Source organism: Opisthocomus hoazin, chromosome 3 (assembly GCF_030867145.1).
Source record: "Opisthocomus hoazin isolate bOpiHoa1 chromosome 3, bOpiHoa1.hap1, whole genome shotgun sequence".
Classification (NCBI taxonomy): domain Eukaryota; kingdom Metazoa; phylum Chordata; class Aves; order Opisthocomiformes; family Opisthocomidae; genus Opisthocomus; species Opisthocomus hoazin.
The window spans coordinates 25,401,693-26,555,125 of NC_134416.1; the positions used below are offsets into that span (position 1 = coordinate 25,401,693).

Consider the following 1,153,433-nt stretch of genomic DNA (forward strand, 5'->3'; position numbering starts at 1 on the left):
AGCCTTTCCTTGTAGGACAGATGCTCCAGTCCCCTCATCATCCTCGTAGCCCTCCGCTGGACTCTCTCCAGTAGCTCCTCATCTTTCTTGAAGTGGCGAGCCCAGAACTGGACAGAGTACTCCAGATGAGGCCTCCCTAGGGCAGAATTAGAGGGGGAGGAGAACCTCCCTCGACCTACTGGCCACACTCCTCCTAATGCACCCCAGAATGCCATTGGCCTTCTTGGCAACCAGGGCACACTGCTGGCTCATGGTCAACTTGTCAACTTGTCATCCACCAGCACACCCAGCTCCCTCTCTGCAGAGTGAAGAAAGGCAATTTGCAGATATCTGTGTTGTGAGGAGTGCAGGGGGGGGAAAGTGGGGCTGCTGAGAGCCCCACCACTGGGACCAGCACTGGCAGCGAGCTGAGTGAAGGCCTTCACCCACTCCAGCAGCTGGGCTCACGTCTCCCCGTGGCCCTTTGGCTGGCATCAAGTACTTCCTGCAGGTGGCCCAGAACTGCTCGGACATGGCTCCAGCCTTTGCCCTGCCTGCTCCACGTGCCGGCAGCCTGTTGCCTTAGCCAGGACTCCGTATCTCCGGGAAACCTCCTTCCACCACGTTTTCTCCCCCCGTGGCGTAGCCCAGGGACAGCAGTGTGGAAGGAGCGCAGGGCGCCTGGTTGCTCTGACTTGCTCTGTTTAGGGTAACGGCAAACTCTTCCCTTCAGGGAAGGGAGTTGCACGACCAGCTGTGTATTCCTGCCTTCTGCGGTTTCTCACCAGACATCCCTGCTTTCTGATAAACCAAGTGATACGTGTCAGGGCCCCGGTTTGCTCCACAGCAGCGGGAATTGGTGGGTAAATCTTGACTATTAAAATGCTGGCTTTCAAGGGGGCCCTGCGATAAGAACAAAGGTGGAAAGGGGATGGGCAGGAAAATCAAAGTGCTGAGATGGGTGACAGGTACGGGTAATTGGATGTTGGGTGCAGCATGGAGGTAAATCCCTTTCCAAGATAAAAAAAATGCAGAAGAGAAAGCCTTTCATCGGGGTGCTCCAGCCCCAAATTGCCACCGTTTGGCTACAGTGGCAGAAGGCTTCACCTATCATGAAGTGAAGGTGGGGTAAACACGTAGAGTTACACAGAAAATAAAGAAAGCCAAAGCTGATCAGCAGCACAGCTTCCTGTGGTGTAGTCCGTGTCGGGACACTCGAGGCTTACTGGGGATGGTCCTTCTGGAGCAGAATACAGGATTGTTTGCACTCTCAAAATTTGACAGGAGTACTCAGAAAGTGAGAATGAAGAGGGAGCTCTGGGATGCCAGCCCTGTTTTTCAGCTCCGCGTTCATGGAGCCCAAGGGTAGCTGCAAATAGTTCTCCTTAGGAGCTCTTCTCCTTAGTTCCTGTGGCGATTTTTGCGTCGACTTCCACCTGGAATTGAGGAGTTTTTGGATTATAATCTGACAACATCCTGGCTGTGCCCCAGTGGTGAAATTGAGCTGTGTTAAGTGTGAACCGCCCAGCCAGGTCTTCTGAAGATGGGGAGGGGGACTGCTTTCATGCGAAACAGCTAAGCCAGCAATAACCTGGCTGCAGTGGTACCGTTGCAGGGGACAGAGGTTGTTGTTATCCTCCTTTTCATTCCAGGGAGGTTCTGCTGCTGCCACGCAAAGTCGGCTGCAGCATGAGGGAGTGCAGGGACCGCTGAACAAAACCCAGCGTGAGCCCCACGGGGCCGTGCTGCCAGAAAAGACGTGGAGGAGTTAGAGCTCGCCCAGTCCTCCCTGCTCAGCTATGCTCAGCATCAGCGCCCTCGGGCTCTGTACTTTGCTAACATGATACGGAAGGTGATCTGGATCACTGTGCTCACTGTTGACTGCAGATCCTCTGGGAGCCTGCCAGTGAGCTGTACTGATACCTGCTTATTCATGCCCGTGGAGCATGCACCACAGGCAAAGAGCATGAAAGCAGCAGCAGCAGAGCTGGAAGGTGCAGCTGGGTGAAACAGGCTTGTTCTTAAGCAGAAAAATACCTGGTATAAGACAGACCCTCATGGCTACCAAAGCCCTGTTTTTTGCCTTTGCATTTCTGCCTGTCCAAATCAAAGTCTCAAAGACAAGTCTCAAGTCCTCTGAAGCACCAGAGCATCCCCGCTCTCAGCACTGCGGCTTCTGACCTGCAGGAGACCCTCACACCTTGCCAGAGGCACAGCCCAGGCCAAGAGCAGGGGCAGAAGGCAGCAGCAGTCTCCCACCTGGTGAAGTTCTGCGCCGAGGCAGCTGTCCCTGTGCCAGCTGGACCTCCCCTCCGGTGCTGCTTGCCCAGCTCTCCATCACATTTGGCGAAGGTGCCGGGTGCCCCTGTGCCACAGAGGGCATCTACGTGGCTCGGCCTCTGGCACCCTGCAACAGCCAGAGCCATTCGCCACTTTTCTGAGCTCTGGATTCATTTTTAGTCTGCATTCCATAAAGGCAAGAGACTTGCATAATGCTGAGGCCTGTCTGCCCGTCTTTTCCCAGTATCCCCAGGTAACCCCGATCAAATTTGGCTGAGATGCTTCACATATACTGGAGTTCCTATAAACTTACTGACAATGTAAATTCACTACATTACGGCGGCTGGGCAGAGAAGAGAGAGACCCATGTCAGTGACCCTGTCTGTGGAAAGGGAGGCCGAGCTCACCTGGCAGGAGCTTGGTCTGACAGCAGATGACATGCCAGCCGGCACACACGCAGTCACTGCTCAGCCGCTGGCCCGGCAGCCGCTTCGCTGGCAGCAGGGTTTAGTGGGACAGCAGCTCAGGGGAGGTTGGGAGCCTCGTTTTATCCATTCCACCGCTCAACAACTTGTTTCCTGATGCTTTCAAAAAGTGGCAGCTTGCAGTGCACGAAAAGACAGTTCCTTTTCCTATGTTCACACGATGTTTCTTTGGATTGTTTTTGCAATGACATTTTTAGTAGCTGCTTCTGTTTCATTTTCTTCTCTCTTTGGGTTTCACTGCACCCACGCTACTGCAGTGAAGAATCACCGGCCATTTAACGGTTCACCTTTCATTTCAAGCAGCCATGTATAGAGCATCACTTGTCCAGAGGACTTTCCTATACCCTTGACGGCTCACGCCTAATGTCACGTGCTGGTTCAGGGGCTCTGTCACTTGTACAGATGGAGCAAGAATAGATCTAGCGGGGGGGAAGGCTGCATGTGAGTGCAGCGGGGACCAGGACAGAAGAGTTTGCCTCAGGGTAGCTGAGGATGCTCCCCAGACTACGCAGGCCTAGCAGAGGGAGTGTGATAGCTGTTTTTGAAGTCCTTGCTTTGAGCTAAGCCTGCAGTGCTGGGTTAGATGAAACCACCCTCCTTGCTCCCTCTCTTCCAGTCCCATTTTGGATGTGTTACACACAACCCTGACGTCGTCCTTTGCCTTCCCCTTCTCCTCCTAGGCCTTGGTACAGTGTGGAGCAGAGCTCATGCTGCACCACATCCCACCCACAGGCACCCAGTCGTGGCCAAGGCTGAGCGAGGCTGACCTTGTGACAGACTGCTGATAGCTCGCTTCTCTGGGTCAAGTCACCAGCGTCTGGTTCTCTTGACATTCACCAAGCACCTAAGCCTGAGGGAGGAAGCCCTCACCAAGTGTTCATCGGGAGGCTCTCGAGTGAGCCAGAGTGGGAACAAAATGCCATCACAACCAAGGGTTTGGTATTTCTCACTAAACTGGCCATAAGCCAGGTAGGCATGTGGAAGGTACGGATGAACACTGAGGTACGGATGCTTGGAGCAGGGTGAAGATTTCCAGAAAGCAGAAAAGCAGAGAAACATTCAGATGACTCTAAGCCACTCACAAGGAGCATCTGCCCACAGGTTCCAGCAGCCAGCACTTTTGCTCTGCTCCTCTGCAGGGATGACTGGGACCCAAGTGGTCCCAGTTTAACACATGCTTGCAAATAACAGTCTCGTTGGTTCAGCTCCCCAGTGTCAATGTAAGGCAGCGAGCTGTCGTCTTTCCTAGGAAGAGTGAGGAACTTGTAGGGTCTTACGTCATTTGCTAATTTGTGTATTACCTGGCATTTTGTTACCTGCCCTCTGGGGCTGCAGGTGACTGGACTGGTTTGACTCCCATACCACGGGGAGCAGAGTCCCTCTCAACTGGGAGGTGAAGCTGTCGAGGGGCCAAGGACCGCTCCTGTGGTCACCTCAGTGACTAGGAGAGCTCTTGCTCCATTTCCAGCCCAGCTCTCCTCTTCCTCTGCTCACTTGGTTTCTCTGCAGACTCTTACAAAGCCCAAGGGGAAAGCAGCTAACCCGGCAAGAGGGACGGAGGCAGCCCTAGGTATCTAAACCAATGCCCTTTCAAGACACCAAAACAAAGTGTGTTTTATCTAACACTGATAACGTGGATTTGGGCCTTCACAGAGACCGAGGTGCTTAGCCAGAGATCCACCATCCGTTTTCCACACTAGTTGGGCCCTGGCCCTTTTCTGGGAGAAATGGGACAGAAGCCAAACACTATAGATGTTAAATCCTGCCCCAGGCATCTCTTAGGGCTCACAGTCAAATACCCCTTGCTCTGGAGGAGGGTCTGCTCCCCCTCCTCCTGGCAGTCATCGAAATCCTCTTCCCATCACATCACTTCCCAGCCCTGCGGCCTGAAGTCCCTCTTGACACATCATCTCTCTCTTCAGTCCTTTCACCAACAATCAGCCCTTTCGTCTCTCTCCTTCCTTTCCACTTTCCCCCTTTTTTGGGCAAAACAGTGTGACCAAACAATTAGTGCTAATTATTCTTCCAGAACTGTGCACTGTGTTGCAAAGGACATAGTTTCACAGGAGGCCACAAGCCCACTTATCAGCACTAGAACAGTGTCCCTTTGTCCCTGGGCACAAACCCTGCTGCTTATGTTGTGTCAGCCCTGACTCTGTGAGCAGATTTAAGTCACTAAAACATCTGAAACTAACTCCTTGAAAAAAAAATAAACCCAAAACCCCAACCCTACAACCAACTAACCCACCCTTCAGAGGGAAATGGTCAGGACTGCATGGGCTGGAGAAGGGGAGAAAGCTATGAGGACATGGGAAGAAGGGAGCAGGGAAGGGGGATGGTCCTTCTCAGTGGCAGCAAGTCACTGGGTATGTTCAGCTGCCGGTGGAACGACGAATGGTCAGTCAGTGCCCTCTAAAGGACAGCTGGGCAGGGCCATGATCCCAGGCTTCACCCAAAAAACACAGTTTGGCCATGATAGGTTCCAACTGTAACCCAAAATGTATTGGAAGCAACAGATACCACAAAATGGACCTGAACTGAATGGTCATTACAATATACAGACTCATAGAATCATTTAGGTTAGAAAAGACCTTTAAGATCGAGTCCAGCTAAACAATGGCAGTACCCAACTTCCCAGATCTTACAGGTAAAAGCATTATTATAAGGCAGTTATTAATTGTCAGTACGATCCCTTTGAATTGACAGAAAAACTCCGCTGTGGCACCAGCGGTGGAGAGGGGAACAGGGTCAGCTTTGGCCAGAAAGCCCATGTCATGCAATGGGCAAGGTGGCTGGCTCCTTTCACAAGTGAGGGCCACAGCTTGATGATACAATAAATTTGGGTTCTAATGTCCTAAAATTGGGTTAAAACCAGTGTGTGACATGAAGCACTCACGCACATAAACTACTCATGGTGGATCAAATTTGTCCAGACAATCATGATGGTTTTACTTCAAGCTTTACGCAGGTTGTCATCATGTGTTCAGGCCAGGGTTTCATGGCACCTTGTACAGCTACCTCGGAGGTTTTGTCATCTGTGCCTTCTTGCTCTCCACCTGCCCCTTTATCCTCCATGTCACCAGCTTCCTCCAAATGCAGAGCCTTTCAGTCCTGCTTGCTCCTTCTCTCTGGGCACCTGCTATAAGAAGGTCTTTTCCTGCCTCAGATCTCAGGTCCTGTGTCCAACTCCTCCAGAAGATGTTTGCCCAGTCCCTCCTGCAACAGTGCAAGAGTTTCAAGTCACCCTGAAAATGTGAGCGCTGCACAGAAATTGTGCTGGCAGTGGAAGCAGGGAGCCTGGCAAGTGGAGCTGCAAGGTCCTGAGGTGGGTGCAGCACTGTGGAGCTGACAGGCATGGACCAAGGTCAGGAGTGAGAGTTCAGTCAAGGCAGCATAGACTCAACGGGAGGTCATTCAATTATGACCCTCATTTCAAGGGTCCCGTAAGGGCGTATTGTCACCAGCCAGCTCCTCAGGCTGTGCATGATCTGTACCTCCAAGGCCTGCACATGGCATCCATCCCACGACACGCCACGGCCGCAGACCCCCACCCCGGTGCAGCAGGTCCAGGCTGCAGGAGGCACGTGTGGCCATGCACAGAGCCTAGTCCAGACCCACACCACCCTGTCACCCACCCTGGCAGCCACCCTGCCCCTCTCCGTCCTCTCGCTGGCTCAGTTGCATGCAGGTCTCTGAATCATACTCCAGTTTTGTTTTGCCTTTTGTTCTTCCTCTTTGTACTTCGCTTTGAAACAGTCCTTGCACTTTGGCTCACGGTGTGATCTGAGATAATTAGTTACGGGCTGCCAGGGCCTGCAGGGCTGCGCTAGAGGAGCTGCAGGCTGACATTTCAGAGGCAGCAGGGTTTCAGCGCTGGGTTAGAAGATGCCAGGCTAGCGATTCGAAGGCGGCAGGACTACGATAAAACTGTTAAAGGGCCTGAACTGAGACCTGCGAGAAAAGTTATGGGGAAAGCATCATCCATGGAGGCAGAAACACAGAAATACGCCCTGCAAACGGGCAATCTCAAGTCAGTGAACAGCGAAAGGACTTCATGTAGAGAAACTGGCCAAAGCATGCTTTGTGATTTGGCCCTTCCGGTTCTCACGGCAAATGAACGAACTGCAGCTGGTCCAGCGAAGGTCCGTGTTTTCTCCCAGGCAACACACTCTTACGCTACTACCGTCAGCCTTTTACAAAGGGAATATACACACAAAATCCCCACAACACAATAGGGCTGGCACCCCATCACGCACGCAGCATGCACGAGGCAGAGCAATAGCAGCTTGCTCTGGAATAGCAAGTGGCAAAGTGACATATGCTGGCACAAAAATCACTGTCATGTATAGGTGCTAATTCAGCAATGCCCAGCCGTAACAGAATACCTGCTTGTGCCAGAGCTGACTCCAGTCTGACCCACTCATGGAGCCAGCACCACAAGGCCAGCATGAACGCTTTCCAATGCAGACCCTGCAAGAAACACATGGTTTTGTTAGGAGAAAAGGAGAAGAAAAGAAGAGACAGGAGAGGGGAGGATCATAGAATCATAGGTTGAAAAAGACCTCTAAGATCATCAGGTCCAACCATCCACACACCACCACCATGCCTACTAAACCATATCCTGAAGTGCCATATCTACATGTTTTTTTAACACCTCCTGGGATGGTGACTCCACCACTTCCCTGGCCAGCCTGTTCCAATGCCTGACCACTCTTTCAGGAAAGAAATTTTTCCTAATATCTAATCCAAACCTCCGCTGACGTGACTTGAGGCCATTGCCTCTCGTCCTGTTGCTAGTTACCTGGGAGAAGAGACCAACCCCTGCCTCACTACAACCTCCCTTCAGGTAGTTGTAGAGAGCAATAAGGTCTCAGCCTCCTCTTCTCCAGACTAAACAGCCCCAGTTCCTTCAGTCGCTCCTTGTAAGACTTGTTCTCTAGACCCCTCACCAGCCTCGTTGCCCTTCCCTGGACACGCTCCAGTACCTCAATGTATTTCTTGTAGTGAGGGGCCCAAAACTGAACACAGTACTCCAGGTGCGGCCTCACCAGGGCTGAGTACAGGGGCACGATCACCTCCCTACTCCTGCTGGCCACACCATTCCTGACACAAGCCAGGATGCCGTTGGCCTTCTTGGCCACCTGGGCACACTGCTGGCTCATGTTCAGCCAGCTGTCAACCAATACTCCAAGGTCCTTTTCTGCTGGGCAGCTTTCCAGCCACTCTTCCCCCAGCCTGTAGCTTTGCATGGGGTTGTTGTGACCCAAGTGAAGGACCCTGCATTTGGCCTTGTTGAACCTCATACAGTTGGCCTTGGCCCATTGATCCAGTCTGTCCAGATCCCTCTGCAGACCCTTCCTACCCTCAAGCAAATCAACACTCCCACCCAACTTGGTGTCATCGGCAAACTTACTGAGGGAGCGCTCAATGCCCTCATCCAGACCATTGATAAAGATGTTACACAAGACCAGACCCAAAACTGAGCCCCGGGGAGCACCACTTGTGACCGGCCGCCAGCTGGATTTAACTCCATTCACCACCACTCTTCAGGCTTGGCCATTCAGCCAGTTCTTCATCCAGGGAAGAGTACACCCTTCCAAACCACAGGCAGCTCGTTTCTCCAGGGGGATGCTGTGGGGAACAGTGTCAAAGGCCTTACTAAACTCCAGGTAGATGATGTCCACAACCTTTCCCTCATCCACTAAGCAGGTCACCTGGTCATAGAAGGAGATCAGACTGGTCAAGCAGGACCTGCCTTTCATGAAGCCATGGTGGCTGGGCCTGATCCCCTGGTTGTCCTTCACATGCCTGGTGAGTGCACTCAGGATGAATCGCTCCATAACCTTGCCTGGCACCGAGGTCAGGCTAACAGCCCTGTAGTTCCCAGGATCCTCCTTCCTTCCTTCCTTCTTGTACACGAATGTTACACTGGTGATCCTCCAGTCATCTGGGACCTCCCCTGTTAGCCAGTACTGCTGATAGATGATGGAGAGTGGCTTGGCCAGCTCCTCTGCCAGTTCCCTCAGCACTCTTGGGTGGATCCCATCCAGCCCCATAGACTTGTAAGGGTCCAGGTGGCACAGCAGGTCGTTAACTGCTTCCTCCTGGATTGTGGGAGGTTTGTTCCACTCTCCATCCCTGTCTTCCAGCACTGGGGGCTGACTACCCTGGGAATAACCAGTCTGACTATTAGAGATTGAGGCGAAGAAGGCAGTAAGTACCTCAGCCTTTTCCTCATCCTTGGTGGCAATATTCCTGCTTGCATCCAATAAGGGATGGAGACTCTCCTTGGCCCTCTTTGTTGTTGATGTATTTGTAAAAACACTTTTTGTTGTCCCTTACAACAGTGGCCAGCCTGAGTTTTAGCTGGGCTTTTGCCTTTCGAATTTCCTCTCGAGAGAAGAGTAGAGGATAAATGTTCTGCATTTCTACTGGGAACAGAACAAGAAGGAACTGCAAAAATGGGAACTTGGGTTAGACATTAGCAAAATAATTTCCAAGTTAAGGAGAGTAAGGCCCCAGAACAGACTGCCTTAGAGATTACTGCATGGCCACCCTTGGAGGATTTCTATGAAAAAGCTTCAAAAATCTCAGTCGGGATGATACGGTGTTCTCACTTGGGAAGAGAATGGACTAGGACACTTGGCACGCTTCCTTCCTGTCTCTTCCCTACCCCCAGTTCTGCATCTTTAACAGGCTACAGTCAGTCACAATCTCATAATCTAGGTGTTTGCATAGAAATGCAGCAATAACTCTGTTTCCCCAAGTACGTAACACTTACCAGTCACTGTGTGGCACTTCAAGGACACTCAGGAACAGCAGCATGATACTCAGATGTTTTTGTTTCAAGTACTTCGGCTCTTAGGGAAGCAATACTGTAGCTACTGATGAAGGGAGCAAGCCTCAGAGTTAAGCAATTCGGATTCTAGCTAGTGAAGGGCAGAGGGAGAAAGAAACTTTCCTCGGTTTTTCACAATACCTTAATCCTGGGGTTTCTAAGTGAGGGGGGTCGACTGTATCTGCCTGGCAGAGGGGGACAGGGAAACAGAGCCGAGGATGTGGCTGAGACGAGCATGGCCAGGGATGGAGCAGCACACAGCTCGCTCCCGGGGAAGGACGAAAAAAAGATAACCAGCAGCAGGCCCCGAGCAGCCGAGCGTGTCCCGCAGGGCAGCCGGAGGCAGCCAGGCACACTGCCCGCTGCTCCGGCATCGCACCACCCCTCTCCTCCGGACAGAGCCTTCCTGCACAGCCCCAGGCCCCACTCTAGGGCCTCTTCTTCTGCCCTATCGTCTTTCCAGCCCTGACAGCACCTCTCGAGGACCTCTTCTTCTGCCCACCCGGCTTTCCAGCCCTGATAGTACCTCCCAAGGCTTCATACTTCACCAGTCCTTAGAGGGGGGAGTAGACAGAGTATACTCTTGCACAGACACGAGGGGAAAAATGCCGCAATATTCCTGACCAAACCCAGCTCGGTACCTTCCCATTCCCCAGCTGCACTGGACATCAGAGAAAACAATCTTGCTGCACAAACCTGTTGCTTTGCTTGCTTCAGGCACATTATAAATTAACTATTACCTATCCCACGTCACAACTGCCCGACACTTCTTTCTCTGTTCACTGCCAAAATGACTTCTCCCTCACAAGTCCAGTAAAGAGACGTACAGTCCTTCGTACGAGTGAGGAATACTCATCAAATAGCCCCAAAAATAAAAAGGCAAAACTGCTTTTGCCCAAGTTCAAGACGATTCAAAATATAAAGTTCTGAGGTCTTGATGGAGGGGTTTTCCTCCTTTTTTATTTTTTATCAAACAAATTACTCAGAATTTGGGATTGGCTCTGCTCACAAGAGTGTCTTGCGCTGCAAAGCCTATCTGGTCTAAGTAGGCCACCAAAAGCAATGAGCGTTATCAGCCAGGCACTCGGTTCAAAGAAAGCGGCACTCCCCGGTGCTAAAGGTGCACATTCTTCCTTATCTCTTCGCACAGACCATCAAGGTTTTAGCCTTCAAAATGCACTTTCAGCACATAGCACAGAAAAGGAAAATGCCGAGATGTGAAAAAGATCATGCAGTTTCTGAACTCAGAAACACAGCGTGGGTATTCCGAACAATAAAACTTTCTCTTTTTAAAATGAACTATCACCTGTGTCATTTTTTTTTTTTAAATAGGATCTTCAATATTAGCACTTTTCAATTTAAAAACGCTTCCTGTGGCGAACTAAAAAGCTGGGTTTGCATCATTTCCAATATTTTAGTGCAATCCATCGTGTATCAAAAAGTCGTAATTCCTGGGCAAAAGAGAGGAAATTTATTGACGTCTGAACACATTTCAATAACTTCCCTATTTTCATGATAGGCTAGAATAAAAAATAATTGCATTCACAAATCATAATACCATTGGCACAAAAGAAAAACATATTTGCTTAGAGCTTTAAGTTACAAAAGATCTTTATTTAACTTTGTTAGAACTTACGTTTTAAAAACATCTCTCTCCACAACCACCTGAAAGGCGGCTGTAGCAAGGTGGGTGTCGGTCTCTTCTCCCAAGTAACAAGTGACAGGACAAGAGGAAACTGCCTCAAGTTGCACCAGGGGAGGTTTACATTGGATATTAGGAAAAATTTCTTCACTTGAGCCACTACCCCGGAGATACTTCCAAGTGGTGTAGATGCAGCGCTTCGGGACATGGTTTAGTGGTGGACTTGGCAATGTTAGGTTTATGGTTGGACTCTATGATCACAGATATCTGCATAATCTAAAATATTAATCAATTGCTGTGAGTGCAAAATGCTACATAAACTTCACTCTTTTTCCTGTTTGGCAGTTTTGTTAACATTTAGCTGAAAGTAGGCAACGCATCCATCAGGTAAGTCGTCTTATCTGGATTGTGAAATACTTCAAAGATTTATAATTAAAGAATTATTACCCCTCGTTCAGTTCCTGTTTGGCTGAGATTCCCTGAAGCTGACAGGAAACACTAAGTCTTCCCGCTAAATTTCAAGCCTGGGGTTTCAAAAAAATCAGTTTCTGCTAAGAGGGCCAACTCCTAGGCCCAGCCATGCATGTGTGACACCTGCGATGACACAGCACACGCTGGGTCTGGGCAGTAAGCCCAGCCAATGAGACAAACGTGCTATGGCAACTTCTGCCAGCCACCATGTAGAACCTGAGAGCAGCAGAGCTAAAAAGGATCTTGGCAAGACCCAGATGGGAGTATCAGGTAAAAAGAGATCACAGGCTCCCCTGCCAGGATCCCTTTCTGACCCTGAACCTCATTCGGGGCTCCAGACTGCAGTTCTGGGTGGACAATCAGCAGAACCAATCATGCAAGCATCTAAGTTCTTGGTAAGATTTAATCCTAAATGATGAGCGGAATTTGCCAGCACCAGAATCTAAAGCTTCACGCAAATCTTGTGCCTCAACCGCAAAACCATCCTTTCTTGTTGCCTTAAAACACTTGGGTCACACCTTGAAAAATAAGTTTAATGTCTTTGTTATAAGAGGAGGACAAGATAATTCTTTTGGGGACCACCAGCTAACTACGGCTACCTCCTACTGTGAAGTTTTTTTCTCTCATAGAGGATGTCCAAATTTCCAGCTTAACACTTTGTGATGGTACAGGGCGGGGAGGAGACAGCAAAACTTTTACTAACCTTTACATCCTTCCTTCAGGTCAAAGCAAAAGGAGTGCAATCTATGAAGACAAGACCGGAGAAGCATATTATTTTGCCAAACGAAGAAACACTAGAAAAGTTTAAATAGAAAGCTCCAGTCTTTTTGAACAATAATTTGAACATAGCTGAATACCCATCCAAGGTTAAGAGTGCATTTTTACTGCCCTAATAATATTTAGTGTTACAAAATTCTAAAGTCATACGTTGTTAAGAGGCTAAGAGCAAGATCACCAAAAAGCTCCTTTCTGCTGAACAAAGCTTTCAAATTGCTTTGAAAATTGAGCCAGAGAGAAGCAATGCCCTACCATGTTCTGGGCTCTTTCTTGCTGTCATCCAGGAGCGCTGACAGAAACGGAGTGACCTAACTCACCTGCAAGAGCCAGAACATGCCTAGGCAAAAATAAACACGTACAGAATAAGCCCAGGTGCCAGTGACAGAGAAGTGCAAAAGAAACAGCAGTATGAAAAAGGACAGCCTGGGGAAAGGAGATGTGCTGAAGAACAGAACCGTGTAAAGAAGACAGACAGCAGAAACAGGAACAGTACACAGTACATCCTAGGGAGGGCATTATAAACCAGTATTTAAACTAGGGATTTTTCATTTTTTTCCAATAAAAATCACAGTTTAATAAACACATCAAACCTCACTGCAAGAGACTGTTGACTCCGGTCGTTTGCTTTACGCGTCCAACAGAAGCACCCGTTACTATAGCAGGGTCAGCAGAAGAGGACACGTTCATCTGTCAGTTGCTTCAAATGCAAAATCAGTTTAAAACAACGGGGGCGGGGGGGGGGGGGGCTGAACGATGATGTCGCATTCTGCCACGAAACAGACGGGGCGATGCCAGCTCTGCTGTGGGTTTGATGACCTCCAACAAGCAGCAGTAAAGCTGCAGCAGCTGCTGAATGCAAGTGGAATCCTTCACACGTGACAGCAAAATTCCACAAGTATTCCCTCCCACGACTCTATTTAAACCCGAGATGGCAAATGCCAGTGAAAGAAAAGTAGAACAAGATACTAAAACACAGACAATTCTTCCTCTTTCTGTTGAAACTACGTTAAAAACCAAAAAAACCCCAAAAATGACAACAACACATACAGCGAAGAAAAACTACATTGAAGAGATGCAAATCTAAGATCTTAGAGGCTCCTTGCCTTACATTTGTATTAATTTGTTTAGCAAGAATGAAGCACTTATTATTTGATTCTATTCTTTTGTGAGAATCTGAAACACATTTAATTAGCTGGTAAAAGTATAAAATTGTAAAAGATAGGAAAATATTTTCCTTTTTTTGTGAAAGGCTTTGGGTTTTTTTAGGACTGGAGAAGCTAGCTAAAAATAAACCCGCACTACGCCTGTCACAGGTTTCCTAAAATCCCTAGGGTTGCTTCTTCTCTCTGAAGAAGTCTTTATACTGCACAAGTCACGCTACTCAACTAACAAGCTTTTAATGGGACATTATTGCCTTGTATCTCCCACCGAACTGCCTAGAGCAACGTCAGGTGCCTTACACACACGTTAAAACTACAAAAAGACGGTCAGCTAATGCCCGATACTATTCAACCAACCACCAAAACTTTAGTATTTTAACACAAAATACGGCAACAAAATACATTAAGCTTAAGGAACAACCAGCGCGGAACCTAGAGCCGTTTTGGCTAAAGCCAGCTTCGCCAGTCTACAGACAACCCTCCTCCCGGAGATGCAGCTTCAAATTCTCCTCCAGCCCTTCAACACTTTACGAGCAAAACCCGCAGCACCCAAAAGGCGTGGCTCTGCCTTGCACAGCTCGGGGCGCGGGTGCGCAGGCACCGCATGAGCCCGCGGAGCCACGCTCGCAAAGCTTCCGAGCGCTGGGGCGGGCACAGCGAGCCCGTGAGGTGACGCGACCCAAGGCCCACGCCGGCCGGGAAGAAAACAAAGCGCGGCGGGGCACCGAGTAGCCACAACAGGGAGGGAGGGAGGGAGGACGGACGCCCGGTTCCCCTGCAGCAGCCTCCCTCCGCACAGATGCCCGGTGAGGCCCAGGCGGGCCTACGCCCTGGCCGCCTCACAAGGCTCCCCCTACGACCCCCACGGGCGGAAACAACCCTCCCGCGCATGCGCCGCGAGCCCGGCCGGGCCCATCCCTTTCCGGCCGGCACGCGACCTTCCTTGCCCGCTCGCTCCCCGCACGGGGCGGGGCAGCGCGCACGCGCACGACCGCTAACCCCCCCTCCCGCGCCGCCCCGCCCCGCGCCGCCCCGCCCCGCGCCGCGCGCGTCGATCCGCCCACTGCGCACGCGCTCCTCGTCCCTGCCGGCTCCACCCCCCCCGGCGCCGCCGCGCACATGTGCTCTCACGCAGGCGCATGCGCCCTGGCGCTGAGCGCCCCCTTCCCCCCCGCCACCGCTCCCGGTGACGTCGCGAGGCGCAGGCGCGCAGCCTACCGGCCGCCCCCCCCGACCCCTCGGCGACCGTGGCGCATGCGCCAGAGCCGCCGTCCCCGCGCACGGGCGCCGGCGCGCGCGTCTCTCCGCCCCCCCCACCCCCCCACCCCGCGGCGGCGCCTGCGCGGTGCGCGCGGTCGGTGCGTGGCGTGCGGCGCGGCGGGGGCGGGTGGGGGCGGGGCGGGTATATATAGCGCGCGGCCGGGGCGGCGGCCTCCCCCTTGTCCCCCGGCCGCCGTCGGAGCTGTGTGCGCAGTGCGTGTGCTCCGGACACCCGGACACGCCGGCCCGGCCCCGCCGCACCATTTATTACTAAAAACATTTAAAAAAGCCAAAAAAAATCCTAAAAAAAAAAAACCTTAAAAAAAAATAATTTTTTTTTCCGAACCCTCCCTTCTTCCGCCTCCCGTCAACCTTCTGCAACCGGCCGGTTTGATATAAAAATAACCCGGTGAAGCGAAGCCCCCGGACCCGGCGCAGCCGAGAGGAGACAGAGCCCGATCCCCGCCGAGGCCAAGCCGCCGCCGCCACCGCCGCCAGGCCCGGCACGGAGTGAGCCCGCACCCCCCGCCCCTTCCACCCGCCGCCGCGCATCCGCCCCCCGCCGCCGTTAAGTTTCGGATCCGCCCCCGGAGCGCGCCGCGCCGCCACCGCCGGGCCCTGCCCTCACGGACCGCCGGGCCGCCGCGGCCTCCTCGCCTCGTCAGCGCGCCCCCCGCCCCCGGGAGACGGCGGCAGGATGAACCCCAGCGCCCCCAGCTACCCCATGGCCTCCCTCTACGTGGGGGACCTGCACCCCGACGTGACCGAGGCCATGCTCTACGAGAAGTTCAGCCCCGCCGGGCCCATCCTCTCCATCCGCGTCTGCAGGGACATGATCACCCGCCGGTCGCTCGGCTACGCCTACGTCAACTTCCAGCAGCCCGCCGACGGTGAGCGGGCGCCCGGGGGACGGCGGGGCGAGGCCGCCGGCGGGGGGGGGGGGGAGCCATGTTGTTCTCCCCCGGCCCGGCTGCCGGGGACCTCGTGGCGGGGCGGGCGGGGGAGGGGAGGGAGATCCGAGCGGGAAGGGCCCGGCCGCCCCCGCCGAAGGCCTGGGCCTGGCGGAGCTGCCCCGGGGCGGGGGGTGATGAGGAGGCCGAAAGGAGGAAGCGGGACACGGCGGGGCGGCTCGGCGGGCGAAGCGCAGGAGCGTGAGGCGGCACCGCAGCGCGGCGGGTCCGTCACGTGGCGGGAGGGGCCGCGGCCGCCCCGGGGCAGCGCCCCTCGCCCCCGGCCGCGCCGGTCCCGGGCCGCGCCGCCGCCGAGCTGTGTCGGCCGAGAAACTTTCCGGGTAGTCCTGGTGGTGTTTGGGACGAGGTCGGGAAGCCGCCTGGTCCCTTTGGAGGGTGTTTCGGTGCAGGGACCGGGGGTGGCTGGCTCGAAGTTTTCTGGAGTCTAATTAGAAGAGAAAATAATTCTGCCAGTTAGGCCACGTTCGAGTACAGTGAAGTAGCCAGCTTGCTACTGTAATGGTTTTGTTTTCAGGTATGTGAGAGCGAGAGATTTGAACTACAAACTTTTCAAGCAGTTGAATTAACTGGTTTTCAAAGTTGGGCTTTCATATGTGGCCGTTATCGGATCAGACCTTGCTGTGCCGATGGTATCTGTGTGTAAGCAGTAAAAGCTACTGTCTCTCATCTTTTCAATAAGCAGATATTTCACCTGTTATCAGCTCTCTTGCTTCAGAGAGCTTTTAGTTTATTCAGTCGTTGTTTAGGATGAGGCGATTTCAATGCTGCTTTTAACATACTTTGCTTTTGTTCGATTAAAAACCTGAGGTACAGTTTACTTCCCGAAAGAAAAATGAGAGGTTAGCACAGCACGCACAGCACAGTCCTGTGATACGATAATGTCAGGGCAGAAGTTGAAGGTGACTCAAATGCTTCCCCTCCTCAGTAATGAGGGAATTCTGTAAGGGCCGACTTCATCATTGTCATTAGTTGAGCAACCCGTTCAACCCTACGTTTTGTGACTTAGTTTGTAATTTGTCAGATGTGGGAACAAATACAGCTTTTTCACCTGAGCAGTGCTTGCATTCAGAGTTTGAGAATGTGCCTCTCATAAAAATGCTGTAGCTCCAAATGTTCAAAGTAATTTTGAGACCTTGGGAAGCACGCATATTTTATTCTACACAAGGTCCAGTTCAGCTAAAAGCATTTCTCATCGGTGTCAAGCTTGCATCTGGCATGTATCTGGAAGCACTTGTTTAGAATACACTTAATTGATGTTGTGTGATGATACTTTTGCAACACTTTTAGAATTTGATGTTCTTGGCGAGTACCTGGAAAGCATTTGCTGTCTATTTATATAGGTCATTCTGTCCTTTTATTGAAACCTTGAAATAAGAGCTCTGAGGATGAATGGTTATTCTTACAGTAATACTGTTTTTATTTTGATTCCAAACTAGCTGCCTTTTCTTGGTTTAGCCTAATCCTTAGTTACATTTCGGGCTATGCTCATTAAACAGCTAGTAACAACTAGCTCGCATTTTGAAAATGTCTTTGAAGGTGTGTTTGACATTACCAGCTGCCTGTAAAGTAGGGATCTCAAAGCTCTTCCAGAAGCTAATTAGGCCTGATGACACACTTGTGAGGTATGCGCGCATTTCATAGTTGTGACTTTTCTGAATTTGAGTCATAGTCCGAAGTAAAACCCAGGCAGTCTTGCTTAATCGCTAAACTAGAAATATTCTTGAGTAATCTGAAAGTGGACTTCTCCCTTCAGATTTTTTGAATGGTTATGTTTCCAGAGGTTTATTATCTTACAGCTGTTGCTGTGTATGTTTAGCACGCTTTAGTGTGAAGGGTACGTTTGGTGTGATTTTGGAATTGTTACTGAGGTGGACTGTCCAGTTGCTCGTGACTAAAATGGGAACTGGTGACTCATTCAATAAAAGCTCCAGCAGAATCAGCAAAAGTACAGCATGGGTAGGTGTGTCCACTTGGTAACAAGTTAACTACTGAATGGAATTGCCTCCTGCAAACCCCTGTGCAGCCTTTTAGGACTAAAATGTAATAAGAGCAAGCCAGTTTTCTCTAGTTGTGAATTTTAACCAGTGTAGCTTGTACCTGGTTGTGGATGTATTCTAGTAATGTTTTAAAATCTACAATGGGATGACAGTATGGTGTTGGTTAAGCAGAAATATTTAAATTCCTTGTACTTCTGCTCATAGAAGAGGTGAGGAGAGTTGTTGAAAGTTTCCATGCTGTCCTTGTCTTAATGGGGAGATTGCAGTGGTCTGAGATATGTGCTCGCTGTTAGTTGAGAGTGGTAATGTTTGCGAAGGCTGCTGTGGACCCACTTTGAGTCAGATGTTTGGGAAATGTGTCCAGGAACACACTTTTTTTTGAGGGATATCAGGATTATTCTAGAAGCAATTAGCATGAATTAGAAAAAGCCTCTTTTCTAGGAGAGGAAGCCCTGTTACTACTTCTGGAAATAATGAACTGTTTGTTGCTGGCGCTGGCAGTAACAGTTCTAATGACTTCCAGGGCAGTACCAAAGTGTTAGATGTTTCTACTGTGGCCAGTCTGATCTCCACAGTTTGTATTTTTTTTGGCTGTCTTTTTTTTTTCTTCTTTTGTAATGTAAAGCCTTCCAGTGCTTTTTGTTTCGAATTATCAGTATCTAGGTTGTCTTTTCTCTCCTGCTTAATTTATGTTAAAGTTTGTGACAGCCTTGGTAACCTATTTAAAAGGCTGGCAATGCTTATATTTTTTTGTGGCTTCCACTTAAATCAGTTGGTGACTTGCTGCTGTCATGTGAATGTGGTAGTAGTATGAATAGATGTTTTTTTACGAGAAAATGTTACGTGTCTGTCTTGTTAACTTCTACAGGTGCCTTACAGAGAATATGAACTTCAAATTCGGTGTAATCTGAAAACGTGGCAAGAAAGGATGTAAAACATGGTGTATCAGCTGAACCAGAGGCTGATTGCGAATATTCTTTGGCCATGATATCCAGCACCATAGCTAAAGGCAGCACTGAAAAAACAAAAACATAAGATAAGGGTTTGCACAATGTGATTGGCCCTTGGTCCTTCTCCAAAGAAAAGCAATTAACTGACATAGTTACTGGTTTTAAACTAATACTAAACCAGTTTCAGTCTCGTTAACGTTGCATTGCTCTGCTATACGCAAATTGCAGTGAAGTTAGTACCAATGGGTGTAACTTCAGGTATTTATTGGGACTTTTTTCAGTGTTCTTGCAGACATACAGGAACAACAATGAAAAGGAGCTAATGTAGGAGATCATAACATAAGTCTGCCATGCTTGAGAACTGTTGCTCTTTCTTGCTTAAATACCTTGCTGACTGAAAAAAATCATAGACATGGCCTGTTTCAAGGGACACATGAAAACTGGGGAAGTCTTGATACTTCCCTATCTAAATACACCTTAAACTCAGGCTTTAAAAAGTTAGTTGTGGAGTTCTACTGGAAAAACGGCTTCACTAGAGTAGCAAAAGCTGGTTTACGGTACTTCATTTTGCTGTTTTAATGCTTGCTCCTTTGTTGAGCTTGTGTCTGTTTCATCATGAACTTTTAATATATGATACTTAATTTCAGATTTTCAAAATTAAGTGCTAGTTTTAAATCTCGAACTGTTCCTTGCCTGGAAGTCCATCACAAATCTTTTTTTGTCACTAGGAAGTTGTGTGGAACAGCTGCCTGAACCATGCTTGAACCACACCTGACGAAGAAATTTTGTCAGTTAGGAGTATTGGTGGTTTAGGAGTTCGGATGCTAATGTTTGCAACAGGCCTCATACAGGCACAAGCTGTACTGCTGAAGGTGTTTTTCTTGATACAGTATACATCTGCGGGATGTGGGCGTGGCCAACTGATTTTCACAAATGTTAGAACTTTCCCTCCTGTGGAATAGGTCATAATTGCCATGGCTTGATACATTTGCTCCTGTCACCATACCAGCTTTTCATAGTGGAGTCCTATCCTTTAGGCTGCCGGGATTTCCACAGCTTGTTCAACTGACTTGTGCTCCTTCCTGTCTCCAAAGTGCAGCCTTTGAGGAGGAGTTTTTGCCAGTTTTTACTTGCATAAAACAGAGTGGGGTTCATTTACAGAGGAGATTTGGGTTTGTGTCTTGTTGGTGGTGCTGGACTTAAAATAGTAAAAAACTTATGAAGAGTTGTACTTCAAATGCTATTGGTGTGCCTGTTAAGGTAACTTTAGTGTTTCCTACTAATTCTATGGTGTTTTTCCAGCTGAACGAGCTTTGGATACCATGAACTTCGATGTCATTAAAGGCAAACCAGTGCGCATCATGTGGTCTCAGCGCGATCCATCTCTACGCAAAAGCGGTGTAGGAAACATCTTCATCAAAAACTTGGACAAATCAATTGATAACAAAGCTTTGTATGACACATTTTCTGCTTTTGGAAACATCCTGTCTTGTAAGGTTGGTGGAAAATTATTGTTGTGTTTAATGGTTTGACACAAAAATCTTCAATTTACGCTGGAAACATTCCACAAGTATTACAACAAGGTGTTTCTTTAATAGGTGGTATGTGATGAAAATGGATCCAAGGGTTATGGATTTGTACATTTCGAGACACAAGAAGCTGCAGAAAGAGCTATTGAAAAAATGAATGGAATGCTGCTTAATGACCGCAAAGTGTGAGTACATAAATAGGTAGTTGGGGATAAACAGACTGAAATTCGTTTTACAGCAGACAAATAACTTACAGCTTACCTGGAAAAGGCAGGTTGTTCTAAACATTTCGAATATTAAAGAGTATTTAGAATTTTAGTGCTAGGAACACTATGAATTGTATCATTTGCCTGTTCTAGAGGCAGAATAAGTTCAGATAATGCTAATAATGGACTCCAGGGGAAAAAAATTGTTTGTATTAGTTGCCTTGCAAGCCAATGCTGCAATGAGGATTTGGGAACCTCTCTCGTTTTCTGATCTTACTGTTCTGAGATAAAATACAATCCACTGGGTATTCTGAATAATACTTCATTTATAAGAGTTGTGAGATAGGTACATTATCCATTTTTGGGTGAAACTTAAAGCTCTAGAGCTCTACTTAGTCCTGAATAGCAGTTGAGTTACGCTGATGTTTTTGTATGAATGTCTGTTAATAGCCGTATCTAGGAAATAGGAGCAGAAAATAAAACTTAGAGAAACATAATGTTTTAAACACGATCAATGTTGTATACTGTAAGAAAAATGTTATTTGGCTACTTAGGGATATCTAGGTTTGGGGTGGGGGGCAGGAGGGGGCGAGTGCACCTCACAGCTATGCCTGAGGGGGATCGTTAGGGTATTTGGTATAGTTGCAAAAGAATAGCTCTGTAGATGCTTGAGAGGGTTTGGAAAAAGGATGGCAAAAATCAGCATCAGTTTACCATCATGGATTATTTTTATGTGTAGAGATGGATGGATCAGGCCACATACAGGGAAAACGTGTTTTTTAAACTTTTGTTTTCCTGCTTCTTCTGTGCTTGACTGGCATACTGTGGATGCTTTTACTCGGCTTCTGTCTTTATATAACCTTTTTAAACTGGTTAAAAAAGTCAGCATGTAGTCGCAGAAGCACATGATTTACGTGAACTTTGTTTGGTGAAATACATCATGAGAGTTAATTTTACTTTGAATTTCTGTTCAGGCTAGGCTTTTAAAAGTGAAGTGCTTCACTCACTATCAAAATCTGCTGAACACATTGCACTGTCATTTTTACCATCCTTGGTTACTAGAAATCCAGTGAAATAAAAATTTAGGAAAATGTTGAGTTACTGTATGCTACTTTATTGGATTTGTCAGATTTGGAACTATAGAGTTGGACAGTACAACAAAATTTGAGAGCACAAGTCTACCACCATCAGAAGCCAGTGTTAGCCATGTAACATCTGTGCTAGAGCAGTTCCTTGGGTCGCAGAGTGTTGTGTTCAGCTTCTGTTCTTTCTGTGGTGGTATAAACTGACCTTTGGTGTCCCCAGCCAATTTGCAGTGGTATTCCAGTAAAGAGCAGGTTGAACTATTTATTTCTCCATGCCTATTTTAAAAAAAAGAAAAGAAAAAAAACCCACCCAAACAAAAAGTGTTTCTTTGTTATTGGCTGGAAAGGTGTGTAAGGGAGTGGGGGAGATTAAATATCCCTTGCTTAAAAGCTGGGTCAGAATGGTAACTCCTTTAAGGCTGCCAAGTTTTTGGTAGCAGAGGGCTTATGCTGGTATCTAGAAGTTCTGCCCACTGTCCAGCTCCTGTTGTCAAAGGCTGTTTTATAAGTAAAACAATCTCACTGATGACTTGAAAGCCTTTTTATGCTAGTAACTGATAAGCTCACTGATGTAGCAAAGGATAGTGAAATTGTTTTTCTGAAGGAGTTTTGTCATAAATATTTTACCTAAAGAATTTCATGCCTATAATGAAGTGAGAGTGTTTAAGAATAAAATATGGTGCTAGAGGATTGAAGTAAATTTCTCAGTCTTGACAGACCTGCTTTAATCTACACTATTCTGTTCTCCTGCAACTAGATTTGTTGGAAGGTTTAAATCCCGCAAGGAACGTGAGGCAGAGCTTGGAGCCAGAGCAAAGGAATTCACCAATGTTTACATCAAGAATTTTGGAGAAGACATGGATGATGAGAGACTTAAGGAACTCTTTGGCAAGTTTGGTAATGTCTTAAAGTTTAAGTTTATATAAACACAAATGAACTTCAGCTTACTTCTTATGTTGTATCTGTACAGTGCCTTATAATACAAGGAATCGGCTGGCTACTTGATATTGATTTTTAAAAAAAAAGTAAAAAAAGTTACTGAAAAGTTTGTACTTAACACCAGTTTCCGATTCAAAGTGCAGTAATATCCACTGCAGATTTCTAAATAGCCAGAATAGCGTATATAATCCTGCCATCAGAATTGTTTCTGGTAATCTGAATATAATGTGTCTAAATAGCTTTTTGAATGGGCTTTGCAATTTTTTTTTTAAGTTGCAAATAGTGTGTTCTGGTGTAGTACAGGTTGATGTTACGAAGTCACTACAGGCTATATGACAAATGAGATTGCTATTGCTTTCATTGACCTGGAGACGTAGCTTTACTCAGGGTATCTCTGCTGTCATTATTTGGTTGCATTGTGGTGGTTGGCCTAATATGATTACAAGGAACTTTTCCATCAGCAAGCTATTTGGTTCCGTCTTGATCCTCAGTTATGCACAGGGCAAAATTATGGCAGGTGTATGATTATGATCTAGTAATGTATATGATGTGTCACCATCAAAATAGGAAATGGCAAACTGCTTAATTCAGTTACAGATTCTTATACTGGTTTATAGGGCACATCTATTTTATTTTCAGCCTTAGCTTTTTTTAATTTTCTTTCCTTCGTGCTTTTGCTGTTCTCCAGTGGATATCATGTAAAGCAAGACAAAGCCTTGTATATGAGATATTCTACAGCAGCCTCTAAGCAGCATTTACAGGAAATTCCTTTCCACTATTGAGGTATCTCTGGTCGAAATGGTAGCGAATGTAGCTGCCAATATCTGTCTCAGTTGAGTCTCTGAAGTACAATTTTTTGAAGGTTTGGATTTGCTGAACTGGGACGGTCTTTCAACTGGATAAATGGATAAGCACATGCCTAACAGAAAGGCCTCCTCTCCAGCTTGCAATACCTGTTTCTAAGGATGGAAGTGCTAACACTTTTTAAATGTTGTAATTTTTCATGAGAAAAACGATTTAATTCACTTTGAAGTGAAATTCCTACCCCATTTTGGTTGAAAATACAGTCGGAAAGAAATTCAGCATGGCAGACACCAGCCCTGATGGCTGAAGTTCAACTCCAGGGTAAATCAGCACTTCTATGTTAATGGGTGATGCTTACTAGATACCATTATTGGTGCAGAATTCCTTTGTAGTACAAGTGAAGCAAACTAAATATTAAAACTTCCTAAGGGGGTGTTAAAAATGTGAAGAGAACACACTCTGTATGTGAAGCATAAGTATTTAATTCTCCTTTTAGGTCCTGCCCTAAGTGTGAAAGTTATGACTGATGAGAGTGGAAAATCCAAAGGCTTTGGCTTCGTTAGTTTTGAAAGACATGAAGATGCCCAAAAAGTAAGCTTTTGGACTTCATTTTGGGAATTCTGTAACTGAGACCCAAATAATAAGATTTCAAATCACTCAGTGAAACATGTGAATTCATTAAGAGTTTTTAATTGGTGAAGGACACTGCAAAAACAGGTGACTGCTTCCTAAGTGGCTTAGCGTAGTTTGTGTTGTTCAGAATGCTTTCTCATGAGCAAATGTCAGTTGAGTTGAGGAGCCTGTTCAATTAAGACACTGAGACAGCTGGAACTAGTGCAGAAATGAGAAAGAGTAATTTAATAACCTGCTGTGGCTGGGCTTAAAGGTCTCGATGAGATTTGGACTCCCTCATGCTGGGCAACATACAGGCATAGTAAATTATTATATCTCTGCAAAACACAGATGAATCATTGGATCCAATTTGGTTGCACAAGACGTTTGTGCAAGGCAGAAAGAATTGTGTTTTCAAACTCCAGCACCGCAAAGTGAAGTGGAAAACTGTTTGATTTATGGAGCATGTTTGGCACAGCTGTGAGAAAATTGTCATAGAGCCCTGTGATGTTGCTGCTACTCTGAAGAGTAACTTTGGAAGAAGGGTCCTTTTAATTTGTGTCTGTCTGTAACATGTTAGTATGTCATACAACCTGTGTCAGCTGGTTGCTTTGATGTGTCAGTTGACTGTGGTAGTAGGGACATAGCATCAGGAGAAAAACTCATCACAGAACAGATCGGGGCAACAAATGAGGTTTGCTTTTCAAAACACATTTCTGTGGTTTGTCAGTAGTGCAAGTGTACAAGCAAGAGATGAGAACAGATCCTGGCTGTTTGACATCTACGTTGTTTTACATCTTGCGTACATTCATTGATGAATTGTTTCTCTTACCGTAGTCAGAATCACATGTACAGTGTTTTAAATAACATTAAATTCTGCTATCTTGGTTGATAAGTTTTTAATAGCTTTGGTTATGAAGGTATACAATAAACTGGTGTCTTCTGGTTTTAAATTAATTAAATATGTGCCAGAGTTTTCACATCTTAGTAGTTGTAACTCAAAGGAGCATAAAGTAGGAAAAGTTCATATTTTCATATGCTGTAAGTATTTCATTATTTAAAGATTAAAACTTAAAAGAAAAAAATAGTGCCATATATACCTGCTGTAGCTTAACATACAGTAAGGAAAATCTGGACTACAGTTCAAAATGTTACTTTTAAAAACACAAGTCAGGTGTGTGAATTAGAGCTTTTCAACTTAATTTGCTTTCTTTTCTCTGCCTTTAGCAAGATAAGGCTGGATAAAGTTCTTCATTGTATGACTTGATTTTTTTTTTTTCAACTTCATATGAGAACATTTTTCTGTATCCCTTGTGACTTTAGTTGGACAGAAGCATGCTTGGAAAGCAATGTCCATTTTACTTTAAGCAGGGAAGTCTTGGGGTATTTGGTTTCAGGTAATGGTATTTTATATGGATTGGCTCTTTTTCTAGAATCCTTGTGTAACTTTTTTTATATCTTAGTTTCATTTTTTTATGCCTGAAAAACACTGGAATGCAAGGCACTGCTAACCTCTTGTTTATTAATGAAGGCTGTAGATGAGATGAATGGGAAAGAGCTCAATGGGAAACAAATCTATGTTGGCCGGGCTCAGAAAAAGGTGGAAAGACAGACGGAGCTGAAGCGCAAGTTTGAACAAATGAAGCAGGACAGGATCACCAGATACCAGGTTCAGTTTTAATTCAAGAGTATTAAATTTATTCTGTGATACTTCTAGATTTACATGGACCATTTGCTTTCAAAAATCTTTTGCCTTTTTTTAGGGTGTAAACCTTTATGTGAAAAATCTTGATGATGGGATTGATGATGAGCGTCTTCGAAAAGAATTCTCCCCATTTGGTACAATCACTAGTGCAAAGGTAAAGTTCATAGATTGTGCTGCTCCTTTCTCTGAAAATGAACAGTCCTCCTTCACCAAAGAAGAGTGGTTTATTTCATTGACTAACAGATGTGACCCAGTGACCACTGCTGCTATATACGTGGACATCTGCTTTCTTGTTTTTTGTACATTTTCTTGTTTTAAAATGAACTTTTATGCGGACAGGTCATGATGGAAGGTGGCCGCAGCAAAGGATTTGGATTTGTATGCTTTTCATCACCAGAAGAAGCCACCAAAGCTGTCACAGAAATGAATGGTAGAATTGTGGCTACTAAACCATTATATGTAGCTCTAGCCCAGCGTAAAGAAGAGCGCCAAGCTCACCTCACCAACCAGTACATGCAGAGGATGGCAAGTGTCAGAGCAGTACCGAATCCTGTAATCAACCCCTACCAGCCAGCACCTCCTTCAGGTTACTTCATGGCAGCTATCCCACAGGTATGCACGGAGATGAGTCGCTGAATGTTTTGTACTGTGTATAGAATCTGATTGGATTTAGTGGTAAATATAACTATAGCACATGTCCGTAATTTCAGCATTCTGTTTTCAGAGCAGAAAGGTGATGAACTGTGCAACGTGCCCTGCAAAGATAACAAAGTTACGCAATGTTTTTGTATTTGACAGACTCAGAACCGTGCTGCATACTACCCTACTAATCAACTCGCTCAACTTGCTAGACCTAGTCCTCGCTGGACTGCTCAGGGTGCCAGACCTCATCGTAAGTCACTTCTTCACCTCTTCCCAGTGAGTGCAGTAAACTCCATAGCATTTACCTTTGCGCTTATAATACATTTTCACGGCATTGCAGTATCAGTCTTCACTTTGTCATGTTAGTGGTATTACTTCTGAACTCTTCTCGCCATTCAATGTTTCAGCATGTAACTTAATATGTTTTTTTCTGAAACATAGCATTCCAAAACATGCCTGGTGCTATCCGCCCAGCAGCACCCAGACCACCATTTAGTACCATGAGACCAGCTTCTTCACAAGTTCCACGAGTCATGTCAACACAACGTGTTGGTGAGTTTGATTTATGCGAACTCTAAGTGTTAGACTTCTGCTTTAATTTTGCTGATTCAGAGTGGTCTCACAAAAGCATTTGTAAGTTCGATATCACATGTGGTAACATGTGCCAGCTTTTCTGGCTCTCATAAATGAGTAAGCTAGTATCACTGCCTAGTAGTTGCTTTAAATATTGTCCCAGCAAAGACTCTTGCTGTGGTCCCATCTCTTTAGTATGAGGCATTTCTTCTTTTAGTGTGTGCTTTATCAACACTGTGTGACAGCTGCTGCCATTTCTAAACATCGTTGTGGCAATTGCAATAACAGGTTGCATATAGAAATACTGAGACGATACAATTTTAGCTCTTACTTTGTCACAGAATACTCTGAACCAGTATCATGTATGCAGAATCTGCACATCACTGAACCAGAACTGATTGTAATGGAGCCTTAAGTCTCTCAGAATGTATTAGGCATTAGTATTTTTTAGCTATCTACTTCATGAAAGTATCTTTTTTAGGATGACTGTTGACATAATGTGCTCAGGAAACCAAGTGTCCTTTGAGGTTAGAATGAAATTAAATTAATCCTCAACCAGTAAGTGAGTGTTTTCTCACAGATCCTTTTTTCAGTCACGTGCAAGAAAAGCAGTTCATTAGTGAAGTGACTGGAAAGCAACATCCAGTAACCTTCAAGCTTTGAACCTTCAGTTCTGACCAGTGGTGTGACACTTGACAATACTACTGAGATGAATCTATAATACAATATCTGAATTAGGTGTTCGGTTTAGGCTGGTTTATTGGGGTTTTTAACTTGTACAGTGTAGGCTAAATAAAGAAATTAATTACTCACTACGGAATTATGTTATTTTTTCAGCTAATACATCAACACAAACGATGGGTCCACGTCCTGCAGCAGCAGCTACTGCAGCCACTCCTGCGGTACGCACAGTACCACAATACAAATACGCTGCAGGTGTTCGTAATCCTCAGCAGCATCTCAATACACAGCCGCAGGTTGCTATGCAGCAGGTATGTCAGTTTGGGAACGGGCCCATGCTTTTGCTGGTGTGTTTTGCAGAGGAGGGTGGGGAGTGCTTGTGATTAAGAGTTGTCTTTGTTATTCTAGAATTCAGGCTCTGTGTTATGGCAGCAGAGTTACAGCCTTGGGGTCTTAAGTATATTTTAAGTTCACCTGGGACAGGATGTGACCCTGTGTTACTTCATATTTTCCAGTTGCTTGATACCTTAGCCTGAATTCTCCTGTGTTTACCCCACAAAGGAGTGGTTGATACTAATCTGCAGCATCACTTAGCTCTAACCAGCACTATTTGATTAAATAAACTTACTTGTAATTCCTTCCATGTTTCTGACAGTGTAGGCATTTTTTATGCTGAGTTGTGGAACACTGGATATTTGAAGCTGCACCTAATTATGAACTAGGATTTAATTTTTAAATGATGTTAAATTTGCAGCCCGCTGTCCATGTGCAAGGTCAGGAACCCTTGACTGCTTCCATGCTGGCTTCTGCCCCTCCACAAGAACAAAAGCAGATGTTAGGTATGTACACAATGCTTTTCTCTATGCCCTGTAGCAAAAGGACAAAGTACTCTTTCTATCAATCTCGCAATGCAGAATGAATAGTTTTAGCAGTAGAACAAGGTGTTTGTTTCCCTTAAATCTGGGCTGTGTTTGTCAGATGGGATTTCTCACTCTGGTTAACTTCTCTCTCCAGGCGAACGCCTGTTTCCTCTCATTCAAAGCATGCACCCTACTCTGGCGGGTAAGATTACTGGTATGTTGCTGGAGATTGACAACTCTGAACTCCTCCACATGCTCGAGTCTCCTGAGTCTCTTCGTTCGAAGGTAGGTGGAGCTTTGCCTTATGCTCATTTTAGCAGCAGTTGAGTCTACACAGATTTAACAGGTGTTTATGCTGGCACAGCGGAGTAGCAGCAATGGAAGGGTGGCCCAGGATGAGAAGTTAGAATACCCTCTTTCAGAGGGCGGCAGCGGCTTACATTAGCATGAACTGGACCTGTAATGTTATCCTTTTCTAACAGTGCAGCCATTGTTTGTATGTGTAACTTAAACTGTTTCATTAACTTAAATATACAGAAATTACCAAGCTTCCCGTTATTAATCTTTCTTTTTTACATAACAGGTTGATGAAGCTGTAGCCGTACTACAAGCCCACCAAGCTAAAGAGGCTGCCCAAAAGGCAGTTAATAATCCCACTGGGGTTCCAAGTGTTTAATAAGTAAGTTTCCTGAGCGCTGTAGTTCTGTAGGTTGACTGGGGCAATAGTCCTTCATCCATGGGCCTTAGAAGCAGCATGCTTCCAGGCTGTGTCATTTGCAGCCACAGAAGGTAGCAGCTGTGGTCGTGGTTATAACAAATTTTGTGCTCAGTCCTGTTGTCCAGTTCTGTAGCTCTTCGTTAGCAAATGCTGCTGACATGTCTTGCATATTTAGTGGGAATTAAAGCAATGGTTTTAACAGCATATTTAGCTGGAATTAGTTGTAGGCATGCATGTGAAAATGGGCAGTTCTGTCAAATGCTAACTGTTCCTACTGTTGTTCAAGAGGAACTTGTGGAATTGAAGTAAGCTTAAAATGATTCTCCAACCCTGTTTTTCCTTAGAAACGAAATAGCATATTTACACTATAATTTGTATATACTCACCGAAATCTAAAATTACACAGTAATTAAAGACTAAACTACATGTTGTTGTGACTTCACATTTTGGTGAATTAAACTTTAATGTTAATTAAATTACTCATTTTCTTTACTGCCTTCTGTGGCATTAGCATCTTAATTTTGCATGACAGGGAGAGGCAGAAGGTGGTATCTTTACAGTTTTGAAAGGGTAAAATGTTGTGGAGTTGAGGATTATGCAGGGGTCTGTTCTTTGTTCAGTCCAGTTAGGTCTTGCCTGTGTACGAGTTTACTTTCCACATTTATAGCTATCGGTTGAAGATGCCTGCTTTAACATTTGATGACTTAAAATTCTCTTTTTTCTTGGTCTTTTAATTTCTGCAACTTTCATTTTGGAGGCAGAATTTGAGTCATCTTTTTTCACCGTTCTTTCTTTTCCCTTTTTTTTTTGTTTCTAGTGACACTTTCACACTGGAGATAAGTGCTGAATAAGCTGTCTGTCCTAAACTAAGATGCCCAGACTTTGAGACCATTACTTCATATGCTCCATGATGTTTAATAATTGGAAATGCAAAATACCGCTAGTGTAGTTATTTGATGGGCCTGGGTATGCTGGCCGTAAGAGCAGAGGTGACCTGCAGTCAAGTTAGTGATAGTAACAAGTTGTTGTGCGTAGCCATTGTCTGAGGCTGCGCTGTGCAGGGTGGTGTTCAGTTCTAGATTCAGTTTTGTCTTACCAAGTATCACAGACTTGGGATACTTTACTTCCATGTCTCTAAAAAGTGGGGGATATCTCTGATACGCTGCTTGTAAAGAACTTTGGTGTGATTGATACCCTGAAAACCTAAAGTGCTGTTGGGCTTACAGCTGCAGAAAGCATGTCAGAAAACATAAGGTGCTGCTTTAATTTTGAAACCTAACAACATTATTTTTGTTTGCAGAAAGATCCGGGACTACAATCTAGAACTTCGCTTCACCGAAGAAAAAAAAAAATCTAAACATGGAAAAACTATTAAATATTGAGAAAAACATTGCAAAATATAAAATAAATAAAAAAAGGAAAGGAAACTTTGAAGCTTATGTACAGAGCAACGCCAGGGCTAGCAAAACAAGTGCTAGACCTAGATTACTTATTGATTTAAAATTTAAAAAAAATAGTAAAATAAAAAATACAAATTAATGTTTTATAAACCCGGGGGAAAAGAATTTTCAGCACAGTAAAAAAATTTAAAGCATTCCTTTCTTTAATTTTGTAATTCTTTACTGTGGCAAAGCTCAGAATATCACCACTGTTTTAGTTGACAGTGAGAATTGATAGCTGAGCAAAGAAACGTAATTTGGATTATAAAATTCTTGGTTTAATAAAAATTCCTTAAACACTGACTTACTTGTGATGGTTTCTTTTGAGCAGCGTACTTCTTGTAAGGTCGTCATTCACAATGCCAAGTTAGAATCTCATTCTGTAGTAAGTTGTAGCAGTTCCAGGAGAAGATTAGCCTAGCCACCTGTTACTAATAATATAAACTTAAGCATTAAACACAAATGAAAAGAGCATCTAGATCCATATCTGGGTTTTAAATCCTTGATAGCAAGATGTGTGAGCCCTTGTCATTGCCTAGTTAGAAACAGACCTCCTTTGAGATGGTCAGTAAGAAACGTTATTACAAAAGACATGTGTTGGAGTTGTGTAATGCACCAACATGTGATCCTGTTTGACCGCTGGTATATGGTGCTCATTCTCACAGGTTTTGGTGGAAGGAACAGTCTCTGCATAGGTCTCTGGCTGTGTCTTGAGATGGCTGATGAGCCCTGGGATAGAGGCAGGATTGTAGGGATACAGGGGAATGAGCAGGGATTGTCTGCAGTAGACAGTGTTGTGAACTTCTGTTATTGTGAATGTGTGAACGCAAGGCATTCCTAGAATAAAACCAGTGACACTTCACGTGGTAGTTATTAAAAATTGAATGCCTAGTAACCAAAAGATCGTGCTTTTTGTACAGTAAAAATCCTTCTCTGGACAAGACTGCTTAATCCTCTGAGTCAGCCATTTCTAATGCTGTGTTCCCTAACAGATTCCCTAAGAGGTAGCCTTTTCCTCTCTTAATAAGAGACCAACTGTTTTTTTAGCTTTGCTACATTTGGGGTTTTTTAATGTGCTGAACAAATCCTTCTTGTCAGAGGCAACTTTGAAAGTCTCAGTAGCTCTTTGGTGACTAAATTATTGAATTCTTACTGAAAAAGAGTACAGTTAGGGTGCTCTAAATCAGCAGATTTGAAAATGAGAAAGTGATCTGAAATTGGATGCTGTTCCTTTGTTCCTTAATATTCACTACAAAGATCTTTTCTGTAGCTTCCAGTTTGTAGTGTGTCACGGAGCTCTGAGCACGGTGAGCTTATGCAAAACTTGGTGGGGTTTTTTTATCGAATTTGTGAATGGTGAAACAATTCCAGAAGTTTCACTGGCTCCAGGAATCTGCTTTTTCCTGCAAGAGGTGACCTTGCTGGTTCATCCTTATGTTTGACTGTCATTTAAAACATAGAATGGGGGAGGGAAGGGGGGGGTGCTCTTAAAAATAAATTATTGCTTGATCTGAATCTGACCTAGTGTACAATACCATAGAAATAACCCTGTCTTCACTTGGGGCTGGTAGGACCTTCAGCTCAGCTGGAGTGCAGTCACTAAAAAGAGCATCCAAGCAAATGACCAATGGCAGCAAAAGTGGGAAGAGCGAAGAGGATGTGAGCTGTTTAATTTGCTGCAGGACCTTACTGGAGTGGAGAGTTTTGCAGGACTAAAACTATTAAATGAACAGGCTTTTGATGCAATACAAACTGTGTAAGTTAGCGGGTTAGCTGTCCCGCTGTCCATCTACAGAAGGGTTGTCCTACTGCTGCTGCCTTGCGTTTTTCCTCCTTCAAGGGAGTACTTTCTGCAGACTTGCAGAATGAGAGGCATTTTGCTACCCAGCTTATCCCATAACTGGCTCTGCAAGCTGCTTAATCAAAATTGGTAAAGCAGAGGGAGAAAGGAAGCAATGATGGTGGCAAGTCCTCCTTTCACAGGGGAGAGAGAAGAACCTGGCAGGGTGCGGTGGGGGAAGGGAAGGCAGATGTGTTGGTGATGGAGGCAGGCATGGCCCTTAGCTGCTGTATTTAAAGGGTGCGGTTTCTGTGGAATCACAGAAAGGGGTTGGTGAGTTCCTTCTGGAAGGCTCTGTGTTCCGTGGAGGGAATGCCAGTGTCTGCTGGACCTGCTGTTGCAGCCTTAGAGCCCTGCAGTGCTCTTTCTGAAGTCCCCCAGAAGACAGTTCAAGAGTGCCCTTATTTTTTCCGCTTGTGCAAAGATCTTCATATTTTTTTCTGTTAAGTGAATTTGAGAAAGAGGTGAAATTGGTCTGGCATAAATGAATCCTATTCAAAATTCCTCACTTCCCTGTAAAAGAATTAAGCTAAGCTTGTACAGTTCTTATGTTCAGTCCTGTCCTGATGGAGACAGACGGGGTTAGCCTTTAATTTACAATCTTGCTGAAGTGTACAGCTACAATTAAGAATTTTTTGAAATTGGATGGTAAATCCTACAAAGGACGTGGTTCAGACGAGATCCTGTGAACACGATAAAAGGTTCGGTGTACAACCTTAATTTTATGTAATGTCAACTGTAAAAACATTAAAGCTTTGGAGACAGTTTTAAAGACCTAAAAATATTTAGCACTCTAATAAAAATGTTGAAGAATTGGGTGATACTAAAGGTTTAATGGAAGGTGTGAAGGATGATATGAAGACCTAAATGTTCGCAGGTATTTCAGGGCCCCAGCAGGAAAGTAAGAGCCCCCCTCACTCCTGCCTGTTTCCCCAGATAAGAGGTAATGTGTCTGCTGGAGCGAAACCAAACCAATTTTTATGTTTTGTAAGAATATGCAAGTCATTTAACCTCTTGCACATGGGGAAACTGAAAAAGGAGGAAAAGAGGGGTTCTTCAGCTTCGTCCAAGGCTTTTGTGGGTGTGTCGAGCGCTAGCATCTGCACCAGCCTGAAGTAAAAGGTCACTTTGGTGGTGGAAGGAAGCAGTGAGGCAATTCTGCTGAGGTGAACACGGCAGCTTCAGAAAACAAAACCTTGGGTTAGTTTGGTTTATTTCTTCCCACTCTTGACTACATGGTAATTCCCCACTGTACACCACAGAGACCTATTTAATCAATGTCTCCTGGTTTGGGGTTTGGTTTTTTTAATCTTAGTGAACAATGTGTTTGTTACTGCCTCTATCAATGTATCTTTAGAGTACTACTGTAAAACAATGCAGCACACAGAGAAATCAATTTATTCAATAGCGACAGAGTGTTGTTCCCTTGGGTTAACAGGCAGTCTAAACGGCAGTCACTCCCTTCTGTCACACGTTCCCTCTAGCACGTGTCAGAGGCTTACGGTGATCCCCTGCTGCCCCGCAGCCGCCCAGTGCTAAGCTGATTTTGCTGGATCCTTTGGTATTCTGCTCCTTCAGACCTCCCTATCTTCCATTCCAACTGCAGCAAACGCTCCGGAGTTTCTCAGCAGCCCAACGCCTGCTCCTGAAACGAATGGTGACTTGAGTGATTGGTACTATATCCACCAGCCGCTTTCCTGGGCGGAATGTGCCTTTATCGGCAACTAAATCAAGGGTTTGGTGCAGAGGTAATCTGGATTGCATGCGTTGTCTTCGCTGCTCTGCAGAAGTCCAGGAAATGTGGATTTCACTGGGTGCTGGGGGAGGAGGTGGCAAGGTGGTGGAAATCAAGATGTTCCCGAGTCAGGCAATGTCATTACAGTTGCCAGTTTACACTAATTAGGTGTCTACCCTTGAATAAATAAATAAATGATCAGTCCTTCCACCTAAATGCATTTCCTTCTTGGAAGCATTGTTAATGATTGCTGTGGGCTGAAAGACGGCCACTTACCATTTTGGATTCAGATTCTCAGCAAAAAGCTTTTCTGAATTCTGCATCCAATAGACATATTTCTGCTTGGAATAACTGCAAAAAACAAACCAATGAATATTTGTATTTATTCTCAATAGGTCCAGGAGTTGTGGTCCAAACTGACATGTTAGAGAGAGCCCCAGCCTTGTCCTTGGGACCACATTTCACTAGGCTTTCATAGTTACGGGTTTCAGGGATGTGGCAAAGCAGTTCTGGCCATCCTACTTGGGATGAAGTAGGAAGTTCCATTTCTAGGACTGATCCTTCTGCTGGAGTTGCTCCCCGAACACAAGCAACATTTTCACCCCATGCTGGAGTAGTTTACCAGTGAACTCAGCTTCCCAGGTACCTGAGCTGTCCCTGAGAGGCGGTTAGAAATGCCTCAAATCCAACACAGGCCTGGATTTACTGGAATCTGAGGCTACTCTCAAAAAAGTCTTATATCAATTTTTATGATGTGTGTAAATGGGCACTTTGAATTAAACTGTCCTGTTTCCCTTGCTTCCTTCCCATTTTCGCTTTGATCAGCTTGTCCTTTCCTTACAAAGAGAAGCACCACATCCTATCTCCCGTTACATCAGTTAGCTGCCTCATCGACATCATGGCAGGCGACACCAAGAGCCCCACACCACCTTTGCGATGAAGAGCCCTCAGAAGGCTGCAAGGTCTGGCTGGGAAACGCTGCAGGTTGTCTCTGACAGAGTTTCAAGGCAGCGTGCTAACTTCACGAGGTTCTGTAGCTCAGCTGCTAGCAAAGGAGGCGAGTCTAGGACCTCCCTACTCTCACACGAAGACCTGAAACCTGGAGAATCCGTGTATGCCCTACTCCCGCCAGCTGACGATTTGCATTTGGGATCCTGTCTCTTCCGAGCTGCAGGTCAGCATCTCACTCGCTGCCTCCCCTCTTCACGGGTTTTTCCTCAACTGACAAGCCAGGAGGAGCACACAAAAACCCCGAGGTACGATTCCTCAGCAAGGCAGGCAGAGATTTCAGCACACCGGCAGCCCAGCCGCTGCTCTGTAGGCAACTGGGAGTCCGTGTGGTACGACTGCCTCTGCAGAAGAAAGCTTTTAGTCCCTCTCCCCTTCTGTAGGATGCGGTCGATAATGATGGATAGTAGCTCTATCCAAAAGAAAATGCAGCTAGCAGGGTTACACATCTTAGGATGTGGCATCTGAAGTGAATACAAATTTGAAATAAATGTTTTCAGCTACACTAAGATGACAAGGCGCACGTGTAGTTGGAGCTCCTTTTGAAGAACTTGGGCAACAAGAACAAAAGAAAGAATATTTTCAAAAAATAATTTGACTTTTCTTAGACTTCTCATTTGTATTGGAATTGAATGTAATCATTAAGAAAAAAAGGAAATTACAACCTGGGCCAACATAATGGGCCTGTCCCACATTAAGAGCAGTGTATCTATGCCAAATAGTCTCATACTTCCCACATAACCTGCTAAAGAGACATCCCTAATCAAGTCATGTTCCAGCTGGCTATAGCTGTCCGGAGGTACGTACGTTTTTATAGCTTGGAGCACACTTTAAAATGTTCCATGTGATATCCAAGCATTCAGAAAACAAAAACGATGCCCTGGGCAGGCTAACTGGTTGTGTCGCATTGCAGTGACTGGGACCTTGGGTTCCACATGGTCTAGGTTAAACCTGAAGTCAGCAGATGACATAAAACAGAGATTACTGTTCAAAAAGTGAGCCCCAAACATATTGCATTGTCACATCTGTAAGTGGAAGCTTGCTTAATCCCGTCTCTTGCCACTGTGAGAGATTTGCCACCAGAGGTAGCTTGGTTTCCCCTCCTGTAGTTTTCCAGAGGCGAACCAGGTTCAGGCAGATGAGAAGAGACCACCAACCTAGAACGACAGCAGAAGCGGAAAATTCCTGTCTGTGGCCTAGAGCGTAGGTCTTTCCTCTGTCTGCCTATACCTCACATTTTTCCATCAAACTCGTCACACCTTGCCTGCCAGGTTACAAGCGGAGATGTGGACTTGCAAAGTGGCTTGGGGCGTGAGCAGGGATGCACACAGGGGCCTTGCTCGGGAGGGGAAGGAAACCTGTTCCACAGCTCCCTAGGGTGCGGGTGCCTCACCTCCCAGGTACAGCAGGGCAGCCGCAACACCCGGAGCTACGAAGTTAGCTCTGAAAGAGGGCAGTTGTATGGGTGCTGGAGAAGTTGTCAGACTGGTTATATTTGGCTGCACAGATGACGAAGAAACCAAGTTATCAAACACGTTACACAATGTTAGTTTACTTACTCTTTTCCATTTTCTCCAGAATGTCCACAGTTAATCCTGCTTCTTGTAAAATATGTACAAACCTTGTTCCACTGGGCAGGGGTTTTCCCCAGGTCAGTTAGTGAATCACAGCCTTCCCTAAATAATTTTCTTCCTCTGACAAAAGGCCTTTTGGTGAGGCCGGAGTACTGCACTTATGTCAGGCCCCGGTTTGCAGGGGAGGCATTTCAGCTGTGTTATTTCCGTGCTGATGAACTCATTCATGTCTCCAGCAGGACTGCTTGGGCAGAACTGCGAGGACTTCCACGGGGATTCACATGAGAAGGCCCAGCTCCCGCAGTGCCTTCCCCTCAGCAGCACCAGCAATACGCTAAAGGAAGCTATGGAATACAGCAAGTGTGACTCATCTTTACCGTCTGGTAATTAGCAATAAACAAAAGTCCCAGGCCAGAGATGGACCTGCAATTTTAACTATATTTGACCTCTTATGGGGCACTGTGTGAAAAAAAGGACTTTTCTTATAAACCTGTTGTGTGCCCCTTTTACCGGATGGTCTCGAGTTCTCGTGCCTTGAAAAATAGTGAATTATCATCACTTCGCAGCGAGTTATCACTTCATAGTCCCCTTCCCCGTGCTATCCGCACCTCCTGCCCTGCTCGGCACCGGCTCCTCAGCGCCCCGGGTCACCCCCGCCGCCCTTCCCAGCCAGGGCGCTTCCCCTGCGGGCCCCGCTTAGGCGCTTATTGACCATTAATTCCGTCCCCCCGTTGCCCCTCACCCTGACAAGGCCCCCGAAGCGGAACCACCCCCCCCGCCGACCGCCTTTCCGCAGGGATTTCAAAGAAAAGCCACGGCTGCGCCCCACAGACCCTCCCGCCTCAGGGCCCGCTGCGGCTGCGCCTCAGCGGCCGCCCCGCCTCGCTGCCCGCCACCGCAGCGCCCCCTGGCGTCGCGCCTTCTCCCACCTGTGCTGCCCGCCGCCGCCCTCCCTCGGCCCCGCCGCCGCCGCCGCTGTGAGGGGACGGGACGGCCCGGCGCGGTCTCGCCATGAAGCTGCACTTCAGCATCACCGCCGCCGAGGAGCTGCGGGAGAGGCGCGGGGGACGCTACGTGGTGGGCGCGGGGCGGGGAGCGGGCGGCGGGGGTTCGGCGGTGCCGGTCGCGGCGCTCTGACGGCGGTGTGCTTGCAGCTGTACTCGGTGTGCCTGGAGGGCTTCCTGCTCGGCAAGGCGCGGTACAGCCAGCTCCGCCGCTGGGACGCCCAGGTGAGGGCCGGCGGGGCGGGGGGCACCCCAAAAAGCCTCGGGGGGGCGCCCTGTGAGGGCTGGGGAGCAGGAGGGGCTCTCCCGGCCCTCACAGGCCCGGTGTGGCGTGAGGGCAGCGATTTGCTCCTGCCCGGACCCACGTCGGTGAAGGCTTCCTTCACGCTGGCAGCTGAGGGAGGATGCGGCTGGTCCCGGCCCTCTCACCGTGCCTGGGCCCCCGGTGCGGGGCTGTCAGGGGGCCGAGCTGCTGCTCGCGGGGCACCCTTGTCTGCAGGGCGAAATCCGGCGGCGGCTGAGGGGCAAACCCAAAACAACCCCAAGGGATGTGGCAGAAGGGAATGGTAAACTGGCTTAATGGGAAGCACTGGCCAAGCAGCAGCAGCTGTGGGCTCCCAGTGCCTCTTTTCCTTGGCCTCCAGGAGAGAGGTGCAGCTGCTTTACTGGTGGGCCTTTAATCCCATGAAGGGCTCTATAAAGTGTATAGAGGTCAGTCCAGGCAAATGGCACAGTCCATTGCAGCAGTTTTTTGGACAAGCCAGGGGTTAACCGAGCGTTGGATCGTTTTGCCCAAATTGCCTAAGCACATACCTCAGGAGTGACCCTTTCCACACAGGCAATTACAGAACACCTGGAACACAGGCCTAGAGTATTCCAAGGAACAGTGGGTGTCAGGGAATAATACATGGTCCCAGCTAGCTGAGGTAGATTATTTCAGGGTGAATCTGCCTGTTTATCTCTGCTTTTGTTTTGTTTCTTGACTGAGTTCCCTCTGTCCCATTCCCCTCTACCCTTCCTCTGGTTTTCTTAGGAACATGGAAAGGAGCATGTGATGTTGAGCTCTTCTGTGGAAGCAGAATGGCTGCCAGCCTTCTCTTTGCTAGCCTGATCTCTCTGGCCTTTGCCGGTCCTTGGCTCCAAGTGAAATCTCTCCCAGCTCTTCTGTCAATCTGGGTGCACATCATGATCCCTGAAGCATGGGATGTTCTGTCTGAACATGAGGAAGAACTTCTTCCCTCTGAGGGTGACGGAGCACTGGAACAGGCTGCCCAGGGAGGTTGTGGAGTCTCCTTCTCTGGAGATATTCAAGACCCGCCTGGACAAGGTCCTGTGCAGCCTGCTGTAGGTGACCCTGCTTCAGCAGGAGGGTTGGACTAGATGACCCACAGAGGTCCCTTCCAAACCCTACCATTCTGTGATTCTATGATTCTGTGATCCCTGCTGAGCAGCCTTATTTTACCTTGGCAGCCCTATTTTAGGACCTTGTTTGGTGAAAGCTTCTTGTGGTAGCTGGTTAGGTATGTGCTTCTTCATTTGGCAGCCTCCTTGCTGTGCTCGCTGTTGCAGTGATGCAACCACTCTGTAGCAGTTGTTGAGCCAGGTAACCCATGATGGGGATCAGTCCATCTCCCCAACTCTGTGTGACTGCACAAGCAGTTGGAGTAGCGCAGCTAAAAGGCAGCCGAGTTAGCAGTAGGGCTGCCTCGGGAAACAGTGTTTGCTGAGGTGTGCTCTTGTGCCCCAGCTCTGCGATTCTTTTCCCTGCGGGAGCTCTCACAGCGATGTTTTGTTCTGGTTAATAGAGCATTTTGGATAACATATCTGAACTGATAAATCAATTTATGTATTTGCTTGATTTTTCATTAAGGCTTACTGTTTCTTGCTCAAGAGGTTTTAACTTCATTAATGCTTTCAGCTAAATCTTTCCCTTCTCTACATAGTCTGTAACTGACAGTTTGTCTCTTGTTGGGCTTTACAACTTGTTAGTTGATTTTAATTTTAATTCCTTCATTCATTCTGTTGGTAGCAGCCATACTTGGGTCTTGAATCTTACAACTACACTGGTGTCCCTTAATTGTCTTCCCCATACTTACGTGAGGTTGCTCATCTGTAATTGTTATAGCCTGTTTCTGCCCATTTTGCTTGGAGTACTTCGTTAAGGTAGAAAAATATACACATACAAGAAGTCTTAAACTCCAGAATACAGTAATTTCACCCTTGTGAATTTCACCATGGCATCCACAGAGCCTCCCAGATGCAACAATTCTATGATGGATGCAGGACGTGAATTAGAAATAATCTTCCCCCGTGGACAGATTTCTGCATGAATTTACTTCACAGTATTTCTTGGAACACTACTCTGGAGGATCTGTCTCTGGCCTCTGTTGGATGTGATGCTGGACTACTTTTGCCTCTGATCTCCTTCAGCGTGGCGATTTCTAAAGCACTGCTCTTCCATCTCTACAAGCTCCTGTCCTAATTTGTGCCACAAACTCAGGACACATAGTTTTTGTTTGTGATGCTGTGCCTTACCTGCCCCTTTTCTCTTGCTGTGCATTTTCCTGCTCACCCTCGCTTTATATTCTGAGAGTGCTTCTGTTTGACATTCCCAAACTCCATTCCTCGCTGTCTCCCAGAGCCGTTGTTCTCTACAAAAGGACTATCTGAAGGGAGCAACTGTTCACAAGCTGGTAGTAGGCCGTGTAGTGTAATAGGGCGTAGGAAGTTTCAGATACACTGTTGAACGGGGAGGTGCAGGTATACTAACTCTGAGCAACATCTCCTTACCTCTAGGTGCCTTATCTCCAAATGGGATTCACAGCCTTAAGCTGAGTACCTGAGGCAAAAGGTATAAAGCGAGGTGTGAACAACCAAGAATTATATCCTAAAAGAGATCTTGCTTAGGAGGAGTTGCTTAGGCGGGACTGGCAGAAATGCTGAGGAGAGCAGTGCAGCTTTAGCCCTTCTTTTATGGAGACAGGCACTTGGCGGTGGATTGCCAGAAGGTGCCTGTCTTGGTCTGAGGTTTTACTCCCCTGACCTCCCTCTGGCAGATGGGGCTTTGTGTTGGCTGTAAGAGGGTCCAGAGGTGGCTCTGCCTTCTCCCCTTTTGCCCCTTCTTTTAGGAGCTAGAGTATTCGATTGTGGGAAATACAGTTTTTGTTCCCTCCTCTGTCTTGGGTATTTTAGGTATTAAGTATTAGCAGCAGGAAGGACAGCTGAAGGACCAACTAGTCTCCCTTTTCTTGGGACGAACGCCATACGTTGGGCAGTGTTCCTTATTGTTTGCACTTGCTGAACTAAGGCTTGTGTAGCCATGCTCTGCAAATGACTGCAAATAGCTTCAGCAGGAGTGCCAATGATAGATGGATGTTCATTTTAACATCCATCTGAGCTTTGGCCCTAGATTTATACAAGGACAGCTAGGCAGTGCTCTGTACTGTAGTTATGTTCTCTTCTGGCTTTAGTTCTGTGGGGACTGCACACTGACCAGAGCACCCATAATAGAGCTGTGGATCTTTATGGAGAGGCAAGGCTCTGCTGCAAGAATATGCAAGTGACAGAAACTTCCAGGGTTGGGCTAGAGATTACCTGGACAGTAGTTTGTGCACTAAAAATTTTACTGGATTTCCTCAAAATTGAAAAATTGCTGAAGACACAGGCTCTCCCTGCTTTCCACCTTTGTGATGTTTGGTGTTTGCATTTGGCTTTTCAGTTTGGCAGCTTCTTAGTGTGCCCCTCTCTAAACAAATATCATAATAATGAACCCATATTCTGTTGTAGGACTGAAAGGAACAGACTATTTCTTGCAAATGTTGGAGTCTTCCCTGGTTTACTTCAAGGGAGTAAATAGGAAGTGTCCTCTGTAGGATTAAGACTGAAATGCAACACTGATGGATTCTGGTCATGATGCCAGCCTCTGCTGAGGCAGTTAGAAGCATCTGTGATTGGTATGAATGGCTCTTGGGAAAATAGTTCTAAAAAATCCATTAAACACATTAAAACAGTTGGCAAAAAGGAATTAAATACAGAAAATGTGTTTTTTTAAACTTCATTTAGCCTGTCATGTACCAGAATAGTCTCGTACCTGTGATAGCTTGGACAGTTTCTGCATACATGTATTTTAATTTTCACATGAAACATGTTTAAGCATTTTTAATCTTAGAATGGTGTCTCCTCCTTTTTTTTTTTTTTTTAATATTTAATCAGGTAACTGAGAAGGAAAGGCCCAGAAGCCTGTTCATTCTGTATATAAGCCATACGTTATAGCTTTATAGTTATAATGCTGCTCTATTTTTTTTCAGGTTAGCAGTTTTGTTTCTGGTGCTCTGTCTGATCTACACACCAATGATGGAGCATGGCCCTGGGTGAAATAGCTTGTCTAGACAGCATAGGCAGGACCTGACACCAAAAAGGAGACCTATGGGATTAGACTAAATAGGAGATGATTAATTCTGGTCAACTACACTTTAAAACTGATGTCTCCTGCTGAGGAGTGGAATGTTTATTGCAGAAAGATGAAAAAGAAACAGCATCAGCTGTGGTGTATGTCTTTACTCCCCTTTTTGGAGAGATTAGCTCTTAGAGCTTGAAACTGTCGTATTTAGGGAAGCTACTCTCTCTCTTCTAGGTGGAAATCTTGGAGGCAGAATAAATACCTCTTCTGCCAGGTTGGAAGATCCTGTCTGGGCTTCTAGCCCAGTCAGATTTAAGCTTGTTTTTGTTATCCAGTCTACTGTGGGCTTCCCTGCCACTGGCTTTTGCGGCTGCCTCTGGAGTGGGGAGCTGGAAGTGGAGGTCTGCCCAGCCTCAGTGCTGGGTTGTGGGCTGTGAGGCAGGACAAGCCCAGGTGTCTACTGTGTGTTGTTGACGAGAGCTGCATCTAGTGTCTGCAAATAAGCTGCTTGGTCAGGCAGGTGGAGAGGCCGAAGGATCGGAGTCCTCCCTTGGACAGCTTATAGAGCAGGATGGCTTGGAAGTACCTGTCTGGTCAAGTAGGTCCAGTCAAGAGAAAACGGCAGTGCACAGAGCACCCTGGCTTGGGGCTGAGACATGTATCTTCTGTGGAGTGGTTTTAGGTTGCAGAAGAAAACCCAGAGCCTCAAAAAAACAGTCAGAAGTAGATTTTGGGTAGCAGGACAGGGCAGCAGGCAGTTGGCACCTGGGACTACCAGGTACGGTGTTGTTGCTGACTTGCGTTTAAAATGTAGCCTAGGCTCTTGGTTTTGGGAGGACAAATATTAGCTAGTTTTGTTCTTATGGAATGAAATTTCATGCTGGTGGCTGATAGTCTGGTGGACTTCCACTACTATATGCAAATACATACTTAAAGTTTATGGGCATTTTTCTTTAATTCTTTGAGATGTGAAAAAGTCTAATCAGTTGGGAGAAGTGTCTCTTCTCTGTAGCCTAAATCCTGACACACAATTGCATTTCAAGAAACTTAGAAAGCAGCCAGCACTGAGATGAATTAATTTTTTTTTTTTTTTTTAAAGTAGGCCAGAGTCTTGGCTTGTGCAAACTGGTGATAACAGACGGCACCATTTTGTGTAGGTGAGGCATGGCCTGAACACAGAGGGAAGAGAGGACCTCCTTGTTGTCAGCATGGCTCTGGCTTTCTGACCTCTGGCAAATTTTTTTGCTGTATGTCCTCAGTTTGCCTGCCTGTAGAGCAGAGATAATATTTTTCAGTCCCTGGGGGAAGATCACACATGTGAAGGACTTTGAAGATAAAAAGCACTCTATACTAGCTATTACTGTTAGCTTTACATAAAACTAAAGCAGGTAGTATTATCTAACTCTTTTATGCTGTGTATCTCGGAGCGATTCACACATATCTAATAATCAAGAACTCAGAAATAGCAGTGTGTTGCCAATGTAGGGAAAATGGAGCTGTGAGAATATGCCTCACTCCTGGTTTTAGCCATCAGGTGGGAGAAGGTATTGCTAATTCCTGAGTAGTAAAAATGTGTTTTTTCTTCAAGCTTCAGTTACTGGAGTCGTGTGAAAGACTTCGGCAGCTGGGGCTAGAGGGGAAAATCTCAGCTCTCACAGGATTTAGTGACGCTAATTGCTGAGTTGAATACTGGTGCTTAAAATTTGATTAGTAGTAATGTCTCAGCATACTACAGGAGTTTCATTTGACTGATCAGATGCCATATTGTTTTGATTTAGGTGAAATAATATTTCCAGGCAAACTTTCTGTATTTTGCTGTGTTTAGTAATATGCATATTGGGAAGGTTAACACAGTTTATCCTTCGCTTGAGATAATTTGCCTATAGCAGAGAATTTTTACACTTCCAAGTGACCAACTACTGCCCGAACCTATATTGGAACTATCTTATGTTATTGTAAGATAATGTAATTTTGGTTCTCTAGTCCTTTCAGGTCCGTTTATAAATGAGGTAGTGTTTGTATAGAGACATTGTGCTCTTATTAGCCACCTGACATAGCTGGAGGAAGAGTCAAATTTTCAGATAGTTTGTGTTCCTGAAAGATTCTCTGGTTTTTGTTGTTTGTTTTTTTTTTAAATTTTCCCCTTTGACAATATTAGATGTCTGCTAAAAGTTATTACCTCTCACTGACAAAATAATAAAAGCCTCTGAGGTAGCAGAAGTCAAGGGCAGAAGTCACCAGCTCTTAAAAAGTAGTTCTGTGGGTATAGATCAAAGAAATCTTGTTTGGATGTATTGGGAAGAGAAGACATCTGTAACCATATCGTGTTTGTCCATGAGCCATGTAAGACCTAGTTGATAAGGTTAATACAATGCTATTTTCTGACTCAGAGCAGGGGCTCAGAAGGGGTAAGACTGTGAAAATGAGAAACCCATCAGAAGAGGTTGTTCACTTGTGCTGTCTTCTGGTGGCTGCTGGAGCGAAGGCTTTGCCTTTGCTGTGGGCCCTGAGGGTCATCAGGGAGGAGCTGGGTGGGTACCCTTGCCCTTTGTAAATCATCATGTCTTGCTGTTGAAATAAGAGAGCATTGAACGCTCCTTGGAAGCTACAAATATTTCTTCACTGAAAGCTCCTTGAAAGCTACGAATACTTCTTCACTGATGCGGAGCTCTCCTTTGGCTGTTTTGCAGCTGAGGCAACTTTTTGGGAGTGCTGTGCCTGCTTTCCCTCCAAAGTTTTACCTAGCAATGACCAAGTCAATGGCAGATGAGAGACAGTCACAGCTGGAGCAGTACCTTCAGAATGGTAAGCTTGGCTATAACAACCTGATCAGCTTTGATATGTAGGGCTTAAACCTTTGTGGATGTGTCAGCAATTGTGACTGCAGAGTGCTTTGCCTTCTATCCTGAGCAGAGTAAGGGTGTATCTAAAGGGCTGGGGCTAAGTGTTGCAGCCCTGTCCTGCCTGTTGATTCAGTGGCTCTAGAACAACAGCATATCATATTTGTCTTATTTCTAGAGCAGCTGCCTTTCAGCAGCTGCCCCAAAATGTAAGGGTGCAGTTTCCTGCTAAATTTAAGCCAGCTTGGCCTTCTGGTGGCAGCCTGTAGTCTGGCCATTCTCTGGTCTTCCAGATCAGTGAGCTGAGCCACCCATCCCTGCTGCTTCACAAGTGCCAGAGCTGACACAGGGCCGGGTGTGAGAACTGATGGCTGGTGGGTAAGAGGGAGGCAAAAAAGACAGGCACTTGGACTGGTGTAAGTGTAGTATGGAACTGGGCTCTGTATAAACCTTTTCCTTTCAAAGGTTTCCAGGCAGACTTGTGAGAATTATAACAAGAATTTGTAGAAAAATTAAATTTCAGACGCAATATGGTGTGTTATAAACCACATCTGCAGCATCCCTAGAATGCCTCTCATCAGTTTCACGTAAGCCAAGACAAAAAATTACAACTATTTCAACTACCCAAAAAGAAGGCTGTGTGAGGAGATGAGCTTAAAGAGGTTTTGTAGTCTCTGGCCTCAGATACTTTGTGCCAAGACTTACAAAACAAACTCATGATTAGTCTTTAAAATTTTACTTGATCATTATTTTATCTTTTTTACTTGAGTATTCAACAGTTCCTTTTAGAGTTACTGGCCATGAGTGACCATGGAGTTACATGGCCAAGAACCTTACTGTAGTTATGCTTTGGGAGAATAGCAACACTACATGTGTCTTGCACTGTTCATGGCTTCAGTGGTTTAACAACAGGCTGCTACAAGTAGCTGTGCAGAAACCAAAGGATGAGTAAAGTAGCACTGACTATTTAACCAACAGTCATGTTGTATACATCTCGTTTTTAGACACTAGCCAGGTTTTTAATCTTTTGGCTAAGTTTCATTCCTCCCTCCCCATTTTCTTTTTGCTTTTCAGTTACTTTGGATTCAAATATTACCAATAGTGATGTCTTCAGAGGTTTTTTCCGAAAGCTACAGCAGGTAAGTTTTGAATTTTTCAGCCAAATAGTTTGTTATATGAAAGAGTGGAAATATTATCCTACCTCCTGAGTTCAAGGCTGCCTTTGCTGTCTTCCTTTCTTTGTGTTCTTGGCGTATTGGTCTGTCTTGTAAAGCAGTGAGTTCTGATGACAGAATGCTCTCTGTGAAGCCTGGGTGGCAATAATAATAGTATTGCTATTGTTTTGTCCATGTACAAACTTGTTTCTCACATGGCAAGAACTATTTGCTTTGTTTTTATATCCTGTGGCATATCTGATGAATCTTTTGCCTCTAAACAGTTCCCAGAAGAGTCTTTGTGAGAGCTCAATAGAAGGATTACACGCATTCTTGGATTTTGCAACTGTAAATGCTTTTTGGTAGTGTCAGTGCTTTGGACTGATAAGTGTATTGATGACTGCTGTGAAAATGTCATGTTCTTTTACCTTGCAACTGTAGTGATGTGCAGAATCTGGCATGTGTTTGGGTTGTTGCAACCTAGATGTCTTTTGAAATCCATGACATATATGAGCTTTCTTTGGCAGGGATAGGCAGCTGAAGGAAGAGAGTAGGAGGAGGGGAGAGAAACAATAGTCATCAAATTCAGTGAGCATGTATATTATCTGCTGTAATGTTAATGTTGTCATAAATGTAAATTCAGAAGACAGTCATGACTCCTGGAGGACTTTTGGGTGTGTTCAAGAGATATTCAAGACCTGCCTGGATGCGGTCCTGTGCAGCCTGCTCTAGGTGACCTTGCTTCAGCAGGGTGGTTGGACTAGATGACCCACAGAGGTCCCTTCCAACCCCTAACTTTCTGTGATTCTGTGTTTACCCAGTTTTGCAAAAGGTTGGAAGCTCTGCTTGTGCTGCCTGGATGCAGACTGGCTTCAGCCAGACAGCTGATGAGTCCAGTTAGCATGGTGTGGAGCTGAAAGTAGTGAGCCTTACTAAGAAATAGGGTATTTGTCTTCTGTTTAGTCCCAGCCTAGTGGAGCTGCTGGACTTCCCATTTGCTTGGAGCTTGGATAGTTCTTGTTTGTGGCTGACTGCCACAAGGTGCAGTGTGTCCCTTTCCTTCCCTTACCTCCTTTCCAGCTGCTGTGGCTCTTATGAGAGTAGTAGTGTGTTGGCGTGGATGGGTGCAGTATGATTCCAACAGCATTTTCAGAGAGATGGTGCTGCTTTCTATTTCTGGGAAGTGCTTGACGTGCTGCTGTAATTTCGCTTGCAGAGAGAGGGGAAGTTTTGAAGGACCAAGTAAGACTTTTTGTGACTCAAGAGCTCTTCACTTGCTCTGTGTGATTAAGATGTGTAAGGGGAGTTCAGAAGGGCTGTAGAAAAGAGTGTGAACAAGTATTTGTAACGAATTCTAGAAAGGTTTTTTCTATATACTTCATAAATAAACTATCCTTTTATTTACAGTCTCTTACATTCAGACCTACTGAAGCGCTCAAGACAGTGAATGAAAAGCCCCTTTCTGATTTGTGATTTCTTTTGTGAGAAGCAATCTCTCTTTAGTTCTGATCCAGTGTCTGTTATAGCCCTAATGATAACTCCCAGCAATTACTGCTGAGTCTTAATTAGCCTTGATTAGACTGATAACAGGTCTGCTAAGGAAAGTTAAATCCGTCAGGAACGCCTGCAGTTTGCCCTCAGACACTACCAACTGACGTTCTAACAAAGTTCCATCAGGAAATAGCTCTTTAAAATGTATGTTTGCAATGTTTAAAGATGTCTTTCGGCATGCCAATATTGTGGATTTCTTTTAACATACCAGCAGAAATGATGTTGTATATTTTTGGTTTTTCTTTACTGCAGGCCTTTTTGGTGAAGAGGGGTGACTTGATAAGTACATGTGTAATACTTGATTTACGGTTATGTACGCGTGTGTGTGCGCGTATGAAGGCATGTGATGACTTTGCTGCCAAAAGCAGTTATTTTGTAGGGTACAAGGTAGGCAGTGAATTATACCTTAAATGTTCTGCAAGGTCAGTACGTTCTCAAGACGCAAAATTAACACAAATTTCTGTTCCACAATAAAATGGATTTCCATACGTGATGTTTAGGCTTCTTGCTTGGCAAAGACAGTAGTTCTCCAGCTTTCTTTGTTTACAGTTTAAACTTGTAATGGTTGTGCTTACATAAATTACGGCTTCATGATACATATAGCAGTAGTGCTTTGTGTTCTTTCGTTACGGTAAAGAACGAACTCCTCAGAGAGCTCAAATAACTGTGTGAAAGACAGGAGTGCATCCACTGTCATTAGCTGTGCACAGTGCCTGCAACTGGTGTAACTGACGGCTGAGTAAGTATTCATTTTGGCTACTAGAGAATCTCGCTCAACAAACTGGCTTTGTTGTGCATGTTCCAATGTTTGTTAATATACTGTGACTTGTGAGATGTTTTATGGCAGAGTGATAAAACTTCTGTAATGGCATTGAAAGACCTGGAGTGAAGTTCATCTTTAAAGCGCCTCGGTACTGTTCTTTCCTTGTCCATTGTTGAAGATGTGTAGGCAGCACTTAGCGTCCTACCCGTTGCTGAGGAGTGAAAACAGGGTTTCAGCATTACTGCTACTTAGTGTTAAAACCAGGCATTCCCTACAACTTGCTCTTGTTTATGTTACATTGCAAGAAGGGTGATTAATGAATGATTCAAGAATAAAACATCATTAAAAGGATGAAATAGCATGCTCTTCTTCTGTCAATGACACAAACCGGCTTTGACTAGTCAGCCTTGGCTGCCTGAAAGAAGCTAGTGCACACCTGTACAAGCAACCCGCCAACTTATGTGAGAGAAGTGGCAGAGGGACCCCACTGCAGGTGATGATGAACGGGAAGCAGTCAGCCACTGTTCTGCCACTACAGCTATTTATTGAGCACAGATCTGTCTGCAGGTAAAACCAGTGCAGCTTTTATAATAGAAATCTTCAGTTTTAATAGGGTAAGAAGATGGGGAACCAGAGGTGAATGAGATTGCTCGGCTATTTTTTTTTCCTAGAAATTCTGTGTCTGACTTTTTTCAGCTTCATGTCTATCTTTCATTATGAGAAAGAACAGAGCTGTCCCATCAGGTAGTCTGTTAGTGCTTGCTTCATTTTCTTGGCTTGTCTTAGGACCAGCAGTGTTTAAGCTTCTAGCTGAAGATATTTGTATGTGTTAATGACTAAAATAGAAGATGCAAAGGAAAAATGAAACTGAATTTAAGACCTCTTTGGTCCTTATCCTGTGTTTTGCTTCTGAACGGGGTTGTGAAGGATGTTCTGAGACCAGCCCTCCCTGGAGTGGGAGTGCTGTGAAAGCACCATGGCTGCCTGGCACTGTTCAGCATGACTCATCTGTACCTGCACTCGGCATTGCACCAGCCAGCTGTATCCCTCGATTGTATCTCACAGGGCAAACTTCAAGTGAGGTCAAACCCGTGCAGGTTAACCCTGCTTCCCAGGCCCCTGTTTTTGCCCAGCACCACCTTTACCTGTTGCATGGGTTGTTAGGGTTTGCTCCTTGTAGCAGGCGTGCTCTGGCTGCTTCCCCAGCAACCTAATCTCATGGGAGAAGTTGTCGGGACAGCAGGGCTCCTGACACATCGGGAAGCAGCTTGGCACAATGGAAGCTTTGCTCAAAACGAACATTGCTGAAATACCTACCAATGTTACCATGTAGCAGAGCTGAGCAACCTAACCCGTAACCTCCCTGCGCCTCCACTCTTCCAAACTCTGCAAACTTGGCCAGTGACCAAGCTGGAGAGACAGATTCAGGACGTGCCCCACTACCTGCAGCCCCTAAAGACAAATGACACTGTTCTTGCAAGATGAGACCATTGTGGCTGCGTTGTCTTCTGCTTTTTCATCAGCAGAAGGATGGTATGGGCAGGTATGTACATCCCTGTTGGTTTAATTTTAATGCAATTTGTCTATATCCTTGAATGTAATCTGAGATCATGGTCTGTCTCTGTATTGGGCGTCCTTGGAGCAATGTGCTCTATTCAGGATGCAGCTGTGAGGGCAGCCAGTCATTATGCATTTCTGGCATAGTTCATTGCAGCAGCAGAGGTTTGGAGTTAGTGATCTAGGAGGCTGATCTTTTCCAGGCTGTTGCTGGTAAACAGTAGCCTTTAGCATGAGCAAAAGGATTCAGGTGTTGGTGAAAGGGCAGATGAAAAGCTTCTGAGCTCTTGAGCAAATCGAGCCAACCAGTGCCTGATAACGGGCAAAAATCAGTGTTTTTATGTGGCCCTTCATCAAAGGATTCCAATGTATGGTGGTTTTCCTTCTGAAGAGCAAGCATGAGGCCAAGGATTGCATAACATGAGAGCTGTGGTGTGCATGCTATTGAGAGCATAGGTGAAATGTAACCCAGAAATCTGCAGGTGTTGCCAGGAATCAAAGCTGGTCTGATCATGGGCTGCACTTTCTTGGCTAGAGCCCCTGTCTCTTACCACGCAGCCTCTGCTTCTCTGCACTCACAACACACCTATCATTTGGGCACCGCAGTGGAGGAATGCATGTTTGTAATATTCACTCACAGTAACTCATAAATGGTTTTGGATGTGTATGTACACAAACAGAAGTCAGGTTGAGTATCTATGACTTCAGCACTGCTCTAAAAATGTTATTTCTTTCATATCAAACTAGACTTGGTTTCTTATTTATGAACTTCTATTTCAAAAGTGCAGCTGGCCAGAAATCTGAATTTCGTGTGGGAAGTTCCCATACTTTCAGAGTTCTATTGTGTGCTGGCCAGGGGGGAAGGTTTCTGGCATAGAAAGTTCTGAAGAATTTTAATTCAGGGATGTCTGTTTTATTTTTGTTTCAATGTCAAGATGCAGTTCAGTCCCCTGACCTGCTGTTCTTTTCAAATATGTTGTAAGAAGGGCCTCCATTCTTGCCCTTTTTCCTTTTATGGGCCATGCTTCTTAGCTGAGCAACAAATCCATTGAGAGCTTGCGGAGGGTTCAGATTGGTGTTGGCTTCTGTTAAAACAAAATCACTTAAAGTTTTCTAATGGAAAACCAGGAGGGGGAAAAAAAAGATACCGAGTTATCTTTCTTCCTGTGGGAGAACTATGTAATAGATATTTGCGGGGGGGGGGAGGGGGGTGTTTGTTTTGGGTTTTTTGTTGGCTTTGTGGTTTTGTTTTGGGTTTGGTGGTGTGTGTGTTTTTTTTTTTTCCTTCAAAACTGTTGTTTTCATCAAAGCCAAAAAACAAAGGAAATCGCTCACCAGCTCTGTATTATTCTGTATTCTTACATTAATGACTGAGCTGTGCTTCAAGCTACTGGGGCAGGCAAGTGGGGAGTAGGCAGAAGTTCTACATGTTTCAGGAGATTTTACCACAGCTAATAGTGATAGCGTTAAGGGAAGATTCAAATCAGCAGTATTAAGGGATAGTGTCTAATTCTGTCCAAAGTGTCTTAGTTAGTTGCTCCTGAATTTCAGGAGCAAAAGTGTAGGAAATGTGAAAAATGCTATGGAACATGTACTGTTGCCAAAATACAGGGTTTTTTGATGTTGGTGCCTGTTCTGAGTAGACGAGACAATGATTCTATTGCTTTTTCCAAAACTAAAATAGCAGCTTGGGAGAAGATCTGAACTTTTCTGACTCACTGCTGCAAATTTCTTTAAAAGTATCTTTCTGTCTGTTTTGGAAGTGGTTGGGATTGCCATGTGCACTTACTAAATGGTTTATTGCTACAACTGAAAAATGCTCTTCCCCTTGTATTTGTATTAAACTTATGCTGGATTCTCTTGTGTTGTTTTAGGGACAAGTCTGTATTCGTATTTCTTCACTTAACACTGTCTTCTCCTGCCTTACAGATTGCACTGTTTCCTCCTTTTGTTTTTATGTAAGTAATTTTTTTTTTTTGGTCTGAACAATACTTCGTTGATAAGAGGATAAACACAAATACTTATAACACTGAAGAATGTGTGGAGTTTCTGGCATGGACAGCTCTGCCTTCTGGGGTAAAAGCATGTGATAAAGGGGGAAAAAAATCCCCAAACCCAACAGTTTAAAATAATTCTTATTTTTGGTTTGCTGTGTCATAGCCATATTAAGAGAACAGTCATCAAAGGTTGGAGATAAAAGTAGGGAATTTGTCTGCAAGATTGAAATGAAGCTGTGCCTGTAGTTCAGTAGAATCAAATACGATAAATTAAAGCCGTTTTAAAAAGAAGACTGTGGAAACCACTGGTTTAAGTATTAAACAGTGATGCTTAAAGTGACCATTCTGGATGGGACTGAGATTTTCTTTTCTCTAATACCTCCTTTCTTGTAGATCCTCAAATTAATCTGCCTACTAATATGTTGCATGATATTCTTGGAGAACTCAAACTGCTTGGAAGTAGCTTGAAAGTTTGGACCATGCCTTGCTTCTTCCCCTCATGACTGCTGAATAGTGAGGTGGCAAGTAGGGTAGGACGCTGCGAGGGGTGACTCCGTTTGAGTGGCAGAAGGTTAAAGCGACCTTTGTGTGTCTCTGACCCTGGGCTGCCACAGTGGACAAGGTGGCCTGTACAGGAACAGCAGTTGGGGTCTGGCAGAAGTAGATGCATCAAGTCCTCCATGCCCTTTCCCTAGGGGGTCTTCAGCATTAGCAGCCCACAGCCAGGAGCGCTTAGTGCGGTGTGTGAGCCTTTCCATTCATCTTCACTCCCCAGCACTGCCGAGTCCTGGGTAGCAAACTGGCTGTGTAGTGCCCTGCTTGCTCTTTGTCGAGAGTCGGTAATGAGTTACATGTCTTTATCTCAGTCTGATGTTTGTATCCCAGGTGTGTTCCACATTTCACATGCGTTTTTATCACATGTGAAATGTTTCGTACCAAAATATGTGCACCATGCACCAAAGGCATTTGTGGTCTGCTCCTTCCCATTTGAGGAAAGTATTAAAGTATTCAGGTGAGTGCAGGAGATGATCCTTGATGTAAGAGAGAGAGGGGCTTTTTGATCTCCACAGAAGCGAAGTAATGCTTGTTTTAATTAAGAGGAATGACTAGACCTGTCTCGTGGATAAGGAGGAAATTAGTTTGGGAATAAAGATTAAATCTGTGTGGAGCCCCAGAAGGACTTCAGACAGGGCATTGCCTAATGCCTTGAGAAGAGGTTCTCTTGTTCTTTAATACGTGCCATCAGAAGTGTAGGCATGCAGCTAGGTGAAATACTGGGTGTCAGGAAAATCTGTGGGAAGTCTGTTTAAATAATAGAGATTGTTTTGGTTTGGTTTTCCTAAAGACCTTTTTTCCCCACATATTCTGCAAACTTTTGACAACATGCTCTTAATTTTCAGATGTTGTGGAAGAAAACACTTTTTGTTTGCATTTGATCTTACCTTGAAATAACTCTTAATTAAGCCAGATTTACTGGAAAATGTGGTATTTCTGACCTAAAAAAGTTACCAATCTGAGCTGAGTTGGTTAATTGGAGTCATGCATCCTAGCGTGTTCTCCAGGGTACCCAATGAGGGGTAATGGACCACATAGCATAAATGCCAGCCCTGCCGCCCTGCTCTTGCTGACATTGCAGGAATCAGAAGGTGCTCCTATATACAGGCACCATGAAGACTCTGCAGCAAGATACCGAGAGTACTGGAAACCTAAGGGCTCCCAGGGATTCTCAGGTATCTTTGACCAGGCTAGCAAAGGTGGATACAAAACATTAAAATTAATGTTGCGTGCAGTATAAACCATTATAGCATTTTCCTACACTGTGAATATCAAGGGAAGTACCTCTCCTTAATTAATAAAAATGCCAGAAGGACTGTTGCTGTCCTCTGATAGAGCAGTCAACAGGAAGAGGAGCTGCAGCAAGGAGTTTCTGCCACCTCATCCAGATGCATCCCCAAGGAAGTTCTCAAAGTAGTTTCCATCCTCTTGAAACAAATACCTGACTTCTTGTGCATAGCGAGGCATGGGGCTTTCTGAGTTTGAACTCAGGAAAGTTTTTTTAGGGAAATATGAAGTCTTGATATAAAACCAGTGGCGAATACCCCATTCCTGTGCACTACCTTACTGTTAGAAATGTGTGCTTTACTTCTAGTCGGACTGCATTTGTTGTCAGCTGGCAGCCAGTGGATCTGGATTCTGTGCTTTAGTTTTCCAGATTGCAAATCACCCCTTTATTATGTCTAGACACAAGACAGTTTTCTGAGGTCACTTATTTGAGACCTGTTTTCTCATGACCTAAATGTTTTCAGGTTTCTTCTTTGTATCTCCTCTCCATTTGCTGTGCTTTTGGACCTTGGGCACTGTCACTGCACAGTATTCCAGTAGCAGTGGCTCTGGTATATTAAGACACCACAGCCTCATTATTCTCGCTGGAGATTTTCTTATAGGTAGGGGGGTGCCTTTTTTCCTTTTGGCAAGATTGTGGCTTTGAATATTCACATGCAGCTGTTTATCCACCTCCTCTTTTCCAAGTCTCTACTTCCTAGAACAGTGACTGCATCGTGCCTACAGACACTGAGACACTAGGTAACCTGTGCTCAGCTAAACATCGAAGTGACCCTCTAATTTGGCAGTATCTTCCCACTTGTATCTTCCCACTTGCTGTTCTGCGTGTTGGTTTTTTTTTGTCGTCTGCAAGATTTAACAGTAACTTGCTCTTTAAAAACCAGTAATCTCAATTGTTTATTTTACTTGAGTAAATAGGGAAATGGAGGACCAGCATCTTCAGAAGGGCTCTAGCGATATGGAAAGCAATAAATCGATGTTCTGTTTCTACTAACAGGATACATTTAAGATCCAAACCCAGAGAGCCTTTTTGGATGTTTACCTCGCTGATGGCAGCAATATTAGACTTGATATCCAGACATCGGACACTGCAGAAAGAATATTAGAGGTAATGGGTTTTGAGAAATGTGTTTAAATTGTGAGAAGTGGGCAAAAAATGAAGATAATTTCAGTCAGGAAAGGATAAAACTCCCTATTTGAAGACATACAAGAATATCTTCTGGGTTTTTCGAGGAGTTTATTGTACTAGGGGTGAGGCAGGTCGGGGGGTGTTGCTGATTTTGCAGGTGAGCTTTTTCTGTTCTTATATTTGTCCGTAATTTATGTCTGAAGTTACATGCCCTCTGCTTCTATGGCATTTGGCTGTCAAGTTCAGGTTTCCTTCATATATGACAGAATCTGAAAATATATACTGTTCCTTATGGGGGGACATTCTTAATTAACCCGCTCCCCGGCCTTTGGTTTAGCATAGTGTGGGTGAAGGTGCTTGAACACTGTCATCAGAAATGATGGTCTAGTCTTGGCTTACGTCTTAGCTGGTGCACTGCTCTTAAAAATTAAGAGTGCAACTGATACGTCTTGTTTTTCTGCATGCTTCTCCTTTACTTGTTTTGTGTCCCTTGATGTTTGCTGGGAAACTGTGGGACTTCCTTTGCAGTACTGGTGCAGTTCTAGCACTGTGGCTCTGGGATGTCTGTAACAGCTGTCCTAATACATACAGTAAACAATTGCTAGTTACATTTTGAAACCAATAGCAACCAAATGTTTACACAACTGGCTGGCTTGTGTTAGAAACTTTCAGCTGGGGTTCCCTTCTTATGCCAGGAGAGGAGGAGCAGCAGTGGCTCTACATGTTTTGTGTATTTGCACATGCGTGTGCACGAGCAAGGCTGAAGCCTCTTCCTCGGTTGCTCCGATTTAAACAGCTCCTGACTTTAACAGCAAGAACAAAGCACACACCTGCCAGATGGGTGCTGCTCTTTGTCATGGGAATCTGAAATTTCCTCTAATCATACAGAAAATTGTGTACTGTAGTTCTGTTGTGCCTTTGCAATCTGAGTTTGTGGAGGTAGTTTGCAGCTGGCCATAGGTACAGCGAGTGTATTGGCTCTCTGTCAAGCTGATGTGTGTTGATGATGTTCTGGCCACAGAACACACAGTAATCTGAGCAGTTACTGTGAGTTGGAAAACGGGGTAACCCCTTGCTGGCTTTGTTCTGCCATCTGGTTTGCACCACCTGAGGCAGTGCTGGGACAGGTTCTTCCAGGGGAAGGTAAGTGCTGGCATTGGCCTTAGACCCCACAACAGGAGACTTGTGGGGTGGGAGATGCCAGAGGCAAAAAGTGTTGGAGGTGGCAGGGAGATAGGAATTTTGGTCTGGGGAGAGGGAATTAGGTGCTAATAGTGTGGAAGAAGTAAGGAGACATTTTTAGATAGGAGACTGGCATAGGAACCTTGAGTAAGGAAAGGATTTGCTAATATACTTTAAAAATAATAAATAGTAATAATTTGGACTTTAAAAACTTGTTAGTTTTGCAGTGGGTCAAGGTAATTTCCAAGCCAGACTGGTGTTGTATGTTGCTTTGTATATTACATTTATAGATGTTTAATGTTTATGTGGCACTGTAAAGAAACCATGACATTTGAAATACTGCAGACACCATTTCTTCTCTTGTGGCCTTAAAAATGACATAGGACTTTTGGGAATTATTTAGCTCTTGTCATTGTAAATGTGCTACCACATTCACTATCCTTTTGCAGTGGAGGCAGATTTTGCAGCCATCACTCACTAACATCCTAGTGTTCAGGCAGCACATACCAGCTCGTGCTTTGATCCAAGAAATAAAAAAAGTCAAAATCCTGCTGAATCCGTGATCTGTATTTGACATTCCTGGGAAATGCCATCTGGTACGCTTAGTATTATGCTGCTAAGGGATAACACATGGAAGCTCTGTGGCTAATTTCTTAAAGGAATTGGTGGGGACTTCTTAGCACAGAAGCAGACAGAATGAGAGATAGTGCTGCTAATACTCACTTTTTTGTCTTTTGTGTTTGGAATTCTGAAACGTTCTTCCCATTACACCTGGTGTCTGAACTGAGTGTGAGGCAAGTGATTTTTAAGCTCTGCTGCCCTCTCCGGTAACAGCCCTGATATTATCAAGTATAAGAAAAACCTCTTGAATCTGTCTTGTAATTTTAATTGGGAACAATTCTTCCCAACCTATATTTAGCTTGATGTCTACTTTTTTTCCATGCATGAAAACATCTGCTTCTTAAACGAGCTGATACAACTGGAGAAAACCCTTCTGACCTGTGGAGATGAGTGAATTTACAATGCTGTCACTGTGACACAGAGCTAGAAGTGTTTTGGGATTAGCACCCTTTGGAAGAAGACTGAAAACCGGTACTTCCACCTTTATGCTCAGACAAAGAAAGTTCAGCTTCTCTGACCAAAGCATGACTCCTCTGTCAGGTTGCACAATCTGCCAGATGAGCTATGACAGGAATATTCTCAGGGGTGGATAGTTTTCTTACAGTTGCCACACTACTTTCCTGATTGAACTCAGGAGATTATGGTCACTGAAGAGTTTAGGAATCCTCTGATGGCACTGTGCTTTTCTAGGTTATGGCTGCTTTATCTTATGCTTTGATTTTTCAGGACCTAAACCAGATCAAGCCCCAATCTGATTCAGTGGTTTCTGTGCTCACCTCTGCCTGAATTTTCTGTCCTCACTATCCCATCGTCCAGCTGGTCCTGCAATAATTTCTGCATTTTCTGATGGTGCTACTTCTGCCCTGTTTCAGAGAAAATGTAGAGGGGCCACAGCAAGCTAAAAACAATCCAAATGTCAAGCTGGATAGGATTTTTCCTCCTTATGCACTGTCAATAACAAAAGCTTAACAGAGCTCAAGTCTGCTCCTGTCAGAAGACTTCACTAAGAATTGTAGAACCCTGCAAGTAAGACTGGTGTTTTCAGTAAAGGGGCAGGACTTCTAGATATTTCCTAGAAAAACAAGAGAACTCTATCAGTTTGGAAAATGCACAAATCCTCTAAAAATATGTTTGTGATGCTCATGAGTGTTGTGAACTGAGAGCACACAGTGCTCCCTGTACAACAGGATTTGAGGGTTTAGCAGTAAAGATCTGGAATATCATGGCAGGTGCCTTGCGTTAGAGGATACTTAAATGCGTGGCAGAGTAGTAAACACTTTCTGTTTTATTACATTTTCATGTTCCTTTGAAACTTAGGAAACTCCTCTCAAACTCAAATGCTGCAGTATGGGAATAGTTATATTTGCTTTTAAATGAGTGGTTAAATGGAATATAAGGGAAAACTTAAACACGTTATGTTAATAGGTATTGAACATTTCTTCCTTATTCATGCTAATGGATAGCTAAGCTTCTGTCCTTTGTTTTTAAAGGTTACGTTGTGCAAGATGGGGCTATCAAGAGAATTAATAAAATATTTTAGCTTATTTTTCTTTCAAGATCATGACAATGGAGTTTTATCTGGTAAGTTTTACAAGGTACTTAACTTAGCCCTCCCTTGGATTTCCTTTTTTTTTTTTTTTGGTGATGCAGTGATTGAACCTGGAGTCTGAACAAAGCTTGCATGAGCCTGATTAGGCTGAAGGACCCACCATGTCTGATAAACTCCCTCAAGCCCTCTCCCCACATGGCTTGGGAAGAGTGGTAGTGGGGAACAAACTATAGCAACAGTGTGGTGCAGGGGTGAGACTTCCAGGTGTGAATATCATGTCCCTTTCAGTTTACAAGACATGTAGCAACTTGACCACATGTGAACTATTGGGTGTATCTTCTGAGTAGGCATTTAATCAGATGGCCATACCTACATAAAACAGTTCTTCATTTACAGATCACATGCTGAGTTTAACAATGGGACAGGAAACTCTTTTGTAATATTTATAAACAATGTCTGTCTTACTTTCCTTTGTATTATGACATGTTTCCTTTCTTAACTGACAGAAACTTAATTTTAACCACGATGGTACTGAGCAAGCTGTAAATCAGGGTTGTGAGTCTCTTTATGGTCATAAAATGTGAAAGGGCTTTTATGTCCTCATTGCTCTGCTGATGTCCTGTTTCCCATGTGGGCGGGTGCATGAGGCTGGATCCAGGCCTGGGACTGGGACAGGCTCGGGCCACATCAGGGAAGTGAACACAGTTTTTGCTGTAGACTGGAGTAAAGTTAGGCATTGCAATCTCTCTGTGGTCTTGACAAGTCATCTAGCTTTTTTCAGTCTTCTCAGTGGAATAAAGATACCAGTCCTCTTCTGAACCTTTTCAAGGTGAAGGTCCAGTAGTAAACTCAGGCTTACTCAGTGGAGCAGGAACTTTATTGTCTGTGTCTATGTTATTTATTGTTCCCCTTCCCTATTCTCTCTGGCTGTGAAAGGTATCTCTTGAGTACACAGAATCCCTGGCTGTTACTATGTCTCAAATGTATCTGGACATAACACATTTTATATACTCTTCTAATAAAGTTGCATATGGATTTATTTTTGCCTTGTATTGTGACATACTCAGATACACAGGAGAACAGAAAAGTTTTTCAATTGATTACACTTCTGTGCATCTTTGATATTCCTCACAAACACATCAAGTCCAAATGTAACCCACAGTGCACTGCCAAAAAATATTTAGATGCTCACATGCTCAAAACCATATTTAAGTGTTCTGCTGAATTGTGGTATTGGCTTAGAAATAAACGTTTAGAGGTTTGGGCCTTTAGACTTTTTTTTTTTTTTTTTTTTTAAAGCAAGCAGGAACGTAGTGACTTGTGAAGAGTGAGATGCTTTTCTTGCTGTATGCTAATTACACTGCTCTTGTCTGGTGTTCTGTTCAAGAAAAGCACCAGTCCTGGAAGTGTGCATCCACACGTCCTTTAAATGCGGAAACATCTATCCTGCTTAGCTGTGTTTTGAGAGAAGGATATTCTATTAGAGCGTAGTCTAAGGGAGTAGAGATATTCTGTAAGTAGCAGAGCTATGTAAGTTTAGACTCAGAGAAGTGAGGAAGATAACTAACCTGTCAGCATACTTTACCCCAGAGTTTATATTTGTTAAGTTTTTTTTCTTCTCCGAAAGCACATTGCTAACCAGCACTAACTGATACATGAAAGTCGCTGGGCTATTTCACTAGATTTCACCAAATGTCTCTGTGGTTTTTCTTCTTTTCCCAGTGGTGAAAAAAGTGGCAGAATTTGAACTTCCTTATGTGAGTCTTCAGACCATGAAAGAACTGCACTGTAAGCTTGGGATCAGAAAGTGGTGAGCAAGAAGCTTAAGAGAAACTACTAAGATGCATGACAACTGCTATGAACAGAGAAAGAAATCCCTTGAATAACTTGGTTACAAAGTCTTCAAGCCTCGGCAGCTTGACTCTTTTTCTCTGAGGCTAATTTGTTACTGAAATTGGCTGGTTTCTGTGGGCCTGCATGTTTTAAATTTTACAACTGTAGTATTCCTGAAGCATCCTTTGCTGCAGTTAGCTATTTATTCCCTCTCTCAGAATCTATAGAGAGGTGCCTTGTGGCTGCCTGCCTCCTAATTTTTATGCCTGCATAATGCAATGACCACAAATGGGAATATACCTGTAAACAGTGTAGAAGAGAACTGCGAGTTCCGAGTTGCAAGCTGCAACTCTGTTTGGGCAGAGATGGATTGCTTTTTATCTGAAGTGCTCATTTCTATATAATAATACAGAGGCCATAGCTTGAGCACTTCTTTCAGTAAGTGGCCTGGCTTAAGCAGCAGAGCGCTCTTCCCCTTTCATTTGCTCGCCCCTTGGGCTCCTCCTCCGTTACGCTGGCAGAACTGTGTGGGCAGACATGGTGAACTGGACTGGCCGGCTAACCTGGCCTAAAAATAAGTTGCTGGCTGTTTATTTTTTATTTGGTTTTGCTGTCCTAATTTTGGCCTGGGTCGGTCCCCCTGTCTTATTTGCTGTACAGCAAACAGTTGTGCTGACTTGTGGGTGAGGATAAACCCGGGGGACAGGGAGTCTGGCACCAAAGTCCCATTTGTCAAAGGGTGCCCTGAGGGTGCAGCTGGGCAATATAGCTGAGCCAGTCTAATGGCTCGCTGCTGTGGTTGTGGCCTGGTCTACTTCTCCCTACAATGAAGAGGAAAAAAGGGAATAGATTTTTGCATGCTTAGTGAGTTGCATTGGCTGCATCAGATGAATGCTAGAGCCAGGGCCGTGGCTGGGAGCAGAAGAGGAAGAACAGACTATGCCTTTTGGTGGCAGTAAGCAAGGTTGTTTGGCTTGAAGGTACACAGAAACCTGTTGTTTGATAATTGTCTGGTTTAAATCTCCTGGGCTAGAGCTTAGCCTCCACAAAGCTTTCTCTGTTTCCCTATGTGTCCTTGCAAACTGCAGAACCTGTCAGCCTAATGAAAGAACTGCGTGGTTCTAAGCCATGACAAAGTGACAGTCTGTGTAGATAGTGCTCCATCTAGCACTGCTTCAAAGCACAGGGGTAGGAACCAGCAGTCCTAGGCTGGCTGTGTGCCGCAGGAAGGGTATCACCTGTGCAGTGTAACACAGCTGTACTAGCCATGGAGCCCACGCTGCGCTCCTCGTGCTGCCATGTAGACTTACCCAGCCTGCTTTTAAATAAAATGGCTCAAGCTAGCTGTTGCAGCATGGCACTTGGGTAACTGAGTATTTACCTTGCTTTGTTGCTGTACTGCTCTGATCCTGCAGCAGTTCTAGAATAGCTGGTAGTGCAGCTGGCTAGCTTAAGGCTAGGTCTTATACGTCAGCACTGCAGCATGGCACTGGACACTCCAAGAGTCTCACCAACTATGTAGGCAAACCTCAAGTTGTTTGAGAAAAGGGGAGAGTTTTAGCTTTAGTTATAAAGTGCAACTGTTATGTTTGGTACCACCAAAATCAAAGTCGAGAGATTGTATAACCTGACTTCAGTTTATTTCTGTTCTGCTACAATGCATAAAGAATGAGCATAGTCCACACTTTAAGGGCAGGACTGGTTTTTTTGTTTGGTTGGGGTTTTTTTTTATTTGGTAATTAATGGGATCTTTCCGGGTTGAACTCCCACAGTATTTAGCTGAAAAGTCAAAATGTCATATTTAGAAGCATATGTTCATGTTCTCTTAATTTCTTCCCTTGGCTTGGAAAAGGTATATGGATCCTTCTCTTGATACGCTGCTGATGGATTGTAGAGCTTCACTGAATTTGCTATATATGCAGGTAAAACTGAAAGGTCTTTATAATTTTAAAAGTTAACTTTCTCACATTAATACTTTATATAAATTTTTGAAATGTTTGTAAATGCTTCCTGTTTAGCACTGCTTTATGCTTTTCTAAGTGCTGGGTATAGCTGTTGTTGATCATGTTCATTTTTTTTTTTTCTTCAAAATCATGTACTAGAAACTCTAATTCATCTATGGTTTGTGCATGGGAGAAGTACTGCACAAAAAGGACATATTTAGGTATCCATCCACACTACTTTAAAGTGTATGTATGTATCTGTATGTCTCTAATATGTAGGCACTCTGCTATGGTATCAGAGCATTTGATTTCTGAACTGTAGGTGTGTTGAGTTGTACTAGCTTTGGAAATTACTAATTCAGGAGGAAAGAGCAGTGTAAAGTGAACTTGTCCCAAAATCAAAGGCCTTTTTTTTAAAAAAAAAAAAAAAAAAAAAAAAGCTTTCTGTGTGTGTGTGTTTCTGAATGTTTGTGTGTGAAAGGAAATACATTTTTTGCTGACTTTTTGGCTATTTTTAAAAATTCTGTTAAGGCAATCCAGGAAGTTAAGAAGAATTGGGTTAAACCAACAGAAATGCAGATGCAGGAACTTGAGTTTCTACAAAACAATGCAAATAAAGCAAAGGTAAAATGGTGTTTTTATAAACAGTATAAACAGATCAAAGGAGTAGTTTTTGAAGCAATGATACCAGAGGCTGTGACTTTAAAAATAGAGCATGGTTTTGTGGAGTGGTTTGAGCTCCCAGGTCTCCCATCTCCTGCTCAGATACTGAGCCACCAAATAGAAAAGGAGGTTCCCATCTCTGCTAGCATTTTAAAATATCCCAACAGAATGACTTGGATCCCAAAGACTAGCAAGAAGTTTTTGACTGTGAATTCTAAATTCTGTGAATTTGCTAAACTTGGGTGCAAAGGTTTGTCATCCAGTTTAGGAAATCAGATGGAAATTCAGACTGCTGAGACCACTGTTCTCAGTATTTCTTACTGGTTAGTTTTATCTATTCCCATCATCATATCTGATAAGAAGACCCAGCTCATCATATCCAGTGGAAAAAAAAAAAAAGAAAATTGAGTTTCTAAGTATGGACTATGAGCACTGTTTTGTGAATCAGCACTGACATTGTGGTGAATCTGTCCTGCCAGAAGAAAGAGTATTAGGAATCTAAAAGATCTGCCTTATACCGCTCCCCCCCCCCATCACTAGATTTCACTTGCTTTAGTTCTGTCTTTTTGGTGCAGTTCCTGGAGCTGATTCGAGCAGTGCGGTTCTATGGGTATGTACGGCTTGATCCTTGCATTTGTGACTATCCAGAAGAAGGCTGCTCAGCTGACATCTACGTTGGCAATAATGAGATTAACTGCTGCATAACTTTGCCTACTAACCAAACCAAAGAGGTCAGCTTTAAAATCAGCAGGTTAAGAAGCTGGCAGGTTACTTTTCTTGTAAGTACTTCTCTGACTTTGTGTCTGAATTCACTTTCTCTTCATGAAAATGAAGGTTGTTAGGGAAGATCAGGTCGGGGGTGGGGGGGGAAGGGGTGGTCTGTTTTAAATCCCTCCCATTTGCCCACATTCCCTTCCAAACCTATTCTGAAACATGTTCCCTCAGCAGCCTTTACAGCTGTAAACCATCTAGCCTTACTCTCCTGTGTTTCCTCCCTTCCCTAGTATTCCATGTTGTGCTTTACCTGCCCCTTTCCTTTCCTGTTGGAGGTAGAGTTGTCAGAGCTTTGTGTGGGAGAAAAAGAACTGCTTGAGCCAGCTTTATGCCTATAAAGACTCCCCCTTCCTGCCTCCCACTTGCTTCTCCCCCAGAAGTGTTCTGGTACAGATCTTCAGCTGTTTTATTTATATACCGTAAAAAATGAACCTAATTGACTATTCTGATTTAAGGCTAAACACCTTAGTGCTGTTTTTAGCTGTTCCTTCTGCTCATTGGTTGGTTGGTGGTTTTTGGTTGTTTTTTTCCTTTTTCTTTCCCCAGGGTGCTATAAAAGATGGTGAAGACGACACTCTGGAGCTCAGATTTGAGTACAATGATTCAGGCACATGGCAGTGGATAATTCTGTACACAAAACAGGTTAGCTCTCAGTCCTTTTAAGAAAGGAGCAGAGTAAAATGTAACCTTACAGCCACAGGGGATCTCCAAAAGTGGTTAGTCCATCTCTGCCAGAGTGCAGTGGCTACACTTTCAAGCAGGTTAGCCTAGGGACAGAGTTATCTGCAGAAAAGCATTTGAGTTTCTAGTATAAGAGGAAAGAGGATTTTTTTTTTTTTCCATTGAAGAGAAATGTCTAGCACTCAGCAGCAAGCCTGGGATGGAGCATGGAGAGGTGCTGTTTATTTACTGGACTAAGTATCCAAACTCATTAATTGGTCAGACCCACCTAAGGTCAAGGGCTCCCATTTTCCACAATAAATCCTGTAGTTAAAATATAAATATATGCTATACTAACAGAGGTTAATGGAGGGTGTGAATATGTGACATCATAAGTATTTTTTTTTTACATATAAGTAATTCTTAAATAAGATTTTATAGGGTGCTATTCCTCCCACTATTTTCAAGCAGCTCTTTAAAGAGAGAAGTATCCAGGAATTAAAGTCATCCATGTGTGTTTATGCTGCCTAGCAAATAATCTAGGCTCTGCAATATCAAAGACAGCAACCAGTCTCAGTTTAGGTACGGAGCTTCTATAAAAAGTATAGAGCCTGTTATTCAAGTAAATTGCTTCTCTTGCCTCTGAGACCCCCCCCAGCAGCAGACAGGATTTGTCAAGTAAAATCAAAATGCTTAATTTCTTACACGTGACTTCTGAATTCTGGGGTGATGATGCAGTTCACGCAGTACACACAGCTATTTAGTAAGTGTTAATTTCCTGCCACACTTAAGTTTTATGAGAACATGAGCCATAAGCAATAAGCTTTCTAGTTTCTTTGCTGTTGGAGAACAAAAAAAAAAAATAGAATTACCTCAGTATTAGTTCTCCTGTGAAATCTGAGGGTTGTGCTTGATGTAGTGACTTGTTGATTAGAAAACCTGTGTCCCACTTTCCTCAGAAGTGTGAGGAGGAGCTAAAGGCCAGAAAGGTGCTGCTGTGTGGAAGAAACAAGGGTTTGGTCCAAGAGCCCACTGCAGAAAATGGAAAGACCGAATGATTTGGAGCTTAGTCAGAGATGGTGCCCCCCTTCATCACTGACCTTCTAGGATAGTGTCTTTGATTCATCTCTCTGTGCTTGACACCCTACCTGAGATGCTTCCTTTTGGAGAGTAAGCAGTGAGTTGCGTCTCCAGGGTGCATCAGACCTTAACTTGGGCTGCATCATCCCACAGAGTTGTACGTGCTCCTCAGACAGCACAAGGAACTAAGAACAACTTCACTCCTCTCTGAGGCACCTCTGCCAGCTACCTAATATGTGGGATGAATGTGTACTACTCCGTTCATACTAGCTGTGCAAGACGCGACTCTGTGAGCTGGTCTACAAACAGTTGCAGCCAACTTGTGTAATCACCAGGGCTTTGATTTTCAGCAGTGCTGAACGCCTGTGAACTCCAGCTTGCTGCATTTGTTGAAGTGGTTTTGATGCTGATAGTCCCACATTTGATTAACCTTACTTAGCCTTTGGTGTAATTTGGCAGCCTTTAAGGTAGGAGCTACAGACAACTAGAAGGAATAACTGGCCTCATAAAACTAGTCATCAAAATTGTTATTCTCCACTCTGAGCAGTGCCATGAGGGTTAGTCATGCTGAGGCTGGGCTTTAAGCAACTGCAGCTAATTTGCTGCACTGTAAGGATGCTAAGCACAGAGTAAAATTGACTGAATTAGGGAAGTAATAGTTCAGTAGTTAAGGACTGTAATTTTCTGGTGGAGGAGGAATGGAAGAGTCAAGTACATCTTTTAATAGCAGAAATCAGAACGTTCTCTGGTTTATCCTCTTTAGGCGTTTTTGCTGAGTAGCTGCTTGAAGAAAATGATATCAGAACAGATGATGAAGGAAGCCAAAGAAGGCCAAGAAACGGTGAGCATGTGTGTATGTTGGTATCTGAATTTGTATTTAAAAGAAATAAGCCTGCTACTCTATTATTCTTTCAAATGTGCTGAGAGAAGTCCCACTGAGGAAGAGGATCTTGCACATTCCAACATTTCAGTACAGATTTAATTGGCTAAGTAGTACATCTTTGCTCACTTTTACTGAAACAATATTCTGAATGTTAAAGATGGTTTATCATCCAGTTTTAATAATCTGATTTGCATTCTCTCTTCTTGACTTTAATTTTTGCTGCATATGATAAAGGGTTTATCTGTGGCAGTTCTTTTATATTCTGCACTACCCTGTTGTATCCATTTCTGGCTTTCACTTTTTCACCACTTCACTGGCTTGCTCCATCTGCTGCAACTTTAGACCAATTTGAGATCTGTGACATTCACACTGAGAAACTTTTTGGTTTTAAATAGAAGTGTTAATAAAAATCTGATTTGCAGCTAACATACTTCTGCTGTTTTTTGCGTAGGCCTTTAAAGGATGAAAGTATGTTTAGATACTTGTTACTTTAAAAAATTATTTCCAGCATTAATAATGCTTTTGTTTAACCTTGTGACATCCAAAGACTTTGAATGTCTGTTAACTGAAAACTTCTGAAGAGAAAAAAGGAAAGGAACATGTGTGATCTTCTAGAGCCATGCTGATTATAGTGAGCAATGAGGCAAGGAACAGCATGTTATTTCATGGCTTTAAACTATAAGCGATTCGGAAGAAAAGACCGATTTTAATTTTGGAAAAGATTTGTTCTCTTTCATTCTAAGTTTATTTGTAATGGAAGTACAGTAAACCTTTAATTATGAAGATGAGCATTCATTACTTAAATATTCAGCTGTTGATAGTACTGAGGTAGCTTGGACTAAACCAGACTTATGAGAGAAGGGTAAGTATGTCGGTTCATTTCCTCCACCGTTTCTGCTGGGTTTAACTGAATGCTGATTTGCTCAGCATATTTTGTTAGAGGACTTGGGGGAGCATTTAAGCTTATTCTAAGTTCAAATTTTTCAGTCTGCTTAGAAGATCAAGATGCCTGAATCCACGAAAAATAGTGAGAAATCCAGCACCCAACAAAAGCAGGTTAGCGAGTGAGAAATTGTCTCCAAAACGTAAATACAGTGTGTCTTGCTTGCTGGTGGCATTTAGCCCAACCTCTGTTTTTCTGGTTAGGGGTACTCCTAATAAATTTATTGGGAACTTCTTTGGGTAGGAAAAGGAGCTGAACTTGAATTTTGGAAGGAAGAAGAGGGTAAGAAACATGTCTTGAAAAAAAGATTATTTTGGTTTCATGTGTTTAATGGCAAATTGCTTCATTTTATTTGCTTTTTTGCAAGTGTTTCTGAATAAGACATTTGAAGTGTGCAGAAAGCCAGAATATGTATAGAGATCATGTGTGTATATCCACATGCAGCTGCTGATGTAGCTTACAGACTTGTACTTGTATTCCACACTGGAATTGTTTATGCATTCATTTTTCCTTGCAGTTGGAAATTGTACCCATTTGCAAAATTTGTCATGTTACATATCTATACATACACATTCCTATCATGTAAAAGATGTAATTCCAAGTTTCTATACATACACATTCCTATCATGTAAAAGATGTAATTCCAAGTTCCTTTGCTGGAATCAGTATTCATAGCTAATAGTTCCTGAATAGCTAAATGGCTAAGAGATGTTGCTTTTCCAAGTCATGTGTTGAATAAATAAATGGAAAGGGAATTAAAATAAATACCTCTGTTACAGTGTGTGATTGGCCAAAGGGGCAATACTTCTAAAAGAGAAAACCAAAATCTAGTCTGAATTCAGAAAAAAATTAATGTTTCTATATCTTCAGAAACAGCATAAAACCAAGCACTAACTGCTCTTCAGTAAGCAAATTGAGTAGCCTGTGTAGTGGGTTTTCTTGCCCCTCTATTTATCATAGAATCATAGGTTGGAAAAGACCTCTAAGATCATCAAGTCCAACCGTCAAAGTTTGAAGTGCTCTGTGCTTGTCACTGCTGAAGACAAGATTCTAGGTTAGGTGTAGCCTGTAGTATTCACAAATAACTTGCAGATGATAGTGAAGGAGACAATACTTTCTGAATAGGCTTGCATCTGTGATGAAGATGGATGTGGTTCAGCGGCCTTGCTGTGGTACAACTTTAGCAAGGACTAAGTTGCGTGGCACTCTGGGCTGGAGGCAATTGTTCTGACTTCAACACACTTTACAATAACTGTTTGATTGTGAGCAAGATGGGCTATGAGTGCTCCCTCTGAATTTTTATGAGGAGAGCAGCCTGGGACAGGGCAACATAAAACCACCGAGCTTACCAGCTGTGTCTTGCTGGTGCAGTGCCTGGCTGCTGATACGAAACTTGGTGAACTAAGAAAATTACAGCTGATAATTAGTATGGAGTTGCTTGTTAAAGCATGTCAAGGTATGGTGTTGTGTTAAACAGTGGCAGTATGGCTGTGCCTCATTTTATACAGCAAGTTCAAAGTGGTTTAGGTCTTCATGCACCACGCTAAGTTATTAGACAGAATTAATATAAAGTCTTAAACCATACTGAGCAACTTCTAAATGCTGTGATGGCAATATTAGGGTTCTTAAGACTTCAATTTCCTATTCCCCTGTTTCTTTTTGCAAGATGCTTGAAAAATGTACTAGAAGTGTATCTTTGCACGTTGTCATTTGAAAAAGTGTTGTTTGGGTTGGGTCTTTATGAGTTTGCCATTAGTATCCCCAAGAGTCTTACAAGTCTTTGTTCTGAGCTGGCGGAAAGTTTAACTGGCTGCTGTCCAAAGACTCTGAAAACTTATGCCAAATATTTTCTGCTGACTCATGAGAAGAAAAACTTAACTTTTTTTGTTTTGTGATCCTGTAGCAGTATACTGATACTACTAGATCAGCATAACAGCCTGTAAATTCCCGTTTGAATAGATAATCTAGTGCAGCAGTAAGATTCAGTAGGAAAACCAAGAACAATCTTGAATTGAGATGAAAATGATTTCACTAGGATGCAACAGGTGGACTTTGCAGATAGTGAGGCTGTGCTGCACAATGTGCCAGCAGCTAGGCAATTTTGCTCTTATGTCTTTTAGAAATCTTGGAAAAAAGAGGTATGAAATAACTTCTACAGAGAATCTGTGCAAAATGTGGATCCAGTTTCCTCACACCTTGATGTTAGTCATTGCAGCATGGTTGCTATAGCTTTGTGATGGACACTTTTAGTAGGGTTTCTCAGGACATTTATATATTAAAATACCATGTTGCAAGAGGCAGAAGCAAAATCTCTGCCGTAAATTTTCCTAGTACAGCAGAAAACTGCAGGTACCTGCCATGTAAGGGTGTAGTTTGCCTGCTTGTACCTTGGGTGCCTGTAGTTTGGCTGCCTACACCTGCCGGGTGATGCGGTGTTAGGGAGTTTGACAGTACCTGGCACCTTTCAGGAAAAGTAGAGTTGAAAGGTATCGTTTATGCAGGTGTTACGGTTAAAGTTAAGAGTGTGCGATTAACAGGAGCCAGTCTAATTCGGAAGGCCTAGCAGGCAGTTCAGGTACCTGTACATACGTCCTTATGGCCACTGTGACGGCAAACAGCACCGATGTTAGCGCGTTGGGAACTGCCATTCCGTCTGCACCACGCTGAGTGCATTGCAGCGACCCTGAAGAGCAGAAACAACTGTTCCTGTGTCCTATTCCAGCAGGGGGGAAAAAGTCTGTTCTCTCTGAAATGCCAATACACAGAGATCAGCCAGTGCCCCTGGACAGGATCCTGTCCGATTTTCTAGCTTATGTTTGTATCTATAATTATTGAAATACGTATAGTCTCTTAACTGCTTTTTTGTTTCACTGCAGGTAGTTCATTCGGGTTTTATATCAAGGAAAAGATTTTTGGTTAGGCCAAATGAAGACAACCGTGTATTTGAGAAAATAAGAGAAGAGGACCTGTGATCATGTATTTCAGATACCATCTTTCAAAATGAATTGTCTGGGAATAATAAACCTATTGTTGAAACCTTGACTTATAAAGGCAAAAAAAAAAAAATATTCAGAGTAATTCCTTGCCTTCGCTGTGTTCTTTGTAGTATTTACAACTCTAGTGAAGCAGTTCAAAGGGGAGCTGAGAACCTGGGGAGGCCTTGCACATGTAGGTTCTTGGCTTTTTTTCCCCCCTCAGCCTGAAATTGTTTGGGTGGAAAGGGGAGGGTTAGTCAGAAGCGGTGGTGCGGTGTGAGAGGAGGAAGAAGTATTTACATCTCAGTTCATAATGTTTCTGTGAGTGTTGGTGTCATGAGGGCGATGGCTGAGCAGGCTCGGGGAAGTCAAACAAACTTTCTTTTTTTTTCCGGGCATTTACTTACAGCGGCAGAACCTTAGTGCTGAGGAGACTTCAGGTGCAGAGGAACCGCCCTCCAGCCTGTGTTTTCAGCTGGCTGATCGTGTGGTGCTAACGCGGGCAGCGTGCGCAGCAGCGTCGGAAACAGACCTCCCCTCAGAGGCAGAGTTCTGACGGCCTGGGGGCCTTTCCTTCCACAAAAGCAGTTAAAAGCTTTAGACTTACTCTCTTTCCCGCCAGCTGCTGAACCCCTGTGAGGAGCGGCGTCCACCCCCGGCCAGGGCCGCCCCCCTCGCCGTTGCCCGCCGGCCCGCGGCCTCGCCCCGGGGCAGCGCTGGGCGGGCGGGCGGTGCCCTCGGCCCGGCGGCGGCCTCCGCCCAGCAGGGGGCGCGCGGGGCCTCTCGGCCGCGCCTCTGCCCCCCGTGCCCCCACCCTTCGCTCGCCCCCGCTGTCTCCGCCAGCCGCGCCGCGCCGCCGGGTGGCAGGTACCGCGGGGGGGGGGAGAGCGGGGGAGCGGGGTCTGTCCGTCGGTCTGTCCGCGGCGGTAGTCTGTCGGGGAGGGGAGGGGAGGGGAGGGCGCTGCCCGCCCGCCGGTGTGGGCGCCGGGCCCGGGCCCGGGCCCTGCGCGGCCGCTGCGGCGCGGGGCGTGAGGAGCAGCGTCAGGCGGGGAGGGAGGGAGCGAGGGCGGCGGCGGCGGCCCGGCCCGGCCCGGCCCAGGCCGCGACACCCGGCGGTGAGCGGCAGCGCGACGTGGGGCCTGGGCGGCGGCCGGGCCGAGGGCTGGCGAGGGGGAGCGCGGCGGAGGCCGCGGCGGTGGGAGAACGGGGGGAGCGGCGGCCGCCTTTACCGGGGGGTTGGGGAACGGAGGCGGGATAGCGGCTGCCCTCCGGTGGGACCGCGGTGAGTCTGCAGCCCCCGCGGCGCGCTGCTTTACGACGTGCTTTTTTTGGGAGAAAACAGTGAAAATAGGTGAAACTAAAAGGCCATACGTATTTTTGCCAGAAGAGCTTTTTTTAACCTGTCCTCGAAACTGTCTTGGATAAAGTAATTACAGTCTGTAAGGGAAATGGAATAGTTATCTTTTTTTTTTCCCCTAGACAGCACACATGTTTTTGACCAGCTGCTGCAAAGGAAATTGTTATTGTGCTGAAAAGATAGGAATAACACCAGCGTTGTAAAGAAGGTGGGGAATTAACTACAGGAAAACCATGTTGAGTAATATTGAAAAGAGTATCCACTGAATCTGAGTATAAAAGATTATATAAATAGTGCTTTTGAAGATCTGTCCTGAGAGCAGTCTTACTAAATGTTTAATAAAGGTCTTGATGTAACAATTAAAACTTTGCTATTTTAATTTGGTAGTGATGAAGAGCTGGGAGGCATTGGCACTGTAGAAGAGAGTTACAGTACTGCGCAGAAAGAATTGGATGATTCTGAGAACTGGAGAATGAAATAGGTACAATAACAATTTAAACAACGAGGGTGTGCAGTTGCAAACTTCTGAGCACGCAATCTGCAGAAGAAATTCTTACCCGTTGAAACCAACACAAGACCAAAACGTGTGTTAGGTAGTTACAGGATGTGCAGTTGTGGAAGCAGTGAATGCCAACCTATTGTGATCCAGAAAAAGAAGTTACTGTAATCCATAAGCAAAAATCTAGTATACTTTGTATAATGTTGATGATTGTTAGGTAAAAAGCTAAAGTGGAGCAGATGCAAGAAGGTGTGCCTGGGATGGGTGGGGAAATTAAGAGTCTGTTGAAAGAGGCATTTGGCTTTTTTATTTTTGCAGAATAAAAGCTGTTTTTTGCTTTCAAGAGAAAGCTAAACACTGTGAAGGGAAAAACTAAAGAATGATGTTGATACATGAATAATTTAACATAGATTTTAAGATTAATAACACATGGAAATTTCTAACTGTCAGAGAGCACTCATGTTCAGGAGCAGCCTTCCAAAAGGTCAAAGAAGAGCTGAAGCTCAACACTTTTTGGGTGGAATGTGGCTGGTTTGTAAAAGTAATGCTTTTGCTTGCTGCAGCAGGGGACTAAGCTTAGTGTTATATGTGGACTTTAGATCTGTTTTTCTTTTTTGATTGTTTGTGAAATAGATTATTAACAAGGACTTGTTAAATGCATTTTTTAGAAGAAAAATATTTATAGTAAAGTTTGCAGTCTGAATAGTAGAATTGGTGACAGACGATGATGCTGGCTAATTACTTTCTTTATTTAGTTGAAGAGAAGCTATTGGAGAGTGAGAGGAGTCAAAGGCTGAAGTGTAGTGTGTGCATCTGCCGTCTTTTTACCAGAGGAGTGTTAGCTTGCCTCTGCAAGAGAGGACTGTAAAAATCAGTTCTGATCTGCACTTAAGGATAGGTTTCCTCTCAGCAGGTTTTGTCATCCTTCGTTTAGCGTTGCCCCATCAGCCAGAGCAAGGGATTCGAAGTGGTGCCTGAAGTTGACTGTATTATCTCACCTCCTATTCATGTGCGGTTAATTTCTGAAGACATGTGGCCTTGAAGTCCTCATCTGCAGCCCAGGACCTGAGATACCTGGTCATGCAAGTAGAGAACTACTAGTGGCTCTTCTAGGGATTCGGGTATGCTCAAATTTTGGGAGCTGTTTCTTTTTTCTTCTGATCATTTGGTTGCCTCCCACATGATCTCAGTTGTGGGTGCTCCACTTCCGGATGGGTCAGTTAATAAGCACACGAAATACTGCGGAGGGCGTTGGTTTATACACGTTGTGTGAAATACATGATCCCTGATGCATTCAGCTTTCTGTAGAGACTGTTCATAGCAGGCCTGTCAGCCACCATCTACACTAACAGCATGTCTTGAGCAAGTGGGCCTGTTCAACCAAATTTCAGTCGCCGGCATTTACTGAAATTCTGCTATCACCTAAGTCGAGGGCACAAATACTGAAATCTCAGATTTGTTGTGGTTTGCTGTACTATTTAAAGACAATACTTACTAAATACGTGGGAAAAAAAGTTTTATCTCTCACAGTACCTCACTGAAGCTGTATCTATACTTACAGAACTTAGGTTCTGGCTTTAGTTCGTGTATCAGCACCACTTTTCCAAGTGACATTTCTCTCTTTGACTCTATCGGTCGAATTTCGATTGACTAAGTGAAACAGAGCGTTAAACTGTTTTTACCTCAACCCACAAGTTTTACTTTTTGTCTACTCTTCTCCCCATCCCACTGCGGGGAGGAGGAGTGAGTGAGCGGCTGCCTGGTCCCAGTCGCCGGCTGCCGGGTTAAACCACGACAATGCTGCATAGCGAGTCTTTTACAGATAAGTTACTAAGTTGTCTAAAGGCAGAAGTTTTTCCCTGCACAAGTGATGTTGTTTGTTTCTAGGCTCAGCAGGATCCATTGATGCAATTGGTAGACATCAGTTGAGCTACTTCACTCTCGGGTTCCATAATTACAGTTTCAAATCCATTTCACATCTTCCCAATCATCTTCCATTGTACTTTTGGCAAGTTCCACCCGTAAGGGTGGCCTCCCTTCCTCCTAGGCTTGCCAGTTGTCCTTGGAACCTGGAGACTGCTGATTTACCCTCTTCAGTCACAGTCTTGGGCAGACACTAATACTGCAGGTTTGCCTGTGTGGAGAAATTTTTTGAGCCTAAGCATGGTGAAGTAACTATTTGTGAAAAAAAGCATCAATATTTATATATTAATTAGACATACAACGTTAATAGTTTTACCATTTCGTCTTACCATGTCATATAACGTGATCCAACATGACACGATTAGGTGTTTAAAGTCGTACTATGTTAAGAGAGATTTAGAATATTTGAAAGAAGTAAATGTATCAATTAACTATTTGACTTTGATAAACTGGCTTAATGATTTACTGTGTGAACATGAAAATTCTGAGCAGAAATATGTGTATCCAGCAGTCGTAGTAAGAGTTGTGTTAGTTGTCTTGTCATTGGTGTTACTTGTTGATATGAAATATCATACTAATGAGCAAGCAGAGCAATATATTATTTTAAAGGCAAAGTCATAGATGCAATTATAGATAAATGACTGACAAATTTAGGTGGCGTCTGCCTTTTGAAGTGCCCGGCTGCTGTTCGCTGGCGGTTAAACTGGGTTTGGTGTTGCATACGTTACTGAGGCCAGGTCATCGAGGCTAGGTAGGACGAAGAGCATACAAGCTGTTATATACATTGTAGGAGATACAGTGAGAAAATACGGACTGTATAATGGTAAGCAGTTTAGTGACAGGTTCTTGGTTCTTAGTTTGATTGGCGGAATAAAGCTGGCCAGGCTCTGACCTCTGGGGATGGCTGCTGGGCGCAGAAGTTTTTCCCGTGTTGGTAAACTTGTCGCCTCGGACTTTTGGTTTGTGTAGGTAAGGTCTGGGCTTTTTGAGGGGGGGGACGTGGGGGGTGGTTTGGGTTTGGTTTTCAGGTTTTTTTTAAGAAACGGGCATAAATGCCTATTTTTTTAAAGGGAATGCCTTTGTCGTCGGAACTCAGGCCGCGTACCAGAGTCCTCATTTCCCCGGTGCGGGGCCGGAGCTGGAGCCGCGGCAGGCGGCGGCTGTTCGCCCTCGTGTCGGTGTTGATGAGGCCCGGTGTTCAGGCCTCCGCCCGTTCCCTCTGAGGGGACTGGGAAACGCCGCCAGGCCCGAGAGCCGCGGGGTGGCGCTGTCGGCCCGGGCGCGAGGCGGGCCTCGCCGGCGGCGCCGCCTGGCGGAGCGGCCGCCCCCGGCCCCGGGCGGCGCGTGGCGGCGGGCTCCGTTCCCGGGCGGGCGCTGCCGGGCCCGCTGCAGGCCGGGGCGGCGGGGCGGGCTCTCCCGTCGGTCCGAATCCCGCCGCCGCCGGGAGAGCAGCGCTCCGTCGCCGCAGCGGGCACCGGGGGCGACAGACGCCGTCACACCGAGCGTCCCCGCTCCTTCCTTCTTCCCCCGGCTGTCTGTGCTGAGCGCTCACCGGACACCGGGAGAAGTTTCTCTACTGGGAGAGCGGTCGGGCGTTGGAACGGGCTGCCCGGGGCGGTGGTGGAGTCGCTGTCCCTGGAGGTGTGCGAAAAACGCTTGGATGTGGCACTTCGGGACATGGTTTAGCAGACGTGGTGGTGCTGGGGTGACGGTTGGACTTGGTGATCTTAGAGGTCTTTTCCAGCCTTAATGATTCTGTGATATCCCAGGGGTCGGCTGTCCCCGCTGTGCCCCCTCCCAGCTTCTGGTGCACCCCCAGCCTGCTGGCTGGTGGGGGGCCCAAGGGGCAGCGAAGGCCTGGGCTCTGCGTAAGCACCGCTCAGCGGTAACTGGAGCGTCCCTGTGTTATCGACACTGCTTTCGGCACAAATCCAAAACACAGCCCCATACCAGCTACTGCAAAGAAAATTAACTCTACCCCAGCCAAAACCAGCACAGCATCCTGTGTGTTCCCAGCAGAAGCAAAGCAATTTGAACAAAAGTTTGTGAAGAGGTTGATAATTGTGGCCGATATAGAATCGTAGAATGCTTTGGGTTGGAAGGGACCTTTAGAGGTCATCTAGCCCGACCCCCGTGTGGTGAGCAGGGACATCTTCAGCTAGACCAGGTTGCTCAGAGCCCTGTCCAACCTGGCCTTGGATGTTTCCAGGGAGGGGGCCTCTACTACCTCTCTGGGCAACTCGTTCCAGTGTTTCACCACCCTTATTGTAAAAAATTTCTTCCTTATATCTAGTCTAAATCTGCCCTCCCTTAGTTTAAGGCCATTGCTCCTTGTCCTGTCATGACAAGCCCTGCTGAAAATATTGTCCACATCTTTCCTATGGGCCCCCTTCAGGTACTGGAACGCTGCTCTAAGGTCTCCCTGCAGCTTTCTCTTCTCCAGGCTGAACAGCCCCAACTCTCTCAGCCTTACGTAAGTGATTCAAGAACTTTCTGTAAAAGCAGTTGTATTCAAACTGACCACAATGATCAGGGAAGCACTGCAGTTGTTTACTGATTTACCTGAGCCAGCTGCGGGGAATTAAAGTTCCAGATGATTTGAAGAAATCTGTAAATAGGCTTTCTTCCTAAATAATTCCTTTGCAGAAGATGAAACATGAGCAAGGTTCAGAAATACTTAAATGTGTATTTGATAGAAGTTAAGTGCACAGAAACATGTAATGCAACTTAATTACGAGTTAATTGTAGTAAGGATAAAATGTTTGTGAATCTGCTTGTCAGTAAAGGTGTTTTAAAAGAATGATCTCTTTCCTGCTGTTCCCTTATTTTGTGTACCAATACACAATGCGTGTACTGTATTACCTGGGGAAGCATTACACAGAATCACAGAATCACAGAATGGTAGGGGTTGGAAGGGACCTCTGTGGGTCAGCTAGTCCAACCCCCCTGCTGAAGCAGGGTCACCTACAGCAGGCTGCACAGGACCTTGTCCAGGCGGGTCTTGAATATTTCCAGAGAAGGAGACTCCACAGCCTCCCTGGGCAGCCTGTTCCAGTGCTGCATCACTCTCAGAGGGAAAAAGTTCTTCCTCATGTTCAGACGGAACTTCCTGTGCTTCAGTTTGTGCCCATTGCCCCTTGTCCTGTTGCTGGGCACCACTGAAAAGAGTCTGGCCCCATCCTCCCGACACCCACCCTTCAGATATTTATAAGCATTTATTAGGTCCCCTCGCAGCCTTCTCTTCTTCAGGCTGAACAAGCCCAGCTCCCTCAGCCTCTCCTCGTAGGGGAGATGTTCCAGTCCCCTCACCATCCTCATAGCCCTCCGCTGGACACTCTCCAGTAGCTCTTCATCTTTCTTGAACTGGGGAGCCCAGAACTGGACAGAGTACTCCAGATGAGGCCTCACTAGGGCAGTGTAGAGGGGAAGGAGAACCTCTCTCGACCTGCTGGCCACTCTCCTAATGCACCCCAGGATCCCATTAGCTTTCTTGGCAACCAAGGCACACTGCTGGCTCATGGTCAACTTGTTATCGACTAGGACGCCCAGGCCCCTCTCCACAGAGCTGCTCTCCAGCAGGTCCGCCCCAAGCCTGTACTGATGCATGGGGTTGTTCCTCCCCAGGTGCAGGACCCTGCACTTGCCCTTGTTGAATTTCATCAGGTTCCTCTCTGCCCAACTTTCCAGCCTGTCCAGGTCACACTGAATGGCAGCACAGCCTGCTGGTGTATCTATCATTCCGCAACCCTGGATTGGCATTTGAGATCTTGTTTGTTTTTTATCTTGTGATGTTGACATACTGTACAGTGATGAGCAAAGCTCCCTGTTTCCCAGTGCCTTTGTCTGCTGATCCATAGAAGAACAGCAATAGTTATTCTAGAGTTTTCATAAAGCGCTTTGTAGCCTGTACGTGCAGAGCACTATGTATATGCAGTGCACCAAATTTTCTGCTTAAAGGATGGTCCTGACAGCAAGAGAATATATTTGTATGTCTCATGTCTTCAGAAAGGAATGGGAATGACTGAAAACAAATGACGTAAATAATGTTCTTACACTACCACTTACCCATGTGTTTGGCTAGGGACGTGAAAGGAGAGGTAAGTCTTATGAACCTGCTGTGATACCTTGAATCCAGGAACTGTTGAAAAAATAACTGAAGTTAGGAAGGGAAAATTCTGCAAAATACAGCTGTGCGTGAAACAGACCATGCTGTACTGAATCTGAGCTGCTGCTTTTAGCAGCAGATCCATCTTAGTGGAGCAATAAAACTGTTCCAGGTGGACTGAATAGATAAAGGTTTCTAATAGAAGTTACAGAGCTCTCAGTGAAACATGATGTAGATAACGGGGTTCTTTCCTAAACAGAAATGACAGTTGATCATACTATTTTTTACTAAATATAATATTTATTCAGTTAAATGAGTTCTCAGTAACTTACACATAAATACAAGCATGCATGAAAACTTAACAAGGAATTGCTCCCTCAGTCTATCTGGAAAGAGAAAGAGAATTATATTGTTGGGTTTGCATTTCAACATCTGTTCAGTGTTGAGAGGATACACAGGCAAGATAATCAAGGTAATGTGTTTTGGGGGAGGGGAGGGGGTTTAATTGTTAAATTACACCTTTTTGAAAATTTAATCTTGTCTATCCAAAAAGAGCTTGTGTTCACTTCGTGTTTTTAAGGGAACAATCCCATTTGACCAGGAAACTTTGCCTTCAGAGGTCGTGAGCCTACGGTTTAAGCAAAGTACTGGAACGTTTTTCATTCATTTAAAGACTGAAGAGGAAGAGCTCTGCAAGCCACTGCCACCGACTTACTCTCAAAGTGCGTTACGGGAAGAGGAAGCTGTTTGCCACGAGGCAGTTGGCAAATGTAGATTTTACAAGTAACGCGTGTCGTGTGTTTTGCTGGCATGGGGTGGGGGCTGTTACTTGGTTTTGTTTTAGTTTCCATTTCTTGGTGGTGGCAGTTTCTCTAGTGGTCGTCTGACTGATGCTTCGGTTCTAGCTGTCAAAGTGTGTGTTAATATTGAGAAGTCTCAAGTACCGAGCAGTCTGATACTACTCTGTTGTCCTGACATGTTGTTTTAAAATAGGGACAATTACTTAAGGTTTTCTGAATGTTCTTGGAAATACTGTAGTTTTGCAGAACTGGTATATCCCATGTAGCAGTGGCTGGGTGATTAATTACAGCTTGTCACGTTCATTAATATTTTTATAGTGGAGAGACAGGTCCCATGAGTGATTCTGTCTCACAGTCTAGCCTTTCTCTCCTTTTTCTGGAGCTATTTGGTAGCTGTTGAACTTACTGAAAAGGCAGAGGCATCAGCGTATATTTACTGTGAAATAAAACTGTACATGGTTAGTGCTGGTTTAGGACTAGTTTAAGAAGCGACAGAACTTGCATCTAGCTCTATGTTTTGAATTATTCACGCTCACTCCTGGCTTCTGCAGGTGTGAACGTGTTGTACAGCACATCAGTGTGTGACACTGACTTACCATTGTACGCAGTGCAGTGAGAGACAACTGACTTCTAATAAATAAAAGTAAATTATTCTTACAGAACCGCTTAATATAAGCATTCCTTTTGAAAACAGAACAGTTTGGTTAGTTTTTCTTATCCTGTACTAGCCCACATGGGTCATTGAAGAAGTGGCTTACAGCATAATTTCTGGAATTATTAATAAAAGTACACTGTACTCAGGCTATATCCGTGTTGTATAAATTAAGGGAAATTCTATGCTTGTATTACGCCTTTCTAATGGGAATCCTTCTTGCTTGGGAGGATGCCTTTGAATTTACTTTTTTTCATGAAACTAATTTTCTATCAAAGTACCAAGTTACTAACAGCAAAACTTTTTTTTTTTTAAACAAAAGTATAATGTAAAAGATACTTTTTCAGTAGATAGTAGTGCATTTTTGGAGGCAGTCATTTACTGAACCAAATTAGATTTATTTAACTCCAGTAGTAGTAATTTATAGGGCTATTCAGAATGCTCATTTTGCAATAGTTTTGTGTCTTGTTCCTAATGCAAGTCCATTTGTCCTAATTTGTGCCTGTGACATTAATGCTTAATGGTAGGTGTACCAGGCAGATTCAGAGCTGTTATCTGATTCACCTTCTTAAAGAGAATGGCTGATGCTTTGGAATTTGGTTTCTAAATCCGCTGCATTAGATATTCATTACAGCAATAAGCTTTTTGATACATACTGTGGACAGGAATGTAACCACAATTTGTTTATTCAAAAATACCTAATTAAGTCAACTATTGTAAATTTTTGCTGAGTTTTGTTAGACGGGAATTTTTGCTAAATTGGGTTAAATTTGAGGCAAGAATGTATCATTTGGGGACTGTCATTTTAGAGATGGTGTATACTTCAGCTTTGTATGCAGCCTGTATCTGGCATAGGTTAGGTAGCCATGTGTCAGATAGAATTGTGTTTGTAGAAAAAATCTTTTTAATCACAAAGATAAATCAAAGCAGATGGTCCAGATTTTTTCCTTTGTGAATGCATTTGCTTAGTCCACAATCTTCAAGCACTGGGAACAAGGATTTGTTGGGGTTTTTTCTTTCTTACTGTGAAATACTAAGGTTTCACTTTAGTCTTCTGCAATTCAGCAATCAATTCTAAAAGATTCTAGTGATGATAAATTCAGAATCAGAATTACTTGCAGTTACGCTTTCTGATAACTGCTAATCTTTATGCTTCCCTTCCTGAGATGATAAGGTGGTGACGGGGGGGGGGGGGGGGGTTCTAATAATACCAGAATGTTTCGTCAGAGTTGTGTGAAATGATGGGGAATTCTGTAAGGCTTCACCAGGCATACATGTCTGGTATGAAAATACAAACATTGGCTTCCACGTAACAGAGCATGCCATGCTGTTTCTCAAATAGCATGCATCTCTTTCAGTATAATATTCTGTTGTTGATGTATGTTAGGCCTTGTTTTATTAAAGAGGCTTAAACGCTCAAATACTATTTTACAAGCAAACCACGATCTTTTTATCAAGTACAAGTAGGGTTTTGTGCTGTTGATATGCTGTTACTATGGCTGATAATTGGAGGTTTTTGAATGATTTATGATCTTGCTTTAGGGAAGATTTAGTGCAGAATGTAAAGGTCACAGTCACATTGTGCAGAAACTGGACCAAATATTTTTTTCAGCAAAGACTGGATTAGCAGAGTTGAAGAAGCAGTCTCATATCATTTGTGATTTGGGTGGGAAAGGGGCAAGAAAATTGAAATTGCTGTCAGGTTTTGTAACATACTAATTGGAAATACGAGTAAGTACATTGTCCTTTCTTTTTGTGTAGGGTTATAAGAAAGCTGTTAGTGGCCTAAATGACACCAGTCTCGCATGAAATGTTTTACAGTCCATCAGTGAACCGGCCTTTTGCTATTGGAGATGACTGTGGAAAAGACCGCTTGAGGCAGGCAGTGAGATACCGTCACGGGCTTGAAAACGTACTCGCAGCCTAGGGGAATGTACTCTGCTTAAAATCATTTCTTAGACAGATACCAGGACATAGAAGTCCTATCTCTTTTTCTTCTGTGTCGAAGAAAGAATAAAAAGTTGTGCATTCCTGCACGGGGAAACTAGACAGTGTTGATACATGCAGCAGAATTTGTCCAGATGGGAAATACAGCCTAGTGAAGTTCAAATATGGTTTATTAACCTCAACAGCCCCAAATGCCACAGCTGTTAATCAGACCAGTGTGTAAACATTTTGAAATTACTTCTCTAGGTACTTGGATCTTGAATTTGATCTAAAACATGGAGGGAAGAGCTATGAAATATAGACATTGCAAACTCTCAAAAAAAGGAGAGGTTTTAAATCGAATTCTTTGGCTGCTGGCCATGTTTCCATTCTCACAGCTGAATGAGTGCGCTGGTGTGGAAGGATACCTTATATAGATGAGAAAATGTAAATCTGCATATAGCAGTCTTAATAAGAGGTTCAGATAGTTAATCAGAACACTGCTACATAGTAAGCCCAAAATGCAAACCCTGGGCAAGTGAAAGATACTGTTTCAAGGGAAGCTTCCGTTCAGTTTCCATTCAAAGCTCGTCTAGTAAAATTGCTTTTCCTTCCTGTCACTTGAACTGTGTCATGTCTGTTTTGAGGTTTCTTCTAAGGATTTTGACTAGTTTATATGATTTTTTTTTTCATTTTTGCCTCCTCTGAGGCAGTGCAAAGCTTTGCTGTCCAGTCTCCTAGGTGTTTTCGTTTCTTCTTACCATTGCCTTTTGCACATGTTACCATTCTCTTGCATAGTCATTCTCTGTTTTCCATATTGTTTTGAAGTCATCTTTTCTCTTTCTGTTTCATGTAAGTACACAGTGTCATCATACCCTCATTATTTGACTTATCCTTGAAATATTCTTCTGCAAAACTTAAATCGTAGTTCATGAAATATTCTGTATCAAGAAATCCACGCTGAAACAACATTTGTCTTCCTCTTTTAGGTCCCAATACAGAGAAAGACTGGATACTTTATTTAATATTAAGCCAGAGAAACTACATTTTTGCTTCTCTGTGCCGGGGTTCTAGTTGAACCCACAATAGCTCCATATTTGATTTTACCATTGTCTTCCTTGTATCCACTTCCAGTTTTCACTTTCAGGTGGGTAATTTCAAATAATACAATCAGTTTTCCATAGTTCCTATTGCCCTTCTTGTTTGTTGAGTAGTTTGTGTGTCTGTGGCATGATAATGTTCTGCAAAGAGTATTGAAAAATACATTTCTTGCAGAACGAAGGAATTGGTATTTATAGTAATCAAGCATTTTCAGCAGCTGACTATTTTGCGCATCAAAGTTCACATTCAGATGGTAGAAATCCTACTGGAGTAGCTTTGCTTATAGCTAGTGAGAAATGCAGTCAGTGTCACTGTATCTGTTAACGGAATTGTTTAGTTTCCTGATTTATGAAAGGTACCTCTTCTCCCTTCTTTCAGTTCTGATCTACAGTGTTTTGCCCTTTAATATCAATACTACTGCATGTGATCTTTTCCTAGGTGAAAGCTAATCTCCTGTCTTGCATTTGTGGCATTGGATCTTCATCAGTTTTCTGTAATAACAAAGCTTGGCTGCTGTTTCCAGAGGTGTGAGTAAGACGAAAAGGAGCTCTGTCCGTATTACCAGAAGGGAATGCAGCACACAAAGTTAGTACGTAGGACAGGAAGATTTCAGAGTTGGTTTATAAGCTAGTTTGCATTCTCGTTTGGGAACCAGAGCAGTCTAACGAATATCTGCATTGTATTTATTTGCCTGGTTTCGCCATCATTTCTTCCCACTTTTGCTTGCAGGTTTGTCACCTACTCCAGAGAGAATCAGAACAATGTCCTACGTTTTTGTAAACGACTCTTCCCAGACAAATGTGCCGCTGCTGCAGGCTTGCATTGATGGAGATTTTAACTATTCCAAACGACTGTTAGAGAGCGGTTTTGACCCAAATATTCGTGACAGCCGAGGCCGAACTGGCCTTCACCTTGCTGCAGCCAGAGGAAATGTAGACATCTGTCAACTCTTGCATAAATTTGGTGCTGACCTACTAGCCACTGATTACCAGGGTAACACAGCCCTTCACCTGTGTGGGCATGTGGATACCATCCAGTTCCTGGTTTCTAATGGACTTAAAATTGATATTTGGTAAGTCACTTTTTTTTTTTTAACAGCACATGTTTTCTAATGTATTTGTCTTCTGTCACCAGAGCCTTACATATAAATCTGCTGTTGCTGAAATGCTATATTTGGTGCAACTCAACTTTTTTAAGATGTCACTCAATAAAAACACAAAATAAGAAGGCAGGAAAACCATAAGAGGCCACTTCTAGTCTGTGCAACAAGCAAAGCAAATAAAAATAGCGGCCGCTGGTGTGGGCTGCTGTATTTAGTCCTGCCTCGCTGATGACATTGCTATCCTGGTTTGGCCAGACAGCCAGGTGTGGGTGGTTGGCACGAAAGAAAAAATCACATTGACTGTTTTACAAGAATTTTCTCCACCACAGTTCTATTGTTTTAATTGTTGTCCTGTATAAGACAAAGAAAATACAGTATATGTATATGTCAGTTCATTCCCATACTCCTTTAGTAACAATGCTTCCTTTCAGTGCTTTCCCCCTCTCTCAAAGTCTATGACTCAGTCCTTCTTTTAAATATTGTATATTCTTTCCTTCTGGCTTCCAGCAGCTGTCAGATGCCAGTGCTCAGATGCAAGCTCTCAAGCTGCAAAATAGCTAGCTGTTTCGTTGCAGTCACTGAATTACTTTGTTTGTGGAACTTTCTGCATATTCACAACGTGCAAAAAACAGTAGTAACTTCAAAACTTTGGAGGTTTTTTAGTCTGTCCCTTGATCACCTGTCCCTCGTTAATGTTTTCAACTCAGCAAAACTAGTTACGGGCAGACCAGATTCTTTATGGGTTGTGGATTGGGTTTTTTCCCTCATTTCAAACAACTCTGATGGAAATCCCTAGTCTGAAGGCAGCTCCGGTCCTGTTCAGTATTATTTTAATAGTAGCAGAAGGACCATCTGTACTTTATTTCATTTTTGCCTGATGTCCTAATACCCACATGGAAGAAGGAACGATGAGGAACCAGATTGCACAATTCCTTCTTGACATTAAGCTTAATCTTGAACATTGCCATAAATCTACTGTTTATTTTTTGTTATAATACCCAGAGATTCCAATTAGATTAGAGTACTAGGAATTTTTATTTTATTTAGAGGAAAAAGAGTAGTGCAATTTCAAACCTAAATATACTGATTTTCTTCTGTAGTGAATTACGCTAACACTTACTTAGATAGGAATTTCTTACTGTATGCTATGACAGAAAATAGTTCTGAGGACTTACTAAATTGTCATGTGTTACGCTGAGTTATCTTGTTACAGAATTTCCATATTAAAAGTTTCCTTTTTGTGTCCTTTTGTGGGGTTATTTTAGCAATCACCAAGGTGCAACGCCGCTTGTTCTTGCAAAACGCAGGGGTGTGAATAAAGATGTGATTAGACTGCTGGAATCTTTAGAGGAGCAAGAGGTGAAAGGATTTAACAGAGGAGCTCACTCGAAGCTGGAAACGATGCAAACTGCTGAAAACGAAAGGTATTTACAAGAGAAAAAGTAATTACTCAGAGAAATAATGTTTATTGCTTTTAGATTTTTGTGATTGACTTTATTGTTTGGTCCTTAAAACAGATAATCAAATTTGGCCTGGTATTATCAGACCAAATCTAAATAAAATTTTACATTTTGGAAAAATCTCTTTAAACAGATAAAATATAAGAAAGCAAGAACTTTTTTTCTATCGAGATTTTCATCTTGGGGGGGAAATTTTTTAAAATAAATACTCATTTTCTGGTACAGACTCCCCAAAATAAATATTCTACCACTTACAACAAAGCCAAAGGGAAAATGGGGTGAAATGCAAAGTGCCGGTATCACAGGCTTAACCAGACATCCTTTGGATAAGATGGATTGTCTGTGCAAAGAAGGGGTAGCAGACTTTTCGTCTATCTGAACTTGAATAAAGGATTTGATACGGCGCCATGTGTCAAATTTCGATTGATGGTAGTCCTGGAAAAGATGGACAATAAAATAAGAATTTCATGATTGCTAAAGAGATAGTTAAAGGAGAACTGAATATTTCAGGAAAATTGCTGACAATTTCAGGGAAAGTATTGGGTTAGAGGGAAGTTACTAATGAATTCCTAGAGGTCTGCTTCTGGGACTGTGCTTAATTACAATTTTCATAAAGGATACTGGCATAGAAAGTAGTGGCATGATAGTGATACTAAGAAGTGAGATATAAGCAACCTGGAGAAAAATTGGGATGGCATAGACAAAAACCTGGGATGACGAGGGAGAGGAAATTAGTGGGAATAAATTGTGGTTCGGTAGCACAGAATGCAACTTCATTTACCTAAACCTATATGCCATAAAATGGAAGTTCCTCAGCAGAAAAAGAGGATATAGGAGAAAAGGCTTAATGTGTTACTTCCAGGAGTCGGTGCTACCCTGAAAAAGGCAATGAAGTCCTACAAAGTGCAAAATGAAATATTTCCACTGCATAAAGAAAACCGTCAGTGCAACCACAGATACTTTTCTGATTGAAAATTGGGAGTGTTTTTTTTTAAATGAGCTTCCAAGTCAGCCTTCATGTAGGATTTAGATGAGGCAAGAAGCCTTCCAAGTTTCAAAGGAGTCTAATTCTCTTGCAGAAATTATTGAATTGCCAGTAAACATGACACAACGTGGAACCGAGGTTAATAATGCAAGAGATCTTTCCAGTACTGTTTTGGTTTTTTAATTTGTATTGGAAACAGGATATGTTGTTTGGAACACTTGCTCTTATACTGAGTTTATTCAAGTGTATAATTTTTTATATTGTCTATGATGATCATGAACTGTGACTGCTGGAACATTATGTCACAAAAGACAGGGAGTTTTGTCACATAATTGTTCCTCAGTTTGTGTCAAAATGTACACAGCCTTTACAGTAAATGAAAATTAAACTGTGTAGATGGAGTTGGTATCTAAGTTGAATAAAAAGAAAAGGTGAAACCAACAAAATTATAGAAATCATCCAAAATACTGCCAGTGAGCAGACTGGAAGTTCTTTCTTACACTTCAGGTGATCCCACTCATCAGAGACAGTGTTTTAAGCCCTGAAATAGAAAATCTAATATTATTCTTAAAATTACATAGGTATAAATTATAATAATTTGTGCATATTGCCTTTCTAACTTAATTAAATTTTATCGAAGTTGCTTGTTACACAGAAATGCACTTACGCTGTTTTGTTTAAACATTTGGACCACCAGCTCAGCCCCATTTAAATTCCGATTTTTTATTTGACAGTGTCCCTTTAATGAACATAGCTTGCTTTCTGCTATTTGACCTTCATAAATGCTATATTGTTTGCTTTGGCAAGGAAGTCAGCAACTCTCTGTGGGGAGAGGCACAGAGACATAAACAGTGCACTACCCAGCTTGTTTGTGAATGTGTTTAAAATGTCTGAAATACATTATTTTTAAAATAACAAATAACAGATGCCTACAGCAGCAAAAGCAAGTGAGCTTGTGTGCTGTTTACTTTGTAAATAAATAATGTCTTTGTAACAGTTGGCTTTTCAGACCTCCACAGTTTCATTCCCCCCTCTTAGCATTATTTTCACATTTTGGAGACACTTAGATGAACGCCTTCTGTCCTCTCCCCCCTCTGACTCTCTTACATTATGTATGAGCCCATGGAGATATAATGGTTGCTCTTGCTAAAAACAGTCTCTAACTTAAGTTTTCTGCTCCTTGTTATGTACAGTTGCTGCTGCTCTGGCAGCAGAGGCCAAAGCTAAGGTTCCCGAGTCACATTTATTTTCTCTTTCCCTGCCCTGCTCCCGGTGAGCAGTGGCACTGTGCTGTCAGGAGGCAGAGCTCGCTACGGCCGTCCTTCGGCACAGACAGTCTGTCCGTCCGCACAGCCCGACATGACCTGTGACCGTGCCCACAAGTCCACCCAGATGTCAACTCCCACGTTGCACTGGGAATGGAAGAGAGCCTCTGTCTGGGCAGTGGGGCATGGACTCTTCCGCAGGGTGCACTGCTGTGTTACTGTTTCTTGAGCAGCTGTAATTCTTAATAAGAAAAAATAGCTTGAATAATATTGATTTTAATTGAGTTGTAACTTAAAATAGCAAAAGTGTTTCCTATGTACCCTTTTCTATTTCATGAGCAAGCATGTGATCTTTTCACTTAGATTGCATTGCCCCTTGATTTGACCTCTCTGTGGTTATATATTAACTAGTTAGTACTTAATGAGTGAGTAGTCTGTTCTACACCAGTGGCTGCCCTTTATTAAACCCTTTGTTTTGCTCGGGAAATCATAATAAGCAAGGAAGATTACTAAATCCTGCAGCTGTGGGCGGGCAAAAATAGCTTTACAGCAAGGTAAATATTTAAAAAAACAAAAAAAGACAAGCTGTTTAATAGGCAGTTTCTGAGATCTTCTGCACGTGATGCTGCAATACTTCAGCACGCTATGGGAGTTTAGGCTAATTATTCTTCAGTGGCTGTACTTCCTGAGAGAAAATACCGTACGAGTAGTGTGGAATTTTTCCGTGGTGTAATCTTAGAAGAGAGATTCATAAATGAGACCTTTTTCTTATAACAATCATTTGTCAATTTGTTATTGTCACCAAGAACAATAGCATTTCTACAGTTAATTTTGACTTGGAAATTACTTTTCCGTGAAATGTTTTCTTTTATTATTGCTGTGAGAGATATCTGGGAATATGGTAACTGAAAGCAATTAGAAGGGAGGAGAGAAATTGTTTTTCCTCTGCTTACCTTCTGCTATTGGCATCATTGTGTACGTAGTTGGTTTCACCAGTTCCTTTCTGTGCTTGTCCAAGCCTGATCCTGTAAACACCCATGTATGTAATGTAACTCAAATGAGAAGTAGTAGGACTGTGCAGGTGGCTAAAATTTTACATAAGTGAAATCAAGTGCTGAGAAAGTTTTCCTTTTCTTCGTGAGGTTTTTCGTACAGCAATAGAGAAAGTTTCCTGTATAAACCAACTGTGAAACCAGCAAAACTGGGAGCATGCTACAAGGATGCATGCAGTGTTCGAAACACCTTACGTTTTTTCTGAAGGCGGTTTGTTATCAAGATGACTGCCTCATTCAAATTTTGTATTTGTTTCTCACTTAAAAGTGACAGTTCAGTCCCTAATTTATAGTCTGACAATTTAAGGGGACCTGGTGACTTGGTAGTGGAATGTTAAAACATCAAAGCAGTTGCTGAACGCCATATGGCAGAAAACAAAGCAATGGCAACTTGTCGTGAAGATCAGATAGTTTCTGAACTTCTTGTTATCCAAATTTGTTGTTTTCTGTGATATTTTTACACTAGAGAAGAGGCCTCTGTAACAAAGACATGCAGGAGAGTAGTAAAGACCACTACAGAGTTCAACATCTAAATTGTGGTGGTTGAAGTTTACATTTTATTCATCAGAGTTTATTTTTAAATCACGATTTGTTGTTTTATTAACAAGAGCTGTGCCCCTTGAGGTTTTAGCTTTTGCATCTTTAGATTTTATTAAGCCATATTTAGTAGGAATTATGAGGACTGACTTTTGAAAGCCTAAGTGGCACGCCTGCAAACTCAGTGCAGTTGTACAGATACAATTATCAGTCTCTTTACCCACGTTAATAAAACATCCTTTTAACTAAATTAAGTTTAGAGTTGGGAGTCTTTTCCTGAGCTGCTTTGTCTTGATTTAGCAGAGGCAATGCTATAAATCTGCGGGTGGGTTGATTTTTAGTTTAGAAAGTTTCAGTTGCTCTTAGCAGGATTACTGTCATACTTAAAGGTGCATTCTTTTGCTCTGATGTGTTTTTAACTTTAATCCTTCGTAGTGCGATGGAAAGCCATTCCCTCCTTAATCCAAACCTACAGCAAGGTGAAGGAGTTCTTTCCAGTTTCCGCACGACATGGCAAGAGTTTGTGGAAGACCTGGGCTTCTGGAGGGTGCTGCTCCTCATCATTGTCATTGCTCTGCTGTCGCTTGGAATAGCGTACTATGTTAGCGGGGTGCTTCCTTTCGTAGAAAACCAGCCTGAGCTGGTGCACTGAAGCAAATGCAAAGAAGTGCACAGTGCTTTTCCCTGCTTTAATCGTATTTTGAGCTTCTTGGAATTACTCTCTTGGTGCAGGCAGTGGCAGCTGTATATACTGTTTGCCTTTTGTACTTAATATTTACCCCTTTGAAAGAGGCATTAATTCATTTCAAGTAAAACACTAAATTCTAAAGCATTCCTAAGCTACCTCTGACTTATCTTGACTTGCAAGCAAGATGTGAAGATAATCCTTTCTGCTGATAAAATACTATGATTAGAAAAGGCCTTTCATAATGCATGTTAAATTCCTGGGCATAAAAAATATATCCTAGTACAGAACCAAATTTGATTTATTTTCCCTACGAAGAGAGGTAAATCTATTGTTGCGGTTTTTTGTGTGTGCTTCAGTCGAAAGAAAAATATTCTTTTTAAAAGTCCTCAAGAAATCTGAATGACATAATAATACATTCTGATATATAGACAGTAATGAGCTGCAACTTCATAGTTCTTTTAATGCCTCCCCATAGTTTCATATCTGCTAGTTTTTAAAAACAGTGAGAAACAGTTCAAGTTTTACTATGTCTTTAATGTATACATCACTCCTTTATTTATGAGGTTAATGTAGTGTTTCTTCCCCAGATGGATTTGATGTAGTTAATACCTGCCTGAAGTGAATTTTGTAGAACAAAGCTGTTTGTGGTGCTTTGGAAGTAAAGTCGTTTCCGCCTTAGGCTGAAAATTTTGCCTTTTTGTTGAAATGTTTCTTTGTAAGGGTGGTTAAAAAGTGATTTAGGTGTTCTGCTCTGTATATAATAATTCTGTAAGTCCATTGTCTTTGTGAAATATGTCATGAAGGATAACTTTTGCTTCCTCCCACAAGGACCAGACTGAACCATATAATTGTATTGTTTTCATGTTTGTGGAGAGGGCTTGATTGAGTAGAGTTCGTTTTGAGAAATGTTTTCCATTTCAGTTGTTTTCAGACAGCACTTACAGGCTTATGAATTATTTTCTGAGTATGCAGAATAAAAGTATTTAAAATACTAATATTTAGGAACATTGTATGAAATGAAAGCTTGACCCATTCTGTACTTAGCTGTGAAATCCTTTGTTTGTAAATAACCTAGGGATATGGATCAGTTAAAATACTGTTTTTTGAAGGCTAGAGAAGTACTATGTAGTAACTTACAGGTTTTCAAAGAAAGCAGATTCTCTCCTTCCACGCTGATTAGGCATCTAACTCCCTTTGTTGCCGTTGCCTTGAAAAATCCCAAAAATGAATTCTGCAAACCTAATGAATAATTTTTTTTAATTAGCCACTCCTAAAATGTTGCTAAATAACATAAAATATTTATAAAATTATACATTACACTAAGTATTGATAGAAGTAACTACATCTCTCTGTTCTGCTACCATGTGTATGTTTATTTCTTGTTTATGGGTTTGAGTGAAGAGGGTTGTTGTCTTTGTTTTGACGTGTGACCTGGGCTTCACTGATCTGGGCCCCATTCTAAATTGCGCCTGAATAATTCGTGATCTCATTTCTTAAGTTAGGGGTTAACGGAACAATACTTTTCTAGCAGCTGCAATGCCACAAAAAGGAAAGCCTCTTAAAAAAAACCCAAAATAAACCCAGAGCATACTCCTCTTCTGAGTATTTCAATATAGTATTCAATATGTTCGTGAGCAGAGAAATATAAACTCATAATATACCTAAATTACATTTACTTCTCTAAAGAAGTACATTTCTGTTAATAATACTCTGTATCTTGAATAATCGTGTTGTCTTTCAGTATGCATTATCCGCATAATTTGTAATTGTATTCTCAGTACGGGTGAACGCCACAAATAAATATATGTAGTAAATATGTTTTGTTTTCTTATTACGTTAGTGCAGCGGTAATGATGCTACCCCATTTTACCGAGTTTGTTTGTTGAGCATTGATAATGGTTGTTTCAGAAGTGGGGAGTTTCCTTCCCTGAGAAAAGGAAACCAGTCTGTTCGTATAAATGAGATTTTAGAATACAGTTTCTATAGACTTGCCTGTTTTATTTTCAGCATTTTTACTGAATCACAGTTGCTGTCTGTCTGTGTCTCTTATCTAAGATTTCAGATATCGAACATGTGATCTAGAGGCCCCTCAAGATTTAAGATTACCTTTGAGAGAGTACAAAATACAACCAAAAAAACTGAACTTGAGCCATAAGTAGTCTTTTCTGCTTTGCTGTACCGAGGTATGCATAAGCAGTTTAGGAACTGCACATTGAAAAGGTTTGAAAAAGTGTATGTGTGTTCCAAATTAACTTGTATCACTTTGTAAACCCAAAGAAATCCAAAACACCATTTGAAATTCACTGTGTAGTGCCTGCTGCTCTTGGAAATAAGGCTGTGATACATGTCTAGCTAGAAGAAGAGTTTGTTCTGCATGTACCGCTGTTACCGAAAAAGGACAGCTGTGCCTTTCAATATATGTATAAACATCAACAACTTCCTTTTCAAAGGTTAATACCAAAGAACGAATTCACCTCCTGTACACTAGATTTCAAGGAATGCAATCTGTCTTTCTTACAGGAACAGAAAGAGGACTTTAGCCTACTTTCTCTTGAAGCTGTTGTCATAGGGAATGTCACAGTTCTAGCATAATGACATAGATCAGTTCGGGTTGTCTGTAGGTCAATAAGATTTCTTCTATTTATTATTGCAGTGGTGTCTAGATACCTTGATCCCGGGACTCCATTTTCCTACGCACTCTTCAAATCCAAGAGAGATTGTTGTCTCAAGCTGTTCTCAGACTAATAAGCTAAACCCGAATAAGAAAGTGAGAGAGAAAATAATCATGAATGATGAGTGGTGAAGTGATTTTTTTTTCCAGTGTCGCAAAACTCGGTGGACAAGATAGTGCAAGGTAAACTGGAGCATAAAACAGAATCACAGAATCACAGAATCACAGAATGGTAGGGGTTGGAAGGGACCTCTGTGGGTCATCTAGTCCAACCCCCCTGCTGAAGCAGGGTCACCTACAGCAGGCTGCACAGGACCTTGTCCAGGCGGGTCTTGAATATCTCCAGAGAAGGAGACTCCACAACCTCCCTGGGCAGCCTGTTCCAGTGCTCCATCACCCTCAGAGGGAAGAAGTTCTTCCTCATGTTCAGCTGGAACTTCCTATGCTCCAGTTTGTGCCCGTTGCCCCTTGACCTGTCGCTGGGCACCACTGAAAAGAGTCTGGACCCATCTTCCTGACACCCCCCCTTGAGATATTTATAAGCATTTATAAGGTCCCCTCTCAGCCTTCTCTTCTCCAGGCTGAACAAGCCCAGCTCCCTCAGCCTTTCCTTGTAGGACAGATGCTCCAGTCCCATCATCATCCTCATAGCCCTCTGCTGGACTCTCTCCAGTAGCTCTTCATCTTTCTTGAACTGGGGAGCCCAGAACAGGACACAGTAATCCAGATGGGGCCTCCCTAGGGCAGTGTAGAGGGGAAGGAGAACCTCCCTCGACCTGCTGGCCACACTCTTCTTGATGCACCCCAGGATCCCACTGGCCTTCTTGGCAACCAGGGCACACTGCTGGCTCATGGTTAACCTGTCGTCCACCATCACTCCCAGGTCACTCTCCACAGAGTTGCTCTCCAGGAGGTCCGCCCCAAGCCTGTACTGGTGCATGGCGTTGTTCCTCCCCAGGTGCAGGACCCTGCACTTGCCCTTGTTGAATTTCATCAGGTTCCTCTCTGCCCAACTTTCCAGCCTGTCCAGGTCACGCTGAATGGCAGCACAGCCTTCTGGTGTATCTGCCACTCCTCCCAGTTTGGTGTCATCAGCAAACTTGCTGAGGGTACACTCTTAACTCTTCATCCAGGTCATTGGTGAAGAAGTTGAACAAGACTTCAAGTTGAACAAGACAAACAAATGCACATAGGCTACTCCAGAGTGGGCTGTTCCTGTGTGCTCACATTTATTCCATGGCAAGATTACACTTATCTTACCTCATAGTAACTTGTTCATGTGCCGTATCTTTTTATCTTCAGGGGCTCCTGTTTTCACTCATATTGGTAGTTTCCTCTGTAGAAGGGAATGATCTATTGTGCGACTGTCCTGGGTAGATACTGTTTCTGGTTGCCACAATACAACAGATATTTCATTACTGGTCATGATCTGGCACCGTGAGGTGTATCACCGTGAGAAGCTCCTACGAGAGAAAGAACATGGTTTCACTTTAAAATATTGAAACAGAAGATCTAGGCAGTTTCTGGATCTGCAGCTGATCTGGAGTTGGATTTTATCACGAGTCAACCAATCTCTCTGGCTGTGTTTCATATGTGAAGTAAGTAAAAATAATCAACTCACCAGTGTATTGTAGATGGGCTAGTTAGCTAGGCAGCTCTTTTTCTAATCAAAATGTGTTTGCTCATAATACATTAGAGAAATGCAAATTCAGTAATTTATTCAGAACTCAAATAGCATCATTTTGAAGTAGTACTAGAAAGTACAAATTGCAAGTGGAAACCCTCCTGCAAACTCAAAAAAAATGGATATTATCTGTTGTCATATTCAGAATTTTCAAAAGTCTAGCATATATTTAAACGTTACCTGAAGTTGACTTTTAACAGAACTGATTTCTTCCTTAGCTGACACACAAGTTAACTTGTTTCTGAAGCCAGTTGTTCCTGAAGTTGTTATGTTTCTGAAGCCAGTTTTTTATTAAATTGTCACTCGATTCATATTTGCATTGGTGATTAAAATAAGTCTTAAATGATGTAAGAATTAGGTCAGAATGCTTTTTCTTCATTCTGTTCTTACATTTCAGCATTAATCCTTGTACATGGATGGGTTGAGATACACTTTGTAAAATTTCCTAAGTGATCCAAAATGTTACAGAGATTGTTGTTGCCAGTTATTACTACATTTCTCATCCCTGGTGTTGGGGCTTTCTGGGAGAATTCAAGCATCATTGCACAGTTTCATACCCTGCAGTTCTCTGTAATCTTGGTAAGGGCTGAAGTACTGTTGAATTGTGACTCTTGAATCTCTAATAATATTATGAAATTAATTTCTGGTGATAGTAGAGATAATTCTGTAGATGCATCTACTATCTTAAACTTATTTAAGTACTTCGGGTGAACTTTGTGTTGCCTGGCACCTTTGGTACTGCTTTTCTAAACGCTTCAAAGAAAGAATACTTAAAATACACAGTATTGGGAAACAAATACAAGTAATTGGTAGTTCCTTACCATTTATTGCCAGGAAGCAAAGTGTTCCCAGGGTCACACTGCCAGAGAAATCTGAGATGAAAAGTAGAGGTCTCTGGCTGGCAGTGATCTGGTGTAGTCTCTGCTCTCTTGCAAAGCAGAACTAACGCTCTGATGGTGCAGCTGAAGCCGTCTGCATGCAGACTGAAAAATGTGTCTCTGCTGTAGGTGTTTATAGTTTGTAAATCGTTGCTGTAACTCAGCATTAAGCAACCAATATTTTCTAATGATTATGATGAGACAACACTATTGTTCTTCATTACTGCCAAGGGAATTGGAAATCTACTGGAAATTGCCGTAACTAAAAAGCAACAAATCAGAATTTCTTCTGAAGTCAAAGTGTGAACAAGTCCCAGCCGTGGCTTCAAGTGACACGTTCTTTCCGCTTGTGATTTTAAACTACCTTCTGGATAAGGAAAAATGAGGAGACATTTGGAACAGAATGTGTTGTGTGGTGTGTATGGTTTGCAGAAAATAGGAGGGAAGTTAATGCAGTGAGCCAAGACAGCAGCAAGGGAGGCAGAGCGGTGTGATGCCTTCATCAGTCACTGCTTAAAGGCCAGTCCCAACGCTCCTACAAAGTGCGAGGAGTGACCAGTAACAGCCTCCTAGCAGGAGAAGGATTTCGCTGGCTTGTGATTACACCGTCTCACAGGGGTGGCCGTGCTGCCCTGCAACCTGAGCTGGCCCTTCTTGACTTTCAACGTCTAGAGCGCTGCTATTTCAGACAACTGCATGTTTGAATGAGTGCCTACATTAACAGCTGCTCATGTGGAAGCTGAACTGATTCCTCTTATACAAGAATCCTTCTCCACATAGGTTAGCAAAAGAAGTTTTACTAAATGTAAACAGGAGCTCTTTATAAAGCATTAAGTGTTTCTGGTGTATTAAATAATGTTTATTTAAATATCACAAGGCAGGAAGCCAGAGGAAGAATCAATTATATGCAATAATATCTCATTTTCTGTTGCCAAAGAAGAAAGAACAGATAAAATTCTATTAATGAAAAGCAAGAAGAAAATCGTAGTAAATTTTTTTTGAACTGTGGAATATGAATTCCTTATTGAGCCAACTTACTTAGTGTGAGGAATTTTTCAAATAACATAGTCTCTGGTAGGTAAGTTTTCTAGTAAAAAGGCTGACATAGCCTTGCAGTGGTGTGAAGGTAGTAATGTTTAAAGGTTGTGCTGGCTTAATGAAGTGTGCATATTGAAACAAAACTAGTTAATAAAGATAGTGGATTTCTGCTAGGATGCAAGAACTGAAACGCCATATGCTCATCCTCATATTGTGTTGTCTCATTGCAGGCTAAACATCTGGCTTGGTTTGTTTTGGCACAGATATTTTCAGACAAAAAATGAAGTATGTAGACATCCATAGGTTTAAGCTGGTAAGCACAGTTTCTGTAGTGGTCGTAAAGAATAATGGAGTACCCCACTGAAAGCCATGGCAGCTTGTATGTGGGCTGCGCAGTCCTGCCAGACATGTTCCTTACAGAACTGGTGGTTTTCCCATTTATGGTATTGGTTTGAATCCTTGTGTGAGTCGATGAACACCAGTGGTTAACATGGGGCTTGAACTGAAGGCTGTTTTCAAAAATGTTGATTATAATAGATGTCAAAGCTTTCTTTATTTCAAAGTTCAGGGAACTTTTTATCTAATGTTTACAAGAATTACAGCCCGCGAATGTGCACAGATAATGAGCATGTGTGTGTTCTTACTCTGTACACTCCTGTGCCAAAAGGAGGTTTAGGAATAGCAAGCAAGGCCTCCAGTGAGATCAGTTTGAAGTAAGTCTGATTTAAGGAATTCTGGGTTTTGTCATTTGTCATCAGATCGATATTTAATATACCACCAGCTCTGTTTTTGTTCATCGCACTGACTTACTGACGCATTTTCTTGGTCTCAGTGTACAGTCTGGGAAGTGTAGATCATGTTACCTACCTCCCAAAGGTGTGCTACACCCACTGAGTGCCATTATTTTTATAAGCAACGAATTCTTCAGTTTCAAAACGTTAGTCAGTTCTTTGGTTTTGAGAGTTATGCTGTCTGCTTTCTAAAGTGAACAACTCATTTGCTAGTATGGTACACTTTGTTTAGTGAAGGACGTGGTCATTCTGTCCATTTTTCATGTGAAATGCAACAATGGTTAGGGGAAATGTTGGCCTTGGCTTTGCCTGGTCCTCCAGAAAGCCTCTGCAGAGGGAGCAAACACTTTGAGGATTAAAAGGCGGTCTGGCAATAAAGCTGGAGACGTGTCTATTCCCTGCATTTTCAGGCTTTCCAGGACATTGGGAATTTCATACAGGGCATTTGGAGTCACTCTGCCAAAAGGATGATAGCTTTGTAGAAACTTTCGGCATTTATGTATGTTCTGAAATTCAAAGGTGTATGGTTTTGGAAGCTCTTGTCTTCCTCCAGTCAACAAGCTGTGCTCCAACAGAGCGATTAGGAATACTTTATATGGATTTTTAAGCCAAGAGAGCAATCTTAACTGCAAAACAGTTTTTAAATCTTAACTAAAGTAAGGGTACAAGGCCACAGACTTCACCTCCTGCCCATACCCAGGCACCTGCTACTTTATTCCCAGTGTTCTTCCCTGCCTCTGCCCTGGCACAGGTGCTGGCACACATCCCACCCCAGGGCCCTGGCTCGGGGAGCTGTGCCAGTCAGCCCTGCCAGAAATTTGCTTTCACTCCCCCTGCATTCTTCCTAACTCTGCCCCTCCCCGTCATTTCATCTCCTACCCTCCACTCCATGCCTCTGTCGTGCTTCACCAAGGCTTGAAATTTACACCATTTCTTAAGCACCAGGGATTCTGTTCATAAAATGTATTTCTTCCGTGCATCTTCTTTCCATTTTGCCGCCTTCATTGCTTACAGCACTCTCTTCCCCCATCTTCTTTAAGCCGGTGTTCTTTACCAGGTATCTCTATTTGCCTAGCCTAGTCTATGCTGAAAGCTCTTTACGGGATGGAAGATACCGTGTTTTGAAGAGAGGGTTATCAGTTGGCTCCACTTCACTGGTTCGGTGCTAGCAGTAGTAGTCATCTTTTTAATTTACACTTTCCTGTAATAAAGATACCAGAAGCTAACCTTGTTGTATGAGCCTTGTTTCAGTTTTACTTCTGTTCTCTAATGCTATAGTTGATTCTTTTGGTACCTTCGTTAAAGCAAATTAAGTCATGTGTGGATTGCTTCAGCTTTCAACAGAAAATATCTGAAATCTGACCCGTAAACAAGCTGAGCATGGATTATGTTTGGGTTTGAGGAATCTGTGCACCTCTTGTGAGACTCTCTGGATAGTGGGGCTGGATGGAGACCAGTCTCTGCTCTATGGAATGGGGTATTGTAGCCTCTGTACTCCTGTAGTCTGTAGCAGCAGCACAGACCACAAGAATAGCATACAGGGGTGCCCCAGGTTTACCACCCTTCTTTTGGCTCTGGCTGCATTACTCTGGGCATAGAGAGGATTCTGAAACAGCCTCTAGAGTGGACGTATACCACTGGAGATGCTCCCCTTCTGCTGCAAGACTTTTGACATAGGGTGGAGTTAGTCTACTGAGGCCAAAGCAGGTGTTAAGAGATGAGACCAGTGTGGTTCCTAGTTACAAACCAACAAGCGTCAGTGAGCTGACAGAACCAGCTGCACATCTACACCGTGGTTTGTGAACATCACTCGGCTTCTTCAGCTGCGCTCTGTCACTCCGCAGATGAGACAAGGACCTGGTGCAGCAGCAGGGAGCAGAGGAAGCCGAGTGGGGTCTGTTATCTCCACATGGCTGGGTAGCAAGCAGCTTGCAGACCACAAACCATATGTGAGAGCCACTCGTGCACAAGAGAGAGCGTATTTTCTTCACAAAAAATACCTTATGCAAGTGACTTCCCGGGTTTGGGGGTTTTTTTGTAGGCAAGCAAGCATTAGGATCTGAGGTTCAATGTGACTTTTTGGCACATGAAGGAAGAATGCTGAAAGTAGTGGATCAAAAAGAGTAAGGAGAAAGATTGAGAGAGAGAGATTAGCAGCTTCCCTAGAAATTGCAGATGTTTCTGAGGAAAACTGGGCAGACACAGGCATGCTCCTGGCAGAAAGAACAGTTTGGGGAAAGTCTTTTCACTTTCATTCTTCCAGTTACAGATATCTAAGTATCATTTTACCGGAGCTTTCAAAATGAGCAAAACATTCCCTGGTTTGAGACAAGAAACATAAGCAGAATTGGGGTTTTTCTTCTTGACTAAAACTGATAAGATTTTTATTGTGAATTTTACTTGTAACATCATTTAAGATGTTTCTGTATACTGGGACTTGGAAGGCTGCGTTTCTGAAAAGAAATAGCAGGAGTAGTGTCTGGTTCTGACTTAACTACCCACAGAGTAAGTTTAGAATGTCAGGTTCTAAATTAAGTATTGGAATATGTGATTTCCCTGTCTTATTTTTTACATGCGGGTATTGGATCAGGAGCTCTTTCAGCTGCTTGACTTTAACCAAAGCCAAGTTCAAATAGGGCCATTCAGTTCTTTATTCTCTGCTTTCTGGGAGGTTTTTTTGTTGGTGCCTTGAATCTCAGTCTCTAGCTCTCTTTCAGTGCACACAAAAGATTGCTGTAGGTACTTAAATTTGAATCTGCCAGCAGCAGGTCGGGATTCATCCCACAACAGAAGTTGCGTAAGCGTAGATGAGATGCAGTCGGAAGAGGGTACGTGGAGCAGGCAGCTTGCGGCTTGAACTGCTCTGGGCATTCAGGCCTTTATGAGTCCCGCCTGACTATTCAGGGAGCTGTGTCAGGTTGGGCATCTCCCTTCTGTTTACCTATAAAAGGAAATGAACTTTTTATGAATGGAGACTCTTAATGGAATGGAAATGAATTTTTTATCCCACTCCAGAGGCAGATTCCGGACGGTCTGGTTACAGTGTTGTCACGTAATCGGCACTTCCTTTCACACTTGTCTCGGTTAATGTCTGAGAAAAGGTCTTTGAAATTGCAGGGTCAGTTCCATTTAATTTTCTTAGTTTTCCTAAAATATTTCATCTTTCAGAAGAGTAAATTTAATATTTAAATTCATAATTTGCTTAAAATAGGTTTGTTTGTTTCAAACGTTCCAGCACATACAGATAGGTCCAACACTGAGGAGCAGACATGTAACACAGAACAGCAGCATAGAAATAGTCTTCCAGAAGCTGGAATCAGCATCACTGCTGGTTTCTTACAGTCTTGTGGGTGCCAGGATCTGCGTGGAAAGGAACAGTTCTGGCTTCTCTGAACTTTAAAGCAACCTTGGGATAAATCTCCATAAATGTCATTTGAAATCTCAGACACATATTTTCTTTGTACTGGAAATCTCATGACATAAAAGGCTGTTGTGTCTGACTTTCAGTTTTGTTAAAAACACTCACAACAATCTCCCTGGTGTTACTCTGGTGCTCCTGTTTCTGGCCAACACCCTGGTGAGGTGTGACAACTTAAACAGAAGGTGACTCATGCTTTTTGAATGGCAGAAAACATTTATTTTTTAGAATTAATGCTTGCTTTATCTGTACCTTTTGTTCCTTTTGATTCCTCTTGTCCCTTAAGTGTTTGCTGGAAATACGCATTCCACAATGAGTCAGCATGGCCTGCTGGACTGAGCAGAAGGCAGATTTGGGAGTTATAAATCCAAGCCCTTACTTGCTGTGTGGCCTTAAAAAACTTACTTAACCTCTGCTTCCCCACCAGTAAAATCAGTATAACTTATCGATCTTTGAGCAATGTTGTCATTAATATGCATAAAAAGACTTCAAAAATAAATACTGATGCTGATAACTTGTAGGCTTTTTTACTATCATTTACTCAAAGTAATTGTATTAGTTTTACCTGATATATTCTAGGCGTTATTTAATGACAAAGGAGTATATGTTTCTTTGTATATTAATTTTTAATCCCATTGTTGTTTCCTATTATTTCTTTAGCACTCTCAGGCATGCATGAATTGCAGACAAAAGCTCTGATCCTTCATCATCACTCTCCAGCTGAGACTCCTGCATCAGTGTGGGAAGTCCCATTGATTCCAGTGGCTGTGGGCAAAACAGTTGGTGTCCAGAGATGGTTTAGATCCAGAATCACAGCCAAGTATGGAAGACCTGCATGTTTTCAGCTAGGCGTGATGGAAATGGAAGAAGACTAAAATACAGAAGTTGAGCCAAGTGTCTGCTGTTTCCTGAAGTTTTTAAGAAAACCGTTCCCAGGGTCAGTGCCTCTGACTGAGGTTCAGTGTAGGCAGAGTAGGAAGGATTGCAACCAAGGCACTTCCCTTTCTCCTTGCTGGTGGATGTAGGGGCTCTCGCATTTCCCCGTTGCACAGGGGATCAGTTTTCATTCTGGAAACAGGTTTGGCAGCAAGAGGATGTATGAGCTGTGGAATCAGAGCTTTGGAAGGTCTTCAGTGACATTTCTCTGTTCTTAGCACGTCATTTAATGACAGCACTTGATGGCCAGGTCCTAAATCCAGCACCCAGTCTCAGAAGTCAGGCCAGACATTGCCTGCTAGTGTGCAGGAAGCTCGAGGAGTGCTCTCCAGCCGTGGCTGGGACTTAGCTGTGGAGCTACTTTGCTCAGACTGCTCCAACCCCACAGCTGGTCTTAACTTTCACAGGGTGAAGACGAGTTTTTAAAAAGGGGCTGCTTTCTTTCCCGTAGCATTTCCAAGTCTTACCCAATTCTGCTCCCTGGGTTGCCAGCCCAGGATCATATCTTAAAGGTCTTACTCAGCTCTCGTACGGCCCTTGCCAGCAGCTGGTCCTGCACAGCAGAGGTTAGTGCAAAACCCCTCACAGCCACAGAGGAGGCAAGTGGCTTGTTCTCAGAGCAGACAGGGGCTGGTGGCCCAACATGTCTCCTGGTATCCAGAAGGAAGAGGTTGAGGAAACTCCCGGGGGGGGGGGGGGGGAAGTAAAAGCAATCAAGAATCCACTGAGAGACAGGAGGGAGGAAGAGTAAAGGGAACTCAAGGACCTGATGGCAGATAGTACTTTGTGAGGCTTTATTTTGGCTGCAAAACTCATTGCTTTCACCACCACTGTGCACAAGGTTGGACTGTGGGAACAAAATGCCAGTGTTCAGACTCCTGCATTGCAAAACGCTGCCTAGAAATGTCGCCTTGATTTTGGTGGGGCTCATGGTGCAGCATAGAGACATCAGAGACACTGATCTAGTATGGAGACAGCGACAAGAGGTATAAGTCAGGCAGTCTTAAAACTCCGGTGTAAGCTTTGTTGTTTCTATTTTCTATCATGTGGCGCTTTATAAAATGTCCTTTACCACAGATTTTATTGTAGTGGGCTGGGGCGAGATCATGTGTAAACCTCTCTCGCTGGGTGTTCATGTCTTAGCCTGCATTGACCACTGAGAGATCTGCCACTTACACTGACTGCTAAATTTAAAAATAATAGTAATTCTGATTCTAGAAAAATCATTCTCTCCCTGCAATCAAAGGTCCGTCTTCCTTTAGAGCAGTTGTGTCCTTTGCATTCCCTTACTTGTCTGCTTGCTCATCTTTCACGAGAATAAACATAGAGTTTGAGGGAATTTCCCAGGTGGAAACTCCCTGTTCTTTATGAGAACACTGTGTGCAGAGTTCACTGTGTGCAGCAGCCACTTCACTTTACTTTTGGTCCGTTATCGTTTTTATCAGCTTCATTGTCTTTCTTGGGGGTAAAAAGGAGAGAAAATGACTTACTGGTCCCTTACTAGTTGTCCAGATTACAATCTCACTTTCCCCACTGTAAATCCAGAGTACCTCCACTGAAGCAATGCTATTACTCCAGGTTTCGACTATGGAATTGCCCATCTTCATTGTCTCGAGGCTCATTGTACATAGAGATATCTGGCAGAGATTGACAGAGCTGTCCAATGAACAAAACTCTCTCTTTGCACCTGGGTGAATTGCAGGCAACTCTCCAACCATTCACAGTCCAGAAAAGTATTTTTGGATATGGGCAGCTCATCAGTTCATCAGAGACCCTGCTGTGCCTTAGCAGGGCAGCTAACTTAGGACAAGTAACTCATCCAGTGGATTTTGTCTTAGCGGTTCTGTGAATGTAGACAACTGGTTATAATTTATGACAGAAACACGCAAGGGTGGGAATCCTGACTGACCAATACTCTGGGAATGGGGGAAGAGATGGGTGAGCTGGGTTACGTTGCTTAAATGCTGTCACTGGCAGACTATAAGCATCTTTAAAACCCCATGAAAAGTGCAGACTCCTCTTCTAAGGATGAGATCAACTGTTCTCTATTGCCAAACAGTCTTGAAGAGGAGTTATTAGGATTTGTGAACAATTTTTTTTGCCATCACAAATCACTGGCTCAGGCAGGTTTTGGTAATTGCGTCCCCTCGTCACCCTGCTCCACTGTCTGTGTTGAAGTCATGCCGCTTTTATTCTGCCAAAGCTGGGTTGTTGTTTTGTTGGATTTTTTTAATGAACCAGCTGTAAGATGAGATGCTTACCTCTTTTGCGAGTCTAGATGGTAGAGTTGATCCTTTGGTTGGTCTGTACTGATGAGCAGGCTGAGGCTTTCCAAAAGCTCTTTCAGTTTAGGTCCATTCAGCTCTCTGCAACACCAAAATAAGCTTCAGTTTTGGAAGAGATGCTTTTGCAGCCAAATGATCTTAATCCATTCCTAAGCAATTTTAAGAAAAATAGCTATAATAAGTGCAAGGTGCAAGTCTCCAGGCCGTTCTCTCAGTCCTTGGAGATGCAGGTACTGGTGTGCTGGAATTTAGGAACAGTGCTTGTATTGGTAAAAAATGCTTGCAAAAATAAGAAGTGTAAGATAATTCTTAATGCATGGAACTTGGCAACTCAATGTTAAGTGGTGAATCTAGCTAAATTAAATATTGATTAAAATGCTTAGGCTCTGCTTGCAACATCTTTAGCTTTAAACTCTGGATGCATTTTCTTTATATTGGGGAAAGAGAAAAAAAAAAAAGGTAACTTAATGAAGTGGTTTGAAGACCGAAGTCCTGAAACAAGTCCCGAAAGCAGGAACGTCATTCTGAATAGCATGTTGGAAAGAGAATGAAGGTAAAGCCAGCTCTCTGTAGAGAAGGGAGAGTTGGCCATCTCCGCCAAGTGGAAAACAGAAAGTCTAAATGAACTAGACTAAATGTGTTTTTCTATGTAAAGACTAACTTATACCAACTAAAAAGCCATGTGATTCAGGCAAAGAAACATAATGTCTCACTGGGAATAATGAAGTCCGTTTCTTTTCAAAATAAAATTAGAATTCAGTTCTGTAGTTTCCTGTAGTTTTAATGGTACCCTGCCTCATGAGTTTTCAGTGGCTTTGTCTTTACTTTCCATGTTTATTCATCATTTATATTATACTGACGGCCTTTTTGTGAGAAAGCAATACTATCCTGTCATGATTATTTTCATGGATATTAAAAAGGGAAATCATAAATTCTGTGCTGTTTTCTTAGTTTATGTACCCAATATCTGTATTCCCCTATGCTAACAATGAAGGACAGAGTCCAGCACAGGCTTGTAAGTCACAGGCAATGTAGTTCCACAGAGGCTGATAGGCATGAGATTGTCATCACAGAAGTCTTCCAGAGACCTTGCAGGTATCAGATTCTTGAGAGGAACTAATGGCAATGCAGTCTTTATGGACATACCCCAGATTCCTCTGTTAGTGGATGCGCGTGATGTGCTTCTAGAGCTGGGCAGCGTAAATGTTACGGGTTGAAGTAATTCCCTTAGATCTTTGGATTGTAAAATAAAGAATAGTAAAAATTCTCATAGCCCCTTTGAATTCCGCCTCCCGAACAGCGGCACTGGGTTCTGCTGGTCACTGTCAGCACCAGCTGCGAGATGTGCCACTCAGTTCCTAAGCTGCTCGCGTAGCTGCGCTCACCTGGACGCTTTTTGGGTTGTTCTGAGCTGTGAGTGCAAGGGTGCCAGTCAGTGAGTATCGCCATACAATTGACCTGATATTGGTCGGTTATCAGAAAGACTATTGACAACTTGAGGGGCAGCAGATCCAGCCCACTCACTATGAGTGGTGTCAGACACCTAACAGTTCACCAAGGCCCCCCAATTCTTTGTGCTACTTCTTTGAAGTGGCCCCCCCCCCCCTTTTTTTTCTCCATTACAGTTACTTTGGGAACAAAGGTGTAACAGGTATGCATGGAGCTTTATAACACTGTGAGACAGACTGGGATGTGCAAAACCAAGGGTTTTTTTGAGTAGACAGGATTTGTGTACATAATTGTATTACGTTTGAGAAAAATGCAGGGCAAGTACAGAAAGAATGTAAAGACGGGTGTGAATGGAATGGACTAAACTGGTGCAAGCCTGGCTGGTGAGTGCTGAGAAAGGATGCAAAAAAAAAAAGAAAAGCAAGGAAAAAGAAAAGGAAAGTATAGCATGGAAAATCGGGGGCCAATTCTATCAAACTAAAATTAGGCAAATATGAAGTAAATAGATGGACTTTTGATGGAGTTATTCTGTATTTAAATACCTGCTTAACTGAAAGCTGTACCAGGTCTTAAGCACTGACTTCATGCTTCTCCGTATTCTTCTATTTTTGTTCCCTGAACCAACCTCTTTCTATCAGTATAACACGATTCACCATTGTATGAACAGTATCCGTGTTCTTTATCACTCGTAGCCTCTTGTTCACCAGCTGAGAGCAGGGTCAGTTTGTGTTAGGCACGGCATAAGCATCCTCTTCCTCCACAGCATGCAAACCCTGTTCAGATATTACCCAAGCATTAATCGCCACTAGAGCAAGAGATTGCTGATGGTGAGGCTTGGTAATAATAATGGGTGTTTCATATCTTCAAGAAGTGTATCAGGAAGTAAACTGTTTCTGGCGAGACACCAAGTGACATTACAGCAGTTTGAGCCATAGTATGCAGGAGCCGGCAAGACATTTTCTGTAGACAGCAGTGTTCCTGACCAGAGTTGTCACTTTTCATACTAAACAGAATGAAAAACACACACTGAGATGACCTTAGTATTCCTCATTCTCTGACAAGCGTGCACATACACCGTTATCCTGTATGGACAATTGTCACTTTCCACTCCAAGAGTTGCTTCAATCTGTTTCCTGTCGATGGCATTAATTTGCAATCAACTTTGAGATTTCGTCTAAATCATGCCATTCATTTTTAATTTATATTTTTTAAATATCACAAAAATATTTGTAGTAGCATTAAATAATTATGATCACTAATACTATCCAGCCACCAGGTACGTGGCTTGCTATGAGGATAGTCCTCACAGAGGAAGAACACAGTAAGCCATGGCTTTCTTGGGTCCCTCTGTCCCCATGTATATTGTAAACTCAATGACAAAAACAAGAAACTATTTTCCACCTGAGGTACACTCATCTGAACTTACAGCAAAGGCAAATTTTACAAAGCTTGCATTCTACATGGGCTTTTATGACTGGCCACATCTTTGAGCGCATTCCAGTAATGCCTGCAGCACTGCGCCTAACACAGAATCACAGAATAGTAGGGGTTGGAAGGGACCTCTGTGGGTCATCTAGTCCAACCCTCCTGCTGAAGCAGGGTCACCTACAGCAGGCTGCACAGGACCTTGTCCAGGCGGGTCTTGAATATATCCAGAGAGGGAGACTCCACAACCTCCCTGGGCAGCCTGTTCCAGTGCTCCGTCACCCTCAGAGGGAAGAAGTTCTTCCTCATGTTCAGACGGAACTTCCTGTGCTTCAGTTTGTGCCCATTGCCCCTTGTCCTGTCACTGGGCACCACTGAAAAGAGTCTGGCCCCATCCTCCTGACACCCACCCTTCAGATATTTGTAAGCATTTATAAGGTCCCCTCGCAGCCTTCTCTTCTTCAGGCTGAACAAGCCCAGTTCCCTCAACCTCTCCTCGTAGGGGAGATGTTCCAGTCCCCTCATCATCCTCGTAGCCCTCCGCTGGACTCTCTCCAGTAGCTCTTCATCTTTCTTGAACTGGGGAGCCCAGAACTAGACACAGTACTCCAGATGAGGCCTCACTAGGGCAGTGTAGAGGGGAAGGACAACCTCCCTCGTCCTGCTGGCCACACTCTTCTTGATGCACCCCAGGATCCCATTGGCTTTCTTGGCAGCCAGGGCACACTGCTGGCTTATGGTTAACCTGTCGTCCACCAGGACGCCCAGGTCCCTCTCCACAGAGCTGCTCTCCAGGAGGTCCACCCCAAGCCTGTACTGGTGCATGAGGTTGTTCCTCCCCACGTGCAGGACCCTGCATTTGGCCCTGTTGAACCTCATCAGGTTCCTCTCTGCCCAGCTTTCCTGCCTATCCAGGTCACGCTGAATGGCAGCACAGCCTTCTGGTGTATCTACCACACCTCCCAGTTTGGTGTCATCAGCAAACTTGCTGAGGGTACATTCTAGCTCTTCATCCAGGTCGTTGATGAAGAAGTTAAACAAGACTGGGCCCAGTACTGACCCCTGGGGGACACCACTTGTTACCAGCCTCCAACTAGACTCAGCGCCGCTGATGACAACCCTCTGAGTTCTGCCATTCAGCCAGTTCTCAATCCACTTCACCGACCACTCATCCAGCCCACACGTCCTCAGCTTCCCTAGGAGGATATCGTGCGAGACAGTGTCAAAAGCCTTGCTGAAGTCGAGGTAGACAACATCCACGGCTCTCCCTTCGTCTACCCAGCCAGTCATGTCATTGTAGAAAGCTATCAGATTGGTCAGGCATGATTTCCCCTTGGTGAATCCATGCTGACTACTCCTGATAACCTTCTTTTCTTCCACTTGCTTGATGATGGCCTCCAGGATAAGCTGCTCCATCACCTTTCCCGGGATGGAGGTGAGGCTGACCGGCCTGTAGTTCCCTGGGTCCTCCTTCTTGCCTTTTTTGAAGATTGGAGTGACACTGGCCTTTCTCCAGTCCTGGGGCACCTCTCCTGTCCTCCAGGACCTCTCAAAGATGATGGAGAGTGGCTCAGCAATGACATCCGCCAGCTCCCTCAGCACTCGTAGGTGCATTCCATTGGGGCCCATGGATTTGTGGACATCCAGATCACTTAAGCGATCCCTCACACAGTCCTCCTCGACCAAGGGAAAGTCGTCCTCTTTGTAGGCTTCTTCTCTTACCTCCGGGGCCTGGGATTCCTGAGGGCCAGTCTTAGCACTGAAGACTGAAGCAAAGAAGGCATTCAGTAGCTCTGCCTTCTCCGCATCCTCCATCACCAGGACACCCGCCTCATTCAGCAGCGGCCCCACGTTGTCCCTAGCCTTCCTTTTGCTGCTGATGTAGTTGAAGAAGCCCTTCTTGTTGTTTTTGACATCCCTTGCCAGCTTCAATTCCAGGTGAGCCTTGGCCTTCCTCGTTGCATCCCTGCATGCTCTCACCACGTTTCTGTACTCTTCCCAAGTGGCCTGTCCCTCTTTCCACATGCCATGGACCTTTCTCTTCTGCCTGATCTCTGCTAGAAGCTCCTTGTTTAACCATGCAGGTCTCCTGCCTCCTTTGCTAGATTTCTTTCTCAGGGGGATGCATTGCTCCTGTGCATGGAAGAAGTGTTGTTTAAAGAGCGACCAGCACTCATGGACCCCCCTGCCTTCGAGAGCCCTGGCCCACGGGATTCCTCCCAGTAGCTCCTTGAAGAGGGCGAAGTCAGCCCTCCTGAGGTCCAGGGTTTTGATCCTGCTTATCGCCCTGCTTCCTCCACGCAGGATCCTGAACTCGACCATTTCATGGTCACTGCAGCCGAGTCTACCTCCAACCTTCACATCCTCCACCAGTCCCGTCCAGTGGGGTTTATTCTCTCACTGTTGCCATGCGTCCGTGCTTTCCAATGAGCTTTGCAACGCAAAAGCACCAGTCTCTCTGGGGCCTGCTTCCTGCTGTTTTTGCTCAAACTTCCCTTCCTCAGATAACGCCCGTCTTCATCCAGATGTCCAAAGCAACTTTGCAGGTTGCTGAGTAGCTTCAGCAGTTGCAGTTGCCGTGTGGGAAGATACAGACTTTTTTCCTCAAAATAGCTCTTCTGTGAACTTCTGTGCTGTTTCCTTTTCCTGCCTCCTAAGACCTTGAATAGTTCCCTACTTCTGGTTGGTGGAAAGCTGTTGCTAAGCTCTTCTCATTGCCTAAGCAGAAACAAAACAGAAATTTCAATTATGCATGACCGTCTCAAAACCAGTGCCTGCTCTGAGCCTGCCGTTCTGGGATAGCTCTTCTGACGGAGAGGCTCAATCCTGATGGGCAACGAGAGCGGCCAAGGTGCAGCAACTCCGCTGTGTCTGGCCCATTCGGGCAGTGAGCTTCTCTGTGTGTGTCTGTTGTGACATGCAGGGCTTTCCCCCATCCAAATTTGCCCCAAATGCATACAGCAAGTCCTTTAGAACAAAAGCCCCTTTTTCAGAAGTGGATGTTTTATCCTTGGAAGACAACAAATGACAGCGTCTGCCTTTTTGGCACAGTGAAGATGCCCTGAGCTTTCCCAGGAAGTTTTCTTCAGTTTCTTTGCAAAAAGCCATCCCTCTTCAAGTGCAAGTTTTCCATCCCCCCTGCTGTCCCATTCTGTGTTAGGAATGAATCATGGCTGTGAAGTAAATTCATCATCTGTTCAAACTGAGTTCAAAGTTTCTCAGCACCGTAAATTAAACTGATTTTTGCCGTCACAAAGATGATCTGGCCTAATGTGAGAAGGGAAGGAACAGAGGGAAAGACTGGGATGGTCCTGAAGTCAAACTGGCTGCTTCTGCCATTGCCGGTGCAGTGGGAGGATGGTAGGGCAGTGCCTGCTGCAGCTGGCTGGGGTGTCTTCATGGACCACAGGCAGCACAGAGAGGGAAAGCAGGCATGGAACCGCACACGCAAATGGAGAGAAACCTGAACAGCCACATAACCCACTACAGCAGGCAGGAGTCTTATGGAAAATTAGTACGTTTAGAGTATTGGTCGCTATAGTTGCAGTTAGTGAGATTCATTAGGAACAATCACTCATAGTTATTCTGCAGCATCTTTTAACCATGAGATTTCAAAGCACCTACCAGAAAAAAAACAACCACTACACTAAAAAAACCCCAACATTTAAAAGGTTTTGATCCCCAAATCAAGACTTCCCACTTGGTATAAATACAAATAAAACTGTATAAAAAAAAACTCGGTTACTTTGCAAAGTCAAGCACTTGGAAAATTTCTGTCCAAATTGATTGTGGTTTTTTTTAACACAAGGGCTGCAGCTCTCAAAGGATCTTACAAACACCCAAAAATCTTCCCTGTGCCTCTGTAAGAAGGTGAGACATGGACTGGATAAGTGGCAATAAAGTGAATGGAATATTGGCTGGACTGCCTGTCTCAAAAGATTGGGATCAGTAGTACAAAATCCATGTGGTGGCAGGTTACTACTAGTGGTGTCATTCTGCGACCAATACTGGGGCCAACACTGTTTAATACATTTATTAACAACTGGAACCTGTGGATGATACCAGATTGTGGGGATGCGCTTGATATGCTGGAGGGCAGGGCTGCTATTTAGAGGACCCTGACAGCGGAAGGAATGGACTGACAGGAGCCTCATGACAATCAGCAAAGGCAAATGCCAAGTCCTTGATGTGGGATGGAATAGGCTTGGGCAACCGTTCAGTGTGGCCAACTGTCTAGAAAGCAGCTTTTTAGAAAGGGACCTGGGCATCCTGGTGGACCTCAGGCTGAACATGTGGCAGCAATATGCCGCTATGGCGAAGACCAACCGTGTGCTGGGCTCTATTCACAAGAGTATAGCCAGCAGGTCAGAGGAGGTCATTCTTCTCTTTTATTCCACACTTAGGAAACCCCAGCTGGAGTGCTGTGTCCAGTCTGGGGTTGCCCAGTTCAAGAAATTCATTGACAATCTGGAGCAACACCAGCAGAGGGTCACCAGGATGGCGAGGGGGCAGGAGCACATGATGCTTGAAGACAGGCAGTCAGAGATGGGTTCGGCCAGCCCCATGATATGGTTGGACTTCATGATCTGAATGGTCTTTTCCGACCAAAATGATTCTATGATGAGAAGGCCAGGGCGAGATGTATTTGCTCTCCACAGCTCAGTAGCGGGAGTCATACTCTTCTGTGTCGTGCATGCTGATCACATGAAAGGCAATGGGCACAAACTGCAGCAAGGGAAATTCATTTAGATGTTAGGAAGATAATTTTCACCACGAGGGTAGTTCAGTACTAGAATAGGCTGCCCAGAGAAGCTGTGTCATTTCCATCCCAGCAGACATCCGAAACCGAACTGGACAAGGTCCTGAGGCACCTGATCTCGGCTGGACTCACTTTGTATGGGAGGAGGCACAAGATGACTTCCCAAGGTCTCTTCCAACCTAAATGACTCCAATTCTAAATGGAAGGGCTGCTGAGAGTAAGTTCAGCCCCACTAGAAGCTATTACTTCCAGTATGAAACCTAATGGGATGTGAAATGCTTTTCATGCCATCCCATGAAAACAGTGGAGAACTTAGAATTTTCACATTGTTTTTGTAGGTCAACACCAAGGCCTTTCCAGGTTTTGTCTGGTTTGGTTTTTGTTTCTCTACAAGGACATGAGGAAAGATTAGCTATTTGTCTGGTAATCAAACAGTGATTGAACATGAAACTGGAGCTCTTTCATTCAAGCAGAGTGCCCTGATCTTCAGGCCAGAAAGTGCTAGCCTCCCTCCACTTTCCCTGGCACAGCATATACTCTATCTGGAAAGGTAGCTCCAAAAAGTGAGGCATTTTTTCAGGGAAAATAATTTAGTTAGAAATTTCTGACCAGGTCTACATGGCCCCAGCAGTGCAGGACCACACAGCAACTTTAGAACAAAAAGTGAAGAAAAAACTCACTCACATTGCAACCACTGTATTTCTGAAATAGAAGGAAATGGTGAAGACCAAGAAGTTGGCCAGTATTTTGAGATTAACACCTCTGAAATGTGAAATATGTCCCAAGACAGATTATGATCATTAATGACAGAGCTTTGCTTTTGTTTCTCATGCAGTAGTGATGTCTTTGATTTGAGCAGGGAATTCCCACAGAAAAAAAGCAAGACTTCAGGCTTTCAGCTCACATGGTCATCAGGCATCTTGTGACTGCGCTGCTTTTGTGTCTGGCAAGAGGGGCAGTGGTAACCACAGTTTTGGAGCAGACTTTGTGAGTATCTACAAGACTAAAATGCTTTCAGTGATAAAGATTGTGGCATTTATCTTCTTTGCATCATTCAAACAGTGCAAAGAGATGTAAATCTGTCCTAAATGTCACATCAGATCTTTGTTGGCTGCTTCTTCACCACCCTTTTTTGCCAGAGATGGTTAGCTACAGCTGGAAAATGCTCTCATCTGCACGATAGTGTCCTGGACATCATCCTGTCAACCAAGTCTGAAGAGGTGAACCTGGAGGAAAAACTGGCCCTTATGAATCTTACTGCCTCTTATTCAGTTGAATCCAGACTGCATTCAGCTGAAAATCTGACATTTTATCTTTTCGTTTTAATCTTCCATTGCAGTCTTGAGCTCTTCAGAGCAGGCTTCCTTTACCTGGGTGACCAGTGCCTGCCACAGCAGGTTCCTGGCCCCTGAGCACTACTGCAATAGACCAACACCTATCCCCAGCCCCCCAGATGTGGGCACAGTCCTACTGGGGATGATGGTGATAGCAAAAGGAGAACCAGGAGGAACAGGTATTTTTATGCAGCTGGTAATTACAGGGCATCTGGGGAGAGCATGTGGAATAGCAAAAGTGATGCTACCTTGCTGTGTGTTAGCTATCCCCGTTAGACTATGTTGTCTGGAACGTTACAAAGACTTTTCATCCAGTTCCCAGATTGCTTGGTGAATACAGGGAAGGATATGCTGAATGGGTTTGATGGTCAAAAATTGACCATCCTGACTTGTAGCTGGCTGGGGCTTGGGTGAGATCTAAGGAGGCTTAAAGCTGCCCTGTGCTGTCACAGGCACACGTGGGAGTTCCTGAGGAACCTAAGAGCACTTGGCTTCCCACAGCCGCCCTGGGAAGCTGGGGAGGCTTTTGTTACAACATACTTGCTGTCTTGATTGTGGTTCTGCTCAAACACGGATCCTGGACCCTTGCTTGGGCCCCCGGATCCCACTCCCCTGTCTGGTTCTTCGCTTCCTGCCCCAGCTGCTTGCACCAGCCCCGCACCCCACTCCGCACCCGCTCATGGTGCCGAGGCGGAGGAGGTCCCTGCTAGGCTGCTAACAAAGTTTTTCTCAGAAAAAGCTTCACCGTGTCCAAAGCCAGGATGCAACTCCAGAGAAAAACGTTGCTCTCGTGAACGGGGCCACTGTGTTCAGACCAGGCAAGAAAAGTTTTTAAATAGCTTCAGCAAAGCCTGTTTACCAAGCCTGTGAACTCTCAGGCCATGAGAGGGAGCTTTTAAAATGCTCTTCATGTACAGGAAAGCCTTTTGTCTTTATGAGTTCCACACGGCCCCGGCCTGGCTGCACTGCCCCGCTTACCAGTGGGCTCTGTCCTTTGCCCCACTGCTCCCCACCGCTTGCCGAAAGCGAGAGGAGCCGGTGGCACGCGGTGACACAGCCGCCCAGTTTTGGAGTGGTTCTTATCTCAGATCTTATCCGCTCAGTGTACAGCGTGCAGTCACAAAAGAAGCCTGCTCCAGATCCACCTGCCTCGGCTGGCGACAGAAAACGCACTGCCTGACACATTCAGGGGTATGACAAAGTCAGAGGAGTTTAATTTGCTTTCCATCACTGCGATGTTTTCATTTCTTCTTTCACTTCTAATAAATCTTTCGGTTTAGAAAGACATTGTGGGTGAGAGGTTCTGCACAATTTGGCAGGGGGGATGTTAGCTCTTAAACTATTAGCCGTAATAAGTAGTTTTATCTCATGGTGATAAGACCGGTATTTCCAAGAAGCCTGTGGCAACAGACGTAAGAAGTCCCATAACCACAGTGAAGTAACAGGAGTTTCCTACAGCTGGGAGCCAGGGGACAGGGCCTGGCACCCAGCTGCCACAGCACCTTACACGTAAGCAGCCAGCTGTGCCGCTGTGGTAGCTGCCGTCAGGGGCTGTTGTTACACACAGCTATTCTCTCCTGTCGCCTCCTTTCACCTCTCTGTAACCCTGGGGTCTTCACCAGGGAAAAAATCAACGTGATGCAGTGAGGAGCAAGGCAGAGTTTAGAATAGTTGAGTTTCTTAATTGTATTTCTAGATTATCCTGTGTTCCACATTGGAGGAGATGGTCTTATTAAAGGTGTTTAGCCTTTGAGATTTGAGAATTTCTCATTTGTGAAACAACCCTATCATGTTCTTTCACATTTGGTACCTCTAAGTAGATACACCTGTATAACAGTTTGAGGCCCAGCTGGATGGATTGTTCTTCTTCAGCTTTTGGATGGGAATCTTCCTGAGCTTTTTAAAATAGTCATGACTTGATTATAATGTTTTGATATGTGGTCTTGTTTTTGGAAGATGGGTCGGAATGTTCTAATCTTAAAGTTTGTAATTTTTCTTACTATGCAAATCTCCCTAGAGAAGGAGGCAGATTTAATCTTTTTAAGAGGCCCTCTCAGGCTTATGACCACCACAGGCTGTGTCCTATATGGGGACTCTTTGACAGTGTCTTGGAGCATTTATCTGCAAACTTACCAAAGCTCAAACTATCTGATCGCTTCCAATACAGACAGCCTCTGCTCAGGTGCTCCAGCATCCATCCAGTACAACTTGTTTCTCCTTTGCTTGGACTGATAATGGCTTAGTAAGGATGAAGGTAATGCATCAGAGCCCTTCAGCGTACTAGGGCTTCTGACAAGTTGTTGGCTGAAAGGAGGGACCCTGCAGGCAGTTTCTGTTAAGAAGAAAAAATAACAATAAACAGATTTTTTAATGCAGTCCCTTGCATTTACAAAGAATGTGCAAAAGTCTGTTTCTTTTAGAGCAGAAGAAATCAAACAGGAGTGACAGCATCTTGGAGCTTGGAACAAAGACATTATCTCTCAGCCAAAACTCTGTGTTAGGGTGGGGGAATTTTTCCTACTATGAAGGCTTCTATGTTTGTCTGCACTTAGTTGCTGTCTTTTTTTCTCTGCTGTGTCTGTGTGTCTTTTACATTCACACAAACCACCAGAGATAGCAAGGGAGCCACTCTGCCTCTGTTACGAGGTGAAACCTTCATTGTTTGAGTGATCTGGTTCCAGAAGGGAGCCTAAGCCTTTCTGCAATGATGGGAAGTGGCTATGTCCAGCCCCTAGCATTACTTATCGTTGTAATAGCTCTCAAGGTCTAAGGACACAGACAAGGAAAGGATTGTAGGTCTAATTTTTCAGGAGACCAACCTATGTACTCAAAAACTATACATAAATCTTTGGGCAGCCAAGGTTTTTTTGTAGGTCTGAGGCAGAAGCTGCAATTTTCATGGTACTGGTTGGGAATGATCGCTTTGTGATCAGTTTACTTCTAATACAATTGTTTTAATAGACTAAGGTAATGACACCTATGGACCACAGAGGGTGTTAGCAAGGGGAGAGGTGATGTGCTTGGGGGGCACAGCGACAGGTACGGAGCACCTGAGGACTGAGAGGGATTAGCGGCTGTGGGGTGTGTGAGACATTGCAGGATGACGTGAAGCAAATGTCTCTGCTGATCTGCTGATTTTTAGTAGCTAGCAGAGGTGAATATTATTTCTTAGCCTTATTTTTGGTAGGTCTTGCTTGAAAACTGATGAGTAGACATGGGGTAGTTGTTTTGTGAAAAAATGTTCTTTCCCGGGCAGCTGGCTGAAAGGTTGTCTTGGAGAGGAGGCCTGCTGGGCAGTGGTCCTGGACTCACTTCTTCAGAGACCACGGCACAGCACAGCTAGAGACTTCACCAGTGCAGATTCTGCACCGGGGAAAGCAGAAACGAGAAATCCCAAATACAGTCATGTGAATTTTTTAGTGTTTTTTTTTTTTCTTGTCTCATCTTGTCTGATAAACTTATCCAGCCATCCCCAAGTCGTTTTGAGTATCTGACACATGCAAAAGCACACTACCGGTTCCCTTCAGGTTAGTTCAGCTGTGAGAGGGCGTGAGTGTGGTTATGTGTGGGTGTGATGCATGCGTATGCTTATCAAAACCAGATAACACCAGAAAACTAATTACAACTTCTAACTGTGGTTGCAGTCTCCTCTGTGGAAGGGAAGTTTTCACAGGAATATTTCTTGCATTAGAGGAGAAATCAGATCCCCATCTTGCACTTGCTGTGTTCGGAGCGTTGCCAAAAAAACCCTTTTAAAAAGGCATTCCTGCTGGAATATGTCACGGACTATTCTCGCTCCCAGCTCTGACAGGCTTCAGATGGGGAACTGGAATGCAGACCTCCCAGTCCCACACAGGAGTGGTGGCATTCGGGAGGCTCACGTTGCAACCTAGAGAAAATAAGCACCAAGGCAGGGGCAATATCGCGTGAAGGTGACAGGGAGAAGTGAGCCAATACCATGTGCTGTGCGTACAGAGATCAGCAAATCCACAGCTCTACAGATCTGCATTTAACACTAGCCAGAGCTGAAGTCAGTGTAATGGTTAGCTGGGATTTACACATACCTACTTCTGCTAAAAAGTTTTTTTATTGCTTTAAAAGGCAATATCCTCACTTTAGAATGGGCTGCCTAAAGAGCACAGTGAAAAGCAAGGAGAGAAGGAAGCATCTGAGCTGAGCAAGGTGAGAATTAGATCATGGAAACATGGAGACTCTTCAAGGCAGAGCATTAGATGCAGGGTCCTCTTCATTCATCTTCTGGTCAGCCCATCTGCTTTAGAAGGGACTACCCTGCAGTAAGGAGAAAGAAGTGTAAATATATATATTCTTAGCTAGGGATAATTTCATTTCAGATTCTTTGTTTCCCAGGTTTGATTTAAACAAGCAGACCCACCCTCTCCCAGTAAATATTTCCTACTTCCTTTGGTGTCATGTCAGATTAAACCTGGAATATCGTTTAGAGATCATGTGAAAATGGTTCTATTTTCACCGTGTAACTGTCATGAATATCAACATACCAACTAGAACAGACTGTGATAATAAAAATATTGATCTCTCTGGCTGCTGAAAGAGTGACATGAACTGAATCTCACTGATATTTAATTTGCAAACGGAATTGCACCTATTTAGGGAAGGGAAAAACAGCAATGTTCATATTGATGAGAAACTCTGCATTTAAAAAGACTCCTTATTAATGATTCAAAACATACGGTTCCTGGGAGCTGTAAACAAGTTCAGTATTCTGTACACTAATCCATAACCATTATCATATGTAGAGAACAAGAAGTTACTCACAAACAGATGTTCCCTTTGCCAAACCCATTCATTTAATGCACATTTTACTCTCCAAGTCCTAGTTAGCAACTTTCTGTGGTGGGCGGATTACATGAAAGGATGGAAAAGCAGGGATTAGTTTGCCTGCAAAGGAGCAATGTCTTCGTGTTTGCTCTGTAGCCTTCTCCATCTTGCGTTGCAATGGAAGGGTTACTCCGCTTGGACTTGCTCTCACTGCCCTGGAGGGCACTCAGCTTTATGTTTCCAGGCTCTGTGAGGCACTACGAGATGCCAAACTTGTTCTGTTACCAGAGAGCTGCGTCGTTAAATGTGCTCTCTGTGCTGACCGGTAATGAAGCCTGGCATTCGCAAATGCTTATGCCCAGAGAAGGCAATTACCTTGCCATGAGCTGTAGGTGAGCTTTCAGGGAAAGAAATGCCAAAAGCTAAGGGTGGGGGAGGAATTACTGCTCTAATTTCAAAGTTACTTCATGTTTTCTCAGGGCCTAGTTCAGTCAGGTTTTTAGTATCTCCGTGTATGGAGATCTCACCACCTTTCCAGGTAACCTGTTCCACTGGTTAAGCACTCCAGTGAAAATTTTTTCCATATGTCCAGCTGGAATTTCTCTTGCAACCTGTAACCACATCTACTCTCCTTTTGCTGTGCACTTCCAAGAAGAGTGTAACTCAGCCTTTGCTGTAACTCCCTTTTAGGCAGGAGTAACACCCTCCCTCAGCATTCTCTTCTCCAGGGTTAAAGACACCCAGTTCCCTCAGCCCCTCCTCCTGCAGCATGTGCTGCAGCACCATGACCATCTTGATGACCTTCTACTGGACTCTCTTCAGTTTGTCAACATCCTTCTTTTACTGGGAGCCCCAGACTGGGCAGAGTACTCCCTGTGCAGTCTCATGAGTACTAAACAGAGAGGATCCTTACATGAATCATAGAATGCTTTGGGTTGGAAGGGACCTTTAGAGGTGATCTAGCCCAACCTCCCCTGCAGCAAGCAGGGACATCTTCAACTAGAACAGGGTGCTCAGAGCCCTGTCCAACCTGGCCTTGAATGTTTCCAGGGATGAGGCCTCTCTGGGCAACCTATGCCAGTGTTTCACCACCCTCGTGGTAAAAAATTTCTTACTTATATCCAGTCTAAATCTACTCTCCTTAGTTTAAAGCAATTTCTCTTTGTCCTGTCGCAGCAAGCCCTGCTGAAAATATTGTCCCCATCTTTCCTATAGGCCCCCTTCAGGTACTGGAAGGCTGCTCTGAGGTCTCTCCACAGCTTTCTCTTCTCCAGGCTGAACAGCCCCAGCTCTCTCAGCCTTTCCTCCTAGGAGAGGTTCTCCAGCTCCCTGATCATTTTAGAGGCCTTCTCTGGACCCGCTCCAACAGCTCCATGTCCTTGCCCAGGGAGGTTGTGGAGTCTCCTTCTTTGGAGATATTCAAGACCCGCCTGGACAAGGTCCTCTACAGCCTACTGTAGGTGACTCTGCTTCGGCAGGAGGGTTGGACTAGATGACCCACAGAGGTCCCTTCCAACCCTGAGCATTCTGTGATTCTGTGATTCTGTGATTCTTGTGCTGGGGGCTCCAGAGCTGGATGCAGGACTCGAGGTGGGCTCTCACCAGGGCAGAGCAGAGGGACGGAATCCCCTCCCTCGACCTGCTGGCCATGCTGCTTTGGATGGAGCTCAGGATACGGTTGGCCTTCTGGGCTGCGAGCACACATTGCCGGGTCATGTCCAGCTTTTCATCCACCAGTACCCCCAAGTCCTTCTCGGCAGGGCTGCTCTCAATCCCCTCATCCCCCAGCCTGTATTGATAGTGGGGGTTTCCCCGACCCACATGCAGGACCTTGCACTTCACCTTGTTGAACCTCATGAGGTTCACACAGGCCCACTTCTCGATCCTTACAAGGAAAAGTACGGTCATGTTTAAAAACTTGACCAGGCTGTGCTGAGCTCTCTCAGAACTCCGTCACTGCAATTAGCGTGTTGCTAAGCCTGTCTCTCACCTGAATGCTTTCTGAGCAAGCCAAGGAAAAGTTGACATCAGACTCTTCTCAGTGATATTTAGTGGAAGGACAAGAGACAATGAGCACAAACTGAAATACAGGAAATTCCATTTAAATGTAAGAAAAAAATGTCTTACTGTGCAGATGGTCCAACACTGGAACAGGTTGCCAGAGAGGTTGTGAAGCCTCCATCCTTGGAGGTACTTGAAACCCAACTGAACATGGCCCTGAGCAACCTGCTGACCCTCCTTTGATCAACATGAGATGCAGAGACACAATAAATGATTGTTTCCTAAAAAAACTAGCCATAGAACCCACAAAAAGATGCTATTCTGGATTTGGTGTGATGTGGCGCACAGAACCTACTTCAGGAGGTGTTAACGGGAGAGCAGTTCTGTGATACTAACCACAGTACAGTTAGGTCAGTGTTGCAATGGGAGAGACCAACCCAAGCATAAACAGCAGATGGATATTCGGTTTCAAGAGAGGTGTATCAAAATGGGATTTTAAAAAGAAAAGAAAGAAAGAAAACCTTAAAAGGAGTAATCCAAAAAGCAAGAAGGGAACAGGCAGCCTAGATGCTGTCAAAAAATACTACATTAAAATCCAAGGTAAAAGTTGTGCTGCAATTTGGAAAGAAAACAATGCGGTGCAAGAAGGCCATTTCACAGCTCAATAGGAACATTAAGGATGCTATCAAGGGAATAAGTTAATGTTTAAAAAATGGGAACCTTACCCAAATTAGGAGAACATGAAAGCCCATAAAATATGGCAAGTCAACCATACACCAGAAATTAAAAGGACTAAAAAAGAATGTGAGTTGAGTCTTGCAAAGATTGATAGTAAATAGTTCTTTATATAGCAAAGGCAGGAAGCCAACTAGTTTGATGACAAATATGTAAAAAGGCACTCAGGGAAGACAAGGAAACAGCAGAAATGCTCAGTGAGTTTTACGTACCAGCCTTTCCTTCTGAAGACATAAGGGAAAGCCCCAAACCCAACATATTCTTCATAGCAATTCATCAGAAGAGCTAGACAATTGTGAAGGCTGGTGAAGGGTCTAGAGAATAAGTCTCATGAGGAGCAGCTGAAGGAACTGGAGCTGTTTAGTCTGGAGGAGAGGAGGCTGAGGGGGGACCTTATTGCTCTCTACAACAGCCTGAAAGGAGGCTGTAGTGAGGTGGGCGTTGGTCTCTTCTTCCAGGTAACTAGCAATGGGATGAGAGGAAATGGCCTCAAGTTGTGTCAGGGGAGGTTTAGATTGGATATTAGGAAAAATTTGTTTACTGAAAAAGTGGTCAGACATTGGAACAGGCTGCCCAGGAAAGTGGTGGAGTCACCACCCCTGTAGGCATTCAAAAAAACATGTAGATGTGGCACTTCAGGATATGGTTTAGCAGGCATGGTGGTGTTGGGTTGACGGTTGGACTTGCTGATCGTAGAGGTCTTTTCCAGCCTTAATGATTCTATGATTCTATGATTCTGATTGAATTCAGAGACATATCAGACCAAACAGATAAGCTCGAGGTCAGTAAAGCAGCAGGACCAGGCACCATTTACTGGGTAGTTCACATGTGAAGCTGCAGAACTGCTGGCCAAGGCGTGTAAACTGTTGTTACAAATGGCCCCTGTCCCGGAGGAGGGCAGAGTTGCCAGTGTAGCTCCTAGTTAGAGGGGTCCTGGGGAAGAGCAGATGGGTGAGTCTGACTTCCAGCCCACCTGTGACAGCAGAGCCAGCAGATCACTGTGCCACTGTGCGCATGGGGAAACGTGATGCCGAGGGAAGCAGTCATCACAATTTCTCTACGGGACAATCCTGCCTCAGTGGTCTGCTGGAAGTCCATGGGAGTGGTAACAGGCAGGTAAACTGGACATAATGTATTTGGATTTTCAGAAAGCTTTTGACAGTTTCTCAACAAAGGCTATGAAGATACTAAGTCACCATGGACTGGAGAAAACGTCCTTTTGTGATTTGAAAGTGGAAAGCAAAGGTTAGAACTCAACAGTGACTTTTCAGGATGAAGAAAAAGCAGCAACAGAACCCCTAGGAATAACTTCTGGGTCTGATATTATTTAACATTACCAGCAGCCTGGAGTAAGGGTGTGTGTTGTGGGAAGCCCAGGTTTGCAGTCAATAGCAAGCTCATTTGTCTGGTGAAATGCTGAGCTGTTGGTGAAGAACTCCAGGAGAACATAACAAAACCGAGGGAGGGGGCAGAAAGGTGGCACATGAGCTTCAGCGTACACAAAAGAAAGATGATGTCTTGGGTAGAATAACCTAAACCATGTTCCCGTGGTGCTGAACTCACAACTGGCAGCCACCACTCAAGAAGCAGCTCTTGGAGTCACCATTGACGGTTCCCCAAAGCCTGGCCTCAGTGTGCCGTGGCAGCCAGAAAGCCAGGAAGGTGGTGTCTGTCCTCAGGGAGGCTACTGAGAAGGCGGCAGAGAGCACCACTGTGCTGCTGCAGCTTGGTGCAGCCATGTCTGGAGTAGCGTGTGTGGTTCTGGTCTCTGCGTCTGAAGAAGGCTGCAGTGGGTTAGAAAAGGGCAACCGAAAGGGCCACAGGGATCAGCTTCCTTGTGCGGAAAGACTGGAAAACCAGGAGTGTTCACATTGGAGGGGAGATGGCTGGGGTGTGACAACAACTTTTCTGTGAACTTATTTTTCAAAGGCTAGAGGTGGGTGTGAAATCTGGTCTACTGGCAGTGAGGGGGTGACTCGCTAAAAACAAAAGCAATTGTTTCCAGGAAGCCAGTGGCTTTGTTGGTGGTGTAGGTAGTCCCCCAGAGGAACTTGTTGTCACAGGGACCAGGATTGTTGCTGTGATCTCATCACACCCTGTGCCCGGGAGGCTCTGCAGATGGCTGAGTAACATCCTCTGGTCTGCAGGAAGGCAGGTTTTCGCTCTGCTGCTCCTGAGCCAAGGACAGATCCAGTCCGTGGGTGTGCAGTATTGCTGGAGCTTTTACTGGAGAAGAAGCGGAGGTCCTGGGATCAGCAACAGGGCTGAGGCATTTCCATTACAGCCAGGCATTTGCTCCAGTCTTCTGGCCAACTTGCTTTGAGTGTCTTTTGCCATTATGTGCTTGCAGTTATGTCCCAAAGGAAAAGAAATTAGATGTGTGCCCTTTATGCTCTTTATAGTATATAAAAAAAAAGGGGGGGAAAAAACCCCTTTGTTTTGAGTTTCCTTCCAAACAGGATTTTTTTGGTTGTCTTTGGATTTTTTTGCCTTGTTTTGTTGTACTGGGTAATGTCATCATTCATCTTTCCTGTTTTTGCTGCAGGACTTCTTAGATGGTTCACAGATGTGCACTGGAAATTCTCTCACTGGAAATTAAAAGGTAGCATGCTGACTCTTGAACACAAATAATCTTTATTTGTAACTTGAGTTGTTATTCCTCACAAAAGCAGACAGAAAAGACATTTCACTAGATCTTGCTGCTTTGGTTTCCCTTTTCCCTGGAATTTTTAAAAACTGACTCCTAATACTTGCGCAAGCCCCAAAATAGGCTTTTTACAATAACATCACAGCTCAGTTGGCAGCCTTCCCCAAAACAAGTCTTTCCTCATCCCATGCTTTCTTCAGCCCTTTACTAAACGCAGTGGAACCTTCTAATCAACAAAACCTGTTTTCTTCTTTTCCTTCATTTCTTCCCATTTAAAGCAGCTTGTTGCCCTGCTGAAGTATCTCTTTATGCTATTTACAGCAAAAAGCCAGGCTGGTTGGCAGACACAATTCCCTGGTTCTCCTTGTCTTCTCTGGATCTCCTTCATATCTATTTCTCCTCTCAAGCTTGGACTTGATCTCCCAGATGTCACCCTCTCTCAACTTTCCAGGTCTAAGCAGCGGAGTTTCTGCCACATCTGCTCCACATACTGAGCATCTTTGGAAACGCTGAACCTTTTACCTAATTTTGCATCTTCCTGTTTCAGACAGGACATCCTCTTTTTAGCAGAAAGCCATGACTCTGTAGGCCAACAGTGACAGCCCTATACCATCTGGCCCAGTAAAATAATATTCCCAACTATTTCTTTGTGTGTGTAGCATGTCATATTTTCCTCATAGCACGTGGTACAAAGCACTTGTTTGGAATATGAACAGTTCACTGGAGATGGTGGCAAACATCCCCGTGCCTGCTGTCCCGATGAGTGTTAATCATGTTCCTGCAGAGAAGCTGCACGACGGTTCAGCAGAGAAAGGTGGCTGAGCATCAAGTGTATCAAGCATCTCTGGAAATCGAATTATGTTCTTTTCATTAGTTTCTGACCTTGGTGAGCTGGGATTGACTGAATGCTCTGTGGGAGTTCAGAATGAGAACGGCTGAATCACAGCAGACTCACTGGAGTGACTGAAGGCCACTGCAAGCAGAAGTCTGCATGAGTCATCCTAAAGAAAGAGGCCAGAGAAAAGGGTGGGTGTGCTTTGTACTGAAGTACATAGCTCTTCTGGGAACGTGAACTTCTCAGGAGCTTCTGCTTGCCTATGATGGTGTAAATCCAAAGGGAATCTACTGATTTCTATTAATTGCTGTAGATAAGGATGGGCTCTGCTGGGAATACAAGGTACAGCCCAAACTCTTACACCTAGTCTGTCCTTACACCTGCCTGTTCTTCACCTCTGCTGCAGATCCACATATGTGGGAAGGCATCACCCCAGAACAAAAGCCCAGGGCTGAACAGGCACAAATCTGTACCCAGAGACATTATGGGACCATGGCCTCAGCTTCTTCCACTGTGATATTCTAGACGTGTGGAGAAAAGGAGCTGCTCTTCCCGGGCAGAGGCTGGAGCACTGTGCCTCTGGCAGTAGGGCCATGCCTCGCCCTCATGTTGCCACTTTGCACCGCTTTGCTTTCACAACCCGCCCGGCCAGTCATGCCATTCACCCTTCTGCCCCTCCAACGCTTGCCAGCATGGGCAGGGAAGAGGACTGTCAAGAGCTGGTTGACTTGACACGGGCATGCATGGATTTTCCAGTATTTTTTGTGCAGATTGAGGGACTGTCAATGCCACGACGGGTGTTGCCTGAATCCCACACATCAGCAGTGTCTCAGCACCCTTGCGCTTTGACAGTAGCTGTACGGTCTTTGCAAAACCAGTGTCGTCTAGTTCATCTGGTAAATACAGCCACCACCAAGCCGTTGCTTGAAACCCGAGAAGGCAGCTGCCCTGTCCTCGCGCCTGCGGATACCTGTCGCTCCTCTGAAGGAGGAACTAGCAGGGGCTCAAGAGACAGAAGCAGAGTCTGTCCTCTGTCCCACACCCCCATCTGCTCTCACAGCTCACCTCTGCTCAGCCCGGCTTTATTTTCTAGAGTTTGTTGCTTTTGCTGCTCTTTCTGTCTGTCACAGGAAGGCCGCCAGCGCGACCATAAACCCTACGCTCCCCTGTGGTGAGGCTCCTCCACGTTCAAAGGAACAAAGTTAGTCCAATGTTTACAAGAAATATCCTAATTCCAGCGTGTGAAACCATCGTCTTGACAACTACTTTCTGTGGCTAAGCATGAAAATGTTTTTTCAGACTGGAGCGAGATCTATTTCGAGTCAAAACCCCACAGTCAGACATTCCTGCAGCCTACAGCAGCGTTCCCTCAAGCCAGCTGTGACAGGGCAAAGCTGGCTGTGGCTGTCCTGGGGACAGAAAGGTCCTCTCCTGCTCATGCATCATCTCCTTGTTTCTGAGAGGTGATGCACAGTGACAATCAGGGCTTTGGTAGCTCGGTACCTCAGAAGCATTGCTGCTTTGCACGTGAATGAGAACCCAGCACTTCCAGGTAGCTAGGGAGAGGGGCAGTTGCCCTTTTCAATGCTCTCTGATGTCCAGTGAAAATATATGTGGTAAAATACATGCACCAACTGCCTCTATCTAAGCATTGGATTTATCTGCATATTCCCATCAATCTTCAGCTGCAGAAAAATATCTCCTGGAAGCTTTCTTCATTTCTATTTTCTCTGTATCTTGATGTGAAAATCCAGTGTCTGATATGAGGACTGCTTTTTTCAGGTTCTTTTTGGCTTTTTTAACCATGTTATTAGGTGTTTCCCAGAAGATTTCTTCTCATGCTCTTATGGTATGAATACCCTTTGGGGTATTATGGCATACATCTTCCCAGACTAGTCCAGGAAGTGTAACCAGGTGAACAAACAGAAGTGTAATTACATATTCCTGCACCTTCTATACATGCAAAGGTCCAGTAGGTATGTAAAAGTATAAGGCTTGCATGTATAAATACAACAAATGCAAAACAAAAGGATATTCTCTGCAGAGAGACTCTGAAGCAACAAATGAAGTGACATGTATCTATGTGTACATGCACATATTGTGCCTTCCTGTTCCGGAGTGTGGCATTACTAACTTGCAAAACTAAAAAATAATGAGAAATTATTACACTTTCTTAAAAATGATGAGATTTTTTTAAAGTCAATATATAGTGAATTCTCTCTCTTCCACTTTTTCAACCTTCAGGTTTTGCTCTGGGATGTACTTTCAAGCTTAAAGAAAGAGCATTGTTGAAACTCCTATATAATCAAAACACAGGGCTTGAAAAGACACCATTTGTCATGAGCCACACACCGAAGCTGTGAGAGCTGGCAGCAGTGACAGCATTACAATTAAGAATAACATTTTTTCCAGATAGGATAAACACCATTTGTCACTTCATAAGCTTTAGGATTTGAAAATGGAACTACAACTATTTCCTTTTCTCCTCCAGATGTAGAGGAGGTTGCTTCATCTTCTGACACTGCAAGTATTAGTAGACATCATTAAATGAAATTAAAAGCCTCCTCTCTTTTTGTTCCACTTCCTTATTCTCCAATTTTGACACTGTTTTCCTGAGCATTGACGTAGAAGCCATCCAAGTGCATTACTACTGATTGGCTGTATCGCTTTAGATTCAAAGTGCTCTATAAGCGAAAAGAAAGATCCAAAAAGGATGACAGAGAAGTGTGTGGGAATACTTGAAGTTCTCAGTATCCATACTGGAAAAATCTGGGATTTGTTATGGCAGTATGTTTCAGAATTGCAGATCTAGGGTCTGTACGACAGAGGTAAATTTGCAGCTAAATTGGGTGTCTGGGTATCTGTTTGTTATGACAGTTGCACCCTGTATAGAAATGTCAATAAAGCTGTTAGCTATTCATTCCATATGTCAGCGAGCGGGAGAGGGATGTGACCGCGTCCACGGGTGCGGCTGGGAATGCTTACTGCGGCACTGCAGAGCAGAGGAAACCTAGAAAGGATCCCAGCTGGGATTTCCAAGTATCCACAATGAAATAATCTGCTGTGCATCACCCAGGAAAGCTGTGGCAGTGCTGTATGTTTAGTGATTTTAAACGCCTTTGACAACCCATCGGCCAAGAGAAGTATGCCACTAAATGAAACATAACTGCAGGGCACCGGATAGGCCATTGTTGTTCTCAGCAAAGTTGAAAAGGCATTTTAATGACCACAGATAAATAGGACCCAGGTAATGCCTCTTGCTGCTGAGATGGCGTAACAGGGTGCCCCCCAAGGGACACAGAGGAAGATCTGCCGAACGAGCGGGCAGCAGCACTCCTGGTAGTTCTCGTGTCTTTCTGAAATCTCTCTCCTGCTGCCAGGCACCCGGCTCTGAGCCACAGGGGCATATCCAGGCTCCCCATGCTGCAGGGCTTCTTGCTTTACCTCCCTGAGTGACCATCAGAGCTCTGCTTGCTGGTGTGCTCTGCTCCTGCCAGGGCTTCGGGCACTGACAAGTCATAATCTTTCCAGTTGGTTTTCTTTTATTGGTCTTGATTTTGATTTTTTTCCCCCCAGGCAGTGCCCTCCAAAGCGATGAGAGGCAGCCTGGGTGCAGATGGCCAGGCCAGAAGCCTCTGCCCCGGGGCAAATCTAAAGAAAAAGCACATTCCGTGGCGGAGCCATCACTAGAGACACACAGGTTCCTTCTGCCCACCCTTCTGCCCTGTCCTCACACTGGCAAAAGCCGGTGTCCATGTTTTGGGAGGGAATCGCTGCTGGGCTGCTGACCCTCAGCCCTCCCTCCATCGGGCAGGCTGTCCTTTCTGGGCCCGGAGCTGGTGCCTGTGTCAGCCTGCACTCGATCCTCCAGCGAAACACAGCACCACGCGAGTACCAACGACTCGGCCCGCCTAAAGGAAGGTTAACTCAAAAGAAAACGCTGCATTTAGTTATGGCTACTGAGAGAACAACATCCTGGAGCTACCACTAGGAACAAAGCAACGACTTAGCAGGGGACAGAAATCGTATTTCATGTACAAGAAGAGGAGATGAAAAATTGTTAGAGACTGCAAAGTGATATAACCCCAAAAGCTAAAGTAGATGCTGAACTGCCTTAGCTTAATTTTGTGCACTGCAATAGTCTTTCCCCACACCACCGCGCACGATGCCCTCGCCAAGACCCCAGCACACTGTGATGGGCCATGAGTGAGACACATGCTGCGCCCAAGCTTCGCCCCACGGTTCAAGGCCTGGTTCCCTGCCCCATGGGCAGCCCCAGCCCACGAGAAGCAGTGTCCTGAGGCAAGGACCCCTGCTTTGTCCTCCATACACCATCCCAGTTCTGGGGACAACAGAGACCGGACAGAAGGACAGATCTTTTTCAGCCTCCTCTGTTCCCAAAGTACCTTACTTACAACCTTAAAACATTCTTTATAATCTTAAAACAGCCTGGGAACTTGACATCTCCACTGTCTCTAATCCTCTGCCGCTCACTCTGGCTGCCTGCAGTTTCTAGCCTGGGAAGGTTGGAGATTTCATGACAGTGGCCCTGCATTTAAGCCCATGCCTGCCTTGGGGTCGAGTCATAGAATCATAGAATGGTTTGGGTTAGAAGGGCCCTTAAAGATCATCTAGTGCCAACCCCCGACACGAGCAGGGACACCTTCCACTAGACCAGGTTGCTCAGAGCTCCATCCAACCTGGCCTTGAACACTGCCAGGGAGGGGGCATCCACAGCTTCTCTGGGCAACCTGTGCCAGTGTTTCACCAATCTGAAGTCTTCCTTCCTGACTCACCAAACTGAGTCTTCCCTGGTGAGATGATTTGCGAAGCAAAGCCTTCCTGCCCTGCGCGCATTGGGCTTTGGCCCTGCTGCCCTGCCACACTGCCTGGCCCCCCAGGCTGCGACAAGAGCATGCACATGCAGCAGTCAGTTCGTGGTGATGCACAAGCTCGGGAGCAGCAGAAAAAGCATTTGACCAGCATGTGTCAAGTGTGCAAGAAGCAGGTCAGCAGGCGGCAGCGAGAGGCACAAGTGCCTTTTGTGCAGGAGAAAAAAAGGAGCATCGCAAGCCTTTTGATGTGCCTCAGCGAGCAAGCGGCGACATCAACAAAGACAGCCAAAGATTTAGAAAAGCGTACTTGTAATAGCTGAACACAAAAGTGTCCAAAAGTGACAATTTTGATAGCTCCAGAGACAATTTGCTTTGTGCTGTGCCTGATTTGCCTGTCATTTCACATAATATGAAAACATGAATATAAGGCGCAGTCAAAATGTTCTGGAGAGATAAATGGCTGCTTCTCTTCCCCAGCGCTAACATCCTACCTCGGGGGAACTTTGTCCATTCTGCAGTCAGAGGAGGGAGGTATCCATAGGCCTCAAGATGGGGATGGTTGAGGCTGTATTATTCAGGGCACTCCTCGGCCAAAGGAGAGTCAAAGAGATGGGAACAATCCTCCCCTTTTACCTGCAACCTTTCTGCTTGCCCTCCTGCAGTGAAAATTCTCCACAGCCATCATCACTGGCTTTGCTATAACACTGGTCCAGGGAGTCCTCAGCTATTTAACCAACAAAGTGGAGCAAAGCAGAAACTGAAATTAAGGTCTGTGACTAATTAAGATGTTATCTTGTGAGTACATTCAGGTGAAAGTTCCTGGGAAGAGAACACAAAAATCAGAAGCAGCTATAAAGTGGCTCTTTTCACCAAGCTTAAGGCACAGTACCACATAATAACTCACAGCTTTGATCATCATCTAGCATCAGCTCATGCATTATTTACAGCCTTATTACTGGCAGTAGAGTTGGGCAGAAATGACGTTAATATCTGTTACACCTGATGGGAGACAAGCATTTTGCAGAGCTCACATTTGTTGCTGAGCATGGCCCAGAAAGGCAGGGGAGAAGGAGGTGGGAAAGCACCTGAGCTTGGAGAAACTGGAACCCTTTAGAAATCAGAAAAAAAGGGGAAAGGAGGCATGTTTTGGAGTGTGAGCAGGTATTCAGTAGATGGGAGAAAGAAAACAAACTTGCTCACTTTGCCTCTACGCAGTGCTGTAGCAAAGAGCAGGTGAAGAGTGGAGAGGCACAGGTGGAAAGTCCTGCAGGATTAGCAAGACATGAAGCAACTGCATGCTCTCAGAGAGCTACCTGAAGTCCTTGTCAGTCCTTTGACGGACACTTGACAAAGGTAAGCGGCCAGGCAGGTTTCTTGGCCACCGGCCCAGGCAGGGAGCTACTCCATGGCTGGAGACCTCTAATAGGCACAGAGGGCCCTGGCGTACCCCGAAAAGAGGTGGTGAGGCACACCACACCCTGGGGTGCTCAGGCAGCTCCTGCCATCGGCAGTCCTGGGGCTGCCGTCACATCGCCTGGTTGTGGAGGTGGCTGGTGGCAGCTTTTGTATGGGTGACTGCCCATGGGGAAATGGATGGACACCATCAATTACACTCCCGCAGAGTACTCGACAGCTGGTGGCAGCTGAAATCTTTCCCTCCTTTCCAGTGAGGTCAAGAACAAAACCATGAAAAGCTGCGTTCTCTGTGCCTGAAACCCATTTTGGCTCCTACAAGGCTGCTCCGCGGCAGCCTGGAACAGATTATTTTTGCTGTCTTTAAACAGCTGCTCCAAAGTCCTTGCTGGACAGCAAGGACAGCTTTCCCAGACAGGCTGCCAGGCAGGATGGTTTGGCTCTGCTGGTGCCTCACGGCTATCACCAAAAGGATATTCCAGGACCACATCCAGCTGCAGGCAGAAACCGGCAGGAAGCTAACACAAAACTTCCCATACGCCATCTGCTCCAAAAACTGGAATCAAAACCCAAAGCAGCAGCCCTTCAGTCAGCAAAGTGACTAAACCCAGGTCGGCTGAAGCCAAATTCCCCGTTTCAATAAGCACACCTGCAAGGATTACTTCTCCGACACACACGGTAGCACCACGCTGGATCATCACATGGGAGATGAAGCTAGCCTTTCTCCTGCCCTGAACCCTAACTCAGAGGCCCCTTTTCAATGAATCATGGGTCAGTCTGTCCAACTGTGTCTGATCCATCTGGGTCATGAAACAGGAGTGCCACACTGCAAAAGCTGTGTGCCGGCCTGGCTGCGGAGGAGGAACGTGAGGAAGGAGTCAGCAGTGCAAGGCTCGCGTCAGGTCAAGTTCCTGTATACAGGGAAGGTTTAGATTCAAGTACGCTACCAGCTGCAGCTGCCCGAGGCAGCCAAGACTCAAGGACAAGCAAAACCTCTGTGGATGAAGGTCACGGGAAGAAAAAAGGTCCAGAGCTGTACGAAAGCACCCGGCCCATATGGAGGACCTCTGAGCAGTGGCCCCCGGGGAAGGCATAGCTGCCAGTGTGCATAATTGCCAAGAGTTTTAGAGGGAAAACCCACAGCACAGCATGACTCTTGATGTTGTCCAGATCAAAGCAGCTTTGTGGTTTAGAAAATGTGTCATCAGAGGGAGGAAAAAAAAATTAATGGGAATGTGTTCTAGGACAGTCTAGCAGTAGGTAAGGGATGACTTGCTTGGTACAGACACCCCATGTGAGATTTGTGTAATCCTCACTGACAGCCTGGCAAATTGTGAATGGGCTTGAGAACAGAAGGTGCAGTGTGCCGCATACCAAAAACAAGCTCACGTGCATGGGCTAGGTTTGTAGGCTACCCCACGTGGCAGCTCGTTCAGCTGGCTTCCCCTTTCCAGGGCATCTGGACAATTTTGCCTGGTCTTGTATCTTCTCCAGTGTCTTATGATGATTTAGGAAATGCAAGGAGACATAGCGTCAGCTTTCCAGGAGCTTTCCTTGCAAGGTAGCCTTGCACAGGACCGCTATAGGAAAACTCCTTATATTCCAGCTCTCCCTCCCCAAGTTCTTCTGTGCAGGGGTGAGGTACAGATGCACCTCAACGTTTGCTGCTTGGAGACAGTCCCACACTTGAGACCTTTATCAGACTCGCCTGACTTGCCCTGGCTCCAGCACGTGACTGATGTAAGCGGTAGGACAAGCCTGGTACAGGCAAATATGTTTGTTAGCACATTCCATCCATCCAGTTGTCCACAGATGCTAAACAAGACCCAGGAAGGCAGCCATGTGGCTGGGCAGCTCAGGCCTCATCCACAATTGCTTCCTGTGCAGCAAGTTGCAATCGTATGAGAGTGACAGACACTAAGACTATTGCCCCACCAGGAGCACAAGCAGGAACAGAGACCTCCCTGACATGACTTTAGTTCAAATCATCTCAGGATCCATGTATGCTATGAGAATCACAATTCATGGGCTAAATCCTGAAGGCCTTGCTCAGTATTTTGTCTGGAATTGAAAAGCATATGTGGAAGCCGTGTAGAAGCCTTACTTGGCTAAATGCTTTGAGACCAGGCGTCCTGCTTTCCCTCAGCAGGTACACAGCACGACAAAAGCCTGCCTTGATTCACAAAGCGTAGAAGAGAGAAGGGTTCTCTGCCCTGAGGAATTCACAGTCTAGGAGGCGTCAATATCAGGATGGGCAGTCTCTTAGTCTCCTAGTGGATTAGTCTCCATTAATCTTTAGGTCTTTCACATTTTGCTATTTTTTGAAACAAAAAAAATTCCAGCGTTGTTGTGAATCCCTTTAGAAACCTAAGGTAGCAGACCACTCTTGAGTGTTTACTGATGCGGCTTGACAGGAGCAATGGCAGGGCAGCTTCAGAGGAGTTCAGGCTCTGGAGTTCATAAAGTAGTGGCAGGCACTGACTGGGGGTACATTCCTTGACCCTTCCAGCAGGATGGAGAGAGAGCTGGGAAGGAACAGGCTTGTTATTCCTTGCATTAAAACACGTGATTGAGTACTATGCAGTGTAGTACTGTGTGTGTCCTGGCAGTGCCTGCTGAACCCCGTGAGGGCAGGCGGTCCTGTGGCACTCGGTGCAAGCACTCAGCCTCATAATAGGCTCCCCCATCATTTCTTACAGAACATGGCAAAAGGTCGTTAAGAAAGATGTCTCTTCTGTTCAGTATTTATCATTAGGGCTGAGTCTTGTTCAAGGACTCCCTGTCCTCCCCTCACCAAGAGGCTGAGGTCAAATGCAAACACAAATCTTGCTGATAAGGTTGTCAAAACATGCCAATTGAATGTCAGATGTGATTAATAAGGAAGATAATAGTGATGTGATAGGTCATGGGTAGGAGACTGCTAAACCAGTTGTAAAAGTGGAGAATACAATAAAGGAGGCAGCAGAGTCAAGCCAGAGTGAAGAGGTTTACACTGCAGAGCAAAAGCTGAATCATGGAAGCATAGAATAGTTTGGGTTGGAAGGGACCTTTAAAGGTCATCTAATACAACCCCCCCGCAATGAGCAGGGACATCTTCAACTAGATCAGATTGCTCAGAGCCCCATCCAACCTGGCCTTGAATGTTTCCAGGGTGCTGGTGCAGGTAACTTTACTATGAGCACACCAGTCACTATGGGAGGGCTTGGAACATCTGCAGGAACATCACCCTCTTATGACACCCAAATTGTTTTGGGATAACTTCCAGAAACACCTGCGATTTCATTGCATTAATGTGTTGCACTGCATTCCCTGGTATACTAGTTTTCAGCCTGGGCATCTATCTAGCTGAACTACCTGTGAGTGGTGGTGGGATCTGTCCTCAAAGATTTTAGTTCTTTAACACTGTGATTGTGCAGCAGACCAGGGATGCAGCAGACCAGGGACACAGCAGGGATAGGAAATCCCCACACATATACCATTTGCAGGATTACAAGGACAACTACAAGGGCCACAGCTTTCCTGTTCCTTATTAACATCAGCTGCTGTGGCATACATGCTCCAGGTCACCCCCTAGGAATGGCTCTGCGGCTCCTTTCACTCAGATTATGGTTGTTTCCAACCCTACACATTGGCACAAGAAAAGGCTGGAGGCTGAGGCGGAGGAGGAAGGGAAAGGCTGGGCACAGAGTGCTGCACTGCTGTATCAAAGAGAGCAGGTGGAGGGCAGGACAGGTTTTGTATTGCCCTTTCAGCCATCCCAAAGTACCTCTCAGCAGAACTGAGAGGTGATGTAGTAGAGGTGAAGAGCACATCGCCCGCACCTCAGAAGGAAGTGAGGCACAAGGGAAGAGCTCTCACTTTCCTGGCTCATGGTTTCTTGCTGAGGCTGATTCTGAGACAGTGGCCCCACACAATGCTTCAGGCACAGAACAGGCTGCCCAGGGAAGTGGTGGAGTCATCATCCCTGGAGGTGTTCAAAAAACATGTAGATGTGGCACTTCGGGACACGGTTTAGCAGGCATGGTGGTGTTGGGTGGACAGTTGGACTTGATGATCTTAGAGGTCTTTTCCAACCTTAATGATTTTATGATTCTGTTCTACGATTTCACCCCAGTCTCAGCCTCACTTATTGCCTTAGGTTCCAGTTCGTTTTTGTGAAAGCCTTGGAGAGGGCAGGCCCTGGCAGCTCAGCCTGGCACACCCTTGGGCCCTGTGCATGTTGCGGCCATCCACAGCTACGCCCTGCCCTGGGCGCTCACTTGGCGTGCTCTGCCTTCGCCTTCGCAGCCGCATCAACGCCCTCCTCTTCCCCAGCAGGCCTGAGCCCCAAGACCTGCGGGTCTCCACTGAGCCAGCGCCTCCACCTTGGCTGAGCTGAGGAATAAGCAGCAGAGAAAGCAAGAGCTTTGCACCCGTGGGAGAGTGTTTCTCTGTGCACTGTGGGTATACTGAGTCATACTGACAAATAACCCTGGCACAAACGCACGCAGCTGTAACCTACACACAACCTAACTCCAAACAAGCATAAGCTGATGCTGGGAGCTGGGGTTGCAGCAAGGGAGCAGGTTTCTGGCCACCAACAGCAGAAATTTAGGTTAACTTTTACGCTAACAAAGCTACTATTTTACTTTAAAGCGCTATCTCATCTTTCTGCTTTCTACTCTAAACCAAACATGCTTTTACCTACTGGAGACTTACTGCCAGTGAATTGGATGAAAAAGCCATTTTTCTTGCACTGTCACAAAGCTCCATTCTGGGGCAACTGCATGTGTGGAATTTTCCAGGTGGTTGTGATAAGCAGCCGTGTGTACAGAAAAATAAACATTATGGCTTTTAGATGGTACTAGAATTGCCCTGGATTATTTCCGCAACACCTGCACAGGTCCTTAACCAAAGCTTCTGGCTGCCTCCAAGTGGAACAGTGAACATTTGATGCTATCAAGACAACCAGATGCCATGCAGAGCATTTAGAAAGTGTCAGCAAACAATACTGGAGTTGTTAGGATATTTAAAAGTGTCTCGAGGATCTGTAGCCAGCTAAAGTACATAAAAGGCAATAGTAATTAATCCACAGTGGTCCACACCACTGATTTAATGCACACAAACTGGAGAAGCAGGGGCTTAAATGTCATGCTCCTGCCTTGTTTCCGAAGCCCAGGTAACAGATTTTCAGTTCCTCACCAGACATAGTAGAAAAAAAATGTGCACTGGTTTACTGCAGTGGCTGTGAAGTCAGAGACTCTGGTATGAGGGGTTATTTTCTCTGATCCATAGAAAAATGAAATAAAGTGCCCTGCCTCTAGGCAAGTATAGAAAAAAGTCAGCTGCTTCCCTCCTATTGTTTTCTTGAATAGATTTTAATTTTCAGGTTTAGCTGAATTATTTCTAATTGGTGGTAAATTACGTAAGTCCCTCTTACCCAAAATTTAAATTTCACAGATTCTTTGGTTCAGTCCCAACTCTTCTTACAACCAACAGCAGATTCGTTGATAGTTAGTAGGAGAACAAGCCCCAGTGCAGACCCTGATCATGAGATCCAGTGTATAGGAGTCAGAAAGATGAAGACCCACTGTATTCAGCGTTGGCGTGGCCTCACCTTGAGCACTGTGTGCAGCTCTGGGCCCCACAATTTAAGGATGTGAAGGTCCTTGAATGCATCCAGAAGAGAGCAACGAAGCTGGTGACAGGGCTGGAAGGCGTGTCCTCTGAGGAGCGGCTGAGGACTCTGGGCTTGTCTAGTTTGGAGAAAAGGAGGCTGAGGGGTGACCTCATTGCTCCCTACAGCTTCCTGAGGAGGGAACGTGGAGAGGGAGGTGCTGATCTCTTCTCCCTGGGTATCCAGTGACAGGACGTGTGGGAATGGTTCGAAGCTGCACCAGGGGAGGTTCAGACTGGATGTTAGGAAGCATTTCTTTACTGAGAGGGTGGTCAAATCCTGGAACATACTTCCTAGAGAGGTGGTCAATGCCCCAAACCTGTCAGTGTTGAAGAGGCATTTGGACAATGCCCTCAATAACATGCTTTAACTTTTGGTCAGCCCTGAAGCGGTCAGGCAGTTGGACTAGATGATCATTGTAGGTCCCCTCCAACTGAAATTATTCTATTATTCTATTCTATTCTATTCTATTCTATTCTATTCTATTCTATTCTATTCTATTCACACGGGAAAACTGTGTACCTCCCTCCAACACACCTCTGCTTCAGCAAAAGACACAGAAAGGGCATATGTAGAGGGCAGTCCCACTTCTGGGCTCAGTGGGACTGCTGTGTTTGCTCTATGAACCTAATGCATCCAGATGAGGTGTCAGGCAGTGACACATATGCCCGAGCTAAAGAGAAAGGGCCAGAAGGTGCTCCTGGGCACATCAGGCTGAGCTTCTGATGCCACAAGCACTGCATCTTAGTTCCCAGTATGTATTTTTGTACAGGACAAGAGGGGATATACTCACCTTGCCCTTGCACCCCAGCCCCACGACACCACCCACCACATGGTGGCCCAGCTGCTCAGCCCCTCCGTGTGCACAGGAGCTGGACTCTTATCACGCATCCACTTGTCAGAGCCCCTCTGAAACGTGCCTAGGTTCTTCATGTGTCCCTGAAAAGCATTTGAGTGTCCTGGAAGTCTTTCTCCCCAGCCTTAAGCATTAAGCTACCTAAGGGAAGAAGGCTGTATACGCTGTTGGTCCTGCAGTCAGGCCTGTCATACTGGCTTCCCCTCTGAGCCCTCCCGAAATCCTCAGTTGCAACTTTCCTACAGTGATCCAAAAGAGGCAAGGAGAGGGCAAGCCCTGTGACACCAAAGCCTACGTGTCCCTCACTTTGCTTGTACAGCCACATGGGACTGAAGGGTACCAGAAAGGTGCAGGCATGGGGCACCATCCAGACACAGCTCACGTCCATTCTGTGAAGTACAAGGAGGAGAAACTCATGGGGTGGTGGTGGGTAGTCTCTAAAAACAGCCTTGGTGATCTTCTTCTTCAGCTAGCACTGCACCTCAGGTAGCCCTTAAAGGGGGCTGGTGAGGCAGCACACAGCAGCTCAGGGACCACTCTGTGCGTGGGCCCGAATTCAAAGGTCGCAAGAAATGCAGAGGCTCTCGCAGTCACGCACAAAGGCTGGCTGTGCCAGCTGAGCTGGGAACAGCTCGCAGAGAGCAGACAGCAGAGCCAAAGAGCCCGTGAAAAAAACAATCAGCCCAAAGGCATGAAAGGAGACGAATTTCTTACAAACCACACTTTTTCTGCAATGCTAACAAATGGTGCTCAAGAAATCCACCTCTTCTTTTAGAAAAATTCACCCGATTTGCTCCTTCTCTTGAGAAATGTTTCCGAGCCCAAAGTGAGTGCAAACAGATGCGAGCATGTCAGAGGCTGTGAGAAGCCGGAGAATCTCTACGGGAAATGGCAGCTCCACAGATGTACACCCAAGATTAACTTTGAAACTTAATGACGGTAAGTCCGGCCTGAAAACCAGGAATGGTGTCCAGAGGAGTGACTTTCATGAAATATCCAGACAGCTCACCGGCTCCACAGCTCACAGTGCCCCTGCTACCTTCCCAAGGGCCGTCAGGTCTGATTCTCCCTGCCTGGCTGCCAAAACCCCTGCCGCTGCTCCCAGATGTAGCCCAGCGTTCTTGCCTTATCATTCTAAAGTGCAATGGCAATGTAATATTTAAGAGGAGGATGAAATTAAATGTGGTCTCAAACTAGGTCTCCCCAGGAGCACTGCACAAGGTGCATTATTCATTTCCATATTTAATTTATACCAAAACTCCATTTGTGGATCCTGTGATGTGTGCTGACCCAGAGCAGCACAGAATCAAGGTTTCTCACCACGGGACGTATGGGGACCCACACCACAGGATGGAGAGACCTTCAAGAGTCCTCTTCCACTTCTTGGGTGTCTTGAACACAACTACACAGGCATATGCCTGGGTTCCCATGGCTCAATGGCTTGGGCCTGTGATCTGGGGTTTAAGGCCTGTCTTGGTGCTCTCCGAGCTCATTTATCAGAAGGGCTGAGCACTAAACTGAAGTCTTCAGGACCTGAGCTTTGAAATCACAAGTATTATTTGGTGATGGATACTGTGAAAAAAATAGGTATATCTCAAAATGTCTCCCCAAGGTTTTTAATTTTTGACCTTAATCTATCTTAATTTTATCAAATCAAATCTACTTTACCTTAATCTAGCTCAGTTTGCCATCAGCAATGGACATAGCTCCCACCGAAAAGAGGATGTTGTGAACAGAAACTCACAAGGCACTCCAAGGCGATAGAGATGAGCACCAATGATAAGAAATGAGGTAACAACAGTTTCTTCTTGGTAGCAAGGTTTGAACAGCATGCATTAACTAGGACGTACATTCACATGTGGAACAGTCAGGGGAAAACCAATCTCGCCTCGTTGCTCAAAAAGTTCGTACTGCGTGTTTCATCCACTGAATGAGGTGATGAAAAAGGAAAAAGCAGAATATATGATCAGGTTATTACCAGTATGCAAAGGAGACTGAATTAAAGCGGCACAGGACTCCCTAATCCTGGTCTTTCCTATCTCTGGCTACTTGACTTTGCAGCCTTAGTGTTCTTTCAGCACAGATATTGGGTTATAAATTAGTATTTATATTACAGGAATACCCTCATTTCCCCCTCAAGACAAGAGACACCAGCACAGGCACAGCATCTGATTCAGCAAGCTTACAATCCAAGGAGCCCAGTATAGCAGCAAAAAGGATGAAGGAAAAATAAAATAAGCTTAAATGCATATGGTTATGTGTGTATATACATATGCACACACAGATACATAAAAATGCATTTATATATATATATATGTTACATATGTACTGATTAAAATAGCATTTAAAATACATACGTATATGCATAGAGTATCTGCAGAGTTTTTTATATATATATATGTCTGTGTATATATACATATATATATATATATATGTCTTGAGTATTCAGTGAAGCACTGCCTTTTCCCAGCTGCCTTGTAGCCTAGCTAACATACAGTGGCTGGTTTTCCTGCTGGCATTGTAGCATCAGTGAGCTGAGAGAGGCATATCAAAGATAAGACCTTCCAGATTTCTTCAGGGAGATGCTCCACGTGTAAGCTGAAGTGCAGTGATATTGCAAAAGTGTATGTGGAAGGAACGGGCAAATTTTCTGAAAGCTTCTAGGAAATCACCCTTCTAATCAGGTTTGGCTGAAAATGCTTTGAAGAAGCACTTCAATGGGAAATGATTTTTAAATTTCTTCTATTTATTTGTCTTTTGTAGAAATTGTCCATTCTGCTTGCTCAGTTTTTAAGGAGGGAGAGTAAAATCTGATTTCTTAGTTTCCAAAATTATTTGTGCGTGCAGTGCATGAAAATTGAGACTCAACGTATGAGTTTTAACATCAGGAAACGCTTTTTCATTGTGAGAGCGACCAAGCAGTGGCACAGGTTACCCAGAGAGGTTGTGGAGTCTCCCTCCTAGGAGGTATTCAAAAGCTGCTGGACATATTCCTGGGCAACTGGCTCTGGGTGGTCCTGCTCGAGCAGGAGGCTTGGACCAGATGACCTCCAGAGGTCCCTTCCCACCTCAACCACTCTGTAATTCTGTTCACTTGGGCTAAATAACTAACTATGATGATTTAGCTTTCCCATTTCTGTAATATCATTTACTCCAATCTGCGAATGGCAAAAGCGGTAGCCAGTAGCTTTCAGTTCTTTTTGAGTCATTAAATCCTAAATGTTTTCCGGCAGAAATACAGATTCATCTACGGTGAAATGAAACCTGATCGCAGGAAGTTTAATTTTCTTGCTCGTGGTTTACTGAATCTCTTGGTCCTGGGCCAGAGGACCCCAGTAGGGCTCCAAAGACCCCAGTAATGTAATTGTTATCATTAATAACTATTTATTTTCTTAGAGGGACTTCAAGATCTATCAGGTGCATTCAGATGGTTACCAGTGAGTGATATTTATCATATGTGCATATAGAGACACACGGCACTACTCCCATCCTCCAGGTCCTAATAGAGATGCCCTGTAAACAGCTATGGGCTATTTTTGGGACACATGTATTTAACTGTCAGTCTTGTATACAGCAACCCTTGCTTCTAAACTCCAGTGTGGTTTGTTTCTGGGGTTTCATTGATTCACGATTGAAGCAGACAATTACCTATTTTAACCAACCTTGCCAAAACCAACACAAGGTTTACAAGAGCGCTGAACATCCCAGAAAACCCACACAAACACTCATTTACTTTCTCGAAAGCTTACTTGTGCTGTGTGCAGGTTAACAAACCAAAGTGCCTGCAGTGGTGACTAATGCCTCCCCTGAAGAAAAAGACTGGTTTTGTGTGATCTGCTGTACTTAGCAAACCTGCCTTTCTTCATAGTCACCATTGTAACTAAAGACTAATTTAACTTAAATCAGTGGTTATACTAGTGACAGAGTGGGGTGTAGTAAGATTTGATTCAAGCCCACAGGGGTGAACATACAGTTGTTGACAAGTGTACAGATCACAAGCCAATGCCTTGGCTTTCAAAAAGACTGGGAAGCCTTGAAATTGCGTATTGCATCTGTACAGGCTGAAGTCTGCTCTTTGAAACACTGCTTCTGATCCTGACCCGAAAGAGAAAGGAAAAGAAAAATTCCCTTGTTCTGTTATTAGTTAGCATTTCTCTACATATTAATAGCACTGAAAATGCCCACCCTTCCTTCAGAACATGCTGTGAAGGGGTGAGTGAAAGAGGAATGACTTTTTGGTGAAGAAAACCAATGGACTGGTGAATCCAGGAAACGGCTCTTTCTGAAACGTGAAGGGAAGACAGGGAGGGCACGGCTGAGGGAAGGCAATCACTCAAACGCCATGTGCTTCTGAGAGACTTTGCGAGTCCTTTTTTTTCATTCAACCTTATTTCACAGCTGCATTCAGCTGCTCCAGCCTTCACACAGACTTGCACGAGCACAGCTGTCAATCAGTGTTACAAATGGTCTAGCTCTCAGTCTGCAGTTGTCTGCTGCCACACAGATTTTGCTGTTAATCCTGGCTGCTTGGAACATATGGCTCAGAGCCCCATCTTGAGCACCTTGCCTTAAGTCTGAAATTAAATGCAGGGGCTTTTTTCCTATTTCTAATATAATCTCCTTGAAACACATGTACTCAGTGCAGGAAATTTCTACTACTTTATATTCCTTAATAAAGGCACTTCCAAAAAAAAGCACCTGCATGCGTTGCAGTGTTTGCTAGAGGCACACTGGTGAATGGGTACTTTGTGTCCTTTCAGTCGGCATTAAGATTGTAATGAATCATTGATAAAGCTAATAATGTACTCAGTTTAATCTAATATTACAGCACAGTAGCTGCACCCAGTGCTTGCAGCACAGGAATATACAAAAGTAATTAATTTTACCCTACTGAAGCTAACTGCAGTTGAACCTCTTCAGGTTATGAAAGTCTGCCAAAGCAAGTGGTGAAAATGACCACTGTAGACTATGCAGGGGCTGTGTTTTAAACAGCTGGGCCAGACTCAGTGGCACTTTAACAAAAGAGGATATAATATACGTCTGATGTATCCCAAGCAGCCCATAAAAGAGCTATTGACACCTACATATGAAACTCAGCTACATGGGAACACATTTCAGACAGGTGTTGTTGCTTCCCAGGTCTTTCACGGACCATGCTGGATGTTTACTTTACGAGCAGACTCACTTCATTTGCAAAGTAAAGGTAGATGGTATGAGCCAAAGGTAATCATAGCCCTGAAGTCAGCTCGTTTGTTGGTATGCACCATAACAGCTCTTTGATGGACTCGCACAGTCGTGGGCCAGCTGAAGCTCGGATCCATTCACTTCCTGAAATGGCAAACTACGCATTGCCTTTTAAATTAACTTTTTTTACTTAAATCAGAATGTTACACTCCATCTTACTATACATTTAAGTTGTATCAATAGAGAGACAACTCTCATCAGGTATCATATCCTACCCAAGTAGAAAAATTTAGCTGAACTCATTCCTCTGACAGCAGAAGCCAGAACAAAATTTAGCCCATATTTATGCCGGTCTATGGATCATTACAGCCCAAGATGATCACAAGGGCATTACTGTTTCCCCACTAGCAACAATGATGCATTTTCTGCCTCTTCAGAAACTGTAATGTCAACTGCAACATGAGAAGTTGGGTGGGACAGGAGAGCATAGGAGAGGACAGGACAGGACAGGACAGGACAGAACAGGTCAGGACAGGGGTGCACGACTGGCTTGAGATTGTGAGGTCGCCAAGCCCAGTCTCCCACCACAAATAATTCCTTTCACAAACGTTTCCATCTCGGAGACCAGCATTACCACATTACCCATCTGGCAGGCTCACTCTCAGAGGTGATCAAGGAAACATCAGCTCAAGCTTCCAGCCAGCCTCTGAGGAAAAACATCCTTTTTCCTACCTAAAGGCCCAGCATGTCACAGCTCCAAAGGAAAATCAAGCAGATGGACTTGACACAGGAACTTGTTGGGCGAGAGAGCTGAAGAGCAGAAAAAGCTCCCCAAAGACAAGCAGGTATCCCGCAGCCCCAGATGAATAAGGGCTTGCCTCTTGGAGGAGGCCATTAATCCCCAATGCACAGGGCAGGCTGGGCAAAGATGTCCTTCTCCTCTGCCCCTTGCAAACTGCTTCTCTTTGACTATAGCTGTTCTGCAACAATTTGGTGGTGTGCAGGGAGAGCAGCGAGTCCCCTGCCCGGGAGAAAGGCTTCCTAAATAGTTTCTCACTTTCGCTCCTTGTCCATAATTTCTTTACCTCATGATGAGAAGCTACAACAACAGGTAGTGTTACTACTTACCCTACTCATGTGGGGTTGGTTTGCCCTCTGCTATCATAACAAAAGGATGTATTACACATTAGGTTATGACATGGCTACTCTTCTTCCTCAGGCTATCAGAACTAGGTCAAGCCAGACATGGTGGGACAGAGTTTGGCATCATGTCCTAGCAAAGTCAACAGCTCTCAGAAACATCTACCAGGCTCCTGCGTCATGTTTAGTAGCAACGCTAAGGAAGCAGGAGAGCTCAGTGGAAAAAATAGTCAAAAGACAGATATAAAACATTAACAGAGATGGAACAACACCAGGAAACAAGAGCACTGTAGCCAACTGAAATAACACTGAACATTGGAAAATTGATATTAATCTAGGAGATAGCCTGTCAGAGCTGAACAACAGGGCTTCAGCACAGTCTACTCTGGTTTTGCCACCTCTTGGTTAGAGCTTTAAAGCTAATCTACTTTGTTTTATTTATTTTACAAACTTTGTCCAGCTGGGCCGTGGATGAGGAAGTTCACTGCTTTGATCAACAGCTGGGTGAGTTTTGCCAAAAAGACAATTCTACTGGCAGTATGTTGAGTTTTATAGTGATGGTCACTTTGGACTGTTATTTTGAGCATTCTGCTTGGAAACCTTTTTCACCAGGACCACTTGTTTAAACAGAGGGGATTCTTACAACCACCCATCACGGCTTTTTCACAGAGAAAGTTTCTACAGAGTCACCGTTTTGACTCTAAAGTTGCCATAAATTCCCATCAGCTACTTTCCTCTCTCTTTAGAGATCCATAATGATAACAACAATAATAATAGATCATAAACAATTATGAGAGGTCCTAGCCAACTCATTTCTATCCAGAAAGATAGGACCTGCTTTGACTATTCTCCCTGCTGTCCACAATTCCCTTCATCCGTTGACTGTTGTTGAAGTCTCTTCTGTTCCTGTGCTCATTTTCTTGCCATTTGGCCTGGCTTTCTTCAGCTTTTCTTCAGCTTTGCATAGAGAAGATTAAAAGAGAATAAAGAAGAATAAAGAAGAAAGACCCAATTGCTTGAGATGATTTTTCTTCTTGGTGAAAATGTCTTTCTCTTCAGAGAGACCAATTAACATTCTCATCATCTCTCTGGACCTAATCTAAATATGAATAAAATATCAAACCCTTCCTAAAATTGTTCTTTGTTCTTCTTACCACACTGAAATTAACTTTTTGACATGATGCCAGGCAGAACTTCAATACAAAGTACACGATTCCTCCCCCTTCACATTTGCATACCAAAATGTCGCTCCATGTGTCACTGGGCACTGCTGCTGTAACAACGGACACCCAGTCTTCCCCCAGAAATCTCGACGGTCATCTATAACAATTCAGAACTGTCCCCAAAGTTTGGGAGTTTTTAGGTATCTGGATTATGACACACCATTTATGAACATAGAACAGACTCATTCTTTGATCTAACCACATCTTTTTACTGGCTTAAAGAAAGGAGCTTGTAGCAAGCACTGAACGTCTCTCAGACAGATGAAGAAAATCTTGTATATGGGAACATTTGCAAGGTTCTTGCTCTATTCTGTCTAATTATGGTCATTTCCACATGCAATTACCCAAATTGCTCTTGCAATCAATGTAATTGTGCTAAGTTGTTTAAAAATCAGCCTCATTAGATTTTGCCTGGTAAAAATGTACTGTTTTTCAAAACCTAAATTTTGATCTTATGTTAGCAGCCAACAGGCCTCTAAAAGTAAATAGGTTTTCTTTCGTCTTCCTCCTCCCTTTTTTGTGTGCCGGTGTGTCTTCTTTTACACTCATTAGAGCTTAACTGTAGTCAGAAAATTGTCTATAACCTCCTGTAAAAAGCTATTATGTGTGTCTGCAAGTTACTGTATGGTGCTCTTTCGTTTTCAAAATTGTAAAATCTCCAGTCTTTACGGTTGTGGAATTAAAAGAATATTTCAAAACATGAATATTGAGCTTTTAGGTAATTCTGCCCCAAGTCTGCAGTGGGCTGAAATAACAAATAGTCACACAATAAGCAGAGCTGCTCACTGACTCCTGCTACGACCACACAGCCACGTTTTGGATGAATGGAACAATATGCCAGAAGCATTGCTCCCTCCCAGCAATTTCAACTGCGTTCTTCCTAGGGTATAATACACCGCCTCTCCTTGTTGGACCCCAGCATCTCTGCCTGGCCATCCACCTTGCCGCTTTCATTTCCTTTCCAAAAAGTTGCCCTCTCTATGCAGTTGTTCACAAGGAGAAGCTATAACTGAAGTAGGCTGCCTTACATGTCCTTGACTGTGGCTAGCGCTGTTTCACTGGACCTGCTCACGCTGTGAGCAAGCATTTGGGCTGGCATCATAAGAATCTGCTGCTCAGAACTAGCGAGAAGTGGGGCTTGTGCTCTGGGGAAAGAATGGCGCCGGGGCGAGAGGGCAGAGCAGTTCTGTGGAGCTGCCCGAGAGGAGGCTGAGGCTGGCCACGGCTCTGCTCCAGCGGTGCATCAGAAAGACCTTGTCCCTTCAGCGGTGCGTTTAACCTCACCAGCACCCTCCACCACAGGAGAGCCAGCTCTGTGTGAGCTCAGCAGCCCTGGGTTACGCCGGGAGGCGATAATTGTCAAAAGGGTAGCAGTAAGTGCCATGCTGAGTGTGAACATCCACTGATACGTCTCCACAATCCTCTGTTTGAAGGACACTTCTTTGCATCATGTTTCCTTTTGGAATAAAAGCTATTTGCTCATCACTAGTAGGTACTTGAGTCTCTCTTCTCTGTTTTACTGTAGCTAAAATAAATGTCTTGTAGTCCTGAGGATGTGCTAGGCTCAGGATTTGTTCCAGAGATGAAGCCACAAAACAGGAGAGGAAGACAGATACAGAGAACATGTCATTAAATAGGACCTTGAATTTGGTGTGAGACACGACCGAGTAGCGTGAAAGAGGCTGTAGCACGAACGGGACTCTCCCCAGCTTCAGTGCTTGGAAGTGAGTGGGGTGTCAGGAGGCTGAGCCCCAGGCAGCCCCTCGGTGGGCTGTGTGCCAAGCCAGGCTGAGCCCCTCCACTCTGCAGCCCACAGCACAGTCCCACAGGTGCAAGGGCAGGATCTGACCCACGTCTTTTTCTGAGAAAAAGCAAGTGACAAGCCTAAGCACAGCTACAACTGGTTTGTGTCTTATCTGAAGATCTGTTACTTTCCATGCCTCCCTTTGATTGTGAAGCAGGTTATGTCAGAGTCATCTGTAACAGCTGCATTGTAAAATACCTCAGTCATGTGGTTTTAAGAAACTTCATAAGAAAACTCAGTTCTCTAAATAAAGATACATGTATTCTTGTGACATTTCCATACAACTGCAATTTTCAAGGGAGCCAAACACTCATTACTACACAGGCTATTCTTCAAAGGCCAAACCTGACCTTTAGTCAGAGAAAATTCCCATTTGGCTAGGCTTATTCATACACCCTACAGTTTTGTTTGAATTCTGCATTGAGAGAAAATTTTAAAGTAGACTGGAGAAGTAATTAGATTAAGAGTAGGACTATTAAAAAGTCCTGCATTGGCAGAGAAATGGCCCTTCCCCAGGAGCTAAGGATCTTATCCTACATGTAGTTTCCAGAGATCTAGATTTAGAGGAAAAGTTCTTTATAAAGGTGTATTGGAACTGTAGGGAGCAAGATGAGGGTAAAGAATGGCCCCGAAGAGGTTAATCGAACTAGGACTTAAAAGGCCACTCAGATGTCCAACTTCTTCACATGGTAGATCACAGGTCAATAAAGAGACTGTCTTGTAGACCCTTGTCTCCCTGCTTTCAGGGTTGTGGAGTTCATCTTTTCTCAAGTACACATTCACATAATACCCCTGGGGCAGCCGTATTCATTATTTCTGTGGAATACCATTTCCCCCCTGCTTTTATTAGAAGCTAGCAGCTGGAAAAGATGAGGAGCCAGCAACATGTGAGCAGATGAGTCTGTGGGGACCACCAGGCAGCTCTCCATAGATCACAGTTGGAAATTTCTACACAGATTGAAAAGAATTGGTCTCACTCTCACTCTGTACACTGACACTAAGACACTATCTGTAGCTGTGCCAGGAAGGATATTTAGTAGAGTATTATGCATGTTAAGTTATGTATTTTCTGAATTTTTCTATTAATAACCTGAAGGCAGTCACAAACAGCAAGCAAATGAAGGCTCACAGCATGCAGTATTTCCAAAGCTGTACTGAAGTCTTGGCCTTTTGTTGGTAAGCATGATTATTGATTTGAAAAAAAAGAAGGGACAGGAAAAGCCTGCAAAACACCAAGGGAAAATGATCTCATTAATTTGGAAAGGACATAAGAACTAGGGAACCAAGTGACCAAGCTGCAGAGAACTGGGGGTACATGGCAGGGCTGTGCTCTGGTAAACTCTGGCCAAGCCAGCTGGAATAGCTCCCCATATTTCCCAAAGGAAAGTAAATGCCATCAACACTCTCCTCCAAGCCTATCTGTGCATATGAAAGAAGGGAAGGAAAGAGTCTTCTTTCTGTACAGCTATTCTCAAACTGTCTTTCATTTACCTGACTCTAGAGAATGGCATTTTATATACACCAAATGATCAGTTTTATTTATTGATCAAAAAACTGCCCATTGATACATTCTAATGTGAAGAGATCCTTGGGCAGTAGGGATGGAGGAACTTTGAAATGGAAAATGCCCAGAAGGTACATCTAGGTGCTTTTCTTTAGCAACAGGAGCACTAGTCAATTTGGATGCCCGAAGATTTGCCTAACTCCTGTTAAGACATTACATACGGTTTTCTTCTTGCCCTGCTGCTTCATTCCATACATAAATTATTGTGAATATTTCTTTGACAGTTGGTATAGAAGTACTTTATATTCTGCTAGTATCCATTTCAGTTTCAGGAGACATAGTATTTAGATACTATGGATTATTCTTCTTGCAATTAAAGTAGCTCAACAAGTTTAATTGCTCAACCTGTCCGAGCTCAACTCCATTTGTGGCTTAGAACTTCTCTGTTTTCTCCAAAACAGGGCATACTTTAGTGAAGTTCCCTTTGCCCTTAATTTCCTCTTTTCTATAGATAATAATCTATTTTCTCTAAGCATTTTAAAATTGATTTCTCAACTGAACGCAGCATTTTGTCAGCTTCTTCAGAATTCTGCAATACTACTGAGATAGCCAGAACTGACAGCCTCCTTGCTCTTGTTATGTATGTGTGTCTATGTGTAAAACAGAACACTAGATCTTGCAACAAAAATATATATTCAAATTACAGGTTTACTGGCATCATGTCTTCATACTGTGCTAAAATAATCTCCTGCAGTCTATATTCAGTGTTTCTATTTATGCATCCTGTATTTTGCTTAGCAGGAGGACAAAAAGAAAACAGGCCATCATGGGCATAGCGTTATGAGGATGTTAACACTCTCCTTTCTGGGCGCTTCCTAACCTATCAGTCTTGAGGGTGATTCTTGGTTTTAGTGATAAGTTTAGAAATATTCTTTCCTGGCTTCTGTGCAGGGAACATGGGCTCAAACTCAGAAATGCCATGAGGCTCAAGAGCAGATGCTCCAGAGCAGCATTCTGTCTCCTGTTTTTCTATCATTCACTCCCTCAAAACCTCAGCTATAACCAAGGGGAATCATAGAAAACCTCTTATTGTTGGTTTATGTGCTGCTAAACAGTCATAGCACTTCTCTCCGAGGCTGACTTCGAGCCCCTCAACAGCTACACAGGCAGAGCCAACGCCTGCGAGGTGTTGGGTCTGGGTGCCTGTGCCAGCTGCCTCCCACACATGCCAGCCACTTCCCTCTCTCCAGGCAATGGTCTTTTGGGGAGCCCTACCTCCCTTGGTAAGCTTTACAGCTCAGCCTGGCTCCTTCAGGAAAAAGAGACTCTGAAAAGGGTAAAAATGACAGTTCAGTACGGTACGAAGACCTGTGTCTTCTCCCTCTGCTCATTCTAACTCTCCATTAATCCTGACATGCTTTAATCCCACACGGGGCACTCCTGATGCCTTTTACTTGGCTGTAGTGTGCCTTACACTTCTCTGGCACCACACAGACACTAAATCGAGGTTTCACGTGCAATAAAGAGGAATAAATGCTACCAATCAGCTAGCTCACATCTTCGCACAGCAAAAAAAATCTTTTCCAAGAGCCCTCAATGCTTCCCTCCGGTTGCCTGTTATGATCTGGCTGACAGAATCCTCCAGCTGTGGAAAAATTGGTTTAAGGGTCTTAGAAATGGGATAAGAGTTTATTTACAAATTAAACTATATAAGCTATAAACACTGACTAATTATAGCACTTTGCTTTTAAGTATAAGCATTTATTATACCAAATAATTCTGCAAGAATCACTATCTAGATTTTTAGTAATGCTGTGGAGGAAGGAAGAAAGGAACATTTGATATCTTTTCTGATATTTGATTAATCTGAGGGCAGAATTCATCTTACCTAACCTTAAGTGTCCAAATGGTAAGCACGAATCTAAGATCATAATCTGTGCTTTCTCTACACTGAAAGAAGACAGACAGACACAGCCAGAAGGTAATTCATACAGCTTCTTCATAGACAACTGGAGATTTTTTCCTTTTTAGTCAACAAAACTAAAATAAGCATCCATACCTCCATACCTTTGACAACTACCTTAAATTCACTTTTGGCGTGGGGAGGTGTTTCAACGGTGTAAATTTCAACCTAGTAAAATGCTAATGGTGACCCTGGATCCTAACTTCTAGCAGCACACAGAAAGAAATTGCAAACTGGAAAGCGATTACGTCAGAGTAATGGGAAGTTGCAAGCAATGAAAAGATTCAGTCCCAAAAAATGTAAAATCCTGCAAAAAGGAAAATCAAAAAATACAGAAAGTAAATAGGAGATGGCAAAGAATTGAAAGAATTCATAAAAATTAGTTTATTGTTATTTGTTGTCTTCCTTTTAGGCAATGACGTTGTTTTTTTCATGTAACCAAGCAATACATTCGTCACGAGGCAGGTGGGGAATCAGAAGCAGGAGTGTGTCATGAGATCACTGCTGTCAAGCTGTAATTCAGCACCATGAAAAGGATTTAAATTGATGGCATTGGAGTATCTGTCATTATGACTAAGGTAATTACTCCATTGAGCCCTGTCTCTAGCAATGGGCAGTATCAGCGGCTTCAGAGGAACTGCTCTGCTGTGAAGACTGAACGCACATGTGGAGGTGCAAATTCTTCCCTAGTCTGTGTTTAGTAGATTGCATCATTTGCTGATCGTCGTCTTCAGCTCTGTAGTTACATGAATTTCTTATTGATCACAAACTCATCCAGCCCTGTGTAAACGTCAGCTAAGGATCTGGGTGTAATAATGAATTCCAGGCATCAGTAACATCAGATCCTACACTGCAGTGCCCAGATCTGAGAGGTAGTTACTGTTCCAGGGAATAATTTTGTACCAAACCTCACAATCTTTGCTTTGTTCTAACTCAGCATTCCCTGCTGAAGTGAAGGACAGAATGCGGCAACGGCAAGACTAGGATCTCAAGATCACAACTGACTTACTGTGAGCACTAAGGCTGCAAGAGCACAGAACATTTCTCAGCTTGGCAGGCTGTTGTTCTTCACCATGCTCTGTGCTTTGTGGTTGCACAGCCAGCTGAACCCATTTAGTGCTAGCCCAGATGCATCTACAGATAAACCCCACAACAACATCAGGGAGCCTGCTTACTGGGCAGTACGGCTCCCCTTCTGTTGCTTCAAATAGAAACCTGAACTATCTCAGTGGTTCAACTTCATCGAAACTTGAAACAAACAAAAAACCGCATTGAACAAGTTTCAGTGTCAAGTGTCAGTTCTAACCTTTTGGGGATAAATGTGGTGCAAAAACACCTTACAGAAAGTGATGAGTAGCACTGCAGTCTCCAGAGAGGACTCACCTCTGCAGGTCTTGTGGTAGACTGCATCTGCAGCGAGTATAGGATTAGGAATGGTAGCTGAAGGAGAAAATGATCTCCCAACAGGCAGGTGAAACCCTAGCCCTTCCTTCTAATCATCCAGACTCTGTGACTCATTACCCCTGGGTGGGAGGAAATCTCTGTCCGTATATCTTGGCCAGAGTTGAGTGCAGCGAGTAGAGAGGGGGCAGACTGCGTGAAGTCTTAGGTGTCATGTGTTTAGCTGATCTAATGCAAAAATAGAAAGGAATCAAGGGGAAAGAAAGCCTGTGAAGACAAGCCAAGAAAAAAAGAAGGAAGCAACACCAACACACACAGTACCTTCTGCAGAACTTGAGGCAGACAAAGTCCTCAGAGGACCCATATCCACTGATTCCTGCCTTGATTACTTTGGGACAGTAGGCAAATTCTAGCATGAAAGGAAGTAAGAGGCTAACTCAAGACATCTGGTTCTACAAATTAACAACTGTGGCCTAAAACATATGTTAAATATATTTTAAATCAATTCAGTTTTCTTTTTGAGAAGGACAGGCAAAGTGGGCCCACCACCCAAGAGCTGTGTCACCCCATTTGTAGCATGGCAGAGGTGAAGCCAGAAGGAAGGCCAGCTCCTGGGCACCTTGTGGGACAGCAGGGAGAAGAAAACACATCACAGAATTTTCCTCACTGTGCCATCAATGCAAGTGCACATAAAGTCCCCCATGTATAAACTGCATAATATGTTTTCTAGTCCTATGGTTTTGAGCATGCTAAAGAGACTGACCCGGACAAGACTCTGCAAGATGTGGTTCAGAGGATAGCTGATCCAGAAGGTTGTTAGCATGGAAGCTGTTACAGATAAAGACCTATTGCCTATTCTCAACCACGCACAGCTGATCCTCTCCCAGATACCATAGTCCATAGCCAACCTGAGATATTCCCAGGAATGTTCTGCCAACCATGCAGTTAAATGTCTAATGGACAGTAAAAAAAAACAGACCTTCCCACTGAACCTGGTGGGATTCACTTCTTCCCTGTCATGGGTCCAGAACCTGTGTGTTCTTTCACTGAGTAAGGGTGGCTCATTCATCCCTGTGCAGACAAGAAACTGAGCTGTCAACGGCTGCAAGAATGCAAGAATGCAGAGAGGAGGTAGAAAGTAGACAGTAGAAGTACGTCAAATTCCAAAACAAATACTGACAGGTTGAAAAAAAGCTATTTGAAATGCCCTTTTACCCATGAAGTAAGTTGGTCGTCAAGCAAATTAACCAAAGAAAGGACTCCCACAATACTCTTGTGGCATTCTCACCCCTCACAAGCTCCTCAGTGTGCAGGCTGACTGCTGTGGACCTAGAAGGAAGAAGCTTGTGGAATGTGCTCCCTTCCTCTCTCCCCAGGCCTGGAGCTCACAGAGGCTGCCTTTGAAGTCTCAGCCCAAACACTTCATGGATCACCTGCCAGTTCAGCTTCCTTCCTTGCACGTGTAGGAGAAAAGACTCCCATCAGTGCTGGATCTGCAGCTGATGGTAATACTGCTGGAGATAGCTCCGTTGCCACTCCTCGGCTGTGATTTCCTTCAGGTCTCCACTGGTATCTTCTCCTGAATATACCCGTACCCTCAAGGCCAGCACTGACACTTTGTGTATGGATGCAGGGACTTGGCTCAACCCTTTGCAGATTGCATCCTGGGAGCATTACTTGGAGCAGTTCTCCAAAGCTAACTGCCCAAGTGTCTGGGAGAGGTGTCAGGAACTGGGGCTCAGTCCTAGACCACATACATTTCTGTGAGCACCAGCTTAGACTGCAGGGTGGAGAAGCTTGGTAGACAAAAGCTAATCTCTATCAAAAGTTTAGGGCATTACATCAATGGTCTTCACTGATATTCCTCCTTCTCTGTAGCCTGGTCTGAGTGGTGACCAGACTGGAAACCTTTGGCTGCTTCAGATACTTTCCTTGCATATGGAAGGGACATTTGAGACCAGCAGTTATCTTCCAGTCATGTCGAATCATGGCCAGTCTAGGTATGCTGCCTACCATGAATCAAAACTATTTAGAGCTCTCTGTCAGAGATTTAACTATGCACCGTTCCTGGGTAATCTCATGGCACTGCAGTCACTGCCCTCTCTCTATACAATGACTGCCTCAGAAGGAGCTTGAAGTCTTGCGAACTGTTGGAGAGATTGTTGGAGTCGGATGCTCCTGACCACAGGAAATTGCTGTTACTGATGTGTCTGGAGTCAGCTTTATGCAAGGAAGCAAGAAGTTCCCACCTCACTCTGGAGGTGGTCTGGGAGGCCTGCTCCTGGCTAGCCTGAGGAAGGAAAGACAACCTATTAGAGCATGTCCAGAGGAGGGTCACAAAAATGACCAGGAGGATGGAACACCTCTCCTATGAGGAAAGGCTGTTGGGGTTGTTTAGCCCGGAGAAGAGAAGGCTGCAGGGAGACCTTACAGCAGCCTTCCAATACCCGAAGGGGGCCTGCAGGAAAGCTGGAGAGGGATTTTTTACAAGCGCGTGTAGAGATAGGACAAGGGGTAATGGCTTCAAGCTGAAAGAGGGTAGATTTAGATTATATAGAAGAAATTCTTCGCTATGAGGCTGGTGAGGCACAGGAACAGGTTGCCCAGAGAAGTTGTGGCTGTGCCCTCCCTGGAAGTGTTTAAGGCCAGGTTGGATGGGGCTTTGAGCAGCCTGGTCTATTGGAAGGTGTCCCTGCCCATGGCAGAAGGGTTGGAACTAGGGGATCTATAAGGTTCCTTCCAACCCAAATCATTCTCTGATTCTAACAGAGGAGACTTCTGGGTAAGAGGTAAAGGCCACAATTGCTGCTTCATGAGGGTCGTGCTGAGAGTAATCACAGTAAACAGCAAACTTGCCAGAGCCGTTGGTAGCAAAGCAGGTCACAAGTGCAATGCTCATGGCGAAACCACCACCCTGGCAGTGGCCTCAGCACATAGGGGACAGCAGCTGTACATGGCATGCGGAATTCACCCACCTGTGCTGGGGAGGAGCAGGCTGCCTCAGACCGCCCTCAGAGTGTCCCCCACCATGATCTGGGCAGCAGCTGGGGCTGCAGTATGCTTTACCACAAGTGGGAAACACCAGACAACTTGGCAGAGCTGTGTTTGCAGCTCCCCATGCACAGCAAGCAACTCTCCCGCACAAACAGCCTGTCTGCCCTGGCAAGGCCAGGAAGGATGACGGAGTTCTGGAAGGCTCTCCCTGTACAGAGGTCCTGCATCCTACCACTGCTTGTCTGTTGGCTCTCACAGACCTAGCCGCTGTATCAGAAACCATGTGCCCTTTAAGCAGGGGCTAAAGGCAACCTCACCTCACTGACCCCCACTCCTGTCCTTTTCCACCAACAACGTGACTGCACACACCAATGCTCCCACCAGCGCTCTGCTTGTGTGAGCTCTTCTTGCAGCCAGGGATGGTCAAAGCCATATGGAGTCTCTGCACAAGGAGGTGTTGGGGCCCTGATGGCACCCACAGCCCTGACGGTCCCTGGCCAGGGACCTTATTTCAGCTGCTGGGGCTGCCAGCCTCTGCTCCAGCAACACCACAGCAGGGCCAGTCTCCAGCTGCCACAGCCCTGCTCGGCCAGGTCCACCTGCAGGCTCACCTCCCAGCCTGGCCTCAGGCAGTCCCCAGGGAGGTGTCCGATGCCCAGGGCTGGGGCTGCCCGCTGCCCTCCAGCTCCCAGGCGCAGGGCTGGGCTGATGGAGCCCCTATGCCTGTGCTGCTCGCTGACGGATGACTTTGTAGCCACAGGAGAGTCAGAGGTTGTACGCTACAGGTCCAGCCAAGGAGGACACCTCCCTCACTGTCTGTGTTCAGCATGTGCTCATGCCAGACACGAAACACCTGGCTCGACAGTAGGTGACAGCGTGTGACAATGGGTTGTATGGTGTCATGCCTGCCTAGAATCTTCTCCTCATGCTGGCCAGCCCGGCAGTTGTCACACTGGGTGCATACACATGCTGCCTTCAGGTCCGCTGACCTCCTTGCAGTTAGCTCGAGGCATCTGACCAGACATTGTCAGGTGCTCCTGCGGAGAAATGCTCTGCTTCTGCATACTCCACGGACACAGTGACAGAGGCTCCCTTTGGCCCTCCGTTGTCACACAGATGGTGTGTATTTTTAAATGCCTGTGAGTGACTGTGATGATACTTAACTGTGGCATGAGGACATGCAGAGAGACGTGGCCAAAAAGCCTGCTGTGACACTTTTGGAGGTCCCATACCATCAGTAGCAGACTGTGGCCGTGGTGCACACTGAAGTGGGACCCCCCTGGGCACCAAGCACCTCCCTCCCCAGCCTCCCCTGTCCAGGTTTAACCGTGAGGGAAACTGTAGATAGACACACTACAAATGAGCCACCTCAGGAAGGATTACGCAGTAACAGGCCAACTGGTGGACTAGGACTTTGGGGTGCAGTTGGTGTTCACCATGAATACATGGAGGCACTGTTTGTGACTCAAAGGACAGCTAAACCTGAGCAGATATTAGCTCGTCAGGGAAGGACAAGTCTAAGTGTTCTCTGGGTCCGCCAAAGATGGACCATACATGCTGCTTGAAGGACCCTCTGACTGATCTGAGACCAACTTTAGAAAAAGTATAGGCCTTTCTTGAGCAGGATTATTTCCACCATGACTTTAATCTTTCCACATGTAGCGATGTTGATGAAAAAGTTATTTAGAAAACCCTCAAGCACTTTTACCTTTATGCAATTTTCCCCCATACCCCACTGTTCTCATACTTAAAACAGCAAGAACATTCTTGCTCAAGCTTTCCAGACACAATTTCATCTTTGGGCAGATACTAAGCGTGTAACTTCTCAACCCAGAAAAACAGAAGTTTCAGGCTGCTCTGAGTAACAGAGGAGGAAAGCCCATGGGACTATAATGGAAACAGTGTTGTGCAACAGAAATTATAGTCTGCTGCTTTTCACAGTATAACTAACCCGTACTTGATTTTCAGTTCTTTTTCTAACAAATAAGCCACCTAAGGATACAGAGAGTGATAGCAACTGACCTTTAAAAAGGGACAGCTCCAAGAAAATGCACAAGTATCGCATGTGCATCTTGCAACTCCTCACTTTTAGGCACCTGACTTCCAGAAGTCTCCAGAACATTACATCCAGGAGTGGAGTTCTAGGTGCTAAAGAAATTTTAAGCTCATAAACAAGTCTTTCACAGACTTTTGGAGCCTTACAAGTTGAGTGACATCTGATGTATTTAGGAGCAATTTAGGCACACAGATTGCTGTTTCTGTCCTCTCTCTTTGGGGCTGGAAATAAACCTATTTAATTGATTTAAATATATATTCTTTCCTCCAGTAGGTATGTTCTGGGGCCTGTAGTTCTAGATGCCTTAAATTTTCTACCCTTGCTTTTTCTTTGTTGAGTATTACAGAAACTGATTAGATCAGATGATGTAACTCTAAGATAGCTGAGATGTTTGAAACGCCTATGGAAGCCTTCATCTTTAATGTTTTATGACATGCCAATAATTTGGAAAATTCTCAGCCCGTGCATTGTTTACTGGTATCTTGCCACGTTGTAACTTGGATCAGTGAGGTTGCATCGACATCAGATAGCTCTATTTGACACTAATCCATTATCCTAGGTTTGTCATCATGGTACCTCTGTATTTAAATATCCTTTCATTTTATCGACAGGTTAATGATGCCTTTTGAGAAAATCCTGTTCTGGATTTCTTGCAGAGTATGTATTTTTTAATCTACTGCGCTCAATACAACTAATGACAATCAGTGCATGGCAAATAATCTTTCACAAAGGGTAAACAGAAACCTGACAGAATTCCACACCTATTCCTGCCCCGTGCAATTTGTATCTTAGTTATACTAATATATAATAAGATATTTATCTTTTATATACCAACATTTATCAGCATTGCCTATTTTTGCATGCCCGGTCTAAAGACTTGTTTTGTTATCAATAGATACCGCTTAGATTAGTTCATCAAAGGCTTTTATCCTTTCTTCTTTAGTTGCAAGTCAGAATGCATTTCCATATTACATTTTCTCCAGTGGCAAAATTGATCTAGACAGTTCTCTTCCTTCCCTGTGCCACTTGTTCCTGCTGCCACATCAATCTTCTGCTATGCTTTTTGTGCAAACGCAGCCATCTGTGGGGCAACACTGTAAGACGGATGAGTAAAATCAGGGATACTAAAAAAAAACTCTCAAAAAAAAAAAATTGGCAAGACAGTTGAGCTGGAAAATGTAGGAGAGTGGTGAATCCCCAAACAAAGGGTGTTCTTCAGAAGAAGATGAAAGAAAGATCAGGGACACAAATGTGTGTATCAAGAGGGGAAAGGTTGAGGATGTCTCTTTTCCCCCTAAAAATGATGGACCGGAGACCAGATGATGGCAGAGGCTGCAGGAAACATAAAATTATCTGCAGAAAAAAAGAGTTTGGCTTTGACAATTTTATGTTGAAGATGATGGTTGAGTATTCAGATAAAGGATTTCTGAGAGATTCAGATGTGGGATCAGAGAGATGGAAACATTTACCCATCATATTTGATACTCTTCCAACGTAAGTTTAAAGAAAAGACACATGAAATTCTGGCCCAAGGCACTGGATTTTACAGTACCCTTTCATATGAGTTAGCAGTGTTTCACATGTATATACTGACACTGTACTGAGGCTAGCAGTCCACACAAGCATGGATTATGAGAAGTACAGACTAAATTAAGACAAGGTTGTCCATGTCATATGCTTTCTCCATTCCCCACCAACAAGAGAAAAAGCACTTTTCTTTCTCAGTCCTGTCTGCTCACCTCTCTTTATGCTGACATGATTTTTGCCCTTCCATGTTTGACAGCGTGTTGTGTGTCTTTGTGTCTCCTTAGAACATACCAGATGCTTTGCTTGCAGGGCAGTATTTTTGTATTCTGATATAATACTTTGTACTATTCTGCCAGCAGCTGAATTAAATACCCAGAGCATTTCAATCCTAGATGTTGTCCAGAAAGTGTTTTGGAAAGACAGGCTTGTTTGTTTTCATAAATCTTGTATGCTTCACAAAATGCAGTGTGCATGAGGTGTTTCGTCTTCGTTAAAGGGTTTGGGCAGCCCCTACTTGTCCTTAATACCTCTTTGTCATTCTGTTCTATAATAATTATCAAGCAAGCAAGCAAGTAAACATATCTTCCTACATATCAAAACAAACCACTGCCAGTTTTTGTGTACAGCTTGTGCAGAAAAGATTCTCTTTCCTCCCTGTGATTTCTGTACTTTGTTAATCGACTATTTCGAATGCGTCTGATGAAAAGCACCTCCTTGGCTGCAGGCTCTCTGCTGCAGAGCTCTTGGGAGGGTGGCTGGCTGCAGATTTGCTTTGTCCCTCATCAACGTTAAGGAGAAACTATCTGACCACTGCAGCAACCACTCAATCTCCCAGCGCAGAATTTTAAAACACCTGAGCTCTGCTCCCCTCCTGTTCTCCAGCATCAGCCAAGAGACTTCAGCGTATTTGTACTGATTTGCTGAACGCCTCTGGATGTTTACAAAGCAACAGATTGCTGCATTGCTTTGCATTTCTTGTTGCTGTTTTTTGGTTCATTGGTGGTTGCACATTTGAGTGGTAAAATGGTTTGCTGTTCCTGTTGCAGTCAAAATTCCTTCACCTATGCTGCCATGCTGTTCTATACACTAATCTGTCTGTTCTCCTCTTCGTTTTCTGTCTCGCATTCACCTCCACTCTTGCCATTCATTTTTCTCCCCTCATTTTATGAACTTCAGTTCTCCAGTTCCATTTCTCTGTACCAAATCTCATACGTAAAGAAGTGGCCAAGACCTTACCATGCTAACAGTTATATGTAACATTTTTCTGCATATCTTATCCGACTGAACACAATGGCACTGCTTGCACACCTTAAGTGCCATGTACATGTTTGTAATGCCGGAGTCTAAGTAACTCACCTAGCTACAGGCGTTCACGAGCGAAGGAGGAACTGTCGTGGTTTGTACACAACATACCAAAATTCCAGTATAATCTCATTGCTGTGACCCTCATTTTCCACTTCCCCTCCCCGTTTGCTGTGTTCGTCTATTCTGTCATTTCAGATGAAGTGTCTCACCATGGAAAGGCTTGTATTCACCCTTCATTCGACGTACTGCAAGTAGTCCCATTGATTTGAATGGAACTACACACATAAATAAAGGTAAGTGCACGCGCAAGCCTGTAACAGACTGCATGCTGCAGGTCCCGCGGGAAAAGCCTGGTACATTTCATTCCTTTTACAGTATTCGCACGTCTTCAACGCAGGTTGGGCAATTAGTAACTTTTTTCCAGAATAAGCTTTCAGGTTTCACACCAGCTTCACAGAAGCACGACTAGACATCTACGAGCACAGGATGGACTCTAGTTCCAGAGAATTCAGAGACGACGGGAGACAGTAGGAATCATTAACTAGAGAAAGAAAAAAAATAAGGGCACACGATTTAAACCCGGTGTAATATTAATGTACGCAAATAACGGTTGAGGCATGCCCGAGGCCAGAGGGGGGGGTTCGGGCCCGGCCCGGCAGCGAGATCCGCAGCAGCGGGCGGGCTGTGGGGGAAGGCGGCAGCGGCGGGCCTCGTCCCTCGCCTCGCGCTTTCACGTTTTAACGGGTCCGAAGTCCACGGAACAGTAAATAATGACTCCGGTACCGCTGCTGTCGGCCCAGCGAGTGGACGGCCACGGGACAGCGGACGCGGCCCCCGCGCCCCGGAGCCGCCGAGAGCGGGCGAAGGCGCAGCCACTCCCGCCCCCTCAGCCCCCTCAGCCAGGCGGGCGCCACCGCCCTCAGGAGAGCGCGGCGCCAAACTCCGCCGCCCGCTGGGCCCGCCCCGCCCCAACGGCCGCCAGGGGGCGGACGCGGACGCGGCACCGCCCTGCGCGTGAGCTCAGCGCGTCGCGCGAACCCGCGGCCCGGGCACCGCCTTCCCGCCGCGGGCAGCGGCGGCCCCGCCCCGCCCGGCCCCGCCCCGCCCGCGGCCCCGCCGCCCCCCCACCGTCCCTCACACACACACGGAGGCGCTTCCTGCGCGGGGCCGGGCTGGGCCCGGGCGGAACGGCGCTGTTTCCTCCCGCCGACCCGCAGGTACTGGGGGTGGGCCCGCGGCGGGGCCGGGGGCGCGGAGGGGCTCGGCGGTGGCGCGGGGGAGTCCCCTGCTTCGGGCCTCCGCCGGCAGCCGCCGCCCTGAGCGTGGCGGAGGGTGAGGGGTGGAGCGGAGCCTTCGAGTCGGAGCCGCCTCTGGGCGGGGGCCCGAGCCCGGGTGGGAGAGGGCCTGGGGGGGGGGGGGTCCCCACTGCGGCCGGGGGAGCCGCGGCCCGGGGGCGTCCCGGGGGCCGGAGGGACGTCAGCGGCGTCCGCCGCCGCTCCTCACATTGCTGAAGGGTGAAGTCATCGTGCCCATTGTCTCCCCTCGGCCCCCCCCCGGGCGGAGCGAGGGGCCCGTCCCGCCCCGAGCCGTGGCGGAGGGGAGTGGGTTACGGGCACGGCCCGCCCGGGCCGTCCGCCCACCCCAGGCGCTGGGGTAGCGGGAGAGCCGCCGTCCGCGTTTCGCTTGGCCTCGGCGTGGCGGGCGGGGGTGTGCGGGGCGGTGCTGCCGCCCTCCCGGGTCGTCTGCGGCGGGCCCCTTGGCGGCCGCCTCCCCCCCCGCCCCAAGGCCCGGCAGCGGCACCGGGCCGCCGGCGGGTCCGAGAAACTCCGGCCCTTGAACTTGCCGTGCGCGCGGCTCCCGGGCCGCCGCGCAGTCCGGGGGGCACGGTTCGCGGGGCTGCCCGCCGGGAGCTCCCCGTTTGCCTCTGCGTGCTCTCGCCCACCCCGGGTCCGGTGACTGGGAGGAGGAGTCGGGGGGTTTGGAGTGACCGGGGGTGTTGCATCCCGGCTGGAAAGGCGGGGGGAGGACAAGCGGTGATGGTAGCCAGCGTCTTGCGGAGGGTTCTGCTTGCACAGGTCCTTCTGCAGAGCTGGGAGTTTTCCACCTGGCAGCGAGCTGTACAGACAGCAACTATTGCAGGCGCGTCTTGGATGGTTGGGGAGAAACGGGTGGCAAACAGTCTGAAAGGCAGCGTGCGTGTGAGCGAGCTGAAGAGGCGATGGCTGGCAGAGAGAAGGTGTCCTTCTGCCTTTCCCTTCCTGCTCCGGTACTGACGAGAAGAAATGGGGCTTTGCCGAAGGGATAGTTGTGGGGTAGAGTTATGGGTATATGCCAAAGGGGCAGTAGTAGATTGCAGTTACTGCTGAGCAGAGAAATCAAAATTTGAAGCCTTCATGCCCTTGTGGTCGCTTATTGGAAACGTGCCTGTGTTTCCCTGTGAAGAGCACAACAAATCTTGTTTCTGTTAAAATACTGTAGTTGGTGTTGGTACTGGTTAGTGCTTTATCTCAGTTGTCATCAAGGACAGCATTATTTTGAAAAAGCAAAGGGCAGTTTGGAAAATGGGTCTTGCAGGATTTAATTCTGTAGACAGAACTAATCATAAAGTAATTTTTAAAAATTCGATTTTTCCCTTCGGAGTTTTTTTTTTTAATAATTCATTTTTTGTCAGCCAAAGAACCATATTTTGGTATCTGATGAAATGATTTTTACTAAGTGCACTGGGAAAGGTCAAACTGAAGTATAAATTCTGAATTGCCCAGCTAACAGAATTCAGTTGTGTGCATAGAATTGATGTCTGTGTAATGTTACGTAGCAATTTCCAAAATCTTATCATTAGTTAAGTGTAAACATTTAAATGCTTGTACTTCAAGCTTTCAGAAAGCTGAGAAAGCACTTTTTTTTAATTGCATGTGAACTAGGCCTATTTGGTCCAGAAAATGAAAGTTTCACTTTGGCATAGTGGCAATAGTTCAGTGAAAGGCTTACATATGCGTAACTCTTCTATGTATGTATTTCTTAACGTAGGCCAGGATTTCAACTGTGCTTTACACAATTCAGCATTTACAAAATTTATAAAATGCTGAATTCTAGCTGTTACGTTTATGTTGTCAGCAGTTTTTGAGTTTGAGGATGTCAGATCATCATTTCTGAGAGAGTTGAAATGTGTATGTGTGGTTTTCTTCTCCCCTTCCCCTTAAATCTGCCAGACAAATGACATGTTTCTTATATAGAACAATCATCAGATTTTGATTGATTATGCTCGCTGAGGCTCAGGAGGAAGGAAGATACTTGACAGATGTATTTGTTTACCTTCACAGTGTGTACAAATCCTGGTCTGTCTCCATTAGTAAATGAATCATTGAAACTCCCTTAGCTATGGGACTCTGCGTTAATATATGCGTTAGGAAAACTTATTTTACGTGAATATTATCAACCTGTGAAAGAACACAACCCCTTGAATTCTCTTGGCAGTTTGGTAGAGCCTTTTGTGCTGGAAAATGTGTATACTCCATTTTTCTATCATTCATTAACAGCATTTAGCTACTACTCCCCACGACAAAAACTTCACACTGAATTTGTTCAGTGGGAAGGTGTTTCTTCCTAACCTGTCCAGTTTGGGTTTCTTCTGTTTGCTTGGGCCCTTTTGATCCTTAGTTTTATTAAAGTATTCCTCACTAAGATCTCCTCCCACCACTTTCCGGGGAAACAAAGTAGGACACCTAAATTTTTTCACAGAACTTCTGAATCCTGGTTTGGAAGCGGTAAGAAAGGTCTTTGAACTCTGAAGCACAGCTAGGCTGTTCTGCGCAACTGTCCTCTGATGGCCTTTAGCCAAGCCTGCTTTCTCCATTATGGGGTCAGTTTACTCTGGCCCATGGTCAGACATCCATAATTAGCTTTGTGATTTGTTTTCCGCATTGTGCGTAAACGCCACATACCAGCCTAGTAGAATAAATTTTAATACCTGACTTGAGCACGTTGATGGATACGTGTTTTAGGCTCTCCTCTGCTTAGTGTGGTTTCTAGTTTGTAGCTGAGTTGCGAATCAGTCTGAGTCTTTCTTAGGGTCAGCGAATGCTCTTTGAAGGACTAATAAAAATATTCATTCTAACACTGGCTTATACATAAAGAAGTTGATTTCAGTTTTTTCTCTTTTTGCATTTGTCCTAGCTCGAATTGTCCCTTCTATGTTAACTGATGGAAGATGTGTAGCTGAATGAGCTGGTGTACGTAACACAGCTTCAGGATACTGAGAATGGTGTTGGATCTTACATTGCTAAAAACAGCTGAATTGTACCTGGAGGTAGACTCCCACCAAGAAGGTAAAACATTACATGGAGTCTTAGAGAACGGGTTGTTTTTAGTAGTGTTGCAGTGTACAATTTTTTTTTCACCCCCTAGGAGGAGCAGCGAAGAGGCTGTATCAGTACCTAGAAAACAGTTGGGTTTGATTTTTTTTTTTTTTTTTTTCCCAGCGTTCCTGATTTTTCACAAGAGGGGACTTCCTTTTATTTCTGGTTTTCTGAAGCGGAAGCTTTAGCTGAGATTTAGTCTCATGTTAGTTCATTTCTAGAAGTTTGCCTTTTAAATCTTCAGTGAAATAATCTCTAAGGAAAAATTAAAATCTTTTTGTGTTGTATATAGATTAGATTTCAGATATGGTGTGTCCTGCTTTAACTCAGAAAGAAAGAGAAGTCCAAATAAACAACTGAGTTTGAGCTAAAGAGTAGAATTCAGATCAGAATTTTAGTCTTCCCTTTTAGGTGTTCACTTGAAGGGTGCTTCAGAAGATTTCTTCAGGCACTCTTATTTACTTATTTCTTAGTGCTTTGTGGTAAGTTACTGTATAAGTAGGTATTTGGTCTAATGCTGATATTTATGGATTGACAGATTTCTTCCAAACTTCTGCAAACTAATTTTCACCTCACCATCCCAGATTTTCTTGTAAGGTTGTATTTCAGTTGTTGAGAAGAGACTTTGTGGAAGAGACTTGCTCATCTGAGTCATAAGGCAGCTTAGTCTTCTTTCTTCAGTGATCTCTGGTTGTTTCATGTACTTTTCTGGCACTTCTCATGCACTGCAGAACTGTGTTTTACCTTCGTTTTGATTGCTGGTCCTTCTCTGGCATGGGTTGCTTGTTTTTTCTTTTTTTTCTCTTAGTGCAGGTACTGACTCAGGGATCCGAAACAAAGCAATGAATATCTAAAATGAACTGTAAAAGTTATGTAGGACTATAATATTACAGCTCTCTATTAGAAATTTTCTTCCTGTTGCGAGGGTGGCTTATACCAGCTTCAGAATAGTCTTTGCATTCTTCAAAGTAGAATTCAGAGAAGGGAGAAAAGCCCCGTGGCTGAGTTGTGAGTTGTCATTTGTGATATCTCCCTTAGGTCTTTCCTCATTAAGGCAAGTGAGGAGGGCCTCTCGACTGTCTCATTTGCTTCACTTTCGTGGAAGTTGTGGCATACTTCTGAGAATGATTAACCCTACCTTGAGGTTTATCCATGGAAAAAGAAGAAGTAAGAGTGCTACCATTAGTTTTTTGGCAGTGGAAAGATTACTGTAGCCTTTTCCACTCTTAAACTGTGGATTGAAGTCAGTCACCTGCTGGGTGACTGTTAGCATCTTGTTGGACAGGTAGCCAGAACACTGCAACTGTAATTGCCATTTACAAGACCAGAATAGCTGCAGGTTTTTTTTTTTCTGAAGGGCAAGTTTCGAACAGGTTCATTTCACGTCTATATGTATTGCACCAGTCTGAAAGCTGATAGAAGAGTTGCTTTAGGTTAAAGCAACTCAGCAAAGAGACCTAATGAAATAAGCTTAAATAAAAGTTACATGTACACAGGTGTTTCCTTGGGCATTAAAACTTCCTCTTGTTAGAGGCTGGCATATCCCCTAATGATGTCTTCAGCAAGATGTTTGAAGGACATCTTGCAGAAATAAATGTTCGCACCAATTCAGTTTGGTATAGTCACTTGTTTTTTGCTTCCTAAGTAGAGCACAACTCTGTTAATGCAAGTATCCTGTTATTGTTCAGGACAAACTGCCGTTGCGGGACTATGTCAGTTCTCTTCTGCTTCCATTTATAGTTAAGATAAATTACTGTTAAACAAACATTTTTCTATAGGTCCTTTAGCTGCTTCCTTAAGGCAGATTAGAGCTTTTATTCTAAATTGGAGCCTCTGGCTGACCCCTTCAGTTGTCCTGTTCAGTGAGTGAAGAACTGCTTCTGCAGGAGGACTGACTCTGGAGAAACTGTTTACAGTAAAAATCACGTTGCTTTGCTCTTGTGTTCTTTGTTCAACTAGTGTTGCTGCACCTTGCTTTTATTTCTAAGTATTTATGTAAAGTACCCTTGTTAACTGTCTGCTCTTAGACGAATAAGAGTCTTAGCACCACAATGGTTGCATTCCAGAGGCAAAGAATATTGGTGGTGCCATGCCTAAATGCACCATTCATCCATTTCCTTTGCTAGAAGTACATGGTGCACAGAACTTAGAGTATACTTCAGTGAAATAGGACAAGGGGAGGGATGTTTTGGCATATCTTCCGCAGTGTCATCATTCAGAACTCAGTCTTGGGGAAAAAACATTTATACCTCTTCTAGGAAATAAAAGGCTTTTATTCTTTCTCAGTTAGATGGTTGATGAATGCTTTGGGCTTTTTATGACCTGAAAATTTGGGGCCATATGCTCAGCCCATATTTGATGCCGTAGCTCTTCCTTGTATCAAGATCAAATTGTACCTTGACGGTAGATGTTTTGGTAAGTATTAACTGAACATCTGTGTGGGGAGTGTGTATAATAAGTGAAGATGCTGACAGAGGGTGGTTGTTGCAACATAATGTTTAGCTTTTCTCCTTAATATCAAAATACTTTATGTAGAGAGTATCCAGTTGTCCATCAGACATCTGATAGTGGAAGAACATTTGGATGAGAATAAACAGTGGCTGCAGTGAGAGCACCCAATTGGCAAAGGTGGAGCCTGCTGAGAAACAATCTCTTCTGGTCAGCCATTGGGAAGTATCTTACTTTGGGTCTGTCTTTCATGTTTCTATAATAAGCATTCTAATACGGAGATCAACGTAAAGAAATGTGGCTGTAAGATGAAGTCTGTTCAAGGTTAAAGACTTTATTTTTAGAATGTGTCCTGGAAAAGCAATCTTTATCAAAGTCGTCTTCACTGTGTGTTCTGATGGAGATGCTCTGACTTTGCATTCCTCTATCTTAAGTCAAATATAAGCAGAATAAAGCCTTTAAAATTACTTACGTTTTGCTGAGTTGAAGGCCTTGCTTCAGTTTTCTGAGAAGAGCAGTTACCTTCTCAGTTTCATTTTATCTGTGAAATTCTATCTGATACTTTTTGTTTGACGTTGTATTTTCAAAAAAAAGGAGTCAAGCTTTCCTTTATATGACACTGCTAAAAATACATCTTGGGAAACCAGGAGCCCTTTTACTCAGGGTCAGAGATGAAGGTATCAAACTTCTAGATCCTTTTTAAGCAAAGGGATCTTCAGTGCTTATGGCCTGTGAAGCCAAGCTGTTGCTCTCCTGAAACAGATTTTTCTGCAGTCCATGCAAGTTTATCTGTGGGACAACATAGAGAAGAAACCTGCAAAGCTATTGTGCTTGCTGTTTCTTTTAATTTCGCAATGCCATGGTTTTAAGCCATCTGCATTTGGACTGGGGGATTTTTTGTATCTTGTGACCAATAGTATTTTCCTCCTTAAGTTCCTACCTGACTAGTTACTTTCTCCCCCTTTTCTTTCTTCCCCTTCCTGTTCCTATTTGCTGTTGCCTTTTCTTTTTTTTCCCTTTATGTGGCAGTACGCTTTTGTTCAGACTTTGTCTGTGGTGGTGGTGTGTAGCTGCGGAAAAGTAGACTTTGCTTTCTGTGACCTGACACCAGGCAGAAATTCAGCCAGGGTAAGAATAGAAGAGAGCCCTGTAAGCTCAGCACAGGAGTCCGGAGTCTTTCCATTATTAATAATTAAAGATGATTCCAAGATGAATTAGGTAATGGATTAACTAACTAATGAAAAGAGAATAAGGATAAACAAAGAGAAAGGTCTTGCCTTGTAAGAATTCAGATTATTAGGATTACATGCTGCCTGCCTGTCTGGGAAAGGAAGAACAAGCTCCTCTGTTTTCAGCATTAATTTAGTTAGTAGATAAGCTATATGATGTGCCAGATAAACTTATCTTTTGCTATAGAATTGAAGCTTTGCAAGGAGGTGGTGTTTACTGGGAATGGGTTAAGAAGTAGAAGCATCCTGTGTAGTCCTGCCCGGCAGTGTTTCAGCTTTTTCTGTAAAACATTAAGCAGTGAAAACGGTTTCTTCCCACCTCCTACACCCTGCCCTTACCAGCATAATATCGTGGCTGGATCTAGACCAAGAAGTGTTGTTTGAGTAAAATATGAAGACAGTGACATGGTTTTGTTTTCATTATTGCTTTTTTCTGTTTTGTTTCTGAGATGTGAGGTACTGCTGTATTTTTCAGGGCAATATAATAATATCATTTTTCTTATCTCAAAGGTTATATGATGGTACCTTTCTGTTTTAAGGGTAACAATTTTTAAGTCACAGTTTCAACCTATGTTATTTCCGACAAACTGTGGGGATCTTTGCACTGCGTGCCTTTTAAAACCGTTATACAGAAAATGGCATATGCACAATTAATGTTAAGCCACAGTATGCTGCATTGGTGGGATGGATTCTCTTAAACCTTCTGTGAATTTGCTTTTGTTCATCTCTGGTGGTTAGAAGTAAAAATAATAAAGAAGATGTATTTTGATATGGTTGGTGTTCTTCCTGAAACGTGTGAAAACACACCTCTAAGAGTAGGCAGAAGAATAGTTTTATTGTGCTAAAAATCATTCAGTGAGGGAACAAATTAGAACTCTGAAAGGAGGGAGCTTCCAGTTGGCAGTACAGCGAACAAAACTACACTTTATGGAAAGCCTCAGTAGATTGATGCTTTTATCTGTAAAAAAACAATGAAGCTCTCTCTAAAAAGCAATCTTTCCGAAGTTATAACTACTCACCTTTAAAGTTCAGCTCTCTGAAATGTATGCTTTGTTTGTACAGTATTACTGTAGACTAGTAACTGAATATGGGTGGTTTAGAAATATTTGGTGATGAAGATAAAACCTTGTTGTGGTGATTTGATTTCTTTCAAAAAAGGATGGTTATTAGATTGATCTTCATTATCACATGACTGTCAAGTCATCAAAGTAGTTGACTGGAGTATGAGTAAGAATGGTCTAACTCCATATGTACTTGCATTAACAATACTGCAAAACAGTGCATTTTTGTAAGTGAGGAATGGCTGAGGTTTTAATAGTGTGTAGAATGCAAAAACTCTGTCTTTCTGTTGTAAAGTCAAGGAAGATGCCTTCAGGATGCTGGTAGCTTTTGTTTCTCAGAAATCATGATGAGTGCACTAGAAATACTAGAAACAGGCAGGTGTGGCTTCTGCAGATTACTGTTTTGGCCTGGTCTTGTAATGTGAAGGATTGCACATGTCGATAAAATGAGATCGATTCTGCCATTGCATGCAGTATATTGTCATTTTAAGGTTTCAGGTCAATTTCTCAAGTATTAAGAAATGCCAGAATTAATGTTGAAGAAGCAACCATAGTTTGATCCCCTTTTGTGCCTACCTTTATTTAAAGTTATATTCCTTGATTATACAGCTCTGGTTTTTTAGTTTCTTTCTCTTCCCCGTGGAAGTGTTCTTCAGAATACATTTGCCCTGCCAGCTGGAAGTCCGTTTATGCTGGGTGGCAATAAACCTTGTCTCTAGGGCAATTGTTTCCTTTGGGTAAGTTTGGAGATATAGTGCAAATAAAGCAGAAAACAGAAAAGATTTTTCTTCTTGCCTGATGAAGGCATATGAATCCTGGCTATGTAGTATCAGTGGTATTTCTTGGTTTAGGGTGGGGCAGTGTTGGGGGTGTGTGTACACAATTCATACCGCAGGTATCTTTGAACCTATAATTTGCTGTGTAACGTAGCCTGAAAGAAATTAAGTTCTTTGGTAGCTCAGGTCAGGCACCTGAAACAGGTAAAGAAATCCATCCTTAATCATATGCTTTAATATTATATCTGTTAATAGGGATAATAACCATGCTACTTTCTAACATATCAGTGCTCTGCAGTGACCTATGAGGAAATAAATTTCTGCTTTCAATGTAGCGTTATATATTAGGGGGGGAGATGTTTGGGATGGGTTTGTTTGTTTGCTTTAGATAAGGGGCACAGTGAGTAAGAACAAACAAAACACTGAGTAGTGACTTGGTAAGTGTGAACCTGGCAAAGATTCTACAAGGGGGGGAAAGAGATAAAAGCTGTGCAATTAAACCACCATAATGTACTTCAGCACTCATTTCCAAACTCCAGGGCTTAATTCTGTTTACTCAGTGAAGTTATTTCTAATGTAGTTTGTGTGCTGTTTCCTAGCTGTTAAAAATAATAATTGCAATCGTATCAGCAGGTTTGGAAGCTACTCACTAGACAGACTGTTGCTATTTGAGCTAGTGGTATCTAATAATACTCGGTCATGCTTTATAGGGATCAGCCCTAGACAGTATGATCCATGTGCTTATGCAGAGGGTTTTATGGGTGTCTTTGGGCTGTGGAGGATGAGCGCTAGAGGAGGGCATACTTTGACACAAGCTGTTTTTGTTGCTTTTTAATTTTTCACCAGCAGTGTACCTTTTATTTTCTGCATACTTAACAGTGTTTTATCCAAATCCTATTCATGTTTAGTCAGTTAAGATTTTTTTGTTAGGAAGATCTCTTAGCCAATTCATACCCTTTCCAATATCTAAGCTGATGTCTTTGTTTTTCTCTCCTGTCTTTTGGAGATGCTCCCTCTCTCTGTTCCCAGTTCAACTAATCTTCATAGGGTCTCTTTCTTCGCTCTGTGCTTGTTAGCTTGTTTTTCTCTAGTGTTTGTGATCAGCCAGTCAGTTCTCCTGCCTCATTGGGTTATTCATGAGATATATTGTCTCTATTACTTGTGCTAGAGTTCCTAGATTACTACCCTGAAGAGCTCCTTTTGGTCTCATCACTGTGATCTCCATTTTTTCTTACATTTTTCTTTCTGGCACTCTCTGATGGAGTCTGTGTTCAGCCATCCGATTCCTGTTTTGGTGCAGACTTCAGTTGCCCTTCTGGCAGCCACCACTTACACTGTTGTTAGGATTGCAGCGTGGTTTGGGTTGAAAGAGGCTTTTGGAGGGCATGGAGTCCAGGCCCTGCTCAAAGCAGGGCTACTTCTAGGTCAGGTTGCTCAGGTTCATGTCTAAGCAAGTTTGGACTATATCCATTCTTGTTTTCATTTACTTTTTCCCCCTGACACTCCTCTCCATGAGTTTAATCTTGCCCCCTCTGCATTAAGTTTGAGTATCTTCTGTGTTGCTGTTACTTAGTAGTGGCATCTTGGAAAGGATAAGTTAGCTTCCTAGCTTTATTTTCTGGTACTTTGACCTAGCATATTGTGCACCTGGAAGTGAAAGGAAGATTCTGTTCAGTTCTAGACTGGATCAAGTTCAGAAGAGATTTTAGCAGATAAAATGTATGCTCTTTGCTGAAAATCATGGATCCTTCTCCTATTCCCAAAACCTTGCAAGCATGGCTATATTCACGTTGCTGGAAGGCTGATACATCCTAGACACACAGGTTGGAATTCAAATTCCAGCCTCAAGTGTGCTAGTGCTGAACGCTTCCAGAGAAAATACTGTAAGTTTTGGATTTATTTTCTTTTCTAAGATATTTTTCTTCATTAAAGTGTTGCAGTTTTTTGATGTGTAGGGGTTTTTTTCATTTGTTACTGGCTTAAGTAATTTGGTTGAAATAAGAGGGCTGAAGATGATCTTAGTATATAACTTTCAGCCCAGTTTGCTTGAGAAGATTCTAAGCAGCTTTAGAAATAGGGTGTTAATAGAGGGAAATGTCAGGCAGTCTTAATAATAGAGTTACCAGCCTTTCTTTTAACAAGAAATTGTTGTCTTTTGAAGTAAATGACTTACTAAACTGTAAAAATGAGGTGAGTCACAATGCATTTAACTTCTTACTACTTTAGTTTCTGTTTTCAATAGCATGGTTGTATTTTTCCAATTTGACTTAATCTGACTGCTTACATTCTCCTCCCCCGTAACATCTGCTGTTTTACTATGAGGTGCTATATCTATCCTTGCTTTAAGCCTGCTGCTATCTTTTGTGACACTGCTGTACTCTTATGTGCTGCTCCTACCTGGCCTGTCGAGTGAGTTCTGGTAAATGATTGCCTTTTGGGAGTTGGTCCCAGAGAGTGGTGTAGTGAGCTACCTTGGAAGCTTAGCTGCTATCGTAAGGACATTGTTAATGTAGCAAATAGCTGCAGTGGTTTAAAATGTTAAACCTGTTACCACCTCCTATTTATTAATGTCGTCCTCTTGGAATTTACTAACCTACAGCCATCAATATAATGAAGTGAATGCCTTGCTTCCATTCAGATCTGGAGATTTAGCTTAAACCTATCTTACCAGCAGTTTAAACTGAACATCTGACCTCACTCTGAAGAGTGCAGGGTGGCCCTGTTCTGAATTTCTCCTGCAGGGTAGGTTACCCCACAACAGAGACAGCATGTATAGCTACTTGTACTAATTTAAACCTTTTCAGCTAGTTCAGTAGGGATGTCATCTGTAGGACTCTCAAACTACATAGTGAAGCTTACTGAGCATAAAGCCCCTCTATACTAGTGCTTCTTGCTCTGAGCATTGGAAAAGATGCAGTCCCTTTAGTATTCAACTTTTTAACATGCAGTGAAATAACTTCATATCTATCTACATTCCTGTAGAACTTGTCTGCCATCTTTCTGTACACATCAAGTTCCTTTGTTCATTGTTGGAGGAAATTATATTAAGCTATAAAAAACCTGCAAGCTGCTGAACTGCATATTAATAGAATTTTGTAAATGTATTTTTTCCTGTTGAAATACATTTCTTAGTTATATGTAGCTTAATTAGTCTTAGACAACTCCAGGTGTTACTGTAGCTGCAGTGATAACTGATTTATGAAATAAGAAGTAAGTTTGACCTGAAACAGAGGGCACATTGAAAACAAGTGGCCTAGTATCTTATGGAATTCTGCAGTCTAGCTGAAAGTTTCTTTTTTTTTTTTTTTTTTTTTTTCCTCTAAACTGTCACATCCCTAGGTATTTTGCCATTTAATTGTAGTCATGTTGAGAGTTTTCTTTCTATATTTACAACTTGAAGTGACATTGATGTTTTCCTGGCACTGTGATTATTTAATTTTGTGCTTAGGGCCACAGACCAGTGCTTGCTGGTACTGTGGAATAATACACTGTAGTAGCCTTCCTTTCTTAAAGTAGTAAGGTAGATATTAAAGTGTATGTTCTACCAAGTAACTGAAGGAAATGTTTGAAAGATCTCCTGTGCTGAGATAAAGTTCCTTTTTAAGAAACTTAAATAGCTTTTCAATTAAATTATACACCTGCTTCCTCTAATGTATTTGCATAACTATTTTCTTTGGAACTGTAGGTTAACAGTGAAGCTCCTGACTTCAGAGAACTTTCTTCAAAAGTGAAATAACATCACTTTGCTTTCTCAAATGAATAAAAACCAAACATACCTTACCTTGTTACACTTTATTATGCATGTGTATAAATGTACAGGGATTTTAATCGTGGGTCTGAATTATTCATTATTCTTAATTATTAGTATAGGACACCTTGAATTAGGTTACATTAGGGACATGGTTTAGTGGTGGACTTCGTAGTGTTAACAGCTGGACTCGATCTTAAGGGTCTTTTCCAACCTAAATGGTTCTATGATTCTGTGAATTAGTGTTGGAAAACATTTACTGAATTTGTTCTCATCTGTTGCATATCTTTGTTATGGTGATGTAAAGAGAAAAGTTCTCCTTGGAGATGAGCTCCCTGGATGAGAAGAGGCAATACAGCTAAATTTTTCTGCAGTGATGCTGCGGGGCAGTACCTTTTCTTCTTCAGTGACTCCTTACCTAGTGTATCCCAAAAATATACTAGATAGCATCTGTTCTCATGCTCTGCTTAACCAGGACATTACTTAAGGAATATAATTAAAACATAATAGTTTTTACTGGCAAAGGCTGCTTAATTAGGATGCCTGCAGATATTTGATCTTCAGGTAAGCTTAGATATGGACGCAGATCAAACATTCATGTGTGTTGGACACCCCTTTGTTTTCATTGTTCTTATTATAATTACAGTATTGAATCCTCCTGAAATTCTGTCTTGTTTAGATTTCATTGGCAGTTTATTTCTTCTGCGAACCTGACCTGTAAGGACTGCTTTCCCCCATCCTTTTAGGATGCTAAGTGTGTGTATTCTTGCTGTCTTTGTAAGTGTGTGTTTAGCATTTTCAAAAACTTAATGCTTGGTTTTTTTGCTTTAGTCTGTTATCAAAACTTTTTATTGAAGTGTGCCCCTTTTAATACTACGCTCTGTAATACAGTGCTGTCAGCAATCTCCCGGAAGGAACATAATTTGTAAGTTTTCTATGGGTTCAGCTCTACTTCGCAGCAGTTTTTTGGTAGGTTCAGAGAAACATTTTCCAAGTCCATGATTAGTGAAGTATTTTATTCTTGCTGACAAGCTAGACCAGGTGTGAATTACATATGAATACAAGGACTGTTTTATACACCAAATGTTCTTCATAACTCAGTAATTGGTCTGACTTCCTCTTGCTTTTAATCAGGGCATATTATTAAATGTTATAGCATCAAAAGTGTTAAATTGGGGAAAAATCCCTGTCACAGCTAGATAATAAAGTTACTTTAATTTTTTTTTAAGGAAGCTTTTCTTCACAAACTTGTTTATAGCCTAGAATAGATTAGAATGCTTACATCATAATAAAGTACGTTGCTTTCCATCCTGTATTTGGAGTTTTGGGAAGGATTTCTTTTTCTGGAAGAAAATATTTGTTAGAAAACTGAAATACTAAGGTATATTTATATGGCCATAAAATTTTAATTTCGAGGTTAAATGTTTGGTTTAACACTTCTAACGAGCTTGTTCTAGATTTCAGGGAGCTTGTACTTCTCACCAAAAATTGTATACTAATACTCTTTAAAAAAGTCAGAACTCTTTCAGTTACCGCAGCATCTGACATCCAAGGCATCCGTTTAAAAATTTTCCCTCTTGCCAGTTGTGGTTGCAAACTAGTTTATAGATAATTAATATATTTCTGAGGCATTTAAAATAATGGGGAAAAATAACGTTTAGAGTAAGAATAATTCTTTTGAATAATTGGGTTGCTATTACAGTATTAGATATTTCTCCTTAATGCAGTGATTTTGATAAGAAATGTGGGCTATTTTAGATGTTATATGTAATCAGAGGGGCATATGGAAATAGCAGGAAATTACTAAAAGCCTGTACTGTAAAGGAAAATGAAGAAGGGAATTCATCTCTAAGCCAAAGTGTGGTACCTGGTTTAACTGTGCATACTTAGTCAGATATCTAAGAACTCTTAGTAATGTGAAGAGTATCAGAATACTCCTGTTGTAGCCCCCGTGTTTTTTTTTTGTAGCTGAAAGCGTGATTGACAGGAGGTCAGATCTTCCCTCCACCTTTAAAACCAAACCAAACCCAAGTTGCTTCCCCAGCCCAGGCTGGGAAAGGGCAGAAATTACGTGCTGGGCTGGGAAGGCACATTCATTTCTGACCCGTGCAGGTGCCTGGTGCGAACTCTCCAGCCTGGGATTAAACCACTGAAACAGATACTAGCGTCAGCAGAAAGACATCCGGCATGCTCTGAAGGGATTTTATCATAAGTTTAATAATGCTTCACAAATGAGAAAAAAATCTGCTGTCAGTTTGGTGTAAAATTTATTGTTAAGACAAAACCCATGTATGCTCAGGATGCAGTTTTGTTTGTTTTTTCTCCTGTAGACTAGTTTTGATTATGGGGAGGGGGGAAATACTTCAGTCCAAAGTTGAAATTCTATATATAAATAAAGTGATTAGTATGGTATGTAGTTGAGGTTATAGCTTGATTTTGTTGTTCTTCTGTATACACAATTAGACAGCTGTCTTAAAGTGTCTTGTGACACCCTGAGTCAAAATAATCTGGTTTTTGACTGCCATTTTAGTTTTTTTGTGAAAAGACGTTTTCTAGAATAATTGGCTTATCTTTTTTTTTACATGGTTACTTTTTCCTCCTCTTAAATAAGAGATGGAACAGTCCAGAAGAAATGATGCTCAAGGATGACAGGATTTCGCACTTGCACGGAAAAGACCTTGAGGGTGGTTGTTGTTGTTGTCGTCATATCTTATTTCTTAAAGTTCATTGAAGGAAGTGAAGGTAGTGGAATGTAAATACGGTAGAAAGAGTGTATCTGTAAAACGGAGGCCCAGAGTTGTTTGAAATAAAGTCTGTTGTGTGGCAAAGCTGGCAAGAAAATGAAGGGTTCACTGTAATTTGGCACTGACGTTTTATTTGGCAGCCTTCCCGTCTTATCTTGACTGGTGTTCCATCAGTCAGTGCGCTTATATACGGATCGCTTAAATTCCATTTTTTGAATAGCCAGCTGAAAGTCTGATGTATCAGAAAGACTGTGGAAGAGACCTGTGATATACTGTAATAAACCAAAAGATGCAGATTTGTTTCTGTTTTCTGAGCAATCCATAGTTACTCTGTTAAAATCTTGATTTTTAGATCAATTTGTCTGTTGACGTTTCTGTCACTTTAAAAAAAAATGAATCTTATGTAAGACCAAAAAATTTCATGGTGTTTCTTCTCAAGGTTTATTATTTCAGTCTGATTCATTTCCTGTTTTTCTGCTAATGCACTGACAAAAGCAGAAACATGTATCCTTCAACTGTTTGTAAATCTAGAAAATATGTAATTTACTGTATTACAAGTGGCTGTGTGTAGCTGTAGATGATGCAGAGATATATACAGTACTTCCCTCTGTCAGTCTCTGGTCATGCACTTGCTTCCCCAGCCAACCCCGCTGCTCCAAGGCTTCGCATCTCTCTAGGTGGCAATTCTGTTCAGATATGAGAAAGATGAGCCTAAGTAGGAACTTCTGTTCGTAATGTGAGAACAGGAAGATACTCAGTAAGGTTAGCAGCAAATTAAACACAGATTTTAAAGGAGTGATTTTTTTTTTTTTTTTTTTGAGCTGTGTTTCATTAGGCTGTTGAGCTCATTACCATAGATGTTCTTGCAGATTCACAGCATCGAGAGAAAGATTTGATATTTATATGGATGGCAGTACAGAAAGTACTAGAACATACTGTCAGGGAGATAAGCTTTTTGGATTTGAAAGCAGTCTGACAAGTTAAGAGTTCATGTTTAGGGTATGGGCCCAATTGGAGATTTCTTTCTCCCTTCCCCGGCACCGTGGAGCCTGACATGCTCTGGAGACAGGATCCTGTACTTGTGAAATCCAGTGCAGCTGCTGTTATGTTATGGTGAACTTTGAGGGTAGTTGAGAATGTCAGTTATTCAAATGACAGTATGGTTTTTCTCATGGCTACAGATATCTTGAAATGTATTAAAATAGTAACATACTTGTAAAATTTATGATGGTTGAGTAAAATACAAATTGGTCTTTATACGATATATATTAAAGGTGTATCAAAAGTGTGTGTCTTACTTTATGTAAGCTAAATCCTGTCCCTTTCAAGCAGAAGCCTGGAAAAAGATGAGCACTTTCCAACAGGGTATTTTTTCATTGTGTTCTAGTTCATGCTGTAATTCACACATTTATGAAATAGGAGACAGTTTGAAGTTTGCAGTTTCTTTTACAAGACATGATCAAATGAAGTAATTGCTTAAAAGACTTTTTAAATTAAGTTTGGGATTACAGTAGTCTAGTATTTAAATACTTTTCAAATTTGTATTTCAGAATTAGTTTCAGTGATAGTATAGTAGGCTTGGTCTTGAACATGTTTATTTCTCGGTTAAGGAAGACTGCTTCACTTTGGAGACGCAAAAGGCAAGGCCTTCAGTCTTTTGAATTCTTTTTATAGTGAGCTTTTTCTATGTGTAGATTGTTTTATTAGGTGCTTAACTGTGGAAAATTTCATCTAAAAGTATCCACATTTTTGTGTTTATGAAGTGAAGTGCTGGAAATGTTAAGTTCTTTGGGATTGTTTTTCGTCCTTTTTTTATCAAGTGTTTGCTTCTAGATATGTGGATCCTTCAAGGATGAGAAAGGCGTACTCTTGAATGACATTAAACACCTCCAGGCTACCATTACAGACTATTTATTTGCTGAGCAAAGAAAAACAAATTTGAGGACTCTTCTTTGATGATGTCAGTTTTATGGAAGATATTGTACTGCAAGATGGACAGTGGATAAAAGGGAGAAACCTAATCTTTTTGTACTGGTGTGGTCTATGGATATTTGAGGGACCGACACTATGGGCATATGTATGAGGGAGGAAAAAAGATGCTTTATTTCTGCTCCAAATGGTGGTGGGATTTATAAATGTTTTTAAGGATAGCCATGGTGATGAGAGACTGGACTGGTGTGCTTACATATATTGGAGTACAGGCAAATGAGTGTAAGTTGTGAAGTTACTGTAGCTTAATGCTTAGTAGCTCAGAAGTAGGAGGCTGACCGTTCATTTGATCCCAGGCTAACTGAGGTAACTCGTTCTCCTCTGTCCATCGTCGGGCTGTTCTGTGCCTTGTCTTTGAGTGTTTGGCAAGACACATTATCTGTCTGCTTCAGCCTCCTGTCTGTAAAATAAGAGCGATGCTTCCTTTCTCTTCATGCTTTGTTTTTCGACTTTATGCTATGTACAGAAAGAAACACACGTATGCTAAGTGTATGATGTAGTGGAAATGGTCTTGGTAGCTATTCATTTTGTCTGGGGCCACTATCATCAAGTAAGCAACAAATAATTAATCGTTTTAGGAGTCTATGGCTGTTTGTGTATACAATACTTGGAACTGACAGTATCTTCTGTAAATGAGATTGTTTAATAGAATCACAGAATGGTAGGGGTTGGAAGGGACCTCTGTGGGTCATCTAGTCCAACCCCCCTGCCGAAGCAGGGTCACCTACAGTAGGCTGTAGAGGACCTTGTCCAGGCGGGTCTTGAATATCTCCAGAGAAGGAGACTCCACAACCTTCCTGGGCAGCCTGTTCCAGTGCTCCGTCACCCTCAGAGTGAAGAAATCCTTCCTCATATTCAGACGGAATACTTCAGATTATGAAAGACTGGTTAGCGTGGCACTGAAATTCCTGAATATTTCACATACAACCAGACTCTTTTTCAGCCACTGTAGTGATTGGTGAGATACTGAAATTTTGTGTCCCAGCTGCCAGACATCAAGTCAGTAATGAGAGACCCAAGTGAGGAGGGGGAATGCTTCCACTGCTCTTGGTTCTCTGCCAGGTTAAGAGGCTTGAGACAAAGTAGGAGATGCCTACCTCCAGTTTAGAGGAAGTATAGGAGAAGGTGGTGGGTAGAGGCAACAAGAGGAGGCAGAAGGAAAAGGGATATGTGTATGCCTTGAGGAAGAGTAGGAGGAAAAGGATGCGTGCTGGGATGGAGGAATTGAGGGTGATGAAGGCTGAAATTACTGAAACAGATGCTTTTAATCTTTTTTTTAGATCAAATCTCCCTTCTTTTTATGATAGCTTTCCCCTGTTTCCCACTATTGTTCCCCTTCTGCCATACGTGTGTGTTTGTAGCTCTCAGAGTTGAGCATCTGCAAAAGAAAATGACAGAAGGAAAGACAAGACTGTTCACAGGTATTATGCTTAACCCCTGCTAAGTACTGGCCAATGTCTGGGCTGACACAGTGTCATGTGGGTTCAGTTCCTGGAGAGAGAGGAATGGGAAGGCTAAATGAAGCTTAGCCCTGGATAGCCCTCTAAGCTTACCACCCTGTGTCTGCGGTTACAGGAGCATGGATTTATTGCAGTTTCTTGTGTTCTTCCACTGAGATGTATTCCACAACCCCTGGTTTGAAAAGCACCACAGCAGACTGTAGCCTCCTTGAGGGAAGGCATTCTTCTAGGGTTGTTTTCATCTTCAGTGCTAGCCAGTGTGTTTCTAATCAAATCTGTTGTGGGGATAAAAGTTTCAAAGATAGAGTAATTCTAGATAATGCTAGCTAAGTCTTTTCATCTGGTGTCTGCACATTACTAAATTGTATAAAATTTGTGTAGGAGAACATTCTCATGCCCTAACATCAGAAAAAATATTGTTGATATTTAAATTGTTACAGACAACAGCCACATTTTTTTGGAGCGTACTGGGGTATAAACTTAGGATAGGAAATGCTAGAATGGGTTGTCTGTGATAGCCTCATTGATAGAGTGTTTATGTGGTGTTGGGCAAGGCCCTTATAAAGTAATTTGTTTTCCTGTATGCCCTTCTTTAGACATTGAGATGTTGATCTGCAGGTAGCTATTGTTGACAGTGCTAAGTTTTGAACCTATACAATCCTATACTGACACAAAACAGCCTTACAACTTCGGCAGCCTGCAATATCTTATTTCAGGTGGTGGTTTTAGCCTTGGTGTCTGTTTCTCATTTTGCAAACTTGGAAAAACAATCTTCCATTGCAGAATTACTGTGAAGATTTCACAGGAGTACTCTGAAGGTTGACCTGTTTTTCAAGCCTCTAGTTAGGTAAAAATGTCTTATGGACTTGTGTCGCATTTGAGAATTCAGTGTAGTATAATGTTGTTGTAAAGCAAAAAATGTACAATACATAAGGTATGGGGCCTTTTTTAATAAGGAAATATGAAATAGCCATCCATGAAATGAGGCCAGCTCCAGAAAAATCGGTATGCCTGTGTGATCTTACAGGAAGTTCAGAAGCCAGACCCAGCCTTTAGGATACTTCCACCTGGCTTGGTGCCCTTCTCCTCGAGACCTGGAAATGGCTTCTAGAGCAGCAATCCAAACAGCAAGTGTCTTCCATCTTATCTCAATAGAGTTCAGCTACCTGGTGCTATACTTGCAGCTTTTTCCTGTAGTAAGCAGCCAGCTGCTTGGGTGGGAAGCAACTGGCCCCACGTAATCTACACATCTGCCTGCAGCACCCTGGCAGTTGGATCTCCCTTATGGACAGGGCAAGAGATGTCCTGATGTCCCTGAAATTGGTGACGAGGATCAGATACTCACATCCAGCCCTCATATGTGCTGAGACTGGACCAACGTTTGCATTGCCTTCCAGTGCATCAACCACACAATCCAGTGGATGGATGGAGGATGCTGAAGTTAATTTTTATGGACACCTTGCATTCTGGTATCCTTAATTTTTGAGCCCTCGGGTGTGCAATGTTAAATGTCAAAACAGTTCTTAGTGTAGCTTTGTGTGCCTCTCTTATCCATTGAGTATTTGATAATGTTGTGTGTCAGAAGCAGATAACTTATTTATTGGGGCAAAGGCTTTCTAGCGGGCAGAAAAAGGATAAGATACTGTCTCCTGTAACCACATTAGCACTTGCAATGTGATTGTGGTAGCCTTGCTGTGCTATTCCTGCCAGGTGTGGCATGGCTGTATTGGGCTTTTATGTAGTATAGTTAAGTACACTATGGAAAATACTTGATTCTACATGAAAAACATCTTAATACAAAATTTTTATTGTCCTAGTTGCTAGAAAAAAGCTCGATAGCTCTGCTTTCTTGGTGTATCTTGATACTCTAGACAAATGTAAAAGGATTAGAAAAGGTGTCCTTACTAAGACAGAAAGTTAAAGTAGGAATGCTAGTTGTCACAAATGCTGAAACAGGCATGATCCAAACTTGCCTATTAATTTCCTTCTTTGTTATCAAGGCCAGTCTTAAGAAGGAAGTAGATGATGTCACTTACACAATTATTTTACGCTAGGCTAAGAGAATGCCTAATGAAATAAAGGACATCTACTAAAAAACATTACTTTTTTTTCCCTTACTGTACTGACAACAATTTGTCACATTCTCCTCTTGTTAATTTGTATAGCACAGTGTTATAGAATCATAGAATGGTTTGGGTTGGAAGGGACCTTAAAGATCATCTGGTTCCAACCCCCCTGCCATGAGCAGGGACACTTTCCACTAGACCAGGTTGCTCGAAGCCCCATCCAGCCTGGCCTTGAACACTTCAAGGGAGGGGCATCCACAGCTTCTCTGGGCAACCTGTTCCCGTACCTCACCACTCTCATAATAAGGAATTTCTTCCTGATATCTAATCTAAATCTGCCCTCTTTCAGCCTGAAGCTGTTGCTGCTTGTCCCTTGTAAAAAGTCCCTCTCCAGCTTTCTTGTAGGCCTCTTCAGGTACTGAAAGGCTGCAGTAAGGTCTCCCTGCAGCCTTCTCATTTCCAGGCTGAACAGCCCCAACTCTCTCAGCCTTTCCTCATAGGAGAGGTGTTCCATCTTCCTGGCCATTTTTATGGCCCTCCTCTGGACCCACTCCAACAGCTTCATGTCCTTCTTATGCTGGAGGCTTCAGAGCTGGACACAGGACTCCAGATGGGGTCTCACCAGATCAGAGCGGAGGGGCAGAATCCCCTCCCTCGACCTGCTGGCCACACTTCTCTTGATGCAGCCCAGGATACGGTTGGCCTTCTGGGCTGCGAGTGCACACTGGTGGTTCATGTCCAGCTTTTCATCTGTCAGTAGCCCCAAGTCCTCTTCTACAGTACTACTCTCAATCCCTTCATCCCTCAGCCTGTATTGATAGCGGGGGTTGCCTTGACCCATGTGCAGGACCTTGCACTTGGCCTTGTTGAACTTCGTAAGGTTCACATGGGCCCACCTCTCCACCCTGTCCAGATCCCTCAGGATGGCATCGCTTCCCTCCAGTGTGTCGACCGCACCAGGCAGCTTGGTGTCATCAGCAAGCTTGCTGAGGGTGCACTCAGTTGCACTGTCCACATTGCCAACAAAGATGTTTAACAGCACTGGGACCAGTGCTGTTTTCGGTGAAGTGAAATTAGTGAATAAACAATATTGCATCAGCGTGTGAGTTGTAGAGACTTGTGGCTTCTCTGGTAGCTTATCTTTTACTCCACCCATTTCATATTTCATCTGTCTTTCTCCTTTTCCTCTCCCCACTTCTGTCTCAGCAGCACGACCCTCTCTAGTATTGTGTTTCTGAGCTGACTCTGTGACTGGACATTTGGAGGATGTTAAATAGAAACGAGAGGTATTATACCTGGCCAGGGAAAGCTGTTAAGTTTTAATAACTTGTTCGTTGTTTCTGACACAAACTATCTCCTTTTCCATTGAAAAGCTGCAAATGTAGCTGAAGCTGCTGTAGCCTCTCTAATGGGGAAGTGAGGGCAGATATAAACTACTCCAGTTACATCAAAATTTAAATTTAAACAAAGTGGTATCTTTTTGAATGTAGCTGTTATCTTCCCAGTATGGGACAACGTCAGCCTGACCAGCAGTTATTTAAAAAGGCTGCACTCAGCGTACGTTTTAGTTTGAGTTAAGGCTTGCTAGCATAAGTAAACAATGACAGTCTTGCAATGGAACAGTTCCTTTTTGGACAGTTGTATGTGCAAGTTGACTTGGCAGATAGTTGTTCTATTTTATTTGCATTTATTATTCGTATTCTCTACCTATTTTGATGTTGGAATACTTCTGAATGTACCTTGGCATTTCTGTTTCCTTAAATTCTGTTGCACAGCTCTCGTAGTTAGACAACTGGTAGCTACAAGGTGATGGTTTTCTTTTGGTGGGTAACAACAGTTTTGCTCTTCTAAGGAGGATTCTTTAATAATAGTGGCTAAAAGTTGGCAGCAGAGTACTTCTGTAGTTGCATGTGACTTTAAAAGAGTGAGGAATCATTTGCGTTCCTTCAGTCCAGTATTTGATAGCTTTCAGTCAGTAGAATGATATGAGGATGTGTGCTGAACAGTGGCATTGCAAATCAAAAAGGTCAAAAATAAGCACAGAAAGCGAATTGTTGTGAATACCTATATTGGTAATGGTAATCTTAAAAGGTGGGAGCGGGAAAAGGAGAACAGGATGGAAAGAGCAGCTAAGAGAACTTCAGAATTTGTTTCTGAATAACTTTTCAGTTACCATTTGTGGTCTTTTTTATGCAGAGTTGAGTAATTAGCAAATAGTGTATAAACCCTCCTTACTGAAAACAGACTTAATATACACCAGAGATGTAAAAAACTTGCATTTTTTTGCAAAGTAAATAAAATTTGTGGAAGTATCTACTGTTTTGAATCACAGACTTGAAGCTTCTAAATAACTATTATATCATAAAAATTCCTATTTTAACAACTTAACCAATGGTAAAATGATCTGATTAAAATGTCTCATTTCTAGACTACTAGAACTTTTTTGACATTTTATGTGCCTTATTTTTCAGTTTAAGTTTTTACATTTCAAAATCACTGAAAAAGTTAATCCTTTCTCTGTACTATGGAAACAGATGTGCAGCTGAGGTTTTTACAGGGCACTTGCACTCTTCAATAACAGTGATTGGGCCTCCTTTATTCTCTTATTTTGGCACTGTTACAGCGCATGATTCATTTTTTGTCTCATGCTAGCTGTAGCAAGGAAACCACATGCATATTGCAGTGTAACAAGGTTAGAGAAGTACAATTCAAATACAAAACAGTGATTAAGGAAATTTATTAATTCTGTGGAAGTTTTGTCCTGTGTTATAAGGCAGATCTTGGGAGAAAATTAATCTCTTGCACACATGTTTCACCTTCACTGTATGCAGTTCTGTGCTGCCTGAAGAATGGAGCTGGTGCTAACGCTCCATTCTTGAAACTTTAAGTAGTTTTGAAGTTTGTTTACCCTGGCTGTTTCCTCCTCCCCACTTCTCCAAGAAAACATACAGCATTTTTTGAATTTGTTTCAATAGCTGGAGGAAAGGTCTGGATTGAGACCAGAGCCTAGGATTTATACCTGTGTGGTAATCCTTGCAGCTGAGGGAAAGCAAGCTGTGATAGCTGGACTCTCCAAAGAACAGCCAGCACTGTGTCAAGGTAGATTGTATTGATCCGGTCTTGCTGGGAGATGGCAAACGCAAATACAGGTTTGTCCAGATCACAGTCCACTGAGTTGGAACGGGATCTCTTAGTAAACTATAGTTAACTCCAGGTAATGTTTGATAGTGTTACCAGGTTATCTAGAGGCAGACGTGGCCCTTTGTGAATATGAAACTTGAAGCTCTTTGCGGTTGGTTTTCATTCGAATGTCAATATCTTCTCTGGTTTTTCTGGTTTCTCTGTCGGATGCTCATTTTTTCTCCCAGGAGCTGATTTTCGTTCAAGAACCAAGTCATATTGTCAGTGGCTGTGGAAGCTAAATGTAGTTGTCCTTATGTTCATGTGCAGGTTTGTAAATTCCATGTTGTAAGTTTGTTTTAGCTACTCCTGTCCTCTGCGAGGGTTCTTCTGTTTCCTGTAGCACTCGGTGTATGTCTGGTGGAAGCTCTGATAGAAGTGAGGAGCCTTTTATTATAAATGTGTGTAGGTAGCTGAGAGTAAGGTGTGAAGGTGGCTTGCAAGGTCCTTCTGCAGTGAGGTGGCTGTGGATGTCCTGTGTGCAAGCTCAAGTTTGAGGATCTGTGCCATGAGCTGTCACACTTGCGAATGTGCTTTGTGTCTGTATGTGGCTTGCTGAGAGTGAATGCTACCTTCCTGAGTGCAAATTCAGAATGTTATTGGTGTGTTGTGTTGGAGCAGAGTTGGCCCCTGCCAGCTGTAAAAAGCTGAGTGAATAGAGGATGCTTCTCAGTTAATTTCTGAGATCTTTGTAGTGTTACTGTTTGTTCCCTAGACAGCCAGTGTGATTGGACCCGTTGTCTGCAGGCAGTTTCGGGAATCCCTTAGTCTGAAGTGATCTGCAGAGTATACAAACTGTTAGCTTTGGCTCCAATTTCTGCTTTTAGTGTAATTCAAATGACTGTTTCTTACTTGAGACATCTGTTCTGTTTTTGAAGATGGAAAAGAAGACAAATGTACTGCTGTCTGCCCTTATTTTGCCTGGGTCAGGCTGTGTGGCCCGAAGGGACAAGGTGTGCTAGCTGAGGGCTTGTGCTGCGTTCCTGCCGAGCCGCTGTGACCGGCTGGGAGGACATGAACAGGGCAGCACTCTCTGGTCGCTGCTGGTTGCTCCAGCTGACCTCTTCGGCTCTTACCTCCAGTGCTTTGTTCTCTTCCTGGCTCTGCCTGATCCAGAGAATTTACCTGAAGCCTGGAAAATGAGCCAGTCACATGGAGAGACTGTGCCCAATACAGCTGTAGTCTCAGCCTGATAAATTGAATTTGTCCTCTCCCTCTTGCTACTCTTCTGCATTTGTTTTCCAGTTCAGGAATCCAACCTGTGAGTTACATTAAACCTCCGTTGTGCTATGTAACTAGTTCCAAAGCATCTGTTGGCAAGAAAACTGTGGCGTCAGCAGAGTTAGGGTGAGGTTTTGCATTGTGCATGTTCAGTCGGTCCGGTTGTTGTGGGTAATGGTATGCTGGAGTTGAAGCAGAGTTTGGGGGGGGTGGGTAATCATTGTGAATGGTGTTTGTAGCCTGCTACTCAGTGGATATCTTTTGTGGGTAGAAAAGGTACTTGAAGAACTACGTATTGTCCCATTTGTTTATTACAGACATTTCATGTTATTTTGTAAATGTTTGTGCTGGACACTCTTGACTTGTGGGATATTGCTTTTAGCTGTTTAAACTGAGATTACAGTAACCGTTCTTTGCTGGTGTTCCAAGTGAAGATATATTTCAGAAGCAAACTACATGTGTCGCTAAGTAACTTTTTTCCAGTGTTGACACTAGGTTTAGATAAGCAGCAAGAAAAGAAATCAGTGTAATCATCTACTGCACTTTGAAATTCATAATGATCAACTTGCAAGTAGAAAGAAAGCAAGGACTGAAAGGCACTGTGGCAGATCATAAATTCACAGAGAAAGTGGTATTTTATGTTGAAGGCGAACAGAGGATTGACTTTTGTTATTGCTGATTAAACAAATACCTTTGACTTGGAAATAAACTTGAAAGCCTATGTGTTACATTCAATTTAAGATACTTGTTTCATCTAAGATTTATCTGGATGCAGACGGCTCAGGAGAGCTATATTTAAGGCCATCAGAGCAGCACTGCGGGTGTCACTGTGACGGGATTCAAAGTCAAGTTGGAGGATTGCAGCTGATTTAAAAAATAAACAAGAAGCTTTTGTAATGTTTACAAATTATTTACTCTGCTTTTTGGAGGAAAAAAATCATCCCGATGTTTGAGGACTGTATCTCAAATTTAAGCTAACAAGTACTCTTGGCCTGAGGCGGTATCTTCTGTACTAATTCAGTTTACCAGATGTGATGTTTCTGTGGTCTAGGAAGCTTTTAAATCTGATTTAAGGTGTTGGGGTTTTTAAAGTTTTACTAAAAAAGGTGTAATTGAAGGCATATTACCAGTGTTACTATTTAAAAACCACAAAGTGTGGTTTTACCTCAGAACCTGAAATAACACAGGTTTGTTTGGAGACTATAGTTAGAAAATGTTTAGCTGTTCTAAATAATGGAGAAAATACGCACAGTAGCTTTTCTAGGAATTGCATTATGCTTGCTTCATTTTTTTCTTTTGTGCCTGTAATAGTTTGAAATGGATGATGTGTCACAGTCTGTCGCACAAAGGGGCCTAAATCATGATGTTTCTGTAATTGTGTAGAAAGAGCTGTTTAAGATGAGTTGTGTGAAGGGAAAAAAGTAAAATCCAGCAAAGTGTATTTGAAGACGTGTGAGAGAACGTGTGAGTTTGCATGTGTAAAAGGGGGTGTGGGGTGTGGAGGGGGAAAGTGCTGGGGGAAACAGGCTTTGTAATCCCTCCTGAAAAGCATGAAGGGAGGGGAGCTGTGTTTCAGAAATACTCCCTGTGTTGAGGGGCCTGGCAACGGAGGTGTAACTTGCTAATTTAAAAGTCATGGAGTAAATGGAATAGTTCAGACGCATCTTGACCCACACTTCTTTTTCTCCTTTCTGGCAGTTGCTCGCTGAGTGTGCCATCAAGCACTGCTGCAGCACTCCTCAGCTGGCAGAGGAAAAGCACTGTAGGTCCCGTGCATTTTATTCTCACTTTGTATTCTGTTGCTAAATTTATTAAGCACAGCAAGGAACCTTTGAGTTTTGGTTTGTGGGGTTGTTTTTTTCGTGAAGTTTGGGTGTGAAGCATTCTGGCAATCCAGAATGTCGCAGCACTGCGAAGGTTTCATCAGCACCGTGTGACCCAGAGCATCGCCTGAAGTATAGGACTGAGAGGCCTCTGGCTAATGTGCAGTGGCTTACAGGGGATTCACAAACTCCCCCATGTTCCTTTGTGCTTGAATACCATTAAGGAGGCTATGAGGACTGAGAAAGTTTCACAAGATTAAGTCTTCAAAGCCACGAGTAGGTGTTTTTGCACTAACTTCTCTAGCCATTTGATACAGCAATTTTTTGCATACGGAAACTCTGCTTAGTCCCCAGTCTATGTTACAGTTACTGTGTTGCTGTCAGTGAAAAATGTTTGGAAAAAGTCGCATCAACCTGGCTAAATCCTGCTGTGTGCTGACATGGCATATTTTCTGGCATAGTATATGATGTTATTGTTGGTGGAATAACTGTGCTGCCAGAATAACTCCTCCTGTTGGCATATATTGTATATCCAGCATAGGTGCAACATCAGATATACATTAAATGACAAACATTCAGCTTTTTCTTGCTTTGTGCTTTTTAACTAGTGTTTGCACTCTTTATAATGCCAGTGGAGTCTGTCTGTAAAGGCTGCTAGATCATTCCCCTTCTCTTGCCCAGTCTATGCTGAATGGGCTCTATCTTTTCAGCCTAGCCTTTTTTGTTTATTTTCAGCAGGACTGGAAGAATCCTTTTTACTAATTCTTTCCCCAAAAGAAGCATCAGTAAAGTAGAAATTTTCACCTTACTTATTTGTAAGCAAAGATCTGTTTGATAGCCAGACAGTTAGTCTTTACCTTGCTTTTCTAGTGTTCTCCTCTCATTCCACGTTAGTTTCGGCTGTGAGATAAGTTTCGTGGTACTTCTGCTGTTTCCTGACGCCAGTGGTTTTTCTGGAGGCAGTAAGCGTTTCCTGTCTGGAAGCTAGAGGCACTGTTCCTGGCAGGATGGAGTATTTTTGTTTCCCTGGCTAGACCTTTCCCTGTCTTTGTTTTTCATAGAATCATTAAGGTTGGAAAAGACCTATATGATCATCAAGTCCAATGGTCAACCCAACACCACCATGCCTGCTAAACCATGTCCTGAAGTGCCATATCTACATGTTTTTTGAACACCTGTCTCGCAGTTGTTCATTCCTTTTTTTTTGATCTTGGTCTGTATTTGGTATTGCACCAGTTTAACTAGAGCTATCATTAAATGAAAAACAGACTTGGTGATTTGAAGTACATTCATGCAGGATTTTTCAGCACACATACTGATCGAATAAGTTCATAGGCCAGGCAGCAGTAGAATTGGCCATGTTACATTAGGTTTTGCATTAATCTTGCTTCTTGAGTGAACAGGAGCAGTTAGTTACGCTGGTGTAACTTTGTACCTGACCTGATCACAGAAAACTGGGAAGAGTGGCTGGTACACTGGAAGGCTGTGCTGCCATCCAGTGAGACCTGGACAGGCTGGAGAGTTGGGTGCAGAAGAACCTGAAGTTGTTCAACAAGGGCAAGTGCAGAATCCTGCACCTGGGGAGGAACAACCCCATGCACCAGTACAGGCGCGGGGTGGACCTGCTGGAGAGCAGCTCTGTGGAGAGGGACCTGGGTGTGCTGGTGGGCGACAAGTTGACCATGAGCTAGCAGTGTGCATTAAGAGGAGTGTGGCCAGCAGGTCGAGGGAGGTTCTCCTTCCCCTCTACACTGCCCTAGGGAGGCCCCATCTGGAGTACTGTGTCCAGTTCTGGGCTCCCCAGTTCAAGAAAGATGAGGAGGTACTGGAGAGAGTCCAGCGGAGGGCTACGAGGATGGTGAGGGGACTGGAGCATCTCTCCTACAAGGAAAGGCTGAGGGAGCTGGGCTTGTTCAGCCTGAAGAAGAGAAGGCTGAGAGGGGACTTTATAAATGCCTATAAATGTCTTAAGGGTGGGTGTCAGGAGGATGGGTCCAGACTCTTTTCAGTGATGCCCAGCGACAGGACAAGGGGCAACGGGCACAAACTGAAGCATAGAAGTTCCAGTACTTTCAGGGTGACGGAGCCCTGGCACAGGTTACCCGCCTGGACAAGGTCCTCTGCAGCCTGCTGTGGGTGACCCTTCTTCGGCAGGGGAGTTGGACTAGATGATCCACAGAGGTCCCTTCCAACCCCTGCTGTTCTGTGATTCTGACCCAAGGGCAGGTTCATCAGTTTTGGGATTAGCCATAGTGGAGTTCAGAAAACTGTCATAGTTCCTGTCTCTATCCTGGACCTGCTGCTGCTAGAATAGTCTAGCATGGGTTATTCTCTCCATCACCCAAGCTTTTCTGAAAGTTTTATATTGAATTATATTTAACAAAATTATTAGTTTCTCAGTAAAGACACATCAGATGAGACCAATGCACAATAGCTATTCAGTTCTCAAGGGCTGAGATGCTGTTGGCTTACAGTGGCTTATAAGTGCTGTGAGTTGTCACAGTGGCTTTTAGCAACTGTGACCAAGTTCTTATCCAATCCCCATGGTAAGCTAACACAGCTTGACTTGATCTCGCTGAAAGAATTCAAAACTCTTACTAACTTGCTCACTTTTAGTTACTTTAGTTATTTTACTTTATAGATTTTATCCAACGTATAACTGTATATCTGTTTTGTTAGTAAAACTGGTAAAATAGCACCAGAGGATTAAAAAGTAATCCATTAATAGTTTCCAGCACTACTTATTTTGAGGCGAAGCTATTTCAAGATCTGTGCACATTTGATGGGTTTTTGGGGTGGTTGGTTTTTTTTTTCTTTCTCCCACACCCTGAAACTAGAGGTTAGTTGCACCAGAGAAAAAAGAAAGCTGGAAGATGCTGCCGGTCAGCTGGTCGATAATATCTTTCCTCAGTGCAAGACAAGCCTCTGGCTCTTGCTGAATTTTAAAAATCAGTAGGAACCAGGAACTGAGATCTGTTGCTTCTTATATCCCCCTAAGCTGCTATCTCTCTGCCATATATGCTGTTCAAGCTCTGTCTGTGTGCTCTCTTGCACTCCTGTTCTTAGTTTCAAATCCCTCTATTACAGTATTCGTCTCACCTTATATCTTGATACATTTTATTTGGTTTGTTTTTATAGTAGGGCAGACTTTAAAGCCTGCTTGAAAACAAAAGCTTGTCAGAATTCAGTATTGTAGCTATTACTCTTTGGTTGGGGAAAATTACAGACCTGAAGTTACATCTGCGTATTCTGGAAATTTGTAAGTCTTATTTTCATTTTGGAGCAGTTTTTCTGTAGGAATGATCTCAGCGTTCAAGAGTGTTGCAATGTTTTCCACTTGCAGGATTGGTGACACTGCAGGAAACTAAACTTCCTGATATTATTTCACTAGTGTGTATGTTTACTCTGGTTATTTTGCAATGTATAGTTTAAAATAAAAAGCAGCTGCAGTGAGTTCTGAGGTGTCATTCAGCAGTAAAGAGTAAGAGCAGAAGTGGGGAATACTTGCTTTCAACTGCAATAATACAGAGCTAAAAAACTCTGAAAATTCACTTTGGGATTGTCTTCCTATTGCTGTTGCCAGATAATTTACTTTGTTTCTTTTATGCTTTTGTTAGAGACTGCATTGATGAAGTATCTGGATCTGTTTGTACTGCATAAGCATTCACAGAAGGCAGAATTCAGAATTAAGTTCCTTAGTTCTTTGATTTTGATTGCTCTTACAGATGATTAGGATTTTAAAAGCAGAATTTATGGTATATTTTTACTTTAGGGATGGGAAGGATTTTGGGTTTATGGGAATTTTGTCTCGGGCAGGTCAAGCAGTCATTTGTTAGTCTCTTGAATGATTCATTCATACAGGCTAATTTTCTTTTCAGCTGATGATCAGAAAGAGTGCTTAGTTTAAATGAAGGTATTAACACAATTAGATTAAAACTTTTTTGATGCATGGACAGCCTGTGCAGTTTTTAATCCTGTAGTGTTGCTTCCTGTAGTGTTCTTTCCAGACAACTAGCTAGTCAGATGTTTTAGAACATTACTTCAATGTGTATATATATAATATAATCTCTCCACAGTATTCAGAAGTGAAAATATATGCCCATCATTGCACAAAGAGAATACATTCTCATCACTTACGCATGAAAAAAGTTATACTAGTGTGAGGATTTTAATGATTAAAGGATTTAAATAGTTAAAAGTTCTGATGATGTTTTGTTTTCCTTCCTTTTATTTTTCCCCTCAGTGTTTCAAAGACTTTGGTTTCTATTGGCAGAGTTTGGTGTACATTTGCTTATACTAATGCACCACAGTACATAGGCTAAGCTTTTGACACAGCGAGCGAGTGCATGGTTGAACTAAGACTGCCCTGCTGAGTTAGATAAGGAAAAATTGATCCCGTTAGTCTTATTTGCAACAGATGTAGGCCTGGAGATTGACAAGTAGAAAGCATCTCTCCACGGAGTTCTTAGCTTTGGTCAACCACTGCACTCAATATACTCAGATTTAATGCTGCTGGTTTGGAAAATTAACATTTTTAGAACTTAAGGAATTCTTGCCTGTTTGCTGTTTGTTAGCAAAAGGACAATGTGGGCCGTTAAGAGGGGCTCCATCTTACCATGGCTGACCTTGCTTATGAAAGTACTGATGAAATCTTTTGCTGAACATTTGAATCATAGAGGAGAAGAGGTTTCTCTCCTAAGCAGTTTTGTTTGATTCTGCTGTGTTCCTTTGGGGTTTGAAAGGATAGTGACCAAAAAAAAAAAAACCAACAAAAACCAACCAGACTGAGGAGAAGCGCTTTAAGTGTACTGTCTTAACAAGCGTTATCTGCAAGAGGAGCAGTTTTGCTGGAGTCGGCTGTCAGTTTTCAGAGAAGTTCAGAATGTGCTGAGCAGCTTGCAAGGCTTCCTTTCCTAATAGCGGCTGTCATGGACACATGGTACAGGATGTATTGCGCATGAATTTCTAAGGAAGAAGCATAACTCTTTTTTTAATAAGCTGTTGAAGATTTTTCTAGCTGTCAGGATTGGTTTGTCGTGTGCTACATACCATTATGAATTTTAAAATAGAACATTGTATATCAGTTAACTTTTGGCAATTCTGCAGTGTGTACTCTGCAGGCTTCTGTGTTTTTTAAATAATGTCAGTCTTTTAATGCTCGGTCAGTCTGACTGTTTCAGGCTTTGAGCCCAAGCGGGTTCATAGTCTGTCTATTTGCTTCATTGTTCTACAAACAATATTTCTTTGTTCTGTACGTGAAAATAGAACTTCCAGATAACTGACACAGGACTTTAAGGAAAACTGAAGTGCAATCAGAATAAACTGGGACGTGGTAACAGTGCAGTATGTAGATTTTTAAGAGATTAAAATACATCTGCCTCACCAGTGTTTTTCTCTTAAAGTCTTGTATAATAGTATCTGTGAATATCAGGAGTTTCATAACATAGGTTAGAATACGGAGTAATAATCTCAACATAAACTTGATTAGAGAAACTATAATGTTTTACTTTAATGTATGTTTGAGAGATGTTTTAGTGAACATGCTAGTTGCAGTGCAGTTTAACAGCTGAAAGGAAAGGCTTGCATGTGATGAGGGAATTGCTCTAATCTCCTGTCTGCTTTTGGTATCTAGTAGTGGTCCTTTGTTTAGTTTTAACAAAGCATTACATAGTGTCTCTAAACTGATCCTAATTGTTAGAAGACTTTCCTGAAGAAAACTGACTCTGCATTATAGAAACTCCCACATGTTGAAGCAAGTCCTTTTGCTTCTGGAAGATCCCTTGTTTCTCACTTGGCACTATTCTAATGGCCTACGTGTGTCAAGCTGCCTTGTCCCAGAGGGTTTGACTTCCTTTCAGTTTAGGGATAAGTGCCTTACTCTGCTTATCAGTTCTGTGCTGATACGGGCATGTCACAAATATTGTCAGCACCTTCACTGAGCCTGCAGCAAGCTCCAGTGTGAAGTGAGTGAGTGAATGCTTGGTATGGTACTTGCAGGCAACTCAACTCCCAGTCTTTTGAATTTGCATAAATTTAAAAAGTTAAATTATTTCACTGAAGCTGTTCTTCTGTTCTTTAAAGATGATATTTAAAGTTTGAGACTAGATATGACAGATTTCTAAAGATTTCGAAAAACTTGTCTTCGGTCAGTTGTGGATTTGGGACTCCTATTTTTGAATGGCCTCTGTGCAGCCATCAGTAGTCCATCATATGCATAAAGAAGTGAAAGCCTAATTAACTAAATGATCAAGTAATTTTCGCTCTGAAAAAAATCTAGTAGTAGTAGAAGCAACTCTGGCTAATGAATGGTCTTTGTGCTTTCAGAGAAGCATTCACATAACGTGGCTCTTAGAGCAAAGCAATACAGCAAAGTAAAAGATATCTTCCTGCAAAAGCATCTGAAAGATAAGAATTACTTTTTGTGTAGATCAATTTTTAAAGACTTAAACTACCATACTGGTGCCCTCCTTTTCGAAAGAGAAAAGCCATAATGAAGTAAAACTTACATGAGTATATTTTTAAAGTAGTTGTATATAGCTCAGTTTGAGTTAAATGAATTATGTAAGTCACTTTGACTTTACATCTTTGCATCCTGACATCCTGTAACAAATCACTGTAAATGTTTGATGAGTATCTGTAAGTCTGGATTCATTTTAAAAGCTTCAGAATTCTTCTGATATGTATTTGTTGACTTTCTTATATAGAATAAACTTTGTGTTTAATCCAAATAGTATCAACCCTTTAATTTCACCTTTTATTAGAAATCAAAGTTAGAAAACGTCAAAAAACCCCACACAAATTAAATTTAAGTATCCTTACAGTCTTCTAAACATTAAATGGAAAATTTAACCATTCTTAATTTTATTTTTTGAGGGGAAATACATTGAAGGAGTTATGTGCATTCTAATTGTTGCAATTAAGCGTTTCACCTATGCTGCATTATGTTACCATTAAAGGATTTTGTTTTTCAGCTCAGTGCTTATAAAGGCTCTGCCAGAACCTTTGTTGTTTTGACGTAATTTCAATTTGTTTACTTCCAAGTTGTAAAGTGTTGGTTCTGCTTGTACTAAATCTGTGATTAAACTAAGTAACAGTCGTAGCATGCTCTGACACCATGTGCATTGACGTGAATAAGGTGGGGGTTTTTAATAGGACATGGTGCTACGGAAACGCATAGCTGTCAAACTTGTTAAGCTCTTTCAGGCTGTTCCTCACTCTGTTTTAACTCTTAGTGATACCGGACTTTTAGTCGAACCTGGGGCATGTGTAAAGTGAGTAGGGGTATATCCTTTTAGAAATCCTCAGGCAAAAGTATTTGGGTGCTTTCACCCAATTTAAAAACTATTGTGGAATGAATTTAAAGAACGCCCATTGAAACAAAAAATCCTGTGCGTTGGTATTTGAGTAGTGTAAGCTTTTGCATGCGTGTGTTTTATATATTCCACTATTTGTACAGTTCTTGCACCATGGGGTAAATGAAAAGGAAAACATGTTTTTGATGCCTCAGAGGCATCTCCGAACATCACAGCTTAGAAATTCCAGGATACTATGTGATTGACAGGAGATGCTCACTGGAGGGAGGCAGAAATGTATTTCAGATCTGTGATGCATTGTCGGTGGATGAACTTCAAGCTCTGGGGTTTTTTTGTTACAGCTCTCTGTAAGCTGGAGCAGTGCATCTCGGAAAGCACCTACAGAGTATAGAAGTTGGGAATTACAGATGTCGGAGAAGGAAGCTGTTAGTAGTCGATTTTAATCAAGAAATAGCTTTCAGTATGCTAACACAAAGTCAGTGCTTGATTAAATTGCCAGAAGCAGCAAATGCCTAAAATGAAGAGTGTTCTCTTGCAACAGGGAAAGCTTAAATTTGTCATTTAAGCACGAATGAGATGAGGGAATGTTTAAGGGTTTTAGTGAGGATGTAGCTGCAGCCGTTTATGGTGGTTTTTCTGCTTTCCTTCACAGTGTTGAAGCCTGCCATCCTTTTGCAAGTATGTGTGAAGCTGCTTGTCCTGAGATTCCTGTATTTGTTGCTCCTGTACACCAGGTTGAACGTGTAATGGGAGAGTAGGCAGCAGGTTGAGCTTGTGCAATAGCTTTTACTGAACGCAGCATGGTCAAAAACAATTACAGAAGGAAATGAACTGGATGTTAGTTAGGTTTCTCCAGCAAACAGTTCAGGAAGGATTACCGAAGAAACAGATAGCAGTTAAGTGCTGAGCTTTACATGAGTTACGTCTGTAAATGTCATTTGTGTTTTTGGAAATCTTCAAATAACAAGGTGTATTTGTGCTGTGGCAACTGGTATTTTGTGGCAGTCTGTGGCGCGAGCGGAATGCGAAGCACGGCTGGAATTTGTGTTTGTGGTAGGGCTTAAGGCATGGTGGGAAGCCAGAAACATGGTTTTTCTGTAGTCGGTAAGTGCTTTTGAGGAAATGTTGAGGACAGTGGTGAACTGAACATTTTTAGGAGTTACGCTCTCTGTATGGTTTTTCTGTCCTGTTGCTGTTGCCCATATTAGTTTCTTCTGTACGTTGGCAGAGTTTATACTGGTCAGTGAGGGTGATGCAGAACTTGCTATGGATGTTGCCTCTTGAAATCAGATTGTTCATTATTATTACTACAGTTGTGTGTCTTGACTTGTTGCAAGTCTTTTGATTTCAGAGTTTCATTTTTCACACAGATGATCTCCTTCATGTGGACTCATTGTTACTGGAATAATACAGGCATTGTGTTCTCTGGCTGTAGAGAATCAAATATTTTTTCCTTCTGTTTGTCAGCAGAAGCATGCAGATGCTGTGTTGTGTTGGGCAACTTGAGAACTGGCCAGTGTTCCAGATTGCGCTAGTAAGGCTTTTATGATTTTGTACAGTTCTGATCATTATTAGCATTGTAACATGTGTTTTTATTTTTTCCTGTAATAAATCGTCTGCTGAATCTTTTCACTTCAGCGAAGTCATCTTTGCCGTTACTAAAACTGCAGTCCAATACTACTATATAAGGAAGAGTATGGCTTTTAAAGCTAGCTTTGTGCATTTAAATCTGGAAAGCATAATTGATGATTGTCTGAAATAACCGGGAACTTCTCTGTTCAGAAAGCCTGACAAAGTTTAACCGCTTTCTTTAGAAGAGCAATCTGTTATTTCTGAGAGACTGCTTATCAGATCTCATTATGCAAAGAGAGCTAGAGGATATACTGGTCTCTTTTCTTTAGAGCATGGGAGAATCTTTGTTTATTAAAAAAAAAAAAAAAAAAAAAAAGAAAAGAGTGCAACTGGTTCATCACCAGAGCTGCTATTTCTTGATTTTGTACATCTGTTGGAACTGGCAAAAATGCTGTAATACACGTTCTTTCCTCTCCAGAGAAAGGGAGGAGGGGGAAGGCTTGTAGTCATAGGCTTGGCTATGTTACTGTGTTTACTTCCTACTTTTTTAATTTTATTTTTTTCTCTGTTTTAAAAAACCCATGTTCTTGCCTGAAATGGGTGCTTTGTTTACTGTTCATGTTGGTCATGGACTCTCCCGGCTCAGGGAGGATGGCAATTTCCACTGTCCTGGTAATATCTGTGTGAACGTACAAATGTTAGTAAGCATATATTTTTACAGTATATGCTTTCGAGGTTATTCTTGCTCTTCTAGACATATAAACTTAATTTATCGTCAGCCATAGGCTGTAGGATTATATATCTGTGGTATATTTTGGATGCTGTCGACCAACTGTGTGTGTCTGTGACAGTACGTTATGCCAGGATCCTAGAGGGAAGGATGTTCCATTTTGTGATCATTGTTAAGCATTTTTTTTCAGTTTCACCTTTTTTCTTTAGATGAATGTTTTAGTTCATTTAATGAGAAACAGTGGCTGTAAAACTATTGAGTTTGTTTTGGGAACAGAAGCAGGTAAAGCATCCAGGATTACTTTTGACTACATTTTAGGCTGAAAATGTTCGTTTAGGAGGGAAGGAAGAGTATGTTATGTTCTTGAAACATGCTTTATTTTAGACCCTGGGAATAAAATAAGATTTTTTTTTTTTTGGATAGTATTCCACAGAGGTAAGATTTTTCCTTTATTGGGGGGGGGGGGGAAAGAAAAAATTGCAAATCAGCATTTGAAAAAATAGGATATAGTAATGTTTAGATTTTTTTCTTTTTAAATAAAAAGTTTAGTGGCCCAAAATGTAAGACCTCTTCTTAGCAAAACCAGGAGATGTAAGGAGGATTTTTTTTGTTGATTTTATTGTTTGTAGGTTTGTGGGTTTGGGGATGGTTTGTGGGGTTTTTTTTCTTTTAAATTCTTACACTTGAGGAAGGTAGTATTCTTGTGGGGTACTACTGTACTGGCTGGTAGTGTAAATTGAGTAGTGTTGACTTGGCTACTTGCTAGTACGTGTACAACATTAAGCTGCAGTCACCTGAAGAGGGCCCAGCAGTGGTTTTGCTGGACGTATTGCTCTGATGAGCTGACAGCCTGTAGGCTCTTTCTGTGTTCCCGCTTTAGAAAGGAATTCCTGTTTCTGCTGCTGGTCAGTCTTCCTCTGAAACTTCCTAGTCTTGACCCACCGTGAGAGATTGCTTAAGCAATCTGGATGTCCACAAATCCATGGGCCCCGATGGAATGCACCTACGAGTGCTGAGGGAGCTGGCGGATGTCATTGCTGAGCCACTCTCCATCATCTTTGAAAGGTCCTGGAGGACAGGAGAAGTGCCCGAGGACTGGAGAAAAGCCAATGTCACTCCAATCTTCAAAAAGGGCAAGAAGGAGGACCCAGGAAACTACAGGCCGGTCAGCCTCACCTCCGTCCCAGGAAAGGTGATGGAGCAGCTTATCCTGGAGGTCATCAACAAGCAAGTGGAGAAAAAGAAGGTTATCGGGAGTAGTCAGCATGGATTCACCAAGGGGAAATCATGCTTGATCAATATGATAGCTTTCTATGATGGCATGACTGGCTGGGTAGATGAGGGGAGAACAGTGGATGTTGTCTACCTTGACTTCAGCAAGGCTTTTGACACAGTATCCCATAACATCCTCCTAGGGAAGCTGAGGAAGTGTGGGCTGGATGAGTGGTCGGCGAAGTGGATTGAGAACTGGCTGAATGGCAGAACTCAGAGGGTTGTCATCAGCGGCGCTGAGTCTAGTTGGAGGCCGGTAACAAGTGGTGTCCCTCAGGGGTCAGTACTGGGCCCAGTCTTGTTTAACTTCATCAACGACCTGGATGAGGGGACAGAGTGTACCCTCAGCAAGTTTGCTGCTGACGCAAAACTAGGAGGAGTGCTAGATACACCAGAAGGCTCTGCTGCCATTCAGTGAGACCTGGACAGGCTCGAGAGCTGGGCAGAGAGGAACCTGAAGTTGTTCAGCAAGGGCAAATGCAGGGTCCTGCACGTGGGGAGGAACAACCCCATGCATCAGTACAGGCTTGGGGTGGACCTGCTGGAGAGCAGCTCTGCGGAGAGGGACCTGGGTGTCCTGGTGGACGACAGGTTAACCATGATCCAGCAGTGTGCCCTGGCTGCCAAGAAGGCCAGTGGTGTCCTGGGGTGCATTAAGAGGAGTGTGGCCAGCAGGTCAAGGGAGGTTCTCCTTCCCCTCTGCACTGCCCTGGTGAGGCCCCATCTGGAGTACTGTGTCCAGATCTGGGCTCCCCAGTTCAAGAAAGATGAGGAGCTACTGGAGAGAGTCCAGTGGAGGGCTACGAGGATGATGAGGGGACTGGAGCATCTCTCCTACAAGGAAAGGCTGAGGGAGCTGGGCTTGTTCAGCCTGAAGAAGAGAAGGCTGAGAGGGGACCTTATAAATGCTTATGAATATGTTAAGGGTGGGTGTCAGGAGGAGGGGGTCAGACTCTTTTCAGTGATGCCCAGCGACAGGACAAGGGGCAACGGGCACAAACGGAAGCACAGGAAGTTCCGTCTGAACATGAGGAAGAACTTCTTCCCTCTGAGGGTGACGGAGCACTGGAACAGGCTGCCCAGGGAGGTTGTGGATTCCCCTTCTCTGGATATATTCAAGACCTGCCTGGACAAGGTCCTGTGCAGCCTGCTGTAGGTGACCCTTCTTCGGCAGGGGAGCTGGACTGCATGACCCACAGAGGTCCCTGTGATTCTGTGATTCTGTGAGCTTGGTGGTCCTGTCCCGAAACATATGGCTGTTTCTCAGCCAGTCTCTAGCTGGTGTGCAGGATGCCTGGGCTCTGGTAAAGAGAGACATTCACCTCAGACAGTGTTGGTTTTTCATCTCACTTCATCTTCTCCATACCAATATGTACAAGTTAGAAATTCCATTTTTTTATCATAATTATATGTTTTTTGTCGTCACCTTCACATTCCTTTGTTTCTACCTTTTGACTTATTTTTAGTAGCCAGTTTCTGATTTTATCGTCCTATGGTAAAATCATAGAAACCCAGTGCACCCCTTTCTGGTAGGTAGGCTGGGAAACACTGAGGAAAGAAATGATGCCAGCAGTAGTTGTATCCAGATACGCAAAACTGATGTCACATAAGAAATGCCTTCTTACTCATCTATTACAGAAGCAGTTCACTGAGAGTTGATTGTACAAGAGGAATTTTTCTAAGCTTCCAAGAAGTGGAAATATTTGCATGGCTGGGGGAAGTTAGTGTTTCTGGTGGGAGGTGATCTGCCAGTCCCTGTAGCAGTCTCCTTTGTCAGAGAAAAAACAGGAAAACATCTTTCTTTCTCTTTCCTCTTGGAGCCAGTTGGTGAAGCGACAGGGAACAGAAGGAAATCTTTTCTATCATCTTGTACACAGGGACTAATTGAAGCTTGATATGTGATGCGATTCTGTTTTGGGGCTTTTTTTAAAATAGAAATCAGTATGATGAAAAATTCAAACCTTAACTCTAGTCTTTGCTTGAATTGCAATGTGGAAGTTGATGGACAAGACAGCGTTGGCTGTCACTCACTCTGCATCTCTGCTTCCTGAAATATTCAGGTGCGTACATTATAAATACCACTCTACATGCTTCTCTGAGAACCCTTAGGTTTTGAGAATATCTGGAGTTGTTTAGCCACAATGACTTATGTTCTGCTGGAATTCAATGGATTCAAAACACATGCAAAAATCTTTCATTTTTTTTAACTATGTTGGGTCTGTACATGACATTATTGCATGTGTGGAAAATGTAAGATAGAGAAAACAGAAGAGTTTCCAATGCTTTAAGCCTCTTGCAATGTTTCATGGAAGAACTTGTTATATGTTTACTTAGTTGTCAGCTTGGATTATGATGATTTCTACATATGTGTGCATGTGCACACACACACCACTGCCCTTAGGGAGCGAGGGAGTGAGATGCCATTCTCTGCACTGCTTAAATGTAACAAAGATGCTCCCTGGCCACAGGGAAATTTCAGGCTTGTTAAGATGAGAAGGATGTAAAGGATAGAAAAAACTGACAAAAAGTAGTATTGGGTCAGATGGTGAGGAGAAGATGGTAGTAATATGAATAACAGGTCATTAGAGTGCTGTAGTCTTTTAGAACCAAAAGTGATGGATATGATTCTAATTATCTTTTTTTTTATCTTTCCTCCTAATAGAGGGAATTCCTCTGAAGAATTGCTGGAAGCAGATATGTGTGAATTCTCTGCATGAAGACTCTCAAACTGGATTGCATAATAATATGCCTGTATCCTCTGACTCTGTTATTTTGATCCTTAAAAATGATTAGGGTTATATATGAAATTTAACCCATTTCTGATGAGTGACCTAGACATGAGTTTACATCGGCAAATGGGCTCTGATCGGGACCTCCAGTCTTCTGCTTCCTCTGTGAGCTTGCCGTCAGTTAAAAAGGCACCAAAGAAAAGAAGAATTTCGTTGGGCTCTCTCTTTCGGAGAAGAAAAGACACAAAACGCAAGTCTAGGGATTTAAATGGAGGTGTTGATGGAATTGCAAGTATTGAAAGTATTCATTCAGAAATGTGTACAGACAAGAACTCTATTTTCTCCACTTGTACCTCTTCTGATAACGGAACAACCTCTAGCAGCAAACCAAGTGGAGACTTCATGGAATGCCCGTTGTGCCTTTTGCGGCACTCCAAGGACAGGTTCCCAGAGATAATGACTTGTCACCATAGATCTTGTGTGGATTGCTTGCGTCAGTATCTCCGGATCGAAATCTCCGAGAGCAGAGTTAATATTAGCTGTCCAGAATGCTCAGAACGGTTTAACCCTCATGATATTCGTTTGATATTGAATGACGATATCTTGATGGAAAAATACGAAGAGTTTATGCTTAGGCGATGGCTGGTTGCAGATCCTGATTGTAGGTGGTGCCCAGCTCCAGATTGTGGGTATGTATGTTTTTCCCAATATCTGCAAAAAAGTGGCAGCATAAATAGATAATGTTATAGCATTATGCTTTTTGAAAAGTTAATTGCTTTGGTTGAGCATTTTGTTGTGTTGCACGAGTAGGTAGCAGGCAGAATTCTCTGCTAAAAAAAAAAAAAGACAACAAACAAAACCCAAAACAACAAGAAGAAACAAACCCACAACCCACCTTCCAAAAGAAAACCCTTCCTCCAGTAGGAGGTTGTTTTTTTTCCTGCACAGAGGGAATTTCAGCAATGAAACTTATTGGTAGGTCGTTGCTATGTATCTACAGCAGGCAAAAAAAAAAGATGTTGCACTGTCAAGGCAACAGTGCAAAGCTCAGACTAAAGAGACTTGAAAATTTGGTGACTGTGCTTTTACTTAATCCATTTGTTCAGGCACAGTGGGTATTTTGTTGTTTTTCTAACTGTGAAAAATAATTGAAGGTTTACTTTCAATAAAAAGGCCTCTCCAGCTTCATGTATCTTCCATCGTGTGGCTGGTTGAGACACCACTTGTTGCCTGTCAGCAGGATTCTGAAGTAAGATAATAATCAGCTTGTTCCTGCTTATCATCTGAGGAATGTAATGTTTTAACATCGCTTTAATACTTTAACAGTTCTGAAACCATTCTGAATTTTGACATGAGTAGGCTGAATACTACTGAGCAGCTCAACACGCTTTTCTGCTGTTGGTGTCTCATAATGCCATTCTTCAGCAAGTTGCTTCTTCAGAGATTGTTTGTTATCTGAATGTCTACAGGTTATAGCCATGACTGCAATCTGGATGTGCAGTGCACACTAAAAACATGTAGAAGATGACATCTCTGTTTCAAAGCCTCACAGATGAGTAGTAAGTAGAAAGAAGAAAAGGAAGAATGTTGGAAGAGAGCAAGCAAAATAGGACTGACAATTAGGTAGATTACATATTCCGATATTAATGTTCAGGTGCTTCATGTTTAGGAGGCTTTCAAGTCCAAATGATATGTTAAGAAACATATTTGAAATATGATTTTGCTTTCATACTTTAAATGAAATTGAATTTGCTGATGCAGGTCTTCAAAAAGCAGGGACTGGGAAGGTGATAGTTTCTTAGGTCCTCTTGTCTAAAGTGGACGGCATTGCTGTGGTATAGTTTGAGCAGAGAAGGAAAAATAACTTGAGACATTGATTGGTTGCATGAGCTTGTAACTGTCATGTGGACAAAACCAGTACAGCTTGCACTTATTATTTTGATACTGCAAAAGAAAAGAACCACTAGAAGGCATGATTTGATAGGCAGGACTATGCTTTGCTCTAGTTTCCCCGGAGTTGTTGTACCCTGGACAAACTGTTGTTACTGAAGGTAAGGGGAAGTGTATAAGAACTGTTAAACTATATTTCAGTGGTTCAGATACCTTTTTAGTACTTCAGTAAGTAGACTTAAGGCAAATTTGTTTAACTGAGACTTTTCACCTTCCTTGATTTTTGGGCATCAATTTTGTTACCTGTTTCCAAAAAAAAATCCTAAGTATATTTCAATGGTCAGAAACTGTAATGATAATTGCTATAGATAATATAATTACAAAAATAAAAAGTGGGTCTTCAGAGCGAAGTTAAAGTTCCATGCAGAGCGAAAATAAAAAGTGGGTCTTCAGAGCGAAGTTAAAGTTCCATGGAAAAAATGAGGAAGGGGATTAAAAAAAAAGGCGGGAAGCTAAGTTAGTCTGTTACAATGTTTTGAGGTTTTTTTTCCTATACTGTGGGCCCCTGTGTTGTCAGGAAACAACAAAGAATAGTTAAGTAGTAAGTATCTCTTTTAGGTGTCTTTCACTCTGTTTGGGGTAAAAACAGGTCCTATAGGTGGTGAAAGGGAAAGCAAGCAGTTCTTGAAACAAAGTTAACTGCAGTATTAGGCGTGTGTTACTGCTTCTCTTGTCCCAGTGGAGATACGATCTTCCCAACAAGAAGAGAACTACAGATTAGTTTGGAGGAGAAGCTCTGTTGCAGTTTCGCCCTGGACCAGCTGCCTGGACGCGGTAGGGTCTCTAGCACTGAAGCATTCCAGTGCCAGGAATGGTCCATACTGCTGGCACTATGTCCTTTCTGACCCTGGGCTACTTCATCCTCTGCTTTTGTTGCAAGCAAAAATGCGTCCTGACTGTTGTTGTTACGTGAAACGCTGTAAAAGTCTGGACGAGCTGCAACCTACGCACAGTGGCTTGGTAGAGTACACTGGCAAATAGGTGACCTTTCCCTGGTGACGGAGCGTGGATAAGGAAACCTCTTGGGCTGTGTTCCAGACGAAGTTTTTGAGATTGTGCTTCTTCATATCGATTTTCCGATGTCATTTTAACAAGCCTCAATCAGTATTCCGCGTATGTTCTGTCTTTTATTCTGGCTGAATTATTTAATGGTTTTGCTCTGAGATTGTATTGCTGACATTACTAGAGCAGCGATTCCTAAATTTTATCTTTGTCAAGCAAAAAGCACATTGAGCAAAAGTGTGCAAATTCTTCATTCGTCTTCTCACTGCCCATTCTTTCTTCAACTAATTGTTCTTTGACTCTGGTTTTTGTTTTACTTGTTATTACTTTGAATTTGGTTGTCTGGCCCTTCTCTCAGCCTAACAAGAATGGTAATCTTTTACTGAACTGAGATTTACGCTGGTCTAAAAAGTTATTTTCTAAAGGTATTCCAATACAGCAGTCCCAAATGAGGAGTGCTTACAGGGGTGTACCCATTCTTTATTAGCAGTGGGAGGCAGGATATAAATTGATACTTCATTCTGTGGCCTACATTTGAGATTCTTTGATATAACGTTAGTGAGTCTTGGATGTATCCCTGTATGTTGAAGAAGCTCTTGGATCGGAGTGTCTTTGTGTACATAAAAAGCAATTATCTCTCCAGTTGCTGTAAATGGAAAAACAGAGCTAATTAATTTGGCAACAATATAGAAGAGTCTAGCAATTATTGAAACAAATTTTTACTTGGAAAGTAAGACATATTTGAAAATAGACAAGCATATATCTCATTTTTACTTGTCACTGCATCATCTGTGAATTAAACGTTGAAAACTCCTCTGTTTGCAGAACTTCTTGGGGGGGGGCACCCTCAGACATGCTGTTTTAAAGTACTCAATGAAAGGAATAGGACTTGCATTAAGTTTACAGAGCTTCAAATGCAGCTACTCTAAAATGAAAATTGTTAAATTTTTAGATAGATATGTGAGTGGGAGTAATTGTTTTAGTGTCAGTAGTAACAAAGAATTTTTTGAATTAATTTTATGCAGCTGCTATAAATTGAGCAGAGGATAAAAATAAACAATTTAGTCTTTTAAAATAAAATTACCTTCATTTGAACAGCTGTTAATTTAAGCCCTGTTGCATTTATATACCTGTTGAAGTCTATCTGGGGGGCTGTTCATGTGAATAAAACTGTAGACCAGTTTTAAGTGTTCATATCAGTGGACCTTGTGTTGTTCTCTATTTAAAAGAAAGCTATTGCATAATATCATTGAAAAAATTACAATGGGTAGGAATTAAAGCATGTGTGCATATATGTGTGTATATGTATTTATGTTTAGTATTAATGTGAACTGTAATACACACTTTCTGTGTTTCTATCATCTGAACTTTAAAATGCAAACCTGATGGGGGAATTGATTTGTGGCAACAACTTTGTCGTTGTATGGAATTGTTCATTTGGTGTCTGATTACAAAATAGTGTAACACAGTTTTGTAAATCTCTGTTTTGGGGGCTTTTTGCTCTGCAGTATTGTCAGAGTAAAGGTGGCAACAAGACCCCGAACTCTTATCAATTTCTACATTTACAGTTTGAAATGTATTAAAAAAAAATTGTCAAAAAGTGAAATTGTCTACATAATTGAGAAACAGAAATCCTTGTTTATCAAAAGCTTGCTTTGTTGTTTTGACATTTTAATATATAAAGAGTAAACAAACATCTGTTTAAAGTAGTGGTATTCATGATAGAAGGCAATGAGTAAAATACTAAAATGTCATGCAGTCCCAAGTCAGGTGCCTTTACAGTAATAACTTACAGTACAGATCACTTAGCAGGGATCCTCCTAGATGATAGAAAGGGTCAAGCTTAGACATGCTTACAGTGACTAGAACACTTTTGAAACTGTAACTTTTTCTAGTTGCTTAAATACCTTTTTCGGTTTTATTGTCCTGCTCTTCTAAACTGAGGTTGCTTTGTGACCATAAACCGTACAGTACTGCATTCAGCCTTAAATACAGTATATTTCAGTACTGCGTGAAGTTATTAAGGTGGGGCAGAGCAAAGTGTTACACTGTAGTACTTCTGTACAGTCTTGGTCTAATGCAGTAGCAATAGAGTTGTGGAAGGAGGTGGTAAGGAACCTGTGCTCGCCACTGAATGTCAGCTCCTGATGTCGACTGCCTTTGTACCTGCTTCAGCTGCTCTGGCAGCTGTCGTGTCTGCTTCGGTCTATAGATAGGACTCTTTTTATTAACAGAACTCTCTGTTGTCCCTCTTGATTGTTCAAGATATGCTGTGATCGCTTTTGGATGTGCCAGCTGTCCCAAACTTACATGTGGACGAGAAGGCTGTGGAACTGAGTTTTGCTACCACTGTAAGCAGATTTGGCATCCAAACCAGACCTGCGATGCTGCTCGCCAGGAAAGAGCTCAAAGTCTGCGCCTGAGAACAATTCGTTCTTCATCTATTAGTTACAGCCAGGAATCTGGAGCAGCAGGTATTTATGATTAGGATACTGTGTCTGTGAAATATCTTTTTAGTGCATTTGCACAGGTAACTCTAAAAAGGAAAGAGCTGAATAGTAGCATGGTAGATACTAGCTGCTTTCTCTTTCAGAAACCTAAAATATACAATTTTAAGTTTGAGTTCAAATTGTAAATGTTATAATTTGAAGTACTCTGTGACCACAGCACCTGACTTCAATCTTACAGGCTTGTCAGCATTTTGAATTCTTCCTTTGTAGCTTAAAAATGTGAAGTCAAGGGAACTTGCTGCAAAACGTTCTCTGTGTTTGACAGGCTAACTTCGTTGCTTGTATCACACACTGGGAACACTTTCTCCACTGTAGGTGAAATTTCACAGGGCTGCTAATAAAAGCTGTTAAAAATGAAACTCAGAACCACTGATTTTCTGCTTTCAAGAGACTGATTCCAGCTCTGATTTTTGATGTGTTTCTTAGCACTAATTCCTGTTTTTCAATAAAATACTCATCTGTCTTGGCTACCAGAACACAAACAATTCCTTCTTCTTCAAATTGAACTTGTTTGTAACCCCCCAAAGAAGAGGATAAACTCTTCACAGTAGTATTTTGCAGAGCAGGAGCCCAGTTTGCTGTTGATAAGAATTGTCTCCAAGTTTCACCAAACTCTGATCTGTGTGGCAGCTTTTGTGTCTGCCTGACCAGACAAGGTAGATACTTAGAGAGAAGAGTCTCTCTTGCACCTTGAGCGTGGTTAGAGCTGTCCATCTCCAATCCAGCGCTAGACTGGGGAGTATCAAATTGTTTGTGCTGGCTCAATTTAAAAAGGCACTCCATCTTGTCTTAAAAAATGGCTTCTTGCTTTAGTTTTCAAACAAACTTTAAATAAATTAGCATGCCAACTCCTTTCCTTGCCTTTTCAGTCACTCCCAGCATGAACAGCAGGAGCTCTGCCATACCCATGCTGCAAGAACTTGCTTGGTTTAGTTACTGCCTTGTAGGTTGTGCATCTCTTCCCATCTTGGAATAGCTAGCGCATCCTTTCAGCTGCTCACTGTCTGTTTGCACTGGAGTTGGTAGAGGTACTGTTTCTGCTGGTTCTGCACCTCTTTGGGTATTCTGTATACTGAGTATAACCCTTCTTTTCCCATTGTCCCACCTAGTAGCACAGAGGCAGTAAACTTGGACTTCTGCACTAGGAGCTGCAAGTTATTTCTGCTGCTGTGAGTAAATAGCTTGTCTCAAAGTGCAGATGCTAACCAGTAATGTGAAGGAACAAAGGTCACAGCTGTAGTTGTGTCAGTATACGGGTATTTCACTGTTGCTGAGTGACCCCTTGTTTGTTGATGGTAGGGCTAGTCACTTAACCACATTTTTCAATATTTGGCTTGAGAGCAAGGAGAGCCTCCAGATTTTTACTTTTGCTACAGTATTTTTTCTGGCGAGTAAGCAAGCATAGAGTAGGGCTGTGAAAAGGACTCAAGAGGACGTTGGTGATACCAAAGAAATGCACTTAATGTGGAAGGGGAGAGGGGTTTAAGATGATAAGAAATAGCAAGGTGGAGACTGAATAGTCAAGTAAAAGATTTGTAACAGCATGAAATGTAAAAGAGGATTATATTTAAAGAGACCATATTATCAGTCCTGTATTAACATACATATTTAATGTCTGACTCTAATATGTATTGCATTAAGCTTAGAAAATCCTTGAACAGAGTGTATGCATTAACTATTCAGTTACTTGAAGGTGATCAAATATTCCTTGTTCTCGTTAGTTTTACTTGATCTGAGGTTTACAAATACAAATGGCTATCAAGTCATTGCCAAATCAAGATTTGTAAAGCAAACTTATAATAAACTTCTTCCATTTTTCAGGTAATGGTTCAATCAGTTTTCCCAAACATATGTCTGTATTTTGATTAAAACTTCTTGTCTTAAGAACTGATATGATCTTAATATTCATTTTTAAACAGCTGATGACATAAAGCCATGCCCACGCTGTGCTGCTTATATAATAAAAATGAATGATGGAAGCTGCAATCATATGACTTGTGCTGTCTGTGGATGTGAATTCTGTTGGCTGTGTATGAAAGAGATCTCAGATTTACATTATTTAAGGTACATTTAAGAAAAAAAGATCTATGTGGTTGGTTATTTGTTTTCTAGAGAATGTAGAAGTAGACTCCTGGGTGGTGTAAGTCTGGCTTTTTTCTGTTCTAAGTAGAGGATCACAGTTGAAGCATCAATATCTGAGAATTAAGTTTTCAATGTGTATGTTTGAATTAGTGCTTTGTTATCTTTGATTTTAAAATATTTTTCTAAGTTTCATGTATGCAGTGTGTACTTAACACAACAAATGACGTGTTGTAGATTAACACACACACTATTTTTTACTGATATTTTAATACTGCTGTATTGTCTTTGTAGCAAGTGACATAAAAGCTCTTATGTAAGTTACCTGCGAATCACAGATTGGCACATGATAATGTGCATTATGCTTCTCTTTACATTGCAAAATGCACTGTAAAGGCAAAAAAAGAAAAATCTGAAGAAATTATAACTGATGATTTGGTATCCATAACGTCTGTAACTGGAACCTAAGGATAATAATTTTGTAGCTAGAGAGCAGTTCAGTAGTGTATAGTTATGTTGATTTATTTACGATTCCTTTACAGTTTTCTCACTTTCTATTAGCCCATCAGGTTGCACATTTTGGGGAAAGAAACCGTGGAGCCGTAAGAAGAAAATACTGTGGCAACTAGGGACGCTTGTTGGAGCTCCTGTAGGAATTGCCTTAATAGCTGGCATTGCTATTCCTGCTATGATTATTGGAATTCCTGTGTATGTGGGACGTAAGGTAAAATGTGCTACAACTAACGTGCTTCAGGTTTTACCTTGTGCATTGTATGACTTGGGTAATACTGTGTTCAGTTGACTGTCTTCACCAGCCTTTAAAAAAAAAAAAAAAAAAAAAAAAGGCAAAACCAAACCAACAAACAAACAAAAAAACACACTACAAAAAAAAGCCAACCCCCCAAAACCCAAACAAACCAACCCCTGAGGCATTCAAGGATATTTGTGTCAATTGTATAGGAAGGAGAAGCAGTGCTACTAAGAGTGTAGTGAAGACAGGCAGAGCAAAACACTGAACGCTTCTGCATCTTGCCGTGGAAGCTCTTGCATGCTTTTCAAAATTTCTGTGGTTTCCCTTATGTACTTTAGAATTAAACAATATTTAGAGGAGAAGGAAGGCAAAAAGAAAATCCTTCTTATTGTTCTTAAAAGCAGATAGCTACCAGTATTGTAGTATAAAATTCTGCTAGTATAGGTTTATGCGTGCATACATTTAAGCATTTATACTCAGCAGCTTGTTATCTGCCTTGGGCCTGTGTCCTGGGTTCGGCCGGGACAGGGTTAATTTTCACCAGAATCCAGGAAGAGGAACAGCCGGGCAGGCTGACCCCACCTGGCCAAACAGAGCCGGGTATTCCATACCATGTGACGTCATGCTGGGTTCCAGGGGGGGGGCGGCGGGGGCGGCACGGCGGGAACTCACTCCCAGCTCGGGAGCGTGTGGCGCCGGTCCTGTCCGGGAGAACGGCTCTGTGGGGTCGTGCGGTTTGTTCTGTGTATTCCCCATTCCCCTTATCTGTATCGTTGTTGCTGTTCCCTTTGTTTGCTGTTCTGTTAAACTGCCCTTACCCTGACCCACCAGTTTTCTGCCTGTTTGTTTCCATTCTCCTCCGCACTGCGGCAGGGGGAGGGGTGGCTGCGTGGCCCTTTTGTTGCCGGCGGCAGCCGAAACCAAAACATTTAATTTGGCGCCCAAACGTGGAGCGGGGATAACGGCAGGGCTGAGCAGCGGGTGTTAAAACAGCTTTCTTAGATTTTGTTATAATTTGTTGTACGTATTTACTGTGTTAGTTAAATAGTCGCCGGTAAAAAATGTTGCTGACTTTGTTCAGATGGCTGTGGTTTTTGAATCCTTATTTGCAGTATGTGTTTACTGCCATGCTGTTCATCATCACTGGAAAAAGAATTAGGATGATGATTTTACTGTACTGTACAATATCGACTTATGATAACATCACTGTGCATGAAATTAGGCTTGTATTTGCATGCGGCACTGTGGTCATTTCCGTACCTCGGATCCTATGTCTTAGATTTTGTTAATAATCAAACCAAATCTGTGGGGAAAACCGAAGGGGATACCTTCCCCCACTGTTTCACCCTCCCTCTCTCCTTCAGGCTGTTCCTAACAGCTTTTGAGAATTTCGAATACCCGTGGGATGCTCAGGCCATCACTCTCCTATTGTTTTGCCTCCTGAATGGGTTTTGGGTTTTGTTTAGGGCTAAACAAGTAGTTAAGAACATCATGCAGAGACCTGCCCTGGGGCCGGATAGCTGTGAGTGGCTGGGTGTGTGGGACAGCATGGGCAGGTGTTTAGAGCAATGGGCATCCCTGGTGTGTTTTAAACTCACCCCTGAACAAATACAGAATCCGGACAATCTGGTAAAATATCTGCAAAAAGTGTCCTGCCACCCTGGGAACTCGAGAGACACAAATCACCACAATATGCTGGGGTCTGGCCCACGCCTACCAAGCCCTGTTCAACCTGATTCAGTGCCCTAAAGGGGAAGGGGGGGGGAAACAGGTACTGCGACTGGCGCTGCCCCCCCAGCCGGCCCTGCAGCCCCTCCAGCCCAGCAGGCAGTCACAGCCCCCCCCCCGACCAGCACCATGGCTGCTGCAGCCACTGGCGTGGTCCCGGTTCCCCCGGCGGGCATGGCAGCTGCTCCAGCCCCAGTTCCAGCTGCAGGCATCGCGGCTGAGCCCAATGACCAACCTGTGCCGGTAGCAGTCGCCCCTGTAAAACTAAAGAAAGACGCAAAGAGAGCAGATCGCTCTGGGAGGGATGACAGTGAGCCAGGGTCATCACGGGAGATAGAGACAGAGATCATCACCCGGTCCCTGTCCCTGGGCGAGCTGCGAGACATGTGGAAAGATTTCAGCCGCCACCCTGGCGAGCACATTGCCACCTGGCTGCTGCGGTGCTGGGATAACGGGGCCAGCAGCTTGGAGTTAGAGGGCAAGGAAGCCAAGCAGCTGGGATCCCTGGCCAGGGATGGGGGCATTGACAAGGCCATTGGGAAGAAGGAACAAGTCCTCAGCCTCTGGAGGAGACGTCTGTCAGGCGTGAGGGAGAGGTACCCCTTCAGTGACAATTTTGTGTGCTGTCCTGGCAAGTGGACCAATATGGAAAGGGGTATTCAGTACTTGAGGGAATTAGCTTTGTGGGAGCTGGTTTACTGTGACACAGACGATGAGCAGGTACCCACAGACCCAGATGAACTCCAGTGCTCACAATCCATGTGGAGGAAGTTTGTGCGGAGCACACCATCCTCATATGCCAACTCACTGGCAATAGTAGACTGGAAAGGTAAAGAGGCACCAACAGTGGATGAGGTGGCTGTCAGACTCCGGCAATATGAGGAAAGTCTCTCTTCCTCCCTTGTCTCAGCCATGGAGAAACTGGTCAAGCGACTAGAAAGGAATATGTCCTACTCCCCACCTGTACGGGCCAGTGTCTCAGCTATTAGGGGCAAGCGTTTCCCTGCTCAGGAGAGGGAATACAGAGGCTATACACCCTGGGGCACCCTGTGGTTTTACCTGCGTGACCACGGAGAGGACATGAGGAAGTGGGATGGAAAACCCACCTCAAGTCTAGAGGCACGAGTGCGTGAGTTGCGAGGTAAAACAATCACAAAAGGGGATTCTGTTAGGAAAAATGCTGCTCCAGTTTCCAGCAGCCAGCTCTCCAGACCAGGCAGACAGTTTGATCTTGATTCCGATCCTCTGGAGGGGACCTCCCAAGTCATTTTTACAGCAGGTGAGCAGCAATTTCTCTGACCAGGATTAGAGGGGCCCTGCCTCCAGCCAGGTGGAGGAAAGGGACAACCGTGTTTATTGGATGGTGTGGATTCGGTGGCCTGGCACGTCAGATCCACAAGAGTATAAAGCTCTAGTGGACACTGGTGCACAGTGTACTTTAATCAGATTTCAAAGGGTCAGAGTCCATTTGCATTTCGGGAGTGACAGCAGGGTCCCAAGAGCTGAGTGTACTGGAGGCTGAAGTGAGCCTCACTGGGCAGGACTGGCAGAAGCACCCCATTGTAACTGGCCCCGAGGCTCCGTGCATCCCTGGGATAGACTATCTTAGGAGAGGGTATTTCAAGGACCCAAAGGGGTATCGGTGGGCTTTTGGCATAGCTGCTGTGGAGACGGAAGAAATTAAACAGCTGTCCATTTTGCCTGGTCTCTCGGAGGATCCTTCCGTTGTGGGGATGCTGAGGGTGGAAGAACAACAGGTGCCCATCGCAACCACAGCGGTGCACCGGTGACAGTATTGTACCAACCGAGGCTCCCTTCTCCCCATTCACAGCTGATCCGCCAGCTGGAGAGTCAAGGAGTGATCAGCAAAACTCGCTCACCCTTTAATAGTCCCATATGGCCAGTGAGAAAATCTACTGGAGAGTGGAGACTGACAATAGACTACCGTGGCCTGAATGAAGTCACACCACCACTGAGTGCTGCCGTGCCAGACATGCTAGAACTTCAGTATCAGCTGGAGTCAAAGGCAGCCAAGTGGTATGCCACCATGGACATCGCTAATGCATTCTTCTCCATCCCTTTGGCAGCAGAGTGCAGGCCACAGTTTGCTTTCACCTGGAGGGGCATCCAGTACACCTGGAATCGACTGCCCCAGGGGTGGAAACACAGTCCCACCATTTGCCATGGACTAATCCAGACTGCAGTGGAAAAAGGTGAAGCTCCAGAACATCTGCAGTACATCGACGACATCATTATATGGGGTGACACAGCGGAGGAGGTTTTTGAGAAAGGGGAGAAAATAGTTCAGATCCTTCTGAAAGCCGTTTTTGCCATTAAGCGAAGTAAAGTCAAGGGACCTGCGCAAGAGATCCAGTTTTTGGGGATAAAATGGCAGGATGGGCGCCGTCAAATCCCAATGGATGTCATCAGCAAAATAGCAGCTATGTCCCCACCAACCAGCAAAAAGGAAGCACAGGCCTTCCTGGGTGTTGTGGGTTTTTGGAGGATGCACATCCCAAATTACAGCCAAATTGTAAGTCCTCTGTACCACGTGACCCGGAAGAAGAATGATTTTGAATGGGGCCCTGAGCAACAACAGGCATTTGAACAGATTAAACGGGAGATAGTTCATGCCGTAGCCCTTGGTCCAGTCCGGTCAGGGCAAGATGTTAAAAACGTGCTCTACGCTGCAGCCGGGGATAATGGCCCAACCTGGAGTCTCTGGCAGAAAGCACCAGGGGAGACTCGAGGTCGACCCATGGGGTTCTGGAGCCGGGGATACAAAGGATCCGAGGCCCGCTATACTCCCACTGAAAAAGAGATTCTGGCAGCATATGAAGGCGTTCGAGCTGCTTCAGAAGTGGTGGGCACTGAAGCACAGCTCCTCCTAGCACCGCGATTGCCGGTCGTGGGCTGGATGTTCAAAGAGAAAGTCCCCTCTACGCATCATGCCACCGATGCTACGTGGAGTAAGTGGGTCACTCTGATCAGCCAGCACGCCCGAATGGGAAACCCCAGTCGCCCAGGAATTCTGGAGGTAATCATGGACTGGCCAGAAGGCAAAGATTTCGGAGCATCGCCAGAGGAGGAGGTGACACATGCTGAAGAGGCCCCACTGTATAACCAGCTGCCAGAAGATAAGAAACAGTATGCCCTGTTCACGGATGGGTCCTGTCGCATTGTGGGGAAGCAGCGGAGGTGGAAGGCTGCTGTATGGAGCCCTACACGACAAGTCGCGGAAACTGCCAAGGGAGAAGGTGAGTCCAGCCAGTTTGCAGAGGTGAAAGCCATCCAGCTGGCTTTAGACATTGCCAGTCGAGAGAAGTGGCCAGTGCTCTATCTTTACACTGACTCTTGGATGGTGGCCAATGCCTTGTGGGGGTGGCTGCAGCAATGGAAGAAGAACAACTGGCAGCGCAGAGGCAAACCTATCTGGGCTGCCCCATTGTGGCAAGATATTGCTGCCCGTCTGGAGCAGTTGGCTGTAAAAGTCCGTCACGTGGACGCCCACGTCCCTAGGAGTCAGGCCACTGAGGAACATCAAAACAACCACCAGGTAGATCAGGCTGCTAAGATTGAAGTGGCTCAGGTGGATCTGGACTGGCAACATAAGGGTGAACTGTTTATAGCTTGGTGGGCCCATGACACCTCAGGCTACCAAGGAAGAGATGCGACATACCGATGGGCTCGTGACCAAGGGGTGGACTTGACCATGGGCACCATCGCACAGGTTATCCATGAATGTGAGACATGCGCTGCAATCAAGCAAGCCAAGCGGGTAAAGCCTCAGTGGTCTGGAGGACGATGGCTAAAAAATAAATATGGGGAGGCTTGGCAGATTGACTACATCACACTGCCACAAACCTGCCAAGGCAAGCGCTATGTGCTCACAATGGTGGAGGCCACCACCAGATGGCTGGAAACCTGCCCTGTGCCCCATGCCACCACCCAGAATACCATCCTGGGCCTGGAAAAACAAGTCCTGTGGCGACATCGCACTTCCGAAAGAATCGAGTCGGACAATGGGACTCACTTTTGTAACAGCCTCATAGACACCTGGGCCAAAGAACACGGTATTGAGTGGGTGTATCACATCCCCTGCCATGCACCAGCCTCTGGAAAGATCAAGCGGTACAATGGGCTGCTAAAAACCACATTGAGGGCAATGGGGAGTGGGACTTTCAAAAACTGGGATACCCATTTAGCAAAGGCCACCTAGTTGGTTAACACCAGAGGGTCCACCAACCAGGCTGGTCCTGCCCAGTCAAAACCTCAGCGCCCCATAGAAGGAGATAAAGTCCCTGTAGTGCACATGCGGAACATGTTAGGGAAGACGGTTTGGGTCAGTCCTGCCTCGGGCAAAGGCAAGCCCGTCCGTGGGATTGCTTTTGCTCAAGGACCTGGGTGTACCTGGTGGATAATGCGGAAGGATGGGGAAGTCCGATGTGTACCTCATGGGGATTTGATTTTGGGTGAGAATAGTCCATAAATAAATAAATTGTATAAAGTTAATTGTTAAATAACCCTGTCACTGTCTGTTATCACTGTTATAATTGTTATGTGTTGTACCAGTAGTATTGTAGTAAGAATCGTCCAGATTAAAGAAGACTTTTTGATGAACCCTAGCAGAGCACAGCGATGATGGAACTGGACCTGGTTTTCAACAACTGGCATCCAGCAACTTCATCGAGATCAACGTCTCCAACCTGCAGACTGTGGGCACGGGCCGCACCAGATATATCAGCCGTGAGCTCCGGATGCAGCAAGTGACCGCCTATCACCACACATCACCTCTCCTGCCATGGAAGACCATTATACGACAGATGGAGCCTGAAGTCATGGATTAAATGAACTCAATGGACACTTTAGAGAGATGATCCATAGACTGAGGGAATGATATCTGGAGACAGGAGAAGTGGTGGTGATCAACTGGACAATGGGGGACCTGGGCACGACGTAGATGGTATGGAATAAGGGGTGGATAATGTCCTGGGTTCGGCCAGGCCAGGGTTAATTTTCACCAGAATCCAGGAAGAGGCACAGCTGGGCGGGCTGACCCAACCCCACCTGGCCAAACAGAGCCGGGTGTTCCATACCATGTGCCGTCACGCTGGGTTCCAGTGGCGGGGGGCGGCTCGGCGGGAACTCACTCGCGGCTCGGGAGCGTGTGGCGCCGGTCCTGTCCGGGAGAACGGCTCTGTGGGGTCGTGCGGTTTGTTCTGTGTATTCCCCTTATCTGTACCGTTGTTGTTGCTGTTCCCTTTGTTTGCTGTTCTGTTAAACTGCCCTTACCCTGACCCACCAGTTTTCTGCCTGTTTCTTTCCATTCTCCTCCGCACCCCAGCGGGGGGAGGGGCGGCCGCGTGGCCCTTTTGTTGCCGGGGGGAGCCGAAACTAAAACAGCCTGCTTGCCACGTGGAGCAGCGTTCAGTGCAGGTAGCTAGACAGCATCTGTCTTCATTTTACAGCTTATGGGAACTGGCTAGAAATTAACATGTTAATCAGAAACCAGTTGATGTATTTCCTCTCAGCAATATAATAGCTTAAAGTAAATGACAAATTGCAAGGAAAACAAAAGATAATTACGGCTTCTATTTGTAATTTAGGATAAAGTAGTAAGTTATCCAGATCTTTTGGAAATGGACTTTTTGAAATTATGAGTTGGTTCAGCAGGTGCTAAGTGTTCAGTTACCTGTCTTCGATGGCATAATCAGAAGGCTTGTTTTTCTGCCTCTGTCAGCATGGATTCTCACAGTGACTAGCACAGACACATAATTCTACACATTTGGGGGGGAGGGTTTCTCTCTCATGAGCTGTTGCTGCTAGATAAAAGTCCGGGAATGCAGGTTTTCCACTGTATTCTTTTTCGTCTTTTTCTTTCAAGCAAGTACTCCCACCTTCTGCTACAGTTATTTTTTGACCCTTCTATTCTGTTTTGTCTTAGTCCCATACATTGGAACCTTATAAATGATACGAGGAAGAAGGCAGCAATTACCTGTTTCAAATTACTATTGCATGTTCTGCTTTTCTCATTAGATTTTGGGAGAGGTCCCCATCACTGAGCACCTTTCATATATTAATGGTAAAGTTAGTCTGTGAGGGCATCCTCTTGAGAATTTCCACTGTACCCCACTGCTTAATGGTCATTTTTCTGTGACTCCTGTCACATGTTTGCGCTTTTCTTCTGAGCATCTGATGACGGACATTCAACAGGCTCTGCAAGCGTAATTTTCTTAGTAAAATTGATTTTTCTGATATAAACATAAACTCTCTTCCTACGCTAAATTCTTATTGCGCTATCTTCAGCTGACATAAAGAATCCGTTTACTTTGCAATATCCCATTACGTACTTGATGGTTTTTAAGTCCACTTTCATTCTTATCTTTAAAAAAACCTAACACTTTCAGTTTTTCTTGAAAAACTGCCAAGAAAACACACTGGTTTAGACCTCCGATACTCCTCTTCTGGATGTATTTCTAGTTGTTCATACCACCTTTGTTTTTGTCCAGTGTGAACACAGCAGTGAAGCTGAAGCATTACTACTGCCGAGTTAAATGAAAGGGTGATCCTGTGCATATAACTGCCACTTATCTCTTTCTGAACAACATGCTGTTTTCATTGTGTGTACTCTGAAACACGTACCCTTCCCCACTGTACTGGTAATTTAGGCAATTGGTCTCTTCTTAAGGGTAGTCTTCAACGCATTACCATTGTGCTGCATCTTAGTCATTTCAGGCCAGTTTTTTCAACTTCTCAAGACTAGTATGAGTTCTGACATTTTTGCAACCTTTACAGATCGTGTTGGTCTGAAATTCAACACACACATTCTTCTACTTCCATCTTCCAGGTTAATGGATTGAGGGCATATCTCTTGGAAGAAGTATAGGGTGAAGAGTTTCAATTTGGGGAGTAAAAAAAAAAAACCAACCACTAATGACAACTCAGATGTTTTCTGTCAGTTTTACATGAAACTAATAGTAGATTTCTCTAGTCCGTTCTTCAGTCTGGACCATTATAACCATACAAGAAAATGTAAAAATTTTGTTCTACAGTGTGCGTGACATCTGCTTCTCCTCATCCTCAAGGCTAGTTATCTTGTCACAGGAGAAAATTAAATTGATGTAATTTCTACTTGAAAAAAAATCAGTGTGGCCTCTCTGTTTCCTGCATTTGCTTTGGTGTCTACAAGTTCCCAGTTTTCAGGAAATTAAAGTTCAGTTCACTGGTCTTCAATTCCCCAGCTTCTTGTTTTACTTCTTTTTAAAGATTGTCATTGCAATTTAACTTTTTCCAGTTTTCCTGATTTTTTTTTTCAGACATCTTCTATGAGTAATAATTTTCAAAAATTACTGTTAGTGGCCTGAAATTGGGCCTGCTGAGATATTTTTCAGATCGCCTCATGTAAGTACGCTCTAACCTGTTGTTTTCCTACAGATCTTACTTCTTTGTCACCAGTCACCTGGATCACAGTTGATCTTTAGTGACAACTGAAGGGAAGAAAAATTGAACAGCCCTCCAATTTCATTTGCTGGCTGCCTTTTCTTTTTGTTAAATAGCAATCTGATCCATTTTGGTCTTCCTCTTATTGGCAGCGTACTTGTAGAATAATTTCTTGTTGACTTTGATGTCTTTTGCTTTTTGTCTCCCCTATTTTAACCTTTCTGATTTTGTCATGACACTGTCATGCTGTTTCTTTATACCCATTTATAGTAATCTGACCTACTTTCTGTTTTCTTAATGCTGCTGCTGCTTCAGCAAAGGAAGCTTTGTTGTTCTTTCACAACATTCTGTCTGTCCGCTGTATTGGAAAAGTTTGTGTTTGTGCTTTGATAGTTTCCTTAAGGAAGTGCTAGTCCTCTTATTTTTATAGATATAAATCTTAGAACCTACCAGTTTTCTGCATTTATTGAAATCCCTCTTCTTCTGGCACAGGATTTTTATTTGCATATTCTTTAGTCTTTGCTCAGTATTCTGGAGTCTCTTACTTCATAGTCATTCCTACCAATGTAACCTTCTGTCTTCACGTTTTCAATCTGTTTCTACTCTATAACCACTCCCTTCTGTTCCTTTTTGTTCCTTTTATGTTTAAGGAATCTAGTAGCCTTTCTGGATATCTTTGTATGTCTTTTGTTTCAGTAGTTATAATTTCCCATAACGGTAAAATTCAGTGCCTGAGGTGATCCTGCTAATTGCTGAGAACCCCATGAAACCTGATCTTCCTGGATTCGTAGTTCTTACATGCTCATACTGTGAGAGTGTTCATGTTCAATTTTTCCTTTTTAATCCATAGGTATGTTCCACATTCAGGTGCTCCCTGACTCTGTGTTACTCTTTGTGTAATGTACCTCAGAGCAAGTAGATGCATTCTCACTATACAAAGTACAGTGTCTTCTCTGCCCTTTCCTTGACTGTTTTGCTTGAACAAATACAAATACTTCTAAATTTATTCCAAAATGAGAACTACCCTACCGAATTTCTGGTTGAAATTATAATTTAGAAAGCACAACTTTTTTAAAACTTCCAGCTTTTTTTTTTTCAGTCTTTTTGCAGTAGTGTAGTAATATAAAAATACTGTGATTATCCTCTTAGCACTGTTTCGTGTTCCTCGTTACATGTAGTGAGGACTGATTGAGCCTCATGACAACGTTAAGATAGCCACCTTTGTAGTTACGTCTTAACCGAGAATGGTGACAGATGAAGTGTGTATCCCTGAAGAGCCATGTTCCTAGAGAGAGTAAATGAAATGCACAAAAAGGAGGAACTCTCTGTAAAACAGTGATCTTTGAAGGCCTTCCAGGTTCGTATGGGATTGGTGGCAGATGAGTTTGAGGCAGTCACATTTTAGAGTTATTGCAGACTTGAACCATCAGTAAGGGTTTTGGTTAGCAGATTCCTCAGTAAATAGTAGCACAGCTAAGACTCAGGTTTGCTGAAATATTTCCTGTCTCAACAGCTTGTCATGAGAGGGTGCCAGAGCAACAGAGTTCTTGCTCTCCCCCCTCCCAGGCTATGTTTGGTGAAGGCTGCCTTGCTACAACATTTTCATGGCTGTTATGTCAGCCTCTGTTTCCATGGATCTAATAATCTCTGCAAGTTTCACTCTGTATTGTTCAGGGGAAAGATGGCTGGGAATAAAAAGTGTCAGTTTGATCAGAAGTGGTAATTCTTTGATCCTGAAAATTGTCTGCTTTTCCCAACCAAGTAAGCTGGAGTAACAATTAGACAAACAAAAACGGCTGTGCAATGATTTAGCTCTTCTAACTTGAGGGTGAAAGTAAATGCTTAGTTCATGGATGCGAGGACTTCTAGCTTCTCAGAAGTTGCCTAAAATCAAGAAATGTATAAATTTTCTTTTCTTTGAGTTAAGAAATAAGTTGTGACATAGAATGTGGTCTTTCTGGAAGAGAGCGGGGTGCAGATTCCAAACTATTATATGTCAGTTCTTCCATCCTTGCAGCAATGTATTATTGGTGACGATAATACTCTAAAAACCCTTTCTTCTTTTCTTCTCTCAAGATTCACAATCGATACGAAGGCAAAGACATTTCAAAGCACAAGCGAAACTTGGCTATAGCCGGTGGTGTAACCTTATCTGTAATTGTTTCTCCAGTTGTAGCTGCAGTAACTGTAGGTAAGCAAATATTACTGTTTTGTGTCTTGGTAGCACCTTGCAACCAGAACTCTACAAGCACTCATGAATAAAACAGCTGAGATAAAGCCTATAGTTTCCTTTTGTAGGTGAAGGAACTGAGACAGTGAGGAGTCTGAAGTTATACATTTATCGAGGCAGAATGGAGAATACAGTATTTCACGAAATGCTGTGTTAAAATGAAGAATTAAAAATAAATTTTATCTTGCAGATTGAAGTTTCCACATTGTCATATCTGGCTTTTAAAACTGAAATATGTAGAGATTTTTTAAATGACTGACCAAGAAAAAACTGTTGCCACGGAGTCTATTTGTATTTGAATAACTTCATATTGAACTTTTCTCAATACGAAAGAAGAGTGCAGTCTCTTACACTTGACAGTAGTTGACGAACTATTTGTTATGCTCTGGGAGTCAGTTTGAATTCTGTCACGTTCTTTCTCATAGGGATTGTTGAGGATAGCATTTGAGGAAAATCTGGCTGTACGCTACAAAATGGTTGTGGTTTTACCATGTAATTTCAAGATCACTGTAAACAAACCTGATTTTTTTTGAAAGGAGTGGATTTGCCCAGTGCTGCCTTGCTTCTCCTTTGTTGTAGCACAGGCATCTTTACAATTGCCCAGTAAGCTGCCGTGGATAACTGATTCACATTAAGACCCACCATTTGGTTTTAAGCTGGATCAGTCCCCTGATCCAATTCATCACGCAGTCGTGTATGCAGAGTTCCCCCTTGTGCCAGAAGTGATGCTCAGAGAGGAACGAGTGGCCTCGGGAGGACAGGGCTGCTTTTAGCAAGTGATAGTTTAAATTAACCGTGAAGCTGTGGCTCTGAACTGCTTGTTAACAGTGGGTGACCACTGTGCAAATGCAGATATGCTAGTCATAAAACTGTCTCTGGTGTCTGTCTGCATTGCATTGTTCCTATGTAGCTGTGGTGTTAGATCCCCGCTAAACTGGTGGTGGGACACAAAGTCTCACACATGTATTTGTAAATCTGCTTTACCACTTTATTTTGAGCTGTTTCTTACTCCTGACTGGAGATAAAACTTGGCTTTTTAGGGAAAGCAGTTGGGTTTTATTTTGTGGAATTTTTACTCTTGTCCCATTGCCATTAGCAAGTGGCCTGTAGTCTCAGGGCATTATATGGCTTCCAAAATAACGACCTTGAGAATGTGGATTTCCTCCTTGAATGCTGAGGAATTTCTAGTGAAAAGGACTTCTTGTAACTGGAACTCTTCTTTTAGGTTAGACAGAGGAGCCTTTGCATTGGGTCTGGCTCTGTCCTGGCTCTTTCAGAATGTACCAGCTTGTCATTTTTCAGTCTACTATTTTTCTGTACCTTCTGTGTACTTCCATCAGCAAAGCTGCAGAATGGTTTCATTCATATGTCAGAGGAGTAACTTTCACCAACCAGTAGTAGTGGTGGGATGGGGTTGTGTGCGTATATCTGTGTGCACTTAGCCCACAGTTCCTTTCACTAGTTTCCCTGAACTCCTGCCACTCTGCTGCACAGAATTGTTTACTTTTAAAGAAAACTTGTATAATTAAATTTTTTTTCTATTGAATCAGTGTGATACAATAAATATGAAAGGTCCCACAGTAATAATAAAGTCCTATTACATTGATATCAAAGCCCTGTCTGACTTTAGTGGATGCACAGTCAAGCCCCTTATTAAATTAGTAGAGGTAGTAACATTTTTAGTTGAATAACACTGGAAATCTCTGCTATTTCTGCTTCTCAGGTGGAACATTATTACAGTCCCCAATGGACCTTACATGAATCTTTAAAGTATTTTCATTTGGTTTTAAAAGATGTTGTGGACATACTGGACGTATTAATTCATCAAGCATTAAGCTTCTCTGCATACCAGTGCTGATACAGGATATTCTGCCTGCTGAAAGTACTTTCCAGTCATTTCACCTTAGTGATTTAGCAATATTTTTTAATTTTCCTCCCTCCTCATTTCTTTCAAGTGTGAAATATTAAATGATCATGGAAAATGAAATTGAAAGGCTCTAAAATATAAGTCACATTTAATGAAAGACCGTACTTTCCTCTGTAGGTATTGGTGTTCCTATTATGCTGGCTTACGTGTATGGAGTTGTTCCAATTTCCCTCTGCCGAAGTGGAGGCTGTGGTGTGTCAGCAGGCAATGGAAAAGGTGTCAGGATAGAATTTGATGATGAAAATGATATAAATGTTGGTGGAACAAATGCAGCTGTAGGTAAGAAAATTCTGTGTTTCGTTTTCTATAAATTTGGGCTTTATTTGATGGCCTTGGATACCAGAGTGTTTATTTGCGGAAGAGGTACTACATCGTTGCTGAAAGACCAGCTCTCAGATGAGGATAGCTTCTCTGTGTTTGTGCCGTGCTGTAATGCAGGCATTAAAGCTTTTCTTGCCCCTTTGAATCAAAGCCAGACTCGAGTAAAGTCTTTTCCATAGATAAAAGTTTTAAGATAAAATTAATGGTGCTTTTTCAGAATACTGGTTTGTGGAAGCTTGCTGACTTTCATCATTTTATCTGTAATAGAGGGGACTAAATGCTGATCTGATGCTATTTTTGTTTTAATTACATGGCAGTATCCTTTGTGATAGAATCTGCCTGTTTTCCTTGACTCTGTGTTATCTGTCCTATCAATGGTTAACTTTTTGGTATCTTATACACATGATGTCAGGCATAACCATTATGGCAACTTCAAGAAAGGTCTCTTTTTTTCTTGTTTTTTGGACAAAGTTATCTTTTTGTCACAGTATGTTTTACAAATCCTTTTTCTCAGCATAGTTTCAGGAACGGTTTCCATGGTCACATTCTAGAAACTACTAAGTTCTACTTCGTAACTGACAAGCCTTCTTTATTTCTGTCTAGATACCACTTCGGTAGCAGAGGCACGTCATAACCCTAGCATAGGCGAAGGAAGCGTTGGAGGACTGACCGGCAGCTTGAGTGCAAGTGGCAGCCACATGGATAGAATAGGAGCCATTCGAGACAACCTCAGTGAAACCGCTAGTACCATGGCCCTGGCTGGGGCTAGTATAACAGGGAGCCTCTCGGGAAGTGCAATGGTGAACTGCTTTAACAGGTAAGAGGCGAGCTTTCTACTGTACACTGGCCTGCTCTACATGTAGGCAGAGGAAGTGGTATTACTAGGTTTTTTATTTTTATTTCTCTTAAATTGGTTCCTGTTAAAAAGAACTGTCTCTGGGAGATAAGAGGCAGCTCATCTCTGACAAACTTGCTGATTGCCAAGAGATCCTGCCAGACCAGAATCCTCAAAGAAGAGTTTGAATTTTTTTCAGGGTGAGTGGAGCCTGAGCTCTTGTTCTCCTTCTTCCCAGGGCAGCAGCCTCTGCCCGGGAGTCGGAGGGAGTCACCTCACACCTGACACAGTCATGTTTGCCAGTGCATCTTGCCCCAAAGTCAGAACTGCTGACTTGTTCAGTAGTCTGCGAATACTAAGCCGTGTCTTCACGGGCTGGAGCGTGGATTCGAACAGGACTCGGGCAGGAGGAGAGGCAGCCAGGCACCTGGCCTTCCTGAGGTGGCAGCCTCTTGCTACTGACGTGCTCAGTGCCTCCTGCGAGTTGGGGCCTTGCTGTTTGTTGGCTGTCCTGCACCCTGAAGAGAAAGGGAGTGTCTGGAAAAGATTGCTAACATTGAGGGTTCAGGATGGAATTTGCTCTTGAAATCAGGTGCTACCACTGCTCATTTTCTTGAATACTTTGGAAGTCCAGGCTGTATAAAATAAGGAGGGCGGGGTAGCATCCGGAACTTCCTCGTCTGTTTCAAGCTGTGATGGCGGAGTGAGGTATAGCTATCCTCCTCTTCAAAGAGCTGAGAGTGGAAAACTAAACAAGAGACCACTTCCAGTTCACTGTCAGAACACAGATAAACAAGACATTTGGGAAAAAGCTTATAATTTATTTCTGATTTATCTGCTCCCCCTAACTTAAGATTGCTCAGGTTTCTATTATTCCTGTTGCAGTTGATAACAATGCAATATAAAGCAGAGTACAGAACACAGTTCTCTGCCTGTTATTTGATTAGTAATAATTTTGCAGCTGGAGGGACAGGGGAACTATAATGTCTTGAACTTACGTACCCTTCTGATTGTTTCTTCCAGTTTTAGAGTACAGTACACTATCTGCAGAAGAGCTGTAGCTAAGCCTGGAAGTTGTTCTTGTACATCTCAGGGAGGAAAGAATCCAGAACCTTTGGTTAACATGCAACATTTTGCTTTGTTGGAAAATTAATCTGGTTTGCTTTTAGGTGATTTTGCTTTGGTTTTTAATCAGGAAATAGTATTTTTTGGCAGTAGGAAGAGAGAACCTGTTTCAGTAGGGTAAACGTGCATCTATACTGGAGTAACTAATAACTACTGAATGGTGGAGGAACGCTACAAGGTGATGCTGATTTTCAACTGGTGCACTTTAACTGCAGAAGCAGTATATGCAACTCTCTCTCTTTCTCTCCAAGACTGGAAGTACAAGCAGATGTGCAGAAAGAACGATACAGCCTGAGTGGAGAATCTGGCACGGTTAGCTTGGGAACGGTTAGTGATAATGCCAGTACCAAAGCAATGGCAGGATCCATTCTGAACTCCTACACCCCTTTGGACAGGTAAAAGAAATGTGGAGAAAACAAAAGATTAATAAGCCTGGCTTATTAAAGGGTATTGTAAGCATGCCTCAGCTGTTCTGCTTTAACGATTACCCTTTGAAACCATAAATTTTGTTACAAGTTGAGGTACATGTGACTGCTTATATTTGCCAAGGTTACTTCCAAAGAGGAACGCCCTCGCTGTAGCTCAGTGAAGTGTCTGGTCTTCCAGACTTTGTGTTTTTCTTTGGGCTGTTATTTGGTTAAACACTTAACTTTTCTGAAACAAGTTGCATCGCTCTTTCTTTTGCTACTGATCTTGGAAAGCAGTAGCAGTTTGTTTTGCTGTGTTAGCTGGCTTGTCTTAGATGACCCCTTACACTCACAGATTCTGTCTTGTTCTAGGGAAGGCAACAGTATGGAAGTGCAAGTGGATATTGAATCAAAGCCAGCCAAATTCCGACACAACAGCGGAAGCAGTAGTGTTGATGATGGCAGTGCTGCAGGTCGTAGTAATGCCACTTGTTCATCGGCCTGCTTGCCGGAAAGTAAATCTAGTGCCGCCAAGTGGTCCAAAGAAACGACAGCAGGAAAAAAATGCAAAAGTAAGCTGAGAAAGAAGAGTAGCATGAAGATAAACGAGACAAGAGAGGACATGGATGCCCAGCTGTTGGAGCAACAAAGCACAAACTCCAGTGAATTTGACTCTCCCTCTCTTAGCGATAGTATCCCATCTGTAGCAGATTCTCACTCAAGTCATTTTTCTGAGTTTAGTTGCTCAGATATGGAAAGTATGAAAACTTCCTGTAGCCATGGTTCCAGCGACTATCATACTCGCTTTACCACAGTCAGTGTTCTTCCAGAGGTGGAAAATGATCGCTTGGAAAACTCTCCACAGCCAAGTGGAATCCCCGCGCCTGTTCCAGCAGCCCCAAGCACTGATGTTCCACAGCTGAGTTACATTGCCGAGGAAAGCATTAATAATGGATCTTCAAAAGATGTAGATCTAGGTGTTGGTGAAGCGCTGAAAGAAACAAACAACAACCATTCACAACATGCTGTGGAATTAAGCACTGCTATTCAGACTGAAATTTAAGCCTGTAAGTGCTGCAAAAATTACTTACCACTAAAGAACCCTGTCTGAAAGCTGGTTGAGTTACGTGCGACTTCCGTAAGCTTCGGGTGACCAGCAGAAGCAAGGTTTTGATACAACTACATTTTATATATACTTGCCTGATAAGGCAAAATACTTCATATGGAGCTTAGACCTGTGTGAAGAGACATGAAGGCTTTAACCAAGTGCATTTACAGCAGTACAAATATGCCCATGTTTTGTATTTTTGCCACAACTTTGCTTGAAAACATATACTTGGTGTATTTAGATAAAAATGGGTAAATTCTTACTATGTTAAATGCTGAAATGGATAATATGTCCTGCACTGTTCACTTGAAAAATAGGGGTTTGGGATAAATGGGTGTTGGCTGAGCAAAAGTGACTTAAAACCATTCTTGTGTGAACTCTGTTTAAGGGAAGCAAAAGTTTTGCAGAGACCTATACAAACGTATTTCAGCAGTGAATATTCGTAATGAGAATTTTGTTTCATAACTGGACACACTGTATTTAGAATGCATGTAGAATGAACCGCATATCTTCAGGTGGATGTAGCCTGTGTCAGAAGTGTTTGTGTGTGTGTACACTTTGAGCAAGGTTATGGCATTTTACATCATTTTGAAACGGAAGAAATTGGTACTGAATATATGGTGGGATGGAGACGTCACCTGTGAAGAACAGTGGGGTTACTTATTTATTCATGCAACCAACCATGCAGCAAAGGCTACTATATAGTGTATAAAAACTGTAAAATAACAATCCAGTGATTTATAAGCATTGTATAAAAGCAGATGCCGTCACCTTTCATTAGGGGGGGAAACAGTGCCCCGTCAATTCTTGGTGCCTTTGGAAAAGACTGGGTTTGAAGTGCCTGGTCGTTTGAAGATTTTACTGTAATGTTTTCCAGAATGTCCTCTTTGGCCACCTTGGATCACAAAGGAAAGTTCTAGTGGATAAAATGACTGTGGTAGATAAGTGTATAATAATAATAATGAAGTATTAGCCTACCAAAGACTCACTCAGGCTTTAGTGGACGTGACATCTCTTTGCAAGACATGTGTATCTTCAGTCCCAGAACTAAAGTGCAGTGCAATGACTGCCCAAGCGCAAAGATGGGTTCCAAATATGCTGGCTTTTTTTTTTTCGTTTGCATATGGAAAATGCACAGCTGAACACAAGCTGAAGTTGGCCAAAGCGCCTGCACTGTTAACATTTTTTTTTGCTATGTAATTCACTAAAATGAAAAAAAAAATTGTGACTATCGGAATAACAGTTAACAATGTTCTGTCTTGTGTTTCATGTATTGCCATTATGGTGCTACTGGAAGTTTGGTTGGATAAAAGGAAAATGCCATCAGCTGCAGTCCTCTTCCATGACTTAGCCTCACTGGTTTCAGTAATATGCTTATAACACTAGTGCCAGTTATGTTATTTGATAATGCTTGTTACAGTATTTGTATATTTGCAATTCAGTTTTGCTCAATAATATGCGTGTAAACTGCATATCTGAAATAAATGTCTAAATACTGACTTCTAGTGGTCCTTTGCGTAGTGTGCTGATTAGCCTTGTAAAAAAGCTTGTGTTCCCAGAAGGTGCTTGTTTTCCTGTAAGGTGCTGACTGCTGTCATCTCGTGCTGCTTTTAAACACTTTCGTTTCATTAGGTGCACTTTGGAAGTTGGGTGCTCTGATACTTTGAATTACAAGTTCTGAAGTTAGTTGCATTTTGTACAAGTCTTCAGCCTGATTGCTGCTGTTTAAGATGAAGTCTGAGCTGCCTCTACATCAGGCAGGACTGTGGATGGTGTTCTGAGAGGGTGCAGCTCTGGCGTAAGCATGTTGCTCCTTAAACAAAATTGCACCATCTTGGTGCAAGTGGACAGGCTACGGTCAGATGGCTGAGCTGAACTCCAGCTCTTTCTCCCTCTGAAGTGATGCTTTTCTCGGTTTGCACAGTCTGCAGGAAGTTGGCTCTGAAACGCTGCAGACTGGTCAGTGTTTCTGGGTCGCGACTGGTGTTTTTTGCTTGGCTGAACTGCCTGTTCATTAGGCTCATTTTCTTGCCGATGTCACGACAGGCTCGGGAAGTAAGCAACTAAAACTGGTCGGGATGCGTTACAGAAGACATAGCTGGATCTGCCTCATCCAAACCCGTGTGTAAGCTGTATTTATATCAGAGTTGAATAACAAGAGGAGGACTGTTATGCTGGGTCAACTCAGAAGCCACCATCAGAGCATTATTTATACCATTTCCAATGGTAGATGCTCAAAGAGAGAATAAGAAACGGGACGAGTGAAGCACAGTGTGCCCTAGAAGTGGTGGCAAGGCATATGGGTGATTTTAGCCATGTCGTCAGGCAGTCTGAGTGGGGAACAAATGTGAATTTTGTATTTTGTCGGGAGGTTAGTGTTTACAGTTTGTGTTTGTGCTTTCTTCTTGATTGATCTCCCCTCCCCCTCCAGTCTGAACACTTTAAAAAAATTCATTGTTACTGAAAAGTTAAACGTGTGGAATTAGGATCAGCATTAACTGGATGAAGCATTTGCTGTTCATCAGCTTTACAACAGCAGTTTGTGAATTCTGCTGGAATTGTTGAGGCCTGTATAGAAACGTGTCTGTTAGTCACGAACTGAAATGCTCGCTTGTTCTTGAGGCAGAGGCTGGAGAGTGACATGGAGTGAAACGGGGCTCGGTGAGCCAGTCGTGCTTCTGTCAGCGCACGGGCAGTCCGACTGGTGGATGCCCTGCAAGGCCGCCTGTTTCTAAACCTCCGAGTAAGTTAAATTTCTGTGCAGCCCCGTACGACCACCTTCAGTCAGTTGTCTGAAGCCAGGCGTTGCTTGCTCTGTGCCGTGCAGCAGCAGGTGAACCTCCCCTTTGCTTCTGCTGTGTTTAGGTTTGAATTGTCTCATGCAATAGCAATGAAGTTATTGCTGATGTCTCAAGGTTTGGACACGTGTGATTTGGCTTTATCCTGTACACCCATGTAATGACTAACATCTCAATTTGTAGCAATGCAATCTAACCCTAACAGCTGGGAGCTGGGAGAGACCTGTGTCTGTGATTTAAACATAACTCTTCATTTCTCAGGGCCTCAATTTTACTGTGCAGGAAATTGGATATATCCTTTACTCACTTATAAGTAAACTTTATCAAATGATAGTGTTGTTTTCAGTCACCCTGAAATCATCTTTGATAATTTTATGTGCAACATTAAGAGATAACATTGATACAAAAGGGTTTGTTCACTTTTGTATAAGTTTTTAGCAGAAAACTTTAGCTGATTGATTTTGTAACTTTTTTTTATTCAGAGGTAATACTTTATATGTGAGGCAGTCTAAACAGCACTAATAAATTCAGTGCGGCACTGAATTTTCTTATGAGTCTATGAAAAAGATACAACACTTCCATTAATACACTAATACAGAAGATACTCCTCTCATTTATAGATCTACCAGTATAAGAATTCAATAAACCAAATATGTGTTTTCCACTGAACTAAACCACAGGAAGGATCAAGTTTACATCTGGTCTCCCAACGTGGTGGTTCATTTTCAGAAATTTTCTTCATGGTTCCTGGCCACTATGACTGATTTATGTCAGATTGCGAATCTCAAGAGGAAATGAATCTTAACATCTGCTGTACTGGAGAATACTTGAGATAGTTACAACTTTAAATAGATAAAAACAGTCATAAAAGCTTTTGTCCCAATGTTAACACATGCTTGTTTGTAGTGAAGCATCTGGATTTGGACAGCCCACCCTTTCATTGAATCAATGTCGCAAACTTTTGCATGTGTAAGCTGATTACCTTTTACTGGGATGTAAACATTTTTTTACTACCTTATGTCTCAGTCATTTTGATATGTAAATCCAAATTAATTTTTAAATAGTTGCCTGCTTAGTAAAATGCCATCACTCTCATGAGTAATAATACTTTAAAAGGCTAACCAAGCAGGTGGTCGAAAAATACTAACTGGAGTTAATGGCTAATCCCCAGACTGATGAAATTGCCCTTGGGTCAGAATCACAGAACGGCAGGGGTTGGAAGGCACCTCTGTGGATCATCTAGTCCAACTCCCCTGCCGAAGCAGGGTCACCTACCCTCTTCTCACCCTCTGCTCTGTGCTTTAGAAGACGGGTGACTACAAGGCGAAGCGCTGATTTTTCCAGTCGGGAGCTGTTTGCTATTTCACCTCTTGCTGACCACGTAGGACAGATGTGGGCACAAAGCTCCAACTGCAGCGGGTGGCTGCCAGGCAATGGGCTCAAGGGCAAACATTGCCGCAGGTCTCCACCTCCCCTCAGAACTTCTGAACAAGGGGGAGCTTCAGCCTCCTGACCTGCTGATCCCGGTCATTTTTACCCCAAGCTGAGTGAACCTCTGTCTCAGCGGATATGCAGGCCAGAAGGTAGTATCAGAAAAGGTATCCTCCTGGACTACTTTTCAGTTTCCAGTTTAATCGCTAGGGACTGATTAAAACTGTCCCAAAATTAACTGTGACACTGTATACCTCTCTGTGAAAACCCATTTGTCTGTTTCCTCACAGATAAATGATTTGTCAAGAACACTTTATTTAAAAATCTGTTGTCTTCTGAGGCCTTTTCATCTTTTTAGTAATGCAGGATTGTCTCCTATATTTACTAAATTATATTATGATTTACTGCTGCAAAGATTCTAATGTTTGTCTTCAGTGTCAAAACAAACTATACAAAGGAGATACAAACTCTAGCAGTCAAGACTGCTTCTTAGAGGGTATTTAAAGAGCTTATAATACTTGGGGGGTTTGGTGGCACAAAGATTTAATTTCATCAAGAGGGTTCAAGATGTGCTGGCTTGTGACACTGGCTCTTACTCAACTACAGTTTCCAAACAACTGAGACTATTTTAAAATTACATACGTGGTTTTTATGTTTTTACCAAAATAACTTTTTCCTAATCTATGTATTATTAATACAATCCTCCAATTTATTATTATTTAAACTTAATTCTTGTTGATTAACTTGTTACTTCTTAAAAACACTCTGAACTCCATTGAAAGAAAATCGACTAAGTTTCCTAAAGCCTGTCAGTAAGTTGCACGCAGTGAATCTTCTCTGAACATACTGAACTACAGTGGAAAAAACCAGGGAGATCGAAATCCCCAGCACACAAACTGGCACATGTGACTACCTTGCCACCATGACTGAAGAATGAGATGGGCACTTCGCTGGTTAAGTACATTTGGTTACGGCTAGATTAGACGACCCCTCCTGAACACAGCACAGTCTCGTAAAAGGAGGACCTTTAACAAGGAAAAACATCAGTTGTACAGCAGCGCTTTAGGGATTACAAGCCTCACTCTTGGCGCTCCAAGACAGAACTCGCAATCCACATGTCAGGATTATAAACCTAAGGAGTGTAGAACCAGAAAAGAGAATCCATAATTGAACTTTTCAAGAAAAAAACTTTATTTTTTTAATTAATATATACCTGAGAAAAATTTTCATTAGAACAACATTCTTAATGATATTTCTGCAGTGCTACTGAGTTTGATATGCATTTATATCACATGTGCAAAGAAGGCATTGGGGTATTTGAAAATTTAAAAGCTTCATCTGCAAAAAAGGAGCTTTGTCAGACTCAAACATAAAACATAAGTACTGCTGGAAATTTAAAAAAAAAAAAATCATACTGGTCCACAAAATGGTTTTACTTTTAGCTTTACAAATATGTCTGTAAACAGAAACAATCGGTCTTTTAAATAATCTGATTGCAAAACTAGAGTTAAATATTTTTACTGCTAAGTGCAGCCACTGCTTCTCCTGTTTACCACTGTCAAAGGCCATGCAAACCAGCAGCCCTTCCCCCCCCACAGAGGAAAAAAATAATTCTCTGTGCACTAAAAATTACTCGTTAAATGGGTATGTTTTTAAAATTATTATTTCATAATTGATTATTTTGATTCAAAATGTTCCATGACAAGCTAATATATTATTCATTCACCTTTGCTGCTAAGCTGTACTGCACCAAAAAAACTTAAATCCTTTTTGTATAGATCAGGGACAGTGAAGAAACAGGTGGCCTGTCGTAGTTTTTCTGAAAAATGTTAATACTTTTTGTAAACTCATTTTAGCAAAGCTATTGCTGACCCGTTTACCTTGAAGACACTTCTTTATCACAAGAGCATACAACTCACAAAATGGTATAACAAGTGATGACTAAAAGTGTATTATCTATTGTACCATCAAGATATTTCACATTATATAACGTAAAATATATTTTTATATTTATAATTAACATGGTCTAAATAAAATCAGTATGCCAAATAACATGAATTGTGTTACTGAACACAAAGACATGCATTAAATTCTAGAGATTAAAAATTTATACAGCAACAAGAAAAAAAGAGCAGCAAGTTTTAAATGCATATATGCTGTCAAAACAAAACAGAATTCGAACAGTCCAGGTGAAGACCCACTTCAAACCAGGCAAGTCTGCAGAGTTCATACATATCCATCTTATAAACATGAACTATATGCATGCAACCAATAAATTTTAACTTCTTAAAGTTCATAAACCTTTTTAAGGCTCTCAAGATCTTCTGAAGAATACTGATGATTCTGGTGTTCTGAAAGCAAGTCAAACAGTTGCTGAACCTGTTCTTTTTCATTTTTGCCAAGAAGGGCCAGCACCACCTGAAAAACACAGGTTTAGCAAAAATTAGCACAGTTAACTGAAAATCATCTTGTACATACACAAAATAAGCCTATCGTTTCAAGATACCAAAATCTCCTTCAGGCTCCTGTTCAACTTAAGTACACACTCAGTCAAGGTTCTTACCTTAAATCTTTCTGCTTTGCTCAGGTGGAAGAGGTGCTGATAGACAAGGCCAGGATCCTTTCCAACTATGTAATATTCCAATGACTGGATAAAAATCAAAAAGATTTCTCCTTCAAGCTTGTTACTTAGCAGCATTGGCAATTTTTTTGGATCAGTAATTGTTAAAAGATCTGCACAAGCAGCTTTATCCTTATTGGTATTCACTGTGTTTACAAGCTGACCAAAGTCGTAGGCATTAGATGGTTCTGAAACACACAGTTGCCCAGCGGTCTTCAGTGGCACGCTCTTCTGAGCTGCACCCTTAGAAGTTACATCACCAGTCACAACATCTTCTGATGTAGCAAACTGTCTCTCTTCCTGTTCATCAGTCACCTTCACAAAGAAAATGGCAGCAAATCATTTTAATATGGATAACCTAAAGCTTCATAAATTACATGCATACATGCATCAATAATGTCACTAAAGGTAGCAAGTTACTTTTCACAAAAGAAAGGCATCTATGTTCCTTTATGTCTTACTTTCCTTCCCCCAGAATAGCACCTCTCTAATTCACCTTTAAAGGTTTGTAGTCCAAAGTGTGCATTTTACATTTCCTTTCACTGCTTGGCACTCCACTGTAGAAAGACAACGGAAGACCACTGGGAGAAAGCTAAGGAGGACTGCATGCACACACAAAATGTGAAGTTGCAGCAGACAAGCAGAACTGAAGCTCAGTCACCAGACACCCATGTTTCATGTCACTGCTGTGCCTTCAGAACAGTACAGGTACGTGGCAGCTCTACCGGGTTGCTGTTTGCAGTCTCGCTGCAGAAGGAGAAAGCCCAGCCAGACCAGTGGGGTCTAACTGCCTGCAGACCCATGTAACTTGTTTGCAGCCTGTACCAAGTTTCATCAGTCGCTAGAAAACTAACCTTGGGTTCAACTACATTTGCTAAAATCCATTTCAAGCTATCAAGAGTTGTGGAATTAGTTTAAACTGACTAAATTCTCACAGAATGCAGTCTCTGCAACGGATGCCAAGGTCTTCGGGCAGTCTGAAGGTGCTGTACTGCACAGTACAGTGCTGTGCGGCAAGCTAGGTGAGTCATGTTTGGAAAACGCTGCCTTGGGCTTACAGATATTTAGTTCTGTATTTTCAACAGTCCTTAGTATCAAGAGAGAAATCTTGACTGTCATATATAATTATAGCAATGGTACAATAATGATAAATCCCAGGTTCTGATCAAATGTTCCTTACTTTCCTTTGCAGTCTGTTTTCATAGAACTACCCGGTACTACAGCAGCTGAGCCAGGGAAGGCTCTCTAAGGGGGCGGCTGCAATCGTGAGGGCAAACGTAAACGCTTCCTGCCCAACCCCTGGAAAAACTACCGCTGCCAGTGATGTAGTTAGCTTGTCCCTGAACAATGCGGTCACTTCCCAGATCTCCTCTGAACACTCTCCAGGTCCCTCTGTTTGTCACAACTCAGAGCTTAGCCAACACTATACCCGGCTTACGCCAGTTACATAAAATCCCAGAACTCATGACAATGTGAAGTATTTCAATAAAACAGGTTGTTTCTATATTAGTAACTGCAGTTTCCATTATACCACCATTGTGAAATTACATTATCAAATTACAGTATCACTGTACAGACTAGTAACTATGTATTTTCACTACATATTCACTACATATTTTAAAAGGAAAAGGGGAATAAACCCCAATCTTAAAGGACCAGCAAAGCTACAATCCAAAAATACCAGATGACTAAGAAAATCCTTTCATTGCCTAATTCCCAGAATTCTGCAAGGCTAACATTTTGATCCAGTATATAACATCACATCACATCACGGGTTTCTTTTGTAAGATCCTACCGGTATTTTACCCATACCCTTCCTCTTCAAAGCAGGACTTCATTCGTCAGACCAGTAACTTTACTACTAGCCCAAGAACAGCCAGCATGCCTGCTGAGAGGGAACCTCTGCCAGCACAGCGCCAGAGGCTTCCCGAGGAGCACAGACATGAAAAGCAGAACTGCAATTTGACAGCTGTATTCCATAAAAGAGGCATTTCAAAGTCTAAGTAGTTCTTGCTTACAAGGAGCATATCCTCAAGTTTAGTGCCATCTAAATGTACTTTTTTCCACTTCTGCTGCACTTCTGAATACACTTCAAAGCAGTCCAAGCTTTACTGTAGAATGTGATGGACACTGAATACGTTATATTCAAGAATCCTCCAATTTGCCCTCAAAATAACATGAAAAATACAACCCCATCCCCCAAAAACGTAGAGCTCAGAAGTGTAAACAAAAGCTTTAATATTATCTCTTCAAATTTGTGGCTTCTGTACTGCCTGCTTTTAAAAATGAACAGGCATACCTCTTGTATGGTTATTTTCTTCCTTTGCTTTTGTTGACTGCCAGCTACCGCGCTGCTGTCAAGGTTAAGCAGCTGGGTTACCTCCTCCAGCTCCTTTTTTGCTTCAAGAACATTTGGATCTATTAGAAGTACTCTGCTGAAATCATCCACACTGGCTCGATAATTCTGTAAGTAGAAGGGAAAATAGTTTTTTCATAAGTGTATCACTAGAAAAATAAATTTGAACTACCACACTCTCCTTACAGTTAAGAAAAATAAAATGCTAGGATCTTGCCATTAAGTAGAAAAAAAATAATCTAAATACAGACAGTGTAATTTCATTACAGGGGAAAAAAGGACACTGGGGATGACTCTGAGTTAGTATTTTGCGACTAAATACTTCCGTATTAAATATGTAATATGAAATTATTTATTCCAAGAAACATATTCCCTGTATCAGAGCACAGATTATTGAAGACTGCTGCTTTTAAACAGAATTTCTTACAGTGTAACACTGCTTCAGGGTTAATATAATGTGAGTCCATCAACAGTTTGCGTAGTTGCTTTGCCAACAGAGTTAAATTAAGCTTAGATTAAAAATATACCTAATCTTCCTGGGCTTCAATCCAACAGACCACCTCTTCCAGCTTGAGAAGGGAAATTTTTGGTAATACTTTCAAAGACTGAGATAATGTTATGAATAAACAGGGATAAACAGGGATTAGAAGGACAAACACAGCAACAGAGTGGCATTAGAACACAGTTCTTCAATAGTCAGTCTTGTCATTTGTTCAATGTTTCTCTTTCAAATTCTGACATTAGGAATTACGATTTTTTAGACTATATTTTCCGGAGAGACAAAGTTAATAGCATCAATTCTCAGGAAGACTGAAGTATCACACAGAAAAATCAAGACACCCTGAGGGCTGGAGTATCAAAAATAAGGATGAAATGTAGCAGTGCACAGTAGAAGACCATGCAGACAGTAAAAGATCAGCGTAATTTCTTTGTGAGAGGGACCTCATATGTCTTCTGTTCCCAAGCAGTATCGTAAGGTTACTATAAGGCATTCACATTATCATGAAAAAAAATCCTCACATACCAGCTGAGGTATTTCCTCAGCATCTCAACTGTAATAAAAGCACCAGTGTACAAGTCACTCCTATCCTCTTTCCTACACGGAATATTTTGGTCAATACTGATGACCAGTATTCAAGGTGCAGAGACACCGCAGGAAGTCTGTAAGTGAACTGAAGTCTGCTGTATCTTGAAAGAAGAGTTAAGTGAACTAGAATTTTTTAGCCTTAGCAAATGAATGCGGAAAGGGGGCAGATTAACTAGAAAACACTACTAATTAAGCTAAACTATTTGAATTACAGATGCAAAAATTCACAACTACAGAGAAATGAGATTCTGGAACACGCCTCTGAAAATGATCACAAGGGTCATAAAACAACCAGCCCTCCTGGATTTAAAATTTCAGCCTGCCAGACTGCTCAACAAAACTTGTATGAGACGGTTGTTCCCAAAGCAAGAGACTGGACATCAGTTGTAGGAGATGTGGTCCGGAGTCCTGTGTCCTATGTTATAGGCCAAATTCACCACGCAGGCATGATTTTTACCTAGTTTTCCCTTAACTACATCTCAGTATATCTATCAAAAAACCCCTCATTTACTACATTAAATTCCACTGCAGCTTTCGTGGTTAAATATCTGCTTATCTATATACAAATAACACTTCCCCGCTTAGTTAGGTCTTTGCCAAACTACATGCTTTTAGCTCTTAAGATTTTTCATTACGGAGTCATTTGTCAACCTCAAATCACTTTCGTTGCTTTCTCTGGTTTTACGAATTACTCACATCCCTGGAATAAGCAACAATGCAGGCATTAAATCCAACCACAACAAAGTATTTTGGGAGTCCCCAGCTCAGACTGTTCCGAAGGAATCCATGAACAGTGTGTTTCAGGTTATGTCTTCAATAATACAAAACCAGCATTTCTTTTCTAGGATATTCAAAAAAGCAAAAGTGATTTCTCCAATTCTTCACGTTCTTCGTTAGCATGTACTTCTCTGTTTTTGACTGGTAGAAACACTATATCCTTTTGTTCACATTTATACAAATTTTTTAATCAACTTCAACAACATACAGTTAGAGATGATTAATACCAGGTAGCTTGGTACAGTTACGGAAAAGATTTTATACAAAATGAAGACTTTTCACCTTCTTTGAAAATTAATCAAAGCAAACTTTCAAAATTTCATAGCTACAGTAACAGAGGAACAAATTTATCACAAAAGATTCCACAGTTCCTACGACTTGCATTTGCAATTATAACATGGGATGAGAACAGGCTAGTATACTGCTGCGCACAAACAGGTTGTCCTCAGGTGATCTGTTAGCTGAGACAAACGGGTAATTTTTTGGTAAGGCCTAAAACTTAATGGAGGTCTGAGGTCAGTATTCATCTGATGGACATTGCTGAAACTTCGTGGACGCTTGGAGTGATCACCCTCAGTTATAAAGAGCAACATGGGAGAAAGCACTTAAGATGCATGTTTAAGGACACCTGTAGAATTTAATACAAATTAGATGATGATAGCTGCCATCATGAGCCAACAGAAGGGAGAAGCTCATAGTTCAATACCAGGTAAGAGCTGACAGGTAGGGTAAAGATTGCTATGAAAGAATTATGAAGTGTAGAGGCCAATTAACATGACCAAAGCAGGGGAACCAACAGAGGGATGGACAAAAGAAATGACATGGTTCAAGTGATGGAACACGAGATTTGCAGTCACATTCTGTATCAATATGAGCAATATAATTCTTCATTTATGACCATCAGGTAAAAGGATACTCAAAAAAAAAATGCATGTAAGATGAGCACAGTACAGACAACCACCACACTGCATAGATGGGAAGGAAAAGGTTGAGTACTGACACTGTCCACAGAGTGAGAGTGTAGAGAACTGACCAAGATTCATTCTGTGTTTCGGGAAGGAAAAGAGGGAGAATGCAGACAATTAAAACCCTGGTTTAATATGACAAACACTCAAATATGAGCAGATGCCAAAAAACAGCTTGAGATTTTAGTCTGGACAGATGAAGACAGACTTGGAGAAAATCCATTTGTGATCAGCAACAATACAGTAAAAACCTTAACAGAAAAAACAGACCGGGATACCCAGAAGAATATTAGAACATTATAAGTTGAAAAACTCCTTAAACACAAACCTCACTTATTCCAATATTCTTGTATTTTCTCAAATTATTACAAGTCAACATGCAGGTTTTTATGTTGGAAAAATATTTGTATAATATTTTATGTACACTTAATGCTCTACAAAGTAATGAATCATCAGCACCGCATACTTTGTTTGTATTCACCCATCAGCTGCAACTACCTGATTGCCTTTGCAGAGGATAAGCAAATTTAGAAGTGCTTAAGAATACCTGCCATGTTCTTTTTCCTCACCTGTAATCCTTTGTACGCTAGTGCTCTTCTATAAAAAGCCTTAATATTAGAATCTTCTATCTGAAGAACATGATCACAATCCTGCTTAGCCTCTTCATATTTATACAGTTTCAAGTAACAGAGAGCTCTAACAGAAAAACAGAATATACTGCAATATAAGTAAATTCTACAGTGCTGTAGTGCCAACAGTATCTGACTCATAAATGTTAATTACAATACTTCACACAATTCAGTCTTAATGTGGTATTTTTTAAAGTACATCAAAATCAGTAAGTATTAGTGACATCACTTGGATGGATTTAGAGAGGGCCAATTACTGCCATAAATGTCAAAATTCAAGTATGACTACTGCTTGAAGTTAGGCAGGTATGCAAGTATCTTAGTATAATATGATAGTATATTAGTGGATATAGTATGGATTTTATACAGCCATTTCAGGTAAAAATGTGCTCTAAACTAAATAAGCAATACTGTTTTCCACACCTAATTATTACTTGGAAGTCCCTATTCAAGTACTGACCTAATCAAATCCTTCTTAGTTTGTGAAAGCTGGTAAGATTATGGCATAAAGTATTATGTTGCAGAATTAGGTCAACCTTTAAAATAATGCTGTTGTATGACATGTTCCTACTTCTGTTTTCTCAAAATGTACATTTTTGCTGAATTATTACTCTTTATATTTGAAATACAGCTACTATACATTAGTTTTTAACTAAAATCATACCAGTATTCTCAAAAAATGCTGCAAAATGCTATGCTGATTGTAACTTCACTATTGCTTACTTGTAATTTTCACTATTGCTTACTCTACAAGGATTTTAAGATACATATCAGTGACATCAATACCTGCTCCCCTTGGAAAATAATGGGGTTTAACAAAAAATCAATTTTCTTGTTAGAAACACTCATCAAACGGGGAAAAAAAACCCAACATTTTTTTACAACAGTAACTAAAGGGATGCAAAATCTCCATTTGCAGTGAGAAAATATAGCTATTGTTATCCCACAAAGGTTTTGGATCTTTACCTGTTAGTGTAGATCGTACATTCCTCTGTATTTAACTTCATGCATTCACTGTATTTATTCACAGCTTCTTCATATTTACCCTTTTTGACAAAATCATTCCCTTCATTCTTTAATGTCTTGAACAACTTCTCACCTTTCTCACCTACATTACAGAAGGATCACAGCGTTACATAAGAAGGTCAGTTCATTAAGGGTAGCCGAATTATCTACCCAGACTAAGAATCAATGCCTGGCAACTGGAGTATTTTTACCGGTCTGCACATTGCCATCTCTGCCCCAGATCTCCCTGGCGCTCTAAGAAAGGCATAAACTACGTTTGGCACAACACATCCTTCCCCATGCACGAGGGTAACTATTTTGCTGAAAATAATGGGAACGCAACAGAGAGCTCTACACTTTTTCACCTCCTTCTGTCTACCCCTTCCATGTGGTAGACAGGGACTATGTATCTCCACTGAGATACCAGTTTTATTTACAATGGTGGAGATGTATCAGCAGGATTAACAGCCTTCTAGATCTCCACCATCACACCAAGGCAGCCATAATTTGATCTAATATTCTTTCTGCAAGCAACTATCTATCACTATTATTATGCTAAACTGACAATGACAAATCATCACACCAGTAAAGGTTAGTGATACATCAGTAATATTCTGTTAATAATTATTTATAAAAGATACTTTGAGGAACCTGAAAACACCTAACTACTTTCTTAAATTAATATTATGTTCTTCCATAATTGTCTTTCCCTCTAAACTCCACATCATTCGCTGCATATACTTCTGGGCTAGACTACAATTTTTAGGTATGTTTGCAGTGGAAAATCAATCCTGACTGCAGTTTCATGTCTCTGTTGTGAGCAAACAATAATTAGTAACATAGCTCTAACTAAATCATAATGGAAAAATCTACCTTTTGTACCTTGCTAAAGAATATGAGTCCCTTGCCAAGCCTCAGGTTATAAACACTGTATATAACCAGATAATTTTAATCAATAACTAAACTCTGTGAGTTCTTTTATAAAAACAAGGCAGTCTCCTATGTCAGAAAACTTCACGTGAACTTGGGAAAACAATTAAGTAACAACAGGAAACCAGAACAGACTGATGCAAGACACACAACTCTGGTTGTAAGACATAAAAAACAACAGTCGATAGTTGTAAAAAAGTGTCCGCCAAGAGTGAGGTTTAACCACTGACTGAACACTACTGCTGGCACGCGTCCGGCATCAGCTATCACCATCAGGTCCCACCGATTTTGTACAGGCCTGAGAAGTCAACCACAATCTTAAGAGTCAGCCTTCAGTGAAGAAAATGGTTACACAGTCTTCATTTGATGTTTCTAAAACCAAAACCTAACCAAAGCCCACTCTACCCAAAATAGGCTGAGACATGCTTTGCATCAAAGTGCCACAGAGCACACTTCGTGAACACAGCGATGGAAAGTTTCGTAAGAGGCTAAACGTGATCACTAGTGTTCTCAGGAGCCACTTCTCTGTGTACTTTTCACTACAATGGTCTTCAGATTCTCTCTCCTAATAAACAAAATTATATAGATCCAAATCTACTACTTAAAAGGTTTGGATTAAATAGGTTCGTTATACAATCAAATAAAAACCCAACAAGTTCGTATGCCGTAATAACAGAAAAAGCCTGGAGTACAATTAGTACAACAAAGAGCACTTTTTAAGCTAAGCATTTATGTTTAGTACCAACAACTGTGCAAAATCTCAGTTTTCTACCTCATTTTAAAAAACCAAAAGTTAAACCCAGTTGCTGCCTGATCCTTAAGACTAACGAATCAGTGATAACATGCACTGACAACCACTGTAATGAAAATTTTTACGTCACTGGACATTTTAAAAAGTAGAGTAAAATTTTCATCAATTTAATTGAGCTTAAATTATATGTCAATGTCTCGTATTTCTTAAATAAAAAACAATTTTCTGCATCATTACTGCAGTTTAGTATGCATTATTATTCAAATCCTATATAAACCACGCTATTACAAGTTTCTAGAACCATGTCTTACTCTCGAGAGGAACGTCCAATTGTCATAAACGCATGTATTTGTAAGTTGTCTGTTGTTTTACATCAGGCACAAATAAATTCAATCTTATCTGAAATATCGTCTTTAAAATCATTACATGTGTAGTGCCCAAGAGTGCTGATTATTTGAGGACATGCATTATTGCAGTAATGCATTATAGAGAGATAATCCTATCACTGCTATGTATTTGGCCAGCAACCCAGCTATGCATTGCAGCCTCCCCTGTGTAAACCAAGCACTACTTTTGTTCATATTGAAATAAACTCAAAGGGTAACCAATTAATAGTCAAGTAAGAGTAAAAAATTATATAGTTAAGGCCTTTGCAAAAAGAATGTTTAATGTCAATAAGAACCGGATCAGAAAGGTTCCTTCACCTTATTTACTGGAGCAGAAAACTGGACACTGAAAGGGGGGGGGGGATCAGGAAGAATAAAGTGTCCTAAAGGAGTTAAGCACTCAGTGCTTATGTGTAAACAAGTCCAGAACTAACATCTTTGAAAGGTGACTACTATACGGCTACTGTTAAAGTTAGAATACACTGTAAAAAAAAAAAAATTAAAAAATTTGAAATTTAAAAAATCAGAGCGTTCTTCTACATATAGCCGATTTCACTAACTATTGGCCACCTAGAAGTCTACCATTTCTATTCGGAAGAGCTGAGTAATGCTTTCACAAACAATTAAATAACAGCTGCAGATTATGCAGCTGATTACATTACTGAGGTTGGGTGTTTGTTTGAGTGGTGGTTCTTTCACGGAAAACTGTGTTAACTGTAGTACGGTGTCAGGGAAACCACTGATATTTGTGATAGGACTCAATATACTGCTGATGAGCATTTCTGCTATATTTTCTTTTATTTTATATAACTGCAGAAATTTCATTCTGCAAACTACATCACTTAGCTTAAAAAAAATTTATCGTAACTGTGGCTCCATAAAGCACATTAAGCTCAATCATTTAAATGGCCATCATCTAACCTGGCTTTTCACATAGGTCTCTAATAAATATTTTCTAAAGCAGTTTCTCTGACATCATTAAATCATATTCCATTCTTCAATTTAAATTATTTTCTTTTTTGTATATATATTTGCATTAGCTATACATACGATTCATCTGCAGCTGTTCTTCTCTGTTGTTATCTGTAGCACTTCTTGGCTTATTCTCTGAAGCAAAGTTTCCCCCACCCCACCTACGTAGCTGAGCAGCAACTGGGACAACTGGAATTGGTGGCAGTTTCTCCCTCCAACTCGGACCATCCTGATCTATTAAAGTCTTTGTTATTCTGAAAGAGAAAAAAGACCCACCAACATGACTTTTCATATACTTAACTCACACTTTAATAACTTAAACCCAAATTAATCATAAGGCAATGTTCCAACTTTTCGAAAAACAACTGAACAATTATCCTTAAGACTAATTTAAAAAAAGATTGTCACAGTTGTCAACAGTATTGGAATCATTTAAGACTTAGACTTTTTCCACTGTTTAGCGTATTTATGCTAGCATTTAGAAGACAAGAAGCTGAGTTCAGCATGATCAGTAAATATTTAAGCAAATGACTAATTTTACAGCTGAGCTCTAAATGCTACCTCTACCACATGCAACAAAGAAATACGAAAAAACCCTGATGTATTAATTTTGTTTAATTTTCTCACCTGTTCATAGGCATTATTTGTAACAAGTGTAGATTACAATCTCCTCAGACAAAGTGTGGTGCCTAAATTTGCTAATGTCAAATGAAACCTCTTACACAATTCTCTAAATAACCAAAGCAGGTTACAAAGTAGGTATTAAGTTGCATTTTATAGAACAGTCAGAAATTCATCAATTGATCATTCTTTATCTGTTCAGTGTTTCTTAAACCAACACATAGATATACAGGTCAACCATTTCCATACACGAGAGATTCAATCCAAAATCCATTCAAGTGGGAGTTTGCCATTGCTGTAATACATTTTAGAGAAAGACCTAAGTAAACATAATGAGTAAAGCCATACAAGATTTCATGCTTCCATTACAATTTTTGTTGTGTTTTTTAAACACCAAACAAATATTAATCAATTATGAGAATAATCGTGAGCTAAGTGTCTTCTAATCTCAAAATAAGCTTAAGAGTCAAGTTCAACTGGTGATAAGTCTAATACCTACTTTAACCACGGAAAATTCTGAATTGACTAGCAAAGCAAGTCACATTGATACTATCATCAATAAACCTGAACTTTGTATATTAGGTCCATTTCCACCTAATACAGGTATAAAAAGAAACCAAACCCACTACATGAATATACATCCAAAAATAAATAACTTTGAATGCAACATGCAGAACGAGACAGAATGAGCATAAATTATCCAGTCATGGTTTTTTGCTTAGTTTTGTTCTTTTAAAATATTTGAGTTAACAGCTAGCTATAAAACAAAACAAAAAAAAAGCCTCAGTATAATACTACGGCAACAGAGTCATATCACTCAGGACCAATTTCTTTTCCCATGAGGGTCTGAGAAAAACCAATACAAGAAGCAGCACCTGTTCTAAACTTCTTTGTTGCAAAACAGAAATTACCAAAATATTTTAAAGAATATATGGACTAAAAAAGCTGTAGAGCTATATAATATGTGACTTTATTTACTATATAAGGCTGCATGAAACATACGATTTCTTGCATCTTTTAATTGAAAGTAAATTTCTTCATACACAGAATATTGCATTTCATAGTACTATCTAGTCACCTTATTTGTTTTCTAAGTGAACAAGAATAATATTTTTCTGTGTCAGCTGCATATGCTCTGCCAGGGGCTCTCCTCCTCCACCTGTATCATTCCTAAGCAGTATTTTATAGGACACACCAACAAAGCAGTTTGTCCCAAGTTCTGTTTTGCTCTAATTTTACTAAAACTTTAGGTTTTTAATCATAGTCTGAATTCATTAGTTAAGAAAAATGTGGCACAACTTCATAAATCAAACGGCCCTAACATTTACTCAGGTTATTTTATTAGAGAACAAAACTGTACACTTCATATTAAAAAGTTCGTTCATTACATTTCGGTATTTCCCATAGAAAGTAACAGAGTAATTCTACAGTAAACCATGGTCCCCTTGACTTCCTGTTTAATTTATCTTAATTTATCATAATCGGCTTAAAAAGTTGGAGAAAACCCCTGATCTAATTCATCAAAATCAACAGAATCCTGCAATATTTGATGCTCAACAGACTTCTTATAATCTAAGCACAGTCTTTTGCAAAAATGTATATGGTTAGTTAAAAAAGCAGAGGTATCTTATTAAAAAGCTGGGACAAACACACTTCTTCCCCACCACCAACACCCTAACTTGACCCAACAATCCTACAGTTTTGGAGTCTATCACAAAGATGTTTGTACAGTACAACACTCTCATGGGACTTTGTAATAAAAGCTCCCAAGCTATCTACTGCAATTTGCTAACTGATGTTAAGGAGTTGAGACAACTGGAATGAAACTTCAGTTTAGTGAATAGAAACGCATAGACATATTGCCCCACAACAGAGCTTCTGTATGTCTAACAGTGAAAAGCAAATAATAAAACACTCACTCAAGAGGAAATTAAAATACACAAAGTAGGAAACTCATTGATGTTCACAAAGCTAAGAAAATGCCGCTAATTAAAAGCAAGCTTGAAATGCATTTTCCTGTGACTTGGCACACACCATTAAAAGAAACAGTCCTTCCAGTATTTCTAAAAATCTCCTCAGGGTAACCAACACAGGACATAGTTCAACATCATCTAACCAACATGATAAACACTCAAATAACTGTTAATACTTGTTTTCAGTTGACTTTTCATAAAAATATGTACCTACACTCTTATTCCTTTTGATTGCAAAATGATCAGGTAAAGGCTGTATATTAAAAATTCTACTTGTCTTTTACGTGAGAATTATTAGAAATATCAGACTGAACACCCACTCAATTCCAAGATTTTTGGAAAGCCTGCTTAGCTAGGTAAGTACAGAAAGACAAGCCTTAAAGTCATTTATCAAACCCACCCTCAGACACAAGTAGGATGATGAGTTTTTCCTGTCAGCTTCATACAGCATCACCATCCACTTTCCCACAGGAACTTAAAATCAAAGAAATCCTCCAATAAAAGCAGGTTGTTGAGACTGAATATAAAAAATATTTAAATTTCATTTTAGGGTTGGCCCTTGACATTAACAGGCAGTAGGAACTATAATTTTGTGTTAAGTCATTTTTATAAAGGTCTGTTACTTTGGGAATGAAAATGAATACTTTGGTAGACAATCTCAGTTTAATTCATAAATGACTAGATACTAAAAAATAAATTATAGTAAAAGTTCATTTATTGAAGAGGTCTACGCTTTAGAAACTAACAAATTTGCAAGCAAAAAGGAATTACCAGCGGAAGAGGAGAAGGAAGAAGCAGCTGAAATAAGGTGATGGGTTGCCAGGGAGGAAAGAGTAATGAGCAGTGAAGCTAAAAACATAAGGAAGGCCTAGAGAGGAGAAAAGGAAGAGTGTTAAGGGGAAAAAAGGAAATAAGCTTATTACTAAGCAAGTTACAAGTCAAGGAGAAATGTGAAAAAAGTATCTGCAGATAAAATAAGCCAAGAAGATTAAAAAAAAAGTATAATAATCACACAGATACCAGGACAAGCAGTTACCTCACCAATCCAAGTGCTCTACTATCAGCATAGACACAGGACATCAGTAACAATCTGTTATCAAAAATACTATCTCCTCTTAGAAGTCTTAAAGTATCATGATCTCCACTGGCCACCACCACTCAAATAAGCAGAATTTAAAGATATTATGGACTTTTTAATGAGATAAAAAAGAAAAAAAAACAGGTACTAGATTCCATTGTTATAAGTCCCATGCGTGCGGGTCCCTGCCCAATGATTAATGGCTCTTCTGCCTCCATAAATACTTTTTTTGCCCATTAAAAGATAAAAGACAAGAAAAGGGAATGGAAAAAGCCCTATCATTCACACGCTTAAGTAGTTAACATATATTAATGAGAACACAATTACAATAGTGTGTATACACTAATTTTACATTTTTAAAATATAATTGTAGAAATTGACATGTCTCTCTTGGCAGCATGAATTAACGTTGGAAGTATTAACACTTAGGTTAAAAATAATATACAACTATATTTTTTACAGCTTTCAGTTTTGTAGCCAACCGTTGTATCAAGCTACTTCAGTGTTTACATAACTGCAGCATACTGAGCAATTCACACTTAACATAAATGTCCAGCGGCCACAGGAAGACTGTTAATATGAAAAGGAAATAGAAATGTCAGAGAAAAGCTATGGACCTTGAAGTATTACTTTACATGGTATCAAATACAAGTTAGGAAAGAAAACAAGTTGAAGCATCAGTAAAAAAAGCCTTTAAAATATTACATTTTTAAAACTGAAAGCGACCTACTGCTGGCATACGCAAACTGTGAAGCTATGGGAAAACAAACAACTAAATGGAACGCCAGTCCTCTAGTTGTAATGCACTAGTTATGACTGCCCTGCCGCTGAGGGACACAGAACAGAGGGAGCACGTAAAACAAAAAAAAATGAATTTCACTTTTTTATTTGGACTGATCTCAGAAAATTTTTAAGGGCAGTTACCTATTAGCACTATCATTTGCTGCTTGGATGCTGCTGTCTATTTGTAGGACTGTTTTATAATCAACATACGCCTGGCGATACCGCTCCATAGATTCATTTGCCATTGCTCGTCGTAGAAGAGGCTTAAGGGAAAATGGCTGAAGCTCCAGAGCTCTAGAGAAAACAAAAAAATATGCAGGATTGAAACAGAGTAACCAAAATAACATTAATAAAACTATTTTATGATATACAGGACTATAAAGTATCAGCTTTGTGATTTCAGATGGGCCTTACAGTAACACAGCAAAAGAAAATGGCACTAAGTGGTTTATATTAATACCCTAAATGACATGCAGTTATGAAATTGTTAGTGCTTTTACTACAACTTACTCTACCCACATAGAATCATAGAAAGTTTTGGGTTGGAAGGGACCCCTAGAGGTCATCTAGTCCAACCCCCCCGCAGCGAGCAGGGACACCACAAACTAGATCAGGTTGCTCAGAGCCCTGTCCAACCTGGTCTTGAATGTTTCCAGGGATGGGGCCTCCACTACCTCTCTGGGCAACCCATTCCAGTGTTTCACCACCCTCATTGTAAAGAATTCCTTATATCTAGCCTAAACCTACCCTGTTTTAGTTTAAAACCATTACCCCTCGTCCTGTCACTGTTGTCTCTACTAAAAAGATTGTCCCCATCTTTCCTATAGGCTCCCTTTAAGTACTGAAAGGCTGCAGTCAGGTCTCCCTGCAGCCTTCTCTTCTCCAGGCTGAACAAGCCCAACTCTCTCAGCCTGTCCTCATAGGAGAGGTGCTCCAGCCCTCGCATCATTTTTGTAGCCCTCCTTTGGACCCGCTCCAACAGTTCCATGTCCTTCTTGTGCTGAGGGCTCCAGAGCTGAACGCAGTACTCCAGGTGAGGTCTCACCAGAGCAGAGTAGAGGGGCAGAATCACCTCTCTCGACCTGCTGGCCATGCTTCTCCTGATGCAGCCCAGGACACGGTTGGCCCTCTGGGCTGCCAGCACACATTGCCGGCTCATGTCCAGCCTTTCGTCTATCAGTACCCCCAAGTCCCTCTCAGCAGAGCTGCTCTCGATCCTTTCATCCCCCAGCCTGTATTGATACCGGGGATTACCCCGACCCAGGTGTAGGACCTTGCACTTGGCCGTGTTGAACCTCATGAGGTTCACACAGGCCCACCTCTCCAGCTTGTCCAGGTCCCTCTTGATGGCATCCCGTCCTGCTGGTGTCTCAACCATACCACTCAGCTTGGTGTCATCTGCAAACTTGCTGAGGGTACACTCAATGTCGCTGTCCATGTCATTGATAAATATATTGAACAGCACCGGTCCCAGTACGGACCCCTGAGGGACTCATATAGACATACCTATCTTCCATCTGGAAAACTGCTTTCAGCACCAAGAAAAGATAAATGTAATGGCAGCTGTTGAAGAGCAAAAGCTATTTTTCTTAAGTCATGCCTAGATCTATGGGGACTTCAAGTATATGGTGCTTTTGCCTATGTGATTTTTAGTTCTTCTTCTTTACATGGAAGTTTGCACATAAAAAACACATTTAGTAAGATCTGAATATACACCTGTCTTTTTTTGGCTTTTAGGTTTTTGCCTATCTTTTGTCCATTTACTCTTGTGACTGTGTGCCTGGGCAATACTGAGCTCAACCCCAGACACTGTGCAATCAGAATGCCTTCCAAACACCACGTGCTTTTCCATCAGTACGAAGAAGCAGGCCACAAAGGCTTTATTTATTAAAGACTACCTTTTATAAATCAACGATTCTTGCAAAAGAGAAAAAGACATAAACTTCAAAATACTGAAATTATGTTGCATCTAGCCACTTAGATTTCATGGAATCATAAAGTAATTCAGGCTGAGAGGTCCCTAGTCTAACCTTCTGCTACATGAAGGGTCAGCTTTGAGATCAGAGAAGGTTGCTCAGGGCTTTATCCAGTCAGGCCTTGAAAACATCTAAGGGAATCTCTGCATAACATCTCTGGGCAACCTGTTGCGATGTCCCCCACTGTTCATCGCAAAAAAGTTTCTCCTAATACACCGTCCGAACCTCATGTGGTTCAATTTTTGTCTGTTGTCTCTTGTCCTCCCACAACTTACTGTCGGAAAGAGCCAGGATCCGTCCTGAGGATAGTCTCCCCTCGGGTTAGGTACTGGCAGGCTGCTCTTAGGACCCCTGGAAGCCATTCTCCTCTAAGCTGAACAAATCCAGCTCCCTCAGCCTCTCCTCTCCAAGCAAGAGCTCCAGAGTTCACAACCACCTCAGTGACACTCCACTGAACTCACTCCAGTTGATCACCGTCTTTCTAGTACCAGGGAAGCCAAAACCTGACAGAGTTACCATAGATGTGGTCTAACAAGTGCTGAGTACTCAATCCACTGGCTGTGCTCCTGTTTATAAGCCCAGGAGGCTGTTGGCCACCTTTGCTGTAAATCGGCTTTGCACCATTACTCCTCTTAAAGCTAGAGAAACAATGATTTCTAGAACAAACATTTCCAATTTCCATTTTGTAAATATTTCCAATGTTTCATCTCTCTCTCTGTTGCTGAATGCATTTGAAAAACACAACAGCGCACAACATCATAACCCCTACAAAACCCCTCAAAAACGCTTGACATTCTGTAACTCAGAAGAATATTAACGCAATTTCAGATTTCCAACATCAAGAATGAAGAAAAAAAAAACCAACCATAAATAAATTCAAGGGAAGACGACACTGCTTGAAGAGTAGCATCAGAGGGAATGGAAAACTACCACCAGGGACCAAACCACACTAAGGCACTAAATAAACTTAACATTAGTGCATAGGAGACCCTATTTCACTCCCTTTAATAAGAATCAAAGGCACTCCAAATCAGATACCAGGGTCTTGAGACAAAGAAAGACCCAACAAAGGGGGTTTTACATACTTCTAAGCCCTAAATAGAATCACAGAATCACAGAATGGTAGGGGTTGGAAGGGACCTCTGTGGGTCATCTAGTCCAACCCTCCTGCCGAAGCAGGGTCACCTACAGCAGGCTACACAGGACCTTGTCCAGGCGGGTCTTGAATATCTCCAGAGAAGGAGAATCCACAACCTCCCTGGGCAGCCTGTGCCAGTGCTCCGTCACCCTCAGAGGGAAGAAGTTCTTCCTCATGTTCAGACGGAACTTCCTGTGCTTTAGTTTGTGCCCATTGCCCCTTGTCCTGTCGCTGGGCACCACTGAAAAGAGCTTGGCCCCATCCTCCTGACACCCATCCTTCAGATATTTCTAAGTATATATTAGGTCCCCTCTCAGCCTTCTCTTCTTCAGGCTGAACAAGCCCAGTTCCCTCAACCTCTCCTCGTAGGGGAGATGCTCCAGTCCCCTCACCATCCTTGTAGCCCTCCGCTGGACTCTCTCCAGTAGCTCTTCATCTTTCTTGAACTGGGGAGCCCAGAACTGGACACAGTACTCCAGATGAGGCCTCACTAGGGCAGTGTAGAGGGGAAGGAGAACCTCCCTCGTCCTGCTGGCCACTCTTCTTGATGCACCCCAGGATCCCATTGGCCTTCTTGGCAGCCAGGGCACACTGCTGGCTCATGGTTAACCTGTCGTCCACCAGGACACCCAGGTCCCTCTCTGCAGAGCTGCTCTCCAGCAGGTCCACCCCAAGCCTGTACTGATGCATGGGGTTGTTCCTCCCCAGGTGCAGGACCCTGCATTTGCCTTTGTTGAACCTCATCAGGTTCCTCTCTGCCCAACTTTCCAGCCTGTCCAGGTCACGCTGGCTAGAACTTAGCTAAAACTTAATAAAAATAAATGTTCAATACTGTTTTTGTATCACAAATATAAGCACTACACCATTTTAAACTTCGAAATCAAGTAACCTATTCATAGATTATGTTGGGTCACCTAGAGAAGATTTAACTGACTTTGCCTAATTCATGTGTGTTTGTAGTTCTGCAGTTCTGCTTTCCAGTCTCTAAACTATTTCTACCTCTGTTGTGTTCAGTAAGCATCATGGGTCCTTGTTTATCCAGAAAATATGCACAACGTTAAAGACACTATCATTAAGCAGCAAGAAAATCAGCTTCCGATTAGTAAGGATACAAACCCCAAAATCTTTGTATTACTGATTTCAGTTGAAGTCTTACATAGTTCAAACCTCCTGAATAGAAAAATGTGACGGCTGTTAAGTGTGCCGTCTTGTTTTATCAACAATCTATGGTCCTGCATTTGCTTTAACAAAACATTAACCAGTCAATTTTTTCGGATTACATTTTCAGAAAACTTTTCTGTCATGTAGAACATATACAGTAAGTCAAATATTTAGTCAATACAAAAGTACATGCAAATTTTATTTTTAAGGTTTTTTTTAAGAGCTGGGTTGTGCTGTAAAAAATCCCAACTGATTAATTAATATGATTTCTAACTGTCTTGGGATCCTTTTTTGCACCTAAAGCCTCAGTCTTACTAATGCTATCTACAAAAATATAAAAAAAGAAATCTAGAATACAGTAATAATTTAGTGGAAGGCAGTGTTTGGAAGTTGTTGAAGGTGTCTGATTTCTCTAAGTCCTATATCCTTAAAAGCCACAACAGGCAGAAAGCATTCTAGCTCAAGTCCAGAACAGCTGTAATTACCAATTATAACTATTCCAGGCATATAATAAAAAAACCCAAAACGAAACAAACACAGAGAGCACACACATCTAGACTACACACATACTTGAAAGCAATTTCCAACACTGTGATAAGCATCTAGCTTAACAAACCTTTTACATAGAACTTACTACATAGCATCACTGAAGTAAGCCTGCTTTTATATTAAAAATTTTAATCCTGCTATGCATATCTGTGTACACAAGAAGCCTAACAACTGCCCTAACACAGGAAGGCCATAAGTTAAGTTACTCCTTCCTGAGGTTCCACGTGATTGTTTACATAACTGACAAAGATACCTATCATTTAGACAGGGAATCAGACTTTATTGAAGATTGTTCCAAGTCAAACAGCAATAACAATGTATCAGTTAAAACGTTTAATCATCATCAGGAATGTTGTTGCTCTACATGGAAGGTTGCAATTTACCTGTTACAATCCTGAATGCAGTCACTGCAGTTCCCTTCTTTGAGGTAACACGCTGCTCTGTTTGAGTACAAGATACTTAAATCATCCGGACTTTGTTCTCCTAAAAGAAGTTACAATTAAAATCAAAGACCATTACTAAAATGAAGAATTAAAGACTTGCGTTGCACTGCAGTGATGCAGTCTGCTGACAATGCAAAGCTGTAAGGAGCTTTTCTTTATCACGTCACCTAGAATATGGAATTATTCAAACACATACAGAAATACAAACAGCTCTGTCCCAGGGAAGTTAAAATACTATTTCACTCATCTTCCTATATTTTGCATCACATGAACTGTCCTCTACTGCAATGACGAAGAATTTACTGCACAGTGACTCTTGCCAAAAACCCAGGGACAGGCTAGGTTAGGTCATCCGTAGTTCCTTTACACAATCTAAACATCAATCCTAGATTTAAGCATACGCTACTACACTCACCTAAACCAGTGACACACTCAATCGCTTCCGAGTATCTGAGCACAGCTTCTCCAAACTGTCCGCTCTTAAACAGCTCGTTTCCTTCGTTTTTCAGGCTGGCTGCGGCAGGAGGAAGCGAAGCGGCCCCGTCACCGCCAGCCGAGCGAGACCCGGCTCCCCGGGCCCCGCAGCTCTGCTCTGCTTCGGGGCTCTCACTCTTTCCACCGCCGTGTAGGTAGCCATTCGCTTCACGGTCTGACAAAGGCTTCTGCTGTTTGTTCTCCGCCGTGCCCTTCTTCGCCCTGCTCTCGGTGGGTCCCTTCTGCGCCTCTCTGTCGCCGCCTCCCTTGCAATGCAACTTTCTCTGGGCGCTACCCATGGCCGCCGGCCCCGCCGCCGCCGCTCCGCGGACCGGCCCGCCGCCTCCTGCGGGGAGTTCAAGCGCCCAGTTACCGCCTGCATCAGCAGAAGAAACCACCGTCCCGGCATGGGAGGGGGTGCGCCCGCAGGAGACGGCACCAAGCCCGCCACCGCCTTAACGCCACCAAGATTTATCTGCTCGGAAACACGTCCAAGAACGCAGAAAAACTCCTCCTTAGCGTGACTCGCAGGTATGACTGAGCGCATGTTACCGGGACACCTCCTCCTCCTTCCTGGGCACGCTGCGAGCCCCTGTTCCGTCGGGTCGGGATGGTACAGAATTCACCTCCAAATTAACCCTGTAAACACTGGCCACTACAATACCCGTACTTGGATTTTTCACGGCCAAATCAAAATGCTCCTATGTTAAATTTAGCTAAAAAACCGGTAATGTTGCACACTGCAAAACTCTCCTCAAATGCAACGTAGAATAGGAGGGATAAAAGCTTATACATCATTCTCAAAAAGCTTTTATTTAAACATCATGTCAAAAAGCCTATATAGAGAGTTCAGGAGATTAAATTTTCACTATTATTGATTTATTGAGGAAAAAAATCGTACAATAAGGGCATCAGATATTAACATATATAATTTCCTTATTCACCTGAATTCCTAACAGATTAGCACCGCAGTATTCCAACACAGATTTCAGCAGACAGCCTGACTCCTGATCCTACCAGCATCTCAAATAATTCTGATCTCTGACTACTTAGGAGCAGTTTTTGTTCATAAAAAATGAAAAAAGATTTACTGTTCAACATTTATACTGACACTGTAATGGAGGGTTTTTCTTAACTTCAGGATATGCACTACAAATGCAATTCTAGAGTTAATTTTCAATACTGTTTCTTTTAACGTGATCTAAATTCTCATATTGCAAGCTTGCAATAGAGCCTAAAAGCCACAGTAGGTTCGGCCCCATTATTCTAGAGACTGTACAAATTAATTGTAAATGACAGCTCCTTCTTCAGAAAGCTTACAATTCTAAAAATCCAAAATAGCGAATTAACAAACACACTGGAAAGAGGATCAAGGAATAAAGGAAAACTATTATATTGGATAACAAGGTGGCCAAATGTCCTCATACAAGACCTCATCCATAAGGCTTCGAACCACAAGGAGAACACAGTCAATTATTCAAGGCTACAACGCCAAAGAAACTTCCTATTACAGTAAAATTCTAGCCACAGACACTACTACAAACTAAGATCTGGATAGGTGCAAATTCAGATATGGCATAAAGCTAGCAAGCTTGTGTAGCTAAGTAAGAAAGGCGTATGCCTCTAAGATAAGCGTGTAATGCAATGAACTGTTCAGAATGTAATGAGTAATTTCTTTGGTTTTTGTTAGAGTATATAGTCCTTGTGACTCTGCTAAGCGGTGTGCTAGCTTTGTGGAATTATCACCTAGCACCTATAACTGCGCAAATATGCAATAAAGACCATACCTCTGCTCTGTGTGTATACTGGCATACTGCACACAGGGTAAATGATCCCACTTTGTGACAACAGTGGGGACAGACTTTGCAGTAGGGCCTGCTGCGACAGGACAAGGGGCAATGGTTTTAAACTAAGAGAAGGCAGATTCAGACTACAAAGAAATTTTTTTACGATGAGGGTGGTGAGGCACAGGAACAGGTTGCCCAGAGAGGTGGCAGATGCCCCATCCCTGGAAACATTCAAGGTCAGGATGGAGGGGGATCTGAAAAACCTGACCTAATGGAATATGACCTTGCTTATTGCAGGGGGGCTAGACTAGATGATCTTTATGGTCCATTCCAACCCAAACTACTGTATGATTCTGTATATATGTATAAAGGCCAAGTGAGTGAGGATATAGAGCAGCCAGTAAGCGTTAACCAACAGATAACATCTCAATTATCTCAGTCCCTCAGTGGTAAAGCAGAGCAGAAAGCAATGCCAGGAATGCTGAAAATACAACCAAGCACAACGGATTGCTTAAGTAGGAAAGAGCTCTAATTGTCTCCTACCCAATAAACTTTGCTTCTCCACAAATCAGAAACTTCAAAATGCAAATCTAAGACCTTACGCGCTGTTCTCTGTGAAAAGCCATGAAAAATTAACACATACATTGAAGAATTATCTGTAATATCAAATAAATGTTTTATTATTCTACATGGAATAATTCAAGAAAAAGTAAAAATGTAAAGACAAAGAATCCAGTTTTATTTAAAGATGTCCACGTCATAAAACATGTTTAGAAAAGCAACAAGAGAAATTCAAAGAGCCTTATCAACCCCTATTTGTTTTGGAAAGCTGTAAATCAGTCATGATGACAGCTCCGTTTAAGGGCAGAAAGCCCATTACTTCAGAGAAACCACAATACATGGTCAAGACCACTTGAGAACACAGTACGTAATTCATCAAGGGTTCGGAGAGAGTTTTTATACCTATTCAGCTCCTAAAAACATTCCCAGAAAAGGACAATCTAGTGAAAGAAAACAAAGTCACAAGACAGTGGACTGATATAAGGAGATACTCTGCAATCTAAGAATGGTTCCAAATCATGGTACTGTCATGTTCAATGACAAAGACCTTAATTTGGTGCTACCAAGTAGAAAATAGACTGAAAAAAAAAATTGCAAAATAATTCTCTGTAGCCACCTGCTGCGGCATCAAGTACATTTAATACCACACAGGCAGCAAAACTAGAAGTCAGATGAAGGATTTAACACAAAGGAAAAAGAGGTGCTCTGATGCTTCAATATCAAGGATCAGTGTACCAAACCAGCAATCTGAAGGTGCACAAAACAGGAGGACACATATAAAAATTAAAAAAATACATATCGTGAATTGCGAAAAAGGTCTCATGCAGAAGAAGATTATTCTCTTCACCTCCAAAGTGTAATAAATAAAGCATGCGCAAAGAAAACACTCTCTAGGCAACATCTTTTCTCATGGTCAACTCAGAACAGTTCTGTTAAGAGGTTTCTTTTATGTGCTCAAAGCACATCTTTTAAAGAGACAAGGTTCTGATTTTTTAAAGAGAGATCTGTTGTCAACTTTAGCAATAACAGGTTGAGAAATAATTTTAAGCTAACTTAGACTTTGTTTAAATGCAATCTCCTTTTTATGAATATTTACTAAATTTCAGAACTGTTTACTACAATATTTTAAAAAATTATTCTAATAGAACAAGTAAATATGACACAATTCAGCAAATTTTTATTAATTAAAAGGGTCTATTTAAAATATATTTATCTTTAAATTTTATTTATCACTTGAGATTGTAACTTCTATAAACATGTCAAAATAACAGGCACTGTCAATTTCAGTTTTCACAGTGCCTGAATACTAGTTTTTACAGTCTCTAGGACGTAATTTTCCATTTCTATTGTACAAAAAGGATTTTATTTACTTTCGCTTTCAGATACGTAGCAGATGAAGAGACACTACACTCTTTACTTAGACTGTTCCATTCAAAGCTGAGAAATCAACTCTTCAGAGCTGAAGAAAACAAAAAATATTTTGTTTTTCTTCTGATCTCTAAAGTATAAGTTTAGTAGGAATGCATGAGGCTTACCAACTAGTATGTGAAATAAATGTGACTACATGACTGGACTACTGACTGTGTACGTGACTGGATACATAGAGAAGACATGTAAGATGCTCAGTCTACTTTTTGCTATTAGGTTCACAGAACATACCAGATTTATTCAATAACTGAACTGACTTCGTACTTGTTTCCAGTTGTACTTGAAAACAGAGAGTAATCTATGAAGATGCTTGCCTCCTAAATCTCAAAAATACTTATGTATATCACATGACATCAGCAGACAATCTTCCCTATGTTTACAAGCCTAACCTTTCATCAACGGAATGGGAGTCTTCCTGTAAGCTAGAAGGCACTTAGTCACCTGAATGCTCCCAATTGAAAGCAAACCCAATTTAACTAATATTTGAGGCTGGGGACACGATCAATCCTTTCTTCCAGGGTTTTAGCTGAGGAGACGTTGTGGATACCTACTGATTTTGAAAAATGTATTTTCCTTAAATTTGTGTGCAAAAAATGCATTACTAAATCACACATGTATGGTCGAATATTCACAATTAAGTTGGAAAACCCAGAGACTGATTTAATTTCAAGATAAAGAACTACATAGGCAACAAAAACACACAACAGCCACAGCTGTCTTGCCACATTAGCTTAAAAGAACCAACAGAAAGGAGAAGGGGGGGCAAATCAACCCAGGCATGTTATTCTGTTGCAGGTTGGAGCCCAGATACGCAGCTGAATCTAAAAGCAACCTCAGTAGGCCCTGCTGCCTCACTTGCCCCTGCAAGTCATGTATTCTGATTATGCTAGCAGTTTCATCTCAGCAGTCTCGCAGTTAGTCACACACTAATCCAGGAATAGGAGCTACACTTCAACTGCTTGTAAACTGCATGCTCTACAAGAATTATACGTTGTTTACCTCTAACACATACTTTTGGAGCACACAGATGATCTCTAACATTAAAAACAAAAAAAAGGATTGACAGTTTTCAAAATAACAACAAAAAAACCCAATTACTTGCCACTTGATCATTTTTACACTCTTTGATCCAATCAAGGGAGGAAAAATGTGATGGTGGGAAGGCAGGAAAGCTGTGCAAGAGAAAGAGCTAAGGAACACAAAATGTTCTCTAACACCAGAAGAAATTTCCAACTGGGTCCACGTCAAAGGATAGCTATAAAATTACAGAGGCACAGGGAAGTAGGTGATTTATACCAACGTTTTCCATCTGTCTCTGTTTTACCCTTTCTAGAAATAATTCCAAAGATGTGTAATAAAACTGCATTCTAGATTTCACCCTCAGATGAACTTTAAGTAGTGACAGTAATTTTACTCTTCAAACAGGCAAAATTCGTTGCAAGCAAATATGGATTAATTGTGTGAATAAACACTGAAAAATTAAAGGCAATGATTTTTTCCTCAGATTAAAATTAAACAGGAAATGACATGACATTACTTTTATCTCCACTGTGTCTTTCATGTTCTTCTATATTTTTCCCTCTTTCTTCATCACCTTCTGAATCCTCTATATCTTGAATAAGTATTCTTTTTCCTTTGCCTTGAGTCTCAGATACAGGCTTTAAACCTTTCAGTTTCTTTTCAATCTCTAGCAGATTTTTCTGCAATTGAGAAAAAACAGCAATAGCAAAGTCTTTTTTTAATAGGTATATAAATTGTAATTTATATACACAAAATACGTTCCATTAAATAATCCACATAAGGTCCCGAAGAACTATCAAGATGTTACCAGTATAAAAACAGAGAAAATAAACATGACTTTTCCAGGAGTCACTATCAAAACCAAGATTAACACTCAATTTGTCTCTTAGAAACTCAGAAGATACAACACAAATAAGTAAGTACTTTTCTTGAATTAACTGCTTAAGCAAAAAAAATTTAAATCAAAAGGAAAAAAAGTAGATTGTACTACGCTGGTATCTGGCATGGTCTACTCAGAAGAGACTCGTGGAAAACAGGCTCTTTTCAGAATCTTCAAAAGAGCCTAAAATCAGTTTATCCAAATTTATGCTACAGAGAATTTGGTGTCTGATGGGTATCTGATGGAGGAGTGTAACTGACGGAACTGGAATCAAAAGAGACAACAATGTGTAGCAGAAGGACACTGTTGAATAAAAAAAGGCTTGCTCATCTTGTAGGAACTGCAAATTGAGATGATCAAACGGCCTCTCATTCCATAAACATTTTTGATTACTCAAAAAAAAAATACTCCAACTGCACTTTAAATTTTCAAAGGAGAGTAAGACACATCCGACATTATGCACTATTCTGAATTTAATTCAATGCTGTACAAGGAAGTGCCATTTCAGTACTCACTTCCTCAAGAAAAAGATAAAACAAGGACAGGAACAAGCAAAGATTAATGTGGACAAAGCACCTTGAAGAATTCCAGTTACTGACAAGAAATTTACCTTTATTTTAGTGACTCTGCACATAAACATTCACTCTGCAAGTGTTCCATATATTCATATTTAGGTCAAGAGGGTTTTGAGGATCCTCCAAGCAAAGAGCAAACCAAAAAATGGCCCGCCAAACACTCCTGTCACCTCTAGATGTCTCAGCCAAGGCATAATAGCTGGTATAAATAAGGACAAAGTACAGAAGTACAGCTATCTGCTTTCAGCTACAGAAGCATCGGTCAGTGAAGCTACTAACATATTTGGATCTCGGGAAGAGTGTACTCAAAATGAGCAAGTATCTTATATCTGGTATTATAACAAGTCTCAGGAAAGCCTATTTGATAATCTTTTCACAAAGACTGTTGCGGAGTTTGTCAACATGGACTCACAAGCTATTTAGTGTTTCAGTCCTGTAAAGAGAAAAAAAACCCAAGAGCTCTTTTAAAACTCAAATCTAGAAACAGGTGCTTAAAAAGAAAGAAAGGGGGACGGGGAGGGGGAAGCAAGCAGATTGCTTCCTTGGTGATGTGAAACTCAGAAACTACTCTGGCCAGGAATTTAGCTCCACGAACACCCTAAAAAGGATGAGTGCTTTATGTGATGAATTTGACGTAACAGGTTCGGACTTCTCTCACTGGTCCAAGCAATAGCAGTGGTCAAATAGCTCAACGGAAAGAAGTAGCAATCAGTAAGCTGCTACCAGCTCAAAATGTGCCAACAGCAAGAGCTGAACAGAATTCAGGTGATAAGGCAACTGCACAGCATCCAGAAGTCATGCATAAAAAAAAAAAGGGGGGAGGGTAGCAGTATGATGGACTCCTAATTGTGAGAAAAAGACCAGTTTAGTATCAGAACTGCCCAGCACTGAAGATTATCAGGACACGTAGAGTCCAAATGCAAGAACTGGGTTCTAACACACAAAATACTCCTAAGAAGGTATGAATGAAGTAACACGGACCAATCCTCTCCTAAATAGCTGAAGTAATAGTAGTAAAATAACCACATCCTGACCTTGAGTTTCCAAAGAAAGCATCTGGCTTTCTTAGATCCAAAATTGGCTAAGAAGTGTCCAGATTCATCAGAAGGCATGAAAAGTTTTTTATTCTCGCCTGGAGGTGAGACATGAGGATTTATAACAACACACTGAAGTGAGGACAGAACTCAGGTCCTCTCCTTTTGGGTTAATTTTACCACTACAACAGTAAAAGTTTGGCATCTCTTTTAAATGTTTCTTGTGAATTATGTGTCAAACTTAAACACACCTATTCTAATGGATCTTTTTGAGAGAAATTTCTACATAACTTTCATCAGTGAAGACACTAATACTGTAAGCATGTTCAGCAGCAAACTTTTAGGCACTAAAATTATGTTACTAGAGAAAACTAGAGTGCCTACAGGTTCTTGCAGTGAAGTAGGGAACAAGATCTGGTCACATTCAAGTACCTGAGTTCCACCACAGGCACCTGCGTGGTCTTGCAAAACTAATCGGCATAGTAGATCGAGTATGTCCTCAAAACTCATATTCAAATCAAACAATATAAACTGTACTCACTTTATGCTACAACTGCATACAACCTTTTTCTAGTCATATTAAACTCCTTTATGTTTACCTTAGCTACAGCGTTGTCTGGTTCAACACATAATACTTTGTTTAGATCCTCTATAGCTGTCTGGTAATTCTGCAGCTGACTGTGTACAGTGGCACGGCGCATCAGAGCTAGAAAGAAACAAAGTGTATTATTTATATATTTAAAGCATAAAGTGGATAACAATACACTTATTTTTTCTAGATGTATTAAAACAGTTTTTAAAATTCTGCATTTACTTCATAATGCCTCATAATTCTTAGTAATAACTGTTCTCTTGATCATTTTTAACTATGCAATTTCACATTACACATTTTGAGATAGCGATCATTAATTGTGAAGCATCTTCTCGTATTTTTCCAATTCTTCCCCTCCTCCCGTGCAAATATAGTTAGCTACATTCAAGCCCTTGCCTTCAGAAAGGATTAAATAATCAACTTTCATTGTTTTCATGTCATTTTTAAGGTAATTAATATTACAGTGTGGGTATTACAGAAAGAATGCTCTGCACGAATACAAGAAGGCTCATAGTCATCATATAAAAAACAAGAGTTAGCCCCATGTTACTGCATAAGAATACCTATTACAGACCAACAGGATGGACTGCATAGAACTTCCCTGACCCCGAAAACACTGCTGAAAGTACTTTGGGGAGCTACTCTGTTTCCTTCTATGTACGTGGACTTGATCTAAAGCTCAGGGAAGTCAACTCGCAACACGAATGGATAGGTACCATTTTATTTTCTAGAAATAAAATACTACATAGAAGGGCAAGTTTATGTTTTACTTTACCTTTTATGTTGCCAGGTTCCATATCTAGTACCTTCTCACAATCCTGCAAAGCACTGTCCCAGTCCTGAAGTTTGATTTCTGCTTGAGCTTTGTTATTATATGCAGCTGCAGTGGGTATTACTGATATACTCCTGAAAAAAGGGAGTATTGCCCATGGTAGGGTCACAGTTAGAAAACCTGAATGTGGAAACACTGCACTATTGGAAGCTGAAAACAGTATTATAACAATATGACAAGGTACAAGAAATCTATGAGATTTCTGGAGCGTATTGAAGACAACTTCTAGACACAATCAACAAGATGATGAGGGGGAATGCTCTGCTGGAATTGTTACTCACAATCAAAAACTGGTTGGGAATGCAAAAGTTGGTGACACCCTTGGCTGCAGCAACCATGAGATGGTAGAGTTTAAGATTCTGGGAGAAATGAGCAAGATGATCACCAAAATTATACCCCTGGACTTCAGCAGGCAAGATTTTTGCCTGTTCAGGTATCAGCTTGGCAGGATTACATGGAGAATAAGGCAGGAGTGGGGCAAAGGGTGCCAGGAGAGCTGGTTGATCACCAAGGACAGCTGCCTCAAAGCACACGAATGATCCTTTCTAATGTGCAGGCAGTCAAGCAAACATGACAGAAGAAGGGATGAACAGAGAACTCTTGACTGAGCTGAAACACAAAAATTAAATATACAGCAGATGGCAGCGGTGATGGGCTACCTGGGAGGAATACAGAGACACTGGCTAAGAGCAAGTGATGGAATTAAGAAAGCAAAAGCTCAGCTGAGATTGAAATTAGAAAAGGCATGTGAGGAGCAACAAGAGTCTGAGATAACTAACTTTGTCCAGACAGAAGCGAAAGCTCAGGGGAGGTTTTCCAGCTATTTTCAACAACTGGAAGGTATGGAGAAGACAGAGACACGTTGTTCTCAGAAATGCACACTGATAGGACAAAAGGCAACAGACACAAGTCACAAAAAGGGAATTTCTGATGACTTTTAAGAAAAAAATTACTGTAAAGGTAATTAAACACTGCAACAGGCTGCCCAGAGAGGTTGTGAAATCTCTGACCTTGGAGATACTCAAAACTTAATTGAACAAACTTGTCCCTGCTTTGAAAGGTGGTTTGCAAAAAGTATCATTCAGAGGTCACTTCCAACCTGAATTATTCTATGATTCTGCAGTATAACTGAAAGGACTAAACAGCGCGATTTCACTAGAGGTATGCAGAAAAACAGGCAAGATCTGTTTATTTTAGAATCACACCAGCATAACAGAATTATGTCAGAGCACGTTCTGCAAAAGTTTTGAATCTCTTTAGAAATGAGAGAGAGGTTTAAAGTTTTTTATGAAGTAGAAAGTACTCTCTACATTCAGCTTAGAATAGTAGGCCTCATTACAAGACAAACAGAATGAAGAACGGTACCCTGATTATTTTTATGTAGAACCCTACTCTTTTTCCCTTTTTAGCCATATACAAGTAACGCCTTCAAACTATTATCAATTCACTCCAAAAAATGTTTTATTTAAATATTTCTAAATGTAAGAAAATAGGAATTTCCAGACAGTATTAGAAAAGTGCCCAGTTAGAACAAAACGCAGTATCAGTATCATGTATTTCAGAAGGTGTACAATGCCCCATGGGGGTCAAATATGGAAAGACTCTCCATTAGGAAGGATTCTGCCCATCTCTATTAACTAATACCTTATTTACACCCCAAAAGCAGAGATTTTTACTTATTTTTATAGTATGCATTTGTATTTTATTTACTGTATACGAAATACAGCTATGGTTGTTTTTTATATTCATGTTCATGTACTAAAAAAAAAAACAACAAAAAAAACAAACAAGAAAGATGTTAAGACTGCAAGTCAAGAACAAAAAGATACACACCAAATGTCCCAGTTTAAACAATACTGTTGTGCACATATATACTTCAACAATCTCCAGGTAAATTTTCATAAGCTGTTCTACAAAACTCTGCCTCCTTCAGTGACAGCATGAATGGTGCTTCCGAAACATAAATATGTTCAATATTTATTTTATTGCTGCTGTATGCAATTTATTCCTATTTATTATTTCCTCTATACTTGTCTGCACTGACAACAGACACACTAATTTTCCTTATAATTTTTTTTAGGGTATCCCACTATAATATCATAGCCCATGAATTATCTTAACACTTCATCTCACAGCAAGGCCATATCATTATCCTCAGTTTACACTGGTAATTAATACACCAAGATTCCTATATGCTCTCAATTTCTAAGTGACAACTTTGACACTTTAAGGATTTGTGGGGTTTTTTAAGTCCTTATGATTTCAAAGCACAGAATTTCAAACACAAAATTCTTTCCTCTAATGTTAGTTTCATGTGTGAACACCAGCATTTTTGCAAGTCAGACCTCTAGTGTCTCAAGGTGAATAATCTGCAAATGAGAAACAAATGTTGGTCTCGTGAAAATCCTGGTTTGTGTAAATGGCATCATGTCTGAACACTGTGAAAAGAGTAGAGAAAAAATATAGTTCTCCCAAGGCACCATTAAAATATCTTGACTGAAATACTATGCTTCTCTTCCTGTCATGCTCAAGTCCGTTCACCTTCAACTTTTCTACTTTTGAAACAAATACAACAGAGGTACTGTAGCAACAACCTCTACATAAATAATGCCAAAGTCTGAATGTAGTCCACTGGGCACTAAACAAGGCAAGCAAGAGTCTCTTTTTTTTTAATCCTATCTTTATATACCTTTTTTCTCGACTGCTACCAATTACAGACAGGGTTATGATGAAGCTGCACACAATGATTTTTCCTTCTGCTAAGAAGAGGTTATTAAATCAATTTTACTTATTAACAATGGAGACAATCCTACCGATCCTGCTTATCCTTTTATTTTTGTAAGCCTGCCCTTGAATCTCAATGGTTTTGAAAAATCGGAAGAAGTCTGTGACACCTGCAGACTGCATCCCATCATTATCGACTTCTCTTCCTGATGAATGAAATTAATTCTAGGATGCAACAGTGCTTTAAGTATTCTTCTGCCAAATCTTTTTGCCCTTTTGAAAATAATCTAATTGTCACTGGTAGCTTCAGTAAGAACTTGCTTCATTTAAGATAAATATTAAATAATATTCACAAGTAACAGTCATTAAAATAAAAGAACATAATAGTGTTTACTCACCGAGTGTAGTAAGTCACTGCTTCTACATAATCGCCAATGCCAAAGGCTTCATTGCCCTTTTCTTTTTCACGATTAGCAATAAAAATCTTCTCTTTCTTTGTCATGCCTAGAAAAAATATTGATACATAACAACTAACAATTTGCACAGATGCAATCAAAATACTGTCAGCTAAAATACTCTGAATGTCATAATCTGTATATTATTTTTTAAAAATAACATGGTTTACTAAAAGTCAAATTTGTATGTTATTTTCTATAATAAAAACCTAAATTCTTCTGATAAGCATACAATTCAGAATGTAAAATGAAAGCAGTTGGCTAACCTCTACCATTGTTTTATAATAGCAGAAGTATGCTTTACTTTTTTACCAGGCGGTCTTAACCTACACACAATATTTTAACTGATTATTAACACCAAGACTAGATCTTTTTTCAAATATGGCTTTAGGCTCAGTTGACCTCCTAACAACTTCTAGCATCTCTAGGGGCTGAAAAACAGATAAAGACACTTTTAACTCTGTAACATGCTTCTTCAATTTGCATTCACACTCCACAACACAGTATTACAATTACAGAAAAATTAGATGTTTCTAAGACGTTACCAGTTGTGTCTATTTTCTTTTCAATTACAGGTGGACTTGGCCTACTAAAGAATCTTGCTTTTGAGTTATTTTCTTCATAGCCTTCATCAATTTTAGAACACTCCTTTTCCACATTGAACCTTAAATTAATAAAAACAACAAATTCAATAACCGCTGCATAGGAAGACTCTTCCACTAATAAAAAGGCATACTATATTTCCGTTATAATCTAAAGGAAAAGAGAGATAAAGGCTGTGTTCAATTATCCATTACAAGTTAGGAAAAACATGTTTAGTCTTATCTCCATTCCTTGTGTTCAGGGGGTTTTTTGTGCTTCTCCTGCTTATACATTACCTCCCCTCTTCCTCCTCCCTTCTGGTTAAAACCAACCAAACCAAACCAAGACAATGTCTGTCTTGCCTCCTCGCCATCTCCCCCAAAAGACAGGTAAAATTTAAGAAACAGTATCAATCTTAATCAATTTTAAGAAACAGGCTCAATCGCAGCCCTATCAAACATCTCTACTATCCTTTGCCAAAATACCTATGAAGCAGCTTCAAAGCAATTAATACAGTAAACATGAAAGAGATTTCAAAGTAGTCTCAGACACTTCCAAGGCTACTTTGAAGCAGTTTTTGAAAACAGTTTTTAGGAATTTATATCAAATAAATATTGCTGCCATAGTCCTATAAAACAAACACAGTAATAACCAATTCCTACACTATCTAGAAACACTACACTCACTGCTTTTCTGTTTAGGACTTAATGAAAAATAGCCTTTGCTTTCCACAATAATCTTGACAATATGAGTAATTTATATCTGAAAAAGCGACACAAATTTGAAAATTTATCCAATTCAAAACCTTTTCAGGTAAGACTAATTGTTCTCCATTTTGATTCTGATCTTCTGCTAGCTTACTTTTACCTTCTTATTATAAATTAACCACACTTCAAAGTAAGTGTTTTAAAATATATAGTGAAACATTTTGTTCAGAAATTACCTAAACAATTATTTGATGGTTTTAAAATTATCCTCAAAATGTCTGAAAATACAATACGCTTCAAACTGGAAAATTTCTTTCGAACAATTTCTGTTTCAGTGTACTCGTATAATCCATAATAAATACATTATATGGGAAAATTCACAAACTGCATCAGTATGCTAAAGCACTTAAAGATTGAGTATGTAAAAATGTAGACAAAATACCCAAATGATTACTTTAAATGATACAGAGGAATGAGGGATGAAAGAATGAATTGTTGCAGAAGTTATTTTGATAACCTATTTTGTTTGTCCACATTTAAGCAGGAATGCCCCAATTTCATCCATGAAAACAACTGTTATGTACAACTGTTTGTAAGAACAGCATCTTAATGCAGACAGGGTTTTTGTAGGGGTTTTAGGGTAGAGTGAGGCATTAAGAGTTTCATTACCCAAACCTCACAGTCTCTAGATTTAGCTCCTCATCTACTGCACTGGAAACCTGTGCCTCCTCACTCTGACTCTACAGCATCATACTCCAGATTTCAGGAGCTACAGAGAAGCTGCTACCATGCAAAACAGAGAAGTATGTGCATTTTGCCCTCCGTGTTCAATAATTTGGGGGCATCAGTCTGTCACGTACCTTGGGAGGGTAATATGCCACCATTACACGATACAGGGAGTGTCTTTGTGTCAAGGCTCCATCTACTTTAGAAATAATTGGTTAATGCCTAAACCTCTGATTATGTGTAACTGAATCTGAGCAAACTGATGCACCTGCCTCAACCTCATTCTCTGAGGTCAGTGGGGCTCGGTGCAGTAATAAGGATGCATCAATTTTGGTTTTAACTTAGAATTGTGACTTTAGATACGCAGAAGTACAAACTTATAAACCCATGTTAAATAACTTTAGAAGTGCTTTCAAAAAACTCATAAATTAAGCTAATTGTAATTCCTTGCTTTTACATACCTCCATAGATTTTATATCTTAGATGTTGCAAGGAAAAATGAAACTGGAAAAAAAACCACTTTATATTTTCTGCAGACTTGCTATATTTCACACAGCTTTTACAGAAGTATAGACTAACTTGTAGCTGTTAACACCACAATGCATCATTTGCATTTTAACACAACATTTATTATGAAAAACCTAAGTTTCACCAAAGTATTATAATTCCGTAAATGTTGACCTTAATACTATGTTTCTGGAAAGTACTTGAAAAAAACAACCACCACATTCCATTATTAAACAAATAAATAAGATTTAATAAAAACTTCAATATAAAGGATTCGACATACTTGTCCCATTCACTGTAATCCCGTGGTAAATTTTTCTTGTTTCTTTGTTTGTTTTGTATTTTTTTGTTCTGAAAGAGAAACAGCCAGCCTGTAAGATAGTTTTTTAAACTGGAAATTCACAGCCTTTTATTTCTGCAATACATATTCCTACTAACACTACTCATGACTAATCTCAGCATAGTCTTGAAAACTTAATCCGTCTTGCTTTAAAAAAAATCTTCACGTATTTCATGTATCGTTGTAATCTGAGACACTCTTCAGTCTCATTCTTTCTCTCCACTGCCTTGTTTCACGTTACAGAGGCACTGAACAAAACTTTCAGATAGGAGACTGCTCTTCCTAATTAGTACCTTGTGCTGCCATCTTCCAAACCATCATTTCAACACAGCAAGGGAAAACTCAGTCTTGGGAAAACCCACCTTTGTGATGAGGTGTTTGACACTAAGACTGAATCAGTAACCTTGTTTTAGATTTGCCATTCCCAAGAGAAAGCAATGCACAGATTTTGATAGTCCCTGGAACCCTCACAACAAACTTAGAAATGTTTGACCTCAAAAAAGTGCCTGCACTTCTTTTGACTATTTCACTCTCCACTCAAGCTAATTCCCAAGATGATTTACACTCATTCTAGCTTTTAGATAAACTCCATAATTGAGGTTTGCCTTACCTAAAATTTATCCTTAGGACCTTCCTGCAACAATCAGTCCCAATAACAGATTTGACTGACTTGTATCATAACCCATCTCCTATGCTAATGGAACCTATTCCCATAGCTGGTACCTTTGTCATCTCTTCTACCTCTGTCATGAGACTGTATTTCTGGTATGTCCCTCCCTGCTTGTTGACTTCAACAATACTTAATAGCAAGGTGTGGTTCCAAACATGTATTCCACAGTGGAACAGCGAGTTCAAAATATTCCCTCTACTCTGTCCTGGCCATTCAGCCATCCTCTTACCTTGCAATCCATCGTTCACTGCATTAGACCAACATAATTGTTGTTTGCAGAGTTGCAGATTTACAGTTAGCTAGGCTCAAACAAACAATTTGATACAAATTACAGTACAATTCCTAAATATCTGTACTATTTCAACTGAGCATGTGATAAACTGGACCAAAGAACCAAGCAGCAACTTCTTAAACTAGATTTACCAGTGGTGACACTGTAACAAGGAAATGCTTCCACAGTGGAATGTAAACACCTCAATTTACATAATGCAAATGTGAACCCTCCTGTAAACACTTCTGACTATCTATAATGTTAGGTTACACAAACTTCTATAGTATATAACTTAAGAATTACTCTTAATGTTCTCAGTCTTTGAAGAAGCAAGACAAAATGAAAAATACATTGAGTGATTAGCGCATGTTTGGAGGAGGTAACTCCTAAATATGGCTTCCATGAATTATCATTACATATGCATCGTGGTGCATATTACAAACTTACTAATGTAATAAATATCAAACCTTTTTTTCAAACAAGAAATGGTTAACTTAAATGAGCACAAAAATAGTGAAAGTCTCAGAAGAAAACTCATAAGGTATTAACACTAATAAAACTTTAATTTAGGGAGAGAACTACAGCATGTCCTTTTAAGGAATAAGGGAAAAGTGTTGACTCAAAAATTCACAATTTTTAAAATTCCAGGTCTCATATGCTTGGGACCATTGTAACCAAGCTGCAGCTCCAGCAGAGTTAGGAATTTCTCGATCAGTAATATTTCAGAGCATCTCATCCAAGAGGCTTTGATGAAAAATGTATGCTTGCATACTGTGGAACTATAAAAACACACTAAAAAAAAACCCATAAAACTTTGCCCTTGTCATTTTTCTTGCCAGAACTCACAATGCATGGATCCCACAGGGTTTGAAGGCCAGTGAACAATTTCTGGACCAAAGATCAAAGCACGGACTGGCTTCAGTTCAGGTGACACAGAATTTGGTCTTGGTTGTCCTCTGGGCCCTATGTGATGGCCTAAGATATTACTATTCTGTGTCAGACAACTAGTGTTCTTTGTTAGTTCAGAGTATCCAAAATAATATGAAGGCTATACAGATACTATCACAGTGGATGTTTATAACATAAAACTTGGAATGTGTGTTGCATGCCCTGGACTGTAGCATGAGGAATTTGAGGACAGAAATCCTTCTGGAATAGTACTAGGAAACTGTATTTGGCAAAGGAACCTAAGTCTGCTGAAATCCCATCAATATAGTCTTTTGGAAGTGAGCATCTTTACAGCCATGCTTTAGTTGTGTCCTGGAAAAGTGAGGCAGCAAAAATAATAATTAAGCAGAACAAAACAAAAAAACTCAAGATGTCTCTCCAGTCTTCTTTCATTTTTCAGTATAGATGTAACCTCGAAGTCCTGGGCAGCGTTAAACAAAAAACAGGGGTGTAAGACAGAAACTTCCATATTATGTTAAAAAGGGAAATATTGCATGAAGTTCACTCTTTTTCTATTCCTTTTTGGAAAATCTTCCCCATGACTTCACACCAATATAAAGAAAGCATCGTATAGAGTTATAAGCTATTAGTAGTGAATTGAAACTGTACCTGCATTTAGGATCAGCAAGAAAATCTGGTTACAGACACAACAAGATGCTTCCATTTACCAAACCTGTGGCCGTTGGTGCAATCCACTGTTTTAGGGTCAATAAAGATTTCCAGAATTGGCTTTACTGAAGATACTGAACTTTTTATGCATCAGATCATATAAACAGTCTCCAACCAAGTAACAACATAAAATTATGGAAGGGTTTGTGGATTTCTTTCTAGCAGAGAGGAGAAATTTATCATGTCAACTTTACTGATACCACATTACAAAATTATGTGATGCCAGTGTAAAAATAATTAGTCCAGTGTAAAAAATAATTAGTCCTAACTGATTAGCAAAACATGTTTAAAAATTATACGATTACACATAGCTTTATCAGCAAGAAAGAAAAACTTCATTAATTTTTTTTGAGATTTCATATTACAGGTTTTAATTTAGCGTATACTATAGAAACAGCTTCCTTCTATTCAGTAGTGATCTAGTAGTGGTATAACTGCACTGCTACACAAGAAGACTAAATTCCAAAACTAAATTTCAGGCCTTGCTTCTCCCTTCCAGGACAGGTCTCGATTACTTCAGAGGCTGTCTGCTTGGACGAAAAGAATGGAAATCATAAACCACAGATAAAGCATAAAGCTGTATCGAGGTTTCCTGGGTAATAATGCTAACACCTAAAACTTGCATGGGGAACAGAAGTGATAAAAACTTGACCTGAAGACTGTTGCACAGTTTAAAGTAGGAGAAAAAACCTGAATAAATATTTTGTGTTTGAATGGCGAATACATCCTCTTCAGTGAAACCGTATATCCTAGATTTCAAGCCACTTTCCATCATTTTATGGTTATATTCTAATCTGGATTCACCGAGTTCACATGATACCTTATTTACCATTTTCTGTTCTAGGAAACAGTTATACAGGACATAAATAAAAAGCAAAGCTACAGTGGCACTCTTCATCTCAGCAAAATAGGATAGTCAAGAGGAACATACATTACAAAATGTGAAAGAGGACAGATTAACAAAAAAAAAACAAACAAAAAAAAAAACAGAACAAAACCACACCTTAGTTTCAATACTAACCACTTATAAAGCATTACACTGGAATTCCCAGCCTCTTTGTATACCACATATTGGAGAGTGCCTAGTTACCCAAAACATCTTGGTCTGATGTTTAACCTGACAATAAGAAGTCATTTCTGGCAACACAGAAACACAAATCAGGCATTTACTAACAGATAATTATTCCAATAAATTTGTCAAATTAACAATTAATAAGAAATATCGCATAACCTGTAAGGATCCTTTCATAACATTTCTCACTTCCAAATGTCCAAAAAGAAAAATACTTCACTGAATTTGTTACAAGTGTCCCAGAATTCCAAAGAAAATAGTGGGAATCAGACTGAAGGCATCCACAATAACATCTAAGAATTCAAAAAAATTCCATCCCACACCTACTTTTCTGCCAATCCAACAGCACTGCATTTAGTAAGAAAAGCTGGTCAGAGACAAAACAGATTTCAAGCAGATGAATAAATGGAAAAAAAACATGAGGAAACTAATACCTAGTAAAAAATGTAAATGTTAGTTCTGAAGATTTGTTAATAGCTTTATGACTAAAGCTGGAATATCAACTCAAAGTATAAAAGAAAGGGAATCAAAGGCTACATTATACACCAGTGCAACCTAATATAAAAATGGCTACAGAATAAAACAGTTGGTGCAGGGGGTCCAACATCCACACTGTATGTGTTTCAGGGTATTTATTTTGGACTAGGTTCTGTCTGATACCATGGAACAAAAGCCTGCTGGCAGCTGGAGAAAATCTCCTGGCATCATTTCACGCAGAAGGAACCTAGTTCATACGGTTAAACACCACTTTGAAATGGGAATCAAAGAACGTAAAAGAGTATTTAAGGAGATTTGCTCCAGAAATGAATTCCCGATCAGAATTAAAACATTATTGCAAGACACATGCTAGTACTAAGGAGGCCTTCTGTTTAAGCATTGGTCTCTTGCAAGGGAACTTAAAGGTTTTTATTTTCTGATTAACGAAATAAATCTAGTAAGAAAGGCTCAATGTCTAGAAGTTTGTACATATAAAATTTCCCGATTTTAGAAAGACATGTAATTAACATACATCAGAAAACTGGAGATACCTGATTAGCAGGAAGACAGCTGCTGGAACAACGAATAGGAGGCAAGTTATCTTGTCTTTCATGCAGTGTGTCTGTTCTCAGGAACTGTGGTTTCTTATCATCTTCATTCATTTCTGTCACCCAGCTCTGAAAACAAATAAAGAATATATCTGTACCTTAAAGCAGTAGAGCAGGTATACTTCATAGTCTACAATGTCCCTAACAACTACCCTTATAATGCACTGCTCTTAATGGGGAAAAGCAATTAAGACAACAAGCAATTGTGCTTTTTGATTAAAAAGTAACCTACCAAAAAAAAAAATCTGTAGCATTAAAATGGGCATTAAACATTCAGTGACATTAATTCAAGAAAACAATAAAAAAACTCCAATAAAATCCTTTTATCATTTCATCATTTAATCAAATAATTACATTCTACTTAGGCACAAGAAGAAGACTGATACATCAAAGTGCTTATATTATTGACTATTATAAATTAAGAGTTACACTGTACCATCAGTTCATCATTAATTGTTTCCCATTCTGCAGCTGTGAAATCAGAAGCCGTGGCTGCAGGCTTATCTTTTCTCAGAGCTCTGTTCCTTGGATCTAAATGCTCAATGCGCTTTTCACAAAACAATGTAAGGTCAGGATAACACCCCTCTTCACCAGACCTTTAAAATGCAAAGATGCAAATGTTACAAAAAAGAACTGAACTGCACTGCGTCCTCTGTATTTCTCTCCATGTGTTGTCTCTGGGTAGTCACCACAATGACTGCAAAGAACTATTTTCCCATTACAATTGAATTCTACTATCGCCTAATAACCTTTTTGTGAGAAAATTCCAGCAAGTTAATCTTCAATCACTTCCCAATGGACACACACACAGAGTTCAAAATTATCATCACACTGCTCATAAACAAATGCTCACATCATTTTCAGCAAAAGTTCAAGAAATTATCACAAACAGTCAGCCAAGATGGCTTCATGACAGACCCAAAATCCAGTGGCAGCATTTGAGAAAAACCTGGCACTGAGTTACTCAAACCTTTTGGACAGTTAAAACAGGACTTGGATTTCTAGCATTATCATTTGGACACTTAACACGATTACTTTAACTTTGCATTTTAATTTTTAAATTAGAAAGTCACAAAGAAGTTCAGGACAAATAGAGTACTTAGGTATGGGTTGCTTCAAATTTTACAGAACAGGAATATAATTACTAATCAAGTTAGGAAAATGTAATGTTTACCTTAATACCCTGAGAATCTTTTCCAGGTATTTAATATCTGTGCATTTTTCAATGAACTTGTAGTCCAGATGTCCAATAGGTATTTGATATGTTTTAGTGGTTCCTTGGTCCAGCAAAAATGGCACTGACTCATCACCCATAACTAAATATCAAAAGGAAAAAATGTAGTGATTCTGTACACAGTTATATTAGAAGCAACTCTAATTTAAGGAATAACTCCACAAGTACTCCTGTGTACTATGCTGCAAAGTACTACTATGTTATGCAAGCAGACCTATTCCCACAAATTTCAAATTTGAAGACCTTATCATGCAAACTGTTCTTGACAGAGGTTTACTGATAGAAATACGGTTATATATGAGATATGTTTTGGAGAACAAGTATGTACAATTCTACTGCTTCTGCAAGGCAGAACAAGTCACAAAGACTGCTTAAAGAAAAATTTCCAATTTTTGCTTACCACATTTTCTGTTTTTCTTCAAACACAATATGGTATTACCTATTTTAAGCAAGTCTGGTGGGGATGAAGTAGAAGAAGGTGGAGGACCCCGTACTTTTTTTCAGAGGGAAGATGTTAACCAGCTCATTGTATCTAACAGAACGATAGCCTTTGCCTTCTCTGCAGCCAAAACAAATCCAATTGTTTGCCTTTCCTCAATAACTGCATTTTCTGGGCCTCTGATTATATTACTGTGCTAATCTGAATTTTTTCCAGTAAGTCTGTAAGTGATAAAGTGAGGTGTTAGGGGACTGCAGCATCTCTCCTACGAGGAAAGGCTGAGGGAGCTGGGTTTGCTTAGCCTGAAGAAGGCTGAGAGGAGACCTTATAAATGTTTATAAATATCTCAAGGGTGGGTGTCAAGAGGATGGGGCCAGACTCTTTTCAGTGGTGCCCAGTGACAGGACAAGGGGCAACGGGCACGAACTGAAGCATAGAAAGTTCCAGCTGAAGATGAGGATCTGAGGGTGACCAGAGTACTGGAACAGGCTGTCCAGAGAAGCTGCGGATTCCCCTTCTCTAGAGATATTCAAGACCCACCTGGACGCGGTCCTGTGCAGCCTGCTGTAGGTGACCCTGCTTCGGCAGGGGGGTTGGACTAGATGATCCCCAGAGGTCCCTTCCAACCCCTATCATTCTGTGATTCTGTGATCCTGTGTTCAAACTGGATGCCTCCTGTCTCCCTGTACGTTTGATGTGCTTATCTGCATCTTCTTCTATTTTGATTCCAAGCTCTAAGGAGCAGAAATTCTTCTTTCCCCCCCCCCCCCAAGTTATATTTAGCTTAAAGGGATCAGTTATTTTTTAACAAGTACGACAAGGGCAGCTAACTAGTATGTGGTAACAACTATGCATGGATATAAACCCAATTAAAATAATTGCGTTCTAATGCCTAGCATAATCACACATACTAATCTGTAGTTGCACAAAAATGTTCACAATACAGTATCACTTAAATAATAACTGGCCATAATTAGGTACTGCATAAAGACAGGATCCTGCCCCAACAATTTACAGTTTCAGTACAGGAAAAGAATCAACATGCACGGAGAGACGAATACAGGAGATAATTGGACGGCAGTCAAAAGCGAGAGAGGTACTCATCCCACACCCGCAGCGTTTTCTCCCGTCCCCGCGTTTCCCTAGGTGCCCGGAACAGGGCGTTCCCTCGCGGGCCGGGAGCCGCCACAGCCCAAGGCGCCCTCTCCTCCCTCAGCGGGGCAGCTCCCGAACCCGCAGCGCCGTGCCCCGCTTCGCCGCCGCTGACAATACGGCCTTCACCCCCCGGAGTCCGCAGTTTACCTCCAAATCCCACACCGAAGGCTCCCCTCACACCGCAGCCGGAGCCGGGCCAGCGCGTGCCTAGCAACTGTTACCATGCACAAAATGGCGGCGGCGCGCCCAGGCGAGCGGCAGGGAAGAGAGCGCCACGGCGCGGAGACGGGGCCGCCCGCCCCAGTGCCCGCCTTGCGAGGCTCCCGCCGAGCCCGGCACCGACCATGGCGTCCTGCGACAGACTTCAACGCTCACCTGCCCGGTGCCGCGCTGCGTCCCGGAGACGGGCGCAACTCGGCTCTCGCCTCAGCCGGGGGGCGCCCGGCACCCGCCGCGCATGCGCAGCTGGGCTGTGGGGCTGCGCGCCCCTTCCTCCGCCGGGCGGGGCAGAGGCCGCGCCATGGCGGCTGAGGGGAGCGGCGGGACGGGGGAAGAAGCACGGCGGCTGGGGGGGGTTGGTTTGATAACACCTCACCCGTTTGTTTCCAGCGCCCTTCGCCCCAGGCCTACGCCATGAGCCCTGGGCTCGCCCTTCCAGCAGCCCTGTCGGGAGCTGGTCCCTTCTTTCTGCTGTGCAGGGAGAAGGTGCGCGCTACGCCTGCCCATCTGGTGATGAAACCGATGGCAACTGCCTAGTAATACCCTCGGGTATAAGAGATGAGGTTATCTGGCTTCCAAGGAAAAACCTAGATAAAATGTCTTCACAGCTAAGAGCTCAACAGCTGCAAAGCAAAATCGCAGGAATGCTTTTTTATCCCCTAAAACGACCCACCGTAAGTTCATTTATGACCCAGGTCATGCAGTAACAAAGATACCTTACTATATTGTACTTAATATATTGTTAAGAGTTCTCTCGTTATCTCAACATTAACAGCATCATTAGCACCCTCAAAACTGATATTTGGAAGCACTTAAGGACACTAAATTAGCATCAGGCACAATCCAGCAGAATTTGGTAGCAGACTTCAGTGATTTGGATATTTTAGTATTACTTAACACACATTGCAAATAGACTGATGCAAAAAGTTTTGGCTCATCACTACAAAACAACCACTTTGATCTCTTTCATACAGACCCCTGATAAGTTATCTGAAAAGCAAAACAAGATGCTACTTTAGTTCTGTGACGCTACCCAAGTTATCTTTCTAGCACAGACCTAATGCTTTCCTTGAGTACAACGAAGTCGAGAAGCATTTGGGAACATCTGTTTACACACTGCTTCACGTCTCCTTTGCCTCCCTCCCCTCTTCTTTTCTGAGAGATTTTTTTGGACACTTCTTCCACAGCTGGGTGCCTGAACTGGGTGCTCCCAAGTCCTTTGAGATTTGCTCTTTTGAAATCCAGGTCCATGTTTCAGACCTAGCCTTGTGCAGCCTTCTATTTATTTTCAGTAGAATTTATTCAAACCACAGTTATGCAGTTCATAGGAGTCCAAAGAACATTTAACAAAGCTAAAATGCAAATAAAGTTTAGATGAAAGTAATGAAAACCAGGTTAACTCAAAAATAACATACCACTGAACTTAACTACTACATACTCTGACCACAATTTAAATGACAGCTTCAGAAATCTGTTGCTTTAGTACAGACTAAATTTAGTATCACAGTAAACTTTAATATTTCAATATCTTAAAACACAAATAAAAGCATGCATTTGTACAGAAATGGATTTACAGAGCAAAGTTATCAGAAAGATTAAACTGCAGCATAAAGTCACTGTATCTTCAGCAGAAGTCATCGGGCATCAAAAACCACCACTGGTATAGGCCAGTTAAAGAAAAAAAGATCAGGGGGAGGGGGCACGAAAGGGAGATGGCCTAAATCTAAAGTCACAACTAACTACATAAAAGCATTTCAAAACTCCTCTTTAATTAACCCCACCAGACTTTCCTTTTGTTAAAAGGCTCACTAATATCAACTGTTCACAGTATGTCACCCAGCAGACTATCACAGCTTATTATATTTTGCACAGAAAATGGAAAAAAGAGAGAAAGTGCCAGGAAAAAACACAAGATTCCCAGTCACACTGCAGAGATTTCCCTGTAGTGCTTTGTGTTGCTGTATTGATTTTTGGCCTTGAAGGATTCTCACACAATTACTCAAATCTTCCATTCGGTTTCCCTTATATACCTTGTCTCCATCCGCAGCTTCCCAAATGCATTCAAATGCCTGTGGAAAAGGATACATCTTTTTGTCCTTTTCTTGTACATTATTCTGTAGCCACATTCTCTGCATCTGATAGGATCTCTCGCCTTTATTTCGTTTTCTGTATGACATTCTGATGTGATGGAGGAAGAGAAAGGGAGCGGATAAACAAAAACAGCACTGTTAATGCATAGGTAACTTTTAAAAGTCGTAATAGTCAAGTTCTTATTTAAGGCAAACAAAGGATAATAAAAAATAATTGTAGCGAACTTTTATCAAGAGCTGAATGATATCAAGATACTATGCAAAAAAAAAGAAAGCAAACTTCACTTATATTAAGAAGAGGATCTTGCTAAAAATCACCAAATTATTACTGCACAGACTACATTCCACTCTTGATACAATTAAGACTGTCTACTAATGAAAACATAAGCTCAGCCCTCCAAAGCTCCAAGTTTATTTTCTTAACACAAAATATTTGAGATTCCTGAAATGATGACTCAAACTCACTGATTTTTACGTTGTTGACTTATCTACAGGTAGGAGAGAATTTGACTACTGCACTTCAGTAAAGGCTGAGTGACTATACAGCATTTTCCAAAAAACCTCCCTGAGATGCACTAAGTAGGAGGTCCATTATCTGCACCACAAGCAGACACTTAGAGAAAGCGTCCTCTGGAGATGGAGGACCTCCACACAGCAACACAAGCCCCAGTGAACTACGTCCACATTGCTATCCGTATATACAACGTATATGTGGTACCATCAGTGTGTAAAGCTTTAAAGAACGTCAGGATCCACACTGCAACTATTTGCATTTACGTACTCTTCAGTATAATGATTATGCATTCTTCATTATTAAAACACCAAATCTCCAGTGACAAGTAAAAAAATCCACTGATATATTTTCTTTACCTCCACAAATGTAAATCATTGGCTGCTGCTTTGGAGGCTGAACATCCTTCTGTGAATCCATGTTCTAAACAAAAAACACACAACACGCACACCAGTTTGTGTTATTTTTTCCAAGGCACACATAACCATTTCAATATCTCAGTCTAAAGCTAACAGAAGATTAAAAACTTGAAAATGTGAATACAAACAAATTATATCTATATTTGATACACAGAACATTGGGTAGTTCCAGTTGGAAGAAACTTCAGAAAGTCATCCAGTACAACTTCTCAAATGCAGAGTAACATCAGGTTTCTCAGGGCTTTACCAATCTAGTATACAAAACTTCCAAAGATAGAGATGACACAACATTTTCTGTTACATGGGACTTTAAATATTAAAGCTCAATGAGTAATTCTTTCCTCCCTCCTGTCAATGGTAAGACATTCCTTGCTGGAAACGCAAAAATAAACAATTTCTTACGTATCACTCGTGCAACAACAGTGCTATCATAAACAAGTTAAGCCTTGTTACATTTTCCCCTCCTCTGGTACAACACTAGCTAACCTAATCTACCTCTTCATTGATCTAAGGGATTAGAAATCCTAGGCACAGAATGCAGGTAGAAGAGTAACAGGAATTAGAAACAAAGACAAACAAAACAAGAAGGGGTAAAACAGAAGACATTCCAACCTCAAAATCCTAACTGATCAAGAGTTTGATAACTCAGTAGTAATCTTCAGACACCTCGTAATGCCCTGTAATGGTTTTGATTGTCCCGACTTATTTGGAGACAAGTGTTCCTTCAAGGTATCAGATTAAATAGTTACATACACTCCACGAACATTCCACCAAGTAATGTTATCCCAAAATGTACATATGGTTGCAACCATAAATTTTAAGGTTGTTGCTGTAGCACTAGAGATAGTAAACATCCTTCTTCCATCCAGTGCAAGTCTAGACTAGAATGTATCTCCTTGTAGTGTTTTTTGAAGTTGCTGTTTTCCATGTCACTGTTCTGCCTAACATAGAAGACAAGAATTACTAACCCTTATGCCAGTGAATAGCCTTCATGATGCTCCTTTATAAGCATGACTCTTGGATGCTTTTGCTTACATATTACAGTAAGGATTATTTCCCTGATCATCACAGTTTGTTTCAGTATAAATTCAACCGGGAAGACTCTAGGGTCTTGAAAAGGATAGGCTTGACAGAGACAGTTCATCCTTTTTTTAAAAAGAGTCTGATCAGCCCTTGACAAACCACCTTGTCAAAACCCCTGTTATGCCACTCCATTTGAGAGAACTGGAGATAATTCATTAAACCCTACTGCTTTAAAGTAAGGTTTTGCTCTACCATAGCCACAGCGGCACCTTAATCCACATGCTATAGTCTGCGCCAGTACATCACAGTAAGACATAAGCAGTCATCCATTAGCACTTGAAAACAGCAGCATCTTCTAAAACAGAGACCTGAAGCGAGGAGGACCGCAGTTACAGCTAAATAACATGAGCTGGTGCTGCAAGAGAGGCAAACCCGCTCCCTCACGCCCCGCTCGGAGCCCACGAAGGAGGACGGGCCGCCTTCCCGACGGGCCGCCTTCCCCACAGGCCGCCGGCCCCTCGGCCCCGGACACCCCAATTCCGCACCGAGGCCTCCTCCACCGCCGCCCCGCGGGCCTTTTACGCGGGAGAGAACCCCAGGACACCGGGCCTCTCACCACTCGCCGCTGCCCCTCGCCACCGAACGGACCCACCAGCTCCGACACCAGCCCCGGCCCACACTCGCGTGCACTAACAACTCCGCCGGCCTCGCCGTCTCCTCGGCGCCGACTGATGACGACACAGCGGGCGACGGCGGAGGCGGGGCCTGTGCCGCCACCGATGCCCGCGGCCGCGCGTGTCAGGGCGAGCCGTTACGCTGCGGCCGCCGCACCTCGCGGTGCGCTGCCCCGGGAGCGAGGCGGCTGAGGGAGCCAGGCGCCTGAGGGAGCCCCGGCCTCCTCCGCGCTGAGTAATTAGCCTGAGAAATTAATAAATGCTTAGCTGTCAGCGTTAACCACCTCGAGAAAAAGCTCGTAATATGTGGGGGCAAAAGGACGGCCGTGGCGGGTCCGATCGCGTGGCCGCGGAGCGTTAACCCGCCGAGGCGCTGGCGCTCCGGCTCCGCTCCCCCTCCAGAAGCCTCTCCCCAGAGAGCCGCGGGTGAAAGCCGCACCCCGGCGTTTGAACCCGGTGGGCGGCATCGCTGAACCTCGCCGGTTCTGAGGCTTCGACGGGCATTTCGTAGGGTTCGCTGTCTTTGCTTCATTCCTGGAAAAATGTTTTAATGAATGTTGCGTTTTGTGAACGATGCCGGTTTAAATGACAGCATCCCTCCTTTAAGGAAAGGGCTTTCTTAAACTGTTCCTGAATAGTCAGGAAAAACTGTTTCCTGACCACCCAAACGCCTTAATATGTTTTATCAGTTGTACTTTATTGTTATACTTTATTGACGTAGCAAATCAATACGTGACCTTCAGTACATGACTTATAGCTTATCTAAAATAAGCTTGAGGAGTAATAAAGAGTTGCGGTTTCCCTAATTTTGTATTTAAGTTAAGCGTAACGAGAATACAGCAATGATTTCCGACCCCTCACCCGCTTCTCCAGGCTGGTGTGTGCGAAGAAAGCCAAACGTAACTTTTTGAGTGCCAGAACAAGCAAGTGCAAGGAAAATGGTGTGGGGACGGCAGAGCCGTTATCGGTCTCGGTTCCCACTTCCCGGTGCCGCCACGACCTCCGTCCCCTCCGCCGCCGCGGTCGCCGCTGATGGGGGGGGAGCAGAGCGGGGGAAAAAGCCTCAACCCTGGTAACCGCACACTAGGGAGTTGCCATCTCATAAACAAACAAATAAAAAATATCTGGTATTGTTTCTCCAGGCTCCTTAAATGCATTTTAACACGCGTTTGCCAAACCGATAATTTAGAAAGGACTTGCTAACAATACCGCCATGAAAAAGCCAGTTGAAGTTAATTCTGTGAAACGAAGGTCTCCACTATTAAGACAGAAATCGTGCAGTTGCTTGATTATTGACATCCTCTAACTGTTCCCTCGGAAAAAGAGGGTGTTTTACCCGGTCTGAAAGCTTCGGTTGCTTTCGCCTTTTCCGACTGATGCCGTGAAAAGCCAGAGTTAAAGACTCAATCCTCAGAACACGAACTGTAATGATAAAAGCTACTAACAGCTAGAAAATATTAAAGCTGCTTTGTTATAGCTTCACGTTTCTTCCGATCTCTTCTATCACGACTACGTCCTTCGCGAGGAGAACCCCGTTCCGTTGCGGGCTGGTCTTACTTCGGTTTGTTCACTTAGAGGCAATGCTCTCAGGTTTTGGTTTGTTTGGGTTTGGCTTCGTTTGTTTGGATTTGTTTGTTTGGTTTTGTTGTGTGTGGTGTTTTGGTTTGTCTTTTTTTTTTTTTTTTGTGACGCTTTTTGTTAAATCACGCTTTTTGGTGTGACGCTTCTGTTTATTGCATCGAATGCCGCAATCGCAACTGGTGACATTTCTCGGATAAACATTACCCAAGCCACGAAGTCCATCCGGGCTGGAGTGGCCGAGACGGAACTCGCAGCTGCTGTGTCCCGCTTTCAGGAGCTAACAAGCTGCCTATTTCACAGAAAAAGTAATTTATTTTATAAATGAATACAACAATTTGAAAAATAATTTCTTCTGATCCGTGGCAAATGGGGAGGGGGGGCCCTGCAAATTTTCCAGACAGCACGGACAGGGATTACGCTGCCGACTTTCGTCGTTCCCTCGGGAAGCTCCCGCCTCAGGCGCTGCTTCCAGAGCCGCGCACGGCGACTGCACGGCTCGCCTCCAGGTCTGACGCTGTCCTGGCGGAGGGAGAAAGCCGCGAGTGCGAACAGGCGAAGAACCAGGAAAATCAGCGATAACCGGGGGCAAATGTTCTATTAGCGAGGTGAAGCAGAGTAACACCCAGCGCCTGTCCCCCCACCCTGGGGCGGCAAGGCCTTGCCGGCTGCCCGCCGCCGGCGTGTGGGTAGGTGCGCTCGGGGGAGCCCCACCTCAGCCCCGCCGAGCTCAGGAGGAACAGGCACCTCAGCGTTCGGCTGGGCTTGTTTTACGAGAAGATTAACTAAAACGACGGCAAAGCCTAGGCGACGCCGCCGGGCATCTCCCACCCGACTGACAGCGGGGTTAGAGGAGGTGGCACTTGACAAACGCTCCGCGATTGTTTTGCTAATTTTGTTAATTAACTCGAATTAATTAGCACCCTCATAATCCAAACTTAAAGGTTGCGGTGCAGCTAAGGTTTGTCGCCTGGGGAAGCCTTTTGGCGCCTGAAGCCGCCCCTCGGCGCCGGCGCCCCTCGTCAGGGAGCCGAGAGGGTCCCTCGGAGAGGCGGGAAAGCCTCGCCCTCGCCAGGCACCTGAGGAGAAGCAGAGCGGGGAGGAACGGCGCGAGGGGCCCTTTTAACGGCGGGCTGGGCGCGGCGGGGCGGGGGCCGCAGGGCTGGGGTATAAAGCGCGAGGAGAGAGGCAGGCCGGGTCGGTACCCTCCTCTGTCCCAGCGGAGCGGGCTCTCCCGCTCGCCTCAGGCTCCCGTCCCGCCGACGCCCTGCCCGCGCCCTGGAGCGGCGCCGCTCTCCCGAGGGCCGCAGCGCGGAGGGGGCGGGGGAGGCGGCGGCAGCGGTTGGTGAAGGCGGGTAGTTCAAATCCAAGGGAGGGAAAGCGGCGGCGGCGGCCGGTGGGGCCGGTGGGGGTGGAGAGAAGCGAAGCGGCTCCTCGCTAAGGGCAACGGGCCCCAGAGCCGGGCGGCGAGCTGCTGAGGCGGTAGGGTTCCCGTGCTCTCCAGCCAAGCCGGGGAAGGGGGTTCCTGGCCTTCAGCCCCCGCTCAGGCAGCCCCACCGACCACCTCGGCCGCACCTGGTGGTAGGGGACCTCCGGGGTCTGTTTCCTTTGCCAGATGTGGAGGTGAAACTGTCGCTTTGCTCCTGTCCGGCATCCCAGGTGTCGGAGAGACCCTTGGGTGCTGGTCCCTGGGTAGCCATCAGTTATCTTCGTCGCGGGGTAATTGGACATTGCAGTGAATGCGTGTGTAGACCAACTGATAACTGTGCCTCAGCTGGGTAACATTTCTCTTGCATCTGTCTCTTTTTCTCTCCCCAACCTTTCTCGTTTTAGGTCAGCAGTAGGGGCAAACAATACTTTGAATACAGCACCTTTGCTTCGGAAGGTCTCGTGTTGCTTCACAATTTAGGGTAAGTGACCCACATCTTACTGATAGGATTTAGCTATGCTATCTTCAGTATTAATACCTTTGAAGATATTAATGACTTACCTAGTTTTAGATCTGGGTGCTCAGAGCAGAGTGTGCAGATATCTATTCTAATAGCAGAGAAAATGTTCTTGTGTCACCAAAACTTTATCTGTTAATAGTTGTTAACAGTGGTGAACGTGACAAACAAGGTGAGAAAACATCTTGTTCAATGTCCTGATCAAGCATAAATGTTCAGTGTGTGTTATCGAGGAATGTAAACAAGTATCAGGAACAGACGTGACTCCATTCTAGAACTCATGTCTAAATTATAGGCACCACTTACATTGCCTTGTAGTAACCAACAATTTTACCTCTTTAGGACACTGTAAAACTAAATTTGTCAGAAATTATTCCTTGTCTAAATGTCTGAATCCTGTGCTTAATTTTTTAGTTTGGATGTCTGAATAAGAAATATTTAGTCCTGTAAACTCTCAGAAAATTTGCAGTTGACTTGTAGATCAATTTGCAAATGAAAAAAATTAATAACAGATATGAGAAATGTATAGAGTATGAGTCTACACTTAGCAGATATGGATTTCTTCCTCTGTAACTGATGTGCTGTGTGACCAGTCTTTTCTTTCCTGCACATCTGTTTTATGATGTCTAAAAAAAGGTTGCCAATACTTTCAGAAATTACTTCAAGATCCCCACATGAAAAGGGCTCAATGTTATGTATCAAATCTAGTAGATGAAATTTTCTCCTGATAAAAAAAGTGCTTATAAAACACTAGACAAGACATAGGCATCTCTTATGAATAATAATGGCACCTCATTCTATTATGAGAGACGTTCAGCACCTCTGAAAGGCTTTCCCTTCTGTACTGTACTTGTAAAATGAGACCTTGTGTTAAATTGAATCTTAACTTGTACAAGTAATACGTTTTGAACAAAAAATGTATATACAAAACTGCAAGTGTATACTGAGATTTACTATGAAGTATAATGGACATTGTTCACTCAGTGTCTGTATTGGCAGTGGCTTCCCTGTAATTTTTTCAAACTTGTGCTCTTAAAATCAACATAGTAAGCTCACAGGCTCCTCCTGCTGGACTTCGGCGTATTTACAGCATATTTTTGGCTTTTACTTGAGTTACCAACATTCCTTTAACTGTGCTATTCTGATCTCCCCTACAGCTGCAAAAACTTGTTTTTCTGTGATTTTATGTTACTTGAAACATAAGTTTGCTTAAATTCTTTTATACTGTAATATTTTAAATTTCCTCTACTCTCAGTTGTTTATAAGATTAGATAATTTCTCCCATGGAATGTCTGAGAATGAATCTGCAAATGTGAGTTTTCCTTTTGTTGTTTCTTCAGCATGCTGCCTGAACATTAAGTTTCTATACCTGCAGTGCTGTATAATTCTGTTAAATGGTGGTTAGTTTGACTGTGTTTAAGGAAAATATTAGTATTTTTAAAGGTAAGTGTGGGCATGTGATTTTTTTTGTTTTGTTTTTGGTAGGATTGAGATTTTGAATAGCTGTCTCTAACATTCAAAATTTAAATCTGTCCATCAGCATTTTTGATAGTAATCTCTCCTGGCAACATTTACTAACTATCTGCAGTTGACTAAAATTCAGCATAGAAAATGAAGCCTGTATTCTTTTTTGTATACAAAGATAATGCCCTACTGTTACTACAGGTTTCTTACAGGTCTTCCTCCTTTTACAAAAAGAAGAGCTATGCTGGCATGGCCCTCTGCTCATAGCGTGAATAATCAACTGAAGAGGAGCAATGCATTACACAGAGATTCTTCATACCTTTTCCCTATCTTTAAAAAGTTATTTTCTAGTTCATAACACAGCATTTTACAGCCCATTGTCTAAAATGTTGAAGAGCAATGCAGATGAGACACTAGACACTTCTTGGATTTGGTCATGTACTGCCAAGGAAGTTAACCCTAATTCATGTAATAACTAGCTTAAAGCTATGCCCTCATGTTTCCTATTTGTGCTGTCATTTATTTCACCATGTAAACACAGGGAATGAGGAAAAAGCAGTGAGGGAAAACAAATGTGAAAGTAAGGTACTTGTAGAGGTAAATGGGAGAGGGAATGGAACCAGGCCACATTTCAGAGTTTTTAATTGTCTTGTAATTATTTTCACATATCTTTCTTTCCTGGAATAATTTTTCTCAATTATATGGATGGATTTTTTGGTTTTGTTTTAAATTTGTTTGATTTAATACTGATGATACATGATTCTGTAGGCCCTTATGCCAAGTTCTCACAGTCTGCTGTTTAATATCCTATTCACTTCCAACTTCTGTATATTGCTGACTCCTCATAGTAGAAAACAAAAAAAAGTACTTTCTATGTTGCAATGATCTTATAAACTGCATTCGGTATGGGTCAAAAAAATGCTGATTAAATTACCCAAGATCATCAAAGAATATCTGTCCCCTCCAGGGAATTTGGGTTCCCACTGCTTGTGGCTTAGGGCTTGACTAAGTCAGGACTGTTGGGATATTAGCAATGTCTTAATATCTGGTGTTTAAGCTACCTTTAAAGATTCCTATTTTTGTCTGTTCTGAAAATTCAATTACTATTTTCAGGCATATATTCCAAAATACCAGTTCTAGAGGCCAGTAACATACCCCAGTAAAAGGTGCTGATTCGAAGTCCGAAAGTCTTGCAACACTGATATGAACTACTATGGTTTCTGTGAGAACAGCCCTCATATGGGCATTATTCATAGCATCCTTTATACAGTTACTGTGTCTTGTGTGTAGAAAGCAGTAACCTATTGCCACTCTGCTTAGGGTGGAGAAAGTCTGCTGTGTATGAATGTCAATAAAGTAAGTCTGTATTCTTACATCTGTTATTTAAATGGGTGCATCAGCCACTCTAACTTTTCTAGGAAAATACATAGTAGTTCTTAAAAGCTTTTATACTTGGTAAGTTTTAAAGAAGCTTTCTTTCTGTGTACATGGTGAAAGGATATATAGTCAGTCCATCAGTTTCTTTACAGTGTAAGGCATCAGAACACTCAGTTTATCCATGGAGCTGAGCAGAAGTAGAGAACTTCTTTACAAAATAACATTTAAATGTTAAGGCAGATAAGAATGCACTGTTCACTTTGTAACTAGAGGTCAGAATTTATTCCCCCCATGGACTGTAGGGATCCAAATAATAGGGAGACCTGTAGACTTGTGACTTTATGATTAATCCTGTCACTTTTCTTAAGGAGAAAACGCCTTTTGTATAAACTCATCTACTACCAGAGCTTCTGCTGTTTCTTGAGGACTGAACTGTTAGTGGCTGGATGAACCAATAACCCAGTGCTAACAAAAGCCTTCATCCTATTGAAATGAGAGGGAGTTTTGTCACATATTTCAGCACAAATGAGACTCTAGTTGCTGTGTTGCTTAGTTGAAGTGTTTTTTAACTTGGGTGAGGATTGGCAGATCAATTGGCTAACTGGATGTATGTTTTAGTTTGGCTCATGGTATACTATGCATTTTAATTGATCGTTCTAACCATCGACTTGATTGTAATTTACCTTTGTGTTCATGTACAAGCACTGTTTCTAAGACTAATGAAAAGGTTTGTCATGGCTGCTAGCTTGATAGATTTACACAAGGCTTTCTCATTAATCTGAAGGTATTTTGGTGACTACTTCTGTCATTTGTTTCAGAAAACACCGGTATCTTCATTTACAAAATCAGTGCCAAGCAGAAGATGTCTGACAGTCATTCAGTAATGTGCAATATTCTTAAAAGAAATAGATTAACATCTCCCAGCAGCAATTTTAAATACTCCAATTTTAAAGACACATGTTGTGCTTCGGTATTTCTGGACAGTAGATGCAATGAGTCAGTAAGAAACCCTGATGTAGAACATAAAGAAACATTGAGTGTAACAAGTTTTTCATTGCTACAAGAGCATTCTGAGCACATTCATCCAAATGCTATCTTTACTATGTCATCATCTATCGAAAATGAAATGAATTCTATTTCCTTATCAGAAAGAAGAGAAAGAAATAGAAGTGCAGATTTTCTTGAAACTCCTAAAGTGAGTAGAAAAGGCTCCTCTCTACGCAGGAGGCTGCTTTTATCAAAGACTGGTCCAGCTGGCACAACTGTAGGATGCTGTGAAAGACAAGCTGTCTCTTCAGGAGGCAGCGGGACAAAAACATTCTCTTATGTTTTGAGCTCTGAAGAAAAACTTTCACAAGCTGCTTCAGATTCCCCAAAAGATAGAAGTTACAAATCTCTGACAACTAGCACTTCAAAAACTGAGGATTCTAATCCTGATTGCCCAAAACGGAGACTTTCCTTTTCACAACAAAGGACTTCTACGCTAGATGAGTCCAAATGTAAGGATGCCTTATTGCTAGAACCAGAATGTTTATCTCCAATTCAGTGTAAGGATGTTCTTGTTAGTAATACTAATGAATTCAATGAAAGTGTCCTTGTGAGCATTAGTGATGGGTTGCTTAGGACTCCTACTTACAGTGTGTTAGCTGAGGCCAATGAGGGTAAGTTCCTGACTTCTGTCAACCGTCTTGTAGAGAACTTTAACTTTGAATTATGTGATAAAAACTCTCCTTATGTTAAGCTGGCAAGTTACCCAGATCTTTCCACACCTGAGGATAGTGGATATAATTCACTTCATTTGGACAAATCGGTAGACTTATCTGATCATGAGGGATCTTTCCAAGAGTACTTACAAAAACATAAAGAAAGCACCAAAATTCTGGATAGTAAAAGAAAGACAAGAAAACTTGAACGAGTGAGAAGGCTATCCACTCTTCGGGAACAAGGCTCACAGTCAGAGACAGAAGATCATCATAGCAGTCCTTCTATTTCAGCATGTATGCTAACAGAAGAAAGAAACTTTGTCAGTGAAGACCATGTGTTAGTTTTAGAACAGCCTTGTGGAGACTTAGTTGTAAGTCACGGAGATCTCTCAAGAACTCCAGCTCTGAAAATAGTTCGTGAAATTTGCTTGCAAAGACAAAGGTCAAACCAAAATCAAATATCAGAGAATACTCATGGAACAGAAATATTTGCATTAGATCACATTCTTGCTGGACTTATTGGCAAGAAAATGGGCCTTGAAAAATTAGATATTTTAACAGAATTGAAATACAGAAATTTGAAACATATTCTTGCTATAGTTTTAGATGCTTTGACAGTGGAAAGTCTATGCAGGTAAGTGTTACTGCTCCACCTACACCCCCTCACCCCACCCCTGAAAAGGGGAGAACATGTGTTTCTGCAAATAAATTAGAGGACACCTGCTATTCCAGAAGTTAATCAACAGAATTTGTTTGTTTCTGAGGAAATGAAAAAGTTTTGTCACCATTAACCAAGCTCTTTCTGTGTAGTTTTAAAAAATATATTCTATGGGGGAATTAAAAAATAAAGCAAACAAAAAGGCAAACATGGGAATTAGTAAACAGAAAACTAAATCACAGTACTTGTAAATTTTAAAATATATTAAAAATTTCTTTAAGCCTAGAAAGTCACCTTACTGCAAATTCACCAGTAATGCACAGTAGTCAAAACACATTTTCTAGGTGGTTTTTTGGTGTATTTAATTTCCTTAGTTATTTCTAAGCACAAAGATTGTCAAAGACTTTTGCTTCATGAGTAATGTTCTACATTAGTTTTTAATGAAGAGAAACTATGACTTATTTCAAAGAAATCAAGAGTGCCCTGTGTGTTATTAGTTACAAAAGAAATGGGAGAATAGGTGGAATTAGAAGGGCACAGATTGTTTCCAGAACACTTAACACACAAAAATGTGACTTTAGAAACAAACTTGATAAGCTTGTAAGTGGCTTATGTGGAAGGAAGAAACTTAATTTTTTAAGTCAAAGATATGTTCCTTTATTTATATTGTAATTGTTCTCTCTTTTCTGTTACTCTATTCAATGATGTAGAAGAGTATGCGAGATCTGTGTTTCATAACAATATGGTGAACTAATGTATAGCAGTAGTCTGTAAAATGGCCAATAGTATATGAAATCATGCAAAAATCTTTAAAAGGTAGTTTTGCTATCATGACTTCTGTACTACTTGGCAAAAATGTGAAAGTGGATAATGTTTTTCATTGATTCATTCCAGCATTTGGAAAGTAAGCAAAAACTGGCGTGAAATCATTGTACAAGATAAAAGTGCAGATGAGAGGAGAAAGGTGTACATAAAACACCTGAAAGAACAAGCCGAGGTAAGGCTTCTCAAAGGTAACATTTTTTTGAAGTGTGAAAGAAGACAAGCCAGAGGAAAGAAGAAACATCTTGTAAAGCTACAGAAAGGTAGCTCATAGAGGCAGTTCCAACATGAGTATGTGAACGATTCTAGCAGGAGAACGTAACAGCTTTTATTGCTTTTGAACTGTCCATAGTTTGAGTACTAGTCTTTCAACCATGTGTGACACCTTTTTCTTTTTTCCCTGTGTCATGTCCCCCCCCTAAATATCTTATGGGAAATATATGCGCTGTACATAATTTACTTTCCTAATGTCGTGTTGCAGAGGGAAAACAAAAAAGCTGCAAATTCCAAATGAAATACAACCCTAATTTTCTTCCTTTTGCGTTATTTCTTTTCTTTATAATTGTAAACATTAACAGGAATATTTCTTGAAAGCTGAAGATGCTGCCACGAGACTTAATGTTCTCAATAGATCTGCTCTAAGGCCTGTTCAAGCTCAAGCCAGGACTCCTGTAGTACAATCGCTTTTGTACACTGAACTTACACCCAGGAGATGCAGTTCTGTTCCCCATTCAACTAGTAGGCAGGAAGAATACATACAAGTAGGTAGCTAAGAAACTCTTCACCTACAGTATTTAGAGAATTTTGATTTACAAGAACTAAGTAGTTCTCTCCCTTCTCATGCTACAGGTTGCTAGAACTCTCCTCACTGATGAAGCTCTAAAACCCTGTCCAAGATGTCAATATCCTGCTAAATATGAATTGGTAAAGAAAAGGGGACTATGTAGCAGAGAGGCATGTGCATTTGAGTTCTGTATTTTATGTCTGCATGCTTTCCATGGGTCAAAAGAATGTGATAGTTTATCTGCAAAATGGAAGAATAAAAAAGATGCTCCTCCAGGAAGTGCCCAAAGCAAAAGAAATTTAAAAAGACTGTAAATTTGTAAGGCACGCAAGTCCTTACATTTAATTCCTTTTCCCCTTCTCGTAAATTCCTAATCTTGTTCATAGTCTTCATAAATATATGCATTTTGAAAGTCTCATCCAATGTGGTTTTGCTGACTTATCTTGTTAACTTCTCATGTATATATCTTAATTTAGCGTATTTTTGTTTTTGAAAAAAGTGAACATTTTAAAAGACTTTTTCTTGTTTTACCTATTGTGTAGCTAGGCACTTACTAACATCTTATTTTTTTAATAAAGAATCTTAAATGTAGTCTTCAATATCTAGCTTACAGCGCCTCATAGATGTTTAAAAATGTGATTCTTGTCTTAATGACAAATTAAAGCAAAATATTTTTAGAAATCTTTTTAATGGGATTTATTTATTCATTTTAAATTACAGTGAATGTTTTAAAAGTATCTTAAAGTGGGGCGCTAGGTGAATGTGCAAAAAATACTTCTACCTAAACAGATGATGAAACCTGAAAACTAATATATTAGTTGTCTGAATTTTATATCAGAATAATTTTGTTGTTTTCTTAGCCTTTTTAATACAAGACAACAGAATATTAATTTCTAAATCAAGCTGATGCTGTATGGATATTCTGTTGTACTGTTTTCTACAGACTTTTTGTCTTTACTTGAAAAATTCAGGTGATATAGTATATACTCACATATTTAGATATGCTGTTGCATTACCCTTGTTGTGAACTCTACCTTAGTCTGACTTCACTTCATCTCCCAGATACTGGATCATCTTCATAATTCTGCTTGAATTAAAGGACTATCTACTGCTAGAATCATTCTTTCTCTATCTGTAGGTTTGTTTAACGGAATTCACTGATTTTGCTCTTGAACTAAATATGCTGATCCTTTGCAGTAGAAGAACACAATCTGCCTCTCAGACCTCAAATGATTTTTTTCTTACAAACTCCTAGCAATTGTAAACAGCTTGAAATACAGGCAACAGAAGTGGACACAGTACTTACTCTGTGAAGATATAATATCTATTTTCTTCTCCAATTGATATTGTCGTATTTGTCCTTAGAGTTCTCATCACAAGCATTTTGCAGAACTCCTGTAGTCAGCTGGTGTTCTTCCCCACTTACCCTCTGATTTTGTCCTATGTGTTATATTGGTAGTGATGTAGTTTTACTGTGTATATTTGCAGGTAAGCCATATCATTAACATATTTAAAAAGTAGTCTGACAAAAAGAGCACTTTCAACTAAACAATAAGCTGTATATTTGCCTCTAATATTTATTCACATATCCCTTTTTTAATTGTCTGAAAATCACAAATAACTTCTGAGATTTTTTTGTTCTCTTCCAACACAATCTATGGATGTTGAAGACAAATGGACCAGGATAATTCACTTCAAGGTGCTCTAGAATCACAGAATATTCTGGATTGGAAGGGACCTCTGTAGGTCATCTAGACCATCCCTCCTGCCGAAGCAGGGTCACCTACAGCAGGCTGTAGAGGACCTTGTCCAGGCGGATCTTGAATATCTCCAGAGAAGGAGACTCCACAATCTCCCTGGGCAGCCTGTTCCAGGGCTCCGTCACCCTCAGAGGGAAGAAGTTCTTCCTCATGTTCAGACAGAACCTCCTGTGCTTCAGTTTGTGCCCATTGCCCCTTGTCCTGTTGCTGGGCACTACTGAAAAGAACTTGGCCCCATCCTCCTGACACCCACCCTTCAGATATTTCTAAGCATTTATTAGGTCCCCTCTCAGCCTTCTCTTCTCCAGGCTGAACAAGCCCTGCTCCCTCAGCCTCTCCTCGTAGGAGAGATGTTCCAGTCCCCTCACCATCCTCATAGGCTGGACTCTCTCCAGTAGCTCTTCATCTTTCTTGAACTGGGAAGCCCAGAACTGGACAGAGTACTCCAGATGAGACCTCACCAGGGCAGTGTCACTTCCTGATTCTCATCTCTAACTGTTATGATTTGTAATTTGGTTAGTACTTTTAGCATACTTTAACTCTATTAATCAAAAGTGGTACCACTAAAGAAGGGATCAACCCGATATATCTGCCAGAAAATCATGTTTATTGCATGAATAAAATTAACAGCACTTTCATTCCATGCTTATTTTTATCTGCTAAGCCTTTGCATTATACTTGCCTAGGGTTAGAATAGTAGCACTTAAACTGGAAGAGTGAAAGAAGAATTTATATAGAATCTGTTCTGAGGGAACAATTGAGGGGAAGGATTTTGGGGCAAGCTGAGGAATAGAAAGGTATGTGTATATATAGTTTTGGTTTAGGAAGAATAGCAATTCATTACAGAGGAGCAGACTGCAAGCAGGAAAATTCCAGAATTACTTGATTTGTTTAATATTTGCATTTACCTAATTGTTTTGAACTTTAAGTGCTGAAGGTCTACTTTAAAGTTAATCTAGTTCAGAGAACTATTGGGTTGGTTCTTTTAATTTTAGGTATAAAGTAACTATACATTTTTAGAAATGCTTAACAGTTTCTATTAAAGGTTAAACTGACATGATGATGAACTTTCTAGGCAGGAGGTTATATTATGCAAGAATCAATGCATATAACTTAACTTTATAACAAATTAGTTTTGTTTCTTGTCATTGGACTATCAGATAAAATAGAGCATAATAGTAACTGCTGTGCAGAGTAACTACAGCGTGTCAGACTGCTATTGGCATCACTGCATTTTACCTTTGCTAAATACCAATGTACTTTGTGTCAGTAATATTAAAAAAAAAAATGAAGCTTTAAATACATCCTTGAAATTGATGGTAGAGTTATGACAGACAATGAGATGATTTAGCTTGTCTTCTGATGTGCAGTATTGCAGTCCAGTCCAAAAATAGATGAGGTGCAAGCCTTGTTCTGAAAACTTCAGCAATAGTTCTGAAAATATTTGTGAAACAGGTGCACCTCTGGATGGAAAGCCATAGGGGAACTCATTTTAAGAATCAGTTGTTAAGTAGCCTTTCCCTTTGAGCAATAAATTTTGGTAAGAGGTGTGTGACCTTCTCCAAAAAGTGCTTTTGCTAAAATCTGAATAACTCAGGGAGAATAGGGGTGGTAAATTGATTCTGGTAAAGCCTTTATCTGTTTTTAAAGGTGGTATCTTTGGCATCCAATGAGTTGCTTGAGAGGAAAAAATATATTTGAATCCTATTTTAGAGTTTTAAACATTTTTTTTTCCCCTGTTTTGGCATGTTTAAAACTTTTTTCATAATATTTGATTGTTTCATTGACAGAAATGAAGTGTTCAGGGTAAAAGAGTGGAAGTAACTTTTTTGAGTCCGTGTTAGTATGCTTTTTTCTGTGTGCTGTATCCATCAATTAGTCTCTATCAGATACTATGAAGCTACATGAGTCTGGCCTTGAATGAAAGAGCAAAGGAGAACATAGGTTCCTACTTTGCTAAAAAAAAAAAAGCAAACAACTTCCCCTCCCCCCAGCCCACCCAACCCCAAGAAACCCAAGTCCATGAGTGTCAGGGAGTTTAGGGATTTGTGCCCAGCATCTTTTTCTCCTGGACTGAATTAATTCTCAGAGACCTGAGGTCAGGCATTAACACTTCTAGCTAGCACAAAGGAGGAGGATGAAAAAGCAGCCCTTGGATAGAAATGACAATGGTCAAGAGCTTTCTAAAATATCCTGCACACTACTATTTTTCAGCTCAAGAATTTTTCTTACAATTGACAACAGATTGTTGGAAAGGGAGGAGTGAATTGTCTTTCACTCTGGAAGATGGGGATAAGGAGATTAAAATTAATGTTCAAGATAATATTGGGTTTATTTGCCACTGAAAACCTTATTTTTGCAATCCTTATTTCCCTTCAGACAGGCATGATCTATAGCTGGAGGGGTGATATTGCCTACAAAGGATGCTCAGGGAATGCTTTTAGATTTCTGAAAGTGATGGTTTGAGCCAGAGCTGTGGGTTTAAATTCTGAAAAAGAATTCTTAGAAGTAACCTTTTGCTGCTGACAGATGTTGCTGAAAGAATTGTAATTCATAAATCTTTTCTGGAGCAGCAACCGTAAACCTTAAGTGGTCTGTGAGAAGGAAACTGAAATTACTTAAGTCTCTGATCTTTATTTCCTTGGTGACAAGTATGGAAGAGCTTAAGCAAAAAAATGTTATAAATCTTTTGAGTTGTTTATAGGATAGAGAGTGTTAGTATGTTCCATCATTGACTAGCTAAAAATAATTTTAAAAGTTTAGTTTAAGTTTAGGAGCTCATCAACATCTGTCAGCTTATTTTCCTATTCCATATACTGGTTATTTATTAGTACTCCTTAGGTAATTTAGGCCATTTACGTTAATTTTAATTCAAGAAGTAATTCATTTTCTTTCTGTTTTCATAGGCACATGTAGAAATACAGGAGTTTCAGATTAGAAAGGGACTCCTGGAGTCTAGTGTCAAGCTCTTATGTCAACTCATGAAGGTTTGTCTTAAAACTGGCTAGAATACTGTCTCATGGCCTTTTGTGTTGGAGACCTGTTCCAGATTTCTCTACTGTTCACCTAGCCAGTTGCGGGGGGTTTTTAGCATTAAAATAGCTGTTCCATACATCTGTTCCTCCCCTCATACTTTTTTCCCCAGTATTATGATTGTGTAGTATAAATACCCCCTCACTCTGTATTTCATTGATAAAAAACTTTGAACTTAGTCTCATCTCTTAGATACAACCTCTGTTTCTTGGATTGTTTTAATGAGCCTTCACTGTTTCCATTGGAATCTATTCTTTGAAACAATGCAAACAGTATTGCAGGTAAAACCTCAAGACCTTGAGTAACATTAGGGATTTCTTTTCTTTACCAGAAATACTTTGACCGATGCATACGAAGACTAGCATTTCTTTTATGTCCTTCAGCACACTCGCGGTCTAGTCACTATGTGTAGTACTCCCACATTCTTCTCACAAATTTTGAAAAGATCCAAAGTTCTTACTAAACCCTAAGTGCATAATCTCATAATTTTTACTACTAAGTTTCAGGCTTTTTTCCTTTCTCTACTTCAGTCTCATGACGATTTAGTATTTGGTGTGATTATATTATATTTTTATAAGTGCAAATTCTTTGCCTATAGTGAATCTTGAAGGATTTTTTAATGCAAAACATCTAGCAGATTCTGTTATCACTTGTCAGATGCCCCAGCAAAATCTGACTGCTTCTTGGGAATGATGTGTTTATTTTTAGTTAAACAAAAACAAAGCTTGCTTTTGCTTTCTTACTTCCTAAGCTCTGATTAGTTGAAATTCTCATTACAAAAATACTTAAATCATATTTTAGAGGTCGTGGCGGTCTGGGGAGGTCACCACCAACTGCAGAAGGGGCAACATCACCCCCATTTTTAAAAAGGGAGAAAAGGAAGACCCAGGGAGCTATAGGCCAGTCAGTCTCACCTCTGTGCCTGGCAAGATGATGAAGCAGATCCTCCTCGAAACCATGCTAAGCACATGGATGACAAGGAGGTGACTGGGGACAGCCAACATGGCTTCACCAAGGGCAAATAGTGCCTGACCAACTTGGTATCCTATGATGGGGTTACAGCGTTAGTGGACAAAGGGTGGGCAACTGACATCGTCTACCTGGACTTGTGCAAGGCATTTGTCACTGTCCTGCATGATGTCCTTGTCTCTAAATTGGAAGGACACGGATTTGACAGATGGACCACTCGTTGGATAAGGAACTGGCTTGATGGATGCACTCAGAGTTGCAGTCAATGACTCGATGTCCAAGTGGAGACCAGTGATGAGTGGTGTGCCTCAGGGGTCAGTATTAGGGCTGGTGCTGTTTAACATCTTTGTTGGTGACATGGACAGTGGGACTGAGTGCACCCTCAGCAAGTTTGCCGACAACACCAAGCTGTGTGATGTGGTTAACATGCTGGAGGGAAGGGATGCCATTCAGAGGGATCTTGATGGGCTGGAGAGGTGGGCCTGTGTGAACCACATGAAGTTCAACAAGGCCAAGTGCAAGGTCCTGCATGTGGATTGGGGCAATCCCAAACACAAGTACAGGCTGGGCAGAAAGTGGCGTGAGAGCAGCCCTGAGGAGAGGGACTTGGGGGTACTGGTGGATGAGAAGCTCAACATGAGCTGGCAATGTGTGTTTGCAGCCCAGAAGGCCAACCATACCCTGGGTGGCATCAAGAGAAGCACGGCCAGCAGGTCGAGGGAGGGGATTCTGCCCCTTTATTCTGCTCTTGTGAGACCTCACCTGTAGTACTGTGTCCAGCTCTGGAGCCCCCAACATAAAGAGGACATGGATGTGTTGGAGCGGGTCCAGAGGAGGGCCACGAAGATGATCAGAGGGCTGGAGCACCTCTCCTACAAGGACAGGCTGAGAGAGCTGGGGCTGTTCAGCCTGGAGAAGAGAAGGCTCCGGGGTGACCTTAGAGCAGCCTTCCAGTACCTGAAGGGACCTATAGGAAGGATGGAGAGGGACTTTTTACAAGGGTGTGTAGTGATAGGACAAGGGGGAACAGCTTTAAATTAAAAGAGGGCAGATTTGGATTAGATATTAGGAAGAAATTCTTCACTGTGAGGGTGGTGAGGCACTGGCACAGGTTGCCCAGAGAAGCTGTGGCTGCCCCCTCCCTGGAAGTGTTCAAGGCCAGATTAGATGGAGCTCTGGCAACCTGGTCTAGTGGAAGATGTCCCTGCCCATGGCAGGAGGGTTGGAACTAGAATATCTTTAAGGTCCCTTCCAACCCTTACCGTTCTATGATTCTATTCTATGATTTCTTTTTTCGTCTTAACTTTGACAAGCTTCTCTGCAGTGCTAAAACCTGGCCAAACTGGTCAGAAGCCTAAATGCTAGTAAGGCCTTAATGAGCTGGGTGCCAATGGATGAGTAGTAAAGAAACCAACTCTTCATCTGAAAATATGGATAGCATGGTGTTCTGAATGAACTCAGACATTGGTGTTGAATACTACAAGCTGCATATAAAAATAGATCTCTGACTTGGAGACTGGAGTTCATGTGTTAAAAGCCCCCCTAATTTTTCCCCTCTTCATTCTAAAACTCATTCTGAAAACAGTTTTTCAAGGGTTGTTGTGTCTTAATGCTGTAGGCACCTTCAGTCTCCGGCAAATGTGGTGTAGAAACTGTGCCTGTACTTCGGCTACTTCTTTTCAGTCCTGAATCATACTGAAAAATCTATTTCCGTAAGCTGTTTAAACCTAGACATTGTGTCATGACTAGAACCAGCTGAAGTGGTAGGAGCATAGTAGCTTCTGGCAAAAGAGGGACAGCTAGCTGGGAAGTAATAGTACCCTGGATAAACACGGTAACACTTAACTGAAAGTCGTCATTTGGAGCTGCAAGGTTATTGCAGAATTAGTCAGCAGTTGTGCAGTGGTCTTCCACTTTAGCAAAAATGTTAATTATCTGAAAGTGCTGTTGTTGCTTAAATGGAGGACTCCTATCTCATGTTCACTGAGCAGACACTAAAGTCCTGTAAGTACTGAATTGGGTGTAACGCACTATTTGGGGAGCCTGAAGAATGCATCTCCCAGAAATGCCTTGTTCTGCCAGGACTCCATAGCTCAGTGCCTAGCCTACATGCAGGCCATTGGGATACAAAATGAAGTTTTCTTTGGTATGAATTCGGCACATTTTCCTGGTGCATGTTTTGATAGATTAGATGCTACATAGATTGTGGCAATAGCAGTGTCTATGGCTTTTAAACATGAATTTTGGTTGTGTTGAGAACATTCTCCCTTTTTTGGAAAAAAATTTGTGCAAAAGAAGTGCTCTCACAAAATATGGGAATTTAACATTCAATTTTCCTTTATTCTTTTCCCATTGTGTACTCTGTGGTGTACAAAAACTAATACTGGGATGCGGATATTGTCCATCCTTGCTGTTGGAAGTGTTTCTGTCAAGAAATTGTTCCAAGACTGTATCTCAAATAGACATAGTAAGAGGGAGCATGATTTTTGGTGAAGGGCAAGAGATGGGTCCTGTTTGCTGTTCCAAACCAATATGCTTGCTGGTGCACCATTTAAGTTCCTGTTCTGGACTTTTTCCTTGGTTTAAATAATTGTCATAGAGTAGTCCAGGGAGAATGTCATACAACACAGAATGGATAACAAGAAAACAAACTAATTCTTGAAATGCTTTGCTCAATTAACTAACTTAAATGTGAAATTTTCTTAAGGATTTCCTCACTGAAAATAGTTCTTGATTTCAAGAGCATTCGTTCTGTTGATAGTGTTTTATCACAAGGGGGCACCAAAGATTTTTCTTACAGAACAGAATTTTTGTTGTTTTTCTTCTCGCTTTAGCCTTTACACACTAAATGAAGGTTAAAAATGCAAAATGTTTGGAATAGCTTGAATCAAGGGTGGCCGTAATTCCTGCCCCTAGGAGCTGCCTACCAAAATCTTTGAGAGAAGAGTGGCATCCAGGGAAGCAGTTCAGCTGGTATCACTTCTCCAGTGCCTTCTTTCCAGGGTGAAGCTGTGATGGGTACACAGCCAGGTCCTACAGCAGCCAGGCAAGGCTGGCTAAAGAGTGCCTGCTGGCTCAGTTCCTCTCTCAGCCATGGACTTGGATTGTCTGGTGGTCTCCACGCCAGCCTGCTGTTGGCTACAAAATGTGACTCTCATGGAAGTGTTGCAGTTGAAGTATTTGAGAACTGGTAGCACCAGGAGCTGTGTGCTCTGGACTTCATTTCCCAACTGCAGAAAACGTATTTAATAATAAAATCCAACATAGTTTTACAATGTCTGGGGAATTTACAAGTACCTCATCAAACTATCATGAATGATAAAATGATCACAGCAAAAATATTTAATTGTCTGCATTTTATTCATACTTAATTGGTGTTCTGTTGGTTTTAGTGAACAAGAAAGGGAAAACATTAAGGGAAGGGGCCAAGTGTTCTCACCTAAGATATTTTAAACAATATCAGAATGGCAGCGATTTTTTTTTTTAGTTTGTCTATTAAATGAAGACTAGATGAGAATTTGGGAACTTAATGTGTTCTTTATTCTTTACCTAGGTACTTATAAAGACCAGGAGAGCAATAGGTAGGAATGTAGAATACCTCAGAATAGGAGAAAGTAGAATAAGAATTCTCCAATTCTGTATGCTTTTCTGAAGCATTACTGAAATCTTAAGGAGCACCTATTAGTTATGTATTCTTAAATACTCTGAACACTTGTTGTGTTGACACTGCTGTGTTCTGGAAGCTGATGTACATGAAGTCTTTTTCTTTTTTCCTTCTGATTTTTTTTCAAATTGGATCAGTCTCCCAGTCTGCTTCGTTACACAGCTACACAAGCAGCTATGGAAGAATAATACAAAAAGGCACGAACTGGTGGTCAGTGGGGTGTGCTGTCTCAAACAGGACTGGTGCTCTCCGCAGGGTCGATGCATCTACGATATCCCACATGGATAACTTAGCTCTTAGCTGGGGAATCCTGGGTTTGGAGACTGTTATTGACGCCTGTTTGATTGTAACAGCAAGACTGGAAAGGCACACGTGCATTTAGTGTTTCTTGGTGTGCATATACCACCTACTGCCAGGAGATGATCTTGTTAAAGGACATGTTTGGCATTACTGGCATATGTTATTCCTAGCTGCTGAAGTTTCTTCATTTGTTGGCCCCTTCATTGGCTAGAACACCTGTTGAGCCAAGGTGAAGGAACTGACCTGATTTAAACTAAGCTACAAGTAATGACAGAAAAATAATTGTCATCAAATTTGCTTGCACAACTAAAAGTAAGAAGTGGTGGTAAACTTGCAAAGCGTAAATTAGCATAGCTAAAATGTATTGCAAAACATGACTCCAGTTTATCTACAGGAAAAACAGAGAATAGACAGTGACAATACAATCTTTCATACATAGTGCCAGAATTTCTGATACATCCCCTGATAGTGAAATCTCTGTAAGAAAAAACTGTCATAGTTTCTTCTGATCTGTATCGTATGTTTCAGGTGAAAGCTATGCTACGTTAACTGTAGTAGGGCTGCTAATAATAAACTCTCTCTGCCTTGCTATAAACTTATGCACCATGCCAATTTTTTTTTATGTGGTTTGATAGCTGTGGGTCTAGCAGATCTTTCCTGATTTTCATATTGCCTTCACAGAATGAGTTTATTTCTAATACACTTCTTCAAACTGCCACAATCTTGCTGAATAGCTTTTTCAATTGTCTTAATGCTCGTTTCCAAAATTAGAAAAGGTAGTGTGATATTCTCCTAAAATTCTGACTGTTATCTCTTAAGATACTAACACAAATTTCTGAAGGGATCATATGACTGCAGGTATGAAGTAGCTAGCTTGCATGAGGTAGCGAGAGTACAAATGTATATCACAAACTGCAACGTGGTCCTTCCAAATTACAATTCACTTTCCAGGCATGCCTCTGTGTTCCCTTTATCTTTTCTAAGACCCAATCTAAGCAAAGAGAAATCAAACTTTATTTAAAGCCTTTAAGCTTGATAAAACACCTCTACCTTGTCCTGGTAGAATAAGATTGTTACAGGAATCCTTGGGGCATTGGTGACATGGACAAGTCAAGGAATATTCTCCAGTGCCTATCCCAATGGAGACTTTTGTAGACATCAGGCTCTTTGGACTTGCCTTCCCTCTGACCACCTCCTCCACTAGTAAAAGTTTTCCAACCTTGACAGACCAAAGCTGTGTCGCATCTCTTTTACTATTTAGCCTTTCCTATTTTATTTTTAAGCACTTTCTTTTTTTCTCGTCACCTAGACTATCTTTAGGAATGTTTTTTTTCCTCATTTCAGAATTCTTTTGAGTGCTCATATTCCCAATAACTGCTTCCTTGGGTATCTGCATTAACTTTTTCTGACAGCCACAGAATTGCATTAAATTGTGCTGTAAACTAGAGCTATCTCATTCAACACACAGATGCTGTACTACCATGACAGGCAGCTTCTGCCATTTTGGCAACAGAATAATTTAAGGCACTTAAGAGCTAGCTATCTGATGATCAATTTGTGCTTTCCTCTCAGGATCTGAATCCCACTTCGGCAGTTCTGCAGTCAATATTTAAATAGGTTTCCTAGCACCTGTTTCCAGTTTGAGATCGCTGCTTTCAGATGCAAAAGCTAAAATGTATGTGGCAACTGTCCGAAGAAGAAAGAGTAGTTACATTTAACTAAAGTTGGATTGCTGTAAAGGTATTTAGGTATTAAAGACATTGTATGATGAAAGACCCACCTATACCTGAGAGGGGGAGTTTCTATTGAAAATTGATGGGAATTAGTTCATAGCTGCCCTTGGACATCCCTCCAGATGCCTATCTGCATTTTTTTAATAGTATTTGCTACTTTTTGAATGAGTAATTAATTATGGGGATGTTCGTGACTTCAGTGTGATCACTGCCAGGAATCGAACTCAGGTTAGCACCTAAAAACAAAAGTGTGCATTTGAACTTAATAAAGCAATCCAATTGATGTCTTGTCTTTACTTGAGCAAATTGCAAGGAGGAGACGTGTTCATCCAGAAAGTTGGCATAGTTTATGTGCGTATTTCAGTGCAAAGTTGTCTCAGCAGTTTTGATCTGATCTGCCTGGCTGATACTTTGAAACACTTTCCTTGGTAAATATTTGAAAGCATAAATCTCTGAGAACTGTGGAGGAAAGGGACGATGACAGATTAAAGTCTTGACTTGAAAGTTCACTTCTCCAAGTGACTCTTCAGTAATGAGCAGAAGAGGGAGATGCCAATTTATGTTTTTCTTCCCATTTGTCTTCCTGTGCAGATCTCTTCCTGTGCTGGCCTTCTGCTAGACTACCATTTTCTCAAAATGCGAATAATTTGAAACCTAGTCTTTTTGCTTTTTCTTGTCTAGAATTTTACTGGTATCACCTTGTTTAGAACTTATTCTCCATCCTGTCTATTCATCTTTTGCATAAGATCAGAGGCTTTTGGGAATAGATTTTGACTTTGACTATATTTATGAAACATTCTGTTGGTCTGCAGTTCTGCTAAGATAAATAATCATCAAAATGAAAATGAAAGAAGAGCACAGAAAGAGAAAAATGTAGAAAAGGAGGAAAATTATCTTAATGTTTATATCTCTGCTTCATCAGCTGGTGAATATTTAACTGGCAATATAAAATCAGGACTGAAACGCACACACACAAAAAATATTTAACCTAAACGTGTGTTACTAGGATGAGAAAGAAATAACAACTGCTAATATATTCTCCATGACAGAATACAGTGTGTATTTCCTGATGAGCTTAATCCAAAATGTAATCTTTGAAGCACACTACAAAGAGAACACAGACCTAAGAGTTTTACATCAAAATATACCAGATGACAGAAGGAGCAAAAAAGGACTTTAGTTTCTTTGATTTCCAAACTTCAATTCTATCTAAGCTGACTTGTGACTCCCATTTATAATTTTAAAAAATATGCATTTGTCATGTTTCTGTTGCTGTTTTTTCTTCAAAAATTACAAGCAACTAGGGAAGTTTAGGAGAATGTTGTACACCAAAGACTGTGCCTAAACCTTCAGCAGAAAGAAAAAGGGGCAGGAGGAAATGGAGTGGAATGAACACTAGCTTATGCATTTGAAATCATATTAAGTAGTTTGTAAGTAGGCAATGCAGTCTCACATACAAAGCAGTGTAATGCTACCTGTTGGAAAGGTTTCACTTTACATTTTATGGGCTATCTTGTTGCGTATGTTTCTCTTACGTACACATTAGGTATACTTATTTGAAATATTTCATCATCACAATGAACATGTCATGATACACGGCACTAAGAAATCATGTGTTTAAATGTATGCCATTCAGTTTTAACCTACTGTTTGTCATGTCTTATTGAACAGAATTTGCATACAGAGAACTTAAGGGTAGTTAATACGTCATCAGAATACTGATCATGCTATTTCAATTGTCCATAGCTCACTTACGTTTGAATCTTTATATTTTATTCTTTGCTTCTGTTGAATATACTTTCCACATGTACCAAACTTTTGGCTGAAATGAGTATCTTGGTTATGATATTATTCAGCTTTTCTCTTATGTCTTTGGAAATACTGTTCTTCTCTTAAGGGAAAAAAACCTCACAGAACAATCCACCCTAAAAAGCTAATTAGACAGCTAACAACATTCCACTGAGATAATCAGAAGAGGTATTATTCTGGCATTTATTAATTAGAGTAGTGATTGTGGTATTTGGACAGGACCCCCCAGGAGTGGGAACGCACATCTAGAGTAGAGGGTGCAAAATACTGTGTGTTTCTAGGAGGTGAAGCCAATTCCCTGCCTCTATGATATTTGATTTGCTGCTTGTTCATCTTTGACAGTCATCAATTCCTGGACTTTAAGCTGTAGTCAGTGCATTTTTTCTGTTTTTACTTGATCATGAATTCCACCAAAGTCATGTATGAATTAAAACAAAATTTTTTTCACAGCTGAAGAGCATGACTGGAGATACTACACTGTTCTGTGACAGGGGGGCACAAATGATAGAGTTTACTGGGAACGAGAAGCTCTTGGTGCATTTTGGGCACTTCCTGAGCACAGCTGATGGATTAGGCTCCACAAAGGAGCCCTTCATGTAGATTGCATACATGACATCTTGTACAACCGATGCCAGTGGGGTTTATGCCAAGCTACTGAAATCAGTGCTGTTCTGGAAATCAGCAGTGGTACAACCTTTGAGGGAATTTTCATGCCAAGAAAACGGAAGGTTCCGGAAGAATTTTAGCAGTTCTAGGATCAGATACATACTAGGTAGAATGTTTTCAGATGCCAGTTGTAGAACACCTGAAGTCCACTGAATACCTTGTATAGGAGCCCGAATTCCTTGTTGGTACACAGCTTTAGCTAACCATACCAGAAATGTGACTTTCTCTTATATCCTGGGGTACCCACTTGAGCCAAGGAAGAAACTAACATGCTGGGAGTAGACTCTCTTCTATGTCTCTTAATGTCTTTTCTCCTTCCACCTATGCTATTTATAAACTCCCTAACTGAGGCAAAACGCAGCCTTTGGGTTTCTGCTAAGTCCAGGCCCTGGCAGCAGGAGGAAGGGAGGAAGGCTGTTGCCAAGGCTGCAGGTTATGTTTCTGATACATCACAAGGGAGCTATTTGTACCTGTTACGAAACAGCTCAGTTTTCATCTCAGCCTTAGCAATACAAAGCTTCTCACCTTTTCTTACTTGTCTGCAGTGGAAGTTCTCTGCCATAGATAGGAATGAATTTGTTACTTGGGATCAAGCCTTACAGCCTGCTTATGGATGCAGAATTCTTTGACACATGATGTAAATGTGTTGGTGATTAGTCATATGGTGTGAGATTTTTCTAAGGCAAAATTCCATATGGCTGAAATGGTTTTGCTAACATAGGAGAAGGTAGAATATCATTTTGGGCTAAGAACTGCCTGGGTTGGTTGAGAAAAAAGCGTTTAATTTCATTTCTTGCTGCAAGTATCCTCAAATTCCTAGTTGACAGGCATATCTTTTGGGACTACATCATCAGTGTGTCTGATATGTGAGTCTACTTCAGGGACCTTTGCATCATCAGCAGAAGCATTTACTTCCCGCTCCGCTCACCCCATGCATTGTTTGCAGTGCCATAGCAACCACGCTTGCTGCGAGCCAGGCCAGCCTGCCCTGGTGCAGACCAGCAGCCCCAGCCAGGCCCAGCGACTCTGCAGTTTCTATTTCTGGTCTGAAGTCAAGGATTTCACCTTTGCAAAAGAGGTTGTAAGCTTGCAGGTGTGGGTGCTGGCCCTTATGGATGTAGACCCAGGATGCAGGCGAAGAGGCTCACCACTGGTATGTAGCGCTTTCCCACACAGGGTGATGGATCGACTCTGTGTCAGACAAGGGGTCTGACCTCAGCGTGATTGCCTCCGGGGCAGAGACAGTGATACAAAAGAGGGAGACTTTGAACTTCTAGGTTTAAGCTTGCCTAGAAAAATTCATCTATCTGAAGAAAGAACTTTACTCCCTTTAAATGGCATCACAGAAGATGGAATATTCTCCTAGAACGAGTGAGATTTGGTAATCTGGGAACATCCACAACTAAGTTTTTTTGAATTTCATCACATGATTCGTAATATTTGCTGCTCAGGGCTCCCAGAGTTTCACACAAGTCTGTATCTTCATTAAAACCAGCAAGCTTCTAGTAGTCAATTTTGCAGAGGAAAGCTGAAAAGAAGTTAACTGATATGTATGAGAATAACCTAGTTAAATAATACTTTAATTATATATAAACCATTCTTGTGATATTCAACCTTTTTATGCATCGATCAACATTACTGCATATTCTTAGAGTTTATTTTGTTTCCTCAGGCCAAGTTATTTTATTTCAGAATACCCAGGAAAATTGTCATGCTTCACTACTTTTTGTTTCTGTTCAGCAATTATAGTTGAACAAGCTTGATTTTATTGCTTTGATAACATATGATATTTAATTTTTGTGTTTCAGAGCCTCCATGTATAACAGAAGAAGTGTTTGTAAGTATGTTTTATAAGGTTTTATCATTCATTTTGTCATGCAACTGTAGAGAAAAAAGACAAAAAAACTTTTTGGAAACTATTGTCTGTTTTCTCATTTCTTTCCTCTGTTGAAGTATGGAGCACTGAGTAATTTCGTACAACTTTCTCAGACAAAAACGATACTTAGTTTGAAAATAATTGGAAAAAAAAAAAAGGAAACAGAGAACTCAGGAGAATTAGGATAGAAATGGAAAGGAAAGTGAAATAGGATGAAGGAAGGAAACAATCAACTGAAAGGTTCAACATGACAGGTTTAACAATCTTTTCCTTACTTTACCTTTTCTACCCTTTGCTCATAGCTAATTGTAGGTTGCCCTGATGGTTGTCTTCTTATTTGAAAGGTATGTATTTACCTGTTACCTCATATGAAACGACACCTTAAATCTTGCAGCTTAGGTAATGTTTGTCTCTTCCTTGTTTTGGATGCCTTTGTAACTGTTTATTTTAAAGTATAATTGTATTGCTATTCTTTTTGGGAGCCTCTAGATACTAATATATTATCATAAACAGAGTCAAGACTGAATTCAGGTAGCAATAAATGATATATATTTGGAAGATATTTAGCATATATAAATACGTACATGAGAGTATGTGAAAACATCTCTCAACTGCACATTCACATTGCATTAAACCATGATTCTGCAGTCTACTTAATGTGACTAGACATGTCTGACTCCAGAGGAACTTCACACAAGGACGTGAAACTGTCAGAGTTCTATGCAGGGTCAGGGTTTTGTACTAACTAACTTTTAAACTAACTTTTGACATATAAAGATGCCATTTATTATACATTTTTCATGAGTGGAGAGGTATTTATCATTTTAGTGGGTCCTGCAATGTTAAATGCAACCCTTTTAAGATGGTGCCACTTTTACCCCTGTTCAGCTTCTCCTTTGGTGTCTAATAATATTTCTGTGTTTCTGTACTTTTTCATTATGGAAGTAATAGAGAAAGCTATCAAATACTATCAATAGAAAGTCATTGTTTGTTTCCACAAAACATCTAAGAAATGGTTGTATTGTATCGCCAAAATAATTTTAAAATTCCTTTCAATGTTAAAAGGGTGATAGAAATCAGGCCCAGGATATTCCCATTTGTACACCAATTGCACGCAGGCAAAACTGCAGTTTTGGACTAATTTTTAGCACACCCTGGCCTCCAGTTGCAGTTGTAAGGCAGCTTTTTCTAGTCATAATTTGAACTGTGCAGCAGGAAAGATGGCGTGGGAAGAAATGAAACAAAATGCTTCCTGACGCAAAAATCTAAGCTATAGTATTGCATATGCAACTCCATAACCTATAATGTGCAAATATGAAAGTGCAACTATGCTTTCAAATGAAAATAAGACTGACCACAAAAAACCCTCCAAAAACCAGAGGAAAGTATATTGTGTATAGATGCCGTAAGATCAGTAAGTAGTAAAGCTTGCATTAATAAGATCATAAACATTTTATTGATTAATCCACCACAGTGTTTACATTTCTTGCTGTTATATGGGACTACAGAGAATTATATCCCTGGCAAATTAAAAACATATGTTACCTGCATATTCTTAAAGAGCTTATACTTCAGTGAGTAATAAATTAATTGTTTTGAATAAGTCCTTTGAAACAATAAAATATTTATGTGGGGTATTATCATATCTAGCTGTCTTCAGATTCTTCCTTATCAGTGACAAATCTAATTGTGCACTGACCAACCCAAACATGAGGCAGACTGCAGCTTGTTTCTAATGATTTTTTTTGTTTATTGTGTTAATGCTGAATTGAGATTTCTGGATCTGATTGACTGCCTAGAAACATTAGTGAGAGGATTTTTTGTTGACTTCAGAATGCCTTGGGTTAGACACTTTGGTAAATTCTCCTATTTAATCAGTGTCCTAACGTGGGATACCGTATTGTGGCCTTTCAGTACTTAAAGGGGCTTATAGGAAAGATGGGGACAGGGCCTGTTGCGATAGGGCAAGGGGTAATGATTTTGAACTAAAAGAAGGTGAATTTAGACTCTATATAAGGAAGAAATTTTTTATGATGAGGGTGGTGAAAGACTGGCACAGGTTGCCCAGAGAGGTGGTAGATGCCCCATCCCTGCAAACATTCAAGGTGAGGTTGGACAGGGCTCTGAGAAACCTGGTGTAGTTGCAGATGTCCCTGCTCACTGCAGGGGGGTTGTACTAGATAAACTTTAAAGGTCCCTTCCAACCCAAACCATTCTGTGATTCTGTGATCTCTGGGTCCATGGTACTGCATCTACATGGGACCATGGGCCCATGATCCAAATAAAGCACGATCTCTTTAATGCAGAAAGCCTTGCTTCCAGACGTTTTCCAGGAATGAGCATGAGCTGACTTGCCTGTCCCGTGTCAGTCACAGCAGCAACCACAAGTGCTAAGGAATAAAAGTTGGCAAACTAAGGCTGGACAAACACCGTCAGGTCTGGTTCTGACTTGTCCTGCAGCAGGGCCTTCCTGAGTTCATAATAAAGTATATTAGCTCAAGATTTCTTCCTTACCTGAGTACAAGCTGTCTATTTAGGTTAGGCACTGTGGAGTTTGTATCTAGACACTACCTGCCTAGAAGTGATACCACGTACACTGTGCATAACCTCTCCTTAATGCTATTCCCCACTAGCATATTTCAATGCTATGAACTTACAAATGAGAAAAAAGATTTGTGTCACAAGACTTTTGCTGATATCAGCAAATACATTTGATTTAGGTGCACTCCCCTTGTGTTGCAAGGCACAAATAATAGAATATCCAAGAAACTCAAACTATTAAAAACTGTTCAGAAGTCTTCATTATACTGAAAGCAGATATCTGAAGATGAATGGTCTACTTTTACCTTTTGTTGAATTGAAATGGGGGCAATGGTGGTACCGAGTGCAGGAGTAAGATTCGGATCCGTATTTATTGATTTGCCAACAGCAGAATTTTAAATTCTGTTCTACAGTTTCTGAGTTTTGTTAGGAGTATGTTAAATGCAGAGCTCAGAAAGGCTACAAACACACCTGCAGATCCACTCTTCACTTCTGATGAGGTCAACAGGAAGCCTCCCAGTCCTGTGAGTTCCAAGTATGGCATATATTGCTTGCTTGGTGAGCCAAATTATAGATTGGTGAATTCCCTTTTATTGCCCAAACATCCCTCAAAACATCCCCAGGCAGCAGTGTGGGAGCAGAAGCAGACTCTGGTGAATTTTTGTACACCCCTCCTTCCAAGATGGGAGACAAAGTATAATGTAGGGAATTTCTAGACTGTTAGATTATGCACATTTTTTCAAAAGTAAACATGCAGATTTCCAGTATTTAGAAGCTGTTGGGTATTTGAAGGCTTTATCTGTAAATTTCTTGGCAAAGGATTTACTTTCATGTGTGTTTTTTAAATTGCTAAGCAGCATGCAATGGCTAGAATATAACAATGATGCAATGATTATATTCTCGAAAGTGGGAAATAACATTTTGCAAAAGTTTGCATGTCATATCTTCTGGAAAAATCATTGTTTGAGCTAATAATCCATTCAAACCATATTAGTGCAGATTAGTACAAGCCTTGTTTTGTGGTTTTGTCTCTCTGTAGGAAGAATGCTTAGTCACAGATGATATGCTTGTGGACTACTTCAATGAATTTTTGAGTCTTCCGGTAAGTATCTTACAGAAATCCCTTGCAAAACACAAGAAGCACCTTACTAAGATTGATAGTAAGGTAATCCAGTTTAGAACATTTTGCATCTTGCCACGGGGTAGTTAAATGTTTTTTGCAGTATGTCTGTATTTTAATGGTAGCAACTCTTGCTCAATGGTATTATAAGTGTCAGGAAAAACAACACAGTATCTGGACTTCTGGGGACAGATTTTTTCTTGCAAATTTACATATTCAAACTGCAGTGCACCAAAATCATATGAATAGAAAATGGAAAAGAGTCCTGCTCCCTCAACATGGCAACCTCCTCCAACTTCATTTTAGTAGTCTCGGCCCTGACTATCCCCATTCCCTCTGTCCCCACACCTCACACCCATACTCCCCTGCAAGGTGGCACAGACCTTTCCACAGTGTCACTGATGGCTCCCATGGGACCTCTGAGCTGATTTACCCCAGAGCTGCCCCATAGCCTGTCCCCCTCCTTGAAGCCCAACATGCTGCACCATGAGAACATGTACCCTTATCTGCAGCTTGCTTGGTAGGAATCACCACCAGCATTAGGAAGGGGTAGAATGTTTCTTGGTGCTCCTTGGACCTAAGACTATGGTGTAGCCGTTATTGAAATAAATTCACTTATGATTCAGGCTTACCAAACTGAACTAGACATAGATGTGCTCTCTAAGCCACATCACAGATTTGTGTAAAAGTACGCATAATGGGAGCAGCAGAACTAAGTATAGTAGCTTAGGCTCCCCATGCCATTTTTTTTTTTAATTTAAAATAGAATCTGGAGGTATTAACTCTCTATCAGAGTCTGGGCTTAGTGCGCAGCAGCGATACTGACTTCTCTCAGGAACTCAGCTTCTGCATGCTTTCACCACACTGCAAAATTCCAAAGAATAATTTTTACAAAGTTAGGGAGATACAGATGGAAGAAAATGTTTGGTGAGAGCACTGCGTTTTTTTCTCTTTCTTTTCTTCCACCCCCCCCCCCAGCTGCTTTAGGATATCTGCCTAAATCCAAGCCTAACTAAATAGCTTTTAAACCCAGGCCTCCTTTCATGCGCCAGATTGTTCTTAGCACAGGAATACCATCCTCCATGCTTTTGCTGCTTATTTGGAAACTATGCTTCGAGCTTTCCCCAGATCACAGGAGACAGAGCGGGTAAGAAGCTCAGGCTGCTTAGCCTCTAGGTCTCCTTGGACATGCACAGATTTCAAGACATCCATTAGAGGCCAAAATTCTCCCTGGCCTCAGAGGGCTCCTCAGCCTCCAGTCCTGGCGCAGCTCAGCAGCTCTGAACCGCAGTGATTGCCCAGGCACTCCTGACAGTTCTGGAAGCCCACAGAACAGAGTTCACAGACACTCCTGAGTAAACATTGTTTTATGCTGGTAATCTTGGTAGGTTTCTAAGATGACACATGGTCTCTCTTCTGTATATTTACATATCTTCATGAAAACAGATGCTCTATTAGCTATTTTTATCTGTAATGTTCTCATAATTGGTTTTATTTTCTCTTTGACCTTTTCCTGAGGATTTATCCTCCTCATGATTAAGTTCTATTAATGTCTTGAGTTCTGTGGTTTGAATACCTTATATTCCCAATTTCCCTCTCCTTCTCAGAAGGCTTCTACTAAAACACCGTGTTGAAATTTCCATTGCTTTATTCTTGTTGTGCTTATACACTGTTGCCTGGAAACAGTATTACCCAGGTGTGCTAGTAGTTAGGCAACAAGTTAAACTGAAAATATGGTGTGACTTGATACAAGAAATCAGGGGTAGCATTTGCTTTCTTTAAGAGACTGCCTCTGCATTGATTTATAATGCATCACTAGTGTATGGAAAATTGTATCATTGGGGACTTGCTATAGCAGCAGCAGATTTTTTTTTCTTCGATTTACAGTATATGCTTTAAGTGATCCTGTTATCATAATATTCAGTACAATCAGACATGAATATCTAGGTACTCTAAAGATCTGCATACTGTAATGAAGGATAGTTTGTACAGGAAATATTTCTGAAATATAAAATAATAAAAATATCCCTGTGAGTGCACTTGTTGCCAGTAGTGCAGTGATTTCACAGTAGCAGAAACCAATTACATGACATACCAATGAGTTACACCTTCCTTAGTAACTAATCTAAAATGAAAGATTTAAGAGAAAATAATAAGAGCCTGGATACAGTTACATTTCTAGCTGGTCAGGCATTCCTAAAATTCAAATCTTTGATCCATGTATTTAAAATATCCAAGAATATGTTTATCCAGGAATGAAAATTCTGAAGTCAGAAATCGCCACCCAGCTCAGTGTTGGAGGCCTCAGGAAGAAAGCGCAGCAATGTCAACTTGTTTCTCATGCACTGCCTGCTACTTGTTCTACCCCAAGTCCATGCTTGGGCCTTATCCCTCATTTTCCATTTACCAGTGATCCTGATGAAGACACACTCCTCCTCTTTGCGACCTCAAAGAGTTGCACTAGAGACAAAAGTGCTAACTGCACCTCAGTTGAAGCATATTCAGGAGATGGCGCTCCTGATGGCAAGTCCCTGGGTCATAAAATAAAAATAAAAACAAAAAAAAAGAGAATAAAGCAATTACTTCATCCCTTTTAGCACATTAAACACATTCTCCTTTCCTTGCTTAGGAGCACAGAGATGTATTAATAGTGCCACGCAGGAACAAGAGGTAGCATACTGTAGGTGGATTGCTTGATATAATTTTCATGCTAGTAGGAAAACTATTGTGGTAGAATTAAAAAAAAAACATGCTAAATGGTCTAGGAGGACAGATACGGGCCAGTATGCAGCTGGTGGTTTTAACTTAACTGTGACTCTACTGGATAGTCTGGGATCCAGGATTTGATGCAGGTGAGGATTCTGAAAACAATTAAAGCACAAGTAATAAAGTTTGGGCCAATTGGTCTTTCTGAAAACAGAATGGTCCTGAAAACCTGGTGCTGTCAAGAGTAAACGCAGGCCTGATCTACAAGTGGCAGATGACAGAAAGGGCAGAAAGCAAAAAGCAATCCATTCTGCTGCACAGTGAAGGCCCTTCTCAATTTTGAAGATGGTTGTGAACAATTCAGTGCATCAAGGTGTTAGTTCAAGGCATTAATCTATGCTCATTAGTTTCCTCTTGTCTTTTCCAGGTGCGTGGAGGGAGGTTGCAGGTGCCAGTGCAACCTCCCTTAAAAAGGCTTTCACATCAGTAAGCCCCTTCAAGCACGTTATGTTGAGTCTTACCCAGGACTAAAACTTGTTTGCCACCTTTGACATTCAAGGAAGCAAACCAAACTCTCCTGAGTTTTTTCTCATTGATAGCAGGTTTACTCAAATGCTGCTCTCTTCACTCTTAATTACACTGTGGCATGTTATTGTGACTAGTGTCTTACTCATCAATGGAAAAGGATACTCCTTAAAGTCAATGGCAAATTTGCCACTGACCATGTGCAGTGCAAATTTTCCAGACATTTCCTAGAGCTGCTCGATTTCTCTTCCGGTCTGTACTCTCATTGACATTTATTTATTATACACACATACCCGTCTTAAGGAAGTTTTGGCAAAGCTCCTGGATGAGATCTCTATTCACTCGCACCTTTTCAGGGCCTTAACCTAAGGGGTGGCCAAGCTGTGGTCATTCTGTTTCCCTTGGGATCGAACCACATTACTTGGAGTGGGATGCGATGAGCATATTTACACATTTGCTAAGTGTATCTGAAGTTAAGTATATCTGAAAACTGCTAAGGCAGAGAACAGTGAGATTTATGTGTCTGATATCCTGGCAACATGGTGATGGATGCTGTTTTGGTTTCTGTTTTGGGAGGAGTGAGAGAAATTTGCCTTCCCTTCAGTTAAGTGTATAACTTTAGGTTTCAGAATTATGTATTCTGTTTATTCTTCAGCCGAAACCATATTCACTGTGCATTTGACAGCTAAGAAATTGCTGTCAAAAATGTACATGCAATTGTTTATTTATTTAATAGTATTGCTGTACCACAGTCTGAAAACAGCTTTTAGTTCTTTGCTTTGAGATTTTTTCTGAATCTGAGATGACTACACTCAGTTACGTTGGTCACAATGGATTCAAGGGGAGAATTGTCTGTGAGTGAAACAGTTTACAAAGTCTATAGACTTCTGATGTGTTGGTATTCTCAACTCCTTGTTGATCCTATTTATTGTGCTAAATTGATAATGTATGAATCCCAAGCTTCAAGACTTCTGCCAAACTTGATTTATTTTTTCTTAACATCTTGAGGTATAATTTGGCTCTGGAGTTTTCCCTCTCTATCTTCAAAGGATCAAAAATTGGCCCAAACTAGAGAGAGAATGTAGGGAAGAATGCATTGATACTCTTAGTCTTTCGCTAGTGTATTTTACTTGTCTGTAAAGAGCCAAAGCACTTGCCAAATGCGGGGTAAGAAAGACATTTCTTAGTATATTAGAATTGGCACAGATAATTTTTTCCCCCTCCTTTATGTGTAGGCTATCGTCCACTCCTTAACACAGGCATCTTCACTGAAGAGATTCCTTGTTATTGCAATGACCTAGAATATTGGTGGTGCCATAAACCTCTCTCATTATTGTCCTGTGAAACATTGTAGGATTTTACGGCACTTGGCTTCTGTGAGAAAGGTTTTAAGTTCTCTGCAGGGTATTGAGCAGGATTTTTTTTGTGGCTTGTAATGCGTGGGAATGGTTAGATTGTGTGTTTTACTCCAAAGTTTTTCACATACTGACAGGGAAATGGATTAACTGGTCTTTTCTGTCCTGTCCTGTAACTAGGAAAATGTTTCGTATGAGAAATCAGGTTAATTTTTTTTGTGTTCCCATTCAATTTTTGTCATAACGTTATCACTTTTATTTCTGTGGCAGGGATGAGTTAAGAAGGTGAGGACTTACCTCTTCTTTTATTACGCTTATAAAAACATTCTGATTTATCATTCTAGTTTTCGTAAGTAAGCAAGTGACACATGCTTCCCCAGAAAGACTTGAACTCTTCTGAAATGCTTTTATACAATGCTTGATGAGATGCTTTCTCTGGTAGAATTTGGGATTTGTACAGAATCACGGATCACTCATTCTGGAAGGGGTGTTAGGCAGGTCTGTAGTCCAGCCTCCTGCTCAAAGCAGGGTCAGTGCTTTAGCATTGACACCAAGTTGCTTGGCACTTCTTCCAGTTGGCCTTGAAAATCTCCAACAACTGATTCCATTGTCACTGTGGACAGTCTGTTCCAGTGCTAATCACCCCACAATTACCTTTCTTCTTATATACAGTTGAAAACTCTACTGTTCCAGTGTATGACCATGGTCTCTTGTCCTCCCACCAGGCACCTCCATGAAAAGCCTGGCTCTATCTTATCAGTAATCTCCTTGTGTATTGCAAGACTACTGCTAGATCCTCCTAGAGCTGTCTCTTCTTCACATTAAACAAGCCCTGTTCCCTCAGCCTCTCCTTGCAGGGCAAGTGCTCCAGCCTCCATTTCAGTGATTGTCTGCTTGACTTACTCAAACATATGAATATTCTTCTTATACTGGGGACTCAAAACTGGATGCAGTATTCCAGATGTAGTGTTACTAGTGTCAAGTAAAGGGAACCTACTGGCTGCTCTCTGATACAAGAAGTATGCATGCCTTCTGATGTTCCTGGGGACAGGTAGCTACACTTTGGTCCAAAACCCAAAAGTCTGGACTAGAAATACAATTTTCAGTCAAGTATGTAGTGTGTGAAGTATTAATCTTCTCAATCCAGGAGTGTATGTTCTTTTGTTCCGTTAGTATATTTTTCTACTAAATGATTTGTAGTCAGACTCCCAAAATAGCAATACACTTTAAGTTTTAAAAATTGTCACTAGCATCTGTTTCACCACCTTAAAGTTGCCATGTGTTTTCTGTTCAGTTAATTAGAATATGTATTGAAAAACCTAGATCTAGAGTAAGTTACAAAGAACTAAGTAAAAGTGGATGTGTGTGATAAATTAATGTTGTCTGTGCTTAGTTTTCAAGCTGAATAACATGGAACTAAAATAATCTGGTCATGTCTAGTCACATAGCCCTATATTATGGAATTTGCACTTCGTTTGCTTTTTTCCGCAAGCAAGAGCATTTCAAATCTGAGACTGAAGCACCTTGTTTCTTACTGCATTTTCTTCTGTTTCATTTTTAAATACATGAAAAAATAAATAAGGAAGGATACATTTGGAGGTTATTTGCACAGTTAGTCACTTAAAAGCTGGTAGCAGCACAAATTAGATTTTGTAAGTAAATGTAATGTACACATAGCAAATTGGGAGGAAGTCTGAATGAAGTACAGAGAAATCTACTACACATAAAAGCCTTCAGTACATCTAGAGAAAAACCACTAAAACCTGCAGAGTACCCTGGAGAAAATTAATGCCAAAAGAGGCTCGAGGTGTCAGAGAACAAAAGCCAAGCCATGATTTCAGCTGAAGTTAGGTAACTAAACAGACAATTCAATGCATGGCTCTGAGCAGTGACAGTCTGATGTCATAGGCACTAATCACACACTTAAAGCTCTCACGTGCTACGTGCTTTGCCAGGCTGAGCCTCCACAGTGAGACATTATGGGATAAGTAGGGAATGTTTTAGCCACATGTTGCAGCCACATGGTTGAATCCTGGGCATTGCTCACAAGACATTGATCAACAAGGGGCTTCAAACAGAATCAACAAAATAGCTGACACTGACATGGTTACTTTGGACTTATGTAGGTGTGAAGAAGAATAAAATTGGTCTGTAATATATTTCTGTATCATATGTAGCATGTATTCACCATATGTAGTATGTATATGAATTATGACTATGTGTGTATATATGTTATATATGAAAAAGTTTAAGGAAATGAAAAATACAGTGCTTGAAAAAATAAAATAATCTTATTAAGTGCAGGGGAACGACAACTGTACAAACATCAGGTGGGATCCTGTCTGGAATGAAGCCAAAAAGAATTTTGGCACTGGGTGTGGACATGGCCAGGACTTTCTGCAGTTCTTAAATACAACATGCTTTCTTGCCTTCCAGCTCAGCACGGAGATGCTTATATGCTCTTGTTGTATATAATATCGCATTCATAACTGTCTTGGGTATCCTCCATTATTTTTGTAAAATCCATCCATATTTTCCCTCTTCATTTCCAGTAATACAATTTGAAAGATAGTCTTTTAGGGAAATACCTAATACCAGAACTCAAAAGATCAAAGATGGGTCTGTTTTAGTGTGTACACATGCAGTGAGTTTTTTGGTGTTGATAAAAGTTACAATTACATAGCTGAAGTTGAAGTTTTGTCTACCTCATATATTACACAGTATCTGACTGAACTAGTGGTGCATAATAAAACTTACTGCAGGCCATAGGTTTTGGTAGGTGTTTGACCAACAAGTAACAACATGGTGAAAAGCCTTTCCTACATATGGAAATCTTCAGATTCATCCTCCTCAAATGCATCTCGCATATAAAAAGTCAGCTTCATTGCTAATCTTTTCAAGCCTTCATTGTCTGTGGTAATGAATGGGCGAATAACACTGGAGATCTGATCCTGTATGTAAGTAATCCCCTGCAGAACAGTGACTAAAGTCACTGTGAACTATATATTCGAGACATCTGTGTACTGGATCTATTATTTGCATGTGAAAAAGAATGGTCTGTCATCTAGAGTGAGTTAAATTCTTGACAAATAAGCATAGCTGAGACAAAAAGTAGGAATGCATTGGAAAGCTATACAGTGAAGAGACTAAAGAACAAGAATGCAGAAAAAATAGTTTCAGGCCCTGAACATAAACAACAGCAGACAAGAGAAAGAAGGCTCATAAAAGCAGCTTGCATTCTGTAGGATGCATCTTTACAACAGGTTGAGGGAGGTGGTTCTGTCCCTCTGCTCTACTCTGGTGAGAGCCCACCTGGAGTTCAGCTCTGGAGCCCTCAGCACAGGAAAGACATGGACCTGTTAGAGCGGGTCCAGAGGAGGCCACAAAAATGTTCAGAGGGATGAAACACCTCTCCTAGGATGAAAGGCTGAGAGAGATGGGGTTGTTCAGCCTGCAGAAGAGAAAGCTCCAGGGAGACCTTATAGCAGCTTTTCAGTACTTAAAGGGGGCTTGTAAGAACGATGGGGACAAACGTTTAGCAGGGCCTGTTGCAACAGGACAAGGAGTAATGGTTTTAAACTAAGGGAGGGTAGATTCAGACTGGATATAAGGAAGACATTTTTTATGATGAAGGTGGTGAAGCACTGGCACAGGTTGCCCAGAGAGGTGGTAGATGCCCCATCCCTGCAAACATTCGAGGTCAGGTTGGATGGGGCTCTGAGCAACCTGGTCTAGTTGAAGATGTCCCTGCAGGGAGAGCTGGACTTGATGACCTTTAAAGGTTCCTTCCAACCCAAGCTATTATATGGTTCTCTTCTATGATACTACAAAAAGTAACTTTCTTGAATGAAAGAATTCCCTTATGACAATGTTATAAACTTTCAAAACTTCTTTTGTAGACTTTTGCCCAGCCAGTTAAGTTTAACTCTGACTTTGGGGTTTTTGAAGTAGTTAATGATGCCCCACAACGCCTGGAAAGTGAGCTGAAAAAAATTCTACATGATCAGAAATCTCCAAACCCCATTTGTGATGTTGTAAGGAAAGCAAAGAATGATGGGCAGCTCTCCAAAATGTGCAGCACTTCTCCAACCTTCAATATTGATCCAAATTACAACACTATGGTAAGCATCTTATAGCCCCTGAGTTTATATTTAGATCTTACTATAGAGATACTGGCAGTAGATATTGTTGTCTTTGGCTTGGTAGCTTGGGAAAAATGTTAATTTATGTTAGGAAAACATAATGATGGGCCAAATTATGCCCTGCAACTCACATGTGTCTACCAGACACGTGAATGGAATCACAGATGTACATCCTGTAGCACAGAATTTTGAAGATTCTGTAGGGCAGGATTCAGTTGTGTGGTCTGAATACTTTTTAATATTAAAAGAAAAAATATTATGACAACAGTTACTTTACTAGTGATCCCGGGAATGTGCAAATTGACTGAAACTAATGCGTCTCAGTCTTTCCTTATTAATTAATTTCCTTGTGTGGCTATGAGCTCATCTGTGGTCTGGCAACACATAAGTCTCTCTTCCATTAATTCCCAAAAGATTTACATGGTTAGCATCAATTGAAATGGCCAGAGAAAATAATCTTTGGCAACTAGAAAGCTAAATTAATGAAAAGATAGGTTGGAATTTAGAAGAAAATTCTTGTTTCAGACTTGCTTGGACACTATCAATTTTGCTGTTCTTACCTGTTTATTTTCAGGGCTTTCTTCAGCATCAAATTAGGCAGGTTAAAATTGGGAATTGAAGCACCATACGCACCTGAGAGACTACAAGACAGTGTAATTAGTTGTGGGAGATTACCTTTAAACAACAGCTTTGGAGGAGAAAAAAATATTTCACTGGGATACTTGGTTTATTCCTTTCTTGCTTACTTTGCACTGGTGTGACTGATGTGACTTCAGTTCATTTCATTCAAGGCCGGTCTAAGGTCTTGCTACATTTTTAGAGGCGGCTGCTCTAAATTATGTCATAGCTGGAAAGCTGAGAGAAAAGCAGGGAGTTGTAACAGACTGCTGCTTTGCCCTGTATGAGCTTAATGATTTTCAGAAAAGAAAACAGTGTTAGGAGAGGTCAAAAGGCAATGATGTTTAACATAATGGTAGTAATGTGAGATTGCAATTATCTGCATCTAAATGGACAAATGCTACAATAGGACAAGGCTCACAGATATCCCTACCATGTTAAATCATTATTTTCACAAATACTTTGCTTGAGAGTATAAAAGCAGAAGAGCTATTCTCAATTTCTTATTTGCTCTCAGGATTCAACAGAGGAAACCTTGTGTGCTTCTGCAAGTGCAGCAAATATTGCTCTCTGGGATAACCCCACATCACTGGATTGTGGATGGCCTTGACAAATTCAAAGCCATCACCTCATCTTCAATATTACTTGCATTTTTTATGTAGTTTGGAGCAACAGGGCTCCTGTATTATTTAAGAACACATGACTTTCTCTGGGACATTTTCCATAGATAAGAAGCATTATTGTCTTTTGAGGAACAATATGCCTCAGTACACTTTCTTCTCCTTTTTGGGAGAAGGTGTGATGTTTCTTCATATTTTTGACTCCTACTTTGCTGAATAGGTAACATAGATGCCTCATCCAGTTCAACTTGGCATCTCAAAGCAGCCTGCAAAACAGCATGCCAAAAATTGTTACTGCAACTACACAAGGTGAAAGAAGTCAGCTTCATTCATTGTACTACACTATGACTGAACCAGAAGCAGTCATCCCAGACCAACTGCATCACATAGTTCAGTTCAAATCAAATAGGATTTGATCTTTCAGGCACTGGATGATGCTGCCTCCTTTGCTTTGACTTTCTTGATGCAGACTGAAGAGATTGACAGTTGCTTTGAATGTTACATTGCTACAGAAAGTCACCTTGGTTGGCCATCACTGGCACATTACTAATGAAAATGAGCTATGATCAGAGAATCCTAGTAGGCCTTTCAGGCTACTGCCTGAATTTAAACTCATCTTGCATAAGAAATACATCCAGTGGTATTTTTCTCTGTGTTTTATTTCCCTCTCAGACTGTTACAGACTTACAGATAACCAAAAGTTCTCTGCATGTGTGCATGCACACTCACAAATTATTGATATGGAGGTATCATCAATAGTCAAAATCAACTTGGCGTAAAATATATTAAGAAAAAAACCCATGGAGCTGGGTAGAATTGATCACAACTATGGAAAGAAACTGGCTGGCATCCCACATACCTTACTTCAGAGAAACCCCAGTTCAGCAAAGCACTCAAGTGTGTGTTTAACTTTAATCAAGGGAAGTTAAACACATGCTTAAACTTAAACACGTGCTAAAAGCTTTGCTGGATTAGGTCCCAGCAAGGCCTAAGTCTGACTGGGTAAGAAAGATAACCAAGGTAACAAAACCCATCAGATTAAATGTAGCATCTTTCTCAGGGGAAGGCGAAAGAGTAGAGATTCTTTCCTTCTGATAGTATATATAATTTTGTGTACCAGCCATGTACAGACATGAACATGTTATGAATCACTCAGATAAAAAACTGGGCTGTGAGTCAGTAAATACATAAATATTAAATGCCGTAATAAAGACATGATCTTCTGTATTTCAAAAAAGCTTGTCAGTACCAAAAAGAGGCATACACTCTGTGGTTGGGAGTAATTAGCCTCCATCTCCACAAATTACATTGTATGAGCCACTGCCAACATAAGCTTTCCATATTTTGAAATATTTTCTTCTCTCTAAATGAAACCACCCACTTTCTGAGTAATTCAGATTTTTTTTAATCCCCTACAGATATATATGAGGCAGAAATAACCCTTGGCCCTAATGGAATATTAGCTCATGGAAAGAAAATTTCAAATGCAGTCTACATAAACTGATTATTTGATATAGCAAGTAGCATCCATCCTTGCCCAAACTTCACCTGTTTTTATGGACAAGGGGAGTTACTAAAATATTCCAAATCATCAGTTTCACCTTCACTAGAAGGAAAAATGCACCTCAGATAAATAAAACAGGTCATCCTCTAAGAGAGGAAAAAGTACGCTCTTAAAAAAATATATTAAGTTATTATATTGAGTGTCGTTTCTAAGGGAAACAGCTGCAGATCACTGTGGCCCATAGTCAGAGATCTTGCTCTCTGTACAAGGCCCTAGGCATCGTTTTTTGGTTAGCTGGCTCTGTGTAGCTCGCTGCTCAACACTGCCCTTCCACTCCACAAACAACTCTTTGGAGGCACCTTCCTTTCTCCTTTGACGAGGCGCTGATGCTTAGACCGTCTGAGCAGAAATGTGTTATGGGCCTGATTCATAACGCACTTTGGTTGCCACTACAGGAGTTACTGTGTGCAACGCAGTTATGCAGCGCTCCAACATAAAAGCAGGAAAGGTGATAACTGATTGGCTTTTTGTTTGATTTTTTTTTTTTTAATACACACAGCTCTCCCATTCTGGGACTACAATTTAATTTAAGGGTTCTTTGTTCTTCAGATTCTTGAGGAAAATTGTAATAGTGGTTATTTATAAAAGTGATAGTAAAATTAGCAGTTTCCTATTACAGAAAAATTGTAAGCATCTAATTTGCATTTGGAATTGTACAGTAAAATCATGACTCATACACACATTATTTCTGAAGAAAAGCCACCCACTCTTTGTTAAAGAAGTTGTATTTTTATAGGTAAAATCAGATTTAGACCTTATTCGCTGTTAATAGGAAAGTAAATTAACTCCATTGTCACAGCAAAAGGCTCAGTTGGATAACAAAGGTGGTGACCACTGCATATTTGTCCTCCTGAGATGATGCTTCTGTAGAAGGGGGTGGAGAGAATCAGTTACATGGCAATAACAAAAAAATGAAGAATATTGCAAATCTTTGGCATTTCTTTTTTGACAGTGTCTTGATCGAGAACAAGCAATTGAGTGGATTAAGAAAGAAAGGCTTCCAGCATTTCTAGAAAGCGACTGTTACTTTGAATACAGGTATTGCAATCTTTTATGCTGTCTCTCAGTTTTAAATTTGTACATTTTTCTCTTCTGACTAATTCAGCTTGACACTACCCTTCATATGTTTTCTACCACCCCTTGTTCTGTTTAACTTTAGCATTTGAGTGACTTGGAGAAAGTAAAATCAGTGACTTTTTTTCACTTGTTATTCTCTAAGTTTCCTTGGCCATGAATTGCATATTATATTACACCTTTACAGACAGAAATAGTAGTGTTTACCGTCTTCTGAATCTCTGTTCCAATAAGATATGACGGTAGCAATGCAGACGCCCCTCCTGGCAACTCAAGTGGTGGGCATCGCCTATCCAGGAGATATTCTAGCCATGGTTACCACCCGTGGTAAAGCTCTTGCTAGAAGGAGTGTGGGGACCCAGACGGAGGCCCCACGCAAGAACGCAGGTGTCCAGGTCTCTGGCTGCAGGGAGTGCCTGAGCTTGGCGCTCGTACCGGAGGACAGCAGAGACAACGGCTGTGTTCGGTGCGAGCAGGTGAATGACCTGCTCAGCCTGGTGGCAGAGCTGAAGGAGGAAGTGGAGAGGCTGAGGAGAATCCGGGAGTGTGAGAGGGAGATCAACTGGTGGAGCCGCACCCTGCCCTCCCTGAGGCAGAGGCAGCAGGAAGCGGCTCCACAAAACGCAGAGACCCCCCTACCCTCTTGCCACCAAGCAGAAAGAGGGGGCCTAAGAGATGGGGGGGAATGGAAACGGGTCCCTGCTCGGGAGGGCAAGAGAATCCCCTCCCGGCCTCCCTCACCTGCCCAGTTGCCCTTAAGCAACAGATACGGGGCTCTGGAATGTGAGGGACTGGCCACAGAGGATGTGGGTGAAGGTGAGGCTCCATCCAGGGGGTTGCCCAGGACGAGTCAGACAGCCCCACATATTGCGACTGCCTTGGCTAAGAAAAAAAGGAGGGTAATTGTCATAGGTGATTCCCTTCTGAGGGGAACAGAGGGCCCAATCTGCCGACCGGACCCATCCCACAGGGAAGTCTGCTGCCTCCCTGGGGCCCGGGTTAGGGATGTTGCGAAGAAACTCCCTGGTCTGGTGCGGCCTTCTAATTACTACCCCCTCTTGGTAATGCAGGTTGGCGGGGACGAGATAGCAGAGAGAAGTCCCAAGGCCATCAAAAGGGACTTCAGGGCACTGGGACGACTGGTTGAGGGATCAGGTTTAACTTCTTTATCAACGACCTGGATGAAGAGTTGGAATATACCCTCAGCAAGTTTGCTGATGACACCAAACTGGGAGGTGTGGTAGACACACCGAAAGGCTGTGCTGCCATTCAGCGTGACCTGGATAGGCTGGAAAGCTGGGCATAGAGGAACCTGATGAGGTTCAACAAAGGCAAATGCAGGGTCCTGCACCTGGGGAGGAACAACCCCATGCACCAGTACAGGCTTGGGGTGGACCTGCTGGAGAGCAGCTCTGTGGAGAGGGACCTGGGTGTCCTGGTGGACAACAGGTTATCCATGAGTCAGCAGTGTGCCCTGGCTGCCAAGAAAGCCAATGGGATCCTGGGGTGCATCAAGAAGAGTGTGGCCAGCAGGTCGAGGGAGGTTCTCCTTTCCCTCTACATTGCCCTAGTGAGGCCTCATCTGGAGTACTGTGTCCAGCTCTGGGCTCCCCAGTTCAAGAAAGATGAAGAGCTACTGGAGAGAGTCCAGCAGAGGGCTACAAGGATGGTGAGGGGACTGGAACATCTCTGCTACGAGGAGAGGCTGAGGGAGCTGGGCTTGTTCAGCCTGAAGAAGAGAAGGCTGAGAGGGGACCTAATATATACTTACAAATATCTGAAGAGTGGGTGTCAGGAGGATGGGGCCAAACTCTTTTCTGTGGTGCTCAGTGACAGGACAAGGGGCAATGGGCACAAACTGAAGCACAGGAAGTTCCGTCTGAACATGAGGAAGAACTTCTTCCCTCTGAGGGTGATGGAGCCCTGGAACAGGCTGCCCAGGGAGGTTGAGGAGTCTCCTTCTCTGGAAATATTCAAGACCCGCCTGGACAAGGTCCTGTGCAGCCTGCTGTAGGTGACCCTGCTTCGGCAGGAGGGTTGGACTAGATGACCCACAGAGGTCCCTTCCAAGCCCTACCATTCTGTGATTCTGTGATTCTGTGATCTCTCTCTAACCAATATGGAGGCCATGTAAGTGGAAGATATGAATCCGTGAAATCTATTTGGAACAAAAACAGCCAGTCCTTTTTATTTCAATTATTAGTTTTGTACCACTGTCAGATTTCCTTTTGCACGGTTCTCTGTGGGATGCCATGGCTTAGTTGGATGATTTGCAGTTATACACTTGCTGTATTTTTCCAGATGTCCTTTCAGCAGATGTTCAGGAGGTTTAGTGTGCTTTTTGGAAGGATCTGCCTCTTCATCCCTTAAGGTTGTGTGTAGATGCTGATAGTTGTAGCACGTTTTTGCAGTCCTAAAAGGAGAGGCAGGCTGGCAACATTGTTCACAAAACTTGTGTTTGCTGACTGTAATGACAGACTAGTTACTGAGGTATAGATGTCTATGTGAAAATTCTCAAAATATTTTTAACTTTCAGTATCCTGAAGATTGTTCTTAAATTCAAGGGGAAAACTGTTCAAAGAATAAGAAAATCATGAAAGTGTGCCCCATTTTACCTTTAGTAGCAGCCTGCTTTACAGGTGTCTCGGCCTTATGAAACGCTAAAAATGTGATCTTCTGCTATAGCAAAGTATTTCCTTGATCAAGCAGAATTACCTAAGAGAAGGTGTAAAACTAACTTTAAGCATGTGCTTAATTTCCATTTATATCAGTGGTTTAAGCTGCTTTCCTGAATCAGGATCAAGAGAAGCTGAGATGCTAGAAGGGAAATCTGTGTTTAAAGATGAAGACAGCCCAACCCCAGAATGAAATTCTATTTGCCCTCAAATAGTGAGGACAAACGAAACTGGGCATTCAGCTCATGGTCATAGGCTCAGGCATAGACTTCTTCTTCCCTTCATATGCACCTTGGTTGGTTTTGTACTGCTTTCTAACTTAACTGAGTAAGTTCTGCCACAGTTCTTGAACCCAGAGCATCCTCATTATTGCCGTATAGTTCTAAGATTACCTTTTTCTGAACATTGCAAGGTTCACACTAACACAAGGCAGCACTGGAGTGCTGTTCAGTACAGTGAAGTCCTCATACAGCAATCAGCCAAACATGGCAGTGCCAGCTGCGTTGTTATCATCTGAAAGTTTGATTAGCATGATCACTGCTGTGGCACTGCTGCTGGAAGGTTGCTTATACCGCAACCAGGAAACATAGGGTCTGGTGGTGACACAGGGCTTCTGGAATCTGGGAAAGTAGTTCCATTTTAGCAGTCAAAATGTTCAATGGCTTCTTGGCAGGGCTTGGGACTGCATAGATGCATGCAAGATCATCCTGTCAGAAATCAGTTTTACTGATGAAGCTTGATAATGCAAAGCAGGCCACCAACTGTAAAACTGGTGGACTATGGAATGGCAGTACCAGCGTTCATATATGTGACAGCAGATGAGGGGTGAAATAATGAAACAGATCATGACAATCCTTGTAGTGATTCATGGTCATGGTTTATATCATCTATTTAATGGAAAAATCAACTGTTTCTCTAACTAAAAGCTAAAATTAACTATTTTCTTGTTTCAACATTTAATTTCAGACTAGCTAAATTGATATCGCAGGTAGAATGGAGCAAGACTGGTATTAATTTCATTATAGATAGTGACTATTATCCTTGGATAAAGAAGAGAGACTCAGCTTCTCCCTCTCCTGAGGAAGATGACACTTCATTGACTATGAAAAAGTTCTACATATCGCTTGGCCAGGTAAAATAAGCATGTTTAGTGGGTGTAACATCAAGCTAGATTGAATGCATTGGGTTAAATTATTGCAACTGAGGTCACAACCTAATTGCACAACTGATTCTCTGAATATCTCTTCTTTTCAAATTTCTTTGTACTATAGAAGAAGGTTCATGGGTCATAACACAGCTGAAATAGAACTGAACTATCGTTACAGAAATCTGTACAACTGGACTGTGCAAAATGACTACAGATAGTAAGCTCTCTGTTCTCAGAAACACTGCAATGAATAGAGAAATTTGAATTATTCTATGACATTTCTTTTCTTAGGCTACGGTTTCTCAGACAAAGGGTTGGTTTACACTAGCAAAACCAAGTGAATCCATGAAAACAACAGATTCATTTATGCGTCCTGTAGCTTCTAGTCAAATTCAAGATATTCAGCATCTGCCTGGGCAGCATAAAAGAGACAATTCATTAAGCGGAGAAGATAGCCTCCTGGGTAAGTAACGGGGGCTCAGCCATAGTATTTAAAACACAAGTCTGACTAGGTGGAAAGACAAGGCGTTTCAAGGAATTGCTGCTACCTCCACTTTCTGCGTTCTGAGTATTGAATGGTGTCCTAGACTTCAGATGGGGATTTGTTTCTTTCTATAGTCACAACATTAAATTAAAATTTGAGCTAGTAGCCAGGTAATTGTGTGATAGTAGAAGCCTCTTTTCTTAGATATTTCTGTCTCACAGATGTCTGTAAGTTTCAGCTGAGGGGCTTTTTTTCATTTAATGTGTTTTGAAAGACTTTCTTGTCTGGATTCTTTAGGTATTTGATAATGTATTATTTGTGTTGCAGCCATCTTCTTAGGGTATTTATGTTTGGCACTTAAAGGCCTTTTGGGTGCCAATTTTTATGAGTCTTATAGAATACAACCATTTGCGACACTCCTGTCTGAATGTCAAATTTAACTGAAATTCTTCAGCAGGCTTCAAAGGTACTAGGAGAGAACATACCGATGCACTCACAGAATCATAGAATCACAGAATCACAGAATCATAGCATAGTTTGCATTGGAAAGGGCCTTTAAAGGTCATCTAGCCCAATCCCTGTACAATGTGCAGGGACATTTACCACTAGATCAGGTTGCTCAGAGCCCCATCCAACCTGACCGTGAACGTTTCCAGGGATGGGGCATCTACCACCTCCCTGGGCAACCTGTGCCAGTGTTTCACCACCCTCGTCATAACAAATGTCTTCCTTATATCCAGTCTAAATCTACCCTCACTTAGTTTAAAAGCATTACTCCTTGTCCTGTTGCAACAGGCCCTGCTAAATAGTTGTCCCCACCATTCTTATAAGCCCCCTTTAAGTACTGAAAGCCTACATCTTAGCTTTCGGGAAATACAGAAGATTCAGTTTATTCTGTAGTTTAAACACTGGAGTGATACAAAGATACAGCAGAGTCACAACTGAATTATGACTTTTTTTTTTTTTTTTTACATTCAGTTAGATTCTGTTGCTGTTCACAATATCTGTAGTTGTTCCGGTCAGTTTTACAGGACTGAGTTGTACAGCATTAACCTGGCTAAGCAGTATGTATAGTCAAGGTCATCTTTGCTAACATGCTCCAGAAGTACTCAATTTGCAAAAAGTCTGGTGGAAGTAGAAAAGATATTTGAGCAAGTTAAGGCAGTAACGTTCTTTCTCAGCAGACGAGGATGGCATTGCACTCTTAATAGCATGGGGACAATGAGGAGTCGGGTAAAACAATTAAATAGAGCAGTGTAGGCCAAAAAAACAGGTCTGGTCACTGTTTTGAACTTGTTGGTTAGGAAACATGTCTAAATAGAAAGGAGCCATTTCTGGGTGGCAGACTGGTCTGAAGGATTGTTAAATGTTTCCAGAGCCCTTGACATCACCATGTGTTTTGTCGCACTTCTATATATGTCAAGATTTCACGCAACTGACAGAGGCCTGTTTGATGTTTTAGTCTTTAGCAATGATCAACGTAAGTAGACAAAGAATTATCACTTACTAGCTTCCTCATGCCTAAACAAAACCCAGTCCTGCTACATACTGTGACTTTGATCAAACTATGACCCAATGCTCAGGAACAAACCAGGCCTTGCAGCACAGGAAGGTGGCTTAACATGTGCTGAGGACCTGGGATGCTCAGCTGAGTAAACAAGACAATTGCCTCCAGAGGGAGTTGCTCCTGAACTTTGCTGCTCTGCTGGAATTCAACAGGGAATGAGTTTCTGAGTCATGGGACTGAGCTTCTAGCCAGATAGCAATAGCAGAAGGACCTCTGCTATTCCCTGCTCTGCAGTGTGACATGGTCTGATTGTTCTGCAGCAGCACAATATTAAAAAGTTTCATTTTTTAACTTGGAAATGTTGATATGCAAGAGAACAGTCCTGAATCAAAAGGGTGTTCAGTGATCTTTTCTGATCTAATGCAGAAACAGACTCACGGTCTAAGGAATGCTGTCAACGGAATATCCTTTCCCCTTCAAGGACAGCATCAGCAAAAGCTGACATTACTAGGCAGAGATCCAGAGAGACTGAGGATCATTCTTCTGTGGCCATTGCTGAACCTTCTTCCCACACTCTGTTAAGAGTTTATCTAGACCCAAAATGGGAGAGTGCAGCAAAAGAAGAAAATGGACAGGAAAGCGCAACTTTTCAGATACCAGAAGAATTTATACCAACTTACACTCAGTTTGTAATGAAGGAACCTATTTCACAACTGACCCACCAGCCAGCTGCTGACACTGAGAGTGATGTGGACTTCCACAAACAGCCTGAAGTGTTTATACACGAGTTAGCAAACAATGAATTTGCTCATGGTACTGCAGAGTCGCTCTCTTCCCAAAGTGCTCCATTTACTGTCTCGGACTCCAAGAGACATGTAAGAGAACGAGATGCTGAAGAAGTAAGCTTAAGATCAGGTTCTGAAAGTGATGGAGCAGACCGTAGGGCTGCCTGGTGTATTACTCACAGGACTTATGAGGCAGGCAGCAGACAGGAGTTTGAAAGGTTCAAGAAGTTTATTAAAGGAACACTTGGGGAGAGGTACTGGTGGCTCTGGATGGACATTGAAAGACTAAAGACTCTTAAGGACACGACAAGACAGCAAAGGTATTTCCCATTATTTAACAGTTATTCCCGTTGTTTTAATACTTGTAACCCAGCGAAATCAATGAGATTTCAGAATTAATTGTAATGTTTGAATAGAACAGACACAATAAAAGTAATCATGAGTGTCCTGACAAGGTAAGTCGGGGATGACTCTGCTGAAGCTGATAAAACTCTTTTCACAGAATCATGTTTGCAAAGCCTACATGAAGTCAGAATCGCCGTAGTACTAAGGCTTTGTTAGAAAGAGATTTAGAAAACAGATGGCAACAGAAATTAAAAAAAAAGAATAAAAGAACTTAAATACACAAGTAGGGCATTCAGTATGATAAACTGCTTCAGTGAATGGCTCTGCTGGATTCAGATTGTCTATTCTAAGGCACTGTACATTTTATCTTATACACAACCTGTCTCTCATTTGCAGAAAAATTGTCTTGGCTTCTGCCACTTGCAATTAAAAGCACGTTGCATGACAGCAGTTTAACCAGTAGGATGAACTGTACTTGGTTCTGTATAGCGCCTGATACATGCTTATATGGCTATTTTTGTTGACTCAAGGCAACTCACTAAGATGAAAAAACTCTACCTGCTGAGCAGTGGAGACTATTTCCTCAGTTCAGAAGTGTTACTCAGACTTGATCTACTACATGGAGATCGATGGAATATAAAGCATTTAAGATGGATTCAGCCCGAAGTAGTGAAACCTCTACTTCTTTACTGGTAGGAAAAAATGAACATGAACTAAGATTCTATTGTTTAACAAATTTTGCTTTTCTTTGATAAGCCTGTTATGTTTATTTCATCTCACTTATCCCATTGCAATTATGGGAAGCAATGTCATTGTAAATAGTAGCAGATATTGCCTCTGAATTTTCAGCTGAGCCTAAGCTACACTACAACCTGCTGAGAAGCCAGGTAGGTCTGCCTCACCGAGCCCTTGTTATTTCACTGCCAGAGCACTTGAGCTATTTTGTGTATTGCTGCCTTGGATACCATTCAATTAAATTTTAGGCTGCAGGGTAGAGAAACTCCTCCAGGCGTAGGAGGTTAATTCTGTCCAAACCTATTTCCCATATTGCTGTTCTCAAGTTTCTGAGGATTCTCTGTGTATACATCTATGTGGAATTTGAACCTGAGACTTTACTGCTCAATGTCTGTCATACAAAATGTCTTTTACATATTGACAACTTAAGTGAGGATACAAATTCTAACCTGTTTCCAAAAGATACTAAATTTTTTAAGGTCATCTCTCCTCCCCAAATGGGATTAAGAAATTGCAGGCGTAAACGAATACCTGGAACTGTGAACTTTGTTGTGGAACCTCAAGAGAGTTATGGGCTTTGTCCTGTGACCTACAATCCTTTCCTATTCTTTGCTGTAGGATGGATGGAGCATATCCTACTGCAGACTCATACAAAGGCAACTGCATAATGGTGCAGAATTTGCAACCTAAGTTTATTTATGTGTTGCTTGATTTTAGATTTGGAAGGGTGCAATGTCTAAACATACCTTTAATACTAACATTTTTAATTTTAAGTGCATATAGCACCATATCTTGATACAGTAAACATCATCACGGGGGAGGGGGGGGGGGGGAAGCCAAATAGCCCAGTATTTCATGTTTTGGGAAAGTTATACTTACTAGCTTTTTTTTTTTTCTCTAGGGGTCCCAGATTTTGTGTCGCTCATTCCACAGCAATAGAAACTGCCAGTGCAAAACTGAAGCTCTGGCACACATGCCAAGAGAGACCAAGCGTCGACGTTGATCCTTTTCCACAAATGGTATCATTGCTACTGCTGACACCTAAGTCTTGCATATCTAGGACACCACCTTCCCTTCCTCAGGTAGGTAGGATCACAACATTGAAAAACAAAGCCTTGTCCCATCTCAAATAATTATAAAACTCCTTGAATTCTATGGAACACGGATATGGTACTTGGTTGTTAGAAATTCAAGATTCTATCACCACAGTCCTTTAATCAGCTACACTTCATTTTTGCTTTCTACAGAAGCCCATGAGCCACGCAGCACAGACCTTTTAACAGCATGTAGCTTGCAGGTGCCCAGTTCAATTTTGGCTCTGTTCTTCCTTGAGAGCCTGAATTTGAAAGGTGACTGCAAAGAAAGCTGCAGGTTTTTAACAACATGGTTTTAAGCCTCAGGACAGAAGGTACTTGGAGAACGTGAATCAAGACTGTGGTTCCAGTGTCAAGAACTGAATGGGCTGTCACAGATCTCTTCACACACAGCTCAGTTACTTTGAGTTGGATAGTTTCAGTCTACAATTATATTTTTAATAAAGATAATTCATGGAGATAACAGAGGAGAAACAGTGGGAAAGATTTCCTGTTCAGAAGAAGCCGAGTTCAGAAGCCAGATTCCTGCTGATCACAGCAGGAATGGGAGCCAGAAGCAGCTGCCTCTTACAGAGACCAGTTCTGGCTTCACAAGGTGTGCTCATGACCCAAGACTAGCTCTAGATCAGGCAGACAGCATTCTAACTCTGCAGGTTTTCCAGCCCCTGTTGAGTTCATTACTTGAAGAAAACTATGACCTGGCACCCATGAACCTCACAGAATCAACTGATGGACTGTTTCTTGCTGTTTTTTGTTTTGTTTTGGTTTGGTTTGGTTTTTTTTTCTGCAAGAAATATGGACTTCTGAATCTTCTAGTTCCAGTGTGCTTGCAAGAGCTTAGAAAGAGCAACCTGGGTGAATTTCTGAGGACACTGAATGCAGCTGGCATCTCCAAAAAAGTCATAGCATGATTTTGTTCAAAATAAGTCAGTCATGGTGTGGCAGAATGCCCCTTTTCTCTCTTAATCTGAGTGGTTGTATCTGCCTTAGATTCCTGGTTTATAGTAAGCTAGTTAAGGTAATCCTAGTAAAGATTCACAAAACGTGTTCACATGCTCTTCACTTGACATCCTCTGTAATTCTACAAAAAGTGCATGTAACATTTCTGCCTGTTAAAAGTGTAATTTTTAAGCTATAATGGTCATTAAGGTGTGCTGAAAAATCTTGCAAGATATTCAGAGAAGCTTTCTGCAATTTGCAGTTTTACATATTGTGATTGACAAGGCAAAGTGGTCCTGCAAACCCTCAAATATATTTGAGCAGTTAATGAGAACATGTTAAGAAAACACAAAGGTAGAAAAATAATTGGAATTGCCTTGGTTTTGTTATGTCTTGTAGAAAAGTAGAACAAGCTCACCGACAACAGTGTTAAAACTAGCTACACCAAATGACGCTTCGAAGAGATCATTAAGGTTGTCACCCACCCTGCCATCAAGTCAAAGTCCACAAAGGGATGACATTTCAAGCAGTAGAAAGTGGTAAGTACAAAAGTCCTTTGTACACCTTTCTGCACATTAATATACCTCAAATATTTATGAAAGGCTTTTAGATCCTACTGTTTCTATGAATACTTTTCTTAAATATAATGATCTGCCTAGTGAAGCACAGTTATGGTACAGATTGCATGCATGGAGAATTCCTCCCTGGCTGATTAGTTTCTCATTTGTTTGTGCCACAGCACAAAAGGGTTTATTTCTCCAAATACAGGTGTTTTACCCTCTCTGTATAATCGTTGATATTCTATTCTTTTAACCTGCCTCAAGCACTTGCCCTCAAAGATATGCTGTGTCAGTGATTTCCATAGGGCCACATGAAAAAGTATTCCTCTTATGTTTTTTTCATTTATTATAAATTTGAACTCCATGTACTTTTTTCTCTACTATTCACTGTCATTCTACCTCTCTCATGCCACTTCTTAGCTGTGTGTTTGATAAGCAGTCCTAGTTTTTTCTTAAATAGGTATTGAAAATGTTGTTTGTTTGTGGATCCAGGCCGAAGTCAGTGAGCAGAGCCATGATTCATTGCTTAGATTTGGATGACACCGAAGACTCAAAATACCAGGGTCATAGAAAGTACACCTATGCTGAGCTGCTCCCAGTAAGTAGTGCTTGAAAATTTTAGTTGTCTTGAATCATGAGTTAAAACACTTTATTCTGTAGTGTTAAAGGGGAAGTAGTCAATGATGGGGAGAAATTGGTTTGATTATGTGACTGTCAATGCCATATGCAGAGGTATAATTAGAATGTCAGTATTTTCTGTGTGGTATCTGTCACCTATTTGATAGGAAATCATGGCACATACAGAGGTTTATTTTCACTAGAAAGTTGATCTTCTCCATGGTGACCATGTGTTCAGTAGGCTATTATGGAAAACTCACTGGGTAAATGCTTCAGTGGAATCATTGCCTAGGAAAGTATACCAGACTTACAGTGAAAACTGAATCTGTCCTAGAAAGTCATTAAAATAGTAAAATTTGTAAGAGGAAAATGCTTGACTTGTACAGTTCCTCTTTATTGCTTGTGTACTTCATTTTTTTCTTTGTTGCATTATTGACTGCTAAGCAGGCCCTCAATCCACAAACCTCAGGAGGGACAGCTTGCACAGAAGAACGTTTTATCAATAACTGCTAAAATGATGACAAATTGAACACATGAGATAGATGTCAAGATTTGGCAATTTAAAATATATCCAAAGCTTTTCATGTTTGTGGAATGGTCTCAAAACAGTATGCTGTTTCAAAGAGGTATTTGTACCCATGGCCTCAGAACTAAAAAAAACCCCATGTTATGAAATCTGGGCCTGTTTACATATGCATGGAGTTTGCTGATCACTTGAGCATGATGATTGTTTGTTTTTCACATCAAACTTATACTTTATCACTTCACTACAATAATTTTACTTCTTTGTTAATTTTGACAGAAGAAAAGGCTAGTCTTTGCAATTAGAGGACATTTGCATTTAGAAAATTACATTAAGCAAATGTTCACACCATGAAATATTAGTTTTTATACACCTTCATCATGCAGAGTTTCCTTCTGGCTGAGGGAGGAAAATACTGTCCCTTTACACTTACAGGGCTAGAGTGGAACCCACAGTCAGCACCCCACAATTTGCCATCACAAATATGATGCAAAGGAGAATGCAGGGATCCATAGTTTAACTTCGTACTGGGGAGTGCGATCTTCCTGATCTGCTTCAGAAGTCTGGGTTTGTCCTGCCCTTCTCCATCCCTGTTACTGTTTGGAAAGAAGCCAATTGTCAGCCACCACACTTATCTGCTCCCATGTTTGCTATCAGAAATGGCAAGTCAGCTGAAGATTCTCTCTTGCGATATTCAGAAGCTAATTTAGTAGTTTGTAGGTTTCTCTGTGAGCATTGTCAAAATGGATGTACTCTTCCGCAAATGCTCCAGGAGCTAGCCACAGTAAGGGGCATGGTTTTCCTCTCCCCTAAAATGCTCATGATTTTGATGCTGATGTGAATGGTGTAACCCTAGGAGATATATCTTCTGCTCCATGATATTTAATCGTTTTGAGGCTTGACCAAATAACCACCTGTTAACTTCTGTTGGTTCAAAACACAGTAGCCTGAGCTGAGAGAACTTTTGACAGCTAAGTGACATGGTCAAGTATCATTGGAATTCACCAGATTCAGAGGTAAAGAGTTAATGACAGAATTAAGGCCAAGTTTGTTTTCCTGTTTCAAGTATTGAGGAACTACCTAAGGGATGCTATGGTCATTTTGCACTCTGCACACCTTCAGCAGTCAGACTTATTTCATTGGATGTGAATATTTGGTGGGAAAATGGTATGGAGAGCTATGATCAATTGCATATATAGCAGCAAATGGAGTCTAGTTTCTTGGGATGAAGATACTAATTGAACATACTGCATGGCCCTCCATTGCAATGTACTGACATTTGAAAATAATGAAAGCCTGTTATTCCTTGCTGTATAACTATATTTTATTTGTCCAGGGGAAAAGCGCTGCTGGCAGTGTTGTCTTAAGGGGATCAAATATGGAAAGCATGCTGCAGTCTCTTTATTTGGAGAACAGAGCAGGCTACTACTTCACACACTTCTGTGAGATGTCAGGGAATAAGGTATGAGCATTTTCCTACCCTGTGATAATTAAGTCCACAATTGAATGAATGCCAAGTTATAGAGGGCAGCCAGACTGAAAAAAAAAAAACCACCAGCAGAAAGACAGATTGATGACTGGATGAATTATTACTTGTGAGACTCCAATCCCTCAACAACAATAAACTGTTCTTGTGTATATTCAAACTAATGACAAGTCTTAACCAAGCTGTCAGATCCTAACTGTCTCAAACCTATTGGAAATCTGATTGTATCATCAGGGATAAAAAAAGACTAATCATTTTTAAAAACTAGCCTTTAACTTGGCAGAAAAAATGAGGTCTTAACCCACAAAAACATTTTTAAAAAAGATGGAAAATCCGCTATGCTATTACTCACGATAATCTGCCTCCTTCTCACTTGTTGGGTTTATGATGTCCAAAATCTCCAACGTTTTAAAAACGTTCTTCTGCTTCCACGAAGCTTCTTGGATTTCTGAGAAACATAACACTATTTCTTCTCTGCAGTCAGCAGATCCATCATTCATTGCTGGGTGTAAATTGAGGATTGGTTGGAACAAGTTATGAATCTGAGTCAGTGTTTAGTGGCTTTGCAGAAAATTTGCGTCTTTCGGGGAGATTTGAATGCAATCAAGATGGACATCTGTTTCACCGCTGGCATAACCCAGAATCCAGCAGCAGTAGCTAGAAATGATTTTGGCTACCAGAAGGCAAGAGCAAGTGTTTCCAAAGCTGAATACCTTCAGCTAAAAATGTTAAATGTGTATAGATAGAAATCTAAATAAAAGTAACCTCTTTTTTCGCCAGAGATAGGCACCCGTCCAGATGTCCTCTAGCCTTTTCAGGTGGCAGACAACTTTGAAAATTATTTCCTTAAGGTTTTGTCTACAGCTGTGGAGCCTATTTCACTCACATGCCAGGTCTGGCAGGCTACAGTTTGTGGAGCAAAGTTCCCTGGCCCTATCTTTATTGTCCAGTGATAGGGGTTTCAGGGTATTTTTAAGTTTCAAACCCCATAAGTACATGATTAAAACAGAGGACTTGGGAAAGACCTAGACTCCTTCTTCTAAAAGGCCTTTTGATGTTTGTCTGAATTTATGAAATGAGGCCAAGGCTGTGCTTCAGAAATGCATGTAATAAAAATGTAATGATAGTCTCAGTAACATATGTCAAGTACACAATATTGAATTGTTTTGGTTATTGATGCAAAATGCTATTTCACCATGGCACAAATTCTGCATGTCCATTATCAGCATTTCTTCTTTAGTGCTGGCTTTAAGCCACTGAAATGTGGTTGCTCTTCAAATGTTAACTACAATGTTAACAATTTTAATGGCAAATTAAGGATAAATGATGTAATAAAAGATACAGTATCACAGTGACGATGCCATTAAATATGTTGTCCTTCTGCCAGTATGCAACAGAAGATTAAATACATCTTAAACTGAGCTTGATTTATGCTGACGCCATGGAGCCAAATAATTACTTGCATTGGAAAGTCAATCTTTTATAAAGCTGTGATATTTGGGTAACAATAACTTACAGTATTTTTCATCTCTAGTTGTGGAAGAACAGTGTGTACTTTTGGTTTGACCTACAGGCTTATCACCAGCTTTTCTACCAAGAAACTCTTCATACTTTTAAAATACACAAGCAAGCTCAAGTAAGTTGTAAATAATGTGTTTTCTCTTCACAAATACGTTTGTTCATTCCCTTCACAAATATATTTGTTCAGTGTAAGGACTGAAAAGAAGATAGAAAGTAGAAAAGTTTCCAAATCTTGACAACCCACACCAGAGTAAATCTGGGTTGTGGACAATAATAGAAGCTCTTTGGATTGTTTCCATGGAATTTCTTGATTTAAATGTTAAACATGCACAGTCTGATTTCTAGGCTCTGCTGCCTGTTCCCAGTTTTATCTATTGAACTCAGTTTACCTAATCTCCCCTTTGCTACTCTGTGTCGTATTTGGCAACTGTCTGCTTAGTGTTAACATCAGAGATAATATTTTTTCTAAATCATCTAATTGTGCTGTACCTTTCCTTCCATCTCCCACATGAGTTAGAATTGCAGGTCTCACAGTGCAGACCTCAGATAATGACCTTAGTCATGAAAATGAATCTTTCGGTTGTCAGTCCTGTTTTTCTTTTTCTGATTGTCAAGGCATCATTATGCTCTTTTTGCAGTCATCCTCACCCCCATTTGATCTTCAAACCTACATTTACTGTCAAGAGGAACTGATGCGTGGCCAGCAGGTCGAGGGAGGTTCTCCTTCCCCTCTACACTGCCATAGTAAGGCCTCATCTCGAGTACTCTGTCCAGTTCTGGGCTCCCCACTTCAAGAAAGATGAGGAGCTACTGGAGAGAGTCCAGCAGAGGGCTACAAGGATGGTGAGGGGACTGGAGCATCTCTGCTATGAGGAGAGGCTGAGGGAGCTGGGCTTGTTCAGCCTGAAGAAGAGAAGGCTGAGAGGGGACCTTATAAATGCCTACAAATATCTGAAGGGTGGGTGTCAGGAGGATGGGGCCAAACTCTTTTCAGTGGTGCCCAGCGACAGGACAAGGGGCAATGGGCACAAACTGAAGAACAGGAAGTTCCGTCTGAACATGAGGAAGAATTTCTTCCCTCTGAGGGTGATGGAGCCCTGGAACAGGCTGCCCAGGGAGGTTGTGGAGTCTCCTACTCTGGAGATATTCAAGACCTGCCTGGACAAGGTCCTGTGCAGCCTGCTGTAGGTGACCCTGCTTCGGCAGGGGGGTTGGACTAGATGACCCACAGAGGTCCCTTCCAAGCCCTACCATTCTGTGATTCTGTGAAATTTCTGATAAGTGAGCATTCTTAATTGAGCATGCACTTCAAGTCAGGGAATAAAACAAAAGCGAACTGCTTCACCACATGGGTGCTGATAGCTGTCACCGACTTCAGAAGAGTCTGATATTGCCAAGGAAGCAGGCTGCAGCACTGTGATCTCATTAAAAGGACTCCAGACAACTTTTAAAATCACTTTGTGAAACTTTGGTCTGTTTTTCTTCTGTAAACCTTGTGTAGGAGTATATCCGATCTGCATATTTCAACATATGCTGTAATAGAGCAAAGCTACTTCACGTGTCGTTGGAACAAATATCTTTAGAGAGCAGTGGAGAATAATCTCTTTGTATCGCTTATGTTATGAGCATCTGGACTTCCTTGAATTTGTCTTCTTTTCCTGATGGGAGGTTTGGCTGAGGCAAATGACAGAATTTTGCATATTTGTCCAGAATTCTCACCTGAATCAGTGTTATTTGTACAGAAACTCCAAGCAGAGGCTGAGGCACGGATTCCTCCCTCTCTCCTGTTACACACTGGCTAACTGGAGCTGCTACCTGATTTAGTTGTTCAACTCTACTCACGGCCTGAGCCTGAGGGCAGCTGACTCTACCCCTCAGATGACCGTCTCCTGTATCTGCCCAGGCCTTGTGTGGCTGGGGACCTTGCTCACAAGAGGCGTGCAAGTCAGCCATACCCAGACTGTGTCTTCATTTTCCTGTATGTTTTGTTGCAGGTCAAATCTTAGGTTGTGGTCCATGATGGTTTTCAGTTTTGTTTCATTTCACACCAGCTTACACTCTTTCTGCAGTGGCTGCATGGCTGAAAAACAAGGCCCAGGTCTTTTTTACTTTTCTTATCTTATTTCCAGTGCTGGCCTGGTGGTGACAGCAGAACATCATACAATAAGTGTTACCAGGCAATTGCAGAGAGCTACACACACATAGCCATTAAAGTAAATACATCAAAACGAAATATGTGAAACTGTTCCATTAGCATAACTAACAGCTGAAATGTAACATAACAAATCAACACATGTGCTGCAACATTTGGTATCATTCTCAAGCTTGCCTTTTAAGGCTGCACAAAAATTATTCTTGTTTTCATTGGAACACGGTAAAGAGTCAAGCTGCATCCAATCTACAGGGTGTGCTTATGGAAGAGATGCCTTCCCAAATTCTGCGCTCACCTTTGGCACAATAAGATAGTTATTCCAAATACTCCTAAGAGAATGTGGCTCAGATTCGCACAACACATCGTCATATATATTTTACTATTTATTACAGAAAAAGACATCCAAAGTATTTGGTATGTGTTTCGCCTGCTTCCTGTTGGAAACAAGAGCTAACCTGGATCGCTGCGTACTCATTGTTTCATTTGTTAGGCATTTTTATTTCAGCTTTACGATAAAGTAAGGAAATGCATTCCAAGGTGTATATTCATTCATCCAGGGTAAGAAACTACAGTAAGAATGAAATCTGATGGGTAAGAAGAACGATGAGTATGGGTAATCATCCAGGAACATATATGGTTATTCACTATAAACATATGCACAGGAGTGTAAAATAAATCAGGAAAGAAAAGCAATAAAGAAACACATATTGTAGTTTTCGATTAAAAAAAAAAAGTTATTTAGAGATAGCAAATTTAATACTGTTATGGGAAGTACAATATTTTAACACTAGAATAAATTTAGATAAAGTGAGTTATCATTACTGTGAACTTTTAGGGTCAGACACAAGATTTATGTTAGTGGAAAGTGATGATGGGGCTGAAGACAGTTTAGCCTTTCCATTTAAGACCAGCCAGTGCATTTTATTCTTCTATCATATGACTCTGTCACGCAGCTGCACAAGCCCCTTGTTTAGATCAGAGCAGTATCCATGCCTTTGGGCAACAATACAAAGCACTTGGACTTCAATCTTTTTCATGTTTCTTGCTTCACTCTGGTCATTCTGAGGTTGCTTACCAAAGCCTTCTCGTCTGGGGATGAGTTCACACCAAAACCCATGGCCTGAACAATCCCTGATTTGGAAAGCCTTAAATGAAGCCAAAGTCTTAATCTGAATTTCCTAAGCATTTTGTATCTTCAGATTTGTGCCATTATAAGTAATTTCAAGATGCTAATTCTGATCAAATTTCCAGATAGGGTTTGGGGTTCAATCCGCCACTTATTCTCATACATTTATAGGAAAATGTATAGCTGGCAAGTAGGAAAATTTTTTGTGTTTTACAAAAGGAACAAAACTGAACAAGTGAAGTATGATGTGCACTTGATGTCACACACTTAACATTTTTGTATGAATTTGATAATCTTTAAGTTCATTTAATGTAATTTTTTCTTGTCAGTCCTTGTAGGAGACTGGCCAATACAACAGTGTCACTATTCCACTGAGCTTCAGAAAACTACAAGACTTCCATGACATGGGAGTCAAAAAAGGCTAAGACTATTACTTTTCAAAGGATACTATTTATTTCCCCCTGTATCTTGCTAATTTCATTGCACAGTGTTGAAGGCTATGAACACAGACACTTTTCCTCTTTTTTTTTTGGCATGTCTAGAACTCTTTGCAGTTGGTTTTCCTGCAGTCCTTGCATTCAAATCTGTGCAGATCTACAGATGCTTCTGAACCCTCAGCAAGGGTCACAGGGATGAAATCTCCTCCTCATTTCTCCCCTATCTGCAAGTGCATGCATTCACTTTGTCACTTTGTGATGCTATCTTTTTACTTGGTGGGTCAAATTCCATAGCAATGGATTCTTATGAGAATTCAAGCAAAAGGATGCCATCAGACCAAATCCTCAGACACTGTAAATCTGTATCCTTCAAAAGTGAAGAGACCATCCTGACGACAGCACCGAGGGTCTGGTCCTTTGAGTTTGGAGAAGTGCACTCCTATAGCTAGCTTAACTACCCTTAAATTCCTGCTTCACGTGTGTTACCAGACCAAAATATTATTTCTGGAATAAAAAAACAATCTGTTTTTACTATGCTGTAGTTTTGCATGTGTAATTATACAGGACTGGGGGCAGTTCTACAGGCAGAACAGCCTGCAACTGCAGTCCCTAACACGGCAACATATTGTGACAGTGTTTATCTGAGCAGTTTGTCAATAGTTTTTGGCCAAAGCTTCCTTAGTCTGGGCGATTTCTGACTCTGTAGGCTGATTTTTTTTGTCAGATCTAAAGAAGAGTAGCAAATATACTGAAGTTAACCCTTTTCATACAAAATTTTTTGGGGAAAAGTAGTTCTACCCAAGAAAGTTGTGGAGTGTTTGTTTTGATTTTATTCTTAGAACTACGGTAAAAATGACCATCCTTTTAAGGAACTGGGTTAAACATGTAGTAAATTATTTAGGACCTATTTTGGACCTGTTTGTGCCAATTTACAGATCCCTTGTGTGTGATTTTATGAGTCATAACAGGTGAGGCAATGTAGCCCTAATGACGAATAAAATTGTTAACCCCTCTTTAAAAAGTCTATTTTTAAAGATACCTCATGTTTATATCATTGGACTGATCTCTTCTAATTTGGCTATTTTATAAATTAAATGTTTTGGATCAGACTAGAACATGATGTAATAAACTTTACTAGTGTTAGGGTTCTTCAGCATAAGTTCCAACTTTTGAAATCACTATGAATCTAATTAATGCTGTCTCTGTTAAATTTACATTTATTTGGGGATTTACTGAAAAGGGAATAATTTAGGATAAATGTGGTCTTGTTCTTCAGCTAGAAATCTTCCTGTGGATGTCCTCATTCTTTGACCTCACTCTTACACCTGGGGGATGTTATTACACTGATTACATGGGCCACAATAGCCACAAACCATCTCTGTTTTCAATGATTAGATCTATGTGGAAAGGGGGTGTAATTCTGCATAGACAGTAAATATACTAATCATAACAAGTTCTACCTAGGGGATGGTTGTCAGCCATTGTGGCCCTGTATTCCTCAGTGACCTGGTATCAGGAGAGTCTAAAGGGACTCTTTCAAATTGTTACAGTCCAAAATAACGGGAATGTAGACTGGTACTGTTGCTATTTGAAAGAAAAAGTCTAATAAATCAGAATTTCATTTAAAACAAACAGAAACATACTTATTTAATGTACTCAAACATTCTCCCACTGTGCTTGAAATCTAAACACAACACTGTTTTATTACTGCCTGAACACAGAGTAAATGTATTATTTTCTTCTTTTCTACTGCTTTGTACATCTGCTAGTTACAGCTGGATTTTAGCAACATAAGGAAAATGAGAATTATCAGAAACCTGCATTCTTCATTGTCAAAATTGTGTGTTAATAAATAGTGAAGATGGGCTCCTCAGTGCTATCCTAGGGAGAAATTCTGATTTATGCTATTAATCTGCTCCCTTGACTGTATGCTTGAAAATTAGTTAGACTTTGAGAAGATGAAGCAGAGAAAACATTTATAAGTATATGAAATGTATTATGGCAGCATCTTTTTTTCACTTGAGTTCCTAGCTGCAGTCAGAATCATGACGTATTAGATATTCTGGAATATCTTCTTCCAAGATATTCTTGGGAGAAAGTATTTTTCTCTGAGTTTTCAATGTTCTTTTTCATAGCATTTTTTAAAACATTTGAAAAATAAGAATTTGACTTACCCTGTGCTTCAAGAATGAGCTGCTGGTGAGAAGGAAACATTCTCCAGGTTCAGCTTTCTTCAGTTTGTACATGTTGAATGCCAAACCGTGCTTCATAAAAAAGCATCTTGTAATCCATGCTTTGGTAAGGATTTAGACCTCAGTTGTGCAGTGGTATCTCCTGTTATGGATTCTGTACCATGATGGAGTCTCACCAATGTCAAAGAGCTATGCAAGAGAACCTCCGCACAGAATGAAATCTAATTTTCCATTAATTTTAACCTTAAATTTACAAATTTCCACCTATTCAGAAGAAGTAAGACTGCTTCAGAAGCTGGCCCAGTACATATTCTGCAAGACAACCATGCGACTTCATGAAGAGTCCAGTTACTGTAATTATTGTAGTTATCTGAATCTAACTAAAAATCAGCTAAACATCTCCAAGCAAAAATTACTTTAAGCATTATTATGTGATTTTAACAAGTAGCAGTAAAAATGGCAGGGAGGTCAGTTACGGCAATAACTGAATTTTGGACATAATAGTAATATTGGTAAAAACAAGGCAGGTGTAATTAGATATACGTTAAGAATATACAGCAGGGCAGTGGGGGACAAATATGCATTAATTCTTTCCTTCAAGGGACTGTGACCATTGGAATGGATGATGGCTAAGAAACAGTTTTCTTCTGTTTTATTGTAGTTCCTTTATGCAACTTACATTGCCCCATCTGCCAGTATGGACATTGGACTTCATCAGAATAAGAAAAACTTAATTTATCAGAAAATAGACCCAGCTTTTGAGGACCTTTTTGACCCAGCAGAAGAATATATCCTTACTGTTCTGCTAGAACCATGGATGAAGATGATGGAAACAGACAAATGCACTTATGGAAAAGTAAGTGATCTGGATGACATCATGAAAAATTCTTATGTCAGGGAAGAAAATCATAAGACCCTTCATATGCAACCCTGTTACATTTACAGTCAGGAAGGGAGAAGTATTATGAGATGTTTTGCTCACCCACTCCTTTCTACGCTGATGCATGGAGTAGCCTGAGCTTCCTATGGAGCGCAGACTTCCCACCCGAAAGAAAGGTGCAGGCTTCATAGACCCCTCAGTCTGTGAATTAGGGAGGAATACATCTTGCTACGGCAAAATTTCTCTTTGCACTCAGGAAATGTCATGTTTCTGCAATCTTACCATTGATCAAAAGTTATTTTCTTAGGATGGATTACCCACAAGCCTTCTGTGCTTTTAATGATGAGCATAAAATAAGCCGAGTTTCTAGAGCGTCAGTAAGGTGATGCTATGTCCATATTAATTGTACCAAGTGTTTCTTGGTGTTTAGAATTAAAGTGCAGCTACTGCTTAGCATAAGAGGAAATGTGATATAGTGATCCACCGTATTTGCCCCAAACACTTCTTGGACAGCTGCCCTGCTGTGTAAGGGCTAAACGTGCCCTGCAGGCTTCCTGAAGTAGGTGGCTCAGTGCCGTACTCTGTTTTAATCCCAGAAAGCCTCAGAAGGCTTGAATTGATCAGGCTCATGCAGGTCAGAGGAGACAGCTGCGAGCCTGACTCTGCTTCTGACAAATAAGAACAAGAAATGGTGGAGGCAGTGGTGGATGCTCTGGCTTTCTGCTCTTTGTAAACTTACCTACAAGTTACCAGCTGTAGGTCAAACTTCTAATTCCAAGTCTTAACATCTCTCTCTTGGATATGGAAGGAGAAACTTAAAATAGGGAATCAGGCGTTGGAGGGCAGGAAGTTAACTCTTGCTCCTGTTTTTCTCCACTGTGACCTTAGATGAAGCATCTCCATTATTACAGGAAATATCATCACTTACTGCTGATATTTCTGTCAGCATGTAATGAGGACATGCATGCATTGCCCCTGCAAAATATTTTGAAATCATTTTGTGGAAGTTTTGTAGTACAGTAAACTTTTATTACTATATTGTGCATGTGTGTATGAACAACTAGGAGAACAGATACCTAAAATCAAAGTTGAGAATGGTCTTCTAAGTCTATTAGGTTGTTGCCAGTATTAAACATTTAAGAATTGAGTATAAGAACAGAAAAATACATACAGCGATATTGCCAGCTTCATCACTTTGCAGCTGAGGAGGTTCATGAAGCAGAGGTCTTATCTACATTTTTGTGTTTAATAGTCTTTGATGAGGTGTTTTCCCCCATGACTTTATGTAAATGTGTCTTGAGTAATTTTATATTGTCAGCCACCCTGTAGTAGTGGGTTCTATGGTTTAATCATGCAACAGGAGAAAAAAATGCTTATCTTGGTTTGTTTGCAAACCCCTCCCTGATAATTTCACCTGGTGCCCTAGTTTTGTATCTCATGAGGAACAGTGAACAATTATTATCTTGTCTTATTCTCAATGTTGTTATGATTTTACGTGTTTCTGTTGTAGCCCACTTCAATTACATCTCTTTGAAACTCAAGAATCCTAGACTATTTGACCTTTCCTCTTACCGAAGGCATTCCATACCTTTGTTACACTTAACACCCCCATCTGTATCTGTTATTTATTTTTTTATGAGATGCAAGCAGTACTCAAGATCTGGATGCACAAAAGATGATCCAGTGGCAGAATCACGTTTTCTGTTTTGCTCTTTGTTCCTTCCCTAGTTGTTCCTATGCTTCTAATTGCCTTTTGACTCCTGGTGAACTTTGAGTGGATGTGCAAAATGTAAGCTAATAGCCATCTGCAATGATTCCAAGATCTCTTTACTAAGTAATAACAACTAATGGAAAGCCCTAATTTGGAGCTCACTGGAATGACTTAATGTTTATTGTCGTTGAATTCAGCTGCCCTTTTATCATGCAGATTCTAAAGTGTCCTGAAATCCTGCAGCTCTTCACAGTCAATTTAACTTTTTGCTCTGTGGAATCATTTTACAAACTTCATTGTCTCCTCACTCACCTCCTTTTCCAGATGATTTCTGAATGTTTAAAAAACAACCTCAGCACAGATCCCTGTGAGACTCCAATAGGAACCCCACCCCATTATGAAAGTTATTTATTTCTTTATTTTTGATTTTCTACCTTCTAATTAACTCACAATGGGACCTACCCTCTCATCTTCTGATAAATTAATTTTCTTAAGAAACTATGAAAGTTTCAGCATTGAAAAAAACTCACTAAAATGAAATATACTAATCCAAACACATCTGCAAAATATTCTCTTTACTTTTTTAGCATCTTTTCTAAGCCTTTGGGTAAATTATTTTTTCTAAGTTTTTTTAGCTATAACTGTTTATGACCAGCACAACACCATGCAATTGATTGGTGCTTTCATTAATATGAAATTTTATTTACTTTCAGTCAGACTAGTTTTAGAGTCTTTTGTGAATGTATATTTTCCACGTGTATTATCAATACTAGTTGTCTAGTATCTACTGCCAGTCCTCACTGAGTCAAGTCATTGATTCAGCCGAGTATTATTATACACCATTTTTGTATAAAAGGGACTCTGCTTTTGAGCACTCTCTGAATCTAGTGTGTTCACTGCTTCTAGCAATGTAAGACTTCCCCCAAAGTAAGAACTGAAAATACAAACTTCTGCTTTAAGTTCAGTTAACGCGTGTGTCATTTTACAGCTCCTTGACTTAACCGAGGGATAATCTATTGCCCTTTCAGTTTAGATGATGCTTTGCTTTGCAAGTGTAGTTACGCGCAGAGTTCTCAGTGCCCTCATAACACAAACATCTTAATCAGAGCACGAAGAAAACAGAACTAAATCCTTCTGAGTGCACAATACATGCGTTTGTGAAGAGTTACAACACACAGCCATAAACCGACCTGTTCTGGGAGGCACTAGAGTCTCTTTGTACTAGGCGCAGGCTGATGCTTATGCACACTCGTTCCCAGCACAAAGACAAGGTCTGCTTTGTATTTTGCTCAGTCCCTGGCTCTACTCTTCCCCTTTGTTCTACCATACAGCAGGATATATTTGGCCCATAATGAAACAAGATATTTTATCAAGAATTAGGTGAGTCCAAAATTGTTTATTTGGGACACGGTCAGTATGTATCTCCATTTTTATCTTTAAACGAAACGTGAAAACAGGAGGGTTCCTTTTTATTGTTGAGTCTCATCCTGCCTCTATCTGCTTTCCGTTTAAACTTTACGAAAAATGTTCTGAATTATTTTCCTGTTTATTTTTAAGCTACATTTTCTTTTAAAGGAAAGAATACCCCAAAGCACTTTGTAACAGTGGAATAGAGTTACACTGAGCCTGAAGGCATTCAGATAACACGGTGATTAGTGTGGTATTCACCTTTAGACAAAAGCGTAATGAATATTAATCTAAAAACTCTATTCTCTCTCTTGCACATAAACTCTTGTATGATAAGACCCCAGCTTTCTAATCTTTGTAATGGGTGTGCTAATCAGTATAACGCATTGGCTCAATTTTGTTAAATATCCTGAAACCTGCAGCCTAGAGGGTCACCAAACTATTCCTTATGCAGTTACCGATTGTTTGCACATAACATGGAGAGCTGCTCTACTTATATACATATGGCTTCTAATTAAGTTAAAAACCACCAATACTTCATGAGTTCTAATCATGTACAATTTATTATTTTAAAGCATTACCTGGTATAAAACTAAGGAGGGGGGCAGGACTGAAAGTCTGAAAGCTTTCACCTTCATTGTTTCCATATTACAGCATCTTTCTTGTCTTAAATTTCAATTTCTGGAAATCCGTGGCACTCTATCTTTTTGACATTTTCCACAAAGAGTCATAGTTTTTAGATGCATTTTTCCACTTTTCAGTGGCACTTTGACATACAATTTGCTGGTATAGGCAATCAGGTAAGTCTGACACAATATACACAATATAATGTATACACAATACACACATTATATACACAATATAATTTAGCAATGTTTAACACACAAAGTTCTTTTTTTAAAGATACAGTTAGGTTATTCAGTGGTGTTCTGTAGAAACCCACACAGATATACTCTGCCAGAGCTTTTAACGGAATTGTTTGTCACAAGGATGTGACTTCTAGTGTCTTCTAAACTCCAGTCTCATTGCTGGCAAATGTATCCTTTTCTATCCACTGTCACTGGCAAGGTGCCTGTCCAGTTCTCCATCTTTCTATAATGTGTACCGTAGGGATGACATAAGATATTATTTTTATTAGGTGGAGTTGGTGGAAGAAACTCGACAGCTGGACTCCGTGTACTTTACAAAGCTCCAGGCTTTGCATCAAGAGAGTGGTTCCAAGAAGGATGAGGTAAGACAAGTACCTACTAACAAAAACAAACTCTTTTTCTATCATCAGAGAGGGTTAACACTTTGATTATCAGCAATAAAAGACTCAGTACGTGCCCATTTGGAGAAACAAGTAGTCTGAGTTCTACCATTCATTTTGGGGAATGGTTGACAGCCATTGTGTTAATTACAAATACAGGTCTTCTGTCAGTTGCATCAGCATCAGATCACTGTATGATTGAAGTCAATGAGACAGTTTCAACTAAAGTCTGAGGAATGTATTTTGGGCCCTTAATCTTGAGTAAACACCTCAATTTCAAGTAAATTACAGGTATATATTGGTTTATTTCATCATGGAACCTGCACATACTGGTATGTTTAAAGCAAACATAAAATTGAAGCTGATTAAGAGCTGGAGCCTTAACTCAATTTATTTGCTCAGCAATCAAAAAGCTGTTCTGCAGAGACAGAAGTTATCTAGTGCAAGGATTATTAGACTGTGCAAAATAGAGAGACGAAAAAATAATTTCTTCCCTCAGAGTACTGTTGCTGGCACTGGTCTGCCATCCTGCCCTGATGCTCTCAAAGAAGATCAGCACTTGCGTCAAGCTCCGAAAGAACTGGCACGTCCAAGTCTATCTGACCTGATCCACGACAAAGAGAAGTTAGAACAGTTCTGGGCTTTTCTTAATCAGCATTCGGCTGGGTATGTTTCTTCGCTATTATTATTTTACTTGTTTCTAAGGGCAGAAGAAATCTTTGCTGCGGATCTTGGCTATCTAAATGTTCACAGATTCTAGTCTTTTTTGAAATGTGTCTGTATATTTATGAAATACACATGCACATTTTTCAGACAACCGAATTGAATTGGTAAAAATCCTCCTGTCATAACATGTTTGTATTACAGTTCTGCTTTCAGTTTCTGCTTTGATTAGTGGCAAACCCCTGAGCAGAGCAATTAGCCTATAATGAATAAAAATTTCTCTTTTTTAGTACAGATTCAATTTAGTACATTTTAAAAATTAAAGCTGGATGTTATAAAAAAGTACAAATAGAAGACAGCCACATTATTCTCACAGTGTGAGAGCAACCGCAGTTTTGTGTTTGCACTGATCTGAACAGAATTAAGTACCAATTTGTAGCAGATACGGTTTATGCAGGGTTTTTGAAAAAGTGAGCCCACTTATTTAAAAATGAAGATCTAAACATAAGTTCCAGCAGAAGTAAATGTGAGTTTGCCAGCTTTTTTTTTTCCCCCCAAGCCCTACACTAATCTCTATCCTGTTTAGGAAAAGGCAAATATATTTTTTAAGTAGCGTGTGTTCCATTGAGCTGATGCTTTGCATATTGCTTATTGCTTCTAGCTGAGCACTGCTATCATTTTAGATTGGATATTGGTCAGCTTTTTCAAAAGTGTCCAGAGATGGACATCTAGCACAGGATTCCTCTGGCCAAGACTCAATGTCATCACTTCTGCTTATCATCATAGGTTCTCTTTGTAGTCAGAGAGAGAAATACACACTTCTGGACACAGTTCTTCTATTTCTGAAGATTACATCTAAAACCAGTTTGCATGGATTATTCCTAAAGATGGCTGTTTCTGTCCACTGACTACAAAAAGACTGTACATAATTAGTTCAGATTCTTATGCTGTGGGTGCCTATGGTCAAGTAAGTGACTTCTGAGTTAGTTGTCTAGACCAGTGGTCTCCAAACTTTTCTGATTACGCACCTCATCAGTAAAAAATTTTTGAGCATGCACCCTCAATATACTTATATTTATTTTTTTATAAATTGTATACATGTACTAATTAAGTTCTAATATTTTCTTCCTGACCCCCAAGAATTGTCTTGCACACCCTCTGGGGTGCACACACCCCACTTGGGAGACCACTGGTCTAGAGTTCCTCTCCAACTGGGGAAATGGTAGGAATCACCAGAGAACAGGTCACTGGCTAGGGTGGGGTCCTGGACAGGTACACTGAATCGCCTCTGGGACTTCCTGCCTCTCTGTTAACCACACACAAGTCCCATCTTAAGTGACAGAGCCAGGCAGAGAAAGGTTTAATTTATGGAGAAATTTTCTTTTTTTAAAAATTCATAATGAAGAAAAACATTTGAAAAATTCTCAGAAAACAGTGTTTTAGAGCTGGGTCCAGACTTAGTAACTCTGAAGTCGAGCTGGCAGGCTGCATTAAAGATGCTTAATGGCACTATAAGCTGAAGGGATCCTAGAACTAATGCAGTCTGGAAAATTTTAGCAAAAAATGATAAATGTCTCATTTGCCTCTTCGTCAAAATTTATGATTCTGTTATTGCCCAATTGTAAGTGATCCAAGTTTCAGGACAGACAGGCTGCTGAGTACCTAGGCACAAATTCTGGTAAGAAACTAAACAAAGTTCCATTAATTAATAATTTGTTAAAAATATAGGATATATTCACACAATTGCAGGACAATTTGTGATACTTTGGGTTAGTTGATTACCACTTGTTAGTCTTGCCAGACTGACTATGCACATGCTCCTGATCCTCTGAATGGAAAAAGTAGAGTATGCTAGGATAAGACACCACTGTAAGCAGTTTAACCTTTAATATTATGTATTTTGCTTTTTAAATAAGATGGACATGTCTGATCGGTTGTCATAGATAGATGCCAAGGGGTAACTCCGTAAACCACAATAACTTGGATGGCTTGCATTTGGATGAACTTGTTCACGTTGTGATGAACCAGAAAATGAAAGAATTTCAGTCTGAATAGAATTTAGGTCTGTAAGGGTCTCAAAAGACTTTTTAAAGGGGGACAACTGTTCTTAAATCAGTCAGATGGTTTTGAAAGTTTTACTCATAGATTAATGCTTTGAAAAGCCAGTTATTAACCGAAAAGTGAAACAGATTTGTCTGCATTTAGTGTTTCATATTTCCTGCAAATACAGTGAATGTCCTCACTAAAATTCTCAAAAAAACTTCAGCTAATATGATACTATCAGAAAACAGTCACATAAACTAAACTGAAATTGTAGGTATGTCACTTATTCTGTCCTCTGGTTTAAAGAACAGGACCCATATATGTTCCATGAAAAAAATCTTAAATTGATAGTATACACTCAAATGATCATGAACAATATATAGATCAAGAATTGCACATGGAGATTATTTGTCACTTACTATGAATAATGGAATAAGTCGTAGAATCAGTAATTTATGAAAAGGCAGGCCACAAAAAGCCCTAGAAACAAAATCTACCACAAATTGTTTTTGTCTGTTTGACTGTGGACTGAGTTAAGCTCTGCACTTTATGTGGGGTCGGAAAGGAGTGATTTCTGGGGCTGCTGTTCCCAGCTGTCAACCCCACTCCTTTCTCAGGTGATACGACGAGGAGGCAGAACAGGGGGTGTCGCCTAATCTTGCAGTGGCCTGCGGTACTGCTTCAAATTCTCACTGTTTGATTTTTCATCCTCTCTGCAAGCTCTGCACTATGGCTGTGGTTCACAGTCCCTGCTGGATTTAGCAGCCGCACATTGAGGAGGTTACTCCTTTCAGGGTACCCCAGACGAGACCCTAAATGAGATCCCTAAGCTGTACGTTTGATCTGTATAATTTGTGAAGAAGAATTTGTGAATAATGTTTGATCCGTAAAATTTCAGTCCAATCTGACCTGGTATTTAGGACTTGAACATTTTGGTGGCTTGTGTTTAAGCTAATAACTCCCTAGAATGTTGATGAAATTAACTCAATATTGAAATAACATTCTGTTTAAATTTGTTTGTAGCATGGATCTCATGTGCTGGCTAGATATTGAACAGTTCAGAAAGATGCTCCACAAGGATAAAGAGAAAAGGGAGGAAAAATCCAAGGCCATTAAAAACAAGTACTTAAACAAAAAATACTTCTTTGGACCCAACAGCCCAGCTACCAGAGCACAACAAGAACAGGTACCAGTTACAAAACTGTTCATAAAGAACAATCACACTGAATGTGACTGAGATAAAAATCTACAACGAACTTTACTCCAGCTTTTCCCCAAGCTGTCTCCTCAAATCTTACCTATATTTTTGGCAAGAAATCTGGTTCTGTTCTGGTTGTGGTGATCCCCTCCCTCCTGTTCAGGCTTTTCCTCCCCTGTCCTTACAGACATCTCTTTTAAACCCTGATCTGAGGCCACAGCCAGAGCACGCACAACACAGCTCAGAAAAAAGTGTAAAAATGGCTTTCAGGCACAGTGACTTGTTCCAGCTCTCTATTTTAGCATGTCAGTAAAGCCACAGACTGCGAGTCTGAGCTGTGGTAGTCTGATATAGCTTGATACTTAGGAAATTTGCTCGGTCAAGCTGGGGTATTATTTGCTGGAGCCTGTATCCTATTATAGGTAGGGACAAATGTAATCTGTTCCCTTTTATGAAAAGTACATGTGAGCCTTGGGTAAGCATGCATTAAATGCTTTGCTTACAGTTAAGCTCATGCTTTGCTCAATCAAGGATGTAGAGAGATGAAGGACTTTCGGAATACACAAAAGTTTATGTCATGTGTTATTGTATTTGTATTGCTTAGCTAATGCATTCAGGTGGAGGACGGGGACAAATCCTTCATCATCAACTTTCGGCAGCGGTTCTGCTAGAAATTCAGCAATGTGTCCAGAAGAGATTAGAAAAACAATGGCTGCCATTGTTCCTGGCAGATGAGCGCCATGGGACAGAGGGACAAGCAAAGGTAATTTTTTAACAACAGCAACACATTCAGGCATTGTTTTTTGTTTGACTCATAATTTACCATGGGGATAAAATGGTTCAGAGGAAGAGCAGCCCGCAACTCACATTCAGTTTACATTGAAACAGGTGTTCTAGCATGTACAGGTTGAAGCATTTAGCTCAATAACTGTGAAGGCAGTTCCTCTCAAGGCTTAGCGTAGCTGGCACTGTTATTGTTAGATCCTAAACCTGAAGGAGCTGGTGTTAGCTCTGCTGCCAGCCAGGCTGCCCAGGGAGTAAACTAATCTCTGCTGTAGTGCTGCACTCTTCATATGCCATTCTGCCCTAGCCATAAGCTTGCACACAGAAGAAATGCTGCTTTGTGTAAAGGACTTGCCTCAGGGGACAAGAGCACAAGCAAGCGAGTGGGCTTCTCACACTGTTTTCTCTCTCTCTTATGCTGTCCATATTCTCCCATCTGGAGCTGCAGTGCCTGTAGAAATGACTTCAGGGCTTGCGAAATTCCGCTGAGTGGGGAGGTTAACTGCTACAAGCCTTGTTTCCAGTTGGTTACTTCAGAAAGTTGCCAGAAAACTGGGAATGAGAAGCCTTTCACTCCTGCTGGCTCATTAGAAAGGCTGGGGAACGGGCAGAGCTAACATCTGCCTTTTATGCGAGTGCCTCTGTGACTGGGATCTGTGTAGGGAGATCATCCTGCTGGTGGCAGACGCAAAAGACTTGGTTTTTTGCACTTCTACAAAAGCTCTGAAATGTGAATGTCACAGCAGAAGGAAACTTGATGGTTCCACCAAGAAGATGCATAGGCACACTGCATTGATTCATAAAACTTGTTTTCAATGACATTTTTAACATCAAGAAGGTCGTCCGAACTGTTATCAGGAATGCATTTGAACTGGATCCTTTTCATTGATTCAGAGCACTAAGCAATCTGAAAACTGTAGGTTCTGATAAGGCAAATTGTAATTTTACTAATGATCACATTAAAGCAAAAATTGCTATCCCTCTGCCCTTTTTTGGCTGAACTCTGCCTCCTCTACCAGCTGTGGCACAAAACCACGCGGCAAGGCTAAGCTGCTTCCAGGTCTGGAAGCCAGTTCACGCCTCTTCTCGCACCTGCTGCACGGTGCTGGCCAGGAGAGTAGCCCATGCAGTCTGGAAAATGCTGCATTCAACTCTAATAAAAGAGTTTACAGGAAATACATACTTCCAACGAGCTTTGAGTCTTTTCCTAACTCCATTTATGTCTGACTGCTCTTTTCTCTTTCTTACTACAAATTCAGAGGATGAAAAGGTCCTTTGAAGAATGTATTTTAGAAGAAATGAAACCAGATGACATTCTCCAATTGGCTTCATATTTCACAGTGACCAAACACTGTGGGCATGCTACGTACTCCTTATTCAGAAAATCTGCCCTTGATTTGAGGTGTATTTTTGCTACAAAGAAGCTGCAGGATCAAGCCTATATTTCTGATATAGCTGTCCAAAGGAACTAAAAAGATTTCATACAAAGAAAAAAAAAAAGTTATAGCCCAAGATCTGTTCCCAGCATAAGTGGTCACTCAGAACATTATGGGCAGGGTAAACCAGTAGAAGAACGCAGTCTGACTGCTGTCGCCTCTTGTCTACTCTAACTCCCCAGTCTCAATGAGCACGTGCTCATTTATAGCTGAACAAGGGATGGTGTTCAGTGTGGGTCCACAACAAGTTTTGAATATAAAGATCCAAGTGAAGATATATCAACTATTCTACCACTGTGGTCTCAATCCTTAGAGGGTTGAATGCTATACAAGAAGAGTTCAAAAATATAATATTTTGTTCAACCATAGATAAGGGACATAAGTGAAGATCCTCCACGCCAAAAACAGAAGAAGACAACCAGGATGTGGAAGGCAAGTGAAGTTTACTGTGTCTCTTGTGTCTGCAGCTTCACTATCTTTTCTGTTCGGACCTTGCACATCCTTCACAATTTCCCAGCTGACAGTGTGAGGTCCAAACGTAATGCTGTCAAAAACAGGCATGATTGTATTGGCTACAGTGGAACTGATTGGCTACTGATTACTCACGTTACCGGTGAATTTAGCTCCCTGCTGTTTGTTCACAGTAAATTTCTCTCTCTTCCTGGCTGGAGAGGTCATGCTGGAAGAAAACATGTCTCATCCTGGGCTTTGTAGCACTCTTAACCTGCCTCAAACTGATATTGTACCTTTAATTCACATTTATCTGTATTTTGCATGCAGTGGACTTATTGGGACAAGCTGTTCATTCCAGCATCTGGTAGTTTATTTATTATTGTGAGTGGATTACGTGCAGACACAAAAGGGAATGTGAAGTATGCAGTGGAGTGGGCAGGTTTAATCATATCTCACAGTATCTGTTTCATTTAGAATTGTATTTTAATCTTACAGCACTGAGATAATATCAATTTTAAACATCTTAAACCTTTGTAATAACACATTTCATCAGATGTTTGCCAGTTTTTCCCTCTTGAAGAGCAGTGAACTTTTTGTGATTGCCAGCATACAAGTTGTGTACATTTATTCAGTTGAACTTTTATTGTCTGTTGAAATCAAACTGGAGACCCGGTCACCAATTATCCATGCAAACCATCAGCTCGAAAGGGATCCAAAGTGCATGTGGGTTCTGTTAACTGAGTTTTCCCTTTGTCTGTTTGTCAGGAAGATGGTTATTTTCCATGTTCTGCTTCAAGGCTGTTGACCCATAAAATCAGCAGTGTTCGTATATTAGTATAGGGGTGGGAGCAACATTTTGTTCTTCCCTTCATGATTTTTCCCCAGAAATAAATTTTTCCCAAAAGTTGCCTAATTCTTGGTCACAGGGGATAGAACTCGTTTGCAGAATTGGAGGAGGGCTGAGAAGATCCCACCTTACCGTCTAAGTTGGGCTGACTTTATTTTAACCAAAGGACCCTTTGGGCAGCTGCCACCCACCCTCTCGCAAGGGTAGACTCTCCCCCCCAGCAGGCTCCATGACAGGACACTAAGAGGAACCATTGTTTTTAAGAGAAGCTGCAGAAAGACTTTCAGCTTAGAATCCGGCCTGATTTCCAGGACTGATTGCAGCAACTGAAAATGGTTCCGTTCCATGCTGACCATTGAACAGCACTGCATCCCTCCAGGACTTCAAGAGTTTTGCACCACTGTTAGAAGACACTTTTCATTCATCCATCTGATAACAAAGGGGGGGTTGTTTGGCTTGCTCCTCAGTGACAGCATAAGAACTGTTTGTTCAGGAAGGCAGGCCAGTCTGAACTTCATTTCAAACAAACTGTCCCTGCATCTTTCTCTCTCCACCCTTTCCTGGCTGCCTACTGCTCTGTGCTTTGCAGCACGAAGATTTCCAAAACGTCTCGATGACTTTAAATTCTATTTTACTGTTGGTAGCTTTATTCCACAGAGAGCAAACTCTCCAGCTTCTGTTGGTGATCATGGCAACACATTTCAAAGCTCATTTTGTTGGTGAGATCCCTGTCAGAAGCATTTTACAACTTTAAGCTATGTGGTTTGTCTGTTCCTTTTTTCTTTGTTGTTTGTTTGCACAAAACTCAAACTGTTCTCTAGAAAAGTAGCCTGTTGCCATAATCAATAACAATAGCTGTTTCCATACTTTATAGTATGTAGTCATATGGTCTAAATCATTGTCAGTCATTTCCTCTCCCATCACGTCTTCCAAAAAATGTTGCCCAAACCAAACTGGGAAAAAAAAAAAAAAAAGAAAAAAGAAGGAAGGAAAGGAAGAAATGAAACCTTGCCACATTCTATTGTATCCATGTCATAGACTCGTAAACTACTGAAAGTTAGGGTCAATGCAAAGATAAGAATCAGACAGTTTACACTAACTAATGCCTTTGTTATTGCGTTTTGAAACAGAGTTTATTTGGTGCCTTTATTTCTTCTTTTGACAGCATGTGGACAATAAGTGGGTTTCTTCATCTAGTGAAATAAGTGCTTTCCGCAAAGCGCTGTTGAATCCAGTGACAGCAAATCAGTTTCAACACTTTGTGTCACTGAAAGGAGACCTACTGGAGAACGGAGTGCTCTTTTGGCAAGAGGTACAGAAGTATAAGGTACAGTGGTAAAAATGGAGCAAGGGGACTATCGTTCAATTTGTAAGCAAATGCATCCATTACTGCATATTAGGAGAATTTTAACGAGAATGTCTCTAGGCATTTTTTTGTTCATAGTAAAACTTCTTTCACTGTTTAAATTGTTTTTTTCTTTGATGAAAATCCTCACTTCTTAAGGATAGCTCTTTTTAATGACTTGAATGTATTATCCCTGTATTTCTTCATGCTTCTTCAAACTGTAACATTCTTCTGAGTCTCTAAAGGGACACTACTAACTAGCTAATGCCCAGATTTTGGTATACATCTGTTGAGCGGTAGAAAATTTGCAAGCATTAAAATGTTCATTTTGTCTTTATAGTTACATACTGTTAAACAATGGGATTATTGCTGAATTTGGTAATCCCTCAAAAATCGGAGAAAACTTTTAAGTTCAATAAAATGTACAGATGCAAAGATAATATCTACCCAAAAAGCCCAATGCAGACCCCAGCTCCCTTGTACAGTCACATCTGACTGCAGCTGAGGATGTGGCCAAGGTGAGACATGTTGGGGAAGGTCAGCAGCGATTGCCTCCCTCCCAGATACGAGCCCCATTGTGAAATTGCTGCTGTGTGGGGTGAAACACAATACGAAAACTCTAGAATGAGCCTTTAAACCACACTGCAGCCTCCTAGCAGCACCCTAGACTGAATGCAGGGGTACCGCAGATCTTTCACTTGTTCCTCATTCCTTTCGCCTCTGGGATATTGCTGATGCAAAAATGCTCTAGCGGGTGCAGAGCCTCTCCTGGGCTCCTGAACACAGCCTGCGTGCAGATGGTAGGCAGGGAGCAGGAGGTTAGCTAACACGCTCAGAAATTAAAAGGTAAACAGAGTTGATGCTGCAGTAGCACTTGGAGATCCTGCTGCAGGCATGCAGGTATATTTTCACTGTATAATTTTACACGTTTGAATTTGGGGTTTGCTTTCAAAGCCTAAGGTCCTTTGTTTCCAGGGGACAATCTCCTCTCCTCGCAGAGTCTCTTATCCCCAGGCAAGGGATCATCAGCTGAAATGCTCTCTGGGGCTGCTGCCGTCTCTCTCTTGGTTACAGACTGACTAGCTTAGACTAGAAACTTGACATGAAGGTACCTGGAGTTCCATGACATAAATCCCTCTCGAAATATTTGCTCTTTTGTCAGATTGGTGACTCTTCATTGCTACATTGTGGAAGATGTGGAAACTTTCTGCAAATTAATGTGGAGTGTAATTTAGACTGTTTTCTTTGTGGATCTGTTCTCTGAAAAAAGCCTTCATTGTTTTATGTCCCACCCCCTCTCCTTCATTTATGTTAATTTTATTTGTCTTCTTATCAAGGAAAAGTACAATCTGACCATATTTCTACATGCATGCGATTTGTCATGGTTGGCAGCTGACGCTCTTTATAGAAGCAAAGGAGTGTTGTGGGTCAGGCTGAACCGGAGGAATATTGCCAAAGACGTGGGCAGTGCATACTTGTATTGTCTGAGCCCTATCATGCCATCAGTTTAGACAGAACTTCCTTTAGGAGTCAATGACTGCATTGCTCCTCGTAACCCATCGGGCTAGCAGCACATCTTGGGACAATCAAAAAACAAAAATATTTTTTTTTAAAATATGAAGAAATATAACTCCGTGGATCATTTCCATCTGTTCCTCTATGCTCATGTCTCATCTCTCTTCATATCATATGGCTTGTTTGTCTTCCCTCTTACTATATCTCTCTGCCTTTTCTTCTAAGCTAGATGAGTAAAGGAAGCCATAATATATTCTTAGAATATACTGACTGCATTTTTGTATTGCCTTACTTTCTTCATTGTAGCTGTTATCATTCTTTTTTTCCTTCACAAAACTAAAAAGTATTCATACTAAAACAAGCCAGCTCTTTTACATACCACATTTCTGCTTAAAAGCCCTGTTTTTAATTTCTTTGCAAAGTAAATATCCAGCCTCCTATACCAAAACTAAATGCATATTCTTCATTTAGAGAGCTCTCTTCCTGAAAATTCTCTGGAGTGCTCACTGTGTCTGTGGTAAATACATGTGATAATCTCCTAGTGTTACAGAAATTTCTTGGTGTTTATGGATAGATGGAAAGTTCATGTTTCAAAGCGTTTGAAGGAAGTTCTTTGAATTATTTCTCCTTCCCACCAAAGTCCAATGGTAGCATTTTCAGAGCATGAAAACACAGTAATAACAGGTTTTACAAGAACAATAGGATCACATTAAAAATAGTAGAAAACCTCCAGTGTTCCTTTGAGATCTCACCCTTGTAAGTTCAGGTTTGTTTTGTATTCTGTTCTGCACAGAGTTATTTGAAACACTGAGGTTTTGGGAAACTAGAAAATCTTAATGAATGGTGAAACTAGAAGATTTCAGTGCATGGAAGTTCGTACTGGTAGCTGAAATTGTCCCCTCTTGTGCCAACATTCCTGGTTATAATACCTTGTACCTTGTAAATAATTCCCCTCTTTTCTTGGATTATTTTGAGCATTTCTTTGTTTTTTTAGTTACCATGTCCATGCTCATAGCAGGCGCATTGTGACCTTCAGTGCATTTCACACCTGTAGGTGTGTTTCTTTCTTCAGAAATGGCTTCTATTTGTCAGTAATGTACTTAGACTGAATGCAGGATGAAAACTATCCTATTCCACCAGAATGTGCAGGCAGAGATTATCTCCTAAAAGCAATGACTGCTGTATATCTGCATTTGCAAACCAGAAGTTCCAGTCATATCTTAACTATGTCTTTGACCACGCACATTTGCTATAAGAATTTTGTCCTACATACTGAAGGAATCTATTGTATAATTATTTTTGTATGACTATTACTCTTTGATCACTGGGCCCCTGTAAAGGGTCTTGCGCCTCTCTCTCCATTGACTGAAAATGCTATTTTCGTCTTTCAGGACTTGTGCCATTCTCACTGTGATGACACCACAGTCCAGAAAAAGATCACAGCTATTATCGACTGCTTTATTAATTCCGCTGTACCCCCAGCTTTGCAGATTGACATCCCAACTGAACAAGCAAAGAAGATTTTGGAGCACAGGAAAGAACTAGGACCTTACATATTTAGAGAGGCGGAGGTAAGGAGCTGGGAGAATCTCTGTAACCGATCTGGCTAGAGCTTGGGTGCCTGATTTTAAGGACAGTCTTTGTTGCTTATGTGACAATTTGGACTCCCTACATAAGCCTGGGCATGAAGGAGACCACTATTAGTCACGCATTTCAATGAAGATTGTGTGGTGAGGATGACAGAGAAGCTTCACACATTTACTGATCAATAAACTGGACAATCTCTGACAGCTAGCTGATCCTAGAAAGGTGCTACCCAGGTCTGTGTTAAGAATCCTGGCAGTAGAAATGAATTCTGTCTATATTTTTAATTGCTTGTTCTTTACCACTTGGTTAATGTCAGAGAAGTAATTTGTAGTTAGAAAGTTTGTAGTTTTTGTAGTTTATGAAAAAATGCAGATGTGAGTAAAGCACAGACAGCTTAACTTATTGCATGCCTTTCCCTTCTTTAGTACAGAAAGCCTGTATTAAATGGCCGTAGACAATTTTCTCTCTGATCTTTGTATAATCAGACTGAACAGCAATTTGTGAACCTTTTCTACAGACTTACTGTTTTCTTATTCTTTGTTCCTGTCTTCTCTGTCTTGTCTTCTAAACCCAAGAAAGCCAGTTCCTCTTTCTTTTTCTCTAAAATTGACACCAACACCTTTAAACATCAACTGTGAGTCCATAAAGCGTTTGGATCACAAAGAATGAATGGTTTGTCAGAGAAAAGGGTTCATATAGGTCCTAAGAGAAATAAGTCTAATTTCAGCCTGTGTAAAACCCAGTGAACTCCAGAAATGTGGCACAAAACCAAGGGAAGAACTTTGCCAAAAAGCTGTGACTGGAATATGACAGTGACTCCTATGTCGCTTTCAAGCCCTTTGAGCCAGAAGCAGTGAGGTGCTGAGCATGCTCAGCTCCTTTGAAGCCAGTTTCCTCAATGAGAATGAAATATCTAAATAAATTGAAAAATGTGAGCCTAGTACGTGCAGCAACAGAATTCACTGAGCCCCTCTGTTTGCTTTTCTAAAATTGTTTTTCTTATTCTAGTTCAAAAAAGACCCTGTGAGAGATTATATCATTTAAAAATTATCCAAGATTTGCTCATAGATCTGTAATGTGGTTTAAGAGCCTTTCCAGAGGCAAAAAAAGTATTTCCTTTCTCTTAAGGAGGGAAAAAACCCCCCTCTCCCTAATGAACTGAATATTTGAAATACTTGAGCAGAACAGTGGTGCAAAAGCAGTTCTACTGCTGTATATTTTATCAAGAGAACTTGTAAAAAATGATGGATGTTTTCATTAATGCAAACAATTGTTTAGGGAAATATAAAAAAAGAAAGTGCCTTTTAACTGTGTTTTAGGAAGATTTCTCACCAGTAATAAACACACTGATGAAAAGCATGTGCCGAGCAAAGCTGGGCTGAAATGTCAGGACACAGTACGTGGGAGGAACAAGGCTGTGTATTCAAAAAGAAATAGTTATTTCATTTTCATGGTAAACTACATTTTGTTTTACAGTAAACTCTGTTTTCTTAATACGATCAAGACTGACTGTCTTTTCTTTCTGTAGATGACTGTTTTTGCTCTTCTGCTTAAATTTTGGCCAAAATTTTGTAAGTTTCGAAGCAATTTAGCTAGTGACAAAATTCTACTAGCCTTGGAGAGAAAAAAGGGAAAAAAGATGCAAAAGAAGAAAGGCAAAATAGCAGAGGTAAGGCTCATAAAGTTTCAGGTGAGAGCTGACGAACTGCATAAAAACTCCTTTATGGGCAAACATACACGAATTCAAATATCCCTTTCTCCCTCTGATCCAAAGCTACCAAAACCTTTTTATTAGAATTCCAGCTTTACATGCAACCCAGTCCGGGGGTGATTAGTTCTCAATCCTGCCGATGCATATACATATGTTTAACTTGAAGCAGATGAGTCAATGGAATACTCCTTTCATTAAGCAGAGGGCAAAATGTATTTTAGTCATGTTTTGTGCGAGGAGAAGAGCGAAAAAAACGCCTGAACTAAAAAAGAAAAAAAGAAACCTATGTACAGTCCATGTGTACAATGGATAATTGCAGACCTGTTTGCACTTTCACTATATACCACCCTATTTCAGAATTTACAGTCCTGGGTCACTATTGAAAACAAACAAAACCAAACCAGATGTCATACCTATTTTTCAGAAGCAGCATTTGAAAAGTCTGCACATTATTTTAAAAAATATTTGTGTACTAATTGCTCTGTATAGTCTTTGTCTTTTCTTGAGTATTTCTCAGCTTTGACACTGAAATTGTTAGACTGTTCACAATGAGCTTCCAGACAGTTTCAGTGCATTAACAGAACTGTGACCTCTACAGAGAAATGCTTGCCTGTAAAAGTGTTTTTCTTGGAATTTTATTCTTAAAATGTAATGGATATTTTTTTTTCTATTGATTATAGGCTTTGCAAAAGTTTATTTTTTACAAAATGTAATTGTTTGGCCAGCTTTGAGGATAGAACATTCCTTTAAGGGCAGAGAAATTATTGGACTTGCAAGCTATCATAAGCAGCATTAAAAGACCTTTACATATTTTAAACACCATGTATGCATGTGTTGAGATATTACTTGTGATGAGAACCACATGAGTACCTGGACAGATAAAGACATATATACCCGTAAGAACATGTACACATTATACGTTATACATGTCTCTTTTTAGACGCATGAAAACTGAGAACCAGTGAAGCAGTACTCAGGGCCACACACCAATGTCAAGTGAAGTCTAAAATCCAAGAACTCATGTTCCTTTCTCCAAAGCACGTTGCCTCCACACAGATATGTTTGGCAAGGCCATTGGCAATACTTACAGTGCAAGAATGCAATATTTCAAAAAGTAATGCACTTCTGTGTTTTCACAGACTTATTTTTTCCATCTGTTTGTTGCCTGTCTATAAGGTTTCTGATTATGATCAAGGAAGTAAAGAGCAAATCTTGGTCAGGAGGGCAAAAGCCTGGCTTTTATGGGGAACAAATGGGAAAGGTGAATTACCCTTCTAAGCTGGGAAATAGGATCAGAAATTTTAGAAAGTGACTGGCAGAGAATGCAGTTCAGTAAACAGTTGGCAGACTATTCCTCTCACAAAAAATGATCAGTAAACCAGTTACCTTTTAAAATCTCTAGGAAGAGTAGGTGGAACAGATACGTTTTTGAAACCCTTTCCCCCTTCTATTATTTTTGAAAGAATTTGCCGTTCCCTCTTCTCTTGCCTGAGATTTCTGTTCCCTCAGTGACAACATAACTATTCAAATGATTCAGTGTCCCTGAAGGATACTGATAAGATTCAAGTAATGTAAGCAATAGCAGGTTCACTTGGCAGCTTGTAGAAGGTGATGATTTCTTGGCATTTAAAATAATGTCTGTGCTCCTCTGCCCCAACCAGGCTCATGCTGAAGCAGGGGAAAGCTCTGACAAGGGTTAGAAACTATATTTTTAATTACATACTCCCCCCTCCCCCCCCTCCCCAATCAGTTGTCATTTTGGGTTTATGTCAAATGGAACAATCTTGGTCCTGGAGGAGGAATTTTACTTTCTCCTTCCTCACAAATTTGTCCCTGGTCAGGGACAATCTAGCCAGGCTCATCTCACTTTCTGAACTGACTGGATAAGAGTTGGACTTTTATGTAGTGTAACGGAGAAAATAGGCAGACAAAGAGATTTTCACTGGACAATGATGCATGACTTGGCATTATTTGACCATCTCAATAGTTTTTGTATGTGCCTATTTATTATTTACGGGGCAAGTCCTTTTGAAGGCTTCCTGGCAATGGACTCAGTGCAGGGGAGGAGTGGCTGACAGCGAGGGATGCCATGCAAGCCCTGTACAATGCAGAGACCGCTTTTAAGCTTTGTGTCTGGAAGGCAGGGATGTCTAGGTACGGTGTGAAGTAAGCTTGAACATTCAATATAATGCGATTGCTTCAGTAATAAGCTGAAATAGTTGTTTTAAAAGATATTGCTCTGGGAGAGTATAGTTTGCTTCTCTGTTTTCACATATTTGCCCATAGTGTGGCAGAGCTATGTGGGCTCATCTTTGGCCTCTCTGCGGATCTGTGCCTTTGTTAACTGCCAGATGCACATGCCACATACTTCAAAAAATATCATTAGTCACTTTGTGCAGACTGCCTTGATGCCAACATTTGCAATTTTTTGTATACACAATTGCATTTTATTTTCAAAATAGATTTTGGATTTTTTGCTTTGAAGTGTACAAAATAGTTTCAACTTACACTGTAAATCTGTACTTACTTTTTCTATGCCCTTAGCAGTGAAAGGTAAAACCACATGCATTAATTTTCCTTTTCCATGTTTCCCTCATCTCTCTTTAAGCTTCTTAGCAGTAAGCTTATTTGTCAGTAAGTGGTATAATGTCATGGGATATGACATTGCCATAACATTGCCTAGTTTCTTATGAGAAGACATTATTAAAGACCTCATTTAATTCACTATTCTCTTTGAGAAAGCTAGCAAACATAAACTCTAGTATATTAGTACACACGCTACTTCTGCATTTCCTTTGGCATCCGGGCTCCACTGAGTGTGACACAGAAGTTAGTAAGCCTGCTTCTGGAGAGAAGATAAACACCACACTGTCCGAGAAGTCCTATACTCAAAAGTCACCCTTATAGATGGTGGGTCCATAGGACTTTGGGGATGACAGGGAAGGAAAAGACACCTTGTGAGCAAGGACATAGGATATTCTGATCCTTTTCCAGATCTTCCAGGGACTTTCTGAGTGACTTTGGGAACCATTTGATCTCTCTTTTGTTCTCACTTTCTCATTTGAAGATGGGAGGGTTATATTACTCGCCTAATGGGGCTGTTGTTGGGTTAATTATGTGAGGTTAAATATGAACATTGATTAATGTTCATGAAGAGTTTTGGGATCATCAGAGAGAATGTGCAAATGTTCAGCCTTAATAAAACATTAAACCAACATGAAAATGACAAATAGTTAATCACTAAAATGGTTTACCAAGGGTTACAATGCCTTGTCCTTCACTGTAAATGTTTTAAATGAGATTGCCTGTTTTCCTAACGTGTACTGTAGCTCATTCGCAGCTACCGGACCAAGCTGGAATTAATAACGAGAAATCGTATGTTCTACATTTATACCTGAGGCCAAATTAGAGAATCACAATGGCCTCTCTGTCCTTAAAATATGTTCTGTTGCAGGTCTGCCCTCTGACTTGGCTGTATTTTGGAGCAGGTATTGAATCTGAGAGGAAGATAGTCTGCAGGAGCGTAGAGATCATGAAACTTTGATTAGGACAAAGACGTGCTTTTAAAAAGCAATATCTTTTGATACTTTTTCTTATGCCCAGTGTGATGAATTATGAAATTTGGCATTATAAAACGTTACTGCTTATGACAATTTCTTGTTTCCAATGACAATTTTTTGCTTCCTTGGACTTTACTTCTTACTTTAGCTTGGTTACTATTGCTTACATCTGATTATGAGTTCTTCTTATTGACAGGGCAAAGAAATGGGGACAAAGCTCATCAGTCTGTCAAGCAGTGCTTTGGTAGATGAGATTGGTGTGGAGAGAGGACCAGCATCATTTTCAGATCGATATGGGTGGCAGGTGAATAATAAACATGTTGTTACTGATTTCATCAGTCAAGAGAGACAAAATGATCCTGAGAGAATGGGAAGGTGGGGTTTGGTATTGAATACTACTATCATGTGGTTCTTTGATAACTGTTCATTCTTCTATAGTTAAGTTTGCTGTTATAAGTTTACATACCTTACAGGTGATTTTTTTTCTTTATTAATTTTTTTAGGTTATGAGTAGTATTAATATCTAACAACATATTAAGCCCTTTAGATGGGTAGATTTAAAAAGAATTTTTATTTAAAGATAAATTGAAGAAAAATAAATTCAATTCTGGAACAAGAAGCTTTTCATTATTTGTGCAATTCATACCCTGAAAGAATTTGGTTTAGGCTTGAGTCCTGTTCTGCTCATATTTCAAAAACTGAAGTTGAGCTCATTTAGGAAATCTAGGTATTTGAACAGAAAATCTGACAGAAAATAGCTCTTTAGTACTTCTTCCAGAACAACTCTCAAGATGCATCAAAACTGTAGTGAAAATGTAACAGTCATTTTATTGGAGAAACGGGAAGAATAGACATGCCACCTTGGCCATACCAAGAGGTCATTCGTAGCTGTGTTGACACTGCCATGACGTAAGGGGGAATCTGTGCAACCACATAATCACAGCTATGTCATGCGATGTAGGAGTGAAGCGCACTTCGGCCACTGCTTGTATTCCACAGAGCTCTTCCTGCAGCATTATGCTAGCGATGAGCAGAATATAGAAACAGGCAGTCTGAAATACCCCCAAAATCTGAAACTACCGTCCAAACTGCATAGTTAAACTCTCACTCTTATTCCTTAAATGGACCTTTATACTTTTGCTCGTATCTATTTAAAAAAAAAAGTGAGTCAAATGAGCCAGTATAACAATATCATACACCTAGGCCCTCAAGAAGCAGGTAATTGCAGAAAGAGCAGCAATCTTTTATACAGCGGTTTCCTCTCCAAGCCCCTTTCTGCTACAGGAAGATGCTAGAAGCTCTTACTGAGTCATGACATGATAAATTGGCCCCAAACTTCTCATGCTGTAAGGAAAAGAAAGGCCAAACAAAAGTACAGTTCCCATACTGATTTGGGAGAGTGACCTAAAACTTACATGCAACCTCGACTGTGGTTGTTGCAATGTGAAGAGCAGCGACTGTTCCTTAGAAAAGGAAAGGATGGCGTCTCCAGTCAATCTGCCTCTAGTGGTAGCAGCATTCTGCTAGACAGGGCTGGCAGAGAGAACTGTGAGGCTATTGAGACCTTCGATGATTTGAGAAAGGGCACACTGGAAAGATGTGGCAGGGAGATAAAATCAAGTCCTCAATAGCACAAAAGACTGATATTTTGGGAGGTGAAAAGTCTGCTGCATTTAGGTTTTGAAGACGATAGGAGAGAGAATAGGACTCAGACCAAGGATGGAGGATAAATGAATGTAAACATCTAATCTGTCAAACTTGCTTAAATTGCGTTTCATGGTGTTTTGTGATTTGCTTATTTGCAGCAATACCATTTTTCACATAATTCCAGTACTGTCATGACAAAACTTCTAATTGTGATTATTCAGTAACAGGCAAATAACATAAAGAAGTGTTTTGTGCCACTGTTGAAATGGACTACCAGTCACATGGTCTGGAGGCTGATGTTTTTTACCGGTTCTTGCAGGCTTCCTGGTCCTATTCCAAGTACATAGAAGCCTTGGAGCAGGAGAGAATACTCCTCAAAATGCAAGAATATCTGGAGAAAACCTCATCATCATTCCTTACAGGTTGTTAACCAAACTCTGTAGATTAGGAAGACAAGCTTACAGCTTAGGTGAAATTCTCTCAGTATGAGGGCTTTGCTTGCTCTCGTTTGGAGCTGCGTACATAAATCTCTTCCTCTCTTCCGCTGTCTGCAGAGGAGTTGCTCTCTGCACCATACTCATGAGTAGTAAGTTTTCTGGGAAAGGGCAAGTGAAAGTTGCAGGGTATCAGCATCGCCTTTAGTGCACAGGTCCTACTGCAGAGAGGAGTGTGGCCATTTCTTCGTCCTGCAGCAACATGGCAATCCTATTTGGTTCACATACATATTTCACTTCCCTGGCTTCCTGTGCTTCATCAACTTACATACAACCAGAGAGATGAAATTTTTTTCTCACCAGGTTGTCAGCATGCTTTCAGGGGATGTGAGAGGCATTGCTTCTTCCTTGTTTCAGCCGTGAATATCCGCTTAGGTCTTCCCCAAGGATATTATGACCTGTTTGTTCATTTAATAGCTCCGTTCAGCAGTAGTAATATGTAATATTAAACCCTTTCAATTTCCTATCATTTTAATTTTCTTTCTATATGCAGGTACCTCAACTATGTCCTTCCCAAAGACTGGAAACTCTGAAAAATCCACCATTTCTCCAAAGAGTAGTGTGATTTTGGAGAAACGCTCAAATCTTCCCAAGAAACAGAAAGTGAGTACCAGGCTGCCAACAAGTGTGCTCTGAAATTTGGATTCTTCAAAGCTAGTTTTCCTGCTGTCAGTTCTGATGCTCATTAGCAGCAATTTATCCCACTCCAAATCACATTTAACTGAAGCTGTACAGCCTTAACACGAAGGCAAGACTATTTTTCACTCCAACCATGGTTAGTGGACCTAATGTTGACCAGATGGAATTTGTTGCAAAATGGTAGTCTCTGAACTGTGGTTATCCAAGCTTTCCAGTTAAAATATTTTAAATAGGAGCATGAGACGACTGGAGGAAACTCAGAACCTGTGGAGTTACTGGCAGGGGCCTGACACAGAACGAGCAATAGATCATCTCTGCTGAAGCCAATAAAATATTAGAATGGGAGAAAGAAGTGAGACAGCAAAGAGATCTGATAAAGACAAAAATAGATTTTGCTTTACAGCCTGAATTCCTAGATCGAAGAATCCCCTGGACATTTTGTTTCAGTTTTTTAAGCGTATGCTGAAATTAGATGCGCTTAAAAAAATTAATACAACTTGGATTACTGCTCCTCTTCCTTCTCTGCTCCTCCTTCATCTTATCATTCTGTACTTCAACACTGCTATTTTAGGCAAGTTGGTGTCCTGCCCTCACTCATCCTCCAAAACTTCCCACATTCTTCCTGTGGCAGCATTTTCTGTACGTGGCTTCAGAGACAACTGCAGCATTCCTTGAGCTTCCCTCATGTTCTCTTTTTGCCCTCTTATCACCTCCTCTAGTTGCAGTTAAAGTCATACAGTCACCTTGGACCTTACGCACCTCTGCAGGTGTTACTGTATTTCATATATTTATGCCTTTCTGTACTGCAGTTCTGCTTCACATGCAGCTACATCAGTGTGGGGAATCCTTGCGCAGGGCCTACAAGGTAGCTGCAGTCCTTGCTGTAGCCCAGCCCAGCAGTCCCTGGCCCACCCTGTTATCCAAAACCTGGCAGCTCTGTTCTTGAGGGGCACCAGGCTGTGGTATGGGCTAACACAGTGAGAAAGGAGAGGTCTTGAGCAGTTTGAGAGTCCTCTCCTACTGGCCTCAATTGCAGCCTGCTCTCCAAGACCACTGGAAATTTGCCTGCCCTGCCCAGTCCCTGCCAATAGCTCAAGCTTTCCCACTGCCTTTGAGTGATTTCCTCTTATTCCATCATGAACCTCTGGTGGTTCTCCTCCACCATGCTCTCTGCAGTGATCTGAGCACTCTGCTGGTGGGGTGAGATATCTACAGAAGACCACCACTGCTCTTGATGGGACAGCTTCTCTCCACTTTGTTACAGAGAAGGTCACACCTTGTGTATTGGGTATAAATGGCAAGGTGCTGGCAGCTGGGGGCTGTAGGGGCGGCCACTGTGAGGAGAGGCCAGGGCTGCCCTGTGGCCGACGCAGCCAGCTCCAACAGACCCATCACAGGACACAGCTGAGCCCATCAGCCAAGACGGCAGCACCTTGGGGAAATATATGTAAGAAAGAGTAAAGAAAGCCAGAGAGAGCAGGAGGGAATAAAAAGAGTGAAAACCAACAGAGGGAGCACCAAGGCCAGAGGAGGAGGTGGAGGAGGTTGAGGAGGAGGACATGCCCTATGGTGGAGCAGATATTCCCTGCAGCCTGTGGAGGACCCATGCTGCAAGAGAGGGAAAGAGTAAGAAGGGGCTGCCCAGTGCCTCACTCACCGAAGGTTACACTGAGTGTCACCTGTGGCAACAACAAGGAGGGGAGGAGGGGTGCTTGGCGTGAACTTGAACCCAGGAAAGGTGGAGGAAAAGTGCTTTCTCTAAGTGTGTAAATGTTCGTTCTTCTTTTTCTTGTTTTTCTTTCTCACTACCCAAATCAGTAATGACTGTTGGCAATAAATTAATTTCCCCAATTCAAGTCTGTTTTGCCTGCAACAGTAATTGGTAAGCAATCTCCCTGTCTTTATCTTGACCCACAAGCTTTCTCTTTCCCATTTTTCTTCTTTTCTCCCCTTGTCCTGTTTTGGGGGGGAGGTGAGGAATGGAATGAGCAGCTGGGTGGGAGACTGGCTGCTAGTGAGGGCCAGCCCAACCACACCTTGTTTCTCTCTTTTTGATGCTTTTACTGAAGAACTGTTCTGACTATTTCAACTGGCTGCAACACAGCAATAACATTCTGTTACCTCTCGCAGGCAGATTAAATCTCTCTGAGGAAGGGACTGCAGAGACATTCAGTGAAGGTGGACGGGAGACCCAAAAAATAATGTCCATGCAAGGTTTGTACATATGTCTCCAGAGCAAAGCTGACAACTTGGAATATTATTAAGAACCATGGGACATTAGTCAAGGATAGAAAAGAAACATCTTTCAATGTGTTCCATATCAACATGATTGTGATACTGACTCCTGTGTTACTCATTTGTTCAATGAGCCTTGAGGCTCAAATCTGAGTAAGATTCCACTGAAATATGTATGGTACAAATAACTAGGTCATCTTGGTCCTAAAGATCTTATAATCAAACCCAGTTCTTCAGTGTCTAATCTAATGAGTAACTAAAACACTGCATTGAAGTAACACCTCTGAAGCAGTGTGTCTTGGCACACTAAGCTCTCAGTACCACAATTCACACAACTTCTATCCGTCAATCATAACTTGTGAGATGTTTGAGCTGTCATAAAATCAAACCCTGTTGTGGTTTGCTATTAGACCAGTCTGATTCCTGGTACAAAGCACACCTTCTGCCTCCTTTCTGAGTTTTGATCCACAAGAAATGCTTAGAATATAGCAGGGCACAGATGTGATTGAGAACTTTTGTAAAACATCATTCCTCCCATGGCATTACTCACCAGAAGGTTGCAGGAGCTCATAGTTCTTGTGTAGCTCTCCTTACTTTCTTGCTCCTTTTTACAGTTTCAAGAGTTTTAAAAAGAACTGAGGCAGAGTTGATGTTGGGACTATGGCCAAAGGATTAACTGGGGAGTTAAGAGGGGGCAGGGGCAGAATTAACTGCTAGGCAGGGGACAGGATGATGATAGACTCCTCCACAATTTTCAGACCACTTTAAACGCCAGTCCCCAGCCACAAAGTTGTTGGCTCCATTCTTCTCTACATGTGTGTACTGCATGTAAGAGAAAGGCAGAGCAGTGAGCTCCAGCTTGCTGAGTTCCCAAGGACTACCCCTGACTTAGGGATGGGATTGTCTTCTACTACCCCTCCCAGGCTCTTGGACAAGAAGAATGAGCCATGCAGTGCTCTCTCAGTTGTCAGAAGTAAATGTCCTTCACTCGGAGCTCTTAGATCATACCGTGAAGGACCACTCACGAGCGCTTTCCTCCTCAGCATGGAGTGGCAGCTAAGGACAGCTACTTTTTCACTCTTGAAACAATGACCAAGAATTGTATGGGATTTCCATCAGGAGTAGCTTCAGACAGGCTGGCAGGGAACAAAGACGCTGTATTTTATGGATATAGCTGCCCTGCTCATGCACCCTCACAAGAAGGAGCAAGGGAGATCATTGGTTCAGTTCCTACTTTCACCACACTTCAGAGTTTGCTTCGTGCTTATCTCCATCACTTCTGTGTTTGGGTTGTTTGCTTGTGTGACATTACCTAAGAAAGACGTCTTGGGTGAAAGCGACAAGGGAGTAAAACATAAAATTCTTGTCCCTGTTTTTCACATTTTCCCAAATTTCACAGATGCACTAAACTTTGGTGCTCAGTACAGCTGAGGAGGGTGGAATGCAGCATCTTGAAGTGAGCAGAGCACATGTGGTACTATGTGGCCTACCACTCACTAATGTGAAAGGCAAAGAAGAATCATGAAATGCCATAAATGCAGTGATGTATGTCAGTCTGAAAAACATCTTTAAAGCCACCTTCTACTGCTGTGGTCAGTACAGTGCACGCAATCAAATGCTGAGGCGTGGCAGTCAGATTCTGTTTTGTTGTATTTTTGCCTTCATGGCATTTTGAGACAGTTAAATAACATGTAGACAATGCTTATCTTATGCTGGTAGCTTTGACATGAATCATACTTGGATTACTTCTAAAATTAAAAATATTATCCAGATATTTGTCACAGATGATAAAACCCCTTGTGAATATGTTCCAGCCTTGCCAAATTGTTAACGAAAATTTACCAGCCCCCACGCAAAAACTACCGTCCCAGACAGTTGCTATGATTAATACCATACACTTCTATCAAACTTAAAAACAAACAAAAAAAAGTACTTTGTGTACTTCAATCAGCGAGTACAATTTTGCGAACTGGCTCTATCCACTCAAAGTTCTGCAAACCAATGATAACCCTCAACCCAGTCCGCAGTCCTGTCTCCATGTTAACTGAAATATATACGCACATACGTACGCGTGTGTATACACACACATGCAGAGTCATCTATAGGCCATGTCTTTAGTATGCAGCTGAGGACGAGCACGTGTATTAGTAATGCTAGAAATACATCTCATATCATTCTGCCATTTTATGTGTTAATTTTAAAGAAATACTGAGCAATTGGACGGGTAATATATTAAGAGACAGGAACCCTTTCATTTCTGGGTTACTGAATCTAATCTGATGCAATGGCAGATACCCCATAGCTGCTATTTGGTGATACATCTGAAATGGAATAGTGGGTTTAGTCTCGTCCCAAGGGACCACGTAACGACCATTGCCATTTCCAGCAGAGAGCGTGAAAACTGAACAGATGGAGAGACTGACTGAATGTTACTGTTCTAAATGACAACTCTCTATCACTTCAGAAAGCTTGCACTGCTATTGACTTTTTATCTTGTTCTTGAGATCTATTCTCTCTCAGGTTGCTGATCTACCACCTACATGAGCTCAGTAATTTTAAAGGGCTAGAGAAGTTTTACTCAACAACCCTAGCACCTCTCCCTTTAGATAACCAAAACTTTATTCCTTGTTTATTTTAACTACGTACACCTTGGGACTTTCAGAAGCCTACAGCAGAACAACCATTGTATGTTTGCTGCTACAGACAACAAAAACAATTCTCTTTTCAGAAACCTGCAAACCTAGAAAGTCTTCTGGATGGATTTATGCTTTAGTGGCATTCAAAATACACAATCTAATCATATACATTCAGACTTACTTTTCTTCTTTACTCCCAAGTAATGCAACATATTGGAACTATTTTGGAATTTTTTTAAGCCATCATTTGGATTCATAAATATTTACACTTAAATGCTATTACTGTGTATTTCACTTCTCTCTCATCAGACCTGGCATGTTTATTAAAACATTGTACAATCTTTGAGGGTGCAGTCCTGAAGTTGCGCATTCAAATGCTTTTGATATCAGCACAAGCTGTGATTATGCACTTCAGGAAGGGGCTTTATACATTTGCCTTGACTTCTCTCCTGCTACTGTATGATACAAAGCATCAGATTATGAGATTAATTCCTGAAAATACGTAGTGCTGGATTGTGTTATTAAACTGCACACTTAAAATAGTTTACAGCAGTGATAGTGGTGGTCACCAGGCCATGTTAAAAGGGGCAAAAATACTTTCTCATTTGTGTCTGTACAATGCTGCTCTGCCATTGCCCCCATAGTCCTGATGATCTCTGTTTAGTGGCTGTTTCTTAAAGTACTCTTACTGGGGAATGGTCTTAGACCCTGAACTGTGGATCCGTTTGCCCCTTTCATGGTGTGGAAATCTAGTATTTAATTATCAGTATCTAATTATTGAGATCAGCAATGAAGAGAGGTGCTTTGCAGACACAACAGGAGACCAGATTCAGCAGACCCAGTTTCTGTTATTGGTTCTCTTATTATACAGTACTGGGTGGCCAAGGCCAGACTGGTTTGTGCCACACCGTCTACATCTTTCACACAAGAAGAATCATTGTGACTCACTTCGCAAATATGTTTGACTTAAAAAAAAGAGAAAATGACATTAACGACATCTACAGATATAAGTATCAATGAACTGGGCATTTTCATAACTGTGGGACCCTCAGTTCCCTGCTGCTCAGCGCAGCAGGTGTCCCCTCCTTGCTCCTTCTGTGCTTGCAGCCCTACGCAGTACTACAGACCTGGGGACATTTTCTATCCTCTCGTGAAACGACCAGCCTCAGTCCCACCCAACGCTATGGACTTCAGCTTCCGTGTGTGTAGAAATGACTGAAAAGAGACCAAATGTTTCATAGTTCTGTCCCAAACTTGGAAAGGAAAATCCTTAAATTATTTATGTTTCTAATGCTAAATACTGGGCCAAACTGATCCCTGTGTAGCTGTAGGTGGCCAGTGGAGCTGCAGTAATCCAGCCTGAATTTGACCTGTTTAAACTGTCCCATTACATCCAACTGATGATTTTTGCCACTGCCTTTTTACAGAAATGCTTTTAGTCAGTCACAGTGAATCATGTCTGGATACAGCTAAGATGGCGTTAACTGGTATTTTTTTTTAAGCTTATGGAACATTGCTGGTTTAAATACATTCAGTAATTGCTGCAAAAATGTTAGGGAAAGACAGGTTTGAACAAAAATTTTAGATCTGGATCTGTGCTCACAGTTCAAACCTACGTCTAATGGCCTGATTTGGAGCATTCACAGGATTTCAGAGGGTTGTAATTCACATCTGTGAACTCCTTCATGCATGATTGTTTGAATCTGCACTTTTGGAACAGGTCCATGTCTAATAGGTTAAATCTTACTTCCCAAATCGGAAGCCACATTGTATTGCTATACAGTGTTTTAATTTTTCCTCTTATTAGGTAGCCTTCAAATAAGGCTCTGTCAGTCCAGCACACTGAATTAATACAAAACACCAAAGTCTACACTTTCTATCAACCTGGTAATGAACTCACACATTTTGATTTCTACCAGTGATTCAGTGAAGCATTTGCACAATGACCACGATGCACACTTTTCTGCCAAGTAATAATGTATCAGAGTGCTGGAGCAGACGGGAATTATGCAGGACCCACTAAGCTGTCCTAATATAGTAAGGTTAGTCAAGGTATAGATGAGATTCCCTTCTTTTTAATATTCGTTGAGCCAAGCTAATTTATATGTGAAGCGCACGCTGCATTTAGTTGGATTTTCCTCTATTTCTCTAGTAATTCAAATATTTTCATTTCATGGTAACATCTGTGAAAGCGTTGACAACAGCATTGCTTATTCCACATGTTAATTATGTATTTTTTCAGAGTATGCAGATGAACTGTGTGCATTTCTCATGTTAAGTTTTCGTTTCATGTCAGAGGAAAAGTGGAAATGTAGTAAGTGGATTTGTGCTTTTAATTTTGGATATTTCTTTTTCCTCTAAAACAATCTTGTACATGATTCCTCTGTACCATATACATTTGAAAATCTTTTTTTGGCAAGAAGTTTAAAAAGAAAATTAATACTCCTCAGAAAAGGATTTTTGAACAAAGCAAAGCAATTGTGCCATTAATGAAAAAGTTAAATGAAACAAATGACAAGGCAAGCAAGAAAAAAACACAGCATCACACTCAAGGAATGCACAGGCACACAATAGCTTATGCAATATTCTCCATCTGTCAAAGTCAGTAAATACAGAGATTTTATTGGAAATATTCATTATAATAGGCCGTGGTGCCTACGGCTCTGTAAATGCAATCAAAAAGCTTTTAGCATTCTTGCCAGTTTTCACCTGTAGGCAACTAAATGAATTTCATCCCAGCTGTGCGACCCAACTGATCAGTACCGGTTTTGCAAACCCCAGACCATGATCGGTTTACCGCTCCTTCCCAAAAAAGGTATTTTGGGAATTGAATCTGTCATATCTCTAGAGTAATTTACACCTTTACAGATTTGTATGTGTATATGCGTGTGTAGGCATGTACACATGTCTATAAAAATCTACGCGTCATGGATTTATGCATGCTTGTGTGCATATATATACACACTATATACGTCTATGCATAAAATTACCTTGTATGGTAAACTATTCTACTGTCATAATCACACACGGCTTAAGTTTAGTGTATATCATCTCTTTCCTAATACAATTTCCCAACCATTTTCTTCTGTTTATTTTTTTTTAAAAGGAGGCCTTTACGTTTCATTAAAATGTTTGCACTTGTACTCATTTGTGTTTCAGAGGAGAGAGCCATTACGCTTGCTTTGTTGAGGAATATGGCTCTTTCCAGAGGTCTGCATGGCTGCTGGAAAGAGAAAATAAATGCGCTTTTCGGGAATTCTTTTTCCTGTAGAAAGCATATGCAAGGAAAAAAAATAACTTTCCCTCTGTTTTTTCTCCCAAATGAGAAAGTAATTAACAACACGTGTTGGGCCATTCACTAAAGACTACGATAAATGATTTACTATTTTCATACTAATGAACGGAATGCTTGAAATAAAAAAGGAGAGCGTGGATGACTGTGTTCATCTTCCAGTTATGATCTTCCAATTCAAAGATCGTCTTATCTCCTGGCTGCTTGATCCTGAGATTTGCTCAATATCTTGAAACTCAGTCCCTTAATTCACATCTCCAGAGGTGCTCAGCACCGGCAGTAGTAGGCCTTCAGAAAGCTGTCCAAAGGACGAAAACAGTGATATTTTCTTTTCTGCTTGAAACACCAGGAAAGCACTGCAGCTCCACGTGACAGCATATTAAAAGAAACCAACAAAGCAAAACAAAATCAACACAGAGGTATACAGAGGCTTAGCTGGGCTTGCCAAGGTGATGTAGTACTAATCACAGACTGTATTCTGAGACAATAGTTAGGCACTGGAGGAAACAAACTGCGCAGAGAGCTTTTGGTATCCTTACTGTCATCAGAGGAGTTCTAAAAACAGATAAGATACGCACATCTGCCAGGAAGAACTACGTATTTTCAGACCCATATTGGGCCAGGGGAGTGAGCAGACGAACTCTTGAGGGACCTATTTTCTCTGAATCCGTACTCAGGTTGTTCTGAATGCAAAGGCTCAGCCTCTGCTAAGGAATCTTACGACAGTCAAGGGCCATGACACTTCATTTGCTCTGCACCCGAAACTCCCACTGAAGCCAATTATTCAATCTAATTTAACAAAGACCACAGCTTCTCTGGCTGTGCAATTGTTGGTAACCATCAACAAACTGATTCATCTACAATTGGGCCAAATGTTACAAAATCTGTTTCTGAGTTCTTGTTTGTACCCCCACCATAAGATTACACCAAAATTAAAGCATGCAGTACTTGAACTGACTTCAAAGGCTGAGCTTGCACTTCTAGCTAGTTCAGCCTTTTTATTGGTTCATGTTTTCCATTTGGCTTCAACATCCTGTTCCTTACTGATGCCCTTCTAGAGTTTCATTTACAAATATTACGTCCCTGGTTAGTGAGCCATGCTAATTAATACTGTGGTGGAGGCTATGGATTATAGTAATCTCATGCCTCCTGCTTGGAAAAACGCTGCAATTCTTCCAGACGTTTACATGTAATGCCGTATTGAACATGGCCAAATTTGTCTCAGGAAAATGTATTCTGAACTCATTTAATCAAAGTATATTTAACTAAGATTGCTTATGCTGTTATCGATTGCCAGTTTTGTTAATCATAAAGCTCAAAAATTTCAGTGCAGTAGAAACCTGAGATCCACAATTTCCTAATTAGATTATTTCAAACAAAACGGTAAAGTTAAAACAGGCTAGTATAAATATACATATTTTTAAAAGTTTATGCCAATAACAAGTTTGTTAAAAAAACACTATCAGATGGTTTGACTACTTGCTGGAAGCCTCACACTTCCAACTGTGCCTCACCTTTCAAAGCTGGGACCACAACCCGACATCGATTTTAGTTCCACTGCGGATCTTGCAGTCACAGACTCCCTGACTGCTGGGACTTCCAAGTGTTGCCAAAGTTATGATTGTAAAGAAAACCTATTCTATTTGCAGTACCACAAATATCAAATAAAAGCTATGGAGCTTTTACACAACACAGCAATCCTAAGTCGATAGGTTCTTCCGACACCAAGATAAACAAAAGCAATGGCATTTTTCAGGAAGAGTGGATATCTTTTATTAGGCCAGGTGATATAATTGGAAACAATGGACAAGCTTTCAGGCTCCAAATTTGTTCACCAGGTCAGAGAGAGGTCAAGAAATATATCATCTCTGGGGGACTTTTTATTTTATTTTTGATTTTAACTGTGTTCATGGACTCTGTTTTCATAAATGGACAGAATTTGGTTGAGGTGACTGCAGCATGATGATACCAGTTGCAACATATCTGAAAGAGACCCCCCCCTTCCTTCTAGACTGTCATTTCAGACCCAGAAAGGAAAATTTGCCACCATCTCATAACGCTTACCATGTCATCACATCAACATGAATTAAAACAGACTAAAACGAGAAGTTTAGAAACCTACAGGAAAAGGTATAAAAACTCGCCAGAGGAAACAATTGCAAAAGCGGCACTTTACACATGACCTGGACCAGTCTGTTTTGTCAGAATGAGCTCCGCATTGTCCCGCGTAAATTGAATAACGAGCACAGATGTCTCCAGTTCAAATCCTACAGCTGCACATTTTAGGTGTCGCTCCCTTGGGGTGCAGTCCCTGACCTGAGTAAGGCCCCTTCTCCTCTCTACACAGCTCGGTCCTCTGAGAGGAGCACATTGAGCCAAAAGCTGCCCACAGCAAGCATGTTGAACCGAATGGAAGAAGGGGCCAAATGTTGTGCCTTGCGGAGTGTGAGTCCAATCTTCTATTCAAAGGAGGCCTTCCCACTTCACAACCACTGTTTTACACCCACAGCTAAATTGGTCTGTCGTTTTCCGGCAGAATTAATTCCTTGAACAAAACGCTAGCTGCATGAACAGCAGCCGCTGGCCACTTCCCACTTTCCTGGAGGTCAGATGATCACTGGTCACATCTAGGAAAAACAGAAGCTAACAAAAAGTCTGGTCTAAACCCTACCAAGGTATGAAGAACACTCCTTATTTCAGTGGCTTTGGACTCACAAAGGGCACCCATGAATCTCCGGCTCAGACTTACTGTAATGCAACCATGACCAAGGAGAGCAGTGGTAATGTACCAGGTGCTTGTGTATGCAGACTCACCAGGACTGCTGGGCAGGCCACGCGGACATCGTCTGCCACACGACAGTTTCCATACGGTGGCCAATGTTTGGAGCTAGAGAGTATTGCCTCGTGTGAAAATAAAGCATGCCACAGCACATTGACAGCGCTGTGCTTTGGAAAGGAGTGTGAAAAGCTTGGCCTTGTGTCTTCGTGTTGTCGCCCTTACTGTCACTGCCAAAAGGAGAAACTCTGCTCCCACGCGGTTCCTACCCTGGACACTCTCTGGCGCTGAACCCGGGCTGGGAATGCTTGCGGCCGATGTCCGACGGGCTGCTGCCTGCTGAGGCGGGACTGTAGAGACTGAATTACGTGTAACAACTTTGTGTGCTGACTGGTTAAACTGTAAACCAGAGTATTTGTCTGTAAAGGTGGTTTAACTCCACAGGTTCCTGCCTGGAAAAACGAGGATGTGGAATGAAAAAACCTCCCCAGAGTAAGGCACCTCTCGGCCTTACTCTATACTTTGTACTTATACTTTATACTTACTCAATACAGAGGAGTGAAGGAACAGTATAAAAACACTGTCCTTGATGGCTTTATTTCTGTTGCAGACAAGCTACATAACATTTAAAACTACAAAAGATAGAAGAATCCTGGCATCATTTTAACAGATTTGAGCAAGGAGCAGGGACTGGAAGGAGGTGTTTTGGTGGGAGTGTTTCTGTTTTTTTCTAAGAAATCAGATGATAATGTAGAACGTTTCTGGCAATGAACGGTGACTTAGACTCGTCTAAGCCAAACCTTTCGGTAAGAATGACACGTGTACAGAGTATTACTTCTTTAAAAATCCAGTTTATCTAAACAAGGTTTTTCTGTTGCTGAAATAAGCGGTGTATCAATTTCATATAGGCCCTCTGACCCTGGAGGACTTCAGAGTGAGAACAATTAACACAGAACCACACTCCAGTTCAGAAAAAAAGCATTAAAAAAAAATTACCATGTGAATGTTAAATGTCCGAGCTGTGGAACCTGACGTGTTCTCTAGTTCTTGGGCCCGAATGTAGACATCAGCCATGTCTTGACCGCTAGTTGGGAACTTGGGAAATAGCTGAGTCTCTTTTTTTAACAACATAGCTCACGGTGGTACCAAACAGAGGGTCATTCACATAATTATATCACTATTTGATGTACATAACAATACCAAAATCTGTCTCTTTACAAGTTGAACAAAACTTAAGAAATTGCTTTTTTTGAGATTTTTCTATCTCAGAAGCATGCATAAAATCAACAAAGGCTTGTGAAATCTCTCTCCGCTCCATTTATTCTGATTTGAACTTTTGCTTTTTTTCCCTCCTTTGTTTGTAATGCCCTTTTGGAAGTACAAAAATATTTTTCTTCCTCCTACTAATTTTGACTTTTTCCATTTAGGAATCATTGATTCACCCTCATTTTTTGTACAGCTGCCATTCCAATTCTATTAAATAATGTCTTGAGCCACAATATCTTTGTTTGTTCCACAGCACCATTGATTGCTGTTGACACAGCCGTGGTAAAAGAGTATTTGATTAGTTAATTTCTGCCACAGAAATGGCAGGAGGAGCACAAATGTATGCATTTTGATACGTGGCACACGGCAGTGTTTAATATTCTTTCTTTCGTAATAGAGGTAGATTTTATCACAAACAATTTAGCAATGCAGCTGGCTCGGGGGATTGCTGATGTCCCATGTGGTCTTTTTCCAGTAGACTTTCGTTCCTAATTTGATCCAGATTATGATTATCTAAAGACTTTTTGTGGCGTATGCACAATCACTTGATTGTCACAGTCCTGTTCCTAGTCGGCTCCAGTCCACACCACAGAAAGTGCAGTCCTAAGTATCACAGCTGGCACTCTTTGTGGAAAAGACAAGGATTCACTGCCTAAGTTTTCTCTCTCTAAAGTCAGAGGTAAATTTTATTTTAAATTTCAATGGAGCATAAGCAAGAAATGATTTAGCATTAATGCCTTCCTTCACTCCTCAAAAGACGATTCCTTTCAAGGACACCATGAAGAAGTGTCAATTGTTGCTGGTGCTACTCTATTTTGGAGAGGAAAAGAGGACTGCAGACTCTAGTTTGTTAACTGTGGCACCTTTTGAGCAAACGGTACTAATATTCATGTCCAAAAGACATTGGAAGCAGGCACCAGAAACACCAGGGACTGGGTGGAAAGGAAGTGACTGCTGTTGTCTGTGTGCCGTATGCCTCAGCCTTCTCAGGTGGCTTATTTGTTTTAATGTACTTGGGTGCACAGGGTCGGCTTGGGTCCAGAACTGCATTCAGTCTTACAATCCATCGAGAAACTGGAGTGATAGGAAGCAACTCAGTGCACTGACTTGACGGAGCTGGTAATCTCCACCCTCCTTCCACGGCTCTTCCGCCATTGTAGCCTCCATCCTTTTTTTATCCCTGATTTGCACAGTCCTGAACTGCCCTTTATACAAAACAATAAGGAGTTGGCTGTATATTCCACAGTAATGATGTCAAAGAATAATAACAATTAGCACTTCATTTAGCATCTTAACTGTAACACAAAGATGCCTAGCCAGCAGTATCTCAGACACATGGGGAAACTGGTCACATAGAAAAGAATTTAATGTCCCGGCCAGCCATGAAGTAAGCTATTGAAAACAGCAATCGTGATTCTTTTATTTGCAGACCTAGGCCCATCCACTAAAATATTGTCTCACCAAGACTGGCGTTTACAGGAAAATTCCTCATATATAATTTATAATGACACTAGCCATGAAACTTGCTATGCTTTTATTCAGATTAATTTCATATCCTCTTATTCTGACATTGCATAATACGAGGGCAAGTTGTGCTGAGCTTTTAAGATCCCCTAGACAACTCTCCCTGCCCTTTCTTTCCTCGTCTCACGGAACAACAGTGTGAGCTCGCCTCAGGAACAGCCTCAGGTCCAACCCTGTGGGAGCAGGTATCTCCTCAGACCCCCACAGTCAGGTTACAAATCTATCTTGTCGTTCTTTCTGCATGACATCATTAACATTTGGCCTTCTGCGTTAACTCTTGGACAGATATTCTTCACTTCAGCCTCAACTACTGTAACCAACGTGTCCTCAGCCTGAGGAACGTTGCCCAGATTACATCGACTCAGACTTCTGTTGCAAAGACCGTTCTCCCAGCTTGCAGTCGTGGCTGCATGATTTCTCTCTGCCATTTTCTGCTGACACTTTCCTCTTCTTCGGCCCCACCAAAGGAAAAGCCACTTCCCTTCAGCGCCAGGGGCCCGTCTCCGCTGCCGTTCCACCTCAGGATCTGCCGGCTCTGGCAAAGAAGCGCAAGGCTTGAACGAACGCCTCGCTGCGCGGGAGAGGCTCCAGCTTTCTCGGGGCCGGAGTCCGGAGCGTTTAGTGTAAATCCCGCAGAGAGTGCCCAGGTATCGAAAACGACGACAGCACCGCGTGCGAGCGGCGACCAGGCGGGAACACGGGCAGCGCACGCCCGCGCTCATCTCCACGGAAGGCACAAACACCGGCTCAGGGATGCCCGGGAAGGACCACGGGCTGCTCGATTTGTTTCTGGGCCTGGCCACTCGTTGTTAGCACACTCTGTAAAGACTGTCATTCCGCGCCGGCCGCCTGCACGCTCCCCCCGCCCGCCGCGGGCGTGCGCGCGTTGCCGCGTTTGAGCCCAGCCGCTCGCCGTACCGGCGCCGCCGCTCCCGCGCATGCGGGGTAGTGGGGCCGCAGAGGGCGCGCGGCCGGCGAGGCGGAAGGACGTTGGTGGGCCCGCGCTGAGGTGAGGGCCGCGCTCGCGCTCCCGGCGCCTGCCGCCGCTGCCCCGGTCCCCCCCGCCTCCCCCACCCTCCATCCCCTCGGCCGCGACCCCGCCACGGCCGCGGCCCCTCGCCGCTGCCCGTGACCTCTGCGTGTCCCTGAGGGTGGCGGCGAGGGGCCGGGCCGCCTTCCGTGAGGAGGGGAGGGGAGGGGAGGGGGGCCACCCTCCTGCGGCGGCGGGGCCGGAGAGGGCCTGCCCGCCATGGTGCCTCTTGAGCGGGAGCGGGGAGCGGGCCTGCGCGGCCGCGGGCAGCACCGAGGCGTGTGGGGCCGCTGGGCCGCCGCCCGCTGCGCGGCCCTGGGGCACGGGCTGCAGGCCCTGCCGGGTTTCGGTAGCATCTTACCGAATAGTAAATAACTCTTCAACGCAAGAGGTTTTGCAGTCGCGTTAAAGAAACAAGCCGCAAACTGGTTCAGGAGGCATGTGCTTTTTCTGAGAAATCAATAAATGTGGTCAGTGTTCTGAACGTCTTCTGATGTAAGCACCAGGGCTGCGGGCCCGAGGGAGGTGGTAGTCCCTGCGGGGAGGGAGGGGTTCAGTGTGAGCAGCGAAGGCCAACCTCGGTCCCATGAGTGCTGGGTGTAAGGAGTATAAAAGCTTGCTGAGATTCACGGCCTCAGTAGGTTGTCCTTGAATGATGTCCCTTAAATGTTCTCACTGAGAAGTCAAATAGAGAAGGAGCGCTGTTGTGATAATGGTTATTACACGGTACAAAAAGCACCATCTTTCTGGAGTAGAATTACAGAAAATTATTGAAGTAGAGCTTCTTGTCCCACAAGTCTTTTCTCTCTTTTTTATTTTTTTTTGTTTTAGGAAATACAATCACCATGTCATCTGCACTATTGCCTAAGCCACAAATGCGGCGCCTGTTGGCCAGGCGGATGAAGTTACACCTATTTGGGGCATTTTTTGTATCTGTGGGATGTGCAGCTTTATACAAGGTGAGATCTGTAGTCATTCAATTATGAACTGGACTCATTAGAGCGTTTTAAGAATTCATAATATTTTTTTGTTGAGATTTGCTTGAGCTGTTCATCAGACAGCTTTAGTAATGTATTTTTGTAAGCATGTTTCCAGAACACAAATTTTCCTAATCTTCATTTGAAGAAATGGTATGAGTAACCTCATGCCTTAAGCTGTGTGAACAAGATCACGCAAATCGTGACAACTTAACCTCGAGTCTCCTGGTCCTAGACTACTGTTGATCATTTGCGCAATTGATGCACATTAACTCTAGATAGTTTGTGTCTCTTCCTGTCACAGTATCTGAGACTCAAGAGAATTGTCAAAGTCTTATTTTGTCTCTAGACTGATTTCAGAAAACTTGCTCATAAGCAGTTTGAAGACTCGTCCTTCACACTGAAGATATCAATTTCAAAAAAAAACCCCACTTACAAATTGTGGTTTGTTTTTGTGGTCCTTAAGAGACTTCTGATAAAGAGAAGAGTGGTAGTTGTTCTTGAATGCCTTTACTAATGATTCTTGGATCTCATACAGTTTGAATTACTGTGGAAGAACTGGAGCTTGGTTTGTCCACTGAACTCGCTCATATACTATTTGCAGCATTTGAGTACTCAGGAAGCTATTGATAAAAGTAACTAGCAATTAAGTTAATTTCAGGTTGTTCGTCACAAAAATATCACTGTCGACTTAAACTTCTCAGAGATCAACGCATGTCTGTCACAAACAGTACGCTCTCACAGTTAACGCCCAACATCTACTTAACACATCCTTTAAGAGCTAGGCAAGCTTGTGGTCCAACTTAGAACATAATTTTTTTAATAGTCTGTGGTTTTATACCTTATTTGACACCCCCACATTAATACACTTGTAAGGCAGCAGACCTTATTTAGAACAAGTAACATGGATCTCGGTAGTGATTTACTTTGTTACATGTTTGGCACTGTCAGACAAACCCACCTTGGACTTTTCCTTCACATTTTGGGGGGCTTTTTGAGCATATGCCTGTGCTTCAAGTGAATGAGTATCCAAGGAGTCAGGACTCTGCCTTTTGTGTCAGGACGCTGTGAGACTGGCTTGTCAGTCTTGTAAAATTTTATCAGACTGCTGTAGTTGACCTTCTGTGTAGCTCAGATGTAGCACGTTATTTTAGGATGCCATTTTATCCAGAGTTACAGTTTTGCAGCTGTCCACAGGCACAGAACTTGCCGGAATGGTGTGTTTAACACATAAAACTATTAGCAGGCTGGGCACTGGACGCTTGAGTGTCAATACAGGTGGAGTTTTTCTGGGTCTTAAAAGTGTAATTTGCTGTTTTCTAATGGACTTTGTTTTTAAGGTTTCACTTTGGACATTTCCTACATTTGTTTGCCTGACCAGTGGTCAGGTAGCCTGAACTATAGGTTTGAACAAGAACAAAGTAATATTTTACTAATTTGAGCTAAAGTCTTTTTAGAGCGATACGCACTGATACAAATCATAGCACTAATATAAAAAAATTCTGTTTGTAAAGCTTCGCAAGCTTTAATTTTTCTGTGTGTTACTTTCCAGTTTGGAGTTGCTGAGCCCAGAAAACGAGCTTATGCAGAGTTCTATAAAAACTATGATCCCATGAAGGACTTCGAAGCCATGAGAGCAGCTGGTGTGTTTGAGTCTGCGCCGCCCAAATGATGCCAGCCTGGATTTACAGGTAATAAGCTACTCTGCATTAGAACACAAGTAAGTTAGGTTGTTTCAGTGAAACATTGTGCTTCTCTTTGGAGGTGCTTCCATTTTGATCAAATAGCAAGGTGCTCCCAAAGAAAAAGAATGCACATAGCGCTTGAGAGACCTCCGGGTAACAAAAACATAAAGGAGTAGGGGAACTGGAGATCAGGGAGTAAAAGTGGACTCGAAAGCTCCTGAATACCTTCCGGGGCATGTGTGTAACTTCGGTGATGTAGGAGACTTGCACAGGGTGATGCCAGGCCTTTCCCTCCTCACGCAGACATGTTCAGAACCATTCTGTCTTCACGTGGAGAGGAGACAAAGCTCTTGTTTAAGACTGTAAGATTGCCTGCTATCACTGTTCATGCTGATGCTGTCACATCTTGAACTGCTTAGCTTCGGGCTGTCTATGTCTACTCCTTACGTACTTGTGGTGGAACAGTGAATGAGAAAATGGAGAGGCTGTCTCTGTCTCATAGCATGCATCTTAATGTAAGAAACAGAGACAGCTCCCACACATCCTTTTGTCTTTTGAAGTTGGTGAGAGGGGGAAGATAACTAGTCATGAGGGGAAATGTTTTTACATACATACGTGTGTGTATATGTATATAAATCGCAATGGCATACAGCTCTGTGTACTAATATTCAGATTTTTGCCATACTGAATTAAGCTTGAATGGAACTTTGTTCACAATGCTATTTTCATAGCACTTTACGCAGCCTTTTGTTAGAAGACTACCAAACTTTATTCTCCCTTACTTGTTGTCATAACACCAGGGCAAAAAAAGTTGATTTCAGCCTTGTCGTAGTTGTTAATAAACACACTCACTAAACTGCACAAGTTCATGGTGTGACAACTCAGTAAAGAATTCCTCCCCCCTCCTGATCCAGATTTCTTACATTGAGTTCTCTGCTTCTCTTAAAATGACTTCAAACTAATCTAGAATGATAGCTTTTTCATTCTTTTGGAATGTTTTCATATTGTGATCATTACGTGATAATCTGTGGCTCTAATTATCGTGGCCAGCTGGATTTTCTCAGCCTGTTTGCTTAAAGCAGCAAGATTGAATAAAACATTTGTACTTAACACTTAATACTAAATTCTGTTGTGTGACAATCTACTACAACTCTCTGTTTTCTGCGTAATGCAATTACGTGAAAAAAGCAGAGCTCCAGCTCTTCTAACAAAGCTTTAAAAAAAAAAAAGGTGGCAATCCCTTCGTTGTTTTTTTGTGAGGGGGGAAACTCCTGTTCTTTAGCTATGACTGCAACAAAGGTAAATAATGAAATGATAAATTTACCTGGTTTTAATCCTGGTAATTCCGCCGCTGGTTCAGTCCTATTGCTAATAGATAAGCACTTTTAAACTGTCTTAGACACTAGAACTGCATTCTTTAGTCAGGTGGCCTTCATCAGAGTATTCCGACAGGCCATCTGGTGGTAAAATCATTTGAAACAAACACTGTCAACAAGGATGCGTGTTGAATATTTAATTGGATTCATGGGCAGGGTTTTTTTCAGTGCAAATGGAGCTCCGCTCTCCTTTAGCTTATGTTCCTGTTTGCAGCTTAAAAAAAAACAATGTTGCACATTGTGTGCACCTGTTAAAATTAAATGTTTCCTAAACATTTCTTCCGTTTCTTCATTACACCAGCTCAAAAGAAAATGTGAAAGACAAATCTTCATATGTGGTTTTGTCTGAATTGCTGATGCTTTTTATTCCTCAGCCTATTTATATAAGAACTGGTATTTTTCACTCCTTCATAGTAGTAAGAGGGGTTTTTTTTGTGCCTGCATGTGAATACGTAAGTAGAAGAAAGAGAAAGCAATGCCAGTGGTTCAGATGTTCTGAAAAGACTGTGAAAAGGACAAGTGCACAGAACAGATGGACGACATTTTCAGTTGCCTCGGTAGCTTAAATCTTTGCTGTGGAAGTTGGATGGAGGTTGAATTTGATGCTTTTTTGGTGTAGTTATGTGAAGGGCACAGTGGTCATGCATGGTCGACATCTCCTGTTTTACTGGAATATATTCTGTACGTGGCAGTAAATACAGTGGTTTAACCTCATCGAATACTCACCGGAATCGGTACTTAGCCCCAAAATTGAGGAAAGGGTAGGGTAGTCACGGAGGAGAATTCGTGAGTCAAGGTGTTCTCCTGGAACTCTGCCCCGAGTATGTTCCTGCGCTGGGCATGTAGGCAACTTGGTACCAAAGTGTGAATTTACTCTGTTTCGTCTACTTGTCGTGGGCCTTGTGGCGACAGCGATAATGGAAGCCAAGTGCAGGTATGAATTTGAGGGATATCCTACCTCTACAGCGTGCTCAGTGGTAGAATAAAGGGGCAAGCTGAGAGTTTGGTGCGAACCGTTTGCATGACTCTTGTCATGGAGCACAGCTGGTCTTGGACTGTGTTCAGTGCAATGGGGAGAAGCAATCTGAATTTGGTTTTCTCCCTTCCTTGGTAGGTTGCCTACACCACTTGTTTCCTCTCTGGCTGCTCTCTGAAAGCCGCATTCCTTTCTCCTTCAGGCCCTTTGCAAGATTGATTCAGTTATCAGTGCAGCATGTATAGTGGATCTGACGTGCTGTGCAGCATTGTTCCAGCTCTTGATTTGTTCCATGTTTCACTTCTGTTTGCCACATGAAGGGTGTGTGAATCTTAAACCATCAGGAAATAACAGGGGGAATTCCTCTAGACTAAACCACCGCATAAACATTTCTGTTGCTTTGCATTCATACATACTGATACATATACTTACAGCATGAAGGTTGTCCAACATAACTTAGTATTTTTTTTTGTCTTGCAGATCCCCTTCAGTCTAAAGGAGACTTGATGACCGAACCTTATTTGTTCGCTGAATTGTGAAGTGTAATGCACTTCCATGCATGGCACGCTCTAACGTGACTCAATAAATAAACTACACATCAGTGGCGCTTAGTTGTCTTCGTTAATGTTGAAATGCTTAAATGCTCAGATGCTGGGAAGAGCGGTGGAAGGTCTGCATAAATTGCTGAAGATGAGTAAGTGTAGTTTTCTTTCCCCCAGGAATTATTTGCGTCTCTGTTTTGGCCAAATTCCACGTTTGGTAACGAAGTATATCCCTAGGCGGGTACAGCGCGGTTGTCTTTGCTGCTGATGGGAATGTGCGAGAGGGCAGTTAGGGGAAGGGGGAGGCTGGATTTCCGGAAGGGTCTGCATTACTCTGTGTTACCTCTGGCTTCAGAAGGTGAACTGACCTGGAGATGAAAGGATTTGGAGAGGAATTCTGGCAGTATACTAGCCAACCTCCCTATCTTCTGCTGCTGCCATCACTGTGTTGCCTTCCTTACGGCAGCAAACTCTTACATCAAGACTGATAACTATGCGAATGCCCACTCTCGTGCATGGTATGCAACTCTTAATTGGGAAATGCCTCTCGGCTGCAGGTGTGTTCCCATGCGTCTGATGTACGAGGGGAAAGAGGGTGATAGACATAATACTTATTTTAGGGTATTACAGTAATGAAAATCTTTGCGTGCTGCTTCTCAGCACTTACGATCTCCTTTCCAACACCTGGAAGCAGTCAGTGAAGCAGCGTTTCGAGCTGTGCTGCATTCTGCGTAGCCCCAGACCTGCTGCTCCACCTTCTGCCACGGAGCCGTTGCTGGGAACACTGGGAAGAGGCTTTGTGCCTTGCCTGTCGCAGGGCGGGGCTGGGGCTGTGGCTCCTGCTGAAGGTGGGTGCTGGGGCAGGAGGCGATGGTGTTGGGTGGAGGGAGGGAGGGCTTTCTATGAAGCGGTGTGACAAATTAAGCCATCTGTGTTGTGTGTGAAGGTCTTCAAATCCTGTTTGGAGTGACTCTTAAATGGATCGTTAACTACTTAACACTTAATAGGTATCGTGAGCAACATTTGGACTAATGAAAGCACGTCAATAACGTATTTGGTCCAGCACAGTGTTGCAGAGCAACAGGGCATTTTCTTTAACCTCTCCATATGGTCGATGCTTCCTTGAAGCAAAGAAAGAATTTGACATTAGCAGTGCAGGGGAAACCATCCAGTAATCAAAATACCCCTGCTCCTATAAATGTAAACGAAAGCGTAACAATAGCAAATGACAGCCATTTATCTTCCCAAGGTACCTTATAAACAGCGGTGCCATTAAGTGCTGACTAACATTCTCTCAGGCATGTCTGCAGGTTTAAATAGCTGGGGGTCTTTAGTCATGCTGACAAGCTTAAGCGGCAAAGCAACTTGCTACTGCCAGGCGTGCAGGCTAACAGGCCTGGCTTCCTGCACAGCTCTGGCCCCTCCAGTTGCCACGAATTAACATACTTTTAAATTCTGAGTGTCTTCTAAACCGTTGGAGCCAACAGCAGTTACTGTTGCGGTCTGTGTTCCTTCCGTTACCAGCGTGCCTTGACTTAAAGACGCGAGAGGCTGGTGACTGAGGACAGCTTTTTGCTGGTAGAGCAGAGCGAGTGATGTAGCTGGCTAAACGAACGCCTGTGTTGTCTGTGCTTCGAGAGCCTGCAGGGTGCCGTTGGGTCTCTCTTGTGTTACGGCCTCACCGGGGATGCAGGGCAAGGGCTTCCCTTCAGCAGGCGACACCAGCCAGCCCGCAGCTCGCTTTCTGCAGGGGAACGGAGGGCAAAGCAGGTACCTAACGCAGGGGTAGGCAGAAGGGCCAGCCGTCTCTGAAACCAGCACCAACCCATCAAGTCTCCTATTTTATTTTTTCTTTCTTCTTTTTGCCTTTGCCAGCAAGAGTTCAGCTTACCCTGTGTCACGGGATTTGGGAGCGGGACTTGGCATGGCCCAAGACAGACCTGTGTGAGCTAGACCTGATCAGCTGCTTGGTGCAGGGGCTGGCATGCTGTTTGTGGGAGAGGCACAGCTGAAAAACACGCTTGTCCACTGTGAGACTATCCCATCTGTAATGGATTTTGCTATATTTATATATATTCATATATATTATGAAATATATATTTCATATCTATGAAATATGAATACATGGAATGGAATCGTGTGACCTAAACTACTATGGGAAAGGTCTTGCTGTGTATAAGCCCGACCATGCCTTCAAATCTTTGGCTGGCTGGCTTTATTCTCAAGTGTTTGAGGAATGATTGATTGCTCTGGAAGCAAACTAAAAAGCTAGACGCGAGGTTGTGAGCTCTCCAGGTCTGACGAGCATTAAGAGCGTAGGCATGTTTTAAGAGTACACATTGGAGTGCTTTAGCAGCTAAGTACAGGCAGCTGCTCCTTGGACAACTTTGTTTTTGTAGTTCACCCACTCATAGGTAGGAGAGGCTGATTTATACGCTGTCTTCACACACGTTTCCATACGTGCGGTCAGAAGGGGGAGAAAGAACCTGCCTAATACAGTAAAACACTGGCTTAAGTCGCTGAAGAGTGTGATTTAAGCAGGTGTTTATTCCAGGAGAATATAATTCAGGAAAACCACAAATGTATCTTAAACAATGGCTGCAATCTACAAACATCTAGCAAGGAAACTGCTGCCTGCCTTCATTTCTTATGGGTGCGTTTGCATCCTCGTGGCTGGTTTGCGTACCAGAGAGTGACCGGCCAGCTCGGTGCCCTTCCAAGGGTGACCGCAGTGCTCTTCTGACGCAGTTAGTCGCAAAAGCGTAAAACTTGTCAGCACCTGCTTTTTGGCAAGCTAATTGTCAGGTTGGACTTCCAAAGTATTGTCATGATCCATTGCATTTTGTGGCACATGACCAAGCCCAGTGACCAACTGGAATCCAGTGGGGTCTACGTGAGGCTTGCATGTCGGTCTTGTCCTTGTTCCATGCAGTGACCCACCCGTTCACTCCCTTGGAACTGAAGGACCAAACAGCTCACAAAACCAAGTATCATAGGAATAGCTTTATTACCTTTAAACAATCTCATTATATTACAATTTATCCACCAATATGCAAAATTAGAAGTATTAAACTATTTCCATAAAATATTCAGGAATGAAGCATGTGTGTCTATGTACATACACAGTTTTTAAATAGTGTTATTTAAACAATGGCTAAGTTATTAAATCGCTGTATGAAATGTGGATAATGGATAGGCTTATTTCACATTCCAGAAAGGACGATGCAGATCCCAGGCTTCTGTTTTTTAGTACACGAGAGACACGGCGCTGAGAAATACCTCTTACCAAAACAGAACTCACGGGGACAACGTTGCAGTTACTACATTCTTATTTGCTGTGCATTTGGTCATATCAAGTATGCATAGACGTTATTAGCTATGAAGCATATGTCTCTGCTCCAAATGACGATCGGATTTTTATTCCAGTTCTTGTCTCCAATTCCAGCCACGTGCAGGGATCCCCAGGCAAAATTCATGTCCGTAAGTACGCAGAAAAGGGGAGAAAAGTAACACGCATAGCTGAAAACCGAGTAAGCTTTTGTTTTTCAAAATAAAGCTGCCATAGCCAGATTTGGTTTATAAAGTAATCTAACGGTGCCCAGAGATGGTGATTTCTTGTCTCCTAGAAACTGTAAAACATCTGACAACTAAGACACTTAGAAAGCTCATTTGTCTTGATCTGTTTAACATCGTATTTGTAAGTGTATCGTGATGGCGTCATTAACTATGAACGTAATTGGAGCCCACGGGTCCATGCTTTTTGATCAACTTGAAAAAAAACCCCAAACCTCACTTTGCTTTAGCACAAACATATCTGAAAGGTCACGTTTCTAAATATCCCTGGTTTTAGCTGTTCAAAGATGGTGAGCATAAAGTGAATTCAGGCTTCAGCGAGCACGTGGTGTGTAGCAGCGGCAGCTCAGAAGTAAGCGAGAGCCAGCAGGGCCGTGCCCAGCACCTGCACAGCCGCGCTACACCGAGCTCGCAGCTTCTCGGGCGATTCCAAGGTGATGGAGCTCTGTGGCTCAGATTTTTGAACTGCACGTTACTGACTTCCAGCTAACAACCAGACAACGCACAATGTCGGATAGACAGTGCGAGTCCTTCTGAAAATCTGATGGTGGATAAAATAAAGTTTCTGTATACAGACAGTTTTAAAAATAAATTCATGTTGTAGTTCATGTTTTGTTCTCCAAACTGCACGAAGGCACTAGTTTACATTAAGGACTAATGTCCTGCAAAACTTCAGTCAAATAAAGGAAGCTATTTTAAGGTTAAAGTGGTGCTAAAACCCAGCTGTCACTAGTAACTTAAACCAGCCACAGCGCGTTTTTCAGATTTAGTGGGGGAAAATGTTTTGCCTCAGGACGTACGTGTTGGGGGGAGTGCATGTGCGGGGGGAAAGGCTCAGCCTTGAGCCAGTTTTTACAGCTGAGTTATAAACCTGGTTTATAACAGAAACTGGCAGACCCTAAAATATGATATAGTAGGTATTGATACACATTTTGTGTGTGTGGCAAAAATGTCTGCGTGCACGCAAATTTTCCTTATTCTCTGATATTCAGTTATTGAAAAGAAAAAGGGCTTTGATCGAGGTGCAGCCCGAGGCCATTTCTTTTCACTTTATTCGTCTGCTAGAACACGTTCCTTCCAGCATTAGTATTTTGGCTGGGGAGCAGGAATGTTGTCAAGATTAGCGAAGCTATTGGGCTTAGCTTTGTTAGCATCTCCTACCTCCTCAAAAACCATATGCATCTCTACTTGATGTAGGTTGCTGCAGAGAAAGCATTGCTTTCAAAATGGTAAGGCCTTGCTATACTCACCACAAACAGTAATTAATTAAACCCTTTCCTCAAGGCTTTATTTTTCACCATGGTGAATCTGCTGATGAATACTTGGGCAAAATTTGGATCCACTACATACTGATACGTTTTTGTTATTGTCAGAAGGTGTTCGGTAGCCGCAGTTTGCAGTGCTGGCACCGTCGCGGTGCTGGGCGCGAGGTGATAAGATGTCTTTGTGATGTAGTCCACAAGGCGGTTGTATTGTTGCTCCGATAATCTCTCTCTAGCTCCATCTGCCTGAAATCAGAGAAGACAAAATCGTTACTGAACTACTGACAGTAACTGAACTTAGTAGCAAGGACAATAAACTTCCACATTGCTTTCTGTAGTTAAAAATCTTCCTCCCTGGGATCTTTCTTACAGCAGTTTAGTGGATGTTTTAATCAACAGTGCTCTCCCATAGTTTAGTGCTTGGTGGATTGGTCATCTCCTTTGCTCTTTTGGACACCTCTGAGAAGCTTTAACTCTGCCATAGCAAATTTAAGCAGTATCTTTTGAGAATTTCAGGGGTGGACACCTTGGCCAAGAGTAGATCTTTACCACAGATCACAGAATCACAGAATCACAGAATAGTAGGGGTTGGAAGGGACCTCTGTGGGTCATCTAGTCCAACCCCCCTGCCGAAGCAGGGTCACCTACAGCAGGCTGCAGAGGAACTTGTCCAGGCGGGTCTTGAATATCTCCAGAGAAGGAGACTCCACAACCTCCCTGGGCAGCCTGTTCCAGTGCTCCGTCACCCTCAGAGGGAAGAAGTTCTTCCTCATGTTCAGACAGAACTTCCTCTGCTTCAGTTTGTGCCCATTGCCCCTTGTCCTGTCGCTGGGCACCACTGAAAAGAGCTTGTCCCATCCTCCTGACACCCACCCTTCAGATATTTATAAGCATTTATTAGGTCCCCTCGCAGCCTTCTCTTCCTCAGGCTGAACAAGCCCAGTTCCCTCAACCTCTCCTCGTAGGGGAGATGCTCCAGTCCCCTCACCATCCTTGTAGCCCTCCGCTGGACTCTCTCCAGTAACTCTTCATCTTTCTTGAACTGGGGAGCCCAGAACTGGACACAGTACTCCAGATGAGGCCTCACCAGGGCAGTGTAGAGGGGAAGGAGAACCTCCCTTGTCCTGCTGGCCACACTCTTCTTGATGCACCCCAGGATCCCATTGGCTTTCTTGGCAGCCAGGGCACACTGCTGGCTCATGGTTAACCTGTCGTCCACCAGGACACCCAGGTCCCTCTCCGCAGAGCTGCTCTCCAGCAGGTCCACCCCAAGCCTGTACTGATGCATGAGGTTGTTCCTCCCCAGGTGCAGGACCCTGCACTTGCCCTTGTTGAACCTCATCAGGTTCCTCTATGCCCAGCTTTCCAGCCTATCCAGGTCACGCTGAATGGCAGCACAGCCTTCTGGTGTATCTACCACACCTCCCAGTTTGGTGTCGTCAGCAAACTTGCTGAGGGTACATTCTAACTCTTCATCCAGGTCGTTGATGAAGAAGTTAAACAAGACTGGGCCCAGTACTGACCCCTGGGGGACACCACTTGTCACCAGCCTCCAACTAGACTCAGCGCCGCTGATGACAACCCTCTGAGTTCTGCCATTCAGCCAGTTCTCAATGCACTTCACTGACCACTCATCCAGCCCACACTTCCTCAGCTTCCCCAGGAGGATATCATGGGAGACTGTGTCGAAAGCCTTGCTGAAGTCAAGGTAGATAACATCCACGGCTCTCCCTTCGTCTACCCAGCCAGTCATGTCATCGTAGAAAGCTATCAGATTGGTCAGGCATGATTTCCCCTTGGTGAATGCTGACTACTCCTGATAACCTTCTTTTCTTCCACTTGCTTCATGATGGCCTCCAGGATGAGCTGCTCCATCACCTTACCCGGGATGGAGGTGAGGCTGACCGGTCTGTAGTTCCCTGGGTCCTCCTTCTTGCCCTTTTTGAAGATTGGAGTGACATTGGCCTTTCTCCAGTCCTCGGGCACCTCTCCTGTCCTCCAGGACCTCTCAAAGATGATGGAGAGTGGCTCAGCAATGACATCCGCCAGCTCCCTCAGCACTCGTAGGTGCATTCCATCGGGGCCCATGGATTTGTGGACATCCAGATCACTTAAGCGATCCCTCACTCTTTGTCGATGGGAAAAGCATCTGAACCCCTTTTAGAAAAATGCCAGTAGCTCTTAGCAGTGCTCATCAGATAGCAACTTCAATCAGCAAAAACATTTTCTCACAAAGTACAATTAAAGACAGCCCATAGCTATATCTGGGCAGTTAAGCCTGTAACTTATCTGATTTAAAATGAAGTGACCTCCCAGGTGGTGGGTCGATGACAGGATATATCCATCTGCATCTGGTAACCAACAAGCCATTCCGGGCCAGAGGACCCAGAAAATCACATTTTTTTAAACAAAAGGGTTTTATGAAAGATGGTTTGGCCGTGTTGTTTCTGGAGCAGAAATGAAGGTGTCTATGCAAACTGCCCTCTCCACCGCGAGTCGGAAGGACTCTGCTGAAGAGATCCCTTTTCGCAGGCTGAAATACATAGAGGTTCAAGGCTCTAGGAAGAGGGATGCAAGTAACCCACCTCTAGTGGATCAAAACACAGTAAAATAAATACTGTCAACAGAAAGGTGGCATCTACCGTACGGTTCCAACTAGATAAGGTATTGGATGAAAAGCCATGGGCAAACCTGGCTTTGGAAGACCAATCTGCTATGCACTTTTTTTGAAGAAGAAATTAAGATGACTGTGACTAGCTAGAGATGGGAAAGCACGCAAGCAGGCATCAAGGTAGTTGTATGGTTTAAAAAAAATAGTATATCAGCAATAGCACGGTGGATGCGACAGTGGTACCACGAGCAAAGATATTCAGAATAGCAGTTATTTCCAAAGCATGAGAACGGACAAAATGGCAGCAGCTGTCCTAGGGCTAGGCTTTGATGCTTTCTTATTGACACTTGGAGAACTGCTGACCAGTTCCATTTTAGCAGGGTTTAAAATGTCTGTGTTTGTTGGATGTCACGCTGAGAATTCAACGGCTGCTGTCTTCTAACTGTCCTTCGGGGAGTTTTCCGCATGCCTCACGAGATGTCCTGATCTTTCCAAACAGTGCCATTGGATTCAATTTAACATCCGCAATCAATATCTTGTCACGTCTCTGGACTGCAAGGCTCATTTTAAACAAACCATTGCTTATTTGAAGAAAGAATTAATATGATTGATAGATAGTGACAGATGTCACATTCAAATCAAAACAGTCCCCTCTGTTTTTTTTACCATGCCTTTGGAGATGGAGTTGCTGCTCAGCAAGCAGAAACACTCCTGTTTTCAATCATCACCACAAAAATGCTAAAGGAAGCAGGCTCATGAGCAAGCTCAAGGTTGGAGCCTGTGCCTGGAAACAGCGGAAATGATGAAATGGGCAGAGGAGAGTATGCTGTCACGAGACGAATGACCTTAAAAGAAGGGAAAAATCAGAAGGCAGACTGCTGCAGCAGACTCCTGGCTAACGGTGGAGAACGGTGTCCGAACCACGTCTTCAGTCTGGCGGCACAGAAAAAGCAGCTCAGCAGTCGGTCTGTTTTACCAGTTGAAAGGAGAGAAATACACGAAAGCACCACCTACATAAACTAGGTTTTAAGTTATGGGGTAGATCTTGCATGTAGGTGGCTCCACATATTTTCCTGATTTCTACTTGTAGAGAGGTAAGCGCTGGGGAAGCCGGGTTAGAGTCCTGCCTCCACAGACCAAAAGGCCCAAGTTATCGAAGGAGATGGAAAGGGCGCGGGCATCCCACTCCCTGACTCCTGTGAGCCCATTCTTCATTGAGGCCCAGGCTATAGCCCACAGATACAGCACAATTATTCCTGAGGAAATATGAACTGCACTTGGATGGTCTTCCGAAGTAACTGGGACCCTACTTGCTTCCAGATGACTTCATCTGCAACTGTCTGCTTCTCCAGCCAGTCTCAGTTTAGCTGATATTGTCAAGACAACAACAGAAACTTGGAATTGCTGTTATTCCACATTTTTTTCCTAAACGGAACCTAATGTTGTCACTAGGTGCCTTAGCCCACTACTTTGAACGACTAGAATGTTAATAAGCCAGACCATTCGATGAGTCAAAACTTGGTTAAAGGTTGCTTAATTCACCTGCTAGAGGAATCTTAAAGCTATCGTGTCCTTTCATGCTAGAAGGCCATACTTTTGGGCTAAGAACTCCAGAATTTTTCTAAAATTCCTCCCATTATGCCTTATAAAGAATAAGCCTTCAGCAATTCTAACTCCACAGTAGCTACAGGACCTTTGTTGTGCAGTCCAGATGTGTCCATGGCACCGATGGGCTGCTTTGCGCACACTGACTAAGGAGATCTGGCTCTTTAGGGTTTTTTTTCCACTGCTTTGAAAAATCCAGAGGCTGGTTTTCAGCTCCAGAGATGATAACATGTAACACTACCATGAAAAACCTGTTGCAGCTCCTCACAAAGAAATTCTGGAATATCTGAAATTGCAGGGCCCTTCAATGTTACGAGTTACACCACGAGCAGCTGGAAGAGCAGGCCTTTTGAGTCTGATGGCTGTCTGGAACCAAGCAGTGTCTCAATTACTTTGGAAGATAACCCAAGTACAATTAATGCTTTCCTTTCAATAACAATGTTGTCAATGCCAGAGGTTTCAAGAATCCATCCAGGTTACCCCTAGCCAGATGGATTAAGTTATATACTGTGGAGGCGAAGAAGCCATCAGGCAAACCTGTTGCTGAAGGAGTCAAAATACGCTCTATAACATCTCTGGTGATTACAGCTGTAGAATAACTCATATTTTGTTTCCTAATAGTTCCAAGAAGCTGAGGAGAGGGAAGGGGAGAAACTGTTTTGGGCAGAGCTGAAACGAAACTTTTGGCAATTATTTTTGGGAGCAATAAGACAAAAATGTGGATCTTTATAATGTTGAAATGAAAAACTTTGATTTGTTGTATTATTTTACGATGTTTAACTAAATTAATCAGAAAAATAGACACAATTTACACTGGGTAACATTACCTCTATTTTGCTAAACTCACCATAATATTTTGGTTGACCTGACTGGGCGTTTTCCAGCTAAAAATTCTGTTCTTCTTTACTAATGTCATCATGTATAGACAGGTCTGCACTTCAGCTGAGGACACCTTCAGTGCCACAAGACGGCCCACCATTAACGTACAGGAGTTGTGGCTATTTCGGTGCAGGTCTGCAGCTCTGAGGCTGCTCACCTGCAAGTCACAGCTTGTTGCTCCTGAGGTTCCTTCTCCTAACCACACTCCAAGAGCTTTTTGAAGCTCTTGTTGGGGAGCTGAAGGGGAGGCCCTGGCTCCCACCAGCACCAGTGCTGCACCCAGCGCCCCAAGCACCACAGAGCTGACATGCTCAGCTGCAGAAAAGAAACTACTAAGGTAAAAACCTGTAATAAGCATTAATTACAGATGTATATTACTTAACTCTATGTAACTACTAAAACTTAATGAAGTTTTTGGACTTTTATTGTGTAGCTGCATTAGCATAAAAAATTTAAGCTTTCTCATTCTTGTCTGCCTTACTTTCAACCGCTCCTCCTTATAGCACATTTCTTTAAATTTTCACACAAATTTCAGCATCAGCATTTGCATTCTGAAGGAGTATTTTGCCAGGTCTGTTTCGTACAGCACCACTCAGCTTTTGCTGTCTGGCCATCACTGACTTTCTTCCACCTGGGGCACAGGCACTCTTCACCGCTTCTGTCGCGCCTTAGATTTTCACTGCGTTCTCAAGAGCCGGTGTCAGCGAAAGGGCTTGTGTGCCGAGGCTGGGGGGCTCAAAGGCTTGCAGCTGCTGGCACTGCTGCGCTACTGGAGTGGGACTCCCGTATTTCTATCCAGAACTTCAGCAAAAACCCTGTGTTGGGTCCAGTACCTCCAAAGCAGGTTACATTCACTGCGTATACTGGGGGGTGTGTGTGGGAAGGCCGGACCCTGCACATGCCATGTAGGGTTGCACCACGCAGGCAGAGGAGCCACTTGCCCACAAGTCCTCTACGCTCCCAGCTGCAGCAGCTGTGGGGACGAGAATTAGGCTCCTGGTCCCTCGTTTTCCCTTCCCCCAGACAGGCAGCCCCTCTGCCTCCTCACCCTCTTGCAGCAACCCTTGGGCAAGCAGCCCTTCTCCCAGAGCAGCGGCCTACCCCTCACCCCTGGAATAAGCAAATACATAAACAAGAGCCATCACACTACAGTCTAATAAAAAAAGATCTGGGCTAGTGCTAAAGCTAGGGTTAGGATGGGTTGAGTGCATGAAATGCCTTAGGGAGAGCGAATTATCCTCCTCTTCCCTCCAGGACGGTAGCTCTGGACTGAGCAGGACAGTCTGGATTCAGTCTGATGTGTGACTCCAGCAACCACACAGCACTCGGGAATAAAAAAGCTGAGCTTTGCCCACTTGCACTAAAATTTAAGTAATGCCTCATGTAGCTCTGTGGTGAGAGAAGGCAACTTCAGTCAACAGCACTCCGTGAGACTGAGGTTAGTGGAAACACAATAAATGTAAACAGAGAATTCAGCACTAAAAAAAGCTTTCACAAAAAAATCCAAGTGCTGTCATGGCACAGATGAGGTCCTTGCTGCGCTGGAATCGATGGCAAAATGCTTCAGTGACTTCAGCAAAGTTAGGATTTTACTGAAGGTGCTGAAGCCTCCCCTGTTTTGGCACACCTCATACTCCACAGGGTTTTACATCTGTTCTTTTCACATGTTTGAAATCGAGAAATTTCTGGTACGGCAGTGTATGAACTACCTGACACAGTTTTATAAAAACAACAACTGGGACATCCATGTTTGTTTTTGAAATGATCTCTCATATGATTCCACTTGAGAATTTAATACAATAAACATTGTTTCCCAAAAGTGTAAAAATATAACATTCTTCTACCATTAAAAGCAGATAATTCATCCAAAACCTCAGTATTCGAATAGCTTAGAGATCTTTCAATATGAAGATGAAGGATTTATGCTCTTACTGGCAAACACTTGGTACATCCAATCTCAGCAAAGGAACTGATCCTTTTTAAAGTCAGCGTTTGCAGAAGGAAGAGCTAAGGAACTAAATACAGCTGGCAGCCAAGTGAGACTGCTGCACTGGAAGCGGCAAGATAAGGAACATGCTGAAAGGAGCGTGCATCGGCACCACTGAACCATTAAAGCAGAACTCACAGAAGAATCAAAGGAACCGTTCTCGCTGTGACTTTGTAGGCGCGGGCAGCAACGCTGACTTGCCAAACCACCAGCCCCTCATGCACAGGTAGTCACGAGAACCTCTGCAGAAAAGAGGAGGTGCTTCCCAAGAACCCGGGCCTCCTCTACTTTTTCCCTCAGAAAATTGCTGTCATAGATCTGAAATGTCACGATCAGCAAGAGGACAGAAGGGAGGAGACAGGTCCCTTCCATCCAAAGGGCCACGCAGTCACCTCCGAGGTGTGTGAGAACAGCAGGTCCCCTGGTTCAGCCCTCAGACCTCTGGCCTCCTGACCCAAAGGTGAGTATGCCTGTTGCCAGAAGCATCACTGTCAGCGTACCTTTGTCTTTGAATGAAAATTGTACTCAAGTCTTTACCTCCAAATCAGAAGGCACTCTCTGTTGTTTCAGCTGCACCTTCAGCAGGTCTTTTTGCTGATCATCTTCCAGACAATCGATTTCGGTCACGGGGAATGCCTGCTGCTGCGTATCTTCACTGATGCTGACCACAAAGAGCACCTCTGAGGTGAGCAGCAAGCAGCCTTCATGCTGCTGGCCTGATCCACTCACAATCATGACGTCTAAGGCCATATGGACCTCCGGCCTTCCTAGAGACTGAAGCATTTTCCTGCATTATCAAGGGGGAAAAAAAAAGAAAAAAGAAAAGAAGAAAAAAATGAAGTAGTCAGTGTTATGCATTGGATCCTACCTAACCTCTTTTGACCACTAATGTTTTTGCTTAAGTCTGTAGCTATCACCTAACCTACAAACATAAAATAAGCCAGGGAGTACATTCCAAATCTCCATGACCAAAAGATGTAAGACTTCAGATTTAGAGAATAAATGTGAAGCTGTTATTTATCAAAACTGCTTAATCCTTCACTGCAAAATTGGCCTAACAACCATGCTAGGTCAGCCTATTTCCTATCCTAATAGAAAAATTACCCTGAGAAGTGGCTTACAAATTCAAGGCAGAAAATAAAGCTATCTTCACTAACAGCTGTTTCTGGAGATGTGCAGTATTTTTCTTGGGCTCGGTGCGCTGAGAAATAAGTAAGAACTCACTGAATGCCATTAAATAAAGATCAGCTCTGTAGTTCCAAAGCTGGAAGCAGATCAGCAGCCCATCACTTGCAGATTGGGTTTCCATGCACTACCTTTGTGTTTAATGTTCCTAAACAAACTGCCATAACTCAGCCTTTCCTAGGGAAGCGGCCTGTTAACTTGACTGCAGGCCAGAACCTATTAATAAACAATGTGGATGTAAAAATGAGCAAGTGTCTAAATAATTTTACCAGACATATTTGACGTGGCTATTTGGAGCCTGCTCAACATGTTGATCATTTGGATGAGAGCGCTGCTTGGGAAGCTGAGAAAGTCCAGCTCCGTGCAAAATACCTGTGGTAAGAGAATTTAAGTTTTTTAGTAGTTGTTTTCTAGAAAACAGGTACACATTGCAGTGATGTCATCTGTTTAGAGCAGTTCATAAAATAGTGCAGGTTCAAAATGATGTCACATCTTTGGAAGCTGTAGTCAAGATAATTCATTAAATATTACAATGCAAGAGCTGTGCACTTAACCCCGGTGATCTTGCATCAGCAAGAAACCAAAAAACCACCACCGTGTGTTCTACAATTCAGCCATTCACTTGCAATCAAGAGAAACATAATGCTCCTGAGAGCCATCACTTCGGAGCAGGATCGGACACATCGCTTAGGATTTATGCAGAAAAAATCAAAACCGTTGTTAACTTTCTTGCTTAATATTAAAATACTTCCACATACGTGTCACGATTGGTACAAATTAGAAGGCAAGTTTGCCTAGATACTGTATTTAAATGTTCAGTTACTTAATCCAGCTGTTAAACACAGATCCATACACATTTATGAGATCTCCAGGGGCATCTGGTTTATTGTGAATTCTTCTTCGTTCCAGCACAGAATGGAGACTACAAGAAGCAGTTAAACAGGTTTCTAAGTAGACTATCCGAAGCTGAAGATGATACAGTATGTGTGCTTTCAGATGGCTTGTAAACTTTTAAAGATGAGGTATGGTCACCAGAAAGAATGAGTTGGTTGCAAAAAAATTCACAAATTAAGTAGTTTTGAAAATTTTTACAAGCCAGGCAGGAAGTAGGCTAAACAGCAAGCACCAGTGTTCTACGGTTTAGTGCAAAGTTACTCGTTAAATAAACAAAGACATTTTCTTTTGTCTAATTAAGCATTCCATTGAAGCAAAAGGCATTTTTGCATAAGGGTGTCAATAACTTAGATTCCTTTCTACACAATGGATAATAATTTAAACAAAACATCAGCTCTGAAAAAAACCCTGTAATTTTTAGCACACATGTTGATGGTAATACTTAAAAGCAGCATCCCAGTTGTAACACTTGGCTTACCGAGGTTCTCAGCATTATGTGAGTGAAAATGTTATTTACAGATGGAGAAAGAGAGAACATGTGTTTATTTCTGTGTGGTCCCCCACCCCTCGGTCCCCCCCAAGAGGCACGGTCCCACTTCCAATCCAGTTGTGGGTAAGAGTTACTTGAACTCTTGTGTGTTTTCCTCTCACGCACTGTCAGCTACTATTGATACAGTTTTATGTTTTTTCCTGGCTAACTCTTTTTGTCACATGCTCACGGAAAACATGATGTCTTGTATACCATATCTGCAATGAAAACCGTGCCCCTACTGTTGCAAGTTTCTTGATAAAGACTGCAGCGGAATTAAATCTAGACAGAACAATGCCATGGGCAGCACAGCCGGCAGCAGACAAGAGTTTCTGATTTTACCAAGACGGGTTTTACACCTATGGGATGCATAATTCAGGAGAACAGTTATTATTTACACTCACACAAACAAGATATAGTTAACTTGAAAGAACGGTAATAATTAAATGTTTCATTAATTCTTTAAATAGATTGCTTCAAGGAATGAGTTCTGAATGTAATGGGAAGCATGGAAACAATATCCTAAGCTTAAGCCCTAGGAGAACTACTCCTATTCTAATCAACACATCACAAACATAACTATTGCTAGCGATTAAAGGCTTAAATCTTCAAGGTTTCTCTGGTGTAATTAGTGAAGCAAAATTATTGACACATTGTCCTTGTATCAACAGGTCTCCCTGCCTTTCTCCCCGGACTGCCCCTCGCCCCCCCCTTTAAATATCCAGACCACCAGCTTTGATTTATTAATACTGGAAACAAAGAAATTAATATATTTTGATATTTTGTTTTTATCTTTTGCAGTTTTTCCTTGTCCAGAAGTATTTCTATCGATCTGGAAGGATTCACCACCACTGCCACTAAGTCTAGCTAAAAAACCCACCTCTGGTCCTTAAAAGGTTACCCGTGCATCCAAAAATGGGACTGTCCTCTCACAACTCCCCATTTTAAAGCGGATGCTCCCACTACACCACTCACCGTTTTCTCGCAGGAATATAACTCTCTTTTTTTCTACAGGCAGCACAACTCTTTCCTTGCCGTAACAAAGCAATCGCAACACTCTAACTGGACATAGTATTCCTCTAATACTTTCATGTCAAAAACTCTTTTGCAAGCACATATGTTTCTGTAACTAATTCTACTGTATTCCAAGAATTACTTCATGCTTTCTGCACTCTGTGTTTCTGTGGCTGTACAACGCTGATTTGCAATATAAGAGAGAAGCACAACATGATGGCTTTCAGGAAAACGAGCACAACATTTACAACTATTCAGTGCTGGCATTTCTAAATCTTTCTCTAAGTCACGCAGTTACTGAGCTGGACAAGTATGACATAGCAGGTTGTATCTGAAGAGCCTTTTCAAATTCAAATGGATGTTGGAAATAGAGAAACTCACCGTAACCTGTTTGGGAGACGAGCTCAGCAGCCCCTCCGATGGGCTTTGTGAAGACACCCATGATTCCTTTCCCCACACCCGAGATGACCCCTCGGGCTTTATGCCCGGCCGAAGCTTGGGCCTCAGACACTCGCTGAAAATTCTGCATTGGCTGATCCACAATCCCAGCAATTGCACCTGAAAATACAAGTCTCCAGTAATTAGTGAAGATTAATATCCCAGAATAAGAGGAAATCTTACTACTGCACCTGAATGTTGCTTGGATTATAGACTGTACCCCACCCTTCTTATACAGCTATTTAACATGCGACCAATTAGCTAAACCATACCTTAGCTTCAGTTTAAGTCAAATCTCCACTTCCTTGTTTTTTTTTTCACGTATTTTACTTTTTTAAACATTCAGATCACTTGACAGTATGTTTTCATCTTTCAAATACTTTCCCTAAATGCTTTTGCTGAGTTAGTCTAATTTAGCTCATTCTGTGTAGCAACGCTGAAAATGTTGGGCTCGGAAGAAAATCCACCCATTTTAGAAGACTTGAGCTGTTACGGAAATGAGATTTTCATGTAAGCCTGAGATTGACTTCATGAGAATAAAAACTGCCTGTATTCAATAGATCATTTTTATATCCTCTTCCACTGCCAGCAATGTTCATAAGCTAATGTAACTTTTGATATATTACTAAGATTAGCAGAATTAGACATTGAGACTTTTTGTTACTTTTTGTGAAAACGATCATATTTTACTTTAATGCGCATGGGTCAAACTTTTACAAGTGACACGGTGACCTTCCCAGGTTTTAGTATCAACAGAGAACTCCAACTTAAATCTTCCTAAATGTAAACAGGTATGTGAGGTGGTACATTTCTTTGATCCTGAGTTTACTTGAGCCACTTAACCACAGAGATGTCTCTAGTTATTGTAATTTTGATAGATAAGCTATTTGGAAATCGCTAAGAGCACAAGGACTGGACAAAGAGCCATCAGTTAGAAAACGGCCTGCTTGATCCAAGGTTCTTTGCTCAGTGAAACGCAAGTTTGCAGACTCCTTGGCTAGCTCTCAGTTTGCACTTTGGGCTGCAAATACCAAGATAAAACACCTATTTAAGGAGTAGGACCAGGTGTCACCTTGATAACCAGGCATGTTTACTGCAACCCAGACATCTTTGAAGATACTGCTTTGTATGTGCAAGCAAATCTATGCATAATTCCACAGATTCGGACAATCGCAGCCTAAGTACTTGGCCCCATGTGTTTACCAGCGTGACATGCACTAGTCAGATAGCTGCTAACCGGTTTTCAGATGGTTTTAGTTACTGTTACTGGATAAACGGAGAAGTTGCTGACGTTGAACAACAAGAACTAATATTGTACTTGTACACTGGTATTCTGTCCAAAGAAAAGCCGAGGATGAGACGCAGCACACATTTCCCCAGAACCTTATCCCTGGGACACTATCTGTCAGCAATTTAAGAAACTTGCATCCCCCGTAAATGCCTCCCTCTCCTCTCAGAGAGAATGCTTCCAACTTCTATATGTGTATCCTTTAGTGATGAATGTGTAGTATTTCCCCAGAAAATGCTGGTCTGCTTTTAATGTGATAGCAGCTTTTGCTGAGCTCGCCCACTGGAGCCGAGTGTGCAGCTGAAAGTTCACCCTTTGTACCACAAAGGCCATGAAGCTTCCTTAATGCCACGCCATGGAAATGATACAATTTTCAATTCAATTCTGTTTCGTTAGTACTTACCAGCTGCTCCTGCTCCTTTCCTAAAATAACACCCCAACACTGCATTACACAATTGGGATTGTTCGCCCAGTCTTTTCTTTTGTATGATTATGATGCATTTGAAGGCATAAAACAATACTTAGTGTTCTGCTAAGTTACAGTATTACGTTACCCTGTGACCTTCTTCACCCTATCTATCGAGGTCATCCACAGCAACTGCACTTTCAGAACAGAAGTTATTGCCTTATTAAATGTAATCCACCTAAGTCCTAGCACTAGTAAATTATTTACTGCAATACACTTGAGCAATGTTATACGGTAATAATAAATAAGAGCCTACTCCAAAGGACCTATGGTATGCTCCAGGCACTTCTCAGCTGGAATTAGGCCCAGAGGACAGGGAAACAGAATGGAAACTGCTGTGATTGTGTTATATAAGATTATTTATATAGTACCCCAAATAATATATAGCTTAATTAACCAGTTGTTTAGTACTTCCACACTTTCGGTTATTCTGCCATTTTATGCATGCTTTGAACTTGTCTATGACGCCATGGCCCTTTTGTACCTCAAATTCTTTTGCAAGTTCTATCTTTCTACCTGCAAACAATATAATCAATGATCTCTTCCCTCTCTGCTCACCCTTTGTAATCTCTTATCTTGAACTGCAACTCACTGACATAACTCATTCACGTGCTGTCGTCATGCCCACAAATCACACAATAAACTACAATCTTACTCCTTTCATTAAGGAGTGGCTGGTCCTACCACCCTTGCATGGGGAAGCCAGACCTGTGCAGCTCCTTTCCTGCGCGCGTCATGTGCGGGCAAAGGAAAAAAAAAACCAACAGGTCAAAGGCTGAGCAACCTCAAAACCCAGCAGCAATGAGATAAAGGTGACACACACCTGAAGTTCACTGCATCTCCTAGCACCAGGAACTGCGCAAGGCAGATGTCCACTGTGTCCATGTGGCTGCCTTCTTTCTAACATAAAGTTACTGGCAGGAGCACCGTGCTGGATGGACTTGCCACAGAAGGTCTCTCCCCCGGGATTTCAGTAGGGTACCAGAGAAGCAGAGCACGGAACCACATGTAGTGGATCCTCCCTTCCCACTCGCAGTCTCACAGTCCAGAAACAGCTACAGTGTCCTACTGCTGTCCCTGTCCCTTCTCTGGAATGTCCCTGGCCCGTGTTTTTTTTTTTTTTAATGAAACCATTCTCCTTTTTCCTTTCCTTCCTTACCCTAAGCATTCAATTTTATATGCATGTCCACATATGTACACACAGATTATGTATGTATAAAGAAAACTTCAATAAAATTAAACACCAAAGCAACAAAACAAAAACATATTCTTCCATTACTGGACCAAAGAGGTTCCAGCAACACCATAACATCTGCTAAACATCAGCTAGGGTGCACTCTGGTTAATATATGTTGCTCAGTAACCATAAAAAAGATACTTTGATAACTACAAAATTCAGACAGTTCAGAGTATATCACTGTATTACTTCAAGAAGAATTTGATTACGGGCAGCAACTGTTCGTGCGCAGACTGACAATGTTTGGTGAATGTAGCACGGCTTAGGAACTTTGCAAAGCTCGGGCCACTTATGACAAACTCTTCCAGACCAAGAAATAATTTGAAAAAAATCCCCATCAGGAGAAACTGGCCATGCTTTGCCATGAGGCTGGAAGCTAGCCAAACTGAAACCATTTTGCTTCCTTTTCTTTTCCCTGTTGTCTTTCAGGATTGCTGCAAGTGTTTCACACCAAAAATACGGCTGAAGCATGGTCTCATCACAGCAAACATCACATAAAAATATGGCTAAAAGAAAAGAGCACCTGTTGGCGTGCATTCATATATTTGCAGAATTACTGTGCAGAATAACACGCAGCTTCAGGGTTGGCAATGGTTCTTAGTATCTCGCTTGCAGATAGGCAAATGTAGAGTGGCCCCGATTCAGGGATAGTTGCACAGCAAGAACTACCACCACCACCCTTAATAACAAAAATTTGAGCTTCTGAAATCCCGACTCTACCTTCTCTAGCAGCAGAGTTATGCTGTCAGTCAGCATTACTATCAATTCAAAAGCAGAAAGGAGTAACTGAAATGTTGAGCACTTTTGCCATGGTGAAAAATGGCTTTTCGAATAGCTGTCAGCTTTCTGGTTATTCAGAAATGCTCAGCTTCTTAAAGGGAGCTACTTCAATATGTTATTTTTCACTAGGACCAGTAGCTGAAAATAAAGCCTATAGTTTCGATATTCTCTTTTACATTGGTTATAAATTATTATTTTAAGCTTGACCCCATCGTGCAAAATGCACAAGAGAGTTCCTTGGTAGGGAGTGCCGATCATCTAAATATTTTAAATACAATTTCACTGCATTTTTGTCTAATCATATAAAAGAAAAAACACACCTGTCATACACTTTTGCTTCTTTTCACACACAAATGTTCGTAAAATGACCCAGAAGTCTCCCCCAAACTAGGAAAGAAGACAACAGCCGGCCAAAGATAACAATCACATCAAACAACACCCTGACAGTGCCTGAGTCATTTAAAACAAGACAGGACAAAGCACTTAAGAATGTACCACAAGGAACAACTTGCACTGAGGAGGAGACAAGAGTACGATTTTGGCCCTGGTTCAGCAAAGCTCTTAAGCACATGCTTAAGTGCTTTGCTGAATCAGGGCCACCATGAACCAGATATTCAGAAAAATCCGAAATCTTCTTTCTGCATAGATACCACTACGCATTGGTGAACTAAGGGCGTGTACATGCCTGTGCCTAGGCACGAAATCTGCTTTTGCAATTCTTTAAACTGCCTGCATGAGTCAGATGGTTGTTACAAATGTGACAGCACTTCGACTATGCCAGAAATCTTTTTCACAGTTTTCAATTTTACAATTAGAAAGTCATAGAAACCATAGCTTCAGAGGGTTTCCCTCTCTGCATTCCTGTGCTCATCCGAACCCTTCATCCTTGTGAGGGAAAATAACAGCAGCTCCGCTTCGTTTCGTTCTGTATGGAGAACTTGGGAGCTATTTTTAGGGTAAACATTTTAATGTTTACTCTGAACGTGCAGTGAAAGCAAGCAGCACGGTAGTACCTCCCTTCAACTATGACTGGTTTTCTGGGGGAAGCCACAACACTCCTTTACTAAAGGACAGAAACAGCTTTCTGATGTGTTTGTAAAAATTGAAATCTAGGTCTATTCATAATTTAGGTCTTGGCATAATTTACATGAATGCTGCTGTGCATACTGAAAAAGCACGCTTTTTAAAAATCAGGTTTAAATAAAAAAATTATGTCCGATACAAATTCACTGGAATATTTCTGACTCCTCTGTTAGCGAGAGGTCCCATCCTTGTCAAGTCCAGTAACTGTAGCTATTTATCCGAGTGCTTCATTGCCTCCACTGCTAAAACCAGAGGTATTTAGCAGGGAAGAATCTCTAACTAATAACAGTGGGAGTCAGAACAAGACCCTAGCTTGCAGAGGAGCACTGTTTAAATGCTAATATGAAGCTCTAAGTTTCTGACATGAAGTCCGATTTCTTAGGAAATCAGGGACGCTGAAATTCCAGCTCCTTTTTTCGGTTTTGTTTTTAAGTCAGGCGTACTCCCGCAAACAACGGAAGCCTTGTGCGCAGGGAGGTACAGGCACGGCGCATTTGTGCACGCACAGAACGAGTTCCCGGCTTTCCCGAACAGCAGGAACTTTGCCTTGTTACAGCCAAAGCTACAAAGTTTTGCTCTTCTGTTCAGGCTGCGCAGCCGATGCTTTTCGCTGGGAAGGGCTCTGGTGTGTTGGTGGAGGGGATAGCCACCACGTTACCTCGCTGTCTTATTAATAACTAAGCCAAGATCACCAAACCATTTCACCAGCGCACATACACCAGGCTGACACAGTGCTTCTAAAAGTATAATCTTTCATCCAGCTACTCAGCCTGACTGCCCTTAGCCCAATAAAACAAGAAGGAAAAATAAAACCTTCTCTGAACCACCTTTGATTCGCAACACCAGTAACAGTTTAGAACTGCGAGAGCAGCTACTCATACATGAGATTTCTCCTTTATGCACATTTCTCCCAGGACACTCGCTTGCCAGTTTACAGGCATTATCAAATGACAGTGTTTCACATCATCTAAAGTTATTGCTTAAAATAATTTCCAGTAACTTAACCCAAACTTGTAACATTTTTACCACTTCCTCTTCGGGGCTTTCAGGGTTGCGGTTGCAAATTTAGGAGTTGTGTACACTACTGAAGATTAGGAAAGAGGACAAATCCTTTCAAGCTTCAGCTCTTCTAACCTTCTGCACCGGACTGCTTTTGGTCACTTTGATCTCTAAGGGATTCATACTCTTTAATACGTACTGAGGAACTCTGCCAAACAATACAGTTCTGCATTCCTTTGCTGTGTGACAAGTAGAAGTAGCCTAGAAAACCCAGCCCCTCACTGCAAAACTTCTCGCAGAGACTTTTTCCAGTGGGGGTTAGTTTTCCAGTTTTTAGGTACTATTTTGAAATGGCCAGAGCAATCTTCACTTGTAATCAAACCACTTGGCTGCTTGATGAATACAATTACATTGAATCAGGATGATCTGGGTCTCTTTGTAAAAGCAGATTTCCTCATCAAAGCTTACTTAACATCTGCACTAAGTTCAAGTGGTTTTCAAACAAAACCAAGAATCCCCGATATCTACAGTGCAGCAACAAAAAGCAGGTTCAGAAGGCATTCCTAGAACTCACTGCAAAGTAAACATCAGCGCGATGACGTCTTTGTGCTGACTTAGTTACAACTCACCCTGCTCAATGCAGAATTATTCTTTTCTTCTCAGATATACATCATGTACCAATGAAAACATTATTTCACCAAGAGAATGCAAACTTGTTCTAGATCTGCAATCATTTTATCAGCAAAAACCACACACAAAAGTCACTAAACTCTGATAAAAAGAAACAGTGTCACATACACATACTGTCAAGCTATTTCACAAGAAAACACCCAATCAAACCGAATTTGCAATTATAACTCACACGTAGAAAAGGCTGGTGAGCAGCCCAGACAACGGTATTATCACTCCACGTGATATTTAATAGTACATTACCTAGCAGGCTAATGCCTAAACGAGAGAGCCCCTGTCTCAGTCCTTCTCCCAGGCTCTCTGGAAGCTGCCTTCTCCATTCTTCTTGTCTGTTGTAATGCTCCTCATCCAGCGACAGCCTATCCATATTCCGAGCAAGGCTCGTTGCCAGATTGGTAATTGACGTCAGTGTACCTAAATACATGGAGATAGACATTTGGGTCCGGATCAGAATGCTTTAATTTAAAACACGGAGACATTCTACTCCTCGCTGCAACACCAAGCTTGTGAGCAGAGCGGCCGGTCAGCTTTAAAGTCGCCCACGTCACACGCTTTGCCACTCGTGAAGCCGCTTCTAGGGCCCGTGTCGCGACTTTCACACCAGCCTGCACCAGCCCGGCCCGGCCGGCGGGAACAGCGGCTCACCCCACCGCCCCCGCCCAGCCCCCGACCCTCGCAGGGCCGCCCGGGCCGGAGAGGCGGCGGTGGGAGGGCAGGCCGGGCGCTGGGCCGGCAGCGGGCCCGGGCCGCGGGATGCCGGCGGGCGCCGCGCGATGGCGCTCTCCGTACGGGCTGGCCGAACGCGGGCGGGCCCGGCCCCGCTCCCCGCTCCCCGCTCCCAACTCACCCACGCAGTCACGCAGCTATGACAACTGCATCTACTTTTCTTTTTTTTTTTTTTTTTTTTTGTTTTGAAAAAAAGAACCGATAAAGATGATGAGGCGACGGAGCGCCGCGCTTCTGAGGGTCAGCAGGAGCCCCGAACCCCCTTCCCGTTTCTGCCGTCACCACACGCAGTACCGGCCGAGCCAAGCTCCGCTTCCCGCGGGGAGGTTCCAAGCGCTGAAGTTTCCGAAACGCTCCCGCGCGCTGTAGTCAAGCAGTGATCTGCTCAGTGCACCCGGAGTTCTGTGGGGGCTTTGCTCCCCTCCCAGCACCGCGCTGCGGCCCAGCACGCCAAGCCAAGCTGCAAGCAACGCTGTTTGAAGCTTTAACACGTCCTCTCACAGCGCCCGACAACAAAGCGGTAGCTGGAACAACAAAGCGAGAGCTCTACCTTTGGAAATGTGTTTTACAAACGATGTCGTTCCTCTGGAAACTCCACTGACAAACGCTCCTGGGCCTCTGGTCAGCCCTTCGTAGGGGAGCCTAAAGAAATCGGCTATGCCGTTCCCTATGCTTCTCACCAGGCTAGCCGGGCTTCCGAGAATTTCCAACGATCCGACAACCCAGCCTGTGTGGAGAAACAAGACACATGTCATGGCTGCAAAAACTGCAGCAGCAGCCGTTGTGAAAAGGTTATTCCTTAATTCTCCTCTTCACACTAGAATTCGTTGCATTACGGACTTCCTTTGAGCAAAACACGGGAAATAACTCATCCGCTATGAATTCAGAAATGGCAATCTTTCATACTTCGTAAATCAAAGAAATCCTTTTGGCAAACTCACAAATAGCTTTAGAATGACTTCCTTCCAGGAGCTTCCCGTATTTCTGCTAAAAGTGTGCTAGGGAGGCGGATGCCAGAGTCTCACAGCTACGGAGCAACGGGACTGCAAGTTCAGATCACCGGGTTGGTTTTAGATGCTGTAAGGCAGCGTTGCGATTTCACATCCTTACGTGATAGAACTGTGACAGGGAGTTTACACTGATACAATGTGCTGCTTTACCGGAGTGTGGAGGTCAACTGCTTGATGGAGTGTTAGGAAAGGGGATGCAGATTTTTGACAAGTGCTTAAAAAGTTATTTTAAATCCACCCCAACCCTTCTAAGCTGATCATTTTCTTTCAGAGCGCAGTGAAAGCCAGACAAATGTCTTTTGCTCAGTACAGTTGTATAAACAGCAATGACATCTACATGCTGATTAGGTTACTCATAGGGGAGTATTCCTTACGCGTATCCCAGGAGAGGTATCTGCGGATCTGGTTTCCTATATAAACGCAGGGCTGCCAGCAGCTTGCTGGATGGCCGAGCGCGCAGCAATCTGCTGCTGGAAAGCTGTTTGCAGGTCTTGTCTTTCTCAGGCTGGTTGGCAGCAGATTTATTAGGGAAATGGTGCTGCATAACTTTTTTTTTCGGCAGCCCAGAGAGAATGATTCAGAAATAGCAATAAATGTTAAAAGGGAACTGCCTGGTCTTTGAGCCCCGGTACCGAGAATTCCGACTGGCACTGTCAGAGCGACACAAGGCGTGACAGGGCCAGCAGACTGAAAGACGGACAGATTGGCCTCCTGCTCTCCCGCCAAGGGCCCTTGATCTGAGCTGCCCTCCTCATTCCCATCTCATCACCGCAAACTCCTGCTATCCAGATGCTTTTCTTGTTTTCTAGTAACCCCTCCCAGTCATTCCCGTGGAAGGCTGAATCATGAAACTGAACAGAAGAGAAAATGTTACTCATATGAAATGAATTAATCTCACACTACCATTGTAAGCTCCCGGAAAATCTATTATTCTTGTTGAATCTGTCCCACATTTCAGCCCTGGCAGGTTGAGAACTCCAGTTCATGTAACATAAAAAGCGGGAACCACAGTGGACATAAGGGAGAGGGTGGGATGGACTATGAAAGCAAAAAACAAGTACGACCGGCAACGTGACGAGCCAAGCGGCAACGAGCGCTGTGGCCCGGCGGAGCCTGCCCCGGAGAGGAGCGTTCCCCTGGCAGTCCTTCCCTGCCGGGGACTAGGGGAAGCCAGCACCCCGGGCTGGGCCTGCGACTCCCTCACTGGAGTATTTTTAACAAATTATCCTTGCCACTGTGTGAAGTGATGAAAAGCTGGGGGGGCGGGGAGGCATGTACAGATGGAAGAGATGCTCCTTCTGCTTTTTCTGATCAATAATGTTGCCATAATCCCTTACAAACAGCCGGGTTTTTTTTCTTTTTTTTCAAAACGTCCTTGGCATTCCCCGTCCCGAGGCAGCGATGGGACAGCATGAGGTTCCGGAAAGGGGCTGCACGACACTGCAGATTAATGCCTTGCTGCCCTGCTGGCACCATCAGGCTGGGACATGAGAGACTCCAGCTCCACTCAGCTGTTTGGCCAGTCAGCATGTTCAGGAATGAAAACTGGATTAAAACCAGGAATGAAACCAGTTAAACACAAAGCTGAGGGGTTGCCTGGTATCCTGCGGAGGGGCTGTTGCAGCCTGGCAGCTGAAGCTCTGGCAGGAGCATGCTCACCCTTGGAGAGTACACAGGAGGAACATGCAACCTGCAGCAAGGGTGACCCTCCTTGGCCAATGCTCAGAGCAAAACTAACGGCTCCTCACAGCCGGCATGGACCACCCAACCCAAGGAGGAAGGCGTGGGAGTAAATTGGGAATAGGAAAATTATGAATCGGGAATAATCCTTCAATTCACAAGCTCTGTGCTGCATTTTACTCCGCAGAAACATAGTATCAACTCAGGTTACCATTTCCCAAAGTATGCTTAGTAATTATATCCACTAATATGAAATAATTATGACTACATTAGCAGACAGCCACTGCATTTTCTTTATAGGCAACTATAGGATTAGATCTGGCTGATACTAGTAATAATTTTAAACAGAATTTTATTAACTTCTAAATAGAAGCCAACTTAATTAGAAAAGGATGGGAGATTTCCACTGCAAGTTTTGCTAATTTGAGGCAAGCAGTGCTAATCATCATATTTGAGTTGAGCTCTCTAGCCCCATTCATTACTTCCGAGACATGAATTCTGGCTGCTCCTTCACAACATATGGGGCAGCTTGATACACCCCCTTTAGCAGGCTTTGGGGCAAATCCTGCCCCCTCCCACAGTGCAGCAATGGTCTTGCACACAGCCAAGGGCAACATGAGACTACATCCCACCTGGAGCATAAGCATGGCTGTATGGGAACACCGTTTGTGCAGAGGCTCCAACGATTTAAGCATGGGACAGTGGTGAGCAGAGGTGGGTCAAACAACCCATCGTTTTGCAGACTAGTGTAGTTAAAATGCAGGAGAGCGAGGTCCTCTTCCACAAGAGACCAATCCAAGAAATGCAGCTCTCCTGATGGTGAGAAAAGGACTCAGGGTTTGCAGATCACAGAATCACAGAATCACAGAATGTTCGGGGTTGGAAGGGACCTCTGTGGGTCATCTAGTCCAACCCTCCTGCTGAAGCAGGGTCACCTACAGTAGGCCGCAGGAGGACCTTGTCCAGGCGGGTCTTGAGTATCTCCAGAGAAGGAGACTCCACAACCTCCCTGGGCAGCCTGTTCCAGGGCTCTGTCACCCTCAGAGGGAAGAAGTTCTTCCTCATATTCAGACGGAACTTCCTGTGCTTTAGTTTGTGCCCATTGCCCCTTGTCCTGTCATTGGACACCACTGAAAAGAGCTTGGCCCCATCCTCCTGACACCCACCCTTCATATAAAGCTTTTTGCTTGATTTTTTCTTCCTTTTAAACTTTGTTGACACAGTCAGCCTTTTGACAAGTGTCACAAACTCTCCAAAGTAAAGCATCTTCTTTGCTCAAGCAAACATTAATCAATACCATTCACCATTTCAATCATGATAACCCCTTTCAAAAAAATACATTTTAGTTTTTATGCCTTGGGTGGGATTTAAGTAGCAACTAAATATATGCTTCTGTATTTTCCTGAAGAGATAGTTCAACTGAAGCAAACCTTATTTCTTAATATTTAAACTTGCTTGATTTCAGCTAAATCACAAGCCCAGAGCAAGCGGTGGCCTGTGCAATGCAGCCCACTGCAAGGGTAGCACAGGAGAGAAGACCAAGCCCAGGCTCAGGAATCCCTAGCTAGCATATATGCCTCACCTGGGATGTTGTGGATGAAAAGCCAGTATAACCCCAATTTCCTGATGCAGTCTATCATCACTTGTATCACCACTCCTAGCCAGTCGTGGGGAGAAACATTCACACTGTGGACCATATTTGGCCACAGTTTCACTCTTAAGTAGCAAGAAACTAGATCTCCCCTTTCATACTATGAGAATTGACTGTAAAACAAATCCAAACAAGCAGTAATAAGAAAAACCTGCAAATTTTGCAAGCAAAATAATGGAAGAAAATAATGAATCAGTGCACAAAGTTCTGGTGCACAACTGTGTACACAGTTGCCATAATCAGCCATGCAAGTCAGCTTTGTACACAGGGAAAGACCAGATCAGCATCTCACTGCTTCCATTTATAAATACCTGTAATGAATGTGTACAATTTTGGAAACTGTGCACAGAAATCAGGTTGTACCTATGCTTGCAGCACAAATGGAAGCATCAGGATTTCAGAAAATCTGACCATTAGTATTGCAGGAAAATCAATGCCACGTTTCAGTGCAGAGTATGCTAGTGTGCGATCATGGAGGAGCTTCCTCCTGTCTCAGGTACAAATTCCGTTCCACACTAAGACACAGCAGAGACCAAATTTCATTATTTCTAAATTAATATTTATGGGAAACAGAAGGTACCTGCTAACCTAATAAACTAATTGCTCACTATTGATCCTATATGGGAAAAAGTTAGTAAAAACAAACTTCGTAGTTCTTGGATCAAAGAACAACAAACATCTGTGTGCCAGTTTAGCATGAAGGCTGTATGAAGAAAGACAGATTCCTAATCATAAACTGCAGCCAAAAGGAGTTTTAACAACAAAACAACGTTCAGGGTTATAATTTACTTCTGAATGCAGCGCAACATGCTGAATAATTTGATTAAACATAGTTTTGAGGAGTTTATGTAAGGAATGTGGGTTGACTCTGACTAGTGCTATAATACAGAATGACAAAACCTAAGCCAGCTAGAATACATTTTTATGCTGTGTTCAGGGTTTCATAAAGCCTTCAGGCGGCTGGCTAATGTTTAGCACAACTTCACGAATCTTCACTGGTGTCTGCTCAGTCATTTTATTTCCCTTCTGTTGTATGGCAGGACATGAAAGGTGTCTGAAAATATCATTATCAAACAGTGTCTGAGGAAAACAATAATTGTATGGCTAACATCTAGGTTATTCAGCTTGAGAGAAAATCCCAGAATACTGGTACCTAATAAAAATGTTACCTGTTAAGGAAAAGTACTGACCTGCTCTGAAGAGTGCTCCAGAAGCGTAATGCATAGCCAAGGCATGGACAAGTTGCCTGGCAGTGGTGAAGATGGGTCCCCGCTCAAACACAGAGAAGGAGAGAGGGGTGTGATCTGAGGCTATATACAGTTTCAATGAAGCATGAATACTGACAAGGAGATTAACAGGTTGTATTGTTAATTTTCTTAACTTCACTGGCTTGACTAAAGCTCTTGCATGCTCCCTCACTTGTTCAGGCACTATCAGGGTAGTATCTGAAGTATTCACGGACTGACAAGCAGTTTTGTTTTCTGGAAGATATGTATCAAACAAAGTCTTAATATAGTAAACAAAGGTGTCTTCCACATACAGCCTAGCTGGTTTGAGCTCAAAGCTGAGGTCATTCACATGAAACATGAAATTCTCTTCCTCGGAAAAAGCAATGCAGAGTTTTATAAAGCAGTTCTCCTTATAGCTTTCCAAATCTTTGTTACAAACAATGAAGTTGTTCACTCTGGACCACTGCATGGACTCATTTTTCTCTCCTTGGCACAGCAGGACGGCAAAATGGAAATTGGATTTGCTGTACAACTGATTGTCCAGTTGCAAGTCTTCACAATACACTTGGAGACTATGGAATTGTGGCAGGCCTTCCATGGCGTCCCGCTGGAGTTCCTGCGACAGTGGTCTCGGGTAGCTGGTGGCTGGGGCCATGTGGAGGAAAACGTTGTCTGCTGTGAGACGCAGAAGTTCAGACGACACTTTGTGGTTTGTAATATCATCAAATGCAGCAAGACTTAACTGACTGATGAACATTCTCAGTGACAGGGTCTGCTCTTGACTTCTAGGCAGGAGGGAAAAGAAGTCTTGTTACTTCATGTATTTTGAGTTCACCTGGCAGCTTGCTTTCTCAGAAAGCTATCAAGAGAGACATTCTCTGTAATACATTGGAAACTCATCGTGCAAGTCCCATTAATGTTAACAGGATCTGGCAGCCTTAATCACCACAGTGGGTACCCACCAAGGAGGTCCTTTAAGAAATGAGATATTACACATCTATGCCAAGTTTCTCTTTCTTTCTTATCAATCAACAGGATAGTTTGGAGAGGAACATCTCTATACACATAGTAATCCCCTATTAGATTTGCAACAGAGCCAGATGTTAAAGCAGACAACAAAAGCCATTTTCTGATAATTCACGTACAGCCTCAGCTGTCACAGTATTTCTAGAAGCCACTACTGAAAGTTACTATTATGGATAATTAATTTCACATCACACGCAGTGAGTGCCCTCCAATGCAGCCACCACAACTGCCCATTTCCCAATTTAACTAGCAAGTGGGCTATTATGTACCGCTGATGACCAATTTCTCAGGGATTAATACTTAATTACAGCACAAACAAAACCAGTACAACAAATTCCGCTGTAATTGTAACAGCATTGTTGGAGGCCAGGCATCCTGCATATTGGAAATAGGTAGTGTTCTAATTGCAGTTGAACGGAGCTGAGGACCAGCTTGTGGTGTGTTATGGAAGTGGGGAAGTCTTCTGAAGAAGAGTGTTATAATCAAGTACAGCTAATTACTAAGACTGTTTCTACAGCCCTTGTGCATCAAGTTCCCTACCAATTTTAGTGGGAGCTTATAGGATTACAGATGGCAGGACCTGGCTAAATACATTTTAAACTGATGAACACACTCAAAATTAATTATGATATGTGTTTTATTAATGAACAACTTAGGACTTCTTTTTGTATCAGACATATAGTGTTTACCCTCAAGTGACATGACTTTTGATGTTAGATTGTCCTTTTTTAACTGTGATATACAAAGCATAACCTATGGTCTAAACACACGCCACAGAGCATGAAGCAGTATTAAACAAAACAAACAGTTAACCCAAAGTTCGTAAGTCAGTTAAAAGCTGACTGACCTCTCATCATTGTTTGGCAATGCTTTTTGTCATCTTTTATGTGCTTTATGTACCTGTTAAAGTTGATCTCGACGGGTCCCGCTCTTCCTTCTGGGGCCAAGGTTATCACTATTGTTCCACATTGATGGGCAATGTCCACATAAACATAGCCAAAGCCAGTTAAGAACACAATCTAGTGGAGAGAGTTAGAAACGTATGGAACGCTATTGAAATGACTATTTTTAATGTCACAATTTGAATTAATCCTATTAATGCCTGCTGGTTGACATCTTTTACATGAATCATGCTACTGTTCAGGAAAAAAAGAAACAGATTTCAATACTTCAGAAAATAACTCTGATACTTAAAAGTATTTCAGTTATACAGCAAGATGAAATTTGCACCTCATCGTTTAACTGTATAATTCAATACATTTTAATATGAAACTTCTGCAGAAATAAGCAGGATGTGCTTGGGACAGAGGAGGTTATATGAGAGAAGAATAAATAGGAAATTTTAATTTGTGAATTTGGACTAAGGAGAAAGGCCTATTCCTAGAGCTCTGCAAAATCCCACCTTCTCCTCTGGAAAACAAACTCTCAATTAACATTATGTTGCTATGTCCTAGCTCAGAGCTGGTTAGATGAATGGTTGATAACAGGATGCAAAACACATGAAGACTGAAAACCAAGTAACATTTTTGATTCATGAAGACATGCATAACAACTCAACACTGAACACATTTTAAAGCCATTTAAACTGGTTTTATAAGAACACCTTCACAAGCAAGGTACTGTCACAAAGAAATGGCACAAGTCTATTGGGAAGCATAAAACGTTCAAAAAGGAAGGAAAATGTGAACTTAACAGGTTTGTGTCTTGCTTACAGACGTGCAAACTTTCATGCTGAACAACTTTTCCTTAGGAATAAATATTCTACTTAAAGAAATGATGTTTTGCTTTTGGAGCTTAATTCTGCAACATTTATGTACAAGTTTTGTGTTTTTTGAGAATATAAAACATTAAGGTCTTTTCGGGTTTGGAAAACTTACAGCAGTCCTTGTTACAGCAAGCTGGCTTCTGTTTTCTTGTTGGGCTACTATTGTTTACTAGATTGTAATGACAGAAGCTATAATTTAAAGGAAAGCAAATTCAAGGAACAACACAAAGATAATGGGCTAGCACAGGTAAAATAAACAGTTGTTTGTCCTGAAGAATCTTTACTGCTGTTAGCAAGTCACCAGAATGCAAAGCACTTGGAAATTTAGTAGGATCAGCACTTCAGCTGATTCTGGTTACACTATTTATAACAGCCTTGTACAGATAATTAAATTTTGTTCATCAAATTATGTCTTATAGTTCTGAGAATTATATATAAGAGAATTTCTAATTTCAATATGTCAGTTTTAACCCTATGCTTATCTGAAAGAGATTCACAATCCTGCATGACAGAATTGGAGAAAAAAGGACATTTACTGAATTTTCAATACCCCCTCATTATTCTAAAAAACCCTTACTGATCTTAAAGATTGGTCATTTTAATTCCAATTTCAGATGATTCTGATGATAAGGACAAATACCTTAATTTTATTAAATGAATAAGTTTTTCTTTCTAATAGAACAAGCAGTACCTCTCTGTGACTAGGTAGAAAGAGTACAAATTACTTAACATCCTCTAAATCTCAGTTTTTTCACAATCTGAACCGAGCTGTATGTGAAGCTATTCGCATATTCCTTATTTACTTTTATTTACAGTTTTCTAAGCAAAAGACTGACTGAGAAATCCTGGGGAAATTCTCTACATGTAAACCCTAAAACTTCAATAACAGAAGGCTACACTTTTTATTTGGAGAGTTCTTCAAGTAGACAATGATCCCCAAATGTTGTCTTAGCATCTAATTCCTTCTAGAAGCCAGATACTTACAAAGAACCCTGGTCTGGCATAACATTAATGACCGAAATCTAAAACCTCTCATTGCTTGACTGACTTGCTGAATGAAACTGAACTACTTGCTATATAACATAACACTCAATAATCAAGAGCATTTTGTGATTGGTCCCCAGGGAAAACATCTGAAACCAGTATTTCTTTCAAAGAGCCAAGTAGTTTATGTTGATTCCATGTAAACTAATGACTTCAAAGATGGAAAAAATTCCCATCAAAAAGAATTACTCCAGTCAAGGAAGTTTTCATTTACCTCAAAACATAAGAAAAATAACAGAAGGAAAGAAAATAAGGTTTTTGTTTTGTTTTAGAAAGACGTGCATAGCTTCTGTGAAGATACAGAGGGAGAACGACAGTGATGATTCCTACAAGATGTAAAGATAAAAATCCTGTGACAATTAAGTTACCAAACAGAAGGATTTTCCTGGATCCTGCAGGATTCTTTACTTATAGGGGCCAGAAATTTTCAGGACTGATTTTTCCAGGGAACACCAGGTTGATTAAAAAGAAGTGAAAAAAATCAGTGGTAGAAAGCCTGTATTTTTGATCTATCTATTTTTAAAAACAGCCAGTGAAGCAGGTAATCTATATTCTAAAACTTCCACAGGAAGGGGCTTGGGAAAGAGAACTCTCAAGACTTAAATGAAAAACCCCCAAACCAACAGAAAGGATATGCTCATTGCAGAGGAGCAATATACTGTGCATGTCAGGAAGACAATCATTTATGCTGTGAACTAGGAAATAGTTTAAAATTATTTACTTGTGTTCCTTGATTGTTGATGTCCACAAAATCAGTCCACTCATTTACTAAATCATTGGACGACATGACTTTCAGAAGAATGCTGGGTAACAAATCTCTTGTTTTGCAATCTGGATAGCTGGAGACTTGATGGTAAAGTTCATGATGAACCGAACATTCAGCTGGAATCTTTCTACAAAAAACTTCAGTCCTTGGTGTATCTGAAATTTTATAAAATATACAAGGTCAGGGCTTTCTAAAAGTTGAATTAAATAAAAACTCACCTATTCTTACACAAATGAGGGAGTTTCTGTCTGAAATATCACTAATAAATAAAAACATTACTTTTCTGTTGGTTGGAATTCTATGCATTTGGGGTTTTTTCCTTTTCTTTTTTATATGATTAAGATTTACATAAATAATGTTCCACGGATCATTACATTAACATACTGCAACTGGAATTTTTACAATATGTTTTGTGTTACATGTGCAAATCTGAGGCATTTTAAATGTTCCATGGGACTGAACTGATGTCAACAAAACTCCACTGCCTATTAGTTTCCTACAGCCAAGTCACCTTGACAGCTGGAACCATGGAGACCCAAAAGCCTGGAGCCACATAAGTTCATACTCCTGAGCTCATGATTAGCTCCACTAGCTTCAAGGCTTCAGTATCTTCCAGAGTCTCTCACTTTGAGATAGACCTTTATGAGGGCATCAAGTTCTTGTTGTAACCAAAACATATACTGAACTCAACTTTCTAGTGGAGATACAGTAAAATATTCTACATTACAACAGTGCACTGTTTCTAATCACTGCATACTACCTACCTTTTAAGTTCTCTTTTACAAGCAATGGAACAGAGCACCTATTGTGGATAATTATACGAGGACTAGGATCTTCTGTAAGTGTTAGGTATGTCACGCCAAGGTGCTCTTGATAAGTCAGTGCTATAGCTCTAGAACAGAAGCAGATATATTTGATTATGCATGTTTTCGATGAAATGTTTATGTATTATTACTCTGGACAACTAAAAACATTCAAAACTTGCATCTGTAAGATTCTTTATGATCAAGTTTCAATTCCACAGATATTTATATACATTTACGCAAGTACATACCTCAACTGAGAACTATATTTAAACAGACGCATAGGTGGGAATAGCACGAAAGTCAACATCACAGAAGAAATCACTTCATAGAGACTACTTGTGAGTTAAATTGAGCATGTGTGTTTGCAAGATGAGAGCTCTAGCCAGCAGAGATTTATATTAAATTAAAAACATGAGATTGTAGGCCCAAATTTTCAATATAAATCTTTAAAATTTTCCAGAAGAATTTGCATGCATCCTTCTCTGATACACATGAAAAGTATTTTTAACAAATATGTAAATTTGTAACTGACTGCTCCCCTGGAATGATCTGCAATGCTATCGCCCTTTCAAATGTTAATGTTATGGATCATCACTATATAAATTTTCAAAACGAAAATAAATTAATTTAGTTCTACTCACTAGCTACATAAAATGTCTTCACACATAAACACAAATTCTTTTTTTTCCTTGTGCAAATTTATTGGCTATTTCTAAGAAACTTCACCTCATGGTGATTTTAAAAATCCAAACAGCCTGAAAATTTGATTAGGAACATGAGATCCTCTACGCCTGTCTCAGAATTATAAGGAATCCTTTCCTTGTTCTTCACATTTAAACATTTTTTTAATCTGAAGTCTGCGTGAGAATCTTCAGTATCCACAATGACACCTCTTAGACTCTGCAGAGAAGCTGTGTGAGGGTTTGAATGATACCAAACACTTCAGGTAGGAGAAAGATCACTTGGCTGGTAATATATACTGATGTAGCTTCTCTAATTTCAGCGGATTGTTTCTTGTTTATACCAGCATAAGCATGAATAGATTGAGATATCAGGTCTGAGAATTAAAGTCGGGCATCTGACAAGTCATTGGACTGTTACTTTTAACTAGCTGGATGCATCTGTTTGTAAGTGGAAAGCACGTTTAGATATTTCAAGCTTTAACACTTGGAAATCTTGCTTTGTTGTAGTCTCAAAATAGTTTCAGTCCTTTTTTGCTTTTCCTGTTTATCCTCTTATTATTATTACTAAAACATATTTTTACCATTTATAAACAAAACCTGAATTTTTGTACTATATTATTTCACGCTGTCCTTGAACTCTTAAACTGTTACCCACAAATTAAAAAAGACTATAATCTGAAATATAAACTTTTCAGGCTCTTATTTAGTATGCATGTGAAAAAACAGCAGCCTATACATTACAAAAACTGTACAACTTGTACATGGTCATAACACTAACCCATTTACAATAAAAGCATCAAAACCAGCAGAAGATAATAATTTTTAAATTAAAGTAAGACTTGCCTTTACATACGGGGGGCATGTGTTACTCTGACTTTTGCATTAATCTCTTATGGTTCGTTAGTAGCTGAGGCTTTATAACAACAAGCAAAGTTCATTACTTGCGACTGCTCAGCATACAGTACCTGGTACAAAATCCACTTTCACTACATGCTCCTGTGGGCACCGCCACGCTCTGTCTAGGGAAGTCCTGTTTAATGACAGCTGGTAGGCTCCACAGCTCGCAGCTGCCAGCGCAGCTGCCAGCGCAGCTGCCTGGGCTAAAACTCAGCAGTAGGCGCTTTTCGGTAAGAGGCATCCCCAGGGTTAAGGGACTGGTGTCCGACATCAGGTCCCAGCAGGGCACAGCGCTCAGCGCCGCGCTGGCTGGTGCCCCGGCTGGAGTGACGCTGAACACCGTACTGTCTGGTGAGTGGAAGTCCTGGAAAGAAAAAAGACAGAGGTAGCATGACATGCTGGCTCCTAACAGGAAATTTATTCCTGTTGATCTTGCACAGAACAGCCTCAAGTAGCCAACTGACCACAACTAACTAACGGTTGCACTAAGTCCATTGCACGGCAAGCTATTCAGCCACATTCTGTCTTTAGGTACACTTGTGTAGTTAACTGAGCACAGTTCTCTACAGTCCACTCTCAGCGACACAACAGAACTCTACCAAAAGCAACAGTTACATCACTGTAAGGAAACCATGAGAAGGAAATCCATTTATAGATATAAACCTAAGAACGGGTTTTAGCCTCAACATTCTTCCAATTCCCCATCCCATCAGACTGCCACAAAACGCACGATGCACAAATGTAGATATCAATGTGAAGAAAACTAATGCAGAAGGAAAACAATACAGACACAGGGAACTTGAAAAATCTGTTTATCTGCCAACTCCTCCAGCAAGTTTGACTCTGAGAATTCCTTCCACATATTTTACCATAAACGTAATCTTCAATAAATATGTATAAATGGTTGATTAAAATACATTGACCATGTATACATTTTGGTTCCTGTAAGCTGGTCCGTATATATACTGTGCGATTATTAGAAAACTGATATTCATGATTCGAAGCAGTTTGCTGAAATACATAAACTTTGGACACGTCTCTAGTTCTGCAGCTCTATTCAGATAACTGGAATCTTCCCAAAAGGATAACAAAAAGTTTTCAGCCTGCCAGGCCAATATACCTCTTTTAAATGCAAAGTCAGTAAAAATTCTGAGAACAATTTCAACAGCTACTATGGATTACGCTGCCTATTTTACAGAAATGGCCATTAATGCCTGAACAGATGGAGAACAGGCAGAACTAATTCTGCAATGTGCAAGAATCTCCTGCTTTGCACAGATTTCTGATCACAGTTAATTACTGGAGTTGAATTTACCCAGGATTCTGTATTTTAAATTAAAATGATATAAAATACGTTATCATTATTATGTGTAAAGATTTCTGTTCAAGCACTGCTATGTGCAGTTGAGACCATACAAATCTAAACACCCATGTACTGCAGACGACAAACAAAAACAATATCTGCAGTGCTTTACCTCTTCTCCTGAGTGAGGTTTGGAAATAGAAAGCTGTGGCCTATAATAGATTTGATATGATGTATCATTGATTATTGTTGTCTTATCTTCTACCTGCAGAATTTGTATACCCTGTCGAACCATCGAAGAAATGCAGAACTGACACAACTGTAAGATAATAAAAATGATGATGAGATCACACACAAAACCGCAAAACATACTGAAATATCATGACAGAACTGCTATTTTCTTTTTAACTGTGGAAGTCCTGTCTGTACTCGTGCACTTCATAACTGCAGCCACATTACATACCTTTGAAGCTGCATCTGTCAATGTTTTCCAAACAAGATTAAGAATTCATTAATTCTTTTTCTAGGAGATACTGTACTATCTTGATGAGTTGGGCAGAATTTTTTTGGTGATCTAATTCTTTAAATTATACTTCATATATTATTTACTCTCATTATGTTTTTCATGTATTAACATAATTAGGGAGGAGCTTTCACACTGTATACATTTGATTGTGTATACATTTGATTGTTTTAATCTGCTATATGACTTTGGTTTTAAATTATAAAGCTATAAATAATGATAATTTTCTTCTAACCTTTTGATGACCTGGAAAAGCACCAAGTTTTATTTCAGCTTCAACAAAACCTTCTTCGTCCAACATTACTACTTCCCCATTATCAGCATCCTTCCACTTCGGGGAGGTCACATTATGAACCAGTTTAATTGCCACTGATTTGTGCACCGTGTTAGTGTTTGCCCAGTATATTCCAACCTGAAAAGCTTCCTGCAAGTGAAAAATGACTGATTATCACTTGTTGACAATTTGATACACTTCTACTAGAGTTAAATGTAGTTTCCAGTAAGTCCATCTCATTTCCTCCCCTTCTTCCTCTGGTTCTTTCTATGTGGTACAATGATAGATGAAACTACAATGCAGATATGAGACTGATTCTCATGGTGGAACCAAGACCACAGTCTACACTGAGATGTGTTAATAAGCAGACTTTCTGTTTATTAACAGACATACATGGAGGGGGGAAAAAAAATGGCGAAATAAACAGGAAGTATCAGTTTGTTCAATTAGAATTGACAAGCTGCTGTGTCAAATTGTTTTAATTGTTTCAAAAATAAAGAACATTGGGGTGTTAATAAAAAAGCATGTGCATGGCTAAGCTAAGGTATGTGAGAAGACCCATTACACAAAACTCTGAATTCAGGAAGGCAGGCATCCTAAAGAATTTTCCTCGCTTGCAACTCACCCTACCTCATTATCAAACCTTTCTTGGTAGCGTACAAGCTATGAAATGATTCAACCTAAAACACCATCAGACCAAACATTCCTTCCAGGCTGTCAGCTTCACTACTGTGGTCAACACACTTCCCAAGTGACAGGTTGGCACAGCAGGGGCCAAAGTCTGTATTTGGCCTTTACAGCAATTTACTTGGGCTGCTACATTATGCTCACGTTCATTGGCTGAACTGGAAGGAGAGAAGGCTGCTCAATCAGATGGCATGCAGGTCTTCTTCCTACAGTGTCTTACAGACAATTTTAAACTATGCATCTTTAAGACATGTTGTTCTTCAAACATTGCTGTCAAGTACGTCATGCTACCCACTTGGTGGCTCAGTCAGCATTGCAAATTTCTGCTGTTCCTTCTACTCCTCATTGTCTGACTAACAGACACAGTGACTGGAAAGCGGGAATCATCTGGATTAATAATCATTCTTCAGAATCAGAATGGTTAGCAGAACTGTGCGTGTTAATACGAATGGCAGAATTACCTTGAAGTTGGGAGGTATAATTACTTTCCCAGTAGGTACTTGAAGAACAATCTTCTCTCCTTCAAACAGCCAGAGGTCCCACTTGGACTGATTGATAAGCAAAGCCCAGGGCAGGAGTTCTATCAGCAGAGTTTTAACACACGGTTTCCACACCGACAGCTTTACTCGCATTGGGCTATCCCATTGGGACAATTGTTCACTGCTGTTCAAAAACAAACAAACAAACAGACTAAGTCAAAGGAATAACAAATTCAAGATTACAAATGATAAGCCACCATTTTCAGAAATTTGCAAGGCTTTTCTGGTTTTGAAATACAAAACCAATCTCCTCTTACCTTATCATTCTGGAACATACTGAGATGCTGTCAGACAGATCTAGCTACATGTAGGCTGTAATGACATATTTTTAACTGCATAAGCTCAACCTAAATTTGGTCAATTAAAGAAACATCTTAACAGAATTACCACTATCCTTTGGAATTAAACCTGTGACTTTTGTAGTCATGAAATCACATTTCCACTTTCTTTTCCAGCAACTCGTCCTGCAGCAACTCCCCATTTCTGTACTGGAACAAACAGCTACTGAATAAAAAATAGTCTTTAGAGCTGCAGTAAAGAAACTGCGTTCACAAAAAAAAAAGTTCCTTTTTCTAATCCTTGCTGCCACAGTCTTCTCAGTGTAATCAAAGGCAGCCCCTAGGCTGACCTCAATTTTATTACTACCTGCAACAGATTCTGCAGCTTACATACAGGAATCATATAATTACTGAAAACATATTCAATGTTGATCACATAGTCTTCCTGAACACGATTTCTGTTTATTTGAAAAGGCAATGCAACAACCTGTGAAGAAGGTTTAGCAAAGAATTACCTGTCTGAATCCTTCCTATTATACGGCCATGCAGGCTGGTGAGTACTAGCGGTGCCATAGAACTCGGACAGTATTTCGTTGACATTGCCACCTGGGTGGGATTTCGTCACTATCTGGTTAATTAGTGTGGTTGAGATAGGGACTGCGCACTCTGATGGATCATCTTCCTCCCTGTCATTGAAAACAGATTCAGCCACTTACACAACAAGATCAACCATTAGTAGCACTAACATTTTCTTTAATGAAGCTTTCCAACCATACTCTGCAGTAGGAACACTCTCAGGGTAATCATAGATGAATCAAGTTACGATATCTAACAAGCTCCTGAGCATTAACTGACATGCATGAATTTGTTATGATGCCTTAAGGACCTTTGTGTCTGAGACTCCAGAAATTCTTCAGCATTCTCAAAAAACATTTCAAAATCATTTCAGAATTTATTTTTCAAAACACAAACCCATGGACTGCTTAGGCAAACTAATGCCAATGTGCTTAGGACAGTTATACCAAATTTAATATTTCCTATCATATCATTTCAGGTCACATATGCTTGTTCTGTTGTATTTCCCCTGCATATGCCACAGTCTTGGAAAAAATGCACCAGAAGTTAAAGTGTAAATTATTACTTCTTGTCCACATAAATGAACCATTTTCAAGGACAGTGAGTACTTTACCTGGCTTGAAATGTCAGGTGGTGTGTAAGATCAGGTTCTATATTTTGAAGTGCTTTCTCCTGTCCTTTCCCTGGAATCACTTGCGTTTCATTCAGTCCCAGACTTCTTTTCTCTAAATGTATGATAATTGGGTCTGGAAGATGGCTCCTTACAATGAAGAGAGGGCTGAAAACGATCTATAAAAAGAAAAGAATATACCAATTTAAGGCTAATTTTATTCCATTATTACAACTGTTGAAACAAGCCATTAATAAATCTTCAAATTGGGTCACTCTGCCCTTAATTTATTATATGACATAAACATTAATTTATTATATGGCATAAACATTTAGATTTCAGAGACATTAAATGTACTTACTAATCGTTGCTGCACATGAGAGTTGGGTTCTAATGTCAAAATTGTGCACCACACGTATGTAATTGAACTCTTTGAAGATGGCACCTGTATGCAGAGAGATCAGCAGTATTACACTAAAATTACTTCAGGATGATAATGTTCAACATCTCATCATATCAAATAGAAGTCTAAATGAAAAGTCCCTAGATCTCTCAGACATTTTTTATGCTCTATTCCACATACCTATTTCTAGTCGTACCTGAATGACAGTGCTGTGTTCTGTGTGTTTAGAACTTAGACATACATCTCGGGACCAGTCTTCATCTCCTGTAGCTTTCACACTCAGCTCGGTGAGCTCATTGTTTTCTAGGACATACGAAGGCAACTTCTGCTTGGCTGCAAGGCAGTTGATGTGTTCTTTAACAACGGCCTGTCCATCCTGACTAATGTAATGCTGAACCACTTTCAGTTCAATACTTTCGGAAAGGTAACTACAGACTGTCTGTCTTCCACAGATTAGGATCTAAAACACACAAAAATATGCAGCTCTTTATATAAACAATTATGGAAAAGAAAGGTCAAAATTTAATTACAAAGTGAAAACCTGTACAAGAATAATCTCCCTATTTTAGCTTTTCCTAAGCACTGCTGAAGTCAGTAGTTTAAAAACATCATTTTTATTGGCCAAATGTATGTGCAATTTCATAGAAACCTAGGCATTAATCACTTGAAAAATTGCTAAGGCAGTATCCAGGCTTGAAAGAAACACGTAACATATCCACTTTCGTTCCCACTGAACTCACCAGTACTGCCCACAGCTGACATAGCTCTGGTTTGGATTTTAAGAGTATGGTGATGGTCTCTGACTGCTAAGCCCTTACTGAGCAGGCACAGTGACGTACTTCAGAAGGAAGGTTTCTGCTGACACCTCACATTCCCATCACAATCCAGCAATCCAGACCTTTCAGTATATTTACTGATTTAAAGCTTATAATTCCCTTTAATGGCTGTACCATATTTCTGTATTTGAGTGCACCCACCTAGAAAATGACCAAATTAGACTCAAGAGTTGTTGCTGTCCATCATACATGAATTGTTTATCATAGAACATATATCTGACTTGTTCTAAGCTATACTGTGGAACAGCATTCCAGGTGTATCCCTGCTACAACAATCTTCATTTGCTTTTCATTAATGCGGGCACACACCATAGCTACAACCTACTAAGCAAAATCTCAGCAGGGCTTTCAGTGACGCCAGGCAATGTTCTTGTCTCATCAGCTGCATTTCTGTTGCGCAACGTAAAGCACTCTGCCATATCCGTAAGCTGAACATGTTATGTCCACCACATGCTCCGGCTTCTGCCAACGCAGGCAGAATGATTGCAGTGTTATTACAGATCTCTTTACAAAGACAGTATGCGAAAAGTTACTGCACAGCAGCCCATTTTCGAATGTTAATTTGGTCATTACATCTTTCTCTTTTAACAATTCAAAGGCCTGAATTACAACCCAGAATAAGACATGAACAGTTTCTTAAAAAAAAATATAAATTCGGCTTCTCAAGAGCTTAAAACATGCAATAGATTGTGTAACATAGCACTGTCAGAACTTACAAATCACACAAAGGGATGTTTACTGGAACATGTAATATATGAGGTGGTTATTGAGCTTTTAAATGTGAAGATCCACACCGAGGTGAAGAAAAGAGTTGTAAAAATCCCGAAAATGCCCCCAGAAGACTGTTATACTTGTTTTTTTGCAGATCCCAGCAGGAGAGAATAAATCATATGGTGACTAATTCATGACTAGATAACAGTTCAAATTGCTCATGTTATTTCTTTCCAAACTGGATCAAATACATACTTGCTTTTGCACTCCACTGAGCTGCTGAACCTTGATAATAAGTGATGCTGTCCGGCCCTTGTACTGAATGGTACGAATAAAAGTCCCCGAATTGTCCACAATGAACGGTTCAGACCATCGCCAGTTTCCCCAGCCTTCAATACAGATGTGTAACAGCTGGAAAGAAAGCAATTACTACTTCAATACATAACTGGAAAAAAAAGCGCCTTGCAGTAGGATAGGAATTCCCATGACAGAGAAATATTCTTGGTTTTAAAACTCCGCAATGTTAAGCACATCAGTTCTATGAATGATCCACTCCTCCTGTGATTTCAGATACAAACAGAAGAATCAACAGTACCTTAAGATGGCTCTGCATCATGCATTTCTATAAATTACCTACTTTAACAGTGTATTTAGGATGGTAAAAATCCAGCACACAACTATTCACAAAAAAACCAAAGGTATGCAGACTACAGAGCATAAAACAGGAAATAAAGAGATTTTCTTTACTGCCATTGAAATTGTTCTAGAAATCCACCCTCTTTATTACCAGCAAGGTGATATGGAACACAGGTCCAGACCAGATTTTTGGCGTTCAGAATAAGGCAGAAAATTACAAATACGCTTCCCTTCAAAATAAAGAAGGATGCAAATCTATTTGTATGTATACTTGTACAGCTCACATATATATGTGTGTTAAATGTAGAACTTTGCATATTGCTGAGAGATGGGAAACATTTCATTTCTTACACAAATGTGGTGGCAAGTTCAAGCTTGACTGCATGAGAAGAAATTTAACAGCATAATTATACTCCCTGTGTGATTTATCCCGGAAAAGGAGTGGCTTTTTTCCAGTTTAACTTAAATCACTTCCAGAGCAATACAGTCTTTCATCATTTGAAGAGCCTTTCATCCATTTACCCACCATATGCACTTACCTCTATCCCATGGAGATTCTTTAAGCCAAAGTAGTGAAAACTGGTACTGTTCCATGTAGGTCAATGAAGTTACATAAATTTACGCCAGCTGAAGATCTGGCTATTTAGCTTTGCATAGATCTTTTGCGGCTGTGCAAACTTAAGAATGCGAGTTATATACAAGGGATCAAAGCAATAAGCATTCTGGGTAAAATTTATTCTTTGCAGAGGGCCAGCACAGAGCCTAAGCATCACTTAAGTCCTTTAAAACAGTTATATAAAGGCCTTGTGGGAATTCTCCCTTGAGGGTTGAATTTCATTCTGATTTTGGACATCTGTCATTAATTAATTAAAGTAATTGAGAACAGGATCAGGCCCAAAGTTTGATATTTACACGAGCAAAAATTGAAACTTGTAAATATTATGTTCTGTTGTGATTTGTTTCTAAAAAGAGATAGCACTGGCCATAGATCTGGCCAGCTGGACTTAGTGAATGTCTGGATATTGGGGTTTTTTCATTGTTTTAAGAAACAACCGCAGCAACAACTTTCAAAGATATTACAACTCAGTAGCCTGTTTGCAATTTGTGGTATCTTCAGCACAAGTTACACACAGAACAATAACATCCATTCAGTGGGTGGCTTTTGAATTTGCAAGAGTGATGACTGTTGCATTCAGATTCAAATTAGTTTTACGCTGGAAGCACAAAGGATAATGTGTGCCAGTGTGCATACGGGCATGCATGTGGATGTGCACATGCATGGGCACAGCTTTATATTCAAGAATATGTTGAGGGAAGCTGTGCACTAGGACATGCACACTCAAACAAACACGTCGCTTTGATTCTTAAGTATTAGTTACAGAAAAGGAAAAACAGAACAAAAAAATCCAACTGCAGTGGCTGGAATCAGTTCAGTTTCTTACAGAGGCAGCTGGGAATAAATCTCCTCACACATGAAAACTAAGAGAAACAAGAAAACTGTTTACTTTGGAGAGACTGGTAGCTGGAAATGACAGCCAAATAATGAGAAAAAGTATTAAGTGGTCAGTCTCAGCTAGAAGGCACACAAAATACGGTGAGCTCCAAAGATAGATGTCATATAAATGCCATAATTGATGATTAGCAATTGTATGTAGCTCCAACATTAGGATGTCTCCCACCCTGTATAAACAGCTTTGCTCACGACTTGAATGCTCCCAAGGAATACGCTGTCAGCTTTCCCTGAGCAGTCATCAGCTCACAAATGCTGCCTTACTAATTTTCTTTGCAGCACAATGATTAGTTGGCATTTAAGTTCACAGTTCAAAAAGAAACATAAAAAAGAGCTATTATCATATATTGTCAATTTCTTATTTTATAAACATACTAGTTGTATACTGGTAAACACTACATACAAAGGGAACAGCCTTCATCTAATACATCTGTATTAATGACACAACCCATATAAGAATTGGGTACCACGTAAGTTTACTTTTGAGCCAAGAAACTGCATTCCATGAAAACGCAAAGGGATCTTGGGATGAATCAGTTATTTAAATGCGAGATTTCTGGAAAATGTGGCTAGAAGTAATGAGCAAATGACACTAAGTGATACAAAGATATATGGCAGGAAATAAAAATTTAAGTAATTTTTGAAAATTAAGTAATCAGGTGTTAACATTATTTTAGCAGAAGACGTCATAATAGATGGTGTTAGATACTCAACAAGGCAGAGCTCTAATGTTATAAAACTGGCCTAATACTACAGATTCATGGTAATTGCTACGTAACTGCCTTTCATTTATCAAGCTTTAAGTAAAATCTATGCATTTATTAGACACTCTGCTTAAAAAAATTCATCAAGTACAGCTAAGTATGGTACATGTATTAGGAGAAACGAGCAGTCATTGCAAAAAGGTACAAAAAATATTCAGTAGACTTCAAAAGCATTCTAACGAATATAATCCAATGAGAAGTGGCAATTTATAGTTTAGAGAAAATTTAAAACAGACTATCTATTGTATATGTGAATCATAGAATCATAGAATCATAGAAAGTTTTGGCTTGGAAGGGACCCCAGAGGTCATCTAGTCCAACCCCCCCGCAGCGAGCAGGGGCACCACTAACTAGATCAGGTTGCTCAGAGCCCTGTCCAACCTGGTCTTGAATGTTTCCAGGGATGGGGCCTCCACTACTTCCCTGGGCAATCCGTTCCAGTGTTTCACAACCCTCATTGTAAAGAATTTCTTCCTTATATCCAGCCTAAACCTACCCTGTTTTAGTTTAAAACCACTACCCCTCGTCCTGTCACTGCTGTCTCTACTAAAAAGATTGTCCCCATCTTTCCTATAGGCTCCCTTTAAGTACTGAAAGGCTGCAGTCAGGTCTCCCTGCAGCCTTCTCTTCTCCAGGCTGAACAAGCCCAACTGTCTCAGCCTGTCCTCATGGGAGAGATGCTCCAGCGCTCGGATCATTTTTGTAGCCCTCCTTTGGACCCGCTCCAACAGTTCCATGTCCTTCTTGTGCTGAGGGCTCCAGAGCTGAACGCAGTACTCCAGGTGAGGTCTCACCAGAGCAGAGTAGAGGGGCAGAATCACCTCTCTCGACCTGCTGGCCACGCTTCTCCTGATGCAGCCCAGGACACGGTTGGCCCTCTGGGCTGCCAGCACACATTGCCGGCTCATGTCCAGCCTTTCGTCTATCAGTACCCCCAAGTCCCTCTCAGCAGAGCTGCTCTCGATCCTTTCATCCCCCAGCCTGTATTGATACCGGGGATTACCCCAACCCAGGTGTAGGACCTTGCACTTGGCCGTGTTGAACCTCATGAGGTTCACACAGGCCCACCTCTCCAGCTTGTCCAGGTCCCTCTGGATGGCATCCCATCCTTCTGGTGTCTCGACCGTACCACTCAGATTGGTGTCATCTGCAGACTTGCTGAGGGTACACTCAATGTCGCTGTCCATGTCATTGATAAATATATTGAACAGCACCGGTCCCAGTACGGACCCCTGAGGGACTCCACTCATCACTGGTCTCCATCTGGACATTGAGCCGCTGACCACCACCCTTTGGCTGCGACCATCCAACCAATTCCTTATCCACCGAACGGTCCACCCATCAAATCCATGGCTCTCCAATTTAGAGAGAAGGATGTTGTGGGGGACAGTGTCAAAGGCTTTACAAAAATCCTGATAGATGACATCCATAGGTTTTCCCTTGTCCACCCTTGTTGTTACAAGATGTTGTTGTGAAGATAGGCACTCATTTGTGTAACCATTTGATTTCTGCATTTTCCGTAGGGAAACACATCAACTGATAACACAGAGTTTTTTGTTTTGACTAGACTTTGCTGGGGTTGGGCTCTGTAATTCTGAGCTACTATGGATTTCTGCTTTGGGAGGAAAGAAATTGCCTTCAGGGAGGCAGACTAAGATGAAGCTACTCCTACTGGAGTGAATGGCTAGAAAAGCTGTATTTTTTATCACGCCTTTTCACAGAATGTTTCTACACACTCCTCAGAATTTACTTAGGTTTTCAGCTAGATGTGCAAGTGAAGGATATGATCTGAGTAAATAAAGCTAAGTGTCATATGACAAGGCATGAAGACTAAAATGGGGGATTAAAAATGAGACTGAGAATGGAGTCTGTCCAGAAAAGGCAGCATTTTCCAGCTGTATAAGTAATTTAAAGCTTGTGCCCTCAAAATGTAGTGATACAAATTTGATTTCTACTTTGCTTGTAGATCCACCAAAGTTAACTTGGTTTCACTGTATTTAGATTATATCTGTCTTCTAAGGGAAACTAGAAAATGCTTTTTGGGAAGAATAAAGGCTATTGCTCTCAAGTTTGAGAGACTGGGAGGAATCAAGTGAGGACCTGGTTAATGATGTGAAAGCAGTTGGTTATTTTAAAAGATATGAGATAGTAAAAAAAGAGCTGTGATGATGCCACAGTACGGAGGAAATGCAGATCTGCAGATGGGAGCTGAAAAGGGAAAATGGGCTGTTACTGTAACCCTGGGAGAAGACTCTGGAGAAAGGTTTGGGAGCTGCTACTTTAAATGCAGACTTCACCTGCGCAGCATTATGTTTTGCATAGAAAGCAAAATAATGAATTTAGATCCATTATTCTTCACTTCTTGCTGAAGTTCAAGTGTGGCAAAAATAACTAGTAACAACTAGCATGTTATAAAAGATTTTTCCTGTTTATTCGCAAGCAAACAATCTCTGCAGAATACATTCGGGGACTCTCACATGAATATCTGGTTTTTACCTTTGCTGTGATCCCTGCTGGGACCCTGCAACTGCCTACCATCTTGCAAGATAGAATTCCTTAACTCTGAGTAAATTGCTAGGAAGATCTGGTCTCTTCTAACTTCAGAGTTTCACCCTATGTATCATATGCTCCAGTTCTTCTTCTAAAGAAAACAGCTGTCTTGCAGACAAACATGACTTTTGACATAACTGGGGCCCATCCCACAAAGCAACTTGAAGATCAAGATAAGGAGCGCAAACTGGATCCAATAATAATGTAAGAGCTAGTGTTGTCTGTAGAGCAAGGGAGTGATGTAGCTTCTCTTCCCTTTTAATGACATCTAACAGACCTCTAACTTTCATTAAAATCTGCAAAAGGAACTCGGGAGGTCTGGCAACTTTTGCTAGAATTGCTTAAAGCCTCAAATATCATCAGTTATGGACTTACCCCAACTCTGAAAGGGACTATATAGTTGGGGGTGTCTTATCCCTAGGGAAGGTCAAAACCTCATGAAATCTGAGGAAAACATGGGGGATGGGGTGGAGTAGAAGTCCGAGCATCGGACCTCAGACTTTTACTGAAATATTAACCAAACTAGCGAGACTTGCAAGAATCAGAGTGAAAGTTAAAAGGGAAAGGTTAAGTTCCCTGAAATGTAGAAGATCCGGGCAGGAAAAAAATGAAGGAAGGAAGGAGCTTTAAGTTAAGCCAAACAGTTGGAGGGACACCATCAATAGCTGATAAATCCAAATCCTTGGTGTGCTGTAGCTGTTTGTGTAACATGAAAAAGTTGAACAATTTTTAATTATAACCTATAGTAGCTTCATTAATATTAAACTTAATTCTAAATGTAAATAAAGTATTATATAACTATCTGCTACTACAAAGATAACTTATTTTAGGTATATATATCTAATTGTGTTAAATAATTCAAATGGGCAATTACTGCATCGCTCACTATGCTTAATTAGCAAAAGAAAAATGGAGAATTTTATTGATGTGAATGTGAAAGAAATACAATACTTTTAAAACTATTTATTTTCATTTAACTGAACTGCCTAGCCATACTAAAAAAACATTTTGCAGAGGTTAAATAAAGTATTTCATGGCAACCGCTGCTTCTTAGTGCCTGTGTAACACGAAACATGAGCCAGCCGAAGTTGTGCAAGTTGGTTTTCTTTCCCAGTAAGAGAATGTGGTATCTAAGACCTTGTCCTAACTCATTTTATCCCCAAGAGTAAGTCAAGTAAGTCAAGTATGAACTAATGCCTGGAGGGAAGTCCCTGACTCCAGAAATATGGATTGTTTCACATTTATCTTACAATCTGCTCCCAGAGTTCTTAAAATTCACTAACTTGGCAAGTTGGGAATTATCATGAGAAATTAAATAATTTCATAACTATGAAGTCATCTAGCATTCCATGAATATGACACTTGGAGGGTTTGTCCATGCTTGGGCATTATTCTGACCTTTGGATAATAAGCCGTTAGATAGTTTTGCATGGAAACAATTAGAACAGTGCCATAGCATAACAGAGACAACCTGATGTCTTAATTGAGTTGTCGTTTTCATTTCAAGGATTTGTATTAATCATCGAAAAAATTTACACAACAACATTTGTAATAATATTTAAACAAACTTATTTTGTATGATCTAAAATGACAAAGGATTGCGCTGCTTAGACTGTTTAGATGAACTGCTTTTCTGAAGCATGCTAAACTTACAGTGATTTGTATTTAACATTAACCAAATGAACAAGGCTTACAGATGGATGCCAAGATTCTCCGACCTTTGAAAGCAAATTTGCTTCTATCTCAACAGTGTGTGGAATGCCTGTGCTTCCATATGTTTTCAGTGAAATTACCTCACTGCTATTTTAGTCTCTAAATTTCCCAGCAAGAGATGGCTGTTGAAAAACGTTAAAAGAGCAGAAATTTTCTTGAAATTATTCCAAGGGCTGGGACAAGGGAGGTATAGCCCCCCTACTAGAAAAGCCCGCTGGCCAGCAATGTGGCTGAGTCAGGAGGAGCGAGCTGTTAGCTTCGCCATCTCCTGGGACATGGGAATCCAACATGACGCTCCTGACTGTTTATCAGCCCAATTCTTCTGTGAATCTGAATCTGATCAGAATGAAACAGAATGGGGAAACCCTTTGACATCACTAACTTTCAGCTGAAGAATAAATATCTGAAAAATGAATCTGAAGTTCCTGCTGTCACCTCACCCACTCCCTAATGTGTGATTTGGTTTTCTGCTGGACTTTTCTACCTTTCACTCTGCACTTTCTATTTTTCATTTAATTAGAAACTTACATAGCGGCCATGAAAATGGAATGTTTTGCACAGCTCAAATCTGTGACTGAAAGGACAAGCTAAAGACCAATGTTTTAATATTTAAGTTCTCCAGGTGCTGCACAGCTAATGCCGTATGTTGTGCTGGTGGTCTTTAGCAGCTTGGCTGCAACTGACACAAGCTGCAATTTTAACTCTGCTTTTCACTTTGCCTCAGATAATCCTCATTTTCAAAACTCTTTGCAGTTTGCACCATTATTGGAAGCCCACCATTAGCAGAACCACACCATAATCAGAACTACACCATTAGCAGAACTATCTAGAATGATGGTCAAAAAGCGGATTCTCTCAACTGAGTAATTTTATATAAGTAACCAGAAAATCAATAAGAAAAATTTTTAAGAGGAAAACCTTACTTAGTACTGGTTTTATTTACAATTGTTTTAAGCATTCCCTTCTTTTTCCAAGTGTTTATGAAAAGGTTTAAATGATTTTTAGGTGGTTGCTACAAAAGCAAGAGATATTTGGTTATGAAATATGGGTTACTTTTAGCTAGCTTTCTACAAGCCTGTTGTTCTTTCTCCCTCACACAACTAGAGGGAGTTATGTCAACTGTAAACCCAGGTGTGAGTACTGTCACCTGATGAGTGGGGATCCTGGCTCGCAGCCTGACACTTGCCCAACTGCAGACAACACAGTCACTTGCCCGTGGGTGGGGGCATCACAGCCATTTTGCTTGTATGAGAAAACATACGTCCTTTTTGAAAACGCAACAAGGGACGTATAGTACTCCAGTGTCTCTCGGTCTCCACTGGTCCCCCTCTGTGCACTGTTACACTGGCGCACAGTTCATAACTCCTGTGTCGCTGGGGTGAGACGCTCCTTTATTAGCCTGCCTTCCTTTTACCTTATGCCTTGACTTCAGTGTCAACTGCCACTGTTTATTCTGGCTGAACGTGCTGCGCACAGATTACTGCTTTCATGTAAAATTCAGTAGTTTTGCATATTCACCAACTGATGTATGAACGAAAAACACAGTAAATTTGCCATCTCTGCATCCCAATGAAACTTCAAACTTGTCAGCAGTCAAAGTGGGCACAGCTCCTGTTCAGAATTACCATCCAAACTTCACCTTTCTGACATGCTAAGGCTGGTATTTTCCAAGGCTCTAGAGGAGTTAGGAGCTCCCATCCACTACACTTCTCCTAGGATCGGTAAAAATTTTAGTAATTTTTCAGCACAGGACTGCTGCTTAGCAAGGGGGGTGGCACAGGTCTCTAGTCTCCCACTCAGCAGAAGCTGGGTATATATTAAAAAGAAAGAAAAAATGGCTTTGCTGTCTCATAAACACTTCTTTTTAGATTTAAATTCTTGCCTGATCTTGAATCAAGATGAAAAGTCCACTTTTCACCACCACTCAAGAAAACCAACAACATGGTTTCATTGAAATATTTCCTGTTGATAATTTTAAAATGTTTTATTTCAGTTTCAGTGTTTATCCTTAAAAAAACACCCAAGAAGCAGAAACTGCAGCATTTAAACTCTGTAAGTGGGGTGTTTCTGACAATTTCAAATCTATTCTAATGCAAGCACATGCTGAGTTGAGAGATTTGTCCAGTTTGACCCTGTTCTGCAAACAATTTCAGTGAACAGATGCTTCTGGTAAAAACAATTCATTAAAAAAATTCCCCAAACCTCTAATGTACATCGCAGAAAACAGACACTGATCACTTAGTTATAAAAACCTGGCAAGCGATCTTCTTTTGCTTTTTTCAGAAACTTCAGTTTCCGCAACTGCTCAGTTTTACAGAAAGCGGTTGTGCACATTCCGTTCTACCCTCGAGTAACTTCTACACACTTCTGGCTTTCCTCACTCTTTGTTTACCTTTTCTCTCTGATGCAGCCGCAGCGTGTGGCTTCTGAAGGAACTGGAGCATTAGAGATAGTCGAGATCATAGTGGAAACCGAAGAATCAACGCATAAAGTCACCAGTCAGCTTTAGCAATTGCTGCATTTGAAGGCCTGTTTCTGACATACCTGTGGGGACTTGTGAGAGCGCCAGCTGTACTGGTGACTGTGGAGACTAGCCAGCAAAATATTTTCATCAGTATCCACCTGGCCAAACCGCAGTGTCTCTTGTGTGTCATTACAGATCACAAAATGGCTGAAGACCAACTCCTCTGCCTCAGGGCATTGGTTCTGAAAGGAAAGGGATATAAAAGCCAGTAAGCATCAGATTAATTGCAAGACATTTGGCAGCTGTCTGCCCAGTGGTGACTGTTACAACACAGAAATGCTTCAAGATCTCTTGCCATTAGCTTTGGTCTCATAGTACTCTACTCTGTGCAAAAACTAGCATTTGGGTTGACAAAATATATCCTAAGACTTCACACATTTTAGTTTATGTTTCTGTAATACAAATCTTAAAGATTTAAAATGACAGTAAAAACTAGATTTCCTAACTTATGTAAAAGACTTCAATGAAATTAAATTCAGTTGGAACTGACATGTCACATAGGGCAGGCGGGGCACTACAGGCTGAGCAGAGAGGTGTGCAGAGGTTTCTCTATGCTTGACAACCGGCCAGCAGGCTGCGCTTCCTCTCCCCAGCTGCTGCTTCTACTTTGAATTGTTGCTGTGGGTCAGGAGCAGAAGAGTCTCTCTCCTAATACCACAACACTTAAAAAAATAACTAAAGAAAAAGCAGGAGACATGGGGAGAGTATTTTCACAGCTCCATGAAGCTAGTTTGAAAATGCACCATGCAATTTGACAGTCTAATAGGAAAAATCAGAAACTATCAGGGGTTTTAAAAGTAGTTTAGACTTTACAATACTTATTCTCCTGCCTGCAGCATCCTTCCATCCCTCTCTTTCTGTGTTTCATCTAGGTGCTTGTCACTCTGTTGACACAATGAGACTATATGATAGTCATAAAAATTACCAGAGCTACAGGTCTTCTGCCCCTGAAGGCACAAATTACAATCCCCTATATGGGAGAGGTCAAAGTGTGACTGATAATTTGATTTGGAGATCATCTCATGTATGTCTGTCCTAGTCACTACTGGGCTGGCACCTCCCACTTACAAGCAACTATCTAGCAACCATAATAATTACTCCAAGAAAGCAACATATGGATAATCTTCCTGCAATTTAATGGCTAAAACACAAAGAATTTATCTTCTTTTGCTTTCTGTTACCTCTTTTTGACCCATCTTTCCCAGTACACACTTTCGATAATGCTTTATTGTTGGTTGGTTCCCTTCTCTCCACAATACAGCCCAGCTGCTCTTTTCTCATCCTTTCTTCCCATGACGTTTTCTCTAACTTATGGGACCTCCGTGGTCTTTGAGAGCTGATTCTGTTTCCCCTCCTTGCTCTCTCAGTGGACCTTTTAAACGGACATAATGAAGCTAGCACCTCCTCTGTCTATGATCATATGGGTCTCTAGTTCTTTGATAACAATGTGCCTGGAAGCCTGCAGAAATTCAGAGATCAAACAAGAGAGACAGAAAAATATTTTCTCATAGATCCCTATGGATCCTTAGCTATCCATGAAAAACAGTTTGGTACATTGCTTGTAGCACATTTCTGGGTGATACATGTGGAACAGATTTTCTGAAAAGTGAAGTGTGCAAGGTATGTCCAACTTAGCATCCTTGAATGCATGTTCACTACTGTTACCAACTTCAGGAGAACCTCAGGTGCAGGCTGTGATTCCTTTTGTGACTGAATGTCAGAATGGTTGACTGGGAGTGTTTGTGCAAAAAATTATTCACCCTAGAAGTATTTAAGCATGAGAATATTTAGGTTAAAGCTTCTCTCTAAATCTCATGAAATCTTCTGCATAAGATCAGGTATCTTCTGTGAAACAAGACTTAGGAGAGCATAACCAAAATCTCGCTTTTTCAAAGCAGTAAAGCTCATTACAGAGCAATATATCTGTATCGCATTCAGTAGCAGATCCGGGTATGCTAAAGGCTGCCATTTACAGTGCCACTTCAGAGTGCAGAGTTTATTTTGGCATTTTCCAGTGGTGGATCTATGACTTCCTACTGTCAAGCTGCCATACCCACATACCCATAAGCCTACCACAAATATATATATTTTCCTGTTACAGCTTTGAAAAATGTTCTTTTTAAAAGGGAGGATTTACTACCCATAGAGCTCAGCATGTTGTTATAGTCAAACCTAGATATAACCCCAGGGCACTTTAAGAAAATTTTTTACTCCAATACATTTTCTTGCTGATTATGCACAGACGGGAAAAACACCACCAGAGGATGATGAACTTCCTTCTTTTTACCTGACAATTACTGTCAAACTGAATTCAGACAGACTGTAAGTTCTTGCATTTTCTGAAGGGAAAAGGGAATCTAGCACACTTCAATTTTTTTGTCTTGAGTTTTTGGCATGCATAGAAGTCCTGAATTGTACTGATGGGATATTACCCCATCAGGGATTGTTAACAGACTTGCACACATTCTGGTGCTGATGAATGACTGCCATCAATCATTAGTCTAAAATGCTAGTTTTGCTACTAGAATACCCTCCTTTTAACAGCAATGCTTCTCAGAGTTAAGCAAAAGAGGTATTTTAAGCTCAATTTTATAACCGTTCCAAAACTGTAACCAAGGAAACACCAAGATTTGCACAATAAGGAGTTGCTCCATGCTGCTAGGCTTAAGAGAGAGCTACTGATGCCTCAAGTCTTGATAATAACAGCTAAAAGATCATAAGGGAAGCTCGGGGATGCTTTAACTCAGTATGGCAACTATGCACTGTACAGGCAAGATTCTAGACAACTCGTATTCTCCTTGCAGTAAATGCAGGAGATTTTTCCCAGAGTACCACCAGTCCCTGGGGAGCTGCAGCAGCTCCCTGCACCCACCACAGAGAACTGGATCCCAAATTTGCTGCTGAAGTCTGAAAGTAGAAGCTTCTAGCGTAAGCAGAAGGGCACCACTCCCCCCCCCCCCAAAAAAAAAAAAAAAAAATCAGCAGAAGGACAGAGTGAGGAAATCTTGATTGATAAAAGAGAGGGTAGAGAAACCAGACATAATAAAAACAAACAGAACTGGGCCATTTGTGTGGCAGCAATGCTGAAGGGCTGAATGATGACTCCAGGAGCTGAAAACACCTAAGTGTGGATTAGGAAAAAAATTCCCTCTCTGAATTAAAACAGCAAATCAAAAGAATCAGCAAAAGATCAACAGCCTGAACCAGATACAGATTAGGGTCAGTTCCTGGGGGACAATTTCCTGCCCCTCTTTAGCTCATTTTTCAGCTGTTCTTTTCTCTCAGAGAGGCCTGGAAAGTGTTTCTCCTTTATTGGGCTTTCAAATATTTTGTGAATTATATTCAGAGAGGGGGAAAAACATCCCACATAATGCTAGTCACCAGTCTTTCCCTGTCTCAAGACTTTCTGCTCACGTCTCAGCTCACAGCTATTTCAAAGCATTTCTGGATCTGGAAGAAAACCCCATAAAAGCCTGGGCCTCTTTATACGCACAGTTATTTTCTGTGTGCTTCATAAGCTACTGAAGACCTGTGCAAGCTTTCTGTCTCTCACACGCACACACAAATACATGTACACAGCCTCTCTCTCTCTAGTACCTAGTAATATTTTTTGGACAGAAAGTCTTTGGCAATTTCTTATCTCCCTCAAAGTTCCTCTAAGAGAAAAGAACATTCTCCTGATTTTTTTAAACTTCATTCTCACGGCAGCATCCTGACATTATGAGTTAGAAAGTAAAATTGAAGCTACAAGCAAATTTTCTGTACCCTTTTCCTTTGTTCTTTGTGCTTGTGGTAGAAAGATGGGGAAACTGCTGTGATCACAGAGGTCATTTTGACTGATCCCAGTTTATTAAGAAAACTTATGCAACTGTGAACAAGAAAGGTTAAGTACCATGCAGACCTCGAGGAAAATAAGTTCTAATGGTTTAAAATGGGAGCTTTTACAACTTCTGAGGTGTTTAGGAAAACATTTGCAGTGCGAGACCACAAAGGAATAGTTTTTTCCCCAGGAAATCTCTTTTCAGTGGTGCCCAGCGACAGGACAAGGGGCAATGGGCACAAACTGAAGCATAGGAAGTTCCGTCTGAACATGAGGAAGAACTTCTTCCCTCTGAGGGTGACGGAGCACTGGAACAGGCTGCCCAGGGAGGTTGTGGAGTCTCCTTCTCTGGAGATATTCAAGACCCGCCTGGACAAGGTCCTGTGCAGCCTGCTGTAGGTGACCCTGCTTCGGCAGCAGGGTTGAACTAGATGACCCACAGAGGTCCCTTCCAACCCCTACCATTCTGTGATTCTGTGAACACTCGCTTAGTACCATACCTGGGGAGCTGTCTTCTCAGCTGACCCTGTGTCTCTAGGTATCACAAAGCAGTAATGCTACAAGACAATTTGAGAAGGCTTAAATGCCCAAATAAAGGGGACACCCTCCCCAATGTATATGCACAGGAGACATGCATTTTGTATCTCACTTAATACTCTGTATGTTATTATTAAATAATAAAACTAAATTAATAACAATCTTGAAGTTCCCTGCCCAGTTATTTGTTAAAACCATTACTTCAGCTTTGCATTTAGATGTGCAATGGCCTGCTACTGCTTGTATTTAAACAAGGATTTCAGATTAGACAGTGAAATACGTCAAAATGGGAAACTGTTTTTAAAAAGTGCTAATCCTCTCAGATTTTCAGCATGTGACTTAGAAGTATAAAGCAAGTTGTATGCCTCGTGTTTTTTAGGCTTAATCTACTTTCAAAATGTTCACCATTACTTCAACAAACCAAAAAAAAATCAGTCCATATCTTGGAAAAAAAGACACTGACAGAGGCTTCTGTTAATCCTGAACTCTTGACCTAAAGGTGCAGGGCCAAATTCTTTCATGCTCCATCTCTCTGTCCACTGACTACAACATCCCTTGTTTCAGATATTAAACCAGTAAAAATTATGTGGAGAATTCAAACCACCTTTCCTGCTTATGAAATTCATGCTTCTAGCTGGCAGCATTTATATTGTATTTTGTGTGAACAGCAAACATCAAACAATGCTTATCAATGGGAAGTCCATTCCCTCCCTGTGCAGTGCGTGCCACCCCCCGAATCTGGAGGTAAAGCCACATACAAAACATCTTGGTAACAATTAATTTAATAAGCCATTTTGAACCCACTTGTGTGTTAACTGTTCCCTAATTTCAAAGCAGTGCAAGTTTTTAATCTCGAATACTCAGGGCTAGATACCCACCACATCAGAACATGGTGGCAAGTACCCTTGACATGAGAGGAAACGAGAAAATTACAGCAACAATTACAGAAGTATATCCTCCTGTGGCTCATGTTAACATTGCCAAATCCATGTATAAATCAGTACCAACTATTCATAGAATGTACCTGTCAGCAATATACTATGCGACATATGGCTCTACTTAATCAAATATACAATTCCATTTTTTCAACTCAGAATATTCCTTCAAGGCACAGAGTAGTCAGTCAGTCATTCACACTGTGATGTGGTTTAAAACATTTAAATATTTATGCACCATATTTTATTTATATGTATAGCTATGTCTAAGAGATCTTTTTTTTTTTTCATCCTAAGAGGAAACTGACCTTTCTGAAGGCCATTTTGCAGTAGTTGCCACACATGTCTTAGATGAGAGACTAGTACTGAGTCAGAAATATTTTGGGTTTAAACAGCCTACCAGTGACTCTCTTATACTTTCTATGTTTGTTTTTTATTAAAAGCATTGTTCAAAATATGACAAAAACCAGAAATTGGAGCTACAAAGATTTTTGTTCACATTGATATTTGAGCCAGCTGTAAAGATTTAAATCACACTAGATCTTGTTTTATGAATGTCCTTTTGCAACAAGAAAACCATGGAATGCCCTTAAAAAAGAATTTTTTGATATAAAACAGATGTTTTATCCTTTTTTGGGGGCTTTGTTATTGTAGTGCCATGATAGGTAATTAATTCCCAGGCTCCACATAGGTCTTCAGGCAGATGAAGAGAATGGTTTCATTTCAAGGCTATAGTGGAATCAGGGAATTACAGGCCTTCGCGGGGTCATTGCAGAAGCAAGGTTCCTTACTCTGGGACTGGCTTCAGCCATTAATGCTGCTTGCAGAGAATGTAATGTGAAACTAGTGTTGAACTTCACTAAGCATAGAAGTAGTAGCTGGAAACAATACGCTCTACTGCTCAGACTGAGCTGTGCTTACATATCATGCATCACTCACCTTTTCATATATTAATGGAATATTATGCCTTTCAAGACCAAGATTCTGATTATTCTGATACAAATCCATGTAGTTTCACTAAAACTCAAGCAGTTCTGGCTACATTTACCTTTACATATAGCACTCCTTGTTTCCTAATTTTCATTGCTATTCTGTAATTAATGTTTATTAGCAAAAACCACTTTTAGTGTAAATTAAAGCTTTTACATATTGGAATATTTTTCATGAATATAGTTGGCATTCTAATTCTCTATTAAATTAATCACAACAGCTACATTTTTTTTCTCACTATTGTATTTGCATACCTGCTGCCAAGCTTGAATTGCTGTATTTAGAGAATGAAGTGCATATTGGCCAAAGTTGATGAAAATGGGGTCCACCGTTATCGTGCAGTCCAATAGCCTTCCTACGGTGCTGCTGGAAACAGTAATCTGCCCCCAGATTTTGAAAGGTTTCACAACACTGTGCATAGTCACGTTTCGACACTCCAAAAGTTTACAGTCAGCTTGAGTTGAAAACTGTATCTCCTGGAACATTGACTCATCTCTCCACTGACGAAGATATACATGAGGTTCATCAAAGGAAATTATCATGTATTCTAGTTCAGATGGCATGTTCTTATCAGATAAAAACGGCTGAAGAAACTTTGGTGGTGCTGAAAAGTAAAAGAACAAACAAGACCCGAACATCACCATTGACACGTTCTGTATGTTTTTGTAAACTGTGTTTTTAACTGCCTGTACATACGATGAAAACAAGTAAAATTCATAAAAGAGCCAACACTTCTAAAATCTGAAATTAATCTTGTTCACACTGTTTATTAGATGTAAAATAGAACTGTAATTAATAGCAGCTGCAAAAAAAAATTATCTGCAAACCAAAATCTTTTCATGGTAAACAGACCAGCCTGCCAAACTGCTTTATCTACACACTGCACTATACTTCATATTGCCATCTATTTGGAGCATAGACCATAATTCTGTGAGAATTGTTGCTATAGTAGATATATATGATATTGCACACATAGCACATTATAAATACAATGAAAATTAGCAATGTAATATTTGCTGACACTTGACTGTGCAGGCTAACAGGCTCCACAATGAAAATTGTCTTTGCTGCAGTTACAGAGAGTTCAAGACCACAAACCCACTGAGATGCAACATATTACCCCATAATACTAGAAATTAAATAAAACAGTATCCTGAGACTAAAGCATGAGAAATACATCATAAACAAGATTTTATCGTGCTCACTGAATTCTCTGCCCTGTGAAGTGCTGAGCACTGTGGCAGCAGACTCTGTAAGGCACGTACACCACTTGTATGCTAACTTTAATCATGAGAGTATTTCCATTGATGTTATTATTTATGTTGCTGGAACTACTCACATGCTTAAAATTAGCGTACGCTCAAGTGCTTTACAGATTTGGAACCAAAACACTCATCACTTTCCAGGATCAAGCCCTATTATTCTACAAAAGTGTGACGGATACAATAAGTTTTGTCCTCCCTTTGCGTATAACATAGCACAATGGAGCCCCCAAAACTTAAGGCCTATAAGTGCTGTAACAAGAACAGCAGCAGCATAAACTCAGTCGCTGCTGAAAAATGAAACAGCTGAGTTTGATTTAATCTGACTTTTTTTTTCCAGTATGTGTAATTTTAAAGATCAAGCATTTGGAATTGAGTGTAATAGTGAGGAAGATTATGTACTGATAGAGGTAGCCGATAGACAAGAAATTATTTGCTAGAAGTGGAGTGTCAGTCTTGGTATGATTTGATAATGAACATAATATAATATTTGCAGAAACACAAAAACTACACATGAAGAAAGCTGTCCTTGTCAAAATTATGTAAGATATTTGCTCATCTTCCACAGAAAGCATTCATGGCATTTGAAAATCAGACAATAATCTAAAGATCTCTTGGAATGTATTTGCCATTAATGCAATGACAAAGAGCACTGAACAAAACCAGATGTAGCTCCAAAAGTGATCATAATTGAAGTAACAGCTAAATCTGCAGTTCTCAGAGCTCTTCCAAGGAATTCTTACTAAGGGGATTCCAAAATCTTCAAATATTTTAATAACACTGTTAATATGCTGGAAAATTTAAAAGATCAAATTCATTCACTAAAATGGCTCAAAACTGAAGTGGCACCTGCTGTCACTAATCAGACTACAAAAACCGGATGGCTTCTACAGTTACCCATTCCGGAGGCAGGAAAGGGGCTGATCCGCCAGCCCCACTGCCTACCGTATGTACTTTCTCAATGCACAGAAGTCAGCAGTTGTACCCTGAGGTCTCTACTACTGGTGGCTGTTGTGATAATTTATTTCAAGAATGTCTGTTTGAATGAGGAAATGGGGACTACAGACAGCAAAACAGCAACTAAGCAGTAGGTATTAACTATATGCTTTTATTATTCTACATAAAGGAGTACATACCTGTGCCTAGCTGATCAAGGTGATGGCAGAGGTGGACTTCCAAATAAGAAAACTGGATCAACACACTTAGTGATGGCACAAACCAAGGAGTAAAACAGGAGTCAACCCTGGTACAGGCTGCTAATGCCGTGGGGGTTACAAGCTGATCGCACGCGCTTTGTGAGCCAGATTCGCTTTCTGAGCTGTGGAAGGCAGATAACAAAGCAGTATTCCAGCACTTTCAGGATTTTATCACTTTACAGTAAGACTTGACCATGTGCCACGTTAGTTTTCTGACACAGTCAATGTCATTGTTTTCTTTTAACTGCTAAAGTTAGTGTATGTACTCTTTCCCCAAGCAGAACATAGCAGACAAGTTTACAATCCAACGCTTTTATCACAATGTACTTTCAATTTACAAACTGAATCACTTGAACTACAGAAGCAAAGCATATTTACAGAAAATAAAAACAAAATATACCAGGTATCTTTAATTGTTGAAATAGCTAAACAGAGTGCATTACAGTTATTAAAGATATTAGAATGAGCTGAAATTAATCTGGTCAAGAGAATGATTTTTTTGATTTTATTTTAAGGAAACAGACTCACAACCATCAAACAACTACTACGCATAAACCCTGTCCCTGTAACCTTTTCTTCCTTTGCCCTTCTCATTCTATGGTCATAATTTAAAAACAATCTTGAGTGTTGTAAGCTCAGCCTGGAGCCTTTTACTAGCACCTATTACAACACATTAACTACACATCTAAAATGCCACCCCATTGATTTTTTTTTTCCTAGACGTGCTCCTGACGCCATGAAGCATTATCTTTCAGTCTCTTGAGAGAAACTAACACTACATCACAATTCTATAAGTTGCTAAGACACCACTGAAGTACAAATAAACTTCCTAATTTAAGCCAAATCTATCCTTAATGTTTCTTATTCTCAATCCCTTTGCAGTTTAGCACCAAAGAGTTTTAGTTTAAAAGCATAGACTTGATTCAACAAAACTAAGCCCATGTCCTCAGTCCACCACTGCTTTTATTTTTAAAGTACAATTTAATGAAGGATTGACTAAGGCTAACTTACTATTTTTGTCAGAAAGTAATTAGCTTTTATAAAGCACCATAAATAGATTTCCATTGACATTTTCAAGATTTTTGAAGTTTCAATTAGAACATTGGATTCCAAAGCAACAGGTCTTATGCTTTTAGGACCAAGTTTTTCAACACTCTGTGTGTGTTCCTGCAAAATTACGCACAAACCTAGTAGGTACTCCAAATGTTCAGCTGCCAATGCTCAGAATTCCATGGACAGGTAAATTTATCAGTATTATTTTGTGTTACAGTAACTAGCTAGCATGGTATTTATTTCTGGAGCTTCAATCCAACTTTAGATTTGTGAATATAAATCACAATAATTGTGTAGTAGTAAAACCCACTAAAACCAGCTAATTATGAAAGAATGAAGACAGGATAATCAAGAATGGATTAGGTTGGTGAAGGATGAAAGATTGATCAAGTCAGATTTTTAGCTGCTTTCCTGTGCTTCTTTACCTCTTCAAATTGCCTGTTTACATTTCAAAAACTGGTGTTGTGGGCCTTTTGAGAACTGGCCTCTTTGGAAATAAAATTATTCCTGTGTTCACATGATAAAATATCTATGGAAGTGGACTAGTGTCAGAGAAATGGGATGCTTTTCCTTGCTCTGCCACAGACACTCCTCAGATTGTTGGAACAAAGCATGCAAGCAAATCCACAAGCCACCAAAATTCATCTGCTGATTTACACCATTAAATAATTTTGAATCTGTGAAACTGGTTAATTCTCTCAGAAAAACTGTCAACCTTCTATGAATTCTTGCTCATTGCATTTTGATTAGAAACAGAAGTTCAGGGACACGTGGAATGAAAACAGAAAAAGGGTAGAGGGGTGCAAACAAATGTTAATCGAACTATGAGGAACTTTAACAAAAATAAGTGCACTTTGATATTCTGAATTACGATTTAATTTGCACAAACAGCTGTAACACTAACTGCAGTAAAAAGGAAGGACATTTATTTCTGAAATTTGAGGTTTATTCTGAAAGCATACTTTTCCTCGGAAACATATTCCTTAAGTCACCTATCAGCGACTCAGCATTTTTACTTGCTTAGGTATATTGTTTTGGAGATGGATATTTTCATAAAACAAAAAGAACCACAAACCCCTCCAAAACTCTTTAGTCAAATTTCATACACTTGCTTTTTATTTATTGAGCATTTTAGTGTGATGAGACCTTTGTCATTTCTCATTCATGACCACAATGATTACACGGCAACATGACATGCTTGATGCAGGAGGAAATGTGGCAGGAGCTTCACACCAGGGGAATAACTTAAGGCACTTAGGCCTACTCTGCTCTGATTTTTCTGCCCTGCAAGCAGCACAGCAAGCAGAGGTAATAATATTCTGGAACTCAAAATGTTGGGAACAAAATAATTCAAAATAGCTTTATGTTTCCTCATGGAGAGTCACCTTAGAAACTAAAAAGGCCCACCACTGAAACAACTCCCTCACAAACTTCAGAGTCCAACCACTTGCTTAAAAATCTAACCAGAGAGAAACAGCAAATAAGGGTGGGACAGTGTTGCTCCCTGGGGCAGAACTGGCCTTGCACCCTCTCCCGTGGTAGGGAGGGACAAGTGTTGGCAGTGGCGGACTGAGAGGAGCCGGACAGTGCGGACTAAACCATATTTTAGAACGAAAGTCACTCTAGAGGGAGAAGACCACCTTCCAGAAATCATCTGAAAAGAAATGCAATGAGGATTCTTTCATCAGTGTCTTCCTGCTTGACCAGACTTTGTTCAAGTGTTATTGCTTTATCTGTGAAGGGGTCCATTTGATTTTTACTCAGTCAGAAATCATATCCAGAATTATCGCCCCTACGTTGTTATGAAAATAAAAATGCAGTAAGAATACAAACCAGTTACAGTACAAAATACACTCAAAGCAGCATCCAAATTACTATAGTATTGCCTTAAAAAAGAACTGTATTAAGAGATCATAATAAGTGAACAGTTTTTAAAGGGGGACTGTAGTCCGTAGAATGATTACCATGACCTTCTGATTTTAACTTAAATCCCATTTGAACTTATTGCCTAGGCAGACTTCCATTAGACCTTTAGCACTGCTATTTTCTCTTTTCACCTTGCATAGAGCACAGAAATCAAAGACAAAGACAGAGTCCTTCATCACAAACAGAAAATAAAGCAGTGTTAGCTGAAAATCCAGGAAACTTTCTACCAAGTCCTGGTGAACAACACTAGGAGCACTAATATCATCAAGGTAGATCTGGTTGTGGAACCAAAATTTGTGCATCAAATGAATACAATATCAAAAAATCCCACATTCTTTTGGCTGCTTTGGAGCTACAAAATGCAGTGTGGACTGTCCACAGCTTTTGAGCTGGGGAGAAAAGGAATAACTAGCTTCTACTGCTTTGTGTTTGGCACAACATGCTGAGGGATGGGTGTAGCAAAACCAGAGGAAATTCTAAATGAAACTGACGGAACTTTAATAACAGAAATTTATTATTATTATTTCTTTATCCTGTGAAATACCAGAATTTTAAAAATGGAAAATACCTACATTCAAAGTCATTATATATTATAAAGTATGATAGTTTCACATCATGCCAGTTGAAGTTAAATATATGGCAACTGGGAACAATGACTAAACAGTGACCTGCATTATTCTTGTTATTGTAAGAGCTGAATATTTAAACCAAAACTGCCATTTGTGATGAAACCGCAACTTGGGAAAATATCCACTGGGAAGAAGAAAGAGACCACTTAACTCATTTAATTTATGACTCAAATGCTGGTCTGAACTCAAATTGTTAGAGGACAAAATCCGGTACATCATCTACTTTGAATAAAAGCTAAAACAATTAGCCAGAAACATGATCACGATTCCTCACTTCAATTTTTAAAAAGTAGCAATTTAAGGCTTATTTAAAAGTTTTTGTACTTGTTTCGCGGTTTGTATCTTAAGGCATTTTCAATTACTATTTCACTTTAGTATGTCAGTAACTATAAAACTACTGTTTACATTACACAGGAGGTGCACAAATATATAAAACATCTTGTAACGTAACCCATCTAAATAGAGAATGATAAACCCCTCCCAACCAAACCAGGGAGGGGCTTTAGTGCCTCACCACCCAGACAGAGCTTTAAAATGCAATCTATAAAAATAAAAATGCATGAAAATGCAACCTATAAAAGTAATTTATTCTAAGATAATTTCCTTTTAATCCTCTATTTTAAAGTCTTCCATAAAAAGTCATTTACGCCATATATGATTCCTTCCGTAGACACTATACTAAATGCCCAAGGAGATGCTACATTATTTCACTTAGGACTTCAGATTTGTTCATTCATTAAACATTCATAAATGTTCATTCAAACCTTATTCATTCACTGAATAATGAATGGTCTACAAAATTCTTAAATACAAATAACATACACATATATACTATGTCCTTAACCAGATAGCTCCTTGATTTTTATAGTTCTAATTACTTCCTGATGAATCTCAGAAAGAGTTTGCATACCACAGATTTTGGATCGTGACATCTTTGCATACTGCCATATTCATTATTGGATGATATACTTCAGCCTGCCAGCTACTGCTCAGCTGAATCCACATCTTCTCAGAAACCTTGTTGTTTTCCTGTCACATGAGCCACGTAAGTTTCACACTTGATAACTGATGTTAGGAATCAGTAATAAAGTACTTAAAACACAATGGATCAGCTCTCTGGTATTAATAATTAGCCTATCATGGAGGTTACCACAACCCCTCACCCCCCCCTGCAGAATTTGAAGGAAAAAATATTATCATTGAGCAACAGCTGCATGCATATGGCAGCTGTTAGAGTCTGACCAAAAATACAAGATCAAACTAAGAAAATAAAGACTAAGCATTTTTATACTTTACAATTAATAGTGAATTAAATTTGTTATTCAATCATACAGTTACAGCATGTAATTGTTACAGTATGTTAATTCCTCCCTGGAAGTGTTCAAGGCCAGGCTGGATGGGGCTTTGAGCAGCCTGGTCTAGCGGAAGGTGTCCCTGCCATGGAACTAGATGATCTATAAGGTCTCATCCAACACGAACCATTCTATGATTCTGTGATTCTATGATTCTAATGTCAAATCATCATGAGCCTTCAGGAAAACCGAGATTCAACTTTTACACAGTCTTTGCTTCTCACTCTCACTCGCAGAACCCTCAACCTTGAAGTTCCCTGGTCTAACACAGCACTGGCTTTAAGCACAGCTCCTTCTGGCTCTCTTCACAAGTCTACAAGATCTCATGTTAAATGCTTGCTTTAGAAACAAGCCTACCATTGAAGTTTACCAAGACACGGGGCAGTTTCTCTCAAAACCAAAAAAGTTTGGCATTTTTTAGTGAAGTAGAATCCAGATTACATTTTAGGGTGCTTGGTCACAAGAAAATATCCATACTGGTAGCAATATGTTTGTTTGATGAAGACAGAGCCACAGTTTCAGCAAAGTTACTGCCAACATGGACTTCCTAGACGCTACTATGGGTCTAGAAAGATTGCTTTTCTCTGCAGGTCCACAGTATCTGTCACCACCTCATAAACAAGGCTTGCCTTTAACAGAATGTGATCCTTTGGGGCTTAACCATGACCTTAAACTTGTTCTGTAGCTGTATGTATTTCAGTGCTTGTGGAATGTCTCAAAACCTCAGTGCCAATGACATGTGACCGGTGTGATTTGCTCTGTCTCCAAGAAAGAGGTAGTGTGCCTCAACCACCACAGGTCAAAGCTGTATCTCTGACAAACAGCTGCTATTTTTCTGACCCATCAAGATTCTCTGGGAAGGATCACTCCAGGTTGGTCAGGACTACTTCTTCCACACCAGTTCTTTCTGCAGTCATCCTCAAGAAAGTTTTCAGTGCAGCCTTGTTTAAAGTTAGTCAAAAGAAAGATCAGTTTGAATTTCTATCTGAAACTGCTGCTGAGGCAGGGAATCTAACGTTTTCTCTTCTCTGACTGAAATTAGAGGTTTTTCTCACGTACCCCTCAGGCTTCTGGCTTCTGGATGAAGCTCACCCTGACCTACACGAATCTTTAAATTTCCAATCTGCTGTTAGTTCATGTAGGTGTAAACTACACCTCTTAAAACTACTGCAAATTCCTCAGGCCACCAAAAGTATCAGGACTAGTGACTCCGCAGTGTCCATGCATGTGCCTAAGGAGCTGGTAGTTCACAACACCTTCCCTTGGTTTCCCTCTTTCTCTTCTGTTTATCAACCTTCAAATGTTTCAGCAGTGGTGCATGTTTTTTGCCGCCTTCTTTCCCTTCCCGCTATCTCTATTCAGTGAACTGCTAATGCTTCAGTTTAATTCCTGTTCTTTCAGTTGTAGTTTCTGCTTTAGCTTTTTGTGTACAGACACAACCTGGAGGACACAGTGCTTCTAATATCACCGCTGTGGACACAGCAATTGTCTTCCTTGGAGTCTTCTGGCACCTGAAGGCCTTGAGGATATTTCTACCCCATTATAACCTGACACACTGATATTGCTGAGGATGGTCACTAGTGTGGAGCAGGCCTGTAGCCTCCCAGCCGAAAACTCAACTTAAACCTTCTAAGCAGGTGAATTCACATTGTGCTGTAAAATGTTTCCGATGCTAATCACAGTCCAAATTGGTTTTATATTTTCTTTTAGTTATTTGTATTTCATTTTAACCCTAGCCTCTTCCTCAATGATTACTACTCATTAGCATATCAGAACTCCCTGAATGAAAATTGCATATAGTGATGAACCTTATTTGAGCAGAAAACAATAAACATGATTACAGTGCCAAATGCCTTGATGAAAAAAATCTACTAAATTTCACTACTTCATTTTCAGTTCCCACCGAGTTCACATTTCTGTGGTGTTAAGCTGACCAGGAAGGCAATTTTGCCAAGGTCCCACATGCAGAGGAATTAACCTTGTCTAAAACACTTAACTTCTCAATGATGAAAATGCATTCTTTCACAATTAACATCAAGAAATCATTTCCAACCTGATACTATTAATGGAAACCAGATGTTTAATTTTCTTCATTGATTTTGTTAGCCATGTTTGCATTTCCTGATTTCTCTGAATTCTGTAGCTTCACGTAACGTATATGTGGATGCCACACACTTCTTCAAGTACGTGTTCACACACAGGCAGCAACAATCAGCAAATACCAGGAATACACCAGGGTTGTTCTGGGTATCCTGCTCTAACTATAAAACGTTAAGCAGGTCTTTGGAAGCAATTCCACTGCTGTTTGTGGAGAGAACTTGTACTCATTTCTTCTTACTCATTAACCAAAACTGAATGAATGCAAACAGAGTAAGTATCTGTCATTGTACATTGTTTCCAGCTGTAAGCAACAATGAAAAATGGATCCCCAGTGTCTGAAAACACCAATTAATTTTTTTTACTCTTACCATAGTAAACAAGCTGTGTGAATAATAATGTAATGCTCTTCAAGTACTAAAGTTCTGTTTAATATGTTTAAAATAGACACGTGGCTTACTTTAGTTGTCGACTTGCACTGAGGACAGAATAAAGGTGATGTATGGGGGGTGCATGGAAGAAGAATGTTTACTACTACATTATACAATGGATTGCGCCACAGCCTTCTTTTGTTAATTAGCTGCCTTATGCAGCTAAGAAGTTTCAGGATATGACCTGTTTGTCTTCACTTTTCAGTAATCCTTGTGTTCAGAAAATTGATTAATATAATGCTGCCAGGCTGCCTATAAATCTAAAAGCGAGCTCTTTTTGTGCACATTCCATGCCCTTGTGTGAAGGTGAACTACAGTCTGAAGTTCACTTAAGACCAGCTACTTTTACCACATATGAAAAAAGTACCTTATTTCCTAAGTCTCTTGAAAAAGATCTCTCAAGAGTGTAGCATTAGCTTTCTTTTTTTTCCTCCTCCTTTAAACTTACCTTTGGTCATCAGCCACATTCTGACTGCTGTTCAGGACAATCCTCCAAAGATCGGAGGCTATGAGCTCTTTCTGATCATTCACAAGGTTGATACTGGGAAGCTGTAGTTCACAGACTTTGCTTTCTGACAGACTGAATTCCCGGAATGCAACAAATGATTTCTGAAGCTCATCCCAGTACTCCAAGCTGCAAGGAATCTGTGATAAAAGGGAGAAGGCATAATTACTTTATGCTTGAATGCAAATATAATGGGAATTACTGTACATGCTAAAAGTGCAAAACTAACTAAACTGAATACAAGTAAGCTGTCATATAGAAAATCAGAATTCTAACCGTTTCTTAGATTCTGTGATGTTTTGACTTAGTTTTTAGAACTTCACTGCAGTACAACACTTCAAATTTTCTCTTACTAGGTACAGAAATAGCTACTTGTTCCACAGTACCCAAGAATAACAAAGACAATTCAACTAATCATTATTTGTACTACGCAGCCAAAAAATCAATCAGATGTCATCACATCATGATATCAAGGAAATTCTAGTAATTATTAATTTTTTTTTTGCTTTAACTAGCTCTTTTAATTTTTTTTACACAAAAAATCAATTTATTAATTACCCGCTTATTGTCATCTTAAAATGATCAAAATGCAGAGTAAGTACTTGCAATCACATGATCTTTTCTTTTATGGAATATGCTATTTAGGCAACTGTGTGATTTTGAAAACATAAACCCAATAAATACACATTAGCTTCAGTTTAATCACATCCCTAATTTATCACTGAACTGGAGAGAACGTTATTAGACACACTTCTAAAGAAAATGAAAAACAAATATTAATAAAAGCATAGATCTTAAAGGTGTGTGTCCTAGGTCTCCTTGTTTCTGGGAAAAAAAGGAAGAATGTGGTATAGATGTAAGTAAATCTAGACACAGCTAGAAAAAGCTCTCTCAGTATTCTTCCTTGTTACTCAGTAAGAACTATAATGTACATGGAGGTGACAGCAGGCTGATTAACTGTCAGGAATGAAGGTTAAGAAGGAAATTTCAGGGAGCTCAGTGGTTCAAGCTGGGGAGGGAAAAGGAACATAAATAATCTCCACCACGGAATTCTGGAAGAATTAACATGTGGAACAACAGAGTCTGAAACATGGATTTTTACTATATCTGTCAAGTCAGTGATACCTGAAGATTGAAAAGAGCAACCACAATCACTTATGTTTTTAAGTCAGGATGGAAGAAAAAAAGCAAGAAAAAAGAAAAACAAGAAAAAAGAAAAGAAGAAAAAAGGAAGAAAAAGGAAGAAAGAAAAAAATAAGAAAAAGGGAGAAAAAAGAAAAAGGGAGAAAAGAAAGGAGAAAAGAAAGGCAAAATGGAAAGGAAAAAAAAGGTATCTGATCCCAGTAATAAATGTAACACAGAGCACCAGACGAATACTGATTTCAAAGACTAGAGCCTGAGAAAAAGGGATTGATTTAACACTGAAAAAGCGCATGTCATACACATAAAGATAGCAACATATCTTTTTATAAGCCGCATATTGAATCGAAAATGGTGAGGACATATAAGGGTCAGTTGGAAAATTATGAGGCAGAATGATGATGCCTGGAAAAAGCAAATGTCATCCTGAGAGACATCAGGTGAGATATTTCCAAAAGTGACGGACAAATATCACTTGACTTATGTAAGACACCAGTGGGGCCTCATCTGGAATATGGCACACATACGTGTTAAAAATGTATTAACTCATCCACACTGGAATCTGTGCAGAGCTGAGGACCAAATGAAGCAAAATGAAAGGAACATGGCTGCCCTCCCAAGACACCTCAGGAGACAAACAGTTAATAGAGAAAAAGGTCTATAGAAACTATGGGTCAAAACTGAGTTGTGCTACGAATACAGCGTAAGGCTAGAAACCTGAACAGAAAATGAGAGGGACGTTCGAGGACAGCCTTGGTGCTCATGGCAGCTGCTTTTAAAAGCTTGATTTGTTAATGAGATGGAGTATTGCCCCAATGGGAGGAGGCTGGGCTTGATGGCCCAGAAAACATATTTCTTGGTTCTGTGTTGCTAATTCTGAAATGGTGCTGAGCACAATAAGAGCAAGTTGAAATATTACATTATCGTGTTGGTAGTCGTGTTTTGAAGTCACACTATATTTATTCTTTTTGCTCTTAGTGTCACTATAGAGCTTCAGATTTCTTCAAAACTTCTCAGTGTTCAATTTTTTTAGGTTTTAATGCCCGTGGACAAACACTCAAAACAGCAGTACCACAGTAATGCTACTACCCTTCAATTATGGATATACCCAAGGAATTCCCCTGTGTTAACTATGAACATAGAAACAGCAACTTCCATCATCTGCTTTCATACTGCATTGTAGAGCCATTCACATTGACATACTTCCTTTCCAAACCTCCACAGTCTCCACTGGTAATAAATCCCCTGGTTTTATTTAAAATATTGCAATATTTGTTACATTTCCTACAGCATAAGGTCTTGGAATTCCAACACTATAAAAAGATCTGCACAATTTCTCAAAAAAGTTGCAGCCTTTCATGGTTGCACAGGTACTTCTGAAAATAAGACACACACTCAAAACAGCTGTATTTATTTCTGTATATTTTAAAATATCAATCTTTAGAATTACCTTGAGATTTTTTATGAGTCTGATTCAATATATTTGAATACTTGGTTTGGCTTCGTGCTTCCTACTGCCTATCAACACCTAAGTTTTCTTTCCTCGTCAGTGCTGTTGAGTAACATGTGCAACAGAACTCTTGTCAAGCTACACACCTGTTTTTTAGGATATTAATTTCTTTTTTTAATCTAAAAAACATAACAAAACTCTTTTTTCAATATGCAAGTCTCCTTAATGAGAATCTCACAAATTTGGATCAGAATGGCAAGTAGTGGGTATTTTAAAAGAGGCTAAGCAAGGTGATCAATTCTATTCCCACTAACATTAATGAGCTGGACGAACAAATTAAAGAGCACTATAAAGGAATTTCATAATTACCACTACAGTAAGTAAACTATCAGTAAGGCTAGAGGAAAGTAATACAGAGAGACTGAAAATAAAGATTGAAAACGAAGGCAGAGCAAAACTCGAAAAAAAACCCAAACAGATTTCACACATATTGTTTTAAACAAAAAGGCAGGTACTTGAATATTTCCACCACTCGGCAGGTGATGGAAATACCAAAGCTTATCTTGAGCAGAAGATGGCAAAGTAAAATGAACATAATAATTATTATGCCATCAATAAGTAATAACTCCTCTTCAGGCTCTGGTATTAACCTTACATTGTGTATTTGTCTTTTGGGAACTTCATGGTAATCTCCTAAGTGAATTCTGAAGAATTTTGGAAAGGCAGAGGAATGACCACTGGACTCAGCAGTATGAGTAGTCAGAAACAACGTATCACCTAACAATTAAAGCAGGCTGGTTGAAAAGATTATTCCTCTTTACTTTTGCTCCCAAATTTTTTCCTAACTGTGCTGTTAAAATGTCAAGAAATCCACCAGAGCAAGAAACAGTACGTTTCAAGACATTACCTACGCACCAGAAGTAAAAAGTCAAAGACCTGCTTTACGTGATTGCCTATACAAAATATAGCTCATGCTTTGGGACCATCCAAACTGTAAGCTTTCTAGTTGGAAGCTTGCAAAAGACTTAGTTGACTTAGAATCTTTGATTCCTACACATCTAGTGTTATTTGTTCCAGGAGGCTTATTACTAATGCCTGATCTGGATAAGTTTAAAGAAAGATGGTAGCTCTGGGCAATATTAGCTGCCAAAAATAATAGTTGTGAAAGCCTGGAAATGGACTATAATGCCAGAACTGAGTCATAGGCAGTGGAAATAAGTGAATTAGCTGCAACAAAAATTTCCCCATATGTAGAATTAAATACGCTACTTTCACCTTAAAATATTTGAATAAAACCCAAGCTGTAATTCAGATGATTGTTACCTCTTCAAAAATGTGACCGCTAGAGCTGCCTCTATAAAACCAAACACTAACAAAGCACATCTAACCACAAACTTCTTTGCTAAACAACAAGCATGCTTCTTCAACAGGTACTTCTCCATTGCTTTTTGTATTCTTTCTTACCTTTCAAAAAAAGTTTCAATTGCAATGATTTTTTCAACTGTAAAATACAAACAGAACCTTTACTGTAGAGCCTGTCACTTATGTGTGCGTAAACCCATTATTTAACTGTGGGCTCAGATTTAACCAAGAATCCCCAAGTTCCACTTTGCAAGAAAACCACATACTATGGCACAAACACTTATTTAGAAGGATGATTACAGCAACAGAGAGCAAAACAGCAGTCAAACGCTTTTCTTCAGCAGCGTTAACAACAGAGATGAGAAGCAGTAGTGAAAACAGCCTAAACGAAGTACTTAAAACAAAAACTGTTAATAACATACATACAGCTAAAACAAAGCAGAGAATTTGAAAGTCCCTCCTTTTTCTCTTTACTACTGTGGACTATAGACATGGGAGATCTGAAAATTGCGTGGCACTGTTCTGCTGAAGAATGAAAGCGGTATATTAAGAAATTCTGATTCGAAGGAAAGCAGCTGCGTCCAAGCGACACTTCCCGTCCTGCCCCCGGGAGTACAGGACACAAAGAAACAACTCAGCTGAAACAGTTGCCTGGGAGCAGAAATCTTTTGAATTGGGAGAGTGTGGATTCCTGTTCCCTGTGAATCTCCCGTTTCATTCTATTTTAAGGAAGAAAAATTCATATATACTACACTAACATATACATTATGAAAATCACCTTTGTTTACATACATCAACTCTTTACAAATAGAGACCATCTCAATTTTAGCAGAGCTGAAACCACTGTAGTATAAATTCCCCCAAAAAAGAAAAACTCAAACCAAAAAGAAATTCAACAACTCCCTTAAAAACCTGTATCCTTCAAGCCATTTCCCACATGCTTGTTAACCTATCAGCAAGACAGCAGTAATAACCAACATGAAATATTCCTACTGATACACTATAATGTGATAGATCACGTTTTTTCTTACTCATCATGTATCGTGTCACACATTATCTGTACCAGAATCATTTAACTCCTATTTGGAGACTAGAGGTCAAGAAATGCTACAGAATCTGTTAATGCTATGTTACACATTAATATTTTCACTCATGTGTTCTACACCCTATTGACCACATGGATACTCCTTATTCCCACTTAGTTATGTGTAATAATATGACACAATGGGAGAGAAATGACTGTTGATCCACATATGCTTTTTAAAGGCTTTCATGATCACAACATGCTTCTAGCTTTTCTTGTGACCTGATGTTACCCTCCCAGCTTCAGACTACTTTGTTGATTTGGACTTGAAAAGCCTTGTGTGCACACCAAAAGCCTCGTGTACACACCATGTATCACCAGGGGTGCTTCTATAGCTGAGCTCTCTAGCTGAGGGCCAAGACCAGTGCACTTCCACAAGCTGTCACGTTACCTCAAGTGATCACACCTATTACTCACTATACATATTTTCATAATGCCAATGGGTCACAGATACAGACATCATTGCCATTCAGGACAGAAATACTTAAAATATCTCAATTTCTTATCTAATCTCATCTTTTTCACAGACATCTTTTTTGTCTCTATGGAAAAGCTACAGCCACCTGCCTACTGCTTTGAGGTTGCTGAATGAAGGGTATATAAAAGTATTATTGCATTATTACTTAAATGATGGAGCATATAATTTTTGAACTCAATATAAAAAATGGATCTGTAACTATACACATGCAGATCTCTTAGGCTGCAAAATACACCTTGTCCAGCTGAGGAAGAAAGAAAGATATTAACAGCTGGGTTACAGAAGAATGGGCTTAATGTTGCTTTCAGCGATGCTTCCTTTTGATTCATGTTTTCGCTAGAAAACAAGCTTCTGCAGAATAAATGTTCGTTTCTTCAATCTCAGTCCCTCAGATGGTGGGCGCTTCCTCTTGGAAATGAAGTTATTTTTGTTCCAGAAACAACTACTGTACAAAAAAACGCACACAGAAGACAGGAAGAATGTGTGTGTTTCATCTTCCACGAGCAGGGCCACCTAAGTGAAGGAGAGGGAGAATACAATACAAACCAGCACTTTGTGTCAGACGCCAACCCATGCTGAGATTTTAACTCCAACTTCCTGAGCATGAATAAACTGATTGCTCTGTAATAAAGCTATTCTGCTATTAGGATATTTTATTGTTTTAGGGCCAACTGCCTTAAAAATGCAATTCTCCCATTAGATGAACAGAAGCTACAGTAATAGGAAATAAAAAGCTTTACTCATTTTTTTATTAGGGAAAAAACTACCAAGAACATTACTTTTAAATTTGATTTTGAAGTATTATTTATATAAAAACAGCAAAAACCCAAAACCCTGCAGAAAAATATATTATGCAGAAAATATGCTCAAAAGAAAATTAACATTAAACAGAATAAAACCTCTGTAAAATGCCTGTTCACACAACGCACACAATCCACTCTGACCAGTGGAACAACATCTTGGACAACTGCAGGATACTTCAACACTCACATTCCTGTTTATCTTACATGACTGACATTGTGAAATCGTGCTACAAACTGAACTGCCCGTTGGATAACATTTTTTTAGCCTTCCTCAGGGCTAAGATTTTATCATATCTGTGTGGAAAACAGCCTCCGCTGGCACATGTACAGACCACCAATTTTCCCTTTTCATGAAGATCCAAATAACAAAAAAAATGTGGTGGTTTACAGTGAAGTAAAAATTTAGCCTACTAGTAGAAGTAAGGATTAGCAGCAGTACTAGGATTATAAACATTCTAGCTGTACGAAGTGTTTTGCTGCCCCCCCAGCTCAATCTCCTTCGTATTCTTATTATGGTTTTCTGTACTTCGACACCATTTTGATATGTTACTTACCCGTATATTCTGGGCAGTAAAAGTTATTCCACTATGGTGCACTCTCAATTTTCAACACTCAGGAATAATCACATACCACAACCGGAGAAGTTTTTCAAAATTATCCCACAATTTCTTCACAGAATTGGTTTTATTTCTCTTTGAATTTGGCTTAACAAATTTTGTCATAGAGCCAGAGCATTTAAATCATAAGTACTCACTTCAAAACTGAATATGCAATATCTGCTTAATTTATTTTTTCCCCCTATCCATACTGAGGTCTTTGGCTGAATAATGAAAATAACTAATATTTTGGTTTCTAAGTAATAACTTACACCTCAGCTCTTTCAACTCCATTTAACAAATTTATTTATGGTCCTATTAGCATATTTACTTAATTTTATTTAAATTTACAACTGTACTGGAGTTTATAAAATAAATATTAAATAAAGTTATAATAAAGAGATGTGAAAGAAAACGTCTGTCTTCTGAGATAAATTGTCCTTTAAGAATACGTAACTGCCTTTTAGCTGACTTTGGAAAAAAACTTCTATACATCTTCAACTAATAGAAGCTATAAAAAATCCTTTGTAATATTGGAACCAGTTGAGAAACCACAAGTATTCAAATGCAGGAAATCATGATTTTATAACATTTTAATGTGATCTACTCTTGGGAAACAAAGTTAACCAAGCCCTATTTCTGTACAGGAAATATTCCACTGTACAGTTGTAATACATTGTGGTGAGGGGTACAGCTGCAAATTTTTCACCTGTAATGCCCCACTGGTATTGTGGCTTACTGAATTGCATCAAGATTGCCTTCCTGTCCGGAAAGCCCTCTAAGTACAAACAAGACTCTAAGCCCAGGTTTTATTTTCCCTTGGTATCAGAATGTGGTAATTTAAGAGCCCTGAGAAATGCTTTTTAACCTTTCAGAAGAAATATGTAGCATTCTTTTATTAGGAACTATGTTCTTTGCCTTTTAAAACAACATGTGACCGACTTACCTTATCAATTTATCAGGCTAGCAGGTTCAGAGCGAATGCAGGTGTGTATAGTAATGTAATCTGTCACAGATACTGGCTTTTTTCACTATGAAAAAATTACTCTAAACACACTAATAACTTTTGTTAAGAAAGCACAGAATAGCACTACGCTATAACTGAGAAGATTTCTGCAGGACTTTTTAAACAGGAAAATGTATGTACTATTAAGTGTCAAACCCATTTTTTCCACTAATTGTCATCCGAGACTGTGTTTATGCAAAGATCACTTGCTTTTCTAACGGCAAAAGCAGCAGTATTTAATTTAATTTATTAGGGTCTTAATTTATTGTTGCAAGTATTGAGAAGCAAGAGCAGATAGGTAGGAGATCTTAAATTAGGGACGTACCTATTTCTTGCAATACTCCTTATTCTCTTTTTCTGATGCATCAACAATCTTCCACATTTTATTTAAGGCTTTTCATTTTCTAAGCTTCAGTATTTATTAATAATATAAGCACTATGCTGTTGAAATATAGTTACCTCTGGGATTGCGGGTAGCAGTCTATTAATACATGAAGTACTGTGTAATTCTCGGTATATGGGCTATTTTGACCACATATTCTCACCACAATAAAGCCTGACTCCTACAAGAAGTGCCACAAGATCAGCCTACAGCAGGAAGGACTTCAGTTTGCAAAGTTTCATAAATCAGAGTTACAAAATCTGAAAAGTACAGAACACGAGGAGAGTGTAAATCTGTCATTAAGATAATCTGATGGTTTCGTCAGTCCTCTGGCACCCGGTAGAATTTTCACTGGCTCAGTAACCCCAAAGGGTAAACTTCAGTGTGATGCACAGGCAAATTATGCACAACTTCCATTAACATTCCCAACAAGTTACGCTTAACTCCCTGCAGACTGTACAGAAACTGTAGGCCAAACGATACAGTCTCATCTCAATGCAGTGAACACTAAGATCACACAGCAAAATAAATAAGATTATACACACAAAATACAGTAACAAGATAGTAAAGTCTGAGATAATCCTACTCCCAGGCAAGGAAGTTCACAAATAGTGTTTAAAGCTGGAACTCCTAAAGAGAACGGGCTCTGTTTCAACATCTGCTTAAGACTCACTGTGTAACACCGCAATTGCTTTAGCCCCTACTTCCTTCCTTGCAAGAAAATGAAGACAATACTTATCAGTAATAGTCAGCGTCTTAACTTTCAAAAACACATGCAGAACTCTGCCCAGCATCACAAAACTTGCTCGCATCCTGATTATCTGAAGTGTAAGTGGCTCAGGCTAAAGTAAGCCTTCAGCCCTCTTAAACAGACCAGTTGTTTACATGATGACCTGCATCATTTTTTGTACACATGCACGGATGCAAAACATGGAAAGCAATTTCCTACATTAGAATAAAAAGAATTTGTTCCAGTTCTCACTGATGATCAGATATGCTCAATAATTACACTGTACTGCTTTGTTTCAAGCTTGCTGCAACTCTTAACACAGTAGAGAGACCATAAAAACATCACACACAGTCTAGCAGTATAGTAGTAGTATGATTATTACAGTCATTTTGAATAACATCAAAAGGTAGAATTAACAAGAAACGCACTTTTCAAAAACCAGAATCCCAGACAAAGCACCAAATTTGTCTTCTGAGCAATTCACAACAGCTACACAAATTATTTCACCATCCACCTAAAAAGTCAGATTATTTCAAGACAGTACTGAACTGCATGGCAGTAGACTAAAAAATTTGTAAAATGACAGGTTTATCGATAAGCATGGTTGAACTTTACAGCTTATTGTCTAACAACGCTATGAACTTAAATCACTAACCTGTCACATAAATCATCTGGATTTCCAAAGTAGTTGTTGCTTTGGGAATGTAAGAAATAAATCAAACACGAACAAAATTTGTGGTTTCCCAAAAAGCTCTTTTCCCAGACTCTCAAATGCCCAGCTGAACACTATAGCCCCAACAGGGAATGAAAAGTAAAAAGGAAGCAGAGCCAGCCAAAAATGAGGTATTCTCCATTAAAAGGAAAAATTAATGTCTTTGACATTGATCATAATTCTTTTCCTGTTGACTGTCATGTCAAATCTTTCCTGGGATAATGACTTACAGTAGGTCTAACGTCAGTCATTCTTAAGGCTCATGCTTCCTTAAGCCACTGTTTAAACAACCACTAGGTGTTAGAAAATGACTGTTTAATGGCTGACAGTGTTGAAAAAATAAGATTCCAGACTGCAGAGTTTGCAAATGCTTTATTTCAATAGTGTAAGCATGTTAAGGCAATGCAACAGATAATTTTCTGAATCCTCACCTTCTGAAGTTGGAAATATTTTACGTTCTCTTAAAAGAGATACCAACATCTCAGCAAATGCTCTGACCGAATTTTACCAGGCTGGTTTTATTTACCTAGTCTTTCTTTACTAAATCTCAGTTAAGCAACCTTGCAACCCCAGAACTATACTCACTGCCCTAATTTTCTCCAGTAGACCTTGAGATCTGGTCAATTGAATCACCACTTTTCTAAACCAGGAATAAGTGCTCTGTTTATTAGGAAACTAGATAAAGAAGAAAGGCCAAAAAAGGAGACTTCAGTACACATTCATCTTCTCATCAACTGTCATAATGCTGACTACACTTGCATGCAACAGGAATCCTGGCAGGTACACAAGGGAAACATCCTCAAATACAAAAAACTGTCAGGGTTATAGCTCAGGAGATACATTATTTTAACTTCATATGGAGAAACGAACAAATGCCATAGATTATCTTCCTTTTGTCCTGTAAGCTTTAACAGCTTGTATCTCTCACTGGATGACAATGCAGGAGAAAGAGTTTTACATCTGTGTTGGTGATGCAGCTTAAATAAATCAGAGAGCACAGAATATGGAGCATTATATATTATATGATCACTTTGATTAGACAATTCTGGTTTTCTCCACCTTTTAAATCCGTGGCCACTTGTGTAAATGCTCTTGTGACAATACATAGCTTTTTGTTTGAGATATGAGGTAGTGCCAGCAACATCTCTTATTGGAAAGATAACTATACAACGGAATGGCAAACACCGAGCATCTCTGTAAAAAGTTCACCACCTACAACAGGCCTCCAGCTGTACAGGAAATCATTTGTATGTCCTGTTCACCTGCTTGCACAGAAAAGTAGAATGCTTTGGGTTGGAAGGGATCTTTAGAGGTGATCTAGCCCAACCCCCCTGCAGTGAGCAGGGACATCTTCAACTACACCAGGTTACTTAGAGCCCCGTCCAACCTCACCTTGAATGTTTCCAGGGATGGGGCCTCCACTACCTCTCTGGGCAACTTGTTCCAGTGTTTCACGACCCTCATTATAAAAAATATCTTCCTTATATCCAGTCTGAATCTACCCTTCCTTAGTTTCAAAGCATTACTCCTTGTCCTGTCACAACAGGCCTTGCTAAAAAGATTGTCCCCCTCTTTCCTACAGGCCCCCTTCAGGTACTGAAAGGCCGCAATAAGGTCTCCCTGAAGCCTTCTCTTCTCCAGGCTGAACAACCCCAACTCTCTCGGCCTTTCATCCTAGGAGAGGTGCTTCATCCCTCTGATCATTTTGTGTCCCTCCTCTGGCTCCGCTCCAACAGCTCCATGTCTTTCCTGTGCTGAGGGCTCCAGAGCTGGACGTAGGACTTCCAGGTGGGCTCTCACCAGAGCGGAGAAGAGGGGCACAATACCCTCCTGCTGGCCACGCTGCTTTGGATGCAGCCCAGGATATGGGTGGCCTTCTGGGCTGTGAGCGCACATTGGTGGCTCATGTCCAGCTTTTCATCCACCAGTACCTCCAAGTCCTTGGCAGGGGTGCTCTGAATCCCTTAGTCCCCCAGCCTGTATTGGTAGCAGGGGTTGTGCTGACCCAGGTGTAGGACTCTGCACTTGGCCTTGTTGAACTTCATGAGGTTCACACAGGCCCACCTCTCCAGCTTGTCCAGGTCCCTCTGGATGGCATCCTGTCCCTCAGGTGTGTCAACTGCACCACTCAGCTTGGTGTCACCTGCAGACTTGCTGAGGGTGCACTCAACGTTGCTAAGTCATTGATGAAAATATTAAACAGTGCCGGTCCCAGTACGGACCCCTGAGGGACACCACTTGTCACTGGTGTCCATCTGGACATCGAACTCTTGACTACTGCACCCTGGCTGTGACCATCCAAACTAATTCTTTATCCACTGAACAGTCCACCCATGAAATCTGTATCTCTCCAATTTAGAGAGAAGGATGTTTTGAGGGACTGTGTCGAAGGCTTTACAGAAGCCCAGATATATCACATCCGTTGCTTTTCCCTTGTTCACTGATGCAGTCATTCCATCACAGAAAGCCACTGGGTTGGTCAGGCAGGACTTGCCCTTGGTGAAGCCTTGCTGGCTGTCTTGAATTACCTCCCTGTCCTCCATCTGCCTTAGCATAGCTTCTGGGAGGATCTGTTCCGTGATATTCCCAGGCACAGAGACGAGGCTGAAACGCCGGTAGTTCCCAAGATCCTCCTTCATACCCTTTTTAAAAATGGCCACAATGTTTCCCTTCATCCGGTCACCAGGGTCTTCACCTGACTGCCATGACCTTTCACGTATCATGGAGAGTGGCTTGGCAGCCACACTGGCCAATTCCCTCAGGACTCTGGGAGGCATCTCATCAGGTCCCATTTAATTCTTCCTTGATGGCACACAAACTCCTGTTGCATCTGTACAATTTGAAAGTCACTACTGAATCACTAACAGATTTATTTTTCCTGCAACTCCCTCCTTCAAATTGTAAAAACACCACAGAAATGAAGAACGCTTATGCTTTCTCAACTGCTGCAACCTGGCAGATCTAAGGAACTGTACAAGCATGGCTGAATTTAGCATTACATGACAGCTCTGAATCACAGTCCCTTGTTATGGTGTAGAATACATTCTTCTTCAATTATTCATTATGTTTTGGGACTACGGCATTATCTCCATAACCATAAACTATTGTCTGGAATTAGAAATTGCTCTTACTCCTTTCTTCCTAATTTGCAACGCAAATGGAACAATCAGGATGAACAACCACAAATTCTCTTTCAGCTGTCCTTGTAACCGGCTCAAGCCAATGTTCTCATCATTTGGGAGACGAGGAGAGAGACTATGAAGCCCTTCCTCTGTAGTTTAGACTGTCTAGCATACTTTTGTTCCTAAGTTGCTCATGTATCCTCTACAATTCTGAGATCCCTGCAGGAGACATTTCTATATACCTTATAAAACATACTCTGCTTGAAGGCTATTACCATGCTTCAAAGTCCTCAGTGGAAGACATCTTATGGACAGATTCACAAGAATGAGAATCATCACAATCAGCAGATTCCAACTTTAACTGCCATGAAACAAGAACATCAGAGAGCAAATATAAGACCTGTTGCCTTATAACGACGAGCTGGCTGCCTTGTAGAACATAGCCTACTGTTAAACTGGGAACCTGAGGCATACCTTAAGCCTTCACACATGAATAGTTGCTGAGACAAATCTATAAACATCTGCATGATTTTTACTCTAGAAATTATCTGCATAAGAGAGTGTCCTAAATGTAACATTAACTGTTTTGGAGCAAAAGCAGTAGGATTTCTGTCTCTGGTTTTGTGGACATATTTTCTTTATGTACATAATAAAATAAGCTTTTAAAGTTGCTCGTCCACCTATCTTCAACCACAAGACTTTCTCTTATCAGCAATCTACTTGAATGATTTTAAAATTTCATTTGTTGTAACTGAGAAAGTCTCAGAGAGCATCCTTTTTGATGTACCAATGTCAATCTTCACTATTGTGAAGTAATGGCATTGCTACTTCATCTTGCTTATTATCTTTTGAATTCATTTTGAGAAATTTTTCCAAGTTTGAACTTTCCTCTGCTCCTGAGGTGTGAATATGATTCTCACATCAACACCGTCCTACCCTTTGCCCTTGCTGATTTGGGCAGTAATGGATTACCCTGGCTTACATGACATTAGATGGAGTCAGCGCTGGGATTAACTTCAGTCTTATGAAATGTGTGCTGTCTTAAGGGAAGTTATCAGTGGAATATGCTTTTTCTTCTCCCATGTATTTTAAAAATAATCTTAGCAGTAGTCAAGATCAAAAGGGTATGCCTTTGCCAACATTTGAACTGCTGCCAAGGCCTTTTCTGTAGATCCCCTTTATACAAGGTGTACACTAGTAGTGGCTTAGAGCAATATTTATCACGTTACTTGGACAAGACACAGCCTATTTGGTTTTTCTTCTTATGAGAACATGAAACTACTGCTCTTGTGTGTATATACTTTCATCCCACATTGACCTTTATTAAGATAGTTAGCTGTATCTAGAGCTTTCTAAACACTGATCAAAAAATCTCACGACTTGGAAAACAGACAACCATTGGTAGAAATGAAACAGAAGTTGACAGAACAGTCAAGGTTAATAGTTTTGATCAAGGAACTAGGAAGATTTTCAGTATAAAAGACTGAGGAATATTCTACATCCACAGCACATCTCTCTTGATACAGAACCCAGTATTCACTTTTTTTTCAGTTAGCTATACAAGGTTACATCAAAAACACTTGTAAGTACAGTGGAAAATTGATTTTTGCTTCACTTCATTGGTTTTGTGTTTCTAAAATAATACACATGTATGTATTTCTTCACTAGAAAGAACCTGCAAATACTACTATATAAACTTACAAACAGTCGTGGGAAGGTATATTCAGAAAAGATCTTGGCAGTGACATAGACACAAGGAGAGTAAAATAAGAAAGGGCCTCCAGGCCAAAAAGGGCTAGAACTGATGCCACACAGTGGCTTTAGTACCTGAGGATAAGAAAGGCCTTGTGTCACTGAGCAGGAAACTCCTTAAAAAAATTAATAAGAGGTACCAAGTAAGTCTAAAGGTGTTTCATCAAATACCAGTTATCTGAAAGAACAGTAAAGGACATACAGCCAAAGAACATTCGTAGCATGTGAAAATGGGACAATAATGGATTAAAAATTAAACAGAAAGGGGCTGCAATGTCATGTAAACAGGAAGAACAACGAGTTCAGATACTCTCAATCTTCTGAAAGAAATACAATCTTGATGCAGTTTCTTGAAAATGCATCTAGGATTCTCTCTCACTTCCTTCAAACAAGTAGATCATACTTCTATTTCAAATTGCTAAAGAAAATGCAACATGCTATGCCATGGCAGAAACATCAGTTCTTCCTTTTCCCTCCACAAATAAAAGCAATAATGTTGGGACTGTAAAAAAGCAAACTATTAGAAACATGACCAGAGAAACTGCTTACCTTTGCAACATCACAAAGTAAAAGCACAAGAAAATAGGCTCTTGGGACAATCTAGAAATAGCAGCAAGGTGAGATCTGACAGAAACAATATAGTTTGTATCAACTCTTATTATCTGAAACTGTTCACTTATCCTTTGGCTGCAGCAGATGACACGCAGCTTCAATATCTAGAAAAATTCTCTTTATGGTGAAGCTTTTGCAAGTTCTGGGAATTTGAAGAATAGCTATAAACACAAAGAGACTTCTAAAACCCACCCATGACTAAAATGTTATGCCAAAAGAAGTATACAAAGGTAGAAAGCTAGATGAAATGTCACAGCAACTTACTTGGAAAGAAAGAACATGCAACTGGCAAACTTTTAATTCAAGAGAAACTACAGAAGTGCACCTTTGCCTGGATTTATGTGAAGTAAAGGACTGAGCGAGAATGGTAACACAGCTGGTGACATTATGGGTCCTCCTAGCATTTGAACATATACACAATCCCAGGAAAATTTTTAAAATATATATTTAATATACTTTGATATCATTATTGTCTTTAAATTTAGATACTTTTCCCCAAAAAGCTGATCTTTGGCTTGCAGATGTTCCTTTAATGTTTCTTGTCAAGCAGTAAACAAAATAAAAGTGCTGTTTTGTCTTTTTGCCCTTTATATTTTGTGAATTTTCCATATGCACTAAATACGCAGTATATTAAGAAACAGACATGTATCCATACAGGGGAAAAAAGTGGAGCTGACAAAAGGCCTCCTGATTAATTTAAAGCATAACATAAAGTTTGAGATGAGTATTTGGCAAATGTAGTTTATGTATAGAATTTGAAAATAGAATCTGTATTACTTGTTCCACCCACATATCGATGTTAGACTAATAAAAAAATGCATATCATTCATGTTTATAACGGCTGTTTATCTACATTGTGCAGAGTTGCTCTGTGTGGGTGCATGGCCATTTCTGGAAAATGTGATAAATCACCATCTAGAGACAGACAACAGTTACTGCCATAATTAATGGTCCATTACCAATATGTGGATCCTCCTGTAGGCAGCCCAAGAGCACAGTTTTTGAATAGAAGTCCTCTAATTTGGCTGTTATCTTTCATCTCTTCCCTTGTAATTGAAAGCCCAAGGTAGTAATATAAGACTTACTAAGAATTAATTGATCATAACATTGACAGACCTTAAGAAGAGAGTGTGCCACAGTAAAAAGCATCACGGAGGGAATCTAGACAGGGATGCCCAACCACAAACTTAAAACGAGACTGACTGAAACAGTTCTCTGTGGTCAATGTATAAGATTAAATCCAAGAAGATTTACATGAAGAATTACATGAAGACCAGTAGAAACTGACAGAACCTGAACACTGGCAGCTGAGTCCTTCCCGGTTTCTATCTCACTCTCCAAGGCAATTGCAAGGGAAATGAAAGAGGACTGCAACTATCTTCCTTTCTCTAGACCATAGCATGGCAGCACAAAGCAGCAGAACATGCATGCTACTAGAAGTCCAGCTGTGTATGCCCACTTGAAGAAGGACCGATATTCCCCCTTTACAGGGTCATATTCTTACACAGGCACAAGCATTATGTTCATGATGTCTGTAATCTATAATGGGAGCTTATTGTAATTCTACCAAAAACTTAGTGTGCTGTGCTCTGAAAATACCACCCTGAAAGAAGGCAAATTGCTGGCTTTCAGAGCAACCTAATAGGGTCATCAAGAGAGCATACAATAACACAATTCTGATCTTTGATTCAAACCTCATGCCAAGTGGAGCTGATTTTTTTCCATTTAAATTTAATTCTCATATAACTAAAAGGAGCTGACACTTGGCTGTCTAGAGGGCAAAGAAACTGGCAGGACACTTACATGATCTCATTAATAGTATGTGCACGGTAATAACATTATACCGTTTATCTGAGGAAGAGTATCCTACTTACCCACAACTGAAAGCACATTGGTGCATAATTCAATTGTAAAAGCAATTTCTAAAGTTATAGCAGTAATGAAATATAAGTCAATATTTCTGAACAAACAGGAAGAACTGGGAGATAGGTATTTCCCTTGACTCACAATACTATTCTTATTAACAAGCACATGCAAATTAAAAAAAAATAATGACAGATCAAATTTGTAATATAAAAACCCCCTGATATTAACAAAATTAAAATTGAGCAAAAATCAAAATAGGTATGCAAGGAGTAAGTGAATTTACAAAGATGAATTACACTAGACAGGAGAGAATGTAACTACCTGATTGTGTATTTTAGAAAGCAAAAATTCTTAGTGTAATTGTGAAGTACGGTCTATTCTGGGGGCACCGAGTCACACAGCTGCAGCACTCAGCCCTCCTTGGAAGGGCAGTTCCATGATCTCACACAATCAAACTGCACTGCCCACTTCAACCCTCCCAAAGCAAAATGAGAGAAAACAGATGCTTTCTCTCTACCCTGTGGATCTTACTAGAAGATGCACAGCCATCTGCGATCACAGACACAGAAGAGGATGGCCAAATTGGAGATTTTAGTTCAAAGTTCAGTTCACTGAGTCTAGGCAATTTCAGACCAGGTCTTTCCTCACGTTTCAGTTTCAAATCACATGAAGTCTTTAAGTAAAGACTGATGGATGAAATCATAGGAAGACAGAATAAAAACTGCATGCTTGTAAACCAGAACTGATAAATCTGGCTACAGCTTATTATGACATGGAAAAACTTTACAGGTAAGTGGTTAAAATGCTTGCACAAATAGTTTTAAAACTAAAGATGAGCTCAAGCTGTGGAATTTACCTTGTAATGATTTTATAGAGCTCCTGATGTCTGTTTTGTGCTCATTTTTAATAAACCTAGATTTGAGAACACTCACTTTACAGCAGTAATGCTTTCTTTTGTTAATGAAAGTAGAAAACTCTCATTACCCACCTGAAGAACATCTCCAAGGTCAGCAGTGCTAATATCTGGGTCTTCAGTGGTATTAAAAGGAACAGGGTTAATTCTTACAAGAGTGAGCACTCTGGGTTCTGGGTATCTCCACATCATCATTCCTGGACTATCCTCAGTTTCATTGTAAAACACAACTTCATAGGCACTGGGCAGTTTTTGTGCTTCTGTCAAATGAAAGAAAGCTATAATCTGTTACATAATTTCTAGAAAGAAACATGCTGGTTTATGAGACCAAAGCAGTTAAAAATAAATCCCTCAGGATCAAAAGGAGAGAAAATAAAAAAGCAATTTCCCTGACTTTTAAAAGATTACAACTTAATGGAAAGAAATCAAAAAAGTTTTTTTCTTTTTCATTCTAGCAGATGTCTTTTCAATTGCTTTTCCAAAAAAAGCAAAGCATTCATTGTAAGAGGCAAGTAAGCTTTAATAGGTTACTACTGTATTTACTTTATAATTAAAAAAAGAGACCAGTAATATTCTTCTTACCTGCATCTTGTATATACTGGAACAGGCCTGTTCTCAGATCATCTGAGGTATGCTCAGTTTTTGAGGCCCGATTCCTTTCCATCGAAAAACAAGTAAGGTGTGTATGTTCAGGTATCGGTGTCTCTACACTGCCCTTTTTAGTGAGGTACTGCCACAGAAGCTCCTGGAGGAGAACTAAACAGTTCAAATTCTCTTGACCCCAGAAAACCTTTAAAAAAGTAAAAAAGAAAGAGAAAGAGAAAAGATGAAACAATTACATACCAATGTCTAGTCAGTTTTGAAGGAAAAAACTCCCCAAAACAAGAGGAACTTCATACAGCTTTCAGCCTGCTCTGCTTATACCTTAACTGCTTGCAAGTTTCCTTCACATGAAAATAAAGAACACGAACAACAATAAATCCCTACAAAACCATTTGGCAAATTTGTTCTCTTCATCGTTCAAAGGAAAGCATTAATTCTTACCACTTACAATTGATACTGATGCTGCCTAGAAGACCATAGAACTTAAAAGTGATACGCAAGATCTTAACAGCTACGTGCAGTACGTAATGCTAGGACTAGTCACGGGTTTTGCAGTTTAAGATATGACAAAACAAACCTTAAAGATGCAAAGTTTAAACAGTTCAAAGAGCATGTTGCTTCAGAAGTGTAACTTTGGAATGCATAAAAACTGAGTGACACAGCAAAGATGATGAGTAGAAAGACTTACAAAAGATCACTTCAAGCACAAATATTGAGTATATACAGCATATGAATTGGATGTGCTGCAAGTTCTCAGAGTGAGGTTTAAAAGTTTAAAATTTTTTGACGTTTGAAACAGAAATTTAGAAAAATATCTAAGAAAAACTGGCATTCAAAGCCCAGAAGATTCATACACTTCATAGCAAAATAAAAGGCAGACGTTCCTCTCTCCCAGCTTTGACAAGCAGCGCTGCTTTTCTCAAATCAAACTCCTGCTTGAGAGAATCACGTTAACAGGGACAAGTCCTTTAGTCTTCATGTGCAGAAGCAGGGCCAGAAATAACAGGGAAGAAAAGGAAGCCACTAGCCATTAATAAAGAAATAAGACTTCGAACCAGTGTGGGATGAAATCAAAGTCACCAGACAGTAACTTCAAAGTCCATGGTAATGGTAGGAGTAAAGTAAAAAGTCAGCTGTGCACATAAAGAGCCGTGCAAACTTTTTCACTGGGAAATGCCAATTTTCAAATATGAAAAAAAATATCTGAAGATGCCTAAAGGAAGTGTAGTGCAGCTTCCAAGAAGGAAGCTTTTCCTTCCCTTGCATCTACATGCAAGCTCATGGGAAAAAACATGACCCTTTTGAAACACAGCTACAGCCAGTCCTGAGCTAAATAGTCTGGGGCTACCCAGGTCATCTCCCGTGCAGTTTCTAGAGTACCTCTGGGCTCGGTCCCACACTTAGTGTAGCACCACCTCAAAGGAGCTTCTGTGTTGCTTCAGCTGATCCCAGAGACCTCAGTTTTCAACTTTATTTTTAGGCAGCTAGAACTCCACAGCATGGAACTCCTACCATAATATTCACAGATGAGGCACTAATTTCACATAAGCTCTCTAGGCTCTGCTGCAATGCAAATTAACAGTGGTAGAAGGTAAGGTCATGTTTAGAGCTGGTAAAATCATTAGACATAAAAAAAATTATTTTGAAACAGAATTGCTAATACTTTTGTCAGCATTCTCAAATCTATTCTGCCAGACCAAATACTTAATTGTTTTCTGCAATAGCTAATCATCCCAGTGTATACTCTAATAATAAAAGACTTTCTCAGGCTTATAGATATTTTTCTGGTCCTCATCAAAACCCCAAAATTTTAGAAAAAAACACCCCAACTTTTTATTGTTAATAATACGTAGAGGTAGCCAAACCTCTACAAACAAGTACCTGTGAATAACAAATAAAAAAGAAGCAGAGAAACAAACTGACTTAATTTATCCATTAAGATATATTTTTTAAAAATTCGTATTATTCAATTAGCATGGTCCACAGTGCTGTGGTTTTAAGAACTTCTAATGCCGATGCTGGGAAAAGACCTAGTAACACAACTAAACATCAAGATTTCCATTTTTGTGTTTTACATGCTTGATTTATACATTTATTTTAAAACATTTGGTGTGTATAGATACTACAATAAAAATAATTAAAACAAGACATATCTTCAAACCCACTTGCTTAAGCCCCACAGAATCCATTCTTCATTTCAAGAACTCCCATGCTTCTTGGACTGGTTTCAAGTTGTGGGCACTTACAAAAAGGAGCGGATAGCATGGAAAACTGAGTATTAATCGTTACAAACAACAGTTTATAATTACTCCCCTGAGAAATTGGTATAAGTCTAAAAAGAAAGGGTATGTATTTCTTAAAGCCACCCCTAGGCATTACAGACACATAGCTCCCAGACAAACACATACACATCAGAATAGGGTCCTAGATACTAAGTGTTAGTAATTTGATCCAGTAGTTTTAAAGGAACACACACATACAGCTACAATACAAGGATTAAGCAGTATTTAAAAACAAAACAAAACACTGTACATAAATTTTCCATCAGCAGTTTTATATGAAAGAAAAGATACTTATTTTAAAAGGTAAAATAAAAACCACCCAAAACAAACAAGCAAAAAACCCCAATCCAATGAACTGTTGTAGGCTGCAAAGGTTTACAAGCTTTCATGCATTTTTTTTGTGAAATCTCCATCATCCAAAGCCGGTCCAGCTCAATAGCAGAACTATAAGCATCTTATACAGACCTGCAGCAATCCTCCTCTCAAATCGATGTATATTTTTGGGATAGACTGCTCTGGGCCAGGATCACCACTGTGCTTACACCACTTGGCTTCCACATTAACAGAACAGCAAAAAGGGCCCATGAGAGATCTGGCTCTTTCTTTGAGACTTGTTTTAAGCAGGAAGTCTTTTACATCAAGGACAAAAGATGACCCATGGATTCCTAAAAAGAGAGAGAGAGACAATTAAACCCGGTCCCAACATTTATGTGCTTATTTCCTGGATTCACTTTACCACGAGCCTGTGAATCTCTGACTTTCATGCAGTTGTGCGGACAATCACTCTCCTCTCCAAGAAAGAGCATCACAGTTGGGCCCCAAGACTTGCAATTTTTTGTTTTTTAAGCTTGCTCTTCCGACACTGTTGAGCACGCTTTATATAGTGTTGCAGTTATGGAGCAGGTATGTCTCACGCACATTCCTTACAAAGAGCTATTTGCCAAAACATGGTGACTTCTTACATGTGTGAGTATTCTAAGGTTTATGAGAAGAGACATTTTTCATTACACTATGAATTTTTTTTCAAAAGAGTATATTAAGAACAAGAACAGCTGCTTCACTTGATTATATTTTAAACTGATAGGAAATAGCTATTTTGAACGATTCTCCCTGCTTTTGTCAGGCTAGTTATTACAAGATACTACCTTGCTATTGCTAGACTAAGGACAATATCTGAATTCAAATAATTCAAAACAATTACCATAAATCAAAATACATAATGTGTTTACCTAAAAAACAGTTTAATCCAAACTTTTCACATCATAACCATTTGCACTTTACATAGCTTTATAAAACATAAAAATGATAATGGCAGTTTAGGTTTATGTACTCTCATTAAAGACAAACATTTTTAGAAAGAAACGCTATCTAGAAATGTCACATCTCTTGTGAGTTTAACTTACTGCAAATCACTGTTTACTAAAACAAACAAGATTAAAAAACACCTAAGGCTTACATTCAGATGTTTCAAGGTACAGCTCCATTTTCTATTTTCATACCTTTGCTGGTAGAAAAATGCCACAAAAATACAACTCACTGTTCTGAATAGGTGCAGTAAAACTTCTCCTATGAATCTCTTTTAGAATCCAGAAAGAAGTCTGTCTGCATCCTGGGAGTTATGATTTTATAATACCAAAAAATATTTTATACAATGGAAGGCAATATATTGGATTTTTTTTTTCTTTTTTTTAATCCAGCATCCACTAGGTAGGTGGTCCAACAGTCCCCATAGCAGCAATGGCACTGAAGTGTGTTCAACCTGAGCAGGAACCACAAACAAGAAGCATCCCTCCCTTGAGCAGTCTCGAGTTTAGTAAGTATGATCAAGGGCCGGAGCAAACCTTTGTCCCCTGCCAATCAACAGGACCATTGTCACCGATTGGGAAAGGGGTTTTAGCTCGAGGTTATTTAGGCTGGCTTCTGAACCCCTGAGTCTGGTCTTGTGTGTAACAGGTTTATACGACAGAAACTGTTCAGTGTTTTTTTGACACTGAACTTCGGTGATGATCAAGAAAACTAACATCATCACACCCTGACGCCTCCTTTTGGTACTGGTTCAGACTTGATTTTGTAAACCGTGAAATGAAGTAGCTTCACATACAGTCTTAAATCAAGAAAAAGGGGTATTTTTATGGGAAGGGCTCACTGTCACCCTGCTACGCTCAGTCTAGTTATTTTAAGAGGCACTACAATATTTGGAAATTCAATTTTTTTTTCTACTCTACATGGAACTTTGATTTTAAAGAGAAGAAATTCCCGGTAATTATTGCACAATTCTGCAATGTACAGAAATGTTCTATAGTTTTATTGGAATATGTGCCGAGTTGCAGAAATAACAAAAGGGAAAAAGGAATGCCAGAATACAAGTGGTTTTATTTATGTTTTCTTTCACTGAGATTACACTTGGAAGGATTAGTCTTTTTCTGTTGTCATCTCAGCTCCACAAAGTACAAAGAAAACACAATATCCAACAGCTTAGAAACAGAACTGAGCATTCAGCACATAATACTGCTGGTTCAAAATCAGCAGTGCCTTTCTCAAATGCTATGCAAACAATGAGAAATGAAGACACAATTAAGAATAAGGAAGTGTTGGTAAATTTTGAATAAATGAAATATTACAAGACACATCCATGGATTGTCTCCTACAGACACCAGGAAAGCTCAGGGACTCAATGACAGATTTTTCTTTTTCTTGCTGCAACCCAGATTGCTCGCGTATAGGGAAGAATCACATCCTCATCCTTCCTTGCAGTAACATCTACACGCCTTTTTGCAGATGAAGTGACTCAGTATAAAAACCACTGTGCTCTTAATAAAAAAAATGCAGAGAGCATTCAGGCAAATTTGAACAAAGTGATGTCTTGAGAAAGCTTAAAGAAAACAAATGAAGAACAACAAGTATGCACAAACCCTAAAAAGCAATAGTAAATAAAGTGATCTCTGGGACTCAGGGAAGTTTCAATGAGGTACCATTACTATGGAAATCCTACAAGGATGACATTAGAGAAGAAATAATCTCACATCTAAGTGGAAGGAGTGAAGAAATACCACTATGCACTAGAAGGGAGCTTATTTTAAGATTGCTCAGTGCCATACTAACATTCAAAGTATATGCTCAGTTAGTGAAGTTGCTTTCCTATGACTGAAGCAATTATCTCACAAAGGTAAAGATGCAAAATAATTCTCTGTTTTTTTCCCTCCCACACACTATTTTCAGTCAGTCCTTTCATGTGTCTCTCACAAACTCCTATTGTAGAATTCTAACTTCAGTTTAAACAGATTAAATCAAAGTCTCCATCTGAAGTGAACTTCAGAGGGCGCCACACAGAAGTAATATATCTTCATAAACGATTGTTGTGATATGTAGAAGTTAACTTGTTCTGTTTGGATTGTTGCTCATGAACACCAACACACTTTTCAGTACGTACAATAATTTACTTCTAGGAACAAATAGTTTTGTGACTTTTAAATTACTCCTCCAAGAGACTAATAAATACGAAGCACTTGCTTTGGACAGTGTTTAAAAACTGGTGCCAGCCCCCCAGTGTCAGACTCCACCCAGACCCACAATAGCACCCCAGTATGCTGCCACACTAAGTGAGGAAAATACAACTTACACCAGGCTTCTGATGCCATTGGAAGGATTATCTTTGTGACGACATATGCTCAAAAGGAATATCCAGCTTGAAATAACGTAGGAGGGTTTGGAAGAAAGCTAGCACTTGCTTGGTAATGTCAAGAAATTAACTTGCTCAGAAGTTAAAGTTGGAGCTCATTACAATAGAATAGTGAAGAAAATTTACTAAAAGATATTCGCTTTGATATTTTAACATCTCTCTTTTTTTAGTCAGTAGAGACCTATCTATGCTAACATATATGAAGACATCTCACAGAATCTGAGTACCCTAACACAGTTACAAATATAGTTATACCAAGGTTTCTATATAACTACAATACAGTTATATTAGTGTTTACTAATAATAGCAGGCTCCATGTTTGTTAAACTCCCTGTGTGCACAAATCCATTTGTGTGCACAGAAAAAAAGAGCCGGCCCATTTTAGTAGATGCAGCAAATACATTAAAACAATGCTTGCCTTACAGTAACAATCACTTAGTGTTCAGGCAAAACAGGTGTTAAGAAAGAGTTCTGTTGTTTTTCCTGGTTCACAGACAAAGGGAGAGACAATGTTTTGACATTAACTATGGACTTTCTGTTTTCAAAAACATTTTAAAACACTGATATTTGAATCAACTCCAAATGAAACAAGTAGAAATGTTGCAGGAGCTTTTTTCCTTCTGTTATGCTCTGTGCATTTGCTCTTCGTTAGATAGCTGCAAATCCTGTTTGGTTCACTGCACTGTCACCTAATACAACACAGAGCATGATTTTAATTGGCAAACTTCTCCATGGGAAAAGAGCTTTAAGAAAATGGAAACATGTGTATTATGACAAATATAGCAAATGGCACTGGACTGTAGTTGAGCTACCTTTTGAAAAGCCTCTTGGAAGCTAGTAGCTTTGCTACAAACTGTAGTGCTAGGAAGAAAATTGCTTTTCTGAGTTTGGGGAAGCTCAGAAGCAAGCCTGTGTCCCAGAGCACAGAGCCTGCCACGCTGGCTTGGACCAGCCAAGCTGCACGTGAGCGGCGTGGTCTGCGCCGGCCGCAGCAGCTGGCAGACTGCATTCCCACCCAAAGGATCGCCGTGCACTCCGCAGGCAGCAGTCCACAGCCCAGCCTCTCCCATGGCCCTCCATGCCTGGGCAGCAGAGATACAATCTGGCTGCTGAAGGCTAATTAGTGAGCGGTTTTCCTTACTACCGTCTGCTTTAATGCTACATGCTCCTAAGGTGATAATCTGTGCTATTTGCTTCAGCTAGTTTCAAGTTGCCAAAGATACTATAAATATGTTATTTATATATATACATAGAGATGGACATGGAGCTTAGGGACATGGTTTAGTGCTATAATTGTAAGTGCTAGGTTAATGGTTGGACTTGATGATCTTAAAGGTCTTTTCCAACTTAAACGATTCTATGATTCTGTATCTAATATACTGATACAATTGACTACATGATTTTTTTCCTCTTAAGAAAACTTCAGATACTTCACGTAATGAATAGCTACACTACAGTTACTCTGTTCTGTTGACAAGTGTCCTCTACAAAGCAGCTTCTGAGAAGAAAGGGTAACAAAGCTATGAAAATAATTACAGGGGAAATACTGCAGTTAATTTAAGAGTCAGCCAATTTATTGAAGTCTGGAAACAGCAGCAGCAAACAAATGGTGAGATCTAGTAAAGGACAATTTTCCAGGAGAGATTTAGTTAACAATCCACTGACCGCACGGGATTTCTCATTAATATTGAGCTGAATCTTATGATAGTTCATTCTCCCCACGAGAACAATATTTACACATTACCAATTAACTATTCTTTAGTGAAACAGAGTTTTTCAGCATTACATGGGGACACATATGGGGTCTGTAAAAACATGAGATGTGTAACACACGGTAAACAGAAAGTAATGATCTTAAACAGGCCAAACCCTTGAATTCGTCACTAATAAATGTCCCCATGCATTCAGCAGTCCTGGCTGCTGGGAGCCTGTTTTCTTCAAATACTTCAAACACTAAAATCCAGGAACATTTATTACTTTAATCCATTACAGGCAGTGCTTGATTTAACTTTATTGGTTGTGGTGGTGGTAGTAGTTATAGTGGGGGTAAAGCTATGTTCTTTTACACATCATTTCAAAAGGGCTTAATTATATTTTATAGCTCAGGCCAGGAATCCTGCTTGTTTTGTGTCTAACAAGGTTCAAATGGAGTTCAGGTCAGTGATGAATCAGAAGAGAAGTCAAAGATGGTTATCTATTTGAAATGAGCTCATCTCCCTTAAAGAATAATTGGGCAGGTACATGATGTCCATTACACTACAGCATACTAAATAGCTGAAAAATCTCAATTCACTTGTTGATTTGGTGGTGTCTGATCAGAGAAGGCATATTAAAGTTAAGATCTACAGGGATTTTAATTTTTGGTCAAGGCTGTCTGGTATACAATAGTATATATTTGTAAAGCTTATTCTAATGAAGTGGAGAAAAATGCATAATGGGAAACAACAAAAATGGTGTTCATTTTGCATGCATCAGTCTAGCTTTCAAAACTGGCTGAGTGCTATACTGACATAATATATGGTTCTTGTATCATAAGCATTTTATTTTTAGATATAAACAGTTTTCAGAAAAGCTACTAAACACTCCTGCTCCATCTTTACAGATGGGAATGGAGAGGTCCTTCAATGCAAAAAAAAAATCTATGTATTTGCATATCTTAATTTTAGGTGATTGGTTGAAAACTTTGGTTTATTTTCAGGAGACAGCTGGTACCTGCAACTGTCACTGATTGATAAAGTTGTAGGTACTTTGGACTACTAAAATACCAGACATTGAATGGTTGCACAGTAAATGAAGCACTACAAAATACTGGATGCCACTCAAAATGTAGCCCTATATAATTGCCACAAGGTTGAATCAGAATTACAGCTTTGGTGTCTTGCTCCTCTGCTCTACACTTGATTCACTGAATTTCAACTGCTTTAATAAATAGTCCATGAACTAGAGGGTAACTTTTCTTTACAAATAAACCACCCCGCAGACAGCGCCTGGCGGCACCTGAGCTGTTTGAGCCTCTATGACCCTGTGAGTTATGCTTGTGGAAGTCCAAGGCTTGACAGATACACCAGGCCACGCAGACTGAACAGGTTTCCCTGAACTCTTGGGATGCGGTTCCCCAGGATTAAGGCCAGCCCAGGTCCAGGATCCTACGTTCCAATCTTCTCCTCCCCTGCCCTCCTTCTTTATATACTTCTCTGAATTCTCTTTTGTGTCAGCATGGTCATTAAAGTGTACCTGTTCAGTGAGCCAGCTGAAGGAGACAGTCTTGCTGGGAGCTTTTCATTCTTGTTGGGTTAGTTTTCAGACAGACCAGCACCCTGACTCAACTCAAGTCACAGCTGCCTGAGTAACAGGACAGAGGGTGGAAATGTGCAGCCACAGTAACCTAAACTTCATATGGAATTGCATCTTTTATTTGGGCAGCAATCTGGTGAGCTCACCCCACAAATAATATTCTTGTCATGGAAAAAGAAGAAATGTGCTGCCAGTATGTCAACAATTTAAACAACTTAAGGAACTAGTCCTTAAGACTGGGCAATAATGCCTACTCTCTGTGTTCTGCACCTCACACTGCAAAATGTGGACTGAACTGGAGGAATTGCACATAAAGTATAAAATGTACAAAGAAAACATTCAGCTTTCACTGTTATTTGTATTTCCTCATGAATGGAAATATTCTACAGAATTGACCACCATGAAAATGCTGTATCACCTACTACTGCCACATATAGCACTGGGATCCACATAACAAAAGAAATTCCGGTCTCAAAAAAAATACTCAATTACTTTCACAATAAAAGCTGAAAGGACTATAAAAACAACCGTGTTTGTTCTGAATTGAATTTCATTTGGAGTCTACTTTTTGAAGTTGAGTTATTTAAACTGTAAATGAAGTTCTACAAAATCACACTCTCTCGAATCAGCAACCTACAACCAACTTTTTTTTTTCTTCTCCTCCCCGTCTCTGAGTTAACGTGCTAGTTCATCAGTAGCAATTCTGAACCCTGTTACAAAGTACCAGTAGGGAATCTGACCACGATTAATAGCGGTACTCAGTCCTGGGATTAGGTGGTGTCTTGTTTCATGGATTTTAGGCCATCTGTTCCTCCCTCCCACATTATACTCCTGCAGAACTATAAACGCACCTCCACCTCAGGGACTATAGAAAGGAATTAGAATTCTTCTGCTTTTCATTATCACAAGATTCAGTAACTCATTTCATTGTCAGGATAATCCCCTTTTACTCTTTCTTTTGCGCTTGCAGGGTATGCCAAAATGACACATAAAATCCCATATGTTAGAGACCTGATGAGGTCTCCACCTTTTCTTGAGTGTTGGGTTTAAGCTACTTGGGACATGGTGTCAAATCTGACAGGACCCTGATGCCCACACCCAATATTCATTAAGGTTTGTTAGGGATTTGTATAGCTGTCTACAAGCTGCACTTCCACCTCAATCCTCAGTGGCCATTTAAACATTTAGTTTGTCCTCTGGCTTTTACTGACAAAGAATTAATTTCCTATTGTTCAAGTGTTGGAAAGAGTTTATATTTCTTTCTAAAAGTAACAAAGGTCTTCTGGGTGTTGTAAATGGCATGTTACTGCTGCATATTATTTTAGGTAGTCATATCTAATTTAATGTTTTATTTCCCCCTGGGTTAACTTGCGTATCTGCAGCATCCAAAGGCTATGACAACGCCTTAGCAGAGTTTTCTCGAGAGAGTCAGTTCACTCCAAAAGTTTGGTCTTTGCTCTACACCAATTAATAACTGCATTTAATGTTTAGTACCTTAGGCATGTAATTTCTTTCAGGTTTAGTAAAAATACGTGCAGCTATCATATGCCCAACTAGTGTTTATTTTTCTCCCTTATTTATATGCTAATCATCTCTGCATACGGGATGAAGGGCTGGGGAATTCTATGATCTTTGGGATATTTTATGTTTGTAACATTCTCAGTTCAGACACTGAACAGCAAGACTTCCCTCCTGCGTCCAGCCAGAGCAAAATAAGGCTCCACCAAGAGGCTACAGGCTTCTCGCTGTCTTTCACTCTCGGGAGAGTACAGTCCTCAACTTCTCTCACTTATCTGCTCTTTTGACAGGTAGGTAGTGCTAATTTCAACACCAAACCTAAATTAACTGAAAGCCATATGTTTAGAATTGCATTCTATTTCATAGCATTTATTGGTAAAAACTATTTCAACTGTAATGGCACGTGACTTCTCTGGAGTGAGCTATGGACCTCAGGTGTGATACCGAGAAATCTCATAACTGACGGGGTATGCGGCACTCGAGAGTTCTAGATACTTTGTAGAAGATGCTACATACTCCAGTGGACACAAATCACAGAACTAGGTCTAACGACAGTTCTTGAAGTTGAGGGTTTTGTCAAAAGTGCAAATAAGCTGCCAAAAATGAGCTAAATGTTTGTTGTTTGCTTGTATGAAACTGGTACAAGTTTTAACTTGTAACTCTAAGCCACAATATATAAAATGACTACAGATAATTCTTTTATTTAACTTCAGTATGACTTAAACTCCCGCCCTTAAGAGTATCAGAAAAACTATACTGATAGCCTCTTCTAAAGTAAAAGAAATAATACTTTTTTTTGGAGAATGGATTTTGGTTCGATTTGTTTTTTGCCAACACACTGCATCATATTCTACAATAGTATTACTTTACTAAAACCAAAATACTGGGGATTTCACCATAAGTAAAGAGGAGAACATAAGTATTCTAGCAGAAATAGTAAGCACGTTGCTATAAGTAACTGCTGTATTAAAACATGAAAAACGTCCAAAAAATGAAGTCCCTCGACACACTGAAGGTTTGGGGTCGTACAGCAGTGCAGCAGGGTATGTAGAACTAGAGGTGTTTTAATTTGATCCAACTGCAATGTGAGTGTGAAACACTTAGAATTTATTTTGTTAGAAGTGAAATAATACAACCAATTACCCCGTCTATTTTTTCAGAAGCTAAATCTTTTTACTTTCATAAGAAATTAATAAGAAAAATTAAAACAGAAGGCCTTGAGCTTCCATGATTAAACCAGGAACGTATAGAGGGAAAACTGATGATTAAAAAAAAAAAGTTACACGGCAAGCTTCTTTCTTAATTTCAGCTAAAAAAATCAAAGCATTACACAGGTCACGCACTTCTGTTTTCCCCCTGTAAAGGAGGAAAAATGCCGACAATACATTCTTGCGAGTTTTTTTTTGCTAAATAATTCCTAGCAAATAGAATTCCTTACAAACTAGTTTCATCTCCTACATTAAAACTCATCTGGAAAAGGGGTCGTTTACATTGTTTATAAAACACTGCCACATAAAATGTGTAAAAAACCATATTTCACTAAAAATAGCTTGCGTAAGTAAGGGATTAGAGTAGTTTCTACTGCTATAATTGTTCCTTTGTAGTTTTTTCCATGATGTTTTAGAACAGTGTTTTTGACTATGTTTATTGAAGTCAGCACATCAAAAAAGATCAAAGAGAAAGTTAGTGAGAACCAAAGAAACCCCAAGCGTATTGTGTTGTCTCACTGGGGAGTTATGCAGATTCAAGTAAACAAGTGCAAATTGTTGAGGTTTTAATGAAAATTTTCTACAATTACTGTATCTGAAGTCATTCTATATAATAACATCTGTACAGCAGATGGCCATACTGTACAAAAGGCAAGCAATGCTCCTTTTTCTTCCTCTGTTTTAACAGTACATCTGAGATGACTACTTTTGTCATTGTGCTTAGTTTGGTTCAGCAAATAATTCGTAAAATGCAGCTGCTGCAGATGGTCACAATAGTTATTTCACTGTAAAATCAAAGACACAGTGAAGTATTTGCCTATTAGTTTCATTCTTTTAAAAACCCCTGGCATTAACCCTGTTCAGCTCAAAAGGTGTATCTATAAAACCTTTTGTAAAAACAAAAGTAGCGAAAACCTGACATATTTAAATACTCCTTTCTCCCAAGACACAACTACTACACTTTTTAAAATTGAGTTAGCTTGCATAATTTCTTTGCAATAATAAAACAAATCTAGTTAGTAACTACGGTATTCTTTTAGTATTTTTAACACAAGATTATAATGCCATTTCCCCCACACTGAGTAATTTTTCTTCTTTCCTGAAGTTGTAATTTCCACTTTAGTTTCTATCAGCACTTTAATTTCAAAGTAATAATTTTAATTAAAAATAAAAAATTTATTAAACGAATTTTTGACAGTTTCAATCAGTTTTGTGGAAGCGTGTCTTTTGTACTTCTTGAAACTTCAAACAATTTATTGCACCATCACAATAGCATGCAAAACCTCACGCACATCTACTTTTCTTTTTATAAAGCAAACATAAGGCAACTTTAACTGGAAAAAAATGTGCAAAGAATCTGTTGATGTGTCTTTATTGCCTGGTTATGAAAGTTCTTCATAAAGAATAACTAATGCCCATTTTCATTAGATTCAGCAACAGTATTGCTTTACTTAATAAGGACTGCTGGACTACAAACGTACTGAATATTCAGGTATAGCTTGTGACATGAAAAATGAAGATTGGCTTCCTCAGACTGCCAGAGGAATTCAGAAACAGAACTTTGCAGCAGAATGTTTCTGAGGCTTAACATGCAAGGCAAGGTACATCCTCCTTCTGGGAGGATGAAAAACTCCAGGGTAAGTGCTATACACTGCTGAGTTTGCCAAATTGCCTTACAGTACAGCGACAGAACGGGCTTGGCTTTGACATATCGAAGTTTGCTGTGGACACCATCATGTACCATGGGACGGACAATGTAAAAATGAAAGAGGCGAAGTGATGGAAGGAAAGAGGATTATTACACAGAAAGAAAACTAGAACTGTTTAAAGGACATCAGAAAGGCCTTTTGCTCAGTTGCAGTGCTTTCTATGCTAGGGTTGCGATCTGACTGGAAAAGCGTGGGAACGCAGGCACTGTTCCTGCCTGTACTGCTGTTTATTTACGGATAAATCAAGAGTTTCAGGCCCCAGCACTTTCACAGGCTTTCATGTCCTATGAACCTTGAATTTTTCATTTTTAACTTTTAAAATAATAAAGAAGCACTGAAAGTTGCTGGCCTGAGGAGAAATGTTTCTGATGAAAAAGAAATAAATCACCACCTCGCTTGGCCTACAACTTGCTCCTCTCAGCTACAGACCATTTTACCTCTTACGAGCTACTCTGCCAACTACCCACAGCTGGCTCATCTCCACATCATGTAAATGTACCATCTTATTAAGTTTATTAAAAGATTAATAAAATAATTTACAAAGACGCTCAAAATGTCTTAATTTTAAACGAGTCTCTGGTATCCCGTTAATTGTACCCAAGGTGTAAAGTTTCCTTGCAGGTCTGCAGTAATGCGGCTGCAGAGCCTGTTTTCCCTGGGTGACTCTCAGCTGTGCAGAGGAAGCATGTAAAAATTTAAAACTTCATAAGCCTGGAGGAGAATAGTGGTATGACCCAATATTTACATAGTAGCATATGTCAGGGCTCTGAACAACTATTTTTGTATTTTTTTTAAACAGAAATATAGGGTCCTAACAAGAAAATGTAGTTATAGAGTGAAAACTGTCAAAATTTTGCCCTTTGAAGTACGTGCTGAATTATCAGAATACCAGAATAGTGGTTCCTGTAACCACTATTCCAGCCAGAATTCCATCAATAAATTAGTAATTACAAGCTAGGGGATATTAACTACAAAATTAAGTGTTCTTGGGTGCTGCCTCACTGCAAGGAAAACTCAAGTAATGGAGTCCACCAGGGATCTGCTACTTTTTGTTGTGGATTTATGACATTAGCTAGAGGAGCTCTGCTCAATGCCCCACGCTTTAAAAAGGTTACTAGACCACCACTTCAACAAATCAGTAGCACTTCCAACTTTCAAAAACTCTTACCTGCAGTTTTATGTCCACTTTTAATATTCAGGCTCCCACTGAGGTTTGATAAAGAGACTAACAAACAAGGTTTACTGGGATGTGGGATGGTTTCCATCGAAATAACCATTTGAACGGTGTGAATGGAAATTTTCTGGAAGCAGGAAAGAGCTCGCCACAAGTTTTCTTGCACCGAAGCCTTTTGCGCAGCGGTGGTGTGCGCTGCAGGCAGCAAATCCTTCGCACTGCAGTGTTTGGTTATCGAAGTGACATCCTCATCTGGAATAATGCCAGCTGATGGAACAGCCTCCTTCCTGGGCTCATCATCATTTGTTGTTATGATTTTCTTCAAAAACTGGTTTATTTGATCAAGTCTGACAAAACTGAGATGTGCTTTCAAAGGTTTTGATATGTCCACATTTATGTCAGCTGTAGGAGAGAATTGGAGGAAGAAATATGAGAAGCTATAGTCCAGTTATTCAAGCAATGTAAAAATATTTGGCATTTAGTGGAGACAATGTTATTTCTACCATGTTTCATAAAAAGGACTGAATCAATGGTGAGACATAATGAAACAATATTTTAAGGAATAAATCTGAATTAAAACATGATGAAAAGTACTATAAGCAATGTTCACTATATACAGTTTTACAGGAAGACACATGTCACAGTATCCATCTTACATCCTTGTTTCTTCCCAGGGATCACCACAGCTGTCTGAACGACACACACTTCATTCGAGTGTGTAGGAGGGTAAATACATTACTCCTTTTGTGTCAGAATGAAAATATACTTCACATTCTCTTGAGTTTTACATCCAGGAGAACTATTTGACTAAACTCCAAAGCCAACAGCGAACATCTTCAACACATTTCAATGAGTGAATAAACACGTATCTTCTGTTGTTTCCTACACAGCTAATATGCAGTATTCTTCAGTGCATTTTCAAGATGAAATGTGAAATAAAAAGCAAACACAAAAAATTAGGTATGTTTAGATATCTTTGTTTTCCAGGGAGATTGGAATAACCTAATATTTTTAAAAAGTTCTTCGTCTCCTCAGTAAAGGATTTTGACACTTCCCAGACTGCTAAAAGTCTCACAGAATTTTACAAATCACAACTAATATGAACAACATTAACAACAGTGATATTTTAGTAGCGGAGATGCTGCAATTACCAAGACTATTTCACAGATGGGAAGCAGGATTTTACGATGGTTGAAACTTATTTCTGTGCTGCTATCTGCCTTGTCAGTACATGACACTTCCTTACAAAAATCCAGCTTTAACTTAGCTTTTAACATTTTTCATTTCAAATTCAGCTTTCACCCAGTAATGAGACTGCTACCCTGGGCAGGGGGAAAAGTTTGCTTTTCACTTTGCTGTTTGATTCCCGCTGCCCCGCTCCCAAGAACCAAAAATTATTAAAATTCTGTGCATATATCTAAACTAGACTAAATGTTCAGAGAAAACAGCACTATTTAGTTTCAAGTTTCACTCTAAATATATATAGGAAACGCTGTTTATTGAAGGTTTGACAAAGATTAATGAATATTTCACCAAAATTAGGACCTAGTTTCAAGTCGTACAGGATGACATTCTACTCAGTGCTGATGCAAACTGATGAGCTCGATTGTCCCACTCTGAGTAAATTACAAGTTTTTACAAGCATGGTAAAGGGCTGCAGGAGCAGAGCATTGGAGCTTTATACTGACTTCAGAGAGTCCCAGGCACACAACAAAGGACTTTTCTGACCCCCCAAAATACCTGGGGGTTCTAAATTTTAGTGAGATGCTTTGGTAACTGGATAGATAAGTCTCTGAATTATATACTAGTGCTTTTTCTACAAAGATAAAAGAAACTTATTAATGGCCATGTTAAGATTTGTTATAGCTAAATCAAAAAACCCAAAACAATTTTAGAAAAGTCTGTAGTACTCCACAAGCCACAGCTAACTGAAATTTAAGACTGAAAAAGTATTTTAATTGTAACTTGCAATTTTAATTAATGGTTTTCTGAAAATGCTTTCTCTTGTGTTAAAGCGTTCCATGCTGAACTAGAAACTGTGGCAAAACACTAGCTAAGACTTGGGCCTAGTAGAATGGCAAGTATTAAAGCTAGGAAGCTGGGCATTAGAAGCAAGCAATATTTTTAGGCATCCAAAACCACACATCATCAACTTGGAAGATTTTTCAAAATACTTATGTACTGATATTTTTAATTAAAACCAAGGGAAGAAAAATGTCATAACACTTTTGAATATCTCTCCACCATTCTTGGCACTAAAGAATACCGCAAGACTCGCCTGCCTTTTTGTACACATCATTGGTCCTCCCTTTGAACGGAGAAAGGAGACTTAGAAAGAAAGCAGAGACCCATGTGACATTACGCTATTAGTTTACTTCTGATACTCAAATGGAAAGGAGTGTTATGCTAATGAAATGTCTAAAAAAAACCCCCAAACACCACACAAACAAATGAGCAGCAATTTTAAAATGACCTAAGTTTGAAATCCAACTCGCATTAGCTTTTGTGTTTCTGAATGATGTAGGCACTTTGAGAACAAGTTATTGACAAGTATTGACTGAATTTTCCCCATTAGTGATGCAGTAATATAGGAATAAAATGAATAGATGTTCTTGGCTTTCCTATGTAATTAAGTTTGTAAGTTACTAAATGAGGAAAGGACCTTTATTGCTTGGTGTGCCAGCTTTCACATCTAACTGCTTTGTCAAAGGCACATTTTGTTGCCAACACTTTCCTGTGGTCATATAGCCCAGAAGAGGAAAAAACCAACAGAAAACCCCACAATCCAAGAACTGCTTAGACATAAGTTGATAGAACAGGTGTCAAGCTAAAGCCAGGGAGTAAACTGTTTGAGAAATGTTCAAAAGAAGACGAGTATGAGAGCAATAGTTCTCTCTTGGGCTTCCTCAGGCCAGGGCAGAGAAGACACAGGGTGCTGGTGAAGGTCAGTGGTGGAATGTGCACGGCACCTGTGGCCCTGGGCCTGTGTTTTATTGCTGCTGTTAGTCACTTTTTTCACAAACACTGTGCTCATCAAAGAACACATGAAAAAATGGACACCAGGACACCAGACAAATGCAAATGACTTTCCCGTTTGCTGTTTGGAAACTGCACGTCCCACAGAAAAATGTTGTCATGACTGATAACTTGGCAAAAGTTTGTATTCAGTTATTATTATCCAGTGAATTAGCCCCGACAGAAGGTGGTGGCAGCCAGAAGCATAGCTGCAGAAAATGTAACTCTGGAACCTTCACTGCAAATATTTCAACTCTCTTACAATGACATACGTTATTTTTACAACTGGTGAAATACTATGTAAGGAGATTCTTTGGCATTTAAGTAAAATGTTAAAAAAAATAAAAATCCAGTTGAGCAATCACCAGTCTTTGTCCCGTTTTACACTTTATACTTTGCACTGTAAAAGAAACTTTAACATCCCTTCTAAGAAAAACACATTTAAGTGATGTTTAATCACCTAAATCAGCTTAAACTGATGAAATACGAAGAGCCATTTAGAGCAGCTGATGAAGATGGATGTTCAGCGGCTTCTCCAGGCACTCAAAATGGGCTAAAAAGAGATGTTACAATGTAAAAGGTCACCTAGATGCAGCTGGAATAGACTTTCCAGGGTGCAAAATCGAAGCCTAACAGTCTTTTTAGATGATTTTAAACACCTTGGGAAGCACACCACATGACACTGTGCGGATTCTGTACTGGCAGGTAAACACAGGGTCTTGTAATTCAAACAATTCTTAGAATGGCCCAGCATTACATCAGAATCAGGACAGGGCAAAAGGTAGCTCAAAGCCACTTTTAACTCCTCATTTACACCAGTCTCTCTTCTGTCTACTAGTAACTTGCTACCACAATTACACCCCCTTGCTTTCTTTAGATTTAAGATGTAATAGCAATAACTTATTTTGCCAGGTGTTATCTATTTCCAGCAAATAAATAGTAAGGAAAACTGTGCTTGTAAATAGATTGCGTTCAAGTGAGTTATTTCTGGTTATGTTTAAATCAGACTAAACTAGATAATATCAAAGTAATGATTTTCTATTACAGTGTAGTATTTGAGTGTAGAATTTGAATTGTTCTTTCTCCCTCTCCATTTCTTTACTACATCTCTATAGATTACCCAGGAAACCCATGTCTGTCAATTATTAGTTTCTAATTACCCTTCACAACTTTCTGAACAGCTACTAGGAAACAGAATGATGAAATAAGTATGAAGTTAAAAGGAGATTAGATAAACATAAATAAATTACACTTATTATACGCTCCTGCCACACCAGGAGATGACTTAACAGTGAAAGGAAAAGAATCACATTGCAATAATGAAATCAGAGAGGGAATTCAGGTCCCAGAGGCGATTCTATGGAGTTTATGTTAATGTACACCTTGTGGGGGACCAAAAATCAACTGGAATAGTTTCCTGAAAACTGTTTCCAGCTATTTTCTCATTTAAAAAGTTCCAACTTCACTTGACCCATTAGTCATCATATTACTTACATTTATTATGTATTTTGAAATCTATTACAAAAAACCCAATGGATTCAATATGGCCTGCTTGAACAAAATCATAACATCCATAAAAGAAAATCTGTAAGCAGCACTCTGAAATTTCTGTCTGAAACAATTTCTTTGTCATTTTATTACTTAGAGCTTCAGATAAAAAATTTCAGGGTTATGAGTATTTTACCCTTGTTCTCCATAACATTCAGATTTGTACTGTGAAGACACAATTTTATTCTGTGAACTTGGGATAATGGTATTACTCAAAAGGACATTTTATTTGTTGGGCTAAGGCAACACAAAAATAACAGAGCTCTTACTGAAGTCTGTGGGCTTATTCTAATCTATACCATAACTTAATGTACACCAGGTTACTATTTCTATGAGTAATAAACTACCACAGTATACTCTTAATCTGAAAAACCAAAGAGTAAACTCTATGAAAATTATTTAAAAGCTTTATTTATAAGACTGTGATCTTTTCACAGACTATGAGAAATGTTGAACTGTGAAAGAGAAAAAAATACGGCATTTTTCAAAAATCTGTTCACTTCTCATACCCCTCATTCTGCAGTGCATCTTTTATTTCTCATAGTTAATGGAGAAAAGGCCAGGTCTTTCTCCCTTGGGTTGAACATGGTTCTCGCTCTCCCCTACCCCAAGAAGGCTGTAAAATATTGAACTTCTTAATAAATAGTACTGCTACAGAAGAAACTACTATTTGCCCAAAACATTTAGGAGGATTGAATTTCATAGTCCTAAGCAGGAGAGGAGCAGACAACAGACATGAAACATTTTACCACCAGTCATATTCTTTCTCTGGGAGCCACCCATCCTGATGTAGGGAGTTTAAACAGAGGAAATCTGAGGAAGGTAAAGGTAATCTTGAGCCCTGATTCTGATTTGGAGTCACAGGGTGGCCCTTCAGTTACAGGGAAACGGCTGAACTGCAAAAATTAAATTTATAAAAATAGGAAAGAGAGAGACATGTAAAGAAAAGACTAGCTGTACTGTTCTTAATTGTCCCTGGTCAGGCATCAAAAGAGAGACAAATTAAAAGAAATTGAAAGGCAAGCAGAATCTAAATGAATTGGTTTTATCCTCTAATTCATCATTCTCAATTTGGATCAAGGGAGAAGAAGGAAGAAACTTGAGACAAGGCTTCAGAGGCCATCTGCAGTCTATCTTGTATTCTGCTTCTGTGAGACAGATGCCAATTAGTCTGGAAGAGCCTGGTAGTCCCTGCTCAGTATTTCTACCTACTACCGTCTGTGTGCTGCAGCCCCACAGAAGCAGCTCTCTAAGGCCAATATGGCAAGCTACAGCCCTCAGGGAGGTTACTCGGCTCGAGCCACGCGGGGTGTTCCCCAGCAGTAACAAATCCTACTTCCACGACCTAGCATGTCCTTGACATTACGCGAAGGTGACACTAAGACATAACAGCTCTAGCTAGCCATCGCCTGGGTTTGAGATCTCAGACGACTCAATGTCTAATTTTTTAAAATTGTCACAGCTGAACCAAAATAAATTGTTGTTGGTCAAGAAGACCAAAGATACCATTAATAAACGATGGAGGGCTACTGCTACTCATAGGTTGTTGACTGAAATTAAGCAACTGTGCAACTACCAAACACATTATAGAAGTGTGTCAAGAGTTGGGTGACGAGGCCAAAATCTATAATGGGATCGTTGGGAGGCACCACCATGAAAGGAAAACGCTAGCTAAAGGAAATATTAACTCTCTCAACAGAGAGTCAGGGAAGTTGAAGCACAGTACGGTGAGATGAAATAAATTGTTCCAGGTCATGGAGCATGTTTGTGGAAAAAGAAAAGAACCCATAAATACCAACTCCCTATTATCTGTTTAGCTGCTGAATAATACATCCATATTAAGGCATACATGAAAAAAAAAAGATTTCAGAAAATCAAGTAAATGTTTGAAGTAAGTTTTAAAAGAATGCCAATACACTGAAAAAGATACCAAGAAAATATTTTCTAACTTAACCATGTGGCTTTTGTGTGCAGTTTTCATTTTCCGTACTTAGGCATTTAAGAAACTAAATTTAAAATAAGTGTTGCAGACACTGCTTTTAGAAAGGTACTTTGATAATTTTACGCATTATTACCCTGATATTGCAGACAATAGATGTGTCAAAACCAAAGCAATACCTACAGGCTGGTACACCTGTTTGGAATATTTCTCTTTGCCCCCTTAATCAAATAAATATCATTTCATGGCTACAGTGTCAGTGCTTTAAAAACTTGTTTGTAAAAGAGCAAAGGGAAAAAAAACGTACTAGAAAGCTCAAAGTTTTGCAAATGACCCAGAGTTAATTAGAAAAGTCTGCACCTTGGCTAGTTCCCCTTCTCACGTGTCAGCTCTCATTAAATCAAAAAATTCCCATTTCAAAGTTAACAAACTCCATGGTTAACAAAACTGTTAAACTGGGATCAAGTGGGCACATTCCTAGGTTTATATATGATGTCATGCTAAGCAGCCCACAGCTGAACTTGCAAGTAGTATGAACGATTTTTCAATATATTAAGTATCTGATCTAATGCTAATTTTCTTTCTATAGGCTAACTGTGCTGGGAACAGGTGGCCCTGCTTTCAATTATGGAGGGCCAACATGCCAGTGTGAGGCCTGGATTAGTTCACCTTCTCACAGGGAATTTGCCTCGGTTGGGAATGGATTTATTATGGCTTCACACATGGAACGGAGCTCATGTCAGCTGAGGGCAGTGATACATCATATGATTCAAATTAACCTGCTGTGGACTGTTCCGCAGGGCTGATATTGTGTATTAAAATGACGACATTTTTAAAACAGCTTGAAAGAAACCAGGATTGCTGAAGTGCAATGGTTCCAATTTGTTCCAACTAATCTATCACCTGCTGGAGATATTATTCTAGTGGGTTTCTGGTAGCTGCTATTTTCCAGGTTTCTCCAAACCACTGACCTTGCTAATGGATACAGTTATTGCCTTTGCAAACAGGAGGAAAAAAGCTGGAGACAGGGCCATGGTGCAGTTTTGTTTGTCGCTTTTCATGCATAGCCCTCAATCCAGTGCTGTGCCCCTCGTGCTGTCCAAACCGTGCCAGGGAGGGACAGCAGGAAAGAGCAGCCCCAAGCAGGTCCTCCAGTTCTCACTTTTATCTTCCAGTGGAACATGGTATTTCTTAGTTTGTCTGGGCAGTTTCTTCTGTAGAAATTATTTTGAAAGGTGAAGTATCAAGGACCACATTTAACTCACACCTAGCTTAAGGTCTTCCCAGAAACTGGTGGGAGAAAAGGACTTTGGCATGAACCACCTATATTTTGCGTGTATAAGTATTTTAGGGCAATTTGTATGAAGCTGTACCTCACAAACATGTTTTGTATCATCTGCAGAAAGACATCAAAAAGACAACTTTTATAGCTAAGAAAGCATAGCTGATTTAAAAAAAAATATTCAAAGGACTAGAGGGTAAAGACAATAAATTTTCAAAAACTATCAAAACAAGATGGTCTTATTTGTTCCTCACCTAATGAATAACATCTAATGCTGAAGCAATAAATAGTTCACTTATATGTATTAGACAAGAATTAGAAGTACAATCCAGTAACAGACTGAATATAAAAGATAGAGGGTCATGTAAACTGATGTAGATGGAATTTAAAAAAAATTAAATAATTAGTTACTGTAGAAAGAGAAAGAATAGTCCCTTAATACATTGTGGGGTTAAAATTGATGTCTGTTCCCACAGGCCTGATGATGAATGCTTATTTCTCCTAGGATCCTATTACCTTAAATCTGGAAGAAATATCATTTTTCTTTAGTTGCCAAAAATGTACAAAATAATCATCTCGTGTGGCAAGAAGTGCATTAATGTATCCTGTTATTCTCATTTAATTAGTGGTTTCCAAGTTTAGCTACTTGCTGTAGTTTTTTGATCTCCAAGCTAATATGGACTGACAACCTGGTTTCCTGTGTGGCGAAACTGTACAATTGTTCCGTGGAACACTATCCACTTATCTGCTTCAGCTGACAAACTATTTACAAGGAGTACCGGTTTTATCTAACACAGCAAACACTGGGAACCACTTGCAGATTTTTTCTTTTAACTGCTTGTGTAGTAGTTTGCATCATAAAACAGAGGCATGTTTGATTGCTGTATTTGAAATTCAACCTCAGCACAAAACCAATGTATTTTGTAAGAAAAATGACATCACATTTAAACCACTGAACTCTGAACACTTAAAATCGATGCAGAAAACTGTACAGTTGTAGCAGCTGCTATACCCAGACTTTTGTCTGCATAGGTACAGCTTTTAAAAACGTGCTGACTTTTCAGAACAGCAGATCAGCTGTACCCAACAGGCAGCACCCACCAGTGCATCCAGGGCATTTTAATAATTTACTTACTGCATTATAAAACATATAGACATAAATGAATATGCAAACACACAGCATGTCCTTAGAAAATATGCCAGTTAGTAGCAGCATAACTTGCCAAATGCTCACCCAAAAAGAGTAGGCCTTTGAGGCCTACAACATAAGCGTACTCCAGCAGTGCACTTATTTATTCAATTTATTAAGTGTGATGGCTCCCATCGCTGATATCGTTTGCCTGGCGACCTTATGTGAGCTCTCGGGAGTTTTGCCGAGGTTCTTGTCCTCAGTAAACAACCGCCGGCTCTGGTGATGGAGAGGCTTTCTCCAGGCCCGCTGAGGTCAAGCTGCCTGGCCCTGGAAGGAGCTGCAGTCAGAGGCCTTTCCCCCAGGAGAGCTGGCCACTGATTTTCCAGTAGCCTGCTGAGGAGCTGTCAATCTGTCATAGCTCTTTGCGGGCGTTGTTCTGATGCAATCACATGCGGGAAGCGCCTTCCATTACTCATTCAACGAAACCTCCAGCCCCCCCCGGAAGGTTTCTTGGTAAAAGTTAGTTTATTTGAAGAGGATCTCATAGTGGCAACGGCTGAGGTTAGAAAAATCTGCACAGGAATGCAGAGCTGTTTCATTATATTACACCAGCAAAACACTTCATTAAAATTTAGAGTAATTACTGTTCAGTCATGTGTAACGATAGTTCCAATTAGCAGCAAAAAGATGATAAAAAAAAGCGCCCCTTTTGGCTAAGAAGAGATCCTGGAAGAAATCTCTGAAGTTTTATATATTTTGCGAGAAGAAACAGACTGAAGTTTATGATGGATTAATTTATGGTTTTCCAGTTCCCCATGTAGCCAAATGCCACGGAGGAGAGAGATGTAACACCCACTGGGGAGCTGGCTGAATTGCTGAGAATGGGGTAGACACCAAGACTGCTTGCGAATACATACTCTGCAAGCTGGTACCAGCCCCCATGTTTGCTAGTTTAGTTAGAAGTCTGTCCTACTGAGAGGAGAGTGTCAGGGAAACACCTTCAGGTGTGTAATATATTAAATATAAAGGCTGTGCCAGAAAACTACAGTGAGAACCTTGAGAAAAGGGGAATGCACAGACGAAGGGTCTGGGAATATGGGGATCTGCCAGATGTGGGGAGAGAGGACATTAAAAAATTGGAGCGGAAAAAAAAAAAAGAAAAAAGAAATCTGACAGCAGTGACCAAAAGATCATAGTCTCAAGAGAGAATACATTTTCTTTTTGGCTTTCCAATGGAACTTAAAAATTCTGACTCTTGACATTCCTCTGCTTTCACCAGCTATCTATAAAGGTGACACTGACAGTAGGTCTCTATCCCTCTTGTGCTGGCCGTGATTAGAATGAAAATCTACTATCATTATCAACCAATCTTTTAGTTCAAATGGCAGTAGAACATGCAGCAGGTCCACGGGTTCAAAGTCCTATTAATGAAGTCAAATAGGGATCAACAGAACAAAAGCTCTGCACTGTCAGATGGTTTTAAAATCTTGTCTTAAAATAATGCTTTTAAGGCAGCAGAGAAAACCAAAAAGGGGCAATGATGAGGTTGTTCTCATACTTCATTCTTTCCTCAAGACTCCCGCCTTGCCTGCATGCAAAAAGGGGATTTTCAAGTTACTTCACTGCAGTATTTTCAGTCAGTGGGTAAGTATGTCTCATTCTCTGGTTGTTCCATTTGATATCCTTGAGGTCTGACAGGCAGAAGTGATTACTGCTTTACCCAAAACACAGTATGAACTGTGTTTCCAATATCCAAATTTCTATATTTTTACAGTACCTCGGAAAACTAAATTGTGTGTTTTAAATTGGTAGCCTTAACATAATGAGAAAACCTTTAATTTCCCTATGCCTCAGTTGCCTTCCATGAAATGGCGAGGGCACGCTGTTCCATCACTCACGGGAGGGTTGCACACGTATTTCTGTAGTGCTCTGATCCTAAAGCAGTATGCAATGCAAAGGAAAGAAGTAAGTCTGCAGTAGAGCCAGATAGTGTGCTGTAAGACTGTATGAACAAGTAACTGAATGAATAGGAAAAGATAGTACTGAAGAGTTGCTCACTAAATGACTGATAACAGCTCATTCTGTGTGCTGAGTGCAGTAAGGATATTCAGGGAGAAAAAAAAGATGTTACACAATTCAAATCATACACAATCATAACAAATATGCATAATAAAAATGAATTATGATGGCTCAGGTAAATCTAAATGTATTTTCTAACTCTTAATATAACCTGAATTTTATTATACATAGTAATGTAATTATAAATACATAATTCACAACATAGAGAATGGATGACACTTTAATTTGCAGGAGTTTCTGACACTCTAGGAGTGAAACTTCAAGACACATTATTTTAGGTAAATGCTAATAAACCTTCATACTAGACTATTTACATTCTGTGTTAATTAAAGAAACAGAATATCCCTATTTTTAAAATTTTACAGTATCAACATTTTAGATGATAGGAATTTGCAATGCCAGGTATCCAGATTCCAAATAACCCATGAGAAGGCAGCTTATAAAAATCTTCAGAAACATTTTCAAAGTCAGCTTTTATAAACATAACTGTAATAAAATTTCAGTTGTTCTAGGGCCAGAAGTAGGTAGGTTTAATTCTGCTGGAAATTTGCCAACCTCAGCCTTCTTGAGGAGTAAAATTTCTAAATTTACCTTGGGAAGAAAATAAATTGGACCTTAAACCTATGACTGGTCCAGGACTGACCATTCCTCAGCTTTGTTTTCAATTCAGAGTAATTGCTGGAGGAAAATTTCACATTCATTGGCAAGGAATATAACATCTTTCTGATGTTCTAATGTGTGTGTCTATGTGTGCATATTTACAAATAGATTACATCAGAAAATAGAGATTAAAGTGCAATGCTTACCTGGTCCATTAAGGAAGTCTTTAATTTGCACAGTGATAAGAGGAGGTGGAATACCACTTTTAGCATCTAACTCTCCTGCTGCTGTCTGCAACCAAATCTTGCAATAATCTAGAGCTTCTGGTAGAGACTTCCCAGGATCTATAGGTGATAATGATCATGGTCATTGATGATATTCCAGGAATATGATACTTAACAAAATGCTACGTACAAAACTGATTAAATAAAACTAAAAAGTTTAAAATGTAACACAGTAAATAATATTCCTAATACTACTGTTATACGCAGCATTTGTGCCTACAGACAGATGCAGGCATATAACAATGTATGCATGCCTACATAGGCAAGAGGGCAAAGCTGTAATTACGCCAAATGTAGAAAATCTGCAAAAATACCAAGCAAAATATAAGACATCAGTTACCACAAGATGACTTTAAATGGCACACAATTTTAGCTTTAATCATGATGGCACTTAGGGAGTCCTTACAAGAAAATCTGTGCTCAAAACCTGCCACTTCTAGATTGTATTTTCATTACCAGGTAGAGAATATAATAACAGAAAGATAAATGATAAAGGCTAAAAGACCAGAATGCTACCAGATCTCAGGAACAGAGCATAATGTCAATGTGGTTATATCACTCTCTTCTGAGTTTCACTCAATAGTGAATCAGTAGCTATTCTTGCATATCATCTTGAACTGTATTTCTTTGATCAGTTTGTGACATTACAATAGTAGATAAAAATTAATTCCTCCAAGTGCTATTCTTGTCTTCATTTTCCGCATATCACAAATGGCAAAAACAGTACTGTAAAAAGGCTTTCTAATCTTTAGCAACTCATGACCTACATTATAATAGTCCTCAATTCTGGCGCTACAGGTCTTCAATTCTAAATAACAAATTATTCTTTATTATAAAGGCTGCTATGTTAATTATTGAACGTCTGCCTTACCCTTAATGATTTAAGGAGATTTTCTTGATGTTATCCTGTCCCATTTTCAGTCACTTGAAAACTGCTATAATTGCTTTATTTGAGTTTTACTGAATGGATTCCTTTCAAGAACAGTATTTACATACCCACTATTATAGTCAACATATGGTATTGTGGTATCACAGTCATATGTGGACTGGGTATATAAAGTCAGCTATGGAATTTGTATTTCTTGACCTTATCATGTGATTCATATAAAACTTGGCACATACAAACCCTTATGTGATTTCAAAGAACCTACTGAAACCAATTGATCATGACTTTAGATCTATATGGAAAAGATCAAAAGTTAGCACATTCTTCTGTTTTTATTTGATCAATTTTCAGGCAATGACTTTACAGCAGTATTTGTACTGCATGGCATATACATTACAGCCTTTCCTTCCCTTTATTCCTGCTATGCATTTATAAAGTCAGCTCTCAACAGTTATTTAAGAGCTGTCACTGCATACAACAGATTTGTATATTTTCCATGTGAATTGCTACATTTTTACGGTTCTTAGCCCTTTCCTTTAATTTCACTAACCAGAATGGTGTGGCACACTCCCTTTTCTGTAGTAACTGCTTTAGAGAATATCCCGTTTCCTGTGTCTGGAGTTTACCTAGTACATTAAAATAATGATAATAAAAAAACTTTACCACCAAAGTACATATTTTTTTTCCAAAATACAGTTTTGTAGTTGTTCTGAAACAAGGACCTTATCTCTGATTTGGATCTATAGCATAATATCTTGTTTTGTGCTAGTAGCTCATCATAAATAACAGGCTAATGTTTTTTTGAAAATATAGCATAAAGCACTGTAAATACTACTGAATACTGTGCAATGAACATCACTGAATCAATTAAATTGATTCCTAAGTTATTGTTCCTTCAGAAGTATTAGCATAAACATTTAGGTGTACCAATAGGGGGCAAAATGTTGCAATGTGCAACATTATTTTGTCTCATTTCTGAATTATATCATCACATACTGTATATAGCAACCTAGATCTTCCATCAGCTTTTCAGAAAATCCAGTAAATTTAGCCAAACATTTCTTCTGCAGAATACATTTACAGGTATTCCTATTATTATCCTAAGATGTGTTTATGTTATACAGTACTTCGTAATTATTTCAAAGTTGTAGCTGTTTAAAGATGAAAGTATCTCTGATGAAAAGACCTTACACAGCAGAAAATCCTTGCATGACTTAATACATTAGCTACACAAACACTTCCCTCAGGGTGCTGGGAATGGCAGCACGTAAGCACAGAATAATACTAAAAAAAAGGAACAATGGGGTTCTCGGGAGACTATTTTGCTCCGTCATGTCCCCAAGGACCGCAGCACTGTCACCTCTTCATTACCTGGGGCACTGCAGGACTGGGATACACGAGTAATAAGAAAGACTCCAGAACTTACAGATTAGGAACACAACACAAAGAAAACTCAAAGCACAAAATTAGTCTGAGTCCAACAAAAAATATAACTCTTAACCCAGCACTGGCCTTACTGATTTCAAGCTTTTTTTTTTTTTTTTTTTTTTTTTAAGTTCAAGTGAAACTGTGTTATTCTGAAACAGCTAATTCTGGAAGCCGGATGGTTGCATTGACACAATTTGGCATCAGGGGTAATAATCCCAAAAGGCCACGCTAAGAACTAGTTTCAGTGGTTCCAAATCCATAGCATGAGGTTAATTTGGAACCTGGGTTACAGACTTGACCGCACACCCAGATATGCCAGACATACATCAATAAATAAGTTTTTACACGATCAGAACAAAGCTAAACCCCAGAGGTTTCAAAACTGACTCTTCTGGTGTATTACCTCAAAAACTTGAATGGAGTTCCAAGCAGGAGCTAGAAAATGTATCTGGGTAGGACACATTCACTTACATCAAAGGTCAAAAGACTGAAATATGTGTATCTTGATTAAAATACCTTCTAAGGTAGAAAACAGCATATGCGTTTTCATAGGATTAAGGATCAGGAAAGAGATAAAACAAAATAAATTGATCAATCCCTATGCCTATGGCATAGGAATCGCTTAGAGAAGCAATCAAATGAAAATGAGATAATTTAGGCTGAAAAGGGAGGAATTCCTGATGAGGAGAGCTGTTAGAAAAAGGACTCTTCTCCCTCAAGGAAATGATGGAAACATTCAGAATGTTTAAAAATACACTTGACAGAACACTATAAAATATACAATAGGGAACAATTATGCATCAGCAGGGAACTGGTCTGAATAATGTATTATAATAGGTCATTTCCATTTCCATTTTCTATGATTCTCCCAAAAATCAACACTTAAATTTGCAGTTATTTGTATAAAGAAAATTCTGGAGAAAACCCAAGGGATGCATATATAAGTAAAAGGAGAGGCTAGAATTACTCCACAGCAAGCCAAGAGAGAGAAAAGAAAGGCTTGAGAAGGGAAGAGCGGTGAAGACGGCCAGAAATTCTATCCTCCACACCATGTGAAAAATTTGTCTGTGGCAGCACAAGAAAAATGGTGAGAGAACTATCACAGATTGACAACCAAGACCGTAACTTAAAATGTGTAAGACTGAGAAGATGAGGCCTTTGATACGTCCGTATTTTTCTCCCCTTTTTTAAAGAAAAAAATAATCTCTGGCTATTTTTTAATCCACCCAAACATCCAAAACCACTTTTAGCCTTGCTAAGGTCCAGATCTCAGCTTCAAACTCCACAGTTTATGAAGTATATTCCTGAACTCAACCTGAATTTGCAAGTTTTTGATTTCACCTGCTATCCCTTCATTCTTACGTTAACAGCACACAGCAAAAAACCCCAAACTTCTGCAAAGAAAGGGGAGTAAAGGGAAAGGAAAGGAAAGGTGGAAAGCAGGAGAAATTTCACTTTTTGAAGACTTTCCTTCTCCAAAACCTGGTTTTGTTCTAGTCTGCAGCTGAGTGCCAGGGCAGTGCAGGGGGCACAGCCCGTGGGAGGCTTGAATGGGGGGGCTCAGTGACCCCCAGACCCCGGCAGCCGCCAGGCAGGGGACAGGGCTACCGAGCAGGCACATGGGACAGCAGCTTGGCCAGTTCAGCTGGAACTTTACCCAGACCAAATGAGCTTTGCAACACGCTTTTATTTCAATGGATGAATCACCTTTTGGTCTGCAGTCAATTTTAAAAGCCAGTACAATTCTGCAATCATCTCTGTGTTTCAGACTCTGAAGTGGAACGTTTGGTCTTGTTTTAAAAATGGTTTCCATTGGAATATAAAGAACACAAGTGGGAAAACATTTCTACTAGTGTACTCACAAATGCTGCGTCAGGAAGTTCAAAAATGAGCACTTACAGTAAGCTGAGGAATGCACATTCCCAGGCCAGCTTGTCTTTACGGGTGGGGGCTGCATGCCCCCTGCCACGACCATGGATGCAGATGTCCCGGACAATAACTATACTCGGAGGGGAACAGGTGACACTCCAGCAGAACTCCCTCAACGCTGCACAAGCAAAGAGCCTTCCACCCGCTCCCCGCCTTGGAGGAAGCCCGGGCTGACAGAGGCAGTGACTCAGACTTCCTCACCCTGCAGCCTGGGCTTTCCATTAGATCAGGGGTGACATGTGGGCTTAGCTACTGCATCTGCTCTTCATGGACCCCCTGCCATCAAAGGCGTGGGTGTAAAAAAAGTGAAAAAAAAAAAAATCAAGAATAATTCTGGATGGCCTCACAATGCTTGTTTTTTTGCAAATGCTTCATTGGCGGAAGTTGAAGAAATTCCGTGCATAACAAGATATTTATTGAGAAACTTCTCTCCCTCAAAACGACCAAGCACCACAACCTCCTCTTTGAAAGTAAACAAACAAACAAACAGAAAAAAGATTTTTTAAGCATGCCCAGAGCACAATGCTCAGGAAATGAGGCAATTTTGTATCTGGATCACATTACCTGAAACAAAGCAAATAAAGATTTAAAAAAATATTTATAAAAGCTGCTTATGAGATTACATTAAAAACAATTGCACCCACTTTTGTTTAAGTGGAAATGGCCGATGCTCTGTTCGCAAAAACTAATGGTTCGCAGATGTAGTTTTGTTAAATGCAGGATGAGCACTGAATAAAAAAATGTTTTATAGGATCTTTCAGGCTATTTATACAGAACCTTACAAGTAAACTAAGGGAGCAACTATTTCTTTTTAACGGTGGTTACTAAGCAGTTGATATTTATTCCATTAATGTATTTACTTTGATCTGAAGTTCCTATACCTGGCAGTAGCATAATTGTAATCAAGCTGTGCAATTACAAAAATGATTCAAAACACGAATGAAGCAGTTTAGCACAACCATAATAAAACTAAGCTAACATTTTAATAGCCTAATAAGTCGCCTCCTCCTACAAACTGACTTGCCGGCGGACTTGGTTGGAGAGAAGGACTGAGGAAATTGAAAGCACAACCATCAGGTCTTTAGCTCCAAGGCAGGCAAATGCTCCCACATACAGACACTGGCCTGATGGAAATGTGCTGCTACTAACTGCTAATTAACACACTAACAATACTTAACTTTCTAGTAGCCTATTTCCTCCTATTTTATTCTCAAGTTTTTATTTCTTTCATGTTTCAGAAAGCAAGCAAAAAATAACACAACTGGTGACACAGGAGCAAAGTTCTTTGGACGAAGTTTGGTGTTTCGGCCACTGTGCAATACTCCCTCTCACTTCTTTCTACGCATGCTCAAAGCAGCAGACCATCATCAGGCAGTAAGCTTAATTTTGTCACCAGCCCAGGATTAACTATTATTCTCTTTAAAATTCACACTGGTGCATTGATGGGAGGGGAGGGATGGAAAACATAACTGGGTGCAAACTACTACCAGCTTTTCTTTACCCTGAAATTTTTCTTGGAGTTACTGTCCATCAAAAAAATAAGACTTTCCTAATTTCACAATAGAATTTTGTATTTGCTTCTGCCTCGCAAGATAGGAGAGTTGTTTCAGAACTGCATATTTTTTCGTTTTAGAAAAGCTGTAAGAAATAGCACGGTATTTCATAAGACTTGAACCTACTGCTGTTGAACTAACAGTAGTCAAGTCTTCAGTTCAAGTCTTCCCCTCAAATACGTGTGCTGGAAATGAAAAACAGAAATTTCCAAAACTAACATGGTACTACAGTGGTATGACAACATTAATCCTAAACGATGCAATTGCCTGCACAGCAGGTCTTCCTAAACAAGAGGCAATAAAAACTTTATACTACCTATTTTGCTGTGTGAGTTAGCGTGTGACTTGAAGTGTTGATTAGTTTTATTAACTTATTAACACATTTAGGATAGTGTTTTTAGGCACTAGAATTTGGCACCCATCTTGCAAACTTTTTTGAAAAGAGCACTAATGCTTCATTAGCAAGCATAGGATTCTGTTTGATACATGAGTAAGGTACTTACTACTGCCCACAAAGGCAGCAGGATGAGACCAGATCTTCTGCCTTCACATAATGTCTGACTCCTGCCTCCACACTCTATTACCTTTGCCTGGCACGGAGACAAAATGCCAAAGAAAAGGGTAAGACCCATGTAGGGCCAGTCTTTGGTTGTCCAAGAAGACCTCTTTGGGTCTCACTGAACATCTGCTGGTGACTGAGGAGCTCTTGGACTGTATGTTCCTACTATATTATTTAAACTTCTTGCCGTGCTTCTGTGCTCTCTGATCCACTTTCAATTTGTAGGAAGACTTTATTACAGCTTGTGCTTTCTAGAATTGCTCCCGTAGACATGAAGACGGTGAAAGACTTCAGCAGTTAACTGTAGAAGAATGGAGAGAACTTTGCCCAGTTTATTGGTAATGTGGTGGCAGCTTGTACAAGGACATGCTTGAATGCCTCAGACATGAGAAATGAAGAAGTCCTATCCCATCTTTCCAAAATGCTAAGTCAATGAAGCTGTGCTTTTTAACTTACAACTAAAACTTTCCTTCAAGCTTTGCTTTGTTAATTGATATGTTAATTATTTGTATATTACTTGCGATAATGACCATCTTTTACACAGCATTTAACAAATATACATGGGAATCTGGAGTAAATCAAATTCATGACACAGCTGTGTTTCAAGACAGGACAGCAACAGCAAAGACGAAAATGGAAGAATGACAAAAGAAAACATGGCAGAGAATGAATTTCCATATTTTAAGTATCTTCTTCCCAGTTGTCTAAATCTTCCTCACTGTTTAATCCCACTTTAAAGTTCCACTATAATTCAGATCTCTGAAAAAAGTTAAGATCCATTAAACATAGAAATTTTAGTCCTTTCCATAAACGTATTATTTTAATGCCAATTTTCAAAAGGTACCATCTCATTCAGCAAAGATTCGGTATAGCTGTACAAAAATCCCATGCTATTTTTCACAACTGGTGTGCTGTATGAACTCTGGTAACAAAAAAAACGCAATCTGTTTTACCTACAGCTCTCATTCAGCGAACAATTTAAAACCCCACACTTATCTGGCTGTGTGTTCAGCAGATCTCTGTATCCCCATTTACACTTTTTTGGGGTAATACTCTGTAATAATTTATCTCATTCAATTCTTACATCCAGTACTGGCTGTCAGACAAATGAACTGCAATAATTTAATTTCTCTCTTCAGCAGTACAGATAAGACAGAAAAGGAAATTTTTAGAATATTGTCTTCTGAACTGTTATTCTGATATTTCTTATTATAATCTTTGCATATAAAAAACATTAAAAAAGAAAAGCCATTTATTAAGAGAAGGAAATTCTTGCAGAACCCTATTACTCAGTTGAACGAAAACTTAAAATACATGACATCATTGGATGTGATTTGGAAGATCACTATAATTTTCTTACAGTTTATGATCAAAACACCAGGTGTTTCTACAATGTTTACCTTTAAATTTTATCAGTAGACTAATATCAGAAAATATTGTGATATTCAGTCATAAAAAAATGCTTTTCATGAAATCAGCTTGGCTTACAACTCTTACTTCCTTAGAAAATATTGAGAAGTTAGAGTAATGCAACAATAACTATCGCAATCTGGTAATGAGAAAGTAATATCGAGGAACAGGAAGAACTGGTTGCTAAAAGGTTAGATCTTAATTAATGTCAAACTTTTAACACACTTGCCTTGATTCAGCTGTGGGCTATAATCCTAAAAATATGTATATTTACCATTTGATTTTTAAAGAGGTCCTAGAAGTCTCTCTGCTGTTTTCCACTGCTTCAGTAACTTTAAGAAGTGTAATTATTCTGGCAGTTACAACCAGGAGTGAATGTTCAATGCTCTTACCTGTACACTTGTAGTCTGAGGCCACTCCTTTAAGACCAGCGTCGAACACTGATATTTCTACCTTTTGCTTTCTGTGGTGGCAGCTCAGGAGCACAGAGGGCTGCGATACGACAAGGTAGAGAAACGGCTGGAGCTCTATGTCCCCCGTTCCCCTGCGACCAGGCTGCCGAACAATAGTTATACCCAGGGCTTGTCGAGCAGACGATCTTGTGGAAGCATGCAGACTTTCCAGTGACAAAAGCCCTGTTTTTCTCCCAGCAGACAGAGGAACATTACTGTTCAACAGATCGTCCGCTGTGACGGAGGAAATGCATGGCTCACTGGGCTTCTTGGTATCATGGCTGCCATCTGAGCCCGCTTCCGGAAGGTTCAAGGAGCTTTTGCTTATTTTCTCACCATCTTTCTGATCTTGTACTGATTTTGATTTAGGTAAGGCAGTGCATGAGTAAGTCATCACGGAGATTCGACTTGCTGTAACAAAAATGTCAAAAGGAATGAAATTGAGGTTCTTCACGATGGAAGACTGGCGGGAAGGACGGGCGATACGGTGCTGGCTGGTACCGCTATGCTGCTCAATCTGAACGATTCTGATCTTAACACTGTCGCTGCCAATTCCACTGTCTTGTGCCCCACTATAACGGGAAGAAGTCTCGACTGTTCCTCCATCAGACACATCCATTTTTTTCTGCTCTTGTTTGGAAACCTGCAAAGGAAAATATTATATTAACTTACGATATCCATATCCCAACTATTTCCATTTCAGTGGCAGTAAACAATCACTACATAAACACGATGTCAAAAAAGAGAATTATAAAAAAAAATATCTGCCAGGTTAACACAGTAATCACTCATGAAAACACAGCAGGTGTCTGTTCCAATGAAATGATGACTCACAACAGATGAAGTGCCAAAAGAACATGTGAAGGAAAAAAAAAAGAGTAATGATTTCTAGGCTTAAATGACCTTTTTTAAAATTTAAATTATTTTTTAAACTCTAAAGACTCTACAAGAAACCTATTGCTTAATATAAATCCATATTTCTGTAAAATAATGCATTGTAAATAAAAAGCCTAGTCAGAATTGTTCTCCATTTTTAAGCACCAATGGTCAGAAAGTCCTCTTTGGCACTAAAATATTTTACCGTGATTAGATGAAATAGAATGTAGCATTAATCTACTGCAAAATCACAAAAAAGACTAAAAGGAAATTGTAAGCTGAAATGTATAAATATTATCTTGTAGAAAAAACATTTTTCTTAAGAGTCATGGAAATGACAGCTGCCTTATATAAAACACCAAAGTTGAAGGAAACGTCAGCACTATCTAAAGACTGGCTCTGTGACAGGGTACTAGTTCTTGGCTTACCAAGGCTCACCAAGGATACATATGGGCTTGGCTGTGACATTCACAGGGCTTCACATGAGAAACCATTGCATACAGAAATATTTTAAAAGAAAACACACACCACCGATAAACGGAAAAAAGAATGTTCCTTGTATCACAGGAAATGTAAGAGTGAAACCAAAAGTTGCAAGGCTGCGTCCAGGGACCACACTGTACCAGGTCAAGAAACAGAGACATCCTAGACAAGGAAATGCTTCAGGAAAAAACCACTTTCAATACTGCTTGTGAAAAAAGTAGAAATCCTACAAACAGCTTCAGGACAAGGCAGTGAGCATATGCTAAAATATGTGGAAAAAGAAACCCTGCAGAAATTAAGTAATAACAACAACAATATATGGCCAACTCCTCAGATTCATATGGAGCTGAGAGTCATGCATTTACCCTGTGCAGCTTCCACAGCTTAACTAACACTTCCACCTCTGCTGTCCAGAAGTGTTTCTGCTCTACTCCGTACAAGAGCCAACATAAGGAATGCCCAACTCAGTCAGATTCACAACCCGTCCAGCCGCATACGCTGTTTCTGACAGCACCAGGAGCAGACTCTGTCGAGAGTGACCGCAGACCCTGGCCGCTTCCTGCAATCTGCTCCTCTCCCACTCCCCAAGCACCCACAACTGCTGCATTCGGGATGCCAGTGGACACGCCTGTGTAGTTGTATTAGCAACCATTTCCGGACTTCTTGTCCATGAATTCATCCACTTCCTTTTTGAATATGTGGACGGTGTTTGGCATCCACAACATTCCAGGGCAGCAAGTTCTATTTTTTTTTTTTCCTTTGGTTTAAACCAATCTCCTACCAGTGTCATTGCATTTCGCCCATCTTTTGTAGTGCGTGATTTGGATGTTCAGGTCTGCTTTTCAGCTTTATCACTGTTGCTCTGTCTTTGTAAACCTCGACCATAGCCCCCCCTCAGCCTTCTCCTCTCCAGACACGGAAATCCCAGCCTTTTTAGTGTCTCGTCACAAAGAAGCTGCTTCAGCACCTTTAATCATTTTAGCTTCCCTTCCCTACTTCTGTAACTTCACTGTGCACTTCTGGAGTACTCTACACAGTATTAAAGAAGTGGGATCGCTGTGGTTTTATACAGCATTAAAATGATGCCTTCTGTCTTCTTCTCAGTCTCCATCCTGATGATGTCCAATATTTTGCGGGGTTTTTTTGGCTGCCACTGCATATTAACTCCATGATTTCACTTCTTCGTTCAAGGACCTACTTCAGTAGTGGGTCCTACTTACTTCATTGGGCCTACTTTTGTCCTTCAAGTAGGACCTAGTTCAACAGCACCCAGCGACAGGACAAGGGGCAATGGCCACAAACTGAAGCATAAGAAGTTCCATCTGAACCATTCTGTGATTCTGTAATAGTTTCTTTTTATATTCTCCACCCTAGTGAATCCTTGAAAAGGCAGATACTAACTAGGACAAACCATATCTTAACTTCCTCTTGAAAAATACAATTATGACTTGCAAGTACTTACAAATTATCAGCCACTTAACTACAGGAATGAATAGTACTGAATTACTGATATTCTTCAAACTTTGGTCTTTATGCAGCAATATTTATAGCTTCTACACATACTGCAGCAATTGGATTGTGGGGTACTTAAAAGCAGTTTTTTTAAAGGTTCCTTTAGATTGTACTTTATGAAACAAAGGGAGCAACCGTCTCCTGTTTTCTTTAAAGCAATGAACATACTAAAAAAAAGCATTACAGAGGAAATCCTAAAACAGAACCATTAACTAGCTGGGATTTTCTTTGAAAAGGTTTTTGCCAGCTCTGGTTACAATCTTTTCAGATTCACTTGTACATATTTTTCAAATAACCAATAAAATTCCTCACGACTGATTTCTACGGCAGACTCATATCACTGACTTGTAAATGTGATACCACTTTTAATGCAGCCTCTGTAAAAATCACAAGTGAACATTTTAATGAATTACTACAGTGTGAGTCAAGAAATCCTGACTCCTCCTGATATCCTAGCACAGTCAGGCTACTTACACCTCAGCCCCTCTGGCTGGTAAACAATGAAGTATCCATACTTCATTGGATATATGCCCATATCCTGCCCTGATGGCATCGTCAGAAATGGTACAGATGGTTTTACTGCTCCTGTACTGAGGGCAAGCAGAAGGCAGAAACGACAGAGCTGTGAAACAATCTTGCCTTATCATTTCATGGAAATGCTGCCTAAAACGAAGAAGAGGGCATATGCTGCTAAACCTAGCAATTTTTATCTACTCTGTAGCCACCAGTTCAGTCTGATGAAAAATCTTTTTAGAAAGTATGGTTCTGTAGTGAATGATGCTCTTGTGGGTACTACATGGTATTCTCTTGTTCTCTATGCAGCAGAAATTTCTACAGCTATGTGACATTTAGGTTGTGCTTGACTTGGCTAGAGGGATTGAAAATACAGCATCATCCACTAAATGATAATCTTCCAGGGAGAAAAGCATTGCACGTGTATGACTGAGTGGAGGGAGAAAGCATAGTACATCTGGTTTCTGAACAGATCATCTCTTCTCACACCTGAACAGGTTTGACTTGAAGCCTAGTTCTTTTCTTCTGCCTCTTTTTATAATTAAGTATTGATTAAATGTGCTAGTCTATGTGAAGCACCTCGAGGAAGGTAAGAAAGTAGCTGTGCCTCCATCCCCATTCAGACTACAGTTACTCTGTGAAAACTACTGCACGGGTGCTAATTGGCCCCAACTGCAGAGTTTCCTGTTATGCAGACATTCGACTACAGAAACTTTACTGAGACCCCAAATCAATTCATGCAGGTCACCGAACAGCAGTCAGATGGTGACTTCTGCTCAGTACTAAGCAGCATGGAATATGAACCAGTGCCCGAAAGGTGAAAGACACCGTATACTGTTACAGGTTTCCATGCCACCCGGTTCCACAATGAAACTTTGACGCACGTATGCTCTTACCACATATATTATAAAGGTTGGAACAAGTGAGTAATGATTTGCAAGACAGTTTTATACAACACAACTGGGTAAAAAATAAAGGTGCAGAAGCACCACCGGAACTTCTTGCACCAATTTCAGCTCAGTAAGCATCAAGCCTTCCAACCAAATTTCACAGTTAACCTGAAAATGCACCTAGTAATATACTTGGGAATCATTTAGGTATTCCTCTAACAGGATAAGGAGATGAGAGGGAATGACTCTCAGTATATTAACTCTAAAAAGATTCTTTGCTTTATTATGGAATAAATGGGCCAATACTTTAAATATGTCAAGCACAGCAATATCAGCTTGCTGTTAGCAAATGTAATGGTAACATTTATCATTGGGCTGTATTATATCAATTCTCTTACTCTTTACATAACCCATTTAAAATGAACAATAAAAGTTTTCTTTAATTAGCTACTGGTGTGCATTAACATGATCATGATTAAACCATAAAAACCAACTGTACATTACTCTGGTCTCCTATCTCATGTGTTTTAAATTATTTTAGTTGAAAATGTACTTCGAGTCCCTTTTAAAAGTTCGACCTTCTGCTTTCAGAGAATTAAATGCATATTACTGTAGTGGAGAAGATAATGTTTCAGACCTCCAGGCATATATTAAACACACTGGCAGCACATTAGACAAAATGCTTTACTTATTAGATACTTCCTATTCTAAACAGTGTCATCAAAGGCTAAAAACAAAATCCATATAAAAGCTGCACAATGCTTCCACACAGAACCTGTGCCAAAATCCCTGTACTTTCCAACTAATGAGGAAAGGATGTGTACTCTTAACATATGAATGTAAGATTTTCCAAGCATTCACTTTAGGAAACAGGACTATTGATTCCACATGGCTTATGTTAAATGAAACTGTATTGGTAAAATAACCTTTAAGATATTTGGCATGATAACTATAATTAAACAGTATTCAAAGGAATAAAACAAAAGGGAATTTGGCTCCACAATGGATAATTAAAATAAAATGAAAAAACACAGCATGTCATCTATCAAGATAAATTGTTATTGTTTAAGAACTATTTAAATACTGTTAAAATATACTTTTAGATAAAATCTGAAAAGACTGGAAAAATATTTGTGGCTTAAAAATGGATAGTTTGGTGAAGAAAAAAGTATAGGACGCTGAAATTTTATGCTGAGATAATAGCTTTAAAGCTTTGAGCATAACCAGATGGTACTTAAATCAGAGGAATTCTACAGTTTCACTGTCAAAATGAGTTGCAATATGGAAAGGTTTTCAATAGCTAGAAAAAACATGTCAAGATGATAGTTTACTTCTTAGATCACTTCAGTGCATTTTCTCGTCCTTTCACAGTTATAGATCCTATCAATACTAGATACCATAGAAAAGGTGTTGAAAGCTACACTAGTAGCTAGGGAACTGTGGTTAATTCTTCCTTTTCATGTGTTGAGATAGGTAACTTTACTAGCTTAACCCCTTGAGTTCAACAGGGCATAAGACACATATATCTATCCAGTGAAAGGGCATGGAAATAGCCTGTCCCGTGGAACACACACAGAGAAGTACATCATAAAATCAAGGGTAGATAAATATATTTGCTTTGCAAAATTGGCAAGCAGTTCCACCTGAGGTCACTGCAATCTTCACCAGGTAACTCTTCTATATTTTCCATTCCTGACAGAAGTATTTAGATGGTAGAGTCATGCCTTCAAAGCTTTCACGCCATAAAGAGAGGCAATAAAGCCATCAAGGTAAACACACTTTAGACCAATAATTAACACATTTTCCAAATCGAAGAGAGGTGTTTTACAACAATTGGCAGCATTTTTTGATTCTGTTTTCACTCTCTTAATCTCTCAAGAGTTTTCAACAATAACGAATGTAAGCATGTGCAAATTTCACTACAAACATTTCTATCAGTTTTATTTTCTTTCACTGGTACTTTACAAGATAATTCTTTAATTAATACAGTAACTGCAAGCCATATAATCTTTGGAAGTGTAACTGCTTGAGATCAAAAACATCTACATCTGCGTAATTTTTCCAGCTTCTCATATTAATTATGGTTATATACTGACACTATTGAAGTAAAATTTCCAACCTTCTGCATAGCTGTTCCTTAACTCTGATCAAAACCCTTCAGCCAATCATGAGATCATTCTTCGCATTACATAAATTACAGAAAGTATCACAAGTGTGAAACCACACAATCAAAGTGCCAATCACATCTGCTCCTTCACTGTGACATGTGACCTAGTTTTGCTTCTTTTGCTAAAAAGCAGTCATATTTTCATGGAAAGAAAAATCTTGCCTATCGCACAGAGCTACAGAAGAGGAATATGTTCCATTTTTTTTTTCCTGTTGTGCTTAAATTGGAATTACGAAGAAAACACTGCATAGTTTCTTTCTGGCTTTGTTCTAAGTTCTTCATCTATGCTATCAAAAAGACTCCAACAGTTCAGAAATCTATTTGACATATCACTGTTATCTAAATGACTTTTTTTTTTAATTAACCAGTTCGCTACATTGTTCTACTGAATACTTCAACTAAAACAGTTTTATTTTGTTCTGCATATGAGTAATATGACTGACTTTGACCATTATAAAAACGATTTTGTAAATTGACATCTTAATTTCACGTGGAAAATACAATGAAAGACACACATACAAGCACATTAGACTGCTAAATTACGTTTTCCAGTCTAATAAAGTTTCTCTTCTAAGTTTTAAATTAAAACTTCAGCAGTACTATAATTTAACTTACACAGACTCACTCCTACTTCTATCAGTCCAACTGCAGAAAGAGTTCTGTACATCATGAACCCAAAGCTGTCCTCCAAAAAGGGAACTATTAAATCAAGCCAAAATGAAGCTACAAAAATATCAGAGAAGTTTGAAATACTTTATTTCATGTAAAAGTCAAATGTATTAGTTTCCACTAAGGAATTTTCTTTTTAACCAGAATTTGCTGCAAAACTAATGACACTAATATGAAGTGTAAGGGCGTATATGAGCTCCCAGACCTACAGAAATACTTCTGACAGGAATTCAACTGTAATTTTCACAATAATGCAGGAATTGTGTGAAAGATGTGACGGCAAGGAGCAATACAAACTCAGCTGCTTTGTGCAATGTTTTTACAGCCCTTCAAAAGTAGAGTAAGAGGCTACAGTCTGTTAGATACTGATTCAAATATTCATAAAGCAAAGCTGTGCTAAATTTCCAATTGTACCATGGGTATATGCAAATGCTAATTCCTTTCTAACGCCAACAGAATTACTGTTTTAATCTTAACACAAACAGTGCGTTTATTTTGGTACTCTATGAAAGGCCAGTAAGAAACTTTTGTGTTCAATATTTCTTTTCCTAAAGAAACACTTTCAACTTAAAAATACCAGGCTGAAATCCAGCAGAGTATTTTGTCCAACAGTAATTCTTAATTAATATTTTTACTAAAAGTATTAGCATTTTGTATTATTTTTCAAATCTAATTACAGAATTTTAAGTTGATATCTTTGCCTTTATACAAAAAAACCTGGATTAAAATAAATACACATATTTACTTTACACAAGGTGAGGGTTTGTTCATTTTTGCACCTTTTTTTTTTTTGTTAAAGCCAAGAAACAGCATTTTTCCATGGGAGTCTGCTTGCTTGAAATCACTTGGACACTTTAAAAACAAGTAGTTGAAATTTCAGCTTGATTTTGCATGGCATTCTCTAACATTTCAGTGTTACAATTTCAGCAGAAGACTGCAAGTTTACCCGTCTCGGTTTTGGGTCACATTTCCATGCAGAAAGGTACACTGAACTAAACTGTGGCTTACTGTTGATCTGATCTTATAGAAAGCAACTTTGTCTCATCAAGCTAGCTGAACCATTCAGGAGGCTGAATTCCCTCTCATTCACTGGTGGGCCTAAGTACATTGAGGGGGGAAAAAAAAAAAAACACAACAAAAAAAATTCAAGGACTTAAAAATTGTAAGTCATTAAAGCTGTGCTTTCACAACAGAAGCTTGCTCTCCAACACTAGAGACAGACCAATTACCTAATTTGGCGCCTGGTACGGCTGTACAAACAAGTTTGCCATTGGAACTGGCACATCACAGGCTGCGGTGGAATTATTTTAAGTGGTGTTGCCGCTGACCAGTCGTGGGAAATCACAGAGCTACTGGGTGGCACTTATCACAATACTGGACTTGGGTGCAAAAAAATCCCTGGGTCCTACACATTGATGTTTTCTTGACCAGGCATTCAATCACAGACCAAAAACTTTCTCATGTGATCAGCATGTTAAGCAAGAATTCACTGGACAATTCTTAGATGCAAGAGTTTAAATAATTTAATAATATTAAATATGGAAATATCAGATGATTCACTGTTATGACATCTGGAGATGAGAAATTGAACAAAGTTATTTACTCCCATTGGAGTAACTGGACTATTATCCCATTGACTAATATTCAGTGTTCTGTAAAACAAATTAAAAGATGCAGAAGCAAATGCCAAATATCCTGGCAGATTCAAAGCAGGATTCAACAGAGCCTCAGAATGCAAATTTAGGCATCATTTTTTAGGATAGGATGAATGAATGTATGAACAATGAAGAATCATCATTGTAACACAGTAACTTGGTATCTGACTTTCAGAATACTGAATCTACCTGCAGCCTCTTAACTGAGTAAGCGTACAGTTTGTACAGTTAAATGAACTATCTCCAAAATCAAATGCTACAATCTTTTCCTTAATATATATTAGAGTTGTTTTGAGCATCTTAAAGGCAATTAAAATAACTAAATCCACAGCAGAATAGAGGATACATATCACACACAAAAGTTGCCCAACTAAACAAACTTCCCTCTACATTATTTCCAGTAACGTAAGTCAGACTGAGTCAGCCTATACGCCACAAGCAGAAAAATCCACAGTACAGGAGTCTCCAGTGAGAAATGTCCAACTGCTGGCACACGATTGCTCACTGAAACATGTGCTGGGATGTCGAGCGCCTCAGGTTTTACAGCTTCCAGATGTCTGGAAAATTATCTTTCCTGACTTACTGCTTGCTTGCCTTTTTTTTTTTTTTTTTTCAGGTTGTTACATCTCACCTGTATCAAGCCAAACAAACTTGTATCCAACCTAATGTTTGACTCAATCGTGTTTCCATTTGTCCAGAGTATCTTACCAAAAGACCACATGAGGAAGTAAAGCACATGCAGTGGCATGTGAACTGAAGACTTGGAAATTAAGCATTCCAGAATACGTTTTTTTGGTAACAAGGCCATCACAAAATATCCCCAGTTTTAGCAAGCTGTTTGTCACAGCATCAGTGTGCAATTCCACGCTAGACTGAATTTGCGTATCCTCATTTGTGCCTTGTATGAGTGTGTAAAACAGCCAGTTCAGGGTCTTGAAACATCAAAAAAATAATCCCAGGAAAAAAAAGCCACCAGAAAACCCCCAAAAACTGAGAAAAAACGTACTTGTTTTTTTGGCCTGCTCTGTTTCCTGCAGTGGCTCATTGTACTACTACAAAGCAGAGAAGGAAAACGACAGACTGGGGCAGCCCAACTCAGATTAGTTTAATAAGCCTCAAAATTGCATCCTAAATTGTGTCCTCTGAACTTGCTTAAAAATAATTAAAGGAAAGAAAAGAATTGTGGTATTGGAGCAGGAACAAAAGGTCAGAAACGGGACCTAAGCCTGCTTCAGGAGCAGATGACACATGGAGCTGCATCTTCAGGCTTTTCCGACCGATCAAGCCTGGCAGCCTTCCAGCTGCCTTAGCCTCTCAGCGCTAGGAGGCTGCTTCAAAGCACCCGGCACTCCAATCACGCTGAGATTTGACTTTATACCTTACTGGGAAACCAGTGGAGAATTATTATGAAACACATCCTGCAAAAGTCCTCCATTTTCAAAGCTTCTAACTGCAGTGCTAAGATTTCACTGGAGCCATCTAACTGTGGGCTGATAACGACATTAAAGGCAATTACAGGGCCTAGATACAAAGACAAATTTTCTTCTTAATGAAAAACACTTTTGCACTTTACATGCTTCTATATGGCACTGTTACTGCTTATTATAGTAAAGATGCAAAAAGATTGCAGATATTACTGAATATTATTTACATATGCTTTTTTTTTTTTTCATAAAAATAGTGTTTTTCCAATTTTGGGCCATGAAGTTTCTGTTAGTTTACTGACAGTCTCTGCTTTTTTCTGCTTTTTTCCTACTTGTTGAATATTACTAAAATATTTTCTCAAATATTACTCTGAGTATAATTTTTGAAATTATGCAACTGCTACAGTGGCCATGCAGAAAACATGCACTGTTGTAAATGGAAATGCACACAGCACAAGAAGAATAAGTCCATGGTCTGTGTTTTCAAAATTTGTGAGGTGCTGCTGTAAGGCTAGTGTTCCAAATAGCTTCTAATTCAGCTATGTAGGCTGTGCAACGTATTCCTTTCTGTACACCATTAAAAAAAATGTTAGTTCTTATTCCTAGTACTGAAAATATAACCTTTGAAAAGCATCTCCTGGAATCTCCAAACAGCCCAGACAAAAGGTGGACAGAACTGCCTTATCTATTTCACGTGTGGTAAAACATGACATTTACAAATGTTATTTGAATTGTTCATCCTTTAGTGAAGGATGCTACAGACATTTTATCAAAAACAACCTTTGAGGAGGTATCTTAGCATTTTCTGTTTGTCTCTAAAGCCTTTTTAAGATACCAAACCTGCAGTACATGCAGTGGTATGTCACAGCTATGAACTACTTTTAATCACATCTTTAATCTACAGCAAAGTAAAAGTTAGAGAGAAGCATAAAAATAACGAATGGAGCAAAAACCCGCCCTCTACATACAGGATCGATCAATGTTCTGCTTGAATTATTACATAAATACTAACAAGCTTTAAAAGTTTAGAGTGATGATCATTATTATGTACACATATATATAATTATACATACAAATATTAGTACAAAAATACACATTTTTTTAAAATTAGGTTTCAATATTATAGCACCTACTGTAAAATTCCCAGTGTCAGAATCCAGCACATAAGAATCTGGGAAATTTGCTATTGAATTCAGGTTCAGCTTGCAGAGAAATACATGAAGCCTTCCTGAAACAGTCATGATGCACAACTTCGCCAAACTAACTTTCTGATTTTTATTATTTTGGTAGCTGGGCCATACTGATCCTGGGCATAAATCCATTTGCTATGGTAGGCTTCATCATGGACAAATCTGGACAAAGACCTAACGAGGCACCAAACCCAGATCAGCCTAGTGAGAAACCACTTTGTACAAACACCAAGGACCCAATAGACACAGTGGGTAAAAACTTGAGATGTTCATTGTGTAATCAACATTTATCTGGGGAAAACGCCTTACTGCCAGATAGAATGAATTTCTTAAAAAACAGGGAGATTTCCAAGAGCTTGTAGATCAGTTAGGTGTTCACCTGCCACTGAAAAAAAAAGAGTTTGGCAGATAATATATTTGTGATTTTGAATCTCTCCTACTCTCTTCTGTCCCTGTTTTGGAAGGCAAAGAATCGGCAAAAGTGGCTGATCTGCGAAGACCAGATTGTACATTCTAGTGGGAAAGCAAAAAAGACATACAAATTACTGCAAGAACACAGGTGAACTAATGCAAACACACAGACTTAGTCACCCCTGTAGCTATGTGAAAAAAAAAAAAAGCCTGTCTTCCTAAAATACTGTCTTAACTCACTGTTCTTCAGACAAATAGGAGTTTCATGAAACCTGTAGGCAGTATCCCTACGCAGCAAAGCTAACAGCTCTTCAGTTTTATGGATTCTCTATTTTAACCAACTTTCCAACAATCTGAATTACAGTGCTTTGATGGAGAAAGTTAAAATTAGTGGAAATCTTTGCTTAGGACGAGTCAAGAATGAAGCTTTCAGTCTTGATTCATGCAATGAGTCACAGGTAATTTTGGGGGAAGGTACAGTCTCAGTGAAGTGAAGAGAGCTGGAAATACTGCCTAGAAACGGGCTCTGAGGAAAACAATTGCTAATATGCAGGGTTATTACACAAAGCCCTTAACTAGCATAGCAGAAACACCAAATTTGCATTCTATATATAAACAACTGTGAGCTTTGCAGTGTCTTCTCTCTAGGTAGGTACTGGTGGCCAACTATCTGCAGAAATAAGTTCAGAGTAATTGGAAACCCGAATTTGATTCAGTAAATGTTATTAGTATCACATGCATGACTCATCAGTGTCTTATCACAATAATAATCTATGATTTCACCATTTGATAAAGCAACCAGTAACTTAATCGGAATGAATGTAGCCGTAAAAATGGAAGTACTGTCCTGTTTTTTAATCTCCTCCACACTCATCAGAAACACTCTGCAACGTATGTCAATGCGACAACTACCTCTACTATCTAAATGGGAGTACAAACAGTACTGGATTTTATCATACTTCGTGAAGCCACAGGACCTATGCATGTACTTTGGGGGCCTTTTCATCCAAGAGTGACATTATACTAAAAAGTAGTTCACTGTAATTTTACTATGTTGGCTTTTGTGGTAGATGGCAGAACACATCAAACATATTAGAAATAAATGAAATACAGCTAGGCTTTTAATGATCCTTCCAGTCTGAACACTGTGTGTCCAGGAAGAAACACTATCACATTATTTGCCTGCCCCATTCAACAAAAGTCTAGTGCAACATTCAAGACAAGTGGAAAATTCTTACTACTGAGAAAAGTGACCCACCCTGCAAGCAGGACACAGAATAATAATGAAATGTTGGTATCCAGAGAGGCTCGGAAGCCCACATCATCCCAGACATTAATGTTGATGATTACCGAGAGGATATTAATATAAGAGAATTATTGTCTACTTTTGGAAACCTCAACTGAAGTGTAAAGTTCAAACTGTATTCTTCCATTCAAAATACCTAGTTTAAATTCAGACACCTCAGAATTTTCATGGCGGGATTGTGCATGCAACCTGTGCAGCACTGCAGGGGCGCGAACGGAACTCTCCAAAGCAATTTAAAGTATGTTAAAAAAAAATTAGATTTGAATTGTAAAACAAAATTGTGCATTTCTACAAATTCCAGGTTAACACACAACTCAAAGCATTTGTCGTGAGAGGTCTTCCCTGGGTGAAACCTCTGCGCATGTGTGCACATCCACATACACGCATATGTCCTTTTGCATAATCCTTGTGCTTTTCCTTCATATCTGTAAAACGGACCTTTAAGGCTTCCTATTTTAGTGTGAATTTACTTCAGTCCCTCACTTTTTTTGCTTTGTTGAAAAGTAAGATTTCTGCTTTGAAGAGTCTTAGTAAAATCACATCCATTTTCCCAATACAAGCTGCATCTAGGTTTCTGTTGGAATGAAAAATGTTCGCTCATAGGAAGTATCAAAAAGTACTGCACAGCCCTTCAAAAAGATATCTCCCTCGTTTTGGCAACAAAAGCAAATGATGACACAAAGCTTCCTAACAATGGAAATGTGGTATGGGCGATGACTCAAGATACCGGCAAGGACTTTATTTTGATAGTGTCCTTGAACTAACCAAAGATCACTTTATTTTCAGGAAAACATCCGACAAGTGGCTATGTGGGAATCCAAGTACTGGTAAAAGTACCAGGAAAATGATGTAAGTATTATTCAGCTATCCCAGCTAAGGGTTTTTACTGGCATTCTCAAGATGTTACACTTTTGGCACTCTGACACTACCAAGCTACAAGTTCACCCTGTGTTTAAAATTGTATGAACAGAATAGCCCAATGGTAAAAATTATCAGAAGATGACTATGCCATTTATATTTCAAAAGATTTAGCCGTTCCACAAACTTTAAGTACTGCATTAAAAGCAACACTGCAAAGAAATCAAAATAATGTCCAGACCACCAGAGAAACCAAAAAAATACAGTCTACTTCTCCAAAATAATACAAAGCGTCTATTTGTCTTCATCTGAACTACTAACATGTCAACATGTCAAAGAAATGAGACAACTTGGCTCAACTTGGCTCTTGTAAAGCAAGAATCCAATGCAAAACACTTACATCTAGTTTTAACAAGGACGGAGAAGCATTGTTTTGCCTTCCCAAGAAACGGACGAGTCCTCACTAAGTTTTACTCAATTGAAATGAAAACTTATTTCAGATTCACCAGTCAGAAACTCTCTTTGTGCAGCAAAACCATTATTTACAGATTTTCAAGATTAGTGTCAGTTTGGCCCGTGTCTTTCTTTCAGGTGTGAATACTCTGTGTGAGGTACAGTATCAGCATTGCTAGAATAACGTCCCACCTATAATATGAAATAAGATTGTACTGTATTGCACACTATTAGATTTTAGCAAACGAATATTAATTTTAACTTACTGCACAACATACCAAACTACAGGCAACCTCAAGGAAAAAACTAAGAGGCTAATAATTTTTCTACCTCAAGGAAAAGAAAGCGTTTGTTAGACATGAAGATATTTGGATTTTATTAGAATTTTTCTTGTCGTAAAAGAACGCTCATGCAACTTAAAGGATTAAATCTCGTAAGTCTACTTACTACCTAAGTGGATAAGAACAACTTATGCTAACAAAATGAAGTTATACCTGGTGCATATTCTGTCCATCAATTCTATGCACACGTATGTCTCAAATGTGCTAACTGTTCATACACATATTCATGTTGTTATGTATTTGGAAAAAAAAAACAACACAGATATCAAATTAATTCAAATTGGCTTCCTTTCACATTTCAAGGTTTCAGGTCTTTGAACATGAACAGAAATAGGAAAGGTATGTCACCTTCCAATTAAACATTCACCATCTTACAAAGGTGTTGCAGAACACAGATTTTCAGGTTTAGACAAGACTGATCCACATACCATTCTCTTACTAAGGTCTAATGAATAAAGAAATGTGATCAAAGATTGAATTTTTTTTTGTTTAAAACATTATAAAAGTTATGAAACTACAATATGGCTATAGCTAATCCTGCTCATCATACTGCTGGTTGTAGATGGCCCAAGAATACTACTGCAGCTCAGACTCATGCAAATTCATTTGAGAGGGAACAGTAAACACCACTTAACTCTGTCCAAAAAAATCACCTGGACCTCTTGAATCCCTCTTTGCATCCATTTGATTTTGTATACATAGAAGGCTATTCTCTTTCACGTTCAAACTCACCACTGATAAAAAGAAAACTTATTCATATGAGTATTCTTGTCACATTTCAAACAGCATGGAATTTCTGCTAGAATAGGCAAATGAGTTTTTGAGACAATACCCATATTTGTTTCCTGCCAAAATCTCTGGCACGAGCTACAGGATGTATCGTTCTATTAGGCAGTCTCAGATGATGCAGCATTACCTGAATCTGAAAACACATTACATCTGGCCAGAAAAAGCGAAAAAGTAGGAAGGCAGCTAATATGACTAACAGCAGTACACTTTGCAAAAATATGTCTCATTGCTTAAGAGACAGGGTGGCACTACAGTGCAATTCTGGCTTTAAGAAAATCAAGACAAAATTAAGCCGCCTATTTATCTCTACCTGACCACCCAGTCCATACAAGCTATGCAAGCAGCCAAACAGAGTCTACTGCCAGCCACTGAAAAACGGCTTACGCTCAGTGGCAACACCTGTTTTGGTTTCTCACCATCCATTTCCTGATTTTCACATAACAGATGAAAAATTAACTGAGACTTCTATTCTGTTTTTTAATTTGACTGAGAACACAAAATACTACTATAATACTAAAATATAGTATTAGAACACAAAATACTACTAATACTAAAATATTTGAGGAAGACTGACATACAGAGCAATCATTTTAGCTTTATTTACTTCCAAAAATAGGTTAAAATGCATGAAAAATACTGTTTTTTTGTGAGAGAATGACAGAAAAAAGTGAGGATCCTTCCCACAAAGGAAACAGGGAAGTTCAAAATCAAAATTGCTCACTGCCCACTGACTGTAACTTCAGTTAGCGCTTTACTGGCTTCAGCTACCCTTTCTCCTTTTATTCCTCAGCTTTCCTTTTAAGAAAAAACATATTATTTTGCTTTGAAATGAAAAGAATTACAGAATTCATGTGTTTACTATTACTGTCAAGAATCCAGTTTTCCGCACTACCAAGCAGGTGATGTTCCATCCAGGGAACAAACTGTAACTGGTGCTGTCTAAAGGTAACATTGCCACTGCGTCAAACTCTACTGTATACAAGTGTTAGATGACTTAAAGGAGATTAGTCCAGATCAAAGAATGCAGAACCCTCAGTCATACATCGTGTGACCTAACACTCCACCTTTCGTCTCCTCATCAGACAATTAAGCAAATCATCACTATGACACATTCAATGTCCACAGTGTGAGAAAGTCCAAGCACGTGTTCTCTCACACTGCTTCTGTTTAGGGTGAGTTTGAGCCATTGCGTTGTCTTTATTGATTCTGTCCTGCCTACATTTCAACAACCACCTACATTCGTTATTTATGGCATAACTATAAGATTTCTTACACAGTTTCTGTTTTTCTAATCCGTTCTTGCAAAATGAACCAATATGATTTCTTGCATGCTTTCTATAATTTAAAGAACAGTCTGAATTTTGGATGTATTTCATAACAGTATTTTTATCATCTCTGTAATGAATACTTCAGATTTTTTGGTTATTACATGAAATGATCTGAAATGGCAAAGTTTTAAATTAACTTTACATACCAGTTAGTTATTAAAAGCATTTTATTTTGGTAAGAAAGTACAATAATATTTAAGTTACTGATGATAAAAATAATATCCACAAATTATGTTCAAAATATTGCTCGGCAGAGTATGTAATAAAGAGACTGGAAGGAACATGTATGTCTTTTAGACTATTCCACTAAGGGTAGCATGAGACAAAAGAAATGTAATTCTTAGAGCAGACACAAGAAGGTCTGGTTCAGATAATCAAGTACTGTAATCTAAGGAAAAAAAAAAAAAGTGGACTGAACCCTAACTTGCGCTTAAAACTCAGGTAGAAATTTTTCTATCCCATGAGGCTTCATCTCAGAACATGTAGAAAACTGCCAAATGAGAAAAGCAAAAACCCCAAACCCTGAGACATTAATTACTATTAATGTAAACGTTGAGGAAAATCAACACTTTGGGGGTTTTTGTTTGATTGTTTGTTTCTTATTGTAAGTTCTTTGTTTTGCTGTCATAATTTATTTTTTCCAGAAAATAACATCAGTCCCTTAAGGTATTTTACCATTAGCTGTGTTCCAGTATGGCAGTTTCACTACACTTTAAGAAAGTAGGAAGTCTTTAAATGCTATTGATATGAAGCTTCACAGTATTCTGATGAAATACTTGTATTTTTCCTTCCACTAAAAATATAAAATATCTTCTGATGTTGAACCAATATTCTTTGGAGTGTCCATGAAAGGAAGATTTGGAAGCATGCCTATAATTCACAAACTTTTTTGCAGATTATTGTTTTGGGTGAATTCCTCCCCAGCTATATTTTATGTGAAATCTCGATACGAATGAACATCTTACCACCTTAATTTAAGTGGTCACAGAAAAAGTTAAGAAAAACATCAGAGAAATTGGTCCTGAATGAAGCATAGCGTTTAAACAGCTACAGGACACCACTTCCCACTTTTTCTCCACAGAATTTGTGTGCTTGCGGACATTAAAAACTAGCAGGAAAAAAATAGTTTCTTCCTAGCAAAAAGGAAATACACTCTGAATCTCTAATTGCAAGTTTGCTTTTACTATACCAAGAATTCTTTACCTTGTAAGTTTAATATCTGTCTTATTTCATATGTTTATTCATCTTTATGAACTACATAAGTCAGAATGCTTATTGAACAGACACTTCATTGTAAAAAAAAAGTTTTCTTACCTTTGTATCTCAAAGAGAGAGCATAAACCCTATTTTTTCACTTCAATTTTATATTCGCAGAATCTGAGCATGAAGATGTCTTCAATACAGCCATTTTGGTTCCAAGAATCGGTTTGGAACACCCATTTTTTTCTAGTAATTCTAGGACAGAAGCTAAAGATCACATATATTTTCACCAAAACATATTTTCCTTTGTTTCCTAGTTGTTCATTTTCCTTTTTCACATTCTAAGGACATTACTCAGATTGATACGAAATACCATTCCTCTGTGTCAAAACTTCGTGAGCTTTCAGGTTATGGAGGTGATTCGCTTTTACAAAGTCATGCGGGGTGTACCAGGCGTAGTCTGGATGTAAAGCACAAAGAAGTGGCCTCACCATACAGGAAACGAGGCATAAGACGCCTCTTAATGCCGATGACACAAATCAGAGTGACTCTGGAGATCTAGTTGTGGTGTGTGCTTAGGAGCTACAACTTTCTGCAATCCTCCTCATCTGAGAAAATGTTTCTTTGGAAATATTCCATTATTTCCAAAGCCATAAAATAAACACAGTGAGAATAACAAAGCCTAATTTTAAGCTAATCCTTGCCAAGCTGCTCGAGAACCTCTGTCAAACAGCTTCAAATCTAAATAATGCAATTTCGTTCCTTTCTCTTTACCTTGTTTCTCAGCGCTGTTATCTTAAACTTTACACTTTGTAACCCAATTAGAAGTTTTCTAATACCTCATGCTTTTAAGCATACAATCATGAAAAGAGAAAAACATAGGAAGGTACTTTTACTGATTGTTCACGCAAAAATGCAGTCCACACATCCCAGGTAATAAGATAGTTGCTAACAATTTTGGTAATAAATTAAACATATTAACCAGCTGCAATAAATTGGTGATTCTCCAGTTACTGTAGTGCTAACCCGCCAGAAAGCATCGCACAGCCTAGGATATCACAGATGCGGTACTACATGTTGGGTGATCTGCTATGCCCTGAAATAAAAATCCAAAGCTCTAAAACATGGGGAAAAACTGAGCAGACATGCACGATCTGATCAGTAATTGTGCAAACTACAAGAAAGACAAAATCCTCTGAGAAGTATTTTGTTGGTTCACTTCTCAATACCTACTGTTTCTGGGACATTACTGTTACTGTACGCTAAGTTTGCTCTGCTTTTAGTCATTGCAACAATTTCGATGCATCATGAACAAAGTCTTTAAACCCTCAGGAAGCTATCTTCACACAACATTACCTTTTTATGTGCCAACACACTTTCGCATATCAAGACATAGCTAAATTCGTCTGATCTATATAAAATACAGAAACCAAGACTGTTTTGGCTCTCCAACACTGATTACCTTAGACTTCAGGAATCAAAAGAGAAAAGATAAACAGCTTCTTCAAAAGAAACTTGTAAATGAGGATGCCAACTTCTCAAAGTTCCAACATACTAAAAATACTTCCAATTACACAAGCTTTCCATAAGGATACTAACCAGTCAACACAACATCTGTGCAACACGTGCGTCTGCCACTTCACACTTTGGCTGTCTGGCTTCTTAAGTAGTATTATCTGGAACTTGTTTTACCAGTTTTCTGACTGTTATTATTTTTAAACAAAATACAAATGGAAAACAAAGTTATGTTTTTTTTCAAGAAAATATACGGTACTGTGTGATTTTTTTTTCATTCTCCACAGAAGTAATACATTGATAACCTTGACTAAAATTTAATTAAATTGCTCTTCACTTGAGAACTTGCTCTGTTCAAGTACCATAGGCGAGAAAGACTGCTATAAACTCCATTACCTATCATTCCTTCAAACGTTAGGTGTGATACAACTGTAATAGCACTTCTGTACATATCTCCTGCTGATCATGTCCTTTATCTTACAGTGAAGTTAACAGCAACAACAGAAGGTTGATGAGATTGCCATAAATCGACATAAACTACAAGAGAACATAAGCATCATCCCAATGGGTCAGACCGAAAGTCCTTCAAGACTTCTGTTCTCTGATGGCAGCCATAAGCAGATGCTTAGGGAAAAAAGTATAAATAAAGTAAGCACAGAGAAATACTTCTTCAGAACACTCTTCCAGATGTCCTGAGACAGCATATTACAGGGTATTACAACTTATCAGAAATGCTTTCTTAAGCCTAATCATCAATGATAAAGAATGATTTATATCTTCTGCAGATATTACTGTAATGTCTCTAATGTGATATACCAGCACAGTTTGATTCAACCAGGCTAGAAAGGAATCGGCTGCTACAGATGAGTTTTCTGTGCCTACTCCCTTTCGGAGACCCCCCTGTTAACAATTAGTTTGCTGTAATTAGTGTGTTGTCTATTACCCAAACAAAATCAGCAAACGCTTCAGTGAGTAACTGAGCAGATAGGGGCCGTACTTCCCCCAGCCTTTTCCATTATTGAGATGATTACAAGTAATATTCTGCTCGCTATGAAATACACCATCTTTACATTAGACTCCAAAAAGTAATTTTTGTGGTAAAAGAAGAAAATGCCAAAGTTGAAACAACTTTTGCTTCTCCCCCCGCCCCCAGTACTAATAGCATTTCTTCAGGAAGCTGCTGGGTTGTCTTTGCAGTTTCTCAGGAGGTGGGGGTTAGCCTTATGGAACACGTCACATCTGCTGGTGGGGCTTACTCAAACCAACTGGCCAAGAGCCAGGTCTTGAAGTAAAACATCATCTGGCAGGCTGCCGAACGCTGCCGAGGCCAGTGCCTGGGTAGCCTAGATGGAGTACTCAGAAGTCAAGTACCTAGAAGCAGGTATTATAAAAGCAGAAGAAATTAGCCAGCAGGCTGTACCGTGAATTTCTGAAAGGAAAGAAATCTCTGCCCACACCAGGTTTCCCCTCTTTTTGCTCAACACTGACCCCAGGTGAACAACAGCTTGTGTCCATTGGCTACGGGCTCTGACTGCACATTATGCCTGAAATATATATCAATTATGAATAAAAATTCCAACCGGACACTTCAGTCCCAGGCCATTCTTTGTGTGACCATTTTACCAGTACATCTGAGCTCATGCTTCACCAGCTCAAATGTTAAATACAGTTTCTCCTCGACCTTAACAACTAGATGTTTTTCATGTGTGAAAATGAGGAAGAACAAATTTTTCAAGCATCAAGTTTGTGCAGGTTCTACTATATTCTAACGGCTAGCAACATGTAGACACCATAACAGCAAGTACATTCAAGAACTTTGGAAGCTTTGTTCATTGCTCAGGAAGAAATCACAGAATGTCAGAAAGTGACAGGGGAGGTCTGAGATGGATCCAAAATAGAGGCAATTTTTTGGTTTCTACTACTGTGAGGAAATACTTCCATGTTTGTAATAACTGAATGTTGAGTACCGTATTCATCGCTGCAATTAAAACCTTGTAAATAATAAAAGAATGATGGATGGAAAAGATGAATTTGGCTACGATTCTTTCAAGAAATCGCTTATGCTGGTTTTTATTAGCATATTAGCTACCTATTTGAATTTCAGATTGTATGGGATGGGTATGGACTTGTAGCCTATTGAAGCATGCATTTGGGCTAATACAAAATAAACAAACAAGACTATGTAACCTGACAAATAGAGATGGAGGCGACAGGGAGAAATACACCAGCAGGAGACATAAAACGGATGAAGGCTTTAGATGACTTCCTCTGGAAAATACTTCAGATGTTTAACTTGCCTTGAAGCAAGAACCTTGGGTCCACAAGCGTAACCGATTTCTCTCCTAAAGCCATAATCCTCACAGAGATTTTGTGAAGAGAAAGTAAGCATTTGAATGTACCTTTTAAGTTCTTCAGGGAAGATACAAAATAACTGCACTTTATAGTCTTCATTACCTCCAATGTAGACAGTTATTAGACAGGAACATTCTTTAGGGTAAAATAAAACAAAATTATTATTTGTGTAGAAATTAGTATTTTTCCAAAAGTCTAACCTTACTCTGATGCTTTTGGAGGAGTACTTTGTACAAAAAATAGTTGGTAACAACCTCAATGGCTATATTTGATTGAGGAGTATAAGATTTACCGACTTTCAGTAAGAAATGTTATCCATACATGCCTACATGGACAGCAGCAGACTAAGATGAGTGTTGGTTTGTATTTAATTTCTTTTTCAAAGAGGAGTTCTTGTATTTTCCACTACTATGACAAATAGATGCTCTGTTGCCAAAAATCTCCAGGTGGTAAGTGATGGACACCAGGAAATGGATTTGCCAGACTAAGAAATAAACTCCTTGAGAACTCACCTGTTCTGTCACTGACCAGCAGTAAAACTAGTTGTTATTTATACTGGAAAGACTTTTAACAGAGTATTAAAAATTCTTTCAAGAATGAGGAAATATGGTCCTTTTATTGACATTGCACCTACTATCTTAGGTGCATCACTGAACAAAATCAGGACATTAACTGCACTTCACTCTTCTATTTGTAATTTCTTTTCCTATCACTGCTGTTTCTGTTCTCCATGTGTAGGGATTTTCTCTTCTTGTAAGAATTTGGCATATATTAGTTCTAAAAAAGTGAATAATTATGAAGAAGCAGGAACATTCTTTGCCCCTCAGGTTATTTATCAAACACCACATATATGTCCATACGTTAAACCTGTCAAGCAGATCAAAGCAATATTCTTTGCAATAATATACTATACTTTATGAAGAAGTCAGTACAATAGGTCTACTGTACATCAAAGATGAATTTATAAAAGAGTATAAAGCTAGGGCTTATAATAAGTAAAAACACAGCACTAGAGACCTAGCATGAAACTCTTCACAGAATATTAAAACACTTCAGAAAAAAAAAAAAGATTTACCCATAAATCATCACTTCTTTATTGTTTTTGTCTACACTAATCTTTACAACACTGCCCTATAAACTACCAAATACAGTCCATTTGGAAATCACACCTTTAAGGTTTAAACAACGGGTTGCTACTTTGATGACTGACTGTATTTATGTAACCAAAGCATAAAACAGAGAACCACAATGTATTTCTGAGGCAGGAGACAATTATTTAATCCCTCTATTTACCAAGAACTTCCAGTGGAATCAAGCTTCCTAACTAAGATTAATGATGTTTATAGTTGCTCAACAATCCTCAGGATTTGATCTAGTCAAATATTTGGAAGAGAGGGAAGTTTTTTCAATTCTTAAATGCTGCTTTTTTTCCCATTTTTTCCCATTCTTCTCCTTCAATACACATGAAAAGCTTTCTTCCAATGAGATTCAAAGCCAGTATATAGCCAGTGTTATTTTCTCTTTATTCTTCCAGCAGTGAGCCAGCAGTGTGCCCTGGCTGCCAAGAAAGCCAATGGGATCCTGGGGTGCATCAAGAAGAGTGTGGCCAGCAGGACGAGAGAGGTTCTCCTTCCCCTCTACACTGCCCTGGTGAGGCCTCATCTGGAGTACTGTGTCCAGTTCTGGGCTCCCCAGTTCAAGAAAGATGAAGAGCTACTGGAGAGAGTCCAGCGGAGGGCTACAAGGATGGTGAGGGGACTGGAGCATCTCCCCTACGAGGAGAGGTTGAGGGAACTGGGCTTGTTCAGCCTGAAGAAGAGAAGGCTGCGAGGGGACCTTATAAATGCCTACAAATATCTGAAGGGTGGGTGTCAGGAGGATGGGGCCAAGCTCTTTTCAGTGGTGCCCAGTGACAGGACAAGGGGCAATGGGCACAAACTGAGGCACAGGAAGTTCTGTCTGAACATGAGGAAGAACTTCTTCCCTCTGAGGGTGACAGAGCACTGGAACAGGCTGCCCAGGGAGGTTGTGGAGTCTCCTTCTCTGGAGATATTCAAGACCCGCCTGGACAAGATCCTGTGCAGCCTACTGTAGGTGACCCTGCTTCGGCAGGGGGGTTGGACTAGATGACCCACAGAGGTCCCTTCCAACCCCTACTATTCTGTGATTCTAGCTTTAAAATAGTATAGCTATTTGAAATACGGTTTCTTAATAAAAGAGAAAAGAAGTACCACAGACTGCCACCTTTCCCCTGACACTTTGGCATTAACAGCAATTACTTAATTTTTGAAGTTCTAGATTTTAATTTTTAAACAAGAAATAAGGTGCACTTTTTTAACTGCAGCAGAATTACTTACTGGAAAAGTTTATGAATTACTATAGAAGATTCTCTATCACTGAATTATTTTATTCTTTTTGAAAAAATATTTATGAAACAGACAACCACTTAAAAATATCTCTAAAAATCTCTCATCTGAAGATGAATTAATTGAGGGAAATCTTACAGTCTCTGGTAATTCCAATCACAGTGGTCTCCACTATCACCTTAATCAAAGATTTTATAAAACTCTGACTTATCAAAACCCCCTAATGATAGAAAAGCTAGCATGCCTGTCAGCTTTGCTTCCAACATTAGACAACGTTCTAAAGGACAGCCTCTTTATCTGCCCATATCAGTTTGTGTTGATTTTGGGTGGGGTAGAGTTAATTTTCTTCATAGCAGCTAGTGTGGGGCTATGTTTTGGATTTGTGCTGAAAACGGTGTCGATAACACAGAGGCGTTCCAGTTACCGCTGAGCGGTGCGGTGCTTACACAGAGTCTAGGCCTTTTCTGCCCCTCGCCCCACCACACCAGCCAGCAGGCTGGGGGTGCACCAGAAGCTGGGAGGGGACACAGCCGGGACAGCTGACCCCAGCTGACCAAAGGGATGTCCCGTTACCACATGGCGTCATGCTCAGCACGTAGAGCTGGGGGAAGGAGGAAGAGCAAGGACATTCGGAGTGACATCATCTGTCTTCCCAAGTACCTGCTACATGGGATAGAGCCCTGCTTTCCTCAGGATGGCTGAACACCTGCCTGCAGACAAGAAGCAGTGAATGAATTCCTTGGTTTGCTTGGCTTGCATGGTTTTTGCTTTACCGATTAAAGTGTCTTTATCTGAACCCACAAGTTTTCTCACTTTTGTCCTTTTGATTCTCTCCTCCATCCCACCGGAAGGGAGTGAGCAAGCAGCTGTATAATATATAATGAAGGGAAACACTGTGCCCATTTTTAAAAAGGGCAGAAAGGAAGATCCTGAAAACCACTGACGTGCCAGCCTCACATCTGCCCGGGAACATCATGGAACAGATCCTCCTAGAAGATATGCTAAGGCAGATGGAGGACAAGGAGGTGATTCGAGACAGCCAGCATGGCCTCACCAAGGGCAAGTCCTGCCTGACCAACCTAGTGGCTTTCTATGATGGAATGACTGCATCAGTGAACAAGGGAAAAGCAACGGATGTGATCTGTCTGGGCTTCTGTAAAGCCTTCGACACAGTCCCTCACAACATCCTTCTCTCTAAATTGGAGAGATACAGATTTGATGGGTGGACTGTTCGGTGGATAAAAAATTAGTTTGGATGATCATAGCCAAAGGGCAGTGGTCAGCGGCTCAGTGTCCTGATGGACACCAGTGACAAGTGGTGTCCCTCAGGGGTCCGTACTGGGACTGGTGCTGTTTAATATTTTCATCCGTGACTCAGACAGCAACATTGAGTGCACCCTCAGCAAGTCTGCAGGTGACACCAAGCTGAGTGGTGCAATTGACATGCCTGAGGGACGGGATGCCATCCAGAGGGACCGGGACAAGCTGGAGAGGTGGGCCTGTGTGAACCTCATGAAGTTCAGCAAGGCCAAGTGAAAGTTCCTGCACCTGGGTCAGGGCAACCCCTGATACCAATACAGGCTGGGGGATTAGGGGATTGAGAGTGGACCTGCCAAGAAGGACTTGGAGGTACTGGTGGATGAAAAGCTGGACATGAGCCACCAATGTGCGCTCGCAGCCCGGAAGGCCAACTGTACCCTGGGCTGCATCCAAAGCAGCGTGGCCAGCAGGGCGAGGGAGGGGATTCTGCCCCTCTGCTCTGCCCTGGTGAGAGCCCACCTGGAGTCCTGTGTCCAGCTCTGGAGCCCCCAGCACAGGAAAGACGTGGAGCTGTTGGAATGGGGCCAGAGGAGGGCCACAAAAATGATCAGAGGGATGGAGCACCTCTCCTAGGATGAAAGGCTGAGACAGCTGGGGTTGTTCAGCCTGGAGAAGCAAAGGCTTCAGGGAGACCTTATTGCGGCCTTTCAGTACCTGAAGGGGGCCTATAGGAAAGATGGGGACAATCTTTTTAGCAAGGCCTGTTGTGACAGGACAAGGAGTAATGCTTTGAAACTAAGGAAGGGTAGATTCAGACTGGATATAAGGAAGACATTATTTAGAATGAGGGTCGTGAAACACTGGCACAGGTTGCCCAGAGAGGCAGTGGAGGCCCCATCCCTGGAAACATTCAAGGTGAGGTTGGACGGGGCTCTGAGTAACCTGGTGTAGTTGAAGATGTCCCTGCTCACTGCAGGGGGGTTGGGCTAGATCACCTCTAAAGGTCCCTTCCAACCCCAAGCATTCTGTGATTCTATAACATAGCAACAAACATTATTTGAATATAATTGCCCTAATTGGAGTAGTAATTCCCTCTAATTTCTCTTCCCATTTCCTCCAAGTACCAGTGCACTTTGTCAGGAGTAAGATAAACCTCAGATAATCTACACTAGCAGCTTTTAGTCATGTTTTCAAATACTGAGAGATTAGAGAAATATCTATTAAAGACAGGCATATTGTAAATTACAGCTATATACTGACATTCACAAAAGAAAGTGCTTAGAACACGTTCAAGGCATGCTTTATATGTTACCTAGCACATATCACCAACAATTAAAACATAGTTAATTTATATCCTGAGTGAGACCCAGACAGAAACCGTTAAAAGTATTTTGTGCTGAAAACTTGTCCACTGTAATACTGCTGATCCATATTCATTTGTTATGAGACAACAGGAATATGGGGAAAGGCAACCACTGCATTCTTCCCCTTCTCTTTATTTATCCCTATATACAATGAGCTGCACACTTCCTTTTTTTTGGTGTCGGACTGAATGGTAAGTGGGTTACTGCCTTTCCAATACTTGAACCTAAAGTTCTTAATTTTATTTGAAACCCAGATTTAGACCATCATGCTGCCACAGGAGGCTGGGGGAGGAAAAGCACAAATACAAATTTCCTATTTGTCTAAAATCTTAAAAAACCCATCACAATTGCTTTCCTGACTCCAAAGGTCAAATGTTTATTAACACATCAAAACAGGTAGCTGCAAACTCAGGGTATTTCCAGTCTTAACTACTTGATTGTTTAAAACTCTATCCATACGTTTATCATAATCAAGTAGAGATTATTATTTATAATCTGAAATGTCACAGTTCAAATTCATATATGTACGTATAGTCCTGCGCTAAAGGCAGGGATCAAAAAAATCCATTTACTATAACCATGATATTTAAAAAGATAAACTACTGTACCCATTAGATTACTGCTAGATTTTTACTAAGAGTACATTTAGACAAAATTTAATTATGTAGTTTTAAGATTTTTCAGTTTGACCTGGAAACAGAAATTATTTTAATTTTCAATGCAGTGTCCACTACTAAATGAACGCACATACTTGGAGAACCCTACATTTCTCTTTAAAACATTAATTCTGTTGGCTGAACAGCAGGGATGAGTGTGCATTTATGTAAAATTTATATAAGAAAACCAGTTCTGTTTTCAGTGTGCGACATGTGTAATATCCATGGTACCTAATGCAAAACATAAAAGAAAAAATGTTTTCCTTCCAGTGACTGGTGTCAAGCAGGTCATATCCCTTTATGGTACTAAACATCTGTTGGGCATGAATTAATTTCAGTGGCATAGGTTTTCTTAACGAGCGATGTGCCAAAACTGTGATACAATGTGGATAGCCACCTGTTTTCAATCTGCTTAAATCCAGTCCCTTGGAAAACTTTCTATCCCTTTCCTCAGTATATCCTCATTTACACGTTAAAAAAGGCATGATGATAATGAAAAAGTAATTATACAACAGCGAGAAATCAACTTAGAATAATATGAACAGGAATATTCAGGAAATTCACAGTTTTGTAACTCCAATTTTATATATATTTTTTTAAATATTCTAAACTTTCTTGCATAAAGGACACTTCACTTTTTTTCCTTTAAAAATAACACAAACAAGCTCTTCAACGCCTGCTGTTGAAGAGCCACAAATGGCTGCTCAACTCAGCCATTAAAAGATTGCTTTCTTTCCAACAGAACGAGCTAAATACTCAAGAAAAAGTTCTCTAGGGTGTCCTGGGTTCGGCCAGGACAGGGTTAATTTTCACCGGACTCCAGGAAGGGGCACAGCCGGGGGGTGGGGGCTGACCCCACCTGGCCAAACAGAGCCCGGTATTCCGTACCATGTGACGTCACGCTGGGTTCCGGGGGGAGGGGGCGGCGCGACGGGAACTCACTCTCGCGGCTCGGGAGTGTGTGGCGCTGGTGCGGTCCGAGAGAGCGGGTCTGTTTTTGTCGTGTTTTCTCCTTATCTGTATCGTTGTTGCTCCTGTTCCCCTCTGTTTGCTGTTCTGTTAAACTGCCCTTATCCCGACCCACCAGTTTCTGCCTCTTTCTTTTCATTCTCCTCCGCACGCCGGTGGGAAGAGGGGCGGCCGCGTGGCGCTTGTGTTGCTGGCGGCAGCCGAAACCAAAACATAGGGATAAGCCCCAGTCAGGTGCAACAGAGATAGGAGGCACTGAGAAACCTGATGGTTCTCTGAAGTTTGTTCACAGCTGAGGCCTCAGGGACCAATGAATAAATATATCAGCAGTAGGCTGTCTTATCACAAACAATTATATTCCTGACAGGTGATTATATTACTTGTGAGAAGTAATTAGAAGATAACTGTAATTGTTAAAAGTATTATAAGATAATTCATTAACTACTGATAATTTCTCAATGTTTATCCAGGGTAAAACAAATTAGATAAAGCATAGAATGCAAATCCATCTAAGTTACAGTGAAAATGTTTCAAATTTAACTCAAAACTGCAGCTTGTAACTAACAAAAAAATAATGAGCAAATCTAAAAAACACCACCAACCCTGAAAAATCACCATAGAAACAGGAATGGCTGTATCACTGCTAAGAAGATTAATTTCAGAGGGGAGAGCAGACGAGGAAGAATAGCTGTATTGTCAGCTGACTGAGCTGAACTTCAACTGAAATTTTAAAATCTTGGGGTTGTTTATTTTAAGTTCTGACTGGTTTGGACAGTGACTTAAAAGTAAGATGTGAAAAATCAGAAATGTGTCAGGCAACAAGCTCACTACAGATAAGTGTGTCTCTGATTTCAGACCTGCTCCCCGTATTGATGGGTTTGCTCATCAGACTTGGAATACTGTATACAGAAAGTCCATTGTAAGACTGTGGCTTTAGGTAACTGAGAGAAAAGTCTGTTCTGTGGATAAAAGATTCCCACTATTGATAAGCAATGTGCTAGCTGGGAACAACAGCTCAATTTGGCGTCTGTGTCTAATCAACTAAGTTTCTGTGGGATAAGGACACCTAGATAAATAACTGATCAATTAGTCTAGATGAATCAACTTAGAGTCAGAGTACAAGGCCAATTTAATGATTCTTGGTTATCAGTGTACTCTCACAGTGATCTGTGCTGGGGCTGATCACATTCAATATATTCAGAAATGGGAAAAGGAAGGAAAAGCAAGGTGAGAAATTTTTCTTAGTAACTTATTCAGGGACCAACTGTGAAGAACTGAAGTCCCTAGAATGCTGAATGACAGGGCAATAAAACAGCAGACTAAATACAATATAGCTAAGTGTAAAGTGAGGCAAGCAGAGAAAACCCACCACCATAAGAGGAACATAAAAAGATGGCCTCCAGGTCGACTATTGTCAACTAAAAACAAGTTCTTAACCTTGTTACACACAGTTCTACGAGAAGGTCAGGTACAAGAAAAGGAAAGAAGGGGAGAAAAAAAAGGATCAGAAGTAGACACAAAACCCCAATTCTCTCATCAAGAATTAAAGGAAATGGAGATGGAACAAAAGGGAGAACATCACTGTGCCAATGTATAAATCCATGTGTGTCTGTCTGCACCTTGAATACTGGGTGCAATTGTGGTCTGGGGGCCCAATTCTGGTCTGGACCATGCCCCACTTATTCCTCAAAGAAGGATGCCATAAAACTGAAAAAGACCTACAACAGGCTAACAAAAATAACTAGTGGAATGGAACAGTTTATAGGGAACAATCCAGTTGAAAAAAACACTAAGATTCTTCAACCTGGAAGAAAAGAGACACTGAAAACCGGGTATGATCCAAGCATTAAAGATAAAATGGCCCAGAGATGGTGACTAAGAAATTTTTCTTTCCTTTATGCAAGTCAAAAAAAACCCAAACAAAACAAAACCAGCCAAAAAAAAAATAAAAAAGAGGGGCAGGGTGTTGTTCCCACTGCATATAGTTAGCTGTGGAACTACCCACAGGTTATTAGAGATGATGAAAGTTTAGGTGAATTTCAAAGGCAAATAGACAAATCCCTAAGAAAAAAACACTGAAGATTACCAAGTACTTAGACATCATCACTATCTCTCCAAGTGCCTGAGCTGCACAAACTATCCTATAGCTAGGAAAATATTGCAGGGATGCATAATTAATGTATCTGTTCTTGTGTTGTTTCCAAGTCATACGCTAATGTAGGGCTAAATAAATAAACCTCAGTCTAAGCACCAGGGCCATTTCTATATCATGTGCTCCAGATTATCAACTATATATATCTAGTCACGTCAATTATATTTATCCAGTACTGAGTCCAAAATCTTTGTATTAATACCTTTCTACATTCTGAGCAATAACCTCAAAAATATCAATGAATTTGTCACAGGAAGTACTTCTGAAAATTTACGGTATTTACAAAAAGACCAAGCTAGAAATTTATAATGGTGCTTTCTAGACTTAACAAAAAAAATGAACAAAACCTCCCAGGATAGTATGGTAGAAAAGGAATAAGCAAGCCAACCCTTCCAAAAGATAATCTAGGAAAAACCCAGCAGATTTTGAAAAAAAAGCAAATCTGCCAGTACCAAGTACCACAGAAAATCTTTGGATTGGTTTCTTTACTATAGCCTTTTAAGTTTAGGAAAAAAACCCCACACCTGCAGAAAGTATCATGCTATTCTGAAGAATTCTTCTTCCTGTGCGAAAAACAGGACAAGCCTTCCAATAATTTCAGATGACACAAAGCTGCATTTATTCTTGCTTTTATTACTTCATTTCTAAAACAGCAACTCTGCATAATGAAAAAAATGGAGAACTGCATACAAACATCATGAGTGAGTCAGATCAAGACTACTGGCAGTTAAGACACTTATGTGTGGACTTCTGGAACAAAGTGGACTACAGAAAACCAAAAAGAAAGACTGGGGGAAGGAAAGTATGTTGTATTAGCTTTATGATTTAAGAACGTTTTATTTTTTCTGCGGGATACCGGGCAGAATACATACATAGATCAAAAAGCACCCCCATCTGGATTTCTTAATGATGTGCTTCATCTCTGCCCCCTAAAGTCTGTTTATTATTTTGTAAAAACTATAAATATTTAACCTGCTTGAAAACACTGTTTTCAAAAATAGTCATGTGTTGTTCTTTATACATGGTTGTTTTAAAAGTAGACTTAATATGATGATTCCTTGGTATTAATGAATAACAAAACTAATTACTGGTGGTAAATCCACATGGCCCAGGCAATCTTAATACACTGAAGTTCCTCTTTATTAAATAGAGATTTACCTGCTTAATGATTTTTAGGCTTCAGAGAATGCATTTCACTAATTTTTGCTATTTTAACTAAGTGTAGCTTATTTTTTTGAAATCCAGGGCAGACGACTAGAATGTACTGAACTCAGAATCACATAAACTAGAAATTGATAGGGGGCTGTTATGACCCGCTAGAGATTATAACATTAGAACCAGTTCAATCAAAAAAACGCAGCAAGTAGTCTTCTCCTGATTAGAAAAATCAGTGAGATGACCCTAGCTCAATATCTTTTTGTTATGTCCCCTGGCAGTGTTCTACACTAAATAAGACCTACCCTAACATCCAAACTTGAATAATGTTTCCTTTCGTTTTTCATTATGTACCTCCTTGTATATCTCTCTAATTCTTCACACAATTCTAGATTATTCTACTTCAGCCTTGATGTTTGCACTTCTCAAATATTTGTGGCTTCACAGCTCCAAAACATTCATCTTCCAGCCAAGGTGTATGCATTTGACTCTTATGATCTGCCCTCTGCCCCATAAATAATACCCAGAATCCCCAAATATTTTGTTGTCTTTCTTTGGAATACTGGTCAGCTTCAAAGGGCTGCTTGCTGGAAGAGCTGTCATCAGCCCACAGAGCTGGCACCCTTGAGTGCGCACCTTGCTCGAGAAAGAATCAGCAGGGAGGCCTACAGAAAGAGTGCTAGAGAGAAGCAGCAAAAGAGACAAACTTTCTATATTCAGTTTTCACTTGGACATTTACCACAAGCAGTAGAAACTATTGGCTCTGAAAAAATGCACAGTATTGCTAAATATTAAAAAAAATCAACACAGCTTAAGTGACAAAGCTAAGATGAACAAAGCAAAGCTTCTGACTGACATACTTTGCCCTTCCTCAGAATCCATAAAGCAAGTGTCTATCAGATTACGTTCTATGATAAAATGGCTGGATCTGTGGGCAATGGCAGAGCAGTGGATGTCATTTACATCAACTTTGGCAAGGCTTTTAATACTGCCACAATATCCTTGTATCCAAGTTTGGACATTACAGTCTGGATGGGTGAACTACCAGATGGATAAAAAACTAGTTGAATGCTTAAGCTCAGAGGGTAACTGGTTAATGGGAAGCAGGGAATATGTGTGAGGGCAGGGCTGCTACCCACAGGGACCTAGACGGGGTAGATAAACGAGACAAATATGAACCTTAGGATGTGAAATGTTAAGAAATGTGGAGTCCTGTACCTATGTGGAAGAACCTCCGCAACAGGCTGGTTGCAGAGTAGTCCTGCTGGACAAGAGCCAGTGATGTGTCTGGGCAGCAAAGGTGGCCAGCAGCATCATGGACTGTATTGGCAGAAGCACAGCAAGTAGATTAAGGGAAGTGATTATTGCCCTTTACTCAGCGCTTGTGAGACCATATCTGGAATACTATGTCAAGTTTTGGACTTCACAGTACAGGAAAAATATCAACTGAGTTCAACAGAGGACAACCAAGATGGTTGCAAAATCAAGATGGCAGCATCAGAAAATGACAAAAAGTTTAATCTGATGGCATCCATGGGCATGTCTACAACTACCTGATCACAGTCCACAGAGAAGATGGTACCAGACTCTTCTCATAGATGAGAAACAATCGACACAAGTGGGAACACAAGAAACTCAAATCAGATAGTAGGATTTTTATTGGTGTTTTGTTTTGTTTGTTTTGGTTTTTTTAACCATTTGGGTAGTCAACTAGGCTGCCCAGAGAGGTGGTGTAATTTCTGTCTTTGGAGGTATTCAAGACTTGACTGACACCCTAGAGCAACCCGATCTAATTAGGCCCATTGTGAGCAGGGGCCTGGACCATATGGACTCTGTAGGTCCCTTCCAACCTAAATTATTCCATGATTCTATCCTACCTTGAGCTTTGTATGCTAAAAAGCAAATCAATCATAACTATACATATATGTGTAACTGTGTTCGAACAGACACTAGCAGGAAACAAATACGAGATGAATACACAGTTCATCACTACTGACTTTCCTTTAAATACGACCTCATACTGTAAAAATGGCTTCCTGAAAACAGGTTAAGCATCACAACTTTAAACATGGTTGAACAGCTTGCCTGCAGGAGATGCATAATCGAGATTACTGTCTTAATTAGTAACAAAGGGAGTGCTTAAGGAAAGCCAGGCAAATACACACATTGCCTTACATCACTGCCATACAAAAATCCATTCATAATCTGAGTTCCAATCTAACTTTCCTTTTGTCTCCCAACCTTGGTGCTCAAAAGCCCCTTAAGACCTTAAATTTCGCTAAACCTTTTCACTAAATCTGAACGGCATCATTCTGTGTATTCTGTATGCTGGATTGTTTTTTCTTTAAAAAGACTAAATCCCTACTAGCAATCCAGAATTTTCAATCAGTTGGACACCTTCAGAAACAAGAATTTTTTGCAACTTTCAGTAATCCATCGTCAGATCTGTAAAAATTCAAATGTATTTCTAGGAGTTCTTTCAATATTTCATCTGCAGTGTCTTTAAAGTGGCACCAACACATAAAAAAAAAGTGAAGAATTTACCATTCTTCCTACTTTTAGGCAACTCATGAATCCTACAGCTTCAGTTACAGTTCATTTTTCAGTACTGAAGTACACTTTTTGAGAGATATTCAATAAAATCTTTCACAAGAATATACCTGCATCTTTTCATTTTTCTAGCAGAAAAAAACCCAATCAATAAACAAACTTGATTTATGGTCAGTTATCTCAAGAAATTCAAGACATTCCTTTATCCCCTTTCCCATTCAGAGAATGCTCGTGTGCCCTGTTTTTACATACTTTTGTTTATTGTGTGGTTGCTCATTCATTCATGAAGCCCTGAAAAGAAGCTTTGTATCTACATAGGTTCTGAATATCCTTGAAAATAACTGAACATGTACTTAATGCAAACAGTTCAGTGGTGTAAATTAAAGTACAAATACCAAAATAATATTTATTAAAAAATGTGTAAAAATGTCTCTTCTACAAAAAAAATTCTATTCCTTTCAACTTAAAAAAAAAAAATCACTGCCATGCTATCTTGGGGCACGTTTGGAAGACAGGTTTCATACATTCTGATTTGGAAACGCAAACTTTCTTGGCTTCTCCATTTCATGTTGTACTTCCCATGGTCAATATAGTTTCTTCTATTTCCTTCTACTCTTCTGTTAATCATATTTCAACATCTAACAGGAATATTGATGAAATCCCCAAATGCTACAAACCAGAAGCTCCAAATCTGCAAAGCAAATAGGCACCGTGGGGAAAAAAACATCTTAAAGCTATTTTCTAGGAATTGTCTTGCTGAATAAGACTGCGCTGAATGCAAACCCAAGAGGAACACTTCAGCAGGAGAAACAGAGCTCAGGTTCTGTGTATCACTATGACTTGCATAACAGCCTAGGTCATTTTTAATGCTTTAGGAAAGCCTGTGGAAGATGGATAACTTCAGCTCAATTTTTCTCTTAAAATATCAGACAGAACACATCTAAAGGTGTTTGAGAAACTGACCAGTGCCACTGCTGGGATTCTCCTTATCGTACGTGAAAGGACATGTTGTCTGGGAGAGTCTTTGATGTTTGAAAAATAGTAAATGTCATGCCCATCTTCAAAAAGAGTAAGGAGGAAGATCCATTGAACCTACATGACAGTCAGCCTCATTGTAGACTCTGGGAAGGTCACAGAACACGTTTTCAGAGAAGCCAATTCCAGGTACTTAAAGGACAAAAAAGGTTTTGGGAACAACCAACACGTATTTACCAAAAGGTAAATCATGCCTTACCACAATCTGATTGCCTCCTATGATGAGATGATTGATTCTGTGGATGAAGTACTGGATGCTGTTTGCTTTGACCTTAGCAAAGTTGGGACAGTCTTCCACGGCAGAAACTGTTGGATCCAAGTGTGAACTGAATGCGTGGACAACAAGGTAGGTAAAAACCACACTGGACCACTAAAATCAGAGTGTAATGGCCAGTGTTCCACAGTGCAGCTGAACTCTAGGTACAGACTGACATGCCTCAAGGTTTGATGATGCTTAATGTCTTTTTTAAAGAAACTTGGCAATGATACAAAACATACCAAAGAAAGTTCACAGATGACACCAAACTGGGGAGAGTTGTTGATACACTGAGGGGTAGGGCTGCCATTCAGAGGGACATTGACAAAATGAGGGAATGGTTTAACAGCAACCTCATGAAGATCAAAGTAAACGCAAAGCCCTGCACCTGAGATGGGAAATCCCAAACCAAATACAGGCTGCGGGCAGCTTTAGAGAAAAGCTTGACAAAGCAGCTTTGCAGAAAAGAACTCACGGGTCCCGGTGGACAACAAACTGAACAGCATGCCCCTGTATTGCTGAAGGCTAAGCACTTACTGGGCAGCATTAATAACAGCATAGGCAGCAGATCAGAGGTGAGATTATTTCTTTTTATTAGATACTTGTAAGCGCACATCTAGAGTAGTGTCTCTAGCTTTGAGCTCAATAACAGAAGAAAAAGATTGACAAACTTGAGCGGGCAGAGGTTAACAGGTTAAAGCGCAGGATTTACGAGGAGAGGGCGAGAGAGCTAGGTTTGTTCAGATGGGAAAAGAGAAGGCTAAGGATGGTGGTTGGGTATCAAATTGCTGTTTCCAGTTACCTAAAGCAGGGTTATGAAGAAGATTGTCAGACTGTTCTTGGAGATGTATAGTGAAATGTTGAGAGGCAATGGTTAAAAGTTGTATCAAGCAAAATACTGAATGGATCTAAAGACAAAACCTTGCCAGAGTGAGCATAGTTAAGCACAGGACAATTACCCTGAGGGGCAGTGCAACCTCATTCCTTAGAGACAAAGATCTGACTGAAAAAAAGCCTGATCTAGCTTCGACATTAGTGTTCATTTTGCTCAAAAGAATGGTGTCCAGAGGTGTCTTCCAATCTAAATTATGTTTTGATTTTTGCCATGAAATAATTAGCAGGCATGAAGTATGAATAACCAAGTGCAGGCTCCAGACTTCATTCACTGAGATGAAAACAGCAGCCTACAATGTGTATTATGTTTCTCTCTGCTGACTAAAGGAGAAAAATGAGAATAATAATAAATGTGCACATATTAGAGGGTGGAGTGGCCTCATATAGGCACATGAGACTACAGAATGCTGAAGACAGAACGGGACAAAAAGTAACCAACTAGTGGATTTTACATTTTCAGCATAGTGAATCAAGATATAGTTCTATAACATATTAAAGAGAAGACAAACACCACCCTGAACCAGAAATACTCCCATTACTCATTACAGGAGACCTCAATAATGCATGGGAGATATCAGCGAAGAACATATACGTCTCTGGGATGTAGTAAACAAAAAGCTTTCTGAAATTATGTAGTAAATTGCTTTTAAGTTTGTACAGTCCACATCAGTCAGGCAGCACTTCTCCACAATGCCAACGAAAAATTAAAATTCTTGGCACCCATTCAAATCTGCTGATTCTATCCATTCCACTGACAATGGGAAAACAGTGCTCCACAAATTATTTATTGAAGATATTCCCATATATACTTCTTTGTAACGTTCATCTCCAAAAGAGACCCTGTGTCTGCAAAGTACCCAAGGGAAAGAAAGATACACTGCATTTCTTTTCTACATCTTTCTTGTTTCAACGTGGTAATGAAATAACACCCTTTATTTCCCTCTGTCCTTGGGGAGGGATAAAGGAAGGGGGGATGATGTGATGTCTAGATTAGCAGGATACAAACAACTTGTGGAGTTTTGACAGGGTGAGGAGAGAGGCACCTAAGCAGTTTGGCTGCTGTAGAGCATTCCCCACTTCCACCCAGACTCACATGGATGCTGAATCTGTGAGATTCAGGAAAGGAAGCTGAAAAGTTTCAGCTCTCCCATTAGCTAGATTCTTGCAAAGGATGATTTGATTGTGTCTCGCTCTTTAACTCTCTCGCTATCTCTTGTTCTTATCTGTAAAGATTGCTCGATGAATCCAGCAACCATTCCAGTGGTATTAGTGCCTTGTGATGTATTAATTTCTACATTAGATACCGTCCGCCTGACTAGATTCCTGGTTTTGAAGATAAGAAATACGTATTTTTTTCTTACGGCAAAGTTTTCACTTTCGTTTGTTCCATCTTTTTTTTGCATCAGCCCAGAAGTTTAATAATTTAAAATTACAAGTCTGTCACAGTTAGTGACTGGCCTTTAATGCAAACTGAGGTATCAACTTCCAGATATAAAGAAGAATGACAAATTCAAGAGATAGTTGCTGAACACTGTAAAACTCCAGAAAAAAGGAAAGATCAGCTGTTCAGAAGACGCAGGACCCTTCGTCACGTACCCATCACCATTCTTACTGAAGAAACATGAGACTATTCAGAGGTGTACTGAATCTTAGTGCCTCAAGTGAAGACAGTTAATGTAAGCAGTGGTTACCACGCACCGCAAAAATTTTATAGTTTACTGGCTTTGTAGTGAAGCGCACAGTGTAGTATGTGAACTCATAAGAAGATACCAAAGCTTCAATAAAAGTTAAAACTAAATGCCAAACAACCTCAAAAACCTACTTAAAAATTTATTTCCTTCATCGTTTACACAAGGTAATTCTTGTACCTAAGATGCTGCAGAATGACCTTAGTCTAATTTACTGAATAACATCATTGTTAAAACAACACATCCTACTGTTCCAATATCAACATTAGAATGCATTTTAAAGCTGACTGAACAAACAACAAGAATATATGCATTTCATTTACCTACATAATTCTGTCTAGATGATACAAACACCAGATCAGAGCTTTGGTACTTTCAAAAAAAAAAACAAAAAAAAAACAAAAAACAACCCAAAACCAAAACAAAACACCCACATAGAAAAAAAAAACACAAACAAGCAAACCCAACAATTGCAAACGAGGGAAAAACCTACCTCAGTGGTGCTACTGGAAGTTTCCAGTCCAACCATGTTGGCTTGCAGCAGCTGCTGAAGAAGTTGTACTTGAGCCACATTGAGGAAGAAATCCAGGTTTGTTGTTACATTCACCTCCAAAGAATGACCACACACCAGAATTTCCTGTGGAGAAATTAAGGGAAAATACTAGATAACAGCTACTGGGGAAATAATTTTCAGCTTCTATATAACTGTATTGTGATTCTCTGCTGTAGTCAATGCATCAACACTGTATACAATATTAATTAGGTCTTTTTAAAACAATGTGGTGTCTCAGGCTTCTAAACAAGGATGCGGCTTATTCTTTGCTTTGCTTTCAACAGCATAACTATTAATACAAACTTTTCAAGAAAAGCATCTCGTGTGTGAGGTCTTGTTTCCATGTCTTGGTAGTATCAAACAGTGAACTGTCAGATTTTGTTTTATATTTCCTGGCAATAACTACAATTCTCCTTTCCTTCCAAGAAAAGGATGTAATTTTTTTTTTTTTTTAAACATAAACTCTCCTTGATTTATAATGAAATCAGATGTTGGAACTCACTGATAACCAACTCTAATTGATTTCTTTTGCCTGTAAACCATTGTTAATACCCTGGCAAAGCTAGCTGAATGGTCACTGTTTTATTGGTGTTATCTAGCACAAAAAAAGCTCTTCACCACTGTTGGCAAGCAATAAAGAGATGAAAAACAGAACCAAAGTATAAGGGTTGCTTAATAAGTAGAAGTACTGTCCCTTCTCATGAGAAGGTTGCACAATGTTCAAGCTCTTCGCAATCTAAACTAGACCTCTCCCTTCATCAGTGAATGTCACCCAGGGAACAGATAACAAGAAGAACGTACGCACAGAAAACACTGAAATTATTGAACAGAAGCATCAGTAAAGCTCAGAGAAATTTGTGTAACAGAATAACTTCTGGGCATCCTAGCCACCTCCTAAGCTTTCTGCTTCTTTTTCACAGCACATAATTTTCCATCTGCCCTTGTGATGACGCTTCACACAAAATATGAGGCTGTCGATTTTTCTTTCTATACCCAATAGCTATTATTTTCCCACAATGTACATTTATTGCATGTTGCACCTAATACCCTTTACGCTCCTGTACCAGATTTGCCCTTCCCAGGAGGCAACTGTTATGAGAAATATTCCTTGTGAGCTGACAAAAACTTTCTGATATTTCCCCCACATAAAACGTTTAAGATTTTTGAGCTACAAACTAATGCCAAAAAGGGAGCCAATACCTTTTGTAACATTCTTCACAGACTAATCATCAACAAGGCGACCCACAGACCGTTAAAAGCGATTGTTAAATCTGGAATACCTTGAAGCACCCACAGCAACAGTTGGGGAGTGGACACTTTGTGGAAATTTGTGGGCTTGAAAATCTGGGTAAAATAACTCAGGTCAACCTTCCTCTTTGAGATAGTGTATAGATTGCATTTTCAGGCTTCTTTATGAGAAGTCTGTGAATACAATGGTTTGTAATGCTGTACTATAGCACCTCTTCTCAACACCTTTCCATCACAAATCTTTCAAAAATATTACTGGAAATCCTTAAAGGATTCCCATTTTCTGAACTGCCAACAGGGTTATCTACCTCTGGACAGACTGCCTTTAATATTGCCTGCTATACACAAATTCTTTCTCCAGCAGAGGAAGAACATTTCAGCTAGTGATTAAGACTTTATTTTTATTTTTCTTCTTCCATTTGGCGATCTCTGTATTTGTAAACACCCGGATGCTTAAAATGGTGGAACAGTAAAATATTAAGATCATCCACATATTAAAAGTTATGCTATTTCTGTTTATGTTTTGTACTAACCTCTGGGTGTAAATTCTCTGCAGCATCAATTTTTGTAAAAATAATTGCAGGAGCTGCAGTTATCCGAACTGTGAAATCTGTTAAAATTGGAGTTAAAATGGCTCTCCTCTCCTGATGACGCCTGATGCTAAAAAAAAAGAAAAAAAAAGAAGAGGTTAAATCACATTATAAATTGTCATGGGGCAAAACCTCACTCTTCTTTACATCCAGCATGTAGCACAAAACTGCTTCAGCACCAGTTTGGCATTTGATTGCTACCTCAATAAGCATTAATATCATCCTCAGAAATCATGTTAAACCCAATCCTAACGGCAGACTTCTACCTTCATTTCACAGAAAAATTACATCTAAATATTTGACTCTTCAACCCCAGGTAGACAAGTTTGCCATCTGACATTCTTTCTTCAACTGTTTAACGACCATACAAAATAGTGTGAACAAAGATACAAACTTTATTATCAGTATTTTTTCCAACTTGCCTGTGGATGCCCTTCACTTTATGAATAGCTGTCCTGAAGCCTTTGAATTCATGCATTAAAACTCTGTGGTGAAAAAATTCTGCACACAGCAACATAACTGACACAAAAATCAAAGACATGAAAAATTAAACTACCAAACCCCATGAAACTCTAGGGCTCAGCACATTAAATATTTAATAACTATTGCCCAAGATGTTTAAAATGCCTTGAAAATGGAGGGATGCCAGTCTACCTCCACTGTTTCTGTCACTGGTTGCTCTTAGTTGGTACCTTTTCATCTAACTATCAGTGTTTGCTTGACAAGAATATTTATGCCATTAAACCTGATAATTACCTTTGTTTTCCAGCTGGATGTTTATATATTTTTTCCTTTAACCAAATACTAAGCCTAGAGGCACAACCCTGTTATAGATGGATCACTAATAGCTTATGACAACACATTCCAAATGGACAGAATCTTCTGGGTCAGGTCAAATAAACTATTGCCACAAAATGCCATCTGAGAGCCTCTGATCAGGGGGAACAAAAAATGTAATGAAATCAAGATGGTGCTCAGCCCCTAAAAGAGGATACAGTTCAAATTCCTGGGAGAACCCTTCCATCAAGATAAGTTTTTTGATAATTCTTTTTACCTACCATCATTTACGGAAATGCTAAATATGCCTGTCTATGGAGAAATCTGCAGACTGCATGTGGAACAGGTAATTAAATCTCTTGATTAAGAACAGGTATCAATATACATAGTCTAGTAAAGGTAACGGTTCTGAAATGGATTCTGTTGAAAAGTACGCAATCTCAGATGCTGATGGTTTGCATGCCAAGAGTGAGGCCAAAAAGAAATTAAATAGGTATCATAACTCAACTGTAATTCAGCCAAATTCAAAAGACTCAAAATACAGAGATGACAATTTACTGCTTAGACTATTTTGATTTTGATACTTCAAATTCTACTAACAGTTTGCTTAAGTGTCCTCAAAACATGTAGAAAGCATGGCAACCTATAAGGGAAGAGAAACTGTCAGATGTGGGTAGGCCTTAAAGCTTTAAAATTTATTCCAGACAACAGTACACAGAAGTCAACAGCAGATGCCACAGAGCACAGAGCTAGTATTTACTCAGCACAAGTCTAACAAACTTTGGCTTCAAACGACGTGCACAAACTGCTGAGCAGGCTGCACGCTACCGTAAGCGGTATGCTTAAGAGCAAGCCAATTAGTGAGTGTGAGAAAACTACCATCTTACACCAAAAGCTTTAATATTTTGGCCAGCTGTAGCTCTGCTGGTCTGTAACAATGGCTTTTCAAGCAAGATTAGTCTAATTCTTGCCCCAAAGAAGACCCGTTAGTGGTTAGCATACATCTTCAACCAAGAAAACAGTCTTAGAATTTGCCAGTTCTACAAATGCTTCTTTCCTTGCCATCACCTTCATTTTAAATTTAAACCAGATGGCTTTCTACCCAATCCCTATTTCCCCTTCACAATAGGATGAGAAAGAAACGCCTTTGTTTCTGAGGAAGATGAAAGAGCTAAGTAATAGAACAATTCTATGAAAGAACACACAGCTATACATTAGAAAGCTTCCACTCGAAGGGGCATAAAACTGCTAATAAATACGATTCCAATATATGAAATGGAGGTATAAAAGCAAGTTATTTGTTGAACCCCAAACCTACAACGGGTTCTCTTCGATCACTGTTGAAATTATTTATCAGCTTATATGTATTCCCATTTCTTACTTTTCAGATGTTTTTCTAGTAGATACCCAGTACACTGCACCTTAAAGGACATTTTTTGTCATACAGACTGATTGCTGATTTTTAAAATTTATTTTAAAATCACCCTTACGTGGTACCCCGTCCTGCTCTACTTACCACTTTCTGCATTTCTAGTTGGTGAATTTGAAGCTCAGCCAAATCAAGTATTAGTAAAATAATTGTAAGTACAAACAGAAGGCAAACAGAGCACAGTAAATAATGAAGGGAGAGGATATGAGAAAAGAGCACCAAAGGAACAAAGAAACAAATTCCACTTTGAATTATTAAGTCTTCCACACTGCACCTAAGTGCACCGTTAACTTAACACAGGTGTACGCCACATGAGCTTATGAAAAAACTTGATTGTGAAGAGCGTAATGATGGCTCTATGTCTGCAGCCCATTCATTCCGTGGTTCATTTATGCATCTGTTACGTATTTGTCTTGGGAAAAAAAAAAGAAAAGCTAGTGCTTTTAGAGATGTTATAGCAGTTGATCATCTACACTTAAATGTACAGCACATTTGAAAGACCATACGCTAACGCAAAGCAACAAGGCAGCAAAGCAGTTGTGATAAGGAGGTGCCTTTACTCCGTGCTGAATTTGCAGTATACCTGCACAGTAACAACCTCTGGTTATGGAACACAGATCCACATTGTAGAAGTACAGGACAAAAATGGTCTCTGTCCTCAAAGGCTACAATTTATGTACAAGAAGAAACACTCGCAGACAGGGAGTAAAAGGGAACAACTAACAGCACTGTAGGTAATGATATCTGTACAGTGGCAACCTGAAAGCTGTCTTATGAGTTTTTATATTACAGCACAATAGAAACCAATTTTTTTGGAAGGATTTGGAAGAAGACATTGCATTAACTTTGTGAATGTTCACAGGAAATGCCTTTATAATGTACAGGTTAGCCTAGGACCGAGCAATGAAGTGCTTCTTCAAAAGTTAAATGTGGCAGCTCTGGTAATTGGTATGATGAGGTCTGATGAGCAATGAGTGTAGATGTGTCAAAGCAAATGAAAGAAGACATAAGAGAAAAACAGATAGACATAGAAGTCTAGAAGTACCTTGGGATAGACATAGAAGTCTAGAAGTACCTTGAAAGCAAAGACGTATCTAATGATTAATACGACAACAAATGTTGTGGGAAGAAAACAGAAAAAAATGTGAAGAACAGAATTTTGTAATCAAAGCAACAACATTTCATTACAGCAAATCAAATCATCAGTATTTGATTACATCCACTCAGAAGCACGTTGAATTTATATGAGAAGGAAGAACTGCCAAAGAGATGATGTTGCACTAATCAAGGAGCTGCGATGATGAGAGATTGTATAAGCTGTGAAAATGAACAAGAAGGACTAAAACTTGGCTGCCTAAAGTGGAAAAAATTAATCGAAACAAACAGAAAATACTATCCAGTACAAGCTAAACATAACCTAGATGTGAAACTTGGAAATGTTTGCCTTATTCTTAATTAATATTTTTTTTTCTTAAAAATACCTTACCAAATCTAGAGTTTGAGCCCTTATATACTTAAAAATACATAGGTCAGGGTGAAACTTATATACATTTAACACACAAATGACAATCAAGAGCTCGGTTATGCCATGTGAGTTTACTATCTACAGAGAGATGAACCCTTACAAAGAATTCTGAGACTTGAAAAAACAAAACACCCAGGTATTAGCATGGAATAGGCCACATAATCAAATAGTGTTTGCTTGTAGTGTGAGGCACGCAAAACTAAAAATGTTACATCGGTTGGCATGCTAATTTAGGACTTAGTACCAAAGATTTTTCTCTTGCAGGTTTCCCATGTAGTTGTGTAAAACAGTCAATCCCTGACCCACAGATGTGTTAAGATATCTAACTACTGCCGACATCATCATGCCTCAGACCTCCATCTCCAAGTGGACACAACACTTCACATTCCTTCAGCCCTCTGAGGTGTTGCAAAGACACATCACAAGACAGTGAATTAGCATAGCAACATTTTGAGGACTATCTTATGACCAAAACCGCACAATGAACAAACACACACCATCTAGCTGTACAAAATGACTACTGTTCTACAATTATGCCTCAGTAAAACTAATTTTAATTTTATTAGGATTGCCGTGCAACATTTCTTTGCTGTAGATTAATGAAGAAAATAACATAATCCATCGTACTGAGTAAAGCTTTGTACAGTATGAATACAAGCATGACTCCAGGTACAATAAACACAGCAACCGAAATACAGGACCGAATACAAATGTACTGCAGTTTATTCCAAAAGATTGACAGGGAATGCCTCTACTTCCCTACACATGGATCTACTGATCACTTTTTTCTGGTCTTCCTTGTTAGAACTTGGCAAGCTGCACTTCAGCTTTGCAAAAAAGCATGAAAATGAAAACTATTCAAAGAAAAATCTGCAGGAAACCTTTCTGAGGATCCTTCAAAGCAAGAGTGGTATTTTGTTCAGTGTTGTTGAACAGATCATTGGCTCCCTGATGTACTCAGTGAGAGTCACAGAGAGCTGTTCCAGATGGTGGTATGCCAAGGATAAAACTGTAATGCAGTATATTGCCACACTCAATTCATTACCACACAGAGAAGTAATGCTTTTAAGCTCAATTAATTTTTTTTTTTTTTTAAAACAGAGTTTATTCAGGCTGCAGGAAGCAGAAGTTGCTGCTGGGAGCTGTAGAAGGAGTGCACAGGGATGGGGGTGAGGCCTCCAGAGAGGATATATTTCTTTATTTCCTTCAGGGCTGTTGTTTTTTCCATTGAGAGGAGGGAGAGGGAGGAGGAGATCTGCAAGCTGAAAAAGCAGTTTTCAATCAAGAAAACTTCTTTTGGTTAAGTACTCCCAGTTCTCCACAAGCTGTTTGGTAAAGGGAATACATGTGGACAGGTTTCATTTGTACATAACCTTATTAGAACTGCCTGACTGTTTCCAGTATTCTTTTTATATATTACACCATTAGGGAGCTTTTTATAACATTTACAGTGAAGTAAAAACATTTCAGAATGGGAAGAGTTATGATCCCCGATCCTCAGTATAGCACAGCATTTGGATGGTTTTCTCTGAGAGACAGATCCACCCTACCAGAGTGCTCCAGTTCCCCTGTTCTTCTTGGGGTGACCAGCAGAGGCACAGGAGGCATCACACAAGCACTGCACAATAGCCTCTCTCTTGAAGAATTTTACACTGAATACCTTGAAATATTCAACACTTCGTCTCAAAGCAAGACCGCTTTCTTTACAAATTACAATGTAAAAGCTTAAAAAAAAATTCATACCCATAAGATATTCAGTACTAGAAACATTAAACTCCAGAAAAAGTGGTGAGAAAATTTGAAGGATTTACTTTCTGTGTAAAGATTCTTAAAGCATTTAAATGATAAATTATGTCAAAAGATTTCAAATATTTTTACATTATATCCACAGAGCTTATATTTAGAGTGATTTGGTTTTCATGCAAATTTTTTAAACAAGACCAAATTTCAACACAATAGACTAAATTACTATATAATCTATTTCAGAGTTTTAGTTTTTAAAAAAAGAGAGTAATGCTTTTAGAAATAGGAATGGAAAATGAATGGCTAGAATCTATGCTGAGATTTTCTGTAAAGTACGGTATGAAATACTTGGATATAGGTTGGATTCTACAGTGTACCACATAGCACCTAAGAATTGAAAAATAAGGGAAACAGATCTCAGAAAAGAATCTTAAAACCCAGTGAGCCTAATAAACCAGAACACCGGGACTAAACTATTAAGTAAAAACAACTAGAAGTATAATAAAACCAAACAAAGAAATTAATCCTAAAATAACTCAGCAAAAATAATTCATTATGCTCCAGGTTAAACATGACTATGAAACTTAAAGAATTGAAAAAGAAAACAGTATCACAAATAGGTCAAAGAATAAATCTTTTGCGGTAGTTGCAGGAAACATTAAGATAAACTTCACCCTGAAAACACTAAGCACCATGTAAACCACCATGCAGCCACCCTCTTGGTGCACGCTGGAAACACCTCAGCGGACGGCAGAGTTCAATGCAGGTTTTTTCAGTTCTCAGCCTACCGCTTACACAGATCATAAAATAAACCCAGATGCAGCAAAACTGACTGTCAATTAAAAAGCAAAAATGCAAACATCCTGAGAAAGAAGTGTAGTAAATGTGTAAAATTTTAAGCCAAAAGGACTAGAAAACACTCATACCAACCTTCTCTTTAAACAAGTTCAAGCTGGAATTAAAATACTGTATTACATACGAGGAAGGCAAAGCTAATCTATTTAATTACAACTGATCTAAATTAAAGCCCAAACAGAAGATTCATTCAAAAGCAATTTCAAAAAAACCATACTTATTTGTCAATTATATTCCAATAAAAATTCTATTTTGGAAGTCTGCTGGGGAAAAGAAGAATGTCCAAGCAGTTATAAAAAAAAGAGAACTTAGATTATCTGCAATAGCTGCTTTCCTTATTCTTATCTTAATAGCTTTTCAGGAATCCCACCAAATTTCCTATCCAAATCTATGACCAAAAACCTCAGACCCACGTGTGCTGGCAATATGATTTCAGTCACCAGTGGGAAGGAAACGGAAAGCCAATTCCTCTGTGGCTGGTTTTGCTATGTAAGCTTCACTTGCAAATTGGCCAGAAGTCCTTTGGACATTAGAGTCGCCTTATCTTTCAAGAAATACCAGTGGCCCTAAGCTGTTTTGTGAGAAAGAACTTCACTGGCAACTTGCCCAACATCAAGGGCCAGCTGGAAGGCCATACATATTTTTTCAAGGCTAAGAATTGAAAAGAAAAATTGTCTATGGAATTACATTAGTTTTTAAAAAAAAATCATTAAAAGACAAGAAAGGACCAGGTGATCTTATAAATGAAGAACAGATACTATTATTGTGTTTAAATTTTTATCTGTACTCCTGTCACTTTTTGTGGTTTTATCATTACTTTGGTTACATCTGCTTTTCCTGCCCTCTATTTTTCAATGATAAACTCGAATTTACTCTTGATCACATCTTTTCCCTGCACGCACTCCTCCAGAACGAACTTACTTGCTTTCTTGCACTTCCATTCATTCACCGTCTAGAAAGCTTAGTCTGCGTGCCGTCCTCACGCAGCTTCTTTTGCTACACGTTGCCTCACTTTAAGAAAAATCACCGAGAGTCCTCTCATCTCCCCTTTTTTTGAAAATTAAACCAGCAATAGTTCAATTTATGTCTTTCCTTATGATTCTGCCTGCTTTTCTATATCACTTTTAGGAAGTCATCCCTCAGTTCAGACAGAAATCTTATCTTAGGAATCATAAAATTATGAATGCATTTCACAAAATCGGACTGTTTTTGCATGAATTAGACATAAAGGACTTTTAAATGAAAACAAATACATAAACGTTGGGCAAACAGGCATCTTCTAGCAGAAATGCATCTAAATCCACAAAATTAGTTTTGAAAGCTTGCTCTTGGCCCTCAGACCTTTATCCCACTTTGAAAAGGGAGCTCTGACTGGTACCCAGTCTATAAAAATTTAGTTTTAAACCACATATATGAATTTTTAAGTACAAAAAGTGTATTAAACAAAAATTAAAAAATTCAGATTTTCACAAATTACAAATGAAAAACTCAGTTTTATATTTGAAAATTTTAAAATACCATGGAAGCGTATGCATACTTTACCTTTTAACCCTGTATAACTAGAGGGCACAGCTTTGCATGTGCATATCATACAATATATTATAAGGGAGACTCAGTTGAAATATCTTGTTTTCAAAATTCACCTTGTTTTAGTTACAGAAGTGCAAAACCCAGTTCAGAACCAATAGGAAATGTACTACTTTATCCTCCTCTAACTTAGAAATGTCTGAGTTGGTCTTAGTCAAGCCTTGTAAATAGATAAACAAAAGAAGTTAAAAAAAAAAGAAAAAGAAAACCCAAAACCCCCCATTGCTTGTAGACTGAGAAGCTGAAGTCTCAGCCCTGGAGTTACAGAGTTATTTTTATGGACGTACAGTAAGCCACTTAGAAAAGAGCTTATAATGGAACCAAAGGCACACAATAACTAGACTGTAACTACAGTGTAACAATCATAGTATCATGCATTTCAAATGTATAATCCAAAACTCCATGGAAATTTGCTTGTAATGTAAAGCAAAACCAATACAGAATTACTTGATTTAGATACACTGTGAATGATATCTGCAGTGTTTGTGCTGTGTAATTCTAGAAAAGAGCAAGTTCAAAAAAACTTCCTACCTACTAGCCATGTTCCATTCAAGTGCTGGATTTTGAGAATTTCTTTCACTCTCTGTCAAAACCCCTCCTTTTCCATTCTCCTTCTCTGGTTTCAACTGATTCCAATGAGCAGTACCAATGTTTATAGACTGAAGATCTATTTGATATTGTCTGTCTTCAACCTCTGATCCAGGGTCTCGAAGTATTCCTAGATTCAGTGCTCTCCTGCAATGTCAAAGAAAAAAAAAAAAGGAAAAAAACCAACAACAACAAAATATCAGCAACAAAGGTCAAAATCAGACCATCAGGCAACTGAACTTACCACTGTTTTTCAAAATAAGCCAGTAAAGGGAGCAAGGGGATCCTAAACATTTTTGCTTTGAATCTATGATCACATCAAATTGTAGTCTATTTTTATTGATTTCATACATCTGAGTTGAAGCTTACGCTTCTTATTTGCACGTGCCACCCAATCTACTGTTCCATTCTAGGTTGTTGGCTTATGCCAGGGTCATTACTTAGTATATAACTGCTGTCTCCACAGAGAACTTAATAATTCTGCAATTTGGTTAATCATCGATGCTAACAATCTAAAAATAAACAAGGATTAAAGCAGCACATCTCAACCTGTGATGCACGCACTGCATGCAATCTGTAAGCATAGGTATGCAACCTGTAGGTATGCAACCTATCTCAAAGTGCAATCCCAGCGCTGCCCAAATCCAAACACAGTTGAAACTGCTAATACCACTGCCATTGTCACCAATGGAGTATGATAGCAATCGAGAAAATTAGGTAATTAATTGTATCTACCCACAAAGGCATGTGAACGGCATGAAAGCCATTTTGATCAAGTCATTTCTGGTGAGGCACTGTGATGGCATTGTTCAGTAGCCCTGTAACTTTCTTAAACGCTTACCAGAAATACACTGAAAATCTGATATGTCAGTAGTGGTATTTCAAAATTAAACGCGGTTTCTTAAAACTCAAGAATGTGTTTGTGAACTTTCCACATGGAGAGATCTAACCACAACTGTATCTTTTATTTTTCTTTCTATGCTTTATTTCATTAATATGAAAGCAGTTCTGCTGGTTTTCAAAAAAACAAAACCAAAACACAAACACGGTAGATTATTGTATGACCCAGTGTCTATTTACATACTTTGTCTAATGCAAGTAAATATCGGAAAATATGTTTTGTGAAATATTACTGGAAATAAAGCAGCAAATTACATAATTTATAAAATCTGCTTAAGTATATAAAATACAGAATATACTAATTTCACCTGCATCATGAATTCTTCTCTCCTGTACCTCACAGTAAAGAAGATTTTTCATTCATTCTTTAATGAGCAGCTTAATAACTTGCATTAAGCTGCACCTAGCTCTATATTCCTTAGGCTCATTCAGCACAATCATGACCTTACAAACCAAATTCCTAGAGCAAAATCTGGCTGTATGTGCCAGTCTGAAACTCCCCATTGTGAAAATGGCTTTCTTCCCCTCATATATGTACTTATTTAAATACAAAACCCAACGAAATCACTCTTTGGCACATATTTTTAGGTGCGGCAAAATACAGAGAGGTACTATTCAGACATAAGGTACTAGTGCATTTCATTGTTGGTATAAGATTTGTTCACTGGATCTTTATTTGATCCAATTAATTTTGTAAAATCTCAAGGACTGGATAATGTTTGGACTGCTTTGGGATACCGCAGCCTAATATTTTCACGCTGATATAAGAACTGCACTTTCATTCTGTTCCTACTATTAACAATCACCTATATAGAATACAAAACTCTTCCTCTGATTCTTTAGATAAACCTTTGAAATCCAAGCAAACAAACTGCGTTTCTACAGATTACCTGCATTTCAAGAAACACATATTTTACATCTTTGTGTAAAATACGAGGGTTAGTTACTAATGCCTTGATGTTTTGACTAAGTTGGTTATTGCTTTCAGAAAGCATATCCTGCCAGTTTTATACAAGGATCAAAATACAGCCTTTTCCCAAATAAATTACATATATACGTGCATTTACATAAGAATTCATTTCTGGTTTTCAATATCAACTGTTCTCCCAAGCACGTCCACAATTTACTAGTTGTATACTTCCTAGAAGGATGAGAGTAAGTTAAACCACAGCAGAACTGGCCTAATCTTAAGGACACGTGCTATGTACGAACTCTCTGCAGCCTTTTTGATTCCGCAGGTTTTGAAATTTGAAATCCTCTTAAAAAAAAATCAGGGAAATGGAGTAAGCCAAATTCAAGACTCCTCTATTCATAGCATAAAGGCTCTTTTACCAGCTGAAACATACTGCAGGGGTTATGATTTACTTGCTTCCCCCTTCTGAAAATAACTTCCCTATCCCATCTGAACCTTTCCGCAGGTGGTGTAGAATACAACAGTTGGTCAATAATACAGTAAGATCCTAATCAAAAACGACCATAAACATCTAACAGGAAACACAGTTTTAATGTTTTTCTTCTTTAAATTGATTTAGTCTAGTTCAGGCTTTTTGTATGTTTTTATAAGAAACAGCTCATGTTGAACTACATGCTGCTGAATAGGCATAATTCTGAGACCCGCTGTAAAGAAGTTAAATCTATTCACTTACAGCTCATCTGAGACCTACAAAAAGCTAACTATACATTATGTAACGATTAAGAAATACTCACAGACTTTAGACACAACAGCTAATTTTTGTTAGCACTTACTAGATCTCTGTGTGAACTGATTTCCACTTCCAGGTACAGAGATCCCAAACCTATCCATCCAAATTTCAATTATTAAAGGTTTTGTCTGGTGATAAAAGATTCTTTCTATTCTAATTTAAAAAGGAAACAGACAGTAAGCTTGGATCAATATATACCCTCTGCTTTACAGGTGTAAAAGCAGTGGCACCTTGTTGGACGTGGATAGAGATGCTATGCAAGAGGACCACTTCCTTTTCTGCTTACGTTTGTGGAGCCCCAGCCCAAATGCAGTCTGAAAGCCCATCACCTATGAACAAGACGGGACTGAACTCGTGTAGAAATCAGAGCAATATTTATCACTGACCCAATGCTCCTTAACTGCTTTTTTCCCAATTCAATTCAATACAGTTTCCTAACTTATTCTCCTCAACAAGGCCATCGAATGTGTTAAACCAAACAGGGGAAATTAAAAAAACTGTTTCTTAGGGAAGCAAGGGAAGCAATGGACCACTGCTCCATTTAGAGTGAGATGCTACAGGTGTCAAGCAGAGCATAGAACAGAAACATGGTAAATCTAGAGCATCTATGATAACAATACTGGCCTTTGAAAATGCTGAACTACTACCAGTAAAACCCCAGACAGGAATCAGCTGTCCAAAGAAAGGCAACTATTTTTCTTTTTTTTTTTTTCTTCCTTTTTTATTTTTTAAATTATAGCAAGTAGATGCCTCTGTCAGAGGCAAAAAAGCAAACACGTGAGCCACTGGGGGAGAAACAGAACTTCCCCAACATCACAGAATATATGGAGGCATGATCTTAGAACAGGAATAAAAGAAATCCTGTAGAATAACAGTTCATGATGGAAGACTTGGATTTGCCTAAGTTTGGAGAGATTTAAAACATGTATTTGTGAGGTAGACCATAAGAAGAATGGGAAATCAAGGAGAAAAAGAGGAGGGCACAGGAGTGGGCAGGAGGGATAAGAAAGATGGGACCAGGGCACTAATACTGAAATTAAAGAAGCGGCAGTTAAGAAAATACCATTATTGCAAGAAGAGAGGAGGAGACATCCTTAGGCAAGAAGGGAAGGTCCTGACAAATTTCTAAAATATTGTACACGATCCTGGGTATGCATTCTGCCGTACAAAGTGAGATCTGTACCTTCCCCGAAGGGTAACCTCAGCTTTGCTTCTCCACCTTGCCATCCTATGCCAGTGCCACGGGGACACTTAATTGCAGTTTAACAAACATAGTGTTTTATGACTGCCGGGATGTTGGAAACAGTTTATTTTAGTCTGGGTCAGTAGAGTAGGCTCTCAAATGCTGTCAGCAGTAAACTCCAGTCCTCACCATTTCTGTGTCTTTCCCCCAGGAACTATGCCACATTTGAGTGGATTTGTTGGCACCTGCTCCTTCTCCCCTTTCTAGCTCGGCCTCCAAAGAACTCAACTACTGCCCCATCTCCACACTTGCTGGCAGTGTACTCTGGATTGGATACCAGCAAATTTTTATTAAAGATAAACTGAGTACAGTAAGGCTTCTTTGTTCAGCGCTTTACTACTAAGCGACACTATTTTGTTCATACGTCTATACTCACATTGCCTGTCACTTTAACATTACACTTAATATTTACAGGAATCTGTTTAACAATGAAAAGTACATTCCCTCTGATTAGCTCTTGTGTTGTGTTCTCTACAGCCAGATACATCAGCATTATCTACAGAAGACACTACACGGTCGGTGTCCTGTAAGTCACAGTGGTTAAGGCACCTGGGTTCACCTTCAGATGTGGAAGACCCTTACAAAAAGAAAACATCAGTGCTAGCTCCATGAACAAAATAAAAACGACTGACCACTTTTAAATATTTACATAGTGGACAAATATATCACATTACTAACACCAAGGAAGAATTAATTTAATTCTAACTGAATATGTTTTGTAGTAATCAATGGTCATACTTCTAACTCTATAAGGATTTGCAGTGTTTATAGCTTTTGTGAACAGACATAAAGCTACTTTGAGGCAGATTACTTGTGCAACTAGTATGTTAAAAAAGACAAGCAGTGACTGAAACACACAAAAATTTATTTTGATTGTGCTAGAATGCTTCAAACAACTGATATAGTGAAGCAAAAGCACAAGTAAGATTGGTTTAAAATAGAGGAAAATTACCTATGTTGGATAAATGTCTGACTTCTGTCTCTTGGGCACTGGTTCCTTTTTTATTCTGTATATGTACAAATGAGTATCACGGCAAAGAGGTAAACTAGTGTAAGTGTAAAAAAGCTAAAGAAGAGGATGAGACACAAAGTAGCTATAAAGATCTTTAGGTAATAAAAGGATAAGCATATTGGAGGAATTATGGAACTTGGTACTTTCAAGTCATAAAAAAAGGTGTTTCAACTATGGATTAGTGTGTGCTACGACATCATTCAAAACATGAATGTCCGAGTGCCTCTGAGAAAAAAACAAAAGACAATTGGATGTGCAGCACAAATCATCTACACTCAGGATCATCCAGAACAGATCATCAAATAAAAGAGTACTAAGATTCAGTTGAGCATCATTACACTTCTTTTGGTTTCCTCAGTGTCAGAATCTGGAATAAATCAGGACATGTTAGATCCATGTTTAGAATATTCAGCCTTGAAAAGGAGTTTTATCTACTGTTGCATCAAGACACTCTGAGCTTTTAGACACTTCAAGCACAGCACAAAATCTACTACTATGAAGATCTCGGTTCCTGACAAACAGAGAATGAAATTCAGAGAAGATATTCAAGATCTCTTCCAACCCAAACCATTCTATGATTCTATGACCTTCAGCAAAGCCACCACACTACCTACAACTGTTTCTCTCAAGTATCTCCAAGCTAGGTATTAAACAGTCACATTTGAAGCAAATGCAGATGGGATAGAAACAGAACCTTAGCCTCTCCCTCTGCTTCCACTTTCCCAGTCGTGCAGCAATAACTCTTCTACAGAAAATAATATTAGTAATAATCAGACCACTTTTTCAAAAAAATCTTAACAAAATATAGGTTTTCTTTTTACTAATACTTTTCAGCACAGCTTTTTCTTGCTTTTTTCAGAGGTCTTCCCTTACAATTACTTTGTAAGCTTTTTCTTAAAAACAAGCAACACAGACAAAAATCTCAGTTCTTAAACAAACTGCTGAGAGATGAAAGACTGTAAAATTACAATCACTTTTCTTTTGGCTAACTGCTTTGAGTCCTTTACTCAACCAGTTTCATCAGCTGCAACTACTGAGTCATAGATATTTACTTTCTTCCAAAGCCGTTGTAAAAAGGACTGATTTTCACTGAGTTACCATAATGCAAGAGAAAAGAGATTTGGTTTTGAATACATAGAAGAAGAAATCTGGAGAACGGCATTCAATGGTTTGTACCTATTTTGTACGTGTGGCTGACACCCTGTCAAAAGGAATAGAAGATGCTGTCTCGGTTGGAGCTTGAGGTGACAAACCTAACTGGATGCATGGACACATAGAGGAGCTAAGTCTGCCAGGTCTTCATATGTTGGGCACAAGAAGGTCTGAGACTAGAGAGACCACCTGGGCAGGCCTCCTGTGGGCCTGCAGGACATGTTTCCCTCTCTGCAAGGCTAGAAAATGCCAAAGGAAAATAGGAGGGGCAGATTTCATTCCTAGTCTTTCTAAACTCATTTATTATGTGACTCTAAGCAACAACATTAACCTCTTCAACAGTTCTCTCAAATGTATTGTGGGCATAATGCCAAAATGATGCTGTGAATATAATGGATCAATTACATAGAAAATACTATGAGATCATCTGATATACAGTGCTATTAGAATGCAAATATATAAAAATATGTATAAAAATTAACTACTGCACTTTTTAATCAAGATACTATTTATGTATGCTATTTATGTAACTACTTCAATATTTTTATTATGAAACCCAGTAGGTACATATTCAGAGGAAAAAATAACAACACCCCCTCACGCCCGTTAATTACAGTGGTGGTGCCAGGTGGGTGCTACTATAATTCCAATTGCTATCCATTTAGGAAGGTCAGATTTTAACGAACTGGATCACACCAAGGTCATGACTGGTAGCAGCGCATTGATCATATAAAAGCTTACTAAACACATGAAAGGCATTACAGTAGATCACACATCAAACATTTTGGCCCTGTGCTTCCTTCCTATAGTCCTACGGGCAGGAAATGCTCTACATATCCTGCGAGATGACCAGACACTTAAAAGTAGCCCCTTGTTCCAAAGACTCTGGCACAGTAATTGCCTGCAAAGAGGCTGAAGAACTTCTGCAGTGCAGTTGTCTTCCAGAGTTGTATCTGGAACACAGTATGAATGATCCTATGATGATAAGGTATGGTAAACTATAAAGTAACTTCAGTCTCTCGCTCAAAAAAAAAAGCATAAAATGAAACAAAGCTGAAGTTTTCAGCTGTGCATTTAGATGTCATCTGTTAATTACTTTTGTAATTTTACTGTTTAAATTCCTCCGCTAAAATAACAGCATGAGCAAGTCTGAACTTCTAAAGACCAGTTTTTCATTTTTATACTGTTTAATGTTTAGATGGTTCGAGGAATCTCGTTATAGTTTTGAAGCATTCACCAAAATTCCGGGAGCATAATATAAATATACAGTTGACAGACTGTATAAATGATAAGTATGCACTGGTCCAAAGGAAGGTCTGTATGATATTTTTGGATGCCAAATGTTTCTAGAAAAAACAAGTGGAATAGAGTTTCTCTAAATAGAGTCCTTGAGGAGAAAGCTTGAAGAGTTTAAGTAGAAGTGGAAGTCTGGGGTGGGGGTTAGAAAAAAGACAAAATACAATATAATGCCAAGACTTCTATGCTTTTGTTTCATCGTAGAAACAATTTCAACTTAAAACTTAATGCTGTTTGGCAGTAAAAGGATCTTTAATATTGATTTTTCAAATATTTCATCACCACATAGCTAAGGTAAATGATCCAGGGATTTTCCCATTGCTTTCATCCTGTATTTCAGTTTGCTTTAGCTGATTCACCTAGTTTAGTGGTACAATACCTCAGACTTTTCAGATGTTCTATAAATTCACCTGGAAATACTGAGGTTGCGTTTCACTGAACACAGTCTTCATATTTGATGCATGGAATTTCTTTAAATGGTGCGGTACGAACCGGTACAATGGTACAAGCTCAAAGACATACTGTCCACAGTGTGTTTGATAAGCTGACATGGGACAGGATTTCTTTTCGCTGTTGTGTCAGTATATCGAACTCATACCCGGACATCAATCAAATTCTATACAAAGTAGTACAGAAAGTTAGAGATAAATACCAGTTGTTCCTTCATATTAAACAATGTGTACTAATGCATATTTTCAGCATATGTATATCATAATAGGTGATGTTTATAGCATAGATAATACAACAAGAAACCACTCTGAAACATGAATACTTAACTTGCCAAGCCAATTCACATTTATCTTTGACACTGATTAAATTAGTTTCTCAAGATACCACTTGTATTTTCTTTTTCTTTTTGCAAAATCATTGTATTCATAATGGCAAGCTTGAACTATTTTTAAAATACTCTACTATGATACTGTAAAAATACGTCAATAACAAAGTCTTAAAAATTACCTCCTTTAATTCTTCTTGTCTGAAGTCCTTGCACTGCTTTTTCTATCTAAATATCACTGGGAAACTGTCCTGGTAGAAAACTCATTCCATATTCATTATAAAATATATTACCTTTCATGTTAAAAGCAGTATTTTGTCTTCCTTCAAACCCCATTAAACACTTCTCAATGGCACTTCCAAATTCCATATGAATCTATGCCTAGCAAGGTATATTGAAGGGGATTTTACTTCTAAACAGACTTTTGAAGAGGGAGGAAAAAAAAGAAAGAAAAAAGATGCACGTAAATTTCTTAATGTATTCTCAGTGATTCTTACAACTGCAAAAGGCAGAAGTTATTCATAATCATATAGAAAAAAGAGATATATTGAATAACGTGTATTGCACATTTCCCCAGAGAAAATTTATCTTGTGTGTACTGAAAGAAAATAAAAGATTTTGATCTGACTAGAGAGACAGCATAGTTCCAAGCTTCTTCTAATCATGTTGTAGAAGAGACCAGAGCCATCTATACAAATCTGATCATCCAACACGAATCATTCCCTGCAAAACACACAGAATGGCACCTTCCACACACATTATGAGCTGTATGGGAGTACTGGAATATTTACTTTTTTTCACGTTTTAAGGCTGTAATGATATGATGAAGGCATAATACTTTCTTATTGAATATTCTCTTATATGACTTGAAGTTATCTACAGTATGCCTCTGAATCTCATTAGAAAATTTGGGATTCAGCAGAAATACAGGGATTCACTTTATTTAAAATAGTTTTAGACACAAAAAGTATTGGTGGATAGTAAAATACTTTGGTTCAACCAGACCTGCCCCAGCTCACAGGTTATGAAACTGTAACCAGTTAGCCACTGCTAGTCTGTTGAAACCTGGCTGGTTCTTGCTTCTCCATTCTGAAATATAATAAATACATATTGTATGATCCTAATAATTAGATTTATCTAGATTTACTAGCATCAAAAGTAAGATTCAGGTTGCCCCAGGAAGGTACCAGGAGAGGCTGGATGGAAAGACGGCCCTTTAATCCTGAACAAAAGGGTAAGTTCAGACTACTGAAGTAATCCTTTTGCAGCAGCACTTGCAAAGTTAAGAGATGTCGAGACAACTTTAGAAAAGGAAGTAAAAGTCACCTAAACATAGCAAAAAGCAAGTGACTGTGATTACCCAATTGAGAAACTTATACATTTCCTGTTGAAAACACAATTAGTGTACTTGAGAAATACAGATTTGCCTGAATTTTGATTTTTTGTTGTCATGAAAAAACAGTATTTTTATAGACATTCATTCTTTTCTGTTTTACTTCTAATTTAGGCTGCAAATAAATTGTTTTCTCAAGATATTTATGCATATGTGAAAATCAGTTGTCTTTGATAATTGCCACAGTCTCCTCTTCAGATACAATGCATGTCTGCTTCATAATTGCACCTACTGTATCATATTTTCAGGCAAGGAATTTGGTGTATTCCCATTCTTCCTAGTCCTTCCTCTATTTTAAAGATATTATACCTCCCTAAAATTAATTTTCCTGAGCGCATCTTGAATGTTTGTACCTGTAAGTCTGAAGGATTCCCTTCATGATTTAAATTGTTTTACTTCTTCAGCTATGTCCTATATAATGAGTAAGTCCTGAGTTCAGAGAGGTCAATGTAAAATCACCAGCGCCCTCAAAATATCAAGGTTCTACCACTTTCAGTTTCCCGAGAGAATTACAGCTTTGAGTTCACGTACTTGTGGGCAGAAACTCTTGCTACACAGACAGACGCTACCCAACAGGTGAGACCTCAGTTATATAGAAAGTGATTCTTCCACTTCCATGTTTAGTTCTTTCTTAGTATCAACTACAGGCTAATGAGTGATTCCAGTTCGCTTACTGAAGTCAGGCACGCTCATTTTAATTCTTAAAGGAACAAAGAGCTGAAAATTGTTCAAACTGGCATTTCTCCTGTCTTCTTTTCATAAAACTTTAGCCCTTGAATAATCAAGGTGGTGTTATCAAAATACCAGACAAAATGCGATTTATCTGGTAAGCTTTCTCCTTTCTTTGCTTAGAGAACGCTTCTTGAACATGACAAAGTACAGACTGCCCTCAAAGTCCCTTGTCTTGCACTATTCCTTAACGGATTTTTATAGTTTTCTCGTCAACCGCTTGAGAACCAGATAAAGCACTGCCCCCAAACCTTCCAGCTTTTCTAAGATCTGTTATATGGGGTTTTTTTTTCCTCAGAAAAAGCTTTTGAACATCCATCTCTTTCATTACAAAGGTAAAACATCCTCCTGAACAAACCACTTCCCCACCAGCATCTTCCAGTTTGCTCTGGCTTTGCAGGAAGCCTAAAGCAGAGGAAAGAAGTGCTCCACTACAGCGCACTTTGATTGTGGAGATCATGATACATCTTCTGCTTGTATTTCATCAGGTCTTTTAGGGGCTTGTGACAAAGCTTTTAGGTATGTTATTACTAGAGACCTCATCTCTCCCCTTTACTGTATCGTTTCTATTCTTTCTCAAAGTCTGACTAACGGAATCACACCTAAAAGTCAAGCACACTCTCCTTGACTCACAACCAGTAGAGAAAGTTTTCAAGAACTAACAACTTTGACAAAGGATGTAAACTTCCACAGAGAAATCTAGAAAGGTTTTCTGAAAGAAACAAGCGACTAAAGCTACTGAAAAGTATTTTGCTCATCACTGAAAAGACTGATATTTTTCCAAACATCTTTAATTAATTTAGTGAAACATGCAGAAGATGCAGAAGGATGCAGCGAAACTTCTGCTTGAAAGATCAGTTTACAAATGAAATTCTGATAGCTAGATTCTCATCTTAAAATCTGTAACAAAGCTACAACTATAAACCACACAGTTTGAGTCCCATTCTTACAGTCAATTTTAAACCCGCTAATTCCTCTATGTTATTAAATACAATAACTTCAAGTTCAATCTACAAATAGTTATTTCAAATTAAAGTGACTGCAGCATTTTGTCTCTTCGATGATGAAAAATAAATCAGTAGCTTTTGTTTTAAAAGCCTACTACTGCTAAATCTTAAACTGCGATACCAATATATTGAACTTCTTGGAAGAAAACTATTACATGCATAAAGATGCACCACTTTAAAAGAGTTATTCATGTAAAGGCTTTTCAACATATTTAGAATATGCTTTAAAAGATGAAAAACAGAACAAATGAAAACTATCAGGAAATTGACCTCAAAACTCATCTATTGGACAAAAGTATAAAATACATAAAAAACTTAGAGAACCAGGGAGAACAGGTGAAGGACATGACAAAAACAAGCAGAGCCCAAACTCAAGAGGATTCGCATCCATTATAAACTGTTGCTGAGGTAGCTTTTGGCAGCAGGAGAAAACATATACTTAGAAACCTACATCCTGCCATGGGAAGCCACAGAATACACCATTGCTTTTGTAAACATGAAATATAAAGCCTTCACACTAAATTGGTTAAAGCCTACTATTCAGCATGTACACAAATCTTGCCAGACGTGTTTTAAGAGGTTTTAAGTAAGCTCCACTTACAGGGCACTATCAGGCAAGAGTCATCCTCAACTACTCAAAATATCCCTGTGTGTTCACAACAGCAACCATGAAGACCACAGATTCCAATGTCAGGTAGTTAAACTGACTCCACAAGGCACCCAAAACGTACAAATGGTGATGGTTATGAAGAAAACTCAGAGTTTTACTTGAAATGCAAGGACACTACACAGATACAAACACACACACAAATATCCAGCTCACTACACTTGCCCATTTGGGAAACAGCAAATTCTATCATCTGTAGTTAGTTTGAGTCCAGTTTAGTAAATATAGCTGCGTAAATTCTATATAAGCTGCAGCGTATGAAGAATACAATACATAGAGTTTTGAAATTACTTTTGGAAAGCAACTTCTACAACACTTCCAGTTAGAGAATATATAAAGCATTTTTTTATTATGCCAAGAACATAGAAAAGTAACCATTCTTCTGTCTGAAGAATAAAATGTATTGAAAGAGTCTAAACCAACACACACCAGAGATGTGCATTCCTCTGAATTTTTCTTGAATATATATACACACACATACATACACACCCAGCCTTAAAGTGGGAAACTGAAAAATTTCAGATTTGCTTTGCAGCTGACTTGCTAATCTGTGAGTTTCTTCCTGTTCCTTGAAAAACTGTCACATACAAAGATTAATACTATTCGATAGTTAAATAACTTCGGTTATCAGGAAGAGTTCAAATCTGTTCTGTTCCTACCCTGCAAGTACAGGATATATCTATGTATAGATACTCCTACATTCTATTTGTATCACCACCACACCTGTTCATTTTTTTATCACTGAAGAACACACACTATCGCACCAGAAGAATGGAGTATCTGTGATTTATGTCAATCACTGACATTGAACTCAATGGAGATGCCTGATACTATCTCTGTATTTTATTACTATCAATATGCACTTGTGGTAGCCATTAACATACCAGTGCTAGCCATTGCCTTCTCGTAGAAAAAAAAACCCTCTAACAACCACAAGCATCAGAGGGCATGAAAAATGTTTTGAGAGGCTGAAGAATGCTACATTTATCTTTGCGTTCTACAACTAATAAACCCCACAAGAATATGTACCACTCCTTAAGAAAAAAAAGTGATGGAATTATACCTTTAAGGACAAAACAAAAAAAAAAAGAAAGAAAGAATACCTTCTGAAATGCAACAAAACTACTGTATACAACTTTTTAATCTGTTTTTTTTACTGCATCATAATCACCTTTCATAGCAATAATGGGAGATAAAGTAGTGTGCACAGTAAGAGCTTAAACACAGGAAATATGACTTTTGACTGTACTTAAGGTGATTGAGCACTAAGCTATCTCGGAAAATCAGTAAGGGCAAGGAACCATACTCACTTAAGCAACACCATTTGAGTTGTTCAGGATAACAGTAACAAGGATTTAATTTTGCCATGGGAGCTTTGAATAGTATCCCACAGAGAAATATGCTCCAATAACATGTAATCATTCTGTATATTTCTGATAATCCTTTTTGTTGAATAATTGAAAACCAAAGTAGGAATACTTTAAAACATTAAATGGAAAAGAAAGACATTGGCAAACAGTTTTGCAAAAGAAAGAAATCTTCTATCCAAAAAGTAGTTTAAGAACTGTGGTATGAATTTGTCATAGATAAACTCTGTGAGGGACATCAGAGAACCCACAAATATTTATGGAATGAACCACAATCTGTATACAGAAGTTAACAAATGTCTCATTACAAATGGGATATGTTTTTCCCAGTAACAGAAGCACACAACTTGCATTACATTTAACTTCAGATCCTGTTAGAATTAAAAATACTACAAAGAAAAAAAGTCTGCTTTATATATTACTGGAAAATACTTTTCAACAAAGAAAACATTTGTTGAAACCAAATCTGATGTAAATTATATTCACTCACAAACAGTCAAGAAGAAAACTGTATAGAATAATATGTTTTGAAAAGCTTTCCTGACTTATTTTAGAATAAATTATTCATCACAGTCAAGACTTTTGAATGCTAATTTTCATTATATGAGACAGAAAATTTACCTGGATATGCAGATTCAATTCTATATTTTAAGAATCAGCAAAGGAAACCCAGGAAAAAAAAACCTGTAAGGGGTCTGCGTAAAGTAACTAAACTTTACTTAAGTAACTGCTATAAGTGGACCACTTCAGCTCTTAAAACGGCATTAATTCCCAAGGACCAACTAATTATTTTCTCCAACAGTAACAAAAACCCAAACACCTCTTCTCCTGTGTCATTCCCCCCTCCCCAATTTTACAGTAACAGGTAAAACACAGAATTACTTGGTTAGAGCAAAAGAAAGATTAAAGGGAGGTAACTTGAAAGAAGAAATGTAAAAACTTCAATAATGTTGCTTTATAACATAAAGCATACAACAGCACAACTTACATAAAAAATAACTCCAGCTTTTAGATTTCCTTTTATTAAGTTTTACAGCTTATCTGCAAAATTTTTCATTGCATTCAAGTTGCTGAGTATGTAAACTGTGAAAGGTATCCTGGGACGTTTAAATGGTATTTCATGTCTTTTTTCTTTGTCTCTGTGCCTTTTTTTTTGCTTACCTTTTTAAACTGTTATAGTATTTTTAATAATGTTAATGCTGAATCTGAGAATGTTATTAAAATTCTTAGTTTATAGCGTCAGATTCTGTGCTGTGTTTCAAAATCTCAAAGCATGATGGAAGCTTCAGCTGATCCAAACCCAGGCTGCTGCAATACTACCTTTTTGCGAGGGCCAGTCCTTGTGTGCCTATACAATAAATAGGCTCAGGGCAATGACCTGACTGAAGAAAACTGCCTGGTGTGCCCAAAATGGTTTGAACTCCTTCAGCTCCCTCAGTCAGCTGACTACACCCAAGTACAACCAGCAACACCACAGAACAGCAAAGAGAAGCAGGTCTTCGAATAGCTTGAGTTTAGATTTGCAGCCTCGGTGGGCACAAAACTCATTGCCCAAAGAGGACCGTGGCTAAAGCAATGTTGAAAACCAAGATTACATCCACCCCACTCTGGGCTGCCCCAAGGAAGCTCAGGGTCATGCTTCACTCCTTTAGCCCCTTCACTGGGCATGGCTAGTCTACACATCACATGCTTTTGTGGGAAGGAGAGACTTCTTTACTCAAACTGCTCTTCAAACATCTGACATGTTTTCTCTACACCATAGTAAATCAAGAATTAATTTACCAACGAATGAACAATGAGAGGAAGGGCCTTTATTAGTGTTACAGGAAGCAAATAGTTACATAACCGGATTTCAGTGAAGGAGGCGTGTTTCAGTGCTGGAAGAGAAAGAGGCATGAGATTTCCGAGGGGTTCATTCAAAATGTACAAAAGACTATGAAACAAAAAGGAGAAGAAATGACTTTCCCTATGGAGAAGACAACCAGGACTGCAATAACCTTAAGATCTCAATTAAAAAAAAAACAAACAACAAACTATGCACAACACGTATTTATCATTTAAAGATTAGGAAATATCAAGGCAAGTAGTTCAAAATATTGAGCATTTCAGTACATAAGATGATAATAGAATACAATGAAAAGTTTAAAAGGATTAGAACTAACCAAAATTAAAACAATTTTTTTTTTTATTTGTTTGATTTTATTTCTATTAGCTTCACTATAATAGGCTTCATCACAGCAGAACTGCAGGTTTTTGGAAAAAGGGAAATGGAAAACTATGTTAAACAGCACCTCAAACCAGTACAAGCAAAGGAAATCCTAATCTCTCCTCCACTCAGTCACCATAAACATATTACAGATTTCAAAACTGATGTTGTATGAACTTCACATGTCAAGCTTGATATATACACCATATAGCACACAGTAATTAACTCTGTTAAAACAGTGTTTGAGGCAGCAAGAAACATCAGAAGACCAAGGTAACTCGGAGTTCAGGCTGCCGTGTTATCTTCAACTTAGCCTTGCCTTTGCAGAACATACGGTAGTTAAGATCACCCACAGCTGAGAAACCTTTTTATAGAACAAAGTGTAGCGCACTGAAACAACAGAGAAAGCAATGCCCTTGTGAAAGTTTTACTTTACAGCTGGTATTTACTCTTAAGCTGTATTAAGCTATTCAATGATGGCATCTTGATTAAATAGTCAAAGAAATGGAGTACATGCCACAATAAATTATACAAAATATGGTATTCAACACTTTGTAGACTCCTTTTTTGAAGAGATGCTTCCCTCATGTCTGTCTCTGAAGTTCACAGCTACACTGTCTGACCTGGGAATTTCACGACCTGGACCCACAGGCCAGTTTAAAGGGAGTCTGAAAACCTATTCCCAGTTTGGTTCTAAATCACACACAGGTGTTGGTGAGAATGAGCTATACCTGAATAATGAAACAATCATAACCACACTGTAAACTCAAAAGCTTTACCAGGAAAAGCAAATGGAGTTGCCCTAAGCACTGAGATCTTCACTCTACCACAACTCCTTCACCGCTTAGCAAATGGACTAGAGCGAGGCCAACAGCCAAAACAACAAGGCTTGAACACGAAGCATGAGGTTGTTATCATCTCTGCCTGCTGAAGTGTGTGGGCAAGCCAGTCATCGCTAGCCAGGCGCTGATCTGGAACTGGTACATGAGGCCAGGGGAGACCACTGCATTGCCCTGCACTGCTACAGAATGGGTGCCTCCACACGGTGCCCAAGCTCAGAGCGCTTCTCCTTGCTGTGCCCCACCATGAGTCCCTCCTAAACACGTGAGCAAGTTCCCATGATCTCCCAGGTCAAACTCGAAGGAATTTGAGGGATCTATGAAGATGCTCTTTGAAATCTCTGCCTGCCTCTAGAGCAGGACTATTGGGCACATATCAACTCATCTCTGTGAATTCTCATAAAATTAATTTCATTCCTCCTCTCCTCTCCTCCTCACGAAGGGCTGGGATGCTGCTAGGGTGAAGAACACATTTGTGCAAGTCTCTCAGCCAAGTCAGAAGCAGTGCACCCAACTGAAAGGAAGGAAGAACTTTGCAGATAGAATGCATACTAAGTTCTCGAAACAAAATTATTGAGGAAAGATGCTATTTTTAGTATTTTTTTTTAAATACACATTGTTTGAGAGTTACTAGGAGACTGTAACAGTTCTACAGATTTCACCTTTGCTCTGCTTGAATGAATTGGTTATTTTTTTGAATTCATTCCTTATTGACATTTACTTGATGGGTTTTTTTCCTGACATATTTAATATGGTTTCCAAAAGAGCTGCCCTGATTAACAACAAATGGATGCTTAAATGACACAATAATGGCAGTGCACTTTGATAGGAATGTTTCTATAAAGCATACTTCAATTTGCTTTCTATGAGGAACTGCACACAGAAGCTAAAAAAATATTCTAAGAATCGGGCAAAAAAATTCAGCGCTACTAAGTTAAAGACAAAATATAAATTGGGTATGTGTTTTGAGCACACAGTGATTAAACTGGTGAATTAAAGAGTAAAATAAAGTTGCAGAAATGCTTTTCTTTTTATGATATTTATTTTGACTATTACATTATAAGTAAATGTATTTTAAATACATGTATTTTGGCAAATTAGTTATGTATTATTGCAGATTGCAGTAAAACTCACAATTAAAGAAATTTCAAGTAAAAATAACATTGCTAGTTAAAGCTGAACATTTTTAAAGTTGAATTCCAAATACAAATTTAGCTTTGAATAGCTTTTGGTATTAGATAATTAACAAGCTACATTTCTGAAACTAAATGGGCAGTTCCAGCTGTTATTTTACAATTAGTTTCCACTGAGTCTTTTAAATTAATAACTGCTGCGATAGCCTCAAACACGCCAATGTTAATTAGAAGTGGTGTTTCCATGTAATGCTATCCATATATACAAATATTTTACTGGGCGAAAGGTCTAAGTAGACTTTTTTCTTTTTTGCCTCTCTACTAAAGATAGAAGAGAGAAATGTAAAGCAGGAAAAGACTTTACTTCCAAACCCTATTCCAGAGAGAGGTATAGGTTTCTTACAGAAATTAAAGATGACTTTCCTAGGATTCTTCTACTAAAAAAAGCATAAATTCAAGTACAAGAGTAAAGGACAATATTTAGAACTTACTATTTAACTTGAATATTTTGATTTAAACCCCAATTCAAAAACAATAAAGCTAAAGATTATTAAATTAAAAAAAAAAAAAACCACAAACAAAACAAACCACACCAAAAAACCTGCATTTCCAAATTAAATGTAGAGAGAGTCTTGTTAAAAGAATTAAAAAAACGTATGTTGCGGAATAAAAACATCCTGGTCTGAAATCTGAAAAATTAGAAAATAAATTAAAGGAATAAGTTTAAAATATTCACTATTACAATGTTTTTTTGCCTAAACACAGGAAGAGAAGAACTGAAAATGACGGTAGTGTAATCCGTTTCGCAACTTCTATGCAAAAAAATAAATATTTCTTGAAATACTATGATGTTTTTTTTTTCCTAAAAGTTATTTTCCTACATAACATTACCTCTGCAGTTTTAAATATTTTGAAATTAAAGAAAAACTGCAATAGAGTTTTTATGATGCACTGTACCTTTTACTTTTTCTAATTCCCTATGGTAACATATGCACATTTTAATAAGCTGCTCACATTTCCATCAAAAACTGTGTATACATACATTTTTTTCACTGATAATCTTTGTTGCCTTTATTCAAAGAAAAATAAAGAAACTCAGGTCAGCATTAGCTAACTCCTTGTTTGCCTACCAAATAAGCTTCAATAAAGTATGCAAAAAAAGAAAGTTCCATTAGAAACATTATAAAATAATCAACTCTTATAAGGAAATATTCATATTAGGTGTCTAATATGGGAAACAGTTATCTGAATGCTAAACTTCTACGCAAAAAAGATTTTTTTTTAACTGTTAATCAGTTTGAAAAGGAAAACAAAGAACTAACCTTTTTGCTCATACTACAGTTGTACAAAATCCAGACTTTTTTGTAACAATCATTTAAAGGTATAGTTTTCTGAATATAAATATGTCCCACAGTAATTTAACACTGAACAAAACAATATTTCTCAAGAGAAGATGCTTATAGATGTGGGTGCTGTTGAAAAGTTTTGCAAAGCATTTGATTTTCCAAACCACATTTGAAAGAAAAAACAGATTTCCACACAGACTGCTAGCTATGTATGTGCTTCTTGCATAAACTCCTTCCATCATTCTTTCCTTCCCCTCACTCCAGCACTATCAGCACAGACACACAAAATTGTTTATTACTCCCTATTTTTAAACTGAAGGATTTTTGTTAACCAATTATGGGCATTACATGATTATTACAAGCATGTTCTAGATAAAGCTCCTTGAAGGAAAGATAAATAGCAGATATTTTACAAGAAAAACAACATAATGTTTTGTTATTTTAAATGTTTGAGAGTTAAAAAACAGCGCAAAACAGTAAGCTACAGCAATGAAAAACAGAGAAGATTAGACACATTTATAACAAAAAAACCTTGTATTGATGAAAATTTAAAAGAAAAAATACGAACTAATTTACAGCTACCTTTTTATGATTAAAGTCTTTACATGTTTGGGGGATTTTTTGGGGGGAGTGCTGGTGTTTAAAGAATTTCCATTTACATCCACAAATTGAAAACAGTCTATGGACAGCTTTATGCTTTGATCTGTGAAAGATCTACACATGAAAATGACCATGGAACATTCAGACCTGGACTATTAAGCTTTGATGTATGACATGAATGAAATCCTAGGATCTCAAAAATGATGAATCCAGAGCATGGACAACAATTAGATTCTTTATTGGCTAAGCTGAGAAAAGCTTGTGATTCTGTTCACCTAAACTTCCAGAACTTCATTGTTCAATAATATTTATTCTGGACTTTATAAGGAAGGCCTTTCCACAACAGCCTCCAAACAGTCTGTATTCTCTGTGCTCTTTGTCAGCCATTTCATTTTTGTTTTAACAATATTTTACCTCAACATGATTTTACTCTATCTGCTCACGGATACTCCCTAAAATCCTCTTTACTGATGTTTCACATCAGAGTTTGCTAAAAACAACTATGTTCGGGATGACTGGCAATTATCTATACAATTGAGCAGGCAATTTGCACTGTATCTGGTATAGCAGGGCCCTTATCCCAGTACAGAAGTAGAACTAAATATCGTCTCAATTTCAACTCTGTGCTGCTTCGTATTTAAGCAGAGCCACGCATCTATTTCCTCTTATTTTTCAATCAGAGAAACAGAATTGCTGGGTCTTGTGATGAAGTTCTCTAAGCCATTTTCCTATTGACACTGTCCAGTTCTGCTGGCAGCGTAGCACTAGTGCTATTCAGTGTTCTAATGCCCCAACATGCATGCTTCTTTTTTTAATTCGGTCCTTTTTATGTCATGTTTCCACCGACTACAAGTGCTCAAGGATTCCAACTATGCTCAGCTTAATCGCACTAAGCACTGTTTGTATACACAGGAAAATACTGTTGTCATCTCAAAAGGTGACAAAATTGTCTCACAGAACATGATCTAACTGGGCAGAAAACTGCTTAAGATGACTACACACACATCTGATTAGTTCCACTTCTTTAAAGCATTATAATTTATTCATGCCGATACTCCACATTAACCACTTTTAATAACTTTTAATAAAAGGGAAAGCACTAAGGAAATGACAAAGGGAAAACATATGAAGGCGCACAAAGAATGAAATGTGGCTTTTCGAGCTACACCAGGAGATGCTACTCTGTTTGCTGCAGCCATCTCCATGCATGGAAAAGGATCTTCTGGCCTGGTGCCCTCAGAATTGCTTTATATCCATCAAAAGTCTGTTTTTTTGACAAGTGATTATCAAACAGATCTAAATAATCTGCTAGGTTAGTTATCTGGAGAAAGACTTGAACAACTTGATCTGAATTGCTTTGAGTAAGAGGCTGGAGTAGATGAAATAGAGAAGTCCTTTCCAACTGAAATTATTCCATGATTCTATGCTTCCCTTGGATTTTTGTAACAGAATCAGCCACATAATTGCTTTTAGCACTCTCCATATAAAAATGTATATTTAAGTTTTTAGAGAAGTGCTTACTGGTAATAAGAAAATTTAACTGATGTCCTCCAAAGCCGATAAAGCATTGCTACAAACACCCCAACTGCTAAAAGTCTCTCTGTAGGGGGCATACAGTTAAGTTCTTGATTTCATTACACTAACACTGTAGCAGAAGCATAACATCGATGTTAGGTACCAAAGAATCCATAGACGAGAGTTTTATGAAGAACTTCAGGAAAAAAAACTTACAGTTGGAATTTTTATCTTACAAGACACCAGACAGCCAAACAAGAGCAAGCCCAGGATGGAGAAATGCAATTTTTTGCCTCCAGAGATGCTTGTGGTTTTTTTTTTTCCCTGTAGTTACAGCATTTATAAAATTTCCCTCCAATGTAATTTCTCTGATATCAAATAACTGGCTGACTTTGAGTCCATCAGGGCGTTAACATGATTTCCCTACCTTAGCACTCTTCCTCCCCAAAACTGCTACACTTTTCTCTGTTTTGTCAAATGTAGTTGACCATTTGTTTGGCGACTTCAAAAGTTCTAACACACACACATCATGATCAGACAAGCCAAGAAATGACCACGTCATCTTGTTTTTCTGCAGCCTGCTGAGTCATCTGCAAGCAGCAGCCCCCCCAATCCCAAATTAAATATGATCAGGTAATTAAAACCCACAAAAACGTGGTTCTCTCCTTCGCGGCTTAGCAGAAACTTGATTTATTCAGACTATCTCACTCCTTCACAGTTTCAATTAACTGCTCTTCCCTCTCTTTAGCCAGGCTAGGCAGCTGCCTCACTTGCATACTCACCCAAAATCTCCTTTCTTCTTCTCCCTAGCCACATCCCAAGGCCTTGTGGTATCTACAAGAGTTCTGCTCCACAGAACTGGCAGTTTCTTGATGGGAATGTACAATTCTGGTCTTCATTATTGAAGACAAACACACCTTAGCTGGCGTTTAAGAATCAGAAATTCATGAGAAATCATTGAAACAAAGAAACCAACTCCTAGGATTTAGTAGGGAAAAAAAAAATGAGAAGGAGAAATTGTCTCTTAGTGTGACCAGCTAGAAATGTGTCACTGCACTTCTTTCAGGAGCCCTATATTAACTATATTGGTATATGCATCTAATACTACATGTATTAATAGTCTAAACTAAACTAGTCCATTTTCTACTGGAGGAAACAGTTATTTTTAGATTGATTTTTGTATGACATAATAAAACTGAAGGTACTATGTCAATACATTTCATTCCAACTTCCAATAATCACCTGAAAAAATATTTATGCCTAAACTTTTGGGGCACATTATTTTTCCAATATTCCATTTTCAATTTCATTCTCTCTCCAAGTTAAGCAAGTAGGCTATTTTTCCTAAGACATAGATGGAGTCACTTCAGCTTACAGGCCAGAAGTGGCCTGGTTTATTTAGTACAACCTGCAGCCATACCACATTTGCCTCTCACACACTGGCATTCTGTTAATGACATATGAGCACATTCAGTTTTTCATGTATGAATTTATGGGACAAATTCAAAAGATATTTGGAAATTCTTTTCAGCCGTCAGCCATGACAAAGTTTCTCAGCCTTTTGTAAAAGAACAGTTTCTAAATGAGAAGCAAAACCTCTTTTTTTCTCATGAAACACTACAAAAGTGACATTAACTGCATGTGGTTGTAGTTCAGACCCAAACAGAAGACTGTTTAAACCAAAGTGACACCGTAAATTAAGTTTGTATCCCCACTCCAGAAACACTGTAAAGACGGTGGTTCAGACAATGATTTATTTTCTCTTATTCTATTAAACGCAGCAGCAGCAAATTAGAGGAGAGGAGAGGTTGGAAAAAGACAGAAGATTACACACTGGGATTACTAGAATGCTGTAGCAGCTAATTCTTCAGTAATCAACAGGCTGCTGTGATTTTTTTTTTTAGAGTCTCTTAAGCTGGATATTGTACTACTTGTACCTCTGTTGATATTTACTAAGAAATCTTTCACCAAAATACATACATTACACACTGTGTGGGTTTGCTTATTTTACTACTTGATTTTTAAGCATTCTGTATTCGCTCCAGTTACATGTTTTTGCTATCTAGTACCATCCACCATGGGCAGGTTAAGAAGGGCAAATAATGTGTAAGTTAAGAAATCTCATATTTGGAGAAACAAATACTAACATCAGGCCCATGTGTTAAAAATATCCCACTGGGTCTTTTTTTTTCCTTGAATAGGCTGTGTCCTGCCCTAATAATACAAAAACCCTTGTATTCTAGGATTTTCTAAAGAAAAACTGGCAAATGGTGAAATGAACTCTGCTCACAGTCCACTGGTCTATCAGCAGTGACTGCCATGTAAGAAAATGAACGGCTGTCTTCAACCATGCTTCTGTAACTACAGTATGTTCTGAATCAAAGAATATGCAATTAGAAAACGCATCTACTCTGACTCCAAACTTGAATCTTAATATTTTTAATGAAAAAATACTAATTCGTAAATCTTGAAAGTGTTGAAGCTTGCTTAAACAGATCAAAATAGTAACCCTCTTCCCAAACCAAAAGACCACCCACTACCAATTTCAATATTGTCTCATAAAACTCTGCAAAGTAACTTGACACTCTGCCTCGATGTATTTTAAAAACACTAATTGGATGATTAAAGGAACAAAGACTGAGTCATTTGACAGCTGCTGAGAAATTAGAAGAATGGCCACTGAAGCAGTTAGCACTGAAAATGGCAGACACTTCTCAGGAAGCACGGTGTTGTGAGACGGGTCACTATGAAGCCAGTAACAGTCACAGGAGAGATGTCTGTGGCCCAGTGCTTACTTCTACCTTACCCATTTGGGGTCTCGATTTCTAAAACGAGGACTGGAGTATATTGTCACTGTATAAAACTATGAAAACCAAATATATACTGCACAAACCTAGTCCAGAACATGTATGTATGTAAGACCCAGAGACCTATAATGCAAAAGGGCATCAGAACATTTAAGCAATTGAGTGACTTCTGGTTTGAAAAACACAGAATTTTTGCATTTCAGGTAAAGGCACAGATGCAAAGATATGAGACTCATCCCTCCTGTTGCTTACTCACTGATTTGTAATGTGCACACACGGAACATGGCACAGTTCCCCTAGGAGACAGAAACGACCTTACAGAAGCTGGAACCTGCAGATTCCACTTTAGGACAGGGGATTTTTCTGATAAAATTCTGGTTGCTGTGAGAAGAACAGTGAAACCTACGTTTGGTTCTGTAACTCCCAAAGCAGGTATCAGATGGGAATTTCCTTTGAATCTTCTTTGGTAGAAGAAGAAAGAGCCTGTACAAATGTCGGGAAGATTTCTTTTTATCTGTGAGCATACTGAGAGTTGGATCAGGCCCTGCCATCCAAAGCCGTTGCTGGTGCCAGGCTGTAAGACGTCTTCCACGAAAGCTCCATAATACAATAAACACAATGCACATTTAAAAAAAAAAAAAAAATCCAACAACTATAACTCTACTACAACTAAACATACAAGCAAAAACACTAATTTAAATATTTCCACATGGAAACATGAAGAAAAAGACTCTCTTACAACTTCTAAGTGATGAGAAGAGAAACTGGAGATATTTCATGGTCTCCTAAAAATCCTAGGCTTAACAAAATGTAAAACTTGCTGTCATTTTCTAGGCAGTAAATGTTTTACTGCTGGGAAAAGATTTTGATGTTTGTAATTTCTATTGAAGAGCACTACAAGGTAGTTAAAAATATTGCCACATCTGAAAAACAGACCAACGGGAAGTCTAAGACACTTGTTCATCTGTATTTCTGTGACTTTTCTCACTTGGTATTATTTGCAACCATACTTTCATGTCTGGCAACAGTGCCAACTCTACTAAGGATCATATATTACTTTTATCATGTTGATTACATATGTTCACCAGTTTTGCTGCCTATATATGATTAGTGTGGTTTGCACATACTTAAGAGACACAATCCAGAGCATGACATTTTCACAGAAAATCTGTTTACTGAGAAAGAGCTCCTTAGAAGTATGTGTTCCTTTCAGCTTTGATCTACATGACATCAAGAAACCTACAGTTTGAATATATGTTTACCATTTACATTATTAAGATCTATATCCTTCACACTCTACGGCTACTGAGCAATTTGGTAGCCACAAAAAATTCCCTTTTCTCTTAGGTAAACTTAGTAGTAGCTGAATAAAATAAAGCCTCTTAAAATGTTCTCATCTGTGAGCGTAAGCTTCACAATGACTTGACATTTAAATTCTGTTATTCATCAGCACTTCACAGAAGAATTTGGTTTGTCTAAATGGATTTGAAAGCCCATAAGTGAAGAAAATCAGAAAAACCTGGTTTTGAATATCAAAAGATTGCATGTGAAAAGTATTTTTACAGGCTGCACGTACCCATTTTATTGATCAATTAACTTTACCCAAAATTAATTTTTCTGAGACCATATACGAAAACCCAACCCCCTCCCCCAACACTTACTGATAAATGTCTTTTCTGAGCACAGCTCTACTAAGAGGGTTGTCAGCCTGAGGAGCCATGGAAACAGATCCAATCTTGAGAACCAAAGTGTCTTCTTTAATTGCTGGATTAGCTGTAGTTAGGAGAAGAGAAAAGTATGTGTTTGATTAAAAGTCAAACGCACATGGCAGAAACACTGAAAAACTACTTCTTACAAAAATCTAAAAAGAATGTATGCTAAGGATTCAGTTCTGCTGAGGAGCAACAACTAATGCAAAAAAAAGCCATAAAATCAACAGCATTGTTGTGATACATAAAAGACAAAACTGTGTCATTTAATTTCCCCACAGACTTTTATCACACAACTAAATCCTGGCCTGTGACTTCTCATTTTCTCTGATACTTTTTTATTTCAATGTTGTTTTTTTTTGTCCAAAATGATATTGATCCCACAGACTTCTTTGTGATCTGTCTGTTTCTCCAACAATTATCTGCTGAAACATCAGCACGTAAAGCACTCTGAATCATGCACCCTTTTTAACATGGGCCTAGGTCCTTTAGATGTAAAATACTGCAGGATATTAGAATGTAATCATCCTAGTAGCATTTGACATGGGTTGTAACACACAGGAAAAGTTCAAACACAAGGACTGAAACAAGAGAATCTGCAACCTGACACATACACAAAGAACACCATGTAGTACTGGACAGTGAATTCCACATCAGTAACAAAATTACTCCATGAAGAAAAATCGCTGCTTTTCACTTCATCTCCATCATATTCAAATTTCAGCCACATGTATAAATTCCTAGTTTTAAAAGTAGTGGTCATACTAGATAGAAACCCAAAGTTCTGTTCTGCCCCCCCCCCAAGTAGTACCACCTTTCCTGTAGTAAACAATCCCTCTGAAGTTTCCCTACAGGAAAAGACTGAGTCTACTGCATCTCCTTCTCAGCAGACACGGACACACACAAAGCATTTGGAAAAGCTTCTGCTGAGGAGACGTCACAGTAACTAGGAAGCTCCTGAGAACATGTGATGCAAGCTCAAAGAGTTCACCATCTGAAATGAAAGGGTTCACTTCAACACCAGCATGATACATAACAAGGATGGAATGATATCACACTTGCTCCCACGTCCAAGGAAATTTTGCAAGACTTTCATATATGAGTTCTGAAAACAAAATGATAGTAGCAGAACAGACTTTAAATATGTTACTGAAGAGTAAAATGCTTGGTGTGGAAAGAATGAGCAAAATCTATGAGCTTAAAAAATGGCTTCTCCAGACTAATTAACATCTTGGTGAATAAGACACCATGCTTTGCAGCTATATATATACATAAATATATTTTTAAACAGATGTAAGAAATCACAGAATCCACAGAACTTTTACTCTGATATTTTGAAACAATTGTAGGGAATACCACAGTAAATATGCAGCAGAGAGGTTACGCAAGTTTTGACACACAACTAAATCACAAGGGTTTTACTTAGAACCACCTCATTACCAAAAAAGCAAAGTCAAATACATCAGTCCCCAAAGCAGAGCAAAACCATATACAGATGGTTTGGTTGCCAGAACTAAGGTAGGAAAGTTAAGTTGAAAACAAAATCCTATTTGCGACTAAAACAGAAACCATAATTTCAACTTAGATGAAAAAATGAGTAAAGCATTGTACTAAGTATTAGAATTCCTGCCATTATACACTTAATGTGTTGGGGTATTTTTTCTCATACTCACATAAGAAAAAGGTATTAAACATACTTCAGAATGTAACTGCAACTTAATTAGTTGGCAAACGCCTTATTCCGAGAAGCGGTTCTTGATAAAATATATCTTAAGTTAAGAATTTTAATTTGTCTCTGACACTTAGCAAAGCAAAATAAACACAGGCTACTCATCACAGTCTCTATTATGTAAGCATTTTAGGATTTTTTTTTTTTTCAAGACTCGGCATGGTTCTTTTGTGTGCAGCTTCCTGTAGGTCAACGAACTCAGTCAATCTTAGAAAGAAGAACAGTCATTAACATTTTCAGCTGGCTTCTAATGAGTGGGAATCTGAGTCATGACTTTGGTTGATGAATTCGTATCTCTATTTACTAACCCATGAATTCCCCCATTAGCTTTTCAAAATATGGGAATAATGTAGTAAATGTAACCACAGTCATTACAAATATTTTAAAATTGGAGGGGGGGGGGAAAGTCTACACTATACTATGCAAGTACAATATAGGAAAAACTTAGAGACCCAAGTGTAATAACGTTCACAATCTCACTTGGTTTTACCCGCTCATCTCTGTCTTCTTTTTGCTGAGCTAAACACATTAGACTCTTTCAATCCTTCCTTGTAAGACTTCTTCTCCAGCACTTGATTAACATTTGTGGTGCTTTTCAGCACCCTCTCCAGTTTTATCAATTGCCATTTTTATAACAGAAAGCAAATTGGACATGATGTTCCATCATCTGCCACATGCAGAAGCACAGCTACTGCCTTTATTTCTTTTCACTAAGTCCACTGTGACCCTTAAGCTGTTTTCAGCCAGTTTTCCAGGATAGTCTCTCCAGTCCTGAGGATGTAGTCTACATAATTTTTTTCATTGAGACACAACTTTAGCTTCAGAAGATTTAGTACAGTTTCTGCAAGCCATGATGTAAGCACAGTGATCCAGATGCATGGCCTATAGAGTCCTTAACATTATTTTCCTCAGGAAATTCTTTGCAACATATATTAATGCTATCAGCAATGGTTTCATATTTACTCTCAGATTATTAAATACCAATTTCACTTATTATTCCCAACTGAAAAATTATTTTTTTTTCCTTAGAGTTCTAGTTAGCCATTTTTAAATTCATTTAACATTTCCACAGGTATCGTATGGGGATGTATTTAAATTAGATTGTCATGAGACACAATGTCAAACTCCTTACAAAAGTCCAAGCATATCAAATCTTCGCAAACAATTTATCAACTTAGAATTGTAACCATAATGAAGAATAGAAATCAGATGTGTTTAACAAGACTAACTTTCCATCAAACCATATTTATTATTGTGTAACAGATATGTAATTCCTTATTAACTGACTTCTGTAATAGATTTTTTCCCTTATGTTCTCTGAAGGAGAGCAATAAAACTACCTGTCTTAATTTTATCTGAACATGAAACTTTTCATTTTACTAGATATACCTTCAGCTGTCTAAAACCTGCACTTCCAAGGTGTGTTAAAAATTAGCCTCAGACGACTAAGATCCCTGAGCACAAGTTACTCAGTCTAACTGATTTGAAACTGCTTAATAGTAAGCAAAGAGAATGTTACAGACCATGTGTTACAACAGACATCAAAGTTGGGAGTCATGCTCATGTGACAAGAATATATCACTTCTACAAATGCAGGACATACGTTTATTTAGTATGCCACCTTTTCTTTTTCACTATCAACAAATTTATCGTGTCCTTTCTAGTGCTTCCTGATATTTTGCTCCCAGTAAGTATCAAAAAAAGTTCCTATTGTCCTCAAACCAGCCAGATGTGGATTTATCACTTCTTCTAATCACTTTATCACTTCTTCTAATTCTAATTCTTCTAATGTTTTTTTCAATTTTAATTTTTTATTTATAGTGTTCTGAAAACACAGTATTTCTTGTTTCTGTTTGTTATATATTGCTTTTATATATTTAGTTGTCTTTACTTCATCACTATTTAAATTAGAGCTGCTGGCCAGAGCTTGAAACACCACCCGATGTATTAACAAATCAAACTCTGAGGGAAAGTAGCATTGCTTATTGCCTAGGATAGAATGCTGCCCTCAAGTCCACCACAAAAAGAAATGTTCATCTGGTGCTGCTCTAACAAACCACTAAACTAAGATGTTACAAAATTGTGTGGGTGTATCCATGCATGTGGGTATCTATATTCCTCAGGAAAAAAATGATGATTTTGATGATTTCATAGTGTTTGTGCACCACAATTCATGGTGCAAGTTTGGGTTTGGACTGCACGAATAAACAACTCTGTTTTTACTCTATATGTAGAGTCACAATTACATGTGTTTTTTGGGTGGAGGATAGTTTTGGTAGCTATCATTAGGTATAAGGCATGAACAGCAGACGATTGACTAGAAAAGAAACTCAGGTCATTATGTTACTACTTTTACTGTGGTGCTCACATCCTGAAACATGCAAATCGTATTGGATTAAAAAAATCTCTTAAGCAATAAATGATGAATGAGGTCTTATTGGGGCAATAATATCACAACATATACCTTTCTGACCTAGGACATCAGTAACGTGGGTCATATTCAACCCTTACTCCTTATTCTGGTTCCTAATTTATACTGTCCGTGCAGACAATAAGCAGCGGAAGAGACAAGCAAGTTATTTCACATTTAGAAACAGATGAGAATTTGGGAAAATGTGGGGTGAAAGAAGAAATTTTAGGAGAATGGTACTGATTTTCATTGCAATGATATTTCAGAATTTTCTGGTTGAAGAGGTTAGCTGGCTTTCTTATTTTAGTAAAGCTAATCTTTAAGATTATTCTTTAAAAACACACATAGTTTTTCTTTCTACATCCATGCTTAACCGTGGCAATTCTGCTCTTTGCATGCATTTTTGAGCAAGGAAATAGCAACAAGACGAAGTTTTTTATAATTTCTTTTTAATGAAATATATGGCTAGAGAGTTACAAGACCATACTTTTTAAAAAAAGACTTCCTTGACAGCATGCCCTAAAACTCCCAACAAGAATTATAATTCTTCCTTGCCAACAAAGCCACTCTAATTTTATCTTCCTGTGTTTTCAGCATTCCCAGCTGGAAAATTGTAGAGGATGCTGGCAAAAAAATGATCTATGTAAATTCTCACTGTCTGCACTTCTTCCAATCAGGTTATGAGAAAAATTTAAAGACTATACTCTTAGGATTATATTGCGTGCTATCATATATAATGGTAAAACAACCCCCATACCTATAGGACTGACGTAATGATACCAGTAAAACAAATTTTTCCTTTTTTTTTTTTTTTTTAAATCTCTAGAAGAATTGTTGGTAATGGAAGTGATCGCATTCCTGCTAGCTGTTACAAATTGTAATTTTAACATCAGCATCTCTTTATTTTTATATAAAGATTGTAATAAGGATGCAAATATATTTTATGTATGAAGGGAAAACAATTTCCTACAGGAAAAAAAGTATTATCCATAGATCAAATGGCTACTTACCATTGTTTGAAAGAACAGTTTATGCTATCCACATTTCTGTAAACACCTGAAAGCCTTTTAAATAAGGCAGTCTGAATAGCTTCAACTAAGACTTCTAACTATATCATCTGTTGGGCATCAGTCACAAGGTACATTTTATTAACTTTTTTGAAACCAGCATATCTACCTATTTCACTATTGCATATTTTTCTAGGTGCCAATTTCTGCAAGAGCTAAGGCTCCCTGCTTGCACTCCATTGCTGGAACAGGCATCCACAGAAGACTGAACTGCTATCAGTTTAACGAGAGCTGACACAAGAATCACCACTGCAGAACTGGGTTCTCTTTCCACAATTCTTGACCATTTTTTCTTATTATATTCACATTTTAAATGCAAACTTTGTAGATACTGGGAAAGCAAAGATCAAATAAATACCCAAAACCTTTCTCAGCAAACCTGCAGAGAAGTAGCATGAGTGTTAGATGTTTCCTAGCTCTGACCCTTAAAACTGAAGGCCCTAGCAATGGTCAGCAATGTAACTAAGTTAGAGTATTTGTCTACAATGCTGAACACAAAAAAACAAACTCTAACAAACTACTGTACCTTCTGCAGTATGACGATCTTCCTCATTTTTGGGAAAGAAGACTCTTATTACACCAGTGTTGATATAAATCAGAGGCAAGTTGCGGGAAGTTAGAGCATGAGTCCTCATTGGTTGGCCTGGTGATTTTCTTTTCTCCTTTTGACTCCTGGGCAACCTGGCTTGAAAAATGCTTGCAATCGCATTAAGCAAAGGAAAACAGAGAACCACATCAAAGGCCTGGGCAGAGAGAAGGATCTCATGAAGAAAGTGAGGAGAACCATCCGTGTGACCTTCTGATAGCTTACGGAACGTTCTTCGTTCATTTCTTGATACCAGTTTGTGTCGGACATTTTTTGTCACAGCTTTGGTGTAAGTGAGAGAAAGAAATCCATGTTGTTGGTGTGAGCCATCTAAAAGTTTTGCAGTTGTCTGTTCAAGGAAAAAAAAAATAAACTGCTGCAAAAATATACACATATAACATCCATCAATTGCTATATTCTCTGTTAGTTAGAATGTTTAGGGTTCTATATTTCCTAACAGGTTTCCACTGTCTCTGAATAGTAGAAAAAAGTTCTTTCTTTTTTTTGAATGATCAGTTTGTCCACTGTGTGTCCACACTTCACTGTATTGTGTCAGCTAAAACTATAAAATGCTGAACATTTTTTTCTCTTCTGATTATTTATGATGTATGAAATTAAAATCCAATCAGCAAAAAAAACCCCATATATTCCAGAGTCTAAATTTACCATGATAATTTTTCACACAGTTAAATATTTTGGTTTCTCCTTCACTTTCGACATTTTAGAAGTAGATTTTACTCCCTTGCACTGTTCCTTCAGTATGTGCAAACACCATAGGTGCTAAAAGGATGCCTGGGTGCTGAGACAGCTTCACTCCATCTAAACACGGGTGTACAAACCACCCATAGTCAATTAAATATTCTAAGAATTGAGCTGGTTTTGCCCTCATCACCTCTGAGTGTTTAAAAAGAATAGCTGCACCATGTGCTAAAGCACATCACTTTATTAATAAAGACACACTGCACTGTACTTTCGAAACAGCAGATTCCTTCACTTAGAAGGACGTGTTTCCTAGATAAAGATGACAATTGGATGCTTAGCTCCCAGAAGATTTATAGTACAGTTTTTATGTTGTCTTTGAAAGTCTTTCAGTCATACACTGTGAGTGAAAAATGTAAAAATAATAACTAGAAAAACTATTGTATTAACAGTGTAATACACATTTTGATAGAATTCTATAAGATTGTTTAAATAGTGTCTTTAATCACATCAGCACAAATGAAAGCAACTACATTTTGCAAGTAGTTGCTTCTTTCAGGATATTAAATTTGATTAAAAACAATTTAATGTAATTTAAACCTTGTTAATAGAACATCATCTCTTTCTTAAATAAACAGGATACATAGCTTAAACGCTGAAAAACTGGAAGCTTTTATCATTAAGTGAATTAAAACCAATTCGTAAGTTCATTTTCTACAAGAATTGAAAAAAAACAGAGTAAAAGTATTACCAGTCAATATCCATGATGAAAACAAATCAGACCACACAGAACTTCCACTAACATAAAAAGATTCCATGCAGCCATACGTTTTTGAAGACAAAGAGCCCAATGTCATAACATACAAAGTCTTTCAAGGATAAAGAGGCAAGAAATAAAAGGGGTTAAATATCTCACACTGAGATACACTGAATGAGCAAGTAATGTACTAAGTATTCAAAAGAAAGACTCAAATACGAAATTGTTATTTGTTGCATTATCATAATTATAAGCAGTAATTTTAAAAAGTTGCACAAAGTACATTGCAGTAATACAAAATACTTAAATCCCTAAGTAGATATCAGAACTACATGAACAAAATGCAGCATTCCATACTGGCTTTTATATATTTGGTCTCCAGACATTATTGTATGTGCTCACTTTTAATATAAATGAATCCCATTGACTTCAGCAGACTGCTGTTATATACCACGTTGTGAACCATGAACCCTCATTCTCTTCTACTAAAAAATGACTGACAAGTACTACCAAAGGATGAGGGAAATAACTAATACAATCAATAAATACATCAAGTAAAAAAAAATAATTCAGATGACAAGAAACTAAAGCCTTTTGAGATTGGTTTTTTTTTTTTTTTTTTTTTTTTACTTTAACTGACATATATTAGTGGAAGTTCTGTAGTAAAAATTTTTAAAATGATTCTTACAGAGGGAAAGAAGCCAGAGAAATTACTGAAAGGGTCCTGCTTGCTGATGGGTCGAACCAACAAGGTACGTCTGTTCAGCTTGTCAGTACAGGAAAGGAAGACACCTCCATATTGCCCCAGAGACCAAGAATCTTCCCCAAGGCTTGAGGTAATGAACGAGGCACAGAAGAGGGGAAGACGAAGACAAAAAGAGAAAAACAATTGCCATAAGCAAAAAGAATTACATTACACTTGCACGGTTCTATGTAACTGCAAGATAAAGCCTATGCCATACTTCTTCCTAAAAAGCTGAAATTCAATCAGATCAAGCAAAAAACTGGTAAATAAAAAGTTTGCAAAATTTTATGTGAAAGGACAACCTACAGCAAGAGGTCAAGACACATGAGAATAAAAGTATAGTAAAATCTTGCATACAGAAAAGGGACTTACCCCTGGATTTTCAGCAGATAGCTTTCTTAGAACGAAGAGGAGAATGATTACAAAACCCAAGAAACTGTACGAAAAGCTGTACCCGTATATGTTACAAAATTTTAGTATTATTTAGAAAAAATGAGCTATTAAGTATTAAAATGTGCTTTGTACTACAGTTCTTGTAATCATTCTTTTTCACATATAGAAGAACAAAGAAATATATGTTGCTTAAGAAGAGTTATTCAGGTAAACACCTTAGTTTACTAAAGAAATCTCACCAAAAGCTTTTCTTTGCATTGTAGAAATATTCCTTCAAAATGTCCTGACTGCCAGTCTCCCCCTGGCCTGGAAGACAGAATGTTCACCTTATCTATCCTCTGCTTTTGTTTTCAGTCTACAGAGACTTAAAGATAGAGAAAAGTACTCTGAAGAGATTATGAAACTTAAATGAGAACAGTAACAATTTCATCGAGTGGAATAACTTTTTTTTTTTTTCTTTTTTAAAGTCTCAAAACAGCTTTAGCAAAGAAGAACACCCTGAAGTTGAAAACATTTCTAATGGAGCATTAGGCTCCTGGGAGCGAAGTACCTTCTCTCAAGCTTTCCATAGCACCTGTGGACAAAGCAGTTTGTTAAGAGCACACAGCTACTGGGATTCCAAAGCATTTTAGAGCATCATGACTTGATTTTGAAAGATTTTAGAAGTACAAATTTTGATTATCAAATATTACAATAAGTGCAAACAATAACTGCATTTGTAACTCAGGCAAAAGAACAGGAATTCAAATATTATTTTTTAGACTGCTGATCAGAAAAAAGTCTCAGAAATGTTGGTAGCTTTGCTAAGTTGATACTAAATTTCCTTCCTGTTGTACACAGGGAACAATAATTCTCCAATAACACCTTGCAGACATTGGCTCCTAAGTCAAAATGATTTGTGTTCCTAAATATTTTTGTCATTTTTAATGACAAAAAAATGTTCTGAAGCTTTCAACTATTTTTTTTTCCTCGCAGGGAATAACACAACTATTCTATTTTCTCTTAATCTCTGTCTCCCATAGTGGAATCTGCTGATCTGTAATGGCAAACAGTAGTCCAGCGGATCAAAGACTACCTAGGCCCTCTCTTATTTTGTCAATATTTTGTTCATGGCGAACATGAGCTAGAAGGTGGCACATGCGTCTGAGTGCCAAATGAACGCAGTCACACTGATGCAGCAAGCGAATCAACTAACAAGACTTGCTAAATTTGCAAGACATATACTAGGCCTAATTACCTACTCTACATACACATAATATTGATGATATACTGGTTGACATTCATCACTGAAATTTTACACAGGCGTGTCTGCATAACACTGTGCCGTGTCACATAGACACACATGATTACCTTAGCTCCCTGCATTACAGTGTTGCTCAGCCACAGCTAAAGAAACTGGTCCATTTTTCAGAAACTTCTTTTTAATATCTAAGAGTATGGTACCATAAATCATTAAATATTGGTACTTGCTAACACATCATGAAGCAATATTTAAGGAATTTCCCATTCAAAATTTCAGCTAAAATGAATGATTTTTTGTCTAATGGACCAATAGACCAATAAGTATGAAAAAATGCTCTCCTGATTTGTAATGATTCCTATGTACTTCTTTGGAATCAGATATAATTCTGAGAAAATGTAATTCTGATTTTTATTACTGAAAAGGTTAAAATAATTTAACTGAAACCGAACTACTACCTTAAATTCAAGTTAAGAATTAAGAAAAAACCCCCACCACCTGCCTTCTTCTTTCAGACTGAAATTAAAGGAGAGTAACTCCCAGGAATTACCTGTTTCTGTAATGGTCAATATTGAAGCTTTCTATTTTACATTTGATTTTGGTATAGACATCCTGCATATCCACTGAGGCACTGAGATCTTCTAACTCACTGACAACACAAACTTCTGCAATAGCCAAAGAAAATAAAGATTATTAGTTATTAATCTGAAACTTGTATATTTTCAAGCAAGAAATATATCTGAGACACTACATTTTGTAAACAGGGCAATGCTACTTCTACTCAGGGAATTTTCATAAAGCACTCTTTGATTCAAGTGTCACACAGACAGGAACCAAAAAAAAATCCCAGAATCCAAACCTTTTTATACAAATGTGTAAAGAGACTTATAAATGTTTTTTTTGCTCAGGTGTTCATAGTATTAATTCCTGAAAAAAAAGTAAAAAAATTTTTCCCAAGATATTTACTCTAACAATACTTGAGATTTCTTTCTTTCATGTAATTAGTTTTTTAAAATAAAAAGTATACCTCTTTGAAAAATAGCTTTAACCATTAGTCTCCTTATTTTTTCACATTTCTGTAACAATGTTAATTGCTAAGCAGCAGTTTCCTAACATAAAAAAACTGAAGTCCTGCAGTATATTTATAGAATCCGAGTTCTTTTCAAGCAATTACTGCCCAGATAATAATCCAAATTTAATCTCAAAGAACAAAAAGAGAAGCTGTGTACCACACATATTTCTCTTTTCAACACAGAAGTTGAAAATTCTGTGTTGAACTCCACATTAAACTTCCTAAGACTTTAAGGATTATACTATGATGATTATGTTAAATTTAAATTTGAAATTATCAATACAAAACCACATGCCTATGCATGTGACATATAAAACACATACTACTAAATCATATAAAAATGAAACATGATTGCTTCAAAGGCAATAAATGCAGCAGTCTATTAAGTAAAATGACCAACTGATTTCCAGCTTAATGTAATCTTTCCATATCTTTCTACATGGAGAGGGAAGTTTACGCCAAAGAACAACACTGAATTCTGATTACATGCACTAACCTAACTACAGGTTGTTACTCTAGTTTAAAACACAGATCCAACCCACTATTTCTGCATTACAATGCTTAATGTTGTCAATAAACATTCTGAATAGCTAATACTGTGCTGTAAAATAAAATATATTTTATTTTATAAATAAATATATATGTAAAATAATATATACACTATAAAATAGTATATTGGAGGAAAAAATGATGAATACCTGTGCCATTATTTCTAGGATCAGGAGCAAACAATTTTATAGTAATTTTTGGCAACATCCACTGCATCCAGAGGCTGACACGTCCACTTGAGACTCCAATATTACTTGTTGTTTGTTCCAATGTAATGGAGTCTGAGAAAGGAGAATCATCACCACCCTGAAGAGAATCACCCTATGAAACAGATGTAATAGCTGAGGAAAAAAATATTGCTTTTCACCACTCCTCTTTTTCCTTCTGTCCAGACTGATGCAGATGCCCAAACTATATAAATCCAGACTCACTGATAGTATATTTGAATTAAGTCATTTTTTAACGTCAGGAAAAAAATAAAACAAAATATATTCCCCTTTTTTAGGTAGAGATAATGGACTTTGGTAAAGTTATATGGTAAAAGTGTAAGGTTCCATGACTTAGTTCCACTTGACATAGTGAGCTTTCCTCATTAACTCTACACTAATGAAATACTATCACCAATGGAAAAACACAGGCTGATAGTAATATTCTGAGATGCCATGGGAAAGGGGAAAAGCAGACTTGTGCATATCTTGCAGGCAAAGGAAGAAAGACTCGTTGGAAGTGCCAAATGAAGAGCCACCTAGTATGGCCATAACACTTCTATACTACACATGCACTGGTTTTGATCCATCCTGTCGTCATCCCCCCCTCCCTCCTTCTTCTGTGTACTTCCCTGTAATTACTTGGGAAAACGATTTCACAAAATAATAGCTTTTTGCAAGAATTGGAAACATTTTTGTTGCCACTTTAGAAATATTTCTATTGTTTAAAAAAGGTGATTGTCACTCGCAGTATTCTTAATTATACGGTATGTTGACCAATGAGCTTGCAGAAGCTTCTGTGCCATCAATAATCTCCGCTCATTCCCTAAAACATTAAGGGCTCAACAAAGAAGATACAAAGGTTAACATTTTCAGGAAAAGAACATGACAAATGACAGCTATGCTGAATATCCGCTATGAGGGCTTATCACGGCCCTGCAGGCACATTCTGATAATGCTTGATGGCACAATTGAAATATTTACCAGCCATAGGACTTCATTCTGCTCCTTTGCTGGAACTTACTGCCTCCAAATAGGAAAGGAAAGATGGAAACATACAATTGCTCATTGGCTGCTAGTGTTTACAGCCTACTAAACTGAATGCAATGGACACTTAAGTCACTAATGTCAACCAGAAGCCACTAAAAATCCACCAGCACCTTCACCTGCAACTCCACTAAGTGTTGCAAGTTTTCTTCATTATTGAGGCACAACAGGAAAGGAACAGCGTATGGTCACTGTGACCCACGAAGACCAAGTTGTTTCTAAGATTTAGAGACCAATGAACACCCAAAGTCTTAACTTACAATTAAGGCTTTGGGGATTAGGACTTGTGAATTATGATGAATTACATGCTTGGGAATTTTGAGATTTATCTAATCTATTTATCTAATGACTAACCAAGATAATTTATATGGAAGACAGCCTGGAATCAGACCTACACAGAAAACACTGCAGTTTGACTGAATCCATTTTAACCTGTCAGAGACAAAATGATCACGCACTCACTTCAGCTTCAATGTCCCAGACAAACTTACTTTCAGTAGCAAAATTTAAAATCTGACAGTACTTGTCTGACTCTTCAGTCCAAGACAGAAGAACGTGAGTATGGAAATTCTGTTTAGCAATCTGTTTTCTGGACAGGTAGAACTTATCCCAAGCCAAATGACAACAACAATGATAATAATGAATATGCAAAGCAAACTATATACATTTTTTCTACTACCCAATGACCAATTCACGGCCAGTCCCCAATCAGTGATTACAAAACGCCCAAATCCCGAATTTCCCAAAAAAAGTTTGAACACCCAGACAAGAGCGGATTCGAACTCACAGAACCAAGAACAGCCAAGAGCTTCCTGCACCCCTTCCAACCCTCTTTCCTAAACTGAGCGTGACATGACATCTATGGTATGGAACATTTCCACTGGCCAGCTTGGCTGTCTGTCTGGCTGTGCTCCCTCCCAGCTCCTGCACACCTGCTCATTAGCTGAGTATGAGAAACTGGAAAAAGTCCTTGATTCCATAGCAACCACTGAAAACATCAGTGTTATCAACATTCTTCTGGTACTAAACCCAAAACACAGCAGCTACTGGCAGGAAAATTAACTCTATCCCAGGAAACCAGGACACAGGGCCTGTCTCCTGCCATGTATCTAAATGTATTCAATGTCTACCACAGTAGGACATCTAACTGGAGAAAACTCAGATAGCTGATTTCACTAAGACGCATCCACCTCCAAATCAAGTGTGGCACAGTGGACATACAGCACCCAGCAAGATGAAAAAAGACAAAAAGGGGTGGTAACACATCCTAAATAACATGTTCATGGTAGAGGTTAACTGCTTTCTGCCAAACTGTGACTCACATTTCCTATTTGCTTCCCCAGCAAAACCCTTCCTGCCTCTTGCCAGACCTTTTTGTGCTAAGACTCCTATCTCCGAGTACTGTTTACTAACCATGCCTTTGCAAGACACTTCCTACTGTCTTCACAAAATACTCCACTCTCTCCAGTGCCACTTCATTGTCCTACTAGGCAGCACTGACAGCAACATGGAAGTAGATACCTTCTCAGCACTGTAAGCAAAACTCAGTTTTGTTTCCTCAAGGATGCGGTGCCTGTCCTTGGCACGGAAAAGTATGGAGAAGGAATGAAAATTGGAAAACGACCTTCTAGAGTGTCAGGCCTGGAAGTCCCCCAGCATCCAAAAGGATGTAGGTAGAGCAGCCTCTTCTCCAGTACTAACCAACGTTAGTCCTTCTTGCTTCTTCTGGAATGACAGGCTCCATTGACAGGATAATGGCATAAGCCAGGAGGCAACAACAGCCCGGCCATTTTGCCATCCTCCAACTACCCCTGTCCACCCTCTTCAAACACTAGCCTGCCTTCTCTCCAACTATCTACTCCACCTACTTGTAAAGCTATAAAAACACAGGAGCAAAAATGTATCCTTCCAGAGCTGGGAAGAACACCATACTTTGAGAATTCTGTCTCCCTTCCTAATGAGTCTTTATTTGCAAAGTCCTCATTCTGACATCAGAGAAGTCTCATCCTATTTCATGACTTGCAATTTCATGCCATCAGCATGGTATCAGTTCTGAGCCTTTCAATTTCTGCCAATAAACTCATCTTTCTTCTTCTTGTTTCTTATGTGTAACTTAACCAAACAGTTCTTTGACACTCTGCCTTACAGTAATTTCCCACGGCTTCATAATTTGCCTTTGAGGGATACCCCTAAAACATGATGCTTCTGTGCTGGAGTTCATTGTGTCTGGGATGACTGTTCTCATCAAACCTTGCGTGCTCCAGGGACATTGGAGTCAACAGTACTTTGGAACAGGGGGATTCCTTCAACAGGTCAGCTCTGACAACTTCCCTTAGCTGGGATCCTCAGATACATTTCACAGGGTATCAAGAAATGGAAGCCAATTAAAGGTTAAGGACAGAAACAATACACATTTAAACGTGATAATATGTTCCTTTACAGTTCAAGCCCAAGTTCAAGGCAATGTGGATGTTATGTGGACTGATTTGCTGCTATTCTTTTTCATTCTATAAAAAGGTTTTTTTTTGTTTTGTTTTTTGTTTGTTTGTTTTTTTTTTTTAAGAGCTGGAGCATTTTCTCAGTTCTTTTTGTACTGTAGGCACATTTAATTTGCCAAAGTGTAACCCAAACTCTGATGGAGGGGTAATGAGACAGTGTCTCCTCCCTGCCCTCCATACACACTCTCACTCTCCCACTTGACATGTTCAAAAACGCTTTTTGTACGAAAATCAAGTTTGTTCTAAAATTTTGGCAGGTCTCTCCACTTCTGATGGTTAAAAAATAAGTAAACAACAAGCATTAAATTAAATTAAAGGGCTACTGTTAACAGCAAATACATACTGCCACCATGGCAAGTTTTGAGTTTTAGAATTGGATTCTTTTATTTCCATACTTTAGTGTGTTCAGATGTTTCACGCATTTTAACTCCCCCCCGAGAGCTGTTTTTATTTAGTGGTTTGAGTATATAGATAACTTTGTTCTGTAGAAAACTGAGGCTATCATTGTCCCACACTTTTCTTTAAGCTTATTTTTCTGAAGGTATTATATGATAATTAAATTCTATGCCTCTCAGAATCATCCAGTTGATAATTTTGGCACAAGGTTACTTGTAAGAGTATTTGGGAGATTCTTCAAGAACTGCATTTATCTAGCATAACCCCAGACATATATAAAAAGCAAATTAAAAATTAACCCAGGAACGTGCAATCAAACTTCAAAGCAGGAAACCCTGAATTTTAGGGAATGTGGCCCGTATCAAATTCCAAGCCTATTATATCTACGAAGCTTACAAAAGAAAAAAAAAAAAAGAGTTAACAGGTACAGGCCCAGATGTATAATGAGAAACTGCTTCCTCTTTTTCTAACTACATAATGGAATATTCTACCACAGGGCCTGCAAGTCCTAACCAGGGCCTCAACTCACTTTTGCTTAGCTTTGCACTGTAACGCTATACTCTGGTTACTGTGTTCCCATCCAGTATTCCAGGTCACTTCTGCCTTCTACCGCTTGGAGTAGCTAGCTTGACAGTACAGCTCATACTGCACTAAGTTGAGGCTCTCAGCGATAACCTCTTGTGTTTGCAGCTATGCCAGCTGCAGAGCTTATCAACAGACATACCCAGCTGCTCAACACCATGTCCCTGTCAGGGGTTACTGCCTCCCCCCATCCCCTATTTCAGCAGTTCAATGTGAACATGCTATCTAAATTTTTTCTGCCATTCAAACATACGTAAACAGTTGAATTGGCCCATTCTCTTTCTCAGTAGCAGAAGTGCCGCAGATGCTCCTCGGAAGGCAGACGTTGCTATATGGCTATCCTTTGGGAGGTGAAAAATGAAGATATTGCATTTCTTCTTCACCTTCTGTTAATGGTACTGTAACCAGAACCACTGTGCAGAGTCACAGGGGCTGAAAAATTGCTGGTCTCCAGTAGCTGGCCTTTTTTTTTTTCTAATAAGCTCAAATTCTTCAAAATTTTTTGCAGTGAAAAGCTAAGAAACTGAAGTGAGAAGACAGACTGCTCTCTTGTTTCTCATGCAGTTTCAATTTTCATTTTGGATTTTCAGCACCCAGCGTGGTATTGTTAAATATGTTTACGCATTAATTTTCTGCTCTGTTTCCAGATCTACAGAAAAATCAAGCCAGAGTCAGAAACCCTGAACTATTTTCCCACAACTGCTCATGCCAAGTCCTAAAATATACAATTTAATTCTTTCACCAATTGTTGCAAATTGACCAATATATTGAGTTTATTTTCTTAGCAGAATTTATCTTTGTTCATCAGGAAGATCCAAACACATGAGGCCTTCATCCTTGGCCTGCCTAAAGCTCAGGGATGATCACAGTTTGGCCACACTACTGCTATGCCTTATCAAAATAACTTCTGTGCTCTTGCTCAATCACTGAGTTTCCCCAAGGACTAAACACTTCTACCACTGTTTGTACTTAAGCAAACAGTAACAAGTGGCCTGCTGTAGTCTGTACTACCTTTGCTTTTGCTGTTCCAAAGGAGGGATGGTAAAAATGATTAACTGTTTCCAGCTCTCACTCATGTTTCCCTGTCCTACCACCACCCAGACTAAAATGCAGTAAGCAGTTTTATCCACATAGGACTGTGGTGCTCACTATCAAGTTGTCAGCGTGAAAAGAATTACATGCAGCTTAAAATATAAATCATCCACAGATCGCATAAACAAATTACTACTTTTGCTGTTTAATATAAACAGTTGTGAGAGTTTGCTTTCTTCCGATTCATTTATATCAAGTCCATTGCAACTGAAAGAAGCTTTAAAAAAAATCTTTTGCCTCCCACAGAACAAAGTAACGCCTTAACTGTAAAATCTCTAAACTTAAAAAAAAAAAGTACCTATTGCAGCAAAGTTATTTTGGTTGGACAGACTTCAAGATTTCAAGATTTAAAAATAAAGGAAAATATCAACAAAATACAGACTGTGATAAAACGCAAATTTTGTGAGAATCTCCCTAAGTCAGACCTGTAGAAATACATATTATTTTGTAATTACTCTTCATTTCTGTTCATCAGCAATAGTGACTATAAAGTACATAGCTACAAGGTGACATTTTGGCTGATGCACTCGATTTTTATATATTACCTCCTCTACTTCTTTCATTAAAAACATTACTGCTACAATAGTCTGAAAACAAGTTATAATTTACAAATACAGGGTGGTCTTTTCCAAATCAAAAAACATGGACCTCAATTTGCTCCCACTGACTTTTTTGTGAGTAACAATCGGCCAACATTAAGCACCTTCAAATTTCTCAAGACCAAAACAGGCATAAGTAATCAATACCAGCATTTTAGAGAATTCAAAGACCTTAAAACCACAGTATTTAAAGAGATTAAAATAAAACAATTTTTCTATTTCTCCGAGTATTTGCAAGTTATTTTCAGACCTGCCAGTATCAAGACAGCAATCAAGAAAGGTTTTATTGGTGTTGGATCCCCTGGCCAGTGAGTGCCTGCACTGTAACAGCCTCATCTGCTTTTATTGCTCCCTTGATGGAATTCAGACTCTGTGGGAAGGGAAAGGAGCGGTCCAGTTCCAACCAGCAGCAAAACCACAGACAGGGATAAATCAGACCCAGGAAAATGGTGGAATGCTGCTCCAATCTTCTCAGCTGCCTCCCCTTTCCCTTTCCTCTCTGCTGTTCACTGAAAGCATGCCTTTTGCAGTCATCCTCCTCTTCCACGCAGTATCGCTTACTCTCAGCTGGTTAACTTTCCTGACACCCCAGTTCCTGCGATCACCATTTCCGTGAGGTGTTAAAGATAACTTCTGCCTTCCTGTCTCCAAACACCACCAATCCCTCCCCCACGGCTCAGATTTTCTATACCGGTCTCTGAAGAGTACTTCAAGACTACCATGACATATGAAGCTGACAAGCACTACATTAGTCTGACAACCCCCACCCAGCTTCTACACTCTTTGAAACTAAAATTACTTCTTCAGAAAGTACCTGGAAAAATATTCAGCCCTCACCTATGCTCTGGTGCAAGACAATGCAATTGGGTTTTAAAATATGTGTTTGGATTTCACTAGTTAGGCTCCTGTGAACAAACAGGGTCTGCAGATAAAAAAATCTTGTGTCTAAGACAGATGTTACATGCAACGACCCACATTTGGATAGACAGTGGAGTACTATGTCTTCACCAGAAGATAAATCTGGCGTCATTAAAAATAGTATGGTATAACAGACTGACATCTGCAGCCCGTTAGGCAATTTGACAGGTAGAACTAGCTGCTGTACATCACAGGAGACAAAACAACAAAAAAAATCTGTCTACATTCCTTGTCTACAAGACCTGTCAACTTACTTTGCCTGCTTTTGGGGCAGAGGAATAGCTGTATAGTTCTCCGTACAGGTGCCACTCAGATACACCCTCGCATCTATAATAGGGTTCTGTGCATATTTGAATATACTAAGGAGGTTATTTTTCTTCAAATAAAGTCTGTAGTATATGGACTATAACTAAGGCACTCAGCAGACTTCGATAGTTCAAAGCAGCAGCTGGAGACTGCAGAATTGACCACATTTTCATCTTCATGTCGTACCCTCTTAAAATAAAGGAGAAGCACAAATTCAGCATCACACTACCTACAGCTAGGTATGGCGACAGCAATTAAGTTAGCAAAAGGACACAGGGAAACTAAGTGATTAACTACTCTCCATGGACAAACAGCTTTCACTAGTGGAAAAGAATGAGGGAGAACATTCCTTAGCTAATTTTTCAATATATGTATTTTTAAATTCTCAACAATTCTTTCCTCAAGGAACAGGACAGCAACCATGTCATTATAATGAAAACCTAGCTTGTGTTTTGATACTAGAAAATATGTTGACTAAGTTCAGACACAGTCACCAACCACAGAAGAGAATGTTTTATGGAGACACTTCCAACCACTATGTTAAAAATTAGTTAATTTATATTGTCTAAAATGGTCTACTAGAAATGTGAGAAGAAAATATGGTTCCTCTTATTATTTCTCACCGGTTGGTCAAGTGTGAGTCCCCTGCCTCTTTCCTCTTCCCACCTCCAACAGTACTACACAGCTCACAGACCTCAGGACTGTGCATAGTCTCAGGAACAATGTTCTCACCTATTTTACACACGATGATTTGCAAAACTTCACTGTATAGCTTCAAAACACTTTGACATTTATTTTTACTGATGCACGCCAAAAAAATAAAAAGAAAAAAAATCAGGTAAAGCTATGACTACATTGATTTAAAATGGTGGGAGAGTATTTAAGATAATTTTCCCTATGACTCAATAAAAATCTGTTTGGAAAATGTTACTTTCTTTACATCATCTAGAATGCATTAATATGGTCATCCTGCTAGGTGATTCACCTCACACCAACCGGTAGCTTGCATACAATTAGTCCTAAGTGTGAAGTGATAATTGCTTTTTTGAGTTTCACTTTGTTTTAAACATCAGTCTTTAAATACCAGCAAGCACTAGGTCAAGACAACCTCTAATGTTAACCAAAAACCTTGCATATCCTACATGCTATTTTGATTTTAATCACTTCAATACACCTAATATTCACACCCAGTTAATCAGAAATGGAGTAAGATTTTCCTCAGCTGCCAAGTCAAAAATATTGTATTACATAATGTATATTATATACAATAAATCCATATTATTACATTATTATAAATACATGTCAATTATATACAGTTATATATAATACTATATATATCTTACTTGAACACTTCTGTGAATATTTTCCTGACAATATAAAAATTAGCCTTCTAATTCTCATTTTCCATTTCTGACAAAAAACTTACTATCTCAAATACACGACCTGCAGCCCAGCTCATGGAATCACAGAATTATGGGTTGGAAAAGGCCTCTAAGATCATCAAGTCCAACCATCCACCCAACACCACCATGCCTACTAAACCATATCCTGAAGTGCCACATCTGTACATTTTTTAAACACCCCCAGGGATGGTGACTCCACCACCTCCCTGGGCAGCCTGTTCCAATGTCTGACCACTCTTTCCATGAAGAAATTTTTCCTAACACCTAATCTAAACCTCCCCTGATGCAACTTGAGGCCATTGCCTCTTGTCCGCTAGTTACCTGGGAGAAGAGACCAACACCTGCCTCACTACAACCTCCTCTCCTCCTTGTAGAGAGCAATAAGGTCCCCCCTCAGCCTCCTCTTCTCCAGACTAAACAGCTCCAGTTCCTTCAGCCGCTCCTCGTAAGACTTGTTCTCTAGACCCCTCACCAGCCTCGTTGCCCTTCTTTGGACACGCTCCAGCACCTCAATGTCCTTCTTGCAGTGAGGGGCCCAAAACTAAACACAGCACTCCAGGTGTGGCGTCACCAGGGCTGAGTACAGGGGCACGATCACCTCCCTACTCCTGCTGGCCACACCATTCCTGATACAAGCCAGGATGCCCTTGGTCTTCTTGGCCACCTGGGCACACTGCTGGCCCATGTTCAGCCGGCTGTCAACCAACCAACACCCCCAGGTCCTTTTCCGCCAGGCAGCTTTCCAGCCACTCCTCCCCAAGCCTGTAGCGTTGCATGGGGTTGTTGTGACCCAAGTGCAGGACCCTGCATTTGGCCTTGTTGAACCTCATACAGTTGGCCTTGGCCCATCGATCCAGCCTGTCCAGATCCCTCTGCGGACCCTTCCTGTCCTCAAGCAGATAAGACACACCTGCCCAACTTGGTGTCATCTGCAAACTTACTGAGGGAGCACTCAGTCCCCTCATCCAGATCATTGATAAAGATGTTAAACAAGACCAGACCCAAAACTGAGCCCTGGGAAACACCACTTGTGACCGGCCGCCAGCTGGATTTAACTCCACAGAATCACAGAATCACAGAATAGTAGGGGTTGGAAGGGACCTCTGTGGGTCATCTAGTCCAACCCCCCTGCCGAAGCAGGGTCACCTACAGTAGGCTGCACAGGATCTTGTCCAGGCGGGTCTTGAATATCTCCAGAGAAGGAGACTCCACAACCTGCCTGGGCAGCCTGTTCCAGTGCTCCGTCACCCTCAGAGGAAAGAAGTTCCTCCTCATGTTCAGACGGAACTTCCTGTGCCTCAGTTTGTGCCCAAGTGCGCTCACCAGGCATGTGAACTCCAGTCACTATCACTTTCTGGGCTCAGCCATTCAGCCAGTTCTTCATCCAGGGAAGAGTACACCCATCCAAACCATGGGCAGCCAGTTTCTCCAGAAGGATATTGTGGGGAACAGTGTCAAAGACCTTACTAAAGTCCAGGTAGATGACATCCACAGCCTTACCTTCATCCAGGAGGCGGGTCACCTGGTCGTAGAAGGAGATCAGGTTGGTCAAGCAGGACCTGCCTTGCATGAAGCCATGGTGGCTGGGCCTGATCCCCTGGTTGTCCTTCACATGCCTGGTGAGCGCATTCAGGATGAATCGCTCCATAACCTTGCCTGGCACCGAGGTCAGGCTAACAGCCCTGTAGTTCCCAGGATCCTCCTTCCTTCCTTCCTTCTTGTACACGAATGTTACACTGGTGATCCTCCAGTCATCTGGGACCTCCCCTGTTAGCCAGTACTGCTGATAGATGATGGAGAGTGGCTTGGCCAGCTCCTCTGCCAGTTCCCTCAGCACTCTTGGGTGGATCCCATCCGGCCCCATAGACTTGTAAGTGTCCAGGTGGCACAGCAGGTTGTTAACTGCTTCCTCTTGGACTATGGGAGGTTTGTTCCGCTCTCCTTCCCTGTCTTCCAGCACTGGGGGCTGACTACCCTGGGAATATCCAGTCTGACTAGTAAAGACTGAGGCAAAGAAGGCATTAAGTACCTCAGCCTTTTCCTCATCCTTGTTGGCAATATTCCCCCTCACATTCAATAAAGGATGGAGGCTCTCCTTGGTCTGCTTTTTATTGTTGATATACTTGTAAAAACATTTTTTGTTGTCCCTTACAACAGTGGTCAGTCTGAGTTCTAGCTGGGCTTTTGCCTTTCTAATTTCCTCTCTGCATGACCTAACGAGACCCCTGTACTCCTCTTGAGTCACCTGCTCTTTCTTCCATAGGTGGTAGACCCTCCTTTTTTTCTTGAGTCCCAGCAAGAGCTCCCTGTTCAGCCAGGCCAGTCATCTTCCCCGACGGTTCATCTTGCAGCACGTCAGGAGTTAGAGATGTACACGCAGCTACAGGGCTATGATCTCACTGGCATCACAGAGAAGTGGTAGGATGGCTCCTATGACCAGAGTGTTGGAATGGAAGGATACAGGCTTCCTTAGGAAGGACAGTCAGGGGAAGCGAGGAGGGGGTGTTGCCCTCTGTGTTAATGACCAGCTGGAGTGCATACAGCTCCGCTCGGGGGTAGATGAGGAGCCGACCAAGAGCTTACGGGTCAGGATTAAAGGCAGGGCAGGGATAGGTGACATTATAGTGGGGGGTCTGTTACAGGCCACCTGACCAGGTAGATCGAGCAGATGAGGCCCTCTATACACAGATAGGAGCAGCCGCAGGTTCACATGCCCTGACGATATTTGTTGGTGGGACAACACAGCAGGGCATAAACAATCCAGGAGATTCCTGGACTACAGTGATAACAAATTCCTTCTCCAAGTGACAGATGAGCCCACAAGGAGAGGTGCTACGCTGGACCTTGTTCTCACCAACAAGGAGGGACTAGTGGGGAATGTGAAGCTCAAGAGCAGCCTTGGCTGCAGTAACCATGAAATGCTGGAGTTCAAAATCCTGAGGACAGTGAAAAGGGCGCACAGCAAGCTCACTACTCTGGACTTCAGGAGAGTGGACTTCAGCCTCTTCAGGAACCTACCTGGTACAGTACCATGAGACAAAGCCCTGGAGGGAAGAACGGCTCAAGTTGGTTAATATTCAAGGATCACCTCCTCCAAGCTCAGGAGTGATGCATCCCAACAAAGAGGAAGTCGGGCAAAAATGCCAGGAGGTCTGCAGGGATGAACAAGAAGCTCCTGAACAAACTCAAGCACAAAAACGAAGCCTGCAGAGGGTGGAAGCAAGGATAGGTAGCCTGCAAGGAATACAGAAAAACTGTCTGAGCAGACAGGGATCAGGTTAGAAAAGCTAGAGCCCTGATAGAATTAAATCTGGCCAGAGATGTCAAGGGCAACAACAAAAGCTTCTATATATATGCCAGTGATAAAAGGAACACTAGGGAAAATGTGGGCCCTCTCTGGAAGGAAATGTGAGAACCGGTTACCTGGGATAAGGAGAAGACTGAGGTACTCAACAACATTTTTGCCTCAGTCTTCACCGGCAAGTGCTCCAGCCACACGCCCCCAGGTTGCAGAAAGCAAAGGCAGGGACTGAGAGAATGGAGAATCACCCACTGTAGGAGAAGATCAGGTTCAAGACCATCTAAGGAATCTGAAGATGCACAAGTCCATGGGATGTGATGAGGAGCATGCAAGAGACCTAAGGGAACTGGCAGATGAAACTGCTAAGCCACTATTCACCATATCTGAGAAGTTATGGCAGTCTGGTGAAGTTCCCACTGATTGGAAAAGGAGAAATATAACCCCTATCTTTAAAATGGGAATAAAGGAAAACCTGGGTAACTACAGGCCAACCAGTCTCACCTCTGCACCCAGCAAGACCATGGAGTAGATCCTCCTGGAAACTATGCTAAGGCACATGGAAAATAGGGAGGTGACTGGTGGCAGCCAACATGGCTTCACTAACAGCAAATCATGCCTGATAAACTTGTCGGCCTTCTACAACAGGGTTACTGCATTGGTGGATAAGGGAAGAGCAACTGATGTCTACTTGGACTTGAGAAAAGCATTCGACACTGTCCCGTATGACATCCTTGTCTCCAAATAGGAGAGACATGGATTTGATGGATGGACCACTCAGTGGGTAAGGAATTGGCTGGACTTTTGCACTCAAAGAGTTGTGGTCAATGGCTCGATGTCCAAGTGGAGACCAGTGACAAGTGGCGTTCCCCAGGGCATGGTACTGGGACTAGCACTGTTTAACATCTTTGTTGGCAACACGCACAGTGGGATTGAGTGCACCTGCAAGTCAGCTGATGACACCAAGCTGTGTGCTGCAGTTGACACGCTGGAGGGAAGGGAAGCCATCCAGAGGGATCTGAACAGGCTTGAGATGTGGGCCTCTGTGAACCTCATGGGGTTCAACAAGGCCAAGTGCAAGGTCCTACACATGGGTCGGGGCAACCTCAAGCACAAATACAGGCTGAGCAGGGAATGGATAGAGAGCAGCCCTGAGGCGAAGGACTTGGGGCTTCTGGCTGATAAGAAACTCAGTTTGACCCGGTAGAGTGTTCTTGCAGCCCAGAAGGCCAACTCTGTCCTGGGCTGCATTCAAAGCAGTGTGGCCAGCAGGTCGAGGGAGAGGATTCTGCCCCTCTGCTCCGCTCTGGTGAGAGTCCACCTGGAGTCCTGCGTCCAGCTCTGGAGCCCTCAGCACAGAAGAGACATGGACCTGTTGGAGCGGGTCCAGAGGAGGGGCACAAAAATGATCAGGGGGCTGGAGCACCTCTCCTGTGAGGACAGGCTGAGAGAGTTGGGGCTGCTCAGCCTGGAGAAGAGAAGGCTGCGGGGAGACCTTATTGCAGCCTTTCAGTACCTGAAGGGGCCTGGAAGTAAGCTGCAGAGGGACTTTTTACAAGGGCATGTAGAGATAGGACAAGGGTTAATGGCTTTAAGCTGAAAGAGGGCAGATTTAGATGAGATATAAGAAAGACATTCTTGCCTGTGAGGGTGGTGAGGCACTGGCACAGGTTGCCCAGAGAAGCTGTGGATGCCCACTCCCTGGAAGTGTTCAAGGCCAGGCTGGATGGGGCTTTGAGCAACCTGGTCTAGTGGAAGGTGTCCCTAACTACGGCAGCGGGGCTGGAACTAGATGATCTATAAGGTCCCTTCCAACCTGAACCATTCTATGATTCTATGAAAGCAATTAGCCTTCCTTCCTCAGTATGGCAGAGAAGCAGAAATCCTTCCCATGCCTCAAAATAATATTTCATAGTCTTAGGCACAGACAGAGATTAAGATCAGGCACCAGATTGCTCCAGGCGGTTATGCAGTGCTGTAAAGTTAAGGAAGCAGAACTACATAAAAACCAAGTGGCCAATCTTTCTTATATTTGAAGCTGCATACCCAAATCCTCATGTGACCAAGTTACAAAAAAATTCCTGAGACATGGGACATCTGGAAAAAGGGAAGAAACTGAGCTCAAGAAGTGGTTCATAGATGGAGGGTAGCAATGGCTGGATAGACCTGAGGTGAGCATACAGCTGAGTGACTTGCAATGCCAGCTTGGGAGCCTTCCCTGCCCCTGTATCTCTCCTGGTTGTCAATACAGTCTACACACAGCAGCTCTCCACTGACTCAGGCATTGTAGTGACTGGCTTCAACATCCCAGGCTGACGGCTAAAGCTACTTGGGATGACTCACAAGCAGCACAGGTATCACAGGTACTTCAAAAACATCAGTTACTATTCTAGTAATGCTGGACTTGAAAAATGCCTTATGCTTGTTGACCTGAAAACACTAACCATAATTTTCTGACAAGAGTCAATATTATTCACGTTAAAGAGAAAGAATCCAGACAAATAATAAACATAGGAGCAATACAGCAATTTTTTTTTTTTTTTACTGCCTTCCTCTTGTTCCACCAAACTGAGTAATGAAGTATTCTTCATTAGTTTACTGGGGCAAAGCTACTTTCCATAGGGATATTACTTGTTGTTCTGACCCTTCTGATTCTTACGTGACTATGCACCACACCGTCTAAGTCAGAACTCACATGGGTTTGGTTTTTTTTTTTTTCTTTTTGTTTTTTTTAAGAAAGCCTACCTCTGTAGTGGTCCCAACGTCAGCAGATGGGCTGTAGGTACTGGTGTCTGGTGGAGCGGTACCAACACTGCTTTTAACTGGAGAGCTAGGAGGAGCAGGTCCTGTCATGGTTTCGGTATAGACAGAAGATTGATATAGAATTCCTTTCCTCTGAATTTTATTCCAAACTTTACTTGCGATCTCAGCCAGTTCATACAGAAGCTGCACCTAAAAAAACCCCACACATTTAAGATAAAGCTTTCCTTGATAAGGTGAATGAAAATCATCAAAGTCCTCCACTGAGACTTAGAATGTAGCAGAACTGTTCTGATAAGTAACTACGTTGCGATTAAAGTAATTAACATCAGTTACAGTATCGTGATTTTGATAAAAATAATCTATGTTTTGTCTAAACATATGGTAGGTAGCTCATAAAAACATAACCAATAACATGGTCTCGTAAAACTTTTACTAACATCAATTTCAACAACTAAACAAAGGTAATTTGTGGTATATTTCATATGTACAGATATTGCCTCTAGAAAAAGGCAAACATACAAACCTTATGAAAAATCAACAATGGAAAAATTATTCATTTAAATGGTATTAAAATAACGATCCCCTGCAACATACAGAACTATTGTATGTTTTAGGAAGAATATCCACTATCAAACTCAATAGTCTCCTGGCATATGTCATCCCAATATTCAGAAACGCGCTGTTTAACTTGTACATTGTTTGACTCGGTTCTAAGATATTTACACAAGTTTTTGTAAATAAGCATTAATCACCGAATTGTATGACAACATACTGCAATGTACTGTATAAAACAAGCTCAAAGAAAACTACAAACAATATATAAGCAGATCCACAGCTGGATACCATAGCCAACTTGCCATTATAAAAAATGGCAATTCTCGTATTTATAAGAACCTTAAGCCTCAGGACACATCTACTCTATGAAGCTGACTTCTTATGTGGGCAGAACAGATGCAGAAAAATGCTGTTGTCAATCTACATTTGATATAAAACAGTACTTGATTTTGTGCGTGAGAGTGTGTGATGAAGTCTCAAAGTACATGCTACAGTCCTTTCTTAAGAGGTGAAGTGCTGGAATTTTATAAAAACCTTCTTAATTCATCTTGGATTTTCTTTTGAAGTTTCAAGGCTTACACTGAGCAGGTCGTATACTCTTTTGACATAATTTTTCCTTAAAGGAGATAAACTTCTCAGTACTTTTTTGGTCTTCATATACAGACCAATCTACAGACAAACAGTAACTCTGGCTGTGGCAAACAGTTCTTTTAGTTATGCTTTAAAATGTTTTGTGTCTGTAGCACTCTGATATGCACTGGTAGCCTTTAAATTACTAATTGCAAATTTCTAAGTTTTCCTGAGTCTCTTCCCTGTAACTCAGAAAGATCAACTAATAATGTCTATCTGACTGAGTAATATAACATCAACTAGTGTTGACACTTAACTGGCAAAAAAGTCTCTAGAAAATTAATAGGATACAGGCACTTATCCAAATCATACATGCTTGTAACCTCCACTCCCTCAAAATATTTTTTGGTCAAGAAGCCAAAGGATAATTTAAGCTATACTTGTCTTAATGAAGCAGGGCTTCCAGAAATTTAATTATGCTACTGTTCATAAAGGCACAAAAAAATGCAACAGAAGGGAATGATGCAACTTCTGTGTTTACATACATGCTCATACACAAGGTAAAGAGGTTTGTCATCAGCTAATCCAACACTGAAGAGTTTAAAATCTTACTGGGGTTGCAACAGTCATAATCATTAAAGCTAATAATTACATATGTTACGAGGGAGATTTTTTAAAAATTACTCAGGCTAGAATCTTTGCAGCCACTCTGAAACAGTGGCTATTTCAGACAGCAGTAGCCATCTCTCTGAACACTGCCAGCAATGAGACAGCCAAGTAGTATGACCCTAATACTCTATCCTGCTCTGAAACCAGAGACAAAACAAGTTCACCAAGAAAAAAAGGCACCTTTTGCTTACAGAGAGATGATTTCCATGGAGATATGTTAAAAAATAAAAAACATCAAAAAGCCTCGCAACAAAACTTCATTAAAACAAAAAAGAAGGCTATGTCTATATGTAAATAAAATTTTAAAGCTTCAGATAAAGAGCTGAAGTTAAGTCTTTTGAGTATTTTTAATACACGTAATTTTATTCCATTTGTTGTTACTTAAAGTGGAAGGTCTTGTTGGTTGCTTTTTTTCAAGTGAGTAGTAGTATTTTGAAAATCCAGTTCTGATTATATTAGAAGAGATAATGTAGCTGTAAGGTCTCTCCCCTTTACAAGTATTTTTGAGTATAACAGTTAATACATAATAATTTAGTACACTCTATTCAAGAGCAGAAAAATGGTATGACACAAATAGGAATAACTCTGCCAGTATTTGTTAAGAAAAGTTTCCCTCTCTCACTGCTTCCACTCCCTCCCCAGCAAAACCACACATAACTCAGTAAGATCCCACTGACTACTTGGCAAAATCTGTAAAGTTCAATATGTTACAGCATTTTATGCTTAAAAAATAACACATTACTACAAAATCAAAAACTACAACAAAAGGCAATATCCTGGCAATTTTGCACGCTGGAAGTATCCGTTGACTTTAAACAAATACAACCATCAGAACATGAGTTCTTATTAAATCATAATAGTCATATAGTAAAATACTTCACCTTTGCTAGCATCTAACAAATTCACTGAGTATCACCTACTTAAAGGCTGTCATCTATAGACAAAATACAGCCCGCCATTCTAAAGAATCAAATTTCATAGTTACTCTACTGTGAATTTATAACTATCAAATGTTGTTTATGTAATTGTATTTTCCATCTTCTCTTCTTGAACATCTGGTTAAAGAAGACTGATGTGGTTTTTTTCCCTTTTGCATCAGTAAAGAAGAAAGGACAAGGCAGATGTAAGAGAGAAAGTACAGCTCAAGAACTTTCATTAAACTCAAATAATTTGTCCGCATCCTTTTCATCATTATAATACTTCAGTAAACGAATAACATCACAGTGAACAAGGACATGCTTTAAGAAAACAATATTTTGTCTGATATTCCACTGTACAACTTCATTTTAGCATTTCCCTATACTCATAATATTATTTACAAGGTGCTTACAATTTGAATTTTCTAGTGCAAACATTTTCTTACAGTTTGCAAAAAAGATTATTTGATCACATTTTGTTGAAAAGTCGAAAATGCATTTTATTTACTCCAATTTTGTTTTTAAATTGCCACCCAAATTTACATAAGGCTGCCACTTATAACAATGCCATCCTGCTTATAAATTAATACTGTTAATGTATTACATACATTAACCATGAGATTAATTGGAGATTTTAAAAAAATCAGAATTAATCTGACAATTTGCTGGAATTCCATTGAATGTACTGATCAACTGCAGTCAACTATTTTACTACATGAACATCCCAAAATATTTACCAATTCTGCAATATCAAGATAAATTTTGTACAGTTCTATGAAAACTAATACAAAACCAGGCAGATTTCCATAGGCTGTGAAATCATCACATATGAATTCATTAAACTTTACAGAAATACCACAAAGTTGTTAAGTAAAGCTTTCAGAAGTACTTAAACATAAAACATAAAATTGTCAGCAAAATCATGATTTTGTCCTTTCCTATTTATATGTTTATAACACAGTGACAACCCTTCATGTGTGCAAACACATCCGTCATACAACTTCACATGTCTGAGTAGACCTTGTTGAGGCTGCTCAACTTTCAATTTTAATTTGCAATGTCCAGTGTGCAACCTCACTCTACCAACCCTCTTCCTAGTGAGTGTGAGTCCATCTAGTACAGAAGACAATGGCATACAGCAAATGAGTCAGAAATGACTTGAACAGAAGGCAGTGAATGGGGCAGGAGACCGCACATCAAGGATAAAATAAATACGTAGTTTAAAACACTGGTTTCATTCACCGAACATGGAATGAGGCACGGGAAAAACTGCATGTGACTGAGAAACATATTGTAATGAGTACACAAGGGATAACATTAATATTACACCAGCCACCTTAGCTTTACTATTCCCAGACTTAGATCATAGGTCCAGAAATCTTTGCAAACGTGATGTGCTGTCTATCAGATCAAATTTGTAATACTTTGTGTTATTTCCCTTTCTTTCTATTAAATGAAGCAATAAACAGTCCATTTGGTCCATGACGTCTTTTGAAAAATCCTACATACGGCTAAAACTGGAGCAGACAGCACATGAGCGCAGAGCCCTACTCAGACCTCAACAGATTCACAGTTCTCGGGAACAAGAGTGTTCTCTCCAGCACCACTGGAAATGCTGCAACTGTCAGGACAGTGGTACTCAAGTTACAGTAAAGATTACTCAAAATTTTGCATAGAAAACCTACTCTATTTAGTACTACAGCAAACTTGATCCAGGTCAGTAGAACACAGGGTGCACTTTCTGAAAATCTAGCAACATCTTTGCCTTTCAATAAACATAAATGAGGTGGTAACTTTTGTTTATGCATACTCATTTGAGTTTTCTTCCCTTACTAAAGGATACCACTGTTTGCCTAAAAAACATTTCATGTTTGAAGAAGGGCTCGTTCTATGAAAATATGGTAAAAAACTACATGAAACCACTTCAACATATGAATCCACAGTGACAGCAGAACAGCACTGTAGCATTTAATGGTACATCTGCAATTCATTTTACTCCATCAGCAAAAAGATGCATTTATACTGTAGCTATTACACTTTGAGAAGAGTTTACATTACAAAACTTGAGAGAGCTTCAAAGCAAATCTTAATCTAAGCACCTTGATCTTGATGGCCCAGTAAAAAAAAATTAAGATAGAAGAGACCTTCTTCAACAAAATGCAGAACAATTGTACTTAAATAGAATTATTTTGCATTTCCTTTCATAAATCAATTAAATGTACCAACCTGGGGGTTGGAGCATTTTATTTCAAGGGACTCAAGGTCGACATGTAGGCAGACAACAAATGAGTGTCTGGATTCTGGCCCCGAAGCAAGCAGTTTCTGTGAAGTAACAGCTAAAGTAGAAGTACAGCCCATTGGTTCCACTAAATTAAGTGTCATCTGCTGTCCAAGAAGAGTATATACACTGAAATGATGCAGACTGATAGTCCATGGAAAAGCATCACCTAATGATTAAAAAAAAGGGAAAACAGTTAAATAATTGCATAACAAAAACTAGGCAATTATTTTCTCAAAACTCAGTAAAAGCCTTATCCTAACCCCCCTCAAAAGTCAGTAAGTGCAATTAACAACCATTAAATAGATCCCAAACTATCACAAATATAATTCAACTATCAATTCCATTCTATCCCTCAAAATCTAAACAATAGAAATATATTTTTTACACCTTTTTAAAAATTGAAATCCATTGGGAATTTTGACCCCATAGTCTTTAAAGAACATTATTTTTGCTTTACATGATTTTCCTCAAACCGAGAAGTATCCTGAAACCACTGCCTACTTCTTTCAGCACATGGATGGCAGAGGCAGTTCGTTACATTATATACTTCTATGTGTTTACCAGTGTTAATGCTAAAAAAGAGCATTGTCTTTCTCCCAAAAATTTTTAGCTTGCCTATCAACAAGATAGTGGTGCCATGAAGTAAAGCCTATCCCAACAGCCTATCCCATTCTCACTTGCTCAGGCAAGTGAGATCTTGATCACAGTGCAGCTCTTCCCACGGGCTCCGCCTAACTTCCTAGGAACAGAATGGTGATGGATTTTGTAGAAACAAATTACTATAGACATATGCTAAGCACTTCATTTCTTATATTCAGGAGGGAGCCTACCCAGAGAAGTGCCTGGCAGCCTACTATGAATCATCATGCATGATCAGTGAGGGAACTGGCCGTGTCCAGCTGAACAACAAAATGGCTGCAGCTTCGGTACAGGCTGTTTTCTTTAGATTGTCAACAGATGGGAAAGAAAAGGAACAGTTTCCAAAGCAGGACCACAGAGAGAATTATTTAGGTAGGTCTTTTAGAGGCCAACAGGAACTCTCTTCAGGGAGAGAAAACCTTAAACAGCTCTACCAGCTGGAGCTGAAACGAGCTGGGAACACAGAGTATGGAAACCGAAGCAGAATCCCCGTGGCGGGTTTGACCTTGGCTTGCTGCCAGGTTCCCACCAAGCCGCTCTGTCACTCCCCTCCTCACTGGACAGGGGAGAGATGATATGATGAAAGGCTCAGGGATCAAGATAAGGACAGGGAGATCACTCAGCAATTACCATCACAAGCAAAACAGACTCAACCTGGGGAAATCAGTTTAATTTATTGCCAATTAACACCAGAGTAGGATAATTAGAAATAAGAACAAATCTAAAACCACCTTCCCCCCACCCCTCCCTTCTTCCTGGGCTCAACTTTACTCCTAAATTCTCTACCTCCTCCACCTTGAGCAGCGCAGGGGGACGGGGAATGGAGGTTTACGGTCAGTTCGTCATGGGCTGTCTCTGCTGCTGCTTCCTCCTCACACTCTCCCCCTGCTCCAGCATGGAGTCACTCCGACAGGAGACAGTCCTTCATGAACTTCTCCAATGAACCCCTTCCCAGGAGCTGCAGTTCTTCACAAACTGCTCCAGCATGGGTCCCTTCCACGGGGTGCAGTCCCTCAGGAACAGACTGGTCCAGCGTGGGTCCCCCATGGGGTCGCAAGTCCTGCCAGCAAACCTGATCCAGCGTGGGGGGCCTTTCTCCACAGGGCCACAGGTCCTGCCAGGAACCTGCTCCAGCATGGGCTCTCCACAGGGTTACAGCCTCCTGCAGGACTCATCCACTTGCTCTGCTGTGGTGGGGTCCTCCATGTAGCTGCAGGGTGGATATCTGCTCCACCATGGACTGCAGAGGGACAACCTGGTCTTCACCACAGGCTGCAGGGGCATCCCTCCTCTGGCGCCTGGAGCTCCTCCTCCCCCTCCTTCTGACCTTGGTGTCTGCAGAGTTGTTTCTCTCACATATTCTCACTCCTCTCTCGCAGCTGCTGTTGCACCGCAGTTTTTTTCCCCTTCTTAAATACATTATCACAGAGGTGCTACCAGCATCCCTGATCAGCTCAGCCTTGGCCCACAGCAGGTCTGTCTTGGAGCCATCTGGAACTGGCTCTGTTGGACATAGGGGAAGCTTCTGGCATCTTCTACAGAGGCCACTCCTGCAGTCCTCCCCGCTACCAAAACCTTGCCAGCTAAACCCTACACAATCCCACATTTGATAACTGGATCTCGGAGAAGGAATTTAGGCTCTGTGAGAGACACTCATCCAAAACTCAAAGAATGCTCAACAAAAGTGATGAAAAGGAGACAATGAAAGATATGAGGGTAATTCCCATTTTACCTGAAAGAGATTTTTTTTTTAATCTTTAGAAGTACGAGAGCATAACAATTATTTCAGGGTTGTTTTGGTCATGTCCCCCCCTGAAGAAAGTCTCCATCATTCCATTTAAAATGAGATTTTCTGCTGAGGAAGTTGGGCCTTTTTGTCCCTACTTGAATGACAGAGAGTCTGTGCCCAGCATGTGAATTTTCGATCCACCAAGAGAAACTGCCTGCCCCAACTCAAAGTAACATAGAAGTGGCTGGACACAGTCTCAGATCCAAACACAGCAGGCTGGTGAGCATCCGCAAACCTCAGCCTGGGCTGAAACAGTCTTCATCTTTGTACAGAGCACATCCATTTGGAGAAAGAGAAGGAGAAAAGTTCTTCCTCCCGTACCAAAATTCAGAAGCTTATTTGGTATGAGGTTTTGTTTTTCAAGATTTGGGCCTGGAGTCATGGGTAAGAAGAATCCAAATTAATCTAATACCCCAGAGACATGGAAGCCAGTCTTGAGAATCAGAACAGAAGACAGCAGACAAATACAAATGCACATTGGGATGGACTCTTGGAGTCTCACAAGGCAATAAAGAATTCAAACTAGTGTATTTAAACAATATACGGAGAGCGTGTTTGCTGCCTAGTGTGGCCTGCGGTCAACACTGTCCTGCGAGAAATCACATCACTCAGAAATAACACAAATTAAGTGTTTGTGATAATTTAAAAGAAACTTTAGAAAAGTTCTGAAATTAAAATAAATCTGGATCCAAACATCTTTTTACCATATTGTTTTAGTAAGAGTTCTATTGTTTCTTCCACAGGTGGCACCAGCACTAAATTTATATGGTCAGGAGTATCTATCAGGATAGTCAGTGCGTCTCATCCTAAGAACTGAAAACTTCAGTAGTTTTTTTTCGAAGCTATACTGAAGAATTCAGCTCAGCCAATGTAACTTGAAAATATTTTGGAAAGATTTCAGATTAGAAATTTAAAAGCAGTTAACAATCTGTGGTTTTTCCAACTTTAGCCAGCCAAGAAATACAAAATATTAATTGTAATGGAAAAAATTCAAATACGAAGACAACTCTAATGATGTGTTTCTAATTACTACACATGAACTTTGTTTTTCTCTGTGACCACCACAGTAAATTAACATCATTTATATTTCATGGATTAGAAAGAAACAATCCCCAAAGAAAATACTGAATGTTAACTCTACTATGCTGCACACATTATCTACCTTAAAAGGAAAATACCAATCAACTTTTATCAATGCACAGAAACGACAGTATGCTGAACAAACACTGTAGTAAAGATATGGTAAATTTACAGTTAAAAAATCCTCCCTAATGCCATCAATTATGTCTTCTTCAGCTCCATATACACCACGTGACCATTCTAACATTATACTGGAACTGTCCACTGGATAAATCCTTGTTTTGTTGTTGTACCTATGTTTGCTTTATAATCCTTTTTTAAAAAAAACTTTACCTGCATTCATTCGCAGATTGGTTTTATGAAACTATTTAAACAATAAATTCAAAGTGTTCAAACATCAAAAGCAACATTGTTTATAGGATTTAGATCAAAAATTATTTCTTAGTATGAAGGAAGGAAAAGCCTGTGCCACACTTGATCGATATTTTCTCTCATGTATAATATTGTTTTGTCACCTAATTGCTGAGATTCTTCTACACTGAAATATTACAAGTAAACCTGACAGTGCCTTCAGTGGAACTAGAGGTCACTCCACATCTCTTGTGGGCGAGATTATAAAAGATACACATGAACAACCCGTAGGATGGTTGAAGACTCTGGATAATTCTATATTCTAATAATTCTAAAAATTTTAAATTTTTCAAATATCACTACTGTTTTAAAAAACTTGAAAATGTATTCATTAAGATATTTCAACTGATTTGATAACTTCTTACATTTAGAACTATCACTTTCAGATCTTTGGCAGTTGACTGACCCAATTACCGGCAATTTTCAAAGAACTGGCATTCATCATCTATCTGCTATTTGCAACAGTTCAGCAAGACTCCTCTCATACAGAGTGTTTGGGTTATTTTTCCAATATATATAATTACTAAATTTTGCTCTGTGCAAGCACTTTCTCTGGTAGTTATTAGACTTACTTGGCTTCTTAACTAGAGTCAATGCTCATTGTAAGCCTTTCCATCTGCGTGACATACAACACTGATAAACGTACTTTACTAATAATTGTTCTATGTTTGCTCTCACTTTTATATGACTCTTCATTTTAAAAACCAGATTGCACAAGTGGCAGTTGTACACAACGTTGCGTATACAATGTTGACAGTTGTACAAAAGAGAAATTTGGTTTGTTTAAAATAAGTAATGATAGGAGAGAGATGATGAAAGCTTTATCATGCATATGATCTGGGATCTATTCCCAGGCCTGCTAAAAGTATCCCTTCCAAACTTCAAAAAGCATCTTGACTACTCTGTCTTCATTTCCCTTTCCGTGCCCACATTGCAGGGTCTTTACATGGATTTCCAATGCGCTCACATCCTCATATGACATGCAATGTTTAAAAGAAAAAGATATTGCAGCCATTGCATGTTAGGTCACTACTGTACTTCACCCCACAGAAGCAGCTGTATGGCTGCATATCCTAGGTGCACCCAGCTGAAAGCCCTAAGGGCTCTGCCCAAGTCCAAAGTTCACTTCCAGCAGATGAGATTTAGTTCTACAGACTTCAAAAGTAAGCACAAACACACAGGCTTTTCTAACTTAAACCCAGCTACAAGAGAGCTCTAACAGCTAAACACAACATTAGCAAGTTATTTATGCAGATCTTCATTGCTATTCAGATACTGAAGAACATCACTAAAACGTGAGAGCTAATTTTATAAGGTCATTAACCATAACAAATAAGTTCAATACAATAATTATCATGTTTTATAGATGGTGACATTGAATATCAACTCAGATAGCACACTATTTGAATGTCAGATATACATCTTACAATTTACAGAAATTGTTTTTCAGTTGTTATATTGAAGCGGAAGCATTTTTTTAAATCTAAAGCAAGATGATAACTTCTAAGAATGGCCAACATATTGGTGCTCTCCTTTAAATATAATATAACTTTAATTAAACTACCTTTAATTTACTAATTTAACTACCTTTTTTGAAGGATGAAATATGTATGTTTCTATTATATTGTATACTTTATGACCAATATGTTTCACAATAATTAATTCACATACTAATATCAGAAGCTCTAATTTTCTATTTCCCTTCAAGTCACTTGATAACTTACTGAGTTTAAGCATATGCTTAAAATAAAAAAAATCTGTGAGGTTATGTAATTTGTAATATTTCACAAACAAAAGCCACCTTAGATTTAAATATTTGGAATACAGCAATTTACATGATTGCCAGTACACTGCTATCCATATGAGAACATGAACATGATACCTAGCAGTATCAACAAGAACTTTAAGATATTTTGAACACTGGTTTCTAAAATGTCTTTTACTCTGTCTTGCCTAAATATCTGTATCTTACTGTATTTGACCTAACCAAACACTTTTACAAAGATGGATTCATAAAAATTACTAGTATGATCCCAAAGAGAAACATTTTATATGTGCCAGTAAAGGATTATTTAAAGGAAAAAAAAAAAAAGTCAGGAGGAACAGACTAAAAAAGAATAACTAGTTTAAAAATATGAGTGGAAGCCAAGAAAAGTTTCCAAATTAATTAAAAATGTAAACTTCTAAACACTGGAAGATCTCATAGATGCCAAAAATGTTCTCATTATTACTCTAAAACTCAGTGCTTTATCCAAAGAAAAATTTTAGTTCCCTTCATGTCTTCGATTTATTTTCTTATTATAACATTTTAAATTTTTGGAACAACACTCAGCAGTCCAGAAGTCCTGATCATAACAACATATTTTGTACAACTGCAAATTTACCACATTTTATCCTATCGCTATAAGTTGGACTTGGAGAGTATACAGATGAATTGTCAAGTATTTGAAGTTGGATGTACACAAGAACGCACAGAAAGTCACAACTCTAAGCAGTTCTATAAACATTTCAGTTCTGCTCAAACTGAGTTTCTACTTCCTTGTAACTATTTTACTCAAAGGGCAGCTAAAAATAGGGCACAGGTCACCCTCTTCACAAGAAGCCAAAATGGAAGAGATGAGGAGCAACAGGTACAAGTTCCATCAGGAGAGGTTTCATCTTGATATAAGCAACAATTTAATTGTTTTTTTTACAGTAAGAGTCATTATTCACTGGAACAACCTCCCCAGCAATGCGGACCTTTTCACAATGTGGCTGGACAGCGTGCTGGATAATCTCATCTAGGCTCCCTTTCCCACAAAAGCTTGTACCAGATGCTCATTCAGGGTCCCTTCCAACCTAGGCTGCTCTATGATTCTGTGATTCTGTTTTAATATCCTCAGTGAATACTACCTCATGGATTGATCATCTGATTGATTTGAACTATAAAGACAATACTTAATGTAATTTGATACCTTTTTATGAACTTTAGTTGTATTTGTTATTCAACAGCAGTTTGGCAAACTATGTCGTTCTTTATACAGATAAATCCATTTCTGCTCATAAGTTACTTAGTATGACTGAGCTAAATTATGTTTCTGAACCGAAGTACTGTACTCAAAAATTTCTTATAAGTATTCCCACAAACTACAATTACCTCTGAAATGTATCACAACTCTGAAAACAAATGAAAAAGACCTGACTGTGGGATACTGTATAAGCTATTTTTAGTATGTTGACATCTTGAGGTCAGTAAGTCTCTCTGAGTAGGCTGCAATATCCCCAAATGACAGTGTGGCTATGCTCCCCTTCCCTTCTCTTTTACTTTTTCAAGTAATAAGAAAAATATATGAGTGAGCACACAGCTTTCTCAAAAGTAACACTGCATCTTTGTTAACAAGCTTTTTACTTATATCTTCTTTATAAAAGAAGGTATAATTTAAAAAACAGTTTCCAGGAAAAGGTTGAATAAATATAATTTTAGAGAGATGGTAACATGTCTTCAGAATGATGCCATGTCCCTGACGTCTTGTTCAAAGACAGAATGAAAATTAAGAAACTCTTCCAATAAAAGTTCATAAAAATTACTTACCTCTACATGATAAGAAATGAAAGGTGACTTAAAGCTTTGAAGAAACTTTTTAATAGTCAGTTTAAGGGGGAGTTTTGGCATGGGAGAAGGCAACAGCTCCATTAGAGAACCAAAAATATCAAGATTATGAGAACTTCTGTTTGGCATTATTCCCAGAGCATAAAGCTACACAAATAAATTCCTTACCATAGGCTTTATCTCAACAAGGGGTACTCTTTTCTCTCACTAGGCTCTTTCCTTCAAATTTAGGTTTGACAAAATTCAAGTGACTTCTTACTTTCATAAATGGTTTAAATTACACCACCAGTTTAAAACAAACAAAAGACTTCAGTTAAATTTATTTATCTTCTATCCGTCATTATGATTAGCAAAATTAGATCATTCCTACTGCAAGTTATTAGGAAAAATACATATGACTTTCCCTCTCTTTTTTTCTTTCTTTCTTTCTTTTTTTTTTAGTTGGCAGCATCTCTAATATGACTTTCAGTATTAAAAACTACAATTTTTATTTTTGTTGCTGTGAGTTAAGGTCAAATACAGGAAGGAGGAGAAGAGTTCATTGTAAGTGGCACAACAAAGGGAAACGGAAAATACTTGCAAATCCAAACGAATTTCAGATGGCAGGAGCAGAAGTAGCTCTTGAATACGCTTTTGACAATTTTTCATGGCATATCCTTTATAACTGTTTTATGTTTCAGCAATAAGTATGCAGAAAACAGAATAGTTTTCCCAGAAAATGCTGTCACAAAAGCAATGGAACAATTGCTGCATCTCCCTCTCCATCTTAGAACAAATACAAAATCCAGCAACAATTCTTTCCAAATAATATAGTTCAAGAATACAATAATGAAATAACTGCACATCAATGTACTGGTTTTGGCTGGGACAGACTTCGTAGTAGCCGGTATGGAGGTATGTTTCGAATTTGTGCTGAAAACAGCTTTGATAACATGGGGATGTTTTAGTTATTGCTGAAGAGCACTTACAGAGTGTTAAGGTGTCTTCTGCTTCTGACCCCACCCCAGCAGCGAGCAGGCTGCGGGTGCACCAAAAGTTAGGGGGGACACAGCTGGGACAGCTAACCCCAGGGATATCCCATACCATAGGATGTCACACTCAACAATAAAGGCTGGGGGAAGGGAGGAAAGGGGAGGGACATTTGGAGTTAGGGCATTTGTTTTCCCAAGTATCCGTTACATGCAACGAAGCCCTGCTTTCCTGGAAACGGCTGAACACCTGCCTGCCGAAAGGAAGCTGCAAATTAATTCCTTAGTTTGCTTTGCTTGCGTGCATGGCTTTTGCTTTACTTCTTAAACTGTGTCTTTATCTCAACCCATGAGTCTTCTCACTTTCAGCTTTCCAACTCTCTCCACATCCCGCTAAGGGGGAGTGAGTGGCTGGGCTGGGTTGCCTGCTGGGGTTAAACCACAACTGGTATTTCCATGAAAATTTAAACTTGGTTATGAGGCTAGATCTCATGGATGCCATTAAAATAAACCCAAACCCCAAGACTCAAGACTGTTAGAGATACCTGCCTCACCTATTTCCAATACAAAATTTTTTATATGAGTATCTGCAGAAGAAGATTTTTACATCAGTATTCCTTCAGAATACTGCTGCAAATCCATTTACCATTTACTTTGATCATTTCTAAGGGCTCTATTTAAAAAAAAAAAAAAACCATATTGGACATAAGCAGCTTGTTTTCACTTGCTAGGTCCTTTACAGCTTATCCCCTCCATTCCTTTCTCCATCAGTTGTGGAATGTTAAAAGCCGATTCCTCCCTCAAATTGGTCTACAACTCAAACCTCTGTCAAATATTAGTTTTTCAAATAAGAACTACCATACCTTTTCTCACTCTTAGCCTATGCACAAGAGCGTCCCCCACAAACACTCAAACAAATCTTTTCAGTTTTTTTTCTTCAAATCTCTACAAAAACCTTGCTACAATCTCTACAGACACAAGTTAGAACACAATTCTTGCCTATCACAATGACTGATGAAGTCTCATTTTTTTCTTTTAGGCTTATAGGTTGATATATTTATGAGGTTTTTTTTCTCATCTTACATAGAATCACAGAATATCTCAAGTTGGAAGGGAACCTTACGGATCAGAGTCCAACTCATTGCTCCTTGTAGGACTACCTAAAACTAAACCATATGACTATGAGCGATGTCCAGATGCTCCTTGAACTCTGACAGGCTTGGTGCCTGTGGAGTCTGTTCCAGTGACCGACCACCCTCTCACTGAATAACCTTTTCCTAATGTCCAGTCTGTCAGATCCAGTACATCCCCCCTCCAGCAAAGGTGGCATGAGAAGTTTTTCCTAACCTGCCTCCATTCTGTCTTGGAATTCACAACTCACTGCCCCCTCCTGTTGTGTCCAACCATTTGTGTCAACACAGTAACACAAATGACAAAACCAATGAAAGTAAAAATTGCACTTCTGAATTCTTTTGCCTTTAACAAACATACAAAACATATCACAGAACTAGCTCTCTGATGATGAGTTTCACTTTGATCTCCGTGGGGTAAACCCTGCCGTTAGTATTTTTAGCTGTCAATAATCTATAACATACTGCTAAAAAAGCAGCACAACATCAGAAGTTAATTTTCATAACAGTTAAAAATGGAAATTAAAGAGTAAGCTTTTTGGAGTTTACCACTCTACCTTCTTCCAGGATGGGTCTCGGCACAACGAATGGGATTTCCTGCAATGGTTCCATGTGTTTGTGTCCAGCACTCATAATCCTTATCTGGGGCAAGCAGACGACAAGTGTGCCAGGCATACTTGCCTGCCCATGGTACCAGCTGCGCACAGTCCCAGGAATGTCGCCTGACACAATAGTACTTGGGGAAGGCAGGCTATCATTCGGAAGGAATACACAACAGGACTGCACTTCAAGCTGCAAAAACAAAGCCAAGAAAGATTTCTCAGAAACAGATCAAACATTTTTTCCCTCAATGTGGAATATTCGTCTTGGTACAAAAATCTTGGTACTCATCCATCATAGCTGACTGAAAATAGTCTTAGCTTCTAAATGAATTAAGAGGAAAGATGATACAAAATGTTGGAAAATAATATGTTCTTGTAAATTATGACTATGGGAGGAGACAGAAGAGTAAGTGTGATTTTGATCTGCAAATTTGACCAGAAAGGTGTTGCCATATAAAGGGAACGGACATCTAACTACATTTCAACAGCTTTTTACAAGAAGCATAACTGAGTCAGAAAATCTTCTCACAGTAAAGCTGAGAAAACCCTCTTTTTGCAGTTCATTAGCTTTTGTTTGCAACAGCTAAGCCTCTAGAACTAACCAACATTTTATATGATGTTACCTTCTATAAAGAATTCTGTAAAGACCTATTACAGGGAAAATTCTGTCTTTATTTTGTAATCAACAGTAATGAACATGTACAAAAATGCTGATCATCAGTGAAAAGCTGACTTTAAAACAAGTGGATAGGTGCATACGTGCACAAAGAGAAACGAATAAAGTTCATAAAGTTTATACAACTTTTGTCCTGTTATCATTGCACACCAGAAGTAGTGCATATGGTTTCAGATGAAACAGCATTTTTTTTGTTCTTAATTTTCAAGCAATGCTGCTACCCTGAAATATTTGTGAGCTTTCTGCCATCCTCTCATGAGCTTCTAGCAAGGCTGAGTGAGCCCAAATCAAGAACTGAACTCTTGCAAACACGGAGGTGGTGTAAGCTGCAAACTGTTAGTCTTCCTTGGCTCTCACAAGTAATACTCTGCACCTGGATATCAAAGAGCCCTAAGAGCCTGCACACTTGAACGCTTTGTTAAGTGAGTAGAAACTAGGATTCAGGTAATTTCTTCACAACAGTTTGGAAAAGTCCAGCGTACAAAATGTTGGCCACAAGGTGTTATTTGTAGCTGTGCTAAAAGAACGTTTGTTTGCTGTAAACTTACGTAACAGAGTCTTTCAACTTGATATCCTTAGAGACATTACAGCTTAAAACTGATAACCCAGGTTTGCAATCCATACCCTCCCCTGAAGTCCCTCAAGACTGCAACAGTGATTTGCAGTAAAGCTGGAATTCCTCAGCACCATAAGTACTTTGCCAGCCTAGTAAGGAGAACACAGATATTCATCTTTATTTCAGCATTTTTGTGCCCTTTTGCTTAGACAAACTGACAAGAATTCACTGCAGGAAAACATAAGTAGAATTTTGCAAAAATAAATACATTGTTACATGAAGTCTGTGTTTGTTTCTAGTTTTAGAACTGTTTGAGTTGTAAAATGAAGTTAATTACATCTTTGATAAGTAGTTTATTGATTCAAGGTTGCAGAGTGTACTTTATTTATACTGGATGAAAAGCAACAGTGTATTGTTACAGATGTAATAGATTTGGACTTTTTTTTTTTTAAACTGGTAAATTAGTCATTGTGTCAATTTGCAAAGATTTTTACAGTGACACATTAGATCGTTTTCTGGTCTATTAGTAGTAGGTTGCAGGTCAAGCCATTGTGGGATAATGATAAATAGATGACAAAAGAACTTATGATCAGTATAACTTTTGTTTTATTAGTGCATTTGCTGAGTAAACAGTTCATAACAAATCATCCATTCTTCATATATATATATATCCACGATGATTAACGTCAAATGCTGCCTGAATATACAAACCATGTGGTAATAATCCAAAAATTCCACCAACTTGGAGAGATACTATATTTCATCACATTACCAGCAGCAGGATCTACAGGAGATGTTTCACAAAGTGCGCTTGAGGAAAGATCTCAATACTCAGTAGAGTTTTTACACGTAATTTACAGTTCAGTACAGCTCTGTACTGAAGACAAGTTCTTCAGATCATTTTTGTTTTATTTTATTTTGCCGTATCAAGAATGTTGAAGTGGAATCACAACAGTTTCACTCCTTCAAATGCCGGAGGGAAATTCCTGTTTACATAGGCATTACTTCGCCATTCATTTTCAAACACCTGAATGGGAGTTGGACCATGAATTTTGGGGGTGTTTACATGATAGCATCAGACCTTCCATATTTAATAATACTGCAGATTTGCTTACAGATATGGTTTGCTTACTTGTGTTTCATTTAAAGTTTTACATGAATAAATGAATTTTGCAAAACATTACTGCAGGATTTCAAAGGCCAACATGATGAACACTTGGCAAAATTCCACATTTTAGGGCAAATCATGCAATCATTATAATTACATAAAAAATTGCCAACTTGGATGCACATGGGCCCAATAAAGGCAAAACTGAATGGCACCTGTCGAACTTCTCAGAGGCAGATTCTGCTTACATACAGCTATCAACTTCAACAGAATCTGTGTACGTTTATCTGACAGAATCTGGTGATTTGCCCAATAGCAAGTTCCAGTGAAGGAATGGAAGGGTGTGCCTAAAATTATGGCATTATATGTTGGACAAAAGTGAGAATGTGTGCTGCAGATTGCTTCACCAATCGGAAAGTGCTTTAAAATATATGTAATCCAAATATCTTAAAATTAAACTACATCAATAGCATATATTAAAGCTATCATATAAATCTTTTTACACTTTTTAAGTAACTGTTAAACTGTGTGTCTAAAATTGTGAATTTAATGTAAAATGTGACTGATTTATGTAACTGAATATAAATCTGCAGCAGTAAATCTTGCATTAATGTAAGGATCTGACAATCCAAGGGAAAGAAAATGAAGTAATCTGCCAGTAAGAAGTCCTTAAGCTGGGGGTCAGATCCTGTTCATGGAAACCATCTGGTTGGGACCCTCCAAGCCACACCAAACACAAATGATCTTTTAAAAAAATATCCTATTCATTAATGCTTCGCAGCTGCACTGAGTGTTACTTCATTTTTCCATGGCAACATCCTTTCTGTTTCAAGGATCTTATTTCAGTTTTGGTAGCAACGTGTTCTTTTGCCAATACTGAACACATTCATGTGTTAAAGAGAAGGAATTATTACAAATTCTTGAAACAGAATCACCCCTTATTTTCATTTCTATTATGTCAAGGCCTACACATGCTAAGTGAAGTACACTAACGATAAACCAATGAAGTAATCAGTATTTTCCCTTCCACTCTTAAAGTTACACAGAGCATATTGCTCTAAGCTTTTCCTAATGTATAAGCCTAAAACAGTGCAATGATTTTAAGAACTCTGTTGTCTAAAAAGGAAAGTATTAAGTTACTGGAATAAATGAACTATTTTTCATCAATATTTTATAAAAAGAGAGTATTGCTCGATAGAGAGAACAGTGAAATACATCCTGCGGAAGAATCAGGTCTTCCTAACTAAGAAGGGTGGGTGGAAGGGATTGAACGAAACAAGTGACATGCCATAGTTACCCCATACGAGCTCAATGAAAAAGGACAGATTGTAAAAGAGTGTTTACAGCCTTTCATGACAGTGATACCATAAGGAGATTCCCTTCTCTAACTCACGTTTCATAGCTACCTCAGTCTCTGACATCCACATTAGCTCTACTCAGTCAGATCTGCAGTTGAGCCAGACATGCACTGTTTGTTAGAATTTAAAAAGGCAGGCCAGAAATTCGTGTTTTGAAATTAGACAAAAAAATAAAAATTATATGTATGGAAAGTAGAGCACAGGAGTAAGAGAACTAAGGGAGCAGGCTACCTGTACGTACAAATGAGTAGAACAGGAACAGCTGCATTTTCTTTGACCACTTAAAAATGTCTTACCATTACACAGTATTCCTATTCTTGTCTAAGAAAGCCTGATTTTAAAAAAGTTTTGTTTAGTTATGGAAAATTTCATTTTTTGTCATTTGTGGTAAGTAACCAATTTCAGAAATCATCCTATCTCATAACTGCTGATAGCTTTAACTGCTAAGCTAGAAGTCACAGAATCTCCTCCTGACCCATGAATAAAGACCACTGTTCAAAGAACAGGAACTCTAGTCAATTCTCATCCTTACATTTCTGTTCTTTCAATGAATGTTTCACTTCGACTAAAATTCTGCATGAGTTACATGCTTTAAAGAAAATGTTATTTTCAATAATTTCAGGCAACAGACTAATTTTTTCAAATAATTTCAGAGATATTTAAAAGCATGTGGAATATCTGGCTAAGTTTTATATGTAATAAATACACTCCTATTTAGTTGGCATTCATCGCAACATTACTTATTAATTAATTTGCTTTTAATACAGATCCTTCATTATTCTCACTGGAATCCAGCATTAATGACCAATTAAAAATAATTGTGTTTATACTGCTCCACAATTTTAGGAACTATTAGCATGAAGAACACGTGAAGAGTGAGCATTACCCTCCTACAGTTACGGTGTAACTGCCAAAAAGACTTCAAGGCTGCACATAAAGAAATCCTACAACAACTAAATAATAAAAACAACTTTTTATAGTTAAGTATGAAAGTCTTTTCACTTAAATACTAATAGCTTACTGCAACTCCAATGCACAAAATCCTCATGCAATATTCTATCATGAGCAAACCAGGGCTACGGCTAAGCAACTACCAGCTTCGGATCCAAAATAAACTTTCCAGTTACTTGGTTCCAAACACATTTACTTACTCAAACTTCCACTAAAAGAACAGTCCTTTGATGATTTTAAGTTATGAAGTTCTGTTTTATCTGATGACAACTACAGACTTTTCTGTTCTACAATCATGTTAATAGAAGATCCAGGAACATGAAAATAGTTTAAAAAAAAAAACAACAAACTTAGAATCTAAGTGCTCTAGCATTTAACCAGGCAAAATATTCTAGAAATTTGCCTTTTTCATGCCAAATGATAATAAAATACAGAAAATCTGTATGAATTTAACATATAAATATATTTATGTATTTAATAAAATAAATACATCATACTGTACTTGAATTGAAAAACAGAGTCATAACCCCTATCTTATTAACCTCTATACACTGCCTTGCACAAATTTCAGTGTTCCCGTTTAGGCTGGTATTGAAGGAAAAAAGCTATATATATATGCATTTGTGTCTTGAAAAAACATATTTAAATAAAACAGACATAGGGACTACTAGCAACAATAGAAAGAACTGCTAGCATATCTGTAAGTCCTTCATATTTCACCAAGAAGGACTAATGCATATTTGTTTGGAAGCACATTCTTGGACTTTTCCTGTGGTGTTTCCCTGGAGTTTGGTGAAATTGTTCACTGGTAACATGTAGTGTCCTTTTGGCAAGATATTGGCATATACTTCACCAAGTACGATCAAAGCATATTAGAAGTGTGTAAACTGTTGCATGAATTCATAGGACTGTTTAATTTCAATGTAGATAAAAACTAAAAATATAATTTCATATCCACAGTGATGAAAATGGAAAGCATGAGTATCTTACCAAAAAGCCCTGTAAAAAGTAAGTCTAGAACCAGAAACACCAGAAAGAGTATCTAATACAAAAACATCCTCTGCCAGCATTAGCTCTAATCCATGAGTGTATCAGGTTAGAGCAGTGATATATCTACAAATTACTCTCTGAGAAAACATATGCCCGATACTATCATCAGCTTTCACCTCCACAAAAAACCCACTAGTTTGAACACTACCCCCTTTTTTTTCTTCCTAGTTGGTAACAGGCAAACTTTATTTTTACCTGGTCAGTATCTCAACCATTCTTTGCAATAAATTCACTTTGCTGGTTGCTCATGTAACAAAGTTTACCGTGAAAAATGTATGAGCAGAATATCTCAGTCTTGATTCATTTTTCATATTTATAAAGGATCCAGCTCTTCACCATCCTTGTTATTATATTATCATTTTTATTATGACTCAAACTGTAAGCTTCATTTATATAGGGAGTCTCATTGTGCTATGTACCGTGCAGACACATAACAAAAAAACCTCACTGCTTCCTTGAAACAGTTTACAGATTATCTCTCTTGACTCCCTCTTATCTAGCCTTTTCAATCTCCAGTGGTGACAACATTAAAAAAGGATTACAAGCAAAATACTCATGAAACAATGATGAAAGACCTGGCTGAAAACTAAATAGAGTTAACAGAAAGCACCTCCTCAACTTGAGCGTGTTCTGCAATCAAGTCACAAGTCTGAAGTTCTTGCTCAGGCAAAACTTAAACTTTCAAACTTTCTAATATTTTGAACCCAAAGTACCTTCTGCATGAATGAGAAGTAAAACAGACACAGGTTCTGTGATAAGCCTGTATATGAATAAATATATTTCCTGGTAGGAAGAAGGAACAGGCATTCAAAGATTACTTTGTCAGAAATAGGGTTTTTTTGTATTTTTTTAATTTTAACACAAAACCAGTTTTGCTACTAGATGCTGCTGTACCATAAAACACCAAACTCATGGAATGTCCTGTTCAAAAGGCACAGATTATAATAATTCTAAGTGTAAGGGTAATTTCTAAGCAGGCACTTGATATATACTTGGAAGAGCAGAGTCCTAATTCTAGCATTTCTAAGCCATCTAGTATTTGATCATGCAGTCTTAACGCTGGACTTCTACCATGGCCTTTTTTGTGTACAGCATGCATATACCCTGCTACACGAAAATGCTGCTTTTACCTATCAGTGATCACAATCTAGAGCAGTCTAGGATGAAATGGTTTAATGCAAGTGGTCATCTACTTGTCCTTTATGAAAAGGTGGACAAGCAAGCAGCTGAGCCACTGCTGTATGACATCAATTTGTACCATACACCCCAAGAAAGTATTTACTATACACAGTTTCCTTAAATATTTTTAGCAAGGAAGGTATTCTGCAAATCTAACTACAGATAAAAAGGTGTATAGCTATGTTTATAATACAGGAAACTGCGACAAACATTTTTTCTTCAGGTAATTTTTTTAAGGATCTTCTCCACAGATATAAAAAAGTATTTTGAAAACTAATATCCTAAAACCAAAGCATTCTTTGCTTAATTTCCAAAAAATCTATATTTTATTTTTCGTTTTCTAAGACTTTGAAACTACTGAAATAAGACAATAAAACTTCGGAGCTCCTTTAAAAACCCTCTAATAAAAAGCACTAGGATTCATAAAAAGTATCATAAAGTTTGGAAAGACATAGGGTTTTTTCACTTCCTTTTCATCTTACCTGAAGTGTCAGGCGCTTAACTGCATTCCACACTATTCCAATAAATTCCTTCATTCTTTCTTCAGGACTTCTGCAGCTTTCAGATGTGTTCAGCACGGTTTTCACAGGAAGTGACAAAGGACGAGATTCTAATGCAAACAACAAAACTCAGTTACACAAAGAATATACAACTCATATACTTTGTGGTAGCAAAGAAAAAGATTACTTATTATAAACTCCAAAAGAGATTTTCTGCTGCTATGGCTGTAATAACAGTGAGTCTATTGTTAGTTTTAAACTTAGCAATACAACTGTATCAGTTAAGCCCGGTGAGAAATGCAATGAAATGAAATGCTTAAAACTTCTTTAATGTAAACTGCTAAGAAAATATTATGAAGAATGCTTGACCTACGCAAATTAAGACAATTTTCAAAGTGTTATAAGCTATGTGGTGACGGAATAGCAATCCAAGAGGTTTTCACACACACTGCTGCCAGTGTAATCTAAAAATGTTTTAGTTTTCTAAACTCGTCGTAAGAAATGAAAGACAGCCTATATTAAATCACAGCTTTTGATTTGTTTTCTTTATAAAATTCACTTAAACTTGAGCATGCTTCCAAAAAAGGCATAAAAATGAGACCATTTTCTTACTTTGTCAAGCTTAAAGGTATTAAAGCACGAAATATTTCAGCAAAATTCAATGTTTTCTAGTAAAAAATTTCTTTAAACTGTTAGCTATAACATAAATATGAAAAGATTTTAGATACAGAAGTATTTAATTGAATATGAGCACAGAACTTCAAAAGAGTACTAGTGAGCAGAGCAAGTAGCAACTACAAATTCTTTAAAGACTGTATGAGTGGTATATAGCTCCTCCTGTCATCTCTTACAGACTATCCTCCTTCTTATGTTTTGGGATACCCACCAAATTATTGTCAGCTTCTTTAACATTTCCAGTTTTGGTCTACATGTTGTTGAGCTGACAAAACTGCAGGAATAAATTACGAGGTCTTCATGACTTCATTTTAAACTAAATTGAAATCAGCATAAGTGTGACAATTTGTCTTTCAATTATAAAGCTAGGAAAAATCTGTGGCATACAAACTACAGAAAAATTCTTAAACCAGTATTATGCTATTAGCTGAACTCAGGTGAGCAAACGTATATGCCCCTTGACAAGCATCGCTGGGTCTTCAGTCAGTTTTGATCATCCACGGAAACATGCAAGGAATTAAAAATGAAACATCTGAGAAGTGAATTTCTGCCAAGAGCGTGCAATGTTAATACCCCTTGAGGAATTAATTTGTGACATTCTTCCCATCAAGGCTAGAAAAAAACCCAGAGTTGATTACTATTCTAGACAAAATCCTTTAACAAACAGTATTTTTAATGATCTAAAAAGAAGGAGAAGCATTAATTTTATTAAACTGATAGGGAATCAAAAGATTCCAAAAGAGAGGTAGTCAAAATAGTGAAAGCAAATTTTTATGGCTGTAGTATAATTAGCCCTCTCAGATATTCCTGGCTCCAATTGCGAATCTATTAGAATGATAAAGAATGAAAACTGGATCACGAGAATGTAAAAAGCGTGATATCTCAGGATTGTTTGTTGTCAGCTGTGCTGGAGAGACAAACAAATTGTTCATATGGAGAAGCAGCGTGGAGTAGCTATTCCGTAATATTTTCTCATGCAGACACTGTCATGACATGCAGTGAGTATTCCATCCAAATTATGAATGGATTCAGTTAAAACAAGGACATTAAGTGAGGAATAGCTGTTCTGCTTTAACTTCTTGCGCTACCTCAGTTCACACCATCTTCCCTGTGTAGTCAGGCCCTACACTATACATACTACAAGGTAAGAATCAGGAACAGCTTAAGCATCAAGAAATATTAAAATAAGAGAGTTACTGGAGCGCAGAACTCCAGAATACAAGTGTGGGTTAAGGGTTATAATACAAAGGGTTAGTATACAAAGTTACTGCGAGACTCTGGAAATCTCCCAGGCAAGAATGCTTCAGGTCAGGATGAGCAGATAAATACAATGTAAAACTGTATATTCTACAGCATAATCAGCAGGGAATATCAACATCCTCCCTCACTGAACAAGTGCATTGCTCATGAGTAGGATCTAAAGCTGGGCTTTGTTCCATTCACCCATGTTATGGTCACTGGGAAACACACCCTCTGCTAGTTCTCTCTCAATCAGGGCAATCATCTTTCTAATGCCAGAAATAACTACCTGTGAACTAAAAATAAAATTAGCTGGCCAAAACACCATTTGTTTCTCTCCATATATGTGCAATTCAAACTTGCAAAGCCGATTCAAATTCCAGGAATATCCATAACAGACAACATCTTCCCTGTAATACCCCATACTCAACCAAAATCCAAAAAAAAGAAAGCCTTGAAACCCAACAAACACATAAGAAACCGTTCAACCAGAAATCATGGGAAATAGAGAAGTAATAAGAAATGTTTCGGAGTGGAAGGAAGAAACAAGCACAGAAGTAAAGAAAAGAAAAGAAGAAAGATGTCCTCTGTTCATTTTTTTTCCTGTACTGCTAAGTCCCAGGGTCTTCTCTGAAGGGATGCTGGGACAGAACATGTCTTAATTCCCCGTGAGGCAAGGCCATCAGTAGATGACAGTTGCTAAGAGACTGTAGTAGTCTGGTGTGGCTATCGTGTGTGTTGCCTAGTCCTCTACAGTAGACATGTAGACTGGATCAGCTCCATCTGTCTCGGTATGAAGGTTAATCTCCTAAAATAATTATGCTACTCAGCTACTACTGAACTGAAAACCTAGGAACATTTCCTGGCACTGTCATCAGCCTTCTGTTCAAGCCAAGAGCCAGTCAGCAATAGCTAGACAGAAAATAGGATTTGTATGAAACACTAGCAAACTGATGAAGGAAAAAGAAAAAAAAAAAAACAAAAACAAAAACCAGAGGGTGGGCTGCTTCAGGTTGTACAAGTTGAATTTTTAAGAAAACCAGTGTAGAGGAACATAAAGTGTTCCTACTCTCATCTTGTAGTCCCACATTGTGCAATTGGCATTTTTGTACAAATACACATCACAACTATTTCAGTCAACTATCAACCACTCAGAGGCTGCCACACTCACCATCAACTTCAGAACACACACTGGTAATGAACAGACTTTTTAAAAAGGACTGAGCTACCAGAAGCAGCAATTCTTTTCACAATTTATGGTTAAAGTATAGAGGGAGCTCCAAATGGCAATCCTGCAAAATTAATCATAAACATACTCTCTTTGTAGGAGATGCCACTAAGCAAGACTTACAGGTATAAACTCTAGACAGAGGTGTCTTTCTTACATAGACATATGCCTCCTCCTTTGTGTTCTTTAGCCTACTGGGAACTGGCTGCTTTAGAAGTCTGATCCATAAAATAGTTTAAAAGTCTTAAAAATAAAAAGACCTTTAGGGAAAATAGTGCTATTCTGTGCTATCAATATTCAGTGACCTAAGAAACAGGAAAGGGAAAATAAAACTTATGAAGTGCAAAGATTCGGGGCAAATGGACATTTCTTCAAATAAGTCAAAGCAGAAAAGACCACAGATCAGAGATGTGCCACTACTGGGTTGAGGACTACTGATAATCTGTACTCACCACTGGCCTCAGGCTTTCAGTTCCCCCCCTCTCCTTACAGCTAGCAATTGAACTAAAGAGAGGTAAATCACAATGCTAACGCCTTATTCCTAATTTGTATGTGGTAGAGATCGGTCACGTCTCATCCCTCTGGCACAGGACGACTAATTTGTCCTGGCCCACTCTGTGCCTCGGACACCTCATGCGTTAAGAGGGCAACACCTTCTTCCTGGTTGGAAAAGGTTATCCTGCTGCAGGCAAACCCGTACTTTCAGTGCTCCCCAAAAGCTCAGAGAACGCCTACTGAAAGACAAGGTTCATAGACAAACATCCATGCAGCAGCCTGCAGTAGGACAGCATCTCCACCATCCCATCATATGACCGTACTCAGAATGCATCTGTCATACGACCTCAACAAGCTGGGCAAGCTTCCCTTCCCACATCACATCATCTGTCATATAGCTTCTCACACATCAGAGTTGAGTTAAGCTGAGAAAAATCCTACTGCAAACTAATCATGGTTACTAAGAGGCCATGACAGCAAAACACATGAACATTAATAGTATTTAAAAGCAGAAGGAAATCACAGGAAAGCATACTGTTATTGCACGGCTCTTTCTGGAAAGATCTTTCCTCTGCTAAAATTAGAGGTAGTCTTCATAGCATCAAAGAATTAATTGGGATTTCTTAATATCTTTTCACATTTTCATCAATTAGATAGAGCTTTTTATCAGAAATAAAACAAAAAACACTAAGGTGGTTGCAACAAATGCAAGCCATTAAGCAACTGATCAAGGGGTCTCAGGGATTAGAAATAAGATTAAAATGCAGTGGAGGAGAAAATTCAAACTTCAAACAACTCCGAAAAAAAAATCTAAATGGCCTACAAGGTTTTTTTTGCAGATTAATTGGTTTCTTCATATGTAAGACAAAACAAAAACCACCCCCACCCTCAAAAAAAACCCCACCACCTACTTAAAACTTACTTGCTCTTTTCTGTAAAGTAGCAGGTTTTGGTTTCTATGTATAAGATTGTGCAAAAGTAAAAATTCAGTGAAACTTGGTATATCAAAGCTTGTTTGTCCTTAGGTTTAGGCATTCCAATTTTCCTCATAAGGCTACATATTTTTACATTTGCAACACAACAGAACTAGACTTATCTGTTTATATAGAGGGATATATGAAGGCACTACAAATGATTCATACTTTTGTGTATATATACACATATATGATGGCCAAAGAAACAAATTCTGTTCTCAGTAGAATGCCTTTCCATATAATAATTTAGTTCCAGGATTTAATACTGAAACATTATATATATACAAGAAATTGCAAAAGCACAGAGGAATATCTTGTTAAAAATACTTCCTATGTTAATGTACTATTTTTTTATTTTTAAATTGGATTGTGGGAAAAGTTAATCGAAGTAGCAGGCTCACTGAAACCACTAGGTGAAGCTCAAAGCTGTATTTACCAATATTTTCTGAACCATCAGTATCCATCAGAATTGTCTGAGAAATATTCACATTTTATTTTCGCAGTATCGTAAGAGAAGTTATGCCCTATACACCCACTCCTGGATGACTGATATTTGAATTATTCACGTAAGTGAGATTTTTTTTCCCTAAGGGTAGACTACGATGATCTGTATATAAAAAAGTTTGCACTCTTCAACAAGATGCTTGAGCACAAAGGCACTACTTAACTACCTTCAGTAACAGCAGGAAGTCCTTTTAAGCTTATAACAATAAGCAATATATTTGCCAATATACTGAATAGCCTTTGCATAAATAATTTCTTTACTAGGCTTTGAGTATTTTTACATTCCACATTACTAACAGTGCAGATAATACATTACTTTTATCAATCAAGATGATAATTGAGTCACACAGACCCTGACAACTAGACAGAGCAAGTCCTTTATACCCAGGCAAACAGCAGCAGAGAGGCATAGTGACTAAGAGTGGTCATTCTATGAGTTAGCAGCAGCAGAAGTGCGAAAATACAGAGGCTTTCAACTTTTTATCCAACATGTCTCTTTCAAGAGTAAACATATGTCAGTAAACAAAGACAAATGTGATATTAACAGTGTTGTGCAAGCAAAACGGATCTTTCTGTGTAGAAGTGGGGGTTGGCTAGGGAACGGCTATGGTCAGCATTTTCTCCCACCAAATTCTTAACATTTGCTGCACTATTTCTGGCAAAAAATACCTATTTAGTTCTGGGAACAAAAAGGAAGAAGGACTGACACTTTCATACAAATCAATAACAGCCTTTCACAGGCATAACTGAGCTACCATATTAGTAATTACAAAAACGTGTTATATGTGTGCTCATATCTGAAGTCCATGCCTGAATTTCTCTTCATATTGCTTACCACTCCACATAAATTTTACACTATGAAGTAAGAATTTCAGTGTTTGGATTTCCAAGAACTTTTCTGGTGAATGCAGAAGGAATTCTGCCTAGCTTTCTGCCTTTTTAAAAAAACACTGAAAGTTCCTTAGTCTTCTAAATACAAACTAAAAGTAAACACCCATTCCTTCTCTCTCAACTCTAAATTTCTCCACATAGAAAGCGCGTTTGATATACTACATCGGCTTTGTGTTACTGATGTTTTTGAAATTCACACACTGAAGGAATCATGCCATCATAACACAAAAGTCAAAAATTTTGCTAGCTACGAAAACTCACAATAATTAATTTTCAATAATAAATGTGACTGTCCAGCCATTTAGAAGTTACTATAAATCATCTGTGCCTGAAGACCTTCCTTTTAAATAATCCTTCCAAGAACTAAACTCCATTTATAAAAATAGAAAAATCCCAGTATTTCCAGGCACCCTAGGTACATGTGCATCAGGATTTAAATTCCTATATTTTACTTTGACTATTTAGCATCTATTTAATTTCATTCATCTTCCCAAATAAATCACAGCAGGCATGAATAAACGATAATCATTCAGTTCACTGAGCAGAAATAGTGACCTACTAATTCAAATACTTCAGATAATCCACTGATTTTTCACCATCCAGACTTCCCTCACATTTGCTACTTTTTTGCATTCCAACTGCTCATTTTAGCAGGGATCTAGTTCAGCATTCTAGTTGTACTTTAGGAAAAAAAAAAGTATCAGTAACTGCATCCAGTTTTGCTAAGTATAGGTCATATTCTGCCACACTGTACTCCATTGAAAGTTTATTAACTCATGATGAAACTTCAAATAAAACAACTAACACAGTATCAGTTGGTCTAAATAAAATAGAGACTTGTCTACATTTAAAGCTTCCTCTCTCCTCCACTTTTACGGAGTAGTATTTAATGGTGGTTCAGAAATATCTCATGTATGTCCTCTGAGCGATTTCTAAGAATTGAGTAAAGCTTTCAAAATCGAATTACTAACACTTCCCACAACAACCAAGAAGTTCCAGTAAGTATCTAATGACCAACTTCTAAGCATGTTATTACATCTACACTATCAAACGTTAGGAAGTGATTGAAAGGGAAGGTGGGGATCTTTCCGTGCCTGATTTCCTAAGAAAAGGCAGCTTATGCAATCCTACACTCTATGCATATGCATGGAACTCCTTTGCTTGTCCTCTAATCCTTTTGCATTTGCTGGTCAACGTAAATCAAATCTGACAGGACAATATCTCAAAAATACTATGTTTCTACAAGCTCTGTGAAAATCAGTAAGCAGGGTAAAGAAAGCAGAAACTGGCAACAGGAGCTCTGTCCTCATCAGAAATCAGATAATTTATACAGGACAGAGAATATAAAGGCCATCTAAAAGAGTTTTGAACTTTCTTGTTATGACACCATCCTCCACCTGCTTGAAATACAAATGAATAGTAGACTAGTTTTAACTTAGCACTTATGAAACTCTAAAACCCTTTAATTATTTCTCTGCGAGAACAACAGTTCCACAGAACAAAATATCAATGTTTCAGAAACAAAAGTAAGAGATTTTTCCAAACTGGAATGATTTCATGCCCTGTCTTTCTCTCCACATGCACATCTTACGCACCACATACACACTTCCCGCAGAATGAAACAATGGTGGATTCTCTTCTCAGCTTTGAACTTGGGGCTGATACTCCATGGTAGTACTGAAATTGTAGTAGAATTTAATGATCAGCGTGCTCTCTGACCTACGGCCCTTAGCAGCCTGGCCTGTGGAAAAAAGCTGTCCAAACCCCACCACTGTTTAATTCTCTTTTGCAAATGCCCTTGCAATCTGTTCACCAGACAACAAAATGGAGCACTCTCTGGCCACGGGCACCAGACCTAGAGATGAAAAACACTTGCCTGCTGTCATACGCCCTGATGTACACTCACGACACGACTGAAATGCAGTCACCCCCTTTGTCATGACCAAATACCTGGCTGCTGAATAACCGGGATCAGCAAAATTTTATGTGACAAGTGTACTTTCAGTTACGGAACAGGGCATTCAGTTTCCAGGTGCCTTTGTAAGAGGTTATAGGGCCTACTCCAGCTGAAATGTTTGTGACTTCTTAGATGATACATTAAATTCCACTTACCTACCTATCCTGTGGCTATACGAAAAGTCAGCTTTCAGGATTCTGAGAAAAAAATTAATAACCTTTTCAGCCTCTCTAAAGTAGCTTCTTTCATTAAAAGCATTCCTCATACTAAAGGGCATGTGTGACGCCACTTTTCTACCGTTACTGAAAAATTTGATGCCATAGTCAATGGGTTACACCACACAAGACAGTATTAAATTTGTGTCTGGGACACCGTGGTTACTTCCAAGCACTGCTAAATGTTGTATGTCACGGTAGATGTTGGTGAAAGCTATTTTCAGCATAATGGCTAGCAAAAGACATCACTAGGAGGCAGTAAAAAAACTCCAAAGAACACAATTTCATCTTAAAGCATGAAAAATGTGGTTATATTTTTCAAACTGAAAAAAAATATAGTAATTTAATAAATTAATATGAATGAAATCTACAAGTTCTTTTAGTAATGAATGAGCACCCATCTTGAATGTGTGAAAACAGACACTTTGGTTTTAATCATTATTCGATAGTGTACACAGGACAGCTTTCAAAGACTATCCTATTCACCTACTGCAGCCCATAATATCTTCCTGTACAGGTAGACTACATATAAATATGTAATATACATATATCATACACACCTATAGCAATCATTTTGCTACGATCCAGACATAAGAGCTATACTTCTATGTATAGCTACGTGTCTGCAAATCAATTTTCATTGAACTAACAGGGAACTGCTGAATTGCTGAGAATAGGAGGAGAAGTGGGTGGATGGGGGAACCAAGGTAAATGCTTACTACTATTTTTTTTTTTAATATTCTTTCTTCAACACCTTGCATGTTCACAGCCACATCAAACAAAATTTAAACCATGTATTCTATGATCTTACTCTGTTTTTGAAGCCTCTATGGTTAAGGAGATTTATAAATAACTACAATTTGAGACTTAAGTACAGAAACCTTGGATTTTCACAGACAGATACCATATAAATAGTAGTTTTGCTCTTTTCCCATGCTTCATTTTTGGCAAGGTCTCAGCAGCCATTAACTAATAAACTGAACTCAAGATCAATGTTTTAAATCACTTTACAGCTGTGATTACAAACTGCTTTCATTTAATATATAGAGTTGGTTTCTAGCAGTTCTCAAGGGAGCGACTGCTGAGATCATTGCAGACTTGAAAAGCACAAAATCAAAATCGCCACCTGAGTAGCGTGATTTTAAGATACAATCTCTTTCAAGCTGCAAAGACTATGTATATGTGCCTGATATCAACATAGGAATCTCAGTTTTCTGACAACTTAAGGCACCTGTACCTAGAGCCTTGATGATTAAGAAATACGAGGCTTAAAAGGCTCACTGCCCCTTTCACCTAGAATGCTTTTGTAGCATAGGTAGCATTATAGGTCCTAGACCTATAATCAGCATGGTATTCCTATTTAAAAAGGTTAGACAAATAATGAAAGAAAACTCCAGACAGAAAGTATGTGAAATTAAAAGAAAAATTGTGGGAGCGAGGGACCCAGGAAAATTAGAAAGGAGAAGAATCTCAGGCAATCTGTTTTTAGTTTAATAAACTAGTCACTCATCCGCCACATTCCAGCACTTTATATATATGCACGTAAAGAAAAGAACTGTGAAAGGATCCACCGAAGCTTCTCTGAGAATGAGATCTCACCTTTCACACTTGTATCCATCCAACCTTTTCCAAGCACTGTAACTGGTGGCTTTGCAAATCAGAGATATTTTTTTGTACTACGACATATGTGTTAGTTTTTACTGTCCCCTGAATCTTCCAGAGCAAAGCCAATTTTGACAAACAGGGAATAAGATGAACTCTTCAGGAAAAGCTTCTAACACCGCATGAAGTTTTAGAAGGCTACACAGAGAACAAGTCTGCGTGGCACTGCAGCATGACATGGCTCTCCTTTCTTTAATTAAGGGAAATCTGTGTGGTCTACTGAAACAGACAGCATCCCTTTAAATAATTCCATTGGTATACACGACTTTTGCTCTTTGGCATTCATTTTATACTTTTATTTCCCATTTTTGCAAGTAAATCTCAAACACTTCAGGTATATTGTTATATTACCTGGCATTTTATCTCCAGAGTATAACAAATAAACAAGACATATTAAAACACAGGCTAGCCTTCAAACCAGCAGTGTCAGGCACACTACATCTTAAAAACAAACAAAATAGACCCTCTGCTATACATATGGAGCTTCACTTAAAAAACTGTAACTTTGTTCAACAATTTTTGACCAGTTGAGAATTAATGAAACCAAATTGAGTAATCTCTAATTTAAAAGACTGCTTCTAATTAAAAAAAGAAAATGGTTTGTCAATGTTATCTCTTGAGAGAATTAGCATCTTTCATTTATTATTGTCAAACTCTATGCTATGAAATCATTTTCCAGAGAAGCCAAGTATTTCCTTTATCACAAAAACCTCCAGCATTTAGGCTAAAGCTATTTGAAAAACTGAATGAGTAAAGTAAGTGGTAGTTAACATAAATGAAAGCTAAAAATGAACTTTTCATTTTTGCAGCAATATGTGTTGTACTAAGTAATTGAAAACACATCTTGATATCGACTTCATATTAAAAAGTGGAAGAAGTTGAGATGCACAGAAATCCTTCTTTTGCTTTTAGGAAGTCATCTATAATTTATCACCTTGTTTTATCATTTCTGCATTCACACACACAAAACCCACAACAAAAGCAAAACTGACATTCATGGCATTGTGAGATTTTGAAAATAACATTTGCTTTTATCAGACTATGCTGGTGTGATCGTTACTGCAGAAAAGATAACACTCAAGGCAAAGAATAACAAAGGCTGGAGATTAAAACTGGCTGCCAAGCTAAACAGGTAGCACACTGGGACACTGATTTTCAGAACTCAAGTACTAAACTACTTTTGCAAACCACATGCATACTTTTATAAACTGGTAATTAACACAAACTAATCTAGCATCTGCTCACGCAAATAGCTTGTTTTGAATGTCAAATATTCATAATTAGAGAAGTTTCTCCAGTGAATTAAACCTTTGTGCTTTGCTGGCAGGCACAGGTAGAATTAACCTCAAGAGGAAACAAATCACATCATTTATGATGTTGATAAAGCAGGACAGATGATAAACATAGCTAAAAGAAGAACATACTTAGTACAGTCATTTCATTACTGTCAAAAATAAAGGAAATTAATAAATGAATGGTAAAAATAAAAGGGTAAATAGTAAAATAAAGTATATTCATAAATGAAATAGAAGTCTTTGAAATTAACCTGTTCTTTTACTACTCTTGATAACATGGCAACCCACATAATATTCAGCAAACAGATATTCTGGTTTTAGTCCTTTTTAATCTCAAAATAACCCTACCACCAATGGACAACATTGTAATCTCAGTTTCAGCAGACAACACCTTGAAGTACTTCATGATTATCTGGAAATAAACATCATTGCAAAGGAAAAAGAGAATTTCAAAAGGATTACTAAAAGCTTCAGCTGGATAGTCACTTCTTTGGGATGATCTCTTACTTTACTACTTGCAGACAGTTCTATAGGAATAAATAGCCTAGAAAACCCCAGAAAGCTGTTTCATCTTGATTAGTGATAAAAAAGTGTAACTTTAGCATTCTTACATGTTCAGAAAATATTTCTAAATGTAGTAATTTCTTGAACTCCAGAAACAGAAGTGCGAACAAATGCATTTTCTGCGGGATGGTGATTTTGAATAGAGTGAATTTTAAATGTTTATGCACAAATCTTGACTTCTATACACGCCAGACTTTAAGCAATGTGAACAGACTGACTGAAATCAAAGAGAATAATCACAGTGTATAAAGCCTGTTAAAATTATGGACTAAAATATTAAATATCGAGGCAAATAGTAGATATTCTATTGAAAGCACATCTCCTTTATCTCATTTTAGAAAATGTTACATGACACTATTGGGGCCCCAAAGATAGTACCTAAAGGAAAATGAGAAGAAAATACAACATATGTGTCAAAATTACAAGCTTAATAATTTTTAATTTAAAAAGTTGTAATTTTCTGGAAGAATATTTCTTTAAAACTGAAAGTTGTGCCACATTATTTGCACAGCTGATGCTGTTCGATTGTGGATGCCTGTTAGTGAAGGAGGCTACAAAGGCAGCAAAGCTAGTTTCAATTAAGTGATCATACCTGTTACTGTTTTTGTTTTGACAGGACTGCTGGCATACTCAGAGGCTTGATTTGATTGCTGCCTTGCCAAAGGTGCACTTCCAACCGATGCTTCATCCTCTTTTTTTCGAGTTACTGACACACCAAGTGGAACAGTTCCTACAGACTGCTAGAAAAAGAAGTGCCTTGTGAGCCACTCAAAAGCAAAACACATTAATACTGAATTATGACATTGTCATGAGAAGCACGTCTTAAACTATTTATTTTCAAATCTACAGAAGACAACTTGAAACAATGATTGGATCACATGTATTTTGACAAGTTATGAAGCGCCACATTCAGACTTGCACTTGTAATTATTTTAGTCCCATCAGTCTGAAAAAAAGCTCTTACAATTCTGAAAAAAGCTCTACGATAACAAAAGTGAAATATAATCTATTAACTTAAAACATCATGTTTATTAGCCAATCAAAATGCACATGAAAAGACCTGGACAATCACCAAAGCAAAACAATTATCTAAATGTTTAACGGAAACTGGAAAATTTTAGCCAGATACAAAGGTCCCAAAAAGTTTTGCAAAGAAATTTATCAACCTGCATTAAACTTCAAAAGAAAAGATGCATTGTTATTTATGCATTATTATATTTGTTTCTCACAAATTTAATTCTGACCACTACTGATTTTGAATTTTTTTGTCTTTCAAGCACATCAACAAATGATAAACTGCTCAAAATATGACACTGTTAAACAAAACTGAAGGCATTAAAATCTAGTTCGAAGGACTGCATCGTTCTTTCAAGATTAGAAAAGTGTGATGTGCATTAAGTCACAGGGGCTCCGGAATTGGAGGTCCACAAATGAATACAGTCTCTTTGCTTTAATGTTATTTTTTTTAACAACACAAGCTAGAAAAGACAAAATCATTAGACAAAAATTGGATCCTCAATTTTGCTGCAGAGTTGGCTGTTAACATTTTGCTGTAGCATTAGCTGCTATGTAAATTGTAGATCTATCCCAGTTGACAAAAGCAGAATATTTCTACCGTTGATTTTGCAGTGGGTTATCATTTAAAGATGATGAAAGTTTTTTCTAAAGATCAGACATCAGGATTACAGGCATCTTAATTTTTGTGTAATTTAATTTTGTTGGTATTGGAGTGAAAATGTAATCCATATAGCTGGGTAATGAGAAACCTCACACGTTGCATTAGCAATCTCTGTGGGAAACAAATGCGTGTGAGGCGGGCAATGTGCTTGTAAATTTTCTCCAATAGAAAACAGATCACTGAATCAAGTACTCTGCAACACGTGCACACATACAAAACCCCAAAACAAACAGAAAGATCATTTAATTGAAGCAGAATGACTTCCAAACGCCTTCACCATTTTCCACTATAAAAGTAAATTAAAATAAGACAGACAATCAACCATTTAATCCTACTCCAGTGAAAACAGTCAACTCATATATACAGTGGTATGCAAAGTTAATAGGAAAATACTAATGTCAATGACAAACAGAACTCTTCTCCTCCCTCTGAACATACAGCTTTGTCTCCAAAAGCACTAAAAGTCACTCTGGAATACAGTAATATGCCACTTCAGTGTCCTCTAGCCATAACAAGAACAAAACTACCCATCAGCCTTGAAAATACAAGATTTACACCACAGAAATACTTCCCATATGCATACAGAGAGAGAGCGTGAAGTTTTATAAACTTCTGTCTGAAACTTTACATCACTCAGTTACAAAATTTAGCAGTTTGTCTGACAGAACCTTTCACAAGGCAATGGCTATCTGCAGCCTTTCCCAAGACGGCAACTGTTGAGCCACAATGTAGCAATTCTGGATGTAACACCGCAAAAACATTGACTTGCCAAAGCGAAGCAAAAGCTTCTGAAGAACGGACACAGACAATACAAGACAGTACAAATGACAATAGGATGGAAATACTATCTGAAGAAGCAGTATCTATTTCTGAACCACTGAAGAAATGGATCAGCAAAATACAATAATAAGTTACACCACTAGTCACCACTAGTGAAAAACATGAAGGCTATCACAGCCAGACAAAGCTGGAAAAAATTATGACCAAATATTGAGTGCTTGAGTACTGATCTGGACAATGAAACAGCTGTTTCATCTTTGCTCACTGAAATCAAGCCTCATGTTGCTGCTGATGACGCCCAGTACAATCTTGTCAGGTTTTTGGCAAAAGATTTCTGGTTAAAAGAATGCCGAAGATGAAAGATCAACATTGAACTAGATGGAAAAGGATCATCAAGATTTGGGTTTTAGCCACAAAACGATGAGGAAATTGTGGCTTGGGAAACAGCAGATGACAAGAGCCCCACAGCTGTACGAGAAGATGAATCTGATGGGAAAGGAGACACTGCAGGCAAGTATTAACATAAGCATCTCATCACAAGAATCCAAAAAGCTATCTGTAAAGTAATATGCAGTAAGATTTAACACACCTACTTGGGATGTAAGCTTTATGGTTACTAATTGGTAGTGTTACAAAGAAGATAAATAAAGAATATTTAATAAAGTTATGGAACTATGCGAAAATCTATATGAGGTTGTTGTGTTGACACAAAGTCAAAATCAGATTCTGTTCTAAAATGCTGACCACTGTTTTATCAATGCAATAATGTTTTGAGGCTATTATACACTGAATACTAGATTAATAATAATTCATAGTACTCAAAATAAGAAAATTTACTACTTTTCCAGTATATATATGACAATTAACTCCTTAAGCGGTGGCTAAGAGACTACAGGAAAGCTATCCTTTTCCAAATTCAAATTCTACTGACACAAATCATCTAACACATTACATACCATGTTAAGTACATATACACAAACCACACACATACATACACACTAATTATGCATATAATGGATCAACAGATACAGATTTTATTTTACTTCATATGGTGTGGTCAACATGACTTCGGAAAATGATAAAGATCTAAAAATCAGAGAAAGTCACAGAACAATAATAGCTAAAAACCAACACGCCAAAAATACAAAGCCCCAGGTATTTCCTGATTTATGTGGAGACATGCCAACTAACTATAGCTAAAATATCCCGTAAAGAGGGTTAGTGGAAATTTGCCCCAGGTAGAATAAATTAATATTTTGTTTTACTTGGGATTTTCGGTAATTAAATATTTTATTTCTGCATTACAACTTCCTACAAGCGCAAGGCTTAAGCGGATTCAGGCAGATCTGGGAACACGAGAAATGCGTTCTAAAGAAAACTTGACCAACTGAGCAGAGAAGTAACTTTCATTCAAGGGATGCCTATACAGTCATCTCCCTCATAACAAACCAAAGGCAAAAGAATATTCCAAGACAGGAACTTAATATTATTACTAAAGGAAGCAGTGGCTTGTAAGATGTTGAATTCGGAAGCCTCAGCCCAGACATGGGTTGCCATCTTTGAAATGATACCAAACGCAGCTATCCCATACGGTGGATGCTGGTGCACACACACCGGTGTGTACGTGTGCAGTAGCTTGCAACCCGGAAAAAAAATTTATGAAGTCTTTGGAATGGGGACAGATGGCAGTTCTACTCAACGTATCATGTTTTGTGAACATTGAAGATCACTGTCACGCAATCACTGCCTCAGAGAAAAGTATTCACCTATGCTGCAAGACCGTCCAAGCTGTGCCAGAATGAGCTCTGATGGCAACGAGGATCTACCTTGCCCACCCTGCAACACAGTCTAACATAATGATATTGTAGTCAAGCAGCGATTGTGATTATGTTTCATTGTTTTGCTTTCTGAGATTAATAATATAAGCACACACCTAAATTGCTTCAGAGAGCTCAAACAAAACTAGACATTAGGCCTAGTTCCCAATTAAAAATTAATAAAATTACATTAGTTAAAATGAAATTAATTCCTAATTAAAAAGATTCGGCATGCCTAATCCCTGAGGGTCACAAAAGCACTTTCTTTCCTGGCAGATGTACTTGCTAATTCAAATGAAATTCTGTGACTGTTTCAGGTAGGAATTTCAGGTATGCTCAGAAAAGTGCTCTGCTGGGATGAAAGACCAATCGCTGATTAGCCGTAATCTTTAAAAACTTTTGTGCTGAACTGATGTCAGCCAACAACCCTCACATTTTTGACAACTGATGAAAGCATTCTCTCAGCAGTTTCCAGGGGCCTCAGAAAGTAGAAGATACAAGGTTCAAGTCCTATGTAGCTTCAGTTCCTTAAGTAAGCAGTAACTTCATTCCTACACCCTTCAGAAACTTAATTGCATTCCCTAGGGTAAGAGGTGACATCCTGACAGGGATAAACAGTGCTTCTGGCCTGCAAGTAATATCAGAAATCAAAACCTATCATAATTTGAGAAATCTCTGCACACCAAGAAGATAATTATGTCTACCGCAGAAACATGCCTGTTTTATCAAAGCCTTTCCTGCTACTTATCAAGGTAGAAGAGAAAAACTAGAACTAAAGAAGGGCAACACAGCTCCACCCTCAACAGCCAACTTTGCTAAAACATGGAAAAATTCTTAATTCGGGTACTGAAACTTACCCTTACATTGTGTCATTCATTCATTGCCATTCATTATCAGAAGTGTTTGGCTTTTAAAGACACAAAGATCTACAACATTCCAAAAGTCATCCTAAGACAGATCAAATTAGAGGAATTACTTGTTCTACATGAGTCTACTGACCAAGTCATGATGATAAAATTATTTCATCTCAGGCAAACATTCCGAAGATCCCTGGTGCAAACCTCTGAATGAAGAATTGCTCAAAGCATATCATCAGGAGTTGATAATATCTTCAGCTCAGAATAAACTTTCCACATAGCAGTGAAAGGATTTCATAACACAGTGAAATTACAAAGAGAATGGCAGAGAAAAGAGAAAATGAGCAGAGAAAAACGTTGAAGGAAAAAACTTGATTAAATGGAACTGTTAACAACCAATTCTGTAATCTACCTACCTAGCTGATGAAAAATTATTGGTTTTGAATTGGGACACACAATCTTCCATGGTGTAGCTGTTCATGAAATAAAGGAGAAATTTGGATTTTGGAATCATGTAGACATGTATTACATTACAGTACTATAAAGGATGATGAATTTGGAAGAGGTGCAATGCCTTGTCCTTAGTTGTTCCTGTATACAACTAAGGATGTTCTCCCTGCACTGCTTGTTTTAGATCTCCTGCATTACTGAAATACTCATTAAGTTAGGTAGTAACACACATGCATATAGAACAGCCAAAGAAAATGACAGAAATATGCAGCCATTTATATTATACATCAACATATATGTGTAGCTACACATTTTCGATAATTTAGTCTTCACTAAAATTAGTAATTTTATTTCATAGAAATTAGTAATGTAAGGAAAGTATTGACAAGCCATGAAGCCTTTACAGTAATGTGCATTTGAAGAAAAAAAAAAACAAAACATAACATGCACTCATTCATATATTCACTGCAACAGTATCACATACTTGACTGTCTCACATCAAAGTACAGCTAAGGATTTTTTATCAAAGAAAAAAAACTCATCAAATATTTATCTGTGCAAAGCTAAGTATGGGCTTTTATAGGAGAGGAAACATATCTATATATATATATATATATGAAAAACTCCACTGGCTTACAAAAATAAAACAAGCCACTTCTAAAAAATCTTCAAAAAATAGTCAAAATAAAATATTAAATTACTAGAAATAAGGGCTCTAAATGTAGCTTTGTTTTGCTTTTTAATAGGGAGGCAATGTTAACAAGCAGTAAACAGCATACGTACAAGAAGTCACTCTCTATAGTGGTATCCTTCCCAAACTCTGTTTGAATTAACCTTTCATAAAGCGTTTAAGAGTGTTTCTTTTCAACAGGGCTTTCAAGACCAAAGAAACACAAGGGGTTTAAGCATATGTTATAGACATGAAGAGTTAAAGAACTGTTAAAAAGCAGAAAGCAAGCAACTGGTGCACATACTATACTAACACATCTACTGCTGCTACACATATAACACCTTTTACAAGAATAATTCATATTAAGTATTTTAAAATTATGAACACCAATTATGGCTGACACATACTAGAATATTTTTTTAAAAAATTAACTCAAAATTCTGTGCCAGTTTAAACCCTACTTAACATCTAGTATAGGTTCATCAATCACCAAGTATTGTAAGATGTCTTTTGAATTCACTGCTCCAACTTCATGGATTATTACCAGTTACTGAAAAAAATGGTAGTAACAAAACCACATTTCACAAAAGTCTAACAAATTCAGGGAACCAAAAATGTGATTATTCTTAACACCCAGATAATGTAAAATACGTGATTTTGATGTGTAACCTATGGATGCAGTGCAATGTAACTAGCTCATATTACTTTTCCTTTCAGCAGCCACACAGACTGTACATAAAGCAGAATAATTACATTTTTATCAGATTAGTTCTTATTGCATTGATTATTAAAACACGGATCTGAAGAGCAAAACATTTACATTCAAAAAATTTACCCATGTGTCAAACACACTATTTTTTATGAATATTAATATCATTAAACCTTAGTATTTCCATTTCATAGTTATAACACACCAAATGGCAGTACAAAAAAAAATTACCACTGAATAACTTTCTCCAGAATGCTTTTCACCTGTTTTCACCTTTTCACCTTCAGGTTTTGAACTAAAAGGAGAGTAAAACAAAAACGTGTATTTTTGAATTTATTCTTGCCATGTTAAGTACTAAGAATCAAGTACTGGGAATCAATCCATTAACCATTACAATTATCACATAATAGGTTAATAACAAGATGGTATGACAAAATCACTCTTTTTTAACTTACATATTAAGTAGCAAGTTCTGGGTTTTGTGGTTTTTCTTTTAAACTAACAATTTGGTGTAAATATCTTAATAGACATGATGTTCAGAAGGTGTTGAATTAAAACATCTAAGATGTCTCTAGCTTACAAATCAAAAACCGAGGATTTTAAAAATAATTTTTGAACTTAGTTACAGCATTTTGATTTATAAAGTTTATTCCTTGCTCTGCACCAAGACTCAAGTTATTTCAGCTCAGAATTATTAAAGAATAAACCAATATAACTTGACAAAATCAATTCCAACAATTGCTGCCACTTTAATATATACTGTGTCTTGGGTGTTCTGGGTTTATGGTTTTTAACCCATCAGCTGGCAAAGGTTTCTGGTGTTGATTACTGCACACTGTACACACAGTGCAGTGCTCCAAACAGGAAAGGTGATCTACCAATGGTGCAGCACGTAATACTTGCTACACTGATTTTCTGGAAAGATCATCAGCTGATGATGAGGTGAAAACACTCTCATGATAACAAATAGCTTTTCCTTACCCCTTTTTGTCCCTGTTACCAATCTGTGGTTTTTTTCCTTTTCTGACACTAAACAACTGTATTTTCTTTGTACATTATTCAGAGCTGTTAGACATGACATTAACATTTTTAAAATGTGTATAAATTGTGTAAGTATTATGCAATCTTAACTAACTTCTTGTGTTCACTTGAGTTTAAAAAAGGAAAGGAGTAGGAGGACAAAAGAGCAAAAAAAGAGCCAGCTAAAATATTTCATTGTGTATGGGAATACACATTGATACCAAGTCAGGAAACTCATGAGCTTCTTTTTCTACTGGAAAAGGCTGAGGAACTGAATGCCTTCTTCACCTCAGTCTTTACTACCAAGACAAGCCTTGAATCTCAGCTCCCAGAGACCATGGAAATGATGGAGCAAGGCACACGTACCCTCAGTGGAAGAGGATCAGGTCAGGAAAGACTTTAGCAAACTAGACATATCTAAGTCCATGGGCCCTCATGGGATCCAGCCACAAGTGCTGAGAGAGCTGGCAGATGTCCCCACAAGGTCACTTTCGACTTTCTTTGAACAATCATGGCAACTGGGAGACGTGTCTGAGGACTGAAAGCAAACAAATGTCACTTCTGTCTTCAAGAAGGACAGGAAGTAAGACCCAGGGAACTACATGCCAGTCAGCATCACCTCAATCCTTGCAAAGTCGATGGAACAACTAATCCTGGAAACCACTTCCAGGCATACGAATGACAAGAAGGTGACAGGGAGTAATCAGCATAGTTTCAGCAAGTGGAAGTAATTCTTGACCTATTTGATGACTTTTTATGATGAATTGACTGGCTTGGTAGATGCAGGGGGAAGCAGTGCGTATCGTCTACCTTGACTTCAGTAAGGCCTTTGACACTCTCTCCCATAGTATCTTCACACAGAAGCTCATGAAGTATGGACTGGATGAGCAGACAGTGGACTAGAAACTGGCTGAATGGCTGGGCCCAGAGGGTGGTGATCAGTGGCACAAAGTCTAGTTGAACTCCAGTAAGTAGCAATGTACCTCAGGGGTCCATAAGGGGCCCAATCCTGTTCAATATCTTCATTAATGGGAGGAGTGGCTGATATGCCAAAGGGTTGTGCTGCCATCCAGGGGGACCGTGACAGGCTGGAGAAATGGGCTGACAGGAACCTCATGAATTTCAACAACGAGACGTGAAAAGTCCCGCACCTGGGGAGTAACAACCTCATGCACCAGCATATGCTGCGGCTGCCCAGGTGGAAAACAGTTTGGCAGAAAAGGTCCTGGTGGACACCAGCTTGAACAAGAGCCAGCAAAGTGCCCTTGTTGCAAAGAGGTCAATGGTATCCTGGGCTGCACTAGACAAAGTATTGCCAGCGAGTCAAGGGAGGTAATCCTTCCCCTCTACTCAGTGCTGCATGTAGTTCAGGATTCCCCACTATGAGAGAGACATGGACATATTGCACAGAGTCCAAAGAGCCACAAAGATGATTAAGGGACTAGAGCATCTTCCACATGAGGAAAGGCCAAGAGAGTGGGATTGTTCAGCTTGGAGAAGAGAAGGCTCACAGGGGACCTCATCAATGTATAAAGATACCTGAAGAGAGGGTGAAAAGAAGATGGAGCCAGGCTCTTCTCAGTGGTGCCCAATGGCAATGGGCACAGACTGAAACACAGGAGGTTCTCTCTGAACGTAAAGAAACATATTTTTACTGTGGGGGTGACTGAGCACTGGAACAGGCTCTTTATTGAGCAAGACCTTGTACAACTTAATGTAATAAGCAACAGGATTTTGCAGACTTAACACATAAGAAAACTAAAGAGTCTGCCTTGAGTTCAGTTCAGAAAGAGATGTTAATTCTACTCCCGACTGATATGAACATAGGCAGTATTGGCTTTGCCGTATCACCTTTTTAAAAAAACATGCTGCACATTATACCATACTGTGTACATACAGCAGAACTTCCTACTACAAACCATTTCAGTAGTTTCCTCTTTTATTACTGAAAAAATTTATAAATTGTAAACTTGCAACAAACATATTAAAATAAGGGCTTCAAAAGCATGCTATGCTTGTTTGTGTTTTGCATATATAGACTTGTTATTTAATTTCTGCCAAACAAAATTTTATAAGAAGCATTACTACTCATGATTAAAAATCAGTTATGTCCCTCAGAATGCCATTATACTGACCTATGTGCAATATCGCCAGTTGGATAAGAAGCAATAATGGACAAGACGATAGATACAGAAGAGCCTTATTTTACACAAGGCTTTCACTTCAGCAAAGAAACTTAAGAAATGCACTTCATATTTCTAGCAGCCATGAGAGAAATTCAAAAGCAATATGGAGATTGTTCAAGCACTGAGAGTGCCTCATGGATTTTTAGACTGCAATGTTCACGTCGTTTCTGTGCTTAAAAGGGGACAATGGAACACTTAGAGATGTATGTTGAAATTCTGAATGGGTAGAGAAAAATAAGTTATATTTACATCCATTTACCCTAGAGCACTGACCATACAGCCACAACAGCAACCACACAGATCATTATTCAAATACAGAACAGCAGCCACATTTTGGCACACGCTGTCACTTTGTAACAAAAAGGTAATATACTACTATGCTGTTCACTGAAAGCATCTGGCACCAAATATTCCACCATATTTAAAAAATTATGCAGAAGTATTAAAGACTAGTTCCACCACCAAATTTCCTTTTCTTTTTCAAGTTAGATTAAAGTAAATGTGAAGAAGAATGATGTGTGTAATATACAGAAACATAACTTAGGCAGAAGGGTTGTACATTCAGTGAATTTCCAAATTATAACATTTTCTTCAGATAAACACTAAGTCCAATCCCCTTCTCCTGCAAATAGTTGTCAGACATGACATAAAATTCCATACAGGAACAAGTTAGAAAATTACCTTCTAATGACAACACAAGCAGTAAAAAAACTTTACTGTAGTCTTCATACTCAAGATTTTAAAATCTTTTACTTCTAGCCTAAAATATACGAAGAACCTGTTTAGATTAATTGATTATTGTGCCAAACTTAACTTTTCATTTAAATGGCCTCCCTCTGCTTTTGGTGTTTATCTTTAGTCAGACTTTTAAAATCCTCATTTATCATTCATCACATTTGACGTGATCTAAGAACATATCAGGACATGTGACGTAGTGTAATTTATACTGTGTAAACACGGTTCAAGAGTTTACACCCTAACAGTACAAAACAGACACACTGGGTAAAGGAGGGGAGAAAGTGTAGGAGTAACACCCATACAAACCAAGTAACACAATGGCCTCAGCCATCACACTACTTCTACAATTACTAGCTGGTGGTAAGCAAGGTGCAGACAGAGGTAGGTTTAGCAATAGTCTAACAGTAATAAACAAAAATGGGTAGTCCCCAACTGGGCTGCGTGTACCCCCACAGCCCAACACAGCAGGCGTTCATTGTTCTGCTCCAGTGGAATAAAATCTCAGCAAGGCCAAAGAGAATTAAATCTCTTGGTGGCTTCATCACAATTATCTTAAAGAAGACACAGCATGGCTTTATGGAAAAATAATTGAAAATTTATGTGTTTTGTAGAAATGCATTTACTTTTATGCTTATTTCTGTCCTATCCCATTTCAGCTTACAAAGTTCAGTATGTTCTGACATTTCTAACTTTTCATGCATTCAGACAAAACCACGCCAGCACAGATACATTACTGAAATACTCACTGTGCGTAAACATATAAAAAAAAATGTATTACCAAATTGGCATTATAAACCTAAGAATCCCAGAGTAATAGTTAAAAGGCAAACAAATCTGAAGAAGCTCCAGTATTCAAAGGCATACCTGTCTCTGTGGGGACTCAGACAGTCCCAGCTCTATCCTGTATGCAATCAGAAGTTTACATGGCTATAGTCATGGTCCCAAATAAATTACTAATTTGATTTAACTTCATTGAACTATTACTTCATAGAACATGTACACAGATCAAACGTACTGGAAGATTTTCTGACTGTGTCTTCAGATAAAACTCACGACTCTGACTTATTCAAAATGACGGAGCAAAAAGCCTTTACAAGTAAACATTAAAATTTAAAACATCTTAACATCCAAGATCTCTGAATCTCTCAAGGAACTTCTAAAGTGACATATTATCTTCTGTTGCAATTGTGTAAGACTGATGGTCAGAATAGAGGAAGACAAGAGCTTTATCAATCAATAACATTTTGACCATAACACTTGCCTGAAAGCATCATGCCTTACAATTCTTGCAGTAAATGTTCAAAAATTATGAAGGTTGTACAGAGCATTTTTGGTTTTGTTACACAAATTAGGCTACAGTAACAAACGAAACCTCTTCCAATAAGTAATACACAAGGCCATAACTTTCAACAGAATCCTTATCCTAGGATAATTACAGTATTGTATAAAGAAAAAAGTCTATAGTTAAGGATAGTTTAATACAGGTATAATTTTCTTTTCATATAAAGTTTCTTCACAACTACTACAGATATTGTAATATTTATTATTATGTGCAGTCTGTTATCACGGTTACATTAACAGCAAAACTGGTCTGATGTTGACAGTTAGGTTTATAAATTCACATTTAAAATAATTTCAAATGGCTAAGCAACTCCAAATGCCAATAACATTAGATGTGTGATACAGTAAATTTAATTAGAAATAGACGACAAAAAAATATAGAATGCTGCATAAGGTAATGACGCAAATAACAAAATAACTACTTAATCACAATTTAGTTAACTATTTTGCCCACTGGTGATCCAAAACCATGGACAAATAAGTTTCCTAATGTAGTCACTAAATCTTTCTAATCACTCAGCTGATTATATACATTAATGTTAAGGATAGACTTTTATACGAACATTTGAAATGACCAGACTCAATTAATTTTGGAAGGATACATAAGAGTATTGCAAAAGTAAATAAATGGTCTGTTTTAAAAAAAGAGGTACACCAGAAAATGTTGTGCTGCTTCAGTAATGATGCAGGAATGAAGAATAACTTAACACATTTAAAAACACTGTAAAGTCATTAAAATGACAAAGCAGCAATTCACACAATGAAGTTTTTCAGATAGAGCTGGTGTAGAATGAGCTTAATAGGACTCAAATTAATGTTTGACAGTTACTACCTAACAAGGTCATTTACACAAAAGAAACAGAAATGTTTACAGACCATGTTAATCCTCCCACTTCAAGGGCCCAGTATGAAACTTCCCTGATGTGCACAGTATTCTATAATTACGAGACAAATATCAAAAGATTCTTGTATTAGCTACTCAATAACTGACCACTTACAACTGAGACAGAACATCAGGCTACACAGACCACTAATTTGATCAATTATGACAAATTTAAGCTTTAGAATATTCTACCAGTCTGCCAAACAACAGTTAAAAATAAGTTTAAAACCAGGCAAAACCTGTGTTCTTTCCAGGTCAGGAATATGGGACATGAAAATTAAGGTCAATAATACGTAAAAAAACTCACTGTGCCACACAGAACCACAGCCTTAACTTCTTGTATCTCTTCTGAGCACTTTCTGTGCAAATCTGTGTCTTGACATTGTACACAGAATCTGTTACAGCATTCACTTATGTCAAGTTATGTATTGTATGGCTCATCTCCTACTAAAATGAATTTTAATAAAAATAGTGATTTTATAACAAATTATGCAATTATTTGATAGACTACCCCAAATGGTTAAAACATGATTTACTGTTCAGACTCAGGAGGCTTACAAAGTCTCAACAGTTAAAACTAGTTGCAAAATACTGAACCTAAACAGTGACCATGAAAAAAGATTCCCTCTATTCTTTTCATTAAACATTATAAGTGAAAACATTGTGAAATTAAACTTTTTATATTAAAAACTTAACATTTTACATAATTCAAAGTAAGATCAACAGTACGTGCAGCAAACTACAAAGAACAGGGTGACACAAACCCAATACATGGAACAAGAATGCATTACTGGCACATATGGAAGAGAAAGTTTCCCCTCACTCCACTCCTTTCCCTCCAAAACTACATACCTGCTGAATGTGTCTACTAGCTCGTTTCTGAGGTTGGTAGGTAAGCCAAGTATACAGGACTGGATCAACATTAATTGCTAATCCTTGTACACTGGACAAGAGTACTGCACCTATACATTGTAGAAAAGAAAAGAAAAGAAAAGAAAATATAAACTATCTGCTAGAGAATCTCCATGTATGTATTTCATTTTTCTTGCACACAAATAATCTTTGATGCAGACTTTTGTTTGGATTGGACTTACATACATATTTATTTTAAATTCCAATCAAGAGTAATAATTAAACATAAACTTCTGTAATTTCTTGAAAGTGAGAAACTTGCCAGCACTGCCGATGTTACGGACGCACACACAAAAAAATGCAGAGAATTGCATTTTGATTTTGCTTATTACAATTTTTTGCCAAGAAAAATGCTTGTTTTCAAAGTTGTGTGTTTAACTGATTATACACAACAACCTTCCTCAGATTCTCAGCCAACAATAGCATTATGCAAGAAACGAGTCCATAAGACCCTGGACAGAAAGAGAAGAATGTAATGCATGACCCTCCCCAAACCTCAATGAAGAACTTGGTCTAGGACAGTGGGTTCTTAATAAAGTCAGGTCTACTTTGGGTTAGCGTTCTGCCCAAAGCTGCTCAGGGCAAACATTCTTCATGTAAATGTGGTCATGAGTATTATTTAGTGGACTAGTTAAACAAAATAAGGCAAATATTTGAATTCTGCCAATGTTGGCAGTCTTGGTACTGTGAGCTCTTAGGATTTTATCCTAAGTTATACAATTATCTTATTTTCCTGAATCTCACTTATAAAATCGGAGGATTACAAGATAGGGCTACTGTATCTTCATTTCTTAGAAGTAAACTTCTAGTTTTCTTATGCTTGTAAAGAAAAACTTACATGGGAAACATTAAGACTCAAAACAGGAGAAAAACTGTTCTCAGGATCCAAAAATCTTAGCATATACTTCAAGCCATGCACTCTAAAACCAAATTTATGAAGCACTCTTTCCATTAAACCTGCATTTAAAATGTGATGTATTAATTCAGTGGGGTTTTTGTTTTAATAGTACAGATAAAGTATCTGTTGCAGCAGAACTTAATTACAGAGCTGTAAAACTCAGAATCAAATGGATTAATATAATACAAAGGCATCAATTATATTGAAAAAGTGTGGCAAGTAATAATAGGTAGTCATCTTTTCACATAGGTTTTGCAATTTTACAACAAATGAATGAAATAATGAAATAAATAATGAAATAAATTCAAAACAGAAATCCTGGTTACTGGAAGGTCCCAGCAACAAATTCTAGACAATTACAGTAGTTCTATAATTCAAAGAATCACAGTTCCTAAAGCAATATATACCATGATATTTACTCTGCAGAATACAATATAATTAGGCAGCAATCTGAATTTAATAATAAATTCAAATAGCTTGTCTCACAATTCAATGTGCTTTCCAAAAACAAGCAAAAACATATGCCTCAAAACACATAGTGCATCACCAAAATTGTAAACTGAAAAGAAGAGGTAAGTTATGAGTTTTTTGTACATAACAAAATTCTAAGACCAGCTGAAATGCAAATGGCAGAAGACCCACCAACCTGGGGCGATGCAAGCAAAGCCTGATGAGTACAATGGGAAAATGACAATCAAGAAATACACAAAGATAAATCATCCACCTAGCACAGGCTTGGGAAGTGAAACACACACTGTGAGGAACTCCTATACACAGACTAGTCTATGTGATCTGATGGTTTTAAATGTCAGTAATAAACCTTAGAAATAAATCTGCAATTTAAGGCAAAGCCAACATCGAGCATAAAGGGGTAACATGCAAGTAAGAAGAGCAGTGAATAAGCCTTGCAGCAGGATCTGGAGCAGACTACAAAAAGGAAGCAGAAGGTAACCAAGGATTGATAAAGTCTACACTACAGTCATTAGCTTTTATAAGATACTTAGATGCCAAAATAAAAGAACCCTGCATCTTTAAGAGATACCGCCTGTTGCCAGCAATACTTCATGAAAGATTTAATGTATATGCGATATGACAAGTGGGAGTCGGAGACCTCCCAAAGAGTGAGGAATAAAGTCAGCCTACAAAGTCAACAAAAAATCCCACATTTATAACAGACTCCTGAAAAGAAAAAAAATAAAGTGTTACTGTAGCACATGATGCCAGTTATTGAATTTAGTTTCTTGATTACTGCAAAAAATTAGCTAAAACTAAGAAGTTCAACACAATTCAGTCATGCTTTGAACTGAAACTATCTTTTCACTTCAGTAAAGTCACAATAGCACAATCCCACAAAATTCCAAGGTAGAACAAAGAGCAAAATAGTTTATTTTTCCAGTTGTCTTTTGTCAAACAAACAAAAAAAAACGCCAGCACAAGTAGTCAGATGAGCAATTATATTATTTGCCTTTCAATTTGACTGTCAGGTAACTTTGGCCTCCTACCAAGCCACTTCTGCCACACTGAATTACTGAAATTTACTGCCGTATTTACTACTCAGCCACTACACTCAAAGAGCAGTTTAATCACCTTTGTAAAGTTGTTTCCTGTGTAACAGCTGTCTTCAGAATAACTGTAGACAAAGAAAAGTTTCTCAGATTTGCCTCCCCCTCCCAAAAAACAAACCCTCTTAAATGTGTGTTACATGTGTGTTTTCATGTCAAGAAATAAGAACCACCCCCAGTCTTCAAGTAAGATATCACTGATGTTAAGACCAAGCTGTAAGTTGGCAATGGACTCCATACACATCGAAGCAAAAAATTAATTGCTATTTTGTCTCTGTCAAAACGCAATGCTGGAGTTTCCTGGATTTCATTAAGATTGTGGTGAACTTTCTTTTCTCCCCTCCCCTTTTCCCCTTTTAATTAAATTTACATTTCAGAAAAAACAGACCTTAGTCCCACACCATACTAGGTTTCCTTTCCAGATCCCAGTTCTTGCCAGAGTTATCTATTACATCTATCTAGTAAATGATTTGAAAAATAAAAATCAAACCCAAAACCACATAATTTTTGAACACTTGACAACTTCCTCAAAGTCATGGTGTCATTTGCCAGGTGCACTTTGGGCAAGTACCTTCTTTTCTCCGCAGCTTTCGGCTCTGTCTTGAACGAACGCACCCAAGGGAGGCTGCAGGCGGGCGGTGGAGGACGACGAGCAGGAGACAGCAGAGCACAGCTGCGCTTGGCACTCTCACCCTGCGGACGAGCTTCTTGACAAGCTTCCTCGGACCATGACAGCTGCAGCACCAGCACTCGTCTTCCCAAGGGGCTGGGGGACCCACAGAGGATAACCTGGGGTCTCCTGCGCTTGGGCTGGCTCTGCCGCCACCTCCTCCCGCCTTAAGGGCTGAGCAAAGGCTGCTGGAGGAGCAGGGAGCAGAGGAGTGGCGAGCCTGGGGCTCCAGCCCTGCCCTCTCCTTCAAAAGGGAAATTCAAGCACGTAATAAGTGGGACAAAAAGGGAATACGGTGCACCTTGGTGAGGTGAAGAGGACACCTGCAGGATGCAGCTGCAGAGAAAAGAGGCCAGAGGTAAAGGCAGTATAGGTGAAACGGGGCAGAGTCGAGCAGCAGTGGTGGTGCTGAGGGATGCTCAGCAGTGATGAAAGAACGGGAGATGGCTTCAAATATCACAGAGATGGAAGAAAAGGATGAAGGCAGCGGGACGGTGAAAGAGGAATGAAGAGGTGAATGAGCACTTTGGGAAGGAAAAGGGAGGTGGCAACACTTGGCAAAACCAGCTGTCTTTGGAGATATAAGAACCTCATAAATGAGTAAACTTTGTGTTACCGAGTCACTCCCAACATTTTGGTGAAAACAGATTTACTAGGAAGAGTAGACAGTAATAGCTCAATCACAAATTTACTTATTGAAACTCAACATTTAACACAATAACAGTAACACACTATGACGCACTAGACATTGAGAAGCAGCCTTGCTATTTATGTGCAGAAAAACGTATTTTGTCTCTGCAACAATAAAGGATCACCCTGGCAGAAATCTTTCTAAATTCTGCGCTCTGTGTGTACGCAGTGTCCAAACACATCTATATTGCTATTTCCAGTAAAAACTTTCGCTAAAACATTTTAGATACTCCCCTGTAAAATGAACTGAAAAACCTTTACAGGAAACTGAAGTTCATGTTGCAGTTAATGTACACTTTCTGTCAGGGAGGGACCACAAATACGAACAAAAAGAACGATCTACAATAAAAACTAATTCTGACAAGTTTTGTTTATTTTTAGTAACTAGGTAACTAAAGAAAACATTACACCATCTTGCTATATAAACTGCATGATGAATTATTTTAGCACTGAGCTCATGACTCCTAGATGTCTCAGGACATATGAATGATAAGCAGGTGCTGACACAGGCTGAGTTAGCATCATTAATTCAGTACCAAATTATTTTACAGAATAACAGAAAGAAGAAATAATCTTTTTACTTATTATCTTACTGTTTTGAAGAGCATTTCCACTAAGGCGTAATATAAAAATGGAGATCTGCATATTACATCCAAATGAAGAGCTCTTTTTTCATAAAAGCATATAGGTAATTAGTTCTTTCTGCTAGTTGACTCAGAACAGATGCATTGTAAATCACTTAATGTAGAAATATCTAACTCTGTTTAATTTTAGCCTGGGAGTCAGCTAAGGGAAAAAGAGTGCTCTTTACTACTCTGCTTACTGCCAAAATGGCTCGCTTACCCACATTCCAAACAGGCTTTACCAATTAGCTATCCCATGGCACCACAGCCATTTTCAGTCACATCCCAAGCTGAAGAATGAGAGCTGAAGTAGGAGTTGGAGATTGCAGTCACACAGTATAAAAACTAAATGTGCAACCTTGTAGTCCACTTTGAAATATCAATGACAAGCCAATATGATTGCCTTGCAAAATAATCAGTTTATCTAAGAGACAAGAGTTCTGCATTTCACCCTGAATTGCTGAGTCACACAAGGGAACCAGATATTTCAACCTACATCAAAATTCATGTGATTGTGAAAAATTATTTTTACATTATAGCAGCTACAATAAGTTAATAAATTTTGTCTAACTACTGAAAGATATATCTGCATGCCTCCCTATTCAAGGTTGACTTGAATGATTACAGATTACCTTTTAGGTAAATATTATCCCAATTTTATCTCAGAGAAAAATCTCCAGGTCTACTGTACTTTCATAGAGTTTTACATTCGCCAAGTGCTTAAAACAACTCTGAGATCAATTAGTTTAGCTGGTTGAACCAATATTGGAATATTTAATTAAAACAGAAGTAGTGGGGTAACATTTTCCCATGAACTAAGGCGCATTGGTCTGTAATATCAAACACAGTTGTTTCATACCACAGCTAGCCTTTGCTCAAGCACACACACACCACAGTATTTTAACACTATTATTAAAATAAAAAAAAAAAAAGCTTTTGATCTTTGGAAACATTCAGTAAGAATGTACTTCTACTGCTGTCATGACCTTGTAACTCTCCTAGTGAGGTTTATAGCAGAAAAGCATGAAGCGCTGAAACAAAAGAGGTCAGCATCATTATTTTTATTTTAAAAACAGAGAAAGTGAGGCAGAATAGTGAAGTTATTAAATCACACAGCAGGACAGCAGGACCCAGGGACAGAATTCAGATGTTAAAGTTATGTGCCACAGCTAAGTACATACCATAATTAGCAGGTAAAATAAATATAGAGGCATGACTTGTGTTAATCACAACCTTAAATCACACAGGCCTAATTTGAGTTGAGCATTCTGATAAGCCATTGCTAGGGTTAAAGAAAAGAAACATTGTATCTCCATCAACAGACACACCCAAATACTCACAAATGCTGAATTACGAAATTATAACATAGAACTATATTCAAAGATGTAACATAATGCGGAAAAACACAAAATTGCTGAATGAAATGGTTAACACAAAGGGCTGTATGCCAGGTGTTTTTCTAAAGTACAAGGAGCCACATTTCTGCAAATCAATCTGAAGGAAGGTCTATCAAATCAAGGTGTGGAGAACTACTCATTTCGTATCATCTCTGCCCTTTGATGTTAAGAATGGAATTGAGTCCATTTAGAATTTTGTCTTACTGAGGAAAAATGTTATGACATGCTGAGATTCAAGTTTTCACAAAAATGCTAGAAAATTAATATTTGACTTGTTTGCTACATGTTTTTTTTTTTTTATTTTAAAAAGAAAGTATCTTGAAAGGCTGCTTTGTTTTCCAGAACTCATTTGAGCAAAACTTAAATTTCCTTTAGACAATATGGTGATGTGGGTTCAGGGGAACAGTTTAACAAGCAACAGCAATCATGAAAAGTAGGAAATGTGTAGGCAGCTGTAGTAGACAGAAATGTCAGCTTTATTTGGATGATTACTGAATCGCCTCTATGAAAACACAACAATAATATTCCTATGCTGAGCTGCACAGCATCTCTTCTTTAATTTCTAGGTTTTTAATTCAAGAATGTCTCATTCAAGTATCACTTCCTTGTGTTCACCTATAGGTCCTGTTTACCTATTTAACCATCACATGTACTGTTCTGTAACTATAAGAAGAATGAGGACCTCTAAATTCAACTGACAGAAAGGACTATACAGATAGAAAGCAAGGGTTATTATAATGACTTTGAAACCATATTGTCAGTGAGTGAATGATATGAACATTTTAGAAAACATTAAGTGTTTAGAACACCTGGTGTTTTATTCATCAAAAAAAGAAATTGGGGGGAAATACAATGCTCGAGTTGCCCAGAGAGTTACACTTCCACCCAGAAAACAGGGTGGTCCAAACTGACTCCAGAGAGACTGTTACTGGAGACAGCACTGTGCAAGCAGGTATGCAGAAAATCAGTAGTGCTTACAGCTAATCACTTCAGTTTACAAAGGTATCTACCAAAGTCTGGTCCCTTTGTCTTTTTCCCTCCCCAAAGTCCCACTAGAAAGCTATCTAACATTTGATGTTATAAATCTGATTATCAATCTAACTCTTAAGTCTTTAGAGTGTTTTTATTATGATACTTCATGGGTAAGATCTGCTCTGCTAGCATCACGATACTTTCACACGTAAGAGAGTTAGCTCTCAGGCTACCAACAGTTCTGCTCTGTATCTGATACCACCACAGCTATATGTCTAAGACTGCTTAGACCTCTATCTAATGCCATAAACCACACTAACTTGATCATACCTGACCAGGTTTGCAAAATGCTAACAAAGGTTTGAGAATTTAGCTTGTTTAGCTCTGCAACAAAAGAACTTAAATACGTGTTGTAATTTCAAGGCTGTTTCTTTTCATTTTCCGTAGGGAACCAGAACAACTCACAGTTACTCACTCCTATGGATCAAGAGGAGACTGTACATTCCATTAAAGTAAAAATTTATCCAGTGCTCTGAAGAAACTGTGATGTTATTTTCCTAATTTTTTGTTTGCTCTACTTGGCTAAGACCTCCTCAATCCTACTTTAAAGGCTGTGGTCGCTATTTCTAAGATTACAAGGACTTTTAGTCTCACTTGTAAAATGCAGTAATTCCATGGAACGGATTTCTGATGAACTACTGAAAACAGACATCTTCTCAAGCAGACTAGAAATTAAATGTTTATATGTATATTTTTTGTTACACAAAAACTTTGTTAATTCCTATATTTAATGGACTGAGATTAGAAATGAGAGGAATAGGGCAGCAAATCCCTTCTTTCATTTGATCTCAGGAGTCTAGTACTACTTTTGTATCATATTCTATTCTATAACAAAAATGTGAACAAATTTAATTACAAAATAAGAAATACTATGGCTCAAACCTAGGGTTCTCCTAAGGAATCAACAAGCATAAGGACAAAGCAGATTTAGTCTACTGGAATTTCTTACACAAATTCCACAAGGTGTTTCATCAAAGGCTTTTAAAGAAACAATGCTACCTGTAAGGGATAAGAGAGAAATAGATAAATAATTTGAGATTGGATAAATTATTTAGAAGAAAAGAAACAGTGACAGGAAAACATGGTAATTTTCACTATGGAAGAAGGTAGAGTCTGGCAGGGACCTGCACTGTCCAAGACATTCCAGGAGATTAATGCAGTGCAACTGTGCTGAGCTATCCAGGGCAACCAAGATCAGGGCTGACCGAAGAACTCCCAAAGTATCCCACCTGACTCAATACAGATGTATACACTTTTCCTACTGGTATCACTGCCTCATATCTTAACTTTACATAGAAATTGATAACTGAGCTGACTGCTTTGACTCAGAAAACAAGATTTCTGTTTACTCAAAGCAAGTGTTAGCTCAGTGTTCTGTAGGAAGGAAGGAACAGGCAATAAAACAGAAAATATCATCTATACCACTCCATAAAGCCATTGCATACACAGATACTGAGAATACAGCATGCAGCTCTGGTCAGTCAAAACGGTCAGTTATAAGCATTCAAACCTGGAAATTTCTGTTTCACAATACCATTCACTCAGTATTTATGCTCCCTGATTCACTCTATGCTCCATGCCAAAAGCATTATACATTCTCCAAATCCCAGAGCAGAGAGCACAGAAATAAAAATGTATACACATGCGTATCTTGAATTTCACTTACTGGTTAAGTAATTTTCTTGTCTTCATTTTTAAATAATTGCCTATTTACTATAGTCAACCCCAAAGCAAATGGGTTTTGAATGACTCCAGGTCCAAACCACCTGGATGTGGACCTCAGAGCCTTAGGCAAACTGCAGCAGTAGAACCTCTTTTCCAAATGCAGTACTCATTGTAGATTTCTATGATTGCATTGCTGTTGGTAAGTATGTATACAAATGTGTAAGTACCAGCAGTAGATGCACTTTACACAGTGTTTACAGACATTAATTGATGAAGATACCGGAGTCTCCAGATACGCAACAAATGAGTTCTAATCACTGTAGACAATCCTGCAGCACGGTTTGATTAAAAAAACCTCCAAATTCCACACAGAAACTGCTGCACAGAGAGCTCCAGCTGAAGGCCAAAGGGCCACGGAGAGGCAAGCCACTGAGAAAACACATGTCAGTGCACAAAGATCTCTTGCAAGTGAGCAAGGGAAATAATGTTTTGACAGAGTGACTGCTGAATAAAATCTTGCAATTGCTTATGGAGGAGCTTTGTCCAAAAACTTCTACCTGCAGATGGGCATTCTCAGCCCTCTTTGAGGGAATGCTGGCTATCAGGACGACTGTTTTCTTGGAAAGTGAAAGCCTGAAACTGTCTGTTCTACTAAATCAATTTTTTATTCCTTGCAGAACAACACAAGTGCAAGAACAGTGAGAATCAAACAACTGTACCAGTCAGATGGTGGACTAAAACTGAAACTAAAGCATTCTGATGGACAAATGATCAAGATCTATCTGACCTACTGCAAGATGGTTTAGAGCATGGCTGATCAGGGTGCAGACTTCCAGAGTTCTAGGTGAATAGCTCATATGGGCCAAGAAAACACTGGAGAAACAGAGTAGAAGTCTCAAAGCTATCTTAAACACTGGGTTTGAAAGGATTAGTCATATAGTCCTAGACTTGTGGAGCACCTGTAAAGTCAGAGATACTGGCAGAAGGACATCAGAAAAACAGTGCAGATTTACCTTTGTCTTTAAAGGTCAGATTTCCCCTTCACTTCATAACAAAGACATTATACTGGCTAATTCTCAGCCCAGAAAAACAGCCAGGAAGATGACATCAGAATTATCAATAATTCAGCTCAAAAAAGTAGAAAATAGCTGAGGTCTGCTCCAAGGGTCTGAACTCACGGGAAACACATCTTTGCTGGAATATTTGATTTCACCTGTGTCCCAGCAGGGAAGAGAGGACACATACCATCATTTCTCTCAACGTAGAGAATAATATCAGTCACAATCCAAACGTATCACCATTAACCAAGCTACAATAACGCCTAATGAGCTCTCTCATCTTTTCTACCATGAAAAACAGCAGAGTGCAGTTTTACTATATCCAGTTTAAAAACCATGATTTCTATGATCTGTAGGTAGTTAACTGTGCATCACAACATATATAAGCACACTGATACCAGGACTGCATCCTCCCTTTCTCTATGATTGGATTGGTAGAGTGCTGCCACACCTTTTCTGCTATTGTGACACAACTCTACGGGAAGTTTGTGAACTAACGATATAGTTAAAACAAGCAATGCCTCAAATATATCTCCTAAGTGATTTTCAATACAATCTTCAGTTTGTTACTTTTATAACACGGGTTTTAAACTAAAACCAGCATATGCTCTGAAAACTGCCAAAAAGTTTCTTAATACAGTTCACCTTCTGTGTTTATAAACACCTCACTATCGTCTGCCAAAATTCTGTTTTGCAATTTCTCAAGCAGTATTCCTCTGGGAACTGCCACAGGATTCTTCCCCTATGGCAACAGGGCACCATGGGAGCTATTTTCATTCCTTCTTCAGCAGCTGAACTTTTGTAATGTTGTGACTATGGATACCAACTGGTCTTCCACTGTAAGTCATAAAACTGAAATCTTTTCAGCAGTAGATGCCTCATGCGCCTTCTCTTAGAAGTTAATTCGAATAATATACAGCTACGGTTTCTGTTTCTTTTTCCTTCAACATTATAGCTTCTCAGAGGCAACAGGGAACACACAGATGATTTCAAGCAATTTCTTAGGTGCTCAAAAGAATACACCCACAGACAGAGAGGTTGAAGAATAAGAAAATAATTTAGTAAGGCAAGCAATCTTTAGGGTAGAAATTCCATGTAAAGTTACGCTTTTCTATAGCAGAAGTGTAAGCAGAGGAAGAATAGAAAACTATGTATCTTCTAAACAGAAAATCCTAATTAATTCATATATTCCTTTATACTGCTTAATAAGACTTCATGCTCTACACAAGTGATTAAAGATTGCAATAAATAGCATATGAGTTGCCAAACAATGAGCCAGAATAAAAATAGCCACAGTTTGTTACACTGTCAAAGTTGCGACACTACAAGATAAGCTACACAAGCAGTTCTACGATAAACTTTTCTTTTTTAAAAAATATGTGAACTCCAGCAGAAACTTGATACACAAGGCTCAAGTTGAAAACACACATATTCTTCAAAAAAAAAAAACCAAAAAACAATTAACAAATTTGAAAGAAATGAAATTTGTAGTGCTTGGTTACTTATTGGGAAAGCAATACAGGTTTTAGATATGGGGAACATAAAATGGGCAGGTTTTCTAGTGGACAGTCGATCCTGGTCCTTTTGGCAGCTGACACCTGCGCAGGCAATAATTTCAAAAGTGTCCTGTATTTGTGAATGACAGTATACACACATAAAAAACCTGTTTCATTAAATCTATGCTCAATTTACACAAACAAGGAAAATTACATTTTAGAGTTAAACTTAATAACATCATATTAACTTCACTCCAAATTTGAATGATCTTCCACAAGTCCATTAAAGATAATTTGGTTTTGAGCTTTGCAGTATCATTTTGAGAGACTTACACCTATCATATAAAACCAAAAACCTTTCCTCACTTTATGAAGCCTACATGTAAGAAAGGAGAGAGAACAGATAAGCATCTCCACATATACTGAAATGGTTGTACCAAGACACAAACAGGCATAGACTAGCTGACATCTCAGATGTGGAAATAACTCTGTTCACACCTACAGGACGAGAGCCAGCTTCAGAAAGTCTTGGGAATGCACTGCAGCTGGAAGAGATTCTAGAAAAGAGATTTCAAATTAACTACATCACATGCTGGAGGACTTTTTCCAAGATATGCAGTGTGCTACTAATTGAAAAATTCCCACACAGTGTAAATACCAAGGAAAAATGCCCTGTTGCTGCATATTGTGAAATTGCCTAAAAGTCTCACTGAATTTACATATCCGCATACTGAATGCATATACTGCAATCTGGTTTCCTTGCCTCTAATTCTGTCTGTTACTTCTCTAACTTTCGTCTGGGATACTAGTAAACTCAACAAAATAAATAGCTTTCCTTTGTATAATCTTCTTGTAAATAAACACAAAACCTAGAAATAAACAATTACTCTGTTAATAGCAGATTCAGTCATCTCTTTACAAAATGTAAAATTGCACCTTTACTGGTATCAATTTTATCCCCTTCTAGAACAGCTTAATATATACTGGTTACAAAGAGGAATTGATATGACCTGTCCTCTTAATTTGGTGACTTCCTAATCTAGCATTTATGCTACTAGAAATGTACAGTAATTCAGACTCTACAGACAATGGTGACGGTTCACTATGAATGTTGCAGATACAGATTAAAGAAGAATCTTAGCCGGGCAAGAGAAAGCCAATCACAGTTCTTTTACAGAGATAAAGCAACTAATGTCAAAAATGCCATAAAAAGGATCCAACAGAAAGCACTAACACAGGTAATACTGGAGCAGACTGCTGACCATCTCTTCCTATTACTGAGAGTAGTTTAGAATATTTTTTACGTATTTTTAAAAAATTGAAATAATCTTCCAATTCACAGAGATAAAGGTTCCCAGGTAAATCTAACAAAAATTCTGAATTATTGAAATAACTTTTGTAATAATATAATGAATGTTACCATGATCACCTATAGACAAATAATAAAAATATGTCTTTACAGGTCATATATATGGTATAAAAGCAAAGGATCAAGCTAAAGGTAGTGTTTAAATCTTCATGGCACAGTACAGTATAAAATTCATAAAGTATTTTTTTAAAAAAAATCAATTAAAGATAGCATTCATAATACCCTTTAAGATACCGATTGCTAAACTAGTTTATTATAAAAGTTGCTTTATTCTTCTGCCTGAAATAAAGTTGTGAGCCTTCAATGCAGCAAGCAGAAAAAGTAACTGTTAGCCTTTTCACGTCAGAAATTAATGCACAAAACTACAAACAAAACCAAGGTTTGTGCAGTTTATTTCTACTGCAGTGAACAAGAAGATGGTTATTTAATGTTTACTAGTTGTTTCAAAATTCTTACATCATTTAGTTGATACAGAACTAAGCATGTATTCTTCTCAACACTAGCATGTTTGTGAACTTCGAACATACAATTAAAGTCAGCTGTTAAGATTAATGATTCTAAAGATTCAGAAGACCGAGACACAATGCATCCAAAAACCTGAAACACTTAATATGGTAAACTTTTTTTCTTTTAGACCAAAACACGCATTCTTGAATAGGGTCAAGACATACGATCAGTATCTTCTCACTCATGGGGATCTAACAGAGAACTTATCAGGGACAGGCCTGCTAAATCTCATAATTTATATTTTTGAATTACAGGAAATCTGTATTAGATTAACTATGCCCAATATATATTAAAGTATTAGTTATACTATTATGTAAACATATCTATTTTCACATCCATTTTTTAACCTCTTCCATCACTGCTAGACTTTTTAAAAAACTTGAAAAAAGGTAACATTTAATTGGTTACATACATTTTTATTAATAAATCCAAAATGTTGTTTAGTTTAGTCAATGTTTAATCCATTTCCTAATAACTAAACTGAGAGAAGATATTTTACTTTCACTTTTGGGTTTAAGTGAATGGTTCTCTTCATTAAAAATATCAACAACGCTGTCTAGTTAGCTATTATTTACAAAAATTTATTGATCAATTTTTTTTTTTTTTTTAAAGCACATAAACTTCTCCAGCATGGGCACTGGAAAATCACAGATAAGGTAAATTACAAAACAGCATCTCTCAACTAGCAGAAGTGCAGAAAGCTGGTGTCACACATTTAGGCCACAGCGGGAGTTTTTAAACACACTGTCTTGAAAAACTGATTTTTAAGTGAAACCAGCCTGCACATTTTTACAGTGTCTTCTGAGAGAAATGTTACAAATAAACAGAAATGTGTAACCTTTAGTATTATTTTGGCAGTAAGCTGAACACTGCAGCTTTATGATTTTACAAAACTCGTTTAAGATTTTTAGCAAAAAAAGTGTTAAGTAAACTGTATAAAATTTTTGCACGAGCATTATAAGAACATTGAACTTATTTACACAGCAAATATTCCTGCAGATGGCTAAGAATATATCATCATGTCTTCAGACTACTAATTTTCTGAGCAGATCTTTTTGGGATGTACTCCAAAAGAGCGGTATGTGCTCTTGCATCGTAGTTTACAGATCAGCAAAAACCGTACCTGCTACAAACCACTTAGATCAAGTTTTCCTGTATTTGTCAGTGCACACATCAGACTATTAAAACTATAATAAAAAGAAATCCATGAAGTAAAAACAATAAGAAAATAATCAGAGAGAGTTCTAAGCAATCAAACATTAAAAGGAATGTTTACTTCTAACCATGCTTTAGATACTCCATACAATTTTAAATTTTTTGCCTGACACCACATGTTGCGGGCCCTGTATGGTCCCTACCATGTAACCACAGCACTAGCTAAACAAATGGTTTGCTAATTCAGACATCTCAGAGCCGTATTTCTGCGCTGGGGCTGGAGAGGTGCCCACTGTAAAAACCAGAGATGAACAGAACAGTAAGCACACTATTTAATTTCTGCACCTGTAAGAGGAAAAAAGCTAGAGGATTTTACCTCCTGTTCTTTTTTTTGACATTAAGAGAAGTAATTCTGACCAGCTGCTTCTTCCCCAGCTCATTAACCTCATAGACCTTTATTACGATTATAACACTGTGTGTAGAAACCAGATTTCTGGAATAAAATACAGATGTTTATAAAGTCTTGTGCCTGTTTACAGCTTTATGTTTTGTGATATTAAGTGGATATTTGGCTTTTGGGTTGGGCTTGGGGGGGAGCGGCAGTGGTGGTTTTTTCACTGGTAAGAACATTTAAAAACTGTTTAAAAAGTGATCGATGTATAAGCATTTCAAGCACGCAATTGTCATTCCAACAAAACTCCATCTCAGATCATGGGCTAAGTAATTTTAAAGTTTCATTAAGTCATAGTTTTAAGAGAAAACCAGTTGATATATCCTGTTAACAAAAGGAGCAGTATCATACCTGCTGTGTTTTAGTTTAATTTTACGTGGAATAAACTTTATCTGCTTTGTTACTACTGCTGCATAGCTGGTTTCTTTTTTTATGTGAGTTTATACCAAGTCCAAAGGTTATTAAAATCACATAAATTTTCCATAAATATTAATTTATGCTCAGTTATCTCTAGAGTGACAAATAGACGCTAAACAGTGTCAAGCTGAAGTACATGACAAGGTAGTTCAAAATAAGTCTGTTTACTTAGATGTTTTCAGTCCAAGGCAAAAGCAGATGAATAGTTAGTAGTGACTGCCTTGGAGGTTTTCAATTTCATGTTCTTATTTACAGATATATGTGAAGAAAAGCATCTTTGCCTTTACTCAAAATTCAGAGAATTTGCTAGAAAACAACTTCATGTCGCCAACAGCTCGGAATATCCAAGCTGTTTTTGCACAGTAACTAAGTTGAATACTTCCTAATTAAAGGAAAATAACTTCTCTTCATATAATCCAGTTGTGTTTGTGGTATGCCTCGGAGAAAGAAACAGGGAGGCTCACAACAGCATTCTGCTACAGTTATGGACATACTGGAAGAACATTATTTAATAGAATCCGCTCTAAATTCTTGTACCCTCAGCCAGAAAGCTCCCTGCATGCATTGCTATGAAAATAGCAAGGTACACGGAGCAAGCAAGCACCTTTTTGTGCTGCTTGTACTGCTTGCTGGTTACGAGAGCATGTCTACATTGGTATCTGCATCTGCCACATCTCAGAAGACCTAACAGCATTCTAAGTTATTTCATTAAATGCAACTGTCCCTAGTACCCTTACATATTCTTTGTAACTTGGATGATTATATGCTGAAATCTACATTGAGCCTTTTCACATGACCACACAACTCAGAACATCATCTTGCACAGCAGCAAATCTTTATCACGAGCCGCATTATGATTTTCTGTTTTAACAATTTGCAGTGTGCTTACAAATTTACAAGCAATAACATTTAACAGCCTAAATGATTTGTTTTTGAATATATGACTGTGTAGTTCTCCTCATTTGTCAATACATTCAGCTACACAAGAGGTGGATAAGAGATTTCAATGGATGTTAAATGGATGGTTTTGATCATAACAGGCTAAAACTGAATTTTATTAAAACTCCCAGCCACTAAGAAAAAGATGTTCCATATTTGAAATAATTCTAATAATGATTAAAAATAAATACTACAGTACCTGTAATCCAATCACACTAGCACAGTAAGAGCAAATGAAAACACAAAAGTAGTATTTAAATGTAAATGAAACTCTGTTGTGAAAAATACAATAAACAAACATATCCAACGTCAAAAGATGCTGGAGTTCAAAATTTAATGTAAACATGAATGGCTAGGTTAACCTTACGAAAACTGTGACTTTTACATATCTGTCCTAGGTTGCGTATTCAGAGGCTAGAATCAGATCAGGTACTATTTAAACATAGTACATCACAATGTGTGAAAGTTGTAAGTCTCCTGCCCCAGAAGTATGGTATAAAGGTAACACACCATCTTAAACTTCTATTTTGTGTCAAATCACAACTGAATGAATACTAATTATGCTTAAAAACCAAGGTAAAAAAAGAGTTCTCGGACATGAAAGATGAGTATTTTTAACATCAAAGAACCTACTGTACACTTCTTTATTAGATATGACTTTTTCACTTAGGTGGAATAAAGCAAATTAATGAATAGATCATCTGTGGATCTAATCTGAATTTTTGTAGTTGTGCCCATATCTTTTACTCCCTAGCTGTAGTGGCTAATGAAGCAGTTACAGACACTGAAAAAAGTCTTTAGATGAGGTTTTGAACATCACATATTTGATGTGCAACACATTTTAAACTGTGAAACACTATTATTATAAGGGAAACTCTATGGGGGTAATCCATACACTATTTACAATCAAATAACCATTTACTGATAAAAAAATCACAAATTAATTCAGTCTTGTATTAGTCTACAAAAGAACAACCATTAACAGGTTCTTCCCGATATCAGAAAACCAGTTAGCATTAGTTCCTGTAATATATTCCAGAGAGTTTTAACATAAGAGAAACCACTGTTACCGTAATACCTAGAAATGCTGAGAAGTAGAATTTTTAATTTTTTTTTTAACACAACTGAAGAAACAACATTCTATTTAAAACACTCCATAAAAATTATACACCGTATTTATTCCCACTCTCACAGGATACACAGACTGACTCCTCCGGCCCTAGCAAAGACTCCTGTCATCAGAGGCCACCACATTCAGGAAAGGGATGAGAATCCTCCATGGGTGCCACCTGAAGAACAAATACACCAGCTCCCAGCACCCTCCAGCAGAACTAGCCCATCCTCCCGCGCGGACTAGCTACGTCCCCAACTCACAAGCTCCGAATCCTGCTGGGGCATGCTGGCTGGCACACACTAATCCCGCACATTCTTTCACTCTCCAGTACACCGGCAATCTCACGCTAACAAACACATAACAGATACATTGCTTCTGAAGTGCCTATGGCAGACCACACCAAAACCATCCTCCCCTCCAGGTAGCTGGTTGAAGTAAAGCTACATAAGTAACTTTCACAGCATATGTGAGGATTCTACCATGTTAGATACCTCACTGGGAAAAAGTCATTTATTCTAGCCACAAACTTCATGGTACTCAAGCTTCAGGATAGCATAAGTCAAATAATAAAGCTCAAATGTAATCTAAATCACTATTACATGAACGTTTACTTTCCTGTCACTACTGCCACATTTGGAAGCAAACTAAAGTTCTGAGTATCTTTTAAGTATTTTCCCCTAGTGCAAAATGTTTGTAAATGTTCTCCAAACTGAAGACTCAGATAGCCTTTTGTGAACGAACTTTTCCTCACCATTCTTTCATTACAAAGTGAGCATATAGTGTAAAATAATAAGTTAAGATTAAAAATATTGAGAGAAGCTATAACCTCCCTTTACTGAGATATTATTTATCCACAGGCAAAGCAGTTTTCGTATTGTCCAATGGAAGCATCAAGTTGCCACACAGAAGTAGATGTTTGTATTGATCACCAGGAAACCGTGAATCCTGAATGTCAGCCCATGAATCACATCTTGGGTGCCTAAGTAGGAATACATGAGTCAGGCTTCCATAGTAAGAGGGAACGGGGCAGAGGAACACCACACTAAAACCCAGGAAAAGTATCTTCTATCATTATCTTTCTCAATCGCTTGTTGGATCAAGAAGGAAAAAAGGTATTATCAGAGAAGTTGTTATGAAAAAAGCCCAGCTTCCTGTATAGCCATCAACTATCTCCAAGGCATAGAGTAAGAGTATGGCCCCCTAAAGAGACCCGGCAGTGCCCTCTGGTGATTCAGGTCACATTTAGCTCTGTTACATGGGCAGAAAAATGGACTAATGCCCCCTACAGAAGCTCCAGATAAAGGAGGAAGATTCTGTCACCTCTGTAGGGGAATTACAGAGCAGCACATCTAATTTGCATGTATTTGCACTGCTCTGTGACATTTCTGCTAAGAAATTTACTTTATTGGAAAAAACCAAAAATTTTATGTGCATTTGGGGACAAACAGGCACCAGCGTGCATTGTGTCCAATGTACTTGCTGCAAGTTGTCAGTCCTTTGCTGGCACTGAAGATGACAGTGGCAGGTAGAGCAGTTTTAGAGGATGGGACAAGGAAAGAGGAATTTGATTGATTGCTTGGGTTTTTTTGTTTTGTTTTGTTTTTTGTTTGTTTTTTTTTTTTTTTTTTAAGTTATATAAGATTCCCACAAGAACATGGCAAGTTCCCACAAGAACGTGGTAGGTTAATATGATTTAAATGCAGTAAGTGCAGCAGACTGGCATTATCTTTTGGTCCTTTGACATGTTTGGGAGAAACAATAGAAAACGGTGGCATGAGAAATTCTGGTAATGTTGCTGGTCTCACTGGAAATCCAGTATTCAAATCCACCCAAAGTACTTAACTATACGGCAAGATCTACCAAGATGGGTTCCCACAAGAAAAGCTTAAAAATACATTTTTAAGGCATAATTAATTTAGGTTCTCAATATACTGATATCAATACTTATATCTTATTATCTCCAACTACAGTTACTCTGTGTTCTAATCTTTCTTCCATCCACTCTGCTATTCAACAGCTTCCTTCTAACTGCGTCATCTTCTATGCAATTCTCATGTTATATTATTCCCAACACACAAAATATCTTTATTCTCATCAGCATCTTTATTTCTTCAAATGTAGCCCCTCAAGTACATTTAATGTTTTCACTTTCGACCCATCAGCATACCCCATACTCTTACACACGTCCTACACCTACCCTTTTGGTTTTGTTTCTTAACTATGTTGAGTTTTCTGAACCTGTCATCTAGTTTCTTTTTTGAATGTACCATTTACTTCTACAGCACCACAAATAATTTATTGTAATCTGATTTGAAACTCAGAATTTTGGTTAACTAAAGTTTTATGACAATGATTATACATGGGTCTCACAGCAAATAATTATCATCTATAAAGTTTCTACTAGGTCTGTATTATTTCTATTTGAGATTTAAGCAAAAATAACCAAGAGGAGATTTGCTGCCTTGCATACATTTTGATGCTGTAAGCCAAATCTGAAAATAGCCTTTCAAATACTTTCTTCAGTTGAATAGATGTAAGTGGAACATAAATTAAAAGGAACACAAATTCAGAAACAGGGAAAGTGATCAAAACTTTCAGACATTATTTTGTTCTTTTTTCAACAAAAGTTACGGTGGTAGGACAAGAAACTTTTACACATTTTAGATGCTTACTTCACAGAGATCACTGGAATGGTGCTGCAGAAGAATCAGTTAACTCAGACCATGTGGATCATTTTTTTCTCTTAAAGAAAGTAAGGCACAAGACATGGAGTGTGCTATTCAGCTCCACTTCAACAGCTGTTCTTCCACTCCATTCTGTGTCAGCTAATTTTTCGCTGCAGTCATTTTACCACTATCTCCTGTGCAACTGGCGTGCACGCCTGCCCTAAAACGGCACAGAAGAGCAGCAGTCATTACTGCTGAGCATGACATTAATTCTTATCTGGCTACAAAGTTTCTTCCCTAAAATACTATATACCCTTGCTAATCCCTATTCCATCTTAATTATCAATAGCTAATTAGGGACAGAAATAATTGGTTGCTGAGCTGCTGTTTCATTTTCCATAGTTCAAAAACTGTTTCCATTCCCCTTCTGTTCATCACGATAAAAAGCACATACACTGTCAGGCACATGATTTGTTGATCTGTGCCACTTTGCAGCACTGCCTGTTTGGAAGGCAAATTGCTAAAAATTACAGTAGAGAACACTGTTGTTGCTAACACATCATCATGCAGAGCTTGTCATCTTTACAATAAGGGGACATACGTGATTTCTTTTTCATTTTTGTTATTTTGTGTTAGTTTTATTCCAATATTGCAAATAAAAGCCTCAATCTTAAGATAAATCTGAAAAGTAAATGAATTACTGATAACTTAATACTATTTACAAAGGTTTACTGCAGATACAAAAGTTGTTTTAAATGCCTACACATCCCCCATGCCTTCTGCAGACAAACAAACGCATGCTATCGCCTATTCTTCCAAAATAAATTTGCCCTTCAGAGGCAAGATAGTGCCTTTTCATTCGAAAAATGAGTCTTATCAAATTACACACAGGAGGAACATAAAATAAAGATATTCCATACAGCTGAAGAGAATGAAACATTTTCTAGATATCAAACGGGAAAAATATTGCTGTATGCAGCAAAAATTGTTGTTTGGCACCATTTTAATGGTCTCAAAACGCAGAAGAAACCAAAAAGTGTACTTTCCACAAAAAAAGTCATTATTGACTACATTTAATAGGTTACAAATTGTTGTCATTCTGTGCAGAATAAATTTAATGTTGCAAATGGTAATGCATATCAGCATTTTTAAAACAAACTGGAGTTAAGCAACCATATAGTGCAAGTATAACACTGACTTTGTACTTGTAAACATCCTTTCCACACAGAGCCCTTTGGGACATTCAAAGAATTTACTGAATGAGCTACTTGGAATAAATAAAGAACACTCAACTTGGCCTGTAAGAACGCTCAGCTTGGCCAGTAACACTTTAACTGATTTTTTGAAAAAAAAGTTTTAACTGTTCCCCTAGTTGTCTGGAAATGGCCATTTAAAAAAAAAATATGCTGCTGTGGCAATAGTAAACCTTTATTAATTCCTCAGTTTTTGATTTTCCTGCATGGGGCTTGTTAAAAACAATCTTTCAATCCAAACAGTTCAGGACATAAAATTCAGCACTATATAGTAAATCACATAAAAGTACTGAAAAAAAGATGTTACTTTTTTTTTTTTTTTACTTATTCCCAGAAACCAGTTAATTTTGACAGTAAAATTAGCTTAAGTGATACTTACATAATCTAAACGATAAGATGCATTTCTTCCACCTCATTACCATGGTTAGCTTTAACAAAAATCACTTCTAACGCAGTTACATAAACCAGCTACGTGACTTTGTTCAGAAGTCATTAGAGATGACCTGTCAAATTTTATTTTCAATGTCTTGAAATGGATTTTAAAAGTTTGCAGCTACACTTGCATAAAATTCATTTACAAAGAAAGTTTAAGTGCATTAATCTCTATTTAACAGTAAGATGATTTACTAGAAAACTTGCGGGCTACAGGTGCATTTGCAAAATTACCAGTTATAATTACTTTAAACGTGCATTTCTTTTCCAGTTGTCTGTTTGAGAGCATCAGCACCTACCTTGCCATACCTTGTTTTGTCTGAATACCAAGCAAGCTGAAATCTAAGAGTTGGAAGTTGACAAAAAAATATTTTTAAAACTACTTTCTAGACAAAATGCCTTCCCTACATCCACTGTGCCTTTGCACTACATCCATATGGGGGCAGTAATGTTCAAGCAAATAAAACACCCTCAAGCCATCACCTTAATTTGTTCACAGACAATTTCTTAAACACAAGGTTCTCAATACAATACTCAAAAAAAAAAAAAAATTGAAGGCTATTGTTCCTCAGAACTGTATCTAAAGGGCTGCCACAGAGTAATCGCTCTTTTCATCATCTAGAGCCTAGGTCTATTTCTTGGTGTACTTAATTGTCCCTACGAATAATCTGCCATTATTTTTGCATTGTACTTTCTAAATCTAAAGCAATACTTCCTATGCAGCCCTGTCCTAAGGCAGGCAGCAGATGGGGAGGAACTCATTTGTCCACAGTGTCTGAAGAAACAAGGTGCTGAAACAGCTATTACGGATTGTCACCAGAGTAACACTTCCTGGCTTAGGAGGAACTTTTATCGCAATGTAAATTATTCTGTCGGGTCAGCTGCCTTCCCCCTCCATGGAGTAGCTGGAATCTCAGCAGGATAACCTCTCCCTGGACATTCAGAGCAGCAGCTTCTCCCCTGAACTGAAGCTGGCCTGAATCAAAATCCCAGTCAGACTCACAGATGAACGTCCATTCCACCTTCATCCTGCACCACCCCGACACACTTTCCAAGACTAGCTGCAAAAACCACCATCACATCTATCTCTGAAAAAAGCAGTGTCTTCCACAACCTCTCCACAAAATTAGCTGATTAAATCATCACCAATTATTCAATGGCTTCCTGAATGAACTAATAATTTACAGGGAAATCGTCATCTCTTGTTAGGTGAAAGGCTGTAGAAGAGACAGACCATGAATATGAGCTATAGAAGCACAAATGTTTGCAATATTTCCACAGAAAATCCCCCAACAAAAATCAAAACCAAGAAAGCACGTCAAGCATGCAGTGATCGTTACCATGATCTCTTCACCAAAACTTACCACTACAGTCCACCAAACAGCCTTCTGACTTTCCTAGCACAACAGTCTTCAACCTTTTGTGGTAAAAGGCTCTGGGGGTGCACCTCTGTGAAAGCAGGCCCTCTCAGATGCAATCTGCGTACCACCCAGAAGTCTGCAAACCCACTAGTTTAACACAAGTCGCAACGTACTACAAGGTCATAAACCAACCAACAAATAAATAGAAAGCTTCTTTTGTGTTCAAGATTCAGTAACAGCTACTTAATAACATATGCAGGAAAAAAAACAACACCAAAACATTTCAGGGTGGAGTTAATCATATCAACAGAACTCCAAACCACTATTACAGCTGTGCTACTTGGAGATGGAAATTATATAACAAGGTTATCTTCTAAAATGATAGTGCTTAATTGGCTCTAAATACCACCAACCCAGGTGGTGTAAGATCTTGAGTCTATTCCGTAAGAATCATATGATTGCCATAAAAATTAAAATATCCTAAAACCAGCATCATTTAAGGTGCAAAGGGTACGGCACTTGCATCTAATTTTGAACAACTAAGTGGAAGCCTCCGTGCCTCCACCTGTGCATATACATTTCAGGATGAAAACAGCCATTCTCATTACCCTTCAATGAAGGGAAACCTATTTTTCCCTCACCCTGCATTTCCCAAGGCCAAATCTCTTGTCTCTTCACCTTGCAATTTTCTCCATCCTGTCCTGCAGCTCATCCAGCCGCTATTCATAAACATCTCCCAACCATTCATTCAATTATTCACAGATTTTTCTTCTCTTTATTCTCACAAAATCATAAAGCAGAGGGAAATATGGAAGTAACTGGAAATAAGACAACTTTGAACTGCAGTGAAAAAATCGAGGGCTGGAATGATACTTCAAGCAAAATCACAGTTATTTGTAAATACTAATTTAATCTCAGGACTCAAAATCCCAAATACCACTTAAGTCCTGCTACACTCGGAATATGCAGACACATTCTACAAAGCAATATAGTAGTTGATAGAAATCTGGAACAATTTCACAAAATGTTTTGATAACAACAAGATGTGCATGCTGAGCTCCCAGCTACTTAAAAAAAAAAAAAAGAAAAAAAAACTTAGTTCTCTATACAAGTATACAGAAGTCAAAGTTTAAAACCCAGATTTGGAAAATACTAATGGGGTCTGCAAAATGACATTAAGTACCAGAACTTATTAGAGGTATTTGATCTACACAGAAAATGAATTTGTATTTGATTATGATAGCTTGTATTTGTTTACTGTTGGGGTTTTTTTGCTAAGGAGTTATCAGAACATCTGTGACCGGTAAAAAATTAAAAGGAAAATGAGCAGAAAACTTCCTAATTTCTTACCGTACTACACAAATAACTATGGCCTGCAATGTTATCCAACGGTTGTGATGCATCACCGTTTTGAGAGTAGAAGGAATGAAATCACATAACAGGATGGGAGAAGACTTTGAACATAATGATAAATACACGGGAGCTATCTGATCATTCTGAAGATGCAATAGCCTGATGTCACTTCTGAAGTAACTGGTCAAACCCAAAGCTTGACTTGCAGTTTTCAAAGCAGCAGTGACGAGCTCAGTTATTTTTGAGGCAAGCAAGGACTTTAAACAGCACCCTTACTTAGAAGGGAATGACAAGCTTGAAGTAGATTTCCGGGGCAAGGAAAGGAAAGCCTTATTATCTGTGTCCGATCGTTAGCTCACCGAACAGACACTTTCCTATATAAAGGGCAGCAAAGGGTCAGAGCCACAGAGCATGTCTAGTGATTATGTTGATAGCTATCATGCCAGCCGACAGCTGGGGAAATTGTGGGGTGCATTACACATGAAGTTGACTTTATGGCTGCAAAGATATCAGCTTTCTTCATAATTTGGAACTAACAGGGAGTTTCCTCTTAAGGCAGATGGATTTTTTCTGGCCATTTGAGAAGGATCTTAGTTGTTAATGCTAAGAACCTGTACAAAGAGAGAGAATGCTAACAACTGTCTTAATTGCACTCCTGACCAGAATACCCACAGAGATCTAGACCAGCAGAGCTACTGTATCAGATAAAATTCTTTCCCCAGATATTTGTTTGTCCTATTCAATCAGGATTTCTCAGATAAACATTTTGGATTTGGCACTAGCAGATTCTAATTTTGCTCAAGAAAAGACGTGCTGAAAGGTTTTGGTTTTGAAAAGCAAACATGAAACATCCCTGGTGCAAAAGTTCACACTGAAAAAAAAAAAATCTCACTACACATTAACCCTTGTGTGCGTGTGTGTCCACCTAAATCAAGAAGATATTGTGTTCTCCTTAAGTAGCAGAGCAATGTTGCAACAGGTTCCAGGTACTATTCTTTGAGTTTCTGTTAGTAACTGTGGCTTGACTAAAACAAAAAAAAAAAAAAGGGAGGTGGGAGGGAGAGGAAGATCTGGGGAAAGAAAAGACCTCCTCCTTTGGCATACAATCATTCAGGTTGGAAAAGACCTTTAAGATCAAGTCCAGCTATTAATCTAGCAGTGTCAAGCCCACCATTAAACCATGTTCCTACACGCCACATTTACACGTCTTTTCAGTACCTCCAGGGATGGTGACTCAGCCACTTCCCTGGGCAGCCTGTTCCAATGCCTGACAACCCTTCTGATGAAGAAATTTGTCGTAATATCCAAGTTATTGAGACTAGTTCCCTTACCACGAGGAACCAAACCACATTACCCAGTTATACCTACTGGGCTGAAAAGCTTGCTATTACCTAAAAGATAGCATATTCAGAGTTTAAAAAACGCTAAGCACACTGTAATAAATAAATCAATCCTGAACTCCAGAGACTGTAAGTCACGCTATTCTAAAATTTGCTACCCAAGCTGGACAGCAAATATGGAGGGATTTTTTGCCTCTGATCCTCATCAGGCAGTCCTATTTGTTTCAAAAGACGCAGAAGGTTCCTACTCTCTCAAAGGGACAGAGTCAGGTATCTTTAATTCCATTAATTATCCCATCAGGTCACATATGCATTCAAGACAACTTAGGATTGCTCTGACACTGACAGCAGGACGTACCCAACCTGTGTGCTCCTAACCACAGCACCTGCAATACTCAAAGAGTAACCAGTGCATCACCCTTTCACTGACAACTAATTGTATCAGCTAAGCCCAACAACAAAATTAGGGATTAGACAGCGACTTGCCTATTCTCTTAAACTGAAATGTCCAATATAAATTTAAGGATAGAGAGAAAAGAGCATTTATATCTATATATACATCTATATATACACACACTTACATACATGCACACATATATCTATATATGTACTTGGTCAAACTTTTTGTCTCTCGTAGTAAAGATACAATTATTATAAACTACTTCATCACCATTTCCCTTCAAATCAGTCTCATCACCTCCCTTCAAATCAGTCTAGTATCCACCTAGTTTTTATTACACAGTTAAACAATACAGACACCCCAAAACCCACGAAAACATTTCACTTCCATCAAACTGCCAGTTCAGATTGCATTACCTTTTATCTGTAGCACAGAGCCTTTACAGGATGATGGAACGATGAAATCCATTATTCTTGCGAGATAATTACGTATGATATCCTTTATTTACTTAAGCTTGATTTTCTTCCTGGGCACTTCAGCTTGCCTTCCCCCCAGCCCCCCCAGTCAGGATGGCTATCATCTTCAGTCTCAAGCAGCTGAAAGACACTGTTTCAGCCTCTTCAGATACCACGTATGGGTAAGAAGCTTTCCCGCCTTAGAAACAGGAACATGTTGTGTACACACTATATTTACATTACCTACATTCTCCACACACAGACACTTTCTTCTTATTATCAGCATTTAGCTTCTTTCACAGATCTCAGATTCAGTATTAAAAACTAAAGCTTTATTCATAATTATGATGTTTGAAACATATACTATGGTTACATGGACCAGGTCCATTAGTACTCAGCAGAAAACACAGGTAACTGCTGGGCTTTACTTTGGATGTGCCAGTAGCTACTTGAAAACGTATCAGAGCAAACTCAAACACATTCCTCCCCTCCTTGCTGATCTCTCCTCACTTCACCGGCAGCAAGGCTGACTGGGTGACCTAACAAGCCTTTTTCATCTCTGGCTTCTGTGCTGACAAAAACCCAAAAAAGAAGAGTTTTTGAGGAGGAATTTCAATGGAGACAGGGAAATGCCATGCACAATGACAACATAAGAATAATAAAGAAATTAATGAAAAAAAAAGACACTTGGGAGATCAGCCAGTCTTTGCCACTTCAAAGAAAACTGACTTTTTTGCCATTTGAGAATCTTGTCAGCAACAGATCAAACAGAAATGTTTCACCCTTACGTATTTTTCCATACTACAAAATACAACTTTTTTATAATATTACCTTTAAAAAAAAAATTTACTAGTTGCAATCTCATGAAACTTTTGTTGACTGAAAACCATGTATGGGTTTACACACATATAGAGAGTTAATTGTCGAGTTTTCTATCATCACAATGAATTACCTTTCAGAGCAATATAGCCAAGGATCTATTACTAATTCAGCAGAATAATAGATGGCAAGAGTGAAATCTCTTTGCAGGTTGTAACAGTGCTTTCCAGTAATACTATTATAGTTAAGAATCTGTCATCATTGCTACTTAAGACAAAGCAGTGCAAGGGTTTGTACTTTCAGTTATAAAAGGAAAGTTATTTTCCAGAAAGTAAGTTGTGTTCAGCATCCCCATTCTTTTCCAATAAAAGTTGTGGTCAGGAACAGTAGTAGCCTGTTGCATTCACCTAATCAGCATTTGTGCCTTTTCTTACAGATCTAATAAACAGAAGCATATGAATAATTGTGCTAGTATCGTCACTTCCCCAAGTATTGCAAAAACATTGGAAGGAGCTGGCCCTGGAGGCTGCAGTTCCAGTACACACAGTCATTTCACTAGTGGATTCACAACCAGATAAATATACTTCCCCCCCATGCCCTCCCCCAAATGAGTATTTCAATTATGTAAAACATTTCTGCTTATCAGAGTAAGGCTATTACTAGAGAACGTCCCTTATTTTCAGATCATTCTCCTTTTCCCTCTCTGTCTTCTTCACCATCTGTTCTCAGGACTCCCTCCATCACAGTCCTGTAAGAGCACAAGCAGTCTAAACAAACAACTGTACAAATTAACAAACTAAAAAGCTCTTGAGGAGAGCTGTCAAGACACTAATGTCTAGTGTTGTGCTTACAAAAGGTGCGACCGCTTTCTATTTTTGGTGAAGTACGCCAAACTTCTCCCTCTATCCGTATAAAAACAAACTCCCTCTCGTGCCACCAATTTCAAGCACTGCCCTAACCCTGCTAATGCTCTCACTGCAGCTACTCGTCACGCTCCTCACCACAGCAGCAGAAAGTCCACTACTTACTCCTTAGCAGACCTCACAGAAGAGGAAACAAATAAATAAGCAGCAGAGAAAGAAAAGCTTGATAAGAAAGGTGTTAACTAAGGGCACTGCTGTCAGAGAGCTGGGCCACAGACAAATCCATAAATTAGCTGCAAAATCCAGTGAGACTATAGTGACAGCTCTAAAGCCCTAATGCCTGTTCTTTATCAGGTGAAGACAGATCTAGGTCTTTGACATTTTAATGAAGTAGAATTATTACTGATTTGGGTTATCAAACCAAGAAGCCAGAAGGAACAAACCAACCAGCAGCTAGCTGACCTTTTCAGCATCAGCCACTTAAGGGAGATAAAGGCTTCACAGAAACCAACCAGTTCTACTTACTTTATTCTTGAATTATGGGGTTGTGGTGGAAAAGTACTCTCTACCTTAAAGAGACATTTAGGCTCTTTCCAATAATTACGAGAAAGGAATGAACCTACAAATTGGTACACTAGGTCTAAGCTTTAGCTTGGATTCTCTGTCAAACGTGAAGTATATGGGAAGTGTCCCTGCATTCTGACAATCCAAAAAACAGAACTGTTGTAGTTCAGTTTACTACATCTTTTCCTTTTGCAGCATATTAAAAAAAATAGCAAGGAAACAAACAAACTAAATTTTATGGAATCTCTGCTTCACTAAAAGGATAAAGAAAAGCAGCTCAGCAATTTTAATCCCCATTTTAAGATTAAATACTTATGGTAGAACGATAATTTTGCTCCTATGATATCACAGTTGTAGTTCATGTGATTAAGTATCAAATGCTTTCCAGCAATTCATGCTTTCTTAAACATAACATTGGAGAAGATCTGTGTAAATAACCTAATGACATTAATTAAACACTCTTTAAATGTCAACTACAACATAAAATATTTGTCACAACTTTATTCTAACTGCCCCAGCCTGAGGATTCAGATGATTAATTTTAAGTGTTGGCTTCCTACATCTGAGAAGCAATATAATTTCACAGTTTCTGCAAGTTTCTTACTAGCCCCAACGTCTCTTTTAAAGACCTTCTAATATGCTTATTTTCTTTTAAAAAGGTATATCTTATACTCCTGAGGTAAAAATACAGTGATCACTGGGCTTAAAGGAGCAGGAGGGGACAGCACAGTAGAAAGAAGTAAAGGGAAAATACTGGAAACATTCCTTTTATGAGGTTCCTCGCATTACACGCAAACTAATCTGGCTTGTGTTGGGCTAGCTCTCCAACTCCTACTATCATTAGGAGGCTTCCTACGTTCTCTTCTGGCCCCAGATCTTACTAGGTTCATGACCTTTTCAGCAAACAAATACAAGTTTTACTAGTATTGGCATAAAACAACCCTGCTGAAAAGTTAAAGAGGATTAAAGAAAGGCTCTTGCTACAAACAGCTGAAGAACCATCTTTAGTTTCTCAGGAAACAACTCCTTCCTGAGCCTTGGGAGTGCATATGTAGGGACCCTCTGGGTCTTCCCCAAGCGCCAGTGCTCAGGAGAGAGTGAGCGCTAAGGCTTCTAAAAGCTCCCTGCGAATTTGGCGAGGGCCAAACACACACTGATGCCATACGAGGGAAACTTCTTCCTCAAATCATTGAAGATTTGCCAGCAAAGTGGGTTTATTAGTAAATACCATACCTTCAAGTGTATTAAATGTGGCTAGAGATTTAGCATTAATCCACTTTGGGCTGACTTCTGTTTTCAGGCTTCTACTCTCACAACAAGCTTCATCACTCAGTTTTAAACCAGACTACACAACTGTCAACCCTGGACAGACATTAAAAAGTCACATTTGCTGAAGGTTTACCTGTTTTACCAGTCAAAACCAACACTGCTTCTTTCATTCTAGTGAAACAGGAGTAAATACATAAATAAATATTGTCTGCTGGTGTTTTACTCATGTGGTGTCTTACATTGTGACTAAGATTCTGTTTTGAACTAACCAAACTGAAATATCACTAATCCTTTGGAAAAAGATTTAAGGTATGCAGTCTACCTTGTTCTTACATTTTGTCATTATCCAAGCAATACATACACCTTTTTAAAAGAATGTGGAGCACAACTTAATAAAATTTCAAAATTTTGATCTGTAATCATCATTCTTTGCTTTTCCTGAAGCAGCATATGGAGTAGTTCTTCAAAAAGAGATGATAAAATATGTTCCCAAAATCTTCTTACTCCATTCTTAATTGTGATTTAAAAGTAACTAGCTAATATTTTACTTAAAAAAATAGATTAAAAGAACATTATACAGATAAATTGTGCTTAACAGTAAAACAATTCTAATTAAGCAGCAAATCTTTGAAATTAAGAGCCTCAATAGAAACTTTATGCATCACTATACTGAAAATTAAAAAAAAAAGTTCATAGTGCCCCACATTTTATAATCCTGAAGTAAAAGTGAACACTTTATTAAAGACCCATTCCCACATTTCACGGATTGAGAAGCTGTTATATTTAAGACAGACTTAAATACACAAGTATTAAAAAAAAAGGAAATAAGCTGAGAGATCTGAAAAACCAAAAGAACACTCTCTCTGCTTTTTATCTTATGATTCTAAGACCTGATTGTACAATACTTGGAGTTGCCATTACACGCTCTTTAGTTTCTGAGACTATAGTGCTCTGTCCTATCACTGGCAGAAAAAGTTGCTCTGTTAAGCCCACTTACCTTTTTCTGGTGGAGGAAAAAAACAAAAAGTAACCCAGTTTGACTTCATGAGCACCCAGTCAGTAAACTTTTTGAGCTCTGAGAATTAATACTGGTTACAATCGTTCAAAGAATAACATGACCTCCAAGGCTTCCTCCAGCTGCTTCTCTCAAACCACTGCCATCACCTCATCTTATTTGGATTTCAGGCAGCTTGCTCTCATCCAGATCTTGTATCTTCACTAGGCACTGCCAAAGGCACTATCGAAAGGGGACACATGGGTGCGATCAGTGCAATCCAATCACTGTTCCACGGAACAGTAAAGAACATACTCAACAGGTTGTTAAAATTCAAATATTTCAAGCCTCCATTTTAAACCAAACTTCTCAGAGGAAAAAAACCAAAACAAACCCACCCAAACTTTTGAAGTAATTTGAATGACCAGAAACAAGCATGAATGAACTGAGACTCCTGACTGCATCTTATTGAGAGCACATCTGAATGCCTACAAGACTGGAGCCAGCTGAAATCCTAGTCTTCACTACATATCTTCCTTGTATTTAATATGCCAAACATCATGTCCAAGACAATTATTGGCAGTGAGTTGCATATTAAGCTTATAAAGTTTTTTCTTCATATATTTTTGTTTTATAAAATTCAAGAGGAAGAACAAGCACTGTAGAATCCTACAGCTTACGAATTTAGGAAAAACACACCAAAGAAGACTAGTAATGGCTCCATGATTGCGAACTTAGCAGACAGTCTTTGATTATTACAGAAATCCTATCAGTACCAAGTGAGAGACTGTAGTAAGTCAAGATCCATTCACCTAATTAATTAATTCCACTGAAAAGCAGGTGGCAGAACTTCCCTGAATTAACCTTCAAACATAAAGCTGTACTTGAATGTATCTTCTGAAAAAGCCCACACTTGATTTTAAAATTTCGAATAACTGAGAACACATTGATCAACCTTCATAAATTGTTCTAATCATTACCTTCATTAAAACATTCACCTCCGAGTTTAAATTGTTCTAGAATCACTGTTCAATCTTGTTAGCTTATGAAAAGCTTAAAAAAAAAAATCTTTCCTTACCAGTATTCACAGATCACAAAGCTCTCTTAACTGTCTTTTAAATAACAAAGTCTCTTAGTTTAACAAGATTATTAAAAACAGGGAGATTACAGGAGCCCACGTATATTACATCAACATTACAATATTTATTGTGCTACTGTTCACTTCAGCAATATTTGGTTGATAGAGGTAAGCATCTCACATGCCACTTTCTCTCATGACCATTTTTACTGGCCTTAATTGTACTCCATATGCATACGAAATTCCACATACATATTCCATAATTTATCTAAAACTGGTAGCAGCCAGCAATGCTAGTACTACAAAGTTTATCCTGTCTTTTTAAATCCCTCCTCTTCTTCACCCACTATACCCAAAAAACCCAATACCTGTATTCTTCCAGTGGTACAAGTTTGTTCTACCCTCTGTCCCTGTCCAGTATCATACAGCTAAGGCCATCTACTTTAAAATTACCTAGCAGGCAATTTTCCTGATGTTCAGTTCATTACACTCCCACTGTTTAATGGTCATTTCTTTTTCCTTCTGATTCCTTCTCTGAATCAGTATTTTTTTCCGAAAGCAAGCTGTATCCTTTCTCTGTAGTATCAGTACTTGTCACTCTCTATCATGAAACCTTATTCTAATGCAATGCCTGTTTGTATTTCAGCAAGACATATAAAATCTTCTCTCTTGTGGAAAAACAGACACTCAGCAGACACAAAACAAGGATTACCTGTTTCAAATCACAATTACCCATCCCTTCTCACCATCGTGTATCTAATAATGTCACAGGGAGAGCTTAAAGCCCTTCAGGTTGGCCATTCTGATGCAGCAGTTGAACACCAAGCAGTGAGAGGATAAAGTGACCAGGTCATTAAAGAGGGGGGCTCTGATCCAAATCCTCAGACTGACAGTTATGGGTGGGCTTTAGTGTAACAAATAAACACACCTGCTGCACCAGACCTGATCTGGGCCCTCAGCTGACACACATCACTCCTGAACAGAACAACAAACAGCTCATCCACACATGTTTTCATTCCCTTTACACCAAATTCAGGATCAGGTCATGCCTGAACAATGAAACTCATTAGCACTGGACTTGTATAAAAGCTTCACTGCTTGGTTCCTTGGGAACTATGAAGGAAAGTATTGCATATATTTTCCCCAGAAAAGCAATTACAAATTCCAGGTATTTAAATTACTTCAGTCAAATGTCTCCCAAAGTACTACTCTTGAAAAGAAAGTAAAGGCATGGCATTAAGCAACCTTTTTCCTCTTAAAGAAAATCTCATTATAGTATATTATTACAAAACTAAAAATAACATTATTAACAAGAATATTTTGAATAAGAAACAATTTTTAAACTTGTGTTAAAACCAAGGTGAAGACCTTCAACTTTGCTCCATTCACCAAGAGCAAATTAAAAGAAATCTATGTAGCTTAATTTTTAATTACTTTCTTACATTCATATCACCACTAAATTTCAAAGCCTGTTTTCCAGCAAAGAGATCCAATTGTTAACTTAGAAAAAAAAACAAACTCCCAATGCTTTTATCTCTTAGCTACTGTCTGCAAGGATCTCCTCCAAAACCCCTCAGTAAGGACTTTGTGCATGCTCAAATCTTACATCCCATCCCACATCCATTACTTCACCCCATTAACATTCCATGCAGAGAGCCCTTTGCTAGTTTTATGAGGCGAAACCACAGAATGTCAGGTTAACAAAGCCCTGTCAAGATCATTGCCCCTCAATAAAACTGTTCATCAGGAGTCTGTTTACATAGATTTGCAACAAATTATTTGCGTTATGGAACTGGAAGAAAATTAGAAAGGTTGGTAATAAAAATACACAACTTATCTCTATACCTACAAATAATGCTGTCCATGTTCTTCATCATCGATATTATTTCATTATATTATTGTTTATTAAAAGAAATTAAAAACATAGTATACTCTCTACTACTTTATGTCAGGAATTTAAACATTTTTTTCTTTGTCTTTTTTACTCAGTTTGTTACAGGGTGGTAAAAGGGAAAGGCTTCATAGCTTGTGGGACACGTGGACTGGATGTTTTGTGAACTGTTCTGACAAAAATATTATTACATTCATACCTGTAATTCATTTGATGATGTGTATATTCTTACACTCCATATAAATAAAATAATTATTTAAAAAAAACAGGCTGGGTCTGTTATTCAGGGCTCTGCCTCACCAGTATATCACACAATTAAATGAAGAAAATAGTAGTTGTGGAACCTATATATGAATAATTAAACTATTATTAATACACAGATCAAAATTCGTGTATACACCTATAAACATATCCACACTAATACAAAGGTGCAACTTTCAGGCGTTTACACTGTGTCCCACCAGTACTCCCTCCACACCGCCCACAGCATCTGACCTGCCAGGCCTGTACCTTGCTGCTCTAGAAGCACCTCAGGTGCTTACAGGGCTTTAATTCAAGTCCTCTTTATTCAACATCTTCTTCCTGTTTTGCAAAGTATGAGGAATTCCTCATATCTTTCAACAGGGACATAAGAACACTTGTATTTTTTTTAGATTGAATAAAACTGACTGAATAAAAATCTACAAAAGTACACAGATTTCTATCTATAAAATAAATCTCACTCCTCTAGTAAGAGTCAAATTAATTAATTAGCCAATGCTTTACCCAGACTGCAAAAGGATTAGATGCCACCTTTATTTTAGTTTTAAGAAAGGATGAAAAGAAAAATCATAAAACTAGATGTTAAATAAAACCTATAATGCAACTGAATGCTAAAGAAATAAAGCAATATGCTTTAGTGAAGTTCTGCATAACATTCCACTGTTTACTTTTAAATATTTTCTCTAGCTACTGAAATAAGAAGGTTATAGAAATATAAGATTTTACTGAGACATAATGGACAGATTCTGAACCCAAATAACAGTCAATGTAATAGAAAGTATAACCTCTCAGCAAACCTTCTTTATATCTTTAAGTTATCACCACAACAGTAACACTACCGCTGCAAAAGCACATACATAGAAATGTTGGTCTTAGTTGGTTATGAGACTTACACTTTATTTACCAAATTTTAAAAAGAACAGAATGGGAAACAATCTTGAAATCATGATTGCCACAGGAAACACTTTAATTCAAGGGTGTTTCCTAGCACTGTCATTTTTAATCACAGAAAATATTTACGCAGTTCATACACATCACTTTACTGTGGTTTTAAGGGTAAAACCTGCTACTTTCAATAATTCCCAAAGAAGAGATTTTCTGCATTTTCCAAAGGCCATTTAAGCTTGGGAACAAAGCAATTCTAACGTTGCATTAGCTGGTTTCGTATCGTACCATTTGTCACAAACAGAAGTACAGTTAAGGCAGTTCAAGTAAGAATTATTTACTTAGGAGTGCTTCTGATTTGAGTCTCACTGCAAATCCTAAAAGTGGCATCAATCAAACATCCCCCACTCAAAACATCTCATTTACACGTGATACTCCACAAAATTTGTAATAACTTGAAATCTTTACTCAGTAGCAACACATTGCTAAACTACTAACTTTACTTTTGCCCTAAAAAAGAGAAAAAACTTCTAAGGCTAAGGTCATAAGCAAATAAGAAGGGCCATTTTCACAGGGACACTGCCTATACAGTGGAAACTTAAAATAAGGACCATCTCCTGCAGACAGTCAACTGCATTAGGAAATCACTACCAAGTATTTCCAAGATCTGCAATACAACTTGTTCGACCTCTAGTAAAAGGCAACCTCTTTCAGGCAACTGCCTGTTGTTGGTCCCTTGGGTGGTCCAAGACCTGGGTGGTCTAGTGATCTCAGCTTGGACAGCTTATTTCAGTTTTTACTGTATTTAACTGTCTCACATCACATTGTATTCTTCTAGAGAAAGAATTCGAACTTCACTAAAACAAGAAATGGTCTCTTATTTAAATCTTGCTTCCTAAACATTAACACAAGTCTTATGAGAAAACTGTAACACAAAACCAAACAAAAAGCTTTTACACTACATCATTGCAAAATGAGATGAAGGACCCTAAAGACCCAAAACAATTCTGAACACGTAATCATCCACACAGTAGTTTGAAATCTTTAATGTGAGGCTACTGTTAATGTCCTCATACCACATTTTCTAGCACATTCACCCGACAGAACTGTTGTGAGCATTATTTTTCTCTCACTAGTGTGGGATGTAAGAAGGAAGAGAGCAATTCAGCTCAGGTGAGGTTTCTACTTCCACAGTTGGCTACATTGCTCCTGGCACCTGGCTGAGCTCCGATTTGATTTCCACTGTACATACTTTAGAGGCAACCTGTTGTGGTGTGAAATCGTTTGAACAACAATGGCACGATGAGGCATTTCTTTTAAAATTGATTCTTAAGACATGTTACTATCCAGAAGAACAACAGCAACAACAGAACTGCACTAATTACTGAACCCTAGCGTTTAACCACATAAGAAGAATGAGAACATTGTGCCTGGATGCAGTTCACCATACTGTAGTTTTTCAGTCCTTCTTGAGAAGTCTTGTCCAACAGCTTTTACTGGGCCCTACTGCAAGTCCAGGCTGATCCTTTATTTTTTCTATCATACTGGAGTTATATTTTTTCCCCTCTCCATGTTCTTCTTCATTACAGATATGGGACATGAAAAATGAAAGATAATTAAATTGTCTTGGTTATCAAAATGCACAAAACTTTGGAGCAGACAGCTCAGCTGTTCCACACAGTGATATAAACATTCATTAAAAAGTCCAGGCAGATTAAAATTCAAATAATATTCCAGTAAAATTAATTTGCAGACTTAAGGTAGACATTGAAAAGCACTAGATGGTATCAGTAAGTGGAAATAAAGAACAGTAAGTGACCAAAACAAAAAAAAAAAATCACCAAAGAACAGATGCTCATTAAAAAAAAAAAAAATGAAGTCACAAAGAACCTTGATCAAATCAGAAAATCTAATTTGAATACTGGGGGGTGAGGAAGTGGCATTTCTATATTCTTCTACAAACAAAAATGTGTTCTGATTTTTCAGATGTACTTGCCCCTTTTTTTATAAAGAGAGATGATTATATCAAAAAGATTTTTCTCACAATGCACACAATTTGTTAACTAAGGTCAAAAAAGTTCTGAAAGATTCAACAAACACGCTGGCAAATGTGTGAAGTACTACTATTATCTCCCAAGCTGTCTCCAGGAGGATTTAGTAATAAAGTTGCAGAACACATTTGAAGTTTTTCCTCAGTTTCAAATTAAGAGTCAACTTAAAAACATGTATTATAAAAATCTATTTAATGATTTTTGTTTCTTCTTAGCTTATTATTAACACATTAGATGTTACATCTTGCCTCAAACGTACGTTGTCATTATATCCCTTGGGAAAAGGAACTATTATTGGTGAATAGACATTTCTTAAGGGCAATATTGAATTGAGGGGTTAAAAATAACCACTATCCAATTTCCCAGTGAACGCAGCCCTCCTCCTTTTGGAGGAAAAAAAACCTTAAGTTAGTATATATGAATTTTTTTACCACATAACTTCTTCATCAGAACGGTTTAATATTTAAAATATTACTTTAATATTTTAAAACATTTAAAACTAATAAATATACTTATTTAATGAACTAATTCCTCCCTGTCAGCATTAATGCTGGTAAATTATGCTGTGCCCAGAAGTTACAACGACATCAGCTGGGCAAGAACAGTGGGCATGTCCCAGGACAGACACTGACTTGGCAGATCCTGTCTTTTCTTCACCCAAGATCAGAGCGTCTGGCATTTGAGGGGGGAAAAATAACCCTAGAAAAAAGTCTGCATTTGTTTCATTGAAACACACTTTAATAGCATGAGCAGGCAAAAGCAATCTTTATTCTCAAAAGTGAAGAACCACCAAACAGACAAAATCCTTCTCTGACCCAAGGACGAGCCCCAAATACCTCGTGTGAAATATCACTGTGGGACAGAAGTAGTATTTGAAACAGTGTGAAAAAAATATACCTATGTCTTAAGCAATAAACACATTTAAAAATCTTCAGTTTTAGAATTCTGCTATGTTATTGATTTTCATATGGAAAAAATGTATGAGCAGCATATGTAAAACTACTCAGATCATTTTGCTGTTAAACAAACAAGCACATGCCTACAGGGGACAGAATAAAGTAACTGGCCTCCTTATGATGAATAGCATTAACTTGCTCTGGCTTGCCAAGTCAGTAAGCGGTGTGAATTTAATGCCAATTAGCTGAGATCAAAGTTGAAGTACCATGAACAAAGTAGGTAAAACTGACAATATCAAAGAAGGGACGTATATCACGGGTGACTGCAAAAAAATTACTTAGATTTATTTAGAATGTCTGGAGCTGTTAATAGAAAAGGACGGATCCTTACACAATGTTTATTTTCAAAACAGTATTACTCATTAAGCAGATTTCTAGGAGACTGCTTTCATGGGTAAATTGGCCAAAAAAACCCTGATAATGAAGTAAACTATTCTGTAATAGCCTGCATTGTGGACACGCTGCTCAGAATGGTATTTTCTCAAGAAATTCAACTCTTCATCAAAGTCAGGCATTCTCCCTCCTACCTGGCAAAAAATTTATCAGCCATTCAAAGCAACAGAAAAAGTTCACAGGCATCAGAAAAAGGCAGAAAAGGAGAGAGTTCACGCGGTTTACATGCAGTAGGCTTTAGGGACTATTAATAATTGGAAAAATATTCCTGTCATTAAATCTACGTGTCTTAATCAAGACTGACATAAAAAAACTATAAATTTAAATTATACATGATTAATCTGGGAAAAATAGCTTGGAGGAGGGGTCTTAGGGCTCAAGAAGAACTCCACTTCCACATAATAATAGCAGGAATTAAATTTGTATTTCAAATATCAGATGCTTAAAAAAATGTACAGCATGCTCACTAATACTTAATATATAACTACTATCACTATAAAACTCCAGGCTTCATGTAATGCCTTCTAAGCGAGAGTCTGAAAACATTCTTACAGTAATTCCCACAGCATTTTGCACGGATAGTAACATATTTTTACAGATGAACTGATATACAGAGAAGTTAAATAATTAGCCAGGTCCCATAGTTAATAGAAGAATAAGGAATTAAAACAAGATAGCTTATTTCTACTATAATCATTAGCCCATTCTTTTAATATAGGTAAAATAATAAACAGCAAAAGCAAGTTGCAATGCTGTTTGAATTAAACGCGTTAAACCTAGGCACAAAGAAACACTCCAGTATAATAAACAGTAATATATTTTTCACTTTAACCTGAAGGGTAAAGACCTAGTAGTTCTTCAGCAATTAGTCAGTGAGGTCTATAAGAGATTCGCTTGAGCAAGGACTAAGTTTCTCAGAAGATCAAAGATAACCAGTGTTACACTCTGCCCTAACCAGACCCAGATTCACACTTTCCATTACTTATTTACATTGATCTCATGACTATTTTTATAGATCCATCAGAATAAGTGTGCTTTTACTCTTTTACTAATATTTGTTTAATTAAGTTAATTAATTACAGCTTAACTGAAATAGCATACAAAAGACCTCACGCAGCTTTCAAAGTGTAGGCTGAATCCTAATCCTTTTTTTTTTTTTTTTTCTGTTAACTAGCAGTAAGGATGAAGTCAATAAATTGTCAATTAATAACATACTTGCTTTGATGGCTCTTCAGTAATTTACTTTCATACCACTTCATAAATTTCTTAGGAAGACTTCTGGGATCACTGATACAGTACCTCTGCCATGGGAAAATTTGGTTTAAATCTGCTCTGCTGCCAATAAACCAATAAGACTAACTGGCTGATAATCCTCCCACACTACACTGTTTAGATACACGCACTCAACCAGTGAAAGTTTAATTTGTTCCGCTAATGGCACAGAAAACTACTCAAACTTATTTACCATATAAATTTGAACTTCAGTCTGCTACTTTTTGTTATTCCTTAGGCAGAAAATACAAGCTATTGAATGCTTTGTAATTCAGACTATTTTATCTTTTCTTTGATCCAAAGCATAACAATAATAATGGACACTATCAGTAACTAAATATTAAACTGCACTTCACAGAAGAAACATATTAAAAAGCCTTAGAAAAGTCTGAAAGTCTTATTTGCATTGGCACACCGACATGCAAGGCACATTCTATCATTCTATGCAAGTGTAACATTATGCTTGAACTACTGTACTAAAACCAGTGATGGTAGCCACCTTTTATGTATTTCAAGATGCCATACTCAATAGCTTTTGTCTAGGATCTCTAGGGGGATGACACATATCTTTACTAGGTACAGCCTAATTCTTTGGATGAATTTAATTTATAAGAGCACACTAAAAAATTTAGTAAAGAAGCCATACGAAGCTCAAAATACTGATTTTCTCCAAAGTTATGTTGATAACATTAATGCACATATATAAACACATATATTTTTATATGTACATATATAAACTAAAACATCTATTATGTATAAGACAATGTGGCATGCAAACTTCATTTATAAGTGTTGCAGGTGTCATATATTCATGACAGGCCAAGGCCAGGTGGCGTCACGTAAAAACTAATCAAACCTAAAATAACTATGAAAAAACTGTTATGTCATAAGGTATTTTATTATTATCCTATCTTACGAAGGAAAAATTCCTGGAGAATACCAGAAAAACTCAATCAACTGTTACTCTATTTTCTGTCCCACTGTATATAAGGAGAGTTTGTCTGCATTTCCCTAAAAGATGTCAACCACCCTGCACTGGTACCGACAGAAACTAGGTAGGATTTGTGAAAATCCACCAAGTGTTCAGCTGGCATTCTTCCTGCAGTATGAAGGCCCAAATGGAAATTTTCCAAAGAGACTGAGTTATGGATAAAGGAATTAAAGAAACTGTCCTCCTATTCCACTTGTAATCCTCTGGGAAACGAGAGCATCTAGACGTAAAAAGATTTATGTTTTCTCTGAAGTTGTAGCGCTCTGATATATTTATAGGTGTGGGTCAAACAACGTACCATGTATTACAACATCATTTTTGTAAGCTTTCCTCCCAAATCTCAACAATACTCAGAACATCCTTGTCACAGATATAATGACAATAGATACCTTGTTCTCTCCTTACACTTATACACATGCATGTATATATACAGGTACAGCTAAATGTGCAAATATTTAAGAAAATTATGACCGCTGTCTGGTAAAAAGGAATTAGGTATTCCTACTTTTTTCAACTGTAATTAAGATATCAACTCTGGCCATTCCAAATTCTTATTCTGGCATTCCAGTTTAAGAAATGAATGGTAGGAAGAGTGCTTTAAATCTCTTTTAAGAAAACAAATAAAATTATCTGGAAAAAGAAAATAAGTGGACTGCAAGCCGAGTTAGCTTATTTTTACTAGTTACAATATTTTTTTTCATTTGTTGCACTGGTTCTACTTGTCTGAAGCAGCAGCAGTAGGAAGGCTTCTATGTTCCAGTGTTGTTGGGAGTCCTGGCCCTGTGAGGCATGAACCCCAAAACAACTGGCTGCTATGCCATGAGCCAACAACCTCCCCTAGAAAGGGCAGTAAGAAAAAGGAACACACCAAGGTATCTGTATCAGATAGAAGTGGCAGAACTTTGCTTGCCCCATGCTGGAAAGCACGGCAGAAACTCAGATGTTGTTTTACTTCCTCAAAGCAAGGACCGAAATGCTGCTGTAACTGAACCTGAGTTATAGTGGCTCCCAATATACCAGCATTCACTTGCAAGTGTTTCACTATGGGATCTCACAGAAAATCAATGAAAAACATTGTGTTTCCTTACTATTACCTCATGCTGCTTTTGTACAAGTACGCTTCTTAATTACCAATTTCTATGCTTTCAGAAACAAGTGTTCTGGAGTCACTTGCTCGAGTATATTCACACCCCAATATACAGAAACCATTTATTGGAGCTTGCTGAGCTGCTGCTATTTGAGAAGAGGTGATAAACTGTTGCAGCTAAAGCCAAATAGAGTCGAGCCACAGTCAAGGCTACAAGTGTTAGTGCATCCTTCTTGCAAATATCCCTCCATCATCCTCTTGGAGTAGGCCCATTAGACTACCTCAGTGGAGAAGCACAGTGCAAACCATTCCAAAATGCTACACAACAGTGTAAGACAAATACTGTCTTCCCTGGCTGTATCTCCAATACCTCTGGTAGTGCTGCCTTGGACCAATACTAGCGAAGATTTTAACCCTCCTACTTCTACCTTTAAAGTGGATTATTCCTCTCAGTTTTCCCATGAACAGGAAGAAAGGAAGGAAGAATCTCCAAGTTTCTGTCTCAATTTGCTGCCATGGCCTAGAAAATACCTGCTTTTTCCAGCACAATTTTGAGATAGTGATTTTCCAGAGGAAAATACAAGTTTGTATGGTGCATGTTAGAGATGTCCTGAAATGAACTACAAGGAATCTCAAATCTTCTGGTAACAGAAACAAGTAGGAAAAGACTACTTGACCAGCTCCTGAATGGTCCTTAAGTAAGCACCTCTGCAGTCTCACCCACTGCTGCAAAATGCTTATCAGTATCCCCATATAGAAGAACATGGCCATGGTTGTCTGCTTCCGACGTGCCACACAAAGTTCACGCTGCCCTTACAACTGCTCCAACAAGCAAAAGCGGGTGTTCCCACTCTCACTCACCTCGTGTCTTGGCAGGTTGTACAATTCCTGCAGTGAAAAAAGAGTGGTTACTTCTGTATTGTTGACTTGGGAAGTGTAAGGATACTTGAGACACAACATCTGGCACTTTTTATCAAAAAATCTCTGATTCAGGTGTAATTGGATGAACACTCTTTGGTATTGTGCAAGCATTTGAAGAAAAATTGAAGTTGAACAGTTAATTTCCTACATGTCTATCTTTTCAAAGGAAACGTGCTATCAGGTGGTGAAGACAAGGAACTTGGCAATACAGTCATCTGCAAGAGACTGTGCAAGCTGCAACATCCCAATAGTGCAAAGAGACCGACATCCTTTTAACACATGGCTTTTACCAGCTATTACACTCTAGCGTCCTTAGTGAGCACATAAGTAGCATTTTTGAGATTGCTACCCATATATGTGCTTTATTTTGATATTTTACTCAAATCTATAGGATTACTACTCCTTCGTTACAAACACAATAAAAGTTAGAGAAAAATCTATGTATTGTAAGAAAACAAATAAGGTCTTAAACTTGGAATACTCTGTGCATGAAAAGTGTGCAAAAAGCAGACAAATATTCTGAATCTTAGGTCCTAAATGTTCAAATGGCTCTTGAAAATACAGTCTTGAACTGAGGATGCAATGACTAAAATAATACTAACTTTGGTTAGCAATTAAATGAACACATCTCCCTTTGGACTGAAAATGCAGACAACAGCTAGTAGCTGACATCTCACTTCAACATTTTACAGCTGCTCTGAAGGAAAGACTTTAGACATTTGAATGCATGCATGCATCTTATTTTCCCAGGATTTCAAAGTCCACATCCAGGCTGCTGCTCAGCCATTATAAATGAGTAATTCAAGTAGGGCATGACTGCTTCTTGTATTAACTTGATAAAGATGTTTCACTTGAAGTGCATCAACAGTTGTGTTAGTCATTCCTTTCACAGACTTATATTTATTCTGTGTTACATTACCAGTGAAGAAATAAAAAAGTATTACTGGCTTCAAATTATTATAAAAGTGTTTACGCTAAATATAATCAGTGTAATGAAGATTATTATTATATTTTTACTACACCTGTTTTCAAACCTCCAAAGTACAATCAAATATACCTTATTTCCTGTTTTAATTAAAAACAATTTTATCAACTGACTACAATCTGCACTAAAGTTTTATTTCATTAGTTTAGACATGCAACTGCTTACACAACTGATATCTACACTTTAAAATACACACACTTGTTTTTAGAAATCCATTATACTGAAGATTACTTTGTGTCCATCAAGTTTTCCAAAAGTTGGTTTAAAAACACAATTTTAATATAATAGATTAATTTTAAGTTTATCTTTTAACAATGACTCTACTATCAACCATGTAAAAAACAACTATTTTGCAATAATTTTCATGTCTGAAAAATATTAATCTAGAGTTTGGGCTAAAATATCTCTCAAATACTACAAAGACATATTGAACTACAAAGACATATTGAACATCTTTCATTTTTTGTATGACTTTTCAGGTCACAACCCAGAGAGAAGATTTGCTAAATACTGAACTCCTCTTTCTCTTATCACAGCAGCGACATTATAATATAGTTCAAAATTACAGGGAGAAGTCATGTTCTTCTTTCATTAACTTCTTTCCATTGAATAGATTACCAAACATGAACACAGTTACACTAAATATAAAAAATATACTATATATATAATTTATTCAAAGCCCAGTGAGGAAAAGATGTCCAGTTTATTTAAAAGATGAGTAATTATGCCTCGCTGTTTATCCTCTATGCCATGCGCCATGGACAAATACAGAACACAAGAATGCTATTGACAGGTGATGATCCATCACATGCGCTCCATGACCCTGCTCACTAACGTTGAGCCAAACACTGTATTTTATGCTTCATTAGCTGCAATCCTATCTTCTCTTATTTTTCCAATGAGAATTGTTTTTTATTTACAAAATTTCCATTATTTTCTCCATTTCCAGTGGCATGGGGGGTGTGTGTGTGAAATTCCTGTGATAGCCAGTTCTAATATATAGTGTATTTAAGGAATGTTTCTATATGGTTTAGGTAGTTTTATTCCAGAAATAAAACAAGTTTAGGCACTTATGAGTGTAGGGGTAGATGGGAAGAGGCAGTCAGCCTCTGATTTATTCAGATTATTATTCTGATATCTAATATTAATTTTCAGATTATACTTTGTTTTCTTTTATAGTTTGTATCATATTATTAGAACATGGTCCTTTTGTCTTCTGGCATGACCGCTAGTTATAAACACTGAAATTCAAAAAAATGTGGCTCAAACTCCAATCGGTCTGACTCCTTTCATGTCCACCTTCCCACAGGCAGTGGGCTATTCTTCCAAGATTTCTGGACATGAGGCAGCACAGTCAAAGCTGCTTCTCCAGCTTGGCACCAATCCCAGGCAAACGGCCCAAGAAGCTGCACAGTGACAGAAGATGCACATGGGCTAGAAGTGGCAGAGTTGGCAGAGGCAGGCAGACTCTTACCGTGCCAACTGTCAAAGTTGACTTGTTTGTTCGGGACTCTCCAACCCTCCAGTTCTCAGTGTCAGAGTGTTTGAATGGGAGCTCAGGAGTCAGGTCAGCAAATCACTTTGCTCCAGCAAATGTTTCTGTCTTAACTGAACTAGCTGCAAGATTAGGGCAGCACCAAGAATTTTCTCTTTCAGACACGACTTCAGAAAAACAAATTGTTTTTTCCTTTTCAAAATGCCTTTTTCTCTACTGAAGAGTGTAAATCAGATTAAAATTAAGAATTAAAAACATTTAGCTGTTTAATTGAACTATATGTCCACTGTAATCCTATCACTGCATTTCTCAAATAGATTTAGTACTTCACGTGATACTGAGAATGTCAAGATAACTCAAATACACGGTATTTGTGTTTGAAGTTACTGTACTTAGAAATCTGTTATATAGAGATACTCAACATCAAATACTCACATTATATAAGTACATTAATTGTAGCTATTAAAAACAGAACTGAAGAGTTACATAATGCACTGTTTTCCTCATATGAAATTTCAGTATTTCTGCCACCTTAGACAACAAGTACATACACGAATATCTTGCACGTATTTGTTCTATTTCAGTGCACAGGTAAAAGCAAAACAAAATCAGCTGATACAGCACAGAAGTGACTAAAAGGTCCAAAGGCTAGAAGTGACTAATGGTTCCTGCCATACTAATTTCTATATGGTTTGCAGACTTTTGATAAAAAGAGAGATTGATTTTCAGAAGCTTCACAGTACATAAAGAAAATTACACTAATTTAAATGTTTCTGAAGTTGGGCATCTTAAAGTTAATCTGTCCAAAATAATATCCAGTTTGGTCAACTATAGGAATACGTCTTAGCTTGGGGGTCATCATCAGTGTTATATAGTTGAATTAAAAAAAAAAAAAAAAAAGTACACTGCTAAGATTCTAACCCACATGGTCTAATCCTGGCTGTGAACTGTTTCTTTCTACATAAAACAAACTATTCAGTCACTTGGTAATGGCACAACTTTATTTTGTCACCGCAAATAGCTACTTGTAACATCATGGAAAGTAACTTCTGTGGGACCTTCAGAACAGTAATGTTTGGATGGAAGGTGACAATGTCGTGGAATACTGCATTCTATACCATATAAATGAGACTGTTAGTACATTTGCGCGTAGTATAACCAGAACATTGGAATCTTCGGAGTGACCTGTAGCTTCTTTTTAACTTACTATAAAGCTGAACCATGAAAATTACTACGAAAAAAGATTTTAGATTTAGAAACAGATATTTAGATCACAAATTCCACATTAAAAATAATGGAGATACTTCATTTAATGCTGTTTTCATAAAATGTGCTATATTTCTGATCCATAACATGTTGTTTACTTGTTACTAAAATTTGAAAAACAAAAATTCACCCGGTCAAAATGCATTTATATTTTACCACCAAAAGCCTAATGATTTTCAGTGATATCTATTTAGTATTTCATTACAAAAAATCAGCCATGTTATATGAATCATTTACCTCACCAAAGCAGTAGTGAGAGTAGTATAATTCAATTACAAAACCTGGAAACAGTTTAAACACCATTTGAAAGTAAACAGTTACAGTCCCTTATGCCCAGGTCTGAGAAGCGTCCAAATGGAAGTCAAAGATCCCATGGCATTTTTTCAAAATGAGTAGGAGCTACCCCAATATGTTGGCCAACATATATTTTCTCAATTAAAAACAGATTTCAATGTCCAAAGCTATGTGTCAGCAATTGCTGAGAGCATATGTCTGCCACGTTTCCAAAACTCCCTGCACCATCGGTAAGTATCTAGTCACCTTGCTGAATAACGCTTTTCCAGATGCCACAACTGGAAAAGGTAAATGCATTTTCATAAATACATGAAGTACAGATATATTTGCCATACTGTTGGGGAAACAGAAGTTATAATTTGAACCCACATTTAGATTTTTTTTCATACCAGAGGTGTTAAACATGACTTTGGTGGCGATATGAAACACTTTGATACCACCAGACTGTAAGTGAACAGAAATCCTATGGAACACACATGCATACACACAAAATAAAGGCAGCAGAAATAATCTTGTATTTGCCATTCCCTAACTTTTACACATTGAATGAGCTAAAAAGTTTAAAAAAGGGGGGATGGGAAGGCTTTTTTTAATGACTCTTTTTATTTTAAGTTACTTTTACAGAATTTTCTAGGTTATGCTCTGTTTAAAGAGAAGGTGGGGAGATTTTCTTTACGCACTTTAAAGCCTATGTACCCCATACTACCCACCACCCAAGCTCAAATCTTCAGTTGCCAATAATGAAGCACAAACTTGTATGCCAAGAACTGCAAGATCAACTACTTTACCTATAGGCAGAACACTTTATCCTGAGTTAAAAGACAAAGTTAGGCAATGAGTTTCTACAGGAAAAGGTATAAACCCAGAGGAGAGTCAGGCTTTACAACTCCCTCACTCAACAGATTTCCTAGTGCAAAGTCTCAGGCTCCTGCTATTCGGGGTGGAGTTCCCATCTTCATTGTTCAAGTTCTGTTATTATTTTGCCATATTACCAAACTCTTAAGTAATACTATTAAAAAGAGGAAATTGGAACAAGGTAAAAGCACCTCCTTGGACAAAGATATTAGTCTGCTGACTTTCGTCGTAAAACTGAACAGCGCATCTCAAAATCAGTCAGGCTTGAAGGAAAAATAGAAATATTTTCAGGGAACTTCACCACACTTCCTAGAAACTGATAGGACAGAATGTAGCTTTTTTTTTTAAATCAATTTTTCAGTATAATTTTACAAAACTCAGAATCCTATTTAGTCACAATTGCAGAATTCTAGGGCACATGTATTGCTGAAAGATTTATGGCATATTGAGAAAAACTGAATGGAACGTATGCAGAGAGATGAAAACACCTCTTCCCCCAAGAGGATTTGCAGAATTACTTGATGGAAAGTTGAACAAGCTGCCTTATTCCTGCATTGCACAATTACTTTTCTATAACCTGAACTTACTGCCAGTTGCCAGAGTTATGCAACCCACTGGAAATACTGTTCATCTAGTTAGCGTTGTATAGTATGTCCCTCCCTGATGCTACTCCCATGGACACGAAATGCTAACTGGAGCCAACAGAGTCACAGACTGCACTTGAGGGCAAGTTTACTTCCCTCTTAGAAAAAAGTAATAAGCGTATTAACTGTAATCTTGGTAAGACAGTAGATACAGAGGTGATTCAGATCTGGAAGAATATTTGATACTTCACCTGGCCATAGTACACAGCATACTGAGTTGTGAGGGTAATGGGGGAGGATGGAGCACACACAAGCTGGTAAATGTACAAAATTAAAAGCCTCATTTTAAATGCATTTACTTTCTCAGATAGATATTAACTAACTTGCATTTACCATTGTTACTAGCTTGGTCTTCCCCACACCATCCTCCCACCCTGAATCGCTCAGTAGTGCCATCGTCTGCTGCCCCCACTTCAACTTGTAATGAAATTAAAACATGTCAGACACTGTTTACTACAAGCAACTAATTTCAAAATTGTAAGAGAGAAAAAGAGAAGGCGAGGGAGAAATAGCATTACCACAAAATACTTGTGCCCACACGTTTTGTAACTCAGGAAAATTCTAAATTTAGCCTCACAGTTCTGGCAGTTGAACTGCTATTTTTAATCCAATTTTGAAAACTACAGGACATTACTAGAAAAATTTTTCTAAATCTGTATACTTATCTGAATTTCAATTCACCCTACTCCAACGTAAGGTCAACATAAATACTGTGTTTTCAGTAACTTATACTATTAGCATTCAAATTTTTCCAAGGCAAAATACGAGAACAAGCCAGACTCTAAAAGCAATTAAGAGGATATAAATGTTGTGCGCTGCAAGAACACTGTTCTCAAAAGACCAGAGTCCTGGCAACTATCATAATCCTTTTGAAATTGTTCATATTAAGATTAAAGATCACTTTGTTCCTCTATTCCCACAACTAGTTGGTATGGTAAAAAGATCAGTCCTCTAGTTTTATACGTAACATCTTAAACATTTGCTCTCCTTTCTGTGCATGTGATTAAATGTAACATTTTGAAATCCCAAAGTTCTGAGAAAAACATAAATCCTTGTCCACAGCTGCTGTTTGACTCTGGAAACACATGCATTTTCTTTTCAAGCATCTACCATCAAAAAAATCCCAAAGGACCTGAACTGGGGAACACCTGCATCTCTTCATTTAGTTCCAATAACAGAGTCTAAACTTCAAAATTATAAAAATAGATGCTATGTTCAGCTGCAGTTACATTCTGCCCCTAATTCCCGTGAACAAAAATGCTAAGAGCATGAAATCATTCAGGCAAGCTCTGTCATCGAGAGGATAAGATTTTTTGCACCAGAAGCCCAGTGGGAACTTGATAGAAAACTGGCAACAATTACAGATAAAGTACATAGTGAAATCCTCAGGGAGAGAAAAGGAAATGTAATAAGATAGATGGGTATAATTTTTACACATTTATGCCCAAACCACAAATGTGAATTGTCTTTAATTACTCCAATATATTAAGTGTTTTTACCCATTCATTGTGTCAAATCTTTCCAGAATACTTCAAATTGGTTTATGAATTTTCTTTTACGAGGGTTTTTTTATTTACTAGCACAAGCACTCACTTAAATTAGAACCGACAACTTAAAAAATGTCATTTTTCCAGCTTTAAAATCCAGTCTAAGTAATGAAAATTAAATTTAAAAATATGTCAATGACAGACTATTTTAACTGTAAGAAAGGGGGAGTTGGGGGCATATATAAGTGTGCATGCATAAAAAGAAATGTATGTAAAATCTCTCGCCTCCTTTCAAATAAGTTCTAACAGATAAAATCATCTGGTTTACGGCAGGAAAAAAATGCTCCTGCTGGTACAACATTTATGGCACTTTTTTCATGTTTGAAGATATGATTTCTTCAGTCTTAAAAATATTTTCACTGGACAAATTATTTTTCCTTTATTGAGGGGGCAGGGGGTGAACACAGTGATCTTATCTAAACTTAAAAAAAAAAAAAACAGTGGAGAAAAAAATCCAAGTGTCTTTGGAAGTTTAAGAAAAATACCACTTAAATGAGAAACTACCTACTTTTACACAGTTGAATATTTGCTCTGCAGCCTTCATGCAGCTAGAGAAGCCTTCTGATTCTTACTTTGCTCCACTGGGTGTATCAGTTTACCACACACGACCACAATATTAATACAGGCACTTCTGTTTACTCCCTTATTTCACTGCTGCATTACTGAATATTTAAGCTGATCTCAAAGAAGACTTCACTAATTGTATTTTTTATTTCAGTTCCTGTTGATTTATATGTAATAAAGCTCTCCATACACCGGCTGTGCACGCACTCCCAATTATTCAATATGGGGAACCAAATAGAGCTTAATCAGCTCACCTCATCTATTCTACAGCTGCTCATAATTAAATACTAACACCAGCATTCATTTTGAAATTTCCCTATTTCTCTCAAAGGCCAGGTGAAACAAACAAGGTCTGCAGCTTGCTCCGAGGGTTAATAAAGCCAGGGTTAGTTCAGAGCAGCAGCAAGAAGACTTTCCCAAGCCCTGGGGTAACGGAATAATCTCCTTCTCTTGTATTTATTTTATATGCTGCAGTTTGGATACAGACTGGGGAGCATATCCACCAATTTCTACAACTACGCAGAGAGATACCTGGGGCAGTTTTTCATGCAACAAAAGTATCCAAAATTAAGCATCAGCATGCAGACTTGTATTTAAGCACTAAACAAAATTTATATTCTGTGTCCCTATGTAATTCCTCTGCTGTTGATGGATCAGTTTTCCACTGTGCTAATGACACTTTGTGCACCAAACAATAAAATACTCCTGTTAAGTAATTACCAGTATATACACTTGTTACATTTACTACTTAATTTGCCTGTATATGCTATACATCACACACTTCCATGCTGCCCTTTTTGGAATTACATTTTATAGAGTTTCTTCCTTTGCTGGTTATACTCAATGCAGTATGGTACTACTGGAATTGTATTTTTTTTTTTCCCCTCTTCCTCTCAGCAGCAACAAGTGAAACAGTAAGAAATAAAAGAGTAGTGTGAAATGTTTTATTACTCAAATTGTAAATACACACTCAGTCTTTGCAGGGCCATCTACAGACAAGCAGTAAAAGCAAGCTCCACAACCATTCTGGTCACCCTGGATCACATGATTCGAGTGGTACAAGACAGCAGAGAGGCTGCTGACTTGACAAGGAGAGGAGGAAGAAAGGTCTAACACCTGTTCTCCATGTAAATATACCCTGGTTTATCCAAGAACCTCATGCCATTTGCACAACCTCCTCCTTGGCATTTTATACCCAAAACAACTGCTTTGATTTTAGACCAAGTTGTTTTCCATTCAACTTCACAGATGCATAACAAATTACTTACTCTTCCTTCACTAATTTTTACATAGCAAAAAATTTTTAAAAGTCACCTGCACAGGCATTGTGTTGTCTTCCAGAATTCTTCCAGAGTACCCAGAAATTCCCCTGCAATTGCTGGTTTTGGTTTTACACACAAAAAGATACTATATCATTCTGCTCTTCACAGAGGTGGCTAAGTTACAGCTCTTCAGCTTTGTACAGCTCCAGTGAGCCACCTCCCTCCCCCACTGCACGGTGTGACCAGCAGCTTCACTGACACCGAGTTTGCAATGTGTTCTGAATCCTTGTATATGGGGAAGTAAACTGAGTTTACCCAAGTGCTGGATGAGAACTTACCCAATGCCACCAAGCTGGAACTGCTGTCTCCCTCAGTTCTTTCAAGAAATCATGTGTGTATTTTGTGAGCATCAGCTGTACAGGTATTTGTATATGTACTTCACAGAGCTAAAAGACTTGACCAACCCTGGCCTTATCTCCAGCAATTTAATAGCACTGAACAATTCTAGATCGTTTTTCTCATCTCTCCTAGACAGCTTTTTTCGTTCCTTCTACAAGCAGGTTCCACTGCTCTCTTCACTCTTCTCTGTAGTCCAAATTCCTATTCCAGAACATTAGATCTAACCTTACTAGGAAAAAATTGCTCAAACAGCACAGCTTTGTACTGCACAATTATCTGCAGTAGTACAGCTTTAAACAACTCTTCTACTCCCCAGGGGCATAAGTTGAATTTGCTGTCAAATTATGCAGTATAGCTTTCTTAATTCCCAGAAGTGACTGCAACTGACAGCAAAAGCATTTCTATGCTCCCAAATCACTTCAGGTTTTCCCTCCATGCAGTTTTCACAGTCATAATGAAAAAGACAGCCGTGTCTCCGGTATTAAATTGCCTCAGTTCCTTCAGCAAGTATTTGAAAGTGAAGGCTTTGATTAACTCCCTCATCCTTTGTACAGAATCTGAGATAATTTAACCATTAATGTTTCCTAGTTTAATTTGTATTTAAAAAACAAAAAAATAATTTCCAGTACACTACTCTTCATGTTTACTGGGACCGAAGCTGTAACACATCAGTTAGCTTTTCCCTCTCAATTGCCATCAGTCACAGGTGCCACCTTGCAGATGAGAGAAGCACAGCTAGAGGCTGAGCAGGCAGGTTAGTAACTACCACTGAGTACACAGAATCAATACAACTTTCCGGAGGCACTGGGGAGGCAGGTGAAGCATCCAGTAAATTTTAAATTCTAAAATCTTACCATTTTAAATGTATCTCCATCCACCCACAGACACCTGTCTATTACAAATCAATTACAATCTCAACGTCCTGCATATGAGTCTGGCCAGCACTCCCTTTGTCAGTGCCATAATTCCCGTAGGCATCTGCTGTCACAACCTACCAAGTACTCTGTACTGTCTAATGAGACTATCCGTAATACTGATGAGCTAAAATGCACGTGATCACTGTGACCTGTAACACAAGAAATAATTCTATAGAATGTGTAAGTACGCACAGCTCATTTAAAAAGTAATTAATATTCCAAGACAAAAAATGAGAAAATTAAACTGAAAAGATCCCCAAAAAAGGCAGAAAAAGCAATAATAAGTAATAGTAATAAATATTATTATTACTAACATTTAAAAGCTACTTAAGTAGAGACAACAGGTGCAAAATGGATCTGAATAATTCAGAGAGTGTTGAATCATGAATTGCTTTTCAGCAATGCTTTAGGGGCAGGAACTTCAGATAACTGTTGTAAAAACACTGCTGTAAACATTTCCAACATGATGCTCTCCAAGAAAAATACAAATACAGGTACCAAAAAAATAACCTAACAACTGCTTGAGTGCACAGTGCTTAGAAATATTTACTTTGCATAAGAACAAAATGTTGGTTATATATGCACACAAACATTACAAAGATGGTAATAAATTCACTGTTACTTTTCAGACTAATGACATTCAACAACCATCACATGTGGAAAAAAAAAAAAGAGAAAAACTCCACACTTTTCAGTTTACTTTCGTGTTTCATAATATTGGGGCCAGCTAATCCTTTTGCTTTCCTTAAACTAGATGCTTTTCGGGTTTGGTTTTTTTCCTCCTGTTTCACTCCACTCTTAGCATGGCAACAGGATAAACTTCCAAAAACAAAAGCATGATTTTTAAAAAGCACCATACTGACAGCAAAACCTAGATGCATGTGTATTTCAGAAACTATATTAGTTATTTTAAACTCGATACACATTTCAAAATTGTCAGTGTTGCACAAAACAGACCAATGTTTTGTTTAAAGCCCACAGAAACCATAAGAATATCAGGTAAAAGTATTTATGCCCACAAAGTCAACAACACCCTTAAATTTATCCAAGCAACTCTCTGAAAATATTAACTTGTCTCTCATTTAAATCTACCACAACACCAAATTCGATGACATCAAATGCGTGCTCTGTAGCATTTTAAAAATCACCTTTTTATTATTAACAAATTTTATGATAAAAAAATTATTAATTATAAATTATGCTACAAATTTATATGAACTATTTTGAACTCAGTAGGTCAACTTGTGTATAAGAAGCTCAACCCTATAGATAAAGGGAAGAAATAGTAAAACTAATGCTTTCAACAGGTATCCTGCCCCCCCCAAAAAAGTTTACAAAAGGTTCTGTATAAATAACTTAAAAAGCAACCAAAGTCAATGAAATATTCCTTATTGAAGATGACATACATCAAAATGCTGCTTTTAGTTTTCAAGTCTCTCAGCGAGTTGAAGTAAAGTTATAATCTGTGCAGTATGTGAAAAAGATACTTTGGCATTTGACACATTTTATATCCAGCCTCTCTTTTGAAAATTACATTGGATAGGAAAAATGTAATGTGATACCAGCTTTACAAGAGTTTTGCACTTACCAGAATTATGGCAGTAGTCCATATACTGTGGAATTTGGATTGTAAAGGCTACCAAATCTGGAGCTAAGAGAGATTCTGGCTTCCTGCTCTCATTGAGCCATTTACTGCTGTGTAAGTCTCTGGTGTCAGAAGGGCCTTGAATTAAAGGAATCAGCTTCTCTTTTCCACCGTCACCTAAGATAAAGATTAGAATCCTCACAGCTTTTACTGTAAGATAAATTTTCAACACAAACATCCACTAGTGCACAGAGAACAGCTATTAACAGTGTAAGTACAGAACTAGACGAGGAAATAGAAAGATCAATCTTATATAAACTATTATAAACAACTTCCTTAATGTTATCTTGTAAATGTCTTTACATCCAGGAGGATTTCAAATAATCAATTCTATTTAAAATTGTAATTTCCATCCCAACTTTATATAAGAAAAGTCTTTAAAAATCACCATGAACTCAATTGAGAGTTAAACACGCTATATTTTTAATGTTCTTGACATTAGCTGCCTTTAGATATGAAGAGATCATAGACATTCATTGGAAAAATTCCTGCATGCTCTTCAAGAAAAATTCTGTAAAAGAAATTTAAAAGCTATTTATCACAGAGCTCTCAAAAATTTCACAAGCAATATACATATTTGTAGCATTAATGGAAAATGAAACATTAAACAATAAACAGAATGCATAAAAATTATGCTGCAAACAAAGCAAAATGCAAAAATTCTGTGTAATATGAAAATGCAGAGTTATTCCAGTTACTTCAGTGCTTTTAGATTAATACTTGTCTCAGCAGAAAAAAGTCTTTATTTTTTTACTTAGTGTAAAAATTGACTATACTGGGGCCAGACTGGATCATCCTGGCACACTTAACAATATAATAAAAAAACCCAAAACAGAATACAAAAAACCCTCTCTGATTCATAGGAACAATGAGTAAATTCTTGTTTCAGTAACTCTCCTTGTAAAAAGCAAGGCCAATTCTCCTATACAGGCAATAAAGTTTTACATGGTCCAGCTGCACATACCTGGGGCTTTGGCACAAATTTTTATTGATCCCACGGTCCCAGAGGCACATTTGACCAATGATGTGCCGCAGTACTTCAATTCAACATTCTGGATTGAGCCCTCAAGAGTTGGCAGGGGATTCTTAGATTTCACACCTAATAAAAGAAAACTGCAAATGTACTAGCCTGTTGAATTTAAATATTTTTATATTCCTTCACCAAGGCATTTAAACTTAATTATACTTTAATTATCTACCTTAGATGTTCTTACAGCATTTTTGTTGTGATTCACAGTTTTAAAATGGAAGTGACAGAACACTGTATATGGGCATTTTAATACAAACTATTATGCATAAAACATACATAGATACTGTGAGGAAAACACAGAAGGCCACTTAGAAATTGGAATAAATACGTATACATACACATACACACACTTTTGTTCCCAGTTTATAAGTGCCACCTCAACTATACTTTTTCATGGTTTTATTATGGCCCTTTCATTTCAGGATCTTAAAATGACCAAGTGTTTTCAGCTTACATTTACACAAAAACATTTCACTCAGTAGCAATGTAAAGCATTAAATCCATGCAGCTGAACGGCACAGAAGGCCAGCGGCACACTTGCCATTTTTCAAGGGAAACTGGAGTTCAAACCTTGCCTTAAGTCACAAGTGGAAATAAGTTTTGGTGGTCTTTCCTCAGCCCCCCAAAACCAGAAAACTACCACACTGGTTGGAAGAGATCGGTGCTATTGGCAGTCACTTCTGAAGAGCTGCCTAGAACTGTGGCGGCAGCAGCAGGGGACTCAGATATGTTGGCAGAGCTTGAGGGCAGCCCCCAAAACAGCCCCAGAGCCAGCCCTCCTATTCTGTACAGCGCTGACTATCAGAAAAAAAATACATATATTTACTTACAAATCAGAAAGAAATAGTTTCAACACCTGTAAGAAGTATGAAAGGAAAAACTAACAGAAGTTACCATTTTTTACGGGTTTTTTCCCCCCTCATGCAAAAGTGAGTTGGAATTTGTCAGTTAAAATTGGCAAGCAGCTTGTTAATTATGCAAACATTAGTATAATTATGGAACCATTTCCTTGCATGCGTAACACAGAATTTGTTCCAAAATCCTAATTATGCAATGAGCGTATTATGGAAAATCAAGAAAAAAAAAATTGAAAGCATTTTGATACATATTTCAGGATAGTTGCATGCATTAAAGAGACTTCACATATTCTCTACAGAATGAACTCATTAATTTTTTGCACAATCTCTCAAAGACTTAACACACCAAACAACCTTTAACATATATTAACTATGTAAGGAAAAATTCCCAAAAACCGAGGAAGCAGATTTAGGGTTAAACCTGGTAATTACACTTAGTCCACTGTGCCTATTCCAGTTCCCAAACACTGAAATGTATTTGGTCGTGCATATAACACCATTTTATAAGTGGACTTCTTGACATACATGTTCTGGTAAGACATTAAAATAATTTTTGAATAAAAAGTACCTTCCAAGGTAGGAAGAGAGAAGCAGCACACGAAGGGACACCTGGCACTTAGTAAACCAGACTGCCATGTGAAAGTAGTTTCCACATTCTATGCATACCTTTTTATCAAAATTTAACCTGTCTTCTCTGTTGGAGGCATGCCCAGTCTTTTCCTAACTTGTGATTCAGGACGGCTTCAGGCTCAAAGAATGCTCACCGCAACCTGTTTGTGTGCCTGCCACTACAACACCCCACCAGTCCTCAGTCGCAAAGATCAGCTACCAGTGGCTCTCACCCCGAAAGATCAGCTACCAGTTTTAGTCTCACGAATACACCCTCATTCCCAGTCTCGCCTGGGGTAAGCCTCTTTTAAAGCTGAAAATCCCCTTTGATCTCAGGTGTGGTATCAGGCACAAAGCACGAATTTGTCAAAAGCAGATACAGTATCTGTAGGCATTTCCTAGTCTTGGCTCTGCCTCTTCATACTTCCTATAAACTTGTGCAAATAGAGGCCCTTGGGGAGTGGGGGCAGGTGGCGGGGAAGAAGAAAAAAGGGGAGGGGGGGGGGAAAAAAAGTATGTTTTTCCTTCTCTTCTGCCTGCTCCAAAAGAAAGATCATACAATACTGTTAGTAGCAGTGAAGATTACAGTCAAAACAAAACAAATTTGAGTTCATAATTCAACACCTGCCTTTCAAGTCTTCTCAAAACTGGTAGCTTCTTGCTGTTTCCATCTTTCAGCAACTATTTTATGCCTCAAAATACAAGGTGTGATGTCTGATACATTTCTCTCACTTCACTATGGAAGATTAAGTACTTCTAAAACTAAGTATTTTCCATCATGGAGTCCAGTTTTAGATGCATTACACTGGACACCTTCTCTGAATTAAGACTAAAACTTTTCGTGTTAGCTACATGCATAACTTGAATTTTGGTTTAGTATCGTATTTGAAAACAATGAATCAAGTTTCACGTGATCATGCTCCCTACTTCTCTTTTCACTCCTATTCCCTCACCAAATAACTTCTGGACTTGTTGAATTTCAGCAAGATATGGCAGTGTTATCAAAGACACTTATCTCATACAATCTTCATGAAAATGTTGGTATATTTGTCCTGTTACCTGACCAGTCAGCATATGCATGACAGTCAGCAAAGCATAGCTCCAACTGGCCAGTGCACTGTTTTTCACCCAGACAGCAGTTAGGGATTATATGATGGGAAGCTAAGAAAGCTGAATAGCTTGACCTTGAAGTAACCTTCAAACCCTCAATATATGATCATACAATTAGCAATTATATGATTTGAATGCATACAAAGAAGTAACTTACAGCAGTAATAAGCTATTTCTTTCTGGAACACCTGTTAGAGGGATAGGATGAACACTTTCTCAGCTGTTTTTAACTATTTGAAAAGAAAATGGAAAAGTATTAGGAAAACATTGCTTAATCATGTCCCCCCTTTTCTATGTTGCTTTGACATCAAATGGCAACATCAGCCTCCTCTCAGTTTTAACACCTGACAACTCCAGCAATGACAGAGAAGTTGCAAGAAAAATTAATTCTGCTCAGGTGTCACAGTTCTGGGCTGAGGGATACTCAGAAAACCCATTTATTAAATATTAAAATCCTATACAGAGCCTACAATATGGAATAAGGAACTTCGTATATCTAACTAGACTTTCATCATGAAGACAACAATCACCTGAACCAAAAGCGATTCCCCTCACCCAGTTACAAGTCGCTTTTTCAAATAGTAGAGACTTTTTGTGAATGATTTATAATGAATAGGTTTAATATAGGGAAACAGCACATTTTCTTCAATCTCTGAAATTTTTTTGAAATTATGAACCATCCCTCATAAAATTCTCAAATTGGCAAGCTGCTCTACAGAGCAGAAAGAAGCCATGTCTCCTATGTATGCCTCTCACTATCTGTAGTTTCCACCCCTGTAACTTTAGTTCTTCTCAAATATTCTCCCTTATTATCTCTCGCATCGTGATAATATCATTATGAAAATCAAAATCGCAACAGTTGTACATGTAGCTAATATGTTCCTTAAACACTTATTTCAGCAAACAAATGTTTAAGCAAGTGAAGACTGGGGCTCCCTTCCCTCCTCTCAATGTTTATAAACTTTTTAGAAGTAGTGCCTTCTCAAGGGACTGATTAAGCAGGAAGATTTAAAACTCCGTGATAAGAAATGCTCCATGCCTCCAAATCCTAACTCAAATTCAGTATGGAGATAAATACTTTACAAGATTTTAATAAAGACGTTAAGCATGAAGTCAAAGAGGAACCAGAGAAACCAAACCTGTCATTGCCAAGAGCAACATCACTCAAATTCAACATCCTGCAAACGAAGCATGAGAAAGGCTTATTTCCAAGGTACTCGACAACAAAGTAGAATTTGTGCTGTACTCGCTCTTCTGGAACAACACTTTCAAAAGCAGCACTGGGATTTACTTCATTGCTCAGTGCAGTCAAATTTGGAGAACAGAGCAATCATGTTTATTTTTCAGTACACCTCACATTTTCTTTAGTTAATTTATTATTTTCATCAGGAACATGTCAGTCAAAGACATTACGGAGACAGAGAGATACATACACCTATCTCCACCCAATATAACTTATGGTTGCTTCCAGATAAATATGACAATTTTCTAGTTGTATGATTTTCATATTGGAAACATCCTGCCCATTGTAGAACTATTTGCAGTAAAAATCAAGTGTTTCCTTCCCAAAAATGTAACCGTGTTTATACTTGGTGATCAAACATAATCTGGTTTTGTTGAATCAGACTATCACACAGAATACAATATGTCAATCAAAGACCTAAAAAGCTGTTCTTTCCATACTGCAGAACCCAAAAATAGGCAGAAAGGTTTTCTAACTTAAAATCTATTACGCCTTGACAGGTTACACTTTGTACACACTACCTCACTTCAATTTTAATTCCAAGCCTAGAGAGCCATTCTGTTCTAGAAACATGCACAGAGGTATAACAGGAAGGCCAAGGAAGGTTCTCCCAGACTTTATAGCAAGCACTCACAGCTCCCCCCCAACTTTTCTGATCATAGCTTTGGTCTTCTCCATGTACATGATCCACCTACACAGCTTGCCCCAAGTCCCTGCATTCAGTGACATTCTGCGTGCAAGCAGAAGGGAATCAGACACCTAAAGGCAGATCACAATTGTGTCTCTACACATCAGCCCAGGATTTCTGCTAACAAGCCTATCAATGCCAAGCAATCATTTAATTTCAGACGTGTTAAAAAAACCTTACCTAATTAGGGATTTTTACCAGTGGCCTATACATCTTTCACCAATCCATTCATAATAAGGTGAATTTGCAATGATTAATGGAAAACAAAGAGACAAACTCTAAACTGATCAACAGAAGAGACGGGAAACCAGCAAAAGAGGTATGTTACTGATTCTGAGGACAAGAGTCAAGACTGCGAGCTGCCAAACCCCTGAAATACAATAAATAATTCTTTAGAAAGATCATAAAAGAGAGAACTCCAAAATATGAAATATGAAATGAATAAGGCATGACTAAAACTTCTAGAAGCAGCTCCACATGAACTCTCCCCATATTTAGGTTACGGCCTCAGAATGAAAAATTTCAATATTTAAAGCATTAAGTACCAATAAACTATGGTTTGGCAACATGATATAATAAAAGACTGTCACATACATGTCAAAATGATTTCAAACTCAGTAAAAAGATCAATCCATGAATAAAATCAAAGAGCTATTAACCAAATGAAATAACATTTAGGCCTAAGTCTAACTGGAATCAAGAAAAAATGTCCAGTTATTTTCACAGAAACGCCTACTACAGTTTTACACAACAAACACAGAAAAGCTAGTAAACAAATCGAAGCATAAGAGAAACCTCATTTCTTTCATGACAGATACTCATTTGTGCTTAAGCAATGTCCTCAGTAAGAACTTCTGAAAGTCTGTACTGAACTTGGTTAGAGAGATGGCACTTATGAGGACCTTGAAGCTAAAACCAAACTTAATTCCTTCCTCCTTGCAGTATGAACATAATGGAAGCCACAAAGACCAGCACTAGCTGGCATCAGTCCTACTTCTCACATTCAAAGCACTGGGGGAGCATGAGATTTCATGTTCTTCGCTGCAGTAAACCAGCAGCAGCACAGGAACTTCAACATCTCTTTCCATCAGTGTGCTTCCTTGCACACAGCACCTGAAGAGAAAACGCTGAAGTTTTGTGATTTTTGTTTGTTTCTGAAATTGGAAAAAAAAAAAAAGAAAGAAAGTTTCTAAAATGTAGAAGGCAAGTTATAAATACTTCCTCAGCCTTTGCTGTAGTAAAACTAAATCTTTGTGATGAAGTTCCCCAAATGTCTTCACTGTGTTCGTAATTCTACATTTTTAATCTGTCACCATAGTCTGCAGACCACATTTTGCAGCCCTAACATAGACACTCATTGGCTACTATTATCTTTCTTCTTCAAAACAATAATTAAGGCAGCTTATTTTAAGGAGGTATCAAGGGACAGGTCTATATTTTTCTTGACTTAGCTCTATCTAGCATTACTATTGCTATTCTCATTATCGTAATTATTTATTTTCTTGTAACTATGTCAACCAGTTTTCAGTCTACATATCGCTACACTAAGAAATTATTGTTTCACCCCCACCCGCTCTCAAGACTTCACAGGGCAATAACAACATGATTATATTAGACCTGTCTGGCATCTGATGTATGGTAAGCCGGACACATTTTCTACTGTCTTGAGCTTCTTGCATCACAGTTCCACGCCTAAAAGAAAATTGTCCTAAAAAATAGCACTTTCATATTCTCTGCAGCCATAGTACTCAAAGGAAAAGTAAATACGCGGAAAGGTTAAAACCGTTATTGACAGACTGAAATACTCGCTAAAGAAGATCAACTTGCTTTCTTCTTGGGCAACAACAAAATATTTATCCATGCAGGTATCTACCATTCTCTTCATCAGAACATAAGCTACAAAAACCACATGTATGTACACACGCAACACAAAAATGAATCAATGAATCTCCTCACGTACTTTCAGTATTTTCGCAGACAGATTTCAGGGCCAAGCACACAGCCAATCACACACTGGTCTTCACCTTGCAGATCAATATTAAAATCTCTGTAACTAACCACTTAAATCCTTAAACTGCCTGTAAACTAATTAAGGCTTCTCCAATTCCCAAACACTAAACCAGACATAGGACTGTCATTTAGTAATGGAGATTTACATATTGCAAAAAATTTCCAGCTTGCTAAAGAGCATCAGCATTTCATCTACAGGGAGAGTCACTTAAATCCGGCAAATCCCTGTTGCTGCAGCCCCATTTTGAGTGGCCTTCGTAGAGGTCCCCATCTGCCTTAATCCATAAACTTCTTGATTCTTCTAAACCCTGCTTCGAATAAATGATGAGTTAAGTAAGAAACCTGGGATTCAAAGACTGAAAACCAAAACTGAAGAAATCACAGAATATTTGGAATGTTTAAGGCATTCTAGGTCAGAAGCACCTTTGGATAATTCTTTATCGATAATCTGCTTTAAGCGATTACCCAGTCAGGTAAAATGCTGCTTTAATTTTGAATGCTCATAGAACAGGTATCACTGAAAAAAAAAAACACAAACAAAAACAAAAACTCAAACTTATCTGAAAACACAACAGAGCTGGGAAATGTTTCACAGATCCCTTTAGCCACTGTACCAAGGCTGGCCAGCAAACATTCACGGACTCACTACCACAACCTACCAAAAGGACAAGGACCATCCTGAAACACTCTCCGTGTAGGGTACAGAAACACAAGCCATGCATAGTCTGACTGCTGCTCCTCTTGATCTAAACAGCCAATGTTTAGAGAAGGAATACCACCTTCCATCTTTAAACATATACAGTATTGCAAATAGCTCTAAAACCTTGCTGTGAGAAGTGCAGTTTTGGGCAACTTTTTATTATTAACCTTATTATTGCTAACATTCACACTGTTTAGACAATGCCAATTATAAGCATACCTAATTGAGGCTATTATTTTAGCTTTAGCAACAGGACACTGGTCAGGACAGAGGATTAAAGTGGCTTTAGTGGCACTCTTCCCACTGTTGTAAACAGAGGTTCAAAAAGAAGATACGAATTGATTTTACTTTCTGCACAATTCAACAGCTGCATTTCAGATATCGCTGTATCACTTGAGACAAATTGTAAAAGCCCAAGTTAATGCACTAAAATAAACTTGTCTTCCAAGAAAACACAGAAAACCTATCATCTGAATTTCTAACTCTCAAAAAGCATGTCCTATCAGTCCTCGTATCTTTACATTGTCAGCAGACAAATGCTAAATATGACATGGATGAAAATGCTTGCAGTATATATATATAAAAATAAGAACCTGAGAAACTTTCACCATAAAGTATTTGAAGCAAGATCCTGAAAAAGACAGACAGATTGACAGAGGAAAGAGCTTACATTTTCCATCCCTAGTAGCACACCCTTTCGTTGGAAGCATGCACTTGCAATCGGTTGCTTCCATCTTTGTCGTATAAGCCTCCTATCACTTTCAAACACAGTAGTTTTGCTGTATCTGAGGATAAGTTCAATAGCACATGCAAAATGTCAACACTTGAAGTAAATCAAAACACTGTTTTCACTAATATATGATAATATGACCACAAAAAACCTGAACTGCGTTTTCTATCCTGAGTTTTTATTACGCCTACTTCAAGTTTAACCCAGTATCAGTTCAAATGCTTTACCTTCAAATATGCTAAGCATAAGTTGCAATATATTTTAGGCTCTGGAAAAAAATCCTGCATTTTGCAACTCTTCGTAAAAAAAGCATGTAGCAGCTAGAGAAAAAGGACATCTACAGCTTTCTAGGACAGTAAAATGTAAGATGAAATTACAAAGTCTTAGAGGAACCAGAGCTCATCTCGGATCTCATCACCTCCCATTTCAACTGTGGAGCTCATTTCTCTAAGATACATCTATTTAAATAAGTTATTTGGCAACTATGAAACTAATAAATTCTGGTTTCCTATGAGTTTGTATTCCTTTGCCCTTAAAAAGCCTCATTCACCAGAGTAGATACAAACCTTACGGTGCTGTGTAACGTCCCCACTACACAAGTGGCAAGAAATGACGGATCTCACCTGGACCTGCACAGGGTTGTGAGCTTCCCTGCAACACATGACACCTGGTCACCTGCTTGCTGTCAAACATGATACCCAATGCCTGAAATCTCTCACAAGCTCAAATTGAGATAATGGCATATAGGACAGAACAGTTATGGACCAGTAAAATGGTCAACAAATTGAGGATTGTAGAGGATGGAGATCATGATTTTTTTAAGAATTAAAGAAACGGCAAAGGTTTATAAAAATTCAAAAGAAGGGCAGATGTTTTCAGTAGCAGTATTATCAAAAAATTATGAAGAACTAACATCTACAGTGTAATCATTAACAGTTTGATTTCCTGAGTTGCTGTTGATGGTGAGCGAAGCAAAAGAGAACATTCGCATCTTCCAGCTGGGTGGTGAAGAAAGCCAGCAGTCACGCGGTTAAAAGATGGACAACAGAGGCTGCTGCTGGAGACACTGACTGTAAAGGAGTAGGAAATGGCAGGAAGACAGTAATTCAGACAAAGCAGGCAAGTAAAACATGATAGAGATTACATGGAAAAAGATCATTTAAATACAGTATATGAGTATTCTCTTGAACAGTCTCCCCACGATTTTCCTTCTTAGATAGTATATGTTGCTTTAAAGAACAGAAAGATCTGAGGCTACCTCTTCACATGTAGTTTTCCATGCACAGAGATGACAAGATTTCACTTTCTTTAAAGAACAGTTCTGTTTCTAACTGGAGTATCATTCTTACTCAATCACTGTTTTATATATCACACTGCATTTCTTTATGGTATCCCTGTGCTCCTCACAGCAATGTAAATACACATTGTTTAGGGTATAAAGTTAAAAACACAATGCTCTACCTTTAACAAACCTGTTTGTATTTTCTTTTAAATATTCTATGCAACTACTGAGGACTTAAAGAGAAACAGTACATTTAGTGTCTGGAATGGCAATTTCTTACACCAGGAGGATATTAACCTTTAATCCTTGAAATCATTAAAGAAATGTTTGTAGAAATATTTTTAGCCTCTTTATCTGGTCAAAGTACTGGAAGTTAAGTCGTGTCTGTACAAACCAATCATTTCACCAGCAGTTTTATATTTCTTTAAAGCCTCATATAAAAAGCACCTGCTTAAAGTGAGTAATGGAGTTTTATATTCATTGCACTTAGGAACAGCGTATGTAACCTATTCCGTTTTCCTCCCTTGTGGAATATATTTCAGCTTATATTGCACAGCACATTACCGACGTGTATAAAGACTCTCTGATCAGCAATTTGGACTGCAGACAGCAACCTGCATAAGTACACTTTTTTCCCCTCCTTAAATACAGTATCCACTTGATTCACCAACACAAATTAAAACCATCCTTTAAAGATGATGATCTCACCTTCACAGAGAATACGTGAAGCCCATACATGCTAACACCATGACAATGTCAGGCTACAATCTACAGCATATACCCTGCACAACCAACAAGCCATACATATGCTGCCAGCATTATCAAAAAAGAAGCTAAAATATAATCTTCCCTGGCCAAAGAACAGAAAATCTCCGTTAGCGTGATCAATTTCTGATAGGCTAAAAATCTTACTGTCTACTAAGATACAAAAACAGAAGAAAATCCAAATGCAAGGGAAGCCCTGTAACATAGCATATACTAAGGATGTGGTTTAATCTTGGAATTAGCATTTAGTCAAAAAAAAGCATGAAAAAGGGTACTTCCATACTATAGGTTATGAAAGCACATGTTTGTGACACACTTCTTCATAGCTGAGAAGCTTAATGAATTCTTCAACTCAACTTCAGCATAAGGTTTCCCTGCAGAAATATTTAGTAATGTATTTTGATAAAACTATAAACTTGCAATAGCTTAACAACAGTATTTCAATTACAACAACATTCATATTGGACTGAAGTATGTAACATAGGCATGACCTCATAACAAAAAGCATATACTATTTTTAAGTAAGCTCTCATTGTCCATTTTAAAAACAACTTAATTTTGACAGGACAATTTAAATAATTTCTGCAAACACTTTCGCATGATTAACCAGAATCATACAATTGTATTCACAAATTCATTGTCATATGTATCACTATATTATGCACAGAAAGCGCATTGATTTCAATGTATTTCAAACAGCCTGCTTAGCAGACTCTATGCACAGAATCGTATCTTCACAAAACCAGATGCTATCTTAAAGTAGACAGTTACTCTTCTTCCACCCACACATCTCCATGTTGATAAGTTTTAAATAACATGGAAAATAAATTTGCCAGAACGACTTAAATTAAGCATAGAATTACCAGTCAATATCATTGCACGCAAGTACTTACTCACTGAACTAAACAGGAAGAAGGGCTATATTACATTAGCTTTATTAGTACCTCATGGAACGCTGCAAAAGAAAGTTTGAGGTCAGGGCAAGTTTACAGAGCCCATGAGAAGCAGAAGGAACAGATACTCCATAGTCACACATTTGAAGATGTAATAGCTATGACTGGGGAAGTACGTGTTTTCTAACTTACTGCAACTGGGTTAGCACTACAGTAAGCTTGCTTGTTACAAACTAATTCTGATATACTTAGTATAGTAAATCTTGATAAATCTGCCTAATATTAAAATATCTGAGGAAGCAGAGGACTTCAAAGTTAAAATGAAATCCTGATAAATCTTCACTGTATCTTAAATGATATCCAAAGGAGAGTTTGAAAAGAAAAAATAAAGCCAACTTTTTAATCCAGAAAAACGTCACTAAGAACTTACTCTTTCTACAGTGCTGTTTCTTTTGCCATTTAGATATCCTCACCATAATTTCAAACATGTACTGAATGTCCTTAGCAGTATTATAACTCGGCTTAGCTTATAAAAAGGAGGCCTATATGAATGCCAGTTGTATGCTTTTCAACAGAAGGATGTAAACTTATTTAGCGATCTGTTTTTCTCTTTCATCTTATCTCTAGTTTCTGTGTAGATTTATAATGCTCATTGTTTCCAATTTTAACAAATCACCTAATGGCAGAAAGGAAAATATGTCAACCTTGGAATTATTTGCAGTTGTAGAAATCCCTTTTGTCTGGCTCATGCAAGGCCTGCAATCTGTTTTCAACTCAGATTGTCTGTCTTTTGTCTGACAGCCACCAAGCTGCACAAATTACTTTCTGCCTGTTCACCTGTTTGCAGCTGTGTCTGTAAGCTAAGGATTCTGTAGCTTGACTTGAGCAGCCACTCCAGGATTGATGACATGTGCTGCTGATAAACTGAGCAATTTGAAGAAATTACTGGCTAAACTTATTGAAAGACATCTGTGCATGAGCTGAGAACTAGAAGCCTTCAATTGTGTGTTTGCAACTTGCAGGGGCGGCAATCTGTTTGAAGTAATATCCTTCTATAACAGAGCTGGCCCTGACACAATAACTAAACCATCTTTGCAACATATTTCCTCACACACCAATAGAATTCCGCTCTTTTGGTCCTGAATTGAGGATCTAACAACAATTAAGACTTCCTATACTCATCTAGCAGAAGTAACTTCTTTTGAAGTATTTCCATTTTTCACTCAGATTTGGCATTTTATATTGTTTCCCAGCCTTCTCTACTATACAGACTAGTTCTCAGCAGTTAATGGTAGTATGAGCATCTCTCTCACTCTCACATTAGCCAAGACATGCCTTCGCACTATTATGGGGGTACAGCTCAACTCTTCCTTCCACTTCCACTACATCATTACCTCTTCATCTAATTAATATTAACGCCTGAAATTTCTGCTCTAAAATTTAGTAATCAAGGAATTGTATTTCTGGCCCTTGCGAATCCGGATACTGTTTGAGCTTCTGGGAGATATTTTGAAGACACACACTGTAAGCTCACTGTAAGCACTGACTGCTACCTCAGGGTGAGCGTGTGCATGCACATGTGTGTATGCATGAAATTCTTTTGGTTTAAAAAAGCTCCACCAGACTGGTGAGCTGTGCGTGATTGTCAGTCATTTTTAAGTTGTACATTACATTTAGCGAAATAAATTCCTAAGCACTTTGGGACAGATTCTATAGCGATGTACTTCAATGTTGCTCCCATTTTCTTTGTTCTTACACATATAGCATAAGTGTGTTTCAAGTATACATTGTGACAGAGTAAGTCAAAGCAGAACTCTACACATCTTCAAATGTTTTAGTAGCCCAGAACAAACAACAAATTAAAAACAGCACTACAATTGCTTGATACAGTAAAAAAAGGGGGGGGGGGGGGGGGGGGGGGGGGGAGGTAGTTGAAGGGAAAGTGCGTTAAGCCTAAAACTGTAACTAAGTGCTTAAGGAACTTCCAAAGCATGTAGTCAGAAGCACAGAAACTGTCCACGTTCACATCTGCACATTAACCCCCTTCCCTTTATGCATTTAAAAAGGATTAAGTATGCAGTACTTCAGTATACGCAGTGAACCATCAAAACAAACTACTTCTTTCACCTTGCTGTCTTTACAATTAGTTCATAATGAAAGTCAAGATACTAAAATGATCAAACAATTGAGACTGGTATCTGTGATGTTTGTTAGTTTTAGCAAATGAAACTAGTGCTTCTATTTTCATTTCTTTAGTATCTGAACACAAATATTACATTTATAAGTATTTTCACAAACAAGGTCTACTAACAATGATACCAATTTTCAAAATACGTATTATATTTGATGAAAAATTATCACTGTGCTTAAACACATTTGAAAATAGGAAAGCAAAGCTTTCAAGTTAAGTAGCTATATAAATTGGGCTTTCACATTTCAGACCCCATAAACTGGATTCAATACAGAGCTGAAGTGACCTCCTGGAAAAAAGGAAATATAGTATAGTGTATATGCACACAATAAATCAAGGCCTGATTATGTGCAGCTAATAACTATACATCACTAATAATAAAACCCTTAAGATAGCATGCTACAGCAGATATCTAAGTAAATACAGTATGTTTTTATCTTTACCCTCTATGCCTATTGTGAGTTCGAGCATTTTTAATGTCAGCTTTTATTTTAAAAGAACCAAGTCGTGAGAACATTCTTATGTACCACTTCATAACTCTGACACCAAGTATGTATAAAAAGATTAGCCTTTATTTGGTATAAAATCAGTTGGCAGTTTTACATCTGTGCAATGCAACATAAATACCCCAGCTGGCATCTCAAGCTCACACACATATGGACTTCAAAACAGAAACTTCCTTATTTGCAGCACTGCCAGGGTAATTTTGTATACTCTGCATACTACAGCTATTTGTCAGGCCTCTGCAGGTGTGCACTGCACATAAACACACAGCTGTAGTCTAGCAAGCCAAGTGTTCCATCAAACACATAAAGGGAGACCTCAGCAGCTGGATTAGTCATCCCTGCAACAGGTCCAGGGAGAACAATATGGGTTAGTATTTTTGGAAAAGCATGGATGGTAAATTTATGATTATGCTGGCCTTACTGAATAACTCCTGGATTGTGTCATTTTTATGCAATGTCTGCTTATTAAAGTTTTTGTTAGAATGGCTGGAACAGACTGAGTATTTTTTAGTTTTTAATATAAACAATAAGGTAGTTTATGTACAAAATAGTTTATTAAGTGCAAAATGTTAAAAGGTTTTCATGCTAGTGGTTGGTTTTTGACAGATGTTACAATTATTTGCATTGGCTTTAACAGACAAATCACTGGAATCAATTATAGTTAGTATATCATAAAGTTTCTTACCAGTTATATATTTTACTTTGTCACATTTACTGTAACTACATAGCATTTTTCTATCTCTATGTTTTTTGCTCTAACTGCTTAGATCACAGGTGAATTCCTAAAAACAGCTGATAAAAATAAGTGCAAAATAAACACTTTATTGTAACTTGTTTGCTTGTTTAAAGTATGATTTCAATGTTTAAAAAAAACCCAAACAACAACAATTAGTCTCTCTCAGAACTGTTTGGAAGACATCAGCATCCACTCCACAGAATTTCATGGTGGTCATACAGATGTTTAAAATATTTTAATCAACCAGAACCAGCAGTAAGCCTAATTTTATGCAAGTTGCCTTTAAGAAACTTCGTATGTCAAAAGCAAGAATAAAATTAATCAACAAGAAAATTAATAAACCTTTTAAAACAATTTTTCCACCTATTTATCCAGTGTTCAGGGTAGGCTATGTACTTCAGTATTTAACAATTGTCTCAGAAAAGACAAGAAAATGTGAACACTATAAGGACAAATCCTAGATGCATTTCATCCATTAAACTATGAGTTCAAATAATATGCAGGTACTTGTGCTTGCCTCTCTTTGGTGTTTGTTTAGGATCACAAAAATTTACCAGATCTTACCCACAGCTCTCTTTTCTGAAGATGACATATTTACACGCTTACAATAGCTCTTTCAGATTTCATGTGCTGGGAGGAAGATGTCAGTTCAGCACATCAGCAGGGCAGACATTGACTGAGAACGTTACCACATTTTCCTCAAGTACAGCAGTACTTGGCAGCACCTGGGAACGCTGTGAGCAGGAATCCATTCCCAGCTGCCACTTCTTCATTAAGTTAATTGCATGATTTCAAGAAAGAAGAGAAGGGACTTCCTAAAGGTCATTTTCCTAAACATGACCTAAAGACATTTCAAGACCATGTATCTGTCATCCTCCAGAAATATCTGGTGACTCGGTGATGTACATAAAGGTTACGTTACCATTACGGTAACGTAAAATCTAATCATTAGAATTACTGACAGGTAACTAACAATCACATAGTGATTTCCTCATGTGGTATAAAGGTAGCTGTTCTTTTAAGCCCAACAGGTTGTAGTAAATGCTGAAAAGGCACACATGGCACCAGAGACAGAGATGAACAATACTCAGCCATACTCAGTATGAGAGCCAGTAAAACACATTTTAACACCACCATAAAAAAAACACTTCAAAACCATAATGGGTATCTTTTCATGCAAACAACTATCTTTCTGAATTAAAACAGAAAATCTACAATTTCAGGGACACTTATTTTGTACCTATCTTGGATCTACAGCCTACAAAAGAGAACACCTATAGAGCTTTAACCATGGAATTACTCTTCTCTGGCAAACTGAAGACAGAGTCCGTATCAACCACACAAGAGTAAAAGGAATAGGGCAGAACAGACTGATGGTTTGAGGGCAAAGTTATCAAGATCTAATGGCTTGTTATACCACTGACAAACAAACCACACTCAAAAGAAAAACAAGAATTATTTTGTCAAAGTGATTTACCATCATATAAGAGCTCCTGAGAAATCAGTAGGCCCTACTTCAGAAACAAAACATAAAACATCTTTCTTGAAAAACAACTAAAGATGATCGCGATATTATAAAGCAAAATAAGGTGATGTCCATAAAGTAAGACTGTGCCTTTCCAAACTACTAATCCTCTTGGCACAAATCTGAATTTTCAGGAAATCTTTAAGCAAGTGTTTCTGTGAATACTCCAAAATAATTTTGAGAGGAATTAGCAGTCATAAGGGTTAATCAATACTACACAGTGAACTATAAGAGAATAGCAACTAAAGAGGGGGAAAAAGAGAGCAAGGAGAAGGGTGAGAGGCATCCATTTTCCCTGGGCATTACAAATGATACAGTGGATTATACGTGGATCTACCAGTCAGAAACTTGCATTCTAATCTTGGTTTTGAGAGGTATTTCCTGCCTGACCTCAAGAAAAACATTCAACTTTTAGGCATTAATTTCTCTCTCAAGAAATACAATGTCTTACAAGGACATTTCTTCATAAGACAGGGGAGGATTCATGTTTTGTAATTTTTTTTAATATTATACAAATTAATCACTACCTAATTAGCACAGAACTATTATAGTGTCACTGTTCATATATGTAGACGTGAAAGAAGTTTTCTACTTGTACACAGAAGTAATCTTAACACTGCTGTTATGGGACACGATTCTGGATTAACTGAATGCCACAATAATTGTTGTGTTATACATCAGTCCCACTGCTGCAAAGTCACTCAGATTCACAGAATCACAGAATGTCAGGGGTTGGAAGGGACCTCTGTGGGTCATCCAGTCCAAACCCCCTTCCGAAGCAGGGTCACCTAGAGCAGGTCACCTAGAGCATTCACCCTTTCCAGAAGCAAAGCTTCAATATCACATATGGAAATGATGGACACAACACACATTCTACGAAGAGTATCATCATATTTTGGTACTACAAATGCATGGTGCTTAAGTGTCCATTACTGGGGCTGGGAGGTGGAATGCCCTAGTAAGAGACAGAAGACATGGAAGGAGAGCCCCCTCATAGTAGTAGGGTTCCACAAAAGGGAAAGTCCTACAGAGAGTCCTACAGAACATCAGGACCTACTTGCCTGAGCAGACTAAATATGGAACTTGGCTTGGCCTTGATGTTGGTATGGATCTGAATTTGGCCTGAGCTCTCCGAAACAACACTTTCCAACTTAAAAAAAAATGTAAAAATCTAGGCACATCATGATACGCTTTTCCCTTAGCCCATTCCCATATCCTGAGGAACCGGATTCCAGCACAATTAAATCAAGTTATAGACCCTCTTCTCTGTCTACAGTGCTCAGGCAAGTGAAGTACTTTCAACAAAAGGTCCTCTCCGGGAAGAAAGATGAACTCATTTGAGCTGACAGGGAAACACAGTACTTATTCTAATGATGAAGGATATATCTATACAGCTAGATGACAGAGATGTGTGCGTATTTTTGTCTATGTAAGTCAAATAGTATTCAGAATTTCTTCACAGTCAAGTAACCTACACTTTTGTTTCCTTTTAATTCAAAATTCATATTCAACCATTTGTCCTGGGATTTTAGGCAGTTATATTATGTATATCTTAATCAGATCCTGCCTAAGACTGTATCAAACCTGTCTGCAATAAATCAAATCAAGAAATAAAGGAAAATGAAGGCACTGCTGAACTTCTACATTTTCTGCTGCAGATAGCATGCCTTTTATCAAATTAATAAAAGTTAAAGCATATAAAACCCTTCACTTAGGAACTACTCAAGAATATTGATGAACAAGAGTGCTGCTGAATAAGAGCATTTTGTGTCTCCGCAATTTTTATTCATTCATTGAGGCCTAAACACTTAAGACATTCCTGCACAACGTTACCCAGCAGACCTTGATGATTTAGTGATGTATATAAAACTTGCCGACCACAGGAAAACTACAAGCTGAAACAAAAAAAACGGCTTGCAGTTAAGTTAATCCATTGATACAATACATTAAAGAAAATAACCCATAAACAATTACTGGAAGGATGCAGCATCGGTTTCCTAAATTAAAGTTTGAGTCTCAGCAGTGACTTTTAAATTTTAGAAGACACCATCACTAAATGTTCCATAACAAATAAAATACTTGGTTTGTTCAAAGAGCCTATCAGGGTCAAAAGAGACAAAACCAAGGTGGGATATGCAGAGATACATTCCATTTATACAAATGGAAACAAATGCAAAAGTAGTAAAAAGAATTTTGTAGCACTGAGAAACAGAGGAAAGACGTTCTGGAATTTTGGTCTTTATTCTAGTTAAATCTTATCCTGGTAAACATTACAATTAAAAAGCCATCCAGCATTTTAAAAATGCTTGACAAATGCATATGGACTGTATCTCCACAACATTTTAAAAGCCTGATAAAACCTACATTGATAAAGAACTTCCTATATTGAGAACTACACTGTTGCCCAAACAGCTGCAGCAACATTATCAAACTGTAACCAATTCCAGGCCCCTCCGGGCATCACACAGACCGTGCTCTCTTCTCTCTCCATTCCTACCCCTACTTTTTTCCCATTTTTCTTAAATACAAGCTATTTTATAGGGTGACTGTAATATGATACTATGATCATTGCTGATTGCAGTTAGAAACAGACCCTTCTAATCCAGCTGCTCTCCACTTCAACAAATGCCATTTAAAAGGTACTTCATAAAAACATTATTGCTTCATACTTAAAAGACATTAAGTCAAGATTTTGGAAATTCCATTCACTTGATTATATCAGCAAGTGCACTATATGTTACATTTATCATTAAAGCAAAATCCACGAGAACTGTTTTCCAGACTTTAGTCAATGCTCTTCTGACACATTTGGCCAATGAAAAGGATGAAAAACAGTAGTGCTTTGAAGCAATAGCCAGTAAATGCCGCTGTGGTTTACCAAGAGTGGGATGCACAACATATTAGACCACAGTTAATGAAATTAAACCATTTCTTATGGTTTTTAAATGTATCCTGTATTACTTGCTTGGAAACTACACAACTGCTTCACCTTTGAGATTTGACTTTTTTCTGTAGTAAACTGTATCTCTTACATCCATTGGTAATTAAATCAGTAAGCAGCTACCACTGCTTTGTATTTCATAACACTATTTAGGGCAAAATAACTCAATAAATAAACTGCATGTTCTTTTTTGTTTCCACATAAAAATGAAATTCTAACTTTATGTTCTTTATTCAAAGATCCAGGTAAAAGATTACTGCAGCGAAAAAAGGGTAAAGAATTTGCATACTACCTATTTGTATAAGATATGCGCTGATAAGTAGTTTCCTTCCATAATATGCCCATGAAACATGGATTTAATGTAATGCTTTGCTTACACAGTTTTGACAGAAAAAATTCTCCTGGCAGATATTTTGGTGCAGTAGATTTTTAAATCTTTAACTGCAGTCTTCATGCACAACTTCTTCAAAGCAGCAATGAAATGGTTTATTTACCAAAATAAAACACTATTTGTCCTCTACTCTTCTGAACTCCTGAAGAACCAAACAGATAATGAATCTTCAAAACCCATTTACTTCTCTAGCATTTTTAAGTATTTACACAGTATTTATAAATCTATGGTTAAAGTCTAGCTAAATTAAATCCTTAAAGAGGACTACATGTCTCCATTATATGACAATACACTGTACAGTCTCCCATTTACATCAATAAATCTATGAAAACGTAGTATTTTTTCTTGGAATTTAAGACATAGAGCTCACAGGTAAAATGAATATCTTTCTAGCATCCAACCAGTTGTTATCTCAAGCTAAGAACTCAATTCTCCTAAGCCCTTCAAGCTTTCCAAATTAAGTTCTTCACACATGGTACTATAACAAGTTAATTTATGACTAAGCACTGTTAACTAATAAACTGTTCCAATTACCATAATTAGTTAACAGTAAACTGAGGGACAGTCAATAGTTAGGTCATTTTTACATAGCATCACTGTAACCCACTACTATTCTTCCCCTGGATCCATCAAGCCACAATTTTGCTAGTTACAGTCACCAGCAGCATGAGAAGACTTATATATGAGAGATTAGTCATGAAATAGCATCAAAAACAATCTGTAAGAGAAAAAGCAAACAACAACAGCCCTTCTATTACCCCAGATCAGAACTACTGTCTTCTGTTTGCTAATTAGAGGCATTTCATTAAACATTTGGAAAAACACAGATATAAAAATTAAAACTCTTCTTTGGGGGGTGGGAAGTGTGGCGAAGAGAACGAAGATATGAGGCCTTCCAAACAACAGAACATATTTTCAGACAAATCACTTTTTCCAGATAAAAACATTAAAAAAATCAGTGGACCTCTCAATGTAACTTGCAATGTTGAAACTATAGCTTCTGTATATATTAAAACAGAAGTCTCCTAAAAAGAAATGAAATGAGATAATTACTGTGCTTAGCAGAAAACTGTCCCTATTAGCAGAAGTGTTGAATAACATGATCTTTAACACAAGTTACACTGCACAACAAAGTGGCAGAAAAGCTCAGATCACATACCCTCATTTCCATAATCATTTTCACATGTCTAGAACACATTAAATACAGTACCATCTTAAAAATGAAAAGCAGACGTTCCTTTGGAAATTAATTCAATATTTAGCATGTCACACTCAGGAAAGATCTCCTTTTATAACGCAGAAAAATTGGAACATAAATAATAACTATAATTGGAAAAAAAACTAGAACATAAATAAATAACTATAGGATTGTTTATTATTTCTTTTGCCCTAACTTCGTCCTATAGGCACAAGAATACACTACAATTGTGGAAAGATGGCATTCATATCTAGAACACTGGATTCTAACAATGTCAGCCATAAGTCTTCCTCTGAAAATAAACATGTACAGAACCTAAAAAAATCATCAACATGGAACTTTCTTTACCATGCGTCTCCACATACCTCACATTAACGACTCCTGCTGACAGACTTTGATCTCAATAGTCTGCAGTCACTTCCCAGAAAGAAACAAACACACACATCACAGAACGATTCTTCTTACCAGATTCCTTCCCCACAAAAAAAAAAAAAATTAAGCCTACACTTTATGTATATGCATATCCTGAATCCACATATGCTAGCATTACAGAAGTTAGAGCAAAGGAGTCTATGCAAGAATGCTAATTAGGAATTGCTGTGAATATTGCTTCTCTTTATGCTGACTTTTGAGGGCGATCAAATTCTTCCCTACAGTCTGTGTCTGGGTTATCCATACTCCAGTTGATTCTCATGTTAACTTAGCTCTGAGGGCAATTGCTTATGGAACAAAACTAAAATTATTGCATCTGTAACAGCAGTATTGTAGCTCATTTGTAATTATTCTATCCAGAGGCAAGCCCATGGTTCTTCTCACTATGGCAAATTAAGTTCAACCATTAACCTCTTCACTGTGAAGAACTTGATTATCTCTTCTGGGTAAACAGGATAACTTGTGAGAACTCACTGAAGAATTAGCAATAGGCAAGTAGAGCTAAGTGACATTCTCCCTGAAGATCACACTACAAGATATGTTAAATTAAGCTTTAGTTTGCAGCTTCTTCCAGAACTTTTCATTACGCTACTACAACAAATTCAGAAATTATGCATATGGGAATGGAAATTAATTTTGCAGTGCTAAGAAGCAAATGTATAACAAACAATAATAATGGAACTTTTCAAATTGCATCGGTGCTTTGAAGAACATATATGTGTAAGTAGGGTAGCAAGGGAGAATTCCTCTTTGAGTTCAATTATATGATAGAATAAATAAAACATTCTAACATTAAGCTTCTCCATTTACATCGCAATGCATTAGATACTTCTTGAAGTGGTTACACAACATATGAGAGTGTAGTTTCCAAGACTTCAGACAACGTCAATAAACAAAGGAAAGAAATTTTTTCAACACACCAATCAGAATGCATAATTAATAATCAGACAAGTTTCAAATAAATTCCCAGAGGAAATAGTTAACTAATAACCTTTTCACAGAGTACACAGAAGCAATGTGTAGACCAGCTATATGAAATGGCAACTGATGTTAAACACACTAACTTTCAATAGGCTTCATCCTATCATGGGAAACTATACATCTGCCAATGCACTCACAGGTGGAAAGATCTGGGTTGTTATCTTGCCAACCCAGAATATTCCATTGCAACAGGAGACAATAAACAAAAGACAGACCATACAAAAGGCAAAAACTATTTACAACAGGAAATCAAGGAAAGAGAAGATGATGTTAACATGATTTGTGAAAGGCAATTTATCCCATAACAGTGACCCCAACTTAAAAAAAAAAAAAAAAAAAAAAAAAAGTAAAGACTTCTGACACTGGTGACAAAACTAAAATAGACATGCTACCCTAATACTGAAGATTCAAATGCCTTTGAAAGAAGAAAATATGCCCACACTGATTTGGACACACATAAATGCAATGGGCAAAATAAAAGAAAACAAGACAGATCTCATTTCTTGTATAAGAAATGTGTATTTTTTTAATTTCCTCTTCTAAGGATGTCATCACTTTAGGGTGAGGCCAAAAATACCCAGATGTTTTAATACAAAATATTAAGAATAATCTTGCTGATGATCAAATTTTGGTTTTCCAGAAGACAGCTGTTAACATTAAAAATGGAGGCTGCTGGCAGTTTTAGAAACCTATTCATTTAGAATTACTCCAACAACTTCCTTACAGACAATGCATTTGTCACATTTAAAAAAAAAGGGAATACAGTTTTACAATTCATTAAGCTGCCTTTCAGTCACACATAAACTGACAATTCTCAGTTACATTCCCTAAAGATTTGCAGAAGTCTAAAATATTTCTGCTGCAATTGTATATACCAAGTAATTTGAAACCCAAAAAACAGTAGTGATAAGTATTTTAGAAGAATGCCACCTAAAGAAATCTCATCTGTGTTGCTGATCAGTTACTTTGCTAGTATGAAAAATACCCCACCTACACAAATACATGACATACTCAAGGGAGATATAAAGAAACAAAGATGAAAACAAAGGAAAACACTTGCTCTTGTTCCAATTGCACCCAGTGATCACAAAACAGGTAGACCATTTACATATTCAAGTAACTGAAGGAAAGGCTAACCTTCCTTAGGAAATAAAAATCCCAAAGGAAATGAAAGTGGAAATGAAGCCAAGGGAAAAAGGTATTTGGCTCTACACACTCTAAGAATTGCCTACAGCAGTGTATTAGAGAGGTCCCTGGAGTCCGGCTGAGCTTCAACAGCGGCAGCATTACACCGTAAATATTGGGTCATCAGTGGCATAGTTGGCTGATTAAGAGATGAGGTAACATATTTACTTATTTTAGTAAGAAACAGCACAAAATACAGCCATACAGCCTGATATACAGAGAATTTTTGTACAGATATCAAAAAAAGCAAAAGATTTAAATCAATCATTTTATTAGAAGAAAATTAAAGTGACAGAAGGACTGCAAGGAGATTGCATCTTACTTCTTTGCACAGAACGTAGAGCAAACTAATCCCACCACCATCCCCAAAAAACCCAAATCACAAACAGAGTAAATCCATATTTATTCCAGTAACACCACCCAAGAAGGACTTTCATTCGCCGAGAATTATCCAGAGGCCAGGTGAGGTAGCTCTTAAAAAAAAACATTGTAACTGGTTTTATACCATGGATAATATTAGTGCTTAGAATAGTTTTGGATACAAATAGTAGATTTTTTGCACAGTATACCCATGCAGCTGTACAGAGGCTTCCTTCACAACTGTACAATTGCAAGATCCCTTTGCAAACACAATCTTCATATGCACCTTCCTATAAACAAAAATCTTTATTCTCTTGACTCCTGCTTTAAATTTCTCCTCTCACATCTCCAAACTAGGCAAGATGACAACCTTTCAATGTTGACTTTTTTTTTTTCCTTCTTTAATGCCAGAAAGAAACACTTGAAGTTTTTATGGCAGTATCTCTGCAGAAATCCCGCCATGTGAGACTGGCTAAGAAGTGACAACTTCCGAAATGACCACCCAACAGGAGTACTACATAAAAGAAATGAAAACTGCTTTACAGAAAGTTACTCACCACTGCCAAACTGAGGGACTAAATCCTACCTACATGCTGACTACTGATACCTACTTTGTAAATTTCAGTGTAGGGATGTTACTAAAAGAAATGTCAGCTGTTTCACCTCTCAAGAGTAACGTACAAAATACTTTTTGGCACAGTGCTACAAGTATGTTACAGCATAGCAGAATGTAGAATTTCAGCAACTTTGACATCCTTTTGACTGATGCAGTGTGCACTTCAGCATTAACAGACGAGGCACAAATAATCCTACACAATTTATGTAAGTCCAGTATAAAGAATAAGAAGTGGGTATTAATAATTGTTTTGAACACAAAAAGAATGTAAACAATCTTAACCTGCAAGATTCTGCATCTTTCAGAAAGTAAAAGAAAAGAAGCTGATGCATTAAAATAAGAGCTTGAGATTGCTGCAAGAGCGTGATACCAAGACCAGCTTATAAATTTATTCAGCTCGGAGGTGTTCTCTCTTGGGGCAATGCCATCATGCCTTCTGCCTTGAGTTACCTCTCATGCTCGTGTGGGCACATTGTAAGCCAGATAAATGGCTACACTGACCCTCAGAAGGAGCAACTTCCAGCTGGACCTACAAGCTGAACTAACTGCTCACATATCTGCCTGATCATTAGAAGGTGTGGGAAAGCTGCTGTCAGGACTGGAAGGGAGGACCACCCCTTTACACAGTAGTATGACCCTACATCTTCTAAAAATAATAGGAAATCACACCCTTTGTAAGACAGTACAGATGAAGTTTTAAAACCCTCTTATCCTCATGAAAATGCCTGCAATCAAAATCCAGCATGCAAACACTCCAATAGCGTATACAAGAATAAACAGGTGCCAAAAGTTTCAGAAAGACTATCTATGTCTTTGTAAGAACTAGATCCAAGTTTTATGTGTTTATTCCTTGAACCCTTAAAGCCTTCCATTAAGGGTATAATTAGACTGAAAAAATCATTTAAAAAAAAAAATCTGGCTCAAACACACTGTAATCATAGGGCTGAGCAGGGACAAAGCCAAACTCTGAAACCATTATAAACGAGATATGATAAATACAAAGAAAGAACACAAACCACTGCTTTGTTTCTGGGTAATGTACTTCACATCCTTCCCCTGCAAAGGTAAATATTATTTGTTTTCAGCTATTGCCTAGAGACCTCAGGTATCAGGGCCCCGATGTGCTAGATTAGTGATTCTAAACAGCCATGAACGAATGAATGCCACGACTACATTAACTTAATACATTTAAGTGTTAAAACCAACTATGGATTTGCCATCATAGTAACAAAAAAAAAATTGAGATCCATAATATAAGATACTATACACATATTACTGAAGAATGTTTTGAGCACTTAGAGTCTAGCTAAGGATACGCAATCAGGCAAGTGAGGAGACAGATATGTGAACATGACTGACAAACTTGGGATTTGCAGTTTCCACCTCACATCCCCACAAATAAATTAACTACAAAAATATTACCAATTAGTGTTCAGAAATTTTGAATTTTATTTCTTCCCCCATGTCATAAGACGACAAAAAAATTAATAACATGTATTTCTTCCACAGGGTGCCTGTAAGTAATTACAGATCACATACGCTTGGAAGAAGCTCACATGCTTTGGATTCTCAATGGTAGCAACAAAAGAGAAAAGAATTGACTGTCTAACATTAAATGAAGTGAAGATGGAAGTTTAAGGCAACTTGAGACAAGCCCCTACAGAGTGAAGGAAAGCAAAAGACAAGACAGCAAATATAAAGAAACCAAATAGAACATCCCTCTACACAGAGAGACAGAACTAATAGGGTCAGTAACAAAGCTTTGAGTAAAACGGTACAAACAACATTTGAATACGTACTTCATTTTCTCAGACCAAGTCCAAACATCTAAAACAGTGCTGGTAATGTAAATTAATACATACATACAGCATTCGTGCAAGAGAGATAGCGAGAGATCATTTCTTCCTATAACACGACCCAGCAGGACCATCTCCAGTATCAAGTAACCAAGACAGCCACCTGTCCCAATGGTGAGTTACACAAGACAACAAAAAGTAAAATACTTCTCTGCTGAAAATAGTTTCCTACTAAAAGGCACTACATTGTCAAAAGTCATTACTAACTTTCTTAGAATTTCATTGGGCATTAAGATGGAAATAGCCATTACGAAAAAAATGAGGGAGAGAAGTTCCTTGTACTCAATAATTTGAGTTTGCATAAAAAAAATATTACTATACAATATATATTTGCTCTATGTCATTTTAGACTAACATACAAATCTTCAGTTCAATTAAGACAAAAATGTTTCCTTCACATAAACAGTTTGCATTCAAAATATCATTGAAGAATGTAAGCATTAAACCGTAGGCCCACCTAGACCAACATTCCACCTGGAACCAATGCTGGATTACTAAGGAACAGCACCAGAACAGCTGAAGTCTGAATGACATTTCCTAGGCGATACTTGAACTGCTAAGAACACATGACTTCTGAACCAGAAGGGTTGTCAAGTGAAAACCAATGGACGTCATCTATCAGGATTTTCGTAAAGCCTTTGACACGGTCCCCCACAACACCCTTCTCTCTAAATTGGAGAGCCATGGATTTGATGGGTGGACTCTTCGGTGGATAAGGAATTGGTTGGATGGTCGCAGCCAAAGGGTAGTGGTCAACGGCTCAATGTCCAGATGGAGACCAGTGACGAGTGGAGTCCCTCAGGGGTCCGTACTGGGACCGGTGCTGTTCAATATATTTATCAATGACATGGACAGCAACATCGAGTGTACCCTCACCAAGTTTGCAGATGACACCAAGCTGAGTGGTACGGTTGAGACACCAGCAGGACGGGATGCCATCCAGAGGGACCTGGACAAGCTGGAGAGGTGGGCCTGTGTGAACCTCATGAGGTTCAACAAGGTCAAGTGCAAGGTCCTACACCTGGGTTGGGGTAATCCCCGGTATCAATACAGGCTGGGGGATGAAGGGATCGAGAGCAGCTCTGCTGAGAGGGACTTGGGGGTACTGATAGACGAAAGGCTGGACATGAGCCGGCAATGTGCGCTGGCAGCCCAGAGGGCCAACCGTGTCCTGGGCTGCATCAAGAGAAGCATGGCCAGCAGGTCGAGAGAGGTGATTCTGCCCCTCTACTCTGCTCTGGTGAGACCTCACCTGGAGTACTGTGTTCAGCTCTGGAGCCCTCAGCACAAGAAGGACATGGACCTGTTGGAGCGGGTCCAAAGGAGGGCTACAAAAATGATCCGAGGGCTGGAGCATCTCTCCTGTGAGGACAGGCTGAGAGAGTTGGGCTTGTTCAGCCTGGAGAAGAGAAGGCTGCAGGGAGACCTGACTGCAGCCTTTCAGTACTTAAAGGGAGCCTATAGGAAAGATGGGGACAATCTTTTTAGTAGAGACAGCAGTGACAGGACGAGGGGTAATGGTTTTAAACTAAAACAGGGTAGGTTTAGGCTGGATATAAGGAAGAAATTCTTTACAATGAGGGTGGTGAAACACTGGAATGGGTTGCCCAGAGAGGTAGTGGAGGCCCCATCCCTGGAAACATTCAAGACCAGGTTGGACAGGGCTCTGAGTAACCTGATCTAGTTAGTGGTGCCCCTGCTCACTGCGGGGGGGGTTGGACTAGATGACCTCTAGGGGTCCCTTCTGACCCAAAACTTTCTATGATTCTATGATTCTTTGTTTCAATACGCTTTGTCTTTGTTTTCTTCTCTGTATTTATCCAGAGGTTGGCTGGTTGGTTCAATGTAAACCAACAGCAACCACATTCGTCTTGCACAGGGTGTTTTACAGTGCAACTGTTTCCCATGTGGAAATGGCTCCTTTTGCTTGGCATCCTTTGGAACACGGTATCTACTGAATTTGTCTGATGATACCTAACTGATACTAGAGGAAGCAGTTACTCCTTAAGTTATAAAATTTTCTGAAGCTTCTACGCTCCTCTTAGTAGGCTGGTCTAAATCTAAGTAATGGTAATGTGTCCTTTATTTGTAATACACCAAATTCCATGGGTTTCATTGGAGGGTTTTATCAAAGACAAGGCAAAAAAGATGAATGAATCCTTTGGTACCCGATTTACTATTCATCTGAAAGTACACAGGTGGCACAATCAGGTCACTTTTCAAATCTCAGAGGACAAAGATGCATTCTTATTTCAACTGAAGGTCTCTTTCTCCAGTTCTCATATGAGCTTCACAGATGTCCTCTGTGCCCTCTTTGGGGCAGGCATAACCTTCTGCCTTATAAATATCATACATAAAATATACGTTTACATATTCATATTTTTACTTATCATTCTGTTATCACACACAAAATTCTCACTAGCTCCTATTGACATAGCACGACACAAAGTCCCTGTCGAGTTGTGGGCTGCTATGAATCCTGCACATTTTCAGCAGGTATGCTTTTGAAGAGCGAGATCCTCTTTGTACAAATTTCATCTACATTTCTTGCTCAAACATACATAATCCTGGATTTCATTTCAGTGGATCCCAATAACCATGTAATTCAAATCATACTTTGCAACTGCCCTATAACTATCATTTGACATTCTTACTAAACCATGTATTTTGCAATGCATAATGGTAAGGTGTTTTCCAATGGTTCTGTGAAAAGGAATACTTCAACTTTGAAGTTATGAAAAGTTCTGGAATAATAAAATAGAAAAGTATATTCAGTGTGTTTTTAAATAAAATATTTGGACCATTATACAACTGTCACTAAACCACACAGATGCACAGGCAGTCTTGATTCAGGTAAATGACATATTAGCATGAACAATCACAAAAAGTGGGTAAGGAGTAAGAAGCCTATTTAATGAAAAAACACAGAAATGTTTCCATATGTTTTATGAAGTATTCTTTACCCTTTAAATGAGCACATTCAGATTTAGTCGCTGGCTTTGTTTCAGAGAAACCCCATCTGTACACTACATCGCTTACAGGCACATCTCAGTCATGCAATAGCTATGTCACAGCTCATATATCAAATAAAAACCACATTCAAGGCCACACAACCTTATATGCCCAAAGTCTTCCATTCTATTTAAAGTAATCCTAAGAGAGCTCTTATTGCACCTCACTGCTGATGTCACATGACTTTCGTTGGAAAACAGAGTCCTACAACTGAAATATCAAACAGTTCTTAACACAGATGAGAATGATCTGAAGGACAATTCTATTGTATACTTATGTATTCTGGAAGTCTTTTTTTTTTTTTAAGAAACAGGTGTGGAACTAAAAGTATAAAAATAGTAGCAGTGCACAACATTATGTTGTACTTTGAAAAGCAGGATAAAACACAGGCAACTCACAGTAGGCTTAAGGAATTCATCTGACACATTTAGATTCCAAGGCTAATAAAGTTGATTGCCCACATCAAGGACAGAAAGTGAACAAGTTGTTATTTTACTTCCCTGACTTCAAAGGTTTCAGTGCCAGAGCAATCTGATTTCCAACCCAACAGCAGGGATAACTGAGAAGTCAAAAGGCTTCTATCCACTTTACATGGCAGTCCATAAACCCACTGACTTTTGTAGCAAGGGAATAGTATGAGCAGCCATGTTAGAAACCTCCAAAATCATACAAACCCAAGCCACCTCCTCCACGGAACACCTTGAGTAAGCAGAAGGCTACTGAAACATTTCTCTATTTACTTTCCCCCCCCCCCCTTTATTACCAGGAAGTTTCTTTGCTGAGAGAAATTGTGCGAAACAAAAAATATCTGAGGTAGTCAGCTAAATACAACTGCCTCACAATGAAAACCAGCTATCTTCAATTAAAAGAGATTCATTCTTGCCAACATCTAGAATTACAATATATGTCTGAATTACTAGCAATACATATAAAGATGATTATTCAATAGTTGTTGCTTTATAGCTTCCTAAGAAGGTAAAGAATGTTTCCAGTAGCATATGGAATAGCTAAGTCACTATAAAACAGAACATGTTTGTTGCTTTTGATTTTTTTGGATGTTAAAGATTACACTGATGAACGACATGGCAAACAACAGGAAATCATCTTTAACTTCACTCAGTTTCATGGGGCTTATCCTAACAGCACTTAATAATTTCCATTTAAAACAATTAATAAAGCAAAAGAAGGATAAGCCAACTTCTATAATATGTCACAGTCAGCAAGCTTTGTAAACTTTGCTTGTGATTTGGTATTATAGGCCTGGGTTCTCGTAATACTGATGAAACATTCCATTTTTCAATCAACACTCGCTACAGATAAACCTATTAGGTTAATATGTAACAGAATGAACAGAAGCCTCATATAAAGAAAACATACACAACAAGATACAAATTAAATATAAACCAATAGCAAAATACCCAACTTCAGCTAGCACCAAAAGCTAACAAGGGTCAACTGCATTAAGTAGACACAGCCTGATCAAGAGGCTAGTTCAGAAATCAGCTGGCTCCAGTTTGAGATCTAGGGGAAATAACATTTCAAACTGAAAATAATTTGTGAAGCATCGAGTAACACAGAATGAAAAGAAGGAAGCCTTGTGATCATCCATCCTCAATTCTTTTCAAATACAGGCCACAGGATTATCCTCCCATATTTGAAAGGCAGCACGAATCTATCAGAAAAATCCCTTCAGTCTCAGTAAGTTGTTGCAGTTATTAACTATTATCAAAAAAAAAACAACCATCTTTTAACTGGAAGTTGTTTTGGCTACTGGAACTTGTTACACCTTAACTTGCTAGACCTAAAATTTTCATTTTGAATACATGATGCAGTTGCCTGAAATACCAGTAGATGTACCTCTTACAAAGCAGCTCTTCCAGGCTTGTAAGTAATTTCTGTTACGAGTTTCATCTCCCACTCCAAAGTTCACATGAACCTTAAGAACATCACTGGCTTTTTGAATGCCAAGATAGTGACTTGAATGGCATTTGGAAGCCAAGCTGTTCTTCAAGGCTTCTGGGAGGACAAGACAACATACAGCACTAATCTGAGGTACAACAATCATGGAGCTGTTTCTCAGCATTATGCTCTTTTTGTTTATATGCTTAAAATAAGTGAAAGTAAAGACATAAAATGGCTATGAACGAAAATATATTCCCCACTTGAACATAAAGACAGCCAAAAGGGTATATACGTATTTAATACAGGTAAGCGTAAATTACAAACATGATAAAGATTTTAACTCTTTTGTTTAAATAATAATTCAGTGGCCTACAAAAAGAAGAAAGTATCCTGACACTATGGCCAGCAATTTTTTGAGCTCCACCTGGTAAGCCGTGTCCAAATAGGGAAGCACCCATAATGGTACTTTGGCTCTAAACTGTGATTTTCAGTACAACTGCACTAAGAAGTCATTTTCTAATTGACTAGAACCAAAAAAGCTCCATACTACATTAATGAAATAGAACATGACTTCTAAGTACAGAAGAAAATTGAAGTGGGTTTTACAGATGTGAAGGGCACATCTTTTCCCTTTAGATTATGAGATGCTAGAAAGACCTCTACTGACTACAACTTATTAAAGAACATATTAATGAAAAAAGTTTAAAAACAGCAAAACAGAAAAGTCAGAGTTGGTTAAAAAAATTTACACTATACTTCATGGCCCTATTTTCCTGTTTTATCTGCTCATTATTTTTCACTACCATTTTGGGCAGCAATTGCAAGTCATACCACAGGACAGAAAAAGAGGGGAGTGAGCCTTAGAGAAGATTTGCTTAAAAGACTATTCCTCAAATATCAGAAAGGTTAACAAACAAATTGCAACTCTGACCTTTTTGATGCAACATCTTAAACCACCACGTGAAGAAATCTCACACAAGCACCATTTCATCACGGTTTCAAAGAGCACGTACTTCTGCTTGAGAAGAGCTAGTACTCATTTGCACACGTAAGTCAGCAGCCACCTCAAATTCATCTCTTGCCCTTGCTTCTAACACCATAATGAAATTCAAGATTCTTAGCTCCAAGAGGAATAGCAGTCAGTATTCTGTACATGCAAAGAGAATTTTTCAAGCCTTTGTGCAAATCTACAGAAGGTAAATTTTACAAATTAAAGAAGCAGTTGTTCTTATTGCTGAATATGGTAGAGGTACTATCTTGGTGATAAGCACAAATCTGCTGGCAAGCTGTGTTTCATTGATACCATATGGTACTGTAACATACGAACAGACAACAGCATAGAAGTAATCCCACTGGGAAAGTAGCCTGGACACGAAGTACACATCAAAGCAAGTTTTATAAAGAGCTCTCTTGAAAGACAGAAGATCAAGTGCTTAGCACTTCGGTGATCACAACCACCTCATCCAAGCCCAATGGACAGAATACAGAGTTAACTGATGAAACCAGGAGCTACGAGAGCTATAGCAAGATGCAACCACGTGAGCTTTCAACAAAACTACAAATGCTGTTACATCAGTGCCTCAAAGCTTTGCTTTAAAGCTTACAATCAGTCTAAAAAGAGTAGACATATATATCTACAGACTCTTAATGTCTCTGAAGTGATCTGGTTTGTTGGCACAAACGGTATATTTTTAGATGCAATTTCCTAAGACCATGCCCAGAATAGCGTAGTTCACCCTTCTGAACTGTACGTTATCTTCGTTACAACACAATTTCACAGCATTTGAAAAGCTGTTCAATACACGCAGAAACTATGTTCTTTCGAAGTTAAGTGGAACTCTAGAAGAATCTGTGAAAAGATTACATATGATAGACACCTAACAGGTGTTTTACATTGTATACCCTACAAGTCTAAGCAACATCTACTGCCACGAGGGTACTAAGCACACGGTCATAACTACCTACAACAGCAAACACTCACTGTCAAACTCTCGTACAAAAAATGCATTTAAATCCTGGGAAGCATGAAAGACAATATAAATGGTTTGAAAAATAAAACAAAAATTTTAAAACCTATCATCCTCTCTGTTCCCAATTCCTTGGTTTGTAACAGTCCATAACAAAAAAACCTCTTTTGCTCTGGTACATTTTGGAGGCAAGAAAAGACTTGGTTCCCTTCAGGCAGGCAGGACTGCCACTCGTTTCCATTCTCCTGGGTAAAAATGGACTCGCCTCTGATGGCAAATCACAACAGACTCATGTGATCTCCAAAGTGTCTCTGAAAAACATCTATTTTATTCCTAACTCTAGTCATCCTTTGGAAGCGTAGAAGTTTGAAACCTTCTCTTTTACCAAGCAAAAAAATAAACCAGGTTTTTATTTAAATCCTCCTTTTACTGACACTCGCTGCAGACAGCTGGCTCAATCTTCACTATGGTAACAAATATGAAGGCATTCAGAAAAGTGTATAATTCTTCATTCCAAACTTGAATCGAGTCTGGATTTCTGAGATGACATGTTGGTATATATGCTAAAGGGGAGCAACAGAATTTAACGTAGTCCTTTGACAGTCAAAATATCAGAAAATACAAAGTCAGAAAGCTAAATGGACGCAGCTATCAGACAGTGGGATACAACCATTTGGAGAATGTTTTTTTTCCTATCTAAACTGAAACCAAGATACCAGATAGCTTGTGAGTACAAGCCACTGAGTTTACACTACATAAGCTGATTACAGAGATACCAGAGAAGGGATTTTTCAGGAAATATTTTCTTTGAGAAGACAGTAAAAAGAAAAACATTATGGAAGACAGATGAAAATGGAAATCTCAAGGACTCCTTGACTTTCTGAAATAGTCAGGACAGTTCTTTAAGTCAGCACAGAAGTTCCTCTCAGTCAGCTTGTAGTAAAGCATGTGACTAGTTTATTCACAGTTTTACTTATTAGTACTTTTCTTTAGAAATTTTTCTAATTCCAATTACTAAAATACACTCCTGCTAAGGTGACAATTCATATGACAGAGAACTAAATGTAGTTTCTTGAAAAAATCAGATCCCTTAGAGCAATGCAGCTTTTCTTCTTCCAATAGCAGGTTGAGAAAAAAACATGGCAATGTCTTAAATTGGAAAATTTGAAAAATTACTGGAATACTTCAAAAAACCCTTTGCATCAGTCCAGATTGAAAACATTTCTCTAACACTACCCAAAAGCTGCATTTCTTCTTAATTTCTGTATTTTCTACATAGTCAGTCCCCATGCCCTGCAATAACTGAGGGGGGAATAAAAAGGTTACAAAAATTGCTGGTTCAAAAAAAGCATCTTTAACACAAAGAACATTAATCTACCATGCGAGAAACAATTTCACCGCTCCATACCTAATTGATCAGATCTCCTGCTGTTCATAAAAGAAAGGCAGAAAAAGAGGCAAATTAAATGGAGAAAGGAAAAAGACTGGAACAAAGATATTCAATAAAGAATAAGATAAGGGTCAAATATCCCAGGATCCACCACAAGAACAGTAAAAGCGTGAAAAGATCATGAACGAAATGCAGCAACAAAGCCAGGGTGTAAATACAGGATAAATCAGCATAAGAAGGTGTAATATCTGGATTTATTTATGATGTTGCCCTTGAAACAAAGAAAATAAAGCCAAAAAAGAAGGGTAAAAAAAAAGGGGGGGAGGGGTGGAAGACTTAAAAATAAAACACACATTTTGTTTGATCTGTATCCATACCAGCCTTATGACGTAATCGTAACAGAAAGAAACTAAGCTCAGACTGGGGACTATGCTTATTCAGATGATCTCCAACTAAAACAAAGGTGTTTCTGGAAATAGCTCTGATTACTTTCTCTGAATCGACAGCAGCCCTGGTTCCAAAGTATGTTTTGGAGGATGTTAAGCAGATGTAGGAGCTCTTATTTCGCTTAATACAAAGCTCCCAAAATTCAGGAGCTGTGGTTATACGTAGAACTCTGACATCTCCTTAAAACCCTAGCTTTTAATTAACATATCACATAGGGTCATAGGTATCTTTAGTCAAGGAAAAAAACCAAAAAACCCACCATACAACAATAATACTGCAAAGTAAGGAATACTTTCTACAATAGTACAATACTTCAAAGCAAGATCAAAGCAGTTACATCTGCTGTGCCATCTTTAATTTTCCTGCTGCGCTTCACACAACAGACAGGGGACATTCACTGGATACCACTAAATAATACTGTAACAGAACACCTCCCTTTCTGCGTTTGTTCCTCAGTAATTCCCCTCCAAAAGCAAAATCAAAACTGTAAAACACCAATTTAAAAATTGTCTTGCTTACTATAGTTTCCTGAGAATCTAACATTTCACCAACTTTGTCTGCCTTACTGTTACTACCTTTTTATGTTACTGTGCATTTCTGCCATTGGTAGAATTTTTCTCCAAAAGAACTGCCCACCTTTAGAGGCATACTACTAACCTAAACAGTTCATGGTCAAAGCACTGCTCTAATTGCACGTTAGTACTGTCCAGTAAAAACACACTTTCTGTCCTTTCTGTAAACAGATTTGTTTACATATTAAGACAAAAGGTCCCATGAAACCATAAACAGAAAAGATTATACAATTAGTAGACATAAACTATTGATCATTTGTGTTGTATCATCTGTATGCATTTTCATTTCCCTCTCAGAATATCTCACGATATGAACAGATCTAATATCCTGCAAAGTGTGGATTCTTTAATCTGAAGGGGAAAAGCAGAGATATTGACTTCTGAAATTTCCACAGCTGTCAAACTACCACAGAGCGATGGTCTGAGCTGGAAGTATTCGATGTCATACACTACTCTACTTAATCAGACAGTGTGACTGAGTTTGTATGTACTTATAGCATTGAAGCTCAGGTTAAATCTAGCTGGCATGAGAATTAGAACAAGAACCAGATTCCAGAGGCACCATCGCTGAGTTTTAACACTAAGCTAGGACTCCCCAGTTATGATTTCGCTTTAACGTTTAAAAAGGTGAAAAATGGCAGTAATAAATCTGACATATTAGCAGCCTTCCAGTACATATGAGAAGGTTGTGATGAAGACACAGTTAGGCTCTCCACAGCAGGAGGATGAAAGACACCAGTCATATATTGAAACACAAAAGGTTCTGCCCAGATAGGAGGAAAAGCTTTCTCACCATGAGAACAGTCAAGCAGTAGTACAGGCTGCACAGAGAGGTAGGGGCGTTCTTACCCTTGGAGATTTTCAAGGCCTGAGTAGCTAAAGCCCTAAGGAACTTGGTCTGATCACGTAACTGACTGTGATTGAGCAGAAGATTGGACTAGAGACATCCTGCAGGCTGTTCCAACTCGAATTTTCTGACAACCCTATTATTGTTTGTCAGGGACAAAGAAATAGTTTCCTTTCGCTCTTCTGAAAAGCACTGTTCAGCAAATGGCAGCATGACAGGGGTCAATAATTCCGTTGCAGGATCTCTGCGTGCACCTTTTTCCTAAAACACAGACACCAAAAAACCACCATGGCCTTCTCATTCATGCTTTATTCTTACATCAGCAACCACTGATGGCTTCCTGGTTCACTCTAAATTTGACAACAACTTCTCCGGGGCCTCCCCAAAACCAGAATCTGTTCTCTCTGAAGCTTTCTTATGTGTCTGCTCCGAGTTCTGCTCAGAAATTTTCCAGTTCCTATTATACAGCAGATTCATGACTTACGTTCTTCCCAGTCTTCTTGTCATAACACTGAATTCCAGTAGCTTAGTCTCAACATGCTCTATTGCTCTTAGAAAAGAAGCCATCACCTCAACATCCCTGTAGAGTTTTTCAACTGATGTAGTACATGGCAGCTAGAACCAGGCAAAAAGGCAGCCTAACGCCCTGCTGTCCAAACATACCCTTCTTAACAGAACAAGAAATAACATAAAGCTAACAGCTGAACAAATAAAACAGGTGCTTTCAGTCACAGCTTCCATTGCTATTTGTGCAAATAAACTACAGACGCTGGAGGAAGGCCACTATTTATAGCTCTAAGCTTAGGTGTCTCGGTTCTGGTAGCCCACCAACCTACCCAACAAGAGTACGCTGTTAATTTCAACAGACACACCGAACCGAGCTCTCCTGCAATTCTGAAACACAATTCAACTAAAGAAGCTTATATACATAAAAGTATATCTATAGATTTCATGTATATATGTATTCCTTTCACAACCTATTGATTTTTTCAGCTTTTCTTTTTCTCCTTGACTGTGCTGTTGACACTATGTATACATTCACTTTCGCCACAACAGACATTTAAAAAGTCTCAAGTGGATTTTTAAGTATATTAGATTCTTTAGCATGATGTTACAAATCAGAGTGAAGCTTGTATGAATGTTTTAAGTATGCCTACCACCACTTTTTCATCACAGTGCTGTATTATTCAAATTCAAAGTTCATTAGTGTATATTAATTAGACTGGAAAAAAATTATAATTATCGATTTACATGCATATTTCACACTTTAGTTCCTCATTTCAGGCCACTACAGAATCATTGCTTCAGGCTGAGAATTTAAGAAGATATTCAACAGGCTAACCCCCACTGATTACATATTAAAGTGATAAAATGTCCCACCTATCCCATGTTCAGCGTAAGTCAGTTCATGACTTAAGAACATCCCTGAAAATCTCCACAATAAGAGGAAGTGAAAGACAGCTATATTAACGTCAAATAATTAAGATAAAGAACAAATTGTGCTTAGGTTGCTTATCAACATTCTGTTTCCATCGTAATTAGAGCTGATAATCTAGCAGACTTCCATAGAAATGTACAATGTCTAAAAATAACACTATCTACACGTTGCATTCAGAAGCTTACATGCCGGATGAGGACGCATGGGTACAATCACCCGTGCAAGACACTAAACTATTTATACTGTGCAAGTTTCATACAGCTGTGTCCTGCCACTCCCAAGCAAATACTTGTGAGAATACACTCTTGCACTTTGATTTTAAACAGAAAGTTTAAGTCATACTCCATCAAATGAATGCAAAAACTGGCCACATTATATAGAACAAACAGAGATTAGATGCCAATATGTTGCGAGGAAGTGTTTAGAGCTTAACAACCTGCATTATCACTAAACTTCGAAATGTTGGGCTTTTGCCGGGTTTTATGTGTTGAGGTTTGGTGGCAGGGGAGCAGGTAAGAGGAAAAAAGCAGTTTTAAAAACAGGGGAATTAGAAAGGCAAGTCACTTATTTCAGTCTTTTTCCTAAGTGGTTAAAAGAACTATGCAGCAGCTCCACAACCCTTTTTTATATGTACACCTGGGAAGAATACCGAATCCTGTTACTTTCCTCAGTGTTACCCTGATGTGGTTTAGACCAGATGTTTAAATGTTACAGTATGTACATTTTCTTCTCCTCTTCCAAGGCAAAAGCAAAATAAGAGGAATATTTGACTTCACTCCACAAGAGACCTATTTAATAGTTTGGCGGTTATGTAAGTAAAGGTAGCTTGGCTAAGTCAATGTTGACGACATACAGAACGACATGATCCTAATGAGTTGGAAAATATTGGCTCTCATGAGATTCAACCAGATGCTACTGCGCTGAGAAAGCTACTGTATTATTGAATTTCATTTTTATGAGGTAAAATTTATTATTCAACCATTAAGGTATCCCACATGAAATCTTGCATAAAATAGTTTTACAGTTACTTTCTGGAAAGTAGATTTTATTTTAACTTTAAGACATCATTTACATGAGGGATTCAAATGCCTATTTGATCACCTTCAATAGAGAAATGTAAGGTCTGCAAGCAATTTTCCCAAAAATACCAGATTAATGGAACCGAACTGTCAACAAAATAATGAACTACCTGAGTAGGACAAGGAAAAAGTGGTAGCAAGTTCCAGTTTTCCAGAGTAAACTAAAGCCATGTGTGACTGTGTATATGTTTTCTTGGCAGGCTGAAATGGTTAGAAACTGAGTGCTTCAGGTACCTACTAATAAACAATGAAAAAATACACAGTAAAATTACTCCATAGGATTAATTATGCTCAGCCTTTGAAAGCTCTTCACTGGCACTATCTTCCTAAAATGTTTATATTTTGCAGACTTCTTTTCGTAAAAAAAAAATTGTACAATAGTAACTGTAAAAGAATTTTATGAACATCAGTACATCCACTTGCAAAAAAGTGGGAAGCATAATACATTTCAGATTCATGTTTGTTTCCACATTTATATAGTGGATGAAATGCAAAATCGAGATGTTTCACAAGCATGTGCAAGCGTAAGAACTAACATATTATTTAACTGACATGTAATATACTGTCATCTTTGTATACCACAAGGATTATAAAATAAAACCAAAAGACAAACATAAATTTCCAAAGAGCTATGTGTGGGTTGAAGACTGCCTTTGTTCTTTTTCTCTATTTTAGGTGCCACGCATTATCAAAAAGTTAATAATGCCTTTTTCTTGACCCATGAAAAAGAGCAAACACTTGTTTGCAGCTGTTATATTTATCTGTTTCTTATTTTGCATTTTGTCACTTTGTATTCCTATCTACTATTTTAAATTCTCAATTCTTTTTGTTCTTGCATATCTATTTTAGGCACTATGAATCTTTCTTGTATTTTTTTAATGGTAAAGCCTATTCTTTCAAGTAAGGTTCATTGCTTATATTTATCTCAAAATTTTCAATTGCCTTGGCTTCTCTGAACCCCAGAAATACCAGTTGACATTTGAAAAGAAACTTTGCTAAGCAGGCATTTAAAAGTGTGGATTACAAAAGTGCTAAGGTGTCACTGCAACAAAGAGAGGTAGGTGCTTTCCAAAATCCCATTAAGCCATTACCTGTATCTTTAAATTCCAAATCAGTTATAATTAAAAATCTGCTCTTCGCACAACTAAATAGTCTAGAGCTAAGGAAGGCATAATATTTAAACATATTTACCATAAACAATATTGTAAAAACAATATGTCCTTCTTGAAATACTCATTCTACCTGTCTTCCACAAGTTCTGAGCTCAATCAACTAGGCACAGTATCATATACATCTTTTTATTGGTAGTTTTAAGATAACAGACCTTACTAATATGTATGACAAGTACAATTTTTTCACAGTACAGGCACTTCATTCTTAAATTCTGTCAGAAACCAAATACACACAATTTGCTTTTGAGACTTCAAAACTTATTTTGTCCAACAGCCTGCCTTTGGACAAGTTAATCAAAAGAGAAACTCTCCAACTATCTGATGAAGACAGCAAGTCTAGTAATCAACAAACTATGAAATACTCAAGGAAAGTGTTTTTCTCCTAGTAGACAACGGTTTCTGCAGCGCGGGGGAGGTAGGTAGGTAGGGGACGTAAGAGTGTCAAGCTTCAAGCAGTTTTCCCTTCCCGGCATTCCATGAATCTATTCCCAACAAGAATTTGTACAGGAAAGAGCCTGAGAGTTTGTTCTGAATCCCTGTACCACCTTCAGCCTAAATTAGTTTTGAAGGAAGTTTTGGAACAGAAAAACATTTCTGGTCCAGATGAAACTGTAGGACAGAACCTCAGATACTAGCTATAAATTCTGTTCCCATGTTTGTGGAACTACACGGTGCAGAGCTCCCTTTTTCAACTACATCCAGAGAAAGTCTTTCAGCAGTTACCCAGCAGACAGGTTCCCAAAGAGGCCTTCATACTTTGTGAGACTCTCCACAGCATGTCAAAGTGCCAATAGTCATGGGTGGTTCTCTGATGTTCCCTCCTCCTCCTGCAACTCATGTATTTGTACTTGTCTTCCTATTAAATTTTGGCTTTCTTAACTTCTACTGCGTTTCTACTTTAACTCTTTCTACCTGCTTCTCCTTGCCTTGTCTTCCACTGCATGTCTCTCCCGTTTTTATTAGTTGATCCTCTTTCTTCCTTTTTCCTTCCTTTCCATTTTTCCTTTCTTTTCCCTCCCAACTCATCTGTCTGTTCTTCTTTCCCTACAGTATGTCTTAGCTCATATTGTCAGCACTGTTTTAAAACTGGAGGAGATGGCTGTGTTGGAATAAGCATACAACTAGGGACCAGAATTCCTGCTAAAAAAGATCTATGCTGAGAGGATACAAAGGCTTGGGGTATCACTTTTGAGTTCATGTAATACTGAATCAGTATGTTATGGAGGCACATCACTCACTCTACAAAAAGCACCTGGCACAAAGCCTCAACAAAGACACAAGGAGCTCAGCAATAACTGTTTCAGCCCCAAAACTCTTCAATCACCACACGAAAAGTGGCAATACAGACATAGGCAGCTGAGAAAGATGTAGGCTATGTAAACAAATGGCAAACACATTTAAGACCAGCTATGTGCAGGTAGTAAACTACAGAAGAAAAATTTGAAGTCTCAGTATATTTTCAAAATTGGCAGTACAGATCTGGAAGGGTAGTGCACAACTAGAACACTTCTACAGGAGGGCACAGTTTGTTCACAAAGGACAAAAAAAGCATGGTGGTGTACTGTGTATCAAGAATGTGTAAAATCCTGTGATCCAGACGGTAGGCAGGCAGATCTTCTGGAAATCTCTGGATAACAGCAGACCATTAAAGACAGGAAGACAAACTACATAAGCCCTTTCTTTTTTTGAGAATAATGTCATGTCTGCGCAGGGCATTTTTATTTTTAACAAGGGAATAAGAATCTAGATAGAGACATATTTGTTTGTCCTGCTATATTTCTAATTAGTGAGAAAAATGGCTTTTAGAAGTTTGAAAACGTAAAGGTAGAATATAATTTGGCCAACAGTACCATGCTGTGATTCTGTGATTCTGTGAACAGTACTCATGAAACAAACACATTATGATTCTTGGAACAGCAGAATGAAGCAACGAATTTCAAGAAAGATATCCCTTGGGAAACAGGATAAAGCAAACGTAGGGATATCTTTAATCACATTGTTAATTTTTCCTGCGAGAACACTACAATTTTGTAGAAACAAAATCAGAAAAAGCCAAGGAGCAAATGGAAAGAGTGATAAAGGAAAATACAGCAAATGTGTTTATACTTGCATTATTTGTACAAAACTGATCAAAGAAACAACTAATCCACAACACCACAAGGACAGAAAGCTATTTTCTTGAAGTACTTTTGTACTACTACTGTGCATAGCTAAAATGAGCTGTGATTAGATAGAAAACACAATACCATAGACAAAAAGGCTGTTATTTCTGAGAGATGTTAGGCTATATGATAAAATCTCATCTATACACCCACAAAGATGCTCGGAGAGACAATGGCAGGAGGGGAAGCCCAAATAATACCCTGCCAGACTACCCCCAGGCCTACCCACAGGAGCCACCAGCCCACCAAAGGCTAATCTGTACAAGCCCAGAGGAGCACAGTGGCATGCTACAGCAGGCAGGAACCCAAGCCAAGAACTCCCAAAGAACATTCATCAGCTATTATTTTATGTTAGAGAAACTACACTGAATGTCAGTAAAAGATTATCAGTGATTAACAGATGTGCCTTGTTTACTGAAAAGTTCCTTATCGACTACATTATCCTCATAGTAACTTCACAAAAAAAAAAAAAAGCTGAAATTCCAACTTGCCTGTGCAATTAGAGTCAGGTTTTTTTAGAAGCTTACACATGTACATGTTACTGTTAAAGTATGTGAAAATTGACACTAAGTCCAAGGATGATTTTCAACAAGGCATGACGATAAATTTTACACAAAGGTATTCCAACAAAAGGTAGCAGACTTATGGAATCAGCTAAGCCAAGAATTAGGGCAAAAGGGCAGACAGCAATCATTTCATAGCCTTGAACTCAGAGTTGCCTTCATCTAGTTAATGCAAAGTACAACTACAGAAGTATAAAATTTAACAGGTCAAGCATTAAGCCCCAAACAAGAGAAGGTCAAAACAAGTGTACTATACTGTTCATTTACTTTACTGTATGTACTTAAAATACTTGCTCCAGATTTCTATTCTGCAGATATGTTGTTAGCACAGTTGTATCACAGTTCATTGAACTGAAGGACAGAAACACATTAAATGATGGAACATGTTAGTTTGGAACTGTGCCAATCCCAAGACCATCTGAAATGATCAAATAACTGTATTTTCACATTTCTCTGAGGTGTGGATTGTAAACCTGCTACTTTCAGAAATACCAGTACTTGAAAATAAAAACTCACAATCTCATCCTTAGGTGATACACACAGAATAAGGAACGAAGAGAATCAGTGACGTTAGGGAAAGAAGGAAAAACTAAGCACTTAAAACTGTTATTACAAGGGTTACACATCTGAAAATGCAACAGTTCTTTTACTCCATCAGATCAACACAGATTTAACTTCAAAAAAACAACAGGGCTGAAAAATGAAAATATGACTGCTAAAGACCTCCTGTGCTAGTCCAATCTACCATTCTGCCTCAAGTCATGATTTACATCTGAATCATTCTCTTAACACATTCTCCAGGACTGGTAATGATGGACATTGCAAAAAGATTAATTGTTGTTGTGTGTTTATTCACAGCAGATAAACAATAATAGGTCTAAACAATAGTGGGTGTAAATTATTCTAGCCTGCACAGAAATATGAATTAAAAATACATTATCTTCTTCTGGATGACCTTTACGCACTTGAAGACTGTGGTGTTCTCTGTAAGCTAGTCAAAATCCTTAATTTACTCCCAAAAAATCATGGGTGTTTTGCAAAAGGATGACAGGTAACCAGTTTCACTATTTATATCATCAGCCCTGAGACTTGCATATCCTCAGCCGTTTCACAACAGTTAAGTAATATTTATTTATAAAACTGGACGAATTTATGAAACTAGATGAGAAACATCTGCAGACCTTTTAAAAAATTCAATGTATGCCATTGATTAATAAAGCCCTTAGTAATCCAGTATTTTTTATTTCCTCCAACAGTTTCACCTCTGAATGATCTTAAGTTACAACATGGCGCCATATAAGGTAGCAAGGGTGGATATTTCAGATGAGGGAAGCATGGAAAAATTATCCTGTATGGGAAAATTAAATGCATCCAGAAATTGGTGCCAAGGAGTGAAGCTGGGTGGCTTAGCTTACATCCTGGATTTTAAGCATAAGCTATAAATACCCATAGACATACAAAAAACATTCTGTCTGTTAACTACTATAAGTAAAGCCTGGATTTAAAGGATATAGTTATATGCACATTCACTAGCACTGCTCTGTACCATAATAAATACTCAACCAAAAGCATCACATATTTACCTGAAGTTTGGAAAACCTCATTCAGTAAAGCTTCATTTACCACCACCGAACTGACATTTCCAACAGGATGACACCAGCTCTGATAAATAGTTTGAAGCAGAAGGGTTTGAGCTCTAGTTGCTTGAACTGTCAAATTAGGAAGCTCAAATATGCATTCTGTTAGCGGGACATGAGCTCGCTTGGTCCTGTTTAAAATATTGAGAGAAAAAAAAGAAAAATCATTACTTTAGTGCATAAAAATAACAATTTAAGAACTTAATCACACAATACCAAGCTATAAGCAGTTAGTTTGTAAGACTGGAGCTGTGTGCCTGTTAAATTTCTTCCTGTAAGAGCTGATTCGACTTATACTGAAATTCACCCTAAACAGCATTTCTGTTACGTGATTTAACTTTATATCTCCCTCCAAAACATGAGAGGAAAAATCATATATTTTTACGTAATCATTTCCTTGGTTTTAAAATATTTAATAAAAGCAATTCCAAGTGCTCCCACCCATAAAATTGTACAGTTCTTCAAAAAACACAGAAGTCTGTTCAAAAACTGAATTTTCTGAAAAATTTCTATTTAATTAAAGTGAATCACTAAACGACATATATCCAGTGATCAAAAAAACCCCACACAGATAATATCCATACAACAAAATACAAAGAGCGCCACATTTCATATTTGGCTGATAGAGAGCTCATTAAGTGATTCTAATATTTTTCTATGCCTTTTACCTTATAACTGGGAAGGAGGGAAAGACAGGGACAGGCATTGGGAGGGAAGTACAAGGTAAAGGATATTCTGATTGGAAATAAACTCTTCTGTGACAATATAGTCCACTATGAACAAGAAGGCAGTACCACAACTATAGCAAAGTCAGTAAGTTACTTCTTCTTGCTAATACATACACTATTACCTGAAATAAAGCAACAGATTGATTTGCTACATTCAACAAAAACGGAAAAGGTTCTTTAATACTCTCATTTTGGAGCTTTTCCTGCAGCACATTTACAACATAATTATTCTTGCCCTAATCACCTCCTGCTCCATCACCGAAATGTACTTTTTGTGTTATTTAGCATTATCTTCTCCAGTGTCTCCAAAATAGATTAGTTTATTCTTTCCCCCCAGATTAGTTTATTCTTATTCTGGAGAATCTCCTCCATTAGAAGATTTTAGGGACAAGTCTAAAGCCACATGAAAACAACGTTAGGTTAATGTTCTATTGGGAATCAAAACCTCAAATGAGGGAAAGCTGCTAAAGCTGCTCATGCAATCCCCTAGCCCACAAAAATCCCATCCTTTACCAAAACGTTCAGGGGCCTGAAAATGCGAAGACGTTCCCTTACAGACACCGAATGGCTCTTCAGATCAGCAAAATCAAAACCTTCCAAGGAACTATCACAAGTAGCCACAATATACTGCATCTCCTGTCTGGCTCCACAAGAAAATGCTTGCAGCCACATGACCTAACATATGTGAGATCATACTAGCAGTAGAGACTCTGCAGGATGCTCCATCAATTCAGAAACAGGCCATTCCTGATGCTCAAACTCTAAAATCGGTATCAGCTTGAAGTGACACAAAACTCTGGCAGTAAGTAGACTTCCTTTCACACTGGACACCTGATAAGGACAGTGGCCCTTCACCAAGAAAACTGTGAAGAAAAACGCATGTCATCACTTCTCAGACCCATGACCATTTTCATCTAGATGAAGAAGCAGAATAGCAAAATATTCTGTTGCTAACACTTTTGGCCCATAAGCTGCAGATAGGGCCTGTGTGACATATAAAATAAAAAATATAGTTTGGAAAGAAGCATTCTAAACGCCAGAAGACATGTATCAACTACCATGTTGACACGGTGGTACAGCCAAAGATATCACTTTGAATTTGGACTTGCACATGCAAGTGTTCACCTTAAGTCACAAACAGATCTCCTCCCTCAATTCCTTGTCAATACCAGGAAACAGATAACTGAAAACCATTTCCTCTGAAACAAGAGGAATTAATCCCCTCAAGTGTTAGATACCTACAGTATTAAACATCCACCTCTGTTAGGGGTTTGAGTGGCAAGGTTTTGCCAGAGAGGGGGCTATAGGGGTGGCTTCTGTGAGAAGCTGCGAGAAACCTCTCCCATGTCTGATAAAGCCAGTGCCAGCCGGCTCTAAGATGGACCCGCTGCTGGCCAAGGCCAAGGCACTCAGCGACGGTAGCAGCACCTCTGGGATAACATGGTTAAGAAGGGGAAAAAAACTGTGGTGAAATGGCAGTCAAGAAAGAGGAGTGAGACAATGTGAGAGAACCAACTCTGCAGACACCAAGGTCAGTGAAGAAGGAGGGGGAAGGAGGTGCCCGAAATGTCAGAGCAGAGAGTTCTCCCTTGCAGCCCGTGATGAAGACCATGGTGAGGCAGGATGCTCCCCTGCAGTCCATGGAGGTCCATGGTGGAGCAGATCTCCACCTGTAGCCCGTGGAAGGGACCCCATGCTGGAACAGGTGGATGCCTGAAGGAGGCTGTGACCCTGTGGGTAGCCCACGCTGGAGCAGGCTCCTGCCAGGACCTGTGGACCCGTGGAGAGAGGAGCCCACGTCGGAGCAGGTTTTCTGGCAGGGCTTGTGACCCCACGGGGACTCACGCTGGAACAGTCTGTTCCTGAAGGACCCACACTGGGGCAGTTTGTGAAGAGCTGCAGCCTGTGGGAAGGACTCACGTTGGAGGAGAAGTTTGTGGAGAACTGTCTCCCATGAGAGGGACCTTGTGCTGGAGCAGGGGCAGAGTGTGAGGAGTCCTCCCCCTGAGGAGGAAGGAGCGGCAGAGACAACGTGTGATGAACTGACCGTAACCCCCATTCCCCGTCCCCCTGTGCCGCTTGGGGGAGAGGGAGGAGGTAGAGAAATAGGAGTGAAGTTGAGCCCGGGAAGAAGGAATGGGTGGGGGGAAGGTGTTTTAAGATCTGGGTTTATTTATCACTATCCTACTCTGATTTGACTGGTGATAAATTAAACTTTCCTTTTCTCCCCCAGTTCAGTCTGTTTTGTCCGTGACGGTAACGGGTGAGTGATCTCTCCCTGCCCTTGTCTCGACCCTTGAGCCTTTCATCATATTTCCTCTCCCCTGTCCAGCTGAGGAGGGGGAGTGATAGAGCAGTTTTGGTGGGCACCTGACTTTTATCGAGGCCAAACCAAAAACAACCTCTAAGATGGCTTTCAAGGTAAAAGGAAGGAAAACTGCACTTACATAAATATAAAAAACAGAGATCCATTCATTCTAGATCTGAGGATTAAACGAACTGCTTTCTGCAGGGAACTATTTCTGTCCAATGTCTATAAAGGGGGATTGCAATAATTATCTCAGCTGTGGATGTCTACACCACAAATCAAAGTTTCATAGATAAAGCCCATCCACAAAAGCCAATTCCATTGCTCCTCACTAAAAATAAAAACAAGGGAATAAAAGAAAAACTGATTCCTATGAAAGAAGACACTCATGAAAGATTCTCAGAAGATGGTTGTAAATACAGATAGAGGACAAAAAACAAACAAAACCAGGTGTTGTAGCCTTCTATAACAGCAACCACTAACTTTAGGCCAAGGTTTTTCAACCTCAAAGCTTGGAATCAGGTTTACCTGTCTCAAAAATGTTGAGAAGGGGGAGGAAAAAAGCAAGGGGGAGGAAACAAGACCGCCTCTGAGTTGCAACTCATTTGAAGCTGATGACACAACTGTACTGCCCACTTCAAATGTCATTTGCAGAAAAAACATGAAGGAAAAACACTTACTGATTACATGGCAAAACTCAGCCTTGCATCTGGTAGTAGAAATTTCCTTCAGAATGGAAAAAAAAAAAGCAGTCCATTGTTTGAATGAAACTATCAGTCTTTGAAGCTTGGAAATACCATATTTTGTATCGGTACAGCCTCTATTGCTAGGAAAGACCACAACTCATTAGAGGCCTTTTCAGAAGGGAACTTGTATTAGCCTTGTTTGTTTGTGGTCAAGCCATCCATTGCGATCTTTTATTATTTATCTCACTGCAGAAAGTGCATTGTAACATTTTTCCTTTCTGTTCTTTTCTTTTCTGTTCTTTTTCCTTTTGTTATCCTTTCAGATAACTTCTATTTTCTACTTCTCCTTTGTATTTCTGAATATTCTTTTGTAGGATTAAAACTGAATATTTCAGAAAAAAGTGTCTAAATATTTCAAAAAATGGGTTCCCTACTGGAAAACTGGGAAGGAAGCAAGATGACAGAAAACCTTTTTCACCAAAGTTCAGGATGAACACGACTCCACAATAATTCCATCTAAAATGACACATTTGTATTAACAAATTCATGTACTTTTAGGGGGTGTCTAAAGAGCTATGACAATCATAGCATACAGTATGACAGTGGAAAAGATTTTGCTTTAAAAGTTTGACTATCCATTTAACACATATTACAGCTACTGTATTGAACTATGCTAAATTTAAAACTTACAAGTTTCACATAAAATAGTCCCGTAGGAGTAGTAACAGTGTATGAATTTTTTTTTAACAATATGCAAATTCTACACTTACTGTACTTTAACAATCCCAAAAGAATAAAGTCTACTGGCCCTTTTCAGGTAACTTCGGAGGAATGGGAAGTTGAAGAAAATAAATCGTTTTTTATAGGAAAAAGAAAAAATCAAGGCGGAGGGGGAATTATTGTACCATGTGTGCAGCAAATGTTGCTTAAAGGAAATTTTAACTAGAGCTGGCTAGTGATGAAAGTACATTTATAATTCAGGATTTACTATAATAGTTTTGAAACACAAATAACTCATTTAAAAGAACTTAAAATACAAGTTTGCTACCAAACTGCACCTGTTAATACAGAAAATCCATCATTAATAAGGTACTGAGCTATATTTAACAAAGTTTTATGACCCAAGAGATGTATTCAAGCAGTAACTGAAAATACAAGTACAAATAATTTTTTCAGCAAAACAGGTCAGATCTCTATTTCTATATTGTATCATTAAATTTGTATTAAGCAACTGAATGTGATTTCATATCCAAACTCATCACCGTATTAAAATGGTTATGGCACACAGTTCGAGTCTAAAACCACTATTTAAAATGCACTTTAAAACTGTAACAACAATAGAAATAATTATTTCTCAAATCTTTACACTCAGGAGTTAAGATGCAGTTCAGAACATATGTTCATTTAACTGAACAGGTTAAAAAAACTACCAATTCAAACACTCTTCTCCAGGGGAAAATAAATCCTAATGTAACTAGCAGGACAGGCTACTCATTAAAGCTGAACTTGGACAAGTTCCAGAATAAATTTAAGGAAATATGAACAAGCAAGTCTTGCTGTGTAGTGGCATGGAGTGAAAATGAATCTGTTCTAATTAAATGATTTTTAAATACACTTTGGTTGTACCCAGTTTGCTGACAAACTGTAATACAGACTTGCTGAAATATTTGGATAAATCTGGTGTACCATTAAAGAAAATAGTTTTCTTCACTGTTTTTGAATGAAAACATGAATTGGTCCTTATTATACACTGTGCATAGGCACCTATATAACCAATCCATGTAAGTTCAGAGGCCTGCTATGAAATATTTTCAGTTTGTAGACTTTAGGAACAGCAACTCATTCTTTTAAAATCAACACCTCAGAGTGACTGAAATAATATAGCGGTGAACAGCTGGCTCTAAAGGTTTATACAGAGTCCCCAACTGCAAAGCTGGAACCTGCAAAATGTTTCCAAAAATTTAATTTTTGTTATTACTCATATCCTGTACAGTAAAATACGATTAGTTCATTTTTTCCACAATATCAAAACCAGTAACCTGCTACTAGAACCCAGCAACTGTGCCTTAGAAGAACATGAATGTAATTTAAATGCCTAAATAATTTCAGTCATAATTTGGACACCTTTCCTCTTAGGCAAACAGAAAATGTATGCTGGTTTTATATTTGACATGAACAAAGGCTTCATCTACATAACTTTAACAAATCCGTATTTCTAGTTAATCTGATCTTTCATATCAACTTAAACAAAATGACAATTTTGATCATTTTTCTTAACATTTCAGCAACTATTATCAGGTAAGGGAAACAATGTCAAACTACTTCACAACAAATATCAGAACTCTGCAGGGAGCACACAGGGAGAAGAAAAGGAAAGGAAGTTTACTACAATCTTGAATTTTTTTTTTTTTAAATGCAAGACTCAAGTCACTACTACTCACAATAAAAAAACTCACATCACATGTCTGCATACGTTAACAAAACTTACAGTCTTCAGACAGCAACATACAGTTACCTGTTCTAGAGGACCAAGTTAATTATTATCATAAAATAACAATTAAACCCGCTTTGGAACACTTCATTCCAAAAACATCTCCAAGACTGATGTTTTCAAAACCTCTTCTGCTCTCCTATAGGTTTCACTGAAGGCTGTCTGACATCTTGTGTCACCTCTCACACAGGTGAATTTTGTGCACCTGCAGCTGCCTTTGACTCTTATTTGTAGGAAATACTGCTAATCACACAATTCATTACACAGGAGCAAACAATGAACTTCAAAAGCCACTAACTTTTTTCTTTCTTTCGATGAATTAAAAAAAATTAACTTTTTCTTTCCAAAAATTTTAGATATGGTATTAGAAGGGAACAACACAATCACTTCAAAACTGACTTCTTTTTTTTTAACATCAGTTCTGGAATTGAAATTGTCAGTGATGAAAAATGTTTGTAACATGTTAAACCACACACAAACTTCAGAAAAAACACAGATTTCCTTGAAACAACTGTGAAAACAAAACAATGCTGGCAAAGTATAAGTTTCACTATGTCTTAGAAAATGAACAGAGAACATCCATTCTCAACTCTCAGTAAAGTGTGTGTTTCAATGGAACAATAAAGCTTAGCTTTCCACAGCAAAGCAAAAATAAACGCATTATTACAAGAACAAAAATTATTACTAAAATCAAACAAAATATCTAAAAGGAAGAAACCTTGCAAAAATAAAACTCCCTTTGACACAAAGGATGCAAGACCCTGGAGATACATGTTAGGATCATTAAACTTGGACTGTTTTTAAAAATAATTTTGTTTGCTTTGCTACATCTGGACATTAAAAATTATGATCATTAGATTAAAAGTGATGATCGTTACATGCAAATAACAACATTAGTTTGTGAAGCAACAAGGAAGAGAGAAGCAGTGACCCCACTGGGAAGGTTATTGTAACTTTATCTGCTGTGAGACACAAGAGAAAATGTCAAAGACTGCAAGGAAAAACAAAGACCTCAAATGTGAGGGTAGGAAAATCTTTATTTCCCTCATCTTGAACACAGCCACACTGAGCACCAGATGAGTCTTTCCACTCACTGGATTAAAACTTTAAGCATGAAGGCAAGAACACAGTCTACCTCCACTTCCAGTTAAATCATTGCCTATGTGTCTCAAAATGCAACACATCTGAACTAAAAATTTGTTGATACCAAACAAGGGATAAACCCAACAAGGGCTTGGGTTTTAAGTCTTATTTTTAGACACGTGATAAACTCAGGTGGCTGCTGAAACTGCAATGCAGGGATACGTTAAATCTGCAGCAGCATTAGAGAAACATATTTACGATGCTTGGATCAAATTCAGCTTACTGGCTTTAGGAAAGCCCGTCAGTGGGACAGACGCTAGGGATCTGAACTCACATCAGATTGCAAGTGGAGGTCAGTCACTAATTGCTATTACTTCCTTTGACAAAAGCTCCTTTTCTAATCACTAGTTCATACCTGTCTCCAGAAAGACTCATTAAAGTGAGATGAGCAATCTATAAAACAACAAAAGTCCAAGTTCTCTGCTCTGAGGAGATAACAATATGAGCCCTCAGTCTTCTTTACATCCTTAATATACACGGTTAGCTTTACACACATAATCAACCAACTGAATCTTGTGCATAAAGTTGTATCTTCAGGACTCCACAAGGAGTGTGGGGGAAATCAGAAAACAAGGGATAAGAAACTACGCCCATGGAATGCAATTAATGTCAATTCAGAACGTTTCTTCTTACTTACACTTTAAATCTCTATTCTTTCTTTACTTCTGCAAGAAGGTCTGTAACTTTTTTACTTGGATCTAGGACTCTTACTGTCACTGATTGTGGGTATTAGTGGGGACAAGGGAAGGGATATGACATTCAGTTGCATTATGTCCAACAAGATCCAAATATCAGGACCATGAGAAAAATCAGTACTCATTACAGCGACCAAGACACCAATATGTATTTTAAAAAAAACAAAACAGAAGTCTGGAAAGAAACAAGGACTTTCTGTAGGGAACCCCTGGCTTGATGAAAGTAGTACAGAGGGAACGATGCCAGAAGCAGAGCACTTCTACATCTATTATTTGAGTTGTGCCTTGTGTCCTTCCAGAAGAACTAGCTCCTACTCAGAAAAGCAGTAATCCCAAAATTAATACAATCACTACCATTTACCTCCTGGTAAATGACAGTTTCCCTGAGGGGGGCACAAATCAGCTGTAACTTGGAGATGCTGTAACTAAACAGCTGCAGATGACCAGGAACACCAAAACCACCAGAGGTGACCAGGTAAAAGTTGCTAGTGGCCATAAACCTCCAAACAGCAAAGCCCTGTGCTTGTTAAAATCAAACGAGTGTCACAAATTTTTGTAGCTTTTATAACCCAGTATCACCACTTCGGATACCACAGTGTAATAATCCACTCTCAGCAGCCACAGGGGTGGAACACAGTCTGGGGAACCACCTTCCCACAGAGCAGCCTGCTTTACTGTCCAGAGAGGCAGCCTCTCCCCCTCCCTCTCCTCCTCCTCCCCCCCCCCCCCCCCAGAAGCAGCAGCAACAGCCATTAAATCAACCCTCTAAATCTGCCACACAGAGACATTTGGTTGCCATTAGCAGGTAAAACAGGGAGCCAGGAGGGCTCCGAAACATGCTGGTGCTCAGCAAAGAAAACCGCCCTGACAAACGCAGTCATCTGCTGAACAGGATGCCACAAGCCGGGAACAGGACACACAGGCTGCTGCCCCTTGGCAAGGAGATCCTTGCTTAACCCAGTATTTTCAGGGGAGCAAGAGTCATGACCATGGCAGCCCTGAGAACAGCAGCTACCTCCACCAGCCCTTCATGCTGTCAGTAGTAAGAGCAACAGCCCTCACAGAAACCATCCCTCAAATCTGAGGAAAATTCACACAGCCAGTTCAGCAGCTAATAATACTGTAAATTCAAGACATTTTTGTAGGACAGAATATAATTTTGTAGGACAGAATTTTATTGAACTACTAGGAGCACAAATAAGGATTTTATACAGATTTCTATCCAATATGATCTTTTAAAATTACACTCACTATTTTAAGTTACTGACAAATTATCATTGTTAATCCCAGCAGAGCTGCAAAATTTGGCATCTTAAATGCAAATTAATTATCTCCTAACAAATTTTTTCAAAAAGTACAGATACTTCATTTCTTAGTCTATTCTATTCTGTTAATGATTTTAAATTTCAAACTCTCTTTTCTACCCAAAATTAGTACTGTGACTTTCCTCTTTGCTATTTCTTAAAACACTTCAGAAATTATCAGTCACAAATGTTCAAAAATTACAAATACATGACTTACAAGAAAACAGCCCAGCTCATAAAATCATAGATTGGAAAAGACCTCTAAGATCATCAAGTCCAACCATCCATCCAACACCACCATGCCTGCTACACCACGTCCTGAAGTGCCACATCTACACGTTTTTTAAATACCCCCAGGGATGGTGACTCCACCACCTCCCTGGGCAGCCTGTTCCAATGTCTGACCACTCTTTCCATGAAGAAATTTTTCCTAATATCTAATCTAAACCTCCCCTGATGCAACTTGAGGCCATTGCCTCTTGTCCTTTCCCTGGTTACCTGGCAGAAGAGACCAAGCACCCGCCTCACTACAGCCTCCTTTCAGGTAGCTGTAGAGAGCAATAAGGTCCCCCCTCAGCCTCCTCTTCTCCAGACTAAACAGCACCAGTTTCTTCAGCTGCTCCTCGTAAGACTTGTTCTCCAGACCCCTCACCAGCCTCGTTGCCCTTCTCTGGACACGCTCCAGCACCTCAATGTCCTTCTTGCAGTGAGGGGCCCAAAACTAAACACAGCACTCCAGGCGCAGCCTCACTAGTGCCCAGTACAGGGGCACGATCACCTCCCTACTCCTGCTGGCCACACTATTCCTGATACAAGCCAGGGTGCTGTTGGCCTTCTTGGCCACCTGGGCACGCTGCCGGCTCATGTTCAGCCGGCTGTCAGCCAGCACCCCCAGGTCCTTTTCCGCCGGGCAGCTTTCCAGCCACTCCACTCCTCCCCAAGCCTGTAGCGTTGCATGGGGTTGTTGTGACCCAAGTGCAGGACCCGGCATTTGGCCTTGTTGAACTTCACAAAGTTGGCCTTGGCCCATCGATCCAGCCTGTCCAGATCCCTCTGCGGACCCTTCCTGTCCTCAAGCAGATAAGACACACCTGCCCAGCTTGGTGTCATCTGCAAACTTACTGAGGGAGCACTCAGTCCCCTCAACCAGACCATTGATAAAGATGTTAAACAAGACCGGACCCAAAACTGAGCCCTGGGGAGCACCACTTGTGATTGGCCGCCAGCTGGATTTAACTCCATTCACCACCACTCTCTGCACTCAGCCACTCAGTTCTTTACCCAGTGAAGAGTACACCCATCCAAACCATGGGCAGCCAGTTTCTCCAGGAGGATGCTGTGGGGAACAGTGTCAAAGGCCTTTCTAAAGACCACATAGATGACATCCACAGCCTTTCCCTCATCCACTAGGTGGGTCACCTGGTCATAGAAGGAGATCAGACTGGTCAAGCAGGACCTGCCTTTCACGAACCAATGCTGGCTGGGCCTGATCCCCTGGTTGTCCCTCACATGCCCAGTGAACGCACTAAGGATGAATCGCTCCATAACCTTGCCTGGCACCGAGGTCAGGCTGACAGGCCTGTAGTTCCCAAGGTCCTCCTTCCAGCCCCTCTTGTAGATGGGTGTTACACTGGCGATGCTCCAGTCATCTGGGACCTCCCCTGTCAGCCAGGACTGCTGATAGATGATGGAGAGTGGCTTGGCCAACTCCTCTCCCAGTTCACTCAGCACTCTTGGGTGGATCCCATCCGGCCTCATTGACTTGTAAGTGTCCAGGTGGCATAGCAGGTTCTAGCAGGCATAGCACAACTGCTTCCTCCTGGATTATAGGAGATTTATTCTGCTCTCCATCCCTATCTTCCAGCACTGGGGGCTGACTACCCCGGGAATATCCAGTCTGACTATTAAAGACTGAGGCAAAGAAGGCATTAAGTACCTCAGCCTTTTCCTTATCCTTGTTGGCAATACTCCCCCTCGCATCCAATAAGGGATGGAGACTCTCCTTGTCCCTCTTTTTGTTGTTGATGTATTTGTAAAAACATTTTTTGTTGTCCCTTACAACAGTGGCCAGCCTGAGTTCTAGCTGGGCTTCTGCCTTTCTAATTTCCTCTCTGCGTAACCTAATGGCACCCCCGTACTCCTCCTGAGTCGCATGGAGAGGACCTTTCCATTTGCCAGAGCCAGCACAGCTGACCAGACATGACCCTATCCTGCAGAAGGGAAAATTTGAGTGTAGCATTGTATTTTCTGCAGAGGAAAAGTTGCTATCCCAGACGTCTGACCCTTCTCCAAACAGCACAGATATGAGGAACTCTCAAGAAAAAAGGCTGTTTGAAATTCTGGCAATTTTTTTTACAGCTAGACCATAAAGATTAGAGAGGTAAGAAGGTACACGTCTGCATTACCTAAAACAAAGTAAGTATTTAAAATAAAATATCACACTGAACAGAGATGCTGCAAACAGAAAGTATACAAGACTAAAAGAAACCAAGCCACATTTCTGCATTCGCAGGCAACTACCGAACTCCATTAAATCCAGAAAGGTAAATAAAAGCACCTAACTCCACTCTTCCTTGCCTTAAAGTACCCCAAAAGCCAATTCTAGTATCCTTTAAGACAGAAGTTCCAGCATGGAAAAGTTGCTGGAAGGGTGTTTTGTTTCTCCCATTACCATAGAAGCCTTTAATAAAGCAAAGGACGGATCAAGGGTATCAGCAGCAGCAACAGTATGAATGGACAAGGTGTGCTACAGAGTCACAGCTATATGCTGCCTAGCAGCAGAAAGAGTGTAAAGGCTGCTAAAATTATTGTATTGTGGCCTCATTAATTAGTAACCTTAAAAGAATTTTAAATTATATCAGAAGCTGTTTAAAGCAAAACATTAAATGTCAGTAAATGCATATTACTTTTTACCTCAAAGACTACAATTATTCTTAACTCTAAATTTACCATCTTAAGCACTGACTCAAGCATTGACTTTGCACCATTCTTTCCTCAAAAATAATACAAACTTCAAAGTAGATGGTACGGATATAGTATTTCGTGTTCAGTTTTGGTCTATTCACTGTGAGTCTCCTTACGTCTTTTTCATGACTTAAAAACTCCACAAGCCCTAGTGAGGCTTCAAGACCATCAAAATTATCACGTACACATACTGAAGAAACTATACTGCCAGCAAAACACTACATCAAAAAAACATTTTCTTGCTGTAATAGGTGCACACAGCCAAATCCAAGATGTATGCAAAACAAAAGTTAGAGTATAACAAATACATGTACTTTCAAAGCAAGTGACTAAGCCAGTGACAGCATTGTAAAAATTATATTTTCCCTTCTTTTAAACATTAAAAATACAAAAATGGGACTCATATTCTGTCATTATGCATGTATATGCACATTTCCTGACTATGAAAGGAATATTCTAAGCATGTTTAACAAATATTTCCTTCTATGTGATTATTCGTTGTGGAATCAGTCATTAAACTCAAAGGAAATGCTAGTTAAACATCCACAAAGAAAACTAATTAAAAATTTATTTCAAAATCCTGTAGGCTTTTGTTTAAAAAATATGCATGTTATACTGGATAAAAATTCTGATTAATTAAAAAATGAATACACAGTTCTTATATAAGTATCTTAACCAAGATAATCCTTTCCATTTCTTGCATCCATATCAGAAGCACCCGCAGCAGGTATAACCGATTTCTAAATCTGTTCTGATAAACAGATATTGTTCTCACAGTTTACTGTGTAAGGGCCTCATCCCATATAAGCCTGACTTCAGTTGTTCTCTTGTTCTTCCTTTTTTGTTCAAATTGCCCTCTAACATCCTCATCCAAAACACGTCATAATAAAAAAAAAAAAATCTAACTCAGAAACTGGGAGCTAATATCCTTTAGGAGATTAAAACCTACTGAAAATCAGACAACGTCTACGGAACATACAGGCCCAATGGAGGTCCGAACATCAGCATGTGTTCAATACATTACCTGTTCCTCAGTATGTACAGCTGACAGGTTACTTAATTTAAAAGGCATTGCTAAAGAAATAATTATAAAAAAATAATACAAAGCTATAAACAGCTAGGATAAAATTGCTTGAGGAGAAGTGGTGAGAATGCTTACTTGTGCACAAACAACACATAAACACTTAGCCTAGAACCAAAGTCAGACCCTGATCTATGAGAAGGACTATTCCCATTGAAAAGAAAAAGCACCTCTGGGTCCCAGAGTGAACAAGCATGAGGAGAAAACAGCAAACAAATGATACTGGACACAGAACAGTATTCTTCTCCTACCTTAGAGTTGAACACAGATACAGCAAAGCTGCTAAGATGTTACGGCAGCTGAATGGGTGAACATGCACATTAGCACTTACATTTGGTTTGCTTGTTGCTCCAAGTGAAGATAAATACAGCACTTTTTTCAATAAAATGTTTTTAGTCACCATTTGTCATGGTTATCAAATTCAAATGAGTGTTACATTAACATGCTTGTAACAACATGTGCGTAATTTAAGACCATAGAGTCTCTGATACCTCACTCCAGGTGGAAATGGAGCCTACCACTTGAGAGCGAAGCCCTACACAGTCAAAGAAGGGTATGCTACAGCAACATAACAACGCTCCATAAGCATAACGAAGGTAACCGTAAAAAGATAAACAAAATCAGCAATTCTATATAGCTTATTCAATCAGCATATAGCTTACTCAAGAAGCCTTTAAACACACAGCTTTGGTGAAGGAGGATTACTTGGTACACAAGGTGAGTAACAATTTCAGATACGTAATTCTATAGGGAATATACTAGAACTCCTAACGCATGAAAGAATCTAATTTTTCCTTCAAGTTACTGTATTTAACAACTACAAATTTTTAAAGCACTGCTTTCAATCCTATCAACTCCCATAGAATTTTCTTAAAATGAAGATGCAAAGAAAAAAAAAGTAAAAGGAAAGAGAACAACTGTCACACTGAAGTATGCTCCTTCAAAACCCTATGTAATAACAAACGTTTGAATGGGGCTGGCTAGCAGGATGACACCACAGCTGACCTCCCTGCCCTTCAGGTTCAGGATGTAAGTTTCAAGCAGGTTACATCCTTATTTGTTAACTAAAGGCAGCCAAGCACAGGGTCTAGTACCAGTCTGTGGCTGTGCGTACCATTTGCCTGTTAGCTTGTTCCCTGCCAGTTTCAGGCCACAGCAGCTGGCACTTTCTCAGACAACGCTGAAGGGACCAAGCCTGCCAAAAGCTGCCCCCAGTCTGAAGCCTGACTTTGTCTCTCAGCTTTAATTTCTTTTTTTTCCTCCTTTCGGGAGTGGAAAGGAAAGCTACAGGTAGGCATGTGGATATGAACTGAGCCACGAGAGGCCACCTGGCCTCACAGCCACAGACTGGTTTCCGGAATGTTTTATTTAGTAGTGTAGATGCCACCTCAGAGACTGTATTTCTCTTTATGATTCACAGATACACTTAAGGGTGGGGGGAGGTGATCAAATACCAGCCATAATTCTGAAGAAATAAAGGACAAACTGTGTATGAAGAATTGCCACCACCGGATCTTTATGGCCAGAGTTTACATGGGTACAACCTCATAAACTGAGAATCCTAGACAGACATTTTCTACAGATAGTGGTAACACTAAGTAAGAGAAACAGAACTTCCAAATACATCTAATACAAAAGGAATATATGTGAGAGATTCCAATTTTCTTTAGTATTTATGCCGCATAACAGCACTCCAGCTTTCAGACAGTAAGTTTTTAACACCTTTCACCTGTCCCAAGCAAAGCAGAATGTGGCTTTAACCCTGAAAATCACACTCATTTTGAAATTAATACCATTTACTTGTTTTTAGTACAAATGTTAGCAAATATTGATGGGAACAGTTACAACAACCAGGATAAAGTATTCACCATGTGCAATCACTTTCCCTGGACAGATATTAGTTAATATGCTTAATTTGCTTTCACTGAAAAGCCTTGACAATTAATTAGTCTAAATAACTACACTGGAAACACTACAGATGACCACCCTTTACTGTCAACTCCACTGAATTTCCTCCTCATGGACACAACCAAAAAATACAACTGCTTCCAATTTATATTGATTAGAAGTGCACTTTTAACAGATTTGCTAAATGATGCCTGCCACATCTGCTGAGAAGCAGTAACATTAGATCTGGACCAGGTTAAAAAAAAAAAAAAAACAAACCACCTAGAGGTTTCCAACTGAAGTTAATTTGTAGTCACACTAATCAAGCTGCAAGTCATGTACTCAGAATGTAAAACCCCTCCTGGACAGAGGGCTGTTCTTGGTAACCGACAACAGCTCCTTCCAGAAGAGTGCAGTTGAAAAGTGCCCCAAAATGTTCATGTTGAAACTTGATATGTTAATATCAGTGCAGATTAGAAAATATTCCATACAAGTTCCTTAAGCACCTTCACCCCTATGCGCAAGCATGGTCTACTTTAACTTTTATAATGAAAGATACATCAAACAACATTATCAATGAAAAATCACTCTCTTGTTACAACTAAGTGTTATATCACGCTGTATTACTGTTCACAGCTTGCTATAGTGTATTGACATGCCTACTCCTCAAACACAAAGATGCACAGCAAACCAAACTTCTGAAAGTGTCAAATACGTTGCTCACAAAACTATATCAAAAACAGCTACCAATAAAGTAAAAAAAAAAAAAAATCTGATTTAGCATTATGTTCTTTGATGCATTTTCTAGGCATGGCAGAGACCTACACAATGCCGAAAGCAATCCAGCATAGGCCCTAGACTGATTGTTCACATCTGAGGCATCTATACATAACCAGCTCTGCAAAACCTAAGAGAATGACTGTTTCTGTCTGGTTTTGCACTGCCCATATCACTGACATCTCTCAACAGTTGAAATGGGTTTCTACACATACTAGCTCTAACGCACATCATGCTGATGTGGCTGAAACTCTCCTGTCCCACACGCTGATGGCATCTGTTCAGGCATGCAAACGCAGATCTCTTCTGTTTCGAAGGATACCCTGAATTTTCATCTGGCAGTTATATCCAATTACTGACATAACTAATAGTCACAACTGAGTGCTACAAAATTAGTTTCATGTGTTTTCAACCTGTTTATGTTTCTGACCCAGGAACTGAGCATGCCCCTCAACTGCCCATGCGAAACACAATCCACATCCAGTCTAAATTGACATTACTCTTGATTTACTGTGACTAGTCAATAAAGCAGGCTGCCAAAATCAAGACCCAAGTGTCCCTTTATTGGAAAACTTCCTAGATTTACAATCTAATGTACGGTCTGTGGATAACTGGCTCTGTGTTTCTCGCCAGCAGGGTCCGCTTGCCTCTTCCTAGCACAACAGCACTGAACTGCATGAGAGCTACGTCTCATGACTCTCAAGCTCACAAATCTACCGTGATTTCTAGTTCTAAGGAGCATTGGTCCACTGGACATGCCCTGCAAAGATGTTTCAATCAAAAAAAGTAACCAAGACAGCTAGTTCACCTGATCCCCATTATACACTTTTAATCCTCTCCTCGGTGAGCAGTGAATCCCAAAATCTCCTACTGTCATCACAGTAGTACCTTGTCAGTGAAGGCCATGCCATCAGGAGCTAATTTCCTTGCTAAAGAACTTCTTACTGTGCAGGAAGCCAGATCTTCATCTACCATGCTGCCTGTGGATCAACATGAATTGCTCTCACTCTGGTCAACTCATTGTGATACCATTAAAGGCACACAGGATTATCAAGACAACCCAGAAGGCAGACAAGAGCAAGTGCACATCCTGACTCATACTGGAGCTTCGAATGACCTTACCGGATTGTGTAAGGAGTCCAGTGATGAATTCTGTCAACAAGAACACAGCTGAATGGTGTACCACTGCGTGGCTTTAAGAGAGGCCTGTCTGCCTTGTAAGGGATACATGACAGAAGAAAATGAAAGTAAAGCTGTATAAAAATACAAATACCTTTACTGTAACAAAAGTTTGAGCAGAAACCAAAACAGTAATAACACAAGGTCTTTAGAATCCCCAGTTTTTGTAATGTTTAATATTAAAGTAGAAATTTAAAAAGGTAAACTAAATTATGTCTACAAAGCAATCATTTGGCACCTACGTAGTGACAAAGTCAAAACAAAACCTAGGAAGTCAAGTAAGAAAACGCAAAATGCTGATGTTCAGGTTGCTGGCAAAGTATGTTTCTCAGTATCGGTGTACAATAGGCAGCCAAAAGGAGGTTATGACCTAACATGCCAATCTAATGTAAATGCAACAGATTCTAGAGACATAGTAAATATTTACCTTTAGAGTTAAATCTGTGTTGAAATATTAAGAACAGCTATATTATATAAATGTTCTTAAGGGTTCATAAAAACAAGAAAATACACATATATATTCCATGTGAGGATCTCTATCTAGATTTCTGTAGTGATCTTTCAGTACTGTGAGGGCATATACGAATAAAATAACTATGTCAGGACTGGAATCCACAGCTTTCACAAGTGAAATAAGTGACATCATATCTCTGCGCAGCTGAGGTGCCCAGCGTAGGATACACGTGACTTACTTTAACAGCAGACCAAATTTTAAACTTTTGTCAGCTTTTGTCAATAATGATTAGCTCTTCAATAAAAACGCCGAAGGAAAGAGACACAATGCCAACACAAATCAAATCTCACGTTGTCCAGAATTCTTCCTCATCAGAAACTGCTTGACTAAGATTAGCACACTGCCTATGCTTAAACTGAAATTTATTTCCTAAGACAGTATCTGCAGAGAACAGATCAAAAGAAAGAATCTTTGCAAAAATCATATCCATTTTGTCTCTCAAAGAATTGTTTTTTGTTTACCAGTAATAACCTAGATCTACTTGCAAGTTTCTATTCCAGATTTTTGTTCTGATAGAGTAACAATTCAAGAACAGTCAAATAACTGCTCTGTACTCTAACAACTAAAGTGCAGGCCATGAAAACCTAGATACTTCTCTACCCAGCAGGTCCTCAACTTGTTCATAAAAGCTTCATTCACACACTCCAATTTAACATGACCAGCTATTAGTCAAGTCTGTACTGGTGCTTCCTTGCAGACAGCAAACCAGCAGATACTGCTCTGGTCTCAAAATGAGCAAGAGGAGACTCCTTATCAAGGAAACAGACCCCTTGAAAGTAGACTACTGGATTAAGATGATGAACAGAAAGGACACAGGGACAGATCACTTCATCCCCATTTATAATCTAATACCACCAGCATTCAGAGTATCAAAAGCTATTTAGCTGGGCTTGTTTAGCCTGAAGAAGAGAAGGCTGAGAGGGGATCTTATAAATGCTTATAAATATCTGAAGGGTGGGTGTCAGGAGGATGGGGCCAAGCTCTTTTCAGTGGTGCCCAGCGACAGGACAAGGGGCAATGGGCACAAACTGAAGCACAGGAAGTTCCATCTGAACATGAGGAAGAACTTCTTCCCTCTGAGGGTGACGGAGCACTGGAACAGGCTGCCCAGGGAGGTTGTGGAGTCTCCTTCTCTGGAGATATTCAAGACCCACCTGGACAAGGTCCTCTGCGGTCTGCTCTAGGTAACCCTGCTTCGGCAGGAGGGTTGGACTAGATGACCCACAGATGTCCCTTCCAACCCCTACTATTCTGTGATTCTATTACAGGTGGAGACAGTAAGTTAGAACCTTCACATAGACTTGATAAAGAAAACAAGAGTCTGGAAAACTCATCATATGAAGGGAATTTAGAGAATACCAAGTCAAGAAAAGAAGAAAAGCAATAAAACAACACACATAACTAGATCAGTATCTAGCTCAAAATATACAGACAACACACTTCACTACCAATCCAGATATCAGAGAAATAAAGGAAGGCTATTCAAAATCTATATTCTTTAATACCACTTTAAAATTCTTCAGAAGCACAATAAAGTGATATTTTATAAGTGACAGAGGGTTATAACACTAAAGTGTCTTAGACTAGATTACCTCATCTTTTACCACAGACACTGTAGTCAAAAGAAAAAAAAAAAAAAAAAGACAAGGAAATCGGCTAATTCCTCTCAAGATTTCTGTCTGGCAATAAACATTTTTGTCATTCATTCTAGGCTTCTAACCATATTCTGCTAATTCTCAGTTGTTTTTAGACATCCTCCTGAAAGCTTTGAAAGCTGCTTTACAATCTGGCATGCAACACTACATAAAGTAGTTGTGAAATATTGACATTAACATTGTATTTTGCATCTTGTTATGCTCGACAAAAACAAAAGACCAGATGTTTTTACTTTCATATAACAACAGATTAGCTATACAATTTAGAAAATGTCCAAGACTTAGTTCACTAGTGAGCTTGAGCACATTTCTTTGTAAGAAGAAAGGTATTAACTGAAATTAAAACAGACATCAATCTAGTAGGTAAATGAAACAGCACTTTTGTAACATTTATGGCTATTTACTGGAATTTACTGGGCTAACATTGCCAAAATTTTACCTGTTGAAATGTGCTACCAATGTTTATCAACTAGCTTTAAAAGTAAATATTACTACAGTATTTTATACACCATATACATTTTGAGGTTATTATACTGAAACTAGAAAAGATAGCTATTCTACTGATTTATGTCAGAAATAAAGTTGAGATTTTCACTGCTAACTCAAAACATACTACCTGAGGGATTCCATAACAGTTCATAAAATGTATTTGTTTTTAAAAGGTATGGTCTGTGGTATATATTTTCTATGAAGAAATAGAAGAACACATGTAGCATCACATGTGTACACTTTAAGAAACCCTGGAATGTGAAATCTCAAAATCCAAATAAAGCAGGTGGTATAATTTGGGGGGAGGAAGGCGGACAAATTTAAGTTTAATGACATTACCAGGTTATCCTACCAGACTAATTCTCACTCACTGCATGACTTCAATGAAGCTCTCAGTCCTCATGCTGATTTCGATTTAGCTTAAGTGATATTTGATGCATTTCATCTGGAGTTTTATTCACTTCAAACTACACTTCATTTAACCAGGCTGCTGCTGTACTCATTTGTTTTTCTACTCTATTACCCGCAAATTGGTGTTGCTTAGTTTAGATAAATTGTTGGAATAAGTTAAGTTTACATAATTATTCTACACTGTTAATAAAGAAGGTTTAGAAAGCTATCATATCACAGAAAAAAGTGAGAAAGCTATTAAAATTATTTTAAAATACATTAGATCACAATAAGTGTTGGTCTTACAAGATCTACTAACAAATGCTGATAGATGATTTGCTGTTTTAAGGCAGGAATGCTCCCCTGCCTCCACTCCCCAAAACTACTGCTTGCTTTTATTTTCCTATGTTATTAGTCTACCACACTCTATTTTCCATCTGGGCACACATCGTAATACAATGTATTTTTAAAAGGGAGAAAGAAAGTGAGCAAGACAGAAAGCAAGAGAGAGAAGCAGAGAATGCATGAGAAAGAGAGAGAGAGAGAATGTGAGCGCAAGACCGTGCACACATGAGATAAAGCATGATGGCAAGCGTGCAACAGCGCATGCGGAAAAGCAAGAGAAGCTAAGCAGGAGCAAGCAATAGATCGAGCACAAGCGCACACAAAAGAGCACGCATGTACACTCATGAGAAAGCACTAGCACTCGAATACCATGAACTTGTCAGATGACAGATTTTTTCCAACCATTTTTCATCACCATAATTTTTTTGTTTTGCACAACTAACCATGGGTTTTATAACATACTAAATAAATTTAAGTTTACTGTTAAGTACTAATTTATTTCTACAGTTTACTAACAGGGATCACTAACCAGAGCGTAGTCTTGAATGTCCGGTCATGTCAGAAAAGGCTGTCAATTCTACCAGAGCACTAAAGCACTCTGATTACTGCCGGTATTGTGTTATCCTGGTAACATTTATCATGTTTTAGCAAAACACCGCAACAGAACAGCAATTCATTTGAAGGTGTTGGTAGTTTTGTAAACTATTGATGGAAATTATGAGAAAGTCAATTAGGCTGCTACCACCTGGTGGTGTGCTGATTATGCTAAGAACCTCTTACATATAACATGGTATACCAGCTAACAAGAGATAAATTAGTATATTGTCTATGTAGCACTATGAACGTAGACTTTTCTTTTTAATAATCCATTAAACTTTCACAACAAAATGGCTGTTACAAATTAGCTATACAACACAATGTTTGAAGCCAAAATACTTAATGCATTAACCTGTGCTCCTGTTATCTTGTCATTTTATCTAAGATCCTTTGTATGGATTTAGTCATAAAGTAGTATTACAGACAGCTGCTGCTCAAAATGAGGGACAAAGAAAACCAACGTTCTGTCCAAAGTATTGGCAAAATGCATTTTATTGAAAATAGTTTTTATAAGTATAATTCATTAATAAAAATTATTACACATTTATTATCACCAGATTTAACCTGTAGAAATAAATTTAAATACTGAATTTCCACGACAATAAAGTTAAAAAAATAATTTTATGCAGCTCATTTCATAATAAAGCACAGAATTGTTTTCATTACAAAAATGTTTGCATTTAAAATCTGAACTACTACAAACAGCTTAACACCTGATCAAAATGTTAAAACACTTCCAAACATAGTAAGTAACAAAATAAAAGTCTAGCAGAGACTATACTTTTGTGGGGTTGGGGTGTTTTGGATTGGGTTTTTTTTCCCCATTTGTTGGTTTTTATTCAATTGAGTTTAAAACAGAAAAAGCTGACCTTTTCAGTTAAACACATCAAGCTTGCCATCAGTACATAAATTCAGTTTTTGTATCCACTCAAGGAAGAACAGAAACTGGTTCACAGAATTCTAAAAGGTCTAGAAGAAAGCCATTTACTATGGGGCTTGCATAGCCTGTTCTCTCAACCAAACAAACATCTAAAATTCTTTCTAACAGCTATCCTTACAAGCAGATTTATTAATGATAACAGGCTTAATAGTAGAATATGATAGAAGAGACAGAGAAGTTTAGGGATATACATGGAGCTTGGCATTTTTAAACCATTCATCAGAAACACAAAAGTACTTGAGTACATTACTTAAATACACTGTACATGCTTAATGCTCACCAATATTTGGGAAACTTGATCAGCTTGCCATAAACAGCAGTACTGAATGATGGGATAACTGGAACAGGGAAGCAGTACAATCCTTTACTGTCCAAAGAAGTCAGTCCTGCTTGAAAACCAAATATCTGAAACAAATTAAGCTGGTCAATGTGTATACTATCACATGATTCGATCACTTTGAAGTTACTTTTAAGTCACAATACATACATTTTTAAAATAAACTCAATAAATATGAAATTAGTTATGTATCACTTTCAGATAATTCCTTTTTCTCCAAACACAAAAATAATGATAAAAATCTAACTAAAATAAAGTCCCAATAGGAATACATATAAAAATATTTTCTTCACTCAAAAAAATCTAACTACAGTCTGCTGAAATTTAAAAAAATGTTGAATTTATCGACTAAGATACATTATTCTATATCCTTGAAATCTGCAGATTGTTAATTGCCTTTCATATAAAATAAATAAAATCATTTTTTACACTTATAGCAATATTGGCCTAAAAAAACGCTGGGTTTTAAGGAAATGAGAAGTTTCCTTTCAAAGCTTTTTTTCTTAGTAAGAGCATCTAAAGAAAAGTTCATCACAATTATTCTTTATGATTTTTCCCTGTTCAATATGTAAAACAAATGGTTGTAGAATTTACTTTTTAACGTGCTGTGCCACCATTCACATAAGAACAGAACACTTTGGGAGATATATTAAAGCTAGCAAATAAACCCTATAAAAATCAAAATTGAAGTCCACATTTTGCAAACACTGATCAAACAGCTGCTAAAAAGTATTTCAATAGAAAAAAATCCCCTCAAACTGAGAAACTCAGATGACTTCCAATACTGCCATCCCAACCATTTTAAATGTGACAGAAGGTAAACATATCACCCAGAAAACTGAAAGCTCGCCATGCAATTCTGGAAGAGTTTATTTTATGCAGATAGTAAGAATTTCACTTTCTAAATATGTATTGAGATATCAGCACGGAAGTGAATACATAACTGAAAAATTTAGCAAAATTAACAGTACTAGGAGTAAATATTTACATTTTAGTAGCACCCAAGAGGTTTCAAACTGCCTGAGCACGTCCTAAAAGGCTGAAAGGCCCGTTTTAAACTCCGCTTGGGATTTCAGATTTTTATTCTACTAAAATCTCAACAGATGGCAACTGAATAATCTCAAAGCACTTTTTCAGTACTTTCTTAAACTTCTCGCAGTCTCTCAATAAGAACTCCTCTCACACAATGGGTCTTTCACTGAGAACATTCAGAGGATTTTCCTCTTCAAATGAAAAAAAATGGTTTGACAACTTTTTCACTCATCTCCACTATCATCGTTTTGCTCTATCAATACTACTAGAAATTATGTTTTTAGCTCATAACCAAGTTTCTAAGTGCAACTCACTGCGATCTACATATTCTATGAACATTATCCCAGAAGTGCAGAAGGATTTCTTTCCAAATTATTTTAACTCAATCTTGTCACAAAGACCTTGGGCCTTCAGTCTGTGTAATTTCCTCGTGTGAAGTTCTCTGTTCATGTTACAAAACATTTGGCTCAGGTCAGAAGCAGCGATCCCAAACAACGACATTCTGTGAAATGCCTTTATGTCCTTTTAGATAAGCTGAAAACTTTCACCCAAGAAACCTGCTAACACTTTGGATTATGTATACTTCTATTCACTTTTTATGAGCACACTGTAACAAGACAGAGATCTCTAGCCTTCTCTTACCTTCAGATAGCAGTGTGAGTAACAGTAATGGAGCAGGTTGTCAGATGGCTGGCCGAGGCTGCTGACCGTGTGCACCAGTTGCTCGGCATACATTGGCACTGAGTGCTCCAGGTTAATCTTATCCACCAGAATTCGGACGGAAGGCAAGGGCCGCAGGGGCTGGAAGGCTGCAGCATTTAACAGTCCGCTTAAGTTCTAGGGGAGGGGGGGGGAAAAACCCCAAGCAATTATTACACTACAGATGTATTATGCACCGTATCAACATATTCACCTCCACACACACAAGGAAATCTACATGGTCATTATAATATAAATCCTCACATATTTTCAAAATAATTTCTTTGAAGTTTAACATTTATGTTTAAACTTTTTACCTATAACTGCCTTAGGTGCATGTGCCCAGGTGCTGGCAGTGGGGGGGCTGCAGAAGCGGCCTCTGTGAGGGCGGACCAGGGGTGGCCCAGTGCCCAACACAGCCAGTTCCTGCCAGCGCTGCAACGGCCCCACCGCAGGGCACAGCCGAGCCTGTGGGCCAAGCTGGCGGCACCGCTCTGGGAACACACCTAAGAAAGGGCAAAACCGCCACAAAGGTTGAGAGGACCGAGAGACAAAAAGTGAGAAACAGCAACACGAATGGCAAGGTCAGAACAGGAGAGGGAGGAGGCAGTGCTCCTGGCACAGGAGCAGATACACGGACTGCAGCCCACAGAGGAGACCGCGGCGGAGCAGGTGTTCCCCTGCAGCCCGTGAAGAGACCACACCAGAGCAGATATCTGCACTGCAGCCCAAGGAGGACCCCCACACTGGAGCAGGGGGATGTGCCCTACAGGACACTGTAGCCTGGTGGAGATCCCACACTGGAGCAGGTTTTTTATCAAGGACTGTGGGAAGGACTTACACTGGAGTGGGGGAAAAGTGCGAGGGAGGAGTGGCAGCGATGAACCTTTACAGACTGACCACAACCCCCCATCATCCCCCATCCCCCTGTGTTGTGGGGTGGAAGGTAGAAAAGTCAGGGAATGAAGGAGTGAAGCTAAGCCTGGGAAAAAGGGGAGATCGGGGGAAAGGTGTTATTTTGATTCTTGTCTTTGTTTCTTGCTATCCAAATACATTTTAATTGGCAATAAATTAAATCAATTTTCCACAAGCTGAGTGTGTTCTGCTCATAATGGTAACTGGTAAGTGATCTTCCCCTCTTTATCTTGACCCATCCTATTCTCTCCCCCCTGTCCTGCCGAGGAGGGGAAGGAGAGAGCGGCTGCGTGAGCACCTGGCAGCTGGCCAAGGTCAACCCACTACAAGAATATGCAAAGTCAAAATATTTTGTTCTATAAAATATTTGCTTACATTTTTATCACTCCAAAGCACTATCACCATACTAGACTCATGCTGATCTAACCTTTAGGCTGTCTTATGTGTTCACAGTCAGGCCAGGCATCTCAGCAAAAAAAAGATGCCATTACAAAAAAATATCTATCACAATTTTACATGTCCAACTACATTTTGCATAGTATCCATTAGACTAAGTACTGTATGCAGTACAAGACAGACACGGACATACCAGGGTAAGTTTGTTGGAAGGCTACCAAAGTGGTTAGGGGATTGGAGCACATGAGCTCTCCCTCGGGAGAGACTGAGACAACCCGAGGCAGTCAGCCTGGAGAAGGGCAAGGGGAGATCCTGGTGCTGTCTACAGCTTCCTACTGGGAGGGTACAAAGAAGACAGAGCCAGACTCTTGTCAACGCTGTACCATGAGGGGATGAGTGGCAACAGACAAAAGCTGAAGCAGGCAATTTCAAGCAGGTCTGTTGGAAAGCTTTTTATGGAATCTCTATCCTTGGAGCTAACTCAGCACTTGATTGGACAATCCCCGAGCAACCTGCTCTGCATGGACTTGCTTTCAGCAGGATGTTGGACCCATGGGAATCATCTCCAGAGATCTTTTCTAATCAAAATTATCTTATGAATCTAAAAATTTTATTAAATTTGTATCAAAATAGGACAATAAGCTGATGTATGTATGACTTTCAATCTAAAATTCAAAATTATTATTATAACAGGCTGGGCTTCACTCAGGAAACATAAATTGAAACTCCAAGTCAAAAAAAAAAAAAAAACACCCTACAAAAAAAATCAAAACCAAAAAGTTCACTTGAATTCAGCTTGTATGCCTCAAACCTACAATAAAACTGGGGCTGTTCTTCCATTATAAAATACCATCTGCCCATGCCCATAAGGTGAAAAGCACAATGATTCGTTAGGCTATTCCAGACTGAAAGGAAATAATGCTTCCCATTAGGCATCTGGTCAGGTCCAGTTTTCTAATATTAGAAGCTTCTGAATGTATCCTAATACATCAACAGATAACAGATTTTTCACCAGTTCTCTCACTCCACCCACCTTAACTGAAAAGATAAGCAGTCTAATTTTAAGAAAGAGATACACACTCCTTAAGCACACTCACCAAGTAAACAGCACATGCCTGAAATTTTACATATGTTGCAGCCTAAAGACTAGTGATCCGAGTTACTAATCTGTACGTTACTGTATTTCACTTCAACAATGAAAATGGTTATACAAGCCCACTACAAGAAACTCTACAAATCAAGACTTTCCATACTCTGTCCTCTTGTGCATACACATACAACCTTAAATCACATAAACATTCTGTAAACAAGCAAATTCTATGAGAAAATACAGCACAAGTTAGGGAGTGTTCCACTAGTCAGCAGGTATCTATTACATTATCAAGATAATTTAATGTCCTTGTACCTTCCATCATGTAATACTACTCAAATCCATCTCTGGGGAAAAAAAAAAAAAAGGAATAATAAACTTTTCCAAATGGCTTTTGGCTTTCTTACATATAAATGCTTCACAAATACTAATAAGGTTATTTTCATAACACCTTCAGAATGTACAACTTCATCTCCATTTTAGACAAGAAATTATCATTGAAAAGAAAGGCTGATACAAAAATAATTCACCAATTCTGGAAGTCAGTTTGAATGCCAATTTTTCAATGTTTAGCATAGTAAATTACTTACAAATAAAAGCCTAACTCCCATTGCTTTAATTAGAACTGCAGATACTGAGAACTTTTGAAAAACACATCCCACTAAAAAAGCTTGTCCTCAAGTACAAGGACTACATACTTAGTGTCCACTTGTGAAACACATTGGAAGTGTTTAAAAAGTCCTATAAATTGAACTTAATCAAGAACTGATTTTTTTTTTCCTTCTTGCCATCTCTTCCCTTATGCATAAAATACATTCCAACCTCTGCCACATGAGGTAAACCTACTGCAAGTCTTCACTACTAAATACCGATTCATCCCTGCAGTACCTCAAGCTTCGTGCACTGAGGAAGGAGTCCCATAGGAATAAAACCAGTACAGGTTTCTTTAGATGGAGTAATACTACATATTTCCAGAACATAAAACAAATTAAGGCTCTCTGAGCTAGTCACTCAGCAGTTAAATGCTCACTGACAGCCAGTCCTGCTGGCATCCTCACTGGAACTAGTATACACAGAGCTGGCTGTTCACATCTATGAAGTCTGTACTGAGCCTATATATTCAAAGATTTCAGACCTGACCAAGTTTAGGAAGACCTGCATAGAAAAATCGTAACAGAAACTCTTCTGATAAAAAGGTTTCCGTAAAAAACTTCAAGTTGGAGCTACATCTTTTCAATCTGCATGATGACTTAAAATCTTTTTTCTTCCAAATTCTTTTTTCCTACCAGTACATAACACCCTCATTTTACAAGTCTAGCTAGTCACTGCACGCATCACTTGTCTTATCCAAAAGGAAGGCTCATGGGCACCACACTCCTTTGGAACTAATACATCCGGCACATGGAATAACAGCCCAGTGAGAAAATTTATATGAAACAGCACATGCTGATATAAAGAACTGAATAAGTATCTGTGCACACATACCTTCTCACCCATGATTATGGGCATCAGGTGGTCTAGTAAATTGAATTCTGCTACAGGGATTACAATTGTACACTTAAGAACAGTGAATGTTGTAAGTCGAGTGGGAATGTATTCCTCCAACGATGCTACTTCTTCTGAGCTTGGCATAGTTCTATTTCCATCCATAATATCTACAATAAATCAAGATTATGTGTTTGACTAAAATATATAAAAATCTCTCCACAGTTGCTGTTTCAGAAATGGTTAGAGACTAGCAAAAAATGGAAAGCTTTCCCCACCCTTTCATAGTTAATTTATTCCACACTGGTTCTACCCAAGGCTAAATGCAATTGTAACTGAATTTTCCTTACTTTGAAATCTGTATAGCTCTTTCTCAGAAATTCATCTTAACAGTTTACCACAGATTGTTTCCATGCATTTTTATGCTGTATAACTATTACTGTAAACTAATAAATACAAAACAACAGCGACACATTCTTCACTAAGACTTCAAAATTAAGCTAGAGTTGTCAATGAAAAAACCCCTCTTTACTCAGCAAGAGGCTTGTGATTGAAACAAATGGCCTCCAAAGTGTCTGAAATGACCTCAGAGGTATACCCAACACTGATGGGAATACTGAAATTAATTTTATCTTTATTTTCAATTTTGCTTTTTGGCCTCATAAAATCCTCTGACAGATTTGGAGTTTAAGTACTTGGAAGCTGCACCTTCAAGAGCACTGAATTTGGGCAGGTTCAATTCTGTGTATTTGTGTATATGCAATAGGAGCAAACCTGGCTTAGTTCTGCCGTATGGCTCATACTCATGTTCCAGAGCACAAACTATCATTTTCATTATCCGGTGTACTGCACTGCTATCCAACCGAAGATTGAGTGGGCCCACAATGAGGCTTTTTGTAGACATCTCCTGAACATTTCCAATATCTTCACTCTTTACGGAAGAAAAGTCTTGCTGGTTCCCAGAAACTACAAGAAGTTTCACAAATAACAACAAATTAAACCAAACAATTGTACATCATAAAATTTTTTATCAGCTACTTCTGTTTCACATCCTGTGATCACAGACTTATAAACATACAGAAAATATAACAATGCAAATTAAACACATAAATATACCATTGACTAGTTTAACATATTTAAACAAACATTATTCCTGTTTAATGCAGAGCAAACAGGGCAAGATTCTGCCTTGCCTCCAAGCACAGCACAACTTAGGAACCCCTCCATTAATTTTGCATCTCTCAAGTGTGAGACTCTTTGCAGGTGTCCAAACTACCTCCAAACTTCTGTGGCAACTGAATCCCAGGTGCCAATAACAGACATGCTGTTCAAAACTTTCTACAGTTTATCACAAAGATATCCATCCCAAACAATCAAGGAAATGGTGTTCTGCAAAGAAACTACAGACATGGGTCCTTGAAATGCCAGCTAATGGTACACGGGCTAGAACAGCAATGAGAATCACACTCACTTGTATTGTCACAAACCAGTCTGACAACTGAAGATAAACCCTTCCTTCCATTCCCTGATGAGGTAAAGCACGGGTAGCAAGAATGAAAACTTCTTTAACAATTAGTCTCAGACCATTTATAGAAGGACCTCCACAGAGATGAAAGGAAGTTTTGACACAAGCACTAAACATTAAACGTCTTGCTAACCATTACACAAACGAACAGACTTCATAAAATAAGCATCCAAATTAAATGGATTCTGAGACCACAACCAATAAAAATGAAAAACTTCTTGAGCGAAAACTGTGGGATGACAGTTTAAGCCATTCAGTGAATCTGGATAGCACATACTCCTTAGAGAGTACAGTAATCCATAATGCACCTGGTCAAAGCTGTGACAAATAGGAAAGCCGGGAAATGCACAGCCATTGCCATCAGTTTCACCTTGGTTTCCACAACTTCACACACATGCAATGGCAGAGCTATCCATTCGATACATTCTCCTTGTACTAATGATCAAGTCATGCTGCAGAAGCCGAAGTCTGTGTAAGCGGCGGACTGAGTTCTTCCATGATGATCCTTCTCAACAGCAATGTTTTTCAAGTGATTTCCAAGCTCTTACCCAGTGCAGATCTTGTACACATAACTCAATGCAAGATAGACGCCATCCCTCTCTCTTTTCACCCTTCTGTCCAGATGCGAATCAACCTATTTCCTTGCATAAATCTAATAACCTCCTGCCTTTCTGTTACAGTAACAAGCTAAACACACCTGTAGAGAGCTATGACGCAAAACCATAGGAAAATCTGACAATTCCGAACTTATGTTATACCATCTTCCTCACTGACTACCCCTGTCCACACTAACATGGATGGCAAGACAAGCTCAGCTCGCCAGGCTGGACAGCTGCTGCAGACAGCTGACCAACCCGCTGTGCCACCAAGACACAGGATCTGCCAGCTTCCCAGTAGCTGAGGCGTTGCAGTTAAGCAGCCTGGCATGGTGTGCTTCACAGTTCAAGGCAAATCTTGCTCTCAAGCCAGCTGGAAGAAAGCATGGTTTACTTCTGGTTGCCTAAGAGGAACCTAGTCATCTTTCACCTCCCAGGGGAACACCCCCTTTTCCCTCCCTCCTTTACTCATTCAAAACAGTCTTTTCAATAGGGAAAGTGAGCTTCAGGGAAAAGGAAGGAAGGACAGGGTTTTTTCCCATTCTGTTTAAATCGTAATCTGTAAAGTGTTCTTGCTTCTAAGCACTGGTGAGGAAAAAAGACTCCAAATAAACCAAGACTATACCGAAATTGACACAGAGCCGGCCTAATGCTCCACAGGCATTTACAGGCCTAAATACTCAGCAGAAGAATTAACTTTGTCCCCACAAGCCCAACAGAACTTGATGGTGAAAGCATTTATAGCCTCTGCTTCACTTGGTGTTTTGTTTACCACTTCTAAGAAGAAAAACGAAAAAAAAAAAAAAAAAAGAACAAAAAGGAAAAAAAAAGGACAAAAGGATACTACCTTACACAAACCTGTTCAAATCTTCAGATGGAACTGAAGTTACAACCTTTCTAACAAATCCTGAAAAAGACTTTTTTTTAAAAAAAGCCAGTATACAGCCTGCAGTCAGGGTATGCTTTATTTAGTAACACGCATTGTTGTTGTTCCAGTTCGACACAGTACCCAGTTCAGATGAACACTATTAAGAAGTGTAAAAAAACATAACTTCACATGAAAATAAATCAAGGCCAAAAGCCTTCAGAAGCAGTAACAGCCTACTTTTTTGAAAAGAAAGAAAACAAACTGATTTGTACATATTTTATGTATATGAATAATATAGCAAAGTGACAGCATTTATCCAAACCAGTTTCTGGAATAGCTCCATTTAATTCTAACTAAGTGCAAAGAGAATGTGATAGAAAACCCTATTGGTTCTACAGAAGTAGGTGATCACAGAATCACAGAATGGTAGGGGTTGGAAGGGACCTCTGTGGGTCATCGAGTCCAACCCCCCTGCCGAAGCAGGGTCACCTATAGCAGGCTGCAGAGGAACTTGTCCAGGGGGGTCTTGAATATCTCCAGAGAAGGAGACTCCACAACCTCCCTGGGCAGCCTGTTCCAGTGCTCCGTCACCCTCATAGGGAAGAAGTTCTTCCTCATGTTCAGATGGAACTTCCTGTGCTTCAGTTTGTGCCCACTGCCCCTTGTCCTGTCGCTGGGCACCACTGAAAAGAGCTTGGCCCCATCCTCCTGACACCCACCCTTCAGATATTTATAAGCATTTATTAGGTCCCCTCGCAGCCTTCTCTTCTTCAGGCTGAACAAGCCCAGCTCCCACAGCCTCTCCTCGTAGGGGAGATGTTGAGTCCCCTCACCATCCTTGTAGCCCTCCGCTGGACTCTCTCCAGTAGCTCCTCATCTTTCTTGAACTGGGGAGCCCAGAACTGGACACAGTACTCCAGATGAGGCCTCACCAGGGCAGTGTAGAGGGGAAGGAGAACCTCCCTCGTCCTGCTGGTCACACTCTTCTTGATGCACCCCAGGATCCCATTGGCTTTCTTGGCAGACAGGGCACACTGCTGGCTCATGGTTAACCTGTCGTCCACCAGGACACCCAGGCCCCTCTCCACAGAGCTGCTCTCCAGCAGGTCCACCCCAAGCCTGTACTGATGCATGGGGTTGTTCCTCCCCAGGTGCAGGACTCTGCACTTGCCTTTGTTGAACCTCACCAGGTTCCTCTCTGCCCAACTTTCCAGTCTATCCAGGTCACGCTGAATGGCAGCACAGCCTTCCGGTGTATCCACCACACCTCCCAGTTTGGTGTCACCAGCACATTCTAACTCTTCATCCAGGTCGTTGATGAAGAAGTTAAACAAGACTGGGCCCAGTACTGACCCCTGGGGGACACCACTAGTTACCAGCCTCCAACTAGACTCAGCGCCGCTGATGACAACCCTCTGAGTTCTGCCATTCAGCCAGTTCTCAATCCACTTCAACGACCACTCATCCAGCCCACACTTCCTGAGCTTCCCTAGTAGGATATTATGGGAGACTGTGTCAAAAGCCTTGCTGAAGTCAAGGTAGACAACATCCACGGCTCTCCCTTCATCTACCCAGCCAGTCATGTCATCGTAGAAAGCTATCAGATTGGTCAGGCATGATTTCCCCTTGGTGAATCCATGCTGACTACTCCTGATAACCTTCTTTTCTTCCACTTGCTTCATGATGGCCTCCAGGATAAGCTGCTCCATCACCTTTCCTGGGATGGAGGTGAGGCTGACCGGCCTGTAGTTTCCTGGGTCCTCCTTCTTGCCTTTTTTGAAGATTGGAGTGACAGAGGTTACTTTTGAAACTTTGCAGATGCATAAAGGTAAACAATTTCTGATCACCGAGTGTTCAGCTCTCCGTAAACCATGTGTCCAATTCCAACTGACACACGCACACAAAAATCTTAAAATGAGAGTGCTGTGTAATAAACTTGCCACAAAAATAGGTACACATTATAAACAAACCTAACTTCAAAAGCGCACCCCATTAGGTCAGCAGATCATGCAAATCAGTGATCAGGGAACTGATAGGCTACACAGTGTTTCAGGGAAATTACTATTTTGTATTGAAATACAAAACAAACAAACAAAAAAATACAGAAAAATAAAGTTGGAAGGGAAGGACAAGCAGAATTTCAAAATATGACTACTGTGCATGACCATCTATCTTGTTTTCATTCAAAATACTAGAAGTGATTCATGCACTTCCCTAAGTGACAGATGAAACTCCTGAGGTTCATGTTATTCATGAGGCACTTGTGGTTTAATCAGTAATCGTATGCGTCGGCAAAGGTTAAAGGGGCAAAGAAGGTGTCAAACTAAAATTGTCTTGACAGGCAAAAATCTTACAATCACAGTAACTGCCTCCTATAACTTAAATAGGTTAGATTTTTAGGGGAAGGTGGTGTGAAGTGATTGTAATTAAAACCATAGTTAATGTCAAAACAAGAAATAGTAAAATGTCAACTTTTACATAAATACTTTCATATAAAAACCACATACTAAAAATGTAGCAAGCTTTATACTGCTTTCAAAATCTTGAGGTATTTATACCTTCATTTCAAATGAAGTAATTTACACCTATTTCTTCATGTTCTATTTTATAATTACATACTTGACTTTCAATATGAAAAAAATAGTTTGAAAATAACTAGCAGAAAATGTCACATTTGCTTTTCTGAGGAACAAAACTACTTGAAAATTTAAGGTTTTAATTTCTTGATTCTAGAGCTATAACAACCATTTAAAACATTAATTTAAAAATCAATTCCTCCATTCTTTTATGTAGTCAGGTAGCTGAAATTAGAGGAGTAATACTGAAATAAAAGCACACAGCAAGGCTTGATAAGAAGCCAAGCTACCTTTTGTGCGGTGTTTTCCTGGTGATTGAGGCAGGAAATAAAAGCCATGGCCCTGAGAAAGCAAACTGAAAGAAACAGAAGAGAAGCTGAAGAGGGGAAGAGTTAGTCAGAAAGTACCAGCAGCCTGGCCTTGAGGAAAAAAAAGTGTTTCTGAGTTCAGCAATTTCTGAAAAGGGTTAGATACAGTCAGAAAAAGATACATCATTAAATTCCTCACACATGCAGAGAAACAAGACAAAATACTCCACAAAATCAATTTTTCCTCATAATCAAATAATCTCTGCATATTCGGATTTCTACATCAAAATTCATAAAGGAGATAATGCTTATCCTAGGCCTTCAACTTCTCTACATAAAAGTTCTGTGTGCAATTAAAGAGTTATTTCATTACTAAAACCAGAAGTAGACTGTAGCAGAAGCCCGACTTAATGCATATTTTCTCAGCTTCACATCACACTCATGGTACAGAGAGGAAAGACTCAGGGCCAGGAAAGCACTGGTAAAATTCCTAGTGTATCCCTCTACTATCATTTATTTCTTTTTATAAGCTCTGCATGATCCATCTACTAACCAAACTGGAAGCTTTTCTTCCCTACTCCTTTTATCCTTAATGTCCAACAAGTCCAGAAAACAAACACATTAGGAGCTGAGACTTCTCTCACATAGAGACAAAAACACGAAAAAATCACCAGATGAGTTGGACTAGTAGCAAGGACAGATAAACACTCAATCACAAAATAGCAAAAAGTTCCCAACATTTGTCCACAGAAAGAGTGTTCATGAAGGTAGGGAGAAACCATTATTTAGGCAATAAAACTGCAGAACAGCAGCTGTAGATGACAATCTTCACAGGAGTGGAGGGAAATCACACCACAATTCGCGATAAGCACATCTGTATAAAAATACATACATATAACTTGCTGATACATTAACTTCTTTGTCCTGGCTTTTGTGACACTCACAGCAGTAGATATACTTACTGCACTGAATCCACTCTATTGTCTCAGATTCAGAAAAGAATTGATAGGAATCATCATTGATAGGAAAAACTACTTAGGATTAGCCAATATCTATGTGTACATGGTTTAGGCTAATATTTGCTCACAAAATTGTTCTGATATGTATATTTAAAGATTAATTCTCCATACTATTTCTCATTCTTGCATTTTCTTCATAGGAGAAAATGACAGTCCATTTTATCTTCTGCATCAAGTAGATCAACTTCATTCTTCAACCAGGGTTTCTCAAAAGATTACCTCCCTCCCAGTCAATAATCACAACAACTTTAAACATCATACTTTATGAACTTAAACACTGCTACAAAAGAATTCTTTTCAGTTTAGCAACTGACTATGAAAAATACCATTGTGATAACTTACACAGGAAGAAACAAAAAGGAAGAACACCAACAACCAACAGCTAACCAAAACAGTCAATCTCAAACATACCTTTGAAGACGAAACTGTTTTAACAGTGAACCTGATGGCAAATCTAAGGTAAGTTAGAGGACAGTTGGTCAAGGATCAGTTGTCTTTGTTTCTATTATTTAACAGAGTAAACAAAGAAAAAAGGTACCTTTGCCACCAGTGCTTTCCATTGTGTACAAGTAATCCATGTAGAAAGCCCCAAACCTCTGCATTCCAGCTATCTCTGTGTATGTCTCCTACCAACAAAGCAAAGCAAACAAAGAAAATGTTGTATAAGGAAAGAATCCTGAGATTACCAACTGATAGATTGGTATGAGACAGATATATTCATGTTTGGATTTGTGCATCAACACACAGAAAGGCTTATCAAAACAAAGGACAGAGGTTATCCCAAAGAATTCACCTTTCTGATAGGTAATGTAGCTTCTATTTGAGGCCACACCAGGGCACATCCATAATTCCAGTGGACATGCTGACCAATTCATCAATAACATCTAGTTAATTAGTACCTTTAATGGAGTAAATATTCTTCACTTGACCTCTTGCATCCAACAGATCTGCCTAATTAAATACACTGAAAAGAAGCTCATTCATTCTGCCTGTTTTATTTAAGGAGTACTGTGGTTTTAAATAGCAGAAAACTTGTTAAGACTTTATGCCATCACTGGGATTTATAAATAATATAATCCATTATTACACAGCAAGTTTGCTTCCCCTCTTGCCAAAAACAGGCAAATCATATAAGCAATGAAGACAGGCCAAGCAAATAGTTACGCTTTAAACTAAAACACACTATGGGAAATGTTTGAATGTGTGTAAGTAGATGAGATTTCACTAATTAATTTCACTTTTTTAACAGGATTCTTCAGGGTTACACTTCTTCATGAGCCGTACTAAAAAGGCAAAAATAGTAAAATTTAAATTTAAGAGAAATCAGATATACTCAAAATTGTAAATGACTTACCCGCACAATAACACAGAGCATAGAACTCTACCAACGAACGCACCTGGAAGGGACCACTTTGGTCATCGGATCCAGTCTTTAATAATTGCAGACAATCAGGGAATCAAATCTTACTGCACAATTTACAACAACAGTGACTATCAGTGACTGAAAAATTTGTCTCTGCCAAAGGCAGAATTAGCAAAGACTTCCTCTAAGTACAAAAAAACAGTGCCCAGACAATAAAATTAACATTGCCCAAGATCTGGCTTTCAAGAGAGCACTTCTTAGTTTGAAGACCATGAACGCCTTACTGGCTGGGTTTAAAGAAGTATGTGCTGGGAAAGCTGGACGTTTTGCTAGCATTCTTTCCTATCTCTGATTTTCTCTGTCGGTGTTCTGTAGTTAGTGCTTTTGGAAACTACAGCATTAACTCAGCATTTGGGGCAGGAGGGGAGATTGAGGTTTATTTTTTGAACATATTTTTTTACTTTTTTTTTTTAAACAAGAACAGGTTTACTTTTTTTTTTGGCCATCTGCAAAGTAAGATTCAGTTAAACATGACAAAGCAATTAAACTAAGTCCTCTAATAGTACACCAATCTAAATAATCATTAGAAATCCATTAGAGAGCACTAAAAATTTTTTCCCTAAGAAAAATGTAATTCTCTGACCTTATGATGAGCTGCATCCAATATAAATTCTGCACGAATACTATTATTTTCTGGACTTCTGTAATCAAATAGTGAATTCGTAAGGTACGTCATCCCTTTTGCACTCAAATTTTCTCCGCAATTAAAGAAGTAGGCCTCCTTCATGAGGTAGTAGAAAATAATAAGGCAAGGGAGGAAAAAAACATACAGTCAAGTTAACAGAGCAGTTTCAATTCTGTCATAACACACTAATGATATGGTAGCATCCCTCAAGCACATATTTCATTATAAACAAAGACAATTAAAATAACTTTATTCAAATAATGCTGAAGTCCCTGTCCACTCCCTCCCAATTTTCAAATTAATAAAAACGGCCTGAGCTAGTGAATATTACACAACCCATGACACACAACATCCTTGTGTCACTTTAACAGAAAATAAACTCACATCATTGTTACTCTGAATTCTGCCCCATCTTCTTGTCACTACATCATCCATTTCTCCGGCTGACCAATGCCTTCCAGATGCTTTCTCTGTCCTCTTCACGATAATCATTTATTTCAGCATACGACCTGCTTGCTACCTTACCACTCTTCTTTATTTATCTACACTTTTACATGCCTCCTCCATATTCCTAATCGTCTATCCTTCTGAAATCAACACAACTTTTCCATCAAGAGTTTTTCTTCAAAAAATGTTATTTATACGAGATATGATTTTTTCCAACCATCTATTCTCAGTTACATACAAAGCTGGAACATTTATGAAAGGCACAGTTCCAGCTGTAACAGTACAGAAAGAGAACAGGTGAGGCAGCATCAACATCACTACCATTCTCACAAAAGCAGATTTTCTTAAAATCACACTCTAGATGGTCGCAGAAAAATGAAAAAGAGCAAAATCCCAAATTTCCCTTATCTACTAACCTACAGGAAACCCATTCACTCACCCACCCAAACCTCAAAATCACTTCTCATTATTTTATACCTCACAATCTCATAGTGTCTACAGACAAGGCTGCCATCCACCCTCACACATCCCCAGCCACATCTCCTTTGTATCTAGCAAGGCCAGCAGAGGATCTTTTACAGTTGGCTTATGCTTGCCTCCCCAGCCTGTCTTTCTAGAAAAGTCTATGTCTATCCACAGCAGCACACCAGTCATGAAGTGCCTCCCACCACATCTCTATAATCCCAGTAATGTCATACTCTACAACTGTGTAAGGATATCTAGTTCTTCTTGTTTGTCTTCTGTGCTGCATGCATTTGTACACCAATGCTTGAGAGGGATGTCAAGCCATGCTGCTGTTAACAGGGGAAGTACAAGAACCTATCCCATCATACCTATCATAGTACAGTATATGATGATTTTCCAAATAAGGAGATACTTGACATTAATATATTTTCTTCCACGTTTTTAATTTTTCTCCTGAAAATACCTTCTAAGACTTCACAGAGCACTACAATGAAGTTAACAGGTTTGTGATTGGCTCCATCATTTGTTTTTATTTAAACACAGATAATAATTGCTGTTCTCCAGTACTCTAGGGCACTATTCTGTCTATATTTCCTCCAAAAATGCTCATTTAAATTAGAATTTCATGAACCACTCCATTAAATCTTTTAAAAGTAGTTCATACAGATATCTGATTTTGTCTTATTAAGAATGCAAACTTTGCTTCCATTCAAAATATAGAAATTAATACTATTTTACTCCTTTCACTTGATACTGCTCTCAATCTTATCGAAAAATGAGTCAAAACACTCATTTAATATCTGAGACACGCTTCTATTATCTTTAGAGTGTTCCCATTTCTTCCCTTGCAATCTTCTGTTGATTGAAGTACTTTCCAAGGTTTTCAACCGTGTTTTCATTTGTTATGCAAGATCGAAGTATGCAGACATACATCATAATGATAGAGGGTAGTGGGGTTGTCAAAAAAAAAATTGTTTTGCAACTTCTCACTGTTAGATATTTGTCTTTCCAAGCATATGGAATAGACATTGAGTTCTATATTCCACGGACACTTTCAAAAAACTTAAATCACAGATGGTAACAGCAGCCTTTGTAAATTCTTGCAATCACATATTTTAACAAATAAATTGGCCGTCTATGATGGAGTGCCTACATCCAGGGGACCATGGAAGAGCTATGGATGTTGCCAGTCTGGACTTCTGTAAGGGCTTTGACATGGTCGCCCACAACATCCTTCTCTCTAATTTGGAGAGTGGTGGATGAGGAATTGGTTGGACGGCCGCATGCAGAGGGTAGCGGTCAACAGCTCAATGTCCAAATGAAGACTGGTGGCAAGTGGTGTCCCTCAGGGGTCCATATTGGGACCAGTACTGTTTAATATCCTCATCAGTGATACAGACAGCGGGATCGAGTGCACCCTCAGCAAGTTTGCAGATGACACCAAGCTGAGTGGTGCAGTCAACATGCCTGAGGGACAGGATGCCATCCAGAGGGACCTGGACATGTTTGAGAAGTCGACCCATGTGAACTTCACGAGGTTCAACAAGGCCAAGTGTAGGGTCCTGCACCTGGGTCAGGGCAACCCCTGATACCAATACAGGCTGGGAGATGAAGGGATTGAGAGCAGCCCTGCTGAGGAGGACTTGGGGCTGCTGGTTGATGAGAAGCTTGACAAAAACTAACAATGTGCGCTCATTGCCCAGAAAGCCAATTGTACCCTGGGCTGCATCCAAAGCAGCGTGGTCAGCAGGTCGAGGGAGGGGATTCTGCCCCTCTGCTCCACTCTGGTGAGAGCCCACCTGGAGTCCGTCATCCAGCTCTGGAGCCTTCAGAACAGGAAGGACATGGAGCTGTTGGAGCACGTCCAGAGGAGGCCACAAAAATGATCAGAGGGCTAGAGCACCTCTCCTATGTTGAAAGGCTGAGAGAGTTGGGGCTGTTCAGCCTGGAGAGAAGGCTCCGGGGAGACCACATTGCAACCTTCTAGTACTTAAAGAGGGCTTATGAGGAAGATGGTGACAAACTTTTTAGCAGGGCGTGCTGCAATAGGACAAAGGGTAATTGTTTTAAACCAAGGGACGGTAGATTCAGACTAGATATAAGGAAGACATTTTTTACAATGAGGGTGGTGAAACACTGGAACAGGTTGCCCAGAGAGGTGGTCGATGCCCTCTTCCTGGAAATATTCAAGGTCAGGTTGGACGGAGCTGTGAGCAACCTGATCGAATTGAAGATGTCCCTGCTCACTGCAGGGGGTTTGGACTAGATGACCTCTAAAGGTCCCTCCCAAACCAAACTATTCTATGATGATTCTAAAGCATACCAGAATTGCTTATTCAGCAAGTCAACTGATATTTCAATATACTCACTTCATCACTCCTACTCATGTTCTCTTCAAAGTCTTTAATTCCCATAATTCCTTTAAGGCACGTAGCTTGGCAGCCAACAAAACCTATTTGGCAATCAAAGAAAAGTTCACCCTTCATGAGCACCTAGTGAGGAAAAAAAAAGTAATATTTTGAAGAAATCTACTCCATGAGAAATAGAAAAGATGGAAAAAAGTGAACCAAAATATGTTTAGGTTTATACATTTAGGGCTTGAATAAACAGGAAGTTAATCAAACTGTGCACTTAGAAGGAAGGGATTCTTTCTAGTCTGACACTATAGCACCAGAGATTAAGATAATTTCTATCTATGTCATAATTACCACAAACACATCCAATATAGCAGAATATGAATAACCAATAATGAAATAATTTCAAAGTATTTTATTAGTAACTATTTACTACAGTATTTATTACGCATCAAAAAACCTGTCAATGAAAAATTACCTCAACTGTGGTTCCTTCTTGTTCCCAGCATATAACTTCTCTGGATTTTACTTTCTGAGGGCTGTAATAACTACTTTCAGCTTGCATTTCAGTGAGCTATGAAACAATAGGATAAACACCTTATATAAGCCAGTATTAGTATTAAACAGCAGTAATATCATTAATACACAGAACTGATGAAGACAAATTAAATTATGGGCTAAAATTTATTAACAAGCTGGAAACAGCTGCAGTTAAGCCACTGTAATGCATTCTCCATATTAGAACTTCTCATATTCAACTTCTGGTTGAAGTATGTCATAATAGAAAGTTTTAAATCCACTACAGTATTTTTAGATTGATTATCTAAAGAGAAACTATGTGAAAAGATGAAACAGATACACAACTGCATTATTAACATAGTATTAAATCAGCTTATAAATTACTGTAAAAATTCATAAATACATTATTTACTATTCCCAGCAAATAATTAAATAGCACAACAATATTAAGGAAACATTTTGATTACAACCATACTCATTTTTGTTTCTAGCCACGGCAACTGAGAGAAACATGCATTTGTATTTTTTGCATGATTTCAATAAAAAAATTGAAAGTGGTGAAACGCATATACTCAGGTTAAACATATAACCTGCAGCTAAGAAAAAGGAGAAAAGAGGCACAAAATAATGAAGGTATTATGTTTTGCATTAAAAATACTTAAGTTTATGTTGAGCAGCTTAAATAATTCAAATTCTGATTTATATATTAAAAAATCCACAAGCTCTCATTATTTTCAAGAGTGGATACACATGGATGTTGTTTCAAAGTAAAATTTTGTAATCCAAATATGCAAGAAAATTGGATTAAAAAACAAAAATCACTGATCACCCTTCAGCTGTGTGCAATTATTGTAGAGGAAAAGTAATTAATTGATTAGAAGAACTCAGACATTACAAGAATCATTTCACCATTATTAGAAAACGTTACATTTAATTTGGCATGATTTTTAGCTGGAATGATATCAACTGTTCAGAATGCTAATGCAGAAACTTGACCTTATTTTTTAACCAAACTATGAACCACAAATTAATTCCATACATTCTTTGCATGCAAGCAGAACAATGAATTCTGTTTTTCTCCTAACTGTCACCATATTAATATCATACTTCACTTCACATTTAAAAATTGTGGAATGTATGATGTTACATTTTAAGTAGTTTTTATCACTTACTAATGTAAAATGCATAAGCTTCCCAAAGAAAAATTCGGAAAGCCCAATCCAGCAAATCTTATTCAGAGAAGAAGTTCATGTTATTTTTAATGAGTTCTCACATTTGTGTCACACAATTAAAACTGTATGACAAAGCGCAAAAAGAAGATGCTGACCCACCATAAATGAGAAATTTGAGTTTTGGCTGGTTGTTTGGGTTTTTTAAGTGCTATCCCAGGGATATAATTAAACGAGGAAGAAAAAATTTTTCATTATTTATTTTTAGCCTGTTATGTTTTGGTTATTGATTGTTTGGTTGGTTTTTTTTTTAGATTAAGGCTGAAGTGGAGTTACACAAAAGAACATGACTGAATGTCTGCTGATGTCCTCAAATTTTGCAACTAAATCTGCTATGCGCCTGAAGGCTTAAAACATTAACCTCCCCACAGAATGCCTGCAGCTCCCAAAGTCACTTGTCTCATGCTTTCTGACAGTTGCTGAGCAGTTAAATGGTCTGCTATGCCACCAAACAAAAATAGCTGAGTGAGTAGCCATGAAGCTGCTCACAACACTCTTGTGTACAGATGACAAGCCAAACAGACAAGGGACAGGGGGTTGCTGATGGTACCGAGTGTATAATCAGGCACCAAAACATTACATGAGGGTTATGAAAGCACTGCAGTTCACTTGAAAGGCTCGGAGTCATAAAAATCCACCTTAATTATTCTGCTGCTGATAGAAATATTATTTCTTGTTCTGAAGAGTTCTGGCCTTGATTTAATATACGTTTAATTGTAAAACAAAGTGCTACTTTCTATGGTAGCTATGCACACAGAATTGCTCGCATATAGTTTGGCATATGTAAAAAGTATTTTGCCAATTCAGAACCTTAATTTTTAATTTCTGTCAGTACTTCTCAATATCTTCTTCAGACTCTCCATATTCCCTTCTGCAAGCTTACAAATGGAACAAAGAGAAGCCCAGCAACTATTCTGAGATTTTTTTACAGAAATTACTCAAATCTTTCTCTACATCTGTAGCTTATAGCTCAGAGTAGATGCGGAATTTATCCTTTGTTTCTTTAAATCAATTCCAAGCCATGGAAAAGAATATCAACATTATGAATTTAAATTCATATTTGCACATGGTAGTTTTTGAAAAAGGAAAAAACGCTCCTCCAAATCACAAGTTATATGAAGCTAAAGCTTTTTTATATAGAAGTATATTTATATAAACATTAGATAGATAGAATGCTGCAACAAACATTCATAGAAAGCATCTTAAGCTTTTTCTCCCATCAAAAAGTATTAATCTAAGTAAATAAAGTAGTTTCCCTTTAAAATTAAAAAATTCATACTCAAATTCTACCTCAAATAGCAAAACCACCTCACACCGCAATTAACAATACTTTATGATGCAAGAGGAACTTTCCACATTCATATATTTCGTTATTCATTAATGCAATATTCCCTGTCTCGAATCAAACAGTAGACAAGCACTCAGATAATCTTTACACACTTTCTCAATAAGCCAGATAAATCCTATACAACATAGAGAAACGCTCACCTTAAAAGTCACTGTTGCCTTTGTACAGTAAAAGCCAACTGAAATAACAGGATCCTTGAGGGACTGAGATTTCTGCTGATGTAGCGGCGTTCCATCATCAATTCCACTACAATCATTCTCTTCATCATCATAACTCACAATAGCAGGAACAAAAGACCAAGCCCAAGAAACCCATCCCTGCTGCTGGTCATCGTCTTGATGCAAATAAGGATCTTGATTAATATACTGTGTTGGATATTGCATTACTGAGCTTGTTTCATCTTCTGAGCCTTTTAAAACAAAAAAGAAGTCAAATTTCCGTTCTACTATGCTTGATAATTAGTTTATTATACTAAAAATTATTGTCTGTGATATTTATCTAAGACAATATTCCACGTGTCATCCACTGACATCTGGTTTATAATGATAGAAACTAAGTTGAAGTTTTACATTTCTGAATATAAATTTCTAAACACTTGTTTGATTCATTAACGTTTTCCTCAAAAAAAATTTAAACATCTTTACAATAGTTTTATTATCATACATTTGCAGCGAGACCACAATTTGTCATCTATACCACATGCTTTCAAGACTTCTTCCATTAAAGCCCGTCTGAAGTTCCAAATTAAACCCTACTAAATAAGGATATATAATGACAAAAAAGGACCTCATTGCAAAGGCCATAATAAGGAAAATGTAAACACTACATGGATCCAAAATTTATGGTTGAAAACCTCCTTTGTTTAAAAGTCACTTTTTCAAGTATTCAAAGATACTGGTTTATTTACGCTCAAAAAAGCTGGTACGCTGCCTGTGAGTCAAAAAACTAGATGTTGGCCTTCTGTGAAAAAATATTAGAGATAGCACATAGAACAAAACAAGGATTTCCCCAAAAATACAAGTCTAAGATTCATAATCCAAATAGGTAACAACACGCATGTACAAACAGCACAATGAGCTTAGCCTGTCTGGCTTCATCACTGCTCTTACGGGACTCCCGAGGGGTATTAACCACTTCAGAGTTACCATAGGTAGTACAGGATGCAGAACTGTTCCCACATGGGAACAACACTGAATGTATTATTTAACTGAGAATGGAAATATTCCATTTCTATTTACTTATTTTTAAAACTCAGAGGACCCACTCTTAGAAGTTTTAGAGCTTGTAGTCTTTAGTCTAATTAGTCTTTTAGTCTAATTATTTATACACTTGTGCAATGGGAGAAAGCATAAGAAGAAATGCTCATGAGAATTCTCTGCATGTGCTTGGAGGGGAGGACACCTCCTCCCACCAGGGCAATGCAAGCTTCCTTCCCGCTCTCTGTACAAAATGGTGTCAGAGATCAGATTTCAATTCAAATGCGAAGCTGCAAACACAGGAAACACAGAAGAGGTGCACATCAAGTCTTGGAAATGGCTGAGAGGCAGAACTGTCAGATGGAGAAGGAAACAGAATTTATACGGAGCACAACTCCAGTAGTTTAGCCTAGACTGTTTCTAACAAGCACAAAGTAACTGTGGAAGGTCTGCCAAAAGCAAAAAAAAATCTGGAGGTGTAGGGCCTGGGTCGTGCATAACATTTGGTCTACACAGCCATAAAATTCAGCCTTCATTTACCATACCTCTTTGCTGCAGTATGTGTACACACAGAGACAACAGTAAAACATGCTAAATAATAGTTTGGTTTATAATATTTATTAATATTTTAGAAGCCATTAAAATAAGACAGAAGACCAGCTAGACTAGTATGGCGGTATCTACACACTATGAGACAGAAGGCAGAAGAAGATACAGCCATCTTCTATCACTGAATTAAAACTTCTACAACCATTAGGTAATCAACAGTCAAACTGAACAAACGCACATAAGCCTAGTAAGCAACCCACAACATCCTCTAAACATTTCAAAGCATAAATATAATGTAAATTCCTTTATAACAAGTAATGCATGAAGAGGAGTACGTACTTCAGAAACACAAAGCCTCTTTGGTTTTAACTAACTACACTTATCACTACATCAGCTGCAAACATACAGGACAGTGAAACAGAATGATAAAACTTCTATGTCTTACATGCATGAGTTTTTTAAAGGACAAAGTGCTCCTACTCATCTGGTTTCTAAATCCACACTTGCTAACTCCCCATAGCTGCGATCACACTGGAACAATCTTGCTTCATAGTGTAGGGCAGTGATTTCAGTCAAGAAACACATTTTATATAAATTACAAGATTGCAGTGTGACTGCATCTCACTGTTTCCATGCTCAAACCAAGTGTGATCTTCAGAAATTCACTATCGTTTCTTTTAAGTGTTTGAAATACTTACCTCTAAGAGTCCAGAAACTGTTATCTCTCACCGTAAGATTGGAACTAACCTACCAGAAACCTACTCTCTTCACATGTATTTATTTTTCTGCCTCTATTAGTTCTCAGCCAAGTAAGGCTAATCCAGCTTAGCCTGCGGCTACATAAACACAAGTGCTGGCACTAGGGGAAGAGCGAGGAAATGCATCACCATCCCCGCCAGCAACAGCGCGAATTTGCACCTGGTTGAATCAACCACGAAACTACATAAATGAGATTTGGTAAGTACTTTCACCTCAACTGTAATAACACACATGTTTTCAGAGTAACAATGTGAAATGTTCCTTTGCATATATTTATTACATAAGGAATGCACAGAAATTACTAACATACAGAAAAAAACCAACAAGTTCAACATTTGTAAAAGTTCCTCCCAATATGTTTATACTACTCAGTGGCTGTGTTGCCAAACTGAATTTTCTTTGAAAGATTTTGTTCATTTTGGATCTATACCATAGAAAGACAATGAAATGACTACCACAAGATAACTCATAATATTTACTATGCTAGTAGCTTAGATTTTTGATCTTCAAGCAGTTTTACTTCACAGTACATATTAAAAAATCGTGGCTCGTGATCTATTGCACATGCATTACACTAGCACAGCACTATCAATGAAGGACACTGCACGTAACTGGAAATGATACCAACACCAGCAGAAACCACAATCCTATGTATCAAACTCTATTCTGAAAGGTATTCCACATCTCCTTGTAAAAGCCAATGTACCCTCAACACTTTCTAGTTGAAAATATGATGCCATCATAATTGTAGCATGAATACAATATTACAACAGTCGCACACACAAGTGACAGTACTTCTGCATATTTAAGTGGTATCAAAACTGTTTCGTACAACTCACTACAGTGAATCAGGCAGCCAGGAATCAGTACCGCAAAATAGTAAGACTTAAAGGTTTCTTCTTATTTCTGCATTGAGAACATCATCTTCCTTACACTCAAATCTCTGGATCCCACTAGGCCAGAATACACTCCCACCTTACAGACAAACATAAATCAAGGGAAGAAATCATAAGTCCCTTTTACTGCAAAGTTGTACAGTCCACTGGATATGGAATGCGACTGTAACACACAGAAGCTTCAGGGTCAGCTCCAGAGAACCTGTTTTTTCACAGTATGTACCTCCATCTATTAAACAAACTTCCCCAAGCTTCTACTCCTAGTCTACCTGTCTCGTCTTACTGTAAATTGAAATTACCCTAGTGAAGAACTGATGGATAAGGAGGGACAGAAAGAATAAGCTTCCAAATTTGTTAAGAAAATTCCAATCAAAGAATGATGCCACAATAGTTCTGAAGTGCTTAAATAACACCAGTAAATATTCTAAAGTGCTCCCCATAACATTACTTGAGGTTGCTAATCAATTATTTTAAAATTGCAATTACTTCAACAATATTCCAACCTCAATAAAATTAGAAGTAGACATATGACTTAGTTAAGGGTGAGCTACAAAACAAGTGGCAGTGATTTTAAAACACTAGAACCAGGACAAGAGATAGGAGATAATTCTATTTTAATGGCACAGGAGACTAAATAACATGAAATATCACACCAAAAGGGCAAGCACTTCCAGATTGAGGTACAAGTCACAAGACAATTAATTTCAAAGTGATTTGTAAGTGCAGACACCCAATAGGGAGAGGAAGGTGTTAGTTGTCTCTCAGTGCCAATCCAAAAAGTGTTTTTGTTTCATATCCCATATACAAGTTCAAAGAGATCAATTGGAAATACACTATGCTTACTAAAGCATTAAAAAAGTGCTTGCATTCTGCCATCTACATTAAGCCACTTCTAAACTCAGCTGCAGAAAAACTGGTCTGATATTTAAGGTTTTACGTAGTAAGTAAAAACAAAAGGTCAGCCTGTGACTCAGCCTTTCAGAGATTTAATTAGATTTTTTGGGACCTCTACTTAAGAAGCATTAATGTTTTTCGAGAAAAAAAGAAAAAGGCAAGACAACATAAAATAGATGTTTAAAAGGCATTCATAAAAATGAGTTCTCCACAAAAACCTTATAGTTCCTAAAGCAATAAAAATATTTAACATAAACAAATTTAACCTCTCCAACTTAGGAACTTTACAAATTGGGAATTAATCGTTACTCATTTTTTTTATTTGATACCTGCTGCTCATCTAACTGATGTTAATAGATGTAAGCAATTCTATGTGTCTAAACATGTATTCCAAATAAATGAAATCTGGCTTTCTCCACACAATGAGCTGGATACCCATCTTTAGCATATGGGATCTCAGCAGCCAGTTGCAATGCACTGTTATAGACGCCCACAACAAAGTTACTCACTGTTACAATGGCTGTTAGACAGCTGCACAATGCACTGACCCCACAAGCCCCGCTGCGCATGTGTCTACCCATGCTGCATCTTTATAGTCTGTTGAAATATTGCAAGTATAGCTACTGTTCCTTGGGGGGATACGTAAGTATACAGGCAAGGAAGAAGCTCCAATAATGGAGATGGTAGGAGATGACCGGAGGTGAAAAGACGACTGTGGGGGTGTACTGCACAGGTCATTTATCCCACAAAACACATGAAAACATGAAGAGCCGAAACATTATTGTGTACCCTGCTGCAAAGATCATATGTATATCTCCATGTCTTTAACCCTGAAACGAAGACAGGCAAAAAGTGCAGGGACAAGAAAAATAAGCAGGACAGTAATTTGGCACACACAACCTTTTATCCTGGTATCATTTCAGTCAAACATTTTTTCCACTGTTTAGGAGCAACTCTCCTCGACACAAACTCTTTTAACACAGTGCACAGCTGCTTCTCCTCAGTCAAGTATGGATAAATAAATTTCAGTTCTCACATTTTTATCCTAAAAGAATACTGCAGAGTCAACTCCACCTCCAACAACTAATGCTCACCTAGTATTTCCTGCCGCCACAAATTATTTGCACCTGGTTTTCTCAGTCAGCTCAAATCTCCTATTGATCCCAAATCTGTCAATATATTGATATATACTCATACATACTCATTCTCTTGATCTGCTCTTTGTTCCATTGGTATCCCAAAAAATTCCACAAGCTAACCAAGTTTTCAATAAGGAGCACTTCAGCCCACTAAAAATTTGAGTTTCACAGGATCTGTGCAACATTTTATTCTGTTTAGTGTTGTAAAAAAGTGTTAACTACTTGCATTCACAAAGGCCTTCTTTATTTTCGCTTAGTTTTTCGAGAGTAAAGATCACAACAGGGTCAGTGTGCTTTACAAATATTACAAAATTTCATAATATTCCTTTGGGATGGAAAGGTACTGTCATTATTACCATTTAACACCTGGGAAACATGCTTCATATGCTGGAATCACATCTGCCATGCATTTCACTTTATGAAAGAAAAAAAAGAAACCACCACACCAAAACTTTCACAATCCAGAATCTCCAGGCAGTCAGAGGAGGCAGCACCAGAAACTGTTAAAGCCACTCTCAGAAGCTCAGTAAGCTCATACTGCTCACCTCTGTCCCTCACCACCAGTAAGCTCACCACCTTCTCACCTCTGTCCCAAGCTTCTTGCTCAACATCTCCTAACGTCATGGTGCAGACCCATCCCAGCTGTCTCTGCCTGCCTGCCCTGCACCCCTGCCTCAGCCATACAGCTTCTCATTTCTAGTCCACTGTTTGTGCTTCTTTGCCCAGTGTGTGCTAGACTTCATCTGCTAGAGTTTTTCTGGTCTTGACACCTCTCAGATCAGTCTTTACTAAAACCACTTCTAGTATTTCAGCCTTAGATCAACCTCAGCAACTCCATCCAACTAAATTCCAGCTCTCCCTTGCATCCTGGCTTCTTGTCCTCTTTCATGCCTAAATCATTTTAATTCTAGTTACATCAGCCAACTTTTTCTACTACAAACCAGAAGTTTATTCTCAAGCCCCAGCCCACCACAACTACAACTGCTGGTTCTGCCATAGGCTCTTGTCCAAACCCTTCTCACTTCTGTGTCTCTCTGCACTGAAATACATCCATTTCCACCATCACACCAGCAGCAGTCAGGCACCCAAGCCCACAATTCCGGCAGCCCTCAGCCCCTCCGAAGCAAAAGCCCCGTCCAGCCCTAAGGAGGAGCACAGTCCAGCATGCAGGCAGCACTAAGTGAATTTACAGACCAAACTAAAGCGAGTTTTCACCTGTATTTCTGAGCTGTATTTTTACCTTTGTGTTTTGAATGCTTTCAGCTTAATAGAATTTGAGCAGACTTTACTCAAGCAGCAATACACATGTTCATGACATAGGTTACCCTACTGCCAAATCTCAAGGTCTTGGTCTTATGTTTCAGTATACAAGAACAAATAAACTGCATCTGGAATATTCTTGGACATGAATAGGTGACTGATTGTACTATGTCAACAACAACATAATAGAAGTAAGTTCTATCCAAAAGACTAAGAATTAGTGATAACTGAGCCCATTAAATTCTTCAGACTGAAAGGGTAAGGACTGCTTACTAATAAATACTGGGTTGAACTGTTTAATGAATCTTCAGAACCCTTTCAAAGTGTTATAAAAATACAATCTATAAAGGAGGTCTGTACATTACTAAACTGTAAAGAATTCTGGCACAATTCCAGTGGAATTAGTCTTGGATTTCATGAAGCGTTACTCTTGGAAAAAAATGTGGCTAATATAGCTTGGCAGATAGTACATGTCATTTATTATCATACTTGATTACATATTTTTTTCTGAAAATAGTAGCACATTCAAAGTTTCCTCAGAAAAGTTCAAAACTGTGGTTGGAAATTCGGATGACAAATGTACCACAAAGTGTGAAGCAAGTAGTTTTTTTTTTTCCTTCTCAGACACAAGTATAATATGAAGTCAGAGGAAGAAAAACAGTAAACTCACAAACTGATGATATCGGTAACCTGGTTAATGTCAATTTGGCACTCCTGTTTTACTGCACTGGACAAGAGGAAAAAAATCATTCGATATTTAAAAGTTTTATTTATGTGTGTGTACCTGCATGTGCACACGCGTGTGTACGTATGCCTACACATATACTGAACTCTATGCAGGAAACAAGCATAAACAGTATAAAGGAAAACAATAACAGTTTTAGCCTGTATGAGGCAATATATTTTAGGTAGAAATAGACCTCTAGAACTGCTTCTACAGCTCTGGCTCGGCCACCCAACAATTGCCTTCTCTTTTGTGTTCTAAAGGAGATAGTTGTGTTAAATAGATATGATCATATAATTAAGCAGAATGACTTATGTTTGAGCACAACATAGCTGAACAAAAACTGCATAGGAAATAACAGATTTCCTCCTTAGTAGTTCTTGTCATTGCAACCTTAGTCTAATTTCTGACCCTTCTTACAACCCTTGCGTACATCAGCGTGAAGTTATGTGATATTATTTCTTTTTCAGATGTCTATTTCATGAAAAACTAGGAAGTCATATTCACAGTTGCTCAAAAAAAGAATGCAAATGAGATTTACAGGCAGCAATTGCAATTCAGCATTCCTGAGGACACACATTAGAAATAAGGATAACAAGAGATGCATTGCCAAAGATTTTGCTCATATTTGGACCTAAGAATCTCAAATTCCATTCCAGATGCAGAAACGACTGAGTACTTGTAGGCAGATGCCTTTTGTTTTAACCTTAATCTTCACTTACACTATATTTCTGTTCCACCACCCATCTCATACCCTAACCAAAAGAAGCCAAACAAACAAGACCCACATACCTCTCCTACCCAGCTTCCATCCTCTTCCACCATTACAGCTGTTCATCCCAGTCTTGTCAGTACCCAGCTAATCTTTGTCTCCAATTCTTAGATCTTTTTATCTGAAACTCACTGCTTACCAGTCCCAGCTGTTTTCATATGGACTCATATGATCTCTCTGTTCTTTCAATGTCTTTCCTATATTCAAATGGTCCCACTCGCCTTAGTAGCCCCACAAATCCAGCTACAAACTTCAAGCAATTCTAAATATCTCATAATTCTCTATGGCATGAGAACTTGGCCAAATCCAGGTGAACTTTGATGTGAACAACAAAAAGATATTCATGGTACAAAAAAAACCCTCTGCCTGAAAGCAAGGGTAATGCAACTCTTCATAGAAAAGTTCATCACCCTTTTTCCTACAAATAGTACAATTAAAACATTTGTTTGATGCAAGGACTTCTTAAAACGCACACTAATGATTTTTCTAAAAGTTGTACGATTTTTAAGTCTCAGAAGAAAATTAAGTTAATATTTTCAGACTATTAAGCACTTCTATTCATATGTCTTGTGGAACAAACTATTTGAGCTTCAGAGAAAATACAAGAAAACTACCTACAGACATCTTATTTGCTCAGTTCTACATAGCAAGAACATAACAGAAAATTCTACATCTGGCATGAAAGTGAAACATTTATCTGTACCAACCAACACTGAAGGCTACATTTTGGCAAAAACAAAAATTCCACTGCTGTAGTTTTTCAAACAATGTATTTATTTCACTGAAACCAGAGAAGATGGCAACACAGAATCAAAAAAAAAAAACCCCACGTTATTATGTAATTTAAAATTTTGTATTTCTTAAACAGAACAAAATGAATCAATTTAATAGCTTACACAAAGTTTAAATCTGGTGTAATACTATAAACATAAGCATAGCTTAAAAGTGCTGCATCACCTTCACATATAATTCCAAGAATTCTCTAGAAGTTATCATGTTCTTGGCTGCATGGTAAATATCTCTTCCTACTCCACGAGATCCAAATTCAACCTTGGAAAGATATCCAAAACTTATGTCTTAAGATTAAAATTAAAACACAAATCTCTAAATAAGTTCCCTGTTTTGACAAGTAAATTAACTTCAGCTCTACAAAAGCATAAAACCAAGAAAATGCAGAATTTGGAATGACAGTACATCCTCCCTCTGCTTTTTAGCGCCCAATACATTACAAAAACTTCACTTTCAAGTCTAGATGTTTAATATCATGACATTCCTGATTAAATTACTACAAAAAGATAGTATGATTTAAGTCAAAATGACGGCCTGACTCTTGAATGTTCTGTGTTTATACTTTACACAGAAGAGAATAAACAGGAAAGTATTTAAGCTCTAATCTCTGCTTTGAATTTTTATTTCCCTTAGATTTTAATATAAACTAAGCACCTATATGCCGCCTTTCTAACGTTGCTGCAAATTCCTAACAATACACCTAACCTCAACACTCAAATGCATGATGTAATATAACTAGAAAAAAATTAAAATACAGTAGCAAAGTTGGTAGCTCTTAGCAAAGCCACATAAAATTGAGACTGGAGAGAAACGTTCACAGCTTAGAATGCACCACTGTTTCAACCCTAGCAATCTGGGAAGCAGCAGGTGGGAAGCCATCACACAGAGGTACAGAGAATTCACCCCTCATCTGCGCAATGCTCCTCACAAGCTCATGTCACAGGAAATTACAACAAAATACCATGTAGAAGAGAGAATGCATGTTAAACAAAAAAAAAAAAAGCAGAGGAAACTACACAATGTAAAAGGACAGAACACAGACAGATGGAAAAATACATCACGTTGAAACTGGCAGCAGACACATCTGAACTAAATAAAAGAGAAAAGTCAAAGTTGTCTAATGACAGGTGTCTTGTTGCAGGATACAGTGACAGATAAATCCAAAGCACCGTATTGTGTCACAACCCCTAAAATAGTATTTTTAGATGAAGTTTAACCCTAGTTCCGTCAGGACCATCAGAATACTTTTCAGAACATAATGTGAAAAAGCTGTTAGAGCACTACATACTTACCCACCACAGTGAACTGCCTCCAACAAACTGCAGACTGCCAAGATACTTTGCAATGACTAGTCTTGGCCATTTACATTTGTAAAAAGCGAAGAAATTAATGTTTTTAAACATTTCTTTTTAAAAAGTAAAAATTGTATTCACCTGTGATATTTCCCAACATATCTTGAGAGTGGCAAATCAAATCTTCACTTTCCCCATCTTTGACGTTGCCTATTTCTCCATAATAAAGAGCAATCCCAAGCTGCATTATACGTATAAACATAGGAAGCTGCTGATCAGAGATTGAAAGTTTCAAACTTTCAACTAATGTGTGAATCTAGAACATGAAAGAGAACAAAAGGAAATAACAACAAAGTTCTGTCATCATTAAAGCCAACTTTTAAACCACACAACTCCATATTCATTTTGTACGTGCATTCTAATTTCAAAAAACAAAAGCTGCAATACAACACAAGACAAAATGCTGCCAACAATGACTAAAAAACATACACTCCTTGGGGTGCTACACAAGAGATATTCAGGCTGAAAAGTGAAATGTAACGTATTATGTATATTTTTTTTTTTTTACAATTGTTGCTGAAGAAATTTCTAAAACATAAGTCACATATGTGCATCTGATTAAACTTTTATTTTCATTATAGAGTTTCATAAAAATCTCTACATGCTAAAGAAAACTTACATATATTTGTTTCAATATACAGGGTCCTTCATTTTGATTCTTTCCCCCTCTCAACATTGTTTCAAGAGGTCCAGTAACGGGGGGGGTAGATATTTTAGCTATTTTATGCAATACTTAAAAATATTTTTAGGAGTATGTGATCATGCTCTAAAGGTAAAAACAAACTTGATAAGAAAGTTACCTTTCATTAAAATAAGAGCTGCATAAAATAAAATGCTTGTAATAAGATAACAGTCTGTAACATTAGACATATTTCTAGCTCCATGTCCAGTTTCTAAACGTTGTGGGTGATAATAACAGAAAGGGAAAGTAAGTACACATCAGCAAAGGCCTTCATGCAATCCAATTCAAGAAATATGAAACATGACTTTGTAAATGGTACTGAACATCCATGGGCAGGTAAAAATACAGTAGTAAAATAAATATTTGTATAAAAATATGCTAATATAGTAAGACTTCACTACTAAATTGATATGACTAAATTAATAAAACCACATCCTTAGTCATACAGAATGGGTGACAACACAATTGTGTCAGCCATTTGTATAGACTAAAGATATTTGGTATCAGAATTCTGCTATTATTTAAAATTCTCTGAAAGAAAACATCATGTAAAATCCTAAGATACCTTTTTGAAAATAAAAATTAATCCTTCAATACTAATTTTTCACGGTCAGTTGATTAAAAGTTGTCAATAATAAATCTTTTTTTATTGATGAACGACTGGAAGGATAAGGAGCGAATAATTGTGTTAAGATTTGGAAGGAAAAAAAGATTAGTTTGGCAGAAGCCTTTTTAAAAGTCACACAAGAGGCATATGGCATAGTAGAGGACAGGAACACTAGGTAGCACTGCAGGCAACTAACATAATTATACAGTGGCTTAACTGAAATTATGTTACACTCAGAATCACAGAATAGAATAGTAGGGGTTGGAAGGGACCTCTGTGGGTCATCTAGTCCAACCACCTACAGCAGGCTGCACAGGACCGTGTCCAGGCGGGTCTTGAATATCTCCAGAGAAGGAGACTCCACAACCTCCCTGGGCAGCCTGTTCCAGTGCTCCGTCACCCCCAGAGGGAAGAAGTTCTTCCTCGTGTTCAGACGGAAACAGAGACTTGTAATTTGGCCATAATCTTTTGCTCTGCAAAACTGGCATACAGGACTCAGATAGGTAAGAAATTACTTCTCCAAAATTCACAGAACTATTTGGCTAGTTTAAAAATCAGACTTTTTAACATTAAGATTTACTGTCTATATCTAATAATCATACCGTCACCAGAGGATATAAAGACCATAACCAGTAAACAACAGACCAGACAGTCAAACGATGATTCCTTATTATCACTGGAGTTCATATAGACTCCGAAGTTACAGGCACATGGTTAAAGGTCCTAATATCACTGAATATATAATTTCTTATTTATAAAACTCAAAATAAGAAAATTTCCAAAATTGCTACAAGTTACTCTGAACAAAAAGAAAAAAATGAACTTTTCTTTGTAATACATTGAATCAATCTTTCTATATTTAATTATTAAGACCTGCACATGAAAAAATTAAATTTCTGCAAACATGCGTACTACCGGACATTTGTGGGCGAGTATCCAGCATTTTGTGACAATTCTTATCTGGATAAATACTCATTTGGTCATTACCACATCCACAAACCTCCACAGTTGCCCAAAATAATGAAAGGCTTACAGCTGTACAGCACATACAAGAAACAGTGGCATCTGACAAATCAGACATGATTACTAATTAACTCGCAACTTTAAGTTCACAACAGCTTAGGACTTCCTGAATCATACTAAGAGTTAAACAAATGCAGTATCTCAACTGAAAGAGTGACAATTCTAAACTATATTCTTGAAAAATGCCCATGAAAATTTATCTCAAAAATTACTATTGTGCAGTGCATACACTTTTAATAAAAGCTTTATCAAAATTTGGGAAAAGCCTGGTATAAAGTCGGTGTCTTCATTTAAAACAGTTCTCCACTATTTAAAAGGGCACCCCTGGTATTCACTGAGAGAGAGAAGGAGGGAAGATGAACCTCACATCTATGACTAGTCAGGGCAGGAGAAAGGAAAAGTAGGAGTGAAGGCTATTTTCATCTCTCCACCAACTCAGCGTTTTGCTTCTGCACTGCAAAATGTAAACATGTCACCTAGTGTCAGATATCCACGAGTAATACTGCACCCCTGCTCACTCTGAACTGAGCTTGGCTTGCTAATCCATTTCACGTGGCTCACTACGTAGTGTTAATACACTGAAGTTTCTTGTGCTTGGTAAGAGTTGAGCTACATTTGAGACAACAACCTAAATAAAAAAATCCTTTCCATCTTATTGCAGGCATGTTAAAGCATACAATATCTTTTTTCTTGAATAGGTTATCTGCAGACTTTTTTTTTCTCCTTACGATCACTATGGTTTCTTTTTTAAAACTTCTGAAAGAAAAACAATAAGAGATAGAAAAGATTACAGAGTATTACTTCCTTACTTATATGCTGTTACTGTACATGGTGTAATTGCATCATACGAACAAAACACAATCAAAAAATCCCTTTAGCAAAAAAACAGCTGCCTTAGCTTTTCATTTTACTTTAATTCTCAAAGTATATTTTGAAAAACCTCAAACCTCCACAAGTTAGTAGCAAAAAAAAAATTATTTTGGATACCTACTTTAATAATAGATGGCATTTTGGAGTTGAGGTTATCATACGTAAAATGCAGACGAGTCCTGAAGGAACATTTGTACAGCAGAGGTTCCTGGTAAAATTCAATTTTGCCACTAGCATTTCTCTTATCAAGACATACTGTACAGTCAGAAAAGTTGATCATCTTTCTCAGTACCAGATCGGTGGCTTTTAAAAAAGAAGTATATAGGTTAAAAAAAAAACATTGCATAAGAAAAATAAGTTATTTTATATAACTTATAAAAGGTCTTTTATATAATATATAACAATACATATTTTATATATATCTCTCTAAAAGAAAACAGTACAACATAGTTGTGTGATCATAATTTAGATCATCATAGTACTTGCTTACATGACTAAAGAAAATAATTTAACGTGTCACAGATATTTTCAGCTGAATACTTAAAAAGTGAGGACAAATTAGTTACACCCAATTCAAATTTTCATCCCTTCTCTGTACCTTAGATCTGTTTATAAAATAAGATTACTGCTTCATGTGCAAGCATGAAACCAATAAATACTATTCTTGTTACTCTACCGGAAAGCATCTTGCATATTTTCCCCCAGTTTTATCTTTCAAATCATCCAAAGCAAACAAGAGCTATGACAGTGCTCTTAACATGCAGCATATTTTCTAATTTTCTCGTACTAGTTTGTAATAATTTTAGCCAGAACAAAGAAATGGGTCCAGTGGTCGAGAAACCATTAATTATATTCCCCATTCTACTGGAAAGCCTCTGTGTGATCTTAAAATACTCTTACTATGCCCAAATTCCACCTCTACCAAATGTCACTAAGAACACCTGGACGTATAGGTGAATGTTCGTAATTCAAAGACTGAGACATTCAGATACTGAAGACCAAAATAAAAATCAAAAAGTTGGGGTTTTTTTCCTGAAAATGTGAAGTGAAATGAAGCATGTCTTGCAATTGGTATGCCATGTTCACTACAGTGCAGCATGTTTTACTACATCTCTAGCCAGCCTATTTAGAGAGTTTTAAGATCATCACAAACAACTGCAGTGGAAGGCCTTAAGACGCTACTGCTCATTCACAAAAATCAAAATAGACTGTCTAAGCACTCGGTGCCAGAAGCAAGCACAGAACGATGGCAAGCGTGAGCAGAGAGGACTACAAAACATGTTGTATAATTATCTGTTATCATAAAAGTACATGTTAAGAATCAATCTATAACTAGCTCTTTAAAGTGAAGGACAAGGTAAAAACTGGTAAGAAATGAACATAGGTAGAAATTATCTCAATTCTGATATAAAGAGCCATTTTTATTAGACTTGCAAATTTCTGTAAGAATTTAAGATTGCCTCCACTGTGATATCTAAAATCAAAAAATATCTGCTTACCAGAGATGTCCATAAACGCTCGATCCCAAAACTCATCCACTGTATAGCATTCTGCAGAAGTGATATTGACTGAGAGAACAATATCATCCTCCACATATTTTAATATGAGATTATTGATCACAATGTTGACATTGTTCACAACGCGCCTAATCAAACTTTGAACATAACCTATAAAATAAAAGAAATTCTTAGGAGTTATAAGGAAGAAATTATGCCAAATTCATTTATTACTAAAGTCATTATTTCCAACTTGTATTCTTTTTTAAAATCAAAATTAAAACAAAGTATCATTATCCTTTATTTATCCAAAGACCACAGGATTTAAAACTCTTTAACAGTCAGTGCAGTTAAGTCAATCAGCATCCTGGAAATGCAGTAAATGACAGAAAAATCCATTGTAAACACTAGGAATGTAATATAGCGTAAGAGATTAGTTTGAAAGTTGATTCTTGCCACCAAAAACTAATTAAAAAAACAGAAGACTGGATTATCGTAAACAAAGAATTTTAATGATAGTGGCTTTTTTACTTGAAAGATATTTAGAAATAGGTTTGGAAAAGTGAACGCCAATTGCTAGGTTACTTTTCAAGTATGCATATATTACACCTATTTGCCCCCTCACCTAGTTGTGCTTGATTATTTTTGAAGTTAACTAAACACTAATATGCCTAGTACTTTTTTTCATTCTAAAAGCTAACATATACACATCATGCTCAGTAAGACCCCTGTGAGGTATAACAAAATCAACTTCTGTCAACAACCCAAACAGCAAGCACCTGCACTGAAGCCTGTTGGGAAGAAATCCATTCAAATTTTTTCAGACATAATGTGATTGGAAAAATTATCTCATCTGTGAATTCTCAGTATGCTGTAAACACTCATATTTTACCAATATGGTAAAGAAATTAAATACTACCCATATTCATGTCTTTTATGTGTACTGAATGTAAATATGGACCTAACTCATTTGTGCTGGAAAAAAAAAAAACCTTAAAATTGCTATGTCTTTAAATTTATAATATTACTCACAGTATCTAAAAATATATTTAATACACGCAACAGAGGTGTAGTTTGTTAACTATGCTGAAAAAAGCCAGTTAATGATACAGGTTTAAATCCACAGGCTTCAAGAGTAGTTTTCTGAAACTTGCATTAGATAAGACTCATTCATATCAAAAGTTTTAATTCAAATAAAAATTAAAATGAACATCAAAACATTGTGAGCTCAGTAGAAGGAGACTCAGGTTGCTACTTACATTCTGCTCTGCTTTTTCTAGCTATTTATGGTTTTCACACTCAAATATTACTTTTCACCTTAGAGTATATAGAATGCTTTACCATTACATAAGTTATTTTCTTAAGTTCCACAACTGCAAATTCACACAGCTGACACAGGACAGTTTTTATTCTGATCAGGTACATCGTTATGTTTTAGAAGTATTTCAGTACTGAAATCTTAATTGTAAAACACATTTCACTGTTCTTATCATAACTCAGCTTGCTTCATTTTACACTGTTCTTGAGCATACATCACCCTTTGAACAAAGCTAGATCCAGCAGGATGGAAACAGCATTTTAACATCTCTTGCCATTTTAATAGGATGGTAATTGTATTAAAACAGAATCTGGAAAATGTTTTAGGCCATTGTCTACAAAAACAGGAAATCCAGAAATGCAGTGGAAGTCAAAGTTTGGACAGCTTAGTACTGTCAGTTTTCCAACATAATCCAAATTTACCTTCATAGCATATCAGTCTAAAAAAAACACTGAAAAATATGTGGAATAACTTGGTTTTAAGAATTTTCTCACTGACTTCTTAAAACGCTAACATATTTTTAGGTTTTATGAATTCAGAAAATCAGATATGTTATTTTAATAATTAAGTGGCATAGGAGACCCATATTCATCACTGGAGTGGTGTAAACTGACCTGTATATAAACAGAGGCCTGCACAAAGCATTTAGCTGCTTTTCTTAAGTTCAGTATAGAACTACTTTGCAGACTATATAAATAGCAACTATAAACCATATCCAGTAATCTAATTATCATTTTAAAGTAAGCTACTAATCTTATTGAAGAAAGTGAAGCTCTCCCTCCACAGGTCCAACTGTTTTTTTCAATACTGTGCTTTCAAGGGTCTTCCAAAATCAAACTAATTTATATTTTCCTGCTGTGAATGACAGAATGACAAAAACATTACAAAACCAGCATCATAGCAGCAAAAAACAGCAAGTTCTACTGATAGTTTCCATCAGTATTCAGGAAAAGAGCAACAATGCTTTCATATGTCTGTCTTCCTGCCTGAATGCGTAAAAAGAGGGAGCAGAATTAGATCTTCCAAATGCAACAGGAGTCACGGATTTGATAAACAATTTTGTTTCACACTTCTGCAAAGACATTTCCAAACTAGTGGTGCACTATATTGTTAGAAGTACCATACAGGTACCAGCTTTCCACTGAAGTTTAGCTTGAAATATACTAGAATCGGATTCTCTTAAGTGAGGATCAGTCTTTTAAGAAGATTACTTCAAACTCTAATTCTTACTATTCATAACAAAGTAATAAAAACATCAGCAAGTTCATGTATAGCACAGTTTAGAAAAAAAGGGGGCTGTTTTAAAACAAGTGGGAGAAAACAGCTGGCGATTGCTTCTTATTCTTAGAATTTTTAAATATAATGCTATGACTATCTTTGCCACTAAAATTCAGGTATTCTGTGATGAAGTGAGTAAAAATACTAGAAAATCTATAGGGGTAAATTCTCTCCTGAGGTGCAACACAAAATCCACATGTATGCTTTGTCCAAATTCTCCAGAACCCAGCTGGCTGGACTGTGCAGTAAGAGCTACAAATACATTTTCAGACCCAACCCTCCAAAATTTCATAGCACCATAGTCCAGAGAGTGGTCTGTTGATTCAACAGAGTTGATACCATCAGACTGGTCACATCTAAACATACTAAGTTTAGTAGTGCTCTATTGTTACCAAAGCTACAATTTTAGCTAAGCTCTGCCTAGCTCCATCTCCAAGAACACAGCAGAGCTAAATGACAAATGAATCTTTCAACAAGTTGCAACAGTAGCATAATACCTGTATCCTCCAAAGACTGAAACAAATCTAAGCAGACGATTACATACCAAAATCCGGAATCTGCAAATCAAAGCTTAGCAAAGCCATATTCTGTACCAGAGAGAATGAAATCTTCCTATAAAGAAGCCTCTACCCCCCATGGAGGCTGTTTGCCATATAGGACCTCTAAATAAACAGTGTTATTTATGCACCAAAAACCAAAGCCATCTATATTTAGAGAACTTCAACACATGGAAAGTAACTTGCAGCCCATTCAACAAGGTAAGATTTCACTAACACTCTCCGAATCACCAGACTTCGCCAGCAACATACTCTTTGCAGCTGAAGAAGGAATGTGATGAGAATGAAGGAGTCATTGCCCTATGGATTTACAGAAGTACAAATGTACATCTGCAGAATCTATCAAATAGTAACATAAGGAGGCACCAGATAATTCGTTACAGTACTGCAAATACATCAAGTGCAATCCTTATGAGCACACTAACCATTAAGAGCCACAATATATTCACAAATGACGACACGCACACTAATTTTTAATGCACATGTTGCATCTGGACCTGTGGAAATACATCTTTCGGAATGTTTTAACTTCATCACATGCCAACCTTACAATAAGTGATAGGCTGGAGGGCTGCTAAGACGACATCTTTCTGGGAGGTCCACAGATAACACTGACAGAAACAAACTTGAGGAACCAAAATCCTAAAGCTGACCCTAAGGGCAATATAATCCTGCAATTTTTCGGCAAGCCTTTGGCCCCTGCCGTTCATGGCAAGACCCAACAAACCAAGCGCCAAGGGGCTGCCGGCACTGAAGCGCTGTCCATGGTACGACCGGAGAACACCAGGAGTCTGGCAGCTCCAAGCCACCCACGTTCACTGGATCTCTGAGCTTCAAGAGAGCCTCCAGACACGGCTCCTCAAGCCCCCATACCAAAGCAAGATGACACACTATAACATACAATATTCCACACACTAGATTTCAATTTTCTCTTTTGACTCAAGGCGAGTATAAACTTTCTGTTAACAAAAGACTAAGAAAAAAAAGACTAACACAAACCTGTCATGTCTTTAACCTATCCAAAATTATGTGCCCCAAGAAAGCAAATTGCAATTCATTCCAGTACTCTGAAACAGAAGAACCAGAGGAGCAGAGGATAAAATGTAACACACTACCCCTACAGTACATTTCTCACACTAATCTGTACTGCACTATAAACGAGTTCTGTAAATTCAAGGATTCAACAAAATAGAAGGAAAAGATAAAAGAATTAACCACATTTTATTGCAATTCAGTTCTACTTTATAATATTCAAGTATTTCATTCATCTTTACATGATTTGTAGGTGGACAGAGATGTAACAGTCTAACTTAGACACTGGCCACCTGAATGACATTTACGTATTTTCTACCACTCAAACACAATCCAACTTTAAGTTATGGATTACCTGGAGGTAAATCAGGGTCAGGAGAAGCAGACTGCTGAACTCGACGTGGTTTTACTGCTGATTTCATGCTTTCCGTGGTACTGCGGTTTGTTGAACTGGAACCACAACTTTCATGATCTTCCTGCTAGAGGAAAAGAAAACAACCGAGTCAACAAAACAAAAAGAAAATAAATGTGGGGAGAACAACTTGGTAAAGACTTGGTAGATTACACTTCTGTTACTGTTCTCCCATCAATTCAATCCTGTACATGCATCTAACTATATAATTTATTAGAAAACTAGCTGGGCAACATAAGTTCTTTGCAATTAATATTTCCACTAGCTTTTATTTAAAATTCCCCCAAACCTCCGTCATTTAATTACTGATTTCAACTGAACACATTTCATCTAACTGCATTTCGGCTGAAAACATTTCTTCAGAGACAGAGACCTGCAGACTACCAAAAAAAATACGAGAAAGCGCTGAGTTTTATGAGCTTACATGCCTACTCACAAAAACACATCAGATGGTTCCAAGATGTCAGAGTTATGTCCTTCCTAATACAGCTAACTGAAGCTGACTCACAAAGAAAAATATTTTTGCAGACTTCTAAAACAGTAAAACATGGCCCCAGAAAAGATAAATGAACTAAGGGCACCTGCTCATCTGTAGCTTCAATATAGCTTATTCACCTTAAGGAATCCAGAAGCAGGAAACATGCTCATAATTAGAAAATATGATATAAGCCTTACAAGATTAAATTCGCAGACACAAGAAAATCTTAGCTAGCTGAATTTAACGTTTTAAATACTCCACTATTATTCCCATGATATTCCAGAATGACAGTTTAACTACAAGACTCAAGTGCAAGCAAATTCTTACAAGTATTGACCCAAGCCAAATTATCTCTTTGACACATGTAGACACTTTCAGAAAAAGAGCAAATTGCTCTCTGGCTCACGGCACTACCAGGATCACAGAACATGTTCACAAGAAGCAGGGTTTGGGGAGCAAATGTCAGAGAATCACAGAATAGTAGGAGCTGGAAGGGACCTCTGTGGATCAGCTAGTCCAACCATCCTGCCGAAGCAGGGTCACCTACAGCAGGCTGCACAGGACCATGTCCAGGCAGGTTTCGAATATCTCCAGAGGAGAATACACAGCCTCTCTGGGCAGCCTGTTCCAGTGCTCTGTCACCCTCAGAGGGAAGAAGTTCTTCCTCATGTTCAGATGGAACTTCCTGTGCTTCAGTTTGTGCCCATTGCCCCTTGTCCTGTCACTGGGCACCACTGAAAAGAGCTTGGCCCCATCCTCCTGACACCCACCCTTAAGATATTTATAAGCATTTATTAGGTCCCCTCGCAGCCTTCTCTTCTTCAGGCTGAACAAGCCCAGCTCCCTCAGCCTCTCCTCGTAGGAGAGATGCTCCAGTCCCCTCATCATCCTCGTAGCCCTCCGCTGGACTCTCTCCAGTAGCTCTTCATCTTTCCTGAACTGGGGAGCCCAGAACTGGACACAGTAATCCAGATGGGGCCTCACTAGCGCAGAGTGGAGAGGAGGAGAACCTCCCGCGACCTGCTGGCCATACTCCTCTTAATGCGCCCCAGGATGCCATCGGCCTTCGCGGCAACAAGGGCACACTGCTGGCTCATGGTTAACCTGTCGTCCACCAGGACACCCAGGTCACTCTCCACAGAGCTGCTCTCCAGCAGGTCTGCCCTGAGCCTGTACTGGTGCATGGGGTTGTTCCTCCCCAGGTGCAGGACCCTGCATTTGCCTTTGTTGAACCTCATCAGGTTCCTCTCTGCCCAACTTTCCAGCCTGTCCAGGTCTCACTGAATGGCAGCACAGCCTTCCGGTCTATCTGCCACTCCTCCCAGTTTTGTGTCATCAGCAAACTTGCTGAGGGTACACTCTAACTCTTCATCCAGGTCGTTGATGAAGAAGTTGAACAAGACTGGGCCCAGTACTGACCCCTGGGGGACACCAATAGTTACAGGCCTCCAACTAGACTCAGTGCCGCTGATGACAACCCTCTGAGCTCCACCATTCAGATCAATCCACCTCACTGACCACTCATCCAGCCCACACTTCCTGAGCTTTCTTATGAGGATGCTATGGGAGACAATGTCAAAAGCCTTGCTGAATTTGAGGTAGACAACATCCACGGTTCTCCCTTCGTCTACCCAGCCAGTCATGCCATCGTAGAAAGCTATCAGATTGGTCAAGCATGATTTCCCCTTGGTGAATCCATGCTGACTACTCCTGATAACCTTCTTTTCCTTCACTTGCTTGATGATGACCTCCAGGATGAGCTGCTCCATCACCTTTCCCGGGATCGAGGTGAGGCTGACCGGCCTGTAGCTCCCTGGGTCCTCCTTCCTGCCCTTTTTGAAGATTGGAGTGACACTGGCTTTCCTCCAGTCCTTGGGCACCTCTCCTGTCCTCCAGGACCTCTCAAAGATGATGGAGAGTGGCTCAGCAATGACATCTGCCAGCTCCCTCAGCACTTGTGGGTGCAATCCATCAAGGCCCATGGATTGGTGGGTGTCCGGATTGCTTAAATGATCTCTCACACAATCCTCCTCAACCAAGGGAAAGTCATCCACTCTGTGGGCTTCTTCTCTCACCTCCGGGGCCTGGGATTCCTGAGGGCCTGCCTTGGCACTGAAGACTGAAGCAAAGAAGGCATTCAGTAACTCTGCCTTCTCTGCATCCTCCGTCACCAGGACACCCGCCTCGTTCAGCAGCGGCCCCACATTGTCCCTAGTCTTCCATTTGCTGCTGATGTGCTTGAAGAAGCCCTCCTTGTTGTTTTTGACATCCCTTGCCAGCTTCAATTCCAGGTGGACCTTAGCCTTCCTCATTGCATGCCTGCATGCTCTGACAACACTCCTGTACTCCTCCCAAGTGGCCTGTCCCTCTTTCCACATTCCACAGACCTCTCTTCTGTCCGAGCTCCTCTAGAAGCTCCCTGCTCAGCCATGCAGGTCTCCTGCCTCCTTTGCTAGATTTCTTGCTCAGGAGGATGTACTGCTCCTGAGCATGGAGGAAGTGACGTTTAAACAGCGACCAGCTCTCTTGGACCCCCCTACCTTCCAGAGCCCTGACCCATGGGATTCCTCCAAGTAGGTCCTTGAAGAGGCCAAAGTTAGCTCTCCTGAAGTCCAAGGTTTCGATCATACTTATTACACTGCTTCCTCCACACAGGATCCTGAACTTCACCATTTCATCGTCACTGCAGCTGAGGCTACCCCCAACCTTCACATGCTCAACCAGTCCCTCTTGGTTTGTCAGTACAAACAGAATGTAGAAATACCATTTCATTACAAAAAGAAAAAAAAAAAAAAAAAAAAAGGCGATGAGCAATATCATCTTAGCCTGGGGAGAGGAAAAAAAAAAAAAAAAACCACAAAAGGCTGAACTTATTTTGAGAAATTGCAGAAGAGAAACCCATTCATACATTAGAAGGATGAATTACCATAAAGGATCTGAGATTTTCCAGTTGTTAATGAAGTACTGAAACAAGCCTCTTGTTGCTTTTCAGTTTATGGTTATTTGGCCATTTCGGTCATACAGGTCTTTCCCATTCCAATGCATAAAAAATTGAAATGGGTATTTAGCATCAACTCTGTTCAGAGGGCATTTGTTTGCTTTCTCGCCTCCGACAACCTTCTGATTCTTCTTAAAAAGGAACACGAGTCTCCTGAAGACTCTCTCAGAACTTCAAACTATGGTGCAATTTCATTAGAAAGCTACAACTCTCTACATCACATACTTGAGCAATAACAACAGCTTGACGCTCTTGCTTTATCTTTAAACCTGGGGTGACGGAAGCCTCTTCACCAACTTGTATATTTTGTAATCAGAAAAGCTCACCTCTTCTTCGCATCTCCAGCTTGCCAAAAAAAATTAGATCAGACTTTTAAGATAAAATTTTTGACATAACTTTTAACCATACCCTCTTTCTTGGAAACTTGTTCAAATGTAGCATGAAAATATTTTTTAGATGAGTCACCATACCGCTATTTATGTTTTGAACTTGCAAAAAACCCTGAGATGTCAGAGTGATCAAACAGCTCAATTAGTACATTTCCTTCTTTCCTGAGCTCACTTATGGATTGTACAGAATGCTGTGGTGTGACTATTTAATGATTTGATCTGATAGGATCACATTACGCTTGCCTTTTAATATTTATATTGGCTACAACAAAAAAAAAAAAGGGGCGGGGTATGGGGAAGGCATTCTATTTTTGAAGTGTTAACGGTATCAAGCCTGACTACATTCAAGTCTAACTTTTCCATCTGCATACTGTCACGAGCATGTTCGATGAATCTTCTCATAACTTCACGCATCTCTGCAATATTTAATCATATAGAGTATTACTAACACTTGAAGATGAATTAAGAGTGGTTCAAGCTTTTAACACTTTCAGATTAGAAATACACACTAGCACACCGCGTTTTGGGGGATTTTGTTTTTTTTAAAGGAAAGGGGAAGAGAGCCTTTAGATCGTGTTAATTTTGAAAGAAAGTCTCAAATCTAAACCTGTAAATAAATTCTATACAATAAGCTGTTTATATTTCCCTGAGTTACAAGTCTGTTGCGATGCAAAATGGTTGCAAACATTTAGAGCAAGTTGGACCTAAAAGTAATCAAAAACATACATGTTACAAGGTGGTGCCAAAATGCAACACAAAAATTTATCTCTGAAATATACCTATGTGACTTAATCCACATGAAGTAACAGAGTATACCCACGTTTAAGAAGAATTCAACCTGACCAAACATTTGAAAAAAGTTTTTTTTATTCTGGGATAACATCCATTCATTTTCTTACATTACACCATTAACAAAAAGGCTTTAGAGCTGCATGGGGTTTTTTTGAGCGTGAACACACACCATTTTTCACAACGGCTAGTGATACTTTATAAAGCAACTGTTGTGTTCTTTAATTACAGAAAGATGATAACAGTGGCCATGACCTTATAGAACTACATTCCTATGTAGATGTATATCCAAAAGCTTTCTGTATCTGCACGCTTCTGCTCAATGTTAACTTTAAGAGCACATTATTAATTTCTCAAACATGTGGCTGTCTCATAAGCCCAGAAGTAAAACACGTTCATTAAAGAGATGGGAAAAAAGTTCCAAGCAAACTGCCAAAACTAGCATAATTATGAAACTATTTAACATTGGAACTAACTAGAGTCACACACTGTGTCTAGATCACAGTGATGTCATCAGAAACACCCAGCCAAAAGGCACTAAAACTACCGCGCTCCCATAAATCCACCTCACACCAGCTGACAAACATTTTAAAGTTAAAGTCAAAATTATAACGGGGGTGGGAAGGAAGTTACATTCTAAAAGTGCTAATAACTATAGCCATAGTACGAGATTTGATAAACGCCTGCTCATTTCAGCATTAACGAGAGTGATTCCAAACAAGTCACAACAGCAGAAAGCTAAAAATACTCATGAAGTATCCAAAGAGATGATTTTTAAAGAAAACAACACTCATTTACAACAATATCTTTTCCCACTAGCTTGTACCATAAGTAAAGCCTAGAAGACTTAGAAAATATTAACACAAGATCCTGCTTATGGGTGGGGTTATACAAATACACCTTGGATCAGGACAAATAAAAGTTTGCGCAACCAGGCTCCTGCTTCCCTTTTGGCAAATGTGTCAGTCCAGGTACTCGGCTGAAATGTTTTTATAGAGCACTATGGTTACTTCTAAAACTATACAAGTCATAAGTAATATGCTAAAGGCACCTAGGCTACTAAGTTTATATGCGAGTTCCTCAGTCAGTTTTCTACTGCAATATAAAACAGTCATGTCAAGGTTTAAAGTGAATTACAACTGACAACACCTGAAAACCTAATAGATGAGGTTTATTACAATCTTTCCTAATAAGTGGAGTTTATCATCTTCGTTCATTATTCTCTTTTCCAAATATAAAACGCATAGTTCTTTTTCTCTTTAAAAAGACACTTTCTCATGTTAAAATACGTAAGTCCTACTTAATGTGCAAGACCTCCAAAATGCCTCATAAGCATGCTTTAAGGGAAAATAATGTTTTCCTCTTGGGGATCACTGAGCTATTTATGCAAATATTGTCCGTCTGCTTTCATCAAATCAGGTTAATGAAATTGAGTTCTTAAAAAAAACACCCAACCACACAACACACAGGAAAATGTGTAAAAACAATTACCATTATGAATTAGGATTGTCCTGGGTTTTAAAATTTTAAGTAACTACTGCATAAACTTGCAAGGACTTCTCCATCACCATTTTCCCTCTTCCTCTACAAAATTTTGCTTTTTCTGATCCTTCGTCATTTCTAAAACACTGAGCTTAATATCCTCTACAAGCCAGTACGAGACATCTATTTCTATTTCTGTAAAGCACATCTTAAATTGCAAGACACAAAAACTGCAAGAGCAGAACTCAATTCCCAGTAGTGGGCTGCGCTTACAAGGCTGACTAGTTAGCTACCTATGGCAAGACAAAGTAATGTTCAGAATTTGTTCATTATAGCAAACCAAAGCCTTTGACACAGTCTCCTGCACAGACCTTAATCCCAAATTGGTGAGATATCAACTGGATAGTGGGAGATAAATTGGGTGAACACGTAGCTGGACCACTGGGCTTAAAGGGTTGTCACGCAGGGTACGAAGTCTAACTAGTGGCCGGTTATTTGTGGTATCCTTCAGGGATCAGTACCAAGCCCATGGTGTTTAACATCCTTATTGAAGACTTGGAAGATGGGATAGAGTGCACCCTCAGCAAGGCTGCAGATGGTACCAACCTAGGGGGAGAAGCCAATGCACTGGCAGGCAGGGCTGCTATTGACAGGGTTCTTGAGAGGCAGAAGAAATGGGCTGTCAGGAACTCCAGGAAGTCCAGACGCAAACACCACGTCCTGCACCTGGGATGGAGGTATCCTATGCAACTGTACAGACTAAGAGCCAGATTGCTAGATAGCAGCTTTGCAGAAAAGAATCCCAGTGGACAGCACGTTGAACGTGAGTCAGCAGGGTGCCCTTGCTGCAAAGGTGGCCAACTGTGTGCTGGGCTGTATCAGCAAGCGTGAAGCCAGGGGCATGATTCTTCCCCTCTCTTTGGCCCTTGAGATATCGTGTGGAGTACTGCACCCAGTCTAGGGCTCTCAACGCAAGGACATGGACGTACCAGAACCAAGTCCAAATGGAGGGCCACCATGGTGGTTAGGGGGTTGGAGCACATAATCTCTCCCTCAGGGGAGATGGACAGAACTGGGTCTGTTTAGCCTGTTGAAGGGAGATCCTGCTGCTGTCCACATCTGCCTGCTGGGAGGATACAGAGAAGAGGGGGCCAGACTGTGTGTTCATTGCCACTCACCCTCTCACAGAACACCTTTGACAATTCTGAAACACAGGCAATTCCAAGCAGGACAAAAGCTTTTTCCACCAGGAGAGTGACCAAGTATTGGAAGAGACTGCCCAGAGAGGCGGTCGAGTCTCAATCCTTGGAACTATTCAGCACAACCTAATCTAACTGGACTCGCTTTGGGCATGAGGCTGGACGAGATCATCTCCAGAGATCATTTCAAACTGCTCTATGATTACTCTCCATGCAAAAATTGAACAAAAATACAAGTTTTTAAAAATACTATCTAAAAAATACACTACAAGTTTCACTAAGATGGTAAGCTGTAAAATAATCTGATTACATTCCACTGCTATACAATAGTAAATATGCATTATATACATATACAAATAGACAAATTCAGTCATACTACCCTCCCATCTAACCTTTCAGAAACACTTCTGCTGGCTAGCACAGGACAAGCATTACTTACAAACAAGTCATCAACTTTAATACAGTCTCAATAATTTCATTGCAAAATTATCCTGCAAAGACTATTTTACCGAGTTAACAAACAGAAACAAAAAATAATTCTATTAGTTTTTTAATGAACAGGAAATGAGAAGCATAACAACATCTGAAAAGCATTTGGAAGATGTGAGTTAACAGTCTAATGCACATTAACTTTAAAATTATATATACATACACATATACTTTTAAATTCTGACAATACAAAATACTGAAAAGAAGATTTAGCCAAATCAGACTGGGTTACTCTTTTGTAGAATAACTAAGGAGTTCTGTATTACATATGGAAATTATACACAGCTTATACATGTATACTTGTTGTACCTTCAAAAGTCTATTTAATACAGTCCATTTTTTTTCACGGTTACAAAACCCAATTTTAAATCTTTTCAAATTGGCAAATCACATACCTCAGAGTGAGCACCCAGAGATTAAGCTCTGTCTTTCTCTAAGGCAGATGAGAACATGATGGAAGGTCTTTATTTTTCTACTTAAATATTTGTTTCAGTACCATTTCATGTAGAAACATATTAAAAAAACCTCTTTAAATTACATACCAGAGTACAAAGAAGAAATACCAAGAAATTTGGCACAGAGCTGCAGTGGCAAAAGACCTTGATGAATGGGGGGAATAAACAAGGGTAACCCAGCTAAGAATAATGGACAAGCTGAAGCTCAAGAAATAATTTAACAAGGTGATAGCCTGAATTTTCATCTTATTGCATCTGTTAATTCTAGATGTCCTGGTTTCAGCTGGGATAAAGTCAGTTCTCCTCCTAATAGCTGGTACAGTGCTGTGTTTTGGATTTAGGATGAGAATAATGTTGACAACACACTGATGTTTTAGTTGTTGCTAAGCAGTCAAGGACTTTTCTGCTTCTCATACTGACCTGTCAGTGAGGAGGCTGGGGGGGGGCACAAGAAACCGGGAGGGGACACAGCCAGGACAGCCGATCCAAACTGGCCAAAGGGATATTCCATACTATATCACATCATGCTCAGTATATAAACTAGGGGGAAAGTTGGCTGCAGCACTGGTGCTTGGGAATTGGCTGGGCATCGGTCAGTGGGTGGTGAGCAATTATATTGTGCATCATTTGTTTCATACATTCTTTTATCATCATTACTATTATTATTTTCCCCTTCCTTCTCTGTCCTATTAAACTGTCTTTTATCTCAACCCATTAATTTCTCTCCCCCATCCCACTGCGAGGGGGTGGGAGTGGTGAACAAGCAGCTGCATGGTGTTTAGCTGCCTGCCAGGTTAAACCACAACACTATATTGGCATAGAACAATGTGCTCTGAAATAGAGGTGGGAGTTAAAAATCTACAGGAAAGCTGTGGACAGGCCAAAACACTGCCACCGCAGCCCCAACTGAAAGCCAGGAAGCTTGTAGGAAGTCGGTTGCACTGATACTGCAGAATGTGTGCTGTCTGCCTATTGATTTCTGAGCAATAACATCTCTCTGTGATGTTGCTACTGTTTTGATTATCTGATTATCCGAAGTATTTGAGAGGAACGTTCCTTTGTTTACAAGAAAGGGAGCTGTCAGAATCTGAAAGCCTATGGCGATAAGGCCATGGACCCAAAGATAAACAAAACAGGTTATTGTCACTAAGTGCTCCTCAGAAGTACACCTCAATTTATCAACATCCAATACAGTGACAAATAAAATGACATTGCAAGACTTTCTGATGGAAGCGAGTTGTACAAATATCTTCGTTCTATTTTGGAAAGAAAGTTATATTATAAACTGTTAACTGATCATCTAATGAAGTTTGATACATTTATTGTGTTTTAAAAAAAAATTATGAGGCCACCTACCATGATGTAAGTGCTTTTTACCAAGAACAAACATCTCAAAATGGCTTTTCTGCAATTTCTCCTAGGATAGGCTTCTTAAAGATTTCACTCTTCCTCATGTTACAGGGAGTTTTCCCAGTGCTTTAGTTTGGAGGGATATGGGTGGGGGTATCTTAATTCTGTAACATTATTCTCTGTTTAATACCTAGCTTAGTGGAGTCCTGATCCATGACTAGAGCTCTCAAAGCTACAAAGAAGAAAACAACAAACAGTAAGAAATATTACAGTAGCAACTGGCAGCTATACTCAAGATTTGGCACTACTATAGAAGAAAAGGTGGAAGGGATGAAAACAAGACAACTCCTAAACATCTGTTCCACAAAAATCAGTGCACAGAACTCTGTAACTCAGTAACTCTCACACCAGGGCGGCCTGAAAGGAAAGGAGCTTTAACGAGAGATGTAGCAGAAAGACTACTGCTAGGTGAGCTCCTTCAGCAAAACTGATGATGTGAGACACCTTTGATACAGGATGGATGTGGACTAAAAAGGGTCCTTCTGCCCCACATGTTCTCTGTGCCTGCAAACGACAAGAAAGAGTGGCTGAAAGAGTTTACCCTGAAGGACTAGGAGAAAAGAGCAACGGGAAACACACCCAGGAGAACAGACTGCAAAGACAGAAGAGAAGAGAGATGTTACCTACAACACTTACTCTCTTTTCCAACTTGTGGTTAGAAACAATCATATCTAACAACATTAAGAGTGTTAAGAGAACTAACACCCATTAAAAAAAAACTTTCTCTGAAAATTAAGTCTGAACAAAACAGAATATGTATTTCAAGTTGAAACAGTTGATCTCCATACATAGGAACTCCAGAACAGTTTGACTACTCTATGTCATCCAGCCTAATGCACAACTCGGGGGCTGTTACACAACCCCCTCGCCCACAGACAGGTTCACCCACGGCACTGCTCAACACCACAGCAAACATTGTCTTACACCACTGCATTTCTTCTGTGTGCCATAACGGTATTTAAAGCCATTTACATTTTTTGTGTACTGTACACTGACACTGTACCAAGGACTGGCCATACTCTCATCCTTCTTGCAGGTCCCTTGAAATATTAATGAAGAATAGCTGAGCACTGTTTCTCTAACATTTGTCAAGTATGTCGTCCTGAGCACTGCAGGAAGATTGAAAGACCATAGTGAGCATGGCCTGCTCACATCACTGATTCATTAACAACATCTGGGAACCATCATCAAAAACTTGGCCCATTCAGGTCACTCTCCCTATTGCAACCTGTTCCACCTGCTAGACACCTAGCACTAGTCCCCAACCCTATTTCAAATGTCCCCAGACTCTTCACTAAGACAACACTTTCCTTTGTGGTTGCAGATTATTAAGGGTACTAGTACTACTGTACTAGTGGGTTGTATTTGCAGCTCCGTATCACACTTTCTTTAGAGGGTACTTTCCCCTAACACATTTCCTATTGCAGTTTATTAGAAAGCCAGACCCCATATGCAAGAATTCCCTCCACCAAGCACCTGCCAAGGACGTAGTAATAGTTTTTATTACAACACAACCTTGCCACCCACTTCCTTCAAAGGAGGGTATAATACTGTCCAGACCATATTTTCTCCTAATCACGAAAACTATTGAGCAGTACACCTACAGCAGGGCCCCAGCAAACTGAGTAATGTCCAGCTGTCCAATTTCTAACATCACAACAAACCTCTGACACATGACAGAGGAAGGCCCGAGGCACAAAGCTTTGCCTGGAGAACTTGCTATCCAAGTGAGCTATTTTCATTACTGAGCATCATTTGGGCAGTGTTTGGCTTCTGGCAGCTGCTAGGGGTGGAAAGGGAGGGAAGGAGGTAACGAAATGGCAATGGATTATACATGCCAATGTCAGAAGTAGGAGTATGTCCACTAGGGTCTCCTCAGCTGCCACTAATTTTCACAAATCTATAGGTTCTTATCCTTAAAGTGACTAATTCTCCATCAACATCGTTTGAAACTAGTCAATAGGTTCAAAATTTAATGGAGCAGTGCGAAAGAAGAGGAAGAGAAGACTGAACAACAGAAAATCATGCATGTCTGGTTTCCCTAAGATACCAAACTTAAAACCCAACACAACTGAAAAGCTTTGGGGTCACAGATTTTAGCCTAGCAGTCCTTTCTTCCTCAGTTACTTTTTGAGACGGGTTCAAGGAAAAAATGAGCTTGTGGCAATTCTCCACAGAACACGCACCAGAGGAATTCTTCCCAAGCTGGGAACGGTACTTTTCAGGATATTTTTGCCAGTACAGGGAGGTTCAAGTAGAAAAGAGATTTCTAAGCCATAGGCACAGCAATACTGAAACTCTACATTTTTCACTGCATTCTGCAAATTCAAAAGCGTGGGGAATTAAAAAAAAAGCAAGATCTCGGCATACAATACAATCTACAGCAGGAGACTGGAACATCGACATGACACTAGTAAAAAATACTTCCCCTTTTTAAGAACTAAGCACAGTCTTCACAAGAAGAACACTAATGGCTTTTTAGTGCTACGTCAAGACAAAACTTCATTTCCTAACCTATTGCCAGCAGTTATTCTCATGCATTATACTTTTTGTGCATTCTATGTGCATACATTTAATACTATGCAATTGTATTATTGATGCTATGTATGAATGATATTCAAATAGCTTTAACAAATTAAAATTTACTGGATAAGTACAATTCTATGTCAAATTTTAGAGACTTCCATATGCCTGGTTGAAACATCATTTGTCCTAATTTAGATAGTTTTCTAACTTCTCAGCCGATCAAATTCTCAACACAGAATCCAAGTTAGTGGAGGGTTCCAGTTATGTCCAGCAAAACTTCCATAAAAAACAAGATGATAATTTTATCAAAATGCTTGTATTTAAACTTTCAATTACACATTGATAGCCCTACTGTATTTGTAACAACTCACTTCAAATTTTGTATTTTATTTTTATTCTTTCTTTTTAAGTTAACTTCAGACACCACTACGGGGAAGAATATATTTTCATTAAATGCAATTTATCAATTGTATCTTATCTAAATAACATTAGTTAACAAAACTAATGGACTAAACTACAAAGCTGGCTGAATGGCTGCAAAAGCTTCCTGGTTAATCACTGTAAAAAAATACACATAGGTGCAGCTTATTCAAAACATGTACATTAAGGAGTTTTTACTTACAATCAGTCATTTCTTTTGCAGTTGTCAGTGATGTGATGTGTACACCATTTCAAGGAATTCATTGCTATTTATAATGCACTGCTTTTTATATACGAAAGCTTTTGAAACATTACCTTAAACCTAAACAAACAATAATTTATCTTCTAAAATAGTCAGTAATCTATCACATAAAACCACCAGAATGCTATATATTAAAGACAAGTGTAGTTGTCAACACTGCATTACAACTGTTGTGAAGTTTTACAAAAGACCTCTGTAATTACAAAATAACATGTAACTTTTTATCACATTGGTTAGTTTAAAAGACAACGTGCCTCCTCTCAGACAGTAGGGAATTGTTATCATGATCCAACACTTATTATTCTTTCTAGTGACGACCATGTGCATGCCACTTCCTTCCTTCCTTCCACAAATTTTGACATTCAAAATTCTTCAAATGAATATATCTTCCTTGGTACAAGCTAATCTCAAGGTGTTTTTTTTTCTTCTTTTTTTAATACAGAATTAAGAGCAAAACCCCTTCTCCCAAATCTGTGCCAATAATTTTGAATGGAAAATAATTTTTCTTTTATCCCTGGTCTAATTTGCACTGAAAGAACGAGTAGAGATTTGAAATGAAGGAGGAAAGTGAGCGTCAGCAAGAAGTGAAGTTGCGTGTCCAAGGGAACAAAACATATAAATATTCTGAAAGTAGCTGGGGGCACAGGGAGAGGACCGTTACTGTTTGGTGCTCAACTGTGCACTCCAGCCACATGCAAAACAGTAATAGATTTAAAACTGGACAACAGAATTGAGAAATAAGATTCAAAATAACTTGGGGGAAAAAGATACGTATGTGGGAAAGTTAAAAGCCTGGAAACATCCTCTAATCTCATACAATGCCAAGGAGGAAAGCTCAGGGAGCATTTAGTGTGGAAGAGGAAAGTAACGTATCTTGTTTCAAATCAAAACATGGAACATCATCTGTAACAAAACTACTGAATAACATAGGCCAAGAAATATATTTTTAAACTTAAACTCACAAAAATATTCTCTTAAATCTATAATTAATCAGGTTTTTATTTATTCATTCACATTCAGAAATCTGTTTTATAAATTCAAGTTTGTCATGAATAATCACAGGTAACACACCATTAAGTCATCAACTCACTCAGGTTTCTCTAGCATTTATCATTTTACATGGTCTGTATTGGCTGGGATGGTGGATAGTTTTAGCTTCTTCAAAAACTAACTTAAAGCATACTACTCACAATACTACAAATTCATTTAAGTTAAATTGCATTCATACCAAATGAAAAGAGAGCTTTCCTTGACTGATGCTTTTTATCTGCAGCCCTCAAGAGCAGTTGCAACAGATAATTCCATTATACAGAAGGCACATGCCTCACTTTAGAAAAAAGTCTTGATACGAATTTTAGGTAATACCAACACCTTAAGGACTAAGACAATCCAAGATTGTCCACCCATGGCAGTCACCCAGGGATCAGGTTCACTCTTTAGCACCCTCCTGTGGCACAGACCATAGTCCATCCACTCCTGAACCCACGTATACAGACAGACACCCTCCACTTAGTCCTTCTAGGCAGGTCTCCTCACTACTTGCTGTCTTCCCCCTCCTTCCCCCCCAAACAGCCTGTGAACCAAATACTTATCCCACATCTCACAGCACAGGTTGAGCTATATCATACTTCTGCCTACAAAGTTGGACACTGCAACTATCACTTCTGAATGAGTCCTATGTACCATTACAATAAACAAACAAGTGAAATTTTTAAAACCGTTTGTTCAACATAAGGTATTGACACATACACATTGTTAAAGTGCTCTAGCAACATAAAGCTCAAACCTGTCAGTTTGACCAATGTTTTCTTCTGAAATCTTGAATAAGTATGGTCAACTGATTTCAGAGCTGCTCTTTCTCAAGATTTACTGTCGGTGGAGGAACACAAGTTTGCGAGTCATTGCACAAAGACATTACGTATTTGTTTTACAGAATCACAGAATGGTAAAGGTTGGAAGAGATCTTGAAGATCATCTCTTTCCAACCCCCCTGCCATGAACAGGGACACCTTCCACTAGACCAGGCTGCTCAAAGCCCCATCCAGCCTGGCCTTGAACACTTCCAGGGAGGGGGCAGCCACAGCTTCTCTGGGCAACCTGTTCCAGTGCCTCACCACCCTCATGGTGAACAATTTCTTCCTAATATCTAATCTAAATCTGCCCTCTTTTAGTTCAGAGCCGTTCCCCCTTGTCCTATCACTACACACCCTTGTGAAAAGTCCCTCTCCATCCTTCCTGTAGGTCCCCTTTGGGTACTGGAAGGCTGCTATAAGGTCACCCCGGAGCCTTCTCTTATCCAGGCTGAACAGCCCCAGCTCCCTCAGTCTGTCCTCATAGGAGAGGTACTCCAGCCCTCTGATCATCTTCGTGGCCCTCAACTTGATAAGATGAAAAAACACACCTAGCTTTCACACAGCTAACGGCTGGCACATCGTTATTTACAAATTACCTGGTCAAGAAGCCAGGATGCAAAGAATCACACACCTCCACTTCATACTGAACAAATATTGAAGCGCTGAGCGCTTAAATAGTCCTTTTACATCTATGTGAGCCTCAAAAACAGTTTCTAAGCTGTAATGCAAGGTTCAAATAGACAATACACTACATACTAAGAAAGTTACCACAGGACATGCTTGTGGCAATGCATTGTACTGATACGAGTCTCTTAATATAGTTACACAATGATATCCAAATATTAATCTTTTTTAATATACTGAACTGTGTTTCCTACATTGTGACTTTTTATACGTTTATAGAAACATGATCTGGCAGTTTATAGAAACATGATCTGGCAGTTAGAAATTCATCCTAATCCTACTCCCTCTGTGGAAGCACGCAAGCTCACAAGTAAGCATTTGTGCCAAACGATGAACAGCCTTTTTCTATTCCCAAGCAGCCTTTATTTAAACTATCCCTAGATATGAAGATAGATCCCTGTATACAAGCATTAGGATGAACAAATATAGTTTAAATAGAAAAGGTAATACAAAAATTGATTTAAAATACAATTAAAGAGTTGCCATTTCAATGCAATGCTCAAAAAATAAGAAACGCTGTACTGCAGAGGGATAACCTGTGGGTTTTAGTAGCTCTTTAAAAAATAAAGTAATAACAATACAGATAAAAAACAAAGAGCACCTATATTATGAAGCCAAAACTTCATGACAAATCATGGAACATTGGAAAGTTATCAATTGTATATATACTTTTCTGATTTTCATAAAAACTCTCGGTGGCAAAAACAGCACTAGTCACAGTGCTATCATCTAAACTCCTTATAAATTTTTTACATTACACAAGCGTCAATGCCAAATCTATCTACAAATTTAAGTTATTAATACTTCTAGATACACAGATGCAGCTTACTAAAATGTAATTTCCAAGTAAAAATTAACATGTTACATGTAAGATCTCAAAAAACAAGCATGCTTCCACTTCTGCTCTTCTTTTGTGCCTGGATTATAATCACATTATGTGCATGCTTGCCGTCTCTGATTCTATGTGCAAATGTACTATATTACAGCCTTTAATTACTTCCCAAGAAAGATTACTTCGTGAAGGTATTTTGGCAATACTATACAGTGTAGTAAATAAAAATAGATCAATATACACACAGGATCTGTGGATATACTTACAGCTAAACTGATACATATTTCCATATGAGTTTGTGTATATATATACACATACTATATAAGTTTTTGCTGTAGAAGTGTGAGATATCTAATGTCATTATCTATTAAGACATTACTTTACAACTACTTCCACAAACAAAAGGGTCCCACACATACCTGCATGGACAAAACTCGTACTATGCATTTTTTCCTCGGATTCTGTGTGCAAAATAAATTTAAGAGAAGTAACACAGATGGCCTGGATACAGCACAACATTTTCCATGAGTAATCTGTGATCCTGTACTCACCTTTGCAAAACAGTGTATGAAAATGTTTTCTGCGAGAAGTATCAAGTAAGAACATTCATCTGTGGTATTCACAGTGTTATATTTTACTACAAAAATATCCTTGTATTTAATCAAAAACTTTGCATGTGGTATATGTTGTAGGTCAGGCAGAATATTTTTTGTCTGTTACTTTTGCAATAAACATCCATAACTACTTATCATTATCCCTGTAAATTAAAGATCTTTGCCTGGTTTGTTTTTGTCCCCACTCAGGTTTACACTTCAGTGTGAAACATTTCCCTGTCTGATCAGGTTTTTAGTGTGTATAGAAATTACAGACTTTTTTACTCTATAAAACAAAATTGCTAAAAATACGTAGTAAAAAACTATGGTTTTCATTGTATAAGAATATGCGTGATTTAGAAAACCAAACAGAGGCTTAGATTTTTCTTTTAAAATGCAAACCATCCTGACCACTACATCATTTTAGGTCAATCACAACAGAAATAGTTACTTACGTGTATTTGGAATATTACATTTCTCTGATATCAGACTGAGGAATTATTAAACTCCAAACATAACAAAAACTAAACCTCTCAAAACCTAACAGGCATGATGTGAGATAGCAGAACACTCTAAACACATTTCTCTTGTTTCTACATGATGCAGCCAACTCGGATTTGTTCTAGAACAAAAGCTTTGCACTGTATTTAGACACTAAAGATGAGTCAACATACCGAGACACTAGCTTTTCACTTTCAGAAAGCTTTGATTAATGTAAATCACTGATGAAATCTTATTTAAACATACCAATGAGAGATAACAAGTAAGATGCACAGCACCAATTTTCAAGGGGTTGCATCAAGACATTTATGGACAGTGACCACTTTGATTATTTACACACTCCTAAAAGCAGGAAAGCACTTCAAGGCTGATGAAGGATCACACATAAAAAAGGCTGGGAACTACCAAGTCTCAGGGTACTGCACCTTTTTACTCTTTCCTTATCAATTGTGATTTACAGCTGCAGAAGGCAGCAACATACAGTAACTCCTTGTAGCAGCTTTGGGTTCTATCCCAAAGTGCAAACGATCAAAGACAACAGGAACATTTCTCTTATGCTAAACACCTGTATGTTGTAAGTTTTTTTAACAAGATTAAATCCTCACAAAAATATTTTAACCAACTCTAACCTCAACTTCAAAAATCTTCAAAAGCACCACAAACTGAGGGCCTTCAAAAAGAATTTTTGCCGACTGCTGCATCAGCAGCACAAAGGACAGAAAACTGCAGGAATGGAAGAGCAAGCACTGAAAAGCAGCAGGGCTTTTCAGTTGAATTAAACAAAAAAACCAAAAACACACACACAATAGCTCCTTATCCAGTCTAAAAATTGTTCCACACAGTGCTGAGGAAACAAATATACAGAAATACATGGCACATATCTCATCCCAGAAGACTCAAGAAGCACCAACATACTCAGCACTTCTTTTCTGGTCCCCATGCCCTTTATTGTCTCCCTCACTGCTCCTATGCAAATATTACACTTTGCTTAATACACTCCATTATGCTTAAGTCCATCCATCCACCCATCTTCATGCAACCAAAAGATGACATAACTCATTTTGCCAAATATTCATCAAGAAAGTATACACCTTACGACAGTCGAGTCCTTTCCTATGCTTACTACTTGCTAAAATTGTCAAGTTTCAGTGTCCCAACCTCTGTAACAAGTTCTGAATGTGAAATCCTCCCCTTCTTCCTAATGCCAGGAAGCAAAACAGAAAAAGTACTCTTTATTTCTGCCTTTCACCCAAGAGTCTCACGATGTTCCCCTGCTGCAAGTGCCATTAGCCCGGAGCATGCATCTAGAAGAGCATCAGCTCTGTAATGGTGCGTAAATCAGAGAATCATTAAAGCACCAGGTTGAAATTTTCTCTTGTACTTCCATGTGTGCAGTAACAAGGCCACAGATATTCAGTCTCCTCGGGCTACTAGCCCTGCAAACATCCTGATCAAGTTTAAATGAATCCTTCCTACATCTACCCAAGAAAAACTTTCAGGCACCAAACTAATTTTTTGAGTGCCATATGTTAGCTCAAGGAAGAAACCTGATTTATGGTAGCCCTAAAGACTATGGAAAATTAGTTCAATTTATAGACACCTTCTTAAAAGACAATCAGATTAAATAATCAAAAAGCTCCTGTTGGTGTTAAAAGCCTATTCATCCAGGATGGTAGGAAGCTTATTCAATAATTAATTACTCCAATATTGACTACTGAATAGTGCCAACAAGGACAGACTAATAAATGATCAGAAATGGAGGTGGGATAGGGTGACAAAGATGACAAAAAAAAAAAAATCAAAGGAAACAAGAAAGCAGGGTGGTAGAAGCAAAAACCACAGTGTTCCTTTAAAATAGCATCTTTAATACACAAGAAATGCAATCTTCACCAAAGAGTGCCAGTCATAGCATGGCCAGTCACCTGGCTTAATCCAAGAAAAACAACTATAGACATTTCCCTTATTCTCTTCCAGATATCTCTTCTGCTACATAAAACTCAAATGCGTGACTGTCTCTACAGGATTTTAAAAGGACTAAAATTTACTAAATGTCTTATATGTAAGATCTGTAAGTTTACCAAAATAGTTTGGAAGAAGTTACATAAATGACTCTCTGAACAACAGCCAAACCAATCAGCATGAGAAAACTCCCATAAGCATCTCACAGCAATACTTCAATCAATTACAAAATACTACAGTTGAACTACACAGAGAGCATTAAATCTCAGTTCCAGCATTATTAAATGAAAAAAGAAACCTCACTCACACTTGGCCGTAAATTTTAATATGGCATCGAAATGTAAAAGTATGTCCAGTAATTTATTTTGATCATATAGAGACAATTACAAAACACAGCTATTACTAGATGTGTATTAAATACTGCAAGCTCTATAAAAGTTACTGGAAACAGGTTTTCCCCTATACTAACAAACAGTTGTTTAGATGACTACCTTTTAAACCGTCCGAATATCCCACGGCACAACGTGCCACTATGCATCTCAGATACATCCAGTTGTTCCTGATGTAAAACAGGACCATAAGACGACAATATAGTTAGAACAAAGATACTGTGTCCAAGCATTTCAATTAAGGAACGAAAGGCATGCTTGTTAACTCTACATACCTAGCAAGATTGGGTTTTTTCCCTTCTCCCCCTCCCACCGAGAGGAAGGAGCTGTGTTTTTCAGGTGGAAGGAGCCTGAGTTTCCGAGTTCCTTCATAGAATCATATAATCATAGAAAGTTTTGGGTCAGAAGGGACCCCTAGAGGTCATCTAGTCCAACCCCACGCAGCGAGCAGGGACACCACAAACTAGATCAGGTTGCTCAGAGCCGTGTCCAACCTGGTCTTGAATGTTTCCAGGGATGGGGCGTCCACTACCTCTCTGGGCAACCCATTCCAGTGTTTCACCACCCTCATTGTAAAGAATTTCTTCCTTTTATCCAGCCTAAACCTACCCTGTTTTAGTTTAAAACCATTACCCCTCATCCTGTCACTGCTGTCTCTTACTAAAAAGATTGTCCCCATCTTTCCTATAGGCTCCCTTTAAGTACTGAAATGCTGCAATCAGGTCTCCTCGCAGCCTTCTCTTCTCCAGGCTGAACAAGCCCAACTCTCTCAGCCTGTCCTCACAGGAGAGGTGCTCCAGCCCTCGGATCATTTTTGTAGCCCTCCTTTGGACCCGCTCCAACAGGTCCATGTCCTTCTTGTGCTGAGGGCTCCAGAGCTGAACGCAGTACTCCAGGTGAGGTCTCACCAGAGCAGAGTAGAGGGGAAGGAGAACCTCTCTCGACCTGCTGGCCACCCTTCTCCTGATGCAGCCCAGGACACGGTTGGCCCTCTGGGCTGCCAGCGCACATTGCCGGCTCATGTCCAGCCTTTCGTCTATCAGTACCCCCCAAGTCCCTCTCAGCAGAGCTGCTCTCGATCCTACCTTCACCCCAATATTACCTCTCAAGCAGCATTTGGGACATTCTCCAACTCAGGGTGGGGAGGTAGGAAGAGGCCAGCAGTGGGGGAAGTCTCAATTCATTAAAGCTTTTGCTGAAACCCATGCAGGTGGATTATTGTAAGTATATTACAAAATACCACCATGACTGTGTAACAGCAGCTTGTTATGAGATATTCAGTAAAACATTTTCTTGAATAAGAGTACAGCAACACCAGCTGTGGCAAACGATGCCCTCCAGAGACTCGTGAAACTACCTGCTACTCGCATGGTATTTTGTGCAGATGCCACTGCTAAGTAGGAAATTAAAATGGCCAATTATTTTCAAATCAATCTTTGGTCAAGCAAACTACTGGTTTCAGAATTGCATTAATTAAGAGCAATATATATTGCAGCAGTGAAACACACTGGGTAAAGCTACTGAACTACATGGGAGTTTTGACAACTGGGGAACCTGCTGGGCCACACACAAGGTGAGGGAAGGGCTGTGAACGGCAATGGATGAGACGGCCGGCCTTGGGAGTCAGAGGCTTTGCAGACTTCCCAGAAGGTACCATCAGGACAGTGAAGTGGCAACACTGCTGTCCCCAAGCTGATCTCCGGCAGCACCTTAAATGCTACCCACTGTAACAACGGGAAGCCTTCTGCATGACCCACACAGTCAGTGCTTGGCCCAAGCAAAGAAGAAAATCAGCTATCCACAAAGCAAACACCAACAGGTGGCTAGCTTCAATGTAATAGAGACTAAGCCCCAGTGAGTATTGTCTCTGAATCTGTACACATACTAGAGACTAGTTTGAAGTTCGATAAACTTACCAGTTTTATCAGGGACTTTTTCAAACAACTTGCATGTTCCTAGAAGTTTGTTATGCCAGCAAAAGAACTGATCTACCGAGCAGATAACGTAACTCGCAACATGTGGGAACATAATATCTGCAGCCTCAAAAAAGCGAAGAAAACCCCAACACACTCAAGACCACACTGTGAACCCTCTTTCTACCAAATCACAAGGTATGCTACTGCTAATAATTTTTTTATCCAAGTCTTAGACTACAGCAAAAATAGATAATGGTGTTGAAAAGGATTTGCATTTTATATTGTTACTGTAATTTAAATTTGTATTTAAATGCATATTACACATCAGTTATTAAATATGTTAAAGTGTAAGGCTATGTTCCCATGAAAGGAGTGATTTTAATTAAGAGATTGGGAAAGCAATGACTCAATTAAGAAAATGGATTATAAGAAGAGGCTTGACATTCCAGTGATGAACTGACTTCAGTCTTAAATACTTAACACTCTAGAGAAAATATAGAAGTGGTTTTATAGAATCATATATGAGAACCTTTGGACAAAACATCAAATATTTAAACAGTTCACGGAGTAACACTTTTTTAGAAATGAAAGTTCTCAAAAGAACAAATGGAAAAACAGGACATAGGTAGCAAGCCCAAGAGGGTAAGAAAAGGCAATTTTTCCTAAAGTAAACTGTCTTTCATTAAAAATTTTATCAAGTAAGAGTTTATAAACAGCTCTATTCATAAATAGAACTGTGACAGACTACTACTATTTGCATTTCTATCAGAAAGAAAACCCTACATCAGAATATTCTATGTACACTACCTCTGCTTACCAAGCCAAATGAAAATACTTAGAAACTCCCACAAGAAACTGTGCAAGTGTTTGATTTTTTTTATATTATGTAATTCACCCAAATAGTTTATTAAAGGGACTGAGCTATTCTAATAGAATCCATATCTGGTTTTTTTTAATTGTATAAATTTAAATTTAAAAAGACAGTACTATATAACTGGTGTTGTCAGACAGGCAGTTGTTAATCTTTAAGATTCATTAATCTTTAAGAAATAACGTTTCCAAATACTGTAAACATTGATGAAAACTACCTTTGTCCTCTAATTAGTTGCTATTCTAATTTTCAGCCTAGTTTAGATCAGGATTCTGAATAAAACAAATATTTATGGAAATTGGTACAGGACTGCATGACAAGCTTCTAAGGTCTAGCTTTCTGATGGGGACCATGCTTATATGCTACTCATCTTCAAAATACAACATGATTTATTGTATAACCTTTCCATGACCTTTCCAAACTCAGGTGTTGCACTCCTTTAATTAAGGCAAAACAAATGATGCCATAGCTCCAATAAATCTATATTAACATTCAAAATGAAGTAGCAAATGTAGCATTATTTTGTTAACGGTTAGAGGGTTTGTTAACAGAGAGAGGTGGCTGGAGCAAGGAAGGGGAGTTCAGCAAGGCAAACCATAAGCTGACGTGGCAGAAAACAGCTCAGAGTGGAGTACAGCATCTTACAGAACAGCAAGTAGCACAGCAAGTGGCGATCCGAAGTAAATGATGAGTAGAAAGCTGTAACATATGAGATCTCTCAGGCAGTAAAGCTTAAGAATCATTCTGAAAACGTTCAAGCCTACCAAACTCTTACATGCGTGGGCTGACCTGGATGTCAGTAAGCATCCCTGTCCTCCCATATCTTCCTGCCTGCCCTCCTACCATTTCTAAAGCAAGATTTGAAACTGTAGTGCAGGCACAAATAAAAAAGTCTCCAAACCATGCAAGACTCAGCTGTTGTTCATTTAGCATCATCACTGATTAATCACTATATACTTGAAATCAAGAAGCGTCATACTGCAGTATTTGCTTGTACATACATGGTGCCTTTCCAAAGCAGGACAGGACACACATTAAGCCCCTGTTTTTTTTCTGAAAAGGCCACACGCTGCAGAGAACCAAAACCAGAGCAAAGGCAGAATGTATATTTAGGAATATACTTGTGTTTCTTAAATTGCAGAACGAAAAGGACAGCCTTGCATCAGCAAAACTGTTTCTTATTCAATAGTAAGAGTAAACATGACAGAACACATGAATTTATGCAGAAGAATAGAAATAAATACCAAAAAGATTTTGATTTGTGCAAGAAGTTGTATCAAGCCAGCACAGACAGGATCATACCACGTTTAAATTCAACATAACAGTATTCAATGATAAAAAAAAAATCATGTACAGAGGAAATTTTTATGTTATTACGACCTGAATGTGTTCATAAGGTTACTCATAGAAATCGCTTAAGAAAGCACTACATGTCTCCCTGCAGGCAGGGATAAACACTGAAAATAGAAGAACACTTCACTTACTTATAATAATCTTGCATAGGCAGAGAGCAAGAACGTACTTAAGCCTTTTTCACGCAGAAGTGTGTTTCTTCAAATGAAAAAAACAATAGTATAAAATACAAACATGATACACGTTAAAGATTCAAGTATCATCACTATTAAGATTTTGAATTGGGTGAAGATATCCAAGAACATTACATATTCATAAAATGTAAAATGTCATACACCAGACATTTTAGATGGGCAAAACTCACAGGTTGGGCATCAAAAAATGAGCAAAAATCAAAAACACTAGAACATACAGAAGAAAAGAACTTAAAAATTAAGATAATTTTGATGAGGCACATGGGAGTGAGGGGAAAGGAAAACACATGTGTGGTTCTTCTTTCTGACTGTCTTCAGGCAGAGCAGGGCAGGACAAAAGTTGAAAGAGGAAGGGCATCAACACTCAAAAAGCTCAATCCCACCAGACCATACTTCCATCATGTTTCTGTTACAGCAGTACCTCACCAGTATGGGAGTTCAGCAAGGCAAACCATAAGCTGACGTGGCAGAAAACAGCTCAGAGTGGAGTACAGCATCTGACAGAACAGCAAGTAGCACAGCAAGTGGCGATCCGAAGTAAATGATGAGTAGAAAGCTGGGGATTTCTTCAGAACTGCTAGCAGCAATCCCCGAAGCTTTCTCTTTCCTTGCAGACCTACCCAGAACTAGCAAACTGCCTCCCAGTTGTTTTCCACAAAGGATGAGAAAGGAGCACATCAGATTGCTCTCTGCTCCGAAGCCTACCAAATCAGAAATCACGAAACGCCAGCGCAAGCAGATCATAAAAAATTACTGCAAGAGCTTGGATCCACCTTCTATGAGTAAGCAAGAAACACAGGACTTGTACCAGTCCCACTGGTGCCAAGGACTGGATAGGAGCTTGGTATTAGTAAAATCATGAGAACAGTTTGACAAGGGATAGACATGAAGCATTAGTTTCGAATTAGCTGCAGTTTACCTTCACCCAGAGTCAGAATCATATAACTGTATCCCTAACTAAGAATCTGTGGGCCGGAATCATCAACCTCTAGCCAGGTCCAGCACAGCCGGAGGGAAGATGAATGCTTGGCAGACAGCAATTCTGAAGCAAGTCTGTTCCTCACCAGCTGCTAAAACACTGGCCAGTTCACTGCAGTCAGGCTCCTGTGGTCTCATTACCTTCACACTTGCTTTTAGTAGTAGATCAATATGAAAACAACTGGGGGGGCAGGGTGTGGAAATCATTTAACTAAAAGCACTGAAGTTTACTTTCAGATTTCTGGAAAACCGTATTTTGGTATTTCTGTTTCAAACAGTGTTTTCCAACATACCTGAAAGCAACCCAACTTTACTTTGTCTTATCAAAATATTCTGCTGTTTTCATACACAAACAACCATCCACCTGAAGTGAAAGGTGGCCTCGAGATACACTAGCTCTGGATGTGTCCAGCTGCCTCCTCCAAAAGAGCATCTCCCTGGTAGTGCCCTGTAGCCACAGGACTCGTGTACCTTAGCAGGCACTTCAGTGAAAAGTAGACAGCAACGTTTCAGAGGAAGCACAGCCAGAATGGAGAACCAGACACTCAAGCTACAAGTCACACACAACAGAGCAGCAGTTTAATTAGATACAACTCAATGCAGAATAGTCCCAAAAACATAAGGGACCTGCTCTGACAAGCAGGAAAATACTGCTCTATGTTCTTCCAAACTCAGTATCTTGTTTCTTTTTTTTTTTTTACAAGACAAAAGAGAAAGAAAGGCTAAAAACAACACTGGAATTTCACTAGAAAGAATGCATCATTTTGAAGAAATCATGTTTTCATAAAAAATGCCGAAAGTAAAATGACTGAGCAGCTATAGCATGCTCGTTTTTCAAGTGAATTGGGGTTATACACACACCAATAGAAGTGAATCTCAGCTTTTCCAACAACTATATACACAGTTCACTTGGTCTTCCTTTACTGAGGACAGAAGTCCTTAAACAATCAGTATATGGGTAACAAAGTACAGATTTATAAGCCACATTTATGAGTGGAATACTCTTAGATATGTAATAAACCAAGAAAAGATGAAAGTACTTTGACCTTTAGTTAACAGTCCTGAGGGAGGAAAGTTAACCGCAGAAGATTTAGCATCATCAACAACAACTAGAGGATTTTAGATTAAAAGACCTGTTCCATACACCTAAGTAGCTAAAAAAGATGTCCACCGCTAACTCTGTGCAACCCAATTGCTTTCAACTTTTATATGGATACAACCACAGTTTATTTTTGTACAAGTCAAGCAAGTAGAACATCCTTAACAGAGCAGGAAATGAAGTTTTATTCGTTGCACAAAATAAATCACAAAAAATGTAATGTCTGTTGATGACAATGAAACCACTAGCATATGCACTCGGTACTCTGATCTATTCTGTCCACCAGATGCTCCCTCCTTGTGGAAGACTGGTAAAAAGAATTAGAGCTCATTGTGGCTTAAGCAGATTTTTCTCATGCTGTTAACTATTTTTCTAAAGTTTTACTGCAAAATCTTAATGTTCTTCACAATTGTAAGGAAATATCTGGTATGAACAACCTATAGCCCGCAGGCCATATGCAGTATGGCAGCACAATTCATCTAGCTTGTTCCCTCTGGCCTCCTCTCCTAAGAGCCTCAGCTGCACACCAGATGACTGCACTGGAGCAGGCAGCCTGCTCCCCACGACCATTTTATCTACGAGGCTTGTAGCCTCTCCTCCATCACATAATGAGCCCATATTTAAATGCACGCGGGGAAAAAGGCTGAAGAGCTTCCAGGAAAGATGGCCACTTTCCACTGCCAGAACAATGCATTTACCCCACAACCCCATCACTGTCCGCACCTGAGGAACATGCAGGAAAGAGGACCATCAGGAACAGGCTGAATGAATTATATGGAGTCAGCAGCACACGCTCATCCACCCTCTTTCTCAGGTCTTCATCGGGCCCTGCTGAGCAAAAACTGCAGGGCAGAAAGCTTAAACACCTGGAATCTGGTAGAGATGCAGGAAGGCAGAGGCTTCCAGAAGGCAGCAGAACTACACATGCAAATATACACCAGAGTCCAGATGATTTTCACCTACAGAAAGTGTCCCACAAGCCATGAAATATGACACTCTCCTGCCACTGGGAACACAAAACCCTAGAAGCAGCCCACCACACAAAGGACCGGAACACAACTGGTCCCCACAGTAGACAGCAGAGCAACACTGATGGCATTGGTCAGGGGAGCATTCAGCTCACAGAGCTGCATGGAAACCACTACGGCTCTTTGAAAAGTAGTCCCTAATTATCAACATCATTCTAAAAATATCAGGACTAATGAGCTTTAGGCATAATTCTAAGTAATTACACACTACTGCTGCTTCAGCAGCTGTCAGCTCGTTTCAGGGAATCCTACACTAACCTGAAATGCTGAATAACACCGACAGTCTAACACGGGAAAAAAAGCAGAGGGGGAAAGGGCGCTTTGCTATCTAATGAAACCAAAACACATTTTCAGCTTTAACTGAAAATACTTGTAAATTAAATAACTCCAATCAATATAGTCTTTTACATGACAAAATCTTCCAGAAGAATGATTCATGCATATAAAACAAAAAAGGGTAAAGCAATTTTGTGTTCTTCATCCTCCAATTAGGTGAAATCCGTAACGACTTACACTGAAAATGAAGGACAACACCTTACAGCATTCTAGGCTCTTTAGACCTTTGCATTTTGACAGATAGCCCTCCTAGACACCAACTAGTCCAAAGCTGACGGGTGCCTGGGTAAAGCAAAGCAAGAGAGGATCCTCAACAAACCAAGATGATGGCCTCAGCATGTGGTTTCTTAGCAAGCCAGAGGCAGAACCACTAAACATACGTGCCAAAGAGAAGACAGGGGAAAAAAAAAAAACCCCACCCCAAAACAATAAAGATTTTCATATTTCTCAATACAGGGATCAAGTTTGTTCCATCTTCTCTGGAAGCAAAAAACCAAATATTTACAGTTAAAGTTAATGTTTATTTAACATTTGGAGTTCAACTAAGAAGATGACTGAGATGACTGGATGGTCCAGGATATTGCCAGCAGCACACTACAATTTCTATGGCCCGTAAAAAGGTAAGACAGTGATTCTTCCTTAGCAAAAGTGCACATTTAAACCTGAACATTTCCCCATTCTTTTGGAAAAGCGCAGCTCACTGGGATAGACTTTATTATTGCCCACCAGTGTTCAAAATAAAACACAATGCACATCAGTTGTGCATCAAAATTATTTAGCAGGAACCACTCTAAGTACAGATATGGTAAGGTAACTCACAAGCAATAGGTGAATAAAGGAATTTTTGCTGAAGTTCAATAATTGTATCTAATAAATTATAATTGAATCACACCGTTTCAGAGAAAATACCACTCTTTCCAAAAGGAACAAGGTATAATTTCAGAGTATATTTTGTACTTTAAAGAATTAAGCGTATTTTGTCTTTTGGAATTTTAAGATGGTTTTACCAAAGGTGGATGAATTACAGTATTTTTCCACTACAAAATCTGTAATCAGGCCCATTCTGAAATAGTAGGTTTTGCTATAATGAGGAGCTAAAATACATTCCAACAAATTTAACTATGCTTTAATCTATCAACAAACGAGGAAAAACTACTTCCTTTCCAAGGAAATATTTTTAAATGCATTACCTCACCTCGTTCCCTGTTAAACCATACCAATCCAAACTCTTCACCCGACTACATGAAACAAAGCTGGTTTGTAGGGTCCTGATTTGATGTCAGCTGGATTGGGACAAATCTGGAATTAATCCAAAGTAAATCACTTGAAGTATTCCAAACCTACACCATGGAAAGCTGCATCAGAATCCAACCTGGGACTTCTAGGAATTATGCCAAAGTTGATATATAAATCCTTTTACCCTGTGCCTTGGAACAAAGACACTGACTATTGGCAGTACACTCTCTTGCTGTAAGTACGTCAGAAAAATGGCTAAGTAAAATCAGTACAGGTACAAGGATTACTATCAAAAAGACTAAATATTGGAGGGTTTTCCTACAAACCTGAAAAAAAACCCCAAAGTCTGGTTTGAAACGCAATTCTGTAGCAAGTGCATCGCAGCAATCACCGTCTCTGTTCCTGTGCAAATGGGTTCCGTTCCACAATCCAATAATACACACCATGACATCACCCCCAATTACCAATTCACCAAATAAACCACAGCAAAAAAAGAAACCAAGCCACCTTTTCTAGCAGGTGCATCACCATGAACAGCGAAGATTTACACTGCGACAACCTTGCTCTGAAAGCAGCTGGTGCCAGTTTGAACCCTGAGCTGCCTAACAGCAAATGCAACTTGGTCTGAAACCCAAATTTCAGTTTCATCAGTGACATACAAAGCCAGCTTCCGCTCTCCGAACGCCTCAGTCCACATCGTAAGGAAGGAAAGGGACTGTGGCAGGGACGAACAGCTCTGCTGGCTGGCTAACACGGACTGATTTGGTTAGTTACCTGCCCAGGACTATCCCACAGCACAGTTCTTCAAATAGATGAATGTTTGTATCATCCTCTTAGCTGTCTCCATAGATAATCTCCCAATACATAAAGTTATAAATACAGCATTTGTACCATGTTTTTAACTGTTGGCACTCAGAATACTTATGTGTCTCCAAAATCATTATGTATTAATGCACAAGGTTCTGGCAAGATGTGCTCTTTTCCCTGCTAATTTTGATGTGATATGCTTGTCCATATCTGTACATGACAGGCAGTATCACAGAAAGATTAATAACCTCAGAAGCATGTGTCATTGCATTCAAAACAGTCACTCTGAAGCAACTCTTAAGTTGTGCGATTAGTAGTTCTCTTAAAAGTTTATTCAAAATGCAATAGTTTGTTAAACTACACTGTACTTCCATGCATGACCTGCCAAAGCAGCTGTGTTTTGGAGATTAAAAGTCTTTGTAGTGCAAGATACTACAATCATGAAATACAGAGCCGAAGAATACAGCCAGGACCTATATCAGGAGTGAACTTCCAGAAGACCTGAACAACCAACAGCCCTGTCACCTTCTGGAGGTACCAGTAAGTTTGATTAAATTTTCTCCAACATCAGCACTCAAAGCTGATTTTAGAAAAAACTCGTGCAGACACATACACACCCCCTTTGTACTCATACATATCCCAGAGACAGTAAATTGTGTTAAATTTAACACAGGTAATTTCATCTGGTATATATGAGCATATGCAAATCACTAGCATTAGTGGGAGGTTTCTGTATTTTTTTCTACCTACTCATATGCTTTATTTAAAAAAAAAAAAAACATACTGCATTAAGCTGCACTAAAAGCAGTTCTAATGTATTCATATTCAAATCCACTACAACTTTGAGACCTGCAACATACTCCAAAGTTCTAAAACACAAATTACAATGGTCATGATTGCTTTAGGTCTAATACTGAATTTCTTATGCCATCCTTTTCCTTACTACAATGTTGGTTTGCTACACGTAATCCCTTCAATTCCCTAGCAGCACAACAACTACAAAGAAAAACAAAAAAGTACCAGATACTATCTTAGCCAGTACAGAACAAAACTCTTATTTACATTTCAACAATGCACCTTCTAACTGGTGCTTTGCCAAGAGCTCAGCCTGACATTCACCTTCCAAGTTCATTTTGCAGCCTAGAAATCCCTTGCATATCTTCTTCCCCTTCTCCCTCCACACAGCAAATTCAGCCAATTCGATCGATAAACAACCATAACATTCACAATCTTCATGTAAACTTTCTAGAGTACATCTGTACTATGTAGTGCAAACAGTCTGAGGTCTGCAGTTATCTAGTGGTTACAGAACATATGAAGATGGTCCATAGAAGAACTAGGAAGGAAAGAAGTTCAATATACATTGACTACCATTCAGCTGGGCATATGTGACAGTGCCAGCCCACCAAACAGTCAGAAAACAGCTCTTCACTGCTATCACTGCCTTACTAAAAAGTGGAATAACTGTGAAATTATGACTATGTAAAGCACCTGTTTACCTATGTACTACGTGCTATTCATATTTCCCATCCCAACTGTTTCTCCTTGCCATCAAGCAATAATGAAATGAAGAACAGTCAGATGGGAAGCTGTCTTTAATATGCATAGATATATACACACACACAAACGTATGTATAAAGAACCAACTTTCCACAGCCATGCAGCACAACAGGCAAGTAGGTCTGCTGCTTCCTCACTGGTTAGGTAACATCACAGCCCCCCAGGGCAAGGAGATCTAAAGCAACAAAGTAGGAAATAGGGAACTAGAGTTTCAAATGAGTAAAAGAAGCAATATTAGCTTCCTCCGAGACAAAAACTCTTCCCCTCCACATACGCAGCACTACTGACCTGTCAACTTTTGAACTACGTCAGGAGCAAAGTGGGAATAACAACAGAAGTGGGATAAGCACGGATGTTAATTGTCAAAGAAATGTGTAAGAGGCAGCTCACTAAAGTGAAATTGTATTGCAGGACAGAACTCATACAGAGATGAGCACAGAAATATGATTAGCCACGCAGAAGAGAAAAGCACCTGCTTTTGGTTAAAATTAATAACACAGATTTTGTTAACACTGGCATTTCACATAGGTTTGTAAGTTTTCATGTGCATGACTAAAGAGAAATGTGCATATTTGGGGGTCAGGCAGTTTTACTGGCTGTTGGCGTACATAATTAGATTTTTTGTTTTTTTTTAAATAGAACATAACTTGCCAGCGGCAAGTTACAGTCAAATACTAGAATCAATTTTAGAGAATGTTATGGAAGTAAAATTAATTATAAGACGTAGGGGGGGAAAGACACAGAGAGAAATGCGTTAAAATGGCCCTATTTGTAACAATAAGTTACAGTGCCCATATTTTCAGTGTTTAAAAAAAACCACAGTTTAAAAAAAACACACTTAGAAATTAAAAACACAGGTTAAGAAAAAATAAGGGAATAAACAAAAATAAAGTGAGGAAAGTGAAAAAGATTAATTTAAAAGCGTGTGCCCAAAAGCCAAAGGCATTAGAGAAGTACAAAATCAGAAACACATGCCACGGAGCACTGATTTCTGCTAAAATATGAGCTGATCCAGAAAACAGCAAGCTCCATATCCACATCTATTTTAGAACAAACCCATGAAACAACTGTGTTCTAGTAATCTGCTTTGAAAAAAAAATTCTCAAAGCATAGGAGAAAATAATAATATATTAAACTACTAAAACTGCAGTATTATGACACATGCAAGAAATTCAGTGCTATGCAGGATTCTCCAAAAGATTCTTACATGTGCAAAACCACTCCAGTGTGTCCATAATTAGGATTGTATCTTTCCAAAATACAGCATCCTGACAAGGTTCCACCAAAATGAATGAGAGATATCTCAGCTAGTCAGGTGTTGCAAGGCAAACAAATTAAAGTCTTCATGTAACCATGCAATCCTCATCTGATTAAGCAATGTATTTAGAATTACCTGTAAAGATATGAAAGCTTAAAGGACCACTACCCCAAATAAACATCTCTCCCCTCCACATCCATCAGGTAGCTTCAACCTCTTCTCACTTATATCTCCATTTGGCTGCTCCAGCCTTTCTCCACATACTATTCCTACCTGCGTTATCCTTTCCTCTCGATACTTGAGAAAGCCAGATCTCCAACTGATGTTCTGTGTAAGACTGACTAACCTAGAAGTGCAAGCTCCAAATGTGTTCCTTGCACCAAGATAACAGTCTCTGCAGCTGCAGGGATGTTCAACAGCGTACAGTAAGGTCATACATTACATGAGGTACAGAGCTAGCGCCACAAAAGTGTTTGGGGAAAAAAAAAAAAAAAAAGCTGGGCCTCCAAACCTGGGCTGTTGATTTGGGAGTTAAAATGAAGTTCATATGCACTTATATGTACATAGTATTAAAACATTAATGTATATAACCCACTTATATCCATAAGTAAATCTATTTCTGTCATTCTTGAATTTAAAGGACAATTGAACTGCTTTTTTGGTGGGCAACAGGTTGTTTAAAACTTAAAAAGTGTGATTTCCTCTTTGGCAAGGCCACGTCTCCCAACACACAAGCAACATCTTAAAAAGGCAATGAGCCAGTCTAAGCCAACATACTCAAACAGTAACAACAGAAAATAACAATCTTTAATTTTAAATATTTAAATTTTAGAAAAGCAAAAAAGCAATTCAGAATAGATCACAAGAAGCCTAGTCCATGTGCCTAAGACAAACTGACTGTATGAGTATATGAAAAGATACAAAATACCACAAATCATGACAAGGCAACTAGGGAACCTGAGGTCTTGAACCTCAATAATGTCTGTCAGCTGTTGGGGCTTTATTACTTCTGGAAGAAAGCTGGTTTTAAATAGCGGTCCCTCCACCAGTAAAGCAGCTATACAATAATATGTCCATATGCACTACGGAGACTGTCTTTCAATTATTTTTTTCAAACTGAAGCAACCCATCAGTTTAGAGAGAGCGCTCTGGGAACAGAAGGAACAAGACAACAGTAATTTTAGTGCTAGACTTGTAAAATGTGAAAAGCAGAAACTTCTTGCTCTCTACTGGTATCGAATTAGGTTCCCACAGTATAAAGGAGCACAAAATAAATAGCACCAACGCTATGAACTGTCTGCCCATGATAATGAGGTCATACCTTGAGCTTTGTCAGTATGGACATGAGGACTTCACTCGTTCATGCCAAAGAAAGAAAATTCATCATGACAATCTGAAGCGCAGCCGCACTGCGCAGTTGTGCCACTATTACCTTTGTCCTGGGTTCACCTGGGATAGGGGTAATGTTCCCAAGAAGCTGACTGAGCTGACCCAAACAGCCAATCCAATGGGATATTCTACACCACGTGACGACACGCTCAGTGTTTAAGTGGGGAGCTGGCTGACAGAGGGGCTTTTGCTACTCGGAAGCAAGCTGAGCATCGGGAGGCGAGAACGTTGCATGGTGTATATGCTTTTTATCAGTATTACTGACTGTCGTTTTTTTCTCTTTGCCATTCTGTTAAACCATTCTCATCCCAACCCACAAGTTTTGCCTTTTTCCTTCTGATTCTCCTCCTGATCCCACCGGGGAGGTGGAAGGAGCGAGTAAGCAACTGCATGGTTCTCTGTGGCAAACTGAGGCAAAATCACAACAACCTCCCTTGTCAATCACTGCATCCCCATATGTCTAAAGTTCTTCCATCTTACTCTGAAATCCTCTTGACAAGTATGTTGTGCTACTTATAGAGAGTTCAAGATGCTGCTGAAAGTACGATGTGAGTGCTAATTTGCTGTCTTCTGTCCATGCCAAATACATAGATATTAAGCACTGGTATTTGCCTGTAATGTGGGACCTGCTTGACTACCACAGACAGTTTTCCTTTTTCTTCTAGTTTGAGAGAGATTACATTCCGAGAGTGCAATTCCAGACTGTTTGCAGATTATTTGCTATTTAAACCATTATATAAATGAACAGAGTGATTAAAAAAAAAAAGATTCTGCTTTCTTACCATGTAAACTTTTTGCTGAACCGTTGGATAAGAGGAACGCACAAATTTACTGCAGTCTCAGAAAACACTACAGAGATGATGTTTTATAAAGGAGGAGAGGGCAAAATAAAAAAAAAAAAAATAGTGGTGCTTGCACCATGGCCATAATTAGATGTTTCATGAGATAACTACTGTCACAGACATGCTAACTACGAAAAGCAGAGGAGTAGGCATCAAGTGTTGGTTAGATAGAGACTTTCTGAACCTGAACACCCAGAACAACTTCTGAAGAAAACCTCAACTGGTCTAGTGAGATTCACCGTGTTCCTAATCTGAGACCATACCATGGCTGGTGATCACAATGTATTGATTCTACTAACAACTCACAGAAGACCGCTGTTCTCATTAATTTCAGTTCCGAGCTGGAGAACATTATCATGTTGTGCACTACATTCTCCCTTTAATTTAATCCATAAGGATCCAGCTCCTTAGTTCCAAGGCAACCCCACGATGGAAGTCAAAGTACAGTAAGTCTGGACAACCAGGAGGCTTTTTCAAAAGCGCAGACTTGATCCGAACTACCCCACAAAGACGTACACAGAAAAGACCTTGTTCAGAAGACAACAGACAAGATGAGAAAAGGCAACATTTACTTACTAGATACTACTGCTCCAGCTGCTACAGGCACTGAAGAGAAAACTAACTACACACACAGCTCCTGACAGCTTCACAGAACCACAGAACAGCTTGTGTTGGAAGGGACCTTTAAAGGTCACCTAGTGCAGCCCCCCTACAGTAAGCACGGACATCTTCAACTAGACCAGGTTGCTCAGAGCCCTGTCCAACCTGACCTTGAATATTTCCAGGGAGGGGGCCTCCACCACCTCTCTGACAACCTGTTCCAGTGTTTCACCACCCTCACTGTAAAAATTATTTCCTTATATCCAGTCTAAACCTACCCTCCCTTAGTTTAAAGCCATTATCCCTTGTTCTGTCACAACAGCCCTTGCTAAAAAGATTATATAGGCCCCCTTTAAGCACTGGAAGGCCACTATAAGGTCTCCCCACAGCCTTCTCTTCTCCAGGCTGTACAGCCCCAACTCTCTCCATCTTTCCTCACAAGAGAGGTGTTCCAGCTCTTGGATCATTTTTGTGGCCTCCTCTGGACCTGCTCCAACACATCCATGTCTTTCCTGTGCTGAGGGCTCCAGAGCTGGACAGAGGACTCCAGGCGAGGTCTGGATGCAACCCTCTGGATGCAACGATCCAACCAATTCCTCATCCACCAAACAGTCCACCCATCAAATCCATCTCTCTCTGTTGTGGGGAACTGTGTCAAAGACCTTACAGAAGTCCAGGCAGACGATATCCGTAGCTCCTGCCTTGTCCACTGATGTAGTCACTCCGTCACAGAAGGCCACCAGGTTGGTCAGGCAGGACTTGCCCTTGGTGAAGCCATGCTAGCTGTCTCGAGTCACTCCCCTGTCCTCCATGTGCCTTACCATAGCTTCTAGGAGGATCTGTTCCATGACCTTCCCAGGCACAGAGGTGAGGCTGACAGGTCAGTAGTTCCTTATCTCACAGCACCTGTACTAACACAGAGCCACACCCTTGGCCTTGCATTGTCTTCATCACACTTCTAATTCACAAAGCGCATCCACTTAAACACACAAAATTATTGAAAATCATTGGTGTTATACAACCTCAATCTATTTTGCAATAATGACCAGGCTGATTTTGACAATGTTCCTCATGAAGTGAACTGCATTCAAAGTCTAAACTCCTTACCAAGAATACAGCCCCAAATATATTTTTGATTGCGTTTCTGTCCCTGAATCTACCACTACAGTAAACACGCCCAACACAGTGTACTTGGCTTCTCTTTTTCAAGATGTATATTGTTGACATTTACAGGACTAAATATTTCAAAGGAATAAAACCATCACGTTTTAAATCCTTCTAATAGCCATTTAATTTTCAGCCAGTTGGAGAGACTGTTTAGAATACAAGCTGGCAGAAAGAAAGGAAAACATATCTTGTTTACATGTTTCATGCACATATGTACTGTCATGATAAAAACTGGGAAAGCATTACAGCAAGCAGAAAGTTCAGCTGCAGTGGGCATTCACACATTCCCTGTCTTGCTCAGTCACCCACTGTTTGGCTGCTGAGAAAAGCGTTCTCCTAGTCAGATCCTTCTCACACAAACAGCATTACCTGTATTTTCAAGACACTGGGGCAGTTTATCATGTCTCATTTCTATGGGAGTTCTCAGAAGCTAGATACAGCACTGCTGATGAAGATGTCACCCCGTACTGCACAGAACAGAAAGCCAGAGTGCCTACTATCTGAATTCTTGTTCTTTAGCAAAAACACCTAAAAGCAAGGCTCACTCACCCAGACTAAGCACTAGGATTAGGTCAAGATTGCCCCTCAATTTTTGCCTATAGGCAGCACACCAATACTGGAAGCTCTCCTAGCACCCAGGCATAAGCATAGGAGGAATCCAGTGGTACCACTCATACCTTTCATAGTAATCATTTTCAGACATTTGAAATCACCATTACTTAGCCCTGAAAAGGGCATCAAAAAGAAATATGATGAGAAATTCACATGAAATGTGTCCAGCATGACTAACATAGTAACACACAATTAGGTAAGCAAGCCAGCTATTCAGGCTGAGGCCATACAACAGCAGTGGAAGCACTTGTACAGCTACAGTATTAATAAATGTGCCCACAGGCATCTTTGAACAAATTCATAGCAAACAATTTCTTCTTTTGAAAACAGAATTACTGTAAGTTAAAATGACAGATATCCAGCTTTTAAATAAGTTTCATATGAAAGTGCTTAGCAGAAAAAAAACAGGTAAATCCCATGATCACTCTTGCTTGTCCAGCTAGAATGCATGAATATTAATCTAGCTTTAAGCAAAGCTGTTCTGTACCTCCTCTTTAGCCACTCACTTCAAAACACTGAAAATACGAAGACAACAAGTGTCTGAACCAAATGCTGCAAGGCCTTTTCTATCAGGCATTGCAGCCTACCTTTACTCTACTGTTTCCTCTATTGAAAAAAATAAGTTTACTAAATGTTTTTGCAAGAGATTTGTGTGACATGGTATTTCTCCCCTAGAAAGATAACATCCTTGAATGAGAGTCTCCTACCTACAACATTTCTTTTCACATCAAACAATTTATATAAAAACATAAGAACTGTTCAGACTGGTGTTCTTGACAGAAAATAACACAAAAGCCAATCAAAGGCTCTGCCAAACCTTCCTGAACCTTTGGAAAACATTAAACTCTAAATAAGCCTGATTCACACAAAGGAATTTGTTTTAATTGCAAGAAATACAAAAAACTGCTCATTCGTTATACACACTTATTTGTAAGCATACACACACAGAAATGGATACAATCCCCTTTGTTACATTCAGCTATTACAATACAAATAAAAGCAGCATGAATTGGCACAGAATTTCATATTTGTCACAAACCTGAGATTATGATTCAATACCAGCTGACAACATAGTTTGCTTCGTGTAGGGCAACATAACCTCAATATAATCCTTTTTGGCACAGAGGTATTGTGGCACGGAGAGGGGAAGAGAAATGAGCAAAGAATTGCTACGCAGCTCAAAAGAAAAACGAAAAAAAAAGTTTGGGTAGAAAAAAGTTAAGAAGGGTGCAACAGGACAAAAAAAAAAAAAAAGGAGAAAATCTCTGGAAGGAGAAACAGCATCAACAGAAGTTTAGCAAGGGGACTTCAATTCTAGATAAAAGTCCTGAGATTTAATACAAAGAGATAAGTAATGAAAAGAATATAATACTGGAACTTTAACTACCCTCTAAAACAATACATAACATTCATGAAGAACAGTCTCATGAGTGTCAGTTACCATAACTTAACAAATAAAAGTCAAGCAAAATTCAGAATCACATTCAAGTGTGTAAGAACGCATTTCAAATCGTACTCACCAACATATTTCACGAAATTCATAACATTATGAACAGTCATATTTAACACCCGAGATTATGATTCAATACTAGCTGATGACATATTTTGCTTCCTGTAGGGCAGCTCTCAATATAATCTTCACCTTAAATTTTGTATGCAAACATTAAAACAGTATCAGATTTACTGACCTAAAGATACCACTATGAAAATGAGTGTCAAATAAAAATATTTGAAAAATAAAGACCTCGAGCTTCCATGCAAGCAAAAGAAAAGTAGAAAGGTGGGCCACTAAAGAATGTTAGTTAGTCCTCTCACTCCAACTCTTAACCATATTTTTGCTATCACTGAACAGCATGCACATACACTTAAATGGGAAAAAAAAGCACCGCTTGTCCCTACAACCACACATCACTGAACTACTTACTACAGCCCAGGTGAGAAGTGGAAAACAGCAAAGCACTGCTTTGGACATGCAGCTAGCTTCACCACTGAAGCAAACACATTCTATGACTATACCCTCAAACACAAGCCTTCTGTCTTTGCTTTCAAAGTCCTTCATAACCGGTCTGCATACCATATCTGCCATCTCAATCATTTCCCAGTCAAGATCAATTTCTTCTTTCAGCATTCCTTGATGACAGTCTCTACTGATTGTCAGATAAGAATATGTCTGTTATTCTGACAGTCATGCTTGTGGGCTGTTCTCCAACACTTCCACAAAGTTATTATATTCCTTCAAAAGCTTCTTTGTAATGCCTCATAAAACAAACAGTGCTTATTTGTCTGTATGCTGATCCAAACAACTACTTGGTTTCCCTGTGCCCCTCTAAGTGCTTGTATCTAACAGTCTTCTCTGATTCAGTAATTAGTTATCCTTGGGGTAGAGAGAGTTTTCATCTTCATATGCATCAGCATATTCCTGACGCACTGTGTCCTGATTAAAGGCAAGGACTCAAAAGCAAGGCAGTAATACAGATAATACATTTCTCCTTGAATCTCCTCATTTGCGTCAGTTCCAAGACTAAAAGCCACAGAATTCAAGGCTGAATGTAAAGAGGACTAGTCTTGTGGTTAGTAGTAATGTCAGGAAGGTGAAGGAAACAGACACAGGCTTGTCCTTCCCAATTCACACCAACTGAATTTAAAGCCTCCGGTTTGGGCACAGAGGTATTGTGGCACAGAGCGGGGAAGCGAAACGAGCAAAGAATTTCACATAGCTTAAAAAAATAAAAGGAAAAAAAAGTTTGGGTAGAAAAGGAAAAAGTTAAGAAGGGTGCAACAGGACCAAAAAAAAGGAAAAAAACTAGGGGGAGAAACAGCATCAACAGAGGTTTAGCAAGGGGACTTCAATTCTAGATAACAGTCCTGAGATTTAATACAAAGAGATAAGTAATGAAAAGAATATAACACTGGAACTTTAACTACCCTCTAAAACCATACATAACATTCATGAAGAACAGTCTCATGGGAGTCTGTTACCATGACTTAACAAATACAAGTCAAGCAAAATTCAGCAGCATATTCAAGTGTGTAACATTTCAAATAGTACTTACCAGCATCTTTCACAAAATTGATAACATTACAGTCATACTTTAAATTCTCAGTGCTGCATAAGATTACATTCATGAGCAAAACAGGCACAGTTGCATTAAGCTGACAGACATCAAAACACATTGCAAAATGCTTCACACCCAATTTCTACTTCAATTACTGGTATTAACCAAAGGCATAACCAAAAGAGCATATACAAAGCATGTTCAATAGAACATCACTTTTATCACTGCAAAGTTCTACTCCTAATGCACTTAAGTTTCATTTTCTTATAAAATAGCCATAATGATTTCACATTCTGGTTTTAGAAGTGGTACTATCACCTGCAGAGAAAAAGTACAGAATAAAAAGGGGAAAAGCGATGACCTTCAAATGCTCAAACTTCAAAATTCGCCAAAAATACACCTAATACTGCACTATGCATTTTGTATATCACTGGGTGAACTTGCCACTTATACAACACTCATCCTTAGAAAAGGATAATATTAGCATAAAACTAGAAGTTGAGCCATTACTGTATACTCCAAACTTTGACCTCAGCAGAGGAGATGCTGCAGTAGTATAAACAACAGAAAAACAACCAAACTAACACTGAAACTGAACTAACAAATACGTAGCATCAGAGTAAAGCACAGACGTACAAAAGCATTCCCAAGGGGTTGACACTCTTCAAAGACATACAAAAGGAGAGAGGTTTTTTGCTCACAAAAATCTGTAGGGTCCACTGGACAACAGCTTCAAAAAATGCCATGTATTTTAATCCCCATACATCTTCAAAATAAACATTTTTTGAAATAGCCCCTTTCCAAAGAATAGACATCACACTAAGTTGAGGTCAAAAATTGTATTTTTTGCTCAAGTGATACCACGCACGTGCTGATCACAAGTTTCATCTGAGGAAGTAAATGCAGGACCAAACCAATACATTTCTGAGAACTAAACTAAACTTCCTCACTAATTATGCTCTTTGCTGACAAGAAGTTCTTGGCAGAACAGTTCCAGTTGGAGCTAAATTCACTGAAAGTTCATTTTACTACCACAGAAATATTCTATTTCATTCAGGTTTTTTATCCACTGATTACAAAGATTTTTATGACAACTGGTTTTAGCCAAGTACGCTGTCACGCTGGAAGTTATAACGCAAGAATTTGTCAAAACATTTTCTTTTTATAAAACACTTTCAAATAGTAATTTAAGAAACAAAATTCAAGCTGTCAATTTTTTAAACCATATCCTCAGAAAACAGCATAAAACTGTTTTCATTTACATTCTTGTTAGTCAAAGATAATCCTTCTATGGAACGGACCCAAATTTTACCCTCCTGAGTGTACATGCCACTGAATAATTTGTTCAAATGTCAGTTGCAATTTTCAAAAATCCTTTCTTGCCTCTGAATCTTAAACATCTGTAACAAATACTTGTTTTGAGAGTGCTTTACATTCGTGACACTTGACCTTTTGCTGTATGCACCACAAAATTTAAGTTTCAAATACCATGCAAGCAGGAAATCTGATCATTCCAGCAGTAGCCGTCTGCATGGTCCAACATCAAATATTAGTTCTGGGTTGCACAAAGTCATGGGCTACACATCTTTTTCTGCAACTTCTATAATTAGTTGTAATTTGCTGCTTCTAAAACACATTTCTCACGGAACATCTGGCCTCGAAATCTTACCTTAACAGCGGAAAAGTACTTAGCATTTGGCTGCTGTTGTGCATACACGTGTGTATATGCACATACATGTATGCACATAGATAAAGTGGACCTACAGAACGTGAGCATATTCTGTGTGGGTGGCATGCCTAGGACTAGAGATTTCTACTCCAGCAACAAAAGCTTTTTAGCTCTGGAATTATAGAAGAATATTACAAGAATTATCAAACACAACGCAAACGTGTTTTCCAACATTCGTGCTGCCTTGTATCTGATTATTGATATTCAATGTTAACAGGTCACCAAGCAGCCTAGCAAACACTTGAGAGCTTTGCACAAATTGGAATTTCCTTTTGCATGATCCTTCATACAACTGGAGGATGCTACGCTGAAATTAAAATGTGACCAAGGCTTAAAATAAAAGGAAAAAAAAAAAACACACACACCCCACACCATAAAACCTCTCTAGAGTTAACGTACCACATTGACAACAAAAAAAGAAACAAACACCACTAGCTCAACATTAACATGCCCAAGTACTTTTTGTTAACTAAGTTAGACTTATAACAAGATTGAGCCACTGCACATTTCAGCTTCATTGTGTCAGAAAGATATCTTTCCTAAGCCTGTAAAATGGTGTAACGGACTAATTATTGCAAACAACTAAACAAGAAGCCCTTTGAGACCCTTACACGTAGGAAGTCTTCCTAGTACACTCAAGCAAGCACTATAACTTCTAAAGGGAAAAGAGAATTACACTCCAGGATCTTTAAAGCACTCCTTCAATAACAACAACACATCTTTTGAAAAACGCCTAATGCTCAGTGGTGCCACACACAGCTGTCTCAAGCAACCAGCACTGCTTCTTGGGAGGCAGAAGCTGGAAGTACACAGAACACTGTATTATTCCTGAAATCCATTTCTTGCCTAGTCATAGGAAAAATCTGGCAGAGCACTCAACACAGTTTTACATCTGCAAGAACATAGCTACAGCTAACAAAGAATTGAAAATATGCATAAAGGAAGATACTAGCCATGATGAGAATAACAATCTTAGCCTCTCAGAAAATAACAGGGACCACAACTTCACATGCCTGACCCTTCAGATAGCTTTAAAGATGGTGAGCTATAGGAGCTATTATTCTCATCAACCTCTCAATGCTAGAAAAGCATTTACCACACTTCTTACCTGAGCTCCATCCTTTAATTTCAAAATGCATTCCATTGTGTTGATAGTGATGACAACTGGTTCTGATCCCAATTTTGTCCATGGCACGTGAATCCGAAGTTCATGAATATGCCCGCTTAGAAAAGTAAATGGTAGTTTCAGCTCCTAACAACAACAAAAAGAGTAGTGAATTACCTACTGAAACATACCAAAATTCAAAACACATTTCTGACTTAAAATACTACAGTTCTAGCACAAAACATAAGTCAAAATTTATTCTCCCTCTTCAAATCAGCCATGTGCCATGGGACTTGGCAACTGGCTTTATAATTGCTTGCACACTTACATTGCAATTATTCTGTTCAAAGGAGACATGTGGATTACCATGTCCTTGATAATAAAACACAGTTTAAAACCATCTCTCACATGAAGCTACTGCAAAATATGTCGCTATTCAAGGGACAAGTAGAAATGAACCAGGTGGAAGTAAACACTTAAAGTGGTCTGCCACCTGCACTATTCTGAAGAACGCCAATTTGGAATTAAACAAATATTGACAAAGCCACAGCAAGGCAATTTCTTCCAAAATATTTTAGTACTTTGAGTTGTAAGAGCTCGGTGCTCTTAAGATTGGCCCATTGTTGTGCCGTTCACATCAAACTGCTTAGTAAATACAAAGTTATTTAATTCTTCGTTGGCAAAACCAGACTCCTCCTCACCAAGGTCTAATGTGGATGTCACACAGCTTTAAACACCGATGCAATTCAGTCCAGAACTGAAAACAAATGCCTGGCACTCCACCCAGTTAACGCATAGGTCACATCTCTGTAGGACAGCCCCAGTGAGCCAGCTGCTGCATGCAGCGAGTCAGCAGAAAACAAGGTGCCAAACTTTAGATAAATTCTTTGGGATACAAAGTGTTGAAATTTCCCCAGTAGCTTCACGGGTTCTCCTGGGAAGCATGAGCTTAACGCTTATCAGACAGGTCAGACAAGAGACCTGGTCCCAGGACTAGAAATCAAGATTTAAAATAATGAAAATAAGTGCTTAGTGCAAAATAAAGAAATAATATTTCATATTATGTCAGAATTAAGTCAGCATTCACAATACTAAGTATTCTAACGAGGCTTTAATGATGATATACATTCTCAGTTTGCTGATCTCCTATCCTGACATTTTTGGCTATAAAGGTTTAAAGTTTTAATGAGGAAAAAACAACTGATGTCTTCACCAGGAGTTACTTATAGCCTGGCATTTGTGTCTTCATCTTAGATGATGGGAACTACAGATGTGAATCTTGTCAGGTTGACAAATAAGTGAATCTAAGTCTCCCAGACACTGGGTGATAGTTTTGGCCATGAGAATAGAATATTTTCAGTTGGAAGGGACCTACAACGATCATCTAGTCCAACTGCCTGACCACTTCAGGGCTGACCAAAGGTTAAAGGATGTTGTTGAGGGCATTGTCCAAATGCCTCTTCAACACTGACAGGCTTGGGGCATCGGCCACCTCTCTAGGAAGCCTGTTCCAGGGTTTGACCACCCTCTCAGTAAAGAAATGCTTCTTAACGTCCAGTCTGAACCTCCCCTAGTGCAGCTCTGAACCATTCCCAGTCCTGTCACTGGATACCAGTGAGAAGAGATCAGCACCTCCCTCTCCATGTCCCCTCCTCAGGAAGCTGTAGGGAGCAACAAGGTCACCCCTCGCCCTCCTTTTCTCCAAACTAGGCAAGTCCAGAGTCCTCAGCCGCTCCTCAGAGAACATGCCTTCCAGCCCTGTCACCAGCTTTGTTGCCCTCCTCTGGATGCATTCAAGGACCTTCACATCCTTAAATTGTGGGACCCAGAACAGCACAGAGTGCTCGAGGTGAGACCACGCCAACGCTGAACACAGTGGGATAGTCACCTCTTTTGACTGCCTGGTTACGCTGTGTTTGATGCAGCCAAGGATGCTGTTTGCCCTCTTGGCTGCCAGGGCACGCTGCTGACTTGTACTGGGCCTGCTGGTGATCAGCACCCCCAGGTTCTTAGCTGTTGTGTGTCTTAGTAAACTCAGGGACATACAATCCTTTGTTCAGAACTTCAGAATTTCCCCAGCAAAACCAGGCAACCCAGGGCTTAAGCACCTTTGCACCTCATCTCAGCTCAGGTACTTACATGCTTCGACTCAGTACTCCTACAAATGAGTACAAGTTAAATAGAGAGGGTCCCTGAAACTCTGAGGTCAGGCAGGCAAGTTGCTAGGGAATTCCCAACAAATATCTAGCAGTGGATCCAGAAAGCCTGTTTTCTTGCACTGCTTGATCCTAGACCTATCCCTGCTGTATACAAGGTCTGTACGAATAAACTCTGAGGACAAGTGGATTTTGTATTTAGTACTTGTCATATATTATAAAGTCTACCTATAGAATATTTCTGTAAAGCTAGTTAGTGTTATTATTAGCCTACCATCTTGAAGCTGTAATAAAACCTTAGCAACATGTTTTGAAAGCCCACTAAATTTTTTTTTTTTAAGTAGTTACTATGTCATAAGCTCAGAGTTGAAATAACCACTATTGCAACTGTGACAGCTCAGCATCCTGAGATAGCCTCTAATTAGTCACCCAAAAGTGAAGTCAACTGTTCTTGCACATGAATACCTAGCACCTCACAGCGACAACAGCTGCTAAAAGGAGCAGTTTTAAGGAACACTCTCTCCATTCTGCAGCTGATACCTCCTCAGCCTTTCTACTGGTACTATGAAAAAGTCTCTCTTGCATTCAAGAGCTTAGAGTAGATGCAGCATATTCACTACCAACAAAAACCTTCAGAAAAGACAACTACACAAAATTCTGGCTCTATTTTTTTTGGAAAGTACAGCTTTCAGTTTGTAAATCAGTTCGGGGGGTTTAATGAACTTTCATTAAGGAAGTTTGGAGAAAAAAAAAAAAACCACAAATCACACACCCATCTCAATTCAGGGAAGCTCCTACCTCGGCCAGGCTTACACAAAGTCACATCTAATTCTAAGTCCCCATTACAAAAGATGACAGTTACAAGCTTTCTCATAAAAACAGTTTAAAGAAAATTGTTCATTTGTTTTCACAAAGTGTTCTTTCTTCATCTCATTCACTAATACTCTGCAGGATTTCAGCTGAAAGCCTCTCTCCTAAAAATTCTGCCTTAGACTTACAATCAACACAAACAAAATTTTAACCCAGGCAGTCTCAGTTAAGCCACTGAAAAGCAAGTACGGGGCAGTTTAGCTACAGATCTTGCTACACTGATGACACAATAAATGAAAAAGTACCTTATATCCCACAGCTTTGGGGGGAGGAGGAGAGGCCACAGAAATAAATTATCAAAAAAATATGCAATCTAAAAATACACGATGACTTAGGAGACAATGCTTTCATGAATCAAGAAAGCAAACTATCACTATTAACAGTAATGGAAATAAATTCCCTTTCTGCACTTGCAGATACATAATTTTTATGTCACTCATCAATACCACAATGTCTGTTTAGATCCTGACTTGTGTTCACAAATGTCAAGTTATTCATTTACTTCAAACAGTATTCTAGGATAGATCTTTTTCCACTGTTTGTCGGATGAATTTAACACATTCTCATTTTTGTCTAGTTAACTGTAACACACTGAAAGAAACTGAAGTAGCATTGCTTTCAAAATAAGGTGATACAACCAAATGCACGGCATATTTAGAAGACATAGTTGTTCTTTTTCAAAGGAATTTAGACACAAATGTTGTCTGGCATTATCCTAATTGCACAAGCAAGTTTCCATAAAGTAATACAGAGAAATCTTTGTTGTGCTATTTCAGTACACAATACAAAACAAATGTGTGCTAAATTTAGTACTTGTTCCTAATACAACATAATAAAGACCATTTTTATTCGTCCTTTCCTGTGCAATCTTTCCTCTTTCATTAAGGAAATTCTTAATATAGCTTTCATACTTCTAGGTAATTAGACTTTACATTTTAGATTTTACATTTACATAATAAAAATCCTTCAAAAACTTATGATATGACTGAAAACAAACCCCTGGGCTTGAAGCGTCAATAAGTGACCGACATCATGTGAGACTGTAGATTAGATGATCATAATTCACCTTGCCCTAAAATCTCCCCTTGCTCTAAAATACAAGACTCTCCCAAACTTTGGAGTGATAGGCAAGTACTGTTTCCACCAACTCAAAAAGTATTAACTCAAATAGCTTTAATTCATATTCAAGACTGTATTTCAGAAGTAACACAGTGGCACGTAAGACAGACGCTTACGGTGAGGATAGGTTAATGCCCTCATTTTCTTGAAATTATCTGAACTACATTAGCACTTGTCTTCTTTCTTTCTAAATTCTTGCAGATAAGAGAAGACCACACTACAATAAAAACCCAATAATATTTAGATTAAGTTTTCCTTTGTCTTCCAATCAAAGATCACTTTATCTTTCCCTTCTGAGTTTGTAAAGCAGCTAACATAATAAGCTACAATGTTATGGAAATATACACAAGCAGCAAAAAGAGCTCACCACGTACCCTATCTCTTTGGCACCATGATGTCAACAGAAATTTTACACACAATCTAGTTACCAAGTTCATAGGTAGTTCTGTTACCTCTGGTACCATTGTGACTTCACATAAAAGTTGTCAAAAGTGCTTAAAAGGTTTTCCCATAAAACAATATTTAAATATTAACTCTGAAGTTCAATTACAAAATATTTTCTTGAGTAGTTTTTGTACAATGTGGCACTTATGCATAGATGGAAAATTTCTTGGAATGCTTTATCTTCTAGTAGTTGAATCATCCAAGATAAAAAAAAAAAATAATATCAAGATTTTATTAGATTTAATCTTCAACTAAAGATAGTTGTTATAAAATCGACTGGCTATTCAAAGAGTGACATAATTATGTACAAAAGTTACATTGTACCTAGAAGGTTGAACCTGAGTACAAACTAGTACTGGTCTTTCACTACGGAACTGGTATTGCCAAAAAAAAAAAAAAGGGAGGGGGAGCGTGGAAGCACAGGGGAAGGACAGACCCTAAGAGTTATTGCAGTAACATTCAGCTGAGTTTAACAAGAGCATATAAAACATACGTAAAAACATGCAAAGTATTTTCAGGTACTGAAACGTTCTCTTTGGGTTTGATAAATCTTCTGTGTCAACAACTATATTACATTTGATTTCAAAAGGCACTGGTTCCATCTCGGTCCCAAAAATAAAGTAAGATCTTCCAGAAGACAGACAGCAGTTTCCAATCTGTTCTCATCTGTTCTTTGGGATTCTGTTTGGTGGCCCATACAAGCACAACACGAGATGGGAACGCTAACATCAGCTGAAGCGCAAGGAGTGAGGGGAGAAAGCAGAGACCTGTTGCCAAATCTGAGGTGCTTTGTCCAGGTAGTTTGGCACCTATGCTAATGTTCCCAAATAATCGTGTATCCACAAAAGCTGGAATTCTCTGAAAATATTTCAGGCTTCAGACACAGATATCCAGGGTACGTGCATTTGTATCCACAGCCTAAAGCATGAAATTAAGGCTGCATTCATGCCAGATAAGGAGCAGGAAACCAGGCTAGTAACAGCCCCGGACAAAAAGCAGAGCAGAGCGGCTAAGGTGACTAACTTTGGATACTATGAATCCTCCACGCAGAGAACCCAAATAAAATAATATATGCTTGTAATTTTTAGAGACTTTAGCTTTTCAAGGGAGCTCCCTGCCAGCCGCAAAGGCTTGGGGATGTTGTATTACCACATACTACATACTCCAAGAGTTTTGTTGAGCAGGCATAAAGCAGCATCCCTTCCACAAAAAATGAGAAAGACACCCTAAATACAGTCTGTGGGTCCAGACAAGTTCCAAAGAATAATAAAAGCCAAATTAAGATCACTACGTTTCATATAAACACACAGCCAAATAATGTACAAAAAAAAAAAGAAAAAAATCCGAGCTAAATTTTGCTTTCATTGCATATTCACATCCCCATTCAAGCTGCTAAGACATGAGCACAAGTACATATGGCAACATTTGCCTCTACAAGAGCCACGACATTAACAGATTGCACTGGATATTCAGGTACCCAGCTGGTACCCAGGCAGACAAAGATGAAACCAAGGATCACCTACCAGCAAACTGCATCTGTTTGAAAGGAAACAACATTGGTGACAGCAGCAAAATCCTAACAGTGCCAAGTTAATGTGGCAAGTTTGATACACCCTTCCCAAGTCATCATTTGTTATTATGACAAACTTTCTCTCTACACAGTAGAGCACCGGAACAGTTTACCCAAAGAGTGCGTTTTCCCAACCAATACAGGAGATTTCAGTACTCAACTGCAGAGAACCACAAGCTAATCTGACATAATGCTGGTAACAGCTCTGCTCACAACAGGAGATTGGACTAGAGGACCTCCAGAATTCCCTTCTGATCAACCCTTCTTTGCTTCCATAATATATGCACTAAAAAAAGTCTTTGAATATTCACAGGAGGAACACATCCTGCACAACTGAAGTCCCGTATCCACACTGGCTACATGGACAAGCTGTACCAAGAAAATGAGAAACTAAAAGTCTCGAGAGAAAATACAGAGGCCACCATCTACTTGAGGGGAGACAAATCAGGCTCTTTACAGAAGCACAGAAAATAGGGCAGGATCGCTTGAAAGACTGTCTCCTCTTCCAGAATAGGATCAGAGATACTTAATTAACCATAAATGTTTCTTTCACATTTTAAAAGGTCTCCCCTGATAAAGACCATGCAGCCTCCTCAGTCTATACCTCATAATCTCATTAAAATGTGAGAAAGTTTTCCTTGATGTCCAGTCTAAGTCTCCCCAGGTGGAACGTATTCCATTATTTCCTGTCTCACCCATATAACCCTTGTCCTATCTTGTCTCACTTTATTTTATTCAAAATTGAAAACCACATTCGCTGTCTTTTATTCTTCTTTCAGTGGCCATATTGTCTAAGCCTCCCGTTATCTTTTGCTGCATTTCTCTCAGCCCCTTCAGTTGGGCTACATCTGGACACAGGACTTTAGCTAAGACTCGCTACACCATGCACAACACAAAACAGCTTTATCCATCTCACAATGAACTCCTTAAGCTGTCAACTCAGATAAGCATAGAAGGAAACAGTCCCTCTGCTAAGACTTAACCAGTTCATACCAACAGCAGGCTCCAAATTCCATATCAAGTGTTCTACTTGGTCAAACCTGTCTTTTTAAGGCTAAGTTTTACAGAGCCTCTGATTGAATCCACACAAACCAGATGACCAGTTGACTCTGTCCCTCAATTTCTCTTCAGTTTAGATACAACTGGGATGTTGAAAACTGGAGTCACAAAACAATACAGAGAACACAAACCTGTGTTTAGTATGCATAATTAAAGAGAGATCCTGCTTTACCTTGTGATATTTTGCATTAGTTACTATAAGCAATTAGTAAATATGACTGGAAAAACAAAATCAAATTAATGTTCGTATTGTTAAACAATGGTTTTTAAAAGAAACATGTCCACAAAAAAGCCTTTCTCTTCACACCCCATAACTTACAGAATATGCAAAGAATTAGCATTCATTACTAAACAAACAGCATGGAATTAATGCAAGAATAACTAAATGCAGGGGGGAAAAAACCAACTTGCATAAGAAGAAAAACAGTGAGTACTAAATGAACGTTTATCTGTGTAGACCAATGTAAATCATTTAATCAACTTCTTTTAACTCAAAGACACAGACTGTAACTACTGTAAACATAACATACCTGTTCAAGCACATCCAACTTCAGTTCAAGCTTACTAAGCACAACATCTCCTCCCCAGAGCGAGAGCTGCAGATCTGAAGGCTTCAAGTTCTTTATGTAGCGATTGACATAACTCAGCAAAATAGGAGTCACATAGGACTCCAGCATTCTGGAAGATTTCTGCACTACAGGTCACTAGGAAAAAAAAAGACAAGACAGTAAGACATTATTTAGAAATCTGCCAGCCTAATTTTCAGTGAAACAACAGCCACACTGCTTGGATGTATAAAAAATTATACTGCAAATTCTGCTTTCTAAACATGTACGTCTATATATAGGCATACATATACTTACATATAAAGATGAAATACATACAAACATGAAAGCTCATCTATTTGTATTCACAGATTTCCAGCTTTTATACACATATATAGAGAGACAGGAACTAGTAACTGGCTTGCTCACTATCAAAAGAAAAGCCAACCCAAACAAACCTAAAACCAGAGAAGGAGGTCAAGCAGCCTACCGTGCTGTCACACGAAGTTTAAACGACAGAAACCCCGTCGGGTTTAACTGACAAAAGCCCACCCTAAACCCACCCCTCCCCTCCGGACACGCCTCGCCGACCCGACGCCTTCAGCACAGCGCACACGGCGCAGCACCGGCTCCCTGACATCCCTAACGCCGAGCACACCAACACCCTGCAAAACCCGAGCGGAGCTTACGCTAACGCTTGCCGCCGGCCCCCTCCCGCCCCTTGCCCGGCAGCCCGCCGCCCTGAGGGGACCCTCCCCCGCCTCCCCCCGGCACACCCCTCGCGCCTCCCTCCCAGGACCCCTTTACCTGCCCCTCCACACAGCTCCGAGGCTCCCCCCCCCCCCCCCCGCCGCCCTCACCGGGTCGGCCGGGCTGCGGGAGCCCCGCCCAAGCACCTCTCGCCCCTCCGGCTCTGCCACACGGCCGCTTCCGGGTTCCCCGGCGCGCGTGCTCCTCTCTCTAGCGTCCGCCGCCTCCGACGTCCTCGGCCGGAAGGGTTCTACGGGAGCACCGGGGCGAGGCCGGAAGTCGGGCTTGATGCCGGCGTGTTATGCGCCCTGCCAGGAGCGGAGGGGCGGGGCGTTGCGCCGGGGAGGGGGCGGGGTTTTTCGCGGGAGGGGCGGGGCACTGATGGCCGTTAGGAAGGCGGGAGGGCGCAGCGGAGCCTTCTCGTCAGCGGGAGATGGAGGGGTGGCGGGGCCGGGGGCTGCCCTAGGTGCCTCCTCAGGCGGCCGAGCGGGTCCTGCCTCCGCGCAGGGGCCGTTCCTGTCGCTGAGGAGCCCGAGGAGGGTGGGCTTCAACCCGCAGCGCCATGAACCCCTGCTGCTGCTGCTGGCTGCGTGGCCTCGGCCAGCCCCGGCTCCGTTGTGCTTCGCGTTGCTGTACTGAGGAGTGGCCATCTGGGGCGAGCCTCCGCGGCGGCTGGCGTGTTGGTCAGTGAAGATGGATGTTTTCTGGTTGGCTTTTGAGCGGAGCTCTGCTTAGGTTCTCTATTTCACCATTTCAGACGTGAAAAGAAAGTTACTTGGAAATGGCCTTGGTTACCTGCGTGCCCAGAGCTCCCCTCAATGTGTGGGGTGCAGAGAAAAGCCCTCCCCGGCGGCCCTGGGCCCTGTTGGGGTGGCTCCTGGCAGCCAGCAAATCATAGAATCGTTAAGGTTGGAAAAGACCTCAAAGACCATCCAGTCCAGCCATCCTGGGCCGCGCGCGGAGGAGCGGGAGCTGGCAGACTCCTCGCAGGCTGCATGCGGGTGGTCTGGGGAAGAGCGTGGGCTCACTTTTTTGGGGGGAGAAAGCGCAGTAGGCAGCGCCTGTGGGCATGGCTTTGATGTGGAGGGCGAGTAACGTTTTATAAAAGGTCTCTGATCTGAGTTTTCAAAGCCTGGAATATGCCTGTTGAGTTTTATATACCTCCTGGAAGTTTGAAATCCTGTGTGTTTAATCTGCATGGTGTAGTTGCATGGCTGAAAACACAAAAGGAGGCAACGTATAGGACATAGGGGGTAGGTTCATGTGAAGCGGGGCCCAAACTGGGCACTCAGGCAGGAGCCTGCCCCTCGCAGCAGTACCTGTGTTGAAATCCGGCTGAGCTGGTCAAGGTCTGAAGGCTGCAGCTCCTGGCAGGTTAGCTGCCTGCTCCGCCTCTGGTGTATGCATGCTGAGTTGATCGTGACTTTCCCCTGGCTTTAAATACCCGTCGCCTGACTTGCTGTGCCGTCTTCACCCATGAATCACTGCCTGCAAGACAGTCTTCACCTCACAAACAGATGAAGCAGCTTGGACTGCGTTTTATCTTATGATGAAGGCCATGGCTCCCACTGCTTGTGCTCAAGCCTATGTTTGACCATTCTGCAGCAGCTGCGGCATGTTAATCTGTGTCTGAGAGGTGGTAGCACGCAGGTGAGGGACAGAAACATTTTTAACGGCATCAGTGGTCTTTAATTAAGGATGTACATCTGACCTACAATTTCTCTAGCGCTAATGTTCTTGAAGAGTTCCTTTACACAACCGCTATGCATTTCTGTTCCTCTGCTAGAGTTGTGGGAGTGGTGAATTTTACTGTTGAAACTTTTCAGAAGTCTGCACTACAAGCCAGCTCGGTGAAATAATCTGTGTTAGTGGAAGCAACCTCGTTTATAGATGGCCTCCCTACAGAGTTGCATTAACACAACAGAGGGATGTGCCAACAGATAAGTGTAATGTTGAAGCACACCCTAAGCACGCATCAAAAGCCCTCATTTCAACAGAAAAACATTCCTCTGTTTCTTTGTCCATTGTGTGACTACTTTTGAATGACACATCTAATCAAGCCTGGAATGTTTTCTGAAAGTTGGGAATTGAAGAACAACGCCCTATTTTGGTGAAAATAAGTAAACTAGAAGAAGAGTAGAGGAGACACGTAGTGCTCCTGGCAGCTGCTTGGCAGACCCAGCAGCTCTGAACAAATGTGTAATTTTCCTGGCAGTTGTTAGCATTTTATTATAACTACCTCCATCTCAGTTCCAGTTCAAGTATGTTGACGTCTTGAATAATCTATTTCCTACACAAGAAAAAAAAAATACAAAAGATGGGAGGAAGGTGTAGTGTGTTGAAGGAATCATGCGGGAATCAGTCTTTAACAGAAAGGAAATGGCTGGGATGAAACTAAAATAGCTGAAGAGGGTTATAAGAGAACCCTGACATGCAAAGGGATGAGAGCGCAGTACATGGGGAATTTGCAGGTGATAGGCAACTGGTGTGTAGTAATGAACTTGGGCATACTCAAGGAACGAGGGCATGTCTGCTGGGAACATCATCTGCCTGAACTAGTCAGATTCATTCAACGTTTCAGCAACATAGTGAAACATGCAGGACAGATATAGCCAAAAAGTGCAGATCTAGTGGTATGCACATCGTGTTTGTTCATATAACTTCAGTAATTCTGAATCCCTTAAAAGCTAGCAAAACCAGATACAGTTCAACCTGGAGACGGGGAAAGTGTACACTAGACTGTGTGACATTTGGCCAGAAGCGAAGAGGATGGGACTTCAGGGAATCCCTTGGGAAACTTATCGACCTGCACGGGACTGCATCTTGGTAAAAGAGACTGTCAGCGTGGCTTCAGTATTTTTGCTACTGTGGGTGATTCGCATTTTTTGCTACAGAAGTGGGATCAATGGAGTTCAAAATGGAGGTGAAAAATACAGTTCATAAAAAGTGAGGAAAGATTAGGAAAGGTAGAGGACAATTAAGTGACTATCCCACTAGCAGAGGCTGCAGTCAAAGGGAAAACAAGGAAATTAGGCATTTAAATAGATTTTTAAATGGTTGTCTCAGGCTGTTTACAGGAATTGTGAGAATCTGAGGTTACTGGCAAGAAGGGCTGGGACACGACCTATGAGGAACTCCTTTTTTCACTGGAAGAAGGTTTCCAGTCCTCCAGCCCTTTCTTTCGCTACATCCCTTAGTTAACATTGGGTGCTTTATCCAGGTTAACTGCTGGGAAAACTGCTGTCCGTGTCTGTCCCGCTCCGATTCTGCCTGTCCTGCTCCGAGGCCTCCAAGTGCAGCAGCGTGGATGCAGGCAGTTGTTCCCAGGAGCCTTCAGTCTGTCTGTGTGGAGGAAGACTTTGCTATTTTGCGATTCTTTATCGCGTACTGAGGTGCCCTGTAGACAGCATGAGACTGACAGCATGCAAGAGTCAGTGACCGTAAATAAGCAACCCTGACGGAGATATTTTAGAAATGCTTATGAAGGAAATAAAAAAAGCCTTGGGCTTCTTCCTCCTCTCCTGTTCTAGGTGCGACAACTTGGACTAGTTAACTGTAATGTTTCTTGGTGATTCCTTTTTCCTATTATATACTATATATAAATGTATAAATAGATAAAAGTGCATATATTATATATGGAAAATATATTATAAGGATATAAAGTTTAGCCCTCTGTTTTACTGGGAGTTTCCTCAGCTCATGACTAAACTGACTAAAATTATGTATCTTCTCATATTTTTCAGACATTTAAAAATTACATCAACAAAAGCAAGCAATATAAATCAATCTGTTCTGCTGTTAGAATTACATAGCTTATTAGTGATGTCTTGTATCTAATTATTAAATCAGATACAGCTATCAAAAAGTGGGGAAAAAAAACTGCCATGCCATTTTTATGACTATGGGGTTGTAAGTTCAAAAATATGGACACAGATTTGAAATTTGGAAAAAACAAAACCAAAGAAAAACTTTTAAAAAGATAATTGCCTATAGGCTTTCATTGTACTGGGAATGTTAGGTATATTCTTGTTTTGTTTGTTCTTCTATTCCCGAAATTTTGATTGAAAATCATACGGAAAAAACTTTCAGCTGTAGGCTTGAGGTAGTAATTTTTTTCAAGATTTAAGGAAAGTAGACTGAAGTGTGGCATCTTCAAAATGGAAAATCAGACTTTAAAAAGAAAAAAAATTTAAAATAATTGTGGAATTTTTAACTATGAACAAGAGTCTGTTGAAATGGTTAAGTCCACACTAAGTAAAACTGAAAAGCATTAATTTAGTGAATGAAGGTCACAGGGTTCTGGAAGCGAGTGGCTTTTGATATATAATCCCAGCTCATTGCTGCCTCATCTGGATTTTTAGGAAATCACCTTTCCCAACGCTTTCTAAATCTCTGGTAAATGTAAATCCCTGTAGCAGCTTGAGGACAGGATACTCGGGGCACCGGTGAGCGAGGCACATCGATGCAGGTTTGGGTGCTAACCTGGCTCCGGAGCTTTGCCGGCTTCCTGCAGTGTTTCCTCTGTCAGTGAGCGTTTGGGGCGAGCACCCGCCGAAGCCCCTCCTCGGGAGGGTGCGCGATGGAGACCAGAGAGAGCGGGGTTGGGTTGGAACGGGTCTGCTCCAGGCAGCCAGGGTGCACTCGCATGTAAGGATTTAACTACAGTAACTGGTGTTTTAAAGCATCCACTGCATGCATAAATTCTTTTTACATATGTTCAGATTGCTCTGGGAATTATTAGACCTCTGATATAGAGGCTGTATTGCGTCTCCAGGATACCTGCGGTACTGAACTTTTATTCACACACCAGAATGAGTGAAGGGCAAGGTAGGAAACCTGAATGGAACAGGGTGGGAACATACAAGCCATGAGGTTTTGGTCTTCCTGGAGTGTAATTTCCAGGTGAATCATGAATCATTTCCAGGCACACATGCCTATCTAAAACAGCTAAAAGTGTTTTCCAAGTTTTTGTTGAATTGGTAACAAAGGAGAACAATTACCTCTCTTGCAGTAGTGAAATTTTAGTGTATGTAACGATATTTGACCTGTTCCAATAGGTTTAAAGGTTTATGTATCCCTTGGGTATAAAGAGATATCTTTGACTTCTACACCTAATTATGGAATACATCAAAAAAGTCAGCCAAGAAGATGATATTTCTGGTTCCAGTACATAAAATGTATGTTTGACAATTTAAAAATGTATACGTAAAGAAACATGTAATTTATTACTGCCTCCAGGCAAGAGGAGATTTATGCACTGAAAGTTTCACACAGGTTTTTGCTTGACTGTTGCTGTACAGTTCATGCAAAACACATGTATTTGTAATGACAACTTCTAGCACACGTTCTTTTAAAATAGTCCTGCTTTTCAAGAGTTAAATGATCCCTTTTCTCTCAAATTTATGTTTACAAAAATTTACAAATATGTAATTTTATATGTATTTGTACTATAAAAAATTTTCAATAAATATGAAATACATAAAAACACTATAAATATATTTCAAATAAATATTTGTAAATACCACTCTGCTATTATGTTTTTTCCTGATTTTAAGAATATTACATGTTATAAAAACATAAAAAGTAACTTCTTTCTTTGTCATTGGTCGGTTCTTTAGAGGATGAAGACAGAAATGGCAAAGCTGAGGAATGTTTTTCCCTGGATTATGCTAAAATCCAGTTCCCTTCATTATGTATTACCAAAATGAGTTTCTCAGTGAAGCTGTAACACTTCGTGATGCCCTCTGCTTGCCTTGTCCTGCAGCTGGAGCCAGGAGCATTTCTGCAGGAGCTGAAGTCAGTTCTGAAGTTTCTTCTTAATGTAAATGAAAATGTCCTTAGATTTGATTTGCATATGGTGGAGCTGATATTCATGAATATCAGACATGTTGAACAGCTGCAAGAACTGCAAAGCCAAGAAAAGGTGTGTCGGCTCCAAAAAGCCACCTGTGGAACCTGACTGGCAGCCGCAGCTCCATGCGAATAAAATCTTCATTATTTCAGCAGTGATCTCCTGGGTTTCTTGGACTTTATAGACAAATAAACATGGGTCCTGACACTGAAATCGGGCTATATAAATTGAAATCAAACTATGAAAGAGGCAAAGGGCTAAAGAGAGAACAAATAAAGCATACAGTTGGGATCCTTGAATCTTTTATGTGAGGGACGCTTTTTGTCATTTCCAGAATTTCTGGTAATTTTTTAGCTGTTCTTACTAATATATAAGTTACAGACCTTAGGCTTATCTTTTTCTCTTCAAAAATTTACAGAGGTTAGTATTAAATGATTTTCTGATGTATTTTTTCATGAAATTAAGTAGCTGTTTCACACTGCTCCAAAAATAATGGCTATAAAAGCTCTGCAAGGATCCCACTTCCAAGAGTACAGCTGCGCAGCATTCCCTCTGCCCCTGGAAAACAAGATGTAGAGGCTGGGAAAAATATCCGCACACAGCAGGAGGTTTGAAGGAAGTGACAGCAACAGGTAACCATACCCTGGCTGCCCCAACACTCTAAGCTGGAAGCCTAAAGAGTCGATTGAATTTTAAATGGAGGAGGAGACAGAGCAGGTGACTACAACACAGAGGACGTAGAAAAGACCTGGAAGAGCTGATGAGGGGATGGGTACACTGTGTATTCATCAGGTTGCGGTTTTGAGACATTTTTGTTTTGAAGTTTTGAGACACTGTGGAGTTGTCCTTGCTTTTAAGCAAGTGGTTCTTACTATCTAGGCAGCCATTATCAATTACGTGCTTTACTGTTTATTTTCTTTTCCTTCAAGTGATTTTCTGTCCACATTTTAGATTCAATGTTGCTAACAACATTAATCCAGGTATGAAATGGAAGTCGGAGAAAGTGGAGACTTCTCCTTTCAATCTTAAGTTCACAGAGTAGGCAGCATTGTAGATCTTGTGCATTATTCCAAGGGCTTACTTTTTTTTTTAGTCCGTACTTTCGTGTAACGCACTTGCTAACAATTGGTATTGATTTTCAGTCTGACATATCCAACACGCATTGATGTGATGCACCAGAGCTTCTTGTTACACTTCTTGTTATGCTTTTTGTATTATCCAGCCACAACACAGTGAACAGTTCATCATGTACAGATAAATACCATTCACTGGTACAAGGATGACTAATTACACCACCCAATTTACATTTTTTTTAGTTTTAGTTCAAATCAGTGTTCCTGATGCCATTTCAATTACATGATATACACCCATTATTTTCTCCACATAATCTAAAACCTAGAAGGATGGGAAGAGTGTTGATTTACCCCAGATTATTAATGGTAGCCAGAATTTGAGAGATTGTTTTATAAAGTACCCAAACGTTTACAGCATGATTTAAGTGAGAGATTATTTTAAAGTTGTATGAGATATTGCGAAGAATTTTATTAGCAATGGCTCTCGCTCTTGTCTGAATCTTGCTCCATATTAGAAATTCTGAAGGTCTATGTGAGAAATACAGAAAATACAACTAGCCCAATCTATTAGTAATTTACACTTGTGACACAGACTGCAAAAATAAAGTTTGATGACATCTGGACACCGGGTTTCTGGTAGCTTGTTCAAGCTTTACAGAGATATCCCTAAGAACAAATATGTATGGGTCTATGAGATGGAAAGAACTCTCGAAAAATAACTCTTAGTTTTTATTTCCAAGGCTGACACCGCATGAATCACCTTGTTTACAGCCAGGGGTCTCACACCCTTACATCCAGCTGTTTTGTCGTCACCTTCGTTGTGTTTTCAAACAAACACATGACATTTCTAGAAATGCAATTTAGGCCTAACAGTTTAGTGTACTAGAAAGATGCTCTTTTCCCAACAGAATACAGCTGCTGATTTTAATTCTGGTCACAAATTACCTGGAAAAACTGAGCCATTTTAGGCTATTTCTCTTTGCACCTCTGCTTTCTCTCATGTTTCACACAGTTTCTGCTTCAACAAGAAACAAATCTGTGTGAAAAGGGAGAAATAGTTGTGGTTCGCATGAGAGTGTCTTTGCTTCTTTCAGACATACAAATTTGATACAGAGAAAGGATGAATACTTGTTTTAGGGAAGCTGGACAAAATAATTATGAAGATAACCTAAACTTTACAAATGGAAAACTTCTGAAAGCGGGGCAGCTGCTATTAATTAGCAAAGATAAGGTTCCTTTCTCATCATCTCATGTCTGAGGTACCACAGCATCCTTTTCTAAAGCACTTGATAATTGCAAGTCTACACCATTTCTCTTCTCTACAAAGTGCCAACCTCCCCTTTTCATCCCTGCGTTAGGTTGCCTGAGTTTGTCACATCATGCGAAGGATTTAATTTTCAGTGCTCAGCATTTCTTTCAAGCACATTAGCCTTACTCTCCCTCCTTTGCTCTTGCAGCAGCTGCATACTCATTTCTGCTGTGGGAGCGATGCAAATCACCATCCTGACATGAAGTTGTTCACCCAGTGTAAGTTACTGCCTAAGCAGTCTTTCATACATGGAGGCAACATGTTTTTAACATCTACAGAGACCCTCACTGTGCTTTTGTCATCTCCTTTCTTAAAACTCACTGTCACCAGGATGTCTACCCAAATGACAACAGCTAGAAGCAAGGGAACTGATACCCTCCCCGTCTGGTGGATCACTGCCATGCGATCATGTCCTTGGGCTCCCCATCCATCAGTCATATGTCCATGTTATCTGTTACCTTAGGATGTAATTAGGTGCAACGTTTTTTCCTGTGGCAATACTGATGTACAAAACATGTGCCAGCTGTTACATCTGGCGAAAGCATAAAGCCAGACGACACCTTTATGTTGTATGTTTTTCAGGCAGGGACCATCTTTTTTTCTGGGTTTGTACAGTGTCTTGTAAAACATTACTGTGATTCCTGAGTGCGGCTTTTAGCTCTGCTGCAAGGCAAATAATTTCGGTAGCAAAATCCTTTCAATGAGATCCAATCCATTGGACTGGAGTCATGCAAATCCAGTTTGCATTACTTGGATGGCCTTTAAAACCGCTTGAGTTAAAAGCAATGGGCATTGGCTCGTGAAGAATTATATGGCTTCTAATCTCTTCCAGCTCAAGGGCTTCCCAGCAGTAGACTATGTGAACTGGCAAAAGGACTGAAAGCCTTCCTGTATGCTGCAGTTCTCAGAATTGTACACTAGATGAAGAGAGGAACGTAGTGACCACAGAGAAATACAGCCAAAAGAAATGTGGTGTGTAAATATGACTGGGAAAGTAGGTGAACCCCAGTCTGAGTAGAGCAGGAGTTTAAACCAAAACATCTTAGAAACTTCAGGGAGCTGGGAGCACCTCCAGTAGTTCTGTCTTTGTCCAGATGCAACAAGAAATGAAGCACTTCTTTCCAGACACCAAGACAAAAAAAGAATGGACAGCAGATGTGTCATTTTTCCCAACTAAGCAAATTTCTGATGGACTGTTTCACTGTCACTTTACCAAGAGGAAAGAACAGAGTAGTACAATCCCTCTTAACGGGGTTGTAACAGACAGGCAGACCCTGATCGTCTTGCTTTCCAGGGGCATGCTACCTTTTGTGCTCTTTCATAGATGGTTAGCACTAAAACCGCTAAAACATTACCATCTCCACTTGAGTGAGAAGCCAGGGCCAAATCACAGTAGTTCTTTGCTTCTGAATCAGTGGTCAATCCGTTCTAAGAAGACAAAACTACAGAATAAATATTGTTATTATTCTACATATCCTGGTAGTATTGTTTCAATCTGTCGGCTGTACGGTCTGTGAGACAGTGCACTGGTCAACATTGTAAAGGTTCCTTTCAGAACCTGGAAAGTTAGAACATATATTATTTTAATGAAAGCATAGATTGTGGAGGCTACAACAAAATCCACAGGAAGATCCTAAATCCTCCAACACTTTGGATTTTTCAACAGCCTGGATTTGGATTGACCCTAATAATGTGTATACTTAGCGCTTAGAATCACATGTGTAAGGTCCATAGAAAATACAATTTACCAGCTGTGCAAGTATTTTTCTAATGACTCAGACTCTCTGCTTTTTTGTTATTGTATAAAAATCTGATGCTTTTAAACGGAGCAGCATAAATTACATTGTTGCTTCTCTGCTGTAATATAATGTAACCTTTTCCTTTGGTTATACATTTTAAAAGGGTGGCATAGAGATTTCTGTGTATCCAGTACACCTCTTGGATTTTGGTTAATCTCTATCTCCAATTAGGGTGGCTTTCAGGCACTTTTGCTGTCATTTACTTCCTAATTATCAGAGATAAAATCTTCCTGTTAGCTGTTTGTATCAAGAGAGGCATGAGATTGCCTTTGGATGTCTTTCTCTGGTTGAAGGGATACCTTCAGTTCTTGAGTATTTCATTGCTATGGCAAAAACAGTGTCACTGTCACAAACCAGACTTTTTGCAGACTGATGTTGTAAAATAAATTACCTTACATGGTAATTTAAATAAATCTCCTATGATGAAACCTGGTCAGAAAAAACCCTGTAGCTGAGGCAGTTTCTCTACGTGGAAGAACGTGGATGAATAAAAACTTTGTTTTCAGGTATGGAGACAGCAATTTTGTTTTCACACATTAAGAGCTTCATTGAGATAAATACAATCAGAACATGACTAAGCTCTGCATGTAGTAATTCTGGGCAGAACAGAGTAAAAAACATTGCATTACAAAATCTTCAAATGTTAATTTTTTTTTAAGTTTTGGCACAAAGATTGCACCATGCCATCAATCATTAAAAGGTATGTGCAAAACATACTAAATGTCTCAATTAAAAGCAAAGCAAAAAGATTGCTCTGCATGACATGTTCTTTGCAGAGACAAAATTAAGATAACAATAAAGAAATCAAAACATTAAACTGGAAGATCTACGGTGTTGCTTTCCATGTAGGGCACATATGACCCATGACTTATTGAGTGTCCTGATAGTTATGAAACAACCTCCCCTTTAGTGGGACTTCCATGCCAGTGAGTCAGTTTGCAGGACTATAGAATCTGATTTTCTGCTCACTTAAATGTACGGCTGAAGCATCATCGGGAGGTTTGACTGTCGCTTGACAGGTATTCAATACAGAGAACACATTCCTAAGGGCTATTGACTGCCAAGCTGATATGATGTGTATTTCAAGAGGGAATGTAATGTAAACTTTTGTTTAGAATGTACCACATATTGGATTATAACAGCCCATTAGGACTTCCACTGTAATTTAAGTTTTCCTAAAGTTCAGTTCCCTCTTGTGTACATCTGTCCCTTTTTCAGGATGTTAGAAGAAACTATCAACTATTTTTCCCTACAAAATAATTGCAACAGTTTCAAATGAAACATTAAAAAGCATATGTGATTTCTTATATTAGTGAAATAAATATATGGGGTTTGTTTTGCAAGAAAACATTACAAAAACATTAATAACTAATGCAAAAATATAAGTATATAAACATAATTTTGAAACTAGGAACAAAGATCATTTATCCTCAATTTTTTTATTGACAAAAGATTTTCCATTATTTTAGACAACTGCTTTTATTAAATGTTATTTCCTTAGGTATAACAATACAAAAGCATTTATATTCTTTTAATTGCTTGCACTTCTATTTAACTTAAGTACCATGTACATGCTTGGAAACCTAGCTTTCCATAGCAGCAAAGTATATACGTAATTAGTAATGGGGCTTTCAATCATTCTCCCTCTCATGTTCCACTATTTTCCCGTATTCCAGCACAGTTATGTGCCCTTTAAGCTATTTTTATCAAGTGTGACAACTTTGAACTTGTTCCAAGACCATATTGCCTTAGATGTGACCTTCTGGTGTGGAAGTTAAATGTTCTCTGAAAATCTTGCATATAACATGTACTTCTCCATATTTACTCTTAATGTAATATCTTCAAAGAATACCAAAAAGTCAGTGAAACATGAACTTTTTCTATAACAGCCTTAGAGCCTGATCCTTTATACATGACTTCAGTTGGATTTACACATGTGTAAGGGCTGTGGACCATGTGTGCAAATATGGACACATGTTGTATCATATTAAGGTTCAATAATAGGGCTGGCCAGGAAACAAGGATTCTGTTTCGTGAAAAATTCTGAGGTTTTGGCATTTGGTTTCATTCTGATGCAGGGTGAGATGAAGACTTTTCAGAATGTTCTGAAAGTAAGACAGCCTGAGAGGGAGACAGACAGACAGACAGACAGACAGATGCACCACTGGGGCTAAGTAGTTACCTGTCGCTGTGAATCCCCGTTTCAGGCACTGCTTCAAATCTGACACCAGGGATTTAAACCTGGGCGTGCCCTAGGCAAGGCGAATTTCCTCGCTCCCCCGTTATTTGGTGTCCATGAGCAAGTGAAGCCCTCCCTCCTTGCTTTGCCTGAACCTCCATTCTGAAGTTGAGGTGGGCAGCTCGGGTCCCCAGTCAGCGGGAGAGGCAGCACCGCTCACGAAGATTTTTGCTTGTGGAGCATCGTCTAGCTGTGAGATACGCTGCATGCCAGGGGACCCCCGTGGTGTATTTTGTCACAAGGCAGGTGACAGGCTGTGGGGCTGTGCTCTGCTCTCTGGCAGAACTCTCTAAGCCTGCGCCTGGTGGTATTCCCCAAGCAGCCACGGTCTGCTCAGCAAGCACTCATGAAGCGGAGGATGGGGAGCAGTGGCATAAGCAAAAGGACTGGGTGTGATACTTTTATTTCTCAGGATTTTATAATGTGCCATGGGAATTCCTGTTGCTGGAGTTGTTTGTGCAAAATAGCTGCAAAATGTTTGTCCAAGATGTATGTCTCTGAAGTGTCAGCTTTTCTCTGGGTTTACGAGGAATTGGGTATCCAAGGGAGCAAATTTTCTGTTCGATGAGTGATGTTTGCTTAGAAAAGAAACACTGAATGAGTATGAGCTGCATCAGCTCTGCTTTATTTCCTCTCAAATGGAAGTTAGCACAATTTGTTCCTTCAAAACAATGCAGTGTTGGTAAAAAGACTTTGAGATACATGTGCATTTGAGCCATAGCTGTATCACTGCCAGAGCAATAGCAGCAAATTTTTTCAAGTGTACCTTGAGCATTTTGCGTCCTAAAATTAATGCCATACCATTGTGCTGACTTTTTCTGCAGTAATGTTGTAGACAATGATAGTAAAGCAATTCTTACACAAATTACATTTCCATTTGGATTATACTATAAAAATTAACTTTTCCAGGCTAGATATAAGCTCTAGCAAACACTAGCTGATACTTTAATTTAACTGAATATATATTTGAAAATTTGTTTCATGCAATAAAAACCCGAAAGAAATCTCAACAACATTGAGGGAAATTCTTATGGACAAATGGAATATAGCTTTGCCTGTGGGTTGAAAAAGTCCTGGAAATATTAGCGGATGCCTGTTTTGTTCAGCTGTTTTAATGTCTGGAAGCACTGAACTGTGATAACGATAGGAAACAGTTAAAACCAGTAAGGAAAACTTTCTGAAAGAGGAAACAGCAATTGACTGATATTGCTTATTTTAAATTTGAACAGCTAGAAAATTGATGAACAGAAACAAAATCTAAATTTTCTCTGATTTTCTTTCCAAGACAATTGTCTAAATTTAGTCTCTATGTTTGAAAAAAACTCACAGACTATATTTAAAAAAAATAAAAAATAAAAAATGTTTCCTTTCTTCATCATTCACTGCTAGCATGACCCAAGACAAGTTTCTGGTACATTTTGCCTAAGGGCCAAAGTAATAATTTCAGTCTGAATGCAAAATACTATCCAGCAATCTGTCCCAGATCTTGACATAAGAATTGGCCAAGTAGACTTTTCTTCTGTTCTTTTTTATTAAAACAGTATTTCAAAGGGTAATTTAAAAAAGAAAAAAAAAAAAGGGAAAAGCAGGGAATTGGAGCTGCCCATTTCAAAGATCAGACGATGGCAAGTTTAACATTTATGTGGTAGCACCAGAAAGGCATGACCTAGTAAGGCAGAGGCAGCTTAACAGATGATATGAAGTGTAAATGCTGAAGATCTGCTTCAGCGTGTCTGGTAAGTATTATAAGTATGGATTATTCCCACTTTGTAGATCTGGAAGCAAATCAGGAAGATCATAACTAGATTTAGACCAGGACCCGATGTTAGAGGTAGGATTAGAATTCAGGAGTTGATTGCTATCAAGTTCAGTTCATTAACTCGAACTACGAGGCATGCTACTAGATACCTGGTGCTCTTGTGGCTGGGGGTCACTCCAGAGGCCACACAGTCCTAACAACCAGAGCTCTGAATGCAGCATTTTTGGGCGCTCTGAACCAATCCACTGTGTTACCAAGTGTGGGTACTTGCTCACGTGATTACACTGTAACAGGCCTCAGCCAAAGTGAAGAATGAATTCTTTTCACAAAAATCTCTTATTAAGCTGTGTCACCAAGGATAAATTTTAACATTGCATTTCCCCACTATCTATACATTCAGATAAAGTGAACCGGCAAGACCACCTGTAATAAAGCCCAGGTGATCATGTATCAGATCTCCCCAAAATCAAGCTTTGGTTGCCCTGTGTTCCAGAGCTCAGCTGGGAACGGCTGTGTGAGGGAGCATGACCTGGTCTTGTGGGGAAGAAACCAGTGGCACTAATGCACACTCACATCAGTAAAACAATAGAAATACAATTTTAACAAATAAATCCATGAATGGACTTAATGGACTTTAAAAACTTATGTCTGAAAGACAGAAGGCGTCAATCTTCATATGCTGTCAGTCCACCAAGGGTAGTATGAGCAGCAGTGACCTCACAGCTGTATGAAAATAGACTAAGCAGAATGTTTTAAAACTCTTTCTTTTAAAAAGCTGGAGGAACCAAATTTGTCTTTATTTTGATCTTGGTGTGTAGAGGCAAATGCCAACCAGGAGAGGGAGCGCATGTCAACTGGAAGCCTATTCCCAGAGCTCTACTGACTCAACTGATTGTTCTGCTGACGAATACAGCCATGTTGGCAAAATAAATAAAGAAGATAAATCCAGGCTTGCCTTCTGGAAAAGGTCAAAGTTGATCAGAAAGGAACTGATACTTACATACTCCACTGAACTTCCCTAGTCAAAGTGTTTCCGTGTTTAGGAGTGGTTGGATTTGAGACAGAAATGGGTGTCACTCGTGTGCTTTCATGTACATCAGTCAGCTTGTGAGAGCAACAGCAGGCTCCTTGCTGTGCCTCTCCTCCTTACAGCTCACATAGGGATCACTTATGTGTGTAGTACGAGTCAATTCTTCCTGTAAAGAGGCCATGACCATTAATTGCTTTTCTCTTGTGGTCTCTTCCCTCTTTTGCCCGCTTTTTGTGACCCTTTCTACAACAGGTTTTGCTTTTCCTTGCGTCTCCTGCTGCTCTGTTCTCCAGCTGTCCTCCTATCCTCACCTCCTCAGGCACTGGTGTATGGAGAAGACAGGAAGCTGCAGCTGTCTGGCTGCCTGCGTGTGACACGACTGCTGCTCTTGGGTGGCTCACCCTGCTCCCAGAGCTGGTACCAAGAGACTCTGGCCACAGCTGGCCACAGCTGGGTCTGCTGGCAGGGGTGCTCAGCTCAGGGAGAGGCAAGGTGAGGTTCTGCTGCCACAAGACTCTTTCTGCCATCTTGTCCTGCTCCCTTTGATGCTGGACCACAGCTCCCAGTAGTTAGCTTGGCACCAAGGCTGCACAGCTACGACCGTAGGGTGCCTCGGAAGGGTCGCATGTGGGCAGTTGGGAAGCGCTGATTGCTCTGAGAGGGACTTATTGTTCTCCCTCCAGTTTAGCACTCATCTGGGGAGGTTTCTTTAATTCCCTTTTTAGCTTTTTCACCCTGCCCTTGTCTTATGGAGTTCTCTCGTATTTTCTTTCCTGTTGACTTCTCATGCTCTTTCTGTCCCCACTGACCCTTATTTTTCGTTCTTCTTCTCTGTTACATTCTATACCCTCCACTCCCTGTTTTCAATTGTTCTTCTCAGTCTTGTTTCCTTTAGCTGCTCCCCCTTTTTCCTTCTTTTGCTTTCCTCTTCTTTGTTCTTGTCCCTGCCTCTTTGCCCCTAATCCCATCTCCAAAGTGATATCTCACATCTTCATCCTACCAGAAAATAGTCATGCTTACAAACTCACATCTATTTTTCTTCCTCCTGCTAGTCATGCCACTTAATACATCTTTCCTTCCTTCAAGGGAATAGGCTCTGATCAAGGTTGCAAACATTTTTTTAAATTGTTAGAATGAAATAAGCGTTTGAGGAATATTAATTCAACAAAATATTTTCTCATTAATGTTCAATATATTTGCTTCTCCTCAAATAGTCATTGAATTATGTTGTAGTATATTTCAGTCTTAACAGCAATCAATTAATATATAAGCAAAAAATTTAGATTCATTAAAATTAAATTGTAAGGCTTATTTTCATTTTCAATTTTCCTGGTCATATGTGTAAGTTACATGGCTGCACACAGAAACTAAGAAGCTAGGTATAAGTATTCATTATTTTCTTTTTTAAAATCTGCCCTATAATGTGACTTTTTGCAAATAATTGTTTCAAGTAATTATTAAAAAAAGAATTTGGCAAATTATTATTTTTGGCTCATTACTGGACTGAAACCAGAAAGGGTTTTTCGCTTTCTATATTATTGAAACCAATAGAAGAGATATAAGTGACAGTTTTATTTACATACTATAATGGGACAAGAGACCATTGGGCTTTACATAGTATAGAGTAGCTAATATTATTCTTTTCCATCTTTTTTTTCTTTCTGAGCCACTGAGCCCTTGATCTTTTTAAACAACACTAGGTCAAGCCAGCTATCTAAGGAATAGTTTGCTAGAGAAAACAAAAAAGCAATGGTGTCTGACACTCTTCAAATGCACTTTGTACCTTGTTGTTTTAGTGTCAGCTATTGACAGATCTAGTTGGGGAAATTTCTGGTCCTATCAGCAACAACAATTCAATCTTCTATAGCACTTTTCACATCAGAGCACATTACAAATAGCATTATCATCCCTCTGTTGATAGCACAGGAGGTTGGTGCAGGGATAACTGACAGGTTATAGGTAAAGGAAAGATCCGACTGGAAGAAATAAAATTTCAGCAGAAAACAAATACAAAATTATGTCTTTCAGTGACATTTTCCCCTAAAAAAATGTTACATGAAGAACTTTTCAAACCTTGCTGAAATTCCCCCCCCCCCATCCTTTGATCTAACTTTAGATATAGTTGGAAGAATAGTGAAATTATGGTAACTTTTACTGACACCGTTTTGGATTAGTCAGGTCTTTTCTTTCTTTTTTTTTCTTTTTTTTTTTCCTTTTTTTTTCTTTTTGCTTTTTCTTTTCTAAAGTACAAGCTCGGTCTCTGAGGAAACATTCCCTCTCTACCACACAAGTGGTAAATAAAATCTACAAATAAATTCTACTATTTCCCCAAATGTATAGGATACAAAAAAATGTATTCATTAGTGTGAGATATAAAAATGTAGACTCACACTTCTGAAATCTACGGCTGTTCCTTTCACACTTGTGCCAAAGGCAAACAAACATAATTCTCCCTGGCAGCTGGACGACATTCCAAACAGCCACCACATTAATTCACTCACCTCCATCAGCCTCCGCCTGCAACCTGCACAGCTTGCTGCCAGGAAGCCTGGCAATAAATTCCAACTCTAAATACCAAACAAGGTAGAAAATACCATTATTCCGCAGGATAAAATGGGCTCGCTCGATAGGGATACTGAGGAAGGGGCTTTTCTCTGCCTTTCAGAGTTTGCTTTATTGCACTGGTGGAAGTCAGCGGTTGTCACAGAAAATGTAGGTTTGCACTGGCAGTTGAAGTCTGAACTTTTTACTCAATGTTTGAGTTGTTTTGTTAGTGAAGTCTACAGCTGGATGTTTGATTAAAACTAAGACTATGTATGTTGATGATTTGCAAACTGGTGATAACACCTGATGTGGTTTTAAGGGATCAAGCCTGGAATTTCAACGTATTTGACTGCTTCTGGAGAAGGGTGTTGTGGACACCACGCTGCAGCTCTGCAACATCTGTTAGTGCAGGCCGCCTTATTTTCTCTCCAACAAAATGCATGTGAAAATGGAGACAAGTAACAAGTAATAACTCTGGCAATGGTTAGAGATTATGTTTATTTACTTTATACAGATATTTATTAATGTATTTGCTCTTATGTATAGATATGTACATACATATATATGTATGTACACAAAACCATTCCACTTTTCTCTTGGTCTTTGAAGTCGTTTTTCTTTTAATTTCAAGATGAAAACCAAGAAATAAAAGTAATTCTGTTCTTGGAGAAACGGAGTGCACCTCTCTTGCTTAACAGCCACTGCAAAAAAAATGCCCACTAACTCAGGAGACAGGATAATTTCTCATCAAGTTAAAGGTACAGTATGCAACAAAAGCATCAGAAATCCAAAGGTTTTCAAATATGGGCTATTTTGTGTTTTTTCCATTCGCCTTTTTCAGGAAAGTTGTGTATTCTGAAATAAAATTGACACAGTGTGTTAATTTTGTTTTCCCTGCAATGATTTTCAGGAGTTCAGCCTGGAAGAACACCCAGCAATTTAAAAGTTTTCCAGCTTCTCAGGTTCTTATGAGTGTGAAGATCTGGGCTGGAAAACTCCAGGGAACAGCTGTCGAAAAAGGTTGTGACTGGTTTGGCTGAAGGCTGCACTGAGCACACGAGAAAGTCAGCCATTCTTTACATTCAGGCCCCAGCCAAAAGTAAGTGGAGCAAATAGGATAGTAAAGGAATAAAACAATTCCCAGAAGTGTAACAGGCACTTCGAATCTCAGAAAAGTTTTACTTTGTGTTTCGGGTAAAGTTGCTGACAATAATTTCATGCAAACTTCTTCCACCCACGTTCGTTTTACTACCTTCGTGTTAGTTCACTGCCTTTAAGGATGGCAAGAAAAAGGCCCCTCTGTTTGATTAGTCTTCTATCTTGGCTTTATCTGTTTAGAGTTTTGCAAAGCTGATAGAAATACAGAAGTTCACACAGAACAATTTATTTGGATTTCAGCCAAACCTTTGATAAAATTGTGTGTCATGAGCTTCCGTATCAGCAAAAGTAGCTCATTTTTGAACAACAGGATAAGTAGTTCTTTAAAACATATATAACACCTCGGAGAAGTGTTATAGTAAGGAAAACCTTATACCCCATAGATCTATAAATTTTTCGTGTTTTCTTTGAGTGAACATCTACGCAACATTACACCAATGACTTATTTTCCCTGCTTTCTTTTGTGGGGATAGAGGGGTCGTTCATATCATCTCCTCTTTTCTTGTTCTTTTTGAAGTTGCACTGGCATCTCCAGCTGTAGGCTGGTTATTATAGCGAGTGGCTGTAGTTTCTGTAGAATCAGAGCTACAATGAACTTTCTTAATCGAAGTTAAATTCAACCCCTGCTTACTCCTCCTTCCAGATTCTAATTGCACTAACGTTTCCTGCCACTGGATCCTTGCCTGGGACGGGTTTTTGTACTGTAGGGTACAAACTGCGCAAATGTCTCCCTTTTTTTTTTTTTTGGACAGCATGGTTGAAAACCTTCCCAGCGTAAGTTTGATTTCATCCACTCTCCACAAGGACTGATGCTTTCTAGCTATATGTTTTTATTCTTTATGATTTTCTTAATCTTCCAATAATTTAAACTGGTTTGTGGACTTCCTAAAATATCAGCGTAGGGTAAGGAGATATAGGGTCAACAGGTCTTGCTATAATGGCTAACTAGACAAGGACTAAGTGCTGCAGTCCTTTCACGTTTAAAACTCCCGTTGACCTCTGGGAACTGTAAGGAGATAGTCTGGTTTTAACTGAATTCACTTCAACAAGGGTATTCACTGGGTAAAGAGGACTGGAGAAAAAATTGCTTCACTTTGGGCTGAGTAGGAGAAGAATACCTTAATTTGCACTTGCCAGTGTTTCAGTGCTTCGGTTTTTTTCATACCAGCTGCTGAGCTTTAAATGGCTTTACTTTCAGGATATTTAAAAATTGATTTCTTTTTTAAGAAATTAAACTGTTCTGCTGTATTTTTGCTCTGCCTTCTTAGTGGAGATTTACCGTCTGAACTCCAGGATAAGAGCTACTTTTGCTCTGGGGGGATGGTGGTGTTCAGTTTTGAAAAGTCTCAAGATTTTATCTTGAGTTTCAATGTTTGCTTCTTCCTTTGTAACTGCCATTCTTGGACGTGAATGAACCCATGACCGTTTTAAGCCTTTTCTTTTAAGTGTGTTTCTACCCCTCACATTTGTAACATCTGAAAATACAAACACAAATTTGATAAAGGGTTATAAGTTTAAAAATTCTGCCTTATTTTTTCTGGAACTAAAGATTTTTAAGCCAGTCTCATTATTTTTGCAGCCTGTAGGTTGCCAGTTTTAGGGTTAGCAAAACTCTCTGTTTCAGCGTGAGTTGGAAACCAAGAGACTCAATAAAGCCTTAAAGAACAACTGAACAAAAAAAAAGAAAGGAAAAAACAAACAGACTTTTAAAAATGTGTTTGTAATTTACCTATTCTTTAATATAGACAAAATTAAGATCCTTTTTTTTTTCATTTTCAGTGACTTCTGTATCATATTTGCTGAGTTTGCAGGTCAAAAATACGCTTTTTCCAGCTGCCAACCTGCATCTTCCGTCTGAGGTCTGAAAGTAAGAAATATTCATTCTACCTCATAGGTCATTGCTGGTAATGAGGATCCTGCAATAGGCAATTAGCTGACAGCTTTGTCGATGATGTGCAAAACAGAACAGAAGCCAGCGCACCCTCCCAGAGCTCCGTGGCTCTGCAGTGCTAACGACAGTAAGAGTGGGCTTTTGGTCGGAGAAGTCAGCAGAAGTCAGCAGACCCAGTTCCAGGGTACTCAGGGAAGAGCTCTGTTGAGTAAGAGCGCATGCCTTAAGGTAGCAACTTTGCTGCCTGTGACTCCGCTCGGTGCCGGGGCAGGCAGCTGGCTCTGGCTGCCCGCAGAGCTGCACCGCCGGCCCCGGCATCGCCAGCCTGGGCTCCGCTCTGCTGCCAGGAGCCGGGCAAAGACAGCTGCCGGTTTTTGGGCGGTGAGGTCCTTCCAGTGGAAACTCCGTCCGGGACAAGGTGTGCTCTGTTAGGTTGGAATTAGGCGCTGGAGCAGAGAGGACTCGGCTCTCCTGGGCGGCTGCGTGGTGGCTGGGATTAACTCCATCGTGAACGAGAGCTGGTATTTTTCTTTCTTCCTGTCCCTAATAAAGAAATCAGTTGCTTTAAGAAAGATATGTTCCTCAGCCCAGGATTATTTTTCTTAGATGATCTTCGTGTAAAGCTACATCAGTATCAAAGAATCTCCAGAGATTTTGAAACAGTTGTGGCTCTGTCTCTTATTCCTCCCCACAGGAGAGGGAGAACAAGGCATGAACCGGGACTACGAGTCTCAGTTTGTTCACAGCCTGTTCCTTGGGAAGAGCAACTACATGCATGAGCAGCTTGCAACCCCTTACAAGGTTAAAATCTTGCCTGTGGCAAGGATTAGTTTAGTGAAAATGCATAAATAACATGGGTTTGTCTGCAATGATACATTTAGGTGTCTGACTCAGTATTATTACCACGAATAATTAACTCAGCAACGGGCAAAACACACAGGTACACAAATGAGGTGCTGATATTCATAAGATAAATTTCATTTATCATGAACTGTCTCACCTGCCTTCTGCTCTGTATGCCACCTAGACCTCTGAAACTAATGTGAAGCAGCCTGAAATACACTGAGAACCAAATAAACAAAAATACAAACTGCCAGATAAAGGCTTCCTTTCCTCTTCAGAGGTGGCACAAGTGTAGGTCTTAGATAAAGTGATATTTAGTGTTGCATCTGGGATAGATTCAATGGGGGAAATAATGCAGGAGTGAGAGAGTTCTAGAGACAATAGAATGCAAAATCCTGGCATTATGAAGCATGAAGCAGCTCTTTTGGGGTCATTTTAGAGGATTCTTAAATCATAATATGTTCTCAATGAGTTTGTCTAATTCGACCCATGCAAAATCAGTAGCCTGATTTTAGAGGACAGTGAAAATATATTCAGAATAAAATCATATTTAACATTTAAGCACAAACTGAAGCATAGGAAGCTCCATCTGAACATGAGGAAGAACTTCTTCCCTCTGAGGGTGACGGAGAACTGGAACAGGCTGCCCAGAGGGGTTGTGGATTCTCCTTCTCTGGAGATATTCAAAACCTGCCTGGATGAGGTGCTGTGCAGCCTGCTGTAGGTGACCCTGCTTCGGCAGGAGGGTTGGACTAGATGACCCACAGAGGTCCCTTCCAGCCCCTACCATTCTGTGATTCAGAGGCAGGGCTCTTCAGTGCTATATTGTTACCCCCGGCATTTTGGATCTAGTTTCATTGGTAAACACAGTAAAAAATCACAGATGTCTGTCACTGAAAGAAATTAACTTTACCCAATTTGTTTCTTCCCACAAAAGCAGACAACCATATCATTCCGCCTGGACATTTGCCAAATCCATTGAGATAATCAGATAGAGATGCCTTGGAGTTGTGAACAGTTGTACTTCTGCTGTGAACCTACAGTAGTTCTGTTTTAATTTTTTGTGCTGTGAATCTTGCTTGAGGAACACCTGCTCTGTGGATTTTGTCTCCTCCCTGGTAGGATTCTGAAGCCGTATGAAGTGACATTACTGGCCGCAGGAGGATCGCTGGAGAGATTACCACATGTATTGCCCTCAAATACCTGCTGAAGAAAGTAAGCTGAAGCAGGAGGAGGCATTCTCATTGCACCAGGCAAGAAGAGACAGTGGTGCTGTGCAGCGCTGCTCATCAAATAGGATGAAAAAGAGGAACGCATCTCTGCTTTCAACAGCAGAAAGGAAAACCTTTGCTTCACTTCTGAAAGTATTTATGGAAGGGAATAGGAAGACTATCTCCAGTGGATGTGCATCTCCTGTTACAGAGCTATGGCCCTGAGTCAGCCAACACTCCTTCAATGTCAAATGACAACATTGGGAATTTTGCTCTAGGAAGTCTACAGAATTTGGCCCATTAAAAATGACTAGATTATCCTTCAATTTTCAGTCAGCTTTTCCAAGCCAATTTCTTTTTCTTGTTTACATTCATGTAAATCCATAGAGGAAGTAAGATGAACTCATTAGTCCCTAGGTTACACCATTGAAGAATTTTGTTTTTCGAAATTCCATGACTCAGCTTTTAGGGACTTGTTTTGTTATTGTTTTAGCAAACATTCTGAATCCCAGGAAAGTTCATCACCTGGCAGTCTTTTTTTTTTCTGAAGGAGTTTTATGTTGAAAAGGAATCAAAAACCACTTAGGAGGCTTTACATGGGACTATGAATATTGTGGAGGCACGAGTTTTGCCAAGTGGTTAGCTGGAGGCCAAATTCTGCAAATCCTAAAATCGCGTGAGTATTTCTTTCTACTTGAAAAAGACTCACAATTTGAAGGACTGCTTATGCGGATAGGGATCTGCAGATTTTGGCCGTTTCTGGCAAGGCTGAGATCAGGGCTTTGCTGTATGTAGTTAACCTGCATTTGGTTTAAAGGGATCCCATCAGGAAAGTGGAAACAGATTTTTCTTAACTAAATGCTTACAGTTGAATTTAAAATTGCTTCCCTTGTCAGAGGTTAAACTGTTCCCTGCCTCGCTCTTATAAGCATTTTAAACTATCTACATGAAGTACTGTAAATACAAGGAATGAGGGTGCAAACTAAGCATAAGAAAAAGTAAAACAAAAGGGCAGTTTCATTATCCATATTAAAACACCTTAAAAGTCCATCCAGCTGCTTGTGTTGAACCAATAGAAAGTATGGGTTCACACCAAAAGAACAATTTATTCTGTGAATTAAAACATTTAGAAGGCCTTATTAACAATGGTGAGCACTTACATGAGCAAAGTTAATGGCCGTATGCACGTGATGAAGTACTTATGCAGATAATGCTGCAAAACTGGGGTAAAAAGTGTATAGAATAACTGGACATGGTTCTGGTTAGAAATAAATCCAAGAAAATCCCAAAGATCTGAACCACTGCAGTACAATAAATGCAGGTGTGTATACACAGAAGTGGTGTTTGAGAAACTAAGCCCAATTTCTAATTTCCATAGCATCTCTTTCTGTCCTGTTGGACAGGATTAAAAATCTTGCAGCTTAGACCTATTTCTGTTGCTTACTTTCTTGAAGGTCTTGACTTGGTTTCTGCATGGAGAGAGTTGGAACTTTCACCCGTGAGGGTGTAGCTAGAAATGTTTATATACACATCACTGAACCTATTGTGCCTCCTGTCCACCCTCTCTCAAAGTCAATACACTCTACATAACATGATCAGTAACGCAGCGGTGTAATTAGCCACAGAGATCTAACTGTGTGTTAATAAAAGGCTTAAGGAAAACAAAAATCTGTCTTCCAGCAGGAGTGCCTGTCTAAACATTTGTTTCCAACCTCCTAGGCTTTACATAGAAATACAGTGCATCTCTTCCCTAACAACACCTAGAAATAAATGGACACTGACTTCAGTCAATTTTTACTCTTTAAAAAATGACTCACTGGCTTATTATTCTACTTTTCTTCTACTTCTTTTATTGTTTCCACTTTTGTCTACCTTGCTGTATGGTTTCCTTTAGTTTCCTCCCACCATTCTAGACTTCTTGTACAAATTTTGTTTTATTTCCATTTCTCTACTAATTTTCTCCATGTAAATTCTATTTTCTACTCTAGTTTCAGTTTGCATGTCACTTCATTTCCTCTACCTATCAAGTTCTTCCGATTCTATATTCTGCTTTGCTTTTCTTCTATTTTTTTGCAGCCTCTCTCCTGACTACCCTTGCTTTGTTTTGTTCACCTCCACATCCTTCTTCTCCCTGGCTCTCTACTCCCCTTTTCTAGCTGGTGCTCCCCTTCACTGCACCCTTTATGTTTATATCCCACCCGTACTTGTTTATATTCCACCTGTACTGTATGGAAATGTCTCAGGAAAGCCCAGGAGGGAAGCTGCTCTTACCATGTTTGCCTGCAATGGGTATGAAGACAATCAACTGCACAAGGAATGGCAGGGAGTTTCCCTTAACATGGCAAAATCTGTGAAACTTTTAAGAGACGGGAGTCCTTTCTGAGGAGTTTGAACACCAGCCAGTAACAGTGATGCATAGGTATGGCTAGAAAAAGCTGCTTTTTGAGGAGGCTTGTCAAGGCAATGAAGAAAAATTTTGCCCAAATTAAAAAAAAAGACAAAATCATGAGAGAGGTAGCAAGCAACTGGGACCGACTGCAAGCACTTTTCTGTCTCTGCAGCGCATTTTACATGAAAAGATCAATAACCCCCAAACAGAAAGTCCTCACCCTAGAAAACTCCAGCTTACCAAAAGCAATTTTAAAACTTGGCTCTATGTTCTTTGTATTCCTTCAGTGTCTTTCTTCCCTTTTAACTTTCTTATCTTTTTCGCTTTTAGGATGTTGCATCTTACAATGTGCAACAGTTGCTTTCCCCTGCTTTCCTCCTCTGGCTCTCGTGTGCTGTCCCTCCCTGTCTCTCTGGATCATTCCTATCACTCCTTCTCCTTCCCGTGTTCCTCAGTCTGACTCTTTGTGCGCTCCCATTGTATTCATCTTTTAACCCAGATGTTTCATCATACTTTCAGCACCATAGAGGCCTTCTATGCTAGCTTCTTCCCACGCTACAAATTATGTATTTATGCTCTGCTGGCATAGCCACAGGAACGGCCTCTCTCTCTCCTTCTTTCACTTGCATGCACTCTCATTCTCTGCTATGCACACACATTGCACCAGCACTTCAAAACTGAAACAAACATGTGGATACGAGAAGATTTCCCCAATACGTGTTTGTACATGCAGGCTCCACAAATCTGTTCAAACCCTGCTTACAGGCTCTATGCCAGACCCAATTTATGTGGGAATTGTAATACAACCTCCTACTGAAACACATGTTCAGCTTCTCTTCGGCACATGTACCCCAGCTCCTTCTAGATCTTTTTTCCACATGTGCAGAGAACCTCCTCATGTCTTTTCTCCTTTCCTCATTGATCCATCCTCAGACAGCTTTTAAACAAAGAGGTTCAGGTTTCGAGTGATAAGCTATCAGCTAGACTGGAAGTAGTTAGGGGAATGTTGTGGGGGACAGGTTTGCTCCTCTAGTTTGGAAAAATGCTCCTGGTTTTCCCAGGAGACAATTTTCAGGGTTTTATTCCTTAAAGGAACAAGAAGCATCTTTGTTTTGAAAAGTAGGATTTTGGTAGCAGCTTGCTGAGCAATGGGCCTGGACCAGTATCCTTACTTGATCTTAGGAGAAAGCTCACTTGACTGTTCAGAGGATGGTATTCATAGCATGCTTTTGTCACACTCTGTTTTAGGCTTTTGTGCTTGCCCTCAGGCATGTCAGAGAAGCAGCTAAAAACTAAAATAAGAGCAGTTTCATGAGAAAAATGAGTGAGGTTCCTCAAAGCAGTGCAGAGAAGGACAACCATAGCTGTCGACTCTTATGTGGCTAATGACTGAGGTGTAAATGGTACAGTGCGACCTACACCTCTTAGGGCTGGCGAAGTGTCACAGAAAGGCTCACACACTCCACAAAGAGTCTGATTTAATCAGGACTTAGGGAAAAATATTTTACAACTTTTCTCCAGGTAATCTTCCCTCCTCTTGCCCACCCAGCTAAGGACAACATGGAGATATGACCTCCAGCTTTTGTGCTGGAACAGGTTTTTGCAGTCTACCTGATGTACTGAAGGTCAGTAGAGCACTCTCAGCATTGCAGCTATGTTTCCAATGGACATCGCATGAGAAGGAAAGGCAAGCACTCACAGAGGTCATGGTTCAGTCCGGCAGGACCCTTAGTCTACGTGACCAGTGAGGCAGAGCCTCAGCATGTGGCACACACCAGCTACTCAGTGAAAATACAGAGGAAGCATTTCAAAGTCTACTTTGCCAGCAGCCCTTCAGAATTGTGACTCTTGGCCTCTGCAATGTTCCCCGTGCCAACATCCTCTCAGCTCCCAGGAGACCTTCCCTAAAAGCTGAAACTTGACTAAAGTTTATCGGATTTGTCTGTTGCCCTGTGTTTTCTCTGTTCAGTGCCTCCACCTCACAGCAAAACCGTGTGATCCAATCCACACGTGCTGCCTTCAGCCCTCAAGCTGTTCTCAGGCTCTCCACTTAACCTAATACCGATCTAGCTTACTCCTCAGCTTCACTGGGAAATTTTTACAAGGAAAAAAGAATTATTCAGCTCTTCAGACTGCATTTAGACATCCCGGTGGGTATGTGTTTGGTATGCCCTGGGGTTTTGGTTCCTCAAATCAAAACTGGGGATCTGGTTAAAACACAAGGCAGCTCTCTTCTGGACAGGGTGCCTAATTTTCATTCTGATGGAAATGGGGGTACAACAGAGCCGAGGAGGACAGTGATATGTAGTCAGAACTCTATTCAATATGGGGTGCCTGTGCAGGTATGTTGTTTGCTTAATTTCAGGAACTCCAAAATGTTTTCAGGGCCACCAGTTTAGAGGTAACGTAGCTCATCATGCCAGCCAAGGAAGCTGTCACTGCCTGTCAGCAAGCAATGATGAAAGACTTGCATCTTACTTGCGCCCCAGGAACCTCAGAATGTTTTCCATCTTGCAAACAAAGCAGGAGTAGGAAGTAGGATAGACTTGGCCTGCAACTCTGAGCCCCAGTGCTTGTCTTACAGCCAACTACGGCCAGTCTTTGGTAGCAGTTGGACTAAACAGTCAATTAAATGTTTGTATCATTTCAGAATGAAATACCAGCTGCCTTCTAAGCATCTAGTTATTATTTTCATAAAATGATGTAATGTCCTTTTTACAGTCACCCAATTTCTCTTATGGTAAGCAGTTTCCAGGCTGGTTCACCTGTATGCCAGTTATGGCACAGAACAGACTCTTGTCCGGTGGGTTGCGCTGAGGGCTTGATACTGCTTTGGTTTAAAACCTGGAGAGTAGTGGCTTCCTCCTGTGTTATGTGCATGAAAAAGCAGGTGCACACAATGTCCCTGAAGTCTGAACTCACAGAAAGCCCTGCAAAGCATTGTTTAGTCTCATGCGTTAAATAACGTCCAGGAGCCTAGGACATGTCTACACTGCTGATGAAGAAACTTCTGCCTGAGCCAGCGTGGGCTGATAAGCAGTAGAAATGTGCCTGAACGAACGAGTTCTGCCTTACGCCGTCCTGCTGCCAGACCCTGTCTAGCTCATTTGCACGGCAGTGATCTGTGCCATGCCAGCTCGCTGACGTGGCATACTGCAAGCTGAGGGATCACTGCTGGGCTCAACGTGGAGACAATGCTAACGAGTACCTGGCTCCCAGGTAGTGTTGGTGGGCAGGAGGAGGAGATGCAGAAGAGCGAAGGAAGGCTGACTGCTGTCTAATTTTTTTCCATTACATTTTCATTTTATGTTCTCATCATCTTATTTACATATATATTTATTATTTGTGTTTATGCTTTTCTGTATTATTTTCTCTCCTTTCTCTCACTAGATTATGAGAAATATTTATTGATATTTCTTCCAAGACTCTTGAATGCGTATGAAACCCTTGGTGCAGCAACTGGAGAAAGATGCTATAGGAAGAAAACAACTTTGGCATGACGCTGCCATCACACCTATCAGGAAACATACCTCATACCTTTAAATATGTAATGACTACAACCAATAGGCAAGCATATAATATGGTGCCATTGAAACAGAACTGAGACATTGCAATGAAGACAGAAATATTTCATAGCTTTTGCGTGAAGGTCAATCTTACTAACGGGATAAAAACATGCACTGGGATGAGTATCTGGCAATACAGTCACATGTGTGTGTTTAAGGGCAGAAAGTCATAAACAAATTTCAACAAAAGCTTCTGACACTGCAAAACTAGACTACTTTTGTACATACAGAATTGATTTTTAGCCAGAGAAGTCCTGCAGCATGAAAACAGAGAAAATGATCGAGAAGTACTCTGGCAGATAGAAAATCCAGCTATATACCATTTTAACCAGGGATAAAAAAAAGTGAGCTTCTGCCCAATGTATGTGCAAAGTCAATAGTTTTCCTTTTTTATTATTCTTGTACAGCTGGTTTCAAGGCAGAGATTTGGAAAATATCTGAAAACAAACTTTGCAAGACAAAGATTTACAAGCACTTGTGTCTAGCTTTCTGATAGGGTAGCCAGACATCAGGGAAAAAACCTTGCTTGCCTCTCAAGAATATTGGAACTATCAAGATGAATTGGGCATAGAAGATAGCGTATGTAAGGGCAGCTGGATGGCTGAAAATAGAAACTCTTGAGAATAAAGCAGAGCCATTTTGGAAGAAAATACTGTATCTGGAGAGCCAGAGGCACAACAAACTGGCCAAACTATATCAAGGATATCCAGGAACCTGGTGAGCAGATGTGAGGCATGTGGGGAAATGTGGTCCAAACAGCGAAGAGACTATGAAAAACTGCAGCATCCCTAGCACGCCTTGGAACATAGTAGGAATGGACCTTTTGAGAAAATGCATCACAAGTTACAATTTTGAGCTAGAAGTTACTTACACAGTAAGTATTCATACGTATCTTGCAAATGCAAATGCAAAGTTAAAGCACTGTCACAGCTGAGTGTAAACTTTGCCCATATTACTTTGTTTTTGTGCTGCATATTGTGTTTTGAGACTGTTTGCCGACAGAGAGATGGCAACTTAACCCAGGAGTGTGTAAACTTGGGTGGTTGCAATCACCCAGACATGGTATGAGACTGTATCTCTGCAAAAAGCAAAGAAAATACATAGTCAGCCATTCCTGAATAAAGAAATACGTGTACCAAGAGCCTGAATGGTGTCTTGAGGCTACACACAATGTCGTCTGCATATTTCTGCATCCATAGCCCCAGCACCGCTGTCACTAGTGGTGGTGAGAGGGTGAGGAAGAACCATGAGTATGAAAAGATGAGAACTCGCTACCACCAAAAACCTAATTGCCTTCTAAACAGGAGACCTTGTTGCAACCAGGGATCTCCCCAGGACAAACTGTGATCTTGAAAAAACTCAGGGCATTGAAGATGTAAATTCTTGTTGGTATAACGCAGCAATGGGCAAGCATGTGTTTCTCTGAGACATTATTACAACACCGGGGTGCTGGCATTGCTATGAAGGATAGTAAAATCTACCTCCACTGAGATATGATCAGCACTACATTGAGAAACCACAGAAACTACAGCCACTGGAAGGGCTGAGTGCGAGACAGCCTTTCGGCACTGTCAGAAGATAAACACTCATTAAACTCCTACGGGGTATATCCAAGACCCTGTGCTACAGCACAGTGTGGAGCAACGCTTCTCCAAGCCCTGAGGAAAATTTCTTAGATCCTACACACCGTTAAGAAAAGAGAAAGAGAGAGATGAGTGTGTTAAAATATGCACGATGCTAATGACTTTAAGACTTCAAGGGTGTGTAACAGAATGCTAAGCATATAAATTGGTCATGGCATTTGCATTTAATTTTGGTATCTCGAATAAATGCAGTAAATGGGACATTAATATAAATATATTCCCTATGGGGGCACTGTCACAGGGTAATTTACTGCATAAAACATGTCCATCCTTACCCTGTATTGTTGGCTGATATCAATAATATCTATGAAATGAAGGCCCAGCTATGCTGCCACAGTACACACAATGCCAGTATCAGCAGTGATACCTACATCAGCTCTAATCTAAATATTTCATGCAACAACAGTAACTATGCACAGGAACAAGGTTTAGCACAAGCTTCACTATCTCCCAGGGGTGAGTGGCTGGTTTATGTAGGTGCCTGTGCAAGTCAGAAATTACCAACGACATTGTCTGAAGTGGTGTAAGGTTGCTTACTCATTCTCCAAAATGAAGCGTAAAGTGACTTTGAGGAGGCTCTTGGTCAGAGAAGGCAGCATGCAAGGCTGAAGGAATACTGCCATGCTATCAAATTGTCCTGACTCTCTCCCTACCCTTGCTTAAAAGCTCAATGATCCCAGGCTTTTGCTGTCATGTAGTTTTGGAGAAATCCACCTCCAGGCACCCCTTCGCCTCCCCATGTGCTTGTAGTCTCCTGGGAATGGTGATGCTCAGGGAGGGGGTGCCGGAGGACATCCCTCCCCCCTGGCCCAGCTCCACTGCACCATGGAAAGGTGAGGAGCAAGTTCTGCTGTGGGTGGAGCCACCGCTTCCTCTCTTCCCTTCCTTTCACCGGTTGATTTACTCTGAAGTAGAGCACCTGAAGGTCAACACTTTTGCTCCACTAAGCACTAAGGCTGTTGCGCACAATCACTTTGTGCATAAACATGTATGAGAGAGTCAGGCAGTGAGGGGAATTCTTTCCTGCACCAATGTCCAGCTACGTTCAACCTGCATATAATTTGGTCCTACATAAGAAAGCTCTTCTGATACCCTTTTTTGTTACTTCTAAATTAGTCATAGCAATTACAAATTTAACTTAACTTCTGAATGTTGAAGGACAGTAGCCTGCTGAATGTAACCATTCAATGGGCACTGTAGCCAAGAGGGATCCAAGCGATCCAGGAGCATGTACAAAGAGCGAGAAGGACTGCTACGCTTAGCTTTGGTAGGACACGTGATGGACTACAGTCCATTCCTGATGTTTACAATCCATAGAGAATGCTAATAGATTACACAGGCTATGGAAAAGACCCATGGGACTCATTAAAGAATCTGAAAACATGGAGTTTAATCTGTTGTTTTAAGAAAGAAGAAGTTAAGAGATGAGATGATCACAGATCATATGTATCTATGGCAGGGATATGATTTTGATAAATGAGAGTTAGTCTAGCAGACAAAGGCATAATAAGACTTAATTGCTGGAAGCTGAATCAAGACAAATTCAAAATGAAAATAAGGCACAAAAATGCAAGAACAGTTGTTCCTTGAAACAATTCACTAAGGGTTTCTGTGGGCTCTCCATCACTGGAAATATTTTAATTGAGATTGGCTGCTTCTCTAAACTTTGTGCTCCAGTTCAAACAGGAATTAATTCAGGGAAGTCCCATGGCTTGTATTATAAAAGAGGCCAAGCCAGATGATCACAGTGGTCCCTTCTGACTTTATAATTTATGAGCTCTGATATAATCAGACCCTAGCACAATATAGCCATAGGCAAAAACACTTCCTATTCATCACCGATTACTCTGAGAAATGTTAACATCTTCTCATTATTTCATCAGGATAAATCAGGCATTACAGTTTATGGCTGTATTAAGCTGGTAAAACATAACTGTAGTTTCATGTGTCTTTAACTCATTACCTTAAAAAACCTCAAAACATTTACCCAGCTCATCCTAACTATTCAGTGTAAAAAGCAGTTAAACGTTGAGAACAATGAGTTCAGGCTCCCACACCGCTGAGCTGTCCTTCAGTAAGAACACACAAAATGTATCCTAATAAATGAGCAACCCTAAAGTAAACCCAGCATCACTATCACCTGGATGTAACTACACCTAATGTCCCCTTGATCTTTGCACAGAACTCTCATTGCGTACACAGCAAGAGCAGTAAATGGCTCTAAGGAGGTAGATATTGTTTCACAAAAAAGGTTGAAGACAAACACAGACAGCAGAGAAGTGCTGATTTAGTAACAGAATATTTTACAGCAAAGAAGGTCACAAATTGGCAGCATTAAAAGTTTTATTTTGGTTAGTTGACAAGTGCAAATAAATGCTGTACAGAACAGGTAGTCAAGTGCCAGCAATATTTTTCTTTTGAAAATGTTATCTTCACTTAGATCTTCTTCGGTAGAATATCATCAGTCAATCATAAAGCTGGCTGTTCCAGCCAAATACTTTTACCATTACACAATCCTGTGTGAATACTGGGTTCACGCAGTGGAGGCATAATCCGGCAAACCCTGAAGAAGATACTGTTTTCTAATCCCAAAAGAGCCCATTTCCCCTTTTTAGGTTAGGAAATGAGTCTTTTCAGAAAGTGGCTTTTAAAACAAGCTAAATTCCTATTCCAGATAGATTGGTTCGACTAAGTTTACAGCGTTGGCCCTTTCATAATTCGGCAGAAAGACAAACAGCTTATCCCCAGCATGCTTTTCGTGCACAGTCACAGCAGTATCTTGTGACCAGATTCGTAGAACACATCTTTTTAACTGATGTATGATTTTTAGAAATCAGAGACCTAAGAACAAGCAATGGACTTAATGGTGACCTTAGACAGAAAATAGAAATTTGTTGAAATACGGTACAGCCATTTGTGTCACATCAGCCACTGATTCACATGAGCTAAATTTACCTGAACTGTCCAGAACAGACTGTTTGCTGCTTATTTGTTTTAAATTCATGAGGAATTAGCATCTCTTTAAAATTTATAATTCTGTTTTTCATAATCATAATGAAAGAAATTTCAAAAGAGCTCTGGAGACTCATTTATTACCTTTTCTTCAGAGCTAGATCATATTTTAAATGGCAGTAAGTAGATGTCACACAACATTGCCACAAAACCTTTACATGCTTATCATCAGCAATACAGGTGATTAATTTACAGGCAACTGGATTGACTTAATGAACCGACAAGCAGAAACTTGTGGATGAAGTTTAAATATAAAACGGAATTACCAGCAGGGCTCAAAATGGATAATATCTTCTTGGGGTTTGTTGTATTTTAGTCATCCTAACTGCAGTCACATCCTCCAAATCTTACCTCTCTTCTGGCTGCCTATGACACCTTCCCACTGTCCTCTCCTCTAAACATTCTGCTTCCATTCCTGACATTGTCTCTGCCATCTTATGTCTTTTTCATTAGTTTGAATTACTTTTTCCTCTCACTGGACATTCACTTTATTTCTACTACTTGAAATCAGTTTAAAGCCACTGAAACCAAGGTCAACATTTTATCCTATTCTTTCTAGCACACAAATGTCAGGACTTGAATTGTTCTTGTTTTTCATCCCCAAACTGGTACTTAGGCATGGAAAATGTACGCTAAATACATTACCAATAGACATAAATGTAATGATTTGCACACAAGAAATGGGCATTGCCTTTTGGTAAAGGAGTTGTCTTTCCAGTATAGCTTTTGGTTGCCAAAGATGCATGGATTGACCTCCATACACCAACAACTAACAACCACGATGTTGTGCACTATCAGGAGGAAAAAAAAAATCTGTTGGCTGGGAAGAGAAATGAAAGACTATTTCATTCCCAAGGAAGGAGTAGCAAAGCAACCTAAATGAAAGCAAAACCCCTGAAAAGAGCATCGCATCTCTGAAGATGAAAGGGGAGCGTCAGTGATACCTTATGATTTATAATAGCTTTGCAGTTGCGGGCTGTGATGTGTGAATGTGATGTGTTTTCCTAATAGGAGAAATAAGTGCTCCAAGTTGATCCTTAAATAAATGTATAAAGTGCTGAAAAGCACGAGCACAGAGTATGGCTTGAGAAGTGTAAATACAGATATGAAATGACTGCTCTTGAGTGCAAGAGGCTGGATGATAGAACAATGAGAATGAAAGAATATAGTGTTCCTCAAAGAGTTTACTGTTTAGTGAGAAGAAAATGAACATAATGTCTTCAGTCCTACACTCCCTCTTTCTTTCTTCCTTTTATCATCTTGCCAAAATTGTTTGCTTTTGAAAAATAATGAAGGTTTGTTTTTTTTAAATAACAACCCTCCTTATACCTTAATATGTTGCTTCATTTCTTCGAAGTGCTCAACAAACATTGCTAAGTCTTCCTAACAGCATGACTCTAAAATATCACTGTGAGGTAGGGAAACTGAACCCTGCAGGTGAAACGACTCAGCTGGGGTCCCGTATTTAAAGCTTCTAAGTGACACTGTTGTACAAATAATGATTATATTCATAAACAATGCCGTTGACTAGCTGAAAGTGGAATCAAAGGTGGAAAGCAGGATTTCCTGCTTCTTCCTTTAATGTTGCAGACCACACAGCCTGCCTGCAGAAATCCATTTAGTAGAGTTCTCCTTCAGTATGTTCGTACTTTGCCGTATGAGCCTCTGACCAAGGAGTAATTGATTCCCAAGCTATCTGTTTACTAGGTTATGCATTATGCCTCACTTGCACATTGTATCAAATGGGATCGATGATCCATTTTAAACACCTTATGTGCTTGGGGTATGTTGGTAATCCAGTGTGACGTGGAGAGATCCAAATACTGCTGGATGCTCCATGACTCCAGCAAATCAACATGATGGTGTCCACAGCTTTCTGATCAGGACGACGTCCCTATATTAGAAAAACCGGTTGCACCATTGACAAGCCAAACTGAAAGAATGAAGACTGCTAGTTCACTGAGATTGTGTCTCTTACTAATATCAAGGTTCCTTCTGTGATCAAGCTGTGGCAAACTTAAGAGACGATGTGAGTCCATTTTGCTGTAACTGCCCATGCTTTACTTTTTCATTAAGGAAAACTTTTAACCTATGAACAGCTTGCAGAAAAAGCAAATTTACAACACCCTCACTCTCACTTACCCAAACACCTAAGGTTCAGGGTTGCCCTGGTATGTCCGTAGTAGGCAAAAATATACAGTTTGTAAGAATACACCAGAATAGGACAAATACTATACAGCACTGATAGAAAACAATGGAATGCATAAAGCTATGTATTCCTTAGGACAGGATAGCAATGTTTTCTGAAAATATATTCTTCAGCTGGGTCATCCTCATACAGATAATCTCCTCTACAACTGCATTTTGAAGATCTCAGAAAGCATTTTCCAAAAAAAATCAATTATTTGTAAAAACGTCTGATAAGAATACTTTTATATGTGACTGATCTGCACCTTGGATGACTTTACCAAAAACCTAAGCACTGCTGGGCGTATAGTTAATAGGAAGCTATGCCTTTCTGCTAACTCACTGAAATACCAAAACCAGCATTCTGGATTTGGAACACTCCCTTGAGGACTTTGTGACCATAAACCAATAAACGGATTACATTCATTCCCATGTTTTTTTCCCATCTGTGACAGATAATGTGGCGTGCCACAACTAAGGTAAAATGGGATGGTCAAAATGCAGTTTCTTTCATGCCCTACGATTCATCAAGAAGCGTCAGGATACATGCCAAGACTTCTAAAATCTGGAATCAAATGCAGCGGCTGAACGCCAGAGGTTTAAATAAGGACACTGACTTTTTTTAATATCTGGATGGGGTCATCACTGTCGCAGAGCAGGAATACTCACAGCCCAGCTGCAAATCGGTAAAAATTGCACTGAAAGCAATCAGCTTGGGAGTATGAGGCAAGAACTCCCACAGTTTTCTTTCCTCCTCCCCCAGCCAGCAATAAAAATCCCACAGAACAGAAAAAGTTCCTGTTAGTTTGGATTTTAGATGTTAAAAAATAGGTATGTCACTTTTATACAGCACCTGATGTATGAAGTCTCAAATAACACAAGAATTCTTATATAACCCAGTAATCAGTGGACTCAATTGTTTATAATATGCCAATACTAAATGCAGGAGGAATTTATAATCGTATTTTCATGGGGAGTAAGCCAAAACCCCTTCTGCAACTCAAACAAACTGCTTCACTTTTTCATTCTGGACAGGTTTAAAACGCAAAGAGATATGACAACATGTCAGATAAATTTCTCTGGTGGCATTTTCCCCATAGGGGTGACGCAAAGAAAAGTCATAAGATTAGCTTGTTATGTCCAGTGTGTATTTTGTAGTTACTATACAGGTGAATGGTTACAGTAGTCCCATGACAAAATCTCTACAGAAAAAAATTACCAAAAAATCACTTAATTAGCTACGTTTTCTATTCTTCCTGTCAGTTCTCCCCTTTTTTTCCTCCTCTGAAAATTTTCTTTTCTTTCGCAGCATATCTCTCCAGTAGGCTTTGTTTATTTCTTCCTTTCCTGCCTGTTTTAGACTCCCTCCACAATGGAAATTAAATGGGGTTGACTGAATTGGTTCAAACACAATAGAAATACAGTTCCAGTGCCTGGAACTTAAAGACAGATTTCCCCTGACTGATGTCTGCTAATCCTAGTTGTTTTGAGACAGTATTTTACGATTATTTCTCAGATGTTTCTTCTTTGAATGAAATGGTCCACTCTCAGTAGGGAAAGAGACAATACCTTCCTCATTTCCTCACTGTGGGCCATCAGCTGCTTCTTCTCCCTCCTTCCCTCCTCCACCCACTCCCATCTCTAGCTGGAAGCTTCTCTTAAAATACATTTCAGCTAGGAATGTGCTTGAGCACCCCAAAAGCCAATCCATGCACCTCTAAATGTCCCAGCACCAGCAGGGCAGCGTTCCCTGCATTGGCTTGTCTATACTAGGATTTATAACATGGTAGAATTGTGAAAACACATCTTCTCTCCTTTTACTTCCAGCCAGGGTCATTTTTAGATGCGAGCTGCTCTGGGGCTAGCAGGGAGAGGAAAGCAGCCCTCCCTGGAGCTGAACCCGACACTTTGCCAGCGAAGCAGGGCAGGAGCGGAGGGGATGTCCTTCAGACATGTCCTGACTTGGCACGATGAGGTAGATGATTGTCGGGGATAGTGGCAGGAGAGGATTTTTGCCAAGTAGAAAGGAAAGCTGAGGAAATGTGAAGGGCTGAGTGGTGACACAGATATTTACACCTTGGTGGGCATTTTTGGGAGTCCTCTGCTCAGTGTGGTCCCCTGATACCTTCCCCATCCACCTGTGAGCCCTCAACCCCCACATTCCTGACCTTTTTTGCCTTTGCTCCTCACAGGTTTTTTTTTTCATTAGTCCTTTCTCCTCTGGGGAGGTCTTGACACTTTGGTTGGGCCAGGCAGCCCTGAGCTGAGACTAATGAAAGCTTCCCTGCTCTCCCGTTCATTTCTGCTCTGAAAGAAGTGAGAAGGGCTTGACACCCTGGGGAGGGAGGGGATGGAAACAGCAATCAGACCAGACTATAGCACAGCTATGATTTCAGTTTATGAATGTGGGTTGTAATGGAGAAAATTGAAATGCTTCTTTTCCCAAGCCCAGCAGACAGACCGATCTGGGAACACACTGGAGAATGTTCTCTTCACCTGGAAACTCTTCACAGATTTCTACTGACACTGATTTCTCTCCCAAAATCCAAACCCTACTTTGGTTCAACACCTATGTTTGTGCCATAGCTTTAAAGGCCAAGATCTCAGCTGAAAGTGGTGCAAAACTGCAAGTTTTTTCCTTGGATTTAGGGCAAAGCAGCCCTTTCTACACTTGGGCAAAGGCGCTTGTCTTCAGTGATGAGGCTAAGAGATTTGTGCTTGAAACATTCTTGGTAATACAACTTCAAGATGCTTGGCACAGCTGAACTCCCGTGAAAGAATCTGATGCAAGAAAACAGATGAAAGCTGCAACGTGGTTGAAGGGAATTGCAGAGACTGGACTGAGAACAGGATTTGGCCTCTACCACTGAACATTCATGAAGCCAAACATGATATGGAAACTGTTTCAATAAAATGCGCTCCACAGAATCAACATGCCAAGGAGCCTGAACAGCTTCATTTATCACTGTTCCACTGCTGGTGCTTGTCTTTACACAAGGTTATAACTTTTTCCGTTAAAACCCGTGTCTGACTTTCAGTCCCTATTTATTTCTGAGGATGCAGAAAGATGTTTGTAACCAAATCTGTGTATGATTCCTTCTTTAAGAGAGAGCTACATGCTTAAAATCCTTCTGACCAAGAACATAGGAGTTTGGATGTTGTTCTGAAGCCATTGAGAGTAAATGGAAAATTAGTTGCTACAGATAGATGTGGCGAAGAGGAATATTAAATGTTGCAAGTGTTGTCTTTAGTATAGAAAAGTCTCCGTGGCAGCACCCTAGTTTTACAAATAAGGAAAGAACTATGGAAAACTTGAGACTCTTTGATATCACAGAACAAAATTAGTCAAGGATGTAGCTGTTTTTTCACTCTCCATCTCCATCTGATTCATTTATCTTAGCGTTTCCATAGTGTTTCTTTGAAGCAGCCCAAACGTCACTGTCTAGAAGAGCTTTCCACTGTAATTTTTCCCACAAATTTGTTGAAGATTGTTCAAGAAAAGATTTCACACATATACGCTTATTTTCACATGGAAACCTTTAACTCATGAAATGAAGAGAACTCTTCGGTCTCATATCCAATATTTATCCTAGTTACACACTTTTAAAGAGATGATACTTATTTGCACCACTAAACAAAGAGCGTGTTAGTATTGCAAGCAGTCATTTTCCATCCAGCTAAGCTTTCTTTGGAATGTAGCTGTCAATTTTTCCTTTTTCAGACCCTGAAGGAAGTATCCACACTTATTCAAAATAAAGAATCCAAACTCTTGGTCTCCTCAGAGTAAAATAAGCCAGGAGGTGGAGTTGCATTTGTAATTATGATCTCTTTAGTGCCTGAGGACAATGTCTTTAGTTAACTAGATGCATTCCACTGCTACTAATGCAGTCTGTTCATGTTTAAAAATGTTTATTTTGTCCTATCTAGTCATAGCTTTCAATGCTATTGACAAACACAAGCAATGTGTGCATCCAGTAAACGTATGAAAAGAATCACTGAAAACATCCTTTTCGTATTGGCCCAACATCAGGTTCAAAGAATCTGTTTTATAAACTATTAGCTATTCTCTTATTTGATGCGAATGTGATAAATGTAATGCTTATCGCACCCTACTAATAGTTCTTAAATTGTTTTAGAATAGTGTATATGTACCTAAAATTGAATTAATCTGATCAATTTTCCGTGTGAAAATACATCAATTACAGAGCTCAGGGAATTATAGAGATCAGAGAAAAAGTGAACCTTTGTGCACTGAAAGCTATAAGCGGTTTGTCCTGGGAAGAAAGTATGGAAACACTGCAAAGTTACAGCTCCATAAGAATACTTTGCTGCCATCAGCTCTCCGGGTTTTCCACAATGGGTCCTGATGAGAGACGGCTTTTATCTTCACTTGCAATTAATACCAGTCCAATGTTCTTTGCTACAAGTAAATATTACTCGAGGTAGAAAAGAGCTGCAAGACTGTGAAATGAGAAATACGGTGTAGTGTAACTCTGCCGGCCCTTAGTCACCACCTATTTTTGAAATGCTTGGGGAATTTTTTTCACAGGGAGAAAAGTCTCTTTCTGACATTATAGACTGCACTTTCCTATCAAAATGTGATTACCAGAGCTGAAGAGTGACTGGCTCAATATTGTAAAAATTAGCACTTGTTTGAAATGTGAGAATATGGTCTTGTTGCAGACATTCAGAAATGATACCTAACTGTCAAGATTTTTTGCTGTCATTTATTTATTTTCCTTTGACAAAAGTTCACGCCACAGATCTGAGATAAGCAGTGCTGTTGTAAAACTAGTATGAAAGCTTGCCTACAGTAAAGGAACTGAGAATTATAAATTTTTCAGACAACTATGAAACAATTTTGCAGTTCTGTTATACAAGTTACTGAGCTGTTCCAAAGGCTTGGAAGCTCTGTGTGTGCATGCATGTGTGTGCATGCATGTGCGTGTGTGCGTGCGGGTTGTATCTATATGGAATTTGCATGGCAGTAGATTTTTTTAATCTACAGTCACATGCCTCAGTAAAGCTAATTCAGGTGTCTGTCCTTGGAGCTAAATGAAAAGAATCCTTTAGTCCCTTCAGGAGTCGGAGGATGGAGACAACCGAAGATGCCACCCGAGTCGTGCCAGCCAAGCTGAAGTAGGCTGAGCTCAACCAGGATGCTCTGTGGCATGTGGAGGCTGGGAAGCTGGCTGGTGAGGTGGGGTGCGTCTGTGTGCATGTCTCACTGTCCGTAAGAAGCAGCAGCCAGAGAAGCAGTCCTGCAAGGGGTCCAAACCAGAGCGGCGTGGCTCTACGGGGAACGCACGGTGCTACAGAAGCAAGCTTGGAAACTCTGAGTAAGAAAAGTGCCTGTTGTTTGTTTCTACCACATTCAGAGAAACAAGATTCTGAGTACATGCTTTGTAAATAAACCAAAGACATTCCTGACTCCTATCATCAATTCCTGCTCCTAATGGAAAAAATCCAGCAAGTTTCCACTCTGTGAATAGGGGCAATAATATAAGCACGAACACAGGGTCAAGTCAAGTGCTATCCTCACTTATACTGATACAGCCCCGCTCAAATCAGTGCAGGAAAATGGGTCCCTCGACAGAAAAGTCAGAGAGATACTTTCTCTTGTATTTGAATTTTCAAACCAAGAAAACTAAATGTAAAGGAATCAGCAGTGCTCATTCCTTTGGCTAGAAAGAAAGCTGCACTTCCAACAAAGTGAGTAGAATTTGATTTCTCTGGAAAGTTTTAATTTATGGACCAGCATTTTTCTAGTCCTGAATGCAGCCTGCTCAAATCCCTTCTTCTTCAGCCTTCCCAAATGCAAAACAGTTCTCGAATCTCAATATCACCTGCTTTGTGAGGAAGTGCGAGATCTGATTTTTCAGACTCAAATGCTGTGAGATCCTGTGGATAAGGTAGTGAGCACTCAGTTGCTCTGTGGTCAAAAGTATTTCTGCGTAAGTGCAGGTGGTTGGAAAACAATTACCATTTTTAGATCAAAAATCTATTATAATATGTACTTTATATTATAAATAATATACTAGGGGGAAAGAAAAACAGTTTTCCTATATGGCAAGCTTGAGTCATGCGAGGTTTATGAAGAAGATTTAGAAAAAGCCCTCAGAATAATTGTAACTGCTGGCCATACATGTTCTTTAGAATTGGCATTCATTACCATTTGATAATGTAGCCTTCATATCAATGCCATATTACAGTTAAACACTAGCAGAAGCCTTCAAGTTTTCTACCATCTATTTAAAAGTCACCTTTGAAAACTCACCATTATTGCTATAAAAACATGGTATTTGAAGGCTTCTAACTTTTTCTCCTGCGATACTCTAATAAAAAAGTGCACGTTGGGCCGAATGCAGCTGCTGAAGTAAAGGGCATAAATGTGCAAAACACAGGCAGGGATGTAGCAAGTGCATTCATGCGAACAGCCTCGTGCACTCTGATCACATCTTGCAGGAAGACAGAGAGGAGACCATAGAGGACAGATCTGGTCCTGAACTGAATAGTTTGTCTACAAAGACTTTCACCAACTTAACCCTCTCTTGTACAAGTGAAGTCCTAGGTCAAAAGCAGGGCTCCTGACCACTGCAACAACACAAGTGAAATAGATAATCTAATAACTAGACTGTGAGTTGAAAGACAGTCTTGTCAGTCTTATTCCATTCTTTTTGAAGGACCCACCTCTCAACTACATTTCTTGCTCAGGGTGTCTTGCAGGAGTAGGGCAGCAGCCAAGAAAGCATGGTAGCCCAGGTGATGTCAAAGAACAACTAGGAAGGAATCTGTTGGACACTGCATCTCCAAAGCTGCAGAAACTGGAAAGACACAACAGGTGTCACCATTTGCTGAAGTGGAAAAGAACAGGGTGTCCTCTAGGAAGAATAAAATCTTACGAGACATTTGAACTGTGGTTGTAAATGAGGGGGGAAAAAATAGCCCCAAATTAAAAAAAAAAAAATTAGGTTCTAAAGGAAGCTGACTTAAAAGTCCAGAGAAACAACTGGACTAAAGGAGTGACTGTCCTGGTCTTGTGACTTCCCCATTGATACCTGTATGGTGGCCCAGATTTAAGAAATGGGACAGGATGGGATTTTTTTTGTTTGAAAGCAGGCAGTGACAGTGAAAGGCAGGAGGACGAGGCAGAAGATGCACAGTAGGTCTATGAATCCTTAGCGCAATAATGACTTCTACATTTCTGTTTCTGGAGGAGGTGGTCCAGAGATGAAGTGTAGAGAAACTGAGGAAGGAGATCAAAGTCAAAACCTAAAAGAGCCCTTTGAAAATCTATAGGGGTGCATAAGGAGGAGTTTCCAAGGGACTTGCTAAAAGAGTGATTACGGAGCAGGGAGAACCACAAGAAGACACAGAGAAGACAAGAAATGAGAGGACAGGATTGCAGGAAGAGTTTCTAATTGCTGGTTAGAAGTGAGAGACAGCATGAAGTGGGGAAGGGCAGTCCAAAAGGAGTGGGACTCAAGCTAAGGAGATGGGGGTGGGAGAGGTCTGAAAATACTTCCCGGAAAAAGACCCCACTTACTCACAGGGAGTTTGTGAAACTGAAGAAGTGCGAGGTGGGGCCGGGTGCCCCAGTCCCTCTTCCTCTCACCCCAGCGGCTCCCAGTCCCACTCACTCCCATGTGCCGGCTCTGGTGCTTACCCAGCCCTGCATTAAGCCTGAGTAGAACTAACCCAACAAAGCAAATAGTTTTCCACCAGCTTAGTGTACTATTAAGCAATACTTTAAATAGCAAAGAAAATACATGGGATGACATACGGAGACACTTTCCCACAGAAGCATTAAAGGGAGTTTAGCACAGTGCTTAGTTTCAAGACGTATGAGTATCTTTGATGTCTGTAGCCCTACCTTTACTACTGCTTGCAATCTCAGAATTCCAGATGGAGAGAAGGATGTATGTACAGAGGCCAGTGTTTACTTCGAGCAACAAGCTAAAAAGGCTACAAAATTTTAAAAATAAGAGATTCTTGCAGAAGCTTGTTATTTCTGCATACACTAAAAGCTACACAAATTGTAATGACAAGCTCTCATCAGACTGTGAATCCCTTTACATATTTAACTGAAACTGCAAATACACTAGATGTATTTGGTCATAGACATAACACGACAGATCAGACAGCAGATGGGAAGATAGCCCTCTGCCAAGGCAGGTGTGGAAGTACAATGCCAGTGGAGAACCAGGTGAGATTAACGCTGTGTCACAAAAGACAGCAGCATAAGGCAACATCCTATTGCCATAGGACTGCCTTGCAGTCCCTGCAACATCGAGCGGCTGTGGGATCTATGTTAGGCTTTGTACAGCATTCTGGTGTAAAAAAAAACAACCCTCTAAAATCTTAGAAAACGCTTCAGCTAGACAGCAGAAAAACAGTGTTTGGTCATACATACCTAAATTCAGGTCAGGCACAAAGAGCTATATATTACAAATATAAAATTATTATTAGACTTTGTGGGGGTATAATAGAATGTTAACAGTGCAAACTGTTGATATTATTAACATGTAATCTAGTTATTCCCAAAAAATAATATAGTGATGAACGGAATATAATGGTGAAAGGAATATAATGATGAAAGTATAAGTGTGGAGTCTGCTACACACTGTGATAGAACATTTACGTACAGAGAACTGCCAAGACATACAGGGACTCCATTTGCAGAAAGCGTTTGGTGAGAGAGGACATTATATGCAGAGGAAGGAATAGAAGCCGAGCGTTTCACTCTTGGCTCTGTTTCTGTGTTTGCTCACAGAACAATCGCTGACTTTAGCCGAGTCCAACTTACTGTTCAGCCTCGCCTCGGTGCTCACTGTCAACACTCGCGTTTCCAAGCCTTTGCGATATTGTCTGTTCGTCACGAGCATGGCAGGATACACACTTGGGCTCCAAAGGCCATGGTGCATGTGTATCTGGCAGAAGGAGCTATTTATTTATTTGGACAATTAGCTGACACTTGCCACTCAGCTTTCTGCCGAGCGTTTGGGAAGGGCAGGCTGCCAGGGTACACACGCCAAGGGCAGCTGTGTCATACCAATGCCCAGGATGGGAGGGCATGGCCGAAACGTGGTGGCTCTGACCCGGTTTGTTCAGGTTCGCAGCACTTTTGTGGAGGAGGGAGACACCTGGAAGCCCTGGTGTCCCTGGGTTGCATGGCCCGTGCACCTGCGGCACGTGGAAGCCCGGCCTGCCTCAGCACTGGCGATGGGAGGTGTACAGGCAACAGAGGAAAAGATCCGCGAAATCTGTCTATTAAGAGAGACAGCAGCCGGGGCGAAGCTGAGCGAGTGCTGACGGCAGAGCCAGGGAGGAAAGCAGAGAGCAGAGCTCCCTTTCAGCACAAAACTCTTGGGCAAGGCTGGCCAGGGTTTCTGGGCAAAGACGTTGCATGCTGCTGCAGTCTGTCCTTGGGTTTGGGAAAGCTGACTCTGTGTTTAATTTTCGTAAATAAACAGGATTGCACCGCAGAATTATCATCGATCTCCCACCTAAAGGAAACACCCAAAAAGGCTTTAGATGCTGGCTCACCTCTCGGACCAGACTATGACAATACAGCTGGTTTCTGAAGTCCTGAAACACTTGCAGGAATACTGGTACTAACTGGCAGAGCTGGACACTGTCCCACTGTGCCGGCATGGGGAAGGAGCTGCCCTTTCTGCAGCAGTCTGGCTCAGCCCAAAGACCCCACATGTGGGGTTAAAGCCCCAGAGAAGGGAGCATCAGGTGTCATAGTGTCTGAAGCAGGGAGTTTGGGGTAGGTCTGGCTGAACCACTCGTCTCTCGTACAGAAATTGTATCATCTACCTCGGGTAGCTTTAGTATCACTGATAGTTGAACATAACGGGTGCTGTACTGCCAGGTGAAAGGGGAGAACAGGTCCGTGGTATGATAAATCTCTTCTGAAAAGCTTTACCTGGGAGAGAGAGAGGGGATGGATTTCAGGTCTCATCCTGCAGGTACCCCGCGTAAGTAGTCCTTAACAACTTCTCCGGGGGTCGAGTTTTGTCCTTTCATTAAGGTAAGCAGGATTTCACCAACGACACCCTCAGCTTTCAGCAAAGCAAAGCCAGATAATTCAGTTCACGTCTCTCCTGGCCTGGCTACAGGTGTAAATCACTAAATGACAAGCAATACCCGATAGCAGCTGAGGGCAGGAAAGGCAAAAGTCCCACCTCGCATCCAAGCCTCAGATGGAAAGTGCGTGGTAAAATACAGTCACCCGTGCTTATCCACTCTTGTTGGCATGCCGAGCTCTTTGGAAAAATTATGTGGGCTCTTTGTCATGAATGACAACGTCTGATTTTACATCTTATCCCAAAAGACTCCACTAAAGATCCTGAGGAATTTCTTAAGTAACCACATATGTTGAACTGTTACTTATCTTAATGAAAAAAAGATAGTCACTTAACAGAAAGATATCCAGAGATGAGTTCACGCTATGAATTATACAATATGTATCTCCCCCCCAAAAGGGACAATCTTAATTTATACAAGCACAAATTTTCCATCTGAAAATACTAAATGTAATTGTTTTCCACCATTTGACGGAAGTCCTGGCTCCACTGAAGCAATGGCAAAACTCCCATTCACTTCAAGTGGATCAGGATTTAAACCTTTGCCTTTAAGAACATGCCGACTGATTTTTGAATTTTCTTAAAAAAAAAATCAAAAGAAAAATGTGCTTGTATTTAAAAGTTTTGATGCCAAGTTTTGTCCCAGAGTGAATTACTTCAGCCTTGATATAAATCTATCAAAATCGGTTTAAAAAATGTAAAGATGAACACACCCTTAAAGGATAGCTCTGCTCTGCTCTTCTATTCGGGTCCATACAAAAGAATACTGCACAAAAAATAATGTGAATAAAGGAAAAAAGATAAAACAAAATCCAAATAATATCCAACCTTACGGATATAGTCTACAATTTAGAAATAGGCCACATATTGTAGTCCTAAGTATTTAATAGCAAAAATATTTATTTCCACCAGCTTCAGTTTTATAGAGACGCCCAATATTCAGGAAATAAACTTAACCCATTTAAATTACTTTACATCAACTTAAATTAATTAATTACGGACACTTAATCTGAATACAAAAAGATACTTTTTTCATTTCATTTAGCATCTAGTATAATACAAGAAAGCTGACAGACTAAAGGTCAATCTATCAATGTACCTTGTCTTTGGCAATTTTTAGGAGCATTTGTTTAAGGACAAAGTATAAAGCCAGGGCAAGTGTAGAAGTATCAAGTCAACATCTTCTAAAATGCAGGAGAGGCAGAGCTCATTAAAAAAATTCTTTCTAAAAATTAATTTAAGATTTTCTAAATTTGTTCTATATCTGACAATATTGTCTTGTGGAGATCAATGAACCAACACTGCAGTTCTGTATTAGTGTACTACAGCTCAACCACACTGAAACTTCTGCTTAAATAAAATATTTGCATCCTTCCCATTGTAATCTTGATTCATTTCTAGTAATGTTGATCAGGAAAAATTTCTTCTGTACTTGCACATTTAAGTAGAGAAACAGCTGGTGTCTTTTGACTCTGTCTGAAAATCAACCAAGCTCCTAAACTTGAAATGATACCCAAACTAAACAAGTTCTGCCGTTTTCCCAGATGCATTAGCATAGCTCATCAATCATTGCATTGATAGCATGACACGATGACAATACAATTTTGCTGTATTAGTTACAGTGATACCAAAGCAAAAAAAAAAAAAAAAAAGGACTTGACGCTGCAGAATGTTGTAGAAACGATTTATCTACTTTCTGATTATGATTAAATCTTGGTGTGCTTTGAAATCCCCAATGTGTAATACAAACCAGGATTTGGGGTGTTAGGAATGCATCCCCACCCTTCTCCTGAAACACTGTAAATTATCATCTGCAGACCCCAAGTCCTTGAGCGGAGGGGGGAAGGAAGGAGAGGGAGGCAGGGAGCAGGAGAGGGAGAGCGGGGGGGGGGGGGGAGAGAGAGAGAGAGGAAGAGGAGAGAGAGGGAGAGAAAGAAGAGAGAGATTAGAAGCACTTTTCACCTCTTGGTCCCGTCAGTGTGCTCAACGCCGAGAACTGTGCTTCAAATCCAGTGTTATCGTTAGGCCCGATTCAAAGGAAGTCAAATAGTCTACTGAGAAAACAGTGGAAAAAGTAAAGGTCCTGAAGAAGTAAGTGCTGCATGTTGAAACGTATGCATGTCACACCCCATTTGTCTTTCATATTGAAGAAGAAAGCAGCCTGTCCCGCAGCAGTTATTATACACCATATTCTTTATTTTAAAAATGCAAGAAATTTGGCACAAAGAACAAAAAATCAACTGATGAAAAGCATTTATGTCATGGTTTAAATTAAGACCTTTGTAATGCAAGAATTACATCAGCAGTGGGCTTAGCTTAATGAAAATAAGACAGTGTTTTTAAAGACCATGAACGAACAAATCCTCTCTGCTTTCTGAAAGAGAGGAAAAGCAGATATAGATAAATAGATAATTTAAGCTGAAATCAGAGCAAATTGCACTTTGCTACCTTTAGGAATTACTGAAATTTTTGTTCTGCTGAACAACTCTGGGTCAATGAAGTCAAGCAGGAAGTTATTTTATATTCACATGTGGATTTTAAACATTTTCAGGGAATATTAGGTATTACAAAGTCTCTTCAATATTCTCATTGCTTGAACTTCTGGTTAAGATTAATTGAAATTTTAGACTATCCTCTTTTTTGATGTGTTTCTGGTTTTGGGTCCACCTAATAAGAACTAAAAGTTCAAATGTTCTACTTCATCAACTTTTTAGAATGTTTATTAGTGTATTATTGTGATATAATGATGGCTAAGCATTAAATAAAAAATCATTTCGAATGAGAAGAAATGAATGAATACAAGCCATTTGTGGCTACTCGCAATGATGTAGTAATGATTTGATTAATGTTAAAATATACCGGTGGAGGTAGCAAAAGGGAAGTGGAGTCTCTTCTTTTGATATGTATTATTTGATACAAACTTTTGTCATCTATTCTTTGTGCATTATTTTATCTTTATGGGCCTGCTATATGTTTTATGAGAATATAAGCCGTAATTTTCTGATGAGAAAGGAACATGGTAAAGCAAGATAAAATAGTAATTTCTAGTGGAGATGAGGATAGAGTTCAAATTCTAGACAGAAAACTTCCTTCTGTAGTATGGGGAGTATAATTATATATTATTTTAATATATCTTTACTGCATTTATGTGACAGAAAACTGCAAAGTGACTGGATCCAGTTCATGTTTTGCTATTATTGATGACAAATGCAACTGTTTTAGTCACAAAACAAAACATATATTGGGGGGGGTAATGTGTATGTGTCCAAATACATATGTGTTATTTACTCTGTATAAAAAATGTAGACAACCAGCAAAAGTTGATTTTAATTGTATCAGTTTTCCAGGGAAAAATAAAAATCACTGTATTTTGCATTACTCTCTTTCTTTTTGTATATGAACTAACTAAGAATCAGTCACCCACATGCTGCAAAATGAAGTTATCTTGAATGTCTGGGGATGTAGATAAATGAGATGGGCATGCACAGCACAGAATGGACTCCAATATTTATGTTTTATAAGCATGTTTTAGAAACATATTGTTTCTGAACAATCTGATCAAACTACTGCCAATATTTGAGGTGGTGATGTATATTAATACGTTACTAGTCAGTCTGGTTTAAAGATTCTCTGAATTGGTTATGGAGAATAAATTCTGCTCTGGGTAAAACTAGCTATCCAAACCCTGAATGATCCTTCATCTTAACGTTTTCTTGATGTGTCCATTGGGATTTCCAGGAAGACAGTCAGTTCCATTAGAAAATAAACCTTGTCCTCTGTGCCTACACGCACTCTCGGTAACAAAAGGATGAGAAGCAGAGGTTTTCTCAAAAACAAGATGATGTCAGTGGTGTAGAAAATAATTATTATCTTTCACTTTCAGAGAACTTCTGGAAGCTGTTTCAGTTTTATTTTGAACAAGTGCAGAAAAAAAAAAATTACTTTCTTTTTGCGCTTCCTTTGGGCTGTGGGAATGAAAGGGTGAAGGGAAGGGACCAGGAGTGACAGGGCCTGATTCTGTACCCGGAGCTGGTCAGCACCCACGGCTGGTGTCGGTGAGACCTGCCTGAGAGCACCAGCTGCAGGACCGGGCCTGATGCTAAAGGTGATCAGGCATGCAAGAAGGAAGGGAGATAAGGGAGTTGGATTTGCTGCTCTTTTTATTTGCGTGCACACACAGGAGTTTCTTGTCAATCAAATACAACCCTTCCTCTCGCAACTGGTTTCTCTCAGGGAGGACTCAGAAGGCTGTTAGGAGTCTGCCCAGTCCTCAAAAAACAGCAGACAATACACAATGTTTACCAAGAAATCTCTCCCTCTTTCTGCGCATTCTTTTCAAGGAATTTAGGTAGGAGCTAAACAAAACGAAACAACAATTAAGCTGTCTAAATTGAAAAAATGGCTTTTCTTCCAAGAATTCTTTGCCCCCTTGATTTCTGTTGTGTCATCTCATCTGTCTTGTGCTTCCATCCTCTCTAACTTCCACAATCCCCAGGAAATAAAGGGGGTTAGTACCCACCTTCCTAGGAGCAAAAAGGGGAAAAATACACCGGACTTCCTTCATACGTGGTTCAAGAGAAATTCAGGCAACAGACAAAAAGACCCTAGCACCTAAACCACTCCGCCTCTCGCAGAACACCTCGAACAAACGCCGATACTAACAGGGGCGTCCTCCGACGGGGTGACAGTTAATTGTGTGCTGTGGGGCAGCAGGCACGGGGCTGGGGTGGGAGGCAGGGCACCTTGGTCCCTGTCCCCTGTCGCGCCGAGCGGTGTCTGCACACTGCCCCGTTGCTATGACACCATGCTTCTTGAAAATGCAATAAATAAGCAGAGCAGCCTTTTTTTATAGGTATAACTGCTACTTTTGTTTTGCCAGAGGACTGGATGGATGCTGCTAATGAAAAGATAGCATTTCTTTTCACCCTGTCAGTGGTAGGTGGGTCGGAGTAGGAATCCGCTCTCCTGCCCTGCTGAAGTTCCTGAGTTTTCAAAACACTTTCCTGGGCTGAAAGGGCATCAACATGAAAAGCATTTGTGCCAAGGGACCTTTTCTAGTGGGCAAAGTTCTGACAGCTGAGATTGCCAGGCGGGATCCTGAGCAAGATGTTTCATACTGTTGTTTACAAAGCAGATATTCCCCCTGATGCGCTAAGTCAAAACAGCAGGTCTTAAAATGTGGTCAACGAAGCATGATTTCTGAAGAGCTGGCTGACTACTCACCTGGTACTAAATTCTTTCCTTCTGCTAACTGCTAAATTGCATTAGACACAGCAAAAAGCCCATTAAAGGTTTTTCTTACATTAATTTCTTAATATTAATTTTCCATGTCGGCAAGGGTTCTCATTACCGCAAATATGTTATGCAACTGTGGGCTGCGTGGCTAGAACTGCGTTGCAACTGCTATCTATTAAGGTATGAGCCACATCATGAAAATATTAGAGAGTGTCTGCCTTAAAAAATTACTGTCTCCTGCTTAAAACAGATTTATATTAATAGGGATCCTCAGCCTAAAGTGTTCTGGGAAAACAAGCCATCCCTAAGAAGCTTGACGTGGAGTTAATGTTCACGGGGCCCGATCTTTGCAAATGTGCGTGCTCATAAATAGTTTTATTCACGACAGAAACTGTGCAGAGTTTAAGGGCTCGTCCTGTCAGATGACACGCATACGTGTTTGCAAAATGGCCGCGCAGGCAGTCATACAAGTCTTAAAGACTGCACTTTGGTACAAGGCAGGGGGAGAATCTCGCCTGCAAAGGCTATTTGAACACATTCACTTTTTTCTAGGATACGGTAAAAGGTGCTACAGATTTAGACTTAAAAGTTTTGAAGATTATTTATGGTTAATCCACCGCTGTTACAAGCTATAACAAGAACTCTGCCCATGATGTAAAAAAACACTAATAAGAACTATCTTGACTCTAGAGCCTGATAGCCGCCCACTTTGGGAACGAACGATCAGTGTCTGCCTTCCCCAGCTGGATAGTCAAATTACAAATAGCGATAATTAGCAAACTGAAACTTAAATAGTCTTCCTGCTTGCTTGAAAGGGGAAAATTGGTTATAAATGCATTTTTCTAATGCTAAACTAAATTTGATTGCAGCATAGATGTGTGAATTTTTTTCCATAGAAAAAGAAAAGTAAAAACTTACACTCCTCAGCATTTAAAGCTGAGTTTCATACACAGACACGTATTTATACACAGGTGGATTTTTGCCCTTCCAGCTCCAGTGATTTCAGTCTTTTCATTTGTAATTGTCCTGACACATTCCTGCTTCCATTTATTTTAATCTTCTCAGATTGTGACTCTTATTTGGAAACTGGAGCACTTTGACTAATTCAAAATTACTTTCTGAAAGAAATATTCTTTTGCCCAGAATTTTGTAACACTACTGCTGTAACATATTACAAATTGGTGGTGTTAGACCACCAGAACAGAGACAACCGCTTCCCTGCTCTGCCCTTCTGAAATGTTTACTTTATCCTACAAAAAAACAATCTAATTAAGCCTCACGATCAGCCTCACTGCAGAAATAAGTGCTAGTTTCCTTGGGTCGCTAACAAGAATACTGAGACACAGACGAGTTAAATGAGTTGTTAAAAGCCACACAGTAGCTGCATTTTTATTATAAGGGTTAGCTCGAAGGGTAGCTTCACTGATTTAAAATATGAACAAAGGAAAGAGAATCCATATGAAAAAACAAACGAAAAAAAATCACCCTCTGTGGACAAATCTCTGCTGAAAAGGATATGCACAATGATCAAAGCAAAGTTTAAAGAATGAGCGTCTGGAAAAAAAAATACTTTAAAAGATGTTTTAGTTATAATAATGCAGTTATCCAAATGTCAGTGAATTTGATCAAAGCTGATCTACAGAGCTCAGGTTTAGCATTAGGTGAGTCATTTTCTTTTATTAGTGATGCTTTTTCATTCAAATGGGTAAAAAGGTGAGAGTTTGGGTATGTTGAAGGTTTCATTGGCTTACAGTAGGGACAGACAAATGAGGCCCACCTAGTTTTACAATCTGGCCCACAGCTACTTTGTTTTTAATAAAATGCAGCATATTGAAAGGGCACGTCTCAACATGTCTTGACCCATCCAAACTGGATCAAGATGGAGAGCCCCATATTGAAACCAGTCCGCTCCCAGGATGGGGCCTATTATCCCCAGGGAGCAGGAAGGGTCCTTGCCTCTTCACGGGGCAGAAACCAGCCAGGCTCGCTCCTACTGTCCAGGCAGTCACCCCTCTCCTGGCTGCTTTGGGGGGAACATATCTTCAGGCTCCAGTGCTGCAGGGTGTCCTGGGGGTTCATTCAGCCATCTTGACCAGCCTCTGTACTGCCAGAGTCTGTCTACATTACCAGCAAGCGCAGTGCAGAGACCAGAGTGGTGTTAAGTCCTCAGAGGCGGTTTACAAAGCTCGCCCAGTTTTGGGGCAGGGATCTTCTCCCCACCGGTGTTCCAACCCACACCTGCATGAGAACAGTCCCAGGGGCTCCCCAAGGAGAAGGAATAATGTACTGGCCAAAAACCCAACTTCTCCTCTCGTGGCCCCTGAATAGCATCTATCATTGCTGTGAGGAGCATTTCAGGGTGCCTCTGCTGCTGCCAGGCTGAGGAAACTCCTGAAAACTAGGTTTTAAAATAAACTCGCCTTCCTAACCCTCTTTTTTTTGTGGCTGGGATACTGTAATGTGCTTGGGGGGCTGCTGGGATGCTTAGACAGCAAACTGTGTGATGGTAGGGTGGGGGGTTTTTGAGCATCGTTGGGAGGTTGTCTACTGCAACGGGGCCCTGATCCTCCATTGATCTCAATGCTGTTAGAAAAACCAGTATTAATAGCAAGGTTAAGGTCGAGAGCTGGAGGAGCTGCTGCTTTTCACAGCTTGCAACTGAAACTGTGTAAGTGCACTTTACAGCGCCTTCTCTCATCTGCAATTTCCTGTTGCTGAAACTTGAAGAATTTCAGTCAAACCAGGTTGCTGCCTGCAAGTGGCTGTGGGGCAAAGGCCGGCGAGCAGGGAAGCTCCCATGCCATTCACTCACCTGAATCGGGACTTCGCTGCGGGGCTTTTAGGGAAATTAGCCCGCTGTGCCCCAGAGTTTAGGGAGACAACCAACTAACTACAGGACAAGGTAGCGTCAACCTACAGTTTGGCTGCTCTTTGGTGGCAAGTGTCCAAGTTCACCCTCTTACCTGGCGACACCTTTTAGCAAAAGCCAGGTATCTCACTCCTTGTGGGAGAGGGGAAGCGAATTTCTGTTTATGAGGGGATTAAAGAATACGTAAGAGCAGTTTCTTGGCAGTAGCTGAGATGCTGAACTTTCACACCCCCTGTTTTCCCTGCAGTAACTTGTTCATCTGCCCGTATCCTCACTTCCCAGTTAGAAAACCCTGTTGAAGCAAACAAACAAATGCTGCCTCTGCAGGGCTAGACCTGGGCAAAGGCAGTGAGGTGCCCACCTACAGCCCTTGCTCCTGCGCCATAATCCCAGATCATTTGGACTTAATGGGCGTTTTTAGGGAACCGAACCTGTTGTGCCCCCAGAAAGGACAGGACCACGCGACTGCACTGCAGTCTAACTTTTCATTAAAGAACTTGTGCGCCTAGAGTTTGTTTTTTGTTTTAACTAGGCAAGCAAGACTCAAAAACATGTGAGTTGCCCACATCTGAGATACCGAAAAACTGTTAGGTAGTTTTTCATTGTTTTTAGTGGGAGTTTGAAAATATGAATCGTGACAAAGATAGGGTTGTAGTTTGGCAAGAACATGACATGTGATGGTATGAGCTGCCACATGCCTCTTCTTGCAGCATTAATTTCAAGACCCACTTTTCCGTGAAAGAAAATTAGAAGGTAATCAGCACGTGACAAATGAAGAGGAGGGAGAAATGACCCATTCACCTAGACTCATTCTGTCACCTGCTTAACTGAAATCCCCTCGAAAGCTTCTTTGTTTTCTTAGAGTTTCTCGGTTGTGGTCTGTGCTCATGCATCTCCAGGACAGGATCAGCCTGTCCTTTCCACTTTAGAGTGGGAAAAAGAGGCCACAACATGGAAATGACAGGCAGAGTCACGGGGTGCTTGTGTGGTTGAATGATTCATCCCAGCAGAACCAGCTCCTGGACTAAATCAGAGCTGGGTTTACATTGCACTCAGCCAGGCATCCTTGAAAGAGCTCTGAAGGCCGGGATGCCCTGCAGGCAGGTGCGCCATATTTGCATTGCCCTCGCAGGCAGCCCGAGCACGCCTGGGGCTGGAGTTGCCCATGAGTCCCATCTGCCATCGCAGCAGGGCCTCGGGGCCTTCTAGAAGGGTCCCTGAGGGTTTGCCTTCCCGCCACCCTCCTCGCCGGCACAGCACAGGGAGCCACAAGGTTGTGCTGAAAGTATTAATTAAGTATTAATTAAGGCCGTCCCCAGGACTGGCTTCAAGGGCACCACAGCAGGCAGCCTGTGACCATAGCTGGTGCTGAGCTGCTCCCTCGCAGGAGCTTTGGCCCTTTCCCTGCGGATGCGCTGGGTGCTGGGCATCACCAAACAGCTTAGCCCAGTGGGGCCTGTGGGACCCGGGGAAGAGAGGGTGCTGCTGCGGCCCGGGAGCCTTTGCTGTGCTTGCTGACCGCCAGCCTCTGATTAACATCACCCAGCTGTCTGCCTACGTTTATCAAGCCAAAGGACTTATGAGGTTTAAATAAAAGGACCGTGACATAGCAACGAAAGCACCCAACTTGCGCGGAAGCCACCAAGCCCGGAGCAGCCATGCCTGCTTCATGCAGAGAGCCGAGCGCTTGTGCTCGCCGTGTGCTCAGCGCAGCACGTGGAGCGCAGGCTGCCCTCAGCGCGGGCGAGCTCGCGTTAACACGGCAGGGAGGAGCAGCCGCATTCTAGTGCGCCAGTGACCCCTGCAAAATGGGTCGCCGGGAGATTTAGAGGCTGCGCCTTTCAACCCCAGCCAAAGGGACACATCAAGGCATGCTGACGTGGAGCACGACTGACACACCTCGGGGCATCTTCAGTGCCCGGAGTGGTAGTGACGCCGAGCGATGTCAGCCCGCAGCGTCGGAGACAATGCCTCGTAAATGATCTCCCAGGAAAAATATGAAAAAAAAAAAAGGTTTTACTTCCTCTTACGCTTGAAAAAAGACAAGCAATCAATCAACCGGTCTCCTTTCCCCACCGACGACTGAGCGGGTCCCGGCGGGGCGCGGGAGATCCCTCACGGGCGAGGCGCGGCCGGCGGCGCAGCGGCCTGGCGGCGAGGCCCACGGCGAGGCCCCACCGGCGCCGGCACGGTTCCCGCCGGGCAGCGGGCGGGCGGGCGGCAGGGCGGAGGTGAGGTTTGCTCGTGTCGGGGCCGGGGGGTCTGGGGCAGCTCTGCGGCAAGGGGAAGCCAAACGAGCGGGGATTTGCAGCCTGCTGGCCGCGGCCCTCAGCCCTGTGTGGCGATGGAGCCACTCTCTGGATCCGACGAGAACTTCAGGGAAGCCCAAGTCCCGCGGCTCCGCTTCTCCTGCTGAGCGGAGGCTGACGCCCGCTGGACCCCAAAGGCCCGGAGGTTCGCTCGGCTGCTTCCGAGCAGCCCGGGGACTGCCCAGCACCCTCCTCAACTCCCTCTGACTGCGCTCAGACGGAGGACAGCGTGTGGGAGCGCTCCCCCAGCTCCCAAAACCCAAACCAGCCCCGTGATGGCCGCTGGGCCTGGCTGCCCGCGGCTGGGAGAGACGCTGCCTTCATCCAGCACCGCCAGACCTGAGAGGAGACGCCTGCCTGTCCCCCAGGCCCCTTTTTCCTCAGCACAGCACACGGGGTCTCCACCGAGACCATGCCACCCCCGCGCCCCTCCGCACCCCGGCCCAGGGACGCAGTGCTTCCACTCCCCGCTGGCACAGCCGCTCTGGCAGGACCCTGCCGTGTGGACCACTCGCTTCAGGCCCAGCTTGGTGTTTTCCGCATCAGTAAATTTTAAACTAAGTTTTTAAGGTCAATCTGCACTGCAAAGTTTTGCCCTGGTGCTGACGGAGGAAGAAGCCTTCCTGGGGAAGGCAGCCATGCACGACTCCGGCTTGACCTCGTGGGGGTGAAGGTGCAAGGCCACTGCACTCAGGACTAAATGCTTTCAGGTCCCACTCCACTCTTCGTAAAGTCCTGGGCAGTGTTTGGAAGTCGCGCCTGGGAAAGGGTGCTCAGGCTCGCGAGAGAGGCTTGAAGGAGGGGGGGCATCCTACACTGCCATTGCCTTAATTCCGCAGATCTAGAAAAAGAGGTTTGGTGTTCTCAGTGTAGATATTTTTGCATCTCTTCTTTGACAGACCAGAAAAAGTTTCACAAACAGCTGGGTCTGGATTTTTGAAAATAGAGATTAAAATGAATGTTTTATACAGGTGTGATGCCTTTATTTTGAATGTAAATAAACATTTTTAAATCTAAGTATTCCTCTTTTTAATAACTTCAACAAAAATAACTTTTTGGCCAGTAGCTACCCTATTTTTTTCCATAATTACACTGTTGTATAAGTAGGAAAAAGAACGAATGAAAGCTTCTATAAGTAGAGGGTAAAGAGATGCTGTAAGGTGAGGAATGCAAACTGGAAACACAGTATAATATTAAAATAGAAATAATGTATGCTTGTGTCATCAGTTTAGTAAACCAAGTCACTCCTCTGCACATAAAGAACTATCTGCCGCTGCAATATTAGGAGCACGGAGCGACTGGAGGCTCTGAGCCGCCAGTGCAGCTTAGCTGACTAACTGCAAGCTCAGTCTTGAAATTCTGGGACCAGTACGTCACTTTTTTCATCCACCTGAACCCATCAGCTCCTCTTGACCTCCACAAGGGCCTCAGAGTCTGGGGGCTGCAGCGCTGCTGTCAGCAGCTTTCTCCCCCAGAGCAGCTGGGGCTGCCGCTGGCCGCCTGTGCGGCCCATCCAGGTCTTCCTGGGACCACGCTTCTGGTGTTGCACCAAACCCAGTGCACTGAAAGTGGTCTGAGTACGTCTATGGTACCTGCACCGATGCCTCCTGAGTGCCACGTGAACATGGCATCTATCAATGGAAACGGCAAGGAAGGACCGGCAGCACGTGAGAAGCATCAGGCAGGGAAGCGGAGCCCCGGGTCAGCGAAGAGAGAGGAGCTCGTGTGGGCTGGTGGCTGCAGGATGGGTCGAGGCAACAGGTGGAAGTCGGGATGGTTCGAAAAGAAGGAACCAAAAAGTCTGAGTGAGGGAATTTGCTTAGGAAAAGTGAGGTGAAAACACAGAGCGAGACGTGGGAAGGCAAGAAAGAGGCAGGAGAACAAAAGCAGGGAAGGAGATGGAGGGGACACCAGGCGGGAGTCAGGGTGTCGTACAGGATGAGGCCGGGGTGAGAGAAGCAGCTCCTGAAGCAAACATCCAGAAGTAGAGCAGTGAGAAGAAAGGAATAGCAAAAAGGAAATGGGGGGGAGAGTTCAATAAATAGCGGCTTTTCACATTTTACTCAAATGACTTGGATTTGTTCAAATAGTCGGACCCTCAGCATCAGCCCTTAGCACCAGCCAGACACAGCCGTGCCATGTCCCTGGGTTGCTGCTGGGCTCTCTCCCATTGAGACGTGAGATGTGAGCTGTGCTCCTGGGGTATCGGTACAAAGTTGGGCTCTGCCAGTAAAGCTGCGCTGGCATCGGGCGTGCTGGTCTGGAATAGCGTGGCGTGGTGTTGCTGGGTAATAGATGACCTCATAGAAAAGCGTTCTGCACACATAGCTGGGCTGAGCCGCTCCGCCGTCGGCTGCGGACAGCATACGTTTCAGCAACTAATCTACAAAGAGCTCAGTTTTCAGATGCAGCCTAAAGGACTTGGATTTTTCAACCTGATTTCCCCCCAAAAAAACAGAGATTATGGCCAGAGTGCATGTTATTATCTTCTGTTTTCTCTCCCTGGCGTGTAGCACAGCCAGTCCTTCTCTCTCCTACCCCACTGCAGCTGCTGCCTGTAACACAGCACGAGGTGCAGAACGAACAGTGCCAGCGCGGGACCAAAAAAAATAAGCAGTGCCGAAATAATAGGGGCAACAGGAGAGAGAGGGCCGCAGGGAAGGGGGAGGCAGGTGGTTTGGGAAGCTCCAGGAAACTGTGGAAGCGCGGAGCTCCAGAGGGAAGGAGGATACTTCACACCGAGCAAACAGCGGTTGCAGGGATGTTCATGTGTTCGGTGTTTGTGTTGTGAAGGTCAGGATGGCACTTTACGGCTGTAAAAACCCCAGCCTTGCCCCAGAGGCAGCTTTATAGAACCTGTCTCCATTCCCAACAGGTCTCACACGAACAAACCCTGTGTGTATTTTAATCTGTTCTTTATAGCTGTCTCTGAAATTTCCCAGGGAGAGATGATCTTTTAAAAAGTGAACGGAGCATATCAGTGCCATAGCCAAGTGTATCGGTATTAAGGAGAAATACTAAATCGTCCTCTGATGTTTTAAGACGATAGCTACCGGTTTAAATCTAAAAACCACTCCAGTGACCAACTGTTGGAAATACTTGCCCCTGCCCCTCTTCAGCAGTCTGGGCTTTGTTCTGGCCGCCGAACTTCTGAAATCCTCGGAAGATAAATTTACAGTCTGTGTCTGCTCGGGGGGAAGATTATTAAACGAGCAACCCCAAACAATTAAATAAAACCTTAGCTATAAGCAATCGTTTTAATGTAGTCCTTTGATATCATTCATCTGATTAAGTTCTTTCCAAACAAACTGTGCGTAGAGCTCGGCCTAGGAGGGGGCGGAATAAGCCCAGATGCGTCCTGACAGGGGTGTTTACTAGAGCGGAGTTATCCCAGCCTCGCTGTGCGTCCTCGGGTCTGAGAACCGGGGATGTGAAAGGGTCTGGGGACGGGAGCTTGGAGAACAAGAAGGGTAGAGAAACTTAGGAAAAATAACCTACGGGGAGAACGGGAATGCAGTGGGAATAGAAAAATCGGTCAGACGGGAAGAAATCAGCTATCGGGAAGATGCCCTTGGAGAGGGGGTGGGAGATGCTCATGGAGAGAGGTTTGGAGAGGAGCAGCATGGTGGGGAGGGAGGGCAGGGGCTGCCAGCATGGGGGCGAGGAGGAGTCCCAGGGGTGCCGTACCCCAGCGAGAGAAGGGGTGCAAGTGACGGTGGGGTAACGAGGAGGAGAGCAGATGGCCCTTAAATAAACTTTGACTAGGGAGGCTGCTCTTCAGCCAGCAGAACAACATTTCTGGCTGCAGAAACTCCATGTTCCCTCCCCGCCTAGCCGGGCAGGAGCGGATGGAGAGACAGGCCTCGACCACCTACGAAATCTTAGCCAAGCTCGAGGCTGCCATGTCTGCCACATCGGTGGAAACTCACCTGGCTGCCTCAGCCTGGGGCAGAGCGGGGCTGGCTCGGGGGTCCCTGCCCCTGGGACAGATACACAGCGGTGATGTGCAGCCGCCGGCAGCGACGCAGCCCTTTCTGCAGCAAGAGCCCGGCAACAGCCCGGCCGCTGCTGGTTTTGACTCGCTGTTCGTTAACAGGGTCCAGGCAGCATGGTTCCTGGCCGCAGGACCAGGGAGGGTTGGGGACGGGGACACTGCGGCCACCCAAGCCCTGTCAGCATCTGCTGCCCGTAGGCCTGGTGGGACCGTGGACAGACCAGTCTGCAGCCCCAGCACCCTGCGAGGTGGGACCCAGGAGCGGAGCCCTCCCACTGAGCCGGGCACAGGGGGTTCACCCCCTCCCCAGACAAGGCTCCCTGAGCCGGGGGGGGCAGAAGGTTTTCTCCCTGACGTTCTAACCTGGTCCTTAGTTTGAGAGAGGAGTAGGGCAGGACAGGTGTCCCCAGCCTGGAAAAAGAACAGCTGGTAGGGCCCCAAGCTGCCCAGGACGCTGCAGGGAGGGTGCCAGCAGTGACAAGAGCAGAGGGGTGGCAGGAGAGGGGTCGCACATCCAAGCCACCCCACAATGCAGCAGGGAAGGTGCCTCCAGCGCTGGCACCGGGCCTTCCTGGAGGGGACCCGAGGTACGGGTGAGGGGCTCACAAGGGGGGGGGGGGGGGGGGGAGGACGGACGACGGGTGTCCCTGCCACCACCCTGCTGCCTGCACACCGGGGGCGGCTGGGGCTTACGGGGGCGGGAGGAGGGCGGGCTCCGCGAGGGGAAAAGGATCTCCCGTGGGGAGGGGGAGCAGCTCCTCGGTGCCTCTCCGCCCACCCCCCCACCCCCCGGTCCGCGACCTGCAGGCGGCTCCGGGGCGAGGGGGAGGCGGGGGGGTGGGGGGAGCTCCCCGCTGCCCGGCGAGGGACCCGCGGATGTCCCGTGGTGTTTGCCCCTCGCTGTTTGCTCCCGGAGCCGTCGGGAAAGAATCGTCTTCTGCGGGATAAAGTCCCTGTCTGCGCGGGTGGATTGCCCGTGTCCAAAGTCTACGGGCAGGAGGCTGCCTGCCGCAATCTGCGCCGGAGGGATGGCTTTTACAATATACGGCCTGATTGCAAATAAGTTACTAATAAGCCGCTTCGGCGTAAGAACGGCTCTATGCGTTATTTCCTAAGTTCTGTTTATTCGCAAGTATTTCTTTCTCTTCTTTAAAAAAAAAAAAAAAAATCGTTCGGGAAAATAAAAAAAAAAAAGTACAGAAGTTAATATTTAGACATTCATACTATTAAGTAATGGAGCTATAAACTCTCAAATACGGCACTTTCATTTTACTTCACAATAGATAACACAACAGCGACAGCGAAACGGGCCAGACAAAAGCGGTCACCAAAGTTGTCGTGACGGTACAGTTACCCGGCTAGGAAGCGCACTCGGTGTGCTTTCCCGCTGCATCGGCACGGCGGGAGAAAGCAGCCCAGACGCTCAGAGAAGAACACAACCAGGCAGGAGGTATTTGGAAAAGACAAAAAAAAAAAAAAAAAAAAAAAGATTTATTTTGAAATACACTTTTTAAGAGATACTTTGCCTCCCCGGATTGTTCTCGGCGTGCGTCTGGCACGGCGATACGCAACGAGGGGAGGAAGGAAGGAAGGAAGGAGGGAAGGAAGGAAGGAAGGAAGGGGAAGGCGTTCTGTACAGAGCTCGAAAATGAGCCGCGAGTATCTACAAGGCGAGCTCCGCGCCCGGCCGCGGGTCGGAGAGGGGCCCGATCCTGCGGTCCGCGCTCTCCCGGGCGCGCTCCCGCGGGCGCGCGGTGGGCGAGCCTGCGGCTCCGGGCCCGCGTGTGCGCGCCTCCCTCCGAGTGCGCGCCCGTCGGGTCCCGCGGCACAGTCCTTGAGCCAAACGGGCAAGCGGGAGCTGCCGGGGCGGGCGCGGGTCCCGGGCTTGCTCTAGAAGTCCTGCCGCGGGGTGTGAGTTAGACTGTGCCGCCGAAGATCACAGTTTCGCCTGAACACTTTCCCGCACTGCTCACAGTTGTAGGGCTTGATGTCTGTATGGGTAAGAAGGTGAGTTTTCAGGTTACTTCTCTGATTAAAGGTTCTTCCACATGTGGGGCATTTGTGTGGAGATTCCTGTTCAGATTTGAAGCAAGCAAAGGATTAATCCTTCACAAACCACCCGGTTTAAAGTCTCGCTGCGCTTTTTCCCCTATTCGCAACGCACGACTTGAAACACCGGGGCTGGACACGCAGCGGGAGCAGCCCCGGGCGGCCGGCACCCCGCCGCCCGCTCGCCCTGTCCTGCCACCCCCCCCCCCCTCCCCCCCAAAAAATGGGGGGGGGTATTTCGTCGTTCTCGGTTCGTGGCGTTTCGCGCTCGTCGGGGCGCGGGGGAAGCGGCCGCCGCGCTCCCGGCTCCGGGGCTCCCGCGGCCGCCGCGCTCCCGGCGGGCGGTCTCGGTGCTCCGCGCCCCTCCGCCGGGCTCCCCCTCCGCCGGGCTCCCCCGCCGCCCCGCGCCCGCCGCAGCCCGCAACGAAAAACGCCTCGAAGCGGCGGCGCGGACGAAACCAAGCCGGGGGCTCGCTGCCCCCCTCCCTCCCCCACCGCCTTCAAGCCCCCCTCCCGCGGCCGCGGAGGTACAACCAACCCCTCCGCCCCCCCCCCCGCGCTGCCCCCCGCGTGGAGGGGTGCGGGAGCGGCGGTCTCACCTGCATGTGTAGGGTTTTGTGGACCGCCAGGGTCCTGGACTGGCAGAAGCCCTTCCCGCACTCCTGGCACTTGAAGGGTTTCTCTTTGGAATGGATGTAGCTGGAAGGCAACCCGAGGGGTGAGCGGCGCGGCTTCCCCCAAACCCGGCTTCCTTCCCCCCTCCCGCACCGTTCCGCCCGGTGAAACCCCTCCGCCGGGCCGAAGCGCTCGCAGTGATTCGCACCGAGGAGTCCGTGCCCTCCCTGGCGACAGACCGGGACGGCGTCTGCTCCGCCGGCGGGACCCGAGCCCGCTCCCCCCCGAAGCCCCGAGGCGGGGAGCGCCCGCCTGCGCCCCGTCCTCCCCCCGGCAACCCCCCCAGGGCCGCGCTTCGGAAGCGCAGCAGCCCCGGGGGGCTTCACCCCAGCCCCCCCGCCCCGGCCCCGGCGGTCCCTCACCGGTGGTCCCGCAGGTGGTCCTGCCTCCGGAAAGCCTTGTGGCAGATGTCGCAGGTGTAGGGCCGCTCGTCCGTGTGGGTCCGCTCGTGGATGAGGAGGTTGTAGGACTTGGTGAAGTGCCTGCCGCAGAACTTGCAGATGAACTCCTTTTTCGTCTTGGAGGGCAGGCGGCCGCGGGAGGGCTTTCTGTCCGGGGACAGCTTGCTGATGCCCGAGAGGGGCGAGGCCAGTCCGGGGCTCAGCTTGGCCAGCTCGCCCACCTTGGGGGGGTCCTCCTGCGTGGCGGCCACGGCCAGGTTGGCGAAGTCGAAGCGGGGCCTGTCCTTGTGCAAGGCGGGGAGGACGTGGGCGATGGCGCCTTGCTTGGGGTGGAAGAGGTGCGTGGCGAAGGGGAGCGCGGGGAAAGGGAAGCGGGAGTCCACCAAGCCCTGGGCGGCCGCCATCTCCGTGATGGCTGAGCGGGTGATCTCGTGCACATTGGGGTAGCCCAATGTCCAGTGGTTCATGTGCATGGTTTGCACGGCGCTGAGTCCATACAGACCTTGCAGCTGGTCCACAGCTGCGGGGAAGGTGTTCACAGCCTGGAGGAAGGAGTAGTTGGTGAGCTGGAGCGACGGGTGCAGCGGGATGGGGGCCGGCAGAGCCTTGCTTCCCATCTTCCCGGGGCGGGCGCGGGCCGGCGGCGCGGCCGGTGCCTCTGCCGGGCTTTCGAGACGGGCAGAAAATCCTGGGAAGAAAGAGGGAGAAAGGAGGGGAAACAGGGTTTTACCGAGAGCCGCTTGGTTTTACCGAGAGCCGGCGAGGGGGAGGGCCGGGCGCGGCTCCGGGGCTCTGCCCCGCCGCAGCCCCGGCTCCCGGCCCGCCGGCGCGATCGCTTCGCCCGGAGAAGCTACAGCGTTAAAAAAAAAGAATAACAATAATTCAAAAAATTAAAAAATATCACTCCGAAGAACACTCGCCCCAAATTCAAATAAAAAGGAGAAAACCCCAGCGCCGGCGCCGCAGATGCAAATCAAACGAATCGTGGAAAAACACACCCGGAACGGGGCCGGGGCCGCTCCGCTCCCCGCCGCCGCCGTCCCCCCGCACGCCCAGGCCGGGCCGCGGGGACCCCCGGGGCCGCCTCCCGCTGCCCCCCGCCCGGACCCCGACCCCTCCGGACTGAGCTGGGTGCGCTCGGAGAGCCGGGGCAGGGCCGGGGGCGCCGGGGGAGGACACACGACACATAAACCTGGCGTTTATCGCAGCTCGGGTGCTTATTTTCCTTCCTTCAGCAACAACTCATTGATCAAGATAAGCGAGGGGCAAGAAAGGAGCTCCCGCCCCGCACGCACAAACTCCTCCGCAGCCCTCCCGCGCCGCGGGGTCCGAAACAAATCCACTTTGCGCCGAGATCCCTTCCAGATGGCCGCCCCACGCAGCCCGCCCGGGCCCGGGCCGTCTCATCGGCTGCCCGGAGAGCGGCCGGCCCGCAGAGGCCGAGGGCCGCCCCGCAGCCGGCTCCCCCCGTCCCGCATGGGGCCGGGGAGGCCGAGCGCAGCCCCCCCCCGCACGCCGCCGCCCTGGGGGGACGCGACCCCCCGCCGCTCCCCTCCGCTTGTTCTCGGCGGGGGGGCCGCTCCCAGCAGCCGCGCGGCCGCCCCGACCCCGCAGAGCGCCGTCCCTTCCCCAGCCGAGCGCGGGCGAGCGCCGGGGTCTCTCCGGGGCCTGCGAACGGGAGGCAGGGCCCAGGGCGCCCCGGCACCTCCCGGGATCCGGGCGGGAGGGAACGGCAGAGCGGAGCTTCCAAAAAAAAAAAAAAACCACCAAAATATCCTCTCCCCACCACCCAAAAAAAATAAACCACGAAAGAACCCCCCCGTAAAACAACCACAAAACTGGAGGGAAGCGGGAGCGCGGAGGCCGCCGCCGCCCCGCAGCCCTCACCGCGGCCTCTCGGCCCGGGCCGCCCCGCCGACACCGGCCGAAGAGCGGCCCTGCGACCCCTCTCCCAGAACACCCCCGTCCCCCCCGCCGGTGGCACCGCACCGGACGGGCCCTCCGGGGGGAACGAACCGGGCGGCGAGGCCGGACGCGAACCGCGGCCCCTCCCGCCCCTGTTTTCGTTTTCCGCGGATCGCGGCTCTTCCCCGATTTCCTCCGCGGCTGCTGCCCGGTTTTTCTCGTCGCTGACTTTATCGACACCAGGGACAGCGTTATCGATGCGACCTCTTATATATACGGCCACTTTTTTTTGTTCGTTTGTTTTGAGAGGGGGGCGGTTATATATAGAGACTTATTTTTAAAGATGTCGTAAGTGTGAGTTCCTATTCGCTTTCCGCCAGAAACCGACACAGCGGCAACAAAATCGCTTTTCGCCGCCGGCTCCGTCCCGGCTGGCTGCGGCGGGGGCACCGGCGACCGGCGACGACTGACGGAGGTACGGGGGTTTCTGTACGGCGGGGCTTCGCCTTTCGCAGCCGCGCTGTGCGGCTCTGGGGGTGCTGGGGGTGGGGGGGAGGTGTCATCGCACGGCGCTCCTTTTCCTGTCAAAGCACCAAGTCCGAAAAAAACTATTCCGAGCGCGAAACCCATATTTCGACGCAGAAACTGTTTAAAACCACACCGCTGCCGGACCCGCGGCATCCCTGTTACTGTCGGTACTCGGAGGTAACTTTATGAAAACCGATCAAAAAAAAAAAAGACCAGAAAGCGCCTTCGTGCGTGATTCTAAGGCCGCCTATAATAAGGTGCGGGGAGGGGGGAAAGTCACCCAAAAACGGATGTTACTGAAACCCCGGCACTTCCTTTTCCCTTGCCATTCAGGGCGCTTAATTAAATTAATCCCGGTGCCTGGGCAGTACGCCCCTCGGGGCCGGGGCCGGGGCCGTGCCCCGAGGGCGCTGCGGCCGCTCCCGGGGATCGGGCGGGCCCCGGGCGGCCCTGCTCCCCGCCAGCCTCCCCCGCGCAGCCAGGTGCGTTTCCACTGACCGAGGGCTCCACCGGCGCGACCCGCGTCGGAGGACACCGGTTCCGGGAACCCCCCCGCCCGCCGCCCGGCCCCGCACCGGGGCTGCCAACCGCACGCAAACCCGGCGGCCCCGCCGACGGCAGCGGGCAGGGCGGGCCGGGGTGGCCACTCACCTACCGCAGCCGGCCGCTCCTCCCGGGGCAAAGCCGAGGCGGCGGCGGCACCGTCACGGAGACATTAGATCCAGGGCGCGGGCGCTGAGCGGGGCCGGGGCCCGGCGGCGGCCGGCATGTCGCGGAGGGGGGGGGTTCCCCGGCACAGACGGCCGCCAGCAACCGTCCCGCAGCCTCCCGCCTCCCGCCCCGGCGAGGCTCGGCGCGAGTCTGAGCCGCCCCCCGCCCGGTCCATCGCATTTCAGCCGTGAGTGGCGTGGAGCTCTGTCCCCGCCCGCCGCCCGCCGCCGCCGGCCCACCCCGCGGCGGGCTCGGGGCCGCGCCGCTCCGCCCCGACGGGACGGGACCGCCCCCGGCCCCGGCCCCGGCCCGCCCCGCCGGCCCCACTGTTTACTTGTGTTTGGGTAGCAACTGGGTTTTAAAGGGGCAGCACGCCCCCCCGCCCGCCCCCCCCGCGTCACCTAAGGTGACTTTTCCCTCCGAGAGCGGCCCGACGCCCCCCGCTCCGCTGGGGGTTTGCGCGCTCCCGGCGCTCGCCTCCGCCGCCCGACGTGCCCCGGACGGCGCGGCACGGCTTGCTTCAACACCTAAAATACCCCCCCCCACCAAAATAAATCCCAAACCTCGAGCGCGGGGGGCAGGGGTTCGTGGGCGCCCACGTCTGCGAGGGGACCCGTAGGCGCAGGGAAGGCTCCGGTCCGACGGCTCCGCGGCCGCCGGGCTCGGCGCTGCCCCGTAACGGGCGGTGGGGCGGCTGCAGGCGGGCCGGGACGGAGGAGCGAAGGGGGGGCTCTCCCCGTGCGCGGTGACCGAGCGCGCAGTCCCGACCTGGAACAGAGAAACAGTTTCGGTTTATTGCCGGGGAGTTTGCTGCTAAACGGGGCCTCGGCGACCCGCTTCCGACGTCTCGACTGAAGCACGACATTCGGTTCCGTCGTTAGCCGCAATACGGCTGGTCGCATGCAGCGAATTCGGGCTGAATTTCTGACTGTAACGTTATGTTGTTCTGTGTGTTACTTCAGTCACATGTGCGGGGAATCTCTTGTACAGCCCGGGCTAGGGACTGGAGGTCGGCTTCGAGCAGCGTGAAAAGGTGTTGGAAGAAACGGCATTTTAAAACAGCTTTGAAAAACCCTCGAGGCAGAGGCTGCGCCGGTGGGTTCGAGCCCGCGGAAGAGAAGGGGACGGGGATCGTCTTCTTCTTTCAGTACATAGTCAGGGGAAAAAACAGTCGAGGAGGGGAAGGGGGGCCGGCGGAGGAAGGTCCGAGGGTGTCACCTCGCCGGGCAGTGCAGCCGAGCCTGCCGCGGCCGCCCGGGCTGGTGCCCGTCTCTTCTCGTTACAGCCCCGCTTCGAAAAGGCGCCGTGTCAAACCCCGCCGGCTCAGAGAAGCAGCGCCTGGTCTCCGGGCAGCGGGAACGCCGAGGCCAGCGGGCCGGGAGAAGGAGCGGTGCCGCGGGCCGGGTGCGGGAGCCGGTGCGGGGCGCGGGGCTGTTGCCTTACGGGTGCCGAGGAGGAGCCCGCCCCGACACAAGGGCCGGAGGGGGGCTGTTTCGGGAGAGCCATCACTGCTTGTCCTTTATACCCAGGAAAAATAAGCCGCGCTTGTTGGGGGGGGGGAACCCACAAACCAAACGACAAATTAAAACCAAATAACGAATAAACCCCTCCAAAACACCAACCACCTCCGCAAAGCCCAAACCGACCAGGCAAGGGGGAAGCCTGGGAGTGGAGGGCACTGGGGAGGAGAGCGGCGCGGGGTCCTGCTCCTGCCGCCCGCCGCGCGTTCGGGCCCCGCCGGGAGCGGGGAAAGCCGCGTCCCTCCGCCGCCGGCAGCTCGCACCGGGAGCGCCCGGCGGCCCCGGCCGGCAGGTGCTCGGCGGCAGAGACTCGCCGGTACCGCCGCAGCCCGGCGTCGCGGGGGACCCCGCGGCAGCGGGCGCCCGTCGAGCAGGGGTGGGTGACGCCACCGGGGGCACGGGCCGCTGGGTCCCCCCGCCGGAGCCCCGCGCTCCTGCGTCCGACCCGGGAGGGCTCCTCCCGTCCCGCCCCCACGGGACTTCCTCCCCCCCGCGGCCTGCGGGTCACGGGCGCTGCGGGCCGGGTGGGGGCCCCGCCGCCCCCTCGGGGCACGAACGGGCGGACGGGTGGGGGGGGGCGGCCCGGAGCCCCGCGCCAGGAGGCGGCCCGCGGTGCTGCAGCGCCCCCTGGAGGCCCGCGCGAGGCCCTGCCCACCCTGCCCGCCGCCGGCTCCGGACCCGCGGCGCTGGCACCGCGCCGGGGGCGGTACGGGACGGATGGACGGACGACAGACAGCGGGGGGCTGCGGTGGCTGGGGAACCCACCGCCCCGTAAAATTAATGGGAATTGCGGCGAGGGCCGGGAGTGCGCCCAGAGCCGGGGCCGGAGGGAGAAGGGGCGGCCGGGAGCGGAGCCAGCGCGGCCGGTGTTGCCGCAGAACGGACCCGGGGGGTGCCCGGGCCGGCTCCGGCTCACCACAGGGGCTCGGCCGAGGGAAGGGGCCGGGAGCACAGACCCTGGTGCGGGGCAGGGAGGTGCCCCGGCAGCGCCCGACGGCCGCGGGCTAGGGGAGCGCAAACGGCTCGGGCCGCGCACCCAGCACTTACTTAGTTCCGTTTTTTTTTTTAAATGAAAACAGTGACCGCCCGTCGGTCTGGCGTCCGATTCCGATGGGTGTTTGTTGGTGACTAAACCATCACCTGCTTCACTCAGATTGATTGGGGGGGATTTTTTTGTTTTGTTTTGTTTTTTTGTTCAGGTGCCAGTCGGGAAATGCCGAGGTCTCACAAACAGGCGCGGGCGGGCTCCGGGGGACACCGCCGGTGCCACCGCCGTTCAGCATCCCCCCCTCCCGATCCTCGGATCCCCGTAAAACATCTCCGTGGTTTATTTCCATAAAAGAAGCAAGTAATTAACCACGCAACGACCTCGGCGGGCGGCACGTCGCCCGCGCCTCCCGCAGACGCACAGCCCCCGGCCCGCGGTATAGCCCGGCGGGGGCCTCCCCCTCGCCCTCCCCTCACCGAGCCCGGGCGCGGGAGGGGGAGGGTGGTGGTGCGCTTTTTGCTCTTCAGCCGCCGCCGTGCCCCGGCTCCCCTCTCCCGGGAGCGCCTGCCCCCACGTCGGGAGACCGGACGGGGCGAGGGAGGAGGCGGCCGCGGGCCGGCGGCGCGGCGGGGAGCGGGGCAGGACGCCGTGCCGTGCTCCGACGGCGGGCCCCGAATCCCCGCGGAGCAGCGGCTGCGGGGCGGGGGCACACGGCGACACGGCCGGCCGGTGCCGGAGGGGATGCTCTGCCCCGGCCCCAGGACGGGGCTGGGGGTCCCCTGCTCGGAGAACCACTCTCCTCGCAGCCGTCCTGCCCCGAGGAGAGCCCACCCAGCACAGCCCGAGGCCGGCGGCTTTCCCTCGTTCATCCCAGCCCGCCCATCTCCTCGGGGAAGAGGGGAGAAAAGCCCTCGATGAACGGACTTCTCCAGCCTGCAGCATTACTTTCCCCGCCACCAGCAAGGAGAGGTTTCTGCAGTGCCTGAAACGAGCAGTTGTCAAGACACAAAGAAATACAACGCTCCGTGCCGTACTATACAGTTCTTTTTCAGCAACCGTTTGGCCAAAGTCTTTCCTGCCGTCAGCGCTGAAACACTGAGCAGGGCTGTCGCCTACAGCCACGGCTGGAAGCACAGACACCCGCTGCACACGAGTGGGCCCCTTCATCACCATTTCAGCCCCCCTTTCCCCCCGAGCTGAGCCTAGGGACGGCAGAGGGTCCCCAGGCTGGCAGGCTTGGCTGACTCTCTGGTGGTGGCATTGTACCTCGCCTGGCAGACGTGCTTTACCTCGCCCGGCAGACGGGCCAAGTAGCAGCCTGCGAGGTGGAGGTCGGCGAGGCTTCAGGGCCACCGGCTTGCTGCGCAGACGCGGGCTCCTACGCTTTGCTCCTACGCTTTGCTCCAGGGGACGGGGGGATTTCAGGCACCAATGAAGTTCTGCAGCTGCCTCAGGCTGGAAGGATCCTGAAGTTTGCAATCCCCGAGCCAACTGCTGGGGGGAAATCTAAGAGAAATATTGTATAAAAGCAATAAATTGGTTTAAGAAATGCCGTTGCACATTTGGTTGCATGCCTCGTAACTCACCTAGGACATGAGAACTCCAAGGCAGCAGAGAATGGGGCCCATACATCTTGTCCTGCGGCGTATACTACATAACTCCATTTCCTTTTAAGAACTTTTTATATCCCAGTGAATAACTCGATTTTCACGAATAAAATTAATACTATAGGGTGAAAGTCAGCAAACAATAGAAGAGCTCAGAGGGATTTTTCCAGTTGTAAACATGCAGAATCCATATGGTCATTAGATACATCTGTGGGTTAAGCACTGATTTGTTTATGCAAGCCTGATGCTTGTGATACTCTTAAACTGGGACTATTCCGTTGGATATATGTATACTGTAATCCCCCTTTACCTACCCTCCACATGTGTGTTTCCTGTTTTCAGTATGCATTCTCGATGCGTAAACTGTGGCGAAGAATATGTTATAAACTAGGATACTGCAGAGCATTTCAGATATTTCCAGAGCATTACAAGCACAGTGCAAGCATATGCAAATCATCACTTACAGATGTGTGCAATGTCTGTAGTGATCTCTGCGTGTTCTTTCAGTTGTTTGTGGCATCTAATTCAAAGAAGAGGACAATAATGGATATTATGAAAAAGTACCAGTTGTTCCCAGGCAGACTCACCCCTAGCATGTCCAGACAAACCTTACTGATGAAACCCTGTTTTTCTTAATAAAATCAGGGTCTTAAAGTTAAGATATTGAGGATTCCTGAAATACGAGGAAATGGAGGGAAAAGTTACCATGGTGAGGTATTTGAAAAGTCTTAAAGACACTGCCAAGGCTGAACACGACCCTGTATCTCTATTGGGTATGATCCAACAAAGCGCTTAAGCACATGCTTAAGTTCATCACTACCCAGGGCAGTATCTAAGCAGGCACTTTAATTTCTTTATATGCCCAAGTCACCTGCTGAACGTGTGTTTTACTGCTGGTTTAAAAGACGTCCTCAATCAGGGACATTATTTTCAGATTGCCTCATAAAAACAAACACATGAACAAAAGCCTATAAAAAATCCAAGAGCAGTTACCATTCTAGGCAGGGTTTTGCATCGTGCCTGTTTTCATATCCTTTTCCATGAGCTAAGTTGTTGGCACTCACTCATATGTTATGACCACCGTGCTTCTGCCTTAAATGCAGGTGTTCCCCTCAGCTTCTCCTGCTGCCACCTCATAGCACCACTGCGTGCACCATCCTGTTGGTTGAAAGGACAGCTGCTCCAACAAGAAACTTGTGGATGTGATGCTGATACACCTTGGAGACTTTTCAGAAAGGAACAGTTTGGATCTAGCTTGTGGCATGGGAAAAATCGCCCTTTTTCTCCATGAACTCTCCACAGCCACTGTGGAAAAAAGATCAGGAGAAGATCACTCTGGAGTACGGAAAGGTTGCACAGTAAAAGCAATGGCTGAGAATGGGAATGGATCAGTTCAAGAAGGTATCTGAGCTGGGCAGGGACCAGTCAGGAGACTTTCTGGTAAATAATGTTCTTCTATCTCGCCTTGCCTTGCTTTGCCTTGACTCGCCTTGCCTTGCCTTGCCTTGCCTCCCCTTGCCTTTCCACCGAGCGCTTCAGATGACAGCATGCACACCCACTGTGTCATGGCAGATGGTCTCTGGTCTCTGGATATCGCAAGCCAGAAACAGAGAGCCATCCTGTACAGTCTGGATGACTCTGAGATGAGACCCAGCAGTGGATTTCCACCTTCTTTGCTCATGGACCCGTTTTCTGTTCCCAGAGCGATGCAGGTCCCTGCTCAGAGGACTGGCATTCTGTTTGCTCTCCTTAGTTCCCTTTCACAGACCCCTCAGAAGTATTGGAGGGACTTCACACGCTGGTAAACGGTAGAATGAAAACCAGCGAATGGATGTTTCCTGTTCTGTCCGTCCTAGATGACATGGTCCATCTCATAAAGAGTATCAATGATTATTGCAGATCTGCCCTGTTTGCATTAACTATTTCATTTATTTGACCTGCTCACCCATGATAGGCTGGTGAAAATGATTAGCTGGTTATGCTATTCTTTCAAACGCCCTTTGGGAACTGTTTCCAAGAAAAACGCAAACCCCATTCATTTCAACACCAGAACTCATTTTAGCACCAGAGAAGTGCTGAAAGCCAAGGACATTACACTGCAGCAGAAACAGAGCTGCCTTGAGGCCTCTTATTTTCAGCTTTTCAGATCAGCAGAGAGGGAAAAGAGATACTGGCAGTCCCACGACAAACTTGCAAGAGTAATATGTATTCCCCCTTTCCACTTCATTTGTCCTGATGGCTCCTGGTTGTTGAAACACAACCAGGAGCTTTTGAGTTTCACTGTTGTCGTGAGTCTGCCTGTCTCTGAGCTGCTGGATGGAGCCCACCTGCACAGGTGCAGCACTCTGCCATTTCGGGAGGCTGGGTGTGCGTGGAGGGGAGCAGCAGAGACCCTGGGACAAGGCAGGCTTTGGAATGACAGCCTTCCCGGTGGTGATGGAAGCAAGGATCAACGGTGCCTGCAGGACTAGGGGCTTTCAGGGAGCCTAGGACAGTGCCCATGGAGAGCTGTGAGGAAGCCTCCATCAATGCTCTAGACAGAGAAATCAAAGATGATTATAGTAAAGTGAAAAAATATTTTCTGAATCTAAGAACGGCCCCACAAGAAGACTCATGGAACCACCTGGTAGGATTTGTGAACAAAATGTGTCTTGTGCCTGAACTCTTTGTGCAACCTGAAAGTAGAGGAGTCTCCGTGACACTGGCTACAGGGCTTTGCCCAGTGTAGCGTGGCAAGAATTTCTATTGGTAAGAAGCAATAAACAGTAAATATAATACAGTGTGTTTATTTCAGCAGGAGGTGGTATGAGAGTCAGTTGGTGGCCACAGCAGCATCACAGACACTCCTGAGATCTGAAAAGGAGACCACCGATAAAGGTCATTAGCTAAGGTTAAGCAGGGTTAACCCTGACCTTTCTCCAGTCTCCAACCAGACAGCTCTCGAGCAAATACAAAACCACAGTTATTAAAGAACTCTTTAAAAACTACAATAACAAAGCAGAGTCAAAACTGCAGATCTGTTTCATTCAAAGCATAATATTCACAGATGACAGACACTGAAAGGCAGCAACAGAACTGGTTTTAAGGACCATCCCTGCACCTAGATAGTGGAAGCACACTTTAAAGCATTCTGTCCCTTGAACTACAGTGAGACATGAATTTAAGTTTTTGAGAAAGAGTATTTTCACTCCTGGAGCTTGGTAATTCCCTATGTGCTCGGTAAAGAAGAATATTAGAAATATTTGACTTTCTGTTAGAGTCACAGGTGGAGCCTGAAATGTTAAAACGCTGTTCAAAGCATCACTTAAGTCTGATCTAGCTCAGCATTAGTGTAATGTTATCTTTTCCCCCTCAATGGTTTCAAGAAGATATATAAAACCAGACCAGAGCTGATGTTTACTTTTACAGCTAATGGTTCCTCAAATCTACAAGAACTTCTAAGGGGTAGATAAAAGCAGCTGCAAAAGTGATCTAGAAATAAACATCCAGAAGAAAACATAACTGCAATCAAAGTTCCAGCTGTTCTCTTCTTAATTCTTATCAGTATTCTTTTTAATCAGGCACATTTTGAAGTCAAAGGCTTATTTCCAACAGCTTTCGTCCATACATATATATATATATATGTGCAAGTCCTTTGAAATATTACAGAAGTTCTGTTTCACATCAGAATAGTGTACATTGTCACTGAAATTATTAATTTTCTTTTCCTCATCCCCCATGTTCTCTCTGGGCCCCTCTTTTGCATCTGGCATGTGTACTGATACTCAAGATGACAAATACTGATAACTGCGAAGCTGCAAAGCTGCATACTTCCATAAGGCAAAGCTTAGCCAAAGTTAGTCATTGATTTATGTCCCACATTCTGTTGGGGTTATTTTCCTAATTCCATACCTTTAATCCTTGCCACCTTCAACCTAGTGTGTGTCAAATTTCCATCTTATTGTTGCAGCTGTGGTTTCTTAAAACTAAGTACACTTCTTGAAGGCAGTGACACATTCTTAAGTTTATTCACAGATTTAAATGCTCAGTTGTTCACAAAAGCCTGAACTCATTAAAATATGATGGTGTGGGGTTTTTGCCATGTTAAATGGTTGATATAGAGGTTTAAAAAACTAATGAGGGATGTGGGGACGACTATTTTTGTGCAGTCCAAATCTGTAGAAAGTGCGGTAACCTAGGCAGAGATCATGAGCCCAGGGGTTCCTTCAGTGAAGAGATTATTTACAAAATGCACCAGGCAGAAAAAGCTCTCCCACACACAAAAAACCTTTTGCAGGTGTACAGATGAAAGGAAGAAAATCTCTGCACTGTCTAGGTACCATATTCCTTAGGATGACTTCATGACCCACAGTAAGAGACAGCCCACAAATCAGATCATTTTCAGAAGAATCTATATGCTTACAGAAAAGAGCTGCAAAAGTTCACCAGTTTTATTACGACCTCCACCGTTTTCAGAGAATATCCAGCTTCCCTGTGCTCTCCCGTGCAAAATGGACTGGAGGCAAGATGCTGTAAATATTCCTCCGCGAGCTTGCAAGGAATCCTCCACCTTACCCTCCCAGCCCCTTCACAGCTGTCTGACGGATCACTCTTCCTGCAGGTGAGCTGGTGAAAAGGACCATACCTTGGCCTCAGCCATTTCGGTTCACAGTCTGGTACAGTAACTCAAACCCGCTTTTATCATCTTTAAAAGCTAAGAGGTTAGTGTTTTCCACCAGAGCAGCTGAGACATGTCCCATTCCAGGAAAAGGCCAAGAAAATAGCTGAGAGCAGTAACAACTTAAACTGCTGCAAAAAATCTGCCAGAGGACATCTGTCAGAGCCCAAAGAGTTCCAGTTACGTATGATTTCATTTGATCCCAGAGGCTAAATAATGTACAGGAAAGATTTAATAATGCTATGCAGATTATGTGTGGAAATGTAAAAGGAACAAAATAGAATGTCAGTTTAAAAAATCTTCATGTGCTTGTAGCACTATTAATGCTGCACAGTCAGAAAACACAGCTTGAGCAACAGACTATGATAATAAAATTAAAAATTGGAATTGCTAGAATATTTACTCAGGTGAGACTATTCGATTAAGAAAAGATGACTTAATATTTTCCCTCCGCCAGGAAATCATCAGTGGAGAGAGCCCCATTCCTGTTTCCACCCCATCAGTTCCATTGCCATGTGAAACCCTGACGGCGAAAACGCGGTAACCGAGGATCGCTGCTCACAGCATTTCCAAATGCCAGTGCAAAGGAGACTTCAGCTACTAAAAGAACAGCAAAAGCGAACAGCCCTCAGCTGTTTGAGTTGCCTGCACGTTTGGGTTCCGGCACCTGACTGAACTAGAGTTGCTGAACTGCAGGTATGGTCACTTTTGCCAAGTCACTTCCAGAAACAGTGATTTCTGGCAGAGAGGGGGAAGCAGCAGCTGGAAGGGTGATGTGAACGGCCACCACAGGATCTGCCAAATGATATCTGTCAAATCTTCTGGTAGCTTAATGCTCCAACGCCATGTGACACTATTTAAATAGGAGCAAAGGCAGGGATTATTAAACAGGATTCTTAGCCAGGATGGCCACGGGCCTCATCATTAAAAAACCAACCTGAAAGCAGAAGCAAATGGATCCTATCTGGTAATACCTAAAAACGTATGTGCAGGCTCTCACAAAGGAAGTAAGTGTAATGTTTCCTAGATTTCTCGAGGCTGGCACTTGGGGTGATCTTTCTTCGGCTAGTGCTTTTATCTCCCCTGGGATAGGAGTTATAGTTTTAGCAGCTGAAAACTTATGCTTACTAGTTTTTCTTTCAGTGGAAGGATCTAAGACTTTTCCTTCCAAGGTTGGGTCTTTATTTGCAAGGAGTTCCAGCAGGCTTCTTCGGTTTCTCATTTCCTCTTGCTATTTCTGCTCTCATCTGTTTTGCAAATGGCCACCGTAATGTTAAGCTTATCTAATAGCCAGGCCTCCGGCTGGAGGACTGCCAGCAGTGTTCTGAAAATCAGTCATCTGAAAGCATTCAGAAGAGATGGCCATCACCTTCTCCCTGAACTTCAAACATAAAACTTCCCTGATAGGCGCACACTCCAATGCCACAAAAAGCAGGAGGTTACTCTTAAATTCAGCTATCACTTTAACCAGCTTCCTTGGGTGGCACTCAGATACTCTGCTGAATTAATCTCACTCTACAAATAATAACTTCTTTTTTTCAGCGTTTGGAAAAGGTACTTCTTGTACACACACACACAGTAAAGAGTGACTGTCCCCATGATGGCTTCACTGTGAATGCAGGTTTCATTCTACAGTTGGTTCTCCTTGTTTTGTTAATTGGGATCCTTTTCTCCTTCACGGGCAGGGTGTAGCCGAGGTCATCTGCTCCTGACTTTTGACATCAGGCATGGCCACGGCCGTTCCTACCATCAGTGAGACTTAGGGGCTTTGCCACAAGTCCTGCTGAGAAAAGTGGCAAGAACAATTTTCTTTTCCTTGGTAAGAGAAAGTCTGCGAAAATGCAAGATCTGTTGCAGGTCTTCACGTGCAGAAATACACAGAGGACAAAAATCTCATGAATTTTGTTGTCGATCTCGGTGAGTTCTGGATTTTATTCAAAAGGAGGAATTCAGCAGGAGTACTGGGTCTCCAATTTAGAAACCTGAGAAGAAGCCTAAAAAGCTGCCCAAGGTCTGCATACGACACTTTGAGGACACAACATGTAGCAACAAAGACTGATGTAAAAGCTAACGAGTTTAACCCTGTGAAAAGAAAAACAGAAGGTTGTTGTCGTAACATTTATTTAGTTCAGACCTGAGAAGAAAGAGCCGAGAGCAGCTCCTATACATCCTATAGAAGAACCAACTCTATAGGAATGGGGTCTGTGTGGAAAAATCATCCCCTCCTTCAGACTTCTGTTTCCCCAAAGACAACGGATTCTGACCTTGTGGGAGACAGAAAAAATGGGCCTAAAGGAGGAAACTACAGTACGAAGACACCTACACGACAAGAGACTATCCTCTGGAGTAACCTTACCGTGGAAAGAAGCGTGACAACAAGAAGAGAAAGATCTGCTGGCCACTGCTATGCCTGTGTGAAGGGCTGGTTCAACCAGTGCTGAGAGAGAGAGACCTCCCGAGAGCCTGCTGGGAAACTGGTGGTTCCCAGCTTCTGCAGATTCCACTGCCTCAGAGCTGTGGGATCTGCTACTGACCACGGCGGGAAGGCTGCCGAGTCAGCCGCTGAGCATCAGTCAAACACTTTCCACTCTGATATACCAGAGGACGCAGGAAGCAGAGGGGCAGGAATGCATGACAAAACTAGAGAAGGTATCATAGTGCACAAGGTAAACGCCTTTCCGCAAAAGAAAAAAAAAAGTCATATACTTAATACTGCTTTATTAGACTGCGTAATACAGCCTAGCTTATTTATTTCGAGTGAGTAAGAACATACTTCGGAGGAAGCTATACTTAAATGACTTCAGTCAAAAATTAAGCTTAAAACAATAGATATCTAAGTATAAAGTGGCACAGCTCTAGGGGTGACCGCTGGTGACTTACACCAGCTGCAGGTCTGTCTCGGCACAGTCATTTGTTGATTAAACAAACTTTCTTAAGGCCGAGGAATCCAAATAACAGCAATGAGGCTCCCTCCAGCTCCTAACTTGCGCGATAAGGTCCTGTGCTAGCCTTCCTGTCCTAGCACTAAGACAAACAAACAAAAACAGAATTTCTGGAATCCACTGCATTTCTGAAGGGTATTATTTAAAAATTCGGCTGCAAGAGATGATTATCACAGGCACACCACTTTAGAACAGACTTCCTAGAAGCAAAGCAAGTTTGGGGAAAACCTCTCAAACAATCCCCCTTACTGTCAGACACCTGTTCTCCTTAAAACACTTTTTTTTTTAGTGGAAGTCACCCCAGCTGAATTAAATTTGTTTCCCTTGGGCCTGCATTTTCTTTAGCCAACACAACAGCTGCACCATGTGGAGATGAGCCACAAGAAGTGTAACAACACATGTTTGTGATTGCTGTATCAGCTTTGGCAGATTTAAGTGCAGAGGTCTTTAGCTGCCTTCTATTAGAGAGTCAGCTTTACAATATATACAACATCTTGCGAAGTAGTAGCAATAATATATACAGTTTTATGTATTTCTTGTACATGCTGGTACAGTAAAACCAGAAAGGAACTGGCTGTTACTTATAGCTGTAAATACTGTACTAAGCACAAACATTTTCTTTTGCATGCAAAAGGAAGAACAGAACAGGAGGATGGGTTAACTACAATAAAATCCCCTGAGACCCCTGTGCTAGCTGTTATCCAGTCCTGCGGAGACACTCAGCCATTCAGAATGTGCAGTAACCCTGTTATTTCAAAGCTGCAGTAAATTTAATCTCTCCAAGAAATTGCTGAGTTCCTGGAAAATAATGAATAATATTGGTTCAGCGTGCTTTTTTTTTTCCCCTCATTTCACGAACAGGTGCCAAAAACGGGTCTTGTGGAGCCTAATTCAATATACTTTAGAACACAGTTTTAACGTCTGCTTTTGAGGCATTTAATGAAGAGCTGTTGAGTATCCCACACCCGTCAAAATGAGGTACTTGTTTTTGAAAGACTGTTTTGAAAGGTCAAGATAAATGCCAATAATATAGCACAGAATCAAGCATTTGTGTTTATAATGTGTTGTTCCTGTTAGATTCTGTATAACTAGTGCTGGATACATTTGTGGATATTCTAACACTGCTGTGTGACTTTAATCTTCCTACACATTTTCCCACTTAAAATTGTTATACCATTGCATACTGTATAATACGCAGTGCGTATTATACATTGACAATATCATGCATTATATGTTAATACGCAATGCATTTTATACAATATTGCATAAGTGTCCCTGTGACTCTGACCAGCAAATTTTCCCACTGTCTACAATTTCAGATGCTTAGTATCTACTCCATGATAAGGGGACCCCTTCTACACTGCTTATCTTCTCTGACTGCATTGTTTCTAACCGAATAAACCTATGACATACTATTCGCAGGTTATGTCAAATAAATGGTAGTGCTTAATGCGATCTGCCTCCAAATTTGACCTTTTCTCCATCCTCCTGGGAAATTAATCAGGCTGAGGATGGAAACACTAGTCAAGCAAAAATCTGCATTCATACTCGCACTCCCATGAGCAAATTAGACAGGACACTACTTTGAGAACTGATCCCCAAAGCAGTATATTTGAAAGAAAGACTTTGTTGATGTTAACAGATTTTGGATCAGGTCCTAGAGACATTCTTCCTGGACTGAACTGCATAAAGCTGGCATTTTCTATCTATTATAATCTCACTGAAGGAGAGACGCAGTATATATTAGAACATGTAATTTGGCTTTTTTATTCTGTTTCAGTTTTTCATTGTTTTACCTAGTATGCAAATTAGCACATTCATTTTAAAATCAACTTTAAGGAATTTAAACTGCATGTTTTTAATCTGGTAAGAGCAGCTTAATACCACTAGTGTAACAAATTAAATCATGGAACTGCAGAACTCAAGGATGAAGAAATAAAAGTTGTGTACCGGCCAGTTCAAGGTTACACAAAAACATTAAGCTCTCTTCTGTTTAGAAGACATTGAAATGTGATATATGAAGGGAAAAGAAATAATGTCTTTAAATCTTTAAAAGATTAGCAGTTTTACTCTGTAGGGATCTATGGGAGGGGATGAACTCCACCCTCAGGAAGATAAAAGACCTCAGTTTTCTCAACTGGAAGGAGTGATTCATTTTAGGTGGAAGTGGTATGCATGTGATATTCCTCATGTGGTAAATGAACTGTTTCCATTAAGAAACCTCCTATCATATGGAATTGCTCTATTTTCCTCTGCTCTGCAGAGAAAATTATACCACCAGAGCATTTTCTTTTCACTAAATCCAGCCTGAGTAAAAACGGGCAGTGCTGACGGCTGTTGATAAACTCATTTTTGCTATTAAAGAAATCCATTAATCTTCCACTGGTTTTCTGCTTGCAACTAAGAAAATCTATCCTACTATTCTGTGATTCTGTGATTCTGTGATAGTGGAAAAAGCTTAGGTCTCCTATTTAATGGGGTTCATTTGCCCTCTAAATAGTAACTTACTTTATGTTTTGCTGTGTTTTTATAGCCTGACCTATGTACACTCCGTCAGTTCAAAGTTTTGTTTTCAGCAGAACGTTCCCTTGCTCGGTAGTGACAGGAGTTTAAGTACTCACCCCGGGCAGCAGTGAGGATGCCATAGCACTCTCCCATATTGAGCTAAACCAAACCTGATTAGCAGAGGCTCAAATCAGTGCATCGCATAAAGCCAGTTCCGTGAAACTTTATTACTTGCTGCTTTGCGGTTGCTTTAGTACACGGGCTGGTGTGGGCAAGGCTTCCCGCTGCTTTTAAAAGCAGAGTGGGAATGTAAGTGCAAATCTTAATCTTTTTCTTGTTTTGAATACATTTCTACTTTCCACAGGATCTTGTCTTGTAATCAGACCCATTACTTCACAGTCAGTCATGAAACGGCTGTTATGCCACAGAACTTTTTATGTGAAGTTTTAAGACTAGAACTGTATTTATGTCTTTTTTTTTTTTAAAGTGTGACTGTATGTGTTGTACGAGTAGCTTATTTGGACTTGAATTATGATCTTCTGACATGTTTTGATTGGGAAAGGTTGGAAAAAAATAGGAAACCGAAATTTTGTGGTTTCTGGATTTTAAAGCATGTGGAATGAGTGATTCTTCCACAGACAAAACACTTGCTTTGTAATATCTATGAAGCAAGCTGGAGATGCGCTTCAGAAATAAATCGGAAGGGTTTTATTAAGAAAAAGGAAAAAAAGTGCTCTATAACTGAATAAGCTGTAAGTATGTCATGGTATTGCTTTTGTAGTGCTCAGTATTCATGCTGCGCTTTCGAGTTGTATTGTGTTCTCCTCATTCGTCATCTGTTGTTCTATACTTGTGCTCCCCACCTTTTTATACTTATCTTCAAGCACTTCTGTGAAAGGCCCACAAGGGCAAGGGAACTTTCCTTCTTCAAATCTAAAAGAATGGGTCTGGTTAGCCTCTTGGAAGCATTGTCCCTAAAAATAAAAAATTATCCTAATCTTCCCTAAACATTTCTGTCATGTATTCCTCAAACTCTCAGCTCAGGAGGTGAAGGAAGATGGGAGAAAACGCAGCCTTCGTGGTGGTGGAAGCCTTGGGCATAAGGCTGTATGCACTCAGGCAGCTGAAGTTCATTTTGTGTAGTCCTTGCTTCATCAAGTGATGATGATTCAATCATTCTTTAGTTATTGATAGTAGTTTCCATTTCTAACACAGGCATCAAGCTTTGCTAATGCAATGTTATTTATTTATTCTCCAGGGTGTGAGCACACCTCTTTGCAGACTGGAGAACAGCTGGTTGCCCCCAGAAAGAGGGGGAATATTTTTGTGTAGAAGGGAATCCAGAGTAACCCTGAGTATTACCACAACAACAGTAATTGTTTTACAAACCAAAATGAGATTTTTTTTTCAAGTTGATGGTAATTCACAGATCCCGTGAGCACCATCAATGCAGCTGTAGTACAGAATGGAATATCTTCTGTGGCTAACTGTAAATAGCAACTCTGTATCCATGTTTTATTTTTACCATAGCGTGCTATAATAGGAAAAATAGCAAATGGTAAGTTTATATATAGCCTGTTACTAGGACTGTGAGCTAAATGGTTAGTCAACAAAAAAATCCTATTCTAATCAACAAATGTCTTTAGGTCTAGCAATAATATTTTGGATATCAACATGGTGTAAACTAGGTAGTGAAAGGAATTGCAGCAGTGCAGCTAATTTACTATTGCAGGTTTTTACCGCTCTTTTTAACGTCAGGTAGGAATTTTGTGAAGCACGCTGGTTCTAATCGAGTGGATACAGATGGCAGAATCTGTACCTATATTTCCTGACTATTTATTTTGTGCATCTTTCTTTTGCTGGACCAGCAAAAAGTCGATTTCCTTTTACGTGACATTAGTTGACCATTAAGTTGTGAATAGCTCCGGAAAAGAAATAAAAAACAACTGTTCTTTATTCCTAAGCTTGATTAAAAGCTTGCTTTAAAAAAATCTAGATGTTAGTCCAAACTTCAGAACATGCTGTTCTTTTATATTTTGTTTATAACTATTTTATGACTGACAGGGTTAGGAAAGTATATAACAAATTCTTAGATAAGCCTTCAAGGTTACTTCACATTAGACATGATAGGTAGGAAAAAATACAGGCAGAAGTCAGCTCTTCTTATCTTCTGTATAAACAAGCTGGTATTTCATTCAAGGCCTTTTCTGTAACTTTCAGCACACCAGATTGCTATCAGGCAGTCACAGGGAGAGACATGCAAATATGTTGTTGTTGACTATTTGCCTACTGAATTTACGAATTGGTTTCTAAAGCAATCAGGCTCCTGTATTCACTCTGCCTTTGTGCTTGCCTTCTATTCCTTGCCGTTCTCCCCTTCACAATCATTTGTGACTTAGCTGGCTGATATTAATCATGTTTGGCGAAAAGCTGGAGGTCTGTAATGACACCAAGTTCCTATTTTTGTAAAACTCATAGGTGATGAGTAGAGGGGGGAATGCCCTGTTTATGGGGCTGTCCACCCCGTGGCAAGGGAAAAGGAGCACAGAGCTGGGGGCATGCCTGGGGGTCTGTGCGGGCAGTGAGGATACTGTGGGTTTTGGCGTGCCAGGGGGTGAATGGAGCTCCCGTGGAATGATACAGGAGACACCAAGGGAGAGAGCACTGAGGGCCCTGTGAAAGAACTGCAGGGTTACTGTGGTGAAATGGCAGAAAGCACATGGGGAAAGGAGCTAGGCTGTGAAAAGCACCACGGACGTGATGAAGGACTAGGGGTATTTTGTTCGGTGAGCGTAAGGTCTTCGTGACATGTATCTCCTGGAAAACATGTACTATTAATTCTGCTGTTTTCTAGTAGCACCATGTATTAGTTACAATGCATGTTGTCTAAATTAGCCTGATTGGATACCTTCTGAAGTAAATGCTGCTTTTATTTGCTACCAAAGGAACTAGATAAGGTCCCTCCTATAACTTACATAATTTATTTGCATGATGTTTATGAAAGACTTTGAAGTAGGTATTTGGAATTTAAATCTTACCATTAGTAAGACCTGTTAGAAACTCAGACATGAGCTTCTCAAGGAATTTTTACCCTTCTCAGGTTTATTAGGAATTATGTGCAACTGAGGCAGGGTTGACATCTTGGAACTTTTTGGTTCACGTATTGAGGGGCTTGGGTACCGTCTTTGTCTGTCGTTATACAGCACCTAATACTTGCCCATGCCATCATGATTCCTGATTCGACTGCAGTATAAGTAATTATAATATAAATCATTTTATATGTTTACAAAACTACATTATAATATAAAATAATTACAGTACTCAAAATCTAAGTATGGTCTTCATCCATCCTTTGGTCTAAGGAATTATATTTGATGTTGATGCCAGTTGTGGAGAGAAGGGAGTCCTAATGCATGCTGATAAACTGGTGAAGTGGATGAAATACTTTAGAAGAAAAAGAGTAATTCCGTTAGTTTTCTCCTATATTTTCAAGAGTGGGCCTTTTCTTACTCACCTGCCTTCTTGGCAGTTTTATATAGTTCCACTGCTGGAAGAAATCATGGGAATACTCGTGTAGATTGTCTGCAGCTTCCTCATCTCCATGTTGTCTAGACACCAGCAATCTCATAGTATATTCATGCCTGCAGAACATCTAGACTTCCCTTGACTGGAAAGCCTGAATGAGGTAGTAGAACAGAGGGAGTCTGTTTTCCCTTTCAAAGTTCCTTCTTTGCTGGTGGCTAGGTACAGTATTGTAATGAATACCAAATCAGTGTTACATTTCACAGCGCAGTTCCCAAATTCATGTTGCAGGGGAAAGGTGAGATGGTGTTGTTTATTCCAGTATCATTGACTAAAAATACCATTTGAAATGATAAGAGATGAATAAAGTGATCTTGGAAAATGCTATGGTATATAGGTTATCTTCTTATTGATATGATATTTTCAGCACAAATGTGCTTAGAAAGCATTCTGGCAGTTGAATAAGGCACAACTGAAACTTCTGCGAGAAAGGCATGGAATTAGTCCACATTTTTTGGCACCATCTGCCTTGCTTGGTTATAAAGCCAGCTCACCTAACTTCTTCTGTTTCAGGCGTCTTGTTTTTTTTCACGCTTTTCTGTCTTAAGTGGCACAGATGGAAGACACTCCTGCCCCCTCTTCCTCAGTTATCAGGTAGTCAGGGCATTTTCTGAGAGAGGGGATTGTGGTATTAAATCATTTTGAATTAAGAAAGTGAATATCTAAATCTGCTATTCTTGCAACAAATTTTCTTTACACTGGTTCTCATCAGCTGTTATGAAATGGGGAGCGAAGAGTGGCAGATTAGGCTGTTCAGCCTAACTTTTTCTGGAGAAAGACATATATCTGTGACTGGGGAGAGGGAGCATTTCTCAGCTCCCTTTCTTTGTCTTGCTGTTACAACTATAATACCACACCTGTATTTTTTCTAACACTCTTTTTTCTTGCTTTGGCTTGAGACGGGGAGCTGGAAAAAACATGCCTCCTGAAATAACCTGAGCAAAATACTGCCTTAAATATGTGTGTTAAAGGATGTAGACACAGCCTCTGCATTCCAGGAGTATCACAGCCAAATAGAGATGTTAGGCTTTCCTTCCTTAGGTGAAATTGGTGAAATGTAAACAATAATTGCTCAGTAGGCATAGCCAAATACCCTTTAAAACAAACTCAGACACTAGCCACATGGTGTCTTCTACCTGCCTGACCTCACTTGTCCTATAACTGGGAGATTAGAACTCTTGTAGGGTTCTTCTCCAGCCCTTTCTAATGGAGTCATACCACACTGCATCTGAGGCATCCACTGGCTCCTTCTCCTGGGTGGGTGGTTTTTTTTTTTGGCATCTCCTACAGACAGTTGTCTATGGTACGGGCACATCTGGCAGTGCTGCTGGTGAGCCACACTGGCTTGTGGGATGGTACTTGGAAGAGCTCTGCGTTAATCTGTTGTGCAAAGGAAGATGTTCGATTGCAGTTTTTCCATGACTCAGAAAAACAAAGAGACCTAAAAGGTCATATGGTGGTGTGTGATTTGTTTTATGGGTTCATTCAATATTGCCTTTGTGCCTTTAGCCCGACCACAGTGAGTCAACTGGATTGGATTGACTCAGCCCGAGTAGATGACTTGCACAACAGTAGGACTTCTTCAGTCATTCAAAATTCCTTCGCTAATGCACATCAAAGACATGAAATTAGGCATGTAGTGCGGATTTTTTTTAAGGGGGAGTGCTGTTGCACTTTTACGTCTAAAATCAAGTTGAAGTGGAACTTGGGCATTTCAGTATTTTTACAGATCTTGCCCAAGTGTTTTACTACCTTGAACTTCCATTAGTTGGGCCTACTAATAAACCTGCTTTCAGGAAAGGATACAGAAATTGGCTTGAGCATTTAAGCTTTTCTTGTATTCTTGGCTGGATCTGCTTGGATGCCCTGTCACTTAGCATCCTGCATTGCCACGTGAACGGCAGACAGTCAGAAGCTGTAAGGTGGAGAAATCGCCGGTAACTGCCACATGGTACTTGGTGGCCTAAAATCTGCTGCTTGAGTAATTAGGTGACAGCTTCCCCTGGCTTTGCAGGGCAACTTGTGTGCTTTGGCATTACAAACTCAAGCGCCAGCGTTTTTCACCTCAAAGCTGCAGTGTGTCACCCGAGCCGGCTGCCATGACTAACTCCAGGCTTCCTCCCTGCCGGGCGCTGAGGCCAGCTGTCTGTGAACAGATTTAACTTTTCAAGGAGGAGCTGGATGCAGCTCAGCACCAAGCGTGGCCGGCGCAGACAGGCGGATGAAAGGCGCAGGCCGCCCGGCAGCGTTGCCCCGGGGCGCCGGGGCCCCGGGGCAGGAGCAGGGGAAGGGCCGCCCTCAGGCCGCGGCTCTGCCCCAGGCCTGCCCTAGCCCGAAGGCCCAGCTCCAAGAGTCAGGAGACGAAGTGAGCGTGTGAGGGAGAGACGGCTGCCCGTCGCCCCGGCGGCTGTCGCCTCAGGGCCCCGGGTCTCTGTCTCTCCACCGCCTGGTTTGCCTCGCCGGTACCGGGCAGGACCGGTTCCTCGGGAGGACTACACCTCCCGGCGTGCCCCGCGGGCCACCGCCGCGCGGAGCACGCCGGGAGCGCGGCGCCTCCATGTTCTTCCCCTCCCGCCGGCGCGACACCGCCCGCTCTTCCCGTGGTGGGGTGGGGCCTCGTCCCTCCTGCCGCTCTGAGCGACTTCCACGCTGCCCAATCATCACTTGCGATGCCGCGGGTTGTAGCCACTGAGAGGCGCGAGGGGGCGGGCCTCCGCCGGCTGCCGGGTAGGTAGCGGTAGTGGCGGTTGCCTGAGAGCGGCCGGGAACGGCGGCGGCGGCCGCCGAGGGAGGGCGCGAGCCTCGCTTAAAGGGCCAGCGAGCTCGGACGAAAGTTGTGAGGAGTTCAGCGGTGCTGCCCAGGGGCTCGGCTGGGAGTTCTCCCCCCCCCGCCCCCCCCCCCCCCGGGCGGCGGGGCCCGGGGGTCCAGCAGCGGCATGGAGCAGGCAGCGCCCAAAAGGTAACGACCCTCCCTGGTGGCACGGCCGGGGTGAGGCCTGGGGCCGGCGGGGGGCCGGGGGGGAGCGGGCGGGCGGTCCCGCCCGTCCGCTCCCCCCCGGCCCCCCGCCGGCCTCGGGAGACTCCGGTCCTGAGCGCTGGGGGGGAGGGAGGGGGGGGCGGCGGGAGACCGAGGAGGGGGCAAACCCTTCGGGGCTTGCAGTGAGGAGTAGTTGATACTTCTTTTTCGGCGTTAGAAAGTGCCCTTGTGTCCTGCTGGTGGAGGGATGCTTGGGGGGGTGGGCGTTGCATAGCTGCACTTGCAAATCAGGGAGTGGGAAGAGGCAAAAATCAAGAGTATTCCCACAGCAGATGTATTTTCTGAAGTATATAGGCTCTCTAGTCATATACGTGTGGGTTTTTTTTTTTTGAGCATTTATCATTTGACTTCTCGTGTGCATGTGGAATCACGTGAAACCATGAGCTTTGGCTTTAAATGTGACACTGTCATCTTAGTGCACAAAATCATTTTACTTTAATCGTATTAAATTGAATTGTATTGGAGCAGTCCTTTCTTGGATGTTGGCATATACTACATAGAATGTAGCTGTGTGATATACCAAGTGTAGTTACACGGTTTACGTATATACTTACTGTCTTAGAGCTCCCAGTATTTTACTCTTGCTTCCTAGTTGATTTAACAAAAAAAACTAGGGACTATACAATATAAATTGGTAGTAGAAGATAATAAATCCATTTTTACATTCTACCTTAAAGCATTTACATTCTACGTGTAAGATCTTTAAAATTCTTTAAAACAGCTTGCTGCAGGGTGACAGGACTTGAGAAGGATGTAGTCTTGGATTTCTACTGTCTTTTCCTCCAATAATACATCAAGTAACAGTATCTACCGTTTGAAAACTTTGCTGAAGAATTGGTTAGTAGTTGTTATGGAGAGTGTTTTTAGCAGGCAGTGGAACAATATCTACTACTGAAAACTTTGACCAAGAATTGATTCGTAGTTGTGCAGGCTGTTTTGAGCAGGCAGTTGGGAGTAGGAGGAACAGGCCTACACTGTAGTTTCAGGCTGACAGTGCTGCATATCTCAAATTAAGGAAGTGGGGCAGGCACCAGCAAGGGTTTAAGAGAAGAAATGGGAATGTCTGAGTAGTAATCAATGTCACCACCACCAGAGTAAAGCTTTGGGTCTGGTGATATCAAAGGATTGAAAATAAAACTTGAAGTTAGCATAACCTACAGGATATTATTATTATTATTATTATTATTATTATTATTTTTTTTTTTTTTAAGATCTGAGATTTGCTCTAGCTTTGTTACCAAGCTGGAGGTGTGTGTCTGGCCTATTTGAAAGTGGAGAGCTGTTTAAATCCTGAAATTCAGTCAGTAAGAATTAGAAAGCCAATGAGAGAACTTATAAACTCTGGCAAGTTTTTGTACTTTCCATGTTTTTTGAAGCTTTTTGCTGGAAATTTGGATGCGATGAGAATTTGGTGGATTTGTTTCTTTAGTGGGAGGGAAGATTCAAACTCAGTTTTTCATAAGTGCACATATATATCCCCTTCATCCATTGCTTTTTACAGTTTTCTGATTGTTTGGCATTCCCAACTGTTCTGCGAGGCCACCCCCTTTTTCTGCAAGTCTAGAAGGAGTGCTGATTATTTTTATGGGCTGAATTTTTTGATGCCTGCCTTAGATACAGTAGTGGCTTGGGATGGACACACCATGTTTACTTGGTAAAATAAATGCAAGCACCAGACTGCTTTACTTTGGTAACTGCTGTTCACAGGAACAGTTACTGGCAGGGACCTATCGCCGTGATATCTGTAGTGCAAGACATTTGTCTAGAGGTAGCAAGAATTTCAAATGTTTTAAAGCTGCATGGATGTCCTAGAATCCCAGTGTTCTTTCACAGGTACTGGGCACTTTTATTCCGTCTTTCCCTGTGGAGGAACACACAACATGGTTTTGTGTTGTGTAAATCTTTAAAACAGCTCTTCAGCAAGTAGCAGTGATGATGCCCAAGTGTGAGGCGAGGCCACTGTGGCTTTTTAAATGGGGATGCTGTCAAAATCGCTAGCTTTTCTTGTTTGACCAATGTACTGCAACAGTAACAAAAGACTTACAAGGAGGAGTCCTTTTCAGAATAATTTTGTTTACTTTTTAAAATAATTTTGAGTAGGTGTTCTGATTTTATACTGAACAATTTGTACAGTAGTTGACACAGTGTTTTCTTGCATCTGAATTTCTAACTGTATTTCAGATGTGCTCTATACTTCTTTCCCTCACTAAATGGGACATTCACTCTTGAAATAGTCAGTTACAAAATTTGCCTCTGAGTCTCTGCTATTATTGTTGCATTTTTCTGTATATATTGGCATACTTAAGTGTAAAGAGATGGATTGCATACAAGTGAAAAGGAAAGTAGCTGGAGACACATTTCTGTGAAATACATAGTTTTTAATCTTGCCCATCTCCTGCACGTTGCCGCCAAATGAATGGCGTTTTAACAAGCATAGAGCTTGTTAATTAGTGTTTTCCAGTCCTTTCTTTAAATTCAGACAGTTGAAATTTTAATTTTCACTGAAATTGAAGTTTTTCTTCCCACAAAACTTATCTTTAGAATATGAATTGTCTGTGAAAAATACACTGGTTTTTAATTTTTGTGTCAATGGGCATGTAAGGTCAGATAGATGACAGTTGTGAAGTCCCTCCTGAAAATGGTGGGACAGAGGTGAAAATTTCCTTGAATTTTATTGGTAGAAAACAAAACGTAAGTACACAGTACAATGGTGTAAGCTGTCTTAAACTTGCTTCTGCTTAGGTGAATGGTGTAAAGCAGTGTAAATGTCTCGAGGCTTTCACATGCCACCTCTATTTCTGATGACTGCAGTGATTTCTCTTACTAGCTTCTCTTTTAATATATCAGTATAATTGATCCCAGCCATTCTTTTTAAATGTTTCAATGTGTTAGTTTGTCTGCAAAATAAACCGCGTATATTCTTGTTTTGAGGATTCCAGTTTTCCATAACTCATGACAGTAATTGATGGAGTTCTATTCTTTAGTCCTGCTTTATTTTTCTTTGTTAGCTTTCAGATTTTTTTTATGCCTGCCTCTGTAGCACATCACCAATTTATTTTGTAAAGACTGCATGTAATGACCGTAGGACTTGAAACTTGTAATCTGTTTTTTCATGTTGTTGGGGGGGACCGTATCTCTTGCTCTTTCAGGTCCCAATTCACATATTTCTGTTCTTTATGCTAGGTTTGGTCGTTTTGGGTGCCTCTTACAGTTTCTGCATTTTTCTGCATTTGGTTGCGTGGAGTTTTGCTGATGTACTCAGTGATGCATAAGATTCTGGTTGTGCTAAGTGTGAATGTTTTATCACATCAACTGAATTTATAAAAGTAAAATTCTTTACTGGGATGTATTTTTCTTGTTTAAGAGACAAAGTGTTATGCAGAAAGTCAAACCTGCTTGGAACAAGAAAATCCTTTTGATAACTCTTGTTGTCCCAGAACTGTAGCTTGGTTAGTCCTCCTGCTCTCAGGGACAGCTCACCTGGAAAACTACTGAAATGGCCCATAGTCACCACCTGATGTTTTTCTAGAGCAAATAAAAGCAGAATGACTTTCTCCCCCAGTTTTATACTTGTCTTCTACGCATCTCCTTTAGATTTTCTCATTGAGATAGATAGATATAGATATATGACACTTGCATCCTGTGGCCAGAATAAAACAATGCCTGAATTTAACTATTGATTTTGTTCCATTTTAAACGCTTGTGTTATGAAAGTAGAGGACCCATGAGGAAGAGGAATGAGGCACCTTCTGTCTCTCTGATTGTTCTCGAGCACTGTTTCTTCAGTTGTGCCTTCCCTCCCCTTGTATTTCTTGTCATGCCTTAGCAGACAGGTATTTTGCTGGGTGCTCATAGTATTCACTTCCCATGTAGAACACTTTCAAAAAAATGGTGATCCTTCTGAAATGTTTGGCTTTATATATCTTACCTTGCACATTTTCAAAGTGTGGATAGTAGAACACACATGCATACAAAAAACTCCAGTTTAAGAAGCTGATTCTGAAGTCTTAGATGTGTTTCTCTGTCCCAAGTTTTGGTTGCTTGTTCTTAGCCAATATAATAAGGTAATATTTCTAGTCTTGTCTTCTTGTATTCAATGTAGTGCTTTACAGCCAGTTACGGTGGTCATCTTCCTCCTCCTTGCTTCTCATGAAGTTTTCATAGACATTTTCTTGGTTGCAGCCTTTCAGGGTATCACAGAATGGTAGGGGTTTGAAGGGACCTCTGTGGGTCATCTAGTCCAACCCCCCTGCTGAAGCAGGGTCACCTACAGCAGGCTGCAGAGGACCTTGTCCAGGCGGGTCTTGAATATCTCCAGAGAAGGAGACTCCACAACCTCCCTGGGCAGCCTGTTCCAGTGCTCCGTCACCCTCAGAGGGAAGAAGTTCTTCCTCATGTTCAGACGGAACTTCCTGTGCTTAAGTTTGTGCCCATTGCCCCTTGTCCTGTCACTGGGCACCACTGAAAAGAGCTTGGCCCCATCCTCCTGACACCCACCCTTAAGATATTTATAAGGTTCCCTCTCAGCCTTCTCTTCTTCAGGCTAAGCAAGCCCAGCTCCCTCAGCCTCTCCTCATAGGAGAGATGTTCCAGTCCCCTCACCATCCTCGTAGCCCTCCGCTGGACTCTCTCCAGTAGCTCTTCATCTTTCTTGAAGTGGGGAGCCCAGAACAGGACACAGTAATCCAGATGGGGCCTCCCTAGGGCAGTGTAGAGGGGAAAGAGAACCTCCCTCGTCCTGCTGGCCACACTCTTCTTGATGCACCCCAGTATCCCATTGGCCTTCTTGGCAGCCAGGGCACACTGCTGGCTCATGGTTAACCTGTCGTCCACCAGGACACCCAGGTCCCTCTCTGCAGAGCTGCTCTCCAGCAGGTCCACCCCAAGCCTGTACTGATGCATGGGGTTGTTCCTCCCCAGGTGCAGGACCCTGCACTTGCCCTTGTTGAACCTCATCAGGTTCCTCTCTGCCCAACGAGAGGGCATTGTATGTTGTATGGTACATTGTGTGCTCTTCTGTAGTTAGAGCTGAGAATTCTATTAAACTTCTAGAAATAGAAATTATTGAACAGTCTGAGTCATTAGGATCTTTTTATGGTTCAAAGAACTGTGGCATTAATACTGTCACTTGAGAACCAGACCTAGCATCTGTACTCTTACAATATGTTTGTGAAGGAGTGTGAAGTACTTTGATCGGTGTATTTGGTGATGAAATTCCTGATGTTGACCTATCTTTCTTCCTCTGAATAGGTTTTCTGTTTAGCTGCCTTAGTGTGAAGTATTATTTGGTTTGTCAGAGTTGGATAATGTGCAAATAGTTTTAGAACTACAGAATGCTTATTTCTTTGTTCTCCGGGTTGCTTCTTAAATGCTCCAGATAATCTGTTGTTGATTTTGATCAGTTTATGGCTGTTTGTGATTGTTTCCCTAACTCTTCTCAAGCACTCCTGACGCCTTGGCATTAATGCTGCGGCTGGAAACCTTGTGAACCTTGTGGTATGGATTTCTTCCCCCACCCCCCATTTTAGCGGGCATTGCTGTTGTGATGAGCAGGTGGAAGTGTTCTCTTCTTAGACTTCTTTCATTGAGGTTACTGTATGTTTTCCCTTTTCTTGCAGTTACTGAGCAGTTTAGTCCCTCCACTGTTCTGTTGAGTATGTCTTCTCTTACACAGCTCTTTGATGAAGTGAGAAACTCAGCTAATGGTCATGCTTTTTATTTTTTGAAGCTGTACTGGTATCATAAGCAATCTGTGCGTGCTTTTAGTTGGTCACAAGTGGAGGATGATTGCAGTGACTTATTCTGTGGACGCTGCCTTTAAGGTTGCAAATAACCTGATCATGGGGGGGGGGAAAGAATTTGAAACAAAAGAAGCAAAATGGGTGGGTTGTGTCTTTAATATCTACCTGCAAAATCTTCCCCCCACCCTTCTTTTTGTTTGTCTCAACTTATAACTGTTCAGTAATGAAATAGGAAGTGAAACAATTACTTTAAATTTTTGTCTGTACTTACATGGTTGGCAGTAACAAGTCTCTTCTGACTCAGGAATTCCTTCATCGGTCATTTCACTTCAAATTTTATTAGTTCTGTATATCACAAAATTGCATCTCTTAATGGCAGGGAGTTTCTTTTGAACAGTTCTTCCAGTGTTACATTTGACAATCTTTGCTGTCTATGCCCTCTTCCCTTCCCCTATTTAGTATTTGTTTCCAGGAAGGTGTCACAGGATAATGTATTTTCTGTAAATTTTCAATGATCTGCTGTGCTTCGAAGTTGGTTTTTTTTTTTTTTGTTTCCCCTATTTCCTCCTCCTGCATATGGAATACATTGTCTATATCTAACACTACAGCACCAGCTATTCTTCAGCTCATCTTCTAGTTTAATAGTACCCTTGGCTATCATGTAGAGTTAACTTGTTATTTCAATCTTGCAGCATAATTCCCTGTAACTTTTAGGGTGAAGGATTTACATGTTGCAGCCACCCAGCAGTGGTGTTTGTGGGGGTTGTATTTTTCCAGTGCTACGTTCAATGTCAGCTCCATTGCAAGCTAGCAGCCAGGTTGTGTTCTGAGATCCGCCAGAAGTTGGGGGGCTGGATAGATGGGAATGCTGGAGACCAGGGAAAGGCTAGGACTGCTTGTAAAGGACAAAGGGTAGTGGTAAAAGTGGGTTGAAGATGCTGGGAGAAATCGTAGGGTGATACTGAGTGATTTGAGACTGAGAGGGAGAACTGGAGGGGGAAATGTGGTGGTGCTACGTAAATAGAGATTTTTTTGCACCTGTCCCTACGTGCATTCACAAAGATGCAAAAGGGACTGCCCCAACAACTCTTAGTGCTCAGCTCTGGGAAATTCAGTGTTCCGTGTTGGTGGAGTGCTACCATATGCTCCCAGGGTCGTCTTGGCTCTGGGTTCTACTTTTAACTTGATATAATTCACTGGCTTTTGAGTGGTAGAGTTTAGAATGTGGATACTTCATGTGGGTGAAGAATTGGTTTTATACTTCCTTAGATAACAACATGGTCTACTCTAGGCAGCAATGAGCATGTGTTTGCGTGCTGGTTGCTTTTTGACGAAAGGTGAGATTTACTGTATTCTTTGGCTGTTTCTGCTTTAGCAAAGGAAGTGGTTTGGACAGTAAATGGGTCCCATGCTGCTCTGAATTGAGCAAACATTAGTGGGAAAGTGTTATGACAATTTTTGTCATTATCAGTCTCCATAAATTTCTCCATCTTATATTATGGTTGATTAAAACTTTATTACTGCACTTTAATTAAGCATTTTATTTTCATTGGAATATGTTTTTCTTTATAATGTTTTTTTCTGTCTACTTGCTTGTATGAAAATTTGCTTGAGTTCTGTGTCTTCTCCACCCAAACAAACAAATAACTTTTGTCTTCCTTGTAGCAAACTGAAAAAGCTAAGTGAAGATAGTTTAACTAAACAGCCTGAAGAAGTCTTCGATGTTCTGGAGAAACTTGGTGAAGGGTAAGTGCAGCTATTTACGGGGGGATGGGATCAGGGGGAAACAGTATAACTTAGTCTTCCAACACATGCCTTATACAGAGGGAGTGACTATAAACGTCCTAAGGAATGCTTCTCTAGACAAGCTTTAATAATAAAGCAAATGCACACATCAGTAGACTTCAATGCTTCACCAAATATATTTAGGCATTTTTTGATGTCCCTTGTTTATTAAGGCAGCAAAGATGCTTGTGCCTGTACTGGAATTGGATACACTACATATTGACATCCTCTTCAGGGTCACGTCTTTCCTGAGGACCCAATAGAACTGAATTTTTTGCAGCCTGAAAAACCCTCAAACTTCTGCATGAACATCTGGCTTCTGTGACTTTTAAAAGTTTCTGCATAATGGAAATGAGTAGCAGTTGATCTTGTTTATAAAAAAAAAATTCCCTCTTTTGTTCCTAGGTCTTATGGTAGTGTATTTAAAGCAATACACAAAGAGTCTGGACAAGTTGTAGCAATTAAACAGGTTCCTGTGGAGTCAGATCTTCAAGAAATAATTAAAGAAATCTCTATAATGCAACAATGTGACAGGTAGGTATGACAATTCTGCTTCCTTTCTAAGAGCCTATGTGAAAATGTATTTGTACTTGCAAATATAGCTGAAATACATGCAGCTGCAAACTTCTATTTACATGAAAAATTAAAGCAGTCTATGTTGGATAATTTACTTAAAGGAACCACTTTGCGGGCCTTCTCCTGTCTTTAGCTTGGATTGAAGGAAGGACAAATAGTATACATAACGGAAACTCTTGAAAGAATAAGTACTTGCCTCTGCTTAGAATTCTCCATGCTCGCTTCACTTTACTTGCACTGGCAAGCCTGAAGGTTAGTATTTCCTGTAAATGTCTTAGGCCATGTGAATTCCAAGTTACGTTTTTCAGAAGATGGATAAAGATGTTTCTAGCACAAGGTTAATAGCTGGCAGTTGACTTCCCAAATAGTATTCTATTGGTTGCCTTTTTCATGCAGAAACATACCTTTTAAAAAGTGAACAATCTTCTGATAGTTCTGAAGGAGTGTTACCTTACACTTGTTCACAGACGTATCTTATGATTGCTAGTGTTGTAGGAATGGAAGCCTTAACATCGAATGTCTGCATGGATGTAGAAATTACTTTGGATTTCCTCTCTTCTGTGGAGTTCTAAATTTTTTATTTGTATATTTTTGGGGGATAATACTTGCTGGTTTTGGCTGTAACTTTAAAGTCAGATTTACTAGGGTGGGTCTTTATTCATGTCTGATCAGTGGTATAAGAGTCTGTGACTCAAAAGTGCAAACGGGAAAGCTTTGCACTCTAGGTGAAACTTGCTTTAAAATATTGCTTGCTTTAGTCATTAACTTGGTGAATTGTAATATAGCAAGTGGTCTGTTATTTCTCAATTGTGTTTGTGCTTTTGTGGTGTGTCAGTGTTGAAGTTCTGTCTTTAAATGAAAAATGCGTTCTTGTTTGTCAGTGAGCTGTAAGCATCCCAGATTTCAAGATAATACTTTTAATGCAGTCAAATTCATACACGTTTGTTGCTGAATGTTTTGCTCTGGTGTTAAATAGGGTTTGATCTTACTGTTCCCCAGCATCTTGTCTGTGGGGTCATGAAGGAGAAGTTTCAAGTATTTGTCCTTAAATGTGTAGATGGAGACCTCAGAGTGCATAGTATCTAGCACATGAGAATGCAGCTGTTCTTCAGACTTCTTTAGAACCTCTGCCTACAAGCCCTGATCTGAGTATTTTTGACCTATGAACACACTGGACCTTGTAATCCATTCCCTTCTGGCATGGACTGCTCTGAATACTAGGGGCTTATTAAATGTGGAGGCAGGGGAATGGGAGAAAAAGGAAGGATTTATTATTTTTCCCACATCACATGAAGATATATGATAACCTAATTTCAGATGATACTAGAAGAATTTAGGACCCTTGAGGTTTTTTGGGGGCTCCTCTTAGTCTCACAGGGACGAAACTGATTATTTTTGTCTGCCTGGCCAATTGGAGTTTTGTAACAGGTACAGAATAAAAAGGAAGCAGCAGTCTCATTTGTCTGCTTAACTGTGGAGCTAGATTTGATCCCCAGAGTAGGTCCTGAGCTCTCTTTGTGCACTGGAAGAGGAATTAAAAAATGTTTACTTTGATTCTTCTTGTTGCTCTGCTCTTAATTCTGTTTATCTCCCCTGCTTCATTTCTTTCCCATTACATAAAGAAAGATATTGAAGAAGTTGGGAAATAGCACCTTATGGATTCTCGGATCTTCTGTGGGGTCAATGATAGGATAGCAGTTCTTGGTTGCTGCACAGGCTTGAGCCATGTGAGCTGACTGGAAGCATTGGTGTAGGTTGTAGTGTGTGTATGTCTGTTCGTACTAGACCAAGGTTGAAACGGATACTTAAAATAAATGTCTGAAATATACTGATAGAGAAAAGAAGTGATAATACTTGAGAATCTTCTCAAATTTTCACTTTTCTTTCTGTACTGTGTTTCTTGTGACTTTCTCGTCTTTCATTCTTGACCTAGGTGGGCTTACTCACTGTCTTATTCCTGTGTTCTCTGTCCTGTCCCCCTTTTCTCTGCCCTTGTTCTTTGTTTCCTGCTTTTTTTTGAACAATGTGTTGCATTTAGTGTTTACTGGATATGTACTGTTGTATAACTTTTTTTTTTTAAGAGTAAGAATTCAGGATTTTAAAGCACAAACTCTTCCTTCACTGGACAAGATGCAGCTGTTCTCTAGTTGAAAAGAAGGTTGGGCTGCAACTCTGCACCATGTGCTTGTATGTGTGTTGTGTGCCTTCATGCAAATACAGTGCTGTGCAGTACTGATGGGAGGGATGACACACTTTTTAGTACTTTATTTTCACATGTGATGATTCCACAGATATTACAGAAAAGCTCTGAGCTGTGCAGCAGCTTCACCCTTTCTTTCTTCTCCATGCCTGTTTCTGTGTGCTGAAGCTCTTCTCAAGGGAAAAAATGTAGATTCTAAGACAAGCAGTTGATATGGAAGAGACTGCCCCATGTAGTTAACTGGGACAAGGCTTTAAGCAAATATGAGCTGTTATGACACTGCACAGCACTTGATGTTTTGAAAAGATTGTCTTGTTGTGACTTGTAACAATATGCATTTTTTGCTGGGAATACTAGCATAGTGTAAATCTGGCAAGAGACGGTCACGAAAATCAGTGGGTTTTCTTTAGAACTAGTAGTAGTAACCTTTCTCACTTCAGGAATTTCTAAGGGGCAGGATCAGTATGTTGTACATGTAAACGGTAGATATGTTGACTGGTTAGGAGAGAATTGACCCACCTTGCCTTCTGTAAAAGCAGGTTTCTGTAGTACTAACAGTTGCTCTTTAACAAAGTAATTTGCTGATATTTTTGACCTATCTTTTGTAAAGATAGCACCATGCTGCAGGAGGCAACCGTAGGTCTGCTTTTTTTCTTACATCAGTTTTCTAACAAAAAATGTTGCTGCCAAACATGCTGATCCTAGAATTCAATTCCTTGCTCCAAAACATAATAGTATTTGATTCCACCTCAATGCGGGTGTTCAGACCAGAAGCCACTGTCTGAGATCTCGGTATCTTGCTTCCTGACTGTGGGAGATGGATAGCAATCTAACTGTGACCTCCTTTTCTTAAGATCCTGCAAAAAAAAACCTCAAACAAGCTCCAGCCTTTTGTTTCCATAAATACACCATCTAATGACTTTTCTGAAGGATGATCCTTGTTATGTTTACCACATCTGTTTCTGCCTTTCTTTTGCAAGTGCCTCTGAGCAAGCGTTATGTTAAGTGACAAACTGATGAGTAGCAAAGCAATGTGTTCTGTTTATGACAGTACTATCTCTTCACATGAGACACTTCAATATGAAAATGCATTTGCAAATCCAGAAGTCTTGTTCAAACTGTCACTATATTCTGTTTAATACAGAAGTCTAGATCTGTACTTGAAATAGATTCATGCTTGCAAAACCAGGAAAACGTGGGTGAGTTCCCATGTCTGTCTTGCTCAGGAGGGAAGAATTTTTAGAAGGGAAATATCCAATAACTTTGTGAGAAAAGTTAAACATTAAGAGAAGCCTTAGAGGAGGGAAAAACAAAGCTTTATGTCAGAAGACCACTCCTTGGGTAAACTATGTCTGTATTTGAAAATCACTGAAAGCTTGTGAGATATATATATATATATATATAGTAGTGGCTTTATTGTTTTAGTAAGCAGTCAGACTTTATTCTAACAAGACATTGGTTAACCTAATTACAGTTTGAAAATGTATTTGATTAAACTTGCTCTTTAGCTGTGTTAGCGCGTGTCAAAATATATTTTTTAACAACACCTGTGATGATTTTATTTTTTCCCCCTATTAAGAATTTATCTATTTATCTAAATTTTTTCCCATCTAGTCCCTATGTTGTCAAGTACTATGGCAGCTATTTTAAGAACACAGATCTGTGGATTGTTATGGAATATTGTGGAGCTGGCTCAGTTTCGGACATAATTAGACTTCGCAATAAAACGGTGAGTGGTGGGTTTTTTTTTTTTTTTTTTTTTTTTTTTTTTTTTTTTTTTTTACAAAAATGTGTAACACTTTATTAAAATTTAACAGTGAATTAAGACTAGAAGCCAGAATAGAAGTCAGATCTACAAGACAAGATCTTGGCTGATGTGAAGGGGCGTATCTGTGCCTTGGTTCCTCAGGAAACAAGCTCATGCAGTTGCTCTGACTATCTGTTTGTCCATTCCTCTGTAGAATGATCATTGGCAGAAGCAAATGCGTTATGAAATACCAAGATCCTGTCACTTTCTTGAAAATTACTGCTTTGTACAAGGCAGAACTGTGTGTGTCTTCTTCCACCTCACAGTCTGTCAGCAGGCCACTTAGTACATGCACGGTTTGGAAACAAGCATAAAATTGTCTTACTCCCCCTCAGCAATTAGGGAGCATGAGAAGTAATTTGTGTTACTCAAGGAATGAGAAGGGAAGGGATGCCAGTTAGGGAATCTGAGAGGGAACTAAATTGAGGGTTGTATGGAAGAGGCTTAATGGGCTTATAACAGCAGTAATGTAGAGGAGGATGCAAACCTATAGGAAACGGGCTCTGTTAGTTCTACTTAAGGAACAACTTCTCTGAAAAATGTTTCGTTGTAGGTGTCAAATACTCTTTAGTTCCTTGGAGTCCATTGTCTTCAGCAGTGGGCTTTAACCTAAGGTATTCATTATACCAACAAATACTGTGAGATGACCCTCTACTCGCTAGCTCTTTAAGTCTTGTAGACACACCCTGAAATGTTCCTTGCACCATACCTGGGAGCAGAGAGGGAAAGAGAAGGGGAGAAAAACAATGCTTAGGCTTAGAAAGTAAGATATAACAGAAAGTAGAATTAGATTTATTAGGAAGTGAGAGTGATGCCCAGATCAGAGGGAGCCCCTTTGGAAAAGGTGACTTGCGTCAGGGCTGCTGTAGTGTTGAACTGATGACTGGGGAAAAGCCAAAAACAATGGTAGGTTGCTGGAGTTGCTGCAACCTTTAAAGCTGGTGTCCTTACAGTTGTAAGTTATCCAAGGGTCAGTAGCTCCAATAAGAAATGGTGCAAGTTAGTCCAGAATTAGAAAAAAAAAAAGTCCAATTTATAACAAGGTTTAGAGGAATAAGGAGCAAACTTGTGTGTGCATTGATAGAAAATGTTAGAAATTTTGTTTAAAAAACCCCCCAAACTTGGGCAGTCCAGTTTCTCATATCTATTTTAAGATGTTTACATAGTATAGATACTACAGATTTGAGGGAAAGAGATGTTTTGAGTCTCGAAGCAAATGCATACTGGTGGTCAGACAATCTAACTCTTCTACTGCTGTTTGTGGCTAAAGTTGATATGATTAAATAGCATAAATTCTATTCGAAGAAAAAGAGTAATCAATAAATACATGGATACATGTAATGAGGGTAAAGTTGACATACCTTTTGTAAAGGCAAGTCGTGCAGTATGTGGCTAGTAGAGCTCTGTAAAAGAGTTGTTGGGCACACAAACAAAACTGGTTGGTGTAAAGTTGGTCTGGGTGTGTTTTGTACTGAAAGGTTTATGGACAGACTTCCACACCAGAAGTTCTTCAAGAAATACACCTGTAATGGAGTAAACGGGTAGTTGGTTTGAGTATGAAAAAGAGAGTATGAATAAGTGGTCATTTTGGAAATACTACATCGGTCTGTGCTGTCTCCTTCGGGAAAGAGGGTAGAAGTACTGATGAGAGAAGTTATATTCCTAGTAGTAAAATCAGGGAAAGACTTGAAAGGCTTTGTGGTACTGAGTGCCTGACTTGAGAAAATAACCATAAGTATATGCAAAGAGATACGTTTAACGTGGTGGGGGAGGCAAAGTCTTTATATACAAGTTCATGAGCACTTCAGCTTGATGTTTAGAAATAACTGAATTAAGTAAAGTGGTTGCCAAAGATTTCAATAGTACAAAGAACATAACAGAGCTATGGAAGTTAGAGAAAGGTGACAAGGGTGATCAGAAGTAAATAATACTTCTCTAGAAGGAGATACTAAATGGGTTAGGATACTTCTGTGTTGAGAAGAGGTACCTAGAGGGAGAGACATGGTGGAAGGTTTTGAAAACCACAAGTAGCACAAAGACAGCGAGCAAGATATGGCTATATCTTACTGTTTATTACAGAAGAAGAGATCACTTGTGTTAGTAGATCCAAAGCAAAGATTTTTTTTTTTTTTTTTCTCTCTACGCATGATGATGAAGTCCACTGTATAGTTGTAGAAGATCTTACAGATAAGAGTTTGCTTTCAAAAGGCAATTGAGTAAGATCAGGAAAAAAATTACTGTGGCTGAATGCAAATATTTAATGGCTGGAGCAGGAAATCCATGTGCTTCAGACCTCTGGGAAGGTGGAGAAGACAACTATCATTGTTTGCTTGATGTGTGCTTACTTTCAGACAGGCTACCAGGCTAGATAGAAATTTTGTTCTGCCTTAGGATAGGGGCTGTTTTGATGCAAAGAACAAAAGAAGCAAAGCAAACTCCTCCATTTCTCACTTGCCGTGCCCATGTCTTGCAAGTTTTGGAAGATCTAGGCAGAGATTTTGGGCTTGTGTGAGTTCTCTTGCTCTTTGTGGAACAGTGACCGGATCACCCAGACTGCCGTGTGATGGAAAGCTTGTGACTGTGTTACTAGAATGAGGCTGCTTTAAAGTACTTCAGCATTCTGTTGGTGACCTTATTTTTTTTTTGTTGTTGTTAAATGGAAACAAGAAGTGGTTTCACTGTCCATTTCACAAAAAAAAAAAAAAGGTCCTCCCTTGGAAGTGAGGGAATTGATTCTTATTTTGTCAGAATGTTTATTGAGTAGGCCTAGACACACAGGGTTGTGCGTTCTGTCACTTTTCTAAGTTGTCAAATGAAGACTGGCTGAGCCAAGGAAAAGTTTATTTCCTGCTTTTCCATATGTATGGAAAAGAAACTGAGGAAGAGAGAGTTGAAGTTAAGAGCCCTTACTTTAATGCGTTGGTCATTAGGATCATTGTTTAGACTTGATGATCTTAAAGGTCTTTTTCAACCTAAATTATTCCATGATCATATGAAAATAAGTCATAGGAAAAGGTGGATGTCTCCTCATATTTGGGGAGGAAGCATTATTATGCATTTGCCCATGTTGCTTATTTCTAAAACTAAGAATTTGCTGATCTATTTCTGTATCTTTTGTCTCCCATACTTCTTTAAAAGTTTTGTTGTTTGTCTAGAAAGCAAACAACACTGGGCTGTGCTCTAATGAACCAAAACGGAGGGAAGTGGAATTCAAAGTTAAGGAAATTTCTAGTAGCTGTTGGGGGCCTGTTCATATGAAGGGGTTTTTGGCTTGACAGGAGCAGATTCTTCTCCAAGAGACCCAAGCCACTACTTTGAAGCTGAATTGACCCCTGGGATTCTGCCCTAGAGTATTCTAGCGTGCCACGCAGATCAGCAGCACTAGAGCAAGCTTACAATGCCTGTTACCTCACCTGAGGTGTGGTCTTCACCAGTCCAAGGCAACAAAGCTGTGTATCTAGTTTGATCTGCTTTTCTTAGAGACTGATTTGGGAGGTATGTGTGTCTTACACAGTCAAACTGTGGGTTGCTGCCAGAAAGGGCAGTTGCACTGTTACCTTCCAACATGGATGATGTATTCCTGCCTTTTTTGTGCCTCAGATGCAGTGACTGTGTGGCTGCGGGGTGATCTTGGCTGAGCTTCATGATCTGATGGGAGTACTTTTTCCTCTCTAGCCTGTCCTCCCCACCCCTTTGTGAGCTAACTCAGGACTTACTGTGGCACCACAGTGGCTTAATCTGATGCAAGAGAGCCATTAGAAATGAGCAGTGGGGAAAGGGAAGTTAAAAAAAGGAGTGAGACTGGCTTTTTCAGTGGCAGCTTGTAATAGAATGAGATAATTACAACGTGAAGCAATATTTTAAGTCCTGCTGGCTGCTGTTAACATCAAGGAGTATTGACACATCAGCAACCCTGCCTCTTTACTGATAATTTAGGGTGTACTTGCTAATTCACTGATCACGATTAACTGAGTCATTCTAGTCCTGTCTCTTTTGGGGACCAAATTCAGTTGGCTGTAGCATACCACGTAGTAGCTATACAATGGGTTTATAAGACAAAACCTTCTTATTTGGGACAGTATTGTAAGTGATAATTGTAGCAATGAACTACTGTACAGGTGGTATGCTGTTGGGTCCAGAGATCCTGCATCTTGTATCTAAACTGTGACTTCCTGCATGTACGTTGCCTTATGTGTTCTTATTGATTATCTTCTGCCATGTTTTCTTAGCGAATAAATTACTTTTTCCGGGTGTTTAAGCTCCAGTAATTCAAATGAATAGTGTATCTGAATCTCCAGGTGTTGTATTTTGAATGTCCTCCTGGTTTTGTTTTCTCTGCGTGTTACCATGGGGTTCCAGGGCAGACGTTTATTACCTCTCTGGGCTAAAGGCACTTTGCTTGTAAGAATGTTACTTTGCAGTTTTAAGTAGTCATGTTTCTTGATAATTTCACAGTTAAAATGGTTTTAATTTGTAAGCCTCTGCTGCACTAAAGTGCATGTGATGTGCAGCTGTGAACTGGTTATCTGAGGCCTAATACTTTTCTGCATCTATCACAGTATAACCTCCTCAGTTGAGACCACATGGATTAATTAGTAGCCAGGCAGTCTGTACATAAAGTCTGAAATTCCTTCTGCATGGACTGACTTGTTTAACTGATCTTGGTGGCCAGAAGTTATGGCAATGGGCAAGTCTATCCTGGATATACTGCTGGCCATGTTCTATCAGTAAAGCTTTCCAGGAGGTGAATTGAGGCAGCGGGCTAACCAGCTGTGTTACTGTTCAGAGACTGATCTTTAGGCCAATATTCTTCAAGTACTTTTCTATACAGCCAGACTTAAGGAAGAGGAGGAAAGAAGTTGATCCCAAATGTCGTGGTTGCCTTATTCCATGTCTAGCCTTACAAACCAAGGTAGTCTATGCTAGCTTCTGCAGTGTGACACAAAGATTATTCAGTGCTTGTCAATAAAATCCTTACTGTGGCTCTGAATGATTGACTGTTACATAAACACTGGGTGGCGTTATCTCAAATTTTAGGAATTATTTTTTCTTGGTTCTTTAGAGTGGCATTGTAGGTTCCTTCAAAAATGGGTTGTGGTGTCTGAATCTCAAAATGATAGACATTTTTTGTAACCTTGCGGTAAAACTGTATCCGTCTACTTGGAAAGTAGCTCATAGGAGAAAATTAGTTTTCAGCTCGGGGAGGAGAAAAAGTATTTGTTGTTTGTGTGCCAGAAATAAGATGCATGTTATATGTTGGTTGAGTGTCATAAAAGAAGAGCAGATTAGAGCTATGCTGTTATTCATCTATTTCCAAAATAACTATTTGTATATTACATGCAAGTAGGACTGCCAGAAAAATGTTCAGAAGCTGGAAAGTTTCAGAACTAAGATTCGCCCTGCAGCATCTACTAGTACATGTGCAAGTGTGAAACATTAATTGTCCTCTCCTCTCTAACTCAGTGAGGAATCGCTGTATATGCTGTTAAGATAGTAAATAATCTGAGGTCTGGTGTTTATTTGCAAAATGCTGAAAGAGTTCCTCTGAAGACAGAATTATCTTTCCTCAAACTTTATCTGACCTTTATCTCTGCATTAAAGTAAATACTGTTATTAGCTATTCAGATATTGCTATGAACATCTACATTTCTAAGGACAACTAGCTTGCTGGATGATTTCTGTAGTTTCCCACTTAGATTGCCCTAGGCAGGTGCGTGAAACATTGGGAGATCCATTTTGTGGGCGGCCTTAAAACTGTCGGTAGCCATGTAACGATAAAATGCTTAGCATCATTCAATTCACTGACTTTCTGTTTTTACATTTTGCTTCTTGGAACAAAGCTTACAGAATACTACCTCAGTTCTAATGGCTGTATTTGCTGGGTTTCACAATGTTTATATTTTGCTACTGATCTCTTTCTGCAGTCGGATCACTGCTAAAAGCTGAGAGAGGCTATATAGTATGTTGGGGGGGATAGACTTTTCAGGTTTTTTCTGGTCTGTACAAACTGTCTAGTTGCAGATTCAACAGATCTCCATTCCCTCCCTGTCCTCCTCCAGGTTTCAGAAGGCAAACTTGGGGAGGTTTTAGGAGAATGGCAGAAGTTGCATCCATGGTTTGAAAAGTTACCCATTTTTCAATTTGAGCCACAAAAGATTTTTTTTCAAAGAAAGTTATAATTACATAATGTAGGCAATAGCTTTTTTCCCCCCTTGTGTATAGTTTCCTGTTAATGCCAGTTTGAAGTTGCTGAAACAATAAAATGACCATGTAAACACAGAACATAAAGGAATTTATACTAATGTGTTCGGATCGGAGATAGCTGTTTAAATGAATGTTTAATCAGGGCAGTCCTCTATTGGTACCCCATATACACCTTGCATCACAAAACACTCACAGAATCTTATTCCTGTTATACTGAAAGGTATAACCTAACTGGAGGTTTAACCTTATTGTATTGCCTTATATGTATTTTAATCTACAATAACAGAATATGTGTTTAAATTTAGGATGGATTTATTGCTGTGTATTATTGTGGTGAGGAAAGGGAGGAATTGTGGGAGAACTGCAAGTAAAAGAAAGGTTACTCTGAAATTGGATGCGTATTTTGGAGGTGGTGAGGAAGGAGGTGAACAGTGTGCCACTGTTGGTTGTTTTTTGGTGTTTTTTTTTTTTTATCCCCCCTTTAGATTGTTGAAAATTGCATTGGAATATCCACTCCTTTTCAGACAAGATAAACCTTGCTTTGTCAGCTTGGTACATCACGTGCTCTAGCCCCCACTACTGGAATCTCTCCAGTTTGTCAGCATTTCTTTTATAGTAGCCTGAAACTGGTCACAGCAATCTAGATTTGACTTTACAAGTGCTAAATAAAGGGGACTATTTACTTGACCTGACTTATTGACTGGGCTTTCCTAAGGAAGGAAAGATATGTGATGAGCCTTCCCTACTGTGAGGGTATGTTGATGACTGATATTCAGCTTGTCTACTGGAGCCACCCCTGAATATTTCCTGCAGCAATGCTACCTGCCCAGTTGATCCCCAGCCCACACTGTTCATGGCATGGAGTTCTTCTGTCCAAGGTGTGGGACTTTGCCTTTGTTGAACTTCAAGTTTGTTGTAAACCTAATTCTTCAAGCTTGTTGAGGTCCACAGCTTCCACCCTGTTTCATGTCATCTACAAACATGATGGGGGTGTGTTCTAGCTCACTGTCCAAGTTGCTGATGAAGATGTTGGAGTATTCACCCTAGTATCAACCTCTGAGGAATACCACTTATAGCTGGCTGTTGGTTACATTTTGAACCACCGTTCAGCCCAGCAGTCAAGCCAGTTGTTCTTCCACATCTTTATGATTCCCGAGATTGGCTAAAAAGGTACTGTTGGAGACTGTCAACGGCTAAAAAGGTACTGTTGGAGACTGTCAACAGCCTTTACAAAGTCAACCTAAATGACATCATCAGCTGTCTCTTCATCCTCATAGGAAAGTGTCCAGGTTAATTTGGCATGATTTCCTTCTGGTAAACTTGTGCTGGCTGTTTCAGATCACCTTTTTACCCTTTTGTGTCTAGAAATTAGCTTCTGTGAGGATTTGCTCCATAATATCCTAAGGACTGAGGATAATCTGGCCAGCCTGTAATTCCTCAAATCATTCTTCTTGCCTTTTTTGAAGATGGTGTCACAAGGGGCACCCCCTGATTGCTGTAACTTCTTAAAGCTGATAAGAAGTAGCCTTGAGTTGGCGCTAGCCAGCTCCTTGGCACCTTTGGATACATCTCATTTGCTCCCATGGACTTGTATTTGTCCAATTTACTAGAGTAATTCCTAACTCATTCCACTTTTGATACTAGCCAGAGAGAACTGAGAGCCAGAAAAACTGTGTTAAAGACTGATGCAAAGAAGATGTTTGAGAGACTTCTGCATTGTTTGTCAATAGATGGACCGACCACTTCATTTAGCATCAGGCCAGTATTTTTCTTGTGTGTGTTTTTGGTTTTTTTTTTTTTTTTTTCTGCATAAAGACCAATACAAGCTCTTTTTGCTATTCTCTGTATTGCTGTCTAGTTTTGAACCTACCCTAGCCTTGGTCTTCCTAATTTTGCTCCTTAGTATCCAGGCAATACTTTTTGATTTGTCTTTAGTAATTTGTTCATGCTTCTGTCTGTTATGTGCTTCAGTTTTTGCACTTTAGCTCATCAGGAGTTCCTAGTTCATTCAGGATGGCCTCTTGTACTTGCTTGTTATCTTGCTTGTCAGGAAGGACTGTTTTCGTACTTCGAAGAGGTTGCCCTTGATGCTCAACTAGCTCTTCAAGGTTCCATTGCCCTTTAGGGCAGCATGCCCTGGGATCCCACCTACTATTTCCTTTAATGAGCTGAGGTTTGCTATCTGGAAATCATTTCTGCCATTTGTTTTTGTCACTTCCCTCTGTAACTTAACCTCCAGCATCCTATAGTCACTGCCAAGGTTGCCTCTGCCATCCCTAGTGATTTCTTGCTCTACTCATGAGTAGCTGGTCTAATGGAACACCTTCAGTAGTGGGCCTGTACAGCACTGCAGTAAAAATTATTACTGCTCACTCCTGGATTTTTTTTTTTTGTACCCTGCCATGTTGCCCTCCCAACAGGTATTGAGGTGGTTGACACCACCCCACCCTCCCCTGGCCCTGAGCAATGGCCTACGGTCAGAGGCTTCTACTAGTGCTGGGGATGACTGTCTACTTCACCTTTTTGATTAGGTGGTTTGTAGCACTGCCATGATGGCATCCACCTTTTGGGCTACCCTTCTGATTTTGACCTATGAACTCTAGACAAGTTTAAGTGTTCCATAGCAGAGCTGCATGTTTCTGTAGAGCTCAGCCCTGCCTATCCTTCCTCCTTGTTGCTTGTGAGGAGCCTGTGTGCCCCTCTCGGAGCATGTGAGTTGTGTGAGCTACCCCAATGTGTCTCTAATTCCAGTGACATCATGGCTCTGCAGCTGTGCACAGACTGGCAGTTCTTCTTGTTTGCGTCAGAGGCTGTATACTTGTGTGCACAGGGTTTCAGATGTGCCCATCTGCCCTACTTTCTCTCAAAAGGAGTGAGAAATCAGACAGGGTTCCAGGGGAGGTTATGTGCTTCCCCATTCTCTGTTTCTCTACTTACATGAAATGCTTTGGTTTCTGTTCCCTGGTGAAACTAGTTTAAAGCTCTTCTTACAAGCCTGTTGGCAAAGATACTCTGGACTTCCTTTGTCAAGTATATCCTGTTTCTCCCCAGTAGTCCTCATTCCTCTGAGGATCCTGTGTGTTCATAAAACCACTAATGCTTTGCTGCTGTTAGCAGGCCTGCTGGAAAGTGGTGATCTGCAGGTGCATCTGCTTCTGCTTGAGGCTTTCCTAGTGTCTGGCAGGATCAATACGACCACCACGCTGACCCTTGTTCACTTAATACAGATTATTCAAGGTCTCCCTTGGTGTTGCTGTCAAGGCCAATGCGGATGGTGTGAACAGGTGTGTAGTTTGTGAGCCAAGTGGTGTATTTGCAAATAAGTTTTGTATAATGGTAAAGTTGTTCTTAAACAGTGAAAACCCAAATAAACGCTTGCTTTTTGAAAGGCATGTGGTTGTATTTTTTTTTAAATGAACTGTGATTAGGACTTCCATTAGGTTCTTGACCTTATTCGCCGCACTTTGTCAGAAAAGGGCTTTGAAGAACCAGACTAACTGAATTGGTGCTGATCACAACTGTGTGCAGACATGCATGTTGTGCTACAGAAGTGTAGTTAAGATCTGTTTCCCTGTGTTATCTGTACTTAGTACAGTGCTGCAGAGGCTCGTACTGTTCTGCATTACCTCCAAGGTTGTGCTAAGCATCTGGTTAGCCCATTTAGTACTTCACAGATGTCTTATAGCAAGCTGGAACTTGGTAGTGAAGAATAAGGGCTAAGGAGTCAGATTTCCATATTCTAATCAGTTCTTGATCTCCCTATGTGTACTGATTAGTGCTAGCTAATGTTGAGCATGTGACCATGGGAGATGCTGGAGATTTCCTGAAATAGTTTTCCCGTATGAGCCACTAGATATGTTTTAGATAATATAGCTTAGCAGCAACATGAAGTTAATTTTCAAACTACAGGCAGAAGATTCTGATTTGTTAGCACTGTCTTGAATGATCCAGTATAAAAATGCTAATTTAAGGAGAAGATGGGGTCTGTTGTGTATTATATTCAAGAAACATTACAGAAGTTATGTTACTGGAATTATCACAGAATTAAGTACCAACACTGATCATCACCTGTGCAGTGAATGGTCATTTTATGTTTATTGCAGCATATTTTCCATATGATTTTATGTGCAGCATGTCTTGGGCTCGGTGAGAAGAAAGACATTTCCTGCCTTACTTTTTTCATATGATCCTAGGTCTAAGTTGTTACACTTGACTAAAACTGGTAATTCTCCTATGGTAGTGAGTTCTTACTCCATCCGTTACTGTAATATTGAGGTATTGCCTTAGATATAATATAGGAGGGAGAAGGGATTATCTCCATTAGTTTGAGGCAATTACTAAAAGTCTCAGACCAAACCTTGTCGTCACAAGTAATTTGCATGTCATGATTTGGTGCCTCACTCAAGATATGGATTTTGTTTGAAGAACACTGTCTTCACACAGAGCATGCAGATCTGCTTAAAAACAATGAAGTCTGAAAGGTAATTGCTCTGAAAGTGAAGCTCATAGAAAGTGGCTTCAGGACAGTAGCCTCACTGAAGTTTGTAGCAGGCGGTGGGAACCAGACTCTAACATTGACTTCAGACTAGAGCTGCAACCGTAACAACTCTTTTTCTTTGTGAAGCTTTCTGTCTTAATTCATAAATTATACTTGAAATATTATAAGTGGGAAGAGTACTGTGGTAACTGTCATCTCTTCTCCTCTGCTCATTTGCTCATCTTACCTGCATCTCAGCCTCTTTGTTAGTCTAGTCTTGTCTTCACATAAACGAAGGCGAGGAGAGGTGTGTGATTATGGCAAGATTGGTGATGTTTGAGCTTCATAACTTCTGGTGGAAGAATGATCACAGCATAATGTATTTATTTGCCATGAGAGTGGACTTACCCAGTGCGCTTGACCTAATCAGACTGTTCAGATGCAGTGATCTGGTATTTCCTGGAAACATCAGGCTTAATGTGCATGCATTATTTAGTGTAAAAAAAAAAAAAAAAAAAAAAAAAAAAAGCAGATGGGAATGGACTTAGGCAGTTAAAGCAATACAGCTGACCCAGACCCCTTCAGAGGGGCCCTCAGGAAGGAGAATGACTATAAGCAGAGAACCTGTAGAAGAGTTGTCCCAACAGCTGCACAGATTAGGTAGTGGCTGACAGGCTGTATAAATTCAACCTTAAGTCTCTCTTTTGTGTGGTATCCATAGCCAGTTAGATGTAAATATGTGGATTAGCTGGTCTTCTAACAGATGTGGAACACCTGAATTTGCTGTGATCTGTTTTGCTCCAAATTTTTATTTTGAGGATTGGCTTCATGGTTAATGTTTTTATGTTGGCTGTAGAGTTGTTCACCTGTATCATTCACATTCATTTGAATATATAACTTGCACGTGGTTCTGATGATGAAGGATTTGAAGCTGCTTCATGGCTGACTCATATCTAGAGGGTAGCACCAACCCACCAAAGGGACACAGCATACAGAATTAGAACTAGCCACAGATACCAAGCAGATAAATGTTCCACAGGGTTTTGAGTGAGGATCTTGACACAACTGGAAAACAGAACCAAAGTAGAAAGACGATGACTGTGAAATTATACTAAGATGCAAGGTATAGAGCATGTTATGCTGACAGAAGAATGGTAGTGTATGATTAAAAACTCAGAATAAAATAAATCAACTGTTTTAACGGGAAATAAGATACCCATATGGCTTGATCAGGACTAGTATGGTATAAGAACCCTACATCCAGACCAGGATAACAACACTGACTGTAACATGTTCCTAGTATTAAAATATTAAATAGTTTTGTTTCTTTTTTCTGTACTGTGCGGTTATCAATGGTATTACTTGTATATCAATGTCAAACTACTGTTAGAACTTAACTTGTCATCTACTTAATATCCAACATGCTCATGTGCTGGAACAAGGTGTACTATGGGCTGATTCTGTACTTAGCTGTTTCCTTTGTAAATTGAAAGTCACTTGCAGGGTCACAGGCACTACACTACCTACGTAGTGACTTTTAACCATCCTTATGAGGAGAGCCTATGACAGGGTAAAGAAGGGAGGAGACATAACTAGGAAGTATTTTGACATGGATTTTAAGAGTTTATTTATAGTTTTGTAGCATTTTGTGAATAAATGCATAATTGGAGGAGCTTTGTATCTGGTTTTGTATGCTTTGGTCCCTTGTTGCTTCCAGCAGTTGGTAGGCTCAAAAAGTGTATCTGCCTGATCTATCCCCTAAAATTGCATCAGACTTACATTAGTTTATGTGCAAACTAGTCTCTGTATGATGTGAAGAAGAACTATACTTATGTTTAAAAAAACCCCCACAAACCAAAACACTCTATATATTTCCCAACAGAATGGCTTTTTCGTATCTTGCATATAGGAAGACGTAAGCCATTGATAAACTTAGGTAATCTGTCTTCCAGAGTATGTCCTTTTAATACAAGTTTAGAATGATGGAATGCACTGCAAAATCCAAATGGGGTTAACTGCTATGCTTATCATAGGGGAAAAGATAGAACAGAATTATTTCAGATGGAAGTGACCTACAGCGATCATCTAGTCCAACTGCCTGACCACTTCAGGGCTGACCAAAAGTTAAAGCATGTTGTTGAGGGCATTGTCCAAATGCCTCTTCAACACTGACAGGCTTGGGGCATCGACCACCTCTCTAGGAAGCCTGTTCCAGGGTTTGACTACCCTCTCAATAAAGAAATGCTTCCTAACGTCTAGCCTGAACCTACCCTGGTGCAGCTTTGAACCATTCCAGTGCAGCTTGTCACTGGATACCAGGGAGAAGAGATCAGCAGCTCCCTCTCCACGTCCCCTCCTCAGGAAGCTGCAGGGAGCAATGAGGTTGCCCCTCGGCCTCCTTTTCTCCAAACTAGGCAAACCCAGAGTCCTCAGCCGCTCCTCAGAGGACATTCCTTCCAGCCCTGTCACCAGCTTTGTTGCCCTCCTCTGGATGCATTCAAAGACCTTCACGGCCCTCTTAAATTGTGAGGCCCAGAGCTGCACATAGTGCTCAAGCTGAGGCTGCACCAGTGCTGAATACAGTGGGATAGTCACCTCTCTGAACGGGCTGGCTGTACTGTGTTTGATGCACCTGAGGATTTGGTTTGACTGCTGACTCGTATTGAGCCTGCTGTCAACCAGCACCCCCAGATCCCATTCTGCAGGGCTGCTTTCCACCCACTCCTCTCCCAATTTATACTTGTGCCTGGTGTTGCTCTGTCCCAGGCTCAGAATCTGGCATTTGGACTTGCTCAAATTCATCCTATTAATCATTGCTCAGTGCTCCAGTCTATCTAGATCCCTCTACAAGGCCTCTTGTCTTTCGAGAGAGTGAACATGCTCATCTCACAGTTGGACAACTTGTCCAGAAGGATGCTGTGAGGAGCAGTATCAAAAGCCTTACTAAAATCAAAAAAACGTACATCTGCTGCCTTTCCTCCACCCACTAGATGTGTGACCTTATCATAGAAGGATATCTGATTAGTTAAATATGACTTTTCCTTTGTGAACACATTGACTGTGCCTGATGATTGCATTGTTCTTAAAATGCCTTTCGGTAGTACTCAGTGTGATCGTCTCCATAATTTTTCCAGGAACTGAAGTTAGGCTAACAGGTCTATAGTTTCCTGGGCCTTCCCTCACACCCTTTTTGTAAATTGGAATAGCGTTGGCTAGTTTCTAGTCACTAAGGACCTCGGCCACTAATTTTTCAAGAACTAAAGCCAGGGATTTACCTCCTTAGGAACACATACTTGCCTTTTGTTCAGACAGTCACTAACTTACTGGATATTCCTTAGTAGCTAAATATTTTGGAATGCCTTTATTTTTGGGGTGATATGCAAGCTTTAAATGTAGACTAGTCAACTAAAACAAACAAACCAACCACCCCTGATTTATGCAAATAGACATAAACACACCTAATCCTGCTGTACAGAATAATTCAGTTGTAAATGATACTGATACAGAATCACAGAATGATTGAAGTTGGAAAGGACCTCTGGAGGTCATCTGGTCCAACAACTCTACTCAAGCAGGGCTGTCTAGAGCTGGCTGCCCAGGGCCATGTCCACATAGTTTTTGAATGTCTTCAAGGATGGAGACGACACAACCTTACTTGGCAACCTGTTCCAGGACTTGGTTGCCCTCCTGATGTTCAGAGGGAACCTCCAGTGCTTCAGTGTGTGCGCATTGCCTCTGGTCCTGGCACTGGGCACCACTGAAAAGAGCCTGGCTCGTCCTTTTTGTGCTTTCCCCTCAGGTATTTGTACGCATGAAGAAATTTCTTGTGAAGTTTTGCTTCTCCAGGCTCACCAGTCCTAGCTGTCTTAGCCTCTGATCATAGGAGAGATGCTCCAGCCTCTGAATCATCTGTATGGCCCTTTGTGGGACTGTCTCCGGTATGCCCATGTCTCTCCTGTACTGGGGAGCCCAGAAGTGAGCCCAGCACTCCAGGTGTGGCCTCACCAGAGCTGAGCAGAGGGGAAGGATCACCTCCCTCCGCCTGCTGGTTACACTTTGTGTAATGCAGCCCAGTGTACTGTTTGCCACCTTTGCAATGTACAAAATATTTAAATACTATTATTGTTGTGCAGAAATGTCTGCGAAGAGAATTTTGGTCTACAGAAACAACATAATTAAACTTTTTGTACAACGCTTCGTGCATCTGGTAAGGGAAGAAATAGTGTATGTACGGCTCAGCTGCCATACTGCCATAGTTAAGTAATGGTTGTGGTTATAGAACGTTTTTTTGAGAATTTTGTATTTGTGTAAGTGGTTTCAGTGGTATGCCTAGGTGGTGTATGTTCTGCAAAAAGTTTAAATTGCACATAAAATCAAGAAATGGATAATTTTGAAAGATTTTTTTTTTAGTCTGTTTTTGTGATTGAGTGGTAGTGTTCAGTATGGCAGTATATTATTTTCTGAGAAGGTGATTTTTTCGAGGGAAGGTGAGTATTTTCTTGGCTTTTTGAGTAATGCTGGAAATTCAGTACATCCTTCTAAATATTACGAGGTATTAAAGCTGAACATTTTGTGTATTATTATGCATATACTTGGCCATGTTTAGCAATAATATAATCAGGAATGCCTTTAGTGACTGCGTCACATTCTATAGATGGTGATTATATGTGTGTGTGTATATATATACACACACACATTTTATGAAGCACAAGTGGGTGGCTCTAGGACATCTGGAGTTAGGGTTGATGTGTCTTGGAACATTTGTGGTAGACTAAGCCTGTTCTCCCTTCTTTTTCCCTGTGCTTCCCTATTACTGCTGTTCCTGATAGACATGACATGTTATCTGCTTCCTTCTTATGGGTGGCATTCACTTCTGCGGGCTTTTCTGACCACTGTATGTATTTTGATGTTATTTCAATGCTTCTTACTTTTGTAACATATAACTGTGCTAGAGCTTTCCTTTACTGATGGTTCTTGGTGTATCAGGCTGCAGTACTCAAGAACTCACTTTGTTCTGGTTTGCTGGATTCTCAGTCCTTAGTTTCTTTGTCAGCCTTTTGGTATGGTTGTTCCGCTACCCTCTCCTTTTGAGAGCTGGATTTTGCCATGCAGTGGCAAAAGCACTTCTCCATCTAGAGCTGATCCAAAGATCTCCATGTGGTTTAACTGCTAAATTTTCAAGAGCTAAAGCTAGGGATTTATCTCCTTAGGAACACAACATACTGAAGAGAGACCTTCTCTGCTGAGCCTTCTAAGCACTGTTCTCATAATACTTGTTTTTAGATGAAAGTGGGCAGTAAGTTGTATGTCTGTCTTGCTATATGTTTGTCAGTGCTTGGGGTCGTTTTTTGATGCAAGTTCGGGACTAGCTGCATGGAAGTCTTTGGAGATTCAGGGCATTGTATTGTTTCTGAACTGGAGTGGATTTGGCAAAGCTCTGGCAGAAAGTGTTACACTCAGCATGTCATAAACCATTCATAATACACTATTTGTTAATAGCCAGAGCTTAAATTGCCTGTACTGTTTTAGTGTACTTCACCACAAACTTATTAGCTCACAAATGAGGATTGTTTCTTTCTCCAGATATCCTTCTGACCATACTTCAGTTTATCTTACAGTTGATTTCAAGTCCCTTCTTTCTTGACTCCAGATCAGGTAGATGGTTTTACTCCCTTGGTGCAAAGCCAGGAAAGCCGTTTTGTTTGAGCTGTGTATAACAGGGTTTTCAGTTCTCCTGGCATACAATCCTTTGAAGCAGTGTAGAGTTGGCATAAAGCATCACAAATAAAGGCTTTGAGCAGTGCACCACTGAACAGAAACACTGAACGATCTCGGAGATAAATGATAGGCAAGGAATGCATAATGTGGAGCAGAGGCGATGACTGCTTGCTGTGGAGCATGGAGCTACTGCCACCATCAATTTAATTCTCTGCTTGCATAGGGGAAGGTTTATAAAAGTTACTGGGACTCTTGGAGTGTAGCAACACCTGTACTTATTTGGAACACAACACCACTTTGAGCAGCTCCTACTCTGCTACATCCTGATTGACTATGCCAGGAATTGAATTGGGGAACTGATTTGTTGGAAAAATAATTTGGCAGACAGGTTTATTTTTAGCTAGGATCAGTTCAGTGGAAGGGCTGACACACAGTGGGAATTACTGCTGTAGGTTGCAGTGAAAGGAGGGACTGGAGCTTGGCACTGCTGTTTAAATAAATGTATGTGTAACTGTGCCCTTGGGCTCCACGCCCAGGTTTTATGAGACTGGATAGATGCTGGAATAGGGAAGTGGTTCTGTTTGTTAAATAATTAAAACTTGTTATGAGCAACTCAATTGCAGATAATCTTGCTGACTAATAATTTTTTCCTTTCTCTTGAATCATTCTGTTGGCTTAGAATAGTTATGAGTGGGTTTTTTATTTCTTGCGGGCTTTTTGTGGTGGTTTGTTTTTTTCTTTTTTTTTTTTTTTTTTTTTTGAGAGAGAGGTGCAAATGTGTACCAACACTTCCAAAACAGAAACTGGAAGGAATTGCTATTGCTTAGTTTAATTTCTGTATAGGATTGGAAAAGTAGAGAAAGAGGGGAGAAATGCAACCCAGTATTGCAGCCAAGTTAGAGTATTCATCTTCAGTTTTGCAGTTCTTAGTTCTTATATTAAAGCATTGATGTACGGTAATTGAACAGCATTTCAGTTGCAGGAGTAGTTTCTTTGTATTTCCTTGTGAAATTGCATCACATGGGATGAATTGTGTATGTGTTTGTTTTCTTTTATGCTGGAATAAGTGTTGATCAAAATCTGAGAAATGTTCTCAGGGGGTATGGTACCTCTGAAAGATTCACTCTTACTGTTTCTCAGATAACGCTTGTTCAGGAGCTTATGTGTTCTTACTACGTTCATCTAAAGCAATAAAGACAAACAGCTGTCTTTCTGATAACTTACTCAGTAGTCCATGTAGTTTATGAAGCAGATAAATGAAGTATATCTCAAGGTTTTTTTTTTCACTGTATTATATTTTTTTTGGTAATGAAATGTCTGTCAGCTTGTCAGTCAATACTTGCAGCTTATTGTATTGTTTGTGATAGTATATGAATTCTGTAACATATTGAAGTAGTAAATAAGAAAAGTGTTTTGGGCTACCTTATCTACACCACCTCTATATTTATAACAGGTGTTAAATAGTGGTGGTTTGGTGGTTGTTTTTTTTTTTTTTTTTAAAGCTTTAAAATTGCACTTTGTCTGGTCTGCTTAAAAGAGGAAAAGGACAAGTAAAAGGGTTATCATGGAATTAATTATACAGTGGTTTGGGTTGGAAGGGACCGTAAAGATCATCTCGTTCCAACCTCCCACCATAGACAGGGACCCCTTCCCCTAGACCAGCTCAAAGCCCCATTCAGCCTGGCCTTAAACACTTCCAAGCAGGGGCATCCACAGCTTCTCTGGGCAACCTGTTCCAGTGTTTCACCACCCTCATGGTGAAGAATTTCTTCCTAATATCTAATCATAATCTACCTCCATCAGTTTAAACGCATTACTGCTTGTTCTGTCTCTGCATGCCCTTGTAAAAAGTCCCTCTCCAGCTTTCTTGGAGGCCCCTTCAGGCACTGGAAGGCTGCTGTAAGGTCTCCCCGGAGCCTTCTCTTCTCCAGGCTGAACAGCCCCCACTCTCTCAGCCTGTCTTCATAGGAGAAGTGCTCTTAGTGTTTCCTTTGTGATGCTTTTACAGAGTTCGGTAAATATCCCTGTTGCAAATTTTTTTTTTCCGTACTCTTCAAACTTTCAATTTTGTTTCTTGGTTTGTAGTCAGTTACTTGACTCATTTGAGAGTACTTTTCTGCTCATCCTGACTGAAAAACAGCAAACATGATATGAAAGAGAGCTGGGTATAACTTTGCAAAATGTATTGTTGACTTTAGGAACTCTAAAGTTCTAAAGAACCTCAACTCTTCTACCTTAATTCTCAGAAGTCACTGGAGGCTGTGCTGTTATTAAAGAACAAAAGAAACCTGGTAAAAGTTCAGCAGGGCTGTAGAAGATAGTATTATGCACTGGTAAATGATATGTTTTTTAGAGACCAGAAGACATTAAGAGGCTGCAACTACTTTGAAAGTCATGGGCTGACATGTTGCATTATCTTCACATAGTGATAGTTGTGCTTACTAAAATCTAACTTGTCTTTAAAAATATATTCAGGGCCAGCTGTGCTTAGATTTCTATTAGTTCAGTTGTACAACTTTATAGTGCGATAGTAACATGATGTATTATAGCATAGCTTACGTGGATTATCTACACTTAAAAACTATCAGGAAACCTTTGCATAGACAGCAAACTAATTAACGTTGTTGGTAAATATTTTAAAAATTACAGTATTTGTGGCTGACAATGAAGAGCCGTATATTCAATCAGATTATATTTTCCTGTGAGGATAATATCTAGCAATTGTTGTATAATGCTGGTAATTCAAGAAAAACGCAAAAGTTCAATGAGTGTTCATTCTCTGCATCAGCCAGCAGCAAGAAAAGAAGAATGGTGTAAGAAAAAGCCCATAGCATCTGGTTGGCATCCATTCGCAATTATTGTTGTTATTGTCTACAGTTCAAAGGAACGGGTGATAATAGTTATTGGCACCTTCCATCATGAAAGTACCACCATAAATGTAACCTTAGTTGCCCTTTTTCAGGGCCAAGTAGGGTTTTGGGACAGTCATTGGGGCACATCTGTATGGGTGTAGTTCTACAGCTTAGTGTCAGTACAGAGCACAGGCAGAGTGAGAAATACTAATTTTCAATAATTAGCATTTATTTACATTCCATAGAAAATGAAGGCACTAGCCTTAAAATAAATGGCTTACTTGACAGACTGCAGTGGAATTCTGTGAACTAGTTGGGAACTGTTGGGGTGTTTGTATTTCTGCATCCTGTATTATCTCCCTCAGACAATAAGTAGCAAGATATCCCTGACGAATATATTTTTCACAAGCTTTGTGATAAATGATTATTTGGCTATTTGCTGTACACCTTTATTGTTTGTTTTTTGTTTTGTGTTTTTTTGTTCTTGGGAAGAAGCTCCTAATTCATCCTCTCTAATTTGTAAATTGCCAGCAATAAGAAACTAGTAGCAGTGCAGTTAGGAATAGCTGGTGGACAAAAGCTTGGTACTGCTAGTTGTAGACTTAGCGGGTATTTCATGTGTAGGAATTTGAGAAATAAAGAAAACAGCATTCCTTTCATCTCTTTCCAAATGTAGAACTGCGCTAGTTTGTTGGACAAGCTGTGTAAAGAACTTAAGGGCGTGGAGGTTTAAGGAATAGCTCTAGCCTTCCACAGCAGAGGAAGGGCTATCTCTTTTTCCAGGGAATTATTCTGGTATGTGCCGTCTAGTCTAGTGGTGACCACCATTACCTTTGTTTTGACAAAGGTAATGCGTAACTTGACAATTAATATGTACGATCTTAGTGACAAAGGTGTTAGTTGTATATTGTAGAAACTGCGTGGCAGTTTGTATGAAGGATGTCAACATCGAAAGAGTAGTAACTTGATTGACAGGCAAGAGAATATTGCATATTCTGCCATCTGATCTGCATCAGTCAGCTCCTTCTGTAGTTTTGCAGCTCACTTGCTCTAATTGGACTTTAGACATGTAAGAATCTAGCTTTGTGTATTAAGTTAGTAGATCAGAGTTTTGAATTGTAAATGCTATTGGGCATATTCCTGTGTTAAAATACCTAAGGTACATTGTCTGTATTATTTATAATAATCACTATGAGATGATCATGTTTTAAGTACTTTGAATATGTAGACTTTGTGTGTATGCCTGAAAATGGCTTTATGGTTTTTTGCAGCTAACAGAAGATGAAATTGCAACTATTCTGAAATCTACTCTTAAAGGACTTGAATACTTGCACTTTATGAGAAAAATACATCGAGATATAAAGGCTGGAAACATCCTTCTTAATACTGAGGGCCATGCAAAATTAGCTGATTTTGGTGTGGCTGGCCAGTTAACGGTAAGTACCTGTGGAAAGATAATTTAAAAATACTTTAGTGTGTCTAACCATGTTCTTTTGTCTTTTTCTGCTGCCTTGAGTTTTGTGTCTGAGGAGTGACTAGTGGTAGAGCTAACAGTCTTTATCATGACGAGTATTTAATTTATTACAAGGCTATTTGGGTTTTAGTTGTTTAGTTTTATAACCCAGTGTACTTCAAGTGCCTGATGATCCCACTTTGAACTTTTGTTTGAGGTTTATGATCATTGTCACCTGTTTGGCCTCTGTAGGCTGGTGGGCTGGATCTGTTTGGTCTTAATTGGAAGTCACTAGCATTTGACCTTTGGGTGGCTAGTTTCACTTTTAAATACAGAATTAATATCGAAAGAATCTAAAAATGAACATCTCTGTTTTAATTGCATAAATAATATAATTACAGGATACAATGGCAAAACGTAATACTGTTATAGGAACTCCGTTTTGGATGGCTCCTGAAGTAATACAAGAGATTGGCTATAATTGTGTGGCAGACATCTGGTCCCTTGGTATCACTTCAATAGAAATGGCTGAAGGAAAGCCACCATATGCTGATATACATCCAATGAGGGTAAGTGTGCGTGGTCGTGGTTTTTGTTTTGTGCTGTTTTAAAACACAAAAACCCCCCAAACCTCAAACTCAAAAAACTAGTGCTGTGATCGTAAAACTGTGTGTTTATAGACAAAGATTTTAAGAGTTTTTACTTGCTGTCTTGCTTCCTGTTTACTGCAGTTTGCTTAAGTTTTAACATATCTGTGAGGTTTCAGAATGCTTTTGTCTCTACTTTAGAGAGAACTAAAGCAACAAATGTTTAATTGACTTGAAGGCAATATATAGGGCCTATTTCATACTGTACCTGCACTTGGAGTTCCGTAACCAAGATGTCCTCCTTTGAAAGGGAGTTTTGAAGTAAAGATGAACTAAAGAAGGATTCAGAATTGTCCTATGGAAACACTGTTAATATTAGTAAACCGTGACAGTTTTTATTTATTACTGACTCTTCAAGTCTGTTACTGAATTAACTTACTTTTTGCGAAATAAAATTTAAATAGCATTAGTCACTTCATGAGACGTAGCAGTTATAAAGAAATTACGTGGGGAATTTTTTAGGGAACAATGTTTATCTAGGAATAATAGTTGCCACTGTTAGTCATACTTTTATTTTTTTGAAATGAGCTATAGCACAGCTACAGTGATTGCAGTGAGCATCAATAAAAACTCCGTTCTTGAAGTGTTTCTATCTAAAGCCCATTTGGTATTAATGAGGCACTTTATATTGCTAAAAGCAGACTTTTGCATCTTTGTGATTTGCAGCAAAAATGGCATGCATACTAGATGATTTTATTCAGTTTTCTTTTTCTGGTGCCTCCTATGTCAGGATCTTAATATAAGGAAGTCACTACTATTGGAAGAGAAGGTACTGTACATCCATGATTACTGTAAGGTGATGCATACAGGAGTTGAAATGTATGTAGTGCTGTGGCGTTCTTGATTTTTGTTTGTGTGTGCTTTTTGGAGCAGAGATGTTTCCTGAAGTTTTATGTCAATGTGCAGCTCAGTTAAAGCTAGTGAGTGTTTTGCAATTAGAAACATCGCATAATTTTCCTGCACCCTATTTTTTCTGTGTAATTAACTATTTTTAAATTACTTTTCAAACTCAAAATACTTAGAAGAAAGCTGAGAACAAAATAAGTATCTCTGAAGCTTGTTTTTGGTGGGAATTTAGTGTAAGATGAAATAACATTAAAAAAACATTTTGAAGAGTTGTTAATTAAAAAGTAAATACTTGACCACGCTGAGGTTTTTGGTTGTACTTTTAATGAAAATGTTAATTACATCTGAGTTCATTTTAACAGCACTATATGTAGTTGCACTAGCTGTTGAAAGGTGTAAGGACTACATTGTCATGCATATAAAAATCCTCTCTGATAATAGCTGCTTATAAATCAAAGGTCACTGAGTTTGAAAGTTTGTGAATCCATTTAATTCTTGTAATCAAATGAATGCTATCAAAGGGCAAAGTAATTCAACAGAACAATTCTAGATCATATAGAACATGTGTTCTTGTTAATAAATTACGTTATGGTTTTTAAGGGCTTGTAAGCAGTTACTACTCTTTTGTGTATTTGATACCTACAGGTTTTCTTAATTTTTATTAGTGAGTTGTTACAGTGGTTAACAAGAAATACACAGATTTAAGTTGCAATAGTTTTCCCAGTGTCATTTGATACAACTTCACAGGACTTTTGGACATATGTAGATGCTTTCCTACTTTGTTTTACTTATGACACAGAATTGATACAGGCAAGCATGAAAGCTTGGGCAAATTTTCATTGCTTTTTCTAGATGTTGCTGGAGTTCTGTGGTATTTATGTAAGGCACAATTTTGTTACTTGGGAATGCATGTTGAAATTACCATGTACACTATTTTGCTGTAGGCTGGTTGGCACTGCCACAAAGGTAATGCAGTGCCAGTAGGCCATTTCCTTGTCAACTGCATTTACAGCTTAATAGAAATATTACAGGACTTCTTTAAACAAGTGTTTTGGCAGAGAAGAAATAGCAGATTCCATGCAAACAAGCATAGCTTCCTCTGCTTAACCACACTCTAGCTATTCCGAAAAATGGTGTTCGTTTCAGCTGGGAAAGAATGAGAAGTGGTGGTGGTGGTGGTGCAAAATGGAATTTCATGGGGTGGGGGGGAAACAGCAGGTTTTTTCTGTTTGAGTACTCCTGTTTTAGTATACTTGACTGCGTAAGTGTCATCAGTGGTATTTCACTGGTATCTGCTGCAAATCTAAGTTCAACAGAACCTGCAGTTATCATACTTGGTTTGAGGCTCAAAGGTCAAGATCATTTGCCAACCCATGAGTCTAATACTTTATTCACGTAAGAATTATGGAGTGCCTCACATATTCAGTGTCAGAGTCCTTTTGTACATTTACTAATGATGAAAATTGAAAGTTCTGTGTTTTCTCTGAGTCTTCATCAAAGTAGGAATGTTTTCAAGTAGTTTAAAAAGAAGGAAAAATACAGATGTCCTCAAGGTTGCTGTAAAATGTGGTGATACAGCCACTAGGAATAGCAAGGAATTTGCTGATAAATCAAAAATCACTCAAACCTAGATAACCTAATATATCCAGCGGGCTGAAAGCCCGTTGATTGCAGTAGTTAGTGCAGCAGCCAGGGTTTATGTGGCTAACAGTGTTTGCATCTGCCTTTGGTTTCTTTGCTGGGATGAGCAGTTATGAATTTATAGTGGAGCTAATTAAAGAGGGCTTCAGTGTGGTTCTAGAGCAAGACTCAAGCTCCTAGTCTGAAGCTTCAGTGTTATGCTTTGACAGCTATGTTCCCGTGTCCCCCATTGACTGCAGCATGTATGCTGTCCTGTTCTGAAGAAGTTTTTATGTCCTACTGATGTCTGAATTTAATTCAAACCATTAACTGTTTAGTTCAGTCTCTATACTACATTCAGTATTTGTCTTTATTATTTCTTTTTGTTTCAAAATTGCTTTTTTTATCTATGGTGGAAGCATAAAGGTTGGCACTATATTGCATTAGTTGTGATTTTGCTTTTTGGTAAAAATTGGTAATGTGCTTTTGAAATATCTTCTGTGCTTGCTAATCCAGCTGTGATCTCAAATTTGTCATGTAGAAGAGTTATTTCTGGTGGAATATCCTTTAAGCTGCGAAGTTTTTACTTGATCGTAATCCACCTACTGCTGATATTTAGCTTTGTTAACAAGTAGATTAACAACACTTTGCCACAAAGCTAATCTTAAGAATGGCTGTTTTTTGAGATCCTTTCTCTAGCCCTACCCTTACCACACATTTTCCTTATATTCATGCAATGACATGATCACTTACTGCTAGAATTTTTATGATCAATTTAAGCCAATTTAAGTGTGGGCTGCTGGTTACAGAGGCAGCTTATTCTTAGCCAGGAACTCCTGACCTTTCTGTTAAGCGAACACTATAATTTTTGTGGCCTCACATGGAACTGGGTAAAGGAACTGATGTTCTGAGAAGTTAACCTGACAGAAACCTGCTGGAACTGAGCCGGAGAAGTTGTAGGAGCGTGTAGATGGACAGGGGAAGTGGGTTGAGTGGAGTTACTGCCTTTACTGACAAGATGGTGTGCTTCGGATAAATGCTGGTAGCTCTCTTCCAAACAAATAAAAATAATCATAAAAAAAGAAGCCACTAAAAATCTCCCAAACTCTTATCTTTCATGCTTATCAGGCAGCTGCAATAGTTCATATTGTATTGGTATGGAAGAAGCTGGTGGTAGATGCATTTTTCAGCACTTCACAGTATTGGCCTTTGTTTCTTTATGGTGAGGTTTGTTGGAAATGGACATGTGGGCATCACATGTTCTGCAGTGAGTTGGAGGAAGCCAATTTGAACTGCTTCCATTTGCCTTAAGTCCAATCATGATATTTATTTTTCCATGGCACTTACCCAGATTATCCATGCCTCCTGCTTAGCCTCTGTCATTTCCATGCTGGGCTAATCTGTTTGTAATAACCTTTTATTCCTGATGTGTCTTATAACAATCTACTATTTCCCAGTTTTTATTCTCAGCATATTGCATTAGAACTCAAGATTGAAGTGAGAATTATTGCTGTGTAAAGCTGCAAGAACGAAGGAAGGTGTCATGTTGAGCATCGCTGTCTGATTAAGACCAGTTTTCCAGTCATTGAGAAAATGGTTTCCTCTATGCCTTTTGTGCCGGAAGTTGAGGAGAGGGGAAAAAGAAAAAACGGTTCTGGCGGTCAGATGTTATTCTGGGTAGTCACTGTTTCATTTCTTCTCTCTAACAGATGGAATTGTCTCATCAGTTTCTGTTCTTTTCTTTGAGAGTTCACCTATCTTACCTCAGCATTACTGTTTTTAATTTAGCGTAGGTCTGTAAAAGTATACTATACGCTTTTCTTGTTTCAATGCTTTTGCTTGTCTGTAGAGAAGGGTTTGAGTTAACATTTCTGTTGTGCAATGTATGTTATGATAGTTCCCTAACAGTTAAATATCCTATGTGCTTTTAAGTGACTTAAAGTATTATTTTAAAATAATTAAATCTTAAGTCTTGAAGAAAGCACATGAGAGCACATGAGACCCTAACACATCCAGTTATTTGAATGGTAGGAATGCATATGGTTAAAAGAACAAAAAACCCCCATGACTTCCCCTTCCTCTGGATCTTCCTTTGTGTCTTGCCTTGTCTGTCTTAAAAAATCTGATTTCTCAGATCAGGCTTTTAGTGTGTTTTGGCTTACACAGTGCTATAGTCATTCTAAATTTGTTAATAATAAATGACGATATAATCTATAACGTGTGTTTACAGTGGGGACTTAGGACACTGATGTGATATGGTTGAGGCAGTAGACTGGAACTGGACAAGCATGTGTCTTGGTGCAGGCTTCCTGGAGAGCTGTTGGAAGACATTGGGACTTCTCTAGGCTTTAACTGGAGTTTTTGCATTTGCTCTAAACTGACCTAAATGCAGGCAATGGCTGCAAAGGGGTGGTATTTCTAGTTGTGTCCATGCATTTTCATCATCCGTTTCTGTTAGAATGAGTGTTTAGGTGGCCATGTGATAAACTGATCAGTCTGAAAACTAATCAAGTAACAAGAAATAGCTTGTGCTGATATGGTTAGCGTGGTGCTTGGAAAAATATGTGGCTGGAACCGGTAGGATTATTGGGTCCTCTCTTTTTGGGGATCAGCCCATTTGATGCTGAGGTTGACTTAAAGTGATTGCAAACCCAGAGTCTCAGCCGTCCCATTTGTACATTTATTATGATGAAAACATCGTGATTATTTAAGGAAGTTCCTGTATACATTAGTACATCAGAGGTCGTAATGTATCCAGATACTGTCACGCTTGGGAGCTGTGCTGCCATGCTGGTTTCGCTGCTCTGGATTTTATTTACCTTTTGAATGCAGAGAGAGTCTGAGGGGAAGGAAAGAGATTGCTCTTCCTTCTTCAGATAGAATAGTAAGTGTCCGCAGACTACAGAGCTTCTCTGGAGATAGCCCTTACAAATGCCTGTTGTAAGGGACAATTTGACATTTTTTGTAGCCTGTCCTACCTATCGTTTTGGACTTTTTTTAGTTGGGCATATTAATAAAATGAGGCAGGGCTCTAGACCTTTCGTGGGGAAGTGTCCCCTCACAGAGCCTCCCTCCTTCCTCACCTCATCTGTTCTTCCATCTTTAAATGCTATTGCCATGATACAGCTGAACTTCATGGGGTGAGCTTCCAGTGGCCTTCAGTTTGCATGCAGCTGAAGGCAGGTGTTGCTTCATGATATATTTGCCTCTGTGGTACTATTTATAGCCAGAATTTCAAATAGGTCTTATAACTTTATTCAAGGAAAGAAAAATTGAGCAGAATTAAAATCATAGAATCATTAAGATTGGAAAAGACCTCTAAGATCATCAAGTCCAACCCAGTGCCACTATGCCTACTAAATCATGTCCCGAAGTGCAATGTGACACGTTTTTTGAATGCCTCCAGGGATGGTGACTTCACCATTAATACCAGTTTTTGTCTGACAGAAAATAAAGCATGTTCTCTATATAGATTTTTTTTTTCTTTTCCTCAGTGTTAAAGGAGCTGCTTCCCACATAAATCACTGTAAGAAATGCAAATCCATGTGGTATTAGGATATGTAGCACTTTTTCTTTGAGAGAGTAGTAGTATTATGTGGTTCAAACCAGTTGCACCTATACTAATACCAGTGCTGAACTGGGTATTGTATCTTTCGTAGTTTTCTTTTTTTGTTCAACAACTTTCTTTTCAGGGGTGAACTCTAAGGAAGTGCGACTTACTTTAAGGGTTCTTAAAAAAGGAAAGCTCTAAATTTTCATTGAAATATGCTGCTGCTTCAAATCAGTAAGCAGCCTGTCCACCTGCTCTCATCAAAATGTGCATAATTATTGTATGGTGATTAATTAAAAAAAATATTAAGACACTTCTTTTAGCAATACATTTAAAAAAAGAAGTGCCCATTCCTTATTCATTGAAGATTTAATTCACTTGTCAAAATAAACATAGATTTTTAATTTTTTAATTTAATTTTTTTTTAACCCTTGAAGAATGATCAATGTTTATAGCATAAGAACAGACCCCTTTATCTGAACCTCTTCTGGTGTGGTAAGTTATTCCTGAGGTGCAGACCAGTTCCTAACACGTTGTTCATGAAATGAATCCTTTCAACAAGGCTTCTGGAATTGAGAAATGATAAATGTTGGGCAAATTAAAATAAGTAATTGTGTACATTTGAAATTGCACATCTGTGCGTATTCCATTTTTTTGTGAGCAAATACCTGATGTGTATACCTAGATGAGATATTTGCATAGACTTTGCTAGAACCTTAATGTCTGGATATTAGATCTGTTAATCACCAGGGGAGTTTTTCCTTCTGTGAGTTAAGATCCCAGTTAATGCTTGCTGTATTTGTAGTAAGAGTTGGACGTGGTTGCTTATTTTGCCAGCATTCTTTAATAGGTATGTAAAAGCAAGTTTTCTGTGGGTTGTTATATGGAACTTAACTTGAGGAAATACATTTATAAATTTTCTGGAATACAATGAAGGCAACTGTTAACTATTGCAGCAATGTAATTTTTAGTAGGTGAAAAGAGCCAGTTTTTAGGTACTTTGTAATTGTGTCAGTTTGACATTACTTTTCACTGTGGTTGAGTTATTTTTATCAGTAGATTGAAACTAAGTTAAATGCAAACTATTGTCCTATAGAAAAATCATTGTTTGTCAAACTTGCACTTGTGGCTCATGGGCAAACTGCTCATAGAACTACAGAGATCCTGCTCTATAGATTTTTTTTTTTTTAATTGCATGATATACGTGGATCTCCAGACTTAAAGTTTTGATTTGTTATTTTAGTTAAAGTCGTGCTCAGTGTTCGCTTAAGTGTTTAGGGTGACCTAGGGAGGGCTCAGGTGCTTTCTACTGTAGGCTCCTATTCTTTGTGGAAATGCTAGGCATAGATACAGACATAGTACCTTTTAAATGTAACTTCCTTTTTAGTATTTAGTGTCTGGAGAATTCATGGAGGAAATGAATTTCAAGAGGATTTTGTTTACTTATTTGCTTGTGACCAGCCCTTCTATGGACTCGCTGCAGAGGAGACAGCAGGGAATATTCTGATGAGTAAGGAGGTTAACCCAGGCGAGTGCCCTCAGAGTATAGTCTAGTTTCTTGTGATATAGAAATGTAATTTCTTCCCATTTTTCAGCATGCCTAGCATAGACTTTTAATGAAAGTTCCTACATACTAATTATGGCTTATCCAAAAAAGATAAACAGAGTAAAAGAAATAGTGTGTGAGTTGTCCTCAGACACTGAAGACAAGTTTAGAGCTGTCCGGTTGAAAAACGTAGGAAATACAGCCTGTGATATTTTACTTATTTTCTTAAGTTGCAGTCGGTATTTCATTGCTTGACGTATACCAGATTCAGTTACATGTATCGAGCTTCCTAGAAAGTGATGTGCTGGCGTGGCAGCATCCAGTTTCCAAGACTTGACAGCTTGCTGTGCAAAGGGTTAGTATGCTTAACATCGGCCAATTTCATATGGAAAGGAGAGTTTTTGTAATACTGCTGTGAAAGCAAGATAGGAAAAATACCTTTTGTCCTCTGGCAAAACTTAGAGATGATAAAAATTTTCTCCCTAATACTCCAAGGAAATTTTGAAGAGGTTTTGCCACACTGCTTTATCAAGAGCCTGTACTCCCTTCTTCCCACAGAAAAGATTGACAGATGTCTCTGGTTTACGGTCTTTTGAGAGGACAAACCATGTAAAAGACTGGATACATAGAGGAGTTCAGTTCTGTTTCCCTAGAGATTCGCAAAGGGGTGCAGAACTCGCCTGATAATCTAATTTCTTTAATCAAGACACTACCTTGCTAGTATCCGATTCTTCACAAAGAGGAAAAATGGCAAAGTAGGATGTAAGGAACAGAAGAAAGCGAAAGATGGGGATAACGGCAAACAGGGTTGGGTTGAGTTCAGCTTTAGAAATCCAGAAGATACTACTGAGGTAAGACAGGGGAAGCTGTGTGAAGTCTGGAAGAAGAGCTCACTAATGAGAGGAAATCAATACTTTGAAAGGTTCACATTTGTTCGTATTTGTTTGTCTGCTCAGCACAAAATGATATGACATTAGCATTGATGAACATCCTGTGAGAACATTAGGTTACTTGAGGTGTGTATGATGTTTAAATTGGAGGATGACAAGGCCCTATTCCTGTCCACGTTAAAGATGTTGAAAAATCTGCAATCTGATGTATGTAATTGTTGTTTTCCTGTAGGTATTGCTTTTCTTATCTGCTCTTCCCTTTTCTTGCATCTCTCCAACTTGTTTTTCCCTTCAGTGAAAACATGGATGGAAAGTTGGTGTAGTAAAACTGTTGAGATGTAAACTGCAGTTAAAAGTATTTGTGGTTATAGAATCTAGCATAAATACTTCACCGTGGTTTGGCGAATGCATCTTCAGTCTGTCATATCACTAGAATTTTTTTGGGTAGAATAAATAATACGTTTCCTACTGTTAAAGTATACATTCTTTAAATTTTTTAATTATATCAGGTTTGGTTGCATATCTGTGCAAAAAGGAAATGTTAATCTGTCATGTGTAATAAAGTAGCAAAAGCAGAGAATATTTGAAATTTGGAAGTGGAGTTTAATTTGAATTAAATCGAAAACACTTATTTCATGCTTCTAAATGAGGATTCAATTTAAATTAGTTCATCTTTTTTAGACTTACCCCTGGATAGGAAATTTGAAACATACTTCAGCTGATGGTTGGCTTTCTCTGACTTTGATTAATCGCCTTCAAAGTAAGCGGAGGATCGGTACAGTAATTTCATAATTACACACAAGTGAGTTAATTTGAAACTGTAACTAAAATAACTGTAAAGGAAGTTTGATGTTTGTTAGTTTCATGTAATGCTGTGTATCTTTTGTGTATGATTCAGATTTCTACAAGCACTAATCTGAAAAAAGAACCATACCGTGATACTACCCATTTATTTGCAAGATACTTAAATAGGGAAATGTTTGACCTGGGAATATTGTTTTTCAAAGACGTTGGAACAGTAAACAGAGGCTGAATGAAGCCATGAAATTGGTGGAAGGATTCTTAGTGACTTCGAGTGAATATTGCATCAAGCCTACATCTGTAAGCATTGTTGTTTGACAGAACTGTTAATGTGGGTAAAGCCAGTAATGTATTCAACAAACCTGGTGCAGCATAGGTTAACGCTATTTTCTGCTGCTCAGCTGGCTGTGTACTCCCTGGACAAAGGTTAGAAACAAACAAGCAAACAAACCCCCACCAAAAAGCTCATTCAGAAGTTTTAAATCACTATAGATCTGCTCATTTGTGATGTTAGTAAAACTGTAAACATAGCTTTGCTTTGCACTTTGGTCTAAGTTGCAACTTGAAGATCTCAAGAAAATTTTATTTGAAACAGGCAATAGGTAGTAAATCATCAAGATGCATGAAAACTAGAATCATGATTTTAATGTTACAAGACTTTTTTATTAAATAACTTTACAGGCATTATTATTTGAAAAAAACCCACCACTTTCCATAATTTGTACACATCACTGTATGCTGAATTTATTCCATTTCTTTTTAACTTGCGCTGTGCACTTGGGAAATTATTCAGCAAGGTGTTTATGCACATACTTATGGAACCATTTTTACTAAAAGTTCTACAGGACGCAGCAGGATATTGTAAAATACACCGCAGATTAAAAAACTTCTAAGTGAAGAGCTATGTATATTTTTACTACAGATGCATCTGTTTATTTTTATTTCTGTCATCTTTCATGTTCCAGGATTAACACAAAATATGCAAAGTTAATTTTTATTCAGAGGTCTGGCAGCTAGCTTTATTGAAGAGGAGGGAATTTGTGTATTGCTTTTAATTGAAGTAGGTCTGTTTGAATTTTTGTATGTGACTAGTGCCTTGTTAAGCCAAAAAAGAACTCAGTAAATAAGTTTAAGAGTTTCTTGGAAGCTTGAATCAACGCTTATTTATTGAAGTGAATTACATGTTCATTTTTTCTTAAACTTTCACATGTTTTCTGTCAGTATAGCTAGTTGACTTGGAGAAAGAGCTTTAAAGAGACTTGACTACCATATTGCCAAACTCTTAACATGTTATTACACGTTTTAAAAGCAAAAGTGTATTTACTTGGGTTTTAGTTAAAGGGATATTTATTTGATTTTTAGTCAAGTGGGAGACAACCGCAGTCAGACTAGGAGGAAAATATTAAGCTTCTGTTGCTACTTATCATAAGACTTTTAAATGCTGTAAGTCTGCACTGGTTGTTTACTTTGTGAAAAATGTAAAAAAATTGCTTAGGTTGAAAGGAAGGTAAAATTTGGAATGGAGAAAGCTTATTAAGCCTGTGTGTACCATGTTTCTGTCTTGGTGTTATATTGCCTTAAAATGTACACTAGGTCGTTTTTAAAGAGGATGATGCATATTTAATGCAAGAAATTTATTTAAAAGGAAGGGTTGCCAATCAGTCTAAATTTGTTTCACTTAAAACTTGATGGTCTAAAGACAACTTATAATCCTTTTCTTGTTATAAAATATTGTCAAATTTGTAGTAGTATCAGTTAAAAAGTTTATGGAAACTTTGTTTTAAGGTGGTTTAAAATAAAACTAAATCTTTAATTTGTATTTGATGGCACCTGTTTTCATTTTGTTTCCCTGGCAACACCAGTGGCATCAAAAATTGCCCCTAGACCACCCTGGTTTTAGAGAAGAATGAAACTAGTCTGGCTTTTTTGTTTCAGCCTTTTATTTTGCTGACTAAATACCTAAGCAAAGCTCTAACACACAGTTGGTAGTTTGTGAACTAACTTGAATGATCTGGATATGTGATTTGCGATTTTTTTTGTATTAGAGTTTTCTGTGTTAATGTCAGTTTGTGTTGTTACGTTATTTTAAAAACGCATTGAGAGACTATATAGGAAGCACTTTTGGTATCCCATGGCAGAAAAAGCTGTGTTTCAAAGCTGTACTGTCTACCTGCAAAAAAGCAGAGTAAAAGTTCATAGTTTTTATATAGCATGGTCTGTTTTTAGATGTTAAAAATTTTATCCTCATACGAGTGGGTTACACTAGGTTTTGCTTTATTCACAACTCAGAGTTGGGCCATCACCTCAGTGAGTGACAAAGCTTAACTCGCTAGACCAGTTTATATACATTTATTAAACCGATTACATCAAGTCTAGAATCTTCATAAGTTTCTAAGCAACTGTTCCGTTCCTTTGAGTACATCATTTATTAAGTTCTTTCTATCCTTCTGTCTTTGTAGAATTCTCCCTCGCTGGTTTCAGGGTCATCTCAGCTTCTTTTGTAAATTCAGTTTGATAACAATCCATACAATAAATTTCTATCCCAATTGCAACATACCAATTGTATGGTTTCTTAACACAGCTGTGTTTACACAGCTGAATCTACGTTCTAGTTCTATGACTTTATTCTATTCTATAATCAATCTTTATAATCAATCTCTAACGTTAGAGCTGTATGGATCCAAATTTCTATTCCAGATAGAAGTTCTGATTATTGGCATATCTGTGGGAAAGAAATACAGCCAAGACAAATGTTACCTCCAGATTTCTACGTTCTTCTGTGCTTCTTTACTATGTCTGAGATTTCGCATTGATTATGAAGGTTATACGTCTAGTGTTCCAAACAGCTCAAATCTTAATGCGTCATCAGCTACTAGGTTGTGTTTCAGAAAAGCAAACATGGACGTAAGCAGTATTTTCAAGAATTATTGTTACCTGTCTACCTGAAAAACTCTATTTTACCAGAAAAAGCCTCTTCTGCAGAGTATATTCCTGAACTCCGTGCTATACTGTTGATCATTTGAAAAAACCCAACCAAACAAAAAACACTTGGTGTTCTAGTGGAGCAAATCAGCACTAACAAGAGAATGTCTGATCTGTAGTGAGAATGGCAGAAGCACTGGAGAGTCTGGGAAGTTTTAGGTGTGTTACGTTTTCCATTCTCCCCCAGAAATTTAGAATAGTTTTGGAAGCTAATGAAGTGATCTGTTCTTGGAAAAGACTGTTTTAGTGGGGAGGACATGTGATGGGACTCAAGGGAACCTATGATGGCCCCTCTGGTACTTCCAAGCATCACGGTGCCGTGACTGTAGGCTTGGCAATAAAGGTGGCAGCCAGTATTCTCTCTGCTGCTGCTCCTTTTTTCATGCTATGAGTGTTTACATAGGTAAATGTGAAAGAGGTAGCATTAGCAAGCACAAGATTTATGAGCAATCTGACATGCATGTGTTGAAAAAGAGTCATCCGTTTCAATCAGTATGTTCTATTCTGTGATTCTGTGTTCCTTAAATGTGATAATCGTGAGCTCTGACCTTGGGACAGAGGGCGTGTCTACACTGGGTGGGAATGTACAGGCACACGTGAGCTTTGCCCATACTGTTCTCCTTTTACTTTTCTCCAGAGCAACTGTGTGTGCATTTTAAATACTTAAATTTTTTGTCAGATGAGGGAGAAATGTTACTCCATCTTGCTTTTTGTTTGTTTCTTCTGAATAATAGAACTAATTTGTTCAAACTGTGTATTTCTTGATATTCAGAAGCGGTAAGCATTTGATTTTTGGGGGTGAAAATGAGCATGTGCAGGTTTGTAATTTTTAGAACAAACTAAAAGAGGAGCTTTAATGAATATAGTGTCATTAAACAGATCAAATGATTGTGTAGATAAATCAATACAGAGTTTCTCAAAACTTGGTCCTTCTTGCATTGATGTGAATTGACGTATGTAAATGGTGACTCTGGAGCAACTGGATGCAATGCCACTCTCTTGGTGTGAAAATAAGTGGAGCATGAAGCAGCTAGAAGGTGCTTGCTAGGCTGGAAATCCTGCAGAAAGCTGACGGTGCTAGAGAAAGGTTTTACTACCATAGCCCTGGCTGAACAGTAGGACAGGCTAAAAGCCAAAGGGCATGTCTGTCTGTGTGGGTGTTAAAAAGCTGATGGGTGCTCAGATAGCAGTGCTCTCGCAGGGCAGTGTGTGGCTTGGCTCCGGCTCAGAAGCAGTACCCTGTACTAACGCGCATCTATATCCAGCGTAACATACCTGGCCTCTGAGCTCATTTACACATTCACCTCTGTGTAAAAAAAAAACAACAACCACAAAACAAAACAACCCCCCAAAAACGCAACAAAAAGCAAAACAAAAAAACCCCAAACCCACAACAAAACAAACACAAACCCCAAACACAAAAAAACCTAAACAAAAAACTGCCTGGTGTTTTAGGCTGTAGTTCATAATCTTTAAATACTAGATTCATTCGTAGTGCCTGGACTGAGTGTGGGCACAGAAGTGCATTTCTCTAGGTGTCTAAAGCATATGCTGCAGTATTTCTGCTGCTGGTGTTTCACTTTATGTCAGTCGAAGGTAAATTAAGATTTGGTTCAGCATGAAGCTGCTGATGCAAAGTTTAACTAATTAAATTTCTTTTTTTAATTAATCTGCTGGAGGATACAGTGTATTCTGTTGCAGTGTTTCTGAGCTGGCATTATGATTCCTAAAGCTGTTTTAGTGTTGTCTGAAAGGAGCCTTGATAAAATATCAGCTGGATTCACATGCCAATGTTACGGCTACACAGCACAAACGTGACTGTAATACTGACAAACACGTCTATGCTAGTTGTGTTTCATTTAGTGTGTTTCTCAGTAGCAATGATTATGTGGTGGAACAGCAGTATGGGACAACTGGCTGATGGACCTGGACAAACTTACTCAATAAACGCAGAAGGTCAATATTGTTATGACTTGACTCCTTCTGTTCTACCAAAGTGGGACAGTCACACCCTCAGCTGCAACCTTTGTCATCCAGGGTTCTTCTGAAAACTTTCACAAAATGTTTTTTTTGGGGTGTTTTTTTTTTTTTTTTTTTTTTTTTTTAGATGGGGTAATTTTCTATCAAAATAAGAAGTTCAGTTCATTTAATGCTGTCGGAGGAGCACTGAAGTAGTTGGAAGCATGTGGTTGGAAGAGTAAGCTCCTTTTTTTTGTGGTAAGAAGCTGTTACGTCAGCATAATTGTATCACATCAGCTGGGCTGACACAGCATTGTTAATTGTTTCACTGATGTGATACTGGTGTGGGAGGGGAAAAAAAAAAGACTTTTGGGAGGAAGAAATTTACTTTGATATACATGAACACAAAAGTCTGCAGATGAAGGATTTTTTGAGAAACTGTTCCTAAGAAGCCAGCCTGTCTGTCTGTCTTGAAATATTAGAGGTACAGATTATTATTTTTAAAGATTCCCAGAGATACTAAACTACCCTGTATATTGACTGTTTTTGATGCACCTGAGCTCTCAATAGTACTGAATTGCAAATGAATGGAAAAACTACATGTTTGTGTTTATAGTATTCAAAGCATTGGGTGGAAAAACCTAAAAACTTTGTGAAAAAGTGCTCTGATTTGTCTTTTGAGACAAATCAATTATGTTGATCGGACACCCCTAGTGTTCCTTGCCCCATCAAAGAAATTAGGAGGTGATTAACTCTGTTCTTGTAGTCTGAGTTTAATGCCACCCTTTATTTCTGAGTCATGCAGAACATTTAAATTACTTAAGAACACATTTTTCACTGTTCACAAAAGCTGTTTTCATTAGACTTGCTTTTACACATTTGCTCGTAGGCTTTGATTTATGCACAAGGAAGTCAAAGTAGGCACTTTCGCATTAGATTTTTTGTGTGTTGTATATGTGTGCTCTTCTTAAAGCATGATGCAGTTACAAGCATCCCTTTCACATCAAAACTATATCTGTTTCTGATTCGTCTGCCTGTTGGAAGTTTTTTGTTGGTGGATTAAGTGATTATTATTTTTTATATCTGTGGTTGACAGGTGATTTAAAAAAGACTGTTTGGCCTGTATTTAAGTGTGCTTTGGCTTCAGCAAATCGTATCATACACATCAATTTCCTCATATTTGAAAAAAAGGAAATTGGTATTTGGTGCCTTTGGGGGTTATTAACACAAGTATAATGTTACGTACAGATAAGCAGTAAAGAAAGCTTCAGTAAAAGCAGTCTCCCCCTTCATTTATGTTTCATTTTCTTTATCATCTCTTCCTTTGTAAATATTTTAACATAACTGCAGAGCAAGCGTAAAATTATGTTTCCGAATAATAGTGCTTGAACTGTTGTGTTAAATTCAGATTAAAAAAGAAAGAAAATAATAATTAGGACTCTGCATTTCTGATTTCATATCCTTGACAATCCTTACAGGTATAGATTTTGATATAGCACGTTTGGGCTTCCTGGGACAACTTGAGCTCATTGGTTGGCTTTTTGTGGAGCTTTTTCTTGACCCCTTAGTACTTTATTTTTTTCTTACAGATGAAGTCAGTGGGCGTAAGGCTCTTTTTCATAAGCCATTAAGGGCCATACATGTTATCTAGGTATTGTTTTATGCACTGAGTGCAGTCTTTTCCCACTGCTGCTTAATAGTCTAGTTAGGATGTTCCCTTGATTACTTACCTATATTCAGAAAATAAATACATGGTTGTGTCAGCTTTCTTTCAGACCTCAAGGGAACTTATTTTCCATAAAAATTAACCTTTACTGTCAATGGAAGAAAACGGTGTGCAGTGAATGTCATAAATTACATTTGTAGCGGTTAGTTATCAGAAGACACATGGTGACTAGATGGAGACTGGCAACCCTGGCAATTGCACAGTAACTTATTTTTTCCTTTTATAACATTATTTTGATCAAAAGGCTTGCTCAGTGCATGTTACTAAAATAAGCAGTTTCACACTCCAGAATTTCAGGGGTTGACAAAAATCTCCAACTTTTTCGGTTTCCTTTGACAATTACATATTTATAAATAGTCTTGCAGACTGATTTTGAAGTCAGTAAACTGGATTACTAGGGTCCAAGACACAAATCTGGAGCTAGAGACAACCCCTGAAAATATTTTCCTTTCTGTTTAAATTTGATAATTGTTACTTAGGCTCAACTGCTGTAGTAAACTCACGAGGTGAGGCAACTTCTGCATTATTCCCTTCGCTAGCTCCTTTTTTACTTTCATGTTACAAATCAAAAATTCAGTTGTTTTGTGATTGGTATGCCCAAGATGGCCTTTAATAACATAAACAAAGAAATAAAACATTTATTTATTTGTGTTTCAGTATTTATTTGGAAACATTCAGGGAATTTTAGTATTATGTTGGTAAGAATTCTGCTAGGCTTTTGACACTGAAATAGTAGCTTTTGGTTGCTGTGGAGACTTCAGTATTTATTAAGAAATAAAGATTATCATCTGCAAGAGAAATTTGTTCTACAGAGTAAGATGTTATGTTTCTAATGCCTTTGCATTTCAGCCGGTGATGTTTTAAATTATGACACCCAGTCCTGTGCCTTAGGGCTTGCAATCCTGTAACTTTTTTCAGATGCATCAACTAAGCATTGCCTAATTTGTTATGAAATTGAAAGAAAAGTTGTTCAATAATTTTGACTGAGTTGTGCTGCTAACATCTGTTTCCGATAAAATATTGGTAATATGATAAGAATTTGAAAGCATTGTGTGATTACTGGTTTCAAATAACCTTTCCAATGATAGTCAAGCAAAGATGTCTTTTCATTCCTTTAGAGAGTCATTTATATGTATGGTGTGTTATGAAGTCCAAATGGCAGAGAAATCTAATGCTGAGTGGCATGTGAAGGTACAGTGTGTTGTTATCGGATGCTGTTCTTTACGGAAACTCTGGCAAGTTTATAACTTCTGTGTTTTCACTTCTTCAACTTATCATTAAGTGTATTTATAATTTAATTAAGGAAATCGGATGAGTATTCACTACTAAAATGAAGGTGACTACTTGTAGACAATTTAAAATATGTATGTGTAGCTTTTTTTTATTTTTAATTGGTATTTTTAAAACATGGAACCTTGGTTCTCAAGAAGAGATTTTGTATCCTTTGGCAGGTGTGGGATGTGTTGTGGAAACAGAGAGTGTTAGATGGTCTGTTTTGAGCCAGTGTAATGGTTGGCTGGTTGCCCCCCCCCAGTAAGTTAAGGCCAAACTTTGACGCTTAGTCGGTGTTGTTAAGGTCAGGCAAGACCTGCTCAGAACTGTTGTCTTTTTCCCTGATTTCCACATGAATTTTCCTATCTTCCACCTTTCTTACCCCTGGCGCTTTGGCCAGGCGAAGGGGAGCTCTCCAGCAGGCAGGAGAGAAAAGATAAGTAAAGCCAGAGGGGTGATGCTTGGCAAAGTCTCTTTATTGAGAGATGGCAGTTCTGTTTCACACAGCTTCTCTTTCTCCACATTTGTGAAAATTATATGTGGGGTTTTGTTTGAACAACATTTTTGGTCATCATATATGTGGAGTTTGCAGATTAGAGGAAGAGGACTTACTGCACCTGACTCTAATTTGGTATTTTTTATGACTTATTTAGCTGCAGTGTGTTAGGATCTTTAGTGGAGATGAGAACCCATCCATGGTGATCCCTTCACTGGGGGAAGCTCTGCTTTCAGCTTTTTCAGTAGTACTTGTTTCAGCTGTGTTTTGTTGTCTCTGCATGCCAGCTTCCTATGGAAAAAAACAGTGGCTATGAGGTCAGGGTGTGCATGTGAGTAGCTAATGGGGTGTAGCTGATACATTGTAAGAACTCACCCTTTCTTAACTGCTGTACCTTTTGCTCATGTACTTTGAAGTTGTGCTTCATCTCTGGTATGGACAGCCTTGATAGGGAAATACACGCAAATCTTGTTCAGCGTCAGAGCAATGAATTTAAAAAACTTGCTTCAGAAGATAAACAGATGGTCAGGAGCCTCAGGATTTTCAGCTAAAAATGAGCATTGTGTTCTTCATAATTTCTTTCCCATGGTTACAAGCTGCTTCCAGACGTGTGGAAACCTGCCTCCATTGAGTGAAGGTAAGGAAAACAGTGAGTTTTTATTTTTACTGACATTTTGTACGTGTGTGTGTGTATATATATATGTATAGAGAGAGAGTTAGTTATTTGAGAGATATATGTGTATATATATAAAATCCATGTATATATCTCAGTAGATATAATCAAAGGACTCAAAGTGTGTGTATATAGATGGAGTTAGTTTTTTTGTATACAGGGATATATACATATGGATATATCTCTCTCAAAGAACCCCATATATGTACACACACGTGAGTTATATGATAATACATATTTGCAAATGATGCTCTGTTACAAATGGATATCTTCAGGCAGGCAAAAAAGTTAATTGCAGATTTGTCTTAATTATTTTTTTAATTTCCATGTTTACCAGCACTGAGAAGGCGTTGTTCAGTAACTTGCATGATGTCGTCTTGCTGATCACGCAAGCGTGAACTGTTGGTCTCTGTATAGCTCTTTACGAAATATTTATACTTAAGAGCTATGATGAACTTAAATCTCCATCTGATATTAAACTGAGGCTCTGTCAGTTTTATTGCTAAGAATGAGTGTCTTTGGAATGATAAACTAGTGTGTAGAAAATGTTTGTTGTTTACATGGGTCTTGTTATGCATGCCCAACATTAATTGGATGTCAGATATACCCTTTAGAGCAGAATTCATCAGAGCTTCTGGTAAATCATTCTGTATTTATCTGTACTGCTAGGCAGACTTGCATGAAAATGTTTTAACTTTGATTTCCGGTCACTGGATATTGCCGTATGAAAAATACAATTACAGACGTTGAATCTCTGAATGAATTTATCCTGAATTTATCCTATCTAAAACTTATGCTGCTGTTTTTCAGATCAACTTTTTAGTTTAGTCTGTGCTTGAATTTAAACTCAAGCAGCTGAATTATTTGTTTTTCTTTTTACATGGTTCTCTTCTGAATTGTTGCTTGTGTCAGCCTAACATAGTAAGGCGTTACAGCCCAGCGGTCTGTAAGAGGCACGCTCACACTCCCTCTTTTTAGTTTCCTGCATGTAAAGCAGGGGTGGAGGAATCTTGCATCTCCCTTTCCTTTTGTATGTCAGCTGATTTTAGGATTGTCTACAGAGTTTGCTACTACTTAAAATAAAGGCCCACTGAGAAGAAGTGACATTTTCTTCATTTTCTTGAAGCGAATGCTCTTTATGGTGGTTGGGTAGCTTGTTTAATCATCTTTGTGGCATTTCTAGCTATGTTTTTGTGTTCCCTTGAACTTATGAAGGCTTATTCCCTTCTTCAGTGGGCATATTCATTTATGAAGATAATTCACTGGATACTGGGCTTGTGGGCCTTTGGTTATGCAGTGTCTGGGGCTATGCCACTGGAAAGGCTCTTTGGGGTGTGCTGTGCTGGTTTTAAGTTGTTGCTTCAGAACATCACCCCATGTAGCTCCCTGTAAGGAGCCAAGAGAAACTGCAGGAGGAAGAGTCAAGGTATCACCCTCTGTGCTCTCTGGTTTTAACTGCCTGTTCTAGAGAAACCCTTGCTTTATCACTTGCACTTTGTGCTTTCAAGCTGAGTGCCATGTCTTCAGGCAGAGTGCCCAGTCTTCCTCTACCTGAAGTCTGAGCCAGTAGTCGTCAGCAGCTTTCCAGCTCTTGCTGTCTTCCAACTCAGTTGCTCTCATTTCTGATTTGAAATAGATTTGGGTACACTTTGCAGCCTGGTGTTAGGCTAAATGTGTAGGGTTGCAGAGGGAAAAGATCAGCTCTAAATACTGTGACAGAGGAAAGATTGTTCCAGAAAAATTAAGGACTAATAGAGATGTAGAGTTTGTAGGTACAGCCACAACATTCTAAATGCAAAGTCTTACAGTGGCTCTGTTTTATATTAGCATGTTACTTTGGTCTGGATGAATGAACTGTATGTCTAGAATTTGCATCCACACTGTGCTAGCTCATAACTAACTTCGACAATATCTCTGAGACTTAGGTTGCTTGGTATAGCTTCAGTCTTTGTCCTGTTCTAGCAAGATGACGACGCTATCATCTACCTCTCATCATTCACATTGGAAAATTTTGGCATAAGAGCTCCTCTGTGGCCTGAGGACATTATATGTACATATGACGAAGAGGAGCAGTCTCCTAAGAGGGATCTCTTTCTCCCAAATGAGGGTCAGTCTCCTGAGGAACACTGGCAAAGGAAGGATGCAGGAAGTCAAGGGAAGTTCAAGTCCCTATGAATCTGTTTGTCGACTATGCTCAATTTTTATCTTTTCACTCCAGATATATACAGTAGTGTAATATTTCTTAGGAACAGCTTCTGACAATTTTCAGAGAAGTTTGGATCTGAGACAATGTTTCAAGTCTTGTGCTTTGAGATGGGGGACTTCCAAAGGAAGTATTTTTTCCTTGGAAATTCACAGGAACTAACACTTCTCCCTATTCCATGTCAAGCCTTTTCCTTAGGATTTTTATCATTTGTGTTACTTCTCCATTTATTGGCTTCCATAAGGTACTGTTTTTCTTCAGTCGTGCTATATTTGAGTGCTAGAAGCCGTATACAACTAGGAAGTGTACTGGAGCATACTTCAGGTATTCAGAAGCCGTCTGGATGTGGTCCTGGACACCTGCCTCTAGGTGGCCCTGCTTGAGCAGGGGGATTGAACAAGACGACCTCCAGAGGTCTCTTCCAATCTCAACCATTCTGTGACTGGTATCCCTCAGAAATTCTTTTGAGTCTCTAGTAACTTACTTCCATCTGCACCTTTTAATAGAGTCTGTCTTTTTGTTGACCTTGTATCTGCAGAGGAATGGAGCAGTTTGATTAATTCTGTGACTCTTTGTGCAGACTTTTATTGGGATTAAGTTATGGTTTTCTTATGCTGGGAAGCTAACCAGCTGATACTCCCCCCCCCCCAAAAAAAAAAAAAAAAAGTATGCATCCCTCAGGTAACATTATAGATGTGAGACATGCTTTATTTTTCTATTTGGCTATGAATATCTCTTGCCTCTATCTCTGCTATAGGGAGCTCTTTAGATACTATTATCTCAAGCTGGGGATCGTCATGTTGGATAGAGGAATTTCTGTGAAGCCGCTTGAGTGGAATGAATACATAAAATTAGAGCAAGAGAGAGAGGGTGAGATCTTCAGCATTTTGTAAGTGTTCCTTTCTCAGATCTGAAAAGCCTTGACTTGGTAGTTCCAAACATGTGCTGTAAAGTACTGTGCCCTTTGGAGGCTGTTGAACTGAGATGAGTCTTGTTAAGAAGCTCTTTGAGATGCTGTTCATGTGAACTGTGTAGTTTACTTGGTGAACAGGTATCATACTGCTAGAAGAGCCAGGGGTATGAACACTAGCAATATCTGTTGAAGGAGAAAGGAGAAGCCGTTTACATGTAACTGTATATGACTGCCATGTCTTGAAGAACCTTTGCATTCAAAATTCCTTCCCCACTTCTGCCTTGAGGTTTTTTTGTGTAAACTGGGGACAAGCTGCTAGGAATTAGGGGTATGATATGGCCCATTTATATGATGTCAGCATTTCTAGTCACTGCTTCAAACATTGCTATATTGTTTACATACTTGAGTGATTGCAACAGCCACATTGCTAAACTGTAATTTTTCCAGTAATATAGGCTGTAAATTTTAGTTCCCTAAACTGTTTGTGAAGGAATGTTACTTCTGTGTGTACCTACAGTAACAGGGCTTTGCTTTCAGTTGTTTTTTTGCTCTGCGGTGTCAGTCGTTGTAGCGAAGCTATGATGCATATCGTTGAATGGAACAAAATGCAGTAGGTTAAGCTGGACCCTAACATCTAGAAAATGTGATTAGTAAGTAAGTGTTTGGGCAGGGCAGTACAACACAGACCACAGATCAGAATCAAAACCTATAAAATGCTGGCAAAGTTGCCATATGGTATTCCAGGTTAAATAATTTGTGAATCCTGATGGATGCTTGCTATTTTTTTAAAATACATTCTCTCTTCAGGTTTGTTTAAAACCTGGTTTAAGCAAAAAAATTTAGATGCAAGGCCAATTCACACTATTGTGGATTTTTTATCTCGGTGTGTGTATATTTTTCTGGCCTCAAAATGTTACATTTTATACTATGAGCTTTTTTTTTAATTATGTAAAGAATTTTTTTTTGTATGTCCCTGATCCTGTAGAGTGATATAATATACATGCAACTAAGCGGTTTATCTGCATGACTTCTGTGTATTTCCTCTATGGTGTGCAATATTTTGAAGATGATGGCCAAGTCTGGAGGACATCTAATTAGCGTTATTATGCTAATGGCATCTAATTAGCATATGTTGTGTTATGCATCTGTTTCCTGCATTGGGTGAAGTTCGTTAAAAGCTGAGCATATCACATTGGGAGGAAGTAGAGATGAGTACAAAACCTTGAGATGATACAAATAATAACGAACTTGCATACTTCAGTGTGTTGTAGAATAAACAACTAACAGGGCTACTATTTTATAATACATATTACATTTTACTTTAGCAGTTGATACTACTCTTTGAGAGGTGGAAGACTTCTGGAAAGTAAAGATGCCAAATCCAGACAGGATTAGAAAGAATACCACTGACAGATTTACAGTCAGTTACACGAAGTCTAAACTGATATCTTATTTAGTAGCATAGATTTCAATTGTCATTTTGTAGCTAGTGTTTTTGTCAGAAAAGATTGAGCTCTTGATCACAACCGAGACATTAACAAAGACATATTGTTTATTTGCTTCTTGGAGATAAGCTTGAGGATTTTCCTACCCCTCTGGAACTAGTTTGTCTGCATTATCAGTAAAGGTTATTGTATGGCTAATTACACGGCAGTTCAGGTTAATTTAAGAATACAAATATTGTTGCAGAAATAGAAGAAGCTTAGACCATTATTATTTTTAGTGTTCACTAAATCTCCAGTGCTATGTTTTTCTTTTTTACTGTTGTAAGTTCAAATGAGCAGACTTGAAAAGGTTAGTTAGCCACTGGGGATATTAAAAATAAAGTCAAAACGACATTGTTTGTACTTCTTAAATTATTAAAAAGTTTTTTAAATTGAGTGGAGAAAGAGGAAGCAACAACAAACTTTTGGTGAGCTTGTTCATATCTACCACTTCAGGGTGGGAAAGAGATGGCTTTCAAATTAGTACATTTCAACGTGAGAAATCGAGAAGGCGTGCAGAAAAAAAAAGATAGTTTTTAACTTCAGTTCTGTGTTTGATGTTAGTCAAAATGTAACTCAAGCAATTGTGTTCTGTAGCAACTGTATGACCTACCCAGAGGCAATCAGCCACCCCTCCTTTTTTTTTTTAAAAAAAAAAAGCTAATTTGCCCATGTTTAGCTTACTAAATGTCATCTGGACTCAGTAAAAAGCAAGTGACCTGCATTGAATTAGTGTAATTGTAATACAAACAGAACATCTCATAGTTTTGGTCTTATACAGGAAAAGAGAAAGTTGGAGAGATTTTTCAGTTTGATAAATAAAACTGAAGATACGGGGAGCCAACTTTGGCTCGCAGTTCATTTTACCTTTTCACTGTCTTTTTTTAGAAAATAATAATTGGTATTTGAATTTTGTCTGTATATTTTCTCTCTGAAGCATTTCCCTTTCTGGAAGAATCTTCCTTGGGATGTATGTCATGCCGGTTACCAAATCATGACCGATCATTACCAATTCCAGTTTCATCAGACGTGATACCATTTCAGAAAGACAATTTCTTTTTGATTTACCTAGCCTGTCCAGAATTTGGTACATTGTTTTACCTTTGTCATTTGGTAGAATTACTTTTGAATGCCATTCTGTAGTCCCTGTTTTTTGCTTTCTGTTTCAGAGAGCAATGGTTATACCTGCCAAGATGACAAAGTCCCGTGAAGAACTGAAGCATCAGTTCTAGTGATGTATTTGAATTTTAACTCTGATCTTGTGGTTATGTTATTCACTTTGGTTTAAAAGGGGTGTTATTTTTTTTAAATGTAAGACTGTTGTCATTGTGCAAGTAACACTATACCTTGCTTATACTTCTCTTTTCATTTGGTCATTCAAATGTCCAGATTTTACTTTGTGATGCCTCCCACTGCTTGTGTCTGCATTGTGGCCTACGGTGTAAGGAAAAAAATTTAGATTTGCTCTAGCAACTACATTTCTTTACAGGAAAGGATGTAGGTAACTTTTACACTAATCTAGCAATGAAGTTAAGGGGCTACAATGTAAATGATATTTTAGTGAAGCTATTAAGGAGAATGTTGGCAATACTAGCTATGTAAGGACAGTAACACTATTTGCTGTGTGTACCTGGTAGCTGGGAAAGCACCGCTGAGTCTTGTATTCTCTGGGTACCTTGGGTGTAAGTAGAGCAGAGACAGGACAAGTTTTCCTTCTTTGCTTGAAGGTGGACAGAGCTTTAAGATGTGAGAACTTAATATTCAGTTACTCTTTCACAGACTAGAAAATCTTCTGTAATTAACTAGGCATTTCCATTATTTCAGTGAGATCTAGGCATTTAATACCTCTAATATTGTAATGTATCAGTTTAATTTTAGTTCTTAGATTGAACACTGCAAGTGAATGGGTCGTTTTTCTTTGTGCTGCTGGTTGGCTTTTGCTGTCACCTGTTCATCTATTACCTTTATAAACGGTGAAGTAGGAAGGAGCAGACATTGTCGTGATTATTGCTCCTTTGTGTTTCATAAACACAAAACATGATCATCCTGTTTCTGTACCTAGACTGATCAAACATGATAATAATCTTTTTTTTTTTTTTTTTTTTTTTTTTTGAGTTACCAAAGTCACCTTTGGACATCCCCATGAGCTGTTAGCCACTGTAGGTTTTTAAATTCACAGTGTGCAGAGTATTTTGCTAGCAAGACTCTATTCCAGTTGTGACATGACTAGATTAAATTCCCACTTTCTTTTGTGCTGTCTGTAACCCCTGGAAGTATTGACTCATATATAATCCACTTAAAATCAGAGGCAGAGGAGCTGCTGCAGGGAGAGAGAGTGATCTGGGAAGGATGCACGTGGAGTTTCGTAATGCACTCTTCCACTGAACTTTCAGGTTGTACATGGGGAAAATACTATGTCTTCTGAGACTGCATGATTTGCATGAACACAGGACAAGTGGGGAGGTAGTGGTGATGGAAAAGATCTTTGAAACACGTGCCCCAATTTTGATCATACAGTTCTGAAACTGTGTTTGTCCATAATTTCTGGTAGAACACAAGGACAAATTCTGGAACTTCACAGGTAGTTTATTGGAAACTTTCCTACTCTATAACCTGAAGATTCTTTGTTGAAATCTAAACTCATTAGCTGCTCTTCTGTTCTTTATAGACTGAAAAAAAGGAGTATTTTTTCCCCTCTTTGAAGGGGCATTTAACATGTTGGAGACGGTTACCACATTTCTCACTATAGTCGCCTCCCCTTTAGACTAAGCAGTTCTAATCTGTTCAGTCTTTCATTGCAGGCTGTGTTTTTTAATCATAGAATCATAGGTTGGAAAAGACCTCTAAGATCATCAAGTCCAACCATCCACCCAGCACCACTAAACCATGTCCCGAAGTGCCACATCTACACATTTTTTGAACACCTCCAGGGATGGTGACTGAACCACCTCCTTGGGCAGCCTATTCCAATGCTGACCACTCTTTCAGTGAAGAAATATTTCCAAATATCCAGTCTAAACCTCCCCTGATGCAACTTGAGGCCATTGCTTCTCATCTTATCGCTCGTTACTTGGGAGAAGAGACCAACACCTGCCTCACTGCCACCGCCTTTCAGGCAGTTATAGAGAGCAATAAGACCTCCCCTCAGCATCCTCTTCTCCAGACTAAACAGCCCCAGTTCCCTCAGCCGCTCCTCGTAAGACTTGTTCTCTAGACCCCTCACCAGCCTCATTGTCCTTCTCTGGACACGCTCCAGCACCTCAATGTATTTCTTGTACTGAGGGGCCCAAAACTGAACACAGTACTCGAGGTGCGGCCTCACCAGTGCCGAGTACAGGGGCACGATCACCTCCCTACTCCTGCTGGCCACACTGTTCCTGATACAAGCCAGGATGCCCTTGGCCTTCTTGGCCACCTGGGCACACTGCTGGCTCATGTTCAGCTGGCGCGCGACCAAAATACTCCAAGGTCCTTTTCCACTGTGCAGCTTTCCAGCCACTCCTCCCCAAGCCTGTAGCGTTGCACGGGGTTGTTGTGACCCAAGTGCAGGACCTGGCATTTGGCCTTTTTGAACCTCATACAGTTGGCCTCGGCCCATCGATCCAGCCTGTCCAGATCCCTCTACAGACCCTTCTTACCCTCGAGCAGATCGACACTCCCGCCCAGCTTCTTGTCATCTGCAAACTTCCTGAGGGAGCACTCAGTCCCCTCATCCAGATCATTGATAAAGATGTTACACAAGGCCGGACCCAAAACTGAGCCCTGGGGAACACCACTTGTGACCAGCCACCAGCTGGCTTTTACTCCATTCACTACCACTCTCTGTGCTTGGCCATTCAGCCAGTTCTTTACCCAGTGAAGAATAAATATCTAAATATCTAAGCATTATAGTTGCTCTCTTCTGAACCATTTTCAGTTGGTTCACATGTCTCTGAACACAATACTGCTGCTGGAGCTCTAACATATCCTGAATAAAGAACAACTACTGCATATTTCTTGAATGCCTTCTGTCATTACTACTGTGTGTGGTTATGGCAGAGGTTTCACATTTAATGTCCAGCGAGTTTACTACTGCTTTTTCTCACAAATATAAGTTACTCACTCCTTGACTCTTTTATTAGTAAATATAATTGCAAATGCAATTTTTCCATTTCATGTCTGAGTAAACGTTAATGTATTTCTGGATGTAAACACTGCCTCATTTTCTCAGAAACTGCAGAAAATACTGTGGGAAGAAGAGAAAAGATTTTATTAGTTAAGTAAGCTGTATCGTTGGAGTTTCCTTGGAGGGAAAGTAAGTTTCTTAATCTGGGTAACAGAATTGGAACATTGTAGGCATTATGTCTGAATTTTCAAGATAGTACTGGATCAGGAGTAAAAGAAACTATGGTGAAAGAAGACTAAATTAATCAAAAGAGAATTCCCGGGATTCAGTCACGTAATGCACTTGCAGACCCATGTACTTGTTTTGTAACGCATAAGAAACTAGCTGTTCAAATTCAATACTGAAAAAATAAAAAGTTGTTCAGGTTCAAGACTCTTATGTTGTAGATCTCTTGGATTCTGTGAAAGTGGGGTTTTAAGTGATAGCAGGATGCTTCTATCTGAGAGGTACCAACATTCATGAAGACACCTTCTTCCTCTTTTGATTCCTGGACACCTGTGTGGCTGAGGAATATCCTTTAGGCAGCGAGTTGCCTGGCTTTTGAGCAGAGATCTGCCGTAATGTTTAATTTGTTCAGAGAGGCTCTTAAATGTTGGTGAAGTTCCCTGAGGGCTATGGTAGAACCTATAACTGGCTAGTGGTCTGAAGTGGCCCTGTCTGTCTATTATGGTGATTTCCTCACAAAGAACAGGTGTTGCCTGTCACTATCAGAAGGAAATTTTCTCCTATACAACTATGTTTAAAAGTACCTTTTCCAAGTCTGTGTCAAGTAAAAATTTAATTACAACCTTATACCACTACATCACATACTTCTTTCAGTCTAAAGACAGCTTAATATCTGTTTCTTCTTTTCTGCCACAAAAAAAAATCTACTAAACTTCCCCTCCTCAAAAAAAAAAAAAAATCTTATATAAACCACTTGTGCATATACGCGTGTACCCTTACTCCTTCTCCTGATTAAATGTCTCTTGCTCACACAATGCTGAAATTGAGGGTACTTTTCAGAACAGCAATCATGAGTTAATTTGTCGCTCACATAGGTTTTCCTTTTGGTGAATGAAATCATTGGAAATACTGTCCTAGGTGGTGTCTGAATGCTGCAGTTCCTTTCACGTGTTTGAAACTCATATGGGTGTTTGTAAGACTTGCTGACTTTATTGTCTTGTTTTCTGGGTAGTGTTTGGATTTTTTTTTAGTTGTCATGATTTTTTTGTTGTTGCTGTTTTGGGGGTTGGTTGGTTTATTTGTTTGTCCCTGGTTACTGTAAAAATGTGGAGATGTGTAATTAGTTTGGATGTGAACTTTCAATATAACCTTTCAATAAAATGTTAAGTAATTATACGGTTTTGCACCTATATGGGATTATTTGCAAGTTAGATATTTTTTCTCTGAAAATGGCAATAAAAAACAAAAATTCAAAACCTTTAGCTGCCTGGGGTAGTTTAAGCACAGAATCTTGAGTGGTCTGAAAGTAGTTTTGTTTTCAGTGAATGCCTTTGCTTTAAAAATAGTGTAATTTCACTAAATTAAATAGTGGTTATCTAAACCACCCTCCCTCTCCCACCCCTAAAAACCCCCAAAGAAAAACAAAAAACCCAACCAAGTCAATGAACAGTTAAACCTTCGTGAGATTGCAGGTATTTCCATGCTTTATTTTTCATTTCTACAGACTTTTGAAAGGCATTTGTTGCCCTTCTTTAAAGCCTTGCTATCTAAGTTGAAGGAGGAGAGAATTTTGAGGATCAGATTACTGGCTGTCTCTTCTATTGTAGCTTCACAGAGGTCAATGGATTTGTAACCTTGCAGTTGAAATGAGAACTTGAATGATGTATCTCTAAACAAACAGGAAATGGGAGGACAATGTTCAGTTGAATGGCAGAATTCAAGAATATGTTGTGCTGAAGAGCTGAGTTCAGTCAATCGAAATGGCCCTACTGAATTGGATAGAAACACTCAAACTATTCCATTTTAAAGTAGAAGATGGAAAGATGGGACAAGGTAATAGCTGAAAAACCTGGAGGCAAAAGCCATGAAGAGTTCCCCAAATCATAGGGCATTACTTAAATACGTTGGAAGAAGGCATGGAGAAATATTGATAAATCTGCTGGACTTGAATGGAGAAGAGCAAGAAATAAGCAAGCAAAAGAAGGCCACTGCAGATAAACAAAGTTGTTTCTTTGCACGCGACTCCATGAAATCATTTGTTGAGTTGCTTCCAGATGTCTTTGGATAGGACAAGTGAAGACTTACAAGAGGTCAAGAAACTTTCAGAAACAAAACAAAACAAAAAAAAACCCTGGTTAAACTGGTAAATTAACTGGCAGTAGGACAGCAAGCTGAGATGATATTTCTGGGAAAAGGTTGGTGGCAATAAATATTTTTATTATTCATCTGAAAAAAGGATTTGATAATGAACAGACAAATGCAGATGACACAGTCCTTTTAGATGAGTTAGCAGGGGGAACTTGCTCTTTGTCTTGCTGATTGGATAACAGCCAGTGCAATAAATTCTGTCTTTTAAATATACCCATGCAGATTTGTCTCAGGATATGCTAGAACTTTAAAGTTACGGTATGCGATGGGATTTAAAAATCAGCTGTAAAAGCTGGCTTCTTCAAAACCAGTTAAAAAAAAAACCCAAACTGAATGAACTTGTAGCCTTAGAATACCAACTTATTTAAGCTGTTGTCACAGAACAAATTATCTGTAATACTCTCTTGGAAATTTAAATCCATTTTTTTTTAAAGGAGATGTCTTAGAATCATAGAATATCTGAAGTTGGAAGGGACCCATAAATATCAAGCAGCTCCCGCCTTTAGTAGAAAGAGTAAGTTCAGAGGTGAATCTTGAGGTACAGTTCTGTTGCATGACGTTGCTAGCAAGGCAAGGGTTGATACTTTTCAGTAGATTTACAATTGCACTTACTATTGCCAAATGTTTGAGATTGGTATCTTTACATTCCTGACCTATTGTAACGCTGTCAAAATGTTAGGAACTTACTAGCAATAATAAATATACAGGTCAATATAAATGGCTTATCTTTCAGTAACACATCTTTGCTGTTAATCATGTGATTATTCTTTCCATTACGTATTTTTTCTCTGTGTTTATTACTTTATTACTTTACATCTTAAGTACATCATACTTTGCTTTGAACAGCAAAGGTCATCATTTCAGAGGGAAACTTGTAACAGTGAATGGCTGTTAAACCATTGGTTAACAGTTTGGGGATTTTTTGTTTGTTTGTTTTTCTGTTCTGGTGTTTTATTATATTTTTTAAAATGCTCCTAGTGTTAATATGTGAGGTGTCTGTCACTTTATCCTAAAACAATTTGAATGTCATGTTTACTGTATGTAGTATTGTGTACGTGATTTAATCAGTCGTCACTACTAAATAACTATCGAGGTGAGTGCAATAGAATTGCGTGTTAAATGTCAAATATATTTCCCATCAGAAAAAAAAATTATCAATTATGATTTGTCCAGAAGTTCTCTGGACTGAATCTCCACTTATCGCTTCCTGCATTTAGATAGAGCTGTGTTGATCATTCTAGCTGTGTTTCACTGGGAGCTTGTGGGACAGGTGGCTGTAACAGCATGGCATTCTTGTTCTGCCACTTGGTTGGATGAACAATCATTGCTGACTCTCAGTGAAGAAAGTGCCGTTGTGGTTGAACACTGATAGGAATATGTAAGTTTTCACTTAATGTTGGAAACATAGTTTTATTGCTAGGAGTAGGTGTTTTTTAATATTTGGTACTATCAGTTTTTTGAATTTTGTGAAAGGGGAAGACTGTTTCCTTTCTGTTTTGGTGATCTAGCTTTCAGAATAATGAAATTGCTGATTTGTTTTTTGTAGGTGTGTGTGTTGTTTTTTTTTTTTTTTCCCCAGATGGCATTTCCAAGCATTTTGCTTTTGATAATTTATTATTAAAGTCAACTGAAAAATAAGTAACTTTAATGAACTCCTCCCCCCCCCAATTAGTAACAGCTTCTTAAATATTTTAGCTTAAACTAAAAATGTGTTTTAGCTAAGATATGGGAGAAGTGGTTATCCATTGGGTGGCTAGATCAGTCTGGAGTATTTAATCACTGAATGTATCTTCAATAAATGCTTTTTATGACACACAGTTTCAAAAAAAGTGTTAGTGATAAATTAAGAGGATGAAATTTGTTTGACAACTTTTGCATTTCTATGGTCTTTAATTCAGGGTAAATTTGTCGGCTTTTTTTGTGCAAAACTGAAATGAATGCTCTGTTCTAGTGTGTTTCTTCAGGCTGCTTCTCTGTTAGAAGTATGCAAGGTGAGACAGGCAGTGAAGATTAAGAAAATAGCACTGCATGGGCCGCTGGATGCACAGTTTTGATTTGAGTGGTTCCTTCTTGATCTCTGTAGTTCATGTTGCTCTTATCACTGAGGTTGGTAAAGAGCAGCACTTGCCCCCCCAAAAGGAAGATGTGGTTGGATGAGTGAAACTTGGTGTGTGACTGAGAAGCCACGTTTTTTTCTTTCCGAAAAGAAAGAGTGAAAATTGGTATTGCCTGTAAGTAATATTTCACACAGAAAGATAGTTAAATTTTTCAAACATTTTGAATCCCACATTCAGATTCTAGTCAGGGGTTTTATCAAACGCGGGGTATACTGAGAATCTCCTTGGGTCAAGTGTCTAATAGATGTCTGATGGAACCAGACCTGTTTGTAATTCTGCACGGAAAGTGTGAGCGTGCTGAAAACTCTTCATGAACTTCTGTGTATGCAGATGGGAGGAAGAAGCTGGTGATTTTTAGGGTGCTTCTAACAAATTTATTACCTACACTGAAGCAGATCATAAACTGACTTACTTGTCTTTGGCACTGGAGGTGTTGTTCAGTAACTTTATTTTTCACTTTGTAACAATATTGTAGTTCTGAATTGAAACAAACAAAAAATGCTCAACAAAGCAAACCAGCTGGTGTCTTGCCCTTCTCGTCCATGGTGGTGTTTCATCTCGAGACAGCTAATGAATTGTGTAATTGAATAATTAGTGGTGTTTCAGTAGCCTTTTTGAAGGCTTTTCAAGAAAGGAGGGAAGGTCTACATGACAAAGAAGAGAAAAACGTTACTTTCAGCTGTTTCTTTGTTTCTAAAGTTAATAAAATGTTAAGATTAAATATTTAACACCCCCAACCTTAAACAGGTTTTTGTACTCTAAAATGTGTTACTGAGTTTTAATGTATTTTGGAGTTCTGCAGTAGATTGATAAACTAAATAGTATCATTGTGGTGTCAGAAACTATGGAGTCACAAACTGCCTGTGGATGTCTGATATCCTTAATGTCTTTATAAAAAAGTTTCTGTAGGTTCTAGCAATGGAACTTCACAGCATGAAAATTATAAAATCACCACAGTATAAAAATCTTTGCTGTTTCCTTCAGTAGCATTCATGATCCTGGGCAAATAATAACAGTAAAAGTTATACTTTTGGTTTCCTGCTGTTTATTTCAAGTCATTTATTTTAACTAGGTTATTCAAGGAGCTAAAACCCAAAAGACATATTCCCTCTACCAAATTGCTGTTGATCATTTAATGTGTTCGTGGGTTCTGTGAAATACAGATGTATGATTCTATGATTCTTTCTACGATTCTATGATTCTATGTATTACCCTGACTGATGGGAAGAATGAGCTGCACGGATTTTCTGATTAGGAAACTCCAAATCCGGTATACGAGGGTCTCATTTTTCTTCTGGTGTTTCCTACTTCATCATCACCATAATCACATTTTCACGCCAATAAAATTGTCCATAAAAAGCCTTCATGAAAAAGTGTTTACAGCCTGAATTTCATTTTAGATACTAGGGCCTTTAAGAATACTAAAAAGAAAATCATGTCTCACTTGCGCAGTTCTGCTCTCATTTAAGACCTGGTCCTCAGTCCAATATTCAGTTTAACTGTAGCTGCTGGTTATCGGACAGGTTAGTGCTTCCAGGCAGCAGTTACGGCACAAACTGCTTTAGACTGTCTAGTGCCCCATTCAGAAGTGGCCACTGAAAGCTGCCCCGGGTGATGCCTCTTCTGCCCCATCTTTTGTCACGTATATACTGTAATCTGCCTTGGATTCTGGTTTCACTGCAGGGTGTAGGACTTGCCTCAGAGCAGTATATGCAAGATGATTCAATGTAGAGTTGGACACAGGGTTCAGAGGTGGAAGGGCCAGTTCAGGACAAATTTGGAATGGACTCTGTTATAGACAGGTGAAGACAAACACTGATTAAGCTGCCATGGTCCCTCAGGCCCCAGTTCTGATGTCTTGCAGCATAGAGATTTATTTATTTTAAAAGGATGATTGAATGGTTAAAACTGAAGACTGAGTCACACAATCGAACACCTTGGCTGTATATTTGATGTGTTTACTTGAGTAAGACTTGCCAGTCTGTCTCAGATGAAATGTGGAAGGTGATGTTGAAGATGGGAGACAGGGAAAAATTACCCCCAGCTCTTTGGTAGCATATCAGAGCCTCCCCCCTCTGTTGAACAATTTCCCCCTAATGTTTCCTGTAGTTGTTACTGCCAGTTCAGGCTGTGTAATTGAGTGGATGGTAGCTTGTATTTGGTTTGTCTTTTAAGCAACAGTTGCCTAACACTGGCTGTATGAGCATTGCCATCAGCCCTACTGTGAGAGCTGAACTAATACCAGTAGCTGTGGGGAAACTTCCAGAGAAAATTACTAGTGGAGTGGAGGCAAAAAATTACTACAGGTAATAGTTTGAGGGAACGCAGGGGCTGGAGAAATACAGGGTAAGATGGAAGAAGCATGGAAAAAAGAAGTCTCTTAGATTTCCTGCTTCCTTCGGCACCCGTGGAACAGAGTGAATGAAACAGCTTAGTTTTGTTTTAAAGTAGGACAGAGTTCCTTTAGGATAGAAAAGATGTATTTGACAAGAAGTGGAAGTAAAAATGAGGAATAAGTTCCTGTCAGATAAGTGTGTTGTTTTTATTCCTGGAGATTTGGGACTAGCTTTATAATTCTCCAGTGATTGCTTTGCAGACTTCTTGGAAGGAAACAAAAGTAGTTGGAAGCCAAATCATAGAGTGTTTTGAAAGAGTGAGGGAGCTTAACTTTTATGCAGAGAAATGTGCAAGCCAAAATGAGAAAGTAGAGGGGGAAGATGGAATTGAAAATGAGCATTTTGGGCTAGTTACTGAAAGGCAGTGCTCAGAGCTGGGGGGGAGGGGTACATGCTAGCAAGTGCATGGCGTAATTAGCAAGTTTGACTAAACATTTGGAATATGTAGTTTCTATATGTTTTCTTGCACTACAGAAACGCATCTAAATATTTTTTTTCAGCTAACACAGCTCATGTCACGTACCAAGATTTAAAGAAGCCTACAGTTTAAACATTAAATAAATACACGTTTCTGAAGTAGGTATTTTCAACAAACATACAAAGCATAAATGTGGATTTAGGACCCTAACTCTAGCTCTTGAATATCTCCTTCTGTGACTTTTATTGCCTGCCATAAAAGAATGATTCATGAATTCCCTCTTTCTTCTCATTGTCCTTTGTGAATTATAAAAAAGTCACTTCTTTGCTGTGGTTCTTAATTGCTGTGTAGTTGATGAAAATAATTGACAAAGGCAAATATTTTTCCCAGAACACTGTAACTGAGTAGGACCCTGAAACTAAGCTTTGCTTACCTGCTGAGAGACAGGTTGATGTTTATTAACAGGAGGTATACATTTTGACACCACGTAAACAGAAGTTACTAGCCATCTGTTACAGCTGTGTGTTTTCTATAGCTACTGCAGAGCTAGCTGTTAAGAGTAGCTAAAGATAAGATTAAAAGTCATCAGTTCAAAGTTCAGAGGAGATCACTACCTTCAAGGACAAGAAACAGCTGAATTTGTTAGCCACTGCTTTAAACCAGAAGCACTTCACTTGCACTGACAATTAAACTTGTCTCACAAGTGAAGTAGGTAAGGCCAATTATGGGGTCGTAGTGTGCCACGGTTCCTGAGTTCGTATGCTAGTTTGGCACGGCTGCCCACTGAAAATATAAAGCTATTGTAGTATTCGTCTTTATTACACAAAATGCCCAGGTCTCCTCTTCTAATTCTTGTATTAGGAAGATAAGGAAATTAGTTTTGTAAATGTTTAAGTATTTGAATTAAATTATTTCAGTATTGAATAGTTTTCATTAAAATTATGGTAAAGAGTTTTTGCATAATTTTGCATGGGTTTTGCTTTTCTTCAGCATGAGAAGAATTTTAGAATGAGGGTTTAAACAAGTTAAACCAACTTTCAAGGCCAGTCAGGCTTCTTAAGAAGTTATGGATAAAATCTCAGGAAGTTCCCTCTCCTTGCTCCCCGAGTTTCAAACACAGGCTGAAGCTTTTGGTGCCTCGGCTGTATTAACAGTGTGTGTACTTTGTCGTTTCAATTTTTTTGCCTTTTCCGAGTATGCTTGTGCTTGTAGAAAAACAAATGAAGATCTTTTACTCTCTTTCACTTTGGAAAAAGTGGTTGAATTGAACCTGGTTTTAGAAGAAAATAATAGCTTTATTATTTCTGTAAGTAGACCTAGCTCTGAATAGTGTGTTGCTGTCATGTGTAAATCTTAAGCAATGATACTGAAGGAATTTGAGATCTTACATATAGAAGTTCAAAATTTCCCATTATTTTACAGTAGTCTCTCAGAATTGTACTGCTTTTTCTTCCCCACCTAGAAGTGTAAATCTATAATTAGAGGAAAACCTGGATAAAATCATAAAGAAAATGGCACAATATATATATCTTAACTAGGACAAACTTTTTTTTTATATAGCATGAATCTTTTTCTAGTCGAAAAATCTGTCTGCAATGGTTCTCCACAGCGTGAAATTTCTGTTATGTAGGTAAAATGCTCCCTTTTCAATTTCAAGTAAATTCTCACTGCTAGTAGACAAGTTACTTGATTATTTTATTTTTGTTGTCTTTTAGTGTTGCCTTTAGGTCTTTTAGCATACATTTCTAAACATAATTAGGAAAAGGAAGTTTTAAAACTGCATCTGAAGAATTATGAATGCAAAAGGAAATAGTAATCCTACCAAATTTCCTAAGCAATTCTGCAATACAATTAAAACAGTAAGAGCAGAAGGTGAATTTGGCTTTTCACAGCAACTTTATATGTGTCTGTTTAAACAAGCAGTGCTGTCATTTGTTCTAAGAATTTCCAAAAGAACAAAATAATCTCTTGAGATAGATAAACAGCAATAGATAAAATAACGAGTGATGTTCTCAGTGGGGTACAGTTTAAATAGAGAAAATTTAATGGGAAGTAGCTACATTAGTAGCAGATGGATTTACTTCCTGAATCTCGGTCCGAGTGGAAATCGGAGCTTACTTAAAATTTGTCTTCCAGATTCTTAGCCTGATAAGAAAGGTGGATGAAGCAATTTATTTACTTGGCTTTGGTGCTCTGACGATGTGTTTTGTTTAAACTCGCTATTGTTGTTTGATTTTTATCTAGGCTATTTTTATGATTCCTACAAATCCCCCTCCAACCTTCCGGAAGCCAGAGCTCTGGTCTGATGAATTCACAGATTTTGTGAAGAAATGCTTAGTGAAAAATCCTGAACAAAGAGCTACAGCAACACAGCTGCTGCAGGTCAGTAAGTTACTGAAGAAATGCAAGCTTTATGGCTTTTTTGTCTAGTCTCAAACCAGAACTGTTGTGAAAATTTCTAAGGGCAAATCTCATTTTAACTATTATCATGCCTTCTTTCTTTTGCACTTTGTGGTCTTTTCTCTGTCAGCTCCTGTATTTCTACCCCAATTTCATTTCTCCTTTGTCGCTTCTAAAAATTAATTGCTCTTTATATAGTCTAGGGCTGGTTCTTGCTAGTAAAATTAGATCCTTGCTCTGTGGTTAGAGGCCTTCAATAGATCTCAGGATTTAGGCAAGTGTGAAGTAAAGGAATTGAGCCTAGATTACCCCTCAGTGTGGACCACCCATGGAGTATAGTCAATCTGCCCTTCTGGTCATGTGAAATCAAGCAGACAGGTTGCTCTGTTTCTTAGAAGGATCTGATGCAGATGGACAGTATCGGGAGTTTGTTCCTGGCCTGAGTTATACCAAGTGGGTACTTTTAAATTTGAGCGACAGTTGATGGTATGGACTTCCGGAGCCAGGGCAGGGTGTGACAGGCATTTCCCCGCTCACTGACTTGTGCTTCTAGTAGCTGCCAAAATTTATCAGTTGCATCTTTTTGATACTGAGACAGAAAAAAAGCAGAGAGATTTAAAGAACTACAAAAATCAAACAGGAGGGGAGTGATCTATCGAGAAAGATTTAGTCTGTGAAATGGACATAATTTTACAGGGGCCACACATTTTAGCGCATGGGGGAGAGAGAAAATGCGAAGAAAGCTTGCTCCTTTTACCTGCTGTTTGTATTATCCACTGCCTTCATGGCTGTTATAATAAGCCTACAAGTAACTAAGGAGAAACAAGGAACAAAGGTAGTGAAAGAGCAGGGATAAACAAGATTTCTTGGAAAATTATAATAGGTTCCATGATGATTGAAATGGCATCTAAAATTTCCTGTAAATAAGCTTGCTTTGATAATGAGGCAGAAGTGAAAAATTTTCTAGGTCCTTTGCTCCTTTTACTTTACTGATTCCTAATTTATTAAACTTTTGGATAATTTAGGGATCTTTTATGCTTTTCACTGCTATTCATAAATATTGTTCTTAATTTTCTTTGCTCATCAATCTACATAAGAATCTGATCTTCTGAAATTTAATCTGTAAGACACTCATGCTAAACTTATTCTGTCTCTAGCTACCAATAGCCTTTTTTAAAATTTGAATTCCGGTGAACTGCGCTACAAGGAGAACATAAAAATTTTGCAAAGTAGTTTCCAGTATTAGATCATCAAATTAATGAGTCAAGTTAGGAATATTTTATTTTCCACCAAAATGTAGACTGCAAGGAGAGTAAAAATTGAAAGTTACAGATTTTCATATGATGTATGAATCAGTACATGAGACCTTAAAGATTTGAAGTTCATATGGTTAGCTGAATATCAGCAGCTGGATAGAAGAGACTTGAATTAATGTATGCAAGTAAGGAGAGAGGGTAAATTAAAAAAAAAGATTCAGTATGTTTCTTTCCACATGCTTACTGGCCACAAAACCCAGCACTGTGTCCAGCACAAGTGTGTGTTGCCTTTTGCTGCAGCTGGAATTTGGAGCATGTGTGATGGAGCTGGAGGTGCTGTGGATGTGTGTAAGTGGGAATGAAAGTACTGCTTGTGGGGAGAGATCATGGAGGAAAAAGGAGAGTAACTGGGTTAATATATCAAGGGGGGAGATAATAGGTGTAGGACACTAGTCCTTATCAATTCTGTTCTTCGTGAAACAATTTTTTAATATTGAATATACATTTCCAAGGTGTTCAGAGTTAGGTTTTGGCTAAATTGTATTTGCATATAATTATGCAAAAATCAGAATTCTTCTAACAGTAGATGTTTACTAGAGAGCAAAATAAATATAAGTGGTATCATGCGTATGTTGTCTTAAAGGAAGAAGTGATGTTTTAAATGGCCTTAAATTAAAAATTAATCTTCCTGCTAAAAGTAAGGTTTTTCTTGCTTGTTTCACATTTCAGCATCATAGATCAAGAAATGTTTTATGGCATATAAAATACAGTTTTTTTGAAGTAGGCAGCCATAGTTGCTCTGCTTGCGTTCACTAATTTATGCTGTCAGTTTGTTAAGATTAATTAAATTCTGTAACTGAATATCTGAAAAAGTTTATTTTTCTATGTCAGTCACCACTCTGTTTCCTACTTACTGCACGTTTCCTTTGGACAATTATGTCCTTAACTGTAAAACATTAGTTACATGATTACATTTCTCAAGCCTTACTGTTATTAAAAATAGTTAAAGTAAAATCTTAGTTATGAAGCAGCTAAAAAACATTGTATGTTGTGTTAGTGTAGATTTTAATTATTGTGTAATGTGAAATACTTTTTAACACTGAAATATGTGATGTTGAATAATAGTGGTAATTACATCTCAAGCGTAGCTATTGTAATGATGTTATATAATTTAATGAATTTTTTTTTTCCTAGCATACATTTATTAAGAATGCCAAGCCAGTTTCAATTTTAAGAGACCTGATCACTGAAGCTATGGAGATAAAGGCAAAGCGACATGAGGAACAGCAGAGAGAACTGGAAGAGGAGGAAGAAAATTCGGTGTGTACCTTGTTTGCTATAACTATCTGTACGTCATAGGTAAGGTGCTGTTTTTCCCCCCTACTTCCTGTACTTGTCTTCAAATACTTTGTTTACCAGGTTTCTACCTGGTTTTTAGCCTATGAGGACTGAGTATTCCACTCTTATTTATGATGAGTAATGCTGCTGTGAGCAATGCCATATTGACCCAGCATTCAGCACTATTCTGTGAGATGTCCTAGTAAAAAATTTTTCTAGGAGGTGGGAAGAGAAACCACGTCAACTTCAGCTGCTCAGACTAACATAAAAAAACCAAACAAATACCCCCCTCCCCCCCAGACCCCTGAAGTTGTTCAGGTTCTACTTTCACATAATGGGCTTCTAGACATGTGGTGTAATATTCAGTTCAGGGCACTTAGTTCTTTCCCCCCCCCCCCCCCCCCCCCCCCTTTTTAAAGTCTAATACACGGAACAGTTAGTTAGGTTATGAAGCACAGTAAATAGTTACTACAATACGGTTTGAATCAAATTGCGCCTATAAATGGTGACAGCATTTCATTCCTTGGATGACATTGTCAGCATATGTTTGAAGAGAGAAGCAGGTCATGTGATAAATAGGTTGCATTTAGAATTGTTTGGCAATGTTAGGAAGAAGTCAGCGTTCCTGGCATTATTACTCTCCCTACATGATTAATTTTAGGGCAGTCTTGTGCAATGCAGCAGTATGTGCTTCAAAGAAGTGTATTGCCACACGTACAATGAGAGCCAAGGTCATTCAGGAATAACACACAAGAGAAGATGGAGACTGGAATGTCAGTAGAAATCTTACAGCTTCGAGCAAACAGAAAAGGGCAGTGCAGTAATGCAGTCTGCCCTGTCCCAAATTGTAGAATCTTTATGTGTTACAGAGTGTTAGGTAATGATCTGTATATAAGAATACTTTTCAAGCAGATTCTGTGGGGTGTTTTGTATCCTAACAGACAGCATGGTCTTTAGTTTGCTGGATGTTTTTCTGTTTTAAGAGAATGTTCTAAGAGTATTGATAGCTTGTGTTTAAAGATGGTTTACTCTGGATTGTATTTGCTTAGTAATAAAACAGGCAGGGAAGGTTTGGATTATTTTTTTTATGTTAGGTAATGTTGTCTGTGTGGAGATGTGTGACTTGACATGCAGAGTTGATGTTTGAGTTGATGTATTGAATAGTTGATCTCTGAAGAGACTGGTTTATTACCTAGATGAAAACTTAATGTCTTTACTATCATGTGTTCCTCCCTACTATTGCCTTCTGGACTGTAGACCTTAAACACTTGAGTGTTGTTGATGTATTTTACATCAACCTAAAATTAGGTATGACATCTAATTACTTGGTCTGAGGTTCAAATGGTCAGATGGGGAATTGGCTTGCCAGCCAGGGACGAAACAATCTATGCCAGCTCAGTCCGTGGTGTATACCTCCCAGTACTGGGTGGAAGGGTGCAACACAAGTTTGGTCCACCTCAACTGAAGAAGCCAGAATGTAACACTAAATTTCCTCCCCTCCTCCCCCCAGATTATTCAGTGTTTGATATAAGGAAACCTCAAATTCAGGATTGGGGCAGGAGTCTGTTACATATATCACCGTTGCAGCAGATGGGAGTTTTGCCATGTGCTTTTTGTGGTGCAGTCAGGGAATGGGTTATGAGTTAAAAAGACAGCGAGACTCTGCTTGTCGCTCAGTGTAAAGGTAGGTGACTCAAATCTGAAAATAACAAAGTATGTTTGGTTAGCAGGGCTGAGAGACCAGAGTCACAGAATAGTTGGGGATGGAAGGTACCAGTGGAAGTCATCTGGTCTAACTCCCCTACTCAAGCAGGGCCACCTAGAGCTGGTTGTCTCGGACTGTGTCCACACAGCTTTTGAATATTTCCAAAGAGGGAGACTCCCACTACCTCCCTGGGCAGCTTGTGCCTGTACTCGGTCACCCTCACAGTAAAAAAGCGTTTCCTAATGTTCAGAGGGAACCTCCTGTGTTTTAGTGTGTGCCCGTTGCCTCTGGTCCTGGCACTGGCCACCACTGAAAAGAGCCTGGCTTCATTCTCTTTGCGCCATTCCTTCAGATATGTGTACACAGTGATGAGGTCCTCCTTGAGCTTTCTCTTCTCCAGACTGAACAGCCCCAGCTGTCTTAGCCTCTCCTCATAGGAGAGATGCTCCAGCCCCTGAATCATCTTTACGGCCCTTTGTGGGACTGTCTCCGGTATGCCCATGTCTCTCCTGTACTGGGGAGCCCAGAAGTGGGCCCAGCACTCCGGGTTGTCCTCACCAGTGCTGAGGAGAGGGGAAGGATCGCCTCCCTCCGCCTGCTGGTAACACTCTGCCTAATGCAGCCCAGTGTACTGTTTGCCACCTTTGCGGCAAGGCTGTGCTGCTCTTAAAAATAAGTGCAGTTGTAGTCTGTGGAAATGCTAAGTCTGTCATTTTTTTACTTATACTGACAGAATTTTAGGGACTGTAATCATATACCAGTGCATGAGCATCAACAAACCCAGAACCAGAAGTCAGCCTCTGCTTGAAGAAATTGCTTTTACATTTAAGGCAGAATGTCAAAGTGGATGACAGAGACACAGGCAGAGGAGGTATAAGAGTCAGCATGGGAAGCTCTGGCATTATCATGCCTTGCTGAATTTTTTTGGGGGATCATAATGTAGAGGAGTTTTAAAGGACAACAATGTCAGTTTTGCAGAGGCCTAGAGGCAGCCCAGCTGGTAGTAGCAGATGACCTGAGAAAAGCGTAAAGGGGTTTGAAAACTTAACAAGTGAGTAATGGAAGAGGCAAATTTGAGGCAGAGCTGACTCCTGAGTAGAGAGTGAAGTGATAGGAGAAGGCCATGAAAGAGGGCTTGTGAGTGAGACTCGTCGGCTCGGAAAAGGAAGGTAGTTAGAAAAATAAAGAGTATGACTTCAGCATAATGAAAGACAGAAGGTAAGAGGCTGAAAGGTGGACCTTTGTGGTTGTATTACCTTGAGTGGAGGGGTTACTAGATGAGACTTTTAAGATGACAAACAGGCAAGAAGGATGAGAGAATCTGGATAAAAATATTTATCAATATGGACATTTTGAAAAGAAAGGTAAGTTTGTTAGCGCAAGCCCTTTGTACACATGTGCTTGTAAAAGACTTCAGGATTATTGTAAAAAAAATAAATAAAATGCATTCAACATGCACATTATGCTATATAGTATCCTTGGAGTTAATTACTTAGGTTCTTTTAGAAATAGTTTTATTATCCTTAGTAATTTGATGTCTTGTACTCCTTTTTCGTTTTCTATGATTATGCTGACTTACAGGCTATAATTGATTAACTAAAATTAGTAAATAATACCAAGTGATATTTGCAAGGGATGTTGAGAGATGGATCCTGGATAATGAGTGCATAATATATTGCATTTGGACATAATTACATAAGCTTTCGCGATTGCGTTTTTGAGCTAAGTAGTTTGCTTCCTTAGCCAAGATAAGCTGGCTGCCTCTGTGAGTCTATGTTAATGCAAAGTAAACTTTGTGAAGGATGGACTTAAAGTGATACTGAAGGTAGGCTGAATACAAAGCACAAAAAAGATCAGTGCAAACTATCCTTTAATATTTTAGAGCATAAGATGACAAGTTTAAGAGTTCAAGTGAGTGGTTACTGCATATTGCAAAGGGTTGGTAACTGCTTGAACTATACATTCTAACTTTGCTTAACAGGTTATTGTAAGTGTTTTTCTTTGGGGAAAACAGAGAAACCTTAATCCTTACAATGCTATGTCTGTTTTGTTTGCTGTGAGAGATCCAGTAGTAGACTAGGCTACACAAACAGTCTGTAGTCCAATTCATTGTGGGCTAAGGTAAGTCAGGCTGTCTTATATTTGCTACAGACCTGCATGTGTGTTTGAAGTGACAGTAATTCAGAGGAGATGTTTGCAATACCATGGCAAGGTGATTGAGAATTTACCTGTAGTTCTCCAGCAAAAGCCAGCTTTTCTCATGGCAGAGAAAACAGATTTTTTTTTTTTTTTTTTTTTTTTTTCTTAAATAGTTTGTGTCATTCTTGCAAACTTCAGTAGGGAGAAGGAATAGATCTCTGAGCTTGTGGGAAGTTCCAAATGTTGAGAAAGACCATGTGCAAAGATAAGAAAATACGCCACTTGTAAATGGAGCAAACAAAAGGGAAGTACTATCTTGTCCTGCTGGCAAAGTCACTTGTCAGTGTGATAGTTTCATATTTTTTATGCTGATCATAGATAGATAAATTTTGTTACTCCTGGAGGTTGTTCTGGTTGTTCTGTTCATCAGTACTGACGGTGAGGTGAGGAACATCGTCTCCAGTTGCAGCTACTAAAGGTTCTGATCAGTTAAAAGCATAAAAACGAGCCAAACTAGGAAACTGCAGGGCAAACAGTTACAGTTTTTTATTTAATCAGAGAAGTTTTCTGTACCATGTTTCCTGAATGCGTGTTTTTCATGTACTGTGTGCTAGAGCAAACATGTAGGTGTGACTGAGGCCTCAATTAAATGAAATTCTGGACAGCACACATTTTAGTTTTTAAAGTGTACTAGGCAGAGATTTATCAATGGTCCCACATGTTATTAGAGGGAACCAGGATAAAACCCAGAAGAATAAAATAAAAGCATAGGAATATTTGTGTTTGTCATCTAAAAAAAAGCCAAACAAGCAACAAACCCTTCAAAATCCCCCACTTTAATTTGAAATAATACTTAATTTGAAAATAAGCTCAAAGATTATGTCTTTTATTTAATTTGGAACTTGTTTGGGGAACTGCCAGAAAAACAATAAACCAATTGTTTTTATACTTCTGAGTGTTCATTCTTTCCCTTCTGGAAAGGGAAAACAGATGAGTGCCAGCTTGGTATTGTAGTGGATGAAGTCAGCAGTCCAGCATTCAAGTGTAAAGATAAATAACTGTTACACATTCCTTCTTGTTATGTACCAGTGTCCACAGCACCTCGAAGAAATACAGGGCTGTTTGTGTGTAGTTTGCATGGCTACACGAACATACTGTTCAAATGATAATGCAGGTTTTTATAAGCCAACATGCAATGATGGCAGCAGTTCTAGAAAGAGATAATGACAGTCCCCATGCCATGTTACCTTGTCTAGTAGTAGTGACAGTAAGTCAATCATGCGTATATTTCTTCATATTTTAATGTCTATAAATGTTTTTAGATTGTATGTGGAATTGGAATCACTGTTCTGTTGGGAAGTAATAGCCACCTACCACACAAGTTTTGGAAAAATAATATGTTAAAAGTGGATTTTTTTTGCATGATATCACTGTGAAGTCCTAACTGTAGAAGTGCGAAGTCAGGCTCAGTCCTGGAGAAATGCATATTTAATAACACCTAAAAGCAAGAGCAAATATTGATGTTGGCATTAAGTAGAGTCTATCAGTGTTAAAAGTCTCTCATAGGCAGTGAATTGAGTCCATATACTATTGAAAAAGAAGGTTTTCAGTTAACCTGTCGGGGGCTTGAATTTATTGATCTAAACCCCCAAGAAGTTCCTATGTAAAGCGTGAGAAGGTGTGCTCATTACTCACTGGTACGTATTTTGGGACCCATCAAGAAGAAGGGTGTAAAATGTTCTAAGTATGATGTTCCTTTTGTTAGGAAACCAGATTTAACCCTAACAATTACATTTGAATAAGTTTTTATAGTTTTAATTCCCTCTTAAAGCCATATATGTATTGTAATGGGCACTCAGGTTATGAGTGACTTAAGGAACTGAAAGTAGAATGGAGAGGAGTGGGTGCTTTTGGAGAACTAATCAGATGCAAAGATTTCACAGTTACGTACTTAATTTTCAGGATCGATTGAGGTTGTTTTGCTTCAAGTGAGGAAGAATCACATCCCTAAAATTGATTGTTATTTTTTGTTTTTATCACTTTCTGTGAACAATTTATAGCATGGGAAGTTGTCAGTTGTAATGTAAATATTTTTTTCTGTTAAAAAATGTGTATTACACAACTGTAAATAAATGGCCGGGTTGAATACAGTCTTCGTGTCTGTATCCTTCCAGAGAGATATAATAGCATTATAAATAGTGCACTCTGAATTGATTTTATGCCTATTACGAGAGCTGCTCGTGTGATGAGAATGCATTCTGACAAACTGACGTGTTTTGATAGGTGCTGAGGTAACTGTACAGATTTTTTTAATTAAGCAAAAATTGCAAGTGGTGTATTCTACAGAAGGTTAATACCCATATCAAAGTTTAAATATTGGTTTAGGCATTACTAAACATGACCAATCTCTTCTTTCGTGCATTTTTTGAAGTGTGATGTGAATTGGATGCTGAGGCTGGGCAGATGTATTATGGGAATGTAAAGTAACTCGTTGCCTGGCAGCTCGCAGGAAACATGTCTAAATATTTATTTCTATGGGTCTTTAAAAGAATGAGCTAACAAGCAGCTCTTCCTGTATGTTTTCTTTTACATTTTAATGTCTCTATTATGTGAGGAATGCTTAATTATTTTAGAATATTCAAACAAGGTATTACTACTTCAGTACTCATTTTTTGCTTTTCTTAGACACTTAGTGGTTGACAACTGTCAACAACTTAGCCAATCATCAATAATCAATTATTCTTATATGTAGGCTTATTTATTCTTTTATACAGAAGTTTCTTTGGTTAATCATATATTAATTATGAGAAGTTGGCATCTGTCTTTTGAGACCTTAAGAAATAATTACTATAAATATTCCTTTATATTTTTTCAATATTTATACAGTTACTTTAAAGGAACTAGTGAGTCATTCAAGTTGTTCTGTGTTTTAAATCTGATACACTAGCCTGTATTTTTCTGAAGGTTTTTATATTTACTTTCATGCATCTTTTGTGTGTTTGTGTGTATATGATATATGTATGTGTCTGTGTATATGATACATGTATGTATATGATATATGTATGTGTTAAAATTTTGTTTTCATAGCAGTTTTCCTTTAAGCTAAAGAACACTTGACATGTGCTAATTAAGTTTGATTGCAGTCCTTTAAGTGTCCTGAAGTTAGAGATGTCTAAAGATGACCTTGTTGAGTGAAATATAGCTACCCAAGGGGCATAAACAGCTTTTTAAGAGCATATTGGTGAAATCCACAGAAATTGAGAGCCAGAAAGTGATTGCAGGAAGAGTAAACATAGGCAGGTAGTTGTGAATAGCCAGTCGTCGTTACTAGGATATCAGCTGGAAGGAGGCAGAAAACAAGCATAAACGCTGTTTCGTGACATACGTCTGTTGAATTTCACAGGCTCTGAGTGTGCGCTGAAAGAGAAGTCTCTGCCTGTTTTGCGGATGGGTCTGAGCTTCAATGTGTGCTTAGTATTAAGCATATTCTGGGGTTGTAGTCAAGCTTTGTACTTGTTAGAACTTTACAAAATCCTTGTTCTTGACCAAACTATATTATGTGTTTATGTAGCTACTACAGGGCGTTTACAAAAAGATAGCTGTGACTACAGACACGTTTTTCAAAGGTGATGATGAGGTGTTAATAGTAAATGAAATTATTTTACAGGATACTAAATTCTGCCAGCATGTAAATCTTCCTTTAACGCATTGCAGCCCAGTTGGCTGTCTCTGGTGCCCTCTAGTGTTGTTTTTCCATGCACAAACCATAGTTAAAGAGCTTTGGAAGGCAAGCTGCGATATTCACTTGTCTTGTTTAGTTTTTGCTTTATCAGTCTTCATCCCTTTTTTCCCTACGAAGGTTAAAAATGCAACAGAAAAATCCCTTAATCTTTATCACCTCAGCTCATTCGCCTCTGTCGTGATGTAGACTTAGGTATGATGTACAAGGCCATCTTTTCGGAGAAAACTTCTCACGTGATGAAGAGATCTGTTATGTTACGAGCGTATTGTGAAGTCTTACATGTTGTTTCTGCTGAAGTCTTTTTGAGTTGGCTATCCCGATAACCAAGCCTCTTGTGATTGCATTTTCATACTTTCAGGGTTGGTTTTGTTAATCTTCTAACTTATTTTGGTAAATAAGGAGATCCAAACAGCTAGTCCCATAGGGTTGCAGGTTATTGGCTGTATTTTACTTGTACTTACTTCATGCTGTAATGTTGTTGAGAGTTTCTGTAGTTTATTGTATTTTCTGCAGCATTTCAAGAGAGATTTGCACTCTCGCTCATGCACTCTGTCTGTTGCTGTCTACTGGTGCATCAGAAATGGCTGTCAAACAGAAGTTTGGTGCTTGTTACTTGTACACAGGAGAACGGCAGATAGTTTAATTTCAGAGTTAGCTGGTTTTATTGCTTGATTCCTGGATCTATTTTCATAAACAGTATGAGAACATGACACTTCAGCTTTAATATCTTATATTTTTTTTCCTGGTTAAAATGGAGATTGTGTTTGTTTTTATTTAATCAGTGAGGTTTACCATTTTTAACAACAGATCAGAAGTTCCACATCAATATTTATGAACTGTAAAGCATGAATCGGAATTTGTACAAAGGAATCACTTTCATCTTGTGTAAATGTGCACTTACATAGCTTTGATCCACTGGATGTTTTTAGAAAGTTACTTTTTCAGATCCAGTGCAGTCTACTGCTGTATTAGCTAAATCTCCTATTTGTGAGAAATACTGGAATGGTAGTTCTGGAAGCAATCTGGCTTAACCCACAAAATTAATTATTTTGGGGCATGCACAGGCCCTGAAAAAATTTTGTATTGCTCTCCCTCAGTACATTTCTGATCTAGGGAAAATGCTACTGATGAAAATTGTCATGTACTTCCCTTTTTGGGACAATTCTTCTGTTAGTACTGAGGTGGGCTTTTGTGATCGTTAGTCATCTAGATACCACAACATAACTGTTCTCTTTGCTGAGAGACACGAGTAAGATAAAGGCTTTTGACACTTAGACTGGAAGATGAAATGCTGTTCTTTGGAACAAATCCAGATACTTGGTATGTCTGAAGAAATAAAATATCCATTTTTTAATGAAGCAGACGATATGAAGATTGTCAGTTAGGACTCAATTGTGTACTTGTTCTTATTGTTAGCTGACACTTTTTTTCACTAACTTCTAGAGTAAAACTTTTAAACCTCAGAAAAATGTTTGTTTCATTTCTGATTTCAATTTTAGTAAGCACTGCATGTGGGTATTAATACTAGTCAAGCAAATATGTAAATCAAATGTAACTGTGCCTGAGACTCAGAGGTTTTCTTGCCTGTATGTAAGAGACACCACATTTGTAGCACTTAGTAGGAGAAATAGCAGTATGTTGTGAGTCAGTTTTGCATTGTATTGGAAATAACAACTGAATTGTTCTGGCACTTTTAAAATGCAATGCAAAAAGGCACTTTTGGACTTTACTTTCTGAGTACCCTTGTTAGAAAGGGAAAAATATAAAAAGCCCTGGGGCTAGCAAGAACGCTGCGGGGTCGGGGGAGGGGGGAAGTAAAGAAAATTAAAGTTGCCACCAGGAGGAGCAGTGCTAAAATAGTCTCATTTATTTACTGGCACAGTCCTCTAATGCTGTAGCTGTAAACTGTATGTGTCTTTGGGAATATATATATATATATATTTTTTTTTTAAGGGTACAATACTAAATATAGTGCTTTAGAATGCAACTAAAAACCCAGAAAGAACGCAACTGAACAACTTCAATATTTTTACAAATTGTAATCTGGAAAAGAATTATTCTTTTGACATTTGAAATTCTGATCACCGATTTAGATCTCTCTCCTGTTTCAGTACGTTGTGCTGTTAGCCAGACTCTCTGAGTCACAATTAGATCTATTTTTGTGTCTGTTAGCTGAGATGTAATAGAATAATTTTCAGGAGCTGGTGTATTGGTGTTGCTACTAACTGCAGTTGTCAGTATCTGCTTAGACCAACCATTAGAGAAACAGGCACTTGGTCGATGTAGCTGGGTCGTGCACTTATGTCTGTATTAGAGACAAATTGTCTGCAGTGTCAGAGATTAACAAGAAAGGAAAGGAACAAGTTCAGTAAAAAACAGAAAGTGCCAGACTTTGCAAGGTTTGGGAGCTTGGGTGGTTTTTTTTTCTTTTTTTGTGTGGGGTTTTGTTTGTTTGTTTGTTTTTGTTTCTCTTCCCCCCATCCCTGGTGAAAGATTTTACTCATATAGAAAATGTTTATAGTCCTTCACATTATTCTTGAAATGCTGTGATGTTGTGCATATAATCTAAATCAGACTTTGGAAAGGAGTGGGGTTTCACATTAATGTTTTCAAATATTAATATTCCATATGAATTCTGTAATTCAGTAACTGGATTGTCACTAGTTGTCTGTTTCACATTCCTGGCCCATTATTGTCACTGATACAAAATGCTATTGTATCTCTTTGTAATATTACCCCCCCCCCTTAGTGGTAGGTGGGTAAAGTATGTGCTCTGCAGATACCTTTCTATGTAGTATTAACAGCTTCCTTTGCTCACTCTTGTGACAGAGGTTTTCTAAAGAGAACTGAATACTTGATGTAAGCCAAGTTGATTTTCTGATTCTGAGGTGGACTTCTGAAACTATTTTGGAGGATTGTTTAATACTTAAATTCAGTGGGGTTTTGTCGTCTGGGTGCTGTGCATAATGTAAGATGCTGGGTATGATATTTGGTTCAGGGTGATCAGCACAAATCCTTGGTGATTGTCCATTGCAAAACAACCAAATTGCTTGCTATAAAAAGTAGTACTGATTTTGGAACCTGAGGAGGTATAATGGGTAGTGAAAATCAGCGAGGTACTCAAAACTGGCTGCTGATGCAAAGTGGGAGTGTGGGCCACGTTTCTGGTATATCCATCCTGCTGTACATCTGTGAGAAAGAAGAAAGTTTTTATTCTTTTATATGGAATGTTTTTTATGTTGTAGTTTCTTTTAAAGTTTTAAGTCTGGAAGTCTAGCAGTGCAACTAGGTCACGTGAAGATAGAAAACTAATGAATAAGCATCAAAAGGATTGCTTCTTAACTTTGCTTTTTAAAATAATCTGCTGCATTCTGAAAAATGTTTCTTCATAGGATGAAGATGAGCTGGATTCTCACACGATGGTGAAGACCAGTTCGGAGAGTGCTGGTACAATGAGGGCCACAAGCACGATGAGTGAAGGTGCTCAGACAATGATTGAACACAACAGTACTATGTTAGAATCGGACTTGGGGACCATGGTAATAAATAGTGATGATGATGAAGAGGAAGATGGGACCATGAAAAGTATGTTGTTAATTTACTTTTGTTTTAATAATGTACTATGTTTTCTTATGCTACATGAGAAAGTTGTATCATCAATGGCTTTTAACCATCAAGTTCTGTGGTTAAAACAGGGGGAGAGGGGTATTTGCCATTCTGTGTTCTCTATAGTTTGTGGAGAACAAGTGACTGTAGTGGGAGATTCAATGCAGAAGCCTAGTTTTGGCGCTTTGCTAAGTCTTTCCAGAGGACTCTAAAATTAGCCTTCTGTGAATTCTCCCTTCTACTGCTTGTCTCTTGCTTTTTGCCTCCTGCCACACATACATTTGGACCAGTTCCTTGGAGTTCCTTGGAGCTGAAGTGATATGATTGTGTGAGAAGCTGCTGCTTCAATGTCAGTGGTCCTGGGAGCTCGTCATGAGTCCCCATGGGTTCAGCAATCAATACACATCTTCCTGCAAAATGGTTTTGTAACCCATGATCGATGAGCAAATTTTTATTTTAGAAGTGAGTGTTAGTATTTGAATGTTTGTTGGATTTTAATTTGGCAATGCTTGATTTAAGGCAATGATCAGAACATTCTTGAAACCTAGGTAAAAAGTCTAAACTGACTTCAGCAGCAAGTGAGGGAGTATGTAACAAAGAGTAAAAAAAAAATTTGCAAATGTTTTGAAGTATAAAATTATAAATTACACTGAAATACCCATATATATGTATTTGTTAAATAGCTAATTTATGTCCACTTATTGATGTGCTCATTATTTGTTTGAAGACTACTGCAGAGTGAGGCCCACTAAATTTAATAGAATTGTTCGCTTGAATGGGCAGGATCAATAGGTGAATCTAACTCAAGCCGTAAGTGCCTGAGTTCATGAGGCAGGATATAGTGTTTAACTCCAGGCAATTGTTGGGGGGGAGGGTGAGGAATGGGCAGCAGTAAATAAAGCTAATTTCTCAAGAGTGGAAAGCAGTGCCAAATAAATAACTTTGAGTGCTTTACAGCAAACCTAAAGTTGCATTTGTGTTTGCACATATGCACCTGATGTAATTTGTGCAAGTTTAGGTGGATGTGCAAAGCAGAAATATGTTTTCTCTACAGTTTAATGTACAGTAAACTGGAAGGCGGGGGTGGTGATTTTGTTTGTTTTGTTTGTTTGTTGGGTTTTTTATGGTTTGTTTTGTTGGTTTTGGGTTGGGTTTTTTTAGTGTTCTCAGCAATAAGATAGCAAACATACCTGTTAATAGTGATTGGTTTAAGTAGGATGATTCACCTCATGAAAACACTCAGTACCTGCTTTAATTGGTTTTCATACTGAAACAGAATGTTTGCCTATTAAACTGTGAGGCTAGTGGAGGGTTAGTACAAGTGGTCTTAAACTCATCAATTTCAACAAGTTAAGGAAAAGATCACTGATGCAAAAAAAAAGAAGAAAGTTATTACAAACAAATTTGGAGTAAGGGATAATACAATAATTATTAGGGTGGAAATATTATAGAGTAGGATTTTGTGCAGTTTCTATGTGGCCTTTGAAATCACTTCAGGCTTAATAACTGTCCATGTAGTGGTTTTTATATGTGCTGAGAGGAAATACCTATTAGTATGCCAAACGAATCAAAGAAGTGTTATTAGGTTTGCACTGCAGTCTCTTATCTGTGTCCTATTTGTCTACTGTCTTGCTGGAGACATTGTTTTCAAAATGTACTTTCAATTTTCACTTGATGCCACAGTAACAATCTGTAGTTAGAAGGGGAATTACCTTTCTACACCTTGGCATTTAGTCAAAGTAAAATTCTTAAACCCATTCTTCTTTCTTGTCAAACAAGAATATATAATCTTTGAGACAGCAGGCTTCCTTTCCCTCCTTCCCCCCCACAGGTGACTGCCTTGGGACCTGTAACTCCAGCAAAGGAAAGCCAGCAAAATGAAGGTAGCCTGATGGCAAGTGATGGTTTTGTCATTCAATTGGCAGGCAGCAGGTTTGGTTCCAGGACTTAGCCACTGAACTTTCTTGTATTTTGCGTTAAACACCCATTGATTAAAAACTAGAAATAATTCAAGAATGGGACCTTCACATCTCTCAGCTGAAAATAAATATAAATTGTGTCTGCTGTAGCTGATCCCCCTGTGGTTCTGTGATTCATGTGCTGTTGGCTTCAACAGGAGCAATAGCAATGTCACCAGGAAGAGACACACAAATCTTTGCTCTCCCTGAGATGCAGTCATAGATTTTATGCTGCTTTGTGCTTGACAAAGACACAAGATTTTGGAGATTGATTGCTTTTTCCAGTGTACCTTTATAGGCAAAGCGGGTGCTTTCTAGATGTTTGTGTGGCTAGATTATAATAAATCAGAACAGGTAGCTTAAAAGGGCTCTTTGATACTTCTGAATAATAGAGCATTGCAAGCAAGAAGCTTGGAGAAATAAACTTAGTTAACCAGAGAAGAGGGATTTCGTTTCCTTTATAGACACACAAAATATTTATGACAAAGTTTGTTTTTTTTAATCACTCTTGTGTTTAGTTTCATGTTTTGTTTCCTTCTGCCTTTTGTTTTCCCTTCTCAAGGACACAATAAGAAACAATAATAAGTTTTTATTTATAGGTGCCCATGCTTAGAAGCCTCTGGGAGCCATGACAGAAAATAACTAAAACCATATTTTTTTCACAAATAGCGAGTTGTGCCCAGATAAAATTAGGAATTGGAACAAAATAGGCCTGTCATCCTACCGCAACATACAGTATACAGCCTAGCAATAAACAACATTTATGCCTTCTTGCTTAGTATGCCTGTGTATGCTCTGAGCAGAAACTATGCAGTATGTACCTAGAAGGAGGGAAGAAAATGAAGACTGCAGTGAAGTGGGAGGACAGAGCTTAACTTTAGGAGGTGTAATGTGGAGTGGAAGGAAGAGTGGGGCTGGTGGAAGGCAGTACTACTTTTGTTCAGCTGCTTGGATTGTGCTTACTTTCATGTAGAAGTTTTTTCATATATCAGTTCAGAAACTGGTGTGTGGACCGGCTTTTTGGCAAGGCTTAGTGTTAGTGCGTTCTGGTTCACCAAGAGTACTTCTGATTGTTCTCCTTTCTCCTTTTTCATTAACACCCCCAACATCCTCCTCTTCCCTCCCCCCCCCCCCCCCCTTATATTTGCCTCCTTCTTCTTTGGGCTGGCAAACAAAGTTGCATCTTCTTGTCATTTGGACTTATTCTGGGTTTCTAATTGTTACTTCAGACTTCAGTGAAGCTTCTAGATAGTTCATGGTTGGTAATGAGTATATTAGAAGAAGAGGACACTGAACTAATAAGGTGGCGTTTGACAGGTAGAATGTAGAAATGTGGTGAGGTTTTCGTTTGATTACTTTTTGCCGTATAAGACATTATGTGTTTTAGGTTTAGTCAGTGTAATTCTTGAACACAGTCTTCCTTCTTGTCAAACTGATGAATATAATCTTTGGGACAGCAGGCTTCCTTCCCCTCTTCCTCCCCTACAGGTGACTGTCTTGAGACCTGTAACTCCAGTGAAGGAAAGCCAGCAAACTGGAGGTAGTCTGATGGCAAGTGATGGTTTCATCATTGAGTTGGCAGGCAACAGGTTTGGTTCCAGCACTTACTGAACTTTCTTGTGTTATTGTGTTATGGGATGCTTGACCAACCTGATCTTGCTTGACCAACCTGATCTCTTTCTATGAAAGGTGACCCACCTCCTGGATGAAGGTAAGGTGGTGGATGTCATCTACCTGGACTTTAGTAAGGCCCTTGACACTGTTCCCCACAGCATCCTCCTGGAGAAACTGGCTGCCAATGGTTTGGATGGGTGTACTCTTTGCTGGATAAAGAACTGGCTGAGTGGCCAAGCGCAGAGAGAGGTGGTGAATGGAGTTAAAGCCAGCTGGCGGCCAGTCACAAGTGGTGTTCCCCAGGGCTCAGTTTTGGGTCCGGTCTTGTGTAACATCTTTATCAATGATCTGGATGAGGGGATTGAGTGCTCCCTCAGTAAGTTTGCAGATGACACCAAGTTGGATGGGAGTGTCGATCTGCTCGATGGTAGGAAGGCTCTGCAGAGGGATCTGGACAGGCTGGATTGATGGGCCGAGGCCAACTGTATGAGGTTCAAAAAGGCCAAATGCCAGGTCCTGCACTTGGGTCACAACAACCCCATGCAACGCTACAGGCTTGGGAAGGAGTGGCTGGAAAGCTGCCCAGTGGGAAAGGACTTTGGGGTGCTGTTCAACAGCTGGCTGAACATGGGCCAGCAATGTGCCCAGGTGGCCAAGAAGGCCAAGGGCATCCTGGCTTGTATCAGGAACAGTGTGGCCAGCAGGAGTAGGGAGGTGATCGTGCCCCTGTACTTGGCACTGGTGAGTGCCCTTCTCGAGCACTGGTCTGAGGTGTGCACCTCGAGTACTGTGTTCAGTTTTGGGCCCCTCAGTACAAGAAATACATTGAGGTGCTGGAGCGTGTCCAAAGAAGGGCAATGAGGCTGGTGAGGTGTCTAGAGAACAAGTCTTACGAGGAGCGGCTGAAGGAACTGGGGCTGTTTAGTCTGGAGAAGAGGAGGCTGAGGGGGGACCTTATTGCTCTCTACAACTGCCTAAATGGAGGCTGTAGTGAGGCAGGTGTTGGTCTCTTCTCCCAGGTAGCTAGCAACAGGACGAGAGGCAGTGGCCTGCAGTGTCAGGGGAGGTTTAGATTAGATATTAGGAGAAGTTTCTTTACTGGAAGAGTGGTCAGGCACTGGAACAGGCTGCCCAGGGAGGTAGTTAAGTCCCCATCCCTGGAGATTTTAAAAAACATGTATATGTGGCACTTCAGGACATGGTTTAGCAGGCATGGTGGTGTTGGGTGGATGGTTGGACTTGATGATCTTAGAGGTCTTTTCCAACCTATGATTCTGTGATTACAGTGGGACATGCACCATGCTGTAGAACCTAAATTTTGAAAGGAGAATTCATAAGTTGGTTTTATATTTTTATTCTAATGATTTCAGTCCATCCAGTGTAAGAGACTGTGCCATATTGTAAGTCAGTCTCATCTGTAATAGGAGGTGGAGGTTTGGGTAGCTCTGGAGTGATGTCTCATAATAACTCTTAGAAAGGCCTAAGTCCCGCATCTGTTTTTCCAACTGAAAAGCAAAAGCTATTCATATGTGTTTATAACAACCTATGACCCAGGTTCTATAGGAATTCAGCAAGGAAGTTTAATTATGGGCTGGTTTCAGTGGCGCTGTAGCCTGGGCATTGATATTTCAAGGATGTTGTTTTGTTCAAGCATGTTTACTGTGCCCACGTTAAGACGGTTTGCTTGAGGCCTCATGCAGGTGTACTAGTACTTTACTCCTGTACATATAGAAAGAGAGGATAGGTGTTTTCAAGCCCTCAAGCCCTTTCCTGTGATTGGTAATAAAATTGTTTGTTTATGCTACTAGTTGTAGTATCTTTTACAAATGGGAATTTTTTTCAAAGAAAAACATCATGTTGGCAATTGTGCTTCAAATGCTGTTGCAAAATGCTAGCTTAACATGGATTTTTCTCTGTTTTGCTGAAAGCAGAAATAAAGTACAATACAGCTAGAATGGACTAATGGATTTATAATGGTAGTGTCATTGAGTATTTTTACCTTTTTTCCAGAAGGTGGAAAAATAGAACAAAAGTTATTAAACCAGCTTTACAAGTCTTATTCTTGGGAAGCAAAGCAATGTTTTGTGCAGGAAACTCTTTTCACTGTTAAAAATCCTTTAAACTTGAGTTCATAATCCTTCAAAAAGTATGTAAAGGGTTCAGCTGGTTGGAAAAAAAAAATGTTAATTTTCCATGTAAATACCAGTTGCAATTATTTCTGATACATAGTTATTTTATAAAACAAACAAAATACTGAGTGAGGCCTGAATTTGAACAAAGACTTGGATGTATAAGTCACTGTGATGTGAAAACTGCAAACTCAGTAAGCACTGTGTTACACAGCTCTCTGTAGTCCAACATTTCTTAGATACGTCCCTTGGTAGACTCCTAGCTCCTTTGGCCTAAGGAACTGGTGATCTGGTTTCTGCTGATACTTCCTTGTGATTCAGAAACTAAGCAGACTGACCTCTGATTCTCTGAGGTGGTTGTCTAGTAGGCACGTGTTAGCAGCAGAACTCGCCCACTCATAAGATACAGTCACAGTTTCTGCTTAAAACATGGCTGAAGGAGGTGGCTGTGGCGACTTTCTACATGGTAGTTCACTGTTAAGTACGTTTTCCTGGAGGTTGAGGTCAAAGTTCCAGGCTCTCTTCAACCTTATTGTATTCAAAGCTCCTGTCTCCCTTTTCCCAGGAGAATTACTGCCACTGTGTTGTAGGCCACCTTGTGTGGTGAGAAAATAGTCGTAGGAATGTATGAAATATAAAGCCTAAGTAGTATATGTTGTTGCATAAGCTGTTGTAGCCTTGGTAATAGAGGTCATAGTCTGAAGAATACTTCAAGCTGATTGCAATACAGCTTCTCACTCTAATAGTGACAAAGCAATATATTTTGACGGAATAAAGATACTGATAGGACCTTCACAGAAGCACTGCAGACAGGAGAGCCTGATCCCCTAATTGTACCAAAGAGACAGCAGCTGGAAATGTTCCCCAATTAAGTGGCAGATGGAAATCCCCAGGGTGGGGAAGGCTGTGGAAGTGTGTGGCTTTTGGCAAAAGGAGGAGTGAATGGATCCTATGAATCAACACTTAGTTGTGGCACTGGTGTTGTTAACAGAGCTTTACATTTATGACCATGGGGGCCCGTCTTTGAGGATCAGGGACTGCTGTGGAGAGATAGGTTCCACCTGACAAAGTAAGGCAAGAGTGTTTTGCCAACAAGGTGGCCCTGAGTTAGCCAAACCACTGTGGAGGAATGTGTATGTGGCTTGTCCCAACATAGAATATAGAAACTAAACAACTAACAACAGAACTTTTTAACAGATTTAAAATCAATTTAGAATCATAGAGTCATAGAAAGCTTTGGGTTGGAAGGGACCTTTAGAGATCATCTAGCCCAACCACCTGCAGTGACCAGGGAAATCTTCAACTAGATCGAGTTGCTCAGAGCATTTAATATTAATATAATACTTTTCTGTTAGAAATACATCACTATAAAAGCATTTTTCTTTATAGATGACATCAAATGAATTTGATGAAAACATGTATTAGAATGGAATGTCCATTCCTTCTTATTTTGAAATGTGTGTTTAGAGTTATCTATTTTAGCTACAATATGTTTTTGAAACAGTGAAACAGAGTTGGTGTTATGTCATTGCCACATTCTTTATATCCGGCATGCTTTTTGGAAGAAATTCTCTGATGTAACTATTTGGGGACATCACCACTGGCTGTATTCCTGTCAGCGGTGTTGCTGAGATAGAATGTATGTTTTCTGTGTCAGTGGTGGTCTCTGTGTTCTGTGGCTTACCAGCAGTTTCTCAGACTGCTGTTTGTCTTGTGACTTTCTTCCCAAAGCCATCTCGAATTCCTGTAGTGGGCAGGTCTAGGGGGTGATAAGAGAGATTAGAGAGATTAGAGAGCTGGCGGATGTCATTGCTGAGCCACTCTCCATCATCTTTGAGAGGTCCTGGAGGACAGGAGAGGTGCCCGAGGACTGGAGAAAGGCCAGTGTCACTCCAGTCTTCAAAAAGGGCAAGAAGGAGGACCCAGGGAACTACAGGCCGGTCAGCCTCACCTCCATCCCAGGAAAGGTGATGGAGCAGCTCATCCTGGAGGCCATCATCAAGCAAGTGGAAGAAAAGAAGGTTATCAGGAGTAGTCAGCATGGATTCACCAAGGGGAAATCATGCCTGACCAGTCTAATAGCTTTCTACGATGACATGACTGGCTGGGTAGACGAAGGGAGAGCCGTGGATGTTGTCTACCTCGACTTCAGCAAGGCTTTCGACACAGTCTCCCATGATATCCTCCTAGGGAAGCTGAGGAAGTGTGGGCTGGATGAGTGGTCGGTGAAGTGGATTGAGAACTGGCTGAATGGCAGAACTCAGAGGGTTGTCATCAGCGGCTCTGAGTCTAGTTGGAGGCTGGTGACAAGTGGTGTCCCCCAGGGGTCAGTACTGGGCCCAGTCTTGTTTAACTTCTTCATCAACGACCTGGATGAAGAGTTAGAATGTACCCTCAGCAAGTTTGCTGATGACACCAAACTGGGAGGAGTGGTGGATACACCGGAAGGCTGTGCTGCCATTCAGCGTGACCTGGACAGGCTGGAAAGTTGGGCAGAGAGGAACCTGATGAGGTTCAACAAAGGCAAATGCAGGGTCCTGCACCTGGGGAGGAACAACCCCATGTTACCAGTACAGGCTTTGGGTGGACCTGCTGGAGAGCAGCTCTGCAGAGAGGGACCTGGGTGTCCTGGTGGACGACAGGTTAACCATGAGTCAGCAGTGTGCCCTGGCTGCCAAGAAAGCCAATGGGATCCTGGGGTGCATTAAGAGGAGTGTGGCCAGCAGGACGAGGGAGGTTCTCCTTCCCCTCTACACTGCCCTGGTGAGGCCTCATCTGGAGTACTCTGTCCAGTTCTGGGCTCCCCACATCAAGAAAGATGAAGAGCTACTGGAGAGAGTCCAGCGGAGGGCTACAAGGATGATGAGGGGACTGCAACATCTCCCCTACGAGGAGAGGCTGAGGGAGCTGGGCTTGTTCAGCCTGAGGAAGAGAAGGCTGCGAGGGGACCTAATAAATGCTTAGAAATATCTGAAGGGTGGGTGTCAGGAGGATGGGGCCAAGCTCTTTTCAGTGGTGCCCAGCGACAGGACAAGGGGCAATGGGCACAAACTAAAGCACAGGAAGTTCCGTCTGAACATGAGGAAGAACTTCTTCCCTCTGAGGGTGACGGAGCCCTGGAACAGGCTGCCCAGGGAGGTTGTGGAGTCTCCTTCTCTGGAGATATTCAAGACCCGACTGGACAAGGTCCTGTGCAGCCTGCTGTAGGTGACCCTGCTTCGGCAGGGGGGTTGGACTAGATGACCCACAGAGGTCCCTTCCAACCCCTACTATTCTGTGATTCTGTGATTCTGTGAAGAGACTGATATTCTTAAATGTTGAAACTGTGACAAACATTTTTAAACATGATCATGTCTTGTTGAAGAGCAAACTAAAATGACAAGAACTGGAAAATCCAGTCCTCCTGGAATGGCAGCCTGTTGCGTAGGTTTTCAGTGCAAGTGTGGAGTGATACTGGTTATGCTGCAGATTTTTTGTGGTAAATATCTAGTTTGTGTAAAAAGTAACTTACTGGATAGTTGAGTGAATTAATTGCCCTTACAGGAATCTTTATATATATGTACTTTTAAATTTCTCAGTCCTTGAAAGACAGTCGACAAAATACTTTCACTCTGTTGTGCATGAAAGTTAGAAGAAGTGCTTTCAGACCAAAATGATCTTCTAATAACCTTACATTTTGCAAAAAGTAGTGCAACCTACATCAGTTTACTCTGGCATAAAGAGCCCAAGTGTTTTGTAAAGTCAGTACAAAAAAGGTAGGAGCCTTCACATGGTCTTTAAATTAGTAGATGTTAACCTATCCCATTTTCCATGAACTATGAACTAAACTTGTTTGTGTTAGACTAGCTAGAGATCTAAAAAAGATCTCTTTTGTTTAATTATTTGTAAAAATAAAGTAAATCCTTGAAAATAAATCTTTAAATAAATGCCTCCTTTTTACATAGGGAAAAATAAACCTTGAAACACGTCTGGTCCCTCTTTTGCAGGCATGAGATTTCTGGGTTTGTGTGTGAATTTTTGTATTTACCGTGAAGGAAAGCAGCTCTTGTCCTTTTAAATGGGCTAACTAACTGTATACTAAGTTGTAATCAGAAGTGAGTTCTAAATTCTTGTTTAGTGAACCCAATAGACATCCTCAGAATGTAAAATAAATGTGCTTTGCTCATTTTGGTGTAATTGCAGGCCTGTTGACCCACTTCCCTTAACGTACATTTGATAGCAAGGAATTTGCTGGGGTTGCTTTGTTTTATGTATGTAGGCAGTCTGCTATTACATATATAAGGAAGATATTTATAAATAGCTCTAAAATTTAAGACCAGTACTTGGAAAATTTTAGTATTTTATGTTATATGAGAGGAGGGAGACTATCTTACCTGTGGGTAAGATGGGTCAACATTTTTGGTACTTTAGAGTTTCTAACAGAGACGATGGTAATCTTCTTGTTTATAAGTATGTCTGAAGGATGAAACATAAGTACAGCCATCTCAGCAGAAGAAAAAAATTGGTTGTGAAAGGCCAGCAATGTGGTGTCCTATCTGTTTGGTACAAATAGTTTCAGGATTTTTTGGGCAGCAATCAGCGAGTAATAAAATGTTCGTATTAAGAAAATACATTGTATTTCTGTTTTTAATTTCACCCACTTTGTACTACTACCTTCTCTTGCATCTGTTTTCTAAATCTATGGTTTGCTAAAGTTTAGATTCTTCCATTTTTGCCCTTTAGTGCTTATTTCTGTAGTTATTTGGCATCCCTGCTGTTTACTTCTCATCCTTTCCTCAGTCCCAGACTCAAGAGATCCAGAAACCTCATTCAAGTGATCTTGAGTTCAGTGGGGGCTAACAGGAGATTCTGGAGAAAAGAATTATCTGCTGTGTGGTCTGTTAAATTCAACCTGGAGTTTATTTCACAGATTTTTTTTTTGTATGATTGTAGCTGTCGTTAATTAAAAGATGCTGAGTAGAGATAACTATGATCTGGGATTAGAGAAGAATATTAGAAAAGAATATGGCAACAACTGAGAGGAAAACAGGCTAAAAAAAATGTGCAGAGGAGAAGATGTGTATGGAAACATGGCAGACTGAATGGAGAAATCATCGTGGAGCTAAAGAGAGGCAACTGGAGTCAAGTGCAGTAAAGCCTAGAGCATGAGCAAGACAGTAGAATACCATGTTCAAAAAGCCAGAAGGAATCGTACCAGCACAGAATGATGTAGAAAAAGCAGAAAGAAAAGAACAAGTCAATATGCTATAAAAAATGGCAGTACAAAAATAAGCATTAATGAAAAAAAGATAGGTTGCTATTAACCATGCAGCAAAATCAGAATGAATTAAAAAAAGAGATGATGAAATAAGAGGTGGAAGAGGAGGGGAACAAAAAAACCCACTCAGTGAATGAATACAAACAACTGTGAAGCCAGATACGAAGATCAGCAAGTCCTACTGATCGTGTTAAACACAAGCTCAGAAAATATCTCCAATGGTTTTCCTTCTCACTTCTTAAGTAGTTCAAATAAAAATTCCAAATTATTTTATTATGCTTATAATTAAAAAGTATAGTTTTATCGGTGGGTGGTTAGCTTTTCAGTTTTGTTTGATTGCGTTCTTTGTTTTGGGGGAGTTTTTTTTTGTTGTTGTTTTTGTTTTAGCTTGGCTGTATTTCTCATCCTGTTTTATATTTTGCTTGTGGAAATGTGTTTCATATTTCTCTATGTAGAATGTGTTACACTACAAGCATGTACATGTTTCATGAGTCAATGCTATGCAGAATGTAGTCTCCGAGGTGACAGTTATGTAGAACTACTGAAGCATTTCTTATGTTTTATTTATTGTTCTATTAAGTAGTTCGAGTAATGAACTTGCTTTGAAATCCCACAAATGAAAACAAATTTCAGTCATTTATAGTTGTCGATAATTTTTTTACATTTAGCATCATGAAAAGCGGAGTAGAATGGGAGTTCGTGCTGATCTTGATCTGCTTCGTAAAGCTTTTGCAGCTGTGTAGATGATGACAAAAATCCCCCAGGGTTTCCACACCCAGGAGATAGGGTGCTTTGCAACCATCTGTAGGGTGGCATCCCATAATTTGCTGAGAATCCTCACTGGCAATGAATTTAATTAAACAGTGTCTAGACACAGTTTGTGCCGTTGTTTTTTGCAAGTTCTTTTTCTAAATGATTTTTAAATCACACCTTTGGTGAAACTGATGGAACTCTGTTGCTTTGCTGTGGACCAGGCCTTGGAGTTAGGGGCATTCAGCACCCAAAGGGATGCTTAGCACCTTGTGTTATTCAGTCTCTATAACAACACATAGATGTTGCATGAAGTAACTTCTAATATTATTTTCATGTGCAACTCTGAAATGTCTCAAACATTTCTCCACATTGTATCTTGCTACAGAAATATCATGCTTCGGCTATGAGCTTTTATGCCAAAGATCCTCAGGGGACAAGTGGAGGCTTGCACCAGATACAGATGACTGTATTAGTTTCCATAAAATCCAAGAAAATTATTAAATGGAGTTTATTTTGTAGTGCAAAAAAGCTTTAATTTTTAAATAGTTTTAATGTTTTTTTTAATTTTTTTCTTTCAACTAAGGAAATGCTACTTCACCGCAAGTTCAGAGACCTTCTTTCATGGACTACTTTGATAAACAAGATTCCAAGAATAAAAGCCCTGAAAACTGTAATCAGAACATGCATGAACCATACCACATATCCAAAAACGTTTTCCCTGATAACTGGAAGGTCCCTCAAGATGGAGACTTTGATTTCGTAAGTACATTTTTGTTGTTTACTTTCTTGCATGTTTTTTATTTTATATGTGCCAAAAATAGTTAATCACTTTATATAACTATGTTAATACATGTGAAATAAGTAAACTTTCAGGAATACCATCCAGTTATCTAATCTTAATGCCTCATCCTGGTTGTTGAAAGAAGTATATTTGCTTAATGCAGGACCTTTTTAATGAGGCATGGTGTGTGACATTATGAATATATTTCTTTGTAACTACTTTTTTTTTAAAGTATTTTTCATTCTTTATAATTTGTTTGTTAAAACAACTTCAAAATTTGACCCAGTTCTATTTGGAAAAAAATAAATTGCTACAGGCATGGAATATTGTTGTCGTGTTTGCTGAGATATTCAGCAAAATGTTAAGCATTTTAAACTAGTTTGGAGCCATTTAATCAGTCTCCTTGGAGATGGTTAAGATGACCTACTGTTTTGTGCAAGCCAGCTTGTTGGTACTACTCAAATAGCATGCATCTCTCTACATAAAATTATTCTATCTAACACCAGTCTGGCTGTTTTAGGGTGGGGTTTTTCCTCCTCCAAAATATGTGTAGTTTATTTCTTTTTGCCTATGTTGCAAATTGTAATTGTTCCTAAGTTATAGGTTCCACTTGAAGTCAAATAAAGAATTACTGTTTAGACACTTATAGATAATTTGAAAGAAATAATTCCTGTTTAGACGCTTATAAATAATTATACCTTGTTTTCACCTTTGTTAATTTTTAAACATATTTGAATGAATTTCATTTGTCTGTTGTAGATTAAGTATGTTCTTAACTGCAGTGCAGTAGCTAAATAAGATCACATGGCACCTTTTTGAAAGTACACTTGGGATTTGGAGAAAAATGTTCTGTTTAATTTTAGGTGACAGCTGTAGGTGTGGGATTTTTTTACCAGTTTTCACTTACTGCATTTCTACATAAAGCTCACTCTTAAGTTTAAGCTACTGGAGTAAAGCCAGCTAAACAGCACAGTACAAGCTGTTGCTGCTGGAGAGTTTTGATTAAGTTGGATTTTGGTCTGGTTGGGGTTTTTTTAGGCTTTTTTTAACCATAAAATGCAACAGTCATCATCCTGATAATTGACTAACAAAATAATTATTTGCACTCTTTATTGGAAAATAACTGGCTGTTATTTAAGTGGGGTTATTATAGTGGCAGTAATATCTTTTCTATTACTTGTTAACAAATGCGAGCAAAAACTATTCTTGTAAATGCTAGGATCCTGATTCTGTAAGTGCTTACTAATGAGTAATTCACAGGGGGATAGTGCTGTGGAAGTTGTTTACATTGCTTGTGCATATGAAGTTGCCTTCTTGAAATAGGGATTTGTTCTAGAACTAAACCTGAGGAGGTTTGATCTTCAGAGACTGACTGCTCTCTGTGTTGTAGGCAAACCTTGCTAGTGGTCTTAGACTGGCAAGTCAAAGGCTCCAGAATCATTCCATGAATCATAGAATGGTTTGGGTTGGGAGGGACCTTTAAAGGTCATCTAGTCCAGCCGCCCTGCCATGGGCAGGGACATCTTTCACTAGATTGCTCAAAACCCTATCCAGTCTGACCTTGAACACTTCCAATGATGGGGCATTGACAGTTTCTCTGGGCAACCTGTGCCAGTGCCTCACAGAAGTTACGTGATGTGCAGTTTGTCCTTGTCTTGGACAACAAAATTCAAGGTTGTAAGGCTGGTTGCTACAAAATGATTCTGATTGAAGACCAAATAGGATTTTTAAAAAAGGTGAATAGCTATTTACATGGGCAATGTATGTAGTTAGTTGGGAGGGGAAATGGGATTTTGTTTTAAGCGTGACAAAAGCCAAATAGTTCCATAGTTAAGCCACCCTAAGAAAGAGTTTCGGAAGACTCTTCGGTAATGGATGTACTGCTTGGGAGTAGTCACCTCAAGAAGATGTTTCTCTGAAGCATCTGGTACTAGCTGGTGTCACACAGGATGTTGGTTTTAACAGCCTGCTGGTTTGAACTATAGGCAATTATTATTTATTTATATATTCCAGAAGCACTTCTATTTACATTTTAGACAGCAAGTGGCAGTATTGGTAAGTGGCCTGCAAGAGACTTTGTGAAAGGATAGATCTGTGGGCAGCATGCATAATATATTGTCTGCTCTTTGTGAGATCAACATGAGTGTTTTCAGTTGCTGACATGAAGTCTTTAAATGATTTATAAAAGGGATAAATAATGGAAAGTTGTTGTACTAAATAATTCCATTCTGTTTAGCGTGGAATTAGCCTTAATGGAATCTAGAAAGTGACCCTAACAGTAAATGCTGACAGTCATCATTTCATTTAAAGAAGGGATTGATACACTAGAACTAAAATATAAATCATCAAAATCTAACTTAATGCTATATAGTCTAATAGTACTTCAGCTTTGCGTGTAGGAGAGGAGGGATGCTCTGTAAGCTGGAGGTCACCAAACCCATTTGCTGAATGATAGTATTATTCTTGCTTACCCATATACCCTTGTGAGCCATACACAGCAGGCCAGTGCTGGCAGCCAACAAGCGCTTTAGGTGTGATCCAGGGCAGAATGACAGCGCCATGCTAAGCACAGATATTTGACTGTATCAAATGGAAAGACTTAGAAGTTTATTAGTGTATGTGTCTGTTACAGCAGAAACTAGAGGACCAGAAATTGAGGTAGGAAGGAGAAGGGAAAAGGAAGAAAAATGATCCTTATAAGTCCCTGCAACTAATCAGGCTGCTTAATTCTGTGTATAAGGTGAGACCTGCAAGAACTGGGAGCTAATTCTTGTGGCCAAATGGTATATTTCCTTTAGGTTGCAGTGATATTTTATCCTATTCCTAGTATGTTTTACTGTTGGATAAAAGAATGCGTAGTTACTTGATTTGTTTAAATGTACAAATCACAGAATCACAGAATAGTAGGGGTTGGAAGGGACCTCTGTGGGTCATCTAGTCCAACCCTCCTGCCGAAGCAGGGTCAAATCCATGTAATGCAGATATAGCAGTTTGCCTTACACACCTGCTGATGTTTTTAGATAATGTAAATAAATGATACAGGAAACTTTCCTTGTGAGGTGGATCAGTGAGTGCATAAAATAATGTAAAATGAATTTAGCACTAAATCTGGTTTGAAAGTTTTGTGTGGACATAGTTTTCTGCCCTGATCTATATGCTTTAAAAACTTCTTGCCAATGAAAATAGAAGACTTTTCCAAGAAAATGAGATGCTTTGGTCACCAATCTGAGCTTTAAAAAAAGTAATTTTAGCAGCATTTTTTCTTCTGTAAATACATATTTATGCTTTGTTGTTCACTATTGAAGTACATCTGTTTTGAAATTCAAAAGCTGAAGTTGTTTCTTTTTCACTAATGCCATATGGGAACTTGAGATGTGTTTCTGACTGTTGGTCCTGCAGGCCTTCAGTTCCCTGATCAGTCCGTGCTGGTTATTGATGTAAAGTTCCATGAATTGATGAGAAAAAATTGCCAGTGCAGACCTTCAGGTTTCACATTGTGTTGAATCGGGTATATATTGCAAATAACTTTTAACTAGATTTAGTTCTGATACTGTATAGTCAGCTTGAATATTGCATTATTCCAAATTAACCCTGTTATGTATGCTGCAGGACTAAGGTGCTGTTTTTCATGCTTAGTAGGTGTTTGTGGTTTTTGTACTACATCTCTTCTTGCTGTTTAGAAAAAAAACAACCAACACCAGATGTTTTTGAACATTGTCTTTTCTGTGACTAGGGATAGGGTTGCTTTTGTTTTATCTTTGTTTTCAGTTATTTTGTTGTCTATTTTTGTTGTCTCGTGATAAATTCTGACAACCAAAAGTATGGGTCTTTTACATCAGTGAGTATTAGGGAAATGTTTTTCTGGGGAAGTACTTGTAAATGTTTTGTTTCTTTCTGGTTTATTTTCCACTTGAGTTTTTGAAATGAAACTGTTGAAGCTTGGATTGGATATAAATCTTACAAAAAACAAACTAGTGTTTATTCAAACTTTAGCTTTTGTATTAAACTTTTAATATATATTTCACCCTCAAGGATCATTGTGGATTTTCATTTTCAATGAACACAGTTGGACTATAGGCAATTCTTTCATACCTTTTCATTATTTTTAAAGGGCACACAGCAGATTGCAAACTTAAAGCAACATTTTTAACCCTAATTCTGCCAGTTTTACTTGGGGTTAAGTGATGTTTTATTCACAGCAACCTTGATGCCAGTAAGTCTTAATCAACAAGATACTACTCATTGTGAGGAAAAGTGACATAATGTCTTTGAATAACTAAATATATGGTAAAGCTATATAGTTGTACAGGTGTGATGTTCACAGAAATGTTAATGATGCATGGTAGAAGCAGCTTTTCATAATAAAGCTTAACTGTTTCATGGGCCAACTTTTAGCTCACAAATGAGCAGTTCAGATCAGAGTGCCGAATTATAGTAAATGGCGTGTTTGTTTTGACCATCCAAGTGACTAGTCCTTTTGAGAACAGTTGTTTTTTATAGATATTATGTATTCGTGTGACCGTGTTGCTGTTATGATAGCTTTGTTCCTTCCACGGGGAATGTTTTCCATGAGATATGTACATGCTGGAGAGAGCTGTATATTAAATGAGCAGTAGAACAACAAGGTGGTGTTGAAGCAGCTTGCTCAAATTTCCTTTTGTCTTTAACAGTTGAAGATCTTGTGATATTTTGTGTAGCATTTATCACGTTTTTATGGGCATTGCAGAAGACAGTTTTCACTGAAAAAAGATGAACTTTTAATAAGCAAGAAGTGCTTGAAATTTTTATCATGTAGGGAAAACCAGGTAAATCTTAGCTTGCTAGATTAATGTGCTATGGGTACGTGTTGTTAAATAACTTGCTGCTTACATTTTTACTGTATCATGACATTTTACATCTCATTAAGATACAAAATTGCTCTGTAAATCCTTCTGCCCCTTAGTAATGTGTGTTAGTGTGGGACACAATATTAACAAAGGCTTTACATGAACTATAGTGAAGTGGTGTCTAACTGATGATAATCTGTGAATTAGCATTTCACAGAATTAGTTGCTGAGCTTGATTTGCACTGATTGAATGTATTATTTCATTTTAAATGAGTAATTTACCTTTTGTTATGAGATGATAAAATGTAAAAAGGCAAATCTGTTTATTATAGAAATGCTAGGGTAATGATTTCTGTCTTTAGTAGAATTATTTCCAAACAAGAATGGTATCCAGATTGTTAAATATTAAACAGTGAACATGTAGATCATGTTTTGCAGTAGCTGCAGTATCATGTTTAAGTAGATGCATTTTGGGCGACTTAAAGATTCTGGAATAGCAACAAAAATTTAAAAAGCCATCTGTTACCCTAGGCAGAAGATTTCCCTGGGTTTCAACCAGAAAAAAATACTTAGAATATAATCATTGTAAAATAATAGTATCGCAGATACTGAACACTTTAGTTAACATTTATAAATGTATAATGTGACAATCGATTTGGTAAAAAAGTAAATACCATAAAAAGACCAAAGACCATATAGAATTTAATTAAAACTTCAGTAATAAAGCTGGGCTGAATTAGCTTCATTGGAAATACTTCTTTGTCCAAAACCTTGGTTGGGTTTACTCTGATTTTATTTAAGCAGCAGATGAGTTTGTTTGGTACAGTCTTCTTTCTCATTAATGGGAGTGAATGTATTTCATCTATTTTCAACCATTTCAGATTCTTCTCTAAGTCATTTGAAAATTTTAAATGAATTCTTAACATGTATTCATTTTGCTTTGTTTTTAATTAGTTGCTTGAATATCACGAAACATTTCCAGATGCTGGCAGGAAGAATGTTTTCTTAGCTAAGCAAATACGAACTTAGGTTTCTGGTTTTGCGTGGGCTGTATGCATGTGAGATAAACAGAAGTATTATTAGTGTCGACAGACTGCATGCAATATTTCATTTCAGTTCAGACACGGCTAATGGAGGAGAGACTGTAAAATGTATATAATGAATATAATACACTTTATCTGGCTCATTTTGTGAGGACAGTGTGAACCTCAGCAGTGGAGGTTTTCTGAACCTCTTATAATAGGCACCTTTTACAGAAGCTTCTTGTGTGTTGAGTGGTTATTTTAAAAAAAAATGAAAGGTGTGGGGGTAATTCAGTGGGAGAGGTACTCGTATTAGGAGTCCACTGTGGAAGGTTTGCAGGTCATGGCTGTGGTTTGTTAGGCTCCTCATGCAGCTGTTTGGGCAGGCGGTAGGGGAGGTTGTGCCAGGCTGACATGTAAACAAAAAATGTGTTGTTGGTTGGGGTTTTTACCCCCCTTGGCAAAGAGAACGGACCAAACTATTAGACTTTTTTTTTTTAAACTCTGCAAGTCAAATACTGACTGATTTAACTAAATCCTGTTTGTATATTCTGACCACAAAAGAAGAATTATTTTTCTTGCAGAGGGTGGGGGAATACGCTATCTGAGCAGAGTGTTTCTCCAACTGGTATTGTATATAGGATCCTTTCTCTTTGACTATGTCCCTGCCTCTATTATTATAGAAATACTTTATTAAAAATGAAGACTAGTAATTTGGTCTTATATATTAAATCAGTCTTTTCTGTTTATCTTAAATTGTAAGATGATTTTACATCTGTTACTGTGATCACTGAGTCAGTCATGCTGAAGTGCCAGTGCTGTACTCTTGCAGTTTTGGAAAGTGAATTGTGCTGTCTGACAAAGACTATATTAATTTTGTATGCTAAAAGAGCACAGAAAACACCCTTCTAGGCCAAAAAGCTTTTTGCATTCTTACATGTGAAAAACAGAATTAAAGATTTTTACTTATCATTGATGTGTTTTCTGCAGATAAGACAAGAACTGAGACTTGGAATTGCAGCAATATATTTGAAGTTAGATAGTAAGAAGAATGTCTTAACAGGATAACAACGTAGGACAGCAGATTGCCTCAGAGGGTTGCAGAAGTTGCCATTATTGTGAGTGTTGGAAGACCTGGTTAGATAAACACATTAGGAGTAGTTTTGGTGGAGTTGATCCTGCTTGGAGCAGAGGATTTTTGTAAGTGACCTCCTGTAAATGTTTCCGATGGCCTCATTTCCTATGGCTTTTTAAGCTACTGCTGACGGCTGGTGTTTGTAATCATAAAAGATGCTGAAAACACATAGGTCTTACAAGCTCAAGCTCTCAAAAATAGTGACATACTTAATTTATCAGGAGCATCAGTATTTTGGAAGAGCTAGACCTTGGGTAACATTGACAGTTTTCGCAATTAGCAGTCAACTTGCATTTCCAAACATGAGTCTCCCTCTGGAAAATATCAGCCAGGATTCAGTCAATAAAACTTAACCATGTTTTCTCTCCCAGAAGTTTAAAGCGTCCCTGTCATCTTACTGTATTGTGTCAAATAGTTTCAACGTGCAATGTACTTTTTGATTACAAAATAGTTTCTAGTGAGAAGACGCTTCAAAACTTGTTTTTCATCCAACTTTCAAATTCTTAGTACAGAGTTAAGAATGAAACTACTTCACTCCAAAGAGTTTAAATGCTTGCATCATCTGTCCCCCCCCCCTTTTTTTTTTTTCTCATTAGCTCGAATAGAGTGACTGAAGTGTAGCTCTGGTGTATATATTCGGTTACACAGCATGTCTGTAATTTGTGCATAGTTTAAGGAGAACAAAGGAAAGAAATGAGTGAAGCTGATGAGCTGGGGCAGCGCTGCTGGTTTAAAGTAACATCTTGTTACCTTAGTAACCAGTTGTCTGTACTAATACATCTCTCTGAGATCATTGTGCAATAGCTAAGTAATGTGTGTAGCCTAGAAAGTGCTTGGAAAAAATAGTTTTGGCTGGACAAGTTTTAGAGAATCCTTTTTTTCCTTTTTTGTCCATCAAATCAATTCAGTTTCAGGTGCCTCTATTCTGTTTTCTCTTGCAAAAAAAAAAAAAAAGAGGGGGGGAGAGAAATTTAATCCAAATAGCATGAATCACTGTTAATGTCAAGAGAGCATACCACACCTTTGTGTGTAATGTCTGATTCGCAAACTGAGTGCTGACACCGAGGTGTGTGTTCTGCTTCAGGGGTTCAGCAGAATTCTTTGCAATCATCTCTGTGACAGTATCATGCAAATTTACCACTGAGAAACAGAATCTGTTCTCCTACTCTTTGCTACAATGATTAATGAAGTAAAAATAAAACGTGCTTCAGGAGAGTGGGCGATTGGAATTTTGCAAGACTGTTTTAAGTAAATTCTTGTAACTTCAGTTTTGAAGAGGATTTCCTCGTTATGTGGTTTGGTAAAGAACATGGGGTGTTTTTTCAGTTTAGCTTTTTTTACCTTTTTTTTTTTTTTATTTTTACAGGACTCAAATAGCAGCATGAGAACTTGTCAGATAGGATTCTAGCAATTTAACAGAAAAAAATTTTTGGATTAGTTCAGTGTCCGTGTGGCTAACTCTCAATAATCAAAAATCTTGTATTAGATTTCTATGCCTCATGTTTTGATCGGCAGCCAATAAGTACCATGTGTAGACTATATATTAAGCATAGAAGTTAACAATATTTCATAAACAAAATACTGGAAATTAAATGGCTGACATTTAATACTATTGAGCTTTATGAAGAATGGAAAAAATTCTGTGTGGTTTTTGTTTGCAAATAGCTTGTGGAATTTGAAGAAAGAGACTTTGCATTAAGGCATTGAATTCAAACAGCAGGCTCATAATACTTGGACTTCTTTGTTATATGGAATTAATATCTTCAGATAGCTGATTAGATTTGACTTGGTACATATTTACCAAAACCAGGATTTGCCCAGAATATTTTGGTTTATATGTACATTTTATTTACTTTTCTATAACTTGCATAACTTGGAGATAAAGGGAACTCCTATGAAACTTGAAAGCAAACTCTTATATTTTCTATAAGAACACACTTCTTATTCTCATTTACTTGTATTTTAGTAAAGTGTGGAATGTATACATTAAGACGATCTAAATGTCATTCTTTTACATTAGATGTAATAGATGCCTATATATGCCTCAAAGTCCACATTTACTTTTGTTTATTGGGAGTTAAAGCATTGCTATGTGCTGGTGAAAAAGGAGAGGCTTTTGATAGAGCTGTGTGCTGTGTAAAGCTGTAAGCCAATTGTTTGGAGACCTGATTTTTTTCATTCATTGTTGTTGTTATTTGTGTCTGATTAAAAGTGTGCCGCATGGACAGCACCAGTACCTAAAAACTTAAAAAACCCTATGTAAAATCACCCAAGGCTGGCAGGTGGGGAACCTAACAAAAACACAAATTTAATTTGGGAGGTTTTTGTAACTATTTTATAGAGTTACATGAGTAACAATTTTAAAATAAACCTATGCAAGCCCAATATGTAAAGCTGCAGCTATTGACAAAACTCTGTAGGAGGGTTAATCTCATACTTGCTAAAGTCAGTGGCAAAGCTTCTGCTGGTGGCAATGTTAAGTTTAGCTGCTCAGATAATTAAAAAAAACACTTTCATTTGTGTGCCTAGATGTGAAGCTGCATTTAGGTTTATGGTTAGAAATTTTACAGTTTAGAGTGTTTCTCTCTGTATTCCTTAGTTTAGAGCAAGTAAGCCTAGTTCCTAGGAAAGAAATACCTGAAGAATGCTTATTAGAGCATCTGCTTAGAGATCTTGATATTGCTTACATTTATGTTTGTGTTGACAGTAGGAGTCGTACAGATACAAGAATACTAGTAAGAAAATTTGGTTTCTTAATAGGATGCACCAGGACAAAAATGCTGTGCAGGAAAGCTCTAAAGGTACTGTAGCATAGTTATAGCTGTTTCAAAAAGCTGCTTCATGCTCAGCGGAGAACCCTGACTCCATTTCCCTGACAATTTTTAATGTGCCATAGTGAGAAGTAAAACAAGTTAGCTTAAACCATTTTGAAGAATTTAACATATTTTACTTTGCATTGCAGCAGACTGGGGTGGTGGACAAGGTTAGGTCTTCAGCTGAGAATGCAAGCTTGGCTGCACGATATGTATGAGCATGCTGTAGTGCTTGTAGATGTGAATTAAGAGGAACATTCTAAAAACACATTTGAATTTTTTTTTTCCTCATGGTGTCACTACAGCTCAATATATTTGGTTGTTTTTTCTGTTTGAATATTCTACTTTCAAGTAAGAATGGAGGAAAAAGTGCTGAAGACACTTGCAGCCAAGACTTCCACGTCACCTCAAAAAGTTCTCTAGATCCAGAAAGTTCCATTAGTAAAAATGAGCTGTCCCAAAATGACTGCCTCTTTTCTTTTGTTGTGTCCTCTTTGAAGGCTGTGCTCTTTGGCATAGGGGATTAGTTTTAAGTGTGTGAATGGAAGAGAAGGCTGTCTTACTGGGACTGTCGGGGGCATTGGTCCCACTGGAACCTGGAGGAGGCGGATTTATTTTTGAAGGCAGTTCTTTAGGTGCTTCTAGTGCAAACATTTGGTGCTTTTTTCCTGCAGTGTCAGTTGATTAAATTAACTGTTACTTCAAGATAGCCATTAATTATAGTCACATGTTCTAAATGCCATCCACATGAGAAGAGCATGCACTCTATGGAGATGGATAAGCACCTCAAGATGAGAACTGTTATCCTGATAATGCTCGTAGTGGTAGAAATGTGCTATTTCCATGGTACTTGTGATGTGTATGTATAGGGTGGAATGGGCTTTTTATTTTGCTTTTGCAAAGTTAGAAATGTCATTGCTATTTTTGTCTTTCTAAAGAGTTTCCACTGAGTATCAGAATACCACTGTGAGTCAAGATAAAGAGACCAATGTAAGTAGGCCTACATTCAGATAGATTCAATTAAAGTAACGAAGATGTTAAATTAAAAAAATTAAACTGATGCTTGTCCTTTGGGATTTTGTCTGTGGCTATTGATTCACTGGGATGTGAGCACCTGTGTGCAGCCTGCCATCAGTGCTGCTACTGAGAAACAGAGGAGGAATTGGTAGGAGTGTCTTGATCATAGTGCAGCTTGGTGTGTCCGTGCTGGGCTGTTTCCTCTGTTGTCTCTCGAGATGGTTAACTTCCTTGTCATGGGTTTCAGAGAGACCTGGTTTACAGAGATTGTTTCTCCCTACAGCAAATTCTCTGACAACTGCTATCATGTTTGGAATGGTACTGTAACATAGAGCCCTTTGAAGAAATGACATTATGGCCAAATAATGCACCTTTCACTTAGGCTTAGCGGTTACAGGATTTAACTCCCAGATTGTGCGGTGCCCTTTATTTGAAAAATAAAAAAATTAATAAAAAAAACCAAACCAAAAAACAAAGCCAAAAAAACTTAAGCCCCAAACAGTTTTCAGAGTAAAGGATATGTGCAGAAAAAAAGAGATAGAAAAGAGCTGATGTCTCTGAAGAGGATTTCTGGAAGATCTGGGGGAAGGAGTGGTAGGTGGAGGGAGGCCAAACCAAGTGTTACCTCAGCATCCCCATGGCCACTGAAACTCAAGAGCCTTGTTTTCTCCTCTCTGCTGGCTGATGACACCTTGGCAACAGCCCACTGATCATATAGGAGGTGGGCTAATTCGAAACTACACGGGAAAACAGCAATGTTGGAAACAGTGGTTAGTTTGAAACTACCTGACCTGTTTTCACTGTTTTAAAGAGCTGTTGCTATGGCAGCAGCAGCTCCCCGAGGACTGAGCACTGTGAAGTTTCAGAGGTTCGGCAGTCGTGTGCGTGTGGAGCGGGTGTATCACTTCCAACACCAAGCTGTGTTCCCTGCACCCACCTTTTTTGCAGATACCTATGCTACCCTAGAATTAGCACAAATACTTTAGAAAACATTACCTAAATCCTAGTGGAGCAGTTTTCTAATCGAGCTTGATTTCAACTCAGTTCTTTCTTTGTTCATCTTCTCTCCCTTATTGCAGCTTCCCAAAATAGATAGGAAGAATGATAGTTACCATAGCCAAGGTCCTCAAACTGTCCTGTGTCACCAAACACCGCAATCATTTTGTTCTGCAATTCCATATCCCGTGTTATGGAAGTCAACAAACATAAGCTGTTTGACCATGGGTTGGGGAGAAATTAATTCCAGAGATGACATGCCTTCGTTGAAAAATAGCCTGACAGTTTTATTCAGTGAATTACTATCTGAAATGCCTCTGCTGCTGGCAGTTGCCATTGTAACATATGGGGGAGAGAGGATTTTTCAGATGGCCAATTCAAGAGACTATTTTACAGCTTTAAATTTAAAATCAGTGCAGTGAACTTCACCTGATGTCTGGAATGTACTGTGCATATTGTGAAAACTGTCAATCAGTAGGTGGACAACAGTGTAGTATTCTAACAGAAACGTTTGGTTAGTAGACGTGTAATCCAATTTTCAATTTAGTGCCATTTTTTTAGTATGGAGTGAGAAGAGAAACTGTAATGTGATCCATGTCTGAAAGGAAAGTACATTCTTGCCAAGCACAAATTTCAAGAGGAGCCATAGTCATAACTGTGCCTCGGATAGCTGGGAGCAGTTGGGAGTCCAGCAAAGCACCTTAAGTGTAGCAATACTGGAGCCTCTGCCTTGCTGTTCAGCCTGGAGAAGAGAAGGCTCTGGGAAGACCTTACTGTGGCCTTTCAATATATACAGGGGGCTTCTAAGAAAGACACAGATTTTTTTTAATTTTTTTTTGTTGTTGTTGTTTTACAAGGGCCTGTAGTGACAGCACAAGGGACAATGATTTTAAACTTAGAGCCTTTTTTTATTAATTAAATTTTCTCCATGTTGAGTGTATTTTGATGGTAATTGGCAAGCAATCCCTCTGTCTTTATCCTGAGACATGAGCTTTCTCATCCTATTTTTTCCCCCATCCTACTAAGGAGGGGGAAAGTAAGTGAAGATCTGAGTGGGCATTTGGCTGTTAGCCAAAGTTAACCCACCACACCTGGTAAGACTCATTTGAGCGCTCTTCTATAGCTAGAAGTTCATCTCCATCTTTGACACAAGGATTAGTTTTCTTGGTCTGTATCAGCTCTTCTTTATCTTTTCCTGATACAGCACTTCTGTTGTGCTACTGTAGCTCAGTAACTAAGAAGCGCCATTGCAGATGCTCCCTTTGTTGGAAAGAGCGCAAGGTCTGGTTCCCCCTCAGTGATCAAAAGCACAAATACCATATGTCCTACAGTTAAGATCACTTCAGTGAGTTTCTGCATAACAGCTCACACTTGCCAGAGACAGCAAAAATCAGTCTAGCTGCTTTTTCATTTCTTTTTACAGAACTGTCCTCAAATTGCCCCATATCACATGTACAGAAGTACTGCTTCCAAATTCCTATGCGTTAAAGTCGACAGCTTTCTCTGGGACTTCTCAGAAGAAGGCCTTTTCTGCAGTACAAGGGCTTCAGGGTGGCCTGAACATATTTCTTGGCTTTTTGCTGGAGTGACTAGCTGTCCTCGGAACTGTGATCAAGTCAGAGCTGGCGTGGAGCTGTCTTGATATTTTGCAACAGCTAGATGATTGGCAAGTAGGTATACTGGTGAATGTTTAAGTCTTACAGCTGGTGGAGTTCAGCAGGCAGGCACATGCTGTGTACAGATAGACCCCAAAGGGCAATTGCAGTTGAAGAAATTGATGTATCCCACCCTGTGCTCCACTGTGGTAATAGACTATTAGGAACAGTTTAACCCTCTGGATGTGGAGAACACAAAGAATATGCTGAGACAGTAATTTCTGTGAACAAACAAGAGGGTATGAGATCTTGATGCTCTGCAGAAAAGATGATGATATTTGAAATTGATGTACCTAGTATCGGACTCATTTGGTCTCTGTATCTTGAGTCCCAGATAATATTTGGCAATGGAGATTGGAGAGGTGTGAGTGAGCAGGTTTTAGGAAGATATTCAAGCCAGTTTTCTGGGTCCTGAGATGCGTCAATGGGCCTGTTTTTCCTGATAATGAAGAAGAAATATTGTGGATTAAGTGAATAAATGTTTTTGGTTTTGGCCTGGTTTATCCACAGGGTCCCATTTGGATACCTCTTTAATACACTAGTCACAGTCATTTTACTAGTCTTTTTCTTGGAGCTTACCTTTACTAATGGTCCTCAGAAAGTTGTGATAATAAGAAGACAAGTTTTCCATAGCTTCATGAAGGCAGTTTTTATTCTAGAATCTCTTCTACCTCTCTGTGATGACAATTATTGTTGGGATTTCAGGCTTACTGTCACACGACTCACATTGCCCAACTCCTTAAGTCTTAGGCCAGATAGTTGAAAGTCTCCTGATCCTACACTGATCCTCTGAGAACATCCTTATCGAAAAGTGTTAGGAAGCCCACTGTATGTATGTACACAGCCAAGTGGACCAGTTTCTGTGGGTGGTGGCCAGCTTTGTATTCATCCTCTGTGTTTTGAGGGGGAGATTCCCCTTGATCTGGATCACTTTTTGAAAACAAAAATAGCAGTGGTTCTTTAGGCACTCTTTAGGAGTGCATCTCTGTCCTGGAAGTGTTCTCATGGCATTCTTCAGTGAAATTTCCCAAGAGCTTAATAGGAATTTTCTGGCTGATCTAATGAATCAGTTTTTTCTTGAGACTTTAATGTTGTCTTAACATCCCCTTGTGGATCATCTCTATGAGCTTATGGCTACATGTTCACTTCTTCATTTTTCTAGTTCTTTTAGGGAAAATAGTATTTTCTAGTAATTACTGCATACTTGGGGAAAATATATCTTGAGTCATACTGGCTTTCTTCATGCTGGAAAAAACTATATAAGGTTGCACTTTGTGTGGTTCCTGCAGACTTTGAATCAAGCTAGGAAATCAACCTGCCTGTGTTTTTACCAGTCACACACATCCAGGACAGAGATAACAGATTTTTTTAAAATTTTTTTTTTAAATTTGGACGAGAAGGTTTGGGAAGATTGTTCAGCTTTTCAAATAGATGGCAAAAATGCCTGTATGCGAATTGATTTTCCCATGCCGAAATAGTGTAGTGTGAATAGCATAGTGGGTCAGGATCTACAGCAAGAGGGCTAGGGGTGTGATTCATGTGCATCCGCCTGAGCACAAGTGTGCTTTGAGATCTGAGAAATGTGTCCACCCCTGAGACCTGCAGATTTGTGCTGATAATTCCATATGTGCTTTTTGTAAGCACAGTGCCATCACAGAGGGCTTCTGGGCATGATGCAGCCCTTGAGTGGTTCTTCAGTTTGCCTCAGGGCTTTATGTCTCTTCATCAGTCAGCTGTAGGTTTGGCTTGTAATGGAACTTCTCCAAGAAGTTGTATTCACATGTATAGTCCCATTAAAAGTTACGTGGGACTCTGAATGTGAGAAACCAAGGATGCACATTTACCAGCTGGTACCTCACATATGCAACCTTAGCATCATGGCCTTGAGTATGTATGCCTGTGAACATTGCAAAGGCAGAAAAAAAGAAAATGTTTCTAGGAGTGTGCATAGAGCAGCACATTTCAAAGACTTTCTAGTTACTTCTCAATAGTTTATTTTAGGTGGTGGTGTATATTCTGATTTATAAAAATGAAAAAGCCCTTTGGGAATTAAACAGAGAATTTCAGGAAGCATATTTCAACATCCACTAGTTTAATGAAAGAAATGGAATTAAGGAGAACAAAATGGAAGTTTAGAAGTTGTTTTGTTCTTTTGTTGTGTGGTCCTGGAAAAAACTTATTTGAAATGCAAGAATATTTAGAAACTGTACAGAAAACCCGTATTGAGTAGGAAAAACAGTGGAAGTGGGAAAAAGTTGGGGAAAAAGGAAGAAAACTGCTTTTGAATATGGTAGTTCTGATGCGGAGCGTATAGAGGGGGACACAATTGGAGGATGATTTGATAAATAGGGAAGGTTGTAGTTATGTATGTTTATGAGGGGAAAGGGTAAATAACTTTAAGATGAGATAATGGCAGTTTGGACTGTGCTTACTTAATTTTCTGCTTGAACAATCCTACATCTAAATGTGTGGTTCTTTACATAACAACCACTCATTTAAGTTTTGATGTCGTTGACTTCACACACCATTGCAAGAAAATGAAAATAATTAAACAACCACAAGGCTGCAAGTCTTGTGGTAACATCGGAAACTGTAATGCTTGTTCTCTTTCACTGCCAGGTTTATGGTTTTGATTTCCTAGCTGAGCATTTAGAAGAATTGGGATTTTTTTTTTTTTTTCAGTAGTAAGGCATTCTGGGACAAAGATGAAGGGGAAAAACTTTAGCAGCAATCAGAATTAAAGGAAAGCTTGAACTGTGGTTATTCTCCATGGCAATACAATCTAATTGTAACTGTATTAAAGAAGCAGAGTTGTGGAGGTAAATAGTTGGTGGAATATATTGAGTTATACTTTTATATGCTAATATGACTATAGAAGATATTTACATTCTCTTATTTCAGCAGTTATTGGTATTTCAGTTAAAACTGAAATTCTTTGGATATCCATACAATATGAAAAAAGAAAGAAAGAATAGAAAGAAGATAACTCTTAAAATTGGGTAGAAGGGCTTTTTTGAGCTGCTGCTTTGTTTCCGTTGTAATAGGTGTAAAATCCCGGTCATCTGGTAACTACACAAGGAAAAAACTGAGTCAAAAACTCTTTTACACTTTCCTGTGTAAGATTAATGATAACATCTGCAACCCTTGTTTTAAATGCATTTTCTTGTTTTTCTAATTGCTTCCACTTGCTTGTATACAAACAGATTCACCTTATTCTGTCTCTTCCTTCCACCTTTCCCTTCACTATAAATGCTGAGCACAACACTGTGATAACAGTTAATGAATGAATGGCTAGATCAAATAATTTGTATTAATGTCAGATGTGACATACCACAAGTTGCACAGGCAACACCCTTTATGTTAGCTATACATTGCCAATAGGTTCTCTGTCAACAGTGATTTATCACCTTTTCTGGTATGAACTCTGAAGATGTGTAAACTTAATTCTGATTTAGGTAGATTTTCTAGCCCGCAATTTGAACTTACCAACTACTTAAACTTTCTTATCTCTGTAAGATACCTGCCTATTTCTAGCTTTGCACCTCTGAGAATTCATACTGACCCTCTCTGACCCTCTCATCCCTCCTCTTTGCAAATATCAGGTTTCTACCTTTAATTCAGCATTATCTTTGCTTACCTATGTTGTTTAAGTTGTAGTTTACAACCTATGTTTATAATACTGCTTCTGTAGTCAGGAGTCTATCTTCGATTATGTGAAAAATTCTTCAGGGTCTCACTAGAAGTCTGCATCTGTCACTAAATTGTGGGTAGACGGGGTTACCTTGAAGACGCCTTGTATTTGAGGAAAACTTGTTTCTGCTATTAATTTGTGGGCAGGCAGAATTTCTCCAAAGACACGTTGTACCTGAATACACTACTACTTGAGGATCGTCAGTTTCTGACCCTAGCTCTCTGGGATTTTCCTAAACAGTCTGGAAATATTGATGCTTTAAAGTTGTTGGGAAGGAATTGTACAAGTTATTTTTCTCCTTCAAATCAAAAGCAGATAGGTCTAAAAGTATTGTAAGTAGATGGTTTTCTGGCAAAGGGTAGAAAAGATGACTTACGTAGACTGTCATGATTTTTTTCATGGCCTTTCAAAATTTTTATTTTGGATAAACTTGAGTTTAACTTTCCATTTATGTGTAAATGAGCACCTGACTTAAAGGAAACGTCACAAAACCACACAAGTCCACTGATGATATCAATTGCAACTCAGAATGATCAGAACAATGATTTATTCTTCCAGTGGTTTATGAGCTTCTTATACTTGGGAGGTGTTGACATGGTAATTGGAGTATGAGTACATGTAGAGGTCATCTGAAAGTAAATTACCAACTAAATAATGATTCCAACATTTTCTTTCCTTGTGTACTACTGTGTTATTTTTCTTTAGTAAGGTAGTTCTTGTCCAAACTAGTATTAATCTGAAAAATTAGATATTAAAATTACTTACTAAATGATCTTTTCTGTATCCCTATGAAAGCAGATTGTTCCAACAATGTACTACTGAATGCTTTTTCCAGACTAGCTTAATGCATCTGAATCGAAGGTACTTCTATCACTTTCCTTGGGGGCCTGTGTCACAGTTTTATAGGTCTGACAGCTAAACAGTATTTTTTAAAATCTTCAGTTCAAAATTTTATGATGTTATGCCTTATTATAGCTCTTTGAACAATCTTCAACAATTCTTACTCCTCCAAGGAGGAATAACTCACTCAAGTTGTACTGGTTATTAAATCTTCCCTTACATGTCTATCTTAGGGAGAATATTGCACAAATAAAAAGACACATGCATGAGTGTATAAATACCCACCCCAGAAATTGTTATCAAGACTTGGAGTTCATTGCTACTTTGAAGGTCCCTGGAGCGTAACCAAGTTGTCAGTAGCTGCCAAGAATGTGATCGGTTCCCCCATGTGTCAGTTCTGTACTTGCATCATGAGCATCCGCAGGTGGGAATAGCTGGTTCTCCAGGAATGGGACATCTATCATCAGGCCACTTATTTTAAGTTATGACAAGCTATCCTTGGATCTGGAACCGCAGCAAAAAGAACAAAAAGAACAGGAACTGCCTTGTAACCCCTTGGCAGCAGCGAGGGGAGATTAGTCAGTCCATGTGCCATCTTTCCTAGTGAGCTACTTTCTCTCCCTGTATATTGAACGGACTCTAGACAGACTCAGAGAAAAGGTTTTTAAGCTCACAGTCTTTCCTTTTGACACAAAGACAAAACACTGTCAAGTTAGAAAAACAAACAAAACCCCTCTGTTGTTTCATGTGTGAACTGTTTTAAGATACCATGTAAATAAATTATTTGTCTCACAGAAGGAAGAGGCTAGCCACTGGCAGGCAGCAAGGAATTTATCCTCAAGGATGCTGCCAGGGTTTTGAAAATAGTTGTGTAGCGCAGAAAGCATAGACGGAGCCATTATCTTCAGTCTCAGTATTTCATTCATGTAATCCAGCGGTTTGTGGGAACACTTTTTTAGAGTGAATTATTTTCTGCTTGGACTATATTGTAATGTCTTATGGCTGGTATTAAGGGCTTGAAAGAAGAAAGTATCTTATACTATACGTATATTAAGATAGGCTAGTGAAGTTCATTAATAGAAATATGAACATCAACTTAAGGAAACAGTCTTTGAAACTTTTAGGATTGTTTCTTGGTTTCAAAATAAAATAAATAAAATTGTGTAGTGATTTTTAGGACTGTCACCATAGATTTGCATTATTGCAATTTTTTTGACAAGTTTATTGTGCTGTAATTCTAGATATGGAAATGATTAACTGTGTACTTCAGACAGTTCAGAGACTAAATAATGTCAGTTTATTTGGATCAGATTTAATTGAACAGAAAGATTATCTTAATTTGTCTGTGTTGTGCTTGTGAAAAGGTGTGGTTTTTTTTTGGGGGGGGGAGGGTGATGGTGTATCTGTTGGTTGGTTGCCCGCCCCCCCGCCCTCCCCCCCCCCCCCTCTCCCCCCCCCCCCCCCCCATTTAGGGATATACTCTTCAGGAAAAGCTATTACTGTCCTTGATTTGCAAATAAACTGCATTTTAACTCTTTGTGCCCATTTATTTCAGAGTTCATGAGAACCCAGCTACATTAGGGTATTTTGCCCTGCATCATCTCAAGGTTTTTTCTCCAGATTAGCTTTTTAACCACTGCTGCTGACTTTATTCCTCTGTGCTAATATAACACACCTATTTTGCTCCAGGTTATGTTTACGCCACTAGCATTGTTTGACAGGATTATTTTCATTTCAAACTAGTATAGCCATGCCAGATCTAAAGGGAATGAAGCACTGCTTGAACCTATGACAAATTATTTTCATGGTATATTAGTGGGTGCAGTATTTGTGTGTTTGGTGTAGCCTAAGTTGTAAGAACAGGATTTTCTGGTAGAGCTAAAGCAATGTAATTACACTGGCAGAGACCTTTTGGTTGAGAGACGACAGTGAGAAGAATTCCAATCTGAGTACTTATTCAAGGACTTTCTTCATTGTCGCCTTGTAATGGAAAAATAAATAAATGCCGTTACCATCAGGACAATGGTGGCAGAGAAGCAGAAGATGAATGATTCCACAATGAGTTCATAGCAGAGCTGGGATAAGATGCAGGAGTACTGCCATCAGGTCTGAAGTGAAGCACAAACTCTGCTCACTCCCATATATCTCATCTTCATTTTCAAATGATCTGCTACTTTGTACTAAGCTTATCTCATGTAGATTGTTTTGCCTTCTGAGCAGCTTGGAAGGTGCCGGGCAATGGAGCCTTGATTTGGATGCTACTGCAGTTCAGTTAAATAAGAAGTGATGTATATCATTATTTAATCAACATCTGTTACATAGATGGTTTATATTGTAAAATCTTTTCTTACTGTTTCATTTCTTTTAATATATTTGCTGAATTCCATCTGTCGAGTATTACAAGTTTGGGTTTTTTCTCTCCTTTAGATGATCACTGTCACCCTTATTTTGCCAGCCAAGTAAATGAAATGATTGATGTTTGTCAGCGTTCAAGATAACCCTGAATATATTTGCTTATCTAAGTAGGATACTTTCATATGAATTTGTGTAACCTAATGATGGGTGAAGAATTATTTTTCTCAACAAGCATCTACCCATTCAGACCTACTGTATATGCATAACATTCAAACTTTCTTGTCATCTGTGTTCAAAACATTGGCTGTGCCAGTGGTGATAGTAATCTGTTCTTATGCAGAAACATTGTCAAAATTTCTAATAGCCAGCTTCTCTACCCCTGGTATGTTGGAGTATCCCATTTTAGAATTACGCAGTGGTCAGCAGTACAGAACATAGACAAATATTCTGAGAGTACATCTTTGAAAGCCAGCTGTTCATGAATTCGCCAGTAGTTTGGTAGATCTTTGCTGAGCATGCTCAAATTTTAATTCCTGTCTTTCCTTAATACTGGTATTGACATCGATTACCTCAAACTCACTGTACATTCACTGTTCTGGCACTTTGAGGTGGGAAGCTCTCCGGCTGTAATGATGGCAAAAGTCACAAGTACAAGGAAATGACTAGAAATATTTTGAGGAGAATGTGTACTTAAACTGTTCCTGTAATAAAATAAATTTGCAATGTCAAAAAAAAATATGTAATGTGGAATGATATGGGATCTGGTTATATTACAGAAATTTTAGGCTTTATTGAATTTTGTGTAGGCATTACATTCTGTTGACTTTAGATCCCAATTGCTTTATTAAATATGCTGTGCCTAATTTCTTAGCATTGCTCGGTCACAAATACGAGTAACAAACCTGTCTCCAATATGTAAAGACCATTCGCTAATGTATTGAAGCATTCTTGTACAAACAATTTGTCACAGAAACTCTTCAACACAACTGGAAAAGGAATTTAAGCACATACTCAGTTTCAAGCAGGTAAGTAACCGCATTCCAGCAGTAGGATAATTAATATATTTATTGAAGTTTCTTGTGTCAAAGCCCTTTGTTGCCCCTTTTGCAGCATATGGTCATTGCTATGGCTTTGTGTTCCCTTTGTTCATAGTTGCGAAACTCGTACAGAATCACTAGTATCTGAAAAAAGTTACTTCAGCTTCAACAGGCTGCTGCTTGTCATATCTAGATTTAGTGTAGTCTAACACATTAAAAATATCAGTAGTGTGAACTTGGTGTTTACCTATAGAGCTGTTAATAGCACTATTGAAATCTAAGAGGGATTTGCATTAATAATGAGGAAAGCCATAAAGAGTGTGTACAGATGTTTCATAATGCAGTAGGTCTGGTTGCTCTAAAGGCATATGATCACATTTGGAAAATTGCTATTGCATGTCTTGGCAGTTCGTTAAAAACTGAAAACTTGAAGTTAACTGGTATTTTGATAGACTAAGTTCAAGGTCACCTTTTGTTTAAATGATGTTTTGTTTTCTGTAATTAGACCATGCCAGGTGTATTAAGTATGTAATTAAAAACACAAGGTTTGGCTAATTCAGAGTAAATGAGGATGAAATACAAGGTTGTTATTCGTCTCTAGTGAGACTCCAGATGAACAGCGCACATGGAACTATTTATAAAACATTTTGCATGGTCAAAAATTGCTTTAGGTTGCTGTCCATGGCTTTTAAATTAAACTACTCACAGATTTTTACAAAAGTACCTGTACTGTAGAAATATGTTCCCGTGCCTTGTGTTGAATTTGAATGGAAATAAAATATAGATGATGTACAATTTTATGGCATAGATTAAAAAAAAAGAAAAAAGAAAAGGAAAAAAGAGAGAAAGGTAGTAAGAGAGCCTACGAGGCACTCTGCAAAATGTTGTTGGGGTGATCTTCCACTCACAGCCATGGTACTGAGCAAGTGATTCAAAGCATTGGAAAAAATACCTGAGAGGGAATGGACTAGTTTTGTACTGGCGGGTTGAATTTCTGGCTCTGTAAGTGCTCTGTGTTGTACAGTGGTGGTAAATTTCCATCACTGTAGTGCACAGTACCCAAACCTTAATGGAGGTGGAATTCATCTATAAGTGGTGATATTCATTGCTTCTGCACCTCTCACCTGCATAAACTTCTCCTGAGGGCGCTGCAGTTCCCACGGTGTGGGGCTGGGGTGGGATGTCAACTACAGATCTGACCAGTCCAGGCAGAGCCCGTGGAAGTTCGTTTAACCAGGGAGACTTTCTTGGTCTTCTGCCTTCCAGGGAGTTAGCAGCCTTTTTTTTTTTTTTTTTTTTGGTACCGTGTGTATTTTGGGAACAGTTTTGTCAAAGACAAATACAGGAAAGTGTGCTGCTTCGATTTTGTGTATGCAAGTGTAATCACTTAGATTTGTCTTCAGATATTAAAATAGTTGGAAACTACAGGATTGCGTGAAGTTGAAGCTAGCAATTACAAAAGTGATATGTGATTGGCTCTTGGGGTTTTTTGTTTGTTTTTTTTTTTTTTTTTTTGTTGGGGTGGAGGTGGTGTTTGGGGGTTTTTTTTGTGTATGTGGGATTTTTTGTTTGGTTGGGGTTTTTTTTGTTTGTTTAAAAGAAAATGAAGTCACACTTTAAAATCAGTCCTTGGAATACCACAAATTGACCTCACTGAATAATGCCTATACTTTGTTTTCATGGGCTTTGGTATTTTGAATATTTCTAGGCAGTTGAAATTACAAGAACTAGGTTGTTTAGAGTTACATGTTTTCTTGAGAACTACAGTGTACTTGGAAATGCTTTTCCATGAGAGGCCCATATTCTTCACAGTTTGTATCAACATCTTTACTCTGTTTAGTAGTGACCGGGAATTGAGGTGCCTCGGAAGGACTATCAAGAGTAGCCAGCCGTGTAGCAATGTAGTCACCAGAAGCAAGTTACTGAGCTTCGTGCTTATGCCGTGTTTCCTGAAGGAGAAATGTCAGAATGCTCACACAGAATAGCTGGACAATTCCTTTTGCCATTTGTATTTCTGTAGAGGTGGGACCAGAATTTCAGCAAGCCCAGAAACTGTGACAAGTGGATCAGCATGAGAGGTTAATTCTTAATTTTCTGTTTATATCTCATTATCTAGTTTAGAACTTGGGCTTGCTAAATTCCCAGATGAGGAGGATGGAGTATGATGGTGTTGCTGGGATGGATTTCTTGTAGTTATGGGAACGTGATAACGTTTGAAATTACTTTCATGTCAGATTACTGCTTATTTTTCTAAAGATATCATTACTTCTTTTCATGGTTTTGTCTTCCCTGTGTTTACTGCTAACATAACTAATACTGTTTCCTATTGTCTGTGCTTTTTTCCCGTAATCTTATTTTCAGCTGTAAAATGAGTTCATATTTTTTGCAGTTTGTCCTGACAACCTTGGATGCACAGAAGTGTTCGTTTCTTGGAACCTGCTGCCAAACAATTGCACTGGTTTCTTACTACGTGATAATCCTACTCTTAATTTGGAAAATAAAGCAATTGGTCTAAGCCGTATGTTGTAAAGTCCATCTCAAAAAGTGAGCAAAGGTGATCGAACGTACCTGGGCTTTGTGGTGCTGGCTCAGTCTGCAGTGTCTGCTGGAGCTGTGGTGACTGACGGAAACCTACTGCGGCTGCCAGCGCTCCTCTGCAGCCCGCAGGCTCGGGAGCACTGGACGGTGAAGCTGACGCCCGCCCTGTACGTGTCTGTCTTGAAGTTAATATGTACATATATTTCTGGTCTGGGATCTAACAAGGCACGAGGCAAAAGAGGGTCTGTATGCAGACACCTACAGCTGTATGTGCAGGGTTGGTAACTGTGCAGCTCCTGCAGCATTCCCGGTCTGGGAATATGCAGTCCCCTTTGTAAAAGCAGCTGTTGGTGCCAGAACCATGGGAGTGTCCCTGTCTATTACCAGACCATGATTTATGGAATGCATACCAGGGTTTTTCAGCTAAAAATTGAAAGGAGTGCTCTAGGTATGAAACTACTGACTCAGGAGCCTAGTGATACTGCCAGCTGCTTTTGCACGGCTGACTGCATTAAAAACATAAAAAAGAGAGAACAAAACCAAACAAAAAAAACCACAAAAACAAGGAGTTATCAATATGGAATGTAAGGTCCCTGAGAATATATAAACACATAGCATAAATCATACTTTAAGTAAGATCGGGTTTGCTTCTTACTATCAGCAATACAAGTCTCTTCAACTGAACAAAGGTGAAAGAACAAAATAAGATACATTCCATTCCTGAAGTTAAATGAAAGCATGTTTGTGCTTGATATGATAGGAAATAGCTTGAAGAATATTTTATTCTTTAAAAAAAAAACACAAGAGGTAAGTATTTTGAAGTTGCCAAGGACTTTGTATGCAGGTGGTTATCAACTGAGTAAGTGTCAGGTATTCAAGTGAAAGCTGGCTGGCTTATCCATATGTGGTTTTTTTTATTATTAGTTTTATTTTTTAGCCGATTGTGCCAGCAAACTTCATGCTTTGTTTCTCCTTATCTAAATACATGGTATTTAGTGCCAGGCAGTCCATGATCACGACTAATCTGTTCTGAAGTGTAACTGGAATTGCTGCGTTCAGTGCATTCATGAACGTGGAATATGTATTTTTATGTACGAGTAATGTCTTGCATACTTGATACATTGTTTAAGATAGTTTTTCTGCTTGCTGTGGTGGTTGCTGCTGAATCTCTGCTACATTTGTATGTTAAAAAAAGCATATATTGATTTATGGGGAAAAAAGTACAGAATAAAAATACTGCTTTTTATTACTTCTGTTAATAGCAGCCATGTCTACTTGTGAAGCAGGCAAGAGATAGAATTGTGCTGTAAATACAGCAGAACTTTGTATCAGTTTAGGGAGATCTACAGGAGACATCGCAGAAGGTTAGTAAACATCTGAAGATTATTGTTTGTAAACGGCAGGCTCATAGTGACGCTGGTGCTTGAGGAAGTTCATCTCTAGATGGGCAGTCATTGGAATCATTAATGGAGAGTTTCCTGTCTCTGTTCCTTGCCACAATTTGCTTTCTCTTTCTTCCTTCTTGCATGGATATACTAGGAAACTTAACGTTTTGAGTATAGAAAGGCTTCTGGGTTTTTTCTGTGGGAGGCTTACATTAAGAAGTGATATTTTACATTTACGGTATAAGTATTTAAAGGTTAAACTGAAGCATGTTCAGTCAGAGCTTTGTCATTGACGGTAGCCATCTCAGACTGGTTCCAAATTTGAAATTTTCGAAGCAGTCACCTGAAATTTGCTGAATCCCTTAAAATTAGCACATATGTCATGGTGATGTGACACAGGGAATCCAAATACAGTTTGACTGCGCTTCAGACTTTGCTATGTGAAAAGCCATTTGCTGTACAGGATAGGTGCTGCCACAGCTCACCACGTGGTCCTGGACCATGTACTGCCCTGGATGGCAGTGGGTGGAAACCTCCCTTTCCCCACTGCCTTTAGTTTCTGGTGAAACGATTCCTAGTGAGACTGTGATTATGTCTTGAACTTTTATTGTAATTAGTTTTGTTGTTTTTAATGATAATCAAAATCTGTGGTAAAAAGTGAAATACTGATTTCCTCATTGAAATGTTTTAATGAAAACGTTTTCTGTTGAAGTGTTAAGATTGTCTTTGCATTTTCATCAGAGCTGTCACAACAATTGTGGACTCTGCTATTCGTAAATTTGTCATGCTTTTGTGAAGTGATGCTTTTGCACAGTGGTGAGAAGACATGATGCCAAGTCGCTGAAGGCTTTTCTGAGAGAGAAGCTTTTGGATGCTTCCATATTCAACCAGGGGCTGCCTGAGCAGCCTGCCCTTGAACACAGCTCAGCAGTAACACTGAAGCAACATAAAGGGTGGGCTGTCAGTGACACCTTCAACTTTTTCTCCAGAGGTGGTATTTCTTCCTCTTCAGTGGTGTGAAGGGAGTTTTAGAAATACATTTGACGAGTTAGATTGTGCTTTAAAACCCATTGTTATATAACTGCAGCATTTGAGTAGATCCTCACATCCACTACTGGGTCATAATTCATGTTCTTTTTGTAATGTGAGAAGATCGAATTTATATAGAGAATAGAAGAATCTGTGGTGCTAGATTCATGTTCTGTTGCTTTTATTCCGTTTTCATTTTTCTCATTATATTTTTAGTTCATATTAGATAGAAAAACTTCAGGAATTATTGCAATAGTTTATTTTGCAAGATGGTGTTACAAAAAAGTTCTCAAAAGCATGTGTTTTGTAGCCTGCTGATAATGGCTGATGATCATACCACACATTTACTGAATGTATTTTGCATTTAAAAAAAGCGCTTTGTGAAATAAGAAAAAAGTTTACAATTGAATTTTCTAAGTCTACTATTCCCAAACCCCCAGGAAATAATTAGTACAAAAGTTTTGCTTGCTGATATTAAATTTTCACTTACACCTTGTTAGATTTTGAGATCCCCTGCCATTTTTGGTATAGGTAGGGCAGTCTTGTTATTCCACTGTCAAATATAACTTGAATCCTAAATGTGCTGAGGATATACTATCTCTATGTTTCTGCTAAAGTGCTATGAATGCCAGAAAGAGAAAAGCCTCTGTGTTGGTTTACCCCCAGCCCTGCAGAATCCCCCAGTGTTGTATTTAAATTGCTTGTTTACAGTTCTGCTTGCAAACTGTGTTTGAGGAAACTACTAATCCTGTTGCCAGAGCTGTGGGGGAAATATTTTATATGATTAATTCTTTAGTAGTTGTAGTGTATAAAATCAATTTTATTCACTTTGTCATGAAAGTACGGCCATCCTTCACAGATCTTTGATTCACCCCCTCAACCTATACTTATCCAGAATGGGATACTCTGTTTTACTGTGTGTTTTCTGTTAACATTTAATCGTATTGGTGTTTCCAGTTTTTAATTACCCTGTACACAGAAGGCTTTTGTGCAATCTAACTGTATGTTATTTTTGGTCTATTTCATGAGGAAAGGAGACTGATGTAATTGTGCTGTTTGTCGTGATAACTTTTGAGTAATTTTGTCCAAATTTGGCAAAGGTAGAGATTTCAATGGAAGTTAATTTGCTACGAGTTTCAATACTATTACTACTAACAATACCTTGTCTCTGAGAAGAGGGAGCCAGGTCAGTACCTGTGCTGAAGTATGGGCTGTGGTCTGAGGTCAATAGTCAGCTATTGTCTCTGGCTGGCTGGTGGGTTGCCCTTGGCCGCTGTAGCTTGGAACCAGGTCTAGATGGGTGGCATCTTACCCCAGACCTATTCAGGAGGTGAGGGTTATGGAAAGAGAGAGGCATGGCAGGAGGGGGCACCTGCTCGTTTTTGTTACTCTGCTTATGTTGATCATAGCAGTCAGGTAGCCACAGAGCTGGGTCAATTCAGTGTGCTCAAAAAACAACTGACACCCCCTTGTCCTCCCCTCCCCTCTCTCCCAGCTCACCCTGCAGTTGCAGAATTGGTAGATCTCGTGCAAGGAAGCGGTCGGGAGCCTGAGGGTTTCATACGGCAGGACTGACCCTTTTGACTCCCTCCTGTCATTAGATCATTGATTAAGCGTAGCATGAAGTTACTTCCTTAATCTCTATCCTTTTTCAGACTGCTTCCAAGTTCTACTGCTGTTTTATTAGCAACAAATCAAGGCTGTTTTTTCTGTTAAGAATCTTGTCTTTTGGTTTAGTTGCATCTCACCTGAAGTAACTTTTTTATGCAAGATTTCCCTTCTTTTATATAATGGTTTCCATATGTCTGCTCAATCAAATCTAAGTTTACCGTCTTTGGTTTGAGCTCCATTTTAATCCCATCTGCTTTTTTGTCCTTCTTTAAAATGAGAGTCATGTGAAAAGAAAGTATTTTTTTTTATTACTCTCTCAATACACATCAGCGGATAGCATCTAAAAAGGAGTTTTACTAGAGAGAGGCTTGATTTTTGCTTTGTTAATTCTTTAAACAAAAAGCTGTAAAGTATTATTTCTTCTACTGTACACAAAACTTTGATTTTGACTGGACTGTGTGTTGATTCTAACTTTGATACAGATGTCTGTATAACATTTATTTTTATTTTAGAAGAAATAAATGCATTAAAGGTGTTTTGCTCGTAGGTAGGAATGTCATATTATCCAGCCTGTATGACTTCTATGTCAAACAAAATTCAAGCTCCAGGATGTTTTCTCTGAAAGGTCGTTGGAAAGGTGAGGAGCAGAGATGAAATGATATAATTTCATGTTTACATTTATTATACAGTGCAGTAGTGGGTTGACCTACAGGAAAATAGATCCCTACAATTGAATTCCTTCATAAGTTCCTAAGTCAATTGTTAGTTCCTTCTGCTGGAGGGAGTTTTATAAAACCATGTAGAACTGGCAGCAATTTAGCTATTACTATATTCTGGTTTTGAGGGGTTTTAACTATTTAAATCATGCAATACTGCAGCAGTATTATTGTAAGCAAAAGATTTTAAGAAGCCTCCAAAATGAGTTTCTGTCATAATCTTTGCTGAATTTTTATCAAATGTGTTTTAGGGTTCTTAGAGGTTTCAACTAATGTGCATGTAATTTCTGTTGGAGAACTTTGGCGGTATGCCATATAACTACCTTTTGGTTTTCCCCACCTTAACTGCCCTTTTCTATTTCTCTACGTTTATATAATTCTATCCATGAACTTGTTTGTGCCTAAAATTTTCCTTAGGGCTAGTGCTGACACAACTTGTTCTATTATTATCTGTTTCTATGGTGTTTCATCCTTTATTGCTCGGTATTTTCTTACACAATTTTCTATGGTTGTTATGGCAACAATAAATAGCAATTTGTCAATTTTCAGGCAATATTGTTTTCAGAATTTCGCATTATATTAAATTGCTGAGCAAGAGGTGAAATATTTTCAGCATAGTTAAGCTAATTAATATGATTAAGTTAAATTACCTTGTAGTTTTGCAATGTTGCTGCTTCCAGGCAAGTTGTTATGCACTGTGATGCTACTTGGGCGAGTATAAATAGAATACATTTGTGGAGGTAGGAGAAATTGTGAAATTACTGAAACTACTCCTTTGCTATTGTTATTCTAGTGGCCAGGATCTGGTAAACATGATTGACATTCTAGCAGCAGCAGCATCAGCCAGGTTAGCAGGCATTTAGTTTGTAATTAGTAGAGTTCCCTGTGCAATACAGGTCATCAGATGGCATATGTGAAAGCTCCAAGAACGGAAGATGTTTGGAGATATTAATGTCAAAATCAGCAGCATGAGATACTTCTCTACGATTGTGTTTAAAGCAAGAGTAGGTACTGATGGAGGAAAGAGGAATGTGGTTTGAGATTGAAATGGGTGAGGACTGCAAGAAGCCAGTACCTCTGTGAATGTTTAAAGTCAGAACTACTAATGAAAATGGAAGCAATCAAAATTACTTGTTTTAAAAAATGAACTGATGGACCAGGTCCACAAATTTTTTTATTGTATACAACATGGTTGTGTTACTACTTTAAAATACCTCTTCTTATATTTGGGATTTTTAAATCTTTTGAACTTATTACTTGCATTCATTGTGGCTTTTAATAGAGACTTTGGTGACTTTGGCATTCACTGTAATAGAATAATTTGTTAAAATAAATTTTTTGTTTTCTCTAATATGTGTGATTTTTCAGCATTGTTGAAGTCTCCTAACATATACATTGTTTGTAATTTCAACTGTGTGTACGTGTGTGTGTGAGATTAAGTAGGAGTATTATAATGAAAACCGTACCTTTTCGGTGCTGTCATAAAACCCAGCAAAACATTGCCTTCTTCGTGACTATAGCATTCTTAAGTTGTTAGTGTAACTCTCCTTGTGATAGGATGCTGGGACATCTAGTCTTTGATTACACTCTGATTTCAGACCATAAGAATACAACCTTTCCCTCCAGCTGTGTCAGCAGTGCTGCAAGTCTCAAAGACCGTAAGCAGAAAAAGAGGTATGATTTCTCCCCTATCTAAGCCTGAGCTTGTAGCTTGTTTCTTCTGGGAGGAAAGAATTGGCTAGTCAGGCTACTGCTCAATATGTGTGGTAGTTCAACAAGGCAGTTTGTATTCAAAACCATAACAGCTTTTCTGGAGCCAGTGGCTTAAAGCCAAAATCCGCTTCTCCGTCACCAGTAGGATCTACCCAGAAAATAATTTGAGTTTCCAAATGAAAATACATCTCTGTTTAGGGTAGAAAGGGGAGAGAAGACCGGCACTGGGGACATTTTCAATTGCTACATTTCTGTGATTCTTAGGATTGTTGCTGTATGTTAATAGCAGTTTTTAAACTACTTGATATGGTGCTGTTGTCTGCTTGTGGCAGGATGTAAAAATTGTCAAGATATTCACAGCTTTTTTTTTTTCCTGCACCCTTCTGCAACAGGAGGTGAATTTCATTAGCATTACTTCAAGAATTTATGCTATATTTTTATATGAGTGTAGTTTTTCTTCGGCAGTAAGTCCTAATATCCCTATCCAGATATTGGCTGGATCAAGAAGTAATCCATGTGCATTGCTAAATTCCTATTTAATATAGAAAATCCAGGACAGATAGGCAATCTTTTTGACACTAAGCCTATGTTTCACTGCGTTTGTATGTGCTCATGTGTACACATCGGATATGGTGGTGATGAGGGAGTTGTTCACACCCTCTGTTTTCTTACAAACTCTGAACGATGACATTTAATACGTGACCAGTCCCATTAGTTTGTGCTTGATCTCTCTTCAGTGTTATGTCTTTGGATGCAGGACACCATTCAAACTCAGGAACAGATGTTCTGTAAGCAGAAACCCCGGTGATGTATTTTAAATAATTTGCAAGAGCATTTAATAACTTTATATTTTTTGTCTTTACTTTGGAAAAGCACTAATCTGAAGATGACCTTAACAATTGAACTGCTCTTACAGGGCACTGTAAATCAAAATAAAATTTTCTTTGGCGTTTAGTTACTTCTGAAAGTGCAATTGTGAAACACATAATTCTATTTAAAGTTGAGCCTGTAAGCTGTATAGCATTGACTGCATCAAGCACAGATTTTGTTTGAGTGCTGACACCTTGCATGTGAGGAATGCGTTTTTCTGTCTCACGTTTTCCTTATCCTTTTTATATGGTCTAAGAATGTGCTGGATGGATTGTTTGGCATGAGTTGGAGTTTGATGGGAGCTCTCCTTATTTCCTGCCCTGGTAGTTAGGGTTTGAAATAATATAGATGAGGCCCTTGGTTCTACTTCAGTTTCCAAATCATGAGTACTAAATCAATTTCAAAACCTAGATTAAATTCCCAACAGTGTTTTTCTGGAGAAGGATTTCGATTTGAAGTTACAGACACTTGAACATTATAGATGTTCAAGTGAACGTTATTATTCATTATTCTTCATTATTCAAGTGAACATTATAGATGTTCAGGTGCACTATCTGTAGCATTTTCATTGTTGATACTGTTGCAATGAAGAAGATTGTATAATTATTTTCCTTTTCTTTATGGATTTTAAGTCTAGAAAACTGAAACATAATGGAACCTAGATAATCACTGAGGAGATGAATTGGAAAACCAGCAGAGAGCCCAGAAAGATTCTACTGAGACTTGGGTCACATCATAAGGGTTTGCAAAGCTTGTACCATTCCCTAGTTGTGGGCTATATAATTGACATAATTTACTCCAGAGATGCAGAAATGGAGTAGTGAGCACTATAAATTGGGACTGATATTAATGAACAGTGTTAGTACTAAAGCTTGCACAGTACCTGTTTGCTTTGAGTAACAAATCGCAAACTATATCTGCAGATTATAATCTGGAAAACCTAATTAAACAAACTAGTGTTGGTCTGTACTCTGTGACAAAACAAATAGATCAAATGCTGTAGACCTTCCTGATACTGTGAAGGTAGCAAAGAACTATGCTAATTTTTGGCTTGATCGCATTAATGTTTGAGTCATAGACAAAATATTTGATAATATTACTTTGGCAAATGGCTGTGGCAGTTCTGGACTCAGTAAGCATATATGCCACTGAATCATTGAATCTTGTTCAGTGAATAAATGGAGTTTCTAAACTAACACAGAGTGAGCATCACACTTTTCACGGGACGGATTCTGTTTTACAGAACAGAGTTAGATTGTGATTAAGTGTACTGTTCAGTGTTGAGATAGCCTGGATTTCTTGTTCATTAAGACGAGAGTGGTCTTTTTTTTTAATTTAGTATTGTTTTAAGTTGTATGTTGATACATGGGCTTCTTGATGAATGTGTTTTGACATGAATGGTTATCAATGATTGTCTTGTTCTGTATTTTCCTACTTTCAGGATATTTCTTAGTATATTACTTGTAGTGAGAGTAGCCTGCTATATGTCTGTAAAGGAAAAGATACTGTATATTATTTAAAAGCTGCTAGCTAAGTGGTGCTATTTGATGGACTATCTATCTCTGTATTTGTTCACTTATTTTAGATCTAATTTAGGCTGGATTAGAAGCAAAACAGTAGTTGTCTGCTAGATTTAGACCATCGTAAAGTGGATTTTGTCAGGTTGATTAAAGATTATATGATAGTCAGTGTTTGTTTAAGCTGTGTTTCACGAATGTGGAGCTGGTACATTTTGTCATAAGAAAAACTAAATCCACTGTAATGAACCTGCTGAAACTCTGCAGTGTCTGGTGTGATTTGTAGATAAGACTTCAATAGAAGGCAGCATTAGGAAGAGTTAATAAACTGTTTTTTAAAGTGTAAACAGATTTTTCAAAAAATCTGCTCAGTTCTTCAGAGCATGATAAGAAACTTTCCCATACAATATTAATCGGTTTACATAACATTGAAGCTGTCGTAAGCAAATGAAATCTCCCACTCCTGTGGCTGGCGAGCTGCTGAGCTCAATGCAGGCGTGGAACAGCACAGTCCTGTTGTCTGGGGTCTCCACGAGCCGTGCCGCTGCCGTTCAGAGCCCAAATGTTTTAGCAAGCGAAGTTCTGTCAGCGCTTATGAAAAGTGAATAGGTAGTCGGGCAGTTCTGTGGGGGACAAAAGATTTCCAAATAATGATTGGGGAAGGAATAAAGACAATTAGAGTAACTACAGACTAAGACTCATTCTTTAAAAGCCAGCAGTGCTTCTGTTAAATCCTTGAAGTCAGACAGAAAATGGGACTTGCTGCTGCCTAGCAAAGATGCTGGTAACCTCGGGCTTGGGGGTCACTTCTCCCTTCGCAGGTCGCTGCAGGTCTCTGGGCGGCGTCCACATGCTGTGTGTTGGTGCCTGAGCCCAGGCAGGCTTGGCTGTCGTCCTCTGCTGAGACGATAACCTGTGTGCCTTTCCGGAGGCAGGGAGCTCTTCTTCGCCCTGCTCCCACTAACAGCTCCGTTAAATCTCTCTGCTTAGCCCTGGCTTTGTTCAGTTGCTGCGTTCAGATTCTGCTCTTTCAGATGTTTTTCAGGCCACTCTCGACTCATGTCTCAGTTTTGCTGTCTTTGCTGTATTTTCTTCCTTCCCCCAGTGATTAACAAACCTGGCATTTCTTGCCTATAAATTGCCCTAAGTTTCTGGACTATAGGATTTTTCTTGTCAATCTTTCACTGAAAGTGGCTGAAACCCATCCGCTCTTGTACATGACTACCAGAATGCTTTCTGCATGAAATAAAACCCAGCAAACAGTATGTCTATCACTTTTCGATTTATTAAAGATGATGTGTTATTTTCCTAAATCCTTTCTAAATTGGCTGTTTTAAACTGAACTGAATTTTCTTCCTTACAAAGCATGTAACAGTCAAGGTTGCCCAGCAAATAAGATACAAATCTGCGTGTGCGTTTTGGGTTGGAGTGCGCAGCTGTCCTCCAACAGACTTTTCCTGTTAGGAAAATACAGGTTTGCTGTATCCGTTTTTGTTTCAGTTTTGAATATCAACATTCTGTACTTCTGAAACTTGGGTTTCACTTGTGTAGTCCCTCACTAGGACGCTGAGGTTTGAGATTTAAAATTCTTCTAGCCTCTTCCATTGATCTTCAGGTTAAATGCTTTGCTGGGTCTAATTTTAACTTCAAGGTTATCTCTGTGCATGCATGTATCTTGTTTTGTCATAACTCATTATTCACTTTTCTTTCTATTTTTAAAAAAATTTTAAATTGAACTATTAATGAAAAATAGCTTTAAATGATATAATTATATGTTTCATGAATTTGTAGGTTTTAATACAGTTTTTAACCTTAGAAGTCTTTCATGTTACTTATATCTTTAACTTCTCAATCTGGATATGCATTTACAACATATTTTAGCAAAACTGGGAACATTTTTTTTTTTTTTTTTTAATCTTAAGAATGTTTGGGAGTCTTAACTGAATGGTTTTATTTTTCAGAATGGTTCTGATGCCAAATATCTCAGTACTGAATAGAACTTGCGTTTGCATGTAAATTAGTGGAACTTTAAAAAGATGTAACATTGTTATTTTCTGAACATTTAAAAAATTATCCTCTCCTGAAGGAGTCAGTTGTCAAGGAGACAGTGCCTTAACTTGAGAAAACTTCTGAATATGAAAGTAACATTTGGGTTTATGTAGCTGAATGATAACTGCAGTTTGATAAAACGTGATACGTTGAACCCAAGGGCACTATAGTGTACCTGCCGATAGCTGAGCTCGTTTTGAAAGGCAGTGAAAAACACTTGCCCTGGAGAGCTACAGATTACTAGAGATAAAATGCTGACTTTTTTTATGCTACTTAGTACACTAAGAACACTAGCTAAAGAATTCTTTTAGTTTTAAAGCTTTATATCTTCGCTGCGTAATGTTTGAAGAGGGTTGGGGGGGTTTTTTGTCTTTATTTATTTTTTTTATTCCCATGCCTTTTTTCTCCAAAAGCAGAAAGGGTTGGGGGGAAATCCTGTGTATTTTTAGACCAGGTGTGGCAGCTGCTTTGCTATCAGCACTGTGTGGGTATATTTGCAATCAAGTTTAAATAGCATAGTGAGCATCCAGATGGAGTGTTTTTCCTAAGCTTTAGATTATTTACTCTGTTGGGAGCTCTGGTAAACATTTATAGTATTCTTCAGGACTAACTACCATTAAGCTTGAGATGCCTGGTATAGAAAGTCTCAGTATTTAAAAAACACCAAGATCTTCTCTAAGGCATTTCAAACTGTGGATTCTTGCCAGTGACACTTTCAAAGTCATTTTTTAAGATGTCTGTGATGGATGATGCAAGTCTAAAGAAAGGGTGATAGCAAATCAAAATGTCGAGCTTCACTAGACTCAATTGTAAGCATGCGATGTAACAATACACTCTCTGTAAATGACAGAGGAAAGGGACAATGGCAGGGGTTTTTCCTTCTGTACACTTTTAAAATTAAATTTATTAAATTTATTATCTATCTGCTACTAAAGATTTGATCTCAGAGGCACTTATTAATGGAAGTTTATTAGCTACCAGATGTTTGAGATCCATTGCTTGCAGCTTATTTCCCCATGTTCAGATTCTTGTGTGTTATTTTATACTTTTTGGTGAAAATGATAAACCTCCCAGCTACATGAAGATCAGCTGCTATAATAGGTAAAAACAATGTAAACAGTATTTGAGCTGCTTAGGATATGATAAAGCATTAATACACACTACATGACTGGTTTTGTCAGGGACAGTGTAAAACTGCAACAGCGAGAGGCAGCAGTATTGCTAATTTTACACTGCGTTTCATGATGATCCATGCTTTTCCTTAGATTTCAGTTCCTGTAGTCAGGATTGCTCATTAAAGATACAAGCTCCTAGATTTTTTTTCTCAGAACTTTTTGGCCTTTCTAATTGCAGAAATATTGAGATTCCAGCTACCTCCTCATGATTCAGAGATGAAATGGGAAATAAAAAGACACCTCCCTCCTTCTAAAAAATTCTTATTTTAGATACCTATTTTTTAAGGGTAATTTGATGAAGATGAAGGACTCAGCTCATGATTTTTGAGTTTTAGGATTGGCAGTACTTAACATGCTCAAAGGAAAGCCCTTGGGTAGTATGCAACAAAGGTATGCAAATGATAGTGTGTACTAATGCGATAGAAAACTTTTTTTCCCCTTGGTGGTGTGCTATTGAAATGTAACTTTGTATGAAGCTAAGAAAAACCTTCTAGAGCTGAAAAATGTTGATGGTGGTGACTGAGATTTAGCTTTGTGTTGTTGAAATGATGTGCAGTTTTAATGTCTGAGCAGAGAGAATTCTACTAGTAAAAATAGGAATGAGTCGTGGGACATTTATATACAATTTCATCCCTAAAAAGACTTCTTAAAATTACATAAAGTTATCTGTGTCTAATTTTCTCTTAGTGCTATGTGCTTATTTTACCCCCCAGAATGTCTGAGATAACTGCAGTCCTGTGGAATGAACTTTGTCTTTTGAAAGTCAGATTGTTGGTCTTTCTCTCTCAAAAATTGTCAAAAATAATGGTGGTAAATGACATCCTTTTTATATTTGTGTTACTCCACGTTCTGTATTTCCAACAAGGAGACTTGCCCTTCAGACATCCTGAAATAAATGCTCTCGCTTCATCCCCTGTCCAAGTTTGTTTTTTTGTGACTGATTTGCCCGCTGGAGTGACAGCCAGGGTGGGGATGGCAGCAAGCCGGAGCTCTGACGTGTGGCCAGTGGGTGTCTGCGACAGCTCGTCGCCTGACACTGCTTGTACGAGCTCAGTGGGATTTGCTGCATCAGCACGGGACATACTGCTGTTCTGCCCCGCTGTGCGACTATTACGTAAGAGAAATTCACAGATTTTGGGTGTGAATTCATGGACTGGAAAAATCTGTCAGAAAGGCCCACCTTGTACCTTTTGTATCTTGACTCAAGTCAAACAAAAAGTAAAAAGGAGTTCTAAATCATCAGTGGAGCTCATTCCATAAGAAAAAAGAAACCTTTGCCCAGCAGAGGGAAGGGAACAGCTGGAGAGAAAGAGTTTCTCTTACCTGAGGCCACTAACCACACAAAACAATCCAAGGCATGCAGTGGTTAAATCTTGGAAAGTGCTATAGGCAACCCACTTTTGCAATTGCCATAGAAAATTATTGTTGTTAGCCATTCCGTTGATAGTTCATGTTGTAGGAATTACTAGCAGATGGGAAAATAGATGACTCAGAATACAGTATTAACAATCCATATTTTTTTAATCAAAGGCCTCTAATAAGGTATGTTGCATCTGTAAGATCCATTTAAGCAGTTGCTAGGAAGAGTTTGTTTTTTCAAGTAAACACAACAAACTTGATACAGATTATTTTTTGATTGAATATCTATTTTCTTAACAATTTAAACCCTGAAAATACATTTGCTTGTTTTCGTTGCACCAGCTTAATGGCAGTATTCCATAATTTAGTTTGATAGACTGGAGATTTGCAATGGTAACTCATGCATTATGGAATTACTAATGAAATCTAATTTTATCATATTGAAAACATCACAGGCCTAGAGCTTTTATTTACCTCTGTTAGCTGTCAAGGGTGGATTAAGATTATAGTGTGCTACATCCACCAAAACTTTGGCTTTCACCCCCTGAAAAGTTTGGATGGCTGTGGGTGTGTGCTGGCCAAGTGCGGCTAATGAGTTCCAGACTCTTTTCCAGACCCCTTCACCTACATCCATGGACTGCAAGCACCACCAAGCATCTCAGAAAGATGTCCTTCCTCCTGACTCCTGCGCCGGACACAGGTGGAAGCCGGTAGTCGTGATCTGCATTGCACCCTTTGACTTCATGACTTCTGAGAGTCCGTTTTTGGTTGTACTTTATCTCCCTCCTTCTCGGCTTATTGCTTTAGAACTCGGGTCTGTAGGCAGGAACGCATATTTATTTTCCAAGTGCCAGTTTTGGTCTGAATTTTCATCAGTATGATTTGACCAGGGTTGCGAACAAAATATGGAAGGTACAGTGTGGGTCCTCCTGCAGGCAGGAATATTAACAGCAAGTAATTATTCTTCGGTTGGCTGAAAAAACTGATCCAAGTGAAGCTGGTCCATCTGGATGCAAGAAGTTAGACTGAAAGACCAAAAAACTAAAAACTGTTGCACTTCGCTTGCTGAAGTTTGGTTCTGGGAGATGGCTGCGTCAGTATGTGAGGAAAGAGTTCTTTGTGTGTCACTACTCAAGGACGTGTGAAAAAAGCCATTGACCTGAAACCGGTATTGACCAGAGTAAGAAGGTTTTCTGCATAGGAAATATTCTTTTGAAATGCTGAACTGCGCTGTATTTGACCAACCTTGCATGATAACACTGGTTTATTTTTTCTTCACCTCCAAAACTTAATTAGTGCTTCTTAAAACCCCAGATTAATTAGCAATGGTTCCCGCTACCTTCGCACAAGGGGAGTGCTCCTGTCTCCGGAGCGCTTGTAGCTCTGACCTGTGCTCTGATCGCAACTGGATCACTTCACGTCTGGAGCTGCCCCAGCTCTTGGATTTTTGCTGTATCCCAGCTTAGCATGGATGGTCACTTTAAGAAAAGCTTCTGAATCTGTTCTGCCGCTTATTAATTTCTACTTGGAGGCTTTCTTGGAAAGGTCTCTAACCCTACTGCGAAGAAGTTGAAAAATGAGCCAGGAGGAGGTAAACGATTGGTGTCCCATTTGCTAAAAGTCTGAGATAAGGTACAGTAGGTTTCCAGACTACCGATCTCTTAAGTGTGTGGTGGGGTTGCCTTTTCCGAAGATTATAACTGAAAATTATAGTTCAATTAAAAGGTTAATTATGCCTTGATTCTGTGCTGGCGGTCCTAGCTCAAGCTGGTGCTGCTGAAAGGATCTTCTGCCCCTGGCAGCTTGGCTTGATGGAGCTGCTTTGTGCACAAGTGCCTTTCTTCCCCCGGGATTTCCCCCAGTGTCAGGGAGGAGAAGGCAGAGGCAAGAGCTCAGCTTGCAGCACTGGGCGCTCGCCCCGCAGGGAGAATGCTAGCTGGTCTCCTCAGAGGCAAAGTTGATTTCCTTGGCTCCAGCAAAGCAGAGTAGGAAATTTCAGCGGGGTTTCTTTGGGTGCAGCTGTGTCTGGAGAATCTGTCAGCTTGTAAATACAATTATTCAATATTATCTGGCTCTGGAGATGGTTTTGTTTTGGTGGTGGTGTTTTTTTCCTTGCTTCCCTTACACATTGTAACTCTCTTTAGTTACTAGGTTAACAAATACACCTTTCAGGAGGAAAGGTTTTTTTTTCTGTAAACACCTAATTTTTCTACTGGAAAACTGAGTATGCATACCCGCTCCAAAAGACTATATGTGTGTGTAAAACAGATGCACACACTTTCTGAGTGTTATATGTTGTTGTATGTAATTGATAGATTCGTGGCATTGTAGATTGGAATTTGGAGTGTTGCTTTCCCAAACCTATGTGATTACCTGATGGTATGAAGGGTCCCAGTGAAGGCAAATGCTTTTACCAGAACTTCCATTCGCTGAAGACCTCTGTCTTGGAGGTGGCCCATCTTGACACTAGTTGCTGTCTGTTGTGTGATTGTGGGTGTCTGATCTCCGAAGTGACGTGATTAATTCTGTTGTTTGGAGTGGCAGAAATGGAACTATCTGTCATTGTCAGAAAAATACTATTCTGATTACCAAACTGCTACGTTTTACAGCTTTTAAAAACCTATCAAAATATAACTTAAAACCTTTTTGAATTCCCGTAGCTTGCACAGCTGAATGCTCTCCTCTCTTTTCCCATTAACGCTGATAACCCTAGTAATTCCAACAACAAACTACATGGGAAATTATCTGTTTGAACTGCAAACTGTTTGCAAGTGAGAGTGCTGAACTTTATTGCTTTAAGAATTTGAATCAAGATGTGTATTATGCAGGGGAATAAATTAGATGGGAATGATTAAATACCTTGTTCGAGTTATTTCTGTGCATCTCATTTGATACATTTGCTGTTGCATTCAGCATTTAGGCTTTTGCGGGCTTCGGGCTTCAGTAGGTGATACCTGTAGCACAGACAGAAGTCTAGAAAAAGTATTCTGAAGTTTATCAAGGAGACATGTATGTCCAGCAGGATGCACATACTCATCCTAGACTCAACTGTGGCTTTTAGACGTGCTGAAGTGGTTTTCTGTAGTACGTAGAGCTCTCTGACCATTCCTGCCTAGTCCGGCATCTGATGTCAGGTAGATGAGACCTTCATAACTCTTTTTCAGTTGCTTAGTGTCCCTGGGCTTTGTCATCTACTTCCTTTGAATGTCCCGAGCATCAGCCATTCATACAGATGAGTACTGAGGCTCCTTGGATCCCTGGGTGGTGTGCCTGAGATCATTCTGAATGATTCCTATTCTCTGGATTTAAAAATTCATTCTCTTTATATTTTAATTTCCAGCCCAGCTGTCTGTGATCTTTAAAGAATATTTAATTCTGTTTGCTGGCTCTGTTTCTTGATAGAGATTTAAATAAAAACTCACTCGTCACATTCTTTTCTGACAATTTATAAAAAAATGGTTTTCAGTGCAAAATAATTATGTGGTTGCATGAGTTGGAGTCTATTCCATGCATTCCGTGCATTGTAAGCCTGATGCCTACAGTGGTGACTGAGAGGGAATAAATGGCTGCGCAGGCTGGTAGGGGACTTCATCAGTGATGGTTCTCACCAAACGCTCACACACGAGATTATTCACGGTGCCTTCCTTAGTCCGTTTGCTGGTCTGTGGAGCCCCAAATAGTTTCTCCTCTTACACGTGCTAAAAAACATGGTTTTATTGCTCCTCTCATCTATGCTGCATTGGGATCAGTTAAACAGGGGAATCAGCACTGTCGCCTCTTCGCATTACACTGCAAATATCTCTGCCAGAAAGAATATCTTCACTGAGAAGTGTCTGTAATGTGTCAGCTGCATTTACCAATGGGCTAAAAATGAAAGAGAATGTTTTTTTTTTAAAAACTTTTCCTTTTCTGAAAATGGAAGTGTGTTTTTCTGCAAAAGACTTGGTGACTGAGGAATTACGATTCCCGCGTCCTTCCTTGCATATATCAAATGGGAGAAGTACAGTAAACTAGATGATACTGAATTTCTCGGGAGGCAACTCTTTCCCTCCCAAGAAATGAAAGGTGTCATTTGTCCTTGGGAGAGACAGATGTTACTGATTAGCTACATCTGAGGTCTCTGAAGCTCGTAGAGGTCTAAGGATCTTTGGTCCTGGAAGATACTTTGACATCTGGGCTTTAATTCTCATCTTCATTAGGAATCTTAGTGTTAAAATTACCTTGCATGAAAACGTGCATCTTTTTCCATATGCTCTTCTATGAATTTCTGATCTGCGCTTCCTCTTTATTACGAGTTTTAAGTTATTTCTTTACTCTGTACAATGTAGTCTATTAGTAGAAGTCGTAACGCTGGGCTTGGACTGCATGTAGCAGTATGTGTTGCTAATTTGTATGCCTCCAATGCGGATAAAAATGAAGATCAAAAGTAGTATTTCATTCCTCAGGGGAAAATAGATCAGACAGCGTTGATGGAAGACTGCCCTAGATTCATGAACAAAGTATTGACTCATTAGTAGGTTGATTCAGAAAATGTTTTCTCCCCTCGAGTTAGGTGGTGTGCTTGTTTGCAATGTCAGAATATTTGCAAACAAAATATAGATTATCTCTTTCCTAGGATGAAATTATTTGTGATATTTGAAATTTGTTGATACTCTTCACTGAGTGTGAAAAAAAATTGGCACATAGGCAATTCTGACGAGAGAAATGCAGAAAGGCACCATCAGGAAAAAAATACATGAGCCAACCAAAGGAACCTATTTCAAATGCAGGTCCCTCCCTGCAAGAGCAGGTGGGGCAGGCGTGCCCGGCGCGCCCCAGGACCTGATGAGACCCCAACCCTTCTCTGCTGCAGCCAGCAAGCCAGGGAAGCGATTTACCTGTTAGATGACCCACCGCTCTTAATGAATGCAATGTAATGAACTGTTTAACATGTGTGAGAAAATAGTTTTAGAAAAAGAGCATGGTCAAAGGTAACGCCCTCCTGTGAATTCAGGAAATTATTTGATGTATTATTTACACACTCTGTTGGCAATTTGCTTTGACTAGTTCTGGCAGCAGTCTGTTGAGGAAGACAAGTGCTTTGTCATTCTTATCAGAAAGTACCTCTGAATATCCATCAGACTGTTGCTTACAGCAGCTGCCTGTTTTTCAGGCTTCTAGAAGAGACTGAAGTTCAGTGAGAAGTATTTGATTAAGCAATATAGTTTATGTACATTAATATAATTGCATATACTGTGGCATGCTTTTTTTCAGCCTAATGAGTTAAACTCCAGCCCTGTATTTATTTGCAATCTATTTGCAATGTTTGCAAAGTGATTTTTTTTTAATGAAATGTACCATTTGTGTTTGTGTTTTCATATGCTGTTAAATTATTTACTGTGGAGCATACTAAGGCTATTAGTTATATAAACAATTATATATATGTGTATGCATACACTCAAAGTGTGTTTAAAAAACAAAAAAAAAAAACCCAAAGCAAAATAAATAATTAAAAAAAAAACACCAAAACAAAAAAACCCAACACTACTGCAACTGTAAATTAAAGGATTATGAAAGGTGGTGGTTTTCATTTTTGTTATAAATAGTTTTAAATCTTGGTTTTGTGTGTTTTTTTTGTTTGATTGGTTGTTTTACAGTTAAAGAATCTGAGTTTAGAAGAATTGCAGATGCGATTAAAGGCTTTGGACCCTATGATGGAACGTGAAATTGAGGAGCTTCGCCAGAGGTACACTGCAAAGAGGCAACCTATCCTAGATGCGATGGATGCAAAGAAGCGGAGGCAACAAAATTTCTGAGTTTGTTTTACTTTCAGAGATGATACTATGAGTCAGTGGGGACACTGGTAACTTTGTAAGTCTGAAGGAATTAGGTTATGAGAGTTTTCAAAACCCAATCATTTGAATTTTCCTTCACAAGCAATGACAATTGGAGCAGTGAAAGAACATACATATGGTGTTCTGCAAAGGCAGCAAAACACTTTGCCACTTGTTTATATTTTCAAGTGTTTAACGTAATAGAAGTTTAATCTGTTACTACCCAGCCTTTTTCAGGTGTATAGTGGTAACTTGGTGTTGTACATTAGGAGTTGTATTTTGGAGCACCTGGAACAATTTCTTGATTGTGCAACACTACAGAGCCTTATGTTGCAATATATTTTCCTCCCACTTAGTAACATATTTATTATGTAATCTTTGGTTATCCTATTTATTTTATGCCTGTTTTCTTTTTTCTTGGGAAGTACTAGGGTAATATTGTGGAGAGCAGAGCCAGATTAGATAAAATTCATATTGTAGTATAATGGAAAGCAGCTCACCACTATATTATAATTTAAAACTCCAATTTCAGCGAGCATCCCAGTCAAGGACAGCACTTGAACATGTATCCATCCCGTTTGTATCAGTAGGATTTAAGCATAAAATAAGTAATAGGCACATGTTTTTCTGCTCTCCTGAACCAGGGACTGTGGCTGTAGTTGAGCAATACAGTTGTTACGCGACAGAACATTCTTCTAGAGAGTATTTCTATCATTTTTACGCACACTGAATGATCGCTCATTAAACAAGAAAACAAGTGCCTAATTAGTTTTGATTTTTCTGTGCTTCAGGAGAAGCAACACTTGCAGTCACTCCTTCAGTGTAAATTTCCAATTGCTATTGCAATTCTGACCAGTATAAACCTCTATTTTGCACCGTACTTTTATAATGAAGTAACAGCTACACTTTCTACATATGTTTTTTGGTTCATTTAATTTTTATCACTGTTTTGAGGGGAGAGAGGAGTTAGTAGTGGTTTGGGTTTGGTTTGGTTTCGCATTATAGATACGAAAGGACAGTAATTTAAAAGCCAAAGAAAAACATTTGAGTACTTTATATATAATAAGTACTGAAAAGACACAACGTTTTGCAGTCCTCTGAGGGTTTTGTCCTGCGATTGGTAAACATTCAAAATTCCTGTGGTCTTCTGTGGTAGATTTTTTTGGGAATCAGAAATGCAGGACCAAACTTTTAATATCTTTTTACAAGTTCTTCGGTCTGGTTTATATTGTGGGATATCTAGTAGGCAGAATTTACAGCATTGCAAGGAATATTTCAGACTTAGCAGAAAATGTGATCCACTTTCTGAACAATCTACTGTGTTCTCTGTTGTTATCTTTACTATTGTTGCCTTTTGTGTAAATAACTTTACTGTGATAGTCATACTTCTTTAAACAATACAGCTGAAAAGATCTTCACATTCAAACTTCAGCTGTTAAACTTCTAATGGTGACTACTGTATGGGCATCCTCTGATAAATGTTTTCTGGAAGTTAGTAATCATCTCATACCTCTTAACATTTGTCATCATCATACGTGGACCATTTGGACGGAACAGTACAGATTTTGGAAACAGTGCATTGTATCGTAAAGCTTATGCAAAAGGAAAACAAAGTTTTTACAAGATCAGCCTATGACAGCCACGCTGGGACCATGCTTGGGTGTGAGCTGTGTACAGCCACTGTTGTCTGTGTCATCTGTGTGTGGGTGTTTGCGTGCACACCACGTTCTAACATGTAAACCCCAAAGTCAAATAAATTTTAATTGTGATTGTTAGAACATCCTTACCCTCAACTCTCTTCATATTTCTTAAAGTAATGACCATCCCTTAATGAAAAAGCAAGAACACAGAAGATCCATGAAAATTACTTTAGGCAAGCTAAATGCACCTTGTTGTCTTATGCCTCACATTTATACAATGAAATGATGTAAAGTAAAAATGGTATAATCATATCACCATGTCATTAGATTATAAACATAACACAGCAAAAAATAGCAGCACCAGCCTCCCCCTATTAGTATGGTTCTTATTTATTGAACATGAGTTTCTAACTCTTGAACTTTCTGTTCTCAAAATCTCAAAAGTGTGTGTGCGTGCCTATATTTGTGTAGGTATACACACATATATATGCAGATCTATATTTATAAGAAAAAATATAAACCAGATTTAAACCATCAGGAGAGGAACCTAGCTTGCCTTTTCTTGGTGTGCCTTTTAAGCAAAGTGTCATTGTCCAGATTCTCTTGCTTGCATCATTAACAGTTTTCTTTTCCCTTACCTCTTAAACTTTTCCCACCAAAAATGAGACTGTGATTTCTGAAGGACGTGGCTTTACAGTGTAACAGACAATGTAAAAAAATTATCACAATTTTCATATTTTGTGTGTTCTGAAAACTGTAGTAATGCAGTGCACTAAAGATGAATTGCCTATCCAGAGGGACTCCAGTAAAAGGCCGTTTTAGACTAGAGCTGTTGCAGTCTGGCATCTGAAAGGTATCAGAAGATAAAGGACATCCTTTCTTCGCTCCTGATCTGTCTGCATTGAAACAACTTGAGTAAATTTTATGCACGTGCATGCACGCAGGTATGGATTATACATGCAGGAGAAAAACCTGAAAGCCATGCAATAAAATAAAAACGTAAACAAGCTATTAAAATAGGTGAAAAATAGTTTCTGAGATACTGTGAACTGGGTAGATGCAGGACATTCTGACCAAAGAATACTTTCGCCAATTACTATGAAATTGATAATGTCGCGCTTGTGATACGGCACACGCTGCAGTCAGTGCAAGAGCTGTCTTTGGCTTCAGAAGCCGCTGTATCAGGCTCTAAATTATGTGCAAGCGTAACATATAGAAATAGAGTTTATATTGAGAGATGGACACCACTTATTTTTTTTCTTTCTTCTGTTTGTATAAATGAATCAAATCATGCATGTTGATGACTACACATCTCTACTGGAGGATGAGCATCTCTGTAAAGCAAAGCTGACAGTACAATAAAGAAGGCATTTTAAAAGCAAGCCTTGCAGGAAATCTGATAGAACTACTGACAAGTTAACCTTCAGAAAGATTTTTAACCAAGCAATTTCTTGTTTGCTTCTGATTTTCTATGTTTAGGTTTAGTAAGTAAAAAAAAAAAAATTTTTGAACAATCATTACTTATTACTAAACATTTGTAATAAAAGCTAATTTTTCATGTATAATTGTTGTCTTGTTGTTCATTCTAACTGAAGCTAAATAATGTTAATAGTAACCATTAATGTTCATTTCCATAGTCATCTCTCATGCTTTTATTTCCTTTCTGTAGTACTGTGAGCCCAGCTGTGAGTGCAGAAAACCACCTCTCTCCACATCAGCTCTGGAAAGGGTTTTTCCAGCTCAGACCATTGCTGCAAGCTCTAGAAGTCTGAGGACCTCAATGGAAGAGTATCAGGCCAGTCTTACGGTCAGAAATCCTCAATACTTTGTGGAAGTCCCTCTCTCTGCAGTGTAAGGTTGCTAAAAGCCTCATGCTGAGAGGGCTGAGCACCATCCCAGTGCACTGGAAGTCTGCATAGATGTCCTTCATGTGGAGGTGCTGCGGACGTTACCAGCTTTAGGTGCTCCTTTGATTTTCTAGTGTAAGGAGTACAACAGTAGGTAATGGATAGGCTGAACTAGGAAAAGCGAACACACTTAATGGCTTAAATTTGATTCCATAGCCCATTTCTTTCTGACTTTTTTTAAATTATGCTCTCACAATTTGCCCACAAAGACACTTTAGTCAAAGGGACTCATGAACAAAGCTCCCTAGTGAAGCACGGTATGTTTGACAAAATTCTACTGCTGATCTAAATTAATCTGACAGTTGTTGGATGTTATAATTATTTACTGTTTATTTACAGTAAATAATAGCTTGCCTGTATTTGCCCAGGTGTGTTCAGGTAAGAGTGCACAGTGGCTCAGGCTGCTGCCCCATCCAGTGTGTTGAACTTCCAAATATAAATACGGCTCACGATGAGTGAACGCGTGCACGAGCACAGGAGAGAGTGCCTGTTAAGGGTGAGTAAGGCTGGTGCTTCCATGTGGAATAGATGCTGCACAGCTTCTGCAAAGCACTTTGTGCGCACCCTGTTTTAGCAGTGTGATACGATGAGGGTTACATTTTCTTTCTAAGTGTATGCATTGTTATAAAGCTGTTTAAAAAGACCTTATGACGTGAGGAAGTCTTTATTTCTTTGCATTCTCAAATATTAAGGGCTCTAGCATACGGTGGCTTTTCTTTCTGTACATCCAGAGGCGATGATGGATGTTCTGTGACGTCATGCAGCTGGCTGGGAAGGTGACTTTGGGATGTTTCTGCACCAGGCTGTGGTGCAGCAGTGTTACACCCATTGAGGCCAATGAAAGCGCTGGAGAAGTCCTGGGTAGCGCGTGGTGTTTCTCACCACGGTGTTGTACCAGGTGAAGTAGTGGCTTCATCTTCTGGGGAAAGACAAAATTGCGCTGATGGTTCAGTCTGAAGTCACGAAGTTGCATTCGGGGATTTGCTCTGTGAAGTTTGTTTTAAAATATCTTTTCACAAAATGTGTTTCTCCTCTCTGTTAAGTGTGTTCCTCATGGAAAGGGACTACCATTTACATGGTGTGCACTCATCCTTGTTTTGTTTTTGTTTTGTTTTAATTTGTTAGGATTTTTAAAGAATACTTGAGAAATCCCCATATTTTACTGCTTCGCTTCCCTCTGCTTAGGAAGGTGAATGTGGGCATTGCTTTGAAGAGCATCCCCTGAGCCAGGTGTTCTTGAGACATTGTGCACAAATGCAAATGGCAGCAACAGCTTTTGTTCTCCTCTTCTGTTCAGAGATCACTGAAGTAGAGCCTCGGCTGTCCTGTTTTCCCTTCATTTGAAAATATGGGATGTTCAGATTCTAACCAAATCTTTCTCTCGGAATATTTGTTAGTCCCAGGCAGACTAGATACTAGGTACTTTTTTCCATTGTTTGCTTCACAGATTCCTCGGGATAGATTCATTCTTAGTTTCACTGAGAGTCTGCTAGGTTAGAGGAGAGCTAGAGTTGTCACAGCAACAGGAAGAAAGAAGTCATTAAAAAAAAAATCTTCAGGAAGGAATAAGGCGTATGGCATTGCACTGGGCCAGGTCAGTCCTGAGGCTAACGGCAGATGTGAGGGGAAGAAAGTGTTGGCTGACAAAGAGCAAAACAGGGGGTCATCTGTGGAACTTACTGTTCTGCATCGCTGTTTCGCATCTGATTTTCTTCCACTCATGTTTATTGTCTGTTTGTGCTTTATTTATTCAGTTGCCATTTTTAAAGACAGAAGTTTAATTTTTTTTAATTTTAATTTTATAAATGGAAGCATACCATAACATTGCCAAGTAAATAAGCATGGGAGGAAAAAAAAAACCCAAACCCAATGTAAGTCACCGAAAGGGTGGTGTTTTCTCCTCCTTTCCTCCCTGACTCCTTTCTGGGGCCATGGAGGGTTTTGACTGCAGATGATGTTTCTCTCCGTGGAGAGACTTTCCATGCTTTAACCCTGGCCAGATGTGGAGGGAGGTGGTTCCATCGAGAGGGCTGAGTGAGCCATACACCTGAGCGGGATGTCGCGTAAGCATTGAGCCTGGCTGGGAACCGTGGTCCCCCTCCTGTCGTGGAGGCACTGAGCCTGCTGCGAAGTGTGAGGAAGCGGTATGAAGCAGCGGGTACCGCTTTGCCACCGAGAGACGTGGCGTGACTCTGGAAGCTGTTGTCAGCATCAGGGTAGCACTGTGCTCAAACCGATGACCGTGCTCTAGCAAGCCTTGCAGGAGCCAGCTCCTTACCTTGGGCAAGGCCACGCCGTGGTGGCAAGTGGCTTCTGATGCAATTTTGTTGGCAGGAGTGTGGCATGGCCACACAGAGGTGTTTGAAAATCACATTTAACCCTTGGAAAGGAAAAAGTTCCTGCTGTCAGTTTTTGTATTGATGTACAAAAAATGTTTAGTGGCCCTCAGGAAGTTAACTCAGTGCAGGGGAAGGGTCTGTGTAATCGCATCAGCTGATGCCTGCCCCGTGCCCCACGCCAGGACAGTTCTTAGCCCAGCAGCGCTGTCCCTCAGCCGCCCGAGTTCTTGCTGTAGGCGCTGGTTTAGCTTTGATGGAGGTGGCGGTGGGAGCCGGGGGCCTGCAGGTGCTGTAGGCAGACGGCCAGAGGGCTTGGCTGGTGCTGGTCCTTGCTCGGTGCAGACAGGGCCTGTCTGAAGGCCAGGGAAAATTCAGAAGAGGTGAACTGGGTGGTAAGCAGGGAGCTGCCTGAGCCAGCCAGCAGGAAAGTACTCGAGGGAATTAAACTAATTCTGGGCTCAAATGCTGGTTTTCTGTCTCTCACAATGGGGGAAAACATTGACGGTATTTACTTGTGCACTGCAAAGCCTAGCAACCTTCAATGTTTTTTTCTATAGGTGTCACAACTTCAGAAGTCAAATTTGTAAATCTACGTGACCACATGCTAATGTATCTGGATATATTCTTCTCTGTCAAGTTAATGAAACCATATGTTCTTTACTGAAGACCTGGACTCTACTGCCTGGATATTTCTTTCGAGGCCAGATATTTTATATTACAGCATCTCTTCCCTAGCCAACTCCCAGAGAGTAACTTAGCCCTCCTAGCCCTGCTTCTCCCCTCGGGGCCAGCGTTTGGAGCTGAGCGTTGCCATCGTTCTTCCTCCGTACACGGGTGCGTGCAGGCACACGCACGCAAACGCACCCCTCTGCCTCTGGTTTGTCCGTTCATTCCCTCGGTGGCACTGGCAGCACTGATTCACGAGGAGATGGCCGTGGCCCCCGGGTGTTTGTAACACCACTCTTTCCCCTCTTCAGATCTTTCTGCTGCTTTGCGCTCCTCCTGGGCTTCCAAAGCCTGCATGGTTGCTGTTAAGGAAAAACTCCCGGCCGACACATCAAAGAGGGAGACCAAAAGCTTTTGATTTATTTTATCTGACACTAAGCCTTTAGTGTGATGTATCAATTGATATTTCATTTTTATTACGGTACAATGGGGTATACAGGCTTAACAGCAAGAGGTGTCCTTTTGATCTCTCGTCGCACATGAAAATAGGTGTCGTAGCCCAGAGATTAAGGAGGTCAGAGATTATTTGAAGAAGGATTAAGCAGAGTTACCATTTTTCTTAGCAACCGTATCCAGAAGCATGAGATTCTTTTTAAAATGCAGGCCATATTTCAGTCTCTAGAGAAGTCGTATTTATTGGTCATATACCAGTTTTCCCTGATGAAACTACGGAAGAAGACTAGAATTTTTCAAAGTATTTTGTATTAAAAAATGCAGAGACAAATCAAACTGTACTTATAAATACAATTAATAAAATAGCTTTTTCTGAGTCTCCCAAAATCTGGGAAAAGTTTTGTTTTTACTGTTAGTTGATCTTTACAGAATAAAATTCTTGAAACCATCCAGAAAATGATGAGGTGACTGTATTAGTATGCAACACGGCACTGATTTATGTACATGTATAATTACTTAACCCAAACCCGATTTACCTCTGAAAAGCGAACAGAAGTCTCTAATGCAGTAAGCACTGGCTCAGTATTTCAATAAATACAGCTGAAATACTGCTCTGACTCATTCCAAGAGTCTCTCTCATCCCATTAGAAACTCAAAAATGACCAGAAGTAATTGGTAACCCTCTATGGCTATGTGCTAGAAAATGTTGGTGGACTGTATACCTGCTGTATTTTTTCAGCAACCTGTCCTGCCGAGGAAGCACATCCACCGCTGACTGCTCAGCTGTTACAGAAACACATTAGCTTTTCGGACTGTGTGTATCCACAATGTAGCGTGGCTGAAATCGATGGCAATAGTGCTGTATCAGGTTTGATAAACCCATTTCTCCTAATTGGTGTAACTCTTTTGTTGACACTCAGATGTTTAAACAGTTCCCATATATGTAATTATTGGGATAAATAGAGATTTGAGGATTTCGAGGATCAAAGGACCAAGGAGGAAAAGAAGGTTATCAGGAGTAGTCAGCATGAATTCACCAAGGGGAAATCATGCCTGATCAATCTGATAGCTTTCTATGATGGCATGACTGGCTGGGTACATGAGGGGAGAGCCGCGGATGTTGTCTACCTCGACTTCAGCAAGGCTTTCGACACAGTCTCCCGTAACATCCTCCTAGGGAAGCTGAGGAAGTGTGGGCTGGATGAGTGGTCGGTGGGGTGGATTGAGAACTGGCTGAATGGCAGAACTCAGAGGGTTGTCGTCAGTGGCTCGGAGTCTAGTTGGAGGCTGGTAACTAGTGGTGTCCCTCAGGGGTCAGTACTGGGCCCAGTCTTGTTTAACTTCTTCATCAACGACCTGGATGAAGAGTTAGAATGTACCCTCAGCAAGTTTGCTGATGACACCAAACTGGGAGGTGTGGTAGACACACCAGAAGGCTGTGCTGCCATTGAGCGTGACCTGGACAGGCTGGAAAGTTGGGCAGAGAGGAACCTGATGAGGTTCAACAAAGGCAAATGCAGGGTCCTGCACTTGGGGAGGAACAACCCCATGCACCAGTACAGGCTTTGGGCGGACCTGCTGGAGAGCAGCTCTGCAGAGAGGGACCTGGGTGTCCTAGTGGATAACAAGTTGACCATGAGCCAGCAGTGTGCCCTGGCTGCCAAGAAAGCCAATGGGATCCTGGGGTGCATTAAGAGGAGTGTGGCCAGCAGGACCAGGGAAGTTCTCCTCCCCCTCTATGCTGCTCTAGTGAGGCCTCATCTGGAGTACTCTGTCCAGTTCTGGGCTCCCCACTTCAAGAAAGATGAAGAGCTACCGGAGAGAGTCCAGCGGAGGGCTACGAGGATGGTGAGGGGACTGGAACGTCTCTCCTATGAGGAGAGGCTGAGGGAGCTGGGCTTGTTCAGCCTGAGGAAGAGAAGGCTGCGAGGGGACCTTATAAATGCTTAGAAATATCTTAAGGGTAGGTGTCAGGAGGATGGGGCCAGACTCTCTTCAGTGGTGCCCAGCGACAGGACAAGGGGCAACGGGCACAAACTGAAGCACAGGAAGTTCCGTCTGAACATGAGGAAGAACTTCTTCCCTCTGAGGGTGACGGAGCCCTGGCCCAGGTTGCCCAGGGAGGCTGTGGAGTCTCCTTCTCTGGAGATATTCAAGACCTGCCTGGACGCAGTCCTGTGCAGCCTGCTGTAGGTGACCCTGCTTCGGCAGGGGGGTTGGACCAGATGACCCACAGAGGTCCCTTCCAACCCCTACTATTCTGTGATGCTGTGATTCTGCAATACAGTAACCTCGCATCCCAGTTATTAATGCAAATTTATTTCAAGAGTGGGTGTAAGTTTGAAGCCTTTTAAATGTAGTTAACGTTGACTTATTCAGCCCGTCAACTGACACAATTTTTATACACCCCACGGCACCTAGCTGCAGTCACTGTCTCCACAAAAAGCATGGCAGTTAGGTCCTATCTCGCAGCTGAAGTAGGAGGAAGTCTTCTTTGCAAAGTGCTTGACTCATATTTTATTTTGTAGACAGATGCTGAACCGAAGTGTTTAGTTCTGCTCTTCGCCCTAGAGCAAGGAACGACGGTTCAGTCCCATCTGAGAAGACATGACTGCTGTGCCTCCCAGCTTCTGTCGCGATCGGTGGGACGAGGCTGCTGGGGGCCGAGTGGGCACCATGCTGCAGATCCAGGCGGCAGCCGGGTCCCCTCATCACGGCAAGCGGCAGACACTACGTGCCCTTACCTGCCCAAAACACCACGCGGCTGCCAACCTCGTGTGTGGAGCTCCCTGTTGCTGAGCCGGCTGAGGGGAGGGTGCATCTGACGCCCCTGGCTCTGCTTCACAACTTGGGCATGTAAGCTTTGGGAAGCAGACAGCGGTTTTCTGGTCCGGACCTTTAAATGAAACCATGCGAGACGTGGCTGTCCTGGGCACTTTGAAAGCAAAGAATCCAAGCGCTCTTCCAGCTGCAGCTTTGCTTTCCATGCAGGTTTATTCTTCTTTTCTGGACAGTATAGGATTGATGTTTTATTTAAAAAGCCCAGAACCCAAGTAGACTAATCTTTCATTCACCATCGCTTCTTTCTCACTTTCTCTAGCAGGATGAAGAGCTGCATCTTGCTTTTTTAATTGTGCTTTCTCAGGATGGAAAATTGTCAGATACCTTGTTTCAGGAAACATCAACTGTCTGTCAAAGCCTTTTTCTTCTGTGTTCGCGGTATGTCTAGACTGACCTCTCTCTGGTTCAGTCTAATCTAAAAAGATAAAAGAATCTAAAGGGATTCTTAAGAAAATCAAAGGCACCTAGAAGCACCTGCCATCTCCCGTCCCCAGCATGACTCCCATCTCCTGGTGTGTTAAATGGCTTCAGCGCTTTGAGGCTCCTGCCAAGCGTGAGGCAGCACACTTGGATTTTTGTGTGCTGGTGGATGGGCCAGTGCTGTGTAAGAACTCACGTGAAGGGGTGTCCCTTGTGCTCTCCAGCATTGCCCTGGTAGCGCTGGTGAGACCTCCAGTATCGTTCCAGTTCATTGTGATTGGGGAACACGAGAGCCAGGAGGGGGGCTGCCCTCGCTAACAGAAATACAAGGGAGGCTCGGTGCATTTTCATCACCAAAAGCATAAACAAAATTGCCCTGTGTTTATAAAGCACTTCCAGTGCTGCAGCTGAGAAGTTCCACGCAAAAACCAACTGTCAAGCCTGATAGCTCACCTCCCAGGCTGAACACCAAAGGGCACAAGAAGGAGCTGAATGTGGACTTTGGCCGGTTGAGATGTTGCTTTGCAGGGGCCTGCCTTGCCTCTCCGCCGACCGTGCAAGAGCGGGGCAGACACGTAAGGGAAGGGTCGGATGGGGTGACCCGCTCCTCCTCCTGCAGGTGCTTGTGAGTGGCACCAGCCTCTCTCCAGGTTTCAGCCCTTGTCTTCAGAGCGTGCTCCCACAGCATGAATACAGCTTCACTGGAGAAAAATCCATCGAGGGCTTCTTCCCTCAGGTTTCCAGGGTAGGGAGCAAAATGTTAAAAAAGGATCATACTAACAGCAACAGTAGATGAAGCTGTGCCTTGGTACGGAAAGAAGAAAGAAACAACCAAGGCAGACAGTGGATTTTTCCCAAAAGTAAACCATATTTTTGATGTATTATGTTTTGCCATACTTGGAAAACCTAGCATACGGAGGTGCTAGCCCGTGATCTGGAGCACCTAGACACTGGTACAGTACAAATAAATTAGAATTTAGTTGGTAATTAAACGGCTGGTCATTAAAGGGGCTACGCTAGGGTGTCGATGTTCACAACGTTTCCTAGAATGGGACAGAACATGAATTTCAAAACCAGCATAGTACTTCAAAAGGACGATTTCCACTGAAAGTTGGTGGGATTGACATTCCTAAAGCAGGAAGTCCAGCCACTCATTTTGCTGTGTTAAAACTCCACCAACATGTGGGAATAGCCACGTCAGGATACAGCAAACAGATAGAGGGGGTGAAGCAAGAGGTACAGGACTTAAGATGGGCAGAGCAGTGGCTGCTGGTAAGCAAATCGTGGTGTTTGAGTACTGCTCATCTTCCAAATAGTGGTCACAGGATCACAGAATGTTAGGGGCTGGAAGGGACCTCTGGGGATCATCTAGCCCAACCCCCCTGCCAAAGCAGGGTCACCTACAGCAGGCTGCACAGGACCTTGTCCAGGCAGATCTTGAGTATCTCCAGAGAAGAAGAATCCACAACCTCCCTGGGCAGCCTGTTCCAGGGCTCCGTCACCCTCAGAGTGAAGAAGTTCTTCCTTAAAAGTTTCCTTTGAAGGTAATCAGCGGAATAGTCTGCTCAGAACTACACAGACACGTGCACCACAGAGCACCTGCGTGTGTCTTGACCACACACAGATGTCAGAGCGTGCGTCTGAAAGTGGACAACTCTCTTAAGGTGCTTTAGATATACAGAAGAATATGGCAGATTTATAGCAGGCTTTGTCCAGTCCCCCCAGAACTTGGCCCTGTTTATTTCTGAACAGAGTTCAGTGAGCAGCCAAACCCCACTGGTAACCTGAAAGAAAAAAAAAAGAGCGGGAGGTGCTGATGTTTCTTCCACACTTTTGTGAAGCTGAAGTTTTGGATTTGTGCCGCTGCCTCCTATAGCCAGATGTATGCATTTATCCAAGTGAGGACTTAGTGATTTAGGGTTGTGTGTAAAGGGTGAGGTGATGCCAGGCAAACAAATTTCTGCAGTATCCAGTGGGAGGTCAGTCTGAGTCTCAGCACCTGTGAGACGATTCTCCGTCCTCTGTACTAGCAGGAGAAATAAATACCAGAGCCAGACCTTTGCCAGCAGTGTCCTGCTGTCTTGAGAAACACTTTCTAGACTGTTTGGAGGTTTCCTCCTCCAGCTGACAACTGATAATTTTATGTGTGAGAGGTGAAGAGATCCACAATCCTTAATGAGGGTGATGTTTCTTAACATCTTCAATGATTGTGCTGAAGGCACAGATATTATTGCAGTCTTTGAATCAGCTAAGCAGAGAACCTTTGCTTTAAATAAGGTATTGCCTGTGGCTGCATTTTTAACCCAGTAAATTATGCTCAGGTGAGAAGCATCATCTTTTTTTTTTTTTCTTTTCTTTTAAGGAAAAAGGCAGAATCAGTAAAAGATGCTTTAGAAACGGGATGAGAATATTCTGCTAGCCCTGCCTAAATAGTGGGCAACTTCAAAATAAGTTATAGGAGATCAAATTAATTTCTGGTGTAACTTAATGGGAAGCCAGGTGCATAAACTGGGGGGGGGGGGGGTGGAGGGGAAGAAGAGCATGATGAGGAAAGAATAGTTCTGGCTCAGCACCTCACTGAAGGATATGAGTGGTGACTGTGGGTTGAATGGTGATTGAAGGTGCCATCAAAGGTAGATTAAAGTCAGGAGTATTGTGAGGGGAAATGGAGGACTAGCACAGCAAGAGCAGTTACTCCAGGGGCTCTCTGCTGCTTGTGCGTGCACAGCTGGGGCCTTGAAGGATGGGGGTTGTTTGGAAGAGATGAAAGGTCGTGTCAAGTTGATTTAACACCTACAAGTGCTATTGGTACGTTGCTTAGTCCCTAATCTGTAAGGCAGAGAACAAGAAGCTTGCAATATTGGCTCAGCTGAAAAATGTGGGTTCCACACCATGACTACCACCAGTTAAGAACATCTCTAAAAATAGAAATCTAGCCTGATGTATATGTTGAAAAGAAGCCTATCTTCACAATGAGATCCAGGCTTCTCTTCCATTATGATATATACTCAGAATATCCTGAAACTTAAATCAGTTCATAATCCCTGATGACACACACTTTTTTATGCATTTAATTTTCATTTTGTGGCACAAAGCTGAGTTCTTGAGTGTATTTTACACTACTGGGACAAGAAATGCAGTACAAAGAGCACCAGATACAGTAGTTCCCTGCAGTCTCATAAAGTTCTGTACAAAAAGGTACAAATACTGGAGGTATTAAAGTTGGAAAATTAAATGCAAAGTTCTTTGTTTTGAAGTTTGCAATGTGAAATAGCTCATGCTATATATAACACGTGAAGGAAAAACAGTCTGCTTTCAAAATGGCTGAAGTAGTCTGCAGGGAAAGAGAGAATTAGCAACTGGTGAAAGTAAGTGAATATTAAACCAGGCAATAATAAGAAATCTGAACATACATAAAAAGCTTAATCACAATCTATATATAGATTTTACATCTCAAGAAAATAATGTAACATACTGCTTCCCAAGGACATCTCCGACTCCCATAATAGCCTAGATTTGTACTAGAAATCAAGATTCTCTAACAGTTTATTCCTGGCTATAAAGTAAGTTGCCTCATTTGAAATATTACCATAATCCTCGTTTAAGCAATTCAAAGCTCTCATCTGAAAGAGAGTAGGAGCAGCGTTTTCACTGACGCCAGGAAGGTGACTGTCACCAGGCAGGAGGAGCACATGCCAAGCGCAATGTTCCTCATTAAACTGCACATCCGTAGTAAGCAGATTTCTGACCACAGCAATTTTCAAGTTTCAAAGACTAGAGAAAGAGGCCAATTAGTCCTCTCACCCTGCACTTCTGACTCGCTCCCTGGTTTATAGCAGTGAAGATGCCCTCCTCTTACAAAACAGTGATGGAAGAAGTCTGGAAAAAGTACTGACTGCTTCAGAAGTACACCACCTCTTCTCCTTGTTGAGCCTTTGGAGAGGCTGAATTTCTCCTTCGAAGTGTAAAAATTTTTCTGTAACTTTTATTTAATAAGAGATAAGGATTCTCAGCACTTATGGGACTGAGCCCTAGAACAGAGGTTACTTCATACAGTGGCAGGAAGGGTGTGCCCCGTTCTGCCTTACCTAGATATTTTGGGGGAGCTACGACAACAACATTACCGAAGTCAGAACAAATGTTATCCTCGTCAGCGAAAAATCCTGTTACTCTTAAGCAAATATTAAAACTGCTCTACAAAGTTATACCATACTGTGCAATGCTGGCTTGAACAGATTAAACCTAAGCAGGAGTAAGGCAGGAAAAAAAGGCTAAATCCCCTAGGATGGTCAGGGGAACACAACTGGCAAAAAGAAAGCTAAAAGGAAGCTTGGCAGGTATAATCCTGTGAAACTGAGCACATAAGGGCATATGTTTCCTGTCTATAAATACACCATGCATGCAAACGAGAACAGGAAAATGAAATTTAGGCTAAAGAACAGTGGTAGCACGAGAAAAAATATGATATAAAGCAGCCATTAATAAAATTATGCTAAAAGTTGCACAAGCCTTGGAGAGCAGTGCAGGTCTGGAATGCTCTTCCAGAGGAGCTACTTTTTACTGACTACTTTTAACATGGAGTTTGTTAAGTTTATGAAGGCAATTCCTGTGTACTGTGTAAAGTCATTGTCATCATAATAAGAACATACTAAATTTCAATACTCTATTTGTTTAGTGTCTTTGATCCAAAGCACTTATATAAAAAAGCAATAATGAAAATTCCTTTCAACCAGTACAATAAAAGTCATAATTCCTTGGGGCATTTCATTTTCTTTAGTAAAATGCAATTTGGACACGTTCCATTCAATATTTGCAGAAATGACAGAGCATCAGCCCTACGAATAATAGTAAATCTAGAGCATAAGATAAGCTATAGGTTATTGAAATGACGTGTTGCAAAGTTGGGATCCAGCCTTTGCGATGCTAAACTAGCAACAGCTGAGGGAATTTGTGACTCTTTGGCAAGTTTACAGGTCTCTTCAAATAACTGCCCTGGAAGTCATTGGATTCCAACTCTGTGAATCAACTGCTCGTGAAACTGAAATAAAACCGCTGCTTGGAGCTGGATTCTCGGAAGACCCCCAGCCAACAGACCTAGGGAGAGCTTGCAGGGTCCTTGTCATCAGTGGGAGAGTTTGCCACCCTTGCAGCACGCAACCTGATCGGAGTGCATGTGCTGCGCAAGCCCCACTCTTCCTTCCCGTATTGCTTTCATGGTGTTCCAATCCAACAGGCAGCCTGGTGCTGTGCTTTGGGTGGGTGTTTGTAGGTGTGTGAGAGTTTACATACATGCAGAATCACAGAATCACAGAATCACAGAATGGTAGGGGTTGCAGTGGGAATCTGGGACAAGACCATTGAATTTATGCCTGTGACCCAGCAGAGAACTTGAACCAGCCCTCCAGAAGTGAAAACCTTAGCAAAATGTTCCAAGTTTGGACACCTAATTTGAGTTCACAGAATCACAGAAAGTTAGGGGTTGGAAGGGACCTCTGGGGATCATCAAGTCCAGCCTCCCTGCCGAAGCAGGGTCACCTATAGCAGGCTGCACAGGACCTTGTCCAGGCGGGTCTTGAGTATCTCCAGAGAAGGAGACTCCACAGCCTCTCTGGGCAACCTGTTCCAGTGCTCCGTCACCCTCAGAGGGAAGAAGTTCTTCCTCATGTTCAGACGGAACTTCCTGTGCTTCAGTTTGTGCCCGTTGCCCCTTGTCCTGTCGCTGGGCACCACTGAAGAGAGTCTGGCCCCATCCTCCTGACACCCACCCTTCAGATATTTGTAAGCATTTATAAGGTCCCCTCGCAGCCTTCTCTTCTTCAGGCTGAACAAGCCCAGCTCCCTCAGCCTTTCCTCATAGGAGAGATGTTCCAGTCCCCTCACCATCCTCATAGCCCTCCGCTGGACTCTCTCCAGTAGCTCCTCATGTTTCTTGAAGTGGGGAGCCCGGAACTGGACAGAGTACTCCAGATGGGGCCTCCCTAGGGCAGAGTAGAGCGGAAGAAGAGCCTCCCTCGACCTGCTGGCCACAGAGTTAGCTAAGTCTAAGTGTTAAAATCTCCAAGTGTTTTGCTTGGTAAGGTTAGAAAGGACCTGTTTCCCTCACACTTGGTTGCCTAAATCACCTACTAACTGACGTGAGGGGAGGGTGTTCAAAGAAATGGCGGGGGGGGGTGTGTGTAAGTCATTTTACACTGTGTATTCTGTGTTAGATCACTGGGCATAAAAGAACCTGATCCTGGGTGCTCAGCTTGCTGGTTTTAGGCAGAGCTGATACAGTAACAACATCAAAAGATCCAGACCAGGCAGCAACTTCTAATAGCCTGAAAAAGGGAATTACCTGTCCGTACCATATTTGATTTATTCTGCCAGTTGGGCCACTCCTTGTTGTGGTACGCAAACATAGGCTTCCAAACATGACAATTTCAGCTTTAGTATTTTAATTTCTCTTCTAACTAGTTTGAACTTATTTTCTGAACCTCTCCAGTCTTCACAAGTAAAATGAACAACAATAAAAAATAATTAAATGGAACATTATATGTAATTAATGGGATGGAAAAGCAACAGGATCTGAAGAGAAACGCTGCCCTGCCCCGTGAGTGCCAGTAGTTTGTTTTATAGCACAGACCCTTGGAAGCGCACAGAGAGGGAAGCAGTGGCTTCTGCCTGTTGGCTACAAGTGTTTGATCTCTGTATAATTGCGTAAGGGAAGAGGCCGAGCACTCAAAAAATGAGTTTATGCAGATTCAGGATTACTCTTGAAAACCCACATGATATGCTCTCTTTTTTTTAAAAAAAAAGTACAGGCCAGCCCCTAAAGGATTTAAACTGACTACATCACAGAAGCAGGTAGGAGGATCTGCCCACAGTGACTGCAGTGTTAAGCTCTTTTCCTTTATCTGTTCCTTTCTTAGGCCCTGATACTCTTCCTTAGCTATGAGTTTTGAGTTCCTTTCTGAGGGAGAATGTGGCTTACAGGGCTTTTTTCTTCCTTAGAGTTTCCTTGGCAGAAAGCTTAGTGGAATTGTCTGCCATCAACACCTGCTTTCAAGCTTTCCTGATAAAATTAGATTTTGTATCTCAGCATCACATATGGCATCTTTAAAATTAGTCTTTTTGCAGTATATGAATGTCAGTTCCTAAAATGCTGCCTGCACTGTTCATGTAGGAATATTTCACTTCATTAAACAAATCCAAGCTTTTCACTGGAGCTTCTAATTGTTGAAAACCCACATTTTTGTGTGTCTAATCTCAGAACCATTTCGATGGACTGAAATACATCTTCACGGGAACCGAGCTGTGTGCAGATCACTTCTGGAAATGGGAGCCTGAGATGTCTTCATGGGTCTCCATATCTGGAGTCACTTGTGGAAATGCAGTCTTTGAATATGTAGCTACCTGAAAATGAAGGGTGGGCTTCTTCAGAGCACTCAGTACTGACCTAATCTTGGAAGCAGGGGTAGCTCTGTGCTTAGGAGCTTCTGAAAAATATTGCCATACGTAACATTTCACAACAAGACCACGCAGTTTTTAACACATGTGGTCAAGAGTAAGCAAACTTTCATTGAAACGTGAAGCTCAGAGGTGTTTTCAGACAAGCGACGGTCAGAATTACTGGTCAGAAAGATAGGGAAAGGTGTTCCCGTGCCAGTGATTCACAGATGATTGTTTTAAACTGTTGTAAAACGCATGGGAAGTCCTACACTAGTACAGGTACCAGTATAGGTGATAGGTGATGTTTTCATTACTCGTGTCACAGCTGAGAATTTTTATTCCACCTGGGTACGTTCATTTCTCTGCTCAGGTGAGGAAACGCACAAAGTAACAGATCATCACTATACCGCTAGCACTAATGTCATGGAAGTGGTAACATTTGCATGGAAAAGTCAGCATTTAGTACCTACACAGCAGGATGGAAAATGTGCAAACTGTCAACTTGTAATAGAAATGTCTTTAGTTTCTCAAGTGCAAAGTTAGTGCAACGTCAGCAACGCTATCCTCTAGGAAAAAAGAAGACAAACAGGAAAACATTTATGAACATAGCTCTTGACAGCTGTCATGCAAACTGCTGTCAAATTCGTACACTAATGCAGCGAATCATTCAGGCTCAGCTCGCTGGGCGTGCTCCTGCTCATATTGGTAAGACTGGCCATCAGGGATTTAACTTTGTAAGCATAGTAGTCCCTTAAGTTGACTGATGGAACTTCTTTCATGCCATCACCAAAATCACAGCTTCTCATGGCACTCTCTAACTGCTTCTGACGCTTATAAAAGTGGGAGAATTTGTTGAAGATCAGTGTAATGGGAAGCACTACCACTAGGATTCCGGCTAGGATGCATGCAGATGCCGTCAACTTGCCAGCAGTGCTCCCTGGGACAACATCCCCGTAGCCAACTGTGGTCATGCTAACAGTAGCCCACCACCAGCAAGCAGGGATGGTGGCTAACCCCTCATTGTCTTCTTTCTCAATGGTGTAAGCCACTACTGAGAAAATGGAGATGCCAACAGAGAGGTAAAGTAAAAGAAGCCCCACCTCTCTGTAGCTGTACTTCAGGGTGGCTCCAAGAGACCTGAGACCTGTGGAGTGTCTAGCAAGCTTTAAGATGCGAAAGATCCTCATGAGTCTCAGGACTTGTGCAACCCTGCCTAAATTTGCTAAAGTTGGACTGCTTTCTACCACTAAGTTGACAATTAAGGTAATATAAAATGGAAGGATAGACATTAGGTCAATCAAATTCAGGGCATGCTTGAAAAATTTTAAAAAGTCAGGAGCTACTGCAAATCTCGCCACCAGTTCAAAAGTGAACCATGCAATACCAAAGTGTTCCACGATTTCAAAGCGAGGATCTTCCTCAGGGTTCCCGCTGCTGTCAACAATCTGAAAGTCTGGCAGGCTGTTCAGGCACATGGTCACGATGGAGCCCAGCACCACCACTATTGAAAGAACACTGAAGATTCGGCTTAAGACCGAGTACCCAGGATTATCCAAAGCGAGCCAGAGCTGCCTCCGGATGTTTCCAAAGGGTTGTTTGTCAAATTTAGAGGCATCATTGTAGAATGCCAAAATCTCATCAAAAGAAGACGTGGTACTTTCCTGGTCACTTTGTTCCTCCCATTTCTCTTGGTCTGGCTCCATTTTCCTCCCATGGTAGCTGTAACTGCAGCAGGAGTCTATAAAGAATTCATTGATTCCCCAGTATTCAATCTCCTGGCTGAAAGAAAACACACAGAGTTCACCCATCACATGGAGCTTGCCGGTGTTATAAAAATGTAGCACGTAAGGAAAGAGCTCGGGGTTCCTGTCAAAATAAAATTCGTTCTTGGTGTCATCGTAGTCGTCGCAGAGCTCCAGTATCGACTCCTTTGAGTGGCAGCTCAGCAGTTTGCCCAGCCTGGTCTCAGGGAACCTTAGCAATGTGTTGGATCTCATCTTTTTCTTAAAGCCTCCAACATTGATGCTGATTTCATTGTCTTCAAAATTCGCTTCAGATAAAGCCTTCAGACTCTGCCCTGTCATAGTGAGCTGCTTCCAGCGGGGTGTAGGGTGTGAAAACCTGGGATGCAATCACACAGAACATCAGCAGAATGAGCATATCTACAGCATGTTCACTTATTGATGCTTTCTCTTTCTCTCTTTCTTTCTTTCTTTCTTTCTTTCTTTCTTTCTTTCTTTCTTTCTTTCTTTCTTTCTTTCTTTCTTTCTTTCTTTCTTTCTTTCTTTCTTTCTTTCTTTCTTTCTTTCTTTCTTTCTTTCTTTCTTTCTTTCTTTCTTTCTCTTTCCTTTATCTTTCTTTCTTTCCCTCTTCTCCCTTTTCTCCATTTTGTTCCTTTCCCCCTGTTTCCCCCCTTTTCCCCCTTTCCTTCTCCCACCTCCCACTGAAGACACCGAGGGCGGCTCCTTTGTTCCCGCCGCGGGCTCCCGCCCCTCCCCGTACCCCCGTACCCCCGTACCCTCCACCTGGGCCGCGCCTGTCGCTCCTGCGAGCTCCTCATCGCTCACGGCCTTCGGGCGACCGGCTCCGCGCCGACCCGTCCCTCCCTCCCGCCGGACGAGGACCCCGCCGCCGCCCGGGGCCCCGCTCCCCCCGGGCCGCCGCACCCCCCCCGCAGCCCCGCCGCCGCCCCGAGCCCCCGCCGCGGGGGAGCAGCCCCGCGCCTCGCCGCGCCGCGCGCGCCCTACCTGCTCTCTCAGCGGCCGCGGCCCCCCGCCGGCGCGCCCTGCTGCCCCCGGCCCCCGCCCGCCATCGCCGCCTCCCGCAGGGGCCGCGGGGCTCGCCTCGCCGCCGCCGCCGCTGCCGGTGCCGGGGGGGGCGGCCCCGCCGGCCGCGCGGTGCTGAAGGGACAGCGGCCGCGCGCCGCCCCGCTCAGCGGCGGGAGGCGGCGGCACGCGCGCTCGTCATGGCGACGACCCCCCGCGGCTGCCGCCCCCGCCCCCGCCCGCCCCACCCACCCCGGCCCGACCCCGCGGGGCGGCGGCGCGGCGGGCGGCCGGGGGGGCCGCGCTGCCCGTCTGAGGAGCCGGCGCTGCCTCCGCTCCGCTCGCTCCCGCTCCTGCCCCCGCGCACCGGCGCTGCGCGCGGACGGCGAACTCGGCTTCCCCAACCCCCGCCGCGATCCCGCCTCACGCCGGCTCCGTCCCCGAGGGGGGGACGCCCACCCGCGGCCGCTCTCCCCGCGCTCCTCGCCCCCCTCGCCCTGCCCGGCAGCGCGGGCGGGGCCCCGGGGCGGAGGGTGCCCCCGCCCCCTCCGCCCACGGCACGGGCGGGTCCCGCCGCGGCCCCCCCACGCCGCGCCCACGCTGCGGGGGCTGGGCGGCGCCCTGCGGGGCTGACAGCGCGGGAAGGGGGGCCCTCGCCAGAGCGGCGCGGGGCGAGGCCGGGCCGAGCCTCCTCGGGGAGAAACGGGCCCGGCCGCCGGGCAGGGTCCGCTGTCGGCGCCCTGCAGCGCGGGGGAGTGCGCGGGGACGATGTCCCCTCAGCCTCGGCAGAGCCCCGAGCTCTCCAGCCCTGCGCATCGTCCTCGGCTTGTCCCTCACACCCTGGGGAGAGGTCCCACAGTCTGGAGAAGAGGAGGCTGAGGGGGGACCTTATTGCTCTCTGCAACTGCCTGGAAGGAGGCTGTAGTGAGGCGGGTGTTGGTCTCTTCTCCCAGGTAACCAGGGAAAGGACAAGAGGCAATGGCCTCAAGTTGAGTCAGGGGAGGTTTAGATTAGAGAGTAGGAAAAATTTCTTTCCTGAAAGAGTGGTCAGACATTGGAATAGGCTGCCCAGGGAAGTGGTGGAGTCACCATCCCTGGAGGTGTTCAAAAAATGTGTAGATGTGGCACTTCAGGACATGGTTTAGCAGGCATGGTGGTGTTGGGTGGATGGTTGGACTTGATGATCTTAGACGACTTTTCAAACCTTAATGATTCTATGAGTCTATGACTCTAGGATTTTCTTGCTTTGGTCTCCTGCTGGCGAGTGCCTCCTGCCTCCCTTTCCCCCTGCGGTCCTCTGACATGCTCCTCACACGGCTACAGCTGCCCTGCATCGGGGTGCTGGGTCCCAGCGCACTTCACTGCGCGTCCAGCAGCACTTCACAGGACACTGAATCCCCTCTGAATTACCCACACCCGGCTGCCCTCCGCGCCAGGGGAAGAGCTGCCGCCGCTCGGTGCTGTCCCCCCAGCTTTCCCTCTCCGGGGAAGTGGAGCACAGGAGACAGCGAGTGCACGTAGCAGGGAGGAGGCTTCACAAACGCAGTGGCGAGCTGCACGTTTGCCTGTAATGACGGCTTTTTATCCCCGGAGAGGCAGCTTTCCCGCTTCCCAGCGGCAGCACCGTTGTTCGGTTCGTTTGTGACAGCCTCTTCTCTCGGGGCTCTGCCGGCGAACCGCTCGCTGGGGAGCTCTGGTTATACTGGTGTTTAACGCCTGGGGTAAGGGGTGGCAGGACACAGGACTGTGAACCACCATGTTGGGATTTCTGAGTTGGGTGCCCCGCCATGTTCCCCAGGGCTTGAAAAAATCACAAAACTCCTCTGCTGTTACTTCCCACTCACCGTTAGGAGAACAAAAATAACTCGTATTCCTTAGGGACATCGCAAGGAATAGTGAGCGGCTGCTGGTAGCACATTCGAGTGACGTCTGTGTGGTTTTGCCAGCTCTGCGCTACCCTAGGTATCTAGTGGGGGCTTTAAACATATTGAAACGCCTTCAGTAAATTTGTAAAAAAAAATACTTTTCATTACTTTTCTTTCTTATTCTTCAATAGGTATTAATCCCTAATGTTGCTTTGGAAGAAACCGAGTGGAGATATGTTTAAAAGACTTTCAGGCTTTTATATGTTGTTCTCTCCTTCTAAGCCACCTGGCTAAGAAAAAAGATTATAGGCAGCCTCATACTCATTTTGAGAAATGTATTCATACATCTCTGTTCTTACCTTTACCCCGGAAAAATCAAGTGGTCACTTTTCTAACCTGTATTTTCTCATTAAATGGCACAGTGAAGTTCATGCAGAGATACTGGAGATAAACAGCAAAGTAGCGTAACTGTGTGAGGATACAACTCCCCTCAGTCTAACACAACTGCTCCTGTAATTAGGGTAAATTGACTCAGCCAAAGCATTTTGCCAATAAGGCTAAAATGGTTCCAGTGCCAAGATAGTAATTCAAAATTCATCTGAATGTTTCTGCAAGGTGCGCACTCTGCTCCACAGACACACAAGCAGGTCTGTTGCTGACCTAGTGCTTTTTGCCTTTCCCAACAGAAAGTACAGGACGAATTGCTGTGGATGCACCATCACTGGTGTAATCCAAGGCAAGAGATCTACTTCGATATGTCGAAAGGAATCAGAGATGTCTTTCTTTTTCCATTCCATGAAATGAGCTTATGATGTGCCAGATAAAAGTAAATTTTGGGATGCACTAATAATGAATCAAGTAAATACAAAACAACACTTTGTCTCCATTGCCCTGTGGACGCTTCTTGGACTGAGGAGGATGAAAGAGGAGTGCCGAGACGGGGCTGGAATGGGAACGCAATGAAGCATGAAAGAATCACCTGTTGGAGTGGGGAGATAAATGGGTGACTCATATCACCCTCAGGCAATACTACAAAAGCTCAACTAATTTCGGGTCTGCTGGCTATAGTTCTTGACTCTAAGACTGTGCGAGAGAGACAGGGTTTGTTTTATTGTAAACGTGCTACCATGCTATTTGAGGAACAGGAGAAGGTGCCAATGCTGTGCAAAGACATGGGATATGTACAGGTGCCCACCAGGGCTGGTCTGGGTCTGGAGACATCCCAGCTGCAGTGTGTTTGCCGTGACTACACACCCTGCTCTGGGCTTGTGGTGACCTGAACTGTGGCAGAATGTGGAACTATTGCCATGCTAGCGACCAGCTCACCGTAAGAAGCTGCCACCTAAGAAGCCGTGTCCTTCTGTCTGGTCCCTGTTGGCTGTCCCACCGCTACAGCAGCTGCACTACACCGCAGTGAGTTTAATGTTGGTGAGGATGTGTGGCACTCTGTTCCACAGGCAAGACGCACTGATGTGTTAGATGCATCGTCAGCTTTGGAAGAAGTGAAACTTCTATGACTACTACTACTTCTACGGTGTTAGTGAAACATTGAATAGGCTCTAAAGGAAGATACAGGACCTAAGTCAGTGGTTTTGTCAGCACTTCCACTAAGTGGTAGACAGATTCACTTTGGACTTGAGGACACAATCATCTATTAAGCTGAAGGTGGAAAGTCTGAATTTAATACTTACTGGAAAGTACCCACCATGGCCCTGGGGACAGATTAGAATGTACATTCTTGTTGGCCATTTCCTTCTGCACCAAATGGACTGGAAAATCTTGGAGTTTCAATGTGTTAGTTTAAGATCAATCGGCATGATCTGGTTTTCTTTGCAAAGCCTCACAGGTGGCTAGAAGTGACGCTGAGATCCTTTGGTATACGGCATTCCTACTGCCACAGGTATTGACTGTGGTCAATTGGTGAATATGTTTAGAAGAAATAAAAATAGTTTTTCACAGAATACTCCTTTAAATACTGCAAAAGGACTGTTGCAGAATATTGCCAAGTCTAAAAGAATGAATAAATTGAAAATGGATTTAAACAAATTCATAAAGGCTATGTACTTCTCTGGATATTTATCCAAATGAACGGAGTACATCCCGAATTTGACAGAAGCCCTGACTGAGAGCGAATGTCACAGATGAGGGACCCTTCTAAACACGCTTTTTTCTTACCCCTCCACATTGACAAGGTAGCCATTCTCATAATGTTTGGTTGCTGCCAATCTACGGCCAACTTTTTCTAACTGGAAGTTTAAAGAAAGCTGAGATTAGCCCCGCTGCATGATCTTCCAGTTGTTCTCAAACCTCCCATAACCAGAGGCAGAAAAGAAGTGCCAATTGTTTATGAACCTGCTCTTTCCATAAGTGTCCTGACTGACATGCCTGCTTTTCTTAGGAGGCAAAGGCTTTGTACAAGCTATTGTGGCATTTGCAGTACAAAACTGGGGAGGGCGAGAGTCAAACAATTTACCAAGCCAGAAGTTTACAAGGCAGTGACAGCAAAGTCTGGAAACAGAACTCCGCTGTGATGTGGTGGAACTTCGGTGGACAACAGAAAGACCGCCGGGCAGCTAAAGAAATGGAACATGAACTGAACATGAACTGAACGTGAACTGAACATTTCATTTTGGCTGACAGCAGCTCAACAGAGAGACAAATACTGATCTTTTGCAGTGCACTGACTGCATGAGCAATGAAGTTTTACTGTGATGAGTCTGCAGTATTCTGGTTTTTGCTGTGAGTTGACCTGCTTAGTCACTGTTCTGCCTGCTCCACCTGATTCTTGGCTATGAGGGACACATGGTAATATGTGCTTTTGCAAGCTCTGTGGGGAGCATTGTCTTCCTTAATTAAATCACCATATCCCAGAATCACAGAGTGCAAGGCAAAAAAGGACCATTAGATAATTGTGACTTTCTTTTAGTATAGCTTGTAGAATTTCAGTCTTCTGTCCCCTCCTGACAACTGATGTCTGAGATGGGCTACACGAACCACGCCTACAGACCCCGCTGACAATATTAGAGGAGCCTGCAGTGAGTATGTTTGCAGGAGCATTTTACTTTGGGTTGGGATTTTGCTTTTGAAGTGACCCTCTGGATCAGCTCCACTGCTTTGATTACATTTACACTGAGTCTTAGAACTATATTCCCTTCAGATGGAAACAACCCAAAAGCTGAGCTGCAGGGGTAAGTATTGCCAGTAGCAATAAGCAATCAGGAACAAATGGTTTCAGAACTGCAGGTCTGGATTCAAGATGATGACCTAATACAGTTCAGCGGTCACTTCTCCAGTGGCACTGGTGCAGTCAGCAGTGGGCATGACCTCTTTGATATTTGCCTGAATGGAGATGGGGAGAAAAAGGAACTTGCCTGGATCTAGGTTATAGCTATTAGCTTTAAATTGTGACTAAAACGCCTGATTCTGTGCTGTCAGTCGGCTGACTTGGAGCATTTGAAGGCTATATCACTTGCATTTGGAACCTACCCATGTGTTTCTCCCCTTACACTTCTCACACTTCTGTGTATCTAGAAAACAAAGCCAAGAGAAATCCGGCTACAGCATAGCTCCTCTAGGCAGATCCCCAGATTTGGTATATTCTCAGCTGATTTGCCTCCACGGAGAACACGCCTCACACTTAGATGATGCAGCGTGTTTTGTCTCTGTCTTTCTTCTGTGCACTTTTAAAGAAGATGGGGAAAATGCTACTTGCTCTATGCAAATGAGAAAAATCTCACTCCAAGCTAATCTGGGCCCCTTATTCTAAAAAGAATAATTGAGGTAATTTCTTGTTTGCATAGATATATATATCTGTGACACAGGAATCTCCATCTTCAATATAAAACCCAAGTTGAACGCAAGCAGGAAGAGCAGTCCCTACCTGGAAATATTTTATTCAAAAAGCACGAGTATGATAAGACACCACCTAATTTACATCTGTTTCAGTCTGGGAGGAAAACTGATTTTGATTATGAAACCAGCATGCAGAAGGGCAGGAGAAAGCTCTTGAGCAAGGCGACCCAAGCTCACAGACTGTCCTGACCTCCTGGAGAAGCAAAGGGCCATGCAATGGTTGTCATCAGCGGCGCTGAGTCTAGTTGGAGGCCTGTAACCAGTGGTGTCCCCCAGGGGTCAATACTGGGCCCAGTCTTGTTCAACTTCTTCATCAACGACCTGGATGAAGAGTTAGAATGTACCCTCAGCAAGTTTGCTGATGACACCAAACTGGGAGGTGTGGTAGACACACCGGAAGGCTGTGCTGCCATTCAGCGTGACCTGGACAGGCTGGAAAGCTGGGCAGAGAGGAACCTGATGAGGTTCAACAAAGGCAAATGCAGGGTCCTGCACCTGGGGAGGAACAACCCCATGCATCAGTACAGGCTTGGGGCAGATCTGCTGGAGAGCAGCTCTGTGGAGAGCGACCTGGTTGTCCTAGTGGATAACAAGTTGACCATGAGCCAGCAGTGTGCCCTGGCTGCCAAGAAAGCCAATGGGATCCTGGGGCGCATTAAGAGGAGTGTGGCCAGCAGGTCGAGGGAGGTTCTCCTTCCCCTCTACACTGCCCTGGTGAGGCCTCATCTGGAGTACTCTGTCCAGTTCTGGGCTCCCCACTTCAAGAAAGATGAGGAGCTACTGGAGAGTGTCCAGCAGAGGGCTACGAGGATGATGAGGGGACTGGAGCATCTGCCCTACGAGGAGAGGCTGAGGGAGCTGGGCTTGTTCAGCCTGAAGAAGAGAAGGCTGCGAGGGGACCTAATAAATGCTTACAAATATCTGAAGGGTGGCTGTCAGGAGGATGGGGCCAAACTCTTTTCAGTGGTGCCCAGTGACAGGACAAGGGGCAACGGGCACAAACTGAAGCACAGGAAGTTCCGTCTGAACACGAGGAAGAACTTCTTCCCTCTGAGGGTGACGGAGCCCTGGAACAGGCTGCCCAGGGAGGTTGTGGAGTCTCCTTCTCTGGAGATATTCAAGACCTGCCTGGACGCAGTCCTGTGCAGCCTGCTGTAGGTGACCCTGCTTCGGCAGGAGGGTTGGACTAGATGACCCACAGAGGTCCCTTCCAACCCCTACCATTCTGTGATGCTGTGATTCTGTGATTTTACACAGGTCAGTAAGCTTCAGGTCAGGGTTGTTCAGTGTTGTGATGATGGGCCAGCTCCAGCATTGTCACTGTTGCCTGCCACGTGAATCAGTATTATCTCCTTATTTCTTGGCACTTCCTGACTTTTTTGTGGGAGTTTGGAGTTAGGAGACCCTCCCTATTTAGGAGATCCTGTGTTTCAAATAAACGGTAAGAGCATTGAAATTCTGCTGGTAACTGCCAGAAGAGACTGCTTCTGCTTTCAAACACAATTTCTTAATCCAGTGCCTGCCCCTCCCAACTCTTTGGATGAGTTTCTTACAGGCATCCTATTTTTCTCATCCATATAGCCACAGCATCCAGCAGATACCCTGTCACAAGTTCTGCCCCGCTGCCCTTCATACCCTCCCTGTTAGCACAGACATTGCCAGCACAGTCTCTGCAATGCCCAACCTGCCTCAGGTGCTACCTGAGAGCGCTCTGCCGAAGGGTCCAGCTAGGCAGCCTGCCCTGTCTTTTGTTGACCAGCCTTGTCACTATAGATACTGGCAAGGAGAGACTGATCATTTCATGGTGAGCATCCACACAGCATGAGGTTAGTCTGCAGTGGACCAGGTAGAGCTTGGAATCATAAACATCTTTGCTTAAGCTTAAAAAAAAGCAGGGGAGCTTAAGAGAATGTTATACTTCATCTGTCCAAATGTACTTATTTTACAGCTGAAAATCTTAAAGCCCAGCTAGATCAATGAATGAGATAAAACAAATAAGAAAAGGAAATGGAAGGCAGGCATACCAGCAATGTTCCCTGCACCTCCCAAAGGCGTTTCTGCAGGGAGAGAGCAGAAGATGCACTACCTGCTTTCCACGCCTGAGTTGCCACTGCCACCACTCACTGGCTTCCCAAACAGCTTGATGCTGCAATAACTGGTGTCTGCAGCCATATTCTAGCTTGAGAGAAAGCTCTACTGGATATTTGGCTGAGGTCATAGAGATCTGAGCGGAAAGATTTCGGGGAGATAAACATAAGTATTAAGACCCAGCTCTGATAGTAGAGAACCATCTACACTTCATCTACACCAGTTGGGCCACCAAGAGAAGAGCAAAGTTTGCCTCAGAAGTCAGCCTGAATGTGAAGAAGCTTGAGTGTCCTGCATGACTAAAGAAATAACAGCATGGGCCTGAAAAGAAATGGTCCCAAACTGGCAGCACAGGTACCTCCTCACTGCCCAGCATCGCCAAAAGGGAGCAAATGGAAGGCACATGACACCCAGCCAGTCTCCTGAAGCTTCGCAAGACAGGTCCTATGAATACTCTCTCCCAGTTTGCTTGGACCATTCACCATTGCCTCATAAACCACCATGCGCACAGTGTGCCAGCTGGGAATCTAAGGTAAATCTATCTCTTCCTGAGATGTTTGTAGCAAATAGCCTGGAAGGGCACTGTCTGGCAGATACACGACCATTATAAGCAGCCAACAAAATATGTTTCTGTAATGGTATTGCCTCCAGCAACTTCTACTTTTTTTTTTTGTGACAAACTAAAGCACAAAGAGAAAGATTTTGTACCATGCAGAGCCTTTTTGAATAGGAGTGCACCCCCCACCCCTTCAAAAATGCTAAGGAACTGTTCGCAGCAACAATCCATCTCTGAGTCAGTCCCTGTAACTTTGCAGTGGTAGCACCTTCCCTGAAACGTATCTCACAGGCAGTTTGGGCTGTAATTTACCCTAAAGGTCAGACTTCCCTATCTGAGTGTCTGATTGAGAGTACGCGCATTCTTATCTGCCTTATATTCTGGTTGTTAAAAGATGTCTCACTAATGGATGAAGGGTCAAGAAAATATTTCCTTTGGATTTGATTCACTTTGGTATTTTTGGATTATATTTAAAACAAGAACAAGCCAATTAAAAAAAAAGGGATCACTAAATAAGATTCTAATTAATGTTTCCCTCTGCTATCATGGAACAAAAGGTTTTAAAGTTTCTGAAACACGTTGGGACATCTGTGCTCAGTTTCTGTACACAATGCAGAAAGTCCAAAACATTATGGGAAACCTTATGCTGAAGGGATGCCAGTCCAGACCCATGCTCTGAAGAGTTTCATATGGTTCAGATCAGTTTATAAAAAAAGCCTCTGAACTGTTTTATCCTTAGCTAACATGATTTTAAACTTCAAATTTTTTTAACTTCAATTCAACAAAGCACTTAACGATACCCTTAATTATAACCACCTCTGGTTTTCAGAGTCGTGCTTTTCTTTGCTCTCCTGGAGTTTGTTATTCCTATAATAAAGAGTGAGAGGAAATAATGAAGTAATTTTTTTCAAGAGTGTATACTATGGAATTATGAGAATACAACAGTAGTTTAAACTTCACCATTCGGTTCGCTGCCTGATTCATTTGGTATAAAGTCAAGTGAGGGCCAGAGTGCTGTGAGTACAGGAAAACCTGAATTCCATTTTATTTGTTTTTCTTTTCAAACCACTGCTTTGTGGAACAATTCTGAACTTCACTGCAGTCTGAATATTACACTAACCAGCTGCTGAACAAAGGTTTTGCTGAATCTAGGTCAGGTCTAATTTGTGAAGCTCACACAGTTAGTCACTATGGCAGCTTTCTGAAAGGTACAGATGGAGAATCCATGAGTTGTGGGAACAGAATTTCGGGGCTTCTTCTCACCATCAGTTTTAATGCAATTTGTTTTATTTCCTTTTCCAGGAGTTCCTTTTTCTCAGAGTTCCTAGTAAAGGAGAGATTAAATGTGACAGCCACATCTGTTTTAGGAAATTCCCGTGGAGATATCAGATTGGTAGCTGGCTCAAGCGATGTTAAAAGTGAATGCTTCTGGTCTGAGCAGGTGGTCTGTGAACACCATGAAAAATCTTCAGCCTTTTATAATGACTTTCATCTCAGGATCTCAAAGTGCTCTATAAATATCAGTAGATCAAGCCTTACAACATCCCTGTGAGGTGACCACTTTTTAATTGAAGGGAGTGGGTTTTACGGCTCACAAGGTTGCCGCTGGCTGTGAAATCCCATTTGTGACTCAGAAAATCTGTCACAAGTAGACCAGATGTATTGCTGCTGTGCCTGGAACTGAGAGCTCTTTGAGGTGCAGCGGTGCTTGTGCCACTGGTATGCGGGCTCTTCTCCGCTTCTGATCTGCTCCACTGCCCCTTGTTCTCCCATTGTCGTCTGCCGGTGCCCCTCGCCAAGTGCACACACACTAGCTGTGCTTTCTTTTGGATGTTGCACCTTGTGCCATATTTTCCAGTGAGAGCTTGCCATAGGTGCGTGCTTTGCAGATTATTTCTCTGCAGTTCGTAGGACAAAGTGTGTGCTAGGATGTACCTGAGCCAGCCTTCTCCCAGGTGTAGCAGTGGGGAAAACAGCAGTGCAACTCTGCTCTCCGTTCTCAGTATTGTTGGGATTAATGTGAAGGGTTAACTTAGCATCACAGGGACCGTATCGATAGACAGAGAATATCTGACTGAGCAATGTCTCAATAGACAGAGAACGTCTGACTGAGCATGTCCTGCAGCCAGCAGAAGCATCTGCCTTGTAAAGCAGTCCCTTCTGCCCTACAGATGGACTGGAGCATCAGGTTCACCAAGGGCATGTTTGCTTCAGTGAACATTACTTTTGTATTTCACAAGAAACCATGAACAGGCTGATTTCAGAGCCGAGTTGTAACATAATAAATGTTATTTGTGTATGTGCATCCATGTATATATATGTGTATGCACTGCTATATAGTAACAACCAACACTTCTTAGCCTTTAGGACAGGACTTTGGTACAAAATTAGTCTTTTATGAGTCTTTTCATTTGTTTGTTTCTATAGCTGTAAAGGGTATTTATGTTGAACACACTTTGACTTGCACTGAATGTACTTAGAATTCAGCCATAACTCTAATTGTAACCGTTTGGGACATAGCTGTTCAGGCTCTCCAAAGATTGTATCGCTTCCTTCAGTAAAACATGGGATGGGGGCCGTGGGGGAAGATCAGTATTTCCAGATGCAAATACACCCAGTTTCTTGGATAAAGACATGTCGCCCGCATGATAACACCCTGGCTATAAATATCAACTTTTGACAATGTCAACCCGCAATCCATGGTGCTGGCTGGTAAATCCCAGTTTGTTGTTTTAAGCATTCTGTAAAATACAATTGCCATCCAACGCTGAAAGGAGAGTCCCTGCCAGTGTCAGCCTAGAATTTGTACTGCATATTATACCTCTTAGTATAATAAGGTTAATAATACCAACTATATCCCCAGCCAATATTTACAGCACAAAGGAATCCTTAAATGCAAAGATATTTGAGGATTTTTTTCTCTCACATCAGAGGAGATCTTGATGTCAGATTTGCAAGTGGTTATAATTTTAAAATTTGCTTTGTAAAGGACTTTACCTTCCCATCTCCATAGCAGTCAGCACATCTGCATCTCCATCCTGTTTGTGACCTCTGGATGTTGCCATAATATAAACATTAAACCAATATAATTATTGATAAAAAGTGGGAAGGTTATTTCTTGTCTTGATTTGTGGTTTAAAAGATTTCCATGGATATGTGTTGTTCCTAATATGCGGCTACCACTAGATTAATACAATGACGAATAGGTGAGTATAGCGTCACTGATTTTAAAATGTTGAGGGTTCTTTCCAATGGCTGAACCAAAGTGACAGAGTTCAGCTTTCAGTCCATTTGCATTTTGGCTATGTCACAACATGCTACACATGTCTTAGCAAACAGCACTCAATGACCAAATGGAACCAAAAACAACCTGGGAGAAACTGGGAATTTCACTGGGGGAGAGGAAGCAATCAGGAGGTTTACTGTTGTAGAAGTTTGTCCTGTACCCCAAAGAGGGGAGCAAGGAGAATAGTTTCTTCAAGATTAAAATGTGTAATAGCAGGCAAACCTTTGTACACTCAGAGCACTCGGTTCTCAACACAGCAAACAGTAACCTAGAAACATATGTGGTGAGCAAAAATACTCATAAATCTTAAGAGATTATGTGTTCCTAATGTGAGACTTCAGGGTGATCTATTTCGTTAAGTGCCAAACTTCAGCAGGATTCAATCAAGTTTTGCTTAATCTGAATTTATTTACTCTTGGTGATGATGATTCATTGAACATGTCTGTAGTCCAGTCTGTTGAACTAATTTATCAGGCATTTTGATGGACTGGTGATTTGTCTTCTCTGAACATTTCATGGTTTATTTATTTATATCATCTGGATTGTGTAGAAAAGGAACGGCAGTTCTGCTAAGAATTAAACATTCCTCAATGATGCCTTTAGTAACAGGAAACACTCTCTAGATAGGTATTCTTGTTGCAATGTAGCCAAACAACTAAGCCAGGAAAACTCTTATCTACAGATCCAATTCCCCAAAATAAATTCCTGTGTTACCCTGGGTAGATTTGTACCAGACACATAACCTGGCGTAGACGGAGGGACAACGGTGGTGAGGTTTCTCTGTGCAAGATGTGGGGCTTTCCTGGAGGCTGGCCCAAGAGTATGGGTGATCCCAAGCAGAAATCAGACACGAGGGGGTTTGCTTACATAGCCAAATTAACATGCAAGTACTGTGCAGAGAGGCATTCTCACACTAGCTGTCCTCTGGCCCTAAGGGATAACAATAGTATGAGACAAGCCAGGCTGGACTTCAGCATAAGCTGGCAACTTATATACATTCCCAGAACTGTAGCTGAATTGCCTTTCTCTGCTGAAATCCGTGTCACTGCGGCCATGCTGCTGTGGCTACATGGTAAAGCTAACTTCAGAACAGCTGCGAGCAGCTGGTATGCCTACCTTCAACGCAGGTACGGTGCTTTGGCCTTCTCTTTTCTGAGGCAATATATCTCATCAGGTGATTTTCAGAAAGACTTCCAACTCTCTACCTGTGAAGGAATTTAAGAATAAACGCAAGGAAGAGGCAAACTATTTCCCCAAGTGGAAGGTGCTGATTTTCCGTACACACGGGTGCAGAAGAAGAATCCTCTCTCTTCCAAAGGGGTGCAGTGCGCTCAGTCTGGGGTCCTCAGTACAAGAGATATGAACATACCTAAAGCGGGTGCAGGGAAGGGCCATTGAGATGTTTAAGGGACTGGAGCATCTGACGTATGAGGAGAGGTGGTGAGAGCTGTGGCTGTTCAGCCCAGAGAAGAGAAGGATCCAGGGGATCTCAGCAGTGTGTATCAAATACCTGACTGGGTAAAGGGGTGCAAAGAAGATGGGGCCAGACTCTCCTCTGTGGTGCCCACTGGCAGGACTAGAGGCCATGGGCACGAACAAGGATGCAGGAAATTCCACTAAAACATAAGAAAGAAAACTTTTTCAGTGCAGTGGTGATTGATCACTGGCACAGGCTGCCCAGAGAGATTGAGGAGTCTTGATCTTGGAGATATTCAAAACCTGATTGAACATGATAGTGGGCAGTATGATGCTGCTTTGGGCAGGGGACTTACTAGAGGCTCCCCAGAGGTGTCTGCCAGCCTCAGCCATTCAATTAAATTAAATTCAAAAATCTCAAGTATTTATTAGTGCAAATTTTCCTGACAATTGATAGTGGTGAGGAGGGCATTTCAATGTATCAAGTAGATGTTAAACCTCTTGACTCTTAGACACATGATACTCTTTCAGTGAGCAGCAAAACAGTGGATATAAATTAGAGATCAAGCACCATTAATGGAGCAACAGTACTAGAATATACGTGCGCAGGTATGTAGCATGAAGATCAGCTGACGGTGTAAGAAGAAGTATGGAAGCGATTCAAATACCAGATGTGCTTTATGTGCTACCATTCAAGGACTGGTGTTCCTGCCATACCACTGAGCTTCATCAGTGGCATCAGATTTTGGTCCGTTTGCTTATTATTGCTTTTTCATGGGCTACATCAGCCATGAACTTGGCTCAAAACCTTGCTTAAGAGTTGCCTCATTGAGGGATTTCGCCTAGCTGTTAGTAACAAATTCTAAAAATCTGATGTTACGTGGATTTATGCCATGTCACTGGAGTTGTAAGTAGCAATGACCAGGCAAAAATGTGTTCTTTTTTCCTCTGATGTGTTCTTCTGGCCTCCTAGTGTACTGATTTGCTTTGCAGGTTAGCTATCTTTAAATACAAAAACAATCAGTTCATATCTGAGGACAGTGAAATGCATCAGAGATATCCCAAACACATTTGGCATGTTTAAACACATCCTTTCAGCTTGTCTTCTTTCACACAGCTTCTGAGTGATGTTAATAATAATATCACTTATTTTGGATGATTGATTCTGTGATTCTTGCTTCTGTATCCCAAATGCAATACTTCCAGACTTGGCTTCTTTTCTTCTGCAGGGAAATGCATTAGACTTCTTCAGTTGTTCTAGATGTTTAGAGCTGGAAGACCAGGACCAGTTTGTATACAGGTCTAAAGTTATTAAACAATCAGAGGTACTTCAGATCTAATAGTTTTGTTAGTGCCTCTCTGTTGACTTTGATTGAGGTAAAAGATTTACATTGCCAAGAAGAAGAAATGAATTGGGCGTGTATGTAAAGACATATGTATTAGATCATTTGTGAATTTTTAACATGGGAAACCAGCCATATTTAAATGATAAAAAGTATTTGTATAACAGTACTGTTGCTTGCTGGTGTTACTTATCTGAAAATAACTCTACAGGAGTTAGTGTAATTTGAGGTATATAAAATCTGTGGAAGATCGGAATGGAGATCTATGCTTTCAGGTTTATTTTAGGTTCAGAAATCATTTCCTATCCTGTTATAGATCCACAGTGAGTTATTTGTCCCTAAAATCTATGGAGCAAAATCTAGCCAACTGACCCTCTTTTAACAATATGGCTTTTTTTTTTTTTTTTTAATGTCTGGAGGATAGCCAATATAGAATCATAGAATCATTAAGGTTGGAGAAGATCTCTAAGATCACCAAGTCCAACCATAAACCCATCACCACCATGCCTGCTAAACCATGCCCTGAAGTGCCACATCTACACATTTTTTGAACACCTCCAGGGATGGTGACTGAACCACCGCCTTGGGCAGCCTGTTCCAATGTCTGACCACTCTTTCAGGAAAGAAATTTTTCCTAATATCCAATCTAATCTTCCCCTGAAGCAACTTGAGGCCATTGCCTCTTGTCCTTTCCCTGGTTACTTGGCAAAAAAGACTAACACCCGCCTCACTACAACCTCCTTTCAGGCAGTTGCAGAGAGCAATAAGGTCCCCCCTCAGCCTCCTGTTTTCCAGACTAAACAGCCCCAGTTTCCTCAGCCGCTCCTCGTAAGACTTGTTCTCTAGACCCCTCACCAGCCTCGTTGCCCTTCTCTGGACATGCTCCAGCACCTCAATGTATTTCTTGTAGTGAGGGGCCCAAAACTGAACACAGTACTGGAGGTGCAGCCTCACCAGTGCCGAGTACAGGGGCACAATCACCTCCCTACTCCTGGTGGCCACATTATTCCTAATACAAGCCAGGATGCCGTTGGCCCCAACACTGAGCCCTGAGGAACACCACTCCTGACCGACTGCCAACTGGATTAAACTCCATTCACCACAACTCTCTGGGCTCTGGGTATATGCTGTAATACCAACAAAATTAACCAAATCTGACGGAAAGAAGTTGGAAATTCCAGTTCTGCTGTTTATCCAGCTGTGGATCAGCTGCTTCCATATGAGGAATTTGTATTTCCAGTTTGCTTTTGTAAAAACCTAAGAAATGACTTGAAACAGTAAAAAAAATAAACGTGTAAGAAAAGAGCATAATAATTGCCAAACCAGGCTAAGGAATGCCAGAAATAAACTTGCCATAATTCAGGTCCATTGTGTGCATTATCTTCAATTTCTAATTGCATGACCACAGACTGGTGGTTTTTTTGCTTTTTTTCCCCTCACTGCAGAGGATGGACTTGCTGCAGGATGAATCATGGTTGCCTCATTGCAGAAACTTCGGAATTTGGAGGATGATGGCAGAGGATTTCAAGATAGGAACGGATTGTACTGTGGTTTGGAAACTGAGTGTTGTCCTGGTATTAGATTTTGTTGCTATTATGGATTTTGTTGTTATTCTCCTGAACATAATGCCTATGTAACGCTGGGCTAGTCATTTAAGTCAAAACTTTTCACAAATGGTAACTGATTTTCTGGAAATCCTGACAAATGGAATGTGATATGGGGTATGCTGAATACTCACTATTATGGGAACTGTGCTTTGAAGACATGTTTTAGATGCTGAAAAAAACATGTTCTTAAACATCTCAAATGAGAAACCGAAGTCTATGGTTTCTTTTGGCAATTTTGACTAAATGGCCATGAGTAAATGTAGAAGGTAATACTTCCTTCTCATCTCCAGGAGCCTGGGGAATATAAATTGTCAGTGTTTGTGGAACACCAGGATCCTGCAGAAGAGAAGACCATAAAATGCCTTTTTTTGGAATAAGTAGCTTTGTTTCAGCACTGTGTCAGATAATAGGTGCCATACCTAGAATAACAGGATAAGATTTTTCAAATATTGATGTCACTATTTTTGTGTAGTAAATTAGCAAGGAACCATAGCAAAGGCTTTGAAAGTTATTTAATCCACTCCCCTGCCTAAAAGCAGGATCAGATAGGCCTAATATATTCCTTTTAGCTTCTTGCCTGATCTCCAGTGACAGAATTTTTACAATCTCCTTGCATGATTTTCCATTGCTTTACTTACCTTACCATTAAAAAGTCTTTACCAGTAGCTAGCTGAAGTCTCCTCTTTGCTGCACTGCTTGCCCAGTCCTCAGGGGAGAGGGGGAAAGGTTCCTCTGTAGGACTCTCTTATAGTGCACACATAAAGGGTGCAGAACTGAGGTTACCCCTTCATTTCCAGATTTAAAAATTGCCCCAGACCAATGCTCTGCAACAGCACAGGCTGGGGGATGACTGCCTGGAGAGCAGCTTGACAGAAGAGGACCTGGCTATCAGTGCTGGGGCTGTTCAACCTGGAGAAAGAGTCTCATCAATCTGTATAAACACCTGAGGGAAGAGGTTGTAAAGAAGATGGGGCCAGACTCTCCTCCATGGTGCCCACTGACAGGACTAGAGGCAATGGGCACAAACTTCAACACAGGAAATTCCACTAACACATGAGAAAAACACTTCTTCAGTGCAAGGCTGGGCAAGCGCTGGCACAGGCTGCCTGGAGAGCATAGTCTCAAACCTTGGAGATATTAAAAAGTCTACGGGACACAATCATGGGCAATATGACCCTGTTTTGGGCAGGGGACCAACAAGATAATCTCCAGGGGTGCTTGCCAACATCAGCTATCGTGTGATTCAGTGCCTCTTGGAGTCATATGCAGAAAGCATGAGCCTAGCATTTACCTCCTGCATATTGAAGATATCGTGCAACTATTCATTGCACTGAAATTGAAGATGGTTGTGTAACTCATGGGCTGTCTGTATAATAAGGGGAATCAAAGTAGAAATACTGAATGTTTGAATACCTTTTACGATTCTGTATGGTGAGAGTTGTCCCTTGCTCATGAGGATCTGGGGTTTGGGTACTTTCCCAGCTCTCTGTAGTAAGGCATAATATTTTTGTGTTTTTAAATTTATTTCCATACTTGTGTAGTTTTTCAAAACCATTGACTATTACCTAAGTAAAGAAATACAACTTGTTGCCAAGCCTAATGCTTCCCTCACCAGTGATATATTAAAATGCTTCTCACTTATGCTTTTGTCCTTATCTTCTCCAGACAGCTGGAAAGCCAGTTCCCAGTGTCTTATGCTTGAAAACATGATTTTCAATAGATTTCTTTTCTCCTTCCCTTCAGCCCAGAGCAAGAGATCTCATTTTATAATGCATTATAGCTGCTTGTCTGGGGAACGGAGTTATCTAAATGAAGAGTAATTTTCCAGTACATTCTGGACATTCTCATGGTGCACAAAAGTGGCTTAACACCTTAGAACAATGATCCTGTAAGATATCAGTGCTAGATTAACCTACCCCATAACCAAACTAGACTTCGAAATTCCCTTGCTCTCTCCTCTTCATCCTCATATTGCCTAAATTCCTGAGGCATCTGCATGTCTGTCAGCCAAGTTCCTCTTAACCATCAGCTTCTGGTCCTGCCTCCAGAGCCATCCAAATCTGTATTGTGCTGAGCAGTCAGCTTTGAAGTTCACAGTCCACTCTGCCACACTGCCCTTTTCTTCTGCTGAATGTTTCTCAGATTCCCTGTGCCTCCTCCCTTCTCCTGGAGAAGAGACTAAGTGGAAGCCTTCCTCTTGCTCAGTAACTCTGCTTCTGGAGCAGTCACTCCTGACCATTGAGGCGTTTTCTCTTGGGACTGTGAGTCAGACATGTGACCTCCCACATGATGAGAACAAAATTTTCATTCCTCATCCTGTAACCTGGTAAACCCTTGAAGGGAGTAAAAGCATGAATGGGACGGTTGGTAACCACTGCTCCCTCTGCTGGGATGTGCGGTTAGAGAACTCTTTGGGTAGCTGGGAGATGTGGGCTCAAACTCAACATGGCAAAAGGGACAACGAGCTCAGGTCTCCCTTGTGTCTGCTGAACACTGCAGCCCCTGACCTGTGAAGTGCCCAGGTCCCTGATCTGAACCTGACTTTTTCCTAGGTGGTACCTGCTGGCAGGTCACTCACGTTAGTTCCTTGGCCTCTGTCTTATCCTTGTGCTTTCATTAGCTGGCCCCTGGTTTTGTGCTTTTTCTTCCTTCCCAGACAACTGTGCTGTGAGGGCAGTCCAGGGGAGAGAGAGGCTCACCTCTTCTTAGGGTTTTACAACAGATGAGATGCATTAGCAGACAAACCTTTTTATCTGGACTGCAGTCACCCTGGCTGCCATTGCCCTCTGTATCCATGCAGTCCACCCTCTCAAAGACAAAAACCTGTTTCCTAGAGCCCATTCCCTCCCGTGGTTTTACACAATCTAGTTGTAAGGGCTTCAGAGGAAGAAATGTCAGACCCCCTCCGCAGGTCACTGTTTCACAGGACAGTACAGCTCACCCTGCCACTTAGCCAGCCTGTGTTTCTTTCAGCTTGTTTCTGACCCTTGTTCCTCCCCACTCCATAAATCAGCCCTCCTCTTTCTTTGCGGTGTTTACACTGCCCAAACAGATAGAGGTCCCCAGGGTGGTTCCTCACCTTCAGTAGATTGTCTCAACATTAATGCCTGAGCACATTCTGCTCTGTTTTCTCAGCTGTCGTGCAGCCAAACTCGTCTCATTGACTTAATTCCTCATAAATCAATAGGTCCAGATACTTACCCGCTCACTTCCTTTGGGATGAGTCTGCTCCGCAAGCTCACAGCCAGTTTGTTGGTCTCTGCTTTTATTAGGACCTTCTGTCTCCTTTCTTTTAGCATGTTTCTCCACTTCATGTCTGCATTTGAGGTTGTGCTTCCTGCTGCGGACTATTGCCTTATGCCCATCCACTTGGCTGCCGTTTTGTTATTTCCAGCCTGTCTAGGTTTCTTTATGTTTTGTGTCTGTCCCCACTGGTTTACACAACACCTCTCTAATTCATAGGAGTCATTACATCCAATATAAATTGAATTAATGTGGTGTTTACTGCTTCCTTCCAGATCATTAATAGACATTAAATAAAACCAGACTTGGAGCAGATTTCTAGCCCTCCTTTCCTCCCCTCCCTACACCCAATCCATGCCCCAGATATTCTCCCATCAGCTCTTTAGGTTCATGTTTATCTTTTGTTCCTCTTTGTTTATGGACTAACAGCCTGTGTTCAATCTCTGTGACAGTGCTCTTTTCCCAGCCAACTTGTGTTCATTTTTCAAGTCATATTTTGTAGCTGGGCCTTTTCTCAGGACGGGCTGTAGGCTGCTGCTTCATTCCCTTCAGCTGCTGGTTTTGTAAATCAATAAGAAAGGAGTGATCATGTTGTTTGGCAAGATTTAGTCTTTATTGACTCTCTGGGATGACTTTCATGCTGGCACTAAGCACATGCACCATCACTGGTGACGGGGGATGTGCTCCCTTTTGCACCAGCAATGAAATTTCCCTGTGCTCTTCACTGCTTATTGAATTTGTTAATCCCATTGTATTTCTTAATTCAGTCCCTTAACAATGTAAAATATGGGTCATGATGGCGAGCTGGTTGTTCTTCCATGCTGACTCTTACCAGCAAATACTTCATCCATCTGCTTAGGAAGGTCTCAAATTTGTAGCAAGAAGAAAGATATTGCCATTGACAAATTCTGAGAAACAAATTGTGACTGATCTAGGAGGGTGGAGGCAGAAGGGAGATTCACGTGGTTAAAATGTCATCCTCAGCAGAGCCAACATCCCTCCCACATTGCAACAGGACCTGTAACACGACTGCAGCAACCTGCTCTCTGAAGGCAGGATCAGGATCAGGTAGCAGGAACTCTTTCACCCCATCACTTCTTGTTGGCATGCCACAACACACTGCTGCCATGGCTCAGCCATACAGCTTGGTGCAAAGTAGGCATCGAGGGGAATCACTAAGATCTTGCAGGAAAGACAGGAACATGGAGATTAGCATCACTGAGACCTGGTAAGGTTATGAGGAGAAACATTGTGTGGCGTTTCCATTCCACTGTTAGGCATTTCTGTTCATTTCTCTGAAGTCCTTCTGTGCTGAGAAATAAAAGTAAAAACCTGTTTTCTTTGCACAAGAAATATATCCCACTGTCTTGCCAGTACCTGCTTGCCCCTTGTCTTAGGGGCAGGGCTCAAGCCTTTCAGCACAAAGAAACGATGAAACAGTCCTAGTCAACCTGATCAGTGGTGGTCTCAGCCCATTAGTGGGCTACCTGCTGCAAGTGCTTGCTGGGTAGGCCTTGGGACAGAGGGTTGCAAACAGAGTTCAGGATGAGCAGGGTACATGGATGTTTATGCACCTTGAGTAAGAAAAACCGATAGGTAGTACAGGCAAAACCTCGAACTTCTAGACTGAGGGAATCATCAATGGAGGGATTCAGAAAGGGATGGTGTGAGCGAAGGTGTGGACCAATGCTGACTGTGGGGTGGTTGGACAACTTAATGTTTGATCCAGCAGAGACTTGGGTAGGAAGCAGGGCCCGTGACCATAGTCTGGGCAGGCTCACATCTGGAATTTTTAGTGCAGTGGGACCATGCTCAGTGACCAAGTGCAGGGTGTAGGACCCCACAGAAAGGTTCTCTGCCTGCGCCTCAGTCAGTAAAGTAAATGTGTGCAGGCTGAATCTCTGGCACTGAAGCTAACTGGCACAGGAGAGGCCTTACGTTCGCTTAGCTTCCAAAAAAGGATGACTGCATGCAACCCCTAACTTGAGCTATATCCCAGATCATGCCTTCAAACTGTTTAGGAGTGTTTGTCGGCGCAGACCCAAGGCACGACAAGGGTTGCTCTTACAGTTACTGTGATTGAGTTCAGTGCCTAGGAACAGTCTCTGGTGTTTTTCAATTTACTTACACAGCTGATACTTTATACACAGCAAGAGACAAGACAGAGTGTGGGCCAGGGTCTGGAGCAAAGGCCAGTCTCTAGTTGCTATGGACTCCATCGCTCACAGAGACACACACACATGCCTGCCAGTCCTCTATGGGACACTATGGATCCACAGTAAGGTCAGACACCGAGCCTACCCAGAAACTAGCCCTTGCATCCTCTTGTCTCCAGTTACCTCATGCATAGAGACACACACAGTGAAACGTGCACTTGCACACACACACAAATGGGTCTCCTATTTGCCCCTGAGACCCCATGGTCTCTCCAGGAGTTGGCCTGGACCTCTTGATGCCTCCAGCAGCCAGTTCCTCCACTGGTTTCACTCACAGACCTGCACATACCCAGCCCAGGCTTATGACCACTTTGATACTCGGCTTCTAGACCACTTCTACCCACCAGCTAGTCTGGCTTGACATTTGCTAGCAATGACACACTGATGTACAAACCCTCACTCGCTTGGGTTGCTGGCATCCCAGGCACATGGGCTTTTGTAACTTGTGGTAGAAATAGAGCTGCTGGCACTTTAACCTCCATACACACTTGTGCATGCAGAAAAATGTCCCCTCACCCAGGAAAATAGAGATAGAGGTTAACGAGAAGAGAGGATAAACTGTGCTGATCAGCTGCAGGGCATGGCCTAGCAAACATGCTGACCAGCTATGTGTTTGCATCCAATCAGACTCTTTTATTTCCTTATACCTCTCATTTCTCATGCTTCTTCTGTAGAAGAAGAATACTTCCTTCAAAACAATCTTGATCCCTCCCTTTTCCCATCTGTGATCCTTCTAAACATCCCATAATGTCCCATACCTCCCCCTCAGCCTGGAAGGTGCTCTGGAGAGCCTTTCCATTGACTCACCTTGCTGGGTGTCAACCCTGGCCCATGGGGCTGATCACGCCTCAGTGATAGCCCCCGGAAGGTTTGGTCAGGGACTGTTTCCCCAATAACAAATCTTAGCAGGCGTAAAGCAGCATCAGAATTCCCCGATAAAGGTCACATTTTAGAAATAAAACACAGAAAAAGTAGCGGGAAAAAGTGAAGGAGTGTATGGATTTAAAACTTTACAAAAAGTCAAAACCTGGTTAATGATGATCAGTACTGACCAAGGCAGAAGGATAGTTCCCAAGGGCTTCTGTTGGACTCTCCCCGAAAGCTTGATGTCTAGCAGTCAAGTCAGCAAGACAGGCTGTCAAGCAGAAGTCAACTCTGCTTCATTTCCACAAAGGCAGCAACTGACTGAGTGCTTCTGGGTGAAACCAGAAGTGTCTGCCTAAACTCCAGCACAGAATGTTTCACTTAAAATACAACCAACAATACGTTTTCCTTGTGTCTGGATTGCTGGGACCAAAAGAGAATTTTAAAGTTTGCTTAGAGAGAAAAATTTACTTGCAGACAAGCATTGGCACTCCTACCCTCTGTCACGGCTCTATAGCTGGCAGTCAGGTCAGCAGTGAACAAGTCTAGTACATCACGTTTTATGCCTGTTCCTCCACAGCCACATGAGGAGGACAGGCAGTGGACTGGTCACCTTGTGAAGCACTTGGGAATGTTGGGCAACGAAGCTGCTAGGGTGCACATGCACGGGGAAGAATGAAAAGACCATTTCCTCACCTTGCCTTGCACCCTTGAATGCATGGGTGGGTTGGTTCTTGTCGCTTGAGCGGGGCAGCAGAAAGATCATGGACCTCTTGCTGCTTTGTTCACAGGTGTCACTGTAATGCTGGAGATACTGGTTATTATGAATCAGATCTGCATCTCTGAGCCTTAACGGAAGTCTCATTGTAGAGCTACATGCTTTCTCTAAGGATGTGTCAAGTGATAAGGGCTACAGTCTGAAGATACTGCTTTTGTGAATGAAGGCTACTGGTAATTTGGCTATCATTTAGTAAAGAGCATGTAACCAAGACAGCTGTAGCTGCAGATCCACCGACTGAGGATTGAGGAGATCAGGAATTTTTGCTCTTTGGCATAGGTAGCATAAATGTTGCACAGAGATTCTGATTCTTGGATTACATGGGAATAACTGCAGAAAAATCACATTTCCGTCACTTACAGGGAGCAGATTTTCAGCTTTATTCTCCACCTAAGCCTGTAGCAGGAATAAGCGTATTGGGGTAAGGGGATGGGTGGAGTGCTCTGTCTTCCAGGCAATCCTTTACGAGCTAAAAGCATTAAATGGTATTAAGCTTCTCCAGCTCAATTTGAAGCCAGAGTACAACAGAAGATTAGCAGCCACTAACTAGTCCCTGCTGTCCCTGCTCCTCAGTTTTACTAAGCAGTCTCAGCTGCTATGGAGGCTCTGGACTTTTCTGTTCACAAGAGAAAAGTGTTCTCGAAGACCATGCTTATAAAGGCACAGAGCATTAATTGCACCAAGCCACGTAGCCTAAGTGCTTTGTTTAAGTGGGTAAAGCCACCGGTGGTTTGAATGACATCTGCAAATGTCATTAAAATATTACTCTTCAGCCAACATGGTGATTCTAATGAGAGGGTCCCCAGTGCAGAGACACAGCATTAGTGAGCTGCCAGTGCAATTCCCAGCCCCACGCACTGTGCCGAAACCACATCTGCAGTAATGACACCAGACTTGGACAGCTTGGTGCGGAAAGTTATGGCCAGCCCTGGAAAAGGGAAGGGTTTAGAGTGACTTTGCACCTGTGAAACAAAGCACTGCTATTACAATGCCCAGCACCAGCCAGTCTTTGCTCCAGGGAGGCCTGGAATGCTTTAGAAAGCTTTTTGCAACAGCTATGGTCGTTATAAACACAAACGGAGAAAGCAGCTATTAAAAGATTTTTGAAAGGCTCTCTGTTGGTTTCTGCTTTCTCTATCTGCCTTTGGAAAGGTGAAGGATACAGTGAATGCCAAATGATAAGCTTTTCAGTCCCCAGCACTCCTGAGACCTGAAAGAAATCTGCTGGTAATTGTTTTAAGCTAATGATTCCCTGCAGGTTGATTGGTGCTTATGTGCTGAGGGGTGAGAGGCTGTAGTTAGAGAAGTTACGAAAACAAATTGCCTCTGTGTTAAGGAATGCCAAGCCGCCTGCTCAGTCTAAACCACTTCTACATTTTTTATTTTAAGGTCTGTTTGCAAACTCTGAGCTTGAGCTCTGCTGATTAAATAGCCCCCTGCTAGGATTTACCAGTATAAATCCCTGAACCACAGCAGGGCCTTGATAGCAGGATACTGTCTCTCCTAGTTCAGTTCAGGGGGGGCTTCAATGTGTTGCATTTAATGCAAATCACATTGGCTATTAGGTTCTTGGGAACTTCCTTCTCTTGGAAAAGTAGAAAAAAATATGATCTTTTCAACAGATGGGAGATGTGTTTAGTCCCCGTCTGTGACTAATCAACTGCCCCTCAGAGGTATTAGACTTGGGTTGGAGCTGGAAAATCACTAGGTCTCCAGAAAAGCCAGCAAGGAGACTTCATTCTGAGGCTGGATTCTCCAGCGGATTTGGATACATGGTTCCTGTCTGGGTGGATCTGTAGGAGCCAGAGCACCAGTTGTGGTTCCCAAACACCCCAGCTCAGTAATTGTCTAATTCTGGAGACATCTGAGGTCCTTGTGGAAAGTAGCAAGGAAGGCAAACACCTGCTGGAAATTAGCATGAGATTCCTAAAACCAGAGGGGATGCCCAGCCAGCAGAGGAGAAGAAAACTGCTCCAGGGAAAGGATTCCTCCACCCCAATGCAGCCTAAGGAGCAGCAGTGCACTGGACACAAGGTGCTTTGCAGGAGCACCTCTGCCAGAGAGACTAGGTCCTGTCTAAGGGAAGGCACTAGGTTGGGAAATCAATGATAAATCCTGTGCTCATGCGGCCACCCGCCCTTGGCTGAGCAGAATGCACCATGGTGTTAGTAGTGGAGACGTACCCGGTAACTCCAAAGGGCAGAGTGGGAGCAGGCGGATCTGCAGGAGGCTGAACACCAGAGACTTGGTCAGGCTAGTAAAGGAGCAAGGTGAGCTGCACAGAAACTCCACATGTTCACGAGGCCAGCCTGGGGCTGTGAGTCCTGTGAGCCAAGGACCAGGGTGAGGACCAAACCTGGGACTTCCTAGGACCCACTGCAGCAGGTATAAAGGGAGATGCTCTGCCATCTTGGTACATATACAGAAAGAGACTCCCAAAAAGTATAAAGCTAATGTATAAAGACTGAGGTCTTTGACCACAGCTTGTCCTCTACACCTCCTATACCAACATAAGGAAAATGTGTGATTTCAACCTTCAGGGGACAGTACGGGCCATTTTCAGCTTGCTGGGGAGCTATCAGGGATCTGGCAAGCTGGGCAGAAAAGGCTAGATTTGGATTTTCCTCTAACTCTCCCTGCAGAGCTGAGAGGAAAAGTTCCTCGCAGACTGTCAGTCCCTGCTGCAAGCCCAGTGACTGTGGCAGGGATTCCCCAGCAAGTGTGCAATGCATGTTGTGTCAAGCCTGCATAAAAAGCCATCTGCAGCAGACCTACCTGACATCGGCTATGAGATGCCACCGAAGGGACTGATGAGGTAAACATAGAGAAGTGGACTTTGTTCAAGCATTCATGTTCACGCTCAAAGGCAGAAGAGGTCCAAGTGCTTTCCATTGATCATATGAAAAGTACACCTGAGAATGGGCATCTGCCCAACCTACCTGCATCGCAGGTGATTTGGGCCTCAAACACAGTGTTAGGTCCAGATTCGGCAGGCAATATAGACCTAATATCTAGAATTCCTGCTTCCTTTCGAAAGAAAGCTTAATTTTGTCAATCTTGTTTTTGCTGGTCCATTAGTATAAGTGCTATTCCCATTATTATTTCTAACATTACATTTTTCATCATTAACAGCCCATGTGTTAATTCTAAAACAGTAGCACAAGCCCTGAATTTTTTCCATCATGTGCAGGCATTGAAATCATTTTGTAAATGCCTCAGCAAATAGGACACAAGCTTCTCTGGGAACCTGTGCATTTTATGTAAGATGAGTATGTGATCATTTTGAACTCAAAGGCTATTTTTGTGATGTGGGGGAGAGAAAGGCAGCTAGAGCTGAGAGCCTGGATGATTTCAGACGCACGCTGAGCTTTACCAAGGGAGGTGAACTTTTCCCCTCTCTGGAGCTTGAGTCTTTCAGTGCAATCACTGCTACGTTTTCTGAGGAAGCCAGCTTTGGGGAAATATTTGTTATTATCCGCCAAGGGAAGAGACACACAGGAGATAACTACAAATAAGAACACGTTCTTCTCCTGCAGAATTTAAGCTGATCAGAGTGGGAAGCAAAGTCTTGAACACAGTATTATTATTCAATCTGTTGACATGAAACCTGCTTTTTCAGAATCAGCAGGACCTTCACAAATCTCGTAATAGGCAGCTGCTGCTTAAAATAACGTAACACAGACCAACAAGCCAAATGAAGGCAAGAACAGTAGATTGCCTACACATTCATGCTTTTCTTTAAAAATTACAAATTGATTACTTCTGTCTTTGAGAAATATTCCTACTGATTGCAATACTCTGTTCAGCTATATCTAGCTGTAAGCTTCCAAGTCAAATAAGCTAGTAAGTGCACACACATTTATGTTTCTCTTGGTAATCATGACCTTTCCGTAGTATTCCGCAGGCAAATGCTCTTGCTGTCAGTGATACAATACAGATGCACGTTTCTCTGTCAAATAAAGCTGTGCGCTAGACATGCAGTCTCATTGGTCTTGAAATAAAATCAACATGGAAATATTTTTATTTCTACAGTAATTTAAATTAGCAGAAAAATGGCAACCGACTATAATCCCCAAGCAACTAAATGGTAGGCATTTTGGAACTTGCTCCTCTAATAAATTGACTACTGCAATCAATATGGTCTGCATCATTCCCATGAAGAGCGTGCTTTCTTCCCGTCCGTACAATAAGGCACATAACCACATCTGCAGGCCAACAAACCCTTCAGCAAATGTACAAACAAAGAAATGTAACAACAAAGGCTCGCAACAAACATCTGAACAATTTATATCAGTAATGTTTTTAATGGTATCTGTCACCTCATTTTAGATTTCATTAAGTGATTTGTATCACTGGCCAGTCAAAACTTACAGTTATCCATTCCAAGAGCATTTCTCTGCCCTTTACACTTGGTAGGAGATGAGGCAAATTTTTTAGCAGTGCAATTCATAGATGCAGGGGATTTTTAAGCCCAGAAGTGACTGCCAGCTGAGGCCAACCTCCTATGTTTCTCCAGCTTTTCAACTACTTCCCGTTGCTTCTGAGTCCAACAACTAGGCTTTTTTACTAAAATTTAGCTTGCAGAAAGGCATTCAGACTTGAACAGGAGACACTATGAGAAAATTATGGAAAATCCATCCCTTCCAACTCATTTTCCCCAGTGTTTAATTGTTCTCACTGCTAAGGATCTGTGCTGTATTTCTAAGGTGAATCCATTCCTCCTATCCATGCATCTCGCTATGCTTTTCTCTATGAAAATGAAGTGCCCTTTCAAATTGGGTATTGTCTTCCATGAACATGCCTGTAAATTAGTTCTTTGTCTTATTTTTGTTTTAAATCAGGCTGATGTCATTAAGTCTCCAAATATAAGGCATTTTCTCTGGGCCTCCAATATTTCAATGTCTCTTTGCATCTTCTTCAGTTTCCCATAACTCTTCTAAAAAACTTGAAAAAGATAACGCTGCTGATACACAGTACTATGGTCTTGGTGCCCATACTTGGTGAAAGACAGACTTCAGTTAGTTCTCCTCTACAACACTGCACTGGGAATTTCTGGTAAGGTGTTTGTTTACAGGAACCTAGTCTGAGTCACTCATCCTATGCTAGAATCCCTCCTCTCTGCAAAGATTTAGTCTCCATTCCTTGTTCAGAGGTACATAACATAGAATTTACCTGTATTGAAGAGTATTTAGGTAGAATGAGCACAGAGTCTCAGTCTTGCATAACTATCCAGTCAGCACAATTATTTACCTTTCTGTTATCAAATATCTTATTAGCAATGATTTTATGCTTCCAGATCACCAGTGAAGACATCAAACAGTGCCAGGCTCAGCACCTAGCCTTACAGAACCTTAATAAATCAGCCTGATTTGATAAAGGCTGTCACTATTATATGCCTCATGAGTTTAGTGTTTGCTTTATTGATATTTTCTAACCTATCATCAGAGAATTGTGTAACACTAGATCTAGTATCTTGTCAAGGTGGAAGTGTATTCTTCATACAGATTGCCTTTACCAGCCGAAGATGTGATAAAAAAAAGTGGGGTTGTTGGAAAAGAACTGTTCTTCACCTATGTATAGTTGTGAACTCGCTGAATAAACCTTGATCAGATACAGAAATTTAAAGTGTAAGATTCCCTCACTCTGTAGAGAGAATAACTGCTCAGTGTATATCTTGGTGATGTGGTCCCAGCCATGTGCTCCCGGCCACCAGCAGTTCCCAGAGCCTGCTGAGGCCTCGGCTTCTCCCTCCACGGCCAGTCTGAGGGTAGCTGCTCCCACCATCAGACTCCTGCTGCTTGTCCCACTCCACTTCAGCAGGCTGGAGAGATGGTGCCACTGGGAGGAGGCTTTTATTTACAGTAAAAGAAGAATAAGAAAAATGGGCTTTTAGGCCAGCCTAGTGCTGTCCTCTGAGTGTTTATTTAGCCCCAGGATGGTACTTTCTCTTCTGTGCTTGCTTTTTGTGAAAGCCTGCTGTGAGTCTCTCCTGTGAAATGTACTCTCCTCCCCCAGGAGCCGAGGAGCCTTAGACGGGCTATGGTAGCCCCACATGTGTCCATTTGCTGACCTTCTCCGCCCTTTCACAATGATCCCCTGCAACTGGAGAAACTGCATCTGGCTACATAAGCCAGGTTTAGGTTAACTTCAGAGTGCCAGAGCAGCTCTGATAGTGCCAGAGGAACTGGAATTTGCTGTATAGCACTTGGCTTGCAATTGCATCAAACTTTTGAGGGGTCAAAAAAAAATTGTGTAAGTTGCAAACCACATGAAGACCCTTTTCTTCTCTTTGCAACTTCTCCCTCAGATTTGATGATTTCTCCATGATGGCAGGGCTCTGCTCTTTTCCTTTGTAACTGAAGAAGCTTATTGCTAGATTGTGGGTTTCTGAAGAAGTGTCACACTTTATTGCTCATGTGCAGCAATGATATTAAAAATAAACCAGCCCGTTATCATAGATCAGGAACACGCATATGAATGAGAAACAGACAGTAAGCAATATTGGGGAAAATACTTTTCGTCAAAAGCTTAGAGTGTTGTGGTCTAGCTCAGTTAGGTCACCGGTGAAGCTGTTTGAAAATAGGATCAATAAATATATTTGTATGAACTGTGAGTGTATTTTTAGTGAAACAAATTTTAACTCAGATTTTTTCCTGTAGAATCTGCAGCCTGAGCCCCGCCACGCTGAGTTACTGCAGGAAAGGCAGCAGAGGAAATTGAGCAGAAATGAGCTATAAACAGAAATGAAGCTAACTCAATTCTTCTAAGTCCCAAGCCTGAACATAAAATGGGTGCCATTAAAATATGAAATTTTATACCATGGTCATTTATCTTTCTCTTGGCAAAGTCTGGGGAATTCGAAGTGTTCACCCCTCATAGAAAGTTCGAAAGTACTGATGCTGACAGTGAATATTCAGCATTGAATGCCATCTTCTGTAGAGGATGCAGTACCCTCATGATGACAATACAGGATATTTACATATGTATAAAGCAATGTGGTAACTCTTCTGAGCGCTCAGCTCTGTGCAGAAGGACTCTGGTGCCAAAAGCTTTCTTCAACTGGGAATGTGATGTGGGGGTGGTGGGAGAGGTTTAGAGGGGTCGCAGCAGGATCTTGCCTGATGTCAGTGTGTCTTAATGGCTTATCTGCTCGAATAAGTTGTGCACCCATGAAGTGAAGGTTTCTTTTCCTTATCCATATGACAACCAAGGAAAGTTATCTACTAATAAAATAAATCCCTAGAATAAGGGGTAGTTGGCAACCGGACTGTGATTCTGTGAGTAAAGTATGTGTTGCTCCATATTCTGGGTTAGTGGCAAAGTTACTCTCTGGCAGGGAAAAACTCCACTTATGAGACAGTGCTGCCAACACTGATTTTAACACAAGTCTTACCATATTTCTGCTTTTTTCTTAGGGCTGCAGAGAAAAGTAATTGAGTGAGAATCTTAGGCTTTATTTACAAAAGGAAGGACAGTAGAGGCAAAAACTCAGAATGTGACGCACATGCATCCTAATGCCTCAGAATACAGAGAAAAAAAAATAGTGAAGAGATTGCTGAGCCACTCTCCATCATCTTTGAGAGGTCCTGGAGGACAGGAGAGGTGCCCGAGGACTGGAGAAAGGCCAATGTCACTCCAATCTTCAAAAAGGGCAAGAAGGAGGACCCAGGGAACTACAGGCCGGTCAGCCTCACCTCCATCCCGGGAAAGGTGATGGAGCAGCTTATCCTGGAGGCCATCATCAAGCAAGTGGAAGAAAAGAAGGTTATCAGGAGTAGTCAGCATGGATTCACCAAGGGGAAATCATGCCTGACCAATCTGATAGCTTTCTACGATGACATGACTGGCTGGGTAGACGAAGGGAGAGCCGTGGATGTTGTCTACCTAGACTGCAGCAAGGCTTTTGACACAGTCTCCCATAACATCCTTCTAGGGAAGCTGAGGAAGTGTGGGCTGGAGGAGTGGTCGGTGAAGTGGATTGAGAACTGGCTGAATGGCAGAACTCAAGAGGGTTGTCATCAGCGGCGCTGAGTCTAGTTGGAGGCTGGTGACAAGTGGTGTCCCCCAGGGGTCAGTACTGGGCCCAGTCTTGTTTAACTTCTTCATCAACGACCTGGATGAAGAGTTAGAATGTACCCTCAGCAAGTTTGCTGATGACACCAAACTGGGAGGTGTGGTAGATACACCAGAAGGCTGTGCTGCCATTCAGCGTGACCTGGATAGGCTGGAAAGCTGGGCAGAGAGGAACCTGATGAGGTTCAACAAGGGCAAGTGCAGGGTCCTGCACCTGGGGAGGAACAACCTCATGCACCAGTACAGGCTTGGGGTGGACCTGCTGGAGAGCAGCTCTGCGGAGAGGGACCTGGGTGTCCTGGTGGACGACAGGTTAACCATGAGCCAGCAGTGTGCCCTGGCTGCCAAGAAAGCCAATGGGATCCTGGGGTGCATCAAGAAGAGTGTGGCCAGCAGGACAAGGGAGGTTCTCCTTCCCCTCTACACTGCCCTGGTGAGGCCTCATCTGGAGTACTCTGTCCAGTTCTGGGCTCCCCAGTTCAAGAAGGATGAAGACCTACTGGAGAGAGTCCAGCGGAGGGCTATGAGGATGGTGAGGGGACTGGAGCATCTCCCCTACGAGGTGAGGTTGAGGGAACTGGGCTTGTTCAGCCTGAAGAAGAGAAGGCTGCGAGGGGACCTTACAAATGCCTACAAATATCTGAAGGGTGGGTGTCAGGAGGATGGGGCCAAGCTCTTTTCAGTGGTGCCCAGTGACAGGACAAGGGGCAATGGGCACAAACTGAGGCACAGGAAGTTCCGTCTGAACATGAGGAGGAACTTCTTCCCTCTGAGGGTGACGGAGCACTGGAACAGGCTGCCCAGGGAGGTTGTGGAGTCTCCTTCTCTGGAGATATTCAAGACCCGCCTGGACAAGGTCCTGTGCAACCTACTGTAGGTGACCCTGCTTTGGCAGGGGGTTGGACTAGATGACCCACAGATGTCCCTTCCAACCCCTACTATTCTGTGATTCTGTGATTCTGTGATTGATTGATCTGTTGAAAATCTACTGCAACTAATTTCATGACATCTTTTTCGCCGGCATACCTCCTGAGTGTTTAACAGCTTTGGACAGTTCAGATGGTCCGGCAAGAAACCAAACGGAAAGCGATAGGGGAACCTGAGTCAGTGAACTACATTGTCACAGACAATCCTACCAGCCCAGGTCAAAGAGCAGTTTTGCTGTGTTTGCACGCTGTTTTTGAGAGAACATCTGTGTTTATGGACACCCGGGGAGCAGCTCGGTGCCAGCTGGATGCAGGCCAGGGTGCGGCTGCTTCAGCTGTGGCCCTGGCTGGGGCCAGCCCTGCCGAACCCGGCTTCTCCTCGTGCTGCCCCGGTGCACGAGTGGCGTGCGGGGGTTGTGCGAGGCCCTGGGGCTTGAGGAGCGGGAAAGGGCTGAGGGGACAGGCGGGGTGCCAGAGCCTCTTGGAGCTTTCCTTGTGTGTGAAAAGCTAAAGACTGGTGGCTGGCTTGGCTAGATCTGCTGGACGAGCTTGGGCAGAGGGCCCCAGCCCCCTCGATGGGCAGCGGGCTGTGAGCGGGATGCCTGGCCTGTGGGCAACACAGGGTACCAGACCCACAGCTGGTGGCCATGCTGGGGGTCCCTGTGACAGCTGGGGTGGTCCTGCCTGTCTCCCAGGCACACTGCGGTACCTCTAGCGCCCGTCTCCACGGCCCCAGGACTGCACGGTCCCACTGGGGCCAGCGAGGATGCTTGCCTGAGACAAGGGGAAAGGGGGGCTGCTGGGCCAGTGTTCTCCCTTCTCCACTCATGA

General features: G+C 40.4%; 13 protein-coding genes and 2 long non-coding RNA genes across 40 annotated transcripts; 8 read left to right on the forward strand and 7 right to left on the reverse strand.

The window, feature by feature from the left end:
• Nucleotides 1-5,359: 5,359 nt before the first annotated feature.
• Nucleotides 5,360-14,560, reverse strand: LOC142360830 (uncharacterized). Of its 2 annotated transcripts, XR_012763401.1 has the most exons (4): nt 13,063-14,560; nt 12,399-12,439; nt 7,130-7,214; nt 5,360-6,695 (listed from the first exon to the last, which is right to left on the reverse strand). It is a non-coding gene; the product is annotated as an uncharacterized LOC142360830 (long non-coding RNA). The 2 variants fall into 2 exon arrangements; XR_012763400.1 differs by lacking the exon at nt 13,063-14,560 and having other exon boundaries at nt 12,399-13,056.
• Nucleotides 14,561-15,053: 493 nt separating this feature from the next.
• PABPC1 (poly(A) binding protein cytoplasmic 1) lies at nt 15,054-30,906 on the forward strand. Its single transcript, XM_075415774.1, has 15 exons — nt 15,054-15,782; nt 20,113-20,306; nt 20,409-20,524; nt 22,388-22,527; nt 23,870-23,964; nt 25,517-25,654; nt 25,749-25,844; nt 26,030-26,302; nt 26,489-26,582; nt 26,774-26,884; nt 27,743-27,897; nt 28,341-28,425; nt 28,601-28,731; nt 29,030-29,125; nt 30,465-30,906. Exons 1-14 carry the CDS (start codon nt 15,590-15,592, stop codon nt 29,120-29,122), a joined length of 1,914 nt encoding a protein of 637 aa, XP_075271889.1. The 5' UTR covers nt 15,054-15,589; the 3' UTR covers nt 29,123-29,125; nt 30,465-30,906.
• Nucleotides 30,907-37,695: 6,789 nt separating this feature from the next.
• SNX31 (sorting nexin 31) lies at nt 37,696-70,186 on the forward strand. Of its 6 annotated transcripts, XR_012763402.1 has the most exons (15): nt 37,696-37,837; nt 37,915-37,989; nt 44,854-44,968; nt 46,078-46,142; nt 51,903-51,986; nt 54,865-54,975; nt 58,290-58,380; nt 60,071-60,158; nt 62,034-62,103; nt 62,656-62,748; nt 63,363-63,566; nt 64,108-64,203; nt 66,065-66,142; nt 67,172-67,240; nt 70,004-70,018. XR_012763402.1 is itself a non-coding variant. In XM_075415775.1 (14 exons), exons 1-14 carry the CDS (start codon nt 37,772-37,774, stop codon nt 70,097-70,099), a joined length of 1,332 nt encoding a protein of 443 aa, XP_075271890.1. In that variant the 5' UTR covers nt 37,696-37,771; the 3' UTR covers nt 70,100-70,186. The 6 variants fall into 6 exon arrangements, 5 of the variants coding, with proteins under 5 accessions (XP_075271890.1, XP_075271895.1, XP_075271893.1 ...); XM_075415775.1 differs by lacking the exon at nt 67,172-67,240 and having other exon boundaries at nt 70,004-70,186; XM_075415780.1 differs by lacking the exon at nt 51,903-51,986 and having other exon boundaries at nt 67,181-67,240; nt 70,004-70,186.
• Nucleotides 70,187-70,880: 694 nt separating this feature from the next.
• On the forward strand, nt 70,881-91,368 carry ANKRD46 (ankyrin repeat domain 46). Of its 4 annotated transcripts, XM_075415782.1 has the most exons (6): nt 70,881-70,969; nt 71,847-71,940; nt 82,354-82,511; nt 83,195-83,537; nt 84,833-84,991; nt 89,302-91,368. In XM_075415782.1, exons 4-6 carry the CDS (start codon nt 83,227-83,229, stop codon nt 89,516-89,518), a joined length of 687 nt encoding a protein of 228 aa, XP_075271897.1. In that variant the 5' UTR covers nt 70,881-70,969; nt 71,847-71,940; nt 82,354-82,511; nt 83,195-83,226; the 3' UTR covers nt 89,519-91,368. The 4 variants fall into 4 exon arrangements, with proteins under 4 accessions (XP_075271897.1, XP_075271899.1, XP_075271896.1 ...); XM_075415784.1 differs by lacking the exon at nt 82,354-82,511; XM_075415783.1 differs by lacking the exon at nt 71,847-71,940 and having other exon boundaries at nt 70,883-70,969.
• A 64,286-nt stretch (nt 91,369-155,654) lies between these two features.
• LOC142360831 (uncharacterized) lies at nt 155,655-159,327 on the reverse strand. Its single transcript, XR_012763403.1, has 2 exons — nt 159,243-159,327; nt 155,655-158,639 (listed from the first exon to the last, which is right to left on the reverse strand). It is a non-coding gene; the product is annotated as an uncharacterized LOC142360831 (long non-coding RNA).
• RNF19A (ring finger protein 19A, RBR E3 ubiquitin protein ligase) lies at nt 159,202-226,726 on the forward strand. Of its 3 annotated transcripts, XM_075415785.1 has the most exons (11): nt 159,202-159,315; nt 162,272-162,423; nt 199,748-200,503; nt 205,032-205,240; nt 207,196-207,340; nt 207,917-208,079; nt 219,351-219,465; nt 221,549-221,710; nt 222,356-222,569; nt 223,964-224,107; nt 224,492-226,726. In XM_075415785.1, the coding sequence occupies exons 3-11, from the start codon at nt 199,887-199,889 to the stop codon at nt 225,180-225,182; spliced, it is 2,460 nt and encodes an 819-aa protein (XP_075271900.1). In that variant the 5' UTR covers nt 159,202-159,315; nt 162,272-162,423; nt 199,748-199,886; the 3' UTR covers nt 225,183-226,726. The 3 variants fall into 3 exon arrangements, with proteins under 3 accessions (XP_075271900.1, XP_075271901.1, XP_075271902.1); XM_075415786.1 differs by lacking the exon at nt 162,272-162,423; XM_075415787.1 differs by lacking the exons at nt 159,202-159,315; nt 162,272-162,423 and adding an exon at nt 199,042-199,145.
• Nucleotides 226,727-230,672: 3,946 nt separating this feature from the next.
• On the reverse strand, nt 230,673-274,868 carry SPAG1 (sperm associated antigen 1). Of its 2 annotated transcripts, none has more exons than XM_075415789.1 (19): nt 274,799-274,868; nt 272,770-272,911; nt 272,032-272,191; nt 271,539-271,664; nt 266,824-266,891; nt 264,564-264,682; nt 263,962-264,067; nt 260,783-260,913; nt 260,015-260,121; nt 257,444-257,606; nt 252,072-252,476; nt 251,597-251,696; nt 246,531-246,683; nt 242,013-242,188; nt 238,857-238,998; nt 237,831-237,957; nt 234,376-234,540; nt 232,020-232,391; nt 230,673-231,874 (listed from the first exon to the last, which is right to left on the reverse strand). In XM_075415789.1, the coding sequence occupies exons 2-19, from the start codon at nt 272,907-272,909 to the stop codon at nt 231,743-231,745; spliced, it is 2,892 nt and encodes a 963-aa protein (XP_075271904.1). In that variant the 5' UTR covers nt 272,910-272,911; nt 274,799-274,868; the 3' UTR covers nt 230,673-231,742. The 2 variants fall into 2 exon arrangements, with proteins under 2 accessions (XP_075271904.1, XP_075271905.1); XM_075415790.1 differs by lacking the exon at nt 274,799-274,868 and adding an exon at nt 274,571-274,749.
• Nucleotides 274,869-276,136: 1,268 nt separating this feature from the next.
• Nucleotides 276,137-279,416, reverse strand: POLR2K (RNA polymerase II, I and III subunit K). 5 transcript variants are annotated; one of them, XM_075415791.1, is made up of 4 exons: nt 279,302-279,416; nt 277,603-277,666; nt 276,728-276,820; nt 276,137-276,299 (listed from the first exon to the last, which is right to left on the reverse strand). In XM_075415791.1, exons 2-4 carry the CDS (start codon nt 277,661-277,663, stop codon nt 276,277-276,279), a joined length of 177 nt encoding a protein of 58 aa, XP_075271906.1. In that variant the 5' UTR covers nt 277,664-277,666; nt 279,302-279,416; the 3' UTR covers nt 276,137-276,276. The 5 variants fall into 5 exon arrangements, with proteins under 5 accessions (XP_075271906.1, XP_075271907.1, XP_075271909.1 ...); XM_075415792.1 differs by having other exon boundaries at nt 279,231-279,416; XM_075415794.1 differs by having other exon boundaries at nt 279,380-279,402.
• Nucleotides 279,417-286,586: 7,170 nt separating this feature from the next.
• On the forward strand, nt 286,587-290,005 carry FBXO43 (F-box protein 43). The gene is made up of 4 exons (XM_009937497.1): nt 286,587-288,061; nt 288,980-289,082; nt 289,486-289,668; nt 289,757-290,005. The coding sequence occupies exons 1-4, from the start codon at nt 286,587-286,589 to the stop codon at nt 290,003-290,005; spliced, it is 2,010 nt and encodes a 669-aa protein (XP_009935799.1).
• A 14,748-nt stretch (nt 290,006-304,753) lies between these two features.
• On the forward strand, nt 304,754-369,426 carry RGS22 (regulator of G protein signaling 22). The gene is made up of 27 exons (XM_075417225.1): nt 304,754-304,778; nt 305,434-305,462; nt 309,082-309,144; nt 317,648-317,869; nt 321,645-321,730; nt 325,408-325,573; nt 325,880-326,051; nt 328,006-328,684; nt 329,240-329,401; nt 330,346-330,526; nt 331,877-332,016; nt 332,530-332,635; nt 334,515-334,640; nt 336,199-336,300; nt 342,754-342,948; nt 347,229-347,321; nt 347,839-348,005; nt 351,069-351,231; nt 351,848-352,006; nt 353,832-353,894; nt 355,928-356,089; nt 359,014-359,193; nt 360,738-360,899; nt 364,677-364,784; nt 366,447-366,549; nt 367,115-367,224; nt 369,391-369,426. Exons 1-27 carry the CDS (start codon nt 304,754-304,756, stop codon nt 369,397-369,399), a joined length of 3,933 nt encoding a protein of 1,310 aa, XP_075273340.1. The 3' UTR covers nt 369,400-369,426.
• A 12,470-nt stretch (nt 369,427-381,896) lies between these two features.
• On the forward strand, nt 381,897-387,634 carry COX6C (cytochrome c oxidase subunit 6C). The gene is made up of 4 exons (XM_075415796.1): nt 381,897-381,998; nt 382,851-382,978; nt 384,549-384,687; nt 387,514-387,634. The coding sequence occupies exons 2-3, from the start codon at nt 382,865-382,867 to the stop codon at nt 384,666-384,668; spliced, it is 234 nt and encodes a 77-aa protein (XP_075271911.1). The 5' UTR covers nt 381,897-381,998; nt 382,851-382,864; the 3' UTR covers nt 384,669-384,687; nt 387,514-387,634.
• A 2,929-nt stretch (nt 387,635-390,563) lies between these two features.
• On the reverse strand, nt 390,564-873,440 carry VPS13B (vacuolar protein sorting 13 homolog B). 7 transcript variants are annotated; one of them, XM_075415801.1, is made up of 62 exons: nt 873,359-873,440; nt 872,484-872,657; nt 864,739-864,882; nt 821,835-821,955; nt 817,298-817,465; nt 815,920-816,101; nt 812,698-812,872; nt 802,427-802,695; nt 799,669-799,764; nt 799,206-799,328; nt 795,883-796,020; nt 794,415-794,502; nt 787,759-787,950; nt 786,985-787,154; nt 783,042-783,236; nt 781,311-781,435; nt 758,804-758,988; nt 714,799-714,933; nt 713,778-713,951; nt 659,304-659,413; nt 645,915-646,062; nt 633,606-633,733; nt 626,201-626,435; nt 615,983-616,203; nt 611,028-611,234; nt 596,087-596,258; nt 594,867-594,981; nt 592,627-592,768; nt 590,423-590,831; nt 584,643-584,754; nt 559,235-559,438; nt 550,731-550,857; nt 548,890-549,033; nt 510,060-510,762; nt 501,825-501,962; nt 490,018-490,425; nt 477,907-478,106; nt 475,139-475,346; nt 474,632-474,816; nt 456,492-456,688; nt 448,496-448,677; nt 446,352-446,701; nt 439,836-439,997; nt 430,374-430,529; nt 428,768-429,031; nt 428,530-428,613; nt 428,172-428,347; nt 427,498-427,668; nt 426,627-426,828; nt 425,440-425,628; nt 424,854-425,000; nt 423,447-423,742; nt 421,757-421,884; nt 420,948-421,147; nt 418,318-418,436; nt 416,353-417,176; nt 411,372-411,548; nt 410,339-410,509; nt 403,496-403,672; nt 400,947-401,049; nt 400,030-400,279; nt 390,564-392,656 (listed from the first exon to the last, which is right to left on the reverse strand). In XM_075415801.1, the coding sequence occupies exons 2-62, from the start codon at nt 872,628-872,630 to the stop codon at nt 392,411-392,413; spliced, it is 12,114 nt and encodes a 4,037-aa protein (XP_075271916.1). In that variant the 5' UTR covers nt 872,631-872,657; nt 873,359-873,440; the 3' UTR covers nt 390,564-392,410. The 7 variants fall into 7 exon arrangements, with proteins under 7 accessions (XP_075271916.1, XP_075271917.1, XP_075271918.1 ...); XM_075415802.1 differs by having other exon boundaries at nt 645,915-646,059; nt 821,835-821,958; XM_075415803.1 differs by having other exon boundaries at nt 474,632-474,813; nt 821,835-821,958.
• A 61,320-nt stretch (nt 873,441-934,760) lies between these two features.
• OSR2 (odd-skipped related transciption factor 2) lies at nt 934,761-939,651 on the reverse strand. Of its 3 annotated transcripts, none has more exons than XM_075415228.1 (4): nt 939,460-939,651; nt 936,337-937,063; nt 935,899-935,998; nt 934,761-935,241 (listed from the first exon to the last, which is right to left on the reverse strand). In XM_075415228.1, the coding sequence occupies exons 2-4, from the start codon at nt 936,990-936,992 to the stop codon at nt 935,167-935,169; spliced, it is 831 nt and encodes a 276-aa protein (XP_075271343.1). In that variant the 5' UTR covers nt 936,993-937,063; nt 939,460-939,651; the 3' UTR covers nt 934,761-935,166. The 3 variants fall into 3 exon arrangements, with proteins under 3 accessions (XP_075271343.1, XP_075271341.1, XP_075271342.1); XM_075415226.1 differs by having other exon boundaries at nt 934,761-935,323; XM_075415227.1 differs by lacking the exon at nt 939,460-939,651 and adding an exon at nt 938,392-938,552 and having other exon boundaries at nt 934,761-935,323.
• A 20,388-nt stretch (nt 939,652-960,039) lies between these two features.
• STK3 (serine/threonine kinase 3) lies at nt 960,040-1,100,322 on the forward strand. The gene is made up of 11 exons (XM_075415805.1): nt 960,040-960,279; nt 967,764-967,844; nt 968,289-968,417; nt 972,274-972,388; nt 992,989-993,153; nt 993,572-993,739; nt 1,030,432-1,030,569; nt 1,033,038-1,033,163; nt 1,044,160-1,044,352; nt 1,056,668-1,056,843; nt 1,099,851-1,100,322. Exons 1-11 carry the CDS (start codon nt 960,257-960,259, stop codon nt 1,100,007-1,100,009), a joined length of 1,473 nt encoding a protein of 490 aa, XP_075271920.1. The 5' UTR covers nt 960,040-960,256; the 3' UTR covers nt 1,100,010-1,100,322.
• A 13,019-nt stretch (nt 1,100,323-1,113,341) lies between these two features.
• On the reverse strand, nt 1,113,342-1,120,560 carry KCNS2 (potassium voltage-gated channel modifier subfamily S member 2). Of its 2 annotated transcripts, none has more exons than XM_075415806.1 (2): nt 1,120,472-1,120,560; nt 1,113,342-1,119,845 (listed from the first exon to the last, which is right to left on the reverse strand). In XM_075415806.1, the coding sequence occupies exon 2, from the start codon at nt 1,119,806-1,119,808 to the stop codon at nt 1,118,375-1,118,377; it is 1,434 nt and encodes a 477-aa protein (XP_075271921.1). In that variant the 5' UTR covers nt 1,119,809-1,119,845; nt 1,120,472-1,120,560; the 3' UTR covers nt 1,113,342-1,118,374. The 2 variants fall into 2 exon arrangements, with proteins under 2 accessions (XP_075271921.1, XP_075271922.1); XM_075415807.1 differs by lacking the exon at nt 1,120,472-1,120,560 and adding an exon at nt 1,120,243-1,120,264.
• Nucleotides 1,120,561-1,153,433: the final 32,873 nt, after the last annotated feature.

Excerpts from the sequence above, each read along its gene's own strand:
- PABPC1 (XM_075415774.1), top strand. The coding sequence starts at position 15,590 with ATGAACCCCAGCGCCCCCAGCTACCCCATGGCCTCCCTCTACGTGGGG. Across the intron at positions 15,783-20,112 it reads CTTCCAGCAGCCCGCCGACG|CTGAACGAGCTTTGGATACC; the intron begins GTGAGCGGGCGC and ends GTGTTTTTCCAG. Across the intron at positions 25,655-25,748 it reads ACAGGATCACCAGATACCAG|GGTGTAAACCTTTATGTGAA; the intron begins GTTCAGTTTTAA and ends GCCTTTTTTTAG.
- SNX31 (XM_075415775.1), top strand. The coding sequence starts at position 37,772 with ATGAAGCTGCACTTCAGCATCACCGCCGCCGAGGAGCTGCGGGAGAGG. Across the intron at positions 51,987-54,864 it reads TTTCCTCCTTTTGTTTTTAT|GATACATTTAAGATCCAAAC; the intron begins GTAAGTAATTTT and ends TTCTACTAACAG. Across the intron at positions 62,749-63,362 it reads ACAATGCAAATAAAGCAAAG|TTCCTGGAGCTGATTCGAGC; the intron begins GTAAAATGGTGT and ends TTTTTGGTGCAG.
- ANKRD46 (XM_075415782.1), top strand. The coding sequence starts at position 83,227 with ATGTCCTACGTTTTTGTAAACGACTCTTCCCAGACAAATGTGCCGCTG. Across the intron at positions 83,538-84,832 it reads GGACTTAAAATTGATATTTG|CAATCACCAAGGTGCAACGC; the intron begins GTAAGTCACTTT and ends GGGTTATTTTAG. Across the intron at positions 84,992-89,301 it reads CAAACTGCTGAAAACGAAAG|TGCGATGGAAAGCCATTCCC; the intron begins GTATTTACAAGA and ends AATCCTTCGTAG.
- RNF19A (XM_075415785.1), top strand. The coding sequence starts at position 199,887 with ATGAAATTTAACCCATTTCTGATGAGTGACCTAGACATGAGTTTACAT. Across the intron at positions 208,080-219,350 it reads CTGTGTATGTGGGACGTAAG|ATTCACAATCGATACGAAGG; the intron begins GTAAAATGTGCT and ends TCTTCTCTCAAG. Across the intron at positions 219,466-221,548 it reads TGTAGCTGCAGTAACTGTAG|GTATTGGTGTTCCTATTATG; the intron begins GTAAGCAAATAT and ends TTTCCTCTGTAG.
- SPAG1 (XM_075415789.1), bottom strand. The coding sequence starts at position 272,909 with ATGGGTGATGAGTCAGTGCCATTTTTGCTGGACCAAGGAACCACTAAA. Across the intron at positions 260,914-263,961 it reads GCAGTGACTTACTACACTCG|GAGTATATCAGTAATACCCA; the intron begins GTGAGTAAACAC and ends CCCTTTTTTCAG. Across the intron at positions 242,189-246,530 it reads GCAAATGATAGTGCTAATAG|AATAACAAAGACTTTAATAG; the intron begins GTAACTGCCCTT and ends TTTCTCTTTCAG.
- POLR2K (XM_075415791.1), bottom strand. The coding sequence starts at position 277,663 with ATGGATTCACAGAAGGATGTTCAGCCTCCAAAGCAGCAGCCAATGATT. Across the intron at positions 276,821-277,602 it reads AATGATTTACATTTGTGGAG|AATGTCATACAGAAAACGAA; the intron begins GTAAAGAAAATA and ends CCATCACATCAG. Across the intron at positions 276,300-276,727 it reads CAAGAAAAGGACAAAAAGAT|TGGTGGTTTTTGATGCCCGA; the intron begins GTATCCTTTTCC and ends GGCCTATACCAG.
- FBXO43 (XM_009937497.1), top strand. The coding sequence starts at position 286,587 with ATGTCTGACAGTCATTCAGTAATGTGCAATATTCTTAAAAGAAATAGA. Across the intron at positions 289,083-289,485 it reads ACCTGAAAGAACAAGCCGAG|GAATATTTCTTGAAAGCTGA; the intron begins GTAAGGCTTCTC and ends AAACATTAACAG. Across the intron at positions 289,669-289,756 it reads GGCAGGAAGAATACATACAA|GTTGCTAGAACTCTCCTCAC; the intron begins GTAGGTAGCTAA and ends CTCATGCTACAG.
- RGS22 (XM_075417225.1), top strand. The coding sequence starts at position 304,754 with ATGCAGGCGAAGAGGCTCACCACTG. Across the intron at positions 342,949-347,228 it reads ACAAATGCACTTATGGAAAA|GTGGAGTTGGTGGAAGAAAC; the intron begins GTAAGTGATCTG and ends TATTTTTATTAG. Across the intron at positions 352,007-353,831 it reads GGACAGAGGGACAAGCAAAG|ATAAGGGACATAAGTGAAGA; the intron begins GTAATTTTTTAA and ends GTTCAACCATAG.
- COX6C (XM_075415796.1), top strand. The coding sequence starts at position 382,865 with ATGTCATCTGCACTATTGCCTAAGCCACAAATGCGGCGCCTGTTGGCC. Across the intron at positions 382,979-384,548 it reads GATGTGCAGCTTTATACAAG|TTTGGAGTTGCTGAGCCCAG; the intron begins GTGAGATCTGTA and ends GTTACTTTCCAG.
- VPS13B (XM_075415798.1), bottom strand. The coding sequence starts at position 872,630 with ATGCTGGAGTCCTATGTGACTCCTATTTTGCTGAGTTATGTCAATCGC. Across the intron at positions 802,696-812,697 it reads TATGTTGGGAAATATCACAG|GCTCAGAAGATGAAACAAGC; the intron begins GTGAATACAATT and ends TTGTTTTAAAAG. Across the intron at positions 428,348-428,529 it reads CTCATGTGCAGCAACGATTA|ATCGTTTTCAGCCCTCTCTT; the intron begins GTAAGTACATTT and ends TTCTTTTTATAG.
- OSR2 (XM_075415226.1), bottom strand. The coding sequence starts at position 936,992 with ATGGGAAGCAAGGCTCTGCCGGCCCCCATCCCGCTGCACCCGTCGCTC. Across the intron at positions 935,999-936,336 it reads GACCACCTGCGGGACCACCG|CTACATCCATTCCAAAGAGA; the intron begins GTGAGGGACCGC and ends GTTGCCTTCCAG. Across the intron at positions 935,324-935,898 it reads ACAAAACCCTACACATGCAG|GAATCTCCACACAAATGCCC; the intron begins GTGAGACCGCCG and ends AAATCTGAACAG.
- STK3 (XM_075415805.1), top strand. The coding sequence starts at position 960,257 with ATGGAGCAGGCAGCGCCCAAAAG. Across the intron at positions 972,389-992,988 it reads TTAGACTTCGCAATAAAACG|CTAACAGAAGATGAAATTGC; the intron begins GTGAGTGGTGGG and ends GGTTTTTTGCAG. Across the intron at positions 1,056,844-1,099,850 it reads AAGATGGAGACTTTGATTTC|TTAAAGAATCTGAGTTTAGA; the intron begins GTAAGTACATTT and ends GTTGTTTTACAG.
- KCNS2 (XM_075415806.1), bottom strand. The coding sequence starts at position 1,119,808 with ATGACAGGGCAGAGTCTGAAGGCTTTATCTGAAGCGAATTTTGAAGAC.